The sequence below is a fragment of the Myotis myotis genome, unplaced genomic scaffold (assembly GCF_014108235.1).
Source record: "Myotis myotis isolate mMyoMyo1 unplaced genomic scaffold, mMyoMyo1.p scaffold_m19_p_3, whole genome shotgun sequence".
In the NCBI taxonomy this organism is placed as follows: Eukaryota; Metazoa; Chordata; class Mammalia; order Chiroptera; family Vespertilionidae; genus Myotis; species Myotis myotis.
This window is the reverse complement of record NW_023416335.1, coordinates 40,615,209-41,768,641: the sequence shown is the minus strand read 5'-3', so window position 1 is coordinate 41,768,641 and position 1,153,433 is coordinate 40,615,209. Positions and strand designations below refer to the sequence as shown.

At 41.1% G+C, this 1,153,433-nt stretch overlaps 7 protein-coding genes, 1 non-coding gene and 1 pseudogene across 33 annotated transcripts in view; 3 read left to right on the top strand and 6 right to left on the bottom strand.

Annotated features, from left to right (window-relative positions):
* Nucleotides 1-1,108: 1,108 nt before the first annotated feature.
* On the bottom strand, nt 1,109-1,239 carry LOC118652332. The gene has a single exon (XR_004966577.1). It is a non-coding gene; the product is annotated as a small nucleolar RNA SNORA25 (small nucleolar RNA).
* Nucleotides 1,240-221,683: 220,444 nt separating this feature from the next.
* ABCC4 (ATP binding cassette subfamily C member 4) lies at nt 221,684-448,358 on the bottom strand. 8 transcript variants are annotated; one of them, XM_036297851.1, is made up of 31 exons: nt 447,857-448,350; nt 407,917-408,027; nt 407,031-407,151; nt 394,805-395,029; nt 376,290-376,379; nt 375,015-375,178; nt 373,497-373,622; nt 372,641-372,890; nt 366,662-366,763; nt 363,760-363,849; nt 362,589-362,780; nt 357,854-357,948; nt 357,537-357,623; nt 353,017-353,113; nt 349,224-349,433; nt 347,884-348,024; nt 347,427-347,464; nt 346,911-347,005; nt 344,975-345,121; nt 305,839-305,918; nt 275,058-275,208; nt 270,222-270,341; nt 268,991-269,101; nt 267,963-268,063; nt 266,672-266,863; nt 257,918-258,073; nt 247,615-247,704; nt 242,687-242,859; nt 242,150-242,255; nt 232,367-232,501; nt 221,684-222,885 (listed from the first exon to the last, which is right to left on the bottom strand). In XM_036297851.1, exons 1-31 carry the CDS (start codon nt 447,928-447,930, stop codon nt 222,778-222,780), a joined length of 3,978 nt encoding a protein of 1,325 aa, XP_036153744.1. In that variant the 5' UTR covers nt 447,931-448,350; the 3' UTR covers nt 221,684-222,777. The 8 variants fall into 8 exon arrangements, 6 of the variants coding, with proteins under 6 accessions (XP_036153744.1, XP_036153745.1, XP_036153746.1 ...); XM_036297852.1 differs by lacking the exon at nt 447,857-448,350 and adding an exon at nt 433,803-433,826; XM_036297853.1 differs by lacking the exon at nt 344,975-345,121.
* An 82,699-nt stretch (nt 448,359-531,057) lies between these two features.
* CLDN10 (claudin 10) lies at nt 531,058-661,924 on the top strand. 2 transcript variants are annotated; one of them, XM_036301136.1, is made up of 5 exons: nt 531,058-531,499; nt 643,046-643,207; nt 643,301-643,382; nt 660,873-660,980; nt 661,586-661,924. In XM_036301136.1, exons 1-5 carry the CDS (start codon nt 531,286-531,288, stop codon nt 661,704-661,706), a joined length of 687 nt encoding a protein of 228 aa, XP_036157029.1. In that variant the 5' UTR covers nt 531,058-531,285; the 3' UTR covers nt 661,707-661,924. The 2 variants fall into 2 exon arrangements, with proteins under 2 accessions (XP_036157029.1, XP_036157028.1); XM_036301135.1 differs by lacking the exon at nt 531,058-531,499 and adding an exon at nt 635,729-636,020.
* LOC118651689 lies at nt 655,043-656,124 on the bottom strand (annotated as a pseudogene).
* Nucleotides 661,925-667,602: 5,678 nt separating the features above from the next.
* On the bottom strand, nt 667,603-738,898 carry DZIP1 (DAZ interacting zinc finger protein 1). Of its 12 annotated transcripts, XM_036300172.1 has the most exons (25): nt 738,163-738,898; nt 737,970-738,025; nt 720,600-720,697; nt 720,027-720,240; nt 719,018-719,278; nt 718,359-718,916; nt 710,909-710,929; nt 709,880-709,964; nt 706,922-707,046; nt 703,758-703,919; nt 700,500-700,637; nt 697,989-698,051; nt 691,186-691,326; nt 690,700-690,748; nt 689,454-689,510; nt 688,020-688,076; nt 683,220-683,279; nt 678,475-678,617; nt 676,993-677,155; nt 676,569-676,698; nt 675,933-675,986; nt 673,905-674,098; nt 670,150-670,280; nt 668,871-669,045; nt 667,603-668,438 (listed from the first exon to the last, which is right to left on the bottom strand). In XM_036300172.1, the coding sequence occupies exons 5-25, from the start codon at nt 719,018-719,020 to the stop codon at nt 668,362-668,364; spliced, it is 2,586 nt and encodes an 861-aa protein (XP_036156065.1). In that variant the 5' UTR covers nt 719,021-719,278; nt 720,027-720,240; nt 720,600-720,697; nt 737,970-738,025; nt 738,163-738,898; the 3' UTR covers nt 667,603-668,361. The 12 variants fall into 12 exon arrangements, with proteins under 12 accessions (XP_036156065.1, XP_036156063.1, XP_036156071.1 ...); XM_036300170.1 differs by lacking the exons at nt 737,970-738,025; nt 738,163-738,898 and adding an exon at nt 721,324-721,562; XM_036300178.1 differs by lacking the exons at nt 737,970-738,025; nt 738,163-738,898 and adding an exon at nt 721,324-721,562 and having other exon boundaries at nt 670,222-670,280.
* A 54-nt stretch (nt 738,899-738,952) lies between these two features.
* On the top strand, nt 738,953-818,417 carry DNAJC3 (DnaJ heat shock protein family (Hsp40) member C3). 7 transcript variants are annotated; one of them, XM_036300188.1, is made up of 13 exons: nt 739,036-739,175; nt 739,947-740,093; nt 762,531-762,641; nt 772,041-772,165; nt 781,265-781,339; nt 790,120-790,272; nt 791,780-791,961; nt 792,450-792,569; nt 795,601-795,706; nt 795,791-795,911; nt 811,976-812,108; nt 812,855-813,003; nt 814,594-818,417. In XM_036300188.1, the coding sequence occupies exons 4-13, from the start codon at nt 772,097-772,099 to the stop codon at nt 814,749-814,751; spliced, it is 1,266 nt and encodes a 421-aa protein (XP_036156081.1). In that variant the 5' UTR covers nt 739,036-739,175; nt 739,947-740,093; nt 762,531-762,641; nt 772,041-772,096; the 3' UTR covers nt 814,752-818,417. The 7 variants fall into 7 exon arrangements, with proteins under 7 accessions (XP_036156078.1, XP_036156077.1, XP_036156081.1 ...); XM_036300187.1 differs by having other exon boundaries at nt 739,037-739,175; nt 739,922-740,093; XM_036300189.1 differs by having other exon boundaries at nt 739,039-739,175; nt 739,983-740,093; nt 762,531-762,637.
* Nucleotides 818,418-820,728: 2,311 nt separating this feature from the next.
* Nucleotides 820,729-1,021,316, bottom strand: UGGT2 (UDP-glucose glycoprotein glucosyltransferase 2). Its single transcript, XM_036299573.1, has 39 exons — nt 1,021,086-1,021,316; nt 1,004,768-1,004,850; nt 990,198-990,328; nt 989,613-989,725; nt 985,691-985,865; nt 982,083-982,179; nt 973,212-973,284; nt 970,477-970,577; nt 965,559-965,658; nt 963,466-963,526; nt 959,007-959,098; nt 954,038-954,188; nt 942,679-942,798; nt 941,711-941,796; nt 941,076-941,211; nt 916,609-916,740; nt 908,255-908,419; nt 907,783-907,906; nt 907,595-907,693; nt 902,482-902,576; nt 900,179-900,385; nt 896,625-896,756; nt 888,099-888,223; nt 883,152-883,247; nt 878,118-878,220; nt 875,719-875,798; nt 872,979-873,162; nt 868,882-869,040; nt 868,417-868,502; nt 857,955-858,039; nt 851,071-851,150; nt 848,105-848,203; nt 846,449-846,533; nt 840,687-840,869; nt 838,917-839,077; nt 838,211-838,325; nt 835,214-835,330; nt 825,645-825,771; nt 820,729-821,292 (listed from the first exon to the last, which is right to left on the bottom strand). The coding sequence occupies exons 1-39, from the start codon at nt 1,021,235-1,021,237 to the stop codon at nt 821,270-821,272; spliced, it is 4,533 nt and encodes a 1,510-aa protein (XP_036155466.1). The 5' UTR covers nt 1,021,238-1,021,316; the 3' UTR covers nt 820,729-821,269.
* On the bottom strand, nt 932,748-935,645 carry LOC118650948 (sodium-dependent multivitamin transporter-like). The gene has a single exon (XM_036299574.1). The coding sequence runs from the start codon at nt 935,340-935,342 to the stop codon at nt 933,423-933,425; it is 1,920 nt and encodes a 639-aa protein (XP_036155467.1). The 5' UTR covers nt 935,343-935,645; the 3' UTR covers nt 932,748-933,422.
* Nucleotides 1,021,317-1,064,987: 43,671 nt separating the features above from the next.
* Nucleotides 1,064,988-1,153,433, top strand: part of HS6ST3 (heparan sulfate 6-O-sulfotransferase 3) — a 706,262-nt gene continuing 617,816 nt past the window's right edge. Inside the window, exon 1 of the mRNA XM_036301024.1 lies at nt 1,064,988-1,066,674. Coding sequence (XP_036156917.1) covers nt 1,065,953-1,066,674 — 722 coding nt within the window. The 5' untranslated portion in view covers nt 1,064,988-1,065,952. The remainder of the gene's footprint in view (nt 1,066,675-1,153,433) is intronic.

Genomic DNA, 1,153,433 nt, shown 5'->3' with positions numbered 1-1,153,433 from the left:
AAAGCAGCAAGAGAAACACAGTCAGTTACCTATAAGGGAGTACCCATACAACTGTCAGCTGATTTCTCAACAGAAACTATGCAGGCCAGAAGGGAATGGCAAGAAATATTCAAAGTGATGAATACCAAGAACCTACAACCAAGATTACTATATCCAGCAAAGCTATCATTCAGAATTGTAGGTCAGCTAAAGAGCTTCACAGATAAGAAAAAGCTAAAGGAGTTCATCACCACCAAATCAGTATTATATGAAATGCTGAAAGGTATTCTTTAAGAAGAGGAAGAAGAAGAAAAAGGTAAAGGTAAAGATAAAAATTATGAACAGCAAATACATATCTATCAACAAGTGAATCTAAAAACCAAGTGAATAAAAAATCTGATGAACAGAGTAAACTGGTGAATATAATAGAACTAGGGGCATAGAAAGGGAGTGGACTGACAATTCTTGGGGGGAAAGGGGTGTGGGGGTGCAGGAAGAGGCTGGACAAAAATTGTATACCTATGGATGAGGACAGTGGGAGGGGTAAGGGCAGAGGGTGGTGTGGGAACTGGGTGGAGGAGAGCTATGAGGGGAAAAAAGAGGAACAACTGTAATAATCTGAACAATATAATGTATAAGTACTGCGCGCTAACCAATTGCACCACTGGAGCTCCTATCTGAACAATAAAGATTTAATTAAAAAAAACTTTAATCAGTTTTTGAATATCCAGCTGTGATCTGTGTCTTTTGCAGGGTCACCTTGGCAATTCAGACATATCTTGCTTCCCTCTTCTAGCTGATTACTTCACACGGAGTTTAGTTGACAGTTCCAAGGATTAGATACTGATTTTCATTTATGAATATGTGGAAAAGCATTAAGAAACTATGCTATAAAAATAATAATGCCTAACAGTTTGCTTTTTGAAATTCAGTATGAAAGAGATGTTTCGTGATCTGATAATTTGCGGTGACCCATATTAATACAGCATTTCAATAATCTCTTGAAAATGGAATTAATTACCTGAAGCTAAATATTTATAGTTTCTAAATAATTCTCTAGACAGAGAGACATATTTGAGCTGCTGTATATTAATTTTCTGCCCCATTTTATTTTTATTTTTATTTTTTATCATATATCTCTTCAGGACAAAATAGACACTATTGAGTGTCTATTACATCCTATGGAGATCTTCTTCAATTTTAGGTCACAGCGTTAAGAGCTTCTGGTTTTAGTCCCATAAACTCTCTTAGAAATGACCCATTCTGCCCCATTTTATGTTGCATGTTTCATGCCTTCTAGTCAAAGATCTCCAGAAAAGTCAAGTTGGTTTATGGGCAATATTGTGTTGATTGACTCATTGCAATGAGGGATATCTCACACCATGGGAGACTATGGCCTTTTCAGTAGGAGGATGTTAGAAATATCTTATAGGATTTGGGCTTGTATTAGGTGATTTTAGGGGGAGTTCAAGAATGCTATGAGGAAGTAGGGACGATTTCATGACTGAAATTTTTATATCAAAAGGAGATGAGTCCTAGTTGATTTGGCTCAATGTATAGAGTATCGGTCTGCAGACTGAAGGGTACTGGGTTCGATTCCAGTCAAGGACACATGAGCCCAGGTTGTGGGCTCAGTCCCCAGTAGAGGGCATGCAGGAGGCAGCTGATCAATGATTCTCTCTCATCATTGATGTTTCTATCTCTCTGTCTCCCTTCCTCTCTGAAATCAATAAAAATATATTTAAATACATATATACTAGTAGCCCTGTGCGCGAATCCATGTGCCAGTAGGTTGCTGCCGCCCTCCTGTAGCTCCTCCGCCTCCCTCCCTCCTCCTCCCCCTCATAGCTTGCTGCCCTGCCCCCTCCTATAGCTCTCCACAGCCTGCTTGTACCTCGCTGGCCCATCCTCCTGCCGATTCGTGATCTAGTTATGATGTGCTTGGTCGTTATGCCTCAGGGCATAACAGCTAATTAGCATATTCCTCTCTTATTATATAAATTTTTTTTTTTAAAAAAGGGGGGTATGAAACATGCAAAGCTAAAGTTATAATTGGCAAAGAAGCAGCAGTCACTCATATCAGCGAGAACAGGAGCTGTTCAGATATTTGTGTTGTTTGGACAATACCCGTATTTTTGTCTGAGTCCAGACATGATTATGGAGTGATCTTGTGTTTCTCTTCATCTATCATGGTCACAGGATGACCTTGAATGACATTGGCTTCTTGTGCAATTGTTTATATTCAACTGGAGAACACCATGTCCTACTGTGAGTGCCAGGCCAGCTGGAGTTAACCCCGGGGCCTGATAGTACCAGGCTTGCTTGGGTGGGGCTGCTTTCCTTTCTTAGGATCAACTCTCCCAAATGCTACCTGTTTCTCAGTAATTAGCAATATGTGTTTGTTTTTTTAATCAATTAGTATTTATAGAGGACCTCCTATATGCTGAGGTAGTATAGTGGTCAAAGCACATGTGAAATCCTTTGAAAATTAAAGCCAGAGGGGGTAGAAGAGAGAGGGAAACAGGAATTTACATTAATTTTTTTTTAAAAAAAAACATTAATTTAACTAACACACAAATATGTAATTACAAGACATAATAGTTATTATGCAGAAAAAGTACAGAAAGTTTTCAGAAGATATAACCACAGAGCTAATCTAAAGTCAGAAAACGATGCCTGAGCAGAAATCCAAATGATAAGTGGGAGTTTGCCAGGTGAAGAAGCTGGGGATAGAAGGGGGAAAGGCAGTCTGGGTAGACTGAATATCATCTATCTGCAAAGGCCCTGAGGCAGAGAGACTTTGGAGAAAACAAAAGAAGGCCAGTATGCTGGGCTCCCTGCTCATCTCAAAGCTACTTCCAAGTCTTTTCTTGGACCAAAGAATATTTATTGTACTACTCAGCATCCAAAATAATGAGTTAAAAAACCCAGTCGGCTGTTTAGAAGCCAGCTGACTCTAACTGAAGACAGCTGCCACAATGATTTGTGAGAGTTAATGCAACACCCAGAAGCAACAGTCTTCTTATCTGGGAATTCATCAAAACCTTATCATTCCAGTTTGAACCTAGACCTTTGTTGTTTTCACACTGAACATTTGGCCCACCCCATCTTCTCTCTTCTCTTTTTTAAAAAAATTATTCTCTGCTCAATTTTTAATTACTTTCTTGTATCTTATGTTTCTCATTAAACTCCCCGTCCTTTTGGGGGTGGGATTCTATCCTATTCATCTTCACAAGCTTCTCTAGCACCGTGGCACTTAGTAGGTTTTGTTGGCTTAACAAACATTTATTGAGTAATGTGCCAAATACGTTCTTACGAGGATAAATCATCTAAAAAGATGGCTCTCTGCCCTCAGGAAGCTGGGGACCGTTGTAAGAATCTGACCCACCATCCTAAAAAATTAAAAAAGTAAAACTTTTGAGCTACTTTATCAAATTCCTCAATATAAATGTCTACAATTGCTTCTCCTATGAAAAAATAATTTTTATTTTATACTTCAGAGGGTAAGAAACAACTTTTAATCATTTGGGGGTATTTTAAAATAAAGTTTGAAGATTACAAAATGGCATCACTGCTGTTAAAATCAGATGTCTTAATTGTGTTCCCATTTATAATGGATGCTCTCACCTGGGGTGTTTGAAAATGAGGTGCATTTGCTTTCATCTTGCCAGTGGCAGCCCCTTGTAATGCTTGTGTGAGCACAAGACTAAGAATTAGGAACTCCTCATTCCTCCCCTGACTCACCAGGTTACCCAACTTAACCTCACCGTTTCTTCTTCTGTAAAATGGGGGTAATAATACTTACCTCTCTGACTGGGGTGTCATGAGTATTAATTAGTGTTTGTCAAGTGCTTTGAGATCTTCAGATGAAAGGCCCTGTGGAAGCCCAGTATAATGTATGATTATATAAAAGTCTCCCCACCTCCCACTTTCACTGAGCGGTGATTCCCAATTATAGCCAACTCTAAATGGCCGTAATGCTGCATTCAGACACGACAAGGCAAGTTTTATTGGTCCATTAGGACCTGCCTATTTGAGGGAATTAGTTTCGTGAAAACGGTTATTATGCCAAGGACTTTTATTTTAGGCAGTTGTTGGTCTTCATAGTTTAATATGAAGCCATTTGGAAAGGTTGGTTTCACACTTCGGTTGGGAAGACGGGCCTTCATGGCCGTGCCATTGACATCTAAAGAAGCTTAGGCATGCGGTGTGGGAGAACTTACTCCATAAAGTGAAATTATATTTATAGGGAAGGCCCACTTCAGTTTCTGAGAAACCAGCCAGACGGTGAAGACAATGCTCCTACTTAATTAGCAAAGGAAGAAGTGTCTCCCCCATATAATTTTCTGGATTCCAATTTCAAAGGATTCATAGCTTGCAAAATAAATTAATTCTCTCATTAGAACCATATTTAATACCTAGCAGGGAGCTAAGTCCACTTCTGGTACCTTTTTTTCTTTCTCTTTTTTTAACTTTTTTGTGGATCAGTCTTGGTGACCCAGTATTTGGGGATTGCAGACTGGGTTCCATTTCAGATCGGGGGGCACAATTCTTACCGGTGGTTGCTGGATTGAAATACATGTTCTTGGAAGAATTATGGACAACAGTGTGGTGATTGTGGGGGTTGGTGGGTCGAGGTGGAAGAGGGGATAAATGGTGATGGAAAAAAAAATAAAATTAAAGTACCGTTAATTTACCTTGCTCCAGACTTATTTATCTGTTTTTTGACCTACCATCAGGCTTAGCATTCTCCAGGTTCAAAAGTAGCTGTTAATCTCTTCTTCAGGAAGCAGGGCCTTAGCTAGGTAAGTATATTTCAAAAGCTACCTGAGTTGTTAACTTTTTTTTTTTAAATTAAATCTTTATTGTTCAGATTATTACATTTGTTCCTCTTTTCCCCCCCCATAACTCCCCTCCTCTCAGTTCCCGCCCCACCCTCTGCCCTCACTCCCCACCCACTGTCCTCATCCATAGGTGCACGATATTTGTCCAGTCTCTTCCCGCATCTCCCACACCCCTTTCCCCCCCAAGAATAGTCAGTCCATTCCCTTTCTATTTCCCTGATTCTATTATGATCACCAGATTATTTATTCACTTGATTCTTAGATTCACTTGTTGATAGATGCATATTTGTTGTTCATAATTTGTATCTTTACCTTTTTCTTCTTCTTCCTCTTCTTAAAGGATACCTTTCAGCATTTCATATAATACTGGTTTGGTGGTGATGAACTCCTTTAGCTTTTCCTTATCTGTGAAGCTCTTTATCTGACCTTCAGTTCTGAATGATAACTTTGCTGGATAAAGTAATCTTGGTTGTAGGTTCTTGGTATTCATCACTTTGAATATTTCTTGCCACTCCCTTCTGGCCTGCAAAGTTTCTGTTGAGAAATCAGCTGACAGTCGTATGGGTATTCCCTTGTAGGTAACTGCTTACCTACAAGGTATTCTTTCTCTTGCTGCTTTTAAGATTCTCTCTTTGTCTTTTGCTCTTGGCATTTTAATGATGTGTCTTGGTGTGGTCCTCTTTGGATTCCTTTTGTTTGGGGTTCTCTGCGCTTCCTGGACCTGTAAGTCTATTTCTTTCACCAGGTGGGGGAAGTTTTCTGTCATTATTTCTTTAAATAGGTTTTCAATATCTTGCTCTCTCTCATCTTCTGGCACCCCTATAATTCTGATGTTGGTACGCTTGAAGCTGTCCCAGAGGCTCCTTACACTATCTTCATATTTTCGGATTCTTTTTTCATTTTGCTTTTCCAGTTGGGTGTTTTTTGCTTCTTTGCATTTCAAATCTTTGACTTGATTCTTGCGCTCCTCTGGTCTGCTGTCGGGAGTCTGTATAATATTCGTTATTTCAGTCCGTGTATGCTTAATTTCTAGTTGGTTCTTTATCATAACATCGATGGTCTCATTAGATTTCTTGAGGATCTCACTACATTTATCGGCGGCTTCTAGACAGTTCTTAAGAGACCTTAAAAGTGTGGTTCTGAACTCAATATCCTCCATTGACATTTTTGTCCTGTTTCTTTGTCTCCGCATTTTTTATGCTTTCTTGGTGTACCCCCTAGTGGTCTTTGTGCACAGTCTTGTTGTAGTTAAGCCTTGATTGTTGTCGGCAATACCAGGGGTGATTTGACCTCCAGGCTAACTGGCTATATCTGAGTTGTTAATTTGATGAAGATCTCATGTAAAACTGAGATGACACATGCATCTTTTCAGGACTATAAATTTCTTTTAAAAAATACAAAATAAAATTCTATAAGGAGCCAATATTCCATAATAATTACAAATTGTGTGCTTTTAGGATTTGTTTGAAAAGCAGGACAGAAAAAGATGAGGTGACAATATTTTATCAATTTTTTTCCTATCGAAAATGATAAGCTATTTTCTTATCATGTAGATAACCAGTTAACATTCCATCATGAGATGAATTCATATCATGTTTGTAAACACCATAAGACCTCATTCAGATTCATTTCTAATTTGTGATAATTTGGGTGTGAAGGGAAGTAAAACCACTATTGTTTTACCCATGAAAACAGAGCTCCTTAAGCAAATTCATTGTGTAAACAAGGGAAATACTTTCTTTACTTAAGAGTGAGGCCTAACATTGTCTAGGGCCTGAGAAACCAGTTAGTGGCATTGTTGGCATACAAAGAACATGCCAATTACAAATGATCCTTATCTATCTATTAACAGACTTAGCAGTCACTCCAGCACTTATACCCCATTATCCTGACCATAATTTTGCTATGTTTTCTTACTAAAACACACACATACCAGTGTACCTTTAAAAAGTCACAGATTCCAGTGATCTAATGAGTTTTTGTCTGCATGTATTTTGTTAATCTTTTCATTAACACTGAAAATCATTTAGTCATTTATTCAAATAATACCACAGCACTGAGAATGCTATTGTCCCTGGGCTAGAGGTGGGAGGAAGAAAGACTAATACAGAAAAATTGTGGAGTGTGACACAAGAGGAGAATCTTGGTTATTCTGGTGAATTCTGAAGAGGGCAGATGGAAGGAAGGGTGATGCCAGACTGCACCTTGCAGGGAAAATCATATAGAGTTGTGGGGAGGGGGAGGCAGGAGGAAGGAGACAGGAAGAAGGAGGGTGCAAAGACTTGGAGGGGTGGCTGGAATGCGGGGTAGGAGTGGGCACAGGTCGGGAAGCAAGGGCGGGCTCAGATCAAAACTAGCTCACGGCTCACGCTAACTGGGTTAGATTTTACGGAAAAGATGACTTGACGCCACCAAAAGGGTTTAGCAGTGTGATGTGATCCAGTTTAAGTTTAGAACAGCCTGTCAGACAGCCTTGCTCAGGGCCTCCTAGACGTGGCTCCTCATCAGAATGACTAAAAGCCACGAAACAGAAGCAAAAACCATATTATTTATTTTCAAAAGTTAAACATGAGAACATTAAACTCAAAAGCATTGGAAAAGATCAACTACCCCCTTTCTCTTTCACACCCTCACTAACACCAAAAGCCTACTTCAAGTTGTTTTTATGCTTCTTTCCAGTCTTTGGATGAATACAAGCCAATGTGAATATGAGTTCCTTTCTTAGCCCAAAGGCAGAACAGTGTAGGCACTAGTCTGCACCTTGCTTTTTCTGTTTTGGGTGTGTTGTTGTTTTGTTTTGTTGTTGTTGTTTTTCGATTTCATTTAGAAGGGGTAAGCTCAGAATCTATATTTTTACAAGGCTCCTCATGGCTGCTGATAACCAGTTGGAAACCACTGGCCTAGGGGATGGGTGGGACGAATATAAGTTTGAAAACTTTGGGAAAGGAAAGATTTAAGATCCTTCCTTTGGGAAATTCTTATTGTCATCAGGATAATATTGGAAATATTCATCCCAGGTGTAGTCTATTCCTGGTAAGTCGGGTTTCACGATTACAGCCCACAGGTGGGGACAAGGCAGCAGGAGGACATGAGCCGGGGGACACTCAGAGAAGGGACAGGCAAGAGGAGCTTCAACCCCGCCTCCCCCAGGTGGCAGAGGAGGACCTGCGTTTGTTCTCCCAAATATCTCTCAGTCCACTATTGTGTGGAGGCAGGGAAGGCACCCCCAATTCTCCAGGGGTCTGTGGAAAGATGGTGACTGCACTGGGCTGATAGGTCCTTGATCTGTGTCTCCCAGGCAGAACCGTCATAAACAGAGATCAGTGGGGGTCACGGCCATCTCTCAGGACTGCACGGCACCCAGAGGTCTGAGGAGGCCCCTCGACAGGAAGGAGTGTGGAGCCCAGGCTGAGCACATGAGCCCCCAGTGCCAGCAACGGACACGGGATCTGTCTGTGCTGATAGATCCAAGCCCCTATTTTTCCCTGTTACCTGGATAAATGCCCAGAGCTGCCATTTTGGAGCAGCAGGAGGGACAGGAAATCTAAAAAAACAGAATTTGCCCAAAAGAGAATAAGTCGGTTAGTGGGTCAGACTGAGTTTAATTATACTGCCAATAATGAAGAGCAGATCAATTATATTGGGATAAAAAAAGAAGCCTTTTTTTTTTTTTTTTGCATATCTAACTCACCTAAGTACATTTGTACCTCCAATACAATACTATTTAATATGTAGGATTTCATGCTTATCCCCAAATCTGGGCATTCAAAGATGGCTAAGAAAGTTGTACCCAAGGCTCAGAAAAGTGCTGTTAAATATGCCGGTCAGAGAAGAATTGAGGTGATGACAGGTATGCTTAATTCACCCATTTCTTGAAGGTGGGAATTAGGACAGCTCTCAGAGTGTCATAAGGCCAGAGGGATTACTTTTAGAGCTGTCATTCATGAAGGTGGGTATTCTCTTCTTAAGACCATTTTCTTCTTATTTACTTATGGCTTCTGTGGTGTCTTTGTCCTATGTTTGTATTTTACTATGAAAGCACAGAGAAAGTTGTTTCATTATAGAGTTTTAAAATAGATCCCTAAATGCCAGGGGCAATGAGAATGGGACAACCTGAATCTCTGCCACCTAGTTGGAGAATTTGCTGCATTGCTGATGATAGCTAATAATAATAATAATCATCATCTCTCTCTATATAAAACCCTAATATGCAAATAGACCGAACAGTGGGACAACAGAACAACCAAACAACCGGTCACTATGATGTGCACTGACCACTGGGGTGGGGTGGGGGGAGCGTGCGGAAAATGGCGGGCATTGGCAGCAGACGCAGAGCCTGGGACATGGTGGGCATCGGCCTTGGTGGGATGGTGGAGCAGGTGAGGGGGGTACCAGACCAAGGTGGGGCGCCAGTCACTGTCATCAGGATGAGCCTTTGGTGGTTACTGAAAATTCTTTGCTCCCGTTGGGCGCTCGCACCTGCTGCTGGTGCTGGCCCTGCTTGCACCTGCTGCCAGCACCAGAGCCACCATTTGCACCCACTACAGGCACCCGGAGCCGGTCCCGATTACTCGACGCCATCAGCAGGTGGAGCGGGAGCTGCCAGCCCTGATCGCCCCTGAGGGCTTCTCCACCTCCCCCTGCTCCTGAGGGGCGATTGGGGCAGGAGCTGCCACTCGCATCCGCTGCCGGTGCTGGCCCCAATCATTCCAGTGCTGTCAGCACGTGGGAGTGGTAGTGGGAGCAGGGCTGCCAGCAGACAAGGGACAGGGGCTGTGGCGGGAGGGGCCGGGCAGGGGCATGGAGGATGGGCAGAGACCTGCCCCTGTGCCCACCACAGTCTTGTGGCCCACAGTTCCTTTCAAGGTATATGAATTTGTGCACTGGGTCCCTAGTAATAATAATAATTTGTTAATCCTCACCCAAGGATATTTTCTCCATTGATTTTTAGAGAGAGTGGAAAGGAGGGGGAGAGACAAGAGAGAGAAACATCTATGTAAGAGAGACACATCAATTGGTTGCCTCCCTGTTCCGGGGGACCGAGCCTGCAACCGAGGTACATGCCCTTGACTGCAATTGAAGCTGGGACCCTTCAGTCCACAGGCCAACACTCTAACCAGCGAGCCAAACTGGCTAGGGCTTATTGTTTTTCCCCCAAAAATGAGCTGTTTGCTTTGATTGGCATATTAGAGAAATCATTGTTCCTCTAAGGCTGGAAGAATTCGTGCTCTCAACAAGGATGATTCCTTGGTAGAAAAAATGGGCCCCTGAGAAAATTTACTGTTCAGTATAGCTGGTTTCCTAGACAAACCCTTTCCTTCTGAGTGTGATGGCTACAGTGGCAGTTTCTGGATCAGGGTCGAGAAACCATTTACATACCAAAAAAAGTCAGTTCTGCAGTGTCCCTAACCTATAATAGCTGATTTTGTTCATTGAGATACAAGATATAATATGAAAAACAGACCAAAAGTTTTTTTCTTGGTCTCCTAAAGTATTTGTGGTCTAGCATTTGTCAGTAAATGAGGTGTCCCATATAAAGAGGTTGACACGAATTATTTGATCACAAAGTTCATGTGGTTCTTAAATAAATGGCTTAATTGTATAGTATTTTTATTAGGTATAGTTGTAAGATTTTGTATTATATAATTTGGTTGCTGTTACCTTTCAATAAAAACTTTTAATAGTAATATAAGCCTGGAACACATGGTGATGCCAAGAGCTTTAACCATCAGATGTAAATATTATTGGACCAATAAAACATGCCCCTCATGTCTCTTAGTATAGACGTAACTTTTTTCTTTTAGAAAAAATAATAGTGAGAAAAAAGAAACTATTTAAAATAACATTCTTCATGTATGACAAATAATTCAGAGGGGGAAAAAAGAAACCGTTCTGAATTCAACATTTCAAGTGAAGAAGTCAAGAATTTGCTATGGAGAGAAAATATGGACTAGCTATATCACTTATAATTGCTTAACGTTGATGTTACTTTTTTCTAATTAGTGTTCTGACTTCTTTTTTTTTGGAAAAATTTGTCTTGTTTCTTAAATCCTCTGGCCCCGAGATCTTTCACTTTAGCTTCAATCTCTCGTCCCTTTTTAAAAAAAGAAATGTTTTCATAGATGCTAAGCCTGCCTTTTCAGTTTGTTTTCTGGTAAAGTAAAGAAACTCAATTTCAGCTGTTCAAAATGAGTGAAAGTTGCCCAGATGCTATGACAGTTGACCGGATAAAAGTTAGGGGAAATTTCTACATGAGTAGCACTTCAGAGGCTTCTCTTAGCCTTTCGGCTTTCACAAAGGGCGCCTCCTTTTCCGTCTGCTTTTGGAAGTATGTGGGTGGCGTTGGGGAGAAACTGAGCTGCTTGTCAAAATTATTTCCTGCAAGAGCATATGGTGTCTTGGGATCGCTACACCTTGGGCAGGTTTCTGCAAGTTGGGCAGAGGCCCAGTGATCATACAAGGAAATGGATAAAGTGCTTGCCAACAGTCTCTGTGTGAACTGATTAATATCATAACTAATATTTGTTGAGTGACTATTATTTGCCAGACCTGTGTCACAGGTGCTGAGGACACGGCCGTGAGCGTGGGAATTCTGATGGGATTTTCCTCAGAATTGTGCATGTTAGCATTTGATGAATCAGAAAGCCGGTTTTGAACTGGAACCATCAATCTCTCCCAATCTTTGGAGAAAAGAAACATAGCTTCTTTTTAAAAATCTAACTTGTAACACTTCCAAATGTTCATCTTTTTTCTAGCTCATACGTTCAGCTGGGTGAGAATGGGAAAGCCACCTACTTATTTTGGACCTCTGTTTCCTCATCTAAAATTAGGGAATTCATGCCCAGCCAGCATGACGCAGTGGTTGAGCATTGACCTATGAACCAGGAAGTCAGGGTTCAATTCTGGTCAAAGCATATGCCCGGGTTGCAGACTCAATCCCTAGTGGAGAGCGTGCAGAAGGCAGCCAATCAATGATTCTCTGTCATCATTAATGTTTCTCTCTCTTTCCCTCTCCCTTTCTCTCTGAAGTCAATAAAAACATATTTTAAATAAATAAATAAATAAATAAATAAATAAATAAATAAATAAATAAAATTAGGGAATTCTTTGGAAGAAAAGATCTCAAAGGGGCTCTCAATTGGTTATGTGCATTAGAGTCACCAGAGGGCTTGATTAAACACAGATTGCTGGGCCCGCCCCCAGAGTTTCTGATTTAGCCAGTCAGGGGTGGGGCTAAAAATTTGTATTTCCAACAAGTTCCCAGGGGATGCCCACACTATGAGAACCACTGGGTCTAGAATACCTTGATGTACCCATAACTCTTTTAGTGTGTCTCAACATAATATGAATATGAACTTTCTCATTTCTAACTTCCTCGGAAGATTCTCCTTATGGTAATTTCGTCAAAGGCCATGTAGACTAGCACCAAGAAAATGTACTTTATATTCCTTCATCCCAGTGTTGACTTTCAAAATTTGGACCCTGTGAGAGTCAGAGCAATTCCCTCACATCTGAAAACACGTGAAAGTCATCTTCATGTCTTCATTCATGGCTCACTTGTGTACTGTTAAGTGGTAACCCAGCTCCACTGTACTACAGCTCCCAGCTCCTCCATGTCCCCTATTAAGATCCTCCTGGCAGATCTTAAGTCTTTTGGGGGAGGTGGGGAGAATAGCTCCTTGGCATGTAAAATTGTGCAGGAGTGTTGGTAAATGGATGGGCCAGTAAAATGCTGGTCATGCCAAAGATTTTTAAATCTAGCAGTTTCTAAAAGTCTGTCTGTGAGCTCTGCATATAGATGTTTGGATGTCTTTGTGGAGGACAATAACTCTAGCATGACCCCTAATGCATGTCACATGTGAGAAGAAATTGGAGAAGTCATTGTGACCAGATCAACGTCCTTCGGCTTTTTGTTTTGTTCTCTGATTTTCACTCTCCCGTAAATTTTCTCCATATCCAGTCACCATCTCCTTCATCAACAGGAGGCCTGAAAGGTCTTCAGCTCTCCCCATTGGTGGCCCAGAGGAATCTCAGACCCTGAGCAAGTGGCAGTAACTTTCTCATTATTTATTCAGTCAACTTTCCAAACATCTGGGTAACATTCACTAATTTCACTACGTTCTTGGTCCCCTGGGCCAGGCCCATCAGGCCGTCTGAGACTGTGAGTGAGGTGGAAGCAGTGGGGACTCCTCAGAGTTGCCAACACATCCAAAGCTGCTGTGCGTCCCAGCTCAGCCACATTTTGCTGCACCTGTCGCGCTCAGTTTCATACTCTTCCTACCTAAGTCTTCACTAGGACACGTATTTATCAACAACACTACACTTAATGCTGACATTTGCATCTCATCCTACTGTTTTGCTTTTAAACAGGGAGGAAGGCATTCCCTTCAGTTCATGGGATCGTGAGTTTAGAAATGACCTAGTCTGGGGACTTTCAACTTTGCCCGAGAGCACCATAGTTCAGAGGGTACCTTTGGGACTGCCAGGTGAGAGTGCGAAGTGGACTACACAGACTCCTCACTTACTAGTAGCTTGGTTTTCATCTGTTTTATATATTAAGGCTCTACATACGATTTTGTGAACAAGATATTAAGCAGCTTTAAAAAGCAGCAGTTTGAAAACCACTTATTTGGTGTAAGATACCATTGTACAACTGAGAAAACAAACTCAGAAATTAGCCCAAGATCACACAATCACAGTTAGCTAAGTGGAAGGTGTGGCCTCTGCAAATTTAGGTGCTTTTCATAAATCATCCTAAGTGGTGTGGCTAGCATTCATTTCAGATTCTTTATTCATTATTTTTTTATTTAGGTAAAATTTATATGAAACGAACTATTTTAAATTGCACAATTCAGTAGTATTGACCAAATATCACCTCCTCCTGGTTCCAGAATATTTTCATCACCCCAAAAGGAAACCCCAAACCCATTAAATCAATTACTTCCCTTTCTTCCACCACTCCTAGCCCATTACAACCACAAATCTGCCTTTTGTTTTTGTGTTTTTACCTATTCTGGATATTTCATATAAATTAAATGATATAATATGTGTGCTTTTGTGTCTGGTTTCTTTCACTTAGCATCATGTTTTCAAGGCTCATCCATATTATAGCATGTGTCAGCACTTCATTCTGTGAGTAGACCACATTTTGTTGATTGTAGTTGCTTTATTATCATGTTCTCTTCTAAAACACTCTATCCCTGGAAGTATGTTGCCTATACCTCTGTATCCATGGGAGGGAACAGATAAAGACAACAGCTAAATTACTGCACCCAAGCCCTCGTCCTCCATCTCCCAATGGCTGCACTTGGTCCCTGTAGCAGCCAGCTGGGTACTGACCTTAAATCAGTCACTTAATCTCGTGTGCCTCAGTTTCCTCAGCTATAAAGCAGGCTTGATGACCACTTGCTGTCCACCCCACAGGGAATAATGAGTTAACGCTAGTTAAAAGCTTTGAGGTTCTCAGATGTCAGGCACCATGTGTCAGGTGTAAGTGCAATGTAGCAATATAATCATCATCCACCAGGAGTTCAGTTTGTTTTTCCTAGCCACCTTTTTAAAAAATGACAAGCATCAGTCAACTTTCCCAGGCATGCTGTCTGTAGTCTTCCTTTTTCCAGAACATTCCTTACTCCTAGGTAGAGGGAGGGCTCTTGTCTCTGCTTCCTCCAGTATAAACCTGCTCATCAATTCTTAACAGAATGTAGGGTGCTATAAGTTACTGAGCACCACCCTCTGCTAAATATAAGATACTTGGTTCTGCAATCTCATTTGATCCTTGATGTGGCCATTATGATAGACGTGTTACTACAATTTGAAGAGGAGGCTTGTGAGGCCTGAAGAAACTATGTATCCTGTGCAAAGTCCCAAAGCCAGAACAGGTGGAGGTAGGATCCAATCCCAGTTGTGTGAATTCTTTGCACTCTGCGCTGCTTCACCTCCTAAGGTGACTGGTTCCTTTCCTGAGAAGGTTTGAATGGCCATGTTGGTCCCCGTGCATCTGAAAGGCCTGCAGGGAATTATAAAATGGAATGAAAGAAGCAAACCCTGCTGTGTTGCATAGTTCCCCACCCCCCTTCCCGTTCATGTCCACCCAGAACCTCAGAATGTGACCTTATTTGGAAATAGGGTGTTTGCAATGATAATTGGTTAAGATGAGGGCATACTGGTTTAGGTTGGGCCCTAAACCCAATGGCTGGTGTCTTTATAAGAGAAAGGAGAGGGAGATTCCGACACAGACACACCGAGGGAAGATGGCCACGTGATGACAGGGGCAGAGATTAGGAAGGATGTAGTTACAAGCCCAGTAACACCAAGGATTTCTGGCAACCACCAGAAGTTCGGAAGAGGCAAGGAAGACTTCTTCCCCAGAGTCTTCGGAGGAACAGGACACTGACGAAACCTTGATTTCAGACTTCTGGCTTCCACAACTGCAAACTAATAAATTTCTGTTGTTTTAAATCACCCTGTTTGTGGCAATTTGTTACAGCAGCCCTTGGAAACCAATGTACAAACCTTCCTCCATAAATTTATGTGAGGACTCTTCCAATGGACTTCTCCACACACAGCTCATCTCATAAAGTTACGATTGAATGAAAAGATGTTCTGAACTGAACTGTTCAGATAGCTAAATTAATGGAAAATTGAAACTTGGAAAAAATTTTACTGCACATGTATGCCTGTTAGCTACATGGCTAGGATGCTTGTCAAGAAATTTTGACATGTGGAAAAGAAAAAGGAATAAATGACAAAAATTTGTATGTCATGGATTAGAGAGATAGATTGGAAGCATAGATTTGGTATCTAGGGAAGTGAAATTACTAGTTACTAGAGTTTTAAACAGCTTATTTCATAAAGGAGGAGAATGAGCTGAAAATAAAATACTCAAGAAAAATATTAAATATAGGCATGGGCAAAAGTGGAATTCCATTGTTCTTATGGAAAATAATACAATAATTAACAAATAACAGTACAAGAATAAACTCTGTGTTTTGTGTGCTCACAACTGTAAACCTACTTTCATCCACCCTGGTATTTACCAAGAGTAGTTTCCTGGCTAATGAGCCTGAAAATTGAAGGTAAAGGGACTTTTTCTCTTTGGGACAAGTATAAGGATTAATTGAAGGCAAATATAATTTATCAAAGTAACATAGATTGGCTATGGGGACTTTAGGCTGATCTCTGTTGTATTGCTTTTTATTAAGTGCTTCATCCTACTCTTTACTAGTGAAGCCTATGGAGAGGCTGGTTGTCAAAGTTTGTCTCAAAAGGACCTAATTTCCAGACTGACGGCAGGGTAGTCAGCCATGGTTTTCATTCAGTAGAGCAGAATGAGCAGAGGATGGTGACCTGAAGTTCTGATTTCTAGTCAAATTCTCATCAGTTAGCCTATGGCCTTAGGTAAGACTCCAATCTCCACAAGTCTCTTCTGTTCCATGAAAGTATAAAATCTCTGTATACATTAAAATACCCCTTCCAGGTAAACGAAAAAGCCAAGAATGATAAAGTTGGTACCAGATGCACAGGGAGTGAGGTAGGGGACAGGCCAAAGGGTGTGGGTGAATGTGTTCTTCATTCTATGCAGAATGAAGGATTTAATATGGGGTTTCATGAAAGCCTAAACACATGCATCAAGTGAATTCTACAAATTAACTTGATGATATTCCATTCCCTGTTGTGTGTTCAGGTCCAAAAGATGTATCATATCCCCTTGCAATCCTGCATTAGAAGAAAGTGACATAAATGACATTCTTAATTTGTTATTTTAAAATATATTTTCATTGATTTTTAGAGAGGAAGGGAGAGAGAGAAAGAGATAGAAATATCAATGATGAGAGCGAATCATTGATCGGCTGCCTCCTGCACGCCCCACACCAGGATTGAGCCTGTAACTGGGGCATATGCCATAGGCTAACTGACCACATGCCCTGACCACAATTGAACCGTGACCTTCTGGTTCATGGGTGGATGCTCAACCACTGAGTCACGCTGCTGGGCTAAAATGACATTCTTAAAGAAACAGATTAATGCATTGATAATTTGTACTAAACTTCTGATCTAAACAAAAACTGCTGTCCCAAAATAGTGAGAATGAGACAATACCAACGCATTTAGTAAAAGAAAATGGGATTATTTTTATAATCTGTTATGCACTAACACATGCATATAGAACTTTTAAAATGCCTTGCTTTTGGTAGATGCTCAAAAAAGATTGGTTGGGCCCAGTTGGTGTGCTCAGTGGTTGAGTGTTGATCCATGAACCAAGAAGTCATTGGTTTGATTCCAGGTCAAGGCACATGCTCTGGTTGTTGACTTGATTCTCGGTGGGGGCATGCAGGAGGCCGCCAATTGATGTATCTCTCTCATTGATGTTTCTATCTCTCTATTCCTCTCCTTTCCTCTTTCTCTAAAATCAATAAATCATATTTTTTTAAAAAGATTGGTTGATTGGTGAGGCAGGGGGTCCCGCGGGGGTGAGGCCGACGGGGTCCTAACAAAGCATGCCCGACTCCGGAGACCGGTTCAAGATGCAGATCTGAGTTTATTGTGTAAGTGCAGCAACATATATAACATTCCAGACCAATCAGAAGTTTACACCATCCTTAGGGCAACCAATGGTAGGAAAGATCAGGGTACTATGTAGGGGCTCTAGGGGGCTTACTCAGGCGGGCGCTGCCACTTCCCGGTGTGCCGAGGAAGCTTGTATAGGCGGGGTGTGCTCACGCCATTGCATCTGCCACTGCACTGAGATAAATCTCCTGAGCTCTTCCCACAGATTGGATGAATAAATACCTTCTTTTTGCATTACACTAATATTCTTCCTTCCTCTCCCATTTTTGGTTCATTTTCATTTTTGGTTTTTGGGGTTTTGTTTTGTGTTTTAAATTTAGGAGCAGCATCTTAAGAAATTGATCACCCAGGTACCTTCCTGCTCCCTCTGTGACAGTTCCTAATCCATCTATTTCACTAAGCTGTTGATGAACCACAGGAAACTAGCTTCCTTTAAAGATTTCCAAGACTTCATTCTGAACACAGAAGTGTGTCTGTTCATTCCAAGTGCAAACTAATAATAAAAAAATACTCAATTCAATTTATCCTTTAAGTTAAACCAACACTGAAAATAATTTTTCAGGGTCAAATTTTGGGGGGTATTGAAAGTTGAAGGTATCTATAGGATGAGTTTGGGCCACTAAGAACAAATTTCCTTTCCATGGCAGAACTGTTTTCATGGGAAACTCTCCTAATCAGGATTTCGTCAAGCAATCACTTCTAACACAATCCCTGAATTCCATAGAGCTATCAGCCATTGTCTCTGCCAATTTACAGTGTCCTGGAAATCCTTAGCCATTGAATGTAATGGAAAACAGAGTTTATAGTTAGAATTTGTTGGGGAAGCTGGAGCTTGTCACTTATCCCACCCCAGCTTGGACCTGTTTGAATTATTGTCATCAACAACAGTAGTTCAGTTGATTTTCTGGACAGTGAATATTTAGGTCACAAGAATGTCAGTCATAATGATTATAAAAAGCGCTTTCAGATCCATGGATGAAAGGCATGAGATAACTGCAGCGTATTATGATTAATAATCACGATTATTATTGTTATTATGATTGCTGGTTATTATTTTAGTTTTATGGAACCTCTCAGGAGTAATGGTTGTTTTGATGATCTTGAAGTTTCTTAACAGGATTCTTAGCTCCTTTATAGTCCTAGCTGATCTATAGCTTTGTTTAAACTATTAAGGATTTAAGCCAATTGAATTATTGGAGCTTAGTGAAAATATCTCCAGCAAAGTTGGAAGGTAAATGATATCAGCTTTTGTGAACAAGATGCAAGATAACTCTCAAAAAAAAAGTGAAATGCTTTCCTTATTTATGTCTTTCTTATCACAATGCTGATACAGAACATTTTACTCTATGGAAATCAACCATCATTTAAGAGAATAATTTGGCAAAAATCTACTCTATTGACCATTTACAGGTTTTGATCCTTAGCTCAATACATTTGTATATCCAATTCTGTGAGATACTTTTAATAGAAATTACTTTTTCCATGTTTCAATATTTCTAGATTATTTATCAGTCTGCAGCATAAGAAATAATTTATGTACATGGAGTTTCTTCCCTCAGTAATTCTCAGCCTAGTTAGAAAGAAGGCAAATAGGTTAACAATTGAAATACTTTATGGTAACTACTGTGATAGAAATATACACAGCACACGAATGGAACTCAGAAAGAAGCACCTGCACTGGAGCAGGGGTGCCTGGTTCAAGGAAGTGGTGAGAAGGGAAAAGGGACAGAAAGAGTAGGTGGGCCAAGTAATGAAGAGTTAGCTAGAGAAAGAAGGGTAATAACTTTTATGTTAATAGTTTAAGAAATTTGGCGTGTCTGGAGAACAATGAGATTTGGGGGAAACTGAGCTTGGATTTTATCTTGAAAAAAATTTCTAGAGAAAGAGGAAGGGAAAGGGGGGAGAAAGAGAGAGAGAGAGAGAGAGAGAGAGAGAGAGAGAGAGAGAGATCCATCTGCTGCCTCCTGCATGACCCTCCCCCACTGGGATCAAGCCTGCAATCCAGGAACTTTTCCTAACAGGAATTGAACCAGCAACCCTTTGGAGCACAGGATGACATCCAACCGAGTGACACCAGCCAGGGCAGATTTTATCTTAAAGTTAATAAAAATCACTAATTATTTTAAGTGGAGATTTAGAGAACACAACCATTTGAGAAAGATCATTTCAACTGTAAAGGATGGCTTAAAGAGGGTGGGAATGGGGAAAAGTTGACATATATGTAAATCTTTGATGGAGTAAAAATCAATAGAGTTTGGTGATTAATTAGAGACGGAAGGCATGAGAAAGGGAGGACTGAAGAATCCTACCATGGCCTAGCCGGTTTGGCTCAGTGGATACAGCCTCAACCTGCGGACTGAAGGGTCCATGGTTTAATTCTGGTTAACGGCACATAGCTCACTTCTGGCCTTGGCGGGTGGAGGTGGGGCATGCTGGAGGCAACCAATCCATGTGTCTCTCTCACTTCGGTGTTTCTCTCTGTCTCTCCCTCTCCCTTCCACTCTCTCTAAAAATCAATGGAAAAACAGCAACACCAACCAGAAAGAATATATGCACCCCTATGTTCATAGCAGCACAATTTACAATAGCTAAGATTTGGAAACAGCCTAAATGCCCATCAGCAGATGAGTGGATTAGAAAACTGTGGTACATCTACACAATGGAATACTATGCTGCTGTAAAAAGGAAGGAACTCTTACCATTTGCAACAGCATGGATGGAACTGGAGACCATTATGCTAAGTGAAATAAGCCAGTCAATGAAGGAAAAATACCACATGATCTCACTCATTTATGGATAATAAAGACCATTATAAACTTATGAACAAAAGTAGATACAGAGCAGCATTGAACAGACTGTCAAACTACAGCGGGAAGCCCGGGGAGGGTTGGGGGTGGTGGTAAGAGATCAACCAAAGGACTTGTATGCATGCATATAAGCATAACCAATAGACATAAGACACTGGGGGGTAGGGGAGGCCAGGGGAATGTCAAGGGGGGAAAAAAAGGAGACATATGTAATACTCTTTGTAATATTTTAAGCAATAAAAAGAAAGGAAGGAATTCTCACCATTTGCAACAGCATGGATAGAACTGGAGAGCATTATGCTAAGTGAAATAAGCCAGTCAGAGAAAGATAAATATCACATGATCTCACTCATTTGTGGAATATAATGAACAACATAAACTGATGACAAAAATAGAGCCAGAGACATAGAAGCATCTAACAGACTGTCCAACCAATGAGGGGAAGCAGAGGGTGAGGGGGTAAGAGATCAACCAAAGGACTTATATGCATGCATATGAGCATAACCAATGGACACAGATAGTAGGGGGGTGAGGGCATGTGCTGGAGGGTGGGAGCGGCCAGGGAGAGGTCAATGGGGAAAAAAGGTGACTCATGTAATACTTTAAAACAATAAAGAATTTAAATTAAAAAAAAACAATGGAAAAAATAACCTCAGGTGAGGATTAAAAAAAAAAAGAAGAATCATACCAGATTTTTGGCTTGCATGCCCCTGTGAATGATAGTGCTAACACTGAAATGAAGAATACATGAAGAAGCACAAGTGTTTTTGTTTTTAGGGAAGGTAATGAACCCTGTTTTTGAAGCATTGAGGTGATAATGTGATAATGGTCTTCTGGCTTTACTTCCTCCATCCACTTCAGTGAAGGTGGCAGAAGAGAGGAAAGACGGTTGTAGGCAGCTGTATGGAGAAACAAAGACAATTTAACTTTTTTTCACTGCAGCATAAGAAATAATTTTGTGTTTTAAATTTAGGAGCAGCATTGTAAGCAAATATTATTATTATTATTATTATTATTATTATTTAAATATGTTTTTATTGATTTCAGAGAGGAAGGGAGAGGGAGAGAGAGATAGAAACATCAATGATGAGAGGGAATCATTGATTGGCTGCCTCCTGCATGCCCCCTACTGGGGATCAAGCCTGAAACCTGGGCATGTGCCCTTGACTGGAATCAAACCTGGGACCCTTCAGTCCATAGGCCCATTCTCTATCCACTGAGCAAAACTGGCTAGGGCTAAAAATATTATTTTTTAATGTTGAGTAGGTATTGCTTTAGTATCTCTAATATTTATCTCAACTAACAGATATGCCAACAACCTTGAATTAAAGACAGAAAGGAAAAATCAACATCCAAATTGTTTCTCTAGGTCAATATAGAAATTCATGTACTGGAAATGTTTAAAAACCCATGATGGGTGGTAGCTTCTGCATTCTAGAAACTTGTCTTATGTGGTAACAGCATGGCAGGCTGTGAACAGAACAATGGAGGCACAGGTTGCAAGTTTTAGCTTTATTGTTAGCTATCCGCATGATTTGGAATAAGGAAAACTGTCTTAGGTGCAAAATGATCTTTATAACCTTCTATATCTAATATTAATAATTTTATAGTCTTTTCAAAATACAAGTTTCCATAGAAGTCAACAGAATCCACAAGCTGTATTCAAATCCTGGCTACCCCACTTCTAAGCCAAATGGCTTGGATAAGTCATTTAACTTCTTTTTTTTTTTTAAATTAAATCTTTATTGTTCAGATTATTACATTTGTTCCTCTTTTTCCCCCCCATAACTCCCCTCCTCCCAATTCCTGTCCCACCCTCCGCCCTCACTCCCCACCCACTGTCCTCATCCATAGTTGCACGATTTTTGTCCAGTCTCTTCCCGCATCTCCCACACCCCTTTCCCCCCCAAGAATAGTCAGTCCATTCCCTTTCTATGTCCCTGATTCTATTATAATCACCAGTTCATTCTGTTCATCAGATTATTTATTCACTTGATTCTTAGATTCACTTGTTGATAGATGCATATTTGTTGTTCATAATTTGTATCTTTACCTTTTTCTTCTTCTTCCTCTTCTTAAAGGATACCTTTCAGCATTTCATATAATATTGGTTTGGTGGTGATGAACTCCTTAGCTTTTCCTTATCTGTGAAGCTCTTTATCTGACCTTCAATTCTGAATGATAGCTTTGCTGGATAAAGTAATCTTGGTTGTAGGTTCTTGGTATTCATCACTTTGAATATTTCTTGCCACTCCCTTCTGGCCTGCAAAGTTTCTGTTGAGAAATCAGCTGACAGTCGTATGGGTATTCCCTTGTAGGTAACTGAGTTTCTTTCTCTTGCTGTTTTTAAGATTCTCTCTTTATCTTTTGCTCTTGGCATTTTAATTATGATGTGTCTTGGTGTGGTCCTCTTTGGATTCCTTTTGTTTGGGGTTCTCCATGCTTCTTGGACCTGTAAGTCCATTTCTTTCACCAGGTGGGGGAAGTTTTCTGTCATTATTTCTTCAAATAGGTTTTCAATATCTTGCTCTCTCTCATCTTCTGGCACCCCTATAATTCTGATGTTGGTACGCTTGAAGCTGTCCCAGAGGCTCCTTACACTATCCTCGCATTTTTGGATTCTTTTTTCATTCCGCCCCTCCGGTTGGGTGTTTTTTGCTTCCTCACATTTCAAATCATTGACTTGATTCTTGCGCTCCTCTGGTCTGCTGTCGGGAGTCTGTATAATATTCGTTATTTCAGTCCGTGTATGTTTAATTTCTAGTTGGTTCCCCAACATGACATCAAGGGTCTCATTAGTTTTCTTGTAGATCTCATTAAGTTTATCAGCGGCTTCTAAATAGTTCTTGAGAGACCTTAAAAGTGTGGTTCTGAACTCTATATCTTCCATTGACAATTTTGTCCTGTTTCTTTGTCTCCGAATTTTGTTATGCTTCCTTGGTGCACTCCCTAGTGGTCTTTGTGCGCAGTCTTGTAGTTAAGCCTTGATTGTTGTAGCTAATGCCAGGGAGGGTTTGACCTCCAGGCCAAGTGGCTATGAGAATCAGCTGTGTCTGCAGTGAGAGAACTTCTGTCCTCTAGGGAGGTGCTAATCTAGCCTTTGCCTGAGGCTATCTGGCAAATGCCTCTGTGCAGGGCTTGGGTGGGGCGGGTCGCACAGGATCAACAGGGTGGGCCGGAGAGAGCAGTTCTGGCGGCTCTCAGTCCTGTCCCCAGGGGCTCTGCCTCTCCGAGTCCCAGCACCCGCTGCAAACCTCGGAGAGAAAGCTGCACTCGCTCTGACCGAAGCCAGACAGTCCCGCTTCTCCCGTTTGAGTCTGGGTCCCTAAAGACTCACCTGTATCTGGAGCTCAGAGTCTGCGACTCCCTCCCGATTGAAAACGCCAACCGCGCCCTCCGCCGCCAGCCCGCTCCGCGCACTCCGCACCTCAGAAATTGACTTCAGCACTGCGCCTCCTCTGAGTGTCCGTATGCGTTTCTCTTTCCTCCTAGTTGTAGGACTTCTACTCAGCCAGCATTCCTGTGGTTCTGGGTGATGTCCGTTCTGTCTTTTAGTTTCACTTTTGAAGTAGTTGTTCAAGGCAGCAAACTCCGGCGTTAACCTATGCCGCCATCTTGGTTCTAGACTTAACTTCTTGTATAACGGTTTTCTCATCCAGAAATTGAAATAAAAATACTAATCACCTCATAAGATTGCTGTGAGAATGGAATAATTTAAATGTATATGAAGTACTTAGGATAGTACCTGCCACATAATAACGTGTATGTAAGTGTTAGGTATGATTATTATCATCATCAACTATATTTCTCACAAGAAGTGTACACTTTTAATGGGACTAAATTTAAAAACTTAAGAAGTTTAAACAACTTTTTTTCAGTCAAATACAGTTTTAGCTTTTTTTAAAATTAGAAAACATACTAAAATTTTTTCATAAAAGAGACATAACTTAATTATTTGTGCTCTGAAGTCTGTATCACCCCCTGAAATCAAATAAGGTTACATATGAATATCTTAAGGGAAGAATGTAGACTTGAGGGAAAACTTATTTCTGTCTAAAAATGTATTTAAAAGAATCAACTTGGCAAAGTACCAGTGAGGGAGTAGTAAATGATTGCGACAGGTGTGAAGTTTTACTTCCTCAAGAGGCTATCTCAGACGATGGCTAAGGAAGAGAAATGAGAGTTTGAAAGAGAGAGTAAAGACAAGGGAGAGATTGTCATTTGAGTTTGGGAGGTAAAGATTCATTCTTTTAAATATTTAAGGGACTTAGAAGATGACACAAGTTCTAGGAGGGCAAAAATGAAAAATCAGTGGTATGATCACTAATTCCTCTTCTTGCCCTCCAACATTAGTTACAATTCTTTCCATTAATTGCTAGCACTCATGAACTTTATTGTTTATTTACTAAAGAAGAAAACTGAAAATTTATATGTATGCAGAGTTGGTTAGGAAGTTTGGTAGTTCCAGCCTGTTCAGGCAAACAACTGATTGATAATAATTTACTTAAGCTCAATTTAATAAAAATGGTAGAACTAACTATGGGAAATAGACATGTAGAGTATTAATGGACAGTTGTGTATATTATGTTCATAGTATAGCTAAGAAGGATAATGTACCTTTAAATTGCAGACCCAGAACATTCCTACAATGTTCAGTCATCAGTAAGAATGTTTAAATGTTGTAAGTTACTCTTTCTGTCCTCTTCCTTTATCTTGGGAGTCTTCCCACTCTCTCACCTGCTCCCCGTGTTTAGGTTCACAGAGTTATACTCTGAGACTGTTGAACCTTAAAATCAGATACCTAAAAGAAATAAACAAGGCAGAAATGGTTATTGGTGTGCCAAAACTTAGGTTCTCCTTTCCATAGGATAATATTAATACTGAAAAATAGCTGCCAAGCAGGGGACTAAATTTCCCAGCTGCCCTCATGGATAGATAAAGCCATGTAACTCTTGTTCACTAATGGCATGTGAGTGGAAATGATGTGTGACTCTTTGAGTCAAGGACTTTAAGATGATGTGCCTCATCCACCTCTTCCCCTTTTGTTGGCTGGTAGTGAATGACAAGGCCCTCTGGTATGGTGGAGACACAGAATAGAGGACTGGGTCCCTGAATCACCACATGGAGGAAAAGCATCAGGAATGCTCACCTTGGCCTATAGTGAATGAGAAATAGGTTTGCATTGTGTTAAAACACTGAAATGTTGGGGCGTTTGTTTCAGCAGTTAGTATTTCTCTAGCTGTAACAGTAAACATTACTTTCTTTTTAGTAATTATTTATTTTGTGAAAACATTTTTAAAAAAGAGCCAGTCACAGTATTGAAATTCTGTGACTTTCACAGAATTTCAAGTATTCCAAGTATTGAAATCAGATACCTAAAAGAAATAAACAAGGCAGAAATGACTGTTTCTGTGTGTACTTGGGAAGTCAGTTAGCTTTGCAGATGTAATTGTCTCATCTTCAAAATAGGAATGAAGATAAAATAAAATCATGTATGTTGAAATGCTTTCAAATTGTGAAGAGAAAATAAAAGTAAAATAGTAAGATTACAATAGTGTTTCCCAGCCCTATGACATCACATATGCTATTCATCTTGGAATGTCCTCATCCCACTTCTATTCTTAGGGCTCTCACAACTTTATCCTTTAATTTCAAATGCCCAAACTATCTTTTCACTGAAGATTTTTTTAACACCTCATGTTCTGCCTTTCTCCCTGCCCCACCAGTAGTTAATTTCTATTGTCTCCTAAGCATTATGAACATTGTAATTAATTAACTCAACAAATATTTATTAATCAGCTACTATGTGTCAGATAGTATTCTAGGGATGGGTGAGAGAGCAATGGATAAGAAAATCAAAGTCCTTGCTTTGTAGAGTTTATAATTTAATGGGGAAAGGCAGATAATAAACCAGTAAATAATTTTTTTAAAAAGTTTGGGATAATGACAAGTGCTGTGAAGATGAGGCACAAATGACATGAGAGAATTAGAGGGATGAAGGGAGCTGCTTTCCACCAGGTTGTCTAAGGCAGCCTCTCTAAAAGAAGATGATGCTTGAGTTGATACCTGAATTAGAAGAAGGAGGGGGCTGTCTGAAGAGCTTGGGTGTGTGTGTGTATTTCAAGCAAATGAGATCATAATTGCAAAAAGAATCTACACCTCATGGCTAAGGAACATGAAGAAGAAAGATTAGTTTGTTTTGAGTAAAGAGCATGGAGCAAGTGATCCAATTTGGTGTCAGAGGGTTAGGTAGAACCTGACTCATGCAAGGGCTTGTAAGCCATGGTAATGGTATGGGTTTTATTCTAGTTCCAATGGGAAATCACTGTAGAATTTTAGCAGGGAGAATGGAGAGCTGATATGTATATTTGAAGATGGTCACTCCAGCTAATGAGAGAAAAAGGGATGATAGTGGGTAAGAGTGGAAAGGTTAAGAAGCCAGGGCAAGGGTCTCAGAAAGAGAAGATGCTACCTTGACTAGCATGAGACAGAATAGTGGCCAAGTAATCAACCACATAAGCAGATCTTGATTCAAATCCCATCATGCTTCAGGATTTTGGAGAAAGGGCTTCATGTTTGAGGCTATGTTCACATCTGTAATACCCATCTCAACAGGAAGGTAAGGATTAGAGAAGGTAAGGGAGGTGACCTTTATAATGTTGTTATGGACGGCCCCACCTCCACCTTTCCAAATTCATATGTTGCAGCCCTAATCCCAATGTGACTGTATTTGGAGATAGAGTTTTTAAGGGGACAATTAAGTTTAAATGAGGTTATAAGAGTGGGACCCTAAGATTTTTATGGTTTTCCATCTTACGTTTAAGTCCTTTATCCATTTTGAGTTTATTTTTGTGTATGGTGTAAGTTGGTGGTCTAGTTTCATTTTTTTCATGTATCTGTCCAATTTTCCCAACACCATTTATTGAAGAGACTATTCTGACTCCATTGTATGCTCTTGCCTCCTTTGTCAAATATTAATTTAGCATAGTGGTTCAGGTCGATTTCTGGGTTCTCTAGTCTATTCCATTGGTCAATATGTCTGTTCTTGTGCCAGTGCCAGGCAGTTTTGAAAACAGTGGCTTTGTAATACAGCTTGATATCTGGTATTGAGATCCCTCCTACTTTGTTCTTCTTTCTCAGAATTGCTGCAGTTATTCGGGGTCTTTTTTTATTCCAGGTGAATTTTTGGAGAGTTTATTCTAGGTCTGTGAAATATGCTGTTGGTATTTTAATGGGGAGTACATTGAATCTATAGATTGCTTTGGGTAGTATGGACATTTTAATGATGTTGGTTCTACCAATCCATGAACACGGTATATTCTTCCATCTGTTTATGTCTTCCTCTATCTCTTTTTTCAATGTCCTGTAGTTTTTCGAGTACAGGTCTTTTACCTCCTTAGTTAAGTCTATTCCTAGGTATCTTAATTTTTTTGGTGCAATGGTAAATGGGATTTTTTTTAAAATCTCTCTTTCTGTAAGTTCACTATTGGTGAATAAAAAGGCCATACATTTCTGGGTGTTAATTTTGTATCCTGCTACATTGCCGAATTCATTTATTAAGCCTAATAAGTTTTTGATAAAGTCTTTAGAGTTTTCTATGTACAGTATCATGTCATCTGTGAATAATGACAGTTTTACATCTTCTTTTCCAATTTGGATACCTTTTATTTCTTCTTGTCTAATTGCTATGGCTAGCATTGTGCTAAGCGAAATAAGTCAGTTGGAGAAAGATAAATATCACATGATCTCACTCATTTGTGGAATATAATGAACAACATAAACTGATGAACAAAAATAAATCCAGAGACGGTGAAGCATCGATCAGACCGTCAAACCTCAGAGGGAAGGTAGGGGAGAATGGGGCTAAAGGGGAGAGATCAACCAAAGGACTTGTATGCATGCATATAAGCCTAACCAATGGACACAGACACCAGGGAGGTGAGGGCATGAGTGGGGGGTGGAGGGTGGGGCGGCAATGGCGGGATAAGGAAACATATGTAATACCTTCATCAATAAAGAAAAAAAAAAGTGGGACTCTAATCCAATATGACTGGTGCCCTTATAAAAAGAAGAGAAAACAGCCCAGCCAATGCGGTTCAATGGTTGAGCATCAACCTATAAGCCAGGAGGTCATGGTTCAATTCCTGGTCAGGGCACATACCCGGATTGCAGGCTTGATCCCCAGTGGGGGGCGTGCAGGAGACAGCCCATCAATAATTCTCTCTCATCATTGATGTTTCTATCTCTCTCTCCCTTTCCCTTCCTCTCTGAAATTAATAAAAATACATTTAAAAAGAAGAAGAAAGAAGAAGAAGAAGAAGAAGAAGAAGAAGAAGAAGAAGAAGAAGAAGGAGAAAAAGAAGACAGAAGGAGGAGGAGGAGGAGGAGGAGAAGAAGACAGAAGGAGGAGGAGGAAAAGGAGGAGGAGGAGGAGGAGGAGGAGGAAGAGGAGGGGGAGGAAGGGAAGGAGGGGGAGGAGGAGGGGGAGGAGGAGAAGAGACACCAGAGAGCTCTCTGTATGAGCCCATGGAGAAAAGGCCATGTGGCTAAGGACAGAGGTCTCACCAGCAATCAATCCTGTAGGTGCCTTGACACTTAGACTTTCAGCCTCCAGAACCCTGGGTAAATATATTTAAATTATGTAAGCCACTCAGTTGGTAGTATTTTGTTGTGGCCTGAACAGACTAATACATTTATAATGAATTTTTTCAGAAGCCTTTTCTCTCACCACATCACAAGCTTATTCAAGGCTGCAATGGTGTTTTAGTCCCCTCTATACCCAGGAGTCCAGTTCATAGCTGCCGCAATAGCAGAGTGACTTACTACATGTGTCTGTTTAGCTAGGCACATTTCTGTCCATGTAGATTTCAATGTGGACTCCAAGTTCTAGATATTGTCAGTTAGGGTCCAGTTAAAACATTTTAAAATTGCATTTAAAAATGAATTTTAAAAATTATGAAATGTTTAGAAGAAAACTTAGTTGTAAATCTTTGTGACTTGGATTAGATATAACACTTAAGTCATAAGCAACAATTATATAAATATAAATAATATAATATATAATATCTTATATAAATAATATATATATATTAGAGGCCCAATGCAGTTGGGGGGGACCAGGACTGCAGGGGAGGGCAGTAAGGGGTGACCAGGCCTGCAGGGGAGGGAGGGCAGTTGGGGGCAACGAGGCTGGCAGGGGAGGGCAGTTGGGGCTACCAGACTGGCAGGGGAGCAGTTAGGCGTCGATCAGGCTGGCAGGGGAGTGGTTAGGGGGTGATCAGGCTGGCAGGCAGAAGCAGTTAGAGGCAATCAGGCAGGCACGTAGGCGAGCAGTTGGGAGCCAGCAGTCCCAGATTGTGAGAGGGATGTCCGACTGCCAGCAGTCGAACATACCTGGAGGGGTCCAGATCGGAGAGGGTGAAGGCTGGGCTGAGGGACACCCCCAAGTGCACGAATTTCATGCACCAGGCCTCTAATATATATATTGCACTTCATCAAAATTGAAAGTGAAGGATACTACCAAGAGAGTTAATGACAACTTACAGAATGGAAGAAAATAGTTGAAAATTCTGTATCTGATAAGGGTCAAAAATCCAGAACACATAAAGAATTCATAGTTCAACAATAAAAAGACAAATAACCCAACTGAAAAAATGGGCGAAACGATTTGAATAGACATACCTCCAAAGAAGAATAACCAATAAACACATGAAAAATGATCAACATCGTTAGTCATTTGGTAAATGTAAATCAAACTTCAGCAAGATAACACTTCCACTCACTAGGATGGTTACATAAGAAATGAAAGGGACAATAACCAGTGTTGGCAAGCATGAGGAGAAATTGAAGTCCTTACACATTTCTAGTGGGAATGTAGAACGGTGCAGCCACCATAAAAAACAGTATGGAAATTCCTCAAAAAAATGGAAAATAGAATTACCATGTGATCCAGCAATACTACTCATGGGATTATATCCAAAAGAATTAAAAGCAGTATCTCAAAGAGCTATTTGTACACTAATGTTTATAGTCGCATTATTCACAATGGTCAAAAGGTAGAAGTAACCCACATGTCCATTGATGGATGAATGGAAAAACAAAATATGGTATATACAGAAAATGGAATATTATTCTGCCTTACAAGGAAAGAAATTCTGGTCCATGCCACAACATGGATGGAACTTGAAGACATTATGCTAAGTGAAATGAGCCAATCACAAATGGAAAAATACTGCATGATACCACTCATATGAGGTTCCTAGAATAGTCAGATTTATAAAAATAGGAAGTAGAATGGCGGTTACCAGAGGTGAGGGAAGGGAAGGACAGGGAGATGTTGTTTAATGTGTATAGAGTTTCAATTTTGTGAGATGAAAAGAGTTCTGGATATTCTTGCACAGCAATCTGAATGTACTTAACAACAGTGAACTTGAGATGGTAAACTTTATATTATGTGTATTTTGTCCACAATTAAAAAACAAACCTTTAAAAGGGTCTTAACCATCATATGTGCATTTACACACACATACTATACACATTTGTACAAGACATGTACACACATACTATACACAATTTGCCCCCTTGATTTAATTCATCGTCAATATGAGGTTTAGAATGGTTCCAAGCAAAACGAAAACAAACAAATAAAATTAATCCAAATTTAGGCCCGCGTGAAATCCAGACTGCTTTAGGTGACAAAAGGGGCAAGGTTAAAACACCTCAACTTTTACACAGGCTATTTTGTTTTAAAAATCTGGCCCTAAAATACCATCCAGAAGCAGTCTGTTTCCATTCGGCTTGGCTTGTGTTGTAAGCCAAATTTGACTCTAGTAAATAAATGGCTGAGTGTTATGAGGCTCCACTCGACAGGCTGCCACTGGAAATACTTTACTTGACCTTTTATAAGCCACGATCCCCAGCAAAATTGTGCAGAATCAAATTTTAAAATGCTCTAGCATCTTTTGTGAGTACGGGGGAGATTACAGGATACTTTTATTTTAGAATAATTACATGGTGACCTTCAGAGTTATTTTCAAAGGTCATATTCTCTTCACATACCCTCGATTTCTTTTCAGTTTTTCCTTTTGTCCCACCAGACATAAATTTAGCGAAAGAAGAAGAAAGAGAGAGAGTACTTTTTTTTTCTGTGGATGAAAACTGAAAAAGATAGTCCCAAGTCCCCACAGGCGCTCGCAGGGCTGTGGGCTATGATAGGCTATTTTCTCCCATTTAGTGCCTGCATTATCACTACTCCTTTTTCTTCATTATTCCCCACTTATCGCATGCAGCATCACTGCAGAGCCCAAATAGAGAGTTGTAATTACCCGGCTGCCACCTGATAGCACCCCTTCTATCATCTTTATCTCACTAGGCCTTGCTGTTTCATCATTGGATAAAACTTGCCCATGGCAATGCCTGTGATAGTGCATCTCAGAGATACATTTAAAGTTTACTCATTTATCGCAGAAAAATGCTGAACCCAGGCAATTATTAGATACACTTGCCAGTTTATTTGTTCAGTAAGGTTACTTTCACTCCCTTTTGTATCAGCCATTTTTTTCCTTTTCTTCTTGGACACACTGAGGTCACAACTGGCTACTGAAATGCAATTTTAATGAAACTGCCCAGCATCAAGAATACGGAGACTGCCTATGGGTGTTGGGAGTGTGCGTGCACACGTGTGCACACACTCTGACACCAACAGGCCAGCCATTGCATTCCAGCATTTCTCCGGTCAGGCACACCTAAAAAGGACAGCACACTGCTCCAAAGGGGAGCTTCGGCACTGGAAAAGACTTAGGAAGCACTGCATTTTTGTAAAAGGTTAGCTTGCTGGTGATTGTAAAAATCAGAGCACAGAAAAGTCAATATCTAAACAAGTAGAAGAACATAAAATGGGCACATCTTTTACAGATTTCTCAGGCTTTTCCTTTACTCACTTTCAGGGAATAGAGCCCAATGGCAAGTTTTAAGAATAAGGGGTGTGTGTGTGTGTGTGTGTGTGTGCGCGCGTGTGTGTGTGTGACATGCATTCTCATGCTGGTTAGTACAATTAAAGGGATATGCTTATATGCACATTTCTATATTTACGTAATGATTTATCTAACTGATGGCCACTGTTCTCATGAAAGTCTGTTGGAAATTCAAAGTGATGTTTTTAGCAGCTCTGCTGAAGTACAATTGAGAAACAAGAAAACTGTGCATGTTTAATGCATACAATTTGATGAGTTTATACATATACTCATGATACTACCATCCCAATCAAGGGAACAGATAAATCCATCACCTCCAAAAGTTTTTTGTGTCCCCCTTTTTGTTGTTTGTGGTAAGACTCCTTAACATGAGATCTACTCTCCTAACAAATTTTTAAGGTCAAAACACGTGTTGTTAACTGTGGGCACTAGGTTGTACAACAGATCTCTAACCCGCATTCACCCCATAACTGAGACTGCACACCCAGTGAACAAAAAAAGGGTATTTTTGACTCTGGCAGCAAGGCCTATTAAGAAGAAAAGAAATTCTAGAGCTAATTTTTATAACATTTCTTTATATGCTGAGAGTGGTAGCAGTGAAACTAGTTAATATTAAATGACCTTAATTTGAGGAATGAAATGAGCAAAGATTATTTACGTTTATCTCAACAATGGCAATGGCATTTAAGTAGGCTAAAGAAAAACTCAATGGAGGTTTATTTTAATAAACAAATTGAAAAAATCCTCCTTTGCCTTGCCAGACAATTTTGCAGGCAATGCTACCCATTATGGAAAAAAGCAGACTTGTGTGTGTGGTTGGAGATCAGTGTGGGAGAAAAGGTGTCAGGCAAGATACTAACAAAAGGTGCACATTCCCCAAGTGTTGGATTTCAAGTGTGGTTTTACAGATGTGGTTTTTAAAATTACACCCTTCATGAATATTTAATCTGGCTTGATTAATTTTCTTTATGGGATGATCTATTTAAAACAACAAACAGTAATTCCTCATTAAAACCATTCCCTGTCAGCTCCCTGTAAATGCATTCTCTCTCTCTCTCTCTCTCTCTCTCTCTCTCTCTCTCTCTCTCTCTCTCTCCTCTCTCTCTCACACACACACACACACACACACACACTGATAACAATGTACCTTCACACAATTCCCCACTTTGTTTAGAGGTTCTTCTGTCCCAGTATTTGGTTTCCCTTTGACATCAAGGTAAATTAGAAGTGTGCCCTGCACTTTTGTAAAACTCTTCTTTCACAGAGCGGTTCTGAAGGGACCAGACATGAGAGAAGCCATGTGGCAGCGCCATGGGAAATGAAACTTCTTACAGACACATGGGGTTTTATTCTTTATTTTAAAATTTCTTTGTGTGTGTGTGTGGACCTAGTAGTTATTGACAAAGGAAATGACAGAGACCATCAGAGTGGGTGCCCTGTGAAAGGGAGAGGCTACATGAGTTTAAAAAGGAATAGACAAAAATAATCGGGTCTAGGGGCTCATATAGAACAAGAATGAATTTCATTGAATTCCACTTTCCTGGTATTTTAACCTTTAGTTTTTGTTTTTGTTTGAGGAACTTACTCCATGCTATTTTTGGATTGCTTTACACTTCTCTTAGGTAAAAAAACAAAGTCTTGAAATTGATTATATGTTCTCTTTTCAAAAATAATTTAATGAATGGAAAGACCATTTATTTACTATGACTTAAAGGTATTCCCTGAAGAGAGCAGAAATAGCAAATTAAAACCTCCTACAGGGCATGGAAACATCACTACACTTGGGAATTCTATGTTTATCTTCCACCAAATGGAATTAGAAATGGATACAAGGTCCACAGGACTGCCCCACCCCTCATGCCTGGAGGGTCTCCATTGTCTGGAAGAGAAGGCCCACTCGCACCTCAGCCAACCTTCTGTCGAGCTGCTGAAGGTTTGCATGCCCTGTGACTGGAAGCCTGGGCCTGGAAAGGCCTGGGAAAGCAGCACAGCCGTTCAAGTGATACAACCTCACCTACTGATGCGGGGCCCTCTCTAAGCCTCAGTTTTCTCATCTGTACAATAGGCAGAATAGGGGGGTCTGAAACTGGAGGTGACAGATTGAGCACAGGCATTAAAGCCAGCTTACACTAAGCACTCAGCAACTGACCACTCTTAGCTACTTTCATCTGGTAACAGAACGGTGGCCTGCGATGAAGGGGGGCTAGCACATGGGCCAGCAAAGCCTGTGGGCAGGACGTTGCTCCACACATAACCATGCGGTGGTCTCCGTCGGGGAGGCCGGTTCTCCACAGCACAGTGTATTCACTGGATGGCCCACGCTGAGTCACAGAAGCAACCCCGTTTTATGGGGTGATTAAGTCACACACAGGTGTGCCTCTGACAGGTAAGTGGACCATCCTGACATCCCATTTTTCCTGTTAATCAGAGTCCTGTTGCATATTGTATACTTACAAGAAGAAAGGAGCATTGGCTTTTAGATATTGAGAAGGCAGACCAACACCGATGTTAGGATTAGAAACCTGGATTTCACTTTGGGTTTAAGGGATGTGACCAGAAAAAGTTACATTAAAATTGAATTTTTTTTAAAAATCTAAAACCTCCTCCCAGCCCTACCCGCATTGGCTCAGTGGATAGAGCGTTGGTCGGCCTGTGGACCGAAGGGTCCCAGGTTCAATTCTGACCAAGGGCATGTACCTTGGTTGCAGGCTCCTCCCTGGCTGGGGCCCTGGTTGGTGCTCATGCAGGAGACAACCTACCAATGTGTTTCTCTCTATCTTTCCCTCTCTCTTCCACTCTCCCTAAAAATCAATTGAAAAATATCCTCGGGTGAGGATTTAAAAAAATAATAAAAATAAAAATAAATACATAATAAAATGAAATATCCCCCCAAAAAGCTGTTTTCAGTGAGTAAATAGAATCTTATCTAGAAAAACACTCTTTTCTTTATGGAGGACTATGGCTGCTGGGGGCAGAGCAATGGCAGGCTGTCCTCAGAATAAACTTTGGTATGGCCACTGCCCAAAGATGGGGTAGAGAAATTTCCCAGATCCACAGGACTTCCTCAGAGTCAGGATAAATGTAGGTGAAGCAACACTTGGCAAGCTGACCAGCCAGGTAGCCATGGACTCGCTCCTCTGTTTAAGCTATGGATCATGAACAAAATGCCTTTCAGAGTTAGTACCTGTCTGGAGAACCTGAAAGGCCTGTCCTTCCTCCGTGTTCTATGTCCCTGGAGAACACTTTATGGCAGGGTTCGTAACTGGAGGCCTACATGGACTTCAGGGGATTTGTGGATCTCGACATTTCTGCAAAGTTTTTCCATTTATGCTCGTTTTTAAACACAGTTTAGGTCATTTTTTCAAAGGGGTTTGTTTCCCTAGAAAAGGTGAAGAAGAATCCCTCTTTGGCAACCCGTTTTCCAGGAAAGGAAAGAACAGAAAACCGGGTAGGAGAAAGACACAGCAGTGTACGTGAAAAGGGAGAAAGACCAGGACAGAGGTTTCAGAGAGTGAAAAAGCGCGTGCAATCGCATTCCTCCTTCTGTGCTACCGTCTCAGCCTCCTCGGTTGGCCTTGGCCAAGCCCTCTGGCTGCGGTGCAAGAAGGCCGGGCCTCGGGCGCTCACCCTGTGCAGGAGCAGCAGGCAGAGGCTGCGTGTAAACCCCCACCCACTTCAGAACAAGAGCCAGGTCATTAGTTTGAATTGGCTCGGATTTCCCTTTCTGTTTCAAAGAGCTATGATTTGTGTTACGTGCACCCTGACAGAAAACGACATGTTGTATCCTGTACATTTTAGCTCAGACTTCATTGAGCCCGTGTGTCACCCTTCCTGACTACCTTTTACCACTCTGAATAAAACTACATGTGGCATTAGAGCAACTCCTAAAGGCAACGCCATTGATCTATTAAAAGAAGCACTTTTAATTAAGCAATAATATGTGGTTGAATCAAGGTGCCAAGTAGTAAAGTTCTATGAATGACTGCCAGGGGCGGGCATTGCAGAAACTGATTTATTTGCCAGATTTGAAAGCTGTTCTTCCAATAAACCTCTCCCTCACTGGGAAGCCAATGTATTTGCAATATTGGTATGTTTTAAGGACATTGAGCCTGAAATCAGCCACATTTCAAACTGGATGACCTTATTTGACTTCTGCTGGGACGTCACACTACAGGTGAGGGTTTATGCTTCTTTTTGAGAGGCATTTCTCCCTGGGGGAGAATTTTCTCCTGTTCCCTTTCTGAACAGAGAAAAGAGCTAATAAAGGAACAATTATAATTATCAAATGCTGTTGCCTATTTTAAAATTTCAAAAATCCTGTAGGATTAGAATGGCAGCTCTGCTAGTCATCAAATAAACCTAGAGTGAAACCTTACAATCACTGGGCTCTCTCCTTGTTGCCTGACCCCTTTAGTTGCCCAAGTGACCCTAAAAATAGGTTTATTTCATTCCAAAATGTCAAAGACTTTCTCAGTCTTAACTCTCTGCTTTGTCTGAACTTGCAATCACCTCCCCCGCTGGTAGAAGCAGAAAAAGACCTTCCCCCTTTTTCCATCTCTCCAGATTTCAGCCATCCTTAAGGCCTCCTTCACCAGGCTTCCTTTAGCCGGGGCTGGTTTTCGTCTCTTGCCAAACTTATTTATATCACAGGTCTATCTCTGTTAAGCATAGTTTTTCATCATCATTGTTGCACAAATGTTTCTTCTATGTTTTTATAATCCTCACCTGAGGATATGTTTTTATTAATTTTACAGAGAGGAAGGGACACAGAGAGAAACATTGATGTGAGAGAGAAACATCGATCAGTTGCCTCCCATAGCCTCATAAGTCAGCAATCAAACCCAAAATCTTTATGGTAGATGGGACGATGGCACCAACTAACTGTGTCACCTGGCCAAGACTCCCTGTGGACCACATCTTGAATATTTCCTAGCACAGAACTGGGTATATAATAGATGCTCACTAATAATGATAAACTGCTTATTTCTAATGTGATTGTCTGACTGTGTAAGTTGGATAAAATTGGTAAAGCAGGTTTTAACCTGTGGTTGGGAATTTCCATCTACATTTGGTTTCTTGCCATGGTTTAAAAAGGAGGAAAAGAAAAAAAAGAAGCCATGGCTATATTAAGGTTTAGAAATGTAGGTAAAAATATGCATTGTGAGTGAAAGGGTAAATTTATACTGACCAGCAAGTTTCAGCCACAGCAGTGATTTATTAAACTGGACTCTCCAAATAAAATAAAGTAACTGATTCAATACAGTAATATTTAAAACTTAGCATTTCTGCTTGGGTCTGAGGAGGATATAAGCATGTATTGCATTTCCCTCTGGTTTGATGTAGGTGCTAATTGTTCATGATTCATAGTGGAAAATAGTGGGGACAGGGAGGATTGTGTCTGAATTCCGAACTTGGACTAGAGCTGGTGTATCAGTTGGATACACTAAGACTAGTGGGGAAGTTCCTGTCACTTTCACTGCTGACATCATTGTCTTCAACACCATCACAGCTGGAGTGATCATGCATCTGGGTTTGACCAGTTTAAGCCGAGCTATTAATAGCATACCTTTTCACTCTCACAAATGTCCCAGTTTGATGGTAAGTTATATAGTCACTTGAATATTTTTGAGCACTTATTATATACACTAAGTACCAATCTAATATATTATTTGTTTTGACTTCACAAATTCACAACAACCTTACACAGTAGGTGTTCCTTTTAGCCCATGTTAGAGATGATGGAATTGAGGCCAAGAGTTTAAGAAACTTTCCCATGGCATGCAGCTCGCAGTTAGCAAGTTGGGATCTGAACTTAGTTAGTCTGGCTCCAGAATCCAAGATCGTAATCATTATATCTATGCTTATTACACAGAAAATATGGGGATCTATACCCCATGACCTCCAACTATCAGATCCATCATATTTCCATTCCAGTGGGAATGCCTGGATCCCTGGACCAGGTGTAGGGAAAGAGGAGTCTCATTCATTGCAGCAGTTTTAATATTTACTATTTTGTTGTCCATCTAGCTAATAAGTGAGCTTCTTTTTTATTAAGAGGCTGGTTGTAGAGTGTTAAATTCAGTTCAAGTTACAAGAGCAGGATTAAAAAGAACTGAAAGGCTGCAAATTATCCAAGTTAGCCCATAGGAGTCATTCTGCCACAGCCGTGGTCGGGAAACTGCGGCTCATGAGCCACATGTGGCTCTTTGGACCCTTGAGTGTGGCTTTTCCTAAGCCTTAGGAGTACCCTAATTAAGTTAATAACAATGTACCTACCTATATAGTTTAAGTTTAAAAAATTAGGCTCTCAAAAAAAATTTCAATTGTTGTACTGTTGCTATTTGGCTCTGTTGACTAATGAGTTTGCCAACTGCTGTGCCACAGGATCACCTGTTAAAAATGAACCTTGTGCTGGTCACAGAGCTAAATTTCTTCACCCATGCATCTTGCCTGTAATCGTCATCCCACCCATGAGGCATATTATTATCCACATTTGACAGATGGAAAACCTACTGGAAAGCTTAACTGACTTTCCCATGATCACTTAGCTAATATGCCTCATTGCTCAGATTTTCAACCAGGTATCTAACTTCAAAATCCACGATTTTTAAAAACTATTTATTTATTTATTTTCTCCCAATTTTATTGAAAAATAATTGACAAATATAACTGTATATGTTTAAAGTATAAAATGTGATGATTTGATATACTTACTGTGGAATGATTACCAAGGTCAATATAATACATCCATCACCTCACACAGTTAACTGTGTGTGTGTGTGTGTGTGTGTGTGTGTGTGTATGTGTGTGAAGAATATTTTTATTTACTATTTATTTCTTAAAGGCTTACAGAGTACTGTGTGCACTTTAATTTTTTTTAATAAATCTTCATTGTTGCCCTGACCGGTTTGGCTCAGTGGATAGAGCATCAGCCTGTGGACTCAAGGGTCCTGGGTTTGATTCCGGTTAAGGGCATGTACCTTGGTTGCGGGCATATCCCCAGTGGGGAGTGTGCAGGAGGCAGCTGATCGATGTTTCTCTCTCATCGATGTTTCTGGCTCTCTATCCCTCTCCCTTCCTCTCTGTAGAAAATCAATAAAATATATTAAAAAAAAATCTTCATTGTTGAAAGTATTACATATGTTCTCCTTTCCCCCTCATTGATCTCTTCTAGCCCGCCCCAGTCCTTCACCACCCTATTGTCTGTATCCATGGGTTATGCATATATACATACAAGTTTTTTTTTGGTTTATCTCTTCCCACTCACCCACTCTCCTCCTACCTTCCCTCTGAGATTTTACAGTCTGTTCCATGCTTCTATGTCTCTGGATTTATTTTGTTCATCAGTTTATTTTGTTCATTTGATTCCACATATGAGTGGGATCATGTGATACTTGTCTTTCTGTGTCCGGCTTATTTCACTTAGCATAGTGCCCTCCAGTCCCACCTATGAGGTCACAAATACCAAGATTTCCTTCTTTTTATGGCTAAATAATATTTCATTGTGTATGGAGGGTGTGTGTGTGTGTGTGTGTGTGTGTGTGTGTGTGTGTGTGTATGGATCACATTTCTCTATCTGTTCATCTCTGGAAATGATTTTTTTGACCTTCATATATTGTCTCATTTAATCCTATGAGTTAAGTGCTATTAGTGCCACCATTTCATGTATGGGAAAATGTGAGCCCAGAGCAGGTAAGCTATTTGCCCAAAAGTCAGAGAAAGACAACAGTGGTATCAAGATTTAGAGAGTTAAGTTAAATCTCACATCCTAACCTCCTCTGCCAAGCCACTTCTGATAGGTGGCTAACACGAATCAGCCTCCACTCACATTTAGTAGTTGGAAAAAGAATCTTTGGAGGTGTGGCCTATGGACCAATGGAGATGCCATCGTTTCAGGCTCCAATACGTGTATACAGCAGGTTTCAAGGCTACACACTTCTCTGTCTTAGGAGGAACCAGAGGAACGTGTCCTCATACTCCAGAGCCCGTTGTCAGGAATGACTGCTCTTAAGCTGCCTTCACAACTTCAGGTGCACTTTACAGGATGTTGGCTGATTCTTAGACATTCGCTCACAGCTTAAGGTCTAACTTGGATGGGATGCACACTTCTGGGTCAGCTCTTGCCTCTCTGTGACTTTGTTGAAGTCTAGAGTCTCATTTTGCAGTGGCTCAGAACTGGAACTGGACCACCTGTCTGAGGCAGCTTGGGTTGTACACACAGATGTCAACCATGAAGCACAGCTGCAAAACAAACCTCATTTTCTCCAGTGGAAGTTAGTCCCCTAAGGAATCATGAATAATATGACAGACTCATACAAACTACCCAAACCAGGGCTCCCTTTGGCCAATATTGAACTGCCAAATGGAATGTTCACTAATCAAAGCCAGTAGAAGCCCAGTACACATCTACACGTTTGAATAACACCACTTTGGGAATTATTTTCAACACATTTATTTAGCAAATGCCTCTCTTTCTAGCATCTGATTTCTATTTCCAACTTGGACTAAAGCAAGACACATTTTTTTCCTTATTTTATAAAGGGCACCGCCATCCACCAAGTTACAGAGGCCAGAAATCTACAAATTAACTAAGGCCCTTTGCACCTCATGTCAAATCCAACCCATGTACCAATTCTGTAAATTTTACTGAACTGGCCCTTGAGTCCATCTCCTGCCCTCCTTTTCAGAACCCTTATACCCATTTAAACATTGATCATCTCTATACTAGACCACTCCAATAACCTCTTCTGGTTCATAGGTCAGCGCTCAACCACTGAGCCACGCCAGCTGGGCTTCAGTAACCTTTTAATTAGTGCCCACCTTTCTTTACCTACGCCAGTCATTTTTCCCAATTACAGAGGTAACCATGACCTTCCTATGTTTAATTACCTTGCTTCTTCCTATCAACATAATACAAAAATTTTTATGTGGCATATAACTTCTGTCACCATCTAGTTTTGACCTATATTTTGGTTCAACTCCCACCCTCACTTTATATTACCTCTTCCCATATTCTCCCAGAGAATAGTAATTATTTCCATCATTAGAGTCTCATTTCATCATTTACTCATAGCATTTATCACATGATAGTATATCATTGTGTGTGTCTGTCTTTCCCATTTCTAAAGCATATACACTTCATGAAGGAAGATCTTGTTTAACACCACATCCTGAATGCCAAGCATGGAACCTGGCATTTAGAAAGCCTTAACAAATGGCAGCAGTGCCTAATTTCGTGTTGCCCATCAGGAAAAGTATTATGTATATATAATACTCACAAATCAAATAATCACTAATTGAATATTTGGTAGAAATATGTAAAGTGCTTAGAATAATACCGAGCACATTGAAAGCACTGGATAAATACTAGTTTTAATGGGTTTTTTAATACCACGTTCAGATTGTCGCACTGAATTTTTTTCAGCGGATTCTTTCGGAGGATTATAAGATTTCTGTGACTCTGGAGACTTCGTACACTGCCTTCACCTTTTCAGTAGCTATGTGCCTATAGGACAAGTTAGGACTCTGGTTATGTGAGGACTTTGAAATGACAGGTCAGTGTATTCATTTCTCCAAAGTACTTTAGTTTGGCAATTTCTCTATCTCTAAAAGAAGATTAACACTTGACACAATAAGGAAGTTAGTTCAACAAAAACCTTTGATCCAGGAGATAGGATAAGATAGAAAGTCACAGACTTCTATGAGCTGGACCTATAGCAAGGCTGACTTCCAGCAAAATGCCTGCTGATGACTCAGTTTATCTATAAAAGACAAATCAGGCAGAGGCTAATCATGAAAGAACTGGATTAATAGTACTGAAGATTAGATAGGAAGGAAAAGCACTAAAGGGAGAGATTGTCATGGTCAATGAGAATAAGGGATAGCCAGACCCCAGCCTACATAATCTCATCTGATCATTTGGCTGATGTGCTGCTGATGGGAAAAGATTGAAAAGCAAAGAAAAAGAAGTCAAAGGACAGACAAGTCTCCATCTGTCTGGCTTTCAATCTTTCCTTGGCAAAATGTGGGGGTTGCACTAAATGACCTCTATGGCTTCTTGTAGTATTGTCATTGTGTAACTGTACAATTCCACCATGAAGAGAGAGAGAGAAAAGTCCAAGGCTGAAATCATTATATATGTACATGGGTGTACACACACATGCACAGAATAGCTATTCAGGCACAAACATCACAGTTACTTATTATTTCCTCAATTATTAAATTGTAATTCCCAATCCTTTGTGTGTCAGAGACCCTTAGCTTTGTTCCTTTGCAGCTTTGCTTCTCAGAATTTATGATTTTAAAAATCCTCATCCAAGGATATTTTTCTCTGGATTTTTAGAGAGAGTGGAAGGGAGGAGGAGAGACAGAAAGCGAGAAACAACAATGTGAGAGAGACACATTGATTGGTAGTCTCCCACAGGTGCCCTGACCAGGGCCAGGATCAAGCCTGCAACTGAGATACATGACCTGACCGGGAATCGAACCCATGACCCTTCAGTCCACAGGCCAATGCTCTATTCACTGAGCCAAACCATCTAGGTCTCATTTGCTATTTTTTGTCATTCCCTCTTTGTCATATTATTCCTGCCTTACTATTCACCATAGTAGTTAGAGGGGGAGATTCTGCAAACAAAATGAGACCTGTGCTTGTCTTCAGAGGCTGCTTGGAGGTGGGAACGATGGAGAGACTGGCTACCTTGCAACCAGGTGAGGGGAATCACATCTAATGGGAAGGCTGGATGGTGTTAGTTACCAAGAGGGAAAGAAAGCGAGCTCTGTTGGAGGATCTAAGTGTAAGGGTTAGACAAGAAGAAAATAAGACATGGACCACTGGTCCAACCTACAGCAGGGCTCTGGAGCCAAGGTCTGTGTGTAATGCAACGTTATAAAAGAGCCCATGGTAAGCTTTCAGAGTGTCCCCAGAAAAATTGCCTTGGACAATTTTGAGGAGCAACTACTTAGCAGAGACTGATGTTCTCGGGGTTTGTTTTTATTCATTTTATTTCGTCTCAGACACGTTTAGAAAGTTTAGCTTTTGTGCATGGATTGACCTGTTAACCATTGAATGCTGGAAATTGTCCACTTCTAATTTTCTATTATTTTGACTTGCTTTTATTTAAAGTTTTGCATTTCTTCAAAAAAACCTGGACAGATATGAGATAAAGTATTTGTTCATGTAAAGCACTCAAAAAGTAAAAAGGGCCGAGTTGGTGTAGCTCAGTGGTTGAGCGTTGATCTATGAACCAGGAGGTCATGGTTTGATTCCCAGACAGGGCCCATGCCTGGGTTGCAGGCTTGATCTCAAGTAGAAAGCGTGCAGGAGGCAGCCAATCAATGATTCTCTCTCATCATTGATGTTTCTCTCTCAGTCTCTCTCCCTTTCTCTCTGAAATCAGTAAAAGTATATATATATTAAAAAACACGTAAAAAGTGAGTGTATTCGTTTCCTATTATAGCTGTAACAAACTGCCACAAACTGGTGGTTGAAACAATGCAAATTTATTATATCCCAGTTCTGTAGGTCAGAAGTTTGACTCAGGTCACACTGGACTAAAATCAATGCTGGCAGGACTGCATTCCTTTCCGGTGCCTCCAGAGGAGTCTGCCGTTTCCAGCTTCTCCTGGCTGCCTGCATTCCTTGGCTTGTTCCTCCCTCTCTCCCTTCCTCACTCCCCTCATCTTCAAAGTCAGAAACGATGCATCTCTTAGACCTCCGTTCAGCATCACATCTCTCTCTGACCGCAGTCAGGAAGGTTCTCTAATTTGAAAGTCTCATATGATAAGACTGGGTCCACCTGAATAATGCAGGAAAATCTCCCCATCTCAGGTCTTTAATCACACCTGCAATGTCCCTTAAAACAAAATTGAATACAAAATTTTAAAATCAGCATGGATTTATTATTTTCTCATGATTCTGTTTGAATTTTCTCAGCATCAGAGTGATTCATCCATCCTTATTTCTAATTTTGGTTATTTGTACCTTTTCTCTTTATTCTTTATCAAGGTAGATAATTTATTTATTTTCCAGCTTTTTTGAGATATAATTGACATATAACATATGCGAGTTTAAAGTGTACATTGTGAAGATTAGATACACATATATATTGCAAAATGATTGCCACAATAGGTTAACATAGCCAGTGACTTATTAACTTTCTTTTTCCTTATATGTATAAGTAATTATATGCAATCCAGTCAAATTTATACTGGTAATTGAAAGAGTCTTAGCAAGGAGTGAGATTAAGGGACAAAACAGTCCAGAAATATACTGGTTGGGCTCAAATGGCCCCAATGGGAAAATAAGCATTCTGAGCTTAGCTATTTTCTCTGAAAGATAAGTGCATGGGGAAATAAAAATGTCTGATCTAGAACTGAGAATAGAATTGTGGCTCCTCATTGAGTGTATAAGGGCAAGGTTCACTTTGAAATCTAATTTTTAAAATATCTTCTTTTCTAACTTGTCTTCCTTGCTCACTCATCATGTTTCCATCTTCTCTGGCCAAGCAGTTCATCTTTTTTCTGTATGTAGTCAATTGGAGTTACAAGAAAAGTTTGCAATCAGCTATTTTATAGAATGCCTAGGTACTGCTAAACCATATTCAACCTGAAGATTCTGTATAATTGGGAGTCAAAAGGAGCATTTTAACAAATACACAGTGGGGAGGGGTAAAAGGGCAGTGAATCCAAAGCATTTAGAAATTTAAAACATTTTGACAAATATCTTTTTAACCTTCAAAAAGGAACATAAATAAATAACCATAATTTCTTTTGTTGTGAATATCAAGGCCAATGCTTTTAACACAAACCTGTTAATATTGCTTGATTCAGATGTAGCATTAATATTTCTGAAACAAAACTCTAATTTTTAGAGACATGAAAGGAGTCTTTTGTTCAATTCAAGCTTATAGGACTTTTTTTTTTTTTTTTTGATTGGCAGTGAAGGTTGATTTTTACATACAAGCCTGGCTCTTGGCAAATGTTCTTCTGATGTTTTGCTTTATGTCTATGTAAGTTTTAAAAAGCCTTCATTCATCACATGAATGCTATTTAGATGCAAATAAATTTATTTTCCTAGAAGATTCCATCTTTACCCACTAAGTTTGGAATCCAGGTGGTCCGTTATGATTTAGAAATGTATCCCTCAACCTATTCCTTGCTCCCAAGATCATTGCCTCTGGTACAAAGATTTTAGAGTCTGTGAATTATGAAAATTAAAAACTAAATGTGTGCATAAATCTACCACGGCATCCTACATCAGGACAAGGTACCCATTTAGCAGTAAATGTTGTTGAATGTACAAAGATTATTTGAGGTTTTCTTTTTATTTGCAGTTTTGGTTCCAGACCACCGAGATAAAGTGAATATCGCAATAAAGCAAACCACACACATGTTTTTATTTCTGGTGCATATAAAAAGTTATATTTATGTTACTGTGGTCTATTATGTATACAATAGCCTTATGTCTAAAAAGCAATGTACACACTTTAATTAAAAATACATTATTGTTGTCCGGCCAACGTGGCTCAGTGGTTGAGCATCAACCTATGAACCAGGAAATTACGGTTCGATTCCTAGTCAGGGCACATGCCCGGGTTGCAAGCTTGATCCCCAGTGGGGGACGTGCAGGAAGCAGCCTATCCATGATTCTCTCTCATCATTAATGTTTCTATCTCTCCCTCTTCCTCTCTAAAATCAATAAAATATATTTAAAAATTATTTAAAAAAATACTTTATTGATAAAACATGCTCATCTGAGCCTTCAACTGTCATAATCTTTGAGCTGGTGGAAGGTCTTGCCTTGCTGTTGATGGGTGCTGACAGATCAGGACGATGGTTGTTGATGGTTGAGGTGGCTGTGGCAGTTTCTTTTTTATAAAACTTATTTTATTTTATTTTTTAGATCACCATTTATCCCCTTTATACCCTCTTCCATCTCCACCCTTTCCCCCCACCCCTGCAAATAACCACAATGTCGTCCATGTCCATGGGTTCTTTCTGTTTTCTTTTTTGCTCAATCCCTCCACCCCACCCCACCCAACACCCTTTCCCCCACCAGAACTGCCTGCCTGCTCTCTGAGTCTGTCTCTACTTTGCTTGGTAGTTCAGTTTGTTTATTAAAATTCCACATATGAGTGAAACCATAAAGTACTTGTCTTTCTCTGACTGGCTTATTTCACTTAGCATAATGTTCTCCAGGTCTATCCATGATGTCCCAAGGGGTAAATTTTTCTTCCTTTTTATAGCAGAGTAGTATTCCATTGTGTATATAGTCAATTGGAGTTACAAGAAAAGTTTGCAATCAGCTATTTTATAGAATGTCTATTACATTGTGTAAATGGAATACTACTTTTTATCCACTCATCTACTGATGGACACGGGCTGCTTCCAAATCTTGGCTATTGTAAATAACGCTGCAGTGAGCATAGGGGTATATATATCCTTTTGAATTAGTGTTTTGGGTTCCTTCGGATAAATACCCAGAAGTAGAAGTGCTAGATCATAAAGCAGCTCCATTTTTAATTTTTTGAGGTAACTCCATACTGCTTTCCACAGTGGCTATACCACTCTGCATTCCCACCAGAGTTTACTAGGGTTCCCTTTCTCCACATTCTCTCCAACATTTTTTGTTTGTTGATTTATTGATGATAGCCATTCTGACAGGTGTGAGGTGATATCTCATTGTGGTTTTAATTTGCATTTCTCTGATGATTAGTGACATTGAGCATTTTTTTCATATGCCTATTGGCCATCAATATGCCCTCTTTGGAGAAGTGTCTATTCAGGTCTTTTGCCCATTTTTAAATTGCATTGTTTGGGGGTTTTTTTGGTGTTGATCTTTATAAGTTCTTTATAAATTTTGGATATTAACCCCTTATCAGATGGACCGTTGGCGAATATGTTTTCCCATTCAGTGGGTTGTCTTTTCATTCTATTGATGGTTCCCTTTTCTGTGCAAAAACTCTTTAGTTTGATGTAGGCCTATTTATTTATTTTTCTTTTGTTTTCCTTGCCCAAGGAGATATGTCAGAAAAAATGTTGCTATGAGAAGTGTCAAAGACTTTATGGCCTATGTTTTCTTCTAGGATTTTACAACATCACATCTAATATTTAAGTCTTTAATTCATTTTGAGTTTATTTTTGTGTATGGAGCAAGTTGGTGATCTAGTTTCTTTCTTTCTTTCTTTCTTTTTTTTTTTTTGCACAAATCTGTCCAATTTCCCCAATACCATTTATTCAATAGACTATGTGGTGGCTTCTTAAAGCAAGACAATGAAGTTTGCCACAGTGATTGACTTTTTCAGGAATCATTTCTTTGTGCATATGATGCTGTTTGATAGCATTTTGCCAGCAGTAGAGCTTCTTTTAAAATTGGAATCAATCCTCTCAAACCCTGTGAGACCTAAGTACTTTCACTGCTCTATTTCCAGCATTTTCAGTTTTTATTGTATATTAGAACTGAGTACATATAGATTTAGTGGCTAAAATATTTCCTTTACAGGTTCCAATCACTCTTTGAAATCAAATTGGAAAGAGCGAGATTTAGCGTCTATTTCATGCATTGCATGTGAAAAACAATCCTATCACACTACGGACATTTATAGTCATTTACAAACTATAAACCGATTAAAAGAAATGCAATAATCACTTTTAATTTGAAAAATCCAATCTGTAGAGGAAGACTACCTTAATGTGACACAAACTAAAGTCTTTGTCAGCTTGGGACCATATTCCATCCAAATTGTAACAGCACAAGAGCGTGTTAATCTAAACACATCTACCAGTTTAGTAAAATCATTCGAATGTAGCCTCAGATAGTGAAAGTCCTTACACAAGTTATCTATGCTAATAAAGGGTAATATGCTAATTATACCAGGTCAACTGGCCATCTTCCGGACATCTGACTTCCTTCTGGACAAAGCCATGGTGGTGGGGGCCAAGGCAGAAGCAGTTAGGTGTGATCAGGCTGGCAGGAGAGGGCAGTTGGGGGCGATCAGGCAGGCAGGCAGAGGCAGTTAGGGGTGATCAGGCAGGCAGGCAGGTGAGTGGTTAGGAGCCAGCGGTCCCAGATTGCAAGAGGGATGTCCGACTGCTGGGTTAGGCCCTGTGGGATAGGTCCTAAACCGGCAGTCGAACATCCCCCAATGGGTTCCCAATTGGAGAGGGTGCAGGCTGGGCTAAGGAAGCCCCTCCCCCGTGCATGAGTTTCGTGCACTGGGCCACTAGTGTACTATAATAGAATATCTGCTAATTCCATGAGTGATATAAAATTGGTCATCTTTTCCCTACTGGTTGGGAATGCCATGTTAGCATGTACTAATTTTCCACATTTTTTAGTATTTCTAAACTTTGTTCTGGTACATTGATTTGTATATTCATGCCAATTATAGTAGCTTGATAATATACTTTATTTTCTGGTAGGGCTGGTTCTTCTTCCCTACTTTTAAAAAAGAGTATTTTAAACATTTACTTTTCTATGTAATATGTGGAAATAACTTAATTAATTTTAAAAAATTCTGTTGCCCTTTTAAGTGGGATTGTGATAAATTTATAGATGAATTAGGGGAGGATAGTTATATTTAGAATAATGAATCTTTCTGTCCAAAGATTCTTTTTGTCTTTCCATTATTCAAAACATCTTCATGACTTTCAGGAGACATGTAAAGTATATATGCTTTATACACACACACACACACACACACACACACACACACACACACACCTGAATTTATCACATTGTATTGTCATTTTCTGTTTACTTGTCAGTTTCCTTCAATAGATTGTCGGTTCTTTAAGGGCTGCTACTTATTAATTATTTCATTATTGCACTGCACTAGGGGTAATGCTAACATATCGTGTGAGTTCAATAAATGACAGATGTAACTGAAATTAATCGTGAATTTTCTTTGACCATTCCAAGTGGCCGAATATGAATGTGAGGAGGTGGAGAGGATAGAAGCTGGTGTATAATTATTGTCTACCAGTTCTCAAAACCAAATCCTGTTCCAGTTGTCTCTATCCCTCACCCCACAGTTCCCCACCAGTACTGAAAGGCCAAACAAGCCATTTGAAAGACAAGTGACATTCATTTCTTCATGTAAATAAAAAATCCAAAAGTCCCCCTTTTATATTCCTTTAAGGAACAAAAGAAAATTGACTGCCATAGAAATGCTCTTTGGTACATACATTCTTTATAGCAAAGGCACAGAAACTTTAAACAGTGTTCTCAGTTCACTTCGCTTTTGTCTGTGGTGATAGAATGGGGATTCTGTGCTCAAGCAGCTCTTACCGGGAGAAACATAAACACTCCAAACTTTGAACTTCACATAGCTGCATTCAAATTCATGAAAGCTGGAAGTGTCCTGTTCTCGGGGCATGGTGGCTATTGTGGAAAGTGTCTCTGTAAGCACTTCTGGCAGCCAGTCTCCTGAACGGAGCAGTCCAGAGAACGCCCCTGCCCCAGCTACAGGTTCCTGTCCCCGGATGCCAGTGGGCTCACTGGTGAGGGGGGATATAAGTGGCCAGGAGTGATTCCTACAACTGCAAACCTCTGGAGTCTCTGTCTTTGGAACTGATAGCCCAAGTATTTGAATTAAAATTGCCCCTTGGTCCTGCTGGGGAAGAAAATGAAAATGGATGACCCTGCTTCCAACTTACACAAAGTTGGAAGAGATCTTTCCAAAGGTATTGGGCTAGCCATACATACATAATACAATTTTGTAGCATACTTTATTGTGAATTTTTGCAACCAGGTATTGAGAATTATATATATACTTGTTCAGTCTCTTTATTTTGCCTCTAATAAGAAGTTAAGGCTCAGAGAGTTTAACTGATTCATTTGTTATATAGCTAGTTAGAGCCAGAGCTGGAATTTGAGCTTTGGTCATTCAGCAAATAGCTTAATGTCCTTTCCATACTGCTATTATTTGATCCCAGTATACCTTATATTTGAATGCATTTTTAAATTCAAAATTATTTGCTGTTAGATAAGGTGAAAGTAGATACAGGCTTCAAAATTGTACTATAAATCTTTTAGAAAAATTAGCACTTCCCAGAATACTTTCAAAAATGTATTTTAAAGTATTTTTTCAGCTTGAAGCATTTTATGTCAGAGTCCAGGGAAATAGCAACTTTGGTCAAAAACATTATTAACTTAGAGAAATTCAGGCTATTACCTCTCACTTTATGCCTAGCACAGGCATCTGTAATAATAAAAGAATAATATGCTAATTAGACTGGGCAGCCGAACAACCTTCCAGATGTCATTCCAGATGAAGCTGTGGTGGTGGGGGCTGAGGCAGAGGCGGTTAGGGGTGATCAGGCAGGCAGGCAGAGTGGTTAGGGGCAATCAGACAGGCGAGTGGTTAGAAGCCAGCGGTCCCGGATTGCAAGAGGGATGCCTGACTGCTGGTTTAGGCCCAATAAGTCAGACATCCCCCAAGGGGTTCTGGATTGCCAGAGGGTGCAGGCCAGGCTGAGGGACCCGCCCCCCATGAACAAATTTCATGCACAGGGCCTCTAGTACAGTGATAAAAACCACAACTTTAAACTTTTATTTAAAATGACAAAATGGATTCAGGAAGATGGCGGCGGTATAGGCAGACGCGTCCCAGGTCGTGTACCTGAGCAAATGGAGTGAGCAGCTGAAACTAGTAACATCCACCCCGAATTGGCGAAATTCCTCAGCTGGCGAGACTGTTTGCAGCCGGGAAGAGCAGAACTCCCCTGGAAAGGTAAAAAAAAAACAGGGATTTGGGCAGGAAAGTTTGCCAGACCTCTGAGCCCAGAGAGTCGGAGGGAGACCGCGTGGCAGACAGCCGCGTCCCTTGGGACAGGCACAGCCCCTAACAGGGGAAAGGAGAACCGCGGGATTCTTGGCGCTGCCGGGGGAATTGAGAGCTCGGTCTGTGATCACAGAGGACTGAGCCTAAAGGGGGCAGCCTGAAGAGCTGACCAGACCATGCAGTCCCGGTAAGAGAAGAAGCTTACAGAAACCAAGCCTTCCCCGTTTCCGCGGCCGGCGTTTGTTTGTTTGTTTTCACTGAATCCTGTTCATGGGACATTTCGGATACAGACACTCACCTGTGCTGAAGAGAGGGAGAGTGTGTGGAGGAGTGGAATCTGGGGAGAGACTGAGGAGAGAAGGGGGGCCGGGAGAGGTGGCAGCGAATTGAGTGCTGAGACACCCCTGAGCCCAGGACTGAGGCAGCCATTCTCTCCGGAGAGTGAGACTCCTCCCCCCAGCCCCAAGGCAAGGAGCACAGCCACACCCAGATTTCACCCTGTAGGAGATCAAGGATTAAAATAACCTGATCAGTCCCTGGGAGTTAACAGGGTCTGGCCTATAGAGGGATTTTCAATCCCAGCAACAACACAGCACTGGTAACTCTTACGCAGCCAGCTCTGGGCAGTGAACTTCCACTGGACAGAGAGGCCCTGTAGCCTCAGAGGCCAACCCCAGAACACTGCCACCCAGAGGCTGACCCACAAACTGACTCTTTGCTAAACACAAAATAAGGCAGTCTGGGAAACAAATGCGGCTTGCTTTAAAATAAGGACTGTGGTTTACAACACAGAGGAACAGTGTATCGCAGGGAAACTCAACACTCTCCTGAATACCTGGCAGGTCTAAGGCGAGCCACACTGAAGAATAGAAGAACCAAAGGACCTTCACTACTGCAATATTTTTTTTTTCTTTTTTTCACCTTTTAACTAAGAAACCAAATTTTTTTCTTTTTTTTTCTTTTCTTCTTCTTCTTCTTCTTCTTCTTTTTTTTTCTTCTTTTTTCCATCACCTGATTTTACCCTTTTAATTACTACCTTCTTATTTTTAACCAGTATTATTACTGCTACCATTTTACCATTTTTTTTTTTAAAGTGCCATTTTATTTTCTCTTTATTTTATTTTGGGATTAGTGTTCTCCATTCTATTTTCATCGTTATATTATTGGTTGTTTCTAGTTTGCATTCATCTCCAGGGAGCTGTTGCTGGAATTTGTTGGGATTAATGGCTGTTCTAAAGGAGTATTCTCCTCATATAAAAAAGTCTCTTCCCCTCTTCCACTTCATTCTCTCTTTTTGCTCTTTTTTTTTCTTTTCCTTTCTTTTCTCGCTTTTACTTTCCCCCCTCCTTTTTCCCAATTTCATTTTTGCACTCCTTTTTTTGGTCCCTAATTTTCTTTTCTTTTTTCTCTTTTATCTTTTTCTCTTCCTTCTTCCTTATCCCCTAATTCTCTTAATTCAGGTGGTCACCTTTATTTGGGGTTATTAATATCGTGAATATATTTGTGTATAGTGCCTGGTACGTGGTGTCTTGTTGTGTTGTATTTTGTGCCCTTAAATCAACACAGCAGATCCAAGCAACAGCAACCTCCTGAGCACCACACCCTCTGCTGAGGAACAGCAGCTGTACGTGAAACCTCACCCCACCAGCCAGAAGAGCCACCACAGCTGTGAACAGCACCCACCAGAGGAGTTGCTGCCAACTGAAGAGCAGCTGCTACCGCAACCGCCCGAAGAGCAACCGCAGACCAAGGAGTCACTGCCACCAAGGGAGCAGCCACTGAACGACTCAACGTCTAGATATGTCAGTGAGATCAAACATGGGTAGACAAAGAAACCCCCAAAGGAAAGAGAAGGAGGACTCTCCAGAAAAGCAGCTAAATAATACAGAGGCATGCAACATGACAGAAAAAGAATTCAGAATAAGGGTCCTAGAGTGCATAAACCGGATGGAGGAAAAAATCGACAACCTCAGCAAGAAGCAAGAAGAAACAGATGAAAAAATCGATAACATATGGAAGAAGCTAGAAGAAACAGATGAAAAAATCAACAACTTAAGTAAGACCCAAGAAGAAATGAAGAGTGATATAGCTGCAATGAAAAACTCCATTGAAAGTATCAACAGTAGACTAGGAGAAGCGGAGGACCGAATTAGTGATTTAGAAGACAAGGAAGCAAAACACACCCAAAACGTACTACAATTGGAGAAAAAAAATGAAAAGACAGGAGGAGAGCCTAAGGGAGCTTTGGGACAACATGAAACGAAACAACATACGAATAATAGGGGTACCAGAACAACAGAAGGATGAACAAGGAATAGAAAACCTATTAGAAGAAATAATATCAGAAAACTTCCCCGAGGTGGGGAAGAAAAAAGTCACACAAGCCCAGAGAGTCCCAAACAAGGTGAACCCGAAAAGACCCACACCAAGACACATCATAATTACCATGGCAAATGTTCAGGACAAAGAGAGAATCTTACAGGCTGCAAGAGAGAGACGGAAAGTTACATACAAGGGATCTCCCATTAGATTGTCAAATGATTTCTCAACAGAAACACATCAGGCCAGAAAAGAATGGACGGAAATTTACAAAGTGATGCAAAGCAAAGGACTGAATCCAAGAATACTCTATCCAGCAAGGCTATCATTCAAACTTGAAGGGGAAATAAGAAGCTTCACAGACAAAAAAAGGCTAAGGGAGTTTATCACCACCAAGCCAGCATTGCAAGGAATGCTAAAGGGACTGGTATAAAAATAAGAAATAAAAAGCTCAGAAAGAAAACAGCCACACAAAAACAGAAATGCCTACAAACAAGTACCTTTCAATAATAACTTTAAACGTAAATGGAATAAATGCTCCAAACAAAAGACATCGAGTGGCTGAATGGATAAAAAAACATGACCCATACATCTGCTGTCTACAAGAAACCCACCTCATTAGAAGGGACTCACACAGACTGAAAGTGAAAGGATGGAAAAATATCTTTCAGGCAAATGGAAAGGAAAAGAAAGCTGGGGTAGCAATACTTATATCGGACAAAATAGACCTCAAAGTGAAGGCCATAACAAGAGATAAGGAAGGCCACTTCATAATACTAAAGGGATCAATACAACAAGAAGATATAATCCTGGTAAACATATATGCACCCAATGCAGGAGCACCCAAATTCATAAAAAAACTCCTGGAAGATATCAAAGGAGACATCGACAACAATACAATCATAGTAGGGTACTTTAATACACCACTGACAGCACTGGATAAGTCCTCTAGACAAATAATCAGCAAAGATACAGCAATCCTAAATGACTCACTAGATCAGATGGACTTAATAGACATCTTCAGAACACTTCACCCGAAAGCCAGGGAATATACATTCTACTCAAATGCTCATAGGACATATTCAAAAATAGACCATATATTGGGTCACAAGCAAAGTATCCCCAAATTCAAGAAAATTGAAATCATAAAAAGCGTCTTCGCAGACCACGATGGCATAATATTAGAAATAAACTACAATAAAAACAACCCAAAATACTCAAACACCTGGAAGCTGAATAGCATGCTATTAAATATTGATTGGGTTACCAATGAAATCAAAGAAGAAATTCGAAACATCCTGGAAACTAATGACAATGAAAACACAACAATCCAAAACCTATGGGACACAATGAAAGCAGTCCTGAGAGGGAAGTTTATAGCTCTACAGGCCTATCTCAACAAACAAGAAAAAATGGTAGTAAATCATCTAACTCTACAACTCAAAGAATTAGAAAGAGAGCAACAAGAAAACCCCAGAGTGAGCAGAAGGAAGGAGATAATAAAGATTAGAGCAGAAATAAATGACATAGAGACCAAAAAAACAATACAGAAAATCAATGAAATCAAGAGCTGGTTCTTTGAAAGGATAAACAAGATTGACAAACCTCTAGCCAGACTCACCAAGAAGCAAAGAGAGAGGACCCAAATAAACAAAATCAGAAACGATAGAGGCGAAATAACAACAGACCCCACAGAAATACAAATGATTGTTAAAAAATACTATGGACAGCTCTACTCCAACAAACTAGACAACCTGGAGGAAATGGACAAATTCCTAGAAAAATACAACATTCCAAAACTCAATCAGGAAGAATCTAAAAATCTCAACAGGCCAATAACTATGGAAGAAATTGAAGCAGTCATCAAAAAGCTTCCAGCAAACAAAAGCCCAGGACCAGACGGCTTCACAGGGGAGTTTTACCAAACATTCAAGGAAGAACTAAAACCTATCCTCCTCAGACTACTACAAAAAATTCAAGAGGAAGGAACACTTCCAAGCTCATTCTATGAAGCCAGCATCACCCTAATACCAAAACCAGGTAAAGACAACACAATGAAAGAGAATTACAGGCCAATATCCCTCATGAACATAGATGCCAAAATCCTCAACAAAATCTTAGCAAATCGGATCCAGCAGTACATCAGAAAGATCATACACCATGACCAAGTAGGATTTATCCCAGGGATGCAAGGATGGTACAATATCCGCAAATCAATAAACGTGATACATCACATAAACAAATTGAAAGAAAAAAACCACATGGTCATATCAATTGATGCAGAAAAAGCATTTGACAAAATCCAACACCCATTTTTGATAAAAGCTCTCAGCAAGGTGGGAGTAGAAGGATCATACCTCAACATAATAAAAGCCATATATGACAGGCCCACAGCCAACATCATACTCAATGGACAAAAACTAACACCATTTCCCCTAAGAACAGGAACAAGACAGGGATGCCCCCTCTCACCACTCCTGTTCAACATAGTACTGGAAGTGTTGGCCATTGCAATTCGGCAAGAAGAAGAAATAAAAGGCATCCAAATTGGAAAAGAGGAAGTAAAACTGTCCTTATTTGCTGACGACATGATATTATACATACAAAACCCTAGAGACTCCATCAAAAAGCTACTGGACTTAATACATGAATTTGGCAATGTAGCAGGATACAAAATTAACCCCAAGAAATCCAAGGCATTTCTATACACCAATAGTGAACTTTCAGAAAGAGAGATTATAAAAACAATCCCGTTTACCATCGCACCAAAAAAATTAAGCTACCTAGGAATAAACTTAACTAAAGAGGTAAAAGACCTCTACTCAGAAAACTACAGGACGTTGAAAAAAGATATAGAGGAAGACATAAACAGATGGAAGAACATACCGTGTTCATGGATTGGTAGAATCAACATCATTAAAATGTCCATACTACCCAAAGCAATCTATAAATTCAACGCACTTCCCATTAAAATACCAACGGCATACTTCAGAGATCTAGAACGAACTCTCCAAAAATTCATCTGGAATAAAAAAAGACCTCGAATAGCTGCAGCAATCCTGAAAAAGACCAAAGTAGGTGGGATCTCAATACCAGATATCAAGATGTATTACAAAGCCACTGTTCTCAAAACTGCCTGGTACTGGCACAAGAATAGGCATATAGATCAATGGAATAGAATAGAGAGCCCAGAAATCGGCCCGAACCAATATGCTCAATTAATATTTGACAAAGGAGGCAAGAACATACAATGGAGCCAAGATAGTCTCTTCAATAAATGGTGCTGGGAAAATTGGACAGATATATGCAAGAAAATGAAACTAGACCACCAACTTACACCATACACAAAAATAAACTCAAAATGGATAAAGGACTTAAATGTACGACAGGAAACCATAAAAATTCTAGAAGAATCCAAAGGCAACAAAATCTCAGACATATGCCGAAGCAATTTCTTCACTGATACAGCTCCTAGGGCACTTGAAACGAAAGAGAAAATGAACAAATGGGACTACATCAAAATAAAAAGCTTCTGCACAGCAAAAGAAACCATGAACAAAACAACGAGAAAACCCACTGTGTGGGAAAACATATTTGCCAATGTCATATCTGATAAGGGCCTAATCTCCAAAATTTATAGGGAACTCATACAACTTAACAAAAGGAAGATAAACAATCCAATCAAAAAATGGGCAAAGGACCTAAATAGACACCTTTCAAAAGAGGACATTCAGAAAGCCAAGAGACATATGAAAACATGCTCTAAGTCACTAATCATCCGAGAGATGCAAATCAAAACAACAATGAGGTACCATCTCACACCTGTCAGACTGGCTATCATCAACAAATCAACAAACGACAAGTGCTGGAGAGGATGTGGAGAAAAAGGAACACTTGTGCACTGCTGGTGGGAATGCAGACTGGTGCAGCCACTATGGAAGACAGTATGGAGTTTCCTTAAAAAACTGAAAATGGAACTCCCATTTGACCCTGTGATCCCACTTCTAGGAATATATCCCAAGAAACCAGAAACACCAATCAGAAAGGATATATGCACCCCTATGTTCATAGCAGCACAATTCACCATAGCTAAGATCTGGAAACAGCCTAAGTGCCCATCAGTAGATGAATGGATTAGAAAACTGTGGTACATCTACACGATGGAATACTATGCTGCTCTAAAAAGGAAGGAACTCTTAACATTTGCAACGTCATGGATGGAACTGGAGAGCATTATGCTAAGTGAAATAAGCCAGTCAATGAAGGAAAAATACCACATGATCTCACTCATTCATGGATAATAGAGACCATTATAAACTTTTGAACAATAATAGATACAGAGGCAGAGCTGCCTCAAACAGATTGTCAAACTGCAGCAGGAAGGCCAGGGAGGGTTGCGGGGCAGGAGGTAGGGGGGTAAGAGATCAACTAAAAGACTTGTACGCATGCATAGAAGCATAACCAGTGGACATAAGACATTGGGGGATAGGGGAGGCTAGGGGACTGTCTAGGGCGGGGGGATAAAATGGACACATATGTAATACCCTTTGTAATACTTTAAGCAATAAAAAAAAAAAAATAAAAATAAAATAAAATAAAATAAAATGACAAAATGTGTGAAAAAATTCTTTTTTTGGCACCTTTGGATGGTGATAACACACCTTTTCTCTCAACCACATTCATGAAATTTTTGACAAATTTAAAATAGTCAGGCAATTTATTTTGGAGCTTTAGGTGCCAGGATCAAGGGTCTAAAATCATTGTAAAACATTATATAATAAGCTTGTTTGCAAAAATTCAGCTTCAGTTTGCATTTCCCAGATAGTAAACACTGAACTTAATAATGATACAAATACAAATGATTAGTTGCACATCACTTTTCATTTATTTATGCATTAAATATTTGTGTATTTACAATTTAATTATGCATTTATTCACTTCAGTGTATCAAATTCTGTGCTTAGGATAAGGATTCAAGGGTGAATAAAATAGACATGATTTCCATCTTCAAGGAATTTACAGTATGGTAAACTTGAGAACTATTACAAAGATGGGAACATATAACAGGGGACTGAGGAGAAGACTTGAAGGGTGGGTAAGAATTAGATAAGGAAGAGAACCAAGATGGCGGCATAGGTTAACGCCGGAGTTTGCTGCTTTGAACAACTACTTCAAAAGTGAAACCAAAAAACGGAAGGGACATCACCCAGAACCATAGGAACGCTGGCTGAGTGGAAGTCCTACAACTAGGAGGAAAGAGAAACGCATAGGGACACTCAGAGGAGGCGCAGTGCTGAAGTCAAATTCTGAGGTGCGGAGTGCGCGGAGCAGGCTGGCGGTGGAAGGCGCGGTTGGCGTTTTCAATTGGGAGGGAGTCGCAGACTCTGAGCTCCAGATCCGGGCGAGTCTCTAGGGACCCAGACTCAAACGGGAGAAGCGGGACTGTCTGGCTTTGGTCAGAGCGAGTGCAGCTTTCTCTCCGAGCTTTGCAGCGGGTGCTGGGACTCAGAGAGGCAGAGCCCCTGGGGACAGGACTGAGAGCCGCCAGAACTGCTCTCTCCGGCCCACCCTGTTGATCCTGTGCGACCCGCCCCGCCCAAGCCCTGCACACAGGCAAAGGCTAGATTAGCACCTCCCTAGAGGACAGAAGTTCTCTCACTGCTGACACAGCTGATTCTCATAGCCACTTGGCCTGGAGGTCAAACCCTCCCTGGAATTAGCTACAACAATCAAGATTTAACTATAAAACTGGGAACAAAGACCACTAGGGGGTGCACCAAGGAAGCATAACAAAATGCGGAGACAAAGAAACAGGACAAAATTGTCAATGGAAGATATAGAGTTCAGAACCACACTTTTAAGGTCTCTCAAGAACTGTTTAGAAGCCGCCGATAAACTTAATGAGATCTACAAGAAAACTAATGAGACCCTCGATCTTATATTGGGGAACCAACTAGAAATTAAGCATACACGGACTGAAATAACGAATATTATACAGACTCCCGACGGCAGACCAGAGGAGCGCAAGAATCAAGTCAATGATTTGAAATGCGAGGAAGCAAAAACCACCCAACCGGAAAAGCAAAATGAAAAAAGAATCCAAAAATGCGAGCATAGTGTAAGGAGCCTCTGGGACAGCTTCAAGCGTACCAACATCAGAATTATAGGGGTGCCAGAAGATGAGAGAGAGCAAGATATTGAAAACCTATTTGAAGAAATAATGACAGAAAACTTCCCCCACCTGGTGAAAGAAATGGACTTACTGGTCCAAGAAGCGCGGAGAACCCCAAACAAAAGGAATCCAAAGAGGACCACACCAAGACACATCATAATTAAAATGCCAAGAGCAAAAGATAAAGAGAGAATCTTAAAAACAGCAAGAGAAAGAAACTCAGTTACCTACAAGGGAATACCCATGCGACTGTCAGCTGATTTCTCAACGGAAACTTTGCAGGCCAGAAGGGAGTGGCAAGAAATATTCAAAGTGATGAATACCAAGAACCTACAACCAAGATTACTTTATCCAGCAAAGCTATCATTCAGAATTGAAGGTCAGATAAAGAGCTTCACAGATAAGGAAAAGCTAAAGGAGTTCATCACCACCAAACCAGGATTATATGAAATGCTGAAAGGTATCCTTTAAGAAGAGGAAGAGGAAGAAAAAGGTAAAGATACAAATTATGAACAACAAACATGCATCTATCAACAAGTGAATCTAAGAATCAAGTGAACAAATAATCTGATGAACAGAATGAACTGTTGATTATAATAGAATCAGGGACATAGAAAGGGAATGGACTGACTATTCCTGGGGGGGAAAGGGGTGTGGGAGATGCGGGAAGAGACTGGACAAAAATCGTGCACCTATGGATGAGGACAGTGGGTGGAGAGTGAGGGCGGAGGGTGGGGCGGGAACTGGGAGGAGGGGAGTTATGGGGGGGAAAAAAAAGAGGAACAAATGTAATAATCTGAACAATAAAGATTTAAAAAAAAAAGAATTAGATAAGGAAGAGGAGACAGAAGAGAGTGAAGCAGTAGGAAGAGTAAAAATGGGTTTCCTCTTTCTTTATTTGAAGTTTCCTCATATTCATATATATATATATATATATATATATATATATATATATAAATTTAAATATAATTTTATTGATTGCAGAGAGGAAGAAAGAGTGAGAGAGAGATAGAAACATTAATGATGAGAAAGAATCATTGATTGGCTGTCTCCTGCTGGAAATTGAGCCGGCAACCTAGACATGTGCCCTGTCTGGGACACGAACTGTGACCTCCTGGTTCATTGGTCGATGCTCAATCACTGAGCCATGCTGGCCAGGCAGCATTGGCTATTTTTAAAAGTATCATGAGAATCATTTCAATAATAAAATTTTTATGTTAAATCAATTGTATATTTTTGGGGTTAACTCCGCTCATGATCTGTTTGCATTGTTTAGGACTTTTGCATCTGTGCTTAGTAGTGAGATAGAGAAGTATTCACCTTTTTCATACTTATCTAGTCTACTAACCTAATCAGATTCACTGGACAATAGTTCCTCTTTCCTTTCCCTGGAACAATTATTACAAAATTGAAATGACCTGTTGTTTGAACATCTGGTGAAACTTACCTCAAAAAATTATCTGGACTTGATGTTTTCTGTGTGGAAGAAAATTAAATTACTAATTCATATTCTTTAATAATTACAGGACAGTTATATTCTCCTTGTGCCAGTTTTTCTAAACTATATTTTTCAAATATGTATATTAATACATTTAAGATTTCAAACATATTCACAAAATTGTCTTTAGAGTGCTTTTCTTTTCTTTTTTTAAATTAAATCTTTATTGTTCAGATTATTACAGTTTTTCCTCTTTTTTTCCCCCATAGCTCCCCTCCACCCGGTTTTCACCCCACCCTCTGCCCTTACTCCCCTCCCCCCATTGTCCTCATCCATAGGTGTATGATTTTTGTCCAGTCTTTTCCTGCACCCACCACACCCCTTTTCCCCCAAGAATTGTCAGTCCACTCCCTTTCTATGCCCTGATTCTGTTAGATTCACCAGTTTATTCTGTTCATCAAATTTTTTATTCACTTGATTTTTAGATTCACTTGTTGATAGATATGTACTTGTTGTTCATAATTTTTATCTTTACCTTTTTCTTCTTCTTCCTCTTCTTAAAGAATATCTTTCAGCATTTCATATAATACTGGTTTGGTGGTGATGAAGTCCTTTAGCTTTTTCTTATCTGTGAAGCTCTTTATCTGACCTTCAATTCTGAATGACAGCTTTGCTGGGTAAAGTAATCTTTGCTGGGTAGGTTCTTGCTATTCATCACTTTGAATATTTTTTGCCACTCCCTTCTGGCCTGCATAGTTTCTGTTGAGAAATCAGCTGACAGTCGTATGGGTACTCCCTTGTAGGTAACTGACTTTCTTTCTCTTGCTGCTTTTAAGATTCTCTCTTTGTCTTTTGCTCTTGGCATTTTAATTATGATGTGTCTTGGTGTGGTCCTCTTTGGATTCCTTTTGTTTGGGGTTCTCTGTGCTTCCTGGACTTGTAAGTCTATTTCTTTCACCAGGTAGGGGAAGTTTTCTGTCATTATTTCTTCAAATAAGTTTTCAATATCTTGCTCTCTCTCTTCTTCTGGCACCCCCATAATTCGGATGTTGGTATGTTTGAAGTTGTCCCAGAGGCTCCTTACACTATCTTCATATTTTTGGATTCTTTTTTCTTTTTGCTTTTTCAGTTGGGTGTTTTTTACTTCTTCGTATTTCAAATCTTTGACTTGATTCTTGCGATCCTCTAGTCTGCTGTTAGGATTCTGTGTAATATTCTTTATTTCAGTCAGTGTATGCTTAATTTCTAGTTGGTCCTTTTTCATATCCTCAAGGGTCTCGCTAGATTTTTTGAAGGTCTCACTAGATTTATTGAGGGTCTCACTAGATTTATTGAGGGTCTCACTAAATTTATTGGCGGCTTCTAGAAAATCCTTGAAAAACCTTATAACTGTGGTTTTGAACTCTATATCCAGTAGTTTGCTTTCCTCCATTTCTGTCATTTGTGACCTGTTGCTTTGTCTCCACATTTTGGCTGCTTCCCTGTGTTGATAGAGTGGCTTTCTGTGCTAGGTGTCCTATAGGGCCCAGTGGCTCAGCCTCCCCAATTACCTGAGGTGGACACTCTTGGTGCACCCCTTTGTGGGCTGTGTGCACAGCCTTGTTGTAGGTAAGCCTTGATTGTAGTTGGTATCACTGGGAGAAATTGACCTCCAGGCCAATTAGCTGTGAGAATGTCTATGTCTGTGGTGGGAGAACTTCTGTGCTGGAGATACCCTTCTGGGGCAAGACTTGCTTCAGTGGGGCTTTGGTGCTCACTGAGTCTGCCCCTGAGTGTGTCCCTTATGGATCTGAGGAGTTGTAATCTGGATGGTCCCACTCTGACCACTGGGAACACTGGCTCTTGGATCTCTAAGGAGGTGCTAATTTAGCCTCTGCCTGAGGCTTCCCATCAGGCACTACGGAGAGATCTGCAGATTTCTCTTCCTTGTTTGGGGTTTGGAGGTGCCCAGATGAGGCCCAGCTGTGAATCAATGCAAGCTGCCATGGGGCCTTGGGCCTTCTTTTGGATGTTCTGGGTCTCTCTGACCCAGCTGCAGTTTGTTAGGTAATTTTAGATTGCAAAGGGCCAGGTCATTCATCTGCAAAAGCCTCTGCCACAGCTTGGGTGAGGCAGCGTCTCAGGGAATCAACAGGGTGGAGCAAACAGCTATGGCTGATCCTCAGGCCTGCCCTAAGAGTCCCCGGCAGGTCTCAGTGTCCTGGTAATCGCTACAAGAACCTCTGAGAGAAAGCCGCCTTCGAGTTCCGACCGATGCCAGACAGTTCAGTTTCTCCCCGTATGAGTCTGGGTCCCCAGAGACTCGCCCGGAACTGGAGTTCAGAGCAGTCGGGAGCTTGAGACTCCCTCCTAGTTGAAAAAGACAACCAGGTCCTCAGTTGCCAGCCCTTTCCACATGTGCCTCCGTACCTCTGCACTTTACTTCCGCACCTCCTCTGAGTCTCAGTGTGCTTTTCTCTTTCCTTCTAGTTGTAGAATTTCCACTCAGCCAGCCTTCCTGTGGTTCTGGATGATGTCCGTTTTGTCTTTTAGTTGTATTTTTGAACTGGTTTTGCAAGGCAGCAATTTCAGGTGTTTTTACCTATGCCGCCATCTTGGTTTCTCCTCTCTTATTTTCTTTAAAATCTTTTTTTACATCTGTAGTTATGTCCCCATTTCACTCCTAATAGTATTTTAAATTTGTATCTTCTGTCTCTTTTCCTTGAAAATTTTTACCAGAAATCTGTCAATTTTATTAGTCTTTCCAAAGTACCAACTGTTGATTTGTTAATTATTATTTTCAGTAATATCTGCTCTTACCTTTACCATATAGTTTCTTCTATTTTTTTTTGGAGAGGGGGGAAGATAATATACTCTTATTTTTCTAACTTAAATTATATGCCCATGCCTTTCATTCTGAGCCTTTCACTCTTCCTAATAAGAGCACTTAAGACCAAAACTAATAGAAAATATACCATGTCCTCTAACACTACTTTTCCTCAGGCCAGATTATTTGTGTGTGTATGTGCTTCCTATTTCTACCATTTTATTCTGTCTTGAGAAAAGCTTTATTTATGCAAAATTCTAAACTTACAGAAAAGTAGCTAGAACAGTGTACTGAATTATGTATCCATCATCTAGTTTCCAAAAATTATCAAATTGTGACCAAGTGTGCTTCAGCTACACCTGTCCTCACTACTCCCCCACTAAATATTTTAGAACAACTCATAGACATCTTAGACATCTTATTATTTCATTAATAACTGGGTATATTTTTCTAAAATATCAGATTTTAAAATAATTTCTGAACATCATTGATTATCCAGTCAGTATTCAAAGTTTTCATTATTATAACTTATTTTTGCAGTTTGTTTATTGAATCTGATTAAGACCATGCATGGTAATTGATATGTCTTTAAAATCTCCCCTATCATCTGTTGTTTTATTGTTTTATCCCTTTGCAATTAATTTGGAGAAACTGGATGGTTTGCTTGGTAGAATTTTCTACAATCTGGACTCTGCCAACTGGTAGCTGTGGTGGTATGTGTGTTCTTCTGTTGCTTACATATTAAATTGGTACTTGAAGCTAGAAGCTTGATCACAGTCTGTGTGGATTTTATGGCAAGACTACTTCATAGGCAAGAGAGTGTACATCCTTTGGGAGGCACGTAATGCCTAGCTCTTCTCTCTTTTTTAAATATGTTTTTAATTACAGTTGACATGCATATTATATTAGTTTCAGGTGAATAACATAGTGATTCAACATTTATATACTTTGAGAAGTGATTGCCACAGTAAGCCTAGTAACCATCTGTCACCGTACATAGTTATTATGATATTATTGACTCTATTCCCTACACTGTGCATTACATCCCCATGACTTATGGTCTTCTCTTTTTGTAATATTATCAATCATCAGTGACTTCCTTGTTTAGATTCATTAATTTATGAGGGGATGCAGAAAATTTTAATATTCTAATTCTATCATTTTGTTTTCATGTGTTAGTTGAAATTCTTCTATAAAGAGAAACTTTCCCTATCAGTTGTTTATTCTGAGGTTCCTATAGTCCATATAGAAAGGCAGGATAAATGCTTGATCCCTTCCCTTTATTTTACCAAATTTCAAAACAATGATATAAAATTTGAATAAGTAGCTTTAAAAGAAATCATATTTTTATTTCAAAGCTATCCTCCATTGATAAAATTGTTCACATAGATCTCCTCTTGTGGTCTTGCCATCAAAGTTTCTAAGACATAAAAATCAAATCTGTTACTTTATATTTGCACTAGAAACCTGTTGCACAAAGATTCATGCAATAGGTCTTCCTTCCCTTGGCTGCCGGCACCAGTTTTCCTCTGGCACCCAGGGCCCAGGTCTTTGGTCCAGCCACAGCGGAGAAGCCAAGCCTCTTCAGTCTTCAGTCTTCAGTCTTCACTCCGTGCCTGTGTATGCAAATTAATCGCCATCTTTGTTGGGTTAATTTGCATAGTATCTCTGATTGGCTGGTGGATGTAGTGGAGTGACACCAATTTGCATGTTTCTCTTTTATTAGTGTAGATAGGTTTTCATTCCTCTCAAAAAAAGATTCGTTACATTGATTACCAAACATATCTAGTTATGTAATTCTGCATGAGTTTTGATATTTTTAAAAAAGCAGTTCTGTTGTCCAAAAATGAAGTGTTTTCATCATATCAATTCAAAATGATATGCAGAATTACAATTTCTTCTCCATCCACAAACTTCTTTCCCTTCCTTCTTTCCTTTCTTCCTTCCTTCCTTCCTTCCTTCCTTCCTTCCTTCCTTCCTTCCTTCCTTCTTTCCATCTATCTACCTAACACCTACCTATTCTATGCTCAGAAGGTGGTTAGCACATATTACTTCACCTGCTACAGCTCAAACAAGGCAGCCCCTTGCTTCCTGGTGTCAATGCATCTGTCAGTGCCACATGCTAAACCAGTTGAAAACAGGTGCTCCCACGATGCAACCATGACTCACTCCTTGCAACAACTGTTCCTCAGGAGGCCTTTTCCCACCAGGTGTGCTCACCTGCAGTTACTATCTGACACATAAGGCCTGGGCCAAAGCAAGCTTTAAAGTCAAAACTCTTTAACTTAACTCACTCTTGTAGCTGTTGCTGTCCAAACATGCAACTGTATTGGAGGTGCTGATGAAACGGGCCTTCAGACTCAGGCCTCTGCTGTTAGAACAAGTGTCCCTGACAAACTAACCCAGGTCCTGCCAAATGTGCCCTCCCCTCTTTGGCCAACTTCCTAACAAAGGAATATTAAAAAAGGCACTTGTCAACATACAAAAATATGGCCTATAATATCATTCTTTCCAGGACAATACATGTATACTTGCCTTGCATTTATATAATTAAGAAAGGTCATTAAAGTGATTCTTTCCAAGACAAATAGTATCTCCCAGGTGACTCACTGAATCCACCCCTAGAAGCAGCTGACAACTTTTAAGTTGAGCTTTACTCAACAGAGTGGTTTATTTTTCTTTGTAAATGTATGTTTTACCTTCTTAACCAAGAGGTTAAGTTTTCAAAGTCATAAGTTCTTTATACATAATAAGTGCTCAAAGAATAACTAGGTATGTTAGCAGTATGGGTGAAGAAAAATCACTCAAGATTTAGAAGGATAGGTGAATGGACAGATCTATCCCATGGAAATCTCTGTCCTGGGAGGCAGCTCATAGCTGAGCTCAGATAAGATGGACTGCAGGGACCAACAGCACTCCTACTCAGCATGGTCTCCAGACCAGCAGCACCAGCATGAGCTAGGAAATGACAAGCAGTGCAAATTCGTGGGCTCCATCCTAGATCTACTGAATCAGAATCTAGGGGGATGGGAGAGGGGAAGGCAGAATCTGTCTTAATAAGCCTCCTGGGTGATTTTTAGAGATGATAAAATTTGAGAATCACTGGTCTACAGTAGCCCAGCATGTGTCGGGCTGTATTAACATGAGATGAAATGGGGACTATGTCCAACCAACAATCCATCAACCATGCTAGTGTTAGGCCAGAGCAACATGATAGATGCTGGTGATGATTAGTCTGCCCCTGAGTCAAAGAGGCAAATGTTCCTAAAAAATAGACAGGTGTGGTTACCTACAAGTGATTATTGTCCATGGCCCTTCATAATTGCTTTGAAATATATCAGTATTTGTAGGACCTCAGGTTTAAGATGATGTTTAAAAACAAAACTACATTTGTCTATTGTTCTGTAGGCTTTGATGAGGAACCTGGTTTTTCTTCATCAATGAAAGCAAGAAAGAAGAAGCCAGGAAACACAATGGATACTCAAAGCCTGTCTATACTGGGCATTTCTATAGGTTTTTTTTATATGCAAAGTAGGGCCTAGAGATGGCTCCAGAAAACAAGAGACTTATCTGAAACCCAGACTTTCTTTGATGCTCTAGAGGAGGGATGGGCAAATGTTTTCTATACAGGACCAGATAATAAACATGTTGGCTTTGAGGACAATAAGCTCAATTTGTTGAAGTATGAAAGCAGCCATAGATAATATGGAAGCAAATGATCGAACAAGCAACCTGGGCATGTGCCCTGATTGTACATACCCAATTATGATGGTATGGATTTACTTACCATAGATTGTTTAACCAGTCCATCATCAGTGGTCACTAAGCTTGTTTCCTCTTTTGCTAATAGAACTAGAGCCCACAAATAACAGCCATAGACCCAGCGCTGCTTCTCCTTGGATCTACCAGTACTGTGCATTTTACGCATATTACCCCATTTAATTCTTACAGCAATCTTTTAAGAAGAGGTTATGATCTCCCCTTTAGAGATAAGAAAACTGAGGGGAAGTTCAATAACATGCCAAGTGTGAAGCAGCTGTCGGCAGCAGCGCGAGGCTGCCTGGCATCATGACTGTGTTCCTAGGCACTCAGTCTGCTTCCTCCTCCTGATTCGGGTTCATGTGGGAGACCAGACGAGACCAGGGTCCTCTCTCTCTGACCCCCGTAGGGCGTGTGCCATCAGCTCACATTTTCTGCAAACTGATCAAGACCAAGCTTCCTATCTCTTCCAGTCTCAGCTAGAATTGGATTTGTTAACAGCTGCACAAGGTTTGGACAGTTGCCAAGAATGTCCCCATCCTGACAAAAATAAGGCCATAGATGATGACGGGAGAGATTCCTGCCTCCTTCACAATCTTTATTGCCCTCCATGCCCCAGGCTAATGTGTTTCCCCAGAAGGGTTTGTTTTGAAGGGAGGGTGCTGGTCGAACTTCTCCCTTCTCAAGCCAGGGCCACTGGGTGGTTTTAAGGCAATGCTGCCTCTCCCTCCTTGTCTCTGTCCTAAAATGATCTGTTCCCCACCAGTCAATCCAGGACAGGAGGGTGAGTTTGGGGGTTTGTAAGCAGGAAATGAAGATAATGGGAAGCTCCTGCCTTTGACTCCTACCTTAGCCTGAATGTGGGTAGAGCCAAGATATCAGAGAATATCAGCTCACAATCTGGGTGCCCCCACAGTCCTGGTGGTTGCAGGGGGTTAAATGGCAACAGCACCTGAGTACAGGTCATAGAGGCCACAGCAGAAACTGTCCAGGACCTTGGAATGGGGGCAGGAGACACACTGAGGCTGCTTTTCTGTGCTTGAAGCAGAGCTGTGGCTTGTAGTGCCAGGGCACAAAGTCATATGCCCGTCCCAAAGTTGCTTCTTAGTGGTGAGCTGGGCAGAAGAGGAAGGGGGAGGAACATATTTCAGAAGTACAAGATTGGTCTTTAAAATGAGGTCAAACTAACATTCTATTTTTGAAGCAAAAAAAGAAAAAGAAAAAAAGAAAGTAATAGTTCGTATTTTTGACTGTGTAAGCACTGTGATAAAGATTTTACCTACCTCATTTCAGTTCATCCTTATCTAATTCTAAAAGATACAATTCCCACTTTATAGATGTGAAAATCGAGGCTCAAAGAGCTTCAGTGATTTGCCCAAGTTTGCAAACTGAGTAAGAAGTGGAGTCCTGATTCAAACTATGATCTGCTGATTGCAAAGTCCCGGTACTTAGCTGTTTTACTATACGGGAGCCTCTTTCTTTATCTATTCATTCAAGAAATATTTATTTACCATCTGCTATGTACTTAACATATGTTATCACAGGGGTATAATAATGAATAAGACATACATAGTCCTTGCTTTCATTGAGCTTTCTTCTGGTTGGGGGGAAAATAAATAAGTAAATAAGTGAACAACATAATTACAGACTGTGGTAATGCTATGTCTCCCATCTAAGGCTTGAGTTTCTTTTAAAATAAATTTTTCTTTTAAAGCATTTCATAATCAGTGGGAGGGAAAGGATACTCTACAAACTCCTTACATTGAATTTGTCTATTTAAAGTATAAAATTCTAAAAGGGTGTCTTTACACTTAGCAATTTTATTTATTCTGAGTTCCTCCCAGGTTGAGCCCAAACTACTGGTTCATTATTAGTATTTTTTAAATATCCTGAAATCAATGTTTTCAAAATCCAAAAAATCCGTTTCAAAGGATCCAGGTTTATATAATCTAACTCTGAAACGTTTAGAAGGATGTTCCCAGGGAGGTTAAAATTACGCCCTCAGAGGAGTGGCAGAAGGAACTAGCCAGGAGAGGTTTTTCAGGGGGAGAGGGGGACTCGCTTCCACAGAGTATACCCATCTCTTCTCCCATGTGTGGAAGCTGTGTGAAAATCTCCCATGAAAGAACACAGGATATGAATTCAACCCATAATTTGAAAGACAAGTATATCAGATGAAAAGTGATCTACAGTATTATTACATTCTACGATTATCATTGTTCTTCCATGTAGTTAGAAGATTTAAATCTGAGCTATCTTTTTTTTTCTTTATGTTCACGAATACCTAGGAGGAAGGGAGGTGGCAGATGTGAGTATTCCCATCATTTCCTAAACAGCATTTGAACTAAAAATGCCTGCCTCCTCCTTGTCTGACAGGGGCCTGGAGTTTAATTAGATTAGCATCTCTAAACTGTTGTAGGTTTCCCAGAGATAGGCATTAGGTAAACATAAGGTATTATTATTCTTATTATCATAGTGTCATTATGTTATTGTAACTGTGGATTCTCCCATAAAGCTACGCAGGATGGGAGCCTAGCCCAGACCATTATTTATCTAGTGCTTTGAGCCCAGATGAAAGGCATGTACATGTTGTCTTGTGTTAGCATTATCACTGGGATTATTGTTGCATTTATGATTATTGAAGAACACCCCAAATTTTCAAATTCATTTCAACAACTCTCCCCAATTATTTTGAAGTTTCCCGTGTGATTGCAATGGTGTGCTCTTTCTCATCCGTTTGATGGCCCAGTGTAAGCGAGCACCTTGGGCTTCGGGCACCTCCCAGGGCAGAGGGGAGGCAGGCAGGCTCTTCTAGGATGTCGGTTTTTATCCCCGTGGGGCCAGAACCTGGCAGAGGGCGCTTGCCCCAGGCCCTCTGACAGCCCCGCTCAGGGAAGTCCTTCTGGTTAAAACCTGCTTTGAGTGACTCTCCTGTCACTTTTGCTACCTTTAGGAGCCACAAATGACTACTCTGAAAAAGATTAAGATGGGATCTATTTCCAAAAGAGGAAGGAAGAAGAGCTGTAGAGCCAAACGGTACACGAGAGAATCATTTTATGAGATTAAAGGAGTTGATTCATGGCTAAATAGACCGGCTGGTAAAGTTGTACAGTTTATTTTAGGAGGGTATTAATAAACCCAAAGATTTACGTTATGGGTGATAAAAATTTTATTTTGGAGTTTGGGAGTTTGGGACCTGCCTTATTTTATCTGCAGTACTCTGACAATGTCACGCTCAAAGGTCACTTTCATTCCATCGCATTGTTTTTCCTCCAGCGAGTTTCGCCGTTACTAATCTTCTCTCAACGGTGTGTACAGATACGGCCACAGTTATTTACATTTAAGCCTCACCCTAAAGTTTTGCATTTTTTCTCATTTCCTCCCCAGAAAGTGCACTGTTTTATGCCAGCAGAGACCCTGTAAAATGGCATAATATCTACATGTAAGATGGTGGATCCCTTTATCTCTCTGTCACCCATGGTTGTAGTCTTTTGCAGGGCCTGAGTATCATCCCATCTAAATGAAGGGAAAACCTCCCAATTGATGAGCCAGCTGTTCACCGAAATTTTTATAACTATTCGGGCTTCAGACTAATCTAGCACTGTGTGATTTATTAAACGTGTTTGTAATAACAGAGTTATCATCACTCTCTTAGCATCCAGTGGTTGGTTTGGGGGTGGTGTTTCATGAGGTGCTGAGGCTGTCACCATGGAGAAAGGATGTCGTTCTTGCCCGAGAGGCGATCCCGCCCGGAGCTGTCTGGGGAGGCGAGCTCTTAGGGTGCTGGAGAGGGAATGCAAAAAGCCAAACAAAAAGTGTGACTGTGACTTCACTGCGATTTGTCAGAGAATTTGCGGGAGCATCTCATGCGCAGCCACAGGTTGCAGCTGGCCTGGCCGGCCATGGGTTAGCGTGGCTCAGTGCTTAGGCCGGCACTTTATTATCGGGACAGAACAAATCTTGGCTGATGCGCGTGGTATAAAGAATCCCAGGGCGCCTCAGCGCCTCACTCTCCGGCCATTCTTCCCAGGTTTTCTGCTGCTGCTCCCCGGATAATTGCAGTTTAATTGGGTGACATGAAATGAGAACTGTGTCCACATTATCCAGGATTATCTCTTTCTCCTGAAGCCTGCCACCCGCTGAAAGGAGCACATTTATCAGGCCCAAGAGCTGCGCTCGGTTGCTTTGACGAGCAGGGAAGGGTGTGAGAACAGGCTGGGACAGGGAGAAAGGGAGCTGACAGCGAAGAAAAATTATTTCAGTTGTTTATCACGAGCCAAGTTTATCTGATGCTTTACCAAAGGATATGGAGGCCAGCGTGCGGAGCCATGAGTAATGAACCCCGGCCAGGCTGGCTTCCTCCCCTGGTCTGACCCAGCGCTGCTTCTCCTTTGTGTGGCCACAGATCAACTTTAAAAGCTTCTTTCAGCAGCATGAATGCACTTCATTTTACCGAAAAGAAGAACTTTGTATTGATAGCTGGAAAAAGGGGAGGTTGTTTAAAAAGGAAGGGGAGACAATCGGGACAAAATGAGGAGCTTTCAGTTTCTATTATGAGCATGTCGCTCCATTCTCCTCATCTGTTTATACATTCCCGGCACAATAACGTCTCGTCGCAGTAATACGTTTCCCCTTTTTACACTATTCATATTGAAAAAAAAAACAACCCTCACATCACGACCATGGTAATAAATACCATAGAAATGTGGGTATAATTTCAATTTGCATTCTGTGAGAAGATCAAGGTAAACCGGAGGGCCAGAGAATATTCTGCTAATGCTCATTCATCATTCTCCAGATCCAGGTAAAAGAAGGACCTTGTCACTACATTGCAAACCCCTTCTGTTGCTGTTGCATTTGTGTGAACATTTTAGCCTAATGCACCAATTGTTAAGTGGAAAGAGCAGTCTTTGAAATTGTCTATTGCACTCAAATCCCTAGCTACACAAGGGCTGGGCAGGAGGCGTTTCTATTCAGAAGGAAATAGAAGGCCTTCGTTCAGTAAGCACAGTGTGGTTGAAGGTTACAGAGGATATTGTATGTTTTTTAAATAAAAGTTTCGAATGGGAGGAAAGTCATTATTTATAATGGCAATGATGAGTACGCAGTCAACATCTGGCGAAACGGCATGCTATGTGGCTGAAGTTCTTGCGTTTGGGGTCATCTATCCATGGCTGGTTGGCATCAGGGTGCCCTGAATGTGCAAGGAGGAAATTTTTCACGTTGTGGAAATAGTTACTCACACATATTAGTTATTTGGGAGACATACATTGTGTAATCACACACATGGATTTAGTATTCTCTGTCATGTCTGGTGTTCAATTTGATATTGACTCCCCAAAATAAGGAAAGGAAAGCCTGTAAGCTTATATAAGCAAGGTAAAATTTAGATATACACATATTACTAATAGACTATTAATTCTATTCATTGGATATGTATTGAGGTCATATAACTCAGCCACCTCTAGAACTCTAGCCTTCTCTTTCTCTTCTCTCAGAATAGATATGAAAGTGTCACTAAGTTTCCCAAAGCAGTGACTTTCTGTAGGACTTAGACATCCTCTTTGTATTTTCGGTATCGCCCAGGGAGTATGTAGGTTTAGAGAAGCAGGCATTTGGAGGAGAGCTGTAATTCCCTTAAGGCTATTTTTTTCTGCTATCTTTATTATTATTATTATTATTATTATTATTAGAACAATGATTTACAAAATTTTTGAATGAGGGGTATGGCTTTACATTTTTTGAATTACAATTTGTTATTCTCATTCCATCCAACATCCTTAAAGAAGTTTAAAGTAAAATCTGTCTTCGTGATTTGTTTCCTTTTATCCTGCATCTATGCTGTATGTAATTAAATATATTCCCAGGGGCCTCTCTACTTTCATGGGTTTCATTTCCATTTGAATTATTATCCTTTTATGTTTATTTTAAATAATGTATGATTTATTCAGAAAGAAAATGGTTATATGTCAATTATATCTCATTAAAACTAGGAGGAGAAGAAAAAGGAAGAAAGAAAATTAAAAGGGAAGAAATGACATTTAATTTTTACCAAAAGTCATGAGCACAAAATCAACTGTACTTCAAATCTCCTAATCTTACTGCATGTCGAAAACTGGGAATTTGACAGAGCCTCTTCATGTGTTAGGAGAATTGACTCCCAAACATTATCATCTTAATTTAAAACTTTAACTTATTCTCTTGCTCTTAAAAAGGATCTGCTACCCTGTATAGCACATTTGAAGCCATTTCCCAGAGTGAGAAAGGCTGACATTAGGTTATTTTTAAAGGATTCATTCACTTCTTTCCAGATACAGAAGAAAAAATGTCTGCCTGCCTCATCTTGGCTCCTCTGGCAGAAATGACAAATATACACATAGGCAAACAAATCCCACGTCAAACTGATTTCTAAAGGCCTGGAGATGAGTGTTGAGGGATCGGAAACCTATTTGTCAAACAGCCATGCCCACTTACGCTGCCTTCATCCCAGTCAGCAAGGAAGACATCTCGGATTAGGCTTACAGCGAACACCGGATGCCTTTCTTTATGTTAGATAGCAGAATTCTGGATGTATGTCCAAATATATTTATCCTCTGAAAAAGAGGTGGGTACAAAAATCACAAGACGTGAGGATGTCACACACAGACTGACAGCATATGCACAATTATTGTCCATCAAGGCAGCGAAAAGAATCACATATGTCCAGAGCACCGACCTGGATTAATACTTTTCTGTATGCTAGCATATGGGATAGATATAGAAAAAGAAAAAATATTATAACAAGATAAGATATACCACAGCAAAACCAACCAACCAACCAGAAATTTCAGAGAACTCAAAAGGCTGAGTGAGAGGGACTTGGAGCTCTCCTACTCACTTGCTCTATGTGTGGGTTTTAGCTGAATACTGAGTGTTGTTGTTTTTTATTTACTGTTTTCGCACAGCTACCGATTCAAAGGTCTACTGGGAGAAGAATATATATATATATATATATATATATATATATATATATATATATTAATCTGTATCATGAGACAACAAAATTGTAGGGTGTTTTCATGCAACTGTAAAGTAATGATTATGAGGGTCTAGGACATCACTATATATGGTCCCCCAGGGACATGGACATCACATACTGCTGCAATAAAATAATAACAAGTGGCACTCTTTCACAAAAATATTGAAAATGAAACAAAAGCATGTTCTTGATGATAGCTAACATTTACTGAATGCTCGCTATGCTAAGCACTTCAGTGCCTTATTATCTCACAACAATCAAAAGTCATAGATATTAGAAATTAAGGCACAGAGAGGTAAAATATTGTGTTCAAGGTAATAGAATGTGATGGGTTGAATTATTTCTCTTTCCATCCCTACTGCAGCCCCTTGATTTATAGTTGGCATTCTAACTCTCAGAACCTTAGAATGTGACTTTATTTGGAAATTGGGTCTTTGTAGATGTAATTAGTTAAGATGGGGTCAAGCTGGAGTAGAGTAAGACTATTCTACTAAAAAGGAGGAATTTGGACACAAACGTGCGCGCACGCGCACACACACACACAGAAGACCACGTGAAGATAAAAGCAGAGATCAGGGTGATCACAAGCCAAGGGACAACAAAGATCACTAGTAAACCCCCAGAAGCTAGCGGAGAGGCATGGAACAGATTCTTGCTCACAGCCCTTAGAAGGAACCAACTTGTGGACAACTTGATCTTGGATTTCTAGCCTCCACAACTGTGAGACAATACATTTCTGCTGTTTAAGCCACTCAGTTGTGGTACTTCGTTACAGCAAACTAATACACAGAGTAATAGGCGATGAAGTTGGAACTTGAACCCAGGTCCTCTGCCTTAGGCCATATGTGGGCTTGGAATCACCGTACCATATCATTGCTCTTCTTGAGTTCTGTGTACAGTGCTGAGCACCTTCGCTGGGTAAGCTCTAATGAAACCTCAGGGCATTTCGTCGGGAAACCCAATATGGTGCTTACTCTCTAGAACAAAGATAGATTTTTTCCCACCATTACTTGAGGTCATAGAATGTTAGAGCTCAAAACGGCCTTAAAGATATTCTAGAGCAGTGGTTTTCAAGTTGTGTTCCATAGAACCCGGGGTGCTTCAGAGGCTCCTGAAATGCCCAGGGGCAAGAGGGAGCAGGCCACCTCCAGAATTCCCACTCTTATTTTACTCTGAGCACTGTGCTTTTATATGCTTTGTACTTTGTACTTCCACATAGATTTTGTTTGAAGAAAGGGTTTTGCAGCTTAAAAGATGAAAACCATTGATCTAGTCCATATCCATTATTTTCTTGATGAAGATACTGAGTCCAAAATGGCTGAAATTCTCAAAGTTGTGGGTGAGCTTGGCAGGCCGTGGAGTTTGGCTGTCTATTGGAATGGTCTTCAACCACTTTAGCAGATAAAAAAGAGCCTGGGCACCCTGACTCCTGGGGGTCCTAACCCGCCACCTTCCCCGACACCCATGTAGGGAAAATAGTGCCCCATGACCTGGAAACTTGAGCACAGGCTTAAAGTCTCTAGACATTGCCTTACTCATAGCCCAGGTGGGAGCACTTTATATAATGGGGCTCTTTCTATCTGGCTACTAGTGGGCTTTCCTAATATTTGAGAATTGCTTTTTGATTCAGTTATCCCCAAGATTCTGGGGGAATTGGTAATGCATAGATGATCACAAGAGGAAGAATAAACGATGTCTGGAGAGAGAGAAACTTCTTTCAAGCCCAGGAATCCTGTATGTGGCCTAAAGTGACACTGTCTCCGCTCAGATCTATTTCCATTTACTGATTTAATGGGACTAAGGAAGCTCCTTTTGGGGGTGGGAGACACTTGAATCCCACCCATTCTTAGTGCTTAGACATATCAACACTGATGGTTTGGGGGAGGGGGAGGTGACAGAAACCAGCTTCTGTGCCAAGGGAAGGAGAGGCACAGAATGAGCCAGACAACAACAGATCCTCGGAACCAGACGGGTTGGAATTTCTGTGTGCGTTGCTACCCAAATGAGCTGTTGTTCATGTGAATTGAACGAGTTGCTTCACTAAACCCTTTAGTGCATTGAGCCCAAGTTATCCACTATGAGACCACTGTCTCCCCCGACCCTCCCTGTTTTCAACCAGCAAGAGATGAACTGAACAAGGAGTATCTGCCGCATCCCCTCATAAGACAGTGCCCAGCACTGTTGTGAAGCTCAAGAGCATTATTAGTCAAAAGGTGGTAGTTGGCATCAAGAAGGCAACTCATGCTGATGGGTGCCACAGTCAGCTCATTTTAGAAAGATGGCTGTTCCTGGAAATTTTCTGAAATTTCTAGGGTGAAAGCAACCCTGCTGTGAGAGAGAGCCTTTCTAATTGAGAATAACAGAGAAGGAAGGAATGTATGCCTTCTGACTTCGCAAGATCATCTGGCCAGCTGGAGTTGGCAGGTGTCCCCTCTGAGGAGGCAGTGGAATGCCAGCTCTCCTGGCACTGGGACCACAGTGGCTCAGCCAGGAGGGGCTGAATTCCAGCTCTAATAGCCTTGAGGTAGCAGTCATGTTGTTTGGTCAAGGCCAGCAGTAGCAGAGCCCCGGCTTGGCCAAAAACAACTATACTGATTCAAGAAAACATGTAAAATGCCTCTTGTCAATTAGCAGACATGTTTGGAAGAAAGTGAGCTCCAAGGAATTGGGGCTCCCACAGTGCAGCTAAGGGATTGGACATTCATGTTGAAATGACTGTATTTGTACATACAGGCCAGCGAAGTAGGGGGCATTGGGTTACTGGTTACTATTACTTTCTAATGGGTATGATTACAGAACAACTTGCTCCTTAATATTAATTTCTAAGACCTCCATGAGAAGAGTGAATTCAGATTCCTTCTCCCCATAAAGTCTCTGTTCTTCTGAAAATGAGCTCTGCTTTTATGTACAAAATGACAGAATAAATATAAATGTTTACTCACCTTTCTTCCAGACTACTAGTGTGATGACAACAACAACAATAATAATAACAACAACAAAAACCCCAGAAGGAAATCATTGAACTCTAGAGAAAGGGGAAGAAGAAACATCAGCAGACCAGAGAGACTAATTAATTTCTGGAAGATGAGAAGCAGAAGGAGTCAAATAGAGTGGCATCCTGGGCAGAACAGGTCAGCAAGTTCCTGAAGGAGCAGTGGGCATGGGAAGCATTCTTGGTGGGCAAGCAAGAGAGATGCTCCAAGAACAGGAGTGGCAACAGAGAGCAGGAGTGAGTGAAAAATGGGCAGAAATGGAAGTGGTTTGTTGAAGGATTGTTTCTGGAACATTTACACAAATGCACCTTCCTCCTCTACCCACACCCCTCACAAATGAGGAGGACCTTTAGTCTCAGATTAAAATCACATGGTTGCTCTCCAAAGAAAATGTTGCTTGGGGGGATCTATGGAAGCGAGAGTGGCTGTGGGTACCCAGAGCTTTATTTTGGCATAATGAAAAGAGATGTTTTGCCAGCTTCCTGCCAAGATACCCTGAAGAAAGCCTGCCAGTCGACACGCCCTATAGGCACACACATTTCTTACAGTCTGCCCTTTCTTTTGGGAAAAGGTTTGGAGGGAAAACAGTACCCACATCTAGAAGCCATCCAATCCATGCAAGCTTCTTTATTAGGCTACTGTGTGAGTGAGGGTAGGATCAGATGTGGTAACAAGATGCCTAACAATTATTCAGCGGCTAAGAAACATAGCAAGTTCATATCACTATTACAAGCCATCCTGTTCGTGGATGGCTCTTCTCATGAATCAAGGAAGCTAAGCCATAATCAACTCGTGGTGGTCAGGGCCACTTCAGCCTCAGAAAGAGGGAAAGAGATCATGGAGGAGTCATGTTCATGCTCTCACAAGCACTCACCTAAAGGAGGCTCATTACCTTGGGTAGAACACATAACTGCAAGCACATCTGGGAAAAAAGTCTAGCCATGAACCAGGAAGAAGAGCAGATTTTGGTGGAGAGATAGCAGCTGGGCACAGATACAATGAAGGACCACCAGACATTCAGTGATAAACAATGGCACCAGAAAGTAGGAGCAAGATGGAGAAAGAGACCAACCAACCTCAGAGCTTATTTATTGAACATAAAAGAAACTCCAGAAATTCTGTTTAGAGTTTTGAAAAGATATTGCATCCATTAAAAAAAAAAAGCTGCTTTGAAAAAAGACCTCAAAGAACAAGCAAGAGTCATAAAGTATGATGACTGAATTAAAAAATTCAGTAGAAGGGTCGATGATAACGTCGGTTGTTGGTTTTGAATTTTAAAAGCAAACTTATGGAAATGTCAAGACTTAATTATAGCTAAAGAACACATATAAAAGTCAAGAACATTGTATGTAGAGAAGCAGACAGGTGAAGGGACAGGTAGGGGCTCTAAATTCCTCAAATCACACAGTAGAAGGTCAAGACAGACAGTCTAAAACTAGTGGATCAAAAAATAGAGGATTAAGTATGTTCTTTTAATGGATAAAATTAACCAATACAGCTGAAAATAAACATGAGGTTGGGAAGGAGTGGAAAGAGAAGAGAAAGTAAGTCAAGTGAGCTCTCTTTTCTCATTTACTTGATATGACTAGAAGTTGACAAATCAAAAAGGACAGGTAAAGCAAAATATCCAGATGTATGGAGGTAACCATTAGAAAAAAATAAAAGAGAGAAGTGGTTCAAAGTAGTAGTTTCCTTTGGCAAGTGGAACTGCTAGTAAAATACAAAGGGGGTGGAAAATTTGCTTTTTATTGTCTATTCTTAGGTATTTTAAATCTCATTATCATATTTTTCTTGTGTTAAATAAGTTCTAGAAAAACACAAATGGCTAACAGTGGCTATGTTGAGTTGGAATGAAGGATATAGGCCAGGGTTAGGGAATTTTAACATTTTATTTTATTTATTTATTTATTTTAAATATATTTTATTGATTTTTTACGCAGAAGAAGGGGGAGAGATAGAGAGTTAGAAATATCGATAAGAGAGATCGATCAGCTGCCTCCTGCACGCCCCCCACTGGGGATGTGCCCGCAACCAAGGTACATGCCCTTGACCGGAATTGAACCTGGGACCCTTCAGTCCACTGGCCGATGCTCTATCTACTGAGCCATACCTGTTTGGTAAATTTTAACATTTTAAAAATTATTGCCTATATTATGTTTTTTACAATAATAATTATTATTTTGTATTAAAATATCATATTAAAATTTTAAACAACACACACCCTCATATTTCAAGTGGCCTATGAAGGGAACAGGCCTTTTCCAACAAATCACAGGCTGGAGGCAGATTATCCACAATTCTATCGTGGGGACTCTGAACTTCACCTTCACCACTAACTGCATCCAGTTTTCTACAGAATGGATCCTCAAAGAACACTGGGTCTAATTTCCTGTAGGCACACTTTACAACATCAATTGATTGATTAGTTTTGCCAATATAGCTTATTGCATTATTATGTCCTTTAAAGACTGTACAGATCTTTTTGGGTGCTATCACCCCAGGACATGTAGTACCAGATTTTAAAGAATTGTATTTAAAATACAACATTACTAATTTTTCAACATTGTTAATTTTTAACAATTTGTTTCAAGCTGTGATGTGTATGAGTAAAACTGAATGCCAGAGGGCTAGCTTTTATGGTTCTTGTTTTAATAATCATATAGCAACGTTTTTCTTAATGCCATCTTTGTAACCGAGCTGTAAGTTTGACTTATTTGATTTAATGACCACATGACTTCAAAGATATCAGGACCTACCTTAGGCCAGAAAAGATTGGAAAGTTCAGAAAGGAGAAGCTGCAGGAAGCAAAACCACATTTGGTTTACTTCAAAAGGTTTCTTGCTTGCTAGCAAATATGATTTCTATTTATAGCTATCAAAAGTTGATGAGATCATATGACTCTCCACTTCACTACACTGGAAGTCCTCTGAGGGCAAGGAGGGGTATGCAAGGGGGTCTGCTAATATTCTTGGTCCTGGCACTGTGGACACTCAATAAATATATTTAGAATGAATAGGTGTATATATAAATGAATAAATGAATGAATGAATGAATGAATGATTAGATAGACTTTGGTTTTCAAAGTCTCTCATGCAGAAGTGTATACCACCTCTCCTCTCATAGCCGAAAGATTACCAAAGTGAAATCGTTAAGAGTTTTAAGGCCTCAAAAGGCAGAGACTGACCCCGGAAGACTTATTTTCTAGTTTTGATCAAATGAAGCCACAGGGACAGTCTCACCTCCTTCATGAGTGGCATTTATGCCAAATAGATTTCACATGCTAGACAGTCCATTCTTAAGTGGGTGAATTTATTTCCAAGTTTAGACTGTAAATAGGGCACCATGGAAACCATAAAAATGAAGATATGGTGATTTACAGGAAGATGTGTGTTTAAATCAGAATATCTCCTTAGGTGAAACATATCACCAACCAAACAGATTTTATCAAGGGGCAGACTCAGAGGTAATGATGGGCTGACTGGTGTGAGAGATAAACCTGAGTAATGGCTGGCAGATCTATTGAACTTGGACATTCATGAGGATTTCCTTCCAGCAATTCCTTCTAGAACATGCCCCAAAGGGAAAACTGCTCTACTAGTGTGGTGCCTGTGAACCTCTGCAGCTTTACAATGAAGTTTTAAGAGAGCAGTGCTAAAATAATCTCAACCCCTCTGTGGTCCCCATTTCCCCAGCAGCATTGCAGACCTCTTCTGCCAGGGATGGAAGTGAAAATGATTTATCCCCAGGACCTGAAAGCCACAGCAGGACTGGAGGCCTCATTCCCCACAGATCGGAGGGGAGAGAGGATGTCCTGAAGCTTCGTTGATGGGAGCCTCAGACTTCCCACTGGGCCCCTTGTTTAGGTCTCCAAGGAGAACCTGGCAACCTGGGCCCTGCCCTTCCAGGCCCCCTTGGTTTGCCTTCCTTAACCTGGGAACCTGTTGGTGGTATACCTTAAAGACAAATATTAGACATGTGGGAAGCATTTTGAGTTGTAGTCCAAGGTTACACCCCCTCCTACCCCTCCCACCCTTCAACTAATCTGTTAGGGGGGATCTGACAAGTTTCCCCCTCCACAGAAGCTCCTTGGCATGACTCCAAAAGATGCAGGAGGGCACACCCTTAAATATAATGTAGTCAAAGTGCTATTAAGCTAATTATAGCGTTTATTATAGAACTATTTACAAGGCAAAGCCATGCAACGTAAAACATTAAAGAAACATAATTACACAGAAATGGAAGGGGGGTGGTAGGCTACCAAATACAAGACACTTGATTAATCAGTTGGGTTAGTTAGGTTTATCCAGATGAGCACAGGCATGGAGCCTACTTCCTTGGGAAAAACTCCTGCATCTTGGCGTATGCAGGCTTGCTAGTTCTTTATTTTCTCTTCATTTTAGTGATAAAAGAAAATACATATTTTCTCCTTTAAAAAGATGGAGCTTCACAGGGAATCACTGCAATTGTCAATCATCTGTATCTCTCCAAATCAAGATGAAGGATATTACTAAGCCACTGCGATAGTATCTTAGTGCATAGAATAGATACCAATCTCGTATCCTGTAATTTAAAGGAAACGCTGCTGGCTACATTGCAGTATTTTCTGCACACAACTTCAACAATTTGTAGGGTTTGTTTAGCATGATGAGGTTTTTGTTACACCTTCACTCTGTCTTTTTTATGTCTCCAAATCACTCAGGACAAGATGTTTAGATTTTATTCATTCAGTTCACTCACAGAGGGACTATTGTCTCCTTCATTTTTTAAGGCTTTTCAAGTATGTCTCCAATTCAACATCTTTCTTCCTATTTCGATCCTGTTTGTTCATTCATTCAAAGGACAGCAACTCCGTTCTTTCAGTAGCTCAAGCCAACCCTCAGGAGTCATCCTGACTCCTCCTTTTTTTCACATCTCACATCAAATCCATGAAGAAGTCCTATTATTTCTACCTTCAAACTATAGATACCAAAATGTGTGGGTAAGTTGCTTAATTTCTCAGAGCTTCAATTTTACCATCTGTAACGTTGGGATAGTAGTGTTACACCCATCCCCAAAGAAGGGTTGGGAAGATTAAATGACATTGTAACAATGCAAGGTGTCAAGTACCTGGTAAATGTTCATTAAGTATAAACATCTATTCTATCATCATTATTGGGCTTACATGGCAACTAAAATTATATTGTATGCGTCATACTTTTATGGAATGCTGAAACATGCAGAAGAATAGCAAGAAAGAGACATCAATAAAGCATCAGCTAATGAAAGAAATGTTAGTTTGATAAAGAACATGAAAATAAATGTAATGCTATGTAGAGTTAGGAAAATAAAATTAGCCAAGAAAAGTACATAGATATTCTTAAAGAGACAAATGAGCAAAACATTAAAAAATAATGTTGGCAGCCAGGTATTTGCAATGTCCAAGCCAAGAACATTTATGTAAAAGCAAACACACACACACACACATAAATATTAATTATTATGTTTTAAAAGAGTATATCCAAAATCTGAAGATCTTTCATCACCTCAGTTTATGACTTATTCCTAGAAAATTCTTCTCCACATTTTCTAATTTTTCTATAAAGAATAATTTACAATCAGAAAAATATTATTTAAAAATACTTGTTTTATTGAAAAAGTAATGGCAGTCCTATATTTTGTAGTTAACAAAGATTCTAGTAAAAGAATAAAAACTTCAGGTTTAACCTAGTTAGCATTTATTATAAAAAGGTATGAAGTTTTCAAAGGTTAAAAGCTGAGCCAGTTCTAACCCAAGAAGATTAAATATCAATTTACTTGAAATATTATGAAGGTAAATGAAAAATATCAACTTTTAGGGGTTAGTAGGTTACACTTATCTTTAAGATGAAACTTACCCACACACACACAAAATGTTATATAGGTTTCCGGGGAAAGGGAGCTGTTTTTATAGTGTGTTTAGTTGTTTGGTTTCGGCCTGTAAGTTATATTATTAAGTATGTTTATAAAAGTTTAGAGTATATAAAACTAATAAAAATGATACTCAGTGTGGCTTTTCCCATAGATTTGCCTTTGAATTACAGTGCTGTGGTTTAGGTAGCTTCAAGGCTATATTTATTCTATAATTTTAAAACATAAAAGTTAATGACTTAATAGTAGGCACTTGAACTATAATTTTAATTGTGAAACTGTTTTTTTCCTCTTGACATACAATTCAATATAGTCAGGGTTAGAAAATCAGGCCACAAAAGAGGGCAAATCCGCTCAGATTCTATTTTTAGATACTATTTTGTGGCAAATGATTTTCATGCCCTTTGTCCTTAGAACTCTCATCAGGTATATTGGTAGCCTGAACCTGCTGACAAATATATCCCAAAATGAAACAGCATCAATCGTTGTGTACCCTCTGTTGGGTGCTTGCAACCATGTAGGGATGAGAGAAGAAATATGCATTCTCCAAATTGTTCTTTCAAAAGTATTTCTTGAGCTTCCACTCTGAGCCAACAGCTGTGATGGTTGCTTCTACCCAAATTACACCGATTAATACCTGTGAGTTTAAATCCAGGAGCAAGGAGTTAAGGCAGCCATATTCCACAGAGGGACAAAGGAAGTGGCAGTACCAGGGTTTGGACCCCAGTCATCTAATTCACAGCCCACTGTATATATGCAAAAGCTTGAGTGAAAACAAAATTAGGAAGATGAGACAGTGTGACCAAACTATAAGCCACATTTCAACAAAATACACATCAGAGCAAGACATCCTGCCACTCTGAAGACAGCAAAGCAAAATAAACTGTGGTCTTGGAGACTTCTCTGCAAGAGATGAGGATGAGTTACGTCAGTAAAGCTCCCGGCTCTCTTTGGGGTATAGGTGGGGCAAAAAGAAGACAGAGCCAGCAAATAGAGTACTCGGCTTTGGACAGTGAGCCACCCCTGTTACAAGACCCCTGCTGAGAAGGGAAGGGGCACATTTCAGGTTCCTTGAGCCTGGTGCAGCCTCTGTAGGTGGGAGGGATGGGGAAGCCCACAGCCTCGGTGGTCCAGGCATTGGGTTAAGTTCATGTGCACAATCAGGCCATTGGAGCAGAAACAAGAGGCCCAATAATTTGTTTTTTAGATGTTAAAGCAGATTCAGATCTTTCTTTCTAACAGGAATCTTAGTGTTGCCAGAGGCACTTTCCTGGCAGAACTGCAAACAGTAGGAAATGGCCTTTTATTCAATCACGGAGTAATAGAAAGACCCTGAGGAGACAGACGCTGTGTCTATTGGGAGGATATTCTCCACAACAATGGGAACAATTTTCTTAGGTAGAATTTTCTTCCTGGTCTTAGTATCAGAAATGGTTGGTTTTACTATGGACACTGTCAATCATGTAACTGGCCAGGCTCCCCGCTTCACTTTGAAATTTAAAGGAAGATTAGAGCCCAATTTAGGGCCCCCCTCAGCAAGTACACAGAATTTTAAAATATGTTTCTATATTAGCCTCATCCATAGCTGCTGGTTTTTAATTTCTAATATACATACATTTTCTTTTACTGTGTTGTATTGCTACAAAATCTTTAAGTTGCTTAGGATCCCTTTGACAAGGCAGGATACAAACGCATACACACAGGCATACATGCGAACACACTGCTGGTCGAGGAAGGTCCACGGGAGTGGGTGAGGTGGACCAGAGTCAGCCCGCCACCCGCACCCCCATGTCCCTCCTCACATGCTATCTAGAAGAGTCTTGGACATTTGTACCTACCTTCCTAACACCTTCAGAGGAAGTCATCAATCTGATCATCCAGTGAGATAGTCATATCCCATGGGTCATGGCATTGGAGCTGGAGGCCGCTGGGGGGACATGTGAGATTACAAAAAGGGTGTAAAGGGAAGGTGCCCCCTTGGCTGTGACCAATCCCAGTATGAATTTCAGCTCTGCCTCTTCCTCTGTGTGTGACCTTGGGGAAATCCTCCATCCTCTATTAGCCCTGGTCTCCTTGCCTCTAAAACTAGGAACAATACGGTGCTCTGTCTCACAGGATTGAGACAAATGAGATGATATTTATAAAATACTCACCCCAGTACATTGACATCGTATTATCATCAGTAGCAGCATCATTAACCCAGATAAGAAAAATTGATGTTTGCAGAATTGCAATGACTTTGTTTTTTGTATGTGTATATATGTGTTTATAATAGTGTATGTATGTGCATACACATACATACATGTATATATAGATGTACACACACACACACACAAAACATTTCCTAAGCTTCTATTACAATAGGAAGACCTGTCTCTGTATAAAAAGTCTCAAAGCGGTGCAGAGAAACAGATGTGCAAACTAGTGTATTCCCATAAAACAGCTGTGCATGTGCTCTGGGAAAGTCGAGAAGGAAGCAAGGGTGGGGAACAGGGCTGGCTGGGTACACTTAGCTGAGGCAGAAACAGAGGAGAACCCAGCTTCCTTTTTCAGATATGATTTTTAAAAGTGTGGCCATGCCCGGCCAGTGTGGCTCAGTGGTTGAGCATCAACCCATGAGCCAGGAGGTCATGAGTCAATTCCCAGTCAGGGCACATGACCGGGTTGCAGGCTTAATCCCCAGTAGGGGAGTATGCAGGAGGCAGCCCATCAAAGTTTCTCTCTTATCGATGTTTCTCTCTCTCTCTCTCTCTCTCTCTCTCTCCTCTCTCTAAAATCATATATATATATATATATATATATATATATATATATATATATATATATATGTATGTATATATGGCCATTTACATAGCTTTGGGACCTACAAGGAGAGAGCAGCCTCCTCCCTGATGCTGTGCAAAGTCTGGCTTAGGTAAAGCAGGACTCCACCTCCCCCAGCAGCCTCTTCTGGCCTCCCTCCCTTTGAGCCCCACAGACAGGACAGATGGAGACCTCCCAGCTGTCCTGGATGCCCACTCCCCAGCCTGCCCAGGACCCTACCAAGCACCCTGTATTTCACTGAGGGAAAGCAACTGAAATGCATTCTCCACGATCAAAGTGAGAAATGTGCCTCTTGACATCGGGTGCACATCCTCCAGAACTTTCTCCCCACGCGTCCCACCCGGTCTACCTCACCATGTCCCAAAGTCCCTCCTCCTCCAACACAGAAATACACCACAGAGTCAGTTCCCAGTCTCAGCCCTGCTGCTCTCTCCATTACATTAAAGTAAGTAGACATTAGTTAGCTCATTCCTGGCACTCCTGAGAAATTCTTCCTCTACTTCTTAAAATTTAAATCCCAAGTGCGTGTTTTCCTGTTTTATGGCGCTCAGAAATAGAGAACAGTTAGCCACTTTCTTCTGCCCCAAAACTCTTTTAATATGACCACACTAATTTTAACAAGATCTGTTGGGACTTGGAGTGGTCCTCATCTAGGTGATTTTAAAAATGTAAACTTTTGCATTACATATTTCCTGGAGAAATCTTACACTTTATGAGAATTAAAAAAGTTTAGACCAAAATAGACTAGAAAATAGTGGAGGTAAACCAACAATTTAAAAGTCATTGGAATGAAGATAATTAAGAGTGTTATTCTGCAGACAGTGCAATAAAACAATATTTGCTTTGGTGACTCATAATAGCATTAGGCATTTGAACTGAAACCAGTGATATGTTATGTGATGGGAAACCAATTGACCTTAGTTTTTATTTGCACCTTCTCATTGCGTGGAGTTTCTTCTCGTTAAATAAAGTTCTTTGCACCTTTTAACTAGTTGTGTTGCATCCTGGCAAATTAATAGCTTGAAATAATTATTCTCATCACAAAAGTAATGTGGTCTATATAGTTATATGCAATTTTAGTCATAATAATTAACACAAAATATAACAATATATTTAAGAAAAAATGTAAGAATTACAAGTAAATTTTCTAAACTGTTTGGCTATGGTAGACTTTTAAAGTTGATTTAAAGCAATATAATTTTCTTTTTTACTATGGCTTTGTTGGAAGAACTCCTAGATTTTATTCTAGTTAACTTAGTTTTTAGCAGTTTACCATATATTCGAAATAACAGAATTTAGTGGTTATAAAGTGATTTTATAATCATGATATGGGCATTGAAGCTGAATTTGCTTAAGCATTAGAAACCAGATCTTTTTCCTCTAACCATTGTCTGCTTATATCCAAAACCCATAGCCATGGCTTATTCAATGTTTAAGAAAATCTGTATTATACTTGATATACAAGGATAATTTATATTATAAACAATCAAAGGGAATATATTAAGCTACAGTTTGAAAAAAGCTACATTTTGTTTCTACATTCTGGGGTGTGTGTGTGTGTGTGTGTGTGTGTGTGTGTGTTTGTGAAAATGCAACTGCAACAGCATTTTTGGTGGTTTTCTAGAACTAATATGTGAATAATTTATCAGAACTAACTTTCATAGACTGATACTTGTTTTCCATATTGAAGAAACAACACTATTTACTTAAATGTTGATTATGGCCTCGGATTTCTGCAGAGTTTAGTTGCCCCAACACCGATGTCTGATACAGTATAGTTGCACCTAATCACCTAGCACATGGTGAATGAACAGGCAGGAGAAATTATTCTAGAAACTAGTTAGGTCCGATGCACCACATTTCTGTAGCCAAAGGAAAAGGAGAAGTTGGGTAGTTTTTCTAAGCAATTTAAGCAAAAGTGATTGTGGATCAGGAGGAAAGAGGGCACGAGAGAGAAGAGCAGAGTGCTGAGAGAAGGCAAAGTCATCTGAGTGATGTATTTGATCGCTCCTGGCGCTTTAGCTTTGGAAACCTGGCTCTAATATGGCAAATGGGCAGCATGTTAAATAGCCTTTTGGACTCTGGGTCCATCGCGGTTTCCATCAAATTCCACAGCCTTCGGGGAAGGCACATTCATTCAGGGGGTTCAACCAATCTTTTCAGTGGACGCCATTATCCAAGCCCATTCATTCTAGGTTCGTGACTGGAAGATAGTCAATATTTGTTCAGTATCCTTTTAGTTATGCAGTGAGGTCTAGCTATCAGGAAATCTTTAAGCCAGGCACAGTTTATCTTAGGCAATTTTCATAGCACTTCGTACTGTTTTTTTTTTTTTTTACTAGTGTAAGCACATTCATTGTCTGACTTGATCAGAGGGTTGATTGTGGATGAATATTCATTGTCTAACTCAGCGCCCTGTGCAAAGGAAGGAGCCTGATACATATTTGTCGAAGGAGTTAGAGAATGAAAATATCACACACACACACACACACACACACCCTTCTCTTATCCCTCCTCCTTTTCCATGCCTGAGAAGCAGCGGCAAGGTCCAAGGTCCTCTTAGGCACACATCTATCTTGGGCCAGTTGTCTCAGATGGCATCTCTTTGAGTCTATGATAGCAGGTCTTTCACTTTTAAAAAAAATCCTTACCAGAGGATTATGTTTTTCATTATTTTTAGAAAGAGGAGGAGGGAGAGAGAAACAGAGAAACATCAATTGGCCATGATCAGGATGGAACCACACAACCTGGACATGTGCCCTGATCAGAATAGGACCTGTCCACACTCCAACCAACTGAGCCACACAAGCCAGGGCCCATGTTCAATTATTTTTAATTTTAATAAATCTTTATTGTTCATATTATTACAGTTGTTCCTCTTTTTTCCCCCCATAGCTCCCCTCCACCCGGGTCCCACCCCACCCTCTGCCCGTACCCCCCCCCCCCACTGTCCTCATCCATAGGTGTACGATTTTTGTCCAGTCTCTTTCCCCACCTCCAAACCACCACACCCCTTTCTCCCAGAGAATTGTCAGTCTACTCCTTTTCTATGCCCCTGATTCTATTATAATCACAAGTTCATTCTGTTCATCAGATTATTCACTTGATTTTCAGATTCACTTGTTAATAGATATGTATTTGTTGTTCATAATTTTTATCTTTACCTTTTTCTTCTTCTTCCTCTTCTTAAAGAATACCTTTCAGCATTTCATATAATACTGCTTTGGTGGTGATGAACTCCTTTAGCTTTTTCTTATCTGTGAAGCTCTTTACCTGACCTTCAATTCTGAATGATAGCTTTGCAGGGTAGAGCAATCTTTGCTGGGTAGGTTCTTGCTATTCATCACTTTGAATATTTCTTGCCATTCCCTTCTGGCTTGCATAGTTTCTGTTGAGAAATCAGCTGACAATCATTTGGGTACTCCCTTGTAGGTAACTAACTGTTTTTCTCTTGCTGCTTTTAAGATTCTCTCTTTGTCTTTTGCTCTTGGCATTTTAATTATGATGTGTCTTGGTGTGATCCTCTTTGAATTCCTTTTGTTTGGGGTTCTCTGTGCTTCCTGGACTTGTAAGTCTATTTCTTTCACCAGGTAGGGGAAGTTTCTATCATTTCTTCAAATAGATTTTCAATATCTTGCTCTCTCTCTTCTTCTGGCACCCCCATAATTTGGATGTTGGTACGCTTGAAGTTGTCCCAGAGGCTCCTTACACTATCTTCATATTTTTGGATTCTTTTTTCTTTTTGCTTTTCTGGTTGGGTGTTTTTTGTTTCTTCGTATTTCAAATCTTTTACTTGCGATCCTCTAATCTGCTGTTGGATCTCTGTATATTATTCTTTATTTCAGTCAGTATATGCTTAATTTCTAGTTGGTCCTTTTTCATATCCTCAAGGGTCTCACTAAATTTATCGGCAGTTTCTAGAAAATTCTTGAAAAACCTCATAACCGTGGTTTTGAACTCTATATCCAGTAGTTTGCTTTCCTCCATTTCTGTCATTTGTGACCTGTTTCTTTGTCTCTGCATTTTGGCTGCTTCCCTGTGTTGACAGAGTGGCTTTCTGTGCTAGGTGTCCTATAGGGCCCAGTGGCCCAGCCTCCCCAATTACCTGAGGTGGACACTCTTGGTGCACCCCTTTGTGGGCTATGTGCACAGTCTTGTTGTAGGTAAGCCTTGATTGTAGTTGGTATCACTGGGAGGAATTGACCTCCAGGCCAATTGGCTGTGAGAGTCAGCTGTGTCTATGATGGGAGAACTTCTGTGCTGGAGACACCCTTCTGGGGCAAAACTTGCTTCAGTGGGGCTTTGGTGCTCACTGAGTCTTTCCCCTTACAGATCTGAGGAGTTGTAATCTGGATGGTCCCACTCTAACCCCTGGGTACACTGGCTCTTGGATCTCTAAGGATGTGCTAATTTAGCCTCTGCCTGAGGCTACCCAGCAGCAGCTATGGAGAGATCTGCAGATTTCTCTTCCTTGTTTGGGGTTTGGAGGCGCCCAGATGAGACCCAGCTGTGAAGCAATGAAAGCTGCTATGGGGCTTTGGACCTTCTTTTGGATGTTCTGGGTCTCTCTGACCCAGCTGCAGTTTGTTAGGTAAGTTTAGATTGCAAAGGGCCAGGCCATTCATATGCAAAAGCCTCTGCACACAGCTTGGGTGGGGCAGGGTCTTAGGGAATCAACAGGGTGGAGCAAACAGCTATGGCTGATCCTCAAGCCTGCCCTAAGAGGCCCAGGTCTCAGTGTCCCGCAGTAATTGCTGCAAGCACCTCTGAGAGAAAGCCACCCTCAAGTTCTGCCTGATGCCAGGTAGTCCAGTTTCTCTCCATATGAGTCTGGGTCCCCAGAGACTCGCCTGGAACTAAAGTTCAGAGCAGTCAGAGCTTGTGTCTCCTTCCCAATTGAAAAAGACAACCGAGTCCTCAGTTGCCAGCCCTTTCTGAGTGCGCCTCCATACCTCTGCACTTTACTTCCGCACCTCCTCTGAGTCTCAGTGTGCTTTTCTCTTTCCTTCTAGTTGTAGAGTTTCCACTCAGCCAGCCTTCCTGTGGTTCTGGATGATGTCTGTTTTGTCTTTTAGTTGTAGTTTTGAAGTGGTTGTGCGAGGCAGCAATTTCCGGTGTTTACCTATGCCGCCATCTTGGTTTCTCCTGTGGTGTGGATTTTCCCCATGTTCAATTATTAATCGGTGATAATGTGTTACTGTATATCCCCCCTCTGTTATATCCACAGTAATGACAGTGATTTGATTCAAGTGGTTTTGAGGAGCTACTCAGAGCTGGTTGCTTTCCCCACTGAATGGTTGTAATGCTTTGGCCCAGCTGTGTTTGCCCCCTAAATCAGGAGCGCCTAAAGAAGACATTGTTTTTTTAGAGTTATGTTTTAGTCACTTGTGTAAATCCCTAACACAGCTCTTGGTTCATCAGGAAGTCATCTTAAGAAACTACTTCCTGAAAGTTTGTGATGTACCTGGCCTGTCACATCCACTCTCCAATCCAGCAGTGCTTCCAAGGGACTATCAGGACCCGCATTTCCAGGTGAGACAAGTGAGACCCAGAAGGTTCAGGTAACTGGTACAGCATCAAGTAAATGTTAGAGGTAGGACTAAATTCCAGATCTATCCATTCAAAGCCCTTGCTTTTCCCACTGCATGGTACAGTCATCCCTATATCATGGACAGAGTGTTTTTATGACATGGAACATTCTAGGCACTTAGGGAACAAAATAGCATTACAATGTGGTCATCCTCAGAGAGCTTGTACGTTGGCCATCCTTGGTATATACTCTGTGATGAGGCACTTTAGATGTAGGCCAGGGGCTACCACAATATAAGAACTCAATAAACACCAAATTGTAGAATGACACCCTCATTAACTATTGTAGAAAACATCTGTGTCAAGAACCTGAGCATTATCCAGACTATCTGGATAGAATTATGTTTTGGTAAGGAAATTGTAAGACATGGTTGAAATAAACTTTATAACTCAGGATGGCTGTGGGAAGAAGCCAGCCTCATCTGCTGGTTGCTACTATTATCCACCCCACAGGGTTTCGTAGTCATGGCTGCTGAACCGAGACCATGGTGGTGATTATGCAATGCAGCCAGAATGTTGTCCTGAATGAATGACAGTGGTTGAAATCTGTGCCATATATTAAGATTTGATCAACATTGGGGAAGAAAGCAAACCTTAAAAAATAGACACATATCTGACTTCAACTTTGAGGCTTTTTTGTTGTTGTTTGTTAGTCCTCCCCCGAGGATACTCTTCATTGATTTTTTTTTTTTTTTAAGAGAGAGTGGAAGGGACGGAGAGCAACAGAGAGAAATATCAATCCGCTTGGGGGCCTCCCACATGTGTCTGGAATCAAACCCAGGATCCTTCAGTCTGAGGGCTCTATCCACTGTTCCAAACCGGCCAGGGCAACATTGAGGCTTTAACTGAGGAGCAAGTACAAAAATCAAGAACAAACTTGTACCTGAATGCTGGATTGACTCTTTTGCTTTCTTTTAGAGAGGCAGAATTTCTTAAACAAACTTTTTTTTAATAAAAAAAATTTGGAGGAGAACCAAGATGGCGGCATAGGTTAACGCCGGAGTTTGCTGCTTTGAACAACTACTTCAAAAGTGAAACCAAAAAACGGAAGGGACATCACCCAGAACCACAGGAACGCTGGCTGAGTGGAAGTCCTACAACTAGGAGGAAAGAGAAACGCATACGGACACTCAGAGGAGGCGCAGTGCTGAAGTCAAGTTCTGAGGTGCGGAGTGCGCGGAGCGGGCTGGCGGCGGAGGGCGAGGTTGGCGTTTTCAATCGGGAGGGAGTCGCAGACTCTGAGCTCCAGATCCGGGCGAGTCTTTAGGGACCCTGACTCAAACGGGAGAAGCGGGACTGTCTGGCTTCGGTCAGAGCGAGTGCAGCTTTCTCTCTGAGCTTTGCAGCGGGTGCTGGGACTCAGAGAGGCAGAGCCCCTGGGGACAGGACTGAGAGCCGCCATAACTGCTCTCTCCGGCCCACCCTGTTGATCCTGTGCGACCCACCCCGCCCAAGCCCTGCACAGAGGCATTTGCCGGATAGCCTCAGGCAAACGCCAGATTAGCACCTCCCTAGAGGACAGAAGTTCTCTCACTGCTGACACAGCTGATTCTCATAGCCACTTGGCCTGGAGGTCAAACCCTCCCTGGAATTAGCTACAACAATCAAGATTTAACTATAAGACTGCGAACAAAGACCACTAGGGGGTGCACCAAGGAAGCATAACAAAATGCGGAGACAAAGAAACAGGACAAAATTGTCAATGGAAGATATAGAGTTCAGAACCACACTTTTAAGGTCTCTCAAGAACTGTTTAGAAGCCACCGATAAACTTAATGAGATCTACAAGAAAACTAATAAGACCCTCGATCTTATATTGGGGAACCAACTAGAAATTAAGCATACACGGACTGAAATAACGAATATTATACAGACTCCCGACAGCAGACCAGAGGAGCGCAAGAATCAAGTCAATGATTTGAAAAGCGAGGAAGCAAAAAACACCCAACCGGAAAAGCAAAATGAAAAAAGAATCCAAAAATGCGAACATAGTGTAAGGAGCCTCTGGGACAGCTTCAAGCGTACCAACATCAGAATTATAGGGGTGCCAGAAGATGAGAGAGAGCAAGATATTGAAAACCTATTTGAAGAAATAATGACAGAAAACTTCCCCCACCTGGTGAAAGAAATGGACTTACAGGTCCAAGAAGCGCGGAGAACCCCAAACAAAAGGAATCCAAAGAGGACCACACCAAGACACATCATAATTAAAATGCCAAGAGCAAAAGATAAAGAGAGAATCTTAAAAACAGCAAGAGAAAGTAACTCAGTTACCTACAAGGGAATACCCATACGACTGTCAGCTGATTTCTCAACAGAAACTTTGCAGGCCAGAAGGGAGTGGCAAGAAATATTCAAAGTGATGAATACCAAGAACCTACAACCAAGATTACTTTATCCAGCAAAGCTATCATTCAGAATTGAAGGTCAGATAAAGAGCTTCACAGATAAGAAGAAGCTAAAGGAGTTCATCACCACCAAACCAGGATTATATGAAATGCTGAAAGGTATCCTTTAAGAAGAGGAAGAGGAAGAAAAAGGTAAAGATACAAATTATGAACAACAAATATGCATCTATCAACAAGTGAATCTAAGAATCAAGTGAATAAATAATCTGATGAGCAGAATGAACTGTTGATTATAATAGAATCAGGGCCATAGAAAGGGAATGGACTGACTATTCCTGGGGGGGAAAGGGGTGTGGGAGATGCGGGAAGAGACTGGACAAAAATCGTGCACCTATGGATGAGGACAGTGGGTGGGGAGTGAGGGCGGAGGGTGGGGCGGGAACTGGGAGGAGGGGAGTTATGGGGGGAAAAAAAAGAGGAACAAATGTAATAATCTGAACAATAAAGATTTAATTAAAAAAAAAAGAAAAAAAAATAAAAAAAAAAAAAATAAAATAAAAAAAATTTTTAAATATATTTTTATTGATTTCAGAGAGGAAAGGAGAGCAAGAAAGAGATAGAAACATCAATGATGAGAGCTACCATTGAGAATTCCTGCCCATTCCTCATCCAGCTTCCTCTGTTGTTAACATCTTACATTACTGAGGTTCATTTCTCACAACTGTGGAAAGACTTAGTAACAAAAATCTGCCCAAACAAGGGGTTTTATGCAGAAGCCATGACTAATAGACCCAAGAAGGGCCCCTTGAAGGCAGTTTAAATGAGTGGCACAGAGAAAAGAGTTCAAAATGGACACAGTGACAGGGAAGCAGACAAGGCTAAAAGTAAAAGTCACAAAACAAATGAGCCAAGAGTAAGCAGAATTCAAGTCGACTGAAAATCTATATGGGAAATCAGGATCTTGACAGCTACCTCACACCATAGACATAAGTTAAATCCTGTTGATTTTTGAAATAAGTGGGAAAATTAATAAAACTGTTAGAAGATAATAAAGAAGAGTATCTTGATTTTAGAGAGGCCTGGATCTCTTAAGTGAATCATAAAGGAGAATAATAATTTGAACCTCATTGAGATTAAGAACTATTGTCCATCTTCATCCTAAGAGAGGAGAGAAAATATTTCCAATTAATATATTTAACATACTCTGGTTTCTCTTCAGATCGCATAAATCTTTCGCCTTTTACCAATTAATATATTTAACAAAAGACATAGCCAGAATATATAAAGAGCTTCTGAAAAGTCTAAAAAAAAAAAAAAAAGGACAACGCAGATTTCTAGAAAATGGACAAAAAATTTGAATAAGCACTTCACAAAATAAGGAAAGCCAAATGGCAAATAAACAGACAACAACCTCATTATTCATCAGGGAAATACAAATTAAAACCACAGTGCAATATCGCATATACTCACCAGAATGAAAAATTGTTTTGAAACTGAGAATTCCAAATGTGGAGCATGGATGTGAGACAAGTGAAACTCTCATGCACTTCTGGGGAAAGTGCAAACTGATTAACCACTTTGGAAAATTGTTAGCCCATCTACTAAAATTGAGTGTATGTATAATTTATAATCCAGCAGTTCTGCTCCTAGGAATATACTCAACAAAAATGTGTAAACACGTGTACCAAAAGAATGCCTAGAATGTTCATAGCAACACTGTTCCAGAAGTTGAAAATAACCTAACATTAGAAGTAATCAAAGCAGTCATTAATGATAACATGGATAACTTGTGGTTCATTAGCATACTAAACTAATGAAAATAAAACACAACTGCACACCACAATATGAATGAATCTCACAAATGTAGTACTGAGTGAAATAAGCCAAGCAAAAAAAAGTGCATATTCCATTTACGTTAAGTTCAAACACATACAAAACCAACTTATTATGCTGCTAGAGGTCAGGATAGTAGTTACTCTTGGTGAGTAATGATTGAAAGGGGCGTGAGAAAGACTCTGGGATTCTAGCAGTGTTCTACTTTTTAAAAATCTAATGGTTACAGGGGTGCTTTCATTTTGTACAAATCTATCAAGCTATACTCTCATGATTTGTGCACTTCTAGAATCTGAATACTAGGGTCAGAATAGGACACTAATCTGTGAAAAGCCTCCAACTGAAAGTTTATAAAACTTGTTAAGCTATGTTGCAGTGATCCAGAAAGCATATATTAATTATTGTGCCCTTTACTAACAAAATGAAGCTAATGGCCCTGGATGGTTTGGCTTAGGGGATAGAGCGTCGGCCTGCAGACTGAAGGGTCCCAGATTTGATTCCAGTCAAGGGCATATGCCTAGGTTGAGGGCTCAATCCCCAGTAGGGGGCATGCAGGAGGCAGCTGATCAATGATTCTCTCTCATCATTGATGTTTCTATCTCTCTCTCCCTTTTCCCTTCCTCTCTGGAATCAATAAAAATATATTTTAAAAAATGAAGCCGATGAACAATGGAATATACATCTCCTTATTGATGAATACAGAACATTAGGCTACTAGAAGCCTGAGACCATCAGGTCTAACGCACCTGCCTACAGTTCCATCCATTAGGCCTGAGAGAAGGAAAGGACATGTCTTGGCTGGAATAGCTCTTGTTCCTAAGCCCAGAGGATCCCCATAACTCCCACCTCTGGTGATCCCAAAAACTCAGCAAAGACAGTCACACAGACAGAGCCCGAGAGAAGCTGAAGGCGGATTCCAGGTTAAAACTGCTCTTGTCCCCTGAACTGTTTCCTGTGCTTCTTTCCTTCCTTTACAGTCAGTGCCCATCATCTGAAGTGACCATAAGGTGTCATTATGTTCTGAAATCTTAAAGAGCCTCAGTAGAGGAGAAAGCATTTAGAACTGGGAGACGGAAGATTCTGAATCAGATTCTGTAAAGAATAAATCTGGAAACTTCTTATTTCCATAAGCATCCCTGATCACCATGGCATTAGTCAACCTCTGTACTACACTCCAGGAGTTTCCATTCCTCTACACTTAGGGGGGTACATTCTCCTTGTCTTCACTATTGAAAATAATGCTTCACTAAATAGCTTTGAACATTCACTTTGTGTTCTCTGATCATTCCCTTAAGACAGATTTTTAAATGATAAACCAGTGCAAAACGCATGAACATTTGCCTAATTAAATGTTCAAAAATATGTATTATAGTATTTCCAAATTGCTCACTTAAAAAAATGGAACCAATTTATAGACGTGCAAGTATTTAGTGTGTGTTCTCATTTCACTACATCTTCACCAGCACTAACATTTTAATGTTCACTTCTTTGATACCTCAAGTGGCATGTCATTTCTTTTATGGATTTCTTTATTTATGGATTAGGTTAAACACTTTAAAAAAGTTTTTGATGTTGTTTATGGAAGTGATTGAAACATTATTATATGATTTCATAAGGAATATTTCAGTCAGAATTGATAAGTCAACAAGAATAAAGTGGAAGGAGAGACTCATATTTGTATGACATCCATAATTCCAGGAAGATCATTTTAATTATTTACTGAAATTTAATTTTTTAAAAATACATTTTTATTGATTTCAGAGAGGAAGGGAGAAAGAGAGATAGAAACAGCAATGATGAGAGAGAATCATTGATGAACTGCCTCTTGCACGCGCCACATGGGATCGAGCCTGCAACCTGGGCATATGCCATGACTGGGAACCGAACTGTGACCTCCTGGTTCATAGGTTGATGCTCAACCACTGAGCCATGCCAGCTGGGCTAAATTTTGTGCCTGGACAATGACCTCCAGCATCACTTAGATGCAGTTACAATGAGCCTGGTTTGCTTAAGTCCTGGTGGATTTTTTTTTTTTAATTCACCTTATAGGGAAAAATTGATTCATGCTATTTTCTATTTCCCCATGATTTCAGGGTTCTGCACTTTATCTGAGAACTCAAAAAACTAGCAGAAATACAAGAAAATGCTGCCCCATAATTTCAGTGTGCAATTTACTTGTCCATAGAAGACCCCCTTCGTCAGACCGTTTGCTCTCACGTTTCAGAGGGAATATGGACAGCTGTTTCTTCTCAGAAATTTATAAAACAAGCCTAAAGAAGAGCTGGCAGTTTCCTAAGTAACGTACCCAAAGAATGTACTCCTAATGGGGAAGCTTGCAAACCCACTTTTTAGAGTCATTTCCCCGAGGACTACCTAGCCAATGTGTTGAGTTTTATGGAAAGGGCACAAGGCATTCGAGGCCATAACAGCCTACTTGACAGAGAGGCAGCTGCTTTCCTGCCACATGTCTACAGCTCTGCAGCTGAGCGTGTCATCTGTCCTGATCCCACACTTGAAGCCCCCTAAGGGCCCTGCCCCTGGGTGTTAAGTGAAGGAGCAGGGGCAGGGAGCAAGACCCAGGAAACAGGGCTTGGTGCTTCTTCTTCCCTGTTTTCCTCCAGGAAACAGCGACTCATGCCTGAAACTCCTCTCTTCCTACCACCTCGCCCACAGCAGGACCGCGATGTACCAGTAGAAGGCCAGAGCACTGCATGTGTATCTGGAGGGAAAACCCAGAAAGTTCTCTCCCTAGCTCCATGAGGAGTGGCAACCCAACCAAAACCTGGGAGTAGGAGACAGACCACTTCACAGGTAGGATTTTAAAAATAAAAACTTTGTCAGGCGTTTGGTTGATCTCTCCCCCTTACCTCCACCCTCCCCTACCTTCCCTCTGAGGTTTGACGGTCTGATTGATGCTTCTCTGTGTCTGGATCTGTTTTTGTTCCTCAGTTTATGTTGTTCATTATATTCCACAAATGAGTGAGATCATGTGATATTTATCTTTCTCTGACTGGCTTATTTCACTCAGCATAAACCAAAGGACTTGTATGCATGCATATAAGCCTAACCAACGGACACAGACAACAGGGGGGTGAGGGCATGAGGGGGTGGGGGGGACAATGGGAGGATAAGGATACATATGTAATACCTTAATCAATAAAGAAAATTAAAAAAACTTTATCAGTCAGTTGTATCTTCTCAGGAGATACTTGCACACACGTGCATGCCATCTACCATCAGTAGAGTGGTTAGTTGGCTGCTTACTGGGTTGCCCCAGGCATTGGAGAGTTTGCAGCTATCTTTGGGGTGTGATTGAAGACAGAAGGACATCCAGTCCTGCTTCTGCCACAAACCAGTATTGTGCCTTCTGACCTGGTCAGCTAATAGGGCCCCGTTTCCCCCTTTTTTAAAAAAATATTTTTATTGATTTTAGAGAGGAAAGTAGAGGGAGAGAGAGATAGAAGCATCAATGATGAAGGAGAATCATTGATCAGCTGCCTCCTGCATGCCCCACACTGGGGATCAAATCTGCAACCCGGGCATGTGCCCTGACCGGGAATCAAACTGTGACCTCCTGGTTCATAGGCGACTGCTTAGCCACTGAGCCACGCCAGCTGGGCCCCAGTTTTCCCTTTTAAAAATAAGAGCACTGGCTTAAATAAACCCAAAGAACCCTTGTGAACTTTTTTGACTGCATCCGTTGAGTGAAGTTGGGGCCAAATACATTTAGTGACTTTTCTGCTTTCTGCAGCATTCGGGTGGATTTGCAGGATTTGGGGGGGTGTGGGTGTGTGGGGGGTGAGATGGCTGAAACGCTGGCCTGCAAGCAGAAGCACATGTGTCCCTTGGCCACTCAATTCAGGGACCAGGGGCTATGTCCTGAGGAAGCCGCTGGCAGGAAGGCCTTATGTAAGCGCTTGGCGGAAATGCTGGTGAGGCGAGATGTTTTCCGTCCTCTGCAGCGCTGTCGCTGGGCAGCAGTTGGCCGGCTGTCCCTACAGTTATCACCGGGACAAACATGGACTGCCCACCCCCAGCGGCAGATGCACCTGGGAGGGCCGTCCGCAGCGTCTCTCCCCGCCCTGGGAGTCAGCCCAGGCTGTTCCCAGGGAGATGCTTTTCCCTCCTGCATCTTGTCCTCAGCAACTTTCCTCTGCCCCTGCCCCGCGGAGAAGAGATCCCTTCGATACACGAATTGCCAGTGGAGGAGGGTGGCAGGCCAGGCTGTCCCCAAGTGCAAGTGACAACAGGAGGAAGCCCACACTTTCACTGTCATTTGTACCCAATCACACCAATCTAATTTAAAATAAAAGGCTTAGTGCTTGCCATTCTTGCACCTCTGCCCGACCAATGCTATTCCAAACTAGAATTTGAGAAATGCAGCCCTACATTTTAAGTCAAAGGCTGTGTGTGCCACATCATCTCATGACTGTCACCTCACTTCCAAAATGGATTTTGCCCCAGCTTGCCAAAGGAGCCCACCAGTTACAGCATCAGGAAGTCCTGAAATGTCCTGGTTACTAAAGAGGGTTCATTCAACGAACAGAACAAATCGGGGTGGCGTCTGGACTTGATTCCTGGCACGCTTCCTAACATCTCCGTTTCCCCATTGGTAAAATAATGACCAGAGGATCTCAAAACCCGAGCAGAACCCTCACAGATGCAGCTATTATCATTATGGTGTCATTTCAGCAGGCACCAAACCCATGAAGCAACATCCAATTTTCATTCAGGCAAGAGTTAGGTTTAGCAATGTCATCACTTAGTTTCTGCTGAAGGATTAAAATATGGTGGTTGCAGAAATATCCAAAAAAGACACAGAATTAGAACTAACCACACATACACATCCGTAATGTGTGCACATGGACCCGGTGTAGTAAACCTGTGACATTCCCTAGCCGGTTTGGCTCAGTGGATAGAGCATCGGCCTACGGACTGAAGGATCCCAGGTTTGATTCCGGCCAGGGCACATACCCACGTTGTGGGCTCAATCCCCAGTGTGGGGCGTGCAGGAGGCAGCCGATCAGTGATTTTCTCTCATCATTGATGTTTCTATCTCTCTCTCCCTCTCCCTTCCTCTCTGAAATTAATAAAAATAAAAATAAAAAAGCCTGTGACGCACAGACAGGAAACTGTAATGGTGCTAGAGGACAGGCCGTAGGACAAACCTCAAGTTCAAACTAAGCATCGTATGTCCAGGTCAAATGTGCAAAAGGGTTGGTGATGTCCCTCCTGAAAACCCTCCCATCTTAAAAGAGATGAGAGAGAGAGAACACCCACAATGCTGATTGAATAATAATCATTGAAAATACATCAATGTGAAGTGGGAGTTAGGAAATATGGGTTCACATTTTTGCGCCAGTTAAGTGGTTGCATTCTGTGGTTCATCCACACTGTTGACTTCCGCCAAAGGGCTCCTTGGTGTAAAGCCCTTTACAGAAACAGCACAGTGGGGCCTCCCTTTACTTCTGGTTACACTTCCTCAGCCTTTGACTGGAAAACATTTGTCTGGACCTCCCTATTCTTCTTTGTTCCCGTTGTCTGATGTTTTACAAAGTTTTGTTTTATATATAATCACATATCTAGATAGATAGATGATAGATAGATAGATAGATAGATAGATAGATAGATAGATAGATAGATAGAATGAGAGAATGAGAGAATACAAGGCCCCTTTGTTCCTCTGCTTTTGTTTGTTTGTTTCTGGAAAATCAACTTTCTCTTTTGTAACAACGCTGCCAACTTTTATTCAGTGATGAATCAGCATCATGAACTCTCAAGCCACTTGAAATAAAAGCTAAGCTTCTTGTATAATTAGAAACTACTTCAAAAAATAATTTATATTTGTTCTAGCATCAGTAGCCACGAGAGAGAAACCAGGGTCATCTGCCAAAAGCCACAGGGCTAACGCGGCTAAAGGTGCTGAGTGGGGAGGACCCTCTACATGCTCCTTGGAGCTTCTGAGGGACCTCATGAACATTTGTGTGCGAAGTACACCATTGCATGGCCAAGTTCAGAGGCAGCAGGCCCGGGATGCATTTTGTAAAGTGAAAGCAATCACTTGCATATTATTTTGATGATTATATCAGAGTTGAACTGGAGGGTAAAGCCAGTAGGCTTGAATTCTAATTTTACAAACATATAAGGTGGCTCACGACTTTGTATGTTACCAAAATAATTCATCTTTTGATGCAATAACTATCTTAAAGGTTTAACTATATGAAACCATCTTCCAATAGCAACATGTAAGTCACTTCAATGAATCCTCTGATGTCTTTTCTTAGTTGGACAGCATGAATAATCAGAAACTAAACACGATTAATATGTATGTTCCCCAAATCAGTGATTTTTATGGCATTTGAATGCAGGACTTTATAAGTTGGAAATAATACATATGCTACTTATTTCATACACGGCACTACAAAATTAGCCACTCAGAGTGCTCCGTAAAAATGCATAACATGAAACAGGAAGACCTCTGGGACATGGGGCAGAAGTGGAACCAGATCCTGCCCTTTATATTCAATGTGAAAATATTTTATTTGTGCCAACAAAGCATTACCAGTAAGACAGTTTCAGGGCTGTCACATTTGAGATAAATTTCACATCTTGTCCCAACCTTGCCTTTTCCCCCCAGGTGTGACAATTTAAGAATAAAACCTAGAAAACATCGTATATATTCAGAGAACCTCTGCAATGAGCTGTTAAGAATCATGTCCCCATGATATGTATAATTTTATTTGCCTGCTCTTGCAAATTGTTATCCTGAAAATGTCATGTTGGGAAATTTTTACTAAGGCTGTCACAAAAGGGGAACCTGGCCATTTAGAGAAGCTATGGAGACGGTTCCTGGTGAGACAGGCATAGCGGGGAGAGTGCTGTCCAGCTGAGTATGAAGGCTCCTCCCTGTCTCCGGTGGTTCTTCTGTGTTTGCTGGATCTCTGTGCAGCTGCGGATTTCCACCCCAAGCTGCCTGTGAAAGCTGCCTCCTCTTTTCCAGCAGCATGGCGGTCCCCTGCCCCATCCCTCCCAGCTCAGGACAGGACAAAATTACAGCTGAGAGCCGAAGCCATCTGCCGACACTGGCTCGCCAGGATGGCCTCCTCCTCCCGCTTTCTCCTAGCTCTACTGTGGCAACACACAGAGGGCTGCTCTCACCTCCCAGCTCTGCCCCCTTACCATGGTTCCTGCCACAGGACTAGGTGTGCATAGCGACCTGCCATTATAACCCTGGTTTATAGTAATGACTGTTAGAGAAGACAGCTGGCTGCTTTGTCCCCCTCCCTCCCCCCGCCCCGGGTGTACATAACAGGCAGAGGTTATATTGTTTGGAAGTATATTTGAAGCAGGTGTATTTGGAGCTGGGATTTGTGGCGGTAGCCGCTCAGGTGCACCCCCTTGTTTTTCCTGCATGTTCTGTGTGTCAGACCCCCCCCACCCCCACCCCCAAATCAAATGGACAGGAATGGTAGCTCTGAGGTTTGTCCGATGTTAGGTTGTTTAGTTGTTGCTGTTGTTGTCGTCATTTCTAGACAGAATTTATTTCATCAGTGGAGTGTTAATATGTTCTTTAAGTTTGTTTTCATTTCACTGTGTTTTCTCAGACTTGATATTACAGTGTTATTTTTATAACAAAAAAAGGGACAGATTTTAGAATGGCTTTGAGTAGAACTAATTTCGGAATCATTAACTAATTTCTAATTTATTAAGGACTCATTGCTACAAAAGGAGATGGTCAATCAATAGGATCTCTTGTTATTAATTTGCTGACTTCTAATTGTCAATATAAACTCTGTTGTGTACACTCATGCATGCACGTGCATGCACATATGCCCCAGATGGCAAGGGTCAAATCAGCCATAAGACACTGTACTTTCTGCCTCCAAAATGTCCCCTGGTTCCTGGAAAGAAAAGAATGTACAACCTTGAAGTGCTCCTGAAGCTTCGAGTCCAAGTGGCTGATGTAATTTCCTACATAGTCTGTGGACTGTAAACTCCAAAGAAAATTAGCAACACGGTTAAAAATTACATTGGTTTTGTTGCCCGAAGCTTCCAGACCTTGAGAACAGTCTTCTGGGCAGGGGAGGAATACAAAAAGCAGTGGTCGCTTCCAGTCTGCACAGACTTCGGATGTAATTGATATATCATTTACACTTCACCCGAAAATGCTCTGCAAAGAATTTATCTCAATGCGGTCCTGTTGGTTCAATGCCATCTGCATCTTTTTAAATCACTTAGAACTACTCACCAAGATAATTAACCTCTTCTGGCCTGGCATTTTTTCAATTATCTGGCTAGAGCCTGGGAACATATTTATGGAGCGTCATGGTCCTTTAAAGGGTTAAGGCCAAAAATGTCTGAAGAAAATCAGCTTAAATATGTTGTACAACAAAACATGTTGTTGCGGGTACTGCAGCTAGCTATGATAATGAATTTCAGACTCAAATATTTTCTTTGATTGTCACACACATATATGAGGAGCCAAGGGTTCGCTCTCAGTGTTCGGCATGGAGTTGGTTGTGTTTCATCACCAGAGGCTAATTGTAGGAGAGTTATTTTCACATCCAAAAATCCTGATATGAAAATGGTGGCAGGGAGGGTGGGGAGACTACTAGGAATCCAGGCACCCTATGTGGGTGATTATTTAAAAGAAGAAGGATTAGTGGCTGCCCTTGGTATTTAAATACGTTTGAAGGGCAACTCAGAGATTAATGCTGGTCCCCAAAACGACACCCCTCTGTGGCGAAAGCCCTGCCAGCGGACCACTTGCTTCTAAGCACCTCATAGTCCCTTCCAAGAGGATATGGAAATGTCCTGGCCCCTAAGAGTCCTCCATTAGATCATTCAGCACGTCCGTAATGTTGAACAATCAAACCGGAAGATTTGCTCTGTCCTTTTCTTGCAGAGTGTTTACTTATTGTGATCCTTCATCACCATACGCCTGTGAGGTTTCTTATAATTTTTTTTTGAGGTGCTATGCCTTGGTTAAACACCACACAGGACGTGAAAGCAACAGACCTTAGAGAAAGATGGGCAAATTGCCTGATAAAGGATTACAGTGGCAGTGAAAGGCTGACCCACAGTCAGGAAATGTTAATCATTTTTACACCAAAGTGAGTGTAACGTTTCTATAGGGAAATTACTTCAATCTGGTCAGTGCAAGGAGCAGTTTGTATAATCGGATTGCAAATAAGGTTTGATCACATTCCAGCTTAATCTACTCTCTGAGTACCATTTACGGCACTAAATCAAGCCCGGGGAAGCTGCCGGCGCGGCTCTGCAGTCATTACACCCAAGGGGCAGGGACTCGGTAATAAACAGCAAATAAATTGAAGCACTGACTTGCCTGCTACAGGGCATTTCTAATTATCCTCCAGTTTAGCTGGAAATTGTCATGCTCTCATCACAGCCTATTTTAGCTGCTGCTGAATAAGAGTGATACTTTTAGGCTGAATTAATTGAGAATATGAGGAAGCGCAGATTGTACCTCCATCTCCCCCCTCCTCTTCTCCCCAGTCCCACTTCCCAACCCCACCGACTTACTGTAGGTATTTAAGAAGTCCCAAGAGCCCTAGCTGGTTTGGCTCAGTGGATAGAGCATTGGCCTGGGGACTGCAGGGTCCTGGGTTCGATTCTGGTCAAGGGCACATGCCTGGGTTGTGGGCTCCATCCCCAGAAGGGGGCATGAAGGTGGCAGCGGATCAATGATTCTCTCTCATCATTGATGTTTCTCTCTCTCTCCCTCTCCCTTCTTCTCTCAAATCAATAAAAATAAAATAAAGAAGTCCCAAGAAAACTATTTATTCTGTCTTTATCAGAATTTCTCCTCTATGAGGGCATCAGAAATGTAATGTAACCACAACATGCCTCATTTATTTCAGCCCAAGGATCCACCAGAATAGACAGCACTAATAAAGATAACTTGAGGGTCCCCCATATGAGCTAGGAAGGTAATGGTGGCTGCTTCCATCTCCAAGCTGATGGGCAAGTAGAGTTACCAATCTGTGGCATCACGGGATGCAATCTGTGGAGGCAGAAAAGGTAACTTGGCCAATGAGGCCCATGCTGGCCTCTGGTCTGCCTCCACCACCCCTGCACCCACTGGCCCTGGAAGCAGTGTCAGAAGAGCTGCAAGAACTTAGGAGAACCAAGATGGCGGCATAGGTTAACGCCGGAGTTTGCTGCTTTGAACAACTACTTCAAAAGTGAAACCAAAAAACGGAAGGGACATCACCCAGAACCACAGGAACGCTGGCTGAGTGGAAGTCCTACAACTAGGAGGAAAGAGAAACGCATACGGACACTCAGAGGAGGCGCAGTGCTGAAGTCAAATTCTGAGGTGGGGAGTGCGCGGAGCGGGCTGGCAGCGGAGGGCGCGGTTGGTGTTTTCAATCGGGAGGGAGTCGCAGACTCTGAGCTCCAGATCCGGGCGAGTCTTTAGGGACCCAGACTCAAACGGGAGAAGCGGGACTGTCTGGCTTTGGTCAGAGCGAGTGCAGCTTTCTCTCCGAGCTTTGCAGCGGGTGCTGGGACTCAGAGAGGCAGAGCCCCTGGGGACAGGACTGAGAGCCGCCATAACTGCTCTCTCCGGCCCACCCTGTTGATTCTGTGCGACCCGCCCCGCCCAAGCCCTGCACACAGGCATTTGCCGGATAGCCTCAGGCAAACGCCAGATTAGCACCTCCCTAGAGGACAGAAGTTCTTTCACTGCTGACACAGCTGATTCTCATAGCCACTTGGCCTGGAGGTCAAACCCTCCCTGGAATTAGCTACAACAATCAAGATTTAACTATAAGACTGTGAACAAAGACCACTAGGGGGTGCACCAAGGAAGCATAACAAAATGCGGAGACAAAGAAACAGGACAAAAATGTCAATGGAGGATATTGAGTTCAGAACCACACTTTTAAGGTCTCTCAAGAACTGTTTAGAAGCCGCCGATAAACTTAATGAGATCTACAAGAAAACTAATGAGACCCTCGATCTTATATTGGGGAACCAACTAGAAATTAAGCATACACGGACTGAAATAACGAATATTATACAGACTCCCGACAGCAGACCAGAGGAGCGCAAGAATCAAGTCAATGATTTGAAATGCGAGGAAGCAAAAAACACCCAACCGGAAAAGCAAAATGAAAAAAGAATCCAAAAATGTGAGGATAGTGTAAGGAGCCTCTGGGACAGCTTCAAGCGTACCAACATCAGAATTATAGGGGTGCCAGAAGATGAGAGAGAGCAAGATATTGAAAACCTATTTGAAGAAATAATGACAGAAAACTTCCCCCACCTGGTGAAAGAAATGGACTTACAGGTCCAAGAAGCGCGGAGAACCCCAAACAAAAGGAATCCAAAGAGGACCAAACCTAGACACATCATAATTAAAATGCCAAGAGCAAAAGACAAAGAGAGAATCTTAAAAACAGCAAGAGAAAGAAACTCAGTTACCTACAAGGGAATACCCATACGACTGTCAGCTGATTTCTCAACAGAAACTTTGCAGGCCAGAAGGGAGTGGCAAGAAATATTCAAAGTGATGAATACCAAGAACCTACAACCAAGATTACTTTATCCAGCAAAGCTATCATTCAGAATTGAAGGTCAGATAAAGAGCTTCACAGATAAGGAAAAGCTAAAGGAGTTCATCACCACCAAACCAGGATTATATGAAATGCTGAAAGGTATCCTTTAAGAAGAGGAAGAGGAAGAAAAAGGTAAAGATACAAATTATGAACAACAAATATGCATCTATCAACAAGTGAATCTAAGAATCAAGTGAATAAATAATCTGATGAACAGAAAAAAAAAAAAAAAGACAGAACTTAGAATACAGAGCTTAGAACATAGAACTAAGAAGACAGAACCTACACAGAACCTACAGACAGAACTTCGCTGGAGAGAGCATGGCAAAAGATCCTGGACTGAACCTGACTACAGAAATTGGCAAGAGAACCTGACTAGAACCTGGTGACTGAACCTGGCTGGAGAACCTGGACAGAACCTGGCTGGAGAACCTAGCGAGGGAACATGGCTACAGAACCTGGCTGGAGAACCTGGAGAACCTAGCAAGAGAATATGGACACAGAACCTGGCTGGAGATACTAACCAGAACCTCTCTGGAGATCCAGACCAGAACTTGGCTGGAGAACCTGGCTGGAGAACCTAGCAAGAGAACATGGACACAGAACCTGGCTGGAGATCCTGGCTAGAGATCCTGGCTAGGCTGCTGATCAACTGAACACTGTCTCCATGTCATTCCTTCTTCGCCGACTCCGTCCACACCTTTGGGGACCCCTGGACCTGCTGGGGTTGGACCCCGGCAGAAAGAATAGAGAACTTAATAAATAATAATACAAGAATAAACTCTGTGTTTTGCACACTCACCACTGTAAACCTACTTCTGCCCCACCCTGTCTTTCATTGTTCACATTCTACATAAAAAAAAAAAAAAAAAAAAAAAAAAAAAAGAAGAGCTGCAGTCCCGGGATCTTAGGATGAACAGGCTCACGCTTGGGTTTTGAGCATTGTAAGAAATACTTGCTAGGGTAATTCTGTTGGGAGATGCGGCCGGGAATGGTTCCTATTCTATAATTCATTTGAAATGTAAGATATTAAAATCATCTTTTATGCAAAATGACCTTGAGAGTTGAGTTATTAAGGTATAAGATAATCTTTTCTCCTTCAAGTTCAAGGATTGATTTTAAGGTAAATGCTCATTGAAATGGATGTTCTTTGTACCCGGGCAGACTTACTAGTCTTCCTAAATGGGAGGTGAATTAATTATTCTTCCTAGCCGAGCTTTTTAACTGTGGTGAGAAAAGAGGATATGACCACTCCAGGAAGGCAGAAGGTTCTAAGCTCTCCGGGGCTGCTCTCAGCTTCCTTACTCCCACTAACTTCCGCCTGCCTTCCTACCTCCAGAAAAAAAAAGCTTTTAAACTGATTTTATTGGCTCCCCTGAGAATCACAGTATCAAGGATGAATAACATCCTGTATTTGTGAAGCTCTCTGACTTCACTCCCTGTCGACAGCACAGGATTCTCCCTGAGCCCACCCCTTCCAGCCCAGCAGAGAAATTGGACAGCCAGCTGGTGAGGGAAAAATTTCTCTTTCCACTCAAACCAGCATTTCTTCCACCACTTTTGCAAGCCAAGGCAGGGTTTTCCATGGCAGCCACTTTGCATTATAAAATGGTCTTCTGCTGATGGATTTCAAAACAACCTTCATTACGTCCGTATATTTTCCAAAACATGAAATCCAAAGTATTATCTGATATTACCTGATGTTTTTAAGTACACATAATTTCTTCATGGTGAATTCATCCTCTCCCTGCAGGTGGTAGGAAAGCATTGCCCCTATAGCTTCTCTCTTTGGGGACTCAGAGGAGCAATCTGACTCCCAGCCTCCCTTCCTCCCAAGTCCCCCTGCCCACTTTTATACTGGGAGGGGAGTTCATGACTGGGGTATCTTCAGGAGCAGCACCTGTAATTTTTTCACCTTCTACAAGGCTGGGACAGTCAAGCATGAACCCCAGGGCACAGGGGAGTCCTTATTAGAAAGGGACCCTCACAGGCCTGTCTCCAGGAGTCCACAGTGAGAGCAATTCGAGTCCTTGTACCTAAGGGCTGTTCCTGTGGTTCTCAGTAACACTAGCAAAAATTCTGGGTGACATGTGGGGACAGAAATGGAAGGATTCTCTTATGGGAAAACAGCACTACCATATTTTGAGAAAGGCTGCAGAAATTGAAAGCCCACTGGTAGTATTAGGTAAGGTGACCTCACTTTAGGCGAATTAGGACCATCTGGACCTAGAGTAGGATGAAAGGGTATTGTATACTTAACAAAAGGATGTTTCTCTTTACAAAGCTTACCCACAGAACTTCTTTAAATAGACACTTCCATTATGTACCTGGGAGGACATAGTCACATAGCCTGGCGCTGCCACTCCACTATCTGAATCATCCTGGGCAGGTTTGCTGACTCAGTTTCCTTATCTCTAAAGTCAGGGACTGATACTGCCCACCTCACAGGGTTATTGTGGGCAATAAAATGAATTACAGTTGACCCTGAACAACATGGGCTTGTACTATGTCAGTCTACTTGTACACGGATTTTCTTTTTCATTAAATACCTACGCCATTTTTGACCCATGGTTGGGAGTCCAAACATGGGGAAGGCCAACTCTACGAATTTATCTGTGCCATTTAATATAGGGGACGTGAGCACCTGTGGATTTTAGTATCCATAGGAGGTCCTGGAACCAATTCCCTGAAGATACCAAGGGGACAACTAAGTTTTGGGGAAGTCAAAAGCTTTATGGGGATTTTACGGGGTGGGCGGGCAGTGGTGACTAGTGCCCCCAACACACGTGCTATTCGAGGGCAACTGTATATTCAAACTAAAACCAGGGTGATGGAAGGAGACTTGACTTTGGGTGGTGGACACAATACAATATACAGATGATGTATTATAGAACTGTATACCTGAAACCTATATAATTTTATTAACCAATGTCATGCCAACAAACTCAACAAAAAAATTTTTTAAGGTGCCACTTCATATCCATTAGGATGGCTTCTAACAAAAACACAGAAAGGATGTGAAGAAATCAAAACCCTCATGCATTGCTAATGGGAGTGTAAAATGGTGCAGAAGCTGAGTAAAACAGTTTGGCAGTTGCTCCAAAAATTACACTTACCATATGATCCAGCAATGGCACTCCCAGGCATATACCCAAAAGAACTGAAACCAGGAACTCAAACAGATGTACCTGTACACCAATTTTCCCAGCAGCGTTATTCACATTAGCTAGAAGGTGGCAACAGCTCCAACATCCAGTAGATGAATGGATAAACAACCTGGGGTATCCAAGTACAATGGAATATTACTCAGCCTCAAAAAGGAATGAACTGCTGACTCATGCTATGGCACAGATGAACCTTGAGGACATTCTGCTAAGTGAACTAAGCCAGTCACAAAAGGACAAAGACTGTAGGATTCCACTTCTGTGAGGTATCTAGAGTAGTCAGATTCATAAAGTGGAATAATAATTGCCAGAAGCTGGTGGGAGCAGGGAATGCGCTATTTCCTTCGATGGGTACAGAGTGTCTGTTTCTGTTTAGGAGGATGAAAAACTTCTGGAAATGGATAGCAGTGATGGTTGCACAGCATTGTGAATGTTCTTAACTCCACTGAATTGCACACTTAACAGTGGTTAGAAGAGTAAATCTTATATGTCTATTTCACCACAATAAAAAATGCCCCAAAATACTAAATAGATTTAAAAACAAACAAACAAACAAACAAACAAAAAAAACCCCACCTCTGGTATAGGTTACCATATATGTTAGTTGAATCTGGATAGTTTGATTTCTATAAAAAATGGCTTGCCCAAATTTTTAAAACCTCCACTTACTGCAGGTACTTCAGTGGGTGTCACCCTGGTAACACATTAGCACCCCCTGAGGCATCTTTTTTAGGGTGCAGGTTTCTGACCCTGAGCCCCGAGGGTGGCCTGTGAGCTGTATCATCTGCTTGTCCCAGGGCACTGCGCAAGGATTTTCATCTCCCGCATGAGCCATGATGTAGACACGTGGGGGGCACTGCTCAGGAGAGTCCACCTCTTCAAGGAGCAAGGAGGGGCTTTTAGCGTCCTGGCTGCTGTTGAACAGTCCCACTGAGGCTGAATAATTGAGGGGTAAACATGGGAACTAAGATTTGTGGAGCCATGCCAATCTGCTTGGGTACACATATTATCCCACTGAATGTTCTCTGAATCCTAGTTTACAGATGAAGAAACTGAGGCTTAGGGATGCAAGTAGCCTGCCCAGGTTACCTGTTATAAAACAAGCACATGGATTAGCCTGAATCCATGTTCAGGTCTGATTCCAAGTCCTTCAGTTTTTCCACTCTTTTTCAGTGTGTTTGTTTCTCTCTCTCTCAGCCCCAGCACTTGTCTCATGGTGCAGCGTGAACCTCAAAGTGGACCAAATCCTGAACCCTGGCCGTAACCAGAAAATGCCGCTCTGGGTCGCAGGGAGGAGTCGGTGCTCCTCCTTCCAAGGTATGATGTTCTATTTCTTGTGCCTGGACCCCATCCCAACCCAATGCCACCCCCACCCTGGTACCCTTTCCTTTTATGAAATACCTAAAACTGAGTCACCCTGAAACATGAACCACCTGCACTTACTTACCCAAGGCCCTGTGACCTCTCAGCCACTGCTTTACCCAACGAATCCCATCTGGCCCCTCGACTGCCAGGCTGTCTAATGAATATGCTTACTTAGCTCCCATATTAATGATCATCCCCCACCCCTGCTGAGAACGTAAACGGTGGCCATTAATTGAGCTAAGTTTTAGAAATACACACCCCTGTGCAAAGAGGTGCCATTCATTTAGGATGACAGATAAAACGACATAACTAACTCCACCCACATCCACCTCCCTGTCGCACCCTCCTTTATCGGGTGTGCATTTTATCTGATTTTGCAGAAACCCAGGATAAAGTTTGCAGGAGGGTATGCTGTACTTCAGGTCAGGGTTAGAGATGGCGATGCATCATGAGACTCCCGCAGCCAGTTCTCCCCAGCACAGAAGCACCATCGCAGGGGCAACGCTCATTGTTATGTGCGGAAGATAGGCTTAGACAAAGCCACAGCTGACAGTCCAAGTTCCCGGCACACTCATGTCTGAAGTATTTGATTGAAGTTAGTCAAACACTGGGTCTGACCAAGTCATTGTCCTCTTGGTTGCTCAATGTGTTCATTCTCACACCCCCAGTTACATTCTAAAGTCATGTTATTTACTGTAAGATGCTACCAGGGATCCAGAGCTCTCTTTTCTCAGTTGTGCAGGCAGCGATGACTGCCACACTCACCTGGACCAAGTGAGTAGGGGGATCATTCAGCATTAGCATGAATATGTACTTTACTTTCATAGTTGTTGTTAATCCTCACCTGAGGATATGTATTTTTTTCCCATTGATTTTTAGAGAGTGGAAGGGAAGGGGAGAGACAGAGAGAGGAACGTCGATGTAAGAGACACACATTGATTGGTTGCCTCCTGCACGCACCCCTACTGGGGCTGGGGATTGAGCCTGCAACTGAGGTACGTGCCCTTGACTGGAATTAAACCCTTGCCCCTTCAGTCTGCATGATGACGCTCTAACCACTAAGCAAAACCAGTGAGGACTCTACTTTGCTTTTTACTTATAAATGGCATGGACTGTTACGGGTTGAAATCTGACACCTCCCCTCCGGCCCCCCGAAAAAAATATGTTGAAGTCTTAACCCCAGGTACCTGTAAATGTGGTCTTATTTAGAAATAGGGCCATTTTGCAGATGTAATTAGTTAAGCTGAGGTCATTAGGATAGGCCCTAATCCCTTATGACTGGTGTGCTTATAGGAAGAGGAAAATGCTATGTGAAGACAGAGATGCAGGGTGAACACCATGTGACCACAGAGGTGTAGAGGTGGAGAGATGTAGCTGTGAGCCAAGGGACGGCAAGGACTGATGGCCCCACCAGAGCTGGAAGAGGCAAGGAAGGATTCCACCCAGAGTCTCGGGGGGAACATGGCCCCGCCAGCACCTTGGTTATGACTTCTGGCCTCCAAAACTTTGGGAGAAAAATTTCTATTGTTCTAAACCACCCAGTTTGACATACTCTGTTATGGCAGCCTGAAGAAACTCATACACTGCCCTTTTCTTAAGAGATTATTTGGTACAGTATCTGCATTTATAGTGTCTACATGTTGTAGATGAGCTATGCTGTTCTATATTGTAGTCTTTCTTTTGGTTTTGAGGCAAATTAATTAACATGATACAGAAAGGGGAGAATACAAATGCTGAAGCCCTCACTTTAAGCCCTTATGCTCTTTTGTTCTCCATTATTGCATCAAATTATTTAATTGGGTCTCTCTGATTGTGCTCAGACACAGAAAAGAACACAGCCTATTGTGAGATGCCCCACAACCATAATGCAATATCAAATTCAATTCCCATCCAAAGTGCTCGCTGCTAAAAGCCTGTTCTGTGGCTGCAGATTAATGAAGATCTGCATTGAGCAAAGTGGTGGTTGTAGAGACATTATTTTCCTCCAATAGAAGGCCTATTCTTGAAGAACAATAAAAGCATAGAGAAGCGTTAGTCTGCTTATGGATAGAAATAAATCAAAATGAATAAGAGGGTTGATGGAAATAGTCTGAAAGCAGCAGAGTGGAGTTCTGAAAATACTGTTTTTGTTTTGTGAGGACATTTTCTTTCCTCCCCCCGCCCCATCCCTTCAGAGACCCTTGTAAAATGCTGTTGGGTGCAGGATCAAAGGCTGTAGAGTGAAGGACAAATCTGAAAATTTGAAGCCCGGTTATAGATAATCAACATTTAATAAAGGCAACCCAGGCCAGCCTGTTTACACTCACAGTGGGAGGCAACATGAGGGGCTCTGGCCAGCATGTCTGCCTGGGCAAGGGGAGGTCGCACCCATATGGTAACAACTGTCCTAAGAGTGAGCAGTAATTGTGCTGCTTTCAGCTAATTACACACTAGATTGATTCTTGAGTCTCTCTGTTCCCTCTGCCCTTTGACTGTTGGGTTTCCTAATATTTCCCCTTTTTTCTCTCTCCCCAAATCTTTTTGTTTTGGAATGGCCTATTGTTACCTCTCTCCCCCTCTCCCCCCACCCTAATTTTGATCTCCATCCTAAATTCCATTAAGAATTCCCCAACCTGACAACATCAGCCTTCATCAATCTCTGCCCCTTTCTAATTGCCCAAGGCACAGGTTATCTGCGCTCAACTTTGGCACAGGTGTGTCTTGAACTAAGTACCTGAGCTGTCCAATGTGGTAGCCACCAGGCACATGTAGCTACTGAGAAATGTGGCTAGTCCAAATTGAGTTGTGTTGTAAGTATAAAATGCACACTGGATTCAAGGACTCAGTACAAAAAAAGAGAATAAAATATCTCAATAATTCTTGAAGTTTGATTACATGTTGAAATGATATTTTTATTGTACTGAGTTAAATAAAACATATTATCCACATTAATTTCTCCTGTTTCATTTTACTTTTAAAAATGTATCTACTGGGAAATTTTAAATGGCCTACGTGGTTCACATTCGTGACTTGCATTATATTTCTATTTGGCAGTACAACGGAAGCTGTGGATCATGTCTAGTTATCTAAAATGGGGGCAGTCTAAGCCAGAATTTTAAATACAAGAGGACTGACTCTGGTATTTTATTAAGATATCAAGCTTTCTAAATGAAAGTCAAATCCCAAGCATCCTCACCCTCACCTCTCCACGGCACCTGCTCCTTCGAAGCCCTGCAAATGTTGCTTTTCCAGGCCGGCAGATGGGCCTGCCCTCACGTTGTCTTCCACACTTGCAGCCTTCCCCTTTGCACCCCTCTCCTCCTTGAGAAGCATTTGCACCCTCCATCCTTTGGCGCCCAGTGTACTCTTGCGCTGTCTCCATTGCACCCTATCAAAGATCCATGCACAGTCAGTGTGAATGATTGATTATGCTTAATGTACAGCCTTCTTTGGGGCATTGTCTTTTTAGCAAAGACAGAAACCTCTGAGTTGACTTTAGCCAAATGGCGTCTTACTGAATGACCATATGCAATGGACAGCCAATGAGGGAGGCACTGTTTTATACAGCATAGCTCGGAGGAGCCTCTGACATCCCAACACCCTTCGTTCTCCTAACTGCCTCGTGAACCGAATAGAGGCGTTCACAAAGGATCCCTGTATGAGCCACTGCAGGACTCTGCTTTCTAAACAGAGGCTGCTCTACTCCACAGTTTTTTATTGAATTAAATTTATTGGGTTAACATTAGTCAGTACATTATATGTTTTAAGTGTACAATTCCATAATATACCATTTATATATTGCATTGTGTGCTCACCATACAAAGTCTAGTCTCCTTCTGTTGGCATATATTTGGCCCCATTTATGCTCTTCATTCTCCCCCTATCATCTTCCCCTCTGGTAACCACCATGCTGTCGTCTGTGTTTGTGAGCTTGTGTGCTTTGTTTGTTGCTTTCTGTTTTATATCCCACATATGAATGAAATCATATAATTCTTGTCCTTTTCTGTCTATTTTGCTTAGCATGATACTCTCAAGATCCATCTATGTTGTCAGAAATGGCGGTATTTCATCCTTTTTATGGCTGAGTAGTATTCCATTTCTAACACAGATTTTTAAATCACCATTTCTTACCTATGTCCTCTCTCTGCCCAACAAAAGTGGTAATTGGCTTACCCTAGATCACATAGCTGCAATTTAAACACAGATCTCTGGAGATTAATCCAACATTCATTTTAGAATACTACACCGCTTCATTTATCAATTTGGTATGATATATTGCTACACCACTTTATTGTGTACTTGTCTTATATCCATTAACTATAAGGATACTATCGGCTCCTTAAAGGTAGGATCATGAGTGTAATAGTTATTCGTGTAGGGGAGTGCTGATTGTTCTTTGTCCAGAACAACAAGTAACCTCCAGAACTGGGTTTATACATATTCTAATTGATCAATGACAATTTTGCATCAGTAAAGAGGCTTCTGAAAGTCAGCCAATCAACAACAGCTTCACTTAATGGCATACTTTATCAATCAATCAGCAACAGCCTCGCTGGAGTGCCCACACTTCCACAGCTGAAAGTCAAGCAATTCCTAAATACTCCCACTCGGTCTCATCGGGAAATTTAAAACCTCCTTATTCTTGCAAACTCGATCTCAAGATGGTTTCCTGGAAGTGAGTCCCAAGAGTCCACAGCATCTTTACTAGTACTCTCCAGTTCTTCCCTGCAGAGCCATTGCTCAAATGACATGGATCTAATTCTAAGGTTTGCAATCAGTGCAGATAGCTGCATACTGCACAAGGGTCCCCAGCAATCCCGGACAAGCCCCCACATGTACCAGGATGACTTGGTTCACAAACTTAGGAATGCAACATATTTAATTTTATTTTCCACATAAAAGTTAATTCCGATCTTAAGTCCCCATTCCATGGGAGTTGTAGAAACCTAATTTCAGTCCATTAGGGTCTCTCCCTTTTCCAAGCTCAGGAGGGGGCGGGCTTACATTGTGCCCAAGCATTGGGTCCCCAGGAAGTATATACTTCAATAAAGCCACTGTGGAAACATGATCTAATGTCTTCTGTATAATAACTGGCATCTGTCTGAGCTCTCATGTCACATGCATTCTCTCTCTTAATCTTCTTAATGGCTAGGGGAAATATAGGGTCTTTTCCAAAATATTTTATCACACAAAATGGAAACAACTTATCAAAGATGTTTTTCTTTTGCTTTGTATTATGAAAACTCAGAACCAAATTTACTATCCAATTAATGAACAATTTTATTCCACTAGAGTGTAATCACCATGTAAGCAGGGTCATGCAACCTTTTAGAACCTGATGGCAAGCACATTGCCTGGCACATAGGTGATCAATAATCTATATATATAAAAAGCCAGCAACCAGAATACCATAACAACTGGAACCACCAGTCGCTATGATGCCCACTGCGGCCAGCGAACTGGCCGGATCCGGGGTGGGGCCCACCAGCCAACCCTTCCCCCCCCACCGGCCCTACCCCTGATCAGCCCCCCTAGGCCAATAGGGGGCAGGGCCAGCCAGCCAACCTCTTGCAGCCCCTCCCCCCAGCCGGTCTCACCCCCCCGCCCCCGTGGGCCCTCACCACCCCGATTTGCCTGTGGCCCCTCCCCCCAGTCAGCTCTACCCCCAATCGCCCCCCACATTCTGATCAGGGGCAGGGCTGACTGGCCAACAGCCCATGGCCCCTCTCCCTGTCTGGCCCCATCCCTGATTGCCCCCTCATTGGGGGCGGGGATGGCCAGCGAATCACCCATGGCCCCTCCCCCTGGCCACAGGCCCCTGATAGGCTCCCCCAACAGGAATCAGGGGCGGGCCAGCCAGCCAATCTCCTGCTGTCCCCTCCTCCCCTCGTCCCCTCCTCAATCCGCCCTGATTGAGGCCAAGCTGGCCAGACCCCACCCATGCATGAATTCATGCCCTGGGCCTCTAGTTGCAGAATAAATAAAAACACGTCCTGGTTGTGGTACAATTGTCTTACTTCTTATGCTACTTCTGTTCTACACTTGCATATGCTTTATTGTTCATTACTTCAAATTCTTTCTTTGGAATTAGGTGGAAAATTAGGAAGAAGGAAGATGAAAAAAATAATGGAGCAAGGGAAGTAGGAAATAAAAGGTTAATGTAATAATATCTTTGTATTACTTCACAACTTGAACACTTCTTACTTTTTAAACTATTATATTTTTCTATATCCTTTTGTACTAATGTTGTTTTTTTTAATGAACCAAATGCATTGAATATTTGATATAAGCAAAACAGATATAGGAAGAATGGGGGATCCATCTATCCACCCAAAAACCATTAACTGGGCAACATTCAATGGAGATACAAGCTGGAAATGAAGAACCTCACAGTGCTTACTGTCTGCCTCTAAGTGGGATAAACGTATAAACAACATAGTGAGAGATGCATGTATGAGGCACAGTGAGAACACAAAGGGATTATGGCATTGAGAAAATTACATGAGCTGAGTCCTGAAATATGAGTAGGGGCTTACCAGGTGGGGAAGGCTGTGGGTGCTGCTGGGAAACATATTCTAGGGAAAGGTACATTACTTTCCACACTCCTTTAAAACAAGTAATATTTGGAAGTTTTAAATTCACACAAAGCTGATTACCTTAAAACAAGAATTATTCAAAAGTAATTTGATTTTGTGTTACCTAAAAATATACTTAGATTTTTAAGAGACTACTTCATTTGATCAACAGATTTGCTTCTGAAACACTGTGTACACAAGCCTCAAACATCTGGAAAAATAATTTTCTTTAGAAAATTTATCAGATTGTACCCTAAGTGCTTTGAAATCAGCAAACCATGAGAAATCTCTTTTTAAAAATAAAGTCATTAAAAGTTGGATAGTGTTACTATTAAAAAATATTCTTTTCTTTCTTTCTTTTTTTTTTAATCCTCACCTGAGAATATTTTTCCATTGACATATATATATTTTTTTTCCATTGATATTTAGAGAGTGGAAGAGAGAGGGAAAGAGAAATATTGATGTGAAAGAAGCACGTCGATTGGTTGCCTCCTGCATGGGCCCTGACTAGGGCCCAGGCCGGGGAGGAGCCTGCAACCAAGATATGTGCTCTTGACTGGAATCGCACCCAGGGCCCTTCGGTCCGCAGGCCAACATTCTATCCACTGAGCCAACCGGCTAGGGCTAAAAAATATTCTTTATAAAAAAGTTGATTTCTTTGATGTAATATTCATTGCCCTGGGCAAAACACCCTTGATAAATGAAAACATTTTTATAGCAAATAATCTATTGCTTTAAGTTCATTTAAACTGATTTGATAATCTGTATCAATTCCTGTGGCAAACTTCTATATGGAAAGAATTTTAATGAAAATAAAAGTAATATATGCATATAACTTTTTAAAAAATAGTGGAAAGGACTTGTAATGGAAAGAAGAATTGCTTGCCCGACCCTCCTCATTTTCAGTTGCCTCCCTAGAAAGATGGGGGAGGGGAAATCAAATAATCTCTACTTTTAGTACTTCCAGTGGTAACCGCCATATCTTTAAATAATACGCTGAGTGGCCAGATTATTATGACTGGCCAGATTATTATGACCACCCCATCAGTACAATGAAGTGAATTAGTTATGCAAATAATAATAATAAAACCTTGAAAGTATTTGCTTAGGAAGTTTTCAATATTCAGTATTTTTGGAAGTGTCAATGAAGTACTGATGGAGTGGTCATAATAATCTGGCCAGTCATAATAATCTGGCCACTCAGTGTATACTTCACCTCCACTTCTTTATTTATCAAGATTTGGTTTCATTTATATTTCTAATATTTATATTTTAATATCACTATGATTTTACATCACTATGTTGTTTACCTTTTAAAATTAATCAACATGTTTAAACTTACATTTCTCATTCTGTCAACAGCTCCTACATTTGTAAGGTGAGGTTGCTCACTCCTCTGTCCTCTCTAGATCTCTTCTTGACCTTTCACTTTCCAATTTCTGCTGGTCATACTGTGTTTTTAAAAAATTAAAAACTTTTAAAACATTGCAGATTCAAATGTTGTGATATGATTACATTTCCTTCTCTATAATTTGAAAGTGATTACCCCAATTCTAGTCAACAAGTATAAAAATGGAATCATCTTGCCTGGCCAGCATGGCTCACTGGTTGAGCACCCACCTATGAACCAGGAGGTCACAATTCAATTCCTGGCCAGGGCACATGCCAGGATTGTGGACTTAATCCTTGATGTGGGGTGTGCAGGAGGCAGCTGATCAATGGTTCTCTCTCATCATTGATGTTTCTATCTCTCACTCCCTCTCCTTTCCTCTCTGAAGTCAATAAAATATATATTTAAAAAAAGGAGTCACCTTTATTATATCTAATCACTTATTTAAAAGTCTGCTATAGTTGTGTTTGTTTTTAAGTCAGATAATTCTTTGCACAGCTTTTTAATTTTCTATGAGATTGACTCCTTTTTCTGGTTGAGAGAAGAATCATCTGCCTTCTTATGACGTCCTTAATATCCTTAAGCTTCTTACTCATTCTACCTATTACGATCAATTTTATTCTTTTTCATGACATCTACTGACTTTTCCTGCTAATTAAAACCAGTTGATTCCTATTTGGACCATCACTTCCTTATATGGCTTTTTTTTCCCTCCCATGGAGTTTTTAGTTTCCATTTTTATGTGTACATTTCCAAAAAGCACTATCATATATTTTTATTCACTACCTAATTGCCATTTCTATGGGTTATTCTTGTTACAGCTTTCGCATTACGTAATAATGACAGGTCATGGAGCTTTTCTGATTATTTTGCTGTGAATTTTTTAGTATTTCATGCAAACCATAGACTGTAATGTTTATTAGAGTTTCCTCATCCTGTAGGATGTTTGCCAAATAAAACATCAGGAAGGAACGTCTGAAAGATTTTTATGTGCAGACCTTTTTTTTAACAATCCTTAAAATATATTTCCTCTCTTAGCAACAAAGGAACTTAGGCTACAGAAAGCTTTGTACTGTGCTATAACTTTCATATTACCCTTTCCACGGCCATTTTTCTTGCGTTGCATGGTCTATATCATTCATTGCAAGTTTACTTCATCCCCCAGGATTCATAGCCGATGCTCTGTGGACCATAAAATTTCAGCTGCAAAACCAGAACATCTCATTATTTCTGAAATATCAAGCTTGTATCTTCTTGATAAATAATTCCTACTAGTATAATGTATCAGACTAAAACATATTTTCTGAGGCCAGTGAGGTTAAAGCGGCAATCTCACCTTTTTTAATTTTTTTGCCCCGAAGACAGTGATTTCCATATATAGAGTGACCCCGGTTTGTGTTGAACATGGGGAATGCGGATGAAGCATGAAACGACACATATTGCTGTCAGAGATTTGAAATGAGGCCTGCTAACCTGTAGGCTGCCTTCCAGACTAATCAGCCCCTCGCATTACCAATGTGTTCAGGGAGCTGCATACCTTAGCTGGCAATGGGCTGGCAAGCTTTCCCTTTCTTCTTTCTCCCGCCACCCCCTTTTAAAAATCACAGCCATTGACAAATATTACATTTTAATGCAATTCTTCCTTCTCTCCCTTACTTAGAGAGAGAGAGAGAGAGAGAGAGAGAGAGAGAGAGAGAGAGAGAGAGAGAGAGGAGGATCCATTGACACCAAATCCCTGAGACACTGGTCTCATCTGGTTTCCCTGATGCTTGAAAAGTGGGTGCGACTGTTTGGATTTGCTTTTGAATATACATCAGTCAGCGGTGCTTAAACAGGTGATAACATTTTTACTATTTCAGTTGACAACAGTCAGCGCTCTGGAATTCAGCCACTTACTAAAGTTGGCTGCCAGGTCTAGCTCAAGACTTTTTTTTGTAAGGAAATCGTGTCACCACTCGGAGTTTTGTTTGTTGTACATTGCAGGGTAGCAACATGGGGAAGGGGAAGAGGTTTTTAAAAAAGAATAATTTGTTTTCTCCTTCCTGAACCTTCTCTTTTAGTGTCCATTTCATATATAAGGAAATCTGCCAAAGTCTTGCAAAAAAATATTTCTGCCCTGGGTCTGTAATTGACTGAAGATAGAATTAAATATGTATATAGTTATTGTTTTGCTTTCTCCCTTATAGTTCCCATAAAGTAGAACTTCATATGGCTTTTTCCTGCAATTTCTAATATCAATAAAATATTAGATAATAAAAATTATGTATATATTTACCTGTATTAACTTAACATATGTATACAGCAGTGGGCAAAAGTACATTTACAGTTGCTCATATGGAAAATAATACAATAATCCTATATAATAAAAGGGTAATATGCAAATTGGCCAAACAGTGGAACTACCAGTCGCTATCATGCGCACTGATCACCAGGGGGCAGACGCTCAAATCAGGAGGAGTGCCGCTGGGAAGGGAGTGGAGCCTAAGCAGTCAGTCAGACATCCCCGAGGGCTTCTGGACTGCGAAAGGGGACCTCCCCACCCCAAGTGCACAAATGTCATGCACTGGACCTCTAGTTAATAAATAATAATATAAGAATAAACTATTTTGCATATTCACAGCTGTAAACCTACTTTTGCCCACCCCGTATATCTGTTATACATATATATGTAAACACACACACACACACATACACACACATATAAGCATAACTCGGCTGCTTTAGAGTAAATCATTCCAACTGTCAATTATTCCACCATCGATCTGTTGGGCTGCCCTCCTGATAGCTGTTAAATAATGTCAAGAAGCACAATGGCGATTGCCTGCTTTGATGAAAAGTCCTTTCTATGCTGAAAGTGTCAACAGTAATAGCCACAACAGTGGTTCCAACCTGGGGCTTTGACACTTGTTGGACCAAGAATAGTTTCAAGTGGTCATTGCATCTCTACACATACCAAGCCTTCTCCAGAGACTGATCAGCAATATTCATGCATAAAGGGCTAATTTAAAAAATAGATAAGTGCTATGGTGATGATTAAAATTCTAAAATTCACTTAATAGCATTACTGAATTTATGTAGGTGAGTATATATTTCTCCATTATAAGTACAATTATCTTTGACCTTGTGGTCCCACTTCTAGGAATATATCCCAAGAAACCAGAAACACCAATCAGAACGGATATGTGCACCCATATGTTCATAGCAGCACAATTCACCATAGCTAAGATCTGGGAACAGCCTAAGTGCCCATCAATAGATGAATGGATTAGAAAACTGTGGTACATCTACAAGATGGAATATTATGCTGCTGTAAAAAAGAAGGGACTCTTACCATTTGCTACGGCATGGATGGAACTGGAGAGCATTATGCTAAGTGAAATAAGCCAGTCAATGAAGGAAAAACACCACATGATCTCACTCATTCATGGATAACAGAGACCATTATAAACTCTTGAACAATAATAGATACAGAGGCAGAGCTGCCTCAAACAGATTGTCAAACTGCAGCGGGAAGGCCGGGGAGGGTTGGGGGGCAGGAGGTAGGGGGGTAAGAGATCAACCAAAGGACTTATATGCATGCATATAAGCATAACCAATGGACATAAGACACTGGGGAGGCCAGGGGATTGTCAAGGACGGGGGGGTAAAAAGGACACATATGTAATACCCTTTGTAATACTTTAAGCAATAATAAAAAAAAGAATTAAAAAAAATTAGTACAATTATCTTTCAAGTAAGGGATCTGATATTTTTCCTTTCGGGGGAAAAAGGCCTCAGATAAGCAAAAGCTCAGAAACCAGCTTGCCAACGAAGACAGTGAGTTGCCTTGGCCCATAGCCACAGAGGCGCTGTCTGCAGGAAGCAGGGCTGCAGCCAGCGGCCAACTGCAACCAGCTGACAAGTTATGTTGACTTTTGACTCCTGCGGCCTCCATGGACAGAAAGCCCATCATGTGTGCCCCTTACTACAGCCAAAGTGTCAGGTGACTAAGTCATCCAATAAATGATCCCCTTCTCAGAGTTAGAATCTGGGCAGCCATGTTTTCTTAACTGGCTCTGTCATCATACACTTCAGCAGAAACTACATCAGCTTGTGGAAGAATTTAGATTAGTACATTTTAAGCTTAAGCACACAGAAACTCTTTTAATTGGAAAATTATATAATCAATGGTTGGTACATGATTTCGATTATTAATGTTATTAAAAATATGCAAACATAAAATTAGGTATATCTTCCTAATGCTAATGGTCTTGTTATAAACCAAGTATAGTAAAAAAAAAATAATAAAATTCCAATTAGCAACATTAAAGCATGATAAAATACTATTGCAAACTTGTAACAAGAAATATATGCTGATTGTCACAACACAGATTTTTGTTTTGTTTTGTTTTGTTAATCCTCATTGGAGGATATTTCTTCCATTGATTTTAGAGAAAGGGGAAGGGAGGGAAAAGGAGAGAAAGAGAGAGAGAGAGAGAGAGAGAGAAAAATATTGATGTGAGAGAGCCACATCAATTGGTTGCCTCTCACACACACCCTAACCGGGGTGGGAAACCTGCAACCCAGGTGCTTGCTCTTGACCAGAATAAAAAACGGGACTCTGGTTTGTGGGCTGATGCTCTAACCACTGAACATGCTGACCAGAGCAACACAGATTTTTTTTTTAAGTTTGGCCTATAAAGTCTACTATGTGCTACAAAATAATTCTTCCACCATTTTTCTCTTTTTAAGCTATTTTAATTTTACAATTCATTCTGTTATAATAAAAAAAATCCTATATAATAAAGAGGTAATATGCAAATTAACCATCACTCCAACACACAAGATAGGCACCACCATGTGGTCAAAAATGGCCGCCCCCATGTAGACACAAGATGGCCAGCAGGGGAGGACAGTTGGGAGGGACCAGACCTGCAGGGAAGGGCAGTTGGGGGGACCAGGCCTGCAGGGAAGGGCAGTTGGCAGTGACCAAGCCTGCAGGGGAGGGCAGTTGGGGGGGACCAGGCTGGCAAGGGAGGGAATTTAGGGGTGACCAGGCTGGCAGCGGAGGGCAGTTAGGGGCAATCGGGCCAGAAGGGGAACAGTTAGGCATCAATCAGGCTGGCAGGGGAGTGGTTAGGGGGTGATCAGGCTGGCAGGCAGAAGCGATTAGGGGCAATCAGGCAGGCAGGCAGATGAGCAGTTGGGAGACAGCAGTCCTGGATTGTGAGAGGGATGTCCGACTGCTCATTTAGGCCTGATCCCAGTGGGCAGTCAGATATTCCTTGAGGGATCCCAGATTGGAGAGGGTGCAGGCTGAGCTGAGGGACACACACACATACCCATGCATGAATTTTGTGCACCAGGCCTCTAGTTAAGCTGTAAAATTGTTATGAGTAAGACCAGACCTCCAAGAATACACCTCCAAGCTTCTGAGGACCCCAGGTGGAGAAACACTGTTTTACATAACATCCCATCACAATGGAGAAAACAACCAGGCACCACCTTGAGCAAATGTTTTAGGCAGAATGTCACCCAAAATAGCAACATCCTTTAAAAAAAAATTCCCTGGTAAAGGTGCAGGGACAGAGTTCAGAATCAACACCTAAAAGTAAGTAAGTAAAAGCAAATCAACCATTAAAATAAAGAAGACTTTTTATTTTCTGGATATAAGAGGGAAACTTGTGATAATTTGAGAAAACATTTTTCTAAAAAGCTTTTCTGAAAGCTTGCTGAGTTCAACATTTGCATTTTTTAAAATATATATTTTATTGATTCTTTTACAGAGAGGAAGGGAGAGGGATAGAGAGTTAGAAACATCGATGAGAGAGAAACATCAATCAGCTGCCTCCTGCACACCTCCTACTGGGGATGTACCCTCAACCAAGGTACTTGGCCGGAATCGAACCTGGGACCTTTCAGTCCGCAGGCTGACACTCTGTCCACTGAGCCAAACCGGTTAGGGCAACATTTGCATTTTTTTAAAATTTGAAAGTTAGAAACAAAAATTTCAAGAAGAAAGAAATTTAGTTGCTTACTTTTATGCCTGTGAACAACGTCCTTTCCAAATTGTGAACCATGTTGCAAGGAAAGCACCTGCCCTTCATCCAACCCACCTCACACCCTGTTCTGTAACCGGCATGATTGGCTCTCAGTGTGTTACAGTCAGGAGCTCGCCCGTTGGCAGCTGCACCAGTTTACTTACAAACTTCAGGTGATTCGGCCTGAGTGAAAGCTACAAATTGCCAAGGATTTGTACCCTCACTGTTTTAATTCCCAGAGAATTGCTAGTCAAATGCTGCTACCTGTGCTGCCCAATATTCATGTAAACGGATTTTGACTTTGTGACAACCATTCATTTTATTTGCTTTTCACTAGGAAAATTTTTATTGGATGTTTTCAGTAATAATCTCTAATTCAAGTGTGCAAATACTCAAAGAATTTCCATCTTTTGTTGCTTTGGAGGGTTTTCCCCTCCCTTGTAGTTTTACTGGCATTTTTTGGGGAATCAATTTCACAAAAAAGAATCATCTCTGAGGAATCTACAATTGCAGCCATAAAAACTTTTTTTCTCATTCGGGGGTGTTATTTAAGAACATGCCCAGAGTGGTATTTTATTCTAACAAATTGGGTCATTGTATTAATAATCTAGACGGCATTATGAACATGTGAGTGAAGTACCAATTTACATATACTTAAGACAGCTGGGTTAACTTTGGGACATTGTGTTTCTACAATTGTCCTTACAATATGCTTAGTATATTTGCATATTTTATTCCTAATTCTATCCATAATCCTCTAAGAAAGATTTTTGTGAACATTTTTAACAAGGGAAAGCAGGCTCAGAGAGATAAATTTGTTCAACTTGTGACATTTCGTAAGTTGCTGAGCCAAAATTCAAACTGAAGCTGGATTCCTGAGTGTTCCCGCTATACCTCACGGCACAGGGACCATCATTGCAGGATCTTCTTATGCTCTCAGCAAAGGGGCAGAGAAAACGTACAAATACAAGAGCATAAATTATCTTGTGACTTTGCATTAATTCTTTTTAAAGTTTGTTATTGATTTTTTTTTAAGAGAAAGAGAGGGGAAGGAGAGAGAGAGAGAGAGAGAGAGAGAGAGAGAGAGAGAGAGAGAGAGAGAGAGAGAGATGAGATCAATATATCAATGGCTTGCACGCCCCCTACCAGAGATGGAGCCCACAACCCAGGCATGTGTTCTGATGGGGAATCGAGCCTGCCACCTTTCTGTGCCCAGAACGACGTCCAACCAACTGAGCCACACCAGCCAGGGCTGCATTAATTCTTTAACAAATGCAGTATTTACTGAGCTACTCTAATAGAATATCCTGATCTAAATGCTGCAATTGAATAAGTCAATTATGCTGAGCCACAAATGAAGTCTCAGAAACTTTTAAATAATTGATGTATATAGAACATAAATATAGTATGTTTTCTGACAAGAGTAAAGTATAGCTAAGACTCACAAGAATTGAAATCCTGAAATATTTGGAAACTTAAAAATGTACTTCAATCAATTTTCAGCTTTTCTCTTCATCAATTGCCTGCTTATGTCCTTTGCTCACTATTTAATATTTCAGTTGTCTTTTTAACATCAGTTCATGCATGTTCTTTGCATATTAAAAATATTAATTATTTGCTTTATATGTATGTTGATTTTATGTTTTATTTTATCATTTAGATAGTTTTCACTTTTATATAGTCAACTATGTCATTTTTTCTCATAATTTTTGTTTTTTATATCTTATTTAATATATCCTTCTCTTCCTTGAAGTCTTAAAATTATTCTTTTACCATTTAATATTTAACTTGTTTTTTATTCAGGTCATTAATATATCTGCGGTTCATCATAATATGCTGTGAAATAGGAACCAAAGTTTATATTTTTTCATATGGAAAAACCAATTGTCTCAACACTGAATGTAAAGTTCTTCATTTGCTTCTCTCTGTTTTCAGATTCTCCATGTTTTCCACTGATTCATTTATCTATCTTTACACTTATCTTCACCCTGTCAATTTCCATGGCTTTATAATAATAGTTAATAAATAATAAGACTTAATAGCTAGTGGCATGTCTTGTCCTACATCAGAATTGTCTTGGTATGGTGTTCAGATGTGGGACGGGGGGAGAACAATTCTATACATTTTATGATTGATCTCAGCCTTGGAGGAGGCCTGTGCCTCTGATTGTGACCTTCTCAAGTTTCTCAAGGAGTACAGCTTTTCTCCCCTGTAAGTTAGAAAGTCTAGAGCAGTGGTTCTCAACCTTGGCTGCACATTAGAATCACCTGGGAATCTTTTTAAAATCCTGCTTTCTGGGCCTCATCCTCCGGAAATTCTGTTTTCTTTGCTATGAGGTGAGGCCACAACATTAGTAACAAAGAAACATAATTTCTGGAGGATGAGGCCCAGAAATCAGGATTTTAAAAAGATTTCCAGGTGATTCTGATGTGCAGCCAAGGTTGAGAACCACTGGGCTAGAGGGAGTGGGAGGAAGGCCCTTCCTCAGCTGGGATAAGGCTCTGGGGAAGCCTTTTGCTCTGGAGGAAAGGCTTTGTTATGGGGAACGCTCTGGGTGTATTTCACAAGGATTCCTCTTCCTCTCCCCCTACCAGAGCTCCGTGGAGATTTTTCTCATTATGAAATCCTGATGGAGTTTCTAGAGGTAATAAACATGATATTCCTTTATTATCCTTTTGATGAAGTGGGGGGGGGGGGCAGTTAAAAAGGCACAAAAAACCTATTTTGGGGGAATGATGAATATGTTCACTATCTTGATGGTGGTGACAGTTTCACGGGTATGTACATGTATCAAAACTTATCAGGTTATACACTTTATTTTGTGCAGTTAATTGTATGCCAATTACACCTCAACAGATCTGTTAAAAAAAAAAATCATCGCACCACCTCAAAGTGCTGCTAGGATTAAAATGAGTTAATACTGACATGTAGTAAAGCTCTCAGGAAATGTTATCTATTACTGTTGTTATTATTATTAACTTTTTTGTCAATCCTCACCTGAGAATAGTTTTCCATTGATTATTTAGAGAGTGTGTAAGTCAGGGAGGGAGAGGAGGAGAACAGATGGAGAGAGAGAGAGAGAGAGAGAGAGAGACTCAACCAAAAACACATCAACTGGTCACCTCCCACTTGTGTCCTGACCGGGGCAGGGACGGAACCTGCAACCCAGGTATGTGTCCTTGGCCAGGAATCAAACCCTTGACTCTTTGGTGCCCGGGCCCATGCTCTAACCACTGTGAACACTGGCCAGGGCTGCTATCATTATTATTATTATTATTATTATTATTATTATTATTATTATTGTCAGCCAAATGGGGGTCATGGTGGTTCCCAGTTCCCTGGATTGGGGCAGAATTGGGTGAGTCGGTGCATGTGAAGTGCTTGGCCCTGTGCTAAGCACTGCACAGAGGCTCCACAGAGGTTATCAGAGATGGAAGTGGTGGGAAAAGTGGGTCTGTGGTTGTTATTGTTGTTTTATTATTTACAATAGCTAGTTTCTTGCCCTTTCAAGTACTGTGATGGATATTAGCTTTTTTTAGTTTCCCACTAGCCTGATGAAGTAGATCCAGACAGAGATATATATTGCTGCTAAGTCCTAGGTACACTCCTGAACACTTTTGTTCCCACCCCCTCGCTTCTCCTTATAATGAAAGGAGCAATGTTTACTCCCGTTGAAAGTCCTTATAGAAGGCCTCCTGTTTCTGCCTACTGTGGGGCACAGAGGTGTAGACCCTAGTGCAGGCCTTAAGAGAGTTTAGCTTCATTTCTCAGCTAATCTTCAGAACAACTCTACAGGTAGGTTATTATTATTGGAAGTAGTAGTAGTACCATGTTATAAATGAAGGAGTTGGTGATCTCTGAACTATAATCCTAAAGCCCTTCTACTAGAACGCTGGGCCACTGGCTCTTACCAAGTGCTTCCCCGTAAGAAGTTGTTAATTCGGGTTCTTGAATGAGCAGAGCCTTGGAGGGAGCCATTGGAGCTGCATTTCTCTGTGAAAGGTTTTGGAGAATATAACTTTGTGGAGCAGAGTCTCAGGGAGGAAGCAGAGTCCTTGGGCAGGATGGATAGGGCAGCTGGGAGGAGACAGGCAGGGCTTTCATAAGGAAGGTCCTGCTCCAGCCCCTGGGGGAGCTGTCACAAGTGCCCAAATGGATGGGTAGAGGTTCTGTTAAGTCCTGGGCCCTCAAAGGAGCTAAGGAATATCGCAGGCCCCTCTTGTGAGTGCTCGTGACTAGTTATGTGATAGGTCTTCTAAGGGCAAAGGGAAGAGAATCTTTGACAAGTTCATTTTGATTACTTTTGTCTGTGCAAATGGTAGGTGCTCTTGTTGGTGTCTGACTTTGCATTGGTCCCTTTTAGACTTAATTTCTAATCCCTCGGTGTCCTTAATCACATCCTTACGTGGTTCTGATCATTATTAATTGTTCATTTTGGCTTGTAATTTTCTATGTATTACAAAATGTGAAATGCTTAGCATCTAATATAATTTAGGGGGAAAAGAATCTGATTAACCTCTCAAAGAGGATTATGACAAGCATATGCAACCCTGACTGAGAGGTTAAGTAAAAAGCAAAGTTCTGTGTGAGGCAATGAGATGGGAATTTGGTTTTGAAACATATAACTTGGCAGGTTAAAAATTGTTTAATAAAACAAAACTCTTCTCCAGCTAAGGCCTTGCTTAACAAGATAGAAAATTGCTCACCTTTGAGAGTGGCAATCATATCTTTTCACCTGTATATGTGAAGGCACCATTTCCTCTACTACATGGCTATCATCTATAAAATGGGGTGAATTCTATCTCCTGCACATACTTCACAGAAATGTTGCAAAAGATCCAATGAGATCATACCCATTGGAGCACCTTGAAAGAGAGAAAACGAGATAGAAAAGTAAGATGGCATTCCTATTGTTAACATGAAGAAAAAAAGATAAAGAAGATTATGTGGTTTTTTTGTCTAGGGTGAACAATCTGCCCCTACCTTCTACCTGCTGGCTGGAGACCGACAGCCGATTATCAGAGTGTGATCCCGTTTCTTTAATGCTTTTAGTTTTTATTTAAACATCACCTTGAGTAGATGGTCAGACTTCACCTATTCTTAGCCATTTCTGTTTCTGTAAAGATGAAATGTGCACAAGACTTGCCTGGGCTTTCTTTTTCCTTTGAGGAATCACAGATGAGTGGAGAAATGGAATACACAGAAATGTCATCAGAACCTGAATTTGAATGTAGGTGGCTTAAAAAAAAAAAAGAATTTAGGTGGCTTGACACATTGAGTAAAACTTTCAGAAAACCTCTTATTCTTTTTAAAGATTTGTTTCTCATCTCTCATTTTCAGAGAGAGAGAGACTAGGTATGTGGTTCTGAATTTTTATCTAAAAAGTCTAACTTTCCATAATAATTATGTGCCAGGTAATGATTGCAATAGCTGTCAAAGGTTTTCCCACCTACACTTATAAACAGAGAAACAGATTAGGGGAGCCAAGTGATTCACCCAAAGTGCATGTAGAAGTATCAGGTGCCAACACCAAGTCCCCTTCCTTTGGTTTCTCTGGAGACGGAATTAGTCCACCATGTTAGCCCACAGGTCCTTAACTACTGCATCCACAGCTTCTCCCCAGCCCTGACTCTCACCCTGTTGCACATTAGAATCACCCACAGGGCTTTTTAAACTACTGATGCCTCAAAAACACAATGAGATACCGGCTGGTGCCCATTAGGATGGCTACTATAAACACACACACACATGCACACACACACGCACACACACACACAGTAAGTGCTGTCAAGGATGCAGAGAAATTGGATCCCTTATGCCCTGTTTGTGGGAATGTAAAATGGTGCAGCTTATATGGAAAAAAATGTGGAGGTTCCTCAAATAATTAAACTGAAAACACACAAAAAAAGAGAAAAAAAAATTAAATTGTATGTTCCAGCAATTCCACTTCTAGGTATATCCATAAAAGTATTAAGAGCAGGATCTCAAAGAGATATTTGTTCACCCATGTTCATCGGAGCATTATTCACAGTAGCCAAAAGGTGGAACCAGGCGAAGATGAATGCATAAACAACACATGGGAGAGCCACACAGCTGCGTATCATCCAGCCTTAAAAGCAAAGGAAATGCTGGCACCTGCTACAGCATAGATGAACCTTGAGGACATTGTGCTAGGTGCAGCAAGCCAGTCACAAAGGGGCAGACACTGTGTAATTCCACTTACGTGAAGAACCTAGAGCAGTCCAATGCACAGACAGCCTCGGGTTGCCAGTGGCGTGGAGGAGAAGGGAAAGGGGTGCTACTGTTTAATGGGTAAAGGGCCTCAGTTTTTACAAGATGAATTCTGGGGAGGGATGGTGGTGACGATTGCATAAATGTGGGAGTACTTAATGCCACTTAAAAATGGCTAATCTGGTTGATTTTATGTGAATTTTACCACAATTCAAAAGGACTTTTAAAAATACTGGTGTCCGGGCCAAGCTAATGGGGTCAGACTCCCTGAGGGTGGGGCTAGGGCTCCGGCGTTTTGTCAAAGCTCCTTGGAGTTTTCTGCAGCGGGCTAGCTAAGTGCTGAGAAGTTTTGTCTCTAGAACCACAGGCCCCACGCAGGCCCTATTCCCTGGAACACTCATCTGCGGCACCAAAATGTCATTTGCTATTTAAGCCAAAATAAAAATGAAAATCACTGGCATCACCTCCAGCGAATATTCTCCTGAGCTTATTCTTCCTGGAGGAAAAAAAAAAGCAGCTTCTCTCTTGGGTTTGCCGACAAGAAAGAGTCTTCTGTGTGCTTCTTCTATTCTGAAACCAACCTCAGTCCGAGTTCTCTGACCCGGGAATAAAAGCTCGGTATCTGGAGAAAGCAAGCCGATCCCCGGCTCCCATCAAGGGAAGGCTGCCTGGGGAATCAGAAGAACAGGATGGTGCTGTATGAATTTCTGGTGAGGTTTCAGCCTGCAGCATTGTCCCGAATTCTATGCAAAACACCAGGGATGCTGGGGAATGGGAAGGTGACTGGGATAATCAGGGGCCTCAGGCTCACTGTGATGATGAAGTTTGGAAAAAAAAAAAATAGGTTTACAGTCAGAGGCTGAGAGGAAAGGAAGGAAGAGGTTTATGGAGTGCGCCAGAGGATGGTGGAGAGCGCTGCAAGGCAGCTGAGAGGATGATGATGTACTCTAAAACAATTAAGTGTGCATTCCCCTTTGCAAAGGGGTGGCAAGGAATTTGGTTTTAGGTCTGAGGACAGGAGTGACGGATGGGGAGGTTACAACACACTGAGTCTTTTATCTTTGCTCCCCGTGATGGTGTGGAGTGTCTCGGTCTCATTCTGGATATGTTTTCACCACGCTGGTAAGATGGTGTATTGCTTGGGTGTATTATTTAGTATATTGTATAGACAGCCTCGGGTTGCCGGTGGCGTGGAGAAGTGAATGTTCCAACAGAACCTTCTGCAATGATGGCAGTGTTTCGGTGGTGTATAGGAGCAGGTTTTTACTGGCTTGTGGAATTGATGGTTTCACTGTCAGGAATTTTGTGACCTGGTTGTTAAGCATCATTAGTAAAAAATTAAATTGTATGAACTTATTATTAAATATTATACTAAAAATAAAGGTATCGAATACTCAAAACTCATTGCTTCTCCATTCTTCTACTTCATTTTACCATTACGGGTGCCCTGACGTTCGCCCTGTGCAATATGGTGGCCACATAGGACCACCGAGTACTTGCAACTGGCTAGTGTGACCTGAGAAGGGAATTTTAAATTTTATTTAAATTAATTTGCATTTAAATAGTCACATGTAGCTAGTGACTACTGTAATGGAGAGTGCAGGTTTGGGGTTTTGGCAAAAAAAGCCACATATCTCATTGATGACTATTATCAGAAGAACATTTATTTCAGTGGCTAAATATTTATAGTATCTTTCTCTTTCATTTCAGTGATTTTGTTTTTTAATATCAGAGCATTTGGAGTGACCTCAAGCTACATGGGAGGGCCAGGGTGGAGGGAGTAGAGATAGTGATAGAGAATTCATTCTAAACTGAATTCTTGGTGCTTGGTGAGGTTGCGTGCTACTGCCGGCAGAAAGGGCTTCTGCTTGCTGTGTGAGCCCATGAGCAGAAGCCAACAGAACATCCTTGTCTGGGCCAGAGCTGACATTGGCGACTGATGACATGGACGGGCATTTCTGAGGTTCAGAAGCAATCAGACTCCTCAGTATTAGAAGGGACTCCAACCGGGATCCCCTAGTTCCAATACCAAAAATATGATTCCATTTGCAAGGGAGTGATCTGGGCTTTCCCAAGCTGGGAAGTTCTGAACAATTACCACATAAAACTATTGCCTCAGATGTACCTATTTCCCTGCCCCGTTCCCTTCCCTGCTTTAATTTCCCTGCAGGTTTTAGAAAGGATGCAGTAAATTATAATCACTCGCTGTTTTGTGAGCAGCCTTTTGTGACTAATAATGACTGTAATGAGAGAAAAGAAAAGGGGAAAATGGGATGATTGACACTCACTGGGATGTTTTTGCTGAGCTGTTTGTAAAGCAACACAAACACATCAATGGGTCCCCTTTTTGCCCATTGATTTGTATCTGTGTTTTCATTTGTGACCGAAAAGGTGAGCCTGTTGATTAGGCATCTGCCAGACAACAGAGACCACGTCACTTAACCCAAGGTGGGATCTCAGAGACAGCAAGAGTCAGGACTCTAATTGCTACAGTGTTGCCTTCACAGTCTGTTTATAAATCAGTCAGCTGTTTGCCCTGTTATGTGATTAAACTAAAACCACATCTGGAACTCACCCCATTAACTCTGACATCCTAATAAAGCTGCCCCCTCCTTCCTAGCCCCAGCGTTTTAGGTTCTTTGTGCTTATCTGGACCCTTGAAACAGCTCCTAGCATCTTCCTAGAAAGGTAAATATCTAACCATAATATCCTCTGGTCTAAACTTTTCAGTGGTTTCCCCCACTATCTCTGAGCAGCTGAAAATGACCTTCGAGGACCTTTGCTGGGCTGACTTCAGGTAACTATGTAATTAGATGGTAAGTTCTCCGAGAGTAGGGACGCTGTATCTTGCTCAGCTTTTTAATTATAAGAGCGCATAGCCAAGAGCCTTGTACTTAAGAGGTCCATAAAAGTCTTTTGGACTGGATTGAATCGACAGCCACAGTTCATAGCCAAAGAGTAGCCATTGAGAGATACTTGCCTCAATGTTGGACACTCCGAGGGGCCAACACAGCTCCAGATCTCCATGCAGGACTGGCTGAGTCGCATTTGCAACCGCCCTGTGAATCGGCCTCTCTTCAGCCTAACCCTGCTCTCCTCCCTTTCACACAGGTGTATTTCCCCGGAAAACCTTGGCCCACACAACACTCCATTTCAGCGTCTCTTCCCGGGGAATCCAGTCTAATAACATACCTCCACGTTTTGCTTTTTTTCAAGAGAATTTTCTCAGTTCCTTTTTTCTCTTCTCCTTTTGGGTTTGAGTTGTGTTGATAGAATAAGAACTCAGCAAGATTTTATCTACTATCAAGTTTGGTGTCTTTGAGGTACCATCTGGTGATCCATCAGTTTTTGCTGGATGGATTTTTGTTGAACAGAGGAATCAGGGAGGAGGTTGTGAGAGTAGTAAGTTGCTTACTTTTTCATGGTTGCTGTGAAGCAGGCTGAAGGATTCTAACTACCCACGATCCAAGCCATGTCCATGATTCTTTCATCTATTAGCAACTTCGCAGGTGAGTTGGGAGCTGTAGGAACCAGCATCTTACGGATTAAAATAAACGCAGAGAGAAATGTGGGGTCTTCAGTGTGGGGAGCTCCAATTAGGGTAACCAGATTTTCTTTCTGAACAGGATCAAGCCATTGGTTCAGCAGGGCAATTAGTAAATTCACAGACAAGCCGTTGGGCTGGGCTCCTTTGTTCCTCTCTGCACCCTGAGCTAGAGCATGTACTACCGGCCACGCCAAATTCAAGTCAGAGTAAGATCTTTGCTTTCCAAAGCTTTCACCTAAATGCACAAAGCAAGAAGGGAAGAGTTATAAAGTAGCACACTACTCAAGGAAAGAAAATGCAAACGCTTGACAGAAACTTGAAAACAAAGGAAGGATATGAGCAGCATTGTGTGGGTTTTTCACAGAATTTGAGTAAAGTTTACCTACTGCTTTATTGTATTTATATTGCCACAGCCTCCGTGTACTGAAACTATTTCCTGAATCTACTTTTAAACTCTTCCCTTTTTTAGCCTCATGTTCACCATTGCTTAGGAAACACCTAGGGCATGATGGGTGCCATATAAATTCCCAGCAGAGGCCAGAGAGTAAATTACCCCAAATCAGCTTACTGCCTTTAGGCAACAGATTCTTCCTCTTCCCCGACCCCTGTAATTTTACATGTCCCATAATATGTGAACTTAAGCCTAGAAAAATTCCTAGAAATAAAAATACAATTTACAAGTTGATCCTGTCTTGCCCTGTCCAGTGTGGCTCAGACAGTTGGAGCATCACCTCATACACCGAAAGGTCGCAGGTTCGATTCCCAGTTGGGGCATTTACCCAGACTGCGGGTTCGATCCCCAGTCAGGGCATGTATGGGAGGCAATCAATTGATGTTTTTCTCTCTCACATCAATGTTTCTCTCTAGCCCTTCCTTCCTCTCTCTCTAAAATCAATAAAAGCATTTTTTTTTAAAGTTGATGCTATCTTTCCACTTGGATATTTTCCCCAAAGGTTCTAAAATGAGCAATGAAGAATATATGTAAAACATAAAACTTTTCATCTTAAATGGAGGGAGAGATGCTAAGAAAATAAGTCATTGAAGAATGGCTGGACCCTAGCCTTCTGGGGTCTCCCCAGTAATGTGAGTAATGTGGGATTTCTAGGATGGCAGGGTGAGAAATGCTGAAGGCAACCGTGAAAGTGTGTTGTCCAAGAAGCTAAATCCAGAGGCCACAACTTCCACAGCAGATTTTGGATGCTGCCTGTCACTGTTCGAGCTGCCATCCTACTTCATTTCACCTGTTATGAAAGTCTATTTAGAATGAATCCTGGGCTGGGGTTTCTTTTCTTTTTGTTCTTGGTTTCAGGCTAGCTCTTTGTTCAGAGATTACTGGCACTAATTTCAGTCACACCCACAGTTTTCTTGGTGATGCGTGAAAGAAGAATTGGCAGAACTTAGTGTAATCTCTACCAGGCCTCTGGTTCCTTCTCTCTGGGCATCCTGTTGTTCAAGGAGGTTTGGTTTCCACAGCAGGCATCAAGAGTGTGAGCCCCTGCCCTAGCCATTTGGCTCAGTGGATAGAGCATCGGCCCTTGGAAAGAAGGGTCCCGGGTTTGATTCTGGTCAAGGGCACATAGCTCGGTTTCAGGCTCCATCTCTGGCCGTGGTCCTGCTGGGTGTAGGAGGAAACAACCAATGTGTCTCTCTTACATCTCTCTCTCTCTCCCCCCCCTTTCTCTCCCTCCCTTCCACTCTCTCTAAAATTCTCTGGAAAAATGTTCTTGGGTGGCCCTAATTGCTTTGGCTCAATGGATGGAGCGTCAGCGTGCGGACTGAAGGGTCCCGGGTTCGATTCCGGTCAGGGGCATGTGCCTTGGTTGCGGGCGCATCCCCAGTGGGGTTGTGCAGGAGGCAGCTGATCGATGTTTCTCTCTCATCGATGTTTCTAGCTCTCTATCCCTCTCCCTTCCTCTCTGTGAAAAATCAATAAAATATATTTAAAAAAAAAGTAATAATAATTTTTAAAAAATGTTCTTAGGTGAAGATTAACAACTAGAGGCCCAGTGCACAAAATTTTGTGCACTCGGGAGGGAGGGAGGGTCCCTCAGCCCGGCCTGTGCCCTCTCGCAGTCTGGGACCCCTTGGGAGATAACGACCTGCTGGCTTAAGCCTGCTCCCGGGTGGCAGAGGGCAGGCCCAATCCCTAGGTGCAGCCCCTGGTCAGGCTCAGAGCAGGGCCGATTGGGGAGTTGGGGCACCGCCCCCTGTCATGCACAGAGCAGGGTGGATCTGGAGGTTGCGATGCCACCCCTAGTCATGCTCAGGGTAGGGCCGATTGGGGGGTTGGGGCACTGCCCCCTATCATGCACAGAGCAGGGCCCATCAGGGGGATTGGGGCTCCGTACCCTGTCACACACAGAGCAGGGTCAATCAAGGGGTTGGGGAGCTCCCCCCTGTCATGCACAGAGCAGGGCTGATCAGGGGGTTGAGGAGCTCCCCCCTGTCACTCAGAGTAGGGCCGATAGGGGAGTTGGGGCACCGCCCCCTGTCACACTCAGGGCAGGGCGGATCAGGGGGTTGGGGCGCTGCCACTCTCACACTCAGGGCAGGGCCGATGGGGAGGTTATGGCTCTACCCCGTCACACACAGAGCAGGGCCCGTGCGGGGGGGAGGGGGAGTTGGGGCGCGGCACCCTGTCACACACAGAGCAGGGCCGATCAGAGGATTGAAGCGCCGCACCCTGTCATACACAGAGCCGCAGGGCAATCAGGGGGTTGGGGAGCTCCCCCCTATCAGGCACAGAGCAGGGCGGATAGGGAGGTTGTGGCCCCGCCCCCTGTCACACACAGAGCCACAGGGCGATCAGGGGGTTTGGGCGCTGCCCCCTGTCTCACTGATCCTGGTGCCGGGAGGCCTCTCGGCTCCGCTGATCCCGGTGCTGGGAGGCATATTACCCTTTTACTATACAGAATAGAGGCCTGGTGCATGGGTGGGGCTGGCTGATTTGCCCTGAAGGGTGTCCTGCATCAGGGTGGGGGTCCCCACTGGGGTGCCTGGCCAGCCTAGGTGAGGGGATGATGGCTGTTTGCAGCTGGTCACACACCCTTCAGGGTGGGGGTCCCCACTGGTGTGCCTGGCCAGTCTGGGTTAGGGGCTGAGGGCTGAAGCTCCCAACTGCTCCTTTTTTTCTTTTTTTCTTTTTTTAATTCTGGGCCAGGTTTAGCTCTGGCTACAGCTCTGAGGCCTCTGCTGCTGAAAGCAGGTATTTGGTTTGTTTGGGTTCTATAATCGAAACAATGTATAACTCCACCTCTGAGATCCCGGCTCGCTGAAAGCAGGTTTCTGGGGTTTTGTTTAGCTTCTATATTTGTTACAATGTTTGAAACTGCAGGCTCAGAGGCCGGCAAGGCAGGCAGGGAACGTCAGAGTCCTCCGTCACTGAAGCAAGCAAGCCTCATGTTAGTTTCAAGCTGCCTGGCTGCCAGCCGCCATCTTGGCTGGCAGTTAATTTGCATATTGCCCTGATTAGCCAATGGGAAGGGTAGCGGTCGTACGCTAATTACCATGTTTCTCGTTTATTAGAGAGGATAAAATAAAAACAAAAAAACTTTAAAAAAAGTGTGAGTCCCAAGGTCCCCACGACAACATGATGCTCCCAAGGCACCCGAGAAACCCAGAAGTGTGTCTCCCAAAACCTTTGAGAGCAGCCCTCCCACAAGTGCAGGCTCCCTGGAGCTCGGAGGTGGGGTTTTCCATTTCTTCTTTTGTGACTTCTCTGGGTGTGCCTCGATTTACCCAAAAAGGTGCTACATATGTTTCAAAACTAAAGTGATTTTTATTCCCCTGAATTTCTATAGATGCAATAAGAGATTTGGGGAAGGTATGGCCTAACAGGTAAAACAAATACCAAGTGTTAAAGGGGCATGGAATGGAATCAATGTCATACGTTTTCTCTCCTCTACACAGGCCTCCTTAATCCCCTAATTCCAATTCCCTAGAAACACAGGAAGAGGCTGGAAACAGGTCTTGGGGCTGGGAGAACCCAGGTGCCTAGGACTGGACCACCTGTTTTCTCAGGAATAAGGAGGTGAGCCGCCTTAATCAAAACAGGCCAAGCACTGGCCCGGAAGTTACTTTGCAGGATCTTCGGCTGGAACCCTGAGATGTACCAGTTGACACCTGTGCTCTGGGGTTATTTTTAAAGAGTTTCTTTAAGAACAAAGAATGATCTTTCTGGGCTACTTATACTCTACATGGCCTTGCTGCTCAAAGTGGTCCAGGCCCTGCGGGGTGGCATCACCTGGGAGCTTGTTAGAAATGCACAACCTCGGTGGCCACTCCCTGCTTCCTGAATCAGAATCCGCATTCCCAGTGCCCTGGGTGAGTCTTGTGCACATTAAAGTTTGGAACGCGCTGGCATAGAGGATCCTCCTTACAAATCCCTCCTATGGTACTTAGATGCAGTTGCCTGTATTGTGGCTTCTACTCCCTCCCTGCCTTCCCTATGCAGCAACCTACATGCTTTCTGCTGCCTGATATTACTGTTCAGCTTCATCATTATCATTGGACATTAGAGTCCCATTATGTCTCCTGAGCCTGGTATGCAGGGTCCTCTGAGACCTGGGCCCCAGCCACCTGCAGCCTCTTCTGCCATCATTCTTAGAATGACTAAAGCCTTGTGGCCATGCACATTCCAGACTGATTCCAGTCTTGGTGCCTTTGCTCTTGTCATCTCAGCCTAAAATGTCCTTCCTACCTACCCTGCCTATCTTTTAAGACTCAGTGAAGGTCTCCCTTATCGTCGGAAGCTGTCCCTGCTCTGTGTCCACCGAATCACCAGTGCACACACAATCAAGTGCTGGGCTAGGTGACCCTCCTCAGGCTTCCATACTGACGCCTGGGGCCTGGCACGCTTACTGAAGCCATACTGTTTTACAACAGCCCATCTCTGCCACCAGACTCTGAGGACCTGGAAGAATGAGACAGAATTGGGGTCAGTGCAGTGATGAATATGGACTCAAGCTAGCTGCCTGGGATCATGCCCCAGCTCTGCCACTAACTAGCTATGTGACCTTGGGCAAGTTACTTAACCTCTCAGTGTTTTACTTTTATCATCTGTAAAAGGAATAATTTGAGATATCTACTCACGAGGTCATTGTGAGGAGGAAATGAGTTGATATGTAATAAATGCATGATATAAACATTTGCTACATTCTTTAATTATTCAGGTTTGCTCCCCCACCCCAGCCCCCTGGTGACTGGTCAGCATAGAGTACCTGCTCCATAAATAAAATATTGATTGATTGATTGGCTGTATCACAGTACTTGTTTAGGTTTTACCTTATTTGACCAGCCAAATCCTGTACCTCTGTGAGGTCCGATGACTTGTGTTACTTAGCACATGTAATAAATGAGGAAGGGGCCTAGAGAGGTTCCCTTGCTAAGACCTCACAGCTAATTCAAAGCAGGGGCAGGACAAGAGCTAGAGCTTCCTTCAGCTTGTCACTGGTGCAGCGTCCATACCGCTGATGTTAAGTCTGCCTGGTGGAAACGCACAGAATTTTAAGGACGGGTGTCTAATCATATAAACTTTTTTCCTAAATTTCTTATTGCCAAAGACCAGTGACCATGCCCATTTGCCCAAAGAGCGACAGTTCACTCCATCCTGTCACCGGAAGAGTCTTCTGCCGGTTCCTATTCTAAAGTTACAGCGTCTGGCAAAGTCCTTGGGACCCGTGTGGCAACCTGACAATTATTAAAATGCAGGGAATAGAAAAACCACTGTAGACAGATAAAAACTTTTCAGAAATATTCATGGTATGCATTTTCAATATTGCAAGAAATTTTTTGCACAAGCACAATGACCAAAATAACTCAGACCTTATTAGTTTATGCGCCTTCAATTCCTTTTTGCTCTGAGTATGAAAATGAACACTCATACAATATGAAACAGCAGTCAATACTTTGTTTTGTTTTTACTGAAAGGGAAAAATTTCAACTTTAATTTGAATACTAAACCATCCAGAATATCTAGCTGAAAACGTGTTTTTATTATTTGCATTCTTAGGTTTGGCTTGTTATGCTTTTGGCATATCTACTGATATCACTCACAATATTTTTTTTTCATTTCATACATTAATATTTAATATTCTTTAAACATTGTTCAACCTTAATGGTTGTCTAATTTCTGTTTTTCATCCACAGAGAAGCTATTAATTTATGAGCATATAGGGCAGTAAGTAATAATTTGCATGAATGCCTTGAGCAGATATGCTTCCATAGGCCGCCCATAGCATAGACTCTGGCAGGGATGATAGCATCTATTGGCTAAGCTCCAGTGAACACTGCTTTACAAGAAGCTGAAAAAAAGTTTTTTAATCCATAAAGAAGTCTACTAAGTGAAAAATCAACAGAGATGACAGGAGCCGGTTTGTTTATGTTCCTTTTTTCCTTTTGTGTGTGCTCTGCGGTGCCCTGTTGGGAGAGATTTATGAAATGGCAAAGCAAGAAACCAAAGTGCTTTGAAGAACTGGAGACCAGCTCATCCTTATCTGAGTCCAGAACTTCCCTCTTCTCCCAATAACTCTGTTGACAAGCTCCATGTCCATGCATTGCCAGTTGAGCTAACCCCTAATAAGGTCAGTTGGGCAAAAAAAACAACATGAAACTCATCCAGGAGTCAGTCAAACCAGTGGTTTAGCAATATCTAGACAGCTGAAATCTTCTCAATGTCCCATCCCATGGGTAACGATATTTCACATTGTGTAGATTTGACCAATGGTTTGGGGCAGCAGGCTACCACCTGTGTTAAATCTTAATCTTGGAGTTGGAGGTACAGTTGCAAATTCAGAGGTGAGAGGCTACTTCATGATTGAAGCGACAGGGTGATTGCCCTCAAAATAATCGCAATACTTCCCTCCTCCAGACAGGTGTGGGGTTAGTTCCCCTCGGGCCAGGAAGTCAGTGATGAAGTCAATCACCATTCCATAAATTCTGGCCCCAGCATTCCCCTCCCTACTGCCAAGGTCAGCCTCCTGGTGCTACCTTTCCTAAGATTTAATCACCTCAGGACAGATGCCATACTGGCACCCTGAGGTAGATGATTAAGGTAGTTACCCAGACAATTTAGAACAGACAAAATAATGTTTCCTCCAATATCTGTATATTACACTCAGTCTTTTCAAGCAGCTACGTGATTGCTAAAATTCTCTTTATAAACTTTTTCCCCATCTTGAATAAGCTTTATAGATAATAGTAGTAGTTTGATAAAATTTCGGATTAGTGCCCACACTCATAAAGTCTCATCTCATAATCTAGTATTTTGATATTCAAAAATTGTATTTAGCTGAAGTGAACGATTTTCCTAGCTGTTCAGGAAGTGAAAGTGCTTATTCCGATGCTAGGAAACCTAAGTCCCTGAGTTTTAAGCCAAACTCGAAAAAGTCATCCCTGATCTTTATATTTCTTGTGCTGAATTGACATCAGGCTATAGACTTTCCAGATGAGCTTTTCCTTATTTACATACTGAAACAAGATTAGTAGTGCTTAAATTCTGATCATACATTTTTAGAGCCTCATTATTTTGGATTTGGGGTGGGGATGATTTTTGTTGGTTAATAGTTTTGGGCTAACGTTATTATGAGCCAAGAAAGCATATTTAGGTATAAATTTATCCAAGGATGAATTGCATGTTGCTGATGATCCAGTTAACTGTGACATTGCTTTCTCAACTCATTGCCTATCTATATAAAAGCCTAAGTGACTGGATGACTGGACGACCGGGCGGTAGCTATGACGCACACTGACCACCAGGGGGCAGATGCCCAATGCAGGAGCTGCCCCCTGGTGGTCAGTGCGCTTCCATAGCGGGAGCTCCACTCAGCTGACAGACATGTGCCAGACGCTGGGCTCACGGCTGGCCAGTGTAGCTGCAGCGGCATGAGCCTCTCCCACAGACACTCCCCCTCTATGCCTGAGCCAGCAGCAGGCACAGCAGGGGCTGGGATGAGCAGGAGCAGAGGCATAGCACCCAGCCCGGGCACGACCTCCTTCCCGGGCACCTGCCACTTCGCGCACTACTTTATGGGATTGATGCGGACAGCAGGCTGGAGCCTGACGAGCTGGCGGGTAAGGCCCGGCTGTGGCAGTGCAGAGGTCCACTGATCCCTGCAGGCCACTCCAAGGGACCCCACCAGTGCATGAATCTGTGCACCAGGCTTCTATTTTATTAATAAGAGTTTTACCACTTGCCACTATGTAACATAAATAGCTGAGCTTAAGACTTATTAAAGATTTGGAGTTCTATTATTAAAAACATAATTATTAGCATATGATACTAATTTAACATGACTATGTAAACTGAGCATATTTTCCTTCCTAAGTAATAGAAATTTAAAACAGCCTCTTTTATATCATGAGCCTTGAATGCAATACTACCATTTTGATGCCACAGAGAGAGTAGCACCGGGCTAAAGGGACTGCCTCAGAAGTAAGCTCATTTGTCACTGTTACAACTCGGGACAGTAACATCTTGGGCTTTGCTTATTTAGGGTAGGGTTGTCACACAGCGTGATGACACACCAGGGTTTCAGGGTTGGTATTGTTGCTAAATAATAAGACAGTTGTGAAATTATACTTTCTGGGATTTTTTGTTGTTGTTTGAGGGGGAGGAGAAAGATAATCAAAGAGAATGCAGACCATCCCATAATAGCTTCCCTATCTCTCTCCAACATTCTAAAAGGCTGCCTTGAGTGGCATCCCAGGTAAGTGCCCAGGGACTTGCAAAGGGAGCAAGAAATGACACATAGCCTGCAGCCCGGGTCAGCTTTCCATGGGCCAATGAGCCAGGCCGGGGGAGTGCAGTCAGTGGTCAGAGCCTCTGTGTATAGTTGTATTGGCTGTATAGCCTGATTCTAAAATTTCTTCCGCATTCTTTTTCATCTTACCGATGGATAAAATTTTAAAAGGAAGAAGGCCAAGACAGATGAAAAAACAAGAGTAGTGTAACTATAGCATGCTATGATCAGAGAGATGCCATAAACATTTCTCTTGGTACCAAAAACAACACGATCATCTAAATTGAGTTTGTACCATCCTCTGAGTATTAATAAACGAGAAAAATAAACTGTATATAAATTACCTGTGCTTCTTTTCCAATAGTATATACCACATGCCTTACTAATATTACCTGGAGAGAGATCAGGGTGGGGGAAGAGAAATAAAGATTCCTTTTATAAAGTAAGGATTGTTTTAAAATTTTGGTTAGAGTATTTGTTTCTAGATCATAATGTAATTAATTTTTTAATTTGAGATATTAAAATTGGTAAATGCGGTGGCTTTACTTGGGAATTTAAAAGTCTGGCGGCATCTACAGAAGCATGAGGATGAACTCAACAGCAAAAATGTCCATGGATCAACACAGGGCAAGTGGTCTGACTACTGTCAACAGTGCTGTCTTCATGGGCCAGCTTAGCTCTTCTGCATGTTTCAAAATAAACCAGAATTTCCAACTGTGGCAAGTGGCAGCGATAACGGAAACAGCTAGCGTGTATACAGTATTTGCTAGGTGTCAAGCATGTTATCTACATTAATACATTCCATCCTCACAGCAGTGTTGAAGTGGATTATTAATATTTCCACTTTTAATATTAAAAAAGAAACTGGCCCAAAATCGCACCAATGGTAAAGGCAGAGCTAGGATGCAAATGCAGGTTGTCTGGCTTCAGCATTACGTGCATACCCGAGGCATCCATTCATGACCCATCAGCCCAGTTCCCAAGGTCAGGGGTTCACAAATCGTGACAAATCCAGCCCTGTTTGTGTACAGCCTTTGTACAGTTTTTGTATTTTTAAATGCTTTTTTTTAAATTGAAGGAAGTATAATATTTTGTGACATGTAAAAATTACATTACATGTAAATTTCAGTGTCCTTAAAATTTTATTGAAACACCTCACTCTTAGTTTATATATTATCCAAGGCTACTTACATATTGAAATGGCAGAGTCCCAAGGTTGCAACAGAGATTGTATGGCCCACAAATATTGACTACTTGAATCATTACCAAAAAAAAGTGTGCAAGGTCATCATTGAGCCACTAAGGAGAACAAGCAGGAGTCACCAGAAATAACATGGGGCTGTTAGAATGGGTCCAGCCGTAAAGGGGGAGATGAAATGCACCCATGTCAAGGACAGGTACAGAAGTACCACGTACAGCCCTATTCCGTGCTGGCCTGTTCCAGGACGGGCCACCATTCCACAATCCTCTGTGACAGTTTCTTTCTAATAAGAACGATAAGAAATGCCCTCGTCGGTATGGCTCAGGGCATAGAGCGTCAGCTCATGTACTGAAGGGTCCTAGGTTCCATTCCAGTCAAGGACACGTACCTCGGTGGTAGCCTCGATCAATCCCCAGCCCTGGTTGGAGTGTGTGCAGGAGGCAACCAATCAATGTGTCTTCTCACATTGATGTTTCTCTCTCTGTGTCTCTCCCTCTCTCTAAAAGTCAATGAAAAAATGTCCTCAGGTGAGGATTAACAACAACAACAAAGATAAGAAAGGCAACTTCACATAATATTTTTAAACACTTTCTAAAATCAATAAGAAGTAATAAAACTACTTTCAGATGGTGGGAAATAATCTGCCAAGATCATTCCAATAACATTCCTACCAGGTGGTGGTTCAAGACAGGATAGTGTTTTCTGGAAAATGTAAGATTTCCAAATAAAACTAAAAAAAAAAATCTCTTTCAAAGTGAGCAAGAGTTTCATGATTGAATTTTTCTAAGTGAAATAAACTTCACTAAATTATATTTGCTGAAAATAAACCTGACTTGTTTATGTTTTTTAAAAAAAGATTGAACAGTGTTTTAATGAAGTTAACTGTTTTCAGGTATAACCATATTTTAGTATTTAGAATTAACTAAATATTGCCTCAAAGGCACCAAATGTTTGGAGTAGATATATATGCCTATTTTGGAAGCAAGAGTGAATAAAATTATTTGTCTTTTTTTTAAAAAAAAAAACTATTTTAAGTACTTGCTGTGGAATAACAGTTGCACCGTTATTTTAAATAATCTCTATAAAATGAACATGTTCAGCAGAGAGAAAATTAAACGTCAGTTATATTAAATCTGAATTTGTGATTTTTAAATAGAGTAAAAGCTTCAACAATCAATAGTTCAGTCACCACCCAAAGGAAATGACATGCAGAGAGCCAGGTGGCTCTGGGTTTTATAGACCAGCATTGAGATGTGCTAAATGGCTAATAAAGCAGTAGATTATTTATTCCATAAGTTTGTCCACCAACATTTATCAGTTGTTTCCCCCCAAGTGCCAGGCTCTCTGTTACAGAAATTCTGGAGCTGCAAAGACGACAGGGACACAGTTACTGCCCTTCCTTGGCTACCAACCACAATTCTCACACTTCTTCTATGTTTCTACTTCCAGAGGGGTTTTCTCCACTTCTCTGATAATTCTGTCCCACCTGGTTATGTCAGTTACTCCCACTGACAGTCTTATAGTCACAGATAATTTTTAGGGCACCATTCCATATATCCTTCCTGGTCTCTTGAATAGGGATATGCATCCCGCTGACATAGCAGCATGTCGATCAGATAGCTATTGCTGCACAATGAACAATCATAACTCTTCATGAGATTATAGCAATACACAAGATTTCAGCTCAGGAGTCTACGAGGTTAAGCTCATCTGGCTTTACCCGGCTGAAGCCCAGCCGCAGGTTGGTACGTAGATTTGCTCTTTGGGGCTCATCTTGCTCATATGTCTGGGGGTTGACTGGCTGTAACCAATCCAGAATGGCCCAGCTTATCAACCTGTAGGCTAACCCAGACATGTCCTTCTCATGGAGATGACAGAGGTAGAAGTGAGTAAGTCCAAAAAGACAAAGTGCTTTTCAAGTTTCTACCTATATCACATGAGGTAGATATTGTATGAGGTATCCATTCACCCAATGAGGAGCACCTAGGTTGTTTCCACCTCTTTGGCTATTGTGGATAATGCTGTCCTAAACACGGGACTGTAATTCTCTCTCTGAGCCCCTGATTTTGGTTCTTTTGCATTTATACCCACAAGTGGCTGGCTGGATCACATGGCAATTCTCTGTTTCATTTTCTGAGGACCCAACATACTGTTTTCCACAGCAGCTGCACCATTTTATATCTCCACCAAAGTACACCAGGGTTCCAATTACTCCACATCCTTGCAACACTTGTTATGTTCTGGATTTTTTAATATATAAAGTGGCAATCCTAATAGGTGTGAGGTGGCATCTCATTGTGGTTTTCATTTGCATTTCCCTGATGATTAGTGATGTTCAGCATTTTTTCATAGACTATGCTTTCTTATCCTTACAATGGGTAGCTACCACATTTATTTTACATTATTGAAGAAAGAATAGGTCCTTTTGGTATATGTTCCTAGGATACTCAAATACAAAAAGCAATTTCACTTTTTAATAGTTGTTTCGTAATGATACAATACTTAATACAACAAGACTACATATACTGCTTCACAAAAATATTCAAAAATTCTTACTCATCCTCCTATAACAGTCTGCTTTTACTTACAGAATTTTGTATCCATCATCAGCAAAATTAATATTTAGTATTTAACCTGTCATCACTCCTCAAAGATGTGAATAGTGCTATCAAAAGCATTTTTTCATTATTGAAAAAAAGAAAGGAGGAGAATGGAAAAACAAATTCACACTATGGGGAAAATGGTCATTCCACACTTAGACTTTGATTTATGCAAATGGGTTGTGCTTATTGAATCAACAGGGTCACTTTGACATGTAACATATGCCACACACTAGCCCTCCACTCAGGACAGGCCACAGAATCTGTGGGCCCAGGGCAAAATGAAAATACGTGGAACCTGATAAAAAATTAGTAAGAATTTCAAGACAGCAACTGCAGAACACTAGACCAAGTGCCAGGACCTTCTAATTAGAGGGTAGTTACACACTCATAGAGCCAGCCCTGCCTCCATGGTAAACCAACATGAGGATTTTTTTAGGGCACCTTTCATGTGTCAGAAAACTATGCACAACCAGCCCTGTGCTCCCCAAGTAATGGTAGGAGAGTTAGTAAAGGCCCGTAAAATCTAATGAGGAAGGAGGGTTCACAAATTGCACTTGTAACACCAAGTTTCCCACCCCCCTCCCCCGAAAATTCCAAGGAATCACATAATTTCAAAACCCAGACATTCACTTTGAGGCTGGAGTTTTGCAGGAAGCCAGAGACAGGTTACAGAGCAGTTATTTCCCTGCTTGTCATAATTAATTTCTCGGCAATCATTGTCAGGGGAGAGAAAAGTTTCTGAGAATTAGACAAGCACACAATATCCCCAGTCAGTACGAACACATAGTTCAGGGGAGACTACAGGGAGACCCAAATCAAGCCTGGCTTTACCACGCTCTATATAACTTATTAACCTTAAGCAATGAAACGGTTCTGAGAATGAGAAAGGAATTTAAATGAACAATGGGGAGTCATCTTGCCTAAGTGCTTGAAATTAACAAGGATCCTAAGAATTTCCTGACATGAAACCGGACATTTGGAGAAACCCAGCTTCCCAGCACTTCCCACTTAAGTAATCAGAGGAAGTTTCCTTTCGTTGGTGGTGATTTATAAAGTGAGCAGTTGGCCTTTTCATCTATTATTGTTGTCACAAGATTTATTTCCTCTAAAAATGTTTTATATTTATTCAAAAAACATAACCAGCAATACAGTTAGAACTTGAGGGATTTCTTCTTGATTCTGCAAATTACATTAATGACATAGTAATAGCTTTAATATAAAACTACAGCTGTCAGATGGACACATCATTCAATCAATGGAAACAAATCATTTTCTCTTATGTGTAATGATTCTCTCGAGAATTGAATCTAAGAAAACAAAAGTCAATCAATGAAGAGGTTGCATATATTGTCTCTCTCATCAGTAGAATTGAAGACAAAGGTTTCCTTTATTGTGTAAATTTCAAGCATTGGAAATCAATTTTTGTACACCGGAGGAGGGGGATGTATGGGGTGGTTACCAATGTCTGATTTTTATATTGTAAAATCCCAGCAGAGCCTACAATTATTGCTTACCGTGGCTTTTTGTGATTGTCCAAATAGTCTATGAACCAAGATTAACTTACTTCAGGAAAATTCTGATCCTTTAAGCCATATCATAAACAATAGGGGACTCAGAGAGTCTGAGACCCCATCTCAGTCCTGTCCTAACTGTTGTGTGTCAGTTGAAAGAATGAAAACACTATGTGGGACATGGGCAGCAAGACTGTGAAGATGTGATGTTTGCAGACTTAGAGCTTTGTCTCTGGTTTGAACTGGTCTACATAGCTGTGGAAGGCTTCTTTGAACTTGGAGCTATGCCAGAAGAACATGAAATGAAGCCACTAGTTAGCTTTCATTGCTCCTTTTACTGGTAGACGTAGCCTGGGCTTAAATGTGGTAATGCCACCTGCACTATTGCCACCAGCCTAGAGGCGGTGGGAAGAGGGGTGTAGGAAAATGCAGAAGCAGTGGCGTCTTGAGTCTGAGGCTAACGTCCCATATTAACTCATTAAAGATGTGGTCTTCCTTATTAACTTCTTCTCTTTAAGGCCAATTTTGTTTTATAAAATGCCCTTGTTTATTCCTGTTTATGGTGTGAGGACCACATTCTAAATTCTGTCTTAACTTTTTCCATTTGCAATGTCATTTGATTTAGCCATTCCTTCAACAGCCCTATTACCCTCAAAATAAGAGAGAGTTTCATTGCCTCCTTGTTATCTCTTTGTCCCCACCCTCCCTATACCCTAACTGGGTTAATCATCCTAACACAGCCTCCAGCATGCCCCTCCCCTTCAAGCACCCCAGAATGGCTCCCAGAGTCAACTGTCTACTTCTCTACATCTCCATTTCCTCATTCAGGTCCCCAGGGGAGCAGGGGTTCAGGGTCAGGACCTTAGCTTTGCATTTTCGGGGATTTCATTTGTTCAGCTCACCTGGGGTTTATTCACACCAAACTCACGAAGCTGAGCCAAAAGACAGCATCATTTTCAAGGAAAATGCAACCGTGGGTAACTAGAATATTTCACCAGCTGCTCAATGTTTTCTTTAGAAAGAAACTGAAGAATGCTCTGTAGTTGGATAGTTAGAACATTGGGACTTGACTGACATTAATGAAGAGTGTAGTCATGTGATGATAGCCAGCATCAGTCAGAAAATATTTATTACATGTCTACCAGTTGTCAAGTACTGTTCCAGGCCCTTAGGGTTCATCAGTGAACAAAAGTGACAAAAAATAAATTCCTCATGGAGCTTATATTCTAGGGAGACAGAATAGACAGACAATAAAAAACAATAACTCTGACAAAATAAATAATTTATGTAGTACGTATATGTTGAATTGAGACTTCCCACCCCCAAACGATAGGCTAAAGTTCTAATCGCCAGTATCTCAGAATGTGACCTTATTTGAAAATAAGGTCTTTGCAGATGTGATTAGTTAAGATGAGGTCATACTGGAATAGAGTGAGCCCTTAATCCAATATGACTGGCTCAGCAGTGGGAGACGGCCATGTGATGATGGAGGCAGACACTGGAATGATGCAGCTGTGAACCAAGGAGCACAAGGATTGATGGCCTGACCAGATGCTGAAAGAGGCAAGGAAGGATTCTACCCAGAGTCTCAGAGGGAGTGTGGCTCTCTCCCTCTTGATTTGGGTCTTTCGGTCCCCAGAACTATGAGAAAATAAATTACTATTGTTTTAAGCCACCCAGCTTGTGGCACTTTGTTCTGTCAGCCCTAGAAAACTCGTACAACTGTGTTCGAGAGGGGTATGTGCTAGAGGCAGTTCCGGGAAGAAAGGAGGGTTTGTGATGCAACTCTCCAAGGAGGTGGGCTGCAAAGGTAGAAAGAGTGATCAGAGTAGGCTTCATGAAGAAGGTGAGATTTGAGCAAAGACGTGAAGGGGGTGAGGGAATTGGCCATGCGGGCGTTTGGGAGAGTGCTGGGCTGAAGAATGGCAAAGGTAAAAGCCCTAGGCAGGAGCTGGTCAGACATATTAGAAGACAAGCAAAGAGGCTCTTGTAACTGGAGCAGATGGGGAAAGGAAGTGTTGGGGGAGGGGCTCACTTTATGGTGCTGGCAGCGGGTGGGGAGAAGTTGCTGGACTCTGAATATGGTTTGAAATCTAGAGCCAATACGACTTAACTAAAGGATTGGATGGTGAGCGTTCCATGCCTCCCAGATGCTGGAAGACCCTGTAACTTCTTGGAGAGTGTTGAGACTTCCAGGAAAAATGTTTCCTCATTGATTTTCCCTTTCCTACAAGTTATATTCAGATGCCTAGTCCACTTTCATGAAAACATTATCATGGATTGGTTGAAGGAATTAGATTGCAGCATATATACAGGGTGTCCCCCCAAAATGCATACACACTTTAATAGCTGATAACTCAATTTTGAAAATGAAATGTATTTTTAAAAACACTGCCTTCATCATTATTCAAAGTGTGTATATACATTTTTTGGGACACCCTATATTTTTAGTGTAAAATTATGTATTATATGTACGTGATTTTTTTTAAAGTACAAATTGTACAGAAGGATAAAAGTGAAAGTTAAAAGCCTTTCTTTCCCCCTCCAGTTTCACAGTTTAGCTACAGCCACTGTTAATAGTCTATTCTTACAGGTGAATATAATACATATACAAGAAATGTGCGATAAATACTACTTTTGACACAAATGTGCTTATATCATATATACTGTTCTGCCTTGCTTTTTTCTCTTACTTAACTGTGTATATAACTTGGACATTGTTTCAAATCAGCATTTACAAAACTACCTGATCCTTTTTTATTCTTTTGTTCTTGTTAATCCTCACCTGAGGATATTTTTTTCCATTGATTTTTAGAGAGAGTGGAAGGGAGGGGGAGACAAAGAGAGAGAGAAACATTGATGTGAGAGAGACACATGGATTGGTTGCCTCCTACACATGCCCGGACCCACACCAGGAGTTGAGCCTGCAACCAAGGTACCCCAGAATAGAACCTGAGACAACTTCAGTCAGAGGGCCGATGCTTTAACCACTGGGCGAAACTGGCTAGACTAGAGCTACCTGATTCTTTGAAATGGCTCTATGATATAATATTGTGTACACAATGTGTGGTTTAATTTGCCTATCCCTTATTGATTAACATGTTTAAGGTTACAATAGACAACTTTCTAAATAATGGCAGTAAAAAGTACAAATATAGCACTATGTGCTTGGCACTATTCTGAAGAACTCATTTATTTCTCATGACATTTCAAAAAGCAGATCATATAATTATGTCAAGTTTTCAGATGAGGGTTCTGAGGTACAGAGGGTCAAATAACTTGGCAAAGGTCACACGGTTGATGGGTGGTAAATCCAATCTATCCTCTACAACTTCTCTATTTCTTTGTACCTCATGGAACTATATTTATAGGATAAAATTCTAGCTGCAAAATTATTGTGTCAAAGAGTATGTGTATTTTAAATCTTGATTGATAATTTCAAGTTGTTTTCAAAAGAGATGTACCAATTTACAATATGAGAGGGTGTCTCTCTACATGTTCTTAACAATATTGCATGCAATCAGATTTTTTAATCTTCACTAAACTGTAGATGAGTAGCATCTCATCTGTGTTTTCATCTTTATCTTTTTAATTGCGATTTAAATTTGTTTATTTAACATTTCTTCCTGTGTTAATTGACCATTTGTGTGTGTGTGTGTGTGTGTGTGCTTGTTCATGTCCTTTGCCCATTAATTCATGAGTTCCTTGTATATTAATGAAATTTGCCCTTTTTCTTGCATGTGCCAGATACTTTCCCCTGCTTTTTACTTGCCTTTTTGCCTTTAAGCTTTTTCCCCTGGGTGAACATTTAACAAATTAATAATCTTTTTCATTTTTATAGTTTCTGTTTTTACTAATTCTCTTAGTAAGAACTTCAACGACCTTCTTTTCCCTGTGTAAGGGTATGTTGAACTAAATGACAATCTCGATTGGCATTTCCAAAGGAATATTTTGATTTCCAAAATGATACTATTGCAAAAATATCATTCATGGTGTATCTATGGCCAAGCGGAATGGATGACATTATGTTTTACTAGATTCACAAGTGGTTAAATTATTTTATTCTACTAAAGTTAATTGTGATCAATGCAACTTAGAAGGAGATGATCTCTAGTGGTGCACCACTAGTCTCTGTATTTAGTTCCATTCTGTTTGATATTTTGATTAAATATTTCAATAGAATAAAATAGGCATGCTTACCAGACTTAGTAATGGCACAAAGTTGGAAGGTTTGCTACCATACTAAATGTCAGATACATATTCAAATTGATGTTGACAGCTTGGAACAATCAGCCAAACTAATAAGATGAAATTTAATAGGGATACATGTAAAGTTCTGCAATGAGGTTTAGAAAGTCCCTGACGAATTAGAAGATGAGAGACACCTGAGTCATTGGCAATTCAAAGGAAACTGTTTAGTGAGTATAATTTAATGAAAATTGCAACACTGGCCAATAAACAGAATTGCCAGAAGAGCTAACGAGCTCTTGAATTACATTAATAGAAATAATTTAATCCAGAATAAAAACAGTAATAGTCCCAGATGTATGTCCTGCTGGTATGTCTACACTGAGAGAACTGCTTTAGTTCTGAGTGTCATATTTTAAGAAACACATTGACAAAATGGAGTTTCCCCAAGAATAGAAACCATGTCATTGGGATATTTAAACTAGAAAAAGGAAACTGTTATTGTGAATAGAGTAATCATCTTTAGATATTTAAGGGATTGTTATGTGGTGGCATGATTATACTTATCCTATGCTACCACAGAGACTGGAACTGGGGTAAATGAAGTCATAGAAAGGAAGATGTCTACTTTGATTAAGGAAGAATTGCCTAATATTTAGAGCTGTCCGCGAATTGAATGATTGCCTTATGAGAGAGTGAGATTTACATCATCAGGAATATTTAATCTGAGGTTCAGGGGTGTTAAAAGAGGAGTCAAATGTTGGTTGAAATTAGATATAAGATCAATTGCAGGGAATTTGTTACATGTGGTCGAAACAGGGCCAATGTTTGCAGCTTCAATGTTAGTCCTATAATAATGTCACTTTCAATTACTAGCATTCTGTTGAGATTAGTTGAATTGGAAAGAGAATCAAGGTTTCAGCTTCTCTTATTTGTGTTGCAGCCAGTGCTATGCATGCACCCTTGGAAGTATGTCTTGTGGGAGAAAATCATCCATCATTGTCTATTAATACAAAAATAAATAAATAAATAACCACTGGTTTGATTATCTTAAAAATTCTTTTAGCCCTAGCTGGTTTAGGATAGTGGATAGAACATCCGTGGATAGAACATCAGACTGCAGACGGAAAGGTCCTGGGTTTGATTCTGGTCAAGGGCTCGTACCTGAGTTGCAGGCTCCTCCCCGGCTCGGGCTCTGGTTGGGGCCCTGCCTCCCACTGACCACCACATCGATATTTCCATCTTTCCCTCTCTCTTCCACTCTTTAAAAATACCAATGGAAAAATATCCTCGAGTAAGGATTAAAAAAATTTTTTTTAATTCCTTCAACTCCTGAGAATCTAAGATTCTGCATCCAGGAAAGCTGGTGTAGCTTCAGTGGGAGCAGTTGGTTGGAGACGGGTAGCAGAGTTTAAGAAAAGAAGTCACTGGTATCCGAGGTGAGGAATGGTCTGGCCACCTGCAAGGTCTCAGGAGGGGAATAAGGGAACTAACAAACACACCAGGGTGGAGATTGAAGGTGGAGCTTGGTCCCATGGAAGATACAAGAGACTAACTTTTAGAAGAGTTCAAAGAAACCGAGACTCCCCTCATGGCCTTGGCCCAGCCTCCCTTTCCAAGTGTCATCCCCACCCTCACCTTGTCAAATCAAACTACTTGCAGTTTCCTGAACACATGGACCCCTCTCATTGCCATACTATCCCCTCTTCCTGGGATGCCACTCCCTCCTTTATCTCCTAGGGGTCAACCAGTCTTCCCTCCAGACATCACTCGCACATCCGCTTCTCTTCGAGGCTTTCCCAGGCCTCTCTAGGTAGAGGCGGCACTTCATCATCTGGATTCTAATCGCATCCTTTGCATAAAAATTACATTAGTATAATTATTCTTCTTAATATGTCTGACTCTCTTACTAGAACTCGAGCCCCTCAAAGCTAGGGACGATGGTCTATTGATTTTTCTGTCACCAGAGTGTAAATTGTGCTGGGTACTTATTTGTGGCTCAGTAGATATTTGGCAAATATATCAATGAATGAGTGCATGAGTCAGAGGACAGCCACCCAGCTGAGCCCATGCTATGGATGCAGATGTTCCGTTTCCATAGTTAACTACGAAGAGGAGTGAGCCCTCATGTGACGCTGGGCAGCCTCAACTATGAGGACTGAAACATTTCTTGGATCAAGAGCCAGGCAGGCCTTTATAAGGATGCTCAAATTTTTCCTGAATTCCTCTAGAATCCCTGGCACAGTGTTTTGCCTAATAAATATGATGGTTTGTATTATTATGTATATGTATTTGTGCAAATGAATGAGCAGATGTATGAATAAATGAATGAAAACCATTTCCTCAAGTGCAGGTTGCTTTTCCTGAGTCTGGATGCCTACAGTTATCTTTCCCTTGCTCCTGCCTTACTTCATTTCCTTCCAAAGACATCCTGTCTTCTCAGGCTGGTCAGTTAGGTGGTTGATTCCAGTGCAATGACTGCCTCCCCTGCCCCCCACTGGCCACCAGCTTGGACTTCACTCTTATGTCTGGTGACTTCCCTTCTCCTTCATTGACTGCTTCCCCACCCACATTGCTATTGACTTTTCCAACCAGAGAACTGCTATGCAGGAAAAGGTCCACCCTCAGGACTCCCCTGCTCAAAGTTCAGGTCCTGTCCCCCAAAGTTCAACCTGTCTCCAGGCATTGCCTTAGCTATTTCCACTCGTTAATGACCCCTCTTTCCCTTCCCTACTTAATTTTTTAAAATCCTTGCAGCAAGAAATCTGTTTAAATGCAGCCAACACTTACCCAGCACCTGTCATATGTCACCCCCTGTGCACAAGGATGAGTGCTACACAGCCCTGTGCTCCTGGTACTCCAGCTCCCACTGGCTGTCCTGCCTCCAGACTTGGCTTACCATCACCCAGGCTCACTACCACCTAATTATACCTGATTTCTCTATAGTGTTACTTCCCCCTCCCCAAGAGATTGCAGAATCTACTTCTTGGAAACCTATCACAGCAACCAGCTCCATGCTAGATTCAAAGTAGGCACAGTAAATATTATCACTCAAGTTGGAGGGGGTGGGTTTTCATGGGTGGACTCATCTTAGAAAAATAACTTCCAGATAACTTTGAAAAGCACCTCTCCTGCTCTCTTGGACTGAGGTGAGTTGGGGAATTCTACTCTTTCTACTTTAACTTTCTCACCAAATAAAAGAACTCAATTTTCAGAGTTTTCAACAGCAATGAAAATCATCCATTTTTGTCAGTATCTGTCAATGGAATAATGTTGTTTGCACTCTTTCTCTGCCTGAAAACTTGGCCTCTGTCATTTTTAAGCGATGGTTCCTGGTTTCTTTTGCCCCCTTTGTGTCTAGATTCAGCTTTACACTGGTATGGTTTTTTATGTCAGAGAGGGGAAAGATGAGGAAAACAAGCTGGACCTATAATTCAGAAACACGTTTTCCATATGGAAAGACATGTGCCATCAGCTAACAGTAAAGTCTGTCCCTTTCTGGGCACCTGACTCTTCTTTGACTGGGAAGCACTTCTCAAAAGGAAAAAATAAAATAAAAAATAAGCCACCATTAGGGGTATAAGAAAGATTGCAGATAGCTGGAAAGCGGATTACGCAGCACAACGGGATGAAATAACCCACAGCACCAAGAGCCAGGGCTGCTAGGGATCAATTACCACTGAGCCCATAATGATCTTCTTACATCAAAAGCCCTTTCAAGACATAGCAACATACCTGCCCTGCGAAGACTCTTGAACCAAAGGATAATGTAAGCATCAATACTATATCCTTTCTCTTTTGTGAGCACTTTAGAAAAAGCCCGGCAGAGTATGACTCTGGTATTAAGTGTCACTTTAAACAATACTTTGAAACCATAATGCAATCTTACTTCTGAAATGTGAAGTATTTCCCGCCACGGTGGGTACACCTGGCACGTCTGGTTGCTAATAAAATAAATCTGCGATTTTTCTTTTTCACTTGCTTTCTCACTTCTTGCCTGGCTGAGTAAGTTGCAAATCAGTTGAACTCACCCTTCTCTTCTGTTTTGTTTCAGGATCTGGTATTTGTTTGTGCTTTATCTTCCCCTACCTCTTAGTAAAAAGAGTAAACCAGTCTGCCTGTGAGAGTATTGACTGTGCGAAGAATGCGGGATTGTGTTGCAAAGGAGCTCAGGCCTGCAATGTTATCACTCAGCAGGGCTGGGTCCCATCAGAAGGCACATGGTGTGCCATGACGTAGCTGGTCTCCGACCACAAAAGCAGACTTTTCTCTGTGAATTAGACAAACCACACAAAAGGCAACAATAGCTAGCATAAACACCATTTAATACTATTCACAGGCTATTGAAGAGATGGGCGGTGACTAAGAATCGCAGCAAAGCCAGGACATTGTGGTCAGATGAAAGGAGGCCTAGTGAACAGGAAGCATCACTGGAGCAGGCTGACAGTAACCATATAACGGCGGGATTGTGGGGCTGGCATTTACCCCAAGGGTCTTTACAGTCAGAAAAATAAAGAGAAATTAAAGCATAAGGGATCCTCTTTGTGGGCACTTAAAGCCCATGAAGCAACACAAGAAGCTACACAATTGTCTTTTCAAGACTCGTCTGTGCTTTAGATAATTATGAGAAGGAAACATTTGGGATGTGCTTACTTATAGGATTCTGTACCAGCCATTGGGAAGAGGCATCTATAAAAACAGATGAAATTTTCACAGCAGAATGAATGGCTTTCACCTGATTTTAAAACAGGAAAAGCAAACAGTAGCTGGATTAGTCAAGCTAGTCACATACCAAAAAGACAGCTCCTCTTAGGTATGTGAGGTGTCCAAGGCCGGACAGCCCTCATTTTCCACCAGGTGCTTACAGAAAAAGAAAATTAAATAATTTACTAAATTAGATAAGCCATTGGACATACAATGCCTATTTTTAAAGTATTGCATCCCTCCGTCTAACTGAAACTAATTCATATGAACATTTTAAAGTACTCCACCCTCTTCTCTTTTTTTTATTTATTTAAGCATAATGGGTGCACCAAGCACAATGAGAAAGATTAGTGATGAAAGCTTATGAGGTTTTAGAAGGGATCCCAGAATATTGTTGAATGTCATTTTACTGAGGAAGAAAGGAGAGCCAGGGAGTTAAGGGACCAGCCATAGTCACATAACTGTACTCGCAGCGCAGTCTAGACCCCAGGTGTCCTTTATACTATTCAGTGCGCTTCCTACTATCTTGAATATATAAATATAGAAAACATATAAATATAAAACATAGAAAAAATTTTAATATAAAAATAATTGTCTTCGCCCAGCCAGTGTGGCTCAGGAGTTTAGCGTCAACCAGGAGTTGACGGTTCGATTCCCAGTCAGGGCACATGCCCAGGTTGCAGGCTAAATCCCCAGTAGGGGGCATGCAGGAGGCAGCTGATCAATGATTCCCTCTCATCATTGATGTTTCTACTCTCTCTCCCTCTCCCTTCCTCTCTGAAATCAATAAAAATATTTTTTAAAAATAGTAACAATTATCTTCGTTGTGAAATAAACTTTTCAGCTGCTTATTTTGCTGTTTAACCTGAAGTCATTGCTTAACCTTCCCTGCTTCCGTTTTACTGTCTCAACACTGGGGTTAGCCTCAAGGGGTTGTTGAGACGGATTAAATGAGCTGGTGTATATAAAGTACTTAGAACAGTACCTGGTCCCGAGTAAGCGCTCTGCACATGTTTGATATTGTGATGTTTGTGTATAAGACAGCAGAGAGGGTTTTGAGACCACAGCCTCATTGAATTCTGGAGCCCTCAGGAACATCTGGATCATTCAAACAAGGTGAACAGATTAAAGAGGTTTGATTGGCCAGAGGCACAGACATTGACGGGACCAGTTCTAGGGCCTTCTAACTGCAAACCAGAGCTTTTTTTCCTAAAACTGTTATGTCTCTTCAGACTTTACAAAATACTCTGAGAACAGTGAAACTGCCCAATGTCACAGGCCATGTAGAATAAGGCTCTTGGTCAGTGGTTCTCAACCTTCCTAATGCTGCGACCTTTTAATAGAGTTCCTCATGTTGTGGAGACCCCCAATTTCATTGTTACAAATTGAACATCATTAAAGCATAGTGATTAATCACAAAAACAATATGTAATTATATATGTGTTTTCCGATGGTCTTAGGCAACCCCTGTGAAAGGGTCATTCGACCCCCAAAGGGGTCACGACCCACAGGTTGAGAACCCCTGCTCTTGGTAGAATTTGACTACCTACATTAAATTCTGTTTTCTTTAAAGCAGTGGTTCTCAAATTTTAGTAAGTATCCCATTTTGTCAAAATGCATTAAAAAAGTAAGTGCATTAAAAAAGGAGTGTGGGGAGGGTTTTCCTCAAGATATTCTAATTCCATAGGTCTCATGTGGGGCCCAGGAAACTGTATCTCTAAAAAGCACACCTCACCTGCACCCCAGGTGATCCTCATGAAAGTTGTCCAAAGATCACACTTTGAGAAAAATTACCTTTAAGTAGAGATTCCTTTCTTCCTCCCCACCTCCACCTTCTGGTGGGTCTCCATTTAATTTCTTATATGTACTATGAGTCAACTATTGCCAGTTAATTCAGTTTGCTAGCAGTCATGCTAATGAGCGGAAGGATTCTCTTATACCAGTAAGTTAACTAGCAAAAGCTAGTTCTGCTGGTAAGCCAAGCCCATTTAGCCATCTCCAAGCTCCAAATTCTGGCTCTAACTCTAGCCAACCATCTTGCCAATGTGAGCACGATGTTTCAGAATAGGGTATCTTTGCCAATACCTTCTCAGAGCAGGAAATACTCCACTGAATGGCAGGTTTATCAACATCATTTATTTACTCATCTAAAGATCATCTATGTCAAGAACTAGTTCTGGAAAATAAAGACAAACTACACAAGCCACAATACCTTCAACCCTCAGGCAGTTTGTAATCTACTAGGGAAAGTAAAACATATATACACTTTGACTAAAAGGTGCTTTACTCATCTAGGTTGTTCTGCATCTAGTTCAGCTGCTGATTTCTATCTCTTTTCTACTGAAGCTGCTGAAAGTAACACAGGAATCAGATAATGGGAGAAAAGCCAGAGCAAAAAAGATAAAGCAAGAAGAGGCCATCTACTGGCAGCTTTCCCCCGGTCCACTTCTCCTTCCCTTTTCGTGTTTGCTTGACTCCTCCGTGCATCCTGAAAAGGTTGTGTACACATATCTTTCCTATGTCACTTGAGCCCCAACCAAAAACGTGTACTGAGCAAGTGTTCTGTGCTGGGCATCGTGAGCAGTCCCAGCCCCAATAATGGGGAAGGAATGAAATGGGGCAGAGAAAACTCTTTATAGGATGATTTGTTAGTGTTCTCTCTCTGCTCCAAACCATGCAAAAGACCTTTCAAATAATAGCATTATTATTTGGCTTTATTACCCCATTTGTGATGAAGATTTGGGGAGGTCAAATAACTTCCCAGCATCACACAGCTGGTAACTGATAAAGAGAATGAAGCCCAGTTTGATTCTTAAGTTCTCAGCCTTCACGTGTCTGCATGTTTGAATTCATATTTTCTGTGCATTTACTATATGCCAGGTACAGTGCAAGACAGAGATTATGTTAAGACAATGTAATGAGTTCTATAATGACAGCAATTAACTGAAAACAAAACAGAGGCAAGGCTGTGACCCTGACCCACTGGACTATTTGTCAATGTTTGGAGACATTTTTGTTAGGAGCAGGGAAGGGGGCAGTGGCCTTGGAGAGGTGACAGGGGCCAGGAAAGTGCTAACTTGTGTGCCAGGCTGAGTGTGCCTTCATTCTATCTAGGGAAGTAGCAATGGCAGGAATCAGAGTGGGGCGGGGACTGGTGGTAGAGACCACTCTAATGAGGGCAATCTGGGGAGCAGGCGCAATGGGAGAGGACAAGAGACAGGAAATCAACTCGCTTTGACACCTTTAGTGGGGTGAGGAAGAGGGAGGAGCCCAGGCCGAGGTTCATAGTGTGGAGGACTGGGAGGTGTTGCAGTGAGAGAGAAGGCACTATCAACGCAGGTGGGCTGGTTACTCAGGATGAGTCTCCTGTTGGCCTCCGTATTGTTTCATTCAACCAAAAATGGGTAATGATGAGTATGATACACAGGTCCTATTTTCATAGATCCAGAAATTGAAACCACAAATTTAGCTACAGATAAAGTCAAGTTTCCCTTGCTTCTGGGGCTCTGGGAGTTCATGGGAAAGGGAAACCCAGCCTTTCCTTGCGACTGCTCACCCCTCTACCATTCTTACATCTTCCCTTCCCCACAGGTTTCTTCTTAGGGTAGATCGTAATCCTTGTTTCCAATTTCAGTAGTTCCTGATAATTTGTTTTCCCCCCAACACATTACTGAGACTGAGCTTCATAAGGTTATTATTGATCTTAGCACAGAAATCCAATGGCCTTCAAGCTTCATCTTCTGCAACTAGTTTGCAGAAGGACTAGTCACCCTCGGCCTTTTCCTTGAAATACTCCTCTCCCTAGTTTCTAAAGTCAATGCTTCTCTCATGATTCTCTCACGACCACTTCTTGAATTCTGCTTGGACCCCAAAAGTGGAATGTCCCCAAGAAACTATGCCTGAGCCCCCTGGCAAGATTGGTTTGCCAAAAATATTTTTACATAGACTCTATAAAGGTAAACTTTAGCTCAGTTCTTGCTTAAGTCATTACAATTTCTCAATTATTGGTATAAAATAAATTCAATTATATGTTAAAACACATGTATATACCCAGAGTTTTAATAATTGTAAAAGTTACTGAAAATGGCAGAAAATAGAATTGACTATTAATGTCTATAGCTTTGTATTTGTGGTAATATGAGAAGCCACTCCAACTCTAAGTCAAAAATAATTCTAACTTTATAACCTTTGAAAACAACTTAATATATAATTATATTCACATGGCATAGGAATTTATTTTTAAATACAATTGGCATAAATAAATATATGCACAAATTTAGACAATATGCATGGTTTATAGCAAATTAAAGAAGATTAATAAAATATTCCAGGCAACATTTTAAATGATCCAAGACTTAAATCATTACGTGGCTTGTTCCTGAGTGCAAAGTCTTGATTGAGTTTATTCTCATCACTGGCACACCTTAGACACACAGGTCTTCATTTTGTCAGTGAAATTACAATTTATTACAGCATCATACAGTTGACACTGACTGTCCAGCGGGTAGCACTGGCACTTGCCCCTTCATCTGAATCTTGTAACAGCCAGTGGTCCTGAAAAAGAAAATGTTTGTGTTTTCTCTGCCTGTGCTGCAGGAGGAAGCTGGGAGCTGAGTAACAGGCAGAAAAACAGGGCCCTCACTCCTTTGGGGAACTTTTCAAGACAGCAGCCTCCAGATGGGCAGAGCTGGCAGCTGCCTTTAGGCCTGTGTGAGCTGTATGATCTCATGCCTTTTCTGAGCCCGGGGACAGCACTGAGGGGCTTTATTCGCACTGCACCTGCCCTATAAGCAACAGCATTGATTTCTGCTCCCAGGAACCCTCAATAAGTAGAACTATTCACGGAGTATGCTTCCCTGTTTATCACCCAGGAAGACGCGTCTAGGGTCTCTGCTCCCTCATGCCTACAAATGATGGAAGTTTTACTTTCCTTTTCCAGGTTATTTATTTTTGTAAGATACCGCAGAAACCAGAAATCACACACAGCCTCAGCGCTGGATCTGTGAGCAATGACACAACATAAGATCTTATTATTTTTAAAAGATAATGCATTATTAGCCTGCTCCTGCCCACAGACTCATAGTAAATTTCTCATAACTGAAAAAAAAGTCAAAGCAAAGCATTAAAATGACACTTGCGCCTCTATTTTTTTCTACTGGGAATTTTCTTTATCTTTTTGTTTTGTTTTGCTTTGTTTTGGCAGGTTTAGTTAATTAACCATGGCAGATCGTCATAATAACCCAGAGAACCTGAGAAATTAAAGGGACTTTGTAAGATCAACTTACCCTTGACTAAGTTAAGTGCAAAGCTTCCCAGAGGAATATTTTTTCATTCCCTCTGCAAAGACGTCTAAGAGAGGACTCTTTCCCAACTCAGTTCACACAGTGCTCATGAACGACGCTCCCATTGCTTTTCTGCTCAGTTGAAGTCTGGTTTCTTCTTGTAGGCCTGGACACATGGACCCTCCCTTCAACCTCTGCCTCCTACATAACCTTCACACTTAAGAGTGCAGACAGTGCGTCTCTTTGAGGCAAAGAGATTCCAAGTGACCAGCCTTCTGGGTAATTGTTCTTTAATTATTACACAATCACAGACTTAAGAATGGAAAGTCACACTGGAGGTTCTCGGCTCTGACTTCCTCGCTGTGCAGGAATCTATTTCCAGCAGCTCCAACCCCTCCTGACATGGTCCCAAAGATGGAGGATTCATTACCTCAGAAGACAGTGGTCTCCTATAGGGCAGCCTTTATCGTCAACAAATCACAAATCAAAATGTCCTTCACTGAGCAAAGTTTGCCTCCCGGTAACTTCCACCAGGTTCCAAATGGTCTTTCTAGAAAGAGACCGAACAAGGGGGAGCCCCTTTCTCAAAGACCTTCGGAGAATTGACAATACTTGTGTCCTCCTCCTGCCTCGGCCCAAACACCAACCTCAGATGAAGGGACATTGGATCGCACACACTGCACAACTCTTTGCTTCATATTAAAAGACTGGGTCACACTTTAGTCTTTAATGTTGTGGTCCTCATTTGCATTTAAAATGCAATAAAACTATATAAATATCAAAAGTCACAGTTTAAAACTATACATGTAGCACTGGCCAGTTTGGCTCAGTAGATAGAGCCTGCGGACTGAAGGGTCCTGGGTTTCATTCCAGTCAAGGGCACATGCCCAGGTAGTGAGCTCAATTCCCAGTAGGGGGTGTGCAGGATTTTCTCTCGTCATTGGTGTTTCTATCTCTCTCTCCCTTTCCCTTCCTCTCTGAAATCAATAAAAATATATTTTTAAAAAACTATATATATAATTGAAGTATATGAACAATAAAGTATAAATACATTAAATGTAGCAAAAACATTTTCTTGAAATATAGAAACTCTACAATAGTTGTCTCCAAAATAGGATATATGCAAAATAATCCTTTGAGGTGCAGGAAGAAAAATATAACTTCTACTGACATTTCTTTATCTGAAAGGTAAGGAAGGAACTAAGCCCTACTGATATATATTACATGAAGTAGTACTTTAAAAATAAACATGCATATGTTGGGGGTCCATGCTCAGATTTCCTTAATTATAAGCATACACTATCAAAAATACCTGGGAACTCGATTTAAAGTATGTCATTTCCTATTAATGCACTAATCTAAGTTGCAAATTTCTGGAAGTAAAGTAGAATATTAGTATCTTACTACATAGGAGAGATATTTCACAAGGCAGTCTAAGATCGCGTTAACAAAAATACAAAACCAGAATGTATTTTAATGTACTTTAAATTGCATTAGCTGTTTTAACAATTAAATAGATAGAGTTTGTCTAAAGCTCTCCAAAATGAGACAAATAAAAACAAAATTAATCTTCTTACAAAAACAAAAATAGTCAACGGTGTATTCTAATACCAATTTAATCAAATTAGAAGGCATTCATTTAACTTTTATTTTCATGTTGTTGTTGCTATTTTTAAAGTCACCTCCGTCGCCCTGGCCTGTGTGGCTCTGTCAGTTTGAGTATCATCCTGTACACTGAAAGGTCTTGGGTTCAATTCCCAATCAGAGCACCAGGTTGTGGGTTTAGTCTCCTGTCAGAGTGCATACAGGAGGCAACCAATTGATGTTTCTTTCTCACATCTCACATTGATGTTCCTCTCTCTTTCCCTTCCTCTCTCTAAAATCAATTTTTTAAAAAAAGTTACCTCAGTCAAGATAATATTGTTTCTTATAAATTGTTAATGATCATTATTTGGAGAACACTTTACTCTTTCTGAAGCAATGTGCATCAAGCAGATATAGACTGGGTTTCATAGGTATTACAAATCTATGCTATGGGATTTTTCTTTGTCCTCTTGAATAAAGTGCTAACGTTTTATACGTTAAGCTTTAAAATGGGGGAGGTATGAAGAAACACGTGGTTTAAAAAAATAAAGCTAAAAAAAAACCTTAGGCAATAAAGGAAATGATCATTTAAAAGTCTGAGATGGAGGCCTTATGGAGATGTGAGCCAGGTGTAGTTACTTGAAAAAGGTTTATTCTCTCAATTTGCCAGCAGTTATTTACACACAGCAATGGCCATAATATAGCAAATCATCCTCAAAATAGGGCAATTCACTGTAATATGAAGGGGAAAAAAAAACACATTTCAGAATCACAGTATTTAACTATGCAGTAATTGCAGCACTTTTTACTTACAGAATAACACACACAGACAGTAACACAAAAAAACAACGCACTGCCCTGACTGGTTTGGCTCAGTGGATAGAGCATCGGCCTGCGGACTGAAAGGTCCCAGGTTCGATTCCAGTCAAGGGCATGTACCTTGGTTGCGGGCATATCCCCAGTGAGGGGTGTGCAGGAGGCAGCTGATCGATGTTTCTCTCTCATCGATGTTTCTAGCTCTCTATCCTTCTCCCTTCCTCTCTGTAAAAATTCAATAAAATATATTTTTAAAAAAACACAAAGCACTGAACGGCTATATGATAGTTTATCTCTCAATTAAAAGACAAGCTGTTATTACTGGAACTGATGAGTAATGGGTGATAACTGCCCTTATTTAATATTTTAATAAGTGGTCAGCAGCTTCCTTCCTACATAGGGACAGTACTGCTTCTCTCTCCATGTTGCTTTGACACCTTTCACAGAGCAGTGATGTAAGCAGAGAGGCAGGGCCCACAGACAAGGCAGAATCTTAAAGATTCTAACATGCTCAAGAGTGTTAGCGACCTGTGCCATCCTCCTCCTTACCCATTGCCCTCAAAGTCTGACCAACAAGCAGTTGGTCAATGCGCTTGCCACCCAGGAACTCTCTGGCGAAGCTGCCTGATATGAACCCTAACTAGAAAAGCCAACAGACTCAGGGGAAGATGAATAACATAAGTGGCCTTCTCCCCTGGAAAAAATTTAATTATATGAGTATAGATTTTTCTTAAAGGTTGACACTGAATACTCAGCAACATATTAAAATCATATTTACTCTCAATAGGAAAACTGAACAGGAAATAATATTCTGAGACAAAAGGCCAACTCTAAAACTTGGGAGATGGTGACAGTTACAAAATGCAGACACCTGATGAAAGTGTATCCACAAAATGCTGACATCTTTCTCATCAGATGTGTAGGGAGGGTTTAGACGCTAAAATACATCATCTTTTCACTATTCCCTTCTGAGTAAATTGAAGCTCCTTTCCTTACCTTGAGCTGGATATAAAATCTTTTTGAACATGGGGATTTTTTGTTATTGTTGTTAGTGATGGTTATGGATTTGCCATAAATCTACATGAAAGAATTCAGCAGTTGCTAATTTATTGTCATTACTAAAGCTGACATTAATAATAATAACATAGGAAGGCAATAAAGCATAATACTAAGAGCATAAACCTTAGAAAGGCCTCGCTTTGAGTTCTAGGTCCATTATTATGAGCTGCGTGATCTGGGAAAATTATTTAAATCCTCTCAGCCTTGATATTGCACCCATAAAATGGGGTCATAATAACTATTTTTAAAAATTTGAACTAAAGGGAAGTTTGAATTAGATGTGAAAATATGTGCTTCAATCACATAAGTTTTCAGTCAATAGTCACTATTAGTATTGTCATAACTTCATAACCATTGTTTAATATTCAGGTTAAGATGGTAAGGAAATTATCTTATATTCAAACTAGAGTTGATTTCTAGTTTTCTGCTCAGGACAAACGTGTCATATTCATTCTATCAAAACCTCAAGCCAGTTGCATGTTTTTAATTTGTTTGCAAATATTTGTCACTTTGTGGGGGTTTGGGGGAATTTAAAATTAGTCTTTTGAATAATATCAGAATTGTGTTTATAACCATAGCACCTCCCTTGATCCCGTATCAGTCTATTACCCCAATTTCCAAAATGTGCTACAAAATGAATGAACTGGTGTCCATGAATATCTTATAGATTTTCCTGTTCTCATTCAAACTGTAAGTCTATTGGATACACGCACACCTTTTCTCATTGACTAGAGAAGTAGTTATTAATCTGGGTCAAATTTCTATGAGATTTTATAAATATAGATCCCAGCAAGGCAGTCCTTAAACTTAAATATTAAATGAATAATATCAAGAAGACATTTTTGTCACAAACTTTAAAAAGCAAATATCTTGATTGTGTAGTCTTTACATCTTAGGATACTATTAACTTGGGTTCCACAGCTTAAAATACTCAGAGTCACATCTAGGCAGGCAGAAAAGTTTATTCAAAATAAAAAGGATTCCTAAAGATGTGCATGTGATATCACAAGATGCTAAAGTAAAACCCTTCATACCTGCATTTTGGTACCTAGTTTTACTGTGTGACAAATGACACCAAAACCCAGCACCTTAGACTGTGATTTCACAGTTTCTGTGGGAAGAAATCTGGGAGCAGCTTAGCTAGATGATTCTGGCTCAAGAATCACATCTCTTGAGGCTGTGGTCAAGCTGTTAACCAAGGCTGCTATTTAATTAGGAGGTTTGACTAGGAAAGGATCTGCTTCCAAGTTCATTCATGGAGTTGTTGGTGCACCTCAGGTCCTCGCTGACTATAAGCAGGGGTTTCAGTTTTCCCCTTTGTGGGTCTCTCCACAGGTTGCCTGAATATCTTCATGACATGGTGGTTGGCTTCTCCAGCTCCTTGTGAGCTGTTCCTCACCATGTTGGTCTCTCCGTAGGACACCTTACTACATGGCAACTGACTACCCCTAGAGCAAGTGGAGAGGGGGAGAGAGAGAGAGAGAGAGAGAATGAGCCTAACTCTGAAGGCACAGTCTTTCCTAACCTAATCTAGGAATTGACATGTCACCACTTCTCTGTAGTTTATGGGTCACATGGAAAATTCTGGCACAGTTAAGAGGGAATGACAAATATGTGAAGCCCAGGAGGTGGGGATTATTTCAGGCTGTGTTGGGGGCTGGCTACCACAATACCTATAGCAGTTAACAGCACAAAGGGCCCTTCTCTGCTTTAAGGCTGTGGGTTTTCTCTGGCTGAAAGAAGACACACAGGTGGGAAAGGTGTTGGTTTTAGCAAAATCAAAGAGAAAGATTTACTCACAGGCATTTAAATATGCAGCCATTCATAAAAGTACATATTATAGCTCTTTTCTGCAAAGAAAACATGATTTTTCTGTGGCTTTTCTACATGGGATGAAAAAAAAAATTTATAATTTGGAAAACTCTTTTTTCATCCCAAGGCTTTTTCTACATAGAATGAGAGAAAAGATGAGTTGTAAAATTATGCTTTCACCTATAATTACTGCAGTCTCCAAAAATGTTTGGTTTGTGAACAAATCTAGTCAGGGGCTAAATATTCAAGAAAAGAACCTTTCATTCATAGAATTCTAAAACTGGAAACTACCTAGAGCCATGCCCCCATTTTACAGATGAAAAAAAGGGTTCCAGGTTACCAGCTGCCTTCCCAAGGGGACACTGAGACAGAGGCAGACTTTGGAATGGAACTCTAGTAGGTACGATATTTATAGTTATTTTTTAACAAAGAACAGCATAGAATAAGATTTTGCCAGCATACCACACAGGCTTATTTAAATTCATTCAACAGACACTTAGCAAGGCCTCTGTGCCAAGGACAGGGGAAATAAAGGTAGAATTGGGTTCTTGTCTTCAAAGACCTCATCTTCTCAAAGGGGAGGAGGAGGGACAAATGTGAAGGGTGATGTCAAGACCACGTGCCGAGTGAGTGGAGCCCAAGCATAGGGCAGGTGGCAGCTGGAACGAACAGTGTCTAGAAGGTGATCACCTGTATTTTACTGGGTATCTGAAAAGGTGGGAGCTGCTTAAGCTGAGTAGCTGCATGGCCATTTCATTTACTAGGCTATTGCTTCTGTCTTCCAAGTGATTTGGTAGAGTCATGAACTTTTAGATAGACTATAGCTAGGGGATGCTACAAGCCCTGAGAATATTGGCCTTTCCTAACTTGAGCACTTGAGGTCTAGATTAGTAATGGTAGTTAAAATCAAATCTGACAGTTTTTCAAACTCTTGCTATATCTGTATGTTGATTCGTTGGGCAAATAATTAATATCTGCCATGTGCCAGGCACTGTGCTGGAGACTGGGGATAGAGCAATGAATAGCTCAGAATGTGTGCCCAAACAGGTTTTACAAAGCCCAGCTTATGAGCTTTCCCTTTCACTCTACAGAAATTGTCACTCCTCTTCCTGCATTATTGGTACCTTTAGTTTCTAGTTCTTGCTGCAAGGTTGTGCATAATGCAACAAGGAAGGGTAGACTTCAAAAGTTACTCCCCCAAAACTCTAGCTTCTAGAGGTGAAAGAAAATTCATAAATGTATCTGGTGCTGTCATGCTGGGTCCGGAAGAGCCCCATTCCTTGAAGAAACACCATGGGGTTTGTTTCCTTAGCACCAAATGTACAGGAGACATTCGTCAACCTAGTGGTGCCCCAGGATGAACTTTCATTTCCAGAGTCTGTGATAAGCAAGTGCACTTTCTTTCTTCGCTGGGTAATGAGAAACTGGCATTGGAAAGAAGCTTGGGTCACCTATAGGAAGTAATAGCTACTCATTTGTGTGTGTGGTTCATTGGAACATTTAGGTTTTCCCAGGACTGGCTTGTTAATGGTTGAACGAACTAAATGCCAATCAGGGGCAAATCATTTGTTTTCCATGAATACTTCCACTTCTTGTGACCTAGAGCCCTCCCTCAAATCCCATCTGTTTAGGGAGAATTTGGGGACAATGGATTAATGGCATTAATATTTCCCTCTTCACCTCCTGGGGGGCTCCATTCTGCAGGAGAAGGTGACATCAATGTGAAACTCACCCTTCTTAAGCCTTCAGAAACATGTCTCCTTATTTAAAGATTAGATTATCCTTCTTCCATTGTTTTCCATTAGATTTTGTTTCCTTTCTCCTTTTTGGGGAAGGCCAGCTCACTATTTTAAAAAGGTGATGGACCATGTCAGGATTTAGAAAGTGAAAGGAAAGAGATTGGTTTGGATTTTCTCACTCTCTTTGTGTGCTCTAAAGCTCAATAAATTTCGAATGCAGGTATAGGGTAGAGGAAGGCTTTTGTATCCTTAGAATACCCAGGTTTCAGTTGGATTATAGAGGTAGTCAAGAGAGTGGAGAAAAAGTTCAAATAGGACCTGGACTACTTTCCATGTCAATGGATATGTATCAGCCATATTCCGTGGCTATAAGAATCAGCATGTTTAAGTATTGATAAAAAAAAAAATGTTAAGGTACACAGTACAAGTTATCAAAAAATTGGATGAGTTTGTTGCAACGAAGACAGAACTGTATGTAGTTTATATTCAAGTTTATGGATTTTTCTGAATACTGAATAAATTTTCAAAATGGTACTACAACTGAAAGAATCAGTTCAAACTGTTAATCTGCCAAATAGATCTTTTGTGATTTTTTAAAAAGACTCTAAGCAAAATATTTAAGTGCATTCCAGCACTACTATATAGATTCATTGGGAAGTGACTATATTCATTTATTGTGTAGATCTAATGGCACCTTTCTTTAGAGCAATTTACAAAATAACACAGCATATAGTGTATCTAAAGCAAGCAGTAAAACCAAGATGTGCAATTCTCATTGCAGGTTTATATAGCACAGGGGAATGTCTTTAGTATATGCTTAAAATATGAAACAAAACAACAACCTGCTATCATGCTGGGTCCAGTAGAGCCCCATTCAATATTTTTCAGCATCTATGCCTCTCCAGTTTCTTTACCAAATAAATAAATGTTACAAGAGCAGAGTTGCCTGTGGCCATGCAAGAGTTAAAATATTAACTTATTAAAACTTTCCAATTTAAACCACTTGCCTCTTTGGAGAAGTCAGGGATTTTTGTGAGGGACGCAACGCAGGGAGTTAACAATCTGGACTTCACAGCCAGTCATGGAGTTCATTCGCCTTTTCCACGGTTATTTTGCACTCTGCATTTCTGAGTACTTAGCCTAGCATTCCCTTTCCTCTTACCAGAGAGCTGTGCATATCAGCAATGACTGAGAAAAAATAAAGTTCGTATATGTGTTAGGAACTGAAGGCACTACATCTGGCCCTGGTTAAGGAATGATTGAATGAGGCATGACACTATCACTTTTTTGTTGTGACTGCTCTCCAATTTGGAGAAATAAATGCTGTGTAATAATCTATTATCAGATAGCCAGCAGTGCCCATTACTCTTTCTCTTCATGTCTATTTATTTAGGCCCACATATGTACAAAAGGAAGATAAATTAATTAACTATGCATAATTACCGAATTCTCAGAACACATCCAGATTCTACTCAGTGGAAGTAAAAGTAGACTGTACATTGCAAGTGGTTGGGGTAGATGCTAGATAGCCAAAATCTATTGTAAATCTATTCCCACAGCAGGATTAAGTGAATTCAAATTCAAATGATGCATCCATAATATGTTGTCCAATGTGAAGCATTGTAAATTTCCTCATTGCAAAAAAATGGAATAATGTTTTCAAAATAGTTTATTTGTCAGGACTCTACTATCCACAAGGTACATTTATATTTCACAAAATAATAAATTCAGAGAATTAGTACAGGATTTACATAACTTTACAATTTGGTAATTGGGTGTTTTTGTGATTTGGCTAGAGGTACTAATTTAATTAAACGTACAAGAGGACTTTCTCCCAATACCCAGAGAAGACAATTTGCATTTTTTAAAAATTACCACAGCTTGTTATATAATTGCAGCCACTGGGGCTGGATGCCTTTAACAATGCCCTCAGTTTTCTTCTCTCGGCTGCTTCTCTAATGATAATGCACTTTCCCTTCAAAGTTTCCCAGCCTATGACTTTCTGCAACTCACATCTTCCTATCAGAAGCAAGTTTGTTGGCTCATTAATACAAAACTTAACAGAGAGGGTGCACTACACATTGATCTAATTAAACACTTTTTTTTTTAGTCAGGACAACAATAATAATTGAAGTAATTATAGTAATTTGTGAGCCGAAGTATATACACAAATAGGTAGCCTTATTTTTTCCCCCCAGTATTGCTGGTGGAAAGTGCATTTCAGACATTAGGACCTTGGAGCGCCGGGAGCTACAGCTGCGGAGTGAGTGCCCCTCCCGCGGTTCTGGCCAGCAGCCCCGACATCCTTGCACAAAGTAATCACAGATCACAGCATTTAATCACTGAAAACAAGCACTCCAGAGGACAGCAGTGTCAATATCCCACTCTCTCATTATCTGTTTGGATTGCACATCCACACTGTCAGATAAACAGAGTGGAAAATTAAGATTAAAAATATGGTAATTTCATTTCAGGCAGCAGGCACCACTCACTGCCCCTATTATGCTATTGATTACCTCTGAATTCAATTTTTCTTTCAATGCAAACTTTAATCTGTTTGCTACCCAGCAATTCAACTCCCCAAGGGCTATTTGAGAGTAAGTAACCATTTAATCTGATGCTAACTGAAAAATCACCGTCCTTAATGAATTGTGTAAATCATTCAGCTCTAAAGCACCTTTGACTTCTATTTCATTTTTTATTTTCTACTCAATATAAGGAAGGATCGGCGTGTGAATAATTACAAAGTAGCAAGTATTTTTACATAGAGCAAATATGTTAAAAACCCTATTATAGCAGGGCATGTGTAATGAACAGTACTTTTTAATTTCAAAATAGCTATTCATTAAAAAAGAATGGAAGATTAAAAAGAGAGGCTCAAAGCTCAAGGTAAAAGTTGATAGACATTGTAATTACATGGTTAATTTCAAAGATTTATATGCTGTTATGATTTAAAAGGAATTTTTATGACCTGACATTTTCATTTGAGAAGATTTTTTATTTAAAATTAATCTTGGAGCTCCTATTATTAATTATTTCTTGGCAAGCGATAAATGGGAATACAAAAAAAAATGCCCTATATCGAATTTTATGCAGAATAAATGCATGCGAATTTTCGAACAGCAATGAAGTGGTTTTTACTTATTTGAATTGCTTTACATTGAAATCCTCGGTTGGAGGAATTTGTGGGAGAGAGCTGGGAATTATTGGCCCATTTAAGGGAGCAGCAATCTTACTGCAACGCAGCGTTTATGACATTTCAAAATATCACATTGCGGAAAGGGCTTTGCTTCGGCGATTTGATTGTCTTTCAAGTTGGCGTGAAGAGTTTTCAACAGGTCTCTCCCGGCTCAGCCCAGACCCCGAAGACATTCTCGGGAAGGGGTGGGAGAGAAAAGGCGGGGGGCCCCTCGGCCTCCTCTTCCACCCGCACGATCAACAGCAACGGACCGGGAGCCGGAGCCGCAAATGCTGGCGCCCGGGAGCGGCTCGGCCTGCTCGGGACGCCGGGCGGCCGGGGCTCGGTCCTTTGGCCGCTCCTTGCGGGCCGGCAGCTTCGCGCTCCCCAACCGAGAGCCCCGCCGAGGGTAGGGCTGCGGGGACAACACGGCGGGCGCCTCATTACCGGGCCCAAGGGACCCAGAGAGGAGCCGCGCGGTGGCACCGGGGACAGAGCGCGGGCTGCGGCCGGGGAGCCTCCCACACCCTCGGCCTCCCGGGGGGCCATCGCAGCTGCAATCCCCAAGTTTTGGGGGGCGAAAGCAGACAAGCATTCACGCTCCCCTCTCCTCCCACGCTCCCCGGGGGCAGAGGAACTTCGCAGGCCCCGCTTCCCCATCTGCACCGCCACTTCTCTTCCTCTGCAGGGGCTGGGCTCGGCCCCTGGCTCCCCCTTCTGTCCTCGTCCCGGCACAAAGGTGGGGGTCCCTGCTTCTTGGAGGGGGCTGCATAGAAGGAGGCCGCCATTGAGGAGCAGAGGGCAACTAAGAGCAGGCATCGCAGGAAATCCTCGAGTCCCCAGAGGAGCGAGGGTTCCCCCGCCCCGGGCGCCAGGGGACCCCGGCGGACACTCCCGGAGCCAGGCCCCGCCACTCCGGGGCGCGCGGGGACGGGGCGGGGCAGCGCCGGGTGCGCGGAGCTCGCCGGATGGTAACCACCTCGCAGGGACTTGGGTGGTTTGGCTCGCTCGTCCGCTCCGCAGCCCCGTCGCCGCTGCCTGGAGCTCGCGGATGCTGCGGCCGCCGCCGAGCGCCGGAGGGCGGCTCCGCAACCCGCCCCGAGATGCTTTCTCCTCTCCCTCCTCGCTCTCGGGGTGCCCAGGGGTGCCCGGGAGCGCCCGCTCCGCAGCCCGCACGCAGCCGTTTTCAAACCCCGCTCTACCGCTCCGCCTTCGCCCCCACCCCACACCTTCACCCCAGAATCTCCGCCCGAGCAATTCACTGCCCCGGGGGAGGAAGGCCGAGAGGCGGACGTGAAAGATACCCTTTTGCTCTTCAGTCCCCGTAACTTAAGAAGAGTCTGCACAAAGCGTGGCGCTCAGGGAGGAGTCCTAGGGTGGAATGTACAAAAGTCAGTTGTGCCGGCCCAAACCCGAGGCTGAAATGCTATCTTGCTCCCAGCCCTTCCTCGGAGATCCTGAACTTGAGCGGGTGGGTGCTTTTCCAGGTCAGCCACGGTTCTGAGAAGGCCGGAGGGCCAACCTCTGGCTTGGTGCCTTTCACCTCTTCAGCCTTAAGTACAAACCATTGTGGTCCACAGCACTGTCCGGGCCCCAGATCAAGATACTTTCATTTGCCCCATGGATTTCAGGGGGGGTAAGAACTCTGCAGGCTTGATGTTGATTATTTTTTTTAAATCAACATTAGCATAAACTTATCTCTTCCATTAGCTATTTATTGAGCATCTGACACCATGCTAGGCAGAACCCGTCATGGTTCAGGCAGTTTTTTTAAAAAAGCATTTTATTTTCTTGAAAGCAATGAGTGGCTGCATAACAATACTTAATGTATTTTAAATACATGTATTCCTTCTCCAACTGGCATAATAGCTTCCTAAGAACTCATCTGAACTAGACTGTCAATGACGGTTTAAAGACTTGGGATCATACAAATGATCAACACTAGGTACTGCTCTGAAGATGATGTCAGCTCAGCACTTGGAGCTATGACCTTGTGCGTGTATTTAAAGCTGTAACCCTTAATAGCTCAGAATGCTGGGGATTCTGGTGAGTTTTTATGTAGAGCGTATTTTGCCTACACATTCATTCCTATATTGCACACCTACATGTAAAGAAAAAAAAGTTTTCTTTTATTTGCTTTTTCCAGAATTTCCAAAGGCCAAGATCTCAGCATGTCCATGAGGCAGCACAGTTTTCAATTTTTTAAAATATTGAATTATACGCAAACCTCAAAGGGATGGAAAAGAAAAGGCAACGTCTTTTCTGATCTTTGCTCTAAAAATGCCTGAGCCAATTTAATTTTTAGCTGTTGATTTTTAAAGGAGCCCTTTCACCAAGAGGGAGGCGGAATGTCAAGACGCTGAGCCCAGTAGGTTTGCATTTTCTCAATCTTAAAGGGCATCCAAAGCAGCAGCAATTATAAGTGCAGATCTATGAGAGTGTATGCAAATGAAAGACTTAATAAATGCAAAACTCCTTTGTAATATTAACAAATAGTCTGACACGTGTCATATGATATGACCAAAACACTGGGCTATGTTCTTCAGTTTCTCTTCTCCAAGATCCAGTGAATTGTATTAAAGTCTTCAAATGGCGAAGATACACTATTAGTGCTGAAAAACTAAAGATTTCCTACCACCATTCTATGTTTTCTTGATTATTTTGAAATTATGTTTTGTTGTTTAAAGGGTCCTTTTATTTCTGGTTTGGATATTGGGTAGCAGAAGTCAGAGAACTGGTTGTTAAGAATTTTAAAACACATATGTAATACCCTTTGTAATACTTTTAGCAATAAAAAAAAAGAATTTTAAAACAATAAAGAGGTTGCTACGCTAGATATAAGGCATAGTTCCTTTACTAGTGAAGTTCCTCCCCCTCCCCGCCCCCCGTAGCTCAAATACATTTTAAAAATAACTGTGAGCATGAGTACATTTAATATACAAATATCACTTTCCCTAGGTTTTAAAATCTAACATTGGGAAACAGGAAGTGGCATGAAGGAGCTGTCCCTTCCAGTTTAACTGTTAAGAGTTAATTTGGGAAACAGGCCTAAATGTGCTCCTGGTGAAGCATTTTTGAATCAAAAGCTGGTCTCACCATCAACCACCTGGACCAGGAAGCAGTAGGTTCTCCACCAAGGAAGGACTGTGCCAGTGGCATTGACCAGAGGAAGGAGGGAGTCCATCTGGGGGAGATGAAGATCAAGCCAGAAACTCAGCCCCGGGAATCCCATGCAGCAGAGCTCCCAAAGGCAGGGGACTGGGCAGCGTGCTGAGTGTTCATTTGTAGAGAGCAGTTGTTCTGCCCTGAGAACATGTACAGAAAATTAAATGGCAAACCTGTTCATTGTTGGTCTGAATGAAGTTCTCTCACCTTTTGCCAGGAGATAGGAAAATCCATGGAAAACAATATTTTAAAGGTATGGGTATAAGTTATGGGAATGCTCAGAACTGGACAGAAAGGGTGGGAAGGGAAAAGACAGAGAGGTTGGGAGGTATGTATTCATTGGTTTGCTCAACAAATGTTTATCGAGCACCTGCTGCTCCAGGCACTGATCAAGCATTGGGCATACAAGACCCTTCCCGAATGGAGCATCCATTGAATTCATTAAAATTAATGTCTACCATTAGTTGCACTTCTAGGGGAGAGAAAAAAGCAGCTGATAAGGTATTACTAGGTGCTAACTCTACGCTTTGCTTTAGGATTATAGCATCCCTCTGGTCAATGGAATCAAGGAAATTTCATCCACAAAATGACACCCCAGAGCTGTTATTATTACCTTCTCACAGATAAGGAAACTGAGGCTCGAGATGCTAAATGTCGTACTCAAGCCATACAGCTAGAAAGTGGGAGAAGGAGGTTTTGAATCTAAGTCAGTCCTCCCAAGCCTGTGCTCCTCCAGCTAGAGAACCCCTGAGCTGTGTGACACCACTTCAGAATATAAGAGACTCAGGCAAAGTGTTATATAAATGTTTACCTCTGTTAACTATTAACACTTAGTTTATTTTTAAATATCAATTCTTATAGTGATGAAGTAACAAGACATGACTATCAGTTCATTACTGTTAGTGAAATGATTCCTGAGCATCTTCCTCTAGTGTGAAATTTTTTTATTTGAATTAATGGTATAAAAATGGCTCAAAATAATAATTTACCTTTCTATCCATAGATATCTATCAGTTCCTGGCCCGAGGTGGTCTATTCCAAACGATATGTGTTCTCAAGCTAATACTACTGATCCAGGCTCTGTGTGTGTTATTCTCCTAGGTTAAAATTGGGTTTCTTCTAATTAAGGCACTCCTCCAAAAGATCTCAATTAAAATGAAAGCATCAGAATTATTTCCAGTTACTTTCTGATTGTACTTCCTATATAACCTCTCAGCCACTACGTACATTTAAAAAAAAAAAAATCACTTCCTGTCACTTTCAGAATAGTTAGCATTATCTGAGTGTCAAGGACTATCCTTGGGACCGAAGGGATCTTTGCAATGTAATTACCACCCTCTAGAAAAATACAAATGAATCTTTGGAACTTGGGCAAATGATACTGATGCCAGAGGTTTTTCCTCTGTGCACTGATTGGTGGAGCAAATAGTGATGTCACAGCCTTCACAGGATGAATGCTGAGCTTTTTAAAACCTTTTTTTGTTGTTACCTTTTTTCACTCTCACATTGATGTTTCTCTCTCTCATCCTCTCTCTCAAAAAATCAATTAAAAAAATCTTTTTAAAAAAGACATAGAGATGTGGTAAAATATTTGTTTTCTAAATTTTCCTTGCCAATTACATTTCCTTCTGGAGTACCTGCTGCATGCAGTTGTGTCCATAGTGAAAGTGACTTGTGCAGGTTGGTTCTTAATCCCTGCTGTTGACCTTCACTCTCTCTGTTTCCCAAACCACTGTTTTCCTTTTCCAGCATCTATCTGAAGCTAAGAGTTTTCTGTCTGTTTAGCAGTATGGTTTCACAGAAGCCTTCATTTGATCAATGCTTTGCAATTGGCAGAGTGCTTCCACATATGTTATCTCATTTTGGTCTTCATAATACCATGAGGAGGTGGGAAGGACTGCTGATGGTTTCTTCCATTTGCAAATAAAGACAGAAGACACCTGAGATACTGAGAAATGACATCCCACAGCAAGGCAGCCTGGGAGTGCCAGAGCCCATGCCCTCGCCTCCTTCCAATGTGGGTAGTCTGTCCACTAACCAGCCTGCTCTGCCAGGAAACCAGTTGAGGTTCCACACTGAGCTGTCACATTTCCCATTTAAAAGTTCCAAGATCCGCTCCGACACAGAAATGATAGTCTCATGAAGCTTTATTAACAGAAAGAGGGAAAGTTCAACTCTCCGTTTCCCATCAGACCTTTTAAAGCGACCTTTAGTTCTTCAAGTTATTTTTTATTCCTGACCAGGTGGCGTCATAGACGATCTGTGCCTGATGGAACTGCTTATTTTCAGTCAGCTTAAACTCCTGCTTCTATTCTCTGGGATATTTCAGGTTCACATTCAAAAGCTGCTTAGCTGTCCAGCTACTGGTCTGTTGGTCAGTGCGGGTGAGTGTATTATGCTTAAATAGTGCCAGCGTAGCTGAATTTTAAGGAGTTATTCACAGGAACAAAATGTTTGGAGCTTGCATTCTACTAGGCGTATAGTATATCTGATGCTAGGTGCTATTTATTTATTTATTTTTTTACTTAAGGAGATTCTCTTTTTTTTTCTTGCCTTAAATATGCATCTTTAGCTGGCCTGTCTCCATCATTTTAACACTTTTGAAGGCTATTCCACATCCCTGCCATAAGATGATGGACACTGCTGATCCTGTATCCAGCCGCATCTGTAGCATCTCAGCCTCCACCCGGGGTGTTAACCAGATTATTTTTCTATCACTCTTGCCCATACTGAATATGCTGAATACTGTCTCTCTAAACTGGCTAGCCCACTCTCACAGCCTGAGTCTCTATTATCGGCAGCCACAGCATGCATATTTTTATTTAGCTTCCAGTCCTTAGGGAATCCTCTCTCTGTGGCCTTCCTTGAGTAACAAAATCTTTGGTTTTTCCCTTTCCTGTTACATCTCCGGAAATACTCATCTTTGGATGTACATTCGGACGGTTATCGACTGCTTTCCCACAATAGTAACGTGCCCCTGCCTGCTTGAAATTCTGGCACACGGCGACAATGCGATGATTTCATGCATGCTTGCCTGTGTCTCTGGCTGGTTTTAGTCCCCGCGCATCTCGCTGCAGTTTCCAGAAGCACAGCGGCTCACAAGCTGTTCCAAAACGTGCACCCTTCTTCATTCCAAATCCTCGCCTGTTTGCTTTGGATGTGCATTTCTACACCGCTCTCTCGGTTAAGGCGCTAGTTAACTATTCCTAAGCTGCCAATATCGGACAGTGCTGTAAACCATCCTATATGAGCAGCAGATATATATTTGCACCCTGAGTCCTTTAGGATAGACAATAACAGAGGCACTAAAACAGCATAGAGAATGATGGCTTGGGTGTTGCAGGTGTGCAATAAACAGACTGGCTTTTCTACAAACAGCCCACTTTGCCACAGATACAAACTCAGGGTTAAGAAAGGGCAGGAGTGGGGGTGCCTTCCCCAAATACCCCGAGAATGGCACATCTTTCCTTTCCAATTGAATCTGTAAGATGACAAATTTATTCCGGTGTTGTTCAAAAATAACTTCTTGCCCTAGCTGGTTTGACTCAATGGATAGAGAGTTGGCCTCCAGGTTCATCCCAGTCAAGGGCACTTTCCCGGGTTGCAGGCTTGATCCCCAGTGTGGGGCATGCTGGAGGCAGCCGATCAATGATTCTCTCTCTCTCTCTCTCTCTCTCTCTCTCTCTCTCTCTCTCTCTCTTCTGATTCTCTCTGAAATCAATTAAAAAACAAACAACAAACAAACACAAAAATAACTTCTTTATTCCTATTTGCTTTTCAGGCTACTATAAAATTGCTCAAGGCACACATAAAATTTACTCTATTTATCCTGATTATTTTGATCCTTTGAGAGAAAGTAGTTGATGAGGCAGGGATCTGAGATACGATTTTGTGTACTTTCTAGATAAAGTTTCATAGGATCAAACCAGTCTTTGCCAGCGATGATTTACTCAGAAGAAGGTGTGACTAAAAGCATGGCAAGCGCAAGGAGCTTTCTCTGTCTGAAAGTGGAAGCTGGCTTGCCTTTCCCCTGGAGCAGACTCACTCCAGTAGCTAGGCTTATCGTTACTCTTAATCAGTCGTAATTTGCACTTAGACTCGGGAAAGAAGGATGTCAAAGCCCTTGGCAAATGATTAGCAGGATTCCCATTTTAGAGTCAGAGCAAAGGAGGCACCAAAATGGTCAAGCGATTTGCCCAAGGTCACAGAGGAAGCTATCTTTTCATCAGAGTGTTCCCTCGGGGACTGTTATTGTAGGGACATCATATGTTCCCACAGAGCTATTAGCAAAGGAGAGGGCAGAAGAAAGGAGTATGCCATACGACACAAAGAAATAGCCAGGGCAACTTGATGCCAGAAGAGGTACAGGTAGAGCCGTCTTTAAGGGGACCAGGAACCAACCATCCATGTTAACTCATAGAAAGGGAATAACACCAAATATGCATCCAATTATTGACTGTGTTTTTACCATGGGGCTGCTATGTAAATGGCATTATCCCAGGCATCCCATGGGAAAGTACAAAGAAATATTAAATTGATCTTCTAGGAGCTTTCCATATAAACAGGGAAACAGGGCATATAAGTGTAACTAAATACATGCATAACTCCCAACCAGGAAGTCCACTTCGTAGTGTAATTACTGGGGCATAGTAGGCGCTCAATAAATGTTTGTCAAACTACCTGTTATTCACTCACTACCAAGCCCAAACTTACACTCTGCCAGGGTGGTCGTGGGTGTGATTTGACTGCATAAAGTTTATAGAGCAGGCTTTAGGGAGGTAGGACTTAAATTGGTTATTAAAGTAAGTTTGAAAAAATATGTCTAACCTCTAATTTTCAAATAACTTCTGACTTTCAAAAAAGTTGCAAATACAGTAAAAGAATTCCTGTGTACCCTTCACTCATTGTCTATAAATGCTAACATTGCACATAACCACAAAATAATCATCAAAACCAGAAAATTAACATTGTTACAATACTATTAACTGGCTATAGACCTTACTCAAATTTCAATAATTGTTCCCCACTAAGGGCCATTATCAGATCTAGGATCCAATTCAGGATCATACGTTGTATTTAGTTGTCGCATTTCCTTGCTCTTTTCTAACCTGAATCAGCTCCTCAGTCTTTCTTTGTCCTTCGTGACCTTGACACTTTGGAAGAGTCCTGGCAGTTATTTTGCAGACTGTCCTTCAATTCAAATTTGTCTGATGCATCCTCTTAATTCAATTTAAGTTATGTCTTTTTTGACAAGAATTCCTTGGAAGTGCTGTTGAGCCCTTCTCAGGCACATGATGACACTATGTTTCACCATGGGATCATTTGGTTATGGTGGTTTCCGACAGGTTTCTTCACTAAAAATTTACAGTTTCCCTTTGTGATTAATAACTTCCTTATGGAAAGATACTTTGAGACTGTGCAAATATCCTGTTTCTCATACTTTTGCCCACTAATTTTATCATCCACCCATGGTCTTGCCTATAATCATTAATGCTGTGGTGTTTGCCAAATGGTCGTTTTTTTATTTCCATCATTCTCCCACATTTATGAATCAGGATTCTGCTACAATGGAGAGCTTCCTCTTACCCCATTTATTTCTTGAACTGTTTTTTAAATAAAGAATAGGATTTCCTGAAGACAGGGTGCTAGGCACTAACTCCTAGGGAGGAAGGAGTGAGCACTGTGTGAGAAATGATAACAAGGTTGAGTGAAACAAGTTTCAGAAGTTGGGCCTGTGGTCAGAAGTCTCATTTGCTGAGGGTAGAAAATGAAAGTCTTTTAACAGAGTCTGAAAAGGCAAGAAAACAATCAAAGGAACAGTCAAAGGCAAACATCTAGGTAAAATTAATGGCAGAAGGCTGGCAATGTGGTCCAAGATATTTAAAACAGGTGAGACTGGGAAGGATGAGCTAACTCAAGAGAGGAGAACAAGATGATTCTGCAGACCTTAATGACAAATCAGCAAAAGAAGAAGGGGAGATACTTTTAATGGTGACTGGACAGGAGGAAAGTGCTGAGGATTTTGTAGAAAAATAGAAAGAAGACTCCTAGAGTTAGAATTAGCTCCAACTGTGAAACAGCCACAAGATGTCCTGCAATCTGAGAAATGAAGCGTGAGCAAGTGGTGATGGTGGAGGGCAGGGCATTACCACAATCCATCTGGGGACAGCCAGACTGAATCATGGTTTCCTGACCAGACAATGTTGGGTAGGACCAAACCATTCCTGAAAGCATTTAGCTTGTTTTTTTTTTAACCTAACTTCCTATGCTACTTTTAAAAAAGATTTTTTTATTGATTTTGAGAGAGGGAGAGGAAGGGAAAGAAGAAAGAGGAAGACAGAGAGAGGAAGAGAGACAGAGAGAGGAAGAGAGACAGAGAAACATCGATGTTAGAGCGAAACATTGATCGGCTGCCTCCTGAATGCCCCTACCAGGGATCGAGCTGGCAACCTTTCAGTGCATGGGACATTCCCAACCAACAGAGCCACACTGGCCAGGGCCCTTTATTACTTTAAAAGAGGAAACATCCAGTGTCTACTGTAACACCCTGCTCCCCACCTCCCTACCCCTAATGGGTTCTTCTTTGAGATTGCAATTCTCCCCAGCAGTAAGCAGTGAACTTGGTGAGTTGAAGGGCACTCGTAAGGTTATTCCCATTCCATATTCTCCACCAGCCTCTCCTCAGAGAAATCTCATTTGAGCACCACCCCAGGACTTGAGTCTCTCTCATTGTGTCTTGACAGGGCCAGTCCCAGTCTACCACATGAACATTTTGTTCTGTTTTCCATTGATTTCCAGAGAGAATGAAAGGGAGGTAAGAGAGGGAAAGAGACATATATCGATGTGATAGAGATACTTTGATTGGTTGCCTCCAGCATGAGCCCCAACTGGGGCTGGGGAACCTGCAAGCAAGATACACACCCTTGACCAGGAATCAAACCTGCAACCCTTCAGTCTGAGGGCCGACGCTCTAACCACTGAGCAACGGGCCAGGGCCACCACATAAACATTTTTTAAATATAGCCTTGGGGACAGTAGGAACTTGGAAAAATTAAAACCATTTTCTGTTTTTCTTTACCTGATAAAAGCAGTGACCACTCTGCAAATTCCTATCCTTGTAACGGCATCAGAATGTCAGTCAGTTTTCACCAGGAGCCCTTGCAGGGTGGCTAAGCCTGCCGGGCAGGCAGCAGTGGCGTAGAGCAGTATGTTTCTTTCTCTTTTCCTTAATTGAGGGCTGTCCTTATCCAAGGAGCAATAAGAGAACCCATCTCTCACATAGGAATGGCAGCAGCAAAGAGATACTCCGGGAAAAACTATGGGAAAACCTCCCAATTCCCTTGTTGAGACACGGAGCTTTGAGTCACTGGCTGTACTTGTGTGGCAGGAGGACCAGGGCATCAGCCTGGGATGAGCAGCAGCAGAGAGAGAGGCATCCCCCCTCCCACCCACCATGGCGCAGATCCCCAGCCTTCCAGAGACTGAATTTTCACTTTCCTATGGAGGGAGGGTACCGTGCTGCTGGTTAACAGCAACGCAGATTCAAGCCTTTCTGTGTTCACATCTCAGCTCCACCAGTTACGACAAGCCACCTATTCTACACCATTTCCTCAACAACAAAACGGCATTTGGGTAGCACTCAATGAATGGCAGCCAGGATTATACTGGTGAAACTGGGTGTCCCATGGCCACATTCCCATACTCCTTGGCTTGGAGTCCACTAACCTGTTGTTTTTTTCTCATGATTACTCAGTTTGCCTTTTTGCATCACTGCCCTCCACTTTCATTCTGTTATTCTTAGGAAACTGGGTAATGTCTATTAACCAGCATGTCATGCATATGGGCACAAGATTATTAAGATCTATTTAAAATGTCATAATATTATGTTTAAGTATCAATGAATAAAAATCAAAGCCAAGTTCAACAAACCAAAACTACTCCTTGCAACAGGTGAGTGAAACTGCTCTTGACTGTCAGTTTCTCATTTGACTCATTTTACCCTTGCGGAATTCAACCCCGTGCCTGGAAGAATCATCCGGCACACCCACACCACAATATGCACTTTGTTCTTTTATTTTTACGAGTATAGTTTAGTTTCAATTATTTGGGATAATTTTTAGTAGCATACAGTATATTATCCAAATAATGATGACCTAGTATTATGAGATTATACTGAAGATCACTGTTATTAAGTCTTGCTGAGAAGTAGGGCATGACTTCTGAACTTTTTATATGAATTCTAGGGTTATGGGACTCAAAACAAGGACTTGGCAGTTCAAGACAAATACATAAGACTGTGAGAGCCAATGGAGGCTTGAGGAAGGAAGTTAGTGGATGGCAAGTGTTCTTAAGGGGGCCAGGTGCCAAGAATCTCATAGAATGTCTGTGAAAGAAGCACTTGCGTTTGTTATGTACTGTGATTCCCTTAAGAAGTCTTTGCCTAATCCATATATACATCTAGATTGAGTGAGTGTGTGTGTGTGTGTGTGTGTGTGTGTGTGTTTCCCCTGATTACGTATGGGAGATCAGAACACAGATAGAAGGTCAGAGGCACTGTGCCTAAGAACCTTTACCAATAAGATGTACTTTAAAAATATATATATTTTATTGATTTTTTTTACAGAGAGGAAGGGAGAGAGATAGAGAGTTAGAAACATCGATCAGCTGCCTCCTGTACACCCTCTACTGAGGATGTGAAAGCAACCAAGGTACATGCCCTTGACAAGAATCGAACCTGGGACTTTTCAGTCCACAGGCCGACGCTCTATCCACTGAGCCAAACCGGTTAGGGCAATAAGAGGTACTTTTAAAAACCCAGCCATGTGTGGAGTTTAGAATCTTGCCCTGAATATTTTTCAATATTCTATTGAAATGTCCTCATTGTCAGTGAGTTTCTCTTACAGCCCAGCAAAGGAATTTATAGGCATGGTTTTTAGGCCTGTTAATATCCAAAATCGCTCTGGGTGAAAATGGCATTTGCTCATTTTTTCAGTTTCTCCCTAAAAAAAATGATTTGTGGCAATGTACTCCTGCCTAGCTTCTGAATATGTGCCCACTAAGTCCTTGGAGAGTAACAACTTATGCCAGGCAAATAGAAAACAATCTAGTTTTCATTATTTTATTACATGTGAACCTCCTGGTGGGTGGCAGGGTGATTAAAATGTTCTATGACCTGATTTTTTTCATACTGATTTTTAAGGCTGCATTAGCGCTTCCACATTCCTTATAATTTGGCGTTCATTACATACTTTACAAGGCACTTGTGTAATGCGATATCAAACTTAAAAGTGGTATTGTATACACAGAAACTCTATTAATAAAAATTACTAAGTAGTGCTATTTGTTTATAGTAAAAGGAGACTTGATTATAAGCAAGATGGGAGATTCCTCTATGCATAATGGCTTAATGAGCAATTTGGAAGTTAGTTTTGCTTATTTAGCTACCTGAGTGACTGATTTCTCCAAAATTCTTTGGTCAAACTTATCTCAATGATTCATCTGTCCCTCCCAAATCAGGTATTTTTGATTTGGACACGCGAGTTTCTATATGAGTTTTATAGAATTTGCATCAAGATATGTTTTGAAATCAGTGTCCTACAGAATGTTGTTGACCTGGTCAATGCAAGTGTTGTGTTGGCTATGAGAGCCATATTGCAACTATACCTCTCATCCCATTGACAAACCCAAGGGATTAATCGGAGCCCCCGTTACCTCTTTAATGGCTTATCCATTTCAAAGCCTCAGGTTCCATCAAAAAGTTTTAACATCCCTGTCAGACCCCAAATTCTGTGAAGTAACTGGAACCTAAAGTGATTTCCTCACTGGACTCTATGCATGAGCAATCCAAAGTGCCATCCTTATCTTCATCCCATTGCCTTTACAGAAATAAAATTAGCAAGAAATGTTGAGTGTCCCTAACCAGTTTGGCTCAGTGGATAGAACGTCAGCCTGCGGACTGAAGGGTCCCAGGTTCGATTCCGGTCAAGGGCCTTGGTTGCGGGCACATCCCCAGTAGGAGGTGTGCAGGAGGCAGCTGATGGATGTTTCTCTCTCGTCGATGTTTCTAACTCTCTATTCCTCTCCCTTCCTCTCTGTAAAAAATCAATAAAATATATTTAAAAAAAAAAAGAAATGTTGAGTGGACCCTACCAGAGCCAGTGCAGTGACCAGAAGCAGATACAACCTGGGTGTGAAGTCCAGAAACATTTACTCAGTGCACAGCTTCTCATTGTCACCTTCATGAAGTCTTCTTTGCAAAGAAAAAGGATCTAAAACAACAGTTCTCAAAATTTGGTTCACAGATCAGCAGCTGTAGCATCATGTGTTAGAAATGCAGATTCTCAGGTCCCACTCAGCCCTACAGAATCAGAATCCCTGGGGGTGGGGCCCCTAAACATCTGTGTAATTCAGATTTCATCCTGAAGTTGGAGAACCACTGACTGAGAGAAATACAGCTAGGTAGGGTGGTGGCTAGAAGCAAGTCTATCAATTGTTTGGACATTTTCTGATGGCTTCTTTTTTTAGGGAGTATTTTGCCATCAAAATTTCTTTTTAACTGAAAACTAACCCTGTCTCTGGAAAACTAACATTCAAGGAATTTTAAAAATTTTACATGAGATTTTGTTCATTTGTGTGTGTGTGTTTTTGTTTGTTTATTTTTTCAGATCCTCAGCTAATCATGCCGAATCAAATCCAGGGTGAATTCAGTTTGGCCAATTCCCATTTTTTTTGCATTTAAATTCCAGAGAAATCTTTACCTAATCCCCTTTTCTTTTCTCAGACAATTAAACACTCACCCATTACTCTTCTAACTAATCCAACTCATTTTTCATCCTCAGAGGAAATAAAAAAACAAAATCAAAGAAAAAATGATAGGAAAATGTTAGAGACTACATACATATTATGCACTATAAAGTATCTGACATATTATCTGTGGTCCTCCATGGAATTTTTTTGTCATCCTGTCAGTTGTTTTACATGTTTATGCGTAATGTATAAAAATCAAGTATTTAGACCTTACGTGGTTCAGACCTGATCAAAGCATTAGGGTTATTTGAAGAAACAAAGGATCCGCCCAGCCAGCGTGGATCAGTGGTTGAGTGTCAACCTATGAACCAGAAGGTCACAGTTTGATTCCCTGTCAGGGCATATGCTTAGGTTGCTGGCTCGATCCCCAGTGTGGGGAGTGAGGGCAGCCAATCAATGCTTCTCTCATCATGGATGCTTCTACTTATCTCTTCCCACCCTCCTTTCTGAAATCAACATATATATTTAAAGTAACAAATGATCTCATAAATGGGTATCATAATCTCACTTCTCATATGAGGCACAAAAAGTTTACTTAGATATAAATATTAGCCAAAATTCTACCTCGGTTAGCTCCAAATGAAAATCTCTTTAAACATACTAGTACTTCCAAGTCAAATATATTTTAATCAAATAAATTATATTAGAGAATCTATCTCATAATTAGGAATAAAATTCAGATCACCTTGGCCAGTGTCGCTCAGGGAGTTGGAGTATAGGTGCCCTGCACTGAAAGGTCACGGGTTTGATTCCTGGCCAGGGCACATAACAAGTTTTGGGTTCTATCCCCAGTCGGGGAGTGAATGCTAAGGGAATGAACTGAATGAATGGATTTCCCAATTTCTTATTGATCAATGGCTCTCCTGATTGAATGAATTCCTACCCTAGAATAACTTCAGTAATTGAATGAGACATGTCATGCATTTTTGTAGCAAATAAAGACATTTCCAAGTCCACAGAGCAGCAAGAATATTTATGGAGACAACTGATTGATGTTTCTCTCTCTCCTCTTTCTCTCTCTTCCCCCCATCCCTTCCTCTCTCTCTCAAATCAATAAAAAAAAAAAATACATATCCTCAGGTGAGGATAAACAAAAATTTAGATTATTTATGTGCACAGTTTGAGATTTGAATGTAATCATAAGTATCACCAGCACTTATTAAGCAGCGAGATAGGATAAAGCGTGTACCTTTAGTTTGTGGGAGCGACAAAGGAAGAGTTTTGATCTGTGGTATGGAAAAGGCTATAGGAAATGGGGGCAACTGACAATGTTATACACACACCCAAGCAATATGCAAATAAACACAGACTTGAGAGTCAGAGAGGTAGTACTCACCAAATATTCTGTTCTCCCCCACATTCCCAAGCTCCCTTGCAGTTAGGTTGGCAACATGATTAGTTCTACCTGACTGTGTGAAGTCCAAGGCAGTTAAAACCCAGGAGGACTCCTCCAACCCTTTCTTCCTCTACTATGGCAACCTTGGAGGCCATATATTCCAAATGGTGTAGCTATAATAAGAGACGGGAGGATTGCCCAACCCACATAAGTGTTGACCCAAGAAAGAAATAGCATATTATTGTATTAAGCCTTTGAGAAGTAGGGATATTTCTTTTGTAGCACCTTGTGTTAAGTACCTTAATCAACCTGCGCTATGCACCTGTGTGTCCCTTCCATTCTTCACCAGGAATGCCCCCCACCTTGTCTATGTAACCAAATCCTCATCTTTTACCACCTACGTCAAATGCCAAGTCGTTCACTCGGGACCAATGTTTTTGCATACCTGGTATGTGGCAGGTATGCATTTATGCTTGAGGATTCAACAAAGACAGTCACGACCATGCCCTGATTTCACAGAGCTTATATCACAGCAGGGAGGAAAGAAAATCTGTAATTATGATCCAGCCCTCCAAGAGAAGTAATTTCTTCTTCCTCTGAGCTTTGGCAGGCCCTCTTACATGCTTAGCACCTTCCACCCCCTATCACTGTTCATATTAGTAACATCATCTCCCTTCCTCACCAAGCAGTGAGCACTTTGATGGCAGGGAATTTATCTTATTTATCTATGAATCTTCCACATCTTATTGTATACAGGAAGCTCTCTGTAATCAATTATTGATAACATATGTAGAGGATACGTTATATTCTGAAAGCAACTGCTAGAATCATTTCTGAAAGTTAAAGTCCAGGAAGGCTTTCTGGTGAGTTTTCTGGAGCATCGGATTGTGATCTAAGAATTCATAATTAAATGTGTTCCTTCTGTGTGCCCGGCACCTAGGAAGAACTTCATACATATGCCGAGTGAATGAACTGAATGAATGGGTTTCTCAATTTCTTATTGATCAATGGCTCTCCTGATTGAATGAATTCCTATCCTAAGGTAACTTCAGTAATTGAATGAGACATGTCATGCTTTTTTTTTTTTTTGTGGCAAATAAAGACATTTCCAAGTCCACAAAGTAGCAGGAATATTTAATTTTTTCTCTTTTTTACATCTTGAAAAAGCAACAGACTTACATTGTTTCTGGTCATTTAAACCAACTCAAATGTAATTTTCTTTATAAATTAGAATTCAGTTGGCAAAGTTAAGAAGGCTCTTATTCGACAGTCAGGGAACTTATGTGAAATATGAATTAGTGATCTTCTTAAGATGCTGCTAACTTGAACATTTTTTCAGAGTTGAAAGAAAGTGTATAGACTTTCATAGTAATTTAGTGAGTTCCATTTTCCAAAGCGTCTACCTTTGATAAAAGCAAACTGAAGACTAAAAGAAAATAAGGTGGTTGTATTTTTATACTAAATTTAATTCTAATTTAGGAAACAGTTTGCTAAAATGTTTCATTAAAAATTATAAAATAATTAGAGAAAGTGTATTTTTACTTTGTTTCCCACCATCTCTCATTTTTTCTATTGAAGACCGCAGAAGACTTGCCATCGTATCTGTTATTTCATATTCTTTTTTGTTCTTAATTGTTCTAATCGTGATGTGATATTCTAGGTGAAATTTTTAACCACTATATAGCAATATCACTTTAGAGTATTGGTTAAATTGCCATCTGCGTGGATTGATTTTATATTTCTAAGCATGAACGTTTTTGCTTCTGAAGCATTACTTACTCTGCATTTTAAATTTGTACAAGTAGTGATTAAATTATTAAGGTTGGATATATTCTCATATAGAAATACAGAGATTATCCTTACTCTATAATAGTACCCTTACTCTATTCAGTAGATATAAAATAGGGGGGAGGGAGGGCTCAGAAGAAGCAGAAAGTTTAACCTGGCATAATGAAGCAAATGTAAATTACATTAAAGAGAAGTACAGAGTAATAGTAGTAACATATGCTAATGACTTGCTCCTTTTAATTAATGGGGTTGTTTATCGGGCTCCAGACATCCGGGCAGGAGTGTCTCCTATTATTTTCGGAGGCGTACAGTCTTGCAAATGTAAAGTTGTTACATATGGAACAAATCCAGTGATCTCCATGTAATTCAAAGGAGCCTTTCCAAGCCTAAACATTCCTTTTAATTGCAGAAGTTAATAAGATGTGTATTTTTGCCCATGTCCTTATTCACCCGGTCTTTTATGTGGCTCGATTTCTATGTCACTGTTGAAATTGAGACTTGTGGTGTTGATTTGGGTCATTCTCAGTGATGTAAATGAAATATCCTGAGTGAGTGTGCAGTAAACAAGTCAGATCTTTCAAAACACTTATTTCTATAAATGAAGGAATTAAAATAGTTTGTTCTTCTTATTGAGGTCTATTGACATGAAGGTCTATTAAAGGTCTACTAAGCTCAATTGAACTTTAAAGACTGCAATTCAATATAAAATAATCACTTTAATTCAAATTGATATAAAACAACTCATTAGGCACCTACTATCTTTCAAGTGTATGAAAAATGAACAGACTGGTAAGAAGCCTGGATAGCCCAAATCAGACATTTTGGTTTAGAAGAGTAAATCATAGAATCCAAAAATCTTAAAGCTGAAAAGAATCTTAAAAAGCTACACAAATGCATGAATTATGGATGAACAAGCAAAATGAGGCCATAGTGAAGTATTGATGCATGTTCAAGGTCACCAGCTAATAAATCAGCTTGAACCAAAGTGAGACCTACTCTAATCCAGGTATCTTTCACCCATCCCACCTCCTCCTTCTGTATCTTTAGATTTCACTGAAATCTGAAGTTAATAAGATGTGTATTTTTGCCCATGTCCTATTCACCCAGTCTTATTCACCATCTAATTATGTTTCAAACTCTCTGCAAATAAGGCCATGATTGACAATGGCATATCCACTCAATGAAATATTGTGCAACCATTAAAGATAATATGTATGAAGTCTGTATAATAGCACAGAAAAGTGGTCAGGAGACAATGATAAAGAAAGAAGCAGGAAATAAAGCTGTGTATATAGCATAGCCATGATTGTTTTTTAAAAACTTTAATAGAAAAAAGAGTGGAAATTGGAAGATTTTTTTGCATGTACATTTAAATGGTAGGACTAGCAAGAAATGCTTTCCCTTGCTCCCACTTTCCAATACTTTTTTACTTTCTCTATAAGCATATCTTATTTTAAAGTAGAAAAGTGAAGACAACTGTTCTACTATGTTCAAAAATAGCTAAGGCAAAGTCCTTTTGCAGTGAATCTAAAGATGTTTTTGGAGCAGAATAAACACTCAAACACAGAAAAGAGCAAGCCATTCACTCAAGAAGTTGGAGTGTTGCCCTAGCTGGTTTGGCTCAGTGGATAGAGCGTCGGCCTGCAGACTGGAGGGTCCTGGGTTCGATTCCAGTCAAGGGCACATGCTCGGGTTGCAGGCTTGATCCTCAGTAGGGGCCGTGCAGGAGGCAGCTGATCAGTGATTCTCTCTAATCATTGATGTTTCTATCTCTATCTCCCTTTCCCTTCCTCTCTGAAATCAATAAAAATATTTTTTTAAAAAAAGAAGTTGGAGTGAGAGCGATAGTAGTTCTCTACTGGTTTTCTTTCACAGGGAGACCCAGGGCAAGGAGACGGGAGAGCTCTTTGACCCCAGTGCTCAGACTGAGCCCTGGAAGAGAGATGTTATCACATCAACAGAGCATCAGAGGGAATCTCTCCCTGAGAAGACTAACCTTTAACAAGCGTCCTCTCCCAGCACCAGGGAGCAGGCTTGAGCAATACCAACCCTGAGAAGCTGAGAGCCTAGTTGAAATGGGGAAAGCCCGTGCTTCATCGCATTGCTCAGTTACTCACTTAAATCTTTATTATAAAACATGATGAAACATCAGCTTCCACTATTCCTCTGTTTACACTGATCCAGAACACGTTCCCTCTTATCACTCCTTTCAGCCAATTCTAAATTCTCTCTCATTTTGGATTCTCAATGGGCTTTCAGTTGGCCTACTTGCTCTCTTAGAGGTGGATGCTAAATTTCTCTTGTACCAACTTTACTGAGGCATCGTTTATAAGAAATGAACTGCACAGTTTAAAATATGCATTTTGAACAGTTTTGACAGATTTATATCCCCATGAAATCACAACCACTAATACGACTCTAGCATTTCCATGTCTGCAAAACTTCCATTGTGTCTCTTTTGCATTCAATCCCTCTGGGCTCTCCCCAAACTGCTGTCCCTGTGCCCAGGCCACCACTCATCTGCTTCCTGTCATTGCAAATTAGTTTTCGTTTTCTAAAAATGTATATAAATGGAATAATCCAGTATTATTCTTTTGTATCTGGTTTATTTAACTAATGGCTTTGATATTCAAGTGGTTGAGGGTATTAGTACTAGTAGATGGTTCTTTTTCATTATAATCATTATTGTATTGTAGGAATGGACAACACTTTTTAAATATATTCACCTGTTGATGGACATTGGGTTGTTTCCTCTTGGAGGGTATTACAATGAAAATTCAGTATAAGTCTTTGTGTGGGCATAGGTTTTCTTTTCTTTCTCTCTCTTCCTTTCTTCCTTCCTTTCTTCCTTTCTTTCTTTCTTTCTTTCTTTCTTTCTTTCTTTCTTTCTTTCTTTCTTTCTTTTTCTTTTAAAGGAACATACCTAGGAGTACAATGGCCATATTACATGGTAGGTGTATATTTATCTTTTAAAGAAAATACTGTTTTCCATTTTGCGTACCCACCCCAGTTGCCCCACATCCTTGCCATCACTTGGCATGTTCGGTTCTTAGCCACTCTGGTGGGCATATATAGTGATTTCATTGTGGGTCACACCTCTGCAGACCATCTGGTCTTTCTGTGAAAGAAAGCCTGGAGCAGGACTACTAACTAGTACCCTTTCTACTCCAACTTTTTGAGTGGATGGTTTGTTCCTCTGTGTCTGTTTATTCTGCGCCAGAAACATGTTAGACTTGAAGATGATCTTGAACACTTCCTTCCCAGAGCTTCCTGCTCTGCCCCTATCATGAAGTAGGACGGCATTCATTAAATTCCACTGTCGTTCTCTGCTGCAACTGACAGAAAAAATGACTACAAATTTGGTGGCTTTAAACAACGGACATTTATTCTCTCAGTTCTGGAGGTCCAAAGCCCAAAATCAACGTGATGGCAGGGTTAGTTTCTTCTGGAGGCTCTGAGGGAGAGTTCATTCCGGGCCCTCCCTGACTTCTGGTGGCTGCCGCAGTCCTGGGTTCCTGGGCTGGGGCCCCATCACTCCAAGCCTGCCTCTGTCTTCACGTAGCCGTCTCCTCTTTGTGTTTGTCTCACACCTCCCCCTGCCTTGCTTATGAGGACACTTGTCATAGGACTTAGGGTTTACCTGGATAATCCAGGATGAGCTCCTCATCTCAAGATCCTGAATCATATTGGAAAGACCCCCTTTTCAGATAAGGCAACAGTCACAGATTCCAGAAATGTGACATGGATATCTGTTGAAGGGGATCAATTTCAACTTTCCATTCTTGCTAAGAACTAGGTACCATACTAGACATTATATTGACTGTCTGATTTCCTCATAAAAACCCTGTGAGGTATTAGTCCTATCTTTCAGGTAATACAGGTTTAAAGGGGTATCTTGGTGATGTCCAGCACCAGTCAGAGGTAGAATCAGTCATCAAATGCATTTCTCCCGTCTCTCATATTGCCCTTTCCCTCTCTGTCACAGAGATTTTAGAACTTAGAAAATGCTTAACGTTCCTCCTGGAACTTGTTTACTAAATGGATTCTTAGAGCCAGATCTACCAATCTCACTCCATTAATGAACAGCCTAAGTGGTATTTGGGTCAGTGGTTCGTAATCCTGCCTACACATCAGATTTACTTGGGGAGCTTTTAAAAAAAAATGATTGATACCCAATTCACCCCTGAACTATTACTGAGCCATATTTGGAGGAGGGAGGTCTAGCTTTTTTCACAAGATCCTTAAGTCATCCTTTTGTATAACCAAGGTTGAATAGCCCTGGGATTCTCTACCAAATTTGTGACTCTGTACTGTTACCATTTTCCTTGGAAGTCCTCTGAAGTAGGTTAATTACATTTAATAATCAGGAATGACCCTCAATATCTTCCAGCGTCAAAGCCCAAGTCTGGTTGTATATTTACTCACCAAGACTCTGCAAACTACCAAGTGAGTGATTTAGATGGTCAGCTCACTTGCTCATCAATTTAAGTTTTATATATAGGAATGAATGGATGAATGGGCAGATGGGTGGATGAATGAATGCGCTTATTCTACAGCTCTGAGCACTTTCTCTGGTCCATTTGGTCAGTCATCACCCAGGTGATACCTGAAGAGACAGATCTTCTAGATTTTTATCTGTAGAAAGTAACATATCAAAAATATATCATCAAAAATTTCACACAGACAAAAGGAAGAGACATGATTTCCAGTCAGAGGAATATAGAATCAATTGTAATTTTCCTTCTGTGTATTAAGAAAGCCATATTATTTCCTTCCTTTGCATTATTAGAAGTGGATTTTATGTGATGGATTTTATCTGATTTTTTTTCTCTAAAAACTGCCAAAGCATTAAAAGCAAACATGAAAAAATTTATCCCCAAGGTATATATTTTGAGAGACTGTTATGACCCCTTAATATTTGGCCCTTTTGAACATAATAATTAAGGGATTCAGATGTCAATGAGGATGTACTTCAAATGTTCTTTTAAAATATCTTATTTAATGTTCTGGATTTGTCAGTGCATTTCCTACCAACCATGTGCTTTTAAACATGAACCTATTTGGCTTCCTCGCTTTTGATGTTTCATTATGATTTCTCTCACCTGATACAATTCATCTGAGAAATTCCCAGGTTTCAGGTTTGTCTATGAAAAACTTAGTAAGTGTAAAGTTTACTGTTTTGCTCTTTTGTATTGTATTAGAGTCTGTTTGCATATTTTCCATAGGGAACTAGGGGCTACTCAAGGCTGTTCTTGGGATTTACTTTTAATCTGTGTAATCTCTACTCTTTAGGAAGAGAATTTATGTGGTTGCCAAGTAATCTCAAAATTACTTCCAAATCAAAGTCTCTTTTGTAGAATACTCAACTGATAAAAATAAGTTATAATTCAATCAGATGCCTAAATTTTGATCCTGCCAACAGGAAAAAGGGTCCCTGAGAGGTACTTTCTGTGAAATATGAAAATTTCCTGGGTTAAGCACGTGTCATGGATCTGTTCTCTGCCTGGATGTGTGGAACAATGGGCTAAGGGTCCTGCAAGGTAATCATACAACCTTATTCCCTGATGCAACTCCAGGCAATTTGAGCAGGTTCCTGAAAATAATAGCTCCTTAGGGAACCATTTTCTGAAAGAATTGTGCAACTTCATATTTTCCGGAAAGGACTCAGTAGGGAAATTTTTAAAATTTCCCCTCTGAATGTTCTGAGAGAGACCAGTTCTCACCTGTCTGAATGATTGGGGAAATAAGTTCCAGAAAATTTGAATGGAGGTTTACCAAGAGAGTCTGCATTGTAACCCTCAAATGCCCAGTGGGTAGAGGGTGCGGTGTAGAAAAAAAATTACACATCATAATTTTCATTCAGTCATTATAATAAGTAATGTTCCCACAGTCAGTTGATTCAGGTTGTTTGGGACATTACAGAACTGACTGGAACGCCACATACTTGACCTAATTTAGTTATTAAGAAGGCCAAAAGCAGGGGAAACTAACATTTCAGAGACCAGTGATTTGGGCCAAATTTATGACTAAATCAATATCTGTGAAGGGTTCCAAAACACTGTTAATATCAGACTTTGTAATGCCCAGAAGTCACTGATCAATGGAGCAAATTAGTTTACAGTCTTAATTGATCAGAAACTATGACTATTTCTCTATTTTCTTTGACTTTCAAGAGTGTTAGCCAACATCTATTGAATACCCACTTGGAGGAAACATGTTGCTTCCAGGGATCAATAAATATTTACAAAATGTGTCCTTCGCCTTTGTGGATTTCACAGTCTTTATGAAGGACACACTATTAGCTTATCGATGGAGCTCAAATAAAGAACAAAATGTAGGACAATTACATCTTTCTTTGAGGGTCCTGAAGGGAAGCAAAGCACCAGTGCAGAGCAAGCATCAGTGCCCCTGCTGTTGGATGTCATTAGTAGATGAAGGGAGCCAGAGTCTTACAGAAGATGAAAACTGAAGGGAGAGACCTGGCTGGGTTTGGTCAGTGGTTAGAGCATCGGCCTGCAGACCAAGGGGTCGCTGGTTCAATTCCGGGTCAAGGACATGTACCTCTGTTGTATTGATGTGTCTCTCTCATGTTGATCTTTCTTTCTTTCTCTCTTTCTTCCTTCCTTCCTCTCTCTCTCCTTCTCCACTCTCTAGAAATCTATGGAAGAAATATCCTCAGGTGAGGATTAAAACAAACAAACAAACAAACAAACAAACAAAACAGAAGGGAGAATAATGGCACATGGTAGGTACTAACTACATGTTTGCCAAATTATCAAAATATTAAACCACTTTAGTATGACTCCTTCTGTGTCAAAATCCTCATTCAAAATTTATTAAACAACAAAAGGGAAATGGGAACTTTATTATTGTTCCTGAAAAATTCAAATTGGTATACAAGCTTTGCTGGATACAGGTACTCAAGTGATATAGTTAGGTTGCAGTCTATCTCTCATCTCTTGAAGTTGAATATGACTTTAATTAGCATCAGTTGGGGCCTGGCCCATGTAGCTCAGTGGTTGTGTCAACTCATGAACCAGAAGGTCATGGTTCGATTTGCAGTCAGGGCACATTCCCAGGTTGCTGGCTCGATCCCTAGTAGGGGGCATGCAGGAGGCAGCCAGTTGATGATTCTCTCTCATCATTGATGTTTCTATCTCCCTTCCTCTCTCTGAAATCAATTAAAAATTTGTCTATTAATTTGCATTAGTTGGATATTCCATAATGTTGGGGAGCACACCAGACTTGATGGGAAAGTTTGTAAGGAGGACATTCTGAGAAAAGGGAACTGTGTGGAAGGCCGCCTGCCCTGTTTATCAGAATCTGACTTAGGGAAGACTTAGGGGTGTGTCAAAGGTGGCACCCCTAATTATTCCTTGACCTTTCCAAACAAGTCTGTGCCTGTGAAGACCCCCTGGTGTTTACTGGAATCCTTATGCTTAATCCCTGGATGCCCTTGCCTAGAGGACATGTGTCTTCCCAAGATTACTCCCCCTACTAATTGTATGTAAAGACAAAAATTCCAATAAAAAGCTAACAAGGCAGGCAATCGAGGCTGCCTGGCTGCTGTCAGTCAGGTCATCCCTTAGCCTTCTCTTTCACAGTGAAACCGCATCGGAGTAATCTGTTCATCCATCATTCAGGGGTTGCTGGTCAGCCCTGGCACTGTAACATAAGTCCTTAGAGTTGAAAGAGACTTTAGAGATTACTTGGCAACCACTCCAAATGCCTCTTCAGCTGTTTCCCCAAAGGGCATCAGCTAAGCACAACTCATTGAATCAACTTTTGGTCATGTACCCATTCCTCTTCCAATCATTGTGGCAGGAGAGATGAAACATTTTGATTGCCCAGGCCGGATCACATGCTACTCCCACCCCATACTCAGAGTAGTTATGCCTGGAAAATGTAGTCTGTGTCCAGAAGAAGGGGTAACAGGTACAAGGCTGCAATAGAAAATAAACTTCCACTATAAATACCATGCAGTATAGTTACTATGTGTTAGGAAGTGTGTGAACAGCTTCATAAATCGTAAAACATTTTATCTACCCAACAATTCCATGAAGGTGGAATAACCATCAAAAGGTTTATACAGGCACCTATGAATCAGAACTAATGTGGGATCCTGGAGGCCTATGCTGCACCGGCATTAACCCTGTATTTACTGGATTGTGAGGGTTTCTGGAGAAGGGCAGTCTTATGGGAGAGACCAGGGCAGCTGAGTGGTGAGCTTGAGGCAGGAGTGCTCTATTAACTATTTCAGAAGTATTTCATTGTTTTCTAATAGCTGGCATAGCTATATTAATGCATACCAGATAGCTGATAGCCACAGACACATCCTTTGTTTAAGGAGTATCTCTAGTTGACAAATGAGAAAACTGCATCTCACAAAGGTAAGTAACTTGGTCAAAATCACACTAGTAAGCTATAAAACTAAAATTCAAAGCCAGTTCTATATGATTCAAAATCCTATGCCCTACAGAATTAGAGTAATCCAAAGACCTTCCATAATTATAATGTGTCCATGCATACCCATGTCTTGACTTTGAATGAGAAAGAGAAGACTACCCCAAAAGACTACTCTGGCCTCAATGCTGCCAGAGTGACTTTCATCAGTAAGACAAAACTCATAAAGATACCCAGAATTCCAAACCTGTACCCTCCCATCACTCACTCCATTACCATGATTACTATTCCATCAAATGTCACAATGTTACTGGAGTAGCTACATGTTCACTATCTGGTTCTGGAGATAACAAGACATAAAATTAATGGTATAAGCAGTGATCATTTTGTTTCTTCTACTTCTTTTTAATCCTCACCCAAAGATATGTTTTTATCAATTTTTAGAGAAAGAGGAAGGGAAAGAGAGAGAGAGGGAAAAAAACATCAATTGGTTGCCTCCCGTATGCTCCCTGACTGGAGATCAAATCTGCAATTTTTTGGTGTATAGAATGACACTCCAACCAACTAACCCACCTGGCCAGGGCAGCTCTGGTCATTTCTTACATCATTTCATGTACAACCTTAGCTTTGCTGCAAAGATCCAAAGGAAAGAAAGTGTTTTATCAGAAAAATGGAAAGTTCTTAGTATATTCTGGGAGCAATTGACTCATTTGTAATTTTTTTTTTAAGTTGATTCTGGAATTTAAGCCAGTGCCTCCCCACCCTGCCTCCCATCATTGTAAAAGTATCCATAGCAAGTATAAGCATTAGGAAATATGGAGTTGGTCTTCCTGCAACTTTTGTGATTGAGAATGATTTCATTCCTTCCCAAACATTGTAGTAGTCACCAGAGAAGCATGAATGAGTAAAATAATGTGCCTAGATTATAATTGTGTGGTGAAAACATGCACAAAAAAACAAGAAGTGCAACAAATTATTGGTGTTTGTTAAATGTGAAGAGGTTTTACATGATGGTCTTAGAAATCACATTGCCTGGGTTAAAACTTGGACCTGTCACTTAAACACACTGAGGTTTAGTTTCCTAATCTGTGACATGGGTTTATAATAGTACTTCCCTCATGTGTTTTGTGTGTGTGTGTGGGGGGGGGGAGTTCATAAAACAATCCATGTAAAGCACTTAGTATATTCTATACCAAGTGCTCTGAGAAGAATCATAGAATAGGGAAATGAAAGCAGACCACAGAACTAGAGAAGGCTTCCTGGAGGAAAATTTGCTTGAATAAATTTTGAAGACTAAATAAGAATTGAATAGATGAGGGAGTGTCAGGTAAGACAGCATCTGTAAAATAAGGGAAAGAGTGTGAAGTTAAAAAGGCAATGGACACCGTGATGTTAACTGGTGCTGGTTAGAATGAAGGGAGGGATGAGGTAGAGAGACAGACATGACTTGATGTAGGGGCCTGTGTTTGACATGTTTTGCCTTCCACAGGGTCTGTAGTAGTGCCTTGCACAATGTTGTGTGTGAATCTATGAAGTGTGGTTCCAGGGAAAATCTTTGCTGCCAACTGACCCACATTTCCATGATTTTTTTAAAAAGGCAGATTCAACAAATACGCTGGGTGCGGGTAATTCCATGATGGTGAGACCCTGTGAGAGTTGGAGTGGGGAAGAAGAGCGGTCGTCACAGGGGGGATAAAACTACTCTCAGATATGCTTCCTTGCAGCAGGGCGGGAAAAGGAAGCTATACTCCACCTCCCCCCTTCTGCCCACCAGTCTCCTAATGATCCTTCCATTGCTCAATCCAACTGGAGGTCAGCCCTCAAAATAGCCCAAGTGGGTTTCTTTCCCAGCAGGAGAGAGAAGAAGAGGAGAGAATGGATGAGGGTGAAAATGTCAAATGAAGAATAACCACCCAGGTTATTCAGGATCATTAACAGCTCTTAAGATGTGGTTAGCCTATTTTGAAGATTGCTCACTATTACTTAACTCCATGTGATTTATGTATGTTTCTTGTGGCAAATTCAGAAGGTGTTGAGTTTTGGTGGTTGTGATGAGCAAACAGGGATGCAGACGGTATATAGTTTTGATGGCATTGAAGTGTTTAACCATTGATAATCTATCATTCATTGAGCAACTATGATAAGCTACTGATCTAATCAACATTAGAAATAAAGGTTATCATCTATTGTTAGTAAAGGTTGAGTTAACTTGCTCAAATTTATAGAATAGGCATGTCTGTGTTGAAAACAGAGCTTTAACTGAAGTCAAAGTTCATGTTCAATTCTCTACCATATTGCTTCCCACTTAAAAATGTTTCTTCAAAGTGGTTTGTAAAGGTAAACGGCACTTCCCTCTCATAGTTAGCTAGCCATTGAAACAGTTTATTTTCCCATATTTTTGGGGCAATTTATTCTTTTTACGGTAGCTGAAATAATGCACTGTATCCAATTGAACATCCAAATCAAATTTTTCTAGACTTGATAGATTTGCTATTAAAGGCTACTTAGTGGAGGGGAAGGAAAGCTAGAGCAAGAGAAAATAAAGAGAGGAACTTACATTATATAATTATAGTTTACATTTCGCTGAATGTCATCCCAATAGCAGGCAACTATGACATTTTCAGTTATGACTGAAGTTGTAAAAATACAATATGGATTTTAAACGTTTTAAACAAATGACCTAAAAGTAAACAAATTTAGGTTTCAACTAATTCTAAAACTTCTGATCTTCCAGTGAGAATTCTTGACAAAAACACGGATCTGAGAAGGTCAGCTGATTTATAGAAGGCTACACAGGCCATTTGTAGCGGGTAAAGGCATGGAACACAGATCTTGCTCTTGGCTGGCCTGGTTCCAACCAGACCCCAGGTTTGTACTCCTATCCAATGTCAGTGTGTAGAACATACTGTTACACACTTTTAAAAAAGTTCTCTTGTTGCTACATAGTCCTGAAATTATACCTTTTTCTCCCCTGCTAGTTACTAGACTATAGTTTTTTTTTCATTTCCCTAAATCAGAATAAAGCTCTATCAGAAAATGGAAATTCGTTTAAGACAATTGAGGGCCGCGTGTATTGTTTCTCACAGCTTAACAAACTTTTCAGAATTATGTGGGGAGAATGGACAGGCCATACCCAGGTCAATGGAATCAGGACTCCAGTGGGGATTGGGACAGAAACCTACATGGTAACAAACCCCTTGCCCAGGTGACTATGACACAAATTAACATTTGGACTCAACTGATCTAGAGTTAAACAAAAATTTGTAAAATTATATATGCAAATCTGCTTGGTGCAGGGTTTCTTAGACATTTCCATGACCTTGAGAGGCAATTCATTTTTTTAAAAAATTCTATGCAAGGATATATCTTCTAAAACATATTTTTGAAAGTGTTAAATATATTTATGCAGAGGTATTTTTTTGTGTGTGGTTTTTTAGTAAAATAGAATAATTTCAATTTTAAAATGGTACATCACACGTGGGGAGACCAGGAAGTAAGGTTACCTGATGCTTGAATGCATGATGGCTGTGTCAATTCACGGTGGTGTTTTGCCTATTATGAGTCCTACACTTTCAGCACATATTTGCGATAGTATTCATTGTTCATTACACATGAAAACATTTATTCTACTCAACTTTCCTCACCACTGCATCTAAAAAATGGCAGATTTAACAAAGAGCCAATCTTCTGCTCTAAATAAACAAAAAGTTGAACAATTCAGAATGAAAATTTATAATTCCAGCCTCCAGACCCTGAAAAACTGGAAGTTGAGCTATCCAAGGTGAAATAATTAATGATTTTTGAAGAAGCTCATTGCAAAGATACCCAAATGTTGCAAAACATGAAACTTATGTTCTGCTTCCCTTTGCTACAACACCCTCTGTGCTCCAACAAAAACAAAATAAATGAATAGACTTGATGTTGCACCTGATATGCAGTTCTGACTCAGCCCCATTGTTCCTAACGCTAATGTCTGATAGAGAGATGTAAAATCAAGTTCATTAAAAAATATACTCAGTATATTGTGTCTCATAATATAAAATGTTAACTGAAAGATGCTTTATTTTAATTTTATACAGTTAGTTACGTAAGGTTTAATAAAATAAAGTTGAATTTGTATAAGTTATTGTCAGTTATAGTGCATATTAAAAGCATTTAAACTATCCATAATTTAAAAAATAACTCGATATAAATTGAAGAAAAGATGTGAATAGGCTTCTCATCAAAGAAAACCTACATGACAAATAAACACGTGCAAAGATGTTCAACATCGCTCGCCAGGGAGGACATGCATAGGAAAACCAAATGAGATACTGCTACACACTCATTAGAATGGCTAAAATTTTACAAACAAACATGCGCTAAGTGTCAGGGAGGATGTGGAGAAGCTGACATTTTTATTCATTGCTTAACACAACAGAATTTATTCTCTTACTGTTCTGGGGCCTAGAAGTCCAAAATCAAGGTGCAGGCAGGACAGCACTCCCCCTGGAGGCTCTAGCGGAGAATCTTTCTTCCTCCAGCTTCTGGTGACTGTTGGCATTCTTTGGCCCGTGGCTGCATCTCTCTGCTCTGTAGTCACATCACCTCTCCAGGTATCTATTTCTAAGCTCTCTCTGACTCTCCCTTATGAGGACACATGTGACGGCACTTAGGGCACTTAGATAAATCAAGATAAATTCCTCCCCTCTCTCCTTAACCACATCTTCTGCCACGTAAGGTAATTTTCACAGGTTCCAGGGATTCTGATGCAGATGTATCTTCCGTCCACAACACAACCCAGATGTCCAACTGGTGAATGAATAAACAAATTGTGATAAACCCATACAGTGGAGTATCACCCCATAAGAAATAAGAAATAGCTAGGTACTGACAAATGCATTTGATGCCTTTCAAAAGCACTTTGCTAAGTGAAAGTAACTTCATAAGGCAAATGCCCTTTGAGGAGAGTTACTGTGAATTGAGTAAGTTTAAAAAATTATCCCTGTCCCCTACCTAAACTTGAAAACAGAACTACATGTTTCTAGACATCCTATTTGGTTTAGTCTATGGGTAATGCTTGGTGAGCTTATGAGTCCAGGGATGGCCTTTGGACAGTTTTTGTGTGGCATTCATACACCAGACTTTCCCACGCCTCCTGTAGAGATGCTAGGGACCTGAAGGTCTGGTAGGCATATGGGCCACTTATAGCCCTGAAGAGTGTCAGGCTCTCCCCTCTCCTTGTACGGCCCAGAGTCTCAAAAGGTTACGTGTAATTGTGTGTGCGTGCATGTGTCTGAGTGCCTGCGGGTTAGCGCGAGGGGAGGCAGCTCGGCGCCCACCTACAGCGCGCAGGTGAGGAGTGACGGGCCAGGTGAAAACTACTGGGCATCATCACACCCACTTTTGTGGGCAGGATCGCATCCCTTTAAACTATATCCAAGCCAGCCTTGCCTATTCCATGTGTACTTCGTTCTTTCTTTTCTTGTGGCTAGGGAATACAGAGTGCAGATTCCCTAAAAAAAAAAAAAAGAAAAGAAAAAAAAGAAAGAAAGAAAAGAAAAAGAAAATACTAACTAGAAAAGCCCACCCTCAGCGCATCCTCGTTAGGAATCCATACTCGGTGGCTACCGAGTGCCCGTGACCTCGGTGTGTCTGTACAGCCTATCCTGGGGCCGCTTGGCACTGGCCTCCCTTTCGCCTGGCAACCGGAGGACTGCCCTCTGTCCTCGCGCCCCCTCCTCACCGGCGGGGCGGCAGGAGAAGCCTTCGCTCGGCCCTGGACCTCCCCGTGGGAACGCGCAGGCGACGGCTCTCCCCCAGGGCCCGAGCGGCGCCCCTCCCCGCCCCGGGGCCGGAGGCGCGGCCTGTGATCGCGTTCCAGGGAGCAGGCGGGCTCCCGGGCCGGCGGGCGGAGCGCGGCGCCTGTGATCTGCGGCCAGGAGCGCGCGCGCCGAGCGTCCCGGGGCGCCCGCCTGTGATCGCCCGCCAAGCGCCGCTCCGTGCCCGCGCCCGAGCGCCCGCCGGGAGCGGCCCGGGACAAAGGATCGGGAAGCCTGGCTCAGACCCGCGGCCTTTGCTGCGGACTCTGGGAGGCCCAGCGCGCCCACCTGCGCCTCGCCCTTGACCAAGTCCAGGGAGGCTCCCCAGAACCTTCCTGGCGGGGATCTGTAATGAACTCGCTCCGGGACAGAGCCGGGGGGCACCCAGCCTAAGCCACTGGAAGAAGCCTTTGGGCTGCTTGTCATGGGAGGAAGAAGAGGAAACGTGGGTCCGTGCCTTGCGGAGTTGTGCCCAGTTAGAGGAAGCCCGCTCCGGCATGGTATTTTAGTTAACACCGGGCGGTTATCAGAGCAGGTGTGAATAGTTTAGCAAGAAAGAAGCATTTCTCCCTTAAATGACTCTGTGCAACCTCAAAGCAGACAAAAGCCTCACATTAGCATAGGTTGTGCAAAGCCACCTGTTCAAATAACTCAGGCAAATAGTGAAAAACAGCCTTGGAAAGAAGAAAAGAACCCAAAGCCAGTGCAAATACTTGCACACAAGTCCAAGGATTAAGCTTCATCTCAACAAGGGGCATGGGGCGGGGGTGGGGCGGGGGAGGTGTCTCCCGTTCTAATACAAACTTGCAGGGGTTATTTTTTAGCAGCCTGCGATTCCATTAGATGGTGAGGTAGCAGCTCCCCTAGCCTTGTCGACATACAAATATGGGAGAAAAATCCAGTCTGCTCTCATCTAGTAAGCGTTTGTGCTTGGAAGTCCTGATTTGAGGTAATGAAAAGGAGTGAGCAGATATGATTTTGTTCACAAACAACAGCTAGGTACTGGCGAGGCTTTATCTATGATTGTTGCTACTACATGCTCCTACATTCCCAAGAAAACAAAAACACGATTTCGTCAGCCTTAATTTTCAATATTTTTGAAATGTTATTTTTACTTTTGTGGCGTAAGAAAAAAGCAGAGGCAGGAGTGAGAAGCCTGCCGAGAAAGGAGCCAAGAGAAACTGGATTTGGGGAGAGTGGGTGGGAGATCAAAGGCTGGAGGTGGCACCACTGGTGGGGGAGGACCCGTGCCCTGCAGTGTGGGAACAGAGCCCATTGCTGAGATGGGGACATGGGCAAAGAAGGAGCCAGAACTGCCCTTGGTCCCACCCCACCCCTCTGCTGACCTGGCCAGTCCTCATGGAGTGAAGCATCAGAGAGCCAAGGGGACACACCTGTCCAGAGCCCATCCTTCAGGTGCTCACTATGCAAAGTGTGGTCCATGAACCAACAGCACTAGCATCTCCCAGAGGCATGTTAGAAATGCAGGCGTTCAGCCCAGTTCTCCAACCTGTTGCATGTTAACAAGAGTCTGCAGTTTAACTAGATCCCCAGGTGGATTCTATGCATATTAAAGGTCCAGAAGCATCAAGGGTACCCAGGGTCATGGAATGGCTTGTCCAAGTGGTTCCAGCCCACTTCAAGAACCTGCATGGTACTGTTGCTTGAGTCCATCCTCCTAAAAGCAACAGTACCAGGCAACATTACTGGTGTGAGTAGGCCTTGGCCCGGGGTAGGGAGGGGTGACTGGACTTGCCTGTGCCATCTGGGATGTCCTTACAGGTGTACCTGAGGCTCTTTCAGGTGAGGGCTCTGGGTATTGGGCCAGCTCTCCCCACACCTCCTCCTTTCATCACAGAACTCTGGGGACCCAACAATTCTAAATTGGAACTAGGCCCTCCAGGTAGTTCTGAAGGATTACCAAGATGGAGCATAACACATTTTATTGAACACTTCATTAGCTTGATTTATAGCTTTGCCTACTTAAATATGTGGGCCTCCATTTGTGCTCTTGCTGTGGGTGTGAACATATTAGTGGTAGGCTCTGCCCATAGTAGATACTTCCTACATTAAAGCAGAGAGAGAAAAAAGAGAGGAATAATTGGTATAACATAGCACACTTAGCACATAAATACACCGTCTCCAATCCGTTGCCTAAAAGTTTAAACTACATCTGAATTTTCTGATGTTGAGATGAAGGTGACATTAGTTTGCCTGAAACAAGGATCAACTTGTTCAACTAATACTCAGTATGAAAGCCATTCATTCTTTCTGCCGACACTGATTATTCTTCTGCTATGGTTCAGATGCCATGTTTAGCCAGACTCTGATCAAAGAGACCTGGCTGCCCTCAAAAAAATCCCTTGGCATCTTAAGCAGCCTAAACCTCTCTTTACTAAGCAGGCCTGGTTCTTCAAGTTCCTTCTTCCCGAAATGGTGAACGCCAAGTCAAGTCCTACAAGATCCTTCAACCAACTCTGACCCAGAGTAGATCTGAGTGATAATTTGGCTTAATAGGCAAGACTGGCAGCTGGGTGGTGCTCAAATTTGTATATCTGGCTGCACAAAGTGAAGACAAATTCAATTGCCTATGTGTTATCAGGATATTGGCGATTTCCTTATTGTGATGTGATGTTATTATGCAACTTATTTGTCGAAATATCTTTACTGGTAAAGTTTCTGTCATTCTCACCAAGGATGAATGCTTCCAGATGGGTCACAAGCACCCACTCCCCCAAATCATGTGTGGTACCCCTTGCTTCTTTTATTAGAGAAAGCAATGAGGTAAACTCAGCAATATTAAAGTGTTAGTGACTTAATGTTTTACACCGTCACACAAATACAGTATCTTGTTTTCAAAAGGATCTCAAGGAAAGAGCACAAGGTATCCACATGAATGAATCACCAAGAATGGCCCTTCACGCATTAGTGAGAAACATATTTTATGTAGAGGATTTTCCCAGGGCTCCTTCAATCACAATCCATGGGTGGCTACCTGGTCTACCCACTCAAAAAAGTAGCCTTGAAGAGAGGCTCCTGGCACTGATGCAATCAGTTTAGTCATATCTTTATCAGGTAGGGACAAATGTTGCTGACTCCAATTCAGAATGTATAAGCTGGAATCTTGCTCTAAGTAGGGAGAAGGAACAAAGGTGAGGAAGCAAGGAAAAGAACCAAAAGCTACGTGCAGACAGCTAACCTGTCCTCTTCCTTGGGCTGACATGATGTTCAGCCATGGACATTATGCTGGGCTGGCTTATTGATACTATCTATCTATCTCACCTCTGGAGCCCAGCTGCTTGAGAAAGACTTGAAATTCTAAATTCCATCAAAATAAGTAGTGTCTCAGGCTCCTAGCTGTCATCTGCATGTCTGCCCCCACACATGTAAATCAGAAGCTCAAACATTATAATGGGGAAGTACCACGTCTCTCAGGGAAATTTGCCTAAAAATTACTTTGCTCAATAACTAATTGTAGGTGCCTCCCCCAAAAAACATGTGTTGGCAGATCTAGGCCCAATGTGTAATTTAGAAGCCAAAATTTCAGTAAAAATTAGATCTGTTTTAGAGTAACAACCATTATTGCTGCTGTTTGGTAGTTGTATTGACAAAGTAGGCTGTGTTCCTTACTGCTAATTTGGTTTTCTTTTTAACTCTTTGGCAATCATATTTATATGTTTGTAAAAAAGATTTTTAAGTTTTAGAAATGAATGATTATCTGTCCTAAAAGTATTGTTCAAAAACTATTTCTGACTACACAGCTTTACTAAGTCAGTATTCACATGGCCTACATTTTAAATGGGAATACATTGGCATTTTCAAACTTGCCAAATATTGCCAGGGAATAGGAACACTGGAAAGATATGTAGCCTATGATACAAAACTCTTCTGAAGAACTGTACAACTCATGAGTTAATGAGAGGATTTGATGTGAAGACATTGAGGTTAGGAGCTTCTATGTGGCCAGATAAGACATTATTTATAAATAAAATGTAAAGTCACGAGTTTATCCCAATTGAAAGAGGCACTATGACTATGACTTCCTCTTTACATATTTTGTGAACCTTAGAATTAACCCAGGCTCATTGTAGGTAATTTGGAAAATTTAGAAAACCTAGAGAATTTATTAGAGAATAAAAATCAGTGATACTCAAACCAGTCAGAGGTAACTACTGTTAACACTTTGCTTACTTAACTTCAGTTTTAAAAATACAAATGCACTTTACAAATGTTTAAAATTTTAGATAATTTTTCTCACTTAATGTAAAATGAGTATTTGCCCCACATCATTAAATTATCTTTGGAAAGATTATTTTATCGGTTGCTTAATTTATTGCATGAACATACCAAATTTGGACTCTTTGAAATTTAGCTTGTTTCAACTTTTGATATTATAAGCAATACTGCAATAAATATCTTTGAATACATTTTTTTGTTATTCTTGGGATTTATACTTGCATCCTTTGGTTAGATTCCTAGAAAATAAATTTGGAGACAAAATTTAGGAACATTTTAAGGACATTGACATGTTATCCTGTGACACTGCATAAAGTTTGTACAGTTCACACTTCCACCAGCATGTTTGAAAGTGCTTGGTTTGCTATATCCTTGCCAACACAAAGTATTGTCTGTTTTGAACTTTAAAAATTGGAGAATACAATGTGCCATAATTATTTTCATTGTATTCACTGTAAAACAACATGGAAGAAATACTGGAAATATTTAGTAAAAGAAATCGTCAAATTTCAGTGGACCTCTAAAGTGACCAGAGATATTAATCTCTGTTTTATGAAATTAGACATCCTTATTTCTCAACATTATTTTAAACTGCCAAGGTGTACTTTCTTTTTTCTTCTTTTAAAAAAGTATTCATTGGGGTGATATCGGATAATAAAATTATGTAGGTTTCAGGTGTATAATTTTGTAATACATCGTTTGTATATTGTATTGTATGTCCACCACCCAAAGTCATGTCTCGTTGCATCACAGCTTATCCCTCCTTTATCTTCTTCTACCTCCCCCCACCCACTTTCCCTCTGGTAATCACCACACTGTTATCTGTCCGTGAGTTTTTTTAATCCCTTCACCTTTTTAACCCAGCCCCCAACCTCCCTCCCCGCTGACAGCTGTCAGTCTATTCTCTGCATCTATGCATCTGTTTCTATCTTGTTTGTTAATTTATTATGTTCATTAGATTCCACATAAAAGTGAAATCATATGGTCCTTGTCTTTCTCCAACTGGCTTATTTCACTTAGCATAATGTTTACCAGGTCCATCCATTCTGTCACAAAGGGTAAAATTTTCTTCCTTTTAAAGGCCAAGTAGTATTCCATTATGTAAATATACCACAGCTTTTTTATCTACTTATTCACTGATGGGCACTTGGACTGCTTCCAAATGTTGGCTATTGTAAATAATTCTGCAGTGAACACAGGGATGCATATATTCTAATTAGTGTTTTTGGTTTCTTTGGATATATTCCCAGAAGTGGAATCACTGGGTCATAAGACGGTTCCATCTTTTATTCATTTTTTTAATCCTCACCCGAGGAAATGTTTGTTGATTTGAGAGAGAAAGGAAAAGAGAAAAAGAAAGAAACATCAATGTATGTGCCTGAACCAGGGATCAAATCCACAACCGTTTACTGAATGGGACAATGCTGCAACCAACTGAGCCATCTGGCCAGGGCCCATTTTTAATTTTTGAGGTAACTCCATACTGTTTTCCACAGACACTGCACCAATCTACATTCCCACCAACAGTGCACAAGGGTTCCCTTTTCTCCACATCCTCACCAATACTTGTTGTTTGTTGATTTATTGATGATAGATAGCCATTCTGACAGGTGTGAGATGATATCTCATTGTGGTTTTAATTTGCATTTCTTTGATGACTAGTGACATTGAACATCTTTTCAATGTCTATTGGCCATCTGTATGTCCTCTTTAGAGAAGTGTTTATTCAGGTCCTTTGCCCACTTTTAAGCTGGATTGTGTAGTGTGTGTTTTTGGTGTTGGGTTTTGTAAGTCTTTATAAATTTTGGATATTAACCCCTTATCTGATGTAACATTGGCGAATATGTTGTCCCATTCAGTGGGTTATCTTTTCATTTGCTGATAGTTTCCTTTGCTATGCAAAACCTTTTTAGTTTGATGTAGTCCCATCTGCTTATTTTTTGTTTCCCTTGCCTAAGGAGATCTATCTGAAAAAAATATTGCTATGAAAAATGTCTGAGGTTTTACTGCCTATGTCTTTGCCAAGGTGAATTTTCTTGAAAATGGTTTCCTATTTGGAGGAAAGGAATTCTAGCACCAACATCCTTCTCCTGTGTGCGTGTGTGTTGGCTTGGTACCACATTTACCAAGTAGTGTCAAAGCAGAGAAGATGCTTTCTTAGAGTCAGATCAGTTAAGTCAGGCCATTAAGAAAGCTAATAGCCGAAACCGGTTTGGCTCAGTGGATGGAGCGTCGGCCTTCGGACTGAAAGGTCCCAGGTTCGATTCCGGTCAAGGGCATGTACCTGGGTTGCGGGCACATCCCCAGTAGGACATGCGCAGGAGGCAGCTGATTGATGTTTCTCTCTCATCGATGTTTCTAACTCTCTATCTCTCTCCCTTCCTCTCTGTAAAAAATCAATAAAAATATATTAAAAAAGAAAGAAAGAAAGAAAGCTAATAAAAGGAGCCCATTTATTTTCATATCCAGAAAATGCATACCAGAATAAACTTGGCTGGCACAATTCCAGAAAGAAATATCTATGTATCTTGGGGAAAAAAGAGAGCCTTCTGGATAAAATGAGTTCACCCTGGCACACATAGTTTGGGACAGTCGGCAGGGCTTCTGTTGAGCAGCAAATGGTGTTTCAACTGTCTGTGGAGGCCCAAGGCATCCACTGCTGAGGGCAGCTCTGTAATTGACAGTCTCCATTCAGAACACAGGGGGATCGCAGGGTGGTCACTCCCGTCAACAACAGTTCTGGAAATTTGGCCCATCAGTGGTTCTGCATTTGGCATTATTATATCCTTAAAAGATCACATAATGCTGTATCTTGCCTGTGTGGAAAACAATTTTGTTAGCAGCAGGCACCTGGGCTCCTGGGTGAAGGTGTGCTTTCACCTCAAGCTAGATTGGTGCACTGCAGCTTGGAGGGAGCTGTGCGAACCATACCCACAAAACTGGAACTTGGAGGATGACTTTTATAGACCACATAGAGTTATCTCTTGCTTATCTCAATGTGGTCTCTACACTCTGTGGATGAGCTATGGGGAGGTTTTTTTTTAAACTTTTTATTTTAGAAAATATTTAAATCTACATAAAAGTTGTAGTAATAGTATAATGAACTCCTGTGTATCCTTCATCTACATTCACTCACTTAACATTTTTCCTTCATATGCTTTCTTTATCGATGGGTACATATTGTTCTGGATCCAGGATCATATATATAAAATGTTATATGCTATATATTATATGTAATACTAGAGGCCTGGTGCACGAAATACGTGCACTGGGGGAAGAGGGGTGTCCCTCAGCCCAGCCTGCACCCTCTCCAATCTGGGACCCCTCGGATATCCCTCTCACAATCTTGGACTGCTAGCTCCCAACCACTCGCCTGCCTGCCAGCCTGATCACCCCCTAACCACTCCCCTGCCAGCCTGATCAACACCTAACTGCCCTCCCCTGCTGGCCCGGTCACCCCCAACTGCCCTCCCCTGCCAGCCCAGTCGCCCCCAACTGCCCTCCCCTGCCAGCCTGGTTGCTCCTAACTGCCCTTCCCTACAGGCCTGTTCCCCCCACCACCAACTGCCCTCCCCTGCTGGCCTGATCGCCCACAGCTGCCCTCCCCTGCTGACCATCTTGTGGTGGCCATCTTGTGGTGGCCATCTTGTGACCACATGGGGGTGGTTGAGCATCGACCTATGAACCAGGAGGTCACAGTTCGATTCTCAGTCAAGGGCACATGCCCAGGTTGGGGGCTTGATCTCCAGTAGGGGGCGTGCAGGAGGCAGCTGATCAATGGGGGTGGCCATCTTTGTGTGAGGGTGTGATGGTCAATTTGCATATTACCTCTTTATTATATAGGATATATGTAATCATTTCTGCAGAACCATTTGAGAGTAAGTTATAGAGATCATAACCAGTCATCACTAAATATATCAGTGTATATTTCCTAATATTCTCTCACATACCATGGTATAAAGAGTAAATTCAGAAAATTTAATATTGATGCACTTCTATTATTTACTACATTGCATTTTTTTTTAATCTTGGATCACACAGTGCATTCAATGGTATTCTCTTCTCAGTGTCCATTTAATCTGAAACACTTCCTCAACCTTTGTCATTGATATTTTTAAAGAGTACAGGCCAATTGTTTTGTAGAATGTCCTCTATTTGAGTTTGACTTGATTCTATTTAGACTATGCTTTTTTGGTTCTTTTGCAGGGGAGGCAGGAATACCACAGAAATGGTGTGTTGTTGTCATTGCCTCGCACATCAAGAGGCCAGGGTGTCGGCTGGCCCTTCATTGGTACTGGTAACGCTGGTCACTGGATTAGGATGGTGTCTGTTGGATTTTTCCACTTTAAAGATATGATCACCCCAACCCCAATTATAAACTAGTTAACCTTGGAGGACACTTTCAGTCTATGAAAATGCTCCCCAACATTGCCTCTATAGTTATTTAGTAGCCAATGTTCAATTTTATATGATTTATGACAGGGATGTCTGCCTCGTGGTATTTTCTTTCTTTTTTTTATCAATCCTTTTACATTTATTGGCATTGTATAGCAAAAAAAAAAAAATAAAAAAAAAAAAAAGCTTTCCCTTCTATCTATCAAATATCTTATCAGATTCAATATGAACTCGATTTAAAAACAACTATCATGCTATAAAAAAGAAAGCTTTAGTCTTCAATCTTCTGTTGACTGTTACTTCCTTACATACAACACACCTAAAGATGTAAACTCCGTCTCATGGAGACTCATTTTAATTTGTCTAGGTAGTCTGCAAAATTTAAATTTAAAAGTTTTTCATATAATGCCCTCCAAAATTAAATATAATTAACTTTTGGATGAAGCACTGTTTGGGAACAGCCAAAGCTCCCATGTATTGAGATGGATAATTGTGAGTTGGCTAGTTTCATGAGCATGGTGCAGAGAGAAAGACAGAATTTGGTCAGAAACATCCAATGTAAGCTTTCTGTACAACATTCTTAGTGCCTCTAAATCTTATCTTGGTTCTTCTTGAAAAAAATAACATACAATCCCAATGTTGAGCCCCAAGGCAAGTTAGATGGGCCTGGAGTATGGATGGAGGCCTTACAGGGCGGGGCATGTTATTTCTTTTATTACTGTTATTCTATGTTCTAAATTCAAATAAACATATGTTTCTCTCAGTTTTTCAACACATGCTGTTTTAGTTTTTGAAAAAAATGAGGTTATTTTCCTTAGAACATTCGATTTAAAAAGCAAAAGTTCAGTTAATCCATATTCTTTCTGTTTTTTACGGAAAATCACCAGTTTACACAAAACCTTGTTTCCTAAAAGGGCTTTTAAAGTGGCCTGATGTGTTCCCGGGTGCTTCTCCAACAAGACTAGGCTGTAGATTCAAGAATATAGTGGATATAAACATATACACAGTATTGTTTTGTTTCTTTAAATACCCTTTTAGACGTAAGGAAAAAACATCTCTAACCTTGAACAAGAGTTTATCTCTAATTTTATAATGCTATTAAATATTGCTAATTTATAATAGAGCCCATGTGATATCATTTCATACATAAATATCATGGCATAATTTTTGCCTGCTGTGGTAACAGTTTATAAACATGTTTATTGAGAGCTAACTACATAGTCAGCGTTGTTCTTAAACAGTGCTTCTCACCTGTAATAATTTATAATTTTTCAATCCATTGCAAACTAATGATTCTGCTGCACATGGTCTGCAGGATTCCACCAATCCTGAGTTTGGATGTCGTGGCAGTGTCAAGGGGCTAAAAAGTTTCTTTTTTAAAATTCCTAGTTATAAACAGTTCAGGGACTGACACTAGCTAACAGAACATACACTGTGTCACTGTCCTATTTAATCTTTGCAACAGCCCTCTAAGAAAATCACTACTCCTGCCCAGCAGGCGCAGCTCAGTGGTTGAGCATCGACCTATGAACCAGGAGGTCCTGCTTTGATTCTCGGTCAGGGCACATGCCCAGGTTGTGGGCTCGATCCCCAGTAGGGGGCGTGCAGGAGGCAGCCAATCAATGATTCCCTCTCATCATTGATGTTTCTATCTCTCTCTCTCCCTCTCCCTTCCTCCCTGAAATCAATAAAAATATATTAAAAAGAAAATCACTACAGATAGTCCTCGTGTTACGGCGGACTCAACGTATGTTGTTTCGTGGTTACATCACCATCTCCCATTTATTTATAAATTAAAAAAAGTTCCATCATTTTGATGTATGTACATATGTGCTTTATGTTTTTTATTATTTATTTACCACAAGTAAAGGTCAGGAATTGTTATCTTTCTTTTAATGTTTTTTTTACTGTTTCACTCATTACTGCTGTGTATGTGCTCCAAGTGAGTGACGGAGGTGCTTATGTAGGTGCGTTCTGACTTATGGCCAAGATCACCTTACATGTGCCGTAGGAACAGTTCTCCGATGTAACCTGAGGGCCTACTGTACCCGTATTTCACTTTTACAGTGAAGTTGAAGCATGGTGTGCTTTCCGACCCCAAGAGCCCACAGTTAGCAGGTAGTAGAACTTGTGTCTAAACCCAGGCAGCCAATGCAAAGAGGAGCATTTGAACCTGGAAGACTGACTCCAGAGCTTGTGCTCATCCCCAGGTGCTTGTTTCATTTGAACTATATGTGAAGTAAGGACAGTGTGGTTTAGGCCATCAGATGAGGGCCTCCTCAAATATACCTTCTACAGTCCACAAACCTACCTTTATCCACCTATCTTAGTGGAAGAGGGGACGTTTTTCGTGTTCAAGGTTAATGATTTCATCCTTGTTTCTTTGGATGCTCTCAGTCCACCAGTCATCCCAACCAAAGCAACTGTGCAAGGGCAGGAACTATATCCACCTTACAGATGAAGAAAGAAACTGAGGTTCAGAGAGACTGAGACACTATGCAAGCCTGTAATCAAGGATACATGTCAATAGGGTGACCATCTCCCATTTTGTCCAGGGTGGTGTCAGTATATGGCCTTGGCACCTTAGGCTGGGTAGCACCTTCCTTTCATTCTCATATCCCACTTTGTACAATATATTCTTTGGTCTCCCAAAGTGGCAAAGACAGAATTGTCATGCAGATCTGGGTGACTGACTCCAAAACCAGGACTTTCTATTATTCTAGGCTACCACCTGAAATTTCAAAATTATGAAGTTTAGAAGGGAGATATTTTCTTAGTCATCATTCATTCATTCATTCAGCAAACATTCATTGAGCACCCACTATGTGGCAGACACTGTGCTAGATGTAATTTAAAAATGCACAGGCCACCCTCGCTGGTTTCTCAGTGGTTAGAGCATCAGCTTATGGACTGAAGGGTCTCGGGTTTGATTCCAGGTCAAGGGTATGTGCCTCAGTTGTGGGTTCGGGTTGTTCTGCCTTAAATGTCATCACTAAGAATTTTCTGCCGCATACATCCTAATTATCTATCTCCCTCTGGATCTGTGACACTGTGGTGGGCACGGGGATGTGCTGCCCAGCTCTCCCTTCAAGGACTAGTTGCCCCAGCTGCTGAGGTGCTGCTAGAAGGCAGCCTTCAGCTACCAGTATTTGGGGGGTGGGAGGGGGCCCCCTGTAGGCAAATGATCAAGGTGGAGGTATAAAGGCCTCTACCCTTATGGGTCATGTTAGCTCCAGAGCTCCCAGTGGGGTCAGCTGAGGTGGTCTGGCCAGCATTCCAGTTTGATTTCTCCCTCTACCCTAGCCTGTTTCTTCCCTTGATTCTAGTGTTGGTTCCAATGGCATTCCCTAATAAACATCCTGCACATTAAACTCCATCTCTGAATACCAGAGAACCAAACTATAACAGGTATCGAAAAGGAGTCCAGCATTAGACTCCTTTAATTATTTGAAAATTATTGATTATACACATTCTTTATTTCTAAGTCCCAAAAATAGAATTTATAATGGTGGAAAGGCCTGTGTGTGTGAATGTGGTTACGTTTTGGTTTAAAATCCTCAATTTATAAGGATCAACATGCCCATTAAAAGACACATTTTGCGGAAATTAATCCATGAATTTATTGCATTTCTTCAGGAAAACTATAACTATTTTTTTTAGTTTGTACCTTTGGAATATTGTAGTTCGTAAGTCTAGGATTTTTGGAATAGAATGTAATTTCCTTTTTTGACACACACTTATTCAATATTCAATAAATGAGCTTTCGAGAACTAGCTCATTTGGTAACTAAACTATATTGGCTATCAACATGGCTTTTAGAACTTTTTGTTGTTTTAATTTGTTTTTTTTTTTTTTTTTTTTTGCTTTCCAAGCGAAAAAGATTCCTTTTTCTCTCTTTCCTTTCAGTCACATATAGGTGTGTCCATTCCTTGATTACAATTACAGAATGACAAGGAAGTGATTTTTCTTGAGATGTGGTGTCCAGACTATTGTGCACTCCTGATGAAGGGAATCCTGAAAACACTCCAAAACAGAATTGGTTATGAGAAGTGACTTACATATCCAGGTGCTAAATCTCACACACACCAGAGCATCAGATTCTGAACATCATTAAACTTTTCAGAATTAAATATGAAACAAATACTAAGGTTTGAGGAGAGGGGCTTCTAGTATTTCCAAACCATCAGAAAGGAAAGTATGGATTCTTCAGCTTACATAGAGACAAGTTAATCTGTTGATAAATTAACAGTTTACTCATCCAATTGTCACAATACTTAGTAAGTCTAACTCATTGACTCACTGAATTGGTGTAAGCTGTCTTTTCCCAAGTTAAGACACCAAGCAGTTATAGTGTCATCAAAAGCATTTAACATTAGATTGATTTTAACTTGTTTGAATCTCATTCATATTAATGGAAATTATAAGAGTGCAGGAAGAACCTTTTGGAGGTGATGGATATGATTATTGCACAGATTGTGGTAGTTTCATGGATGTATACTTATCCCCAAATTCATCAAGTTGTATAAATATGTACAGCTTTTTGTATGTCAATCATACCTCAGTAAAGAAATTCCTCATAGTTCCTTGGTTTGTACTTATCCTGGAATCGGAGAGAGGAAGTGTAATATATTTTATTGATTGGTTAGAGAAAATAGAAACCCTGACCTCTCATGTACCAAGAGCTTCAAATAAGGCCATTTGCTATGGACCATAAGACAACCTTAACCAGACTCACATTTTAAGCAGAAATAATTTTCCAGATGCAAATGAGTCAACTTTAGATGATTAAGCCACTAAATTTGAATAACATAATAGAAGAAAAACAGGCGGAGAACTTTGTTTTTAGTTAACTCAACTGCGAAGTACACTATACAACAGAAAAGTGCAGCAAATAAAGAGCCCAATATTGTTTTTTTATAAACTTTAATTTTATTCTTTCCATCACCATTTAACCCTCTGTGCCCTCTCCCACCCACCCGCTCCCCCCTCAATCAATGCTGTTCTAACCACCATCCAGCCTCCATAAAAAGACCATGAGAAGCACCCCCAGAAGTTCCCCTTTTATTTCACCCAACTGCCAACACGTTCCAATTTCCCAAGGTGAAGAACAATTCTGTCTCTGAACACTAGTTTAGTCATGCTTATGTCTGAACTTTATATAAATGGAATCATAAATATTCTTTTGGGTCAGGCTTAAGTTTGTGAGATTGACCTGTGTCGTTGATATAATTGATCACTCTCATTGCTGTGGAGTTTCTATTACATCAGTTTATGTTCCATCTGCTGTTGATGAGCATTTGGATTATGCCCACTCTGCGGCTATTAAGAACTCGCTGTTTGTAGGAACATCCTTGAACACATCTCTTGGAGCACATGTGGATTCATTCCGAGTGGAATTAGTGGATCACAGAGTATACAGCTTGGGTAAATGCTGTCCAACTATTTTCCAAAGTTACTTTTTTCAAAACACACTTTTTTATACATATAGTTTGTGAGAGTTCCCACTGCTCCATTAGCCCTGGATTGGTATTCTAAGGCTTTTCAGTGTTAGCCATTCTAGTGGGTGTTTAGTGGTATTTCACTGTGGTTTCAATTTTTTCGTTTTCCTGGTAACCAACATGAGATAGCACTTCTCCAGTTATTGGCCATTTGGATATTCTCTTTTGTGAAGTGCCCATTCAAGTCTCTGTGTCCACTTCTCTAACTGGGCTTTCTGTGTTTTTCTTAATGAGTTTTAGGAATTCTCTAGGTTCTAAGTACTGGTTCGCAGACTTTAGTCTGCACCAGAATCACCCCTTTGGGTTTAAGACACGGATTATTGATCCCTACCACCAGAGTTTTTGATTCAGTAGATAGGGAGTAAGAAACAAGAACTTGCACTTCTAACAAGTTCCCAGGTGATGCTAATGTCGCTGGGCCAGGGACCACACTGTGAGAACCAATGTTCAGTGTTTTAAATGTAGCAGCAATAGATGTTTCTTGTTATTCTATGGCAAGGTCACCTTTCAAAAAACAAAAACCTCAACAACTTCGTATTTGTTCAAGCATAGGGCATAAGCTAATACTATTCTCTACTTTTTCCTGGAAATGGTGCAACTGAGTTTGCTTCAATAGCAACTATTTCAACCCGTCTGAAACCAATCTATCTGCTTAGAACAGCGGTTCTCAACCTGTGGGTCGCGACCCCTTTGGGGGTTGAATGACCCTTTCACAGGGGTCCCCTAAGACCATCGGAAAACACATATATAATTACATATTGTTTTTGTGAGTAATCACTATGCTTTAATTATGTTCAATTTGTAACAATGAAAATACACCCTGCATATCAGATATTTACATTACGATTCGTAACAGTAGCAAAATTACAGTTATGAAGTAGCAACAAAAATAATTTTATGCTTGGGGGTCACCACAACATGAGGAGCTGTATTAAAGGGTCGCGGCATTAGGAAGGTTGAGAACCACTGGCTTAGAATATTTGGTACACCTAATTAATCAAGAGAACCAGTCAGTCAGTAATGAAAGGTAGTTTTCTATTTCAGGAAAATGCATTGGCTTTCAAGAGCAAGGACGTAAGTCAGTAATCTAAGAACAAAAATACAGACCTCTAAATGGAGAAGAAAACTGCCATTTATTTCAATTGAGTTTTGTTTCATTAAAAACCCTATGATGACAGTAAAACAGAAATAGAAACATTTTTAACCAATTTTAACCTCTAAAGACAAAATAAACACACACACATTTCAAATATTGCCACTGTTCTAACAAACCTCATTATTACTATTGATTGTTGTCATTTCAGTCTCCTGAACTACTAGCCTTGACTATTAATCAACGTATTGGTTTACTGGACTAAACATTAACCATATTATTTCTATATATAAAATGTTCCACAGCTACGGAACTTCGTGTATTTTGGTAGTTTGCTGTGTATGTGTGTGTGCGTCTGTGTGTGTGTGTTTAAGGCTTGAGTCTATAAAACATTTGTTTCTGTTGAAGAGTACAAATACTTGCTATACGGCAGCACATATACATACATATATATGTAAATATTTGCAACTTGAAGGTGGTTATACCTTATTCTGAGAGGTCACGAGAAACCACTTAAAACCAAGACAGTACAACCTTTAGTAACTTGAACTCACCATACCATCACCATCAAGAAAAACAAAAAACCCACAGTTCAAAGAAAGCACAGCAGGCCCTAGGAAGTATTGTAGTTTGCTGCTTTACTAATCAGAAAGACCTAAACAAAAGTAAACTAACCTGGGTAGGTTGATAAAAGTGAACTTTTTGGATGCATCCTGAGACTATCTATATATATAAAAGCCTAAGCGACTGTTCAACCAGTAGCTATGATGTGCACTGACCACCAGGGGGAAGGCGCTCAATGCACAGGCATGGGACCATGGAACAGACTGATGAATCTCAGAGAGAAGGGGGGAGGGCAGAAAGAGATTAACCGAAGATCTTATATGCATACTAGAGGCCGGGTGCACGGATTCATGCACCAGTGGGGTCCCTCGGCCTGGCCTGCAGGGATTGGGCCGAATTTGTGCAGCGGGCCTCCGACATCCCCCGAAGGGTCCTGGATTGTGAGAGGGCGCAGGCCAGGCCGAGGGACCTCACCAGTGCACAAATCTGTGCACAGGGCCTCTAGTACTGTATAATTACAGTCAAGGTTTGCAATGATTTTCATTTTTTTCTCACCAACTCGGGAGAACCTATGCATGCAATTTAGAAGGAATTCCAATAAAGGCTAACCCAAAAGGTTTCTAGTCCACCGAAGGTTAGAGGGCAGTCAACCAGAAACTTGAATAAGAGTACTACTACATATTCAGGAATTACCAGTAGCGGTTTGGCCTTCTTTGAATATACCATCACCACACTGACTAAAACTACACCAGTTACCATGTCAAAGGCATGCAAATTTAAAAGATGATCAATGATCCCACTGTGTCCTTCCTTATCAAATCACCTGTATGGGTGCCTATTTGGAGAAAACATTATTTTTTCTTCCTTTTCTTTTAGAACATAATTACATATTGCCTTTCTATATTTTAACTATAAACTATTGGGGGTAGGGGTGGGGGAACGGACTCTCCCTACTATGTATATGTTTTGCTTTTCCTATTGGTTTTATCTGTACTATTTTAGCCAGAGACCTGTGGGGGTGGGGGTGGGGGGGGTGAAAGAACGGATCCTTGGTATGTTAAAGACAAAATGGCAACTTCACACAGTTTTCAAGTAAATAGAATCCCTGATATAACTGCAAAGTAATATGTAGTTTGGGTGGTAGTAAAAAAAAAATTTTCTTAGCAACTTTGTCTCATACTTCACAAAATGAGCTTTGGCTCTGAGTCTCTTAAGGCACAAGACTTGATAGACAGCTTTTATTGGTGGCCTGCACTTCTGGATTTGGATAAGATAAAAAAATACTATAATATAAATATAAATAAAAATAATAAGTAATTTTGTTATTAGAGTTTGAAATCATTGAGTGAAATTAGAGGAAAAAATCCAAATAAACTAACATCTGGTATGTGTAAATATTTGTTGCTAGTGTAAAAAAAAGTATAGTTCAGACAGTGCAAAACTATTGGAGAAATGCCTTCAGAATAGACTTGACATCGTAGAATCACAGTGCTGTCTCAAAAATAGTGAAGGTTGAGGGCTGTCCATTGGAAGCATTCATAACCATATGGCCATTCTGAGTAACATCTGGATAATTCCTTTTGAAGTACACCTGTAATAAAAAAAGAGGCATGAGAGCACATGGGGCAATGCATTTCTATGTCCACTTCTTCATGTGAAGCAAATTATATCACTCACAGAGGCACAGTTAAAAAAAATACAGGGATGCTTTTATTCAATAAAGTAGCCCCCATTAAAACCCTCAGTAGGGCTGGGCTTAAATGCCAAACAACCTATAGATCCACTTTAGTTCTGATCATTCCGATCCACAGATATGTTTTATCACTACATTAAATTGATAAGCAAAGTCATTTTACTGACTCAAAACCTGGAGATAAATTAAAAACAGGGTGACAAAGAGGCTGGGAAATCTAGCGTCTGTACGAGGGTTTCTCATTTTCACACATAAAATGAGCACAATAGATTTGGATGTTAATATCAGGTTGTAATCCCTGTATTTTATAAACCCTGATTGACAACTATTGAAACGCTGGCGTATATGTATGAAATATCCCAGCATTTAATTTTTGCGGCAAGGTAGTTATAGGGGCCATAGAAATGTGATCTATGGATAGTGGGGCACGATAATGAAAAGAGAAGCAAAAGCTTTAACAATGACTCAACCAGGCAACTTCTCTCAAATGTAAGATGATACCAAATAATAGGACGGTTCTTTGCCAAGCCTTTGACTTCTTGAATTCTACCAATTTCTAGCTGAACTAGGAGAGATACAGGTTTTCTGATAAATGTATAATCAGAACATAAAGGAAATGAAATGCTGTCAGGGCTCTCTGTTCCACAATCATCAGTTTTTAGCAGCTGTATCGTATCTCAGTGCCTTGACAGATGCGCATAACAAAATGAAATAATGTCAAGGCTTGTGAGCTCTTATCTCAAAATGTGTTTGGGTGAAAAAGGACTTCAAATGTAATTTTTTCCCCCATAAGACGACTGTGGAAAGTTTTGTCTGAGTCTTTAAAACAGAAAATGTGCCATCTATCTGAGGCTAACACGTGTCATGAGCTGGGTCTCTTAGTCATACGATCCCGGATCTATTTTATAAGACCTGGCTCCTAAGATATTTGTGGTTGCTGTCAACAAAGTTATCATAGGAGACAATGAACTTCACATACAGAAATGAAAAGTGCTGAGAGAGCCACCTTTATATTAAAGTGTACTTTTTCTCTTGCTGCGTACATACTTCCTATCTCAAAAACAGGACTGCATCTGAAATAACTATATATTTTCACTTAGGAGAGAAATAATAAATCCTTCAATAATGCTTGGATCCCACTGGGTGAAATCTGAGGCTATTTTGATTACAATGTAAGTATTTAAAAATAAGACCTGTTTTGGGAGCTAATTTATACTACCTCCCTCCTCCATTTTTTAAAGATAGCCATATTTTGTGTGATTATATTTTACTAGAGGCCCGGTGCACAAAAATCGTGCACTCAGAGGGGTCCCTCAGCCTGGCCTGCACCCTCTCGCAGTCCAGGAGCCCTCGGGGGAAGTCCATTTGCCTCAGAGGCGCGAGAGGCTTCCACCAACGCCACTGCACCATGAGCCCGGCTTCTGGCTGAGCAGCACTCCCCCTGTGGGAGCGCACTGACCACCAGGGGGCAGCTCCTGTGTTGAGTGTCTGCCCCTGGTGGTCAGTGCATGTCATAGCAACTGGTCGTTCTGCTGTTTGGTCGATTTGCTTATTAGCCTTTTATTATATAGTATGTACTCCAAAAAACCTATTTCTTGGTGAAATTAAAAACAGCCAAGAGAACAAATGGAAATTGATTTTGTTTTCTACTGCTTGATAGTCCTTCACAAATAAGCCAGTTACTTTCTCTATAACCGTCTTAATGTAACTTTTTAAATAAAGAATATGTTATTATTGCCCTGGCTGGGTAACTCAATTGGTTAGAGCATCATCCCGATACACCAAGGTTACAGTTTGATCCCTGGGCAGGGCACATACAAGAATCAACCAATGAATGCATAAATAAGTGGAACAATAAATCAATGTCTCTCTATGTTATTATTAGCAACTTTTCACTAAAATGGTCTTAGCTTCATGGTCTGAAATACTTGAAATTGAATACTGAAAACATGCTTCCTGTGTATAAAATCCTTGATTTGACCTACCTTTTTCTCATATGTTGCCAAGTTTCATCATACACTCTGCCTAACAGCAGAGGTGTGAGAAGGCATCTTTTTCACAGTGCGGGTTATGAAGGTAGCTGAGATGACCGCACACTTGTTAGCAGGGTGCTTGTGTATAGGCTAAGCCTTTGGAGAGGACAATCTCAGTTTTCTATTCTGGAACTCACTGCTGATCTGGGAAAAATCACTGAACCTCTACCCATACTGGCTGCCTCATCTGTGAAATGAGACAATGACTTACCTCACAGGAACTAATTAATGGCTACAAACTGTAGGCTGAAAACACCCTGAGTTAAGTGTTGGGTGCGGTTATGATGTTGCTCAGAGAAGTGGCCCCTTAGTCCATGGACAGCAGCAGCATCACCCAGATCGAATGAAGAAACAAAACATCTGCGAGGCCCTTTTGTGGATCTCTTGATATTATCTTTACAGAACCCCAGAGTCATAGTGGAGATGCCGTTAATGCAGTGAATGTGGTAGCCGGGGAGGCAGAAAGGTAGCTTAAAGATTACAGAAATTGTAGTACTAACTAGTGACTTTGAACAGTTACTTAGGCTCTTCGGCCTTAATTTCGCCCTTTGTCAAAAAGGGATAATGCCAACTCAGAACAATGTGTGAAGGTTAAAGAAGACAATGAGTGTTGGTTTCTTGTTGCTCCCCCTTCCTTCTCTTGGGTTTAGTTCATTATAATTTCATTAATATAGGTTGAAACTATATTGAATGTTAAACTCTAAATTGTCAATAAAGCCACCATCATGGAATTAGGTCTTACAAAATGCAACGGCAATAAAAGGTCCCCTGCATGACCGCAGATGATGGCTGGCTTGGTTGGAGCATTGTCCCATACACCGAAAAGGTTGTGGGTTTGATCACTGGTTGGGTCACGTAAGGGAGGCAACCTACTGCTGTTTCTTTCCCTTTTTCTCTCTCCCTTACTCTCTCTCTAAGGTCAATAGACAAGCCCTTGAGTGAGGATTAAAAAGAGAGGGGGGAGTTCTCTTGCATAGATAATGAAGAGCATTTTTTTTACATTATACTCATAAGCCATTATTCATTATGTTGAATTCTGGTTTAAGACTCTGTCAGTTCATTCTCCCTGAACTGTATGGCCCAAGTTCAAAGCCAGTAACTCTCAAACTAATCTTTAAGGCAGGTCTAACTTTGGTGTACATATTGGCATGTGTGTTGTCAAAGTTAAAGAGAGTTAGAGAGGACGTCTGCTTTTAAGATAATGGAAATGGATTTTCTTTCCCCCTTTCCTCTTAGAAATCACCCTAAACAGCAAGGGTATTATGAAATTAAAGAAAAATCCCATCTTTGATGAAATCAGGAGTCACCTGAAATCCCAAATGGCAAAATACTTGGAAGAACTGCCATATGCAACTGAATCTGATGGGGCTGTGACAAGACAGAGAGAGGGTCCCTATGGGAACAGATCTTAGCAATCATGGAAGAGCACAGTTCTATAACCCACTGGCAAACTCTAAGATGTGTCAACAAGGAACCATATAGAATCACCATCTTTCCCTGAAGCAGACATACTGGTTAGGTCCAAGGAGAAGTGAGGTTCTAAAACCCAAGTAGTACCTGGCCAGCGTGGCTCTGTGGTTGAGCAACAACCTATCAACCAAGAGGTTACTGTTTGATTCCTGGTCAGGGCATGTGCCTGAGTTGCAGGTTCGATCCCCAGTATGGGGTGTGCAGGAGGCAGCTGATCAACGATTATCTCTCATCATTGATATTTCTATCTCACTCTCCCTCTCCCTTCCTCTCTCTGAAATCAATAAAAATATATTAAAAATAAATAGATAAATAAATAAGTTAATTAATTTTAAAAAATGCAAGTAGCATTGTAACTGCCCATCTCTGCACCTAGAGAGGATGCAGGCTAAATGAATATACTTTCTCAATTTTTCTCTTGCATAAGGGCATACACACACATTCTTTTTCTGAATCAAAGGAGCTTCCATGTTAAGCAGAGAGAATTCTCTTTAGCCTGAAATAATACATGGCCACATTATCCATAAATATATATATATATGTCTAGGAAAAAGTCATTTAATTCAAAGGTCAGTAGCAGGACCTTTTTTTTTTTTTAATTCTCATCTAAGGATATGCTCATTGATTTTTATAAAGAGAGAAAAACATCAGTGTGAGAGAGAAATATCAATTGGCTACCTCCGGTAAGGGCCCTAACCAGGAATTGAACCTGCAACCTATGTATGTCCCCTGACCGGGAATCAAACCCCACAACAGTTTTGGTGTATAGGACAACACTACAACCAACTGAGCTATCTCTCTACCCTGGCCAGGGCAGGACCTTTTAAAATAATTCCTAAAAGAAATGAAAAGAACATACATAATACAATGAGAAGAAAAAAAATTTCAGGCTACAAATTAAAAAGCTAAAAACAAAACCCAGAACATTAAAAACTGAAAGTATAACATGACAGAACTAAGACAGGACAGAACTATAATCTCAATAAATGTAAATGGGCTAAACTCATCTTTTTAAAAAAGGGTTAGATTAACTCTCAGAGCTAAGCCTAACTACATGCCAGTAACAGAAGATACACCTAGTTTGATATTGAAAGACAATCAAAGACATACCTGGCAAATGACAAACAGTGAAAACAGGGGATTCCATTTTAGTTTTAAGCCAGCATGGATTCAGGACCAAGAACATTAAATGAGTAAAAGAAAAACACTTAAATTAGAGATAGAATTCATAGTGAAAACACAAGACATGAAGATCTGTGGACTAAACACCATAGCACCAAAATCACCAAAACAGAAATGACAAGAACTATACTGGAACTTGTTACAAGTCACCTAAGTCCAAGTGACATCAAATGGACCTAAATAAATAAGGATAGAGAAGACTTAAATAATGTGATTAATGAAGTAGATCTAATTAAAAGTTATTAAACTCTCTACCCTAAATAGGCAATAGTTCATCTTTTTAAATGCCCAAAGACTATTTTTAAAAATTGCTTATATACTAGAACACAAAAAGCATTAATTCTGAAAAGAAACAGTACAGATAACATTTTTCATCACAAGACAATGAAAATCAACACTGATGAGTAGAAGAAAACAAACATAAAACCCCAATCACCAGAAAATTTTAAAGACCTCCTTCTCAAATAATTCTTGGACCAAACAGGAGTTCAAAACCAAATTGCAGAATCTCTATCTGAAAATTTAACTATGACAAAGCACTACACAGAACCTCTAAGATATAACTAGAACAATATTCAAAGAACAGTTTACCTTAAAAGAATGAAAACAAATGCATTCAAAAAGTAAATAACAATAAAATAAACCGAAAGGAGGAAGGAACTAAAAAAGATAAAAACAGAGCTGATAAACTGTAAATTAAAATACAAAAACAAGTGAACTCGAGAGCTCCTTTAGGGGGAAAAACATAAAACTCAAACAGTTAATTAGAAGGAAAAAAGGGGAATAGAGAAGAAGTAAGCATAAATACTATGCAGCCACAGAAAAGAATGAGATAACTCTATGCATTGGTATAATCTGAGATATCTATAATAATAAAAGTGTAATATGCAAATCGACCAAACAGCAGAATGGCCAATGGGATGACCACGCTATGACACCCACTGGCACCAGGCCAACCAAGGCGGGTGCCATGTGATTGGTCGGGGGCCCGGCCATCGCCCAAGATTGCCCTGCAGAGGGAGGCCCAGGCCACTGGCTGATTGATCAATGGGGGGGCTCCACGATCACCCCAAAGCGGGAGGCTCAGGACACCGACTGGCAGGCTGTGGTGGGTTGGTGGGACCTCCCTCTGTGGGGCGATCCATCACGGAGCCCCGGCCAGGTGGGAGGGCCTACGTCTTTGGGGTGATCCATTGTGGAGCCCCGTGATCTATCACTCCAAAGAGGGAGGCCCAGGCTGTGGAGAGCAGTTACGGTGTTTTGGCCAGGTTCAAGCCTCAGACTAATGAAAGGACAGGGTCCTCTCATTGCCACATGCAAGTCCCAGCTGGAGGGCAGGGCCCTCCCAGCACAATTAATAGCCAACGGCGGTGGTTGTAAGCTTGAACCTATGGTCCAAACACACCTTATGATAGAGTTCGGGTGCATGTACTTGAGTGAGGTTGAAACTCACGAGAAACAACATGATCACGCCCCTACTTTGCCTCTTGGCACCTGCTATAAAATAAAGACACGGCTTGTGGGTGCTGTTGTTGTCTCCTCATCAGGGAGGCAGCGTCCCACCGAGACCCAGCTTTCATTCTCTTGTCTGTCTTTCCTTAATCCTTTCACTCCCCCACTCGGGATCACCCTTGGTCATGCTGGGGTGGCACACCAGGCTACCTGGCCGGCGGTGCTGCAGCAAGTTGCCTGGGCCTCCCTCTGCAGGGGTGATCCATCGCAGAGCCCCGACTGGGTAGGCAGAGCCTACCTCTTTGGGGAGATCGATCGCGGGGTTCCCTGACTGTGAGAGGGCACAGGCCAGGCTGAGGAACACCTCCCCACCCCCGTGCACAAATTTCATGCACCCCTCTAGTAATATATACCAATAGAAGAGTCAATGGTGCCTGGGCTCCATCCTGGGCGAAGAGCTGTGATGACAGGAGCGGTACAGTGACTTACTTTTGCTTTATACATTTTAAAAACTAATTGAAAAGTAAAGATTTTTAATTTTGTAGCATTAAATGCATTATTTGTTTAATAACTAACTATTACAAATAAGTTTTAACTTTTTAGAGTCTATAAAGCTACTGAGAAGAACTTTGGATGCTTCTTTTGTTATTACTTAGAGGAGAGGGTTCAACCCACAGCATTAAAAAAAACCACCATCTCCTATGTGTTAAAAAAACCCGATCTATCTTCTATCACTGATGGGTAGAATTGTTTTATATTTGTGATATATGCTTTATATTCTTCAAAGCACTTAAGCAAACTCTCTCTCATCTCATCCTTGTCATAACAGTGTGAAGAAGCTGGGCAGCTGAGGACTATAGGCGAGACAGGTGAGGGCACTACAGGTAAGAACTTTGAGGCTTAGAGACATTGGGGGACATATAAGCCCATTTGGCTACCAAGTGCCTCTTAGGCTCCTAGAATCTAGGACATTAAGATTTTGTAACTTTTGGGTTGTATCTGGTGATGACACGAAGAGATAAAATAACACCTCTGTCACACACTAGGAACCAAGGAACTTCGAAAACCTCTGTGTTGGTCTGCTTCATCATGAAAGAGAATGAATGGCAGACATTCATCCTTTGGAATGAGCTGAACTGTGTCCTCTCAACATTTACATGTGGAAGTCCTAACCCTCCAATACTTCAGAATGTAACTGTATTGGGTCAATTAATGAGGTCATATTGGTGGGCCCTAATCTAATCTGACCGGTGTCCTTATAAGAGGAGACTGGCACACAGACACACACCAGGGAAAACCATGTGAAGATACAGAGAGAGAGATAACCACTTACAAGCCACGGAGCGAGGCCTTAGGAGAAACCAATCTTGTGCCCCCTTGAGCTCAGAATTCCAGCCTCCAGAACCGTGAGGAAATAAATTTTGTTTAATCACCTTATTCTGTGGTACTTCCCTATGGTAGCCCTAGCAAATTAAGGCACCCTTCAATTCTGTCTCTAAAAAGTACTTAAGTTACAATTTTATGATCATCTAAAAGGGTCCACTGGAGAGTGATTCAGCTTGTCCGCACCAATATTTTCCAGAAAAGCAACTATGTGGTCAAGAAAACATGACTTGGAAGTAAACTTTTCCCAGATGTTGAGTTCTCTTTTCAAATGAATGAATTCTAATCTGTTAGAGTAAAAAGCATGCTGATTTAGCTAATCCTCCTGGTATAACAGTTTTGAATGATGCATTGATATTTGATGCTGGCACATTTAAATAGTTGACAGTCTATCAGTTTGTTCTCCCATGAAAACCAAATGTATACAGAAATAATGTCAAGAAGATCTCCAACTGGAATAAGAATCAAGATATGTATTTCCTGCCCGGTTGGTGTGGCTCAGTGGCTGAGTATCTATGAACCAGGAGATCATGGTCTGATTCCCAGTCAGGGCACATGCCCGGGTTGCAGGCTTGATCCCCAGTGAGGGGTGTGCAGGAGGCAGCCGGTCAATGATTCTCTCTCACATTGATGTTTCTATCTCTATCTCTCTCTCCCTTTCTCACTGATATCAAAAAATATATTAAAAAACAACAGCAACATTTACTGAAGGAACAGACTATAGTCCCACCTTCATTCTAAGGAATCTTAGTTTCCTCACTGTAAAATGAGTGTTGAATTATATTATATTTATCTATGATCTTTTCTCATTACTTAATACCTTTTTAAATGGAGACTTCTACACTTAGGTGGAGACATAGCTCTTTCATGTAAAATGCCTGATCTCAAGAACAAAAAGGGTTTGTAAGATTCCTGGCTGTTTTTGTGACTAGTTTATACAGGGAATCCCAAAGGATCCATCAGAGTTAGGGTAGGATTAGAGTTGGAGAAGCTTTGACCAGAGACAACGTAGTAAATGACAGCACTGTGTGAATTCCAGGCATAAAAAGGACTAGTATTCCAAGTGAAGCTTGCTTACGTTCACATACAACGTAAGAACTGGGGAAAAGTTCAGAACGCAGACTTCGCCATCCCTAAATCTAGGGCTGCACTCCAACTCTGCCAATGGTTCAGCTGGCTATGAGACCCCACGCAATTTCCTTTCCCTCTGCAGGTCCCCGCCTCCTACCCAGGCACACCGATTAGCACAGCCTGCACCACAGTGCATGGCAGCCAAGTTTCAGAGCCTTATCCTCCTCACTCATCGCCATCACTGCTCAACACAGAAACTGAGTATCTCTGCTCTTCCCAAATTTGTTGGTTTACATGTCAACGATCAGGAGCATGCCTACCATTTCCCTGGTAGATCTTTCTAGACACAGTGATCAATATCCTGCATTTCCGCCCTCAAATTCTCAAGTTTCTGGGATGTACCTCGACACAGCATTTGCATCTCCAATGTGCTGAGCACCAATTAAAATGAAATGCATTGCAGCTGTAAAATATGACAATCGGAACCCATAGAGTCCAAATGTGTAAAAAGCCCAATCTGAAATCTCTCTCTCAGGCACACATGCCTGCACAGGTGAGCATGCACACTTCCCATACCTCACCCCACCCCCCACCTCCACCATGTCTGCCAGTGCTTAGCAGACCTGACTTCAACCTGGGACGTGTTGTTAAGACCCAGCCATGAAGCTTTGTCTCTGGAGGCTTATAATTGACAAGGGCACAGAGTGCTTGTTAGAACCGCTTGGTGCCAGATCGCGGAGTGAACTGCTGAGACGGACTCTAATTACCACCCCGCCTGGCGCGCTCACCTGTTTTGCTGTTTCGGTGAGGGCAGCAGCTTCTGCCTTGCCCAGCTGTTGCACCATCTTGTAAAATAGGCTCTCTTTATTTTGCAGCAAAACATAGGGCTCATCATATTCTTTCAGTCTTCCTGAATCCAAAACCTGTTAATCAGCAGAAAGAAACCCATTAGCACACAATGTTTTGCAGCAGCATATTATAACTCAGACAATGTTTCGGAAAGAGGCAGGGGAGGGAGAATAGAGAGAATCTATTTGGGTGGTAGGCCTGGCGGGTGTTTAAATGGGTTGATTACCCTGTTTTACTAGGCAGACAAAGGCCTCAACCCGACCTTTTATTATTATAATGTTATAGGAAAGGAAGAAAAGGAGAGTTTTAGGCTATGATTAAGGGCACTCAGCAGTCCCCTGGCATTTTATATTCTGCCAAGGGCATTTTGGGTTGTTTCCATTAGTTAGTGCTTTTAGCTCTGAGACTCTGAGCTCTGAGGGCTATTTATACACATATTCAGAGTTGGGGAGTTTCTTGATTTAAGAAAATCAAACTCAATTTATCTAAAATGACCTGACAGCAAATTAATTGCTGAGCTGGTTTGACAGAATCTGAGCAACATTTGGAAAAGAAGTAAACACTTCTGGGGCTCCCTGGAACGTGCTCCCTGGTAGGAGGGGACAGCACCCCTGAGCGGAGACGCAGGCGCATCCTGAGGTTGGCTGTGGGTGCAATTTATTATTCGGAGAGGGGAAGGCTGGCTGAATGAGCTGCCACCTAAGCAGCTTTAGCATAATTGCTCTGCACAGAAGAAATCTCCAGAAATCCAATTTTCTCTTTGGATAAGACTAAAGAAGCAATTAAGAAATCGAGCTCCAAATTCCAATGATCAGGGCCCACACAACGCATGGGGCAGCCCTGTCGGAGCTGCCGAGGATCTGAATATCTGTATTCACCATAATCTTCTCTTGCTTCTTTTTTCGTCTTTCTCCAGCGGCTGGCCCTCCAGCCATCTTATCGCTCATTAATATGTCCCCTGGAAACTGAAAGGGAGAGGAAGGGGCTCTTCACTCCGCATTTCGACTTATTAGTGGCTTTGGTTAATGGCTTCAGACAGAGGGGAAAAAAGAGTCTGAAACAATTGGCCCAAATGAGGTACCAAGGCAAACAGCTCTGATGGTAAGTGGCACTTTAGTTGTTCACTTAGGCCGTATTTAAGAGTAAATTTATCTTAAAAGAATATGCTGACAATGTAGGCAGGACACAGGTTGCTTTTCCACATCTAGGTATTACAGTTAATGGGAGACATTTATTAGGTCTCTTATAAGGGCATTTTCCCGTTCATCTTTTGTTTACGACTGTGAACCATTGCTAAGGGCAGCTCTCTCAAAAGAGTTCAAGAATAATTGAATCTGTCACATCCACATAATAATTAAAATGTCCTATAATTTGGCATGACAATTTAGATGCCCTGAATGTATAATTTACTTAAGCATAGCATTATAGAGCGTAACCACTCCTCCTGATGAAGAAAAACACACACGCAATTTTAAAATACATGTCTCTCTCACGCTAAAGGCTAAGTAAATAAGTGACTCCAATTACTTTATATGTAATGAAAAACTTGATATTCTGCAAAAGCAACAAGTAAGCTTTTAAAAATCACCATTGCAGAAATGGTGGAGAATGAGTTCTCTGGCTATAAAGATTCACATCATTTTTAATGGGGGTAACTACTAATATCTTGTCCTTGTCCAACTTCCTATCTATTCAAATCTGACTGAATAGCAAATCTTTCCATTTTCTTGCAGATTGTCTGAAAACACAGGAATGCCACTGAGATGAGGAGTTTTCAGAATTGATCAATATCTAAAAAGGCAGAGCCAGAAACATTAATGTTCTCAAAAAGCAACAGGATTAACAATATAAATGACAGGAAGATCATTTAGGTCTAAATATTTTGAGCCTTATAAGTATTAGCAATTAATGGCCATGCAGTATATTTCATAAGGGGAATTTTTTTTTGGGGTGGGGGGCAGGGGAATGACAGAACTGTAGTAATTTGTTATAAGTTTGATAATTTACTAAGGTTAAATTTTAACTTTTGTAAGAAATACTGTAAAGATGTAAAATAAATACACCTCTTTAATACTCTTTTGATATACATTTAAAAAAATACAGTATCTTAAAATGAACTATATTAGTATAGACCCAAATGGATGAATTCACAAAATCTGAGAGATGAGATGCCTTGGCATATATGCAATGTAACAAAGAGTTATAGCTACCTTAAGATCAATAAAATCACCCCAAAATGAAAACAGCAGCCTTTTGAATTTGAAAGGGAAATAAAAATAGATATGGGTTGAGCATTCACTATGCTACCTGCTTTAGTCACCAGTTAATTCTCAAAATAGAGTAGACAAGCACAACGCAAAATTTCCTTCCTCCTTCCCTTCCTTCTACCCATCCATCCTCCCTGTAAGCATTAAATGAGCACCTAATACCACAGCACTGTTTTAGGAACAGGAGATTAAAAAATGAGCCAGACACACTCTGCAGCCAGAGATAGTCTGCAGAAGGCTGAATCAGTTAAAGAACTGGACTGAGGCTGCAGAATCAGTAGATGGCAGAGCTGGGATTTGAACCCAGGTCTGAACCTGCATCCTTTCTTCTCCATGTGAGTACCCAGGGAAAGACACTGTTTATTATCAAAAGCAAAATATTTATTTTTATCAGAAGTAAAATAAGGGAGATGAGAATTTTAACATTCAATTTTCTAAGATCCCTTTCCTCATGGATACTATCTTATGTTAACTTAGTTTAACTTAAAGAAATATGCCGGTAAACATAAACATTTCCCCTGTCCACTTTCCACTGCAATTTTATTATAATTAGGGCTCAAATTATTTGCTGTGTGCCTGGTATATACTCACAGAAAAAGAAAGCTGATTTTATTAAACTATCAGGATTACTAAAGAGCAAGTAACAGGTGACCAAAACACATTTAAGGAAAATGTAAGTAAAATTTCATTAGTTCTTGAGTTTATTCGGCAAATATCTATTGCATGCTTAACTGTGTGCATGTTATTAGCTGATTATTGCAGAAGGGGCGGAGCTATGTAAGTCGCAGCCTCTGCCTTTAGGGAGCCTACACTGAAAGAAGAGAGAGAAAAAGCCTCAAATGTCTATGATGCCAGAAAAAAAGCACAGAAAAGAATAAGGTAGCCTTAGCCAGTGTGGCTCAGTGGATAGAGCATCAGCCTTCGGATTGAAGGATATAGGGATTATAGGATTAGGGATACAACTTTGGAGGATCACATGCCTCAGGTTGATGGCCATGGGCGAGAGGGAAAGGAAAAGTGAGAGACAGACAAGGATTGAGGATGAAGGCTTGAAACCCATTTATATCAAATCTTGGAAAAGAGAGAGGCGGGAAGGCAGTGCTGTGTAGACTAACCCAGGTGCTAAGGGAGCTGCCTTGGGATGCAGGCTGAACAAGGCCAGGAATAGCCTTTCCCCCCTCAGTCTTTACATTTACTGGTCTGATCAACGACTCTAGACCTTTTAGAACAAGCAAACATAATACAATTCCCAATTTCCTTTGTGTACAGATAAAGAGGTATAACTTGGAATTTTTATTTTAACATCCTTTACAGATATAAGAGGCCCCTGAAATCACCCACTGTGTCTGCATTCTTCCTGCAACCCAGGTTAAACTATAAATAAACCACACGTTCAAGTCAGTGTGAGGGCAACCCCTCGGCCCCAGGATCTCTCCAGGAACGCCAGCCTCAAACTGCTCGCGGCTCTCTACCACGGGGGTTCTCAACCTGTGAGTCGTGACCCCTTGGGGGTTCGAACGACCCTTTCACAGGGGTCGCCTAAGACCATCCTGCATATCAGATATTTACATGACGATTCATAACAGTAGCAACATTACAGTTATGAAGTAGCAACGAAAATAATTTTATGGTTGGGTCACAACATGAGGAACTGTATTTAAAGGGCCAGAAGGTTGGGAACCACTGCTCTAGCAGGTTGAGGAAAAACATATCACGTTGGATGAGTCCATCAATTACATAAGCTCAATGAAGATGTGTTTATCAGGCCTGTGTATCTGCAAATATTCTAAGTAGCTGTCCTAGATATAAAACTAAATGGACCCATTGCAAAATAATTTAATCCACTTTAATTGGCAGGGTGCCATCAGTGATAGTGGGATGGCTTCAGGGAGGGGTGGGGGGCGGTGCAGGGTGGAGGAAAAGCCTGGGGGTGGAAAAGAGATGCTGGGATAGTTTTCAGTAGGCGACCAGCAATAAAGGGAGATCCCACTTAGCGCCAAGTAGGGTGGAGTGGGGGTGGGAGGGGGTTCTGAGTTTCAGATGCCCGCTCGTGGCTGCCAGGTGATGTAGGGGCACAGGAACAGTTATCCACCTTGAAGCTCAGTCCTTTGATTGGTAAAATAGGTGCCTGTGATTTTCTCTGTGGTAAGTGTTACTCAAGATCCATTCTTAGGTCTTGAAAGGGAAGCCATTCTTCACACCCGGGGAGGATGAAGACTAAGGTCACGGTGGCCTCCACAGCTGCTCCCGCAAAGTGTCTGCTAGTGCATGGAAGCCCCCTCCCCCCTCCCTCCCCCGTTCCCTCTCCCTGGGGGACTAGTTTTTCTCCCAGATTGTGCTTTCGGTGTTCAAATTAGTTATTTTTTTTTTCTCTGAAAATGTGAATGAAATCTCCTGGCCTATCTTTAAAGGAGCTTTCCTCTTCTGAAATGTTCTTACTGTGACCATGCAGGCTTAAAGACAAGTTCCATAAAGATGAAAAATAGAATTTAAATAAAACTCCAATTAACTTTGAGTTCTCTTTTGTGCTTTTCCAGGTGGTTATGTTAAATAGTATCCAGTTTTGATTTCTCTGGGAAAAACCACTAAGGAGAGGTTGGAGTTTGGGAAGAAAGGATAAAGATTGTAAAACCATAAGATGGCCTAAAAACAGAAGAGGTGGAATCTGAGTTTCTTAGCCCTGGTTTGGGTTCTCCAGACTTCATTCCCAAATAACTCGCTAACTCCTGACAGTGAAATGTTGAACACAGGCGACAATATTGTCAGAGCGGTGGCAGACTGTCACATGCTCACACTACTGGGGAGTATCCTGGGGTGTCATCAAGACTGAAGTGTGCAGGGACTGGAGGAGAGAGCTGTGCTATTGGCTGAAAACGGGTCACAAGCAACCAGCTAATCCTTAAAACCACAGGGAAGGCGCCGTCTTTAATGCAGAGATAGTGGTGAGTCTTAGGAGAAAGGATTTCTAATGTGTCCGTCTTGCTCCACTGTTTTGTGGCAACTGAGCAAATGAGGAAGATTAAATTAGCTGTCATTACAACTACATCATGTTTAATAAAGTTAAAATTGAGAGAACATCTCTGTAAAATAGAATTCTAAGCCTAACACATTAATGACACTTAATGAACCAAAACTGGGTAAATCCCTTTGGAGAGCCAACACACGAACAAAGCTATTAATTGGGTCACAGTTGTTTCCCAACAAGCCTTTTGTTTGATTTACTCACAGTAAACAAAACCATATCCATCTGTCTTTGTGCAGAAGTATTCACCAGCGCAACAAAATATAATTATTACACCTTTAGCACTTGCAATTACACGACTTTAGGATGACAACACTGTTGGTTATGCCCTTCATTAGCATCTGTCACTTCCCCAGCCACTCCCCAGGCTGGCCACCCGCCCTCTGAAGCATTAGGCTTGGCAGCTGATTGACTTGTCTTTATGTCCTTAAACCTTTCAAAATAACAGAACAGACAAATCACCTGTTTTCTGGAAAGGAAATAGGTATTTCTAAAGAAAGCAAGAAGAGCAAATTGCTTCAAAAAATCACAGCTTTGTGATTTATTCGGTGGCCTAGAAGCAGTGGTCGCAAACTGCAGCCCCTTGAGTGTGGCTCTTCCACAAAATACCATGTGCGGGCGCGCACGTACAGTGCGATTGAAACTTCGTGGTCACACTCAAGGGGCCAAAGAGCCGCAGGTGGCTCGCGAGCCGCTGTTTGCCGGCCACTGGCCTAGACTGAGGCGTTAGAGGTTATTCGTGGCGCTTTGCAGAACTAAAGCCAAATGATAATCAGAAGCTCTATCTAGGATAACATGTAGATGGAGCACTTTATTGCTCCTGGGGTGGATGGAGCAGAGAGAACAACTCCTCAACTCTAAGGAATTGGTCTAAGGAATAAGCTAAGGAATAAGGTCTAATCCTGCCACTCCCTACAGGAGTCAGCAGCAAAAACCAGCTCTGACCCAGGTGCAAACTAGTGGCCACGCTTTCATCTCCTGGTAGGATACCTCACACCCCCCACCCCCAAACCCTGGTGACTGGAGTTGAGAGTGGAAAGGGTAGCTGCGTGGTGAAATGCAAAGTCACCGTAGAAAACAAGATGGGCCCCCATGCCCGGACACTGTGGCTTAGAGGTTGCGTGTTGACCTATAAACCAGGAGGTCACAGTTTGGTTACCAGTCAGGTCACATGCCCGGGGTGGGCTTGATCCCCAGTAGGGGGGTGCGCAGGAGGCAGCCTATCAATGATTATCTCTCATCACTGATGTTTTAATCTCTCCCTCTCCCTTTTTCTCTGAAATCAATTAAAAAAAAAAAAAAAGATCAGCCATGGCAAAGGTAACAAGCTCTAAAGAGAGTCCTTGCACTTCCCTTCTCCAAATCAACTTCTCCCTCAGTCTAGCCCAGTGATGGCAAACCTATGACACGTGTGTCAGAGGTGACAGGCGAACTCATTTTTTTGGTTGACTTTTCTTTGTTAAATGGCATTTAAATATATAAAATAAATATCAAAAATATGAATCTTTGTTTTACTATGGTTGCAAATAACAAAAAAATTTCTCTATGTGACACGGCACCAGAGTTAAGTTAGGGTTTTTCAAAATGCTGACACGCCGAGCTCAAAAGGTTCGCCATCACTGGAGCCCATTCACCAAGAGGCTCTAGCCTTACGCCTAGAAACCAGCACTGACTCCTCTCTCTTCCCTCAGATCCCACATTTAGCTCATCATGCAGCCTGCGTGGGCTCTATTCGTTATCTAGTCCAATCATTTTACCATCTCCACCTCCAGCACCTCAGTCTAAGCCACCGACATCCGGTGGGGAGAGAGGACACAATTGTAAAAGCCGGAGCAAACGCCGCCTTTGGAGAACTGAAAGGTGATCAATGTGGTTTTAACTACAGAGGAAAGAGGGAGAGCGAATGGACGTGGCTGGAAGGCTAGGGAGGGGCTGGGCTATACATCACTTTGTAAAACCACATGAAGGATTTGAATAGACACTGATTAGGAGAGAGAAAATTGAGGTTGTTGAAATCTACTAGGAGATACTGACAAGTACAGTATTAAACAAATGGACATACTTTGATAAAGGTGACAGAGCTGACAGGTGAAGGAGATACTCATGAACTAAATGGTTGGGAATGTGGGTCAAACGGTGATGGTTAAGATTTTTCTAAATCTTAGTGACCAACTGAGAAGTCAGCCAAATTCTGCCCTTCCTTGCTATTTCCCTAACATACATTCTAAGGTAACAGTATTTCTAAGTAACAGATAATAAAAGGAAGCTGCTACCTTCCATGCTGTAATACCAAAACCCCAAAATAAATCTATGTGGTACATTTAGGAGCAAAGATTTTATTCAAACGGATCCCCAAATGAGCCGGAGAGGAAGCCTCTAAATAAAGCATCTAAATAAAGAAGCATCTAAATAAAGACGGACAAAGCGAACCAGTGAACCTCACAGCATCAGTCATTTACTGTGGAAGAAGGATGCTTTATGGGACAGTCTGAGAAATACAATGCTAGGGATGAGAACAACAAAATGACAGGTAAAATGCAGAAATGAAAGGTTATTTTCAGATAACCATTCAAGAACACAAAACGAAAGATGAAGGATGCTTAATGCTAAACAATGTTTTTGGAATCTAACAAAGTCTCTGTCATGTAATGTTGGAATGTCACAGGGTCACTCACAAAAGTCTGTGGGAGTGGCCTGCTTCCTGCTGCTAGCCCAGCTGACCGGCGGCGCCGCCTGAAGCCTGAACGTCCTTTGGGTTGGAAATCCCCCACTCCTGTGTGGACATTGCCAGACCTCACTCCTCTACACGCCCCGCTCTGGGGAGTGACATGGCTAAAGGCACCGTGTCGATGCTGACAGTCAATTATCTTCTCAATGTCCCTATTGATGATGCAATCTGACGGTGCATGTGTATGAAGTTGGGTGGGAAATACTATTCCTGAAAGCACCGAGGAAGTCAAAAGGACAGCTCCATTACCATTGGACATAAGGAAGTTGGGATAGTAACGATCATTTTAACTGGTCGTTTAACCTGTTTTGTATGGATCATAAACATCACTGGTTAACTTCATCTGTTGCCTTTTGTGCACTATGCAGGCCTTCTTTGTCTATTTACTTCTGTATTACTAACCAGAGCATCACTGGACACTGGTATTTAGTGACAACAGTCAGTGCCCACAAGATTGATGAAAATCGATCCATAGACCACGAATAGCTTACATTCTTTGGGCTCATTTGCAGCCAAAGGTTTTTCAGTTGAAGGATGATTTCCTTTTCATTTCATACAGACACATTCTAAGATCTCCTGAAAGTGAGTAACAGGGGGAAAAAGAAAGAGAGGAGGTAAAAGAAGGAAGAGAGGGAGAGAGAAAAGGAAGGGAAAGACTGAATTATGAAAGAAGAAAGAGCCAATCAAACCTGGAAGGAAGACAGAAAACATATCGAGAGACCAAGGCTTGGAGCCTGCCATGTGTGCAGTACCCGGATCTACTGTGCAAGGGGCATGCTGGCTGTACCTACAGACTCTCAGCCCCAGCTCTACCTCCTTGCTACCCCTCATGTGTGGTACTGGAGCTGGGTCTCTGAAAACCACATTTCTGAGGCTCCTTAGCCAGTTGGCTCTTCATTAGGCTCTGCCACTAGAAGAAAGAGAACACACAGTCTACCTGGTTTCTGCTGCTGGTGCCAACATCCCCCCCAGCAGTAGGACCTGGCTCCGGCCTCCATGTTCTATTAGTACATTGAGAAGGAGCCTCGTTGTGCTCATTCACATATGCCCAGCTGGTCTCTCCTTGGAGGTCTGAGCATCAACTCTTCACTGGCTCTCCTTCGAGTTCCTAAGTATGGACAGCTGTCCTAGGGCATGACAGCTGCTCCCTAAAATTATTTCCCCAGTTTTTCCTTTCACTCTTCTAGCCCTCCTATTCCATGTAGCAAATTTCTTGTATCAAATCCTTTCTGTTGAAATACTTTGTTTTCTGACTAGGCCCCTTCTTCTCAGACTCCCTTCTGACAGCACAGCCTGTGAATGTCCCAACAGCTGAAACTTCTGCAGCTTTCCCCAATAACCACCTGGCGGTCTAAATGAAGGCTAAATTTTTGATTAAGGGAATCCAAAATGAAACAACTGTGACACAGCGAAAATGACTGTTCTAGCACTCTGTAATATGAAGCCATACCTTCAATTTGGAATATTTTCATGGTTTACCATCTTAAGTAAAAATAACAATTCAAATAAGCTTTTAGTATGAAAATATGAAAGTAGTGGGTATATTACTGAATAGCACATCTGAATGTGTAAAATATTTGGATTATTGTCAAGAATGAAAGGAAAAATTAACTTATTGTAGATGTCTATCAGGCTTAATAAGAAAGGAAAAATTGAAAAACAGGTACATAAATAGAAACTGGAATTCCACAGGTGGGAGTCTTACCATGATCTTGTCACTGTCGATAATGGTGTTCAACCTGTGTGCAATGGTTAGCACCGTGCAATGGGCAAATTTCTCACGGATTTTTTTTTGTATTAACTCATCAGTTCTGGAATCAAAGAAGTTGAATTTAGTTCAGTAAAGACAGACTTAAGACTTAAAAATATAATATGATATTTATATAATGTTTCTAAAAATCAAAACTTCAAGCATGATCTTGTTCTTTAAAATCTAAGTAGAAAGTCTATTTACAAATTTACAACCCTTCATAAAAAAAAAAAAGGAAGACATTCTTCCTTTCAAATTGCTTGAAACTATGAGGAATTGAATTTAGGAACTTAGTTCTCTCAGGAAGCTTAATAGTAACATTAGCAGCATACATGTTTTGGTTTCTTCCTCTGCTTACCAGAATTGATTCTTCAAGGGTTATCAACAGGTATCAAAGAGAGCACTCAGAAAACTCACCACCATCATTAAATGTTTCTCATTTTACCACATTTAAAATTCGGATACCAGGTTATGTGAAACTCAGCCCTGTACCTGAGATCCACGTTTGCTGTTGCCTCATCAATGATCAATATCCGATTTTTCCTGAGAATGGCTCTGGCAAGGCACACCAACTGTCTCTGTCCAACACTGAAGTTCGATCCAGATTCTGCTAATTCAGTATCCATTTTGCCGGGAAGATCTTCGATGGCTTCTTTAAGTTGTACCTGTTGATGTAGAAAGAAGAATGGTGTTTTCCTCAACTAGCTACTATTGAAGTACACAAGCCTCCTAGACATCAGAGCTTTGGAATCCTTGGGACTTCTTCCGTACTTTCGTTTATGGCCACATGACAGGGACAGTTATTTCCAATCAGTGTTCACTAAGAAAGATGGATACGTCAACTCAGGACAGAAACATTCTGACTTAAGAGCACAAACTTTAATGGGACTCAAGATTCTTCTTAGTTGCCATCAGTAGGCACAGTCTGTTCAAGTTCTGTCAATGTCATTAAGACATATAAAGTATGCGAAATAAAATGATTCCTATGGTAAAATATAGAAAAATTTTAAATGTTTCTTCTAATTTTTTAATTCAAATTAAACTACAGGAATTTATAGAGACAAAGAATAGAACAGTGGCCCTGGTTGGTGGCACAGTGGTTAGAGCATCGGTCCACCCACTGTAGGGTCACAAATTCTATTCGGGTAAAGGGCACGTACCCAGGTAGCGGATTCATTCCCCATCCCCACTCAGGGTGAGTGCAGGAGGCAGCCAGTCTCTCTCTCTCTTTCTCTCTCTCTCTCTCTCTCTCTCCCTCTCCCTCTCCCTCTCCCTCCCTCCCTCCCTCCCTGCATCTCTTCCTCCCTCTTCCCACTTTCCTTTCACTCTCTTGGAAAAGCAATAGGAAAAGTGAAGCTATAGAAGAAAAACAAAAAAAAGAGTGGAACACCAATTGCCTAGGGACTGGAGGGTTAACTGTAAATGGGGGTGAGAGAAATGCTCTAAAACTGGATTGTCGTGATTATATAACTATAATTTACCTAAATCACTGAATCACACTTACACAGTGTGCATGCAGGGGGCAACCGATCAATATTTCTCACATCAATGTTTCTCTCCTTTTCTCTCTCTCTCTCTCTTTCTCAAATCAATGAAAATATATCCTTGGACAAGGATTAAATAAGAAAGAAAGAAATTAACAGATTGATTAGTGATAGCCAATAAACAGGGGCACAAAATTATCATGTCAACTAACACACACCGAGGGTAAGTGGGTAATGTTTTCATGGTATTTCCTAAACACTGAAGCACTTCTATGAATGTGTTCTTGAATTGCGTTCATGAGGGAGGTCCAAGCCCAACAAACAAATTCTCAGTTAGGGTTAAATATGGTCATTGTGAGTGAGGATTAAAGATGGTGCTGGTATTCAACATTCACATGAAAGATATACAGAGTGTAAGGTGTAAGATTTGAACTGTGGTGCATTTACTTGTACTGAGATTACTTGTGCTGAACATTTTAAAATGAAGATGTCAACTCAGCCAATTGCCCTCCATTACAAGGAAGAGTACTTACTGAGTATTCTCTTTACGACACATATTCATAAGCCTACACCCCAGGTGACAGAACTGATCAAAGGTATAACGGTGGCAAGGCTTTTCGTGCTGAGCTGACTTTGGTAGCACCTGTGTGTGCAAACTGGTCTATCTTACGATCAATATCCTGGCTTTGAAGAAATAATCTCACATTTTTGCTCAACTCAGATGACATCTCATCACTAGTCCGGTTTTTTTTAGCATCTTTCAGGTCGTCCATATCTGCCTGATGAGGAGTAAAGGTTGTGAGACGAAGAACAACAGACATGGGTTCCAGAAAACACTGTTTTCTGAGACTCAGTCTTCATTTACTAATCAGGGTTGGTTAGGAGAATGACTTGAATGCCAAGGCTCTCTGTTAGTGTTATCACACATCCATGTTATAATTAAACCTCAGAACGGAAAAGAAGAGAACTGAGGCAGTATTTCGTAGTAGCTAGGAGTTGCAATTGCTGGATTTGAAAACTAGGTACCAGGGTAATGAGTGTAAATGTAGAAGAAATGTCCTTGTCCCTATAAGGTATACATTTATGTATATAAGGGTGAATTGCAGCATTTAATGAACATTTCTGCAACTTACTTTCAAACGATTTAGCAAAATAGAAATTGTAGAAGAGAGAAAGCAAAAACTGGCAAAATATTAACAACTAGTGACTTTGGGTGAAGGGCATAGGTTTGTTCATCAGCCTATTCCTTCAACTTCCCTGTGATATGAAAATTTTAAAACATAGGGACCTTAAGGCCAGACAGCCTGGACATGAGTCTCACCTGGCTCTGCCAATTGGGCAAGTTCCTGGACTTTCTCTATCGTAGCTTCCTAACCTATAAATACTATAATATTAACAATAAAGGTGTCAACCACCTAACATTGTTAGAGTATAAAATTAGTATGTGTTAAGTTTACAACAGTGCTTGATACAAAGCAAGAGACCAATAGATATTACCTGTTATTAATAATGTGGTTAGCTGGCCTCTCACCATGGTCTGCTACATTTTTCGTCTTTGCATTTATCAGGACTGAGATTGGGTATATATAATACAAATTTGTATTGTTTTGACTTCTCATTGATGAACTGCTTAATCTTTAACCATTACTTATGTTATATTTATAGAGCTGCCATTTCGTTTTAGGTGCCAAAATCAGCACTAATTTCTAATGAACTTGCTTGAGCTTGCACTTGGCTATTTTTCAGGGCATATATCAAAAATGTATTTTCAGCATAATTTAAAAAACAACAACAACCAAGGTGAGACGGGCAACATCTATAAAACTAGCTCCCTTCTGAATGTCCATCTCCACCAAGGATGAAGGAGGAAGACAAACGAAGAGGACATTATTTATTTTTTTTTTTTAAAAAGCAGCATCTTTTCCTTTTATCTGAATTTCATAAAGAGGAAAACCATAGTATCCTCTTATTGATTCTTAAGCCAACCATGTGAGTTTGGGTTCCCATTTCTAGTATGGCATCATTTATAAACCAGCTAATCAGGGTTTATAGTTCTCCTAAAATTTGACCTCATTGCTTTCTATGTTTTTCAGTGAAAGATTGGTAAATTTTTTAAAAATTTGGATACAAACTCTTTTGCTGAAAAGCATACAAAAGTCATATAGAAATAAATCCTCAAGAATCGCAATGGTGGGGGTGATTGCTCACACTAAGAGGCAACAAGGGCAATTCCAGGAGCAACACACAGAAACCATTGACTTCATTTTGTGAAATAAATTCATGTTCATTTTTACACAGAAGTTCCAAATGTGGCTTAAATAAAGGCAGGTCTTAGTATTATCTACCACTTCTTACCATCTCATCATTTCTAGACTTCTGAGAGGCTACTAATTTTTACTTTAATTTTGGATCCTACAGATGAAATAAGTTACTGCCAAGTTCTAAGATAGTTTTTGAAAGGATTTGTCTCCCAATTAACATTTCTTCACTGTCTAGGGAAGACTGTGTTTCTAGGGTAATATTACTATCTGAGAAACTGTGAAGACAGATCTCAAGCTCTGAAATATACAGAAAAATCATTTACCAATAATTCCTGTTTCTTAAATGTGTGTCACAAATTCACCACTAACTGTGCCCTGTGAATTCAAGAACAGGGATCATTCTGCCATCTTTCTATTTGATGGTTAACTATTCTCCCCACCTCTTCTCTTCTAGATTTTCACAGTAGAAAGACTCGCCAACTTAAATGAAACCAGAGGTCCACTGCTTCTCAAGTAGAAGGAGCAGTCAGTGGTCAGCCCAATTTAGGAAAGTGAGATCCCCAAAGTTGCTGGAAAGCAGGGTGGGGTGTGAAGACTCAGTACCAACATGCCTTCAGAAACCAGAATTACTGGCAGGAAATTGTCGGGCATCCAACTCTGCTTGCTCAAAGTCAAAGCTCATCTATAAAGGAAAGATTTCAGGGCTATCCCTGGAAGGGACACATGAAATGGCAAACGCAGATTCAAAATAACAACTTTGTGAGCAATTGATCAATGGGTCTTGTGTGTTTTGTTTTGTAATATATTTTTTATTCATTTATTTAATTTTTTGTTAATTCTCACCAGAGGATATTTTTCCCATTGATTTTTTAGAGAGAGTGAAAGGGAGGGGGAGAGGGAGAGAGAGAGACAGAGAGAGAAACATTGATTTGAGAAAGAAAAGCGATTGGTTGCCTCCCCGGCATGTGCCCTGACGAGGGCTGGGAATTGAACCTGTGACCCTTCAGTGCACAGGCCAATGCTCTAACCACTGAGTAACACCAGACAGGGCTATTAGTTTGTGTGTGTGTGTGTGTGTGTGTGTGTGTGTGTGTTGGTTTTTGTTTTGTTTTGTTTTTTAAGAAACAAGCCACAGTTCTCTGAAATAAAGAGAATGTTAATAAACATTCAGAAAATGTTTATTAAGTGCTTACTTTTTAAAAGCAAAAGACTGAGCTAGGTTCTATGAGGAATGAGAAGTCTATCTATGGTTTGGAAGTCTAGATATGGTTTCTGCCATCCTGTAGTTTGAATCAATTTATAGAACTAGGGCGAATACACAAAATAATTAGTATTTAAAAATACAACACAACAAGGCCTGTGAAAATAGGAGCAAATTATTTTTCACTGTTTCAATAATCTTGCATTGGGTTTTATTAAATGCCACCCAGCATCACCAATTTCCCATGCCTTTGGATTCTAGGAAAAAAGTTAAAATGAAAAAAGTTAAAACGAGGCACTATATTTTTGGTTTTTAACATCATCAATATACGCATTTTATGTGTATCTATGTCATCAATGTTATCCTAGGTGGTGAACAAAGTGACTTAAACCAAAAAGTTCTCTCTTAATTACCTGGAATGTTATAAATGAGCATATACTGATGCTAACAAATTCATTATATGTTACAAATTACCTCTTTTAAGGCATTCCACAGTTCCTCATCTGTATGCTCATTAAAGGGATCCAGATTTTTCCTCATTGTTCCAGTGAATAAAACAGGCTCCTAAGTACCACAAAAAAGTGAATGTTATTACTGTACCCTTTTCCATGTATTCCAATACCAACTTTCAGAACAGAATTAAAATTCAAAAACCCAAAATTCATTATAATCATGAGTTATACGGTTGCAAATATTTGATTACAGAATAATCTCTATATTAATTTTCCATTGTACAGCGTGCAGTCCAAAATATCTCCTGGACCATTGAACACTAACAAAAGAAACTAGCGAAGTATGTCATCTTAAGAAGAAACTGAAAAAGGAAGGTTTGCTTTTTAAAAATGCCTTTCTGATAATGATATCTGTTCAAACAGAAAAAATGAGAATATAAATTATTTGAGGTTACATCAGGAGAACATAAATTAATTGTCAATCCAGGTGTGGTGTGATACTGGAATCTGTGTTGAAATTTGTGCCTCAAAGCAAAACTGTTAAATATTTTCACATTTGCACAGAAGAATAAACTAGGATATTTTCTCTTTTGGGAAACCAAACTTTCAGGATTGGGAATCTCTCTATCTGTTTGAATGGGACAACCTGTTTTTTGTCCTAAGAGAAGGTAAACTAATAGGGCCAATGACACCTCTATTCATAAAGAGATCACCTCTGATTTGCATCAGCAAACCCCATGTTATCTTGTCTGTGCATCAGGATTTCATGACTCATAGAACTTTGTTATTAACTGCAAGGGCTGGATAACCTGAAACCCATTGTGTGATGTGCGTCATAATGAAATTATTTTTATTTAAATAGCTCTTCCTCTTCACCGGCTTTGGGAGGAACCACAATTAATTTACTCTTGAAAACTATGCCTCCTTCTAAGTTATAAGTAGGCCGTTTAAGTTTTCTTTTGAGAGCCTCTAGGAACCCAGGCCACAAGAATATGGGCAGCAGAGAAGAGCTCAACAGGCTACTTTCAATGAGATGCACAGCTTTGGGAACAAGAGGAGATTGGACTTTCCCACCAGTGTTTGACTCAAGGGAATCAACAGCCTTGGATCTGGCCTGGATTTGGGGCTGGACGGTTCCTCTTCACTTCTCAAAAGCCAGAGAGAAAGATAGAGACGGTACTTTAATCTTCTCTAGCCATGAAGAAGCATGATACTCAGAGAACCTCCCACACTTTCTCTCCTTACTGTCTTAGTTTCAGGAAGGGTGAGGGAAAAATGGATGCAGAACACAGATGGTCGGCCATCAAACAACATGTATCCCTCAGCAAAATCCTACATTAAAAAGACATTAAGTCCTGGCCAGTATGGCCCAGTTGGTTGGGCATCATCCTGTGCACCAAAAGGTTACCAGTTTGATTCCCAGGCAGGGCACATGCTAGGGTTGTGGGCTTAATCCCCAGTAAGGGGCGTGCAGGAGGCAGCTGATCAATGATTCTCTCTCATCATTGATGTTTCTTTCTATCTCTCTCTCTCTATCTCTCTCTCTCTCTCTCTCTCTCTCTCTCTCCCTGTCCCTCTCTGAAATCAATAAAAATATATTTAAAGAAACAAACAAAAAAAAAAACCCAACAGAGAGAGACCGGAGATACTCTGTAGGCCTTAAGGAGGGTCTGCTAACTATCACTAAATCACTGATGAGTATCATAAAAAGAAATTAAGCATTTTCCAATGCAAAAGGGTCCCCACTTAAATCTGTACTGTAGATCTAAAAGAATGTATTAGGCAATTACTCATGTTTACTTAGCAGTATGAAAAGAAAAGAGTTTAAAAAATAATAATATTTCTCTTTAAGACATGCCAAATATCCTATATGATAAAAGGCTAATATGCAAAATGACCAAACAGCAGAACAACTAGTCGCTATGACATGCACTGACCACCAGGGGGCAGATGCTCAATGCAGGAACTGCCCCCCCCCGCCCCCGCGCACGAATGTCGTGCACCAGCCCTCTAGTATATTATAAATTGAGTAAAATTTCAATCAAAACTTGAATAAAAAAATGATTTCTCAAAACTTTAACTGAGTAAAGCTATATTTTTCTTTAAAACTATCTGGCAATTTGTTAACAATGTCTGCTTTCATATGCCAATGCGTTTTATGCACCATGTTCATTTTGGTTTCTACTCATTGCACTCTCATCCACTTGTCAAATAAGAAACCATTATATTATCTTCAAAAGGTAATAAAAATGCTCACAGTAGAAACTACTGCAGGAGCAGATAAGGGTCAAAATAATACCTATCAGAAATGATAATTAATATTTAAACTACCCACCTCCAAGCAATGAAGTTAATAAACTAATCTTATAAATAAGTGTTATAAAAATATTTGCAGGCAGAACATTTTAGTGTTAGACATTTATGGTAGGACACACAACCTTCATGTAAATATATACTAAATTTATTAACCTAAGTACTAAATTTTTCCTGAAGGTGCACAATTAAACCACATTTAATAAGAGTGAGCTGGCACGATACAGTTAGAAAAAGAAATATAATATTTTAAATGAAGCATTAGTATTAAACCTGTTTTTCATCTTGGTTTAAAGGGTACACTATTTTTATCCTTTGTACCAAATTTAGTAGTAATTTTTTTCCTTTGTTACTAGCATAACACAAGTTCATATTAGGTGTGTGACCCCAAAAAGGCCACTCTGAATCAGAGCACTGAGTGTAGTAAATTGATAATCCCTCGACACACTGCAAGATGGGAACCTATCAGCCTACTAGACCTTTGGACACACCACTGGAAGACAAGCCTCTCATTCTCCTAAAAAGAAACCCTACCCACTAACCTTCAGACACTTAAAACCCGGGACCAAGACAAAAACCGTACAAGTGGTTACAAACTCGGCAGATAAAGCACAACACTTTACACTCCTCATTTCAGTCCCAAACCAGGAAACCGCCCTCTTATTAAAATACATCCTCAGGATTGGCTACTGCCACTGCTTCTTCCAGTCCCGAGAGCTACGTTTTCATTTCTAAGGACCTTTATTGAGGGCAGCTCATCTCCCTGTTACGAGAAAATCACCTGGAGTTGCTTTATTTCTTGGCTTCCTTCTTCTTCTTTTTTTTTTTAAAACCCTGTAGCCTCTGAATGAACTGATCGGCATCCATATTCAGAAGAAAAGGACATTGTTCGCCAACAAAGGAAAAAGAATTTAAGTCGTGTAAAGTCCTCTTTCGATACAAAAAGGTCAGGAGCTACGGGGAGCAGTTCCAGGGGCTTTAATGAAGACTTCAGTGTCGGAAACAAAGGGCCCACTGCATTAGGCTGGAATCCAGTTGTATTTCTTTACGAGTAACAGCATACCTACCTCTGCTCTCTTTGAGTTCTGTTCTCAATAAGAAAAAAAAGAAGGGAAAGAAAACCAGGTACTACGGAAGAAGTCTTAAAGAGATAGATCTGTTGAACCTTTTCAACCTGCTGAAGACAACCCACAGAATGGAAATACCAAAAGAGCAGAGTGATACTCTAAAAATTACCTACCGTGTGCTGTGATTATAAAGGTCTAATAAAAATAACAGATGGATCTGCTTAATCGTTTGAGGTTGATAGCTGTTGATCTGTGCCAACCCTTGGGGTGCAATCATAAATATTGCATTTGCATGGAATCCCTCTTCAACTGAAAACATTTTCTTTATGCCCATAGGAGGGCATAGGTGTGGAGAACTCATCCAAAGAAGTTTTGAAATCCATTTTTACAGATCTTTCAGATAAGCAAGCAACTCCCTGAATATAATCTCACCTTGGTGTTCTCTTTGGGGAACATATTTTAACTATTTCGGGTCATGAGTACAAAGGACGCCTACATTTCAGCTACCTGTTCAGTTTTAAAAAGTTATTTAGGCCCGAGGTGGTTTCACTCAGTGGGTAGAGCATTGGCCTAAGGACCGAAGGGTCCCAGGTTTGATTCCGGTCAAGACCATGTACCTCGGTTGCAGGCTCCTGCTTGGCCCGGGCCCTGGTCGGGCTCATGCAGGAGGCAATCAATTGATGTGTTTCTCTCACACTGATGTTTCTCTCTGTCTTTCCCTCTCTCTTCCACTCTCTAAAAATCAATGGAAAAATATCCTCGGGAGAGGAATAAAAAATCATTTTTTTAAAAGAAAGTGCTTTTATTTGTTTGCTATTCCTGAAATTCTGAACACAAATTGGAGGCGTACATTTTAAGAATACAGCTGTGTGCTTTCTGAAGTTCCCTCCAGGACTAGCCAGGCTGTGTATGCCACCACTTCCTTGCCTCTGTTCCTATGGAGGTCTTTGCTGCTGTCACCTCTCTCCCAATTCCGACCTCCTCAAGGTGCGGTGAAGAGTGACAGGGATGACCCTGAAGGAGCGAGACCACCACAGGAGTGCATGGCACACAGCGAGCGGGAGGCAAGGAAGAGGATGTGGGCCTAGCTCACCAGATCTGTAAGCAAGGAGGTAGCACTGGGCTTCCCGTTTGCAGAGTCTGAGGGTCCCTAAGTCAGGGTGTTGGGATAGAAGCAACACTGCTTCCTATTCATTTGGGGGGAAGAGCAATGGAAGTTTTCCACAGTATAGACAGGTAACCAGGCCAACAGACTTCTCCTCTGCAGCCAGTTAGAAACTGCAAAGAGCTCTCGCAAGGTAAGATTTTGAGTATCTTCTCCTGATACTTCCTAGCCCATGACAAAGTAGTGACTATTAAACCCATTTCTAAACTCATTTTCCCTTAGTGGTGAGTGTGACTTGAGTTTTTCAGCAAAAGTAAACAGTTCAGTTTTTCAGAACCAACAAACTGGCCAATGAGGGATGCACCAAGAGGAGAAATAGCTTTCAATTTTGCTCTATATTTATTCATTTTTATTATGGTTTAGGGGGAAGTCTTTTTGAATGGGGTGGTAGGAAAAAATGGGAAAATATCTGATGAGGGCATCATTCAGTTCAACAAGCATACACTGAAAAATACAGAGAGAGATCTGGGGTTGGACAGTCCTGGGTTCGGATTCTGCTGCTCATTAGCTGTGTGACTCAGGGCAGCTAGCCACCTCCCCATGCCTCAGCTCCTCACTGGAAATGGGGCTAACGCTGCAGGAATGCTGTGAGAATCCGGATCTTGAACAAGGCTCCTAGTGAGGCAATAACATGTACCTAGAAGTCAACCACACAGGGGGACAATGAGGGGCAGGGTTTTTCAAACTGCATGTGAAACCAATGGATCATGAAATCAATTTTGTGCCTCATGATCGCCATTTAGTCTTTTATATAAACAAGCATAGAATGAATATAATAGAAGGTAGATTGCAGAGCGCAGAGTAATATTGTTTTGGGATATGTGTGTGTGTGTGTGTGTGTGGCACGCACACAAAACGATACGTAGCAGTTCTACTGTGGACCGCAGTCAATAGTGTGTTCAAGTCCCAGGTGGAGACGTTAGTCATGCAGGTGCAGGAGTTGGAAATCTTGCAAAAATAAATTAAAATCCTGGCTCTGCTGCTTAATTGGTGAGTGGGGTTAGTTCACTGTGCCTCAATTTTTCAATCTGTCAGATAAGGAAGGAGACTAAAACGTGCTACAGAGCCCACAAATATTAGAAATTATCTATAATAATAAAAGCGTAATATGCTAATTAGACCAGACAGCCGAACGACCTTCCTGATGTCATTCCGGATGAAGCCTTGGCGGCGGGGGCCGAGGCAGAGGCGGTTAGGGGTGATCAGGCAGGCATGCGAGCAGTTATGGGTGATCAGGCAGGCAGGCAGAGCAGTTAGGGGTGATCAGGCAGGCAGGCAGAGCGGTTAGGGGCGATCAGGCAAGCAGGCAAGTGGTTAGGGGTGATCAGGCAGGCAGGCGAGTGGTTAGGCAAGTGGTTAGGGGTGATCAGGAAAGCAGACGAGTGGTTAGGGGCGATCAGGCAGGCAGATGAGTGGTTAGGCAAGCGGTTAGGGGCGATCAGGCAGGCAGATGAGCAGTTAGGGGCAATCAGGCAGGCAGGCGAGTGGTTAGGAGCAATCAGGCAGGCAGGCAGATGGTTAGGGGCAATCAGGCATGCCGGCCACCGTTTAGGAGCCAGCAGTCCTGGATTGAGGGACCACTCCCCCCCGCCCGCCCTCCCCCCCCCTCGCTGCACAAATTTTGTGCACCAGGCCCCTAGTTATTAATACTTGTGTAACTTGTCAGGAACTACAACAAGTACTGTAGCACAACAATGAGAGCCATAGCTGTTCTCAAGGAGACGTAGGAAACAGCTGGGACTGTGGGGAGGGCTGGGAAAAAATGGCAGGGATCTCCATGGGGGACTGCAATGTATGAGTGGGGTACAGAGCAGTGGCCAGAAAAGACTAGTGGTGGGAGGGGAGCCAGAAAACAGGATGAAAAGAAGCGATACTCTCTCCTGTTGTTCCTTGTGGGACAAACATTGGATAGATTTCTCATTACATCGCCACCTCCCCTGACCCCCACTTTTTCCCTTCACTCTTTAAATTTATATAAACAATTTTGCTTATGTTATAATGAATATGAAGAAAAATCACTGAGGACCACAAAAACATAGGTAGACATTAAAGAGCAAAGTCCATCCAGAGTGTGTTACTATTTTTACTTAAGTAGCAACATACCAAAAGGCTAGTGACCCAGTCCTTAATAATCATAGTTACTATTTACTGAGTATTCCTAAGAAGCCCAAACATTTTCTCATCCAGTCTCCACAACAATTCTGCAAGGCAGGAATTACTGGCTGAAAGACAAGGAACCTGAAGCTTGGAGGCCGTGCAACTTCAACAAGGTCACACACTCCTGTGAGGCAGAGCAGGACAGACACTGGGTCTCCGCTTTCAAAGATTCTACCCCTGGCTGCCTCGTGAACGATTCTGTGGGACCCTTTATACACTACACAGTCTCTACTAACTCCCTTTCTTTAATCAACAAACACTGAGCCTTGGAGACAAAAGCATATAAAGTGAAAAAAATAAAGAAAGGTTCTATGTTTACAATGGTTGGTGATCATTATCTTCACGGATACAAAGCTCAGCTCTGTTTTGTCAGCACGCTCTCTGGAGTATGTATATAGAGAATGCTCAAAAGTAGGGTGGCAACTGATGGAACAGAACCAAAACCTGGTGATGTCAAGGTATATTTAGTCTTTGCTCAGATGTGCTTCCAAAACATTATTGGGACAGCCAAAAATCATCTAACGTTATTTCTTTATTTACACAGTTCTTTTATGTACACAAGCATACAACCATTTCTTATTAAGAAGCATTAAAAGTAACACAGGACACGTTTCTAGATCCTTTCATCCAAGGATATCAAAGTACTTTACAGACACGCCCATTATTTCTGCTAAGTAAATCTCTTTCGCCCACTTCAGAGATGGGTACAACCAAAATATAAAACTCGGGAATTTAAACTCGTATTTTATACTGTAATCACTAAGTCATGAATCTAATAGCTAGAGGGAATCTTTCAATACCAGGACTTTATGTGCTGAATATTCCTTCCCATTTTTCCTGAAAGGGATTATTTTTAAAACAATTTTGTTTAACATTCTGGTAAAATACACATAAAATTGACTACCTCAACCACTTTTATTTATTATTTTTTTAAATATATTTTTATTGATTTCAGAGAGGAAAGGAGATGGAGTGAGAGATAGAAACATCAATGATGACAGAGAATCATTGATTGGCTGCCTCCTGCATGACCCCTACTGAGGATCGAACCCACACACAGGCATGTGCTCTTGACCAAAATCAAACCTGGGACCCTTCAGTCGGCAGGCCAACCCTCTAGCCACTGAGTCAAACCGACTAGGGCTACCTTAAACACTTGTAAGTGTACAGTTCAGAGGGATTCAGTACATTCAACATTGTTAAACATCCATCAACAAAACTGAACCTGTACTCATTAAACAACTCCCTATTCTCTACCCTCTTGGACACCACCATTCTATGGCTTCTCTATGAATATGACTACTTTATGTCCCTCATATAAATGGAATCATATAGTATTATCCTTATTCCACATATAATGTCCTCAAGGCTCATCCATATTGCAGTATCTATCCAAACTGCCTTCATTTTAAGGCTGAATTATATTCCACTGCATGGATATTCCACATTTTGTTTATCCATTCATCCATCAATGAACATGTGGAGTTCGTCTATATTTTGCTATTATGAATAACGTATGGGTGTACAGATATCTCTTCAAGTCCCTTCAAAACTCTTTGGGGCTTATACCCAGAAGTAGAATCGCTGAATCATATGATAAGTCTATTTTTAATTTCTGGAGGATACTCCATCCTGCTTTCCACAGTGGCTGTACCATTTATATTCCCACCAGCCATGCACAAGGGTTCCAATTTCTCTACATAATTTCCAACACTTGTTATTTTCTGTTTGTTTGGTTCCTTTAGGTACTAGTAGTCAACCTAAGGGGTGTGAACTGGCATCTGAATGAGGTTCTGAAGGGGATAGATAGATAGATTTTGAAATTACTCAGAGAAAGTTCAATTAGTTTACAGGTCAGTGGTAGGTAGCAATAGCTGAACTCGGTCATAAGACACAAGTCCACATTCTCCTTCCCTTGGGTACCATGTCCTATATGCTTCCTAATGATCAGGCATTTAAGAGCTCTTTCTACCCACATGCAGGAAGCCGACTGTCCTGGCTCTTTCTGTCTCATCTCTTCTCTGTGTTTCTCACCTCAACAAGTTATGTGTTTTTCCTCAGCTTCCCTTGATGGCCAGATGATTACAGTGTAAAACTAAACAAAAACCTTAAATTTAAAAATAATCAGCAAGTATAAAGCTGAATATGTATTAAGTGTCAAAGCAGAGGGCAGGATGGAAGACGCCTCAGGCCAGTGGCTACAGGGCCTATGCTGCCCTTGGCTATATACTAGAGGACAGCAATTGCTCAATACATACTCTATGCATTTATGTTGAGTGGATGAACCATAGGCATGACAGGAGCTCCTACTGTGCATATAACCCATCTCTAGAACACTGCCTGAGGCCATGCTTGTATTAAGAAGCAGAGTAAAAGGAAACAATTAGAGCTCTGGACAAGGGTCAATTCAACCCTCCATCATCACAGCAGGTGAACCACTCCACAGGCACTTACCTATTTAGTCCTCACAGCAGCTTTGGGACTTGGTATTGCTAGCAGCCTTGTACTGGAGAGAAAACTGAGGTGCACAGAGATGGAATTCCTCGTCTGATGCTCTTGCTCACTACGCTGCACAGCCTCCCTGGCCTGCATCATTTACTAATGGCTAGAGTTCTAAAAGTCTCCCCAAAGTCCCTATGCACTCCAAAATTCTCAAAGCCATACAGTTTCACAGGAAAGCCTCCATGGAGATGACCAGTTTTGAAAAGGTAGCTTTATTTCCTGCTGCAAAATGCCATCATTAAGTCATTTAAAACCTATGTTTTCCTATAAAAACCCCTCAAGTGCTAAACAAACCATTTTTCATTTTGTTCTCAGAATTATGTGGCTATCTATCTATCTATCTATCTATCTATCTATCTATCTATCTATCTATCTATCTATCTATCTATCTATCTATCTATAAAAGCCTAAGAGACCTTTACAACTGGACGACCCAAATGACAGGAACAATGGGTCAACCAGTTGCTATGATGCCCACTGACCACCAGGGGGCAGACGCTCAAATTAGGAGCTGCCCCCTGGTGGTCAGTGCGCTCCCACAGCCAACCTCCTATGGTCAGCCAACCACCCCGGTCCCTCCCCTGATCCCGCAGGCCCTGTCTGGCAGCCGGCAGGCCCCCAGGCCCCAGACAGCAGCCAGCAGGCCGCAGCCAGCCCGGCCCCAATGGGGACTGGGTGAGGCAGCCCCGATAGGCCCTGATCACCAGCCAGGCCTAGGGACCTCACCCGTACACAAATTTCATTAACCAGTCCTCTAGCCAGTAGATAAAATTGGGAATTTGGGGAAGTTTGAGTTCAGAAATCTACCTGAGTAAATTATTCAATCTCAATCTCTCTCTCTCTCTCTCTCTCTCTCTCTCTCTCTCTCTCTCGTTCACACACATACACACACACACACACACACACACACACACACACACACCCCCAAATGAACAAACAAATAAAACTGGTCAACTGATTAATATAAAATATCAGTTAAAAATACCTGCTGTTAAAAATATGCTCTACTTGGGGGAATGGATCACCCCTTTAATTCACTTTTAAACAGTAATAAAATTAAAAGCAATTAAACTTAGGTGCCCTTATAAAAAGATCATGTGAGAATGCTCTGATTTGCATACCTGAGGTATGATTGACATTTTCTTCCTTAAATCGTGAAGTCCAATTTCAGTTGTCAAGATCTTATCAATCCAAATTTTACCTTCGGGTTCTGACAATCTAAAAAGGGCGGAGATGAGGGAACTTTTTCCAGCTCCTGTTCTTCCCACAATGCCAACCTGCAAAGAAATCCAGGCAAGATTTAAAAAAAAACACACACTATGCAACAGACTGAGGAGAAATCCCAGTGGATGAAGATGAATTAAGTTCTACACTGAATGTTGTCTGGATTTCTCAACATGGATACTGTCCGCATTTTGGGCCAGATGACACTTTGTTGTGTGACAGTGGCTGTCCTGTGCTTTATACGATGTTTGCCAGAATCCTGGGGTTCTATCTATCTCGATGCCAGTAGCACCCCCCAAACTGTGGCAACCAAAAATGTCAGACACTGACAAATGTCCTTTGGGGTGGCTGGTGGTTTTCTTCTCTGTCCAAAGAAAAGTGAAAAATAAGAGACTCAACCTCCTGGCGATGAAAAGCCAGTCGACTTCTATGTGGTCAATAAGAAGTCAGGTTTAAATTCGCTTTATTCCTGTGTCTGGGTATTTTGAACCTTGAGAATTTCTTGGATACTTTTATTGTGGTGCCAACAAGTCAAGTCAGAAGTGTTATACATAAACAAGTATTCGTTTTTTCCCAGGTCCTACCTTTTAAGAGGAATTACTGTTTGGTAAAGAAACTAAATCACTTCTGGATGTTAAATATCTGGTTATGTTTGTTCTTGAAAGGAAAGATCTGAAAATTTTAAAATGTAGGTTTCAGTATCTTAAAAGACAGCAAGTAGCAAGTAGTCAAAATACACATAATGAAATCAACAACAACAACAACACAAGAAACATTTGCTATTTATATGAGGCCTTTCATCTAAATAGTTCAAAAGGCATTTTACAAACCAATTAATAGTTATAAATTGCCCCTTGGGAAAGAAACATGTCAAGTATCAGTCTAGTTATTAAAACCAAAGCAGAGAGAAATTAAGTAAACTGACAATAAGATCAAAGAATCAATAGAATGCTGGTCAGGAATGAAACAGTATTGTAAAAACTGGATTTTAGCTGTGTGCTTTTAAATCTGTATGCAGAAACTGTTGTGTGTGTGTTATTGTTCTGTTGGTTGTTTGTTGGGGGGGGGGGGTGGTAGTTTTTATGTGTGTTTTTAAAGCAAGGAGCTTGCCCAACTGAAAATTCCTTGGTGGGAGCTTCCCAGGAGATGATATCTCTATTTAGGAATCTGGAATCAATGAGGGGCATAAGATATGTTTTCAATCACTAAGTTAATTCACTAGACTTTAAAAACTCACAGCTTTAAACACAGAAGAACTAAACCTTTCTGAGCACTGATTATATGGGGGGAACTGTCTGTATTTTCTCATTTGAATACCTCCAAAGATTCAAAGCTTAATTGTAAAATCAATAATGGCATTTCAAAAAAGAATTTATTGCCCGGCTGAGGCTCAGGATCATAGGATCAGGAGCTCCAAACTAGAGTGAGGATGATAAGAAAATGGCCATTCAAAGAAAACCCACCTCTGTTTCTCTCTGCTGGCCGGTCATCAAAACTAAGCTGGATGCTCTCTCCAAAGGACTTGCATGCATGCATATAGGCATAAGCGATGGACGCAGACAACAGGGGGTGAGGGTGAGGGCAAGACTGGGGGAATGAGGAGACAATGGGGGGGATAAAGACACATTTGTAATACCTTAATCAATAAAAAATTGTTTAAAAAAAACTAAGCTGGAGTCTTTCACAGGCCACCTGTGGGTTTTACCAATTGCCCATGGAGACTGTCCCCAGTCAGTACGTTTAAACTCATAATACCAAAGAGACAATCTTCTTTTAGCTGCTTTGCAACTGCTAAGGTTGGTCTGAGGACCGACACCAGAGTGTTGGACTTTTTCCCGAGTCTCTCTTCATACATCCAATTCAACACGATCAATACCCAATGCCCCCTCACAACAGCTGCTCCCCTTCCTGACATCCCCCCTTCACCCCCCTGACTCTTTTCCAGGCTCACGGGCTCAGAACATTCACCTTATTTGTAGCCCTTTCCAACACTGGCATGGCCCTGAAGATTCTACTTCTGCAATGTGTCATGACCCCAATCCCCTCATTACAATGCCCAGACCTCACCTGTGTGCAAGGCTGCATTACCACGTAAAAAACAAAATAAAACCAACACTTTTCTTAATCATAATCACTGAGAGTAAATTTGAAGGTAAATATATACTAGCAGTAATCCTAGCACTTGAATAAAATCATTCTTAAGATGTTTAAGTATTTTCTTTCTGGATGCACACGTGCGTGAGTGTGTGCGTGTGTTTTCTTAAGATATTAGCTCATATATTTAAAGAAAATGGGATTAATATGAATATCCTATCTAATAAAAGAGAAACATGGTAATTGGCGTACAACCACTACCCTTCCCATTGGCTAATCAGGGTGATATGCAAATTAACTGCCAGCCAAGATGGCGGCCGGCAGCCAGGCAGCTTAAACTGAACATGAGGCTTGCTTGCTTCAGTGACAGAGGACTGCAACGTTCCCCGCCTGCCTTGCCAGCCTCTGAGCCTGCAGTTTGAACATTGTAACAAATATAGAAGCTAAACAAAACCCCAGAACCCTGCTTTCAGCGAGCCGGGATCTCAGAGCTGGAGTTGATACAGAGTTTCGATTATAGAACCTAAACAAACCAGATACCTACTTTCAGCAGCTGAGGCCTCAGAGCTGGAGCCAAGCCTCAGAGCTAAAGCTGGCCCAGAATAAAAAAAGAAAAAAAAAGAAAAAAGGAGCAGTTGGGAGCTTCAGACCCAGCCTGAAAACAGCCCTCAGCCCCTCACCCAGGCTGGCCAGGCACCCCAGTGAGGACCCCCATCCTGAAGGGTGTGTGACCGGCTGCAAACAGCCATCATCCCCTCACCCAGACTGGCCAGGCACCCCAGTGGGGACCCCCACCCTGAAGGGTGTGTGACCAGCTGCAAACAGCCATCATCCCCTCATCCAGGCTGGCCAGGCACCCCAGTTGGGACCCCCACCCTGATCCAGGACACCCTTCAGGGCAAACCAGCCAGCCCCCACCCATGCACCAGGACTCTATTCTATATAGTAAAAGGGTAATATGCCTCCCAGCACCGGGATCAGCGGAGCCGCGAGGCCTCCCGGCACCGGGATCAGTGTGACAGGGGGCAGCGCCCAAACCCCCGATCGCCCTGCGGCTCTGTGTGTGGCAGGGTGCGGCGTCCCAACCCCCCAACACCACGGGCCCTGCTCTGTGTGTGATGGGGTAGAGCCATAACCTCCCCATTGGCCCTGCCCTGAGTGTGACAGTGGCGGCGCCCCAACCCCCTGATCAGCCCTGCTCTGTGGGTGATAGAGGGCAGCGCCCCAACCCCCTGATCCGCCCTGCTCTGTGTGTGACAGGGGGGAGCTCCCCAACCCCCTGATTGGCCCTGCTCTGTGCATGACAAGGGGCAGCGCCCCAACCCCCTGATTGGCCCTGCTCTGTGCGTGACAGGGAGTGGTGCCACAACCTCCCCATCGACCCTGCCTTGAATATGACGGGCGGTGCCCCAACCTCCCAATCGGCCCTACCCTGAGCGTGACTGAGGGTGGCATCGCCACCTCCCAATCGGCCCTGCTCTGTGCATGACAGGGGGTGGCGCCCCAACTCCCCAATCGGCCCTGCTCTGAGCCCGACCAGGGGCTGCACCTAGGGATTGGGCCTGCCCTCTGCCACCCAGGAGCAGGCCTAAGCCAGCAGTTCGTTATCTCCCGAGGGGTCCCAGACTTCGAGAGGGCACAGGCCGGGCTGAGGGACTCCCCCCCCCCCCCCCCCCCCCGTGCACAAATTTTTGTGCACTGGGCTTCTAGTATTATTATAACCTGCTTTTGTTTAATATTTCATAAGTTATTTTGATGGCTACATAATATTACAGTATATGATAGTTTATTACCAAATCCCCTATTTGTAGATATTTTGCTATTATAAATAACTGTGTCAAATACCCTTGAAGTTAAATCTTTGCAAACAACCTTAATTATTTCCTTCAGATAAATTCTTAGATGTGGAATTGCTGCCAGACAGGTATGAACATTTTCAAAGGAGGTTGTTAAGTACCTGCCAAACTACCCTCCAGAAATAGATCAATTTCTACTCTCACCCGATTCCCTGAACATCCACAAAACTGGGTGTTATAACTTTGTTTTAAGCAACATCAGTTTCATTCCAAAAAGTGGAATCATGTTCCTTACTAACATCTTGCTGGGAGTACACAATAGGCAGTGGCTTCCTGCCTCTCGCATCTTCCCACCATAGCCCATGTGCACTCACTTCTCAGGCTAAGCCTCCCAAGGACCCCTCTGTGCTTGTCTATGTACCCGGAAGTCTTTTCTACAAAACTGTCTACCGAACCTCTCTATCCTTAATCTCCAAAAGTCAGCTCCCTTGTGATCACTAGATAGTTGTGGGATTAAAAGTGAAAATGAGTGTTACACACCTGGGGGTTCATTTCCCCAAAGGCTCTGCAGGTGCCTAGTTCTTCATTCAGTGAATCAAGGCATCGCACCTTTGCTTATGCTGGTCCCATCACCTGGCATGACTTCCACATGCATGTCCACCTACTGAAATCCTAACCACATCACACATTCTGTTTCAAATGCCAAATTTTTTGGAAACGTTCTACCTGTCTCCCTAAACATCATCTTCTAAACTTCCATAAAAATTGTGACCTCCTTCTATCTCATATGGCAGCCATTTTTATAATTCCTGTATCTTCTCTGGACTGCATGTGTTGACAGCAGGCTCTGCATTAGTTCACCTTTGAATGATTTTTATTACCTGGGGTGTCCTGCACCAAAGAGGCATCTTGTAGAGAGTTTGGGGAGTCTACCTCAGTCTGGAGAAACTTATAGAACATCTACTCCTATATTGTTTAGGTATACAATAAGCTGAACAGAGAAGACAGATATGGCAGATGGATCCATAAATAGGATTGCAAATGGCCAACCCCCTCATTTTCATGGGCCGGACAACAATTTGTACACCCTGTGATAACAACAGCTATCTTTGTCCAAGTGATTACTCTGTGCTGGTCTCCGTGCCAGTAGATGCTTTACATGTCTTATCTTGTGGAAAATAGAAAACAAATCTGTGGGGCGGTAAGTGACATAGAACTTTCTAGAGCAGGGGTGGGGAACATCCGGCCCATGGGCTGTATAAGGCCAGAGAAATCATTTGGTCTGGCCTGCCAAGGCATTGGGGTGAGTTAATTAAATGTTTGACCAAATGTAACAGGCTAACTTCTAAGTTGATAATTTTGTATGGCCCAGGAGTGATGTTATAAAGATCCAAAGGGCCCTTGGCAGAAAAAGGTTCCCCACCTCTGATCTAGAACATCCTGCTCAATCACAGCGGTTGGGGTAATGGATGAGCTTAATTTCCAACTGTCAAAGGACATTTCAAAGGACATTTCATGGGCTATTATTGGTCATCAAAAACTGCCTGAGGGTGCAGAACTTTAGGAGAGGGGGGCTTTTTCAAATGGGTTCTGAGCCAAGAGCTCTGCTGGGCTTGAGAGACTGCATTTCTGAGAAGTCCAGGTGATGGGGCTGCTGCTGCCCTGCGGTCTGAGCAGGAAGGAAACCGAAAGTGGCTGGGGGAGTGGGACACTCTGGAGTGAGGCGAGGGGTTCCTGAGAAAGTACTACGTGAAAAAGGAGGAAATGCAGGGAACTAATATTTTTGCACATTATAGCAAGATCGAGCACAGAACTGTAAAATGTATTACCCAAGTAATAGCTCTGAGCAAGAAAAAAATAATAAACCAAAATTAATCTACCTCCTGGGCTCGGAAATGCTTTACAATGGCCCAGTACTCACTAAAATGATCAAATCAACCTCAAAATTGCCTAAATGAAAAATGCAGCCAGTGTTGAGAATCTAACGAGGTTGCCTAGGGTGCTATTTACCTCATTTTGGTTCTTTCTTTTACTTGCTATCTCTTCTGTGAATTAGATTGCTGCTTAGTACCTATTCGACGTTCTCATTTACTACAACTTCCAGGAATCTGGACAGCAGAGGAAATACGTGAAAGAGAATAAAGCAGCATTTCACACATCCCCACGTCTCCTGAACAGCCTCTCTCAACCAAATGCCAGACCGAAGGGGTGTCCCGGAGTAACAGGGCTGGCACAGGTGTGGAGATGGGACCCAGGACCTCCACAGGCACAGGGAAATCATTTCATGACTACGCTGGGCAGGTACGATCCCCAACACACAAGTGGAGCACCAAGTGATACTGTGGTGGGCCGAGACACAGACCAAAAGCCAAGCTACTGGAGTTACCATAATTCAGTCTGCAAACTCAATTTTCCCACAAACATTTTAGAATCTCAAATAATCCTATGACGGGGAGGTGGGGGGCGGGGGGATTGTGTTTTAGATTGAAGAAAACAAATCAGTTATGTTTCTAAGTTGTATGACCAAGTTTCTTAGATAATTCCTACTCCAAGGTTGCCTGGGAAATTTAATTCATGTTGCAAATTAACAGATTTATGTCTGGCACGTGAAATCCGACGGTCACAGTATCTGCCGGTGATTGAACCTCCCCGAGAGTGCTCTGAGGGATGGGACTCCATCGAGAGGGGTAGTTAATGTTTCCCCGACACAGCAGTCCTCGCCTTCCTCCCGACCTGCAATACACCTGGAAATAATGAGCCAGCGTGTGCCACGTGACTCAGTAGAGCTGCTCCCGGGTATCATTTGGGCATTAAGTCGAACAGTTATTCTTTCATGTCACAAGGGTATCATTCATTAAATTATGGCTATAGTCCACTAAATGGGTCTGTGGTGGAAAAGAGCTTAAAAGAGCAGTGCTTAAGGTATTTAGTGCATCTAGGTAATGGGTTGTTTACAGGAGCTGTCCTGGGTGTCTGTTTTTGTTGCTGGTCGCTTCACACCTGCGTATTACGCACTCTCGCAGCCAGCGGTGCCTCCCCACCCACCGTGTGCCTGCAGAATGCCATTTTCTGGGGAACAAAGATGAAAATAAGATGCTCCCTGACCTTAAGAAGCCTCAGTGTACTGTGAGGTCAGACCCCAAATTACAAAGCATGGCATAAGTACCATCTTTATTTTGTAATTGTGGTAAAATACACATAACAAAGTTTACCAACTTAAACCACTTTTTAAGTATACCGTTCAGTAGTGTTAAGTACATTCTCATTGTTGTGCCACCAATCTACAAAATTCTCTTGCCTTGCGATGCAACTCTATACCCATGAAGCACTAACTTCCATTCGCCTCTCCCGCCAGCTCCTAGCAACCACCATCCTACTTTCTCTGTCTCGGAACCTAACTACGCTCCTAACCTCATTCAAGTGGAATCATGTAGCACCTGTCGTTTTGTGTCTGGCTTCTTTCATTTAACATAACGTCTTCAAGGGTCATCCATGTGTCAAAATGTCTTTCATTTTTAAGGCTGAACAATACCCCATGGTTTGGATCTACCACATTCTGATTATCCATTAATCCCTTGGGATATTTCCAACTTTTGGCTACTGTGAGAATCCTTCTATGAGCATGGGGGTACTATAAGCACTATTTTAAAAGAACACGTAAGATGCTGTGGCAGAGTTGAGGGTCTCACAGAGGCAGATGCATTAGAGTTGACTCTGAAAACAAGGAGGCTCTCAACAGCCAGGTGACGAAAAGAAAGGGTCCCTGTGGAAGGGAAGCCAGGAGGCCTGATGCTCTGGCAGAACCATCACACTAGCCAAGTGCAAGAGGGGGTGTGGGGGGGAATGCATGTTGGGAATTGGGGCTCGAGGAGTAGGTGGGAGTAGACCTTTCTACAGCATTGTCTGTTCTGGTTAAACCACTTCTTTAAGAGCCTGCCCTGGTCCCAGCTGAGGGCCCCAGGGTCCCATTGCCAGTGCACTTAGCCCCTGGCAGGGCCAGGATACAACTCCTTTGGGTCCCCCACGTGTGTCTTCCCCTGCCCCCTGGGCTTCCTTCCATCAACTTTGAGTGAGTCTCTGGGCCCTTTACTGCCTCCAGCTGGTTCCTTAGTCCTGACTGGGTCATGGATTCCAGAATTTTCTCTGGTGGCTGAGCGCTGGCCATCCCGCCCCTGATGGAGTGGACCTGGGGCTATGGTTCTAGCAGTGGATCATCCAGGCCAGGAGCTATTGGGGACCCATAGGGATCAGAACAGTGTCCCAGAAAGAAGCAGCCTGCTGGTGGGAGGGCAGGGGAATGACAGCGAAGGACGGGTTAGAGGAGGCAAGTCTATGGAATGGGCCAAGGGACAGAGGGCAGCGACTAAAGGCCACCCTGGGGAGGAAAAGAAGGACTGTGAAATACGAAGAAGTAAGAATCGATCGGAACCAGATACTAGAGAGTTATTAACAAGTAGCCCGGGTTGACTTCCAAGACTTAGGCGTGAATAATGAGATGTTGGGCCCATGTCCTGGGGCAGGGTAAGTTCCAGCCTCGGTCAGGGCTCAGCAACCACCATGAGGCAGCTCACACCAGGAGGAGAGAAATATTGGTATTCACATTCATGGTCAGTTTCCAAGGTTTACCTATGGTCACCGATGTAATTTGCATCCACAGAAGAACAAAAGGGCCCCTGACTCATTCACGAGGAAGCCAACAGTCGGATGCAGCCACTAAACCTTTAGTTGAAATTTTAAAGAGGGAGGGTGGTTTAAACAAACCTTTTCTCTTGACTTAATGAGGGCTGTCAGGTGTTTGAGTACCAGAGGCCCGTCCAGGCTGTAGGTGAAGTTAACGTTGTCAAAGACAATCACGCCTTCATGGGGCCAGGCCGGCGGGGGGCGTTTTTCGTATTCCCAAGGCGCTTCTTTCTCAAGGTCTGTATATTCCATCACCCTTTCTACTGAAATCATCTGCAAGGCGGAGGACATCGTGGGTTTATGGATGGTAAGAGACTGTAAATGAACCGTTCTGTTTTTTTATTTTAGTTTGAACCATTCTGTTTTTATACCTAGTTGACTAAGGCTATCTCACGTTGTAATGCCCCCAAAGGAGAGAAGGTAGGAACTGGATGAAGACTTTGATGATTTACAAACTTGTTCATCATCTTTTGACACTTTTACGTACTTACGGGTACTTCCCTCAACATTATATTAAAACTAAGAGAATGAAATAAAAGAATGCTAAGACCTCATTTATCTACTTTTCATATCTGAATTAAAACAAAACAAAACAAGAGGATTTTGTTAAAGAAAAGACTACTTAGAGCCACCAATCAGTAATTTAAGCTAGAGAAGGGCCATCTGTTATAGATGAATTAAACTGATGGTCACCAAACCTCAATGTAATAGTCACTTTCTACTTCATTAGAAGAGCAAAATGAGTATTTTATTTTTATTATTTTCCTCTTTTTAGGAGAAGTTGCAAATATTCATAAGAGGAGACAATTTACATATTGACTATGCCCTCCTAAACAAGTGAACTGGTAACTCAACACCTTTGACCAGGCATCCGAGAGGAGCTTAATTCTGCCAGAAAGAGGGACCCCAGCACATTCAGGTGTTCAGTGGTAAACTGCTAAATGCTAAAATGGGGGTGGGGGAGGGAGGAGATGCCTATTAATTAAACAAAGAAAAACCTAAACATAATATTTTTTAAAAAAAAACAGGAATGAGGAACTACCCCATTAAGAAAAATAAATAAATGGGCCTCTGAGAAATTAGCTTACATCCACTCCAGGATTTCAGAACCGCCCTCCCACAGAGACCTGTATTACATTTGAAGACAGCTTGTGAGGCATACAAAACCTGCTGACATGGCATACATAAGACTGAGAAAAAGATGTATACATTTTATTTTACATTAACTTTAAACAGATGGAAGCAGGATCTGAAACACGCTGTTAGCTCCGATGTAAAAATAACAGTTTTAATATTTTACATAAGGAGCGCTTTTATGCTGTTTAATGGGAAGGAGACTGGAAAAGGCTAAGAACGTCAAGATAAACATTACCATATTCTCGACTTCGGCGCTTTGCCTGACGCACCACTGGAACATGCCCATGAGGGTGAGGGCGTAGGACAGTGCCAGGCCAACCTGTCCGGCATCCAAAGCTAAATGGCAAAAAAAGGGGAGTCAAGACAGTCCATTCTAAACCCAGAGTCTGGCTCCTTCTGTCACTTCACCAAAAAGACTCCTTTAAAGTATTTAAACACAGCATTCGATAATAGCAATAGTTTACACTTTCACTATCTGTTGATTGAGACCAGGACACAAAACCCCCTGCTGTGAATTCACAATGAATACTAAATGAGTTTATTAATCCCACAGGACTGACACACACCTGGCAGATGATATAGGTAAGTCATTATTTAGAGTTTCCTCATTGTGGTTTCCAGGACCAGTATGTAATTTCACTTACTAGGTCCAATGCAACTGTGATTGGAAACCCCTAAAAACAAAGCAATGCGTACTAAGAACCAGTGCTTTTAAATCCAAAACACTCCTCTCATTGTTCCATTGTTCAATATTGTGATTTGGTGCTGTAACATGGAATAGTTAGGGATGGCGAATTCAAGCCATGCACGCCAACACCTGCTCATCTGGTACCCACGGGGCAGTGAGGATAACATTCCTTCCCGCTGAGCATCTTTCTCCACCCAGTGCACCAGGCACCTACAGCCAAGAGATCTGAGTGGTCCTGTAGCTAAAACGTAAAGCCCTAAGCTGGACAAAATGCTTAATGGTGAACTTGGTTCTATCCTCACAACTACCAGACACTACCAAGAGGCTCAGGGGGTCGGCTTGCTACATTTGCACAGGTCTCAACACATTCAAAGAAGATCAAAGGAACTCATCCAGACCCCAGTGGTCCTCTCCGTGGGCCAAACAGCAGAATCACACCCAACCTCACACACTGCATATGCCTTAATACAAACCCACTAGGTATTAGACAAGGTGGCAAGAGTTCAATTTAATACTTGTAAATGCAGCCATACATGGGAATCATACCACGAATAGTTACTCCCATCTGTACTTACTATTTGCCAGAATCAGGGACCCAAAGGCAACAACGGTGACAAAGATGGCACAGATGGCATCCAGACGCACAGCGAACCATCGGGACGTGGTCAGAAACAAGAACCAAGCCTCTGGGATTGTGAACACAGCAAGCACATGGAAAAGTAGAAAAACCACGTTAACCACTTCGAATGAGGGGGAACACTGTACTCAGTGGAGCTACAGAAGATTTTTACACAAAGGAAGACAGCAGAGTTGCACACCCAGGGAACCTGAAGATTCCAGAAAGCTAAGTGCATTATACTCAGGCATCGGTACAGTGGATTTTTCCTGATTTTGAGGGGAGCATGCATTAAAAAAATTCAACCCTCAGGTTATAAACAGAAATGTGATCCCTCTACAGAACATGGGAACATGGTCTCGTCAGTGCATTTCTTCCTCAGCTGGGCCTCGACATGAAGCTCAGTCTCTCATGTGCTGTTCCCAGTGCTCCCACAGCAGAGAGGGCAACTCCCAGTCCATTTCCAGCACCTTCCATATTCACTCCGGGGCCCTGCACAGTGTTTATGCCTTAGGAGCCTGTATCTAAATGACCATCTCACTAAAGGGATCTGCGTGTAGCGTTCTAAGTGCCATTTTATCCTCAACATATGATACAGATTGGAAAGCTTCACAGATACAAGGAAAATTACATATCAAAAGGGTGGCAAATCTGACAGTCAGGAAGTGGATTTCCTCAGTCACTTCTGCCACCCCACATGTTCTAAAAAAGGGGTCGGCAAACTATGCCCTGTGGCCAAGAACGGCTCACCACCTGTTTCTATAAATAAAGTTTTATTGGAACATAGCCACAACCATTTGCTGATGCATTATTTTTGCCTGCATTTGTGCTACAACAGCAAGGTTGACTAGTTGCAACAGAGCTGATATGGCAAACAGAGCCTTAAATATTTACTATCTGGCTCTTTACAAAAAAAGTTTCCTGACGCCTGCCCCAAAGGGACAGAAAGTCATGGGCCCAATGATAGAAGAACAATACAAGCTGGGGGGGAGGGGGGGTACTGTTATTGAGGAAGAGGGGAGCGCAGAGGGGGCAGGGGAGGGGAGGAAGATGTGCAGCGACAGAATGTGGGGCTGGCCGCAGGGGGAGGCAGGGAGAATGCAAAGCCAACAAGGCCACCTGAGAGGGAGGTCAAGGCTCAGGAGGCAGCAGGGCCCATCCTTTGAAACCGTTTCCAGAAACATACAGACCTGAATGCAAATCCTGGTGCGCATCAAACAGTTCCTGAAACCTCTCCTCAGCTTTGTACGCCCTGATGGTCCAGAGTCCCTGGAGAGAAGACGACAAGTGGGAAAACACCGGGCTCCGAGCTGGGGAAGCAGAGAGAGACGGCAGAGAAAGTCAGTGGGGAACCATCTGTGGTGGCATCTCCCAACAAACAGCACAGCCAGAGCCTCCCAGCGGAGGGCCTGGGGCAGAACTGGCTGTGCCCCTTCTGGGAAGACCCTGCAGGTCAACCCTCAAGCCCCTGGTCATACCATGCTTTCCATTACCCACTTGGGAATAAAAGCTTCATTCTGACCCCATCTTTGGCCAGCTTCAAATCATAGCTAGTTTTGGATAAATTCTTTGTTTGCTAACTCATTCATCACAGTCCTGCTCAAAGGATCTGTTGGTAAAATCTGGGTGTTTAGGGGAAGGTAAGATCTCACTCGTGTTATAGGAAGCTGCAGAGATTTTATAAAATGACAGGGAAAAACTCAAACTTAATGCCAGCACCTGATTCCTTAGCCCGGCATGGAGTGTCTATGTGTCACACAATACCATGCATGTGGGCACTGCACATGTGTTAGGGATGCTCAGTGAGTATCCACAGTTCTACAGGCAAGGAGGGAGGAGGCTTCCATGTGTGGAAGCCCTGGACTGTGGGCCATCTGACCATCCACTCAGCTGGGGGCTCATTCCAGACTGGGGACCATTAGGGTTAGTGCTAGGGTCAGGGTCCCCAGCCTGTGACAGTGCTGAAAGGAGAAAACATTCTCCCAGGCAGACATGACCTCACACTTCCCCTTGTATCTAATTCAGGCAAAGGACCACAAGTGATTCTGCGATGGTTCGGACCATCCAGTTTTATGCTTGTGGTCTTACTCTAGCATCCACACTGTTCTCTCCCCACCATACTGAGTAACTTTGAACTTCTCTTTACTTTAGTTCCCTTTAAACCCTGCACGTTGAAGAGAGCAACACGAACACAGACTGAGCTCATGTGCCAAATCAGAAAGGTTGGAAGCTCCACGGAGGCCTTTTCTGCACCCCCCAGCAGATGTCCCAGCCCGCCCCCGAACACGGCCAGTCTGGATATAAGGTGCCCATCAGGATGACTCAGGGGAGTTACATGGCTCATTATATGAAGGGAGTGCTACACACAGTGCAGAGAACTCATGGTCTCATGCCCAGAGCTAATGTTGTCACATCAACTATTTCACCATAGACAATTCTTCTGAGAAGGAAAAAGAGATGCTACAGTTCTCCAGAGCTTGGACATCCTCCTCACTTGCTTCCCTCATAAGGAGGTCAAAGTGGCAATTGATTATCCCCAGAGGGTGGACTCTATAAAACAGGTGTCACCCAGCCTTGAACACCAGGGCAGCCAAAGAACACATCACCTTCTTGACCGCATACCCAAGAGCAATAGCAGTACAGCAGGAATCTGGGTCTGTGGAAAACTATCCTCTGTCTTCCACACGCCATTCGGGGCTGAGCGGATACCAGGATGAGTGAACTGGAGGGTTTGCAAAGAAATTTAACTGGTACAGAGAGAGAGGGGGGATGCCAAGGCTCCGGTATTATCTTGCCCAATGTAATATCCTTTTTCCCACCGACTAAGCTGACTGTCCTGAAGTAGACCTATGTAACACCCATGGCATTAGTCACCAGTCACAGACAAATGTAACCTACATTTCACAAGACAGACAGCTGTGTTTTCCGTGAAACCTGACGACTCTTTGGGACACAGGGTTGCAAATCTTCCCTGGCAAGGTGGGCGGGGAACTGCATGCAAGGACCCTGGGCTGCCAGCCTTGCTATAGGCTCTTGTTAATGCTGTGGGTGACCTGCTAGCTGTCATGCTCTTAATGCCTTTGGTAGAAGCCAGCAAGCACTGTTTAAGCCTCAACTCAAGTAATCCTCACAAGAACTCCAGAGGGCAGGTGTATTATATCCTTGACAGAGGGAAAAACAGACTGAGGGATTAAGAGCACTGCCCAAGATTAAGAAAATCAATCCAAGTAGCTGGTAGAGCTGAGTGACAGACCCAGTACTGGCTTATTCCCAAGGTCGTGCTTTTAATCATGGCCACAGCACCTCACAGAGAGAATAATCAGGGGTTAAAGATGCCCGTGTATGACTAAATGCATCCCCCCCACACACACACACACTTTGTAGTTTATCTTTAGAAAACTCTAAAATCTTAATCCACAAGCCTTTCTCAATACTGGACATCTTAGTAAGCATCTTAAGTTGAACAAAGTCCCTAAGAATTGGCATGAGAACTCTAAAACAGCAGACATGAGTATCCATGACTTGAAAACACGTGGCACACGTGTTAACACTCCCCTAGCAACGCCCCTGGCAGACATTGCTAGTTGACCATAGAACCCTTACAGACAAAATGTGAATGTGGCTTCATAATCCAGGCCTTGACAAATGAATAGAGTTGGCTAAAGAAATACAACTAAATGCCATCCAGGCTTGATGCACTTCTCTATGATTCAACATTGCTAAGCTCACAATTGCAAAAATGAAAAACCATTAGATCAATTGTAGATTTGACAGCAAGAAAGCTTAAATGTCAGCCCAAGGTTGCAAGGTTTCAAGCGTGACCTGAAAACAAAGCTCGGGACGTTAGCAGTTATTCAAAGCACACGGATGAAGCAAGTTTGTGCCTTCTAGCCAAGACAATCAGATGTCCTTCTTTTTGCGGGTGGTCCCAACAGTGGCCTCAAGAGGTGCTGTCAGTTATTGCTTAGAGCAGCGGTTCTCAACCTTCCTAATGCCGAGACCCTTTAATACAGTTCCTCATGTTGTGGTGACCCCCAACCATAAAATTATTTTTGTTGCTACTTCATAACTGTAATTTTGCTACTGTTATGAATCGTAATGTAAATATCTGATACGCAGGATGTATTTTCATTGTTACAAATTGAACATAATTAAAGCATAGTGATTAATTATAAAAAACAATATGTAATTATATATGTGCTTTCTGATGGTCTTAGGCAACCCCTGTGAAAGGGTCGTTTGACCCCCAAAGGGGTCGCAACCCACAGGTTGAGAACCGCCGGCTTAGAGGAAACAGTGGAATTGTTATTTATGGTACAGACCACCAGGTCTAATCAACTGGCTACCACATGTGGTTATCTGTGGGGTGTGGAGGAAAGAGTGGCCTCCACTAGTAAATGACTGAAGCCTTGTTGTCTACACAAAAAAATGGTTGGCACTTATCACTTGTCCCGCCTTCTCCAAGTCCTGTCATCATAACAAATCACATCAACAGAATGTTATCAACACCTTGACGACACTACTCCGCCACCCCATTAAAAGATCTAAGAAAACCAACCCTCAACAGTAGTTTAGCTGGTTTTCTTGATGACTGAAAAGTTGGCTATAGCTTTTATGAAACTGTCACCCACTAGTCTTTATGCAAATACTTAGGACAAATGCCCTTCTAGGGTTTATTATTAAAAAAGAAACACACATTTGCCACAACAAAAACTCCTTTATCCTAATGAACTTGTATTTTTCCACTTGGTAGATACGGAGAACCGTGGGAATCAACATTTCTCTCCTTAGCCTGGCTTCCAGAAAGCTAAGCTGGTGTTATTTTGCAGTAACTATCCTCAGCTGAGGTTTCTGATACAATTATCTTTCTTCTTTATGTTTTGGCTATCATCCTTATAGATTTAAAAAATACATATGTTAGTCTTATAATTTTTATCTTCCTTCTTTATGTTTTGGCTATCATCCTTATAGACTTAAAAACATATTAGTATCTATTCTCCTTATAATTTTGTTGTTTTGATAATAAAATGTCTGTGCATTAATGAGATAAGCTCTGAATCGGTACATCCTCTGTGATTACCTGTAGAACACAATGGTTAATCATAAAATGCTTTCCCCACTATTCTAACTCTAGGAAGCTGAATAGAGTAACAGACTAAACTGATCCCTCTCCTATGTCCTCCCGAGGGGATTATTTTCAGTATCCATTTATAAGGACAGCCCAAGGGGGTGGGGGTGGGTAGCCCTCAAACAGTGTGGCACTACTGGTGACAATTAAGAGCAAGACTGAAAATAGCAGTGCTTATCTTTTCAAAACATTTAACCACCACAACTTATTGGAAATGTTTTGAGTATGTGAGAGTAATATATTTTTCAAATGTATCACTCTGACATGAGTGCATTTCCTGACACCTTTTCTTCCTCTAATCCAGCGGTTCTCAACCTGTGGGCTGCGACCATCGGATAACACATATAGCATATCAGTAATTACATTACGATTCATAACAGTAGCAAAATTACAGTTATGGAGTAGCAACGAAAATAATTTTATGGTTGAGGGTCACCACAACATGAGGAACTGTATTAAAGAGTTGAGACATTAGGAAGGTTGAGAACCACTGCAATCTTTGCCTTTCCTTTGTCATTTCTAGAAATTCAGGGGGAGGGGGAGAGAATCTGTTTTATTTCTCTACTAATTAAAACATGATGAGATCCTTTATACCTAAGAAACATGTATTGCCTTCTGCTCTGGATTAGGAAGTATGTCATGACCAGGATGGAAATGTCTGTCTTCAGTGCTCACATTCCCATGGAATCTTACATCCATTCTTGCCTTATGCGAAGCTGAAGGCTGCATCTAGCATGGCACTGATCTATTTGCATTAAAGGCCACACTGACTAACAGAGGTTTTAATACACACAGTTCATGTTAACGTTATGAGAATTTCAGGGGTCTCCTTAATGAGGGCATCAACGGAAGCCAGACTGCACTGCTGCCATCCCAACCTGACAGCCCTCGTACTCACTCGTAGATTCCAGGCGTTTGACATCTCTGGACGTTTCTAAGAAATATCTCCGAAGAACAATGAAAATGATGCCAAGGGGAACCAAGGGTATTGCAATCCAAGGTATAACCGCCACCGCCACGCCGACCACACCAATCACTTGCAGAAACGTCTGAAACAGTGAAAACAGATGCAGAGGTCTCCTGTGAGATTGTGATTTATAATAAGAATTAATGATTTCGTCTTTGCCCCCATTTCCCGCACAGAGCTCCCAAGTGATCAAGGTATCTTTTATGTTAATGAAGTCACCTGAGGAACACACCTGAAGAACAGAACTGGTTGCCAATGGAGCCAATCTATGGTTAGAGGATTAAAACTTTCAGTCCTACCCCCTGACTGTCCTTCAAGAAGAGAGGGGCTTGAGGCTGAATCAATGGCCAACTGACTTAGTCAATCATGACCACATAACGAAGCCTCCATAAAAACCCCAGCAGACAGTTCCTTGCCCTTTTCTCGGAGAGCTTCCAAGTTGGAAAACCAGAATGCTTTCCACCATAATGAGCCCCAAGCTGCACAAGGACAGAATCTCCTTGAGCTTCATTCAGGACCTTGCCCCTGTCTCTCTTCGCTGGCTGTTGGATCCATATCCTTAGTATTCTTTACAATAAATCCGTAATCTAGCGAGTAAACGGGTTTTTCTAGTTTTATGAGCCATTCTAGCAAATTAATGGAGCCCCAGAAGGGGCTCATGGAAACCTCTAATTTGCAGCCAATCATTCAGAAGCACAGGTAACAAGCTGGGCTTATAAGTGAGTGTGAAGTGAAGGGCGGTCTGGTGGGACAGAGCCCTTTACCTGTGGAATCAGATTCCATCCTGGGCAAATGGTATCAGAATTGAGTCGAATGCTCAGACATCAGGCTGGCATCCAAGAATTGCTTGCTGGTGTGGGGAAGCCTCCACTCACACACATTGGAAATGGGTCCGGGAACCCTTTCACCTCCCTTACCAAGAATTCTTTGCAAAAATAGATTTAATGAGTTGTTTTGTTAGGATTAAATTCCTCACTTCCAAAGACGTGTTGTAATGGCAGGAAATGTCTTCCCATCCAAAAAAAGAACAAAAACATAGGTGTGATCCTGCTGCTACCTATCGAATGCTTACTATATGCCAAACACGGAGATAAGAACTCTCTGGGCATGAGCTCTTTTGATGCTCTCGGTAGCTCCATGCGGTAGGCATTGCTATTTTCCTTATTTAGCTGATGAGAAAATGTGAGACTCAGAGGGGGTAAGACTTGAATCCCAAACTATCATGAGTCAATAGATATCACCCAGGAAATGAGCAAGGAGTTATTACAGATGAAGAATCAGAAGACTCAGCAATACTCAGAGATAAAGAAGTGGATAGAGACATATGTAAAACTTTAGACAATTAAAAAAGAAAAAGAAGTGGATAGGTGCAAATTCAGTACTCAGAAAAGGAGGAAAATGTTTACCTTTGGAAGTGGGGTTGTGCTTTCTTGTCCTACCTATATTTAACACTTCCTGCATGCTGTCTGTGTATCTGGTTACATGTTAAATACTTCATGTGTATTAACCCACTTAATTCTCACAATAGCCCTACTGAATTAGTAATATTATCCCATTTTACAGATGGAGACACCGAGGCACAGGGAGAGGAAAAGCAACTTGACCCAGACTGCAAAGCATAGGGTGCTACAGAAACACGAGGAGGAATACTGGACCCGGTTTAGAGCGTTCTAAGAAGAGACTTGTGACCAAACTTCACAGGTGGGCTTAACAAACAGAGAGTGGCATGAAGAATCTACAGGCAGTAATCACAGTTGATGCAACTTCTGACCAAGAAGGAGCCCAGCAGCAAAGGTTAACACGGTTCTCCTGTGTCGTCTCAGCACCAGCACTGCACCCTCTATCTGCCAGCCCAAGGCCTTACCCACCACCCTGCCCAGGACAGCAATCCGTGAGGGAAGGATTAGCAGGGTGATGTCTACGCAGACTCAGGTTATCATTTCACAGCTCTTCCAAATCACTTTTCACAGAGGTCCTCAGAACCAGCTTGTGAATGAGGAAAGAACTGTCATTTCCATTGACAGATAAGGAGCCATGAAGCTCGGAGGTTAAGTGGCTGTCCCAGGTTCTCCCTGGAAGTTACGAGGTATTGTGGAGAAAGCCAGGAGCACAGTGGACTTTGAGAATCCATATCCACAGCCGCAGACAGGAGGAGGATGGAGGATGGAGGAAACTACAAGGGCTGAAACTGTGGTCGGGAGCCCTTGTGAATCAAACTGCATTGTCTTGATGCAGACCCCTGTGCTTTCACGGCTTCTCCAGTCTCTACTGTGGTTATCGTCACAAAACCCAGACTCAAGAGGAATGGAATTCTGCAGGAACAAATTCCAATAATAAATGGAGAAAAATAGGGCTGCCTGGCTTCTTTCCTATTATACTCACAGCTGAACAATGTCTTACAGCTACTGGATTAACCAATGCATCCCATCCTGCTACACCCATGAAGAAGCCCACCTTGTCCTTCACACTCATGGGGGAGGGTCCTCCCAGCTGGCATTTATATCTGATCTTAAGTAAAGTCACCAGGCTTGCCATCATTAGTTGTTAGGGGGAAAGGGGGGAGAGGCTGTGGCTTTTCTCGGGCTGTTGTATCCAGGGTCTATTTTATTGGAATATGCACCTCTGAAATAAGATGGACAATAAACCTCATGCCTACTACAATTTCTGACCTCTACATATTCCTCCTTGCACGCCCCCGTCCCCTCCCCCCCAAAAAAAATCTAGGCCTTCCAAGCATTGATAACCTCAGGAACCTGAAGGCAACTCAACATTTTTTTTTATTGTTATTGTTTGCATTCCACGTCCTTTTTCCTCTAAGGAGAAAGCCTTGCTTCTTCCTAGTGAAGACACACTTGCTCTGAAGTTGCTGAGCATTCAGGGAGACGTAAGGAAAAAGGTGGGGGTCTCTGAATCAAAACCAAACCAAATGCCTGCTTACCGGGTTATTCTAAATTTCCAAAATAGAAGATCAATTTGACATTTTCTACTTTGTGCATCATGAACTGGTGTCGTTATCAAGGGAAACACAAAAGCTAGATAGAATCTGTGAACCACAGTATCCCAGGAAAGTCAACTATGTCTACCCCATCCAGGTCGGCCTTCTTACTAAGCAAGCATCTTGAGTTGGACGCCGGGGTGACTAAGGTAGAGGACCCTGCCAGCAGCGCCTATGAAGATGCCTGACAGGTACCTCTCATTCTCGGAAAGCCTGCTGCAGCTGTGGGCAGCTGTTCCTGACAAACTACACTGGCATCCAAATGAATATTAATAAGGTGCACAAAAGCAAACAAGGGAAAAGTGCTTATGAAAAAATTTAATGGTTTTAAAAACCTGCCCAATCAAACACTTTGCTGATGCCTAATGGCAAATTTCCTCATAATACTGAAGAAATCCCACAATTCCCTGGATCTAGTTGGCAAGCAATGAAATGTTGGTTATCCCACCCGCCCAAATACTAATAATGGATACACATTTCATGAAGCTTGCCATGTGTCCAACCTCTTAAGTATTTCACATTCATTACTTAATCTTATTCTCACATCAACTCTTAGTAGAAGGGATTATCGTCTCCATTTACAAAGCAGGAAAATGACACTCAGAAAGGCTTAGTAATTTTCCCAAAGTCAGATAATTCAGTCATTTTTCACCAGTGCCTGTTCTTTAAAATTCTACATAATATTGTATCCCATATACATATCAGATTCATATTTGAAAAATTAATATCAAGATATAACCCTATTTTATATTATTTTCCCTTCCCTACCTGCATTTTCTAGTTTCGTTGGTCTTTCCCATGAGGTAACCAGTTCTAGACTCCCAGCTAATTAGGGAATAATGGTGTGTTCGGTTCACAGAGCAGAACTGATCATTAAAAGATCTTTAAAATGCTTGCTAACAGAACACACTAACAGGTGTTTATTTAAGAATTACTGTTTAAATTAAAACACACACCAAACAGTTTCATGAGATAGATCAATTCGAAGCCCAGAAAGCACAATGACTTTGGGGGCGGGGGGGGGGGGGGCGGGGAAAGGAACCAAATTTAATTTTAATAAATACATAAAACCCAAGGACAAAAAATGAGACTATTTCACATGTTCAATATCTGCATTTAGATGGTGGTAAAAACATTTACATTTCTTAGGAAGTCTCTTCCTCTAGAATTAACATTGCATTCTAATACATAGATTTTAACATGGTCCCTTCACAAGCACAATTTTAAACACAAGGACCTGTTTGCCTGTTTGGCATCTAACTACCAAACTGTTTACAGTCCTGTAAGAATTCCTAGGTATCTACCCACGATTTACTTTCAACTTAATTCCATGGAATTCTGTTCCTGCTCGCCTTTGTGAAGCTTGTGCCAAAGAACGTGTTTTCTATAAACAGCACTAAAAAATGTATTCTTCTTATTCTATGCAAATAAATATGTCATCCATACTTTTGGCTCACTCCATTACTATTTGAACTCTTCCTCGTTCGCATACTTACATTAAATACTAAGTGAAATATGTATTTAATCATAAGGCCACTTAATCAGTAGACAGTACTTTTATTATTTGCTTACAGCATTAAAAAAATAAAACCAGGATCATTAAGATTGCTAACACCTCAAAGGAATTTCAAAGCTTTTAAATCTACTGTCAGTCAGACTCCAAAGAATTCCGTTCCAAGTTGTGATAAGGGCAAATCATCCAGATTGCCTTAAACTATTGCTGATCTCACAAAAGATATGGCTTAAATGCAATAAACAAAGCAAGATTCACTTCTTGGCAAGAAAACATGGCAAGATTTTCTTCTGATTTGGAGAAAGAAATGATGCCTAGTTTTTTGATCAGTAAGCTGTTTACTGATGTGGGTGTAGGAGAGATTCTTCTATCTATTTATTTTGGAAACATATAAGATAAAAAATAACCGTTCCATAAAATGGCTATCACACAGATTGTGCTGCTGGCTAGTACAAGATTCTTGTGGAGGCAGTACAATTTTGAACAGGCTATCCAAAATTCTACAAGTATTAAGAAGTAAAATGTAATTCCAATCAAATAATACTCATTATACTTCAATTATAGGTAAATAGAAGCAAAGAGAAAAATATGGAAGAGTCTTAAATGTAAGCTCCTAAACCTTAATATAAATACTATTAATACTAGGGTTAGTATTAAATCAGGTGTAAGTTATGTGTTGATATGGCTCCTTGCATGTCTTAGGGAGTTCAGAGATCAAGTCTGGTTCCCAGATCCCTCTTTGACCACCTGTTTCTTTTTACTTCATCCAAGTCAGTGTAGGAAGAGGTCTATGCAAACTCTAAAATTAAACTTTCCATACTTGTCCTTTCCTTGGGATGTGTCCATTATCCCTTTCCTCCCCCATTTGGCCTGGGATCTTTTCATAGCCACACCAGCTCTGGGGCTCATGTAGCTTTCCATTAGTTCTTCATCCTGAGTCCTAGCTAACTCCACTGCATAGTAGAATGGTGGGGCACAGCTCACAATTTCTGAACCACACAATAGATAATATTAGGGAAATGTAATGCACTTCTTCCTTTCTTTGTGATCATCATCTTATTGATCAATAGCTTTCTTTCTGCCTTACCTCAGTGTTAGAGCTTATTAAGAAATTCAATGCTGGAGTCCATCTATATGCTACTTTCAAAAGGCACCCCTTAGAAATAAGGGCACATAAAGGTGGAAGTAAAAGGTTAGAAAAAGGTACCCAATGAAAACACTAACCATAAAAGAAATCTGGAGTGTCTATCTATACCACTATAAACATAGAAGCTTTAAGTTAGTAAGAATTCATAGAAGTAAAGAAAAGCATTTCATAAAAATAAAGATTCAATTTACACAGAAGATATTTTAAAAATCTACATTTATAAAAGCATAACAACATAATGACAAAACGTATAAAGCAAAATCTAACAGAACTCCGGAGAAATAGACAAATCCATACTCCTAGTGGGTGTTTTTAACCCATTTATCTCAATAACTGATTGAACGATCAGATAAATATCAATCCTATATAATAAAAGGGTAATATGCAAATTGACTGAATGGGGAAATGACTGGTCACTATGATGTGCACTGACAACCAGGGAGCAAACACTCAACGCAGGAGCTGCCCCCTGGTGGTCAGTGCATGCCCCCAGGGGGAGTGCTGCTCAGCCACAAGCCGGGCTGATGGCTGACGCAGCAGTGGTGGCAGGAGCCATCAGTCAGACATCCCCTGAGGGCTCCTGGACTGCTAAAGGGCACAGGCTGGGCTGAGGGGACCCCTCCCGCACCCCGAGTGCATGAATGTTGTGCACTGGGCCTCTAGTCCTATATAATAAAAGCCTAATATGCTAAGTGCCCGGCCGTCCAGTGACCGGTCGATTGTACAACCAATCAAGCGTAATATGCGAATGATATGCTAAGGCCGCTCAACCACTCGCTATGACATGCACTGACCACCATGGGGCAGATGTTCCAACCGGTAGGTTAGCTTGCTGCTGGGGTCCAGCTGATTGAGGCTGAGCAAGATGGGCCGACACGTTGTGGAGCCCTCCCATAGTCCCTCCCCAGCCCAATCGTGCACCAGTGGGGTCCCTCGGCCTGGCCTGCACCCTCTCGCAATCTGGGACCCCTTGGGGGATGTCGGAGAGCCAGTTTCAGCCCGATCCTACAGGCCACTCCCCTCAGGACAGCACCAGGTGCAGGCTCACGGCTGGCGAGCACTGCTGTGGCAGTGTGAGCCTCTCCCAATCAGGACTGATTGGGGGCAAGCCCATGGCAGGCACAGTGGGGCCGGGATGAGCAGGAGTGGCAGGTAGGAGCTGCAAGTGGCGCTGGACTGGTTTACACGCACTCCCTGCAGGCCACCTAGAGGAGCCCCACACATGCACGGATTCGTGCACCAGGCCTCTAGTAGATATATAAAAGGTTGAAAAACATAATTAACAAACTCGACATAATTTAAAAATATACAATACTGCAGCCAGTAACTGAATACATTCTTTTCAACTGCATATGTACTATATAATAAAAGCAAGTATCAACAAACTTCAAGAGACCGAAATTGTGCAGAATATGTTTTGACCTCAGTGGATTTAAGTCATCAACAAAAAGATAACTAGAAAGTCATTAAATACTTATAAATTCAGTAATAACCTTTGACATAACACCTGCTTCGAAGTATTTTGCCAGAAAATGAAATCTACTAATATTAAAATTTGAGGGCTGAAATTAAAGCTGTGTTTAGAGGTAAACTTATAGCTTTAAACTTTTTTTTTCTTTAAAGAAAGGCTGCTGGTAATACATGGGAAATCTTCCTTAATTTTGCTGTCAACCTAAGCTGCTCTAAAAAAGGTCTTACAAAAAAAAGGACTAAAAGTCTAAAATTCCATCTCTAAGTCAGAAAATGAAGAGAATATTAAAGTACTAGTATGTAGCAGAATTGAAACCAGAGAAAAGTAGATTTATGAAACAGAAAATAACTTCCAGAAAAATCAACAAATCCTGAAGCATGTTTCTTTGAGAAAGTCAATGAATAAACCCCTACCAAGACTAACTGAGAAAAAAAGAAGGGAAATCACCATTATCATGAACGACAAGGGGAGAAAACAAGAGATACCATGCCCATTAAAAAGAGAAAACAATAAACCATGTGCTGATAAACTTAACATTTTTAATGCAAAGTCAAATTTCTTGAATAATTATATACCAAGAATGACAAAAGAAAAACAGAATATCTGAATAATTCCATACCAATGTAAGAATCTGAAACCATAATTTAAAAGCTTCTTACAGAAAAGACTTAGAGGCCAAAATGGTTTGGCAAGTAAATTGTAGCAAATTTACTTAGCAAATTCTTCCAGAGAACTTAACCCCAAAATTATCATGATATATAACAACCAGACAAAGATATTAGAAGAAAGCAAATTTACAAATCTGTCTTAGGAACACTAAATAATATGCCAATAAACTGAATCTAACAATAAAAAGGGATAATACTTCACAACTGAACTTGACTAGGCAAGTCGGAAATCTACAGAGCAGGCTGGAAAGGGTATGCAGGCTGGAACCCTTGGGCAGGAGCTGACACTATTATTCACAAGGTTCATTTCTTTTTCTTCAGAGAGCTTTAACTCTTAAGGACTTTTAACTGACTAAGTCAGGCCCACCCAGATAATCAACTGATTATGGACTTTAATAACATTTACAAAATACCCACACAGCAACACCTAGATTACCTTTTTAAAAATATATTTTTATTGATTTCAGAGCGGAAGGGAGAGGGAGAGAGAGATAGAAACATCAATGATGAGAGAATCATTGATCAGCTGCCTCCTGCACACCTCCTACTGGGGATTGAGCCTGCAACCTGGGCATGTGTCCCTTACCAGAATTGAACCCTGGACCCTTCAGTCCACAGGCTAATGCTCTATCAACTGAGCCAAACTAGCTAGGGATAGATTACTTTCTCACTGAGTAACTGGGGAATGTAGCCTAGCCAAGTGGATACTTAAAACTGACCATCAAAAGGAGGAAACACTTCCCATCTCTGTTTAGAAGGCCAGCATAACTCTGAGACCAAGGGCTGAGTAAATGTTTCAAGGACAGCAAATTATGTACCAATATTTTTCATGAAGAACAGATACAAAAATTCTTTATAAAATATTATACTGAACACTGTGGTACACAATAAAAGATGCTACTTCATGACCAAATAGGAGTTCATTCCAAGAATATAAGGTTAACCTAACCTGCTAATGAGAATCAGTATATTTCACCACATTGAAAGAGTAATGGGGAATAATCATATGATCATCTAAAGAGATGTAGAAAAAATATTTGTGCAAATTCAACACCGATTTAAAAAAGTAAAAACTCGCAGCAAATTAGGAATTAAAGGAAACGTTTTCAATCTCATAACAAATATGTACCCTGCAAATTGCTGTTAACATCACTTTTAATGCAAAAATATTGAAAAGACCTGACCCTATGAGGATGAGAAAGTCTCATCTCACCCGGCTGGTATGGCTCAGTGGTTGAGTGTCAACCTCTGAGCCAGGAGGTCACAGTTCAGTTCCTGGTCAGGGCACATGCCTGGGTTGCAGGCTCGATCCCCACTGTGGGGCGTGCAGGAGGCAGCCGACCAATGATTCTCTCTCATCATTGATGTTTCTATCTCTCTCTCTCTCCCTTCCTCTCTGAAATCAGTAACAACATATTTTAAAAAAAAGAAAAAAGAAATTCTCATTTCATGACTTCTATTCAACATTGTCCTGGTAGCTTTAGCCACAGCAGTAAGTTAAGGAGTGAACATAAAATTCATAAATATTAGAAATGAAAAAGTAAAACTGTCATCACGAGGAGGAAACATTTCCCACCTCTCTAATCTTGCCATTTGTGACAACATGGATGGACCTAGAGGGTATTATGCTAAGTGACATAATTCACTTATATGTGGAATCTAAAACACAAAATAAATGAACAAACAGAACAAAAACAAACTCATAGATACAGAGAACTAATGGATAATTGCCACATGGGAGAGAGGTTGGGTAGATGGGTTAAGAAGGTGAAGGGATTAAGGAGTAAGAAAGTGCCAGTTATAAAGTCAGTCAAGGGGACGTAAAATACCTCATAGGGAATATAGTTAGTAATCCTATATACTATAGTAATAATCCTATATAATAAAAGTCTAATAAGCAAGTCGACGGAACAGTGGAACAACAGGTCGCTATGACAGCACTGACCACCAGGGGGCAGACGCTCAATGCAGGAGCTGCCCCCAGCCCGGAGGCCCCAGAGGGAGGCGACCGACAGTGGTGGCAGGGGCAGGGCCAGTGAGCGGGCAGTGTCAGGCCGGCCAAGGCGGGTGCCAGCAGGTGCCGCCCAATTGCCCCACCAGTTGCCCCACAGATCGGCCCTGATCGCCAGCCAGACCTAGAGACCCTACCCACGCACCAATTTCGTGTACCAGGCTTCTAGTGTTGTAATAACTATGCAATGGTATTAGGCTATGGGGAAGATCACTTTGATATAAATGGCAGCCTCGGTCACAGCAAGTACCAGAAACAGACACTAAGGTTCTCATCTCGCGGGTGGGCAGTGGGCAGCGGTCGCTGCAGGAAGAGGCATTAGTGGTCTTCTGTGGGTAACTGTGTGTGCCCCACTGTGTGTGCCTCCATCCTCTAACCCAGCTTAGGGAGACTTAGGTGATCAGGACCTGCCTTGACCTTGAGTGTATGTGTTGGGGGAGGAGCAACAGTCTTGCCACTGTGGCCCCTGGGGACAAGCATGCTGTCTGTCCACAGGGTGGGTGATCTCACCCTGACCTGAGGGACACAAGCTGCTGGCAGTGCCCCCTTCTGTCCTGGCTCCTGAGGCAGGGGGGCCTGGGACACAGGCCCCAAGCCTGAGCTCTCTCGTCTGTTGATATTCCCCCACCCCCCTCCCTAGGACAAACTGTCCCCTTAACTGCTGAGCCGTTCCACTGTTAACAGCCAGCACCCCACAGCCATGCACAGCAGTCAGAGTGATCTCTCCATTGGCGACATCAGATCACTGCACCTCCTGTTCTAGCCAACCCAGGATGCACATCACACCTAAGAAAAGACCCAGGCTCCTCACCATGGGTGATAGGCCCGCTAGAGTCTGGCCCATACCTACCTCTCCCATCACATCTTCATTCCTTTCTCTTTCTTCCCTGGCCGCGATGGCCATCCTGCCAGTCCTGGAACAGGCCGGCCGGCCACATTCCTGCCTTGCGGTCTTTGCATTTGCCATGTCATCCTCCAGGAATACTCTTCCTCTGGCTCCTCAGAGGACCCATCGCTCACATCTCCACTGAAAATTCACCTCCTGCAAGAAGACCTCGCTGACACCCTGTGTAACCTAGTACCCCCGCATCACTCTAGTCCAGGGGTGGGCAATCTTTTTGTGAGTGCGTGCCAAAACCAGCAAAATCTCTGACTCAAAATTCTTCTGCGTGCCAACCCTAATTTTTTGAGAACATGTTACGCCTACTTGATATCTCTTAAGGTGTACGGATGTGAAGAACCTTGAAGAAATAATAAAATTCATTCAAGTGACAAAAACACAGTATATGATGATGAAAAATACATTTATTTTTTAATGTATACATGTTATATAAAATTATTTATTTATCCAAGATGCACCTACACTGAATTTATCTGAAAAATAAAAAAGTCGATATTAAGAAAAAAATTGTAAATGGAAGATTATAAGAGAGGGTTTCGCGTGCCAGCAAAAGTTACTGGCGTGCCATGTTTGGCATGTGTGCCAAGGGTTGCCCACCCCTGCTCTAGCCTCTTATCCTAGTTCGCGTTTCCTTATAGAAATTATTGTTTGAAAGTATATTGTGGACTTATCTCTTCCTTTCATTTGTGGATGCTCTGAGGGGAGGGGCTTCAGTCATCTCAGTCACCAAAATATCCCAAGTGACAAGCACAGGTGCTTAGTAAGTATTTGTTAAGTAAATCAATAGAAAAAGTGGTGGATTCATAGGTAGAAACAGCATTTTCTCAGTCCCACCTCCACACATACACACACACACACACACACACACGAGAGGACTCATTGGTATCAGCCTGAGTCCTGCCCCAATTTGCACAGGTGTCACTGCAGGAGCCCCATACTGGTAGAAGCTGCACTCAAGTGGCTTTCTGGAGGCAGACAGTCTTACAGGATGAGGTACCCCACATGGGAATGTACTTCATGGAAAAAGGGAGGTCTGGGGCCTCACAATGAAAACTGAATTTCAAGTCAAACTCTGGCTTACACAGAAAATTATTGATCAGTAAGGGACGCCGCTAAGGACAGAGAGGCTGGGAACAAAAAGGCCAGTGAGCCTGAGGAAAGGGGGTTGCTGCTCCATACTTTCCAGGGAGCCCATCTGGTAGGCTGGTGGGCCGCTGCGAAGGCCACTCTGCGTCCTCTCTTTGCCCCTGGGTCCTATGTGGCTCACAGAGCACAGACTTTTCTTTCTTCTGCCCAAGAAGGGACTCTAGAGACTGGGCAGAGGAACACCGGGTTTTCTGACTGGCCAGCTTCAGCCCTGGAGGTTCAGGGCAGCCTACCATTTGAAACCTTAGTTTCTGGGACTCCTTGCCCATGACTGTTTAGTAAGGAAGGAGACTCCTGGCTGGGGAAGACTCACAGAATGGCTCAGGTTGTAATCGCCAGGGGTGGGCAGCGGGGGTCACTGAAGGAAGAGAGATTAGCTGTCTTAGGCCGTTAAACGTTTGTCCTCTCTGCAGAGGGCCTCAGCCAGCAAGTTTCTGTGGGGTCAGCCTCTTGCCGCCATGCTCCAATCGGCGAATTTTGGTGTTGGAATATCCCAGGTCTTCGTCCAACTTTTGCACAGACTGATTCCTTTCTTTTTTTTAAAATTTTATTTTCTTGTTTAAAGTATTACAAATAGTAGTACATATGTCTCCTTTTTCCCCCCATTGACCTTCCCCTGGCTTCCCCTACCCCCCGGCACATGCCCTACCCCCCTTAGCCCCCCTGCCAGTGTCTGTGTCCATTGGTTATGCTTATATGCATGCATACAAGTCCTTCGGTTGATCTCTTACCCCCCCCACCCTCCCGCAACACCCCCCAGCCTTCCCGCTGTAATTTGACAGTCTGTTCGATGCTTCTCTGCCTCTGCATCTATCTTTTTGTTCATCAGGTAATAATATTCTTTATTATCCATAAATGAGTGAGATCATGTGGTGTTTTTCTTTCACTTGCTGGCTTATTTCACTTAGCATAATGCTCTCCAGTTCCATCCATGCTGCTGCAAATGGTAAGAATTCCTTCTTTTTTTATAGCAGTGTAGTATTCCATTGTGTAGATGTACCACAGTTTTCTAATCCATTCATCTGCTGATGGAAGGCTGTTTCCAAATCGTAGCTATGGTGAATTGTGCTGCTATGAACATAGGGGTGCATATGTCCTTTCTGACTGGTGTTTCTGGTTTCTGGGGGTATATTCCTAGAAGTGGTATTACTGGGTCAAATGGCAGCAGACTAATTTCTTGAGTGCTCATCTCGGGACTGGCTTCTCTCATTCCACCTTTGCTGGGATAAGCATCTGTGGGGTCAGCCTCTTACCGCCATGCTCCAATCTCTGAATTTGGGGGCCGGAACAACCCAGGTCTTCTTCCAACTCTTGCACAGACTGATGTCTCTTAAGTGCTCATCTGGGGACTGGTTTCTCTGAGTCCACCTTTGCTGGGGTGACCAAAGGGGTAACTCTACTGGCCCGGTAGCCACCGAGCAGGCAAAATTTCCCCACACCTTTGGTAGAAGGCATGACAGTGACCAGGTGTAGGAGGAAAGTTGGGAGCCACTACTGCTGGAAAGAAACTCAGAACTCAACAGTCACTTTGCTGAGCACAGTCCTGCTAGGTCGTGCCCCGCTCATCTCTCTCCCAGGTTCTTGCTGAAGCCTTTGAATCTGGCATCCGAAACACAGCCTGGGCCATGAGTTCCCTAGAGAGAGGGTGGATGTTGGCTGCAAAAGCAAGTCTGGGGGCCTAGGGCAGCAGAAGGAAACCAGAAAATGTTCCCCGTTCCCAGAGAAAACAGGACCCGAAAATAATTTCATTCAGGATCACCTCCATCTCTCCCACAATGGAGAAAAGATTTCCTACAGCCTGTCACTTCTGAGGGTTTAATGAAATGCCTTCCAAGTATTGAACAACCTAATATAAATCATTTCAGGACCTCTGAGCACTGGCAATGTTGAAACCATTTAGATGCCTTTTCCCACAACACTGAACGCTAACCCTCTGGGACTTTTAAACCTAGATTAGAAGAAGGCCAAATACTGAGGCAGAGTGACCAGGAGGTTCAGAAGATTCGGGGTCCCAAGTCCAGGCTAACATCAACCCAACCTTCTGGGACACCATTTCCTCAGCCTCCCAGTCTCAGAACCACTTCACCGCATCATTCCCGGGGACTGAGCCCATGCTTTCCCCCAGGACTCAGCAGCTCAGTCTGGGATGGGTTTGAGGGGGCCCATGCCTAGGTCTACATGACAGCACAGTGAAGGCGACTGGGTTTGAAAGAGAGGTTCATGAGGGGCGCTCAACAAGTCTTCCTCAAACTTCTCCATAGATCGATTACCCACAAAATGCACTTGACTTTTGCTAAGAAGCCAACCAGCAAAGGGTCTAAATGGAAGTATCTCGTAGCCCAATGGGAAGGCTACATCGATAAAGATGAGAACCTTTCTGAACACTTGCCCAGGAAGGACACTTCACTTGTCCTCAGCAGTGAGCAGCAGCACTGTGGGTCTCTGAGAGGGCCCAGGCCTCTGCTATTACATATAACTCAGGTAATTCTTAGGTGTGATGGGCAAGCCAAAAGCATCATGGGGCAGCCAGCTGAGGTTGTGTGTACACCACTTTTCCTGTACAGATGCTGAGCTTCAGCTTACCTGCTGTGCTGCACTCACAGGGGAGAGTGAACAAGTTAGAGTCGATATAGAACATCCTGTCAGTCATCTCTCTCTCAAGCAAAGCTTATATAATGTTGCTGAGCCTGGAACCTAGGAGATGGTGAGGGGATGCTATATGCTTGACTGGTCAGTTTGGTAAAACACTAATCCTCTCTCCTCTTCCTCCATCACCAAGAGATGGGGGTAAAAGGCAGAGATTGGAAATGCACACCAAGCAACACCCCCGTATCACTGCCTCTTATTCTTCTGCCAGTACTTCCCAGAGAGATTGCATCCAGAGTGACCAGGTGTTCCATGATATCGCTGGTGAAGAAAATTTCTCTCTATTGTTAGTCACATCTCCTTTCCCTTCTCATGGGGGCTTAAACTATGTTTTGGGGCAGGCAATTTGTAAATGTTTACAAACTAAAACATCAGTGAAAGACCCTTTGTCCTTGGTGTGGTACTTTGGAGTGTGAGATTTTTCAATCCAATGAATGCTGCAAATCAAAACCAGATCGTGGTGTCACCTCACCTATTAGAATGTTAGCTATCACCTCACACCTAAAAACAAAATCAAGAAGTAACAAGGGTTGGCAAGGATGTGAAGAAAAGGGAGCCTTTGTGCACTGTTGGTGGAAAGAGTATGCAGGTCCCTCAAACAATTAATAACAGAACTCCATATGATACAGCAATTCCATTTCTGGGGATGTATTTGAAGAAAACAAAACCTTAACTCGAAATGCCTGTTCAATGTGGCATTATTAATGATAGCCAAGATATGGAAACAAATTATTTGCCCACCGTGGGTGAATGGATAAAGAAAATGTGCTATATATACAATGGAGTATTATTCAGCCATAAAAAAGAAGGAAATTTTGCTATTTGTGACAACATGGAGAGACCTAAAGGACATTGTGCTAAGACAGAGAAAGACAAATACTTTGTGATTTTACTTAAAACTAAACACAAAGAAACCAAGCTCATAGATACAGAGAAGAGTGATGGTTGCCAAAGGTTGAGAGAAATGAATGAAAGGGGTCAAAACCTATAAATTTACAGTTATAAGATAAATTCGTTCCAGGGATACAATGTATAATATGGTGACTATCCTATATAATAAAAGCCTGATATGCTGTGTCCAGTCGTCTGTTCAACCAATCAAAGCATAATATGCTAATGATATGCTAAGGCCGATCAACCACTCACTATGATGTGCACTGACCACCAGGGGGCAGAGAGTTGACCAGTCGCTATGACGTGCACTGACCACCAGGGGGCAGACGCTCCAACCGGTAGGTTAGCTTGCTGCTGGGATCCTGCCGATCAGGACTGAGAGAGACGGGCCGGACATGGAGCCCTCCTGCGGTCCCTCCCTGGCTGGCCAACCTCCCATGTTCCTCCCCTGCCCCAATTGTGGACCGGTGGGGTCCCTAGGCCTGGCCTGTGCCCTCTCACAATCTGGGGCCCCTCGGGGGATGTCAGAGAGCTGGTTTCGGCCCGATCCCGCAGGCCAGGCCAAGGGACTCCACTGTGCACGAATTCGTGCACTGGGCCTCTAGTAGTTAATAATACTGCATTGCATATTTGAAAGTTGCTAAGATAGTAGAGCTTAAAAGTTTTCATCACATGAAAAAAAATTTTCTTGGAGCCATGTAAACTGATGGACGTTAACTAGATTTACTGTGGTGATCATTTTGCAATCTGTACAACTATTAAACCACTATGTTGCACACCTAAAACTAATATAATGTTATAAGTCAATTATACCTCACTCCAAAAAAAATTAACAATATAAAAAGCCAAGCCCAGACTAGAATATATTCACGAAGTAGTAGTATACAACTATTATTTAAACATATAAAACTATTATTAAAAATATATACATATAAACTATATATCAACAATATAAATAAGTTTTTTAAGTTTAAAAAAATAAGCAAGAGATCTGAAACAGTAATCCACAAAAGAAGATACCTGCGTGGCCAATTAACACACGTGAAAAAGAGCTCAGTATCAGTAATCATCGGGGAAATGCAAATTAAAACCACAAGAGACAGTCATGCCTACTAGAAAGGCTAAAGTCAATAATAATGTTTCAAAGATGTGGAGCAACTAGAACTCTCCTATATTGCTGGTAGGTGTGCAGAATGGTGCAGCTACCTTGAAAAATTTTATGGTAACTTTTTAAAGTTAACATACACCTATCTTATGACCCAGCGATCCCACTTCTAAGTATTTGACCAACAAGGATGAAAACACATGTCCACATAAACTTGTTCAATAAGGTTCAATGCTAATGTCCATCAACTGGAGAACAGATAGATAAATTGTGGGATAGCTCCATACAATGGGATATCACACAGAAAAAAAAGAAAAACCACTGAGACAGGCAACAATATGGATGGATCTCAAAACACGTGTTGAGCAAAAGAAGGCAGCCACAGGCAAACTTACAGCATCAATTCCTTTTACACTCGAGGAGCACAGGAACAGGAAAGCTCATCTGTGTGGACGAAGTCGGGGAGAAGAGTGGGAATGGGCTGCAGGAGCAAGAGAGACTTTCCGCGTGATGGAAGTACTCTACATAGTGTTTACTGTGGCAGTCACACAATGATCAAAACTCACCCAACTAAGAAAGTGTTTTATTATATATAAACTATACCTCAACAATAACAATCAATAGGTGAGAAAAATAAAGACACCGTTCCCATTAGGTCATGCTCAGGCAGGCGCTGGCCATGTGTATAATACAGGCACGATGTCATGTGGTGATTTTCTCGGGTACACTGGGGGGAGGGGAACTTGGGGGAGCACATGGGAGGGCTACGGTAACCGGCCTGTGCGTCTCCAAAAAAAAACAAACACCCGAGTCACACCTGCTATGAAGCTAGCGCTGCACTATCTGCTTGGAGACCCAACGCAGATGATAATCAGAGAACACAAAATCAGCAAACCCAGAGAAAGGCTGCAAGAAACAAGTCAGTCGTGAACCTCACAAGCAGAAGGCAACCATGAGGCAGCAGAGATGATGGTCAATCACATCCCACACCAGATTTAAGAAATACGGCCATACACAAAAGGGCACGTGCAAGGTTGTTCTAAAACTGAAGCCAAGGTCTTCTTGTTCATCTAATCAAGAAAACTCAGTAAACAGAACTGAACGAATGTAATCAAGAATAGCACATTGGAGACGCTAAAGATCCTCAAAGAAGTAAATGCAGTTGTTCGTATGGAAAACAACACAATAATTAATAACATAAGAATAACCTGCGTTCAGCCATTTTCCTGTCCCTAGCAACAACTGTTCATTTTGTCATTCCTAAAGGCATAAGATGGCAAGGTGAGAATGCCCCAAGAGTGGCCACTGCTGTTTTGCAATGGACATCATCCAATAATGCCATAATGTACAGTTCTATGCTTTGCACAATACCATCGGGCCTGATAAAAATGCGATCCTGATTATTTTTGTCTTTGGGGTCTTAATTAGCTTCTCGTTAAACTACAAACATTATCATTGGAGCACACATGCTGGGACAGACAAATTGGAACACCGGATGCCAGCCTGGGAGGGTCCCCCGTGATTAACTGTCACAGTGCTGATGCGGACGGTCTGCTTAGTGCGTGTGCTAACCATCACACTGGGAAAACCCAACTGGCTTGTCTTTCGTTAAAAAAACAACAAGGTACAGGAACTGTATGCATGGGCTTGTGTGAATCCTATCACCCTGATCTCAGACACCTGAGGGTCAAGTGCTTGGAAGTATCTCCGGTAACCCACATCATCCATTCTCCTTTCTACTAACGAGGAAACCCACTCTTAACGTGGCAGTTTGTATAAATCATTATCCCCGGGACTGGCATTTTCACGAAATATTCCATCCTTGCAAATGCTCCGACTAAAACGCTTTTGTTGATTTTAAAAGCGTGAAAACACGGTGATGCGGTTAAAATGGATGAGTTTACTTTTAAAGAGTCGGTAAAACAGAGATCTTTCGAATGAGGGCAAGGCAGCCTCACTAACAATCTCTTTTGTCTGAGGGGGACTGGAGGGAGGGAGTGGGGGAAGGGGTCAGCACACCATACAAATCTCAAAATGACAAAGTCATTGTTCAGTGAAAGAGGCTGGAATGCTTTCTACACACTTTCTCTGACATCTCCACACAATGAAATGCAAGGGTCAGTGGGACTGAGACAAGTAAAGGCAGTTCCACTCTTTTGCTTCTATAAAAGCAAGTGACCCAACCTATTCTACCCAAGTCTTAGGCTTGCTTTGTTCTCAATATCCAGATGCAGCAGCTTTTTCTTTGGCGCTCCCCCTCTGGAAAGAAATCACTGAGGACACCTCCTTCCCATTTTCTTTTTCTGGGGCATTTTCACTTCATAAAGCTGCAGTCAATGTGTTTTGTGTGAGGTGAGGAGGGAATGACATGTTCCATGGTGGTCCCCATCACCGCCTGCATTGGTGGCTCAAGTAGCCTCAGGATTAGCCCTTTGTGTTCCATGAAAGAATATGAAAAGTCAGTTATTTAAGCTCAGTCAAGCTGTTGATTTTTTGGGGGGGTTGGGTGGGGGAGACGGGGGTGGAGCTGGGAGGGAGGGAGATGAGGTTGTGTGGGGAAGAAAGGTTTTGCAATTCAGTTTTCCTCAATAAATTACGGCATTTTGCTGAGGGCAGCTGTGTGCGAGTTCACATGCTCAGAGCACTCCCAAGGTTTCTGAATGTTTTTTAAAGGCCTAAATATAGCTTCTACAGTTAACCTTCATTTTCATTTGTTTCGTTAGTAGGAAGACTTCTTGGAAGTGATGTTTTAATGGCAAAAACTCTAGATAATTAAGACTCTTTTTTCAAATATGATCTAGAACCTTGAAACTTTCAGAAATGAGAAATATTTAGTCTTCAATGCTCTGTTTTGAAAACAACCGATTTTTGGTTCGGTGAGTCTACATGGGAAGATGTCCTTCAAAATCTTTAGATAGTAAATCTAGAATCTCTGTGATATAAATTCATGCTGTGATATTTATGGATCATAAAGCTATGATATTAGGAACATCATTTGTTTCACTAGCTTATTCCTTAATTTCTCCTAAAGACAAAACATCATAGAATGAATCAAATAGTCAAAGACTGTCAGGTGTCCAACAAACCAGGGGGCCCTGGCATCCCCCACCCCCACCCCCACCCCCGACAGAGTCAAAAGCCCAGCGAAGCCACAGTGAAGCCCAGCAAGGAAAAGGTGGCCTGCTGCCCAACCCTGAGCGCGGATGCACTGCCGCCTGGAACCAGTAAGGAAAGAGGAGGAAATCGCCTCCCACAAAGACTTTGTCAGGTGCCCACAAATAGGAGAGAGAAATCTAAATACACCAACGTCCATTTCAGAAGCAGCTATGGATGCAGTTCAGGAGCAACCACCATGTGGGTGCAACACAAACCAGATTACCGGCCTTGCTGATTTTTAGTTAAGTCCACCAACTGGGAATAGTAACATCTTCAAAGAAGACAGACATGCACACACATTCTAGTCTTTCCTTAAAATTACATGGTGAGCAGTCACCTGTTGAAAGACATTGGTTAGGGCTCAACTGTAAAGGTTCAACTATAAATTCCTTAGACAAGTTTTCAATACCCTGTAAAAGATAGGCCCTGATTCATCTAGAACAGTGATGGCGAACCTATGACAGGCGTGTCAGAGGTGACACGCGAACTCATTTTTTTGGTTGATTTTTCTTTGTTAAATGGCATTCAAATATATAAAATAAATATCAAAAATATACATCTTTGTTTTACTATGGTTGCAAATATCAAAAAATTTCTATATGTGACACGGCACCAGAGTTAAATTAGGGTTTTTCAAAATGCTGACAAGCCGAGCTCAAAAGGTTCACCATCACTGACCTAGAGCCTACATAAATCGCACGTTCCAGCCATTTGGTTTATAGTTTTAAATGTGCATCAAGCTACTTGACTTGAAAGGGTTATATCAACAATGTAATTTGCTGCTCGAGGGTATGTATTTCTGTCTACACACATGCACACACATACTAGTATACATATAATATTGCTCTGACAATCTCTGTTGTGTAAAACCAAATATATCAGACCTCCTAGTCTCACTTGACAGAAAAAAAGGGTACTGCCTACCAAATAAAGTCTTGGAATTGGGAATTTAGATCCTTTATTGATCGTTTTTCAGAGTACTCAAATTTTAAACTGTGGCTTGGCCATCCCATTTAATAAAACCATAAGGAGTACTTTTTCCCCCATAAAAAAAAGGAGAGATTTATTGTATGCAATTTATGCATCACTTATAGTATAGAACAAATGCATTTCCAATTACCAGTATTAGTACAATGTAGAATCATCCACTGTTCCTAAAGTTTTAATGTTAAGTTATACTACTATTTTTATTTATTTATTTTTTCTAAAGAGATTTATTTGTACACACACCGATGAAGGAAAGAAGTCTTCTGACAAATGGAGATGATTAAGATTCTGAAGTAGCTGACTTTGGGACCTACTACAGTGGGAAGACTTGCTTTGCTGCATTCAGATGTTGGGTCTATTCGCCTAACACTTCAGCAGGCTTTCTCAACGGGTCTCCCTCCTCCGGGACCTGATTTTCTAATTCCTTCTGATATACAAGCTGGCGCTGCAGGTAGTTTGTGTTACTCTTCTGTCCATCCCATGAAGCATAAGACATTAGTGTCATTGTTGGCAGAAGTTATGGTCTACCGTTTTTAACAAAACCTCAAGAAATGTGCAGTTGCTTTCATCACATCTAACCCTACTTCCCTGTTCACACAGTATTACTACAGAGCCATACATGTCACACCTCAAACACATGTGCATCAGATTATCTGTAAATATAGTTCTCTACTTCCTGAGCATTCTGATGCTCATACACCCAAAAGCGTCACAATTTCTCCAGTATTAGGTTTATCACAAAACCAAGGAAGAAAGTTCTTGAAAATAGTAGTTCTTGAATTAAATTTTACCAATCAGCAAACATTTCCAAAAGCATTTTTGCAGAAGTGAAAGTAGGTTTGCATACAATGAATTCTGAAGCCAGAAACAATAAAAGGCTAGAACCACAATTTCAAAGATTTATATCTCAGATACCATGGAGTCATACTATATGAGCATTTGTACAGCTTTTGCTGAGGAAGAGATGTAGATACTAAATGACCAATAATTTAAATATTATTAGACACTGAAGGCCTGGTGCATGAAATTCATGCACAGGGCGGGGAAGGGGGGGGAGGGAGAGAAGTCCCTCAGCCCGGCACAGGCCCTCTCACAGTCCGAGAGCCCCGCGAATGATCGCCCCAAAGAGGTAGGCTCTGCCTACCTGGCCAGGGCTATACGATGGGAACCACCCCCCCCCCCCCCGCGCCCCCCACCACAGTGCTGCCACCAGGTAGCCTGGGCCTCCCTCTTTGGGGCAATCGATTGTGCCCTGCAGAGGGAGGCCCCACACACCCACCACAGCACCGTCACTGGGTAACCTGGGCCTCCCTCTTTTGGTGGCCTACGCCTCCCTGTCTGGGGTGATCATGGACCGCCCCCCCCCCCCCCCCGATTGATCGCCCCGCCTGCCGGCCGGTAGCCTGGGCCTTTCTCTGCAGGGCAATCATGCTATCAGTTGCACCCTGCAGAGGGAGGCCTCGCCCACCGCCACAGCCCTCAGGTCAGTGGCCTGGGCCTCCCTCTTTGGGGCGATCATGGGGTGATGGCCGGGCCCCCAACCAATCGCATCGCACCCGCCTTGGCTGGCCTGGCGCCAGTGGGTGTCATAGCGTGGTCATCAGGAAGGTTGTCCAGATTCTGCTGTTCGGTCTATTTGCATATTACGTTTCTATTATTATAAATTCTGCCAGGGATTTCCCTCAATAAGATACTCTCATTATGTGATCAAAAACCAAAAAGGGCCTCAGAGAGGGCACCAAGAAAAAAACCAAAAAAACAAAAAGGAGCAGTTTGCTTTTTCCTCAGGTGCATAATGAGTAAACCTCAAACCCTTAGAAATAAAAGTCTCCAGTTTATCACTAACTAGCTGTGTGATCCTGGAAAAATTCTGTAATTTCTCTGAGACTCATTTCTTTCACCTGTAAAACCAACACGCAAATTGTATGGTCCTCATGGGGTTGCTGGGGAGATAAAATGAGATATTATACAAATAAAGAATTTAAAAAATGAGGCTTGACACCCAGGACCCAACCCCTAGGATTACTGTTATGTGTGGGTAATTTGGACTTTCGCCTTACGTGGCTCTGACTTTAGAATTCCCAGGCAGAGTAATTCCACTATGTTTAGAAAGTCAAGATATCTAAAGAGAAAAATTGAGTAAATTCAACTTTATGAAAAAAATGCCACAGGAAGGGAGAAAGACAGACAGACAGAAACATCAATGATGAGAATCATTGATTGGCTGCCTCCTACACACCTACTGGGGATTGAGACCACAACCCGGGTAGGTGCCCTTGACCGGAATGGAACCCAGGACCCTTCAGTCTGACGCTCTATCCACTGAGCCAAAACCAGCTCGGGATCCTTCTTATTTCTTAGAGTCAGATGTCACCTGTTTCCTAACCATCATGCTTGAAGCAGCCCCCATAGTCTCTGCAAACCCTTGCCTGTCCTTAACGCACTAGCAGTCTACAGGAATCACTACAAAATGATTCTGTGTATCTGTGTCCTGCATAGGAATGCAAATTCCTAGAAGCCAATACTCAGTTCACTGCTCCACACAGCACATCCTAGAAATGTGCCTGGCACACAAGACATGCTCACAAAACACTGACTGAATGACTGTGAGGCTGAAATGAAATATGGTCAGCACAGAACGAGACCCATTGTTACAGGACCCTTTCCCTTTTGTAGGGCACATAGTGTGTTTTATTGCAGCATAGAGTGATTAAGGAAAGCTTCACTAATGGGGAAGAGAGACTTGCTGGTCCTTAAAGGGTGAACAATTAATATGGCCCATTTGAGGAGGGACGAAAGGTTCAAATACGCACACACACACACACACACACACACACAGGAACACAGAAACACATCAATAGTCAGTCTAGCAGGCATGTGAAGTTTCTTCCCAGGAGTTGTAGAGAGGTTAACGGGCTAGGAAATATGAATTTTACTCTGTAGGCCTGGGCACCTTTATAACGCAAATCACCACAGAAGTAGCAAAATCTACTGAGACACAGAGGCTCAGACGGTGTTGCATTGTGAGAAATGGCTCAGTGTTAGGGGGCTGCTCCACGGCCAGTCTCAGGAGAAGTGGGAGCCTGATGATGCCTCGAAGGGTCTTAGCCATCTGTGACATATCAGTCTCTGGTTCAGGGAAGTTCTTAAATTCCGAAATAAGCAAATATACTCGCATCTGAAAGCAAAGAACAAAGGTATCTGCTGATCTCAGGGGATCATGGGCAGGTTAATCTGTGCACCACGGTATTCACAAGGCAAAGGCAGAGGCGACAAAGAACTAATAGGAGGCAGACCTTTCTTATCATTACGGTAAATGAGTTGTCTGAGATCTCACTTAAGGGAATGGGAAGGAATAAGCTGAGGGAAAGTGTATGGGACAAACACTTCAAAGCATGACAGAAATAAAAAATTAAAATAATCAAGTATCTCTTAAGGTTTATCAAATATAGCACGAAAGAGCAGAATCACAAAAAATGAGTTCGAACACACTTGACACTAACTATATCCTTTTTTAAAAAAATGAACAGCTCCCTTCAAGCTCCTCCCCCTTCCCATCTCCACTCTCACCTGATGACAGAGAGAAGAGTGTGGCTCCCAAGTGGAAACTCGACTTCCAGAGGCATCTGCTGTGCCTTTTCCTCTCATCTTGGGTCAAAGGTCACTTCCTAGTAGCTCTGCCACCCCCCTGGACCAGACTCCCTAAATGCCTCTAGCTCCCAGCCCCAGCTCCCCTGCCAGGACTTCCTCTGTGGCACTCTAGCATCCCAACCTCAGCAGGGCATTGATTTCTGGACGGCTCCCTCCCGTGAGGCTCGGAGAGGACCCTTGCCTGGAGGCCTTCATGCCTTCCTGACCACTGCATCTCAGGACCTCAACTCTAATCCTTGTGTATTGAAGGGAGGGTTGCGAGAGAGGGCTGTGCCTCCTACTACCATGATCCTACAAGTAAACTACAAAACCCAAATAATGCAACACCCAATGACACCTTCCAAGACCCTACGTTCCACATGGGCCTGACTTCTTGGAGTCAAACTCCTTAAAAGAGGCGTCTGCCCTCATCTCACCTTCCTCCTCTCTCTTTGATGTTCAGCTGCTGAAATCTGGCCTCCTTCGATCGTGACCTGCTCCAGCTGGTCCCTAGACACTTCCCAATTGCCAAATCCAACTGGCAACTTTCTGGTTACTATCTCCGTTGCATTTAGCACACCTGTCCTCCTCTGGTTTCCCCAATACTGACCTTCCTCCTCTCTTCCTGGCAGTTCATTCTTTGTTTCCTCCACTTGGCCTCACTTTCTCTATTTTCTCTTTAAATATCACGGCTTCCATAGAGTTCTGATCCTGGCCCCTAAAAATGCTGTACTGTCTGGGCCAGGGGTCCTCAAACTTTTTAAACAGGGGGCCAGTTCACTGTCCCTCAGACCGTTGGAGGGCCGGACTATAGTTTTAAAAAAAAAACTATGAACAAATTCCTATGCACACTGCACATATCTTATTTTGAAGTAAAAAAAACAAAACGGGAACAAATACAATATTTGTATTTGCATGTGGCCCACGGGCCGTAGTTTGAGGACCTCTGGTCTGGGCAATCTTATTCATCCTCAACAGATTCAACTGCTACCCACTCAGTGAACAACATGCGGGCTCTACTGTCATCCCAGGTCACGGTCTTCAACACCAGACCCGTACTTCCAACTACCCACAAGAGACTCTCCACCTGGAGGTCCCATAACTTCCTCCCAACAACAGAAGGACAGAGCTGGGGTTGGAAATCAGATATGATGCATGCTAAAGCATTACCCACTCTCCCTCCTATTATAACTTATCACACAGCATTGCAATTACCGACTTTCTGTCTCTCCCAGGAGAGTGTGCCTCAGGAGAAACAGAATCTCAACACCACATCCCCAAGCCCATCACAGTGCCTAGCATGCAAGATAATAAGTGCTTGTCAGATGAATGAAGGTAAAGGCTCCATCTTTTTTATTCTTACATCCCAGCACATAATGAGTTGAATAAACAACTGGTGGAAAACACAAAAAGGAAGATGTTATAAAAATGAGAAATCCTAAAAAGAATTACAAATCCAAATATCACAGATATATAATATAAGCATTGTTTTCCTTTTTGGGAGAAATGCCAAGACTTCCCACTATATATCTGGTTGCAATCATATTCACAAAACAACATATCTGCCCATCAAATATTATAAAAATTACATATGGCACCTTTATTAATTAAATCACTGTTTTTAAAAAATCGAAGACTAGATTTATGCTGCTGTATTTTGTGCTATGATATGAAGAAATCAAGCACTTAAACATGTAAATTTTAATTACTGCCTATATGTTTTTGTTTGTTTACTCAAATATACTATGGTTCGATGGCCAAAGTCCTAGTCAAAGAATTCCCCCTCAGTGGTATGTTATGCCTGAGGTCTTGATAAAGATCTTATACTATTTGTATTTTAATCACTATTTTCATATTTAGTGTTAACACGCGAAGAACTATGTTCTTACTTAAGTGACTTGGTTTTTAAAATACTGTTAATACTCAAAGCTGTTATGATTTTTGAAAAAGCAAACAAACAAAACGTGTTTGAACAACACTTTGATAAGCCAGATATCTACTGCCAGTTATCGGCTAACTTATCTGATAAGCCCAGGGCAACCCTGAGGTAACCTGCAGACTGTTGCTATTTTGTATTGCATAAATTATTTATTTCCTACGATATATTAAAAAACTTCCCTCTCTTCTGGCCTCCCCTTCCAAAAAGCTTCGTAGGTGAAAAATTTCTTCATTCACCACAACTGTGTCAATTCAGTTGCAAAATCCCACACATTAGCCCCACCGTTCCTGCTGACTCCTCACTGAATGCAGAAAGAGTAAAAGACACACGATTTCAAAATTAGCTGTGTCACTGTATGGTATTAGCATGGAGATGAACAGCTAACTATCAAAAAAAAACCACAACAAACAAACCCCAAAAAACAAAAAGTAAACAAAACCCACAAATGTCCAAACAAATACAAATCTTTTGTTGAAGTCCAAGGGGCAAAGTTAGGTTAATAACCTCTATCTGACCAGCAAATCTGCTCACATTAGAAACAGAATTTTCTTATCTATCATTTAGTCAGTGGAGTTATAAAATCTGCCCCTGACTTCTGACTTGCTCCTGCCGAGTACACCAACTACAGCCATATGAGCAAACTGGAGGGTGTGTCCTCAGGCCTCTCCCCTCAGTTCCTCAGCATCAGACGTTCTAAACACAATGAAGTGCTAATCCAATGGTCCACATTTCTCAACTCTTACTTACAAAACCCATCAGTCTTACAGAAAAACGAATCAAATGTGCATGTTCTGGATTAAAAAGCTCACCCTGGCTGGTTTGGCTCAGTGGATAGAGGGTTGGCCTAAGGACTGAGTGGTCCTGAGTACAATTCCAGTCAAGGGCACATGCCCAGGTTGTGGGCTCAATCCCGAGTGAGGGGCATGCAGGAGGCAGCCGATCAATGGTTCTCTCTTATCATTGATGTTTCTATCTCTCTCTCTCCCTCTCCCTTTATCTCTGAAATCAATAAAAAATATATTTAAAAAATAATAAAAATAAATAAAAAGCTCACATGGGCAAACACAATAATTACATTAGTTCTGTATCTATTTGATTCTAATTCTTCAGAAGAGCATGAGCCTATGCATATCTTTAGGAAGGAAAAAAACATTCAACAGGACAGTGTTACTGTCAATATTCTGATGAGTGGAGAGCTGAACTCCCTACTCATGAAGATATCTAAGCTCTTCAGTTTGCTTCCTATTTGTTACTATAAATCCTGCCACACTCTTTCTGTCTTAAGAATACTAGCTATGTAGATAGGGAAGGATCACTTCCTGCACAAGAAAACACCGGCGGTAACCTCTTCATTAGGAAATTCCCAGCTCTTTTTAAACTTGTGTTTCAACTAACTCAGCTGTTAGATTGAGGACTACATTCTGTGAGCTTCTCTGAGCAAAGGAGGAGCTGCAGGTCATAAGGATGGTTACCCAAAGAATCTGATGAGAAACGTAAAAATTGAGAGCCTTCTGCTGTCAGCAACAGGCTTTGCTAATGACATTGAAAGCAAAGGCAGACAGGCAATTTTCTACTCTCCCGGTTCTGAAAGGGACTAACAAAACTCTTGGGAAGGATTGATGAGCTGGACGAGAGGCCTAAAAGTCACGTCCGTTCCAGAGCCCCATGCAATTGAGAGGGCGCTGTTTTTCACACAGATAAAATGTATGACACATGCATGGCCCCACCTGAGGAGGACTTCAACTTCAGAATTTTATTAGAAGACTGAGTCAAAGTAGATCAGATTTTCTTTAAAACACTAACAGTCCCTCCCCCTCAACCCTCAAAGAGACAGAAACCCAAACTAGATAAACTTCCAAAGCACAGCCCTGAGGTGAGTCAAGCTGATTGTCATTTTGACCTTGCTCTGCTTTCATTCCGGAGCCTACTTAGAAATGTAGCGAGCAACCCTCTTCATTCGGCTCAGCTAGCAGAGCTAATAGGCTTCTAATTAATTTCCAGAAGATGGCTGTTATAGCTAACAGGTTTTAAACATTTGGTTGATTGGGGAAAATGAATTGAATATAATGTATTTGATTTGGAAAATTAGTTTTCATTCTGTGTGCTTACCATAATGGTGTTTATTTTAAGTTTACATGATTCCATTAAGAGTCCCAGAACACCACCAGGTTGTTTTCGGCCTTACAGAGTCCTAGCCAACTTTAAAAAAAAAAAAAAATCAATTTACATTTTTATTTTTGTTGGCCTTTGTTTGAGGGCAGGCCAAATTCATTTTTTGTGGCTTTAATAAAACTCTTCGCTTGCTAATAAAGTAACAGGCCCAAATACTTCAAAATGATGCCTGTGATACCTCCGTCAAAGGCCCACACATTGAATGCAAACCCTCTGGAGAAAGGCCTGCTCGAAGTGAGATGAACCAGTTACTGCACTGTTTAGGAAGGTTCACTTGATTCCTCCTGACAACCATTTAAACAATGAATGTTGGGAAATGTCCCTCAAAGAGTCAACAACAATGGCAGGGATCAGAGCTTTTATATTTAGCAAATGCTGTTTTTAAAAGACGAAAATATTTCTTCCTGAAGGGATTACTGGAAGCCTTATTAAAGACACCTGCAAACAAAACCAGTGACAACAGATCTTTATCATAATTGATAACTGAGTTATCCTTTATACAAAGCTCCTTTCTTGGAGGCAATAACGTGGAGATTTACCTTTGCTATTAGATTCACGAAATCAGCTAATTGGGACTACTGGTATGCAACAATGATATGATTCACCAAGATTAAGAGAGCAAAGAATGAGAAGAAGAAAAAAAATACAACCTTGTCTCTCAGGTTAAAGAAAAGCACAGTGAGACTAGCAATTTCTCTCTGCAGGCTGGGAATGTTTTGTACTGAGATCAGGTAGCATCTGTCCCTGTGCATGACATATTTTAGCTAACTATCATGTGCTAAGCCCAGGCAGCCGGCTTTGGAAACCCAACCTTAGCCTAGCTGACAGTGGCAAGGGAAAGGAACCTTTCATAGAGTCTTCTCAAAGCCATAAACCATCAGGTCAAAACGTGACACTGTGTCAGTCGAAGACAGCTTCTTGGGGATGTATTTCATAGCGAAACCCAGCAGGACACATTTATGAAGTAAGTATGCAGAAGAGAAAAAGAAATCAGGCACCTTTGTTTGCAGTAGAAGCCCTCTGCCCGAGTCCCAGCTTGCCTCACGTTGGTAAACAGTAGATGGATGCCTTTGCCCAGGGACTGTTTGCAGTCAGATAGTCATTGCTGCATTTCTGGGTCACGAACAGGAATGCCGGCAATCATCTCTGGCTTACCATTGACTTTTCTGACATAGCTGATTTTCCAAACTGAGTGATTCTGGTTCCTTTTAGAACAGTGGCTCCAGAAGAGTAAAGAAGGAGGAGGGGACTATCAGGATCAAGCCATAACTGCACACCCCAATGGTAGCACTTCTACTTCCTGGCCTTCAATCGAGTTCATGATTAGACCACCGTACACAGGCACTTAGGGAAAGTGAAAAGGGGTTCGCGAAGTATGAGCGACAGCAGCGGGGATGGCAGAATAGGTGCAGCCTTTGATTAATGCATTTCATTTCCAAAACAAACACTTGGAAATGAAGAAGAAAGGCCCCCAGCCTGAATCCCTGCCGTGTAGACAGAATTAGACAACAGAAGAAACATCCCACATGAGCAACAGCAGCGAATGAGGAGATGAAAGATGGGACGACCCAGCATTATTCTTTAAAACCCCAAGTTCATAGACAAAGCAAATGCTTTACAGAAGGCATTTCTATGGGATTGTTGGTTTTCCTTAAAAAAAAAAAAGACACCTTAAGACTTAGAGCAATCTACGTGTGAAAGAAAAGCTGCCTAGAAAAACAAAAAAGACATTTTCTGAGATGACTTTGATCCTGTACTCAAAGTACTGGCTTAATCGGACTTGCCTTTAAAGGCTTTGCATCTGCAGTAACTGCTCTCTATTGTCCTTGCTTAACAAAGTATTATTTTCACCTTATTATTACTAATCTTTTCTTTGTAAGTAACCACACCTGGTTTTATCCACACACACACACAAAAAAAAACGGTGCGGTAAATATTTTTCCTTTGTGGTAATACAATGCATAATTTAGTTAATCTAGGCTATCTTTCCGTGAGAGGTGATTGTTTCTATATTATGAAATGTGCTCGCAGTAAAGTGGACCTGGCGCCAGATACCTGGAAGGCAGGTGGAGAACCACTTACCAAGCATGTAGCTGCTTTGAACCAACCTCGGCATGACTGTGTAGCCACTCCTACACACAAGGCATTACTCATGTTAACTTAGCCTCCAAACCATCACCACACCTTACTTTGACAAACATGGCCTTTTCTTAAGATAACATGACACATCGCCAGGCTGAAAGGCCCACCCTTAGCCCCCATTGAGAGGGCCTTGAAAAGTTAGCAACTTTCCGTCTTCTGTCTGAGAACTTGACATTACTGTTACGTTACCTGCATGAAATCTAGAAAAGTCAGGGGCAGCAAGTCATCCATATGTCCAATGTCTTTGGAGAAACGATTTAAAATTCTTCCTGGAAGAAGAGGATATGAGAAATTACTCATTTCCCCTGATAGGTCCTTTAGGAGAAACAATTCACAAATAAATCCAAACAATATTTTAAATGCATATGTATTTAATACAGTACACATTCGTATGATGTCAGTGGTAAAGAAAAAGGAAAGAGGATTGACACCTAACAAAAAACAAAAATACTACCAAATGGCAGTGGGCAGGGAGCTATTTGGCCCTGATTTTTAAAAGACTGGAGAAATGCTGCCTCTGCAGTCCTCCCACGGCGCCCGGGCTCCAGCAGGAAGCGCAGGGTGTGCCCAAGTGAGGCCTGGAGCAACTGGAGGCTGTCACGCTTGGCCAGGCCGCGCCATGACAAGCTGGGCCCCAATTTTCCTGTCTCAGGCTTAGGAAACACAGACTCCAGTAACTGTCCTTCGGTGACACTTTTGGCAGCCCGTGACAACTTTTCTTTAGAGACCAGAGGTGGGGAATGTCCGGCCCGAGGGCCGCATAAAGCCTGTAAAACCAATTGGTCTGACCCTGCCAAGGCATGAGGGGTGAGGAAATTAAATGTGATAGCAGGCTAATTTTTAAGCTGATAATTTTGCATGGCCCACAAATGATGTTATAGATATCCAAATGGCCGTTGGCAGAAAAAAGATTCCCCACTCCTGCTTTAGAGGGTGAATCTGAGAATTAAAGGACCCAATGACAAGGTAAGGCACGTAAACGGGTCCTCAAAAAAACAAACAAACAAAACTCAGGGGGAGAAAAATTACTGTTACTCAAGGGCTCTGCAGCATGTCACCTGGGGAAGTCGACTAATCAAAACGCAGATTCTGACTCAGTAGCCAAAGGTTGCAGTCTGAGATTCTGCGTTTCTACCAAGCTCCCAGCGGTGCCCTTTCTGCTGATGCCCAGACCAGGTTTGACAAACAAGAGGTTCAGTTATTATTTAATCAGACGTATTTTGGGAACATTAACATCAGATGGGCAATTTTCACATATTCTTATGGACTCTGTGGCCTACTTATTTTTTTAACTTTCTAAGCATCAATAGCAAAATATGGAAAATATGTCAAAGGATGTTAAAGACATAATTTAGATTCTTGTTATTCAACGGAAAAGTACAATGTGTTTTTTTTTAAGATTAATTTTTAGAGAAAGAGGAAGGAAGGGGGGTGGGGAAGGGAGAACCATCTATGTGAAAATGAGATCGGTTGCCTCGATCCGCTACCGGGGATCAAGCCCACAACCCGGGCATGTGCCCTGACTGGGAATGGAACCGGCAACCTTTCGGTGCACATGACATCACCCAGCAGAGCCATCCTGGCCAGGGCAAAAAGTACAACTTCTTAACATACACAGGATTCAGAAGCACTGTAAGTATGGCTTAACTTACAAAATGTTGAAAGCAATCTTCAAATTAAAAATAAATAAAGATACACAAAGATGAATAGTACTCGAAATCACCCCATTTACCCAGATCAAGTCTGAGACATCACGGTCACAAAGAGTGTAAAATACAAGGAAAACACAACTGAGAAAAAAACCGTCTCCCCACAAGGCTTCTACACTCACCGAACTAAATGTCAAAGATGGTCAAAAATTGAACTCTTATTCACCAATGAGCTAAGTGTAGAAAATGTGAGATTAGAAGGTTCAATAGTTACTTCCTTGCTCTAAGAAACAAGAGAATGAATGATGTTTGCGGAATAATTCATCTGGCTTTACGACAGACTATTGTAATCAGACCTGTGATTTCCAGTTCATGGCTTCTTAGTCATAAGGTTTTCTCAAAGATTTCTGAATTAAATCCTTATGATAAATTCCCTTCACACACAGGCCACGCCTCTTCATCCAAATGGCCTGTGGCCCCTGCTACAGTATCTCCAGGGACATAGAGGAAAGGGGGACTCACTGTGACCAGGGGGACCCAGTCCATTTTCAGGTTGTCCTGTTAGAAAGAGCTCTCCTACTTTACAACGAATCTTGCCTTCCTGGAGCATCCAACCTGTGCTACTTATTCTCTCCTTATAAGCATACAAAACAGATCTAATTTCTCTTGACATGACAGACGTTGAAGAAAGTTAATCACGTCCTTTCCAGACTTCTCACAATCAACCAGTCCTTGGTGCCTCAATTATCCCTCAAAAGGCATGTGTCCCAGCTTGGCCGCTGCCCCTGCCCAGACTCCAATGGCCCGTCTCAGTCAATGCCTGTGCCCAGGAGTAAAATCCATACCCCAGGTAGTGTCTGACCCCTGTTCTGCACAGGCTATGGCCAATCACAAACCCAACAAGCAATGGTGGCCGGATCACGTTTTGGACACTAGCAACAAGTCTGGAAAAGTCAATAATGTACATATTATGTATAATTTTAATCTTTCTCTATTTGTTATTTTTCTACAATGACTATGTATACTATTTTACTTGTATAAAAAAGTGTAGAAAGGGCCTAGCCAGCGTGGCTCAGTGGTTGAATGTTGACCAATGAATGGGGAGTTCATGGTTTGATTTCTGGTCAGGGCACATGTCCGGCTTGTGGGCTCGATCCGCAATGTGGGGTCAGTGATTCTCATTGATATTTCTGTCTTTCTCTCCCTCTCCTTTCCTTTCTGAAATCAATAAAAATTATATATATATATTCTTTAAAGAATGGAAAGGAGAGAAAGAATGGAAGAGAAAGGAAGGTAAGGAATGGAGTGAAGGGAGGAAAGTAGCAAGGGAAGAGAGAGGAGGCAGAAAGAGGGGGAGAGGAGGAGGAGGGTAAGGAGGGAAAGGAAGGGAGGGAGATTCCTCCCTTGAAGTCCATGTTATCAAAGAACTATTCAGGGTCCTCCTAATTGCTCTGGTTCACATTCTTCTGTCTTGTCCACTAGACAGAATATCATGAAACATGTCATAGAAATTCTTGTCAAAATACAAATTCATAAGTGATCATAATCTAAGAACTGATTCTACCATCTGAGCTGGAATCTGTCACCTCAAGAATTCTGACACCTCTCCCATATCCAGGATTCTTCAGCTTACTTATAATTAAACTATAATCCAAAACTTGGAAGTTGCCATGTTTAGTTCAAGTCCTATTCTTTTTTCTTTCCCCCTTTTTAAAAAGGAAGTTGATTTTACATCTCATAAAATGCACCAATTTAAGGTATACAATTCAATGAATTTTAGTAACTTAACTAAGTGATGCAACCATCCCCCAAAATCAGTGTTAAGACATGTTTATCCCCTTATCAGGCGCCCCCATGCCATTTAAAGTGACTCCCGGTTTCCCACCCCCAGCCTCAGGTAACCACTAATCTACTTGCTTTCTCTGTAAATTTGCCTTTTCAGGATACATCATACACATGGCATTGCACATATGTGGTCCCTGTGGCTAGCTTTTTTCACTTAGCCTAACATTTTTGAGATCCATCAGTTACACAGTGTGTATCAGTAATTCCTTCTTTGTGGACCCCATTCTTCAGCACGGAAGTGGTCTTGGATACCAGCAAAAACAACCCCATACCAGGTCATACCACACCTGACATTGAGGACTGGGAATACTTCGATACTGTGGACTTTATATATGTGCCCACATTTAGCCTCACTGATGGTTCTAGATCCCAACTCTTTTGATAAGAATTGACTATTGATTTAATAGCCAGGCAGAATCTGAACCAGGACAGCTGGCTCTGAGGGGGAGTGTGCAGGGGTTAGGTGGGGAGGACAAGTGCAAGAACCACTGTCCTAGTGAGAGGTGGAATCTAACTCCAAGCAGCCTATCAGAGTCCCTCCAAAAGGGCAAAGAGAATGACCTGGACCTTCCAGGTACAATGCCTCTTGATGGGGCAAAACTGACCCAAAGGAGAGGGTGTGTGGCCTGGAAACAGTCCCTAACTGAAAATGATGGCTAAGAGGGAGCGACTCAGGACTTTCTGCATCAGTCCACGGAGACTAATTCGGCTCATACCAGCGTTAAGAATTGGCGCAGGAGCTCAGAAGTCTGTGAACTCAACATTTCCATCACCTCTGCAGTTAGAGTAGGTCGTCAAAATGTGGCTGCTAATGAATGTCAAACAGAAGGAGCAGCAGGAATTAGATCCCTGGAAAAGGTCTGGCCTCCTCGGGCACTTGGCAGCAAACAGGCCTTTAGGCAATTCACCCAACCTCAAATCCCTTATCTGTGAAAGGGAGATGATAACATTCACCTCCACTACTTCACAGGATAAAAGATTATGAGGATAAAAAATATGCTTATGAGAGCACCTCGCGCAAGGTTCACTCATATTATCCTTGTGGGGTTTTAGAGCTTTAAGGGGCATGAAAGGTCACTAGAGCTAATAATTTCCAAACTTAGTCTTGTGAAGATTGAGATTTTACAAAGGCGCCTCTACGAATGAGGCAGAAGAGGAAATGGAGATGAAGTTTACCCAGCTCCAGACACCCGACCCTTCTCCCTCACTGCCTGCCCCTCACCATCCCCTCCAGAGAACCCCTTACATCCGTTCATCATGTAGAGCGGGCCCTAAAACCAAGCACTCTTCGTATGAACTAACATAGGTAGTTTCTGCCTCTACCAACCCAAGAGCCTTGATTAGAACAATTACACGTCCAACAAGAGATTGCTGACTAAAATTAGATGGAGAAATGGATTTTATAAAGTAAAATTTCCAAATTACTAATTATCCCTTTAAGTAACAAACCTCTATTTTTATCATTTTGGCAGAAAATTTCCTTGTGTGGATTACTGACTTTTGTTTCTTAAACAAAAGATAGAGAATAAATTCATCCTTTCTTGACAACCCAGAACGTAGTATTTTGGGCATCCACAGTTTAATTATTTCTAATTTTTTTATTAATATGAAACAGAGAGATTTGTTGTTCCACTTATTTATGCATTCATTGGTTGATTCTTGTATGTGCCCTGACCAGGGATCAAACCCTAAACCTTACCCTCTCTGGACAACTCTAACCACCTGAGCTACCCAGCCAGGGCCAATAGTTTAACTATTTTTAAACATGACCATGTTGTTTGGGGCTACTTGAGGTTGCTTAAGATGCACCCCTACACCCCAAACATGATGGTTTTATGTCACTGCGCCTTCTACTGACACATGTTCTGATGCCCGGAGCCTGCCTCCAACCTCCAGGCGCAGTTTTTCTCACTTTGATAAGACACTGTTTCAGCTTGCTTCCAGATTCCCCCTGGAGTCAGTCTGCATATGTCTCAGAATATATCACAGTACCATCTATTTTGTGGTTTAACTACTTTTCGTGCATATTTGTCTTGAATTTACACCTAGATTACACACCCTTTGTAAATATGGGCCCCATTTCATATATAACCTGGAACAAACTGCCTGGGGTGGGGGGGGGGGGTCCCTGAATTTGCTAAACACCACAAACCCAGTGGCATTCCAACTTTGATTTTAACATGGGAAACCTGTGCAGATGGGCTCTTATACAGAAGTAAACAACTCTGTAAAATATTTTAAAAGCAGCTCTTACTGAAGAGAGACTGTGAGACCTGGAACCTACCCCGCCACCATCTTTCTACATGTCAGGGGACACACCTGGGAAGATTCATTCTGATCACCACAGATTCCACCAATGCTCAGTCTCGGATCTGTGGACACATCAGCAAACTCTCCCGGACATCGAGGGCTCCTGAGTATCCGAGTGACCTCAGACCAGACACAGCCTGACACCGAGAAGAGCAATGTTTCCCAAACTTTAATCTGTACATGAATCTCCCAAGGATCTGCTTGAAATGTATACTCTTAAGAAAGCGTGCAGGGGGGGGGGGGGGGGGGCGGCGGCGGAGGGCTGAATTCTGTGCTTCTAACAGCTCCCCTGGTGATGCTCATGCTACTGGTCCAGGGACATCACTTTGAGCAACAAGGCAGAATGTGGAAATTCCTGATGATGCTCCTTTAGTCTCAAGAACCTATAACAGCGGTTCTCAACCTGTGGGTCGCGACCCCTTTGGTGGTCGGACGGCCCTTTCACAGGGGTCGCCTAAGACCACCCTGCAGATCAGATATTTACATGGCAATTCATAACAGTAGCAACATTACAGTTATGAAGTAGCAACGAAAATAATTTTATGGTTGGGTCACCACATGAGGAACTGTATTAAAGGGCCAGAAGTTTGAGAACCACTGACCTATAAGATGACTGTCACATTTACATGTCACTACTGCCCTTTCAAATCCCCTCCCCTTCGCTTCCAAGAGCTAAAGACCACTTGCCTCCTGTTTTGTTCACAAATTAAATTAGAATATAGGCATTATTAGGGCAGTAGGTTCTGCCTGTTTCATTTACTGCTGCTCCCCCAGTGCATGGGCCAATGCCTCGTATAGAGAAGGCACTAGGATATATTCTGAATAAATAAATAACAATGGTTTGTTTTCAAATTTCAGCCTCTATCTCCCATGCTTGATATTTCATGCAGCCTTCTTTGGGCGGGTGTTTTCTGATCTGGGGAGATTCATGTTGCAACATGAAGTGTCTGGTTCCTCAGACTTGTCACTTTCCTTGCGTTGTTGTTGAACCGATTTGTCTGTCTGTGCTCCTTCAAAAGCCCTGGAAGTTCCCAATGCAGACTGAGTTAGGGTACAGCACTTTACAGAGGCTGACAGGAGGGCCGGGAAGCGCTGGCCTAACAGAGTGGACACGGGCGAGGGGACAGCAGGCCATAGGTGCTGGGGAGGTGGCAGCTGGCGGAGAAGGAAGCAAGGAAGAACAGGTGTGGAGCAGACGCAGATCACGTGGGATTAAGGAGCCAGCAAACAAGGGCAGACAAGAATGATGGGAGGAAATGCAAGGCACCAATAATAATGTAACCAGACACTGAGGGAAAGTTCTGGTCTACCCATGGCCTAGGACAGTGATGGCGAACCTTTTGAGCTCGGCATGTCAGCATTTTGAAAAACCCTAACTTAGCTCTGGTGCCGTGTCACATATAGAAATTTTTGGATATTTGCAACCATAGTAAAAAAAGACTTATATTTTTGATATTTATTTTATATATTTAAATGCCATTTAACAAAGAAAAATCAACCAAAAAAAAAAATGAGTTCGCGTGTCACCTCTGACACGCGTGTCACAGGTTCGCCATCACTGGCCTAGGACCTAGGTTTTACAGAATTCCTCTAAAGCAGCGGTTCTCAACCTGTGGTTTGCGAACAATGAAAATACATCCTGCATATCCGATATTTACATTACGATTCATAACAGTAGCAAAATTACAGTTATGAAGTAGCAACGAAAATAATTTTATGGTTGGGGGTCATCACAACATGAGGAACTGTATTAAATGATCCCGGCATTAGGAAGGTTGAGAACCTAAAGCTCAAACTGCACCACAGAAGACATGTGAGTTAAATGAGAGCCTTCAAAGGGTACATCCTAACCCAGGCCAGTTTCTTCAGGCACTACATTTAGTACGACGCCTGGGAAGGGTGAGCTTAACCCCGTGCTGAGGAAGAAGCCCACCGTGCCCTGCAGGCAGCCCTGGAAGGGTCCTTCTTCCTTGTCCCAGCAATCGTGGGACAGGTGCCCCGCAGCTGCCACTGTTCCCCTGGCTACCCACCTACCTGCTCACACACATGGGGAGAGCCGGAACTGAGGTCCAGGGGGCAAGTCCCAGACACGGCTCCTGCTCGCTGCAGTGGCCGCAACTGGAAGGGAGAAACCACAGGTGAACTAACCTCAGGGACACACCCGCAGAGTGGTCCCGATGGCAGGCAGGCCCTAACACTATGGGATGTTACACCTCCTGGGAGGTAGGAGTCAGGGAAACAGTAAATCAACGAGGAAGGGCAGGCTCCCCCCAGCAAAGTGGAGGAAGGCCTTCCGGGAATAATTACGCTGTGCTTTCAAAGTCTGGTACTCACTGGCCTTTCACTTAATTAAGACATGTTAAAAAGAGTCGTTTCAAGGTTTCATTACAGAACACGACAAACCATAGGAAATGAGTTTCAGAAAGACTCGTGTGCTCTTTCCTTATCTAATGAAATCTTTCTAATTTTTTCCCCACCTGGAAGATAGCAGGTGGGGCTGTCCAGACAAGATGACTTTTAAAATCCCATGTGTGTTTAAGACAAAGGTCAATCCCACATCCAGCTTCAAGTCCTCCTTCCTCTAGGTCACAACATCCTCCTACTTTGGACCTTTTCTTCCCTCTTGCCAATCAGACAAAACATGCTGTTTAGGTTTCAAGTGTGACTAAACTTGTCTTTTGGTATATGCTGGGGCATTTTATACTCTAACGTTGGTGGCAGGCCAATCGGATACAGATGCGTGCATCCAGGACACACACTGACACACAGTGACATAGAATGCTGGCAGCACACACCTGGGGAGCATTGGACATGCCCAAGGCAGGTGCCGCTGAGACAGCCAGCCACGGCAACAGTGGGTGTCACCAGATCGTGTGAGTTGCAGGGTAAGGCAGGGTTAGCCTAACAAGTTCTCAAGGAGAAACAATGCTTGAGAATTTGGAGGGAGGGCAGAGCATGGGTTGATGGCGAGTGGAGAGTTTGTCCAGGTGGGAGGAATGACATCTGGGAGGACTAAGAAGTGGGAAAGGACAAAAGGATGACAAATATTTGCTTAGCTGATGGAAAGAACAAGACCTAAGGTGTGCTGAGGCTGGAGAGAACCTGCGTGTGGATCCGGAGTGGAAGGGGGCCTCCACTGAAAATTCCCTTTAGTCAAGAAGAGGTCGAATTTCCCTCTCGTCGGTGTCTCTTCAAAACAACAGCCAGGAGGAGAAGTACTGAGGAGGGGCCAGGTAGAGAGAGGACAGAGGGACATCCAAACAAGACAGCTGAGGACCAACTCCGTCTCAACCTCTGTGAGCCCAGACGAACCCACACACCAATTCATCACCATGCCTGCACCACACGCCACAGATCTGGGCAGGATTTTCTCACATGTTGTTTGGTTCACTCACGCTGGATTTCCAGAGCACCACTGCCACCACCACAGCAACAATTATGACAGAAACTGTTAAGCTCGGCGGACACTTCATCTCAAAACCACGAGTGGGAGATACCGGTACCTGAGATGCAGAGACGGTAAGAATTTCACTCAAGGACATTGTCAAGTGGCCAAGGGAGGCCTCCCACCCAGCATTAGAGAGATTCAGAAAGTTCGTGTCAACACATTTAGAGCTACTTCTCTGGACACATCGGAAAGCTCTATCATGTATCAGCTAATAAGAAGAGCCAATAATGTTACAGGCAGGGCTGGTGTTAGCTGGTATGAATGGCGAAGGTCAAACCAGCTACTGTCGGCCCAGGCCCCTTCTGATTGGCTAAAGCCTGCTCCACTGGGTGCTAAATACTTCGACTGTCACTTCTGGTTAGAAGAGTGCCAGGAATCTCTCTTGGCTAACCATAATTAAAGTAAAGCATTTAAAGGAACTCCACCTCAAAATTAAAGGACAGAAGTTACTGTGGGTTGAATGAATGACCTAACAAGTGAACAACTGAAAGACTGAATGAGGACATACGGTCTATTGATTAGGAAAAGTCCGGGAGCCTGAGATTCACCGCACGCTGGGCCTGAATCCAGGTCAAGTCAGAGCACCTCCTACTAAGTATTAACTTTGAAGGAATGGATACGCCTCAAAAATTGCCCCAGGAAACCACTTTACTGCAGCAGCCATAAATGCTTTGCTATAGTAAGTAGTCATTATTTTACTTTTCCTAAGCATTGAAAAGCTAGTCCAGCTACGGCCTTTTCCCCTGGACCTAAATCACACAGGATCTCACACAGGAGTGAGGCTCAAGGCTCACATGTGGTCAGGGATGTGCATACCAGGGGACAACAACGGTTGGAAGAACCTCTAGGATACTAGTAGCTCTGAAAAACTGTGGGTCTGATGAAAGCTATGGAGTGTTTCCACTGGAAAAATGCCCACACATAGTTTGCATATGATTTCAGGGGATTCCCTAAACCTTGAACCACAGGAAGTGGAGTGGCCACAGGGGTAAGTGGCCCAGTTAAGAACCTCTGCTTCTGAGAGAGCAGGAAACCAGCAATCTCTTGACTTCTACCACAGGAATGCACCACATGGTCTGGAAGAAAAGTTCCCCCCGTCAACCCCCACAAGCCTACCCGACGGCTGTCTTTCAAGACTAAATGCAGTCATTATTCCATGTCTCCAGCACTAGGAAGTTAAAACATCAGGCAATCTAACCTAGGAATGTGTTCAGAGATGGGGTAGCAATGCCTATTTCTAAAGCATTTGTCTAGGCAAAGAATTTCCATTTCCACAAAGGCAGGTATAAGAATCAATAATTCAGAAAACTTTGTCTAGAAATTGCCATCCAGCATGCAAAATCATCTCTTCCTACCTCCAATACACATACAAGTTCTACGTAATGCTCAAAAATAGGCCAGAAAAACATTTGGTGTGAGAACGTGACTAAACTTGAAGACAATGGGCCCTCCCACTACCCACCCTATGTAAAGTAACTAAGGTGTACTGGAGACAGATCAACCAACACCCAAATCTGATCGTCAGTTCTATCTCCAGCATATCATTTTAACATCTGGGAACCGCCAACAGATGTTACACAAAACTAGCTGGGCTGTGTTAAGAGTAAATGCATGGAACTTTGTTAAGGGGGGGAGGGGGGTGATCCATTAAAAGGGAAGGGAAAATAATTTTCACCTACTTTGTTCTTTTAAAAATTCATATAAAAGTATTAAGAACTGGAAATATTGCTCTAAGTGTTGTAATTCTACTTGTCAGTTATAAAAGACATTCGATACACATTACCTCTTAGCCAAGTCATTGTCTTTTTCTCACATGGAATCCTGGCCCATTCAAATACCCTACAATCCTTTCCAGTGCTTCACACTGTGGTATACATCAGTCATCTAGTTTCTAAACCAAAAGCCAGCTTTCCTCCCTTTTTTTAATCCTCGCCCGAGGATATGTTTTAATTGATTTGAGAGAGGGAGGAAGGGAGAAAGTGAAACAGTGATGTGAAAGAGAACCATTGGTTACCTCTCATACACTGCCTGACCTGTGATCAAACCTACAACCTGGAAATGTCCCCTGACCGGAATCGAACCTGCCATCTTTTGGTGTACGGAACAAAGCTCCAACCAACTGAGCCACACTGGCCAGAGCCTATCTTCACTTTTCTTTTGTTTTGTTAATCCTAATATTTTTTCATGATTTTTAGAGTGAGTGGAAGGGAAGGGATGAGACAGACAGAAACACTGATGTAACAGACACACTGACTGATTGCCTCTCTCAGGTGCCCCAACCAGGGCCAGGGATCAAGCCGGCAACAGAGGTATGTGCCCTCGACTGGAATCGAACCTGGGACCGTTCAGTATGAGGGCCGATGCTCTATCCACTGAGCCAAACAGCTAGAGTCCATCCTTACTCTTTATGACTTGTTCTGCAGCAACTTGGACTTCTAAGACATTTTTGAAATATTCATGTATGCTGGTTTCTGGGATCTAATTATTTTTCCTTTGACCCCAATGGTCATCTCATCCCTTTTCACACTGTTGGCTATTATATAAGGACAGACACCCAAACAAGAAGCTGCAACCCCTCTCCCTTCTCTCCCTTTACTCTTCATTGTCCATGCATTCCACTGGTGGGCCTCTCCCCAGGCACATCTCAGAGGCATGTAAATGGGTAACTGTAATCCAAGAAAGCCAGTAACTTGAAATCTTTAATAGACCAATAAATAACTTTAAAAGAATCCTATATAATAAAACCCTAATATGCAAATTGACCGAACAGCAGAACGACCAGTTGCTATGACGTGCACTGACCACCAAGGAGCAGACGCTCAATGCAGTGTGCTCCCAGAAGCCAGGCTCATGGCTGACGAGTGCCGCAGCGGTGGCAGGAGCCTCTCCCGCCTCTGCGGCAGCGCTAAGGACTGCGAGAGGGTGCAGGCCAGGCTGAGGAATCCACCCCTGACCCCCACCCCAGTGTACGAATGTGGTGCACCAGGCCTCTAGTTTCAACATAAAAGAAAAGCTTTACAGATTATGTGGTAAGTCTGAGTGCCAAAACAATTTTATATATTAAGAAAAACGTTTTAATCCAGATTCTGTACAGGTTTCTGATACTTCAGGGTGTCTGTCCTGTGAGCTTTGAGCAGCTACAAAAGTTGGCTTGCCAGTAGCAAGGTGTAGCAAAGACTAAACTGACTTCCACAGTGCCATACATGTTTTTCTACCAAACAAGTTAATCAGAACACAAACTGTTCTTAGATTTCTGCAGAGGTAATTAAATAACAATTCAATGCCAATTAATCACAGTCAAATAAAGGTCTGTGAGAGAAGAATTCTATACAGATTGGAGGCTATTTAATGGTCAAATACTTGGCAGGATCTTAGTTAAACAATGATTAAACCACACAATGGCCAGGCTGAAGTGAAAGAATCGAAACTCTTGTTCTTCCATAAAAAGACTTCAAACCTCTGTGCGTTATATTCTTCCCTTTGCCACTTAGCAGACTGCTCAACTGCATGATTCAGAATGTGCTCAGCTGCTCCGAGGCCCATGGGCATGTGCCAGTCCACCTTGATTCCCAGCCCTGTAGCTAGGCAACTCTTTCCTCCCCAACCGAAAGAGCAAAGAGCTGGACAGTTGACCCCACCTACTTAAAGTGTTTATTCATTCAGAGCAGGGAAAAGAAGGAAAGACTCTGAAAGGAACCTACCTTCCACCCCCAGGAAGGGTGAGCTATGGCCACTTCCCTAGCAGTAGGTGACGACCGAATATAAAAACCCTTGATTTGCACAACTGTCTGTCCAGAAAAAACCCGTTCAACATTTTTGGTTTCCCGCACCTACCTTATCTTGGTTCCTTCAAATTAAATGTCCCTTTATAACACAGCTCCCCATGGAACCCACAGGTCCATTTTAAGTGCTGCTGATAAGCCTTACCATCATGTTTCTCAGGACTCTTACCTTCCTGTAAGTTCATTTCTTCCTATGGGGAATGTATCAAGAAAAATAACACAGCTCTATACTACCTGTTTTCTGGGTAGGGTTGGGGGGGGGGGGTGCCTACACTAGCACTATAAGCACATCCAGTTTCACTAATGTTGCTATTTTCAAAATGCATTAGTTTTACAGTCCACTGCTGATTCAAATCTGAATTAAAGATTGTACAGTTGGCTGAAAATGGGCTTTATGATGTTATATTGCAGATGCTATCAAGAATCTTATTTGCCTCTCTTTAGAGAGGGGTTCCCAGCCTGGCTGTGTTCAATGCTGCGTTGGCGTCAGTCTTAGTATACATTTTAAATTAAAATTTTAAAAATAAAAGAAGAAAACTAACTGTATGTCTCTTTTCAAAACAAAATATTTACTAGGTAATATTTTTAAAAGAGAAGTCATGATACACAATTTTTTTTAAAAGATGAGATTTGATATATGTATTATGTCATCGTCTCCCAAAATTGAATTTATATAATCAATCAAAACTAAGTAGATGTGCCACTGCATTCATGAAAAAGAAACTTCATGAAAAACGTATTACCAAAATGTATTCCACCTTTGCTCATAAATTGGGCAATAGGATACAAAGATCCACTTTTATTGGGTCTCACTAGATATAAAGTATTAAATTCACATGCAGACAGTAACGGTGAATATAGGATACACTATATACTTATTATTTTTAAAAATATATAAGCTGTGAATCAAAACTGCAGTCTTAACATAATCACACAGGAATCAAGCATTAAATAACTGACTTTAATTATGAATGCTAAATCTGTTTCTGTGTTTCCCTCACACAAAAGCCATGTTTTGTTTAGGCTGCTACAACGCAGTCCGTACGCACACAATGATAACAGCCCTGTGCGCATATGTTTCTCAGCAGACTATGACACATGATGATTCTGAGAAGGGGGAAAGTCACACTGCATCTGTACACAAACATACCATAGCAAAACAAATTTTCCTGCAAACACAAGCAGTTTTACAGTCTATCAAAGTGGTACCCAAAAGTAGAATTATTAGCATTAAGTGCTGACAGTAACGAAACATTTCAGTGGTAAAGTACATTGCAACCCAATCATCAAATCAATAAAGTCATTAAAAAATAGACCACATTCTTCAAGAAAATGATGAGTTTAAGGGAAATAAAAAAATCTTTGGTCGCAACAGAGAATGTATCTCCAACACAGCTGACAGTTACTGATCTCTTCCCTCTCTTCTCCCGTGTGCCTGCAAAGGAACCTCTTTGGGTTTCTTATCTTTCTTCATGTGTATTTAGCCATGTAAACTGCCATATAGCAATTCCAGCTTCCCCACAGGAATCCTATAAATACAAATAAGAAAATGTGCCTTTTTTTTCTTCTTCTTGTAGGCCCCAAACTGACAGAATATTATCACTTTTGTAGACTCTTGCAAATCGGCCCAGTAGTGCTGGGCAGAAATGTGCTGAGATTATAATATCCATTTATCTAACCTGCCAGCATGTAACAAAATTCAGGTGGGGTGCTTGCCACCTAAATTAAGTTACTACTTGAAAAAGACTTCTTTATGCCAAGCCTGTCAAAAGGAAAATAGGAAAGGAGTTAAGAAACTGTAAATAAATCTAAACACAAGTTGCATTTGATCTAATTTTCAAGTGTAGGATTAAAAAAGAGGATGCGTGCCAAGGAGATGTGACAAGAGAAGACTAGCAACAAAGAAACCTGCACTCGGAGGCCCGGACCCACACAGCCAGCTTCCAGGGAAGGGCTGTCCAACTGCTCCAGGGGCCTAGCACTTGCTGACACTAGGACTGGTGCCCAGAGCCCCCTCTACGACCTACTCCAGAAAATAGAGGATTCAACCACCTTGCACCCATTAAGACGGCTAATATCAAAAACAGAAAAAGCAAGTGCTGGTGAGGATGTGGAGAAACGGGAACTCTGTGGGAATGTAAGATGGTGCAGCCACTGTGGAAGGAGGTATGATGGTTCCTCAGAAAGTTAAACAGAGAATCACCATATGATCCAGTAATTCCACTTCTGGGTATATACCACCCCCTCCCCCCCCAAAAAATGAAAGCAGGACACCCATGTTCATGGTGACATTATTCATAATTGCCAAAAGATAGAAGCAACACCAAGTGTCCATCAATGTGTTAATGGAAAAACAAAATGAGGCGCGCGCGCACACACACACACACACACACACACACACTAGAGGCCCGGTCCGGTGCACAGGGGGGTGGGAGGGTGGGGAGTGTCCCTCAGCCCAGCCTGCACCCTCTCCAATCTGGGACCCCTCGGGGGATGTCTGACTGCTGGTTTAGACCCAATCCCTAAACCGGCAGTCGGACATCCCTCTCACAATCCGGGACTGCTAGCTCCCAACCATGCGCCTGCCTGCATGCATGCTTGATTGCCCCTAACTGCTTCTGCCTGCCAGCCTGATCACCCCCTAACCACTCCCCTGCCAGCCTGATTGACACCTAACTGCTCCCCTGCCGGCCCGATTGCCCCCAACTGCCCTCCCCTGCCAGCCCAGTTGCCCCCAACTGCCCTCCCCTGCAGGCCTGGTCCCCCCCAACTGCCCTCCCTCCCCTGCAGACCTGGTCCCCCCAACTGCCCTCCCTCCCCTGCCGGCCTGGTCACCCCCAACTGCCCTCCCTCCCCTGCCGGCCTGGTCCCCCCTCCAACTGCCCTCCCTCCCCTGCCAGCCTGGTCACCCCCAACTGCCCTCCCTCCCCTGCAAGCCTGGTCACCCCCAACTGCCCTCCCTCCCCTGCTGGCCTGGTCCCCCCCAACTTCCCTCCCTCCCCTACTGGCCTGGACACCCCCAACTGCCCACCCTCCCCTGCAGGCCTGGTTGCCCCCAACTGCCCTTCCCTGCCGGCCATCTTGTGGCCATATGGGGGCGGCCATCTTTGACCACATAGGGGCAGCCATCTCGTGTGAGGGTGTGATGGTCAATTTGCATATCACCTCTTCATTATATAGGAGATATAGATAGATAGATATATAGATAGATAGATAGATAGATAGATAGATAGATAGATAGATAGATAGATATAATTTTATTCAGGCTCAAGAAAGGAAATTCTGACACAATCTAAGACATGGATGGACCTTGAGGACATCATGTTAAGTGAAATAAGCCAGTCACAAAAGGATAAATAATATGTGATTTCACTTTTATAAGGTACCTAGATAGTCAAATCCACAGAGAAAGAAAGTAGAATGGTGGCTGCCAAAGGCTGGAAGGCGGGCATGAGGAGTTCATGTTTAATGGGTGCAGAGCTGCCGTTTGGAAAGATGAAGAATTCTGGAGATAAATAACAGTGACAGTTACACAACAATGTGAATGTACTTAGTGCCACTGAAGGTAGGCTTACAAATGGTTGAGATGTTAAGTTTTACGTTATGTTTATCTTATCACAATTTTTAAGGGAAAAAATTCAAACTTTATAGCCATCCTCCAAAAATCCATTCTACCTGTCACACCCATCTATTCCTGGTGACCTTATTAGAAGGTTTAGCTCCGTGTGGACACTTAGCACCCATGTGTTAAGGCCAAAGAGGGGGTGCCCGTTGTGGCAGCCGCCACCTCCTCATAATCCTGCTGTGGAAGACAAGACACTTGTGCATGTTTGGGGACTAGGACCAGAGTCGACCGAGCACCCCCGCAAACTGTCTCTCTGTAGGATAAGCAGAGCAGAGTGAAGACGAAGAACATCTGTTGGGGTGGAAATGAGCAAAGGAAGAGGCTCCTGCTGATGGCAGAGAGTGGCACTGAAAAGACACAAATGCCACCCGCCACAGGGTGAGGTGAAGGAGAGAGAGTAGAATGTGTTGACATTTTAGTCTGCAAAGCATTGGTTGACCTTTAGAAAATGCTACAGCAATTTACCTTTCTCTAAAGTATTTTACACAATCAATTTTCTTGACCTCCCCTTCCCCCTGGTCCACTCCCCTAACACCTTGAAAAAACTTTCAACTAAAGATGCAGAAGATCAATAAAAGTGGAATTCAGTCCTAACGGATGACGTGGCTAAATCAACACAACAAATTCATCTAAAGCCTCCCATTCTCTACTATTTCAAGTCAAGGACAGCGCCATCAGAACCCAATAAATAATACCTTGCTTGGTCTTCAACACTCAAAAACACGATGGAGAGCCTTTTCGAGGTGCTAAGAGCCTTTGCCTTTTGTGAGCTTAGATAACCTAAGAAAGGAAAGCTAGCAGGTGATACCAAAATAAAACAAAAGTGGGTATGACTAGAAGAAGAGAGTGAAGTACAGATCCCTCTCAACTAAGAATGGGGTTATGTTCCAATAAACCCAAATTCAGTTGAAAATACTGTAAGTTGAATATGCATTTCATACACCTACCCTACTGAACATCACAGCTCAGTCTTCTAGCCTACCCTAAATGTGCCCAGAACACGTACAGTAGCCTACAGTTGGGCGACTATCCTGAGTGTCATCTCAAGGGTAACACTGTCCCCCTGCCCTGGCAGGGTGGCTGTTGGTCGGAACATTGTCCCATGAACCAAAAGGATGTGGATTCAATTCCTAGTCAGTGCACATACCTAACCAACATTGCAGGTTTGATCCCAGTCAGGGCAAGTACAGGAGGCAACCAATCAATGTTTTTTTCTTTCTCTTTCTCTCTCTCTCTCTCTCTCTCTCAATCAATTTTTTAAAAATTGTCTTCCTTCTCTTCTCACCAGAAGCATTTTGCAGACATGATAGGACATCAAACACAAAGCATAATACCCCAAAATGCTGGCAACACAGCACACTGTAGTTTATCCTCCTGAACGAATGGCTGAACAGGAGCTGTGCTCACTGCCACTCTCCAGAGCACTGTGCCACATGTCACTTCCCTGGGGAAGATCACAATTCAACACCTGGAAGAATGGTTTCTACGGAATGCAATGACTTTTGCACCACTGTAAAACTGAAACATCACAAGGCAAACCACGGAGTTGAGGGGGGTCTGTATGAACCTTGCTCGGCACTTCCAGGGATGTGTCTCTGGAAATAAAAAGGTAAATATATCACTGGATCTATGGAGGTGGAGATGAGCTAGAGTGAGTCTAAAGAATGAAAATACCATGGAATATTCTAGAAAAGAATACACAGAAACATGTATTGAGGGAAGTACATGAGGCCCACTTAAGTGATAATAAAAAGCTTTTGAAGCTTGGTGGGCAAGAAGAGGAAAGAACCCTTCAAGCGTATGTGTAGGTGCGGCGGGGCCGGGGGGCGGGGGGGGTGAGGAGGGGAGAAGGTGAGACAAGGATGATGGTCAAAGGACAAGCAGTAAGAGAAGCAACACCAAAAGGCAATGTCACACAGGGACTACTCCCAGGACCTTAGGGCCTGTCTTTCATGATATATGTAACTGATTTAGTTATAACTAAACCTTTTTTTTTTTGGGGGGGGGGGGCAGCAGTGCCCTAAATGACTAGTCTAGAATAAGGAGGCTCCTACCCCCAGAGGTCCATTACATGGAAGAAAGCATATGACATCTGTTTTAATTTATAAAGGCAATATGTAAAATCATTAAACTAATGTGTGTGTTTACCCCAATAAGAAAAAAACATTAGTTAACTATTTACTCCTTTATGCAGAATCCGTTCAGAAACCTCTTAATACACCATAGTGGAAGTTATAGATCAGATCAAGAAACTCATGATTCAGCCCAGCTGGGTTGGCCCAGTGGTTGAGTGACAACCTATGAACCAGGAGGTAATGGTTTGATTTCCAGTCAGGGCACATGCCCAGGTTGCAGGCTTGATCTCCAGTAGGGGGTGTGCAGGAGGGAGGCAGTCGATAAACGATTCTCTGTCATCACTGATGCGTGTATCTCTCCCTCTCCTGTCCTCTCTGATACACACACACACACACACACACACACGCACACGCACACACACACACACACAGTCATGATTCAGTCACTGACGTTCTTCACCACTTAGCACCCGCCAGGAGACACCAGCATGACTCTGAACACTATGCTATTTTAAACTGTTTCTATTTTGCTCATATAACATTAATTTTTTCCAGACATAACTTTACGTAAAATTGATTACATAGAAAAATGGTTCCATGATTTTATAAGTAGTTAAAGAATAGCTAAGCTTTCATTATTGAGAAAGGAGATGTCAAATAAAAAACAAGCCAATGAAAAGGCTAGGTAACTCTGGACAGACGGTGGCATTTCTGAGGGTATTCCCAGCATGAGTGGGCAGTGTAGGAAGCACAGGCCAAGTTCCATCCTTAAAGTCACCGACTACAAAGCTGGATTCCTCAGGAGAGATCCAGCCTCAAACTAAGGGCAACAGGTTCCACTGTGAAGACACGAACTTGGAGAAGAGAGAACTCTATAGCCCTTTGAGCTAAATGCACGTCCTTTCAAATGTCTCACCTAATGGTGGTCAACGTGCTGGGGAGAACTGAGGGGGTGGAGAGTCAAACACCTGAAAATGTAGTGAGTCACGGGGAGTGCCCCAGAGCCAACCTGCCCAACGCCCGCCCTGCAAACACCGTGTGTCACTTAAAGTGTGAGCTGCTATCGTAAGCACCACATCCTTCTGGACAGGTGAACCCCAGAGGTGGGCCAGGGGTGAAGGAAAGGAAAGCAGAGTCAAGATGTGACTTTGTGTGATTCCCTACGTGTGCACCACTCTGGACAGGCACAGAGGGAGGTGAGAGGGTCTCTCTCTCAAGGCCATCATTTCACACACCTGCTGTCCTCCCCCCGCCTCCACCCCCACCCCCCGCCAATCCCAGCCAGAAGAGAAGGACTGCAGTAAGGAGCTGAAGCAGGAAAACACCTACTGATCATTTATCAGTGATGCAATAAACCAAATCCATAATCCTGAGAACATTCCGGTAGGAACATCAAAGAAGGCCAATTGTGTTAGAGACTCTTACTCAGAACAGAACCTTCTGCGAGGACCTGCCTCTGGCTGACTCTGTCGGGCCTCCACTGCCGAGGCCACGACCTCGCTCAGAGATGTTAGTCCCAGTGGTACTCATTTGTTACTATAAGTCTTGCTGTTTTCCACTTAAATGGTAGCCATTACCTTATTTTAAAAGCAATATCAAAATAAAACCCATACTTTTTAATGAGCAGTCTTGAAAGTTCTACGCGGTAGAATTAATCTTGAAGGAAGCTGGAGAAATACGTAATTCCCATGTTTTAAAGAAGAAATAACAGGAACTTCAACAAGAAAACATGGAAGGCCCTGGCCAGGTTGATCAATTGGTTAGAGTGTCATCCCAATACACCAAGGTTGCAGGTTCGATCCCTCGTCAGGGAACATACAAGAATATCTATCTATCTATCTATCTACCTACCTACCTATCTCTCAAATCAAGCAATTAAAAAACAATACATGCTTGCTTCGGCAGCACATATGCTAAAAAAAACAACAATAAAATGTGGAAATATAAGAGACTAGAGATGTCCCCAACGTCTTTGTGCCATAGGAGGGTTTCAGTGTGAATCCCCACACTCAGCAGAGAAGAAGAACTCCACTTGAGACAGGTTTTTCACCAGGTTCTTCAGGCCCCGTCCAGAACATTCCTCAAACACGCCATGGACAGTAAGAGCTCTTGCTTGGTTCTTTTAACATAAATCATTTTAGGGACCGGCCCAAAGTGCTGCAAAGAGTCCATAAGACGCCGGTCTTTGATCTTTGTGGCTTTGCCATGTATGTTTTTAAAATTTCTGGAATGCACCCAGGGAGGCAAACTGCTTGACAGAAAACACTATAAATATCCAAATAAATACATACATACAAACATCTGGAACCCTGATTAAGCACCAAAGTTTGTTTGTTTTTTTTTTTCAGGGAATGGGGTGGTGGGGAGGGGTACCACCGAACAGCATTTTTACTTTTACAGAAAAATGTCCTGTTCTTTCTTTATGATAAACCCCCTCTGACACTAATGAAACTTTCAGAAAGCTCAAGTCTGTAAGTCTCCAAAGTGGAGCCTCTGTAGCTGCCTCCTGCAATTTAAATGCTATTCCAGAGCCGAACGTTACTGCAACTCACTTTTTAAATAACTAATGGTAGGTGTATTACTGAAACTGTTACCCATCATTTATAACTACAAAAAACAGTTAATAAGGCAATATATTAATCTCCCTGGGAGTTTCCAGTTAAATGTGCACAAGTACAGATTTTAACCAACGTGCAATACTTTTCTGGATTAAAGGTATAATAAAATACATCGGTTTTCTCCTCTTTGTGAGGCACTTTGAACAGTGACAAAACAGAATTTGCCACAGTTATACCAGAAGCAATTAAGTTAAAGCCGAAGAATCAAATGGCCACAAGCCAAGTGGTGAAGTGTGAACCAGATAGTTACAAAACTCTTACCAAACAGAAACACTTCCCACTGCTTTAAGAATGGAATTAAGCCCTGGCCGGTATGGCTCAGTGGATAGAGCGTTGGCCTGCGGACTGAAGGGTCCCAGGTTCGATTCTGGCCAAGGGCACATGCCTAAGTTGCAGGCTTGATCCCCAGTAGGGGACATGCAGGAGGCGGCCGATCAATGATTCTCTCTCATCATTGATGTTCTATCTCTCTATCCCTCTCTCCTCCTAAAATCAATAAAAATATTTTTTTTTTGTTTAAAAAAGGAATAGAGTTAAAAATCTTCCCACGCTTGGCACAATCCCACCTGGATGGCTCTGTGGAGACCCTTCCCGTCACTCTTGCCCACACTCACTCCATTCCAGCCTTCTTTCCCTGGTTCCCAGGGCCAGTATCACCGCAAACACCCGTTCCCACTTCCTGGATAACCGGACTCATTCTCTGGTCAGATCCACCAGAGAAGCTCTAACAGCAGCCCGTCCTCAAACTTGCTCAGGCCACCTCGAACCTCTCTTGGTGCCCTGGGCCTCTTTCTCCACAGTGCTCACCACAACCACCCTTCTTTGGGCCCTCATGTGATGTCAAGCAGAAGACACATATGCCTGGATAACCCCATGCCTGACCCATGATAGGCCTCGATAAGTGTATCTCAACAGATGGACAGAAGATTAAGTGAATATGTTTCGAAACTGGCATTTTCTGTATTTTCCCTGTTTAGAAAACAGACAGTATGAGAACTTCATTCTGAGAGCCGAGGACAACGTAGGCACTGACCACCCAAATGAGTGCTGCAAGAGATCACCAAAGGTTGGTGTCAATAGAAGGTAGGGGAGGGAAATAATCACTAGTCACATTCAAAACAAGAGGGAACGTTTCAGCTTGTTCCTGTGGCAGCTGCAGCCCAGAAACTTGGCCCTGAGACAAAAGGATGAGGGCAAGCTGTGTGGGAGGTGGGCGAAAATACCCCAGCTCCAGGAGCCTCCCCTGCCTGGGCACCCCCACAGCCCACGCCGAGCAGGGCTGTGAGTGCTTAGAAGCAATGCACACATTTATGTGGTTCCAGTCTGCCTCCACTTTAAGAAAGCAGGGGTTACAGAAATTGTTTAAACTCAAGAAATACAAGAATTCATTTTTCTCTTCATCCTAAGTTCCTTCTGTGCAGCTTCAAGATAATTAACCCGTGCTATGTCCAATTGCACTTCCCTACTCAGCTCACACCTGCACAATGCCCCATCTCGACTCTGGTGCAGAATATTTGAGTGGTTAATCGCATCTATTCTGATATGGGCGTTCATAATTACCACGCCATCCCTTGGCACGAAGATGGCAACAACTCAGATTACTCCATGCTGACCTCCCGGCCTTTGGGGCTCATTCTGATCTATTCTATGATCCATCACCAAAATTAGATTCTGTAAGTTGCTTCCACTATACCAACGCCCCACCTCCCCCAATGCCACTCAGAGCAACTGCACGTCTGCAGCCTTCCCCAGATTCTCCTTCTTCCCCAGTCTCTCCTCACCGCGTTTGTCAACCACTGAAAACCTGACACATCATCACGAGCCCAGTGCTCTCCCACCACCCTGCACAACGGATTCACTCACTAGGCTCTATATTTCCTCAACTGTGGGAGGGGTTGCCTCCATTCTCCCATCTCACTCAGAGGAGAGGGCGGTCCATGGGCCTCCACAGGCTCTAAATGAGAAACAAGATAGTCTAAAGCAGGGGGTGCAGGGCAGGGGGGGCAGGCCTTTTTCTCTGCCAAGGGCCATATGGATATTTATAACATAACTAGAGGCCCAGTGCATGAAATTCATGCACTGGGGAGAAGAGGGAAGGGTGTCCCTCAGCCCAGCCTGCGCCCTCTCACAATCCAGGACCCCTCGAGTAGGGACCCAATGCCTGGCTGGCGATCAGGGCCTATCGGGGCTTTCCTTCCCCCGGCTGCTGGCAGCTGGCCCCGCCCCCGCCACTGCCACTGCTTGCCGTCTGTGCGGCGCTGCCCCACCCCCACCCCCACCACCAGTCGCCTCCCTCTGCGGGGCAATCGCTGGCTGGCCCCACACTTCTGCCACAGCGTCACTTGCTAGAGGTCTGGGTCTCCCTCTGTGGGGTGATTGATTGTGGGGCCCCCAAATCAATCACCCAGCAGAGGGAGGTCCCGTCCACCCACCGCAGCGCTGCCGGCTGGGTAGCCTGGGCCTCCCTCTTTGGGGCAATCGATTGCAGGGCTCATCAGAGGGAGGCCCTGCCCACCCAGCCAGGGCTCCGCGATCAAACGCCATACAGAGGGTGTCCTGGGTCTCCCTCTTTGGGGCAATGACAGAATCCTGCCCCACCCCCATCCCAAATTAATCACCCCACCGGCCAGTGGCCTGGGCCTCCCTCTGCAGGGCGATCGATCATGGAGAGCCCCCCCCACATCGATCGCCCCGCAGAGGATGGCCTGAACTTCCCTCTGCAGGGCAATCGTGGGGCGATGGCGCCCCCCCCCCCCAATTGCATCGCATCTGCCTTGGCTGGTTTGGCACCAGTGCGTGTCACAACGTGGTCGTCCGTAAGTTATCCAAATGGTCGTTCTGCTGTTTGGTCATTCGGTCAATTTGCATATTATGCTTTTATTATGATAGGTTTGCAGGCCATACAAAACTATCAACTGAAAAATTAGCCAGCTATATTTGGTTAAACATTTAATTAACTCACTCCTAAGGCCTTGGCAAGGCCAGAGAAAATGATTTCACAGGCCTTACTCAGCCTGCGGGCTGGATGGTCCCCAACCCTGCTCTAAAGAAATAAGTTGGAGAAGATGTGGAAGAAAGGGAACCTTCACACACTGCTGGTAGGATTGTAAACTGGTGTAGACTCTATGAAAAACAGTTTGGTGGTTTCTCAAAAAATTAAGAATAGATCTACCATGTGGCACACGATCCTTCTGGGTATCTACTCAAAAAATTTGAAAACGCTTATTCATAAAGACACATGTACCACTATGTTCACTGCAGCCTTATTCACAATAGCCAATACATGGAAACAGCCTAAGTGTTATTTGATGGATCACTGGATAATGAAGATGTGGTACATTTATAAAATGGAGTGCTACTCAGACACAGAATATAATGAAATATCCTCATTTGCAGCAATGTGAATGGATCCTGAGAATATCATGTTAAATAAAATAAGTCAGACAAAAAAAGGACAAGAATCATGACTTCACTCATATGTGGGATATAAAACAGAAAGCAACAAACAAGCAAACGAAAAATTCACAGACACACAAAACAGTATGGTGGTAACCAGAGGGGGAAAAAATGAAGAGGGTAAAAGGGTGTCCAATATATGGTAAAGGAAGGAGGCTAGACTTTGGGTGGTGAGAAAGAGTGCAATATACAGATGTTGTATTATAGAATTATACACCCGAAACTTACATAATGTTATTAACCAATGTTACACCAGGGTAGCCTAATAACAAGGTATGGACTCCCTGAGGAATCTGCATGTGTTTTCAATCCTGATGTGGAACTAGAACTTTTCTCTTGCACTGGCACACAAAATGGCCAGCAAGCCTTCTCAGTCGTCCAGGCTACGAAGGCCTATACCAGGACAGTGGCCCTAAGAAGCAACATGCACAGAGTAAGTGCCTTCTATGCATTCTTTCAAAAACCTAAGAACTAAGGAGACTGGAGAAGGGCTTGAAAAAGGTTTGAAACCTTAAGGAAATCCTTTAGCTGAACTTTTAAGACAATCAGAAATTCTAAATAGACAGGACCTGTAAACCTATCTGGCCGTCACTCCTGGTAAAACCCAGCTGATGCATTTGCGGGAATATTCTTGGCCTAGTATTTGTGGATTTCCATGGCTAATTTTAGCAAACTAGTTCTTCCCCCTTTTCCTCCAAATCATATTCTAGAAAACATTACCATCACTACCAGGGTATGTCTGCTATTGTAACCTACATGAACAATTATTCATCTCCTAAGAGCTCTACTGCACAAGCTTTTCACGCATATTAGGGGGAAATCAGGCTTCTGCAGGACATCAAAGTTCTTTCAGACCATGACCTTAACCGTGTTCCTTACCAGCATTCGCAACTTGGTGGCATTATATAACACCCGTGTAGGCTAGTAATGAAGCAAAACCCTGCAGGATCCCAGTCCCTAGGGCAGTCACGGACCCCACAGCCTGCAGGTGAAAAGTCCTGTGCTCATCACAGAAAGGTTTCCTTACAGCTGAATACACCCACTAGTCACAATTCTAAAATTCCTAATATTTACTTCAGAGAGGAAAGAGAGCTTTAATTCCCCAAGACATTAGGACTTGCAAGCCACAAGCCCGCTCAAGGCTGAATGGGCCCAGCTCTCAAATGCCCCGGGATGTCGTCAAACCGAGATATTGTCAAAACGTTAACAGAGAAGAGAGTCCAACGAAGTGTTTTCTTTTTTTCAGATAAAAACACATTATTCCTTATTTTAGTTTTTTGGTTAATTCATTTTTCCCCTACGTCTCAGGTACATTCTTTATCATTCTCAAACCTGGCAAAGAAAACAAAAAGTTTCACAAAAAAATCAAAGAATTTAAGATTCATCTGAGATGCACAAGGATATACTACGTGAGAGAGAAACGTCGATCGAACCGGCACCCCTTCAGGACAAGGGATGGCCCTCCAACCACCTGAGTCACTCTGGCTGGGATGGTTCTTTCATTTCCAATTATAGGCATCATATTACAATGGTTCCCACAAGAAAACCTATGGTGACAATAACAAGAGGACTGGGTAAGGCACAGGCATAGCTGTGGACAAGCTCCAGAGAAATGAGAGACTGCAGCAAATTTCTTGTTGCTATTGAAGATGAAATGAGACAATGGAAATGACAGTATTTTGGTAAGTTGAAATTATCAAATAAATTTATGATATTGCTATAAAATGATATGACATGGGGAAATATTCCAAATTTATTATACTTCCAGCTGATCTTCAGTTTGCCAGGAAATCTATAATAAAAGCACAATATGCTAATTAGACCAGACATCCTTCCGGATGAAGCCGGAGGGAAGCCCGGGTCCCGGGTGCCAGAGGGAAGCCAGTGCCGGCAGGTGGGGGAAGGAAGGCCTACTCTTGCATGAATTTCATGCATTGGGCCTCTAGTGAGATTATAACTGTCAACAGATGAAACCTCTCTTATGCAAGAGATTGCTTAAACATGAGAAGATGCGTGAAAATTAATATAATAATCCTCTGACATCTTTACAAACAGCACAGCTTTGGTTCTCTTCTGCTTTTATCTATCACATTATTTCTAGGCAAGTTCTGCAGGATGATAGAATCACTGGCAGGTATTAAACTAGTAAGCACTCTGTTTTCATTTAGGTCTCTCCGCCCAAAACTATGTATTTCTTCATAGACTTCAATGCCATTACACCCAGCCAATAATTTATGGCATTTAAATTGTTAGTTTATTAATGTTAATTGGGGAGTCTAAATAGAAGAGTTGTATCTGTTCTATTAGATTTATTATTCCTTTAACTGCTTTAAAAATATAATCCAAAGTTTATAATAGCTAACCACAAATTTCATTTTCTTCCCAAGCTGCATTTAACCACATTTAGCACAAGAGGGAGTTTTAAAGTATCAGGATGCCCATCTGATAAACATGCACAAGGACTGCCCGGAATTACCTGGAGTGAACAAACCACGGAATGTCTCTAAAAAACATCCCATGAATAAAATTTGAAGGCTCGACAATCTAAAACTGCCTTAGGTCAACTTTAACTTTCACTTGTGAAATCTGTCATTTTTCATGCTTTTTAAAAAAAAAAAAAAAGGTGAGAACAGATAGAAGTTTTACATTTGACCAGTTATGGCATATTTTTTTAAAAAAATAGTAAGTTCCTGCTACTCCAAGGAAGCATACCCACTTCCCTGGAATAATCCCAATGTTCTATTTAAATAGAACTTATTTTATAAAATTTCAAACTGTCTTTCCTTAATTACACAATAGACCTGTAATAAACTTCAGCCGTATCATTTTCAAGCAAAAAGTAAACCAGATGTTTGGTACTTACATGCAAAACTGAGCTCTTGTTGTGAAACCAAATGAAATTAAAATGAACTCTGGAGTGAAGCAAAGCCCCAATGAAAACAAAACAAAACAAGCAAACACAAAAACATGCTGTTTGATTTTGTTTTGTGGCTCGTTAGTCTTGGTCATTTATCTATTTTTCGTTGTGTCTGAGAAAACACACAGGTCCATCCCAACTCCCTGCTATTTTATCAAAATTTGCATATTTATTTGAATTTTGTAAAAAAAAAAGGGGGGGGGCGGGCAGAAAAACACAAATATTTATCATGGCACTTAGTTAAAAATCATTCAGCTATTTGCTTGGCACTGTTTCAAATGCTTTACATATATTAATTCTCACACACATAAAGATGGTTAGGACTATTACTATACTACTATCACCCACCCACCCACCGCCTTCCCCCCCGTAGGAGTGTGCAGTGGCAGGACTGGAATGCACATTCAGGAGGGCTGATTCTAAAGTCTGTTGTCTTTACCTTTGCTATGGGAGCTCCCCGGGGCACCGCCAATCCCAAATCACATGGTGGTTCAAAACCACTACTGGAACATACTAGTAAAGGAATACCAATCCGATTTGGTGATGAGGAGAGTCAAAGGTCCCTTTACTTGCAAGCTAATTTTCTAACTATACATATAACATCTCTTTTAAAAATCTAATAATGTAATCTAATTTTGGTGTGGCAATCTAACAAAAAGAAAGCTCTCTCATTCTCGCACACACACCCCACGCCACACCACATCGAATGCTGCTGGAGATGTAATTGTGCTTCAACCTGAGGATCCTGACGGTGCCGGCGAAGTGACTGGCCCAGGAATCCCAGTCATGGTCCTAGAGGAAACGGGACAAAGCAACAACTCAAACTACCTCTCAACTCCCTGCCCAGTAACAGTTCCACAATGTCTACAACCAAAGTTCTCTCTCGGCTGACAGCAAATAAAAACTCGACAAGAGAAGGGGAGAGAAAAGATGAGCTATATTTTTTTAAAACTATCCCAAAACTTGCAAGGTACTTATTTTGTCACCTACAATTTCAAACCCTAATCTCCTCTGGAAAATTTATCGACTTTGATACAGGAAGAACCGAGAGAAGACGACATTCCTGAAGGCCAGGACTATTAAGCATTAAACTCCTATAGTGTCTTATTTGTGAGAAGAGATGTAAGTGGATGGGAAATTTGGCATCAAAGGGAATTAAGGCTTCTTAACTCAATTTTTAGAATTCCCTAATGTATGAGTTAACTCTAGTCACCTGGTTGAAGACAAAGATTCGTGAATAAACAGCAGCTTATCTGATTGTATGATAAACCACTGATTGTCTGGATTACACAGGTGCTCCCTTTTATTACTCTGGCTATTTATGTCAACAACTATTTATTTAATCTTGAAGTCAAGAAGAACAATTTTCTAGTAACACTGATTACTCACCATCTTGAAATGTGTTTATTTTCCTTTCACTTACAGGACTATGTCAAGACTAAAGTTAAAAGCTGGCACCAATAAGAAGTACTTCTGTCTATAAGACCGCTTATTGGTGGAATTCATTAAACCACGTTGACTCCTTTTAAAGTAACAGAGAAAAGGCAGAGAAGATTTATATTAGCATGAGATATAATTTAAAGATGTTAATACCATTTTATTTTGCTAAAAGGGAAGAACAATAATTTAATGTTTCCTGCCAAAGAAATAAATTTTATGATCCCAGGTCATTCTGACACCAACAGGGAAAAAAGAATGAAAAAAATATATAATAAAAATAACTCTATACAAGAAAGCAACTATTTCCTTCTTAGTTTATTGTTCAATATTTAAAGGTAATAAAAAAATTAATCCATGATTCTGACAACATCTCAAAGCACCGCTGCTGATCTAAATATCTGGAATTATATATGGGAGGAAATACTATATGTGAAGGCAACTCTGCATACTCTGTAGTATCCGTTCAACTACCTTTGTGAAGAAGAAAAAAAAAGTGGGTGCCTCACTCAGAGTGAAAAATGAGATCAGTCATGGAATCAAAAGAAAACTTCTAGAAACTTCCACTTGAAGTTCAGAGAGAAATCATTTACTAATTATTGACTTCTAGAAACTTCCACTTGAAGTTCAGAGAGAAATCCTTAACTAACTATTGACTTAAACATCCCAAAATCAGGGCCTTAGGCTGAAAAGCAAGCAGGGCAGAAGCCCTGGCTGCACAGCTGCTCTGCTGCACGCTCTCCACTAACAGCTGACCTGGAGGCAGGATTTTCCTCACCTGAGGAGCAGGACTGTGTTTGGAAAATGTCTGGATAAAGACTCTTAAACACATAACAAGTCTAGAATAGAATAGACTTTCCAGGTGTTCAAGAGGTTGAAACATTTCCCCATGTGATACAATCTATTAAAATGCAAATACAAAAAAAAAGAAATGAAAGGAAAATATTTCCAGAACAGAGAACCTGATTTCATGATAGCTTTCCATTTAACCACAGTATTTTCATAAACTTCCACTCAAAGTGTACTTTGAAGCTTGTCATCTTTTTTCTAGGTATTAAAGAGTTTCTTACCTAAATGAGGAGGTAGTCTCTAAAAGTTTAATCCTGGTTACCAGGAATGAGAAGAGAGCACTCGACAGATCATAGCTGATTTCATGATAACATTACTTAAGAAGAAAACGCCATTGCTTACATTCTACCTCCGGTCAAAGCATCTGAAACACTTCTAAAAGGCCCAAAGAGAATGGCATGTAGATACCTATAAAGGGCCACAACTGGAAGTCCTGGTTGCCCTCTCCTTTCCCTATCACTGGTCTGAAATGAGTTCCAGCACCCAGAGTCCCGGATGGGTCAGGAAAGTGAGTCGAGTCACCAGTCTGCTTAGAAACTAGGTTGAGTTTGCTGTAAGCTTAGAGATTAGGATCTTAAATAAAGAATCACTTATTTTGTTTCCTAAATTCCTCTCATACTCCCACTGGTATGATTTCATTTTGAAAACAATTCATCTTAAAGTTCCAGAACACTTTTTGGAAATTTTAGAAAATCAAGGCCAACCACTTACGTAATTGATTGTGAAAAAGAAATATGCCATAGGGCTATATTTATGAGTGTGAGTGTGCTGTGTGTATACTTGAGTCAACATCTCTGTAGTAAATTTTTAATCTCTGTCTTTTCTATATGGAATCAGAATATTGCCTTTTAAAAAAAAAAGAGAGAGAGAGAGAGAGAAACCATCCATTGTCTGCAATTTTTTAAGTGTGGAAATGTCTCCAAGACAGGGACTTTTTGTCCCAAAGCTTGGGACCACAACTGATAACTAGTAGATAACCAATCAATACTTGATGCATGAAAAAAATCCCCTTTTTACCTGTCAGAAACTTGAGGCAAGAGAAATAAGGGACTGGAACAGCTATTTCAAATCTAGGTTTCTAGCAGAACTGGGACATTGCAACCTATGGACCTACCTCTCAACTTCCTACCCAATAACAGTTTTTTGTTGTTGTTGTTGTTGTTTTTAATATATTTTATTGATTTTTTACAGAGAGGAAGGGAGAGAGATAGAGAGTTCGAAAGAAACATCGATGAGAGAGAAACATCGATCAGCTGCCTCCTGCACACCCCCTACTGGGGATGTGCCCACAACCAAGGTACATGCCCTTGACCAGAATCGAACCTGGGACCTTTCAGTCCGCAGGCCGACGCTCTATCCACTGAGCTAAACCAGTTAGGGCACCAATAACAGTTTTTAAAAGCCTGCTGGTGTTTTTAAATGGAGGTAGTCCTCCTTTTACTTCTTAAGGGCATGCAGTTTTTATCAGGTAAAACTACAAAGTACAAATATTTAACCCACATAACTGCGGACATTCATTTTCAATGCACAACTAATCCCCAAAGAAATGTATCAGGTGTTTGATGGTTTCGTTTCCTTGATTGGCAGACAACAGAACTTGAATAGTATAGTTCCATGAACCAATATATACGGTTTTCTCTTCATGCCATCACATAACAGAAACAACATAACCTATTAGAAATTCTACATTTGAAAATAAATTATAGGGGAGAGTTCAATTTAATATAAAAAACAAAGGATAAGATAAAGACTCTAATTCTATTTCAACACTGTAAAGTTCCATTGCTCTTTATGGGTGGGGCATGGAGAGGTGCAAGTACACTCCTGAAACCATCCCTTCTTCTATCCGGCCTGCAAATACTTACTAATCAGCTACAACGTGCCCAATCCGGGGCTCAGCGGCTTTCGTAGTAACACAATAGATACACTTAATAAAGAGCCCAAGGCTAAGAGGGAGACAGGCATTCAACACATAATTACCTAAATTATAATTTAACTGTAATTTTGACAAGTACTATAAAGATGTGATTAAAAACACCACCAAAACTTTGTGAAGTGAAACGTCAGGCTCGATGTTATAAATATTTGGATTTTTCCCAATTTCCTCATGGCAAAACAAATAACAATGTTCAAAATAAAGTGGCCGGGGAAGAAATGATAAGATGAAGATGAAGATTTCAATTATAAAATGAAAATAAAAGTTTGCCCCATGGTCTCGTAAGAAAGCTTCAACATCAAATCTTACTCTCTCTGACAACCAAGATGAACCAACCGATGAGAAGAGTAAATCAAAATAGATTCATAAAACGAAGTAACAAATGCCAATAATCAACAGCTGTTTGCTGTGGAGGGGCACAAGCTTGAACTCTAAAGCCGGAAATGGGAGCTATCTGGGTGAAGAATTCAAAAATTAAACTCAACAAATGCTCTTTTGGTGAATTGAAAGTGATTGATTTCACCAGTTGTCTCATTTATGAGAGCTGCTTACAGGAAACACACCTCAAGGAGAAAATACAGGGGCGTGTGCAGAACAAGAACCAAGCTAAGGGATGTGCACCAGACAGGCACCCAAGGGTCACTCGCTGCCTGTGCATCTGTCTCAGATAACTACATGTTGGTTTCTCTTCAGAATCTTCTAATATAAAATAGATATATAAATAGCTCTAGCCAGTTTTTCTCAGTGGTTAGAGCACTGGCCCGCAGACTGATTCCTGTCAAGGGCACATACCTCGGTTGCAGGCTCGCAGGCTTGGTCCCGGCTGGCGCACGTGCGAGAGGTAACCAATCACTGTGTCTCTCTCACATCAATGTTTCTCTCTCTGTCTCTCCCCCTCCCTTTCACGCTCTCTCAAAAGCAATGGAAAAAATATCCTCGGTCGAGAATTAACAAAGTGTAAGTAAATAAATCAGGCACATTAACAACAACAAAAAAGCACACATATATTTCAGGGGAAGCACTTGACATTACAGCAAAACTGTACGGAATTTCAACCCAGCCAATCCGCATCGATTTCCACTTAGTGTCAGGAGACTATGCTTTATACATACTAGGTTCTCAGTAATATACTTCTCCATATTTATTCATGTGGGAACTGGCCCAAAAAGCTATTCTAACTTCTCTGGAAGTGGTTGTACAAAAGTAATGAACTATGCCACAAAAAGACTGATGCATTTTCCATCACAAAAAGCTAAAATGTTGAAGTAATAAGGGAAGGAGGGAGGGAGGGAGAGGCCTTTAAGTGACAGTTTTGAATCACTATAAATTAAATGATTTGTAAACCTTATAAATTATCCAATTTATAAAATACCATACATCACATATCCCATATAACACCAAATTATTGGGCATATTAATATCAGAAAATGGGATACACCAAGGAAGTCTTGAGTACCAAAGACTGCCCAGCTCTAAGCTCTAGGACATCAAACCATTAAAAACCTGGGAGCTTGGGGCATTAACATCAGAGTCACAAACAGTAGAGTAGTGTAGTGAGTGAACTTATGAGAGATGTATATGTTCCACTTAATATATTCATGATTTGAAAAAGAAAAAGAAAAAAAAAACGCAAGTCAAATACCATCGTTACATTATCCAGAGATTACATGACTACAAAACAACCCTGAAGAAGACACAGGCTTCCCAAATCTTATCTTTGTAATATTTTACTGGACAATCACAAACACAGTGCTTTTTCTGCTACTAAGTCGTCAGTAGTTTCATGTACGATTACCATGGAGAGAAAAAAAAACATGAATAAGGAGTAATCAGAACATTCTAGTAGATTAAAAATACACACCAAAATGGTGCAATATTTACCAGCCGTGGTCAAGGGCATAATAATCACCTTTATAGCGATTACTGACAAAATAACAATATTAAGCAAATATATGTAATTATGTAACTATTTAAACTCGTAACAAAGGCTTTTATGATACCATTAGCAGTAAATGAGCAACTCCCATAAAATATGACTTAATATCACCCTGATAAGAGTTTAAGTACATATAACCATTGTTATGTGAAAAAAACATTATTCTTAATATGTGACAGCCCGACAGGATTTAATTACCACACCTACTTCAAACTATTAGCTGTTTCATTCAAACCTGAAAAAATAATATTTATGTGGCTATTGAGAATCACTGTGATTGATGCAATCTTTTGTGTTACTCCCTTTACAGTCACTTGCATTTGTTATTATTAACAAGGAAAAATGAAAGGGGAAATGTGTGTTTTTGTTTTGCAACAAAGCTTTTCTGATGATGACTAACTTCTTCCTTTGAACACAAAAAGCCAGTTTAACTAATGTACTTATAAATATGTTCTTTACAATGTGCATCAAGCAAGAAAAGGAAGAAGAAAACAAAAAGCCAGGAGGACTTCAGCCAGAACTAAAAGCAACCTGGGCAAGATGAGTTACATGAAAGCTGTCAGGAGGGTTGTTATTCTTATTCTCAATTTCTTACAGCTTATCTGCTCTCAAGGAAGAAAAATCGTAGTTTCTTTTAACCATATCCACAAACAGATCTCACTTGAAAGGAAACATAGCGAGTGATTTGGCATGAATGGGCATATTACCAATTTCCAAGCATCACTACTGAATATTTATGTCGGTGACGAATGATGACACTGGTGAAATATTTTAACACGAAGCCTTGCCTTGTAAATCGTCTGAATGATGCTCTGTCAAAACAACACCTACCATAAATCAGAGATTTTAGGACCAGTATTTCTTGTTCTAACATGCTCCCTGCTCAGCAGAATCACTTGTGTGAACAGGCATAGATTAATGTGTGCTAAGCAAAGCCATCTCACCTCCTAACTTACAGAGCTATAATTTAACAGGTCTATTATCGTCAAGGTAATTTTGACAGTGCTGAAGTATTATACTTGTTAAAAATATGCATTTAGCACTAACCCCAGTGGTCATTTGAACTGAACAGACAGATAGGTATCCTTACAATTACCTTTCTTCTCTACTGACGACTCTCCCTTTCTGGCAAGGCAGAGGGATGTTGAGGATTGATTTTATGAATAGCAAAGCAAGACAGGTTCTCTGAAAGGACAAAAAGCTCACAGTGCCGCTTCACTTTGCGCTTCTCCGCAAGGTATTTATTTAGCAAGTTACAGTGGGTGCGAAGGAGTCCATTTCCAGGTAGAAGGATCAGGACAATGGCTCAAACCCTATTCCTCCAAACCCTCAACTCCTACACAACGCACATCCTAACCCAGGGATCTTAGATTGTGAAATCACCCACCGAGCCTCACTTTCCACTCAGGCAGGTTGATTAGGGAGCGTACAAGAAAACGTCTCGCTTAACTCTAATGCAAACATCCATTTCCCATGCACCTCAATGGGGCCAAGTACCTTCCACCAGAAGAGCAAAAATGGCAAAAGACAGTAGCACGTTTACTTTTCTCTCTATAGTGTTTTAGCCCTAACTTAACTTAATTGGTAAAGAGCAAAATAATATGAATTTGCACTTTTTTCTACACTGAATGCATAAGTTAGCAAACATGCGCACGCACACGCGCACACACCACTGTACAAAATTCAGTCGTGTGACATGAACATAGTGGCCACAGCCCAAAATGAGGGAATAAACAAACATCATCGACTGACACCAGGAGCTCAGTGTCTTAAAGCCAAATTAACACACAGAAAGCAAATAAACAAATATTTGTCTGGAATTCATTATAGTCAACCCTCTCGGCCAAGTGTTACGTCACCACAGTTGGGCATGAAACAAACAAGACAACTATCCACTCATCTTGTCTCCAAAACAAAGGGAGAAATTCAAGAGACTTGATAAGAATAAAATGTCTCTGCTGGCTGATGGCGTGGAAGAAAAGTGAAGAAACTGGTTCATATGTCTCCCTGAACTCATGTTTGACTCAGGTCATACAAATGACCATATTCTACCCTTTCCCAATTAAAATTCATCCAGTCAATATGTCAGCAGCTGCCTATCCCGGTTACTAGGAAAGAAGGTGTCAATTAAAAAAATCCAAGTAACCTGGTTTGAAATACTAGATATTCTGGGACAATGCTGGGAATAATGTTTTATAAACCCAAGAGTTTAATGTGTCAAATATAATAAATCACGACAATGCTTTTAAAATCTCATATCAACGCTACAAACTACAAAGACCCAAGCTATAAAAATGGAATTTCCAAGAAAGCTTTCAAAGAAAAACAGCCAGGTTTTGCAGTAAGGTGCCCTGCGTACACTATATCCCGGAGATAATGTAGATCATGCTGCCCTCTAGTGCCAGATGTAAAAAAATGAAATGAATTCTGGGTGTGCAAGGAAAACAGGACTTAAATTTAAAACAGAAATTATCTTGTAACTTCTGAAGGACTTACTGCTGACCTGGGATTGCGTTACCCTTATGTTAAGAGCTCATAGAACTAAAAGGAGCTACGATGACAGAGGACAAAGGTCGACTGGGAAGAGGCAAAGTGGCAAACAGCAGGGGACACATCATGTGACACTAGACAACTCGAGTTGCAATCAAAATGAGTAGAAAACATTATGGCAGTTGAAAAAGTGCGGCTCCTAAATAGACACACACAATACCATTACCAAAATACATCTCAGGGGGAGAGAATAAAAAACAGAGATGGCTGAGAGCAAGGAAGGGAAAAAGAAGAAAACTAGTTTTTGCCATTGTAAGGCCTCACACTAGTTGATTCAAATTTTACCCAAATAGCTAATATATAAGGTTATGAAATATCAGTAGACAAGAAAGTATCATGTTATATACACAACTAAACAAGGAAACTTCGTGCGACCTTATGGATTTAAAGAGGAGAGTAACATGGTCATGCAGCTTGGAGCAATGGAACCTTCTTACAAATCAGCTCTGGAATGGTAACCTTCAGAGAAACGTGGCTATTGAGAAGAAAGCTGCACTTCCAGGTCTCCCTTGTCCTTCTCCTTAAGTCAGAGTAGGTGAACTTGGATTCTGGCAGGGCAGCAGGTGGCTGGTTCAGGACTCTGCCCTGGAGGCCTGGTTCTCTGCATACTTGCAAAGTGTCCCCCTCTGATGAACAAAATAAAATGCAGGGGATCTGGGAGGAAATACTAGAAGGGAGACAACACACCTGGGATGGAAGTACCCATGAATGAGTGTGAACAACATTGCACCAAATTAAAAATTTCTTTAATTAAAAGCACCTTTTAGTCTACCACTAAAAGAGCAAATAACTCATGAGCCCTCAACATTTTGGGCAAGCAAGGCCTATCTCTGGCGTTCTTATGGGGCAGTGGGACAGTGGGGCAGTGGTCGGCACACTGCGGCTTGCGAGCCACAGTGTGCCGACCATGGTTATGGAGGCTTCTATTTTCTTGACGGAATCAGTCCTGCAATAGATACAGTAGGGGGAGGCAGGATAAGTGCTCCGGTGCCGCTCTGAGATTAGCAACCTCGTAGATTGAGACTTGGTCCCAAATCTGTGAATAATAACTAAACCCACAGGGCTTGCACATGGAAGAGTCCGGTTAATGGTGGTCACCAGCATTCAGAGGCAGCGATGACAGAAATGCAGTCCCATTTGGTGCTCCACACTTAATGACTGTAGCTTTCACATTAACCGGCAGAGGGGTGCGACTTTACGGCTGTAAGACTACCTAAGTCTTCCGATCACTTGCTAACCACAGCTATATAACGCTGTCCATTGTGTGTGCCTCTGCAGTTTACAATTCCCGGTGCTTCGCACAGTGCCTGGACTAAACATGTGTTGACTAAATATCTACACAAGGCGCTTTCCGGAAGAGTCTTATTTCATCCTCACAACAGTCCTGTGAAACAGAGAGGGCGGCGGCAGTCATTTATTTCCACTTTACAGGCGAGGAAGTGCCGAGGCGTCGTTGCCGAGGCTCACCAGGCACCGGCCATGGTCTGAGCACTGTGATTCTATCAACCTATTTAATCTGCACAATATCTGAGCAAGGAAGGTGTGAACAGCATCCTCACTTTACAGAGGAGAAAACCAGGCACAGAGAAATTAAGTAACTAGGACATAAATATCAATGCAACTATAACTGGTTATCACTTAGGAATTCACACCAGGCAGCAGGCTCTGGAGACCACACTTTTAACCACAACTTCCTGCTTTGAGATTCGCCTACCCAATAATATCTCCGTGCTCTGGCCCAGGTAACATGGCAAGTTAATAGCCAGACCAGCCCTGACCGGTTTGGCTCAGTGGATAGAGCGTCAGCCTGCAGACTGAGGGATCCCGGGTTCGATTCCGGTCAAGGGCATGTACCTTGGTTGCAGGCACATCCCCGGTGGGGAGTGTGCAAAAGGCAGCTGATCGATGTTTCTTTCTCATCGATGTTTCTGACTCTATCCCTCTCCCTTCCTCTCTGTAAAAAATCAATAAAATATATATATTTTTAAAAAATAGCCAGACCAAGGCTACCCACCCTGTGCTCCCTCCAACCTGCCTCCCTGCCTCCACAGGTTCTGTCAATCACTACCTGCAAAAGCAAAGCCGCCCTGGGCTTCCCCACAAGTCTAACCAATTGGGCAGAGTGGGGATGTGTGCTGATGACCTACCTCTTCATAGGAACCCACGTCAAGAGGCTACCCTCAGAAACAAGACAAGTCAGGGCCTCTGAGTGGAGGCATCCACCGCTTAGAAACCACCAGGTACACGCATACCAACAAAATTACTCCCGGCAACCCACCTGTCAGGTAGGACCAAGCCTCAAATAGGTAACCAGAAGTCTAGTTTAAAACTACAGTTCATAGCTTTTACTGAAGAGGATAGGATGTTTGCATTTCACCCAGCTTGCATTTTAATTAACTTTTCATAACCATTTTAGGTAAACCTCACAGAGCTGGTGCAAGAGCTCTGGTTTAGACATGGATGGGCAATGAAAGAAACACACAGCCTGTCTCATGCGGAGAGATTCCTTGTGAGAAGGGCCTTCCTAAAGGGTGGCCCAGCTTCACACTATGTACTCCAGCCAATGTTTAGGCAGCTGATCAACCACATTTAAATACATCTGCATTGAATGTGTGGTGTTTCATATGCCACGCAGCAAATGGCTTCCTTAGTCATTCTGCAGAGTGAACATTCGTTTATCTTTCCACACACACAAACTGGAATAAAAGCTTGTATGCCCCTCTATTCTGATTTTCTCTGGGAGGAAATCAGTGAAGCTCTTTATAGAAAGTGAATCAACACACAGAGTGATTTGATTCCAAGCGTTGTCTCCACTTTCAAACACTGAAACGCAATCAGACATTAAATGTGTTAATAAGACATATTTACCAATAAACTTGGTATCTGACTTACCTATTGGATTTCTATCAAAGAACAGTACCGGAGCTTTCAAAATGGACTCAAACATTTTGTTGTGTAAAGCCTGGGAAGAGTTAACTAGGACGTAGAATACCCACAGAGATCGTGCTATGCCAAAAATGACGGTAGCCACAGTTAAACCTGAAACGAAGAAACATCCCTCAGCACAGGGTCTCTGCACTCCCTTCAACAATGCTAAAGGGTGGCAGGCAGCTTATAAAGAGATCACGTATTCTATTCCATAAAGGATCTGGGCTCTATTAAGAGTTTAATGCATTTGCAAGATACATTTATAAAGAATATAAAATAATTTATTTTTCTCTCAAATAGAAACTACACGGGGAAAAATCAGGTGTAAACTACAGTTTCATTCTAGTCTTTCCTAATTCAATTACATGGTCTATTAAAAACTCAGAAGAAAGACAATTATAAAAAGTAGTTGATCTTCCCTTCTTCATATTCCAAATCTTACTACTTACAACTGTGTCCCATATTCTAAAATTGTGGTATGTTTTGATAACAGCATATGATATTAACAGGAAAGAGGAGAAATAATTGACCATTTCCTTGTAAAAAATGCCCAAGTGCCTTTAAAGAATATAAAAATACCATCTTAAGTTGCAATTAGAAAGCCTCTTAAATAACTGAATTACAAGAAAATACAAATCATATTTTAACATAATTAACCTGAATGAGGAACTAATCTCACTAAGTGCTTTATATAAATAAAGCATTTTATATGAACATAATCATTTAAATTATATATTTTATTAATGACATAAATGAATACCTACTATGCACATTAAAATAGCTCTCCTAACATCTCTGGAACTCACAATGCTAAATAAAGTGAGGATAACTTTTGCAATAAATATTCCACTAAGTACTTTTTCCCCCTTCAGATAACACATCATTTGTTCAAACTCTGAAAGCTGGTCAGATTTCTTAATTCCATCAACAGGCATTTTCCGTAGCCCATCATCCTACATGAATATATGACAGAACCATTTCCCTCTTCCTTTAGGTCATCCATTGTCCACCAATATGGAAGGTAAACAGCAAATGGATTTAGATTTCTTAGCGAGTGATCAATGAAATAAATACCACCTTTCAATGAGTGGATTCTTACAAACATGACTCACTCTAGCTTTGAGGAAAGCATGCATGAGTGATACCTGTGGGGATACTTAAAATTTTAGATGAGGAGTTTCTTTAAAAAGTATGGAATGCTACATATATTCTAAGCACTCTTGTGAAAATGGAGCGCGGTGGTAATGCTGGCCTGTCAAGCCAGATGTTAAATTACTCCCACAGTTGGGAAGGCGATAACATTGTGATCTCGAGGTAAGAAAGAGAAGGCAGCCTAATTCCCAGACACTGGGTTTCTCCCTGCTTAGCTTCCCTCTTAAGTAATTAGTGAAGCCCATGAGATGAGCAGCACGGTGAGGGAAGCTTTGCATACCTGCAAGGGAATAATGCTTTTATTTGGGGGGCCTTGCTGCCAGAGGATTGCATCCAAGTTCAACAAAAGCCAGGGTTTATTCAAACAGTATTGGAACAATCCGAACCAGAGGGTGGGGATCCGTTTCTAATCCCCTTGCCCATCCTTATAATAATATAAGATTTAGCTAAAGCAACCTATTAGAATAGACAATAGCCACATATTTCCAGTGGCTGATTTTCTGAATGCTCAATCCCGGTTTAACTTCCAAAATCCAGTACAGAGCAAATTAAGAGTCTTCACTGAACCTCTTTCTTCTAGTAGATTTTTAAAAAAATAATTATTCTAATTAATTCACAGAGTAAATGCGACTCAGACCCTTAATCTGTTAAGACATTACTGAATTACTCCCGGAAGCCTAGTTCCTCACACAGGCTCATTGTAAGCACCTCAGACTCTCATATAATAGACCAAGTGATGACACTTTACCTGAATAAATCCCTAAGTACCAGTTAAGAGACAACTCCTCAGTTACATTTCCTTGTCCATTTACAGTGACATTCCCAGCGCTCTGTTGATTTGCCCTATGGAACAAGGCAGGAAAAATATTAAACCATAGATGGAATTTAGGTAAATACCAAAACAAACAAAATCAAAAACAAAAAAAACCCACTTATCCTCAACTTGGGAGACATGTTCTATGCTGGAAGATGACTCCCAGCTCACAGGGTCCTGTGGGTGCCTGTCTACCTTATAAAAATTCAATTTGAATCATGACTTTGAGGTCTCAGAATTGACTGTGAAGACCTGCTGAGGATCCGACATAGGAGAGACCGGGGGAGGGTCATGGTCCACCAGCAAGAACTTTCTTTTTCTTCAGGGAAACTAAGTGAGGTCTCTAGGAGGAGGAGGGGGAGCAAACCCCACAACCCCCGCTGCTTCTGCAGGGAAGGGAGACTTCACCTCGATTTTATAGCACCTCCGACCAGACCAGAAATAACTCACCAGTATGACAGCCACCAGTCCTGAAGAACATAGGAAAGCTAGGGCAGGGAAACAAACAAACACAACGGTCAAACACTAGCATGACTTTTCAGCTCAAAAACTGTCACTCACTAAAATGAGTAATGGAAAGGCCCCAGAAAACGGGGAGGGTCCTTCAAGCTCAGGTCACGGTTGTGCCAAACCCCACATCCCGGATAGCAACAGGTCAAGTAAGTGCACAGTACATTTTTAAATCTTTAAAAGGCATCCCGTTTTCCCCCCTAGAAGTTCCTTGTAATGGACATGTGACACCAGTAGGCATCACTTTTTCCGATCCCCACAAATAGTACGTTTCAATGCAAACCCAAGTGAACTGCAAAATACAGGAATGTAGTATGAACAGATACAGTAAAAATATAAATGTTACTGTAGATATCAAGCTGAGGGCACACACAAAAAAACAAATGTCCCTAAGTACCTGAGCCACAATGTTGACTAGAATGAGGAGAATGATGGTGAACCAGTGAGCACCGGCTATGAAGTAATTCTTGTAGGCCTTAAGACCAATTTTTCCTTCAGAACGGCTCTCCTCGGTTACTGCAACCTGTACATTCTCAACCTGGGAAGGAAAAAGGCAGTGAGAGACAAAACTTTAAGTGATGCCCAAATTTCAAAAGTTCACTCCATTGGCAAAGCCATGGGAAAACACGCACATCACATGTACTGGTAGAAGTGTAAAATGGTACATCTCCTACAGAGAAATGTTGTATCTCCTACAGAGAGGGCAAATGTGTATATGGTGTGGAAAGATCTAGCCACACCATATACACATTTGCCCTTGGACCCAGCCATCCCACTTCCTGGAATCTTTAGAAATAAGAAAGTATCATTTGCATGAGGTTATCATTGTTGTGTGTCTTTACTTAATGCCGTGATTTCCAGCACATGCACAACATACTGGATTCACATATAAATGCAGAAGCAAGTTCCAAAACAATATACAAAACTAGAGGCCTGGTGCATGGATTTTTGTACTGGTGGGGTCCCTCTGCCTGGCCTACAGGGACTGAACTGAAACCAGGTCTCTGACATCCCCCGAGGGGTCCCAGATTGCGAGAGGGTGGTTCTCGGGTGACACACCCCAGAATTGGGCTCCCTCCACTCTGGTTCCAGGTGCGTCACCCGAGAACTGCAGCTGCCAAGTCACTGCAGCTCGGCAGCTCCTGCATTGAGAGTCTGCCCCCTGGTGGTCAGTGCACGTCATAGCTACTGGTTGGACGGTTAGATGGTTGGCCAGTCACTTAGGTTTTTATATGTATAGATGATAGGGAACCAATGTATCACTATTAGTGTCACTCAATAATGGAAACATGAAACACAGGAGGAGTTCAAAATATTGGCTAAATACAGTAAACTGAGTCAGAACATCGAAATGGAGCGATCAGAGTTTGAATAACAAGGGAGACTGTATGATCTGAATCAATTTGTTGTAAAGAGTGATTCCTGAGTTTCAAATGTGAGAGACTAATTCGAATACTGAACCATCCAAGCCCTGGACTTGGATGGTAGGGTTCACATATCGAAGAATACAGTGCATATTTTAAAGGAAGATCTAGTGCATTTCTGCAATTCTGCCTGGAGGACTTAGATTACACATTCACATGATCTCACTCACATGTGGAATCTAATAAGCAAAATAAACTGATGAACACAATAGATCCAGAGACACAGAAGCATGGAACAGACTGTCAAATCTCAGGTCCATGAAGCCACTAAGAGCAGACAGAGCCAGGGCACGTTGCATGATGAGATACTCACAGCTTGGCTCTCTGGGGCACCATCTTTCAACGAGGGTCTAGATGACTGTTGAGACCAAATTGAAGATTCTGAGAAGGTCCGATGCCTCAGTGTGGGGCTTCCTGAAATGGAAGCTTGTTCAGCCTCCTCATTTTCCTTCTTTAAAAGGGAACCAAAATCTACCCCGGATTTTAGGAACTCGGTGTAAGTCCCCTTTTGCACCATTTTACCCTAAAATAAAAATAAAGAATTTGAGATAAATCTATTTGCACATTTGATAATAATAATCCAATGTAATAACTACTCAAGAAATGTTCATTGGTCTTAAATTATGATTTTTGTAAGAAAATTATCATTCAGTCTGGAATTCTGGTTAACAAATTTAGTTTAATTCAATGCGGAATTGAGCATTCTCTGCTAAACCCTGTGTTAGGTGCTAGGCGATATGAAGAAAATGGGGAATTGTGTGTTAAAAGTGGATATCACTGACATAACTACCATGGCCATTTAAGGAAGCCAAAAGTATAGATGTTGGTGGGAACATCAGAAATCTTTTTAGACAACATGGAAATTGAGGTAAGTCTCATTTAACAAGCAGACTTGAAAAGAACACAGTCAACTAGGGAGGATATTCCAGGAAAAAAAACAACTTAAAATTGATGCACAAGCGCTCCTATATAGGTAAAAGTCACTCATCAAATCACTGCAGACCACAGTCACAGTGCCTGCCATGTGCCCCGATGGCTCGAGACCTGTGGGGACCAGCTCTGGACACAACCCATGAGCTGCATCTTCATGGTCTTTACTCTAAAATTGCCCCCCGAAACTCAGGAAGTACAATATTCCGTGTGTTAAAATAATTAAACACACAGTCCATTAGACTGGGATGGCCCTAATGCCTCCGTAGACTACACAAGGAACCCAAAACCTGCCCCAGGATCGATGCACTCAAATCCAAGAAAACAAAACTGAGAAACAAGCACAAGCAGCCAGCTAGGCTTTCCCCAGTCAGTCAACCGCTCAAGTTACAGCCAATCAAATAATATTTTTGAACACTTGTGACACTTCATTATGTAGCTTCCTGTCCTTACAAAGTTATATAAAAAATATGCAGATGTTGCGGACTGAAAGGTCCCAGGTTCTATTCCGGTCAAGGGCATGTACCTGGGTTGCAGGCACATCCCCAGTAGGAAGTGTGCAGGAGGAAGCTGATCGATATTTCTCTCTCATCGATGTTTCTAACTCTCTATCTCTCTCCCTTCCTCTCTGTAAAAAATCAATAAAATAGATTTTTAAAAAATATGCAGATGTTTTCACTATTTCTCACCCTGTGGAATAAGACTTAGCTGACTTACTCAGCAGTAAACAAATACTGGGCAAAATCCCAGGATGCAAAACAAATCAAAGGTCAGCCCTGGTTAAGGCAGATCAGAAGGAAAAAGGCCCAGCCCTCCTGGTGTCCCCCTCATTCCATCCCCCCCAAGGTGGCCCACCAAGAAAAACCCAGTGAAGCCTTGGGAAACCATTTGATACTGCAGAATTAGGAAATTATGCATGATATAGTACTGTGTCCTGTTCCACTTGCGAGGCAACATGCATACACCTCACTTAATGAAATTACCACTTTCTACTTAGCACCTGTGAGATGCACAGGGAAACAGCTGGTGGTATAGACACAGCAATTTTACACAGCAGCCAAGCACTGACAACTCCAAGAGGGGATGGTGAGGGATGGGGGGGCAGGCAACCCCTCTGCTGTGAGAGAGGGGCCAAGTGAACAGTAAGGATGAACCCAACTCATCCAGGGTGCTCACCAGTGGACAAATGTTTAGATAGTACTAATGTCGGGGGTGATGTCCTCAAAGGAAGCAATAAGGGTACCCCTAAAACACCTGAGGACTAGCTTAACAGGCTATTCTCCTGCCCTGATTCTGTACTCACAATACTGCCAACACGGGGGTTATGTACCATAGTAGTTTCACCCCCTCGGCCCATGAACTTAATGGTTCTCAACTTGGAGAAATCTGAGCTCCTTATCCCTGGAGGAGTGGCAAAGAGTCAACACAGGGAACTGCCTTTTTATATTGGTCCTTAGGAAAGAAATGCCAAGGCCTGTTCGAACAGAACAGACGAGGGTTAACAATGGAGGTGCTGAGGCACGAATACCAGCAAGCCAAGGAGTGATGTGCTGACCACTAAGACCTAAAAATTCTCACTAACCTCCACCCCACCAAGCACGCTAGCTGTTTGGGGGCCACCATTCATCCCCCAACAGATACGTTCAAGTCCTAAACATGATACCTGTGTATGTGACCTCATTTGGAAATAGGGTCTTTGTAGATGTAATCAAGTGAACGTGAGGTCGTATTGGAGTAGGGTGGGCCCTAAATGACTGATGTCCTTATAAAGAGAAAGAGAAGAGACTCAGACAGACACAGGGACAACACCACATGACAATGGAGGCAGAGACTAAAGTGCTGCGTCTGCAAGCCAGGGACCACCAAGGATGGCCAGCAAAGCACCAGAAGCTGGGAGAGGCAGGAAGGACACCCCCCACCCACCCCACGCCACCTCAAGCCTTCAGTGACACTGTGGCCCTGCCAGCACCTTGACTGTGAACTGTAGCCTCCAGGACAGTGAGATTAAATTTGTTTTAAGCTACCCAGCTTGTGATATTTCGTTGTGGTGGCTCTAGAAACTAATACAACACTAGACTAAGGGCATCCTTCCATCTTCTGAACTTTACTGAGACTTCTCATCGTTTCTGCTGGCACCTCTCCAGTGAAATCAGAGGGATCTTTTATAGTCACGCCTCAGACCACACACTCCTCTGCTCTGGACTCACTCAGCCCACCTCCCTGCTCACTTGGCCTCAGCCACACCGGCCTTCCTGCTTGTTCCTCCTAGATCAGTTCCTTCCTCAGCAGCCTGCCACTGGACCCCTTGCCCAGATGCCCTGCCCCTAGTGACTACCTGGTCAGCACCTTCATGGCACTCCGGTCCCTTGAGACACCCTTCCTTGGGGAGGCAGTCATGACATACCCACCCACTATCACTTTCGTCACATTTATCTATCCCCAGAAGGTTGGAAGTCCCATGATGGCAGGGACTTACTTGTCTGACAGCTGCATGGGTTCCCACATGTATCAGGCATGCAGAAAATCCTGTGCAGTGAGACTAGCAACCAACTACACCAGGAGCATGGGTGTCTCAAACCAGGGGGGGCTCGGCTACCCAACCACACTTCTGTCATTAATAGAAGACACTCTTTAGGGAATCTGCATAGAACAATCAAATGGATACAAACATGTCTTCATATCTCTGATTTCCAAAGAACATACTTCAACTTAAATCGTGGAAGAGGAAAACAAAACGTTCTAAATGAAATAGCATCAAAACCTAAAACAGTTATAATTTTTTTTTTTTAACTTTTCTATTGATTTCAGAGAGGAAGTGAGAGGGAGAGATAGAGCTCACAAACCTGGGCATAGTGCCCTGAGCAGGAATTGAACCAGGGACCCTGGCCGAAGCTCAACCTCTGAACCACACCAGCAGGGCTAAACAGTTACCATTCAGTAAGAGAGGCAGCAATTTTTAGACTTTGGGGAATATGGCTTAGGATATAATAGTGACATTTCTGCGTGTCTTGGGATTCATCCTCAAAGGCTGGACAGAAGCTCTGAGAAGAAAGGGATGGAAAAGTGAGGAGGAAGAGCGAGTTTACCAGAACCATAAGGACAGTGACCTACTGGGAGGCCCTGCCTTCAACACACCTGAGAGCTAGCAAGCTCTCAGGCTTCTAGAAATTACTTACATCTTTCAATATCAGAATCTGACTTGCAGCTTTTAGGTACTGCAACTGGTGAGTCACTAAGATTGTGATCTTCTCATGCAAGGTTTGACAAATACACCTACAAATGCAAGAGGTACAGTATGCAAAAACACATTAATGGGTACTCCAAATTGAAAAGCATACATTCTGAAAACATAAGGGGACAAAGACAACACAGTAGTCAAAGATCTGCGGTTTAAATACAAATACAAATCAATGAAACCAACTGGGTCCTCAAATTCACCAGCAGCAAACTTGAGTCTAACGCCACAAAGAAATTCTAAAAAGCAGTCCAGTGCAGGAGGTAGCTAATGCTAAATGTTGTTGTTATTTTTTTCCCACCTAAAACTCAGATTAACAATTTATGTATTTCATGCTGAAAAACAATTGAGCAATACCAGGAGTCCAAAACCTGAACTGAAATACTCATTATTTTCTCCCTGTGTAGGGCTAGGAGAAGGAGGGAGCTGTGTCATATAAGAACGTGAACATTTCTCTTAGACGGCTTCCTGGGTGAGTGTTTATGATTTATGGTGTACATATTAAGCAAATGAAAGAAGTCTTAGATTCTCAGTAAACTTGGCCAGAGTGCAAGTGTTAGAAACTTCTTCCTAAATAACATTAGAGAGAAAAAATAAATGCTAGTTGCAGCCTCGGTGGGTCCCTACAACATTCCCAGTCCCATCTGGGAGGCACATCTAGGACTGAAAACCTGCCGAATATGAAAATGAAAGAACAGAACTCAAATGGCCCAAATCACAGCGAAAATTACCCTGTGGCTCAAAGGACATGTCGATTCTTTTATGAAGAGCCATCTCAGTATTCAACGTTGGAGTTGCTGTTTTTACAATAACCCCTCAAAGTGCTCCTACATTTAAATGCTGACCCCTTGGAACTCAGACCCAGCTGCATCCTACAATGGTCTACAACCCCACCAGGTAAGCAAGTAGGGGCTAAGCAAGTAGTGACCACAGGCAGGGCTCTGGGCACACACTTTGGTTGCCCGTGTCACACACTGAGCAAATCTCAGGAACATGGCCACAATTCAACCTGCTGGACTAGGTCAGATCAGGAGTTTTGGAGGCACATGGAATGCAAAGAACCTTGATTGCCATTTCAGGCCTGAAGCAGGAAAGCTGAACTGAGCAGGCATCCGTGTGGGAGATCTGATTAGGACAGACCAGAGGAACTCATGATGCAGGAGGTGGGGGTCTCGTGTATGGAACTTTCTAATACACAACAGGGGCTGTGACTACAAACAGATTCGATTGATATCGTTTAACTTAAGGGTCTCCCTAACCTTCTGTATGTGACAGAATCCATTTAATGTTTACAACATATAGTTGTAAAACTCACAAACCTTAATAACCTTGGGTATAGAGTCATGACTGAAGTAAACTGTTAGTGGCAAGTAGAAGTGTAATTCATTCACTTTTCATACAAAACCCTTCACATTACTAAGCTTCAACACAACCGCCATCTTTCAGAGCGTATTGTTCAATCCAATTTTCTAACTCATTGAGAGCATTCTGCAGCTGCTGCTGAGTGATTTTCTAAATTGCATTCGTGCTCCCTGCCCTAAGTTTCCCTAAAGAACGTGATTCTGATTAGCAAACAACAATTTTAACAAGCTTGCTTCTATCAAGAGTATATCCAAAGTCATTAAACCCAAGAGGTGTGAGAGGACTTTATAAATGCAGAGCTTAGGAGAGCTCTTGTGATAAGCACACTGACACTTAACAGTTAAAACCCTCCTCCCGCCCAGCCAGCGTGGATCCGTGGTCGAGTGCCCACCTATGAACCAGGAAGTCAGGGTTCGATTCCTGGTCAGGGCACTTGCCTGGGTTGTAGGCTCAATCCCCAATATGGGGCACACAGGAGGCAGCCGATCAATGATTCTCTCTCAACATTGATGTTTCTCTCTCCCTCTTCTTTCCTCTCTGAAATCAATTTACATAAAATAAAATTTGCCGTTTTAATCATCACCGTCATCCATCTCGAGAACTTTTCACCACTCCAGTAACTAAGCACATTTTATAGACACACTGTGGTGTACAAATGTTAAAGGACCGGCCGGCCCAGCAACACATGCTTAGTGGGTGACCTCAAATCCCAGTTCTTCGTGCCCAGGCTCAGAGCTGTCTCACACTGTCTCTCTCTCACACACTGCTGACTCTGCTCGAAACTCTTTACTTCACTAACTAGGGCCTGTTTTGAACGAAATGTGTCATTTCCCCACCTCTACCCCCAATTTCTCACAGATGCCTTAACCCCCTGTACCTAAGAATTTGGTGATAGGACCTATAAAGTTGTGATTAAGTCAAGATGAGGACGTGAGGGTGGGCCCTGATCCAGTATGACTGGTTTCTTTAGAAGAGCAGGTTAGGACATGAGAAGAGTGACCTTGGGGGTGCAGGTGGACAGAGGGAAGAACACAAGGACACAGCAGGAAGACGGCCACCCACAAGCCAAGGAGAGAGACCTCAGAAGAAACCAACCCTGCATACACCTTGATCTTGGACCTCCAGAACTATGAGAAAATCAGTTTATGTTGTTCGAGCGCCCCCAGCCTGTGATTCTTTGCTACAGCAGCCAAGTGTCTGTGCCCTCCAAAAATCATACATTGAAACCTAATCCCTACTGTTATGGTATTGGAGGTGGGGCCTTTGGGAGGTGATTAGGTCATGAGGGTGGAGCCCTCAAGAATGGGATTAGTGCCTTTAGAGAGGAGAGGAGAGAGAGCTGCCTTTCCCCTTCCACCATTCGAGGACACAGCAAGGTGCGGAACCAAGCAGTGGGCTGTCACCAGAAAACAAATCTGCCTTGATCTTAGACTTCCCAGCCCCCAGAACTTAGACAAATAAATTTCTATCCTTTATAAGCTACCCGGTCAATGGTATTGTTACAGCAGCCTGAACACATACAGTCCTAACAAACTAATACAGGGCCTTATGGTGACTATTTCCAAATAGCTTTCCCTCTGCTGCACAGGCTGCACCCTCCAGTGAGGACATGCCTGCTCTGCTGTTCCTTTCACAGGCCCTGCTTCTTCAGACCTCTACATCTCTGACTCTACTGTTCCTTTTAGAGAAACGAACTGAATCCTAGATTCAGTCTCCACGCACCCTACCCAGCCTGCAGAACCACAGGGGCTTCCCACCAAGGCCAGTGCATAGTGAGTTTTCCAATCTAAGCTACCCCCTTTTACTTCCTTATAGCATTTGTTATCCTTTACCAAAGCCCTTTAAGTCATGAGAGTAAACTTTTCCCCATGCATTTGTCTTGACAAACTGCAAGTAGACACAAATTCCTTAGGGGCCAAAACAAGATCTAAACTTCTTGTTCTCCTTTCTTTTGTCCAGTATGGGCCCTTCTCCTCTCTAGCTTATGTACTCCTTTGTAAACTAAAGATGTTTTGTGCAGTAACGTTTGTAAAAGCCTCTATCTCAGTGCACACAGTAGGGCTTCAATAAGTGCAACTGAAAGGGCTCCTTGGCTTTAAGAGGGTAAACAGCGGCAAGGTAACGGTGGTGGAGATGTGGAGGCTGCTTTAGTAAAAGCAAGTTCACAATGCTTTCGAAAAGGCCAGCCTAAAGTTCACGGGAAGCATCAGTCAGCACTCATTAGGTTATGGCAGTGGCCAGCAAACTGCGGCTCGCGAGCCACATGCGGCTCTTTGGCCCCTTGAGTGTGGCTCTTCCACAAAATACCGACTTCTGTGCATGGACCACGAAGTTTCAATCGCACTGTACATACACGCCCACATGTGGTATTTTGTGGAAGAGCCACACTCAAGGGGCCAAAGAGCCGCATGTGGCTCGCAAGCTGCAGTTTGCCAACCACTGGGTTATGGTATTCAAAAAAGAGAGTCAGATTGCTCTAGCTCAGTGCCTCAGCAGCTAAGCAAAGCCAAAGAAAACACATTCCAGAAACACAAAGTGACAGGCAGGAATTAAGCCAGATTCTAGATTCCTACTTTCAAATTCAATTTAACCCTACATTTGTGGGTATTCCAACCTACAGGATATGCATAAGCCAACAAGGTCTCTCTATGGAAGAGCAGTGTTGGTACTGAAAATGTGCCTTTTAACATGCCCAAAACAATGATGGAGCAAAAGAACTGGCAACCAAGTACCAGGTCGCTGAGTCCCACCTTAGATTTAAAATCTGTACATCGTCTTTCTAATTCTGGGGTCCAGATCCACCAACAGTATCGTGGTTAAAAACCACAAGTGTATGTGGGGGCATGGGGGGGGACAACTTGCCAAATTTGCCATTTATTTCTTAACTCCCTAAAGCATGTACTCCACTCGCCTCCACACATGGTAAGCACCTTCTGTCTTTTCACATCCTGACCCCACGTGTTTGTGCACCAGTTCTCTAAAATGGACCTTCTTAGGAGGGAGGCGAGGGGAAAGGGGACATCAAAACAGACGCACAGGATCTTCTGGGGCACAGGGTGCTTGGCAAGCAGAAATGACATAAAACATGAGGAAACTCACTGCTGGAACAAGTGCCTGCCGACTTCTGTATCCACAGCGCTGAGGGGATCGTCCAGGAGGTAGATGTCTGCATCATGATACACGGCTCTAGAAAACGAAAGAGATGTTAGACAGCGAGACACTTTACGCTCCCTGGATCTCATCTCTGAATCACAACAGTGCTCAACGATTCAGATGATGTTCATTCCAAAGCCAAGGAAACGGTCCAGGACAAGCGCTTCACTAAGCACCGACACACAGCGAGGGGTCTGCGCGGGCGCCACCCCCAGAAGCAGCCTAAGAGGCACGTGCAGAACGACCACCAAAACGGGATCTACCTTGCGAGGCTAACCCGGGCCTTCTGCCCTCCGCTGAGCGTGGCTCCCCGATCTCCTATCACAGTTAGGTCCCCGTCCTCCAAAAGCTCGAAATCCTACATAGAAAAGCGGGGGGGGGGGGGGGGGGAGTGGGGGAGAGAGAGAGAAAGACTTAAAATGTGTTCTCCCACTGTCATCCTAAACTTTCAGCATTAGTTCTTCATACATGAATTTGAGCAACGGCAATGGATATATTTCAAAGTGACTAAATGGTGACCTTGAACCTCTCAGGGCATTGTGTTTGCCTTCATCCTGTAGTTTTTCAGTGTTTATGCATTTAACCACTTTAACAGATATTTGTTGAGCATCGACTATATGTCAGACATTGTAAGGGCACAATGAATTCAGCGCAGGGAAGAAAATAATCTCTCGTTTCCAAAGTGAGAAACTGACAACATCAACAATTAACATGAGTGCAAGTACTAAGTACTAAGAAGAAAAAGGGTGCTCTGCTGAGAGGGACAGAGAGTGAAGGAGGGAAAGTGGAGGGCTCTGATCAGAGGGTAGGTAGATACCTATCAGAGCCTGCACAGATCTGGACAAAATGTATTCCATGTGGAAAAATGAGCGAGTGCAAAGGCACGGGGCAGATGCACATGCAAGGTGTTCAGAGACTAGCAAAGAGGCCAGGATCAGAGGAAGTAAAGAATCGGGGGGGGGGGGGGGGGGCGTGGGCATGATTTCACTCCAAGTGAAATGGGAAGGGAGTATGAGAAAGGACTGACATGATTTGTGTTAGGTTTTTTAAAAGTACATTTTTATTCCTTCCCCCCCCCCCCCCCTTGAGAGAAAGGGAAAGGGAGAGAAAGAGAAGCATCCCAGGGAGGAGGCAGCCCATGGATGTTTCACTCTCACATGGACGTTTCTGCCTCCAGCCCGGGATCAAACCCACAACTCAGGCATGTGCCCTGACAGGGAATCAAACTGGCCACCTCTTGGTGGATGGGCTGACGCTCAACCAACTGGGCCACACCGGCCAAGGCTTTATTAGGTTTTTTTAAAAATCGCTCCTGCCTCTTTGTGGGAAACATACTGCCAGGAAAGGGGCAGGGAAAAGGCATGATGCAGGTTGAGGCTATTGCAATAATCTAGGTGAGAGACGACAGTGGCACGGACCAAAGTGGGAAGAGTGAAAATGAAGAGAAATTGCCAAATTTCTGAACAAATGTCAAAGGTAGAGCCTGTAAGATATGCTGGTGAAATGGGGCTACGTTGCAAAATAAAGAATTGAAGAAAAGAGGAAGAGTACACTGCTTTTGGCATAAAAAGGGGAAGAACAGGAAAGCGTGTTTAGGGGGTAAAGTCAAGACTTTGCTTATGGGAAAGCTGCGATACCCATTGGTGATGACAGGCTGCGGCTGAGTGTGCCAGCGCTGGCGTCTGTGCCGGAGACGCACAGGTGAGAGCTGTAGCACACAGCGGCTTGCCGAGGCACAGGACTCATTTTATCAAGAAGCAAGTGTGTCTTAACTGGCCATCTGGCTGCTCTCGGTCTCAGCTTCCCACTTTCAGAGAAAGGATGACACCTGACCCATGTCTTCACAGTGATATTTAAGGCACAGTGAGAGAGTGACAGACAAGATCTGTACAAGAAATAAAAGCAGAAAGAGCAGTCTAGGCAGAAAAAAAAAAACAAAACAAAGTGTGCTCCAGGGACAGTAAGCAGATCATTTGGACTAAGTAGATACTTGTTCCAAGCAAAACAGGAAAAATGCAAAGCTGAAAAAAACAAGAAGTTTTGATTTGAGAATCTGGGGATCTATCAAAAGTTGTATTTCAGTAGTATTTTAAAAATGGACAAATCACATTACCTAGGGGGAAAAAAGGTGAAAAGGACATCCCCAAAATGACAGGATAACCATCAGGTCTAAATTACACATTTTATTAGAAGATGTTAATTAGATTACCCATAATTACCACTAGGCAGAACCTGGCATCAACAAGCAGAGGTTGCGGGGAGTTTACTGGTTCTCTACGAAACCTCTCAAGCACAGACCTAGGGCCCAGCAGCACCTTCCTGTAACCTCCTGGTTCATAGGTCAACACTCAACCTTTGGCGTCACCTGACGTAGAGAAGATCACAGCGCAGCCCAAACCTGCAGGGGCCTCCTTCCCACCGGAGTCTGTGTGCCACACAGACACCCTGAGGGTGGGCAGAGCCCCAGGACACTACCCCATTGCTGCTCCAGTCATCCCTGTGGCTGTAACAAAGGCTTGGGCCCCTAGAAAAAATGCTGAATGATAGCCACTGTCCCAACACCTGCTTTTCTCCAAAGATGCTCAAACATTGGGGGGGGAGGGTACAGAAAGATGGCCTAACCCAGTGATGGCAAACCTATGACACGCGAACTCATTTTTTTGGGTTGATTTTTCTTTGTTAAATGGCATTTAAATATATAAAATAAATATCAAAAATATAAATCTTTGTTTTACTATGGTTGCAAATATCAAAAAATTTTTATATGTGACACGGCACCAGAGTTAAGTTAGGGTTTTTCAAAATGCTGACACACCGAGCTCAAAAGGTTCGCCATCACTGGCCAACCAGTGGTCGGCAAACTCATTAGTCAACAGAGCCAAATATCAACAGTACTTCTTCAAAATAGACTCGCCCAGGCCGAAAACTGACTTCTGCGCATGGGCCACGAGGTTTCAATCACACTGTACGCACGCCCGCATGTGGTATTTTGTGAAAGAGCCACACTCAAGGGGCCAAAGAGCCGCATGTGGCTCACGAGCCCCAGTTTGCCGACCACGGACCTAACCTATGACCAGAAAGGCAAGGTCCTGCAAAGAAAGAGCCAGATACTGACCTACGAGTCTGGGCATCAGGAGTTGAACTTGACTGAGGTCAAGAGAAAATGTCCGAGATCTGTTTATTCCACATCCCACATTCCACCTTCATCAACCACCCAATTCTAAACTAGTTCTTCCTTATGTACTTTCCCAATGAAAAGGCAGCAAGGCACTGTGGGAAAGCACAGAACCTGGTCATGCAGAAAGGGGCCTGCACCTGCGCTGCAAATGGTTAGGCGAGTTGTTTCATCTCTCTAAGCCGCAGCTTTACCAACTATAAAATGAGGGTGGGAACATCAAAGACACAGGTAAAATATTAAATAGTCTTAAATACTCATATTCCTGTGTGTACACATGAGAGAGACAGAAATGATTAGCATGTGGACTCAATAAATGGGAGCTATTATTATTACTGCTTCGCATTTGGTTTTCCTTTTTTCTTATACAGGCTATATACTGTTTAATAAAAGTCTAGCTCATGATGCTAACTTGATGTCACTTCTAAAAACAACATAATCGCTCATTAACAATAACACAGGAAAAAGAAATAAAAGCCAATGAAGCACACAATTATGTTTTAGCCACATGGTCATAAAATGCTACTCACCTGATACAATCTGTGAAGTTCAAGCCATTGTTCAAGCAAAATTACTATTTCCTCACAAAGCCAGTTGGGGGCCTTCAATGCCATCCCTTGGAACACCCGTCCCTGCCTTTTCTCACAGCATAAAAGAACAGTCGGGTGCCCAGAGTGCACGGAGCAGACCCCGGGAGAGCCCTTGAAAACCACTATTCACTGATTTTTATAGCCCAAAGCGAGTTAGATGGTATCTTTGTCTTTCTTTCTTTCTTTCTTTGTCTTTTGGCTAAATTATATTCTCCTATCAGGTAAGTTCAGTTTTCATCATTCGATCACTAATTTTATTTAAATCTCAATGTACAATTATACATTTCATCCTGCCCTTTGCGCGAAACTCAATGTCATTTCTGAAAACAGTCTCTCCCCCAGTGAAATGCAGTATTAAAATGAAATTTTAAATCCTTCTGCTTTCTTTAACAAAGTGAAGAGGAAAACCTATAGAATGAATGGGACCTAGGAGAGGCATCAACCAAGTGCAAAGGGGCATATAGGGACAACCCTATGTGGAGCCTGGGGCAGACCCTATGTGGAATCTGGTTCAGACCAACGTTTAACAAGATTTCTCACTGAGACAAGAAAATGCAAATACTGAGTAGAACATTGATGATACTTACGAATGTGAGTCACTTTTTTAGGTGTGATAACGTGATGCTGTTTTTTTCAAAGGCTCTCTTATATTTTAGAGATAACTAATGAAATGCAAGTGTCCCAAAACAATGTATGCACACTTTAACAGCTGATAGCTCAATTTTGAAAGTGAAATGTATTTTACTAAACATTGTCTTTATAATTATTCAACGTGTGTGTATACGCTTTTTTTGGGGGGGGACACCCTATGTTTACAGCTGAACTAATATGAGGTGTAGGGCCTGCTGCAGATGATTTGGGTTGGGGTGGGGCCAGCAGTAGAGATGAAACAAACCTGGTGGCCAGTGACGGAAGCCAGGGAATGGGTACAGGAGGATTCTTAGACTATTCCCTCTACTTTTGCAAAATTTTACACGTGTCCATTTAAAAAATATTAAAAGTGAATAAAACTTCACAAAACCAAAGGAAAAAAGCATTCTCTGTGAATGTCATTATCAGATCAGGACTAAAACAGTAGCACATGTGCATATGTCTTTACCCTGAAGACCAGCTGAAAGTATTAAATGGCATTCAAATATCTTTCATATGAAAACACAAAACTTGTAGATTAAACCAACACTAGCATTATTATTTGGAATTCAAAGTAGACGCGGCTCAAATGTCATGACTCACCTTTTTCAAAGCACAAGCCTTTACTACTTTTTCATATCGTTCCTTTTCATATTTCTTCCCAAATAAAATATTACTCCTCAGAGTTCCTGGAAACACCCAGGGCTGCTGAGCAACATATGCGACCTTTCCATTCACAGTGACCAGCCCCTGGCTCGGGGGCAGTTCCCGCAGCACAGCAGCTAACAGCGAAGACTGAAAGAGATCGCAAACAAACGCATTACAGGCAACACTCAGACAAGCTGCTGCAGGACAGCCTCCCCGCCGCCCTGGGGTTTCATCAACCTTATGGCCCTGATAGTGAAAACAGGACAAAGTAAAGCTCTGGAAGCTGCAATGAAAAAATTTTAAATACCACTATTGGTCAGTATAAACTAATGGCTGATAAGTGCTATTAATAAAACAAGAGTAGAACAAGCTCACGCTGCCCACAACTTTCCCCCCAAATGAAATGCTCTACTCGCAACGAGGACTAATTAAGGATGTTTAACTTTCTTAACTAACAGAGTGACCGGGTATGATATGCATTTCATAGGCCTGATGTTTATTGTTGTTGTCTCAGCAACCAGGTAGACTTTACTTCACAAAGACTTGTTCCTGCAAAGCTATGTGCACATAATACATTCAATGCACCAGAAAGGATTATTTCAAGGACTCTGAAGAGAGTCATGTTTCTGAAGAACAGAAACCCATCGTAAGAGAAATAAACACCCTGTTCTTTTTACAGCTTATGTTTAGATTTCTATATGTTGGGTTTTTTTTCAGAATACACAAGACTAAGTATACATGCACATTTCCTTCAACTGTTACAGCATGCAGACGCGACTTCTGTAAGGTCTGCCCTGACAAAAAGAGGTTCCATTTTCTCAATCATCCCAGCCTGAATTGCTGTCACTTAAGTAATTTCCTTCACTGAGATGACCAACTTCTAGACAGGCAGTTCCCAACTGTGCCACTTGAATGGCCAAGAAGAAAAACATAATGTGCTGTATCCAGATTTGTTGGTCCATGCAACCTCCTTGCAAAATGAACATTCCATGGAACACACTTTGAGAAAGGCCATTCTAGGTATACCCAACTCACACTTGTGTTACATATGGCTTTGGGCTCAACCCTGAGATTTTAACATGGGATGTGGCATTGCATCAAGCTGCCCAAAGACATCACAACTCACCTTTCCTGCCCCCACAGGTCCAACCACAGCTAACAGCTCACCGGGTCTGACAGTGAAGGAGAGGTCTTTTAGGGTTGGGGTTTCTGATACCTACAAATGAAAGTTTACAAAAAAGTGTCCATTTCAATAAAGTAAGACACATCAATGAGTTGAGAAAATAGCATAATAGTCATTGATACGTGCAGATAACCCACATCTTTCTCCTTCCTATTGCCTTTAGGGAGGCCCCTTCTTTTAACATAGTTCCTTGAGGACACTGCTCTAGACACAGAATGTAAGTAGTGGAAAAGACAAGGCACCTTCTCCAAATGGAAACTTCTTGATGCACACTATCTTATTAAAAAGAATATACTTGCCCTAACCGGTTTGGCTCGGTGGATAGAGCATTGGCCTGCAGACTGAAGGGTTCCAGGTTCGACTCCGGTTAAGAGTATGTACCTTGGTTGTGGTCACATCCCCAGTAGGAGGTGTACAGGAGGCAGCTGATCAATGTTTCTCTCCCATCAATGTTTCTAACTCTCTATCCCTCTCCCTTCCTCTCTGTAAAAAATCAATAAAATATATTTTAAAAAAATAAATAAAATAAAGAAGACTTTACTTGACCCTAGCTGGCTTGGCTCAGTGGATAGAGCGTCAGCCTGCGGACTGAAGGATTCCAGGTTCAATTCCGGTCAAGGGCACATGCCTGGGTTGTGGGCTTGATCCCCAGTAGGGGGCATGCAGGAGGCAGCCAATCAATGATTCTCTCTCATCATTGATGTTTCTATTTCTCTTTCCCTCTCCCTTCCTCTCTGAAATCAATAAAGATATATTAAGAAGAAAAAAAAAAGAATATACTTGAACATTCAGTGTGAGAGGTTTTCATCATTTACATTCAGGTTGTCATAACCCTTGGTATTACTCTTATTTCATTCATCCCCACAAGGTGGCAGCATAAGTACACAGAGTGCCTGTACTTCACTAGTAAACAATTTGAAACCTTCACTAATCTCTCCATCCTCATTTGATAAAGACAAAGTCCATTCATTTCATGAATGACATGCCAGTCAGTGAGACCTTCCCTCACCTACCTGTCGGCTGTCTAGTGGAGCTGGTTAGAGTCTTTCTCCCACATGTGCTTCATCTTACCTCAGCTTCTCTCCAAACTCCCCAATGTCTGAGCCCATCCCCCACCCAGGGCTCTTTCATTTGTTACACTCCCTAACTACCTCCTAGCAGGGGGCATAATCCATTCACAGGCAATGCCAACACAATAGAACAGGGTGATCTGTACTACAATGCAAGATGCAAAAAAGTCTGAGAACATAACATGTTCAGGTTCTTGAAAGAATAGAATAGCTCATTTCACAATGTAGCATAGTTTGGTACAAAAGAAATTTGGTCATGGATCATAGAAAGGGGGTGTTAGCATTCAATAGAGTACATCTCTATAATGAGTGTTACTGGTGCTTTCTATAAATGCTTAACAATGTATCACGGTGAGGAATACATAGCAGGAGGTAAATCTACTGTATTAAGGCAGGGCAGGTTAGGTGAAGCAGCTTGTGTGAGCTTCCATGGGCCAAGAGCAATGATGTGGTTTTATGCATTAGGGATTTATTTTGCTGGAAATGGCAGACACTAAATTAAAAGCAGGTGACCACAAGGCAGGTGGCACAGGCATGAAAACAGAGTCTACAGAGTCTGGACCCCTGGACCACGGAGAAGGGAGAGACAGCACAGAGGTGGGAAGGAGATGGGAAGGAGGGCCGCTCAGGCACCTGTTTGCTCTGGGCTCCATTTCTATGCTCGGGCTGCCAACTTCCTGAGAACTGCAATCAACTCCAGCTCAGCCCTTGGAGAGCACAGTCCGTGGCCAGGAGGCAGGAGCGAGAGAAGCTGGTACGGCCACCTGCTTCCAGCACCCTTACCACGACAGTCACCTCATCTCTGCAGGGCCAGCACCAGTACCACAGCCCTTCACAATGTAGTCCCTTGCCTGTGGGCAGCCGGTCTGTGGGTTCTGCTCAAAACTGATGACCCTCTGGTCAATGTCACCTACTCCCTGAGTTCCTATGGCCCTAGCGATGAAATTTGGTTTAGCTTCTTGCCGTTGCTCATCTGAGGGTCACCTCCCCTGCCACCCGTGTAACTAATTCCATGCCTGAAATTCACTCTCAGGTGGTGTGGGTTCGGTTTTCCTGACTAATCCAGACTGGTACAGAAGGATGTGCACAGAGGACTGTGGAACGAGGGAGAAAGCATTTCAGTTGTGGTTAAAGGTGCTACACTGAGTGTTCAAGTTTGAGAACTTCTTGAGAGTGGTCCCTGGTTTGTTTTTCTTTCCCCATTTGCCTAGATGTCATATATAAACCCGGCATTGGGAAAATCCTTGTGATCCTTCCAGTTCAACCTGTCAGCTTGCCACCCAGTGAAACCCTTAGACTGGGACTCACTGAGCTTACTGTGCCTGTCTGCTGCCTCCTCCCTGCTCTCGCTGCCACCAAAGTAGCTGGCACCATCCAGAAGCTTAGACTAGGGAGCCCCCAGTCTACCCTACAGCAAAGATCCAAATCGTGGCTTCATTCAGCATGTCGTAACATGGTCTGCTAACAATCAAGATAAAAAGTGGACACTCTAATCCTGTAAATTCAAACATTACAAACTTACATGTTTTTAAGTTCAAAATGTGGTAATACCTTGAAGGAGATAAAGAGCAACATGTCAAATGCCTTAGGCTGATTTTATACTTCATCTCCGTTCAATGCAAACCTTGTTCCTGATTTTAAGAGTTTTTATAACATACTTTCAGTAAATGAGCAATCACATCTGATACCATCTGCATAATCCCAAAATTCTCTATTACATCTAAGTCACCAGTTGTCTTTTAGCAGCCACAACCTCGTAATAAAGGATTTGTTACCTTATCCCAAAAAGCAGTAAAATCTTGCACATGCACTATCGTTTTACCGTCTGATGGTAGCTGATAGTCGCACTGTGTTACTTCATCAAGCAACAGAAAGTTCTACAGAAAAGGGAAAAATACAGATTGTTAAAACTGCAGCAACAAAATCACAAACAAAAATAACTGCTTTCCTGGAACTTGAAATATAAAAACTTTACACAGGGTACATGTCATTTTACCAAATGCATTTAAGTGTTAGTTCACATCAGAACATACCCTATAATGTATTGTACAGTTGAACCTTGAACAACTCAAGTTTGAACTGTGAGGGTGCATGGATTTTTCCAGTAAGTACTGTAAAGGTATTTATTTTCTCATCCTTTTCATTAAGGCTGCCGATCAACAACAGGCTATTAGTAGTAAAATTTAAGGGAGTCAAAAGTTACACACAGGTTTTCAACTGTGAAAGGGGGTCAGCACCTCTAACCTCCATGTTGTTCAAGGGTCAATTATATATTTTGGTATAAATTTCATATATCTATATTTTTAGTGCATATAATTATATAATATACTGTAAATTGTATTTGTAGTACAGTATTAAGTATATAGTATTGCATATTATTGTTACATATATTAGTATATATAATCCTATATAATGATCCCATAATAAAAGGGTAATATGCAAATCGACTGAATGGCGGAACGACCAGTCACTGTGATGCACACTGACCACCAGGGGGCAGACACTCAGTGCACAAGCTGCCCCCTGATGGTCAGTGCACTCCCACAGGGGGTGCGCTGCTCAGCCACAACAGAGCTGACGGCTGGCGGGCACAGCAGTCCACCTCCGCGGCAGCACTAAGGATGTCTGACTGACGACTTAGGCCTGCTCCCACGAATGTCATGCCCTGGGCCTCTAGTGTAATATAAATGATGTATCAGCAATATATATTAGAATTCATGGCCTCAAGATTATCTTGCTAACTTTCTCAACAAGTGTACTAATAACCCCGAAGAGACAATATTGTTATAAACCTGAGCACATTTATAACCTGGGCATTTTTATTGCTTTACTTTTGCATTACTAACAATAAACACAAGAGTTGGTAGGAAATGATTCCATAAATATTTACTGAATCACACCCTGTGCCAAGCACCATTCGACGTGCCAGGAACACAGAGACGAAGGCCATTCCAGGCCTTCAGGGGATCGTGCTGGCGCCGGAGCATGGGCTGGGAGACCAACGGCTGGGACCATGAATGAAAGCCCCAACTCTGCTGCTTAGCTGTTGTGACCTTGAGCTGGGCGGACACTCAAGTGCACTCTGCTTGCTCCTCGTGCGTATCAAATCAATAACCACCACTTGTCATTAACCATCACTTACATCACTGTTTCAAAAGTAAAGCACACTAAGTGTCTATCTCTTAAAGAATATTTCATGAGCACCTTTTCACAATCACTCTGTCTTTTCTCCTTAGTAAATGCCCTCTCCTCGGCAGCAGGAATGGCCATGTCTTCCACCCCTTGCTACTCTCCATGCTCATTAGGAGCTATTCAATACTGTGTAGCTGAATAAAACAGTCCCGATAACCACTGCAAATCTAACATAATGAGAAAAGCTACACTGGTGAGGAAACTGAATAAACTGAGACCATCACCACCACCACCACCCCGTACCCCCAAAGATATCTCAGAACCTATGGCAGACTGCTGGCTGCCCTCAAAACCTGCTCTCAGGCTTTGTGGTAACAAAACCCCGATTTCCAGCTGCACGCGGCAGTCCAGAGAAGGCCCTCTGTCCCCAGCCTCCCGTGCAGATACGGTAGCCATGGGACTCAACTCAGACCAGTGGAGAGTGACCACGTCCAGCAACCTTTCTCTACCCAAGTCCAGCCTGGGACTTGGAGGCGGCGGCCAGCTTGCTCAAGGCCCCATGCACGGGAGTAACAAGAAAGAGTCTGGGTCCCTGGCACCAGGAAGGATCCTACCAGCCAGGGACTTGCCATGGAGTGAATTTTGTCCTCCCCAAAAGTTTTGTTGAAGTCATAGAATGATTACATAAGTAATTCATTAAGGAGTGGTCATGCTGGAGTATGGTGGGGCCCCAAACCCAGTATGACTGGGATCCTTATAAAAAGGGAAGAGAAATGCAGAGACAAACGCACAGGCAGAAAACAGCCATGTGAGAGAGACTGGAGTGACGTGTTACAAGCCAAGGAGCACCAAGGGTTGGCCAGCAACCACCAGAAGCTGGGAAAGGCAAGGAAGGGTTTCCTCCTATACTTTAGAGCAGGAGTGAGGAACGTCCAGCCCGCGGGCCATATAAGGCCAGCAAAATCATTTGGTCTGGCCCTGCCAAGGCATGAGGGGTGAGTTAATTAAATGTTTGAACAAATAGAGCAGGCTGATTTTTAAGTTGATAATTTCGTATGGCCTGCGAATGATGTTATAAATATCCAAATCGCCCTTGGCAGAAAAAAGGTTCCCCACCCCTGCTTTAGATGGATTGTGACCCTGCTGACACCTTGATTTCAGACTTCGAGCCTCCAGAACTCTGAAAGAATGAATTTTTGCTGTTTTAAGCCACCCAAGCTTGTGGTACTTTGTTCCTGCAGCCCTAGGAAATGGACACAGAACCTTACAAGGATTTTTGCCTGAAAGGAAAGGCAAGTCCCCTGTGCGAGCAGCTTTAACATGGGTGTTCCAGAAGCCACAGGCAAACCTAATCCCAACCGGCATAGGAGGCAACAGAAGTCAGCACGTAAATAAGTCACCTGCTATGCTGAAAACTGTGAACACCCTATTCCTGTCTGTCATTCTGAAAAGCTCCCAATGTGATGCCCTACTTCAAAAGAGCTGCTGGTAAACACTGGAATGAAAGTGTCTCTGTAGGAAAAGGAAAGTGCGTTTCTCTGTGTTCCTCTCGAAGACCCAGCAAGCGTGAGGCACGATCTGCTCATTCAGTCCTTTACTCACTCACCCACCCAGACCTACTGAGAACCTACTCAAGACACCGCTATTCCTACCTGCCCAAGCCCAGGTCTAGGCAGGGAGGCCGGATGCACACTGTGGTCCAAGGACACCCCTGCAGGCTTTAGACCAGGGGTGGGCAAACTTTTTGACTCGAGGGCCACAATGGGCTCTTAAACTGGACCGGAGGGCAGGAACAAAAGCATGGATGGAGTGTTTGTGTGAACTAATATAAATTCAAAGTAAACATCATTACATAAAAGGGTACGGTCTTTATTTTTTTTAGTTTTATTCATTTCAAACGGGCCGGATCCGGCCCACGGGCCGTAGTTTGCTCACGGCTGCTTTAGACCCACTGCTTGACTTCTCTCTGCACACCCCCATTCCCTAATCAACCAACTACCAACTCTTATCTATTCTGCCACAATGCCCCACTCTCTCCAATCCTCCATTCCTCTGGAAACAGCATTAATTCCAGGATTTCACTCACTACCAATCGTTGAAAATACTGGCATAATTTCTTTGGCCGTCTCCCTACACTTCCGGATTCCTTCCCCAGCACTCTCCAACACCACTCCCTACTGACCTCCTTAAAACTCCTCTGAGAATGTGCAACATGCTTACAACCTTTTAGGGACCCATCCCCACCTAAGTCCACACTCCCAAAGTGGCCTCAGCCTCGATCCTTCCCACCCTTCTGAGTCAATCTCAAATACTAACCCTCCTAGAAAGCAAAATAGAATGCAACCCCACCCCCACTGGCACTGCCCTCCCTACCTCGGAATCCCCACAGGGACTTTAAATCTGGGAAAGGGTAGAGACTATAATATCACACACTTGACAACCACAGTCTCAATGCCACCCAATGCTGAGCCTCACACAGAGGCAGCATATCACAGTATCTGCTGGAGGAATGAACAGACTATATAGTTGGTTCAAGTGAGTCAATCCATCCACCCCTTAACAGCCTTAATGCAGTTAACATGCAACAAGCAAAGGTAATGTATTATAAATTTCACCTACGCAGAATAAAATCTGATTTTAGCTTAAGTGTATGACCATCACATAAAATTCAACAGTCAGTGTGCGCACTAGAATAGAAATTTCCTACTTTAAAAAGATAAGAAAAACTATGTACGAAGTGAGGAAGTAAATCGACTGAGCACCTCCAGAAAGAGGTCTGAGTGGAGAAAGAAGCCACAATCTTCCAGCTTGTCAGGGAGCCAGCAGTGCTGGGTGGATTCTCTAGCACTCGCGCTGATGAGAAAGCTGAAGTTAAACTCCCATTTGAGCCACGAAGTGCATACCCAGAACGGGTCATGCGGCAAAGTATCAGACGCTGGAAACTGAGCCAAAAAGATTGACTTCGGAGTGGGTGGTAGATAAAGATCTTTTATAATCCTACTAGAGGCCCGACACACAAAATTCCTGCAAGAGTAGGCCTTCCTTCCCCTGGCTGCCAGCACCGGCTTCCCTCTGGCACCCGGGACCTGGGCTTCCCTCTGGCCGCCAGCAGGCACACGGGACCCAGCCTTCCCTCACAGCCCCAGCTTCAACCAGAAGGTCGTCGGGCTGTCCAGTCTAATCAGCATATTACGCTTTTATTATTATAGATTGGACTCATTTTATGCCAGTTTAAAACTTTGATTCCACAGAAACAGGAAACCTTTGGAGGCCTCCGGAGGAAGACTAAATGATTACAACAACACTTACGGAAACAATCCACATGCCAGAAGATGCTAAGAAGGCAACGTTACAAGACTTAAGAAACCAGGGTTCTGGGGAGAATCCCAGTTCTCCTCCTTACAAGCTCTGTGGGGATGGGCACATTATTTCACCTGTAAAGTGGGTACCCTACTGCTCATCTCCTTCAACATTGTTGGGATTAAAGGAGATGGTGTGCAAGGGCTTCAGGAGTGTCTGGGCCACAGGCAGCACATGCAGCAGCAGCACGAACACGGTATGCATGCAAAGCCACCACCTGGGGAAGTTACAGTGCACACTTAAAGAGGAAGCTACGTAAAAGAAACTGTATTGAACTGCATGGACCACCCCTTAACAAAGTTGCTAGAAACCCCTGTCAGGGAAGGAAAAAAGAAACACGGGGGACCAGAACTGACCCTGTAGGACCAATCTGTTTTATGGTTAATGCTCTTCTTTTGTTTAACAGTATAGAAATTTAATCATAAAAAATCTCAGCTTTTATGGCAAGAACTTCCCCCTACCACATAGCCCAATGCTATCTGACTTGACTAAAGATCTATTGGTGGGCATCCACTGCTGTGGAGACGCAAGAACAAAATCAAGTGGATTTCTGGTCAAGCCCAGACACTCAGGTTCCTGCCCTGGCACAGAGCCAATGCATCTTCATTTTAGACGTATTCATACATACAAATTCTTCGTCACCCACTGGGTCCTGGGCCTTAACCTGGTGAGGTGAATTAGTTGCCCCCAGCAATGTAGGGACAGCTAGCTAGGAAAAGGCAACAGTGGCTATGGTGGGGGTAAAACCAAATTTGAATGGCAGAGGCTGGAGCAGGAAGAAAAGGCGGAGAAGGGGACAGGGACCACAAGGCAAGGTCCAAAAGGTGGACTGAGAAATCAGAGGCAAAGCAGCGAAGAGGAAAGGATCGATTTTTAAACAGAGAGAACTAAGTGAGGTGGAAGCCATTCTTCCGGTCCAAGGAGCAGAGGCCTTCCAGCAACTCTTTCCTTCCCAGCCCAGAGATGAATCCCATGTACCCCAGGACTGTGTGCACAGAGCCAATGCATCTTCATTCTGGTTAGCACGGGAGATAAACTCGGTTTCCCTCTCCTGCAGTTATGACTTGGACATCAAGGGTCCTGAGCTGCTATGCTAACGCTGCCCATAAATCATCAGGGACACTTACATTATTCTACCTGAGAAAATGGGGAAGAGTATGTACAACATTTTGGAATGACTGCAGATTTGCCACTAAAGTAAAAGGAGGCGTGATTTTACTTAAAACCCGCCGACAACTTTAAAAAGTTACTTGTCAACAAACCTGGACCCTTCTGATGGTGACCAAGGCCTCTGACACCTTCTCGATGGCCGAGGGGAAGAAGAGAGTGACGGTCAACCGCACGGCCCCATAGAGCGTCACCGCCACGAACACGCGGCTGGCTGTGATCGTGTTGCCAAGGAGCACATAGGCAGTGAAGGTCACGAAAACGATGATTTTGCTTGCCACGAAGAATGATGCCAGATTCATTCCTCTCAGGTAGGAACTTCTCAAAATTTTGGAAATTTCCTTCCTAGGTAAGCGTAGGATATGTTTTAAGGGGAAGCGTCGACAGCCAACTCATGAAATGAATTCGAGTGCCTTTTGCAGGTGGCCCCTTTCTAAGGAGTGGACATACTTGACAATAACCATTCTACAGTTCCAACCCCGGGGCCAGCTCCCACCGAGAGCTGCACACTCCATACCCACTGGCTCATCCAACCACATGCAGGATCAGTGTGCACTTTAACACTTTGGGTCAATCAGACTGCGTTTGAACATTCATTCGTGAACACAGATCGTGTTCCAGGCACCTCGCTGATGACCCAGAGATGCAGCCTGTCCCTTCCAGGAGCAAAGGAACTCATTGGAAGAGGGAATAAGCAACCAAAAACTTGTGAGACACCAAGATATTAGGCAAAAGTGGCCAGCACAGGCTGGGGGCGGGGGGAAGAGGACAGAGAAGAGGCATATAACTGGGACCCGGGGACCCATGAACCAGTGGAGTCAGGGTGAGGCACAGGCACAGAACCTGAGAAGCAGAGCCTGAGTTGGTCGGGGGTCAGAGAAGAATCACAATGGGAGTGCTTTGGGCTTTTGAGAAATATGAAAGATGTGGTGGATATATACAAAAACTTACCTCCTCAAATCGGTAATAAGGTCTGCAAACGGCTTTTCCCAAGCATACATTTTTATTATTCTTATGCCAGTTATAACTTCATTCATGGTTCTGATCCTGACATCTGTGAACGCTGCAGTCTTACTCCTAAGGGGACAGATGTGAGAGGTGAGCCATGGTGACCACTGCCAACTTCCCTCATCAGCAGAGGGCACTGCAGAGACCAGGGATCCGATGATTCCCTACAGCTCTTTTGCACTGAGAACAGGGGCAGGTCCTACTCAAAACACAAATGGGGAAAGACTTCAACTAGGAAGTCAACAATTCATTCCAGTTCAAGAAGTAACTTGGGAGGGCTTGCGATACCTGCTGAGGAAGATGGGAGAAATGAGTCAGCTACAACCTGTCTGCTCAAGGAGGTCATGGTTGGGTTGGGAAGGAAGAAAAGCACCTAATTCTCCCAGCAGGTGTGAGTCAGTGGCTGAGTGTCAACCCATGAGCCAGAAAGTCAAAGTTCAATTGCTGCTCAGGGTACATGCTGGGGTTGTTGGCTCGATTCCCAGTAGGGGGCATGCAGGAGGCAGCCAATCAATGGTTCTCTCTCATCATTGATGTTTCTGCCTCTCTCTCCCACTTCCTTCCTCTCTGAAGTCAATAAAAACAGATTAAAAGAAAAGAAAAGCACCTGAATCTAACAAGAACACAATTGACTATACTGTAATAAATTAGGAATGAAGTGCTGGGGAGCAGAAAAGAGAGGGCTTGTTAATTTACTGGGAAAAGAAAGAGCAAAAAAGCTTCATTATTCTGGTAGCATTACAACAGTCCTTGAAGGATCCGGAACATTTCTTCATGGCAAAGAAGGGAAAGAAAATTCCAAGTACAGAAAAGTAGCAGGTTTCGAGGCACAAAGGAAAGAACTGAAAGTGCTTCAAACAAGGTATCTCCATCCCCCTGACAACCTTGGCAATGACTCATTTCCAACCCTTGGATCTGCTTCATGGCTAATTCATCACCATTAGGCTCGTCAACACCGGACACTTTTCAATCACATACAGTTAGGACTGTGGGACATTATGAAGACATAATTAAGATCCAGCTCCTTGGGGAGCTTATAGCTAATGGAAACCGTGAATTGTTACCAAAACAACACACGCTGCAAATGGCTCAAACACAAGCATAATAAAAGTATATGCAGCTAGAACTGGGCCCATAAGATATCTAAATGTATTACTAGTTAGTAATTTTTAAATAACTTTGATGCATGTAAATTCTACTAAAGTACGCTCTACTTATTGAGGATTGGTCCCCAAAATGATGGTAAGAGGGGCCAGCAAATGCCTTCCCCATTCCTGCTGCAAGATTAGCTTTCAGATTAAGGCTGGAGCCCCACTCTCTAAGACTCTCTCAGTCTACAATGCAAAGAAGAGATTATAGAGGGCATTTGTTTCATTTTTAAACAAAAGCATTTGGCAAACGGTGCATGTTACCAAATCCATGTTACTTTATTACTATAGTACCTATCCATGTCTCTCTTACCGGAAGGACGAGAACAACTTTCCCACGCAGCTTTGCAAAGGCAGGAGGATAATTAGCACAGCCATCCCGGCGAGACACGATATTCCTATCTCCTTCCAGAGCAGGACAGTCACTGCGATGGCCTGCAGCGGGCCCGCCCACAGAAAGTGCAAGAACACGGTGACCTTCGAAAAAAGAAAAAGCCTTTGTAGGACTATTTAAAAACAAAACCAGTGAAAGATACAGTATAGAAACAATCTGCTCTGAAGGAACAGTACAGAAGAGAACCTAAACAGAAGTGATCACTCTGGGTTTTCAACCTGCTACGGCACAAAAAAGCTACCATTCTGGGACAACACAGGCACACCCAGGGACAACCTGACCAGCGGCATTGGAAGGAAGATCTCGGTTTTGTCTTCCCCACAGATGAGCTCAAGGCTTCCACAAACTCTGCCATACAATTCAGCCCCACCTCCTCTAGGCTCTCCATCACGCAGGAAGAGCCTATAGTAGGGTCCCTACCACATGCTCCAGTAATTCCTTGTGTACTTATCTACCTGGTAGACTGTGGCTTCTCTGGGGCAAAAAGTCTTAGTCATCCCTAAAACTGAGCAGGAACCCTAGTTCATTTTTGATAAATGAGTGGTCAAAAGAGAAGTGATCTAGCACAATACAGATCTGACCAGCAGCTATGATGTCCTGGATAATGGGATATATTCACCAGGTAAGTGGAAAACGAGAGTGTAGAGGGTTAGAGGAGAGTAGGCTGCTTCTGGCTAGGAACCACCATTTGCCATTACTTATTGAAGGCTTCGTACACAGCAGGCATGTGGACCTAGGGCACTACACAGGACACAGAGGTAAAAACAATCCCTACCCACCAGGAGTTCATCGGCAGCGGTCGCCAACCTTTCGGACCTCACGGACCACCAGTGGTCCGCGGACCACCAGTTGGCAACCACTGGTCTAGAGGAGGAAAAAGACTCAGCCAATAACCCTAGCACAATGTGCTAAGAAACCCAGTAAGAATATTGGGTACATTTAACCAAGCTGGGCAAGAACACTGCTGTCTGCCTATTTACAACTGAATTATGTGGTAGGCAACATTAGAAAAACAAAACTCTCATCTATAGGACAGTACATATTATATCTAAGATGCACACCAAAAAAATAAAAATAAAAGTTAAATTATTTATTTATTTATTAAAAGCCTCATGTCCAGAACAGAATCCTAGCCCGTGGTGAACAAGATAGGAAGGTTGGGAAATGAAACAGGACCACTCAGTGGCAGCTTACCTGATCAAACTTATTCACGTCATTAGACAGCAGATTGACGATCTGGCCAATGGTGGTCTTGCCCATGGCCGTGTGATTAAGGTGAAGCGCCTGAAAATAGGAGAGGGAAAGAGAATTATAATCCCACAGTGATACCAAGACACACTTGGAAAGCAGCAAAACGGACAGCATTTTCGTTGGGTCTTGTCTGGTGTGTCAAGACAAGCAGGATGACCCACCACAGCAGGGCTGTAGGGACCAGGGTTTAGCCTTTTACTCCTCCATTTTGTGGCAGCCACAGCCCACAAGGACAGCAAAGGCAGGAGTAGGAGGTAGAGTTCCCCCGCCCCCACTTTTTTTTTTTTATAAATGTGGACATGTCCAAAGTCTAAAAAACAATGAGTTTATGCTTAGTAGCCAACTAAAGCAATTTTCAGCCAGCCCAGCTGGCATGGCTCAATGGTTGAGTGTAAACCTATGAACCAGGAGGTCAAGGTTTGATTCCTGGTCACATGCCTCGGTTGTGGGCTCCATCCCCAGTGTGGGGGCGTGCAGGAGGCAGCTGATCAATAATTCTCATCATTGATGTTTCTCTCTCTCCCTCTTCTTCCTCTTGATTGAAATCAATAAAAATGTTTTATGTTGCTTTTAAAGTAATTTGCAGCCAAATCAGATGAGGGTAGACGCAACCTGCAGAAAAAATTTAGAGGACTTGGAATATAAATCTGGAGTCAGTCTTTAATTCTGAGTGTGACACCCTTTAAACACTTCAGGTCTTGGTTTCCTTATTCTGTGAATGGAAATAGCTCTTCAACCCGCCTAAATCACAGGTTTCCAAAGAGTGAAATGACAAATATTTCTCGTCTACAATGTGTAGGACACCAATGGGACAAGATATGTACAAGCACCTGAAATTCAAGTGTGAGCTGGCCAGGAAGAACAAGAGCACAGGGAAACAAGGAAGGTTTCAACTGAGTGACACTGGGTGGGAGGAGGGAAGTGGACCTTGGACGATGAAGAGAAACAGCTATGTGGAGAGAAGAGAAGGGCATTGTGGGTGAAAGGAACAGCATGCGTAGAAGTCAGGGAAAGGAAAATGTGAAGGCTGCTGAGTGAAGAACACCCAAAATCTGGCTTGAAAGGTGGGTTGGGAAACTGCTAGAGTTGGAAAGGCAAGATGAAACAGTGAAATTTATATTAGAGCGAGAAACTCAACTTTAGGAAGATTAAAATGTGGAAGTGATTAGCCAGGAGATATTTATGAGAAGTGAAAATTCTCCAGGCAAGAGGTAATGAGACAATGCACTAGGATTGTGTGAATGGAAAGGACCAGACATAATGAGAACAATTAGAAAAGTAAAAATGCTATGCAAATACAAGTGAATCAGTCACAAAATATGAAGAAAAGAAGAAGGGAGGGAGAAATAGAACTTATTTACTGAAAGCTACCTTCAAACTATTTTTAAAGCCAATTTTACATATAAATGCATGTTCACCTCTCATGCAAAAAAATACATTACGTATTTTAAAAGAGTAGATCATAGGTTCGACTCCTGGTCAGTGCACACGCCCAGGCTATGGGCTTGATCCCCAGTAGGGGACATGCAAGAAGCAGCCAACCAATTATTCTCTCTCATCATTGATGTTTCTATCTCTCTCACTCTCGTCCTTCCTCTCTGAGATATAGATAAATGATAGATAGATAGATAGATAGATAGATAGATAGATAGATAGATAGATAATTTGTTCTTATTAATCCTCACCCAAGGATATTTTCCCATTGATTGTTAGTGAAAGTGGAAAAGAGAGGGAAAGACAGAGATGTGAGAGAAACACATTGTTTGGTTGCCTCTGAACAAGCCCTGACCCGGGCCTGGGCCAGGGAGGAGCTTATAACCAATGTACTTGCCCTTGATCTAAATCGAACCCAGGACCCTTTGGTCCGCTGGCCTACGTTCTATCCACTGAGCCAAACTGGCAAGGGCAATAAAAATATATTTAAAAGAAACAGTGGTGTGTCATTAATATTACTGAGGAAGATATAACAAATAGCCACCAGGCTTCTGCTTTCGGCCATGAAAGAATAACTACTACTGGACTTGCCCTCCATTATAAAACTACAAAACTGGACAAAATACATGAAGCTGCTGTTTTCAGACACTGACCCACAGGCAGCACAGGACGGCGAGCCTTGAGAGGAGGGAAATACAAGAGCTGAGCCCTGGGACTAGCCTGGCTTTCTGCCCTGGGGGAGACGTTCTGCCGAAGTAGAGCCGCAGTTTCACTGAGCTGACGAGGAGGAGGTGGTGGCGGTTCCGACTGGCAGAATTATCTGGAACTTGCAGGCCAGGGTAGCAGATGGTAGGCCCCAAACATTTTTGTGGGGAATTTCCAAAGCTACTTCTCCAGGGCCTCACCACTGTCCATGCCCAGGGCAAGACCTCATGAGGCCTAGAGAGCAGCAGCTGTGGGGCCGAGCACTGATAGGAGACACCAGAGGTCATGAAGTGTCAGCAGACTCTGGAGGTTCTGCCCAACCAGAATAAAGAGGTCTTCATAAGCACCTCAGACACTCTGCTTGGACACCAAGAAAGCCATGCCTTGGTAATAAAGATCACCTTCTGCCAACGGCTATTTGGATATTTATAACATCGTTCGCAGGCCATACAAAATTATCAACTTAAAAACTAGCCTGCTATATTTGGTCAAACATTTAATTAACTCACCCCTAATGCCTTGGCAGGCCAGACCAAGTGATTTTGCAGGCCTCAGATTCCCCACCCCTGCTCTAGACTAAGAGCCATGTGCCACTAAATTCAAAGTGGAAATGTCTATCGAACAGGATCAATTCTGCCAGAAATTCCCTCTCAGAACAAATATCAGTACCCTTTAATAGAAACTCCCTATAATGTATCCCTCTTAACATCCAACACAGTAAAACAATTATTAGACATGCAAAGAAAATGTGACCCATAATCAAGAGGAAAAAATAGCCTAACCGGTTTGGCTCAGTGGATAGAGCATCGGCCTGTGGACCGAAAGGTCCCAGGTTCGATTCCGGTCAAGGGTATGTACCTGGGTTGTGGGCACATCCCCAGTAGGGGGTGTGCAGGAGGCAGCTGATCAATGTTTCTCTCTCATCAATGTTTCTAACTCTCTATCCCTCTCTCTCCCTTCCTCTCTGTAAAAAATCAATAAAATATATTTAAAAAAAAAAAAGAGGAAAAAATACAGGCAATAGAAGTAGACCCTGAGATGATCCAGGAAACCTATATAATAAAAGGCTAATATGCAAATCAACCAATCGGTGGAACGACCGGTCGCTATGATGTGCACTGACCACCAGGGGGCAACGCTCAATGCAGGAGCTGCCTCCTGATAGTCTGTGAGTTCCCACAGGGGGAGCACTGCTCAGCCAGAAGCCAGGCTCATGGCTGGCAAGAGCAGCTGCGGTGGCAGGAGCCTCTCCCACCTCAGCAGCAGCATTAAGGATGTCTGACTGCCAGCTTAAGCATCCCCCAAGGGCTCCTCGACTGCGAGAGGGCGCAGGCTGGGCTGAGGGACCCCCCCGCCCCCGAGTGCATGAATTTCATGCACCGGGCCTCTAGTTAGTAGATAAGAATTATAAAACAACTATAGTAAGTCCTCACTTAATGTCATCCATAGGTTCTGTGACTATGAAAAGCACCATGTAATTAAAACAATTTTACCATTGACATAAGTAAACCAGACATAAATTCCTATGTTATAAAGAAACGACACTGAATGAAACAACCTTATTTGAGTAACTGTTTACTATATTGTAAATATGTTCAAGGAGTTAAAGGAAAATATGGTTATAACAAATAAATAGATGAGTAATCCAGAAAAGACATGAACACTATCAAAAAGAACCAAATGTAAATCTAGAATCGAAGATACAATATGGGACATTCACTAGATAACTTGAATTGCAGAAAATATCTGTTGTTCTGTTCCAATTTATTAACCCTTTTTCGATAGCTGACAATCCGAAGAACAAAGAGGGGGGAAAAAGAGAGAGAGGGAAAGAGAGAGGAAGATCGAAGAAATAAAGCCTGAGAGTTCAATAGGACCATATCAAGTAATGAGGCACATGTGTAACTGGAAATCTGGAAGAAGACAACACACACACACATATATAAATTTACATACCTAGGAATCTTAGCAAACCCCCAAAGGGATCAAAACAAAGAGACCTATGTCTAGGCACATCATAATCAAATGGTTAAAAACCAAAAAGTAAAAAAAAGTCTTGAAAAGTGAGACAGTAGCTGGCAGGTGTGGCTCAGTGGCTGAGCATGGACCTATGAACAGGAAGAAATCTAGTGTATCAAAAACCTTGAAATGTATGTACTCTAAGATATTAAGGATGTCTGCATAGTTTTAGCTTTAATCATGTTCATTGCAGTGCTGTTTGTTAATATGTAAAAACTGGAAAATAATCTAAATAATGAAACTGATAAAAATGTGAAAGAAATCTAAGTATCTAATTATTGGCTATACTAGAATTTCTGTGGCCATTTTTGAACAAAGCTATGAGCTGTGGAATGCAAACTCCATTGAAACAGGGTTCTATTTGTTGATTCTTCCTGTGAGTGGGTATGAAAATAGATCTGGAGTTGGGAAACTGTATAATCCAGGTCACATGTTCATTTTGTACAATTTTTAAAAAAGTAAGTGCAAACAATAATTGTGGCTCATATGAAAAATAAACTGTTTCTCCTTCTTCAATTATTTAATCAGTAGAAGTGATACACAAAACCCAATGTGAACACATAAATAACACCACCAAAGGAATGTGCAAAAAGTATGTTCTCTCCATAGAAGGCAGTTTTCCAGACTGGTGAGGTATATTGTCCCTTTAAGAATCCAATCTTCATTCAATAAAAATCCTCCCAAACCCTTCCCTAATGGTCCTTTAAAACAAAAGACACAAACTGTGGTTCATCATTTTCATGATGCAGGTTCCTCATCACCTACATGACTGACCCAATGTCAAGGACCCTTAGTGTGTGTAGATGCTCCCCCCACAGGGTGCCCCAATGCATGTTTTTGGATATTGCACATGTTAAATATCCATTTTGTCCTTTGCAGTCAGGCTATCCCTTCGAAAGGCTATCTCACCATGACCCACCACTACCCTTTCTTCAGCCCATCTCACCATCGTTACATACCACTGCTTCTGAACTAGGATATGCTTCGTGATATTCTGAGGAAAGTCAGAATAACTAGACTCTGAGTAAGAGCCTAAAGGACTTTCAGAACAAAATGCAAGCATTTGTGTCCCCTATTTTGCATGTTTGGCTTACTTCCTGATTCCCGGCCCTACCCGGCCCTACCCCAGAGCTGTCTGTCAAACAAGGTGGTTTCCAGGTACACTGGGCAATACTGTAACAAGCAACCATAATGAGGATGTTTTGCTCACGTGAAGCAGAAAATCACCTGTATTTTTCCAATATTGTTGCCCAGAGTTGCCTGGTAAGGCTGCCGCACCTACTTTCATGACTGCGTCACCGAAAGCCATTCATCTGTTTTTGAGGGGAGGGCCCAAGGACTGACTAATATCCTCCGTCCCTAAGAACATAATGGGTGGTAACTCCATAATGTTAATCAGTCCCCCTCTACAGTTCTACAGAAAAGAGATTCAAAGAAATTTTTAAAAAACCCAGAGTCCATACAAAATCAACCATCTGCTGCTCTCTATGACCTGACAGCTCCATTGCCCTTTTTAACTTTCTTGCCTGACTTTCCACTGTACAGAAAGCTCTCTGCAAGCTGTGACAGGCTTGGCATTTACCTCCTGGGAGTGCCATTAGCCTTCTTTTCACTCCACTGGCCACCTTTTAGCCTTATACCACTAGGACCTATTGAGGTCAAGAGGCCAGAAAGATGCATACAGAGTTGACTAGTGAGCATCCAAGCCTGAGAGGATAATGTGGACCCCAAGAACCACTGGGGTTGGGGAGTTGGGGGAACTATGATACTTGCTTTGAAGTCAGATTCAGGACCTGGATTCCCCAGGGGGAGTTTCTCCACATTCTCTGACCTCATCATACTCCAAAGCCATGAATGCCTGAGGCTGGCCCCCCCCATGCCCTTCGAACTGCCCCACAGCCCCTGAAGGATGAAGCAGAGCCTGACCAGGGCCCCCTTCTAGAGACTGCTACACAGAGTGTTTAGCAGTTTCCTGGTGACCACGCTACATGTACAACACTACTCTCCACTGGAGGGGGCCTCACGTGTCCCAGATCCTTGGGAACATTTCAGAAAATCTAATGAATGAACTGAAAACAGGTGCCTTGATGAGAGAAGAGATAGTCAATATATGTTCTTTCAGAAAAATGACTACAATTTAATGAATAAAGTCTGCCAATACTTATTCAAAGAATATGTAAGACAATTTGACAGAAGTATATTCAAAATGATTCACATCCCCAGATAATGAAAGGCCCCTCACACCCAGACCCATCACCTATCTGACTGGTTTACCAAAGACGGGGAAAGAGAAAAATGAGCAACACAGTACAGTAAAAATGTGAGCATGAAAGGCCTGTGAGAAGGAGAGAAAAGAAATGAAGGACGCCCCCAACAGAAGGGTAAGAAAAACAAACTTCTATCAACTTTAAAAGTATATAGATTTGATCATGTATTTGTTTTCTGTTTCTAAATAAAACATTATAAAAAACAAAAAGTGCTTACAATCTGTCATCTAAAATATGGCTTGCTTAGTCATAAAAATTTGTGTGTGAGGCCATATGCTGGTCTATTATAGCAACTGTGCTTAAACCTATTTTGTCTATCAGGAAGTTTCTAATTATTTTGCTAATGATATGTTTCCCTTCACACCAGGAGTACAAAAGGGAACCAATATGCCCTCTACAAACTCACTCACTGCACATAATTTTACTGAGAATTAGTCAAAATAAGGTATTTTACAAATATAATTTTCCTCATTCCTAAGGTCTTATATGTATTCAAATACTAAACATGATGGGGTTGGGAATGCAGCAAACCTAAAGTAATGCGTTGCATTATTCATTGCCTTTTAAACATCATCTCTGAAGATTTCAGAAAATAAAGATATCTGTGCAGAAGAAAAAAAAATGACCAAGGTAAGGGGATGCTATCTGAATAATGATTTATTTACAGCATATATTTTTAGAACCAACCTTACCAAAAGCAGCAATGTCTTCGTGTCTACTATCAGTATGTATAAAGAAATTAGGAGAAAAGTACACAAAACAATGAGGAAAACTCCTTCCTATAAAGTGATCTGTCACATTCTTTACCAGATCCCAGTCTTCTAAATCGCACATTCTCCTACTCAACAGACTGAAGCAGACCCAAAAGCAGCTAGTTCCCAACAGCCGTTAAGAACAAAGAAACTGGGGGGAAGGGGGAGGTTGGGGGTTAATGGGGGGGATGAGGACACATTTGTAATACCTTAACTAATAATAATTAAAAAAAAAAAAAAGTTTATTGTGCAGGAAAGTAAGCTTCCCAAATGAAGCATGGGTAGCTCTTAACAATGAAATTCACTGAGAATTTCAGACCACTGTGAAATCTCAATGTCCTTTTAAAAGTGGAAATAAGAGAAAACTAGTGTGATGGTGGTCTTTAAGTGTTTTCACTTTGGTCTAAGTATTTCCCTTGGGGAAAAAGAAAAAATAAACACAAGAAGACTTAAAAAAAAAAAAAGAAAAGAAAGAAAGAAACTGCCCTGACCTGTTTGGCTCAGTGGATAGAGCATCGGCCTGCGGACTCAAGGGTCCCAGGTTCAATTCTGGCCAAGGGCATGTACCTTGGTTACGGGCACATCCCCAGTAGGGGGCGTGCGGGAGGTAGCTGATCGATGTTTCTCCCTTATCGATGTTTCTAACTCTCTATCCCTCTCCCTTCCTCTCTGTAAAAAATCAATAAAATGTTTAAAGAAAAAAATCACAAAGAAACTGTCGACTAATGGGTCCCAGAGAGAGTAGATGAGGACTTGAAAACATAACCAAGACAGAGCAGCTGGCTCAGAGCAGGGAGCCAGAGAGGGTCGAGTCCTCTTCAAAATGCCTTCCTTTTTCTCCTTTACTAACTAAAAGTTCATCACCACAGTTGGGGGATAGGGTGAAAGATGGCTTCTTCAATGGCCTACACCTATTCGAAAAATTAAATTAACCTTGAGGTCATTAAGCTGAGTGAAATGCGCCAGTCACCCAAAGACAAATTCTGTGTGATTCCACTTATATGTGGTACCTAGAATAGGCAAATTCAGAGACAGGAAGTAGAATGGAGGGTGGCTGGGGGAATGGGAAACTATAGTTTAATGGACACAGTTTCAGTTTTGGAGAGAGTTCTGAAGATGGATGGTGGTGATGGTTACACAATGATGAGAATACACGTAATGCCACTAAAATGTACATCAAAAATGGAAAATGTGGTCAATAATATGCTATGTGTATTTTACCACAATTAAAAATTTCAAATGTGTTAATTTAAAAAAACAAAATGATTACCTTTGAATGCCTAAAAGAAAATAACTACCAACCAAAAATTCTAAACCTAGAAAAATATCTTAAAAGAATAAAAAACAGCCGAAACCGGTTTGGCTCAGTGGATAGAGCGTCGGCCTGCGGACTGAAAGGTCCCAGGTTCGATTCCGGTCAAGGGCATGTACCTGGGTTGCGGGCATGTCCCCAGTAGGAGATGTGCAGGAGGCAGCTGATCGATGTTTCTCTCTCATCGATGTTTCTAACTCTCTATCTCTCTCCCTTCCTCTCTGTAAAAAATCAATAAAATATATTTTAAAAAAAAAAAAAAAAGAATAAAAAACAAATAAAAACTTTTTAAACAAGGAAAAACAATTTAATTAAACTAATTAGAATTTTAAAAAACAAATATCAGCCATGTTTCAACATAAATCCCAGGAAAAGGAATACAGATACTCAGGCTGCCCTTGCACTTGTCTGTTGTGCCCTTCCTGATTCTAAAGTTTGCTTCCTCAGGCGTCCTGATCATAAGAATCCCAAGGCACAGGTTAAATTTCCAGGCCTCTTCCTTAGAAATTCTGAGGAGCAGGTCTGGGATTAGACCCAGATTCTGGGTTGTATTTTGTTGTTGTCAACACTCACCTGAGGATATTGTTTCCATTGATTTTTAGGGGGTGGCCGGGGATTGAACCTGCAACCTAGGTATGTGCCCTTGATCGGAAATTGAACCCAAGACCCTTTGGTACAAGGGCCCATGCTCTAACCACTGAGAACACTGGCCAGAACAGATGCTGGGTTTTTAATAAGCACAAAGAAGACTCATGACATAAAATCTGGTGAATCTCAGCCTAGAACATTGGTTCTCAACCTGTGGGTCGCGACCCCTTTGGGGGTCGAACGACCCTTTCACAGGGTTCGCCTAAATACATCCTGCATATCAGATATTTACATTACGATTCATCACAGTAGCAAAATTACAGTTATGAAGTAGCAACGAAAATAATTTTATGGTTGGGGGTCACCACAACATGAGGAACTGTACTAAAGGGTTTCGGCATTAGGAAGGTTGAGAACCACTGGCCCAGAATATGCCCCTGCTCTTGATTTGTTTGACAAGGAAGTTGAACAGGCATGTCCTACAGCTAATACTACCACGCCCAGTACTGTACACACAGCTCCCCACTGCAGGGCCCAGAAACATCCGGCAGATAAAAGCAGTGAAGCCACTCTGCTGTGGTTAATGGCTGTGTAACTGATAGAGGGCCAGCCCCCGCCCTGCCTCCCCCCCTCCCCCCCGCCCCCGAGACACACACACACACACACACACACACTGCCTCTGTTATTAGCAACTACATAATTGGACAAAATTCTGCCTTCAGGCATCAGATAAGAGGCAGTGCAAGACTGATCCTTGAGAGAAAGGACACTCACGAGGTGACCACCGCCTTTGCCCTAGTTCTCTGCCAGGAGACCACTGTCCAACAGTGACAGTGGCTGGAGTCCACAAAGCACAGCAGCCCTGAGTGGAGGAGGCAGAGGGCAGCTGAAGCAGCTGGCATCTTCGGCAAGGCCATCAAGCAATAGAGGTTACAGAAAGGGTCTCCGAAGTCGTGTGGGGGGGGGGGGGGGGGAGGTCTGCTACAAAGCCTTAGCTGAGGAGTGAGCTACAAAGGCCCAAGTCAAGACTGCCCAAGACTCACCAGACCTCTGGTGCTGCGAGTGGCAAGCAGAACACAGACACTGAAGGTTCAGCAGAGCTGGGACACTGGAGTTCTTGAACAGCCAGAGTGGAGAAACCTTATTAATACGTCACTAACAAGCCTGGCGTAAAGTTGAGACACCCCGAAAGACCATGTCAGAATTAAAGACCACTCTAAGGGACTGATTCTCACTGGGGTGATTTTGCCCCATCCCACCTCCACCCCTCATCTTTAGTCATCAATGAAGTAAAAATCAAAACCATAATGAGATAGTACTACTTTATGCCCTTATGAATAATTAAAATGAACAACACTGACAATACCAAGTCTTGGTGAGGATCTAAAGACACTGGAACCCATATGTTATTGGTAGGAACCTAATATAGTACCATCGCTTTGAAAATCATTTAGCAATTTCTCCTAAAGACACAGTTACCAGATGGCAGAACGCAATGGACACTCATAACCCTCCAGCAGCAGCAATTTCCTCTCTGAAGAAAGCTAAACCAAACAGCTTCTCCCTTCCTTAACTTACGCGGGTATGCAGTTAAACAGACATGAGCACAGCAAGGATGATGGGCCAGGTACAGAAGGTCACCAGGGAGAAAAGTCCCTGGTGCCAGCAAAGGACAATCTGAGGATGGGACATCGCCCCCAGTGTGACCTTTCCTACCTTACCACATCACTGATCATGCGGCTTGGACCCCCTGACCTTTCCTCCTTAGAGATAACATCTAGGCATCTGTTGTATTTCAGCTCCAAGCCCAGAAAAGCAGCAAAACCAGCCACAGCCACCTAAGGACCAGCTGCATTGATTGAAAACCCCCTGCCCTGGTGCCAGCCAATCAATCAGTGGTGACCACAACCCTGAAAGAACACACCTGGAAAACTATGGAATATTCCATTGCAGCGGTTCTCAACCTGTGGGTCGCCACCCCTTTGGCGGTCGAACGACCCTTTCACAGGGTCGCCTAAGACCATCCCGCATATCAGATATTTACATTACGATTCATAACAGTAGCAACATTACAGTTATGAAGTAGCAACGAAAATAATTTTAGGGTTGGGTCACAACATGAGGAACTGTATTTAAAGGGCCAGAAGGTTGAGAACCACTGTTCTATTGACATCTTCCCCTGGGTCCACCCCTAAAATCTCCCTTAAAACCCTTAGTGGGGGAGAGACAGAGAGAGAGAAACATCAATGTGAGAGGGACACATCGACTGGTTGTCTCCCGCACGCCTGACCAGGTCAGGGAAGTGAGTGCAATCCGGGACCCGACAATCTGCAGGCCGACACTAACCACTGAACAACTGGCTAGGTGTGTTGCGCCTGCACAGCCAAGGGTGAACCTGAGTGGGGGCGGTGAAGGATTTAGAAAAGACAGAAAAGAGAATAAAGCTGGATGCTAGGTGGGACCCTGCCCTCTTTGATGGAAAAACAGCGCCACGGATTACAAGCTGTCTCTTTATTTTATAGCCAGATTCCACGAGGCAAAGTAAGGGCGTGGTCAAGATGTTTACTACATTCTCGTGGGTTTTGATCCTACTCAGTTACATGTGCCTGAACTCTATCAAGCCCACATCACTCAGGCACGTGGGGCCACGTGTTCGGACCATAGGTTCAAGCTTACAACTACAGCTGTTGACTATAATTGTGCTGGGTGGGCTCTGCCCTCCAAGCTGGGACTTGCACGTGGCAACAAGCGGACTGTGCCCTCTCATTAGTCTGAGGCTTGAACCTGTCCAAACACTGTAGCCGCTCTCCACAGCTAGGGTCATGAGAGACTTTATAAACTCAGGCGCCATTTATTGCAGAAGGCTGCAGACGTTGCTCAGAAGTGAGCAAGCTTAGCCTCTCTCTGCATTCTAGAAGGGCTCCTTCTACTTCCTTCTCAGTCTGTGATAAAGGACCCCTGATATCTTGACACTGGGCTTAAAACAGAACTGAGCTAGAGAAATGCCTGGAAAGGAGAAATAAAAAGGTCAAGGGAAGACAGGTCTTAAGAGAAAGGACTAAAGGAAAGGGAAGAGTCCTTCACTCAGAAAGATGAAGGGTACCTAAAAATACGAAATCTAATTGGTGTGGGCACAAGGAGCATGCATTTGCCTCCAATTACAGAATTCTATAATGAGAGCTGCAGATGCCCCTCCACTTACCATGAGGTTGGTTATGTCCTAATAAATACACGGCACCTTTAAAATATTCTAAGTCAAAAAATGCATGTTTGCAATGTACCAAACCTATGGAACATCATAGCTTCGGCTAGCCTACCTTCAACGTGCTCAGGACACTTACATGAGCCTACACATGGACGATCGTCTTGAGGTTCTCACCAGAAGCAGGAGGCAGAGACAGCCATTTAGTAGACATGACAGAATGAGAAAACACAAAACGCAATAACCAAAAAACACTGGCAACACAGCGCAGTGTAGAGTGCTGGTTGTTCACTCTTGCGATCAGGTGGCTGGGCTGACTGGGAGCTGTGCTCACTGCCGCTGCCCAGCCTCACAGAGTATCATACCGCCTATCACTAGTCCAGGAAAAGATTAAAATTCAAAACTCAATATCTGCTTTCTGCTTAATCCCTACAGCTCTCACGCCATCATAAAGCTGAAAAATCATAAAATCAAACAGCCATAAATTGGGTACCATCTGTACATCACTTAAAAAATTAAAAATACACTTACCTAAAGTGAGTAAAAGTATTTCTCTAAATAGAACATTGATCTATAAAAGTCACCCCCCCCCCTTGAGATGTATTGGGTAAATAAATATCAGTAGTCGACTCTCATCATTCATGACAGTTATGTTCTATACAGTCACTGTGAACATGATGAGTGATTATTAATTGCTCCTAGGGGAAATACAGGGTTAGGTTTCTACCAGCATTTTCATCAACTGATCAATACATACATAACCTTGTTTCTGTTTAAAGACAACTTACTTAACATCTATTGTTGATTCATTAACACTGGACTTATGGCCAAAAGCAGGATAACTCACACCCGAAACAAACTTATCTGACACAGGTATTTTCTCCATAAGGCACATGACAGTCTTCTGGTGCTGAAGCGTACCAGACAGCACAGGAGCAAAATCACCCCCCCCCCCCAAAATGCAGAAAACAGGCACTAAGTAGACCGTGAAAATGACACCTGTGTTCAGTACGAGAGCTGCAACAAGAAGACAGAGCGTGATCTTGTTCAACCCCAGCTGGGAATAAGCCAGGATCGACTGTACACAAATTCTGGTCAGGCAGATCTACCACAAAGAATAAAGGGAAACTAGGAAGTCTGCAGGGAATCGGCTCACCTTAGAAGTTGAAAATAAAGACAAATACTCTCCCACACACTATACTTTATGTAACTCTTAAAAAATGAAGAGTCACAACCAGAGTTTAGGCAGAATAAGAAGTTTGGCCAAACTGACCCAATTCTGCAAGGAAATCTGCACCACGAAGCAAGTGGCAGAGAGCAGTGTCGGCGACGGCTCTGCTTCACCTGGCATTCGGGATCCACTGTGGGAACTGCTAGCGTTCTTCAATCTGCACACCAAGTCAGGAAACCTAAGATCCAACTAGGCCAAAGATCTTAATGAAAATCTCTGTACCGTATACATTTTATAATGCGAACAAATCTCTGTGACATACCACAAGACCATCCTGATTCTTGAGACTGTCATCCTGCCTGCCCCAGGTCTAAAGACTTGTAACATTCAGGCTCACTTCCACCCAGTCCCAAGGCCAAGGTCAGGCTGGCAGACGGGGGATATAGTCCCACCAGTGGCACAGATGGAGATGGTCAGCTGTCTCCAATCCGGGCTCACCGTGCCTGAGCTACTGTCTTCCCCCAGCCCGGCCCCACCTCCTGTGCTCTAAGCCGGGGAAGTAGCCTGTTGAGACTTGAAGCTGGACATGTCTTCCTTCTTCTGTGTCCAGCCAAGAACAAAGACAGGAAGCGAGCCACTGCTCTCATTGCAGAGGTGACAGCAACCCATACTGGCAATATACCCAGTGGCGTGCGTGCGGTAACGCTTTAAAATGATCAAGTACAATGATCAAAACACTGTTGTGTGAGGGACTTGTGTTCTTAATGCCAGTCTGTTTTATACAACTGGTATAGTGGTAGATCTGCCTGACCAGAATTTGTGTACAGTCGATCCTGGCTTATTCCCAGCTGGGGTTGAACAAAACAGACTGGCATTAAGGGGGAAAAAAAAAAACCAGCCTGTGTCGAACAATACCTTCATTTGGTAAAATGTTCTGGAAATTGCCCTAAAGCAGCGGTTCTCAACCTTTGGTTCGCGACCCCTTTGGGGGTCGAACGACCCTTTCACAGGGGTCACTAAGACCACTGGAAAACACATATATAATTACATATTGTTTTTGTGATTAATCACTATGCTTTAATTATGTTCAATTTGTAACAATGAAAATACATCCAGACATTTACATTACGATTCATAACAGTAGCAAAATTACAGTTATGAAGTAGCAACGAAAATAATTTTATGGTTGGGGGTCACCACAACATGAGGAAATGTATTAAAGGGTCGCGGCATCAGGAAGGTTGAGAACCACTGCAAAGATCTGAGGAACCTGAACAGACCACCTGTTCAACAGACCAAATGGAACCACTGATCCAAACAAAATGTCATGCTTCATCAAAACTTCATTTGTTCCTCAACTTACACAGAAAAGTCAATGATCAAGTGTCAATGTAATATGATATAGCCACTATGGAGGACAGTGTGGCCATCCTTCAAAAAATCCCACATAAAATATCATATAGTCCAACAATTCCACGTCTGGGTATATACCCAAAAGAACTGAAAGCACGACTTGAAAAGAGATCTGTGTAACCATGTTCACAGCAGCATTACTCACAATAGCCAAAAGGTGGCAACAACCCAAGTGTCCACGACAGATGAATGGATAAACAACATGTGGATCTGTATTTGTTCATTAGTTTATGGGGGCGGGGGAGGGGGGCCCGTTAAGAGATCAACCAAAGGACTTGTATGCATGCATATAAGCATAACCACGGGACACAGACAGTAGGAAGGTGAGGGCCTGAGCTGGGGGGAGGGAGCGGTCAGGGACAGGTCAATGGGGGGAAAAAGGAGACATATGTAATACTTTCAACAATAAAGAATTTAAATTTAAAAAAAAAAGCACGCCAATATATGGTATATACCTACAATGGACTTCTACTCGGCCTTAAAAAGGAGTTAAATTCTGACACATTTTACAACATGGATGAACCTTGAAGACATTGGGCTACCTGACATGAGCCAGATACAAAATGACAATGTATGATTCCGCCTATATTAGGTACCTGGAAGAGGCAAATGCATACAGATAGGAAGTAGAATGCTGCTGCCTGTGGAGAGAGGGAGTGGGGGAGCTAGTGTTTAATGGGTAAAGAGTTTCAGTTTGGGAAGATAAAAAAGTCCTAGAGATAAATAGTGGGTATGGCTGCACATCAACATGAATGTCATCAATGCCATTTAAAAAAAAAAAAAAAAGAAGTTAAGCCCTAACCAGTTTGGCTCAGTGGCTAGAGCATCAGCCTTCAGACTCAAGGGTCCCAGATTCTATTCCGGACAAGGGCATGTACCTTGGTTGGGGGTACATACCCAGTAGGGAGTGTGCAGGAGGCTGCTGATCGATGTTTCTCTCTCATCGATGTTTCTAACTCTCTATCACTCTCCCTTTCCTCTCTGTAAAAAATCAATAAAATATATTTTAAAAATAAATAAATAAAAAATAAATAAAGTTAAAAACAGTCTATTTTACATTATGCATATTTTACCACAATAAAATCAATGATCAAGAGCCAAAAGTAATTTTACCAAAGCTGTGCAAAGGTAAATAAATGACAAGTCATTTTTATATATGATACATCCCAAAAAGTCATTCAATATTCAAAATGAGCTTAACAGCCATTCCATTTATAACAGCCAACCTGATTTTCTCCACAGGTGGGAGATTAGGAGGTTGGATCTGAGCATAAACTGCAAATGTTCAGAGTTCAGAGCTGCACTGAAGTGTCAGGTTTTGCCGGAAGCCATCAGCCCTCCTGTGATAAAGTGTCATTTCTTCACCTCAGCAAGATTCTAGATACAAGGCAGTGCCTGAGGAAATCTGTCTTTCCCACGTTTCTGGAATTTCAAGTTCCGTCTATGGTTTAACCCAAAGCAATGCTTGACTTTGTAAAGGGTCAATTCTTTAAGGCTAATCAAGTTGGCAAATTAATACCCATGGGAGATGTTTGCATGAGCTAATTAAGTCAGATTGGATTTCCCAAGGGCAATGTTCCAAAGCTTAGTGAGAAAAGCAAGAAAAACAGGTGGACAGCAACTCACCTGAGCTGCAAAGAGCTTTGCTTGAACTGTCACCTCAAACCTGACTTCAGTGTTTACAGATTTCAGAGCAGAGTGCTAGTGAAATGTCTTGTTTATTTATGGAGGCTAAACATGACCTGGAAATACAAAATCTAGCTAACTTAAAAATAAACCTGAGTATTCTCCTGAATGGCAGAAAGGAGTGCAACAGAATAACAAAGATGATGATGATGAGGAGGAGGACAACAACGACGACAGTGACAATGGAGACCCCGAGTTGAGTGTACCAGCACTGCTACCATTTCTATGCCCTAGCTGGTTTGGCTCATTGGCTAGAGTGTCAGCCTGCCAACCAAAGGGTCCTGGGTTCTATTCCGGTCAAGGGCATGTACTGTGGTTGCAGGCTCCTCCCCAGCCGGGCCCTGGTTGGGGTGGTTGCAGGAGGCAACCAAACAATGTGTTTCTCTCACATCGATGTTTCTCTCTGCCTTTCCCTCTCTCTTCCACTCTCCCCAAAAATCAATGGAAAAATATCCTCAGGTGAGGATGAAAAAAACAATAATCCATGTCACAGAAGAGGAAACCAGACTTACCCGTTGTGGCCTACCACAGGCAATGAGATGCCAGGCCTCCGGATTCACACAATTCCAAGATGAATAAGATGCAGCCCACAGGAAGATGTGGAGAAGACATCTTGCATTTTGCAAGAAAAGTGTTCACAAGATACAGAAGCTCAAGATAAGTAGCAACTAGGTAAAAGAAGCAATACTTATATTGCCCGGTATTATCTTTCGATGAAGATTTTATTTTTTCAATAAACATTGTATATATTCAAGGTATACAGCATGATGTTTTGATACACATATATATTCAGAAATGATTCCTATAGTCAAACTAATTACCATATCTATCACCTTACATAGTTATCTGTAGTGGGGCTGTGAGTATAGTTAAGATGAACTCTCTCAGCAAATTTCAAATACTGTTAATTTGGGGGTGAGGGGGTGTTTTTTAAAGCCGACAGCCCAGGGCAAAGAAATATCCAGGATCACATTTATACAAAGCTCTTCAGCTCCTGACACTGGTGTATCTGTGGCAAGTCCTTTGTAAAGATACCTGAAATATTCACTCCTTTTATAAAAGGTTAAGACCAAGGTAAATAACAGGATATTTTCATGGCATTTCTCAATATAAAAAACTGAACACATCAAATGGGGTCTTATCACTAAAACTGCTACCATGCACACTAAAGGGGAAAAAAGTACTGTACATAATAATAACTTTACATAATAGTAACTTAATTGAAAAGCAACATAAAATAGATGAAACCATTTTTCTCTCCAGAATTAGTAAAATATATATATGAAATTTAGAGTTTTATCCCCAACACCCAATTTTTCTTTAATACTACTAAAAACAGCCATAATTATAGAATACAGTGAGTCTATACGTGGCTTCCATTTACGGTTTTCTTTAGTTAATAAAATCACATTGAACATAGTTAAATAATTCATTTAAAAAATCATCATTCCCTTTCTCAAATACATCTTTGTAGATTTCATTTTACAGATCCCATTTCACTGATGGTCACTTTTAAATACAACGTTGTTGTAAATGATGGTTTTAATGAACAACAACAATAAAACTTCTACAAATATAACTGAGGTTTAGGCATGAAAACAAAGAGAATGTTTTATGCTTAAATCAATCTGATACGTTTTTCATTAGATTACATTATAAGTATTTTGCAACAGCCTGAGGTCAAATGTTATCAAAGGCAGCCCTGATATGATCTCATAGAAAACTCATTCTATATTGGTAAAGTTTGTGTGTGTTTTTTTTAAAAAAAATAGCCTGATGCAAACATCAAGCTTCTTTAAGTAAGATTTAAATGCTTCTATTTACAAAAATTTTAGGTTAGGTAGAACTTTCCCCAAATACTTCTGATGCTTCAGGTGAGGTGCACAGTTTCATACCAAATGACACTTACCTTCACATTAATCATATGGCACGCGGCTACTCTTAACCTCATCCCAGCACACTGCACGTGATAGAAGTATAGGTGATGCAGGACGGCCAAAAGGAGCGTGCAGGTAGTCAGCACCGTGGCATAGATATAGGCTTCTTGGGAAGTCACAGAATTAGTGGGACCATGATTTTCAAAATAATTAATAATTTTCCCCAAAAGTAAGGGCTGGATTACTTTGGTGCCTTCCTAAAAGGGAAATAAAAAAGCCTCAATTAGACATACAAGCCATACAAGGCAACAATTAAAATCCTACACCAATGAGTTAGGAGTCATTGGGCTTGCCTCCTGTATAAGATTTAGGGAAAGTGTTTTCTTCCCTGAGACTAAAAGCAAAGAAACAGCAAACCTTGTCCCTCCATGACAAATGGCCACTTCACCCCACAAACTACTTCCTCCCGTGTAAGGTACATTTCTCCCCTTCAAAGAAACCCAAACATTCAGTGCAAATCCAAGCCACCAAAAGTAAACACAGGCCCTCGACATCATTTCCTCCACTGACTTCTCAAAAGACAAAATGCCGCCCTAACCAGTTTGGCTCAGTGGATAGAGCATCGGCCTGCGGACTCAAGGGTCCCAGGTTCGATTCCGGTCAAGGCATATATCTTGGTTGTGGGCACATCCCCTGTGGGGAGTGTGCAGGAGGCAGCTGATCGATGTTTCTCTCCCATCGATGTTTCTAACTCTCTATCCCTCTCCCTTCTTCTCTGTAAAAAATCAATAAGATATATTTAAAAAAAAAAAAAAAAAAGACAAAATGCCAAAAATTTGGAAATCTTTCAAGAACTCAACTCTGAAACAAGCATTTCCTTTTAAGCAGTCCGTCTTTATTAACAGAGACATGTAAACAATGGGCAGGTTTGCTTTTGATAGCTCTTTCCTATCTGTCTGAGATGAGGGACCTATGCACAAAAGAAAGGAAGGATCCAAAGAACTAAACATGAAATAAAGTGAACATGCATTTTCTTCTCAACCAACTAGTAGTGCCCTATCAGGATATCTACAGAGATGACCCTGTCCCTCAAATGGGTATAACATTAAAACCCCACCAACAGCCCTAACTGGTTTGGCTCAGTGGATAGAGTGTCAGCCTGCAGATTGAAGGGTCCTAGGTTCGATTCCAGTTAAGGGCACATGCCTGGGTTGCAGGCTCAATCCCCAGTGGGAGGTGTGCAGGAGGCAGCCGATCAATGACTCTTTCTCATCATTAATGTTTCTATCCCTCTCTCCCTCTCCCTTCCTCTCTGAAATCAGTAAAAATATAATATGAAGGAAAAAAAAAAAAACAGCACCTTGTCCTACGTATGCACATACACACACATGACCATGCGCTTCACCTTCCAAGAGGTCACAGAAGTTTCCATCTACTATTTAGAGGTAAGGGAACACTGTTTAGTTGAAGAATTATGAGTAAGATGATCAGATCGCAAGAACACAAAGACTCACTGTTACATTTTCCAGCACGCCCTTTCACTCGCCCCAAGAGGAAGAAGTAATTTACAAAAGAACCCTAATGCAGGGGGGTCATAAAACAGACTTTAACAACAGTACACGGAGGTGAAAAGCTGGAGCAAGAACGTCAAACTGTGCACGTGGGACAGTCCCAACCCAGGAATAGCGAAGGGCTGCACGTGACCCGGGGGCTATCCACCAGACGCCCTGAGGTAACACCTGCCGCCCCGAACTTTAAACAACGCATCACTGTCTCGGGGAGTCAGTGTTGCCTGCTACTCAGCTCCCATTTAAGCCTAACATGGGTATAATTACAAGAGAATGATAAGAGCATTGTCACCTATCAGTCGGAATACTGATAGAGGCAACAAACCCAGTACAAAAAGTTACCGCCAAGCACCTGGAATCTTCTGCTGAGAGACAGTACTTGATAATCCAGTCAAGCAAATAAGCTCACTGATAAGTACTGCCAGTTCCTGGCCCATACCTTCCCACTCATCTGTCCACTCTTGCTTGATCTTATTTTATTTTTAATCCTCACCCGAGGATATTTCTTCCATTGATTTTCAGAGAGAGTAGAAGAGAGGGAGGGAGGGAGAAAGAGAGAGACATCAATGTGAGAGAGACACATGGATTGGTTGCCTCCCGCACTGCCCAGACCCAGGAGCAGACAGTGAACCCACAGCCCAGATACATGCCCTTGACTGGGAACTGACCCTGTGACCCTCTGGCACTGAGCTAATCCTGAAGATGCAAAACCAGCGTAGTGGCCGCATTCTCTTTTAAGATGTACTGAAGCCTTCCCAAGATGAGTGAGGCAAAACTCTGGACGCCACGGAAGCCGCCCTGGCCTTGGAGAGGAACCTGAACCAGGCCCTTTTGGAGCTGCATGCCTTGGGTCCTACCCGTGCAGACCCTCAGCTCTGTGACTTCCTGGAGAACCACTTCCTGGATGAGGAGGTGATACTCATCACGAAGATGGGTGACCATCTGACCAACCTCTGCAGGCTGGCTGGCCCCCAGGCTGGACTGGGCGAGTATCTCTTCGAAAGGCTCACTAGGAGCCTTTGGAGCCCAGAGGCCTTTGAGGGGCCCCTCTGCATTCCCCCAGTGTCTGGCTTTTGCCTGAGCCTCTCCCCAAAACCTCTAGCGATTCTTTTAACCACCCGGGAGCCCTCTCCTATGCATTGGACCAAATGAAACAATAAAGCTTTTTGCAGGGGAGAAAAAGGAAAAAAAAAAAAAAAAAAAGAACCGTATTTTGTTTCTAAACTTACCTCTAAAGGGAAAGAGGGAATAGAGTGGGAGGAACAAGAATAACAGCCTTCTTTAAAATTAGCCTCTCCTGATTTTGTTGACCTTGGAACCAACAAAACATTACACCACAATATAAACCAAACACATTTTTAAAAAGCAGTTCCTAAAATTTCAGAGTAAAATAAAGCAAATGTACCTAAATATATACCATCCAGTTGTTGGCATAACCAGTTGTTGGCATAACCACACAAAAAGAGAATAACTGAAAGTGGTTTTAAACAAAATAATTTGAAAATACATTCCTTATGTGATATACAGGGCAATATGAATTGCAAAAGAATCTTAATTTTTTTTTTCCAGAAGTCACATTATGGGTGACAGTGTTGACACTGTACGTTAAAACAAATTAATAATTATGTTTTAATGGGAAGTGGGATTAGGCCTGGGAGAAAGAAAAATAGATGATGGGAGAAAAGAGATACAGATGTAAGAGATAAAGATGTATGAGTAATGAGATTAAGTAAACACACTAGCATCCTCAATATGATTTGGACTATAAATACCCCAAAAGCACTCATGATACGTTTACCTTGAAAAAGAACATATTCTAGCTTGGTCCAGGCAAATTGAGAAATAATAACCAGCAGCAATGAGCATATCTAGTGCCGACACTATAATCCCTAAACACCATTTCCCACTAAAAGGCTGTTTAGAAAACGGCTGATTCCTGGGTAGGGCAAAAACTGTACATGAAGAGCCAACAACATCCTGTCACTGCAGAAAGCACAGAAACTAGCGTGTATACAAGAAACACAGGACCCTCTCTCTCCATCTCCCTTCCTCTCTGAAATCAATAAAAATATTTTTTTAATTAAGAATATCCCTTGGCCTACCTAGATATATTGTACAAGAGTAATCAAAGTGTTGATAACAGCCAAGTTTCTCTTTATGAAAATATTTTGGCCAATAAATGAAGAAGGGAAGAATTAGAATATCACCATTTTTCAACCCGCTAAAGAGTTAATGGATCTTAAGCAATGATCATACACAAAATGAACATATGCAAAAGACACACATGTTATGTTCCTCTATGTACCTCATAAGGGAGGTAACACAACCCTACCTATTCAGTAATCCTGTCAAAGAGAGGGGGGTTGGGGGGAGGGCTGAGTTGGATCAAGCTTCTAGATCTAGCCAACTTAAGAGAACATGTGGTAGGAGTGGGGGTGAGGGTGGAAAACAATAGTCTCAATCCAGACTGTAGGAATTTCTACAAGACAAACAGGTTGGTTTCTATCAACCTATCAATGAACATAGATAAATGAATAGACCAGCCTGACTGGCTCAGTTGGTTGAGCATCATCATGTGCACCACAAGGTTGCCAGTTCAATTCCTAATCAGGGCACATATTCAGGTTGTGGGTTCGATTCCTGCCTGGTTGGAGCATATAGAAGGCAACCAATAGATGCCTCTCTCTCTCTCTCTCTCTCTCTCTCTCTCTCTCTCTCTCTCTCTCTCTCTCCCTCTCTCTCCCTCTCTCTCCCTCTCCCCCCCTCTCTCTCTAAGCATTTCCTTGAGTGAGGATTAAGATGATATATACATAAATATATGTATGCATACATACATTGCAGAGAGGAAAAGAGAGGAGAGTTGGGAAACAGAAAAGGAACCCACATGATACCATTGTAATTAGCTAGTTATTAATAATAGAAAAGGAGTAAAGGAAGGCTAGACATTATAGGCACATCATTTGGGCAGCTTCACCAGGAAGCTGCAACTTTCCACTCCCCAGGAAATCACTGGCCTATTCCCTGCAAAACACTGGGGGAAGGGATCCAACCAAGGGAAGATAGACACATGCCCAATAAAGTTAGGCTGACACGGGGAAGATGCTTGTCAGTCAGTCACACCTGGGAACAAAGATTATTGGCCAGAATGGGCATTGCTACTGTAATCACAAGATAATGTGGGAAGACATAATCTCTTGTGCTCTGGGCTCTTAGCTTGTGGTGCTCTCGTTTTACACCTGCCCATGTTTCTTTCATAGCTGTGTGGCCCTGCGGATCCCACACACAATGGACTAATGAACTGCTTGGGGAAACAGTTGAGCTAGCCTGATGCTGAACTGGAGTGTGGAAATATGGAATGAGAACACTGAACACTGGCTCCGATTTTAGCTCCACTGAAGCCACAGCCAAACTTCTTTTATGGCAGGACAAAGGGAAATGGGACTTTGGAAACTCAGAGATTTAATTCCATGAAAACAAAGCTTTCTATAATATCACATCCTCCTATGGGAATCTCAGATATTTCGTTTCCTCAGAATATCCCAAGAAGTCCACCCCCACTAGTAACCAGGGGAGATGAGGACATCTCCTGTCCCTTAACACATAGAACCTGTATCAACTAAATGCATCTTATTTGGATATGCCTTCAAATGCATCTTATTTGGATATGCGTTCAACTACAAGAAATGAAGACAAAGAAATATGAATGCTGTCTAGATATTAATGATACTAGTGTATATAATAATCATATTAGAATTATATAAGGGAAAGATTCCACATCTGTTATTTTTTAATTATATTTTTATTGATTTCAGAGAGGAAGGGAGGGAGAGAGAGCGATAGGAACATCAATGATGAGAATCATTGATTGGCTATCTCCTGCAGGCCCCCTACTAGGGATTAAGCCTGCAACCCAGGCAAGTGCCCTTACAGGGAACTGAACTGTGACCTCCTGATTCATAGGTTGATGCTCAACCACTGAGCTACACCGGCCAGGTAAGATTCTTCAACTTTTAAAGACACATTCTAAAATATTTATTAGAACTCCTAGCTGGAGTTGCTCAGTGATTAGAGAGTCAGCCCTCGGACAGAAGGGTCTCAGGTTCAATTCCCAGTCAAGGGCACAAACCTGGGTTATAGGTTAGCTACCCACCCATGGTGAGGTGCATGAGGGAGACAATCAGTTCATGTCTTACATTGGTGTGTGTCTCCCTCCTCTATCCCTCTCCCCTTCTCTCTTCCTTTCTCTTTTCTTCTCCTCCCACCCTCGCTTCCACTCTCTCTCTGAAAAGCAATAAAAAAACAATATTTATAGATAAAATGATGTGATGTCTAGGAAATGCTTCAAAATAATCTTGGGAAGTTAAATGAGTAGGGGTTCAGATGAATCAAGACTGGTCATGAATTGATAACTACTAAAGCTGGCTTAGGGTTACATAAGTGTTTATTACCCTATAGGGAAAGAAAGGAATTTTCCCTCTACCCCTCTGAGTTCTTGGTGGAGACCCCTTGTAATAAAAGATAAAATCACAAGAGAAAAACTAATAGAAGCTCATTAATATGCACATATCCTGTATACATAGGAGGTGCCCAGAAAAACTGAGTAATTCCAAGTCACTACCTTAAATACCATCTTCAGGTAAAGACAAAATGAGGGGTTAATAGGAAAAGCATGGTAAAATAAGGATAGAGTTGAGTTTGTTGTACAGCTTTTTCTTCTTACACTTCTTCACTAAGATTTTCTAGTGACTTAGAGCCATCACATGGAGATTTCCTTTATAAATGTCAATGTCCCTTACAGAAGGATAACTCCTAGTCTGTTTTCTGAGCTTCTCCCGTGTCAATCCTATTCTATTTTTCTGTTTTTGAATGTCCTTACAAACTTACAGGGGGGAAAACACACTGTATGAAGCAGCTGACAGAGGAGCACACAGCTACTGTCAGAAAACACACACCTACTCTGGGCTCTCTCATCCGTGGGAGGGGGTGTGGCAGGGAAGAAAGCATCAGGACGGAATGCAAAGGGCACTGGCCTAGGAATAAGAACATTTGCTTCAGAGACCAAATCGGCTACTTGTAAGTCACAGGACTCTAAGCCATCATATGCCCTCCAGGCCCTCATCGGTGAAAATGCCTGCCTTGTCTACCTAAGAGAAATCCTGGAACAACTACAGGAGCTGAGACAGTGAAATGTGCTCAGAACCCAGCATGAGAATAAGTGTAAGCCATGACCACGTGTATTGCACACAAGTCCTGGACGGGACCTACTCCATGCTTGGCAGCAAAGACTGGCAGAGGCTGGTTTCACAAAGGGCTTGGAAAACACGCTGCTGTTTACAGGCAATCATGGCAGAACGAGAAATCTTAACTGAAATCATTCCTAAACGCCAATTTTCCTAGATAGTAATGGAAAGTTTCACTTCTGGGCAGATTTTTATTTTAACCATTTTGAATGCAATCCTTTTAAAATAAGTCACCTACTTCCCTGGCTTTTTTTTTTAAATATCTTTTATTGATTTCAGAGAGAAGAAAGGAGACAGAAACATCAATGATGAGAGAGAATCATCAATCAGCTGCCTCTTGCACGTTTCCTACTGGGGATAGAGCCAGAAACCTGGGCATGTGCCCTGACTGGGAATCGAACCATGACCTCCTGGTTCATAGGTGGATGCTCAACCACTGAGCCACACCCGCAGGGCTACTTCCCTGATTTCTTAAAATGGACTGAGAAACATTCCCTTGTTAACGACTCAGGGTCACTGCTGTGGATATTGCCATGCTAGTGCTATGTGCCTGGAACCAGCAGGGTGTACACAGCAGGTCTGCTCTGAGGGTCTCCTGTTAGCTTTTTTGGATGCTCCCTCCATCTCTCCTTTGCTGTGTAGCTCTCAGTGGTTGCTCCTGGCCCACAATTATTTTAGCAATTTCTTCACCCGGCTTGGGCGGAGGTGAGGGACACCTGGAAGAAAGATCTGGGAAATATAAAAAAAAAGCCCAGTACCGCTCTCAGAGAATCAGCCCTAAGTCAAGGCATACATTCTACTCAGAGTTTTGTTTGTCTGTTTATTTCTTGTCCAGCTGCTTAGTTTCAACACGAAATGTTTGCCTTTCTACAGCCTCCTGGACCAAAGATAATCTGCTACAGTGACCTCAGACAAAGGCCAGCATTTTTCCAAAGGTCATGGAATAGCCCACTCCTCCCCTCTCAGGGGAAGGGGCCTGGAGAACCCACAGCAGCTCTTTGAAGCCATATCATAAACATACCAGCAGGCAGAGACCTCATCTCTCCAAGAAAAGGCCCCAGGACTGGGGAGGTGGCCTTCCCCAAGGTTTGGTCCTAGAAGAGGCTTCAGGCTCCTCCCCTCTACCCTGAGGGCTCTGGATGGAAAGAGACTTGCTCCTTCCCCATTGCAGTCTCCATGGCGGTGCACCAGGGCCCAGGAGTGCTGGGAACTCACTGGCTGTTCCCTTCTAATTAGCGTTGGCCTATAAGAACACCGCGTACATCACCAGCCTGGTACCTGTTTCTCCAAGCATATAATTATTTCTCAATTCTGTAGGACAGAGGTTTTCACTACTTTGAAATCCCAATCTGAAAAGCCTTGCCTTGGGCCGGCGTCACCCAGCCTCCTCCCCTGGTTGCTGCCAGCGGGGCCCAGGGAAGGCCCTGCCCACGCTTTGATAATTCTCAGGCCTTGAGCTTTCTAGAAAATCCCAGGTTGAGTTTAGATCCTCCACTATCTAAAATGCAAAGACCAACAAGGAGCATAGACATAAGACCACAAAATGGGAAGCTGCTTCAAGAAATCAATCATTAAACTAACATTCATCCCAGCTAACTCAGTAACTAGTTTTAATCACTGAAAACCCCAAACAGCACTTGAAAATGATTTTTGAAATATAAACAGATCCTTACTAGTTTCACCCTAAGAAATCGTTTCCGACGTCTCCAAAACAGCAGAGTGTCAACAAGCAAGTCTAGGAAAACAAGAGTATTTGTGTTGGATTTCAGGCTTCTTTTGGCTGCCAGAAACAAGAAATTCAAGGTTTACTTCTAGCTGAGCTCTAATGACCCTTAGTGGCCCCTGAACTTCACTGTATCACAACGAAGAGTTCTGTCAGTTATTATCTTAAACACACAGTTCAAATGAACAGCATGCTCATCTAGGGAATCTAGGCCACTGTCTAATTTTATACCACAAACCACCCGAACGCAGCATGAACAAGCAAGCACACTCCTGGGAGAAAGCCCAATACCACTTCACCTCTGATTTGTCTGCTACCAGCACTACCCGGTGCCATCCAGCTGTCACCACGAACACCCCAGGCCCAGTGCACACCCTGCGATGTGAAAGTGGACCTGAACACCCCACTTTTCAATCCTCAGTCTGACTTCCTGCTCCAGGGAGTTTCTTTTATTTTGTTTGTACGCCTGTTAGGGTTTGCAGAGCACCACTTCAGCACATAAAGCTTTTCTTTTATTTATATACTAGAGGCCCAGTGCACGGATTCGTGCACAGGTGGGGTCCCTTGGCCTGGCAGGCGATAGAGGCCAATGGGGGGAGGGGGTGGGGGGCGGGGACAATGACCAGCTGGAAGGAGGGGCCGCGGGAGGTTGGCCAGCCACAGTGCACATCATAGCAACCGGTCATTCCAGTTGCTTGGCATTATATATATAGATATATATAAATATTATTAATACATATAGATAGATTGATTATTGACTTCAGAGAGGAAGGGAGAGGGACAGAGAGACAGAAACATCAATGATGAGAGAGAATCATTGATTGCTGCCTCCTGCACATCTACTGGGGATGGAGCCAGCAACCTGGGGATCAAACCATGACCTCCTCGTTCAACCATTGAGCCAAACCAGCCAGGCTCCAGGGAGTTTTTAGCATCTTACTTATCATAGCTAGGCCAAGTCCAAGATGCACATGTCTGAGATTCTGAAGACACTGGACATGGTCCTAGACATGGTCAGGCTCTAATCACAGAGTCCAAGACAGAGTCGCGGCTCTGTCCTTCATGCTTTGCGTGACCCTCAGCACAATGTGTATCTACTTGGCACTGTGTGTCCTCCTTTCTAAAATGGTGTTATAAGGCCCTAACCGGTTTGGCTCAGTGGATAGAGCATCAGCCTGTGGACTCAAGGGTCCCAGGTTCGATTCCAGTCAAGGGCATGGACCTTGGTTGCGGGCACATCCCCAGTGGGGAGTGTGCAGGAGGCAGCTGATCGATGTTTCTCTCTCATCGATGTTTCTAAGTCTCTATCCCTCTCCCTTCCTCTCTGTAAAAAGTCAATAAAATATATCTTTAAAAAAAATAATAAAAAATAAAATAAAATAAAATGGGGTTATAAGAATACTTTCCACCTTGTTTAGAGTTGGCCAATGGAATAAATGTAATATTACATATAAGGTGCTCATAGAAGCTTAGTGTTTAGTGTTATTACTACACTTATAATACTACTCTGCCATCACCACCACTGAGTAAGCCCTGCTGAAACCACTACTGGTACTATTACCACTCAATACGAACCACTACTGCTGCTATTACTACTGAGGAGTATAGTAGTATTCCTGCTGCTACTCATACTAATATTCATACTAATACTACTGAGTACGAGCCCCATGTTGGCTAGGTACCAGGTGCTGGAGAAGCTGAAGCAGGCAGGTCTCAAAGGGTGGCCCCAGTTGCTGGGCTTGAACTGAGCTTGTTGTCCTGGGCAGCTGGTTCCTTGGGGTGGTGTCTCTAAGCCCCAGATGGTGACGAGATCCCATCTGAGAATGAGCATTGGGTCTCTACTGGGTCAAGAGCACCTGGCTGCTGCACCTGCGTTCAGTCCCCCAATCCTAGGTGTCCTGGATCTCCCAATAGTTGAGTATTACTGGGGCAAAAATCCCAGCACCACAGTGGGGCCTACCCTCTCTTTCTCAAGAGGAATGCTAGCTCCTGCAGCTCTACCTCTGTGTCTACTTCTCCCAAATTCCGCCCAGGAAAGACGCAAAGCTTCTCCACACCTGGTAGCAAAGGGAAACTGGGGACAGCAGAGGGAAACTGCCCCAGCATACTATCCGAAACTAGCCCGAGGCCACTCAGTCCATCCACCCACAACCAGACACGTGGTGTGGGCCACAGGCACATCCGAGGCCTCGAGGACTCCTGGCAAGAAGAATTCATGAGAGCTCTGCTTGGGGAGGTCAGCAGTCACATTTGGTCAGGAAAGGCTACAGACACAGGCCACAGTGACACAAGCTTCGCACCTGCTTATTTCAAACTGAGACTTATTGTAACAATGTAGAAACACCATCACTGGTACACCTGTGCACAGGTCAAAGACCAGCCCAAGGGGCTCTTGTATCCTCTAATACCCCCAGTTAGTCCCACTGGTCTGCATCTCCACCCTGCTTTTCACAAGGCCACAGCAGTATCCACATGGTGGTTGGTGCCCTCTTAAAGGAGGCACTCTGCCCCATACACCTGTCCCCAACCTCTGGCACACTAGCCAACCCACATCTGTCATCAACAACTTCAGTTTCCCAGGACCACCCAGTCACCTGTACCTGTTAGCTGACAGAGTCTCTGGTTTTCTCCAATTGTGTAGGGGAGAGTTCACCTACTTAGCCACCCAATGCCCACAGTGCCCTTCACTACAGCAGAACCTTTTAAACAGGAGCTACATCGCCCACATCAAATCAGCCAACCCAACAAAACGCACTTGTGACAACTCACTGCCCTCCTGCAGCTGAAACAACCCTTTCATAGCAAGTGCAACTTCTGTCTCTACTCATCGCAGGCACACGCAGGACCACCAATGTCCATAAGGCACGGAGAGCATGAGCTATGCAGGCAGATTTTCAGCATACCTACCCAGAACAGGTAGGCTTGCTGGCACTGCGCCCCCAGGCAGACAATGTCTTACTGGAGGCCCTTCAGGGCAATGGAGGTCATTGACATCATGGATCTCTGCCTTGGGTTCTCTGTAGCACATCCCCTCCTACACTCTCCGAAATGCCAGGCTACCAAGACAACCTTCCAACCAGCCATTGGCCCAATAACCAGGAATAAGAAACCAGAATGGGTGATGTACAAATTCTCCAGAATTCATGGTGATGCCAGAGCTTCTCCAGAGAGAAGGCATTGCTTTGTTGTACCCGGGCCCACTGCAAAGGTGACAGCCTGGAGGCACATCTGCTCCTGGGAGCTCTGGCCAGCTCCAGCCCAGACGCAGGGCCCCGGGTTCTATTTCCCTGGAAGGTGACAACACCTGTTTGGAAGAACATTTATCAGATCTGGCCTGGTCAAGGTAACAGTTATTTGTAGAGCACCTGTAAAATGCCTCGTGATTCTGGGCGCTGGTCCCAACTGACTTCCTCCAAACCACATATTCCTGGAGGTTGTGAGATCTTCTTCTGGTCAAGGACCACTCAGTGTTTATAACATTGAGCACCAACGGTGTCCTAACATGGTTAGAAATGTCTTCTCTTTCCAGGGCTGCCCTTCCTCAACACTCTACTTTAATTGGTTAACAGAAAAATAGTGACCCCCTCCTCCCACGTCCAGTCATTTGAGTAATTGCCCAGCCTAACGATATCGTGTTTCCTGGACACCTTTTATCCACAGGCCTTAAACTTCTTGCCTCTCACCCCAGTGGTCCCCAAAAACGGTTCACTGCGGTCAAAGCTTTTACCTCAAATAACGTAAAAAATCCCAGAATTACATAGGATTTCCAGTAACACCTGATGATTGCTTTTGTTAAAGATGGCTCCTGTGGGACCTTCTGGGCTCTCGAAAGTTCTTCATCCCAGTACCTGCGAGGAGAAGCACAGCACGGTGAAGAGCAGCACGCCCTGCCGCAGGGCAAACCGGGGAGGTAGCAGAGTGAAAGGTAAGTGCCTCTTGCCGGGCACTTCACCCCTGTCCAATAGATGCTGGGCTCCCAAAATTCGGGGTGCAGTATCTGAGGCGCCAGAACATCAGGCCTGGAGGGGAACAGCCCCAGTCTCAGGAAACAAGTTCCTGCCAGTTCTGCAGGACTACGGCACCTTGAGCAGCCCAAGAGGGCAGACAGGAGTCAACTTCCTGCAGGGATACCTCCTCCCCAGACGGTTCTTGGCATTCAGGGCTCTGGCTGGGGGCTCTCTCCACTTCCACAAAGGCACAGGCACCTCTAGTTTCACCCACCTGCCAAGCAGGTTAAGCCCAGGGACAGCCTGAGGGTTAGGGAGGGCAGTGTACCCAAGCTCCAGAAGGACCCAAAGGAAGACAACACCCTGTCCAAAGTCCAAAGCATTAGACCCTAGAGCAGTGGTTCTCAACCTTCCTAATGCCACGACCCTTTAATACAGTTCCCCATGTTGTGGTGACCCCCAATTTCATTGTTACAAATTGAACATAATTAAAGCATAGTGATTAATCACAAAAACAATAAGTAATTCTATATGAGTTTTCCGATGATCTTAGGCGACCCCTGTGAAAGGGTCATTCGACCCCCAAAGGGGTCGCGACCCACAGGTTGAGAACCGCTGCCCTAGAGGCTCCCCTTTCTCACCCTTCTCCTCACTGTCTGTGCTTACCTTTGCAGCTCTTCCCCAAGTTCCTTCGAGCGATCTTGCGGAAGCACTGAATACATATCATCTTCTTCTAATCTCCGTTTGTGACCGATTTTAAACAAGGGGTTTAGCCACCTGTTAAAAATGGAGAGAACAATGAATGACATCTTCCCAAAAAGACACATCTGTGTCTCATCAGAATCCTACATCCATAAGTTTTGTTTTTAAAGTCTACATTTTAAATACACAGACATGGGGCGGGGGGTGCAGGGTGAGCTATCTTAGATATGTGCTTACACACCCACAAAGCCCCTGGCTCTGTCTGCCGGGAGGGCCTGGAAACAATGGCACACCAATGTCACAGAACACTCCGGGCAGGCGCCCAGGTCTCGGTTTTTTAATACCTTTCCTGACATAAAGAAACCAAGGCTCCTTGAAGAAATGACTGGCTCCAAGGCTGGGACAGTGTAGTGTAAGCACATCACAAGCAGCTTTCTTTTTATTGCAGCATAAGCTTTTGATTGCTGAGGCATCCACTTCAAAGACATTCGACTCAAACACATTGCCAGCTACGTGACTGTAAAAACCCAGGCCACCCACCCTTGAACTTCCCTTTTTCTTGTTCACAAAACTCTGCTTGACCTAGATAAGTGATCCTTTCACCGTCCCTTGCTTTTTCCCTTCCTGCACTTCAATTACCCACTCTTATGTTTTAAATTGATCAAGAGTGAACACAAAACACCCTAGGCACCCCACCCTCAATCCCAATAAAGGCAGAACCCCAGGCTCACACTCATGACTCCTCTCTCTCTTTCTGTCTCCCTCTCTCTCCCTTTTTTTCTCTCTCTGTCTACTCTGCCAACCCCAAGACCTTGCTGCGTAGCCTCAGGCAGGACTTGTCAGTAAACACCTTATCTTTTTTCAGAGTTCCCTGATGATCACCGTGGAGGTACAGCTGGCAACCTGAAGAACCACAAGGGCTGGTCCAGCTTCCACACTGGCTCCTCAGGGAAAATGTCTGTGAGGAGTGCCCCAAGCATTCCTAGCAACGGCATCACTACCCAGTGATCAGACCAACACAAAACAGGCAGAGAAAGTACAAGACGGGCCTGAAACATCTTACACCATAAGACAAGGAAAAGCTCAAAAAATCATGAGGATATGTCCAAAGGACAGAGGAGCCAGCCTGAAGGGCTCTCACTAGGCAAATCTGGGATACACTGAGCATCACAATGAATAAATGGATCATAAACCTTTACATAAAAAGAGTCCACCAATCCTTACTTTCTGTAAATGGGAGAGAAGGGAAAGTGCTTGCATTCTCAAATGCAAATATATGTTGAAGGAACAATGGATTTAGAAATAAATGATCAATGGGAGCCCTAGCCGGTTTGCTCAGTGGTTTGAGTGTTGGCCCTCGGACTGAAGGGTCCTGGGTTCAATTCTGGTAAAGGGCACATACCTTGGTTGCAGGTTCCTCGGCCCTGGTGGGGGTGCATGCAGGAGGCAACCAATCGATGTGTCTCTCTCACATCGATGTTTCTCTCTGTCTCTCCCTCTTCCTTCCACTCTCTAAAAATTAATGGAAAAAATATCCTCAGGTGAGAACAAAACAAAACAAAAAAAGAAAGAAAGAAAAAAAGAAAAGAAATGATCAGTGGGAGTTAAAACCAATGAAAGTTTGATGTGGAAGAGAATATTCACATAATTTCAAATTACTTTTTAACTGTAAAAGGAAAAAACAATAACTTTATAGAGGACCCAAGAAAAACCCTATTCAAATAAACTGCCATTCTCCATTATGCATTATTTAAGGGATAATAATTAATATGCAAAGCTAGCTCAAAGATTAGCACCATTTTACTGATTTTGCCAGGGTAAGGAGACTTCTGACACCAGACAACAATCATGGAAGCAGAGATCATGTTTACCTCCTTTACTGCTTTATCCCCAGCACAGCACTGGGGACAGAGCAGGTGCTCAAGAATTGCCTGGTGACCCTAACAGGTTTGGCTCAGTGGATAGAGCATCGACCTGCAGACTGAAAGGTCCCAGGTTCGATTCCGGTCAAGGGCATGTACCTTGGTTGTGGGCACATCTCCAGTAGGAAGTGTGCAGAGGCAGCTGATGGATGTTTCTCTCTCATCGATGTTTTTAGCTCTCTATCCCTCTCCCTAACCACTGAGGAAGCAGGAAGAGAAACTGAGCTCCAGGTTTTGCTGGCCCTGGAACAGGAACCAGAAGAATGGCTTCTAGTCCCAGCAATGATACTGAGAACCCTAGAGTTCCCAGAGCCTCGGCCGTCTCCCTCTCCCCCGCCTTCATTTCTATGAGGTCCAGATTTTGGACCTCCATGACTTTTTGCCAGTCATTTCACATCGCTAGGTTTCAATTTCCTTCCAACACAAAAGTATAAATCGGTGAGCTTTACCAGTAAACAGGCTTGAAATGTGCTGGGCCACTTACTCTACAGCTGTGCCCTTCGGCAAGTGCTCAGGCAGTCAGCACTGGAATTTACCCAGATGGTGACCGCTGGTCCTAAACAGCCCTCTTTAAAATTCTGCTTGCCCGGGAGAAGATGCTCAGCATCACTCATCCTCAGGGAAATGCCAATCAAAACCACAGGGAGATACCACCTCTCACCCATTAGAATGGAGAAGTGTAGGCACGGATGTGGAGACACTGGAAGCCTTGCACAATGCCGGCGGGAATGTAAAATGGCGCAGACACAAAAGGACCGACACGGTAAGATACCACTTACATGAGGTACTTGGAGGAGTCAAATTCAGAGAGACAGAAAGTAGGAGAGTGACCAGGAAGAAAGGAAAGTGAGGAGTCAGTGTTTAATAAAATACTAATGCAAGATGAAAAGAACTGTGGAGATTGGTTGTACAACAATGTGGATGTACTTAACACGACTGAACTGTACACTTCAATGGCTAAGTGATAAATTCTATGTTATGGGCATTTTAACAAAAAATTTTTAAAATTTTAATGAGTATAAACAAAATACAGATTGAGGAGGAAATCCTGCTATTAAGAGTCTAGGACTTTGCCACTTCCCGTGTGTGTGTGAGCTCAAAGTAGCCTTATAACTTACTAGATGCCTGGTGTGCATGAAAATTCATGCACTGGAGGGGGAGTCCCTCAGCCCAGCCTGCCCCCTCTCACAGTCCGGGAGCCCTCAAGGGTAGGAGGCGACCCGGCAATCAGGGGAAGGCGACGTCCCCATCACACCTCTGCTGCTGCCACTGCCGGCAGCGCAAGCCTCGGCCGGCCCTGGTTACCTGAGCCTCGGGCGGCCCTGGGCTGCTGGGCAGTCAACATCCGAGGCTTGCCTGTGCCTTGGGCCGGCCCTGGGCGGCTGGGGGGCTGAGGGGACTGAGGGACTCCGGAGTCAGGCGCGCGGAGTGGCCGGACCCGCCTGAGGGCGGGCCTGGCCGTGCTGCGTGCCTGCCGCCCCAGCAGGGCTGAAGGGACTGGGCACCGCCATCTTGTGGCTGTGGGCACCGCCATCTTTGAGGGCATGGCAGTCAATTAGCATATTCCCTCCTTATTGGCTGTGGGCATTGCCATCTTTGTGGGGGAGTGATGGTCAATTAGCATATCCCTCTTTATTTAGATAGGATTAGTATTGGCCTCCAGCAAATGGGAAGGACCCCTTTACATAGCACCTCCCTCAGCCACTGAGAGATCAACTGGAGCTGCTTTGAAAACTTAAAAAATCCCACCAAATATCAGCCATTACCAGGATAGAACTCGTAAGTAATCACATTTGGACCTCATTAGAAAGCCTAATAACTTAGACGAAATTGCTCAAACATATTTCTTTCATGGTGGCTTTTGACTTAAGGACCTTCCCAATTTCCATCACTGCTCAATTCTCAGAAAGCCAGCTGAGCCCTACAGGTACCAGCAGGGACTGAAGGTTTTCATTTCCATCTGCTGGAAGCCCACTTTCGTAGGAGCTCACATTATCTGTCACCATCTAAGTAAGGAATTAGACATGGTCAACTGATACCTCGATTCCAATTTATGCCTGAGGGAGCTTACTCAACAATTCCAGACCACTGCCAAAGAGGCCACCCCCGCCCAGCTCTGCCCCAGTGGTCTTCCTCTCCACAGGGACACTCTCTCCATCCACTCTTCATCCACAACACTTGATGCAGCAGCCTTTCCCTCCTGTCTCATCATGAATGTAACTCCTTCAGAGCAATGACTACTCTCAAACTACTTAGAAGCTCTGTGATCAAAGACAGTGTCTGGTATGTGTTGGCAAGATGTCATTGGAATCCATCCAGGGTGAGAGTGGAACACCCACACCTCAGGTAAGCTGTCTCAAAATAGGTCACCACCCCAGCATTCCTGGAGTGGCCCACAGCCAAGTCAAATTAAATGCAGCAGCAACTCTCAAGCTAAAATTGTCTTTCCTCATTCCTCTGCGGCTTTCCGCCTTTCCTAAAACTTGCTCAAAATTCATTTCTATATCCTTTCCCCTTTCATCTACCACCTGTTCTTTCCAGGTGAAAATAAGCCAGGTGGGAATGCAGGCTGTATCCCCTTTTCTCCCCAATGTTCCCCAGGTCCCTGCACTCCCTCTGCCCCAGGAGCCACATGGGTCCTCCCAGGCTGTGGGCACTGCAGAAATCCCTGGTCCACCCCTGGCCTTCTTGTTTCCCTTGTCTCCCTCGGCTAACCCATTCCTTTACGGCTTCACAGTGTCTCTTGTCTTATCACCACATATCTTCACAAGAACTTTTCCCACACCACAACCAACACCCAGAATCTACTAACTGTGAGTGGATAACTATCCTAAGTCCTTCTTTATAAAACACACACACACACACACACACACACACACACACACACACATTTGCACACAATTCAGTAACCTTAGGAACAAAATGGGTCATGAATAAGACACTACTTCTCTTGCCCTTGGCTGTGAGGGGATTAAATCACTTTTGATTGAAACTCACAAGTGAGGGATCTTAGAACTGGCAGGTTGATACCCTAGTGTAGTTAGCAGAGCCCAAGTGACCACCACTAGGGTAAGGACTCATTGGCAAGATCCCTTCTAAGGTTGTGAGTGCCTAAGTGCTGGCTGGCTCTTCTCTGAAAATACAGTCAATAGCTCCTATTCCAATCAAACACCTTCTTCTAAACCAGTAGTTCTCAACCTTCCTAATGCAACGACCCTTTAATACAGTTCCTCATGTTGTGGTGACCCCCAACCATTAAATTATTTTCGTTGCTACTTCATAACTGTAATTTTGCTACTGTTATGAATTGTAATGTAAATATCTGATATGCAGGATGTATTTTCATTGTTACAAATTGAACATAATTAAAGCATAGTGATTAATCACAAAAACAATATGTAATTATATATGTGTTTTCCGAAGGTCTTAGGCGACCCCTGTGAAAGGGTCATTCGACCCCCAAAGGGGTCGCGACCCACAGGTTGAGAACAGCTGTTCTAAACTATTAAACCTCATCCTCTCCAAGGGATTACATAGATCTTGCTTCAAAATTCAGAGAGTAAGGATGGACCTGGAGGGTATTACTGACTAACAACATAAGCCTTTAATATCACTCACTGGGATCAGAGCATCAGAAAACACTTTACTTGGGTCAAAGAATTTTACTTAATCACATGCATGTGGACATATAATTCACTGTCTTAATTAATTAAAAGGATACCTCCTCAAGGATAAAGAACTAATCTGCATAGTTTAGTCAGTTATCATTGTGCTTTCACAGGCTGCTCAGTTTATCAATCCCTGGGAGATAAACATCTGGGCAGTTAGGTTAATTTAAGAGATACATCACCTCATGCCGCTGGCAAAGTCCCGCCTCAGCACAAGCTGGTGTGTGTCTGCATATCCGCAGTAGCACCAGACTGCTTTTCCAGCCACGTATCCCACTGTGCTCACAGGAACGCTTTCTCACAGCCAGACCAGTTGCCCACTCATCCCCTGAGCACACATTGACACTCCTACCTCTATCCCCCCAACCTGGAAAGCCTTCATTCTTTTTATTTGTTTACTTATACTTAATTTTTTACAGCAGTTGCAGGCTCACAGCAAAACTGAGCAGTAAGTACAGAGTTCTGAATCACCCACTCTCCCACAACCTCCCACAGTATCAAAATCTCCCACCAGAGTCATACATTTGTTACAATGGATTAACCTATATTGACGTGTCATTATCAACCAAACTTCACAGTAAGGGTCATTCATTATACATCTGTCAAAATCCATACATCCTATGGGTTTTGACAGATGTGGAATGACATGTATCCACCATTACTGTATGATACAGAAGAGTTTCACCTAAAAATCCTGTGCTCCACCTATTCATCCTTCCCTCCTCCCAACCCCTGGCAACCATTGATCTTTTTACTGTCTCCATGGTTTTGCCGTTTCCAGAATGTAATAGAGATGGCATCACACAGTAAATATTTAGCCTTTTCAGACTTGTTTCTTTCACTTAATACGATCTTAAGGTTCCTTCATATCTTTCATTAGCTTGATAGCTCATTTCCTTTTAGTGTTGAATAATATTCCATTAACTGGATGGACTACAGTTTATTTATCCATTCCCCAACTAAAGGGCATCTTGGTTGCTTCCAAGTTTTGGTAATTATAAATAAAGCTGATATAAACAACCGAGAGGAGGTTTTGTGTGAACCTAAGTTTTCAAATCCCTTTGGTAAACGCCAAGAAGCATGATTGCTGGGTCACACGGAAAGAGTATTTAGTAAGAAGCCTGCACACTGTCTTCAAAAGTAGCTGCATTAGCCCAGCCAGTGTGGCTCAATGGTTGAGCGTCAACCTCGAGGTCACGGTTCGATTTCCGGTCAAGGCACATGCCTGGGTTATAGGCCCAGTGCCCCGTGAGGGGCCTGGTGGGAGGCAGCCGATCAATTATTGTCTCTCATCATTGATGTTTCTATCTCTCCCTTCCTCTCTGAAATCAATAAAAATATTTTTGAAAGTAGCTGCATTATTTTGCTATCTCACCAGCAATGAATAAGAGTTCCTGTACCCCTTTTCTTTTTAATTTGACTTATTCCCAGCTTCAAGTTCTGGCTCCTTCACTTGGCCCTTCTCTGACCCCTCTCTCCAGCAAATCTCTCCTTCTTTGGACCCATGGAATTTTGTCACTTATCAAAAATCCCTTATACATAATCTCTCATGCCTGAGGTCACCCATTGGAGTCCCACACAAAGATCCCAGCAAAAAAAAAAAAAAAAATGCTGGGTGGGGTACACATTATTATTTTGAATAATAATAGCTTAAAAAATTATATTCCCCATAAAAATCTAGATTCCCAAGCACTCTTGAATACCCAGGTCTGTCTACACTGTGTCCACATTTACCCACGCTACTCTGATATTGTGTATTGTACCCTACAACATTAAAAAGAAATGCCAGTCATTATACACCCATAATCATAACATTAGTCACAATACCCAAAAGGTGGAAGTAACCCAGGTGTCCATCAATGGATGAATGGATAAACAAAATATGGTATATCCATGCAATGGAATATTATTTGGTCTTAATATGGAAGGCAATTTCTTGTTGTTGTTAATCCTCACCTCAGGATATTTTTTCCATTAATTTTTTTGTTTTTGTTAATCCTAACCCAAGGATATTTTTTTCCATTGATTTTAGAGAGCATGGAAGGGGGAGGAGGAGAAGGAAAGAGAGAGGGAAAGGGGAAGAGAGAGAGAGAGAGAGAGAGAGAGAGAGAGAGAGAGAGAGAGAGAGAAACATTGATATGAGAGAGAGACACATAGACTGGTTGCTGCCCACACACATCTGGACCAGGTCAGGGATGGAACCTGCTACCCAGGCATGTGCCCTTGACCAGGAATCGAACCCTCAACCCTTTGATGTGCAGGCTAATGCTCTAACCATTGAGAAACACCTGCCAGGACAGGAAGGCAATTTTTTAAATATATATTTTATTGACGTTTTACAGAGCAGAAGGGAAAGGGATAGAGAGTTAGAAACATCAATGAGAGAAAAACATTGATCAGCTGCCTCCTGCACACCTCCTACTGGGGATGTGCCCGCAATCAAGGTACATGCCCTTGACCACAATCGAACCTGGGACCTTTCAGTCTGCAGGCCGACGCTCTATCCACTGAGCCAAACTGGTTAGGGCAGGAAGGCAATATTTATACATGCTACAACATGGATGAATCCTAAGTATTATACTCAGTGAAATAAGACAGTCATAAAAGGCCAGCCACTAAACTGCACAATTTAAAAATGGTTAATGTGGTAAAGTTAATATTATATACACATACATATACACAAAGGAATATTATTCAGCCATAAAAAATAATGGCCCTAGCTCATCTGGCTCAGTGGATAGAGCGGACTAAAGGGTCCCAGGTTCGATTCCGGTCAAGGACATGTACCTCGGTTGCAGGGGCGAATGTGGGAGGCAACCAATCAATGTGTCTCTCTCACATCGATACTTCTGTCTTTCTGTCTCTCCCCCTCCCTTCCACTCCCTCTAAAAATCAAAGGAAAAATATCCTCAGGTAAAGATTTAAAAAAAAAGAAAGAATGGAAGACATCTTGCCATTTGTGACAACTTGAATAGAAGTTGAGGGCATTATGCTAAGTGAAATAAGTCAAACAGAAAAAAAAAATACAGTATGATCTCACTTATATGTGGAATCTTTTTTTTAATATATTTTATTGATTTTTTTACAGAGAGGAAGGGAGAGGGTTAGAGAGTTAGAAACATCAATGAGAGAGAAACATCGATCAGTTGCCTCCTGCACACCCCACACTGGGATGTGCCCACAACCAAGGTACATGCCCTTGACCAGAATCGAACCTGGGACCCTTGAGTCCTCAGGCTGATGCTCTATCTACTGAGCCAAACCGGTTAGGGCTGGAATCTTAAAGAGCTCAAAAATAACAGAGAACAGATTAGTGATTGACAGAGGTGAGGGGTGTGGAGGTGGGCAAAATGGCTGAAGAGGTTCAAAAGGTACAAACTTCCAGTTATAAAATGTCATGAGGATATAATATACAGGATGGTGACTCTAGTTCATTATGCTGTATTGCATAATGAGAGTAAATCTTAAAAGTTCTTATCACAGGAAAAAATTTGTATTTATGTGGAGTGATGGATATTAAGACTTAATGTAGTGATCACTTCAAAATATATACAAATATCGAATCATGTTATACATCTGAAATTAATATCAATCATACCTCAATTTTTTTTACTAATGGTAGATTTTGTATATTTTACCATAAATTTTTTAATTTAAAAAAAAAAAAACACAAGAAATGCCAGTTGAAATTCACTAAATTGATTTCCTGACACACTAATGGGTCCACTGTGTGTACAATGCCCTTGGTACTACCATCATCCCCACACCATCCAGGGGTCCCTCGAGGACGGGAGGCCTGTCGGGCCTTTTTGCATACTCCATTTCCAGCACAGCTCCCTGGACAGCTGAGCTCAGCGAACATTTGAGCTGCAGGGAAATGATCCAAAGGATAAACTGGCATTTAGGCTGCAATGAGGCTTCTGTGGAGGGTTTCCTCCTTGCAGAACTCACACTGGGCTGTCACTCCTGCATCACTTCTTGTTTCCCACGGTGAGAAGGAAGTGAAAAGTACATGACCAAAATGCACCTAGTTCCCCGAGCTGAAACGACCAAGAGGCCCCACAGAGGAGTGTGCCCGACTGAGAGGCCCACGCCCCAAGGAGTGTCCCCAAGTGTCCCAAGAGCACACATCTTCCTGAAAGTGTCAGTAAACTGTAGAGTTCGAACACATCAACACTGAATAAATGGAAACATTGGCCAAGACATGCCAGGCTTCAGGGAGCTTCCACTTCCACACTTCCGGGGGTGCTCCTTCACCCTCCTCCCTACAGGGCTCTTGGGGAACAGAGTTGAAAAGCGATGGACCCCCCGTTATACTTCCTAAACAACTGAGGACAGCTTCCCAGTAATGGAGCCCGGTGGAGTGCTGGTTATCTGTGTGGGGTTTTTTTCCTTAATACTTTTATTGATTTCAGAGAGGAAGAGAGAGAGAAACATCAATGATGAGAGAGAATCATCCATCAGCTGCCTCCCGCATGCCCTCCACTGGGCCCTGACTGGGAAAAGAACCGTTACTGCCTGGCTCATAGGTCGGCGCTCAGCCACTAAGCCACACTGGCCGGGCAGTGCTCGTTATCTTGACCCCACTTCCAAACTTCAGCCACAGGCCCCCACATGCTGTGGCCAAGGGGGTGTTCTCCATGAAGCCCTTTGACCATCCTCAGCTCCTTGCTCTCCGGCTACAGGCTCCTAGGCCCTGGGGACAGCACTTCCCGGCAGCCTCAGCATCACCCACCACTTCCCCAATTACACTTCCAGCCCCAGGCCCCTCCTAGCTGTAAACAACCCTGGCATCTATCTCCAAAGGCCATGCGCTGACTACTCTTGTTGCCTATCATTCTTCCGCACCCGCAGCTGCTGGATCAGGCTTCTCCTTGACCCCAACTACCAACATCACTGAGTGACTTCCTCACCCTACACAAAAGAAACCCCAAACCTTAGCTGCTCAATTTCTTGTTCTCATCTCTTCTGGAACCTTCCTTTCGCTTTATTAAGGATGGGCTTTCAGACCTCCACAATGCCTGACGGCTATGGCCTTACATCTGCCATCCTCACATTTACCTGGGGTGTCATGCGTGACCAGGTCCCTCCTGACTGGCCACCCATCTCCTGCCCCTCCCCTCCCTGCTCACTGTTCCAATCGGGCTGGCCTGTTGTAGTCCCCAACTCCTGTTTTCTATTCCCTTTGCTGGGAACAAATACTCTGCCCCATTTCCTCCCATGATTGCACTGTCCCTCCTCCAGGTCTCAACCGAATTGTCACCTCCAAAGCAAGGCCTGATCATCTTATTAAAAAAATATACCCTAATTTTTCACCTTATTCTCCTCTTCTAATTTCTTGATCTATTTACTAAAATCTATTTTTTATTTTTTTATTTATTAATATATTTTATTGGTTTTTTACAGAGAGGAAGGGAGAGGGATAGAGAGTCAGAAACATCGATGAGAGAGAAACATAGATCAGTTGCCTCTTGCACACCCGCTACTGGGGATGTGCCCGCAACCAAAGTACATGCCCTTGACCGGAATCGAACCTGGGACTCTTGAGTCCGCAGGCTGAGGCTCTATCCACTGAGCCAAACCAGCTAGGGCTTATTTTTTTACTTTTTGAGAGGAAGATAATCCTTCATTTTGTCCATCTCCCTTCTAGAATGAGAACTCCATGAGGACAGGGCCCATTCTGTGATGCTCACCAGACCTAGCACACGGCAAGTCACTGAAAACTCAGCTGAGTTGATAAATGGCTCTCCCCTGGTTGAGAAGCAGGGGCAGAGAACACTCTCTCACACAACCCTCTCTCCTCCTGGAAAAGGGAAGATGCAGGTCAGCTAAGGTCAGTCAATCATTCAGCAAATGCCCTAGCCCCACTCAAATAAGTCATTTATTGTTGAAAGGATAATGTATTTCAAAGCACTTCTAGCTGTGGCAAATATTAATCTCCGGTTAATCCTCCCAGGAGATTACGTTAGCCCTGGTCACTGCAGGCTCCACCAGGGCAAGGCTGGGGTGGGGGTACTCTGGGTCAGGGAATCTATGAACAGGGGTTGGGGAGGAACAAATGACCACAGACACATCTCACAGTAAGACCCACCGACCTCCTCGGACCTCCTTCCCCTGAGGCAGGGTCCCTGGAGCTCAGCAGAACTAACATTTGAGGCAGCATGCTTCTTTGCTATGGGGGGCTGTCCTGGGACGGTTAGCAGCATCCCTGAAATCCATCCTCAGGACACTAGTATCACCTCCCAACCCCAAGTTGTCCCCAGACATTGCCTGGGTGGCAAAATCTCCAGAATCAGAACCACTGCCCCAATCTTTTCCTATTTCTGGAAAAGCCATAGGACTTCACTTCAACTGTTGGCCCCAGGGAGTAGCCACAGACACCGGCAATAAGTGCTCCCCTAACCACCAGAGCAAGGAGAAAGGTATGAAACCTTTACTATATTCTAGGGTTCAACTGCCCTACAAGCGCTCACAGCCCAGTGAGCAAGGGATCTATCTATGCAAAGAATACAATATGTGGCAAGTGTGGTTGTGAACTACACACAAGATCTGCTTCTTGTCTTTCTTCAGGTCTCTGGAGGGTAAGGGATCACTACCCCCAGCTTGCCAATGACTGTATAGCAGAGGTTCTCAGAGTGCGGTCCCCAGATCAGCATCAGCATCAGCATCCCCTAACTTGTTAGAAATGCAAATTCTCCGGCCCCACCCAGACCTATGAATCAGAAACCTATGAATCAGAAACTCTGAGAGTGGAGCCCATCAATCTTTATCTTACCAAGTCGTCCAGGTGATGCTGATATAGGCTCAAGTTTGAGAACCTGCTGCAGAGTGCACTTTGGATGCCTCCCTTGGCTTTTACACCAACAGTCCCAACCCTGGCTAAACATCAAAATCCCACCTCAACTCGGGGAGTCTTAAAACAAAGACCAACATGTATCCAGAGCCCCATCCCAAATGACTGAGACAGAATAAGCCAAGACGGGACCCAACTGGTGGCCTTTTGAACCCCCACCCCCACCCCCAATCCATTCTGGTCATCAGCCAGGTCTAGGATCCACTCGTACACTGAGAAGAAAACCTGTGCAGCTGCCTAAGGGGGGCCTCCACGGGAGCTAGTGAGTCAAGTCCGGGGGAATCATTTCACATTCACTGAGGAGACCAGGGAGGAAGAGGAGAGCTTCCACAAAAACAGAACCAGACATGCAAAGACATACTGCGTGGGGACAGCAGGTTCAAAAGTGCATGAGGTTTGATGTAGTAATGGGGTAATCAAAGGTCTTGTATTCTAAACTTAGGAATTTGGACTTTATCCTGACGTTAAAAGGGAAAAGTGAGTTTTTAAGCCACACTGTGGAGGCAATGAAAGAGCTTAAAAATGAATTAGAAACATTTAAGTGAGACCAGGACAATTAGCCTCATTCCTTCATACAAGTAAACTACATCAAATTCCCTCTCCCAGACTTACTACTCCCAGCTAATCATGTAAATCTCACCTCCCTGTGTTGGTCCTAACTCTACCACTGTACCATAAAGTTAAGCCAAGTGAACTAGAAATCAGAGATTAAAATTCAACATCCTATTACTAATTTACCTTAGGGAGTCAAGACAAGAAAAAACATTGCAACGCAAAATATCCTTTAAGAAAATATTTTTTAATATCCTATTTAATATAAACTGAAGAAGCAACTCTAGATCCCGTTAAAACCAGCATAGCAGTAATATATATTAAGAACTCCATGCCGAAACCGGTTTGGCTCAGTGGATAGAGCGTCGGCCTGCGGACTGAAGGTCCCGGGTTCGATTCTGGTCAAGGGCATGTACCTGGGTTGTGGGCACTTCCCCAGTGGGGGATGTGCAGGAGGCAGCTGATCGATGTTTCTCTCTCATCGATGTTTCTAACTCTCTATCTCTCTCTCTTCCTCTCTGTAAATAATCAATAAAATATATTAAAAAAAAAAAAAGAACTCCATGTTATATACTAAATATATAAAAAACCATACTCATGAGCAATTTTGCTTATCAGAAAAATGCACATTACTGCTGGGTTCCAACCCCAGCAGGTCCAGGAGTCCCCAAAGGTGTGGACAGAGTCGGCGAAGAAGGAATGACACAGAGACAGCGTTCAGTTGATCAGCAGCCTAGCCAGGATCTCTAGCCAAGTTCTGGTCAGGATCTCCAGCGAAGTTCTGGTTAGGATCTCTAGCCAAGTTCTGGTTCGGTTCTCTCACTAGGTTCTCCAGCCAGGTTCGGTCGCCAGATTCTGTAGCCAGGTTCTGTCTCTAGGTTTCTGTCTAGGTTCTCCAGCCAAGTTCTGTAGCCAGGTTCTGTCCAGGATCTTTTGCCATGTTCTCTCGCTAGGTTCTTTCTCTAGGTTCTGTGTAGGTTCTGAGTCTAGGTTCTGTCTCTAGGTTCTGTCTCCTGTTGTCTTGTTACATCTGTATTTATACCAGTTGATTCCAATCCTATCAATCTCTATTCCAAAGGTTAGGGCGTTTATCTCCATTCCAGGGAGTAAAGATTATGTAGCTGAAGCGTGATTGTTTGTAGTTAAAGTGATTAACTACCCGCCTGGCACTTAGTTAAGGGGCTTTATTCCCTCCCTAACTTCAGGGGAAAATCCCTACCTGGGGAAACAACCTTTCTCAGAGAGGTGACCTTGGTTAAAACACATAGTGCCAAGAAGGTGAGCAAACATATTAAGAACAGTATGCCATATATGCCAGGTCCCTTGAAACAGCAAGGATGGACCAGCTCCTGGCACATTACATTTATTCCCATTAAAATAAGACACTAGAAATGGATGGCTCATTGACATTCTAGTAATGATGTTTCTCTCTCCCTCTCCTTCCTCTCTCTGAAATTAATAAAACACTTTTTTAATCAATTATGAGAGTCATTGATTGGCTGCCTCCTACACGCCCCCTACTGGAGATCAAGCCCTCAACCTGTGCATGTGCCATAACCAGGAATGGAACTGTCACCTCCTGGTTCATAGCTCGACGCTCAACCACTGAGCCAGGCCTGCCGGGAAGCAGGGGATTTGGTATACTTAGGGGCATGATGAACAAAACAGAAGATTAAGCCAAGCACAAGGGAAAAAAATTCAATCAAGAGACACAGTAAACACCAGATGTATGAGGATGCTGCCAGTTTGACACGGCATACTGTTTTACAGAAAATATATTTGCTTTTATCATCAAAAAGAATATACTCTAGCCTGGAAAGCATGGCTCAGCAGTTGAGTGTCAACCTATGAACCAGGAGGTTGCAGTTAGATTCCTGGTCAAGTCACACGCCCAGGTTGTAGGCTCGATCCCCAATATGGGATGTGCAGGAGGCAGCTGGTCAGTGATTCTCTCTCATCATTGATGTTTCTATCTCTCCCTCTCTCCCTTTCCTTTCCTCTCTGAAATCAATAAAAATATATTTTTAAAAAAAGAATACTCTAAAATAATGATAGCAAGTCTTTTATTACCATTATTAGAGGCCCAGTGCACGAAATTCGTGCCCGGGGTAGGGGGGGCTCCCTCAGCCCGGACAGCACCCTCGCCAATCCAGGACCCCTCGGGGGATGTCTGACTGCCTCTTACAATCCGGGACCACTGGCTCATAACCGCTCGCCTGCCTGCCTGACTACCCCTAACCACCTCTGCCTGCGTGCCTGATCGCCCCTAACTGCTCCCCTGCTGGCCTGATCACCCCAAACCACCTTTGCCTCGCCCCACACCTGGGACCCAGGATTCCCTCCTCCAGCCAGTCACAGGCATCCAGGACGCCGGCCGGCTTTGCCCGGGCCAGCTTCGCTTGGGCCAGCCACAGCTGCAGGGGACCATGGACACACAGTTTTGCTGGGCCACAGCCACAGGCGCCTGGGACCACGGGGCAGGTGGCTTGTCCCTCTCCCAGGCCGCAGCTGCAGGCGCTGGTGCCTGGGACCGCGGGGTGGGCGGCTTGTCCCTCTCCTAGGCCACAGCCTGTCTGGTCCCCATTCCTCTCTCACAAGCTCGTTTGTGCCTGGCTGGTCCCCATTCCTCTCTCCCGTGTTGAGTGTCTGATCCGTGACAGGGTGACAGCATGAGGACGTGATGACCATTTGCATATTAGGTCTTTATTATGTAGGAATAAAGTATTATGTACAGAAATATGCACGCTATACCTTCATATGACTGGAAGTCAGTAGGTTTGTTTACACCAGCATCATCAAAAGCATGATTAATGCACTTCACTATGACATTATGACACCCCTAGGCAATGAGAATTTTTGAGCTACATTATAATCTTATGGAACCTCCGTTGTATATGCAGTCCTTCATGTCCAAAATATCGTTATGCAGCACTTGACTGTATACAAAATATTCCATCCAACAGCAGCAGATCCACATTCTTCAGAAGCACATGGAACATTCTCCAGGATACATTTTTGTTAGGCCACAAAGTAAGTCTTAATGAACTTAAGGTTAAAATCATATCAAGCATCGTTTCCAACCACAATAGCATGAAACTAGAAAGCAATGACAAAAAAAATGAGAAAATTCACAAATATGTGGACAGTAAACAACAACTCCTGAACAGACCAATGGGTAAAAAAAGAACTTTTTTTAAAAAATCAAAAAATATCTTGAGACAAATAAAAATGGAAACATAATTATCAAAACCAATAGGATGCAGCAAAAGTGGTTCTAAGAGGGAAGTTCATAGTGATAACACCTACATTAAGAAAAAAGATCTCCCCCACTGGCATGGCACTCTGGTTGAGCATTGACCTATGAACCAGGAGGTCACAGTTCGATTCCCGGTCAGGGAACATATGTTAGAAAATCTATCTCTCCTCCCTCTCCCTTCCTCTCTGAAATCAATGAGAAAATATTTTTTTAAAACACACAAACTAATAAAGAAAATGTGAGGTATATGTATATGTGAGGTATATGTATACACATACACACATACACACATACACACATACACACACACATATACTAGTGGCCCGGTGCATGAAATTCATGCACTGGGGGGGAGGGGTCGCTCAGCCCAGCCTGCCCCCTCTCATATACTGGGAGCCCTCAGGGGATGTCCTACTGATGGCTTAGGCCCGCTCCCTGATCCCCTTGGGGAGCGGGCTTAAGCCGAAGTCTGGCCTCCCTTAGTGGGAGGTGACTAGGCTGATCAGGGGAAGGCACCAGCCCCATCACCCTGCTGCTGCAGCCACTGCCAGTCACTGCAGCCACCAAGGTGTTTTCATCAACACGGACTCCAGTCCCTTCACCATGACAACTTTCTTTAGGCATTTTCAAGATGTGTCTTTCATAGGATATGACATTTCTTTCTTTCTTTCTTTTTTTTAATTCTCACTTGAGGATATGTTTCCATTGATTTTTAGAGAATGTGGAAGAGAAAGGGAAAGACAAAGAGAAACATCAAAGTGAGAGGAACACTTTGATTGGTTGCCTCCTGCACGAGCCCTAACCTGGGCCCCGGCCAGGGAGAAGCCTGCAACCTAGGTACATGCCCTTGGTCAGAATTAAACCCAGACCCTGCAGTAGGCCGAGGCATTATCCACTGAGCCAAACTGGCTAGGGTAGGATATGACATTTCTTAGTCCTCCAGCAGCAGACCTTTGTTTTTTTTCTCCAGGAGTGAGGTGGAAAAACCCTAGAGCACCTTTTTGGATTCTTATTACCCAAGTTACTAAGACTATTACCAGTGGCATACAGGGAGCTTAGCCAGTGAGCGGTCAGAATAGGTGTTTCCTCTGTAGTTCACACCCATCAGTGGCTCAGCCCCTGCCCAGGCCTAAAGCCTCTGGTCGAAGCTTTAGGCCTGGGCAGGGGCCCCCCAGCTCCCTCTGATCACTGGCTTCACACCTACTCTGATCACAGGCTTGGCCCTGCCCAGGAGCCCCCTGGCTCAGGCCCTTCCTAGGCTTCTCAGGGCCCACACGGGGCCTACCTCGGAGTGACCTGGGTACTGATGTTGTTCCCGGGACCCAGGCCACTGGGCGCCTATGTATGCAAATTAACCGCCATCTTTGTTGGTTAATTTGCATACTCATCCAATTGGCTGATAGGCATAGCAAAGTGACACCAATTTGCATGTTTCTCTTTTATTAGTGTAGCTACACACACACACACACATATATATATTGTATACACACAGTGGAATATTTCCTTTAATGAGAAGGAAATCCTGTCATTTGGAACATGGGTGAACCTGGAAGGCCTTATGCTATGTGAAATAAGCCAAATACATGGTATCAGTTATATGTAGAATCTTTTTTTAAAAAAAGTCATACTCATAGAAAAGTGGTTACCAGGACTTAAGGGGCAGGGGGAGAAGTTTGGTAAAAGGGTACAAACTTTCTGATATAAAATAAATAAGTTTAAGGATTTAATATATTACAGGACTCTACAGGGTGTGACTACAGTTGATAATACTGTATTTTATCATTTAAATTTGCTGAGTAGAAGTTAAATATTCTCAGCCTAGAAAGGGTAAATGTGTGATAGATGTGCTAATTAACCCAATGGGAGAATACTTTCAGTACGTATACATATACCAAGTCACCACATTGTACATTTTCAATATTTTACAATTTTGTCAACTGTACCTCAGTACAGTGGTGAGGGGAAGGAGGAAGCACTTTGTATTTGTCCCTAGTTCCTGGGCTTTGTCCCAGTTGCTCTAAATCCATGGAATTTCCCAAGTGAGCGTGGGCCTGGATGGTTTATGATAACAAGGTGACTCATGGTGTGCCCTAGAGTTTATGCTAAAAGATGACTCAGGCCCTAGCCCATTTAGCTCAGTGGATAGAGTGTCAGCCTGCAGACTAAAGGGTCCTAGGTTCGATTCCAGTTAAGGGCACATGCCTGGGGTTGCAGGCTCAATCCCCAGTGGGAGGTGTGCAGGAGGCAGCCGATCAATGACTCTTTCTCATCATTAATGTCTCTATCCCTCTCTCCCTCTCCCTTCCTCTCTGAAATCAATAAAAATATATTTTTAAAAACAACCCCCCAAAAAAGAGATGACTCAGGAGGGGGCTAGCCCCACCAGAAAAGCCAATGATTAAGAGGGCTGGGCTTTTGAGCCATGTGATATCAGCCCAACCTCCTTGAAGGGGGCTGGAGATCGAGTTCAATGACATGCCTAAGGAATCAATCGATAACACCTACATAATGAAACCCCAATAGAAGCTCTGGACACCAAAGCTTGGGGGAGCTTTCCCGGTTGGCACACTGAGTACCGTCACACACTGCTGTGCCGGGACTATGGCATGTCCTGACTCCACAGGGTTAAGACAAAAGAGCTTCCATCCTCCCAAACTTCACTCTGTGTGCCTCTCCCTTTGACTGCTTCCAAAATGTATGTGTTTGCTAACATAAAAGTATGATTGTGTTCTGTGCGTCATTCTAGCCAATTAGTAAACCTGGAGGGTTGTGGGAAGCCCCAAACCTGTAGCCTTCTGAGTGAGGTTGCCTCAGGACCCCAATCCTACTGCGGCGCAATCCCCAATAGGGGTTGTGCAGGGGGCAACTGATCAATGATTCTCTCTCATCATTGCTGTTTCTATCTCTCTCTCTCCCCCTTCCTCTCTAAATCAATAATATATATATATATATATATATATATATATATATATATATATATATAAAAGAAAGAAACATCAATGATGAGAATCATTGATTGGATGCCTCCTGAATGCCCCCTTACTTGGGATCAAATCTGCAACTTGGGTATGTGCCCTGACAGGGGAATTGAACCGTGACATCTTGGTTCATAGGGTCGATGCTTAAGCACTGAGCCACACCAATCGGGCTACTTTACTTTTTTTAATATGTTTTTATTGATTTCAGAGAGGAAGGGAGAGAGAATAGAGAGAAACATCAGTGGTGACAGAGAATCATTGATCAGCTGCCTCCTGCACGCCCCACAATGGGGATCCAGCCTGCAACCCGGGCATGTGCCCTGACCAGGAATTGAACCGTGACCTCCTGGTTCATGGGGTTGATGCTTAACCACTGAGCCATGCCAGCCAGGCTCTGATATTTGGGGGGCGGCAAATGTGTGGGTATAAATGGGTTTGTTTTTTTCATTTCAATATTGGCCTGGCTAGGAGTTAACACAGACACATTTATAAGATAGGCATATTTTCGAACTGATCCAATTTTTGTTTTTCTTTAAAACCCAAGAATATTTCATGAAATCACAAAATTGGTATATCCTTTGCCTCCGAAATTTAACTTTTAGAAATTTACTCCATAGAACTATGCTTTAAACCTTGTGAAAGAACACACCATTTTCTCTCCCCAATGTCTAGGCCAGTACCTGGGGCAGGACAATCCAGGACAGGAAGTGACTAGTTCAGGCAAGCTTGGCCATGAGTTGGTAATTGTTGACACAGATGGGTGATCAGGTGTTCATTATACTTTAATGTACATTTGCATATGCTTATTTTCCATCATAAAAGGAAAGGGAGGAAGGAGGAAGACTGGAGTGAAATCCATACCTGTGTAGGTCTCAGATGTTGGGTATCTGATAAGCATGTTGGATACTTTCTTCATAAGAGTGACAGTCACCCAACCATTAATATTGGTGCTATCCATCATTAGAAATAAAATTAGCAACTTTTTTCTCTAATCAGCAATCAGTATACGTTTTAATTTTTTAATTTTATACTGATTCAGAAAAACACATTGAAAAGGCGTAGGGAAAGGAAAGGTAGACGTAATACTGACTGATGAACCACACCCACAGCTTAGCTCACTTAATCCATTCCTTGGCCCATTGTGAGTCTCGTCCTTCCTTCGCCCTTATTCCTCACACGTGGTTTGACTCTATTACTTAACCCCCCTTGCAATTGGGTGTGGCCACATTGCACTGACGGGGAAGAAAGGTGTGCCACTCACACGGAAGGCCCAAGCCTTAGAACCATGAGCACACCGTCCCCACACTCTCCTCTTCCCACCCTCAGAACCTGCAAGAGGTAGCCGCCCAGCCTCAACCCAGTAGACCACAACAGGAGAATGGCCTGGGTCCACGCATACAAATCACCTAGAGACCTTGTTTACACGTTAAGCGCCCAATCAGTCACCTGGTGACTGACACTATACTTTCCGTCCAGAAGACAAAACAGGCAGGGCGCTTAACGGGTTAAAATACAAATTCTGATTCACCAAGTCTGGGGCAAGGCCTGAGACTCTGCATGACTCCCGTGCTCTAGGTCAGCAGTCGCCAACCTTTCAGACTTCAAGGACCACCAGTTGGCGACCGCTGATCTAGGTGATGGCAATGTGCCTGCCTGTTCTGCAGACCACACCTGGGGCAGCAAATCTCTAGGCAGAGCCACCCACCCAAGAAGTTCTCATTTCTGATACTCAGAGATGGTGGTCATAAGATGAGCAGTGGAAGATACACCAAAAATGACCCAAGCAGAAATACCCTGCTGGCCTTTCTCTCTTGACCCACACAAAGTTTAACTCAGACCTATGATTAACTCCAGTTTTAAAGTGCAGCTAGCAAATGAGTACAGAGACAGCTGCAGAAAGATTACTTAAGTGTGTGCAATGTGATATGAGCTGGCTGGATCCTATCAGAAACAGTATCTGCCACCCTGAGTCAGAAACGGAGTGTAAACAGTGAGCGCTCCAAAGGCAGTCACTGCCACAGCTCAGGAACGGTGACCGCTGGCCTAGGGGTAGAGGACAAGAAGGTCACACGTGGGCCTGAGGTTCACACAGGCCCCCAGCCGACGTGCTGTTCTTCCGGGGAGGCCCATGTGGAAGGTGTTTACTCTCCAAGGCCACAGCTATGATTAACAGGTTATTTGTCTCTAAAACCTCAGCAAATATTTCCATCACCTCAGCCCTCAACATCCCAGCAATCCAGTGTTTATAAAACCTGCATACAAATGGCACCGTGTTTTTTCCAATTTTGCAGGAAGCAGATGAGAACCCCCCAAGGACACGGAGCGGCTCTGGAATGCAGGGGAACTTACTTGGGTCAAGGTTTAAGTTTACTTAACTGTATGTTCCTTTTCTATTTACATAACAGACATGGGGCCTAACAGAAACAGAGCACACAGTGTGACGAGGCTTCACATAAAACTGGGGGATGGAAAATGGATTCCCTCGGGCTTCAGTCACCGTTAGTCAAAAGCCTGAGCCCAGCCGCCATGACTCAGTGGTTGAATCAGGAGGTCACGGTTCAGGGCGCATTCCAGGGTTTTAGGCTTGATCCTCAGTAGGGAGTGTGCAAGAAGCAGCCAATTGATGCGTCTCTCTCCCTCTCCCTTCCACTTTTTCTAAAACCAATAAAAACATAGTTAAAATAAAGAAAAATGTAATCATCTTTCTTCCAGTTATCCAGAGTTAAGGAGGAAAAGCTAATTCTAAATCATACACTTTTATATTGGGGCAATACTATGTCAATGGGACAGGAAAATTCCATTTTTTGAAGCATTAGGTCAATTATGAGTATGAAATCACTTGCATAGCTGCAGTTGAGAAAGAACAAAAACATTCTTTGAAAAGCCTCTGCACAGCATCTATTAAAGGGCTTATTTGGTCGAAAGTAAATCAAGAGGGGAAACTCCATAGCGAATCTTGGGACCTGCTAAAACAGCTTTCTTAATAATCTTGGAATCTTCTCTATTTGATTTAAAAAATATTTCCTCTAACCACAAAAGCATACAGAGGTGAAAAAGAAAAGCAACTGAAAACAACACAAACAGGTTTTGTCAGGCAGCAGAGAATGCTATGTGGAGATATTTTTCAGATAGCCCATCCCTCCCAGGCCCGCCCTATCTCCCACAGTCCTAAGCCAACCTCTGTGCCCTGAATGCCGTTTTCAAGCTAATCCAATTCCCTCCAGAAAAATCTCACTGTTCCTCGGCCCTCCATGGAGGTCAGCTCATGAGAAGGAATGGGGGATGGAGGGAATGCAGACCACCCATACCAGCACATCTTAAAAGGGTCAAGGACAGCAAAAGGGCAAATCCCCCCCTCCCCCAATACTAAGCTGTGTAACCCAAGAGTCACCTCCTCTTTCTCCCTCCAAAGGGGCAAAGCTAAGTGAGACCTTCCTCCCTCACCCACTCGAAGGAGCCCTCAAACCACAGCATGTGCATTAGTGCCTTTATTGATTTATTTTTTTTTTTAAAAAAAAGGATGCAACCCACAACTCACTTTTTTTTTTAACCAGAAATCTCAACAACAGGACTGCAGGAAAACAGGTATTACGATATTCACTAATTCCAATCGGCTCCAAAAGCACTTGCCCATCATGTAACAGGCACTTTTCTACATTCTAAGCCACAGATCAAGTCTCTTTAATGGACCTCACATCCGGGGAGGGAAGAGAGAGATAAGTAAGCTAAAAAAAAAAAAAACAAAAAAAAAAAACACAAGTTCAAAACAATGATATCCACAGGAAATAAAATAGGGAGATATGGCACCCTGGCCAGGTGGTTCAGTTAGTTGGACATTATCCCATACACCAAAAGGTGGAGGGTTTGATTCCCAGTCAAGGCACATACCTAATTGCACGTTTGATTCCAGGTCAGGGCACATACTCCAGCTGTGGGTTCAATCCCTGGTTGGGGCACATGAGGAGGGCAACTAATCGATATTTCTCTTTCTCCCTCTCTCTCCTTCTTCCTCTCTTTCTCTCTCTCTCTCTCTCTCTCTCTCTCTCTCAAATCAGTAAACCTATCCTCAGGTGAGGAAATAAATAATTAAATAAATGTAAATGTAAATACAGCCTATATAATAAAAGCCTAATATGCAAATTGTCCCCAACCAGGAGTTCCACAGTTCACTATGATGTGTGCTGACCACCAGGGGGCGGTGTGGAACGTGGCAGGCGTCAGCAACTACAGTGTGTCCACCGAGCTTGCTCTCACTCCCCCTGCTACCCTCCCCTGGGACGCCAGGGCTCGAACACCAGGGGTGTTCCGGGTGAGCCCGCTGCAACTACCAGGACCACAGGGGCTGGTTGGGCTTCCCATGGGTTCACTCAGGAGCCAGCCTGCGAGGCTGGTTGGGAGAGAGTGCGCTGCCCGCCTGGCTTCCATGCGGCACTGCTGGGCAGCCCAGAGGCCCATGCTGCTCCCCGGCCCACAGCATCCAGCCATGCTCACCACATCTCCGCATGGGACTTGGGCGCCATGACTCAGGCGGAGACGGGTACACGGGAGTCCGGGGGCCCAGGTGCTGCCCAGGGCCCAGAGGTCAGCTGGAACCTGTCCTTCCACGCAAGACGCTCGCACCTCGATTGCCGGCCAGGCCTAGGGATCGCACCCATGCACCAATTTCATGCACCGGGCCTCTAGTAAATAAATAAAATAGGGAGACATGGCTAACAGTAGGGGCAGCTACTTTAGATGGGGTGACAAGGCAGAGCTCCCAGAGGAGACCAGGTGTAGCCCAAGGCTCAAAAAACAAGAGCAGTCAGCATGTCCCAAGCAAATATATCAGCAAGCGCAGAAGCCCTAAGGCTAAAGCATTTACAGAAAAAGCCTGAAATGGGAAGTATTTCCCAGTAAATCAGCAGAGATAATAGAAGGAGATCCTGTAGATGGGACTGAATCAGGGAATCAGGGAGAGATGTCTGGGCTTCGGATCCTGGAGAAGAGCAAACTTGTCTAGTATCTTCCTCTCACCTCACAGGGTTAATAATAATTGAGGAATAAAAAAACTGGATCAGCTTGGAACTGGACTAAGATCACACAGCCGTTCATCAGCCAAGACAGCCACCTAGAGTGTGAGCTCACCTGAGGAACTGGCTTCCTCAGCCTCTGGTGGCCCTCTGAGCAGACCCCAAGGGTACAGAGAGCCACCAGGCCCCTCGGAGTCCTCAGCCCACTCTTTCTCCCTGCCCGCCCCAAAGCACTGGGGTCAGCTCATCATCTAAGCTAGCTAATGCGGTGAAGGGCTATGTCATCTCAGAGGCCTTCCAGCCTCTGCACCCAGGACTTCTCTGGTTCCTGGGAAGCTCACCAACGCCTCCTCACCTTGCTCTCCCTGCCTCACACCTCCCAAGCTAAGTGCTTACTCACAAGTGCCTTCGCTGGCTATACTCACACACACCTTCCTGACCCCTTTAGGTAAGGTCTCTCCAGCCACTCGAACTGGACCACAAATGAGAGACCTTCCCAGTGACTGTCAACATTCGCCCAGCTCTCGTAGCCCCGTAGACCAGTAGTCGGCAAACTGCGGCTCTTTGGCCCCTTGAGTGTGGCCACGAAGTTTCAATCACACTGTACGTGCGCGCCCGCACGTGGTGTTTTGTAGAAGAGCCACACTCAAGGCGCCGCAGTTTGCCGACCACTGCCGACCACTGCCGTAGACCAACCACCCAATACTCCCACCGCCTGGCCCGCCAGTTGTCACCTCAAGAACCAAGCACGCTCCCTGTAGCTTTCACAGCCATCATTCTTCCATACAAAGCACAGGTCAAGGGTTGTGTTGTGAGGATACCTGCTCAAGTGGGAATAGTAGTAATAGGTACTCACTAGTCAATACTCGATACACGTTTAGCAAATACTGACATCACCGTGTCCAGTGCCCGCCCGAGCATGCTCCATGGCTTGGGGGAGGGGCGCATTTTATGGAATGTGAATTTCAGCTCAGTTAGAGTGATAATGTTATTTTATTATCCGACTTCCCCAGGTACTCTTAGGAATACAATGGGGTGCTGTTAATGATTACAATGTGGTTAGGGGTGCAGTTAGAGCCACCTGGTACAGGTGAAAAGAAAAAAAATTTTTAACTTCTTGAGAAGAGCTCTACAACCTTGGGCAACAAAAAATTTTACTTATTACTGATTTCATATCAAATCAAGGTGTGTGTGTGTGTGTGTGTGTGTGTGTGTGTGCGCGCGCACGTGCACTTTACCCTTCGGGGACGGGGGGGGGGGGGGGGGGGGGGAGTGGAGGGAGGAAGGCTGCTACATCAAATCATTTCCTTCCCAAATAAAAAGACGAGTACAACACAGAGTCATGGCCTGTTAGGAGACACAGATACAATAAACACAACCCACCCACCCCCCCTTTTCTCTACAACCTAACCAAATGCCAAAATCCATCAGGAACCAGGGGACACTTCGGAAATAAAGACTGGGCCTGAACATCGACACCAGATTGCTAGTCCTAGAAAAAGAAACCCTCCACGGTGAGTGAGATATGCTTTTGGAGGTGCCCGTCTTAAGGTGTGTAAGGACAGGAAAATTTCTGCAGAAGCTAAAACACCATGTGGTTCCACAAGCACACCTGTTCCACGAAGCCGCTCCTGGGTCACACGGGCTCCTCCAGCAAACACATGTCTGATGTAACTCCCTCCTCCACCTTCCAAAGATCTTTGCAGGGGACTTCAACACGCCAGGCTGGGAATCAGAGAGCCCTGCCCCCCTCCACTTACTGAGTTGTTTTGCTCTGGGCTGGAAATTTAACCTCTGCACTTCCGTTCCCTCAGCTGGAGGCAATAACCTCGCTGCACCTGTTCGCTCAGCTGGAGGCAAGAAAGTGACGACTTGGCAAACTGCTTATAAATGTTAATCATGGACAGTAGCAGTCTACCTTGCTTATGGGTATTTGCATAGTAAGGTAGAAAACTGTTCAACAAAGTCTCAGGAGGTGCTGGAGTGGTCAGATGGCTGTGCCCAAGATAAGGGGGACACAGCCTCTGACTTCAGAGAGGGACGGGAGCTGGAAAAGATAGGGGGAGAGGAGCAAAGGCCTCCCCCTGAAAATCAACCAAAACCTTCAAAATCACCAAGTGTCACGATGTGTAGATTTTTGTGGAAACCAGTAAATGGGGCTGACTTTCTGAGGGGGAGCAGGGAGAGAAGAGAGTTCATGAGAACAGAGGAGATGGCAGAGAGAGGCCTGTGGAAGTGAGCAGAGAGCACAGAACAGGCAGGAAGTGTGGCCGGGATGTCAGGCCAAGCTGGCCAGCTCCGTGGAGCCGAGCCGCAGGGCCCAGGTGAGGTGGCTGCCTGGTTTCCTGCCCTGTGGCCACCACCCTGGAAGGACACGCAGACTCGCTCATGCCCGCGTTCTGCACATGCTTGGCAGGCTCATCCTTCAACAAACAAGGTGCTGCATCAGTGTTCATGTCCACCTTTTACTTCCTTAAAATGCTTGCCAGGAATTCAATCTAAATATGTGAGAGGGAGAAAAACCACAAAACTTAGGCTTTGAACCAGATCTCTGTGTGGCCCTGGGCTAGTTTTCCACATGTCACCACTTCTTAAAGTGAAACTTTCCAAGAGAATTAGCCTAAGGTGACAGGGAATCAGGAGGCTGAGCTGCTCAGTTGCCCCGCAGAATCCAGTTTAACTGGCACAACCCTCACCCGCCTCGCACACTGCCTTTTCCATGACCCTACGACATTCAGTAGTAGCTGCTGTTTTCTCATTTTGTCTGCCCTCAATAGAACCGTCAATTCCCAGAAATGAAAGGTCATTAAAGTCCCCTTTCTATGTTTGTGAGTGGGCTCCTCGGTAGGGTTCCTTCCTGTTGCACCTCATCCTTCCTGGAAAGGTTTCTTAGAAAATGTGCCTGGGGCTACAGGAAAGGAATCCCTCCCCCCGAGGAACACAGCCTGACGGAATTTCCCTTCCAAAGACTTCAATTAACTCTCTGAGTGGCTCCTAGCGGAGATTACCAAAACCCACTGGAGGGACTGATTTTCTCTTTCAAAGTTTTGTCTTAAGGAAAAACTTGGACTACATTATATTCTAAATGGGGAGAGGAAAGGCGAGTGAGTTTGCCTGAGAGAACAATAAAGCCATCTTTTTTATATTTTTATTTTTTTGGCTATTAATACAAGATACACTGAAGACTTGTATGGGGTTTTCCCAAAAAGCAAAATAATGTGGTAAATTTGCATAGAGACTGTCAAAGCGAAAGTTCAAAGCATGAGTCTGAGTTACCTCATAGCCTGAAAGAACAGAACAGCTTACACTGGACAGCCTGATGCCAAAGACGCGCCCACCTGGTGCTGGGGAACCAGCAGCAACAATGAGTAATCCATTTCAATAGCAGGAATTCTACGTGGGACGCCCAGACTGCCTGGCCAGGGACAGACGCTCTCCTCCTAAGCAAAGCACTCTGAAGGGTTCATGGGGATTGGGGTTCCACCTCTGAAGAGTTTTAGGGATTTTCCTGAATTCAATTCAAAAAATGAGGAGACAGGTCTATAATGAGGTCGACTAGAGGCGATCAGAATCCTTGGGAAGTTCAGTCTAATAGAGGACAAACTACAATACAGAGCAGCTCTGAACCATGGCAACCAGTGGCACCAACTCCCACAAAGACTTCTAGGGGCCACGTGGGGGTTTTAGCTGCTTGGGCTACGTAATAAAGTGCTACAGTTGGGGGCACTTAAACAGCAGAAATCTATTCTCACAACTCCAGTTCCACAGGCTAGAAGTGTGCGATCAAGGGCCAGGTATGGAGAGGGAAGTTGCCAGGAGGAGCTGTCTTAAGCAGCTTCAGCCACATTGCTCTGGCAGATGTACTAGTCATAATATCACCTTACAATTTTCAAAGGGCTTCCACCAACAGACCCTGTTCTTGGTATGAATTATACTTCTCTTTGCTGCTTTCATTTTTCTTAATTTCTGTGGGACGGTTACTAACAGGTCACTTCTCCATTCACCAGAGATGGATGTTACACATTGCACTATTTCCTCATCAAGCTCTGCCGACTTGCCCTGCTTGGTTCTAAGTGGGAAAGGAAAATAAGTGCATAGAACTTTATTCATTGTTTACACTTAAAATATAATTTTTGGAATACACCATGAGTAGGTTTAATCTTCCCAACTTGTAGAAGAGGATACTGAAGCCCTGAGGGGTTAAGTGTCTGGCCTGCGGTCACAGCTAACAAGTGCAAGATCATGGACTAGGACTTGGATCTTCTGGCTCCAGTCTGAAGCTCTCTCCATTATACCCAGCTTGCTCCTATCTGAAGTACAGGTGTCAGCAATTCCAAATTAGGAAAGGGGCTACTAAAAGGGTCCAAAGAGGAGTACCCCCATGATCCCTGCACAAAGCAAGCCCCCTTCCTCCCCGATCATTTGCTGAGTCCCCATAGGGATGAATAAGCCCCACTGTGCCAGCTGGTCTCATGCTTTGAGAGGAACCTGAAAAGACTAAAGCAGTAACTTAAATGCCTGAATACACCTATTAAGTGCAAGATGCTCGGCTAGGTGCTGAGAGGTAAAGATGTAAAAGACAATGGTTTCTGCCTTCAAAGAGCTGGCAACTTAGTGTGTTTTTTAAAAAGTCACATGAATAAATACACTTGATCATTTAAAACAAAAACATAATAAAAGAGTGAATTTTGCAGTAATCCCCACTGTACCCATTTGCTGAGGGCCGAATACGTAGCAGTCACTTATAGGTACTATGCCAGGTAACATGCATTAAGAATGCATTATCTGTTTTACAGATGAACAAACTGTGTTGCTCAATGAATACTCAAAATTCGTGTAAATGCCACTTTCAGATTCTGTGACAATGAAACCCTGCCGGAAGCCGGTCCATCCTTGCTGCTTGATACAGTTGCTGCAGGGAAGAAACATCTGCACAGCATATGTTTCAAGGGACCTGGCGTATATGGCATACTGTTCTTAATATGTTTGCTCCCCTTCTTGGTGCTATGTGTTTTAACCAAGGTCACCTCTCCAAGAAAGATTGTTTCCCCAGGTAGGGATTTTTCCCTGAAGTTAGGGAGGGAATAAAACCCCTTAACTAAGTGCCAGGCGGGTAGTTAATCGTTTTAACTACGAACAATCACGCTTAAGCTACATAATCTTTACTCCCTGGAATGGAGATAAGAAACGCCCTAACCTTTGGAATAGAAATTGACAGGATTAAAATCAACTGGTATAAATACAGATGTAACAAGACAATAAAACACAGAACCTGGTGACAGAACCTGGCTGGAGATCCTGGATAGAACCAGGCGAGAGAACCCAACCTTGCTGGTCAACTGAACGCTGCCTCCGTGTCCTTCATTCTTCACTGACTCCGTCCACACCTTGGGGAACCCCTGGACCTGCTGGGGCTGAACCCCAACTAGACCCCTCCAGGCCCAGCCTAAAGTTCTAAGCCACAGATAAATCTCCCTTTTAACAATTTAAAACAGGACAGACACCACTCATACCATCAAAAAAGATACGGGAAGGAGAGGAAAGAGAGGAAGGGGAGGAAGGGGAGAAGGGTGTACAGGCAGTCCTCCACGTATGTCATTTCATGGTTACGTCGCCATCTCCCATTTTTGTCTAAAAAAAAAAAAGTTCTGTCATTTTGACGTATGTACATATGTGCTTTATGTTTTTTATTATTTATTTACCACATGTAAAGGTCAGGAATTGTTATCTTTCTTTTAAATTTTTTTTACTGTTTCACTTCATTACTGCTGTGTATGTGCTCCATGTGAGTGACGTAGGTGCTTATGTAGGTGGGTTCCGACTTACGGCGAAAATCACGTTACATTGCACCGTAGGAACGGATCTCCGACGTAACCCAAGGACCTACTGTACACTGCCTAGCTGAAGAACCCTTCAACAGGAGACATTAAAAGAAGTAGCCAATTAGGTTTATGACATAATCTGTCACATCTTGGCCAATAAAACACACTAATAAAAGTCTGCAAATAAAAGCAGTTTATTAGGTGAGCAATTTTATATTCACGAGCTTTTAATTGACAAGTGTGAGATTTCCACTCAATTACCCTCATAAACTCAATGAATCTAGGCATCCTTGTCTGACCAGGATAGGACATAAAACAGTGACATGGAGGCTGAAGCTCATGCTCTGTAATTTGTCAGACCTGACTCATTCCAGAGCTCCATGTCCTACTGGGTAAAATGAGGACAATGCCAGCTGCCACAAGAGGTTACCACAGGACCCAAGGACCTGGTATCTTTAAGATATCTGCACAGGACAATAGGGATGAGTAAGCCCCACTGTGCTTATCCTTGGAGAGGGATCAGAAAAGGGGATAAGGACAGTTCAGAACCTTGGCCAGAAAAATGGAAATATGCACAGAAATGTGTTTCATTTTTATTCAGGGTTCTTAGTCTTCATTGTGCATTGCATAGGAAACCTTTTAAAAATACTGATGCCAGCCCTAGCTGGTGTGGCTTAGTGGATAGAGCATTAGCCTGCAGACTGAAGGGTCCTGGGTTCGATTACAATCAAGGGCACATGCCTGGGTTTCGGGCTCGATCCCCATAGGGGGCATATAGGAGGCAGCTGATCAGATTCTCTCTCATTGATGTTTCTCTCTCTCCTTCTCCCTCTCTGAAATCAATAAAAATATATTTTTAAAAAATGAAATAAATAAATAAATACTGATGGCAGCACTCTACTCCCAGAGATGATTCAAACTGGTGTATGAAGGAATCAGGCGCTCGAATTTTAGGGCAGCCCAAGTAAAATTCAATCATAGTGAAGGCTGAGAAACTTCTGTGTATTAACTAATTAGAACTTAAGACAAAATAGAGCTAGCAAGCTTAAAAGAAATCATACCCGTCAATCGCTTGAAGGAGGCAGTTTGTGAGTACATTTAGGAAAGACGGCACCAAGAGCCAGCTTGTGTTCATTAAGAGTAAATCATGCCAAACTGACCTCAATTTTTTTGTAGAGTTTCAGAATGACTGCTCAATAGATACAAACACCTCTGGACTCCCATAAGACAGATGGCACGACCTCTCCCAACACCTGTAGACAAATTAATCTACTGCCCACTGGGTTCATTAGCAGATCAGCCACAACTTAGAAGACAGCTCCAGGGCCAGCCCTTCCTAGTGGTCAGACTGCAAAACCACTCAAATAACTTTCAATAGGCAACAATGAGATGCTAAACTTTGACATCAACAAAATGAACTTAAATAGGGAAAAAAGAGTAGTTTGGGGATACACCCCACACACAGTGAGGTCAGTTGACTGTGTGTCCAAAATATCTCCACTGCTGCTGATGCCCAAATTTTATTTCCAGCACAGACTTCTTCCCTGCCGATTCATGACCAATTGCCTACTCAACCTCTCCCCTTGAATGTGTAGCAGGCATCTCAAACTCAATGTGGCCAAAACCAAACTCCTGGAATTCTCCAACCCGTTCCTCCTACAGGCTTCAGCATCTCATCTAACAGTAACTCCCTCCTTGCTCAGGCCAAACCCATAGAGACAACTTGGACTCTCTTCTCAAGTCCCACACTCTATCTAGCACCAAAGATGCTCAGCTTCACCTTCAAATAAGCTCTTCTTCACCACTGCCCTCCTACCATCCTGGTCAAAGTCACTATCATCAGTCGCCTGAACTGCCGTGAAATCTCCTGCCAGTCTCCCTGCAGCTATGTGCTCATGATTTTCCTGACTTTAGTCCAGCCTCAACACAGCTACCAGATTGATCTTACTAAATCCTTAGCAGACTATGTTACCTCTCTTCTGAAAAGTGGTCCCACTTGGCCAACAAGGTCCTCAAAATCTCTTCTTGAATTGGCCATCCCCTCACCTTCTTGCTCACCTTCTCTGTGAAGCTCTCGCTGGCCACCCTGCCTACAACTGCCATCTCCCTTCCCAGTACATACACTCACTCCTAACCCCTTTCCCTGCCTTATTTCTTCTCCTTATAACTCATAACTGACATACTACAATTTACTCATTCATTTTATTTAGTGTTTCTTTTAATATATTTTTACTGATTTCAGAGAGGAAGGGAGAGGGAGAAAGAGAGACACATCAATGAGAATCACTGATCAGCTGCTTCCCACATGCCCCCTACTGGGGATCTAGCCAAAACCTGGGCATGTGCCTTGATTGGGAATCAAACCGTGACCTCCTGGTTCATGGGTCAACACTCAACCATTGAGCCACACCGGCCAGGCTTGTTTAATGTTTCTCTCACTAGAACAGCGGTCACCAACCTTTCGGACCTCACGGGCCACCAATGGTCCACAGACCACTGGTTGTCGACCGCTGCACTAGAATTTAAGTCCCATGAAGGGAGGGACTGAAAGGGTTAAGGCTGCCTATCACTACTTGAGCCAATTAAGCAGAGACAGGTTTGAATCATATATGAGCATTTTATTTTCCAGTATTGCCCGCAATATGAGAAAGGTCATCCACAAAAATCTCTCTGCAATCCCCGCCCCCCATTAAGCCAGCTGCTTATATTGGGTAGGATAAAGATTACATGTGGAGCCCTGGCTGGTTTGGCTCAGTAGATAGAGTGTCAGCCTGGGGACTGAAGGGTCCCGGGTTCGATTCTGGTCAAGGGCACGTACCTTGGTTGCACGTACCTTGTTTCTCTGTCTCTCCCTCTCCTACTCTCTCTAAAAAAATCAATGGAAAAATATCCTTGAAAAAGGATTAACTAAAAAATAAATAAATAAAGCTTTAAAAAAGAAAGATTACATGGGGAGAGGTAAAAGGAGTAGGAATGAGTATGCAAAATGGGTACGACAGGTACGGGGAAGTAGGCAATGTGGGCTGAGGCGGACTCCATTGTTTGGGCAAACAGGTTGTTAATCTTTCCATGATAACAGGCAGTTAGTTCTCAGTGAGAGTGGACCTCATTCAAGGTTGACTCCCAGGTCCAAGGTTGACTCCCCGGTCCCAGGGGCACACAACTCCCGGCCAGGTTAGAATGTAATAAGAACAAAACAATCAAGGTTAACGGAGCACCATTACTATTTCTTTTAATATAGCTAGTCCCCAGTATTCTACTTCTGCCCCTAACATAATGGCCCTGAAAAAGCAGAATAGTTACAAGATCTGCCTCACCTCATCAGAAAGGTCCAATTGTGTGAGGAATGATGAAAGATGAGGTTTGGAAAGCAAATTCTGCAGGATCCCGAATGCCGCTTAGAGATTTACTCTTGAGTGTAGCAAGAAGTTGTTAAGCAGGAGGATGGCACGGACTTTTAAGAGAAAGACCAGTAGCAGTAAGACCCACTGAAAGGACCAGAATCCAACAGTGTAAGCTGAGGTGGGAGCAGGGGCATGTTTGAAGTTGAATCAATAGGATTTGATGTCAGCAGATGAGGGTGAAGAGGACCTGACAGGTTCACATCTTAAGAACTGGGTGGATAGTGATGCTAAAATCCCACAAGGCAATTCAGAAGGCAGCATAATAAACACAGGAAAGCATTCTTCAGATGCATGCATATGCAAAGGGCATATCCATTCACTGACATGACTTTTAAATGTCTCCTGGATAAAAGCCAGCACATTCACTTTTTTGTTCGGTCAACCAGCATTTACACTGCTGGCTTCCATGTGTGCTCAGGATATGCGTGGAATCCCAGCCGGACCTTGTGACTGCCTAAGTATGTGGCTCCTGACTACTTGCCCAGCCTCTCTAGACCTGCATTTCCTCATTTATGAACTAAGTATTTCACAAGATGCCTGGCTCATAGGATTGCTTGAGGACTCAATGAGACAATAAATGTAAAACAGTGAGCAAAATTCTGAGCCCAGAGAAAGCATTATTCAAAAGATGTTAATGATTATCAGCACTGTTATCTAAACAGATCCATCTCTGAGGACTACCTGCCAGCCTAAGTGCCCTTAAGTAACTTACAACACAGATTCCACACATCCCACCCAGACCTGCCACATCCAGGATAATCTGGGGGGGATGGAAACAGGTCCGCGCCTGCATTATTAACAGCATCAGTGAATACTGCTGAAGTATATAAACATGAGTTTTAATATCTGAAGAAAGTATTAAGCTTAACCTCAGCTGACTTCCATTTTCAGTTATTTCTATGTAGGTACATAATACAGGTATACCCAGAGACACTACCGGTTTGGTTCCAAACCACTATGATAGTGAGCCATAATCTTTTTTGTTGGCAGAAGGTCTTGTCTTCAATTTATTAAAAAAAAAAAAATGCAACATCTGGGAAGCGCAATAAAGGGAAGCTCAAAAAAACAACAACACAGGGTACACCTGTTCCGATAAAGAGAACTCATAAGGCTTAATCTTTAAATGGATCTAACACTTATCTTCCTGTCTTCAGATATCCCCCGGGCCATACGAGGCCTTCACTCTGGGCTGGAGTTAATTTACGATCACCTCCATTCTTCCAATTTTAAGGCTCAGAGATCACTTGCAGGTAGCCACACAGAATTAGCAGCACTGAAGATAAGACCTGAGTCCAACCTGTTCCAAAGCCCAGACTTTCCCACTGCCTATACTGGCATCTACCTCGAAGCCAGCGGTTCTCAACCTGTGGGTCGCGACCCCTTTGGGGGTCGAATGACCCTTTCACAGGGGTCGCCTAAGACCATTGGAAAACACATATATAATTACATATTGTTTTTGTGATTAATCACTATGCTTTAATTCTGTTCAATTTGTAACAATGAAATTGGGGGTCACCACAGGGTCACGGCATTAGGAAGGTTGAGAACCACTGCTCTAAGTTATTCACCAATACAAAAACACAAAATATCTGCAGGGGCTTGGAGCTCACACGAAGAGGAAACCCACAAAAGCATCCTCGTGGTAAAAAGGACAGCGTTCTCAGGACCCACTGAAGAGTGGCAGGTGTGACATAGGATGAAGGCTCAAACACACACACACACACACACACACACACACACACACATCAAGAATAGCCCTAGCTGGCTTGGTTCAGTGGATAGAGCGTTGGCCTGCGGACTGAAAGGTTCTGGGTTCGAGTCTGGTCAAGGGCACATGCCTGGGTTGCAGATTTGATCCCCAGTGGGGGGTGTGCAAGAGGCAACCAATCAATGATTCACTCTCATCATTGATGTTTCTATCTCTCTGTCCCTCTCCCATCTTCTCTGAAATCAATAAAAATATTTAAAAGAAAGAAAAAAAGGAATAAACCACAGGCCCTAGCTGGTTTGGCCAGTGGACAGAGCATCGGCCTGCAGACCAAAGGGTCACAGTTCAATTCCCGTCAAGGACACACACCTCGGTTGCAGGCTCCTCTCTGGCCTGGGCTCTGGTCAGGGCGCTGTGAGAGACAACCAATCCATGTGTTTCTCTCACATTGATTTCTCTATCTTTTCCTCTCTCTTCCACTCTCTCTAAAAATCAGGGGAAAAATATCCTCGGGTGCAGATTGAAAAAAAAAAAAGGGAGAAGAAACCATGGGGGCTGACTGGCATTGCTCAGAGCGTCGACCTATGAACCAGGAGGTCACCAGTTTGATTCCCAGTCAGGGCACATGCAGGCTCAACCCCAGTAGGGGTTATGCAGGAGGCAGCCGGTCAATGATTCTCTCTCATCATTGATGTTCCTAACTTTCCCTCTCCCTTCCTCTCTGAAATCAATAAAAACATATTTGATTTTTTAAAAGAAGAATAACCCATAGGAGATACTTATAAAATTTGTTACGTTGTTTATATCACTGCAGGGACTTAGTAGGGACTTAGTAGTAAATTTCAATACACCTCTGGGAGGTTCTACATCTTGTTTGCCAAAACTCATCAAATTAAACCTTAAGAAAGGGGAACAGGCTAAGGCCAGAGAACGAGCCCTGGAAAGCTCCCCCAGCCTCCATCTACCTTTGGATTTCCAACTGTTAATAAAGAGCAAGATTAACATGAGGTATTCTGAAAATGGTGCAAGAATCCTAGTTTAAAATTAAACATTTCTATGCATTCACAATCAATATATAGAGGGCTGAATACAACCAACCTCTCTAAGCCACGCTAGCACTCAGCCATTTGCATTTCTCCCTCATGTCATCAGCTTTCTCTGAGAAGAGTCTCCAGGGAGTGTGTCCTGACTCCAGCGGCAGCCTCCACAGCAGCATTCGCTTTCCTGAGCCAGCTTCCGGGGAGGGAGCCTTTAACCACTCTGGTTTGCCCGAGGCATCTGGCCCAAGCCCTCCTAAACCCCCATCTCTGGGAACAGGTCCTGCCTTGCTACTCCCCAACCTGCTGACCTCTGGGATAAGGGTGGACAGAAAAATACAGAGCACAGAGCACACACACACTCACGCACAGGTTGCCCAGTAGGGGAGAGGGCTATCACCAGGGAGTCTCAGGGGAATGGGCAATCTAGTGCCCAGCTAGACACAATTCACGAGCTTTGCCACTTATTTCCAAGAATAGGGAAGAGGAAGAATTATTCAATAAACCATGATGGGAAAATGAGCTGTTTTGGGGGGAAGGGGAGCGGGGCCTATTTCATATCAAACAGTAAAAGAAGTTCCAGGTGCCTCTATTGTTAGAAATGATGCAAGAAAACTAAAAATGCTCATGGAGATTTAGATGGTGCTGAGATTTTTAAGAACATTAGAAAAGCTCAGTTTAATGAATGATATATAAATTTTAAAATATCTGAACTAAATTAAGAGACAAATGAAAATCTGAAAAAAATATTATAAGCCCTATTACAAGTTATGTCAAAACATAAGTGCCTCATAGGAAAAAAATCTGTTCATGGACAATTGAAAGAAACACGGATAAATGGGTCAATAGACATAAAAAACAGTTCCACCACTATAATTCAAATAAATTCACATTAAAACTAGTATCTTTAACCTTTCTACCTAGAAAAATAATTTGTGTATTCAAAGTTGACAATGAGTGGTTTAAGCACATTGATAAATTGGTCAAATCCTGTTAGAAAACAATTTGGCTTTCCACCAGTTGCTCTACTTTTAAAAATATAGAAAAAAGGAAAGATGCACAAAAATATGAACATGGATGTACATTACATCATCGTACACAGAAACAAACTGTGTTCAACCAAAAGTGAAAGACTGCATAAACTACAAACTTTAAATAGCATATTTTGAAGATTAATGCCATAAAGAAATGTTAACCATAGGGAATTAAGGGATCAGGATCCAAACCAGTTTTACAGAAAAGATGTGTGCACCCACAGGTGTGCTTAAAGAGGTTTAAAGAGAAGACTTAAGAGACCGCCAAAACATCAGCACCTGTACTAGGCTAAACAGAAGTAAGTCATCCTTTCCCTTTCTTCTTTTTCTATAGTTCGGAATTTTTTTGTTGTTGTTGTTACCTTCTAGTAGGTTTTTTGGAATTTCTTGCAGAAATAGAAAAAAATACATTCTTTTAGAAAATCCACAACAATTACCAATAGCCAATAATGTACAATTCCTCTTAGACCCCAAGCCCAAATGTGCTGTGAAAACACCAAAACCCTGGTTAAGTCATCTGCATAAAAGTCAGTGAGCTCCATATTGGTGTCTTTCAGATAAGTAGCTGCAAGTTTACAAGTTTAGAAAGCAGGTGAAATTTGAAAAGCTGAAAACTTGGTTGTTGTTCTCTTCAAGGTGGGCCTTGTCTCCAGACAGCACTTCCTCCTGGCTGGGCTCATTTCAGCTTTCAGGCCTGCAGCCAGAGGGGCACACAAGAAAATCACTAAGGTGCCCCAGACTTTAAAATTCCTCAAACTGCAGAAGGTAAATCAAGACAGGATGGCAACTGTGGTCAACAACTGACTTCACAAACACCTGCCCTTTTTTAAACTGGAATGACACTGGAATGACAATGGAGGAGCGGCTTAAAACAGTCAGTCTCAACTTTCCAGGAGAATTACCTGGGGTGCTAGTTTAGGTAAACGCTAACCCCCAGAGTTTCCAATTTTACAGAATTGCTGTGGAATGGGTGCTGGAGAACTTGCATTTCTAACAAAGCTCCCTGGTGATGTGGATGAGGCAGATGTGGATGCCATACCTTGAGAACAGTTGCCCTAAAGGAAGGTAACAGATGTTTCCTATGGCCCAACCACCTCACAACTCCAGTCTATAAGAACAACAGTGAGTTCAGAATGGCCTTCTCCATGGATTTAAGAGCCAACAGAAGCGGCTCAGCACAGCGGTTTGGAACACAGGCCAGTGCACCAGGCTGCCTGGTTTGGGATGCTGCTCCACCACGTACTAGCTATGTGATCCTGGGCAACTCACTCAACCTCTCTGCTTCAGGGCCTTCAGGAGGAAAACAGATAATTGCTCCTTCCCCTCCAGGAGGGAAACCAGAATGGATGCCTACTCAAGTCATTCATGAGAAGTCCTCACCACCTTCCCATATCCATGTACAAACATTTCCAAAATCCACAAATAGGAAGCGCTTCCACAGCGCCTTGCCCTGCCTGAAGTTACGGAGATGTTTGCCTCCTTCATTATAATTTATAATAAGCAGACATAGCCTTCTTCCCCTTTCATGTAGAGAAGGGTACCAAACAGCCAAGGTCTGTTCCACACATGCTGAATACACAGCAATTAAAGCCCGTGCAGGAGGATCCCCTTGGAATCTCTTAGAATATGGGGGAAAGGTGAAAGGAGGGTTAGGGTCGAGAAACAAAAGATCTAACCATCAACCAAATGTGATTCAAGTCCAAGGGTTCAGGCCCACCTCGTTCCCAGTGCCAGCTCCTAGACATAAAACTTAAAGAGCATCACCTCTGTGGGCCAACTTTCACCGATGTGTTTCCACCCAGCTCAAGGGCCTTTCAGTGGTTTTAGGACCATAGGGCTCCCGAGAAGAACTATCTGCATCAAGACCCTGAATTGCTTCCCTAGAGGCTAGAGATCCCTATAAAACCTACCCCGTTGTAGACCTCAAAGGTGCAAGTGGATATATTCGCAATAGGAAAGGGGCTGGTCAAGGACGTGCTCCAGTCATGGCTATGTGTGTCCCAGGCAAAAGAAAGCCGTGTTCAAGTGTCTCCATTCATGAAATAAATAATAAAGCGCTGTTAACCCACAGGAAATCTGCCACAACTAAGTACTAGGACACCCAGTGTGACACAGACATGAAGAGAGAGCGAGGGTAAGAGACAGACACGGTCCGGACACAGAGGGAGCCGGTGGAGTCGGAACTCGGCGGCACGTAAGGAATATCGGAAGAGGTGGGGACACTGTTGGGAGATGGCAGTGGTCCAGGGCACTAATTTGGCTTCGGTTGCAGTGAGACCAAGCAAGCTATTCATAAGCTGCTGGCTTAGAAAGAAAGAAAACAAAGGGTGCAGCTTTAGTTCAGAAGTGCAAATCCCTGAGCCTCGGAGGGAAGCCGAGTACGGTTGGCGGGCTGGAGAGATGCAGTCTGTTCTCCCGCGGGGCTACCTCCTCCTCCCCGGCGAGCGGCGCGGCAGGGAGCCCCAGCGGCCCCACCAGCAGGACTCCGGGTCCCCCTCCGGGGCCTGCTCCCGCCCGCCCCGCTCGCCGGGGAGCACGCGGCCGGCGTGGGGCGGCCCGATCGCAGCCAGAAGGAAAGCGCTCCCTGGTTCAGACCGGGTCCCCACCCCCAAAGCCGGGCGCACGCGGCGGCGGGATGACAGGCGCGGGCGGGGCGCTCACCAGAAGAACACGCGCGAGCAGAGGTTGGCGTTCTGCAGCGGGTTGGGCTTCACCTCCGTGTACACCGGCAACATCTTGCCGGCCGCGCGGCCGCGGGCCGGGGTGGCGCTGCTCCGGCGGCGGTGTGTCCCCGCTGCTCCCCGAGCCGCCGGCAGGGATGCTGGAGCTCCGGCCGCCTCCGCTCGGCTCCAGCCTCCAAATCACCCGCTTCCGGGAGGAGAGCCCGGCGGCCCGCCCCGTCCCCGCCTCCAGCGCCGGGGCCGCTGCTGCCGCTGCAGCTGCTGCCGTCGCCAACGCCCCCGCCCGGAGCCGGGAGTCGGGAGCAGCGAGGCGAAGGGTCCACGCGAGGAGCGGGAGGCCGGGCGGACGCTGCCGGGGGCCACGCGCTGATGCGAGGCGAGGCCGGGGCGCTGTTGGATGGAGATGGTAGGGGGACCACGGGCCCTGGGCCCCGGTACCAGAGGCCCACGTGCTCACACCTGGTCGCAAACTTTACGCAGTTTGTGCTCCGACCTTAAGGCACCAGCTAAGCAGAGAAGGGAGGCGCCGGCTCTGCCCGCCCCCGCCGCTCAGAAACGCCCCCTCGGCTGCGGTTTCGGAAGACCTGCAGAAAGCTGCCAGCTGCCCTCTTTGGGACCGAACAAAGGTGCCGTGGGAGGTCCTCCAACATGAGAGCGAATATTTGACCTGGACAACAGCAGGGTTTAGCACAGATTCTCTTTGTAGAGCCGCAACACCTAAACAAAGGTAACAAGATTAGAAGAACTCAGAATTTGGAAGATGAAAGCGTGCTGTCATCTCACATGTTGCATTATGCTGAGGGCCTCTGTGAGCTTTTTGCTGCCCTCTTAGATTGGGAAAGGAATATGGGGAGAGAGAGAGAGTGCATTGTGGGTGAAAAGGGGCTTACATGCGAACCTGACAAGCTCAGGGAAGGCCTGTGTGGTGGCCTTGCAACCTCGGAGACCTAAAGTAACCACAAAGGATGGTCTGAAATTAAAATTCTTATAGTTAAAAAGTCTGTGGTGGGTAGTCAGGTCCTAGGCCAGTGTCTTCCCTGACAAAGATCAACTTTGACCTTAACTGAGCCTATTGTCTTTTTGCATCTACTATAACAAACCTTTGGAAAGTCAAGGTAACTTCCCCTTTCTCCCCCCTCCCACACCCCTGACCCCCACAGGGCACAATGCACCAGGGCAGAGACCACAAATTTCCTCATTGCTACTGTTATCCTGTTAATTGTTGACTGTTACCTAATCTGTACCCACCTATGTAAAAGAAATTTGTGTCCATCATTTTACTTTTTTAAATTTATTTATTTTTTTATTTCAGAGAGGAAAGGAGAGGGAAAGATAGAAACATCAATGATGAAAATCATTGATCGGCTGCCTCCTGCACACCCCACACTGGGGATTGAGCCTGCAACCCGGGTGTGTGCCCTCACTGGTAATGGAACTGTGACTTCCTGATTCATAGATCGAGACTCAACCACTTGAACCACTCCGGCTTTTTATCCAATCCCAGAGGTCTTTGCTTTCTCATGCCTCCCTAATCCATTGCCAATGGATTTCATCTTCCAAAAGCATGCTTTCATCTTCCAAATTCTGAGTTCTTCTAATCTTGTTACCTTTGTTTAGGTGTTTCAGCTCTACAAAGAGAATCTGTGCTAAACCCTGCTGTTGTCCAAGTCAAATATTCACTCTCAGGTTGGAGGACCTCAAACAATGGAACACTGCTGCTATAAAAAAAAAAAAAAAAAGGAACTTTTACCATTTGCAACAGCATGGATGGGCATGGAGCACATTATGCTAAGTGAAATAAGCCAGTCAGAGAAAGATAAATTTCACATGATCTCACTCATATGTGGGATATAATGAACAACAACATAAACTGATGAAGAAAAATAGATCCAGGGACCAAGAAACACAGATCAGACCGTCCAACCTCAAGAAAAGGCAGGAGGGGGGAGTGTAAGTTATCAACCAAAGGACTTGTATGCATGCATATTAGCATAACAAATGGACAGGAACACTGGGGAGGTGGGGGCTTGTCCTTGCGGGGCAGGAGTGGTGGGGGGGGTCAATCAGGGAAAAAGAAGACATATGCAATACTTTAAACAATAAAAAGAAAGAAAGAAAAAAGAAATTGGACTGAAAGAACAAAATCTTGGACCCCCCACGCATAAGTCTCTAGTTATTTTATGTCCCCAGCAGCTTCTCTTCCCTTCAACCCTAAATAAAATATCAGAGGATACAAGTTTATGATGTTTACAGAATTACTTCATTATTCTATGATAATTACCCATGTGCCTTGGCTAAAATACTTTCAGTTGTGCGAGATGAATAAGTTCTACAGACCTAGTTTACAGCAATGTGACTGTAGTTGACAACAGTGTGTATTTGAAATTTGCTAAGGGAATACATTTTGAGTGACAACATAAAAAAGGAAAGTGGTTAAGATGTTAAATGACGGATATGTTGACTGGCTTGGTTGTGAATATTACACAATGTATATGTATAGTGAGAATGTGGTTGTACAACTTGAGTAAGTACAATTTTTAATTGTCAGTTATACCTCAATAAAACTGGGGAGGGGGGGAGAAATGGCTTTTAAAGAAAGCCTGACTGTATTCAAACATTTTTTAAAAGGCAAATTGTTAGTAATTTTTAAATGATGGGTGATGGGGTGGGTATTATACTTTTTAAAATTTTTATTGTTGACATTATTACAGATGTCCCGCAACCCTCCCTTTGCTCCCTTCGCCCAGACCCCACCCTTCTCTCCCTCTGGCTCTAACCACATTGTTGTCTGTGTCCATGTGCTGTGCATATATGTTCTTTGGCTATTTTCTTCACCTTTTTTCATACCCCCCCCACCTCCCCTATTATACTATTTTCTTAATTATTTCATGTATGTTTGAAAATTTCAATTACAGAAAGGGAGACAATTAGACTGAATATTGTAAGAAATCTATGATTATTCAATTACCTATCTTTATATGTTAGCTCTTCTCAGATAATGCAGTCTATAAACCCAAATAATCAGCCCTCGCCTGATTTTAAACTTCTCTTTGAACTTCCCTAAATTTTCCAGCCCTGTAACTCAAGCATGTCAAACTCTCGGCCCACTGGCCACATGTAGCCCACAATGAATATTTTTGCGGCCCAGCCAATAAAACAGTGTGAGCAGTTATTTCCAATTATGAAAGGATATAAGTCCCCTGTCAGATCCAGAATTGCTGACATTCACCTTGGGTCAGTTTTTAAAGTAATCACTATGAGCAAGATTTCCCCAAAAGTAGGAAAGATAGTAGCAGAGAAGAGATGCCAAGTGTCAGGAAGAAAATATTAATTTTATCATTGCTAATCATTGCTATCATGACTTTTCAAAATAAACCTACATCTCTATGAAAATTGAAGCTTTTGTGTTTTTTGCGGCCCACATAAACTTAAACCTTGTTTATTTGGCCTGTGTTAGCCTTTGAGTTTGACATGCTTGGTGTGAATGCTCAGCTACCAGTTCTACTTCAAAGATGAATCACTTACTAAAGTTAGAAGTCTAGTGACTTCCCTTGTCAGACTGCCCCAGACTACTCTTCCTACTTCCCATAGGATTATTATGAGCCTTACAACTTGTGAGTGCACTTTTAAAACCTAAGGTAACATACAAATAAAAGGGAGGGGCTTTTTTCACTCATTCAACAAATGTTTAGTGAATGTCTTCTGGGTGCATGACCACTAGGCCAAGCACAGAACTTGCAAACCTCTATCTGCACTTGTTTTTTTAAATATATTTTTATTGATTTCAGAGAGGAAGGAAGAGGGAGAGAGAAATAGAAACATCAATGATGAGAATCACTGACCGGCTGCCTCCTGCATGCCCCCTACTGGGGATTGAGCCCGCAACCTGGGCATGTGCCCTTGACCAGAATCGAACCTGGGATCCTTTAGTCCGCAGGCTGATGCTCAGCTCTATCCACTGAGCCAAACTGGCTAGTGCAGCACTTGTTTACTGATCTCAAATAGTTCAATACTATAACTAAAAAGACCATAATATCAGAAAGGCTGTGGGAAAATTAGAATCCTCATATACTGCTGATAGTAATGTGAAATGAGACAGCAGCAACATTACCATATAACCCAGAAATTCCATTCCTAGGTATCTACCCAAGATAAATTAAAACATTCACACAAAAACTTACACATGTCATAGTAGCACTATTAATAAAAGCTAAAAAGTGGGGGGATGGGTGGGAGCTAAGTGTCCATCAACGGATGATTGGATAAATAAGATGTGGTATTACATACAATGGAATATTATTTGACATTCTACAAAAAGGAATAAAATACTGATGCATGCTATAACATGGATGAACATTGAAAATATTATGCCAAGTGAATGAAGTCAGTCATTGACTCTAGTAAGGATGACTAAAGAATGTCTAGCCCAGCCAAAGTGGCTCAGTAGTTGAGCATCAGTCTATGAACCAGGTGGTCACAGTTCAATTCCCGGTCAGGGCACATGCTCAGGTTTCGGGCTCCATCCCCAGTGTGGGGGGGAGTGCAGGAACCAGCCAACCCATGATTCTCTCTCATCATTGATGTTTCTATCTCTCTCTCTTTCTGTCTGAAATCAATAAAAATATATTTTGTTTAAACTAACATGTATGGAGAGTGACAGAACAAGACAAATACGACATGTCTTGTTGTATTTGACAATTCATTCCCAAATAAACTTCAGGGGCATATGATACCAATTTGGGCCCTTACAAAGTATAAATTACTACAGGATCTCCTTCCAATAGCCAAAGTATTAAGTGTTTAATCTGCAGGATGTATAAGGGCTAATAATTCAGGTGCCAGCTCTACATGATTCAGCTAAGACAGTGCTGGTCTTCAAGCATTTTTCTACCAAGACAAATAAGACCAATGGCATTCACAACTTAGACATACTCCAGCGGGTATCATCAGTTCCAAATATGGTGGCAATTGTTCTGTCACTCCACCTTCCAGTAATAGCCTTCACCTCTGACACCTCAGGATGGGCATCCCACTGAAATCTAGCCAAGCATAATATGCCATGCCTGTGTCCGGAGGGATTGACCAGAGGTGATAAGCTCATGGCCCAGGCCAGGCCAACTGGCTTTCTCCTTTGAGATTTTTTTTTTTCTGGAGTTAGAAAGGGAAACATCACATTCCTTTCTTACCAGGGAGTAAGGCTATGACCCATAACTGCTAGTAACCATGGCACCCATGTATATGGAGAGGCCTGAAAGAACAAAGCAGGCAAACAAAGGAAAGTCATATAGTCAACATCTGTTAATTAAACACCCATGTGTGCCAAAAACTGTGCTAGGAGGAGCCAGGGGTACAGAAGTGAACAAGATGAGTGGTATAGAGGACAGTCTTGGTGGCATTAAGTCTCTGGGGTTTGGGAAGCTAATCGTGTCTCTACTGGATTGTGTGACCTGCTGTAGCTGAAGCTGTCACTTTCCGGTTCATATACTCTGGGCATTGCTCCAGGTCTAAGGCAGCTTACTGCTTATCTGTAACTCTACTTAAGGTCCTTTTTCTGGCTTTCGAAGCACATTGGGCCCACATGCAAGGCAAGCCAAAACTCTGTAATCAACCCTCAACCAATGTGCCAGTGCCCTGCCCCATCTGTTGAGATAATTCTCTCTCCCAGTGTTACCCAGCAGAATGGAGTCCGGTTGCTTAAGCAGTAACTTGCTTGCTAATACACCTTTTATTGCCTTCCTTCCTTTCTTTGTCTTACTCCTCCACTCCCTACAAGTGTTTTCCTGGGATCACCTCCAAAATCCTTGTCTCAGGGTCTGCTGCTGTGCAAACCAAACTAAGATACCTACCAGAAACATTCTTCCAATTACAGAAAAATAGTAGCCAGGTAAGTACAATATTCATTGCCTTGCACCCATAAAAGCCCTAACATTCTGTAAACAATGGGTTTTCCAATTCAGTAAGACTATCTTCTTGAGGATTTTGAGGACTCAAAATACATGTGGTTCAAATTGAGATGTGCTGTAAATGTAACATTCACAATGGATTTCAAACACTATAAAACAAAAATTTTAAATGTCTCATGAATGATTGTTTTACATTTATTTCATGTTGAAATGATAGTATTTGATTTAAAAATATCTTGCTAATATTAACTCCAATTTCAGTTGTTCCTTTTTACTTTTTGACATGGCTATTACAAAATTTAAAATTGCAGATATGACTCATTTTATATTTCTGTGGACAGCACTACTGTAACCAATGGATAAACTCTAACACCACTAATTTCTCTCCCACTCAAAAAAGCAAATGAGCCTGACCCATGTGGCTCAGTAGTTGAGTCAACTTGTGAACCAAGAGGTCACTGTTCAATTCCCAGTCAGGGCACATGCCCAGGTTGCAATCTCATTCCCTGGTGGGAGGCAGGCAGGAGGCAGCTGATCAATGATTCTCTCTAATCATTGATGTTTCTATCTCTCTCTCCCTCTCCATTCCTCTCTAAAAGCAATAGAAAAAAGAAAATCAATAGAAAAATACCCCAGGGTGAAGATTAACAACAGCAAAAAAAGTGCATCCTCTTTTATGCAATAATTTTACTTATAGGAATTTCACTTACAAGGTTATCAAGAGAAAAAGTCATCATAGATAATAATATGTACAGATATGTTTAGCAGAGTAGTTCTTATTATAATAGAATTTAGAAACAACTAAAAGTTCAGCAATCGCAAAATGATTAAATAAATCATGAATCATTTTTAAACATACTTTTTGAACATCATTCCCGTCAAAGCACTGGGAATCGATGGTAAACAAGGCATATAAGGCTTATATTCTCACAGCATTTACATTCAAGTAGTAGGAGATGGACAGTACCCAACTAAATACATGAAGAAGATAAGTTCAAGTTTGATGAGGGCTATAAAGAAAATAAATAGGAGGAGAACAAATGCTTGGAGGTGGTGAGCCTTGATATAAATTGGCCAGTCAGGAAGGCTTGTTTAGAGGATATTCTTGGGCTGAAATATGAAAATTAAGAAGGAGCCACCTTTGTGCAAATCTAGAGGAAAAAACAAAGACAAAAACCCACCAACAAGAAAATCCATGGCATTGGAATTGGATAAGATAAATTCTAGGGAGTCAGTAGATGTCGAGAGAAAGAGAGAGAGAGAGAGAACTCTTCTTGCATTTGTAAGTGAGGGGAGACTTGGGACAAATAATCACCACTCCCAAGATTAGGGAGACAGGCAGGTAAATATAGAGAATCTTAGCTTCCTGGAGCAGAAGCCACTAAGGAAACCAGTGCTGGGGAGGAAACTTGAACTGTAATTGATGAATTGCTGGAGGCTCAGTGTGGACAAGTCTCAGAATTAAAAACTCCAGAGGGACCCAGTCACAGGGGAGACCCCATAATATTGTGAGACTTAACTTCAGGAGCACCATTAGATTCTGATAGTAAACAAATATTAGAGAAACCTTTCCTCAGGCTTCCTGCAGGGGGAAGGGAAAAGAAACCATTTAGAAATACAGAAGGCCCTTGAATAATGCCATTTATAAATATAAAACCCTAATATGCAAATAGACCAAACAGCAGAACAACTGAACAACCAAACAACTGAACAACTGGTCGCTATGACATGCGCTGACCACCAGGAGGCGCATGAAGAACATAGCGGGCATCGGCCACAGTCAGTGGAATAGGTGAGCGGGGGTGCCAGACCAAGGGGAGGTGCCCATCAGTGTCATCAGGGCGAGCCTCTGGTGGTTACTGAAAATTCTTTGCTCCTGCATGCTGCAATCTCACCCTGTGCTCGCACCTAATGCCAGCACCAGCCCTGCTCACACCCACTACTGGCGCTGGCCCCGCTCACACTTGTAGCCAGCACCAGAGCCGCCACTCACACCCACGCCAGCTCCCAGTACTGGTTTTGATCGCTTGGTGCCATCAGTGGGTGTGAGCAATGGCTGCCAGTGCCAATCGCCCTTGAGGGCTTCTCCACCTCCCCCTGCTCCTGAGGGGCAATCGGGGCAGCAGCCGCTGCTTGCACCCACTGCTGGAGCCAGCCCCAATAGCTCTGTGCCATCAGCAGGTGTGAGCAGGGCCGGCGCTGTCAGCGCATGGGAGCGGCAGCAGCAGTAGAGGGGTTGCTGGCAGACGGGACTGGAGGCCACAGCGAGAGGGGCTGGGCAAGGGCGCGGAGATGGGCCGAGACCTGCCCCTGTGCCCACCACAGCCTCGCGGCCCACAGTTCCTTTCAAGGTGCACAAATTCATGCACTGGGCCACTAGTTGCATTATAATGTTGATGAGATGCTGTAGGAACTTAAATCTTGTTCATATCAATTAGTCTATAAGATTGGTTTCACCATATGACACATTTTGCTTAAAGTTGTGGAACCTAACCAAGACATTAAGTGAGGACTTACTAGTATATATAGTTCTTCAACCAGACCTGCCCTCAGGAAAAGCTAGTCAAGCAAAGCCTAACCTGATGGAGTATTATCTGTGCCTAACTAACCTGGAGGAAAGAAAATACCCAACTCCAGCTGATTCTAGATATTCTGTCCCAAAAATGCAGTAGGGGGAAGAAGAATGAGAAACACTTCTGAAGTTCACAGTTCAAAAGTATAGGCTCACTAACAGACTGAGACCCCATCATAGAACGATAGAATTGCCTCTCCCACACCTTACCAACACATTAATAATGCCTCTTTTACAGCAGTTTTTTTTTCTTTTTACACAGTACATCATGTCTGGATATCAAGAAAAAAATTACAGACATGCCAGAGGACAAAACACAAATTGAACAGATGGAGCAAAACAGGGAATGCAGGGATGTTGGAATTATCAGACCAGGAATCTAAAACAAATTTGTTTATGATTAATAAACAAAGGGATCTTTTGGATAGAGTATATAGCATGTAAGAACAGATGGGCAATGTAAGCAGAGATGAAAATCCTAAGAAAGAACAACAACAAAAATATGCTAGAGATAAAAAGCACTGTAACAGAAATGAAGATTGCCATTGATGGGCTTATTAGTAGACTGGACTCAAGAATAAATCTCTGAGCTTGAGGACATAGCAATAGAATACTCAAAAAACAAAAGGGAGAGAACAAAGACATAAAAAACAGAAGAGAATATCCAAGGGCTGTGGGACAACTACAAAAAGTATAACATATGCATAATGGGAATACCAGAAAGAGAAGAAAGAAGGAAAAGAACACAAGTAGTATTTGAAACAATAATAACAGAATTTCTTCAAGTTAATGCCAAACACCAAATCATAGACCCAGGAAGCTCGGAAAACACCAAGCAGGATAAATGCAAAAAAACCCCAAAAACCTATACTTAGGCATATCATTTTCAAACTACAGGAGAACGCCTTGCCTATATTCTATAGAGGAACAAAGATAAGACTAACTTCCCCTTCTCCTCAGAAACCATGCAAGAAGAAGAGAATGAAGTGAAAATTTCAAGTGTTGAGAGAAAGAAACCACAGGCCTAGAATTTTATATTCTGTAAATGATCTTTATCAATCATGAGGGAGAAATAAAGACTTTCTCAGACAAACAAAAATTGAGGGAATTTGTTGTCAGTAGGCCTGCCTTGTTAAAAAATCCTATATAATAAAAGGCTAATAATATGCAGGGGGAGGGAGGCAATGGGGAGATAAGGAAAAATAAGTAATACCTTAATCAATAAAGAAAGAAAAAAAAGAGGTAGTTCAGGAAAAAAAAAAAAAAAAAGGCTAATGTGCAAATTGTCCCCTCAACCGGGAGTTCAACCAGGAGTTCAATCAGAGGGCGGGATTGTCCAACAGCCCGCGGCCCCTCCCACCAGCACGGATCGGGGTAGGCCAACTGGACCCCACCCATGCATAAATTCGTGCACTGGGCCTCCAGTATATATATATATATTTCCTTATAAGAAATGTAAAAGACATTTTTTTTAGAGAGAAAGGAAATGGATAGGTTAGAAAAATCTACAGAAAGTAAGAAAGAGCATTTAAAAAGTAAGTGAAGGAGCAGTTGTGCAAGAGGAACAGATGAAACATATGGCAAGCCTTGGACAGTGGCTAGAATGGAAGCAGAACTTACGAAAGTCCTTTCTTGGGAGTGTAGTAATAAAAGCAACAGAGAAATTGTGAGCTATTCCAGCAGAGAGAGTGGTAAACCCTGCCTGCCATTTTTATTCCTTCACTTGTCTTCCCTGACAACCACATGTTGTCGGTCACCTCACATGTGGACTCAGGATCAGCCAGCTAGTTGACTTGTATATTGACTCATTTTTACTACACTGATGGCTAATATCTTTTTATAGACTCTGCTGTAGGTTCTTTCTCGATTCCTGACATTTGGCTATGCCTCAGCTCTGGTAATTAAGGATATTGTTTTTTATTGCCTTCATTGGGTTTCGCTGGATTCTTGCCTGGTGATGATGCTTTACTACTGACCACAGTCTACCAGACGGAGGAACCAAGATAAGGAAGTCATTTAACTAAGAAGCAAATGGGAAAGTGCAGCTGCCCTCTGGCCCAAAGCTGGTCGTTTAGGTCAGAAAGCATGGTGTTTCGCCTCTTCAGACTGTAAGGATGCATTTTATCCCCATGTCAAGTATCTATGCAAAGTTCAGAATTACACGGTGTTATAGTCTGCTAGTATCCAGTGAGAGATACCACTCTCTCTAAATTTAGGCCAAATTCTGAACTCGAAGTTTCCACACCTTTCACCAACTGGTGTGTATATATGTGTGTACTTTTTCATTTTTCAAAACCACCAGGCAGGCTATGTCTAGTACATACAGGGCGGGCAATAGTTATGAGTAAGCAAAAAACAGAATTTATTCTGGTATTGCTATTTATTAATTATTGCATTATTTTCCATACAAACAACTGTTTGCCCCACCCTGTGTCTGTGCTCTGTGGCCCTCAACCTCTACTCTGCTATCATCCTCAAACCACTTTTCTTGTTTCAAGTTTAGACTTTCATCTGGCAACTGAAAATCAAGCCATCTCTGCCTACCAGTCAACTGGTCAGTTTTTATAAAACAACCATCAATGTACCATATTGACACTTGTTTGTAGATCCATTTGAGTATTTTATTACATTTTCCTACATTGTTTAAAATACATAAATGTAAGATAAGGAAAATTAATATGCTAATATTAGCAATAATGCAATTAAAGCAAAGATGAAGAGAGCATGAGGTAGACCAAAAGAGGTACCTCTTCACTCTGGTTTGAATACATATTGGAAGTGAGCTAGCTGATTCTATGTTTTATTCTGAAGGAAAATAATTTTTTAAAAAATCAATGAAATACGTATAGCAGCTTTATTCATAGTTGCCAAAACTTGGAAGCAACCAAGGCATCTTTCAGTAGGGATATGGACAAATAAACTGGTACATTCAGGCAATGGAATATTATTCAGCACTACAATTTAAGAGCTACCAAGCCATGAAATGACACGGAGGAAACTTAAATGCATATTATTAAGCACAGGAAGCCAATCTGAAAAGGCTACATACTTTATGATTCTAAATATATGACGTTCTCAAAAAGGCAAAACTATGGAGACAGTAAAAAGATCAGTGGTTGTCAGAAGATAGAGTGGGGGGTGAGGGATGAAAAGGTGGAGTACAGAGGAGTTTCAGGACAATGAAAATACTCTGTATGATATCATAATGATGGAATTATTATTATTATACATTTGTCCAAACCCATAGCATGCACAACATCCAAAGTGGACCTGCTCTAGCCAGTTTTGCTCAGTGGACAGAGCATTGGCCTACAGACCAAAGGGTCCCTGGTTCGATTCCAGTCAAGGGCACTTACCTTGGTTGCAGGCTCCTTCCTGGCCCAGGCCCTGGTTGGGGTTCGTGCAGGAGGCAACCAATTGATATGCTTCTCTCACATCAAAGTTTCTCTCTGTCTTTCTGCCTCTCTTCCACTTACCCTAAAAATCAATGGAAAAATATCCTCAGGTGAGGATAAAAAAAAAAAAAAAGAAGAGGACCCTAATGTGAACTATGGACTTCGGTTGAGTATGATGTGTTAATGTAGGTTCATCAGTTGTAACAAATGTATCACTCTGGTGCAAGATGTTGACAATGAAGGAAGCTATGCACATGTCAGGGTAGAGGGCATATGGGATAACTCTGTTCCTTCCCCTCAAAAAAGAAAAAGAAAATATCTATGAAGTACTGTTTTTCATACATTTTTTAATAGAATTTATTTATGTATTTGAGAGAGAGGAAGGGAGAGAGAGAGAGAGAGAGAGAGAGAGAGAGAGAGAGAGAGAGAGATTTGTTGTTCCATTTATTTATGCATTCATTGGTTGATTCTTGTATGTGCCCTGACCGTTAATCAAACCTGCAAACTTGGCATATCAGGACAACGTTCTAACCAACCTAGCTACCTGATCAGAGCCTATTTTTCATGTATTTTATTTTTTCTCTTCCCTTTTCTTTCTTTTTCAAAATATATTTTATTGATTTTTTACAGAGAGGAAGGGAGAGGGATAGAGAGTTAGAAACATCGATCAGCCGCCTCCTGCACTCCTCCTACTGGGGATGTGCCCGCAACCAAGGTACATGACCTTGACTGGAATCAAACCTGGGACCCTTCAGTCCCCAGGCCGACGCTCTACCCACTGAGCCAAACCGGTTGCAGGGGTGGGCAAACTTTTTGACTCGAGGGCCACAATGGGTTCTTAAACTGGACCGGAGGGCCGGAACAAAAGCATGGATGGAGTGTTTGTGTGAACTAATACATGTTAACACTGCTGCTGGTGAAGGAGCAGAGGGGAGAGCAAGAGAACCCTCTGCTCTTTCGGCTCCGCGGGCCGGATAGAACAGCCGAATGGGCTGGATCCGGCCCATGGGCCGTAGTTTGCCCACGGCTGGGTTAGGGCCTCTTCCCTTTTCTAATAATATTTTACTTTTTACTGCTTTAAATAGTAAGGATCTGAGGATCTCTGCTTAGAATGAAAATTATGAGTTTGTATGTTTAATTTTGTCAACCTAGATCCCTCTTGGTCTCAGTTGTCTTCTGTGAGATTAAAATTGTCCAAAGTGAATGTTATCATAATATGCGTTGGTTCACTAATGGCCTTAAAAGTGTTCCTAAATGATAAGTAAATTTTCTCTCTTCTTTTAATATGAAACATTTTGAAAATGTGAAAAATACCTCCAAATTTTTCTTCTTAAAATGTACATATATCCCAAACAAATTATATAAAGTGTTGACATTTTCCTATATTTACTTAAGAATTTTCATTAAAGAAATAAGATGTATAGAAACAAACAAGAGAAGAGAGAGGGGGGTGTGGGGCAGAAAATATGGAGTCACAGAAGTGAAGAGAGTATTTATAAAAGAAAATGCTGGAGCCTATGTTTCTGAGAGCCTAGTAAGTTGAAGACAGAAGAATAATAACTGGATTTGGAAAGGTGAGATTTTTGGTGAATTAAAGCAGTATTTAAAGAGAGGGAGATAGAAACCTTATAAAAATGTGTTGAGGAGAGAATGGTATACGAGGGGGTGCTGTGATGTACACCAAGCATGTCAAACTCAAAGGCTAACACAGGCTTAATAAACAAGGTTGAAGTTTATGTGGGCTGCAAAAAAAAATCCACAAAAGCTTCAATTTTCATAGAAATGTAGTTTTATTCCAATAGAGACATGATGAATACAAAGGGCTGAAATAAATGAGTAATCATTAGCATAAAATAATGGAACATTTTAATAAAAATTAATTTTCTCTTGAACATTAACTTACCAGACACTGAGTAACTGCACAAATTAATAAGCTTAACCCAAATAAACCTATTTTTCTTGTTCTCCAAAAGAAAAATATCTCCTGTTGTGTACACCAAACAAGTCAGTACCAGACTAATGACGTGGGAATCAGCTGCTAAAATATTCTCTGCTAGTATAAGGGGAGAGAAATGGTGCACCTGCGTGTAAGGGAAATGAATGCAACACAATTATAGTAATCAGTCATTAGGGAACATTGTAGTTTGTTATTAATAACTAGTGGCCCAGTGCACAAAATTTGTGCACATTAAAAGGGGATTAATTAGAGGAAATATTTTAATATTGCTATTTTCCCTTTCTCTATAATAGAAGTGTCAGAAATTAAAGAAAATTAGTAAAATGTATATGAAAATCTTCCTCCTTTCAGAGTCTGTGGGACCCAGAGTCAAGTCCCCGCCCACCCACGGCACCTCAAAATTGCTCGAAACCCAGACCCAGCCGGCCCCACCCCCATTAGACAAGATCCAGACCCAGCTGGCCCAACCCTTGTCAAGCCCCACTGGGCGGGCGGTGCAGCTTCAGATCCCCTAGCCTGGCGCCAGGCAGGGGGCACAGCCTCAGGTCCCCTGTCAAGCCCCGCTGGGTGGGTGGCACAGCCTCAGGTTCCCTGGCGCCAGGGCGGGGGCACTGCCTGAGGTCCCCTGTCAAGCCCACCAGGCAAGGGGCACACCCTCAGGTCCCCAGCCCCGGCCCAGCACCATGCAGCCTCAGGTCCCTGCTGATTGCTCATTAAGGCTCGTTATGAAAACTTGGCCTCCGCTGTGGGTGCAGCCATCTTGTGTTACAGAAACCCCGCCTCTGCTGTGGCGCCGCCATCTTTTTGTGATGGTATGATGGTCAATTTGCATATTCCCTCTTTGTTAGATAGGATTATGTATAACAGGATATTGTAAAAAAAAGTTACAAAATTTTTATTAAAATGTTTCTTTTAAAAAATATTTTTTTATTGATTTTTAGAGAGGAAGGGAGAAAGGGAGAGAGAGATAGAAACATTGATGATGAGAGAGAACCATTGATTGGCTGCCTCCTGCACACCCCCTACTGAGGATCGAGCCTGCAACCCAGGCATGTGTCCTTCAGTCCACAGGCTGACGCTCTATCCATTGAGCCAAACCAGCTAGGGCTAAAATGTTTCTTACATTCTGTTATATTGGCTGGGCCACAAAAATATTTGTTGTGGGCTGCATGTGAGCTTGACATGCTTCATGTACACAGCTCTTTTAAGAAATTTTGCTGTGAGGAGAAACAGAAAAAGATATAATTGCACACAAGTATAATCCTTGAGAAGGCATTCATCCACACCATAGACATTTTTTTTTTCAAAAACAATTTATTCATAAAGCAGTATAGAAGTTAGTTACAACAGAAAACGAATGGGCCCAGGCTGGCTGTTCAGTGGTTAGAGTGTCAGCCTGAGGACTGAAAGGTCTCGGGTCAGGAGAGACAACCAATCAATCTGTCTCTCACATCCATGTTTTTCTCTCTGTGTCTCTCCCTTTTCCTTCTACTCTCTCTAAAAATAAAATAAGATAAGATAAAATAAAAATAATCAATGGGAAATATATAAATATCTTCAGGTGAGGATTAGCTAAAATAAATAGAAAGAAAGAAAGAAAGAAAGAAAGAAAGAAAGAAAGAAAGAAAGAAAGAAAGAAAGAAAGAAAGAAAGAAAAGAAATCCTATCCTGAGAAGATAAGAACATGAGAATGCCTGCATATGCAAAATCAATGACGAATTTAATCAATCCACTTGGTGTCTAACCCAAAAACATTGGTATTAATGCAAAACGTAGCGTCTTTGAGAGCTGAGTTAGCCGATTCTGGGCTATGTCAGTCTGATAAACGATTGGATGTACATTTCACTGTCCTCCTTGGAGTGTAATTCACACTGGCAGGTAAGCTTCTCCTTTGCAAACTGGCCAGCTAAGGAAGTCACTTTGGATGGACGAAAACTGCAAACTTTTTGGAGACACTAAGAAAAATCAATCTGGAAGTGACATTGAAGGCTTCAAAAAAATGAATAATTTCTTGGTTCAAGAACACTGACAATGCTATTGAAATGAGACCACTTGGGTTTATACATGGAAATTACTGACAAGATATCTCTTCACCTACCACAAAACAGCGCATTTACTCAAGGAAAAAAAAACACCAGAATGTCCTCATTTCACAGATGGTTTGTCGAACAGGAAATTGTCTGCTTTCTGCACATGCATACTAAGTGTGTGCAGCTAATTTTTGTTTTGGTATAGCCAATTTTTAAAAATATTTTTATTTATTTCAGAGAGGAAGGGAGAGGGAGAGAGAGAGATAGAAACATCAATGATGAGAGAGAATCTTTGATTGGCTGCCTCCTGCATGCCCCCTACTGGGCATCGAGCTGTAATCCAAGCATGTGTCCTTTACCGGAATCGAACCCAAAACCCTTCAGTCCATAGGCCGTTGCTCTATCCACTGAGCCAACCCAGCTAGGGCATAGCCAATTTTTAACAGCATGGGTATCACAGATGTTGTCAGTGCTTGCCCATAGTCCTGGGGCCTTACCATTTCACTACTAGCCTGACTTCCTACAACTCTGCCTGAGGGCTTTCTCTTCATCAGAGCCAGCTCTGACCAAGTACAAGAGAGGCCAGAAATGCCAGGGAATAATGTTTCCCTCTGCCTCCTCCCCAGCAGCCTTCAGTCAATAGACTGACAGGTACTGGTGTATAAATACCCCAAACTCACTCGCTCCTCAGGTAAGTTATAGGTGAGGTTTGTGTTCCACATTGTCACCTAAATTTCGCCAGCAAGTCCAGCTGGTGTGGCCCAGTGGTTGAGCATTGACCTACGAACCAGGAAGACACAGTTCAATTCCCAGTCAGGGCACAGGTCTAGGTTGTGGGGTCAATCCCCAGTAGGGGGCGTGCAGTAGGAGGCGTGCAGTAGGGAGCGTTCAGTAGGCAGCTGATCAATGATTCTCATCATTGATGTTTCTATCTCTCTCTCCCTCTCCCTTCCTCTCTGAAATCAATAAAAAAAATATATATTTTTTTTAAAGTAAATTTCCCCAGCAGGATTATGCTCTGTGTCCATACTGGGAACATGCTAGATAATATATCCTTTACTGGCTTCATTCGCCTCCTGTCTCACTCTCCCATTCTATTACCTGTATTTCTTGGGATCACCTTCTAACCTACTTGGCATCAAACCAGCAACCTTTCCGTGCATGGGACGAAGCCCAACCATTGAGCAACACTGGCCAGGGCCTCCCTCTGTTTTTCTTTTTTTATTTTATTTTTATTTTTATTTTTTTTAAATATATTTTATTGATTTCTTACAGAGAGGAAGGGAGAGAGATAGAGAGCTAGAAACATCGATCAGCTGCCTCCTGCACATTTCCCACTGGGGACGTGCCCACAACCCAGGCACATGCCCCCGACCGGAATCGAACCCGGGACCCTTGAGTCCGCAGGCCGACGCTCTACCCACTGAGCCAAACCGGTTTCGGCTGTTTTTCTTTTTTTAAATATATTCTATTGATTTCAGAGAGGAAGGGAGAGGGGAGAGGGAGATAGAAACATCAATGATGAGAGAGAATCATTGATTGGCTGCCTCCTGCACACCTCCCACTAGAGATTGAGCCCACAACTCAGGCATGTACCCTTGACCAGAATCAAACCTGGGACCCCTGAGCCCACAGGCTGAGGCTCTATCCACTGAGCCAAACCAGGCAGTGGTTCTCAACCTTCCTAATGCTGTGACCTTTTAATACAGTTCCTCATGTTGTGGTGACCCCCAACCATAAAATTATTTTCACTGCTACTTCATAACTGTAATTTTGCTACTGTTATGAATCATAATGTAAATATCTGATATGCTATATGTGTTTTCCGATGGTCGCGACCCACAGGTTGAGAACCGCTGGCTAGGGCCTCCCTCTGTTTCTGAGAATTGCAATGCCTAGGCTGTTTTACATGCTGTCAGTGTGAACTATTTAATGGAGCAGGGAGTGTATATGACTTAGTGTAATGTGCCCAGTCATGTCCAGAGGGCTGTACGGGGGATCTGTGCTCTCCTCTGCCTGGCCCCTCTCCATTTCCTGCACCAGGAATCCTGCACCAGTGAAGCTCAAGGGTGAGGCCACTAGGAGGAAGGCCCATTTCTGCTCCCGCTTCTGTTCCAGCTTGGGCTGGCCCAGCAGTTCTCTGGCTGCTGAGAAGCTGGTGCTAACAAACCTATCTAAATAGTAGAAAATCAGAGATTTTGGCTCTAGGGAGTTAGTGTCCGGAATACCCTAAAACGGGCTCTTCCCTCAGAATGAGGAGGAGGCTTGATCCTTTGCTTCTGGGGCTGCATCCAGAGATGGACAGAGCCATTGTCTGGTGTAAAAACCTTAGCCATTAACTATCTTCCCTCACAACCCAACCACTTTCCATACTACTGCCAGCTTCTCAAGGGCTGGGTCTGGAATGCTCTAGAGTCAAACCAGACCCACATTCCCCCCTTCTTCCTGTTCACATAAGAAACATTCAAACCGGTAAAGAATTTTTGTGAGTTTATTTGAGCCAAACTGTCCATACTTGCAGAGAAGCAGAATCTCAATGAACTGAGACAATGCTCCACAGAATGTTGGTTTTTCACCTTGTTTTATGCTTTATAATTAAAAGATGAGCCGTAAGTGGGTTACATGAACTCCATTGGTGATAGATGAGAGAAGCAGGAGAAAGCAAAGGGGAGGGGAGAACTTCTAGAATTGGGTAAAAAGTAAAATGATAGACACATACTTTTACATCAGTGGTTCTCAACCTTCCTAATGCCACAACCCTTTCATACAGTTCCTCATGTTGTGGTGACCCCCAGCCATAAAATTATTTTCGTTGCTACTTCATAACTGTAATTTTGCTACTATTACGAATCGTAATGTAAATATCTGATATGCAGGATGTATTTTCATTGTTACAAATTGAACATAATTAAAGCATAGTGATTAATCACAAAAACAATATGTAATTAATTATATATGTGTTTTCCAATGGTCTTATGCGACCCTGTGAAAGGGTCATTCAACCCCCAAAGGGGTCACAACCCACAGGTTGAGAACCACTGTTTTACATAGATGGGTTAACAGTCAACAATTAACATCCTATCTAATAATAGACAAAGATGGTAATTGACCGTACCTTAGCTACGCCTCCCATTGGCTAATCAGTGCAATTTGCAAATTAGCTGCCAACAAAGATGGCGGCTAATTTGCATACTGCAAGCAGGGTGGGACAGCGTGAGCCACCATCTGGGCCCAGTGTGCAGCCCCGCCCCCAGCCGGACCCCGTGTGCCACCTAAGCCCCACCCCCAGCTGGGACCCCTGTATGCCACCTAAGCCTCGCTGCAAGCCGGGACCCCATGGTGATCCAAGAGCAGGAAAGTGCCACCCATGGGCAGCACCCAGCAGGGCCTGCCCCCAGGTTGCCGTGGCGATTCAGCAATCGGTGAGCAGGAAAGTGCGGCCTGTAGGCAGCACCCAGCAAGGCCTACTCCTGGGTCACCATGGGGATCCCAGAGCAGGAAAGTGTGGCCTGCAGGCAGCCCCCAGGTGGGCCTGCTCCTGGGTCGCCATGGTGATCTGGCAATCCGTGAGCAGGAAAACTCGGCCTGCAGGCAGCACCCCACCCTGGCCACGGCTCAAGGGAGAGTTTAACACACACTGGAGGCCAGAAGCCTGAGAAATCAACACAGAGGGGCGCCTGCTCCAAGCCTCCACAGTGTGGCTGGGGGCAGGCCCCCAGTAGACACACACACACACACACACACACAGCGCCTGCTCTGAGCCTCCAATATGGCTTGGGGCAGGCCCCCAGCAGGGACACACACACACACACACACACACACACACACACGCACGCACGCACACCCACACACGGCAACTGCTCCGAGCCTACGTGGTGCGTTTGGAGGCAGGCCCCAGCAGACACACACACACACACACACACACACACACACACACACACGGGATGCCTGCTCTAAGCCTCCTATGCAGCTGGGGGCAGGCCCCCAGCAGGGACACAGACACACACACACACACACACACACACACACACACACACACGGCAACTGCTCTGAGCCTACATGGTGCGGCTGGGGGCAGGCCCCAGCAGACACATACATACACACAAACACACACACACGGGACGCCTGTTCCAAGCCTCTGCTGCCAGACTGTGGCCATCAGTAGGACATCCACTGAGGGCTCCTGGACTGTGAGAGGGACAGGCTGGGCTGAGGGAACCCCACCCCCCAGTGCATGAATTTTGTGCACTGGGCCTCTAGTCCTGTATAATAGAGAGGCAAATTGACCATCACACCCTTGCACAAGATGGCCACCCCCATGTGGTCACAAGATGGCCATCACAAGATGGCCAGCAGGGGATGCCAGTTAGGTGCAACCAGGCTGGCAGGGGAGGGCGGTTGGGGCCAATTGGGCCGGCAGTGGAGCAGTTAGGTTTGATCAAGCTGGCAGGCAGAAGTGGTAAGGGGCAATTAGGCAGGCAAGCAGGTAAGTGGTTGGGAGCTAGCAGTCTGAGATTGTGAGAGGGATGTCCAACTGCTGGTTTAGGCTTGATCCCTGTGGGCCAGTCGGACAATCCCCTGAGGGGTCCCAGATTGGAGAGAGTGCAGGCTGGGCTGAGGGACACCCCCCTCCCAGTGTATGAATTTTGTGCACAGTGCCTCTAGTGATAACAATAACAATGAGGGGATTTGTGGTCTCTGTCTGCTTGCATTGGTTGTGCCCTGCAGGGTCCAGAAAAAGGGAAGTTACCCTGACATCCAAAGGTTTGTTATTGTAGATGCAAAACAATAATAGGCTCAGTTAAGATCAAAGTTAAACTGTTACAGAAGATACCGGCCTAGGACAAGACTACCCGCCATAGACTGCTATTTATTTATTTATTTATTTATTTATTTATTTATTTATTTATTTAAAATATATTTCTTTATTGATTTCAGAGAGGAAGGGAGAAGGAAGAGAGAGAAACATCAATGATGAGAGAGAATCATTGATCGGCTGCCTCCTGCACGCCCCCTACTGGGGATCAAGCTCACAACCCAGGCATATGCCCTTGGCCTGAATCGAACCTGGGACCCTTCAGTCTGCAGGCTGATGCTCTATCCACTGAGCCAAGCCAGCTAGGGCCATAGACTGCTTTTTAATTTAAAAAGTTTAATTTCAGACCATCCTTTGTGTCTCTCAGATTGTAGGCCTTCCTGGAGCTTGTCAGGTTAGCATGTGGCTCCTTTTTATCCCCACTCCACAGCAGAGAGAGAGAAAAGAGAAAAATTCTAGTTAAACTTTACTAGATTAGTCACTGTATATAATAACATATGTGGTCCTTAACTAAGCAGTCAAGGTTACTGCAAGATAAACCATGTTACAGGACTTGCCATATATTTATATAATAAGAGACACTAGTCACGAAACTTTTCCCTTCACAATGGAGATAATTCCCAGGTAAATAGTCTCTCTCCCAGGACAATGGAGCCTACCCATTTACCTAAAAAGTAGCTTTTCCATGCTGGCTCATGCTCCCTCCAGAAATAATACATTAAATCAAATATGGCCTGCCTGAAACAAAAATTCCAGGAAGGAATTTAAGGGTTTAAGAAATAAATGTGCTTAAAGACAAAATGGAATTGATACCTCAGAGAAGAAATGCAAAAATCTAGGCTAAAATAATATGTTTGACACTAACAGAATAATGAAATAAAATAAACTACAATTTTGGACAATGCATGAAGGAATTTAGTGTATGAAAGAGGCAGTAATTCAAACTATTAAAAAATGAATACATTTTTCCATAATTTTTTACTGACGTTTCTATCTCTCCCTTTCCTGCCCTCTCTGAAAGCAATAAAAAATTAAAATAAAAAGTCCCACTTCAAAAAAAGGTGAAGCAAAAAATAAAATGAACTCCTCATAGACAGACATTAACAGAGGGAATGGGAGTGTGGGAGGCAGGAGAGGGTAAAGTGAGATAAATGACGATGGGAATAAATCCAGACAACTGTTAACATAAAAAACCATTGAAACCTATAAAGAATGTTTGTGAGTTTATTTGAGCCAAACTGTAGACATATGCCGGGAAGCAGAACCTCAACGAATTGAGGTAATGCTCTGGAGAATGGCGGGTTACATCTGTATTTATACATTGCAATCAAAGGAAAGGGGCATAGGTGGGTTACATGAAATCCATTGGTGATGGATAGAGAGGTGGGAGAAAGCAAAGCGGGGGTGGGGGGGGCACCTCTGGGATAGGATAAAAAGTGAAATGATGGACATACGCTTTTACATAGATGAATACAGGATAGTTTAACATAGTTAACAGTTGAAGATTAACTTGATAACAATAACAATGAGGGAATGTTCTGGTGCCATTTGTGGTGCCCTGAGGGGTCTGGAAAAAAAGGGAAGTTACAAGTTACCCAAACATTTCACAGATCATGTTATCTTAGAGGCAAAAAACACAAATGGGCTCAGTAAAGATCTAAGCTGATCTTTGTCAGGGAAAATACTGGCCTAGGAATATGACTACCCACTATAACCTGTTTGTAATTAAATATTTAATTTTCAGACCATCTTTTGTGGTTATTTTAGGTCTTTGAGTTTGCACAACCGCCATGCAGGCCTTCCCTGAACTAATCAGGTTAGCATGTGGCCCCTTTCATCCACACAACCAATGGGTTCTGACTGCCTGTCACTACTTGAGCCAAGTAAGTAGAAACAGGGTTGAACATACATGAGCACTTATTCCAGTAATGCCAGCAGTATGGGAGAGCAGCAAGTCATCCACAGAAATCAGCTACTTATAATGGGTAGAAGGACAAAGATTACATAGGGAAGTAGGAAAAAGGAATAAGAATGGGTACTACAGGTATGGGGAAGTAGGCAAAAGGAATAAAAATGGATGTAATGGTTACAGATTACAGACAATGGAGGCCCAGTGCAGGCGCCTCTGGGACTCCATTGTTTTGGCAACAATGTTGTTAATCTTTGCATGATGATAGAGGCAGTTCTTGGATTAGAACTGACTGCATTCCAAGACTAACTCAGTCCAAGGTTAACTCAGGTCCCAGGACATACAACTCCCAGCCAGTTAGACTGTGCTTTCTTTAATCAGAACAAAACAATCACAGTTAACAGAGCAGGATTAATATTTCTTACAACTATAGCTGGTCTCTACTGTCTTATTTCTGCCCCTAACAGAAAGAGACATGACTTGGGGAAGTGAACACCGAATACAATATACAGATGAAATGTTATAGAATTATGAAATAGGAATTTTTAGGGGTGAAATAGGCAGGTGAAATTTTAGGGAATTTTTAAAATTAGGGGGGGTCCATAGAAAAAGCACAGGTTGCAGAGCCGCGAAAGATTACATTTCCATAAGACAGGAAGTTGGGAGAGGCAGCAGTTACATTTCCATAAGACAAGGGAACTGGAGTAGCAAAAGGTGTATATCTATCTAATAATAGGATTATATGCAAATTAGTCGGGATGCTGTCACATAACTACTGAACAACAGGGACCTGAGGCTGCATGGCGCCTGGCCTGGGTGGAAGACTTCAGGCCATGCCCCCCCCCCCCCCCCCCCGCCTGGTGGGGCTTGATGGGGACCTTAGGCCACGCCCTCCACCTGCCAGGGCTTGATGGGGACCTCAGGCCATGCCTCCTGCCTGGTGGGGCTTGACAAGAAACCTGAGGCTGTGCCCCCTGCCTGATGCTGGGATGGGGGACCTAAGCTGAGCCCCCATCCTGGAGGGGCTTGACGGGGATGGGGCCAGCTGGGTCTGGGTCTCCTGTGATTTTGAAGTGTGTGCGGGTGGGCAGGGACTTGACTCAGAGTCCCGCAGTGCGCCCCAGACTCTGACAGGAAGGAGATTTTCGTATACATTTTACTAATTTTCTTTCATCTCTGACACTTCTATTATAGAGAAAGAGCAAATAGGAATATTAAAATATTTCCTCTGATTAATTCCCTTTTAATGTGCACGAATTTCATGCACCTGGCCACTAGTTTACAAAATAAAGGCGGAGGAAGAAAGCCCAGAGGCTAATAGGAGAACAATGAGGGAGGAGGGCCTCACATGTTCCATGTGAGGTTTGACCTTTGAGCTCAGGAGTTGCTATAGCAACCAAATCAGAAGGGGACAGTGACCAATCAGAGGGGATATCAAGGCACAAAGATTTGTAGCCTTTATAAACCATAGGGAAAAGGGACTCAGTGAGACTCTTTCCCCCTCCCCATGTGGGAGTCTGTGCTGTGAGATTCTTTCCCCCTCCACACATGGGAGTCTGTACTTGTTCTTCAATAAATTTACACCTTTACTATACCATCTGCCATCCGTGGTTTCATTCTTCGACTCCAACAGACAAAGAGCCTAGGATAAGTCATCCTGCCCAGGGAAACACTGGGTGTTTCAGTCCAAAAATCCCATATCAATTGTATACCTTAAACTGATATAATTTTATTAACCAATGTAACCCCAATAAATTCCATTTAAAAAAGACTGATTTGCCCTAACCAGTTAGGCTCAGTGGATAGAGCGTCAGCCTGTGGACTCAAGGTCCCAGGTTCGATTCCGGTCAAGGGCATGTACCTTGGTTGCGGGCACATCCCCAGTAGGGAGTGTGCAGGAGGTAGCTGATCGATGTTTCTCTCTCATCGATGTTTCTAACTCTCTATCCCTCTCCCTTCCTCTCTGTAAAAAATCAATAAAATATATTAAAATAAAAAATAAAAAAAGACTGATTAGCAGGAGAGAATAACAAAATTTGATTACATATGTACATACAGGGGCTCCATAAGAATATGGGGCCCAAGGGCAAGGTGTGGATGGTTGAGGCTTATTTGTCATCTTTAACTAAGGATAAGATAGGCTAGTCTGGACAGTGTGGCTCAATGATTGAACATCTATCTATAAACCAAGAGGTCACCATTCGATTCTTGGTCATGCTGGGTTGCAGACTCAATACAAGTAGGAGGCATGCAGGAGGCAGCTGATCAATGATTATCTCTCATCATTAATGTTTCTCTCTCTCTCTCTCTCTCTCTCTCTCTTTCTCTCTCTCTCTCTTTCCCTCTCCCCCTTCCTTTCTGAAATCAATAAAAATAAATAAATAAATAAAATACAGGCTAGGAAGCCAGGACAAGCAGAATAGGAAAACTGAGACAGATAGTTAAATGATGGAGCAATTTATAGCCATCTAGAAAATCACAAAATTCTATCTTTTGTAACCAAGGACACTTAAGAGTCAATGGGCCAGCCTGGAGTGGCTCAGTGGTTGAACATGGACCTATGAACCAGAAGGTCATGGTTTGATTCCTGGTCAGGGCACATGCCCAATCTGGGGCTCAATCCCAGTAGGGGGTGTGCAGGAAGCAGCTGATCAATGATTTTTCTCTCATCATTGATGTTTCTATCTCTCTCTTCCTCTCCCTTCTTCTCTGAAATCAATGAAAATACATTTGAAAAAATTATATTATAAAAGTCAGTAAGAAAAATTGAACAAAAGATCCAGAAGGCTATTCATAAGGAGGCTGGACTCCATTGTTTGGGCTATAAGGAGCATGCAATTTGCTTATTAAGTAGAGAAAAGATGCTCCACCTTGCTCACAATTAGGGGAATGTAAATTAACACAACAGTGAGGTACAATTTTTCACCTCACAGAATGCTAAAGTCCAAAAATGTATAGTGTTCACTAGGATGTGGAAATAGGCCCCTATATATGCCTTGGTGAAACTTTTTGAAAAAAATATCAAAATTTTATATGACATGTGTTTCAACTTAACAATATACTTCAGAGATACATCTGAAGATACCGTTAATGCATGTGTGTAGACTCTGCTAAAGAAGGATGTTATCACAGAATTGGTTTTGTTAGGGGCAGAAATATAATATTGGGGACTGGCTATAGTTATAAGAAATCTTAATCATGCTCTGTTAACCTTGATTGTTTTGTTCTAAATAAAGAAAGCACATTCTAACCGCCTGGCTGGGAGTTGTACGTTCCTAGGAACTAGGAGTCAACTTTGGACCTGGGAGTCAACGTTGGAATGCATTGGGTCCATTCTCATTCAAGAACTGCCTATTATCAGGGAAAGATTAACAACCTTGTAGCCCAAACAAAGGAGTCCAGCCCCAGCCCCATTGCCTACTTCCCCAATGCATCCAATACCCATTTTGCATAACCATTCTTATTCTTTTTGCCTACTTTCCCATGTAATATTTGTCCTACCCAATTTAAGCGGCTGGCTTGGGGGGAGGGGGGAAGGGAGGGATCCAGAGCAGATTTTTATTGATGACCTGCTGCTCTCCCATAATGCATGCATTATTGGAATAAACACTCATATATGATACAACCCTGTCTCTGCTTAATTGGCTCAATTAGTGACAGGCACATTCTAACCTCCTGGCTGGCAGTTGTATGTTCCTAGGAACTAGGAGTCAATTTTGGACCTGGGAGTCAATTCTCTGTTTCCCTGACCCATTGGTTGTCTGGTTTCAGTTTTAATAGCAAAGATTGCAAAAAATATGTGTGTTCATCAATGAAAGGCTGGTTAAATAAATGTGGGGCATTATTAGTACAGAGGAATACCAGAGAAACAAAAGGAATGAGGTAAACCACTGTGTGCTGATATAGAAGCTGTCCAAAATATATCACAAAATGAAAAGAGCAAGAGGAAGAATAGTATTTATATGTTCTCTTTGTGAAAAACAAAATACAAAAAAACAATTGCATACATCATTTAAGCATGTACTAGTATATATGCAAAGAACTGAACAACACTTAACAGTTGCTGCCTCTGGAGAGTGTGGACCTATGAACCAGGGCGATTTCACTTTCCTTCAATAATTTCCTTTGATGATCTCAGAAAGACTAAAGTAAATAATCTTTTTAAATTTAAAATTTGGAACATGCTTTTTGTAACCATTTTATAGCAACTATGCAAATCCTATATAATAAAAGGCTAATATGCAAATCGACCAAATGGTGGAACAATTGGTTGCTATGACACTCACTGAGCACCAGGGGGCAGATGCTCAATTCAGGAGCTGCTCCCTGGTGGTCAGTGCACTCCCACAGGACTCACTGCTGGAGAGTGCAGCGGCAGTAGTGGGAGCCTTCCCTGCTTCTGCGGCAGTCGGACATCTCCAGAGTGCTCGCAGAATGCAAGAGGGCACAGGCTGGGCTGAATGACACCCTCCCCCCCCAACTTCCCCCCCCCAACTTCTCCCCCCCTTCCTGCCGCAAGTGCACGATTATGTTGATCATGCCTTTCTCAAAATGTGTGTGTGGCCCTGCTGGTGTGGCTCAGTGTTTGAGAGTTGACCTATGAACCTGGAGGTCACGGTTTGATTCCTGGTCAGGGCACATGCCTGGGATATAGGCTCAATGCCCTGTGGGGAGCATGCAGGAGGCAGCCAATCAATAATTCTCTTTTGCCTTAGCCAGTTTGGCTCAGTGGATAGAGAGTTGGCCTGCGGACTGAGTGGTCCCCAGTTCGATTCCTGGCAAGAACACATGCCCAGGTTGTGGGCTCGATCTCCAGTAGGGAGCCTGCAGAAGGCAGCTCATCAATGATTCTCTCTCATCATTGATGTTTCTATCTCTCTCTCCCTCTCCAAAATTAATAAAAATATATATTTTTAAAAATGTGTGTGTGTGTGGAGGGGGCTAAGACAGATAAGGTGGGGCGAGGTGGAAACACATGCCAAGAATACAAAAAAAGGAATATTTATTTTGTTGCAAAATAGATAACCAGATCTAGATAACTCCTGATAAGTACAGTTTATGTACATCCCACAATATTTGACATGTGGTATTTCCACTTTTATTCAGATCTTATTTTAGGGATAAAATATATTTTGTATGATATGACTATGGCTATCGCTTTCTTTTAGGTAGCATTACTGTAGTATGTGAATACAGGTTTTTTCTTTCAATTTTATGGGCCCTTATGGTTTAGTTTTGTCTCTTGTAAACAATTATGAATCTTGCTTTTGTTATTCATCTGACATGACAATTTCTTTCTCTGAATTGATGCACTTGGACTTATGATGGCCATCTTATTTTTTACTTTTAAAAAATCCTGATTGCTTGTGCTGTGACATTTAAGAGGAAAAAGGAAACAAAATTATATGTGTACAATCCATGTATAAATTAACAATATTGTGAAAAACAGACCAGAGGAAATATATCCCAGTATTAATGATGCAATGATTTTTCTTTTTTTTTTAAATTTTTTAAATTTTTTTTTTATTTATTGCTTAAAGTATTACAAAGGGTATTACATATGTGTCCATTTTATCCCCCCGCCCTAGACAGTCCCCTAGCCTCCCCTATCCCCCAGTGTCTTATGTCCATTGGTTATGCTTATATGCATGCATACAAGCAATGATTTTTCTTAAAGAAGTGGAATTATGACCGATTTCTTCTATTTTTTCTTTATTTTCTAAATTTTCCACAATGAGCAGGAATTATTTTTAGAGGAAAAAATTTGGTCAGCAAATTAAAATACATTTTATTTAAAGAATAACATTAAATAAATTCCCAATGGCTCTCCTTCCCTTCATCCTGACCGGAGAGCACTGGAGACTTCCAGGGTGCGTGTGCACACTCACCAGTCCCTAGGTTGAGCTTTCCTTTTATGTCCACAATTGGCAATGTCCTCCACTGCCCTTGATTCCTCAGGGTGTGGAAGGAAAGGGGAGTGTCGAGCGTTAGTTTTTGCTCACCCCAAACACTCAGGACCTTATCCTCCCATTGAGTCTCCTAGGGTATCAGCAGGATATGGCCTTGAGGTTTTTCCTCCCCTGGTTTCCCTAATCAAAAATGCAGTCCTTTGTCTAGACAGAACTTTGATGGATTATGGATACAACCATTTTAAAACTTTATCTGACCTAGATGAAAACGTCCTGCAGCCACTTAAAATGTAATTTGTGGAGATAATGTTTGTTCACTCTTGGTTCCTATCCTAGATGCAATTTGGTATCCAATACATTTCAAAATTCTTAGTCTAAATTTAATTTTGAAGTACTCTTTGTTTTTCATAAATACCTGGCACTGCTTGTAATGTCTTCTGACGTTGGCCAATCTTTAGTTAATGGGAGTTGTTAAACCTAAAACTAAAAAGCCAAAATGAGAGGCAACAAGCATTTACTTGGAAACAAAAAGAATTGCAATTTGGGGATTACAGATTCAGGCAGAAACTCAAATAGTGTTCTGATTAAAGAGTGACGGCAAAGGGTTTTATGAGAAAAGGAAGGGAAATAATTACATGAATAGGAGAAAGAAATTTCTATTGGTGCTAACAAGCTGAAGTTTTTCTGTTTTGTTTTTAGCTGTACATGGATGGTTACTGATTCTACATCCCAAAAGAGAGTCTATAATCATCAGTCCTTGTGGTCAGGATGTCTGCTTTTCTATTCTCTTTGCAAACAGTTGTTTGCAAGACAATGTTGGTTTGGCCCAGTACATAGGCTATTTTGCCCAGCTCAAATATTGGAAAGGCTCAAGACATGCAAGTCACTTCTAGAATAGCTGCTCTGGCTTTGTTTTAAAATGGTTCCAGGTATGTCAACTTTTCAAATGTTGGCTTTTTATTTTTATTGATTTCAGAGAGGAAGGGAGAGGGAAGGAGAGAGAAAGATAGAAATGTCAATTATGAGAGAGAATCATTGATTGACTGCCTCCCACCTGGCTCTCTACTTGCAGTAAAGCCTACAATCCCGGCATCTGCCCTGACCAGGAATTGAACCATGACCTGGTTCATAGGTCGATGCTCAACCACTGAGCCACACAAGCTAGGCCAGAATTTTGTCTTTTCATGTGGTATAATGCTACCCCAGCTTTTAAAATTTATGCTACCCTGTATGAAGTACAAAAATCTCGTACATTTTTTTCAAATGAATTAAACATCTGACCTAAAAGCAAGCCAAAGCAAAGGAAAGCAGCAGCTTCATTGTTTTAGAATGAGGCATAGCTCCACCCAGGTCTGTTTTAAAATCTTATTAAGCTCTAGACAGAACCAGCTACGTAATTTGTAGGGCCAAGTACAAAATAAAAATGTGGGGCTCATTGTTCAAAAATGATTAAGATTTCCACCATGATGACAGCAGAGCATTAAACCAGCCTCTGGGCCTTGTAAACATGGGCCTGCGCCGATGCTCAGACTGCATGCCCACAAAGCCAGCGTACTGCCAGTGGGGCCCACCCATGTTAGAGCATGTGTCCAAAGCACTTACATTCTACGTTAGTGGTTCCCAACCTTTTCTTGGCCTTGCCCCACCTAAGCATCTCTAAAATCCTGATGCCCGTCCCCCCCCCCCCCCCCCACCATGATATGTAATTCTTATTATTCAAATAGTGAACTCCTATTCATGTGGAGGAAGCCTAAAAGGCCATTAGCTTGGTCTAAACAAGCTTCCAAAGAACATGGCATCCATGAAAGAGAAAATTAAAAGAACGAAAGGACAGTTGAAGTACTGAAGAAGACATCACTAAGAAATTGTTAAAAATAATAACAATATGAAGTGATATGAAAAAAATAGAAAATAAAGTTTCAAAACATAGAATAGGGAACTGAAATGCATAAATATGTCACAATATATATTTATATACTGCATATGAGGCCCCTAGAACCATATGAAATGCAAAAAATTCACTGTTAATAACTCATTCTCAAATTGTCCCTCTTAAAAATAAAATTGAGCCCCTGTGGAGCATGTGCCCCACATTGGGAACCACTGTTCTACATAAAATATGGTTTTTTTGTTGGAACCATTTGTTGAAAGGATTTTGCTTTTGAAATTGTATGTCTACAAGTAACTCATTTACTTTATGGTTGGTTCTGATCTCTCTATCTATAGATAGCTATAAAAATAGCATATGTTTAGGAATTCCTGTGCAGTAAATAAATCAGACCTATTGTTTACAATAACAAAACTTTTGCGAACACTAAAATTGGTAATGAATGGAATTGCCGCCAGTTATATTATATGAATGTTTAATTAGACAATTATAAATTTCCATATTGCAGAGGTTTTTTTTGATATTTTGAGGCTGAAAATGATTTTTTAGCCCCAAATATTGGCATAGGCCCTTGAAACACTCATTAAGTTAGACTACTTAATGGGGGAGAGACGATGCTAAGCACCCCACTCCTAGTCTGGTATGTCCCCTCCCCCAGTGTATTCCCCCAACATATACATACTGAGGGTCATTGATAAAACACGTAAGACTGCAAAGCTCTGTTTAGTATACAAGGCATTTAGGGCCTTGCTTCTTTTGTTTTGTTTACCTGAAATTAGAACTGTTTTGGTGTCTAGGAAAGGCTCTGGGTGAGGACAATTTCACTTTATTCTGTGGTATAAAGTTATAAAGAACTGAAATATTTTTAATCACTTACTTAGTAGTAAATGAAATGCTATGAAGCACCATGTAGACATGTGGACAGCCTACCTTTCTGTATGTGATAGTCTTCTCATCAGCTGGTCCTATTAGAATCTGACCCGGGTCTGGTTTGGGAGTAAGGAGTTGTCATTGTCAGTGCTCTCCCTCCTAGCAACAAAAATGGAAACAATATGGTAGACTAGAAAAGGTATGGCCTTGGACCCAAAGGAAGATGTTTTTACATTTGAACTTGTCCACTTTATTTGGTTTTCATGACGGGGTTGCTCTCTCAGAGAATGTTTCCTATAAAATGGAGATGTTAATATTTACCTCATAAGACTGTTATGAGGATTAAAAATAATATATAAGTATATATATACACACACACATATATATGTGTGTATAAACATATTTGTGTCTATCTAGACATATGTGTGTTTATACACATAAATTTGGCCCATAGGCACTAAATAAATAGCAGTTTCTACTATTGCTGATGTTATTATAATTTTATTATTAATTATGCATGAATTTATGGCTGCCTATCTAAAAAGGGAAAAAATGACTCTTCAGAGAATTTTAAATTAGTTATATTATCCTCAGAAAATTCAGTTATTAGTGTGTCAGTACAATCCAAACTTGGTAATGTGTCAATTAATTTTCCTTGTCAATATTAAGCATTTATTGTGGACCCCAATGCCTTTCTTGGCCAGAGAAGCTATGAACCTGCTTTCAAAGAGTTTACTTTGTAGTTGGGCACAAAGATAAACATTTGAAAATCAATTAGAGAATAATGTGACCCAGTGAATAACTGAATATTAGGCATAACAGTGCAGGTGCTGCCTGCTATCAGGTTTTAACAAAGGAGATAACTGTTAGGGGCTCAGATTCTCATAGAAGATTTATTAAATAAGGCATGTACACATCACTATTAGAGGAATGAACTTCCTTTGTATTAAAACAAAATTTTATGTAATTTTAGTAAGTTATTTAACCCAGTAAAGCCATAGTTTTTGTCTGCAAACTGATGATGAATCCTCCTGTATCAGATATAATGTGTTTAGCTGAAAATTACTTTAACACAATTAGTCAGCTTAAATAAAATGAAATATGTTATCTTGAAAGGCACAGTTGTTATAAGGGTGATTTAATAATATTTCTGGGGAGCCAGATCCTTTCTGCTTTTCTGCTTTGTCATCCTTGGAATGTCAGTTACTTTGCCTCTTGGTCACAATAACGCTGCAAAAGCATTACATCCTATCATACCAATATGTAGAGGCAGAAAAAGGATGTAAAGGAAAGGACCTACTTTCTTTGACTTGTGTCTCTTTTAAGAACAATAAGAAAATTTCTCAGAAGTTCCCCCTGATAACAGACTTAGCCTCACATCTCATTGATTAAAATTGGATCTCATGTCCCTTGCTAAACCAATCACTGGCAAGGGAATAGCATTCCAGAAAAGCCTACATGCATCTCCTGAGGTGGCTGTATCTAACTATTCTGAATCATGAAATTGCATGGAGTGTAGACACCAGAACAAAATTGGAGCTGAGCCAGCAGAGAAGAAAAGTAATACTCAGCAATGTTTTCTTACGTGCCCACTTGGCCAGCTACCTGCCCAACCTCTGCCAATTGGACTTACCCGCCCCAATGTTTGACTCAGAAAACAACGATGCAAAGAGGCAGCCCTGGCTGTAATCTATTCTGGTACAGAGAGTGCTACTATAGCCAGTTTCCACAGGCATGGCAGCGGTGGTTCTAACAACAGTGTCCAAGGTCCAAGAATGAGGCAAGGGGGCATGCCTATGCCCAGCAGCAGCAGCAAGGGCACTGTCACAAGCCTAGTTGGGTGGCACAGTTTCAGGCATTTTTTTCCTGAGGACTTAGCCTCCAATCCTGGTCATTCCTACTTCTGGACATCCTGGGAACTACTTAAATGCTTTTAATAATTTTTTTCCTGCTTACCTTAGTAGGTTGGATTCTGTTTCTTGTAACTCTGACCTTGATTATCAGTTTCTGACTGTGGGGCTAGGTTGGATTGCTACGTGTGAAAAGAACATGCAGAATTAGATGTGTGAGTGGAGGAATTCATTCCAGTGACGTTATTTTACAGGTCAAACTTGGCCAAAAACCCCTCAGTTTGACCTTTAACTTTCTTGGGCAAGAAATCCCCAGTTTGACCTTTAACTTTCTTGCTTGGGAAACCAAACTCAGAAGCTTCAATTCTTCTTTCAAGGGAGTTTTGCTTTAAAGAAGGAATGGTCTTGTGCACCGAGCAAAACAACTGCTTCTTCAAGGTTTGTAATGCCTCTCTCTCTCTTCTCTCTTTCTCTCTCTGGTGGCCTTAGGGAGGTCTCTCTTGGAAGGAGAAAGGGGGAGGTTTCATAGTGAAAAAGAAAGTTCCACAACAGCCTAAGACAGCTTTCTATTTCATAATAAAACCAAGTCCCATTGGATGCATTGTCCTATCATGTGGGTTATTTGGGGCATCTCAGTATCTGATGAATCTGTGTATTTGTCAGTGTTTGGAGGCTGTGGAGGAACATGTGAAGTTTACTAGCACTGGTATGCAGACTGAAGATGATATACTAATAACAGAGCAGGGTAGAGGTCGCTACTGACCATTGGCGCTCATATGTGAGTATTATGGGCTGCAGTCTTAACTTGGCATCCGTAGGTGATTCTGACTGAATTTCACAAGAGTTTAAGGCAAACACATGATGAAATGCCTATGTGAAATGGTCACATGGACCTTTAGAAGGCCTAGGGCCGTGGTCAGCAAACTGCAGCTCGCGAGCCACATGCGGCTCTTTGGCCCCTTGAGTGTGGCTCTTCCTAAGCCTTAGGAGTACCCTAATTAAGTTAATAACAATGTACCTACCTATATAGTTTAAGTTTAAAAAATCTGGCTCTCAAAAGAAATTTCAGTCGTTGTACTGTTGATATTTGGCTCTGTTGACTAATGAGTTTGCCGACCACTGGCCTAGGGCATCTGAACGCCTTCAGGTGCTTATGAGATGGTTATGAGATGGACTGTAGATAAAAGCCACATGCTCCAGGAGTCTGTAGATCTCTCCCGCAACTTCTCCTTGGCTCAGGCTCCTTCCTGCTGCAGGGACATGGGCTTTCCATTGACGTTACCTTCAGTAAGAGCTCAAATCCGTTAAATCCATCATCTTTTTCTGTCTTGGCCAATCCTGGTGATCTCCTTGTTTTAGTTCTTCTGCTCCAAAGGACCTACATGGAAAAAAATAGTTCCTAATACTATAGAACCACAAGACCACCCCTTGGATAAACTGTTTAGAGTTCTATCAGGCATGGGCATCTGGCAATGATTCATTTGGAACTTTGAGCGAATTGTAGATGCTCCTCAACTTACGATAGGGTTACATCTCAATAAGTTGAAAATATCATAAGTTGCAAATGTATTTAACACTCCTAACCTACCAACATCATAGCTTAGCCTAGCCTACCAACATCATAGCTTAGCCTAACCTACATTAAATGTGCTCAGAACACTTCCAGTAGCCTACAGTTGGGAAATATCTTGAGTTTCATCTCAACAGCCCTTGCCTTCCTCTTCTTCTCATCAGAAGCAGGAGACAGAGATGGGCACTTTGTAGGCGTGATGGGATGTGGAAACACAAAACACAATATCCAAGAAACACTGGCAACTCAGCACAGTGTGGAGTATCAAAGGTTCATCTTTCTGATTGCATGCCTGACTGGGGGCTGCGGCTCGCTGCCCCTGCCCAGCATCGCCAGAGAGTGTCCTCCCACACATCACTAGCCCAGGGAAAGATCAAAATTCAAAGTACGGTTTCCACTGAATGCGTATCGCTTTCACATCTTCGTAAAGTTGAAAAATTGTAAGTTGAACCATCATAAGTTGAGGACTGCCCTGACCTCAGTCTTGTTTTTTACACAGCTATTTCTTCCTGTGGGCAATGGTATATATAGTGAGAGGTTAGGCCAGTGACCATGAGGCATTTGCTGTGTTTGAATGAGTCCTGCTGCCACACAGAGTAAGCTTAATGCCTTTCTGCTGGGGTCCAACCCCAGTAGGTCCAGGGGTCCCCAAAGGTGTGGATGGAGTCGGTGAAGAAGGAATGGCATGGAGACAGCGTTCAGTTGATCAGCAGCCTAGCCAGGATCTCTAGCCAAGTTCTGGTCAGGATCTCCAGCGAAGTTCTGGTTAGGATCTCCAGCCAGGTTCTGTGTCCATGTTCTCTTGCTAGGTTCTCCAGCCAGGTTCCCCAGGTTCCCCAGTCAGGTTCAGTCACCAGGTTCTAGACAGGTTCTCTTGCCATGTTCTATCCACGTTCTGTAGCCAGTTCTGTCTCTAGGTTCTTCAGCCAGGTTCTCTCGCTAGGTTCTGTCTCTAGGTTCTGTGGCCAGTTTCTGTCGAGGATCTTTTGCCATGTTCTCTCCAGCGAAGTTCTTCTGTCTCTAGGTTCTGTGTAGGTTCTGTGTCTAGGTTCTGTGTAGGTTCTGTGTCTAGGTTCTGTGTCCTGTTGTCTTGTTACATCTGTATTTATACCAGTTGATTCCAATCCTATCAATCTCTATTCCAAAGGTTAGGGCATTTCTTATCTCCATTCCAGGGAGTAAAGATTATGTAGCTTAAGCATGATTGTTCATAGTTAAAGTGATTAATTACCCGCCTGGCACTTAGTTAAGGGGTTTTATTCCCTCCCTAACTTCAGGGGAAAATCCCTACCTGGGGAAACAACCTTTCTCAGAGAGGTGACCTTGGTTAAAACACATAGTGCCAAGAAGGTGAGCAAACATATTAAGAACAGTATGCCATATATGCCAGGTCCCTTGAAACAGCAAGGATGGACCGGCTCCCGGCACCTTTCCATCCAGAATCCTTTTCTTGGCCACCTGAGCTCAACGGTTGCTTCACACCTTCATCCCACCCTCTTATCCTTGAGACACTGGATAAGTTTAGTTTAGCATTAGTTTTTAAGACCTTCATGATTTTTTGTTTCACTCCCAAATCAGGGGAAAAAAGCAGCATTTTAATTTCCCTTCAAATTGAAGAGCTGACTATTAGAAGTGGCTTGCCTTTGCTAATTTTCCCAACATATAAATAATTCCAAACTAAAAGTAAATATTCATCTTGAAATTCTAAATTATGTAAAATTTGTAGGAGAACAATTTTGAAATAGTTACAAACATTGAATAGTATTGTACAGAAAATAAACATTATCTTAACATATTACTCACATTGTTCCAAAAACTGCAATCTGTTGGTACGAACAAATATGTACCTTTATTATTTATAATAATTTTAAAGTTGCATAGATCTGTGCCTTGTGAGCTTTTAATGTTCACACAAATCACCTGGGAATCTTGTTAAAATGTTGACTCTGATTCAGTAGGTCTGCATTGGGGCGTGAGAATTGGCATTTCTTACCCTTTCCCAGTTGAAGCAACTACTGCTGCTTCACAGGCCACTCAGAGGAGAGAGCATTTTATCTTAACTTTCATCATTATTTCAATTGCATTTTTAAAATAACTCTCCAAAATTTAAAAATAGTGGCTATTAATGTTTTCCTGTTGCTACTAGGATGTTATTTATTTATTTATTTAGACATTGATGTGAAAGAGAAACATCTACCAACATCTACCGGCTGCCTCCTGCACGCCCCCCACTGGGAATCAAGCCTGCAATGTGGGCATGTGCTCTGAGCTGGAATCAAACTGGTGACCTCCTGGTGCATGGGTTGATATTCAACCACTGAGCCATACCAACTGAGCAAGGATGTCTTTTTTATTTAGAATGTGTTAAGCAAATTTTGAAAAATAATTCTTTATTGTTGAAAGTATTACATATATCTCCCTGTTTCCCCCATTGACCCCCTCCAGCCCTCCCCCGTGCCCCCTCCCCCACCTCCGGCCCTCACTGCCTCATATAATAGCACAGATTTCTGTGCTAATAGTATTTACTTATTAGCATAGGAATCTAGAAACTTTATTTGGTAAAGAAAACCTTTGTTTATTTGATCTCCAGAAATCAGGCTGGGGCCAGCATTTGTAGAGCTGATTTAGGTCCCCATGGCAATTTCAGAGCTTTGCCACTTTTGCTGCTAGATGGGATAGGAAATCTCTGGAAAGAAAACAAACTTACCAGGCAGCTTCTGTTTTTTGTCAGTGTGTGTGTGTGTGTGTGTGTGTGTGTGTGTGTGTGTGTGTGTGTGTTGCATTCCTCAGCTTCCAGCCTGGAAGGACACAACAGCTGATGTCCATATTATGCTTACAGGCTCACACAGGGCCAAGATGAACATTAAAGACCCTTTTTGGGCTAAATCCTATTAGACAGCTTCTTCACTGCCTATTATGTGTGTGTTGTTGTATCAGAGGATTCCTCTTCCCCTTCAACAGTTTCTGGGATCTTCTGTCTCCTTGAACAGCTTCTGAAGTTCTTGGCGCCTGTTATCTGATCCCATGTGTCACATGCTCATCTACATCATCTCTCTTGTCTTCTGAGCATCAGCAGGAAGGGCCTAATGTCAGGACCTTTCGAATTACCAAACGGAAAGACACCCTTATGTAATAGCAAATTACACCCTAATAGTAATAGTCGTTTTTGCATCGCTGTCGTGCCTTTGTTACTGCATCACCTCCTATACCACATGGCATGGAAGAATAGGAGGCCACACAAAGTGCAAAGAGGAATGAAAAACGGAATTAAGTTTTTAGTTTGAAGGGCACTAGTGCTGGCCTAGAGTGTAATTAGCAAGCATGTTTAGTCAACCAAGTTTTCTTCCATATGAGAGGGATTAAGACCCAAGCCAGAGGAGAGCAAAGGTTTGGAAATGAGAGGCTGAGAGTGGGAGATTCCTGTCACCAATTGTCACCAAACCTCTATGACAAGGGGAAGGGGAGGAGGATATGCTAGAACCTTTGTCAAGTGTGGCTCATTCCTCGCCTCCTTATCACCCAGTAAGCTATCAGCTTTGTAGAGGAGACTCTCATGCCATCAGCATGTGTTATGAGTAAAGTAGAAAGGTCCCAATTCCCACTTGGGATCTGTAAAATTCAGAAAGGGGGAGGCAGCGGGCTTACAGGGATCTGGGAGCCAGGATAAGAGAATGCTATAGAAAAAGATGAACCATTTACTGTCCAGCTGGAGTGGATGAGGACCCAGTTACATCCTTCCTTTAAAATTCCTTAGCAGGGTTGATTTAAAAGATATATATGTGGTTTTTTTAATATATTTTTTATTGATTTTTTACAGAGAGGAAGGGGGAGAGATAGAGAGTTAGAAACATCGATGAGAGAGAAACATCGATCAGCTGCCTCCTGCACATCCCCCACTGGGGATGTGCCTGCAACCCAGGTACATGCCCTCGACCGGAATCGAACCCGGGACCCTTCAGTCCACAGGCCGATGCTCTATCCACTGAGCCAAACCGGTTCCGGCGATATATATGTTTTTATTAATTCTTAGCGAGAGGGAGGAAAGGAGAGGGATAGAGAGAGAGAAACATTGATGGGGGAGAAACATCAATTGGCTGCCTCCTGCACGCTCCCTACTGGGGATTGAGCCTCCAACCCGGGCATGTGCCCTGACTGGGAATGAACTGCTAACCTCTTGTTTCATGGGTCAACGCTCAACCACTGAGCCACTCCTGGGAATCAGAGTTGATTAAAAAAAAAACCACACAAAATAAAGTTTAAAAAGCACCTGCCAGAGAAAACTGAAACAAAACTTTGCTAAAGTTTAAGGGACAGTACTAGGAAGATAAATGAGAGCTCTTCTTAAATCTAGATAATCTGATCTATAGTCAGGTTAGATCTACAATCCCTATTCTTTATCCTCCACTTTACAAGCTTAGAGATGCTGTTTCCATGCTGATGATGTCATTGCCCATTACCCAGGTGCCCAGACCTGGTTCTCTAGGTACCCTAATATCTAGGCCCTTTCCTTTCCCTTTTAACTAATATCCAATCCTCTTCCTCAAATGAAGGACACCAGGCATTATTACTGCTCATTGCACAAGGAACATGTCCTCAGCTGGGAGACACCTTTAACCCAGTTCTGTTGCCTTGACCTTATGCATGAACATTGTGATGCAAATTCTCTATATGTTTCATTAGATTAGATCTAATCACCCCAGGGTCATGACCTCCATACTACATACTTTCTTCTAATTCACTGTATCATCACCCAGACTGTTTTCTCTCTCACCTGGTGGCTTTGCTTCCTGGGGGTGAGTGGGGGGGGGGGGGGGGAGGACCTTTAATCTCTATTTCTGCCTCCCCACCTCCATGCTAAGAACTGCTGCTTCTCCAGAAATGTAAGAGAATAATAACTTCAGATAATGGGAAACTATGAAATAAATACAACAAAATAAGATAGAGTCTGTCTTTTTCTTTTCTTTTTTTTTAATGCGTGAGGCCAGCTAGGAGGCGGTAACAGGACTGCTGGAGAGAGGGAGCGGAAGTGGAAACTGAGTCAGTCTTTATAAGGCTACCTGTCATTAGATTTAGGACCCACCCTAATCAAATATGGCCTCAACTTGATAACATCTGCAAAGACCCTGTTTCCGAATAAGATCACATTCACAGGTGGAGGTGGAAGTGTTTGAACTTCAGAATTCTTTTTTGGGGGGAGGGGTGTGCACAATTCAACTGTGAGGGATGGCATCTCTGTAAAGATAAGTAAACAGGACATAAATGATAAGCCATGTCACACAATCCTACTGTGGTTTAGAAAACAAGTTGTAAAAGCTCTCATAAGTAAATCAACCCAGTGTCAACTAATGTGTTTTCATTTGGTGAAATAAATGTCTTGTAATTGGCATACATGGTGCTAGAAATAGATCTTCATTGGAGAATCGGTGGTATTCAACCTGTATAAGGAGGCTACCATATTTTAGGCAGCATCCTGCAAACCACGGTTACGTGGACTGCTTTTATGCTTGCTTGCTCATAAATGTTTGCCTAATAAGTGATTCTGACAGAATTCCATCTGAAATCAGCTGGGATTCAATAGCAACGCTGTGGGGGTATAGTTAGCCTTTTTCTACTTCTTAACTTTTGGCAGCTGCAGAATATACCAAAAAGAATATAATAGCAGTGCACAAACAAACTGTCTTGGTCAGTTCTCAATACCATGAGAACAGTGAAAGGCAAGGCATGAACAGTTACCCAGGATGCTTTCCAGTGGCCCAGGGGATCTCTGTTGGCCCTGACCTCAGCCTCCACTCTGAACTCTCTTATTTGAGCCTGATTCTGACCATTTTTGACCTCACACTGAATCTAAACTTTCTTCCTTTCTTCTGGCCCCTTTGACTGATGCCTTGGGTTGTGCTGTCTGTCCCTTCTTTTATTTCAGTTTTCTTCCAGTTTTTGCCTTTCATCGCATCCTTGGATCTAGGCGCTGCTGCTGAAATCAACTCCTGCCCACCTAGAAGCTTAACAGACGGCGCGTGAAACACGAGAAAACTCGTGAGCGGTACGCAATGTGTTAACTCTGGTCCCAGAAATCCCACCTGAGACCAGTGCCCCTACTTCACTTTCTGGTCAGATCATTAGGACATTTTTTTACAGACTCATAGGAAATCTTAAAGCCAGTTCCTACTGGAGTTTTTCTATATCCCACAGTAGTAGTCAGCATATTTTGACACATTCATTAACTTGCATTTCAAATTAAATTGAGACAGCAAAGAGGGACTGACTTTACATTATAGGCATCAAAATTTTGATGATGAGGGAGGGGCATGGATTGAAAGGCACTGTGACCTGTGCTAACACATTGGGATCTGAATAGTTACTTTAATCTGAGCCAAGTACTCACTGTCTGAGCTACAAGAGTCTATATTTGCCCTGGAACTCACTGTGCTTGGAATTTGGAACCAAGCTAAGTCAGAAATTTCAGAAAAGAAGCTACCCCAGCAAGATCTACATTGTGTTTCTCTTTGAAAATTCAGAGGTAAGGATGACTTAGCAAAAACATTTTGATGAAAGAGGATTTTTTGGGGGTAAGTGATCAGGACTTATTGATTTATAGTGCATTTATAGTTTCAAATCACTATTTTCTATAAAGTATCAACAGAAAGCCACAACCATTCAAAGGAAACAAACCATGGCTCAGTATCAAATATATAAGTGAGGATGTGAAGTAGAAACATGCTAAGATATAGGCAAGACTATTTTGCAGATTTCATGAACTGCGAATTCTTTAACACCTGAACATAGGACTGAGTGGTCACTTAAAGGGGCCAAGGAGAGATCCTCAATGCTGGGATTAACGTTGGACTAAGGACTAAGGGTCTGCTCTTGGTGGAGACTATGATATATCTTAAAACTGCCAAAGCACCTCATTGAGAATTCTGATGCTATAAAAAGAAGAAAAAGGAAAAGCGTCATCTATTGCAATCTATATAAAGATGAGTTTTGGTGAAAACTTTTCCCCCTTAAAAATATTTTGTGATTTATTTTTTTTTCATGTGTTAAAAATTTGTAAAAATTATTTGTTCAAAAAAGTATGTCACACCCTCAAATATGCACTTTTAAGTGAAGAAATTGTTATTGCTAGCAGTTTATTTAAAACTTGGGATCCTTTTTAAATAAAAATATATAATTTTAGAAGTTATTTCATAAAGCCATATAGTATTGACATTTTTAAAGTAGAGTATTTTTGAATTTTTTTTCTGAGAGTTATTCTGGAAGTGTGTTATAAACTAAGAAAATCTGTTTAGATAGTCTTTATTTTTCTTCTTAAAAATTTGTATGATTCCAAACCATTACTTAAGGTTAAATTGAGACATTTAATCTGCACAATTTATCCTTTGCCAAAAGAATAGTTTAAATATTTCTTTTATATACTTGTTTATCTGATCTGCCAGTAAAAAAGTGTATAATCAACAAAAGAAAAAAATAAACAGTAACACTTTAAAATCTAATTTTGAGGCATAATTCACCAATTAGGGCCACACGAGTGAAACCTGATTCCTCCTGTTGTTTGGAAAAGACCCTGTACAATCCTCCCTTAGGAAGATTCAAAGATCTGCCTTCCAAGTCTTGTGGGGTCTTTGCCTTTTTACCACCCCTTCAGGACAGCCCCACAAGTGCCAAGACTTTACAAGAAGGCAATTTGAGGGAGTATGTGGAGGGGTTTATGGGAATATTGGTTGCAATAAGGGCCCCACCTGAGAATTGAGTCAAATCCTAGAATGTCCAGAAGGAGACGGTGGAGGTGGTGGGAGAGGCCTAAAGTATAGAGAAGACAGTGGGAGAGACTGATCCCTGGTCCCAGAGCTAAGGCACCAAGGGACAAATATTTCCTGTGCATGGGGAAGTTTGCTGTTCTGAGAGAGAGAATCTAGGTGCACAAACTTTGTGTGGATCAAGAGGGGGATGTGGAATGTCGCCTGGTAGGGTCATGTAATGCACCTGGTCACCAGCCCAGCCGTTAGTACCTCTGTCTGGTTCCTGGGAGGTTATATTGACCTGGAAAGTGAAGTGCTGCACTGCCTGAAAGCACCAGCCAACCACCTCCTGAGTGACTTCGGCAGAGTGCTAATGCCCCGACAGAAGGACGGTTCTCTCAAACCCTGAGTGAGTTTCTCCTGGAACTGCTGTCTTCCTAGTTTGTTTATCCCCCCTTGGCGACAGGCTAGACCTCAACCCAACACCCCTGAGAGGCAGCAGCTGACTCCTTCACCACAGGGAGAGGTCCAAGGCCACTCATGAGCACGTGTGATGCTGCTCAGCAAAACCCACTGAAGCTTGGAGAAGGTAGGGTTCCATTGACCTTACAAGTGGGACGGGGCCAGAGACTGTTACCAGGTTTCCATCACCTACCATAATCCTAAGCCAACGTGGCTAGAAAAACAGCTAAGTGTGCTTCTACTCTTTTCTCTCTCTTAGTTTGGCATCCACAGTTCGGCGACAGCAGTGACCCCAGCTTTTGGTACTGGAGGAACAGCTCCGGGAAGTGAGCAAGGAACATGCTTCCAAAGTAGATCCTGGCATTGGGCATTTGATTATCCCTAAACTCCAGGACACACATAAGAATCCCAGCTGTGGGGACAAGACCGTGTGGTTAACTTGCAAGAAGGTATAGCTATATTTATTTTGGACTCAACAATTCATACTACGAGGAGAATATTGGACATTCCCTTCGCTGTTGTAGGCATCTTACCACCAAACTGGAGGCAATTCTTGACAAAGCACCACCCACCACCACCACCATCATCTGCCCCCTCTCAACTTCTGAACTGGTCTCCTAATAACTGAGATTCTACAGCAGTCTTCTTTGACACGTTTTTCCCTTCTCCCTTAACTTAATGAAGTAAGTAGTTTGTTTATTTCCCCTTGGCAAATCTTTTTTTTTTTTTTAATATATTTTATTGATTTTTTTACAGAGAGGAAGGGAGAGAGATAGAGAGTTAGAAACATCAATCAGCTGCTTCCTGCATACTCCCCACTGGGGATGTGCCCGCAACCAAGGTACATGCCCTTGACCGGAATCGAACCTGGGACCCTTCAGTCTGCAGGCCAACACTCTATCCATTGAGCCAAACCAGCTAGGGCTGCAAAATATTTTTTAAAAATATATATTTTTATTGATTTCAGAGAGGAAGGGAAAGGAAGGGAAAGATAGAAACATCAATGATGAGAGAGAATCACTGATCAGCTGCCTTGTGCATGCACCCCACTGGGGATCCAGCCACAACCCAGGCATGTGTCCTGACTGGGAATCAAACTGTGACCTCCTGGTTCATAGGTCAACGCTCAACCACCGAGCCACATTGGCAGGACGATGTGCAAGAACTTTTAGTTTAATGTAATCCTTTTCTGGAGGAGGCATCCTTTCAAAGAGGTGCCTGCATCAGTGATGGCTATCTCACAGCCAGGACCAGATGAAGAGCCAGACCATCTCCCCCACTGAGGCTCCTTTGCTTTAGAGATCTTGTTTGATTTCATAACTGACCATTGGCTACTTGCTTTTTTCTCTCTCTCTCTTCCTACGCTTTAAGTTCCCACTTATGTTTTAAATTCACCAATAAGGAGTAAGCCTGAAAACCATAGGCCCCAAACCTAGACCCCAATTAAAGCAGAATGCCAGGTCCAGGCCTGTTCTCTCTCCTTCTCCCCGTTTCCCTGTCTCCCCCCTCCATACCTTCCTCTCTAAGACTTCACTGTGTGTCCCCCGACATGCTTTGTATACTTTAGGGCCTATAAGGAGTAAACTCTTTTTTTCCTTCAACATTTCCTAATGATTATCCCTCAAGGGTAATTGTAATAAGAACCACAAGGGTTGGTCCAGTCGTACTATTGGTTTATTTTTTGTTAATCCTCACCTGAGGATATTTTCCCATGATATTTAGAGAGAGTGGAAGGGAGGGGGAGAGACTGAGAGAGAGAAACATCATTATGAGAGAGACACATTGATTGGTGCCTCCCACACGGGCCCTGACCAAGGCCTGGGATTGAGCCTGCAACTGCATTAGCTGACCTTGACCGGAATCAAACCCGGGACCCTTCAGTCCACACTCTATCCACTGAGCCAAACTGGCTAAGGCATACAATTGGTTTAGAAAGGAGAGATGTCTGTGGGAAGCTCACTAGGAATCAGGTGAGTCCCGCAGGAATTTCTAGCCAAGAGCATTGCTATGAATAGACTGAGAATAGCACAAAACAATACTGTGTTGTGCTAAGACCTGACCAGGGCTACATCATCACTAGGTGATAGAAATTTTTCAGCTCCATTATAATCTTATGGGACCACTATTGTAGATGCAGTCTGTTGTTGACCAAAACGTTGTTATGTAGCATATGACTGTACTAGTGGCTCACTCACTTTATCTCAGGTAATGATCTAAGTGCTTAACAAAAATTAGCTCATGTTATAAATATAGCTCCCAAACCTTTGAGGTAATTACTATGATTGTTTCCATCATACAGACAAAAATATTAAGGCACAAAGTGCCGGAAGCCAGTCCACCCTTGCTGCTTGACAAAGTCGCTGCAGGGAAGAAACATCTGCACAGCATATGTTTCAAGGGACCTGGAATATATGGCATATGTTTGCTCCCCCTCTTAGCGCTATGTGTATAATCCAGGGCCACCTCCCCCAAAAAGGTTGTTTCCTCAGGTGGGGATTTTCCCCTGGAGTTAGGGATTAACAGAACTAAGAAGGAGAATAAGTCAGTAAAACCCCCTAACTAAGTGCCAGGCGGGTAGTTAATCACCTTAACTATGAACAATCACACTTAAGCTACATAATCTTTACTTAGGATAATCTCTTTCAGTTACTTCCTTGTAGCTTAACAGAACAGTAGAGTAGTGACCTTGGAATGGAGATAACAAAAGCCCTAACCTTTGGAATAGAATGGATAGGATTAAAATCAACTGGTATAGATACAGATGTAACAGGAGAATAAAGAGAGAACCTGGCTATGCTGATCAATGAACACTGCCTCCGTGTCATTCCTTCTTCGCCGACTCTGTCCACACCTTTGGGAACCCCTGGACCTGCTGGGGCTGGACCGCAACAACAAAGAACTTAAACAAATTCCCCCAAACTTTTATGACTTGTAGGTGGCAAAACCAGCATTTATATTGAAGTGAATTCCTGACTCCAGGTCCTATGCTCCACTACACCAACTTACTAGAATATTATACTCACTTTTCAGATAAAAAAAGAAAGCACAGAAGGTTTAAGGAAATTTGTCATGTAAAAGGGAGAGCTAGGATTTGAATACAGAAATCTGGCTTCAGAATCTGTGTATCATACAGTATGATCGGGGATTGAGCCTGCAACCTGGACATGTGCCCTAATGGGGAATTTAACCGTGACCTCCTGGTTCACACAGATCAGGCTTAATAGCTATTTTAATACTCACCCTAGTTTGGATTGTAGGATAGTTGCTTTAGCTTTGCCGTTTTTAGTTTTCTGGGATAGGAAACAACTGATTTCTCCTCTGGAATCTTCACAAAGGTGGTTTGGCATCATGGAGGCAAAGATGGGGACACTCTGTACTCAAAACAATCCCATTTTTCTCTTTGTTGAACCAGCAGTGAATTATAACAGAACGGCCAACAAATGCATTTTGCCTTAATCATCAAGTTTCAAAGCAGTAAGCTGGATGGTTTTCTGTTTCTCAGGAGTCAGTGCCCTTCATTGCCTGCTGTCCAGTATCTGATTTGTTGTTCTTATCTTAAGTGGGAGGGTAAATCCAGTCCCTGGATACTTTGGAAGCAGAAATCTGTCAAAGGTGTATTTCTGATAATTAAATATTATGCAAAGGCAATAATAGGCAAAAATTAGATGAATCTCTCCAGAACCCTATTTTTAGAATAGCCTCCAACAACACCTATTTCTCTAATGTTAAAGTAATTTCTTAGGATTGCTAGGGATCTGGATAGAAATAAGCGAGACCAAAAGGTAAATGGTTGCCCGGTCGACATGGCTCAGTGGTTGAGTGTTCACCTATGAACCAGGAGGTCATGGTTCGATTCCAGGTCGGGGCACAAAAGGTAAATGGTAAAACAGTTTCCCCAACTAATCATCTTTCTTTATTATTTAGGGTTGATTCCTTAATAAAAAATAAGATTGGCGCTGTCCAGTTGGCTCAGTTGGTTGAGCATCAGCCCATGCACCAAAAAGGTTGCAGGTTAGATTCTCAGTCAGGGCACATGCCTGGGTTGCTGGTTCGATCCCAGGTTGGGGTGTGTACAGGAGGCAACCGATCAGTGTTTCTCTCTCCCTCTTCCTTCCCTTCTTTCTAAAAATCAGTAAACCTGTCCTTGGGTGAGCATTAAAAAAATAAAAATAAGATTGCTCATGTGGGCTCATTCTCCCTCTCTTAGAGTTTCAGAAGCAGAAAATCTTCCGTACTCCCCCCCACCAGCCCCAGAAAGCACATGTGATTGAATTTATCCATCAAAATGTTCCCATTGGTACAGGTAACATCACATGGGGTCCCACATGGCCAGAAAAAAACTTTGGCAGCTGTGTATTCTGAAGCCTCGATAACTGTGCAGACGAGGGCAAGAAAATAAGAAGTGACTTGACTTGCTGGTTCAGAGATGCTCTGGTTGGGAGCACACTAGGATTGGAGAGATACAGATATCGCCGGGGCAGCTTTTCCAGCTACCAGGCTTAACCTTGGGCCAGTCACTTGATGTTTTTGGTTTCATTTTCTCCCATCTCTAGCTACTGACACAAATCTGCTCAGTTGCATTGCTTTGAGAACAAAATGTACTGAAGCTTGAATTTAAAATCTGTATTCTTCCCCAAATAATTAAATCATTACTCTGTACTTTTTAAACTAATTGATTCTGATCCCCTACCTGCTCACCTCCAAGGCTAATATTTAACATTTTATTGCTTCTGTTATTGCAGTACTTCAATTATGAAACTTGCCTGTGTTTTGGCTTAGCAAATAGCAACTGAGTACATGAAGACCCACTGTGCAATATTAATTGGAAACTGAGCAGATACAAAAATAGACAAGAATTGAGTCTTCTGTTTCCCAAACATTCCCAATTAGTTTAACATTAATAATCCATTTTAGACTTGCTCTTTGTTAATCATTTGCTACTTCGTGAGTTCTGTGACTTAATTTTTAAAAACGTATCCTTTCAGTTCTCTGAGTTCAAAGGGATGAGCAATGGGATGAATGTCTTTACCTTTTCCTTGTCTACTGAACTTTAAGGTTACAGATATAAGGTTACACATCCAGAAATAATTCCTGGTTGTTGTCTTCAGAGCTCGAAATTCCACTGGAGTGACAAGTTAAATTCATAGGAAGATAAACATATGTCAAGTACCAAAGGCTGGAAGAGACAGAAAGAGCAGTATTAATTTACATGAAGGAGCCATCAACATCCCCTACCCTACTCCCCCCTGCTCCAAGTTTAGGAGGCAGATCATGTAAGCCCATCAGTATGACCTCCTTCATCAAGTACAAGTACAAACACAGTTATTTCACTTTCGTTTTTTCAATGGAACACTTGAGTACCCACATTCCCCATTCACAACAAAATGCAGCGTGCCCCCTTGTTCTTGGGGAATCATCACATACACTTCCCTCTACCCTGCATTGCAGTGTAAAATCCTGGGTCTCCCTCAGTCTCCCTCTGTGCAGCAGAATGGCTCTGAAAATAGAGTCATGTTTTTCTGGACTGGATAGTGACTGTTGCAGTATTTGGTACCAGGAATTGTATCACACACACAGGCACACACACTCACACTCACACACAAACACTCAAGATGGGAATCTGAGATGGGGCTGGAATTCAGTGATAAACTCATGGCTGATAAAAATAGGACACGGTGGTCTACGACATGCAGTGGCAAAACTGAAGTTTAATTTATGGCCTGTGATTGCCTCAGATGAGGAGCTTTTTTCCATTGGTTTTTAGGGAGAGTGGAAGAGAGAGGGAAAGACAAAGAGAAACAATGAAACACATCAATTGTTTGGCTCCTACATCAGCCGGGACAAAGGCCCAGGCCGGGGAGGAGCCTGCAACCAAGGTACATGCCCTCTTAAAAAGAGAGAGAGAGAGAGAGAGAGAGAGAGAGAGAGAGAGAGAGAGAGAGAGAGAATCATTCATCAGCTGCCTCCTTCAGGCCCCATACTGAGGACGGAGCCTGCAACCCGGCATGTGCCCTTGACAGGAATCGAACCTGGGACCCTTCAGTCCATAGGCCAATGCTCTATCCATTGAGCCTAACTGGCCAAGGCTGAAGTGCTTTTTGAAAATAAAGCTTTGAGACACGGAGTGGTTACCGCATTTAACATTTCTGTTGGGAACAATGGTGCAATGACCATGAGGTTGGATGGCTACTTCTCACTGTACCAAAGAGCCTTAAAGATGTGAATACTTTCATGGGGACCTAAAAACCCTCACTGATCTCTTGGAGCCAGGACTGATTCAGACCCCCATTTGGATGGCTTGGGCTACAGAATCTCAAGAGAAACTGATTTAGTAGCCTCTCCAGCTTCCTGATCTGAAGCTTAGGGCATCAGCTGAGAAGGACTGGGACTCTGAGAATTGGAATGGGGAAGTTTGTATGGATTTGGACAAATAGAAAACTTGTGAAACAACAAAGGTCACTATGTCACCATTACAAGTATAATCACTCTCTTCTCCATATCCGAGGAAACCAGGCTTTATTTACTGAAAATACCAGGTTGAAGTGCTGTTCTAGAGGATGAGGCATATGCATTGAAATGTCTTAAACTAGAGGAGAGTAGGTAAATGGTAATTCTTAGAGAGAAATTGAGCATTGTCCATAATTGAAGAAAAATAGGAGCCTCCATCTCAAATAGGGCAAAAATAAAAAAAGACTAAAATATAAGTTTAATGTTCTCTACTTATCATATATGTAACATATGTGTGGTATTATTATATTCATCAGTCCTAGGAGATTTTCAGATTGAACAAGAAACAGCATCTAAATATATGCTATTTGTAAGAAATCCACTTTAAACATCAAAGGTTTAAAGTGAAAGTAAATGATATACATTTCCCCAAATAAAGAAAACATTTCCCCAATTAAAGTTGAAATAGCAATATTAAATGTCATGGACAATGTTTGTGTTCTCTCAAATTCTTATGTTGAAGCACTAACCCTCAATATGACTGTATTTGGAGGCAGAGCCTTAATCTATTAAAAAGAACCTACAGTGAAATGAGGTCATAGGGGTAAGGCCTTGATCTGATAGGATTAGCATCCTTAAAAGAAGAGAGAGACCAGAGCTATCTCTCTTTCTGGGAGCATACGCTAAGGAAAGGTCATGTAAGCACATAGTGAGAAGGCAGCCCTCTGCAAGCCAAAAAGAATACTCACCAGAAAGCAACCATGCTGGCACCCTCACTTGAACTTCCAGCCTCTAGAACTATCAGAAAATAGGTTTCTGCCAAAACCGGTTTGGCTCAGTGGATAGAGCGTCGGCCTGCGGACTGAAAGGTCCCAGGTTCGATTCTGGTCAGGGGCATGTACCTGGGTTGCAGGCACGTCCCCAGTGGGGGATGTGCAGGAGGCAGCTGATCGATGTTTCTCTCTCATTGATGTTTCTAACTCTCTATCTCTTTCCCTTCCTCTCTGTGGAAAATCAATAAAATATATTTAAAAAAAAAAAAAGAAAATAGGTTTCTGTTGTCTAGTTAAAAAAAAAATAGCAAGCTTGATCTAATAGTTATAGAGAACTCTGTGCCCCCCAAAGTGTTCATGAAACATTTTTTAAAAATATTTTTTTATTGATTTCAGAGAAGAAGGGAGAGGGAAAAAGAGAGAAACATCAATGATGAGAGAGAATCATTGACTGGCTGCCTCCTGCACACCCGCTACTGGGGATGGAGCCCAGGCATGTGCCCTGACCAGGAATCGAACCAGCGACCCCCTCAACCTCTGAGCCACTGCTGGGCTGTTCATGAAACATTTTAATGAGTTTACTAGGCCACAAAAGAATTAAAGGACTTGATATAATATATAAACCTTATTTTTTTTTTTCTTTTACCATGATGCAGTAAAATGAAAAATAAATAGAAAAGAATAACTCCCAAAGACATATAGTGGGAAACCAAAGCAGGTTCTTTGAAACAGATAATAGCATGGGTAAAGGTCTGGAAAAATTATTCAAAGGGGGGAAAAAACTGAGAAAGAGTGAGAAGGCAAAAAATTTTAAATTTAAGATTAAAATAGGCTGTGTAAAAAATCATAGTAGAATACTATAAAACAACTTAATACAATGAAAAACAGCAGTATATTTTAATAATGCACAGTAAGTTTACTTTAACAATCCAAAGATGGTTTAATGGCAGAAAATACAACTTATCATTTAACAACTATAAAGAGAAAATCTACATGGTTATATCAATAGATTATAATATCATTTGGTAATATTCAATACCAATGCACAATTAAGTCTCCTCACTCCACCCAAAAATGTAAACTATAATTAGAGGGGGAAATCCCTTAATCTATTAAAGAGAACCTACAGGAAACATATATCAAATATCATCATCTTTTAGTTATGAATTAGAAAATGTCTTTTCAAAATCAGCAACTAGAGCCCTAACTGGTTTGGCTCAGTGGATAGAGTGTTGGCCTGTGGACCTAAGGGTCCTGGGTTTGATTCTGGTAAAGATCACATACCTTGGTTGCAGGCTCCTCCCCGGCCCAGGCCCTGGTCGGGACATATGCAGGAGGGAACCAATCGATGTTTCTTTTTTCTTTTTTTTTTTTTTCTGTTCATCAGATTATTTATTCACTTGATTCTTAGATTCACTTGTTGATAGATGCATATTTGTTGTTCATAATTTGTATCTTTACCTTTTTCTTCCTCTTCCTCTTCTTAAAGGATACCTTTCAGCATTTCATATAATCCTGGTTTGGTGGTGATGAACTCCTTTAGCTTTTCCTTATCTGTGAAGCTCTTTATCTGACCTTCAATTCTGAATGATAGCTTTGCTGGATAAAGTAATCTTGGTTGTAGGTTCTTGGTATTCATCACTTTGAATATTTCTTGCCACTCCCTTCTGGCCTGCAAAGTTTCTGTTGAGAAATCAGCTGACAGTCATATGGGTATTCCCTTGTAGGTAACTGAGTTTCTTTCTCTTGCTGTTTTTAAGATTCTCTCTTTATCTTTTGCTCTTGGCATTTTAATTATGATGTGTCTTGGTGTGGTCCTCTTTGGATTCCTTTTGTTTGGGGTTCTCCGCGCTTCTTGCACCTGTAAGTCCATTTCTTTCACCAGGTGGGGGAAGTTTTCTGTCATTATTTCTTCAAATAGGTTTTCAATATCTTGCTCTCTCTCATCTTCTGGCACCCCTATAATTCTGATGTTGGTAGGCTTGAAGCTGTCCCAGAGGTTCCTTACACTATCCTCACATTTTTGGATTCTTTTTTCATTTTGCTTTTCCGGTTGGGTGTTTTTTGCTTCCTCGCATTTCAAATCATTGACTTGATTCTTGCGCTCCTCTGGTCTGCTGTCGGGAGTCTGTATAATATTCGTTATTTCAGTCCGTGTATGCTTAATTTCTAGTTGGTTCCCCAATATAACATCGAGAGTCTCATTAGTTTTCTTGTAGATCTCATTAAGTTTATCGGCAGCTTCTAAACAGTTCTTGAGAGACCTTAAAAGTGTGGTTCTGAACTCTATATCTTCCATTGACAATTTTGTCCTGTTTCTTTGTCTCCGCATTTTGTTATGCTTTCTTGGTGCACCCCCTAGTGGTCTTTGTGCGCAGTCTTGTAGTTAAGCCTTGATTGTTGTAGCTAATACCTGGGAGGATTTGACCTCCAGGCCAAGTGGCTATGAGAATCAGCTGTCACCAATCGATGTTTCTCTGGGGAAAGTTCTTAATCATTATTTCTCTCTTTCTTTCACTCTTTCTAGAAATCAATGGAAAAATATCCTTGGGTGAGGATAAAAAATAAATAAAGTCAGGAACTAGATAAAGATGACCATTATCACCACTATTATTGAATATCTCTATCTTCCTCCTGAATAGCACAAGGACTTTGAAATTCTTTAATTCAGAGATGGCTTAGCATTCCCAGAACATACTTCCAAATATACATTGGCAAAAAACAAAAAAATAAAAAATAAAAGGAATCCAAAAAGAAGATGTAGCATTCAAGAAGCAAAAAAGGTCAATAAAGTTGTACAATATTTTAGAAATGTGGATGGGAACACAATTATATTACAACTAGAGACCCAGTGCATGAAATTCACCCTCTCCAATCTGGGATCCCTGGCTCCTAACCACTTCTGCCTACCAACTGATTGTCCCCAACTGCCCTCCCCTGCCAGCCTGGTGGCATCTTGTGGCAGCCATCTTGTGAAAGTCATCTTGTGCCAGCCGTCTTGTGATAACATGAGGGCATGACGCCACCTAGGCTTTTATTAGTATAGATGCTAAAGCTTTGGGAATTTATTCAACTTATTCTTTTCTATTCAACAAACATTTGTTCATATCCTATTGTGGGAAGTTTGTGTTTAAACTTTTATTATCGACATTTTTAAGCATACCTAAAAATAGAAAAACTAGTACACCAAACCTCCATGAAACAAGCTTTAACAATTACTAAAATTTTGCCCATCTTGTTTCCTTAAACTTTCCACTTTTGCTGGGGTGCCTCCAGTATTTAACAGATACAAGTAATTTCACCCAAAGATACTCCAGCATACATCTCTAAGAGATAAAGACATTTAAAAAAATAATCACAGTACCATTATCACATTTGATAATCACCCTAACATGATCTTCTACCCAGTCATCCTGGGGCTGACTTGGGTGGAGGCTCTAGGAGGAATATATACATTCAGTACTGTGTTCTCAAGAATAGATTGAGAAACTTTGTCAGGTGCCTACTAAAATCTTAATAAAGGATCTCTCTACAGTTTTCATCCAATCCATCAACTTTTCTAAGCAAACACATTTAATTTGGCATTATATTTCTGTATTTATTCAACCCAAGAAGTCCCAATGATCACTGCTTCTTTTTCTAAATCTTCACAAACCATCAGTGCCTTAGTAATGTACTTTGGAATTTTACATGATGGCAGTTACTAAAACAATTTATTTCTTCCCTTTGAAACATTGGGTAAATAGCTTCAATCTTATCTTGATACCACTCCTTTTTCTGTCACTATTTTGCAATAGCCCAGTCATATAGCTTTCCATCAACATCTGAAGTTGGAAATTAAAAATAATTTTGAAGCTGGCCGGCATGGCTCAGTGGGTAAGCATTGACCTATGAACCTGGAGGCCATGGTTTGATTCCCCGGTCAAGGCACATGCCCAGGTTGCAGGCTTGATCCCCAGTAGGGGGCATGCATTGTTTGTCTCCCTTCCTCTCTCTCAATAAAAATCAATTTTAAAAAAAACTTTAAAAAATAATAATCGTCCTACCTGGTTTGGCTCAGTGGATAGAGGGACTGAAGGGTCCCAGATTTGGTTTCAATTAAGGGCACATGCCCTGGTTGTGGGCTCCATCCCCAGCTGGGGGTATGCAGGAGGCAGCCCATTGATGATTTTCTCTCATCATTGATGTTTTTATCTCTCTCTCCCCCATTCCTCTCTGAAATCAATAAAAATATTATAATAATTTTGAAGAGAGGTGTGAATATACCAAAGGCCTGGAGTGGTGGGAGGGGCTATCAAATGGAGGTTGTAACCACCAAAGGCAATTTTTCCTACCTGTCACAATTGTAGGGGACCTGGTTCTGGTGCAAATGCTATGATGTTTGCCTTTGCTGCATGTTATATATCCCATACCCCAGTTTAAAAGCTGGGAGACAGTTAATAAATTTTTAAAAGCTGAGAGAAGTTACAAATCAGTTCGTCAGACCCGCATGCCATGTCCATCCTCAGCCCCTCTCCTTGCCCTTGTGATAAATCCACTCAGTTATCAAGCGATATCCTTTTAAACAACATATAAGTCAACTTAACACATTGTGCACCAGTAGTTTTATTGCTAGCTTTATCCAATGGCCAGGTAAGTTTCTATTGAAGGAGTACAAAGAACGTTTTACAAAGTACCATACTTTAAAAATATATTAGCTTGTAAGAACATGTAATAAATAACTTCAAAATGCAATGGGTATTTAATTTTAAGGCATACCTTTACCATTTATGTAAAACACTCTGTAATGTGAAAACATGAGAATGCTCATGATCTGCCCGCAATGTGTTAAGAAAGAGTTCAGCTCTGAGATAGAACTCTGGGAAACCAAAATGGATTTATGGAGAAAGTTTGAGGGCAGTTACCAGGGCAAACAAGAGTAGAAGGGTTGAGATGATGGAGGTCAGGGCAGGGGGAGGATTGGCTGTGAGCCGCTAGAGGATACTCATTCAGACTCTTTCATCATCTTTCTTATCTCTCAGTTGTGAGCTCACTCAAAAATCAGGGGCTGGTTATGTAGACACGGCAAGCCTTCTCTTGGCCTCAGTCCTGCTCCGGGGGAGGTGAGTGAAGAATTCCTTATGGTCATAAATGCATATGCAGCAATGCCTCCTCCAAGTTAGGCCCCGCCCTTGACCAGGTCTGCAGGGAGAGTCTCTTTTCTCCATTCTAGGTCTGGGAGGTATTTTGCTGCACTTGCCAACAATGTCCTTGACATGTTCCCCTGTGACCTCTAGGGAAAGTTTTTAATTCATTTGTTCTGCTTCCCCAGGGAGCTGCCCTGAGTGGCATTTTGTCTAACCTGAGTTCTCAAAGAGATGTCTCTCTACCGTGACAAACTCTCCTGGAGCCAACTTGGGCAAAGGCCAAAGGCCAAAGGGGACTTCATTTAATTCCATCCTTTCCATGTTCTGGTTTTATCATAGAAATTGAGACCTCTTTTCCATAGGGAAACTGGAAGCTCTCTTATTATGAATGGAAACAGAAGAGCCTTGTTAATAACACCAGTTCTTAATCACCTGATTTTTGTTTTGTGGCTTGGCAAGCTTTCCTGACCTGAAAGAGAAAGGAAAAAAAGTCTTTATAAAAGGGGGGGCGGGGGGGAAGGCACAGAACTCTTAAAAGCACAGTGCTTTAATATTTTCTGTGATATATATTTATGGTCAATGCTGGTCTTCTTAGGCATGGAATCCAGCTTTGTGGGTCTCCTAGCATTGAACTGAATAAGCTCAGGACTGGAAACTATCTAGATGCAATAGTGATTTGAATGAACAGAACAGGGGCTCACAACTTTTCTTCCCACCATTCGGTATATTCTCTGCCATCTAGAAAAATGTTTTGAACAATTGAGCTAGAAATGTCAGGACTCACATCCTGGATTTTGTAAATGTCATCCCCAAACTGCCCTGTACATCCTCTGATGTGATCCAATTCCTCATTCTCATCCATTGAATTCCTTGGAACATCTGCTCTGTATCCAGGGGACGTCCATACAATCCCACCTTTTCCCCCACAGAATCCCCACCTCCTTTCCCCAACAGGTACTTCCCCCATAATTCTCTGTAGAGATTCTCTTTATTTTTGCACAAACTATTCACCTTAGATCCTAAGCTGGGTTCTGTGCCTTCTCCCAGGTCCAGACCTTTCTCCTTTTGCTCCTTGTTGAATGATCTCAGCTGTTGTGTCCTGATGCTCAGACTACTGCTTTCTCTCTTCCACTTTTTGCTCTCAAGTAACTTCCTACTCACTGCCCCCTAGCCACTGAAGAGGAAACTCCTGACTCTGTTTCTCCACTCCAATTATTCTCAGCATTTGCAGGACACCCTCTCCCTTCCTTAACAATCTCATCGACATGAACCATTTCCTCTACTCCTTTTATTGCAGCCACACAATCCCAGTGCCAAAGCCTGGATCTTGTCATCACCAGAAAATGTGTCACCTCCAAAATCTCGAATTCAGAATTGTCTTCTCCAAACCCGTCCCCTATCCTTTCTGCTTCTTAGGTCCAAGATGCCCATGAGAATAACGTTTTGGCCTCATTGAGACCCACATCCATGGATCCCATCATCTTTGGTCTCCAGTGTCTGTCCAGATTCCACAGCCTGGAATTATAATCATTCCCTGGTAAACACCTGCGGCGTTCTCTCTTTCTCTCAGCTGTATCATCTGGAAAAAACCCAACCCTAGAGAGTGGCAGCCCCTCCTCCTCCTGCCCACAGCTGGGCATTAATGAAGAATCCACCCACCTGGGCAGACTGATTTTCTTTTGAGATGTTATCACAAATTTTAAATGGATTTTAAGGAGCCAGAAATTTTCCTGTGCTTCACAAGTAAGTTCACTTTTTCACTCCCTAAAAGAACGACCTCAGGCCTTTTCTTCTCAAGCCATCAAACACACACACACACACACACACACACACACACACACACACACAGACACACACACACACATCTGCCTCCCCAGTCATATCAACAATTCACTTTTTAAAACTTCAGTATAATTATCTTACTGGTGTGCCTGTCAGCTTAAGCTTTCATGCTAAGTGTGGCTGGGAACATGCCATCTCACAGTCAAGGAGCCCAGCCCTGGGTATGGCAGGCATGGGGATCCCTCTGGAGTTGTGGTGGAGAGAGAGACACATGCAGGTGCCAAGATACACAATCAAGTGGCCTACTGGAAGTGGGTACAGCCTCGGGGCCCCAAAGCCCTGCCAGAGTCACTACCACATCGCCAGTGTTGCCTATGTTTACATTGGCATGGATCTGTCCATCACCTGGAGAATTTCCATTTCTGAGACTTCCCATTGTCTCTCTCTCCATGAGTCCCTCTGTATGTCCTGCTGATCAAAAGGTTTAGGAGAACCACAGAAAGCAAGAGAACCATGTCTCTGCTGATGCATGAAAGTTGCATTAATTTCCTAGTGCCTGCCATAAAAGTGCCAAAACTTGGATGGCTGAAAACAATAGAAATTTGTTTTCTCACAGTTCTGGAGGCTAGAAGTCAGAAATTGAGGTGTCAGCAGGGTTTGCTCCCTCTGAAGCCTCTCAGAGAGATCTTTCCTTCCCTTTTCTAGTTTCTGGTAACCCCCTGTATTCCTAGACTTCTAGATGCATCACCTCAGTCCATGTCTTCCTCTTCGCCTGGTCAGTGTCTTCCTGTGTGTCTTTTAAAATTTCTAATTAATTAATTTTTTATTATTTTTATTGTTGATAATATTACAGGTGTCCCCCCTATTTTTCTCCCCTTTGCCCCCCACCACCCAGTTCCTGCCCCACCTCAGGCCTTCACCATCCTGTTATCTGTGTTCATTGGCAATGCATATATGCATATATATATAAGATGCCCCCATGTATAAGACACCCCCCACTTTTCCAACACAAAATTAAGAAGTCAATATTTTAAACATTTTGCTGGTTTCCCTCTTAAGGCCTTCTTCTTTTTTGGCATCTTAAGGAGTTGTTCTTCCTGTTTTCTCCACTGTCTGATCATATAATCAGTGGGAGGACGTCCAAATGGTCTCTCTGCAGCTCTAGTTCCATGTTCTTTTGCATAGCCGATTACATTCAGTTTGAATTTTGCTGAGTAAGACAATCACTTACCGGTATCTATCTTTTTATTTTTTGACATCTTTATGGGCTCAGAATGCTCTGGTCCCTGTTGCATCTGTGCACTCTCCCCCTCCACCTCCAATTATGGCATCAGCTGACGTCAGTAACAATAAGGCTGGAGATTGGAGGAAGCCTGTTTGACAAGGTATGGGCAGCTATGCACCTGTCCAGCTCCTCCTTGGCTGGACTGACATCCATGTATAAGACGCCCCTCGATTTTCAGTCTAATGATTTTAGGAAAAAATAGCGTCTTATACATGGAAATATACAGTAAGTTCTTTGGTTAATCTCTCCACCCATCCCCCTTCCCTCTGAGATTTGTCAGTCTGTTTCAAGTTTCCATGCCTCTCATTCAATTTTATTTTATTACTGGAGGCTTGTGCCCTCTCGTATTCCGGGACCCCTCAGGTAGGGTCCTAGGCCTGGCCGGTGATCAGGGTCTATAGGGGCTTTCCTTCCCCCAGCTGCCAGCAGCTGGCCCTGCCCCCACCGCTGCCACTGCTTGCCATCTGTGCAGTGCCGCCCCCCCCACCCCCCACCCCCCCATCCCTGCCACCAGTTGCCTCCCTCTGCGGGTGACAGGTGTGGGTGTGGCTTGGTTGGTCTGGGCTTCCCTCTGTGGGGTGATGGATTGCAGGGTCACCAGATCAATCACCCCTCAGGGTGAGGCCTGCCCACCCACCGCAGCACCAGGTAGCCTGGGCCTCCCTCTTTGGGGCATCGATTGTGGAGCCTCCCCACCAATCCTCCCACAGAGGGTGGCCTGGGCCCCCCTCTGCAGGATAATCATGGGATGATGATGGACCCCCCAACCAATCGCATCACCCGCCTTGGCTGGCCTGGTGCCAGTGTGTGTCATAGTGTGGACGACATTTTGGACGGTCATTCTGCTGTTCAGTTGTTCTGTAGATTTGCATATTATGCTTTTATTATTATAGATTATTTTAAAAATATATTTTTATCGATTTCAGAGAGGAAGGGAGAGGGAGAGAGAGAGAGAAACTTTAATGATGAGAGAGAATCATTAATCAGCTGCCTTCTGCACACCCCACACTGGGGATTGAGCCTGCAACTTGGCCATGTGTCCTGACTGGGAATCGAACTGTGACTTTCTGGTTCACAGGTCCACGCTCAACCACTGAGCCCACCAGATGGGCTTGTTCTATTTCATTTATCAGTTTATTGTGTTTATTAGATTCCACATATAAGTGAGATCATGTGATATTTGTCTTTCTCTGACTGGCTTATTTCACTTAGCATAATCCTCTTCAGGTCCCTCCATGCTGTTTCAAAGGGCAATAGATCCTTCTTTTTTACAACTTTTTTACATTTACACAGTAGTACCCTATTGTGTAAATGTAGCAGTTCTTTTATTTTATTCATTCATCTATTAATGGGCACTTGGCTTGTTTCCAGATCTTAGCTATTATAAATAACACTGTTATGAACATAAGGGTGCACATATTCTTTCTGATTGGTGTTTCAGGATTCTTTGGATATATTTCTAGAAGTGGGATCACTGGGTCAAATGGCAGTTCCATTTTTAACTTTTTGAGGAAACTCCATATTATTTTCCATAATGGCTTCACCAGTCTGCATTCCTACCAGCAGTGTACTAGGGTTCCCTTTTCTCCACATCCTGGCCAGCACTTGTCATTTGTTGATTAGTTGATTGGTTGACTTCTACACGCCCTGTGACCAGGGCTGGGGATCTAGCCTGCAACCAAGGTATGTGCCCTTGACCAGAATTGAACCCAGGACTCTTCAGTCCCCGGGCCGACACTCTATCCACTGAGCCAAACCAGCTAGGGCAATTAATCAATTTTTTTTAAAAAAAAACAACAACAGGATTTGGCAAAACTTTTCAGTAACTCTCTGGAGATCCTAACGATCTCTCGAAATTTCTTCTGATATCTACCACTGGGGTCAAATGTTCCTCACAGTTATGAGTAATGATATTATGGAACAATGAGGTTCTGTATCGTTTAACATTTACCTAAAAACATACCAAATATACTTTGGGGAAGATATCCCACTGAGGTGTTATCATGGAGCTCCAGAAGGGTGGGCTGAATGTGAGCTTTTGTTCTTTGATTTATGCCGGGCACGTCTACGTAGGAACTGGTGAAGACAGTTCTGTGAGTTGTGCAGCTGGAGCTGGGTCCACGGAGGCGCTGGTCCCTCCAGGATGCCACCTGCACGTCACACAAAGACTTGGGCCCCAGCCCAGCCCTCACAAGTCATTAGTCTCGCTTTTGGAGAATGCTGAAACCTCAGATTAATGGACATGCTATGTTCTTTTCAAGGCATAATCCTTCTTTAATGTCAACTCATTAGCATATGCTACATAATTTAGGCACTGGCACCAAAATGTTTTGGTTTTAAAAACAATGGATATAGAACCTCAGCTGTGACAGAGAGTCTTTTGGATGAAACTCATGGTCCTGGCTGATGTTGCTCAGTGGCTGGAGCACTGTCCCCTCACCAAAAGGTGGCAGGTTCAGTTCCTGGTCAGGGCACAAAACTAGGATGCGGTTGGGGAGCACGCAGGAGGCAACCGATTGATGTTTCTCTCTCTCTCTCACCGTCTCTCTCTCTTCCTCCCTCTCTAAAAAAATAAAAAAATAATAAACCTACCAAACCTACAAGAACAGAGACCTAGGAGTGGATTGAGCTTACAGAACTGGTTTGCATGAATTGTTTTGTGCCTTCTTTGTTAATGACTGTTGGCCTAATAAATATCTTTATCCAAAGCTTGTTTCTTTCTAACTTTGTAGTGAGACTGTGTGTGTTAGGGAGGGGGTGGAGGAGGAGGTGTTGAGAGTAGGAGGCATCTCGCTAACCCTGACCTTGTGTGATTTCTTTGACAGCTTAATCTTCTCTAGCACAAAAAAAAACCCTTAAATTGTGCACATCCCTTCCCCCGATTGCCTGACAAAGACACACACAAATACTCCCAAGATGAATCTTATCCCTTCAAGGCTTTTCCAAGTTTGGCTTCTATAGTTTTGCCCAATCTCTTTTCTGCATCATCAAATTTTTCCGTTTTACTGAATCATTCTGTCAGCACAAAAACATGCAGAGGTTTTTCTCATTTTAAAACCTTGAGGGTATTATACTAAGTGAAATAAGTCAAGCAGATTAAGACAAATACTGTATGATCTCACTTATATATGGAATGTTTAAAAAAACACACCAAAGACTAAACTCATAGATACAGAAAATAAATTTGGTAGTTGTTAGAGGTGGGGCAGGAGAGTGGACAAAAAGGGTGAAGGTGGTCAAAGGTACTTCCAGTTATAAAATGAGTCCTGGGGACATAATGTCCAACATGGTGACTATAATTAATAATATTGTATTGTGTATTTGAAAGTTGGAAGAGAGTAGATCTTAAAAGTTCTCATCACAAGGAAAAAAATTTAACTACATATGATGATGATGTTAACTAGACTTATTGTGATCATTTTGCAATATATATAAATGTTATACTTCTGAAGCTAATATAATGTTGTATATCAATTATATTTCAATTTAAAACAAAACAGAACAAAACTCTTAAACACACTATGCCTTTTGGTCACTGCCTGATGTCTGTTTCTTTTCCCAGAACAGCATTTAAAAAAAAATTGTCTACACTTACTCTTGGTACTTCTTCAACTTTTAGTCATTCAATATCAACATATCTCAGTTTGCCTTCTACCCCTACAATATCCCAAAACCCACATATGAAAAGATCACCAGGAACCTCCATATTTTAAATCCAGTAGACATTTTCTAGTCCTCATATGTTGGACTCTTCATGGCATTTAATGCCATAGCCTACAGGATCTGCTGAAACACTCCTCTCCTAGCTTCCTTAACATGGCCCTCTCCTAGTTTTCCCTTCAGCACTGGTCAGTCTCTTCAGAAGGAAGTCCTTGAACTGGACAACCAATGGGTCTGGGCTGCTTGTCATTACTTGAGCTAATTAAGCAGAGACAGGGTTGAAGCTTAAATGAGCATCTATTCCAATAATGCCGGAAGTATGGGAGAGCTGCTGGTCATCCACAAAAGTCTGCTTTGCAATTCCCCATAAGCCAGCTTCTTATATTGGGTAGGAGGAAGACTACATGGGGAAGTAGGCAGAAAGAATAAGAATGGGTGTGCAAAATGGGTATTGTAGGCTTGGGGAAGTGGCAAAAGGAATAAGAATGTGGCCTGGTTGGTCATTGTGACTCAGTTGTTTGGGTGTCTACCCTGGAACAAATAGCATATTTAAAAAGGAATAAGAATGGGTATAATGGTTACAGGTTATAGGCAATGCGGGTGGGACTCCATTGTTTGGGCAACAAAATCGTTATCTTTTCGTGCTAATAGGCAATTCTTGAATGAGAATTGTCCAGTTCCTAGGTTGACTCCCAGGTCCCAGGGGGCACACAACACCCAGCCCAGTTAGAATGTGCTTTCTTTAATCAGAAAAAAACAATCACTGTTAACAGAGCATGATTTATATTTCTTATAACTATAGCTAGTCCCCAGTATTCTATTTTTGCCCCTAGCACCCTGAGCTCTGCACATTTATATCCAGTTGAACATATGATCTGTCCCCTGGGACATAGCACAGGCATTTCAGACTTCTTAGGTCCACATTTCATCTTTGATCTCTCCTCCAAAATGTATTCTCTGCCTTTCTTCCTCTTATAAGGAGGTGGCACTGCAACATGCTCACATGCAATCCTAAAACATTGTAATTGTTGTTGACACTGTCTTCCTTCATCCAGTGCCAAACCCAAGTTTCTACCATCAAGCAATTACTTGATTTTTTTTATCTCTCTCTATTGACACCACATCGTCAGGCTACAGAACTACATCAGACTCCTCAAAAAGGGCTTGCTTGCCCAGCTGGCATGGCTCAGTGGTTGAGTGTCAACCTATGAACCAGGAGGTCACGGTTGGATTCCAGTAAGGGCCCAAGCCCTGGGTTGAAGGCTCAATCCCCGCTAGGGGTCCTGTAGGAGGCAGCCAATTAATGATTCTCTCTCATCGTTGATGTTTCTATTTCTCTCTCCCTTTCCCTTCTTCTATGAAATCAATAATATATATATATATATATATATATATATATATATATATATATATATATATTTTTTTTTTTTTTAAGAAGAAATGTTTAAAAAAAAAAAAAGAAGGCTTGTGTGACTATCAGTTATAGAGGGTCTTAAAAATCCCAAGAGATTTGTTTTGGCCAGAATTTGAAGAGCTTACAATTTTGAATCTGAAGGAAGGATTAAATAGAGTTGTGCTTCATTCAACAATTCCTACTTAAGCTCCTTTAAAACATATTTTGAACACACATACACCCAGAAAGACACATAGACACAGCATCTATTACAGGTATGGTTTTCATTGGACAAACTCTTTAAGAGGGGGAATTTTGGGTGCACTGGACTGGAAGGAAGAGGAAGTAGTAGTTCAGGGCTTTCCCAGGTGATCTGGGGGTGGGGGGCAATCCAGGCCCAAGGGCAGACTAGAGAATAGAGTTCTTGCCATCCACTTGTACTCTGACCTTCAGGTAATCCTCAAACAAAACCCAGAATGCCCTTGGAGATGGTAGTGCATTAGGAGGGACCCATTTCTTTTTCTTCCTACATAAATTACTGTAATTTGATACCACTTTTCTGTTGCCTCCACCAGACAAAGAGTGTCAAGCACCCTAGTCCAGTGATGGCGAACCTTTTGAGCTCAGTGTGTCAGCATTTTGAAAAACCCTAACTTAACTCTGGTGCCGTGTCACATATAAAAATTTTTTGATCTTTGCAACCATAGTAAAACAAAGATTTATATTTTTGATATTTATTTTATACTAGAGGCCCAGTGCACAAAAATTTGTGCACTAGGGGGGAGGAGGGGGGTCCCTCAGCCTGGCCTGTGCCCTCTCGCAGTCTGGGATCCCTCGGGAGATAACTCCCTGCTGGCTTAGGCCTGCTCCCGGGTGGCAAAGGGCAGGCCCAATCCCTAGGTGCAGCCCCTGGTCGGGCTCAGAGCAGGGCAGATTGGGAGATTGCGATGCCACCCTCAGTCACACTCAGGGTAGGGCCGACTGGGGGGTTGGGGCACCACCCCCTGTCACACTCAAGGCAGGGTCGATGGGGAGGTTGCGGCGCCACCTCCTGTCACGCACAGAGCAGGGCCCATCAGGGGGGTTGGGACTCCTTACCCTGTCACGCACAGAGCAGGGTCGATCAGGGGGTTGGGGAGCTCCCCCCTGTCATGAACAGAGCAGAGCCCATCAGGGGGTTGAGGAGCTCCCCCCTGTCACTCACAGAGTAGGGCCGATAGGGGAGTTGGGGCACCGCCCCCTGTCACACACAGAGCAGGGAGGATCAGGGGGTTGGGGCGCTGCCCTCTATCACCCACAGAGCAGGGCCGATCAGGGGGTTGGGGCGCTGCCACTGTCACACTCAGGGCAGGGCCGATGAGGAGGTTATGGCTCTACCCCATCATACACAGAGCAGGGCCTGTGGGGGGGCTGGGGTGGGAGGGTTGGGGCCCCGCACCCTGTCACCCACAGAGCAGGGCCGATCAGGGGGTTGGGGTGCCGTACTCTGTCACACACAGAGCTGCAGGGCGATCAGGGGGTTGGGGAGCTCCCCTGTATCAGGCACAGAGCAGGGCTGATCAGGAGGTTGGGGAGCCTTCCCCTGTCACAAACAGAGCAGGGCGGATAGGGAGGTTGTGGCCCCACCCCCTGTCACACACAGAGCCGCAGGGCGATCAGGGGGTTTGGGCGCTGCCCCCTGTCACGCTGATCCCGGTGCCGGGAGGCCTCGAGGCCCCGCTGATCCCGGTGCTGGGAGGCATATTACCCTTTTACTATATAGGATAGAGGCCTGGTGCATGGGTGGGGCTGGCTGGTTTGCCCTGAAGGGTGTCCTGGATCAGGGTGGGGGTCCCCACTGGGGTGCCTGGCCAGCCTGGGTGAGGGGATGATGGCTGTTTGCAGCTGGTCACACACCCTTCAGGGTGGGGGTCCCCACTGGGGTGCCTGGCCAGTCTGGGTGAGGGGCTGAGGGCTGAAGCTCCCAACTGCTCCTTTTTTTCTTTTTTTCTTTTTTATTCTGGGCCAGCTTTAGCTCTGGCTCCAGCTCTGAGGCCTCTGCTGCTGCTGAAAGCAGGTATCTGGTTTGTTTGGGTTCTATAATCGAAACAATGTATAACTCCAGCTCTGAGATCCCTGCTCGCTGAAAGCAGGTTTCTGGGGTTTTGTTTAGCTTCTATATTTGTTACAATGTTTCAAACTGCAGGCTCAGAGGCCGGCAAGGCAGGCAGGGAACTTTGGTTTCCTCTGTCACTGAAGCAAGCAAGCCTCATGTTAGTTTCAAACTTCCTGGCTACCAGCCGCCATCTTGGCTGGCAGTTAATTTGCATATCCCCCTGATTAGCCAATGGGAAGGGTAGCAGTCGTACGCTAATTACCATGTTTCTCTTTTATTAGATAGGATATTTAAATGCCATTTAACAAAGAAAAATCAACCAAAAAAATGAGTTCGCGTGTCACCTCTGACACGCATGTCATAGGTTTGCCATCACTGCCCTAGTCAGCACTGCAGTACTTACAGTTGAGTAAGTATCTTGAAGTATAAAATTAGGTACTTTTTATTTTTGAAGGAATGTAATATTCCTAAATCACAGCCTTCATTCAAAATGAATGACATCTCAGAATGTCAAGCAACTTATAGCTACAATTAGAGGCCTGGTGCACGAAATTTGTGCACAGGAAGGGGGGGGTCCCCTCTGCCCAGCCTGCACCCTCTCCGATCTGGGACCCCTCGGACATCCCTCTCACAATCCTGGGCTGCTGGCTCCTAATCACTCACCTGCCTGCTGGCCTGGTCACCCCTAACTTCTCCCTGCTGCCAGCCAGGTTGCCCCCAACTGCCCCGCCCCCTGCAAGCCTGGTCACCTCTTACTGCCCCCCCTTGCCAGCTGGTTGCCTTCAACTGACCCCCCACTGGCCTAGTCACCCCTCCCCCCCCCCGCCAGCCTAATCGACCTCAACTGCCCCCCTGCTGGTCTGGTCTCCCCCAACTGCACCCCTCCCACTGGCCTGGTTGCCCCTAACTGCACCCCCTGCTGGCCTGGTATTCTCTTACTGCCCCCCCCCCCCCCCACACGCTGGTCTGCTTGTTTCTCATGGCCTCCCCATCAACCTGCTCACCCCATGCAGCCTGCTGTTCAGTCGTTTGGTCATTCCTCACTAACCCCCATACCAGCCTGGTCATAGGCAGCCATCTTGTGAGGGTGTGAGGGTTAATTTGCAGATTACCTCTTTATTATATAGGATTAGTTTTCCTTATGAGTCTGTACTTCTGATTATTATTACAGCCCACACTACTGTTCAATTGTGAAGGGTAAACAAAAATATTTTTAAATGAATGACAAAATGAGAAAGGAATCTATGAATGAGCCCTGCTGCGGAGCCAATCATTTCTTTGCTGTTGTGTACATATGTAAAGAAATAAAAACTAGATAGAGCCCTAGATGGTTTGGCTCAGTGGATAGAGCGTTGGCCTGTGGACTCAAGGGTCTGGGTTTGATTCCGGTCAAGGGCACATGCTCAGGTTGTGGGCTCAATCCCCAGTAGGGGGCATGCAGGAGGCAGCCAATCAATCAATGATTTTCTCTCATCATTGATGTTTCTCTCTCTCTCCCTCTCCCTTCCTCTCTGAAATCAATATATATATAGATAGATAGATAGATATAGATATATATATATGTCTATCTATATCTATATCTATCTATATATATATAACAAAAAAACCAAGGAAGAGAAGTGGTGCTGTGCCAGGCATGACTCATGAACTTTCTTGTCCTTCCTCTTCTTCATAATAAATAAATCATTAAGCTGATAACCTGAAACTTTGCCCCTCAAGCAACTTCCCATTCTCTTTAATAAGATTAATCAGTGTGGCATGTTGACAGGGGAGAGGGGAGCAAAACCCAGCCTTCAGCAATTTGGGGTTGCTCCTGGGGAACGAGAACCTCATCTTGGCAATATTTTCTCCAGCAGTGTTGTTGACAGTGTTGCTGACAGATGGGGAGAGAGAAGGGGAAAGAGAGAGAGGGAGAGAGAGAGGGAGAGAGAGAGAGACATTTCAGGGGCTTTATGAACTGGCTATAGATAAATCAGTTTGATGGATTAGGCTTTCATTTCCCTTTTACACAAAATGAGAATTAATAGAGCTAACTGAGTTTAAGTCTTTGGTGTACATCAAGTCTCACTGGTGGTTCCCACCAACAAATACAATATAGTCTTGAGTTTCTACCACGTTCTAGGCCCCCAGTGAGAACTGTGTGCTTAGTGAGTTCAGGGTGCTGTGCTTGGTGCTGAACGGTATCATTCCATTTATTTCCTATCAAAAGATCTATCCATGCCTGGCTGGCGTGGCTCAGTGGTTGAGCGTCGACCAGGAAGTCATGGTTTGATTCCTGGTCAGGGCACATGCCCGGTTGCAGGATGGATTTCCAGTGTGAGGCATGCAGGATCAATGATTCTCTCTCATTATTGATGTTTCTATCTCTCTCTTTTTTTCCCATTCCTCTTTGAAATAATAATTTTAAAATAAAAAACCTACCTTGAGCAAGTCCTCTTACTTTCTCAATAGGAAAGGTAAAGAGTACAGGGCTGGGAAGGAGGTAGAGCTGGGGCTGGAAAGTAAGCTATTCAACCCCAAAGTCTATGTTCTTAACCACTACTCCACATTACCTCTCTGTTCTCAGCCTTTACTCACTTCCTTGGATTCATCATCATGTTCACCTCCCTTCTCAGAGTCACCACCCCTCCACCTGACCTACCTGCAGCCAACACAAGTTTGCAGACCAGCCTGTCTCTGAGGCAGCCACAGTGTCTTACTGGTGCAGGGTGCCATCTCGTGGCCAAATTAGGCAATGGTAGGGGTAGGCATGACATTTGGGACACCCCAGTGCTTTATTTTGGATGACAACAGAGCTCTCTTGTTTTGTTTGGTTTGCTTTTGTTTAAACAGAGTAACATTCATTCACCTCTGCTTAAATAAGTTCATGTTTCTATTTTAACTGACTAGTGGCAGGAAGAAGAAGTGCACAGGCCAATGTCAATAGAAATAGAAAAGGGAAGGATCGCAGGAACAGGAAGGAATTGCAAGGAGAATTTTATTTATTCATTTTTTTAAAAATATTTTTATTGATTTTAGAGAGGAAGGGAGAGGGAGAGATATAGAAACATCAGTGATGAGGGAGGATCATTGATTGGCTGCCTTTGCACATCGACGCTCAACCACTGAGCCACACTGGCTGGGCACAAGGAGCATATATTATTAATGTAGCACAGATGTCTCTTTTTCAGTATTATTCAAGACACAGAAGTACAACCATGAGTGAATGAAGTATTGTGATTGCAGCACTTTTCAGAAGTATATAGCATTATGAAAACAGACCTCCTGATTTAATTGATTTAATTCAATCAATAAATGTCAAATGTAATGTCAAAACCTACTTACATATTGCTCATCCTTACTTGCACATCTGATAGTGTTCTGTGACTCCTCAGTGGTAGTTATGATTGACACTCCTGCCTGGGATGAATTCAGGACAATATGAAGGCCCTTTTTTCTCCCCAAACCTCTGCTACCTGATTGTGAATGCTGGGAATTTCTTTGATGGAGACCAAAGCCCGCCTGTCGAGTATTATAATGCACGCTTGCTGCATCATTTGGCAATAGTCAATTTTGCTAAGAAGACAAGAAAAACAAGCAGGATGCATGCGACTCATAAGTGCTATCGTGTGCTCTGCCCAAGAAAAGGGAGAGAAAGCATAGAGTTGCTCAGCAGACTCCTGGCAAGCTGCAGCTGTGACCAGGTGTTCATGACCCTGTGTCTCTCTGATAGAACAGGTGGTGTGTTTGCCTGCTGTTGGTTCCCCCTCGCTTGAATTGCAACACTGGTCCATACATCGTGCTGCCAGGAGGCTGATAAGGGAGAGAGACAGAGAACTTCTCATGATTCAGGCAGTGTGATCCTTCTATTCTCCTTACACCCTGTCCTATGTCTGTGTACCTTTTGGATCTTGAATCTTTCTGTTCCACGGCCCCTAGGGTCTCTTGCCTCAGCGATGCTCTTAGAGGCTAACAGCACACCCTATTTTTTACACAAGTACCTAAGGCTAAGTTATTGGGGCACCAGAATTTCTATGTAGGATGGACTAAGAGATAATTTGTTGGAAAAGATGCTAGGGGGCTATCTTGAAGCTGCATGTACTTAGCAAAACTTTTAAGTGATGGAGGTAAGTGGGCTGCAGCTTTAAACCTATAGTCCCTGAGCTGAAAAACATTCATCCCTGAGAGGTGCACGCACAGACCTAAATCCACACTAACCTGCAGGTGAGATCAGCCCCCTCTTGGGCTTGGGGGGAAGGAGAGAAGGGAGTTGGGGAGGAGCCACCTACAGGAAGAGAAGGGTAAGGAAAAGGCCATAGTTAGGTTGCAAATCCAGAAAAGTAAAAAATCACAACCTAGCCTGGCTGGTGTGGCTCAGTGGTGGAGAGTCGACCTGTGAACCAGGAGGTTATGGCTCCATTCCCGGTCAGGGCACATGCCCGGTTTTCAGGCTCGATCCCCAGTGTGGAGCGTGCAGAAAGCAGCCGATCAATGATGCTGTCTCATCATTGATGTCTCTATCTCTCTCTTCCTCTTCCTTCCTCTCTGAAATCAATTAAAAAAATCACAGCCTGGGCTTATATGGGTTCTGCTTCACATTTGGCAAGTTTTATAAAAGAAAAATGTTCTGGGCTTCCAAAGTAGCAGTTTAATATATATTTTATTGCTTTTTTACAGAGAGGAAGGGAGAGAGATAGAGAGTTAGAAACATCAATGAGAGAGAAACATCGATCAGCCGCCTCCTGCACACCTCCTACTGGGGATGTGCCTGCAACCAAGGTACATGCCCTTGACCGGAACTGAACCTGGGACCCTTCGGTCCGCAGGCCAATGCTCTATCCACTGAGCCAAACCGGTTATGGCCCGAGGTAGCACTTTAAAAATCACAACGTCTCCCAGGCTGTAATAGACATCCTATCCAGTTGTTGATGGGCAGCACCTGTTCCCCTGGTACATTTCACATAGTTCCTGCGGGTGCCTGCAGCGCTCACCCTGGACTCGCTGTGTGTGCCAGGTGCCCAGCCAACACAGGAGCCTCACCAGTTAAATATCCAGCGCTTCTCAGCTCAGCCATCCGTGTGGGGAGTCCAGAAAGCTGTTAGGTGGTTTTTGAAAGAGAGAGGTTGAGCTTTCAATCACTACAAAGTAATTTTTAAAAAGGCAATTCCAGCACCAAAGGATGATATGGTTACGAAATTATCATCAAAAATCCCGTCTAGTATTTACTGAAATCCATATTAATACAGAAAGATATGTGGAGAGAGGATGAGGTTTCTGACAAGTAATCCAGAGATAGGCTTCCTTTCAGAAGGAGCTGTTGAGTGCGGTACGAAATATTGAACTCGCGTAAACATGTGCTTTGAAAGATCTGTAATCTTCCTAAAGAAGTCAGCCAGTTTCTCAAGGAAAGCAAGGGCGGTTTTCTGTGAGCTGTCAACCTGACACCAATATGCACCATAACTCACATCGTCTGTCCACCTGCACAGGTAGATGTAGGCACCACATATGGTTCTGGAGTCATCTCTCTAGGCTTCTGTCCTATTGGGGTGAGTTGGGGAGTCGGCCTGAAACAAATAAGGTCCAATGATGTGCTAACCAATGACAATAAAGAAGGAAAAAGGTCTGAAGTGTACTAGAAAAAAAAGTTGATCCCACACCCATATAGAGAACCAAGGAGTCAGACACCTGGGCCAGATAACGGATGTCCATGAAAAAGGACAATTTGGAAATAGACTTGGAATTAGGAGGCAAATGCTAAATACAAATGGGCAGGCCAATAACGAGGTTTAGAGCAAAGTAGTTCTGTGAGGACAGCCGGCATTCCCTCGTAAGCATGTTCCCCACTCACAGGTCTGTGGTATGTTATGCTTTAGGCACCCTCCTGTGTGTGCTGTATTTCACAATAAGAAGGAACCGTGCATGGCATGAGCACAAGGACCAGGTTGGAGTGTTTCTGGTTGTTTTATGTACTCCTCCCAGCTGTGTTTGACCCTGTCCGTGTGGCAGCTCAGTTAGGAGCTGAAGATGAGGCTGGTTGCTGTGTAAGGTTCTGCCTCCCCTGCAGTTGAGAGTGATTATGTTAATACTCCGGTTTGGGGATGGAAGTCTGAAGTGTCAGCTTAGCTCCAGGCTCCCATCCACCCTCCTGGGGATGCTCGGGAGGAGTGTACTCAAAGGGTCTCTGTACTGAGTTTCAGGGCAGATTTGGGCAACATCAAACATCAAGAGAACCAGCACAGCTCACACTTACCTGGACCTAATGAAGGCTCTTGCCTGACTTTATGGCAAACAAGTGTGCTTGGAACAACTACTCCTAATTTTGTTTGCTCATAAGTAGAAAGACATGCATCTTTCCATCCAGGGTAAAAGTCAAATCAAGCAATTTGATTCACTACTCATGGTGGCAACTGACCAATTTCAAAGTAGGCGTAGAACTGGGTGTACACAATGGCTTTCTGGAAAATCCAGTCCAAATCATAAATCTGAACTTTTTCTATGTGCGTAGTATCATGCATCATATTATTTGTTGAATAAGTGACAAGTAAGTCAACAGCATTTTTAAAAAATCCCACTACAATCCTGGATTGGGTTGCTTTGTTAATTTTTCCCAGCACTGATTGTTTTAGGAGACCTCTATTCAATTTACTGCCTATAACGAGTTCATTATATTTGCTTTGAAAGCCACTTTAAAATGAGTGTGCCAAAGTGAAAACACATTTGGCAAAGCAATCCATTTTATAATTTCCTGCAGTAAAACTGTAATCATGGCTGTGGTTACATTAGTATAATATCAGAGAAATAGACGCGGGATAGCAATACCTCCTCCTGTGTTTAGATAACTTTCAGTGACACTGAATAAGTAATATCGTATCATTAATGCCTATTTTCCCTAAGGGAGTTGTAGGAACATGGAAAATACCTCTTTACCCGCCTCATTTATCCAGTGTCAACAACTCACTGTTTCTCAAACAGACTTTGCAAGGGGTGATGGGCGCAGATGCAGCGTGCAGATGTTTTATCGAATTGTATACTTGAAAGCTGTATGGTTTTGTGAACCAATGTTACCCAATAGTCAATTAAAAAAGAATATTTGATGTCTGTGATTCCTTACCAAAAAGGGTTTAAGAGATTCATTTTTACCGAAGTCTGATTATAATCAAGAGAATAATTTAAAAATATTTTTATTGATTGCAGAAAGGAAGGGAGAGGGAGAGAGAGATAGAAACATCAATGATGAGAGAGAATCATTAACCGGCTGCCTCCTGTACGCCCCCTACTGGGGATGGAGCCAGCAACCCAGGCATGTACCCTTGACTGGAATCAAACCCAGGACCCTTCAGTCCGTAGGCTGAAGCTCTATCCACTGAGCCAAACCAGCTAGGGCAAGAGAATAATTTTTAAAGGTAATTCAAGACTTATAAATGAAAGCCTATGTCTAGAGATTTGCTTTCTTTCCATTTGCATAGTCTCCTTTCTTTATCTCATGGATGCCTAAAAACACTAAAATTTTATTACACTACGATGTGAAGAATTGATAAACTTACTCTAAAACAAGCATGTCAAACTCAAAGGTTAACACGGGCCAAATGAACAAGATTGGAGTGTATGTGGGCCACAAAAAGACAAAAGCTTCAATTTTCATAGAAACGTAGGTTTATTTCGATAGAGACATGCTGAATACGAAGGGCTGAAATAAGTGAGTAATTGGTAACATAAAATAATAGGACATTTTAATAAAAATTAATATTTTTTCTCGAACATTAATGTAACCAGACACTAAATAACTGCACAAATTAATAAGCGTAACACAAATAAACCTATTTTTCTTGTATTACAAAAGTGAAATATTTCCTGTTGTGCACACCAAACAAGTCAGTCCAAGACTAATGATGTGGCACTTGGCTGCTAAAATATTCACTACTAGTATTAGTGGAGAGAAATGGTGTGCCTGTGTGTAAGGTGCGTAAGGTAAATGAATGCAACATGATTATAGTAATCAGTCATTAGCGAACGTTGTAGTTCGTTATTAATAACTAGAGGCCTGGTGCATGAATTCGTGTATGGGTGAGGTCCCTCAGCCTGGCCAGTGATCGGGGCTAATCGGAGCTGACCTGGTCCAGCTAGCTGGGGGGAGGGGCCGCAGGAGGTTGGCTGGCTGTAGGAGGTTGGTTGTGGGAGCGCACTGATGACCAGGGGGCAGCTCCTGCATTGAGCATCTGCCCACTGGTGGTCAGTGCATTGTCATAGCAACCGGTTGTCTGGTCGTTTGGTCGGCCAGTCATAATGGTTGCTTAAGCTTTTATATATGTAGATTATGTATAACAGAATATTGTAAAAATTAGGTTATGAAATTTTTATTAAAACATTTCTTACCTACCATTATATTGGCTGGGCTGCAAAAATATTCGTTGTGGGCTACATGTGGCCCACGGTCTGGGAGTTTGACATGCTTATTCTAAAATGTATGTAGGGAAATAAAGGTCCATTCAGGGTTGAGTCAAACTTTATACAGATTTAAAGGCTTTCTTGGAGAAATTAAAAAATTGGGGTGAAAGTAACTATTTATTTAAAATGAGAAAAGAACTCACAACAAAATAGAGATCGGGGTCCTTCCTTGTGAGATCTCTTTATGCAGTTTACCAGATGTGCTACTTAGAAATGCTAGCTGACGGCAGCCTGCCTTTCTTTCCCTGACTCAAACATGCTGGGACTCCTGGCTGGCAATCCTCAGGAACCCGCGAGTGTGTGCAAATGCAAGGCTTTGACGCTTAAGCTTCTTGTGCCTCATGACAAATCCACCTCTGGCCCACGAATAGCAAAATCAACTTTTTAAAAGGAGGACAGGGACATTTGGGCCACCAAGGAGCACTGTGGGGATATTGAACTTGAGTTTCTTCACTGTGACGATTACTGGCTTTCACAATTGTGAAAAGGGATTATGAATTGTAAAAAAAATAAAATTATGTGTGTATATATATATATATGAAGACATCTTGGTGTTCCTACAGTAATGAAAGATTTCTTAAACAGAACTTGAAAAGCACAGAACATTGGCGGATTTGATTACATTAAAATTAAATATGTTTGTTTCACAAAGAACACCCTAAACAAACCAACAGATGCCAGGTTGGGAGAAGATATTTGAAATGCCTAAAACTGACAAGGGGCTAATATCTAGAATATTCAAGGAATGCCTGAAAATCAATAATGAATTCCAAATGAAAAATGGGCAAATTTATTTATTATTTAATTGAACTTATTGGAGTGTCATTAGTTAATAAAATTATAGGTTTCAGTATACAATTCTACAATACATCATCTGTATATTGTATTGTGTGTTTTCCACCCCAAGTCAAGTCTCCTTCCATCACCAAAAAATGGCCTAAGTTAGAAGAAGAAAAACTAAAAGGTTAAAAAGCATGTAAAGAGATGCTCCAATTCAAAATCTCAGATAAATGCAAATTAAAGCAATGATATGACTTTACACTTATTAGTCTGGTGAAGATTTGGAAGTTGCATGATGCTCAGTGTTGGCAGGGCTGTCAGGATAGGTAGAAATCCCTGTGCTGGGTTGGGGGAGCATAGATCAGTGCTGCCATTGTCAGGAGCAATATGGCAGCACTTTGGCAAACTGAGCACTGGGCGTGCGGAACCTATGAGCCAGTAACTCTTTTCCTGGGTGTGCACTCAAAGGAATTCTCACATTCCATAAGACAGCAAACACTAGCTATTCATGGAGTGTTGCTGGGCTGGGGGAGTGGGAGGCACACTCACCCATGGGACATTGTAGTGGATGCTCACCATGGGCTGCTCTGTGACTGCTAGAAGCAATGAATTAGAATTATTAGATGTCTTCTGAGCAACACAGAAGAGTCTTAAAAGTGTAGCGTCGTCCAGCTGGCATAGCTCAAGAGGTCACAGTTTGATTCCGTTCAGAGCACGTGCCCGGGTTGCGGCCTCAGTCCCTGGGGGGCGTGCAGAAGGCAGCCGATCAATGATTCTCTCTCATCACTGATGTTTCTATCCCTCTCTCCCTCTCCCTTCCTCTCTGAAAAAAAAAATAAAAAATATATTTTAAAAAGTGTAAGGTCAAGAAAAAGCAGCAGTAAGATATATTACCAGGACAAGTTATATTATACATAATTTTTATAACCTGCACAGCAAGTGAACACGTACAGTTTTTAAAAGAATACAGAACAAAAGAAGGCACCACTGTGTTTGTTTATGGAAGAGAGGAAAACATAAATGGAGAATAGGGGTAAAAAAAATAAATTAAACAGGAGAGCAGCTTCACACAGTGCAAAGAGGATGTTACATCATGAACTGAAGTGTATGATTAACCCAACCGGCACCTAAAATCAGAAATGGAAGCAAGAAAAGGACAGGGAGGTAAAGATGGAAGGGAGGAAAGAGACAGCAAGAGAGAGGAGGGCAGTGAGAAGAAAAGGGACACACACATCTTAGCTTGAAAGAGCAATGTACTAAAGCTTCAAGGGAGGCAGAAACTCTTAGTGGCTCAGGGGAGGGAAATTTGCATACAGACTGTGAGCAGGGTGACTTGGAGTGTGCCCTCTGCTGGTAACTGCTGAACGGTGCAGAAACACCAGACCCAGCCCTCTTCAGGGCAATGTGCACACTTGTCTCCAGTGTGCAGGCAGGTGGGACGATGAGGGGAAGTTAGGGTAGAAACAGGAAACTTGCTGGGCCTGTGACCGGAGATTATCGTTTGATTATGAAAAGTAGGAATTCAGCCATTTTTCTCTACCATCCCCCAATGCAACCAAAGCTAAAAACGTGAGATATTTTTTTCCCCTGTGGTGAGGGAATTCACAGGAGCAGGGCATTTAATGTTAAAACCTAGACAGTGGGGTAAACCAAAAAGACTGGTCACCCTAATGGCAGATCTGCATTTTCCTAGGAATAATAATAATAGCAATATTTGAAAAAAGTATTTTTGGCTTTCAATTGAATTTCTTGGGGTGACATTGTTTTATAAAATTATATAGGTTTCAGGCATACAACTCACCCAATGTTCATTACAGCATTATTTACAATAGCCAAGATTTGGAAGCAGCCCAAGTGCCCATTAGTAGATGAATAGATAAAAAAGCGGTGGCACATTTATTTACACAATGGAATACTGCTACTCAGCTGTAAAAAAGAAGGAAATCTTACTTTTTGTGACACCTGGATGGACCTGGAGAGCATTATGCTAAGTGATATAAGCCAATAAGAGGAAGACAAGCACCATATGATATCACTTACATGTGGAATCTAATGAACAAACTAAACAAAGAAAGTGGAGACAGACTCATGGATACAGAGAACAGACTGACGGCTGCCAGAGGGGAGGGAGTTGGGGGCTGGGTGAGAAGGGTGAAGGGCTTAGCAAAGAAAAATGAAAAAAATTTTTTTTAATGTATATCCAAGCTGGTAAGAAAATAAGGAAATCTTTTGAGGCTCAAAAGGAGAAAGCACAAGCATAGAACGGGAAGCCAGCTCGGATGCCAGTGACTCCCTGAAGGATCCCGGGTCATGTAGAGTTTAATTCTCAGTGGGCCATGGGCAGATTTTAGGCTGGATCGCAGAATCCTGCAAAAAGTAGTTGCCATTTCAAATCAATGATTGCCCTGGGAAAAATTAAAAAGTGCTGCTTCACCACCCCCACCATCATCACTATCCCCCTGGGTAATGGTAAAGCAATGTTTCATCCAAACCTTGGATTTGAATGGAAGGACAAAAGAAAGTCACTGAGAATCCCTAACCTCAAACTGACATCGATCCAGGTGTAGGGCCAGAATTCATACGAACTGGATGTCTAGAAAAGGCTGAGAATTTAAACATTTCCTGGGTTGATAGGTCTCTTAAACAACAGGCAGAAGTAAATATAAATTCTATCTGGTGGAACACATATTCAACTCAGGCCACAAAACATTTTCACAAAGAAAGTTTCAAGGAACATGAGCACATAACCACGTTTTATTTTATTTTATTTTTTTTAATTAAATCTTTATTGTTCAGATTATTACATTTGTTCCTCTTTTTTTTCCCCCCATAACTCCCCTCCTCCCAGCTCCCGCCCCACCCTCCGCCCTCACTCCCCACCCACTGTCCTCTTCCATAGGTGCACGATTTTTGTCCAGTCTCTTCCCGCATCTCCCACACCCCTTTTCCCCCCAAGAATAGTCAGTCCATTCCCTTTCTATGTCCCTGATTCTATTATGATCACCAGATTATTTATTCACTTGATTCTTAGATTCACTTGTTGATAGATGCATATTTGTTGTTCATAATTTGTATCTTTACCTTTTTTTTTCTTCTTCCTCTTCTTAAAGGATACCTTTCAGCATTTCATATAATACTGGTTTGGTGGTGATGAACTCCTTTAGCTTTTCCTTATCTGTGAAGCTCTTTATCTGACCTTCCGTTCTGAATGATAGCTTTGCTGGATAAAGTAATCTTGGTTGTAGGTTCTTGGTATTCATCACTTTGAATATTTCTTGCCATTCCCTTCTGGCCTGCAAAGTTTCTGTTGAGAAATCAGCTGACAGTCATATGGGTATTCCCTTGTAGGTAACTGGGTTTCTTTCTCTTGCTGCTTTTAAGATTCTCTCTTTGTCTTTTGCTCTTGGCATTTTAATTATGATGTGTCTTGGTGTGGTCCTCTTTGGATTCCTTTTGTTTGGGGTTCTCTGCGCTTCCTGGACCTGTAGGTCTATTTCTTTCACCAGGTGGGGGAAGTTTTCTGTCATTATTTCTTTAAATAGGTTTTCAATATCTTGCTCTCTCTCATCCTCTGGCACCCCTATAATTCTGATGTTGGTGCGCTTGAAGCTGTCCCAGAGGCTCCTTACACTATCTTCATATTTTCGGATTCTTTTTTCATTTTGCTTTTCCAGTTGGGTGTTTTTTGCTTCTTCGCATTTCAAATCTTTGACTTGATTCTTGCGCTCCTCTGGTCTGCTGTTGGGTGTCTGTATAATATTCTTTATTTCAGTCAGTGTATGCTTAATTTCTAGTTGGTTCTTTATCACAACATCGAGGGTCTCATTAGATTTCTTGAGGATCTCACTACATTTATCGGCGGTCTCACCAGTCTTTTCGAGGGCCTTACTAAGTTTATCGGCAGCTTCTAGACAGTTCTTAAGAGACCTTAAAAGTGTGGTTCTGAACTCAATATCCTCCATTGACAGCTTTGTCCTGTTTCTTTGTCTCCGCATTTTTTATGCTTTCTTGGTGCACCCCCTAGTGATCTTTGTCCGCAGTCTTGTTGCCTTTAAGCCTTGATTGATGTCGGCAATACCGGGGTGATTTGACCTCCAGGCTAACTGGCTATGAGAGTCTGCTGTGTCTGTAGTGGGAGGGCTTCTGTGCTGGATCTCTAGGGCGGTGCTAATCTAGCGTTTGCCTGAGGCTATCCGGCAAATGGTTCTGTGCAGGGCTTGGGCGGGGCGGGTCCCCGGGGATCTGAGTATTTCACTTCAGCACTGCGCCTCCTCTGAGTTTGGGTATGATATTCTCTTTCCTCCTAGTTGTAGAATTTCCACTCAGCCAGCCTTCCTGTGGTTCTGGGTGATGTCCGTTCTGTCCTTTAGTTATATCTCTGAAGTGGTTGTTTGAGGCAGCGATCTCCGGCGTTAACCTATGCCGCCATCTTGGTTTCTCTCCTAGAACAATCATAACCACGTTTTAAACGCGGCCCCCTCCCCTCCCCGAGTGAGAGTCAGTAGGGAGAAAAAGATCAATCCAACCTGCAAATGCTACAGATCAGAGAATAATGAGATACAGAAAACAAAACTAAAAAAATACTTAAAAAATAAAACAGGCTGCCCTGGCAGGTGTGATTCAGTTGGTTGAGTGTTCACCTATGAACCAGGAGGTCAGGTTTGATTCCCTGTCAAGGGCACATGTTTAGGTTGTGGGCTTGATCCCCAGTAGGGGGCATGCAGAAGGCAGCTGATCAATGATTCTCTCTCATCATTGATGTATCTCTCTATCCTCTCTCCCTTCCTCTCTGAAATCAATAAAAACATATTAAAAAATAAAATGGGCATTTGAGTTATGCCTAACGAGCAAGAGATTAGAAAAAAGGAAGAAAGCAGATTTGTAAAGAGCAAAATGTCGCCTATAGAAATTAAAAAAGATAGTAATAGAAGTTGGAAACTCTGGATGGGTTAATAGCAGACTGTACATAACTGGGGAGATAATTAATAAATTGTAGCCTACAGCTGAAAAAATTCCAACAATGCAGCAAGGAGAGATTAAGAAATAAAAAATAGCAAAGAAAGGTAGGACACACTAAAAATTGATCTCATCAGAGTTACAGGAGATAAAGAAAGGATAGGGACAAGGGTAAGATATGGAAAGGAGGGAACTAATAGTTTCTCGAAAGGGATGATAGCTATGAATCATCCATTTTAAGAACTCCAGTAAATCCAAAAAAAGAGTACAAATAAAAATAAAAATCCACACTTAGAAAAGCACAGTGAAATTGCCAAAACGGGGACAAAAAAGAATCTTAAAACCAGCCAAAGAGAAAACACAGATTAATCTAAAAAGAAATGGCAAATCAGACTCTTGATTTCTCAGTGGCAATGAAGGAAGTCAGATGAAAATGAAATTATACAGCCAAAGTAATTGTCTACTTATAACTGAATACCTACCAAAAGTATCCACCAAAAGCAAGCACAGAATAAATATATTATCTGAAAAACAAAAAAGGAAGAGAGATAACTACCATCAGTCCCTCACTTAAGAAACTTCTTTATCTGACTGGGTGGCTCAGTTGGTTGAGTGTCATCCAGTACACCAAAGGTACCGGGTTCAATTTCCGGTCAGGGCACAAACCTATGTTTTGGGTTGGATCCTGGGTCAGGTCACATACAAGTAACCAACTGATATTTCTTTCACACATTGATGTTTCTCTCTCTCCCCCTCCCTTTCTCTCTCTCTCAAATCAATAAAAATATCATTGGATGAGGATTTTTTTGTAAAAGAAACTTCTCAAGGATAGACTTTAAGAAGAAGAAAAACTCACAAGGAAGGTTTGAGACACAAAATGGAAAAGCAAAACAAAAAAAAGGTAAATGATTACATTGTATAGTAATAATAATAAGTGTGGGGCTAACATTTGTGGAGCTAAAAATCCAATTTGTGGGCTAAAAAAATCAAACAACAGGAATAACATAATAACATAGAGCAGGAGAAGAGTTATTAATGTTAAAATGCCTTAAGGTTCTTGTATTATTTAGGGGAGTAAAGACAATGATTAATTTTATATAAGTCAAATATACATTAAAAATTTTAGAACAACCATTAAGCAATACAAATAATGTATAACTTCCAATTTAGTAGAGTGAAAAATTGGAATGTGAAAAATACTCAACTCAGAGAAATTTAAGAATAGAAAAACTACATATAAGAAAAATGAGGGAAATGATATGTTAGATAAAATAGATGTTAGAATAAGTTGTATATTTAAGAATAAATCTAACAAAAACATAACAAGACCTTTATGTATTAAAGTATATAACTTTAGTGAAAAACATTAAAAATGGTTAAATAATGAAGAGATATATGATTCTCATGAACAAGAAGACTTACTTTTATAAAGTTATTTACTTTCTCCAAATTGATCAATAGATACAATTCCAACAGACATCCCAATAAATATGCATGTGTGTAACTTGATAAGCTTATCCTATATAATAAAAGCCTAATATGCTAAGTGTCTGACTGTTTGTTCAACCGTTTGACCAGCTGCAATGACATACACTGACCACCATAGGGCAGACACTCTGACTGGTAGGTTAGCTTGCTGTTGGGGTCCAGCTGATCGGGACTGGGCAAGATGGGCCAGACACTTCCTGGAGCCCTCCCAGGTCTCTCCTTGGCCCCGATCGTGCACCGGTGGGGTCTGTTGGCCTGGCCTGCAGGGATCAGGCTGAAACTGGCTCTCCGACATTGCCCGAGGGGTCCCAGATTGCAAGAGGGCACAGGCCAGGCCAAAGGACCCACCGGTGCACGAATCCATGCACCGGGACTCTAGTTCTAAAATACATAAAGAGCAGCAAATAGCTTTAAAAAATTTCCCAGATACTTGAAAAAACAAGAACATGGTAAGAGACACCAACAAGATCTCAAGATATATTTATAAAATTAGAGTAATTAAGAAGTTTGTATTGGCATGAGAACAGAGAAGCAAGTAGATAGAACAGAGGAGAGAATCCAAAAACAGACCATGCAAATATTGATACCTGATATGACAGAGGTAACATTGCAGATTAATAAGGAGACAAGGGATATTCAGTAATGATTTTAAAAATTGGGTCCCCATATTAAAAAATGAAATAGATACCAAATCATAAAACACACAAAAAATAATTCTAGATGATTTATAACTTAAGCTAAAACCTTGAAGTAGGAGTAAAGGGCAATGTATTTTTTATATCTGAGGGAGAATTTCTTAATCTAGATCCCAAAAGCACAAATTAGTTAGTGAAAGCTTGATAAATTCGACTACATTAAAACTAAGACACTTTATCAAATGGCTGCATAAAGACAAACCACAAGGTAGAGGAAAATATTTGCAACACATATAATCAACAAATGATTACTCTCAAGAATGCATAGATGACTCATTCAAATCATAAAAAGTCAAGCAACTCAATGGATAAAATGAGCAAACACTTCAAATGTCTTTGTAGGCAAAAACACAATGAGCCAATAAACACATGAAAAGATGCTCAACCTCATTAATCATCAGAAAAATACAAGTCAATAATCATAATGGGATACTTTTAGGATTAGAGTGGCCAAAAAAAAATTCTGACGACACCACAGTACCAAGTACTGTGGTATAGGGAAATGAGGACTCACCCATGGATAGTGGGAGGTAAACTCTTTTTTTTTTTTTAAATATATTTTATTGATTTTTTATAGAGAGGAAGGGAGAGGGATAGAGAGTTAGAAACATCGATGAGAGAGAAACATTGATCAGCTGCTTCTCTGGTTACATAAATTCATTACCAGCTTCATATCTTCTTTTTGCTAATCCTCTTAGGTGCCCTGTTATAACCCTACTGAGGATGTGCCCGCAACCAAGGTACATGCCCTTGACCGGAATCGAACCCGGGACCCTTCAGTCCCCAGGCCGACGCTCTATCCACTGAGCCAAACCGATCAGGGCGGGAGGTAAACTCTTATGACTACTTAGTAAAGCAGTTTAGGATGATCTATAAAGTTGAAGGTATTCCCTACATCCTAGCAATTCTGTTTCTAGGACATACCTTAGAGGAACTCTTGTACATATACACAAGGAGAAACTTATGAGAATGTTTATAGCTGTATCAATTGCTATGGGGGGGAGGGGGGCGCAACATAAAGGTTCATCTCCAGGAAAATGGATAAATCGTAATAGATTCACTTAGTAAGATATTATATGCGGCTGTTATACTAGTATTTAATGACCAATAGTTATATTCCCGAACAGAGATAAGTCGCACAAACGTGATATTGTATGGAAAAGATAGGTTACAGGAGAACACCCACAATGATTCCATTTACATAAAGATTCAGAAGCATATAAGACGACAGCAGTTGGTCAAAAAAGGCTTAACTGTTACTGTATAATTTGTACTTTGTAATATCTGGTAGTTGCATGGTTCGTTAAGCTTCAGGATAACAGAAAATTAAGCATTAACTATGGTGCCAGGAAATAAAAATCTGTGAAATCAAAACCTTTAAAATCTATCTACAAAATCTTAGTAAAATATCCATGTAGCAAATTAGAAAGATCATCTTAAGGCTATCTTTAAAGTGCCATCAGTACATCAGACTTTATCCTAAATTCTGGTACTTGCCCGGGCCACCCAAGTATGACATACGGTGGTAGGTTTCTGTTACCAACTTGCTGTAACACTTGTCCCAGTGCGTTCTGTCCGCTGCATGCCTAGACCACCAGCGTTCTGCCTGGACAGTGTCACCGGAGAAGCCTGAGCGACATGTTCAGGGCACAGATCTCGGCTCTGGTATGTGGTGTTGGTGGGTTTGGAGCTCTCGTTGCTGCCACCACGTCCAATGAGTGGAGAGTAACCACCCGAGCATCATCGGTGATAACCGCCACTTGGGTTTACCAGGGGCTGTGGATGAACTGCGCAGGTAACGCGTTGGGTTCTTTCCAGTGCCGGCCGCACTTTACTATCTTCCAAGTACAAGGTAAATATAATAACGTTGTTTGCGGTTGAAGTACAATGTCACTTTTCACTATACTGAACTAGCTGTATACAGACAGCTGTTAACTCTGTACAGACTGAGTGCTTCATTAAAGTGCCATGATTTGCCCAAGACGGATGGGGTATAGGAATGTTGGCTGAAAGAATTAAATCATGCATTGTATATGGCAAAGAAAAGTAAAGAATGACTTTCTGGATCTTTTAGAAATACCTAGTGCAAAGGATAGACTCATAGGAAAGGGTGAAGTGACTGTCTTGTTTTAAAAGCTAGTTTCAATGTGTCTTGTGGAGGAATCATTCATATAATAAATCGTACTTATCCTATGCTTTCTCATGCCACCGGAACATGAAAATACATACATACGTATGTATATGCACATATATATTCAACATGATAGAAGCATATGACAAGACGAACAGTGTGAAGTGAGAAAACAATTGTTTTCAGAGGGTTTTCCATGTTTAGTGATAAAATAGCAGAACAAGAAGAATTTAAAAGTAGCTAAGTGAAGGACAAGGCCCATGAGCTTTACCTTTTTGTTACTTGGTTTTATTTTTAAAATATGTAGGCAAGTTTTCATGGCTATGCATATTAGAAATTCTATTACAAGTGTATGTATTTTAAAGAGGGAATTTTAAAAAAGCACTTTATATCTCAGGGAAACAGTTATTTGCTTTTATGTCATTATAAGAACCACTATCTGCCTCTGTTTTCTGCCCATTTGATACGTTTACAAATCTGCCACAAGTTGCGGGTGTATTATTATGTTAAAAATTGCCCCTGATATTTTATAAAATATAGACTTTTCACAAGCCAATGTCAAAACTGTACCTTGGCCCCAGTAGATAAAATGAAATAAAAATTTAACTAGGAAGTTACTAGAGCATAATGTTTTATGGGGATTTTTGTGTCAAGCATGCAGGTCATTAGTCCACAGTATGTGCCAAAGGATACAGAGAGAAGCTTAGTGAAAGCCAGGAGATTTCTGGTGACAGTCAATGAAAATGTTCTAGCTTGGACACCAGTTAGGCTGTCAAAACACATGGACTTTCCTAAGCACCCATTTTAGGATTCAACGGTGTCTCTCTTGTCCCAATGTCTACACTTACTTTGGGATATTTCACAATCGGTACAAGGGTAATTTTAAAAGGAGAACAGTGTGTGGAGACACTGTTGTCATTCTGTAAACCTCCTGTGATGGCTCTTTCTCTATGGTCCCCTCATGGCTCTTTCCCACCCTGGCCAGCGGGTCAAACATATGTTATGTGGGTAAGCCTTTATCTTTGTTCTTTACTGGGTTCACCTTTTTAAAAAAAGAAAGAAAGAAAGTGTTTTGCCTTATTGCCCTTCATTTTTATTCCCTAACAAAAACCAGGTATTGTGAAAAATAGACATCCAACCTTAGCTCCAAAGTGGGCTAAAGGACATGGTAGATTTCTGTGCCACTTCAACAGCTCCTTCCCCAAATACATCTTAGAAAACATGGAGGTAGAAATTTTGTTACTATGTAGTGGTCCACATAATCTTCCGCTCTTAAAATTTTACCCCCCTAATTTTGCTTCTTGATAGTAAAAATAACGTATTCTATACCTGCTGTGTACCCTGCACGTAAGAGATAAATCGAAAAATCTCATCCACTGACAAAGCTTTGATTAGAATATGCTAAATTTTATTTGACATAATCTCTCCACTATCTTCACCCTGGACTGAAATCTTTATAAAAGATAGTTACTACAGAAATCTATTTTCAGCATCAGGAACACTGAATCATATTTCCAAAGGAAATGGGAACTCACAAATTTGGATTTCCTATTCACAGAGAATCATTGCTGACAGGGCTGGTTGGTTGCATTTCCTTTATTCCTATTTGAAAACATAGCAATGGGGGTGTTGGGAAAGCTTTTTATGCCAACAGGCTGTCAAACATCATAATGATTCCAAATTGAGAAAAGATCTCAGAAGCCAATAAGGCGTGCAAATGGTTATATCACCTCATAAAATAATGAGCGATTTAATCCTCCTTTGTCAATTTGAGATGAATCTTCTTAAACTTAGGTCAGATTAAGTCTCCTCTAAACTGCTAGGTTTATGGAGTGTTTTGTGTGTGTGTGTGTGTGTGTGTGTGTGTGTGTGTTTCCTTTGGTGGTTACATAAATTCATTACCAGCTTCATATCTTCTTTTTGCTAAACCTCTTAGGTGCCCTGTTATAACCACAGTTTTTTAGGGACTCATTTAGGTTAATAGTGACTACACCCTTTAAACTTTAAAGATTTGATGTAAGCCAGCACCTCTTTGGACAAGGGGCATTCACAGTAATTGCGAAAAACACAGGCCCCCTCCAACTGCAGTTCTGTGGAATCAATTTCAGGAAAGCAGTGTAGGGAGACTTGAAATTCAGTCCTCACTGCAGCTGAGAAGCTTCTCTTTTTTGGGGGTGGGGGGGGAGGCAGAGCTTCTTGACTCAATTTCAAGAGCACTCACTCTCTTTAGATGCAATAACCACTCTAGGCTGTGTTAAAGAACAAAATTCAATTGAGGAAATTTGAAGATGTAATTGACTATATTGAGTGGGTCATGAATCAGGTAGCATCCCATCCAGCAAGTAAAGAGAAGCCCTGAAAATTTGTACAATATGGAAAGTTTTTATAGGCAGAAGCTGGGCGAGACAAAATAGTTATTAGCAAAAGAAAAGCAAGGATTATTTCAGGCAAGGTTACCCTTTTTTGAGGTGGGATCTTGTCAGGCAGACTGCCTCAGTTTCTTTTGGAAGGGAGAGAGAGGCTCCATGTGATGGATTGCTTCATTGGTACTGACCATAGAATTCCAGACTGAACCATTAATACCGCATTCCTGGAGAAGGTTATGCAGTTAGTTAGGTATTAAGTCTAGGTTTGCTGTCATGGGCTTTGGCAGAAGTGACTCCATTTTGGGCCTGTGGTTTTCTCTTTAACAGCTGCATCTCTCATTTTGGTGTGTGTGTGTGTGTGTGTGTGTGTGTGTGTGTGTGTGTGTGTTTAAATCCTCGCCTGAGGATATTTTTCCATAGATTTAGAGCAGTGGTTCTCAACCTTCCTAATGCCGTGACCCTTTAATACAGTTCCTCATGTTGTGGTGACCCCCAATTTCATTGTTACAAATTGAACATAATTAAAGCATAGTGATTAATCACAAAAACAATATGTAATTATATATGTGTTCTCCGATGGTCTTAGGCAACCCCTGTGAAAGGGTCATTCGACCCCCAAAGGGGTCGTGGCCCACAGGTTGAGAATCGCTGATTTAGAGAGTGGAAGGAAGAGGAAGGGACAGAGAGAGAGAAACATTGATCTGAGAGAAACACATCCATTGGTTGCCTTCTGCAGGTGCCCTAACTAGGGTCAAAGATTGAGCCTGCAACCGAGGTACGTCTCTTAAACAGAATCGAACCCAGGACCCTTCAGTCCCAGGGCCGATGCTCAATCCACTGAGCCAAACCAGCTAGGGCTTGTTGTGTTTTTTCTCTCATGTCATTGTTAATAGGCATGTTTTCATGGACATGAGAGTAAAGCATTTCTCATAGGGAGAGAAGCAGTGATTTCTGGCAGGGAACGCTGGATCCAGAAGGCATTGCTATAATTAGAAATTAAAGCTCAGTTGTGGTCACCTGGAGGACAGGGGCCTGGTCTGTTGTGCTCTCCTGTGCTCCTGGCACATAGAGCTCTGGATTATATTTGAAACATTACTGAGAGAACAAAATCATGAGTCAGACAGATAGTTCATCATGAGGGCAAAATTGCATTCCTGGAGGAGGCTGGAGTGTCATGAATTGAGGAGTAATTTAGGACATGTACTCAGGCGACAAAAAGGAAGATCACTGGGGTGCAATTCAGCAGGTGGCACCTCAGGTTCTGACTCTTTCATTTAACTGCTGTGAGACCTTGACTCTGGCAATGAAACTCTCTGCATCTCATTCATAAATTTCCTCCTCCATAAATTGAGAGAGCTGGACTCCAAGAGCTCCTTAAAGTATCTTTCAACCTAAAGTTCAATTCAAGAGCATCACAGTGCCTCACCATCTGGCAGTAGAAGTTCACCAAAGAATTATAGCTGTAAAAGGCTCTTCTAAGGTAATTGCTCATAAGATTAGTCCTTTTTCTCCCCTTATCTATTATCTTGGCTGGCTGGCTTCCTGTGTTCCCGACTGTTCAGAATCTTACCCATATCTGGGTGGAGATAGGTTTAAGTGACCTTAAATGACTCTATGACCCAAGTAAAGGTGCCAGGATTTCAGTGGAATGAAACCAAATGCTATTCTGGAAGCTGACATTCAAATGATGCTGGCTGCCTATAGGATAAACCTTCTCTCCTGGCCTGGCAACTCTTTCACCTCTCCCCATCCCCTTATCCGTCATGCCATAAGAATGGGGATAAAAAGAATGGCATTTGCTAGAGAAAAAGGGGCTCTCTGTGGGTATTTATTGACATACAGGGAATGGCTAGGAGCCATCTGATACCATGATTTTAGATTTCTTGCTAGTTGAAATGTGTGCCTTAGTTCATGATTAACTAACAGTCATAAATTTCAAACAACAGTAATGAATAAATGAAAACGATGGTGTCAATGAAGGAAATTACCTTTAGTAATTTGGTAGCTTCAAAAATATTTCAAAACTAATACCTTTAATACATAGCTACATCTTTGGAAGACATTTACCTTTAATCTCAGGAGAGGCTTCTATTTGCTAAGATTCTGACTCTGCTTTCTGAAACTTGATTTCAATAACTAAGCCTAAAATGAATTTTAATTTTAGATTTATTCTCCTGTTGTGTTCCAGATGCATGCAGTTATTTAAAAGCATGTAGAGAAAAGCAAAGAAAAAAAATAAAATAAAAGCATGTTGAAAACTTCAAGTTTGGTCTTTGGCATTATCACCCCAAAAATGAGCCTAAAGAACATCAACATATCCTTGTCCCAACCAAACATGGCATAATTTTATATGTTTATTGACACACTCAATGACGCAGTAGAATCTGGACAGGATGAGCCTTTAAAATAGTCTTTGTGCCAAGGAATTGGCATGCACAATGCTGAAATGTGCCCATGCCTTGTGGCGGTGACGGCGGTGCTGGAGCCAAAACTGCCTGTGAGTGGACTTGGAATCCTGTCAGTATGCTGCAGGGAGGTTCTTTTGTGGAAGATCAGAGATATTCAGGACAGCTTGGCTCCATTAACAGCTCCCTCTTAAAGACCAGGACCTCATCTATCCTGTATCCTTGGGACCCACCACTGTGTCAGACTCCTAGTAGGCACTCAATAAAGGCTTGTGGATTGAACAAAAGGAAGAAGAAATTGTTCACTGAGTTACATCATAGTATTTTTTATATATATAGTAATCCCTCCCCTCCCCCTCCTCCCCCCCAACACACACACACACTTACCTGCGGAAGTTGCAGTTACCTTTGGTCAACTGTGTTCAAAAAATATTAACTGGAAAATTCCAGAAATAAACTCATACGTTTTAAATCGCACGCCCTTCTGGGTAACATGATGAAATCTCACGAGTCCACTCTCTCCAGCCCAGACGTGCATCATGCCTCTGTCCAGCGTCTCCAAGCTGTAGACGCTCTGTGCCTGTTAGTCACTTAGTCACCCTCTTGGTTACCAGACGGACTGTCAAGGTATCATAGTGCTTGAGTTCAAGTGACCCTTATTCTACTTACTAATGACCCCAAAGTGCAAGAGTAGTGATGCTGGCAATTCAGATATGCTAAAGAGGAGCTGTAAAGTGCTTTCTTTAAGGGAAAAGGTGAAAGTTCTCTACTTAATAAGGACAGGAAAAAAAAAAATCCTGTGGTGAGGTTACTAAGATCTACAGTACCAACAAATCTACCTGTGAAATTGTGAAGAAGGATAAAGAAATTCGTGCTAGTTTTGATCCTCCTTCTGACATACTGTCAGGTCAGTAGTAGCCTAAGACTATGTCATTCACATTTCATTTCACGTCAGCATTGTATCATCTCACATCATCACAAGAAAAAGATATTTTGAGAGAGACCACATTCACATAACTTTATTACAGTATAATGTTATAATTATTCTATTTTATTATTAGTTATTGTTGTTCATCTCATACTGTGTCTAATTTGTAACTTAAACTTTATCATAGGTATGTATATATAGGAAAAACACACTTTGGTACTATCTGCAGCTTTAGGCATCCACTTGGAATTTATCCCCAGCCATAAGGGGAACACTGTACATTTGGTGTTTAGTCCTGGTCTTCTTGGGAATGGATTCCATCTTTGTGGTCTCTAGCATCGAACTGGATAAACCCAGGACCAGGAACTACTGCAGAGAAAAGCATGGGCAAGAGACTTTATTGTGCTTTTCATGGGAAGGAATGAGAAAGGCAGGGTTACCGGCCTAAGCAGGTTTGGATTGGCTACTTTGTTTTTGGGTGGGTTTTTTGTTTTGTTTTTGTTCTTAATGTATATTTTTATTGATTTCAGAGAGGAAGGGAGAGGGAGAGATAGAAACATCAATGATGAGAGAGAATCATTGATCAGCTGCCTCCTTCATGCCCCCTACGGGGATTGAGCCTGCCCTTGACTGGAATTGAACCCGGGACCCTTCAGTCCACAGGCTGGCACTCTATCCACTGATCCAAACTGGCTGCAGTGGGATTGGCTACTTTGAATAATTCAGCAGGCTCTGGGTGTAGGAGCTGTGTCAAGTTGTCTAGTACCTAGGCCCGGTCTGAGTAGGGCAGAGGAATATTGAAGATGCATGAAAGCTTGACAAAAGAAGTAGCTGGGGGTGTGGGCTTTGAATTTGTTGCTTTGCTTATGAAAGGTGCACTTTTTTGTTATCTCTAAGAATTGGCTCCCCTTGGCAGGACAGTTTTCCCTCCTGTCATCATGGAGGTCCTAGATGTCAGAGCACTGAGGATGCAGAAAATAAGAAAATATGTTTGTCCCGTGTGAGTACTAGATCCTTTAGTGTTGTTGGCACTGGTGGGTCAGCAGGGCAGGCACTTTGCTATTGCCCCTTCTCTTCAGGGTTCCATGTGCTTATCTGATCTTCAGTATTTGCTTTCTCCTGGTGAACATTTTGTGTAGAAAAGGTTCAGATTTTCCCCACAGGGTTCAGTGCTTCTCTCTCTGCATGTTGCCCATCTGACCGTATATGCAACAAGCAGGCTTCACCGACTCTCCTCTGCACAGGTTCCATTACTCACTCTTAGACTAACTCCCAACCTAAGCAGCTAGAAACTCAAAGGACATCTTCTGACCAAACAGAATGTTGGGATTAGCAATTTAAAAATTCCTGCCCCTGTGCATCTTTAGATAATTCCAGAGCACTTCAGAAAGCTATACTGCTCTTCAGTGAACTCGAGATAATTGAGCTGATATTTAGGAGATGGCTGGTCTACAGCTTCGCTTTGGCCAGATTTCAGTATGCATTGCAGGGAAAATTGATTATTTGGAAATTTGCTCTAATGCCATATTATAACTGCCAAGGAAATCTGTAAGTAGTTTATTCCCTTATTCACTAATGAGTCCCTTCATCAAAGCATTCATTAGATTCCTGGCACACAATATAGGTTCTGGGGTGAGGAGCGGGACCGTGCCTACCCTCAGTGGATGTGCTGCTTGGAGGAAGACAATCAGTTAGCTAACAACTAGCCCAGAATGAGAAGTGCTATCTGCTGGCTAAGTTCAATGGGTAGGCAGACTTCCCAGAGGAACTAGCGCTGGAAGCGTCTTGAAAGATGGGTAGAAGTTTGCCAAGGAGAAAGGGAGGGCGTTTCAGGCTATGAGACTCATCCAGCTGTACAACTTATTAACTGCATGACTGTGGGCAAAATGCTTAATATATGAGCCCCCTACCCCCATAAATGGGAATAATATTATCTATTTCAGAGGGTGGTGGTGAGGATTAAGTGAATCAATTTGTGTAGAGCATTTAGAGTGATGTCTGGCCTCAAAGCAGAAGGGGGCCAAGTGATCAGGGAACCGCAACATATTAAAATGACTGAAACATAAAATGTATAGGAGGATGTTAAAAATCGAGCTGCATGCCCTGGCTGGATGGCTCAGTTGGTTGGGATGTCATCCCTTACACCAAAAGGTTGCAGGTTTGACTCCCAGTCAGGGCACATAACTAAGTTATGGGTTTGATTCCCAGTTGGGGTGCATACAGGAGGCAACCAATCTCTCTCTCTCTCTCTCTCTCTCTCTCTCTCTCTCTCTCTCTCATTAATTTAAAAAAATATATCCTCAAATGAGGCTAAAAAAACATTTTAAAAAAATTGAGCCATAGATAACATAGAAAAAGGGAACTTGCAAGGAGACCATTAAGCTCTATCGAGGGGACCTGCTGGTTGAAAAGCAGGTCCCAACAGAAGTTCCAGTCCCTCCTCCTAGTACAATATTTTCCAATAGATATCACAATTTCAGGTGATCAGATTCTAAACTTAATGTTTGACTTTTTAAAAAAATCAGCTATATAGAGTGAGAGGGCATGGTTTGATTGAATTTACTTTTTAAATAAATGTGCTTTTTAGATGTTTAATAAAAGCCAAGGGACAATGTAGCAGTTATAAAGATTATTAATGCAATCTTAAGTGCCATTAATAGTGTTAGAACACCAGAATTAGAGGATAATAGCCACCCTTGTCCTTGCCACACTCTGTAGTCAGATTGCATAGTGCTAGTGTTGGGTGTCTCATTTTAAGGGACAGGGACATAGACCACATCTACTGATTCTAGAAGTGGATAACTAGAAGGATTTGAAATAACTTCACATGGGAAATTGTTTCACCTGGAAAAGAGGAGAAAAATATGGTGGCAGGGACAGGGGCAGAGGAAAGAAGACAAGTAGGAACACTGGTAAATGTTACTAGGCAATCAGATGTAGAGGCGCTGTGAATAAGAAATTTCTATTAGCGTTGCCCAACAGTGGAACAGACTGTCTCATAAAGACCTGGCTAGAAGCATCCAGAGGAGGCTGATGACCCTCTGCTAAAAGGTGGTAGAAATTAGTCCTGCGTTGGCTGGGAAGACAGACTAGCTAATCTCTAAAGCCACTTCTAATTTGAGAGATCTGAGATTCTGTGAACATGTAAAAACAAAGAGAAATATTTAAAAATTGAAACTCCTGATTTGAATATTGGCTTAAATATTTTTAAAATATATTTTAATTTATTTCAAAGATGAAGGGAGAAGGAGAGAGAGATAGAAACATCAATGATGAGAGAATCATTGATTGGCTACCTCCTGCAGGCCCCCTACTGGGATCGAGTCCCCAACCTGGGCATGTGCCCTTGACCAGAATCTAATCAGGGACTCTTCAGTCCTCAGGCCGACGCTCTATCCACTGAGCCAAACCAGCTAGGGCATCTTAAATATTTTTGACAACTGCTGGGCACTTGGGAACATGGCAACAAAAGACCTGTGTCTGCCCTGGAGATGTGCACAGCTCAGAAGGAAACATGAGTTTAGGTAGTAAATGTTATAATACATGTGTTATATTAGTGCTATTTTATTTAAAACAATATTTTACCATACGTTAGAATTTATATAATAAATATATAATTCTCAATCTGATATTTCAAAGGGTCCTAAGCAAACCCAAGGGGTCTGACACCTAACCCTTGCTGGAGGAAGGAATGACTCTTTCTAAATCCAAGCTCAGAGCTGAGTGATAGGGGCTAGGGGCATACAAGAAGACAAGTCCTGTCTTTAACTGAATTTCTTTGGATCAGTGTTTTTATTTATATGCACCAATATAGTGCATGCATAATAATCAGACCAGTCATCCTATCGGAACACTGATTTTCTCTAGAACACAAACTGTGGACTTTTGGCAAGGTGGGCAGGGGGAAGTGGAAAGCTCTTTTCTCCCTATCTTACTACAGCCAAAGGTTCTCATTTACTTTCATTGGCTTCCTCTGGATACTTGAACCGGTTATATCTGGGGATTTCGTCTAATCCATAAGACTCCTAGAAATGTCCCCACTAGACTGATTCTCTCTGTTGTAGCGGTTGAGATCCTTCTTGGGCCTGTGCACGGCGCTGTGCTCTTCCCACATTGTTCAGCCTCCTACTTCCTGGAGATCAGCTGATGCCCACTCTCCTGGACCTCAGACCTGTCACTTTGTTCTGGCAACTGATGTCTGGGTTCCAGGCAGTCGATCTGTTTTATGACTGGCCTACCACCTAATACCAGCCTGCCTGGCTGCTCAGTCCTGACCCAATTGCCCGTTTTGACTCTCAGCTTGGCTAAGCCATTTCCTCTGCCTCCCTGGCTCTCGCCCTCACCAGAACATGCTCTTCTCCCACCCTGGGCCTTGGGAAGAGCAGTTGGAGCATGTCTCCAAGCTGTGACAATTTGGAGGGGGGAAAAAGGGGGGTGGGAAGGGTGAAGCAGAAATCACATCCACTGCCTAGTTGACAAATAGAAATGAGGTCAGTCATGGGCCTGGTTAGGAGATGGAGCTACACAGATTGAGCCAGTAGATACTATTATAGAATGATCTGCAATCCATTTGTATCATCTGGGAAAATACCCATGTTATCCTAATTACTCTCTCTAGCCCAGATTCAAGTCAGTACTGGGCTGGTTTTGGGAGGGAGAGAAGATAGACCCTGTGGGAAGGAACTTCCTGTTCCAGCTGCAGCACCAACGCTGTCTTGTAGGGGGCCCTCGCGGGTCCTTGAGAATGCAATACTACAGCCTCTCCTTTGTCAAACTCTTATGCTCCTGCTTCCTGGGCTTTCAGTAATCCTTATTGGGAGTGATGGAGGTAGCCTACCTTTTTCCAGGGTGGTGAGCCATTCAGGTTTTTCTCTAATTCCATCTAGAATTATAAAACAAATTTTCACTAGAGTGCTCATACCACATGGACACACACACACACACACACAGACACAGCTGGTTCTACACTACCTATACTTTCATACAAACTCAAGTCATAGAGAAACCTCTACTCATCACACACCTACACACACACACACACACAAACACACACATGACTCAAATTCACCATGCAGGCTGCACATATACCTACATACAACCACTTGCCAAACAACCACACACACATACACACACATACACAGAAGCAGACTCACATTTGTCATATAAGCACCACACACATTGACACCCAAAGACCCATCCATACACAACCATGTAGGCTCCAAACCCAAACACACACACACACACACACACACATACACACACACACACACACACACACTACTTACCATGCAGACACCTTACACATACCACACACTATAGTTATTAGAGTCCAAAGACAGACTTAGAGACCAAGATTTCACAGACAGAATTGTAGAATCACTGAACAGAAACAGTTGAAGATTGTTGCTCGCCAGAACCATAGTAAGAAGTAACTCAACCGGGGCAAGGGTCAGCAAAGAAAATTTAGCTTCTGGACTCATCCTCAAATGCCTCTCATAGGCCATGGAGTGCCTAGAAATAACCTTCCATCACCCCATCATCTTTTCCTACTAAGACACACTTTAAATCATCTTACCTCCGTCCAGATCTTCCAGCTTCCTAAGTATTTCCTTGGGTGAATCGGTCACATTGTGTATATGCTATGATGATCAGTTGCCTTCTCTCATCCATCCCACCTCTCTCCCTCCCTCTTTTCCTTCCTTCTTTCTAGAGCACAGACCTTGAAGCCCCACTTCCTATTTAAATCCCATGTTTACAATTACTAGCTGTGTGACCTTGGTATAGTTACTTAAATTCTCTGCGTTTCAGTTTCCTCATCTGTAAAATGAGAATAATAATAGTATCTTCCTTATAGAAAATGTTAAATGAGTTAATATATGAGTAAGCTATTATTGTGGTTGTTTGCTCCAACCCACAATTCTAACTTTTCAAGACTGCTGTGAATCCTGACATGGCCACCTTTGTATAGCTAATATCTTAGTTTAGCATCATCTAAACTTCAGCATATGCCCTGTGGTACATGTGGAATTCTTCCTAGAGAGGTGAGACATCCCTTACCCAGGCTTTTTCCAAACTGCTGACCCCACACCTGGTCTACTTCCAAATCCTGTAGCATCTGCCTGCCCCACTTTCCCATCCTCCTTGCCAGGAGGTTTGCATTGTTTCTGGCTCAGCCTCCAGGCTCTTCCTGCTGATCTAAGTTGGGGTCAAATATTAGAAAGAGATTTTCTGCACTTTGACTTGTTCTAATCGAGGCTATCCAACACTGCTAGATAAAACTTGCAAAGGCAAAGCTTCACCCAGTTTAACTCTGGGCTTTACTTAGCGGCATTTAGAGAGCATTTACTCTGTGCCAGTTCCCACTTGACATAGTCTCATTTAACCTCCAGAGTGACCCTCTGAGTTAGGCACTACAATCATGCCCATTTCAGATTATAGTTGCTTAGGCAACTAGAACTTGGAGAAGTCCACAACGCGCCCAATTTCATGGCTAAAGTGGTGGCCATGGCAAGATTCTGGGACTCTTGAACCAAACACATGATCACCTGCTCATTAAGGACTCCCCCTGGCTAATCCTCAGCAAGAGGAATATGTCACAACAGTCTTGACTTTCCTTTCTAGTCCCCCTGCTTCAATCAAACTGGACTAGGTGCTTAGCCTTTTCTCTAGTCTGTGCTTCTGCTCAGGCCATTCGGGGCAAATGTCTTTCTTCATCATTTCCATCTCTCTCTTTCTTCAAACTCTACCTCAAATGCCATCTCCCATGCAGAGCCTTTTAACTTCTAACTGGAAGAAACCTTTATCTTTATCTATCCTGTGTGGCACTTGGTGCCTTTCTAATTGTGATTCTGTCGCTCTGGCTTGTGTTGCGGTTATTTGTGTATTTGTCCTTTCCCACGAGTAGATGAGAAGCCCCTTGATGACAGGGTTTGAGCAATTTCTTTCTATTCCTTGCCAGGAAGAGTGCCCTGCCTAAAATCCATGCTCTATCGTTGTATGTTGAGCCTGTGAATGTTGAATTGAATGAATAGGAGGCAGGACAGGACCACAGGACATGGACACCTTCTACAGGTTTACCATCCTTGGTGCCATTACTGAGTCTATCCAGATGGTTGCCAGGCTCATGTTTCTCTCTCTCCTGGCTAACAGCATAGTGTAATAGAAATTGAAAAGCATCCTAGTAAACTCATAAAAAAAGAAAGTGTGTGAGGTGGCATTTCTTGCTCTTAGTGGATCGTGCTGGCTCTTATCGTGAGCTTCTTTCTTTACTATGAGCTCTAAAGCCATCTCTTTAATGATCTATTCTAGAATTTACCAGGGGTCTGCTACCAAGCTTACCAATGGCGAGTTCTGAAATGAACCCTTTTGAAATTTGAGACATTCCCGTGACCTTTTTCCTGGTCTTGTCTGTCTTCATTCCAAGATCACATCTGATCTATTCATTCAGATGTTAACATTATGAACAGTCTCAAGCATCATTCACAACATTCCCTTTGGGTCGTAGGAGACAGCCTGTATTTAAAAGGAGCAGTGGAGAAGTCAGGATGTAATCAAAGTGGCTCTGATTGTTCTGATTGTCCAAACAGACTCGCTCTCTGTGGATTTTTTCCTCTGAGTGGTTCTGTGCCAAGTCCTTCTCTTGGTAGTTAATGACTCTGAGATATGGCTGTGGCTGTTGGTCCTGTCCATAAATCATCCAGCCATGCATGACCACAGTCAGCAGAAAAACCAACCCCTCAGCTCCTCATCTGCTGGATTCTGAATAGTGGCTGGACTACGTGGCCACGTCTGTGAGGAAGCAAGTTTCTGCATGTTATGAGCAACTCGGCAAAAAGTGCAAGGTAAACACAAAGTACCATTCACTGAAAGCCGACTAAATTATGAACCATCACCTTCTCGAGATAGCCTGCTCCCGTTGGGGTTATCTATATTACAAAACATGTCTGAGGGCGCTGGCTTTGGAAATAGTTGTTCTTTCATGCTTCTTACTTTATTTTAACTCAAATGGTTGAGATAAGGAGTGGAAGTCATTTTCTAACAATAAGTTATTTCCTTCTTAAATTTTTTCCCTGTCAGGATTTTCTCATTGTCACCCTATTCCCTGACCACACAGACCCCACAACTCAACTGTACTTTCTTAGCATCTTAAAATATTTGTATTTACCTCTTATTATGAACGTAATTGGCAGGTCTTCGCTTCCTGTTCATAAATCTTGATTCTTCCCTTAATCAACATATTTTTTAACCCCTCGTATATCTCATACTTTTTTATTTTCTTTTTTTTCCATGTGTAAAAATTATGCTTTACCCTACACCAGCCGATGAGAACAAATGCTTGCTTTTAAAAATATATATACATATTTATTGATTTCAGAGAGGAAGAAAGAGGGAGGGAGAGTTAGAAACATCAACGATGAGAGAATCATTGCTCAGCTGCCTTCTGCACGCCCCCTCCTGGGGATCGAGCCCACAACCCGGCATGTGCCCTTGACTGGAATGGAACCTGGGACTCTTCAGTCCACAGGCCGATGCTCTATCCCCTGAGCCAAACCAGCTAGGGCAACAAATGCTTTTATCTTTACATTTATGGCACAATTTAAAGAGAATACAGGCAGGACTTGAGACTTTTCTTGGGCCCCTGCCCTAAATATCTCTGAACTTCTAATGATCTCTTACCTCCTATTATCTTCAGGGGAAACTCAGACTCTTCTCTACAGGGCTATGTATTGGCTCAAGTCCCACCACCAGCACCACTCCACCTTCAAACTCCATCAGCCTTTCCTCTAAATAAACAAACAAGAAGAGTAAAACTATGTTTTCTATGCAAATATAGCTTCTAAAAAAGGCAGGCATAGCTCTCCAAACAGCATTGCTATGCCTAAGTTCTTCCTACTTAGAATTGTCATCCCCAATAAATTTAATTTAAAAAAGGGAAAACAAAAAGAATTTCAGTGCCATCATTTCTCCCTCAAGGTCATATTCCACCATTGGACATCCCTGGCCTCTGACATCCTGCATCCACCCTGTCTCCTCCTCTCCCTCCCTCCCTATGTTAACTGCAGATGGACTTGTCCCAAGGGTCCCTAGAATTTTAATTCACCTATGGTAGATGCTTTCCTCAAAATATACCAGGATGTCCAAGTCAGGATGCATATAAAGTTGATGTCACATTGATCCAGGGTTAGAGAAGGGAAATACTGAGGCTAGGTTGCAAAATCAATCCTTTTATGGGAGAGGGAGAGAGAGTTAGAAACATCAATGATGAGAGAGAATCATTGCTCAGCTGCCTTCTGCACGCCCCCTCCTGGGGATCGAGCCCACAACCCGGCATGTGCCCTTGACTGGAATGGAACCTGGAACTCTTCAGTTCACAGGCCGACGCTCTATCCCCTGAGCCAAAGCAGCTAGGGCAACAAATGCTTTTATCTTTACATTTATGGCACAATTTAAAGAGAATACAGGCAGGACTTGTATTTTATGGGATTGATTTCAGGGTGGGAAGGAAAGTGTTGTCCTTTCTACACTTTGACCTCATCTTAGAGGTTCAGTGGAGATGGTACTAGACAGGGGTGGCATGTGAGTACATGAGGTTAAAGAAAGAAGTGTGGGGGGTGTTAGAGTCCTAGTTGCTTTCAGAAAACTTGACTCCTATGAAAATTTGTGAATCTTCAAAATATGAGCACGAAGGTGCTGTCCAGCTCCATATGCAATATGTGATTTTTAAATGCCAAAGTTATTTTGGGGCCTGATTCTATTTCCCATTCCCAAGCCAGCAAGTTTCAGTTAAAAAAAAAAAAAGAAAGAAAAAGTGCTCTTTTACAGAAGTCCCTGACTAGTTGACTTTTTATGCTAGTGCGACTTTCCCGTTCTCTCTATAGTTTGCTCTACACTGCCTAGACAGGGAGCCTCAGAAGTTGAATATTTCTGTTTCTAGAAGCTTTGGTGAGTCCTGAGCTCATTCCATCTCCTACACATCCTTTTGTGGTTCTCAGAGCTTGTGTCCCATTTTGGTTTCCAGGAAATAGACCACAGTGACAGCCTCAGGTGGGCAGTGGCCTCCTTATTAGGACGGCACTTCCCTTCTCCTCCCAGGGATGAGTTGGACAGGCAAAGTGAAAGGCCTCCAAGGAAATGGGTATCTTGATTTCTTCTGCCTCCACTGGTTCTCATCTCCTCTGTCAAGCATATGGTAGCTCTCCCCATTTCCTAGGGAACCTGCTTTCATAACCCCATGCAACTCTCCTATGGCATTTATTACTTTCCATCCTGTTTTTTAGTTTTGGATAGTGATGTATTGGTGAAATCTAACAACTAGTGCCTTAAAAGAAGTGTGTGTATAAATATAAAGATAGAGATACATATATATATATATATATATATATATATATATATATATATATATATATATATTAGAGGCCCGGTGCACAGGATTCATGCACTAGTGGGGGCGTGGCCTGTGGTGATCAGCCCGCTGTGGGAGCGCCACTCATCCTGTCAGCGGAGCAGCACTCCTACTATGGGAGTGCACTGACCACCAAGGGGCAGCTCCTGTGTTGAGCGTCTGCCCCCTGGTGGTAAGTGCATGTCATAGTGACTGGTCAACCAGTTGTTCTGGTCATTCCGCTGTTCGGTCCCTGGGCTTTTATTATATAGGATAGGACCGTGGTTGGCAAACTGCGGCTCGCGAGCCACATGCGGCTCTTTGGCCCCTGGAGTGTGGCTCTTCATAAGCTTTAGGAGTACCCTAATTAAGTTAATAACAATGTACCTACTTATATAGTTTAAGTTTAAAAAATTTGGCTCTCAAAAGAAATTTTAATAGTTGTATTGTTGATATTTGGCTCTTAACTAATGAGTTTGCCGACCACTAGGATAGGATATGTATACACATGTAAATACATTTATAATAAATTTTACTGAATAAAGACTTCATAGCACATAATTTACAAATAATAATAAAATGTACAATATTCCTTATGAATTTCATGTAATCAATTGGTTCTCACAGAATGTTTTTTATTAACTTTTGCTGAATTTTTGCATCCCTAGCCAACCATTAGTTGCAATTAGTCAACAAGTATAATTCCCACATGATTGTTAAATATATAACTATATTTGATATATTGCAAGTCATGTGAAAGCATGTTGGTATATCATTTGGTAGTAAAAACATGAATAACTTCTTGCTGTATTGGAGAATTATTTTGAATATTAGAGGGATATTTTCTCAAATTTTTTTTTTGCTACCTACAATGTAATGGCTTCAGACATGACACACTTTTAGATTTAATTTGCATTTTTAACATTTATCCATAATTTTCTTAAATGTAGAAAATAAAAAGCAACAACTATGTCTTTATTTGTAACATTTTCACATTTCTGTGGTATAAATGTAAATACTTCAACCGTGGCAATTTCAAGCAACCAACATGATGTCACTGATGAGCATTTAGGAAGCTAAACAAGTACATAGCACACAATTATACAGATGTAATAGACCTAAAAACCTCAAGAACATAGGCAGTAATTAGGAAGTGATGAGTTTGTGTACTTTTTACCTTTGTTTTCAATATAATTTATTTCAATTGTCAATTTACATACTTTTTTACAAACTGGCTTGCAGAATTCCTGAAAATTAAGCAATGGGCTCTTGAGAGTTGGTTGAGCCAGGCCAAGTCAGCCTCAGCACACCACTGGTTATGGATGACTATGGCCTATCTCCCCTGCTACACCATAGGTCTCGGAGGACAGGCTCCAACCCCTAATTGCCTTTGTTTTCCCCATAGCATCTTATACATATCAGATATGATATGACAAAGTGGAAGGGAGAGAAAACATGTTTCTTCCTTTGCATACACTTCATAGGTTATCAGACTGTTTTTAATGGCTCCTTCCTCACACTATTTTGTGTCTTACTGTCATCTGCACATTTTTTTTTTCATTTTCCCTGTTACATATTAGCATCTTATAGCTTGGACCTCAGTCTTACTCATGGTCCTGGACTCCTGGAAGTGAGGGTATGTAATTAGACCTCTGTATTTTTCTGTGACATACAGTTTACCTGTGTTCAGTCACAATTCACCTAACTTACTATTGTTTTCCATAATTCCTCTCTATCCAGAACCCATGCTAGTTCTATTTTTCACATTTGGGATGCATCAGTTCCTTTCTCTTCTTGCCTGTCCTCAGAATCCTCTTAGAACTAAGATTGCACTCTCTTTATGAGCTCATACCTTATCTTTTCCATCTTTATAATTCCAATATGTAGCAGAGTACCAGGAAATCAGCAGATTTAACACAAATTTCTGGATGGATGGATGGATGGATGGATGGGTAGATGGATGAATGGATTAATGGATGGAGTATATTATAGGAAAATCAGGTATTACAAGAATCACTGATGATGCAAGGAAGTTCTCTTTCTTTGGTCTTTAGCAGTGGATTCAACATTTCCTTTATACAGTGCAGGAGAAGCATTCATTTATTAATTTTTTTGTTCTATGGATTATAATGGAGCCCCTACTATATATTGTTCATTTTAGGCACTGGAGACACAGCAGAAAACAAGGGAAACAAAGTCCTCATGGAGCTTGGGTTCTAGTGGAAATAGGAGGAAATGAGAGGGAGTATGATGGACTGAATGTTTGTGTCCCTCCCCAAATTTATATGTTGAAACCTTAAGCTCCAATGTGATGGCATTGGAGGTGGGGCCTTTGGGAGGTGATTAGTGTCTTTATAAAAGAAACCCCAGCCCTAGCCGGTTTGGCTCAGTGGATAGAGTGTTGGCCTGTGGACTGAAGGATCCAGGGTTCAATTCTGGTCAAGGGCACATACTGGTTGCGGGTTTGATTCCCCAGCCCTGGTCAGGGCGCATGCAGGACACAACCAATCAATGTGTCTCTTTCATATCAATGTTTCTCTCTATCTCTCCCCCTCCTTTCCATTCTCTTAAAAAAATCAATGGAAAAATATTGGTGAGGATTAACAATAACAACAAAAAAAAAAAAGGAAGGAAGGAAGGAAGGAAGGAAGGGAGGGAGGGAGGGAGGGAGGGAGGGAGGGAGGGAGGAAGGGAGGAAGGAAGGAAGGAAGGAAGGAAAGAAGGAAGGAAGGAAGGAAGGAAGGAGGAAGGAAGGAAGGGAGGGAGGGAGGGAGGAAGGAAGGAAGGAAGGAAGGAAGGAAGGAAGGAAGGAAGGAAGGAAGGAAGTGAGGGAGGGAGGGAGGGAGGGAGGGAGGGAGGGAGGAAGGGAGGGAGGGAGGGAGGGAGGAAGGAAGGAAGGAAGGAAGGAAGGAAGGGAGGGAGGGAGGAAGGAAGGAAGGAAGGAAAGAGGAAGGAAGGAAGGAAGGAAGGAAGGAAGGAAGGGAGGGAGGGAGGGAGGGAGGGAGGGAGGGAGGGAGGGAGGAAGGGAGGGAGGGAGGGAGGGAGGGAGGGAGGAAGGAAGGGAGAGAGGGAGGGAGGGAAGGAGGGAGGGAGGGAGGGAGGGAGGGAGGGAGGGAGGGAGGGAGGAAGGAAGGGAGGGAGGGAGGGAGGGAGGGAGGGAGGGAGGAAGGAAGGAGGGAGGGAGGGAGGGAGGGAGGAAGGAAGGGAGGGAGGGAGGGAGGGAGGGAGGAAGGAAGGGAGGGAGGGAGGGAGGGAGGGAGGAGGGAGGAAGGAAGGAAGGAAGGAAAAAAAAGAAACCCCAGAGAGCGCCCAGAGAGCTCTCTTGCTCTTTCCACTGTGTGGGGATACAATGAGAAGTCTGCAACCCAGAAGAGGGTCCTCACCAGAACCCAACCATGCTGTCACCCTAATCTCAGTCTTCAGCATTCAGAACTGTAAGAAACACATTTCTGTTGTTTATAAGCCACCCAGTCTGTGGTACCTTGTAATAGCAGTCCAAACTAAGACACAGGAGCAGGGGGGAACAGCCCTCAAATGCTATATGTGTAATAACCATCCTTCCTGCTCATCTTCCTTATCTTCATAATCTTTTTAGTAGCACTCTATCATGGCATTTCTGACTCTTCCCATACTTTGTTTCATTGAAGAATGAAGAACTACAGTTTGTCAAACAAAGGAGCCACGGTTGGGGTATAGATGGATTAAATGAAAATTTTCTCAGTATGTTTCAGAGCTAGTCAACATTTGGTTCTACTTGACAAATTGTTTTTGCTAAAGAGAATTTCTTCTAAAGCTACATAGGATCATGACAATGCTCAGAGAAACAAAGTTGACCTGATATATTGTACCAAGGATTATTTCCTTCAGCCTCTAATGGAAAAATATATTTTAGAATTTCTCTTCCTGTAGCCTGCTGGCCAGTGGCCACAGGATTCAATCCAACCAAAACAAGCACATCCTATCCAGTGGAGCAGTGGGGTCTGGTTAGGCTTTTTCCACACAGAATGTTCACCATCTTTTTAAAGATGCAAGGAAATTTTTCATGGTCATTTGTTTGTGAAATTTTTTTGATTAAAGTGCCAATATAAATTTAATTTCATTTGTCCAGCAGTGACTTTTTAATAAAAAAAGTAAAATTCTAAACTTCTGGAGAACAGAAGCAGTGGATTACTTACAATTTTCTCCACATTGCACAGTACTTACCTAGCTCAGTGCATGCTACAAACAAGGACTCTGTAAGTTCATTTATTGGATGAATGCACTTATTTATTCATGAATAAATTCTTTATTCATGAATGAACTTATTTATTCACTCATTACCTTTCTTCCTTTCCTTGCATTTTATCTGCCATTTTCTTTATTCTTTCAACTCAGTAATACTTTTCATATTATTTTTAATAAAAGAGTTGAATATTGACCTAAATTGAAAAGAGAAATGGAAAGAGACAGAAAATCTTTAGAAAAGTGGACCAAAAATCTCCCAGTAAGTTGCAAATTAACCCAGTGAAATGTTCCGGATGTTTTGGATGAGGGAATTCTATTCCAGACGGTCACACTCTCTTACTGACCTCGGATATGGTTGAAGGAAGATTCCTCTAATCCAAAACATCCTGTGATTTTAATTTAATTACAAAACAGCATGTCGTGCAAGTCAAGTTAGACTTCGGGATGACTTAGCAAAAGTCTCTGGATGATAACGAAAGCAAATGCTATCTCACACAAGAAAAATAACTACATTAGGCCAAGTAGAGACAAGTACACACAAACTGGAAGAGACTTTCACTTAATGTGAAGTCAGGAGCAATAAAATTGCATGTCACTTGGGGTTAAACTTTAATTTCATATCCTTTAAATGTAAAACTACATTTGCTATCTGTACACCAAGTAGATCATCTAGCCATCTCAACCCTCATTCCTTGCTTTCCAAAATGCAACTTATTTTTAGCTTCTGCCAGTTCTTCTTTCTTATCTTTTATATGTCTGTTTGTTGTCTCCACAAATCTTGCAACCCATTTCTAATCTCTGCTCTTCTATACTTTGCTCTAAGGAATTCCAAGAAGCAAAGGTAAAATCTCTGCTCACGGACATTTGATTATGCATCCACCCACCATCCACCCATCCATCCATCCATCCATCCATCCATCCATCCATCCATCCAACACATATTCATTGAGTATCTTCTATGTGTAGGATATTGTTAAGAAATATTTGTTGAGTTAAATTAAATCCTTACAGGTTCACAAACCTATAAAATCTTCTCCTAATTAAACAACCATTTTCTACTTTGCAGGGTTAGGTTTAGATAAAAATGGAGCCTCTTTGTTTAAGACGTCAGGTGTGTAGCTCAGGAAAACCAAAACAAAGGCTCCTGGGCTCTGTGCTAGGCACATTCTTGATAACTGGCAGGAGTCTTGGTTTTCTGTTTGACCTTTACTTGGTGAATCACATACTGGTATAGGGGGATTTCCTACAGTGGATCTGTTTGTTCCATTCTATTTTTTTAAAAAAATTTTAAATTGATTTCAGAGAGGAAGGGAGAGGTAAAGATAGAAACATCAGTGATGGGAGAGAATCACTGATTGCTGCCTCTTGCAGCCCACACTGGGGATCGAGCCTGCAACCCGGGCATGTGCCCTGACCAGGAATGGAACCGTAACCTCCTGGTTTGTAGGTCAACGCTCAACCACTGAGCCACACTCTGGACTGTTTGTTCCTTTCTTTAGTCCTTCACAGTAGTTTCAAATACTCTGCAGCTAGATATTACCTTGGTTCCTCCCTGTTATCAGACATAAGTTTTAGTCCTCAGTTTCCTTGGGGATGCCACTAGGCTACTATTTGAATGGCTTACGAATAAGAATTCCTTCCAAACAGAAAAGGCAACTCAGATTTGTGGTTATGGTCTCTGACCCTTTTTTTTCTCCTAATAACCCCATAGGAAGCTTAAACTCCAAACCAGACTCAGCTGTTAAGCAGGGGTATCCACAGAGATCTCTCATCTCAGAAGTGTCTGATGAAAATGGATTGGCATATGAGTTAGCCATTGTCAGAAAAATTGCTGTGTAACAATAACTTCATTTCTCACACCCGTGCAGCTTAGCCAATCTAATCTGGGTTAAGTTGGGTGGCTCTGCTGATCTCAGCTAGGGATCTCTCTGATGGAACTGGGGATCTAATGGGAGTTGGCTCAGCTCAGGTGGGATTGGCTAGAATAACTCTTCTCTACCTGCTCACCTCTTCAAACCAGTAGGCTAGCATAGACATATTATTTTCATGGCAGAAATAGAGCCGAACAAACCTAATCACATCTTTTGACATTCCTTTGGCCAAAGTAAGTCATTCATATGGCTGGACTCAGTGTTGCGGGATAGGGAAATACATTCCTCATTTTGATGGGAGGAACTGCAAAGTCAGGTGGCAAAGGGATTTTTAAAATTAATCTTTATTGTTGAAAGTATTACATATGCAAAGGGATTTTTTATGAGAAGTGAAGAATTGGAGCTATCAAAGCAATATATCATCATTAGAACACTTACACAGTGGCCTCCATTCCATCATACTCTCCTTTCTTGATATTTTGGATTCTCTTCTCTTTTCAAGTAACAATATGACCTTGAGTGAAGAATTTCAGTTAAAAAAAACTCTAGTATCTCTATTTCTCACCATTCCACAAGTCTTTGATTTCTATCCCTCATAATGGGGTTATATGAAGGACAGACAGACACTTCTCAAAGCCTTGATTTATGCTAAAAATCACTTTATTTTTTACTTCATTATTGATCCCATTTACTTTCATCCCCAAATTATTTTACTTCTATTGTTTTATGGTCAGATCTCCAGAATTCTACCTCACTCAATGTTCTTTCCACTCTCCTACACTGTCATTATCATTAGTAGTCTATTTTCCGGGACTATTAATGGCTCGTGAAGCCCAGAGTTACCTTGGAGATCTGAATTATTCCGGGGGGGGGGGGGGGCGGGGGGGAGGAACTTGAAAATAAAACAGCTTCAGTTTTCCAAACCAAATTCTTGAAGATTAATCTGCTTTTTAAATAAAAAATAACCATCCCCGCCACAATGCAAATGCTTGAACTCAGTGTGCTTCTGTGAGATTCAGAACCCATTCTTATAAGACGCTTTACATGCAGTCATTAAACTCTGTTACTAAGTTGGGCCTTTTTTCTCCACATCTTTGTTAAATGGTTACAAGCTTTCCAACATTTTCACATAGTCCATAACATATATGGAAAACATTTACCCAAGCCTAGGGTTTCTTGTGATTTAAGGGAAGAAGCAAGGGATAGGGATTGAGATGAGATGGAGAGGAGTTAATAAAATGATTACAACTGATGGGATAAGTCTTTTCTCTAGTGAAAGCTGCTGAAAGGTCAAGAGAGTTGAGAGAATATCTTTTTAGTGCAATTCCAGATTATGACCCTTTACTGGATTGTTTTATCCAATAGAGGTGAACACCTTTGTCTCTCATTAGGTATTTTACAAGTCTGTTAAGGTGGAAGTTAACCTGTAGAAAACTGATAGGGGTCCAAGTGATTCCTGTTCATAGCAGTGCAAATGATTCCTGCTCATGGCAATGGAGAAGAATTTTATAGTCTCAGGGGAAAAATATAAAAACCATTTTTACTATCTTACTGATCCCATCATGAATTAATAATAATAAATAATAATAAATAATAATAATAAATAAATAAATAAAAAATAATAAATAAATGAGCATATCATATGGATTAATGATGGTAATTTTATATTTGTACTAGAGGCCTGGTGCACAAAATTCATGCACTGGGGGGGGGGGTGTCCCTCAACCCAGCCTGCACCCTCTCCAATCTGGGACCCCTCGGGGGGATGTCCAACTGCTGGTTTAGGCCCGATCCCTGTGGGCCTACTCACAATCTGAGACTGCTGGCTCCTAACCACTTGCCTGCCTGCCAGCCTGATTAACTGCTCCCCTGCAGCCCTGATCGCTCCCAACTGCCCTCCCCTGCCGGCCCAATTGCCCCCAACTGCCCTGCCCTGCCGGCCATCTTGTGACGGCCATCTTGTGATGACATGAGGGTGCAAGGGCCCAAGGGCCACTGAGGCTTTTATTAGTATAGATAAGAGTCATGATTTTACCTTTCTTAAAATGACTATGTGATACTACATGACTGAGTTATTTTCAGATTACAGTCTCTATACTCACATTCGTTTTGTCCTTTCATCCTGTAAATACATTTAAATTTATTAACACCATAATTGATTTTCTTTGATTATTCTCTAGATATTTTTCAGAAGTAAATAACTTTCATGAAGGCAAAGGCTTTTCTTTCAGAGGAAACAAAGAGGTCCGGAATGAGCATATCAGTAGCACCAAGGGCCGGACATGGTTCTATCATAGCCGCCCCTTTGCAGAGGTGGTTGGGAGTCACTCAGAAGATGGAAACAAGGGAAGGGGGGGGGGGGAGGCGGAGAGGGAGGATCAGGGCCTGGTGATTGCTTGGCAGAGGAATCAGCTTTTAAGCCAGAACACACCGAAGTGTTAGAAGCATTAAATGCTCAGAAATAAAGAAAAAAATGGTGGTCAAAAACTATTTTTTTCTAAATAGTAGTTGAGTTTTAGGAAGAGAGAGAGAGAGAGAGAGAGAGAGAGAGAGAGAGAGAGAGAGAGAGAGAGAGAAATTGTCAAGGATCTGGAAGCAACCAGAAATGGGGGAAAGATAAGCAACTCTAAATATTCTGTGAGGTTGCGCTGCGCTTCAAAGCTTTTAGTAGTTTAGTTCCTGCAAGGTATTTTTCTGATTGGAAGGAAAAAGACAGTCTCAATCTACGGGTTCAGGGATACAAAGGAGGAATACCTAATTTATGCTTGTTTCATTAATCAGAGATAGTAAGCTGCTTTCTAGGACTGAGGCCTTTGCCACCTTTCTGTTTGGCTAGTTAGTGCTTCCGAAACATTTTGAATGTAAATGCTTTTTGACAGGGCATGCCCCAATGACAGGCCCTCTTCTCTCTGTAATAACCCATGTGGCCTTCTCCCTCAGTTGTTTTGCCTGTGAAAGCTTCTGTGTTTGTACACTTGACTCATAATTATATCTTTAAGCAGTTTTTGAAGTCATTGACACAGATTTAATGATATGCCATTAGTTATAGCAGTTAGCCAGAACTGAAGTAAGTTCAAACACTGCCCCTATATGAACACAATCATCCTTTGGCCATGACCCCAAAATACAGCACAATGACTTGCCTGCAAAACCCTCTTTTTTGGTAACATCCAGCCAATGCTGTCTCTTTTTTTCTTAATGCTCATACGAGGATATTTTTCCTTTTGATTTTTATTTTTTTTTTATTTTATTTTTTATTTTATTTTATTTATTTATTTTTTAAAATATATTTTATTGATTTTTTTACAGAGAGGAAGGGAGAGAGATAGAGAGTTAGAAACATCGATGAGACAGAAACATCGATCAGCTGCCTCCTGCACATCTCCTACCGGGAATATGCCCGCAACCCAGGTACATGCCCTTGACCAGAATCGAACCTGGGACCTTTCAGTCCGCAGGCTGACGCTCTATCCACTGAGCCAAACCGGTTTCGGCTCCTTTTGATTTTTAGAGAGATGGAAGGGAGAGAAGAGAGAGGGGGGGGCAGGGAAACACATCAACTTGAGAGAGATACGTTGATTGGTTGCTTCCCACACCCTGACTGGATCAAACCTGCAACTGAGGTATCTGCCTTTGACTGGGAATTGAACCTACAACCCTTTGGTCCGAGGGCTGATGCTCTCACCACTGAGAAAACTGGTCAGGGCAACAGTGCTGTCTTTTCTTTTCTTTTCTTTTCTTTTTTAAATTGTTTTATTGCTTAAAGTATTACAAAGGGTATTACATATGTGTCCTATTTTCCCCCCGCCCTTGACAATCCCCTGGCCTCCCCTACCCTCCAGTGTCTTATGTCCATTGGTTATGCTTATATGCATGCATACAAGTCCTTCGGTTGATCTCTTACCCCCCTTCCTGCTGTCTTTTCTTTGTGCCACTTCTGTGTTTACTTTAAATGCACAATTGCTGAAGTTGTCTGAATTACATTTTCATTCTCTGACCAAATTTTTCTTCAGTATTCAAGGTTATTAAAGCAACCATTCTAGTCCTTAAACAAGAATATTGTTTAACTTGGTATTGTGAAGTCCTTTAGCCTAACACCTGTCTAACTTAGTGACAAACATAATAGTCCCAATACAGACCCATGTGTGACAGTCTTGCATGGTGTTCATGATGAGGAATACTTCCATGGCCCAGGCATTGAATTATCTTTTAAAATTCTCATCTTATGGTGTTGAAATCCTTATTTTAGAGATAAAACAAAACAAACAAAAGTAAATGTTAAATAATTTGTCTATAATTATGCCACTAATGTAAGTCTAAGTCTAGAGCACTTGCCCTAAACCTCCAAGACATTCAAATGCTTTTAAATTATAGTACAAAAATACTTATTGACCACTTAGCAGGTGAATAATTATACCTACAGCAAAGAAGGAATACACACACTTCTGAATCTTTAAGATCTTACACTCTATACTCCTCTTAGATCTTGGATAAGTTATTGATGCTGCCATTGTTCATGATCAAGGGAAATTCAAGACTATTTTTCCCAGTAGATACAAGAAAACATTCTTTTCCAGCGCCAATCCCTGAGATCCATCCATCTTCTAGTTGTAGGCTCTTTCTTCTTTATTGTTTGTCATCTCCTTATGTGGAGCGATACTTTAGAACAGGTGTTCTTAATCTGAGGTCTATGAACTTGGGTTTTTGTCAACTGCTTTTTCTGCTTCTACTGAGATGATCATGTGATTTTTGTTTTCATTCTATTGATCTAATATATTACATTAATTTATTTACCAATGCTAAACCAACCTTACATCCCTGAGATAAATCCCACTTGGTCATGATATAGAATTCTTTTCATTTATTTATTTTAATAGTATTTTTATTGTGGTAACAATATATATCACATAAGATTGGCCATTTTAACTAATTTTTTATTGTCTAAAATTTTATATATGTCTACTTTTTCCCCTAATTGACCCCACTCTCACCCCAGCCATTCCCACCCTGGGCAAGCCCCCACCGCCCCAGTGTCTGTGTCCATTGGTTATGCTAATATGCATGCATACAAGTCCCTTTGGTTACTCTCTAACCCCCCCACATCCCATGCCATTTGTCTCTGGATCTATTTTTGTTCATCAGTTTGTGTTGATCATTATATCCCACATATGAGTGAGATCATGCAATATTTGTCTTTCTCCAACTGGCTCACTTCACTTAGCATAATGTTCTCCAGTTCCATCCATGCTGTTGCAAATTGTAAAAGTCCCTTCTTTTTTATAGCGGCATAGTATTCCATTGTGTGGATGTACCACAGATTTTTAATCCACTCATCTACTGATGGGCACTTATGTTGTTTCCAAATATTAGCTACTGTGGATTGTGCTGCTATGAATAGGGGTGCATATGTCCATTCTGATTGGTGTTTCTGGTTTCTTGGGATATAGTCCTAGAAGTGGGATTACTGGGTCAATGGGAGTTCCATTTTTAGTTTTTTGAGGAAACTCCATACTGTCTTCCATAGTGGCTGCACCAGTCTGCATTCCCACCAGCAGTGCACAAGTGTTCCTTTTTCTCCACATCCTCTCCAGCACTTGTCGTTTGTTGAATTGTTGATGATAGCCATTCTGACAGGTGTGAGATGGTACCTCATTGTTGTTTTGATTTGCATCTCTCGGATGATTAGTGACTTTGAGCATGTTTTCATATGTGTCTCGGCCTTCTGTATGTCCTCTTTCGAAAAGTGTCCATTTCGGTCCTTTGCCCATTTTATGATTGGATCGTTTATGTTCCTTTCATTAAGTTGTATGAGTTCTCTGTAAATTTTGGAGTTTAAACCCTTATCGGATGTCACATTGGCAAATATGTTCTCCCATGCAGTGGGCTTTCTTGTTGTTTTGTTGATGGTTTCTCTTGCTGTGCAGAAGCTTTTTATTTTGGTGTAGTCCCATTTGTTTATTTTCTCCTTAGTCTCCATTGTCCTAGGAGTTGTGTCAGTAAAGATATTGCTACAACATATGTCTGCTCATTTTAACTATTTTTAAGTGTATAATTCTTTTTTATATGTTTCTAAATTCAGTTTGTTAGTATTTTGCTGAGGATTTTTGTGTCCATTGAACAGGGATACTGATCTGTAGTTTTCTTTTTTGTGTGATGTCATTGTCTGCTTTTGGTATCAGGGTACTACTGGCCTTATAAAATGGGTTGGGAAGAGATCCCTCTGTTTTGTTTTGTTTTTAAGAGCCTGTCTGACATGTAGAGTGGAGCTTGATTATGGTGATCTTTGATGGTCAAAGTAGCCAATACCTGCATTTTATCCCAAGGCAATGAGAAATAATTGGAGCTCTTACTGTAAAATATGCATTTCAATAATTAAAAAAATCACTATAGGTAAGTAAATATTACTTAAAATGAATGGGAACATTCTTCATGAGATAGAGGAGGAAAGTTAAAATCATAGAGTATAGGAAGCAAATTAATATATGTTTGTAACACAAAAAAGAAAAAGATTTTGATTGGTGCCTTAAAAATATAAGTCCAATGTAAAGATTGGTATTTGGAAAAAAGGGATTTACTTATAAAAAATGTATATAACTAGTATGCAAAAAATAAACAGTGTAATGAACCCCCATGTTCTGATCCTCTATTCTTTCACAATTACCAACACATTGACTACTTTTGTTTCCTCTATACCAATGGTTTTCAACCTTCCTAATGCCACAACCCTTTAATACAGTTCCTCACGTTGTGGTGACCCCCAACCATAAAATTATTTTTGTTGCTACTTCATAACTGTAATTTTGCTACTGTTATGAATCGTAATGTAAATATCTGATATACAGGATGCATTTAGGCGACCCCTGTGAAAAGGTAGTTCCACCCCCAAAGGGGTCGCGAGCCACAGGTTGAGAACCTCTGCTCTATACCCTCTCCACTCCTCAGCCCTACTCCCACCCTTGCTGAATTATTTTGAAGCAAGTCCCAGGTATCAAAATTATTTTATCCATAAATATTTTAGTATATATCTTGAAAATAAACTTTTAAAAGCATAACCACATAATTATTGTACCCAAAAATATCAACAATATTTCTATACCTTATCCAATATCTAGGCAAATATCCTCGATTATCTTACTTTTTTTAATAGTTGGTTTGTTCAAATCAGGATCCAAATAAGTCCCCTACATTGCATTTTGCTGATAAGTCTCTTAAATATTTTTTAAAAAATATATTTTTATTGATTTTAGGGCAGGAAGGGAGAGGGAGAGATAGTTAGAAACATCAATGATGAGAGAGAATCATTGATTGGCTGCCTCCTGCACACCCCCTACTGGGGATCAAGCCTGCAACCCAGGCATGTGGCCTTGACTGGAATCGAACCTGGGACCCTTCAGTCCACAGGCTGACACTCTATCCACTGAGCCAAACCAGCTAGGGCTCTTAATTTTTTTTAAATCTATAGGTTACCCCTCTTTCTTTTATATGCAGTTTGTTGAAGAACAATAACTTCTGTAAACCTGTAGAATGTCCCATAGTCTGTTTTATTGATCATATCCCTATGGGGATATAGTTCCTATTAGCTGATATTTATGTCTAGAGGCATATTTGATGACATTCAGGTTTAATTTTGTTGTTGTCGCTGTTGCAGGAATACTGCATAGGCAGTGTCGTGTGCTCTCATTGCATCACAACACAGCCTGGTTGTCTTTTTGTTCCATATTAAGAATCACTGGTGGGCTCAGGTGTCACAGCATGGTTCATTCATCATAAAATTCCCTTTCAGTGTTTCACCTAATCCTTTAGCAGCCACGGAAAACCATTTGCTTTGATTTATTATTTCATTAGAGGTTACAAAATAATGATATTCTAATTATATTACTGCTTCTACATTTATTAGCTCAAATTTTTCTAAAAGAAGAAACTTACTTCATAAATTATTTGGTTACCCTTCAAAGACTTCTGAATGGCTCTGCAGAAAAAATAATTGAACGATTATTTTGCCTTTCTCTTTATTTCCCAATTTTCAGAATAATGGTTGGATTCCTAGCTTCCTTCAGAGAGATGTGTGCTTTAAAAATGTATGAGCTCATATATTTTTACAGTTATACTTTTTGTTGCTTTACAGTTATACTTTTTGTAGCTGAAATTATGTAATCTCTGGCCCATGGGTTCTTCAACTTGGTTCCTAAGTCTTTTGGATATGACCTTGTGGTCTTTGATAGATTCCTTGCTTGCTGGTATAACAAGATGTTCCAGGCTCATCCCTGACCTTGAATCAACCACTTCTCTAAGAAGCTCTGTTCCTTTTAGTGGGAAACATCATTTAGAACACAAAGTCTGGGTGCCAAGGGTGCTCATTGCCATGAGTTTGTCAGGTATCTAGACCTTTTCAACAGATATAGCTAGAAAGATTTTTTTTTTATAGAACACACATGTGTATGCTTATTAATATTTCTAATTCAAACTTAGGATACCGTTTTCTATTTAACCTCTTTGATTTGATATTTATATCTTCTTTTTTTTTCTTGCACTAAAAACTTGGTTCCTAATAAAAATATATACTTAACTTCCTTTGGTACTAAATATATTACCCTATATAATAAAAGCCTAATATGCTAAGTGTCCAGTTTTTATGGTTGGCCATTCAACCAATCAAAACATAATATGCTAATGATATGCTAAGGTCACTCAACCACTTGCTATGACATGCATTGACCACCAGGGGGAAGAATTTCCGAATGGTGGGTGAGCTTGCTGCTGGCATCCGGCCGATCAGGACTGAGCAAGATGGGCCAGACATGCCCTGGAGTCCTGCGGTCCCTTCCCAGCTGACCAACCTCCCGTGTTCCTCCCCAGCCTCAATTGTGCACCAGTGAGGTCCCTTGGCCTGGCCCAGGGGTGGGCAAACTTTTTGACTCGAGGGCCACAATGGGTTCTTAAACTGGACCGGAGGGCCGGAACAAAAGCATGGATGGAGTGTTTGTGTGAACTAATAAAAATTCAAAGTAAACATCATTACATAAAAGGGTATGGTCTTTTTTTTCAATAGTTTTATTCATTTCAAACGGGCCAGATCCGGCCCGTGGGCCGTAGTTTGCCCACAGCTGGCCTGGCCTGTGCCCTCTCACAATCCGGGTTCCCTCAGAGGATGTCGGAGAGCTGGTTTCAGCCTGATCCCAATGGCCAGGCCAAGGGACCCCACTGGTGCATGAATTCGTGCACTGGGCCTCTAGTTGTTTTATAATAACTGTATTTTACTGTCAGAAAATATTATAATATCAATCTAAAAATCATGCTAATAATTTCAGTAATTTACTGAAAACCATTTGAGATTTCTTTGCAGTTTTTGGATTGTTTTGGCTTATTTTCTTTGTTTCCTTGGTATATACCCCACTAGGACTCTACAGTCCAATTACTGTGGTTTAAAAATAGAAGCATTTAAAAAGTCCAGATTCAGCTGACCTCAGGGAGTTTTAGCCAACTTTGAAGGGAGGAATGATGCACCTTGGAGGGATTATGATCTGAGTGCCATAGCCACCTATTTATCAACTCAAGTTTCTGCTGGTTTAGGGGAGGATATGTACGTAGATTTACAATAATCACTTTAACATAATTATCCACATTTAGTAGGAGTTAGACCCTTGCTAATGATCAATTACCCAACTGCCTGAGGGTTAATTTCGCTCATGAGGCTTTAGTCTTTAGGAGGAAAGTCCAAAGTCCTAGAACCACAGAGGGTTAGAGTGCTACTGTACCTTACAGGTCACCTGGTTTAATCAACTCAGTTTACAGAGGAGGAACCTTAGATGCAGCAGAGTCTAATGACTTGCCTAACATCACACAGGTAGTTAGTAGCAGAGGCAGAACTGGAAAAGAACCTGCTATCTCCCTTCCATTACACTGCGCCCTGCTCCCTTGCTCTCCTGTGGGAATGTGGACGGGGACTGTCATTTTTGCAATGAGCACAGGAGGCCCCATCCGAAAGTTTGATCTCAAGATTCAAGATACTCAATAAATGTTTATGATAATTTCTCAGTCATTTGGTAAATATTTGGTAATTGGCTCTGATTATATATCAAGAAAGAATTTATTGCTTACTGTTATATTTTACTTGTCCAGGTAATAAAGATGGCAGAGAACATGTATCTGGTACAATGTGAAGGCTAGAGACTCTATTTCAAACATTTAAGACAATTTCCCACAATCTTTTATCAAAAAAACAGCACGACATAACTTTGAAATAATGTCTACTGTCCTAATTGTAAATGTTTCTGTGTTTGTTTATCTAATTCAATAATCCACTTCCACATACAAGGCACGGAGCTAAAGGGAATTTTCCAGCAATTGGAACTCTCCAAATACGGAATCGGCTGCCTTGTTAGTTAGTGAAGTGGGGAACTGAGGGCCAGTGAGTTCTTATCAGATGTCTGAAGAGGGGATCCTGCAGAAGTCAAAGGATGGGACTTGGTGACATCCAATGTCCCTTCTAATCCTAAAATTGGATGAAAGATTTTAATTCTGTGACTTGTGTGATGTCCCAATTAAAGTGGCTCGTTTAGGTTACAGAGTAGCAACCATTTATACAGACATGATATGTGTTTCCCTTCTGGTTTTCTTCCAAGTTCAGTTTCTACTTACAGCCTTGCCCACAGAAACTCCACATATCAGAGACAATATTCCTTCACAGATAAAAGGGTCAGGTTTTGGTGGAATTGTGGCAACTTCCTGTTGGCCATGCACTTCCTGAACTGCCAAGTTCTTTTCTTCCTTCTCTCTCTAAATGTGTTCTGTTTAAATCACGTACACTTGTCTCTTTTTCTGGGACCCCCTCCTACCCCCAGTTTATTATCAGCGAAATTCTAGTTAAAGGATGAAAAAAAGAAATATACAAATTTGGGAGTTATTCACCTAATGCCTGTGTACTGTCAAAGTCATCCAACAAATACGTGAGCCCATACTGTGTGTCAGACTCCGAGATAGGTGCTGGGCGTACATGAAGGAGACACAGTTGTTGCTCTTCGAGGCTAAAGGGGGAAGGGAGATGAGAAAGGATCAGATATAGCAAAGTTGATGAGGGTGAGGAAAGACAAGGGTAAGTTTTTAATCTCATGGAGGAAATGGAGGAGTCTTGCTGGTCAAAGTAATATTTCACTTTTGACCTCAAGAAGGAGTAAGAATTAGTTAATAAAAGAGGGAAGGAGAGTTTCCAGGTAATGGAAAGACAGGTCCAAAGGTCCAAAACAAATGATAATTTGGTGAATTCAAGGAATAAAAGAGGTCAAGACATGGTAGAGCATAGATTGGAGAGAGACAAGGTCAAGATGAAGCAATAAAGAAATGCAGGAATCAAATGGTGAGGGGCTTGTCACAGCACCTCCTCAAAGTGCTCACAGTAATTTCCAGTTTGGATAGTCTTTAGTCCTAAGGAGTGCTTTCAAGCTTCTTAAGGCCTATCAGAGTTTTTTCATTATATATTCAAAAACCAACATTTTTTTGAGCACCAACTAGGGGTCTGGCATGGTGGTAGGCCATGGGAGAAAAACATTAGTAATAAACAGCCCTCCCATTAAGAAGTTCATGAAGTAATATTTTGTGTTTCTTTCTAAATCACCAAATATTAACACAACAAATATATCCAAGAACCAAAAGACAAAAAGTTAATGGTAAAAGGAATACATCATCAACTCCTTTAAAATAAGTTTTAAAAGAGAGTGGAAAACTTATTACCACAGATAAAATGAAAACTCTAAGGCAATAGGGCTCTGATTCCCTTGACAAAAAAATGTTTTTAAATTGATATATAACTGATATAACATTATGTTAGTTTTCAGGTGTATGAAATAATGATTCAATATTTGTATATATTGCAAAATGATCACCACAACAAGTCTAGTTAACATCCATCACCGCACATAGTTACACTATTTTTGGTATGTAATAATAACTTATAAGATCTACTCTCTTAGCAACTTTCAAATATATGTTACAGTATTATTAACTACTAATGACCTAGTGCATGGATTCATGCACATTGAAAGGAAGTTAATTAGGTGGCCGGTGGGGCAGGACTGGGCGAGATGGGCCAGACATGCCCTGGAGCCAACCTCCCTTGGGCCCTCCCTGGCTGGTCGCACCTGGCTCCACGCCTGGGGTGGTGCCATGGCTCAAAGGACATCTGCCGAGTGAGCGGGATCCTTCTGGCAGGTGGGGTCCATCAGCCTGGCCTGCGGGGATCTGGCCAAAACCAGCTCTCCAATATCCCCTGAAGGGTCCCAGAGTGCAAGAGGGCATTCTGCAAAGTTGCTGTTGTACAGGGTGTGGAACACAAACGCAAGTGTGCAGTAAACCACACTCGGGCCTGACAGTGCCCCAGCAACAACATAACCCACGGCTGAAGGTGGAATTGCGTGGCCCTGTGAGGAACCGGGCTCCCTCCTCTCTGGTTCTGGGCCATGTCACCCAAGAACTGCCACTGCCAAGTCACTGCAGCTCTGCAGCTCCTGCATTGAGCGTCTGCCCCCTGGAGGTCAGTGCGTGTCATAGTGACCAGTTGGACGGTCGGACACTTAGCATATTAGCCTTTTATATACAGTCAGTCCTCGGGTTATGTTGGACTCGATGTACGTCATTTTGTGATTACATTGCCATCTCCCATTTATTTATAAAAAAAAAGTTCCATCATTTGAACATATGTATATATGTGCTTTATGTTTTTTATTATTTACTGTATTTACCACATGTAAAGGTCAGAAATTGTTATCTTTCTTTTAAATTTTTTTTACTGTTTTACTTCATTACTGCTGTGCATGTGCTCCATGTGAGTGACATAGGTGCTTGTGTAGGTGGGTTCTAACTTACGGCAAAAATCTCGTTACATTGCACCATAGGAACAGATCTCCGATGTATCCCAAGGACCTACTGTATATAGACTAGAGGCTTGGTGCACGAAATTCGTGCACAGGGTGGGGGTTGTCCCTCAGCGCGCCTGCATCCTCTCCAATCTGGGATCCCTCTTGCAATCTGGAACCACTGGCTCCTAACCACTCCCCTGCCAGCCCGATCGCCCCTAACTGCCTAACTGCTTTCCCCTCCTGGCCTGATCCCCCTAACTGTCTAACTGCTACCTTCTCCCATGGTGCCAGCCTTCTCCCTTTTGCCTTCTCCTGTGTTGCCTTCTCCCATGGCCTCTGCAAAAGGGACCATGGCGCTGGACTGGCCCTCACAGCCACCGTGGCTGCTGGCCCTCAATCCTTGCAGCTGCTGTGGTTTTCTCTGGAAGGATATCTGGGAGGACATCCAGAAGACGTCCAGTCTAATTAGCATATTACTCTTTTATTAGTAAAGATAGTCACCATGCTGGACATTACATCCTCATGAATATTTATTTGATAACTGGGAGTTTTCCCTCAGCTTTGACCACCATTAAACTGTTCTCTGTATCTATGAGTTTTGTTTTGTTTTTGTCAAAGTGATTTTAAGTTAAGAGTGCAGGATGAGAAACCTGGCACCATGACCACACAGTTGAGCCTGATTGTACCAACCATGGCACTTAGAATCCAGGGTTTCTTCTCAGGATACTCCTAAGAACTTCATGTATATTAACAACACCCTCAGGAAGGGATGCAATATAACATGACAACATACCAAGGGCTGAGGAAGTTATGAGCAACAGGCACCCCAGGCAGTCATAATGCCCATTGATTCCTAGGGACGGTGACCAGGCACCATCCCTCTGGTGATTCAGTCTAGGCTGAAAAATAATAGCAAATTCCATTCACATCCTATTTCATTGAGTTCTCATTGGTTTAATCCAGCTGATCTCAGATTTGAGCATTCATCAAAATCACCTGGAGGGTTTGTGAAACCTGGGCCCCAGAGTTTCAGAGTCAGTAGGTCTTGGGGGTGGATTTGCATTTGTAACAAGGATCACATTTTGAAAATTAGTGGTGAACTCATTCCACAGAAATCTGGTCAAGGGCCTGCTCTGTGCCAGGCTGTTAAGCTCTGGAGGACACAAATATCTGTCATCGAGGGGCTCGCCCACTAGTGGAGGAAACAGAAATGAAAAGAAAGTATTATATCACAATGCAAAATCGCAAGGTTCTAATGGAGGATAGAAGAGGTTTTGATGAGTGCAGAGAAGGGGAATGGCCCACATGAGTCTCGGGTAGGTGAGAACAGGTTACCCACTGCTTCCAGCAGGTAGGGGAGTGGGTGTAAGACCAGGAATAAGGAGTCTTGTGTTCAGAAAGGCAGGAGGTCCACGGGCAATGGCTCGGGGGTGGTATCAACCTGCTCTTCTTAGGGCTGCCATAAGTACCACAAGCTGAGTAGCTTCAACCATAGCAATTTATTCTCTCACTGTTCTAGAGTCCAGACGTCTGAAATCAAGTTGTGGGCAGGGTCGGCTCCTCTTCTAAGGGCTGTGAGGACAATCTCTTCTGTGCCTCTCATCCTAGTTTCTGGTGGTTTGTTGACAGTCTTTGGTGTTCCTTGGATTGTAGACACAGCACCACATTCATTTCCGTCATCTTCATATGGTATTCTTCCTGTGACCAAATTTCCCCTTTTTATAATGGCAACAGTCACCCTAATGACCTCATCTTAACTAATTGCATCTGCAATCACTCAAGTACTGAGGATTAGGAATTCAACATATAAATTGCATGGATGGACCTGGCGAACATGATGCTAAGTGAAATAAGCCAGTCAGAGAAAGACATATACCACATGATTTCACTCATATGTGGATTTTAATGAACAAACTGAACTAACAAGTAAAATAGAGGGACTCATAGATAGAGAGCAGGCAGACAGCTCTGATGGGATGAGGGTGTTGGGGGGTGGGTGGAGGGATTGAGCAAAAAAGAAAAAAGAGAAAGAGAACTCATGGACATGGACACAGTGTGGTGATAGGAAGTGGGGATGAAAGAGTGTATAAGGAGGATAAATGGTGATAAAAAAACAGAACCATACAAATTTGGGGGTGGGAGACATACTTCAACCCATAACAGGAACGACCAAATCTGCTGACCCAGCTCTCTGTTGAGTTACTAAAAGTTGGGAGGAGATGAGCCTCCATGGCCCCTATCAGAGCCTCCAGCCATTCTCTGGGGATGAGTGTGCCAGAACCTGTGCACCATCTCTGCTACCCCTGCTGAGTACTGTGACCTCTGGGCATCCCTACTCCTCTCCTAGGCCGAGAGTGGCCAGCAGGGTTTTGAAGAGTTTGGGTGCTCTCTTCCCAGGGGGTCTCATGACGAGATTGTGCCCCTTCACTGTAGGGCAGGGGTGCCCAGATTGGAGCTCTAGAAGGTGTCTCCTTTCCCACCTCATGCTCTCCAGCTCCATTTCTGTGGGTAGGGTCTCAGCTAAACCCTTCTGGGTTGGTTATTCTTTTATGGTCCCACAATCCCAAGCTCAGTTGTACAGATCAAAGCCCCTTGAATTTTATTTTATTTTTTTGCTCATTGGGACTGGACTGTCATAACCCTTCTGTGATTTGACTTATACTAGTAATTGATGGCTGCAACCTTGAGGGTGCTGGGTGGTCTTCTGTGCTCATCCCAAATTTCTTCCAACTTATTTTCTACCCCTGCCACCCATCTTAGATCACCTCTTCCCTCTCCACGTGCCACTCCTTCTGGGAGTTAATGGTGATGGGATATATGACAGAAGGAAGTGTTTGGGAGATGCAAAGAAATATAGACTTGATTTTTGATGTGTTAAATATGACATACGGTCAACAAGATGGAGAAGTACTGTAGGAATTTGGTTAGGCATATGGAACTCAAGAGGAAAGTCTGAGTTGGGGATGGAGACGTGCAGCCTTGGGAATAGATAGGACCTCCCAGGGAGTGTGTGAAGGGCAAGACTGGACTCCTGGGAAATGGTGACAAGTAAGAGAGAGAAAGGAGATGCAAAGGAGCTCCAACAAAATTGTTTCATTTGATCCTCACAATAAGATTATGAAATACGTTAACCAGGTGAAGTAAATGTGTTTCAGAGAGGTCATCACTTGGTGAAATCTCATAGCTTGTAGGTGGCAAAGCCAGGTTTCATACTCCAAGTTTAGAACTTTTCTCACTACATGTATTTATTTCTTCACTCAGCAGTCATTGAATCTGTGTACAGGATCTCATGTTCACATAATGGAAAAAGCAGTGGGGACCTGAGTGGAAATGGGATGAGAGGCAGGATACAAAAGAGTTGGAAAGCAACCACTCTTCCCTTTGTAGCAGAGAAGGCAGAAAAGTAGCACGGAACACCTAACAGTGGTTCTCAACCTTGGCTGCACATAGGAATCACCTGGTAATCTTTTAAAATCCTGATTGCTGGGCCTCATCCTCCGGAAATTCTGTTTCTTTGTTATGGGGTGGGGCCACAACATTAGTAACAAAGAAACAGAATTTCTGGAGGATGAGGCCCAGAAATCAGGATTTTAAAAAGATCCCCAGGTGATTCTAATGTGCAGCCAAGGTTGAGAACCACTGATCTAGAAGAATCACAAAGGTGCATGTGCAGAAACAGAGAATGCTAAAAACCCTGCCAGGTGTGGCCCCATGGACCAGCAGTGAGGCAGCACCTGGGAGCCTAGTAGAAACGCAGAATCTCAGCCCACCTGGACCGACTGAGTCTGAATCTGCACCTTAGCAATATTCTCAGGTGATCCTTATACACATTCAAATATGAAAAGCACTGGCACCAACTATAGACAGACCCATGGACAGATGGAGGAGTAGAGTGTGTGATTAGTTAGGGAGGCTTCTTGGGGGAGGCCTCTAGCAATGAAAGCCAGCTGCCATTTGGGAAGAAACGGGATCTTTTACCTACAAGTGTTTCTCAAATTTGGCTGCAAGGTGGAATCACCTGTTGTGTTTTAGAAACTGTTGATGCCTTCCCATCCCAGAGATTCTAATTGAATTGAGATAAGTCTTTGGCACTGGGATCTTACAGAGTTTCCTATATGATTCAGATTTGCAGCTAAGTTTGTAAACCACTGACCTTTGCAATATTTAAGACATAATGAAAGAGATGAACCAAAACACTTATATATGCATAGTCCATGGACACAGACAATAGTGCGGTGAAGGCCTGGGGTTGGGTGGGGTTGGGTGGAGGGGGGCAAAGCGTGGGAGAAATGGGGGACATCTGTAATACTGGCAACAACAACAAATAAATTTTAAAAAGACATAATGGCCCTGGCCGGTTTGGCTCACCGGATATAGCATCAGCCTGCGGGCCAAAGGGTCCTGGGTTCAATTCCAGTCAAGGGCACATACCTTGGTTGCAGGCTCCTCGGGCTCTGGCCCTGGTCAGGGCTCGTGCAGGAAGCAACAAATCAATGTGTTTCTCTCCCATCAATGTTTCTCTTTGTCTTTCCTTCTCCCTTCCACTCTCCGTAAAAATCAATGGAAAAAGATATCCTCGGGTGAGGATTAACAACAACAAAAAATCTAATGAATAGTCTTCCTGCCACGGAGTCAATGAAATAGATTCTTTAAAAATAAAAAAATAACATAAATAAATAATAATAAAAAGTCATAATGGAGTGTACCTCTAACAGGAAACAGAGGAAACAGCAATCAGATAATTCAAGTGCAGGGCCAAGAGTGTGATTATGTGTATGGAGTGTGGGGTGAACCTTGGGGTGAGGTTAGGACCTGCTATTCCTCTCGCCCCCAATGTAGCTTTCCTAGCTTGGTGTTTCTCAGCCTTTCCACTCGCAGCACATGGACGCTTGGTTTCTGCTTCCCCCTAGTGATGGCTTTCAGTATGGCCCAGCTATGACTGGAGGTTTCACAGAGGCCAGCCTACATCTCAAACCTATGAGGAGAGTAAGTTCCAAGGTGTGGTCTTGATGGGTGGGATATCCTAGGAATTAAACACAATGAGCAACTTGGCAGTGACTTCAGGAGTTGCTCCTTCACGGGGAGGCTCAGGGAGTTCAAGGTCATTGGCCAAGCACTGATCTGGCACAATAACTGGCTTCCTGTGCTTGGGGTTTGAGGAAATTTGTCTTATCAACCAGTGGCAAGTGCCTATGACAGCAAGCATCAGGAAGTGCAGGGGAATAAGGTAACAGACTTCAGGATAAACAGGAGCCACCCCTTATTCAGCTGTGTGGCCAGGATGTGTTTTTACTTATCACATCTAATTCTATTGGGGATTCCCATCTTACAGACAAGGAAACCAACCTACAAAGCTTAAGTAAATTGCTCCAGGTCATACAATTCTTTTTTTTTTTTCCCGACTCATTTTTTAAATTACAGTTGACATAAAATATTATATTAGTATTAGTTTCAGGTGAACAGCCCAGTGATTAGACATTAGAAAACTTACGTAATCATCCTGAAAAAACCACATACCCATCTGATACCATATATAGTTATTACAATATCATTGATTATATTTCCTATTTGTACTTTAGACCCCTATGACTAAACTGTAACTACTAATTTGTACTCCTAAATCCCTTCACCTTTTTGGCTCATCCCCCTAACTACCCCTCCCATCTGGCAACCATCAAAATGCCTCTGTATCTGTGAGTCTGTTTATATTCTGCTTGTTCATTTATTTTGATTTTTAGATTCAGTTGTTGATAGATATGTATTTACTAGAGGCCCAGTGCATGATTAAATCATGCATGTGTAGGGTCCCCTAGGCCTAGCCTGCCATCAGGGCCATGTCTGCTGCCCCGCGATGCCTTGCACGCTCCGCGGATGCTGCTGGTGCCCTGCCCTGCCTGCTGCTAGAGCCGCTGCTCATTTGGTCATGACGCCGTTACGGTGTCACGACCACAGGCCTTTTATGATATAGATTGCCATTTTATTGTTCATATTTTTTATCTTTTTTTTCCTTCTTCTTCTTAAAGAAGACCCTTGAGCATTTCATGAACTCCTTTAGCTTTTTCTTGTCTGAGAAGCTCTTTATCTGACCTTCAATTCCAAATAATAGCTTTGCTGGGCAGAGTAGTCTTAGTTGTAGGTCCTTGCTATTCATCACTGAATATTTCTTGCCCCACCCTTCAGGCCTGCAAAGTTGAGAAATGAGCTGACAGTCCTATGGGCATTCCCTCGTAGGTAACTAACTGCTTTTCTTTTGCTGCTTTTGAGATTCTATCTTTGTCTTTAACCCTTGGCATTTTAATTATGATGTGTCTTGGTGTGGGCCTCTTTGGGTTCCTCTTCTATGGGACTCTCTGTGCTTCCAAGATTTGTACATCTATTTCTTTCACCAGGTAAGGGAAGTTTTCTGTCATTATTTCTTCAAATAGGTTTTCAATTTCTTGCTCCTTCTCTTTTCCTTCCAGCATCCCTGTGATGCAAAAGTTGGTACACTTGAAGTTGTCTCAGAGGCTCCTTACACTATCTTCATTTTTTGGATTCTTTTTGCTGTTCTGATTGGTTATTATTATTATTATTATTATGCTTCCTAATATTCCAAATCGATGGTTTGATTTTTCACTTCACCTACTTTATTATTGATTCCTGTAAACTATTCTTTATTTCGAGATAGTGTATCCTTCATTAACGACTGGCTCTCATTAAGTTCCTTGAACAATCTACTGTTTTTTACAGCCTGAAGTTTCAGGAACTTCTCTTTCTGGAACTGGAGCCCTGGGCTGGGGGGCCTGGTGTGGAGCTGGGACCACTCCTCAGGGAAACCTTCACAGCCAAGATATTCCTCCTAATTTTAAAGGGCCACATGTGGGTGTGGGACCAGCTGGTTCCATGATTATGCCCCATGTCTCTGCCCTTTCTATCAGTCTCGATGTGCTTCTTCTTTAATTCCCTAGTTGTAGGATTTCCATTCAGCTAGATTTAAGGTGGTTCTCCATGATGTTTGTTTTGTATTTCAGTTGTAATTTGATGTGGTTGTTGGCAGTGGCAAGTACTGTGTTTACCTATGTCACCATCTTGATTGATTTCAGAGCGGAAGGGAGAGGGAGAGAGATAGAAACATTAATGATGAGAGAGAATCACCGATCAGCTGCCTTCTGCATACCCCCTACTGGGGATTAAGCCCACAGCTCTGGGCATGTGCCCTGACCTCCTGGCTCATGGGTTGACATTTAACCACTGAGAAACACTATCCAGGCTGGTCATACAATTAAGAGACAGACACAGAATCTGAACCTAGGCCAGTGGGACAGCACGGCCTGGCCCACTCCTCCTATTTCCCCTGTAGGACCCAGGAAGTCTCACCTACCCAAAGATTTGCACATTGGCTTCAGCATGAATCCCCGGTTGAGTCCCTCCTATTGCCCACAGATCCTTTTGCTCCCTATTGTGCTTTGAGTCAGATAATTCCTTTGAGTCAGATAATTCCTTCTTCAGGGCAGCCCTCCATTTGGTAGGAGACTCCCTTGCCCCATTCTGACAGAAAGCTCATCTCAGCAGTCAACTCCCATAGGTGGGTTCAGGCCACATTATGAAGAATACTAATGAGAAAAGCAGGAAGCATCTTAAGATTGTTGTCAGCATCTTCCTTTGCCCTGGCTACCTCCCTCTCTTCTCCCCTGGTTAGCATGGAAATTCCTAGACTCCATCCTCAAAGATTTTGATTTAAGGGTTGCAAGTGGGACCTGGGAATTTGCATTTTTAACAAACAACCTGTAAGAATTCTGATGCAGGTGGTCTTTGGGACACACTTTGAGAAGCATTCAATAGACTCCACCATTAACATTTGTGGTCCCCAAATCAAGAATATAAATGAAGGCTCATCTATTTATATAAAGAGCCAGGGTCCGTAATGACCAAAGGCTCGACCCAATGGGCAGGGACTGGTGAGCGGGCTGAACTCTGAGAGGTTCCTGGTGGCCAAGGGTGCAGAGTGGGAGTGAGGGCGTGTGGGTGTGTGCATGAGCGTGGACCCGAGCGACACACTCACACGCCTGCACCCACACAGGACCCTCGGCCGTGCCACCCGCACTTCCCTAGACTTCACTCTCCAGCCTGGTCTTCCTGGTCCCGCCTCCCGTTGGTGCGGGTGGGAGTCAGCCTGGGGAAACTTTCTCAGACTTGCTTAGAGCTGGGACTGGATGCATCCGAGCTCACGGCAGGCTCCATAGAGTTTCCTGGTGGCCGAGTGTGCAGAGCAGGAGTGAGGGTGTGTGGGTGTGTGCATGAGCGTGGAGCCGAGCGACACACACTCACACGCCCACACCCACACAGGGCCCTCGACTGCACCACCCGCACTTCCCTGGACTTCACCCTCCAGCCCAGGTCCTCCAGGTCCCTCGCCCCGGGGTTGCTCAAATTCAGCAAGAGTTTGCAATTTGCCCAAGGCGTGTTGAACAGTTTACTCTTAACCCATTTGTGGGAGTGTAGTCTGATTTAAAACCAATGGACTAAACAAACAGAAGCACTTCCAGAAAGTCAATTTAGAAATGTGGATCAAAATTTAAGTGAATTAGATTTGTGCCAGGAGTTCCATGTCTGTGAATGTGTTCTAAGTAAACAGTCAAATAAGCAATTATGTTTACTGTAGTTGTTGATGCCAGAGGAAACCGGAAACAACCTGCCCCACAATAAAGGGTTAGTGAAGAAAACCATAGTAATGTCAAACAGTCAGGGATAACACTGTAGCCATTAAAAGTTATGTCTGTACATCCAATTCGTTGACATGAAAAGAAGGCCATACATAGTCAAATATTAAGTGGAGGGCAGGGGAAGCTCAGAAGAGGGCATGTATATTTATATGTATTGTATTGTATATGTCAGGGAAATGATAGTTTTAAAACCAGTGATTCTTCCTGAGCTCTGCAATTGTAAATGTTAGCAAATTGTATTTCAGGTGTGACAGGTGTCCTTTGGTGTCCCATACACACAGACATCCTTGCCGGTGGGACAGCCTGAACCTTTGCCGCACCTGCCCCTCTCTGCTGTGGCAGCAGCCCAATCAGACACTCTCTTTTATTGGGCTGGTTTCCTTTTCTCCTTTGCCCAAACCATGCCTTTCCAACAAAAGAATAGTAACCAAGCAATCCTAACAAAAAGTTTTGTTGCCGACTGCAACTTATGCCCTTCTATGCAAATGTTGTTGTTTTCAAGCCTACCAGGTTGTATTTTAAAACTTTTCTTTTTCTGCAACTTGACCATTTTTTATTCACTTAAAATATTCTGGAGTATTTTAAATACATATAGAAAATTAGAGAATAATATGACAAATACTTATCTATACTAATAAAAGGGTAATAGGCTAATTAGACCAGACATCTTCTAGACATCCTTCTGGAAAAAGCCACAGTGGCGGGGGCCGAGGTAGAGGTGGTTAGGGCCGACCAGGCTGGCAGGGGAGGGAAGTTGGGGGCAACCAGTCCAGCAGGGGAGGGCAGTTAGGGACAACCAGGCAGGCAGATAGGTGAGTGATTAGGAGCCAGCAGTCCCAGACATCCCCTGAGGGGTCCCAGAATGGAGAGGGTGCAGGCTGGGCTTAGGGACCACTCCCCCATGCATGAATTTCATGCACCAGGCCTCTAATATATATATATATAAGCCCAGCAACTAGAGCAGAAGAACAACCAGAATGACCAGTGGCTATGATGCACACTGCAACAGCCAACCAGCCTGATCTGGGCCCCAATCGGCCTTCCTCCCAGCTGGCCTGGCCTCCGATCAGCCCCAACACCCCAATTGGGGGTGGGGCCAACCAACCAACCACTGTGGCCCCTCCCTGTGGCCATCCCCTCCCAAGATCGTCCCCCTAATTGGGGGTGGGGTCGGCTGGCTAACTGTCTGTGGCCCCTCCCCTGGGCCAGCCCCACCCCCAACCAGTCCCCCCACCTTGATTGGGGTTGGGGCCAGCCTGCCAACTGCCTGTGACCCCTCCCCCAACCAGCCCGGCCAATGGGCTCCCATCAGGGCGGGTTGGCCAGACCCCACCCATGCACGAATTCATGCACCAGGCCTCTAGTTTTAACATAACCATAATACCAACATCACCCCTAGAAATCCTATGTAATAAAAGCCTAATATGCTACATGTCCAGTCATCCAGTTGGCTGTTCAACCAATCAAAGCATAATATGCTAATGATATGTTAAGGCTGCTCAACTGCTCACTATGACGTGCACTGACCATCAGGGGGCAGACAGTCAACAGGTCGAGCAGTCACTATGATGTGCACTGACAACCGGGGCAGACACTCAACGCAGGAGCTGCCCCTTGATGGTCAGTGTGCTCCCACAGGGGGAGTGCCGCTCAGCCAGAAGCTGGGCTCACAGCTGGTGAGTATAGCAGTGGTGGTGGGAGCCTCTCTTGCCTCCATGGCAGCGCTAAGGATGTCCAACTGTCAGCTTAGGCCTGCTCCCTAAGCTGGCAGTCAGACATCCCCCAAAGGCTCCCAGACTGTGAGAGGGTGCAGGCCTGGCTGAGGGACACCCCCCCCACACACACACACACAACCGAGTGCTTGAATTTCATGCACTGGGCCTCTAGTAATTAATAATTAGCAATAACTCTTTCATATGATAAAATACCCTTTCAGTATTTGAATTTCTATTTGTCTCATAAAATTAGATTTATTGCAATTCTTAAATACAGAATCCCTGTCTAATTTGTTCTTTTACTCACTTCCCTGTCCTCACAGTAGCTCAGTGTCTTGTGCCCAGTAAAGGTTCTCATACTACATTTAACCAATAGATGGCACTAAACTAACATTTTCTAACTCCACTAGGCATTTACTCAAAAGAAAACATCATGTGTGTGCAGCTCGCATTTACAGGTGAATATATGAACACAAATACTGAAAATAGCCTGTTTGCTCGGTGTAATATGCATAAAACTTCAATGTATTCCAATTCCAAAGAAAATTGCTAATTTTAAACAAATTTTATTTTGATTTAAATAAAAAGATAGACAGCCCATTTCTCTATTATTGAGGGGTCAACATTTTCAGTGTTAAATGACTGAGGCCACTTATGTTTTTATATTCTTTGGCCTAAGAAATAAAGCAAATTGAATCTATTTGCACAATTGATCTATGTGTTAAATACCCATCACAAATGTACTGAATTGTATTAAGTGTGTCTACATCTGAATTAAAATTTCTTTTCCAAGCTTCCTCTAGCATGCTATGAAGAATGAGGAATTAGGAAGAATGAGATCTGAATGGAATTTCTAAGGTCCTCAGCTGAAGCAGACATGAAATATCATTATGCAATGACATAGTAATCTGATGGTTTTCTGTGTATATTTGCCATCTCCCCTTCTCTCCCTACCCTACAACCCACCCCTACCTTACAACAAGAATAAACTATTAAAATGTTAACTACTGGATAATAATTAATATTTCATTTTAAAGACACAAAACCCAAATTGTGTAATTAATCCCCCTTCCTGTTCTTTCAATTTATTCAGCAAACATTTATTGGGTGCTGCTAGGACCAAGCAAGATCATCTTGCTCTCTCGCTCAGTTGGGCCTTTTATAGGAATTCATGTTTTGTAATTCTCTAGAAAGAAATTAAGACATTTAGGAAATCAGCCTGTATAAATTTCTGATGAGCAGCATATATGGCTCTGTCCAGCAGATGATAATAATTCTGAGAGTCATTTGTTATCTTATCAAATTAACACTTAATACCAGAACATCCTTTCTTAACATCAAATCCTCCATCCAGGGCAGCCCCTAAACCTTGCTCTTAAAAGTTCTCACCAGATTTACCCCAAGAACAACTTCCTTATACAAAGTAGATCTTCCCCCTTATCTTCCCACACATTCTGGAATCTCTGGTCTCCTCCTTTTCCTGCAGTGCCACTTGCCATGCTCTTGGATGCTGCCCTCTGCTCTGCCATTCTCAGGGTCTGCCTGCATTGCTCCCTCCTCTTGTCTCACCTACCCAACCTTCCACTACAGAAGCTTCTATTTTTTTTTTTTTATTGCTTAAAGTATTACAAAGGGTATTACATATGTGTCCATTTTATCCCCCCGCCCTAGACAGTCCCCTAGCCTCCCCTATCCCCCAATGTCTTATGTCCACTGGTTATGCTTCTATGCATGCATACAAGTCCTTTAGTTGATCTCTTACCCCCCTACCTCCTGCCCCGCAACCCTCCCCGGCCTTCCTGCTGCAGTTTGACAATCTGTTTGAGGCAGCTCTGCCTCTGTATCTATTATTGTTCAAAAGTTTATAATGGTCTCTATTATCCATGAATGAGTGAGATCATGTGGTATTTTTCCTTCATTGACTGGCTTATTTCACTTAGCATAATGCTCTCCAGTTCCATCCATGACGTTGCAAATGGTAAGAGTTCCTTCCTTTTTAGAGCAGCATAGTATTCCATCGTGTAGATGTACCACAGTTTTCTAATCCATTCATCTACTGATGGGCACTTAGGCTGTTTCCAGATCTTAGCTATGGTGAATTGTGCTGCTATGAACATAGGGGTGCATATATCCTTTCTGATTGGTGTTTCTGGTTTCTTGGGATATATTCCTAGAAGTGGGATCACAGGGTCAAATGGGAGTTCCATTTGTAGTTTTTTGAGGAAACTCCATACTGTCTTCCATAGTGGCTGCACCAGTCTGCATTCCCACCAGCAGTGCACAAGTGTTCCTTTTTCTCCACATCCTCTCCAGCACTTGTCGTTTGTTGATTTGTTGATGATAGCCAGTCTGACAGGTGTGAGATGGTACCTCATTGTTGTTTTGATTTGCATCTCTCGGATGATTAGTGACTTTGAGCATGTTTTCATATGTCTCTTGGCTTTCTGAATGTCCTCTTTTGAAAGGTGTCTATTTAGGTCCTTTGCCCATTTTTTGATTGGATTGTTTATCTTCCTTTTGTTAAGTTGTATGAGTTCCCTATAAATTTTGGAGATTAGGCCCTTATCGGATATGACATTGGCAAATATGTTTTCCCACACAGTGGGTTTTCTCGTTGTTTTGTTGATGGTTTCTTTTGCTGTGCAGAAGCTTTTTATTTTGATGTAGTTCCATTTGTTCATTTTCTCTTTCGTTTCAAGTGCCCTAGGAGCTGTATCAGTGAAGAAATTGCTTCGGCATATGTCTGAGATTTTGTTGCCTTTGGATTCTTCTAGAATTTTTATGGTTTCCTGTCGTACATTTAAGTCCTTTATCCATTTTGAGTTTATTTTTGTGTATGGTGTAAGTTGGTGGTCTAGTTTCATTTTCTTGCATATATCTGTCCAATTTTCCCAGCACCATTTATTGAAGAGACTATCTTGGCTCCATTGTATGTTCTTGCCTCCATTGTCAAATATTAATTGAGCATATTGGTTTGGGCCGATTTCTGGGCTCTCTATTCTATTCCATTGATCTATATGCCTATTCTTGTGCCAGTACCAGGCAGTTTTGAGAACAGTGGCTTTGTAATACATCTTGATATCTGGTATTGAGATCCCACCTACTTTGGTCTTTTTCAGGATTGCTGCAGCTATTCGAGGTCTTTTTTTATTCCAGATGAATTTTTTGGAGAGTTCGTTCTAGATCTCTGAAGTATGCCATTGGTATTTTAATGGGAAGTGCGTTGAATTTATAGATTGCTTTGGGTAGTATGGACATTTTAATGATGTTGATTCTACCAATCCATGAACACGGTATGTTCTTCCATCTGTTTATGTCTTCCTCTATATCTTTTTTCAACGTCCTGTAGTTTTCTGAGTAGAGGTCTTTTACCTCTTTTTTTTTTTTTTTTTTTTTTAAAAGGTATTTTTATTTTTTTTTTTAATTTTTATTGCTTAAAGTATTACAAAGGGTATTACATATGTGTCCATTTTATCCCCCCGCCCTAGACAGTCCCCTAGCCTCCCCTATCCCCCAATGTCTTATGTCCACTGGTTATGCTTATATGCATGCATACAAGTCCTTTAGTTGATCTCTTACCCCCCTACCTCCTGCCCCGCAACCCTCCCCGGCCTTCCCGCTGCAGTTTGACAATCTGTTTGAGGCAGCTCTGCCTCTGTATCTATTATTGTTCAAAAGTTTATAATGGTCTCTATTATCCATGAATGAGTGAGATCATGTGGTATTTTTCCTTCATTGACTGGCTTATTTCACTTAGCATAATGCTCTCCAGTTCCATCCATGACGTTGCAAATGGTAAGAGTTCCTTCCTTTTTAGAGCAGCATAGTATTCCATCGTGTAGATGTACCACAGTTTTCTAATCCATTCATCTACTGATGGGCACTTAGGCTGTTTCCAGATCTTAGCTATGGTGAATTGTGCTGCTATGAACATAGGGGTGCATATATCCTTTCTGATTGGTGTTTCTGGTTTCTTGGGATATATTCCTAGAAGTGGGATCACAGGGTCAAATGGGAGTTCCATTTTCAGTTTTTTAAGGAAACTCCATACTGTCTTCCATAGTGGCTGCACCAGTCTGCATTCCCACCAGCAGTGCACAAGTGTTCCTTTTTCTCCACATCCTCTCCAGCACTTGTCGTTTGTTGATTTGTTGATGATAGCCAGTCTGACAGGTGTGAGATGGTACCTCATTGTTGTTTTGATTTGCATCTCTCGGATGATTAGTGACTTTGAGCATGTTTTCATATGTCTCTTGGCTTTCTGAATGTCCTCTTTTGAAAGGTGTCTATTTAGGTCCTTTGCCCATTTTTTGATTGGATTGTTTATCTTCCTTTTGTTAAGTTGTATGAGTTCCCTATAAATTTTGGAGATTAGGCCCTTATCGGATATGACATTGGCAAATATGTTTTCCCACACAGTGGGTTTTCTCGTTGTTTTGTTGATGGTTTCTTTTGCTGTGCAGAAGCTTTTTATTTTGATGTAGTCCCATTTGTTCATTTTCTCTTTCGTTTCAAGTGCCCTAGGAGCTGTATCAGTGAAGAAATTGCTTCGGCATATGTCTGAGATTTTGTTGCCTTTGGATTCTTCTAGAATTTTTATGGTTTCCTGTCGTACATTTAAGTCCTTTATCCATTTTGAGTTTATTTTTGTGTATGGTGTAAGTTGGTGGTCTAGTTTCATTTTCTTGCATATATCTGTCCAATTTTCCCAACACCATTTATTGAAGAGACTATCTTGGCTCCATTGTATGTTCTTGCCTCCTTTGTCAAATATTAATTGAGCATATTGGTTCGGGCCGATTTCTGGGCTCTCTATTCTATTCCATTGATCTATATGCCTATTCTTGTGCCAGTACCAGGCAGTTTTGAGAACAGTGGCTTTGTAATACATCTTGATATCTGGTATTGAGATCCCACCTACTTTGGTCTTTTTCAGGATTGCTGCAGCTATTCGGGGTCTTTTTTTATTCCAGATGAATTTTTGGAGAGTTTGTTCTAGATCTCTGAAGTATGCCATTGGTATTTTAATGGGAAGTGCATTGAATTTATAGATTGCTTTGGGTAGTATGGACATTTTAATGATGTTGATTCTACCAATCCATGAACACGGTATGTTCTTCCATCTGTTTATGTCTTCCTCTATATCATTTTTCAACGTCCTGTAGTTTTCTGAGTAGAGGTCTTTTACCTCTTTAGTTAAGTTTATTCCTAGGTAGCTTAATTTTTTTGGTGCGATGGTAAACGGGATTGTTTTTATAATCTCTCTTTCTGAAAGTTCACTATTGGTGTATAGAAATGCCTCGGATTTCTTGGGGTTAATTTTGTATCCTGCTACATTGCCAAATTCATGTATTAAGTCCAGTAGCTTTTTGATGGAGTCTCTAGGGTTTTGTATGTATAATATCATGTCGTCTGCAAATAAGGACAGTTTTACTTCCTCTTTTCCAATTTGGATGCCTTTTATTTCTTCTTCTTGCCGAATTGCAATGGCTAACACTTCCAGTACTATGTTGAACAGGAGTGGTGAGAGGGGGCATCCCTGTCTTGTTCCTGTTCTTAGGGGAAATGGTGTTAGTTTTTGTCCATTGAGTATGATGTTGGCTGTGGGCCTGTCTTATATGGCTTTTATTATGTTGAGGTATGATCCTTCTACTCCCACCTTGCTGAGAGCTTTTATCAAAAATGGGTGTTGAATTTTGTCAAATGCTTTTTCTGCATCAATTGATATGACCATGTGGTTTTTTTCTTTCAATTTGTTTATGTGATGTATCACGTTTATTGATTTGCGGATATTGTACCATCCTTGCATCCCTGGGATAAATCCTACTTGGTCATGGTGTATGATCTTTCTGATGTACTGCTGGATCCGATTTGCTAAGATTTTGTTGAGGATTTTGGCATCTATGTTCATGAGGGATATTGGCCTGTAATTCTCTTTCATTGTGTTGTCTTTACCTGGTTTTGGTATTAGGGTGATGCTGGCTTCATAGAATGAGCTTGGAAGTGTTCCTTCCTCTTGAATTTTTTGTAGTAGTCTGAGGAGGATAGGTTTCAATTCTTCCTTGAATGTTTGGTAAAACTCCCCTGTGAAGCCGTCTGGTCCTGGGCTTTTGTTTGCTGGAAGCTTTTTGATGACTGCTTCAATTTCTTCCATAGTTATTGGCCTGTTGAGATTTTTAGATTCTTCCTGATTGAGTTTTGGAATGTTCTATTTTTCTAGGAATTTGTCCATTTCCTCCAGGTTGTCTAGTTTGTTGGAGTAGAGCTGTCCATAGTATTTTTTAACAATCATTTGTATTTCTGTGGGGTCTGTTGTTATTTCGCCTCTATCGTTTCTGATTTTGTTTATTTGGGTCCTCTCTCTTTGCTTCTTGGTGAGTCTGGCTAGAGGTTTGTCAATCTTGTTTATCCTTTCAAAGAACCAGCTCTTGGTTTCATTGATTTTCTGTATTGTTTTTTTGGTCTCTATGTCATTTATTTCTGCTCTAATCTTTATTATCTCCTTCCTTCTGCTCACTCTGGGGTTTTCTTGTTGCTCTCTTTCTAATTCTTTGAGTTGTAGAGTTAGATGATTTACTACCATTTTTTCTTGTTTGTTGAGATAGGCCTGTAGAGCTATAAACTTCCCTCTCAGGACTGCTTTCATTGTGTCCCATAGGTTTTGGATTGTTTTGTTTTCATTGTCATTAGTTTCCAGGATGTTTCGAATTTCTTCTTTGATTTCATTGGTAACCCAATCAATATTTAATAGCATGCTATTCAGCTTCCAGGTGTTTGAGTATTTTGGGTTGTTTTTATTGTAGTTTATTTCTAATATTATGCCATCGTGGTCTGCGAAGACGCTTTTTATGATTTCAATTTTCTTGAATTTGGGGATACTTTGCTTGTGACCCAATATATGGTCTATTTTTGAATATGTCCTATGAGCATTTGAGTAGAATGTATATTCCCTGGCTTTCGGGTGAAGTGTTCTGAAGATGTCTATTAAGTCCATCTGATCTAGTGAGTCATTTAGGATTGCTGTATCTTTGCTGATTATTTGTCTAGAGGACTTATCCAGTGCTGTCAGTGGTGTATTAAAGTCCCCAACTATGATTGTATTGTTGTCGATGTCTCCTTTGATATCTTCCAGGAGTTTTTTTATGAATTTGGGTGCTCCTGCATTGGGTGCATATATGTTTACCAGGATTATATCTTCTTGTTGTATTGATCCCTTTAGTATTATGAAGTGGCCTTCCTTATCTCTTGTTATGGCCTTCACTTTGAGGTCTATTTTGTCCGATATAAGTATTGCTACCCCAGCTTTCTTTTCCTTTCCATTTGCCTGAAAGATATTTTTCCATCCTTTCACTTTCAGTCTGTGTGAGTCCCTTCTAATGAGGTGGGTTTCTTGTAGACAGCAGATGTATGGGTCATGTTTTTTTATCCATTCAGCCACTCGATGTCTTTTGTTTGGAGCATTTAGTCCGTTTACGTTTAAAGTTATTATTGAAAGGTACTTGTTTGTAGGCATTTCTGTTTTTGTGTGGCTGTTTTCTTTCTGAGCTTTTTATTTCTTATTTTTATACCAGTCCCTTTAGCATTCCTTGCATTGCTGGCTTGGTGGTGATAAACTCCCTTAGCCTTTTTTTGTCTGTGAAGCTTCTTATTTCCCCTTCAAGTTTGAATGATAGCCTTGCTGGATAGAGTATTCTTGGATTCAGTCCTTTGCTTTGCATCACTTTGTAAATTTCTGTCCATTCTTTTCTGGCCTGATGTGTTTCTGTTGAGAAATCATTTGACAATCTAATGGGAGATCCCTTGTATGTAACTTTCCGTCTCTCTCTTGCAGCCTGTAAGATTCTCTCTTTGTCCTGAACATTTGCCATGGTAATTATGATGTGTCTTGGTGTGGGTCTTTTTGGGTTCACCTTGTTTGGGACTCTCTGGGCTTGTGTGACTTTTTTCTTCCCCACCTCAGGGAAGTTTTCTGATATTATTTCTTCTAATAGGTTTTCTAATCCTTGTTCATCCTTCTGTTGTTCTGGTACCCCTATTATTCGTATGTTGTTTCGTTTCATGTTGTCCCAAAGCTCCCTTAGACTCTCCTCCTGTCTTTTCATTTTTTTCTCCAATTGCAGTACATTTTGGGTGTGTTTTGCTTCCTTGTCTTCTAAATCACTAATTCGGTCCTCCGCTTCTCCTAGTCTACTGTTGATACTTTCAATGGAGTTTTTCATTGCAGCTATATCACTCTTCATATCTTCTTGGGTCTTACTTAAGTTGTTGATTTTTTCATCTGTTTCTTCTAGCTTCTTCCATATGTTATCGATTTTTTCATCTGTTTCTTCTAGCTTCTTCCATATGTTATCGATTTTTTCATCTGTTTCTTCTTGCTTCTTGCTGAGGTTGTCGATTTTTTCCTCCATCCGGTTTATGCACTCTAGGACCCTTATTCTGAATTCTTTTTCTGTCATGTTGCATGCCTCTGTATTACTTAGCTGCTTTTCTGGCGAGTCCTCCTTCTCTTTCCTTTGGGGGTTTCTTTGTCTACCCATGTTTGATCTCACTGACATATCTAGACGTTGAGTCGTTCAGTGGCTGCTCCCTTGGTGGCAGTGACTCCTTGGTCTGCGGTTCCTCTTCGGGCGGTTGCGGTAGCAGCTGCTCTTCAGTTGGCAGCAACTCCTCTGGTGGGTGCTGTTCACAGCTGTGGTGGCTCTTCTGGCTGGTGGGGCGAGGTTTCATGTACAGCTGCTGTTCCTCAGCAGAGGGTGTGGTGCTCAGGAGGTTGCTGTTGCTTGGATCTGCTGTGTTGATTTAAAGGCAAAAAATACAACACAACAAGGCACCACGTACCAGGCACTATACACAAATATATTCACGATATTAATAACCCCAAATAAAGGTGACCACCTGAATTAAGAGAATTAGGGGATAAGGAAGAAGGAAGAGAAAAAGAGAAAAGAGAAAAAAGAAAAGAAAATTAGGGACCAAAAAAAGGAGTGCAAAAATGAAATTGGGAAAAATGAGGGGGGAAAGTAAAAGCGAGAAAAGAAAGGAAAAGAAAAAAAAAGAGCGAAAAGAGAGAATGAAGTGGAAGAGGGGAAGAGACTTTTTATATGAGGAGAATACTCCTATAGAACAGCCATTAATCCCAACAAATTCCAGCAACAGCTCCCTGGAGATGAATGCAAACTAGAAACAACCAATAATATAACGATGAAAATAGAATGGAGAACACTAATCCCAAAATAAAATAAAGAGAAAATAAAATGGCACTTTAAAAAAAAATGGTAAAATGGTAGCAGTAATAATACTGGTTAAAAATAAGAAGGTAGTAATTAAAAGGGTAAAATCAGGTGATGGAAAAAAGAAGGAAAAAAAAAAGAAGAGGAAAAGAAAAAAAAAAGAAAAAAAAAGAAAAAAAATTGGTTTCTTAGTTAAAAGGTGAAAAAAGAAAAAAAAAATATTGCAGTAGTGAAGGTCCTTCGGTTCTTCTATTCTTCAGTGTGGCTCACCTTAGACCTGCCAGGTATTCAGGAGAGTGTTGAGTTTCCCTGCGATACACTGTTCCTCTGTGTTGTAAACCACAGTCCTTATTTTAAAGCAAGCCGCATTTGTTTCCCAGACTGCCTTATTTTGTGTTTAGCAAAGAGTCAGTTTGTGGGTCAGCCTCTGGGTGGCAGTGTTCTGGGGTTGGCCTCTGAGGCTACAGGGCCTCTCTGTCCAGTGGAAGTTCACTGCCCAGAGCTGGCTGCGTAAGAGTTACCAGTGCTGTGTTGTTGCTGGGATTGAAAATCCCTCTATAGGCCAGACCCTGTTAACTCCCAGGGACTGATCAGGTTATTTTAATCCTTGATCTCCTACAGGGTGGAATCTGGGTGTGGCTGTGTTCCTTGCCTGGGGGCTGGGGGGAGGAGTCTCACTCTCCGGAGAGAATGGCTGCCTCAGACCTGGGCTCAGGGGTGTCTCAGCACTCAATTCGCTGCCACCTCTCCCGGCCCCCCTTCTCTCCTCAGTCTCTCCCCAGATTCCACTCCTCCGCACACTCTCCCTCTCTTCAGCACAGGTGAGTGTCTGTATCCGAAATGTCCCATGAACAGGGTTCAGTGAAAACAAACAAACAAACGCCGGCCGCGGAAACGGGGAAGGCTTGGTTACTGTAAGCTTCTTCTCTTACCGGGACTGCATGGTCTGGTCAGCTCTTCAGGCTGCCCCCTTTAGGCTCAGTCCTCTGTGATCACAGACCCAGCTCTCAATTCCCCCGGCGGCGCCAGGAATCCCGCAGTTCTCCTTTCCCCCGTCAGGGGCTGTGCCTGTCCCAAGGGACGCGGCTGTCTGCCACGCGGTCTCCCTCCGACTCTCTGGGCTCAGAGGTCTGGCAAACTTTCCTGCCCAAATCCCTGGTTTTTTTACCTTTCCAGGGGAGTTCTGCTCTTCCCGGCTGTAAACCGTCTCGCCAGCTGAGGAATTTCGCCAATTCGGGGTGGATGTTACTAGTTTCAGCTGCTCACTCCATTTGCTCAGGGACACGACCTGGAACGCGTCTGCCTGTACCGACGCCATCTTCCTGAATCTCTCTACAGAAGCTTCTGACCTCACTGGGCCATTACATCCACCTGGAAAACAAGCACGCGGTCATACCTGAGGCGTTTTACTCACTCCAAGTGTGTTCCGTGAAGTATTCCTAAGTGAGCAATGTTTCATAGTCAAAGAAGCATCTGCTTAACCAAATCTAAACAGCCTTCTCTACTGCAGGACTTTGCAGAGCCTTTAATTTCCTAGTAGACGTGGTGAGTGCTTTACGATAGGGAGCAAGTATAGTGCAAAATGCAAGTTGATTTGATTAAAGAACAGCCCTCCCCCCTGTCTTAGTTAGCTTGGGCTATTATAAAATACTGTAGACTAACAGCATAAACAATAGACATTTACTTCCCACAATTATGGAGGCTGAGAAGTACCAAATCAGGCTGCTGGCAGTTTTGGTTCTTGGTGAGGGCCCACTTCCTGGCTTGTAGACAGTCACTTTCTTGCTGTGTCCTCACAAGACACAGAGAAGGAGCAAGCCTCATCTAAACCTAATTCCCTTCCAAAGGTCCCATCTCCCAATACCATCCCACTGGGGGCTAGAACTTCAGCATATGGATTTTGAGTCCATAACATTCAGTCCATAACATGCCCTCTCATTTTTCTCATTGCATCGCCTGTAGTGTGTTGTGCATAATGAATCTTGGGACACATACTCCAGTGCAGGCTCTGGAGTCAGACTGCCTGGCTTGGAAAACAGACCACCCAAATTCAATCCTAGCTCTACCACGTTCTCACTGTGGGAGTTTGAACTCGTTTCTTGCTCTCTCCTTGCCCCAGTTTTCTCATCTGATATAATAGGGATAATAATGGTACCTACTTCTTAGGGTTGTTGTGAGAATTAAATGAGTTAATACAGAACAATAGAATACAACACAGAGTAAGCACTCAAAAAAAGTTAGCGACACTCGTGAATGTTATTATTGACAGTGAATTGCATGCTTGAACAATTTATTTTATCAATTATTAATAAACATATTGATAATAACACTCATTATAAGGCAATATTTAATTTCTGTTTAGGCTGAGTATTGAATTTTACCATTGGGTCAGCGTTAAGCCTCTATTTTAGGTTGCAGGGTCCTAGAGGGCAATGTAGCACTGAAAGAAAGAGCAAAAGGAGATGTCGCAAACATGTGCCAGGAATCTGAAGTGGTGTCGCTTGGTTTAAGGTAGTAGGGGCCGCTGACCTTAGTGCCAAGATGCTGTGCCAACCCCCACAGACTGGGCAGAAAACAGAGCATGATTCTGTAAAGGACAGACCAGTCACAATGAGGGCAGCAGGCCTGTCTAACACCCTGTGCTCCATGCAGACACATTAGTACTCAAGGTAAATAATACCACCGTTCACGTCCTCTTTAAACACACATAGCCATAACACATCCATATCTACCTTAACCAATAATTTTAGGACACAAATGTTCCCCTTTAAGGGTGTGCGGATTCCCTTTATGTAACAAGGCAAGGGATTAGTGCCAGCCGGGAAATCCAAGTGTTTAAAACCTGTTCAGGCCCTAGCTGGTTTGGCTCAGTGAATAGAGTGTTGGCCTGTGGACTGAAGGGTCCCAATTTTGATTTTGGTCAAGGGCACATGCCCGGGTTGCAGCCTCTATCCCCAGTATAGGGCATGCAGGAGGCAGCTGATCAATGATTCTCTCTCATCATTGATGTTTCTATCTCTCTCTCTTTCTCTGATATCAATAAAAATATTTTTTTTTAAATAAAATAAAGCCCTAACCAGTTTGGCTCAGTGGATAGAGTGTCAGCCTGGGGACTCAAGGGTCCCAGGTTCGATTCTGGTCAAGGGCATGTACCTTGGTTGCGGGCACATCCCCAGTAGGGAGTGTGCAGGAGGCAGCTGATCGATGTTTCTCTCTCATTGATGTTTCTAACTCTCTATTCCTCTCCCTTCCTCTCTGTAAAAAATCAATAAAATATATTTAAAATAAATAAATAAAATAAAATAAAACCTGTTCAGCATTTCTGCAGCCAAAGAGTAAATTGCCAAACATTTTTCTCTCAAAAGAAAGTGAGCTACTGAGTGAATGCTAGCTGGAGAAATTCTGGAAAAAAAATCAAAGAAGAGAAGGAAAGTCTTAAGAAAATTAAAATGATGTTGAACTTTAATTGAAATGGTATTGAACTTGAGAATATTCAAAAACCACACAAACAGAGAAATAGAATAGAAATTGATTTTTAAAAGCCAACCAAGAGAAAATTTTTACAATCCATCAACTTCTGGATATCTATATATATAAAAGGCTAATATGCAAAGTGTCCCCTTGGGAGTTTGACCGGAAGACCAGGAGTTTGATCACTTGCTATGACGTGCGCTGACCACCAGGGGGCAGTGCGGAATGAAGGAAGCCCCTGGCTGGCAGCCAGCAGCCAGAAGGAAGGCCCTGATTGGCCCTGATCATCGGCCAGGCCTTGGGGCCCTACCCATGCATGAATTTCATGCACCGGGCCTCCAGTAATAAAATAAAAACAGAGATTCTTTGTTAGAGATCCTTAGAGCCCTCTAAGAGTTATGAAGTGAGGATCTTCCTGAGAAATGATCTAAAAGGTCAAAGTCATGGTCTGAGGCAAGTACTCCTAGGGAACTCATAATCCAGCTCTCATCTCCTAGCATCATTAGCATCCCCCGCCTCCACCCCAGGGCACAATGCCAAACTCCAGATCCTTACTTTAGATATTCCTCAAGTAGAACCAGAGTAGAAAATATTCTGAAGAGAATTTCAGTTTCCTGTACAAGTACACACACAATATATGTATGAGTGATATATTTTCCCCTAAAAAATTAATTGTAGTAAAATATACATAAAATTTACCACCTTCACCATTTTTTAAAACTGTGGTAAAAAACACATAATATATATACCATCATTTCTATTTTATTTTTTATTGATTTCAGAGAGGAAGGGAGAGGGAGATAGAGATAGAAACATTAAGATGAGCGAGAATCATTGATTGGCTGCCTCCTGCATGCCCCACATTGGGATGGAGTTCACAACCCAGGCATGTGCCCTTTCTGGGAATCAAACCAAGACCTCCTGATTCATAGGTCGATGCTCAATCAACGAGCCACACTGCCTGAGCTAACCGTTTGTTTAGCTGTATAAATCACCACTGAATATTATTACATTGAAAATTTTCACTAATTTCAAGGCGTTAAAAATCTAAAATCAGGTCTTCTGGTTCTATTTCTCTAGAAATTTAGTAGCACACAGGAGTTTGAAAAGGTAGGCATTGTTGTAACCACATGGTTTGTTCATTGTTCACCTGCAGAGAGTCATATGCAAGGAATATCTTGCAATGAGCCCAGTGAGGTCTTGGTTGGTGACTGACTCACTTTTTTCAGTGCACAGTTATTAGCTCTCATTAGTGTAAACACTATGGTCTTGGAAAGTTGATTTTGAGTCCAATCCATGCCAACAGTCTCTTTGTGGCTTATCTGAAGGATATTTTTGACTTCCTGTTGGCAGCAAGAGAAGCAAGTACAATTCAAAAGCTCTCATCTATTTGTTGGATTACTGCCACAACATATTAAATGCACTGCTGAGGTGGACAAAGAAGATGTTTGCAAAGTAAGGCTGACCTGAACTAATGCTCAAATGAAATAAAATAGACACATTTGTAACTTTGCTTGTGCCTAGACCCTTCCTTTAAAACCCTATTTTAAAAAGGGGATTAATTAATCCTGGGTAGGGTAGGGTAGGCTAGGGAATTCAGCCTCACTGCCTAGTGTCCCAAAGGGTCTTCTCTGCTGCCAATCAGCCTGATGGGAGGGGGGCAGGGTTCTTGGCAGCTGCCCACGGAGGGTACGGGGGGCTAGTGGGGAGATGCCACTTAGTTATGTCTCTTCTAGAGCCCTGCAAAATGATAAAAGGGAAGCTTCTGTCCTTCTTCCAAGTCTCTCCTGCCACATCTACCTTCCCTTTCCAAACACACAATGAACTAGATGATGTTTTCTTCAGAAGAGCCAGGCAGATCTCAGAGAGCAGTCCACCCAGTCAGTGTAGGAAGATCAGAAGGTGGAACATCAGCTGATTACATGTGGGTGGTGAGGGAGAGAGATAAATCAGAGATGATGCCCACATTTTTAATCTGTGTAACTTAGATGGTGATCGGCAAGACTTGGGATGTTGGAGAAGAGGCAAGTGTGAGGGGAGGGATCATGAATGTGGTGTTGGATGTGCTAGATCTGTTCAACAATGACAAATATATGAAGGTCAGCACACTATGTGACCAGTCAAATATGGAGCTATATCCCCTACAAGGAATTAGGTCAGAGGGACAGAGCTGATATTCTTCCATGAAAGTTGGGTGTAATGAGATCATCACTACATTAATTCAGAGGTGAGCAGCAAGTGTATTTGCAGGCAGGGCCAAAATTCTTTAAGAATTGTTCTGGAGGAGAACCAAGATGGCGGCATAGGTAAACACCTGTACTTGCTGCCTCCCACAACCACATCAAAATTACATAACAGCTATCATCCAGAACCACGGGAAAGCTGGCTGAGTGGAAGTACTACAACTAGAGAGGATTTATAACTCCAGAAAAATATGTTATGGTTATATGAAATTTTTTATAAATATATCTCACACAACAATACACTTTAAAAACTGTATACACATGGACCATGTAAGATACACTCCAGTAGAACTCTGTTGCTTTGATTACATAATGATATATCTCAGAACTCAACCCACTTCTCCAAAATCTCTGCAGAGATGTTGTATCACTTTGCCATAATTTATTTAACTGATTTAATATTGTTTAAGTTGTTTGAAATTTTTGCTGTTACAATGGGAATGAACATACTTGGCCTTTTTTGTTTGTGCAACCTAAAGTAAATGTTTGAAAGTGGGGAAAAAAAAGAATTGTTCTGGATCTGCCCAACGAACAGAGAAAGAAGTGTCCAGGCCATATAGCAAAGTCACAATAATTTTAGTTTCATAAAAATGTTCCGAGTGGGGTAAAATATAACAATATTTTTTAAAAACCTCCATTTATCACTCATACAATACAAAGCTCTAAGCTACTTTACTTTCCCCGAAACATATAAAGGAAGTGATGCCTCTCCCCTTTAGACACATCTCTTTCCAGTTGGTGCCCAAGCTTTTCACTCACTCTTCTTCTCTTTTTTTAAATATGTTTTGATTGATTTCAGAGAGGAAGGGAGAGGGAGAGAGAGATAGAAACATCAGTGATGAGAGAGAATTGTTGATTGGTTGCCTCCTGCCCGGCCCACACTGGGGATCCAGCCCACAACCCGGGCATGTGCCCTGACTAGGAATTGAACCTGGGACCCTTCAGTCCGCAGGCCGATGCTCTATATCCACTGAGCCAAACCGTCTAAGGCTCACTCACTCTTCTTGAAGGTCATTGGTGGTCTCCTGCCACCCTTGTCTTTGTTGCTTCACCTATGACTCCTTACTTATTTGTTTCTGCCCTCTCCAGTCAATCTCCTTTCTCTTCCTCACACACATAATTCCCCGACTATAAACCCCCTATCTCACAGGTGTGCTGGTAAATGCTTAACACCTAGTGCGCGGGGTGGGCGTGGGGAGCTGATTTGTTCAATTCACCATCTCATTTCTGTGGTGCACATACTCCCACCTTGGCAGATGGCAAACTATAGACATGCTGTCAATGGCCTCTCAAAATTCCTAAAATTTAACAATGGGGAAGCTCTCCTAAGCCTTTGCAAGTGGGTTCCAGCACAGCACTGCTTCTGAACTGGAGATAAGTCACACTCAACATGGTTGTGTTCCTTGCTCTCCCCCTGGAGGGGAAAACTGGAATGAAATGGATAGTCTGGTTTACAAGGGAGGGCCTTTCTCAAAGATTAAAATTTGGAAATTTCTACCTTTGAGTTTTCGCTTAGGCCAATCTTCCCCTTCCCTGTCATTGCACATATTCACTGTCCTCCTTTCAGAAGCCTTCTGTGATTTTTCTGATGCCTTTGTGAACACTTGATATTTCTGAATTCATTTCTTACTTTGCCATTTTGTAGACCTTTGATTTTGTACAACGTCACTAGTTCTCTGTGCTAGCATCAAGTAGAGAATGCTTGTTCTTTGTTTTCCCAGGTTGATAGTAAGTTTCTTAGGGTAAGGATATGATCTCTATGCACAATTGATTCTTGAACATTTGATTGCCTTCCCTTCCCTGATTTGCGTTACCCTAATCCTTATTAGGGCCTGGAGTTTAGAAATCATTTTTATGGTGAGTATATAATCTATTATATACACTAAGTGGCCAGATTATTATGACCATCCCATCAGTACTTCATTGACACTTCCAAAAATACTGAATATTGAAAACTTCCTAAGCAAATACTCTCAAGGTTTTTTGTTTTGTTTTGTTTTGTTTTTGTTTTTGTTTTTGTTTTCAAGATTTTATTATTATTATTATTTGCACTAGAGGCCTGGTGCACAAAAATTTGTGCACTCGGGAGGGGCCCTCAGCCCGGCCTATGCCCTCTTGCAGTCTGGGACCTCTCGGAGGATGTCCACCTGTTGGCTTAGGCCTGCTCCCTGGGGGATCGGGCCCAAGCTGGCAGTCAGACATCCCTCTGGAAACCCAGCAGCCCTTGGGGGATGTCCACTTGCCAGCGGGGAGCAGGCCTAAGCTGCAGTCGAACATCCTTAGCACTGCTGAGGAGGCAGGAGAGGCTCCCACCACCACCGCTGTACTGGCAGCCATCAGCCTGGCTAGTGGCTGAGCAGAGCTCCCCCTGTGGGAGTGCACTGACCACCAGGGGGCAGCTCCTGCATTGAGCATCTGCCCCCTGGTGTTTAGTGTGTGTCATAGTGACCAGTCATTCCCAGTCGTTCTGCTGTTAGGGTCAGTTTGCATATTACCCTTTTATTATATAAGATAGAGGCCTGGTGCATGGGTGGGGTCCAGCTGGTTTGCCCTGAAGGGTGTTCCGGATCAGGGTGGGGGTCCTGCTGGGGTGCCTGGCCAGCCTGGGTGAGGGGCTGATGGGTGTTTGCAGGCTGGTCACACACCCTTCAGGGTGGGGGTCCCCACTGGGGTGCCTGGCCAGTCTGGGTGAGGGGCTGAAGGCCGTTTTCAGGCTGGCCAAGCCCCCCGGCAACAGAAGCTCCCAATCTCTTCTTTTTTTCTTTTTCTTTTTTTATTCTGAGATTTATTTACCTTCTATAATTGAAACTTTGTAGCCTTGAGAGGAGCTCAGAGCCGACCAGGGCGGGTGGGAGGGAAGCCTCCTGCTTGCTCCAGCTCCGTGGCCACAGCCAGCTGAAAACAGGAATCTGGGGTTTATTTATCTTCTATAATTGAAACTTTGTTGCTTTGAGTGGAGCTCAGAGCCAGGCTGCGGCAAGCAGGAAGCTTGGCTTCCTCCATCATTGGGACAACGAAGCCTCCTGCTTGCTCCAGCTCTGTGGCTGCCGGCCGCCATCTTTGTTGGGTTAATTTGCATATAGTCACTCTGATTGGCTGGTGGGCATGCCTTAAGGTGTAGTGAAGGTACAGTCAATTTGCATGTTTGTCTTTTATTAGTGTAGATAACTAATTCACTTCATTGTACTGATGGGCTGGTCATAATAATCTGGCCACTCAGTGTATAATGAAAATTTAAGTATTTTGTAATCACATAAAATATCTTTGCACAGTAAAGAAATCTTTCAATATTGGTAAATTCATAAATTATGTTGCCAGGAAATTAAAGTGATAAGATTCAGTGGTTCATTGGAGGAGACTCACCTCTATTACTGACTACCTTGCTATCTGAGGCAAGTATAAAACAAGTATCCAGACTCCAAGCATAAAACAAGGGTAATAAGAAAGCTTTCATAGTGTTAGAAAGATGGTATCAGCCAAATGTAAATATAGTTGAACTCAAATGGGACAAAGAGCAGTTGAACTCTAATGTAATAGTACCCTATAAATACGATGTATTTGTCAAGCATAAGAATTTTATAGAAAATAGAACATTTTTCACTGCAGATTTTTTTTTTAAACTCAAAGATTCTTGGAATATCTACAAAATTTTGGACTTGACAACCAGTTTTGTGAGAACCTTACCCAATCTTTCCATACATCCAAAAGTCAGTCAGCTGTAAGAACCAAAATCAGAATTAAGTAAAGTGAGATACTATAAAAACAGATTAGTATCACTTGTCCAAGCCACTGTGGGATTTCCTTTAGGTGAGGAAAAAAAGCAAACCTTATGATAGAATGTCAGAGAACAAAAAGGAAAGAGAGAACAAAATGTCTGAAAACAAGGAGAACTTTCAAACCTATGACTGTTTATTAACAGAAACAAGTGTTGAGAAACTTGGGTGATGGGAAGGAACTGGTTTCACAGAAAAGCATTCCTTTGTACAAGAGTTTACTTCTGTCATGGGTGAGAAAAAGAGATGAGGATTCTTTTTGGTTGGTGTTTCGGACCCAGGCAAATGGTATAACTAGGCAAAACCATTTAATATAAAAATTCACTCTTTCTTCCCTTCTTTCCCCACTTCCTTCCCTTCCTTCCTTCCTTCCTTCCTTCCTTCCTTCCTTCCTTCCTTCCTTCCTTCCTTCCTTCCTTCTTTCTTTCTTTCTTTCTTTCTTTCTTTCTTTCTTTCTTTCTTTCTTTCTTTCTTTCTAATAAATGGGAACAATGTGTTTGGCCCGCCCATGACGAGACTTGGAAGGGCGAGATGGATGAATGTTTGAACTCCCTTTGAAGTAGGAGATCGCACCTAAGAAAATAGCTTAGTTTCTGCCACACAGAATGCTGTCTTGTGAATTTCTCAGGTCACAGGACCACCTGTGCTTCCAGGAGAGCCAGCCGGTGGTGCTACTGTGCCTGGACTTCATGTCCCTCCAGGCTTGCTTAAGAGAACCAGAACGCAGACACCCCAGCTTTCCATACACAGAAAGTACCTACAGGTCTTTACTAATCCTGCTACATACTCAATAAATGTTCTATTCACGTGAATTTGGAATTTTCCTACCATTGTAGCATAGCCCTTATACTCCAAAGTCAAGAGGGGTTTAAACTAAATATTTGAATACCCACCATCTGCTAGGCACTGTGCTAGGCAGTGGACTCACAGTGGCAAAGGAAAACATTCACATTTCCTATAAACCAAGGGCAGGACAGGCTCTACACTGAAGATAGGCTTGTCTCCTTTTTCTTTTTTTGTTTTGTTAATCCTCAGCCAAGGATATTTTTTCCACTCATTTTCAGAGAGAGTGGGAAGGAGGAGAGAGGGAAAGAGAGAGAGAAACATCAGTGTGAGAGAGACACCTCGATTGATTGCCTCCTGCACCCATTCACCTGGGTCAGGGATCGAACCTGTTACCCAGGTAACTGCCCTCGATGGTGAATTGAACCTGAGACCCTCCACTATGAGGGGTCCATGCTCTAACCACTGAGTCACGCAGGCCAGGGCAAATTGTCTTTTAATGAACATAAAGATAATAAATTGTTTCACTTGAGGGGTTTAAACTAATTTCACTTCATACACCCTTATGACACCCTTCTAAATCATGTTATACTTTCAGCCTTTCCCCTTCCTGGTCTTCTGGATTTTAAAAGCAATAAATAGAGGGGTTTCCCCCTGAAAAAAGAAAATATATATTTATTAAATTTAGGACAGGTTAAGTAAAGGAAAAGGCTGTGAAAAAGAAAACCCTTGTGTGTACAGTTAGCTCTTAACATTCATACATAAATATTTATTGAAAACTTATATTGATAAGAATTGGGCTAGGACTGAGATAGACCCTACATTTATAATCTCTCTCATGCCAAGCTGGCATGGCTTAGTGGTTGAGCATTGATCTATGCCTGGGGTTGCAGGCAGCTGATCAATGATTCTTTCTTATAATTGATGTTTCTATCTCTCTCTCTCCCTCCCTTCCTGTCTGAAATCAATAAAAATAAATAACCTGTGTTTATAAACTTTAGGAGCCAACAACAACAAAAACTAAGTTTACAAACAAATATTTTTATTTATCACAGCTTTTCATGGGTGCCTTAAATGAAATAGGCTGTCACGTGAGTTAGAGAACAATGCAGTGGTGTTTGGAGCCAGCTCGCATCGGCCCACAGAGCTGACCACTGCATTTCAGAAATGTTGCCCACTCCTGGATGTCACATGGATAGCTTGAACTTAGCTATGGTAGTGGTATTTATACCACAGAATAAGCAGACACTGGCAATCAGGGGTTCTCTCTCGTTCCCATACAACCTCACACCTGAGGTACTGCAATGGCCTCCGTGCTTGCCCCATCACCTTAAAGTCCATTCCCCACACAGCAGCCAGAGGGAGTCTCTTAACAAAAATCAAATCATGTCAGCCCAGTTGGCTGGCGCAGTGGTTGAGTGTTGACCTATGAAACAGGAGGTCGTGGTTTAATTCCTGGTCATCATCAATGTTTCTATCTCTCTCTCCCTCTTCCTTCCTCTCTGAAATCAATAAAAAAAATATATTTACCTGCTTAAAACTTTAAAGCAGTGGTTCTCAACCTTCCTAATGCCGCGACCTTTTAATACAGTTCCTCATGTTGTGGTGACCCCCAATTTCATTGTTACAAATCGAACATAATTAAAGCATAGTGATTAATCACAAAAACAATATGTAATTATATATGATGGTCTTAGGCGACCCTTGTGAAAGGGTCGTTCGACCCCCAAAGGGGTCGCGACCCACAGGTTGAGAACCACTGCTTTAAAGGGTTTCCATTTCTCTTGAAAGGACACCTAAATGCTTTGCCTTGACTTACAGAGCCCCATCTTATCTGACCCATGGCGCACCTTGGCCTCTATCCCCCTCACTGACTGCTCTCTGTCCACCCTCATCAGCTTAGTTCCCTCGATGGCAGCTTGTCCAGCTCTGGCCCAGAGGGAGGAGCGCCCCCTGCTGAAACCTTGGACCTTGACTGGCATGAGAACAGTGAGTTTCTTTCTAGTCCTCTGCTGAACGTGTGACTATTTGGTTCCAAATTGGCTTAAAAGCCTACTTTTCCACTTTTCTGAGAGAAATTCAGTTATTTTTATTCTTTGAAATGTGAGCACTTAAAGTAAGGGCTATAAACTCCGCACACTGAGCACATTTACTTAGGAAAATAGTGTTAAGTTCTTTGCTCCAATAACCAAACTTATTTATTTGACAATTTAACTCTTGTGGTCTTTGGTGGCCACAATGCAGACAAAGCGCCCAATACTGCTTTTTGACACTTATAAAAACATTCGACTCACCAGAGGAAAAATGTGTGAAGGAGGCCCTAGAGTTTATTGTTTGTTTGTGCATTTGTTTGTATGGGCAAGGAGAGTTTGATAGGAGAAGATATTGTAGTAGTGGTGCTTTTTTTTGTTTGTTTGTTTTTTAATATATATTTTATTGAATTTTTTACAGAGAGGAAGGGAAAGGATAGAGAGCTAGAAGCATCGATGAGAGAGAAACATCGATCAGCTGCCTCCTGAACACCCCCCACTAGGGATGTGCCCGCAACCAAGGTACATGCTTTTGACCGGGATCAAACCCGGGACCCTTCAGTCCGCAGGCCAACACTCTCTCCACTGAGCCAAACCGGTCAGGGCAGTAGTGGTGTTTTTATAAGGCTTTTTCTTTCAGGAATAATAGGGACTTTTCTGTCAGATAAGTGTGTTCTTAATAATTATCAAATGGGGGGAAATGGCAGCTATCCCAGGCCAGCTTACTTTTTAAAGGTTTTAAAACATGAAAATGTTTTATAATTTCAAAATGATATGTTAAAATATTGTTATACCAACCAAACAGTAGCAGAAAACTAGAACTCCACAGTAATAGGATACTTCTCATCTGTATCAGTTGGCCCATAGCCATGATATCTGTACAGTAACATTGTATTCTAAATCTTCAGACATATGAAACAATATTATCCTATATAATAGAAGGCTAATATGCAAATAGACCAAATGGCGGAACAACCGGTCTCTATGACGTGAGCTGACCACCAGGGGGTGTGTGCAGAACATGGTGGCAGTAGGCCACGGTGGGATGGTGGAGCAGGTGAGTCGGGGTGCCAGACCAAGGCTCTGCGCCTTCAGCGGGTGCGAGCGGGGACAGCACCATCAGCGCATGGGAGTGGTGGTGGAAGCAGGACTGCCAGCAGACAGGGAACTGGGGGCCGAGGCAGGAGGGTCTGGGCGGGGATGCAAAGGATGGGCCAAGACCCGCCCCTGTGTCTACCGCAGCCTGCAGCCCCCAGTTCCTCTCAAGGTGCATGAATTCGTGCACTGGCCCCTAGTAAAATATAAAAGACAACATCCAAGTCCCAACCCTCTGGGAACTTTGAAGATCATAGCTTCAGGCAGAAAGGACTCACAGAGAAGGAGCAGTAAACTTAAGGTCTGTATTGACTGGAGGAATTGGATTCACATTACTTTGTGAATGCTTTCAAACTATTCCTTTTTTAAAAACTTCCTTGAAATCCAAGAGCATAATGTTTTTTACCAAAAATATTTACAAGGAAATGAAAAACTTACGTGATTCCCAAAGAAGACCAAATGCTAAAAACCTTTAAGCACCCCTATTGTTGGACAAATACTATACAGATGTCCTTGTCCCTCTGCCATTATCAAGAACTTCTTTGGGGCAGCAAGGAAACTGCGAGGCCACTAAGGAAATGACGTTGGATCTCTGTGCATGCATAGAATAGCACCAGGGGGAATTCCATCTTCTGAAGGTCTTCATACTTACATTATGAATCCTTTACTATATAAATCCTTTACTATAGAAAATTAATCAGGCTCTGCCTGCTGCGGCTCAGTGGTTGGACCATCGGCCAACCAAAGGGTTGAGGGTTAGATTCTGGGTCAAGGACCTGGGTTACAGGTTTGATCCCCAGCCCTGGTTTGGTGCCTACAGAAGGACACAACCAATTCATGTGTCTCTCTCAAATTGATGTCTCTCTCTCTCTCTCACTCTCTCTCTCTCTCTGTTGTCACTTTTCCTCTTTCCCCCTCCCTTCCAATCTTTCTAAAAATCAATGGGAAAAATAACCTCGGGTGAGATTTACAAAACAAAAAAGAGACAGAAATTAATCAGAACTTATGATGGGGGAGAGGTCTCTTCTTGCCAGATATATGACTAACCACATTCACTAACCATAGGCAATATTTACCTGTAGCATCACTTGTGATGAAGCCATTCTCTACAGATTTTCTTCCTTTCCTACCTCTCTTCTTCCTTCCTTCCTTCCTTCCTTCCTTCCTTCCTTCCTTCCTTCCTTCCTTCCTTCCTTCCTTCTTTCCTCCCTCCCTCCCTCCCTCCCTTCCTTCAATGGGGCCTTGACTTACAAGTGTCCCGACTAACGAATTTTTTGAGATACCAGCTGTCTCTCGCAGGATTTTTTGCATTGAGTTGACAGAGTAATTTGAATTAATGAGCTCCTTAACGAGCTCCTTAACGAGCTCAGTCTCGGAATGAATTAAACTCGTAAGTCAAGGTCCCACTGTATATGAATAGTTGAAGTAAGAAATTTAAGAAGAAAATAATATTAGAACAGGAAATAAAACTGCCAGCATGTCATAGGTCTTTTACAGTTAACGGAAGTGTCCAGTAGACATGTTGCCAAACCTCCTTCTTACCATATGGGACACACAGTCAGATACAATGATCACAGTGTTGATAGCATCAAGCCAGAATTCCTTCCACAGATATTCCTCAAGTGGAGTGGCATGCAGTCTGCTGGTTTTGCTGCCCAGCGTCCATACTAGTACTCCAATAACTAAACATCATTTTCCTCTGGGAGTCATCCTCTGTTCACCCATGATCCATGTACATCTTGTGGACTTAGCTTCACATCCCCCTCACCCCATCAGGGGTTCAATATGTGACTCAGACAACACCATTGAATGCACTGTCTTCCCCTCACCACAGGATTGGTTCAAAGATAAGCACATGACCCAATCAGTTTTAATCAGACCACTTGGACTTCTGGGAAAGGGCTTCTGGACTTGCACATGAGAGGGCATGAGTGTTGGAGCTGCTGTTGCTGCTCAGAGACCTCAAGAACAGCACTTGTCTGAAAATGTGGTCAAGATAAAGAGAGATGGAATGAGAAAAAGTAAATCCTGTTGACATTATTTGAGCATGGATCAAGCTGTCCTTGAAGCACATCCAACTTTTCAGTTCCTTGAGCCAATCACTTCCAGTTTTGCTTTAGTTAATTTGTGCTGGATATTTTTGTCCTTCACCCACATAATGGTGGAGCAAAAAACACTTCCACCAAGATCATTACAGTAAACACAGAAGTTTTGTAAAATAATCTTGTACCATCCCCCAAAGCAGGTCAATTTCAAAATGCCAAAGTACAGTAAAGTCAATTCTAAAGGGAATCAAAACAATGTATTTCCAAATGATGATGCTGACTTGAACCAAGAATATGGATACACTTCATATTCTTCAGAAAATTCTCAATGAATATTCTATTTTTATACCACACTTTAAAAACATGCAGTGAGTCTTCTGACAAGACTCTGACGTGTAGCTCTTTCACGTTACTAATTAGGATACGGAGAATATGCATTGCTAATTAATGAATACTCTCTCATTAGACAGGGCATATTCCTGGAGCCAGCCTTCCAGGATTCAAATTCCTTTTATGTCACTTATTAGCAGTTAAGAAGTTTGGGACAAGTAACTTTTCTTGGCCCGGGTTCCTCACCGGAAAATGAAGATTATTATATTGCCTTCCACAAAGTTGTGAGAATATAATGAGTGAATGCATGTAAAGTGATTAGAATCATATCTAACATATATTTAATGCTCAATAAATGTTTAGAAACCATTATTTTTATCATCACCCTCCCTCACAGAGAATCCTTGAGGGCAGGGCCAAGAACTGAGTCTGTCCACTCTAACATCCCCCCAAAATTGATGATCTAAGTCACGAAGTTCTGTCATTGATCATATCCATAATTGTTTACATGGATACATTTGCAAAATCTGATCTTACCAATGGCAACTACTAAGAGAAAATATTCCATACATAGAATGTCTGATTTGGAAGTTGCAACTTCCTGATTCCTGCTCTAAGATAGCGTGGACACCAGGCAACTCAATGATGTTGATGTGACTATAACTACAAAATTGTTGGCAGATGTTGGTCACAAATTTTTTTTTGTTTGTTTTAAGGTGTGATCTTGTATTTCTGACAATAATTAAATAACTGAATCAATGGCAGAGGCACCATGAATACATGACAGCCATCAATAAAGCCATGTGACTTTGTGTAAACTGCTTAATCTCTCTATACCTCAGTCTCCTGTAGAAGGGCTATCCTGGGGATTAAAGAGCATAATGCATGGCAGGTGCTTAGCACAGTGGCAGGCACATAATACAAGCTCATTAGAGGTTAGTGTGTCAGGGAGAGATTGAGGTTACTTGCACATAACAGAAACAGGTCATGGTGACTTAAATATTGGGGTTTATTTTTCTCTCACAAAACAAGAAAGCCTCAGGACTTGGTCCAGAGTCTTGAGAAGGCAGAAGGAAGGTCTTTGTGACAATGTGGGCCTTTCTGTTATGTCTGGTCACAAGACAGCTTCTGCAGCCATCATCTCCAGGCTTTGTGCATTAGCCAGGCATATGAAAATCTGGGGTCTGTTAGTTTTTTTAAAAGAGAGAGAATTAATATGGCAGTCTTTGCTGCAGTTAGCTATTAATTATGTAGCAGTTTATCACACCAAATCTTCATGGTAGCCCTGGAGGTAGACATGAGAGGTATTATATCCATTTTGCAGATGTGGGAACTGAGCCTAGCAAGGTGAAAAAAATTGCCCAAAGCCAAAGAGTACTAACTGGCAGAAATAGGATTCTAACTCAGGTTACCCTTCTTCTAGCTCTTAGCTCATAACTCTTTCTGCCACACTGAACTGCCACAAGGAACAATGCTTTGTTGTAGGTACATAGATGAGTTTTAAGGCAACAAAAAAAGAGATTCATGGAAGGTAGTATAATCAATATAAATTAAAATAATGTGTTGTAAAATAGTCTGAGCATCTCAGGGTCTACTCAGGGTGAAGAGAAAAGGGAGGGGCAGAACTTAAAGATTAACATGGGAAATGAATGAGAATCATATATGAAAATTATCTATGGAAATCATAATATGGAAATCAGGTATGAAAGGCATATGAAAATCTAAAGTGCAAAAAAAAAAAATAGTTGCTCTTACAATTATGACTTTGTGTTTTTCCTCAAAATGTAGTTTTAGGAATACAGTGTATGTGTGTGCATGTAGATGAACATGCGTGTGTGTACATAAATGAGTACATCCACGTGCCTGATAATAGATACCATCATGTTAAAATCAGAAATAATACTGGATTAAGCTTTCTAGATTAATAAAAACTTTCAGCCCAGGTAGATTGATTTTATGCAAAATATTCTATATTAAAATAGATTTTCTGAATGGTATATTATATTACATTTGATGTGACTTAAGCAGTTTTTAATATTTAAATATATATTTTATGTTAAATCATGGCACAGTAACAAGATTCATTTTGCGTATTCTTTTTTTAATTAAATCTTTATTGTTCAGATTATTACAGTTGTTCCTCTTTTTTCCCCCATAGCTCCCCTCCACCCATTCCCACTCCACCCTCTGCCCATACCTCCCTCCCCACTGTCCTCATCCATAGGTGTATGATCTTTTTCCAGTACCTTCCCGCATCCCCCACACCCTTTTCCCCCAGAGAATTGTCAGTCCGCTCGCTTTCTATGCCCCTGATTCTATTATAGTCACCAGTTTATTCTGTTCATCAGGTTATTTATTCACTTGATTTTTAGTTCACTTGTTGATAGATATGTATTTGTTGTTCATAATTTTTAATCTTTACCTTTTTCTTCTTCTTCCTCTTCTTAAAGAATACCTTTCAGCCCTGACCGGTTTGGCTCAGTGGATAGACCATCGGCCTGCGGACTGAGGGGTCCCGGGTTAGATTCCGGCCAAGGGCATGTACCTTGGTTGCGGGCACATCCTCAGGCGGGGGTATGCAAGAGGCAGCTGATCGATGTTTCTCTCTCATCGATCTTTCTAACTCGCTATCCCTCTCCCTTCCTCTCTGTAAAAAATCAATAAAATATATATTTTTAAAAAATTATTAAAAAAAAAAGAATACCTTTCAGCATTTCATATAATACTGATTTGGTGGTGATGAACTTCTTTAGCTTTTTCTTATTTGTGAAGCTCTTTAGCTGACCTTCAATTCTGAATGATAGCTTTGCTGGGTAAAGTAATCTTGGTTGTAGGTTCTTGCTGTTCATCCAGTTGAATATTTCTTTCCTCTCCCTTCTGGCCTGCATAGTTTCTATTGAGAAATCAGCTGACAGTCGTATGGGTACTCCCTTGTAGGTAACTAACTGTTTTTCTCTTACTGCTTTTAAAATTATCTCTTTGTCTTTTGCTCTTGGCATTTTAATTATGATGTGTCTTGGTGTGGTCCTCTTTGGATTCCTTTTGTTTGGGGTTCTCTGTGCTTCCTGGACTTGTAAGTCTATTTCTTTCACCAGGTAGGGGAAGTTTTCTGTCATTATTTTTTCAAATAGGTCTTCAAATAGGTCTTGCTCTCTCTCTTCTCCTGGCACCCCCATAATTCGGATGTTGGTTCGCTTGAAGCTGTCCCAGAGGCTCCTTACACTATCTTCATATTTTTGGATTCTTTTTTCTCTTTTTTTTCCGGTTGGGTGTTTTTTGCTTCTTCGCATTTCAAATTTTTGACTTGATTCTTGCGATCCTCTAGTCTGCTGATGGATCTCTGTATAATATTCTTTATTTTAGTCAGTGTATGCTTAATTTCTAGTTGGTCCTTCTTCATATCCTAGAGGGTCTCACTAGATTGATTGAGGGTCTCACTAAATTTATCGACAGTTTCTAGAAAATTCTTGAAAAACCTTATAAGTGTGGTTTTGAACTCTATCTCCAGTACTTTGCTTTCCACCATTTCTTTCTGTCATTTGTGACCTGTTTCTTTGTCTCTGCATTTTGGCTGCTTCCCTGTGTTGATAGCGTGTCTTTCTGTGCTAGGTGTCCTATAGGGCCCAGTGGCTCAGCTTCCCCAATTACCTGAGGTGGACACTCTTAGTGCACCACTTTGTGGGCTGTGTGCACAGTCTTGTTGTAGTTAAGCCTTAATTGTTGTAGGTATCACTGGGAGGAATTGACCTCCAGACCAATTGGCTGTGAGAATCAGCTGTGTCTACAATGGGAGAACTTCTGTGCTGGAGACACCCTTATGGGGTAAGACTTGCTTCAGTGGGGCTTTGGTGCTCACTGAGTCTGCCCCCTGAGTGTGTCCCTTATGGATCTGAGGAGTTGTAATCAGGATGGTCCCACTCTGACCACTGGGTACACTGGCTCTTGGATCTCTAAGGAGGTGCTAATTTAGCCTCTGCCTGAGGCTACCCAGCAGGAGCTATGGAGAGATCTGCAGATTCCTCGTCATTGTTTGGGGTTTGGAGGTGCCCAGATGAGGCCCAGCTGTGAAGCAATGCAAGCTGCTGTGGGGCCTTGCCCTTCTTTTGGATATTCTGGGTCTCTCTGACCCAGCTGCAGTTTGTTAGGTAATTTTAGATTGCAAAGGGCCAGGCCATTCATATACAAAAGCCTATGTGTACAGCTTGGGTGGGGCGGGGTCTCAGGGAATCAACAGGGTGGAGCAAAGAGCTATGGCTGATCCTCAGCCCTGCCCTTAGAGGCCCTGCATCTCACTGTCCTGCGGTAATTGCTGCAAGCACCTCTGAGAGAAAGCAGCCCTCAAGTTCCGCCCAATGCCAGACAGTCCAGTTTCTCCCAGTATGAGTCTGGGTCCCCAGAGACTCACCCAGAACTGGTGTTCAGAGCAGTTGGGAGCTTATGCCTCCCTCCCCATTGAAAAAGACAACCGTGTCCTCAGTTGCCAGCCCTTTCCGCGCACCTCCATACGTCTGCACTTTACTTCCGCACCTCGCTGAGTCTCAGTGTGCTTTTCTCTTTCTTTCTAGTTGTAGAATTTCCACTCAGCCAGCCTTCCTGTGGTTCTGGATGATGTCCGTTTTGTCTTTTAGTTGTGTTTTTGAAGTGGTTGTGCGAGGCAGCAATTTCAGGTGTTTACCTATGCCACCATCTTGGTTTCTCTCTCATTTTGTGTATTCTAAAATATGTTGAAAAAATCACCACAGTTAGCAAACATCATATAAATGAATCATTTATTCAATTACAAAAACAACTAAAATGATAGAAGAAATTGTGGATCTAGTAATAAAGAGAACTTCCTAGGTCAAATTATGGTTCTACTCTTTAATTCCTCTTAGTTTATTCATCTGTAAAATGCGAATGATATTCACCTCATAGAATGGTTTTAATAATTAAATTTGATAATGTACATAAAGTGCTTAGCACAGTGCCTGACATACAGAAAACATCTAATATTAGTAAATTTCCTCATTTTGGTAAATGGGTTTTCATTTTTCTTATCTCTATTCAATTGGCAGAAAGTTTTCTAATGTTGGCATTAGAATTCTTATTTTATTTATTTATTTTTAAAATATATTTTTATTGCTTTCAGAGAGGAAGGGAGAAGGAGAGAGAGATAGAAACATCAACAATGAGAGAGAATCGTCGATGGCTGCCTCCTGCATGAACCCTACTGGGGATCGAGCCTGCAATCCCAGCACGTGCCCTTGGCTGGAATCAAACCTGGGACCCTTCAGTCCGCAGGCTGACACTCTATCCACTGAGCCAAACCAGCTAGGGCTAGAATTCTTATTTTAAAGCATTGAAGTTTTTATTAAGGTTAAAATTCCCAAAGGTATACCTTCTTACTTAATCATATGGCTACTAAAAGAATGATAGACAAATGATAGGTGGTTGGAGTGGGGTCCCGTATATCAAAAGGGTTCAGGTTTGATTCCATGTCAGGGTACATACCTAGGTTGTGGATTCAACCCTTTTTAGGGGGTGTACAGGAGGCAACCAATCAATGTTTCTCTATGACATTGACGTTTTTCTCTCTTTCTCCATCTCAAAATCAATAAAAAATATATTCTAGTTGAGGATTAAAAAAAAGAATGATAGTCATAAAAATTATTTCATGGTCATAGCTTGTAAAATTAAAATACTACATTAACTTCTCTAAATTTCAAAATATACTTCTGTTAATGCTACAAAATGGCCTTAGAAATTAAACTCCACTGTCAATCTTTATAAGATAAGAAACCTAGAATCATTCACATCATGGAATCTTAACAAACTATCCCTGCCTTGGTTGGTTATATCCCAGTACTTCCTTCTGCTTAAATCCAATAGACCACCACAATTTGTTCTTCCTTAAGGATATCTTAACTATTTTGAACTTTTGTATCACTATGTAAATTTTACCATCAACTTGTCAGGTTCCACAAACAACCTGTTGGAATTTAATTGAGGATAGCATTGAATTTATAAGATAGTTGGAAAGAATTGCCATCTTTTTAATATTGAGTCTTCCAATTAATGAACATGACATATAAATAAATATAATCCTCAGACCCTAGTAAGTGGGGTCCTGTCCTGGACCACAATTTCAGGTCCTATGCAGATTGTGGAGTGCAGAGTTCAACAGATCAATGGGATGTGTCACTCACAGCCACCACTCCCTCCTTCTAGCTGAAATCTGGGGATCAGGAATTTGAACTTTTCTGTCCAAATGGCCTCAAACCCACTTCTAAGAATTGCACAGGCCTCTTCCCTGCACTTATCCTCCCACAGGCAGATAATTCATCAGTGTACACCCTTAGACTTGAGGATTGGTTAAGGGATGGTAAGGTGCTGGTCAAGGATACACATACTGTGGATGGAGCTTGGAAGAGTGGATTGGTGTGTCCACGTATGCACATGAAAGTCCCCTCCTGTTACAGTGTAAAATGGAACCAAGGTGGAAAGAGAAGTGGGGATTAGGGAAAGCATACAGGATGTGAGCCAGGGCCTACATTTCAGCACAGAATTCTGAGGAGTCCAAATTTCAAAATTCAAACCTGGCTTTCCAGGTAGTTATGAAGATATATTTGTCAGTGTAGGAAAACAGATTATATTTTTTTCAATCATTTGTTGGCTATATTTATAACTTTTAAATATTTAGACATATGACATGCAGGCATCCATTTGTGTTCTTGCCCTAGGTCCTACATAAAGTCAGAGCAGGACTGATGATATATTGTTTTATTTTAATCTTGAATTTCATTGAATAATATGAAGGCTCCTTGCATAAAAAACTTGAACATCTCTCTTACCTTTTATTTCTAGTTATTTGATTCTTAATTCTATTTTTTAAGGGCAAAAATTCATTTCTAAACTGTTGGCCACATTTACATAGAAATTTATTAATTTTTTTATGTTGACTTTGGAACCAATGAACTTGTTAAACTCGCCTTATTAATAACTTTATTGTAGATTTTCTTGAATTTGCCATATAGATAATAATATAAAATCTGTAAATAACAATTTCATTTTTTTCCAGTTTCCCAATATCACATTTGACAATTAATTTGATCCATTCATCAGTTGATGAAAATTTAGGTTGTTTCTACCATTTGACTAATGGCATTATGAATAATGCTGCTAAGAGCACTCATAACCCTTCCCCACCTGTTCATCTACTCAACAACAGGCATCAGAACCTTTTGTATTAGTCAGGGAAGGCTGGGTTATGCTGCGGTAACAAGCACAACAAAATCTCAGTAACTTAATGAAATTAAGGTTTACTTTTAGAAGTGGAAGATCCAGTGCAGTTGCTATGCTTATGAGCAGCTCTCTTCCAAACAATCACTCAGAGATCTGGGCTTCTTCCATCATGTGGCTCTTCTGTCACGTAGTTCTTCACTTCCAGACAGGCAGAGAAAAATGAGAGAGTGGAAGGTCAGGCAGGATGCTTTAAGGCCAGACTGGAAGTGTTATACCTCACTTCCACTTTGTATATCATCAGCCACCCTTCAGCCACATTGGCTCATCCAGATGCTCAGGGACTAGGACATGTAGTTTAACTGTGTGCTCATGAAGGAGAGCCAGATATTGGTGGAGATACAGCAAGCTCTAAACATGCACTTCTTGGTGTTCTTATAGGCCCATGGTTAATGGAAGCCACTGTTCATTAACTTGATGTAATAAAGCTTGTCCACCACCTACTAGTAAGTCATTTTTCTATTGTCTATTGATAGAGACTGTCTCCCAGAGCCTTCCATTTTCAGTGGTAAGGCAATGTGCTCTTGTTTGACTCTTGTGGAGTCCATAATGAGCAGAGTACAGTGGAAAGAGTTCAGATATAGGTCACTGGAATCTGTAGTCAAGTCCTTGTTTGGAAGAGACATGGCTCAATAAACGGCCTATTGGATGGCAAAAAAATAGCATTTGTGTACAGGTTTTTGTGTGACTATATATTTTCAGTTCTCTTGGGTATATTCATAAGAGGGGAACTTCTGGGTCATATAGTAATTCTATGTTTAACTTTTTGAAGAACTGTGTTTCACAGTGGTTGCATCATTTTACATTCTCACCAGCAATGTGTAGGTTTATAATTTTTCCACATTCTTGCCAACACTTGTTATTTTCAATTTTTTGATTGAAGTCATCTTTAGTAGGTATGAAAGGGTGTCTCATTGTGATTTTGATTTGCATTTTCCTAATGACTAATGATGTTGAGCATCATTTAATGCATTTATTGGTCATTTATATATCTTCTTTGGAGAAATATCTATTTAAATCGTTTGTACATTTCTAAGTTGGATTATTTGTTTTTTATTATTGAGTTGTAAGAGCTCTAGATATATTCTGGATCCTAGACCTTTGTCAGATTTGCAAATGTTTTCTCTGATTCTGTGGGTTGTCTATGGATCCAAAGTGACATGTAATGTGAACAAGAAATACACCTTGATTGTTGAAAACCACTGAGATTCTTGGGTTGTTGCTGACTACAGAGTAATTTAATGATGATTGGCTAAACAACTTGCATCTATTTTTATGCACTGGTGCTATCCTATACTTCATTTGCATTTGCCCCATTGAGCAGGATTAAGTAGGAAATCTGAGGCTCAATGTTTTCAGTCAACTTTCAACCACTTCTCCTGTTTTTAGCACCTCCTTTGTCTCTTTCTTCCAAAGATGCCCGAAACTTTCTAATTATGTTAGTTCTATAATTTAATTTGGGTTTTTTCTTGGCTTTCCTTATTGCCAACTTAGGATTCAACCTTTCAGTTCTGTTAGGTAGCTTACAATTTGTGAACTTATTTACAAACTAGAGGTCTGATGCACGAAATTTATGCACGAGTGGGGTCCCTAGGCCTGGCCAGTGATCAGGGCCGATCGGGGCCTTCTGGCTGCCAGCCAGGACCTCCCTTCCCTGGCTGCTGGCTGCTGGCCAGGGCCTCCCTTTGTTCCGTGCCATCCCCTGGTGGTCAGCACACATCATAGCAGGCAATTGAACTCCTGATCTCCCGGTCGAACTCCCAAGGAGACACTTTACATATTAGCCTTTTACATATACAGATTCCAAAATTTTATGTTGTTTTATTTGCTACCTCTTTCATATTGATGGTTTTATACAATATATTTTTTAAAGATCTAATTACTGTCTTTTTAAGTGGAGATTTAGGAGGAAACAAATGTAAATATGTATGTCTGCCATTTTACCAAGATGTCTACCTTTTCTCTTTAAACTTCTGACCTAAACAAACAAACAAGCAAGCAAACAACAACAAAAAAAACCAGTCTGTGGTTAATGTGTACCACTCTATGGCCATGTGCAATTCTGTGTATCCAAAGGCAAAGCACATTTTCACCCACTTCCAACTACAGCCATTCACTCTAAGAGGAATGTGGCACTTGTCGAAAAAAGATTTTTGCTCATCAACTGCTCTAGTAGAATTGGATATATGCTGAACTACTGACCTCTAAGACCAGTGACAACCTGGAGGTTTTGACTCTATGACTGGATACTATGATCTGCATGTGTGTTTTGGGGTTATATAAAGTACTTACTTGCATGCTTTGCTTAAAATCTTTTTATTACACTGTGTCTTTGTAATGACACCATACGCAAGTGAATCATATATTCTGTGAATCAAATATTTCTTGGTTTTGGATGGACCTGGAGAACAGTATGGTGTGTGTGTTTTTCCTGACTGGCTTATTATTAAGTGAAATAAGCCAGTCAGAGAAAGACAAACACCAGATGATTTCACTTATATGTGGGGTTTAATGAACAAAATAAACTAATAAACAAAGTGGAGACAGACCTATGGATACACTGAACAGATTGACAGCTGTCGGGGGGGGGGGGGGGGGTTGAAGGCTGGGTGAGAAGGGTAAAGGGATTAAGAAAAGAAAAAGAAAGACTCATGGACACAGACAACAGTGTGGTGATAGCGGAAGTGGGGGTAGGGCAAAGTAGAAGAAGGGAAAGGGGAGATAAGTGGTGATGGAAGGAGACTTGACTTGGTGTGCTAAACACACAATATAATATAAAGACAATGTATTGTAGAATTGTATACCTGAAACTGGTATAATTTTATTAACCAATGCCACCCCAATAAATTCAATAAAAATAAAATAAATGCAAAGAAATTTATAAAAATGAAATTAGGCTATTATCTCACACACACACAGAAAACATTTCTTGGTTTACACATACAGTACAGCAAAAAAAAGATACCAATTAAAGGACACGAAGAGATCAGTGAATGATCCAACCACCTGCCAAAACTTAAATTCAAATAAGGCATTCCTGACAAGTAAGAGCAAGTAAAAATAAATGCAATGATTTTTTTTCTTGGCGTAATAGCCAAACTGATGAAGCTAATTAAGGAAAGGGAGCGTGTCCCCACCAGTCACGTGTAGAATGCGTGCAGTAGAATGGAGTACCACACCAGAGCAAAACCAGCCAATGATATTTGACTGCATTAAGGCCCATTTTATTAAATGAGTAGTTGGCAAGAACAAAAACAACGTTTATTCAATAACTTGGTAACACTAAGTTAAAGAGAGGAATTAGCTAGGTCGTTACGTCTCCACACAGACTGACTGAGCTTGAATGTAGCATGAATTGATTGTCTACAGAGAATTAGAAAAGGTGCCAACATACACGACCAACCGACTGATGGCCAAAAGGGGATGTTTTGTTTCTTTTGAAAACAAAGCTGAAAACAAAAATTTTTTTTAAATGCCGAACTGGTTGGATCGGTGAGATATTACTGCCCACACCAAGTTTTTTCCTAATATTTTTGTGTGTGTATGATTATAAGAACACATGCTATTACCTATAAATTTCTAAAGTAAAAAAACAAAGTCTCCAAAGTAATCAGGAGAAGCAAATTCAACAGATGCTATGAAACTCTCTTCTTGCTTTGCTTGAGGTTTTATTTCTTCAACCAGTAAGTTAGTGGTGCTTTCTTTTCCCATGACTGGGAATGTTTTTGTCGGATCTCACGAAATATTTCTTCCACAATGAGTGAGATTTCCAACTAATTGAAGTGAGTAAACACGCTTCTTTCTAAAGAATGTGCCATGTTACATAGAAAACAGGGCTTGAAAGGAATTGTTAAGTACCATTAGGCTTATTAATATGTTATCTTTTGGTACTGTCAAGGGCACTGGGAACTCCAGCCCTTCGCAGTAGAATTCTCAGCTTCCTAGGTGAGCCTGCCTCCAGGCTGGAATAATTTAGTCACCTGACTTTCCTGTAACTCATTATTTTTGGCTTCATGAGGCAGCATTCATGCACAAGGAGTCCTTTTCCATTCCCCAAAAGTCTTTTAGGACACTAATCATCTTCTAGCTCCCTAGTTCTCCACATAAAATGTGCAGAAATCCCTGGTCATACTCAGGGCTCATTATAAATAATAGATACAATTACGATTTTTATTTTGTTATCATTTGTTCCAACTAGTTTGGGGTTTAACTTTGCAATTGCTTAGTTTAGTAAGACATAGCTCTCACTTGAAACTAGCTTATTCAACCTGAGTATTTGGTGCTGCTTTTAATACTTATGGTGAGAAAGACATTATAAATTACCCTAGAGTCAAACCCCATGTAATTATTATGGAAAGTCACTTTCATTGTCAAATAAAACACTGAGTTTTTTATACTTCAATTAAAAAAATATTTTAAGAGTGCAGACATCTTGCATACTGAAACATCAGGCCAGCTCCAAAAAGTGATTTTTAATGTCCACCAACACCAACAAGAAAGTGTTATTAGGTTCACATTTCCCAGCACTTATATTTGTTTGTTCTTGAAAACTGGAGGAAGGGGAGAGTTACCGAAAGTTTTCACAGTGAATTATTTAAATCCATTTCCTGTGAAATGAAAGCCCTATGACATTTTCAGAGCTGTTGTTTATTTTGGGATGTGAAGGATGTTAGAATTCTTTGTGTCAAAAGCCACAACATTTATGAATGGCATGAGACTAAGACTCAGGGAGGCTGTAAGTGGTCAGGCAATCTCTACCGGAAGGAAAGAGGGTATTGAATTACCTGAGTCAAGAGCAGGCAAATCCACCTGGTTTGGCAGGCTTAGTGTCGGCTAAGAAAGACGGACATCCTCTGTTCCTTCTCACCAACCTGAGTCTATTCAATCTAAAGAAGCAGTGTGTTTCCACCTTCATTAGTGCAAAGAGAACAAACTCCAACTGATACAAAGGAGAAAGTTAATACACTATTACACGCTTTTACCTGATTTATAGATGTCCAATGAAAACACCTTGTTTTTATGAACTATTTCATGCCACTTATTTTTTTACTGTTTTATCCATATGTTTCTCTAAAGTATTTTCTGGAAACTCACTGGTCTGTAATTACAGTACCCTATTGTAATAGGAACAGTCTAAGAATTCCTTTTTACTTTTTTCTTTCTTTCTTTTATTGAGGCATAATTGACATATAATATTATATTAGTTTTAGGTGTCACAACATTATGAATCAATATTTGTATTTATTGCAAAATGATCACCAAAATAAGTCTATTTAACATGTGTCCCCACACACAGTTTTATTTTCTTTCATACTTTTCTTTCTTTACAAATAAAAAATGAAGGAAGTCAGTTATCTAAGTTTATATAGTAAATTCATAAAACACCCCTTGCTATTCAACCACATGAGATTCCAATAAGAGGAAACTGGTCATCTTTATTAAATAATAAAATATGGTGAACTTTAAAATAGGATATACTAGCAGTAACATAGTTTTGGGTTTTTTGGGTGGGTTTTTTTGTTGTTGTTTTTTTTGTGTTGGGTTTTTTTGTTTTTTGGTTTTTTTTTTTTTGCATTTTTAAAACCCCTTTTCTTCAAATAATGGTTCCAATATATTTAATTATCCATGTGAATATGAAATCCCTGAAAGAGAGAAAAGCCAACTCATGCTTTAAAGATACAGGGTTCCAATTTTTCTAATAGGCTATTAGAAGTCAGTATATCCCCTAATGAAATTCTTATCCAGATTATGGTGTGTAAAGGTAACATGAAGAGATGATCTTTAAGACAAAACTGCTGGATGTTGATGGCTCAGTATTTACATTTTTACAAAGATAGGTAAGTATACTGACACTTACACAAGCATTTATTTGATTTCCAACAAAGCCACCAAAGTAACCCAAAGGGAATTTTTGAAAAGGTGCTGATATAGTTAGAAACTCATATGGAAAATGAACCTTGACCCCAAGGAAGGAAGGAAGGAAGGAAGGAAGGAAGGAAGGAAGGAAGGAAGGGAGGGAGGGAGGAAGGAAGGAAGGGAGGGAGGGAGGGAGGGAGGGAGGAAGGAAGGAAGGAAGGAAGGAAGGAAGGAAGGAAGGAAGGAAGGAAGGAAGGAAAGAGATAGAGAAAAGAAATAAGCTACTCATATATGTAAAACATGGAGGAATCTTAACAATATGCTGAATAAAAGAAGCCTTATACAAAAGAGTACATACTAGTTGATTTAGATAAAGTTCTAGAATAGATCAAATTAATCTACTGTGGAAAAAAAATAAGAAGAATGGTTGGGGTGGGAATTGACTGGGAAGAGGTATGAAGGAACTTTCTGGAGAGATGGTAACATTCTGTGTCTTGATAAGGATTTGTTTTGTTTACAAAGATGTATACATTGTCAAAAGTCAATAAATGTACAATTTTAGATGTGTGCATTTCATTATATACAAATTTCATGTCAAAGAAAAACTATTAATCTCTAGCTAATGATATGCATGCTAAAGTATTTAGAAGAAAATATATTGAAGTCTATAATTCATTCTAAAAGGCTTCAAAAAAAATTAGACTGAAGGATGGATAAAGGGAGAGAAGGAGGGGATGAGAGAGAGATTGAGAGAGAAAGGAAAGCAAGTAAAATATTAATAGTAGAATCGAGGTGATGTACTAGTATATGAATTACAGGTATATTAGTCAGCTTGGGCTGCCATAACAAAATATCATAGACTGGTGGCTTACACAATCAAAACTTATTTTCTCACAGTTCTAGAGACTAGAAGTCCAACATCAGGTGCCTGCATGATTATTCTCTGGTGAGAACTCTATCCTTGGGTTGCTGACCTCTGACTTCTCACTGTGTCCTCACATGACAGAGAGAGAGAGATTGCTTTCTTTTTCTTTTCTATAAGGCCATCAATTCTATCAGATTAAGGCCCACCTTTATGGCCTCATTTAACTTCAATCTAAAAGTCCTATCTCCAAATACAGTCACGTTAAGGGTTAGGGTTTCAACATATAAGTTTTGGGGGTGGGGACAACACAATTTAATCCATAACAGTGGGTGCTCACTGAAAAATTCTTTCAACATTGCTATATGTTTATACATTTTCATAAGAAAATGTTGAGAAAAAAAGAAGGTCCATTTTTAAGAGAAATAATTGGTCTTTCAGTGATCTTTAGATGACCACCTTCCAAATACTATTTTGCAGAACTGCTTTCTGATGAGACTATTTGGCTATAAATAATAGACTAATTTATTTATTAATCCAATGGAAAGATAGATCAGGTTGGTATTTTTCAGCGCCTTCCAGTAATTGTAGAGGCATAAGATGGAAGGGAAAACTCTTCGGTCAATACATTAAGAAGTATTCATTGAGCATTAACTACCTGCATACCCTGTGGGACACAGAGACGTGGAAGACCTAGATCTTACCTGCAGGCAATGCAGGTGAAGGATAAATACTCAAACCTCAGCAGAGCCTTCAAGGTCAGCTAGACCCAGCACAATTCCTTCCTGCACACTGATCTTCTCCGACTTCCTCTCACCTCAGGTGCCTACGCCGACTGTTGGCTCTGTCTGCAAGTCTCTTCTCCTGCACCAGGCCTGAGTATTCCACCTCATTCATCAAGCCTCAGACCCAGCCCATTTCCTCAGGGACATTCTCCCTGAACCATAGCACAGATCAGTTCCTTGTTTCAGTTCCAGAGTACAGTCATCCTTTATTCAAGAGGATTTGATTCAGTACATAATTACATGATCACCGGAGAGATCATTTGAGTAATGTGTGTCTCCTCTGCTAGATTTCGAACTTAATGACAAATAAACAGTATTTTCTTTTAAATTCCAATCATATCCCCAGCAATTAGTAACATCTGTTACATAGACAGTTACATAGGAAAACATAGAAAATTTGGGTTCTTTTTTTTTCCCCTCTCAGTGGGAAAGAAAAAAACCCCACATTGTTATAACCATATGAATCTACTGCCAGGATAGCTTCTTAATCAAATAAATTCAAGAAAATATTTTTTTTAAGTCAAAAGAAGGAAAATGTGTATAGAATTCTAGAATCTTAAGTTGGCAGGGACCTTGCGGGTCATCTGGTCCAGCTATGTTTCACTATATTTCTGTCAAAGCTATGAATGTCCTTAGTAATTTTTTTTAAAAAGCTATTTACTAGTATATCAAACTGTTAAAGAATTAAAACCAAATCAATTCTTAATATTTCAGAAACTGATCATTATATAAAGCATGTACAATGCTTGATTCACAATAATAGTTATAATAATAATTATCATTAGTAATAGCGATATTATCAGAAAATCTCTAAGTTGTTGTGTATTATTTTGAAAAGAGCACAGGTTTTGGACCATAAAACCCCAGGATTAAATCACAGTTCTGCCACTAACCGAGCATATGACTTTGAACAGTTCACTTAATATCTCCAAACCTCTGTGCTTTTTCTCCTGGCATTCAGAAATGTAGCCAGTATGATTATAGTGTAACAACCACAATGAGAATAAGTAAGAATCTGTGTTTACTCTTAGATAGCACACACTTTAGCAGAAAAATAGATGTAAACTCAATTTCTGTCTAGTAGATGCAACAACAGAAGGATGCAAGGGGAATGGGAGATTAACTCTCAGACCTGGCCTGCTGGAAGAGGAAAAAGTTTTGTTTAAAAAGTGGATGAAAAGAAATTCTCCAGGCTGATTTAAGAAAAAACTCTGGGCAGAGAAACACTGTAAAGTGTTTTTGGTATGACCCCAGCAGAGTGTTGCAAAGTTGAGTGTGGCTGGAGAGGGCAGTAGATTCTGGGGTAGCTTGTACCTTATGATAAAATACATGGACTTCACACTATAAGTGAAGAAAACCAGTAAAGGGCTTTAAAAAAGGAAGGGACACAACCAGACTTATCTTCTAGGAAAATAACCTGGGAAGTCTTATGGTGTATGGTAAGAAAGCATCAGGTTAGAGGCAGGGAGGCCAGTCAAGAGGCCATTGTGACCGTTGATGGAAGAGGAGTTGAGGGCCTGAACCAAGAAGAGTGGTGTGGGCATAGAGGTGAGAATGGCTCAGGAGGTAGTTCAGGAATAGAATCAACCAGAGGGGGTGAGACGGAGTATAGAGGGAAGTGAGAGGTCCGAGAAGACTCACGATGGAATCATGACTTGCTTGAGGGTGTAAGTGGATTTACAGAACATTGCATAGATTACAGAAGGAAAAAGGGGAGAGGTGGAAATCAGAGGGAAGCAGAGGTGAGGATGAGAGGCTTGATTGTAGACATAATTGAGTTTGCGGTATCTATGAGCCATCAAGAGAAGGAGATGACCATTAGGGACTAAAAGCAGAAGGGCTGGGTCAGGAAATCCCATTTCGGGGCCACCAATTTGCCCAAGGAACGAGTGTAATGTGAAAAATGACAAGTGCCAAACACAGAATGCTGGGGGTTGCAGCCCATAAAGAGGAGACAGAAAAGAACAATGAAATAGGCAGAGGGATAGAAGTGAGAATAGGGTCATGGGAACCACAGGAAGAAAGTATTTTACAAAGGAGGAACTGGGCAACTGTGTCAAAAGCACAGAGGTCAAACAAGGTAAGGAATAGGAAATGCCCAATAAGTCAGATAGCACAAATCCACTTACCACCTTTGCCTGGGGACTGCAGTGGGTTGAGAAGTGGATGGGATGGTGGAAAGAGATTGTGGTAATAGACAACTCTTTCAAGATACTTGGCTGAAAAAGAAAAATTTCAAAATGCCCCCCAAGATCCTTGAGACCTGGGTCATCCAGGCAGAAAGATCACCCACGGGATAATTTGTCCCTACCCATGCAAAAATTATAGTCTCAAGAGGAAGATAAGTGCTTACCAACTGTTTTCTAGAGAATATTGGCCCTAAGAAACAGTATTTTGTAATTTAACATTGAGCAAAATTTCCCAACACAATTGTGATTAAAAGACAACTATGGATTCCTAATTCTGGGTCCTTCTTATAGCCATTTTTGTCTTGCAGTCTCAAATCTTTGCCTTGCAGCCCTGTTAGCCCTGTCTTTGTAACGTGCCTTCCATCTGTTCTGTTTCCTCCCTTCCCATGGTCTTTCAAACAAACCTGGGTTTATTTTGAAGCCATTGACTGCATTTTAAAGTTCACATTTAAATGTCTTAACAATTTTTATCCAAAAGAGGGCGCAAATTTCCCATGAAATATAAAACAGTTCTATACTTCACAAATTCTCTTGCTCCTAGTAGTATTTAAACGTCACAGCTGCTGCAGTTTAATGCGGAAATCTCATTCCAGTGGCCTGTGCATATGAATTAAATCCTGCTGTATGAGTGTTAATTAAGAGCCTTTTGCTTCTTTAGGGTATTTTCAAAGAAAACCCAGACTATTGCTAACATACAAAAATAAGTCGAAGCTAACATTTTTCTATTTTGTAGAGTCAAATCAAATTAACATAGGAATTTTAAAATTAGACATTAAATGGATTTTTTAAAAGAGCCAGTTTATTTACAGTCCTCTAATTTTAGAGTGTATTTCCTTTCCACTATGGTGTAAAGAACGATTAATAGTTAACCATTGGTTTATTTTGGTTTGTTCTTGCCAGGGGTGAAATTGTTCATATTTCAGATACCCAGTCTACATATGGCTCTTCTCACATACAAGAGGCAGTGAGGCTGGGGCATAGAGGGGATGACATGAATTCCAATCTCAGCTATCGCTTTAGGTTGAGCCTCTCCATGATTGGCGTACGTTTTCTTTGGGGAATGATGTACCCAAGATGTCCTACATGGTGGTGGGCTTCCTACGTGCAAGTTATGAAAATGGAAGGAAAATGCAAAGAAGTCATTTTCTCAATGGTAGTGATGCACTGTAGGTACCCCTTATGTAACAGAAAAATCCATTAAACAAATTCTGTACTTCACATGTATAGATTAAGGCACAACCTCACTCCACAAATGGCACTTCCCAATTTGCAGGACCAATGCATTTATTAGTTTATTCTTGCTTCTGTAACAGGCTTGCATTCCGAATTCCAGCTTCTCTATCATACGTAATTGCCTGGTAATTTTCTGGTGGGTGGTAACCATGAACACTTACCCCGGAGGAAAAAAACACCATTTTGTTTGCCTTCTAGCCTAAAAATGTAACCAACCATGAGTTGAGAATCACTGAAACTTTATTAGCTAATTGATTAGCCATATCCTCCAGCGGCAACATATAAATAGCAGTAAGTGATGGCAAAAGCTAAATTCATAGTCCCTCTAATGCACCAGTCTGAAACGACGTCAAAATGCGCATACGTTTTTGATAGGGAACTAGCATGACAACAATAACTGAGCATTATTTTTGGTTTTCATTTCATGACAGTCTATAATCCATTGCTAAATTATTTCTAAGAATTTCAAAGAAGTTCATACTTCCCCTGCTTATGTGGTTGACAAACTGCCTGTGACTAAAACTTCCCTTTGCCAGGCACCCCATCCAACTGCAGTTCAATGTGTATGTTCACCTTGAAATTCTCACACTGCATCTTGTCCAGCTTCCTCCTTTCTTGACTGTAAGATTTTATCTCTAGAGCATAGTCTGGATCACATTTTCTTTTCTAGATTTTGGGGGCCCATGACTCCTCCTCTTCCTCTGCCCCCTGCCATGGCCAATGCCCTTGTTCTGCTGTCCCCCTTCATGGCAGCACTTCTACACCCCTCAGATTCCATTTCTGTAGACTCCACCAAGAAGGTGACTTTTAAATGCTCAACTTGTTTGATGATGCCGAACTTTGTTACATTTCTGAACCTTTCCATTGCTCTCCAACAATAGAAATCAGGGCCATCTGCCACCAGAAATGTTTGAGGACAGCTGTGTGACAGTGGAGGGTTTCAAGGAAGTCAAGGACACACTACGGAAGAAAGACTGAGGAGGCTGGTGATAGGATTGGATTTTGAATCTGTCTTCCGACTTTGTATCTATATTGAGACATTTGGAAATAGAGCATTCTTCAATATATTTTATCTGAAGTGGCCCTTTTCCAGTTGGTACACATTCAGGGGTGTAAAACTCAGATTCTGAAATCAATTTGTTTAGGAAATGAATCTGACTTTATAATAAAGGTAAAAGGAAAGATCCAGTTAGAACTGTACAGCTGGAAGAAAGCTGATGCCTTATTTAAGAGCATTAATAATATAGAAAGGTAAATGGGCAATAAGAGCTAATTACCAAATGGCTTTATTTGTCACTGAAGCTATATTTACTACCTTTCCAGCATGTTGTCCTGAGGACACTAGCACATTCCTTTTTGTTTGTTTGTTGTTTTTAGAAAAGCTGGGGAACTTAGGAGATACTCCTCATTTTGAGCTCAAATAAGTGTGATTCCTTGGGGTCTTATCCAGCTTTGAAAGAATAATGTTGATCCTTTAATAAATGTTTACCTTTAAGAACTGTTTTGAACTGAAATGCAGCAGGATGTATATTAAATGATAAAACACTACTTTTTCATTGCTAGTCTGAATTAGATAAGAAACAAATGGCATATGGGAATCCTTTAAAAATATCAGAAAAAAATAAAACAAAAATCAGATGCTGGCTAATGGCTCTGATTAAGTAACTATATAAATTATTAAAGTGGCTTCCTTTGTTACCTGCAAAAATATGATCAAACCTCTAACTTAAGAGCTTGAGTAGTTGATTACAGCCTCATGTTTGTTGGAACATTGTTGTTTTTCACTGACACCGATAATACCAGTTTAGTATTACAACAATTTTTTGTTTAGAGCTGAAAGAGATACGTAGTGTTGTTAAAGTTTCAAGATTTGGGCGTTTAGGTTTTTTGGACATGTCCTGCTTAATAAAGCTCGCCCACAACAGTGGGCATAGGAAGTTCCTTGCCATTGACAAGTGTGTGATTTGGAACAGCGTGTGGAACAGCCACGTGGCCCTGTGGCCCAGGACCCACACTGAGAAATCAGCAGCTGTGCATGCTAAGTCTGGCTCGTCATTAACCTGCCGTGGGACCTTCTACAAATTGCTTCATTCCAGCCAGGAAAGTAAACATAGGCAGCAATGCCCTGGGATAGAGCTTGGGGAATTAGGACGTACACGCTTGGAGCTGAAACTCTCTCTGCCTTTTCTTTCTGACGCTTGTTGGGGGCGGGAGGGATTTGAGATGCCCAGGCTGAGGTGGCTGTTCTGTGCTTCCAGTGGAAAGAGGCGAGTATAAGCAAGTGGACAGAACCGGGAGGGAGTGGACAGCGGAGGTAAGGATGGGTGAAATGGAGAACTGAAGGGCAGATCTCGGGAGTGGTGAGAAAGATTTCTGGATGATTCTAACTCTCCTGCTGGTTCCATATGAGGACAATGACTCCCCCATCACATGCTTAACACTTTTGCTCTGTGTGCGGACCTTCCTTTCACTCCTATTTCTCTTTGCCTCTGTCTCCACATTCCTTCTTGTTTTTCCTCTGTCAGCCCTGTCTGAAGGGGAGAAGGACACAATATTCTCCTACTGAACTTTTTATTTCCTCCCTCTATTGTTAGAGCTAGGCAGAATTTTAGACTCTTCAACATTCACTTTTCAGATGGGAAAAATGGGCCCAAGTAATTATAAATGAACAAAGTAGTGACAGCACCAGTACTAGATGCTAGATCCTTTATTTGTTTGTTTATTTGCATTTTTTACTAAATTTATTGGGGTGATATCTATATATATAAAAAGCCAGCAACCAGAACGCTGTCACGACCGGAACAACCAGTCACTATGACGCCCACTGTGGCCAGTGAACTGGCACGATTGGGGGTGCGGGGGGGATTGGCCAGCCAACCTCCTGCAGCCCCTTCCCACTGTCGGCCCCACCCTCAATCAGCCCCCACCACCCTGATTGGCCTGTGGCCCCTCCCCCTAGCCAGCTCTGTCCCCAACTGCCCATGGCCCCTCCCCTTTGCCCCATTTGGGGGTGGGGTCAGCCAGCCCACTGCCCACAGCCCCTCCCCAAGGCTGGCCCTGCCCCCAAACAGGGACAGGACCCGCCAGCCAACCTCCCACCATCTCCTCCACCCTACAAGCCCAGCCCCAATCCACCGATTGGGGCAGGGCTGGCTGGACCCCACCCATGCATGAATTTGTGCACTGGGCCTCTACTTTTGGTTAATAAAATTGGTTAATAAAATCACATAGGCTTTAAGTGTACAATTCTGTAATACATCAACAGTATATTTTGTTATGTATTCACCACACAAAGTCAAATCTTCTTCTGTCACCAAATGTTTGACCCCCTTTATCCTTTACTACCCTCCTCCCCACCGAACTTTCCCAGTGGTAATCACCATGTTGTTATCTGTGTCTATGAGTGTTTGTTTGTTCATTTGTTGCTTTCAGTTCTATACTCCCACATATGAGTGAAATCATATGGCTCTTGACTTTTTCTGTTGTACTTAGCATGATATTCTCAAGATTCATCCATCTTGTCACAAATGGCAGTATTTCACCTTTTTTATGGTTAAATAGTATTCCATTGTATAGATATACTAGAGGCCCGGTGTACAAAATTTGTGCACCGGTAGGGTCCCTAGGCCTGGCCAGCGATCAGGGCCAATCAGGGCCTTCCAGGTGCTGGCCGGGGCCTTCCTTTGTTCTGCACCACCCCCTGGTGGTCAGCGCACATCATAGCAAGCGATAGAACTCCAGGTCTCCCGGTCAAACTCCCCCAGGGATACTTTGCATATTAGCCTTTTATATGTATAGAAATACACCGCATCTTCCATATACAATCATCTATTGAAGGACACTTCTGTTGTTTCCATGTCTTGGCCACTGTGATCAGTGCTCCAATGAACATAGGGGTAATATATCTTTACAAATAAATGTTTTCAAAGTTTCAGGTAGATACCCAGAAGAGGGGTTGCTGGGTCATATGGTAACTCTATTCTTAATACTTTGAGGAGCCTCTATATTGTTTTCCATAGTGGCTGTACCAGTTAACAGTCCCACTAGCAGTGACTGAGGGTCCCCTTTTCTCCACAACATCTGCAACATTTGTTATTACATGTCTTGTTGATAATAGCCCTTCTAATAGATGTGAGGTGGTATCTCATTGTGGTTTTGATTTTCGTTTCCCTAATTGCAAGTGAAGTTCAGCACCTTTCCATGTATCTGTTGCCAGGTCCTTTAAATGGCAGTCCAGTGCTACTTCTTTACATTGCACTCAAGGGTAGCAATAAAAACACACACACACCTTCTAATGCTGTATTGACCTTATATTTTCATATTTTAAAATGGTATGCTATGTTCATTACTTTAGAACAATAGGAATTAGGGCAGGGTGGCTTTTGAACTCCATTATTTTGTATTTAATAAAGATTATTTTATTCAGAATATGAATGTATGTACTTCAAAAGTCAATGTGATTTTGAAATGTAGTCACAGATATGGTTCCTCTTTGGCTCTATTTACCAGAAATAAAACATTGCATTGGAAATGTGTATGCTACATTCAGTAAATAAATAAAAAAATGTTATAGCTAAAGTCAGAGTCACAGTCATAACCATAATTAAAACAGAAGTCATAATCAGTAAGGAGCCACATTCACATTTGCCCATTGATTAGGTAAAGTGAACATTAGTATATATGGGGGAGTCTAAAATCCACCCTTTTGAGAAGTATTGTGTCCTGAGTTTGAGAGTCAACCGGAGCTTTTGAGGTGGTGAGGGAAAAAGAGAGGTGCTATTTTAAGTAGGTAGGATTGAGGCGGTGCATACTACTTAGAACTGAGCTTGGTTTTTCTTAAACCAGTGAAATACAAGCATCGTGAAAGTCAAAAGTAATTCACTGTTAGGAAAAAGGATACAAGAAACTAGTGATCCTAATCTGTGATCAAATTTACCATGTATCTATTCCTAGTAGATTATCGGTACAGGCATACACCAGAAATATCGCAGGTTTGGTTTCAGACCACGGCAATAAAGTAAACCATATAATCTTTGCTGGTGGAGGATCTTGCCTTCAATTCCTAAAGAACACAACATCTGTGAAACTCAGTATTGCTAAATGCAATAAAAGTGCATTACTATGCTAGTAGTCAACTCTGTTTACAAACAGAGCAAGATAAGCAAATGAAAAAACATATTGCATTTTCCTAAATTCACATTGTGTGATTGCAAACCATCTGTAGAAAAATTCTTTAGTGATAAATATATTATTTATAATGTATAATATAGTGGGTTGTCAAAGACCAAAGGAGTAATTATTTGAGGATTAATTTGATCATTTGAACTATAAAATAAGGCCCCATATTTGTTGCAAAATTATAACTTGAAAATATATGACTTTTCTTCATTTAAAAAGGTTATTTATTTGGAAGAGTAACTAAAACTTAGATATTTACAGATGGACTTTGAGAGTTTATGCTTAATATTCCATTCAATATTTTATCATTTATCCTTTATGATTAATACAATTAAATCCAACAACTACTTATCAATGCTCATAATATATTCAGTTTTCTAACATCTATGCTTTAATTCCTTTCATATTTGGAAATTAACATAAAATAATGCCTTTTATTTGCTTTTCTCCTTTCCAGTATATAAACTCTAAAAACTAACAAACAGAAAATCATTCAGGTTGCTTAACCAAATTTTATTGGCTACTTCATTTACCATGTCAAAAAAATAAAATATGATCTTCATATCATGTTTTGATTGGAAAACAAAACATTGCATAACTCTGTAGGATTACATATGTGGGTGAATTGTATGTTGGGGAAGTAGTTGACTTAGGGCATATTTGTTTGTCAGAAAGCTTTATGTTCCAAATCCTAGAGGTGTGGCAGTTACAATAATCACAGGCAAAACATGACATCAACTTTGTTTTTTAGGTCTTTTCATTAATTCTTTCTACAAACCCTAAATCAAACATAGAAACAGCAATTGCTTTGAACCACAAAAAGAGGTGTGCCTGTTATCTGTCTACCCTATTATCAGCAAACATTATTTCCTTTCTTTTGATGTTACTATTCAAAAGCCATTTATACAGATGACTCTGCATTTACCTGAAGCAAAAACCTCCTAGAAATATATTTATTAATATTTCATTGGAAAAAATATAGCATTGAGGAGAACCTGTATGAAAGTGATAATTTTCATTTTTAAATATTCAAAGCTTGCTTATAATTCAAAGTTTTCTTTAGCACTCAACTTGAAGAATTTTTCAAATTCATACACTTTTGAAGAATAACATACACAAAATGTTATTCCAATTGGTATAATACTTCAACATACACTTAGTAAATTAATATACATTAAGAAGTCACTTGAGGCCTGGCCTGCATGGCTCAGTGGTTGAGCGTTGACCTATGAACCAGGAGGTCATGGTTCAATTCCCAGTCAGGGCACATGCCTGGGTTGTGGGTTCGATCCTGAGGAGTGGGGGTGGGGGGGGGCATGTAGGAGGCAGCCGATCAATGATTTTCTCTCATCATTGATGTTTCTATCTCTCTCTCCCTTTCCCTTCCTCTCTGAAATCAATTAAAATATATATATATATATATATATATATATATATATATATATATATATATATATTTTAAAAAAGAAGTCACTTGTGGATTCCAGTTTCTTCCTCTGTAAAATGATGAATTAAATAATTTTAAAAGTCTTTCTAACTCTAATATTCTAGAACTATAAAACATGTGTGCCATATTGTTTTTAAACAGCATCAAACTAAGTATATCTATTTCAGTAAAAGTCAAATAGACATAAACGTAGGTGGAAAAGCTGCATCTGAATTATTTCCTTGTAGATTCTAACCACATGATGAAACAGTGGGGGAGACAGTGATGATGAAGTAGTTTCGGGGCTTGGCTGCACATGGCAGGGGCTCCTGTGCCCACACTCTGCTGTCCAAACTGGGGGGTTGCAGCCACACATATGACGGGGCCCCTTTCTTGAATTGACTCAAAGGCACCTAACATGTGATTACTCGCTCATCTTAGTGTATATTGTCTGATACACTAAATCTTTTTCTTACCTTGTTCTTGTCTCCACCAGTAGAATGTAAGCTGTATCAGGGCAGAGATTCTGTTTGTTTTGTTTACCATATCTACAATGTGTGGAAGGATGCCTGCAGCATGATAGGCAACCAATAAATGTATTTTGAATTGTAATAAATGAATAATGCTGATCTTGAAATGGGAGGGAAAGCTGAGTGAACTAAATGGGATTTTTTAGCATCTCATGGCAATAAATCCAGCCATCTTACACTGGCTTCCTCAATCTCTTTGAATTCCCAGAAATAAAAACCACAGCCTGGCTGAAGTTTTTTCAGATCACTATTCTCATAATAATTGGTAATTCTTCCTGGTTTCAGAGATGTTCAATAGTCTCTGTTCAACTCTATTTTCTCAATCATTTCCTTAAAGTCATCCCCATCAAGTTCCATAACAGCTGAGGCTGCCTTTAAGGATATGGTAAAGGAAATGGAGACAAAAATCAGTGGGCAAGAAAACTTGCCTTTTTGGCACACCTAGCAATTATCACATAATATTTGGTGATGAGGAGATTCTGGTCACAAACTTCTTTTCCAACACTTGAGCAATTTAGCTTTAAAGTAAAAAAGCAAAGAAGACATTGGTCCTGCTGATATGACCTGCATGCTTAATTCAGTCATTATATTCTGCCTTTTCCTCATCTCCCCAAACACAGGACTAATTATGGCTTTTTAGATGTATTAAATCTCCAGTGCTCAGCTGTGTATAGATATAGTTATCAGATATCTATCTATCTATCTATCTATCTATCTATCTATCTATCTATCTATCATCTATCTATCTATCTAGATGGCTAAAGCAACCCAATGAAGCAGAAGTTGGTCAATGTCCTGCCTCCCCCCTTACTCCACACATACACATAAGCTCATATTAAAAATCCCCTTCGTCATCTCCTACCCTTATCACATTCACTTCCAATCAATGTTTTAACAGTTAGAGAAAACATTCTCTTTCATTATATGTCACTCTTATTCTCCCTTTGTTTTTTATCTCTTAGCCTCTGTTCCTTTGCCCTTGGTTTGTGTGTGTCATAATCAAGTAAGAGGAGGTAGACAAAGAACAACAAACAGTAATGGACCCCAAAATGTTTGGATAATGACCTTTTAACTTTGGATACAGTAACATCTGAAACTTTTGAGTATTTGTATTTTTTATCTTTAAAAACATGTTTTTGAATGTCTTCAAAACATGGATGACTAGGATATCATTTAAACATAAGGAGATTAACTTTGGAAATGGACAAATTTGGGTTTAAAGTAGCCATATGACAATTATATAGTCAGATAAAAACAAGTGTTTGTGAGGATATGAAAAAAACAAGAATCATCCTGCACTGCTGTGGATATGTCAGATAGTATGGTCATTCCAGAAACAATCAGGCATTGCATTTTAACACATGAATGGACACTTTTCCTTTGTTTTATTGTAGCATACATTTTGTCAGAGAATATGGGTCAAACTTCATCAGAAAACAAAATAATCATAAGAAAGACAGGCCTAGCACAGTAAACAACACAGACTACAGAACACCCCCAATTCAGGATAATCAAGTAGAAGGGTGGGTGCTCATTATTTTCTAACTGGGTGAGAGTATGGAAAAGACAGAGTTAACAACGTACTCTAATAAACTGTGTACTAATGTGTGTATATGTGTGTATACACACATGTAATAGTACATATACGTACATACATCTACACAAACACACGCACATTTTAAGATAAATGTTCTAAACACAAACTGTGATTTAATGAATCAGCCTTGCCCAGAACATTGTTAAACAGAATATTACTGAACTTCAATTCACCTATTACAAGATCTAATCAAACAATGAAATTAAATAAGGAAATTAGGTACCCTGTTCAAATCTGATTATAAAAGCCATGTTCCTGCATTATAAAGATAAATAAAAATGATCTGGAATTGTTTCAATTCATTTGTGTGTGTGTGTGTGTGTATGTTCATATACTCAGTGGATATTAACTGAATACTCTACACAAACTACAGAGTTGTCTTGGTCGGAAGCAATTTATTACAAAGGCGTGTAGACTCTAGAACTAAGGGGGCTACATTGTTAAACCCCACCTCCTTCTAGAGCAAGTTATTCCATCTCTCTGTGGTTTGGCTGTACAGGTGAGAATCTACACAAAGGGAATGAAAATACCACCTACTTTGTATGGCTGTTATTAAATGAGTTAAGTACTTGGAATGGGACTGGTATCCAAAAGGTACAGTATATGTTTTTATTAGATTAAAAAAATAGAAGAAAGCCTACCTTTGGAAAAAAGCAAAAAACACCAACAACAACCTCACAAGTATTTGCTTATGGGTATGTTTCTGTAAGAACTTGCATTCTTGACCCATAAAGAATTCATTTTAAACTTCCAATAATTTTTCCCATGAAGTGAGCCAAATGGTAAACATGGGACTTCTGAGTACTTTTAAATAAATAAACCTCTCATTAGCTCTATTCTGAGGACCAGGGAGAGGGGAAAGTCTCTTCATTTGTAACAGGCACTGGAAAGTGTTGTTTCCCCCTTTACCCACAATAATGTAGAAAGGTGAGGGCTATGAAAACAATCCTCCACTTTTCCTCAGTGCCCACCCATCTTCTTTTCTCAGTGCCACCTTACTCCTCCCCTCCACTGTTTAGCAGGTCCCTGCCCGCTTCCCATCTCTTTCTTTTAAAATCCCTTTCTTTGTCCTTGCATTTTTCCATTACCCTTATTCTATCTTGTAGTTGTCCACCCCTTTTTACATTATCTGCCTTCTAGTTTTCTCACTTTTGCCATACTTCCCTTTGGACTGCTCTCTTCTCTCTCTCTCTCTCTCTCTCTCTCTCTCTCTCTCTCTCTCTCTCTCTCACACACACACACACACACACACACACACACACACACACATATACACACACATACACACACACACACAGCTTGCTCTGACTCCCTGTTTTCTCACCCTCTGCTCTCATCACCTACCTCTTCTTTGTTGGCACTCTATAAACACTTCGTTTTTTAACTTTAAGATTTGAAATACAGCCTATTCTTTTTTACTTACTACATGTTGGTCTAACTCTGACTAATACCACTTTTAGGGAAAATGTGATTTTTTCACTTCAAATGGAGGCAAGAAAATGAAAGAGCATGAATGAACTGAATAATACCCATTTAAAAAATTGAATGTCTACCATGTTCCAGGTCCTTTATATACATTGTCTCATTCTCACAATAACTTCGAAAGAAGCTATTATTTATTCCTGTTTTATAGTTGAAGAACATAGCTGAACAATTAGGTGACCTGCCTAAGGCCATACAGAGTTAGAATTTTATCCATCTTATCAGTTGCCTCATATGCCCTCTCTCCCCTATGTCACCCTGCTTCCTAAGTGAATTGAACTTCCATGCTATATATATCATGTTTCTGATAAAATTAACAATTGAAGATAACACTGTCAATAGAGATTGTAAGAACATTATCCTCATGCACTTCCCTCCTCCAAACGCCCCATCATCCACCCCCTTTAAATATAGCTAGGGAGGTAATGTCAGGAAGTGGGTAGAAAGGAAAGTGGTGAGAACACCAAAAGAAAACTCTTGCCTCCCTTCTCTCCTTGTTGATTTAGTCTGTGATTAGGCGAGCTCATTAGGAATCATAGACTCAGATACTTTTAGAGTTCAAACTGTTCTTGGAGACCATCCAAAATAACTCCTTCATTTTAGAAATGAGGAAGCTGCAACTCAGATCAATAAAACTTGCCCAGGACATAGATTTATGTGCTGCCCAACCTGGGTAGGTTGAACTAATATGCATAAGATGTTTATTGACCAGCAAAATGTAACTAACCCATCTGCAAGCCCTGAAGGTCCCAGCATCTCAGAGTGAGAGTCATTCCAGGCTGGAAGGGTGTTCACCAAGATAACTCTGAGCTGCTGGAGCCATAACCTGACCTGTTCAGGGGCTCTGGAGGAATCTCAGAGGTCCTAAGACACCTCAGAATTGAGAATGAGTGTGTTTTAAATGGATGCATAAAAAACAAACCCACAAGATATATGGCACCCACTTGTAACAGGCCCATTGAAGTATTCCGATGCAGTACAGCCTCAAAGGGTACCAAGTAGCAAAATAAGGCACTGTTTGTTTTCTTATAATTTGCAAAAAAATGTACAGACAGACATATATGTATGATCAGTGATGCAATGATAAGCATGAGTGTTCATTCGCAGAACTACGCCTATCACTCTGGCTTTCATGCTAAGTAGATTACAAATATCATGGAATTAGTGTAGAGCATTAAGATAAACTAAGAGTGTTAGGGGAAATGGAAGGAAAAAGAACACAGATATGCTATTTTACTATCTCAGTATCGGTATTAAAGTCTTCTCTGACGTGGTGTAACAATATTTGGCTCCTGGGAAGTTGTTTTTTTTGTTGTTTTTTTTTAACTAATGCTGCATTTATCAGGACTTCAGTTTCTTCCCAGCTGACTAGATGCATGCTACTAGGAAGGAGCTAATGTATACTGAAACCAATTTTTATGCTTAGAAAATCCTTGAGTTGTTGAAAGGCACACCTGTGTTGTTTGGCAAGTGAGTTAAATCCCAAGTAAAGAATTTCTGCAAATCTCCTGCTCAGTTGACTAAACTGGTTTCACTCCTATTGAACAACCGCTGGGGTGGGGGTATCCTCAATTTTTCTTTAATAAGCATAATAACTCCAAAGAAATAACTTCCTGTGCTAATCCCAGTGGCTTAGGTCTCAAAGGAAGGCTCAGCATTTACTTTAGGATGTTAAATGTATTCATGTCAAATTTATTAATTTAGAGATATATTAGTTTTCATATAGGAAAAAATCTACAGGTGTTTTTATAAAGACCAAATTATTGTTAATTAAGGTGTTACTTTGTATAATTTGGAGAAGTAACTTTCTAGCTGCATTCACTTTTATATTGAAGTTAAGAATAGTTTGTTATGAATGGTTAAATAAAAAATTAATTGAACTGAATCCTAAAGAAAATAAAGAAGCATTTATCCGATGAAATGTACTCTGTAAATCAGTTTGCAGATTAACTGCAAAGGTTATTTGGAACTCTATAATCTTAAAGTGAAATGGGCCGTTTAGCCATTACTTCTTTTAAAAATCTTTATTTGGTCCATTCATTTCCTGGACATTCTCACGTTAAATTATGTGGTAGTCTGTACTATCTTTAGGTTTCTTCTGACTAAACTGGTTTTGAAAAGCTCAAGATATAAGACATTGTAAATTAAATGGCTGATTCATTACATAATATTCTTTAGGTATTAGAGAAAGTTAATGTTTTTTGTCATTTGGTTAGGCACTTGTTGGGTCTAAAGTATAACTCTTTAAAATAAATATGCAGTACATGCCAGGGAAGAAAAAGTGTTTAGGGTTGTCCAGCCTCATAGAATGAACAAAGAATAAAGGTAGAAAATTAATCAAGTCCACAGGCATGACGACCCTAGTCTGTTTGAACTGGCAAAGGAACTAATCGTGCTGCCACCCAGGTCTTAAATTGATGGGTCGCTGGTGATATTTTCAACTCCTTTAAAGTTAAAACGGTGTATTACAATCTCTACAGCAAAAGAATATTTCTGTTTTTAAAGTATTCAACTAAGAGATTAATATTCCTTCTCTCTATAAAACACACCATCTGTTTTACTAAGTTATACGTGTATCTCAAACAGTCAGAGCCGTGGTTCCCAACTTGGCTATAAACCAGAAACCTTGGGAAGATCACTACTAGAGCCACTGGTGGAGACTCTGGCTTAAAGGATTTGATCTGTGGGGAGGTCGGGGGAGGGATGTGAACTCAAGTTAGAATTCGGGGTCTGTTTCTTCTGGAAGCTATGTTGCAATGGTGAGCTGGGTTTGTGGATTTTTTAAGTACAACAGATAGAGCTACATTATCTGTTAAATAACTTTTGGGAACTTATCTAAAACACCAAACCACTCTTCATAGTTCCTTCTTTTAACAAATAATGTGCTTTTGGTACTAAACAATGAAATTTATGGAACTCTTGTGTCTTCAAGGTCACAATCTTATACTTTTTTGTGTGCCAAAAATAAGCCAGCCTTTTATCTTATAAAAACAAAAAGAATCAACGATTTTAGTGAGTAACTATCATGAGGAAGACACAAGCAAACAAAAAGACTGTCACACAAGGCCAGGAAGTAAAGTATAAAACCAAAATTTGTAAAATTTTTAATTTTAGAAACTCTACAGGGAATGTCTTTGGTTCGTGACTTTTTGTGTTTTCTGCATAATAAAACAGATCCGGAAAAAAGGTAGCTTGTTTAGAAAGGAATACGGCATAGACATAATTGCGGAAATATGCTGGAGGGCAAGAAACCAGATGATAAAAGCACTTTAAAAAGGCAAATCATACAAAAGAGTAGAGGATACTTTGTAGTCAGTACTCAAAGGTGGCTGCTTTGAATAGCAGGGAAGATGAGAAGAGTGAGGTTAGCAAGGTGCTTCCCAAACTGTAAGTCTGACCCTCTGGTGAACCTAACAGGAGACACTAAGGCAAGCTGGGACCAAGAGCAGTACAGTGGTGTGGCCAGTTCTCTGAAAACCATCTGCATCCTATTCCCACTTATTCAAGGCAAGCACACACGCACCTCCCGGCGGCTGCTGCACAGCCAGAGTTGGATTTGCCCTGTGTTGTCTCCATGGAGATTACGGCATTTAGGTGGAAATTTAGGAGAGATAGGTTTGGGTTCAATAGGAAAAAAAAACTTTCTAAAAGGCTGTCAAAACCAAAGCAAACCACACGCTTTGCCACACACTGAACCCATGACTCCGAAGGTTAGAGCATGAACTAAGTATAATCTCTAGAAAAGGTAATTGTGTTCAGTGTGAGCTTGTCCTAGCGTCCTCAGTGGTCCTTTCAAGGCTGTTTTGATGGTTCTGTGGTCCAACCTCCTCTCTTCTCCATTAGCATCTAATCACCTCAAATTTCATTCTGTATCCATTTGGTTAAAAAAAAAAAAAAGTGACAAAAGGGAATTGAGAAATTCTTCACAAAGAGCCAAAGTGTTCCTGCACAAAGATTGTGAAACAGAGGGCTAGCGGCTAGCTTTATTATAGTGGACTTATTTATAGGTTTTAGACCTTTGGTTACTTTTGGCAAGAAGTGAATCCAGAGAGCTCATACCAAGAGCTTTAAATAGATAAATAATAACCCCATAGTAAAGCCAGTGTCTTTGTTCTCTCATTTATGCCCAGATTCGTGACTCCGGGAGCCGAAAGTACACCCTGATCTTTATGCATACCTTGAGACAGCAATGAAGGAATAAATTAAACTTTTCAATTAGGCATGAAAGGTGGAGGTGGAAAAAACAAGATATAGAGCAGTTACCATTGTGACAGAACCATCAATTCATAGAATAGCCTCAGACCTGGGAGCTGGAGGGGTCCCCTAAGGAAAATGTCTTACATACATGTCCTGTGTGTAGTGAGTGCATTAGAATCAACAGGCCAGCATTGTGGCTGGAGCACTGAAGCTCGGGACTGAGGCAATCTTGAATTTAGGTCTGTGCCAAGCACCTCTTTACAATGGCTTTCCATATACACTACAGGGCCAAAAAGAACCGAAGAATTTTAGAGCAAGGCTGATTTCGAGCCCAGATCTGCCATAATAATCCCTTCCTGACAAGCAGAACAGGGTCACCCAACAAGTGTGACACGAAAACCTTTCGCGGCTGCGTTACCAGGCCCAGGGCTTGCAGGACACACAAAAGGCTTTTTCTGCTCTTTTACAAGGTACTCTGGAAGCCAAGCTGTTTGCCATGGGAAGGTCTGGGAAGCGGTGGGGGAAGGTGGGACGCAACGGGTTGTCCACATCCGGCTGCCAGTCTGTGCAACAGGAGAGCCATTCTCCGCGGTCCCTTGGCCCCCGAGGTGCGGGGGCGGCGGGAGGAAGGGGGCGCAGACCTGCGTTACTCCCCACCCGGGGCGCCAAGCACCTGGCGGGAGACATGCTAGGCAGCCATCGGAAAAGCGCGGGGAGTGCGCTCTGCCTTCGAAGGCGCGTCCTCAGATCGCTGCGCGCCCCCGAGCAGCGGGACTCCGCGGGGCCCGGCGGGGCAGGGCGGGTCTCCGCGGGGCGGGGCGGGGCGGGTGTCCGCGGGGCGGGGCGGGTCTCCTCGAGGCGAGGCGGGGCGGGCTGGGGGGTGGGGGGCGGAGCCCGGGTTCCTGCGCTCGGGGTCCAGCGCCAAGTGGGAGCGGAGCGCGAGCGAGCGCGGCTGCAGCGGGCGGCATGGCGAGCACCGCCTTGGAGATCATCGCGTTCACCGTGTCTATCTCGGGCTGGTTGCTGGTGTCTTCCACGGTGCCCACCGACTACTGGAAGGTATCCACCAACGACGGCACGGTCATCACCACCGCCACCTTTTGGGCCAACCTGTGGAAGACATGCGTTACCGACTCCACAGGGGTCTCCAACTGCAAGGACTTCCCCTCCATGCTGGCGCTGGACGGTCTGCATCGCGGGCCCCTGCCCCCGACCCTCCCTCTTGTCAGGCCAGCGGACAGGGCGCCCGCTCGGCTTCGCGACCCCCGCTGGGACCTGGGGTGGGGGCGGGCAGACTCCTCTGAGATCGGTCCCTCTTTTCCCCTGGGGCCCCAGGGAGCTGGGGCGAGTCCCCCGTTCCGTCGTTTTCCGCCTCTGGACGTGGGTCCTGCATGGGAGCCTATGGGAGCCCGGGAGCCCGGGTTAGGGGTGGGGGTTGGGAGGGGGACACGCAGACAGGCCTAAATGGGGCGGGTGACTTTCGGGGGTCGCGGGTGGAGGGGAGCAGTTTTGCTGTCCTGAGAGTAAAGGACACGGTTGTGGGACCCCCGTCTCTTGCGGACGGGACGGCTAGGACACGGAGTCACGCAGAGGGGGCTTGTCTTCTGCGTAGCTCCCCAGAGGAGCTGGATTCTAAGGGTGTCACGGACTCGTCCAAGCGAAATGGGCTTGCCTTGAACTCCCTTAGCCGGTTCGTGAATTCTTTTAAAAGTGGGCAGGAGAAAAGGAATCATATTATAGGAGGCGTCCCCCGCAAAAAATTCTTCTACAGGCGTGCCAGCCTGGGCTTTAACGCTTCCTCCAAATGTTAGGAAAATAAATAGCCCTTGAGCCGCAGGGGGTAGAGTCCTGGCCGCTCAGCTCAGAATCTCGTGCGTGCGGGGGACTGACAGGTTCTGGGAGACTGACAGGTTCTGAGCCGGTGCCTCTCCGGGCCTCCCTCGTGGTGTTCTTCTGTAAATTGTTTTCTACATTGTTTTTTGTTAATTAGGCTTTATATCGCATTGCATTGTAGCAACAGGTAGATCGATGTTCGGGTAGAAAACTGGCTCTGTATTAGTTTCAAGAGAACCGTCGGTATGAACGTGGTCAGATCCGTGCTCACTCTCTAGGCCAGTGGTTCTCAACCTTGGCTGCACATTAGAATCACCTGGGGATCTTTTTAAAATCCTGATTTCTGGGCCTCATCATTTTAAAAAATTCCCCAGGTGATTCTGATGTGCAGCCAAGGTTGAGAACCACTGCTCTAGGCTCTGCCTCCAGGATTTGACAGTGCAGGACTGAATGGATCCCCGCCGAAACTTAAGGAGAGTCACTTACATTATTTCTAGATTTGAGGTGTTTCTCTTTTTCTTTTATTACTGCCCTGCAAGTTTTTATTTGCATAGCTGAGTAAATAAAAGACAAGATTTAATTCCCCTAAGATGGTGCTTGCCACGGAAAGCAAATGTTTGTTGCTCAACGGTGGTATTTGATGGAACCTGCCTATAAGGGCCGACGTGTCTAGTTGTAGAGTGGTGACACCCTGCTGTGTCAAATTAGTAGCTGGCACACTGTGGGTCCCCTAGAATTGCCCTTGAATTTCCTGTGCTCTGCAGAGCACACATCCAGGTAGATGCTTTGAACAGACAGCCTCTTGTTTCTTTGTTTCTGTGGCTTACATCCAGGAATACAGGCTTAACATTTATGGTTTTAAGCGCATTCTTCTGTTGTAACTGTATTGTTGTTACCTGAGATAGAGTGCCAGATAGGTATGGCTCCTTCTGTAGGACAGTTGGGGGACAAGAGAGAAGAGAGACAAACAAGAGCTCGCTGGATATTATTACGTGCAGAATAATACGTCTGAGGTGAAAGTGGGCATGGTATCAAGATTTGGAGGCAGAAGGAAGGAGGGATAGCCCTCAGTTATTAAGCTCTAGAATGGAGCAAATGGAAGAGGAGTGACATTTATATACAACCCAGTTTGCAAAATAGCCTTCCATGTGTCTAGAAAAGAACTTTTAAAAACATAACACCACACTACGCACTATTCTGCAGCATTCTAAAATTAATAACTTATCTTTCCCAGTCCGTACATATAGAAGTAATGATTGCGTAGTATTCATTCATCTGGACAAACTGGTTTATATAACCATTTGCCCGTTGTAGGACATTGGACCCTTTCCAGCCTTTCATTCTTGTTAGCGCTTCACTGAAAATTGTTATATTTGCCTCTTTGTCTGTATGTGTGTTGTTATAGACTACATATTGAGAAATTGTATTGTCAGGGCAGTGGAATATTCATTTTAATATTCAATTTATACTGCCAAATTACATTCTACCAACAGTGTGTGAGACTACCTATTTCTCTACATTTCCACCACTAAGTTTTTCATCCAATATTATAGGTGACATTATCATATTATCACTTAACTTGGCATTTCCCTCATCTGATTAGCACTGATTTTGAACATCTTATCATATATTGATCTCCCCCTCCCCCGCCTCTTTTGTGAATTGTTTGTTCATGTCTTATACCTGTGGTTGTGTAGTTTCCTCTTGGTTTAAATGATTTGTTTTCTTAAATTTGGATGTCAATCTTTGATTTGTCATAAATGTTGCACTCTCAGCCTATTGCTTGTCTTTTAAACTTATGAGGACTTTGAAATGTGTGCTATAATCAGATTAATCAGACTTCCTGCTGGCTCTGCCTTTTGTGGCTTAGGGAGGCATTGCCTACTCCAAAGCAACAGATTTACTTTTCTGTATCTCCCAGAATAACACATGGGGATTCAGTGACACTGCGACAGTTTCATAGAGAAAGGAGTCGATTCCCCCATTTACCAGTAGAACTTTTCAAAGTAGCCCCCTTAATTGTCTCCACCAAGTGGCTATTTTCATTCTTGCTAGTTTGAAATGGAAAATAAGGTACACATCATTTGGAAAACTTAACTTTTCTCCTTAATCCTCACCTGAGGATATGTGTTTATTTTAAATTGATTTGAGAGAGAGAGGAAGGGAGAGAGAGAGAAAAAAAATAAAACATCAATGTGGGAGAGAACATCAATCTCTGGCGTGTGTTCCCAGGCCAGCCGTATCTGTTGGGTGCTGGTCCGGAGGCAGGTCCTGCTGACAGCATGCTGCACGTGGACTTCCTAACATTGCCTTTGCAGTGACGGGAGAAAGTTACGTTACCATGCGCTATGGGGGCCACAGGCCTGACCAGACACGAGGTCTGGATTGAGAAAAAAAGCCAAGAAAGGAGAGAGAAAGCTCATGGTTCTCTCATCTAGTCTTAGATCAGCGGTTCTCAACCTGTGGGTTGCGACCCCTTTGGGGGTTGAACGACCCTTTCACAGGGGTCACCTAAGACCATCGGAAAACACATATATAATTACATATTGTTTTTGTGATTAATCACTACGCTTTAATTATGTTCAATTGGTAACAATGAAATTGGGGGTCACCACAACATGAGGAACTGTATTAAAGGGTCGCGGCATTAGGAAGGTTGAGAACCACTGTCTTTGATGGAGGAGCAAACCTCTTGGAAGCAGATGATGGAGTCATTATTCTGAATTTCCTATGTGAGGTCAAAGCTCTGATTCATCATCATCGGGTGGTATCATATCACCCCCGTTTTCTCTGTAAGGAAAACGAAGCTGAGGAAAAGCTAAATGTCTCGAGTTAGTGTTATGCCATGTTAATAGCCCAACCCCAATTTCTGCTTAGAATCAATATTAATTTTATGGAAAGGAAGCTTCCATGAGTTTCTTACCTGCTCACCAGACACTTTGTTCATTTTATTCATTCTGTGAAGTAAAAGCTCTTGTCCTATTTTACAGATGAGAAAACAGAGGCTGAGAGATTAGCTAACATAATCAAGGCCACACAGTGGGTAAATAGGAGAACAAAGCTAAAATTCAAAGTTCATGCCTTCTCCCCATACCTATCTTTCAAAGTATTTGCAAAAAATGCACAAAGCTACTAGCATAAGAAAAGCTCATTTTTTTTTTCTTCTCACTAGGAAATTGTCTCCACCAAGTGGCTATTTTCATTTTTGCTAGTTTGCAATGGAAAATAAGGTACACATCATTTGGAAAACACTTAACTTTTTTTCTTAATCCTCACCTGAGGATATGCATTTATTTTAAATTGACTTGAGAGAGAGAGAAAGAGGAAGGGAGGAGAGGAGAGAGAGAGAGAGAGAAAGAGAAAAGCATCAGTCAGTTGAGAGAGAGAGAGAAAGAGAGATCAGTCGGTTACCTACAGTACTCCTCCTGGCTGGGAATTGAACCTGCAGCTTTTTGGTGTACAGGCCAATGCTCCAACCAACTGAGCCACCTGGCCAGGGTGAAACATAACTTTTAAGGGACACCTTGAAGGTTTCCTTTAACAGAATTCATTAAGGCCACTACATTTTACTAATTAAACATTTCACAGTTGACTAAGCTAGTGATTTCTGTTTATTGCTAACCCATGTTCCTTTCAAAACACCACTTGAACTTTAGCTGAGAATAATTTTCAGCCAGGTTGTTTTTTTAGTATATGCCATCTATTTTTGTTAGTGGGAATGTTTGCCATTTCGTACAAGAGAATTAACTATAAATTATACTTCAGAGAACTTCTAAGTAAATATGTTCATGCTTCAGCACCTTAATGTGTTAATTAGCTATTAACGGTGTCAGTAAATTAGACCTGTCAAAAATAATGGCCTCCTTGACTAGTTTTTACCACCACTTCTCTTGATGGTTTTACTTATAAGTTTTGCCCCGAGGAACTGTTTGAAAGCAAGGTTGTAGAGGTCTGCCTTGCAAAAGATAAACTCTGAGTTGGTTGGCAGTCACCTCAGGCCTGAGTCTGTGGGTGTTTTAAGGACTGGTAGCCCCTAATTCACAAAGCTCAGACTTACCAACAACTGGATTGCATTTACAGCTGGCAGGGGAGCTATCCCTAGGAACCCCAATCCCTGCTCTTTGCTCCCCGTTTTATAAAATCTAGCCAATGATTGTGCTGGTGAAGTGCCTTTTTGGTGCATGCGACAAATTAGCAATTTATTTATTGGTACTGTTTTCCATCCAGAGAGAGGTGCCTTGCCCTCAAATCAGGGTTTTGAGTGGCACCGAGGAAGGACCTGACCGCATCAGAACCTTGCTTTCCCATCTCTACTCCCACACATGTGCCAAGGGCTGAGATGGGAGAACTGAGTGAGGAACTCAGAACAAAAGGGTATGCGTAGTGGTTAAATAAAGTTTAAAGGCTGCTATTATTTTCCCAGTCCTATTGAGAACTGAATTCATCAGCATGGGATTCTAACCACTGTTTACCATCTGGGAAAACGTATTTTGTGGTCTAAAGGGTCGGACTGTAGGACTTAACCTTTTGCCAGGCTCCTGCATTTTCTATTCATAAAGCCTGTAAGGTTATTAAAGTAAATGCACATAAAGGTTCATGGTAAAGTTTTGTAGGATAGTTCTTTTTTTACACATATATTATTGAGGTTACATCATACACACGCTGTTTTGTCCGTTGAGTGATTTCAGTCAAGAGTCAGCTAAAACACCTCAAAACCATAGATTAAAATAAAGCTATGAAGAACCCACACACTGTCCCAGTAGCTCTGGGGATAAGTGATGAGGCAGTTGTGGTTCTGGGAGACTCTCCTTAACCTTGCAAGGAACTAACAGGTTTCTTCTCTCTATCTGGGCTTCTACCTGCTCCCTGGGTTCTGGTAGAGGGACTTGAGGATTGAAGTTTAAAATAGAGCTGGGTCAGTATTAGGCAGCACTCCCCCAGAGAGCCCTGCAGCGTGACCATTGCTACCAAAACTAAATGTTCCTGCTGCTGTTTTTGATGGTCTCACCATCAGCGAAATGATTTTGTTTGGGAGTAGTTCATGCTACAAAATAGAAGATGATTGTCATTGCCGTCTGAATTTATGGGGGCCTAAATTTGTTCAATTAAATAGAACATCTTCTGTGAACTCTTTAAAATAGATCGTAGGAATAGGATTAAAACTTAAAATTTTATTCTTTCCCAAAGAAACATGGAGACTGAAGGCTACCTGCCAGCATTATTTTCTGAGTTTATAATTATCATAGTCTTAGAAATATTATTCATTATATCTTTTGTCTGAGGACACACAATAAGTAACTTTCAGTCTCTTGGCATTAACAAGGTTTTACAGATTGACAAATTTAATTCCAAATGTAAACCTGAAGTACATGTATGTTCATTTGCTTAACAAATATATACTTACACCTCGTATGGGCCATCACTGTTTCAGATTGAAATATGGCATTTTTTCAGGCTGAAATGAAAATGTCCATATGTGGACAAAGTTATTAGTTTAAATCCTGTTAATTTAACATTTCTTAATGTCTGGATGAAAGCCAGGCTGAAGTTTATCATAACCATGGCTGTGCAAATAAAAATATGTGACTAAGAAAATACATGTTGTAGGAAGAATGATCCAACAAACCAACAGAACAAGCTTTTAGGGTTGCTTTGAAAGCATCCACTTATATGTAATCAGTTAATTTAATAATTATAAGCTATTCTTGCTGTCAATAGCCAATGCTTTTTTAAACCACATTTTATCATATGTGCCCTGGAAATAATACAAAGCCATTAAAATAATTCTTAATTTAGACTCCTTATGGCTCATGATTATATTTTAGTTGCTCTCATTTATAAGCTTTCACTAATATTGGAAGATTTCACCCTTTGGGAGGTCTTGCTGCCCAATGATAAATTTTATAATGTCTGAACCATTAAAACATCTGTTTAAAAGTTCCAGTGTACAAAGGAGTAAGAGGCTCGAGACAGTGGCAGGTGATGTTTTGCACAGTGAAAGGCAGCGTCACCTGGATTGTATAGCCATATCGGTATGGAATCCATTCCTGCCTCTTACTAACCTATCTCTGGCGTATCATAGACACTTTGCTTGCCTCGGTTTCCTCACATGTGAATAACAGCACTCAGCAAGCTAATCTGAAGATTGCGCATACACTGAACTTAAAAGTGTGTGACATACAACAGGCACTCCATGAGGCTAACTTGTTTTCCTTTCTTGCTTGTCTTACCCCGTGTTTTACCAATTACGGTTATTTATTTACTTTTGGTTTTTTGGGAAACAGAACAATTGTTCGGGAGGACAATGTAGAACGCGGGTTTCTCCCTGGACAGCCACCTGTTTTATGTTAACATGTAAATGACCTACTCTAATTGCAGGTTATATCCAGGCATGTAGAGGACTTATGATTGCCGCTGTCAGCCTGGGCTTTTTTGGTTCCATAATTGCCCTGTTTGGAATGAAGTGTACCAAAGTCGGAGGCTCAGAGAAAGCCAAAGCTAAAATTGCTTGTTTGGCTGGGGTTGTATTCATACTGTCAGGTAAATAGTAACTTTCTCCCAAACAAGGTACTTTCACCGTGTTAATGAAATAGCACTCACTAACCACGGTCCTTTCCCTCTGATGCATTTTAGGGTTATGCTCAATGACCGGTTGTTCCTTGTATGCAAACAAAATCACAACGGAATTCTTTGATCCTCTCTTTATTGATCAAAAGTAAGTACTCACCTCAGTCTGTATGTTTCTAGTTCACAGGAAATGTACATAAAATCATATTCTAAATTAAGGTATGGAAATTTTCTCCATGGCTTATGAAAAGAAAGTGAGATATAAGGGGTAAATGGTATTTGATGACATCATTCAAGAGTAAACATTTTAGGTGCTACGTTGGCAAATGATGCATTTAATTACTACATGAGTGTTACATGTTGTCTTGTTTCTAAATAGCTTAAGGTGTCGGATTTAGAAATCTAAACTTCATCCACCAGATATAAAATTGAAGCTAAATGGAGGGAAAGTGGAATAGAAGTGTAAGATTGGGGGGAAAGAATGATGAAGTGTGAGAACAGAAAATTGAAAGCTTGCCTCAGTTTTGTTCATCCAGAACAGTATTTGCCAGATGCTATGCTCTAGGCCAATTTACATCTGAAACATTGAGATTAAAACAAAGGAAATTGTGCTTCTGAAGATTAGAAACATTCTAATATTTAAATGAAATATTATTTTTCATTTTAAATTAGCCTTTTAAATTGCTCTGTGAACTATGGCCTTAACATGCTCCACCTAATAAACCTTTATATGTAAAAAATCATTGTATGTGATGCAAGCATTTTTTTTAAATGCTCTGGGAGTGGCACAGACACTCAGATGTGACTGGTCTCAGTTGCAGGTGAATGCTTTGGCATTTACAGATCAGTTTGCTTGTTGTTGTTTTAACTATGGGCTGTTGCTTTTTATAGTTTCCTTGGGCTTATTTCTTTGCATTGGGAAAACCCCATGGGCACCAAATTAGAAATAATAACATATCAGATGTTTTGTCTTTCATGAGAGTATACCCACATACTCTGTGGAGAGCCATGTGGGTATGCTGTCCACCAGGCTGGTGATTCTCTTTCAGTCTTTAGATAAAATGTTATAGAAATTAAAAAAAAAATCACTAAAATGGCTGGTCAGGTCTACATTACTTTTTTCCAGTGGATTTAGAAATCTTCAGAAAAATCGATTTTCTGGTTCTCTACATTGTTTATGCATAAATAGTAAGTGCTTATATAATGAAATGCTTATATAATGAAATGCTTATATAATGACATGTAATGAAAATAACAGCTAACACATTGAGTCCCTTCCATGTAGCCGGCAGAGCACTGCAGAGATTCTTTATTTTATTCTTACAACAGCTTTATGAAGTAGGTTCTCTTGGTACTCCCTTTTTTAAAATTGAGGAAAGAGTTCAAGTAATGTATCCACTGGAACTTGGACCAAACTAGAAGGCTGATAGAACTATAGGTTTAAACTAAAGGTTTAAAAATAGTTTAAACCTTTCCTCAAACCAGGTGGCCAAACTGGAATGCTCGCTGTAAAATGCATGATTTATAATATTGGACTACTTTGTCATTTTTGTTACAGTATGCTACAGATATTTTTCATTAAGGGAGTTTCTCTTGTACATTTAAAATGGTTTTTATTCTGAAATTTTATTAAATGGGGAACAAAACAACTGTCTTAGTGTAATTTTTACTCTTCTGCCTATGTTAGAAAAATGTACTCAGTTATAAATTTTCGATAATGATATTTGCACAGATGTACATGACATCAAACATTGAGCATTGAGATGAAAACTGAGATGACTCCTGAAGATTGGAAACATTTTAATGATATTTAAATGAAATGCTATTTTTCATTTCAATGGTACATTTTTATTTCTGGGTTAGTATCATAAATATAGAGCAAAACTGTATTTCTCTTGGTTTATTGTATTAAGGACATTGCTGACTTTTCTGGACTATCTTTTCTACATCACTGTTTTAATTCCCTGACAATTATCAAGGATGTCAGAAACTTAAAAATAGTTTAAACCTTTCCTCAAAGGTCATGGCTAATTCATGTATGCACTGTAATGTACACGTATTCTTTGTGTGGTTTTAGTCTGTGCTTCTCTATGCTCAGTCACCTTTTTCAGTTTAGTACAATAGAATTTCTTATTCTCCTTTCAGATTTTAGTGAAACTCAGTTCACTAATTATGGACTCTGAAAGGTTTCCCTCTTTTCCACATTCTTGGTGCTACATTGAACTATCCTGTTCCCACTCAGCCTCCCAGCATTTCTCTTTCCATCTATGCCTACTCACGCCCTCTGTGTCTGCATTCTCATCTGCAAAATTAGGCTAATGCTAGTACCCCTCATGTAGAGTTGCTGTGAGAGTTAAGAGAGGTTGCTTATAGGGTGTCCCAAAAAATGTATTCTCACACTTTGAATAATTATAAAGGCAGTGTTTATTAACGTACATTTCATTTTCAAAATTGAGCTGTCAGCTGTTAAACTGTGTATGCATTTTTTGAGATGCCCTGTATATATGCTCAGAACTGATTAGAAATGAGCAAACCCCTGTATTAGCTATTACTGTATTGTATTGGCTATTATTATTAAGACTAGAGGCCCGGTGCATGACATTCATGCACTGGGGTGTGTGTGTGTGGGGTGTCCCTCAGCCCGGCCTGTGCTCTCTCACAGCCCGGGACCCCTTGGGGGATGTCCGACTGCCAGCTTAGGGGAGCAGGCCTATGCCAGCAGTTAGACATCCCCCGGGGGATCCTTAGCGCTGCCACAGAGGCAGGAGAGGCTCCCGCCACCGCTGCTGCACTCGCCAGCTGTGAGCCCAGCTTCTGACCACCAGGGGGACAGCTCCTGCATTGAGTATCTACCCCCTGATGGTCAGTGAGCATCAGTCGTTCCGCTGTTTAGTAGATTTGCATATTAGAGTTTTATTATATAGGATTGCTTTTTGAAATGCATGTTGTATTTAAGATGTGGCTTATCTTTATAGATGTCTTTATTAAACTCTTCTGTGGTGACTTAAAATATAACACCTACAATTTTCCAATTTACCTTAATGTAATTAAAAATCACAAGAGCTAGGGATTATGTAAAACAACACGACTTACAGATTGGTAGTATTTATAAGTCACAGGCCCTCCATACCAAGGCCTTATAGAAAATATAGACTTTTTTTTTAAATCGTGCTTATTGAAAACATATTAGCTCTTTGAGATAGGGACTATTTTTCTCACTCATCTTGCACAAAGAAAGGCCCTCTATAACTTACATAAAATCCCTCAGATCAAGGAGTTGTCAAGGCCTGAAAGTTGTAAATATGGTCAGATTCTAACCACCTACAATGGTAGACTAGAGACATAAAAATGACATGTGACATCTAAAGAAATTCACAGACTTCCTTTAAAAAACAACAACTCATTTCTGTGCAAACCAACAAGTTGCCTAACTTAACTTCATCTGTTTTTCCCTTGACCAACACCTCTCATACAGGAGATGAAAATTGAGAAGATCAATAAGCTGTAAATTGTCTCTCAACATAAAGTAAACGGATTTCATGTGTTAAAATGTAATCTTTAAAGCAAGCTTTTCATTTGGCTTATTGTAGGGAGACACACTTCCATAGCTGGCATTTGCTAGAATGTAGTGATCTGTGCCTCTGATTTAGTTTGTACGTGAACTTAGACTATGTCAGGGAATCAAGGTCAAAGGAAGCCTCTGAGAGGATGGAATAGAGGGCACACGCAACTCTCCTCTTCCCATCCTTAGCGCATATTACTCTTCCTAACGCCAGCTACCACCAATTAACATCCATCCTTTCAGGCCTAGAAGGCAGGTGCGTGTCCAGGTGCTTAGGAAGGATAGTGAGAGCTGCTCTGTGCATGTGCTAGTTTAACTTTCTAGTGAGCATATACTTGCTCTCCCATACCTAAACCCTAAAATGCGCTGGAAAATGGTTCAGGACTCAGAACCTAGTTTTGTTATTGGCTTGCTTCTGCTGCTATTGATTTTTATAAGATTTCTTTATTGAATGAACTGAATCTTCTTTGTAGATTTCCAGCACATACTTATTATATAAGGCCCGCCTTGGTTGCCTAAATTAGGAAAACACAGCTAAGGTCATCAAAAGGTTCCCACTACAATCCTACTATGTGCAAGGAACTCAGTAGGCACTTTGTTGAAAAAAAAAAAAAAGAGTGGCTTCTAGGATATAGTTGGACTAAAGATCATGGCAGTAACATTGCAAACATTATCACACTTATGTTCTATGGTTTTTTTATTTCCGAAACCCCTTCCCTTCCCACCACTTACCAGGAAGACTTTTCTTCCAGGCTGAAATCATTTGACAGGATTTCGATCTAAAGAGTTTCTTCTGATTCTGGTTGTGTTCTACCATTTCCCCATTCTCCTTTGGTTTTGCTTCCTTGCTTTCATTCAAGTTACGATTATGTTTTGTGATTCCTGGATGGGCTCCTGCACAGCCTTAAAAACTATTTCTCAGTTCTTCCCTTTGGGCTGTTTCAAACTAAATTTCTTCTTTTTATTATAACAAAACCTACATAATCCCTCAAACCGCCCCCACTGCCCCAATCTACTCTCCTGCAAGCCTATGGTAACAGACACCCCTTAGTGGTTCACCTTACTAGGGCATGAAAATTTAATTACATTATTTCCACCTTTGTGTTGTCGTCCAAACCACTAACTCCTGAATGTCTTGCTTTATTTTCTTAAATAAACTGTTCCAAGTAATATGTGATTGACATAAAGGAACTTGTTCTCAAAGCATGCAAAGTTAGAGCACTGAACCAGTTGTCCTAACTGAGCAAACAGGTGATCACAATCTTAGAGTTATTCTCCTTTAGTATATGAGATTTATCTTTTATGTTTTGGCTGTGATATCCTCATGTTTGGGTCTTATCTGCAGGGTTTCCTATTTTCAGAGTTTTTTAAACCATGGAGTTATTTATCTCTAGTACTCTTCATTCCTGGCAAATATTTAGTTTCTACTTTAGGATTTAAGCTTTTACGTAGATAAAATCTCTTCACCATTATGGCTAGTTAGTAGTTAGAAATAAACAGATACCTACTTCCCAGTAAATTCTCTCATTCTTGTTATCTGTCAAGTTAAGTGAACAATAGACAATTCAAGAAGTACATTTCTAGATTATATACATTTTCCCTGGTGAAGTTGAAATGAATATCGATCTTACTAGGTGACCTTGCCAAGACATTGAACTTCTTTCTTCTGTCCTTGTTATAATTTGATGAATTATGGAGGTTTGTTTATTCAGGCTTACTCCATTCATGAGATTATTTGGAGAATGGGTTAATATTAGTAAACATCTCATATACTCTTGGATAAGGGATTCCATAGAAATGCCACATGAACAAAACTATGCAACTGTTAAATATTAAGGTGTTGTTCTGTGACTGTGTTTAGTGGTAGCCAGGCCACTTCAGACCAATTGATTTGATGCTTTTGTTATGCCAGCATGACTTGGAAATCAAGTGTTAGGCATCTGTGTTTTGTTCTTGCTGACCAGTAATGAAGTCCCCATTCATGCCGGTATGCCACGCTTTCTGGTCTCTCAGCTTGTTACCACCCCCAGCCCTCCAGCCCTTCCCCCCCCCCCCCCACCCCACATCCTGGCTAATGCCTGCTTCTCCTGCAGGACTTGCATTCTGGGTGAGGGACCTCCTGGCTGCTGAGGTTGTACCTCGTGCTTCTATCATAATCCTCCTGGGAGATTAGCACTTGCTTAATGGTGCATCTCCCAAACCAGACCAGGAGCATCTCAAAGTAGAGGCCACGCCTTGCTGATTGTTGGAGTCTCTTGCAGCCAATCCATGCTCCATGACATTTACAGCAGGGATGGTCAAGCAGCAGTGCTGTGTGACTGTCTGTCTGTCTGCATCTCTCCTGGAGTAGAAAGACGTGAGCACGCTTGTGGCGATTTTGGTTAAGTGGGTGAGGAGAGGAGGCAGCATAATGTACTGTTTAAGAGTGAGGACCCGCATGTCCCACCACTTAGAAGAGCACCTGACACATAGCAGGCTCTCAAGAAATGTTAGTTGAATTAAAAACTTTTGTTTGAAGCCATGTTTAAAAATTATTGAGGTAGAAAATATGCTGGTGAGGACATAGAGCAACCAGAACTCTCATACATTGCTGGTGGGAGTGTAAATGGTTCAGCCAAATTGAAAACCTGTGTGGCAGCATCTACTAAATCTGGACATATGACCCAAGAATTCCATTCCTAGGAATATACACAACAGAAATGCATCCATATTTTTACAAAAATACATGTGCAGTGTTCATAGCAGCACTTTTTGTAATAACCTTAAATGTCAACTACCCACATGCCTATCAGCAGTAGAGTGAGTAAACAAATTGTTATATATTCACACATTGGGACACTACAAAGACAGGAGGATGAACCATCTACAACCATTTGGATAAATCTCAAAATTAGTAATGAATGAAAGAAGCCAGACGCAAAAGAGTACATGTAACATGGTTCCACTTAGTTAACTACAAGGACAGGCAAAACTAACCTGAGCTGTGAGAAGTCAGAGAGGAGCAGCGGCTGGAAGGGGGCACGGTGCGGCTCTAACGTACTGATTCCTGTGGCACATGCATGTTGAATTTGAGAAACTTGACCTGTGCATACTTGTGTATGTAAATTTATTAAAAGCTTTAAAAATTATTTTTAAGAAAAGGAGTAAGGACCCTGGATCCAGGCTACTTGGGAGTAAATCCTGCTCTGCCACTTATCAGTTGTGTATTTTGAAGAAATTACTTGTCCTTTCTGTGGTCTGTGTTCCTCGTCTATAAAATGCGTCATAGGTACTCTGAGGTCATTGTGAGAATTAGACGAGGTAGCACCTTTCGGCTGTTTAGAAGTGTGCCTAGCACGTAATAAGCACTCGGTAAATGTTAGCTATTATTTTAAAGGGGACTGGCCCTTAAGCAGAGCACATTAATGTACCATTTTATTACCTTATACAGTATATTAAGGCTAGCCATTGAGAACTGTATATTGAAATGTTGGAGACCTAGTAGAAAGGATAATTGTTGTAACATACTTGGCTCTCAAGTAGAAGGTAGGCTTGAAAGAGGTCTAGCCTGAAACCATTGTAAAGAAACAAGGTTTGTCCAATTTCTTCTCTTTATTTCTCATCACCTCAGTCACAGCATTGAGGTAGAGATATACAACAAGTTGAAATTGTCAAATGGAAAGTCTTGAGACCCTTCTAATAAGAACCTACTCTGCATACTTCTTCCCCAACACCTGGTTTGGCTCTGAAATGTTTTTGGGTAGGCTGCTGAGGATTCTGAACAAAATGCAGATATGCTTTTAATTGATCCAATTTTTTTTTTCTCCAAGTCCATCTGTGTGATTTTCTCTCAACACAAACAAATATGTACACCTGTCTCCACACAGATTCTTGACCTGTGCTCACCAGTGCTGGTCTTGCCCTAAAGTGTCTCGGAACAGTGTTGGTTGTCTTCGGAATTTGTAATCTTGAAGCACAGCCCCCTCTGCAGTCAGTTTACCCAGACTTCAGCGTTTGTGTGTGAACATGTTATTGTGCTACTTGGAGTATTGTGCCGGCACATCATTTCTCACTGAAAATGCAGGCTCAGTAAACTCCCAATTATCCACATGAATGGAGACCAATGGTATGGATATTGCTAAACAACTGATTTGTTTTTGAACTACGTAATTTTGGGGACATGAAATGTTCTTTGGCTAATATATTGTTATACTGTGGATGGGTTCTTAAGTTCCCATGAATAATTGGCAAAAATCTGAACTCCTGTAAAGATACCTACTGAGCACTTTACAAGAGAGAAGGAGGCAGAGAGATTAAGAGGCAGGTTTTAGAGTCAGACCTCTGCTCAGACCCGGGCTAGCTGACAGAGATAGCACCTCCTGCTTGTGAAGTTAAGGATGAAAGGAAATAACGTATAAAACACCCACCACAGCGGCACATGTTATGTGATCAATAAGTGTTACAGTGTACCTGTATTAATATATAGAATGTGTAGCATTCTGAACTACCCTAATGATAAATCATAATACATGGAAAGATAATACATGAATGTCTGCCATAAACTAGCACTGAAAAGCAATTTAGAATCGGCACCCTCCCCCTCCCCCCACCAAAATCAGTCTTTATTTGGGGTTTCCTAAATTTGATAATTCTCCATGAAGTTTCCATATATAAGTAGACATTATTATTTAAATTATCCCATTCTACTTTATTTTTTAAAATAAATCTTTATTGTTCAGATTATTACAGTTGTTCCTATTTTTTCCCCCCATAGCTCCCCTCCACCCGGTTCCCACCCCACCTCTGTCCTTACCCCTCCCACTGTCCTCATCCATAGGTGTATGATTTTTGTCCAGTCTCTTCCCACCCGCCACACCCCTTTCCCCCCCAAGAATTGTCCGTCCACTCCCTTTCTATGCCTCTGATTCTATTATCTTCACCAGTCTACTCTGTTCATCAGATTTTTTATACACTTGATTTTTAGATTCACTTGTTGATAGATATGTACTTGTTGTTCATAATATGTATCTTTACCTTTTTCTTCTTCTTCCTCTTCTTAAAGAATACCTTTCAGCATTTCACATAATACTGGTTTGGTGGTGATGAGCTCCTTTAGCTTTTCCTTATCTGTGAAGCTCTTTATCTGACCTTCAGTTCTGAATGATAGCTTTGCTGGATAAAGTAATCTTGGTTGTAGGTTCTTGGTATTCATCACTTTGAATATTTCTTGCCACTCCCTTCTGGCCTGCAAAGTTTCTGTTGAGAAATCAGCTGACAATCCTATGGGTACTCCCTTGTAGGTAACTAACTGTTTTTCTCTTACTGCTTTTAAGATTCTCTCTTTGTCTTTTGCTCTTGGCATTTTAATTATGATGTGTCTTGGTGTGGTCCTCTTTGGATTCCTTTTGTTTGGGGTTCTCTGTGCTTCCTGGACTTGTAAGTCTGTTTCTTTCACTAGGTAGGGAAAGGAGTTTTCTGTCATTATTTCTTTAAATAGGTTTTCAATATCTTGCTCTCTCTCTCTCTTCTTCTGGCACCCCTATAATTTGGATGTTGGTACGATTGAGGTTGTCCCAGAAGCTCCTTACACTATCTTCATATTTTTGGATTCTTTTTTCTTTTTGCTTTTCTGATTGGGTATTTTTTGCTTCTTCGTATTTCAAATCTTTGACTTGATTCTTGGGATCCTCTTGTCTGCTGTTGGATCTCTGTATTATTCTTTATTTCAGTCAGTGTATGCTTAATTTCTAGTTGGTCCTTTTTCATATCCTCGAGGGTCGCACCAAATTTATCGACAGTTTCTAGAAAATTCTTGAAAAACATTATAACTGTGGTTTTGAACTCTATATCCAGTAGTTTGCTTTCCTCCATTTCTGTCATTTGTGACCTGTTTCTTTGTCTCCGCATTTTTTGTGCTTCCCTGTGTTGATAGAGTGGCTTTCTGTGCTAGGTGTCCTATCGGGTTCAGTGGCTCAGCCTCCCCAATTACCTGAGGTGGACACTCTTGGTGCACCCCTGTGTGGGCTTTGTGCAGTCTTGTTGTAGTTAAGCCTTGATTGTTGTAGGTATCACTGGGAGGAATTGACCTCCAAGCCAATTGGCTGTGAGAATCAGCTGTGTCTACAATGGGAGAACTTCTGTGCTGAAGACATCCTTATGGGGCAAGACTTGCTTCAGTGGGACTTTGATGCTCACTGAGTCTGCTCCTGAGTGTGTCCCTTATGGGTCTGAGGAGTTGTAATCTGGATGGTCCCAATCTGACCACTGGGTGCACAGGCTCTTGGGTCTCTAAGGAGGTGCTACTATAGCTTCTGCCTGAGGCTACCCAGCAGGAGGTACGGAGAGATCTGCAGATTCCTCTTCCTTGTTTGGGGCTTGGAGATGCCCAGATGAGGCCCAACTGTGAAGCAATGCAAGCTGCTGTGGGGCCTTGGGCTTTCTTTTGGATGTTCTGGGTCTCTCTGACCCAGCTGCAGTTTGTTAGGTAATTTTAGATCTCAAAGTGCCAGGCCTTTCATATGCAAAAGCCTCTGTGCACAGCTTGGGTGGGGCAGGGTCTCAGGGAATCAACAGGGTGGAGCAAAGAGCTATGGCTGATCCTCCGCCCTGCCCTAAGAGGCCCTGCGTCTCAGTGTCCCATTTCAGTGTCCTGTGGTAATCGCTGCAAGCACCTCTGAGAGAAAGCCGCCCTCGAGTTCCGCCCACTGCCAGACAATCCAGTTTCTCCCAGTATGAGTTTGGGTCCCCAGAGACTCGGCCGGAACTGGAGTTCAGAGCAGTCCGCAGCTTGAGACTCCCTCCCGATTGAAAAAGACACTGGAGTCCTCCATCCTCCGTTGCCAACCCTTTCCGCGTGCGCCTTTGTACCTCTGCACTTTACTTCCGCACCTCCTCTGAGTCTCACGGTGCTTTTCTCTTTCCTTCTAGTTGTAGAATTTCCACTCAGGATGATGTCTGTGTTGTCTTTTAGTTGTATTTTTGAAGTGGTTCTGCAAGGCAGCAATTTCAGGTGTTTACCTATGCCGCCATCTTGGTTTCTAAAAGCAACCCATTCTACTTTAGTTACCATTGGGGAGGCACCTGCCACTTTTTATCAGTCTCGTGGGAAATCTTGGGGCATCTTTCAGGCAGCATGAGAGAACTGTTCAATGACATGAATTGCATAAGTGAGACTATCCTGCGACAGTCTCAGGGAGATACACAGGCACTAAACACGCTGCTTCTAGAATGTAGAGTACTTTGGGGAAATGTTTGTTTGTAGATAATGCTGTTAGAGTACTTATTTAATACTAGAGGCCCAGTGCATGAAATTCGTGCATGGGTGGGGTCCCTAGGCCTGGCCTGCAATCGGGGCCAATCAGGTTCCCCACCTCCCTGCCTCCCTGCCTCCTCCTTCCTGCGCTGCCTGCCCACATACCTACCCCTCGTTACCCATCCCAGCCCGGAACCTGCCAGCTGCAGGGAAGGGACCAGGAGGTTGGCCACTGGCCCCAAGGAGGGAGCCAGCCCTTGCCTCCCCCAACCCCCATGAAATGGCCACATCCACCGCCACCCACCCCTGGTTCCCATCACAGCCCAGGGGCCTGCCGGATGGGAGGAGGAACCAGGAGGTTGGCTGGCAGGCCCCATCAGCGATTAGGGCCTGTGGGCTGGGGGAAGCTCCTGCATTGAGTGTCTGCCCCCTGGTGGTCAGTGCGCATTATAGCGACAGGTCGTTCCACCGTTGGGTCAATTCGCTTATTAGCTTTTTATTATATAGGATAAAATCCATCCATGCAGTTATATAGATCTTGGATTTTATAAGCCTCTGAGTAAAGGTTATTTTAGATGGTAATCTTTAAAAGAAGGAAAACTGCCCTGGCCTGTGTGGCTCAGTTGGTTGGAGCATTGTCCCTTACAATAAAAGGTTGCAGGTCAGATTCCTGGTCAGGGCACATACCTAGGTTGTGGGTTCGATCCTCATTTGGGGCGCGTACAGGAGGCAACCGATCCATGTTTCTCTTTCCCTCTACCTTCATTTATCTTTAAAATCAATAAAAACATATCCTTAGGTGAGGATTTAAAAAAATAAAAGAAGGCAAACCAATGGAATTTAATTTTAAAATGTTAACATTGATACTATATAAGTGTACTTTCTAAACTTCAAATATTTTTTATACGTACTTAGTTGTTTTAAGGTAATTGGAATATTTATTTTGGCTCCTGCCATTCATTTATTTATTTTCACAAATAGGATTTTTTATTTGTCATCATTAAATGTCTGAATTTTAAACAGATTCTTGGACTGAAGGCTCATATCCATCAGCTCATTCAGCTTTAGCACCTGTCCCATTCCCAGTAGCTTTTCCAGAACCGCTACCTTCACCATGAAGCTCCATGAGTTTTCCCAATTCAAACTTGGGCTTCGCCAGCATTTTGATTTTTCTAACGAAGACATCACGGAGCGGATAAATAGATTGGCAAGCCTATCTGTCTTTTCCCATGCTGTCTGGAATCAATTTATTGACCACTTCTTTCAAGTCATTTGTCTGCACCTCTCAGGTCATGATTTCCATCATCATCTTCCAGATTTGGTGGACCTGCTGATGCTGAGCATAAGAGATCTTCCAAATCTGACTGTTGCTCTTTTTAGTAAAACCCACACAGAATAGACAAAGCAAACAGCCATTGGTAGTCTTGACATTGACAATGGCTTCAGTCATGGTCTGCCACTTCTTGACCATGGAGCACATTTTGTCATGGGTAAGATCCACGTCATGGAAATTAGGCAGTTTTTGCCCTGAACATCCTCAGTAATTAGCTTGAATTTTCTAAACACAACTTCATCATTCTGTAGATCAGCTAGGCTCACTTCAAAAACACAACCCTTGAGACCCTCAGATGCAATTTTGGTTCCTTGAGTTCCCATGACTAGTGTTTTCCCAACATTTCTTATACAGTGGGGCCTTGACTTACGAGTTTAATTCATTCCATGACGGAGCTCGTAACTCAAATTACTCGTATGTCAAATCAAAAAGTGAACGAGTGAGACACGTGATGCTGGGCTGATGTTGTGGCGTTCACTGTGACGTTCGCTGCGCCAACTAGCAGTGGGGTATCTGAAGCTGGCTCCTAACCCGAATTTTAGCTCGCAACTCAAAGCAAAAAATCGGCCGAGAGACAGCTCGTGTCTTGAAAAACTCGTTAGTCGGAACACTCGTAAGTCAAGGCCCCTCTGTATTGACCATAGCTGGTGCTTTCACATCATACCAATCTTTCTTAGAAAATGGATCAACCACTTTCTTCTCGGCTCCCTTTTTGCAGCCTTTCGTAAGGCGCTTGTTCTTGCCCGCAGCCATGGTGCTGCTCAGAGAGCCAAAAGACTGGCTCCTGCCACTCTTGATTAAAATGAGGAGTAGGACAATGTGTTTTTTTGGGGGGAAACCCCACTATCCTGATGGTCAAAGACCTGGCTCCTAGTTCCGTGACTTTCAGCAAGGTCACTTCACTTCTTTGGGATCTTAAAAGGATGTGGTCACTTTCATTCACCAAACAGTTTTTGTTTTGCTTTTAGAGGAGCTGATTTTCTCTTTTTCAAGTCCAGCATGTCCTGATTTAATTACTGCACTCACCTTTTCTTGTGCTGGGTGAAAAGATAGCCTGAGGGAATTTAGAAAAATTCCATACCCCCGAGCTCTGAGCCACTGAGAACATAATGAGCCAGGAAGAGAGAACACACACAGCTTTTGAAATAACTGAAACCAGTGCACTGATCACATTTTTTATATTAATGAAGTCTTTTACTTGGTTGAGGTGTGCATAAAAGGAAGGAGTGATGGCTAAGATCACAGTTATGGGCTTTAAGTCCTGGTTCTACCTGCCATTTACTTAGCTGAGATATGGGTCAAGTAATTTAATCTCCCTGAGTTTCAGTTTCCTCATTTGTAAAACCCATATCTCAGAATTGCAATGAAGGTTGAATATGGAATATGTATAAAAATATCTTAGCACACAAAAAGAGTTCCAGTACCATGAGCTGACAATAATAGTAACTTTTGTCACCTTGGACATTTACTTGAACCACATCCAAATGGATTTGAGAGAACAGGTAATGTTTACTTTGAAAAAAAAAAATGCTCTTCTGATTCTAATGTTATGTTTCATCACACTTTACTATAATTGTTTGCTTAATGTCTGACTATTCCCGCTAGACTGTAAGATCCTTGAGAAAGGAGCAATGTCTCTCTCATCTACCCCGAAACACATGAATTAGCATGAGGTTTAGCCTGTTGTTTCTGTGGTGGTGACCAGGGTATGCTCCCCAGCTCTCCATGGATGGCAGATCAGGTGGTGGCAGGGGTTTGGATGCAAGGAAGGCAAACATAGGAGGTGAAAATAAATAACAGGTGTTCCTCAGTCCATTCCCTCAGGATTACTGTGAAGGTTACAGGCTGAAATAGGAATTGAAGTATGAAAGGCATCAGAATTAAGGCCATCAGAGGGGTTCTAGTTCTGGTTCCCTCAACATGGAATGAGAGATGTGAGCACAGCCAGGTGGATGGGAATAATTTCATCCAATAGCTTAGAGGCTATTTCAACGCCTTTGATCTTTATGGTTCTTTTTGGGGAAAATTTTAAGTGCATAATCTGTGTTTTAATGTCTCTGTATTCAAGTACAATTTCCCCTTTTACTCATTTACTACATTTGCATTCAGTTACGTACATGAATTAAAGTCCTATAGGCAGCTTTGGATTAGTCCTATTAACTGAGTAGAATATCTGGGAGAGGCTCCAAAAACAACATTCTGATCTATCAAACGAGGTTCTGTCTTCAACCTGCTGAATCATGGACCCCTCTGCGGTTAAGCAGATTTTTAGCCTTTTAGAATAATGAAGGTACTAGGTCAGTGGTTCTCAACCTTCTGGCCCTTTAAATACAGTTCCTCATGTTGTGACCCAACCATAAAATTATTTTCGTTGCTACTTCATAACTGTAATGTTGCTACTGTTATGAATCGTAATATAAATATCTGATATGCAGAATGGACTTAGGTGACCCCTGTGAAAGGGTTGTTCGACCCCCAAAGGGGGTCGAGACCCACAGGTTGAGAACCGCTGTACTAGGTGATTGTAACAGCTCAATAAAGAGAACACACAATGAGAGGGAAAGCTGGTCTAGGGCCAGAAGGGTATTGTTAACAAAAGAAAGATCTGCAACCGGATCACCTGAAATTTGGATAGTCTTCTAAGGTGTTGAAGTCAGATTCTTAGCCTCACCAAAAGGAAGAAAGAGTTCCAAGCAGAGATAGTTTCCCAATTAGTGTCAAGGAGGTGTCCTCATGGCAAATCTGAGTGGAGAGCAGATTGCTCTCCTCAATCCTGACTTTCAATAATGGAAGTCCATTTTTGCCAGATCATGCACACTGATAGGTATGAATTCAAGTAACTGTTGAGTAAGTCTGCTAAACATGTCTTTTACAGAATGAAGGAGGAAAAGTCTCTGAAAGAGAAAGCACCAAGTCACAAAAGCCCTCACATCCGAATTGTTAAAAATTATTGGTATAGACATGGAGTCTCTTAAAAACTTCAACTCAAAACTGGTACTACCACTCATTAAGTGTTTGTCTCCAACAAAATCACAAGGAATTCAAATGAAAATGATATTTTCCTTGTACTGGAGTCTATATTCAGTGACCTTAAGAAAATTAACATATATTTTAAAAAGGAATAAGTGAACCAATTTTTAGTATAAGCCAAACTCTTGATTCTTAAATCCCTTCAGAACGTTTCAAGATGCTTAAATAAATATAAAGACAATTGCTGACATTTGAGCTGCCTGGGTAATGTATCCTCTGATTTGTCACAACACTGCACACATTTACATGTTCTTTTGAATCCATAGCACCAAGCTCTGGTGGTCAATTAGAGATTTATTTTTAATCAACCATGGTACCTGGCACTGTCATCCTATTTTAGAAAGCTAAGTAGTTTAAGAAAAATCTCAGACTGTTTCTTCCAGAGTTATTTACACTAAGTTATACTAACACATAGTTTCAGGAGAGAAGACAACGTAAACTCTGGGGGAGGGGGGTGTTGCGTGGGGGCAGGGGGATAGAGAAAAGTGGAAAGTATCATTAAATTGTAATCTTATAACAATGCCCTTCAAATAGAAAATTTCAATATGCCATTCCTTTAGTTGTCTCTGCAGTAAGAGGAAGAGAATGGATGGATATGATGCCAGCTTACTATAGGACTTTTAGATGTTTTAAGGAGGTCAAATGATATGCACCTACAGCTTGGCACTGTGCTTGTTTTATTTGCATAATCTTGTTAAAACATCTTAAAAGCAGGGCTGATGTGGGAATTCCAGGACATCCCTTTTAGATGTATAACATATTTAATGAAGGTATCCTATCTAATAAAAGGGTAATATGCAAACTAACGATCACTCCATCACAAAGATGGTGGTGCCCATAGCCACAGGTGGCAGCACCTAGTCCCCTCAGCCTTGCCGAAGTCTCCCAGTTCTGGGGGGGGGGGGGGGGGAGGGCTGCCGCTGAGATTGGGCAGCGTGAGTGGCCTGGCTGGATGCTTGTTTCGTCACCGTGGCGAAGGAGGGCCTCTGGGCAGTGGGCGTGGAGTGACTGAGGCGGGATGCTTGCTTCTTCGCTGCGGCAACGCCCTGGGCTTCAGAGGGCCTCTAGGGGACAGGGGGGCCTGCCCACCTCTGCAGCAGAGTGCAGGCCTGGAGAGGAGACTGCGGGCCTGCTTCCCACAGAAGCAGCGTGGCTCCCTCCCGCCTCCCGTGGGCGGCTAGCTTCCACCTCCTGAGGAAGCTGCACGGCTCCTGTGGAAGCTGCACGGCTCCCATGGAAGCAGCGCAGCTCCCGGGGGCACACTGCGGTTCCCACCGGCTCCCGCGGAAGCAGCGGGCAGCTTACTGCATGCGATATCGCGTGATGGGCTACTAGTCTTTTATAAAACTGCCAATTCAACACCCTTGATCTGGCCAGCTCGCTTCTTACCTGTGCACGTCTCTCTCCAGCCCTCTTTTGGAGTGTTTATTTTGTGCAGACTGAGATGTTTTTCTCTACTTACCTCCAACCTTCTGTTTCTGCCATTGCCTCTGATGCTACCAGTCGAAGTTTCTAGGTTCCCAGAGCCTAATCAGGGCTCCAGGGCAGGATGAAGTGCTTCCACTATCACCTTGGTTTCCAAGGAAAGGCAACACAAGAGTGAGGAAAGGAGGGATCACAGGGCAGAATGAATTGTGTGCTTGTCTCCCTCCCAATTGCAACACAGGCCATGAAATTGCCTCGGTAGTCACATCTGAAAATAGGCAAGTGGACCATTAGTCATTTTGTAAATGTTGCTTCCTACTTGCGCCAGATGTTGGCCAGGGCCATGCTGTTCCACTACCCATCACTGCTGTGACTCAAACCACCCAGAAGACCTGCCCAGCCTGGATGGTGACACAGCTCATAGAAAGAGATGAGACACATTCAGGACAGGCACTGGCCAGCTGCTATCAACATCATGGTGTGACCTTGATACCACACTCTGGTCCTGGCCCTGCACCTGGTTCAGGGGGTTGGGCTGGGGAGGGAGTTAACCTTGGCACGTCTTTCTTACCCTCACTTCTTACTTTCCTTTCTTAGTTCCTCTGTGGATTCTGTATCATCAGACCTTCCTACTGTGACTTCACTTTACAATGAAAAGCACCCTTAGGTAGGGAATGGCAACCATCATTTTTTCCCCTTGCAATGGCAGACTATGAGCCAAAAAGTTTGAGAACCACTTCGTTATTAAAAAAAAAACACTGTTCTTCAAGAATGGGATATAGACAAACATGAGAAACACATAGTCCCTGAGATTTGGGTATACTCTTATTCTTTGTTTATTTCTTGGGGATATATAATCAAGTGATGTCTATAAAAACACTTTGAGAAAAGTTTGAAGCATTATTTGGATACAAGGTGTTATTACTTCCTGTACAAGCTCTAATAGCAAAAATTATAATTAGCATTCAGTAAATGCTAGCTAGTAGTGTTACTGTGTAACACCCCTCTCCCCTTAATAAGTAAGCCGTAATACTTGTGTAATCCCTCCTCCTCACAGGTATGAATTAGGAGCCGCTCTGTTTATTGGATGGTCGGGAGCCTCACTCTGCATAATTGGTGGCGTCATATTTTGCTTTTCAATATATGACAACAACAAAACACCCAGGTATGAAAAAGAAACAAAATGACCTGTTAAAAAGTACTATCCTATTCCAAATCACTACATGTGAGACAAGTTATAGATAGTTCATGCTTCTGAGAAACTTCAAAAACCCAGAATTGGGAAAGGATAGGAATATATTGTAAATATATTAAACATAGTAAATATTATATTGAATAGAATATAGTTAATTATAGTTCTTTTTTTTTTTTAAGCTCATCATTCTTACATCCCAAAGCTAGTTCTGGAGGTAGAACTATGGGTCTGACTATGGGGGCATTCTTCACTTTAGCCTCATCATAATGTTCACATGGAAATTGCTGGTGAAGGTCACTGTGGTCTCTGAGGTTCACCGGAAGAGAAGTTTTAAATAATGGTTTTAAAGGATAATCACTGAACAAATGAAAAAGCCGTGAGCTTCTTCTGCAGAGATTGTCACACCAGCAGTTCAGAATTGACTTTGAAACATTTCTTGGGAAGAAAGCTAACTGAAAGCAATCAGGGAGACTTGGGCTGAGCTATGACAGAAGTAGGGGGAGAGTGGATTCTTCCCATTTTTGTTTGCCCTACCGTGTAAAACAGAATCTACAGAACTGTGTTTTGCCTTTCAGAATGGGCTACGCATACAATGGGGCCACATCTGTCATGTCTTCTCGGGCAAAGTATCACGGTGGAGAAAATGTCAAAACCGCAAACCCCTCCAAACAGTTTGATAAAAATGCTTACGTCTAAAGAGCACTGCTGCAAGTTGTGTCTTGGGTTTGTTATAAAGGTGAACCGTTCACACAATGATCCCATCGGGGCTCTCCTATAATTAACACTCAAACTATTTTTAAAATATGAATTTTTGAAGTTGTTGATTGTATGGATGTAAATGTTCTTACATAGTTATAGACTAATCATTTTCTGTTATGGCTTTCTATAAAAAAATAAACAGGTTATTTACAGGATGTGTATATATTTTATCCCTTTGTAGCAGCAAAGGGAGTCTGGAGGTATTTTGTAAAGCAGTCTTAATCAGATGTTGCAGTCTTTGTCCCCATTCCTTATGATTCTTTCTTCATATATTTAACAGAAAGCGTATAACGAGTGCTGTCTTGTAAACAGTAAGTCGTCTCGGGGGCAGTCTGAGACTATTCCTCAAAAGACGTTCGGGTTGAGTTGACATGTTCTGGCTGCATGTAGTGACTTCTGGTTTCTTGCACCTGTCTGCCCACTGTCATTCACAGTGACTGCTCAAGGAAGGGCTAAGGGGCCAAGATGTTATGGCCCATTACCTGGCTAGTCCGCCTTAAGTAACTGTGTAGGCTCCTCTGATTCAGAAAGCAATCTCTGGGGTGGAGCATCAGCAAGAGCTGAGCTGGAAGCGCTGGCCATGGATGCCTTTGAAGCCAACAAAGGAAGTCCTGAAGCCTGCGTGGTACCCGCCTCCCACAGAAGCGACGGGCCAAGTTCTGACTTCTCTTAGGTCCTGTGTGTGGAACTAATCGGGTAAGGGGGAGACCATTATTCAAATATGGAAATTGCTCCAGTGATTTTTGAACAAAGACAATGAGTTATTCCCCAAACCAGCCTTTTACCACATGCCCAGCACTGTTCTGAACACTTTACATGCCCTAACTCACCTCAGCCTCACAACTGCCCTCTTAGTAAAGTACTGTTAGGATCCTGATTTGACAGAGGAGGAAATGAAAGTGTTTAAGTGACTTGCCACAGTCAGTGACAAATCAAGGACTCTGAACTGAGGCAGTCAAGGGTAAAATATATAGTTTCAAGCTTTGCATAAGAGTTGGTATCTCTGTGAGCAAGACACTTTCCGATACTAATCACAGCATGGGTGAAAATAACATTTTTTTTCTGAAGCATGAAAGACTTAAAAGGAAAATCACATTGTTTGGAAGTTCTCAGTGAAAAGAAAAGGAAATGAACATGTTTGTTACCCCCCCAAAATTGTGTGTGTGTGTGTGTGTGTGTGTGTGTGTATTCAACCATTTCAACCATGATAATACTTGAAATATTTTTTCCAGGGATATAAATGAACTGGAAGCAATAAAGGGAAATCAGGTGCCACGGCTGTATAAGGGCAGGGTTTTCTTAAGTGTGTTTAAAACAAATTTTAAAATTTCTGAGTTGTGCTAGTAGAGATAATGTTTAAGTTGTACTGAACTGTTATCTATATATATAAAAGCCTAATATGCTAAGTGTCCAACCAAGTGGTTGACCGACCGGTCGCTATGATGTGCACTGACCACCAGGGGGTAGATGCTCCAACCAGTAGGTTAGCTTGCTGCTGGAGTCTGGCCAATCAGGACTGGGCGAGATGGAGCTGGACATGCCCTAGAGCCCTCCCATGGCCCCTCCCCAGCCCCGAACTGCCCTGATCAGCACTGGGCAAGATGGCCCTGACAGGCCCCAATCACTGGCCAGGAGAAGGGACCCCACCCATGCACAAATTTCATGCACTGGGCCTCTAGTAGGATAGTAAGAAGCTAGGAAAATTCCAAGGCAGGAGGAATAGGGAAACTGAGACAAAAAAAATTAAAATAAGGCCTAACAGTTTGGCCACCTGTAGCCAGATTGTAAATAGCAAACCCTTATCTTCCCCCAACCAAGAATGCTGGAGAGCAGATTCCAAAGACTGCAGGAGAGGAAGGGAAAGAAAAGGGGGAGAGGAGGAGGAATTTTAATGCGACTAGAGAATACATACCTTAAATCACCCTGGAACTACTGAAAGACCGCAAAGAGGATGGAAGAGGGGGAAGGAAAAGTGCAGTCTTATCTCATTCCACTATTTAAACAGAGAAGCCAGCAGCCGCGGGACTTAATTGCCAGGTGCTTCTCATAAATTCTGGGAAAACCATAACAAAGTAGAGGGAGAGAGACCTTCAGAGCTAACCTGTACCAGGATATCTAGCAAAGGAATTTTAAAATCTAGAGATAGAAGGGTATATAACCACTTGAACCCTCACCAGACTCAGATGTAGTTTAGTAGATTTGTTTGCCTTGCTTCTTTAATACATTCACTTACTTTAATAAGTTGGCTTCATCACAATGCAATTATCTGGAGTCACTTGTTTGAATTCATTCCTACGAGCATGACAAGAATCGAGGCGGGGACAGCTCTCTCCCTCTGACTCAGGGGGCTGTCTGGTAACACCTCTCTGGTGTCTGAGAGAGGTGCCTATCACAGAACTATTCTAGCTCCTGTGGAACTTAGAGAGAAGAGGGAGTACAAGTATGGAAAAGCTCTGCCAATAACCAGAGCTGTGCCTCAGTGAAGGGAAATGTAAGGTGATGGTCCAAAGAAAAATGAACACACCAGATCTAGCAGACAAAATGATAGGCCTAAACAGATAAGTTAAAGCATTGGGTTTTACCACACAGATGTAGCGACTAAATTTAACCCTTTGGGTGCCAACCAATATCCTAGGAACTATGCTAAAATTGCCAAGGCATTTTTGCTGATTTTACAGCAGTTTAGGAAAAAAAATTATGAATCGCCAGTAAATGAAGTTACATATTCAAAAACTTAAGGAAAGCTTTACTACATTGACTGGACGCCATTTGCCATTTCGAAGCTTTGATAGCGCTCCCGGCACTTTTGGCGAAAGACAGGAGGAGCGCGATCTCGCTCCCCGGCACTCTAGGGGTTAAATGTTGGGTGTACTTAGCAGAAGTTCATCAATTTCCCCAGCACTTTCTCTGGTAGACACAGAACATCTTTAGGGTGAGGATTATCCCAATAACTATGCCTCAAAGCTTATCTAATTAAGTGAACTAATAATGCATGAAAACAACAACAACACAAGCCCAAGTAGTTTAAGATCTCATGACTGAATGAATGAACAACTGAATGAATGAACGCAGTGGCCCGTGTGCCTGCGTGCCTTCTTAGGCACGGTGTGTTTTTGTAGGTTGCTTGTCTCTGTCCCACTGCAGCAAAATTTTATTCAGCTTTTATTAAAAGTTTTAGAACTTACATATAAAGTGTGCACATTTACATAAAGTGTTCCCTGTGGGAAGTTTGTAAAAGGATGATAGTGGACTACAAGTAAAAAGACAGGGGGAAGGGGACAGAAATAGGTAAATTGTTCTAACTTTAGGTCAGGATGTTATATGGCATAACCAACAAGGCAAGCTTAAATCCCCTAACAAGATTAAGTTTAACTCAGAAATCATCTCTAGTAACTCAGCCACAGTCACAATGATGTAATGGAGGGCTTTACTAAAAAGGATGACAAAATGAAGAGACCCAAAACCCAACAAACCATATGGTTAAAATGTTACTTTTGGGAAAGAGTACAGATAGAATCACAAAGTATGAAAAATGCAAAAACACTTTATATGAACTTTCTGACCATTGACAATGCCATTGTTAAGAATAGAACTAAATTAGTTTTGAGGCATTTTGTAACATGGGTTGGGCATTTTTAAAAAGTGGAACAAAAACTACATACACATGAATTCAGTGATGACAATCTTTTTTATTCATATTTTGATAAATTAATTGACACTTAAAACAGCTTTTTTCTTTTCTTTTTTGGAGCAAGTAAAGGTTTATTGATGGAGAAGTCCTAGCTCTATCTAGAAGATGGGAAAACTAATTATCAAATCCTTCTTAAGAGAGTCTGGAATCCAGGCATCTATTGTTCCTAAGGGAAGGGAGGAGGGGCAAGGCAAGGGGTGGGTGCTGGTATAGACAGGTAAGCCTCAAAAGGGATCCAAGGAAAAGTGGGAAATTTCTCAATCCCTTTGTTCCCAGTTGGTCCACTGATGCCCACTGGTCTGAGTCCAGTTATGGCGACTCCTGTGAATTTTGAAAAACAGTCATTACTTTGTGCATGTTTCCCCACCTCTTTGCTGACAAGGGAGTTGGGGAGGGGGGCTGCTGCTCAAGACTCAAGCAGGATTCTGCTAGTTAATTAACATATCGGTAGTATATCTCTCTGAAGGCTATCAGTGAGAAGAATTTCATTGTTACAGTTCCCCCATTCTGTTCATTCCTCAATCTTGAGGGAAATAGAGCAACTGGACCCAGGTTCAACACCAAGGGAGGATTAGCTAGTAGTAAGATTTGTCTGCCCATGGGTGCCCCTATTCTGGCCCTTATAATCTCACACGCCCACCTGAGCCTTAGCGTGTACATTTTGGGTGTACGGTTTACAAGCAGAGACCACAGCAATGGTGAAAGAAACAGTAGGCCAGGATACATGTACCCTAAGTAAGGATCAAAGCAAACCATAAGCCAGTCTCTGAGTCTGTAAGGCTGTCAGTCTAGAAGACCCCCCCCCCCCCCAGATGAAAGGCTCAGAGCTTCATTTTTGCGGGAATGAAGGCAGGCAGTGAAATTCGACAGATTACACTGATCTGCAGTCCGAACATCAGCTGTCTCTGTGGCTTACACAGCATCTGTCACCTAAACCATCAAATGTGAGCTGTTGTGAAGATTTCTCCGAAGTTTACATTCTATCATCTAACTACAGTCTGCATATGCAAGGCTCAGAATAAAGTTTTAGTTCTCAATAACTCCAGGGCAAAGGAAGGGAGAAAAGTAAAACACTAGTTAAGAGGGCTGCAGCCAAACATTTTTGCTAGAAAAATTCAGGACCCAGTCCTGTCCACAGGTGAAAAAAATAAAATTTTGAGGACAGTTAACCAAGCTATAACCTAATATCCACAATTGTACATTATGGTTTCAATTGAAACAATTTCTCTCTCGAAAATCACCCTCATTTTATCAAAGATAGCCAAGTGAAGACTAATCCATTGCATAAGTCTAGTTTCAGTAAATTTGGTCTGTGATTTGCATAAGTACAACAAGAACAGCAATTGCTTATATATCTGCTTTGCTGGAATTTCATAAGGAATCTCCAGATTAGCCTCATGGCTGAGAAGCCAAGCCACATAGTTGCCATCAGCATTTGCCTGTAATACCTATAGATTGGAGTGAATTCCTCAGGTTCTCGAGGTCCCCCAAAATGTCCTCAGGGTCTTCCTTTGCCATCTCCCAAGAAAGCAACCTGGAAAGACTGCCACGAACCATGTAAGAAAGGTACCAGGCTGTTTTTCCAAGGGGCTCTGATCAGCCTCAGAAGTCAACCTCAATTCCTTAGAGCTTTCTGGGGAGATCCACAGTCTGTGCATGTCTCCTTCAAACATGACATTCCAGTCAAAGCCTCATCAAGGGTTTCTAATCTGTGTCCCATTATAGAGAAAACAGATTCCTATAGAATGTTATGCAAACAACCATGTTGCCGTGAAAATAATAATAATCATTCAAAGTCTCCAAACTTCTTGAGGGATTAGGCAGGGAGAAAAATATAAATGTTAAATGCTTCAAAATTGCTTACAAAGGTATCATTTACCAAACTGCTGGGGGCGGGGGGGGTGGGGAGGGGGAAGGTTGCTTATATCACACAGACAATTGACCAAAGTCCAAAGATGTTTCCTTACTCCAAATATGACAAGTGCAGGAGGGGGTGAGGTGCGGGGGGGGGGGGGGGGGGGGTGGGGAGAGCGGTGCAGCACAATATAGGCGGTCAGCACAGTGGGGGCCAATCCACTAGGAACTCTAGCTCCTGGCTGCTCGTGTGCCAATGCTTCAAAAGAAAGTCCAATACTCAATAGATCAGGGTTTGGAGCAAAGAAAGGTTTATTGGTGGAGAAGGCCTAGCTAGAGAAGATGAGAGAACTAATTCTTGAATCCATCTTGAAAATAGTAACATTTTATTCATAAAATATCCAAGCTAAACATTATGCTGCAGAAATGGTAAAGTTAAAAAATAATTGTTTTTTAACAACATGCTTACAATGGATCAAAGTTGAACGTGGTAAAGGTACTTCTGGGAAATGTATTTAACATGGGCCTAGCTATATTTTTATAGTTCTAAACTTCTATAAGAAAAAATAATCAATCTACCCTTAAGATTTCACTGACTCCACTAATTCAGTTTTAAGGATACGAACAGAATTTTATAATAAAACACTTCCAATGTGATAACATACATAAGAAAGACATAAAGTTTTAAGTCAAACCAAAGCCTGCTGTAATTAAAAAGTTCTCACTTAAAAATTAGTTGGAAAAAAATACACTGAAACGCTATTGTACCGTTCTGAAGAAAAACCTTTTTATGACTTCAACGACACGCCATTTTTAAGCAGAAGTCTTAAACACTTTATATGCTTCAAAATCTGTTGACAATTTGTTTCTCAATACTGTATTAGGCGCCATTAAAGAGACCCTTGTTCTCTGAAGCAGCTTCCTATTTATTGTGGAACACGCTCTAAGGCAGGAGCATTAGTATCATGTTGGCAAGTTACTGACATACGGCGATGCCGACACACTGCTGGCACCTGGGTCTTCTGACCTGTGGAGCTACACAGGTAGCTATACATCTGAACAGTCACTCCAGTCAGTCACAGTTACTAAGCTGCTTTTCAGTGTGCTTGATTCATCTTGAAGGCCTGTGGGGGGAGAGAGAAGGAGGAAGAGGAGGCCCCGATGATTAAACAAGCGCATTGTCCAGCCTGGAAAATCCATTCCTTCCTACCGCAGTTTATCATTCAGTGTCTGTGCAAGAGCCAGAGAAATTTTAATTTTTATGGGGCACCTGCATGAAGAGTATATTTATATGGGCATTTTCAAAAATAATGTAAAAATTTAAATACTAAAGATTAGTTCTAAAAGTAAATAAAAACAATTAGTAAATATACACAAATCAGTAAGTTGTGCATATTCAGTCCTTATTAAAATAACATAAAGCATCGAGGTCTTTGTTATGCCAACAGTGTTTCTGTCTGAGGATATATTTGCATAGTTTAATTAGATATTTATAAAGATGAAACGCAGTAATTGGAAAATGGACCGAGCTTCTGCAAGACACCAAAGTAGCACACCTTCTCTCTTTGGCCCTCTAGGAGTTGGTGCACCCCAGGCAGTTGGCACTTGAGCCAAATGTGACTCATGCTTCACAGGCGGAGGTTCTCTCTGCTCTTTCCCGGTTATTTTCCCCAGAGACTTTTCTTCTATTAAGGATGATATGTCCCAGTCGTCATCATCCACATCTGAGCACTAAAAGAAATACATGGAGAATAATGTTTCCTAAAGAAGTGGCACACGTCACTTTGTTGGCCAGACGAGCTGCTGACACGGAGCGATATGAAGCTGGGAACATCAGAGGATCCATGCTCTGGTCATTTCTGGAAATGGATTTAGAAATCCATGTTGGAAGAAAAAAACCCTTTTTTGTTTCTTGCCATGGAAACGTATGTTTTCTACTCTACCAATCATAAATATGGAAAACTCCAGAAACACTGCCTTTTAGAAATAAAGTTAGGATGCTCCCCAAAGTAGGAGCTAGGGCAGCTCTGGAGCTCTTACCTGCGATCACGACATTTAATCTGCACGCGGGCCCTCAGGCATAGCCCCTGCCTGAAAGGACTTGCCTACCTACCACAGCCTTTCTAAGGGAGGCACGTGCGTTCTGCCTGGAAATACATACATGGCTTTTTGTCATATTTGGCTGGTGTAAAACAAATAGCACTAACTAATAAATGGAGTTTGACAGAATGCTCTGGATTCCATAGATGAACAGGAAAAGAATTCATCTAAGTGAAAAATGACGCAAAGAACGACTACTACTAGAAGACCCTGTCGACACGTCTGAGCTGTGCCAGAAATACAAAGGGAGATCTTCCTCCACAGAAACACCGGTGCCCTGGGTGTTGGAACTGCTCGGAACGTGTAAGGGCCTCTCCTCTGCTCAGGCTCTGCCCTCCTCTCGGTTCACCACCAACTACTGAAGGATTTCTCCACCAACTACTGAGTTGGACTAAACCCTGAAAAGTCCCTATTTTACTTCCAGGTCACACCATGGCAGCAGAAAAGTCTCTGGATTCAGATCTAGAGGCCCCAGATTCTAGGCTGAAACAAGTTTCTGAGGACAAACCATCTAATATCTGTAAGCATCAACACACAGGACAGGATTCTGAAAAGCTGTAGTTTGATAAGCATAAGACATTGTTACCAGTTATCATTCCAATATCTTTGATTCTCTATGGAATGGGAAGAAAGGCAATACTGAAAACAAGAAAAGGTAAAAATCTCAACCTCTATACTACAAAAAATAAAATTACGATGAAATTCTCTATAGTTAGCAAGTAAAAATGATTTCACCTTTAGTTCTTCTTTAAATTCTCTTTTGACAAATGCTTCAGCAACATTAATCCCACCAACTGGCTTACTCACATTTCTTTGATTTGAAACCGTCTTTTCAACTTTGTCAGTTAATGTTTTAATGGAGGTTCCTATATGACCAACAGAAAATAGGAAAAGTTTAAAAAACTTGTATCTATCTTCAGTTCCAAAATAACTTAACAAGCAATTTTGAGTTTAAGCTTTGCAAATAAGTATGTACTATTAAACTCAATTGATGTATTTTGGGGTTTAAAATGCTACATTAAATACTTATAATTTCCTTTAAAAATAATGGCTCTCTAGACTAGGAGCAGTAAAATTTTTTATCTTATTTATTTTTTATTTATTAAATTTATTGGGGTGACTTTGGTCGACATGAACATATAGGTTTCAGGTGTGTGAGTTTCTATGCTACAAGATCTGTATATGCACTATGCACCCACCAAAAATTTTCATTTTAAATCAAAGAAGGATGGTCTCATTCAAGTTCTGATCAGAAACATTAATTTCAGTGAAGTAGATAAAAACTAAGATGGCGGCATAGATAAACACCGGGAAATTGCTGCCTCCCACAACAATTGAAAAATACGTCAAAAACACAAAACGGACATCATCCAGAACTACAGGAGGGATGGCTGAGTGTAAATTCTACAACTAGAAGGAAAGAAAAGCACACTGAGAGCCAGAGGAGCTGCAGAAGTAAAGTGCAGAGGTAGGGGGCTCACGTGCGCGCGGAAAAGGGCTGGCACCTGAGGACGCGGCTGTCTTTTTGAATCTGGAGGGAGTCACAAGCTCCCGACGGCTCTGAACTCCGGTTCTGGGAAGTCTCTGGGGACCCAGGACTCATACGGGGAGAAACTGGACTGTTTGGCAGCGGGCAAACTTGAGGGCGGCTTTCTCTCAGAGGTGCTTGCAGCTGTTACCGGGACAGTGAGACTCGAGACTCCTTAGGGCAGGGCTGAGGCTCCGCCATAGCTGCTTGCTCCGCCCTTTGATTCTTTGAGACCCCGCCCCACCCAGGCTGCGGCAGAGGCTTTTGCATATGAATGCCCCGGCCCTTTGTAACCTGTAATTACCTAACTGCAGCCTGGCCAGATAGACCCAGAACTTCCAAGAGAAGGCCCAAGGCCCCACAGCGGCTTGCATTGCTTCACAGCTGAGCCTTATCAGGGCCAAAAAAGGAAGGGGAATCTGCAGTTCTCTTCGTAGTTCCTGCTGTGTAACCTCAGGCAGAGGCTAAATTAGCACCCCTTAGATCCAAGAGCCACTATACCCAGTGTTCAGAGGGGGACCATCCAGATCACAACTCCTCAGATCCATAAGGGACACACTCAGGGTGCAGTGAACACCAAAGCCCCACTGAAGCAAGTCTTGCCCCAGAAGGGTGTCTCCAGCACAGAAGTTCTCCCACTGCAGACACATCTGATTCTCACTGCCATTTGGCCTGGAGGTCAATTCCTCCCAGTGATCCTACAACAACCAAGGCATAGCTACCTCAGGTAACTGGGGAGGCTGAGCCACTGGGCCCTACAGGACACCTAGCACAAAAAGCCACTCTATCAACACAGGGAAGCAGCCAAAATGTGGAGACAAAGAAACAGGTCACAAATGGCAGAAATGGAGGAAAGCAAATGACTGGATATAGAGTTCAAGGCCACGTTTATAAGGTTTTTCAAGAATTTTATGGAAACCGCCGATAAATTTTATGAGTCCCTCAATAAGTATAGTGAGACCCTGGAGGACATGAAAAAGGACCAACTAGAAATTAAGCATACACTGACTGAAATAAAGAATAATTTACAGAGATCCAACAGCAGACAAGAGGATCCCAAGAATCAAGTCAAAGATTTGAAATACAAAGAAACAAAAAATACCCAACTGAAAAAGAAAAGAGATTCCAAAAATATGAAGATAGTGTAAGGAGCCTCTGGGACAACTTCAAGCGTACCAACATCAGAATTATAGGGGTACCAGAAGAAGAGAGAAGGCAAGATATTGAAAACCTATTTGAAGAAATAATGACAGAAAACTTCCCCTACCTGGTGAAAGAAATAGACTTACAAGTCCAGGAAGCGCAGAGAACCCCAAACAAAAGGAATCCAAAGAGGACCACACCAAGACACATCATAATTAAAATGCCAAGAGCAAAAGACAAAGAGAGAATCTTAAAAAGCAAGAGAAAAAAAAGTCAGTTACCTACAAGGGAGTACCCATACGACTGTCAGCTGATTTCTCAACAGAAACCATGCAGGCCAGAAGAGAGTGGCAAGAAATATTCAAAGTGATGAACAGCATGAACCTGCAACCAAGATTATTTTATCCAGCAAAGCTATCATTCAGAATAGAAGGTCAGATAAAGAGCTTCACGGATAAGAAAAAGCTAAAGGAGTTCATCACCACCAAACCAGCATTATATGAAATGCTGAAAGGTATTCTTTAAGAAGAGGAAGAAGAAAAAGGAACTCTTACCATTTGCCACAGCATGGATGGAACTGGAGAGCGGATAAATACCACATGATCTCACTCATTTGTGGAATATAGTGAATAACATAAACTGATGAACAAGGACTGATCCAGAGACGGAGAGGCATTGATTGGACTGTCGGGCTTTGGAGGGAGGGTAGGGGAGGGTGGGGGTAAGGGGGAAGATCAACCAAAGGACTTACATGCAAGCATATAGGCCTAACCAATGGACACGGACAACGGGGGGTGGGGGGGGTGAGGACATGAGCACGGGGGGGGGGGGGGGGGTTAGAGGGTAACGTGTGGACAAGGACACATATGTAATATCTTAATCAATAAAAAATATATTAAAAAAAATTTCAGTGAGGTAACCTACATGAATAAAATATTCATATGGGTATTTTCAAAAACAATATTAATTATTTTAAATGAATTAGTTATATTTTAGACAATTATAAAAATATATATATATATATATATAGAATACCAAAACTGATTTACATCTGATATGGTTAAAATATATTTTAAAAATTATATTAAACAGATTTTTTTTTTTTTTAAGTGAACCTAGAGTACCATTTCTCTTCAGCAAATTAACAACAGTTACAGACTTGGACCTTATGTTCCTTTAGACTTGCCCCATCTCCGAAAGCAGAATGTATTAGAATAGTCATTCTTATAGTCACCCAATTTTATTAGTTGACTGTGTCTCTCTAAATTCATATGTTGAAGTCCTAACCCCAATACCTCAGAATGTGACCTTATTTAGAGACCGGGCCTTTTAAGAGATAATGAAGCGAAAGTGAGGTCATTTGGGTGAGCCCAAATCCAGGATGACTGGTACCCTTACAAACATGGGGAATCTGGACACAGGCACTCATGGAGGGAGGCCCATGTGATGATAGGGAGACATGAGAGATCCCGGCGGCCCCAGTAGGAACTAACTTGGCCTCCTTGATTTTGGCCCTCCAGCCTCCGAACTATGAGACAACACATTCATTTGTTTAAGCCCCCCAGTATCTGGTACGTGGTTATAGCAGCCCAAGGAGACTAATAGACCCAGGCATTCCCGAATCCTTCCTCTCCTTCCATGTGACTATCATTTGTGGTAAAGCCCTGTCCGTTTTCCTGAGGCAGCGGTAGCTTTTGGATAAGCCCTGTCCTTTCCTCAAGCACATTTCCAGCTCAGACTGCCTGTGCTGGCTGCCCCGGGGTGAGAACCACTGCCCTAAACAAAATTTCCAAAAGGACTTTTAATGATAAAAGCTCACCCATGGGCTTGGGAGAAATATCAGAGTCATCAATTTCACTGCCTTCGGTCCAGTCAGTGTCATTCTTGACAGTTTTCCTTCCAAAGCTACTCTTGTTGTTTTTCGACGGCGGCACAAGAGGTAACTCTGGGGATGTGTATGCCTGGACAAGGTCGCCAGCATCCAAGTCTTCCTCAGAACTAAAGGGAGGCGACCTAAACAAATCAAACAGAGGGTGCTGTTTTCATAAGTTCCAGGATTTACAAATGATAATGCCTCTTAAAGTGGTGGGAACTTTCTCAGGTAATTCCCAGGAGCTTAACAAACAAAGGGTGTGGCGGAGAAGAGATGGCGGCAAGGCCAGGACTTCTGCAAAAGGCTGGAAAGTCATTTCAAATCCAGACCTGACAACCATTTGGCATAAATACCAAAATGGACTGAAGCTATGACACTCCTCCTCTAAATCCAAACTTGTATATTCTTAACATTCTTGGTTTTTACATACCTCAGAAAAATATTTCTCAGTCGGAAAAAATATTTTTGACAATAAAACTACTTCACCTTTAAAAATAGTGTCATTATTTATAACTTACCTTTACACTGTATCTTACAAAGCGCTTTTACAATCTCGTTTGTATAACCACATGAATTGTCACCCCATTTTAAAGGGAAATGAAAGTTCAGAGCAGTGTTCATTCATTCAAAAAATATTCACTGAACAGTTAGATTTCAGACATTGTTTAGTTATACTATATCCCATGAAATAAAGCTCTTCCCCTGAGATTATGAAAATGAAAAGAGCTTTTGAAGGCTAAGGCATTATTTATATTGTCTCTACTATATTATATTTCTACTTTCTCTACTATCTATATATATTTACATATGTACATAAGGCATCAATGTACAGATTTATAGTATCTATATCTCTAGAATAAGGCAATGATAATGAAATTCAATTATAAAATTAGTTTTCCTCATAATTAATAACAGTAATATAATTTATTGAGTACCCACAAGTGCCAAGCACTGAGGCCAAGCCCTTTTCATATATTCTTACTAAGTTATATAACTATGCTGTAGAAAAGGCAGTATCATCCCATATTACAGATAAGAAAACTGAGACTTAACCCTGATCAGTGTAGCTCAGTGAGCTGGGTGTTGTCCCATGTACTAAAAGGTTGCCAGTTTAATTCCTGGTCAGGGCACATGTCCGGATTACGGACTCAATCCCTAGTAGGAGGCGTGCAGGAGGCAGATGATAGATGTCTCACTCTCATGTTGATGTTACCCTCTCCCTCTCCTTTTCCCTTCCTTTCTCTCTTAAAAAAAAAAAAAAGAAAAAAAAATCTTTTTAAAAAACACTGAATTTAAAACTGGGACTCAATTGAATCAATGGCACACAGGTAATGACTGACTGAGCTAGGATTCTTAGTACCCTAAGAGAGCCTTAGAATGCTAAAATATCATCTGGCCACACCAGCCATGAAAAGTCAACATCATTCCTTCAATTTATCAAGCTTATTGAAAGTTACTAGATACTGCGGGGGGGGGGGGGGGGGGGAGATAATGGAAGTGACTCAGGGTGGTTCCACTTCTTTTTTTTCTTTTTTAAAAATATATTTCATTGATTTTTTACAGAGAGGAAGGGAGAGGGATAGAGAGTTAGAAACATCGATGAGAAAGAAACATCGATCAGCTGCCTCCTGCACACCCTCTACTGGGGATGTGCCCGCAACCAAGGTACATGCCCTTGACTGGAATTGAACCTGGGACCCTTCAGTCTGCAGGCCGACGCTCTCTCCACTGAGCCAAACTGGTTAGGGTTGGTTCCACTTCTTAATGGGAGCCACAATGTGATAAGCACTATTATATTGTATAAAAACTAATAAAGAAACAAATAAATGCCAAAAAGGAATAACAAATTAATTATGACATTTAATAATTAAGGCTTTAGTTAACCACAATGAGCATACTAATTTACAATGAAAGGGATGTTCAGTGGAAACAATTTTTTAAATAACCTCTCCCCAACCCAAGTACTCTACTCACGTAATATTTGAAGACTTTCTGGGAAAATGATCTTCTGTGATATTTTTCTTAATTCTAAAAAAAAACAAAACAAAAGAAAACTATTTCTAAACAGCATGAGTGAATAATGTAATTTAACATACATTTCTATGGAATTGGTGATTTTTGCTTTTAACGTATATTAAAGAGGGTGAGCAACAAGAGTCTCCCAGTACCAATGAGAGATGGGTAGAAATTGCAACTATGGTTCTCTGTTGGGTTAAACATTGCTGTGAGCTGAATGTTTGTGTCCCCCTAAAATCATGTTGAAGCCCTAACCCCCAACAAAGTGATGGTAGCTAGAGAAAGGGCCTTTGAGAGGTAATTAGGTCGGAGGCCATGAGGGTGGGGGTCTCGTGAGGGGATTGGTATCCTTGTAAGAAGAGGAAGAAAGACCAGAGCACGTGAGGATACAGCCAGAAGGCAGCCAACCATCTGCACGTCTAGGAAGAGAACCCTCACTGGCTAGCTGGCATCCTGATCTTGGACATCCAGCCTCCAGAAGTGTCAGAACACAAATCTCCATTGTTTCAGCCGCCTGGTCTATGATATTTTGTTATGGAAGCCCAAGCTAAGACAAGCATTCATGTAAAAATTTTAGGGTTGGAAAATACTCACTTTGGGACAGATGTTCTATCCGTGAAAACAGGTCTTTGTTTAATCAACTGTCTGCTTTTGGGAGGAAGTTGTACTGCTTTGGGTACTTCTCCAGTTGAAAGGGTTTCCCCTTGAGAACCACTGTACCTGTCTGGAATAGTAGTGTTATTCATGAGTCTTCAGTGCATGAAAAGCAGAAGAAAAGACTGTAATACTGTCTATGCTGGCACTGAAATGAGCAAGCCCATCTCTAGGGTCTAGAGCCCGCATTAAAGGATTTCTCTTAAATGTAAAAACAAAATACAAAAACCAACACTTAATGGTTCAGACAACAATAAAGTCACAAATTAAGTGCCAAAGTTTGTGAACCATTTAAAGTTATGAAAAGGTTGTTCAATTTCACTTCCATCTGCAGAAATGAAATGGCGGTTAGTAACAGCCTTACCTGAAGTCAGTACTATTCTCTCCTCAATTTTAGAGCTGACCTGATGTTCAAGGGATTCTCGAATTTGCTGAATGTTAGGCATCTGTCTTTCTTGATTATGTCTTTTTGATTCCATGGTTCTTAGCACTCTATTCAATTGATCGCTTGGAATACCACGTGTATCCTGAAGGAATAAAATATAAAGTTAGTCAATTATCCCAGGATGAGATAAGGAATGGTCAAACCCCACCTGAAAAAAGAGCCTATGGAAATTTAAAAGACTGACAACACTAAGAGTTGGTGAAAGAGCAACTGAAACTCTCATGCACTGATAGGGATAGTGTACATTGGTACAAACACTGAAAAACTATTTGGCTACACCGATTAAAACGAAACTCAGAAATTTCATTCCCAGATAGATATCCAAGAGAAAAGAATGCCTATGTCCATCAAAAGACATGTGTAAGAATGTAGTGGTCAAAAAGAGCCGCAAATTAGAAGTCCACATGTCCATCAATAGGGAGTAAAGTGTAGCATATTCAGGCAGTAAAATGCATATTATACTACAAACCACTGCGAAATGAAACAACAGATATGAATCTTATACACAAAATCATAAGCGTAAGAACTCATATATAAAATGCTACATGATGTGTGATTTCATTCACATGAGGTTCAAGGACAAGCAAAATTAAGTCAGAATAACCATTACCTGTTGTTGAAGAAAAAGGGGTGATATTGACTAAGGAACAGGTTTTGAAAATGATCAATATCTTGATCTGGGTGGTAGGTACAGATCGCACACACACACACACACACACACACACACACACACACACTCACTCAGAGACATATACACACAAATTCATATACACACATGATTATATGCATACATACAGGAACACATATGTACACACACGCATATCTATATATACATGCACATGTCTACACATAGATACATGTGTGTATATACAGATCTATTTACACAAACACTATACACATCCATATGTAAATACATATATGTAGGTACATAAATTCAAGTTGTTCACTTAAGATTTATATATTTTATGTATATCAATAAAAATGTAAAAAGCAAATAATATATATGACATTTTGTACCGGAATAATTCAATCTGGTAAAAACATGAAATATAATTCATTTACCCATTCATTTAACAAGTATTGCTTAAGTGTTGATTTTGAAGTTAATAGCAGAATGTAAGCAGCACGGCAACGGCGGAGATACAAACCCTAGCTCCTTCATTATTAGCTGTGTGACCTGAAGCAAGTTACTTAACCTCTCTTAAAATGGAGATACTATTGTCACTTACCTCAGAGATTTGTTTCTATGTTTAAATGATTTAATATTCATGAAGCTCTTGGAAAGGTGCATTAACCTCTAGTCCCCTAATGTGGAGAGAACTGACATGTCTTCTTCTCATCTCTGATTCTTTCTTATTTAGAAAACAAACCAGCAAATGTTCAAAAAATGAGTAAACTTACTGCATTAATCCCCAAGCTTTCCAATTTCCCCAACAAATTCTGCTCCAAGATTGATCTTATTTTCTTAGTGAGAGAGGGGTTAGTCTTCCAAGCTTTCCTGACATGGTTCTTGCTGTTTTTAAATTTCTGTTCATTTTCCCTTCCTGAAATAAAGTTTCAAAAAATGCTTTTAAAAAGCAATTAAACAAATACATTAAATCTCTAAGTAGAAAAGGATAAAATACAACTTTTAAACAGCAAGTAAGCATTTGTAATCTTTTAAGTTTGGGGATATTTTAGTCATTCAGCACAATGTATAATGCTTAAGTACTGTAGCTTTTAAAACTTTAAGTCAGCTTCAAAACTTCAAATGTCTTTAAAGACTCTTTCTTGATCCCTTAACTGAATTATATCTAGGTAAATAATGCAAGAAGTTTGTCTCTAAAGAAGCACAATGGGGAAAAAAACCACATTTAGAAGTTTAACTAAGTTTTATTCTAAAATTATTTTACTATTTCCTGAATGATTCATTTTTCCTACATCCAGTTAGAATTTATTTATCAGTTTACAAAGAAAAAGCTCAATTTATTTTAAATAACTAAGTTTTTATATAGTAAACTTAATAGAAATCAAGTTCATATGAAATTTCAAAATGTGAAATTATCCCTCTTAAAATATTTACCAAAATAAAAAAGAGGTTAACAGAAGTCTTGGGGAAAGCATGTTTTGCTTAAAACAACCTATAATTTAAAATAAAGGAAAAATAACAGGCCAGGTTCTTCTAACTTTTCCTTCCCTATTCCTCTTTTATTGCCTCCACTAAAAAATGTATACTTAAAGAGAATTTGGAGAAGGGGCGTGTGACCTTGAAGAACTGAGTCCTTCATAAAAAAAAAAATAAAAAAAATAAATGGAAAGCTTGATGAAAGAGAACCAATGCTGGGCAGCTCTGACCCTTAGAGAAGGTGCAAAGAAAGATCTGGGAGAATACAACAGTATTATCATTTTGGAGTCTAATCTCCTAGTCTCCAAACAGGGGAGTCTCACCAAACACCACTGCCTGGATCTGGGGCTATAGGAGGGCCCCCACAGACACTCCATTTTCCCTGTTCCATCCATTTCAGTAGATGGGATTTTTAGTTGCCCAAGGCACTTAGATGTATAGATCTTAAACAAAATGCCTTTGGTTGAGATGTTTTCTAAACACTAGCTCAATTCCAGTAGTAAAGAATACTGTCTGTTCATTAATAAATGGGTTTGCTGACAGCAAAATTAGTCAAATTACTATTAGTACATTAAATAGGAGGGGAAACCTTGCATGATGATGCTTTTATATACTTTGCTAGTGCGGCTTTCTAAATCAAATGATAAAACTGAATATGATTAAAAATCAGAAGTAATCTTACATTTTATATTCTCAGCACGTATGCTGCTCTTTTCACTGCTCTTCCCAACCATTGTTTTCCAGTATTCTGAAACCACCCTAAAAAAGGTACTTCTGCCCTAGAAACTGACAATGCATTTTAATCTAGAGGGTTTAGCTGCAGCCATGCTGTGTCACTGATTTTGGCTGCCAGTTGGTCACCGACTCTACAACTATAGGTATAGCTAAAAATAAAAAGAAGTACCAAGAGACAGTCTGGAAGTGCTGGAGCTAACACTGGAATACAAGCACCTCCTGTGCTGATTATGCAGAGATGATGTTTTTGGCTGGCATCTGGGATATAAAAGGAACTGCACAGAAGCACAGTCTGAAGAAAAGTCTGGGCCCCTGTCTGCCCCGGGGCACAAGGAGACATGCAAGGGTCAAATGAAGCCAAGAATGGCTGGGTTATAGTTTAGAAGAGTCATAAGGTCTTTGATAGTAGTCGCTGAATTCATTTGGCTGATTGATCTGGGTTCACCCTCACCCATGATGACAAGTTCCTTTTGGTGACTTAGTTTCCCCAATGACCACAGATTAAACATTTCCTCTGTCCTCAGATTCACTTTATATGTTGGCACTGGTTTTGGAAAGCCATTAATGAAAAATCAGAAAACCCCTTGGTTGGAAAGACTCTTAGAAAGTTGGAGCTGGACTTCGGAAGCAAGAGAAAGGATGTAGAGTGGACAGGGAAATGATAATCACATTTTTGGGAAAAGATAGAATTAATCACTTGAAAACCAACAACAGCTGAAGATTTTAATTCAGGCATGTATTGCTCACCAAGATCAACAAAGCAAAACTTTCTACATATCAGCACTTCCTCTAATTACAAATGTGAAAGCTTATGAAAGCAGATGAGCAATGCGCAATAGCCCAGACCTGTGATGGGTCCATCTGACGTACAACATAGCATTTATGGTAAGCAAATAATTGTAGCAAACAGTAAAAAACAAAAGCAGAGTTTTTGAGTTGGAAGGGACTTTATCATCTAGTAAAGAGCCGCCTCATTTTCACAGAAGGACACCAAAACCAGAGAGGTGAAGAGACTTCCCCCAAGGCCACACAGCATTGTCACTAATCAAACTCAATGACTCGGAGCAAGCTCCTAATCCTGGTTTCAAGTTTCTGAATTTAAAAAATGGCCTCTAACACCACCTCCTGGTCCTCACATTCTAACACCCTATAAACAGCAAGATCAAGTACGCCTCTACACAACTGTCAATTAGTAAGGAAGAGTCCTCCTGATGAGTTACTTCTTGGTAACAGCCAGTGTTTTGCAAACCACTGCCTAGGCCCTAGGGCATTCGTTGCACAGGCATTATCTGCAAAATGTTAGCACAAGCTGAGGAACTTATTGATGGCAATTAATCTGCTGCCAGCGTGCTAGGTCCGTAGAGGCACTGGAAGGATGTGGTCACTGCTTCTGTAACTGACAATGCATTTTGCCGGAATCAAACCTGCAACCTGAGTATGTGCCCTGGCTGGGAATTTAACCCAGGGCCTTTTGGTACGAAGGACAATATTCAACTAACTGAGCTACACCGGCTAGGGGTCTGGGGTGTTTTTGATGGTCCTCAGTACACCTCCCACCAGAGCTGTGTATGAACCCAAGGATGGTGGCGAAGATTTTCTTTCCCAATCTGATTCCCCAAATGTGGCAACAATCAATGATGGTGTTTGCCGTCAATGGTCCTAAACTCACGCCTCACGTTTTCTGGGTAGAAGAACTCTAAAAGAAACACGGGCAGAATGATGCAATGGGTAGAAACTAAAACCGAAGTACTGATGGTGGACAAATCAGGATTCCTCTTGAAACCTAGCTGACTCATTTTTAAAATGAGTGTGAACGATTTGACCTGAGGCTCCAGTTTCAAAACTTTGGGCCTTTTTAATGAACCTCCTGATACATTTCATGGGTTCTTCAGAGAATAAGATATTTTGTGTTCCAGACACCAATAAATGACATGTAAGAAAGAAAAAGCATGCTACTTGAAAGTTAAATGACAATATACATCATATAGATATTATGGATATGCCTGATTTAGTCATTTCTCAATTTGCAGCCTTATTAAAAATTTTTGGGAAAAAGTCTAGAGAACACTGAAGCTATAACAAATATTAAGACTCTGTGTATTAGGATATATAATTTTACTTCTCTTCCTAACAAAAATGACAAAACCAGAGGCCATATAAATATTAACAATTTGTCTTCTCTGAAAGAAGTGATATATGGTAAAATATTATCATTACTAAGGAGAAAATTATGATAAACGGATTCAAATATAATTGTCCTAGAAACTACAAGTCTAGCATTAGAAAATACTCTTTAAAAAAAATTTTTTTTTATTGTTAAGAGTATTACAGATGTCCCCTTGCCTGCCCCCATTGCTCCCCCTCCCATTGGTTTCCAAGCCGCCCCAGGCCTTCACCACCCTACTGTCTGTGTCCTTAAGATCTTTGGTTACTCTCTTCCCGCGCCCCCCATCCCCTTCCCTCTGAGATTCGTCAGTTTGTTCCATGTTTCCATGCCTCTAATTCTATTTTATTCACCAGTTTATTTTGTTCATTAGATTTCTTGCTCATTTATTTTTATTTTTAGATTCAATTGTTAATAGATATATATTTATTGTCATTTTATTGTTCATATTTTTTATCCGTTTATTTTTCTTCTTCTTCCTCTTCTAATGGAATACCCTTCAACATTTCATGTAATACTGGTTTGGTGGAAAATACTCTTAATAATGTAAAATAATTTTCATAAGCTTCAAACATTAATTTCTAGAGAATAGTTTTTAGAACTGCCAAATAAATTGAATAGGCAGTAATGTTTTAATTAGCTCTTTGAACCTGTCATAGCTCTCAGATTCCACCAAAAACATTATTCTGTACATACATATTCCACATTCAGAGCTTAAATGTTATGCTTTCCTTTCTATTGAAAATAATTTTTGAAGTGGGCACTTCACATGTACATTTCACAGATTCAGGGTATGAGAAATAATTACTGTAATACAAATATTTTCATATCAACTGGCACACAACACGTGTCGACTTGTCATATGATCAGAAAATATCTGCATTGACATAAAGGCTTAATTTTTTCCAAATTAACTTATTCAGATGCTATGAATACAATAAATCAGGGTGGAAATATAACAGCATATTAGGGGAGTAAGATGACAAAATACTATGTACAGATTGAAAATATAATCCAAACATAAACATCTTCCCTAATTTTGACACAGTGTGCTAAAAACCACTGGATCATATTTTCAAGTCTTGGTGTTAGCATCTAAATATAACCTATGCAGGTATAAACCCTGATCAAGACCTTTGTTACCTTTTTCTTCCTCTGAAAGTTCTTCTATTGGTTCCAGTATGTGCGATGAGAATGCCTGCTCTATTAATGAGGAAAAATAAGAATAGTACAAACAGGACAACAGCAAAGTAAAATTAGTTTACTTTCAAACAATATTGAAAGCTATAGTCCCATAGTATTTTAATCTTGTTGAAAAGAGCAAGAATTCGCTGGGGGAAAATATTGAGGCAGTCAGCTAAAGCTGCTCACTTTTTCATGGTATCTTCTCTTTCTACATATTTTCCCTTAACTCCATTCTCAGGGTATTACATTTTTAAATAATTAAGTCAACGTTTCACATTCATCAACCTCATGCCTAATATTATTCTTTAAATGCACAAGGATACTACTAGACCAGGTGGCTAAATAGAAAATTATTGAAAATATTTCAATTTCCAAAGATAAAAAATTTCTAGGGCCCTAGGACTCCCACTTCTCACGAGCCTTAAAGTGGTAGGACCAGGATGATAAAAGGTAAGAACAGGTGGCCCTAGAGTCAGCAGCTGGACTAAGACCCATTCTTGAATACCTCCCTGTCCCTAAACCACATTTCAAGTTCCAGTTCTGCTCCGAGAGGCACCAGGGCGGCAGACAAATGACAGATGAAGATGGGCATTTCCCAGCCCCACCCCAGAACAGTGGTGGGGAAGACAAGGCCTCAGGGCGACTTCCCCAGAAAAGGTTACTGTGCAGACAGATACAAGGAAGCCCGTAGCCAGCATGGATAAAGCTAAGCCCCATTCTATCAACAAAGGCTAAGTTCCTTCATGGGGAAGGTCTGGTTTTGGCCAAAGGTCTAACCATGGCAGTCAGGCAGACAAGGAATGAAATGTAACCAGGGAGTCTTATTTAGTCTAGGAGGAGGATGCATGGTTCACTCATCGTCACCTTGCAGATTGACACAGGGCCCCTCCCCAGGGAGCTCCCCACCTGTACTGATAGGGCAGAGTTCATTTCATTCCGCCACCAAACCACAGAGTACATGACAGGTGAGAATAATAATGGCCAGCAATTACTGAGTGCTCACCAGATTGCCAGGCATGGATCTCAGTGTTTTGCATATATTAGCTCAGATTTAATACCTCCTACATTAAAGGCCGGGCTTTTAATTTATTAAAGGGTATTTCTGGTACTCTATTTTAAGCATATACAAATACACACACATGCACACATATATACATAGGTATATACAATTGAGTATATATACGTTATATTTAGGTACATGTAAATAGCTCTTACAGCTTGGTCGGCAACCACAGTTAACATATCTAACACTGGCAATATGGGAGAAATGCATTTTAAAGTACTTCTTAAAATTAAATTTATTGGGGTGACATTGGTTAATAGGGTTACATAGGTTGCAAATGTACTTTCAAGTGAAATTTTGGAACACAGACTATTAGTAAGCAGGAGTCCACTTCAATTTTAAAAAGGAACACAGCTCTGCCAAGGAGCATTTAAGTCCATCCATGTACCACAGCTGCTGAATACCAAAACACGTGATTTCAAATTTCTTATTCAGCATCAAGACTTAAAGATCTACAAATAGACTATTTTACTAGTTTGAACTGCTGAAAATAGAAATTTTAGGAGGACAATCACAGGCTGTTACTATCACATGGTATATATTTTATTATACTTCATGAAAACAACAAAAGTAAGGTTATGAGGAAAGTTCTATAAAATCTCAAAAAAGTGCATATTTATTATCATTTTATTACAGGGATAATTCTGTGACTTATTTCTCTCGAGTCAGGGTGAACTGTCAAAGTTCTGACTTTTCCTGCTGTGGTATGTAGGGCAAGGTCCTGGGGGAGAAGGAGATCCCTGAACCTGAGCTCCTACTTTAGAGGCTGAGGACGTGAGGTCAACCAGACCCCAGCTCCCAAAAGAAGCAGGCTAGTGTCCCGAGGGGGGAGGGTCTAGACTCCCAAGGTCCCAGTTTCTGTCCTGAGCTCCAGGATGAGAGCTGAAACACCCTGAGGATTGAGTCTCCCCTCTGAACTTGCTGGATGCTTCCAGAAAAATACTCCTACCAGTTACCTACCATTACCTCCAGAAGAAAAACTGTACTCAGTCCTTTCTCCCACTGCTGGCTCTGTTGGGTTTCACCATCCCTACACTCAAGCTAACACTGAGCCAGTGCCTGTTCAGTGGCTCCTGCTCCAAAGGCCCTACCTCATTTGACCCTTTCCACAGCCCACTGAAGTAGCCATGATTGTTCTCCCCATCTGGCAGGCAAGGAAACCTAAGCCTATTGTTTCATGAGTCAACTGGCGCTCACTGGGTTTGTCTTCCGGATTCTCTAAACAGCACCACTGTCCACCCGGTATCTGAGCTCATCATGTTCTGCTCCTGTCCTCACCCTAGCCCCCCAGTCATTTGTCCAGTCTTTCCACCAATTCCACTGCACAGCTGTTATGTCAACTCCCTCTGGTTTCATCACCATACCTAGATTCCTAGATGAGGAATCTCCCACAGACTATTGCCAACATCTCCAACTAGTCTCCCCAACTCTGATTCTATGAATATACTCTGGTCTGGCTAAGCTTCCTGAAGCCCAGCTCTCCAATCCAGCCTTGTCCAGCTACAGAACACCTAGTGGTTACACAATGCCACAGGAACAGCCCTGAACAGGTACAGTCAACTCAGTGGTAACCATGAACAGTCTCAACCAACTTTCTTTCCTTCAAATCTCTTCTGTAAACTCTATGCTCAGCCAGATAACTCATGTGCTGAGTTATTAATTCACATCTAGTGCTTTCCTGCTACCTTTTGCTTCTACTTTTTGCTTTGTCTCAACTGAAGGGAGCAGCCGCCCCCAAACACACACCATTTCCTGGGACAACTCACATCCGATACTGTCACCTCAATCCGGGGAAGTTTGGAAGTGCCATCCCAGCTCTAAAGCTCCTGGTAGGATCTGCCGAGGGCTCCACTGAAGCTGCACCTCTCAGTCCCGCGACTCTCACGGGTGCTGTCTGAGAGCACTGCCTGCTAAACCTCCCACCTGCAAACCTCCCCCTCAGAGTCTGTTTCTCAAGGAACCCAACCTAAGACGACGAGTAATCATGACATTATTTATGGAGTGGAACCTCACCAAGCTTTGAGATGGAACAAAAGGAAAGACAGAGGTAATTAGGCTAATGAATGTTATGAAATACATGAGTAACCCTCTCCTGCCCGAACCTCTAACACAGGTGGGTTGGGGTAGGTCAGTGAGCCCCAGCCAAGCCTCTGCCTTGCTTCTGTCCATCGAGATGCTCACAAATCAGCTTTGATCCCAATCCAAGGTTTGCAGGCCCTGTGCCAAGCCTGGCTGGCATTTCAAACTAGCATTTCAATCCCAGCAGATGCCAGCAAGAGGGCATGGTTGATTCCTGTGGCCCTGGCCCAATCAGGGCAGGTCCACATGGAACACATTGCTTTAGAACCAACAGATCTGTCAGGACCCTTGAACTAGCCCCAGGTAGCTTAGCATACAGACTGCATGCGTCCTTTAGCAGGCACCAAAGAGATGACACAAAGAAAATGTGGACCTTATATGATGTTATAACCATAAAAAGGTAGAAAAAAAGAGAAAAGAAAACCAAACACTGTTGAAGTACAAAAGAGAAGTGGCCAGCAATTGCTTTATAAAAATCAACCCTACAAAAGGAGGCAACAGAGAAATTTTAGACCTGATATAAAATAATATGAATAGAGAATAATGACAGAGAAAATTGTATGGAATTTCAATATTTAAGTAAATTTATATAAATCCAACATACATTTTATGTAGTACTGGTCCAAAGGAAAAAAAAACCCTGCATATTCTAAACACATGAGTAATAACATCTAATGTGTGGAGAATTTGCATTACATATTGTGAACACATGCTCAAGGGAACTGGTCCATCTGAAATAATCTTAGGAAAAAAATAAGGGGCAATAAATACATCACACGCTATTCAGTGGATGAAAGGGACAATTACAAAGTCCATCAAATGCAGACCACAATATTTACGAAGACAAAAAGTTCAGCTTGATTAATCATGGAGTTAAGTCTAATTAAAAGGCTACAAACAAATGTGGAGTGAAGTAATCATTAGGTAAAATAGGAAAAAGATAGTCCCCCTCTTGTCTTATTCATTTCTAATTTACAGCAGACCATAGGAAAATAGCACATTTAAAGACATACTACAAAAAACTGTATGCTCCTAACTATACAAAAGGAAAATATGACTACAAATATTCACCCTATCTATTGGGTGATGTTAATAGCAATTATCCCCCCTTTGGTCTGGTCCAGCTGAATCCTGGCAGCGATTTCACCCAGTGGGTCCTATTTTTTTCTTTGGTTTCCATCACATGTCCTTTTTAGATTTTTCCCAACCAATCACTGAAACTGTTTATTTAAAAAGTTGACATGCTGCCACACTGAAAGTTATAAAAACAGTCACATATGGCCTGTGGCATGTACTGGTTGGCTGGTCTAGAAAGTCACCCTCTCGCCCAAAAACCTACTACTTTCCACCCAAAATCATAAATGGTGAAAGTACTACTCAAAAATCTCTACTTGTAGGTCCAGCAATGTACACATTTTATACTTTATGGCTTTGGTGGGTTTGTTCAGTTTGTGATATTAAATAGGAATATTGAAGTGGTATTAACTGTTTTTGCATTCACTAAAATGTTTTCTGTTTTGGGTAATTACCCCCACAGAAAAGCACTTTCAGTTAATAAGTAATCTAACTCAGGGTGGAAACTGTACATAAAATGCCCAGACTTTGCTGAAACTTACCATGTGCCATTGTTAGACTTGACTTAGCATCCAAAGCCTGTGGGGCTGGGGCACTCACTGAAACAGCATAAAAAAGTCCCTAATTAAAGCATCAGCAACTGAACATGATGGAAACCAAATACTACTCAAATTAGTCAAGACATATACAGATCATAAGGGACAAATGTTTCAAATTAATCTAAACCAATTGTTAATAATAGTTTTATTGACATATAATTCACTCTTTTAAAATACACAATTCCATGGGTTTTAGGATATTCACAGAGTTGTGTGAAGGGGAGTAGAGTCTGCCACCCCAAAATATGCCTCTTTGGGATACTGATTATGTTAGGCTGGTTAATTTTCACCAGTAAAAGTTACTGGGTTTGGAAAACTAAAGTCCCTGGGACATGTCAGCCCACCACCTGTTTTTATAAAGTTTTATCGGAACACACTACTATTCCAATATTATGCCAAGTATAATGAAAGTATGGACAATAATAACCAAGTGCCTTTTAACCTTTCATCCTTCTTTGAACTGTATTGTTTTCTTTATTTCATAAAATACATGTTCAGCTTCTGCTCTCCCCTTGGCCCTACTCTTGGCATTTAAACTGCCATCTCCTCTTCAGCACCTCTCAACCTCTTCAGATTCCAAAAGCAACATCAAAAAGTCCTCAAGAAGCATCTCAGAGGAATGAGTGGTTAAACCCAGTAGCATTTTCCAGCCAATAGTGCCAAATTCCCAATCACATTCATCAATGTTCTTTCCTTTTTACACAGCGCTGGGCCCGTCTACTAGTAAAAGGCAGCCACTCGGTGCCCCGCCTCAGCGCAGGCCTGCACTCTATTTACATCCCCGTTCACTCACACATCCTCTCTCTCCCAGGATCACCTGCTCCCGTACTTCCTCCACCCTTACCCTTTCCTGAATGAAAACAAAAACATCTCAAATTAAGAAACAGTCTGTTCGATTCTAAACAGTACAGGTTATGTCTTTTTGGATTATAACCAAATCCTGATTGCTCCAGGAGACAGCTGTGCTGAGCTGAACTTTACTGAGTGACAGAGGGAACATCACTTCAAAGCCTGCGGCACCGAGAGTCCCAGGGAGGCCAACATGGGTGGCTGCCACACAGTCACTTCTTCACAGTGTGTCACCTTGGGAAACCCAAAAGTATGAAGTGGAGTGATGCTAAAGAATTTGTAGTCATCCCGTTATTAGGTGAACTACAAAATAATAGGAATGGCTAACCAACATTAACCACAAAGACATGGGAATATGTACAATCTTGGTTTTAGAACTAGGTGAAAGCCAGGAATTAAAACATATTATCATGTAATCTGCAAACAGGGATTTTCAAAGAAAAGTCTCTAGAAATAAGTAGAAGTTATGTATTGGTTTAGCACTTTAGAAAATTTCTTTAGAATCCTGAGCTTATGATGGAAACTTACTAGGTACAGCTTGGGCAGGTGGCTTAGATTCAACAGTTTGCCAGATTAAAGAATTCCCTGAAATAACAAAAAAATAAATAAATAAATTGATAACAAAAATCACAAGCTATGGTATATAAATATATATATATATATATTTGCCAGCATTTACCCTAATCTTTTCCCCCCACAAAACAATAAATGACATTTACCAACATATAGTGACTCACCCAATAGAGATGTTTAACAGAAATCCTTAAAAGCTAACTTTTCCTAAAAATACTTTTCAGAAAAATATTTATGCTATTTAAGTAATTATACAGGTATTCCTCACTATCTGAACTCTCACTATTCAAAGAGAAGTTATAGGGAACCACGGCCCTTCCCAAACCCCTCTCTCAAAACAAGAAAGAAACCAGTGTGTAGGTCAATGTCTTTCCAGAGGGCCCCGGAAACAGAGAGAAAACCCAGCTCACACGCCCATTTCCAGTCCCAGTTAGTCTCTTGAGTAGACAAGGTGCCTTAACAACCTGAGTCGTACAGGAAACAAGACTGGGATCACTTGGAAGGAGACCAGCAGAAGGCAAGCTTTATGTTCTATCGTGAGACCCTGTGCTTCTGGCTGCCAGTCTCCCATCTAGACTCTCCCTTGAATGACACAGACATGGGCGCTCTCATTGCTACAGTTAGGAGTAGGTTGTATATGCCCTCACTATGCTTAGGACAAACCTGTAACCCCAAACAACTGCAATGGAGAATAATGCAGTTAGCCTCTCCAGTACTTAAAAATAATTGATTTTACTATCAATAACAATAGCTAACACTAATGAATGTTTAATAGGCGTACTTTTCACATGTCCTCCCTGTAACAACCCTAAGATATAGTTATTATTAATATTCCAACTTTAGAACTGAGGAAACTGAGGCAGAGACTCACAAAGCTACTAAGTGCCAGAGATGGGAGTTGAGCCAGCCTGTCTCCAGACCCTTTTAATCATAACTCCATCGACTGCACATGCGTACAGAGGAAAACGGTTACTGAGCATAACAATATTCTGATGAAAAATATAGGAGACCATTCAATAATCATTTAGGTCTTTAAAATTCTTCAACTTTCTAGGTTGTGATAAAGGATCTCTCAAATTAAAATAACAGAAGGAATGCCATCTTAGCACCCATAAACCATCCGGCCCCACATTCTACTGATGCCCAGCCAATGGCGAGGGACCCTGCCTTGCCTCCAACACTGGGATCCTGGACCACTTACCTTTGGGTTCAATGACACTGTTTACTGGTTTACTGGTAAATTCTTTTATCTGCAAAGAAAAACAGTCTTCTAGGGATACATGTTTGGAATCAGATAGGGACATACTGGATAATGGACAGATACTGGACTTAGTAAATTAACCTTCTCATGAAATCCTCCAAAGACAAGGGAGGACACGTGGACTTTAAAGACAAGGAGACAAAAGTTGTATGAAAGCAGCATCTGGACTCAGCTGCTTCTCAAAGTAATCACTAAAGGAAATTCTTATCCACCTTCAAATGTTCCTAATCCTAATTGAATAAATCTGCTCTATGGTATTTTTAAATAACTTTTAAAAATTATTTGATTGAATTTACTTTTACAAACAACTACAGGAAAAAATATTCCATCTTTGCCCAACTTACAAATGTTCTAAAATAAAACACATGTTCTTAGATAAACTGCACTGCTTAAAGTAAACCAGTGCCCATAGGTAGCCAAAAATACCTGTGGTCTCTGAATGGTAATTGGTTCATTCTGTTCCTGGGGTCTCTGCCCTTGCTCTTCCATCCTTTTCTTGTAGAAAACATTGTTTGCATTTAGACTGTCTATCATTAAATTTTGAAGTTTCTCTATATGTGACAGGAGCTGGAAAAAGAATTAAGAAAGGCATCAGTTTGCACATTGCATGTAAACTGTCTTCTGCAGTTTATATGTGCACTAGAAGCCCAGTGCAAGAAATTCATCCACGGGTAGGGTCCCTAAGCCTGGCCGGGGATCAGGGCCGATCTGTGGGGTGACCGGTGGGATGACTGGAGGGGAGGGGGCGCTGGCACCCACCTTGGCTGGCTTGGGGCCTGTGGGCTGGGGGCAGCTCCTGCATCGAGCGTCTGCCCCCTGGTGGTCAGTGCGTGTCATAGCAACCGGTCATTCCACCGTTCGGTCGATTTGCATTTTAGGCTTTTATTATATAGGATACCTGGCCTTATGTTATCTGTGCATATTAAGTCATGGAGTAAATCTTTGATCACTGGGTACCAAGGCCCTGGCTGAACAAGGCGCTTCCTTTCTGTTCCCAGGAAGCTGACAGACATCACTGATAATGTGAACAGCTGAGTGAACTTGAGCACATTACATGAAATAACACAGGGATGATCAATGATAAAGGGTCAAGGCTTCTCCACAGAGCGGCTGCGACCACAAGCAGTCCTATCCTTCCCACATCCACATGTGCTGTCCTGGCGCGAAAGTGCACTCCTTGGGTGAGAGAGCCCATCTTGATTATGTTTACCTGTCCAGCCACTAGCACAATCTCTGGCTCTGCAGGTTCTCATTAAATACTTATTGAGAAAAGGAAGGTGGAGGGAGGAGGGGAGAGAAAAAAAGAGAAGCAAGAAGAGAGGAAGGAAGGAGTGGCTGAAAGAAAGGGAGAGATGCAAGGGACAGAGAGATCCAAAGATTCATAGATAGATTCATCTTTTTTTTAAATATATTTTATTGATTTTTTTTACAGAGAGGAAGGGAGATGGATAGAGAGTTAGAAACATCAATCAGCTGCCTCCTGCACACCTTCTACTGGGGATGTGCCCGCAACCAAGGTACATGCCCTTGACCAGAATCGAACCCGGGACCCTTGAGTCCGCAGACCAACGTTCTATCCACTGAGCCAAACCGGTTAGGGCAGATAGATTCATCTTTAGAGTTAGTGTCAGGGGGAGTCATATATTGAATGAAAAGAATTCAAGAATAATTTGTTTTGCCCTAACTGGTTTGGCTCAGTGGATAGAGCGTCGGTCTGCGGACTCAAGGGTCCCGGGTTCAATTCCGGTCAGGGGCATGTACCTTGGTTGCGGGCACATACCCAGTAGGAAGTGTGCAGGAGGCAGCTGATCAATATTTCTCTCTCATTGATGTTTCTAACTCTCTATCCCTCTCCCTTCCTCTCTGTAAAAAATTAATAAAATATATTTTTTTAAAAGAATAGTTTGTTTTTAGTCATTTAGGGAAAGATTGCTTGTTTGTTTGTTAATTCTTACCTGAGGATATTTTTTCTATTGATTTTTCAGAGAGTGTGGAAAGGAGGGGAAAAGACAGAAACATCGGGATAGAGCGTGCAGCAGAATTGAATGTGCTCTTGATCGGAATTGAACCTGAGACCCTTCAATCCTCAGGCCAACGCTCTATCCACTGAGCCAAACTGGCTAGGGCTAGGAAAAGATTCTTAAAGCTCTTTGAGTAGTTGCTTAAACATAAGGAGGGGTGGGGAGAGAAACTTGGTAACTGGAGCTGAGGACATTCCAAGCCCACAGTGTGGGAATGGAGACAGGGATGTACAGATCAAATAAAGCTGTGGGGGAAAGCGGGGGGGGGGGGGGGGCGGGGGGGGGGCAGGGGGAGTAACCATGCCTGTGAGGGATACAAAAGGCGTCTTGGGCAGCATTTCTGACTTGCTTGATTTTTTTACCAATCACTGGTCTTGTGTTAGAGTCTATTGAGCACTTGAGAGGTAAAGTAGCTGCTGGTCCAGACTCAGACAGCTAGAGGGGGAAGAGCCCAGACTTGAACTTTCATGCCTGGCTTCAAAGTCAACACTCCCAAGTGCAGTGTCTATGTCATGCAAGATATTAATAAATAATACTTGCACGCAATCAAGCAGCCCCCAGGAACTCGTGCAAAACGATACAGCCACTTTACAAGACAGTTTGGCAGTTTCTTATAAAACTACACATATTCTTACCATACAATCCAGCATTCGTGCCCCTTGGTATTTACCTAAAGGAGCTGAAAACTCATGTCCACACAGAAACCTGCACACAGATGTATGTATATGGCAGCTTTATGCAACATTGCCAAAATTTGGAAGCAACCAAAATGCCCTTCACTAGATGCATGGGTAAATAAACTGTGGTCCACCCAGACAGTAGAATATTATTCTGCATTAAAAAACTATCAAGCCATGAAAAGACTTGGAGGAACTTTAAATGTATATTACTGAGTGGAAGAAACCAATCTGAAAAGGTTATATCCTGTATGGATCCAACTATATGACATTCTGGAAAAGGGAAAAGTACAGAAATAGTAAAAAGATCAGGGATTAGGGGGAAGGGAGGGATGAATAGGCAGAGCACAGAGGACTTTTAGGGCAGTAAAAGTATTCTGTATGAAACTGTAATGGTAGATGCATGTCACTTAACCAAACTTACAGAACACAGAATACCAAGAGTGAACCCTAAAGTAAACCTTGGACTTTGGATGATAATGATGTGTCAATGTACATTCGTTGATTGTAACAAATGTACCACTCTGGTATGGAATGTTGACAGTGGGGGCGGCTGTGCTTACCAGGTATGGGGGCAGGAGTATTTACAAATTCTCTGTACTTTCTGCTCAGTTTCTTGTGAAGCTAACACTGCTCAATCACATTAAAAAAACAACAACAAAAAGTGAATGCTCTCAATCAATACACTGCAGGGTCCCCCATCTGAGGTGCTCTGTGCTTGCATGAGGTTGGACAAACACTGGGTTAAACCAAGTTAAAAAGGTTACCTGAGTGAGGACTGAAAATAACCTTTCATATCCTAGCGGATGCTAAGAATTTCCCCCAAGGAGGACATTGTCAAGAATCTTCTCTACATTTTTACAAATAACTGGAAGAGTGCCCCCAAAAGCAGTTTGGGAAACACTGAGCTGGAAAATAGAAGTAAAAGCCAGTAAAGATGTCTGGGGTTCTGGGTAGAGGTTTAGGATCAATAATATGGGGAGTCGTTCCAGGCCCCAAGAAGAAAGAGGACATAGCAAAACCTAAGGGATGATACCACTTTGATATTAGAATTGGAAAATGACCACAAAATTACATAAAAGTTCACTGAGAGAGGAATGTGATCATCTAAGCAAAGGATAGCCAGATATTACTTCAACAAACCTGTAGCTCTTGAGCCCATCTGTTATGACCTTCTACCACTTCAAGTCTTTGCTTTTTTTCCTATCAGTCCACATCATGCCATCCCCCGTTCCTGACCATTCTACAATTTCCCAATCGGGTCAAAAGGGTATACCATCATTTATCTGTGACTCCCTTTGAACTCCTACCAGTGTTATTTAGAAATAAAAATAAAACGACTGCCAATTCTAGGTAAAGCAATAAAAAGCTGGCAAACGCAACTTCCCTTAAGCAGAGAAATACAATATGTGCATTGTAGGAACAGTAGGCACCAATCATGTGGAATAATTAATAGTTAGGTCGCAGGCAGAGATTACTAAACTGATTGAATTCACCCCTCTGTTAGGGTTTAAGGGAAATGAAGGCAGAAGTCAGCAGCTTCTGGACAAACAAAACCAACAGACGAGGAAGCAGCAAAGCCTAGCGGCACAAACACTCCACACTCCCAATCCGTGCAATGAGGCGCCTCACTCAGAACCAACAGTTGGTCCTCTCTATCATGACTTGCAGTGGCAAGTGTAAAACTGTAACGTGCATTCTGTTCTGCCAGAAGGCCACTGACTTCCCCACAGCTGCCTGGAATACAAGGGGCTTTCCATAGAAGACCAAGGACTAAAACTGACCCCTATTAATCAGGAAGACCCGAATCCTGTCCCTAGACACCAGTGCTTTAAGATGCCTTGAACAATAAGAGTAGGAACTTCAAGTAATCTAAGAGCAGTGGTTCAAAACATGGATCCAAGACAGAACTGTCCAGGTTTGGTTCTTTGGTCCCTCCCCTTTCTCCCCAACCAAATATGCCTGTCCCAGACTCACCTACGGAAGGGGAATCTCATGCTGTACAGTGGCACATGTGTATTTTGGAAAAGAGCCTCAGGTCGCTCTGAAAGGCAACCCTCTTTAGGAACTACCACCTTTGAGCATCTCAAAAGAAAGCTAGAACTTTCTTACAGAAAAGCTGGCTAAGTTGCCCCTGTCTATTCCCCTCCCCAGCTGGCTTAGTGCCCAACACCTGAGAAGTAAGCAAGGCAGTGAGGCACACAAGTAGGGCCGGTAAGAGGGCGTGGGTTCAAATACCATGCTCATACGGACAGACAACTCTTTCATCCCTGTTCTTCCGAACCCTACAATTAGCATTTCTCCATCTTCAGAAACATGGTTGAATGATCCCTTTTTGGAGATCTAGCAACCTTCCCTACTCATTCAGCAAATAGTTAATGAGTTTCAATCACTTTTTAGGCACATTATTGAATGTTGGGATTATAATGGAGAACTATAAAATAGAACCTCTTCCTTGCAGGGCTAGGGATCTGGTTGGACAAGCAGAAATTAAACAAGTAAACAAATAAGCAAAAAATGGTTTAAAATAGTGATCAGAGCTACACTCATGAAGTAGTGGTGAGAATAATAAAGGGAGGGGACTCCCTACTTAGATTAAGCGGTTGCTGATGACATGTAAAGCCAGGCCAGAGGAGGGTGTGAGAGGCAGAAACCTAAATTGGCTCAAGTCTGCACCCCCAGACCACAAGTCCTGTTTAATCCCTTTCCCTTGGCCTTATAGACTTGATGTTTGTGTTCCCCAAAATCCATGTTGAAGCTCCAACCCCCAATGTGATGGTATTAGGAGATGGGGCCTTTGGAAGGTCACTAGGTTCAGATGAAGTCTTAAACTTAAAGGTAGGGTCCTCATGCTGGGATGGAATTAGTGCCCTTATAATAAAAGACCTGAGCTTTCTCTCCCTCTCTTTCTTCTCTCCCCCCACCCTACCCACACCCTCTCTGCCATGTGAGAACACAGTGGCCTTCTGCAAGAGGGCTCTCACCAGGAATTGAATTGATTAACACCCAGAATTCCTATCTCTAGAACATGTTTTAGACAAACATAGACACAGAGGATCCAGAAGGCTACAAAATATAATTTAAAGTGAAAAAATAAACAATTTTTGCACTAGTGTAAAATCATTTTGACCATTAAATTTCTATACACTCGGCTGAAAGGGAATCAGTGTTATAATTAAAATTTGCTTTCATAAAAACCATTTTAATGTGAACAATCCTTGCCTTTATTTAAAAATTATTTAGACTACCACTCTGTATGAAAAAATTAGAAACGTATTCAATAATAAAGAATTTATTAAGTAACAGTAGCAGTGGTTATCTTTGGTATTGAAATTATAAATAATTTTAATTTTTGCTATACATTTCTTCACAAACTATAGGTAAAAAAAAAAATACTATCATAATTATAAAGAAAAGCAAATATTCTTTGCAAAAATGACCCATTTATAGGTCATTGGTTTATTTTTTGTTTTTTGTTTCCAGATACAGTTGACATACAAAATTATATTACTTGCAGGTGTACAACATAGTGATTCGACCTTTATATAACTTAGGAAGTGATCCTCTGATAATTCTAGTACCCATCTGACACCATGCATAGTTATTATAATACTAGAAGCCCGATGCACGGGATTCGTGCACTGGTGGGGGCGTGGCCTGCCAGCCCGCTGTGGGAGCACTGCTCATCCTGGTCAGTCCAGCGGCACTCCCACTGAGGGAGTGCACTGACCACCAGGGGGCAGCTCCTGCATTGAGCGTCTGCCCCTTGGTGGTCAGTGTGCATCATAGCAACTGGTCAACTGGTCTTTCTGGTCGTTCCACCGTTCGGTCGCTGGGCTTTTATCATATAGGATTATTGACTATATTCCCTATGCTGTACTTTACATCCCCACAACTATTTCATAACTGCCAATTTGTGCTTCTTAATCCCTTCACCTTTTTCACTCATCCTCCAATCCCCCTCCCATCTAGCAACTATCAATTCGTTCTCTTTGTCTATGAGTTTCTTTGTTTTGCTTGTTTATTTCATTTTTTAGATTCTACACATGAAATTATATGATATTTACCTTTCTCTGCCTGATTTATTTCACTTAGCATAATACATTCTGGGTCCATCCATGTTGTCACAAATGGCAAGATTTCATTCTTTTTTTTATAGCTGGTTAATATTTCATTGTGATACGTACTAAATGTTCTTTATCCACTTGTCTATTTTTTTTTAAAATATATTTTATTGATTTTTTACAGAGAGGAAGGGAGAGAGATAGAGAGTTAGAAACATCGATGAGAGAGAAACATCGATCAGCTGCCTCCTGCACATCTCCTACTGGGGATGTGCCCGCAACCCAGGTACATGCCCTTGACCAGAATCGAACCTGGGACCTTTCAGTCTGCAAGCTGACACTCTATCCACTGAGCCAAACCGGTTTCGGCTATCCACTTGTCTATTGATGGACAGTTAGGTTGCTTGCACATCTTGGCTACTGTAAGTAATGCTGCAATGAACTTATGGGTAGTTTCTTAATCTTACCTGATCCTTCTCTTTTTCATGTTCTTGATGAAGAGCTTGAACTCGAGCTGTCCACTTGTTTTCCTAGGAAACAGTAAGACAAGAGTAATGTATGTGCAACTGTAACAATGAAATCTATTCAAAATGGAAGCTTCCTTTTTAGTGGGTACCTGGGAAGCCCAACTATTTGGTAAAATGTTAGCAGGCATTTTTAGAATATATACAGTCAAAATGGTTAAACACATCTGTACCTTTTAAATTTATTTTTTAATTACTGACAGTATTACAGATGTCCCCCATTTGCCCCTCCTCCTTGGCTCCCCTCCACCCAGCCCCTGCCCACCCCCATTAGAAGGCAGGTAACAGCAAACATTTCCTGTGAAGGAATTAATAGTAAATACAGGGGTTGGAAAAGTAGGTTTACAGTGCATTCATTTGAGTTAATAAAGCTATTGTAATAATCTTAATCTGCATGTCTTTTTCCATTTGAACAACTATAGGCCTACTTTTGCCCATCCCTGTATTTTAGGTTCTTGGAGCCAGATGATTGGGTCACGACTTCTAGTGACAGCAGAACAGCCATAGATAAAAACCTAAATGAATGGGTATGGCTGTGTTCCAATGAAATTTTGTTTTAAAATATATTGGTGCTAACTGGCCAACCTAAGAAACTAAAAGGAGCCCTAACCAGTTTGGCTCAGTGGATAGAGCATCGGCCTGTGGACTGAAGGGTCCCAGATTCGATTCCAGTCAAGGGCATGTACCTTGGTTGAGGGCACATCCCCAGTAGGGGGTGTGCAAGAGGCAGCTGAATCAATGTTTCTCTCTCTGAACTCTCTGAAGAAGTGCTGTCCCAGCTGAATCAGTAAACTGCAGGTCCTGAAACTGGGAGCTGCTTGACAGAGAACACAAGAGCACAAGCAGAAACCCGCATGCCACGGGGGCCCATGGCTGTTTGGTGCCACTGGGAGCGTCACGGGAAAGCCAAGAAAGGTGGCAAATGACGCTGGATCCAGATCCTCAGGGACTTGGAGTGCTGGCTAAAGGATTTGAGACTGTGTTCTGTGAAAAATAGGGAGTCATGGAAAAATTCTAGACGGGACAGTGACATGGTCAGCCTGGCTGTAACGTGGACAGTAGATTTGTGGGAGGGAAGCAAGATGTGAGAGGCAAAGCAAGCTGCAGTGACCGCTGTTCATATTTCAAAAACATGTTTATTTTTTAAATGATGTATTATTACTTTTAAAAAAAATTTTATTGTTGAAAGTATTACAGATGCCCCCTTTGTTTGTTTTTTCCCCCATTGACCCCATCCACCTCGCACCCACCCCGCCCAGGCCTTCACCACTCTATTATCTGTGTCCATGGGCTATGCATATATGCATTAAAGTTCCTTGGTTAGTCACTCCCTCCCACTCCCCTCACCCCCGCTTTCTCTCTGAAATTAGTTAGAAGCTTCTATGGTATTATTGCTTTTTAAAATAATCCTGAGGTTGTAAACTTTAATCTCTATTTGTTTCCTGGTAATACACAATGTCCCCCTAAACCAGTATGACCAAATAACCAGTGTGAACATTGTGCTGATTTTATGGAGGTTCACTCCCAAGTGACTGCAATTATTCTATATAATAAAGAGCTAATATGCTAATTAGACCGAACAGCAGAATGACTGTCCGGATGTCCAGACAAAGCCAGGGCTGCAAGGGCTGGCCGGGGCTGTGAGGGCCGGCCAAGCCTCTTGCATGAATTTCATGCATCAGGCCTCTAGTCTATATAATAAAAGCCTAAGCGACCATTACGGTGGAACAACCAGAACAACCAGTTGCTATAATGTGCACTGACCACCAGGGAGCAGATGCTCAATGCATGAGCTGCCCCCTGGTGGTCAGCGTGCTCCCACAGTGTGCTCCCACTCAACCAGAAGCCGGGCTCATGGCTGTTGAGCGCAGCAGTGGTGGCAGGAGCCTCTCCCACCTCTGTGGCAGCGCTAAGGAGCAGCGAGCTGAACGCTAAGGAGCAGCGAGCAGGCAGCAAGTAAGGAGTGAGGGGTCCCAGACTGCAAGGGGGCACAGGCCAGGCTGAGGGACCCCCCTTCCAATGCACAAATTTCGTGCACCGGGCCTCTAGTGTTTGATAAATGTAAAAGGTCATCAGTTCACCAATGCAGTTTGTGTATTTTAGCTCTAAAAGTAAAGTTAGTGCTTCCATATGCCTTTCCATGCCTTTTGAAACTGAGACCTACATCTGAATAGACACTGAGATAATGTTAACCAATTCAAATTAGATATTATTGTAAGGGAAAATGAAGGAATTTTGCCAACTGTTTTGTATCCACATCTGTTAGTCAATCAACAAGCAGCTAGTGAACACCTATTCTATATTATGCATGTATTAGAAGACAAGAAAATAGAATTAGCTGCCTTCATGGTCACTGAAAGACACAAATACTTTTTCTGTAGAAGATGCTTGCTGTAAATTACTTCACTAAGAAAAGTGAGGCCTCAGCCACAGTTATTGCCCGCTTTTACATACCTGACTATCAAGAAATTGCATCACATTTTGGAAATCCTGGGCATACTGAGGACGCTCTTCCTTGAACTCGTGGGCATCTCTTAACGTGCCTAAGTTGGACTTGATCTGCATATTAGACTTCTGGATTTCTGACAATTGCTATAAAATGAAATACAAAAATCACTGATAGAAATGTTTAGATTTTTGTAAGACTGAAACAGAAAATCAAGTTGGGGAGCGTGTACCCATGTTTTAAATCTGACTATCCTATTGGATGCTCGTTGTAATTCTCTTACTTCTCCTTTCCAGTGGTTTTCTTCTTTTGTTTCTTCCAACAAAGGAACATGCACAGGATTAAAAAGGGAAAGGAAAACCTAACTTTCTAGTCTTAGGCAATGTGTCTTAAAATTTTTGATTTGCATGTAACAGTTGCCAGAAACAGAGGAACTGGACACAGCTAGTTCTCAAGATACTAGTAATTTAGTGACGAGGCCAGCTTCATCCAGGACCCCATCTGTGAATCCATTAGGGACATAACATTTTAATTTTACCCTTTGTTTGTATGGTAGTCCCAAAATTACTAGCAGTAAGCACAGAAGGTAATACTGTATGTTAACTTCATAAACAAATAGTTCCCTGCTATTTTAGTCTGGGCTGCATATAGAGGCTTCTTTGAAAAGAGTGAACAGTATGAAATAAGGGGAGATTACTTTTCAATGGAGAAGTCTGACAAACACAACCTCAGCCAGGTGGTCAAGGTCAACATCAACACCATAAATCATTTAGATTGTGTATACCCTTGATGTGATATAATGAAAATTGCACTTTAACTCTGAGGTCTTCTTCCCCAGACCCTGTAAGCCCAGCCTGACCATGAGAAGAATATCAAATCAATTCTAATAGAGGCGCATCCTACAATATACATTGTCCAGGTCATCAGAAACAAACCTGACTGTCACAGACAGGAGGAGCCTTAGCAGACATGACAACTAAATGTACTGTGGTGTCTAGATAAGATCCTCAAGCAGAGAAAGGACTTTAGGTAAAAGTCAAAGAAATCGGAAAGAAGTATGAACTTTAATTAATACAAGTGCATCAATATTGGTTCATTAATTGTAACAAATCCACCAATTTAAGATGTCAGGATATGTTTATGCACAAGGTAGGAGAGGGGGGCTTATATAGAAATTTCTGAACCATCTGCTCAATTTTTCTGTAAACCTAACTCTATGCTAAAAAATGCCCTATTTTTAATCATTTAAAATCTGTTGACAGCCAAAAAGGGCAAACATCACAAATTCCATCAACTGATGCATACACAAATAAAATATGGTATATCCATACAATGGAATATCATTCAGCAATAAAATATAAAAATACTGATCAATATTAAAACATGGATGAATTTTGAAAACATTATCCCAGTGAAAGATGCCACTCACAAAAGGTCACATATTGTAATGATTCAATTTATATGAAATGTCCAGAATAGGCAGATCCATGGGGACAGAAAGTAGATCCGTGGTTGCCACGGGTTGGGGGTGAGGAGTGGTATGGGAAGAGTGTCAATGGGTTACAAGGTTTCTTCTTAGGGTAATAAAATGTTCTATAATGACCATGATGATGGTTGCATAAGTATGTGAACACTAAAATCCACTGAATTGTACACTTTAAGTGGGTGAACTGTATGGTATGTGAACTATATCTCAATGAAGGGTTTGTTTTTTAAGCTGTGGGGAAACGTCCTATTTCACAATTACCTTAGGGGCAGGGAACAGGGGACAGGCCCATGGAGGGAATCTCAGGCAAAATAATGGTCATTTGCAGTGGCTTTCATGGGGAAGACATAAGAAGTCAGTCTTAAACTGGTTAGTATCAAAAGCCACTCCTGTGGGTAATATGGTGCCCTTTTGAGAAGGAGCCACAAATATGAGTTTTGGAGAGGGCCCTGGGTGGTAGAGGAAATCATGGATAGAGACAGAACTACTGCCTGTAGGTGCTGATGCTTAGGAAGAAGAGCAGCAACCAAGGAAAGGTAATATGGGGCTAACTGAACCCACAGGAAGTTTCCTGAAGGAATCCCTACAGAAAGGACACAGAGCGCCATCCGATATTATTTCCTCCCAACTTTTTTTGAGATTACAACTTTGAAAGGTGGAAGAACAGTACCATAAACATCCATTTCACCTCCACCAATTGTTACTCTTCTGCCTATACAGGTATGACAGCGGCTGTCATACTCTTCCTGTAAAGAGTCAGATAGCAAACATTTCTGGTTTTGCTAGACGCATAGGGTCTTGGTCATGACCACTCAACTCTAGGGCCCAGCACAAGAGCACCATAGACAAAGTGTAAAGGAATGAGCGTGGTTGTGTTCTCAAAAAATGTAATTGTGGACACTGAAATGGGAACTTTATGTAATTTCCCTATGTCATGAAATATTCTTCTTTTGACTTTTTCAACCATTTAAAAATGTAAAAACCTTTGTGAGCTCAAGAGCCATACAAAAACAGGGGTGGGTCAGATCTAGTTCACAGGTGGTTTGCCTACCCTTATGTGAGCGTTCAGGGTGCATTTTAGAGAAGGATCTTAGCAGTATCCTCAAAATATCCCTCTGTTTTCGTTTATACAATGTGTTGGCCCCTAGAGGGAGCTCAAAGATCTTCCCTTGTGTCCCTTGTTTCTTTTTCCCTAAGGATCACTTAGCACTGCGCTGTCCAGCAAGCTCAGATTATTCTTAGCTGGATGACAGAGGCCACCATGTGTAGAAGATGCTCACAGGAGATGAAGGTCCCAGCCCAGCGAGGCGTGTCTCTGTCATCTATGCATGTAACCAGGGCAAGGCCACTCCCACAGGGGAGAGGGGCTCATGTAGCCACATTCTGCCCGCTCCAGACCAGCCAGGCCTGGCAAAGGTTCTCCCTCTGTCTTTCTGAATTGGCTTCCTTTCCCTCCCACATTGGTGATGTGTGTCAGCCTTTCCTGGAAAGTTCCAAAACTCAGGGAATGGTTTATGGTTTCAGCTTTTGTAAACTTAACTGGCTAACGAAAGAGGGACCCTGTTCTATCATCCAATCAAATGAACAAAGCTCCTACTTTTCTGACTTGCTATGTCTTCTGTATGTTTCGAGCTCCCTCAAGACTCTCAGGGGCGAGGGGTGCCTGGGCCTGGGCACAATTAAGGATCTTTTGGATCAGGTAGTCATAATGCCGCTCTAACACCCCTTTCAAGGCAACAATTCTACCAGTACCATAAGGACTTCTCGGGTTAATACTTACATATTCTAATGCTGAATTCTTGGAAGTTAATTCTTTAAACTCCTTCTTACACATTTCCTTGAATTTTTCCATTTCATCAGCAAATTTCTCCTTTTCTTCTTCTTTCCACCTATGAAATAACTTCATGAATTCTTCCTCTTTTGTTTTCTGAATTTCATATTCCTGAAATTATTTTAAAACATGGTTTTAAAAATTCCGATGTAAAACAAATATGTACAATCTTAAATCAGTTAGCACAGCTTCACCTTAAATGTGTCAGCTAGTATTGCATATTTCAGTAAGGCTTGCAATAACACTTCATATAACGGCAGGTCTGTACACAACAATTTTTACAAACCAAAGGCAACATACATCCTTACATCCTTAAAATACAAATGCCCAAAGAATCAAGAGTTCTATGATCTGTGAACTTGTAGCATAGACATGCAATAATATATAACGTGTAAATATCTTTAAAAGACCAAGTCTATTGGGGCTTTCTTAATTCCATATCAATTTGGGTATCTCACCCTCCAAAACACAAATTCATATTTACATAAGGTAAATTCAAATCAGCCTTTGATTTCTCAATGATCTTCAGGTTTTTTTTTTAACTTAAATGGGGACTTGAACAAACTATATACAAACATGACCTAACAAACATATACAGAAAGAACACTGCACCCAACAATAGCAGAATATGCAGTCTTGGTAAATGCACATAGGAGATTCAGCAGAAGAGACCATGTGTTAGGCCACAAAATGAGTCTCAACAAATTGTAAAAGATTGAAATCATGCAAACTATATTCTTCAACCACAATGGAGTAAAGTCAGAAATCAATAATAGAAGAAAAACTGAAAAATAAAAATATGTGAAGATTGAATGATATACTCTTAAACTCACTAAATTAGAAAATACTTTAAGATGAATGAAAATTAAAGCACAACACACCAAAAAAGGGAAGCAGCCAATCAGTGCCCAGAGGGAAATTTAGAGCTGTAAATGCCTACATTAAAAAGAAATCTCAAGAAACAAAGAAGGTCATTCTATAATGATAAAGGGGTGAATTCATCATGAAGATATAAGAATTATAAATATGTATACATCCAACATTGGAGCACCTAAATATATAAAGCAAATAGAACAAAAAGGAGAAATAAACAGCAATACAATCATAGAGGATTTTAATACCCTGCTCTCAACAATGGATAGATCATCCAGATAGAAAATCAATGAAGAAAAACAGGATTTGAACAACACTATAGATCAGCAATTTTCAACCTTTTTCATCTCATGGCACATATAAACTGATTACTAAAATTCTGTGGCACACCAAAAAATATATGTTTTTCCCGATCTGACAGAAAAAAAGGTATAATTTTAATTCATTCACACCAGATGGCTAGTGTTGTATTGGCTGTTGTCATTTTTTTTTAAAATTTGACAATCTAAGGGAAAAGAGGTCAGTGCCCCTGACTAAATAGCTAGGTATTGCATATTGCATGTTTTAAAAATTCTTGCAGCACACTGTTTGAAAATTGCTGCTATAGATCAAATGAACCTAACAGACATATACAGAAGATAAAGCAGCAGACACACATTCTTAGTGCACATGGAACATTCTCTAGGATAGATCACAAAACAAGTATTAACAAATTCAAGAAGACTGAAATTATATCAAGCATCTTTTTAAATTTTTTAATTGATTTTAGGGAGAGAGAAGAAGGGAGAGAAAGAGAGAAACATCGATTGGTTGTTCCACTTATTTATGCATTTATTGGTTGATTCTTGTATGTGCCCTGACCAGGGATTGAACCTGAAACCTTGGCATATCATGACGATGCTCTAACGGGCTTAGCTACCCAGCCAGGGCTCACGCATCTTTTCTGACCACAGTGGTATGACACTAGAAATTAGTAACAGGAGGAAAATTGGAAAATTCACAAATATGTGAAAATTAAACAACACACTTCTGAACAACCAATAAATCAAAGAATATACAAAAAAGGAAATAAAAATATCTTGAGCCCTCACCAGTTTGGTTCAGTGGACTGAAGGGTCCGGTCCACTCATCGGCCTATGGACTGAAGGGTCCCAGGTTGGATTCTGATCAAGGGCACAAGCCTGGGTGTGGGCTCAATCCCCAGTAGGGGGCACGCAGGAGGCAGCCAATCAATGATTCTCATCGTAGGTGTTTCTATCTCTCTCTCTCCCTTCCTCTCTGAAATCAATAAAAATATCTTTAAAAAAAAATATCTTGAGAGGAAAGAAAATGGAAGTAACATACTAAAACTTATGGGATGCAACAAAAGCAGTTCTAAGAAATTTTAATAGCTAAAAACAACTATATTAAAAAAGAAATCACAAATAAACAGCCTAATATTACACCTCAAATAATTAAAAAAACAAAAACAAACTAAGCCCAAAGTTAGCAGAGGGATGGAAATAATAAAGATTAGAGCAGAAATCAATATAATAGAGAATAGGAAAAAAACAGAAAAGATCAACAAAACTAAGAATTGGTTTTTTGAAAAAATAAAAATTGAGAAACCGTTAGCTATACTAACCAAGACAGAGAGAGGACTCAAATAAAATTATAAATGAAAGAGGGGACATTACAACTGATAGCACAGAATTACAAAGGATAATAAGAATCTACCAGGAACGATTATATGCCAACAAATTGGACAATCTAGAAGAAATGGGTAAAATCCTTCAAACATGCATACCTACACCAAGACTGAATCGTGAAGAAATAGGAAATCTGAACAGAGCAATAAGGAGTAAGAAAATTGAATCAGTAACCAAAAACCTCCCAACAGCCTAGTTGGCATGGCTCAGTGTTTGAGCGTCGACCCAGGAACCAGCGGTCAGGGCACATGCCTGGGTCGTGGGCTCAATCCCCCCAGTAGGGGGCATACAGGAGAGAGCCAATTGGTGATTCTCTCTCATCGTTGATGTTTCTGTCTCTCTCTCTCTCCTCTCCATTCCTCTCTGAACACAATAAAAATATATTTTTTAAAAAATGTAAAAAAAACACCCTAAAACAAACAAACAAACAAAACTCCCAATAAAGAAAAGCCCAGGACGAGATGGCTTCATTGGTGAATTCTACAAAACATTTAAAAGGAATTACTGCCAATCCTTCCCCACAGACCATTGTTTGGAAATTTGGTCTCATACCTCAGAGAATCTGACTGCGTGGGCGTGCTGGGAAGCCTCTAACTGAGACTTGGTGAGCTGCAGCTGCTCCTTCAACATGTCCACCTCATTCTGGAGCTTATGGGTCAGTTCCTTTTTCTTATACTCTGTTGCAACAGAAACATCTTGTTAAACTACGAAACCTATGTATATGAAACCTATCTGAAAACTATGGGGTAGAGTTCTATTGATAAGACAAAGGAAAGTGCTCTTACTTGGGAGACTACTTTTTCTCTGCCACATGAGCCAATTTTTGCTACTTAGCATTTATTTGCAGTCCTTTGGATTATTGGGCACTGAGTTGTTTTTAGCAGATTCTTCCAGCCACCCTGTGGAGGTTGGATTATCCCACAGAGACAGTATGAGCACCCATTCAGGGAGCATTAATGATGACAAGGAATAACCCTGGGCCCTTCTTCGAGGTGCCTGTCTCAATCAGAGAAGGGGAGCGATGGCTTTCCCTGCAGGTACCACCACAGTGAAATCTCTGAGGTCGCCATCCTTCTGCTCCCACCGAACTCCCCTGAGGACCCCTGTAGTGCTAAAACAAGAAGAGGCTGGCAAACTCGGGCCATAACCTGTCGATGGGGCAAAAGCGAGGTACTGAAAAGTTGTAAAAGGAAGCAACAAGTGAAAGGAGGAATATTTATGTACATGTACTTACATGCAGATGTACACATGACTGAATGGATATACATGTGTCTGTGAGAGTAGACATGAAAGGTATGGAAACCAAAGTAGAAAGTCAGAATCTCAAAGATGACCTGAAGAAATAATACTCATTTCAGAGTGTGAAGTGCTCTCTGAAACGAGTATGAGATAGAATAAGATACTGAAACAGAAGAGAAAGAAAGTCAGTTTCACACTGAAGAATGGTAGATTAATTAAAATATTTAATCTTTCCAATTTCTCCAATATATTGCTAAATTCTATTAGTAGACCATGGTTTATAAATGGAATGTTATACTGTTCATATTGTTTACATAAAGCTTAGCTAATTCCTAAATAAATCTATTTACCTAAAAATGGCAGAAATGGAAACAGATTGGCCCAAAAGGGAAAGGAAAGTAGGCACTGAGCAACAAGCTAGAAGTACACATATCTAGATACTAAAAATATGTAAGATTATAATAAGAATTTCTGTGGATTCCGGTAGCAGTTTACAGAATGCTTTGATCTGCTTGGGGACACTTAGATGTTGCATTCCTTACTTTAGAGAACATTTAAGTACCAGGAAATCTGGTTCCTTGATAAACCACAGAACCCTTTCCCTCTCCTGCTTCTTTAGTTTCCCCTTCTACACACTGGTTAACTCACATCTGTATCCAAACACATCTGAGTATCTCCCACATCAAACAAAACCAACATTTCCCCTCGATCCCACATTTCCCTCCTGGTAATGCCTCATGTCGCTGCTCTCCTTCCCAGAAAACACTATGGACATAAATGTCTGTAATCCACATGACCATGTCCTCGCCTGGCTCTCAGCTCAGCTTACTCCATTCAGAATTTTGTCCCCACCCATCCACCCAAGCTACTATGTCAAAGTTCCCCAACAGCCATAGTGATAACAACAATCAATTCTCAGCCTTCATCTTACTCTGTGTCTCAGGAACATTGGCTACAACTGACTAGTGTCTCCTTTTTGAAGCACTTATTTCCCTTGGTTTCCATGATCACACACTCCACGAGTTTCTCTCCTGCCTCCATAACTGCTATTTCTAACTCTCCTCAGCTGTTCCTCCTGAGCTCCCAAAATGCAAACTCAGGCCATAACCTGTTGACAGGGCTATAAACTACTGGGAGAGCCTTGGAGCTGGCCCGTAGCCACCCTCTCTTCTCTGTCTAGGTGACCTTACCCAACCGAGCTCTGCTAACAACTCCCATGTTTCTATCCCCAGCCTGGGCCTCCACCTTGACCTCCAGACCTCCAGCATCTTCACTTGCATGGCAATCGTATGTGTGACTAAAGTTTACCATGGCCAACATAGACTCTCCATTCTCCTGCCTCCCTCAACCTGCCGCCTGCCCCTAGGTTTCCCCTCTTGGAAAACATCATTGCCATTCACCCAAACATTCAGGCAAAAACCCAGGATCAGCTTTGCTTCATCTCTGTGGGCTGTACCTCAAATATACCCTCTCTATCTTTACTTCTTCCATCTTCCCTGGTACCATCGTGGTCCAGTTGCCATCTTCTCTCACCTCGGCTACTCTTGCAGCCTCCTCACTCTTCTACCTGCTTCTACCACTGCCCCTACAGTTTATGCTCCACCAGTAGCTAGAGGGGTCATTCTCAGGTACAAATTAGATTGTGTCTCCCCCATACTTAAAATCCTCCCATGGCTTCCCATTATGCTTATAAAAACACCCACATTCCTGCTCAGGGCATTCAAGGGACTTGGCCTCTTCCTCTCAATGTCACCACATATCACTGTCTTGCTCACTCTACTCTACCAAACTTCTGTCTGGTCCTCAAACACACTGTCCTACCTCCCCCTCATATCTCTCACCTTCAGAGTTCCCCTGGCCTAGAACATTCATTTGTCAGATTCTCCCCAGACTGGGACCTACTCATCATTGTGGTTTCTGATCAAATATTACCTCCTCAGTGAAGCCTTTGCTGATTACCCAAGAGTCATTCTCCATCCCATCCTCATGACTTATTTTCTTCATTGCACTTGCCACCATTTTAAAAGAATCACTCATTCATTTAAGTGTGTTTCCTCTGTCCCTCCCATTAGAATGCAGGAGTGAGTCTGTTTCACTTGGGGCTGTATCCCCAGCCCTAGTACAGTGCCTGGCACATTAGGGGCTCAATATTTACTTCATGAATGGACAAGGACAGCGATACTTTCTTTTAAAAGGATTGAGAAATGCACTGGAAAAAGAAAAAAATTACCAGAAAGAAAACAGCTCATTAAAGTTGAGCTCATTACTTACCAAGGTGAGAATCTTCAGGGTGACGGCGCTGAATATGACTTTGTAGAAAGGCTTGGTTCATAAAGGCCTTGTCACAAAAATGGCACTGAAAAGGAGACAGTAACAAATCAACGTGGCCTTAACGAGTGTCCTTCACCTGATGTCTATTAAAATCCAGGCACCGGGAGCACTACCTCTTGGGGGCTTTCCCCCAAAAGATCTCATCCTGGTAAGGGATACTGAAAGTATGACTAAAAAGACAAATATAAAACAAGGGCGTCTGGAAACTATCACTGAACAGTTAAAGTAGCCCATCATGGTGCTTTCTGGAACCCCTAGCACTGCTCCCATTAGACTTGTGGTGCCTAGCCTATCACCACCACCTTGTGGGGACACTCCAGCAATGCTAGTCTTTGTTCGTCTCTCAAGTGGACCAACCTCAGAGCCTTTGCATGGGCTGGTTCCCTGCCTGAACCTTTCCTCTATCTTCCCCTGACTGACCCCTATTTGACATTCAGGATGTCGTTTCTGAAGCATTTTCCACACTGGGGATGAGTGGCACGTCCTCAACAAGATCTTCGAGGATGGTCCTTCTGCCAGTCACTGTCCCGTCACATTGTCTTATTTTCATCATTGGGCATCTCACTAGTTAACATCTGCACATTTATTCACTTGTTTATTTCTCCTGCCTAATACCTCTGGGTTCCTAAGAGCACTGACTCTTGTCTGTATTATTCACAGCTTTGTCCCCGGAGCCCAGCATTAATAAATAATTAAACAAATGCTGTAGAAATATTTGGCCTCCTAAAATGAATTTACCGGGGGAAAATCAATTCTACCAGATCTCTATTTTCCATTTAAACACTGATTCAAAATTTAAGCAAAAATTCAACTTGTTTTATTTATATCCTCACCCCTGGATTACTTTGAAATAAATCCTGGATATTACATATTTCATTTGTCAATATTTCAGAATTTATCTCTAAAAGGACTTCCTTGTTTTGTTTTGTTTTTTGGGCGGTTGTTTTTGTTGTTGCTGTTAATCCTCACCTGAGGATATTTTTTCCATTGCTTTTCAGAGAGCGTGGAAGGGAGGGAGGGGAAGAGAGAAAGAGAGAGAAACATTGATGTGAGAGAGACACATCGACTGGTTGCCTCCTGCATTCCCACCCCCCCCCCACCTCCTCCCCCCTATACACCCCTACACACACACTGGGGCAGGGAGAGAACCTGCGACCCAGGTATGTGCCCTTGACTGGGAATCAAACCTGTGAGCCTTTGGTACCCAGGCCTACCCTTAAACCACTTAGCCACACTGGTCATGGCATAAAAGGACTTTCTTTTAATACAATCATAATATCATTATTCTACCTTTTAAAACATGAATATTAATTCCTTTATATTCAACAAATATCCAACCATTTGTTTATTTTCCCCAATATTTCACACATTGTCTTAGAAAAGATTTTTAGTTTGTTTTAAATCAGGACAAAAATAAAGCTATATTTTGCAATTGATTGTTACATCCCTTAATTCTCTTTTAGTCTATAGATTGCTGCTCCGTCTCTTTTTTCCTTGCAATTCTTCTGCTGAAGAAACTGAACATTTGTCCTGCAGATTTTCTCAGTTTGGATTCTGCTGTTTCATCTCCATTGTGCTATTTACATGTTCTTCTATTCCTCCTGTACTGCCTTACTCTTAGTATGGCTGCATCACAACGTCAGGTTCTAGCGTTCCAGAAAACTAGTGTTATGGTATATTTCTTAGCATTTCATTTCAGAGAATCTTCAAAGAATCTTTTCAGCCTTTTCTGCTTATGATGAATGCTCTAGTTGTCTCACAGTATTTTAGAGACTTCCCACATTAACTCAGGTGTAAGTGTGAATTCTGGGGCTATGCGCAGCACTGGGAGGGTGAGGGGGTGGGGGTGGGGGGGATGAGAAATCGTAGAACAGTGGTTCTCAACTTTCTGGCCCTTTAAATACAGTTCCTCATGTTGTGACCCAACCATAAAATTATTTTCATGGCTACTTCATAACTGTAATGTTGCTACTGTTATGAATCATAATGTAAATATCTGATATGCCGGATGGTCTTAGGTGACCCCTGTGAAAGGGTCACTGGACCGCCAAAGGGGTCGCAACCCACAGGTGGAGAACCACTGTCCTAGAAGTAACTTTTAATTTCCAAAAATGAAAATAATATTTTAACTATTTTAATAACACACAACAGTCATGAGCTCAGAAGAGATTCCTATTCCAAACAGAGAAGACTGACATTTTGACTACTGTATGATGAAACTTCTGTATGACAAAAAAAAACAACAAGACAAATCTAAGAGGTTTACAGTTTCTGGATGGGCAGGTAGGGAGCTTGAAAATCACAACTCCATCCTAACAACAAGTAAAAAGCTGAACAGACTGAAAAATCAACTCTTCTGGGATCTGTAAGAGAAGGGAGAACACAGGGCAAACCACTGCCCAAGCTTGGAGAGACCTGGAGTCACAGTTTACCAGAGCAGAGACTCAGCGGCAAAAAGCCCCAGAGGAACCAGTGCAGGGTAAGAAAACCTAAATTGTAATTGACAAACTGCTTGAGGATGAGAGTGGATGTTTTGAGAGTTGAAAATTCCAGGGGAGAGAGGAACTTTCAACTTAATAAAGACTATCTACAAAAACCTATAGCTAACATCATACTTAATGGTGAGAAACTCAAAGCTTCCCAACTAAGATCAGGTACAAGGCAAGGATATCCCCTCTCTACTACGTTTCAACACCATACAATGTAATAAGACAAGAAAATGAAATAAAAGATATACAGACTGATAAGGAAGACACAGAAATGTCTTTGCAGACAACATGTCCATGTAGAAAGTCCAAAAGAATTGACCAAAAACTAATAACCAGGTATTTTAAAGTTGCAGAATATAAGGTTAATATACTAAAGTCAACTGTTTTTCTATATTTTAACAATTGTAAGTGAAATTTGAAATTAAAAACACAATGCCATCGGAGAGAAACCAAGATGGCGGCTTGGTAAACACCTGAAATTGCTGCCTCGCACAACCACTTCAAAAATACAACTAAAAGACAAAACAGACATCATCCAGAACCACAGGAAGGCTGGCTGAGAGGAAATTCTACAACTAGAAGGAAAGAGAAAAGCACACTGAGACTCAGAGGAGGTGCAGAAGTAAAGTACAGAGGTACAGAGGCGCACGTGGAAAGGGCTAGCAACTGAGGACGCGATTGTCTTTTTCAATCAGGAGGGAGTCTCAAGCTCCCTACTGAACTGAACTCCAGTTCCAGGGGGGTCTCTGGGGACCCAGAATCATACGGGGAGAAACTGGACTGTCTGGCATCGGTCGGAACTCGAGGGCGGCTTTCTCTCAGAGGTGCTTGCAGCGATTACCACAGGACACTGAGCCGCAGGGCCTCTTAGGGTAGGACTGAGGATCAGCCATAGCTGTTTGCTCCATCCTGTTGATTCCCTGAGACCCCGCCCCACCCAAGCTGTGCACAGAGGCTTTTGCATATGAAAGGCCTGGCCCTTTGCAATCTGAAAATTACCTAACAAACTGCAGCTGGGTCAGAGAGACCCAGAATATCCAAAAGAAGGCCCGAGGCCCTACAGCAGCTTGCATTGCTTCACAGTTGGGCCTCATCTGGGCACCTCCAAATCCCAAACAAAGAAGAGGAATCTGCAGATCTCCATAACTCCTGCTGGGTAGCCTCAGGCAGAGGCTATATTAGCACCTCCTTAAAGATCCAAGAACCAGTGTACCCAGTGGTCAGAGTGGGACCATCCAGATTACAACTCCTCAGATCCATAAGGGACACACTCAGGGGGCAGACTCAGGGAGCACCAAAGCCCCACTCAAGCAAGTCTTGCCCTGTAGGGGTGTCTCCAGCACAAAAGTTCTCCCACCATAGACACAGCTGATTCTCACAGCCAATTGGCCTAGAGGTCAATTCCTCCCAGTGATACCAACTATAATCAAGGCTTAACTACAACAAGACTGTGCACAAAGCCCACAAAGGGGTGCACTAAGAGTGTCCACCTCAGGTAATTGGGGAGGCTGAGCCACTGGGCCCTATAGGACACCTAGCACAGAAAGCCACCCTGTCAACACAGGGAAGCATAAAAAATGCGGAGACAAAGGAACAGATCACAAATGACAGAAATGGAGGAAAGCAAACTACTGGATACAGAGTTCAAATCCACGGTTATAAGGTTTTTCAAGAATTTTCTAGAAACCGCCAATAAATTTAGTGAGACCCTCAATAAATCTAGTGAGACCCTCGAGGATATGAAAAAGGACTAACTAGAAATTAAGCATACACTGACTGAAAAAAGAATATTATACAGAGTTCCAACAGCAGACTAGAGGATCGCAAGAATCAAGTCAAAGATTTGAAATACGAAGAAGCAAAAAACACCCAACCAGAAAAACAAAGAGAAAAAAGAATCCAAAAATATGAAGATAGTGTAAGGAGCCTCTGGGAAAACTTCAAGCGCACCAACATCCGAATTATGGGGGGTGCCAGAAGAAGAGAGAGAGCAAGATATTGAAAACCTACTTGAAGAAATAATGACAGAAAACTTCCCCTACCTGGTGAAAGAAATAGGCTTACAAGCCCAGGAAGTGCAGAGAACCCCAAATAAAAGGAATCCAAAGAGGACCACACCAAGACACATCATAATTAAAATGCCAAGAGCAAAAGACAAAGAGAGAATCTTAAAAGCAGCAAGAGAAAAAAAGTCAGTTACCTACAAGGGAGTACCCATACGACTGTCAGCTGATTTCTCAACAGAAACTATGCAGGCCAGAAGGGAGGGGCAAGAAATATTCAACTTGATGAGCAGCAAGAACCTACAACCAAGATTACTTTATCCAGCAAAGCTATCATTCAGAATTGAAGGTCAGATAAAGAGCTTCTCAGATAAGGAAAAGCTAAAGAAGTTCATCACCACCAAACCAGTATTATATGAAATGCCGAAAGGTATCCTTTAAGAAGAGGAAGAAGAAGGAAAAGGTAAAGATAAAAATTATGAACAACAAATACACATCTATCAACAAATGAATCTAAAAATCAAGTGAATAAATAATCTGATGAACAGAATAAACTGGTGATTATAATAGAATCAGGGGCATAGAAAGGGAGTGGACTGACTATTCTCAGTGGGGGAAGGGGTTTGGGGGGTGTGGGAAGAGACTGGACAAAAATCGTACACCTATGGATGAGGACAGTGTGGGGGGTAAGGGCAGAGGGTGGGGTGGGAACCGGGTGGAGGGGAGCTATGGGGGGAAAAAAGAGGAACAACTAATAATTTGAACAATAAAGATTTAATTAAAAAAAACACAATGCCATTTATATCAGCACTCTCCAAGAATGAAATATTTAGGTATAAATCTAACAAAATATGTACAAGATCTAAATAAGGAAAGTTTCAAAATTCTGATGAACAAAATCAAAGAACTAATTAAATGAATATCCATGTTAATGGATAAGAAGACTCAAAATGGGAAGGTGCCAGTTCTTCCCAATTTGATCTATAGATTCAGTGCAATCCCAATCAAAATCCCAGCAAGTTATTTTGTGAATATTAATAAACTGATTCTAAACTTTATAGGAAGAAGCAAAAGACCCAGAATAGTCAACACAATATTGACAAAGTTGGAAGACTGATACTACCCAATTTTAAGACTTGCTATATAGAGTTATAGTAATCAAGACACTGTGGTATTGGCTAAAGAATAGACAAATAAATCAATGGAACAGAATAGAGTGCCCAGATATAAACCTATATAAATATAGTCTTCTGCTATTTGACAAAGAAGCAAAAGCAATACAGGGGAACAAAGATACTCTCTTCAACAATGGTGCTGGAACAAATGGACATCTATATATAAAGGAAAAAATGGATCTAGACACAGAACTTATATACTGATACCCTATGCAAATCTAACTCAAATCTAACTCAAATCTATCACAGACCTAAATGTAAAATGCAAAACTATAAAATTCCTAGAAAATAACATAGGAGAAAACCTAGATGACCTTAGGTATGGTGATGCCTTCTTAGGTACAATGCCAAATACACATCCATGGAAAAATAATTGATAAGTAGAACTTCATTAAAATTAAAAACTACTACTCTGAAAAAGACAATGTCAAGAGAATGAGAAGGCAAAATACAGACTGGGAGAAAATACTTGCAAAACACACAACTGATAAAGAAGTGTTATACAAACTATACAAAGAACTCTTAAAACTCAACAAGAAGAAAACAAATAACCCAACTAAAAATGGGCCAAAGACCTTAGAAGACACCTCACCAGAGAAAAGATATAGATGGCAAATAAGCATATGAAATGATGTTTCACATAATATGCCATCAAGGAAATGCAAATTTAAGCAATGAGATACCACCACACACCTATTAGAATGGCCAAAATATTGACCACTGACAAAATGGTGATGAGAATGTAGAGCAGACAGAACTCTCATTCACTGCTGATGGAAATGCAACATGGTAGAGCCACTTTGACAGTTTCATACAACACTAAACACAGTCTTACCATACAACCCAGCAATCACGTTCCTTGTCATTTACCCAAAGGAGTTAAAAATTTATGGCCACACAAAAACCTTCAAAAAGATGTTTATAGAAACTTTCTTAATATTTGCCCAAGCATGGAAGCAACCAGGGTGTTCTTCAGTAGGTGAATGAATAAACTATGGTCCATCTAGATAACAGAATATTACTCAACACTAAAAAGAAATGAGCCAGCAAACCTTGAAACAACATGGAAGAACCTGAAATGGCCTGGCCGGTATGGCTCAGTTGGCTGAGCATTAATCATGTACCAAGAGGTCCTGGGTTTGATTCCCGGTCAGAGAACATGCCCCAGATCCTCAGTAGGGGGCATGCAGGAGGTAGCTGATTAATGTTTCTCTTTCATTGATGTTTCTATCTCTCCCTCTCCCTTCCTCTCTCTCTAAAATCAATACAAACACATTTTTTTAAAAATCTGAAATGCATATTACTAAATATAAGAAGCCAATATGAAAATGCTATATCCTGTATGAGTCCAACTATAGGACATTCTGGAAAAGGCAAAAATATGGAAACAGTAAAAAGATCAGTAGTTGCCAGGTTTGGAAGGCAAGGAGGATGAATAGGCAGAGCACAGAGGATTTTTAGGGCAATGAGAATACTCCATATGCTACCAAAATGATGGATATAGGTCATTAAACATTTGTCAAAACCCATAGAATATACAACACAAGAGCAAACCATAAGTATACTATGAACTTTGGGTGATAATGATGTGTCAATATAGGCTCATCAATTGCAATAAATTTCCACTATGGTGGAGGATATTGATAATGGAGGAAGCTATGCATGTGTGGGGGCAAGGGAGTATATGGGAACTTTCTCTCCCTTCCCCTCAATTTTGCTGTGAACTTAAAATTTCTATAGAAAACACTCACACGTAAGTTCACATAAAAACCTGCACGTGAATGTTCATATCAGAATTATTCATAATAGCCAAACACTGGAACCAGGCAAAACATCATTCAAAGGTTAAAGGTTAACAAACTTTGATACATGTACACAATGGAATACTAGCCAGTTAAAAAATAAATTATTGATACACATCAACAACTTGGTCTGTCAGGCCCCAAAGCCAACACTATCTGATCTACCATCACTGTGCTTTATAACAGATCTTACAGTAATTAGAAACTTAATAAAAGCCAGATCATGCTTTTCAATGAGAAGTAGCAAGAGGTTTAGAAATCCTATTTCTTGCACAAAGGCTCTGCCTTAGAAATAAGATTAACAACAGAAAAGAAATTTTTTTTTTTTTAAATACTCTTGTTATATTAGTGAGTTTTCTTGTTCCTGGGAAATATACACATTGAAATATGTAGGAGTCTGCAACTTACTGTCAAATGGTTCGATAATATGTATAGAAGCAAAGGAAATAAGCAAATAACTGATGAATTTGGTTGAAGGTTATATGGAAGTTCTTTGCACTATTATTGCAACTTTTCTGTAAATGTGAAAAGATTTTGAAAAAAAAAATGAGAAAAATCCACAAATGTAATAATTCCAGATCTTGGGGGGCCGATCTCAGTTGCAATTTGTACATGGTAAATTTTTCATTACTCGGATTAGGAAAAGGGAACAGCTTCTTAAATAACCAGCATGTACCTGGCTTAAATAAAGCACTGCAGACCACGTTACTTGTTTAATCATTAATCCTATGGTACTCTAGAAGAAAATAATGAACCATGTCATCTGTTAGTTAACATTACTGTTTTGGTTCATTTAAATATGCTGTTTTTCTAATGTACAGTACAAATGTTTAAAAAAACACACACACACAAACAAAGCAAACAACAAAAAGGTGATATAAAGGGCTATCAATATCCCAGCTAGTGGGAACTGAGGTTTTGGGGGGTTATGAATTATAATCACAACACACCTGGTAATAGCTGGCTTTGGCCTCCATCATCATCTGCTGGGTGGCGATCATCTTTTTCCTGCGCTTGCACTCTTCCTTGAGGAACTTGATCTCGCCGGCCTGCTTGCTGAGGAGCTCCTTGCTCTGCTCGCAGTTGGCCAGGCTCAGGTGCAGCCGCTCCTCCACGGCGTGCAGCTGCGAGGTGAGGAACTCCTGCGAGTGCATCAGGTACTCGATGGACAGCTGCGCCAGGCGGATGAGCTTCAGCAGCACGGGGTCCACCCCCGACTGGCAGTGCGGGCACTTCTCGTCCTCCAGCTTGCAGAAGGTGATGTTCATGATGTTCTCCTGCAGCGTGAGCACGTCCACAGCCCCCGCCACCTTGTCCACGTCGATGGCGCTCAGCCGCCGCCAGTCCACACTCTCCAGCCGCGGCCGGAACTGGAAGAAGGGCAGGGAACCCGTCGCCGCGCTGGGAGGGAAACAGGCCATGGCGGCCGCGCCCGCCGCGGCCCCTCCGGAGGCTTCAGAACCCTCGAGACCGTTGGTGAGTGGGTAGTAGACCTGCTTGTGGAAGGGCTGTGGGAGGGAGACACAGCGGGAGTGGCAGGGGAGCTGAGCCCCGCGGCCCCGCCTCCCGCGGCCGCCCCTAGCCCGGCGTCCAGGCCTCCAGCTCTTACCATGCTTGCAGCAAATTGGCCACCTCTGCTGGCATCGGAGGACGGGGTGCACACGGCTACTGGGCCCGGGCCGCCCCCCGGACCGCCGCCGCCCCGCTCCTCACGATCAGGAGAAAGCCAGCTCTCAGGAGGCGGCGGCGGTGGAGGCAGCGGCCTAAGCTCTGAGCGTCTCCGCCGTTGCTATGGCAGCGTCCCCGGCCCCGGGGACTGGGAGCAAAGGGCGCGCCGGCCCCCCCTCGTGGTCAGCGAGCGCCCAGGGACCTGTGGGGCCAGAGAAGAACTCCTGGACGAGCCTGAGTGGATACACGCGTCCACCCAGAGAGGGCACCTCCTGAGCGTCCGCTCCCCGGGGTACCACCCTCCCTGGCCTTTGGGCAGGACGTGCCATGTCCCTAAAGCCCAGGGATGCACATCGCAGGGCCCTGTGAGTCCCAGTTGCCATGCTCAGGTTATTCACTGCTATTTTCGCTTTAGGTTTTGCGATCAGAAATAGCTACTCATCCTTATTTTTTACACATAATTTAGAAAACATTAAGCAACGAAACTGTAAAATTAACTGGGATATTAGGGGGACTGCCTGCCAAAGGGCACAAAGACACTTTGGAGTATAATAAACAATATTCTATATTTTGATTGTTTTGTTGATTCCCCAGGCATGTACACTTGACAAAATTCATCAAATGTATTCACCGAAAATAAGGGTGCATTTTGTATAGGATACCTCAATAAATCTGTGGTGTAGTTAATTGTATTTGATGATACATTTTCTATATTTCTTACATTAAAGATACTTTTTAAAATGGACTCTTTCTTCTTCTATGGATTGGCCACCTAAGTTAACATTCTGATAGAAGTAAAAACCAAAAAACTTCCCCAAATATTTAATACTTTGTGTTTCCAAAAGGATGTATTTTTCAAAATGTGAAGGTAAAAAAAAAAAAAAAATTACATGGAGGGGAACTTTAACCATCAGCTTTACCATCAAGTTTTACAGGGCTCTGGTATCTACCTTACAAACTTGTGTGGCAGCTGCATTCTGTTTTTTGGAGAGGCTACAAAATTTCTAGCAGCAACTTGTAGACCTCGGGCCTCTCATTCTTGGGGTCTTCTGAGGGCTGCCTGTGGCTACCACAGAGATCAATGAGCTGAGGAAAAGCCAGACATTCCTCAATCCACCAGGGAGCCCTGGCTTGGACCAACCATCAGGAAAACTTTTGTCTTTCCTAACAGCCAAAGAACAGAGGAAAGAAAAATACAATTCAGAGTAACCAGAAGCATAGCTGTAATATCCAATATTTTTACCACTTTCCAGATATTGTCACTACAAATAAGCCGACATAAAAGCATCCAGGAAACAAGCATACGCTTCATATGACTTCATAGAAACCATACATCCAAATAACATTTAATGGAACTGGAGGGCGGGGGAGGGGGGGTAGCTATTATGGATTCACTGCACCCAGCATAAAAGTCTTAAAGATGTAGGTTCAAAGTTTGAGTCTTCCATTTACTTGCTGCCTGGCCTAGAACAAGTTATGTCAGCACTACTAGGCCTCAGTTCAAAGGGGATCAGGATACCGACCTGGCAGGTCTGTAGGCTGTGGACTCCATCCACTGGGCTGCAGGATCAGCGGGAACAAGGGCCGAGGTCTCTCTTGCTCACCGTTATATTCCCAGCACCTAGCATAGGACAGACAGGCAGGCAGAGGCGTTAAGAATTCGCCGAAGGAACGCGTGGATAAAGAAGGAACACATGAATTAGGCACTTAAAGTGAATGCCAGCTTCCACCCCTTATCCCTGTATTTTCTGCCACGCTCTAGGACCAAGCCCTTGGAGCTGAACGTGGGAGACTGTCCACAGGCCCCCACTGCAGTCTAGGGAGGAGGCACGCGGGCCAGAGACACCCATTTCTTTTCGCCGCCGCCACTCTGGTCCCACTCTGGCGCCACGGGGCTGGCCATCCTCGCTCCTTGATTGAATCTGGTCCGCAAGATGGCCGGACCAGGAATGAAGGGGGCACGCTTTCCCGTTCCCTCTGTCCCCATCCCCCAGCAGGGCCGCCAGCGGGGCAGGCTCCCGAACCCGCAAAGACAAAGGTCGGGAGACGCTGGCTCCCCTGGGGCCTTGGTGTCGCCCCTTTGAAGGCAAATGGGAACGGGGGCTGCGGCAGCCATGCTAGCGGGGTCTGCAGTGCCTCTGCTCACAGCCTGGGGAGCGGGAAGAGGACCCGGCTGCACGGACACCCAGATGCCCCATCTGCCGCGGACTCCCCGGAACGCCTGGCGCATCCCAGGCCTCGGCTCACCCCAGCTGTGCGCTCCTGGGCGGGCGCCGGGCGCTGCCAGCGGACGGGGGCGATGCTGGGGACCCAGACCCCAGGTGCGCTGCTAGCGCGGGCAGGTCCACAGTGGCCCGGGAGCAGCTAAGCCGGCTCCTTGCAAGATGTAGGTTGAAGCCTGTCTGATCTGGGCAAGTTGTGGCAAGGCAGCCGCCAGGCTCTGCTCCGGGCCCTCCCAGATTCCAGGCCGCTGACGCCTCTGGATCCCCCACCCCCCTCCCGCCCCCCTCCCCTCCGCGATCTTTCTCTGGCCTCTTCTCTCCGCTTCCCAGCTCTTCTGGCAGCTGGGCGGGACCTTGCATGTCTAGACTGCAGCGATAAAACCCGCTCGGCCAATCCGGCTGTTGGTGCAGACACGTGGTGCCGGGCCCACTCGGATGCGGGTGTGGGATGCTCTCTCTAAGGAGATTTTTCAAACAAAAACCAGATTCACTCTAACCCTGCAGTTGGCCTGGCCTTCAGCTAGCTAATGTCATATATGGGCTTTACGTGAATTCACTCCCAAGAAGAGACTCTTTTTAATCGCAGAAATGTGCAAATGCAAGGGACCTTGAGAGGCAACATAATGCAGCCCTGCATTTGAGTGACGTGTGACGTGGAAAACGGATTAGGCAACTTTGCAAGTGAAGCACACTAGGTCTCGGTGTCTCTCACTTATGCCCACTTTAGGAGGAGAGGCATAGATCTCTGTTTGTTGAAAGTTCCACGGTGTGGGGAGAAGGGAGTTGTGGGTTAAGAGTAGTGTGACCATTTATTTAACCTACTAGTAAAGTTGGAACATATGGTCCGACAATGGGGCAGAATTCAGTATTTTAAAATAACGAGTAATCCAAAAAGTATGCATTTTTAACAATCCTTTTAACAACCATGAGGTTGACTCAGATTGAGAAATTTGATGCATCTTTTGCAAAATCTTAGTGTCTGCTATAACAAAAGAAAATTATTCTTCAATTTAAAAAAGAGTAACTACAGAATTTTTTCTGTACAACAAGTTACTTGTGCTTTGTCCTGACTGAATCAACTTTGTGCCATACTTTATTTAGCAAAATTCTTCCAACGTGGTAATACAGCACTAAGTATTTATGTTGAATTCTATGCTTTCGTTTTTACTGGAAATCTTAAGGCCTAGGACAGCTTTGGTGGGATTTTAAAATTTGTCTAATTTTAAAGTGCTTAAATTTGAAAGAGAATACAAGATCCGTCTAAAAATCCTCCATAGTGGTCTGGCAAATATTTCTAGATAGAAATTTCAGGTACTATAAGGTAAATAAAGCCAATATCCTTTGAGGTAGGTGTGTGTGTGTGTGTGTGTGTGTGTGTGTGTGTGTGTAAGATGATTGCTTAATTAGCATTGTTTGATGATACACCATTTGAGTTCCTTGCATTCCCCATTCCCCATTGTCAATATATTATCCCACATATGCAGAGTTGGAAGAAAGAAGATAAACCATGGCATAGCAGCAACCATACATTCTTCATCCTTTTAAACCCTTTATACCAGTTATCACAGCTGATTGGGGAGTGACTGTGATAATCAATTAAAATTTTTAATCATTTGGGTATCTTTCTTCTCCACCAGACTGAGATCCTCAAGTGTTTAGCACATTGAGCACATTTAGTATGTGCTCAAATAAATATTTGGTTTTGTGGACAGACATGATCCTAAAAAGGGGAAATATTGATGAATATTGATTATACTTATGGGAAGCAAATAAAAATGTAGCTGAATTTATTTCAATTTTTTGTTCCTATTTCTCTTGTTTGAAAATAGCAAGTATGAGAAAATTCCTAGACACAACTTTTAATGTGTCAAGTGGCTGTTGAGATAGCAGTGGCTACACTGGCTTTTTTTATCAGAGGATCAAAGTCCTGAACTTCACAGTTCCAATGCTACACTCACCACCCCACACTCCTTTAACTCCTTCAATGATTTGCAAGCATCTAAGTGGGTGCAATTACCTTTTTGCTTGAACTACCTTTAATGGAGTTGGCATCTACACTAAAGGCACACTGTTAGCCCATACCAGTCTATATTTTTTATTACTAAAATAAAAATTCATATTAAATATGTGAGGAGGTGCCTGGACTAGATGAGCATAATCTATCCAAACCTTTATTCCCCATTTCCTGAAATTTTTTTAATTCCTTCTTTTATACTTGTTAAGGGATTTCTGCCTTTTGTTATATAATTTGTTGGGGGACAAAGTTCAGCACACGTTTACATTGAACAATCTTTCCCTAGCTTGTTACACACTGAATACACAATCACTGGTAAGTGCTCACAATTATACTTTTCTTTTAAAAAAAAAAAGATATTTTTATTGATTTCAGAGAGGGAGGAAGAGGGAGAGAGAGGTAGAAACAACCTGGACATGTGCCCTGACCAGGAATCAGACCATGATCTCCTAGTTCATAAATCGACACTTTTTTTTTTTTTTTTTGGAGAGAGGAAAGGAGAGGGAGAGAGAGATAGATACATCAGTGATAAGGGAGAGTCATTGATCGGCTGCCTCCTACACTCCCCACACTGGGGTTTGAGCCCACAACCCGGGCATGTGCCCTGACCAGGTTCATTGGTCAGAAATGTGATCTCCTGGTTCATAGGTTGACACTCAACCACTGAGCCACACCAGCCAGGCCACAACTATACATTTTACCTTATCCAAAATAAGGACCATGCTCCTTGACTGAGCAACCTCAAAATCTATTCCCACAAACATTCTTCCAATTTTGCAGGTGATGTAAATTAACAAATTTCTACAACTTCTAGATTTCTTTTTTTTTAAAAAATATATTTCTTTATGATTTCAGAGAGGAAGGGAGGAGAGAGAGATAGAAACATCAATGATGAGAGAGAATCATTGATCGGCTGCCTCCCGCACACCCCTTACTGGGGATCGAGCCTGCAACCCAGGCATGTGCCCTTGGCCGGAATCGAACCTGGGACCCATCAGTCCTCAGGCTGACGCTCTATCCACTGAGCCAAGCCGGCTAGGGCAACTTCTAGATTTCTAACTATTCTGTACCAATATCCAAGATTGCCTCACCTCCACACTCTTACCCCCAAGGCCATGCTAAATTTGTACTCTGGTTCCCATAGCAACAATGTGGCTTGGCTCCCGCTAGGAAAATTGTTAGTTCTCAAGTGCAAAAGTGACAAAACTTTCTCAGCTAAGAACGCAGAGTGAGGAATTAATTCAGGATGGTTTGAGGACTTCAAATCCTTTACCTCAACTGCTCTCAAACTTTCTTCAGGGTTCCCTTGAAGACTTGTTAAAACACAGATAGCTGTGCTCACCCCTAACATTTTTGGTTTAGCAAGTCTGAGCTGGGTCCAGAAAATTTGCATTTCTAGCAAGTTTCCAGGTGATGCCACTGTCTGGGGGTCCCACTTTGAGAACCACTGCATTCAGTATTACAGATCCCCTTAAATGTTGCCATTTGCATGGATTCACTATCTTCTGATCAATTCTCTCATCCTATCTAATAAAAGAGAAACATGGTAATTGGCATACGACCGCTACCCTTCCCATTGGCTAATCAGGGAGATATGCAAATTAACTGCCAGCCAAGATGGCAGCTGGCAGCCAGGCAGCTTGAAACTAACATGAGGCTTGCTTGCTTCAGTGACGGAGGACTCCAACGTTCCCCGCCTGCCTTGCTGGCCTCTGAGCTTGCAGTTTAAGAAACATTGTAACAAATATAGAAGCTAAACAAAACCCCAGAAACCTGCTTTCAGTGAGCCGGATTTCAGAGCTGGAGATATACATTGTTTCGATTATAGAACCCAAACAAACCAGATACCTGCTTTCAGGAGCGGAGGACTAAGAGCTGGAGCCTCAGAGCAAAAGCTGGCCCAGAATAAAAAAGAAAAAGAAAAAAAGGAGCGGTTGGGAGCTTCAGTCACCCGCCAGCCTGAAAACAGCCCTCAGCCCCTCACCCAGACTGGCCAGGCACCCCAGTGGGGACCCCCACCCTGAAGGGTAAGTGACCAGCTGCAAACAGCCATCATCCCCTCACCCAGGCTGGCCAGGCATCCCATTGTGGACCCCCACCCTGAAGGGTGTGTGACCAGCTGCAAACAGCCATCATCCCCTCACCCAGGCTGGCCAGGCACCCCAGTGGGGACCCCCACCCTGGTCCAGGACACCCCTCAGGGCAAACCAGCCGGCCCCCACACATGCACCAGGCCTCTATCCTTTATAGTAAAAGGGTAATATGCCTCCCAGCACCGGGATCAGCGGAGCCGAGAGGCCTCCCGGCACTGGGATCAGCATGACAGGGGGCAGCGCCCAAACCCCCTGATCACCCTGCAGCTCTGTGTGTGACAGGGGGTGTGGCCACAACCTCCCTATCCTCCCTGCTCTGTTCGTGACAGGGGAAGGCACCCCAACACCCTGATCAGCCCTGCTCTGTGCCTGATAGAGGGGAGCTCCCCAACCCCCTGATCGCCCTGCGGCTCTGTGTGTGACAGGGTGTGGCGCCCCAACCCCCCCCCCCCCCAACGGGCCCTGCTCTGTGTGTGACGGGGTAGAGCCATAACCTCCCCATCGGCCCTGCCCTGAGTGTGACAGTGGCGGCACCCCAACCCCCTGATCAGCCCTGCTCTGTGGGTGATAGAGGGCGACGCCCCAACCGCCCCCCACGGGCCCTGCTCTGTGTGTGCCTGCCTAATTGCCCCTAACCGCTTCTGCCTGCCAGCCTGATCATCCCTAACCACTCCCCTGCCAGCCTGATCAACACCTAACTGCTCCCCTGCCAGCCTGATCACCCCTAACTGCCCTCCCCTGCTGGCCTGGTTCCCCCACAACTGCCCTCCCCTGCAGGCCATCTTGTGGTGGCCATCTTGTGTGTTGGAGTGATGGTCAATTTGCATATCACCTCTTTATTAGATAGGATGCCATTGCTCAGTTTTTCCTTCTCTCTTGTTCCCCTGCCTTCTAATTTTATCCTCACTTAGAATTGTAAGGGGAGGCAGGGTTCAAGAATCGGTCCTAATCCCCCCCCCTTTTCTCTCTCTCTCTCTCTCTCTCTCTCTCTCTCTCTCTCTCTCTCATCAAGTCTTTATTCCAACTGGGCAATATGGATTTCAGGAACTCATATACAGTGGCTGATAAGCAGAAATGGTATTACTTGGTTTATAGTAGATCATGCTGAGGTAACAAACAGTTCCCCACATTTTTGTATTTATGATAGAAAGGTCTATTGCTTATGCTATACAGCAGTTGTTATATGTTTGTTGTGACTTCACTCCATGTGGTCTCCTTACAGAACCCGGATAAAAGTAACAGCCCCTATCTGGTACATGCTTTTCTTTTGGCAGAATGGTTACATCATAACGTCGTCTCTTGATATCTCTGCTGGGAAGTACATTACTTCTAATTGCATTCAATTAGCCAAAGCAAATCACGTGATAAAATCCAAATGTGAATAGAGAAAGGAAGTATACTCTCAAGTCACTGAAACTCACAGGGGTACAGCCGAGAATGTAAATCCTTTTATAAGAAAGGAAATAATGTGGAACAATAATAAAATCTACTACAGAACTATAAGATAGATCAGAGATGGTAAGAACTACTTGGGATCTACAAAGGAGAATAAGATTTAACTTGAAACTACCTCAGACTAAAAATTTGAACAGCTTAATGTGGCAGTTCACCCAGATAGCACTAAGGCAAAGAGAGGAGACTGCAGTTGTTTTATGAGTAACTTCCAACATCCAAACCAATCTATGGCTAGATTTTAGTTATGCAAGAATAAGGAAACTGCTCAAAATAGTTCAGCATGTCGAGGTTTATGTATTTTCTTTCTTTGGGGTATAAATGTTTTGCTCTGCCCCCATTTTCCAGGAAAGAACCCTTATAACAAATTCAGTATTTTTTTAAGCTGAGTGGACCAAGGCATATAGGCAAATTAGGCTGCCTTTTGAGATTAATCATAGAGGTGACAGCAATAGAGCTAATAGAACAGCAGGAGAAGATCTGATAACAACAAAACACCCTGGGAAATGCCAAAGATAGCTTGGGGCAAGATAATATCACCTGAACTGCTGTTAGGACATGGAATGAGTCCCCTAAGAAGGCATTCTGTGCTTGCTGAACTGAAAGACACTAGGAACTAAATGTACCCCAAGGTGTTAAAATATCCTTTTAAATTCATTGAGAAAATGAAAATATTCATTTTTTAATGGAAGATTAAATACCACCCCCCCCCAAAAAAAATTGCAATGTGATTTTCAAACCCAAATTCACAGACATTTTCAACATAACTGGCCTAGACTCATCAAAATGTCAAGGTCATGAAAGACAAGGTAAGACTGAGCTATTGTTCCAAATGAAGGGAATTTAAGAAACATGACATCTGAATACAACTCAGGCAGATGGCAAAATTTTAATAAAATCTGATGCCAAGAGTATTGAGATTGTATCAATATTATTTTCCCAATTTTGATAGTTGTATTGTGGTATTGTAAGAGAATATTTGTGTTTAGGAAATACACACTGAAGTATTTAGGAATACAGGGCAACTTCCAAATAAATGAGAAAAGAGAGAGAACGATAAAGCAAACATAACAATATAGCAAGTTGGAGACTGGATGAAGGGTCTCAGAAGATATTTTGTACTAGCTTTGTAACTTTTTTTACAAGGGCATATAAGTATGTCCCATTTAAAGGCAGGCCAGCCCTATCCGGTGGTTAGAGCTCCAGCCCTCCAACTGAAGGGTTGCCGGTTTGATTCAGGCCAAGGGCACAGACCTCAGTTGCATGCGGATCCCGTGTGAGAGGGAACCAATGCTATTCTCTGTCTCTATCTCTCCCTTCAACTCTCTCTAAAAATCAGTTGAAAAGTCCGGTGAAGGTGAACAAAACAAACAAAAACAACAAAAATAAATAAATAAAGGAAGGCCAGAAGGAGGCAGTGTGGGTCTGTAAAGCAGCTTCACGTTATTAGGCACCCGGGCGTCTTCCCGCCCGGTGTAATAACCTTAGATGAGTCCTGCCTCCTCACGGTAGAAAACCAGTGCTGCAGTTTCTACAATATCCTCAATGCAGGCAATTGCCTGGAGAATATCCTTGTGACATTTACGTGTAAAATTATGTTAAAACGAAAAGGTAGACAAAACAAGTGATATGTGTAAAGATATCAGCTAAATATTATAATTGTGGCTCTGACTGTAATGAATCCAACCCGATCTGGTGGAAGACTGGAAATTTAGGATGGTGATAAAGAGGGTGGGAAAGAATCTACTCTTAAATGAAAAACCAAGAGATTATTTCTCTTAGAGGCAAATATAATATATGAATACAAAAAAATTATTTAGGAATGACTCATAGGAACAATATCCAGGTGTTCTCTCATATCCAAAATTGCTGATCTGAGGCCTTTATTTTGTTTTCTTTTTGTGATGTGGATTTTATTTTATTTATTTTTTATTCCTCACCCGAGGATATTTTCCCATTGATTTTAGAGAGAGTAGAAGGGAGGGGAAAATATCGATGTGAGAGAAACGCATCGATTGGTTGCCTCCTGCACGCGCCCTGACAAGGGCCCAGGCCTGGGAGGAGCCTGCAACCGAGGTACTTGCCCTTGACCAGAATCAAACCTGGGACCCTTTGGTCCACAGGCTGACACTATCCACTGAGCCAAACCAGCTACTGCTGGCCTTTATTCTTAAATAAGTTTTGCTCAATTGTCTTATAGTGTTGAATGTTTAGAAATGACTGACCCATCCTAAATTTATTTCCTCTTATAAATGATTTGAACTTTTTGTCTGGCTGTCCATAGTGTTATTTCTTTTTCTTTAGAATTTAGAAAAAATTAATTTTACCTGGATATGTTTCAAGATTTGACAGTTTTAGAATTTTTTTCTGGTATAAAAAGTGTTCTTTTAATGTACAGATTCAAGTCCTCCTTTTTTCTTGGAAATTTTTCTTATGCTATATTTTGATACATTTATTCACTTGTTTCCATTTTCTCCTTTGGAAACTCTGAAATGTATAATTGGAAATTGCCTATCTTTCACATCAACTCTTTTTCTGTCAATCCTTATTTTAATAAACATTTTTATTTAAAGTATGTTAGACATATAGAAAACCACACAAATAGTAAATGTATAGCTCAGTTGAATTCTCACAACTTAACACACCCAGGTAGCCACCACTCAAATTTAAATCTTTTTAACATTTACTTAATTTCATTTTGCTTACTTTTCTTATTCCTATATCCTATTTCTCTTACTAGGTGTTAGCAGGATTTTCATTTCCAACTTGACCTTCATTGTTATAACTTTTGTTTCTTCCACATCTTTCCTGAGTTTTGTCAGTTTTCAATTAATCCTATTTTTATTTCTCCATTTCTTTTCTAGGCTCTTTATCTCTGCTTTGTTCTTTTGATATATTATACATATATAGGAAAGTGCTAAATATTAGGTGTACACACACACACACACACACACATATGTATATGTTTCACAGTATATGCACCACTGAAATATATAATGATCTGTGATCCATCACCTAGATTGAAATATAGAATAATTTCAATATGAAAGCTGCCTTATTTGCTTTACAGATAATACTCCCAATTCATAACTAATTTCTATTCTGACTTCTGTCACTATAGATTAGTGTTAGCTCTTCTTGAAATTCTTTATGTAAATAAGTTATACAGTACATAATTTTATTATTTTTTAAGGTTGTGGTAAAATATACATAAAATGACACCATTTTAGCCACTCTTAAGTGTACAGTTCAGTATTGTTAACTATATTCGCGTTATTGTTACATTACATAGTGTTGTGTTTGCATTTTTAAAAAAGCCAAAGATTTATGTGATTTGAAGAGAATCCAGAGTATGTGTTTGCATTTTAAAAATTATTGTATGGGTGAATTTATCAAAGTTTGTAGAGAATGAAGCATTTTCAATTTGTGACTATTACACAGAAAGTTGCTCTGTAAACTATTGTACAGGCCTTTAGTGAACATGTGTTTTCATTTCTTTAAGATCAATACCCCAGAGTGGAATTTCTAGGTCATTGAGTAAATAAAGATTTAACTTTGAGCACATTATCAAACAATTTCCCAAAGTGGTTGTACCATATCACACTCCCATCAATGTTTGAGAGTTACAGTTGTCCCAAATGCTTGCAACACTTGATATTGTCAATCATTTTTCATTGTAAGCCGTCCTAGAGGATGTGTGGTGGTATCTCATTGTTATTTCAATTTTCATTTTCCTGGTGAAAAATCAGGTTGAGCAATTTTTCATGAGCTATTGGCCATTCAATTTTGTCATTTTAAATTACTTATCTTTGAATAAGGAAAATTTTTCCTAAAACTACATTTGTAGGAAGTTTGTATAGAGGAAGAAATCGGGCTGTGTTCCACACCAGCTATGATTTCCCTTTTGATCTATTTTTTTCTATGAATTAGTCTAGCTTTTTATTTCTCCAGGAAAGGGAGACAGGCTGTTCATCACATATTTCTCTTCTCTTCTTTTGCTTCTCGGAACCAATCAAAGAAGCTTCTGTCACCAACCAGTGCATGCCATTCTCCTTGTTGCAAACAAGGAATTTAGGTTTTTCACTACAGGATATGCCTCTAACCCTGGAGAAGTATCTTTTTATTTTTTTAAAATAGATTTTTATTGATTTCAGAGAGGAAGGGAGAGGGAGATAGAAACGTCAAGGATGAGAGAGAATCATTGATCGGCTGCCTTCTGCACGCCCCTCACTAGGGATTGAGCCTGCAACCTGGGCATGTGTTCTTGACTGGAATCAAACCCAGGACCCTTCAGTCCACAGGCCGACGCTCTATCCACTGAGCCAAACCAGCTAGGGCCCTGGAGAAGTATCTTGTTGAATTTTTCTGAAATGTGCACTAGCAAGCATCCTTTTTTTGATTCCTGTATTGACTGGCATCCCTCCTACTTTGGGGATTGGAGTTTTAACAGTTCCTGCATCTTGCTGAGTTTGTACTTTGCTTTTCTCTTAGTTATCATTTTGGCTTTGGGTGATTTCCAAGAAGGAGAGAAGGAGATACTGATTTGACACTACCATCCTCGAAATAGAAATTCTGATAAATACCAATAATTACTGACTTAAAGCAGTTTGTTTTCATTTTTCTCTGAGACTTTTTCTTTTGAACACTAATGAGCACTGTATTTTATCTAAAGTGTGAATCCGTTGAAATGATTTTTCATCTGTGTGTTAATTTTATGTATTTCATTAAAAGATGTTTTGAGCCCTGGCTGGTGTGGCTCAATTGGTTGAACATTGTCCCATGCACTGAGAGCCATTGGTTCTATTTTCAGTCATAGCACTTAAGGCTATGAATTTCCCTCTAAATACTTGCTTTAGCAGCATTCCACAAATTATAATATAGCATATTCGTTATCATATAGTTTTGCATAATTTGGAAATTTTGTGATGATTTTGTCCTTACTGTGACTAATTAAGAGACATACTCCCCCCCCCTGCCCCCCCCCCCCCCGCCAAGCACATGAAAATCTGTGCTTTGTTCACTTTCAATTTAATTGCACTGTGTTCAGAGAACATGAAATGTGTAATAACAATTCTTAGGAATTGGTAAAATTTCCTCTGTGAACTATTATTTGGTAGATTTTGTAAATGTTCCATGCATCTGAAAAAATTTCCTATTGGTAGGCAGATCATTATCTCTCTCTTTATATAGAGCTGTTAGATAAAGTGCTAGACAAAAACTTGTTAAAATTTTGCTCATATTTTCTAAGGGTTTCTAATCATAACTAAGATTTTTGTGTGTGCTTAGTCTAAGAGTTTTTTTATAATAATGTTTTAAAATGTCTTTTAATTCTTTCACTTCGTGCTCTAGATCTTATTCTACCCATTAGGGTGTGTGTGTGTGTGTGTGTGTGTGTGTGTGTGCGCGCGCGCGTGTGTGTGGTGTAGTAGGGTGTGTTTTTAATTTTTAATTTCAGGGGCTAGTTGTGTTTTTTTAATTTTTAAGATTATTTATTCATTATTGTGGTGGGTTAATGCTCCTTACTTCAAATTTCATGTCCACTCAGAGTCTCAGAATATGAGACTTTATTTGGAAATAGTCTTTGCAGATGTAATTAGGTAAGAAGCAACGGAGAGAACATACCAAAGAATAATGCAAAGGTGAAGGCAGAGGCTAGAATAATGCAGCTATAAGCTAAGCAATACCAAAGATTGCTGGGAGCCACCAGAAATGAGGTAAAAGCACCAAGAATAGGAGACTGTCTTTGCATTACTTTTGATCTAGATCTTTCTAGATCTAGAAAGGGACCTTGACTTCTGCTTACACATGACTTTGTTGTGGTTTTCCCCACGCCCCACCTCCCATTTCTAGCCCATGGAAATATTTATTTTGGCTTAGGCTCCAGCTAGGTCTTTTTGTTTGCTTATTTTTTTTTTCTTTTCATTTTAGTTTCCACACCTTGCTATGAATTTGTAATAGAAGTCCAAATAAGTGAATCTTTCATATTTTATGTACTCTTTCCAGTTGGTTTTTCCAGAACCTAATTAGTATAAAAGTACTTTAGGCTACACTTTTGTATTGCAATTAAGGAGTAATTAACTGAAAAAAGGTAACCTGATAAGTCACTTGGTCCTATTCCCATCAATCCCATTTATTAGCACCAAAATACATGCCACATTTGTCTGCTTCTCTGCATCTCCATCTCTGCAGTTACCACATAGTTCAAGCTTCCATCATCTTTCACCTGACCTACTGCAATAGCCTCCTAACTGGGCACACTGCTGGTCCCTCTACAACAAACATGTCAAACTCGTGGCCTGTGGGCCACATGCGGCCCACAGTGAATATTTTTTGCTGCCCAGACAATATAATGGCATGTAAAAAACGTTTAATAAAAATTTCATAACTTAATTTTACAATATCCTATTATACATAATCTATGTATATAAAAGCCTAAGCAACCGAACGACCGAACAACTGGTTGACTGGTCGCTATGATGCGCACTGACCACCAGGGGGCAGACATTCAACACAGGAGTTGCCCTCTGGTGGTCAGTGTGCTTCCACAGAGGGAGCTGCAGTGACACGAGCCTCTCCCGCCTCTGCGGCAGTACTACCGAGGAGCTGTGGCAGGTGCAGTGGGGCCGGGATGAGTGGGAGCAGCGTAATGCCCATCCTGGGCTCAGGCTCCTCCCTGGCCGCCTGCTGCTTCGTGCACTACTACATCCCCCGAGTGGTCCTGGATTGTGAGAGAGCACAGGCCAGGCTGAGGGACCCCACTGGTGCATGAATCCGTGCACCAGGCCTCTAGTTATTAATAACGAACTACAATGTTCGCTAATGACTGATTACTATAATCGTGTTGCATTCATTTCCCTTATGCACCTTATGCACAGGCACCATTTCTCTCCACTAATACTAGCAGTGAATATTTTAGCAGCAAATTGCCATGTCATTAGTCTTGGACTGACTTGTTTGATGTGCGCAACAGGAAATATTCCGCTTTTGGAGAACAAGAAAAATAGGTTTATTTGCATTACGCTTATTAATTTGTGCAGTTATTCAGTGTCTGGTAAGTTAATGTTCAAGAAAAAATATTAATTTTTATTAAAATGTTCTATTATTTTATGTTAACAATTATTTATTTCAGCCCTTTGTATTCAGCATGTCTCTGTTGAAATAAACCTACATTTATTTGAGGCTTTTGTTTTTTTTGCGGCCCACGTAAACTTAAACCTTGTTTATTTGGCCATGTTGGCCTTTGAGCTTGACATGCTTGCTCTAGAATCTGTTTTAAATTTAAATTCAATAATGACAGATTTCTGTATAAAAACCTCTGGCGACTTCCTGGTTTTTAAAGAATAAGTTTAGGGGGAAATATCTATAATACTATCAATAATAAAAAATATATTTTAAAATAAAAAAATAATAAGTTTAAAACTCCCTTTCAATAGCCTAATTTCATTCTTAGAACTTTTCTTTTTTTTAAATTGATTTCAGAGAGAGGAAGGAAGAGGGAGAGAGAAACATCAGTGATGAGAGAGAATCATTAATTGGCTGCATGCCCCTTACTGGGGATCAAGCTGGCAACCCAGGCATGTGCCCTTGATCAGAATCAAACCTGGGACCTTTCAGTGTGCAGGCCGTCACTCTATCCATTAAGAAAACCAGCTAGGGCAATTCTTAGAACTTCTTTAGCTCTGCTCTTATTATTCTTCATTGTTTTTGTTAATCCTCACCAGGGGATATTTTTCCATTGATTTTTGTGCCATGCCAGCACAGCCAAGGGTTCATTGAGCCTGGGGCGGGGGGGGGGGGGGGGGGGGGGGCAGGTGGCGAAGGACTAAAGAAAAGACAGACAAAGAGAATATAGCTGGGGCTCGGTGGATCTCCTGTGCTTGGATGAGGCCACAGAGAAGGATCCAGCCAGCAAGCTGAGGCTTTATTTTATAGTCAGAGAAAAACAAGGTAGTGGTCAACATAGTTACAGTGTTCTTGTGAGTTTCATTTGTTTTGGCAGCACTTGCTGCACCTCCCACAGCCCATTAATTACCCAGGAAGGATCTAGTGGGAGGCCATAAAGTCAAGCTTAATTGTGCTAAAAGGGCTCTGCCCTTTAAGCTGGGACTTGTTTGTGGCTCTGCCACAGGTCAATCTGAGGCTTAACTCTAGAGCTGTTCCCTACAGACTTTTAGACAGTGGAAGGGATGGGGAAGAGACAGAGAGAAACAATGATGTGAGAGACACATGGATTGGTTGCCTCTCACACCCACCTCAACCAGGACCTGGGATCCAGCCTGCAACTGAGGTACATGCCCTTGATGGGAATCAAACCCTGAACCCTTCAGTCCATGGCTATCCACTGAGCCAAACCAGCTAGGGCTATTTCTGCTTTTATTCTTAAGACCAGAATCACAGACAGTATTCTGGTGATGATTCATGATCTAAAGTCAGCATTTTGTTGGCCGTCTTGACCACAGTACATAATTTAGATGTTGTATTCACTAACTTGTAGACATTAAAATCATCTGCCATTTTTGTCACTAACACTACCTTGTGATGTCAGAAGGAAAAGGGCAAACCAAATATATGTATATTATAGTCCAAGGAAATTCCATAGAGGAATTTCTTCATTATTCTGTCAGAAAGATGAGTAACATTTGTCTAACGCTTTATAATTTACAAGAACCTTTACACTTCATGAGACCTCAAAACAAACCTTTTTTTTTTTAAAAAAAAAATATTTTTATTGATTTCAGAGAGGAGGGAAGAGGAAGAGAGAGATAAAAATATCAATGATGAGACAGAATCATTGATCAGCTGCCTCTTGCACAACCCCTACTAGGGGTGGAGCCCACAACTCATGCATGTGCCCTGGCTGGAAATCGAATGGTGACCTCCTGGTTCATTGGTCAGTGCTCAACAACTGAGCCATGCCGGTTGGGCTCAAAACAAATCTTTGAAGTAATCAGGATCATACCCACTTTACAGATGAAGCTAAGTTAGATAATAGCCATGGTTTGAGGTTACATTTCTTGGATCTGAATCCTATGCACTTCACATCTATCTATATATATAAAAGGCTAATATGCAAAGTGTCCCCCGGGAGTTCGATTGCTTGCTATGATGTGTGCTGACCACCAGAGGGTGGTGTGGAATGAAGGAAGGCCCCGGCTGGTAGCCGGAAGGCCCCAATCGGGCCTGATTGCTGGCCAGGCCTAGGGACCCTACCCATGCACAAATTTTGTGCACAGGGCCTGTAGTCTATAATAATAAAAGTGCAATATGCTAATTAGACCAGATGTCCTTCCATCCTTCCAGACAAAGCCAGGCTGCGAGCGAAGCCCGGGTCCCGGGTGCCTGTCAGTGGCCGGAGGGAAGCCGGGCCCCGGATGCTGGAGGGAAGCCCAGGTCCCAGGTGCCAGAGGGAAGCTGGTGCTGGCAGCCGGGGGAAGGAAGGCCTACTCCTGCATGAATTTTGTGCATCAGGCCCCTAGTATATATATATATATATATATATAGAGATAGAGAGAGAGAGAGAGAGAGAGAGAGAGAGAGAGAGAGAGAGAGAGTGCTAATATGCTACGTGTCCGTCTGGGTAATGACGTCACATAGCAACACCCGGCTTCCTCTCCCTAGGGACTAGTCTCCTTGTTGTTTCTTCAGCCCAGGAACACAACTTGCTTTATAGCCAGGTGGAAACATTTTACACTGTAACCAAATGTCTGTGAAGTGTTTCCCCATGCCTCATCTCATTTGATCCTCACAGAAGTCCTGGAGTAGGTAGATGGGAGACTTGGTAGAATTCTATTTTCTTTTCATTAGCTGGAAAACAAAGATTTAGAAAGCTTAGAAATTTGACCAGACTGTAAAGAAGAAATGGTGGGCCTTGAAAATGACTTCAGGTTTTCTCACTGCACAGAATATAGTCAAACACTGCTGCAGTTAAATATTTTACCGTTTGTTCTCCCTGCGTGATCTAAAATAATAATAATCTGCTTCATGTTGATATTTACTGCTGTGTTGCTGACAATTACCTGAAAGAGAAGTTGAGGTGCTTCACTGAGGCTGGAAAAAGTTTAGCTAAATCAGAAAGCAGGTCTAATTAAGAAAGTTTATTCTATATCTATAAAATGCTAAGTTGACTCATGCATGCGCGATACACATGAAGCTCTTGCTGGTGCCAATCACATGCGTGTGTTTCCATCTGTCATTGTTGATCCTGAATTTGTTTGACACTTCTATTATAGAGAAAGGGCGAACAAGCAATATTACTGGTAAAATATTTCTTCTAATTAATTTGTTTTCAATGTGCACAAATTCATGCACTGGGCCACTAGTTATATTATATACATACTACTTTTCACCACAACTAAACAGAGACTTGGGTTTTGTTTCTTTCCTCAAAACCATTTCCTTTGCACTAGTTTCCTTTGGAATAGAAGCCTTTCTGCTTTTACTTCAAGTTCCTCTAAAAGTGTGAAGTAGCACAGAAGTAGCAAATACATACCCTATATAATAAAACCCTAATATGCAAATCGACTCAACTGCAGAAAGACCAGTCCCTATGACGTGCACTGACCACTAGGGAGCAGACATTCAACGCAGGAGCTGCCCCCCTTGGGGTCAGTGCATTCCCACAGGGGTAGCACTGCTCAGCCAGGGGGCTCAGTGCATCATGTAAGGAGCCAGGGGTTCTGGACTGAGAGAGGGTGCAGGCTGGGCTGAGGGAACGCCTCCCCTCCCCCCCCCCACCACAGTGCATGAATCTCATGCACCAGGCCTCTAGTTCATTGATAAAGGTACAGTGGGGCCTTGACTTAAGAGTTTAATTCGTTCTGTGACGGAGCTCGTAACTCAAATTACTCATATGTCAAATCAAAAAGTGAACAAGACACGTGATGCTGGGCTGATGTTGTGGCGTTCACTGTGACATTCGCTGAGCCAACTAGCGGTGGGGTATCTGAAGCTGGCTCGTAACCCGAATTTTAGCTCTCAACTCAAAACAAAAAATCGGCCAAGAGACAGCTCATATCTCGAAAAACTCATTAGTTGGGACACTCGTAAGTCAAGGCCCCACTGTATACATTTTCACTTAACAATGCTTAACACAGAAAAGCATTACTGTTTTACCTCAAGTAAAACACCACTGGGTATAGTGTGCGTGTTGGAGACGTCAGAGTAAATGACTGCGAACAAACAAAATGCCAAATTAAGTAACTTGAACTTTATCTTGTTCAAGATCTTATCTCTTCCGTTGAGTCTCCTCTGATGAGCAGAAGATGCAAGATCCCGTTTAACAGGTGTTTTTTCCCTTAGAGCTGACCTTGGCCGCACTCTCAAGAGCCCCTTGCTGTCTCAGCTGCTGCAGCTCCCTGGTTTCTTCTTCACAGACCCCTCCAGGATTCTGCTCTCTTTCTGGACACGCTGGCCCACTGGACAGTCGGGGTGTGGGGGAAGGTCCCCAAACTTCCAAGCCATCCTCAATAGGTGGCTTAGGTCAGTAATGTGCACTTCTTTCTGGTTTTCCCTGGAATGCTTTGGCCTCCATCAGCTCATCCAGCTACTCCTGACCGTTTCTCTGGAGCTTTTTTTTTTCTCCAGTTCAGTCTGTTATTTGTCCCGAGATGCTCAGGGGCAGGGAGCGGCCTCTGACTCATCGTCGTAAACAGCCCATTCTAGGAGCTTTAAAGCTCCCTTCTTGGGAGGAGGTTTCGCCTTCTTATCTCGAAGCCGTGGCTTCACCTTCCTCACCAAACAGCACCACGGAAGAACGTCGCCTGGCTGACATCCTCCTCCTCCTCCTCCTCCTCGCTAACGCAGCACGCCGGCCCGATCCAAAAGCCTTTCGCCCCTGCGCATGCGGACTCGGCGGCTGCCAGTCAGACTCCCGCCGCCTTCCCCCAGCGGCCGGTCTGAGCGCTCTGACAGCTCCGCAACCGGCGGACGCAGCCTCCTCTCGTGCTTCCACGTTACCCTATCAGAGATGGGGCGGGGCGATGGCCTCCGCAGCCTATCAGCGCGAACCACGACCGGGCGAGCCCAGTAGAAGAGCGGATAGGCAGAAGGCGATTGGACAGCGGCGGCGCGGGGGCGGAGCGTCGCTCGGGCCCCGCCCACCGCTGCCTTCCTCGGGTGGGCTCCAGCTGTCGCCTAGGCCTGAGAGCCGTCGGCGGGCGGGCGCAGCTGCTGCGGAGCGCCAGCGGGGACGGGTGGGCCCCGCACTCTGGTCTCTTCTCCCCGCCGCGCCCTCGGACATGGTGGCCCCCGGCTCCGTGACTAGCCGCCTGGGCTCGGTGTTCCCCTTCCTGCTCGTCCTGGTGGACCTGCAGTACGAAGGTAAGTCCTGCCCTGCCCTGCCCTGCCCCGGCGGGAGGAGCGGGCTCTGGGGTCAGTCCCCTCGGCACTTCCTCGCCATGGCCCGCGCGCGAGTCTCCGGGCGGCGCAGCCGGCGCTGCGCGGCTCGGCCAGGCCCGGAGCCCGCCCCTGGGTGGGGGCCGGCGCCAGGTTCCGGGTTCGTTTGGGGAAGAGGTGCCGGGGCCGCCAGGCGCGGGGCGGGAGCTGGGGGTTTGGAGTGGAGCCGGGCCGAAGGGGTCCGAGGCGGCGGGGAGAGCGGGTCCCGGGGAGCGACCTCGGGAGCGTCGCGGGGCGCTGGGGCGCGGGGACGCGAGCAGCCCTCGGGTCCGGCCTCGCGGGGACCCTCGCCCGGCGGCTGGCGACACTGTGTGTCCGCGGTGCTGGGGGGAGGCGGGAAAGGCGGCCGGAGGGGAGCCTGCTTTCGCTTTGGAGCCCCGGGGCGGCGGGGGGAGTGCGTCCCGCCGAGGGAGGTGAAGGGGCCGTGTGACGGGTCAAGCGGGAACCTCCGCGGTGTTTGTTGCTCTGTCTGGAGTAGCAGTTAGGCGGCTGCGCGGCGGAGGCGGTGCTGCAGTTCGGGCGCTCGGAGAGCCAGGCGCCGAGTTGGTGGCTGTACAACTCCTGGCCTGGTGTCCTTCAGCTTAGGGCTGGCCTTCCTTTCCCGAGTTTCCTGGGGGAGGGGGGTCCCCTTAAAAACGTGCGAACGTGTAAAGTTCACGCAAGTCCTACAGCTGGGGGTGTTGGCTGCTGGGACAGAATGTCAAAAACGGAGGGCTGTCCGCCCCGTCTCAGATACCAGCGGGAGGCGGAAGAATGACAGCCCCGGCTTTGGATCCTGCGCGGAATAATCGAGTACCATCACGCATCCAATGCACCGATCTATTTTCACCTAAAGGCTCGTAGGTATGGAGTTAAACATTTTAATGTGAGACTTTAGATTAGACAGAGGGAGTGAGGAGCTGAAACCAGGACTTGTTTCTGGTAAAATCCCATCAAAATTCTAAACTTAAAAAAAAAAAAAGTAATGCTTTACAGTTTTTAAGTCTCATGTATGGCAGCGATCTATTTTTATTTGCATTTTTTGGTGGTTGTTATTGTTTTGGTGCCCCTAGTGACTATATATTTTTTTGAACCAAAAATCAGATCATGTATGGGGACAAGATTGAGATAATTTGACAGTGATGCTGCCCCAGAAAGTCTAGGGAATTCGAATTTGAATGCCTGGACCACATTAATATGGGTCATGTATTCCAGATCTCTTGGATGTTCTGATGCTAACCCCCTCCTCCCCAAATGTAGCATTTATGTCCAGTTACCATTGATTTATTTTGGTCACTTAAGAGAAAGTTGCCTATGTTTTGTTTAATGTCAATCATTTTAAGTTGCAAAAGGTGCACGCTTTTGTATGATTTGCTTTTCCCATTAGCTCTTGGATTACCTTTTTAGAATTGCTGTTCTGTATATGATTCTGTAGGATTCTTTCACTTCATTTACATCCTGTGGTACTTTTCATAAGAAAAAACCTCACTGGAGAACTTTTCTGTCTAGGAGACCTTGGTGCCATTTCTCCAAGGAGTGCCAGAGTGCTATCTTCTTTAGGAGCATTACCTGTGTAAAGTAGCAGGGACTTGGTACAGGCGGTAGGGCAGAAAGGAAAAAGATCTTACATTTGTTGAAGGTCTGCTGAGTGCCAGGCACCTTTCTGTAAGCGATCTCTTATTCATGGAGGTATATGATACTGTTCCTACTTTACTGACGAGAGAACTGGGTCTCTGAGTTTAAAGGGCATGTATTAGGTCACATATTTAAATTAACTCTAAGATCTTTAAATTGAACTCTAAAGTTTATCTCTGTACACTGTGTACAGGCTGGAGACAAGTTAAATGGTTGATAGCATCATGTGGGCCCAATCATTTGTAAGTGGCGGCAGCTGAGAAAAATCAATTTTTTTTGCTTGTTTGCTATCAGTAGTAGTGAACAAGAAGGTGATTTCCTGGCATGTTTATTACAGCAGTTCTCAACTCTTTTTTTTTTTTTAAGATCTGTTTTCATAATTTACTTATTTTTGTTAAATCTCACCCTAGGATATTTTTCTATTGATTTTTAGAGAGAGTGGAAGGGAGGGAGAGAGACAGAGACAGAGAAATATTGATTTGAGAGAGACACATTGATTGACACCTCGACCTGGGATCGAACCTGCAACGAAGCGAGGTACATGCCCTTAACCAGAATTGAACCTGGGACACTTTAGTCCGAGGGCTTATGCTCTATCCCTCTGAGCCAAACTGTTTGGGGCCAGTTCTCAACTTTGAGTGTGCATCAGGATCTCACCCTGGAGGGCTTTTAAAAACAGATTTCAGGTTCCCTCTCTAAGAGTTTCTGATTCAGTAGGTCTGGGTGGGAGCTGACATTATGCATTTCTAAAAAGAAATCACTGATGAGACTCGTGGGTATAATAACTTACATAGAACAGTTAAATTAGTGTCTTCTGTGTACTAGACACTCAGTTTGGTAATGGGCCTCAAAAAGAATCTCTGCCTTGGGTTAGCAGACTATTGTCTCCTGTTTTCCCACATAAGATCTTTGTCTGGTACAGGTAGTAGGAAAGAAAGGAAAAAGATCTTAAGTTCATTGAAGGTAGGCTGGGTTCAGTAACATCAAAGTCCTGGAGGCATGCAGAGCTGCATGATTCCACTAGTATGCCTGAGGCTTTGGAGAAAAAAGAAATAAAGGAGAATGGGTTTGAGAAGAGTGAATGTGAAACAGAGTTGCATACTAGTAGGATGGAGAGTGTCACCAATAAATAAGTAGGTTAGTTGGCCTAGTTTTTTCTGATTTAAAAACATTCAACTCCCCCCACCCCCTGTTCATTGTAACTGTGGATGAAAAGGGCCACATACTAAACCTGACAAGCTCAGGTAAGGCCTGCGTGGCAGCCTTACAAACGCAAGAGACCTAAAGTAACCACAAAGGACCTGAAATTAAAACTTTTTAACTAAAAGCAGATTATTGCAGGTTGTCATGTCCTAAGGCAGTATTTTTCCCTAACAAAAGTCCATCTGTACCTTAATTGAGCCTGTCTATTATTTATTTATTTTATTTTTTGCATATACAATAACATGTAGAATGTCAAAGTAATTTTCTTTTTCCAGACCCTTCAGAGGCATTGCTCTGGGAAGACCACAGACTCTCCTCATTGCTATTGTAATGTTAATTGTTGACTATTAACTAACATGTATTCACCTGTGTAAAAGAAGTGTCTATCATTTTGCTTTTTTTAAAAAAAAAATATTTTTATTGATTTCAGAGAGGAAGGGAGAGAGAGAGAGAGAGAGAGAGAAACATCAATGATGAAAGAGAATCATTGATCAGCTGCCTCCTGCACATCCCCTACCAGTCCACAACCCAGGCATGTGCCCTGACCAGGAATCGAACCATGACCTCCTGGTTCATGGGGTCCACGCTCACTCACTGAGCAACACCGGCAGGGCTGTCATTTTACTTTCTATCCAATCCATAATCTGTCACCAATGAATTTCATATAATCCATTTAGGACTTCTTCTCTTTTGATTGTAATGTATAAAATAAGGTTCATAACTACCATTCTCTGGAGCATCTTCTCAATCTGTTAAGATTTTGCTTCCTGGCAATTGTCGACAATTGAGTTGTCAAATAAACTCACAAAAGTTTTCTACAGGTTTGAATGTTCCATGAGTTGACATGACTCAGAGAAAGAAAATATGTAATATTTTTATGAATTGAAAGTTTTAGCATACCGTTTCAAAAAGACCTTTGAAAGAGGGTAGTCTAAAAAACTAGATTAGGAATAGAATTTTTGTGGCAGAGAGAAAACTTTAGTAGAATATACTTTAGTATTCTCATGTTACAGATAAGGAAGCTATTTTAATTCTTTGCTAATGTTTTGTTCTGTTTGGTGCCTTCAGTAGGAACACAGCCTGGGAATCAAACCTTCTTTTATCTCTTTTTCTTCCTAAACATGCTACCTGGACCCAGTATCTAGACCCAGTTTTCCTTTCATTTCCTTCCCTTTCTTTTTCCTTTTTCTTTCCCCTGTCCTTTCCTCTTTCTTTCTTTCTTTTTTTTTTTTTTTAAGCTTCATCTGCGGATATGTTTTATTGATTTTAGAGGAAGGGAGAGAAAGAGAAACATCCATGTATAAGAGAAACCTAGATCAGGTGCTCCTGCCCTCCCACAACTGACCTAACTAAACCATGTATTTAGCCATAGGGAAAAGAATAGTTTAAAATGAATAAGTATAAAAGATGATGATTTTTATATGAACATACCTACTAAAAGTATGCTTTGTCTTCTCTAGGATTTTCTTGACATTATTTAATATGGGAAGAATAAATGTAATAGGGGAAATGAATGACTTTAAATAATTTATATAAACTAAGTATTCTAGCAGATGGCCAGGTAACTTCTAGAATTAATTTAAATTCTTTTAATGAGGTAGGCTGTAGTTAGCAGTAGTGCCAGAGTTCCAATTCATTTGACAGGTTAGCATTGCTGAGTTAGTGCCTATAAATGATGTAATTTTAATTCTGTAGGTCAGGGTTAGTTGTTCTAAGATAGGATGCCTTGAAGTAATTAGGCTTTATTTCCCCATATGAAGTGAATTAATTGTGGCTAAGTTTACTTTCTGTTGCTATAGTTTTCCTTTGATTAATGTCCAGCAATTAATCTTTGTTTATATGGAACTATCATGGGAATCCAGTCATCTGCTCTTTAGAACTAACACATTTCAACTACAGATTTATTTTTATTTTGAGATCTTTAGAAAGCTGCTTAAAAAAAAAATCTGGGGAGAGCAACTAAGATGGCGGCATAGGTAAACACCGGGAAATTATCGCCTTACACAACAATTGAAAATTACCGCAAAGGACTGAGCAAACATCATCCAGAACAACAGGAAGGCTGGCTGAGTGTAAATTCCACAACTAGAAGGAAAGAAAAGCACGCTGAGAGCCAGAGGCGCTGCGGAGGTGAAGTGCAAAGTGCAGAGGTACGGCGGCGCGCGCGCGCGTGAGGAAAGGGGGTAGCACCTGAGGACGCGGCTGACTTTTTGAGTCACAAGCTCCTGACTGCTCTGAACTCCGGTTCCGGGAAGTCTCTGGGGACCCAGGACTCATACGGGGAGAGGCTGGTCTGTCCGGCAGCGAGCGAACTTGAGGGCGGCTTTCCCTCAGAGGTGCTTGCAGCTGTTACCGGAACACTGAGACGCGCGACTCTGGGCGGAGAATCGGCCATGGCTGCTTTCTCCGCCCTCTGACTCCCTGAGACCCCGCCCCACCCAGGCTGCGGCAGAGGCTTTTGCATGTGAATGTACCTAACTGCAGCCGAACCAGGCAGACCTGGAACTTCCAAGAGAAGGCCCAAGGCCCCGCAGCGGCTTGCATTGCTTCACAGCTGAGCCTCTTCGTGGCTCCTGCTGTGTGGCCTCAGGCAGAGGCTGAATTAGCACCTCCTTAGATCCAGGAGCCACTGTACCCAGTGGTCAGAGGGGGTCCATCCAGACTGCAACTCCTCAGATCCATAAGGGACGCACTCAGGGAGCAGACTCAGTGAGCACCAAAGCCCCACTGAAGCAAGTCTTGCCCCAGAAGGGTGTCTTCAGCACAGAAGTCCTCCCAATTTAGACACAGCTGATTCTCACAGCCAATTGGCCTGGAGGTCAATTCCTCCCAGTGATTCTACAACAACCAAGGCACCAAGAGTGCACCAAGAGTGTCCACCCCAGGTAACTGGGGAGGCTGAGCCACTGGGCCCTACAGGACACCTGGAGCGCAGGGCCACTCTATCAACACAGGAAAGCTGCCAAAATGCGGAGACAAAGAAACAGGTCACAAATGGCAGAAATGGAGGAAAGCAAACGATTGGATATAGAGTTTAAGGCCACGGTTATAAGGTTTTTCAAGAATTTTATGGAAACCGCCGATAAATTTAATGAATCCCTCAATAAGTATAGGGAGACCATGGAGGACATGAAAAAGGACCAACTAGAAATTAAGCATACACTGACTGAAATAAAGAATAATTTACAGAGATCCAGCAGCAGAAAAGAGGATCCCAAGAATCAAGTCAAAGATTTGAAATACAAAGAAACAAAAAATACCCAACCGAAAAAGAAAAAAGAAAAGAGATTCCAAAAATATGAAGATAGTGTAAGGAACCTCTGGGACAACTTCAAGCGTACCAACATCAGAATTATAGGGGTACCAGAAGGAGAGAGAGGGCAAGATATTGAAAACCTTTTTGAAGAAATAATGACAGAAAACTTCCCCTACCTGGTGAAAGAAATGGACTTACAAGTCCAGGAAGCGCAGAGAACCCCAAACAAAAGGAATCCAAGGAGGACCACACCAAGACACATCATAATTAAAATGCCAAGAGCAAAAGACAAAGAGAGAATCTTAAAAGCAGCAAGAGAAAGACAGTCAGTTACCTACAAGGGAGTACCCATACGACTGTCAGCTGATTTCTCAACAGAAACCATGCAGGCCAGAAGAGACTGGCAAGAAATATTCAAAGTGATGAATAGCAAGAACCTGCAACCAAGATTACTTTATCCAGCAAAGCTATCATTCAGAATAGAAGGTCAGATAAAGAGCTTCACGGATAAGAAAAAGCTAAAGGAGTTCATCACCACCAAACCAGCATTATATGAAATGCTGAAAGGTATTCTTTAAGAAGAGGAAGAAGAAAAAGGAACTCTTACCATTTGCCACAGCATGGATGGAACTTGAGAGCGGATAAATACCACAGGATCTCACTCATTTGTGGAATATAATGAACAACATAAGCTGATGAACAAGGACTGATCCAGAGACGGAGAGGCATTGATTGGACTGTCGGGACTTGGAGGGAAGGTAGGGGAGGGTGGGGGTAAGGGGGAAAGATCAACCAAAGGACTTATATGCAAGCATATAGGCCTAATCAATGGACATGGACAACGGGGGGGTGAGGGCATGAGCGGGGGTGGGGGGGTGGGGGGTAGAGGGTAACGTGGGGACAAGGACACATATGTAATATCTTAATCAATAAAAAAATATATATAAAAAAAATCTGATGAGTTTCTGTCATTTGGAAATTTGAATATGGGGAATACTCATTTAATTAGCATAGGCTTAAACTGTAGTGCTCTTTGGTGAGGTATACATAGTATAGAACTCATAGTTTTGTTTTCGTTTTTTTAAATATATTTTATTGATTTTTTACAGAGAGTAAGGGAGAGGGATGGAGAGTTAGAAACATCGATGAGAGGGAAACATCGATCAGCTGCCTCCTGCACACCTCCTATTGGGGATGTGCCCGCAACCAAGGTACATGCCCCTGACTGGAATCGAACCTGGGACCCTTCAGCCCGCAGGCCAACGCTCTATCCACTGAGCCAAACCGGTTAGGGCAGAACTCACAGTTTTTGTTGTTGAGTTTACAGACCACTTGGGGGTATAAGACATGCTTTGTGAAGCATCCATGTCTTCCTTACTTTCTCAGTACAGATTTAGTGGTTCTGTCTTGTAGTTACTAAATTGCAAGCACCCTTTAATTTCCTTGCCCCTCTGTATGTTTTGTTTTATTCACTTGGCAGAATTTGAAACTGATTAAATCCAACTTGGCCACCAACTTTGTTGTACCTCAGAGCTGAACATGGGGGGAGGAAAATGGAAATAACTTGCCTACTGGTCTCATTTCAAGCATATTATCTCAATTTCAAATGCACACTTAATACTGCCGACATACGTACAATTCTCTATTATGTCTATTTTGAATACCAGTATTTCAAACCTTTTCCTCTTTCCTTAAATCTCCAATTTTAACCACCCTTTTCTTTCTTCCTTTACCCCATTCTTTTAGATCTTGCCTTTATTGAGAAAATGAAAGATATCACAGGGCAGTTTTCTTCCTATCACTAAATTCACTAGCCTACCTGTATCTGTTCCTACTCTGCTACTTTTTTTTTTTCTTTTATTTTCCTGTCACCATTTATCCCCTTTACTTTTCTTACATAAAAATGGATAAAGTATCTCTTTTCCCCTGGAAAAATCCAATTTCTTTTTTTATTAAAAATATGTTTTTATTGATTTTAGGGGGGGGGGGGAGGAGAAGGAGGGAGAGAAACATTGATATGAGAGAGAAACTCCACTGGTTGTCTCCCACCAGCACCCCAACTAGGGATTGAATCTGCAACTTGGGCATGTGCCCTGACCTGAAATTGAACCTGAGACCTTTTGATGCATAGGATGATGCTCCAACCAACAGCCACACTGGCCAGGGTGGCAATAAATAATTTTTAATTGGATGAATAAAGTTGACTATTTGAGCTGTTTTAGCATGAACTCTTCTAAACTTATTGTCCAAGTTGAAATTCCTAGAGTAAGGTATCTCATTACAATATTTATGCCTTCACAGTTCATTAAAGCAAAGACAGGTAATGTCTATTGAAATTGATTAAACCTGATTACAATAAATTTTATTTTCCTAGTTTACATAGGAAGATTTTAATGCATTGTTCAGATATCATTGTTCAGATGCACATAACTACCCAGCCTTTTCTTTCTTTTACTTTGGCTTTGTAGACTAAACCACTTTTTAGACCTGGGTGATTGGAAAGAGGTGCTTAAGGTTTCCAGATCCGTGTATTTTTTTTTAAACTGGTCATTGGTCCTCACTTATCTGTGGAATTGCTAAGATAATGAACTTCCTGCTCTTTCTGTGGCCAGATTCTACTGTTTTCTGTGTTTCTGCTATCTTGCCATCTTGCTTGACCTTTTATACATAGTACTTTGTCATTTTTGCCCATGTTTCTTTCTAGAATGATCTTAACATTCCTCATATTCTGAGTGCTCCAACCTGAATAAGCATCCCTGGGCTTGCTATCACCTGTCACCTGGCTTCAGCTTGAAACTTAGTGTTTCTGACCACCAGTTCTTGCCTTTTTCAGCCTGTTCTCATAGTATTGATTGTGACTCTTACCACATCATACTTTTAACCCCTTAATTTAAAATTCTTTATGTTTTGCTCTTCAAAATATGACAGATTCTAATAACTAACTTCATTGAAAGACCTAGCTACTCCATCACTTTTTCCAACCCTTTCTGTATATTTTGCTGACCTATGGTTATGCTTGTCTAAGGAGAAGCCTATTATTTAATGCTGATTAGAAAATGGCATGCTATTTGGTAGCTTTATCTCTCAGAAAATAGGAGACACCTGTCATTGTCACTGTCTCCCAGGATGTGGCAGAGGAATAAATATTATCCATGGCTCAAAATAGAGTTGAGACATTGCAAAAATAGCCACAATTTATATATTAGTGTCTTTATTATTTGATTTTATAATTATTATATATCTTAGACTGTAATTTTGATGAATTATATAATTAAGAAGAAAAGTAGTTACATTCATTCAATAAATATTGAGTTTACTTTGTTCAAGATACTGGAACTAGGTGATGTAACGAAGAAAAGATAGATTCTCACACTTGGTTTTGATCTGAGAGTTGAGGGGTTGAGGGACTGGGCAGTGTGAGAGGCAGGCAAACTGTAAAGATCAATATATTGTGACAGTGGTATTGCAAAGTGAAGTCATGTACTTGTGAGTGTGGGGATGCAAAGTATAGTAGGAACATAGAAGGGACATTTTCTCACCATCTCACTAAAGCAGTTTGGGAAGGTTTCACAAAGGAGTCAGCATTTGAGGGCAGGATCCTGATGGAGAAGTAGAAATTTTCCTGGTGGGCAAGTGGGAACCTTTTCATGAAACTCCCAAGTGCAGAGGGATGTGGCATGAGCACATAGTGTGTTCACAGAACTACAACCAGTTCATTATGGTATGGAAATATAAAGTAAGAGGTGGAGGAATGAGAGATTATCAGGTTGAATCTACATCATGGGATCTGATTATGAAGGGTCTTGTTTGCCTTTAGATCTGAAGGGATTTAGTTTAAACCTAGCAAGTGATTTGAAAATACTGAAGAATTTTTATTAGGAGTGTATTTTGGAAGGATTGGCAGCAGCGTGGGGGCTAGATTTGGAGGAAGGTGAGGGAAGATCGCTGTGGGAGCACACTGCGTTAAGCGTCTGCCTCTGGTGGTCAGTGTGCGTCATAATGACCCCTCGTTCCACAGTTGGGTCAATTTGCATATTAGCCTTTTATTATATAGGATACTGTTTACGGATATTCTTTAAGAATTTTCAATTGCAAGTGATTATTTAATCGGCAACATGTTTAACAAAACACATTCCTCAGTCTACTTTGTTAAATTTTTATTATATTAGTAGTGCATGAATACATTCTTAATGGAAAAAGTTGGACAGTACAGAAATACATATTGTATCTTCTTTTAAAAGCATAAATGAAATCAGAATATATATATATACTATAATGCAACTTGCTATCCTTATCTTAGTTCACACCACTACAGTTTTTTCCATTCTTGCCTGCCTCCAATATCTTTTCCACACTACCCCCTAAAGTGATCTTTTTTTAAAAAAATATATATATATCTCCATTGATTTCAGAGAGGGAGGAAGGGAGAAGGAGAGAGAGACAGAAACGTCAGTTATGAGAGAGAATAACTGATTGGCAAACCCCCTACTGGGGACTGAGCCTGCACCCTGGACATGCACCCCGACCCAGAGTCAAACCAGGACCTCCTGGTTGAAGCCTCCTTCATAGGTTGACACTCAATCACTGAGCCACACCGGCCAGGCCTAAAGTGATCTTTTTAAAATGTAAATCAGATCGTCAGTTCCTGGCTAAATGACTTCCATTCTTATGACTTCTCTTTGCACTTAGAAATAAAATAGAAATTTCTTACTGTGGCCTTCAAGGCTCATTGTGATCTATCTTGCCTACATCCTTTATCCTTCTTCACATGCTGAAGCCTACTTTGGATTGGTTGAAGTGGAGCTTGGTCCTACTTAAGCCCTTTGCACTTGTTTTGTACTCCTTGGGAGCCTAGTAATGTTTTGGCATCTGGAAGCTTCTTGTCATTCAAAATCCCCCTACTCCCCTATGTTTTAACACAAACACTATCTTCTCAGGGGTTATATAACCCCTTTGTCTATATTAAGGACTCTTCCTCTTTTCTTCTGGCAGTTTATCGTGGCTTTTAGAAATTATCTTGTTTATCTTTTACTCCATTGGTAGAGCAGCCAGTGCATAAATACTTGGTTCTGTGTTGTGTGTTTTTTTCCTTTTAATGAATGTTGCACCCTTTTAACTTTGTAAGAATGTCAATTATATTAATTTTTAGAATTTTTTTCTATTTGCTCCACTAATTTTTCCCCCCTTATTTTCCTTATTTAGTGTTAGTTTTCTTTAATTGATTTTCTAGAGAGAGAGGAAGGGAGAGGGGTAGAGAGAGAAACATCAATGTAAGAGGGGTGGGTTGGCTGCCTCCTGCACAACCCCTACTGGGGATGGAGCCCACAACCCGGGCAATATGCCCTAAGAATTGAACCTGCAACCTTTTGGTGAACCATATCAACCAGGGCTGGTGTTAGCTTTTGAAGGTTGATTTAATGATCTATATATTTCAGAACTAGAAGCCTGGTGCATGAAATTCGTGCAAGGGGTGGGGGTCCCCTCAGCCCAGCCTGCACCCTTTCCAATCCGGGACATCCCTCTCACAATCCTGGATTCGCTGGCTCCTAATTGCCCTCCTGCTGGCCTGATCGCCCCTCACTGCCTCTTGGTGCTGGCCTGATCACCCCTAACTGCCCCCCCTGCTGGCCTGGTCGCCCCCAACTGCACCCCCCCCCCGCCGGCCTGGTCACCCCTTACTGCCCCCCCCCCGCTGGCCTGGTCACCCCCAACTGCCCCCCTCTGCCAGCCTGGTCGCCCCACGCAGCCTGCTGTTCAGTCGTTTGGTCATCCCTCACTACCCCCCCTGCCAGCCTGGTCGCCCCACGCAGCCTGCTTGTTCAGTCGTTTGGTTGTTCCTCACTAACCCCCCTGCCGGCCTGGTTGTAGGCAGCTATCTTGCGATGGTGTGAGGTTTAATTTGCATATTACTTCTTTATTATATAGGATTGCTCACTGCCAGTCTTTGCTGATTGTGGCAGAAGGTTGATTGCCAGGCTGGAAGCTGGGACATACCCAGGGTCCCTTCCTTTTTATTGTATCAGAGTTGGCGCACTTAAAGAACTGCAGTCACCTCCATGGCCTGCTTTCCCTGGTAAGGGTTCTTGGATGTGGTTTGCCCACCAGTTCAATCCTGTCCTTTTTATGTTTTGTTTTTTTTTAATTTTTAAAATCTCCTAACTGCCCCCCTGCTGGCCTGGTCACCCCTTACTGTCCCCCTGCTGGCCTGGTCACCCCCAACTGCCCCCCTCCCCACCGATCTGGTCGCCCCTAACTGCCCCCCCCCCACTTTGAGAGGATTACAGATGTTCCCCTTTTTTTCTCCAATGTAATGCTAGAAAGCAGCCTCTCTCTCTCCAGGGTCAATTAAGAGACCCCTGCAGGCTGGGGAGTTCTCATAAATGGCTAAAGCCTTTGGGATTCTCTTCATTGCCTCTTTGGAAGAGACTAACCTATTCTCTCTTCCTATGGCCACAGTTTTACATACAGTGGGGCCTTGACTTACGAGTTTAATTCGTTCCAAGACTGAGCTCCTTAATGAGCTCCTTAACTCAAATTACTCTATCAACTCAATGCAAAAAATCGGCCAAGAGACAGCTGGTATCTCAAAAAACTTGTTAGTCAGGATACTCGTAAGTCAAGGCCCCACTGTATTAGTATGTATTTAGTAACATTTGTTAACTGAAGCACATTAATTTCTATAATCTTCATTATGAAAAGCAGGTTATATTTCTGGATATGGTATGGAGTTGGGTGGAACTACAGGTGACTTTCACTCTATGAATATAATCAGTTTCTAAATTTATATTGTATAGTGAATCTTCACAGAGTAGGAGCCTATATCCTCCTTTTAAATGAGAAAGAGAATGCTTTCCCAGCTCATTGAAAACACCCAACTAATTTCTCTATATGTTACTCATATTCTTAAATATCCTAGCTCTCTTTACATTGTTGCCCAAAACCAACAGGGCTCTGCAGAACCCTAACTTTTTGAGGCCATCAAATTAAGGTTTCCTCTTTCCTTCCCTCCTTCCCTCCCCCCCCGCCCCCCTTTTTCTTTGGAGGGAGGTCCAAAAGGAAGGTAATAAGACACTACACAGAAACTTCAGACTAGGAATACTAAAAGCCAAAAGAGCTACTTTGTTTAGCAGGGCATATAGCAAGATACAGTGAATTTTATTCAGCTTTTTGCTTGTATTAGATGAAATAAGAGTTCAGTTACTTTTGATGACTAGAATGGCAAGCAGCTGCTCAAATAATTGCTCTTAGTATCCTCCTGGACTCATGCTCTTTCTTCACTTGACCTCCATATCCAGTCAATTCAAGCCAGGTGGTCTTCTTTCTGTGTCTGACATTTCTTTAAACAGTCTATTTTTCTGTTTCCACCACTACTACACAGTCAAGTCACCATAATGTCATTTGGATTATTGTAACAGATACTTTATTGGTTTCTGCCTTCTCTATTGGCTATTTACTGTAATCACCCAGCACTTAAAATGACCCACTCCAGAATAATTAAATTATGATGGAGAGGAGAGCTATTGCAATACTTGGTTTTAATTTCTATGAAAACCTCATTAATTTTTTGACTACTGGGCATTTACATATGATCTTTGCATTTGGAATGTTGATTTCCCTCTTCAGCCTTTTCACATAGAGATATTCTTCCCATTTTTCCTTCAGGTTTCAGGTGAGACCTCAGGAAAACTCCTGCCACCTCGGAAGCACTGCCCGAGAGTTTCTGTGATAATGGGAAATGTTCTGAATCATCTGCACTGATCCATGTACTAGCCATTAGCTATGCAGTACTTAAACTGTGACTGATGTGACTGAGACATTGAATTTTAAATTGTATTTAATTTTGGCTATAGATGTTTGGTACCTTAACTTGTGTCCTCATAGCACCCTGTGTGTGTTTCCCCCATCATAACACTGATTTTATTGTATATTTTCCCAACATTTTATTACTAAACATTTTGCAAGCTGAAAGAATTTTATAGTATATACTCCTGTATTCATTACCTAGATTCTACCATTAACATAATTACTATAATAGACTTTAACACATATCCATCTGGGTATTTCTCTATCCATCCATTATTCTTTCTAAAAAACTACATTTACAAACGACATCGGTACACATGTCCCTAATTACTTTAACATACATATCATAAACAGCTGTTTGGGTGTAAAATTTATATACATAATAAAATGTCCTTTTTTTAAATTTTTTTAGTTAATCCTCACCCAAGGATCTTTTTTTCCATTGATTTTTAGAGAGAGTGGAAGGGAGGCAGGAAGGGGGAGAGACTCAGAGAGGGACAGAGAGAGAGAGAGAGAGAAAGAGAAACATCAGTGTAAGAGAGGCACATTGATTCCCAGTCAAGGGCACATACCTGGATTGCAGGGAGGCAACCCAGGTATGTGCCCTTGACGGAATCAAACTCATGACCCTTTGGTGTGCGGGGCTGATGCACTAACCTCTCAGCAACACTGGCTAGGGCAATGTCCATATTTTAAGTTGCATTTGCTGAGTTTTGATAACTACATATACCTGTGTAACAAACCTCTATCAAGATCAGAACATTATTGAACCCCCAGAAAGTTCTCTTTTGCCCCTTCCCAGTCTATCCTTTCTTCCACTTTCCCAAGTGGTTACTGCTCTGATTTTTTCCCCCCTACAATGTCCCTTTAGCATCATAGCTTTCATCCTGTTCATTGTAAAAGAGAGATATTCTGGCTACTGAGTTTTCATATGCACCCTTCTACACACATTTCGACTCCACTACAATAAAACAACTGTATTTCCTACCTAGCAAGATACAACTATTCTTATAAGTGAAGAAATTCCCACCTGTACCCCAATTGAAAAGACACAGTTCTAACTCATTGTGTCCATTACTGGCTATATAAATTACTATTATTTTATTACTATCCCACTTAGCATTCAGTTACATAAAGACTAAATTGTAAAGTTAATTTCAACAATTGTATATAAAGTAAAAATGCAAACTAGAGAAAATATGGTCAATGCAGTTGATTCTGTATAGTTATTGTGGTAGTTAGGTTCTGTGAAGTCATTACTACACTGGATAGTATTCTGTAAGACTCAGGTCACTACATTTTTGTCAACAGATCAAAACATAACCTTGTTTTATGTGTGTTTTTGTTTTAAAATAGTTAATATATATCGTTGATTTATCAACTTTGAATTCATGGCCAACAGCATTATCATTCATGTCTGAATGAAGCTTTTCTAGCACATATTTTCTATGGAAGAGAACATCACAACTTCTTTCACTTAGAAACACTAGACAGCATGATACTTGGGGGCCATTTTAACAGTGAACAAAAAGTACAAAAATGTGAAAAACCGCTATCCTAAATATACCATAGAAAGGTCAGTTATTTATAACTCAGAACTGAAAGAAGGCAATGTATCGCCTTGCTTGACTTGGGAATTTGTACTACAAGTGACTCAAGTTTTTCATCATTCTGCACATGCACATGTCCTTGAATGACTGCCATGGTGCCCCAAGTATTAATTTTGGGGTTATAATTAAATTTTAGGGGGTTACAAATTAATGTTATTATTGGGCACATTCACAAGTACAGAATCTGTGAATTGTGAGGATTGACTATATTTGCAAATACATACGTGTACAACAAGCAAAGAGAAAATATACAAGACTACTGCAGTCTTTGTGTCTGGTAATGAGGTTGTTGATATGTATGGCTTTCTTTTTCACTGCTGTTCCATACTTCTGCTCTCAGCTACTCTGGCTTCTTTACTTGATGGTGTGACCATCAGGAAAACTTTTATCCTGAAAGATCATAGTGCTTAGTTGTTCCGTTTTCTGTAGTTTTCTTTAACTTTTGGTATTAGAAGTACTTAAGACCCTAGAGAATCCTCTGGGTAACCACCACTGTGTAGCGGCAAGAAAGGTCTTTAGTAATTGACATTTAATTTTTTTTTTTTTCCTGTTGGTTTTAGTGCCATAATGGGTACAAAATGGCAAGGTGGTATTCTAATTTTCCAATCACTGGAACCATTGTATATCCTCTTGTGGAAGCATTTACCCTTTGGGGAATAAGAACTCCAAAGCATCAGAGCTCATGCTGCCAGGGCTGGAAGCAAACATTTTACAAGTGGATTATTAGGAGTAATAATAAAAGGAGCCACCCCCACTTCTGCTTCTTGATTCTTGTATTATGGCTATGAGGGAGATAGCACCATCTGATGGTCTGTCACTGAAAGTGTAACCTGTAGCCTTCAACATAGTTTTTTTAGGTTTCTCTCTCCCAACTAGTGCTGCCATTCCTCTTTCAAAAGGGCATGCTGCTTCTGGGTGAAGAGTATGTTGTAAGACCAATTCTATGGGCATGAGCAAATTGCTGTACTTTCTTTGCTGGGAAATGAGTAAATGTGTTTATTGATTAGATACAAAGCTATATGGAATGCCATGATGATGAGTCTATCAATGGTGGTGCTGGCAGAAGTGTTACAGGAAAATCCATATGCTGAATATGTGAAGGTGATCCATATGGAAGAGAGCCAGTATAATCAATCTGCTACTGGGTGGCTAGCTTGTCCCCCCATCTTCACCCCTATGCTGCTGTATTGAGAACTCAAGTTTGTTCTCTAGTGTTGTCAAATTAGGTATTCAGTCAGCCAGATTAGCTTTGGTAAAGAGTAGCTGTGTTTTTTGAGTCCATTCATATCCTCTATCCCTGCTGCCATGGCCACTTTGTTCATGGGTTTGTTGCATAGGCACCGGTATCATGGGGAAGGAAGTTGACTGATATCCACAAAGAAAATAATTTATACCTGATTGTTAATATTCTCCTCTGTAGCTGATGCATTTATAGTTGTGCTCACCTGGTCTGTGGTGGTGAAGGGGTGCTACTTAAGCTTCAGCTACTCCAGGATCCCATCATTCCCATTGAAATCAGAAAGCCAATCTCAGTGGTGGCATCCCCTACACTCATACCTGTCCTACAAAAGAGAGTGACCACAGAGCTTTGAAAAGGTTGCAGGTGGTATACTAATATATTTCTGAACACATTAGTAAATAGAGTGTCTGCTGGACCCTGTTTGGCACATAAGTGGGAGGTTGGTGTGTAAATGATAAATCCAGTCTAATTTTCCTATCTCATAAAGGTTTAGAATTCCTCCTTATTGTGCTAGGAAACTCTCTGGAATCTTAGTTTTATTAAAACATAAGTCATTGTTGGGTCCAATTTGAGTCAGCCAACCAAGTAAGTTTTAGAGCTACCTTCATCTGCGTAAGCTAATACAATTAAGTCTGGGATTTCCAGTATAGGAGTCAGCAAATCTTTTCTGTAAAGGGTCAGATAGTAAATATTCTGGTTTTTATGGGCTGAATGGTTTTTGTCAAAATTCCTCAACTTTGCCATTATAGCATGAAAGCCATAGAAAATGTGGGATGAAAGGGCATGGCTGTGTTCCAGTAAAATTTTATTTACAGTAACAGTTTGCTGACCTCTGCTATAGTATGTGGGCACATATCAGTGAATTAGATCAGATATCGTGTTATATTTCACCCTGCTTGGCCTAACACCTTTAGAATCCACTTCCACACATGTTCCAAGGGTTTCTGTTAGTTTATCATGAAAGTCCTACAGTTCTTTTGCTGTATAATCTATTTCCTTTGGTCATAGTGTATACCTGTTTAGTGACATTGGGAGTGGTTATGGACATCCCCTTTCATGGTATTTGTCCTAGGTGAGGTTATGCTAGGAATTTTAAGCCGTGGAAGGCTAGTCTTCTCTGATATGGGAGGGCGAGCTACTTCTGGTAAGGGAGGCTCAGAAGGGGCTTAAGTTGATTAGTTTCATCTGGGTCAAACTAAATGTCTTCATTATAAGTTTTAGAATTCCATTGTTTACTAATGCATGCCCTAAATTTCAGAGCAGAAACTGAGTGATACTGTGAATTCAACTATTGTTTTAATTTAACAACCCTCAAAAGTAAACTTTTTTATTTTCAGCTGAGTTAGCTGTGTGGCTTCAAAAAATAAGAGATTGTTTTAGAGCTGCTATGGCACTCTTAGAGAATTGAGCTGAGAGTTATACCTGAGCTTGTTTTTTTTCCCCTAAGTGATCTAGTGTACTCAGAAGAATCTCCCCCACATCACAATTCTTTATGGTCTAGAGCAGCAGCCATTTGGGTTTTCAAGGCATGTGCCTCAGTTGGCACTTGCTCACTGCAAACCACAGTGATATCTTGGTTAATTTTTATTCCAAGACCTGCAATGAATTGCTAATAATGTTTCTCATTGTCAAGGAGCTCAGGACTGCACTTACGAGTAAGCTCACAGCATGACCAAACCAATTGTCAAATTCCATCTTTGTGAGTCTGTCTCCTGGGACCACTCCCATTACCAATGTGTATAAGTCTGTGTTGTCTCAGGAGACAGAAACCACATAGTAATTTAAAAGGGAAGTTTAATATAAAGAAATGCTAAGTTGTGAAAGGAGAGTAACTATAAACATGTAAGGGGAACTCTAAAGGATATTCTTACAATTGGCTGGGATTCAGACCTCATCGAAGAAAATATAGCTGCAACCTGAGTTTGCTGGTAGAAAAGTTTGCTGAGTTGCTGGGGCAAGAGCTGGTCCACAGTATCTAGGCAAGCAGGAAACAACCCTCTCAAGTATACTAGTAGGTGAGCCCAGGTTGGTTAGCTGTATACAGGGGGAGTCAGGGTGCTGTTGTGGGTATGAAGCCTTGAGTGCATGTGTCCTTGTAGGGAGGTGGTGTCCGGCCAAGGCTGCCAGATTGCTGAGGGACTGGATCCCTGGGCATATAGCCATATGACAGTGTGCCACTGGATGTCCTTCCCATGCATACCATGAAGCAGGAGCCAGAAAAAAGTAAAGGCAGTAAGGGGAACCAGAAGGTGTCCTTCTTGCAGTGCTCCTTCAGTGCCATTAATGTAACATTGTGCTGTATAAAGAAATGCTTAAAAAAATTAATTTTTTTACAGCCAAGTACTAAAAGATGAATTCAAAGCAGAGAGGCAGCACATTAATAATTGGCTTGGCCAGGCAGATCATATTATTCTACTCACAATTCCTCAGTAGCTCCCTGTTTTACTCAGAGTGAAACCGAAGCCAGACATAGACCCTCTACTTTGACTTCATGTTATACTCTGTTCTCCCCTGTTGGCTCTGTGGTAGCCATTCTGGCCTTCCTGCTGTTTCTGGCACATGACCTGGTTCTTCTTGAAAAGCTCTTTTCCTAGATACTTGCATGTTGACTTCCTCACTTCCTTCAATTAAATCTTTGCTCAAATGTCAGCTTCTCAATGAAGCACACCATTCACCACCTTATTTAAAACTGGAAGCCCAGCACTGCTGACCCCATCACACAGTTCTGCTTTTCCCATAGTACTTTTCCCTAACGTGCTATGTAATTTACCTATTTCTTATGTCTGTTTCCTCCTTTAGTGCCAGGCACTGTGACTGGTGTAGGTTTTTGTTTGCTTTTCACTTATCCCAAATACTTAGAATAGTGCCTGGTACATTGTAGGTGCTCACCAAGTACTTGAATATTATAGTGGTCTTGATAATATTCATTAAAGTGAGAGTCTAGTTTAAGAAAGCAGTTCTAATTTTGTTGTTCAACATAGTTTTACTACTACTGTGTTGTATAGTTTCCCTTATATTTTGTAGACTGGTTACATTCTTTTCATTGACTAGGTTAATATGGTATATTTTTGGGTTGCTTATCCTATCTAATAAAAGAGAAACATGGTAATTAGCGTACGACCGCTACCCTTCCCATTGGCTAATCAGGGTGATATGCAAATTAACTGCCAGCCAAGATGGTGGCCGGCAGCCAGGCAGCTTAAACTGAACATGAAGCTTGCTTGCTTCAGTGACGGAGGACTGCAACGTTCCCCGCCTGCCTTGCCGGCCTCTGAGCTTGCAGTTTAAGAAACATTGTAACATAAAGAAGCTAAACAAAACCCCAGAAACCAGCTTTCAGCCGGCTGGGATCTCAGAGCTGGAGTTGATACAGAGTTTTGATTATAGAACCGAAACAAACCAGATACCTGCTTTCAGGAGCGGAGGCCTAAGAGCTGGAGCCTCAGAGCTAAAGCTGGCCCAGAATAAAAAAAAAAAGAAAGAAAAAAAGGAGCAGTTGGGAGCTTCAGTCCCAGCCTGAAAACAGCCCTCAGCCCCTCACCCAGACTGGCCAGGCACCCCAGTGGGGACCCCCACCCTGAAGGGTGTGTGACCAGCTGCAAACAGCCATCATCCCCTCACCCAGGCTGGCCAGGCACCCCAGTGGGGACCCCCACCCTGATCCAGGACACCCTTCAGGGCAAACCAGCCAGCCCCCACCCATGCACCAGGCCTCTATTCTATATAGTAAAAGGGTAATATACCTCCCAGCACCGGAATCAGCGGAGCTGAGAGGCCTCCCAGCACGGGGATCAGTGTGACAGGGGGCAGCGCGCAAACCCCCTGATCGCCCTGTGGCTCTGTGTGTGACGGGGCGGGGCCACAACGTCCCTATCTGCCCTGCTCTGTTCGTGACAGGGGAAGGCGCCCCAACCCCCTGATCAGCCCTAATTGGTGCCTGATAGGGGGGAGCTCCCCAACCCCCTGATCGCCCTGCGGCTCTGTGTGTGCCAGGGTGCGGCGCCTCAACCCCCCCTCCCCCCACGGGCCCTGCTCTGTGTGTGATGGGGTAGAGCCATAACCTCCCCATCGGCCCAGCAGTGGCAGTGCCCCAACCCCCTGATCGACCCTGCTCTGTGGGTGATAGAGGGCGGTGCCCCAATCCCCTGATCCGCCCTGCCCTGAGTGTGACAGGGGGCGGTGCCCCAACTCCCCTATTGGCCCTACTCTGTGAGTGACAGGGGCCCTACTCTGTGAGTGACAGCTCCTCAACCCCTTGATTGACCCTGCTTTGTGCGTGACAGGGTACGGAGCCCCAACCCCCCTGATGGGCCCTGCTCTGTGCGTGACAGGGGGCAGCGCCCCAACCCCCTGATTGGCCCTGCTCTGTGCGTGACAGGGTATGGAGCCCCAACCCCCCTGATGGGCCCTGCTCTGTGCGTGACAGGGGGTGGCGCCGCAACCTCCCCATCGACCCTGCCTTGAGTGTGACGGGGCGGTGCCCCAATCCCCCAATCGGCCCTACCCTGAGCATGACTGAGGGTGGCATCGCAACCTCCCAATCGCCCTGCTCTGTGCATGACAGGGGGCGGCGCCCCAACTCCCCAATCGGCCCTGCTCTGAGCCCGACCAGGGGCTGCACCTAGGGATTAGGCCTGCCCTCTACCACCCGGGAGCAGGCCTAAGCCAGCAGGTCGTTTTCTCCCGAGGGGTCCCAGACTGTGAGAGGGCACAGGCCGGGCTGAGGGACCTCCCCCCTCCCCCCCGAGTGCACAAATTTTTGTGCACCAGGCCTCTAGTCCTATCTAATAAAAGAGAAACATGGTAATTGGCATATGACCGCTACCCTTCCCATTGGCTAATCAGGGTGATATGCAAATTAACTGCCAGCCAAGATGGCAGCCGGCAGCCAGGCAGCTTAAACTGAACATGAGGCTTGCTTGCTTCAGTGATGGAGGACTGCAACGTTCCCCACCTGCCTTGCCGGCCTCTGAGCCTGCAGTTTGAAACAGAGTTACAAATATAGAAGCTAAACAAAACCCCAGAAACCAGCTTTCAGCGAGCTGGGATCTCAGAGCCGGAGTTGATACAGAGTTTCAATTATAGAACCTAAACAAACCAGACACCTTCTTTCAGCAGCAGAGGCCTCAGAGCTGGAGCCAGGCTAAAGCTGGCCCAGAATAAAAAAAAGAAAAAAGAAAAAAAGAAGAAGTTGGGAGCTTCAGTCCCAGCCTGAAAACAGCCCTCAGCCCCTCACCCAGACTGGCCAGGCACCCCAGTGGGGACCCCCACCCTGAAGGGTGTGTGACCAGCTGCAAACAGCCATCATCCCCTCATCCAGGCTGGCCAGGCACCCCAGTGGGGACCCCCACCCTGATCCAGGACACCTTTCAGGGCAAACCAGCCAGCCCCACCCATGCACCAGGCCTCTGTCCTCTATAGTAAAAGGGTAATATGCCTCCCAGCACCGGGATCAGCGGAGCCGAGAGGCCTCCCGGCATCGGGATCAACGTGACAGGGGGCAGCACCCAAACCCCCTGATCGCCCTGCGGCTCTGTGTGTGACAGGAGGCGGGGCCACAACCTCCCTATCGGCCCTGATCTGTTCCTGACAGGGGAAGGCGCCCCAAGCCCCTGATTGGCCCTGCTCTGTGCCTGATAGGGAGGAGCTCCCCAACTCCCTGGTCGCCCTGTGGCTCTGTGTGTGCCAGGGTGCGGCGCCCCAACCCCCCCCCACCGGCCCTGCTCTGTGTGTGACGGGGTCGAGCCATAACCTCCCCATCGGCCCTGCCCTGAGTGTGACAGTGGCGGCGCCCCAACCCTCTGATTGGCCCTGCTCTGTGGGTGACAGGGGGTGGTGCCCCAACTCCCCTAACAGCCCTACTCTGTGAGTGAGAGGGGGGAGCTCCTCAACCCCCTGATGGGCCCTGCTCTGTGCATGACGGGGGTGGGGGGGGAGCTCCCCAACCCCCTGATTGGCCCTGCTCTGTGCGTGACAGGAAGCAGCGCCCCAACCCCCTGATTGGTCCTGCTCTGTGCGTGACAGGGGGTGGCGCCGCAACCTCTCCACCCTGCCTTGAGTGTGACAGGGAGCGGTGCCTCAACCCCCCAATTGGTCCTACCCTGAGCATGACTGAGGGTGGCATCGCAACCTCCCAATCGCCCTGCTCTGTGCATGAGAGGGGGCGGCGCCCCAACTCCCCAATCAGCCCTGCTCTGAGCCCGACCAGGGGCTGCAGCTAGGGATTAGGCCTGCCCTCTGCCACCTGGGAGCAGGCCTAAGCCAGCAGGTCGTTTTCTCCTGAGGGGTCCCAGACTGCGAGAGGGCACAGGCCGGGCTGAGGGACCTCCCCCCTCCCCCCGAGTGCACAAATTTTTGTGCACTGGGCCTCTAGTACTCTATAAAATGAAGCATGCTTGTGCCTTATTGTTACTTTCTCTAGGTCACTTTTCAGCTCCTTTTACTTTTCTCATCTGATAAATTTCTGAGACAGATAATTATAGCGTTAACATTTTATTCTTTAGAATTAAATCTTGGTCCAGGGACAATTAACTTATTTTTTAATTTGTTTTTAGGTGCTGAATGTGGAGTGAATGCAGATGTTGAGAAACATCTTGAATTGGGGAAGAAACTGCTTGCTGCTGGACAGCTAGCTGATGCGTTATCACAGTTTCATGCTGCAGTAGGTTTGTATCTTGGAAGTAAAATACTTAGTGGCCGTCTTAGTAAATTTGAATTAATAGCTGTTCTTTAGAATAACATTTAAATTAAACATTATTTAATGCTTAAATACAACATTTAAAAATATTTGCAGGATACTCAGTGAAATAGATCAGTAAAATAAGTGCATAATACTTGAATGCATGTGTATTTAGCATGAGAGAATGTTCCAGGTAGTAACTGAAATTTGCTACTACAAATACCAAGAATAATTCAAGATAATTTTGACAGAAAACCTTTTTCAATGCATTACATAATTTTCTGCCTCTTAAAAGATTTTACTAAATACGTTTTTATTTTCTTGATGACTTGAGATAATCTAGTAGTTACTTTTCTGGTAACTATTAGAACTGTCTTAAGTGCTGCAGCATGGTAATTAAAAAATATTCAGTTATTGTCTTAGATAAAGCATGTCTTAAAAATACTGATTCTTCCTACAACCACAGAAAGTTATGCTTTCTACCTATTTTATACTTTATGATTTGCATTCTTTTTTATTTTTTTAATCCTCACCTGAGGATATTTTTTCCATTGATTTTTAGAGAGAGTGGAAGAGAGAGGGAAAGACAGAGAAATATTGATGAGAGAGAAACATATTGATTGGTTGCCTTCTGCATGCACCCTGACCAGGGCCTGGGCCGGGGAGGAGCCTGTAACCGAGGTATGTGCCCCTGACTAGAATCAAACCCAGGATCCTTTGGTCTGCAGGCTGATGCTTTATCCACTGAGCCAAACAGGCTAGGGCTATTATTTGCATTCTTTAATCCCACAGTTAATGGAAACATTATGGGCCTTGGTATATTGTTAAAATAATTTAAAATGACTCCCTAGTTTTCTTTAGCATCACTGCCATTCAAGAATCCTTGAGCTGGCTCTTCCCCAAAATACCCAGTAAAATATTATTGTCAACACTGAAAGATGTAAACTTGTAAAGCTAAAGTAATTTTTTTGTGAAATTCAGTAAAGAGAAAAAGTGAAACACTGGTTGCATCCAGAATTCGAATAGCTATGTCACTTGGTTGATAATTTGGTGAGTAGCAATGATTTTCAAATGGTACAAATATCATAATTTCTGAGGAAGACCTGTGTGATTTGAGACATTCATCATTTTAGTTTATGTAAAACACTTGTTCATAACTAACTATAGAAAATAAAGGTTAAATTATACATGATGACAATATATAGCAGATAGTGTTGGGGTGATGTGGTGTCATGGCTTACTGAATCTCTTAGGAGATATGTTTATCAGAAAAGAAGTGTAGATCCTCTTGGCAGTTGTCTCATTTACCAAACATAACATTTAGTATGGCCACATTGGCTGCTTCAGGTAACCTAGTGATTTGGTGAGAGCCTTTAGCTAACAGTGAATTGTTCTAGACTAACAAGTTATGCACAAGTTATTGCTGCAGATCATAGGGCTGTGCTACTTCAAAATGAATGCTAATCTTTTCTGTTAAAATGTCATCTATGTGCTAATACATTGCTTTAAACTAATTATATAAAAAGTTTGTTAAATGTTTATTTATTCATAAAAGTGTTTATACCTCCCAACTTCTAAATTTTGTAATGTACTTTATTTCTTTAACTTCAGCTTTGATTAGAAATTGATGTTACTTTTTTTTTTTTTATTAAGGTATTACATATGTGTCCTTATCCCCTCTTTCCCCCTCACCGTTCATGCCTTCACCCCCCTGGTGTCTGTGTCCATTGGTTAGGCTTATATGCATGCATATAAGTCCTTTGGTTGATCTCTCCCCCTTACTGCCACCCTCCCCTACCTTACCTCTGAGGTTTGAGCATCTGATCGATACTTCTCTGTCTCTGGATCTGTTTTTGTTCATCAGTTTATATTGTTCATTATAATCCACAAATGAGTGAGATCATGTGAAATTTATCTTTCTCTGACTTATTTTGCTTAGCATAATGCTCTCCAGCTCCATCCATGCTGTTGCAAATGGTAGGAGTTCCTTCCTTTTTATAGCAGTGTAGTATTCCATTGTGTCAATGTACAACAGTTTTTTTACTCCACTCATCTGCTGATGGGCACTTAGGCTGTTTACCAATCTTAGCTATTGTAAATTGTGCTGCTATGAACATAGGGGTGCATATATTCTTTCTGATTGGTGTTTCTAGTTTCTTGGGATATATTCCTAGAAGTGGAATCACTGCGTCGAATGGGAATTGCATTCTTAGTTTTTTGAGGAAACTCCATACTGTTCTCCACAGTGGCTGCACCAGTCTGCATTCCCACCAGCAGTGCATGAGGGCTCTCTTTTCTCCGCATCCTTGCCAGCACTTGTTGATTTGTTGATGATAGCCATTCTGACAGGTGTGAGATGGTACCTCATTGTTGTTTTGATTTGCATCTCTTGAATGATTAGTTTTTTTGAGCATGTTTTCATATGTCTCTTGGCCTTCCTTATGTCCTCTTTCAAAAAGTATCTATTTAGATCTGTTGCCCATTTTTTGATTGGGTTGTTTATCTTCCTTTTGTTAAGTTGTATGAATTCCCCATAAATGCTGGAGATTAAACCCTTATCGGAGATAACATTGACAAATATGTTCTCCCATGCAGTGGGTTTTCTTGTTGTTTTACTGATGGTTTCTTTTGCTGTGCAGAAGCTTTTTATTTTGATGTAGTTCCATTTGTTTATTTTCTCTTTAGTTTCCATTGCCCTAGGACAGGGGTGGGCAACCTTTTTGTGAGTGTGTGCCAAAACCAGCAAAATCTCTGACTCAAAATTCTTCTGTGTGCCAACCCTAATTTTTTGAGAACATGTTACGCCTACTTGATATCTCTTAAGGTGTACGTATGTGAAGAACCTTGAAGAAATGATAAAATTCATTCGAGCGACAAAAACACAGTATATGATGATGAAAAATACATTTATTTTTAATGTATACATGTACACTGATAGTCTGACAGAAAACTTTATGACTCTGTGAAGCAGGGGGTCCCGCGGGGGTGAGGCCGACGGAGTCCTAACGAAGCATGCCCGACTCCGGAGACCAGGTTCAGTGACACAGATCTAAGTTTATTGTGTAAGTGCAGCAACATATATAACATTCCAGACCAATCAGAAGTTTACACCATCCTTAGGGCAACCAATGGTAGGAAAGATCAGGGTACTATGTAGGGGCTCTAGGGGGCTTACTCAGGCGGGCGCTGCTACTTCCCGGTGTGCTGAGGAAGCTTGTATAGGCAGGGTGTGCTCACGCCATTGCATCCACCACTGCACTGAGATAAATCTCCTGAGCTCTTCCCACAACTCTGTTTGATATTATCAGTAGGACTTTTGCTGCTGCATCACTGATGACAGAGATTTTACATCAGGTTTATATTTTGTGACCTTCAGAGATATGCACGAGCTACTACTTTCAACCTCCAGGCTACTCCTATTGTGAGACTTAACAAAATTCATCACTGAAAACAAAGATTCACAAGCGTATGTGGATGAAACCAAAACACTGGTCGGATCTAGGAAGGCAGGGAGAGTTAAGGCAGAGGCATAGAAATTGCTCTTCCCCTCTCTCGTCAATCCATGTCTATGATCTTTAAGATAACTTGTTATGTAAAATTATTTATTTATCTAAGTTGCACCTACACTGAATTTATCTGAAAATTTAAAAAAAGTCAATATTAAAAAAATTGTAAATAGAAGATTATAAGAGAGGGTTTCGAGTGCCAGCAAAAGTTACTGGCGTGCCATGTTTGGCATGCGTGCCAGGGGTTGCCTACCCCTGCCCTAGGAGCTGTATCGGTGAAGATAATTGCTTCGGCATATGTCTGAGATTTTGCTGCCTGTGGATTCCTCTAAGATTTTTATGGTTTCCCGTCTTACGTTTAACTCCTTTATCCATTTTGACTTTATTTTTGTCTATGGTGTAAATTGGTGGTCTAGTTTCATTTTTTTGCATGTATCTGTCCAATTTTCCTAACACCATTTGTTGAAGAGACTGTCTTGACTCCATTGCATGTCCTTGCCTCCTGTGTCAAAAATTAATTGAGCTTAGTGGTTTGGGAAGATTTCTGGATTCTCTATTCTATTCCATTGGTCTATATGTCTGTTCTTGTGCCAGTACCAGGCAGTTTTGAGAGCAGTGATTTTGTAATACAGCTTGATATCTGGTATTGAGATCCCTCCTACTGTGTTTTTCTTTTTCAGGATTGCTGCAGCTATTCTGGGTCTTTTTTTATTCCAGATGAACTTTTGGAGAGTTCGTTCTTGGTCTGTGAAATATGCTGTTGATATTTTAATGGGGAGTGTTTTGAATCTATAGATTGCTTTGAATAGTATGGACATTTTGATGATGATGTTAAAGTTTTTAATAGAATTTGGCCAGCAGCATGTTGTGTATCAACAAATCATTTTTTATAATGTTGCAGACATTATTTATGGTTGTGACACCCTTCCATTTTTATTTTTGAAAAATTACTTTGAATGTTTTGATAATTACTTGGGCATGGTATGTTTTATGATTACATTTTTACACAATAAAAGGTTTATGTATTGAAACTGCATAGTAACACAAGTAATTATTTCTACCTTGTGGCACAGATCTGTCAGTGATTTAGTTTTGAAATATTTTTGAATCTGTCATATAAATATTTTTTGGCAGGGGTTTTAAGATTTAGAACTGATTGGGAAATAGTCTTGATCTGTTGGAAACATTTTTGATTTAAGAAAGAGTGTAGTTTATCACTTTTCAAATAGTCTTCTGAAACAGTTGCAACCATTTTAATGTGATGAAGGAGTTTTATTTAGAGATTTATCATTAGAGAAAACCACAGTGCAGGTGTGAAGATGGCCCCACCTCTCATTCCCACATCATGTCTTATGTTCTGTGTGTCTGAAATGTATTCTAGGGTGTGAAATCATTTCTTTGATAGACCTTACATAGTGTCTTCTTCCTGTTTGGCAGGAATGAGTGTCTGAAGTAGATTTAATGGTGGGCATGTCTGAAATGATAGGTTTCTCCATTTGCTTGGTAAAAAACCCCCCAGTATTACATTTATGTAGTTTTGCCAAATTAAAAAACACCCCAAGTCTACTTTTATTTGTCACTTAAGCATATAGTGCTTTCTCATGACATTTGAACATCACTTGTGAAATGGGAATGAGCATTCCTGTTCACATTTAGACAGAAGGAAACAGAGAATGCTCTGGTGACCTTCCAAAGGTCACATTCCAGGTCAAAAGATTGTGAACTTCTTAAGGATAGGTACTATTTTTTCTTACTGTTGTCATTTTTTAATTTTAACATCTGATTGGTGCCCAGGTAAAGTTTGTAGTGAATGAAGGAGGTAGAGTTGGATTAGCTGGCAGCCTGAATAAAGAAAAATTTTTGTACCCAGGCAAGGGTGGTGTTCTTCTGCTTCCTGCTACCACTGTTTACAACATCATTTGTAATTGACTTCCTGATGTATTTTCTCCAGATAGTAGTTGTATATTCTTTATTAGGGCTAATTTTCTCATATTTGAATTGTTTGATAGTTTTAGGATTAAATCTTAAATTTATCCCTCATGTTCAAATTTCTAATCAACAAGTGTAACAATTTGAATGACATGTTTTAAAATGAACTCACGTATTTATATGCAGGCTTGCAAGTAATTTAAATAATGAATTGTATATTGAGTGGATAATAGGAAAAGTGATTTTTTTGAGGTTATCAAATCTTGTATTTATCAAGATAATGGTGTGTGGTTTAAATGCCAAATTTAAAGCACGAATTTCTTAAACTAATCCTTGTTCAGTTGCTACTTTATACACAATGATATAGGAAGGGACACTAGTTCTAAGAACTGTTGGTATTTTAAGGTGAAGAGCTAGGCTATTCTATTTTGCCATTCAAGTGACTCTATACCACTAAGCAAATTGGTACATGATTCATGTATTGAGCCATTGTCATTTGATTCCTTGTTTTTGTGGGTTCAGTGTTACACATTGAAATGGGGTCCCAACTCCATTTCTTTTTTAAAATTATTTTTATTTTTTTTATTTTATTGCTTAAAGTATTACAAAGGGTATTACATATGTGTCCATTCCGCCCCCCCCCCCCGCCCTAGACAGTCCCCTAGCCTCCCCTATCCCCCACTGTCTTATGTCCATTGGTTATGCTTATATGCATGCATACAAGTCCTTTGGTTGATCTCTTCCCCCCCCTACCTCCTGCCCCCCAACCCTCCCCGGCCTTCCCGCTGCCAACTCCATTTCATGTCTTAAAAATACCTAAAAACTGAATAGTAAAATACCTAAAAACTGAATAGTAAAATACCTAAAAATTGCATAGTAAAATAAATGAAAGTGAATGCCCCAGAAATATTTTATACAGACATTTTAAATATGTGTATAATCAAATACCTAATACAAAAGTTATGTCATACATAATCCTCTTTGGAGATTTTCCTGCACAGACTGAAATTGTCAATTTTTTCTTTTTTATAATTTTCTTTTTTATAATTTTTTTATAAAAAAATTTTATAATTTTTTGAGGAAACTCCATACTGTTTTCCATAATAGTTGTACCAGTCTGCTTTCCCACCAGCAGTGCCCTGGGGTTCCCTTTTCTCCACATCCTTGCCAGCACTTGTCATTTGTTGGTTTAACAGTAGCCATTCTGACAAGTATGAGTTGATACCTCATTGTTGTTTTAATTTGCATCTCTATGGTGATCAGTGACTTTAGCATTTTTTCATGTTTCTTGGCCATCTCTATGTCCTCTTCAGAGAAGTGTCTATTTAGGTCCTTTACCCATTTTTAAATTGGATTGTTTGTCTTCCTTTTGTTAAGTTGTATGAGTTCCTTATATATTTAGGATATTAACCCTTTATCAGATGTGTCATTGCCAAATATTTTCTCCCATACAGTGGGCTCTCTTTTCGTTTTGTGTGAAATTGTCATTTTTTTCCAAATGAAAGTCCAGTGCAATTTTTACTGATGGTGCCTTCTTGATAAAATACCCCAAAGCTAGCCATAAGCATTCTTTTCTTTCCTTGAAAGTTTAAAATTAGCCACATCTGCTTTTGAAAATGCCATTGCTAATTTCATGTGGGAGAATGGTCAGGTATTAGCTATGGACACACGAAAACGAATTCACTCAAGGAATTTATTTTCTCTAGACAGAAGTGTGTATATAAATAATTGATATTGGGAGTGGTGTTAGGTGCAGTAAGATATATATGTGTGTGTATATATATGTATGTATATATATACACACACACACACACACATCTATACACACACATACATATACACACACATATGTATGTTATATATATACACACACACACACACACATACACACTAGACGCCTGGTGCATGAAATTCGTACATGAGTGTGGTCCCTAGGCCTGGCCGGTGATCAAAGCCCAAGCATCTGGCATGAAAGGGCAGGTCCCAGCTGACCTTTGGGTCCTGGGCAGCAACTGGGCCCCCAGGCCCCCACTTGCCCCCCTCCGCCTGAGTCATTGGGTCCCCACCTGGCTCCCTCAGTGCCTGGGAGCCAGATGGCAGCCCTGCCTGGTTGCTGTCTACAGGGCGATCAGCAGGATGATTGGGCTCCCATCCGGCTCCCTCAGTGCCTGGGTGCCGGGCAGCAGCCCCGCCCCAAGCCGCCACCACTGGTACTGCTCTCATCTGGGCCCATTGGGGCCAGCAGTGCCTCCACTACCACCCGCTGCCAGCGTTGCACCACCGACACCTGCCATGTTCCACACTGCCCCTTGGTGGTCAGCACACGTCATAGTGAGCGGTCGAACTCCCCGTCGAGGGGACAATTTGCATATTAGTCTTTTATTATATAGGATGTAGATATATACTAGTATATATATGGTATAATAGAATTTTGAATATATCAAGATAATGGTGTGTGGTTTAAATGCCAAGCCTTAAATCATGTTATTTCTAGTATTTCTTAGTCTTTGCTTAGTGTAAATAAGTCATGGAGATTTTCTTTTTCTTTTTTTTAAACTAATGAATATGAAAATACTCCATGTTCATTGTGAAACACTTTGGAATACATGGACAGTTTAAAGAAGAAAATATTTTGGGTATATACCCAGAAGTAGAATTGGTGGTGCATATGGTAATTCTATGTTTGATTTTTGAGGAACTCCCCTACAGCAGCTGCACCATCTTATGTTCCATCAATAGTATCCCTCCCTTTCTCCCTCCCTCCCTCCCTTTCTTCTAATGGGTATGAAGTATTATTTCGATGTGGTTTTGATTTGCATTTCCCTGATGATTGGTGATCTTAAGCATCTTTTCATATGCTGATTGACCATTTGTATATCTTCTTGCACATATGGTATTCTTTCCTCCTGCCTCACATTCCCCCAGCAGCACTTCAGGTAGTTTTCAGTGCCATTTACAACTGCTCAAAACTGTGGTATACTGTTCTGCCATATAGATTTCCATATTGTAATGTTTTTCAAATGATAGGACTTTTTTTTTTTTTTTTTTACTTCGTTTTAAATGATAGGACTTTGAAGGATAGAACTTTTAGTGAGTTTTAGTGGTAAATTTTAAAATGATGGACTTCTGTGTGCATATATGTATTTTAAAAGATAAGATGGCCAGATTTGATCAAGATCATTTTAACATTTTTATATATATATGTTTATATTTCAAAGTTGCTTTCTGGAAGGTTTGTTCAGCAACACGAGGTTTGCTTCTAATTGAATTCATTCCTTCCCCAATTTGTAGGTGCTGAGCAGAGTGGAATTAGCTCAAAAACTTAACTCATCCATCTGCTTTCCTTTGTTCAGATATTTTTGACTTCTCTAGTTTTGCTCTTTAGTCTCATTCATTTTTTGTCTAAGGATTGTACCTTTATTTCTTCACTGCCATTTTAGTTGGAGTTTGTGAAGGAGCAGAGGTTGCACAATATCAATTTAATTGGAAGTCTATAATTTTCTAAAATCCTGTGAATAAGTTCATAGTCCATATTTTCAATCAGTATTTTACTTAAGAAAATGTCAGTAAAGACAAAGTTATGAGTTGAATACAGTTAGTATTTCAGACCAGAGTTTGGCAAACTTTTTCTCTCAAGGGCTAGATAATAAATATTGTAGGCTTTGTTGAATATTTTTCTTTCTTTTTTTTTTTTGACAACTCTTTAAAAATGTAAAAACTATTTTTAACTTGCAGTTTGTGGATTGGATTTGGCTGAGAGGCCGGTTTGCTGACCCTTGTTCTGGATTTATTTGCAGTGATCTTGCTAGGCAACACGATTCATTATTGATGAAGAAATTCTTTTCTTAATTAACCTTTCTTAATAGAATTGCAAATTCTAATATTGTTTAGGTGACTTGGTTTTTTAAAATAAATTACTGAGCGCTAATATTTATTATTTTAATTTTCAGATGGAGACCCAGATAACTATGTTGCTTACTATAGAAGAGCTACTGCCTTTTTAGCTATGGGAAAATCAAAAGCAGCACTTCCTGATTTAACTAAAGTGATTGAATTGAAGATGGATTTCACTGCAGTAAGTGCATCTAAACTTTCTTTAAGGTTTAATTTAAGGGAATGTGGAAGAGGGAATTTGTTAAGGTGAGGACTGGCATGCTGGGTAGGCATGGCTGGAGGATATAGAAAGCCACTATGATGTAGTGGACTGGGCAGTAAGAACCCTCTAAAGTCCCTGACATCAAAGGTCTGTGAAAGAGGGACAGTGGGTACATTAGATAATTTTTAGAAGCATGGCAGTGATGTTCATTCTGTCATTTAGGAAGACCTCTGTGTGGAGGATGGAGTGCAGGGCGCCAAGAAGTGAGGCTGAGAAATGAGTTGATGAAGAGGCTGTTAAATTAAGAGGCTGTCAGGTTACTAATGACAGTTTCAATTAGTCAGTAGCAGGAACAATAAAGAAAAGGAGATAACTAAGCAGTGGTTTGTAGTGAATTAGACAGTATTCTCCCTTGGAACCAACACACAGACTTCAGAAGTGGAGGTATTTACAAACCGATGGGATATTTTGACAATTGGTAGCTCAGTGTAATGGCTTAAAATAATAGGGCCAATTAGATGGTTTCAAAATTAATTTGATAACTCATTTATTGTTTATAACCTGCCATATTCCAAACAGAATTTGAGATAATTAGGTATGGGTGAATGTTTGGTTTGAAATGTTACTATTATTTTAAGATGGAATTCCCAAGTATCTAATTTTCTTTAATCTGTTTGGAAGAAATAAGGCGAGTCCCAAATTCAGGGGTCCTGGTAGAACACAAAACATACTCGGGAGCCAGGCAGGAAGGCAAACATCTTTACTTCTATGTAGAAGGGTACTCAGCACATGGTCTGGAGCGCGCGCACACCTAGCAGGCTTTTTAATCCCTGGCACACGTGACCTGTCCCTCACTTTTGATTGGAGCTCAGGCGCACAGTCTTGCTCAATTGGCTAATTCAAAAGGAAGAGTTGGCCTTTGCTGTTTCAAGATGGCAGCCCCCAGGGAGCTGCAAGTCATGTGGCCAACATGGCGGCTGCTTAAACTGTTTATTGACAGAAAAGATGACTTGTTTATTCTCACATATTACTTTATCTAGCTAAGCACAACCTTTCACAAAGGTTAAGTAGCTCATTATCCTAATACTATAGTAGCTACTAGCTGATTGAAGAAGCTTTAATATTGCTTTTTATGTGTATTAATGCACTTAACAGGGAATTGGGGAAATTTTATGTATCATAAAAGTAACATAAAAGTTTTAGTGGAATATGTATGTAGTTTCTCTCTTTTAAAATTTAATTTTAACTTTTCAGTTACAGTTGACATACAATATTAGTTTCAGGTATATAACATAGTGATTAGACATTTATATACTTTACAAAGGATTCATAAAAATATTGCTAAGAGCCATGTCAAAGTACCTATCTGACACCATACACAGTTATTAGAATTCTAGAGGCCCAATGCATGAAATTCATGCAAGGGGCTTGGCCCTCGCAGCTGCGGCGGCTGCTTCAGCCCTCGAAGCCCCAGCTTCATCCAGAAGATTGTCCAGAAGGACGTCCAGAAGGTCGCTCGGCTGTCTGGTCTAATTAGCATATTACACTTTTATTATTATAGATTATTGACTCTATTCCCTATTCTATACTTTACATCCCCATGATTTTTATACTTCTTAATTTTGTACTTCTTAATTCTTTTCACCTTGTTCACCCTTCCCCCTCAACCATCTTCCGATCTGGCAACCATGGATTTGTTCTCTATATCTGTGAGTTTTTTTATTTGTTTGTTTATTTTGTTTTTTAAATTCCACATATAAGTGAAATCAAATGTTATTTTTCTTTCACTTTTTTCACTTAGCATAATACCCTCTAGGTCCATTCATGTTGTCACCGATGGCAATATTTCATTCTTTTTCATGGCTGAGTAAAACTCCAATGTATATATAAATAAATGCCAAATCGTTTTTGTCTATTCGTCTGTTGGTGGACATTTACTCTGCTTCCATATCTTGGCTACTGTAAATAATGCTGCAGTGAACATCGGGGTGCACACATTTTCAAAATAGTGTTTTGGGTTTCTTCATATCAATACCAAAAGTGGAATTGGTAGTTGTATTTATGTTGTTTTCCATAGTGGCTGTACCAATTCACCATACCACCAACAGTACACGAGGGTTCCCTTTTCTCCACATCTCACCAACACTTGCTAGTTGATTTCTGGATGATGGCCATTCTGACAGGTGTGAGGTAACATCTCATTGTGATTTTGATTTGTGTTTCCCTGATGATCAGTAACATTGAGCATCTTTTAATATGTCTTTTGGCTGTCTGTATATGCTCTTTGGAGAAATGTTTATTCAGAGCCTCTGCTCATTTTTAAAAATCAGATTCTTTGTTTTTTGTTTTTTTGGTGTTAAGTAGTTTGAGTTCCTTACATAATTTGGATATTAACTCCTTATCAGATGTATCATTGGTGACTCTCCCATTCAGATGGTTTCCTTTGCTGTGCAAAAACTTTTTAGTTTGATGTGGTTCCATTTATTTATTTATTTTTTGTTTCCCTTGCTTGAGGAGATATATCCAAAAGAATATTATTAAGAGCGATGTCAAAGAGTTCACTGCCTATATTTTCTTCTAGGAGTTTTATGGTTTCAGACCTTATATGTAAGTCTTAAATCCCTTTTTATTTCATTTTTGTATATGGTATAGGAAAGTGGTCTAGTTGCATTTTTTTTTTTGCATGTGTTTGTCCAGTTTTCCCAGCACCATGTACTGAAGAAACTATTGTTACCCCATTGTAAATTCTTGCTTCCATTGTCAGAGATTAGTTGAGTATATAGGTGTGGATTTATTTTTGGGCTCTCTGTTCTGCCCATTGATCTATGAATCTCTTTTTGTGCCAGTACCATGCTGTTTTGATTATATAGCCTTGTAGTATAGTTTGATATCAGGTAGCATGATACTTCTAATTTTATTATTCTTCCTTCAGATAGCTTTTGACTTCTTTGGTTCCATATACATTTTCGGATTATTTGTTCTAGTTCTGTGAAAAACGCCATTGGTATTTTTATGGGGTTTGCATTGAATCTATAGATTGCTTTGGATAGTATGGACATTTTAACAATGTTAATTGTTTCTGTTCAAGAGCATTGTATATCCTTCCATTTTGTGTGTCTTCTTTAGTGTCTTATAGTTTTCCAAGGTCTTTTAGTTCCTTCTTAACTTTCTTCGTAGATATTTTATTTTTTTGATGCAATTGTAAATAGTATTATTTTCTTAATTTCTCTTTTTGGTAGTCATTATTGCTGTATAGAAATAGAATTTATTTCTGAATATTAATTGTGCATCCTGCTTAATGAATTCACTTATTAATTGTAATTGTTTTTTGGTGGAATCTTCAGTGTTCTCTATATATAGCATGTCATCTACAAATAATGACAGTTGTGCTTCTTCTTTCCAATTTGGATGCCTTTTTCTTTCTTTTTCTTGTCTGATTGCTATGGCTAGGACTTGCAATAATATGTTGAATTAAGGTGGTGAAAGTAGACATTCTTACCCTGTTTCTGATCTTAAAGAAAAAGTTTGAGTAAGATGCTAGCTGTGGGTTTGTCATATATGGCCTTCATTATGTTGAGGTATATTCCTTCTGTCCCCACTTTGCTGAGAGTTTTTATCATAAGTGGATGCTAGATTTTGTCAAATGCTTTTTCTGCACCTATTAAATGATCATATGATCTTTATTCTTGAGTTGGTTTTATGTGGTGTCTCATGTTAATAGATGTGTGAATATTGAACCAAACTTGCATTTCAGGAATATATTCCACTTGATCCATGGTATATGATTTTTTTTTTTAATATGTGCTTATTGATTTCAGAGAAAGGGAGAAGAGAGAGATAGAAACATCGATGAAAGAGAAACATCGATCAGCTGCCTCCTGCACACTCCCTGTTGGGAATTGAGCCTGCAACTCAGGCATGTGTCCTGACCGGGAATTGAACCCGCAAACTTTCTGGTGTACAGGATGATGTTCCAACCAACTGAGCCACCTGGCCAGGGCCTTCATAGTGTTTTTAAAATAATCCTTTATATTTCTGTGATGTCTATTGATACTTCTTTTTCATTTCTGATTTTATTTATTTGGGCTCTCTCTTTTTCTTCATGAATTAGGCTAAAGGTCCTTAAATTTTCTTTATCTTTTCACAGAACTAATTCTTAGTTTCAGTGATCTTTTCTGTTGTTTTTTTTAAGTCTCTTTCATTTATTTCCACTCTGACCTTTATTATTTCCTTCTTTCTAATCACTTTGTTTTTCTTTTTCTAATGCTCCCATATGTAAACTTAGATTGTTTATTTGAAATTTTTCTTGTCTCTTGGCATAGGCCTACATTGGTATGAATTTCCCTTTTAGAATTGCTTTGGCTGTGTCTCATTGATTTTTTCAGTGGTTGTGTTTTCGTTTTCTTTTGTCTCTCAGTATATGTTGATTTTCTTCTTGATCTTGTTGTTAACCCATTAATTGTTTAGTAGCATGTTATTTAGCTTCCACATGTTTGTGTTTTTCAGTTTTATTCTTTTTTTTTTTTTTTTTTTTTTTTTTTTTAGTATATATTTTATTGATTTTTTACAGAGAGGAAGGGAGAGAGATAGAGAGTTAGAAACATTGATGAGAGAGAAACATCAATGAGCTGCCTCCTGCACATCTCCCACTGGGGATGTGCCTGCAACCCTGGTACACGCCCCCGACCGGAATCGAACCTGGGACCCTTCAGTCCGCAGGCCGACGCTCTATCCACTGAGCCAAACCGGTTTCGGCTTCAGTTTTATTCTTGTGATTGATTTCTAATTTCATACCACTGTGATTGGAGAAGATGCTTGATATAATTTCAGTCTTATTAAATTTACTGAGACTTGTTTTGTTCCCAGTAGGTTATATATCCTGGAAAATGTTCCATGTACACTTGAACAGAATGTATGATCTGTTGCATTTGGGTGAAATGTTCTAAAAATATCAACTTAATCCCTTCAATCTGATGTGTCACTTAAGGCCAGTTTCCTTGTTGATTTTCTGTCTGGGTGATCCATCAATTGATTCCAGTGGGGTGTTAAAGCCCCCTACTGTATTGTATTACTACTGATCTTTCCCTTTATGTTTGTCAAAGTTTGCTTTATATATTGGGTTCTCCTGTGTTGGTGTGGATATATTTTTAAGAGTTACACATTCTTGTATTAATCCCCTTATCATTATGAAATACCCTTCCTTATCCTTTGTTATGGCTTTTTTTCTTTAAAAAAATGTTTTTATTGATTTTTAGAGGAAAGGAGAGGGATAGAGAGAGGGAAACATCAATGATGAGAGATAGAAACATCAGTGATGATTATCAATTGGTTGCCTCCTGTATACCCCCTACTGGTGATTGATCTGCAACCTAGGCATGTACTCTGACTGGGAATCGAACTGGTGACCTCCTAGTTCATGGGTTGATGTTCAACCACTGAGCCGCACCAGGCCTTTTTCTTAAAGTCTGTTTTGTCTGATATAAATATTGTTACCCCAACCTTTTTATTTTTTCACTTTTACTAGCATGAAATATCTTTTTCCAACCCTTTATTTTCAGTCAGTATGCATCTTTTGATCTGAGGTGGGTCTCTTATAGGCAATATATGTACGCCTTGTTTTTTAATCAATTCAGCCACCTCATGTTTTTTGATTGGAGCATGTAGTCCATTTACATTTAAAGAAATTATTGATAGGTTTTTAGTGATTGCTGTTTTATTAATTGTTTTCTGATTGTTTTTATGGTTCTCTGTTCTTATTCTCTTGGCTCTTCCCTTGTATGTTGATGACTTTCTGTAGTGTTATGTTTGGGTTCCTTTCTCTTTATTTCTTGTATATTTCTTGTAAATGTTTGGTTATGGTTCCCATGTGCTTTATATATACCAAGTTATGTTTAAAGTAGTCTATTTTAAGTTAATGGTCACTTAGGTTTGAACATATTCTAAAACCAGTACAATTTTTACTCATCTCCTCCATGTTTATGTTTTTGGCGTTGTTTTTTACTTATTTTATGTGTGTTTATGTGTATTCCTAAATTTATTGTTGTAATTACACATGATCTTCTTTTAACCTTTGTACTAGCTTTATAATTTACTAGAGGCCCGGTGCATGAGATTTGTGCACTGGGGGTGGGGGTTCCCTAGCCTGGTTTGTGCCCTCTCACAGTCCAGGACCCCTTGGGGGATGTCCACCTGCCGGGACATCCTGATCACGGAGGACATGTCCACTTGCCGGGACATTCCTGATCACGGCCCTTGGGAAGTGGGGCCTTGGCTCTTCTGCAGAGCACAGGTCTAGGGCAGGGTGGACTGGTGGGAACCAGCCCCAAGATGCCAGTACACGGGGGAAGTGACTGATGTCGCCTCTGAGGTACTGCCTGATGGGTCTGGACACAGTCATTGGAATTCCTTGGAACATGGTTAAATGTACACGTCTTGTCATGAAAGCTACCAGGCTTCATTGCTTTAAATCCAACTGCATTCAGGCCTGAGTCTGCTGACACCTGACATGGGAGCCACTTACTTAGTGCAGATTGCCCACTTGTATCTCGAAGAAGTAAGGCCTGGGGGACGGGTGGGGGGAAGGGATGGGAGCCAATACTGAGTGCCTGCAGCATCTGCTATGTCTTCACTATTCAGAACTCGTAACTGAAATATTTAAAGAAACCGATTTTAAATGCAAATTAAAGGGCAAAAGTTCTCAAACAGAGAACTGGGCCTAAGCCGGCAGTCAGACATACATCTTGCAGTCCTGGGCTCTCGCAATCTGGAACCCCTCGCTCCTTACCGCCCTCCTGCAGCAAAGGCTTCTGCCATTGCCACTGTGCTCGCCAGCTGTGATCCCGGCTTCTGGCTGAGCGGCGCTCCCCCTCTGGGAGCACACTGACCACCAGGGGCAGCTCCTGCGTTGAGCGTCTGCCCCCTGGTGGTCAGTGCATGTCATAGCAACCAGTAATTCCGCCTTTGGTCAATTTGCATATTAGGCTTTTATTATATAGGATTGATCCACTGCTTTTATTAAGGATTTGCCTTTGTTAGTGAGATTTTTTTCTTTTCTAAATTATTCACATGTTTGGTCCTTTTACTTAAAGAAGTCCCTTTTACATATTTTGTATACTGGTTTGGTGGTGATTCTTTATCTCAGATTTTAAATGATAAACCTGGCTGGGTAGAGGAATCTTGGTTGTAAATTCTTGCTTTTCATTATTTTGATTATTTAATATCAGTTCCTTCTGGCCTCCAAAATTTCTGTTGGCAAATTCACCGATAGTCTTATGGGAATTCCCTTGTACTTAACTATCTGCTTTTCTCTTGCTACTTTCAAGATTCTCTCTTTGTCTTTAACTTTTGACATTTTAATTATGACGTGTCTTTTTGTGGCCTTTTTGAGTTCATCTTGTTTGGGACTCTCTGCACTTCCTGGACTTCTATGTTGATTTCCTTTGACAGGTTAGGGAAGTTTTCAGTCATTATTTCTTCAAATAGGTTTTTAACTCCTTTCTTCAAATAGGCTTTTAATCCTAAGATATGGATGTTGGTATGCTTGATGTTTTCCTAGAGGTTCCTTAAACTATCCTTATTTTTTAAAACTTTTTTATTTTTGCTGTTCCAATTGGGTTTTTTCACTACCTTCTCTTTCAGATTGCTGATTTGATTATCTGCTTCATCTAATCTGTTGTTGATACCCTCTACTGTTCTCTTCATTTTAGTTATTGTATTCTTTAATTCTGATAGGTTTTTTTTAATGTTTTCTATATCCTTTTAAAAATATGTTGTCTATCTTTTTGTTGAACTTCTCACAGAGTTCATCTTTTCTTCTCCCAAGTTCATTGAGCATCCTTTAAATCAGTATTTTGACTCTTTTATCTGGTAGAGTGCTCCATTTCATTTAGTCCTTTTTCTGGAGTTTTGTTTTGTTCTTGAATTTTTTACATGTTTCTTTGTTTCCTCACTTTGTTTGTTTCTGTGTGTTAGGTAAATCTGCTATGTCTCCCAGTCTTGACAGAGTGGCCTTATGTAAAAGGTGTCCTATGGGTCTAAGTGGCACAGTCTCACTGGCCATCTGAGCCAGGTTCTCCAGGGATGTCCCCAGTATGGGTTATATGTGCCTTCCTTTTGTAGTTGGGCCTTAATTGCTGCTAGCACACCTGTGGGTGAATCTGACCCTCAGGCTGATTATTTAAAGTCAAACCATAAGTTGGGCACTGCCCATATATCCATAAGGTTATGCTAGTGTTACCACTGTCTAGTTCCAGAACATTTTTATCACCTCAAAAAGAAACCCTGTAGCCTGGCCAGTGTGGCTCAGTGGTTGAGCATCGACTTATGAACCGGGAGATCATAGTTCAATTCCCACTCAGGGCACATGTCCAGGTGGGGGCTGTAAAAGAGGCTGCTGATCAGTGATTCTCTCTCATCTTTGATGTTTCTACCCTTCTTCCCCTTTCCCTTCCTCACTGATGTGTACGTGTGTACGTGTGTGTGTGTGTGTGTGTGTGTATGTGTATGTGTGTGTATTTATTTAAAAAAGAAACCCTGTACTCATTAATAGTAATTATCATATCTTCCCTAGCCCCTGGCAACCACTTATTTTTCTGTCTCTATGGAATTTGGATATTTTACATAAATGAAATCTTACTATTATATAGCCCTTTATGTCTGACTTCTTTTCACTTAGCATAAAGTTTTCAAGGTTCTTATACTTTATTTCTTTTTATAGCTGAATAATAATTCCATTGTATGGATTTTATCACATTTGCTTATTGATTTATTAGTTGATGGGAATGTGGATTGTTTTCCACTTTTTGGCTGTTGCTGTGAACATTCATGTACAAGATTTTGTATGGACAAATGTTTTCAACATTTTGGGTATAGCAGAAAGTATTTTTAAGGAAGCATACTTTATCAAAAATTAAACATATTTGTTGGTTCCAGGAAATATTCTTAGAGTGCCAAATCAAATAGGCATTGGAAAATAATTACTTCATTAATACTTCATTAGCTTATTTAATTTTATTCTGTGTTTAAAGAACATTTAGAAATGCATAGTACTCAAAACACCTTTCTATTATTTTTTTCTAGGCAAGATTACAGAGAGGCCACTTATTACTCAAACAAGGAAAACTTGATGAAGCAGAAGATGATTTTAAAAAAGTGGTAAGTTAAATTTGTGTTTGGCTCTTTGAACATGTTATTCTGAGTGAATATATTCGATTTATATTTTATAGGAAGACATAATTTTATATATAAAAGGGAAAATATTTCATTTGTGTATATAAGAATCACAGTTCTTGAATTAATACTTGGTGGCTGACATCAAAGAATCACTTTAATAGATGGTAGGTAAAGTCTGAGGAATAAATATATAATCCTGACTCAGTTTTTGTAGCTCACATGCTCTGTTTTGTCTTCTATGAGAATCTAGAGACGTCAGCTGAACTATTCTAAGTCCTCTACGGAACTTGGGAACCCCTTTAATTTGATTTGAAAGGAGTAATGACACAAATTCTCTTTGTATGTTAATCCTCACTGGAAGTTATTTTCCCATTGATTTTTTTTTTTAGAGAGAGTAGAAGGGAGTGATGGAGAGAGAGAAAGGTGGGGGGGGGGGAGAAGAGAAGGAGGGAGAGAAACATCGATGTGAGAGAGACTCATTGATTGGTTGTCTCCCGTATGCCCCCCTTCCTGCCCTATGACCATGGAACAAACCTGAAATGAGGTATGTGCCCTTGACTGAGAATCAAACCCATGACCCTTCAGTGAGGAGGGTTGATGCTCTACCACTGAGCAACACTGGCCAGGGCCATGAAACAGATTCTTAAAAGGGATTTTCTCAGTTTCCCATATGGCTACTTTACGCAGCGTAAAGTGTTGTTGAGGATTTCATTCAAGAGGGCAGAGTAGCGCCCAGAGTCTCTATGACAAATTGACCTTTTACTTGCTAATGCTGGCAGCCTTTCATAACACTTTGTTGTATTATTATACTAAAAGAACCTGTACCAGGCAGAGATGAAAAGTTATGAAACTGGGTGGAGAAAACAGAGAACTCTGTATTCCCACTTCATTTGTTCATTTAACAAACCTTTATTTTGCTAGGCAGTATAAGGTTAAATGTCTGATTTCTGTCCAAAAAAGTGTAAAGCATTTTGGATTTGTTGGGGGAATGTAAGATAATATGTAATTGAAAGGGGTATATCCTGAAAAATGATTTAGAGAGAGATAGCTAGCCCAATATCTTTATGCCTTCCTTGGGCTTGTTTTAAGACCTGCATTTTTGTTCTACATGGATTTGTTTCTGGAATGGTTTAGAAAGGCCATACATTAGAGTCCATTATTCATTATTTGCATTTTTGTGGTTTATCAGAATGCTTAGGTACTATGATGATATCCACTCTGACAATAAAACTAAAATTTCTAACATTTTCATAACCATACCACAATGCTCAGTTGTATGCAGAAAAATCTAGAAAACAATAGTTTTGAATCAGAAGCTTGTCTCATGATCTCAGTAACATTGGATGTAATTTTCTGTTGATCTCATCTTCCTTGCTACTTGAGAGCAGGCTGAAGGATGAGTGGTGGAGACACAAATGTGCTGGGAGCATAACTTTCTCTAGCTCAGTCCTTTGTATATAGCAAGTGTTGTATAAAAATCTGTTGAGTGGGTAAATAAATGATAAAAAAAAGGATGTGTTTTTTTCTTTTTAACAAATATTGGAATATATTGCTTAGAGTTGGTTTTTTTCAATCACACATTAATAACACTACTATTTTTTGTTGTTAATCCTCAGCTGAGGATATTTTTTCATATTAATTTTTTAGAGAGAGTGGAAGGGAGAGGGAGAGACAGAGAGGCACATTGGCTGCCTCCTGCACACACCCTGAACAGGGTTGGGGAACCTGCAACCAAGGTACCTGCCTTTGACCAGAATCGAACCCAGGACCCTTCAGTCTGCAGGCCAATGCTCTATCCACTGAGCCAAACCAGCTAGGGCGAAATAGCACAGTCTTATACTATTAAAAGGGTAATATGCTAATTAGACTGGGAGACTTTCCGGACATCCTTCCGGACAAAGCCGTGGTGGCGGGGCCGAGGCAGAGGTGGTTAGGGGTGATCAGGCCAGGAGGAGGATGACAGACCAGTGTGGGGGAGGCAGTTGGGGGCGAGCAGGCTGGCAGGGGGGGCCAGTTGGGGGCGAGCAGGCCAGCAGGTAGGGGGCAGTTGGGGGCGAGAAGGCCGGCAGGCAGAGTTGTTAGGGGCAATCAGGCAGGCAGGCAGGTGAGCGGTTAGGAGCCAGTGGTCCTGGATTGCGAGGGGGGATGTCTGACTGCCGGTTTAGGCCCGATCCTACAGGGGTCCCAGATTGGAGAGGGTGCAGGCTGGGCTGAGGGATGCCCCGCACCCCCGTGCATGAATTTCATGCACCAGGTCACTTATTTAGAATAAAGCTTTAGCATAAATTAATCCTTAATGGGCATTGAATGTATCTTTTTGGAAAAGTGAGTGTTTGGAACTTTGGGTATGTGTTGGGTTAATTAATGTGCTTTCTGTGATCAATATGAAAACCTTCCAGAAGCAAGAAGGGAAACTTTGATGTCACTTTTCACTTTTAGATTGTTCTCTGACAGTCATGCTTCTACCGGTGTGTTCTTAACACTATCCTTGCTGTTATTGTTATAGGATTCTTCCATGAGAATGCGCATCAGTACTGAATATTTAATTTTTAATCGAAAGTTTTGAGATAATCGTAGATTCCCATGAATTAACACAAAGATTCTTTGTACCTTTTACCCAATCCCCAGTCTCTCCAAATGATAGCATCTTATAAAACTAATCGAGGCCTGGTGCACGAAAATTCGTGTACTGGAGGGGGGGCCCTCAACCCAGCCTTCCCCCTCTCACAGTCCACGGGGAGTGGGCCTATGCCACAATCTGGCCTCCCTCTGTGGGAGGTGACTGGGCCGATCAGGGGAAGGCGCCGCCCCCATCAACCGTTGCTGCTGCAACTGCAGGCTCCTGTAGTTGTCTGCCCTCAGCCCTCGCAGCTGCTGCGGCTTTGTTCGGAAGGACGTTCACAAGATCTCTTGTCTATCTGATCTAATTAGCATATTACCCTTTTCTTAGTATAGATACTTCAATACTACAACCAGGACATTGACATTGATACAATCTACCAGTCCATTTAGGTTCTCACAGTTTTACTAGTGTTCATTTGTGTGTATTAACTCTGTACACTTTTTTTATATCTATCACCACAGTCAAGGTACTGAACAGTTTATTGCCAGAATGATATCCCTCCTGTTGATCCCTGCTGTTGCCCATTAATAACCACACCTACTTCTCTTCCATAATTCTTCAGCCCCTCATCCATAACTACAAGCAAACACTAATTTGTTACTCATTTCTTAAATTTTGATATTTCAAAAATTTTGTGTACATGGACTCAAATGTATGTCACCTTTTGGAAATGACTCCCCCCCCCCCCCCGCCCCCACCTCGGGATAATACCCTGGAGAGTCATCCAGATTGTTGCCTATATCACTTAGCTTATTCCTTTTAATTGCTGAGTATTTCATGGTATGTGTAGGACACATTTTATTTATCCATTCATTAATTGATAGACATTTGCATTGTTTTCACTTTTTGGCTATTATGAATAAAACTACTCTGAACATTTTCTTTTTTTTTTTTTAAATATATTTTATTGATTTTTTACAGAGAGGAAGGGAGAGAGATAGAGAGTTAGAAACATCGATGAGAGAGAAACATCGATCAGCTGCCTCCTGCATATCTCCTACTGGGGATATGCCCGCAACCCAGGTACATGCCTCCGACCGGAATCGAACCCGGGACCTTTCAGTCCGCAGGCCGATGCTCTGTCCACTGAGCCAAACCGGTTTCGGCTGAACATTTTCATATAGGTTGTAGTATAAACGTAAATTTTCATTTTTCTGGTATAAATAAGTACCCAGGAGTGCAGTTTCTGGGTTGTAATTGCATGTTTAGTTTTATATATAAGAAACCACCAACTTACTTTCCAAAGTGACTGAGCCATTTTATGTTTCTTGGCATCCTTGCCCGTATTTGGTATTGTTACTATTTTTTATTTTACCCATTCTGAGAGGTGTGTAGTGATAGTGCAATGTTGTTTTAATTCACATTTCTCTAATGACTAGTGATATTTTCATGTGTTTATTTGCTATTTGTAAGTCGTTTTTGGTGTAATGGCTGTTCATGTCTTTTGCCTATGTTCTAATTGGATTGTTTGCTTTTTCACTATTGTGTTTTTGGAGTTCTTTATATATTTTAGGTACATTTTAGTTACTTTATCACATATGTAGTTTGCAAATATTTTCTACCAGTCTCTCTTCTCAACTTTTTACCTGAGCTATCAGAGAACAAAAGTTTTTAAGATTTTTTATGAAGTCTAATTTATTAATTTTTTTTCCTGTGAGTAGTGTTTTGGTATTATGCCTAAGACTTATTCACCAAGCCTTGGGTTTCAGAGATTTTTTCCCTATGTTTACCTCTCTCTCCGTCTCCCTTCCTCTCTAAAATCAGTAAAAATATATTTAAAAAAATAAAAATTTCTGTAACAGTTTTGTGTGTAAGAATAATCGTAATTAGATTGGATTTGGTTTAGAGAAAAATACAAGTACAGAATTCACACATTTTAAAGTATTTAAAAATTTAAAAAAAATTCTTACCCGAGGGTATGTTTTTCATTGATTTGAGAGAGAGAGAGAGAGAGAGAGAGAGAGGAAGAAAACATCAATGTGAGAGAGAAACATTGATCAGTTGCCTCCTGTACATGTCCCGACTGGGGATTGAACCTGAAACCTAGGTAGTATGTGCCCTGACCAGGAATCAAACCTGCTGCCATCTTTCGGTATACCAGATGATCCTCCAAACAACTGAGCCACACTGGCCAGGGCTTATGTTACGTTTTATTTGGAGTATGTCTGGCTTATCTGGAATACCCGGATTTAGAATTCAGATTAATAATTAGAAAATCTCAAATTCATATCCTTTTTCTAGATAGAAGTACAGCGTCCAGGGTATACCAGTAGATGGCAGAGGAGGAGACGGGATCATAAAATGGGAATATTGAGAAGAGCTTAGCAGTTAACATATATTAAACTGATTAAATTTCAAGCATTTGGAACAGCCGTGGGCAAACTACGGCCCGTGGGCCAGATCCGGCCCGTTTGAAATGAATAAAACTAAAAAAAAGAAAAAGACCGTACCCTTTTATGTAATGATGTTTACTTTGAATTTATATTAGTTCACACAAACACTCCGTCCATGCTTTTGTTCCGGCCCTCTGGTCCAGTTTAAGAACCCATTGTGGCCCTAGAGTCAAAAAGTTTGCCCACTCCTGATTTAGAACCTACATTCTTTTGGACAAATGACAAAAGAATGTTATCAGGTGAACAGCACAGAGGTACAAATTCAAAACCAATACCTCCAATAATTAGTCTTTCTAAGTGAGGAGATAAACATTGAAACTATTTAGAGGGACCACTCTCTGTTACATTAAGCAAAAATAAATAAATAATATAGAGCCTAATGGTGATGGAATTTGAGGGAAATGTTTCTAGTCATATATAATGTGAACATTGCAAATATAAACAGAACTTTTGCAGAAAAATCTGTATTATGAAAGAAAAATACTTTCTCAAAGATAGTAAAGAATATTCATTAACAAGAAATACACACACACACACACTAGAGGCCTGGTGCATGAAAATTCATGCACTGGGGTGAGGGGTCCCTCAGCCCTGCCTGCCCCCCTCTCACAGTCCGGGAGCCCTCAGGGGATGTCTGACTGACGCAGTCTGGCCTCCCTCTCACCGGCTGATCAGGGGAAGGCGATTCCTCTATCACGCCTCTGCTGCTGCCACTGCCAGCCATCGTGGCTGCCTGAGCCTTGGGCCCTTGCAAAGGCAGCTGCCATCCATGGCTTGCCTGAGCCCCAGGCAGCCGCTGTGGCTTTGTCCAGAAGACTCAAATGTCCGCCCTAATTAGCATATTACCCTTTTACTAGTATAAATGGTGTTGCTTTATAAACCTAGTTGTGGAAAATAAAGTTAGTTAAATGGCAAAATAAAAATGTTGTCTAAATGTTATCACTACAGAAAACATTTATGTGTGCTAGATTGGTATAAGTGGCAATTATTTAAAGCTTATAACTTGCCTTGTCCACTGACTTTCCCCTCTCTCACCTTCCAACAACAAAAATTGTGTGGAAGAGACTAGACTGTTAAGATTAGGAGAGGAAAGAAGCACATTCCATCCAGAAGAGGCACTCTGTAATACATTCCAATACAATCTATCCAAAAGGGAGCAGTGGTGAACATATAGAAAACAATAAACTTCTACCGAGAGCAAAGAGACAGCACACACACACACATTTGTACTCCTTCCAATGTGGTCTATCACAAGTATTCAAGACCACCCCAAGGATGATAAGACAGGCATAGACAAGCATTCCATGGCCGTAATGCAACTCACCTTCAGCTGGATAATTCAGTCATGCAGTGACAGTCCCCCACAAGCCAGAGCAAGCTGAGGTGACCAATTTCTTCCTAATTACCTATGACTACTTGGAGTACTGTCTATTCCTTCAAAAGCCAGAGGTTATACAGATGAAATAGAATACCTAAAGTATCCTAAAAACAAGTGGAGAAATATAGAGCCTCTATCAAGTGATGATAATCTTAATGTTTCTCCTTTGGAGTATTTTCTCCTACCAGGTGGTTCTGGGGGTGTTTTTACAAAATAAATCCACTAGAAGGGGAAACAGTATGATTGGTCAATTGAAGGAGAGACATTTTTAGAAATCAACTATTGTCTTCACCGCACCCAAAATTGGAACCTAGCAACTACAATTCTCATCTTAATAAGAATATTAGATTTCAGGAATTATTACATAACTAATCTTAAAGAAAAAAGTTCCCAAAAAAGTCAGTAGCTTTTTAAAAAAAATTAAAATTCTTTGTTGTTTAAAGTATCACATATGTCTTCTTTTCCCCCCATTGACCTCTCCCTGGCCATTCCCACCCCCCAGCACATGTCCTCACCCCCTGTACTATCTGTGTCCATGGGTTATGCTTATTTGCATGCATACAAGTCCTTTGGTTGATCTCTTATCATCCCCTCCCCTGCTTTCCCTCTGAGGTTGGATGGTCTGTTCGATGCTTCTGTGTCTCTGAATCTATTTTTGTTCATCAATTTATGTTGTTAAAAGTCAGTAGCTTTTAATGTCGCACCTAATTTTTCTGAGCCATTAAGCTTAGTGTTTTCCATCTGGAGGAAGAAATTATTAAGAGTCATTGTGTATGAGACCATGCTGGGAGCAGGGATGAACTGTAAACAGACACAAAGGATCTTATTGGGGTGACATAAATGGTCTAAAAATGTGGAGATGATTGCATACATGGTTAATTTATTAAAAATCATAGAATTACCCAAAATTAGTGAATTTTTGATATATAAATTATACATGGATAATGTTGTTAAAAAAGAGACAAAGGCCCTAGTTGGTGTGGTTCAGTTGGTTGGGTATCATTGTGTGCATCAAAAGGTTGCCAGTTTGATTCCTGGTCAGGCCACATGCCCGATTGCAGGCTCGATCCCTGGTAGCGGATATGCAGGAGGCAGCTGATCCAATCAATGTTCTGCTCTCACATTAATGTCTCTGTCTCTCTCTGTCTCTCTCTCTCTCTCTCTCTCTCTTTCTCTCTCCTCGTCTCCCTTCCTCTCTCTTTCAAAATCAATAAAAATATCTATCTATATAAAAACTTAAGCATTCGACCAGTTGCTATGACGTTCACTGACCACCAGGGGGCAGGTGCTGAATGCAGGAGCAGCCCCCTGATGATCACTGTGCTCCCACAGCGGAGTGCTGCTCAGCTGACTGACAGGCTCCTGCAGCGGTGTGAGCCTCTCACATGGACATTCCTCCTGCGTGCCCCTCCCCCATCTGGACAGTGACTGGGATCGGGACTGGCATCAGGACTGACTGGGCGGCTTCTTGGTCATGGGCGTGCTGGTATCGCCCTGGGACTGGTGCGTGGAGACCGCAGCAGAGCGGCAGTGAGCTTACCTAGCGGCAGGTGGGCACAGCGGGGCTGGGATGAGCCGGAGCGGTGCAGCGCCCAGCCCGGCTCGGGCTCCTCCCAGCTGCCTGCCACTTCGCACACTACTACATCCCTCTGGGGATGTTGGACTGCCGGTTTCAGCCCTATCCCCGCAGGGCCGAGGGACCTTACTGATGCACGAACCCATGCACTGGGCCTCCTGTTTAAAATAAAAGAGACAATGTGTAAACCTCTTAAAACCACATCATAAGCCTTTTAAATAAGGTATTACTAATACTCTTATTTTTCCTTGTATATTCTTTCTTATTATATCTTAGCCCCTCTGGCATCAAATGCTTTTCTGTCTTATAAGCTCTAAAAAATGCCCTCTCTGTCTCTCTTTCCCTGTGTTTCTTTATTGTTTTGGTAAAATTATTTTATACTTAAAAATACTTAGGAAGTATAACTAGAAAGCAAAATACATAAAACTCATTATTTTCTCTAGAGCTATACATAAGAAAGTGAGAGTGTTGCTTTCCTTTATTCTTCATTCTTCTCTACCCTCTCATGTTCCTAAATATATTTGCTTCCTGTGTCTGGGGCTCCAGGTCTTTTTGACCCTCGCTCCACTGCTTGCTCATGCGCACCACACTGGTGGGAGGTGCCTTTGCGGTTGCCTTCCATGGTGGTCAGCACCAGGAGCACGTCAGTGGACAAGACAAGCCAGTTCTGCTTGTGTGTCATTCCTTTCTCCCCAGTGAACTTAATTAGGAACGGTTAGATTATTGCATATGCTATGGGTTTTAGACTTAAGAGATGGAAACCCTGTTTAATTTGATTTATTATTCTTATAGCTCAAATCTAATCCAAGTGAAAATGAAGAAAAGGAAGCCCAATCCCAACTTATAAAATCTGATGAAATGCAGCGTTTGCGTTCACAGGCCCTTGATGCTTTTGAAAACTCAGATTATATTGGTGCTATCACCTCCCTTGACAAGATTTTAGAGGTAAGTTTCTTAAGTAGTGCAGCTGATAAGCCTAATACTGCTTTTTACAATAAGGCATCTTTATATACTTTGATGTAATGTACCACAGAAAACCTAAATAGTATAAAATCAGACTGTCCTTGGGCTTTTGGCTCTTAAGAGAAACATGGTCTTTATAGAGAACAAAATTTGGAACTGAAGTTTTCAGTAAATGTAATGAATGTGCTATGAAATAGGAGTTACATATTTTTACACATTGCTTGTTTTGCTATTTTTACTTGACTTTTTTGGGGGGTAGTGGGGAAGAAAATTCTAGAGGTTAAATAATGGGGTACAAGATGAAAGAGTTGGTTAAGAAAAAGGAAAAATAATGTTTGAGAAGAAAGAGGAGTGAGAAGTTGCTAGGGAAGAAGGCAGATGAAGGAGTTGATAGGATCCAGACAGTTCTAGATTGGGAAAACAAAGTCTATAGTTTCGTTGCCTCTGAAGGACTTACAAAAGACAAGTGGTTTCAGAAGGAAGTTTACTAAAATATTCATATGAAAGCAATCATAATTCATATTTATCATTTTTATAGGACTTTCATATATAGTTTCATTTCATCTTGGCAGTAAACTTATATGTAGAATGTGCACTTTGACAATTTTATAGAGGAAATTGTGATGTGATCCAGTAGAATTCATGTTTTGCTAAATCATTTTGTAAATGTTTTATTAAGGAAAAATACAGTTACAATTTTTACCTTCCAGTATTTAAACTGTCTATTTTGACATAACTTATTGTTCATATTTAATTGATGTCCAATGTTGTCTTTGATAACTCAATATATGTGAGAAGTTGACATGACTTTAACATAACTTTTAAGAAATGTGTACAGACCTTATTGGTAAGCTTTTGGGTTTACATTTTGAAGAATACCAGCGCATTTACTACACATGGTAAACTGTTTAATAAAATGGAAATGAAGCTTCCACCTTCTCACATTGTTTTTCTTTTTTTCTCTTTTTCTGATATGAGGACTTAATTTCAAGATGACATTTTACAAAAGAGAATTTTACTTAGTTATTAGTAGAATAAAAACATTTTGCAAATTTAGAACCTAGATTTTTATTTTTTACTAGAAATTAGAATTGTTGGTTACAAAAATCCAATTACAGAATACCCTCTTCAAAATCAAATGTTTCATTGGGAACAACCTTCTACTGGTAAATGCCATGCGTTCTTATTTTCAAAGTTTTACAATTATACCATTGAAGGATGTAGGAAAAGAGCCTTGTCAGTGTATGTATATCCTTCCCATTAGAATTTATTTATGATATTCTTAGAGAAATTATTTTATTACATTTACTAATTTTTGTCACATCTAAATTGTATCAGATTTTTAACTACTATATACCATATAGCAGTTACCACATTAATTGAGGATGTTTTATATTGATAAATATGTAGGTAAAATATGTGGGGTGTAAGTATAAATGTGCATAATTTCTTGTTTCTTTCTTAAAGTCTAGTTCTTTTGTTTCTCAAGGTTTGTGTTTGGGATGCTGATCTACGGGAACTTCGAGCTGAGTGTTTTATAAAAGAAGGGGAACCTAGGAAAGCAATAAGTGACTTAAAAGCTGCATCAAAATTGAAGAATGACAATACTGAGGCTTTTTATAAAATCAGCACACTGTACTACCAACTAGGAGATCATGAACTATCCCTCAGGTCCGTTCTTCTGGCTCACACATCTCATCGTCCTTTTGTTGTTGGCAGTAACATAATACTATTTTCTTTTTAATTTTAAATTAATAAAATTGTGATTAAGGCTGTTTTATTTTCTGTTGTCTGTTTATATATTTTGTGTTTATATTCTATTATCTATTTATACATTTCAAGTTATTCTACTTTGACATAGTTTATTTTCATGAACTATGCTTATTAAAATAAATAGGGATGTTATTTGTAGAAACAAAATGGGAGTATTTAATGTATAACCCTACTTAAGTCATTTTAATTTGAATTAATAAGTGTGTGCATGTTCCAATACCATATATACAAATATATGGTAAATTATTAAGCCAGTATGTTTTAATTGTTACACACAACAAAATACCTTTTATTGTAATTTCTATATTTGTAAATGTTTTATTAAGGAAAAATACTCATTAATTATTTTGACTTGGAATATTTTCTTCTTTTTAATACATGAGCAGTGAAGTTCGTGAATGCCTTAAACTTGACCAGGATCATAAAAGATGTTTTGCACACTATAAACAAGTAAAGAAACTTAATAAGCTGATTGAGTCAGCTGAGGAACTCATCAGAGATGGCAGGTAAGCATATGCTGTCTAGACTCTCCAGCATTCCCTCATGTGTCCTTTGTAGGCACAAAAGAACCATTGAACTGCTTGCTTTTTTACCCCTTAGCAATCAAGGATGGAGTTATCTTAACACTGGGCTTTAACAAAAACTGTACATTAAAAAAAAATAAGGCAGAATATAAATAATAGTAACTGCATAGTATTCTTGTCAGATTTATTTATATTTCACCAAATACTTATTGAGTATCTCCTGTATCAAGCCCTGACTATGTCCTGGGCTTGCAGAAATGCATATGACTAGTTTTTTATTTTAAGAAGCTTTTGGTATAGTTAGGGAGACAGACATATAAATTACTAGAAGGTAATGTAGTCTCTAGAGTGATAGAGATATATACAGAGATTCTCCCTCCCCCCTCTTGCCCCTCATGGTATAGGAATCTCGGTTATAACAGTTCCTTTGTTACAGTACCTGAAAAATATTGTACCACTTTTTTCTGGTCTCCATGATTCCTGATGAGAAATCCATCGTCATTTTAATTGCTTTTTTCTCCTAAAGATAAGGTATCATTTTCCTCTAACTTCTTATAAGATTTTTTTACCCTTGTCTTTAGTATTCATGAGTTTAATTATGATGTGCCTCAATGTGCATTTCCTATGTTTATCCTTTTTGGAGTCTTATTTCATTGCTAGAATATATAGGTTTACATCTTATCAGATTTGGTAAGTTCCCAGCTAATATTTTTTGGAGTGCTGTTGAGCCCTTCCCTCTCTATACTTTGCTTCTTAGACTCTGATTGACTTAAAGGTTAATAACTCTTTTGTTATAGCCCCACAGGTTCCTGGGCTCTGTTCATTTTTTCCCCCCATTTATTTTCTCTCTGTTAAGATTTGGTAATTTCTGTTGTTCTAATTCACTGATTCTTTCCTTTCTCCTTCAATCAGTTGGTAAACACATTCAGTTGCCCTTTTATTTCAGTTTTTCAATTCTAAAAATTATTCTTTTATATCTTCTGTTTCTTTGTTGAGGCAAAAATTCAATTTGGTTATTCTTTTATATCTTTTGTTTCTTTGTTGAGGCACTTTTTAAAAAAAATGTTTTTATTTCAGATTGAGGGAGAGGGAGAGAGAGACAGAAACATCAATAATGAGAGAAAATCATCAATTGGCTGCCTCCTGCACGAGCCTGCAACCCGGGCATGTGCCCTGAGGGGAATTGAACTTCGACCTCCTGGTTCATGGGTCGACATTTAACCACTGAGCTATGCTGGCTGGGCTATTCTGGTTTTTTGTTTGTTTGTTTTTTTCTTCCCATTTGCTGTAAGCATGTTTATCATTGTTGCTTTTTTCATGGCTGCTTTAAAGTTTTTGTCAGATAATTCAAACATGTCTGTCCTGTTAGTGTTTGAATTTATTGTCTTTTTCAGTTTGAGATCTGTTACTTGGTATGGGAGTGGTTTTTAATTGAAACCTGGACATATAAGACTGTTTTTTCCGTTTTGGCTGGGTTTTTCTGACATTGTTCCAGCAAAGTGGGGGTGGGCAGTGGAGGTAGAAGTTTCCCACTCAGCCTTCATCGATACTTGAGGTGTGGGGGCTTCTTGCTACTACTTGGTGTAGGTGAGAGTTTAGGGGGGACTCATTTTCAGCATGGATGAAAGTCCTGGCTCTTCACCTGGCCTTCTCTGACAGCACCTTGGTATGGGTGTGGGCACAGCTCATTAGTCTAACCATGGAAGAAGGCTGGGCGCTCTCCACACGACCTGCTGGCGTTGATGGAGGGGTGGGGGGTGTGCCATAATTTTCTCTGGTGTTTGGCTGGCGTAGAGCCATTATTCTGTCTTGTTAAGCTTCTCTTTCCAGGTCTTTTGGCTTGGGGCAACAGGTTTTTGCTTTTTGTTTGTTTTATGTATGTGTGTGTATTTGTACCAATTAGCATTTCTGGGTTGCTGGCTTCCTCAGCTCCAAGTCTGGGGTCTATGAAGCAAAAGAGAAACCCAAGGACTTACCACATTGCTTTCCCTCAGGTCTAGAGGTCCCTAGCTGGTCTACCATCTTTCTCTTTCTTAGTCTTTTAATATTTTAAAAACTGTCTAATGTCTAGGGTATTCATTTGTACCTAGGTAGACAAATTGGGGAAAGTACATTTATTCCATCTTCCCGGAAGATAGCTATTTTTTTTTAAGTGTAGTATTTTCTAATTGAGCTTTTTATTTTGAGCTAATTGTAGCTTCACATGTAGATGTAAGAAGTAAAGCAAGATCTCGTGTACTCTGTGCAATTTCCTACAGTTGTTTTATCATTATGAAAAACTTTAGAACTATATCCCTACTAAGATTTTGACATAGATAGCTAGCTTCTGTTTTAAATATTACATTTAAAGCTGTGTTTTAATTCATCTGCATTTAAAGGTGAAGATTGTAGCACTTTGAGAATAATGTGCCATATTATATATCTTTTAGTTTGCCATTACTGAGGAAAATAACTTAGAATGTGTAACATGACTAGTACTTTTCAACAGTTTTAAAAATGCCAAAATAGCTTTTATTGTTCTTAGAAAGCTAGTAAAGTTAGCAATTTAAACAGGTTCCTTCTGCAAGGATGTACATTGTGTACTTAGTTGTGAATATTAACATTCATTATATAAAATAAGTAGCATGTATGTAATGGGTTCTATGATTTCATGAAAGTTAGAGTGACCAAAAAATAAAACCTTATCTCTGCTTTGCTGTAAGTGCTCTATAAAGTCAGAATTTAACAAGGTATTTTATTCAGTTTCAAAATCATGAGCATTTCATCAGGTGTTTGATTGGTACTCACAAGTATGCTCTGAGTCACCATTTTCTGTGGTCATGTGTTTTATATCTTAACTCTTTATTGCAGGTAGTGCATTCCTTACTACTGTAGATTAGTAAGTAAAAGCAGTATTTGAAGGCATGTGCTCATTCAGGTAAACGGATTAAGCGACATATAGTGAAGAGTAGAGGTTTTTTCTGTGGCTCTGGAAATAGAATTTATTGCTCATCATCATTTGCTCATTTAATAGATACACAGATGCGACCAGCAAGTATGAATCTGTCATGAAGACAGAGCCTAGTGTTTCTGAATATACAATTCGTTCAAAAGAGAGGATTTGCCACTGCTTTTCTAAGGTAACAGTGGACCCATTCCCAGAAATGCAGGAACTTAACATATGGAGTAGAAACCATAAATCATTTTCTCACATTTACTTTTAGGATGAGAAGCCTGTTGAAGCTATTCGAGTGTGTTCTGAGGTTTTACAGATGGAACCTGATAATGTGAATGCTCTGAAAGACCGAGCAGAGGCCTATTTAATAGAAGAAATGTATGATGAAGGTAAATCTATAAGGAATTGGATTTTCAGAATCTAAAAATTGGTACATATAAAAATTAGCAAGTGTTTAACATCCTATGTTTAGAACAAGTTTACTAGAGTACCAGGAAATGTTGACCATTTTAGAAAAGTGGCAGAGAGCTTCAAAATTATTCTTCCTTAGTAGAACTTGAAAGGTATACCCTATAAAGAAAAAGTTCTGCTGTTGAAACCAGTTCAGTGGAGTCTAAAAAAAATGTAGCCTTTCTTTTAGATAAGTTAGAAAAGATAAATAACAAAATAGAAAATTTGAATTATAGGTTTTATATCATCAAGAGGTAATCACTGTTCATTTTGAAATTATCTCTTTCAGACTCTTTCCTATACATAGTCTGTATTCTATACATGTTAGAATATACATATTCTATGCATATATAGTATACATATTATACATGCAGCATACTTTTTTATGTCATATGGTCCTAAGTAGACAATGATCTTTTATGACCCCTAAGCTATTTAATAACATTAGGATAGCTGCTTACCCAGCTTTGTTCAGTTTGAAGTAACAGAGTTTTCTCTGTTGTAAGGACCTTGAATAAAGGCAGTGGCCTATTTTGGGAGGATAACTAAGGCATATATACTAATATACATTTCTTGAAAACTAGACTTTTTTTATGTGACAGTATGCTATGAACATTTAAATGAGATGGTTTTTAAAGGAAGTAAGCCTTTTTGCCCTTACTGCAAAGTTTTCATTTCAAATCAGGTAAATCATTTTAAATTGAAAACAGTATTTTTCTGGTGAAATTTAGTTGTGGTACTCTATTTATTTAATAAAAGAGTATGGATATTAAAATAATATTAATTTTAATGTAATGAAAAAATAGTCATAAGTGGTAATTGTGGATAAAATTTTAAGTGCAATAAGAATGCATCACAACTACGATAAAACCTATCCTAAGAAGGCGATAACTACACTTCTAATTAAGAAAGATTTATGGTACTCTCTTTTTAAGGCAAAGTAATCATTCAGTTTTTCTGCTTTCTATAATTTGGAAAGAATTTTTCTCCGAAGTGGTTTCCTGGGAGTGATGACAACTCTGTTTACTGCTTTTTGTGGGACATATTTATAGTATAGTTTGAATTCTGATTGAAGCTTGAAATGTATGCAGTCAGTATAAGTTTTAATATTCATAAGAACACTTCAGTAAGGCAGGTAATCTGTATGGAAGAATCCATTAACATAATTGTTCTTTTCACTTTTGAGCTATTGTGTCTACTCAGTACTCTAGAATTTTCATTCCAGTCAGTTTTTGAAATGTTTCATCAAAGGAACTTTTGTTATCTATATATAAATCCTCAGCTCTAATTGTGAAATTAGAGAAGCTGCAGAATATAAAAAACTTGACTGTAAAAAAAGGTTAAATCTTGCAGGCTGCTAAATATAATTTGAAAGGTGCCTTTGTAAATGTCAAACTGACTTTTTTTAGGGAAATGACAACTTAAAAAAAATTAATTGGGGTGACATTGGTTAATAGGATCATATAGATTTCAGAACAGCTTAATTCTTGAAGAAAAAGATATTTAATACTAATTTAATAGAACAGATATCTTTAAAGTCTGTTTTTTCCTTTAAAAAATTCTTGTAAATAGGAGTTTATTCTTTGTCTTGGGGGGGGGGCTACCTTTCTGAATTATTGTTTTACAAGAGTAATATTGTTTGTGTCTCAGGTATGGAAATTTAGGCAACCTCCTGGAGATTACTAGGTCTCTAAATTTGGGGTGGGATGGTGAGGAGGCCTGTTTAGTTGAAACTAAAAGGTATTATTTGACTTGTTGAGATTTGAATCAGAGATTTAGTAAATAGTGTAAATGGCTAATAATCTTATTCAACTAGGTGAAATAATATGTCGAAACCCTCAGTTAAAATATGAAGGCCTTCCATATTTCTATTACCTTTTTAAAAGTAAACCAGCAATTTAAAGATAGTAGGTATCTAATCTAATAAAAGAGAAACATGCAAATTGATGGTACCTTTGCTACGCCTTAAGCTATGCCCACTAGCCAATCAGAGCGGCTATATGCAAATTAACCCAACCAAGATGGTGGGCCGGCAGCCACAGAGCTGGAGCAAGCAGGAGGCTTGGTTGCCCTGACGATGGAGGAAGCCAAGCTTCCCGCGTGCCCTGGTTGGCTGTGGCCTCCGCTCAAGGCAACAAAGTTTCAATTATAGAAGATAAATAAATCCCAGATACCTGCTTCCAGCCAGCCTCCACTGGGAGCTTGGGTGGCTGGGGGCTGTGGCCAGCCTGCAAATAGCCATCAGCCCCTCATCCAGACTGGCCAGGAACCCCAGCAGGACCACCCACCCTGAAGGGGGTGTGGCCAGCCTGAAAACGGCCTTCAGCCTTCACCCAGGCTGGCCAGGCACCCCAGTGGGGACCCCCACCCTGAAGGGGCTGTGCCCAGCCTGCAAACAGCCATCAGCCCCTCACCCAGGCTGGCCAGGCACCCCAGGGGGGACCCCCCACCCTGAAGGGGGTATGGCCAGCCTGAAAATGACCCTCAGCCCCTCACCCAGCTGGCCAGGCACCCCAGTGGGGACCCTCACCCTGAAGGGGCTGTGCCCAGCCTGAAAACAGCCATCAGCCCCTCACCCAGGCTGGCCAGGCACCCCAGGGGGGACCCCCACCCTGAAGGGGGTATGGCCAGCCTGAAAATGACCCTCAGCCCCTCACCCAGACTGGCCAGGCACCCCAGCGGGACCCCCACCCTGATCCAGGACACCCTTCAGGGCAAACCAGCCAGCCCCCACCCATGCACCAGGCATATAATAAAAGGGTAATATGCAAATTGACCCTAACAGCAGAAAGACTGGGAATGACTGGTCACTATGGTACACACTGACCACCAGGGGCCAGACGCTCAATGCAGGAGCTGCCCTCTGGTGGTCAGTGCGCTCCCACAGGGAGAGCTCTGCTCAGCCACAAGCCAGGCTGACGGCTGCCAGCACAGCAGTGATGGCGGGAGCCTCTCCCGCCTCCTCAGCAGTGCTAAGGATGTCCGCCTGCAGCTTAGGTCTGGTCCCCACTGGCAAGTGGACATCCCCCGAGAGCTCCTGGGCTGCCAGAGGGTTGTCTGGCTGCCAGCTTAGGCCCAGTCCCCCGGGGAGTGGGCCTAAGCCAGCAGGTGGACATCCCCCGAGGGGTCCCAGACTGCGAGAGAGCACAGGCTGGGCTGAGGGACACCCCCGAGTGCACAAATTTTTGTGCGCCGGGCCTCTAGTATAATGAATAAAGAAAAAAATAGGTTTAGATTAGTGGAAAATGGAATATGGAGATTAATTAATTTTGGGCTTACAATAGAATTATCGGGTAAGAGTACTGTATTCCACTCCTTAGGAAGCTAGTAAGGTAAATTGTTGTTTGAGGATGCCTCTGAGACCATGAAAAAGGAAGGGGGCTCTTTGTCTTTCTATGACTGATTCTTTTAATAGTTTTTGATAGGAACAATTTGACATTGAAGCAATACTGAGTGGTTGGCAAATTTCCTTTGAATATAGGGTGATTTATGTGTCATGAGATAAGCAATTATACTCGCTTGAACTTAAGCTACCTGTGTCTTTTTTATTAACTGGTACTTGTGCCTGGCACACAGGGCAGGTACTCATATATTTGCTGAATGAATAAATGTAGTTAAACAATAAGGTCAAAGTGAAAAGATTGTGGAATTTAGAATTAGTCCTGATTTTGAGTCTCGCTTTACCATTTTACTTACTTACTTACTTACTTACTTACTTAATTTATTTATTGTTAATTCTTATCCAAGGATATTTTTTTCATTGGCGGGGAACCTTGGCTTCCTCCATCACTGGAGCAAGCAAGCCTCCTGCTCGCTTCAGCTCCGTGGCTGTTGGCCGCCATCTTGGTTGGCAGTTAATTTGCATATCCTGCTGATTAGCCAATGGGAGGTGTAGTGAAGGTATGGTCAGTTACCATGTTTGTCTATTATTAGGTAAGATTTGAGGGACATACGAAATTATGAACTTAAAAAGTTGTGTGCTATATTTAGTCAAACATTTAATTAACTCACCCCAATGCCTTGGCAGAGCCAGACCAAATGATTTCACGGCCTTATATGGCCCTCAGGCCAGATGTTCCCCACCCTTCACCTCCTTGCAAACATTTGGTGTTGTCAGACTTTTATACATTTATACATGTTGTCAGAATTTTATACATTTTAGTATCTCATTGTGGCTTTAATCTGTGGCATTTTTAAATTTAAATTTTATTTTGTTGACCTTAGAGGATGGGAGAGAGAGAGAAAAACATTCATCAGTTGCCTCCCATACGTGCCCTGACGGATGATCGAATCTGCAACCTAGGTGTGTGCCCTGACTGGAAATTGAACCTGCCACCTATTGGTATATGGGACAATGTTCCAACCAACTAAGCATCAGTCAGGGCTTAATCTGTGTTTTTGATGACTAGGGTTGTTGAATACTTCCTCATATGTTGCCTGTATATTCAAATATCTTTTTTTTGTGATATGTTCAAATATTTATTTACCCACTTTACTAAATATGGTGTGGCTTACTTGGTTGTGCATCATCCCATGCACCAAAGGGTTCCCAGTTTGATTCCCAGTCAGGGCACATACCCAGGTTGTGGATTTGATTGATGGGGTCAGAGCTCCTAATTGATGTTTCTGTCTCTCCCTCTCTAACAACAACAAAGAAGTGTTTAAATGTTGTTTGTTTTGTTACTGAGTTATAGAATTTATGTATATTTTTGTATTTTTCTCCTTCATTTTGTTAATGTGATAAATTAACACTGATTTTTAAAGTTAAATCAACCTTGAGATATTGGATTAAACCCTTCTTGGACGTGGTGTCTTATCTATCATCTTTAGATATTGCTGGATTTGATTTGCTAATATTTTAAGTGTCCATCTGTATGTTCACAAGGGATATTGCTCTGTAACTTCTTTTTTAAATATCTTTGTCAGATTTTAGTGTTAAGGCTGTGCTAAATTCAGTTATAAATTGTTCCTTTCTCTGAAAGAGTTGTGTAAGATTGATGTTTTCTTCTTTAAAGTTTGAGAGAATTCACCAGTGAAACCATTTTGTTCCTGGAGTTTTCTTAGTAGGAAGATTTTTTTGATTATGTTGTTTCATTAATCGGTATAGGGCTATTTACAATTTTCATTAGATCGTGTGTTAATTTTGTAAGTTATCACTTTCATGGAATTTGTTCATCCATATTGCTGAATTTGTTGGCATGAAGTTTATATCATCTTTTTTTTTTTCTTATTGTCTATAATACCTGAAGTGATTATTTCTCTTTCATTTCTAATAGTGATAATTTGTGTTTTTATTTTTTTCCTCTTGGTCAGTGTAGCTAGAGTTTGGTCACATTTGTTGGTCTTAAAAGAACCTATTTATGTATTTGTTAATATTTTCTATGATTTTTCTTTATTATTTTTTTCTCTACCTTCCTCTGACTTTGGGTTTACTTTGTGCTTTTCCAGCTTCTTAAGGTGGAATTATCATTGCTTTTAGTCCTCTTTTTATTTGTAATACTAGAGGCCTAGTGCACAAAATTTGTGCACTTGGGAGGGGGGATGGTGTCCCTCAGCCTGGATTGCAATTTATAACTGAACAATTTATAACTGAGTTTAGCATAGCCTTAACACTAAAATCTGACAAAGATATTTAAAAAAGAAGTTACAGAGCAATATCCCTTGTGAACATATAGATGCACACTTAAAATATTAGCAAATCAAATCCAGCAAGAAGGGTGCAGGCCAGGCTGAGGGACCCCACCAGTGCACGATGGGGGCTGGGGAGGGACGCAGGAGGTTGGCCAGCTGGAGAGGAACGGTGGGAGGGCTCCAGGGTGTGTCTGGCCCATCTGGCTCAGTCCCAATCAGCCACACCCCAACAGCAGCTAACTGGTTGGAGCATCTGCCCCCTGGTGGTCAGTGCACATCATAGTGAGCAGTTGAGCAGCCTTAGCATGTCATTAGCATATTACCCTTTGATTGGTTGAATGGCCAACCAGACATGTAGCATATTAGGCTTTTATTATATAGGACTAGAGGCCCGGTGCACAAAAATTTGTGCACTCGGGGGGTCCCTTAGCCCGGCCCGTGCCTTCTCGCAGTCTGGGACCCCTTGGGGGATGTCCACCTGCTGGCTTAGGCCCGCTCCCTGGGGGGATTGGGCCTAAGCTGGCAGTCAGACATCCCTCTGGCAGCCCGGAAGCCCTCGGGGGATGTCCACTTGCCAGCGGGGAGCAGGCCTAAGCTGCAGTCGGACCTCCTTAGCGCTGCTGAGGAGGCAGGAGAGGCTCCCGCCACCACTGCTGTACTGGCAGCCATCAGCCTGTCTTGTGGCTGAGCAGAGCTCCCCCTGTGGGAGCGCACTGACCACCAGAGGGCAGCTCCTGCATTGAGCGTCTGCCCCCTGGTGGTCAGTGTGTACCATAGTGACCAGTCATTCCCAGTCGTTCTGCTGTTAGGGTCAGTTTGCATATTACCCTTTTATTATATAGGATAGGATAGAGGCCTGGTGCATGGGTGGGGGCCAGCTGGTTTGCCCTGAAGGGTGTCCTGGATCAGGGTGGGGGTCCCACTGGGGTGCCTGGTCAGCCTGGGTGAGGGGCTGATGGCTGTTTGCAGTCTGGCCACAGCCCCATCAGGGTGGGGGTCCCTGCTGGGGTGCCTGGCCAGCCTGGGTGAGGGGCTGATGGCTGTTTGCAGGTTGGCCACAGCCCCTTCAGGGTAGGGGTCCCAGCTGGGGTGCCTGGCCAGCCTGGGTGAGGGGCTGATGGCTGTTTGCAGGCTGGCCACAGCCCCCAGCCACCCAAGCTCCCAGTGGAGGCTGGCTGGAAGCAGGTATCTGGGATTTATTTATCTTCTATAATTGAAACTTTGTTGCCTTGAGCAGAGCCCATAGCCGGCCAGGGCAGGCGGGAAGCTTGGTTTCCTCCATCGCAGGGGCAACCAAGCCTCCTGCTTGCTCCAGCTCCATGGTTGCCGGCCGCCATCTTGGTTGGGTTAATTTGCATATAGTTGCTCTGATTGGCTGGTGGGCATGGCTTTTGAGTGTAGTGAAAGTACAATCAATTTGCAATTTTCTCTTTTATTAGATAAGCATTTAAAGCTGTACTTCTCAATTGTTTTATTTTCATTATCATTTGGTTTGAAATGTATTCTAATTTTCCTTCTGACTTTTTCGTTAGATGTAGTTTAATTTTCAAATATAGGGTAGGGCAAATTAATTATTGTATGCAAAAGTGGTTACAACTGTAATCCTACTTTTGCCCCACCCTGTATTTGATGGTTCCCTAGGAACCTGATTATTTTTTAAAATATATTTTTATTGATTTCAGAGAGGAAGAGGGAGAGAGAGAAGCATCAATGATGAGAGAAAATCATTGATTGGCTGCCTCCTTCACACCTCCTACTGGCGACCAAGCCCACAACCCGTGTATGTGCCCTGACTGGGAATCAAACTGTGACCTCCTGCTTCATAGGTCAGTGCTCAACCACTGAGCAACATCAGCTGGGCCTGATTATTAGTTTCTAATTTAATTCCAGAGAACATACTCTGTGTGATTTCCTTTCTTTTAAATTTATTTAGATTTGTTTCCTTTAAAACTTACATAGATGTGTGTTGTAGTCCAGCACAATATCTTGCTGAATGTCCTATGTGCACTTGAAAATAATATGTATTCTGCAATTGTAAGGTGTAATGTTTTCTGTTAGTTTTCCCAGCAGTTGCTGAAAGTTGTTAAAATCTTTAATTACCTTTTGTGGAAAATACAAACTTTCCTATCTTCCCTTTAAGTGTCCAGTTTTTGTTTATACATTTTGAAGCTCTGATACTAGCAACCCAAACATTTAGACTTAAATTCCTGATTAACTTTTCTCCCACTCCTTCCCCTGAAGGGAGTATTGCAATACACTCAAAAAATTCTGAGGAAAAATAATTTTTAACCCAGACTTTTGATGTATAACAAACTATTAATTAGGGTGGTTTTAAATAATTATTTGTAATTTTCTTTTTAAGTTATGGTATCTTCATGGAAAGCCTGCTGCTTAATTGGGAGATGGCTATTTTTATGACGATTGTTCTGTTTCAATTTTTTGTCTCTTTTGCATTGAGTTACTCTCTGGAGTTTTCAAATTTATTTGTACAGAATTTAGCAAAGTAGTCTCATTTTAATTTCTTCCATGATTATTTCTCATTTATTTGAGCTTTCTTTTCTTAATTAGAGCTATATACAGATATTTCCCAATAAATAAGCTTTTGACTTTTCAGTCCTATTTTTGTTTCATTAGTTCTGGTTTTTTGTCCTATAATTTACCTTGTTTTCTAACTTTGAATCATGATTACTTAGTTCATTTTTTTCTTGTAATTCTTATTGAACCACTAAGGTTATAAATTATCCTGTTAACACTTCGTGAGATGTCTTATGGTTCTGAACAGTAGTGTTTTCATCATTATTACTTTTTAGCTATTTTTCAGGTTTTATTTTTATATTTTTTAAGAGTTGGTGAGTTAAAAAATTTTTAGGCGTGAAACTCCTTTTATTTTTTTACATTAATTTCTAGTGTTATAATGTTGTGATCGGAGAATACTTTTAGTACTCCTGTCGTAATTTATTACTGGTTTCTTTGTTTTTAATCTAAAATGGCTGATTTCATGAGTTATAGAGATTTGGAAAGAGGTGAACACTCGTTTCTGAGACAGTTAGACTTATCACTCAAATCTACCTTATATTGTGGTCTTCCTTTTCTTGCCTTTTGTCCACTAGCTCTGTTATGAACAGAGAAGTCTCCCTCTACGAGTTGTCTGTCCTAGTATCTTATTTCTGCTTCATAAATGTTGCTGTTATTTTATTTTATGCACGGATATTCTGTATGTGTCTCATTATGATGTTTAGCCCTTAGCTTTATAAAACTCCCCCCCCCTTTTAATGTTTTTTTTTTTTACCTAAATTCTAATTATCTGATGTTAAGATTGTGAACCAAACTTATTTGCATTTGTCTGGTGAAACTTTGACCACACTTTTATTTTCAACATTTTGGAATCACTTTGTTTCAGGTATGTCTCTTGCATAGAGTTGTGTTTTGATTTGTGATCCCATATGAAATTCTTTTAAATAGGCGAGTTAAACACATTTACACTTACTGATGTGACAGACATGTTTGGTCTGAATTCTGGCATTCTGTTTTGCTGAGAAATTTTGCTTTTTGGCCTGTATCGTTTTGTGTAATACTTTGATATCGAGGAAGGTTTGTATTTTTCTTCTTAAGTTGTTTTTATAGTTTTGTTAACTTTGCCCTCTTCCTCTGGGCAGTATTTATTAGTTTCCTACAATGAGGAAGGATATTAGCATGCTTCTTCCTCCTCTTCCCTTTTCTTCTACCATAATACTTAATGAATTTCTCTCTTGTATTTGCCTTTGACTTATCAGTGAGTGGTGTTTTCTGATTCATGAATTCTCCCATCTTCTGTTAGCTGTATCCCTCCTGCCGTGTCAGGGCATGCATTCTTCTCTAACACTGAACTTCTTTCTGTTTTGTTTCAGTCTCGGTTCTATATTAAATATATTTAATGTGTGCCATCCCTCCTTGGCTATGATTTCTCTAGACTCTTCTTGGTGAGTTCATCCCATAGTAGTTTCCTTGAGGGGCTCCTGGGAAATTTTTTCCTAATTTCTTCTATGTTCAAAGCTGTTGTACCTTTTGTACTTGAAGGATGGCTTGGCTAGATAAGAAAATTCTTGGTTCACAAATTTTCTGTATATTCTAGTTACTATTACATTCTTTCTGAGCACTGAATATTGCTATGGAAAATCTGGGGCCAGGATTTTGGTTTTGGTCTGGCCACCCAAAAAGCCCTTATCTTTCAAGCGTGTTACTTATCCTAGGATATTATCTTAATGTTGATCATTCTCATCCTGTTTGCCCTGGTACCTAGTGTGCCCTTTGAATTACATAGGTTTATCTTTCATTTTAGAAAAGTTGTCTTAAATTTGATCTGAATTTTGTTCTATTAGTTTTCTGCTTCAAAGATTACTCTTTGCTTGTTATCTGTAGCTACATTTTTTCTCTCTAGTCTTTTTGAACTCATTATTTCCATTTCATTTTGTTGGATCCTTAGTTTTTCCTCATATGCTTCTCCCTTGTGCTCTTTCTCATTTTGTCTTCACTTCTCTGAGAGTTTTTATTGTACTTATTTTTCTTGAGTGTTGACTACTCATATTTTTATTTCCCCCTTGTCTCATTCTCTCTTACTGAGCTCCTATTCTGCTTAGTGATTTAATTATCCTTATTAGGGGTGATTGAATTAAAATTTAAATATTCATGTCAATATTTGCTCAGAATTTTCATGTATTCTTTGGCTGTTGTCCTGATGTGTGTTCATCAGGTAAGTTTCAGTATTCTTTTCCTGTTTTAATTTAAAAATTAAGTATCTGTGAATTGATGCAAAAAAAAATATTACCCATCACAAAATGAGTTACATTGCCCTTTTCTATATATCTGTGGGAAAGTCCTTTGGGGGTATGTGTGTAAGGGGGTGTTGGGGACAGGGCAGCCTTCTGTACTTAATTGCAATACTCTCTGCTTCACTGTTTCCACAGACATTCTGCTTCCTGCTAAAATGGCCTTTCTGTTAGCCATGCCCTCTCTGCTTCTCTGAACCAAACCGTGTCCAGGAGGTCGTCTGCTGCCAGTCCTGCTGCCCCTCTGCCCACTTCCTTTGCTACATCAAAGGGGCATATCTTTTGCACTTCAGGGTGAGCCCCTCACCTTCAGAGAGCACATAGTTGTTGAGTTTCCTGACATGTGCTGCCCAGGGCTATCTGCTATTCTCCCTCATTGCAGTTCCTTCTTTCCCCATCTTCTCCCTAGTAAGACCTCTGCTTTATCTTCACTCAGTCGGCTTTCGATTTCATGGTTCTTGTAATATGCAAGGATACAGGTTGTCACTCAGGGTGAGTCCATACTCAGAAAAAGTGTACTTTGCTGGCTTTTTCTGTGATCTCTTGCCATTGGGCCTTTCTCACTATTTGCTTCCCCCTCTCATAGATTTATGGCTGATATTAGCTAATATTTGTAGCCCTTGTACAGTGTGAATTGTTTTGCTGAAAGTGCAGCTCTCCCCTGTACCCCTACCTTGTTTGTTTTGTTCGATACCCAGGGTGAGAAGGTTGGTGTTCCATGGGGCCTATTTATATTGGAGGTGTGATATAATCTTGAGTGTAGATTTTTAGGGGAAATAGGGAGGGAAGCTGAGGAGAGCTGTTATGAAGCTGTTACAGCTATTCCGGTGTGTTAATGATGGACTTCTTCACAGTGGTAACTTGGAAATGGTGAGTAGTAGTAACATTCTGTTGGAAAGGAATCTGATTGAGGATTTGCTAATGGATTGGTGAAGTGAAAGAGGGAAGTCATTTGCAACTGTGCATGTTTGTTTTTCAAGTGCTTCTCTCTATTGGGGAGTCATTGCAGACTGCAAGCAGGCAGAACCTGCTCATAGGAAGACCCCTGCAGTGCTTGCCATCTTGCCCTTATCAGGTGGAGTCCTTTGGTATATTTAAATTCTGGAGGGAACAACTTTTCCTTTGTTCGTTCTAGGTTTGCTGTGGAGGTCTCAAGTGCCTGCAGGCTCAGTTCTGCATCTATTCCTGGTCCCAGCAGCCAACACAGGGGTCCTCCAGATGCACACCCTCCATTCTGCTTAGAGGCTGGGTCTTGGGCCCTGGTAGGGTTAATGCTGTATCTGCTCCACATAAAAAGGGAACATCTGCTCTTGCTTGCTAAACTGAGGATCCTTGGCCAAATAGAACGGCCTCCAAATTTGATGGAACCTCTCAATGTGTATTTTTTCTACTTAGATTAAATCACTATTAATATCCCATTTGCTTTCCCTCTTCCAGAAACAGATAAACATTTCTACTGTTTTCAGTGCTGCCATGGTTATGCTATTTTTTAAAAATCTTTTAAATTTTAGTCAATTTGGTGGGATAGTGGGATAGAGGACAGGCAAACTCCTTTGCTTACTGTCTGCCATCTTGATCTGGTTGTTTGCATTGCTCCTTAAGAATTGAGGAGAATATGGAAGAAAAAAAACTTGGGAGGATAAGATTTTTTATATTCAGAGGTTAGAAACTGAATTGGCTAATATGTAATATACTAGAGGCCCGGTGCACAGACTCGTGCACCGGTAGTGTCCCTTGGCCTGGCCCGTGGTGATGGGGCTGAAAACAGGCTCTCCGACATCCCCCGAGGTGTCCTGGATTGCGAGAGGGCACAGGCCAGGCTGAGGGACCCCACTGGTGCACGATTGGGGCCAGGGAGGGATCGCAAGAGTACTCCAGGGCGTGTTGGGCCCATCTAGCCCAGTCCCAATTGGAGCTGGTTGGCCAGGGAGGGACTGCGGGAGGTTGCAGCCGGGGAGGGACCACAGGAGAGTTCCAGGGCATGTCTGGCCCGTCTCGCCCAGTCTTGATCGGCTGGACCCCAGCAGCAAGCTAACCTACTGGTCAGAGTATATGCCCTCTGGTGGTCAGTGCATGTCATAGCAACTGGTCGAATGGTCGGACCCTTAGCATATCAGACTTTTATTATATAGAATATTATATAGAATACTAGAGGCCCGGTGCACAAAAATTTGTGCACTCGGGAGGGGGGGTCCCCTCAGCCCGGCCTGTGCCCTCTCGCAGTCTGGGACTCCTCAGGGGATGACCACCTGCTGGCTTAGGCCCGCTCCCTGGGGGATTGGGCCTAATGGCAATCAGACATCCCTCTGGCAGCCCGGCAGCCCTCGGGGGATGTCCACCTGCCAGCGGGGAGCAGGCCTAAACTGCAGTTGGACATCCTTAGCACTGCTGAGGAGGCGGGAGAGGCTCCCACCACCACCGCTGTACTGGCAGCCATCAGCCTGGCTTGTGGCTGAGCAGAGCTCCTCCCTAGTGAGAGTGCCCTGACCACCAGAGGGCAGCTTCTGCATTGATCGTCTGCCCCCTGGTGGTAAGTGTGTGTCATAGTGATCAGTCATTCCCAGTCTTTCTGCTGTTAGGGTCAGTTTGCATATTACCCGTTTACTATATAGGATAGAGGCCTGGTGCATGGGTGGGGACCGGCTGGTTTGCCCTTAAGGGTGTCCTGGATCAGGGTGGGGGTCCCCGCTGAGGTGCCTGGCCAGCCTGGATGACGGGCTGATGGCTGTTTGCAGCTGGTCACACCCCCTTCAGGGTGGGGGTCCCCACTGGGTGCTTGGCCAGCCTGGATGATGGGCTGATGGCTGTTTGCAGCTGGTCACACCCCCTTTAGGGTGGGGGTCCCCACTGGGGTGCCTGTCCAGTCTGGGTGAGGGGCTGAGGGCTGTTTTTAGGCTGGTAGGCGACTGAAGCTCCCAGCCTCTCCTTTTTTTTTTTTCATTCTGGGATTTATTTACCTTCTATAGCTGTCACTGGAGCTGAGAGCTGGCTCCAGCTCTGAGGCCGTTGCCGGCTGAAAGCAGGTATCTCGGTTTCTTTAGATTCTATAATTGAAACTCTGTTGCCAACCCTGGCTGCTTTAAGCTCTGAGGCTAAGCTGGCTGAAAGCAAGTACCTGGGGTTTGTTTAGGTTCTATAATTGCAACATTGTTGCATCCTGAGCTCAGAGCTGGGCTGCGGCAGGCGGGGAACCTTGGCTTCCTTCATCACTGGAGCAAGCAAGCCTCATGTTTGCTTCAGCTGCCTGGCTGCCAGCCGCCATCTTGGCTGGCAGTTAATTTGCATATCTCGCTGATTAGCCAATGGGAAGGGTAGCGAAGTTACGGTTAATTACCATGTTTCTCTATAATTAGATAGGATTGTTCATTTGGGGCCTTAGTATTTCTGGCTTACTCTATTTTTTACAGCTGCTCAGTGTATGGCATATACCTAACTAGATGGCAATTAGTATTTTTTTAGGATTCCCTCAGAGAGTAGAATTTGAAATATAACTAAAAATTATCTAGTTTATACCCATGGTATAAACTTACATCATCCATATTAAGTTTAAGATAGAATGTAGAAGACTACTTTGGGGAGATACTATGAACACTTAAGAATGCAAACATGTTTTAAGTGTAGAGTTTGTATAAGTAGCAAAATTGCATATATTGAGGCATTTCCCCTTGTATTAAATTCCTTCAAAGTAATTTCCTTACTAGGTTCTGATATCAAATGCTATGGGTATTAATTGCAAAGTTAAACCTTGCTACTATTTATGACGGATTTTTGTACTAAATTGGAAAGATACTTTAGGATGTCACTGTGGATTGGGTTACTGATATTTAGTGTTTCATTAATATTTAATATTAATACGTTGAGGCAGAATTAGGAGATTAGGAGAAAAGCTTAAAGCAGCCCCCCTTTGTTCATGGGGGGGGGGAGTGGCGGGGGGAACAGATGTAGTGTTGGTTATTTTTCTATGTAGTTCAGGCTTATAAATTTGAATATCTTTCTCATTTTAACCTTGCCCAAGGTTAACCCCTTCCAGGATTATCTATCCTGGCAAGTTATCCAGAGAGTTGTCTTTTTTCACAATGAAAGGTATTTCCATAAAAACTAGAATTTGAAACCAACAATCTATTATTTGAGGTGTCTGTCCAGGGAGAACATGGAAAAATTTGTGTTGGAGCTTCCCAAGACCACCCCCAGATTTGATGATTCAGGAGGAGGACACATGGGACTCAGCATGTAGTTGTACTGAGGACCAAGATTTAGTCCAGTGACAGGATACTAAGTAAGACCAGGGAAAGGCTCATGGGGCAAAATTCAGAGGGAACCAGGTGAAAGATTCCAAGCGTCTCTCTGTGAAATCATACAGCACCAGCTAATTCCTCAACAAGTGTGAAGTGCTGTCTTCCAGGGGGGCTGCCTAGTTCATACCCAAATTCTAGCCTTCCAGAAGGAAATAAGACGTTTCGTATAAATCACAGTTGTTTATACAAATGGTTTCGGCATGGTGAGCCAGTCTTACCCGGGAATGTTGGGAACACTCCTGAAATCCAACTTTCCAGATGCTGCCAGGGGCCAACCGTTCTAAGGATACTCCTTTCTGCATGACATTAGGTATCCAGATAAATGCCTGTTTTTAAAAATATTTTAAATCTAAAAGAAAGGATACAATATGGATTATCAGACCTCCCATACAAGGTCTGTATGTGGGTTTCTATTTTGATTTATACTTAAAAAAAAAATCAGTCCCGGTGACATTTTTCTTCATTGTTAGTTATTTTTTTCCTTTTTTTTTTTTTTTTTTTATTGCTTAAAGTATTACAAAGGGTATTACATATGTGTCCATGGGTGAAGTAACTTTCAGCAAGCTGGAGTATTTGTGAGTCACACGGGCATTTATTATTTATTTATTCCTATCCTATTGCATATTAATCCAATCTTGATTCTTTAGAAAAAAATGCTTGTCATTGTGTTCACCAAATGCCTTAATAATAATAACAGAATTCTAGAAATAAAATATTTATTGCTTGAATTTTATAAAACAAACAAACAAAAAAAATCAGGTTGTAATAGTTTATGTTGAAATCTGTGGGTGACAGTAATTCTGATTGCTGATGGTTCCTCTTGCTCCCTTTCTAAGCCTCTAATTCTTCTGTACTGTGGACCCAGTAGCTGACCAAGCAGATTTTCTTTGCCACTGTCTTGTTTTCCTGTGTAACAATCACTTTAATCTTACTGATGGTAAGATTGTTTTGTTTAAAGTGCTGATGTTAAAATATCTACAAGGCTAAAAGGTATGGATAAGATAATGTGGAAGGGAAAGTATGCAAACAGCAGTGAATTTTATTGACTGGGAGTAATAAGCTACTAAATTATTCCTTAATTATGTCTTTTGTAAGTTTGTGAACAAAATTACTAAGGTTACCACTTCTTAGGCTCTTAGCAGTAATGGCAAAAGAGTGAAAAGATTGGGGCGGGGGGGAGATGGTGACTTCAGTGTCAATTTTGCAGGATAAGTAAAGGTATTATAAATTGTAATTCCTCTTAACAGCATTATCTTAAACATATTTTGACAGCTATTCAGGATTATGAAACTGCTCAGGAACACAATGAAAATGACCAGCAGATTCGGGAAGGTCTAGAGAAAGCACAAAGACTATTGAAACAGTCACAGAAAAGAGATTATTATAAAATCTTGGGAGTAAAAAGGTGAATTATTAATTTAAAATTTGCATTTTTATTTTTATTCAACTGTTTTAAAGCTAATCATTGCTCCTCTTTCTCGGATCCCTTTCCTTTCCTAATAGCCTAACATCATAAAACTATTTTGAATATATTACAGTTTTCTTGGATGATGGAGACTAGTAATGCAATAATGGAGAATTAGTAGTTGGTGACAAAGATATGACGCTGTAGCATGAATAGATCCTAGGCCTAGATTTCCTTTTAAAAAAATATTTTTAAATTTGATTTAAGAGAGGAAGGGAGAGATGGGGAGAGAAATATCAATGAGAGAATCATTGATCAGCTGCCTCTTGCACGCCCCACACTTGGGATCAAGCCTGCAACTTGGGCATGTGCCCTGATCAGGAATTAAACTGTGACCTCCTGGTTCATAGGTTGATGCTAAACCACAGAGCCACACTGGCTAGGCTAGGCCTATATTTCTTAAAGGTAATGAGTTAGGAGTGAGATTTTTTTTTTTGGTGGGGATAGGAGGGAGAGAGGGGATTAGGGAAAAGAAAACGTATCTAGGCCTTTAAATAAAGTGGCATTTTAACAATCAACTTGTAGGTACTAAGATATTTAATTTACTCAATATGTACTTTTGAATAAGAAAACCTTCCTTGAACAAACATCGTTTTTTTAGGTAATTGTTCTTATTAAGTAAACTAATCCAGAAGTGTTGGGTATTTCTTAACTAATGATTATTAATAAATTTTAATACCCCTCAGAAATGCCAAAAAGCAAGAAATCATTAAAGCATACCGAAAATTAGCAATGCAGTGGCACCCAGATAACTTCCAGAATGAAGAAGAAAAGAAAAAAGCTGAGAAAAAATTCATCGACATTGCAGCTGCTAAAGAAGTCCTCTCTGATCCAGGTAGCACCTGACTTTAACATTTTCTATTCTCTTGAAATGGCTCAATCGGTGATTTAGCCTCCCTCTTCCATTGCCTGTCATAGAGGTGATGTCAGAATGGATGGGAGGCAGCTCTGGGCTCACTTCAAGGGCTGGTGACTAGTGTGGGCTTGCAGTTTCAGAAGTCCAGTTTTATGCCTGCCCCGTCAGACTCAGGGACCCACATATTCTTGGTGCAGGGGAATGAAAAAGCCTGAATTTGACATTCCTGGTTTTTTTTCACCTGTGATATGGAAGTACAACAGTGAGGAGGATCTCTTAGGTTTCGCCCAGTTTCATAGCTCAGGGATGAATTCTTCATACCAAACTGACAGAAGCTTGATAAGGAAACCAGGCTGGACTGTGCAGTGGTGGAAGAGAAGCTGCCTGCCAGTGTGTGCTCTCCAGGAATCTTGGCCTTAATCAGATGTTCATTTGATTTACTGGCTGCTATAAGTGTTCTTTAACACACGCCAAAATGGCCTGGGAAATAAGAGTGAAAGAAGAATTTAGGTATTTTTGAACAACACTGACATTTCCAAGGGGAACGTAATGTTAAGCTAGTATCTACTGATTCTTGTGCCTTTCCGTGTCAGTGGGAGCAGAAGCTATGGCTTGAGCTAGACAAATTAAGGAAAAAATAGAAGGAAATCAAGTTGTATGCCCATTTGACAAATCTTTCTTGAACACCTCACTTACACTATACACCTGAAGTGAAACAATTTGTTGTTCTTAAGTAATTTATCATCAGGCCCAGGAGACAGAGTGTATTAATGCGTGCAGGAGGCTCCATACTGTGGTGGTTCTGTTCCGCAGAGGAGGGTCTACCACCTCCCTGGAGTGGCTCTGTCCCTGGCTTGCACAGTGCACAGGTGGGGGGCTCCGCAGCTGAGCTCCACAGGAGCTGGGCTGGCAGTCACAGAGGTGCCCATGGAGAAAAAAACTGCATTTTTAATTACTATGAGTTCCTTTTTTTTTCTTGGTTTCCTTTTCTTAACCCCCGTTCTTATTTTAAGGATGAAATGGCTTTTTCTAATCTCTGAGGATGAGCTTGCTCTCTGGCCACCTGCAGTGTTCCTTTCTCCCATTTGCCTACACTGGTCTCTGGCTCATCAGGGACTTTCCTTGGGATAGGCACAGCCGTGGAGGTGGCCTCGTTCCCCTCATTTCTGAAGAAATTCACATTATTTAATAGTGAGGCTTTAGACAGCTTGTGCCAGGCTGACTTCCTTGTTGGGCTCAGGATGGTGACAGGGCTGTTCTGGAGGCCACTTTCTCTGCAGTTACTAATTTTTTCCAGAGAAGCATCTCCTTGGGTGGCTTCTTGTGAGGAGAGATTTAGGGGGTCTGATTTTCAATGGTATCATTTTCAACCCTGGCCCTCACCCCTTCTCTGTGACTGGTGTTTCTCTTGTCTGTTTTCCTGAGACCAAACCTCTGATCTAGGAGAGCCTACTTTTGAGTGTCAGGCATACCTGTTGTAATAACTGAAAAGTAAGTAGTGCCTCAGTCCACCCCCTCCTGCACATCTTAGTCCATACCTGAGTCTTACTCTGCTGGTTTCTTTTCTAGAAATGAGGAAGAAGTTTGATGATGGAGAAGACCCCCTGGATGCAGAGAGCCAACAAGGAGGTGGTGGCAACCCTTTCCACAGAAGCTGGAACTCATGGCAAGGATTCAATCCCTTCAGCTCAGGCGGACCTTTTAGATTTAAGTTCCACTTCAATTAAACCAGCTGTTTTTTTTTTCTCTCTCTCTCTTATTCCTTACATTTTTTTAAAGATTAAAAACAAACCTTGTTCCAGGATCCTAAAGAAAGAAAAAAAAATTCAAATATTTTAGTTTGTCCATAACCAAAGAGTTGTTTTAATAAGAAAAATCTGTTCTTCTCCATTTTAGACTTGAGGTGGATGGGTTTGTTATGGCCGGGAGCTGAGGAATGTGTGGGGAAGTGGTTGGAGGCAGGCTCACCTGGTCTGTGTTTTTCTATGCTGCAGCATGTAGAAATGATTTTCTTCACAGCCTTGCATAGTATGTCAGTGCCTATGTGTATAAGAAGGAGCTGTACGTAACCTTCATGAGAATGGGTTATATTTCAGTATTCTTAAAGAGAATATTAACATTTTGAGCTATTCTTAGGGACAATTTTGTTTAGATTTTGGTCAATACAGTCACTTGCAAATATTGTTAAATTACAGAGCCTCCTTTAATCCGCATGCATTTCCATCCCCCACCAGCATGAACACGGCTGACACTGGGGGGAGGAAGGGACTCGAGCTCATGAATTAGAGAACCTGCTACCCAATGGTAGTCAATGTAGCCAGGCTTATACTTTGGATTGATGGTAAGTGTATACTTTGTATTTTGTTGTTGAGTATCTCTGCAAGAGAATACTAAAAACCACTGACATAGAATTAATTGTAAAACCTATGGGCCTTTTGTTTAACATGAAACATCACATATTAACTTAAAAGTTATGCATAAAATAGGTTCAGATAAGATAGCAGTGGTTTTATGTAAAATAAATTTGCTGAGATGCAGAGTGAACTACTTCAACAACTGAAATTGAGAGTTAAACCGTTTCCTATAACAGGATTGTCGTAGAAATGTAAAGTTGCTCACTTAACATCAACAGAATGCCCTCTTTCCAACCTTTAATCCATACAGTGGGGCAGGTTCTCTTACCTCCTGGCAAACCTGCTTGGACTGTAGTAACGCCCACATGGGGCCTGTTTCAAGTGGGCATGAAACAGCAGACCTGCCCCTTCACCAGACCTGGATGCCGCTACATGGTCTCCTGCCTGCAGGCTTACAAATATAGTCAGCTCTGGCTATATTTCCACTATCAAGATGGCATCTCTTCTTGGGATTCTTTCTTCTTACTTTTGAAGAAATGAACTATTCAGTCTTTGTTTATTTGATTTTCCCCCCCTAAAAAATGAGTGTTACTTTAATCAAGAATATTAAATATTTATGGAACTATTGATATTGCATTTGAAATCTAAGAGAATTACTTTAGATAAGAATTAGTACCTTTACTCTGGAAAGGTTTTTCTATTTGCCTCAAAGCATGTTGAAGCATTTTAAGCAATACGAGTCTGATAATGTTTTTATGAAATCAAGCATTTTAATTTTAGTTCTAGAAGGCATCCTGACCAGTAATGTCCACAACAGCCAAGCACAAATCATTTTCTTCCACAGTCATCCTGAAACATATGTGGAAAAAATTTTCTTAACTATGAGACAAAAATCACATAGTTGAGTTGGGTAAAACACGTAAGTGCTTTTTGCATCTATTTTGAAGTCTATTTCTTACCAATAAACTTAACAATGCATTTTGAAAACTAGTGAACATCTTGCAGCTTTCATTTTGTTTTAATGTCTCAAATTTCAAGCTAATATGAAAATAATTCCCAAAGGAAATTCCTTGTTTATTTAATTTCAGTAATCATATTACTTAATTATATCAGAGACTTTTTTCAATCTGGTTCTTTCGTACATGATGTCACTGTGACCTCTTTGAAATCTAGCAATGGCCTCTATTTACTTTCAAGAAGAGGATTTTTGTACACAATGAGAACAAAGGAAATATCAAATTACTTGCCCTTCTATTGAGAGGGGAGGATGAAAAGTCAGGAGGGTTGAGAGCTGGGCCACATGGGAAATGTATCTGGGACATAGGTTACCTTGCTGCCTGCCAATTGCTGCCCATTGGGTTGTTTACATTATTTTTTCTCCACCTGTAATAACCATAATTCCTGTTTATAAAGTCTTACCATGGACGTAATTTAGTCATCATACTGAAATGTGCAGAGTTATTTGCCTGTTTTCAGTGAAGAGTAAAATCTATGATGCCAAGTGCCAACGCCACTGAGAGAAATTAATTCTTTGGAATTTGTTTTGCTGATTAATGAAGAAAACAATGACCTTTACGTTCCAGCCTGGATGGGCATCAGCAGTTTTCTGGTATCCACCTGAAGAGAAAGACAGTCACTCGATGTTCCCTTACATGATTGAGGAAAACATGGGTGTGTAGAGGACAGTGAGTCTCCTTGCCAGCCTGAAGATCGCTGTGCAATGGAAGGCGACGACTGAGGAAGCATTCGACTGGTTTGGGGGCTACTTGCACTTACCACTCTCGAGTCTCTTTGGAGACTGCAGTGTCTGGTAACCTTCATGGCTCTTTCTGGGAAAGTGAATGCAGAGGGGCCCGTCACCTCACCTGTATTATATTCCCTTCTTAAGGCCTCCCTTTTGGAGAGCTCCACAGGTGAAGTATTTCTGGTCTGTACACTGTGGATCTTTTCCACAGCAGCAAGTATTAAACACATCAGCTTATAAATGTGAAAAAGTTCTGAAAATTAATTTATTGCCCACTTCTGAAAGTTCATGCTTTCTTACTGGATAAATGAAAACTTGAGAACAACTTGAATAGTTTACTGATGTGAATTGGATATAACTACTAATTTTAAAATGTCTTTCTCTTTAATCAGTATTAAAAGTTTATTCTAAATATCAATATGGAAACAGAACTTCTTTGGGACTTTGATAATAGAATGCAAATGATCCACAAAATTTTAAAGAGGAAAATACTGATAACTGAGTAGGAACAAAGTTAACAGAATCACAATTTAAAACTGGCATTTTCTATTTATGGTGGAAAAATGAAAGATTCACCTTTAAAGGCATGAAGTTGGTCAAAGATTGTGAGGTTTACCATGAAAAAAATGCATGAGATGCCTAAGTTAAAAATGGTTCCTCAGGTATTTGTTAGAGCCAACTGCCTTAAGGGTATAGGGCACTGGTAACAGGCCTTGTAAAGATTTTTTGTTGAGTAAACATCAATAGTATAACCTAGAGAGATCCATGCAACTTCATTGAATGTAATTTACTTTTCCATATTTAGGAAGGAAGGAAGAAGGCAAATGCTAACTTGTCAATGCATAATATCCTTATTCTAAATCAGATTATTCCTTTTGAAGTAGCAGAGGTTATTCTGTAATTGCAAATTATGTTAATAGATGGGGATACTTTTTTTTTATGAATGATCTCATTTGTTGAATGATTTAAGAGTAAAATTAGCCACTGCGTGGCTTGTGTATAGTTGACAGGTTTTGTTGCAATCATCTGTGGTTGAACCTCTTACCTGCAGTGGAAAGCAGAGTGCGGAGAGTGTAAAAACTGGAGATGTTTGGGGAGTTAAGATAGTACTCCTGTACGACTGTATAGTTGGTTTTGAATGAGAAGACTACGTAACTTAATCCATCTCAGTTTAGTGTTTTAATAAAGAAACTGAAAATTAATTGAAATGGGTCTCAGACATGTCTACACATATGGGTACTATTTTTATGCCCTTGTATTTTCACATTTAATAAAAATATTTATGGTCAAAATCAGTACATTTTTGCTTTCGATTAATTTTTAGTCTTTTGGAGAAGTCTATTTTCTCACTTTATTTCACACATAATCAGTGATTACAACGGCTCCTGTACACAAGCTAAGGAAGATCAGAGCACCAAATGCAGAAATGGCTAAAATCTCTTAATTTCCAAAAGTCTTAGGGACAGCTAGGCGTTCAAGTAGATGGTTCTTCAACTTCAATACAATTAAAATCTCTTAAATTGGCTTTGTTTGAAGAGTTTCCCTTTTATACTATAACTAGAGGCCCAATGTACAAAATTGGTGCAAGAGTAGGCCTTCCTTCCCCTGGCTGCTGGCACTGGCTTCCCTCTGGCACCCGGGACCTGGGCTTCCCTCGCAGCCATGGCTTCGTCCAGGACATCCGGTCTAATTAGCATATTATGCTTTTATTACTATAGATTTGTACATTTCTGTTAAAGTCTTTAAAGGGGGGGGGCACACTGTTATCTCAATCAAATTTCTAAACAAAAGAAGCTTTCTTCTCTATATTCTGCATATCCTAAAACTAAGGGACAGCTAGAATGCTTATATAGACCTTTCCCAGAAAGCTCAAAGTTTGCAAATTCTTAATCATATCTTTGTAATATATGAACAACTGGCCTTAGTCTGAAGACAATAAGGGCTTACAGGAGAACAAAGAGGAAGCTCCCTTTAGAATATTTATAAATTGAATATTTATAAATCTAGATTTTCAGATAGAAGGTATCAGTCATGTGGAAATGAGACATGTAAATTTAGCCACTCAAATGACAAGCTGGGAAGGGAGTGATCAAGACTTATATTCTGCAATTTCAGCTTCTGCTCTATGAAATACAGAATCTAGCAAATTGGATGTGATAGTAATAAGCATGGGAATCAGGTGTCTGCCTAGTCCATCCTTTCTGCAGGATTCTTACAAAAGTGGAAAACAGGCTGACAATAAAGGAAAAAAAAGTACCATCTTGCAGTTGGGGCTTCTGTGCAGAACACTAAACCATGAACTCAGAATTTCTTACCTCTCATCAAGCTCAGATGTTACTCCTGACTCAACAGGAATGAGGCAGAGAGTACATGGAGTTGGTCACCTCAGGCCAAGTTACCCATGAGGCCTTTGATAGCATCCCTTTGGATCCCTGGAAACCACAGGAACATTCTAGTTCCATCAGGTAGGCCATATCTGGAACACTCCATTTTATCATAGACAAATACAAACACATAACAAAGGGAGGGTGGCCAGGAGAGGGAGAGGTCTTGTGATCTCTTATTAGCAATGAACGAAGCTACTGGGAACAGAGAACTTATATGCAAATACTCTGGGCTGGGCTGTCAAATAGAGAAGAACTAGACTTGTTTAGAAGAGCTCAAAGGAGCAAGAGCAGAAACTGCCAATAGACAGCTCTGGCTCACTGGGGACCTAACTATACAGAATTGCCCAAAGATGGACTACCCCGTATCTACTGGCCTGGAGGGTTCAGAGATGGCCTGAGGCTCTACTTGACAGGGCCTTGTAAGGGGGGCTGGTACACTGGCTTGGGGCTAAACCAGCTGTGGGCAGACTACGGCCTGCGAGCCCGATCCGGCCAGTTTGAAATGAATAAAACTAAAAAAAAAAAAAAGACCGTACCCTTTTATGTAATGATGTTTACTTTGAATTTATATTAGTTCACACAAACACTCGATCCATGCTTTTGTTCCGGCCCCCCGGTCCAGTTTAAGAACCCATTGTGGCCGAGTCAAAAAGTTTGCCCACCCCTGTAAACTACTCACAGTGGTTCTCAACCTTCTGGCCCTTTAAATACAGTTCCTCATGCTGTGACTCAACCATAAAATTATTTTCGCTGCTACTTCATAACTGTAATGTTGCTACTGTTATGAATCGTCATGTAATTATCTGATATGCAGGATGGTCTTAAGCGACCCCTGTGAAAGGGTCGTTCGACTGCCAAAGGGGTCGCAACCCACAGCTTGAGAACCGCTGCTTACTGGCTGTTCCCCAAATGTCACTTATCAACAGAATCATCTGGGGAGCTTTTTAAAATAATCATCATTCCCCATGCTCACCTGTCCTGTTACATTAGTCACTTCAGGGGGTGGGGTTCTGATGACACTGGACTCTCTTCCAGCCCCAGATGCCATGATTCTAGAATAGCTGGATATTTTTTGAATACTGACTATACCTATTCTCCTATTAATACAGGAAAACAAAGTTTCCATTCTTAGTTTCTATAAAAGTAGACAATTCTTTTAAAAAAAATGCACATACCCCATAAGCCTACAAATGTTTTATGAAATAAAAATTAGAAATATTAAAAATACAAATAGAGCATAAGATTAAAATATAATTTAAGATAAAGTAGCATTATAGTGCAACACTACCTTCCATTTTACAACAGATAAGGTATAAATGGGATTACTTTTTTAAAAATTTCAGAGACAAGCATGCATCCCTTTCCTTTCTCTAATTTTAAATGCATTTTGTGAATAAGAAAATATAAATGCACACAGAGCTGAAATACATAAAAATGTAGATGGTTTGGTAAATCCCCACTAGTCAGACATGTTTTTTACTGGGTCACCTGGCAAAATACCACTTTGGTAAAATCAGTCTTTTAAGCAATTAGGAAAAAGGAATAAACTTAGTTTTAAATACTCAGTGGTCATTTCTTATATAACTTAAATTTATTCAATAATTAAAGTACATGTGTTTTTAAATAATATTTTTAAAATTGAGGAATATGTCACTGATCTTTAATGAAACTTCCAAAAGTCTTAGCAGTAGTTCAACACTTTCCCAGCAGGTGGCAGATTTCTTGTCACACTTTCATCTTCTTTCTCATAAAAGCCAGTGCTAGAGTTCATCATGTGTCAAAACTGTAGGGGAGGAAAGTTTCTTTCTTGAAATCTTAAATATCAAATTAGCTTAAACCTTTAAACCTCACTGATGTCTGAGATATAGAAAAAACACAGGTGCTGACTGAGGGTCCTTTTGTTTGTTAATTTAGTACTATCTATTTGGTTCAATTATGTGACAAAAGAATAGCTCTGTACATTATGGTATTGGTTAGATTGTACCATATCATGACTACTTACCTTTGTCCCCTCCTAGAAGTGAGCTCCCATTAGTCTTGGAGGACAAGAACCATGCCTTATTTATCTGTTATCTCTAGGCCCTAACACCCAGCCTGGCCAGGAAGCCATGAAATATACTAGTAGATTACTCACCTGCACAAAGTATTAGTGTAATGGAACAACAAAGAGCAAAAGACATACATGGTGTTCTATGATGGGAGGAGAGCATTTAAACAGACACAGGTATTATACAAATGTGAGAATAACAGTGAAGACTCTTAGAGGCAAAAAATGGGTTCTTTTTTTTCTGCATCACTGAACTGTTACATCCTAATTGATTTAAGAACGCTGAGAATTCGAAATATTTTCAGGTAGAAATTAAAATACAAATTAAAGTATTCTATACCACAATTCAAGATGGAAGACTGTTTATATCTTCACTAAATTCCACTTTATCTTTTAATTTTTTATTTTTTTGTAAAATATATTTGTATTGATTTCAGAGAGGTGGGAGAGGGAGGGAGGGGGAGAGGGAGAGAGAGAGAGAGAGAGAGAGGAGAGAGAGAGAAAGAGAGAGAAACATCAATTATGAGAGAGAATCATTGATCAGCTGCCTCCTGCACATCCCCTACTGGGGATCGAGCCCATAACCCGGGCATGTGCCCTTGACTAGAATGGAACCTGGGACCCTTTAGTCCACAGGCTGACTCTCTATCCCCTGAGGCAAACCAGCTAGGGCCACTAAATTCCGCTTTAAAGATAATAAAAAAATATAAAAGGGAATGTGGGAAGTGGTTATGAAACATCATTGGAGCAGAATTATCAATGAATTACTAAAAATGGAAAAGAGACTATGCAGCTGAATACATAGCACACAGCTGAGATGTGGTGGTGTTCCTGACAGTGGAAACCCGGGTGAGCCTCCTAACAGAAACACTGGTGGGGACTGAGTCAGACAGAAGCAATTAATTGAAGGACTAGTCTGCAGTATCTGTGCTGGCCGCTCCCCTCCCATCCTACTGCATACCAGAGGAAATCTGACAGCCTGCTTATCCCAAGATATAAACTAGAAGACTTTTTTGTTATTAATTCTTACCCAAGGATATTTTTCCCAGTGAGAATGGAAGGGAGGGAAGACAGAGGAGGGAGGGAGGGAGGAAGAGGGAGAAAGGAAGAGATAGAGAAATCAGTGTGAGAAAGACACATTAATTTGTTGCTCCCACAGATGCCCCAATTGGGGCCGGGGATTGAACCTGCAACCCAGATATATGTCCTGGACTGGGAATCAAATCCTCGGCGTATGGCCAAGGCTCTAACCACTGAACACCACCAACCAGGGCCAGAAAGACTATTTTTGAAAACACATTGAATAATCTATTAAGGGGGGGGAGGGGAAGGAGAGAGAAGACAGACAGACAGGTAGATATTTTTGTGGGATGGGCTTTGATCTAGTCCCATGGTCGGCAAACTGCAGCTCGCAAGCCACATGTGGCTCTTTGGCCCCTTGAGCTTGGCTCTTCCTAAGCCTTAGGAGTACCCTAATTAAGTTAATAACAATGCATCTACCTATATAGTTTAAGTTTAAAAAATTTGGCTCTCAAAAGAAACTTCAATCATTGTACTGTTGATATTTGGCTCTGTTGACTAATGAGTTTGCTGGCCACTCGGCTAGTCCATGCACATACAGAGGGAAGTCTACCAGTTCCACAGCATGCTGATATACCTAGAGCTATAAACCAACCCTCCCATTCAGAGAAGAAGCCTCTTGGAGAAACAGCCACACTTATACCAAGGCGAGGGAAGCTTATGACAAAACCTTAAAAATAGTTGCCTCTTTAAGTATAAAAAGACTTCCAATTTTATTCCCTATCTTCCATGTTGTTTTAATGTTCATAATGAACAACGATTATGTTTACAAATCAAGTAAAGAAACCAATAATCTCTTTTGTAAAACTTCTTTTATACACATAACCATATACTAATACAGACAGGCATGCAATTTTTCTTTAAGATGGGGTCAATCATATTTATACATATTCTATAACCTATTTTTCTAACTTGAAAATATGGTATCAACACAAATACATTTATCTCTATTCTCTTGGAAGGCTACACTATATTTGTATGTATCAATGTTTATAGAATCAATCCTCTATGGACAGGCTATTTCTATTTCATTATTAAAACAATGCTAAAACAAACATGTATCATGTATCATTTTTCTTTTAAATATAAGTTTCTTAAAGTGAACTGCTGGGTCATAGGGTATACATATTGTAAGTTTTTATACAGCTACTACATGTATGTGTAAATGAGTGTTCATGTGTCAACATCCTCCTTAATGCTGGGTACTTTGATCCTTTATCTCTTTCCAGTTTGATAAGAGAAACATTTAATTCAGTTTTGTGCACTTGTAATTATGTAAATTTTCCTTTCTTCCTTCCTTTTATTGCTTACTTTCCTTCTCTTCTACTTTGCTCTGACTTATTTATCTTTCTCTCTCTTTAAAAAGTTATACCACTTACAGAATAATATTACTTCTGAACTTAAATATATTAGATTAAAAATACATGGGTATGTTTTAAATATGGAACACCTCAGACAACACATTGGTTTTGTTAAGGAAAACACAAAGTCAAGATGAAACAATTTAATGCTTATGTGAGGAAATTTATATATAAACATTTTAGCTTCTCTAAAAAATAGAGCTGAGGAAAAGAAAAATTATATTTTAAACTGCTAGGAAGAATTATTGTGAGGGTAAAAGATATAGCCCATGAAAGTCTCTTAACATACTGACTGAACAAGCTCAGTGCTTTTCTTCCTTTTAGTCCTCACCCAAGGATATGTTTTTATGGATGTCAGAGAGAGAGGAGGGGAGGGAGAAACACTGATGTGAAACATCAATCGGTTGCATCCCACATGTGACCTGACTGGGAATTGAACCCGCAACCTTTTGGGTGTACGGGACAATGCTCTGAACAACTGAGCCACCAGGCCAGGGCCTTAGTGCTGTTTTTAAAAAGGAGTAAAGAACAAAGGGGAGACAGACACTGGAAAGGAAAGGGAATTATGAGGCCTGAAAGAATATTCAGCACACATCTGTTGAAGGTTTATGTAGATGAGTAAATGCTAAGGTAACCACAGTTTTTTTAAATCTAAGAAATGGAAGCAGATCTAATTCAAGTCACCCTCCAGCCAACGAACAAGGCTACTAGAATCAGGAACATGTGGAGAAACCTCTATTTTCTATGAGATTAAACTTGGGAGAGAGAAGATAATATTCTTAGTTAGTTATGTAAGGCTTTTATTAAACTTCAGAGCTTGGACTTTCATATTTGGGAAATTCAGTGTGATCTTAAACATAAACATTTTTTTAAAACTTTTACGTTTACCTCTATCTTGGGTCAGGAGGTGACATCTATACTACACATCTATGTGGTATAGATTATACGAATTGAAGCTATATCCATGGGGGAATAGATTCTCTATCCATATATTTTTTAAAAAATATGTTTTTATTGATTTTAGAGAGTGAAGAAAGGAAAAGGAGCAAGGCAGAAATATTGATGAGAGAGAAACATTGACCAAACATCGACCAGCTGCCTCCTGCACAACCCCCACTGGGGATCGAGCTTGCATCCCAGGCATGTGTCCTGACCGGGAATAGAACCAGTGACCTCCTGGTGGATGGGATGTCACTCAACCAATGAGTCACACTGGCCAGGCTCTATCCATATCCATATTTTAAATTTGTGAGCTTAGTCCACATAAAAATATTTTTTTTTTTTTTTACATATTTTATTGATTTTTTACAGAGAGGAAGGGAGAGAGAGATAGAGAGTTAGAAACATGGATGAGAGAGAAACATCCATCAGCTGCCTCCTGCACATCGCCCACTGGGGATATGCCCGCAACCCAGGCACATGCCCTTGACCGGAATCGAACCTGGGACCCCTCAGTCCACAAGCCGACACTCTATCCACTGAGCCAAACCGGTTTCGGCAAAAATATTCTTAATTATGTCATCGGCTTTCTTAAAGAAATTCTGACCTAATCACTTGATAACTTCACTATGAAATAAGTATATAATCTATTCTAGTTTCATTTAATGCAACATGTGGTTCAGACGCCACCACAGAATGATTACTTACTTGCATATTCCTTCTTGTTTTCAAGGTGATCTAGCAATTGTCGTATCTCAGTATCATACTCCACCCACTCTGGGACAATCCTGGCAGCAGCTTTCAGTTTGGGTTCTTTTGTTTTGGGATTATTGCACTGAAAGTTTAAATAAAGTTTTGTTAATAAAAAACCATGTTCCAGAAACAGAAAGGAAATACTTGAGGACTCTGCTGTGTCACTGGAGCAAACAAAATGCATTTTGTAAGAGTAGAGTCCTAAGTCCTACGTCCTTGAAATATGGGAATTCATTAAATAGAGACAGGAACAAGTGAAATGACAGATCTTAGTTTCTGGAAGCAGTAAGTGTTCAATGCAAATACTTCAATCAGAAATTAAGAAAAAATTGTTTAAAGACACTTTCATGTTTCATAAGAAGTTTTTCAAACAATTCAGGAAAGTATTTTGTTTGACAAGAGGTCTAAATACATGAACACTCTGACAAAAAGCATAGCAGACTGAGAGAAACCAAGATGGCGGCATAGGTAAACACCGGAAATTGCTGCCTCTCACAACCACTTCAAAAATACAACTAAAAGACAAAACGGACATCATACAGAACCACAGGAAGGCAGGCTGAGTGGAAATTCTACAACTAGAAGGAAAGAGAAAAGCATACTGAGACTCAGAAGAGGTGCGGAAGTAAAATGCGGCGGTACGGAGGCGCACGTGGAAAGAGCTGGCAACTGAGGACATGGTTGTCTTTTTCAATCGGGAGGGAGACATATCCCGACATCTCTGAAGTCCAGTTCTGGGTGAGTCTCTGGGGACCCAGACTCATACGGGGAGAAACTGGACTGTCTGGCAGCAGGCGGTACTTGAGGGCGGCTTCCTCTCAGAGGTGCTTGCAGTGATTACCACGGGACACTGACCTGGGGCCTCTTAGGGCAGGGCTGAGGATGAGCCATAGCTGTTTGCTCCACCCTGTTGATTCCCTGAGACCCCGCCCCACCCAAGCTGTGTGCAGAGGCTTTTGCATATGAATGACCTGGCCCTTTGTAATCTGAAATTACCTAACAAACTGCAGCTGGGTCAGAGAGACCCAGAATATCCAAAAGAAGGCCCAAGGCCCACAGCAGCTTGCATTGCTTCACAGCTGGGCCTCATCTGGGCACCACCAAACACCAAACAAAGAAGAGGAATCTGCAGATCTCTCCATAGTTCCTGCTGGGTAGCCTCAGGCAGAGGCTAAATTAGCACCTCCTTAGAGATCCAAGTGCCAGTGCACCCAGTAGTCAGAGTGGGACCATCCAGATTACAATTCCTCAGATCCATAAGGAACACACTCAGGGGGCAGACTCAGTGAGCACCAAAGCCCCACTGAAGCAGTCTTGCCCCAGAGGGGTGTCTCCAGCACAGAAGTTCTCCCACGATAGACACAGCTGATTCTCACAGCCAATTGGCCTGGAGGTCAATTCCTCCCAGTGATACCTACAACAATCAAGGCTTAACTACAATAAGACTGTGCACAAAGCCCACAAAGGGGTGCACCAAGAGTGTCCACCTCAGGTAATTGGGGAGGCTGAGCTACTGGGCCCTATAGGACACCTAGCACAGAAAGACACTCTATCAACACAGGGAAGCAGCCAAAATGCAGAGACAAAGAAACAGGTCACAAATGACAGAAATGGAGGAAAGCAAACTACTGGATATAGAGTTCAAAACCACAGTTATAAGGTTTTTCAAGAATTTTCTAGAAACTGCCAATAAATTTAGTGAGACCCTCAATCAATCTAGTGAGACCCTCGAGGATATAAAAAAGGACCAACTAGAAATTAAGCATACACTGACTGAAATAAAGACTATTATACAGAGATCTATCAGCAGACTAGAGGATCGCAAGAATCAAGTCAAAGATTTGAAATACGAAGAAGCAAAAAACACCCAACCGGAAAAACAAAGAGAAAAAAGAATCCAAAAATATGAAGATAGTGTAAGGAGCCACTGGGACAGCTTCAAGCGAACCAACATCCGAATTATGGGGGTGCCAGAAGAAGAGAGAGAGCAAGATATTGAAAACCTATTTGAAGAAATAATGACAGAAAACTTCCCCTACCTGGTGAAAGAAATAGACTTACAAGTCCAGGAAGCGCAAAGAACCCCAAACAAAAGGAATCCAAAGAGGACCACACCAAGACACATCATAATTAAAATGCCAAGAGCAAAAGACAAAGAGAGAATCTTAAAAGCAGTAAGAGAAAAACAGTTAGTTACCTACAAGGGAGTACCCATACGACGGTCAGCTGATTTCTCAATAGAAACTATGCAGGCCAGAAGGGAGTGGCAAGAAATATTCAACTTGATGAACAGAAAGAACCTACAACCAAGATTACTTTACCCAGGAAGGCTATCATTCAGAATTGAAGGTCAGATAAAGAGCTTCACAGATAAGAAAAAGCTAAAGGAGTTCATCACCACCAAACCAGTATTATATGAAACGCTGAAAGGTATTCTTTAAGTAGAGGAAGAAGAAGAAAAAGGTAAAGATACAAATTATGAACAACAAAGTCACTAATCATCCGAGAGATGCAAATCAAAACAACAATGAGGTACCATCTCACACCTGTCAGACTGGCTATCATCAACGAATCGGCAAACGACAAGTGCTGGAGAGGATGTGGAGAAAAAGGAACACTTGTGCACTGCTGGTGGGAATGCAGACTGGTGCAGCCACTATGGAAGACAGTATGGAGTTTCCTTAAAAAACTGAAAATGGAACTCCCATTTGACCCTGTGATCCCACTTCTAGGAATATATCCCAAGAAACCAGAAACACCAATCAGAAAGGATATATGCACCCCTATGTTCATAGCAGCACAATTCACCATAGCTAAGATCTGGAAACAGCCTAAGTGCCCATCAGTAGATGAATGGATTAGAAAACTGTGGTACATCTACACGATGGAATACTATGCTGCTCTAAAAAGGAAGGAACTCTTACCATTTGCAACGTCATGGATGGAACTGGAGAGCATTATGCTAAGTGAAATAAGCCAGTCAATGAAGGAAAAATACCACATGATCTCACTCATTCATGGATAATAGAGACCATTATAAACTTTTGAACAATAATAGATACAGAGGCAGAGCTGCCTCAAACAGATTGTCAAACTGCAGCAGGAAGGCCGGGGAGGGTTGCGGGGCAGGAGGTAGGGGGGTAAGAGATCAACTAAAGGACTTGTATGCATGCATAGAAGCATAACCAGTGGACATAAGACATTGGGGGATAGGGGAGGCTAGGGGACTGTCTAGGGCGGGGGGATAAAATGGACACATATGTAATACCCTTTGTAATACTTTAAGCAATAAAAAAAATAAAAATAAAAAAAAAAAAAAAAAAAAAAAAAAAAACAAATTATGAACAACAAATACACATCTATCAACAAGTGAATCTAAAAATCAAGTGGATAAATAATCTGATGAACAGAATAAACAGGTAAATATAATAGAATCAGGGGCATAGAAAGGGGGTGGACTGACAATTCTCGGGGGGGGGGAAGCTTGTGGGGGGTGCAGGAAGAGACTGGACAAAAATCATACACCTATGGATGAGGACAGTGTGGTGGGTAAGGGCAGAGGGTGGGGTGGGAACTGGGTGGAGGGGAGCTATGGGGGGAAAAAGAGGAACAACTGTAATAATCTGAATAAAGATTTAATTAAAAATAACATAGCGGACTATATTAATAAATATTTTCTTACCTTTTCTTTGGACTAAAAATTTGGTTTAATATACTTTACATTTTCCACAGACAAAACCATTTGTCTGCCTTTAGAAAAGTCTTGAGTTTCTTTAGCAAAAGCATTCATTCCCTTTCATATGCCTCTGTTCTAATCAGCAATTGGGGCTATATTAAAAATCAGTTAACCGGAACTCATTTGTCCAAATAGTAATAGTTGTGAAATTCAGAGTAGTCCATAAATCCCAGTCCACATGGTCCAACTTACTGGCAGAGTAAGACCCATACATGTTACTTAACTTTGTGTGTATGTGTGTGTGTGATCTTAGTTTCTTCATCTACAGAAGAGTAAATTAAAAAGATCATCTTCAAGGATCCACTAATATAGGGTCAATTTAAACTACGTAACAACTGACTCTACTATAGAGTTTCTTGGGAAAGTAAAGTTTAAAAGGCGGAAGGGCCCGGCCAGTGTGGTTAAGTGGTTGAGTGTTGACCTACAAACCAGGAGATCACGGTTCAGTTCCTGGTCAGGGCACATGCCCAGGTTGCGGGCTCGATCCATAGTGTGAGGAGTGCAGGAGGCAGCCAATCAATAATTCTCTCTCATCACTGATGTTTCTCTCTCCCTTCCTCTTTGAAATCAATAAAAAGATTTTTTTTAAAGGTGGAAGGTATAGGAGGCGGTTGAGAGGATCTGATTTTGAATGTATTGAAGGTTCAGCTGACAAGAGTAGCTGATGGGCTGAATGTGAGATGCATCAAAGATGACCCCAGTGTCTTTGGCTTGAGCTCAGTAAAGAATGGAAATGCACTTGACTGAGACAGGAAAGGCAATGAGAGGAGCATAGACTTCACAAAGTTATAGACATCTATTTCCTCATTACAAAGCATTAACAGAAAATGTGTCCTGAGGCTTACTTCTTCGAGACATATTCTTATGGTTGCTTCAATTTGCTCACACCCATGCCTTATGGGAAAGCTATTAATTATGAGCTATGAACCTGTCATCGTAATCCTTTCCTCACCAGATAGTTGCAGTTCATTCCACTGTGGACTTTTCTTTCTATAGTAATAGATTTCTGAAGTAGTGGAAATAGGATTTTCTTTGCAGAAATTAACTTTACAGGCAAAAGATTCTATAATGTGAAGATGAAACTATTTTCCCTCTTTTTGTGTCAGAAACTATTAAAATAAAAATACTACGTTTTTCTTAGTTTTTTTTTTTTTTTTTTTTTTTTTTTTTTTTTTTTTTTTTTTTTTTTTTATACAATTTCCCCCCCTACAATCTACATCTGTGGTGCTTAATTGGGCCTATCATGCCCCTTAGGGGAACTGTGGCAAGGTCTGAAGACAGTTGATTGTCATGCCTGCAGTTGGTGGGGTGCTGCTGCCATCTAGTGGGTAGAGGTCGGGGATACTGCTAAACATCCTAACAAAGAATTATCTGGTCCCAAATGTCAATAATGCCCAGACCGAGAAATCTTTACTGAAACAGAGTCTCACTTCAGTTCCATTATGCATCCTTTTCCTTCCCCTTATGCCATTTCCTTGGAATTTTCGGTATTCCCTTAACATTTTCCCCAAGAAGCTAGCTCAAAATAGCATGTTCTCTCATTTTTATTCTAAGTGTTCTGTGGGAGAGCTGGCTAAGCTGTCCACCAAAATTTATGCCACTTGTCCTTTTCCTGCGCAGACCGATTGCTAGGACATAGCTAGCCACCCAGGAATGACATGTATCAGTTCCTCTTACATCTACATGTGACCACATGAGCAAGTCCTACAAGGGGTTAAGGCCGTTAACAGTCAGGGTGCATTCTCCACATTCCCTTTTTCCTTTACTCCAGATCATACTATCCTACAGAAAAATTATGGAAACTTCACATGTAATTTAAAAATTTCTAGTAGCCACATGTAAAAATGTAAAAGGAACAAGTGAAATAAATTTTAATACTGCATTTAACTATGTCTAAAATGTTATCAATTAATATGTAATCAATATAAAAATCAGTAATGACATATTTTTACATTATTTTTATTGCACTGAGTTCTCCTAATCTGGTATTTTACATCTCATGGCACATCTAAGTTCAGACTCCCAACATTTTAGGTGCTTGCTGGCCATATGTGGCACATTACTGCCATACTGGAAGAATGCATACAGGTGATGATGACCCTAGGCCAGGGGTGGGCAACCCCTGGCACGTGTGCCAAACATGGCATGCCAGTAACTTTTGCTGGCATGCGAAACCCTCTTTTATAATCTTCCATTTACAATTTTTTTCTTAATATCAACTTTTTATTTTTCAGATAAATTCAGTGTAGGTGCATCTTAGATAAATAAATAATTTTACATAACAAGTTATCTTAAAGACCATAGACATGAATTGACGAGAGAGGGGAAGAGCAATGTCTATGCCTGCCTTAACTCTCCCTGCCTTCCTAGATCCGACCAGTGTTTTGTTTCATCCACATACGCTTGTGAATCTTTGTTCTCAGTGATGAATTTTGTTAAGTCTCGTAATAGGAGTAGCCTGACGGATGAAAGTAGTAGCTCGTGCATATCTCTGAAGGTCACGAAATATAAACCTGATGTAAAATCTCTGTCATCAAGTGATGCAGCAGCAAAAGTCCCACTGATAATATCAAACGGAGTCATAAAGTTTTCTGTCGGACTATCAGTGTACATGTATACATTAAAAAATAAATGTATTTCTCATTATCATATACTGTGTTTTTGTCGCTCGAATGAATTTTATTATTTCTTCAAGGTTCTTCACATACGTACACCTTAAGAGATATCAAGTAGGCGTAACATGTTCTCAAAAAATTAGGGTTGGCACGCAGAAGAATTTTGAGTCAGAGATTTTGCTAGTTTTGGCACGCACTCACAAAAAGGTTGCCCACCCATGCCCTAGGCAATGGTTCTCAACCTTCTGGCCCTTTAAATACAGTTCCTCATGTTGTGACCCAACCATAAAATTATTTTCGTTGCTACTTCATAGCTGTAATGTTGCTACTGATATGAATCGTAATGTAAATATCTGATATGCAGGATGGTCTTAGGCGACCCCTGTGAAAGGGTCGTTCGACCGCCAAAGGGGTAGCAACCCACAGGTTGAGAACCGCTGCCCTAGAAGATGAATAAGCCACAAGCTGGATAGAGACTATTCCCTGAGTTATGATCCACAGGGAAGCTACTCACAGATGACACACACTTAGATCTGTACTTGGGAGAGTGTGAAACCACTAACATTCAGGGGTTTGCTACAGTAGCTCAAGTTAACCTAAGCGCTCCTAAAGACCCCAAGGCTATCTGATGTCACTAAGGTATGAGTCACAACCTCTTATGTTACAACACAACCTTAAACGATACATTAGCTATTGTAAATAACACTGCTATGAACATAGGAGTACATATACTCTTTCTGATTGGTGTTTCAGGCTTCTTACGACATATTCCTAGGAGTAGGGTCAATGGGTCAAATGGCAGTTCAATTTTTAATTTTTTGAGGGAACTCCACACTGTTTTTCATAATGGCTGCACCAGTCTGCATTCCCACCAGCAATGTACTAGGGTTCCTTTTTTCTCCACAGACCCACCAGCACTTGTTGTTTGTTGATTTATTGATAGTAGCCATTCTAGCAGGTGTGGTGGTACCTCATTGTCATTTTAATTTGCATCTCTCTGATAATTAATGATGTTGAGCATTTTTTCATATGTCTCCTGGTCATTTGTATGTCCTCTTTGGAGAAGTGTCTATTAGGTCCTCTGCCAGTTTTTTAAATTGGGTTGTTTTCCTTTTGTTGAGTTTATGAGGACTTTATGTATTTTGGAAATTAACCCCTTAGCAGATGTCTCATTGACAAATATGTTCTCACATATAGTGGGCTCCCTTTTCATTTTGATGCTCATTTCTTGTGCTGTGCAGAAGCTTTGTATTTTGATGTAGTCTCATTTATTTTTTTCCTTTGTTTCTCTTGCCATATGCATTATATCAGTCAAATTTCTGCTATGTGAGACCTTGCTTCTTTCTTAATATCATCTAATTTGTTGTTTTTTTTTTTCTGTGTGTGTGTGTGTGTGTGTGTGTGTGTGTGTGTGTGTGTTTTGGGGGGTTAATCCTCACCTGAGGATATTTTTTCCATTAATTTTTAGAGAGAGTGGAAGGGAGGGGGAGAGACACAGAGAGGGAAATATCGATGTGAGAGAAAGGACTGGTTGACGGGGCTGGGGATTTGAGCCTATAACTGAGGTACATGCCCTTGACCGAAACTGAATGGGCAACCATTCAGTCCACAGGGCTGGAGCTCTAACCACTGAGAAAACCAGCCAGGGCATGCCATCTTATTTGTTTTTGCTACCTTTTATCATCTACAATTGCATTCCAACATGTTGGCATGCTATTTTTTTCTATACAATTCTACACATATCTAGAAAAACATCCCTATTTTTTATTATTCTATCTTATTTTGTTCAAATTCAAAAACTGTATGAATTTTCATATTTAGACAGTTTATTCTTCAATGATGATCTTATACACAAATATTTTATACTTAAATTAGTACACAGAAACAATATGATCAGAAAAAGAATGATGATATCTTGTAACTGTTAGAGACAATGATAAGTTTGAAATGTTTCATGTCTAGGAGAATTAAACTGTGTAGCATAGTTAAAGTGCTTAAAAGAAAAATGTAATTAAAAATTCTTCTCAAAAATAAGAAAATAGACATGTATTGAATAATTTGAGTGGAACAATTATTTTGGTTATGTGTACCTGGGAGAAATATTGGCAGGAGAATTAAACTGATGATAGGCTAAGATGATAGCTAACTCATGAACATGTCAGCCCACGGCCTTTCTTTCCAAAGCCCTTGTGCAGAAAGAGTTAAACAAGCAGGCCTGAGATTGCTATTCTTTTTTAAAAAATTCTTTATTGCTGAAAGTATTAGAGACTGCTATTCTTAGCAAGGCCTGCTTGCAAGGCTGGCCCGTGGCTTGTGTCTGGAACTTGCATTTCAGGAGTGCTCCCACCATTCCCTGGTAAGAACGGCTCACTGTGCCTAATCTGTGCAAACAACATGGTTTATGCTGTACACCTACCTTCCTTCTGGATGTTAGGAATTTTGGTATGTGCCAGGCAGAGGGGGTGCTGATGTGACCAATCCCCAATAAGAATCCTGGGCACTAGGTTTCCAATAGCTTCCCTGGTCAATATTTCATATGCGTTACGAAAATTTTCGTAGCTTAAGGAATTAAGCTTGTCCCATGTGACTTCACAGGCTTAGGGTTCTTGGAGGCATGGTTTTCTCTGGACTTCACCCCATGTACCTTTTCCCTTTGCTGTGTATCCTTTCACTAGAATAAATCATAGTCATGAGCATGACTATATTCTTTTTAAAAAATATTTTTTATTGATTTCAGAGAGGAAGGAAGAGGGAGAGAGAGATAGAAACACCAATAATGAGAGAGAGTCATTGTTTGGCTGCCTCCTGCACGCCCCGCACTGGTGATCGAGCCTGCAACCCGAGTATATGTCCTGACCGGGAATCCAACTGTGACTTCCTGGTTCATAAGTTGGCACTCAACCATTGAGCCATGCTGGCTGGGCAGCATGACTATATTCTCAATCCTGTGAGTCCTCGTCACTAAACTAAGAAGAGAAGTCATCAAACCTCGTGTTGACTCAGGGACCCCCTGACACAGCCCTATACTTGCCAAGCAAAGTAAATACCATAGTAAATACTAGACTGAGCAGCAGTATGCCAGGTGTGTGCCATTCCATTTGTAAAACAAAATATTTCTATTGAACATTATCATATTTGCTTATACACAAATGAAAATAACCACAGACACTCACCAGATCAATTGTTTTGGCTCTTTGTTTGGATTCATCATCACACCAGGTTTCACACCACAGCCAATCTTGAGGAAGAGACTTAATGGCGACTTGGTAAATCATATTATTGGGAAGATCCTACAGAGAAAAAAAGATTTAAACAGAGGTATAGAGATTGGAGTCATAGCAAAAGAAGTTGAAGATGTGATTTAGAGCAGCGGTTGCCAACCTTTCAAGGGACCTCACGGACCACCAGTGGTCCATGGACCACCGGTTGGCGACCGCTGATTTAGAGTATAAATAGTTCCTTAAAAACATGTACAACTGAGATCTCTCTATTTTTAAACTTTAAATACTTAACTTGACCCAATCATCTTGTGTCATGAATAAACCCATGCAAGGGAACTAAGTCCACACCTGCCCTGGACTGGACCCCTAGCTCAAGGCTGAAGAAGGCCTAGAAACCCACCATTTCACATTCCCCAAACAGACTACCTCTACCTGCCTTGACACCCCAGGATCAATCACTCACGCTGTGCTTGCTATTACTGTCTATGTCAGTCACTACCACATTCTCCAGATTCTGAGGGGATCTTTCATTTTCCTGTTAGAAAACAATGACCCATGAACATTTTCACATTTCTGCCTGCTCAGGACTTTCTAAGCAAAGATGGCTGGAATCTGAGTTAAAGGATGTTTAAATGGCAAATGAGCACAGTAATCTAACAATAGTGAACTCTGGAGAGATTCAGAGACATTTTCCCCAGAGATATTTATTCATATGCCAGGGGATGTAGAGTCCTTCCTTACTCTCCCCAGACAATGTTGGTTTATATTCCAGAGCAAAGGGCATGCTTCCTCTCTCTCTATCCCAGAAGGCACAAGGGGTACCTGTGTTAGCAGACCCATCTAAGCTCCAAGATTCACAATTTTAAGGTTCTTCTCTCAACACTCCTATTAAACATCAATACTGAAAATATTAGCTAATGCAACAAGACAAGAAAAATAAATAAAAGCCCTAACCGGTTTGGCTCAGTGAATAGAGCGTCGGCCTGCGGACTGAAGGGTCCCAGGTTCGATTCCGGTCAAGGGCATGTACCCTGGTTGCAGGCACATCCCCAGTAGTGGATGTGTAGTAGGCAGCTGATCGATGTTTCTCTCATCAATGTTTCTAACTCTCTGTCCCTCTCCCTTCCTCTCTGTAAGAAATCAATAAAATATTTTTTAAAAAAAAGAAAAAGAAATAAAAGATAAACAAATTGGAAAGGAAGCAATAAAACTGCCTTTGTTCATAGATGCCAAGATTGTTTATGCAGAAAGTCCCAAGAATCAATAAAAAAACCCTCCTGGATCTAATAAGTAACTATAGCAAGGTTTTAGGATACAAAGTTAATATATAGAAGTCAATTGTGCCCTGGCCCAGGTGGCTCAGTTGGTTGGGTGTCATCCCATGTACCGAAACGTTGCAGATTAGATTTCCAGTCAGGACATAGGCCCAGGTTGTGGGCTTAATCCCCAGTAAGGGGTGTGCAGGAGGCAGCTGATTGATGTTTCCCTCTCACATTGACGTTTTTCTCTCTCTCCCACCCTCTTCTTTCCTCTTTCTCTAAAAATCAATTTCAAAAGTATTAAAACAAAAAAAGTAATTAGCTATATGCCAGCAATGAACAATTGGGATTTGAAATAAAAAATACATTACCATGACATTAGTACCCAAACCAAACAAACCAAAAAAGACAAAAAATAAACCCAGGTAAAAATCTAACAAAATATGTTCCTCTATATGAGGAAAGAAAACTATAAAATTCTGATTAAAGAAATCTGGAAAGATCTAAATAAATGGACAGTCCATGTTCATGAATAGGAAGGCTCAATATTGATAAGATGTTAATTATTCCCAACTTGATCTATAGATTCAATGCAATGCCAATAAACGTTCCAGCAAATTATTTTGTGGATATTGACCAACCTGACAGTAAAGTTTATATGGAAAGGCAAAACTGAAGAACAACAACAAAGTCAGAGGACTTATACTACTGAACTTGTAGTCTTGCTATAAAAATCTATAGTAATTAAGAAAATGTGGTATTGGGACAAGAACAAACAGACCAATGGAATAGAATAGAGAGCCCATAAATATGGGAATTCTTTGTACTTTGTGCTTAATATTTTTCTGTAAACCTAACACTGCTATACAAAAGGAAAATCTATTCAATAATAATAATAATAATAATAATAATAAAAGCTACATTGTTCCTTCTAAAACCCTTTTCCTTGGAATCCATTCCTTAAATAATCTGGTCTGTCATCTTATCCCAGCCACTTTTTCACTTGGTCATGTCCTAGCCAAGCTCTTCAATTTCAAATTCATAATCCCACTCTCTGACCAACTCTTGAATTTCAGCTCACTCCATCTAGTATTCAGATATCAAAATCCTTTGATCACCATTCGAACCTCCAATCAACTGATCCTATTTCATTATCATCACCCCTTGATATCTTTGCTCCCTTCCTTTCATAACTTAATTTCCATAGTTAATCATTATAGTTAATTCCTTGAATATACTCTCGATTGTCTTACCCTTGTTTCACTTAGTTGTATTCACTTGGCAAAATTATAGTCCTGATTAAATCCAAACCTCTGCACTTTCACCCATGCAACCAAACATGGCTTGCAAAACATGGACACACACACAAACCATGCTGTTTTCATTTTAACCTCATGAACATCACTCTTAAGGGGGACCTTAATACTGTCGAACAATTATATATGTGCCTATTCATGTACAAATCTTTGTGTAGATAATATGTTGTAGGGTGGGAAAGTGAAGATAAAATACTATTATTTTTAAAAATGTTGAGCTTGAAGTTAAAAAATTTATATGTCAGTCTAGATTTTCAATAGAGAATTCTATAAAAAGAAAAGGCTGAAAATATAAAACTTTGAAGTCTACAAACATGGAATTGGAGCAGTCTATATCTATATACTAATAATTATTCTATGAACACTTTACTTACCTGATCTAGGTTTGAAAGACTGTTTGGATCTTGACTGAGAGCTTGGTACTGGCCTCGGAGCCTGTCACCTGCTGCAATTCTCCTAAATCTCTTGAGATCCACTACGTATAAGGCACTGCAAAAAATGAGTACTCCTTGATAGCCTATGTTATTTATAGATTTCTATTTCCCCCCAGTGTTTGTCTACTTAATATTAACCTTAGATATCCTTGGACCTAATAATAATAAATCCTTTTATAAATTTGCTCCCAACATCTAATACTGTTTCCAAGGGGTTTGAAGTTTGTTATACTGTTAGGATCCATATCCTCTTAGGGTCACCTCAAATTTTTCCAAGATCTCATGAAACTCATGGCCCTACAAAACAATAACAGATTTGAGGACAGTATCTTGATTTTGTAAACCAAATTTAAATCTTCTGTGGTAGTTAGGAGCATATTACTTGAGCCATATCACATGGGTTTAACTCGGTCTAGTTATGTAAGCCTGGGCAAGTTACATTAAGTGCTATGTGCCTCAGTTTCCACATCTATAAAATGGGTATAATAACAATATCTCAAAAGGTTGTCATAGAGGTTTTATGACTTAAATTATGTAAAATCTTGTAAGAGTGACTGGCATGTAAAAGCACTAGGTAAGAGAACTGAATACTGGTGATTCAATCATTACTTTATTTACTAAAGAGTAAGAGTACAAATTTTCTTACCTGATATGGTATTTCCTCCTTAAAAGATGTGATGCCCAATATCCTTTCTTCCAGAAACGATATCCATCCATGTCAGTGCGGCTATCACAAAATGGAGTATACCCATAAGGAGCTCCACCCAGATCGAAATCTCGAAGTTCTTTCAGGTCGTGTCTCACAATCTAAATAATTAAAATAATTTTTCTGATGAAGACTATAAAATAAAATCATTATGTAAATCTCAAATCATTAGCTTATTGTAGAAATATAGAGACTATATTTTCTTCCAGTTCTTCCATTTAATGAGTTTACAAAGATTCTATTTTTTTCTCTTGTCCTCACAAATTAAAAAAAACTAAAATTTATATACCTAGTCAACATGACTCATTAATAATAATTATTACATCATTTTTATCAAGATATTTTATTTATTGATATATTTTTATTGATTTCAGAGAGGAAGGGAGAGGAAGAGAGATAGAAACATCAATGATGACAGAGAATCATTGATCAGGTGCCTCCTCACACCCCCTATTGGGGATTGAACCTAAAACCGGGCATGTGCCCTTGACTGGAATCAAACCTGGGACCCTTCAGTCCTTAGGCCAACGCTCTACCCACTAAGCCAAACCAGCTAGGGCTCATCAATATATTTTAAACAAAATATATTTTGGGAAGGAACCAAATATTAGACAAGTGCATATACTAAGTTTCTCAAGGTATGGATTAATAATTCAAAATCATTTTTATGATAAATCTCCATTATTATATATTGGCAAACATTAGTTTGAATCATAAAGAAAAATCTCTTGATTACCTTCAATAGCTTTAATGCAATAATGTTTGTATGTTTCATTTTTTAATAGACTGCAGCCTGCTGGAGAAATATCACTGTATATGTTGTGTGCAGGTAGGAGAAATAAATGTTTTTAGACAGTAGGATTGGAAATGCTTAGATCATCACCTGCATTTGCCTGCTTTCTTAGTTTTTAATTATAATGATTCACATTTATCAATTTGGAAAATAATACAAAAAATAAGAGTTTATGATATAAGTAAAATCTAATATAGAATTTGAAAATATACTTTTTGTCCTAAATATTAATACTACCTTGTACATTTAATTCATATAACATTAATATTTACATGCTACTGTTATTTTTAAAAATTTGTGTATTTTTTTTGGGGGGGGGCCATTAATGATTACAAAGGTATGCAAGGAGGAAAGGGGAAAAGTCATAATTTATGGATATATAAATTTTGAAAGCTGAGAACCACAATTGTTTTGGGGCCAACTTTGGTACTCCCCCCTGGTCCCGCCCCCGTTAAATGATAGGATGATGAGGATTTGGTTTCTGGCTTAATGCCAAAGAATACTATTGCAAGTAGAAGAGTGAGAGTTGTGTGTAATTGCTAAGTTTTCCAGCAAGAACAGCTCATTATACAACTATCAGCTCATATTCATAGGAACTCATATAACTTTTATTATGACTAGTACAAGTATTTGTTTTATTTTTAATACCAAAATTAAAAAACTATTACTTCAGAGAGAAAACTGCCATGTCCTAAATAATAAATGGTCTTCCTTGCAATACCTTTAATTTTCCCCTGAAATTCTGAGTTTTTTTAAAAAGATGCTTTACCTTTGTATCACAATCATATCTTATTTGTTTATGTAGCATGGCAACAAAGATAACGATAAATACCAGCAACATAAATTGAGTCCCTATACTAAATAGACATGTTAAAAAGAGTTTAAGTACTAATAAAAACAACAGTTTATCTACTTACCTGGTCAGCATCAACAAAAATGATTTTGTCCACTGCTAGAGGAAAAAGGACATCAAGGAAAAGAATTTTGTAGCCCCAAATAATCCTTTGTTTTTCTGTCTGTTGGTGAAGCCAGCGAGGCCACTTATATTGGACTAGTTCATATTGGAATCCATATTCCTTAGCCATGTAAGGAATTACCTCCTAAAAAATACACATACACACATCACAGAATATGTTCAAGGAAGAAAGCAGTTTTAGTTTTAGAGAAAAAGTTATCATTTAAAGGTAGAGTTTAATATATATATATAATACATAGACACAGACAACAGTACAGTAGGTCCTCGGGTTGCTTCTGAGATCGGTTCCTATGGCACGACGTAATGCGATTTTCTCTAAGTCAGAACCCACCTACGTCACTCACATGGAGCACATACACAGCAGTAATGAAGTGAGACAGTAAAAAAAATTTAAAAGAAAAATAACAATTTCTAACCTTTACTTGTGGTAAATAATAAAAAACAGAAAGCACATATGTACATATGTCAAAATAACAGAACTTTTTTTTTATAAATAAATGGGAGATGGCAACATACTAATGAAAAGACGTACATCGAGTCTGACATAACCTGAGGGACTGTCTGTATGGTGATAGAGGGAAAGGGGTAAGGACTAGGTGGGGGTGGGAACTCGATGGAGATGGGCAAAGGGGAGGAAATGGGGATGAAAAGAGACTGCTTAGGGTGATGGGCACAGGATGCAGTGTGCAGATGATGTTTTATTGAGTTGTACACTTGCAACATGTATGGTTTTGTGAACCAATGTCACCCCAATAAATCTGTATATATAAAAGGCTATTGTGCAAAGTGTCCCCTTGGTAATTCAACCGGGAGACCAGGAGTTCGATCGCTTATGATGTGCGCTGACCACCAGGTGGCAGTGTGGAACATGGCAGGCAACCAGCAGCAGCAGGGCACTGAGGGAGCAAGGGAAGGAGGAGGCAGGGAGGTGGGGAGACGGGGGAACCTTGCGGTGGCAGCGCATGGGTTGCAAGGGAAGGAGGCGGGGAACCTGATCGGCCCTGATCGCTGGCCAGGCCTAGGGACCCTACCTGTGCACGAATTTCATGCACCGGGCCTCTAGTTAAAAAATAAAATAAAAGGTAGCATTTACTATAAAATGGTTTACAAGTTGATAAATGTCTAAATACTACTTCTCCATCTTATACCTATTAATGAGAAATATGAAAATGCTGGCAAATATAAAGAGACAACTATACATACAACCAATAATTAAATGACATTAAAAATAGGTATATTCTATTAATTAGCAAGCTTATTAACTAAGATAAATGTTCCCATATTTTTACAAATAACATTAGACTTGAGAACACCTGACTATAGAAGACAAAGCCTCTGGATCTTGGAACACCTATGCATCAAACAGTTTATATCCAGGGTAGGGCAAAAGGTTTACAGTTGTTCATATGGAAAATAATACAATAATAAATAATAATATAAGAATAAACTCTGTGCTTCGCATACTCACAAATGTAAACCTAGTTTTGCCCCATCCTGTATACCAGTATACCAACATGTTTGTTCATCAGAGAGATAAAAAGATGAAGAGGATGTACAAAAAACATAAAATGAGTCGTAAATTGATAAATTAGATTCTCTAACCTGAGTTTCATGTTTGAGATTTATGACTAATTTAATGATTAAAAATACAAGGCAGTTATTGTGGTCTAAACATTTTATATTTGATTTAGTGTTTTACAGGGTTAGAGTATTTTATTCTGCTTAAAGCAGAGCAGTTAATGAAATAGTGTTGGTTAAGTTTATTAAGATCCCAAAACCTGAGAGGGAGGATGATAAAGGAGTGGGGTGAGATGGGTTAGCAAACATGGAATTTGCATTCATCTCCTCAGTTCTCATCTGTAGCTAGTTTCTGATTATAGACTTACTTTAATTTTCTTCATTTTTTTGTAAGAACACTGCAGATTTAAATTATGTTCTTTACTATACACATCAGTGAACTGAAATGTTGAAATTACAGCTAGACCAGTTTCTGGGAATCACTGCTTTGGTTTCAAAATTTTAAAAATATTAGATGAAATTTTAAAAAAACATTTTTTATTCAGCAAATATATATTTAAAAATATTCACCAAGCATGTATTACATGCAAGGCGCTATTCTATGCCAAGGATACAGTAGTAAACAAAACAGATACAAATCATGGCCCTTACAAACTTTCATTTTAGAGGTAATGGACAGAACATAAAGTTAGTATATTGAAGATAGTTATAGAAAAAAATAAAAAGAGAAAGAAAATAGAGTGATAAATCAAAAGGGATTGTAATTTACATAGTGTGGTCAGGAAAGAATTATTCCCTAAGTAGATATAATTTAGCAAATATTTAAAGGAAAAGAGTAGGCATTTTAAAAAATATATTTTTTATTGTTGACAGTATTACAGATGTGTCCATTTCCCCCTCTTTACCCCCTCCTCTTAACCCTTCCCCCTTCCCCCTAGGTCTTCACACCCTATTACCCATGTCCATGGGCTATGCATAAAAGTATATAAGTTATTTGATTTATTTCTTCTTGCCCCCCGCCCCCTGCCCCAACCCCGAGGAGGCATTTCTTTTAATTGAAGGAAAATTTTCATAATTTCTGTTTCTGGCTGGTGGACACAGAGATGTAGACACAGGTTTTTTAAGTTTGTAAAAATTCATCAAACTGCAAACTTATGATTTGTACACAGTATAATTCACCAAAAAGTTGTAAAAGATTAAAATTTTGAGGGAAAGAAACAAAATTACAAAAAAAGGAAAATATTACTTCACATAGGGTATTATTACTTTTGACCATGTAATACAAGACTTTTAATCCAGATGTAGCACTGTATTTCTAGTAAATATCATTTCCCACTAGGAGACTCTATCATCTCAGTTTATTTAGTGTTGCATCCCCACTTACCTAGTAGAATAACATGTTAAAAGTTTAGTGAAACCTAGTGTAACTTCTTGGTTATGACTATGGGTTTTTTTGCAGTTTTTGTCTACTGTTGAATGATCACATGAGTGTTAAGCACCTGGGCTTTGAGGTCAGAATGCTAGAGTTCAAATCTCAGCTATGTTTCTAATTAGCTGTTTGATCTTGGATCTGTGCTATAAAGGACAAATCTTGCTTAAAAAAAGGTTGGGATCTTTGCCCCTGCCTCCTAGGAGGTAACCTGTATCCTTGGAATGTGCTGCCTAATAAAAATGCCTTGATTGACCTGGGCACCTTAGGCCATGCCAATCTTTCCAAAGATGTGATTTACAGCAGGAACCTCGGGCCACTAGGTATTAGCTCAACCTCTAGACTGGAGGCTAAGGTCGGCCACTGTGGCCATCAGGTGGGACTATGTAGCCAACCCCAATAAAAACTCTGGAAACCTCTAGTTGGCAATACCCCATATGTACTGTCACACATTTCTGCTGGGAGAAATAAGCTCTGTCCACATGACTCCACTGGGAGAGGACAACTGGAAACTCTGGGTCTGGTCTTCCATGGACCTTGTCCTATGCATCTCTTTGCTTTGCTGATTTTAATCTTTATTCTGTAGCTGTAATAAACTAAAACTGTGAGTATGATTGCTTTTCTGAGTTTTGTGAGTCCAGCTGGTGAATTATTGGACATCAGAGTGCTCTTGGATACCTGACTATATAGGCCAGTTATACAATTTCTGAGTCTTGGTTTTCTGGTCAAGGACTTTATGAACCACAACTGAATAATGTAAGTAAGTTAGCAATGTGCCTTAATGTGCAACATTAAGGAATAAAAGCATGGTTGGCTATTTTTATGTCTGCCTTTACCACTGGTTTTGGTTTATAAAAAGTGAACTCCTTTGAACTGTTGCTAAAGGAGACTCTAACTTCATGGAATCTAATTAATTTGTAGGGAGGACAGAAAAGAACAGGGCATACTTTGCAGCAGGATTGTAGGGGTGAGTAAAGGGGAACATATGTTGGCCATCTGAAAACTTCTAAATACAAAATGCCTCAGACTTCTAAATATAGTGTCTATACTACCACAGCAATAAATGAACTGCCCCCAGATAAAGGAGCTTGTTCCTGGTATTGTCAGGCTATTTTCTATGGTACAATGCTCATTTGATATTACTGTTCCTGCCTATCTTCGTAAAAAGAATCTAATTCTTTTTGTTGACCACCTGTACATATTTTTCATTGCTAAATGTTACTAAATTATCATTATCATGAAAAACCACTAATCCCTCTGATTTTGAGTTTACTTAAAAATAAGCCATCTCTTGCTGTCCTTTTAAACACTTCCTTAAATAAAAATGGCATAGAAAATTTCTTAAGCTAGATAAAAAATGATGAATACCAAAGTTTTAAAATTGATTTAAAAACAGAAATTTGAGTAAATATACATTGAGTAAATATACATAGATTACTCTACCCTCCAAAGCTATCATTTAGAATCAAAGGACAGATAAAGAGCTTCCCAGACAAGAAAAAGCTAAAGGAGTTCATCACCACCAAACAAGTATTATATGAAACTAGAGTCCTGGTGCATGAAGTTTGTGTATGGGAGTTGGGGGTTGGGGAGGGAGTCCCTCAGCCCAGTCTTCACCCTCTCCAATACGAGACCCCTTAGGGGATGTCTATCTGTCTCACAATTCGGGACCGCTGGCTCCTAACTGCACACCTGCCTGCCTGCCTGCCTGATCACCCCTAACCACCTCTGCCTGCTGGCCTGATTGCCCCCTAACTGCTCCTCTGTTTACTTGATCACCCCCTAACTACTCTCCCCTGCCGGCCTGGTGGCCCCCTAACTGCTCTCCCCTGCCAGCCTGATCACGCCCTAACTTCTCTCCCTGCTGGCCTGGTGGCCCCCTAACTGCTCTCCCCTGCTGACCTGATCGCCCCCTAACTGCCTCTGCCTCGGCCCCTGCCACCGTGGCTTTGTCTGGAAGGATGATCGGAAGATGTCCACTCTAATTAGCATATTACCCTTTTATTAATATATATGTTAAAGGGTCTCTACTTGAGAAGATCAAAAATATAAACAATAAAATGGCAATAAATATATACATATCAACAACTGAATCTATAAACAAATTGAACAAGCAGAACAGAAACATATTCATAGATAGAGAACTTTTTGTTGGTTGCCAGATGGTAGGGGAATTGTGGTGGGTGGGCACAAAAAAAGGTGAAGGGAATAAGAAGTACAAATTGGTTGTTACAGAACAGTTATGGGGATGTAAAGTACAGCTTAGGGCAGTGGTTCTCAACCTGTGGGTCACGACCCCTTTGGTGGTCGAACGACCCTTTCACAGGGGTCACCTAAGACCATCCTGCATATCAGATATTTACATTACGATTCATAACAGTAGCAATATTACAGTTATGAAGTAGCAACGAAAATAATTTTATGGTTGGGTCACAACATGAGGAACTGTATTTAAAGGGCCAGAAGGTTGAGAACCACTGGTTTAGGGAATATAGCCAATAATATTCTAATAACTAGATGTGGTGCTGATGGGTGCAAGATTTATTGGGATGATCAAGTATTAACTTATGTAATGTCTGGTCACTGGGGTGTACCAAAAATTTAAAAATATATAAAAAATTAATAAAGATAGAAATTTGAGTAAATATACATTTCAAAACTCATTCTGAAAAAAAAGTTATATGAACTTACAATGACATAAAGAATTTACTATTTAAACATTAACCATTCTATAATAAAAAGATGAATGTACTTACTTTAAATGTTGGTGACAGATAATTTTTTAGGAACCAAAATTTCACTGGTGTTTTGGTGTTACGTAAAACAGAAAGCATCATAATTCTGTAAAAAAGAGCATTAAACCAACCAAGTTAATATCAATAGTTTATCCTACTTTGCATAAGGCTTTTAAATATTTAAAGGTATTATTAGAAGTTTTTCACTATGTATTATAAAGAAATAGGCTAAAGGACCTTCAAATATTATAGTTGTTCATCAAGTATGCAATGTGTAAGTCTATATGTTTACCGAGGGTTCCTGATCTATGATGGTTTGATTTATGAATTTCCAACTTTAAAATGGTATGAAAGCGATACACATTCAGTAGAAACTGTACTTCAAGTTTTGAATTTTGATTTTCTCTTGGGCTAGTGATATGTGATTTAGTGCTCTTTCAGGATTCTGGGCAATGGCATGACATGTTTCTGTCTAATTGTATGTATGCTAATGTAAGTGTTCTAAGCACATTTAAGGTAGGATAGGGTAAGCTATGATGTTCAATAGGTTTGGTGTATTAAATGCATTTTTTAATTATGAGGGATGGGGAACCTTTTTTCTGTCAGACCCCTTTGGATAGTTATAACATCATTCGAGGGCCATACAAAATTATCAACTTAAAAATTAGCCTGCTATATTTGGTCAAACATTTAATTAACTCACTCCTAATGCCTTGGCAGGGCCAGACCAAATGATTTCCTGGGCCTTATATAGCCTATGGCTGGACATTCCCCGCCCCCTACCCCTACCCCCGCCTGGTTTATTGAGACATAACCCTATTATAAATCAAGGAGCATCTGTATACATATATTTGTTATACATGAAATTGCTTGCTTTTTGACTGTTTCAGCTTGCAAACAAAGAAGTTAATCTGAAATAGTCTTGATGAGCTGAACTACAGTCTAATATTGGCTCTTCTACTGTGTCAATAACATCAGGTGTGAAAAACGTGAAGAGCTGAATGATCTGTCTATATTGATAAATTCAATGGACAGGGCACTTGTTTTGTTCTAATCCTCTGACCGGAGAAGGTATCTAAAGTTCCATCTTAAAATATAAACACATATTCAAACATTTCTGAGGCATTCTCTGAGATTCTTCATTATAAACAGTTAAAACAACAACAGTGCTTTGTAGTTTGTAAATATGCTTTTCTCCTCTGACTGCCCCTCCTCCTTTTATGTAAAACAAGGCATTTCTTCATTGGAAAAGGGAAATTTACAGTATATACTTTTTATTAATTATATTGTTATAAAATACGTCCATTTTCTAGTCTTAAATAGTATCAGTATTCCAAATCAGTCAAATTCATGAAATTTATTATATTTTAAAAATATACCTCCCTCATAATTTTAGGTGAAAAAAAAGCAAGGTGCAGAACAGTGTATAAACATTGTTACTATCTGGGTAAAAATAAATTTATAAAATAAAAATATATATATTTACTTGTCTACACATCTTTGGTAGGACATAAAAATAATATTGGTTACCTGTGGGAAAGGGAACTGGGTATCAAGAAAAGAGAAGAGGAAGATTCTTTTTACTGTATATAATTTTATTCTTTTGAACTTTAGAAATTCTTTTTGAATCAAGTAAATGTACTAGGTTTAAAAACATTAGATAAAAAGTATACCTACCTTAAAAAGCGTTCATATAAATGGCCAGAAGCAACTGAGAAAATGTTCAGAACATCTGTTTCCTTTTTGTCTTTTTCTTTATGCAAACTTCTTGTGAAACTTGGAATAAAAAAAGTAGTGATTGACGGTTTCAAAAATATATCTGCAAACTTTATATACCTAAATACTAAATTTGGTAAGTAATAAAAACAGGACTGCCTTTCAAAGTAATTTCACTGAAACCAGTTCTAAATATTATGAATTATTAATATTAAAACATGTGACATTATAACAAAGTTTTTATGATTACAAAATTTAAAACATAGAATGTAATTATATTGTCTCTAGGTTAATGAGGTAATATCTTTGAATCTTTCTGAGTAACAAATGTTTTTTGAGAACAAAGAATGAGTTATAGCATGCTATGGCCATATAAAATCATATTTATTTATTTAATCCTTACCTGAGGATATTTTTCCATTGATTTTTAGAAAGAGTGGAAGGGAGGGGGAGAGACACAGAGAGTGAAACATTGATGTGAAAGAGACACATCAACTGGTTGCCTCCCACAGGCACTCGGGCCAGGACTGGCGATTGAGCCTGCAACCAAGGTACATGCCCTTCACCTGAATCAAACCCAGGACTCTTCAGTCTGTGGGCCAACTCTATCCACTGAGCCAAACCGTTAGGTCTGAACTGACATTTTAAATAGGCCAATAGTGAGGGAAGAAACAGACTGTACAAGTGTGTAACTACAGCACAGTTAGACTTTTTCTATGTGGTAATAGTAAGTCCTGAGTGCTGGTGACATGGCTCCCCTAGGATAAAATGTTATAAATAAAAGCTGCCTACAATTTAGAGTTCTTCTGGCCAGTTATAGTCACCATTCCACACAGGCTATACTCGGGGTGTGTCTCCACGAGGAGCAAGAGACAAAGGGAGCCACATCCACTCACTGGCTTCCTCTGGGCCCAGCTCTCATTTACACCACTTTCAGGACTTAGATCAGCATTTTATATGTCCCATCTCATGTTCAAAAGTGACTGCATTTTTTATTTCAGGTATTCATAATGTATTGATTTCTTCTTTTTCCTTCCATTTAAAATTATTTAATTAAAAATTTCATTTTTACATGCACAGATATTTAAAATGACTAAAATTTGGAAAGCTAAACAACTTACAATCATCATGGATTATATTTTGCCAAATAGGAATTGTTATGACAAAAGCATTTTTCAAATATTTTTTAAGGTAATCTCCCAAATAAGAAAAACACAAGTTGATTCAGTGAGAAAAAAAATCACTCTAAGTTAGGATAAAACTAAGATAAGCAAAGTAAAAGCAGTATACAAAACACTTACATACTTGGAGGAGTTGCCACCTCTGTAAAAAAGCATCATTTTGCTTTTGGTACCCTTTGGTTAAGTAAGTTGCTATGCTATACTTGAACAGTTATCTTTATTCATTCAGTCTACCTTCTGGCTTTAATGGAAGCTCATGCACAGATACTCTTAATGCTCAGATAATAATGTTTCATTATCCCGTCAAATATACCTACTCTTCAAATCATCTCAAAATGTGAGTTTGAGCCTTACTAGCACAATAACATGATTCTTCTTATCAAACAAGGAGTCAACTATCAAAAAAGAGACCTCAACTGGGCAAAATCCACGATGGGAGTGCTTTGATCAGTATAATAAAATCTGCTTAGGTTGATGAATCTATTTGGCCTAAAGTTTCTATTTCTTAGCCTTGACCAAAATAATCTTGTTCTCCATCACAATCAAATTAAGTTCAAATCTCTAAGTTCTCTACAGTGTGGATCTACAGCAGCTTTTGTTTCTGTCTACTTAATACCCTTTACATTTCAATAACAATAACCTGGTATTTTGAGGGGAAGGCATTCTTCCTCCAATTTCTTTCTATAAAGTTTAAGTGGAACAGTTCTTCTCATTGGCTCTAGAGATAGGCATATGACCCAAGTCATAGTGATCAGCTCAGTTTGGGACACATGGCTATAGCTGGACTAATGAGTCAGCCTTGGAACTTTTATTGGTACTATGTGGAAAGAGGCAATCTCCTCCCACAGGAGATGGCAAACTTTTCCTTGTAAAAGTTAACTGAAAATGAAGGAGGCACAGATAACAGAACTAAGAGAAGAAGAGTTTCCAGACTATATCACCTGGATGCCTAAAGTCAGCTCTACTCCTGGATTCTGTAGATAAGGTGAGCCAAGATATTAATTTTTTGAAGAACTAATAATAAAGGTCTTCAACCTAATTTATAGATTCCCTATCATATTCACTGTACCAGCTAACTGGGGCTACTTTCTGTTCCTTGAGTAACATACCCAATCTTCACATAACCAGGCACCTCACTCCATCTTCAACTTTTGAAAACCTGCTAATCCTTTAGGACAGCGGTTCCCAATCTGTGGGTCGCAACGCCTTTGGGGGTCGAACGACCCTTTCACAGGGGTTGCCTAAGACCATCCTGCATATCAGATATTTACATTACGATTCATAACAGTAGCAACATTACAGTTATGAAGTAGCAACGAAAATAATTTTATGGTTGGGGGTCACCACAACATGAGGAACTGTATTAAAGGGTCGCAGCATTAGGAAGGTTGAGAACCACTGCTTTAGGACAGCAGTCACCAACCTTTCGGATCGTCTGCGGACCACCGGTTGGCGACCGCTGCTTTTGAACACATCTGAGCCACACACTTCTCCATGGAGTCTTTTCTGAGTTTCCTCCTAACTGAATATAGCCCTTTTCTCCCTTGGTTTGTATAGCACTTTATTTCCAGCTGTCTTACAGCTCCAGTTTCCTATCTTGTATTATTAAAACTTATGTATCTATCTTATTCCTCTTAGAGGAGAGGATCTGTGCTGTACTTAAAATGTTGACCATCTGTAGGTTTTCCATATACTAGATTCCCAATGGGTCAATAGTTATGTGTTAACATATTCATTAGTAATTACCTTTTAATGGAATCCCACATTCCTTTTTTTTCTTCATCAGTAAGGATATCTTCCTTAATTTTGTCTGGCTTTTTTTGCACCTAGATAGCATGGTGAAGAAAAATCTTAGAATTCTTTAGCTTTAAATATTATGCTGCATGGTTAGAAAGTGAAACTTACTTATCAGGGTGACCCTTGTAAATCTAAGACAGTGGCAGTAAATGAAGCCAGAAAATATCTTAGTACAACATTATAGACACAATCTGGTTTCAATGACCAGTTCAAGCCCTTGTTTTCAGTTCTTTGGTGGTTAGCTCCATACTGCTAAATAGTGTGTTTATATTTTTACTTACTGATTTATCAACTTTAAACATACCTGGATATACATAGTATATCTGGATTCAAGGATTATATATTATTCATTCATGATGAAAGAAGAGTAGCTCACTTATATCATCCTGCCCCTTTTGTCTGGAAGTTTTGATAGTAATACCTTCATCATTACTTCTTCTACCACTATTTTTTAACTTTAAATAATATTTAAATCTCTATATTCTATTCTAACAACTTCAACAGTTCCTGTTTCATACTGTTTATAAGAATACTAATATCTCTACCTTTTCCCTCCACCTCCCAACTTACATTAGCTAAACACCTTTACTTTACTTTAAATGTAAATATAGTTATTTTCATTTAGTCCAGTAAATATATCTTTTCCACTATGCTGTTTATTCTTCATCTTAAGAATCAGTAAATAGTGCTTATTGTAACAATGTAAATATTATTCACTGAAAAGTCTGAAAGGCTGCTACAATTATATTTCCTCTGTGGAGGTACAATAACATGACCACTGTGCCTCTTGTAGGAGACTTGCTAGTTTAAATTGATTCTGCTTTTTTACATTCCACCATAAATATTTTTTTTTTTTGGAATTTTATTGTACTTATTTCTTCTTTACCACATACCCAATATTTTCCAGTTTATTATTCATGTTAGCTAAAATTCCTGTCTTCTTGAAGACATTTTTTCTTGGAGCTCAACAATTAACTGCCTGCTTATTTCCAGGTCTTCTTTGCTTTAACTTTCAGATTAATGTCACCATTTCTCAAAATACTTATCTTCTTCTTTCTTGGTTTTCATCTTCACTGTGCTGGCAAATAACTTCAAAAAGAGATGTGAAAAGTAATGTTTCTAAATCTTCACACTTCAGAAAGCAACCTTACTTTGTCTTCAAATTTAAGAATTCAGCTAAGAATCCTAGGTTCAAAACAATTTTCCTCAAAACATTAAATACTTTGTTTTGCTGTCTTGTAACATACATTTTGAAAACGACAAATCTGATGCTAGTGTTTGAGTTATTCAATTGCAGTAACCCGACTTTTCCCCTTGGTAGTTACTGTGATCTTATTTGGGCCATTTTTCTTTCTTTCTTTTTTTTAAATCCTCACTCAAGGATATTTTCCCACTGATTTTTAGAGAGAGTGGAAGCGAGAAAGAAAGTCAGAGAGAAATATCGATGTGAGAGAAACGTATTGATTGGTTGCCTCCTGCACGTGCCCTGACCAGGGCCTGGGCTGGGGAGGAGCCTCCAACAAATGTACGTGTCCTTGACCGGAATCGAACCCGGGACCCTTTGGTCTGCAGGCTGACGCTCTAACCACTGAGTCAAACGGGCTAGGGCTGGGCCATTTTTCTCTTTCTTTTTGGAGGAACATTTTTCATTCATCCTAGTTTGTGGACCATTTTGACACATTTTAATCTCTTTATCTGTGGGATACTTTCCCTCCTCCATTTTCTCTTTTTCTTCTTTCTGGAATTTCTACTAGTGGGCTACTGAAGTTCATGGGCTAATCCTCAATGCTGCTTATCTTTTCTCCTTCCTTTTTTTTTCTGTCTTTTTGTGTAATACTGAGAGATTGATGGTGAGGGAATAAAACTGTACTACTAAAAAACAAGTAGATGGCTAGGCTATAGAATGGTTAACCCTCAAAGATTTGATGGCTATGGTGAAAGACTTAGATTTGCTCTCTACTATGGGCCAACAGGTCAAATTACAACCAATACACACAGTGCAAAATTCAGATAAAAAAAAAGAAAACTTAAACCATTTTTCATGGTCAAAGATGAAACTGTACTTCCCACCCTTACACCAAATAAATTTTCTCTCCTGTTTGTAGGGCGAGGATAAAACTAGCTGAAATGTTGGTCCTAAAGGGCTTGAGCTAAGTCAGTATCTTAAGCAGCTGGTCTGGGTTTTATGGGTTTTCATCTGGAATGGCCAAAAGGAAATGTATTCAAAGAGAGACTGTAAGTTATTATTGAAAAAGAAAGTGGAAGATCAGAGAAGAGTATCAAAGATGAGTGTGAGCAACATGTATAACATCACAGGATAAAGAACACAGGTGATTAGGAACAGATTATGATATGGGATGCAAACTACAGTTCAAAATTAAGGCAATATATAAAGGTGAGAGTTTTGGTAACCTGTTATTGGACTGTACAGATTCTAACCATATGGGTATTTCTTAGTTATCACTAATATTGGTTTCTACTCTATTACATTGTAGACAGAGGACATACTCTGATTTCATTCTTATGAAATCTGCTAAAACTTGCTTGTCAACTAAATGTAAAGCTATTTTTTTTTGTAAAGCTAATTTTTAAGATGTTTTCTGTGTGTTTGAAAGACTGTTCATTTGTGTTATTAGGTGTTGTGTTCAATATATGTTTATAGGTAAAAATTTATAATTACAATGTTCAAAATCTTCTGTATCTCTTGATTTTTTTTGTCTGCTTGTAGTATCAAGAACTAAGAGATGTGTGTTAAAATATCTCAAATATGATAGAAAATTGTCAATTTCTCTTGTAATTCTAATATATATATATATATATATATATATATATATATATATACTAGAGGCTCGGTGCACAAAAATTTGTGCACTTGGTGGGGAGGAAGGTCCCTCAGCCCGGCCTGTGCCCTCTCGCAGTCAGGAAACCCTCGGGAGAAAACGACCTGCTGGCTTAGGCCTGCTCCCGGGTGGCAGAGGGCAGGCCCAATCCCTAGATGCAGCCCCTGGTCGGGCTCAGAGCAGGGCCAATTGGGGAGTTGGGGCACCGCCCCCTGTCATGCACAGAGCAGGGCGATCGGGAGGTTGCGATGCCACCCTCAGTCACGCACAGAGCAGGGCCAATTAGGGGGTTGGGGCACTGCCCCCTGTCACTCACAGAGCAGGGCCCATCAGGGGGGTTGGACGCTGCCCCCTATCACGCTGATCCCGGTGCCGGGAGGCCTTGTGGCTCCGCTGATCCCGGTGCTGGGAGGCATATTACCCTTTTACTATATAGGATAGAGGCCTGGTGCACGGGTGTGTGCTGGCTGGTTTGCCCTGAAGGGTGTCCTGGATCAGGGTGGGGGTCCGCACTGGGGTGCCTGGCCAGCCTGGGTGAGGGGATGATGGCTGTTTGCAGCTGGTCACACACCCTTCACGGTGGGGATCCCCACTGGGGTGCCTGGCCAGTCTGGGTGAGGGGCTGAGGGCTGTTTTCAGGCTGGGGGTGACTGAAGCTCCCAACCGCTCCTTTTTTTCTTTCTTTTTTTTTTTTATTCTGGGCCAGCTTAACTTTGAGGCTTGGCTCCAGCTCTTAGGCCTCCAGGTTTCTGGCCTTTGCTTACAATGTTGCAATCCTGCTGGCTGAAGCCCGGCGGACTAAAGCAGGTTTCTGGGGTTTTGTTTAGCTTCTATATTTGTTACATAGTTGCTTAGAGTTGCAGCTCAGAGGCCTGCAGCGGCAGGTGGGGAACGATGGAGTCCTCCATCACTGAAGCAAGCAAGCCTCATGTTAGTTTCAAGCTGCCTGGCTGCCGGCCACCATCTTGGCTGGCAGTTAATTTGCATATCTCGCTGATTAGCCAATGGGAAGGGTAGCGGTCGTACGCCAATTACCATGTTTCTCTTTTATTAGATAGGATACACACACACACACACACACACACACACACATTTTTTATTTTTAGTAATATTATTTGTCTTAATGTTTAATATCTCTGGTACTAGTATAGCTAAACAAGCTTTGTTTAGGTTATTATTGACCTAGTATACTTTTGCTATACTTGTATTTTATTTTCATCCTCACCCTGAAGCTGTATTCCTATGTATTAGATGTGCTTTCTGCAAATAACATATAATTGGGATTTTAAAAAAATGCGGTATGACAATCTTTTAATTGGAACACTTAGCCCATTTACATTTAATATAATTGTCTTAAATTCTGACTATTTTGTGCTTCCTCTGTGTCCCATATGTTCACTTTATCTCTCCTTTATTAATCCATTTATATTGATTAATTTGTTTCACTCTATTTTTCCTCTTTATTATGACATCGTCCCTTGTTTCTATTCTCTTAGTGGTTATCTTAAAAATCACAAAAATCGTATTTGCCCTAAAGTTTCAAAATAATCATTACATTTAACCTAATAAATATTAAAAACTTTATATTTTATTGCAAATAACCTTATTTCTTAAGGCTTAAATTATATTATTATGATTTTTAGTTCTATATATTTTTAAATACTTTAAGACATTTACTATTGTTTTGTATATTTACTGCTCATAGACTGATCCACATATTTACCATTTTCTTTTCTCCATTCTTTTCTTAAATTCAAACTTCCATTTGAGGTAAATTTTTTTTCCTGTATGAAGTGCATCTTTTAAGAATTTCTTTTAGGTCTGGCCAGTGTGGTTCAGTGGTTAAGAATTGACCTATGAACCAGGAGGTCACAATTTAATTCCCAGGCTGTGGGCTTGACTCCCAGTAGAGGGCATACAGGAAGTAGCTGATGGATGATTCTCTCCCATCATTAATGTTTCTATATCTCTCTCCCTCTTCCCCTCCTCTCTCTGAAATTAACAAAAACATATTAAAAAAAAGAATTTTAGTATGAGTGTGCTGATGGCAAATTCAGTTTGTAATTTTTCTGAAAATACCTTGTTTTATGTTTCCCCTTGAAAGATATCTTTTCAGGGTAAATTATTTTTGGTTGGCATTCCTTTTTCCATTTAGGTTGGCTTTTAAATATCATCCCAGTATCTTCTGGCTTTCATTGTTACTCCCAAGAAATCAACTGTCATACTATAGCTGTTTGAAGGTAATTTTTCTTTTTTGTTCTGATTACTTTCAAGATTTCTCTTTGTCTTCATTTTTTTGCAGTTTTATCAACAAGAGTAGAGGAGTGGATTTTATTTTAAATATCTTCCTTGGGAATCACAAGACTTCTTGAATATGCAAATTGGTTTCTTTATTCAATTTATAAAAATTCTCAGCCATTATTGCTTCAAATATTACCTGTACCTCATTCTTTCTTTCATTCACTTCTGGAACTCCATTTAAGTTGATTTTATTTTTCAACACTCATAAAGCACTTTACAAAGCTAAAATATCTTATCCTTATAAAAGACACATAAGGTATGTTCTATAATTAATCCCATGTTATAAATGAGAAAGCAATAGTTTAAGCAACCTGTCCAAGATCACACAGATAGTAATAGCTGGGTGTAAATGCAATCCTGTCTCTCACATTTCTCACTCTATTCTCTACCTTTTATGCTCTGTGCCATATATCTATATCTATCTATATCTATCTATCTATCTATCTATCTATCTATCTATCATCTATCTATATATATATTAATATCCCTGTTTATCTGTGATACTTAATTCTCTCTTCAGGCATGTTAAAGTCATCCACTAAATTCTTAATTTTGGTAATTGCATTACTCAGTTTTAGAGGTCCTACTAAAAAAAAAAATCAGACATGAACTTTTTATAGTTTCCTGTTCCATGCAATTGTTTTCAAGCTTGTCTTTTACTTCTTTAAACATTATAAGCATAGTTGTTTCAGAGTCTTTATCAATAATTCTAATATATGGAGTATTTGTGTATCTGTTTTCTGTTGTTGCTTTTGCTGGTTTTCCTTGTTTTTTGGATATAGTAATCTTATTCCAGAGATATGCAGATGTTTCTGCTAGATATCTGTAGGGCCTTATCAATCAATGTTGACCTATTACAGTGCAAATTCAAGGCTCAGAGTTCCCTGGACTATTAGATGATATGAACTTGGGCTAAAAGACTGTGTGGAATAATCTACTATGGTTAATACTTACCTGAAGCTATAGCCAGCTTATTGTAAAGAGTGTCTTCTAATAGATTACCCAATTTATGTGGGTCCAGAATTTTAATTTCTGTTCCCATCACCCTCAAATTAAAACAAAATGATTGTTCAAGTGTACCAGGATGGACGAATATTCTCAGGGTAATAGCTTTCTCAGGACAAGAGAAGTTTCTATGCTTACTTACTTCACTAAGGCTCTTATTTTTCCCTTTAACTTTGTATTTCCTTATTATTTCATTATTGTCAGCTCCTCATTGCTTTTAGGATGGAAAAAAAAAATAGTTACCCAATATTTTTACTAGTTATAAGTAGGTGGGATGGTCTAAAAAACCCAAACCTGCCATCACTAAAAACTCATTCTCCCTCTCTTTGAAAGAAATGTTTTTTTGTGTGTGTGTGTGTTTTTTCAGGGCTAGTTTTTTGATCTGTGTTCCTGATATCATCTCTAGGGCCTAATTTGTAACATTATCTGGCTACAGATACAGTAGATATAGTAGACACATCATAACTTAAAAAAAAAATCATTCCTTTTTTTCTATCTTCAAGCTCTCTGCTTTCCTTTATGAATTTAATCCTTTCCTTCTTTTCATTACCATAATTCCAATATGACACTTTAGGTAGTAAAATTATAAAAATTAGTTGTAAAATAAAAATTAATCAATTAATTAAAAACAAGAGATAAAATTTAATATTAAGAACAAAGCCTATAAGTAGCTTCTGCCTCACATACTTGTATTTCCAGTATTTTGCTTTTGAAGCTGTTTAATACAACAATGACATCTCCTAGGTCTGATTGAGAGTCAGTTCCTTCATGCCTATAAGTAGAAAACGTAAATATCTATCATCAGTTCATGAAAAGACATACAACATGAAATAAATGCATTTTGCAATAATACAAGTTTAATACCACTTGTGTACATATATTTTATATTTCTATAGTCAATTAAGATGTGCTATAATACAATTCCAAAACTGTCTAATCAATTATCTTAGTACAAATTAACACAATATAAAAGTAACTCTCTAAATTTAATATTGCCTAATCACTAGAAAGCTCAAATTATTGTTCATTTTTTCTGTTGTATACCAAGATTATCACAAAAATCAAATCTTTCATATCTCTGTGATATTTTCAACAATAATTAAAATATAAAACATTTCTTAGACTTTACATTATTTAAAAATCATAATCAAAGGAATCCCATACTGTCTAACAATTTTTCAGTATCTATCAGCCATTTTCAAATACTAAAATTTGAAGTGTATTGTTAAACTCATAAGACTGAAAATGCCTATGATGTCCATCTACATCACTTGAATGTTTCTATTTTATATTATACTAGATGTTTCTATCTTATATTATACTAGAGGCTGGGGGGGGGGGGGCGGTCCCTCAGCCCAGCCTGCGTCCTCTCCTAGTCCGGGAGTCCTCAGGGGATGTCCAAATGACAGCTTAGGCCCGCTCCCCGTGAGCCCAACTTCTGGCTGAGCAGCATGCCCCCTGTGGGAGTGCACTGACCACCAGGGGGCAGCCCTGCATTGAGCATCTGCCCCGTGGTGGTCAGTGCATGTGATAGCAACTGGTCATTCCACTGTTCAGTCTATTTGCATATTAGCCTTTTATTATATGAGATTCATTGTCTAAATTTCAAAACTGAGGAAATCAACAGCTTTACTCAGTAATTATGCTTTGAAAACTATACTCACTATGTACTGGAAAATGCTACTGTAAGAACATTTATAATAAAATTAAATTTGTCAGAGGGAAAGCAATCAGATGTCAAATTAGTAGAGACTTTATTTTATTATTATTTAGTAGATACTTTAAGTTCAGTCAGATTTATACACTTGAACATTTTTTTCTAAAATAAAAACCTGGGGGGCGGGGTTCCTAGCACTACTAGTATGTTGACTAAGACATGCCTTTGACTCCCACATATTCCCAATTCACCAGCTGAGGTGGTTAAACCAATGTACAAGGCACTGCCCTGCCCAGCAATTACCACTAGAAAATAGAAAGTATCTCAATTTATGTAGTAGAAATGCCAAATTTTATAAAAACTTTTAAGAGCTTCCAGTTCCAAACAGTACTCAAGGGCATCAGCAACTTAAGCCATTGAGTCCGCCATCCCCTGAGACCAGAGTAGAGCCAGGAAGCACAACACTGCAGCTAAACTCAAACAACATCTAAAGCAATTACCTCCTTGCCACCAAGTGACAGCAGTAGTAGTGATGAAGACTTACTCCATCCAGGCACTATTTCAAGCACTCTATAGTTACAATCATCATTTAGGGAAGGTACAATGATCATAGATCCAAACAGCCCAGGCATTTCGGCTCTGCACTGCTGCACTATTAGATCTCTGTAGTAAATCTAGGCAACTAAACTTCACTGGATACGTGAGGACAGTAAGTAGCTTAAGCAAAAGGAACAAGCTAAGCATTCAGAGAAAATGGACTTTATTGATAAAGAAATTAAAGCAGGAAAAGAGGGAGCATTCAAATAGTTTGTATTCTCAATGAGACTTGAGAATATTGTATCTCAGTAAAAGCCATTTAGTTAAAAATGAAAGGATATATGACATATCAGGTAGCAATATTATTTTTAAAAAATTCATATTTTTCCTAGAATTCTACATATAAACATCATTCAGATTTTGTAGAGGTAAAGTAAATCACACTGCCTCTCATTTCTTATTCAAAACACTAAATAGTAAAAGATAATGATGAAGGCTTGTTTCAAATATTCTAAGGAAAATTAAAATGCTATTATCAATATTTATGAAAAGCAAAAGAAGTTTTAGGCTGTCAGGATCTGAAAAAAGGATTTGTAGAAATATAGTGCATATTATGACATGGTTGGCAACACCCATTCCACCTTTTTGCACATACTGTAGAAGCTAGAAAACTTAAAACTCTTTTTGTTGTTCTTGTTCCTAGATTTTTTTATGGTTCTGGTTTAGATTCTGCTAAACAGAGAGACACATTTGCCTGTGATTTGGAATTTAGAAGTGAGGTAGGGGAAATGCTTGGCTAAGTTTCTTCGAGCAAGCAAAGTCAAGAAGACAGAAGTTGCCGAAACCGGTTTGGCTCAGTGGATAGAGCGTCGGCCTGCGGACTGAAAGGTCCCAGGTTCGATTCCGGTCAAGGGCATGTACCTTGGTTGCGGTCAATCCCCAGTGGGGAGTGTGCAGGAGGCAGCTGGTCGATGTTTCTCTCATCGATGTTTCTAACTCTCTATCTCTCTCCTTTCCTCTCTGTAAAAACTCAATAAAATATATTTAAAAAAAAAAAAAAAAGAAGACAGAAGTTTTCTACATTAATGTTTAAGTGTGCAATCTCTTAGCTTTCTGGGTATGAAGAACCAGTTGACATCCTGTAAGTAGCAGCTTGGTGCTTCCTCACTTTCCTAATCCTGGAAGAGGTAGCAGCTCTTTCTGGTTGGTCAGTTCCTCAGTTCCTTGGCTTTGTTCCGTTATCCATTCCTGGAAGCTAGCTCTCCTGGAGGGCTTGCTCCTCCACTCCTTCTTATTACAGTCAACAATCCATTTCCCTGTGTTTAATCCTTCCCTGGGAGCTGTTGGCAGACTACACCTCATGGGGGAATATTGCCTTCTAATATTAAACTTAGTCAGATAGATGCTTTAAAATGAAAGCACTTTGCAATGAATTTTTTTTTAATATATTTTATTGATTTTTTACAGAGAGGAAGAGAGAGAGAGATAGAGAGTTAGAAACATCGATGAGAGAGCAACATCGATCAGCTGCCTCCTGCACATCTCCCACTGGGGATGTGCCCGCAACCCAGGTACATGCCCTTGACCGGAATCGAACCTGGGACCTTTCAGTCCGCAGGCCGACACTCTATCCACTGAGCCAAACCGGTTTCGGCTGCAATGAATTTTTTTAAAGTTGGGAGACACAGAAGTCTGGCTCCTGTCTGGAAACATTAAAATGGACCATGGGCTAGACAGGGGTGGGCAAACTTTTTGACTCGAGGGCCACAATGAGTTCTTTTTTTATTATTATTATTATTAGTTAAGGTATTACAAATGTGTCCTCATCCCCCCCAATGACCCCCAACCTCCCCCTCATACACACACTCATGCTCCCATCCCCCTGTTGTCCATGTCCATTGGTTTGGCTTGTATACATGTATACAAGTCCTTCGGTTGATCTCTTCCCCTTACCCCCGCCCTCCCCTACTTTCCTTCTGGGGATTGATAGCCTGACCGCTGTTTCTCAGTCTTTGGGTCTGTCCCTTTTCATCAGTCTATGTTGTTCTCTATAATCCACAAATGAGTGATATCATGTGGTATTTATCTTTCTCTGACTGGCTTATTTCACTTAGCATAATGCTCTCCAGTTCCATCCATGCTGTTGCAAAAGGCAAGAGTTCCCTTTTTTTTTACCGCAGCATAGTATTCCATTGTGTATATGTACCACAGTTTTCTAATCCACTCATCTGCTGATGGGCACTTAGGCTGTTTCCAAATCTTAGCTATGGTGAATTGTGCTCCTATGAACATAGGGGTGCATATATCCTTTCTGATTGGCGTTTCTGGTTTCTTGGGATATATTCCTAGTAGTGGGATCACTGGGTCAAATGGGAGTTCCATTTTTAGTCTTCTGAGGTAGCTCCATACTGTTCTCCACAGTGGCTGCACCAGTCTGCATTCCCACCAGCAGTGCAGAAGGGTTCCTTTTTCTCCACATCCTCTCCAACACTTGTTGTTTGTTGATTTGTTGATGATAGCCATTCTGACAGGTGTGAGATGATAACGCATTGTCGTTTTGATTTGCATCTCTCGTATAATTAGTGACTTTGAGCAGGTTTTCATATGTCTTTCGGCCTTCTGTATGTCCTCTTTCGAAAAGTGTCTATCTAGGTCCGTTGCCCATTTTTTTTATTGGATTGTTTATCTTCCTTTTGTTAAGTTTCATGAGATCCCTGTAAATATTGGAACTTAAACCCTTATCGGTGGTATCATTGGCAAATATGTTCTCCCATGTAGTGGGTCTTCTTGTTGTTTTGTTGATGGTTTCCTTTGCTGTGCAAAAGCTTTTTATTTTGATGTAGTCCCATTTGTTTATTTTCTCTTTAGTTTCCATTGCCCTAGGAGCATTATCAGAGAAGAAATTTCTTCGGCATATGTTTGTGATTTCGCTGCCTGTGGATTCCTCTAGTATTTTTATGGTTTCCCGTCTTACGTTTAAGTCTTTTATCCATTTTGAGTTTATTTTTGTGTATGGTGTGAGTTGGTGATCTAGTTTCATCCTTTTGCATGTATCTGTCCAATTTTCCCAACACCATTTATTGAAAAGACTGTCTTGACTCCATTGTATGCTCTTGCCTCCTTTGTTGAATATTAATTGGGCATAGTGGTTTGGGTCGATTTCTGGGGTCTCTATTCTATTCCATTGATCTATATGTCTGTTCTTGTGCCAGTACCAAGCTGTTTTAAGAACAGTGGCTTTGTAATACAGTTTGATATCTAGTATTGAGATCCCACCTACTTTGTTCTTTCTCAGGATTGCTGCAGCTATTCGGGGTCTTTTTTTATTCCAGATGAATTTTTGGAACGTTCGTTCTAGATTTGTGAAATATGCCGTTGGTAATTTAATGGGGATTGCATTGAATCTATAAATTGCTTTGGGTAGTATGGACATTTTGATGATGTTGATTCTACCAATCCATGAACATGGTATATTCTTCCATCTGTTTATGTCTTCCTCTATCTCTTTTTTCAGTGTCCTGTAGTTTTCAGCATATAAGTCTTTTACCTCCTTAGTTAAGTTTATTCCTAGGTATTTTAATTTTTTTGGTGCAATGGTAAATGGGATTGCTTCTGTAGTTTCACTTTCTGTAAGTTCACTATTGGTGTAAAGAAATGCCATGGATTTCTTAGCATTAATTTTGTATCCTGCTACATTGCTGAATTCATTTATTAAGTCTAATAATTTTTTGATGGAGTCTTTAGGGTTCTGTATGTACAGTATCATGTCATCTGCAAATAAGGACAGTTTTACTTCTTCTTTTCCAATCTGGATGCCTTTTATTTCTTCTTCGTGTCTGATCGCAACGGCTAGTACTTCCAGTACTATGTTGAACAGGAGTGGTGAGAGGGGGCATCCCTGTCTTGTTCCTGTTTTTAGGGGGAATGGTTTTAGTTTTTGCCCATTGATTATGATGTTGGCTGTGGGTTTGTCATATATGGCTTTTATTATGTTGAGGTATGATCCCTCAATTCCTATCTTGCTGAGAGTTTTTATCAAGAAAGGGTGTTGGATTTTGTCAAATGCTTTTTCCGCATCAATCGATATGACTATGTGGTTTTTTTCTCTCAATTTGTTTATGTGATGTATCATGTTTATTGATTTGCGGATATTGTACCATCCTTGCATCCCTAGGATAAATCCTACTTGGTCATGTTGTATGATCTTTTTGATGTACTGCTGGATCTGATTTGCTAGGATTTTGTTGAGGATTTTGGCATCTATGTTCATGAGGGATATTGGCCTATAATTCTCTTTCATTGTATTGTCTTTATCTGGTTTTCACAATGGGTTCTTAAACTGGACCGGAGGGCCGGAACAAAAGCATGGATGGAGTGTTTGTGTGAACTAATATAAATTCAAAGTAAACATCATTACATAAAAGGGTATGGTCTTTTTTTTTTTTAGTTTTATTCATTTCAAATGGGCTGGATCCGGCCCGCGGGCCGTAGTTTGCCCACGGCTGGGCTAGAATCTGGCGTTTGAGAACTTACTTATTGCTTTAACCAGTAGAGTGCTGCCACCTTTGAGACTGGCCTGAACTCCTGGGCAAGTGATGTGTAAGTATTTCCCATGTTTCAGACATGGCCAAGCAGGGCAGAGATTATGTTTTGTTATTTATTACTGTGGTGTAGTCTTGCTTCTGCCAATATGACAACCTGGAGACATGAAGAGACTTCAACAAAAATAGGCTGTGGGTATACATAGGATGACTGAGGTTGGAAGATGTTAGAGACGCCGCTAGAACAGATGTGCCAACAGAGATCAAGGAATCAAAGGAAAGTGAAGTACAGCAACAGAGACCTTCTCAGAGCCCACAAAAATACTCCACAAACTGAGCTATAACCACTGCCAGGTCAGAGAGTGTAAACTAGCTTACAAAGGAACCAGCTCAAGGAACTGTAAAGAAAGTAAAGTGTTTGAAATCTCTTGTGTATCCTATAGTAAGCATAAGAGAAGGAGTTCACTCCCACAGGTTATCAAACTAAAATTATGTACAAACAGTAACTTGGCAATAGGTATTACTGAAGGTTTCAAGTGAAAAGTCTACCCTAATAATTTTGTACATTGAAAGCCACAGATATGTGTACAGTATATGATACTTTCTATAATTTAATTAGGGAAATCTAAGAAGCATTTATCTCATTTTAATAGAATTTTGAAGATTTTATTTTCTAGGAGAGAATAATTTTGAGTATTTTTGTATTCAAGGTAAATGACAATCAACACTGAGTCAGGGTAGGTAGCCTGCAGTTAAAGATTACAATAAGATGGACAGAAATAAAGAGTACACATGTGAGGATTATGCCTAACAAACAGAAAGTCAAATTTTCAATTAACAAAATAGTTAGCCATTGTTTTAAAATCTGGACTTAGAAACTCATACCAATATTATTTTAGCTAGCTTTTGGGCATATTTCAAGAACATTTTTCCTTAATGTAATAACAATTAGAATGACATCATCAATTGGGATAAACAGATTTTCCATTTTTGTCATATTTTATATTGACCTACTTTTCATTATTGATATTTTATTTTTTTTTCATTATTGATATTTTAATTTCAACTAAATTTTATTACAGAGTAGCATTATTTATATTTTTTCCATTCTGGATATTTAGTGACATTAATCACATTTAAAATTAAGTAAATTATGACTAAGAAAAGTTTATGGCTTTATTGTTTATAAGTAATACAAATTTGAAATTATTTCTATCCCTAAAAGCTGTCTGTGAAGGAGAAAAAGTAGTTTATCACTAATATATTAGTGGTACTTAATGACACCAGGGACGATTTTCTCCCTAAATGATCCATTTATAGGTTATATATGATCCTATATAATAAAAGGCTAATATGCAAATTGGCCAAACAGTGGGATGACCCATTGCTATGACACACACTGACCACCAGGGGGCAAACACTCAACGCAGGAGCTGCCCTCTGGTGGTCAGTGTGGGCGGTGATGGGAGCCTCTCCTGCCTCCACAGCAGCGTTAAGGATGTCTAACCGCTGGCTTAGTCCTGCTCCTGCCTAAGCCATCAGTTAGACATCCCCTGAGGGCTCCTGGACAGTGAGAGGGCACAGGCCAGGCTGACGGACCCCCCATGAGTGCACAAATTTTGTGTACCAGCCTCTAGTAGCAAATAATGGTAAAGAAGATAAAACAGAACCCAAAATAATGTCTAGTTTTGCATAATATATATTATACACATTATGTAAGATAGGTATTGTATTTATATTACACAACATACATATACATAATATACAATAATATATGTAATTTCAATTTGTGAAATAATAAGGAATGAGTGGGGGAGAAAATGGACATTCACTCAATGTGAGCCACTGCATTCTATGATGATTATCTCATTTAGTCCTTACCAAGACTACACAAAGTAGGTAGGATTATTCCCTCTTGTGATGAGGAAAGAAAGACTCCAGGTGGTAAAGAAACTCAGACACGGTTGCACAGATAGCTGGGGTAGAAAAGGGGTTTGAATCACAGTTTATTCAATTCCAAAGGGCTTTCCCTTTGCAAAAAGCAATGGTGAAACAGTAGTGACAGCTTTAGAAACACTAAGTTTCTGGCAGTACAAGTTCAATGAAGTTGGAGCAAAACACAGAACAGTTCTTGAAATTATATCTTGAAACTATGGTTTTTACAAGGATCAGTATAAATGTTAGAGTGTATTTTGCTTTATTTTCTGTACCACCATAGCACTCTTTTACAGTACTTATAATGTATTAACTGTCACTCTGGGAAATGTTGTGGAAGGCTAGGATCTGTGTTTTCTTCTCCTATTTATCTCCAATATGTCCCCCTGCTTTTACCTGTCTTCCCCATTCCCTCCAAGCAATCAGTGATCTGATTTCTGTTTCTACAGTTTGTATTACCTAATGGTTTATAATACATAAAAGAAATCATACAGCATGTGCTTTTTTTTGCCACACTTCTTTAACTCAGTGTAATTATTTTGAGATTCATCTATGTCACTGTATTACCAATTGTTCATCTGTTATACTGCTGGGTAGTATTCCATTGTATGGATGTACCACATTTTGATTATTCCTTCACTTGTTAACCTTTGAATTGTTTTCAGTGTCTGGCAATTAAAAATAAAGCTGCTATGAACATTATTGTATGTCTTTGTATAAACATATATTTCCTTTTGTTTTAGGTAAGTATCTATGAGTGCAATGCCTAGATCAGTGATGGAGAACCTTTTGAGCTCAGTGTGTCAGCATTTTGAAAAACCCTAACTTAACTCTGGTGCCGTGTTACATATAGAAATTTTTTGATATTTGCAACCATAGTAAAACAAAGATTTATATTTTTGATATTTATTTTATATATTTAAATGCCATTTAACAAAGAAAAATCAACCAAAAAAATAAGTTCGCGTGTCACCTCTGACACGCGTGTCATAGGTTCGCCATCACTGGCCTAGATCATATGGGTTAAGTGTGTATTTAAATTTTTAAGGTCCTGCCAAACTGTTCTAAAGTGGTTGTACTATTTTACATTCCCACTAATAGTGTATGACAGTTCCTGTTGCTTCATATCCTCACCAGCACTTGGTAGTGTCAGTCTTTTTAAAGTTAGCCATTCCAATAGATGAGTGGCAGTATCTCATTGTGAATTTAAGGTGCATTTTCCTAATAACTAATGATGTTGAGCACCTTTTTCATGTGCTTATTTGCTATCCATGCCTCCTTTGGTGAAGTGTCTATTCAAGTCTGCTGCATATTTTTCAGGTTGTTTTCTTACTGTTAATAGTTCTCTATATATTCTATACATAAATTCTTTGTCGGATGTATGCTTTGCAGAGATTTTTCTCTCAGTCTGTGGCTTGTTTTTATTTTTTTCTTATAGTCATTATATATCCTTTTAATGTAAATATTCATACATTTTGCAACATAAATGTTTGTTTAATGAAGTGCTCTCTTAGATACTGCCTGATGTTGCATAATATATGATGTGTACTGTATTAATTTTCTAAAATCTGAAAAATTCTAATTCTAAAACACATATAGCCCTAAGAGTTTTAGATGAAAGATATGTACCCCCTTCCTGTTCCTGGAATGCTTTGTCTGTAGTATGACTAGCAATAAGTTACTATAATTCCTCAAAACTATTTTGAGGTACTATCTCATTCCTAATGTCAAACAAACTTATCCCAATTGTCCTCCCTATTCATAAATTATTAAGCATATTCGTTGAATGATACTATGTGCTAGGCACAGTATAAGGAAAGGGGGAAAAGCAGTGAAAAAAAGTATAATAAACTTAACTCCCATATGATCTTTGTTGAGCACAGTTCTTGGTATAATAATAGTGCTCAATAAATACAGGTTTGGGCAAAAATATGTTTACAGTTGCTCGTATGGAAAAAGACATGCAGGTTATAATTTTTATAACAGCTTTATTAATTCCATGTTTTGTGTATTCACAACTGTATATCTTCTCTAAATATTTTCTGTTGGCTCCTACAGAGAAAGTTTGATAATTCCTGCTTTATACACTATGCTCACTGATAAGCAAGTAAGTTACTATGAAAGTAACCAATTATTTATTAAAATGAAAAATTGAACATAATCCACGGATAATGGCTAAGTTATAACACACAATATGTTGTCATGATAAATATATTAATTATGCAAACACACAAAAAAGTGTATAGAAAACAGTTAAGTAAAGGAGATAGAATAAAGAACAAGATATACACATTAGGCCTACCTTTTATATTTTTTGAAATAAAACAAACAAAAATTTGGGAACAAATGCCAGGTTTTTGTTGTTGTTGTTTTATAGTGATGGTACTTGTGAACATTTTAGTTGTTTTGATGATCTTGGTTATATCACACTAAAAACTTATTTACACATAAAAATGTAAAGGTGGTATATATAACTCACCCAACTATTTGATAGATATCTTCAGATTTTCCTTGGCGTAATTTCAGTATCCAAGCACCTGGGTTTGCTTTTAATTGAAAATATCCCTTTTAAGCAAGAAAAATATGATCACAGTTATATGACTAAACACAATTGTTTAAGAAAGTTTATACATGAATCATCTAAGAAAGTGTTTATTAACTGTGGGGTGAATGAATTCTACAAATGAATTACAAGGAAGGAGATTTTGGAATAACCTGTAAATACACATTCTGAAAATATGATTCTCTTCATCTCTGTTTTATTTAATTACCTTATTCAATGTTTCAATTTTATTTTTTTGGAAGCTGTTCAGCAACAGCAGGATAAAAATTATTTTATCTTATTATTATTAGAAAAACAGGATTTTACCAAAACATCTAATTTTAATGATTTTACCAAAACACCTAATTATAATACCATCAATTAAGTCTTTATAAAACTTACAAGATTGGCCATCACTATTGTATCAACTGCAGCAGGTTGACTTTTTGTGCCGAGTGTAAACTGCAGACCTCGAGGAGGTTGTTCTGTTGTTCTATCAAAGCAATGTCCTTCAAGTAGTAGGTACTCTAGTTCATATTCTGCTACAACAGTTCTCTCAATCTGTGGAGGAAACATGCCAAAAATATGTAATGCCCCTAATATAAATATTGTAATAATTAAATGAGATTCTTTTAATATTAGCCAATGAATCTTGGGTGGGCAACTTCAAGTCTTTCTTTTACATGGGTGAACTTAACAGTTGAACCAATTTCTTGAAAACCAAAGCTCATGATAAATTTTCTTCCTTTCCCATGGTATCAGCTCTACTCCAGCCTCATGATATATGTGCCCATATCACAAGCAGGAGGGATGTCATAGAGTTGTAGCATTCAAAAATCCCTTCCAGACAGATTTACATGGAAAACTCCTTAAAGAATCTGTTTTGTTGCTTGCTCTTGCCCTAGAGCTCCCTCTCGAGACCTGGCAAGAAAGCCAACTTATCACCATCTTTTGTCTTTCTTGTAACTTAAAAATATTAATGTATGTTTTGCACTAAAAATAACTTATGTTCAAAAAGAAAATTTAGCAAATATAAGCAAGTGGAAAAGAGAAAAAAGTAGAAATCATGTACAGACTAAACATTCATAAACACTTCAATCATTGATTTCTATTTCTTTTTTTCATAAACTTTTCCTAAGAAAGTATAACCTGCTTTTTCATGAAATATTAGAGGCCCAATGCACGAAATTCGTGCAAAGAGCTCAGCCCCCGCTGCCACGGTGCCTGCTTCGGCCCCTGCCACCGCGGTGGCCGATGACCTCTGTCTCGGCCTCCACCACCATGGCTTCGTCCGGAAGGATGTCCAGTCTAATTAGCATATTATGCTTTTATTATTATAGTTTTCTAGGAACATATCCCTGTTTCTATAAACATCATTTAAGTGCTGGTCATTCCAATTATTTCCAGATTTTTCTCTATTGCAAATGCTACAATAAATATTATAGGACCAAAGCTTTTTCTCTACTTCAAATGAAAAAATATCCAAGCATGAAAATAAAATGGTGATTTTTATATAGTTTAGCAATTTTGTGGAGCAGATAAGACTCTGATGCATTTATATTTTATTTCACAATATGAATTTTTCAACACTGTGTTTAGGATACAGAGTATTTGAAAATATTCTCTATCACATTTGTTTTTCTTTGCCTGTAATTACCACAGAAAATAATTATAGTACTTGTGTACAACATTTCTTTCTTGAGTCCAGCCCTTATAATTTTATTGTTTTTAAGAACAAGAAGTAAGTGACTTATTTGAAAACAGTATTTGTTTCAAAAACCTTAGTTGGGTTCTTTTAATTTTTATTATTACTATTTTTTAAATTATTATTTTTTAAATATTTTATTAATTTCAGAGAGGTAGAGACAGAAACATCAAGAGAGAGAATTATTGATTGGTTGCCTCCTGCACAACCCCCGCTGGGGATGAGCCCGCAACCCCGGGCATGAGCCCTGACTGGGAATCAAACTATGACCTCCTAATTCATAAGCTGAAACTCAAACCACTGAGCCACACTGGGCCAGGCTTAGTTGAGTTCTTTTTAAAAAATTTTTTTTTATTGATTTTTAGAGAGAGAGGAAGGAGAGGGATAGATAGAAACAACGAGAGAGAAACATCATTGATTGGCTACCTCCTGTAAGCCCCCCACTGGAGATCGAGCTTTGAGTGGGAATTAAACCGTGACTTCTTGGTTCCTGGGTCGATGATGCTCAACCACTGAGCCACACTGGCTGGCCCTTAGTTGGGTTCTGAATTAGTGGTTGACTCATTATTATTCTAAGTGATGAGCTTCATATACTTTATTAACCTGTGTCCACAGCTCTTACAGCATTCATTTAGTCTATATGGAAAGATTTTCATGGGATAGTCTCAGACTATGAGAATATTATAGAGATCATCTAGTTCAACTCTTCATTTTACAGACAAGAAAAATGTGACCCAAAGTGATTATGAAGGAAAGCTTTTTTAAAAAATGTATTTTAATTGATTTCAGAGAGGAAGGGAGAGGGAGAGAGAGATAGAAACATCAATGATCAGAGAGAATCATTAATCAGCTACCTCCATTGCATGTCCCACACTGGGGATTGAGCCTGCAACCTGGGCATGTGCCCTGACCTGAAATAGAACCATTAGGTTGACGCTCAACCACTGAGCCATGCTGGCTGGGCTTTTTTTTCAGTATGAATTAAACATTAGGGCAAAGTCCAAATATATTCTATCAATCTGTCACTAATAGCATTTTCTATTTATAATATATTAGAGGCCCAGTGCATGAAATTCACGCATGGGTAGGGTCCCTAGCGGCTGCCAGCCGGGGCCTCCCTTCCCCCGGCTGCCAGCTGCTGTCCGGGGCCTTCCTTCATCCCATGCCGCATCCTGGTGGTCAGCGCATGTCATAGTGAGTGGTCGAACTCACAGTTGGTCGAAATCCTGAGGGGACAATTTGCATATTAGCCTTTTACTATATAGGATATTAATGTGAAAATGTCTCTTATCTCTATATATTTGTATAACAGATAACAATTCTTTTGACTTATTAAAAACCCTAACATCAAAAACAGCCAATTTATTTTCAAAGAGGTTTCTTAGTGGCTATCTTAAGTTTCCTAATAATTGCATAAAGGTGATTTAAGTTAAATTAAGTTAAAGTAGTTCCTATTATCAAGAATTGAAAGCATAATAAAAGCCTTATATGAATTTTTTTTTTACTTCTTGCCAAGCTCATTTCTCAGTTTTCCCTCATGAATTTTACTACTTACCTGTCCTTCAATTCTTTCCCTAGATTTGAAGGACTGACTTCAGATAATTGCTATGACTGAGTTCAGGTTCTTCTCTGGGCAGGTAAAGTTGGGGGTATTGGTGAATACATGTTCCAGGGAAGTAACTTAGGTTCTCACAGAATCTATTCATGAGTGGATCAGAAGAAATTTGCCTAAAGGAAAATCTTTAGGCAAAGGACAACACACAAGAAGCATGAGCAGTAAATCTGATGGACAATCATAACCAAATTATAAGGGGTTGAATGTTTATGCCTAGGTCAAAGCAATGGCTACATTCTAAGGAGCTGTTGGAAACAGGTCAGCGGTGTGCAGAACCAGGCAAGAGGATAATCAGAAAGAAGTATTTTTTCTCTCCAGTTTCTGGGTACCTGTTCTCTATGTAAACTCCCCTGAATGTTTCTGCTTTTTTAGTGTCTGAATCCCTTTCCCATTTTGAAAGGCTCAGTGTTTTTTTTAAACAGTCTTCTCACTTTTTGTGTGCTGTGGGCTAACCGACAACAGGAAGGGAAAAGAAGTCTGGTCACTTACTGGACAAGGATCACACTAAAGGTGATAAGAAGCAATGCACACAGCCTGCGGTGCATAAGGCTTTTTACTCTTATCTCATTAGCACTGCCTTCTCTAGCTATGATCTGTGGGGCAAAAAGGGTTTCAGATGAAACTTCCTTTCTGAGTTAAACACAAAACCTGGCCCCGGTCAATGTGGCTCAATTCCCAGTCAGGGCACAACCCAGGTGGTAGGTTTGATCCCCAGTAGGGGTGCATATGGAAGGCAACCTGTTAACGTTTCTCTCTCTCTCTTGTCTCTCTCTCTTCCCCTCTCCCCCTCCTTTTCTGAGAACATATTTTATTAAAAATATAAAAAAAATAAAAATAAAAACAAAACCCGAAGGGCAAATAGGGACATAGTGGTATTGTCCTATGTTGTCCTGCTTCCATCTCCGTATTTTCTACATTGCTCATCTTAGAACAGCATTTGTGTACCAGGAGTCTGAAGCAACTAACACGGTGAAAACATCTAGAAACCCAGGAAACCACAGAGGCAGAATTTGGAAGTCAGGGAAACTAAAATATCCAAGGGAAGACTGGGTCAGGACCTAGAATCATAAAAACATTTTGGTGAGCAACCAGTGTATGATCACTCACTTGCTACAGTTAGTAGCTGATAAGAATTTATCTTTTTCCTCTTTCTCTATATAAGTTTACATGATAACTTACGTCCTTTAAGTGGATATTATCAAGGTCACAGTTGCTGTGTACTGTTTCAACCAGCCAGCCTTCAGGAGTAATCATGTTGAGGGTTAGGAGGGGTGATTCAGGGATATCCAAGAATTTTGCTACTGGTTCAATAAGGTCATTAGTCACTAATGTCAGTTCTGGTTCCAGAACAAACCGGTAAAAACTGTCGATAGAACATAAAAAAATAAAACAACATACTTTGACCCAAATTGAGATTTCCTCTAGCTAAAATATTTTAAAACTGAAAATGGTTTAAAAATATGACAAGAAAGCCTTAAATTAAAAAGACTAAAACCACACTATATTTCAGAAGAGGTAATGCTTGTAAATGGTAATCATTTTGTTTACACTAATACCTTTTATAAGATTGTATGTATGTATACACACTCACAGACACACACACACCCTTGTTAATTATTTCTTAATGAACATGGTTAAAATCCCTTTAAGATATTGACTTATGCAGGTTCTAGAAGTTAATGATCTGTATTCACTCACTGATCGTTCTTCAAATTTGACCATGGTCTATTTTTCAGTCATTATATTAGCTCTTAGTACCATTAATAATATGAAGAGCAATAACCAGAAACTAAGTAAAATTCAAGCGGAAACCCTGGTAACCAATTATAATATTTCAATTAAAAACAAACAGGACTGAGATGAAAGCAGTTGCTTATTAACAGACTTAGAGTCTTAATGTATTTTGGCCTTATTCCCCAATATCACACATTAATAAAAATCAGTTATATTACTAAGAATAGTGACTTCCACTATTTTGGACTGGAGTCAAGGTGTCAGCTATGCTGTAGTTATCTCAAGGCTTGAAGGGGGAAGGATCCACCTCGAGGCTCCGGCAGTCCCTCAAAACCGCTGGAATGAGGGCTGCAGTGCCTCACTAGCGGTTGGCTGGGGACCGCCCTCAGTTCCTTCCACAAGGTCATCTCCAGCATCTTCGTCAGAGAAGCACACAAGAACAAGAGAGAATGCCAGCAGGACAAAAGTCAGTCTTGTACAACCTAATTGCAGAAGGCACATTTCATCCCTTTCGCCATATTCGGCTTGTTAGAAGCGAATCATTTGGTGCGGTTCACTCCCAAGGAGAATCTACAGAGTGGGGATCCCAGGAGGTGGTGGTCCCTGGCAGCCATGTCTGAAGCTGCTTACTGCAGGAAGGCAGAGTCAGAAAAGGAGAGGGGGAGAGCAGACACGGGAGAGACAGTCATGAAGCAGCAGGACAAAACAAGTGCTTGCTACTGTAAAATGCAGCAGAAATGTCATCAAGTAAAAAGTATCCCGTGGATAATGCAAATAGCAATTTCTTTGTGATTAAATAAAAGGAAATAGAAGCCAAACTGCAGTGGGAGGTACAGTGAATGAGAGATGAAGAGGGGGTGTGACCACTCTTCAAAGAAGCTGAGATTGAGAAAGAGTGGAGAAGGGAGGAAAAGCCAGAACTCTAGAGGAGAGAAAGTGAAGGGGGCAGTTTGTGTTTTTGAAACCGAGTAACTCTCTGGACTGAAAAAGGCTAGTAGAGAGATTAAAGATACAAAACCAAGGGACTATGTGATAAAGCAAGGATCCCGAACAAATGGGAAAGCAGGGATCAAAACAGAGAGGGAGTATTTAACCAGAGGACAGAGAGCACATTCTTCCCCCACCACACAGGAAGGCCATGGTGCAGGAGGGAATTCCTGCCCATGACCTCCATCATCTCTGAGAAGGATGAGACACTATTGACTCTACAAGTAAAGAGCTGGGAATTTCACTACTTTTCTTGATATATGCTACTGAGTAAATAAGACTCTAACTCATAGTTGTGTGAATATGCTCAGTTTTCATAATTCTCATTTATCTTTTGTATTTCAAATTAATTTCAACATGTCTTTCTACATATGGACAAATGCTTTCATCTTATTTTAGCCACTAACTGAGAAGTCTATTAGCTTTATGAGTACAGAATTTTTATCCACCAGCACAGTATTAATGAGAAATATTTGCATGTAATAAACAACCTTTTCTGTATCATTCAAAAATTACTTGGAACTAGTTACACCTAAATACCCCCAAATAATAATTATGATGTTATAATAAAGATCATTTTGATAATTTAGCTCAAAGTACTAAAAGTATAGGTAAACAAAAAATGGTGTAATTCAACCTACTTCCCACTTGTTATTTCCTACTTATTTCTAAATAGGTATCTCTAAATCACATTTTCAAAAATACCCATGGATAAACATAAATCTGCAATTAGACTGTAAATTCTGCACTAGATTGGTTCAATTTTACTGGTTAGGTTATTTTAATTTTATATCATTTAAAGTTAATAAATTTAATGTCTGATCTTCTGATCTATTGCAATTAACCATCCTGTGAAGAAAAATAAAACAGGTACAAAACAAAACAAATAAAACAAGTTCAGTAATTATGGCCCTTTTTTCATTTTAGTCTTTTCAAATCTTTTGAAATGAAATTATGTTCGCTTAGACCAGCCGTGGGCAAACTACGGCCCGCGGGCCAGATCCGGCCCGTTTGAAATGAATAAAACTAAAAAAAAAAAAAAGAGACCGTACCCTTTTATGTAATGATGTCTACTTTGAATTTATATTAGTTCACACAAACACTCCATCCATGCTTTTGTTACGGCCCTCCGGTCCAGTTTAAGAACCCATTGTGGCCCTCGAGTCAAAAAGTTTGCCCACCCCTGGCTTAGACTCACCTCTTTAAAGGGGCTTCTGAAAGCTTATCCCTACAGTTCATGAACAACTTTAACTTCATGTTGATAATCTTTCCAAGTACCTGTTAGAAAAAAATCCCCATATTTGATAAATTAGTATTAATAACTAACATTGATTGAGCATTTACTATGTACCAAGCACTACATTAACACTTCATATTCATTATTTCATCTACTCCCCAGAACATCCTTCAGAAGTAACTAATTTTATAGTTGAGGCACAGGGATATATAGTAATTTGCCTAAGACCACACAGTAAGTCATGGTAGAGGTCTAAACCACTGATTTCATTGCCTAAGGCAGTGGTTCTCAACCTTCTGGCCCATAAATACAGTTCCTCATGTTTTGACCCAACCATAAAATTATTTTCGTTGCTACTTCATAACTGCAATGTTGTTACTGTTATGAATCGTAATGTAAATATCTGATATGCAGGATGGTCTTAGGCGACCCCTATGAAAGGGTTGTTCGTCTGCCAAAGGGGTCGCGACCCACAGGTTGAGAACTGCTGGCCTAAAGGTTATGCTGCCTACCTTGTGCCAAACATGACTTTCTTTCATGGTATCTGAATTTCCTTAGTACTAAAGAACAAGTAACTAATTATAAATATCTAGACCTGTAATACAAAGTGGTGGCCTTACAAGAATGATGGGGGTCCTGAGCCTTTGTTATTTCAACTACATTATAAGAGATGTAGGTAGTTCTTGGCTACATACGGATGAAATACTTTCTTTTCATTTCCCTGGAGCAGAGAAGTAAGAGAATTATTAATCTTGATAGTTACCACCTCTAGATAGGCAATAAGTCAGTGAAAATTTGAAAGACTGTAGAAAACAAAGGATGAAGTTAAAGAGAGAAGAAAAAAACAGATATATGGAACAGAAAGAATGCAGGTTTGTTAGGGCAAATTAATTTCTGAGAGAAATTGCATTTTTAAGTTTCAATAGACTATACACCAGTATAACCCAGCTTGATCACTTACATCTTTCAACAGACTTAATATCGAATTACTTTTGCCTATCTCCAAAAGTGAAGCCAACTGTTAATGGACAAATAGTTTCCACTTCCAATAATTTTTTTCAATGTGTCTTTTAAAAAAAGCATTGAGTAATTTTACATAGGAGTCCCCCAAAATTCTGAACATCCCAAGAAAAAAAATAGCCTGACAATGGAACTACTTTATTGAAATTTACTGAAACCTTAATCAAAATCTGAACCTTAAAATTGTTCAAATGATAAGCCTATAATGTCCTTTCAGAGTCTGCTAGTGGTCTGCTAATATTCACTACCGCCTACTTCCTTAGTGAAAGAATTTCAGATGGATGCAGAGTCCCCACCCTCCCTTTTGAATAGGTGTATCCAGAGACGGCTGCCTATATTCTGGTCAGTGAAATGTGACTGGATGGAATATGGCCAACTTTGGGGTTGTGTCCTTATTCTCCCCTCCTGCTGGCAGAAATACAGAGATGATGTTAGGAACTTCACTTTAGACTTCTAGATAGAAGCTGCTTCATGAAGACGACTGAAAAACCATTCAGTATGTGCCTGAGTCCCTCGACTATGGAGCTGCCTTAGCAACTTAAGTGGCTTATACTTGGACTGTGAGATGAGAGAATTAAAATTCAGTCCTGAAGGTACTGTTACAGTGGCCAAACCTACTGAATACAACCTTCACATTCCCTCTTCCCTTAGCATCACCTGTTTGGTAATGGTACTATACTTTAAGCTTCACCTAATTAAGCTTAGGCATCAGCTTCTTCAGAAGCCAATCTTCACACTTGAAGACAGGAAGTTAGCTCGGCTGCCATAACAAAATACCACACACTGGGTGGCCTAACAGCAGGTATTTACTTTAGAGTAAGGTGCTGGCCAGTGTGGTTTGTGGTGAGAGCTTTCTTCCTGGCTTGTAGGCTGCTGCCATGTTGCATTATGCTCACATGGACTCTTCTTTTCGCCAGTGAGGAGACAAAGATCTCTTCTTATGAGGCTATCAATCCTAGTATATTAGGGCCCAGCCTATAAGACCTCATTTAACCTCAATTGCCTCTAAGGCCCTATTTCAAAATACAGTCACATTGTGGGTTAGGGCTTCAACACCTGAAATTTTTTTTTTGCGGGGGGCGGGGGGGGGGTGTTCAACAATTAAGTCCAGAGCAACACCTAACTATGGTACTGCCATAATACCCCATATACAGCTCTATCATTTCATTTTATACATTTAAATAAGACAGCCTATTTAAAATGTTGTATAGAATAGAATCAAGAGCACAAATATTTAATTATAGCTGAAAACAGACTTAAAAAGATTAATTATATAATTTTAAAATATACTATGTAATATGGTAAATATATGTAAATGTATAACAAAAACGATATCTTACAATCAATAACTGTGCCATCATCTGTCCTTCTCTTGTCAATGGATCAACAATAGCAATAACATCAAAGAACATATCATTCTCTTGAGGATTGATCTTTATAATGCTAGGAAAACAAAACATAAAAGGTAAATGATGATCAGTTAAATGTATTCCACTACCAATTAACCTTAATCTAAGCTATCTATATTGTTATTGCTTTCTGTCTCACTAGATTTTAAAAATCCTGGTTGTTTCACAGAAGAAAATGCAAATGTAAAACGCTAATGTTTGTGTTAGCAAGTTAGAAAACTGCAAAGAATTAGAAAAAATGAAAGTAAGCTTTTATGAATGAGTGATTTTAAAAACTCTTCAAAGGACAATACTGTTATAGTGAAAACTGATCATTTTAAGCCCCCCAAATTCTCCTGGATCACAAGATATAAAAATAAAACCAAGATGCTTTTTTTGTTAGTTGAACATACTTTCTCAGATTTGAGAATAACATTAACTATTAAGCACTTTTATTAAATTTAGTATTTAAAAAACCCCAACATATTATAACAAAAAGTTCAGGAGAACTTCCTCCCCCAGATTTATCATACGTTATTTTTACCCGTCATACTCTCCGTACCTCCTCCTCCTCTGTCCTCTCCATTTTGTCTTTCATTGATCTAAGTTCTAAATTAGAATATGAACTAATCTTTAAAAGTTAATGTTACAAAATGAAAAAAGAATCCATAAATACGAAGGTAGCGTAAGGAGCCTCTGGGACAGCTTCAAGCGTACCAACATCCGAATTATAGGGGTGCCAGAAGAAGAGAGAGAGCAAGATATTGAAAACCTATTTGAAGAAATAATGACAGAAAACTTCCCCTACCTGGTCAAAGAAATAGACTTACAAGTCCAGGAAGCACAGAGAACCCCAAACAAAAGGAATTCAAAGAGGACCACACCAAGACACATCATAATTAAAATGCCAAGAGCAAAAGACAAAGAGAGAATCTTAAAAAGCAGCAAGAGAAAGATAGTCAGTTACCTATAAGGGAGTACCCATACGACTGTCAGCTGATTTCTCAACAGAAACCATGCAGGCCAGAAGGGGTGGCAAGAAATATTCAAAGTGATGAATGCCAAGAACCTACAACGAAGATTACTCTATCCAGCAAAGCTATCATTCAGAATTGAAGGTCAGGTAAAGAGCTTCACAGATAAGGAAAAGCTTAAGGAGTTCATCACCACCAAACCAGTATTATATGAAATGCTGAAAGGTATTCTTTAAGAAGAGGAAGAAGAAGAAAAAGGTAAAGATACAAATTATGAACAACAAATACGCATCTATCAACAAGTGAAACTAAAAATCAAGTGAATAAATAATCTGATGAACATAATAAACGTGATTATAATAGAATCAGGGGCATAGAAAGGGAGTGGACTGACTATTCTTGGGGGGGAAAGGGGTGTGGGGGATGCGGGAAGAGACTGGACAAAAATCGTGCACCTATGGATGAGGACAGGGGGCGGGGTGAGGGCGGAGGGGGGGGTGGGAACCGGGTGGAGGGGAGCAATGGGGGGAAAAAAGAGTAACAACTGTAATAATCTGAACAATAAAGATTTAATTAAAAAAATATAAAAGTTAATGTTAAGGAAATTAAAAGCACAGAAAAGGTCAATGGGAGATGGTCAATTATATATTTAATGTAATTGAAAGTTAAAAGTATATATTTAATTAAAAGTACAGATTATTCCAGACAAATGACCATTTTAACACTATAATAATATGAAAATCCATTTCTTTTTGAGATGTCTAAATTAAATATTTTACATATTACAAAAATAAAAACATTCCAACATAAAATGTATACATGTAAAATTACAGGGAGATAGGTCTTCTTTCGTATAGAAAGATTATAAGTAATCTAGACTTTTTGCAGTGAAATATTTAATTTATTAGCAATTAAATTAAAGGTAATGTAAACTTCACTTGAAACATGGGTCCTCCCAACGTAGGGAAATAAAAGACACTTTATTTTAAATGCAGTTGATATGATTTAATGTTAAAATAAGAATGGCAGAGCTAGACAATAGATCCTGCTGGATAATTTTACTGCTAAAAATTAAGGGCGATATAGATGTTTTAAATTAAAGAGACCATCTACAATGGTTAATTCCTTTAGTTATCTTTTTAAAAAATATATATTTTTTAATGATTTCAGAGAAGAAGGAAGAGGAAGACAGAGATAGAAACATCAATAATGAGAGAGAAATCATTGATCGACTGTCTCCTGCACACCCCACACTGGGCATTGAGCCAACAACCTGGGTATGTGCCCCAACTGGGAATCGAACTGTGACCTCCTGGTTCATAGGTCAATGCTCAACCACTTAGCCACACCGGCTGAGCAAGTTATCTTGATGAAAATTTTATAAATTTGCCGGTCACTTTCTGTAAGCTTTGTAAGATGTTATGGCTAAAGTAGGCATCTGTGAACTGCTCCTTTAAGTTTTCCCCCTCAAACTACTACCAATTCTGTGAGGTTGTATGAATTAGAATTCCAATCCCCAGAAATAAGCAGAAAAAAACTGGGGAATTGTAAACCACTGTCCCAAAGTCACACTATGTCCATCCTTCTACATAAAATAGGGCAGTAGGCCAAAAGCAGCAGGACACTGATACATGTGAAAAATAGAGAAAGGAGAGACTATAGCAACAATCCCATATAATAAAACCCTAATAGGCAAATCGACTGAACAGCGGATCAACCAGCAGAATGACTGATTGCTATAATGCACACTGACCACTAGAGGGGCAGACGCTCAATGCAGGAGCTGCCTCCTGGTGGTCAGTGCACTCTCACAGGAAGGAGCGCGGCTCAGCCAGAAGCCGGGCTCACAGCTGGTGAGTGCAGCGGTGGTGGTGGGAGCCTTTCCTGTCCCCACTGCAGCGCTAAGGAGCAGCGAGCAGGTGGGCGATAAGGAACGAGGGGTCCCGGACTACAAGAGGGATCCCGGACTGCGAGAGGGCGCAGACCGGGCTAAGGGACCCCCCATCCCAGTGCACGAATTTCATACACCAGGCCTCTAGTAAACTATAAAAGATCAATGTGTCATACATTTAACATGAGTAAATAGTCCCAAACATATAAAAATCCCTAAGTATAATATAACTTAACTAGAGGCTCAGTGCACAAAAATCTGTGCACTCGGGTGGGTCCCTCAGCCTGGCCTGTGCCCTCTCGCAGTCTGGGACCCCTTGGGAGATGACCACCTGCTGGTTTAGGCCTGCTTCCCAGGGGATCGGGCCTAAGCTAGCAGTCAGACATCACTCTGGCAACCCGGCAGCCCTCGGGGGATGTCCACTTGCCAGCGGGGAGCAGGCCTAAGCTGCAGTCGGACATCCTTAGTGCTGCTGAAGAGGCGGAAGAGGCTCCCACCACCACCGCTGTACTGGCAGCCGGCTGCCTGGCTTTGGCTGAGCAGAGCTCCCCCTGTGGGAGCTCACTGACCACCAGGGGGCAGCTCCTGCATTGAGCGTCTGGCCCCTGGTGGTCAGTGTGTGTCATAGTGACCAGTCATTCCCAGTCTTTCTGCTGTTAGGGTCAGTTTGCATATTACCCTTTTATTATATAGGATAAAGGCCTGGTGCACAGGTGGGGGCCGGCTGGTTTGCCCTGAAGGGTGTCCCGGATCAGGGTGGGGTCCCGCTGGGGTGCCTGGCCAGCCTGGGTGAGGGGCTGATGGCTGTTTTCAGGCTAGTCACACCCCCTTCAGGGTGGGGGTCCCCACTGGGATGCCTGGCAGCCTGGGTGAGGGGCTGATGGCTGTTTGTAGGCTGGTCAAGCCCCCACCCCCAGTGGGGACCCCTCACCCCATGGAGGTTTGGCCAGCCTGGGTGAGGGGCTGATGGCTGTTTTCAGGCTGGTCACACCCCCTTAGGGTGGGAGATCCCCACTGGGGTGCCTGGCCAGTCTGGGTGAGGGGCTGAGGGCCGTTTTCAGGCTGGCCAAGCCCCCGGCGATGGAAGCTCCCAGCCTCTCCTTTTTATTTTAATACTGGGATTTATTTACCTTCTATAATTGAAACTTTGTTGCCTTCTGTGGAACTCAGAGCAGGCTCCTGCTCGCTCCAGCTCAGTGGCCACAGCCGGCTGAAAGGAGGTATCTGGGGTTTATTTACCTTCTATAATTGAAACTTTGTTGCTTTGAGTGGAGCTCAGAGCCGGCCAGGAAGCTTGGCTTCCTTCATCACTGGAGCAACCAAGCCTCATGTTCACTTCAACTCCATGGCTGCCGGTAGTCATCTTGATTGGGTTAATTTGCATATAGTTGCTCTGATTGGCTGGTGGGCGTGGCTTAAGGTGTAGTGAAGGTACAGTCAATTTGCATGTTTGTCTTATTAGTGTAGATGGGAATAGTATATTGACTAACATTTACAATGTTAGTTTTAATAATTTGTGTTGAATTATTTCAGCACAGAGTATTTAAGAAATAAAAGAGTTTGTAAAAAGAATTCCATTGGATGTGTTTAAAATACCTAAAAGTATTGAATCTCAGTAATCTGAAAAAAATAAAAACCTCACTCCTGATAGTGCCAGATAATTTCTCTTTAGAAAGAAATTTTCCCTGAGAATAATACTATACATGTGTGCACCTGAAACCTGTATAATTTTATTAATCAGTGTCATCCCAATAAATGCAATAAAAAGGAAAAAAATACTATACATATGTGAACACATTTGAAAGGACAGACCTTTAGAGCTAAAGCATGTTTTATCTTCTAATAGTAAATATAAGCAACAAAAGATTGCATCTACCATAAGATCAGAAAACTTGGTGTCAGCCATTTTCAGTTTATGATAAAGTAATTTGAAATCCTATCTCATCCTTTATTTATCAAAATATAGACTTAACAGGAATTTCTTTTCCTAATCTTGTCAAACACATTTATTTTATAACATAGAACTTTTAATTCTTCTTTAATTTTTCCATATTTTTACAAATGGAAACCATAATTAAACAGAGAATTCAGTGACAGAGAACAGCACTATTATATTCTTACCTGTGATTCTCTTTTAAAAATTTGACATTATGACGGGATTCACGTGTAGGCAAAGAGGAAACAAGGGCATCAACTTTCATAACAAGGTCACTCTTTCTAGATAAACAAGATAAACAATGTATAAGTTTTTCAGAAAGAGAAATATTCGTATTTTGTGTCATAATTAATGTTATGAGAAAGGGGAATTAAAAATGCTTCCAAAGGATAAACTTTATATAAATGATTTTTCTTTCAGACCTGCTAGTAAGTAGAGTTTGTCAGTTTAAAGTAAGATGACTTGCTTTTAAAATCCTTACTTTTTCTTATCATTGATATGATCTTTAAACACTTACTAAGTAGTGTTTTCAACAGAGTCTATAAGAATATGGTGAATCATTCAAGTCACTATTTGCTGAGTTCTGGTTATGTGTCCAAGCACTGGGGCTCGTACAGCAAAGAAAGAAGAACAGATAGAACAAAACATAAATAACAGGGTATCTACTTTCGAAGAATTTTTAATTTAGTTAAGAAGTCAAGATTTCTATGGTTTTTAATTAGTTTGAAAACTAAGAAGGCACAAAATAAATAACTAGATTAAATATAACCAAATTTGAAAATCTGTGATAGAGAAAATGTGAATGTTCAAATAATATGTTGGGATAGAATGTGTTGGCTACAATGTACAGAAGGCTTTCGTAAAGAGAGAGAGAGAGAGACAGAGAGAGAGAGAGAGAGAGAGAGAGAGAGAGAGAGAGAGAGAGAGAGAGAGAAAGAGAGAGAGGGAGAGAGAGAGAGAAAGAGAAAGGCTGGTCAAGAATCTTATCAATTGGAGAACCAAGATGGTGGCATAGATAAATGCCTGTACTCGCCGCCTCCCACAACCACATCAAAATTACGACTAAAATACAGAACAACCATCATTCAGAACTGCCTGAAAGCTGGCTGAATGGAAGTCTTACAACTAGAGAAGTAAAGATGAAAGTACATTGTGACTGGTGGGAGGGGCCCAGGTGCAAATGGGCTGGTCTAACATCCACATTTGGCATTTTTTAAACTGGGAGGGATATCTTGGCTGTGGAGGCCTCCCATGAGGAGTAAGAATCAGAAATTTAGTTCTGGAAAAATAATCACCCCCAACACCCAGCCATATGTTTTAAGATGCATGGATACAATGAAAATAAAGAATAAAAAAAGATGTAACTGAAAAATATTATCCAAAATGAATATTGGCATGGCTTAAGTATAGACTTTCAGACAAAATCGTTACTAGGAAAGGAGTAATTTATATAACGATGAAAGGAATAAAATACTTCACTCGAAAGATAATAATTCTGAAACAGGGAATACAAAACAAAATATAGCTCAAAATATTTAAAACAAGAGTACAAGAATTAAATAAGTACACAATACTAATGGCAGTGTTTAACAAAGTTCTTTTAGTAACTAACAGATAAAGAAAAATCCAGTATTTTGATGATGGGAATAAAAAAGTTCAACTTAATAGACATATATAAAATCTTTCACACAGAAAAAATCTTATTAAAAAATCAAGTATGGCCCTAGCCAGTTTGGCTCAGTGGATAGAGCTTCGGCCTGTGGGCCAAAGGGTCCTGGGTTTGATTCCAGTCAAGAGCATGTACCTTGGTTGCAGGTTACTCCCTGGCAACCAAACTCATTGATTGGTTGCCTCTTGTAAAAGGCAACCAATCAATGAGTTTCTCTCACATCAATGTTTCTGTCTTTCCCTCTCTCTCCCACTCTCCCTAAAAATCACTGGACAAATATCCACGGGTGAGGATCAACAACAAAAATAAATAAAGTATGAAACAATTACAAAAATTAACTTTGCCTCAACAAAATTAGGAGAAATAAATACCAAATAATTGATATCACAAACCATGTTTTCTAATCACAGTTCAAAGCAAACTGGAAATCAATTATACACTGTGCTATTTAAAACAAGTTAAAACATACTTTATTCATTATTAATTCAATAAGTATTTACTTGATACCTAATAAGATCTAGGCACAACTCTATGCACAAGAGATAGAAAAACAATGAAATAGGCAAAAAACTTGCCTTCATGAATACAACATTCTATTTCCAAATATTTTTAAAATAAAAATTTTAAAACTCAAAATAATTTGAAAATATTTAGCACTGAATCATAATAAAATATCTACTATCAAAACTTATGTAATATAGCTAATAAGTGTTTAAAGAGAAATTTCAAGTGTGTAATTTAAGGATATGTAAAGAAAAAAATCTGACATTAATAGCTAAGAATCCAACTTCAGAGGTTTATAAAAAATAGATTAAAAACATATAATAAAGAATATAAATTAAGAGCTTGTCATGCCTTAGATCTACATATGTAAAAAGACCAGTAAAATAGATATATCCCTCATCAAACTGAGCAAACTAAAATAAGAGAAAGGCCAACATAAATGAGATATTTAAAAACTGTAAATGAAGGAACAAAGCTCTTAAAATTCGCAAATGACATGAGTTCTAATACTAGACAAAATGTTATAAAAAAGAAGAGTCCAGAAAGGAAGATGAATATAGAAGTTTAATACTGTTTCTGTAAATTAGTGAAATAATAATTTAAAAATGTAATCTAAAATACACCATTTACAATCTGAGCTAAAACTGTGAAAAACTAGGGAAAATAATTTAAAAACAGTAAGATCTCATGGAAAAAAATTGAAGGTTCACTGAAGAATCCTTAAAAAAACCCCACCCCACACCAAATAAGTGTCTATCTATCTACGTACACACATATATACTTATATATAAATTACACACCTCAAATAGCTATATTTTATTTATATTATAAATACATATGTATATTTGTATAGGTACATATAAGTAATATATATATGTATTTTTAATAAGTGGGATAACTCAATATTATATAAAGATGACAATTCCTTAATCTAATCTATTAATTCAAATAAATTCCCATAAAAATTCCAGGAATGTTTTTGGTAGAACTGGTTATGCTGGTTCTAATCATATTTACACTGAAAAGCAACTAACAAAAAATAGTAAAAAAAAAAATAGTCAAGAAAATTTTGAAGACGAGGCAAAGGGGGAATTTCCCTATATACTATCAAAATTTATTATAAAGTTGTGATAACTGGAGTGTGGGATTGGCATGAGGCAACAGACCAGTGGAACAATAGAAAAGTCCAAGAATTAAAGATTTAAATCAGAAAGAAAAGCAAAACTGTAAAATTTTTAGAAGAGAATATCTTTATGAACTCAGACTAAGGAAAATTCTTACACATCCTTCTCTCGCAGATCATAAACAAACTATGAATGAAAACCCCTGATAATATTTTTTCATAAAATAAAAAAATCTACATATGTGGTAACATTCTATGTAATAAACGTGTAGTATGAAAATTGTCCCCTTGACCGGGAGTTTGACCAGGGGGATGATGGGCTGGCCGGGGAAAGGGAAGGAGGCCCTAGCCAGTGGCAGCAGCAGGCAACAGGAGTGGGGGGATTGGGGGGAGGAGGGAGGGAGGCCCCGGCCGGTAGCTGGCAGCTGCTAGGGACCCTACCAGTGTGCACTGGGCCTCTAGTTTTAAAATAAAAAAGTAAATAGTCAAGCCACAAAATGAAATATTGTACTTGCAGAACACATAATTAACAGATTAATATACAGAATCATAAACAATATGTCTACAAATCACTAACAGGAGAAAATAACCCAACAGATAACTAAGTAATATATATGAACAGGTATTTTAAAAGAGAACAAGTATGAATGAAGATAGTCATATGAGAAGATACTCAACTATGCTAGAGCTCAAAGAAATGCAAATTAAAATAAGATACAATTTAACATCCATTAGATGGGAATAATTTACAAGTCAGATAACACCAAGTATAGGTGAGGACTTGGGGAAAGAGAAACTCATACATTTGTGGTGGGAGTATTGATTGTTCCAACTACTTTAAAAGATGAAATTTAACAATATCTGCTAAAGCTGAAGATAAGCATTCCCTACAACCCAACAAACACACACCTCTAAACTCTAAACTCACACATTGCATGAGGAGACATTAAAGTAGGTTCATTATAGCACTTCTGTAATAGTAAAAAGCTAAAGCCAAGTTCACTGTACCTCAGTAATGGATTGTATAAATAAGCTTCAATCTATATATATAAACGGCTAAGTGACTGTACATCTGTCTGACCATCCAACTGGCCAGCATATATGATGCGCACAGACAATTTAAAAATAAACTCGTGCATGGGCAATACATAAAAACCTCTTGCTGGTGCCAATCGCACTTGTGTGTTTCGGTCTGTCACTGTCGATCGTGAACTTGGCTGTTTTTGGTGACATTCTGAAGCTGAAGGAAAGCAGCGTCGTTGACAGAATATGTCTGAAGACCAACTATTGGCAAAACGTACTTTTGACAATGCTATTATAGAGAAAGTGTGGACAGCAATATTAAAATATTTCTTCTAATTAATTTCTTTTCAATGTGCATGAATCCGTGCACTGGGCCATTAGTATATTCATAAAATAAAATACTAAAAAGGAGTTAAAATGAATAAGCAAGCTCTGTATCAATGAATGTGGATAAAGCTTCTATGGAAGTAGATAGCAAAAGGAGTCTTCGGTATAATAGCATTTCTCTAAAGAAGTCAAAGCATCCAACACAATCAAAACTTATAGTGCATATTTACATATAAAGCAAAAGTAAAAGAAAACAAATACGGAAGTCAGGTACACAACCTCTAGGAAAGTGGTTACCTCTTGGGGAAGGAGGAGATTGAGGGAAACAGAGAAACAGTAAGACCATGGCAAAGAAAACAAAATATTAACATCTATTGTTTGGTGATAGTGAGTAAATGGATGTCTTTTGTTATTTCTTTATATTCTCTATGAGATGGAAAATACCAAACCTGAAAATGAATTGCTCTTATAATTTTAAATACTTACTTCTTTGAGTTGATTGCCATATTTTCAACAATGCCTTTAATTTTCTCTGATAAATTAGTAAATGTTATCTTTTCCAATAAGGAGAAATCTTCTGCACAGAAATTTTCATTCAAAGGTCCTAAGAACTAAAAAAAGGCAATCATTGTATATCTTCTAAAAGATTATTTCATGAAATATATTCTCATGAAATAGATATTTCTTTAAGCAAAAATTGATTACAGATTAAACAAATAGTGGCCCTCATTCAATCCCACCATTTATTAAGCCCACTGGGATAAAATAGAAGAGGAAAATATTTTCTCACTTTCATATTACAAATAACATTTGCATAAACACAAAAGTCAAAGTAACAAAAAGTAGCAAATTGTTTTCATCTGAAAGTTTTACTTTGAAATATAATGCTTCCAAAAACCTAAGACTCTAATTTTATTTTCTGTTTATCTATAAATTGTAGACCATATGAGTAGACATGAATTTATATATATGTAAAAGCCTAAGCAACCAAACGACTGGTCAACCGATCGCTATGACTTACACTGACCACCACGGGGCAGACGCTCAACGCAGGAGCTGCCCCCTGGTGGTCAGCGCGCTCCCACAGGGGGAGCACTGCTCAGCCAGAAGCTAGGTTCACGGGCTCATGGCTGGCGAGTTCAGTGGCAGTGGAAGGAGCTTCTCCTGCCTCCGTGGCAGCACTAAGGAGCAGCGAGCCAAGCAGTAAGGAGCAGCAAGCAGGTGGGCCGTAAGGAGCAAGGGATCCCGGACTGCAGGAGGGATATCCGCCGAAGGCTCCCAGACTGTGAGAGGGTTCAGGCTGAGCTGAGGGACCCCGCCCCCCCGCCCCATTGCAGGAATTTCATGCACCGGGCATCTAGTTAATATATATGCAAGGCATAAAAGAGCAAAAACCAAGAGACAAATAACATAATTGCTTAATAATACCAACAAATCTTCATCTGACATTGTGTAATGGTTTGGAGCTCAGCAAGGTCATATAGGTTAGCTTTAAACCAGTAAATACAGAGAAAGTCAACTGTCAAACTACCACGTACCTAATTTCTCAGGATGGCTATTCCATCACAACTACCACAAATGCTACTACCATTAGCATTTTCTGAGGAAATTAATACATGAAATCATCATACTATTATGAACTAATACCCTGATGTAGAAGGTGGGCCTGAGATAGTTTCATGCATTAAACAGTTGTACTTAATGACAACCAGAAAATATGTCAAGCAGAATATTCTTTTTTCTTAGTAAAAAGGCCAGAATGAAATGGTTGCATATTTTCTCACTTCCCCTTCACCTGGTTCTGCAGTTAATAATTTCTAAAACTTAATGAAGTATAGTTCTTGAATCTTTCTTATTTGCTCATGTCATAGGTGATATCATGTTTCACCTTAAACATAAAACCTGGCTCTTAAAAAAAAAAATGGGCACTATAAAACTAAAAGTACACATATAAACATTTCTTACCTTAAGATTTGATATCATTTTAAGGTGACTTTTAAAGTACTTTTAACATTATATATTTTGGACTATGAATAGGAAAGGCCTGAAAAATAGTTTAAATTTTATCTATAGCACCCATAGTGACTCAAACAGTTTTGTTAATAGCTCAGAATAAGAAAATAAAATCTCAATTATTTTTTTAGGAATTAAAAAGATGGCTATTTTAACTGATTAAATTAACCAGAAAACCAACTCTATTTCACTATGTAAGTCCAGCATCAAATAGCTAGGAGGATCTTGCTTCTTCTATTTAAAGTTAAATATGATAATTGTGAAACAAAGTAACTTAAATAGTATAAAATCCCATCATATCCATGTTGGGAAAAGGAACATTAAATTTGAAAATCATGTATTGATAGAATAAGACCTATTTGGTGCTTAATCTTCTTTACAACATTTTAGAAATGTTATTTTTTCAGTTATGCAGAACTAGTGGCCCAGTGCATGGATTTGTGCACTGGTAGAGTCCCTCGGCCTGCCTTGCGGGGATCGGGCCAAAACCAGCTTATCCCCGAGGGGTCCCAGATTGCGAGAGGGCACAGGCCAGGCCGAGGGACCGCACCAGTGCATGATCGGAACCCACAGGAGGGTTCCAGGGCATGTCCGGCCTATCTCGCTCAGTCCCGATTGGAGCCTATCGGGGCCATGTTGCCCAGTACCGATTGGGGCAGGATGGCTGGGGAGGGACCACGGGAGGGCTCCCAGGGTGTTTCCGGGCCATCTCGCCCAGTCTTGATCGGCCGGAAGCATCTGCTAACTTACCAGAGCATCTGCTCCCTGGTGGTCAGTGTGTGTCATGGCGACTGGTCAAACGATTGGACACTTAGCATATTAGGCTTTTATTATATAGGATAACTGCTGTAACAGAAATTCATTAACTCCTTTGACAGCTTATTAAAATTCTAGAAAACTCTGAGAGCATTCATCCACATACTGAGCTAAAAATCTCTCTCTACTCGTGGAAGTTTGAATAGCTGGCCTTAATTCTATATTGATTCTCATCCAGTATAACATAAATCAATCTACAAATGTAACTATGGTGCCCCATGACAGCCTTCAAATATTTAAAGAGAAAACAGGAGTGAATATTGACTGAAAATTTACTCAGTGGCTGGTGCTGTTTTATGTGCCTTATATATAAAACTATATTTTAAAAGAAGATAAAAAATTATATTTAATCTGACAACTCCATAAACCATACTATTATCACTCCCATTGTACAAATGAAAAAAGCAAGTCTCACAGAGGTGATACAATTAATGGTGAAACTGGATTTGGAATCCAGATTTCTGTAGCTTAAGATAAAAAGGCCTTGCTTGTCTCCCTATTTTCTATTACCCCATGTCATTCAGCAATGTGTAAATGTGTAGTGTGATAAAAGTAAATTATAATTATAGCAACAACATTATTTGGGTTTTATTTGATAATAAAATATATAAAATTTTAATTCTTCAGCATGCAGTAAGAAAGTGTCATTGTTGGTTGCTAGATGGGAGGAAGTTGGGGGACTGGGTGAAAATGGTGAAGGAAATAAGAAGTACAAATTGGCAGTTACACAATAGTAACAGGTATGTGAAGTACAACATAGAGAATATAGTTAATAATCTATATATATAAAACCCTAATATGCAAATAGACTGAATGGCGGAACAACCAAACAACTGGTCACTATGACATGCTCTGGCCAGGGGGCGCGCGTGAAACATGGCGGGCATCGGCAGCAGGTGGCAGAGCGCAGAATATGGCGGGCGTTGGCCACAGTGAGATAGTGGACGTGAGTGGGGGTGCCAGACCAAGGCAGGACGCCGGTCGCTGTCATCGGGGAGAGCCTCTAGGTTACTGAAAATTCTTTGCTCCCGTGTGCCATGGTTCTGCCTGGCGCTTGCACCTGCTGCTGGCTCCCCCCAATCACACCCGCTACCAGTGCCCAGCACCGGCCCCGATCACTCAGCACTGTCAGCAGGTGCGAGCGGTGGCTGCCGGCCCCGATTGCCCTGAGGGCTCCTCCACCTGCCCATGCTCCTGAGAGGCAATTGGGGCAGCAGCCTCTGCTTGCACCCGCTGATGGCGCTGGCCCACTTGCACCCACCGCTGGCACTGGCCCCAATTGCTCCATGCTGTCAGCGGGTGTGAGCGAGGCCAGTGCTGTCAGCATGTGGGAGCAGCGGCAGCAGCAGGAGCGGGGCTGCGGCAGGAGGGGCTGGACGGGCGCAGAGGACGGGCTGAGACCTGCCCCTATGTCCACTGCAGCCTCGTGGCCCACAGTTCCTTTCAAGGTGCACAAATTCATGCACTGGGCCCCTAGTATATTAAGATGTATAGTATAAGGTGGGACTGATTACAGAGATCACTTCATAAGTTATATAAATATCAAACCACTATGCTGTACATGTGAAACTAATATAATATTGAATGTCAACTATAATCTATCCTATATAATAAAGAGCTAATATGCTAATGGTCATGACGCCCGCACACTGTAATGACGATTCAGCAGGAGGCTGTGTGTATGGTGGGGTGGAGCTGCCGCATTGCTCCAGAGACGGGGCGGAAGCAGCGATGCGCCCAGAGGAGGCAGGACCAGCCCGAGGTGACTCGCAGGACCGAGGGTGGGGCTTGAAGTGGCCAGAGAAGGCATGCTCAAGCTCGGGATGGAGAGGTTGGGGTGTCAAAGGGGGCAGCGGGCAGGTGGGCGTGGTGCTCGCAGGTAGGTGGGGCCACGCGATTTCGCACGCTGGGCCTCTAGTATATATATATATAAGGCTAATATGCAAAGTGTCCCCTTGGGAATTTGACCAGGAGACCAGGAGTTCGATCGCTCGCTATGACATGTGCTGACCACCAGGGGGCGGTGTGGAATGAAGGCCCCAGCCAGCAGCCGGCAGCCAGGGAAGGAAGGCCCAAGCCAGCAGCTGGGGAATAGGGCCCCAGCCGGCAGCCAGAAAGCCTCGATCGACCCCAATCGGCATGATCGCCAGCCAGGCCTAGGGGCCCTACCCATGCACAAATTTTGTGCACCGGACCTCTAGTTGAAAAATAAAAATAAAATTTAAAAAAGTATCACTGGTACCTAGTTTTGGTCATTCCTAATTTTAAGTCTGAATATGTTCCAATTCTAAGGCAACATTTGGACAGGTTCAGAATGAAGATTAATTCTAAAATGTCAGAGTTATTTCAAACATTCAACTATTTGATTCAGAATGATAGCTATCTACCATAATTGCTGTGATTATTGTACTTTATTACTGAGAGTAATAAGCTAAGTATTACATTATAGTTCACAAACCACAGAACTTATTTTCAGATATATCTTTTCTATTTAAACCAAAGTAGTATAAATAAAAGAATAATCAAAATTATAATTTTCTATAAATTGACATAAAAAGTCAACATAATTTAATATAATTCTATCTCTAGCCCCAACCTCTCCCCTGAATTCAGGTCATAAGTTCAACTGCCTACTCAACAAGCCAATTTGGAGATCCAGAACCGAACTCTGAATTCTCTACCTTTTCCTTTCCACTCCTCCTGAACAACTCCCCCTCTTCCTGCAGTCTTTCTCTCCTGAATACACAGCAACTCCATACTGCCAGTTATGTAGTTCCACACCATACATCATGCCTCAGCAAATCCTGTTCACCCTTCCTCCAAAATGTATCCAACCTACAGTTTTCACTACTTCCACTATAGCCATTCTGGCACAAGCCATCACCACTTCTCACTTGGACTACTGCAATACCTTCTACCAGGTTTCCTGACTCCCTGTAGCAGTGGCTCTCAACCTTCATAATGTCACGACCCTTTAATACAGTTCCTCATGTTGTGGTGACCCCAAACCATAAAATTATTTTCGTTGCTACTTCATAACTGTAATTTTGCTACTGTTATGAATCTTAATGTAAATATCTGATATGCAGGATGTATTTTCATTGTTACAAATTGAACATAATTAAAGCACAGTGATTAATCACAAAAACAGTATGTAATTATATATGTGTTTTCCGATGGTCTTAGGCGACCCCTGTGAAAGGGTCATTTGACTCCCAAAGGGGTCGTGACCCACAGGTTGAGAACCACTGCCCTATAATCTATTCTCAATGTACAGTCTCTAGAGATCCAAATAAAACATACTAGTAGGTCAGATCATGTCACACCCCTCTGCCCCATCCAGAACTATGAACTTCACAACTCATTCAGAGTAAAGCAGGAATCCTAAACTGACTGTAAAACCATACTGATCTGGTCCCCAGAAACTTCCCTGAGCTTGTATTCGGAGTACTCTCACTATAACTGCTATTCCTAAAACATACAGTCATGATCTCATCTTGGGACCTTTTTTCTCACTATTACCTCTACCTAGAGCACTCCTCTTCCAGACATGGTTTTCTCCTTCACCTCTTCTGGTTCTCTGTCCAAATGACACCTTATAAGTAAGAATGCTATTTGTTATCTGTCTCTGCCCACCAAAATGTAAATCCATGAAAACATGTTTGTTCACTACTGTACTCTGAGAACCCTAGAAGAATGGTTTACAGCAAGTGAAACATTAATATATGAATATTTTGTCAATTAAAAAAAAGAAGAAACAAGTTCTAGGAGAAATCAGTTTAACATAACTATAACTAATATTTATAATCACTAATTTTGATAACAATACATGAGATATATTAAACAATGTCAAAGAAAACATAGGGCACATTTTCCATCCTATCCTATATAATAAAAGCCTAATATGCAAATTGACCGAATGGTGGAACAACTGGTGGAACGACCGGTCGCTATGATGCACACTGACCACCAGGGCACAGACACTCAATGCAGGAGCTGCTCCCAGCCCACAGGCCCCAGGCCAGCCAAGGCGGTTGCCAGTGGGGGTGCCCCTAATTGCCCCACAGAGGGAGGCGATCAGCGATGGCGGCAGGGGGCTGGGCTGGCTGGTGAGCGGGCTGGTGCTGCCCCCTGATCACCCTGCCAGTTGCCTCCTGCAGAGGGAGGTGACCAGCAGCAGCGGCAAGGCAATCGGGGGGGTTGGGGCTGGCAAGTGGGCGTTGCCAGGCTAGCCAAGGTGGGTGACAGCAGGGGCCCCCCGATCGCCCTGCCAGTCGCCCCACAGATTGGTCCTGATTGCCGGCCAGGCCTAGCGACCCTACCTGTGCACTAATTTCATGCATCAGGTCTCTAGTAATGTATAATTAAAAGGCAAGGTACTAGATATAGCAAGTCTAATTTCTTTTCCTTTTTATTTCTGAAAATGACTGACAAAGCCAAAGGTAGTCAAATACTTTAAAACTGTTCTAAAAAACTGTATTTCCTTACAGAGTAATTGTTAGAGAATAAGTAATATCATTTTGGGGCTTCCACATAACTCACTATCAAAATTTACTAATACAGGCAGTCCTTGGATTACATGAGACTCAACGTACATTGTTTCGTGGTTACGTCGCTATCTCCCATTTACTTATATAAAAAAAAAAGTTCCGTCTTTTCAACGTATGTACATACGTGCTTTATGTTTTTTATTATTTATTTACCACAAGTAAAGGTCAGGAATTGTTATCTTTCTTTTCAATTTTTTTTACTGTTTCATTACTGCTGTGTTTGTGCTCCATGTGAGTGACGTAGGTGCTTATGTAGGTGGGTTCCGACTTACGGCAAAAATCACGTAACTTCGCGCCATAGGAATGGGATCTCGGATGTAACCCAAGGACCTGCTGTACAGGGTGGGGCAAAAGTAGGTTTACAGTTGTGAAACAGTTTATTCTTGTATTATTTATTAACTACTGCATTATTTTCCATATGAACAACTGTAAAACTACATTAGTCCCACCCTGTACCTTATATTTCTGTAATAATAAATGACAACCAGTGTCTTCAATTTATAAAGTATCACTGTACACAGATGAACCTGAGCCTAACTGCTTTTAGGAGCTAATGCAATTAGTCAGCTTAAACACCATTACACTGAAGCAGATATATTTTATCTGTGGAAGCTTGGGGAAATGGGCCTCTCATTCATCTCCAATTCTTATTATTTATAGATTCAGATAAGAAAGAATAAATAAGCATAATTTTAAGGGAGTAGTGATTTGGGAATAAAACGCAGGTGAAGAGTTCATGAAAATGTAGAAAAGAAAGAAAACAGGAGCAAGAGCTTTGAAGATGATTTAGGAATATATAATTTGATAGTTCAAGCAGAGGTCTGTCAAGCACATTGGATTAGTTTATTTCTTAATAAATCAAAGCACCAGATTCAATTTTTTAAAACTAAATTCCTAAGAAATAAAATCAGACTATCATATTCAAAATATATTAATAAGTAGCTAGTATACACTAACTGTGTGTCTATAAAGATGCTCTAATCAGAAAAATGTTTGTGATATACTAGGAGAAAAAGTGTGATATAAATTTATATATATAAAATTACAACGATGTACTTTATGAAAACCAGAAATAACTCTGTAGGGTCAGAAAAAGCGTTAGAAGGTAATACAGTAATTTTCAATAATATAGTTTATTAGGATGGTGGGAGCAAGTAACTTTTTTCTATAGATTTTTAAAGGTTATATTGATAAATACTATTTTATACTTCAATAGAAAACATTGTACTGTTGTTATTAAACAATTGTAAGAAAGCTACAACAAGAGTAAGATTTCACAATGTACTTTCTACACTTACTATAACAGTGGTTCTCAATCACAATGTTGTAAAGTGTACTAAATTGTTTATTCTAGTATTTTTAATAAGACAAAATAAAAGTTATTCCCACAAGAACATTCTCTCTTCCCTGCAATCAATGTTCTCACCAATGGGGGAAGGGATGAAGTAATAAGTATTGTGCCATAAATTAACCCTCTCAGCACTATTTACTTCTGCTGAGATCTGTCTCATGTGTCTGGCATACGAACACCATCCTCTCTGTGTGTTTCATAGCATGGATGTGACAGAAAAATGTTTGAGACCCCTGTACCACAGTGTCACTGAGAAAAGTGAGCAACTGTTTTTCTACTTACTTTCCCATTGCTGACAATACCCATTTCTCCGGGACCCAACTTAAGTACGTCTTGACAGAACAACTGGTGAGTTCGAAAAATATTCACCCCAATGGTATTATATTTTTTCTCAAAAGCATTCTTATCCATCTCCTAAAGCAAGAAAATATAAAATGAATAAGAGAACAGTAAATATATTAAATTATTTTCTTAACAAAGCTTATTTAATATATATTAGTGTAAAATTTAAATTATACTAAGTTGTGACAAAAAGTACTATTTTCTCTTGAAATCATTAAAAAAAAATTAAATCTTTCTCTGCCAATTCAATTACAATATTTGTATATCTTTTTACAAGTAGATAGTTTGCTATTCATTCTTTGAGAATTCCAGTTGGATTACTGATTGGTAAAATGCTAGGGAACATCAATTTAAATAAAATTTAACATTCCAGAAAAGATATAAACCCAGTTAGTAATAGTGTATTTAACTTCAGAAATACAAAAGTATTTATAGTCAGAGTCATAAAATATATGGATATTCACAGAAAATTAACCACAAATAAATTCCTTACATCTTCATACTAACACACTTCTTCATATCAATATTTATCAAATTTTTATGTGCATCCAAATCATCTTGGTGCCTTGTTAAAATGAAGTTTCTCCTTCAGTAGATCAGGGTGGAGCCTTAAATTTTGAACTTCTAACAAGAGCAGATGTTAGAAATGTTTCCCCTTTGCTGTCCAATATGGTAGCCACAGCCACAAATGGTTACTGAGTCCTGGAAATGCGGCTAGTGTGACTGAGGACCTGATTTTAAAGCTCAATTTAATTTTAAATTTAAAATAGCTCCATGTAGCTAGTGACTACAGTATTGGACAGTGCAGCCCTAGATCTCCTTACTTCCAAAATCTCTATCTCAGTTATCCCCTCTCTCACCACAAGCTCCTGACCTTCCAGCTCACTCACTGTTACTAACCATTACACTTTCAATCCACCGACCCTACCACTTATTTATTGTCCATCATACCTCTCATATCATAATTTCCCTTCCACCCAAGTTACACCCCGGAATCCTTTACTGTAACATCAACCTTCCATGCTCAGCTCCCTGGAATGCTTCCCTCAGTTACATTCACCTTGCAAAACCCCAACTCTGGTTAAATACAACTCTGCTTCCTCTGCAACTGGACCCAAACAGTGTTAAAGCTGAAAAAAAAACATGCAACCAAGACTGATCTCACTTTCAATTTGTGGTCATTAATCTCAGTGGGCCCTCAGAAATCTTTCCACACTAATGTATTGAATTCACTTTCTCATTCTCTGAGTAACAGAAATATATTTGACATTTTCTACTCTTTCCTCAAACCTCTAATAGCACCTACTAACATTCTAATACTTAACTAGTGACCCGAATTTTTCTGAAAAATGAAAGTAATCAGAAGAGAGGTACTTATCTTGTTACCACCAAATAAATCTACCCTTCTGCATCTGAACCCACATAGTCTGCCTTTCTTCTGGTTAAAATGGATGAACAATTCCTGTTCTTAAACCAACACTTAACACTGTCCATTGGATCTCAGCACCACTTAACCTCTCAAGAATTTTGCTCCCCTCAATCTATATGATCCTTTTCTTATTGTTGGATAGATTGTTTCCATTAGCATACAGAAAAGTGACATCTCCCAAATTTAGAATTATTTCCTTGACCTCAAGTCCCATTCTGGCTACAGAATACTTCTCCCTTCAGTGTACAAGAAACTTCTTTAAAAAGCTATACTTGCTATCTCTGTTTCCTGATTTTTTATTTTCTCTTGAATCTAGTGCACTTTTATGCTTTTCATTCCACTAAAGCTGTTCTTATCAAAGTCACCAAGAACCACCTTAATCAATAAAATGGTCAGTTAGGAAGATGGATTTCAGAAACATCTGGCAGAGGTGATCATTTCAGAAACATCTGGCATAGGTGATCATTTCCTCCTTGAAATATATTCTCCATTTGGCTTCCAGGATACCATACTCTCCTGGTCACCTTCCTAATTCAATGGCTGTTCCATCTCTGTTACAGGATCATCCTTTTCTTGTGTTCCTCCACATTTTAGAATGTTCCAGGGCTTAGCTCTCAACCACTCTGTTCTCCACCCAGCCTCACTTCTGAGGTTTCCCATCTAGTTTCTTACCTTGGAATTATATATAATGTTGATAATCCTCAAATTGACTCTCAAAAAAAAAAAAAAAAAGACAACCCCTCAGTGATTTCTACACTCATTTACTCAATTGTCAACATTTCCACTTGAATGTCCAACAGGCTTCTCCAACTTAACATGTACAAAACTTAGCTCTAGATCCAGGCCCTATGTGTCCAAATCTTCTCTTCAATCTAGACTTCTCCATTAAAAAAAAAAGGATACCACCATTAAGTCTAGCTGTTCAAGACAAAATCCTAGCCTATTATTTTCACAGGTCATATACAATTGAGCAACTAATCCTATTTACCATAGTATAACAATTATTTATCAACCATTTTACCATCTCCACCACTCCTATCTAGTTCAACATACCATTATTTCTTGCCTAGATTATAGGCAAGAAATGAAATAGCATTCTAAATGTTCATCCTATTTCCAGTCTTGTCTACCTACTATCAAATCTTCACATGGTACCCAGAGTCATCTTTTTAACGGTTGCCATTATACTCAGGAAAAATTTCAATCCCTTAAGTATGGCCTATAAATGCTTTAAATATCTGGGATTATATTTCTGACCTCATATGCTAGTACTCTGCACATCTATCTCTTTTGGTCATAATGATTTTCTGCCTATACCTCAAGTCTGGCAAGACTGTCTCTGTGTCAAGCCTTTAGACTTGCTATGTTCTTGAACCTGGTACATTATTCTCACAGACTTTCCATGGTTTGATATTTCATGTTATTCAGAGTGCTGCCCAAATGTAAGCTCTGAAGAAATACCTTTCCTGACCACTCCAGCTAAAAGAGCATCCCTCAAACCATCTACCCTCTTATGTATTTTCCAATACCACTTACTTTGTCTGTCTTTCCCACTACCATGTAAGCTCCACAAGAGCAGGGACTCTATCTGCCTTGTTCACAAGTATATCTCCATCTAGTACAGTGGTTGTCAACCTTCCTAATGCCGCGACCCTTTAATACATACAGTTCCTCATGTTGTGGTGACCTCCAATTTCATTGTTACAAATTGAACATAATTAAAGCATAGTGATTAATCACAAAAACAATATGTAATTATATATGTGTTTTCCGATGGTCTTAGGCGACCCCTGTGAAAGGGTCGTTCAACCCCCAAAGGGGTCGTGACCCACAGGTTGAGAACCACTGATCTAGTAGATAATATATAAATCTGATTTGTTAAATGCCTCTATGCAAAGTCATATTATTTAACATTTATCTTTTCCCATTTAAAGAAATATTTATTATCCCTAAATGATTATACTTATTAACTGATGTTTTTCAGTAACATATTATCTCCAAGTATACAGATTTATTCTTTTGAAATATTCAATACATACTTATTATTTCAAACAAAGTTACTGACCTCAGTAAGGAATGTTTTAATTTTATCTCCAGAGTAAATAGCTGTAGCAGTTTCTTCCCTTGCCAGTTTCCTGAGAAAGTTTCTCAAAAAGCTGTTTTTCTGTGTAAGAAAAGCTGCCAAAATTCCTCTAGAAATAGCTGTGTTCTCTTCATTTATTTTTGATGTAGGATTATAAATAACGCCCAACCGACTATGAAAACTTTTTTTCTGAAGAAAAAAAAAATTTATAGGTGAAAAAATAATCTGTATCTTACATACCTTTTTACAGTTGAACTTTTTTCTTTCCAATCAAGTTTATGCTTTACCATACAACATCTTTCACTGTTAAATTCTATGTTGACTACTGAAGATGACCTATCATTGAAAAGCCTAAAAACAATAATTTTAGTAACTCCAACTGCTTTATCTCTTTGCATAATGATTATTTTATAATGCAATACTTTGTTTGACCTCTTCTTGTGTATGTATGTCTATGAAATAACAAGATTACAAAACAAAAATGCAGATTAACCCATAAAACAACCACCCAGGTCAAGAAATAGAGCACTGTCAGAGATATTTCTCAAGAGTAATTAAAAAGGTAAATTCTAAGATACTATTCCATGGGTGAATGTGAGGCAAAATCATAACATTTCGGAACTGTGAAAGTAGTCTCTAAATCAGTCATACATATCCAAGAGTGAACATGAAAAATCTAACTGACTATGGGGACTTAAGCACAATCTTTTACCAGTTAAGCGGCTTGTGCTCAGCCAGAGATATTCCCCAGGAAACCAAGATAAAAGACAAAAACAAGGGGAAAAAACCAGAGCAAGAATATCAGAGATATATAATGAGAGGGCAATAGACTTTACAGAATTAGTTCATTCACATCACTAACAATAGATAAATCAATAAATTATCCAACAAACAACAAGTAACCCGGGGAAGGGGGGGAGGGGATGTTGTTACCAGTATCCAAATATGCTACAGTGTATTATCTAAAATGTTTTGTTTTCAATAAAAAAAAATATGAGACATGCAATGTAACAAGAGAGTGTGATTCATATAAAGGTGAAAAAAAAAAAACCACAAACCCACAGCATGAGAAACTGTCTTTGAGGGGCTTAGTTGTTGGGCTTAACAGATGTGATATATTCAAAGAACTAAAGAAAACCATGTCTAAAGAATTAAAGAAAGGTATTTTAATAATATTTCACAGATAATAATAATGAAGAGATAGAAATTATAAAAAAGAACCAAAGGATATTCTGGAGTTATAAATTCAGTAACTAAAATGGAAAATGCTCTAGAAAGGTTCAATAGATATGAGTTGGCAGAAAAATCAGTGAATCAATAAAGACGATACAACCTGAAAAAAAATTGTAAAAAGAATGAACAGATCCTCAGAGAAATGTGGAACATCATTAAACATACCAATATATGCATAATGGAAGGGCCATATACATGTAACTAGTGGGGGAAGGACAGCTTGTGAGCCTCTCAACAAACATGCTCCCAGAAATTCTTGAGAAGAAAGAGAAGGCAGAAGTGACTGTTGTTACATAGATCCCAAAGAACTGGTTTTGAAATGTGCTTGTCTGCAGGCAACTGAGGAAAGCCGGAATGTGTTCTGAGATTATCTAATATGATGTGAAAATCTCCAAGCAGATGTTATTTTCATTTTAAATGTATTAATTATTCTTAATGTGGTAGCAGGGCTCCAAGACAGCCCCCAATGATCCCCACCTCCTGGTCCTCAGACTTACAGTTCCTTCTCATACTGAATAGAAGTGATCTGCATAACAAACAGAATAGCGTGGAAATATAGATGTGACTTCAGAGACTAGATCATAAAAGACATTGTGACTTGTGGTTTCCATCTATAACTCGTTGTCACTCATTCTGGGGAAAGCCAGCTGTTCCCCAGGACACTTAAGCAACACAAATAGTGGTCTACGTGGCAACAGGAAGAAGCATTCTGTCACGGCCAGTGAGAAACTGAGGTCTCCTGCTAACAGCCATGCAAGTGAGCCATCTTAGAAGCTGATCCTCCAGCTCCAGTAAAGCCTTCAGGTGGCAGCAGCCAAAATCATGACTGTTTCCTCATGAGAAACCCCAAGCCACAACCACTCAGCTAAGTCACTCCTGAATTCTTAAACCCCAGAAACTGTGAGAAAATAAAGGTTTACTGCTTTAAACCACTAAGTTATAGGGTAATTTGTTATACATCAATAAATTTACACTTAGTTAATACAAAGCAATTTCATAAAATATTTTGGTTTATGTTTCTTGGGTGCTTTTGTCTAGGTAAACTTACTCACCATGTGCTTTAATGCATTCAAAAGCAGTTTTCTCCCAGATGGTTTGTCAAAATCAGCAATAATCCAGAGAGTAATGGAAGAAATTACATCTTCATCTGAAAGTTTCAAATGGTTTAGTTAAACTAATTCTTTTTAAAACAAAACTAAAAGCAGAGGATATATCCAGTTAACAAAATTAAAAAACAACAATGAATAGTAAAATTAGTCTTTCGGAAAAGAAGCAAATGTTAAAAATTATACACGCACAGTGACATAAAATGCTAGAAATGTAATTCATGATCTAAGCTCTATATAAACTCAGGTACCAAGAAGAAAGAACAGTCCCTAAAGGACACACCTGTGGGATACTTCTATGAATAGAGAAAGTTGTATTATGCTTATCATGGTTCCAGTGTTGGCAAGCAAAACTGCCTTCTAGCTATATTTTTAAAAAAATAAATTAAGGGAGAAACCAAGATGGCGGCATAGGTAAACACCGGAGATTGCTGCCTCACACAACCACTTCAAAAATACAACTAAAAGATGGAACGGACATCACCCAGAACCACAGGAAGGCTGGTTGAGTGGAAATTCTACAACTAGAAGGAAAGAGAAAAGCATACCGAGACTCAGAGGAGGTGCGGTGCGGCAGTAAAATACTAAGGTGCGGAGGTGCATGCTGAGCAGGCTGACGGCTGAGGGTGCGGTTGTCTTTTTCAGTTGGGAGGGAGTCTCAAGCTCTGAGTTCCAGTTCCAGGCGAGTCTCTGGGGACCCAGACTCATACGAGAAGAGACTGGACTGTTTGGCATCGGTGGGAACTCGAGGGCAGCTTTCTCTGGGAGGCGCTCGCAGCGATTGCCAGGGCCTCTGAGGGCAGGACTAAGAGCAGCCATACTGCTTGCTCCGTCCACCCTGTTGATCCCCTGGGACCCCGCCCCGCCCAAACCATGCACAGAGGCTTTTGCATATGAAAGGCCCGGCCCTTTATAATCTGAGAATTACTTAACAAACTGCAACTGCCCCAAGGCCCCAGGGCAACTTGCATTGCTTTACAGCTGGCTTCTGCTGGGTAGCCTCAGGCAGAGGCTAGATTAGCACCTCCTTAGATCCAAGAGCCAGTGTACCCAGTGGTCAGCGTGGGAGCATCCAATTACAACTCCTCAGATCCATAAGGGACATACTCAGGGGGCAGACTCAGTGAGCACCAAAGCCCCACTGAAGCAACTCTTGCCCCATAAGGGTGTCTTCAGCACAGAAGTTCTCCCACCATAGACACAGCTGATTCTCACAGCCAATTGGCCTGGAGGTCAATTCCTCCTAGTGTTACCTACAACAATCAAGGCTTAACTACAACAGGACTGTGCACAAAGCCCACAAGGGGGTGCACCAAGAGTGTCTACCTCAGGTAATTGGGGAGGCTGAGCCACTGGGCCCTAAAGGACACTCAGCACAGAAAGCCACTCTATCGACACAGCGAAGCATAAAAAAATGCGGAGACAAAGAAACAGGACACAAATGACAGAAATGGAGGAAAGCAAACTACTGGATATACAGTTCAAAACCACACTTTTAAGGTTTTTCAAGAATTTTCTAAAAACCGCCGATAAACTTAATGAGACCCTCAAGAAATCTAGTGAGACCCTAAATGTTATGATAAAGGACCAACTAGAAATTAAGCATACACTGACTGAAATAAAGAATATTATACAGACTCCCAACAGCAGACCAGAGGATCGCAAGAATCAAGTCAAAGATTTGAAATTCAAAGAAGCAAAAAACACCCAACCGGAAAAGCAAAATGAAAAAAGAATCCAAAAATATGAAGATAGTGTAAGGAGCCTCTGGGACACCTTCAAGCGTACCAACATCAGAATTATAGGGGTGCCAGAAGAAGAGAGAGAGCAAGATATTGAAAACCTATTTGAAGAAATAATCACAGAAAACTTCCCCTACCTGGTGAAAGAAATAGACTTACAAGTCCAGGAAGCACAGAGAACCCCAAACAAAAGGAATCCAAAGAGGACCACACCAAGACACATCATAATTAAAATGCCAAGAGCAAAAGACAAAGAGAGAATCTTAAAAGCAGCAAGAGAAAAAAAGTCAGTTACCTACAAGGGAGTACCCATACGACTGTCAGCTGATTTCTCAACAGAAACTTTGCAGGCCAGAAGGGAGTGGCAAGAAATATTCAAAGTGATGAATGCCAAGAACCTACAACCAAGATTACTTTATCCAGCAAAGCTATCATTCAGAATTGAAGGTCAGATAAAGAGCTTCACAGATAAGGAAAATTAAAGGGGTTCATCACCACTAAACCAGTATTATATGAAATGCTGAAAGGTATCTTTTAAGAAGAGGAGGAAGAAGAAAAAGGTAAAGATACAAATTATGAACAACAAATACACATCCATCAACAAGTGAATCTAAAAATCAAGTGAATAAATAATCTGATGATCAGAATAAACTGGTGATTATAATAGAATCAGGGGCATAGAAAGGGAGTGGACTAACTGCTCTTGGGGGGGCAGGAAGGGGTGTGGCGGATGCGGGAAGAGACTGGACAAAAATCGTGCACCTATGAATGAGGACAGTGGTGGGGGGTGAGGGCGGAGGGTGGGAGGGGAACCGGGTGGAGGGGAGCTATGGGGGTAAAAAAGAGGAACAACTGTAATAATCTGAACAATAAAGATTTAATTTAATAAATAAATAAATATATAAATAAATAAATTAAGAAACGAATATGTATATCCCCATATATATAAAAAAAAACACAGTACAATAAGGTTTATTAGTAGATACTAAAAACAGCAATATCTTATTAACTTATGATTCATTAATTCAAAATGTCTGGCTTTTATTAACTTGGTCTAATTCACATCATCTCGTGCCATCAGTATCAGTATAATTCTTTTTCTGAAAAATTTGAAAATTTGGATGCCACAGAAAGAAACAATTTTAATTCTGACGTCACAGTTAAATGCATTTATTTCATCCAGCTTCAGGATATAACATTTGAAATGATAGTTATCTGGTCACCATTAAAATCTATAGAAAAATTATTCTTTCAGATCACATGACCCACTTAAAACAGTTATAAAAACTTTGCTGTTGTGTAGATCAGCAAATAGCACATTCTTTAAAAAGAATAAAGGTAAAGAATTCTGGTGCCCTCTCAATGTCAGCCCTTTCACCATACAGTAGTAAATGGAGAAATGTTTCAAATGTGCTAAGTAAATTATAATTTTTTATTTCTTTACACATTTACATAACTGCAAATAAGAGAAACTTATGATGCTTCTCTGTTAATGAAGTATTCCTTTAAGCTGCACGAAATTTAAAGGCTAACTTACTCTGATGCTCAGAAATACACCCCAGAACCTGACAAATATTTATACTTTTATTTCCTATTTCGAACTCCTTTTCTTTCCCGTCATTTTTACACATTAGCCTACCATAAAGTGGAACTTTTATTTTACATTTCATTATTTGTTGGGTTTTGTGTAGAGAGGTCATTTTGTGAACATAAAATCATGAATCAATTAGGAAGTAATTTGGTGGCCATCTGGTCCAAAGTTGGCTGCACTCCTTACCACTCTCAAAAACCTGGTTGTGTAGCCTCTGCTTAAATCTCTCTCTGATAAAAATTTACCCCTTACTACATAGTTTATTCCATCTTTAGATCACTCTCATTGTTAGAAAGTTACTGCTTTAATCCTGAGATACAAATAAGCTGTCTTGTATGTATTGGCTCTCATTTTTCTCCCTACAGCTAAGCAGGTCAAATATAACAAAGCAAGACAAAAACCAACCAAACTTTAATGAGCTCATCTATCTTATAATTACCTATCTTATCTTATCTACCTGATAAGATTAAAAAATGTATGGCCCCACTGCAGACTTCCCTATCTAGGTTAAATTCTTATTTCCAAATATGTTCCTGTCTTGGTCTCCCTTCCTTTGGTTTGACCCCCAAACCTAGGCAAAACATCCACATATTTTTTTATTTTAATATGTTTTTATTGCTTTTTTAGAGAGAGAGGAAGGGGGAGACAGAGAAACATTGATGTGAGAAACATTTATCAGCAGTGTCCTGCACGCCCCCGACTGGGGATTGAGGCTGAAACATGGGCATGTGTCCTGACAAGGAATGGAACTGGCAATCTTTTGGTGCATAGGGCAAGGCTCAACCAACTGAATCACTTCAGTGGGGATCCACATGTTATAGCTTGCTTTAAAAACAGGCAAAAAAAGTAAGATGAACCCCTCTGCATTTATAATTAGCTAGGATAGAAGGCATTATTTTCTTATGTCAATCCTTATATCCTAACACAGTGGTTGGCAAACTCATTAGTCAACAGAGCCAAATATCAACAGTACAACGATTGAAATTTCGTTTGAGAGCCAAATTTTTTAAACTTAAACTATATAGGTAGGTACATTGTTATTAACTTAATTAGGGTACTCCTAAGCTGGCCTTTGCTAAAAACGTCCTCAATCTGATTGAGGTACGTTTGCTGAGGTCGACCCCTTCCAACTCTCCCATCCACACTCGTCTTGTATACTTGTTTCGTCTACCTCCTTTCTGAAAATGCATGGGCCACGAAGTTTCAATCTCACTGTACGTGCGTGCCCGCACGTGGTATTTTGTGGAAGAGCCACACTCAAGGAGCCAAAGGGCAGCATGTGGCTCGCGAGCCGCGGTTTGCTAACCACTGTCCTAACAAATCACAAGCTCTCAAACTGAAAACCAGGCCTCTAGTCAAATATCAATATATAAACATGTATTATGGCCCTAGCTGGTTTGGCTCCATTGTTACAGTGTCATCCCACAGACTGAAGGATCTTGGGTTCGATTTGGGTCAAGGGAATGCACCTCACTTGCAGGCTCGATCCCCTACTCTGGTCAGGGCACTTGTGGGAGGCAACCAATTGCTGTGTCTCGCTCGCATCCATGTTTCTCTCTCACTGTCTCACCCCCTCCTTCCTTCCTTCCACTCTGTCTGAGAATCAATGGGAAAAATATCCTCGGGTGGAGATTTAAAAAAAAAAGTATTATGCAAATACCTTACCAAAATTACAACATTTTGCTACTTTAAGAATAAATTTAGGAAAATAAAATATGCTTATTACCTTCATGGGTTAAATAATACATGTTCTCTGCAATTACAGCACTCTTATCTTGTGAGTCCAAGAAAAAGAAAGTAGAGAAATCTTCAACATCTGTAGTTACTGAAAATTTTCATATTAAATAATGAATTAATAAAACATTCACAATTCAATAAGCATTTGTAGAAAAGAAAACAGAAGAATTATTTTACCTGATGTAGATATTAAATTAAGGTACTGCCCTTCACTGTACAAAATCAAAGGATTTATACGAGGTACAACATTATTTTTATCCATAAGGAAATCAATTGCATTTGTTCGATCATTTAATGCGCCCTAAAATAACAAAAATATTATTTAGGTAATAGAGGCAATTTATATGCATATGTTTTAAAGTTATGCAGAGATTACATTTAAAGATACTCAGTATAAAGTAAATCAATAAATAATATGTGATTTAGGATTCTCATAATAAATTTTCATGTAAAACTTTGAATTATCTTTCCAATTAAGGAATTTTTAGATGTAATTATGCACAAATAAAGTTAATTATTAATTTAAAAATCACTACTAAATGATCAGGATGAAAATTTTTACAAAATTAACTTTTACTATTAAAATATTTCTTAATACAAAAAATTTATAAATATCATTCATTATATTTTCTCATAAATGCTTACCTACCATAAAAACTTCCCTTTGTAAATATATGGTCATATCCATCATTTTTTGAAGAAGAGCTCTTTCTAGTTTTTGAATATTTAACTCCTCATGGTTAAAGGATTCGCCATTATAAAGAGCTTGAGGCAAAGGACCCAGGCCAGTCATCTTATAAAAGCTTGCTCCTGCCTATTTAGTTAAAAAAATATCAGAGTTAAACAGAATATGGTTTTCTAAAAAAGAAATACATAAGAAAAAGAAGGGACACTGCCACATCTTTATATGCCAGAGAAAAAAATGTTAATTTTGATAATTTTACCCAGCCTTTTAAAAGTTGTTTAAAGGAAAATTTACATAGAGCAAGAGTCAGGGAACTTTCTGTGCAGGGCCAGATACCAGTAATACATATTTTAGGCTTTGTGAGCTATCAGGTTTGTCTGTGTCACATTTACTCAACTCTGATGTTATGTAGAAGCAGTGATATACAACACAGGAACAAACAAACATGGCCGTGTCCCCCAAAACTATGAAAACAGGCAGTGGGAGGGCTAGATTTGGCCTAGGGGCTGTAGTTTGCTGACCCTTACGATACTTACTTTTTAAAAAATACTATTCCCCAGTATCAGAGATTCATTTATCCCTATATTTACTTGTTTAATAAGCATTTATTCAATTCATGCCACCAGCATCCAGACCCTGTGAATACAGAACTGAAAGTTTTCCCTCAAGTGGTTCATATATTTACAAACAAAATGCAGGCATGTACAAGGATCTATGGGAGCCCAGAAAAGAAGCATCTAACCATTTTGTGATGGATAGGAAGGGAACAGAGAAGGACTCTGCGAGGGGGTAACACCAAAAAATCAAAGGATGAGCAACATTTGCTAGGGAGAAGTAGAAAAAGACATTCCAAGTGAAAAGAGACAGCCAAGCAAGTGGGGGGAGAGAGAGAGAATAAGGCATATTTAGGCAACTGCAAGTAATTTGCTGTGTTTACAGTGAGGAGAGTGCTATATGGGGAGAGCTGTCAGATATGGGTCAGAGGAGATAGGCAGAGGCCAGATCATGAAGGTCTTCAACATCGGGATTTTTGTCTTCTGAGCGATAAAGCATCACTGCACACGTCATTCCTTTGCTATTCTGTACCATGTATTATTATAATTATTATACCCAGCACTCTCACAATTACTTGATGAAGCTAAGTATTCTGATTACATCCATTTTACAGGTGATGAAACAGATATAAAAACATAAAGTCACTTCCAATGTCACATAGCTACTACATTTTGGAAACAGAATTTGTATTTAGATCTAACTAAGAGTCTGAATTGAACTCTTAACCACTGGACTATATTATATCTGTATTTATTGAGCACTTACTACATGTTAGACTATGAATGCATAGAAATGATATTCAAACTCCTTCCTAAGAAAACATACTTTAACAGAGGGAGAGATGGATACATTAAAAATAGGTGTGATTATAGTATACAGAGGTGCAAAGAGCATATAATCAATTCTATCTAGAAAGAGGATTCATGACAATATGATCAGATGTTCTTATTTAAAAAAGAACACAGTATCAACAATGGAAGAAGGTGGGGGAGCATGCACTGGGCATGATGGGATGGGGGCTACTGCAGTAGCATGGGAAAGAAAAAGCAAGGGCCAGAACAAAAATCAGTGGTAACGGGCCAGGTGAGAATGAGGCAGTTTCTAAAATATTTAGTGGGAAGAACTTGATCTACTGTTTCAGAGAGTATGAGGGGAAATAAGTAGTTTAGAATGGCAGAGGTGTCCTGGGAGAATGATAATTCCACCCTCTAGATAAGGCAAAAAAGAAAAAGGTTTGGGGTAACAAAGAAGATCATGGGCTTGGTTATAGGTTATTGTGATTTAAGATGCTTATGGGCACTAGGCAGTTGCCTACCTGGGTATGGACCTCAAGAAAGATGTCCCTGCTAGAAATACAGGCTCTCTTCTGATTTACTCTATCATTTCCAATTAAGCAAGCTGTTCATTACAAAAGTTTTAACTACCAAAAATAAGCCAATGACACTAAATTTTATACTTTTAACCCACACCTCTTTCCTGAGCTACAGACACATGTATCTAATCATTTATTTCATATTTACTCTGGAAATCTCACAGAAACCTTAATTTCAATATGTGAAAAACAGTATTTCTGACCTTATTTCCCATTTGGTTTTCCCTCCACCTTGGCAATGGCATCACAACCCTCCTATAGTTAGTTGCTCAACTGAACCCTGGGAGTAGACCTTGACAATTTCTCCTCTCTACCTACTCAATCCAGCAGCAGGTCTGGGGTTGTACTTCCTAACTCAACTGTGTTCATTTTTCTCTGCCTCTACTTCCAAAAGTCTCAAGTTCATCTCTCATTTTGAACTCCTACCTACATGTTTCCTAATCTTTCTCACCACATATAATTTTACTCCCCAATGATCCATTCTCAACAATGGAGAATGTTTTGTCGTTGTTGTTGTTTTAAAAAAGCATTATCACTGTCGCTTAATATCTTTTCAGGTTTTTCAGTTTCCAAGGTCTTGTACTGTTGAGTCCAAATTAAATATTGTTCCCAAGGCCCTGTGCAATCAGGACCCCAGCCTACTTCTCCAGCCTTGTCTTAGGAACTTTCCTCCACAGTGCCTACAAAACACAAATTGGTGTTGTACAGCAGCAACACCAATTTCTCTTAGTTTCTTCACAACTCAGGACCTCCTAACATTTCCTCCTGAATGTTCATCTACTATCACTTCCTGTTTTCTTTCATCCAACTCTTCGTCCTACTTCAGGACTCATCTTAAATGCCACTGCTTCAGAGAAGGATTCCAATTCCCATTCCAGAGACCTCCTCTTTCATTCTGCTGTGTACCTCTGGGCCTCTTACAATGAAGACTCATGCCCATCAATTCAGGGAATTTCTTTATGCTATTTCTCTGATGCTTTCCATTCCTTTGTTTTGTTCGTTCTTTATGACTCTTCTAAATTGAGTCTCTAATTGCTTACCTTTCATTCTTGTTTTTCACTTTTTTGTCTTTGTACTATTGCATTTTTATTTTATTTTAAATTTTCAAGCGATCTTTGTTGTACTGTTCTTTAACCTCTGTGCCTAGAACATTATAAGTACTCAATAAATATTTGTCAAAAATACAGATAAAGTTTGGATTGGATATAGAGAGAAAATTACACGAATATGAGTTTATGGAATAAAGGCCTAAACTCATTATTTGCTTTGTGATGTAGGAGTCAGAATGATTTCCTAGGCATGTAAAGTGGAAAAGGGTTTGATGGGACTGATAACTATTTAGAATAATTTTGGGATAGTATTCACAAAACCAGAGGTTCCTATGAAGGGGAGCAGCAAAGGCACAAGTTCAGTTTAGAGAAAGAGGCAGGAATGACTACCGAAGGGCATTCTTGGGGCTGATGTGTGCAAGGGAAGGTGTTGGTTTGTTAATTGCTATGTTTGCAAGAATTCTGAATAGGTTATTTGATCAATCTATGAGAGTGAGTAAAAATGTGGAGTAATTCTTAAAGAAAAAAAAAAGTTAAGAAATGAAGAGACAATCATAGTATTTGACTTACTAACAAGGAACACTTAAAAAGTCTCACACACTCTAATTATTCACTTAACCAAAATGTGTTAACAACAGATCTCTTCACCAGCTGGTATGCACTGCACAGGCCTATGAATTCTTAATGGACTGAAGTGCTTCGGTACTAGTGGCACAGTGGTTTCCCCCATGAGAACCATCTGACCTCTTTCCCAGACCCTCCCTGTCAACATGTATCAGCCACTACAGGGTAACTGGCTCAGCACAGGGCCTCCTACGTCAGCCCTGGTTGATTCTTTCTGATTGGTTTCATTTGATCTAGAAGCTACAACAGTTTTTAGATATTTTAAGTAATACCAATGGACGAAGGGGAGACTAAGTAAAGGCAGGGAGGTAGAAAAGATCTCAATCCTCAATTATGATAACAAAAACTCAGCAAATATCTAAAACTCAAGATATGCTATACAACTTGAGGAATACAAAAGAATAAGACAAGATTCCTTTTCTTGAAGTACCTACAGTCTAGCTGGAAGTTAAATGTATATCCACATAGGACATGCTAATATTGGTTTGTGAATACCAATATGTAAGGATAACATCGTGTTACTTAGATATTTTTATGGCAACTCATAAGTAGTATATTTTGGCTATGTAATATTATCTCAGCTTAAATGTATTAATATCACAGCATATACTGTCTAGAATAAGCAAATAAATAAATACATTTCCTTCTATATGCAAGTTAGGTTATAAACAATATTTTAAACTTTAATTGATATATTAAATAAAATTAAGTGAGAACCTTAAATATTTCCTATCTAGATATTCATAGGAATGCATTTTATTTCAATACACTTAATATCCTCAGGAACACAAGTGTTAACAAAAGACTTTAGATGCTATAATTAATTTGAACCAGAAGATGATCCTTAAGAAACAAAGCATATACAACAATTTAGTGGAAAATCAAGTAAGTGGTTCCCAATTAACAAAAAAAGAGCAAATTAACCAGAAAAAAATTTTTTACTCTTGAATGAGAAATGATCCTTCGTATCAACATTATGCATCTATCAGTCATGCTTAGGAGATATGATATTTGCAGAAGTTTTAGTCCCTGTGGAGTATAAGTATGAATAGAAATTGTGCTCTACCACTTAGTAACAAGAAGTAAAGAAACTACATATATTTAAAAAAAAGAAGAAGAAGAAAAAAAAATGAAAACATAATGTGTAAGTATGGAAAACTTCCAGGATGCCTATAATTAACCCATTAAACAGGCTGATATTAAAACCCAAATGGTGCAACCTTCTGCTTTCACCCTGTGCAAACAGATCCCTAGTATATAAAATTTCACCGTGTTTCCTATTCCATAAGCTTAATAATTACAGAAAATTTCAGTTCCTTCCCCTCCATGACTCAGAATAATTAAAGAATACTCCTAAAAAAGAATTATTTCTCAATTTTCCATAATGCCATAAATAACTTTACTAAAAGAGCTGCCTCTATATAACTTGGCTCTAAAAGAAAGCTCATGTTAGTTGTCTTTTAGGTGTGTTTTTTTAATTATATGAAAATAGAGTAATGGGGAAAAATCAATAAAACACGTTCTCATTTCAAAAATAACTATTTGGACCCAGCTGGCATGGCTCAGTGGCTGAGTGTTGACCTATGAACCAGGAGGTCATGGTCCAATTCCCGGTCTGGGCATATGCCCAGGTTGTGGGCTCTATCCCCAGTATGGGGTGTGTAGGAAGCAGCTGATCAATTATTCTCTCTTACCATTGATGCTTCTATCTCCCTCTCCCTCTCCCTTCCTCTCTGAAATCAATAAAAATATTTTAAAATATAACTCTTTGGAAAACTATTCTTATACTAGTATAACTAAAGAAAAGAAAAATCCATAATTCCTACTGCACTGTCTTTTCAATCACATTGAGACCACCAGTCCTTTGGCTTCTTGGCTTTATGTCCTATTCTATGCAGCCTGCACTCAACAGATTGTACTTGTGGGCTATTCTGGGCTAATGTCATATCCAATTTATGAAACTTCAAACTTAGAGTAGTTTATCCAATTACCTTCCTTTGCTCAGCTATTTTGGACTTTCTTTAAAACAGAGACTGATGCCCCTGAAACTTATGGTAAGCTTAAGCATCATAGCAATTCTTTTACATGGTTTTACTCTAGACCAGCGGTTCTCAACCTGTGGGTCACGACCCCTTTGGTGGTCGAACGACCCTTTTTCAGGGGTCACCTAAGACCATCCTGCATATCAGATATTTACATTACAATTCATAACAGTAGCAACATTACAGTTATGAAGTAGCAACGAAAATAATTAAATAGTTTTATGGTTGGGTCACAACATGAGGAACTGTATTTAAAGGGCCAGAAGGTTGAGAACCACTGCATCTCTAGACCCTTTCATAGTCTCCAGAGCAGCAATTTCTAAAACATCATAGCTCTCTTAAAGTTCCATTTCTATCACACACACCCTCACTTTCAGAAGGCCTTCCCTCCTCATTAATTCGTTCAACAGATATTTACTGATTACACACTATGTTCTGCTCACTAGACATTGGGCCTACAACATCCAATAAGACACATGATACCTGGTCTCATGGACCTCAGTCTAGTGAGAAGTCAGGTACTGAACTATCTATATATATAAAAGCCTAAGAGACTGTTATGGCCAAACGACCGGAACAACTGGTGGCTATGACACGCACTGACCACCAGGGGACAAACACTCAACACAGGAACTGTGCCCTGATGGTCAGTGTGCTTCCACAGGCAACCTCCTGTGGCCAGCCAGCCTCCCCCAGTCCTTCCCCATGGCTGGCCGGTCAACCTCCTGTGGTCCCTCCACTGGCCAGTCCCTCTTCCCCCACCAGACGGCCAATCTCCCATGGCCCCTCCTCCCGACTGGCCAACCTCCTGTGGTCCCACCTCCTGTCCCTCCCCCAGGCCAGCAGGTCCCAATCAGTCCAGCCCCAATTGGCCCAGCCACGATCGGCCCTGATTGCTGGCCAGGCCTACCTAGGGACCTCACCCATGCACAAATTTGTGCACTGGGCCTCTAGTTAATTATAGTTAGCACTAGAGGCACGGTGCATGGATTCATGCACACTGAAAGGAAATTAGAAGAAATATTTTAGAGGCTGGGAGGGACTGCGGGAGGGCTCTAGGGTATGTCCGGACCGTCTTGCCCATCCCAATCAGGGCCATCAGGCCAGGGAGGGACCAGGGGAGGGCTCCAGGGCATGTCCAGCCCATGTTGCCCAGTCCCAATTGGGGCTGATTGGGCCAGCCAGCCAAGGAAAGACAGAGGGAGGTTGGCCAGCCAGGAAAGGACTGCGGAGAGGGCCCCAGGGCATGTCCATCCTGTCTCACCCATTCCTAATCTGCTGGACTCCAGCAGTAAGCTAGCCTAATGTTTGGAGCATCAGCCCTCTGGTGGTCAGTGCACGTCATAGCGACTGGTTGAATGAATGGTTGAACACTTAGCATATTAGACTTTTATTATATAAGCCTAGAGGCCCGGTGCGCAAAATTTGTGCACGGGGGAAGGTCCCCTCAGCCCAGCCTGCACCCTCTCCAATCCAGGACCCCTTGAGGGATGTCCGACTGCTGGTTTAGGCCCGACCCCAGGGATCTAACAATCCTGGACCACTGGCTCCTAATGGCTCACCTGCCTGCCTGCCTGGTCACCCCAAATTGCCCCCCTGCCGGCCTGGTCGCCCCTAACTGCTTCCCTGCTGGCCCAGTCACCCCATGCAGCCTGCTGTTCAGTTGTTTGGTCGTCCCTCACTAATCCCCTGCCGTCCTGATTGCCCCACGCAACCTGCTTGTTCAGCCATTTGGTCGTCCCTTACTAACCCCCTTGCTGGCCTGGTTGTAGGCAGCTATCTTGTGAGGGCATGAGGGTTAATTTGCATATTACCTCTTTATTATATAGGATTACACAGGAGTGTAAGGTACTATTTTAGCATGTAATGGAGCAACATAATCTGATTTCAAGGGTTTAAAAACACCTCCCCAAAGTTTTTCCCATAAGTGTTACTTTTCCCCTCATGTAATATTAAAACCAAGAGCTAATATGAGCTGGAGAAGAGGGAGAGAGTATCTGCAAACATGGAGAAAACATGGTGCAATCCCTCTGATGAGAAGGAGGTGACCCATTCTTGATATAATGAACTTCAATAATACCAGCATGGTTGAAACAGAAAAAGCAAGAAAGAGAGTAGGAAATAAGACTGAAGAATTATAAGAAGTGGCCAAATTTGGCAGGATTTCTACAATGACTTCTAGTGATTCTGTACTTTACCATTACTATTGAAGAATTTTACATATAAGAGTGTCAAGATTAGATCTTTTTTTTAAAAAAAAAAAAACACTTATAAAATACAAAAACCCTTGGAGAAATCTTGAGAACCATATGAGCATTACAAACACAACCCCAATGATGCTGCTTTTCCTAAGTCTGATTCTTATCCTAACATTTATCTAAAAATCCAGCTTTATTTTTTCCTAAGAAAGCACAAATTATATCCTTTAAAATTCTACGCTTAAGTTTTCTCCCCTATAAATCCTGAGAATTATCTTTTTTGGGTACTTTTCAAAAAGTCAATTTTGGAAATGTAAATACTGTACACAACATTGTGTCATTCAAAGGTCAAAAATTTACCTTCTTTTTGAGGGACTAAAATCCAAATTGTGAGTTATTTATATTAAGATAATTTATTCATAAGATTATAATAAGAGGGTCTTGGATCATATTTTTGAAGACTTGAAAACCAAATTACCTTTCTTTTTTTATCATATCTAGAATCAATTCCCAAAATATCCAAAATATTAGCATGAGGAAATTTATCTTGGAGAACACTCTTCACATTATCCACCGTGAGTATATTTTGATTCTTTACTTTTTGGTACATCTGTGGAAATAAAGATATTATAATTAATTTTCATCTTACAGCAATTATTTTATTTCCCTTAGCATGTAGATACATTTCTATATTAAATATATTTAACATTTTGTAAATTCTAAATATACTATATACATATGAATACACACCTATGCATATAGGTAAGTTAATCATTCTAAGCATACAATATATCATCTTGTAATATAAACAGTTTTGTGAAATTCTATAGCTTTCACAAATATCATAACAAGTTTATTATATTCTATTTTGACCACTGATTATTAATAAAATGGTTACCTTATTTAAAAAGATTAAGTATAAAATATTTTAAATGACTAGTTTCAGAAATGCTTTCTTTTCATTTCTAATTGCTCTGCAGTAAATACTATGATTATATTTTCTCTGCACTTTCATTCTCCCCACAGTCTCAAACATCTAAATGCACTTGTGTAATGTAAGCTGTTACTCCTTTATTATTATTTTTTTGTTTCATTTCTCTCTTCATTATAGATCTTCTACTATGACCAGACACTGTTCTAGGAATGGGGCAAAGGATGGGCATCAAGAGAGACGTCATCCCTGAGCAGACGACTTAGCCAAGACATACTAGTAAATATGAACAGTGAGCTAACAAGACATTCTGGGGAATACACAATACAATATACAGATGATGTATTACAGAATTGCACTTGGAACCTACATAATTTTATTAACCAATGTTACCCCAATAAATTCAATAATTTTGTTTTTCAAAAAGACATTCTGGGGAAAGAAACTTCTAAGCAGAAAGAACTAGTAAGTACAAATACCATTAGGTAGCATTTTGATAGCTCAATTAAGAACATTCTTTTTAGTCCCAATTCAAATACTGCCAGAGACAATCTCACATTATGGCTGACAGAATCCCCATGTTATTCCTCATAATGAAGAATTAGCATTCTTACTTGTTTTCCTTTTGTCACTATAAACTTTGTAGCCTATTTCTTTAGGAAGCACAGGTCTGTAATTAGATCACAGTTTAGTTGTCTGAGCATCTCAATTTATGGGTATTTTCTCCTCATATCAAAGCAGAACATACTATGATTCTAATAACTAACCCCCCCAAAAAGGTGAAAAGTTCAGGCTTCAGAGTAAACATAAATAGGAATTAAAAAATAAGATTTTTGAATGAAGCAAAAATTACATATGAAAAGTCTTTGAGACTAATCATTTTTACTAATCAGTTATTTATAAATATTAGATATTCCTAAGTATCTAAGGTAGCCAGAATGCCTTGCATAAGCTACTTAGATACATAACAAGTCAATCTTCTTACGTATTTTTAAAAAATTCAAAACTGTCATGTAACTTGATAAGCAAAATAAAAGTATATATACTATGAGGCATAAATAATAAAATGGACAACCCCCATAACCCAGGAAATGGAACATCATCAGTGCTGGTAAAGTACATCTTCCCTCCCAATCCCATCTTGCTCTGCTCCCCAGATGCAAGCATCTTCTAATTTGTATTCACCATTCCCTTACCTTTTAAGTGCTAGATTTTTACCTGAATGTATCCCCATGCACTATAGTTTTGTTTGCTTTTGAACTTGAAAGTGTATGGCAATATGTTAGCCTTCTATAATGTCATTATGCTTCTAACAAATGTGCTGTTGCATATTATATTCCATGATCTGAAGAAACCAAATTTTACCCAACTGTTTTACTACTGATATATATCTGTACACACACACACACACACACACACAAAGACATAGATACATATACAAAAATGTATATGTACATATATTTTTCCTGTTTGTTACTATTGCGGATGATTCTGCTAAGAATACTTTCCTATGGCATAGATAAAAGAATTTACCGTGTGTGTGTGTGTGTGTGTGTGTGTGTGTGTGTGTCCAAAGAGCATGCAAATATAACTTCAGAATCCCAGCAACAACACAGCACTGGTAACTCTTAGCAGCCAGCTCTGGGCAGTGAACTTCCACTGGACAGAGAGGCCCTGTAGCCTCAAAGGCCAACCCCAGAACACTGCCACCCAGAGGCTGACCCACAAACTGACTCTTTGCTAAACACAAAATAAGGCAGTCTGGGAAACAAATGCGGCTTGCTTTAAAATAAGGACTGTGGTTTACAACACAGAGGAACAGTGCCGGGAGCTGGTCCATCCTTGCTGTTTCAAGGGACCTGGCATATATGGCATACTGTTCTTAAAATGTTTGCTCACCTTCTTGGCACTATGTGTTTTAACCAAGGTCTCCTCTCTGAGAAAGGTTGTTTCCCCAGGTAGGGATTTTCCCCTGAAGTTAGGGAGGGAATAAAACCTCTTAACTAAGTGCCAGGCGGGTAATTAATCACTTTAACTACGAACAATCATGCTTAAGCTACATAATCTTTACTCCCTGGAATGGAGATAAGAAACGCCCTAACCTTTGTGATAGAGATTGATAGGATTGAATCAACTGGTATAAATACAGATGTAACTAGACAGCAAGAGACAGAACTTAGAACACAGAACTTAGAATACAGAGCTTAGAACACAGAACCTACAGACAGAAGAACTTCGCTGGAGAGAACATGGCAAAAGATCCTGGACTGAACCTGACTACAGAAATTGGCAAGAGAACCTGACTGGAACCTGGTGACTGAACCTGGCTGGAGAACCTGGACAGGACCTGGCTGGAGAACCTAGCGAGGGAACATGGCTACAGAACCTGGCTGGAGAACCTGGAGAACCTAGCAAGAGAACATGGACACAGAACCTGGCTGGAGATCCGAAGAAGAACTTCACGGGAGATCCAGACCAGAACTTGGCTGGAGATCCTGGCTAGAGATCCTGGCTAGGCTGCTGATCAACTGAACGCTGTCTCAGCGTCATTCCTTCTTCACCGACTCCGTCCACACCTTTGGGGACCCCTGGACCTGCTGGGGTTGGACCCCAGCATCATTTGCCGGAAGCCGGTCCATCCTTGCTGCTTGACACAGTCGCTGCAGGAAAGAAACATCTGCACAGCATATGTTTCAAGGGACCTGGCGTATATAGCATACTGTTCTTAATATGTTTGCTCCCCTTAGCGCTGTGTGTTTTAACCAAGGTCACCTCTCCAAGAAAGGTTGTTTCCCCAGGTAGGAATTTTTCCCTGAAGTCAGGGAGGGGATGCCTCTCCTAGAAAGGTTGTTTCCCCAGGTAGGAATTTTTCCCTGAAGTCAGGGAGGGGATGAAACTCCTTAACTAAGTGCCAGGCGGGTAGTTAATCACTACAAACAATCATGTTTAAGCTACATAATCTTTACTCCCTGGAATGGAGATAAGAAACACCCTAACCTTTGTAATAGAAATTGACAGGATTAAAATCAACTGGTATAAATACGGATGTAACAAGACAATAAACAGCAGAACTTTGCTGGAGATCCAGACCAGAACTTGGCTGGAGATCCTGGCTGGAGATCCTGGCTAGGCTGCTGATCAACTGAACACTGTCTCCGTGTCCTTCCTTCTTCGCCGACTCCATCCACACCTTTGGGGACCCCTGGACCCGCTGGGGTTGGACCCCGGCATCTGGCGCCCGAACAGGGTTCCCTTAGGTAAGTCCCCCCGTACTTGGGACGGATAGGACTGCACCGTAGGGTGCTGCAGACCCCCCCCCCCCCCCATAGAGAATAAGTAGGGTAAGCGGGTAGTTAGTACAGAACTTAGATTGACAAGATGGGTCATACTGAGTCAAAAGAAAAAAGACTCTGTATTAATCTTTTAACGCATATGCTTACTAGCAGAATTGGAGTTGAGGTTTTTCCCAGTGAGACAGAAAGTTTTATAGAAGAAGTATGTCAATGGCTTCCAGAGGATGGAACTGTTAATTTAAAAACTTGGGTTGAAGTAGGAAAGCAATTAAAGAAACACCATGAATCTGACAAGGTCCTGCCATGTTTCTTTTCCCTCTGGGATTCAATCTGTGACACCTTGGCACCAGAGGCAAAAACGTTTGAACTTTCTCAAAATTTAAATAGTCCCTCGGCTCCACCCAGAGAGGACACATCATCATTTTCTTCAGCTCAATCTAAAAGCAATTTAGCTATGCCTACTGATCGGGAGGAGAATAAATATCATAAACATGACCATTGGTCCTTTCCAGTCAGTAGAGAGGAGAATGGCCCTCCCATTCAAAACAGGCTCCCCAAATTAGAAAGGAAGCCTAAACCAGGTCCTGTGGCTCCTATGAGCTCCATGTCTAAATTTCAAAGGGCGATAAGAGAAGCTGAAGCTAATGGAGATCTTGAATTCTCACTCTGCTTCCCAGTTACATATGAGAATGAGTCTGGTGGAAATAGAAACCCCACCTTGGAGCCTATACCTTACAAAGTACTTAAAGAATTAAAATTGGCCTGCTCTGAATATGGACCTCTAGCTCCTTACACACAAACCTTGGTAGAAACCCTAGCCAGTAAATGGATGACTCCTTATGATTGGTCACAGGTTTGTAAATCCTGTCTCTCAGGAGGTGATTACTTATTATGGAAAACTGAATATGAAGATCTTGCTAAGAAAGCTGTAGCCACTAGCGAAAAAACCAGAAAAGGAATAACCCTAGACATGATATTAGGAGAAGGTGATTTTAACACGGCTGAGGAGCAAATGAATATGCCCACAGAGGCACTTACCAAAGTAACCAGTTGTGCAGTAAGTGCCTGGAAATCCCTACCTTATACAGCAGGAAAAACAACCACCCTTACAGAGGTTAAACAGAAGGTCGAGGAACCATATCAGGATTTCCTTTCTCGCCTCATGCAGGCAGTCAAGAGAGTAATCAATAACAAAGAGGCAGCCGATATCCTAATCAAACAACTGGCTTTTGAAAATGCTAATAATACCTGTCAGGCTTTATTAAGGCCGATTCTCAGAACAGGAACTATAAATGATTTTATAAAACAGTGTGCTGATGTAAGTCCAGCATTTATACAGGGTGTAGCTATAGCTGCAGCTCTCAAAGGGGAGACATACCCTCAATATGTACAGGGTATAGGACAAGCCAGCAATAATACAGGTAATAAAAGAAATATGAACTGCTACTCTTGTGGCTTATCTGGGCACTTTAGCAGAGAATGCCCAAATAAAAATAATAATACTCAGGCCAGATGGCAAGCTCCTCGACAGCCTGGAAATACATTAGGGAATAATATTAATCCTCCAAAAACCGTTTGTCCCCGATGTCAGAAAGGATTCCATTGGGCAAAGGAATGTAGATCAAAATACCATAAAAGTGGTCGGCCTTTAAACTCTACAAATAGCCCCAAGGAGGTTATATCCCATCACCTCAATCGGGAAACTTGAGAAGGGGCCAGCCCCAGGCCCCTGCAATAATAGGGGCATCAACCTTCAACCCCTTTGCAAATTTCGATCAGTCAGTGACCTCTTCAGGGCAACCCCAGGCAGTGCAGGATTGGACCTCCACTCAACCACCCATGCAGTACTAACCCCAGACTCGCCAGTAGCAGCCATTCCTACAGGAGTGTCTGGGCCGCTGCCTGAGGGAACCGTAGGTTTAATATTAGGACGGAGCTCCACCTCGTTACAGGGGATCTTAGTCATCCCAGGAGTTGTTGATGCAGACTACACAGGAGAAATACAGATTTTACTTTCCCCACCCACCACAACTATACAGATTCAGCCCAACCAGAGAATTGCCCAATTAATCCTGTTACCAATACATAAAATAGGGACAGCTGTTACCCAGGAAGCTAGAGGGGCCGGAGGCTTTGGATCTAGTGATGCAGCATTTTGGATACAAGAAATCCATGCTACTAGACCTACAAAAATTTTACAAATTCAGGGAAAACCAATTGAAGGTCTATTGGATACAGGAGCAGATGTTTCCTGCATAGCAGGGAAGGATTGGCCCTCTTCATGGCCCACGCACACCACCTCCACTTCCCTAGTAGGACTAGGCAAGGCATCTAATGTAAAAAAGAGTTCTCAGATTCTAACTTGGACTGATGAAGATCAACATTCAGGAATATTCTGTCCCTATGTAATTACAACTATCCCCTTTACATTATGGGGAAGAGATATCTTATCTCAAATGGGAGTTCTATTATATAGCCCCAGCGGTGTTTGATTTACTCCTGTTACAAAATATTACAAGAAAATGAGTTTAAATATTCCTCTCCTCATCATGTTCTACAACATGCTCAATTTGTAATTAATATACTAAATGTAGATTCTGAGGGAAATTCCCCGATGTACAGGCATTGGAACCCTGATCTAACTAAACCTAAAGCCCTCGTCAAATGGAGAGACTTGCTTACAGGAGCCTGGAAGGGACCTGATGTACTTTTAACCCTGGGGAGAGGATATGCTTGTATATTTCCACAGGACGCAGACTCACCTGTGTGGATTCCAGACCGTCTAGTCCGACCTTATGTCTCACCGCCCGCCATCTCTGCCTCATCATAGCACACCTGACCAGTGCCCGTCTGCAGCAGATGTGCAGACCTGAGCTGGAACAATCTGTCCATTGGGAGGATCACATGTGCCTCCGTTTTGTCTTTCCACATGTCCCAGCTTTGCCCCACATCTCCTTTCCTTTTTCCTTTTTTTAAAATCTAACTACTTGTTTGCTGGTTCTTTGGCCTTTCTCCTTCTTTCCTGAACACAGCGTTTTCTAGAATCTCCCTACCCTACTGTTCCAGGAAGGGCACCTCCCTTTTATGCCGTGACTAGGGGTGTTTGGTATATGCCCCATACATGGAGTTGTCTTGTGCCAAGAGCCTGACATCCTGGGCTGAGAAAGCCCTGTTCCAGGACTCTCCTTTGTCCTGTATTGGCGCCTCTTACCCTTGTGTCAAGAGGGACCCTCTTCTTACAATCCAATTGCCCATAGCTGTTGCCTGAGCTCTCTGTTCATGCTGAGGTTGAAGCCTCATGGTGGCTGGTACCATGGATCTGTCTCTGGCCCAATGGCGTAAGCTAGGCCCTCTCTAGAGAAGAAACCTGAGTTCCCTATGATCAATGCCAGAGCCCCGCCAGCAGGCGAGGGAATCCAAAGGCAGTTGCTGGGCATGGAGGCCAGAGGGACATAGGCTATCAAGGAGACAAAACTGAACCTCACATCACCCTACTTGGCCCAGAAATGGCTGGTAGTCAACGACGGGTAAGACCCCACAGGGTGGGGCAACCTAAGACAGGCACAGTCGAGGGCCAGTAGGAGAGAACTTGGGGTTCAACAGAGGTGGGGCACAGATCCTCACCCCCCCCAATGGTGCAGGGGCTTGAACACTCGCCCCTTCTGAGGAAGGTCTCCTGTCCCCATGGCTGCTTCCTGCTTCCCATGCCCAGTTCAGATCGGGACCCAGGTAAAGACAGAGACTGGCTGACAACAGCTGCCCTCTCACTGCAACAGGACTTGTTTCCCATTTCTACCTTGGACCACAGGGAAAGGGGAAGCTGAAGGAAAGGGCTGTGTCAGGATGCTGCATTCTTCCCTTTCTTCTCCCTCTTTTTTCTAAACACTTCCATGCCTTGTAGTTCTTTTGCTTTCTCTTCTTTTTCTACTACCCTCCATTTTCCATATCAGCTGGATCCAGAGGGCACAGCTTACTCCTCCTCGGACATCGACACCACCATCAACCACGGCCCTGATGGACCCTTTGATGCAGCCCTTCAACTTGCTGACGCTTCGGGAAGCCTGTCGCCAGTGACGCCGCCCGCTAGCCAAACCAACAAAGACAATCAAACCAACAACTTGAGGACAGCTGAAATCCCTTGACTGAAGAGGCTGGCAACCTTCTACAGGAATGGGGCTCCTTCTGCGCTCCATCCACTATGTTTATAGCTATGCTCACTATCATTGCTTGCCACTCTTCTTCCGAGACTTAAATGGCTCAATCTGAGAGGTGGCCACTGATTTGCATGCGCTATCATTTAAAAAATAAAAAAGGGGGAATTTGCCGGAAGCCGGTCCATCCTTGCTGCTTGACACAGTCGCTGCAGGAAAGAAACATCTGCACAGCATATGTTTCAAGGGACCTGGCGTATATAGCATACTGTTCTTAATATGTTTGCTCCCCTTAGCGCTGTGTGTTTTAACCAAGGTCACCTCTCCAAGAAAGGTTGTTTCCCCAGGTAGGAATTTTTCCCTGAAGTCAGGGAGGGGATGCCTCTCCTAGAAAGGTTGTTTCCCCAGGTAGGAATTTTTCCCTGAAGTCAGGGAGGGGATGAAACTCCTTAACTAAGTGCCAGGCGGGTAGTTAATCACTACAAACAATCATGTTTAAGCTACATAATCTTTACTCCCTGGAATGGAGATAAGAAACACCCTAACCTTTGTAATAGAAATTGACAGGATTAAAATCAACTGGTATAAATACGGATGTAACAAGACAATAAACAGCAGAACTTTGCTGGAGATCCAGACCAGAACTTGGCTGGAGATCCTGGCTGGAGATCCTGGCTAGGCTGCTGATCAACTGAACACTGTCTCCGTGTCCTTCCTTCTTCGCCGACTCCATCCACACCTTTGGGGACCCCTGGACCCGCTGGGGTTGGACCCCGGCAGAACAGTGTATCGTAGGGAAACTCAACACTCTCCTGAATACCTGGCAGGTCTAAGGCGAGCCACACTGAAGAATAGAAGAACCGAAGGACCTTCACTACTGCAATATTTTTTTTTTCTTTTTTCACCTTTTAACTAAAAAACCAATTTTTTTCTTTTTTTTCTTTTTTTTTTCTTTTCTTCTTCTTCTTTTTTTTTTCTTCTTTTTTCCATCACCTGATTTTACCCTTTTAATTACTACCTTCTTATTTTTAACCAGTATTATTACTGCTACCATTTTACCATTTTTTTTTTAAAGTGCCATTTTATTTTCTCTTTATTTTATTTTGGGATTAGTGTTCTCCATTCTATTTTCATCGTTATATTATTGGTTGTTTCTAGTTTGCATTCATCTCCAGGGAGCTGTTGCTGGAATTTGTTGGGATTAATGGCTGTTCTATAGGAGTATTCTCCTCATATAAAAAAGTCTCTTCCCCTCTTCCACTTCATTCTCTCTTTTCGCTCTTTTTTTTTTCTTTTCCTTTCTTTTCTCGCTTTTACTTTCCCCCTCCTTTTTCCCAATTTCATTTTTGCACTCCTTTTTTTGGTCCCTAATTTTCTTTTCTTTCTTCTCTTTTCTCTTTTTCTCTTCCTTCTTCCTTATCCCCTAATTCTCTTAATTCAGGTGGTCACCTTTATTTGGGGTTATTAATATCGTGAATATATTTGTGTATAGTGCCTGGTACGTGGTGCCTTGTTGTGTTGTATTTTGTGCCTTTAAATCAACACAGCAGATCCAAGCAACAGCAACCTCCTGAGCACCACACCCTTTGCTGAGGAACAGCAGCTGTACGTGAAATCTCGCCCCACCAGCCAGAAGAGCCACCACAGCTGTGAACAGCACCCACCAGAGGAGTTGCTGCCAACTGAAGAGCAGCTGCTACCGCAACCGCCCGAAGAGCAACCGCAGACCAAGGAGTCACTGCCACCAAGGGAGCAGCCACTGAACGACTCAACGTCTATATATGTCAGTGAGATCAAACATGGGTAGACAAAGAAACCCCCAAAGGAAAGAGAAGGAGGACTCTCCAGAAAAGCAGCTAAGTAATACAGAGGCATGCAACATGACAGAAAAAGAATTCAGAATAAGGGTCCTAGAGTGCATAAACCGGATGGAGGAAAAAATCGACAACCTCAGCAAGAAGCAAGAAGAAACAGATGAAAAAATCGATAACATATGGAAGAAGCTAGAAGAAACAGATGAAAAAATCAACAACTTAAGTAAGACCCAAGAAGAAATGAAGAGTGATATAGCTGCAATGAAAAACTCCATTGAAAGTATCAACAGTAGACTAGGAGAAGCGGAGGACCGAATTAGTGATTTAGAAGACAAGGAAGCAAAACACACCCAAAACGTACTGCAATTTGAGAAAAAAATGAAAAGACAGGAGGAGAGCCTAAGGGAGCTTTGGGACAACATGAAACGAAACAACATACGAATAATAGGGGTACCAGAACAACAGAAGGATGAACAAGGATTAGAAAACCTATTAGAAGAAATAATATCAGAAAACTTCCCTGAGGTGGGGAAGAAAAAAGTCACACAAGCCCAGAGAGTCCCAAACAAGGTGAACCCAAAAAGACCCACACCAAGACACATCATAATCACCATGGCAAATGTTCAGGACAAAGAGAGAATCTTACAGGCTGCAAGAGAGAGACGGAAAGTTACATACAAGTGATCTCCCATTAGATTGTCAAATGATTTCTCAACAGAAACACATCAGGCCAGAAAAGAATGGACGGAAATTTACAAAGTGATGCAAAGCAAAGGACTGAATCCAAGAATACTCTATCCAGCAAGGCTATCATTCAAACTTGAAGGGGAAATAAGAAGCTTCACAGACAAAAAAAGGCTAAGGGAGTTTATCACCACCAAGCCAGCAATGCAAGGAATGCTAAAGGGACTGGTATAAAAATAAGAAATAAAAAGCTCAGAAAGAAAACAGCCACACAAAAACAGAAATGCCTACAAACAAGTACCTTTCAATAATAACTTTAAACGTAAATGGACTAAATGCTCCAAACAAAAGACATCGAGTGGCTGAATGGATAAAAAAACATGACCCATACATCTGCTGTCTACAAGAAACCCACCTCATTAGAAGGGACTCACACAGACTGAAAGTGAAAGGATGGAAAAATATCTTTCAGGCAAATGGAAAGGAAAAGACAGCTGGGGTAGCAATACTTATATCGGACAAAATAGACCTCAAAGTGAAGGCCATAACAAGAGATAAGGAAGGTCACTTCATAATACTAAAGGGATCAATACAACAAGAAGATATAATCCTGGTAAACATATATGCACCCAATACAGGAGCACCCAAATTCATAAAAAAAACTCCTGGAAGATATCAAAGGAGACATCGACAACAATACAATCATAGTAGGGGACTTTAATACACCACTGACAGCACTGGATAAGTCCTCTAGACAAATAATCAGCAAAGATACAGCAATCCTAAATGACTCACTAGATCAGATGGACTTAATAGACATCTTCAGAACACTTCACCCGAAAGCCAGGGAATATACATTCTACTCAAATGCTCATAGGACATATTCAAAAATAAACCATATATTGGGTCACAAGCAAAGTATCCCCAAATTCAAGAAAATTGAAATCATAAAAAGCGTCTTCGCAGACCACGATGGCATAATATTAGAAATAAACTACAATAAAAACAACCCAAAATACTCAAACACCTGGAAGCTGAATAGCATGCTATTAAATATTGATTGGGTTACCAATGAAATCAAAGAAGAAATTCGAAACATCCTGGAAACTAATGACAATGAAAACACAACAAAACCTATGGGACACAATGAAAGCAGTCCTGAGAGGGAAGTTTATAGCTCTACAGGCCTATCTCAACAAACAAGAAAAAATGCTAGTAAATCATCTAACTCTACAACTCAAAGAATTAGAAAGAGAGCAACAAGAAAACCCCAGAGTGAGCAGAAGGAAGGAGATAATAAAGATTAGAGCAGAAATAAATGACATAGAGACCAAAAAAACAATACAGAAAATCAATGAAACCAAGAGCTGGTTCTTTGAAAGGATAAACAAGATTGACAAACCTCTAGCCAGACTCACCAAGAAGCAAAGAGAGAGGACCCAAATAAACAAAATAGGAAACGATAGAGGTGAAATAACAACAGACCCCACAGAAATACAAATGATTGTTAAAAAATACTATGGACAGCTCTACTCCAACAAAGTAGACAACCTGGAGGAAATGGACAAATTCCTAGAAAAATACAACATTCCAAAACTCAATCAGGAAGAATCTAAAAATCTCAACAGGCCAATAACTATGGAAGAAATTGAAGCAGTCATCAAAAAGCTTCCAGCAAACAAAAGCCCAGGACCAGACGGCTTCACAGGGGAGTTTTACCAAACATTCAAGGAAGAACTAAAACCTATCCTCCTCAGACTACTACAAAAAATTCAAGAGGAAGGAACACTTCCAAGCTCATTCTATGAAGCCAGCATCACCCTAATACCAAAACCAGGTAAAGACAACACAATGAAAGAGACTTACAGGCCAATATCCCTCATGAACATAGATGACAAAATCCTCAACAAAATCTCAGCAAATCGGATCCAGCAGTACATCAGAAAGATCATACACCATGACCAAGTAGGATTTATCCCAGGGATGCAAGGATGGTACAATATCCGCAAATCAATAAACGTGATACATCACATAAACAAATTGAAAGAAAAAAACCACATGGTCATATCAATTGATGCAGAAAAAGCATTTGACAAAATTCAACACCCATTTTTGATAAAAGCTCTCAGGAAGGTGGGAGTAGAAGGATCATACCTCAACATAATAAAAGCCATATATGACAGGCCCACAGCCAACATCATACTCAATGGACAAAAACTAACACCATTTCCCCTAAGAACAGGAACAAGACAGGGATGCCCCCTCTCACCACTCCTGTTCAACATAGTACTGGAAGTGTTAGCCATTGCAATTCGGCAAGAAGAAGAAATAAAAGGCATCCAAATTGGAAAAGAGGAAGTAAAACTGTCCTTATTTGCAGACGACATGATATTATACATACAAAACCCTAGAGACTCCATCAAAAAGCTACTGGACTTAATACATGAATTTGGCAATGTAGCAGGATACAAAATTAACCCCAAGAAATCCGAGGCATTTCTATACACCAATAGTGAACTTTCAGAAAGAGAGATTATAAAAACAATCCCGTTTACCATCGCACCAAAAAAATTAAGCTACCTAGGAATAAACTTAACTAAAGAGGTAAAAGACCTCTACTCAGAAAACTACAGGACGTTGAAAAAAGATATAGAGGAAGACATAAACAGATGGAAGAACATACCGTGTTCATGGATTGGTAGAATCAACATCATTAAAATGTCCATACTACCCAAAGCAATCTATAAATTCAACGCACTTCCCATTAAAATACCAACGGCATACTTCAGAGATCTAGAACGAACTCTCCAAAAATTCATCTGGAATAAAAAAAGACCTCGAATAGCTGCAGCAATCCTGAAAAAGACCAAAGTAGGTGGGATCTCAATACCAGATATCAAGATGTATTACAAAGCCACTGTTCTCAAAACTGCCTGGTACTGGCACAAGAATAGGCATATAGATCAATGGAATAGAATAGAGAGCCCAGAAATCAGCCCGAACCAATATGCTCAATTAATATTTGACAAAGGAGGTAAGAACATACAATGGAGCCAAGATAGTCTCTTCAATAAATGGTGCTGGGAAAATTGGACAGATATATGCAAGAAAATGAAACTAGACCACCAACTTACACCATACACAAAAATAAACTCAAAATGGATAAAGGACTTAAATGTACAACAGGAAACCATAAAAATTCTAGAAGAATCCAAAGGCAACAAAATCTCAGACATATGCCGAAGCAATTTCTTCACTGATACAGCTCCTAGGGCACTTGAAACGAAAGAGAAAATGAACAAATGGGACTACATCAAAATAAAAAGCTTCTGCACAGCAAAAGAAACCATGAACAAAACAATGAGAAAACCCACTGTGTGGGAAAACATATTTGCCAATGTCATATCTGATAAGGGCCTAATCTCCAAAATTTATAGGGAACTCATACAACTTAACAAAAGGAAGATAAACAATCCAATCAAAAAATGGGCAAAGGACCTAAATAGACACCTTTCAAAAGAGGACATTCAGAAAGCCAAGAGACATATGAAAACATGCTCAAAGTCACTAATCATCTGAGAGATGCAAATCAAAACAACAATGAGGTACCATCTCACACCTGTCAGACTGGCTATCATCAACAAATCAACAAACGACAAGTGCTGGAGAGGATGTGGAGAAAAAGGAACACTTGTGCACTGCTGGTGGGAATGCAGACTGGTGCAGCCACTATGGAAGACAGTATGGAGTTTCCTTAAAAAACTGAAAATGGAACTCCCATTTGACCCTGTGATCCCACTTCTAGGAATATATCCCAAGAAACCAGAAACACCAATCAGAAAGGATATATGCACCCCTATGTTCATAGCAGCACAATTCACCATAGCTAAGATCTGGAAACAGCCTAAGTGCCCATCAGTAGATGAATGGATTAGAAAACTGTGGTACATCTACACGATGGAATACTATGCTGCTCTAAAAAGGAAGGAACTCTTACCATTTGCAACGTCATGGATGGAACTGGAGAGCATTATGCTAAGTGAAATAAGCCAGTCAATGAAGGAAAAATACCACATGATCTCACTCATTCATGGATAATAGAGACCATTATAAACTTTTGAACAATAATAGATACAGAGGCAGAGCTGCCTCAAACAGATTGTCAAACTGCAGCAGGAAGGCCGGGGAGGGTTGCGGGGCAGGAGGTAGGGAGGTAAGAGATCAACTAAAAGACTTGTATGCATGCATAGAAGCATAACCAGTGGACATAAGACATTCGGGGAAAGGGGAGGCTAGGGGACTGTCTAGGGCGGGGGGATAAATTGGACACATATGTAATACCCTTTGTAATACTTTAAGCAATAAAAAAAAAAAATAAACAAATATAACTTCAAATTTTGAAGTACTGACAGATTGTTTTTCGATGTGGTTGAGCCAATTCATACTGTTACAGGCAGTGTAACAGAGTAAAGGCATTCTCACTGCTCTACATTTTCAACATAAATTGCAGGCTTTCTTAATTACCTCCAAATTATAAGGTATAAAATAATATCTCAGGGTAGTCTTTCTCTTATTTCTGAAATCATTATCTTGTTTGCTTACCATTAATTGTAATAAATATTTACTTACTGCTTTGATTTCAATAAATTTTAATTTATCATTAATGTATCCTCTTGTATTTTAAATAATCTTTTATGTATTTCTTCTCTTGGGTTGTTTTGTCTTTTCCTTTTCCTTTTTTTTTTTTTTTTTTTGCCTTTTCTATATTTTATTTGTATCTGTCGTTAAATTCCCATCCTTATTTAGGTCCTCATTTGATTCATCCTGGACTATTTCACAATCACTTAACTCTAGTTTCTCTTTTTTCCTTTACACTTATAGTTTTCTTTTTAAACAATTAATTAAATATAATTCACTTACATGGAGGCATGTTAGTCACTAGACCCTCTATTCCACAGTGCTTCTTGTTGAAATCTTGAAACAATGAAGATGCTAGAGAAGCATTTTTTTTTTTAAATATTAGAAACATTGATGAGAGAGAAACATCGATTAGCTGCCTCCTGCACACCCCGTACTGCGGATATGCCCGCAACCAAGGTACACGCCCGTGACTGGAATTGAACCTGGGACCCTTCAATCCGCAGGCCGAAGCTCTATCCACTGAGCCAAACTGGTTAGGGCTGGAGAAGCATTTTTAAAAAAAATATATATATATTATTGATTTTTTACAGAGAGGAAGGGAGAGGAGAAGAGAGTTAGAAACATCGATGAGAGAGAAACATCAATCAGCTGCCTCCTGCACACCTACCGGGGATGTGCCCACAACCAAGGTACATGCCCTTGACCAGAATTGAACCTGGGACCCTTCAGTCCACAGGCTGGTGCTCTTTCCACTGAGCCAAATCAGCCAGGGCTGGAGAAGCATTTTTAATCCCAATTCTTCTTTTCATTCTTACTAGAAGTTGGGGACAGCTTCATTTAAATTCAGAATTATGAAAAAGCTGTAACTTGGTTAAAACAGAGACTTCTTTTTCTTTTGTCAGAAAGTTAGGTAGAGAAGCAAGTCTTTGAAAATTCTGTCGCATTTTACTAAATCCAAAAAGGTTAAGCTGGTGAAGTAAACTTTTCATACTATCAGTTTTAAATATTCTGAAAAGGCCTTTCTTTCCAAAACTTCTTTCTTTTTTTTTTTTTTTTATAGATGCAATGACAAATTTTATTCCCTAGGAACAAAGATACGATACGTGGGAAGGAAACTCCAAAAGGAAACAGGAGCGTGAATAACCAAATGATACTAGGGAGGTGTGGCTCAGGAGTCAAGATGGACACTCCACAGTGGAGCTGGTCATGCCCTGGTTTCTTAGATTAAATCTGCGCCACTCCCAAGTGCCCACTGGATGTGGGGCTGGAGGCAGCGGGCGGAACGCTTCCCCTACTCTACACAAAGGAGATGAATGTACCTGTCTGTTCTGAGAGGCCTCCCGGGAACACCAAAACCTCCCTCTCAAGAACGGAGGTAGACAGATAAGAACAGAGGGGCCTGTATGTCACCGATAACCTGAAAGCAGGCGCAGCGGCCCTGTGGCTTCGCTGGGCGCACGGGAACTAACAGCACTGTGTGGCGGAGGGGGTCGACCTTGCCAGAACAGGCTCATGGCAGTTGCAACCTGCACTGTGGGCTCCACCCACTTCAAAGGAACTTTATCCTTTCCCCAGAGGATTCCCTTCTATCTTCTTTTCTGGCAACACCCTGTCCCACCCTCACACCTCCAAGGCCTGACAGCTCCTAGCACAGACCCCTAGGATTACAGAGTCCTTTGGTGTGGGCCTGGTCATCTGGCCATCCAGCCCCCTGCAGTACACATCAAGTAGTGCATCCCTGTTCCACAGGGTAGACTCAGGCTGGGCCCGAGTCCAGATCACAGTGAGGTCTCCTGGACGATGAAGGTGGGGCTGCTGCCTGGGTGGAGGGGGCCTTTCACAGGCTCTGCCACGGCCTCCTTGTCTCTGATGCCCTTCAGCATCCCATTACTCATCTTCTCGGGAAGCACTGTGGTGTCCCCAAAGAGGCCCTGGCTGTGGCTTTTGCAGCGAAGTCGCTTCTGGCAGGACACAGGCAGGAGGGCAAGGAGTCTTGGCACCACTGGGTAAATGGTCCGAGGGTTCAGGGTCCGGCCCCGCATTCCCCCAGTGAGGAGACTGACAAGCAGGCCCACCACAATGACTGTGGTGGAGTTGTGAGCGCTGTACCACAGGTATGACAGGGAGTAGAGCCGCTGCAGTCCTGTAGGCCTGGAGAGGGTGGTCGAGGGCATCAGCGTGGTCATGGCGATGGTGGACAGATTGCTGGGCAGGGAAAAGTGGGACCCATTCAAGGGCAAGGGTGCTGTGCCAGAGCCCATTCTGGTCACGACGCTCCCAATGCCGATCCAGAAGGCCATGATGAGTCCAGCCAACAGGCCCACAACGGCACCAGGAGGGTTGGCGCAGGGGAAGAACATCCCGAGGCAGAAGAGTCCGAGCAGCGGCCCCCCCACCATGCCAAAGATGCTGATGGCTGCCTGCAGCACTGGTCCCATCTGGGAGGAGATATAGGCCATTCCCAGGCAGAGCAGCCCATAACTACAGGCAAGGATTCTGGAAAGCATGGTGGCCCGGGCTTCTGAGAACCGAGGGAACCAGGGTCGAACCAGGTCTTCCATCGTAACAGTTGCCAGTGAGTTAAAAGCAGAGGATATGGTGCTGAGGGAGCCGCTGAAGAGGCAGGCGACGAAGAGCCCAGGCAGGCCGGGCAGGTCCCTGAGGAGATCCATCACAAAGTACAGCACGAACTGGTCGGGCGCTGCCTCAGACTGCTGGGTGCTCATGGGATATTCCTTGTAGTAGGTGAACATGACCAGGCCAATGAGGCAGCTCATGCAGAGGACCAGCTGCTGGCAAGGGAAGACAGCATAGCAGGAGAGTATAGCAGCCTTCTCCGTGCGGGAGCTGAGGTAGCGCTGCACCTGCGCCTGGTTCACCCCATACAAGGAGAGCATCATGAAGACACCCCCGAAGGCCAAGGTCCAGAAAGTGTGCCGCACAAAAGGGTCCGGATCTAGCTCGATCCCAGAGACACGGCCATGCTGGGAAGCCACATCCCACACACGCTTCAAGCCACCCACCTTGGCCGACCCCACAATGATAACCGCCAGCTGCCCTAGGAACATGACCAGTGTCTGGAACACATCTGTCCAGATGACTGCCTTCAGCCCACCCAGAGCAGTGTAGACAGTACAGACAATGCCTAGGGTCAGCACTGAGAGCCAAATATCAAAGCCAGTCACTGCATTGAGCGCCAGTGACGGTGCATAGAGCACAACCCCCATGTAGATCACCATCTGAAAGACGAAGGTGATGGTCCCACAAACCCGCACAGTCTTATTGAATCGGAGCTCCAGGTACTCATAGGCACTGGTGAGATGCAGACGGTAGAAGACAGGGATGAAGATGTGTGCAGGGATCAGCAGCCCCAGGAAATAGGAGCAGCCCAGGAACCAATACTGGGTCCCAAATCGGTAGATCTCGGACGGCACACCCAGGATGGCCACTGCTGACTGGAAGGTGGCCAGCAAGGACAGCGCCACGGGAAGGCAGCCCATTTTGCGGTCCGCCATCTGCAGCTGACCAATGGTATGCCGGCCCCAGCCACGACAGGCATGGTAGAGCCCAATGGCAAGGGAGAGAACCAGCAGCAGAGTGAAGACCACATAGTCCACAGGGGAGAAGGCGGTGGATTTTACCGTGCTTGTGTTTGAGGCGGGGGAGAGAGGAGTGAAGGTGGTCACCCCCACTCTCATGTTCTATCTATGACCTGCAGCCACTTGCTGCTCCTGGGGTCTGGGCTGCTACTTGGCTGGGCAGTGGCAAACAAGTGGCTACCACCTGGTTCTCAAGCAGGTTTCAGTCTTCCTTCTCCACCAAGTGACACTGTCCAGGGTGGCCTCGTGGCTCAGGCGGCGCGGGGAGGTCCCGTCGTTCTACCCGAGATCAGCATCGCCCCCTTTTCCTGCCAGGTCTCCACGCCTGGGCCTGGCCGCCCGCCAAGGACTGGCACGCGGCACGCGCGCCGGGTGTGAGCCAGGATCCGCCCCGTCCCGTCCCGCCATGTCGCCTGGAGGCCCGCGGTGTAGCCCAGAGACCCGGCGGAGACGCGACCTCGGCGTCCCGGTGCGAGGCGCTCGGGGCCGAGAGGGGGAGCGGGAGGTGGGGCAGGCCAGTTCCCCTCACGGGGACCGGGGCGCACGAAGAAGTAGGTTGACCTCGGCGGGCAGCAGCCCCTAATGGCAAAACTTCTTTCTTAATGAGTTCTTTATTAATCACTATAGAAGGTCCATCCTCATCCCACCACATAGACTTCAACTGAACACTTTCAAATATTTTCCATATACTTCTTGTGCTTGGAACTTATTTCCCTTTACTTTGTGATATCATTTGATAAATGTTGGTATGCACTTATAATACAGCTAAATTTATCAATATTTTCCTTCAGACTCATGACTTTTTAAGTGTAATCCAGGAAACTCTGACCTCCCTTGGGGTCCTAATTTATTCTATAAGTTTTTAATACTTTGTTTTTCACACTAAACTTTTAAGCTGAAATAATTTTTATACAAGGTATGAGATTTTTATGTTTGTATTGTTTTAATCAATTGTCCAGACACCAGCAGTTGAAAGTCCACTCCGACTTACTGTAACATCACTTCCGTATTTTTCAGTTTTGGAGGCCCCTTTGGTCTATATATCTTTCCCTTGAACCAATACCACACTGTCTTAATATAACTTTATGGATATTACCTGGTAGAGCCAGACACATTTTATTCTTCCTCAAGAGAGTCTCAGCAATTCTGGGCCTTTACTCTTCCATATAAGTTATATTTATTTTTCTATTTTATTTTACTTTTTTAGCTTTATTGAAGTATAACTGACAAATAAAATAGTAATATATTTAAAGTGTACAACATGATAATTTGATAGAATCCTATGAAATGATTCCCACCATCGAATTAATTAAAACAGCCATTTACTTATTTTTCTTTTTGGTAAGAACACTTAAATTCTACTCTCTTATTAAATTTCAATTATAAAATACAGTATTTTCAACCATAGCCACCATGCTGTACATCAGATCCCCAGAATTTATACCTCTCATAACTGAAAAGTTTGTACCCTTTGCCCAACATCTACTCATTTCACGCATCTTTTGGCAACTACTTTTCTACTGTTTCCATGAGTTCAGCTTTTTTAGATTTAACATATAAGTGATATTATTTAGTATTTATCTTTACTCTATTTCATTTAGCATAATGTCCTTCAGGTTCTTCCATGTTGTTGCAAATGGCAGGATTTCCATCTTTAAGGCTGAATAATATTCTGTTGTGTGTATGTACATACATTTTCTATTTCCACTTATCCACTGATGAACATTTAGGTTGTTTCCATACCTTGACAATTGTAAATAATGCTGCAATGAAGATGGAAGTACAGTAATCTCCTTGAGATACTGATTTCATTTCCATTGAATATATACCAGAAGTGGGATTGCTGAATCATATTGTAATCCTATCTTAATTTCTTGAGGAACCACCAGACTGTTTTCCATAGAGGCTCTACTAAAAATTTAGTGACCATCCATGCATGGGTTCTTGATTTTTCTGTTCCACTGATCTATGTGTCTGTTTTTATGCCAGTTCCATACTGTTTTGATTACTATAACTTTGTAATATTAATTAAAATTTGGAAATGTGATGCTTCCAGTTTTGTTTTTCTTTCACAAGATTTGCTTTGGCTACTCAGGGTCTTTTGTGATTCCATATGAATTTTAGGATTGTTTTATCTATTTCTGTGAAAAATGCTGCTGAAATTTTAAAAGAAACTGCATTAAATCTGTAGATAACTTGGGTAGTATGGGCAATTTAACAATATTAATTCTCCAATCCATGAACATAGAATACATTTCCAGTTATTAGTCTCATCTTCAATTTTTTTTCATCAATGTCTTATAATTTTCAGTAAAAACATCTTTTACCTCCTTGGTTAAATTTATTCCTAAGTATTTTATCCTTTTTCATTGCTACTGTAATTGGGATTATATATTTAACTAGAGGCCTGGTGCACGAAATTCATGCACTCAGTTGGGGGAGGTCCCTCAGCCCAGATTGACAGAGGGCGCAGACCAGGCCAAGGAACCCCACTGATGCACAATCAGGGCTGGGGAGGGGCGCGGGAGGTTGGCCAGCTGGGGAAGTACTGCAGGAGGGCTCCAGAGTGTGTCCGGCCCAACTTGCTCAGTCCCAATCGGCCATACCCCAGCAGTAAGCTAACCTGCTGGTCAGAGCATCTGCCTCCTGGTGGTAAGTGCGCATCATAGCGACTGGTCGACCGGTCAACTGTCTTCCTCCTGGTGGTCAGTGCATGTCATAGCGAGTGGCTGAGTGGCCTTAGCATATCATTAGCATATTATGCTTTGATTGGTTGATTGGAAGACCGGATGACCAGACACTTAGCATATTAGGCTTTTATTATATAGGGTAGAAAATTTACAGTGCTTTGGTAATTTTCTTCTCAGTCTGAAGAAGAAGCACTCCTGGTTTACAATAAAGATTGATAAGCTAGAGACCAATGAATTTAAAAATACAAGTTATTTTTTTTTTATTTTTTTTATTTTTTAATATATTTTTTATTGATTAAGATATTACATATGTGTCCTTGTCCCCACGTTACCCTCTACCCCCCCCCCCCCCCCGCTCATGCCCTCTCCCCTCCGTTGTCCATGTCCATTGATTAGGCCTATATGCTTGCATATAAGTCCTTTGGTTGATCTTTCCCCCTTACCCCCACCCTCCCCTACCTTCCCTCCAAGTCCCGACAGTCCAATCAATGCCTCTCCGTCTCTGGATCAGTCCTTGTTCATCAGCTTATGTTGTTCATTATATTCCACAAATGAGTGAGATCATGTGGTATTTATCCGCTCTCTAGTTCCATCCATGCTGTGGCAAATGGTAAGAGTTCCTTTTTCTTCTTCCTCTTCTTAAAGAATACCTTTCAGCATTTCATATAATGCTGGTTTGGTGGTGATGAACTCCTTTAGCTTTTTCTTATCCGTGAAGCTCTTTATCTGACCTTCTATTCTGAATGATAGCTTTGCTGGATAAAGTAATCTTGGTTGCAGGTTCATGCTATTCATCACTTTGAATATTCCTTGCCACTCTCTTCTGGCCTGCATGGTTTCTGTTGAGAAATCAGCTGACAGTCGTATGGGTACTCCCTTGTAGGTAACTGACTGTCTTTCTCTTGCTGCTTTTAAGATTCTCTCTTTATCTTTTGCTCTTGGCATTTTAATTATGATGTGTCTTGGTGTGGTCCTCTTTGGATTCCTTTTGTTTGGGGTTCTCTGCGCTTCCTGGACTTGTAAGTCCATTTCTTTCACCAGGTAGGGGAAGTTTTCTGTCATTATTTCTTCAAAAAGGTTTTCAATATCTTGCCCTCTCTCTTCTTCTGGTACCCCTATAATTCTGATGTTGGTATGCTTGAAGTTGTCCCAGAGGTTCCTTACACTATCTTCATATTTTTGGAATCTCTTTTCTTTTTCGGTTGGGTATTTTTTGTTTCTTTGTATTTCAAATCTTTGACTTGATTCTTGGGATCCTCTTGTCTGCTGCTGGATCTCTGTAAATTATTCTTTATTTCAGTCAGTGTATGCTTAATTTCTAGTTGGTCCTTTTTCATGTCCTCCATGGTCTCACTAGACTTATTGAGGGATTCATTAAATTTATCGGCGGTTTCCATAAAATTCTTGAAAAACCTTATAAACGTGGCCTTGAAATCTATATCCAATCGTTTGCTTTCCTCCATTTCTGCCATTTGTGACCTGTTTCATTGTCTCCGCATTTTGGCAGCTTCCCTGTGTTGATAGAGTGGCCCTGCGCGCCAGGTGTCCTGTAGGGCCCAGTAGCTCAGCCTCCCCAGTTACCTGGGGTGGACACTCTTGGTCCACTCTTGGTGCCTTGGTTGTTGTAGAATCACTGGGAGGAATTGACCTCCAGGCCAATTGGCTGTGAGAATCAGCTGTGTCTAAAGTGGGAGAACTTCTGTGCTGAAGACACCCTTCTGGGGCAAGACTTGCTTCAGTGGGGCTTTGGTGCTCACTGAGTCTGCTCCCTGAGTGTGTCCCTTATGGATCTGAGGAGTTGCAGTCTGGTACCCTCTGACCACTGGGTACAGTGGCTCCTGGATCTAAGGAGGTGCTAATTCAGCCTCTGCCTGAGGCCACACAGCAGGAGCCACGAAGAGGCTCAGCTGTGAAGCAATGCAAGCCGCTGCGGGGCCTTGGGCCTTCTCTTGGAAGTTCCGGGTCTGCCTGGCTGGGCTGCAGTTAGGTACATTCACATGCAAAAGCCTCTGCCGCAGCCTGGGTGGGGCGGGGTCTCAGGGAATCAAAGGGCGGATCAGGGAGCTATGGCTGATTCTCCGCCCGGAGTCGCGGGTCTCAGTGACCCGCCAATTGCTACAAGCACCTCTGAGGGAAAGCCGCCCTCAAGTTCGTCCGCTGCTGGACAGACCAGCTTCTCCCCGTATGAGACCTGGGTCCCCAGAGACTTCCCGGAACCGGAGTTCAGAGCAGTCGGGAGCTTGTGATTCAAAAAGACAGCCGCATCCTCAGGTGCCACCCCCTTTCCTAGCGTGCGCGAGCCGCCGTACCTCTGCACTTCACCTCCGCAGCGCCTCCGGCTCTCAGCGTGCTTTTCTTTCCTTCTAGTTGTAGAATTTACACTCAGCCAGCCTTTCTGTTGATCTGGATGATGTTTGCTCAGTCCTTTGCGGTAATTTTCAATTGTTGTGGGAGGCGACGATTTCCCGGTGTTTACCTATGCCGCCATCTTAGTTTCTCTCACAAGTTATTTTTTAAAGTTATAACCTGACTTTCTTAATAATCATTTAAAAGTACATTTATATTTTTTCATGATGGATTATAATAATTTCAAAACCTCAATTATGAAATAATCCTCCTGTCTCGTATGCTTCCTTAATTGAGTTCCTACCAGTTTCTGACTTTTCTTATACAATATCTGTCAGACTCAATATCAATCTTGCCTTTTCCACATTAATTTACTATTACAAAGTCATCTCCTTCTCCTTTGAAATTCCCTAGAAAGTATCTATATACTTTGTCATTTAGAATATTTTACTTTGCAATAATTTTTTTCTATTCATGATTTTACTCAGGATATATTAAAGAATTCTTCCCTGACTAATCATATTCTTTAAACTTAATATATACAATGTAAATTCCTTTATTGGCTGGGTAAACCTAAGTAAGTTCATATATTTTGGTAGAGCCTCAGTTGAATAATTTTTAAACTGGGGACAATATTATGCACCTCAGTTGGGAGTGGCAAGAATCAAATCCATCATATGTATTAATCCTCACAATAGTTTTTTATACACTTTGAAATATTAATATAATAATAATAATAGTAATACAAGAAACACACTATAAATTCCAAATAAATTATGCTAGTACATAAACTTACATGTGTTACGGAAATAAATGCTTGTAATACATTATGTTCTTTTGCAATATAGTTGAAAGTCCGCCAAAGAGCAACTCCAGCATCATTTGTTCCATCAACTTCATCATCTGTATTAACAATGAACACAAAACCAATTCTGGAAAAAAAGATGAATAAGGAATGTCACAACTATCCCTTAAACAACAATAAACTATGATTTTAAAACAACATTAGACTATAACATCCAATTGGAGAGAATGTGTTAATAAATGGGGGCAAAGGGAAATATTATTTGAAAGATTTGATTTGTAATGCCTGTTCACCAAAATCTTCATATCTGATGGATTCTTCCAAAATGTATATTCTCTGGTGCTGGCATTATCAAATGCCTGCTTTTCTGGTGTACTCTTAAAACCACAGAGAAATGGACCCATCTTTAAGTTTCCAAAGTGATCAGATCATTCTCTTGGGAAGATAGGCAAGATTACCAAGCAGCTTTGATTAACAGAGTCTATCATAAAGGTATATGATACTTCATAACACACAGCTATATTGGGTCAGGCACTAGAGATAAGCCGTTGCTTTGAATCACACATTAATACTCTATATAATACAAAATGAAAATCACTGGATTTCCATCATTAATTGAAAATTACCTAAGAGGAATTTTATGATAATATAAAAGTTCAGCAAGTTTGATAAAATCCAAGGTATATTCTTGAGCAGGATCAATAAACAGAACCTAAAAGAAAGTAGACAGTCTATCATCATTATTTTGTTTAAACACTTGTAAGATTTTCATAAAATTAAAGTTTAATCTCATTTCAGCAGTTAAAAGCATACAATTTCAAAGTTTATAAAAAGAAATTTCTTGCAATTCTAAAGAATTCTGAAATGTCAATATAAGAATTTCAATTTATAAAGGATTTTAATAATACAATAATAAATGAAATTTAATAACAAATTCATTCTCTTTTTGAAACACAGAATGAAATAAATATTTTTTATAAGAAGTGAAATATCTTATTTTAATGTTCACTGGATTTTTTGTAATAAATTTTTAGAAAAAGGAAATAGTAATTGAATTTTGACCAAGAAACCTCTGAAGGCATTAATATAACTGATTGCTCCAGGTTGATGTAGGAAATAAGATATTCACTTCCTATGCTAAAAACAAAACAAAACCCTGGGTGTTTCTCCACAATTTAAAGTTCATAAGGTTGTTTATGTTCTAATAATGAATTTATATGCTAGATAACATGCTAGTCGTGTTTTTTTTCCTGAAATGTATGAAACTTAAATTATTAGTTATAAGAATGGTTATTTAATCATTATAATATAGAAGAAAAGTTCTATCATAAATTCCTTTCAGGAAATGTAAAATTTGACCATTAGCTTAATATTGGTATTATTAAAGTATAGGAAGGCTAAGTAACAAGAGGCAGATTATGTGACATTGCTAGCTTCTGATGCCTGCTCAGCGATGCCACTCAAGCTTGTTGCATCAAGCAAATATTCCCTTCCTTATTACTCAGATGCCTATTTACCAAGAGCAGGAAAATCCAAAAAGAATGCTGATATCTTTATAAAAAATGTATACAATATGTCAAAATATGAAACTCACCAAATTGTGAAAATTACGCCTTATGGAAGGTATTTTTCCAGGGAATACTGATTTCAGAAGTTCCTGGCAACTTGCAGGCCATGTAACATACAAATCATCATTTTCTAAGTCATTAATCCACTAGAAAAGAATATAGAAATCTGTTAGTTTTATTAAGACAATACTCAAATCATTTTCAAAGGCAGATTTCACTTATCAGAAGAACGTGAAAACATATTTTTCTATATTAGACTGATTAAGTATAGGAAGTCAATTAAATATTTTTAAATTAAGGAACATAAAATAAGCAACAATTTTATATTACTACTAGAGGCCTGGTGCATGAAATCCGTGCACACAGTGTGTGTGTGGGGGGGTGCATCAGCCCGGACTGCACCCACTCCAATCTGGAACCCCTCGGGGAATGTCCGACTGCCGGTTTAGGCCCGATCCACTGTGGGATCGGGCCTAAACCGGCAGTCGGACATCCCTCTTGCAATCCAGGATTTCTGGCTCCTAACTACTCCTGCCTGCCTGCCTGACCATCCCTAACTGCCTCTGCCTGCCTACCTCATTGCCCTTAACCACTCTCCCCTGTCGGCCTGATCACCCCTAACCGCTTCTGCCTTGGCCCCCGCCACCATGGCTTTGTCCAGAAGGACGTCCAGAATGACATCCAGAAGGTCGTTTGGCTGTCCAGTCTAATTAGCATATTATGCTTTTATTAGTATAGATGGCCATTTATCCGAAGCCTTATACCCAAAACACTGACTCCTTTTACTAGAATGTTTTTATATTAAAAAATAAAATTATATAAAAATTACTCTCTGGAAACTATTTAAGAGAGATAAATATTTATCTTAATTATCAGTATAGAAGGAAATGAGGTCCTCTACTTCCCCTCTCAAATTTAAAGCCTTGGACATAAGAAAAATAAAATGCCTTTGAAAAGTTATAGAACATATACTAATCAAATCACACAGAAAAAAAAATAATACAAAATCAAAACAAAGTATAAGAGATGAGCAACACAGGCAAAAAGTCTAATATACATGTAGCTAAAAGTCCTAGAGAAAGGAAAGAATGGGACAAAGCAATATCTATATACATAAAAGCCTAAGTGACCGTCCGACTATTCGCCTGGTAGCTATGATGTGCAATGACCACCAGGGGGCAGATGCTCCAACCAGTAGAGTAGGGAGCCCAATTCCTCAAGGAATCGGCCATGGGTTAGGTTGCTGCTGGGGCACTGTCGGCCCCAAATCCGCTTCACCCACACCCTGGACCCAGAGAGGAGGGAGCCCGATTCTGGGGTGCGTCACCTGAAAACCGCCCTCTCGCAATCTGGGACCCCTCGGGGGATGTCGGAGAGCCGGTTTCGGCCCAATCCCCACAGGCCAGGCCGAGGGACTCCACCGGTGCATGAATCTGTGCACCGGGCCTCTAGCTTGAAATAAAATAAAGAGGTTTTGAAATTATAAAGACATGAGTTTTTGGAGGGCTTAACAAAGAGGCAGTGCTTTTAGAGAGAAAATAGAACTAAGATATATACACAAAGAGGGATGGGAAAAGCTGACTTCCAGGGAAGAGGACAGGAAAGTGAAGAGGAGTTAATGTCTATATGACACTGAAGGAGGGATAAAAGTTGACAGCTGGGAAAATTTCTATCATACTTATTTTAATAAGTATGATGCGGATGTGCAGTCAGTTCACTGCCACTATAATTTGTCCTGGTATGAAAGGAAGAATTTTGGACTGTGGATAAGTCAGTAGTAGTGTGTCTTGTTTATTTTCTGATGTAATTCTTGCTAAGATGTGAAGGTGATGGGAACAGTTCTAAAGATCAACACAACCTGGTACGAATCCCCTATGAATTGGAAATCTCTGTAGACTCACTCAGCAGTGTCTAGTTTAGTTAATTGTTCTATGGGAATCCTAGGCTAGAGGAGGAGAAGGCACCATGCAGAGGGTGTAAATATCTCGTCCCCTACTTAGTTTAAAGTGAGAAATTGGCCTTATGCTTTATGTATCAGTCTCACTAAATTTGATAATGATTGTGGGTAGAGTTGCTGTTAATGTGGATCAAAATAGTTGGAGGTATTTGTAAGGTTGGAGTCGCTCAAGGATACAGGCGGACGCAGTGAGCAAGAGGGGAGTTTATTAGAGGGAATGGGGATGGAGTCACAACTGGGGACGGTTAGGAATCAGTTTCCACTGTCCTTGGGGTTGAATTTTATGTGCAAAAACAGCAAGGGGAGGAGGCTAGGGGATGTAAGTGTTCTAGTCTGATTAGATGGAGTTCGTTGCCTTTCAGACGGATTAGTGCTGGTTGTTGAGGCCGTGATCATCATTAACCTGCTGTCTTGCTCTCGGTGTGGCTGGCTCCTGTTGTGCTTGATAGGGTGACCGTTGGCTGTTCCACAAAATGAGGCTGGGGCCACTTTTTCATTCAGGACTTTCTAGTCCACCTGAGCCAAAGTCCTCTGTTGGCCTGTCATTATTTATTTAAAATGCACACTCCTTGGCTCCACCTCAGACCTGCTAAATCAGAAACTTAGAAGAGGCCCTGATTTAAAACAAGTGCCTGAGGTGATTCTTATCTCAAGTACTAAAGTTAGACAACTACAGCAATGGACTAATTTAAAGCATGAGTGTTAGGTAGATAAAGTGAGGTGATATCCAGCAGAAGCAGAGTGGCGCAGCGGAAGCGTGCTGGGCCCATAAACTGAGGTGATATCCTGATCCATTTTGGAGAACTACTGCAACAATACTGGAAATCACTTGGAATAGGCCCAGAGCAACATAACTGGAAGAGTGGCCTCACAAAGTTGCATGCAGAATAGGCACTGATACTTAATGACCTGCCTCCATTAGTTCTGTTCGTTATAATTCTTACCTTTATATCTACTGGGCTACCAGGATATTGAATGAAAGATATTATCATTCATAGATTAGAACCTATAAGAATCTCTTTGATACTTAAGGAGCTATATAGGTCAACAGATAAACTCAAGATGGGTCATCTGATCTGGGTAAATCAACATATTAGGAACTATGAAAACTAGTCAGAAGCTTCCAGCAGCCTTGTGAATGCTTATTCAAGAAAGACGGTTGAATCTCACTAAGAACAGTGAGATTTGTGGTGTTATAACTTACCCTAGTTCCATCTCCTTTTCCCAAGCTTTGAAAATGACAGCTCACATCCCAGTACCAATATTTGAGGGAGTAGAACACACCTCATTCTGAAAGAATTGCAATTTTTCGTTTGAACTGTCTGATAATTTGCTGGAAAGCCTGGTCTTTATCCTGCCTAACATAACTTGTCTAGTGACAAAATTGCTACCCCAACTTGTGGAATTTACAGGCAAAAGTTTTAGTTATTCCAGCTTGAGGAAATAAAAAACATCTGGGACAAACAACGGAGTAATAAAAACCTTAGGAAGGAAAGACTGGGGGATGAGTTGTTTTGGGAAATGAGGTTTTGAGAAGTTCTGATATAATCCTGGAAATCTAAAAGACTATGGATATTCACATGCTCAGGACAGACCTGAGAAGGCCCGAAGTTCTCACCTGTAATTGACTTTGAAGTTCTGTGCTAGTAAGAAGTGAAGGTGGGAGAGGAACCAGGATGGCGGTGTAGTTAACATGGTACTCACATCCTCCCACAACCACATCAAAATTACAACTAAAATATAGAACAACCATCATTCAGAACTGCCTGAAATCTGGTTAAAATGGAAGTCCGACAACAAGAGAAATAAAGAAGAAAGCATATTACCCTCCTTCACTGCTGGTGGGAATGCAGACTGGTGCAGCCACTGTGGAAAAAAGTATTGCATTTCCTCAAAAATTTAAAAATAGAACTGCTATTTGACCCAGTAATACCACTTCTAGAAATATATCCCAAGAACAAGAAAACAGAAACACCAATCAGAAAGGATATATGCACCCCTATGTTCATAGCAGCACAATTTACAATAGCTAAGATCTGGAAACAGCCTAATTGCCCATCAGATGAATGGATTAGAAAACTGTGGTGCATCTACACAATGGAATACTATGCTGCTGTAAAAAAGAAGGAATTCTTACCATTTGCAACAGCATGGATAACTGGAGAGCATTATGCTAAGTGATATAAGACAGTCAGTGAAAGATAAATACCACATGATCTCACTCATTTGTGGAATATACAGAACATTATAAACTGATGAACAAAAATAGATAGAGGCAAAGAAGCATCGAACAGACTGTCAAACTACAGCAGGAAGGTAGGGGTGGGTTGGGGGACTAAGAGATCAACCGAAGGACTTGTATGCATGCATATAAGCACAACCAACAGACGTAAGACACTGGGGGTGGGGTTATGGGGGCAAGTGTCGGGGGGTAGGGGAGGCCAGGGGGAGGTCAATGGGGGGGAAAAGGGAGACATATGTACTATTATTTGTAATACCTTAAACAATTAAATTAAATTAAATTAAATTAAATTAAATTAAATTAAAAAGAAGAAAGCATATTGAAACAGGTAGGAGGAGCAAAGGTGACAAAGGGCTCTCTGACACCTATGTGTGCCATTTTTTAAGGCGGGGGGGGGGGGGATCATCTCTGCAGAGGCCACCCATGAAGAACAAGGGGTCCTGGCCCCACACTGGATCCTGCAGCCCAGGGTTCCAGTGCTAGGAAGAAAGTCTCCATAATGCTGGGCTATAAAAACCAGCAGTAATTATGGCTGAGTGATACAGAGGCTGCTGGAGACCCAGTTTCTCTTAACGGCCAGCACATGGACTTACTTGGACCCACTCCCTCTGATCTACAGCACTGAGGCAGCAGAAAGGATCCAGGGACATATGGGGAGAAACTAAATTGTCTGGCATCAGGGCAAGAACTTGGGGCAGCTTTCTCCTTGAAAAAAGTGCTCACAGAGGTCATTGTTTCTATTTTTTCTTTAATATATATTTTACTGATTTTTTACAGAGAGGAAGGGAGAAGAATAGAGAGTTAGAAACATCGATGAGAGAGAAACATCAATTAGCTGCCTTCTGCACACCCCTCACTGGGGATGTGCCCACAACCAAGGTACATGCCCTTGACTGGAATCGAACCTGGGACCCTTCAGTCTGCAGGCTGATGCTCTATCCACTGAGCCAAACCGGTTACAGCTCATTGCTCCTATTCTGAAACATTCCCTGCCACACCTGTAGGCTCCATATCTGAGTCTCCATCACCCTGGCTCCCACTGTTCGCCCCACCCTGGTGATTTCCACCCATTTTGCAGCCTCATCCACACTGTCTGCAACGGCTTTCCCATATGAATGGCCTGTCCTGGCTCAAGCTTCAGACTTTCTTAAAATCTCTCAAACAAGTAGCAGCTGAACTCAGCGTGCCCCAAACCTCTCAATAAGTGGCCCCAGGCAGGCCTGGCACTAGCAGCAACCTGCCTTGGTACACTAGTTGGCCATTCCTGGGCACCTCCAAGCCCAACACTAGTAGCAGCCATCTGCAGATTGCTCTGTCACTTGTGACAGGTGGCCCCAGACAGGGCACAGACAGTGGCTGATTTTATATCTTCTGGGAGGCTCCAGACCCAGTGCACCCAGGGGACAGCGTCAGACCATGCCAGATTACAACTGTACACATACACGAGCAACCTACTCAAGGGGCAGACTCAGTGAGTATCAAAGCTCCACTGAAGCAAGTCCTGCTCCATAGGGATATTTCCTGCATGGCAGCTCTTCTGCTGTAGTTGCAACTGGTCCTCACAGCCAATTGGCCAGGGGGTCAATTCTGCCCAGTGATGCCAACAGCAATCAAGGTTCACATACAACAAGAGTGAGCACACAGCCCCCACAGGGGTGCACCTAGAGTACCCAGCTCAGGTGATGGGGAGGCTGAGACACTGGGCCCTATGGGACACCTTCTACACTCCACTAATTCCAGGAGAAATAGCAGCTCTACCTAATACATAGAAACAAAGACAGAGAAGCAGCAAACAAAGACAAAGAAACATGTCACAAATGAAAGAACAGGAGAAATCTTCAGAAAAAGAACTAAATGAAATGGAAGCAAGCAAACTACCAGATGGAGAGTTTAAAAAAATGGTTATAAGGATGCTCAGGGAACTTAATGAGTGCTTTAAGGGACTTAGTGGGAATTGGAAGGATCTTAGTGAGAACATCAAAGACATGAAAAAGGACCAGTCAGTAATTAAGCATACACTAACTGAAATGAAGAATAATTTTCAGGAAATCAACAGTAGAGTAGAGAATTCTAAGAATCAAATCCGTGATCTGGCATATTAGGAAACAAAAAAAAAACACCCAATCAAAAGAGCTAATGGGAAAAAGAATCCAAATATATGAAAATAGTTTAATGAGCCTCTGAAACAACTTCAAGCATACCAACATTCATATCATGGGGGTACCAGAAGCAGAAGAGAGAGAGAGCAAGATACTGAAAATCTATTTGAAGAAATAATGACAGAAAACTTCCCCTACCTGGTGAAAGAAATAGACATACAAGTCCAGGAAGCACAGAGAGTCCCAAACAACATAAATGCAAAGATGACCACACCAAGACATTATAATTAAAATGCCAAAGGTTAAAGACAAAGAGAGAATCTTAAAAGCAGCAAGAGAAAAGCAGTTAGTTACTTACAAGGGAGCGGCCATAGGACTATCAGCTGATTTCTCAACAAAAACTTTGTAGGCCAGAAGGGAGTGGCAAGAAATATTCAAAGTGATGAAAACCAAGAACGTACAAATAAGATTACTCTACCAGCAAAGCTATAATTTAGAACTGAAGATTTGATAAAGAGTTTCACAGACAAGAAAAAGCTAAAGGAGTTCATCACCATCAAACTAGTATTACATGAAATGTTGAAGGGTCTTCTTTAAGAAGGAGGAAAGTAAAAAAGATAAAATGGCAATATATATCTATCAACATTTCAATCTAAAAATCAAAATAAATGAACAAGGAATCTAATGAACAAAATAAACTAATGAATAACATAGAATCAGAGGCATGGAAACATGAAACAGACTGAAGAATCTCAGAGGGAAGAAGGGAGGGGGGTGGAAAGACATTAACCAAAGAACTTCTATGCATATATGCATTACCAATGGACACAGATAATAGGGTGGTGAAGGCCTGGGGCTGGGGCAGGAAAAGGGAAAGCTAAGGCAGAGATGCAAACTGCCTGGCTGGGTGTTCAAGATGTGCTGTTTCTCATCCCTTCATCTGCCACATATTCAAAGCCCTCTGCAAAGACTGGGAGACATTTTGGTTCCAGGCATTTAATTAAATCTCTGTCCAATATTTTATAGATGACTAGGCTAACATAATAGAGACTGCTGTGGCCACACATGAAAAAGAATACAGATTTTTCAAAATTAGTTCAGAGAAGCCACTGAACAAATAAAAACAGCAGCAAACAGCAATAACAATAAAACTAGCTGACTTCCAGAAGTGCTGCACTATAATACTCAAAATGTCCAGTTTTCAACAAAAATTAAGAGGCAATGAAAAATCCTAAAATAAACAGAGTAATTCCACTTGCAATAGCATTAACAAAGGTAAAATACTTAGAAATAAATTTAATGAGTATCAGATTTTTAACTGAAAACTATAAAACATTATTGAAAAAAATGAAAGATGACCTAAATAAATAGAAAGGCATTCCTGTTCATGAATCAGAAGACTTAATATTTTTAATAGCAACACTCACCAAATTGATCTACAAATTCAACAAAAATCTCAATAAAAATTCCAACTTCATTTTATTTGCAGAAATAGACAAGTTAACTCATAATCTAATGATTTTTAACCAGTGCACTGCGAAAAATTTTAAAACATGCAATACCTGACTATTTAGTCAGGGGGCACTGACTTTTTTTTCCTTTAAATTGTCAATAAAAAATGACAACAGTCAATGCAACAATAGCCATCTGGTGTGAATGACTTGTCTTGAACTATAAATATATAGTTCATATAATAGAATTGCATCTTATTGGTCATGTTGCATGATAAGATTGTGTCTGATTGGTTAATTCTTGGTACTAGAAATTCTAATATACAAGTAGAGGCACTTTTTTTTAAGTTACTTTGGAGCAAAAAGAGTAGGTAATTACTACTATTATTATTGGCATAATCAAAATTATACCAATTTTTTTGGTCAGATCAGCAAGAATATATTTTTGGTGTGCCACAAAATTTTAGTAGTTAGTTTATGTGTGTAATGACATGAAAAAGGTTGGAAATGCTGCTATAGTCCTATATAATAAAGAGCTAATATGCTAATTAGACTGAACAGCTGAACGAACATCCGGACGACCTTGTGGATGAAGCCGGGGCTGTGAGGGCAGAGGCAGCTGGGGCTGTGAGGGCCATGCCCCTTGCATGAATTTCATGCATTGGGCCTCTAGTCCTTATATAATAAAAGGCAAGGGTCCCAGGATTGCCAAGACAATCTTGAAAAAGAAGAACAAAGTTGGAGAACTTATATTCCCAATTTTGAAACTTACTACAAAGCTATAAGAATCAAACAGTGTGCTGGCATACAGATAAGAGACTGATAATATAATCAAACTGAGAGTCCATAAGCACACATATCTATGGTCAAATGATTTATGATATCATTATGGGACTTGGGGAAACTTGCGTAACACTCTGGGACTCATTGTGGATAACAAGTTACAATCATAGATATATACTAGAGGCCTGGTGCACTTGGGGGGTTGGGTGGGAAGGTCCCTCAGCCCGGCCTGCACCCTCTCGCAGTCCGGGACCCCTCGGGGGATGTTTGCCCTGGGATCAGAACTAAGCTGGCAGTCAGACATCCCACTCACAGTCCGGGGCTCTTGCAGTCTGGGACCCCTTGCTCCTTACCACCCGTCTGCAGCGGAGGCAGGAGAGGCTCCTGCCACTGTGCTGTGCTCACCAGCCATGAGCAGCGCTTCCCCTGTGGGAGTACATTGATCACCAGGGGGCAGCTCCTGTGTTGAGTGTCTGCCCCCTGGTGGTCAGTGCACATCAAAGAGAAGGGTCGTTCTGCTGTTTGATTCGTATATTAGGGTTTTATTATATACTAGTAGCCCGGTGCACGAAATTCATGCACTGGGGTGGGGGAGGGGGGGAAAGGGCCCCTCAGTCTGTCCTTCACCCTCTCCAACCTGAGACCCCTCAGGGAATGTCCAACTACCTGTTTGTGCCCACACTTTTAACAGATAACAGATCCATTGTTGTTTCTCTCTTATGCTTAAAACCATTGGAATTAGTAGGTATTCAGTGTGTATACATTTTGGAGGGACACCCTGTATATCTCTAGTCAGTGGTGAAAGAAACCAACAGCAGATTTGGAACCCCCAGACAGGGAACCTCGCTCACTCCCCACATGTCTCCCCACTTCACTTTCCACCTTCGTGGGCAGCAGGAGAATCAATGTTTTCTCTCATTAATTTGGAAAAGCACGTCCTGTCACCCGCTGCCTGGCAGGAGTGCACTAGGCCCCAAGCAAGCAAGGCTCAGTCAGGGCAGCCTTCACTCATGGGTGCTGGCACTCAAAGTGCACATTCCTCCTCTACAGTCGCCCCGACTATCCCACTGTTTCACTGAGAGGACGGAATTCCTCTCCACCTCTGGGTTCTTGATCTTGAACGCTGACTGAAGGCACCTCAGCGAGGGTCACCGGCGCCCACCAGGTATGTCTGTCTGCATCTGTTCCCGCCTCAGCACCTGCATTAACCCCCTAGAGGTGATCTCGTAGCTGCACTGGACTCCGTGGGAACAGGGCATTACCACTCCGCCCTCTCACTGTCATCTCACAGGCGCCCACCCTCAGCACCCAGAACACCCAGACACTCTCCAAAGGACGTGAGCGCATCAGAGGGGATGTGTGCAAATCCTGTGGGGGTGTTAGGCATGCTGGGTTGATGGAAGTGCGGTGGAGAGGCGGGGGGGAACTTGTGCACGCCTTGGTTTGCAACTGCTGCAGGCGTGGGAGGGTGACAGTGTGCTGGGGGATGTTCACACGCTGGGGGGGATGTGCACACTAGAGTCCTCTGGCTTTGGGGCAGTGCTTGAGGCTGTCCGCGGTCCCGGGACCCGGATCCGTGACCCTTCCTGGTGGGGCGGCAGCTCACACAGGGGCGGATCGGCCAGGGTTGGGCAGGGCAGGACGCCTGGCTTCCACCCAGCCCCATTCACTCTGGGCAGGTGAGCAGCACAGAGAGCCTCTGGACAGGGGAGGCAGGTCGGCGGAGGGTGGCCTGTACTCCCCACGTGGCGGTGGTGACAGCTGTGAGTGTGCCAAGCAGAGCCTGCTGGCTGAGCTGAAGTAGCGCCTGCAGGCCATCAGCGCCCAGGAGTGGCTGCGCAAGATCCTCCTCCTGGCCCAGAAGGTGCAGGATTGCAGGGACAGCCACTGTGGCAGGCCAGACTGACATCCTCCTGGCCGCACCACGGGGGTTTGCGGATCTACAAAGCCAGAGGACTCTAGTCCTGTACAACTACACAAGGAGCAGATTCCTGGAAGCTTGCACCTGGTTTCCTCTGGACTCCACCCCATGTCCTCTCTCCCTCTGCTGATAATACTTTGTATTCTTCTGCTCTAATAAATCATAACCAAGAGTATAACGATTTCTAGGCTTTTTGAATCTTTTTAGCAAATTACCATACTTGATGGTACTCTCAGACTCCTTGGTACAACGTGTATATTAACAAATTATCTAGGATAGCTAAGGAAAGCTTCTCTCAGGAAGTACTGCTTGGAGTTGAAGTCTGGGGGGGAAAAAAGAGTTGACTGGATAGAGAGGAAAATCTGCTTTCTAAGCATGACAGAAGGGATAGCGGTGAAAAGAATATTTCATAGTTTTAGAAATTAAAGGAAGTAGACCATTTATAGCCTCATAGGCCATAACAAGGACTTTTTTTATGCTTTAAGCAAAAAAGAGCGATGTGATCAGATTTCCAAGCTTCATCAGCTATATTACACAGACCAGAATTTAGGAGCGCATTGAAAATTGTCTAGGTAAGATTTTCATTATATTTAGGTAGCAATCTTATGTTCCTCAGATGTTAACTGTTATTTTACTGTTGCTATTGTTCATGTGGTAAATCTGTTGTTCTTGTTTGTTTTGTTTTTACCTTTAAAGCTGGAAAGGATACTGAACTAGTGAGCAGGTGCTCTTGTGAGGAAATGCAGAGAATATGGGGAAGGGGAAAGAAGATACGAGAGTGAGAGGGGATGAATCAGTATTTTTACTTCTGAGTTCTGCTACACAACTCTTTCAAACAGCTTAAGCTTATTCTAATGCCTGACAAGATTTGGCTTTACACTAAATCTTAAATCTACTAAAAGTTTTAAAACAGGAATTACATGAGCACTTACCATTATTGAAGAATGCCTAATATCTAATACATAGTTATTGTCCCAAACATGTGAATTTAATTTCAAAAATTCGTTCATATCTTCTCCGTTTATCCCAAGCTTGTGAAGGCCATTCATCATTTTTCCTTCTAGCTTCAGCATATCCAAAATACTTCACATTTAAATAAAAGAGATAAGTTTTATTTTGATTTTCCAATATTTAAAATAATCCTATCAAATTTATAGCTTTCTCAAGCACTAGAAACAAGTTTCACTGGTATTTTTATTAATAGCAGGAAAATATACATTTAAATTAAACTCATTAACAAATAAGGCAAATAGTTCTAATTAGTTATCAGATTAAAGTTATGTTGAGGTTCCTGTTTTTGTTTTTAGTGGATAACAAAATCTAATTAAAAGATAAGACAAGGAACAAGGTATGTTGATTATATTCCTTACCCAAGAAGCAAGAATATGCTCATCCCTGAGCAAGCCCAAAATAAAGGGAAAAATATGCTGTTACTCTTTTGACAAATCTACTACAAAAACAAGATCAAACATAAACCTAAAATATAGAATTTTGGTATAGAAAAAAAATATATTGCTTTGATAATAACACCTGGTCAAACCAATCAGGATCATAATAAAAATAAAGTATGTCAAGATTTGCTCTGTTATATAGTACTAGTAAAACAGTTGTAGAAAGATGGTTCTACTATGCAGCAAATTTTAAAGCAAAAATAAAACTAAATTATCAAAAAAATTAGTATAAAACATGGAAGTTCACATCTGTTTAGGATACATATTCAAATTTCTAATTACACATATAATTTGACAGCTCTTAAACATGATAAAGTATACTGCTAAAAATAACATCAATAAATAACCATATTGACTTCTCCTTTCAGAAATGAATGGAATCAGAATAAAGCACTAAATGAATTTTAGAATATAGTTTTCAGGGAGAACTATATATATCCACATTTAAAAAAGTAGAGATCTAATATCTAAACTCCTAAAAAAGCTATTTTACAAGCTGTTTTGAAGCTGATCTGTATAACTTTAGCTCTGCATGTCTATCTCCTGATAGTTCTGACCACTGCTTTACAAAGGAAACTTTTTACCCACAAAATAAAACTAGGAGACAAGTGTGATCAAAAGAGCACTAGTTTGTATATCACAAATTACCAATCTAAAAATAAGATTTAGTCTGGGCTGAAACACTACTTCATGTATGGCTTCTTGAAGTTCTTAATTTCTTTAGTCTAAATTTTCTCACTTATAAAATAAAAAAAATTTGGATTGCATTGCCAATGTTCTCTCCATATTAAAAGTTTTATGATGCTTACTGATCAGATACTTTTTTACATAATAGAATTTAAATGTTACCCATGGATTTTGCAGCTATCATATTTGTTACCTCATCCTAGTTTCCAAGGAAAAGCATTAATAGAAAATTAGATAGTTATAAGGTACACTGGAAAAAGCATGAGATTTTGAATCCTGGTACTATTTGCTACCTGAGTTCCTATCTTTATATGAGATCTCTCTGAGTCTTTGTTTTCCCATCTATATAGAGAGAATAGTCATAATCACTTTACAGGGTATTAGTATTACATTAATTTACTGCTGGGCATACTGTTGCCCTCAACAAGCATTTGTTTCCTCCTTGCTCTTCCTACATCATGAATTCTGTATATTGACTTGAAAAAAAAAAAAAAAACCCACACAGGTTCTTTAAATATGCTAGATTTACTTATCAGTAAAACTCTCGATTTCTAAATAATTTATCATGCTTCTCTTTTAAATACTTAGTGACTATCTTTAGATTACTTAGAACCCTTCACTGGCTTCTCAGGCCAAAACTTGGTTCCACATCTGATCTTTACCCACCTAAGTGAGCTCAGTTTCCTCCATCTCCTCTTCACTCCAGTCTGTCCATATTAGATTTTCCATTTTCTCAAAAATACCATGCTTGCAGAATCTCCACTCCACATTTGCCTGACCCATCCTTTAAGTCTTAGCTTAAATATCACTTTCATGAAGAAATCTGATACCTACTATCTAAATGTTCCATCAAGAACAAATTAAATCTCTGGAGTTATAGACTCCCAAAGCACTGCAATTCATCTTTTATGAACCTTATCACACTATAATTATTTATTATCGGTTATTCCTCTAGACCAGCGATTCTTAACCTGTGGGTCGCCAACCTGTTGGTTGCGACCCTTTGGGGGTCGAATGACCCTTTCACAGAGGTTGCTTAAGACCATCGGAAAACACATATATCAGCGGTCTCAACCTGTGGGTCACGACCCCTTTTTGGGGGTTGGGGGTCGAACAAACCTTTCACAGGGGTCGCACGACCCTTTCACAGGGGTTGCCTAAGACCATCTATGAAAACACATATAATTACATATTGTTTTTGTGATTAATCACTATGCTTTAATTATGTTCAATTTGTAACAATGAAAATACATCCTGCATATCAGATATTTACATTACGATTCATAACAGTAGAAAAATTATAGTTAGGAAGTAGCAACAAAAATAATTTTATGATTGGGGGTCACCACAACATGAGGAACTGTATTAAAGGGTCGCGGCATTAGGAAGGTTGAGAGCCACTGCTCTAGACTGTGAATTTGACTTAGGCAAGACTTTTATCTTGTTCACCAAATATCAACCTGTTTCTATAGAAAAGTAGGCACTCAGATACTGAGTTGAATTTTAAAATTGAATTTATTTTATAATACTGAATCTTAATGTTGCTTGCATTAAAATACATATTTACCAAGAAGCAAAAAGAATTCTGAGCCAGAAAACCTCATTAAGATACAGAAAAATTTACACGAGTGGGGATATCAAGACACCTTTGTTACTTCCTTCTTTCAGGATCAGAGGAAGAAGGGGTAGGCCATGGGGCATAGTGTCAGTTCTCCACAACCCAAAAAGACTATGAGAAAGAGGAGGTAGGAAGGAAGTGCAAAATAATTACTTACTCCTCCCCCCCCCCCTTTTTTTTTTACTCCAAATGGACCTCTCTCTAGATCCAGGATATAACTTCAGTAATATGACATTTTTCTTCCTCTCCTCTTTCCTGTATCATTTTCTCCCATTCATTAACCTCTTCACACTGATTTTACCTACAGGTTCTGATCTTTTTCTGGGTAGCCTCTTTAATTATTTATTTTGAAATAAGAATGTCAGAAGATAAAAATATCCTCACATATTTTCTTTTCTTCTAAGGGAATTATCATACCTTCAACTAGTGATCACTTCAGTGAGAAACAAAAATGTATCACTCACCCTGCAGCTCACTAATTACCATGTGAAGGAGCCCCTTGGTTGTATTTGTTGAATAACCTATGCCAGGGGTGGGCAACCCCTGGCATGCATGCCAAACATGGCACGCCAGTAACTTTTGCTGGCACACGAAACCCACTCTTATAATCTTCCATTTACAATTTTTTTCTTAATATTGACTTTTTTATTTTTCAGATAAATTCAGTGTAGGTGCATCTTAGATAAATAAATAATTTTACATAACAAGTTATCTTAAAGCCCATAGACATGGATTGACAAGAGAGGGGAAGAGCAATTTCTATGCCTCTGCCTTAACTCTCCCTGCCTTCCTAGATCTGACCAGTGTTTTGGTTTCATCCACATATTCTTGTGAATCTTTGTTCTCAGTGATGAATTTTGTTAAGTCTCGTAATAGGAGTAGCCTCACGGATGAAAGTAGTAGCTCGTGCATATCTCTGAGGGTCACAAAATACAAACCTGATGTAAAATCTCTGTCATCAGTGATGCAGCAGCAAAAGTCCCACTGATAATATCAAACGGAGTCATAAAGTTTTCTGTCGGACTATCAGTGTACATGTATACATTAAGAAATAAATGTATTTTTCATCATATACTGTGTTTTTGTCACCCGAATGAATTTTATTATTTCTTCAAGGTTCTTCACATATGTACACCTTAAGAGATATCAAGTAGGCGTAACATGTTCTCAAAAAATTAGGGTTGGCACGCAGAAGAATTTTGAGTCTGAGATTTTGCTGGTTTTGGCACGCACTCACAAAAAGGTTGCCCACCTCTGACCTATGCCTTTCTAAATGACACATCAAAATGCTCCGGCTATGAAAATTTCCCCATACATTGACATGGAAAACTTTCCACAATCTATGTACCACTTCCCTGCTTTTATAAACCTGTTTTCACTGTGCTGAGCACAGATGTACCTGTTGTCCCCCTGAAGTTTATAGGCCAGGAGCTAACAATTGCTCTATTCTTTTTATGTATCTTAGATTATCATTTTCCCAATATTAGACCTAAGGATTCAACTAAATAAAGAGAAAAGCACCATTTGAACTACCTAGTCTACTTCTCAGTTTTTCCTATATTTTCCTATATATTTACAAACTGGTAAGAAAATACAATAAATATTTAATTAATTTAAGTTCAATAAAATATATTCAATTGAATTAAAACTGAATGTCTGAACTAAAGTATTATGCTTGCAAGATTTATTTTATATTCTAAATGTTAATTCTTAAAGTACTTTTATGCTTCTCTTTAAAAATAAAATAAATTCAATGATTTCTCTTCTTTTGGCCCATGACTGCTTTATGGGCCAGTGGCCATGAAGAATAAAAGACTATCTAATTCTGCCCTAGAGCATTTTTTGAAGAATTTTTTTTTTAACCTAAGGGAAAAGATAGCACCCTGAATTCTATAATTTCAAATTTTCTTCCTGACAGATAAAAGTACAGTTTTCTCAACAACTGTCTCCAAGTTCTCTCCCAGTTCTAACATTCTAAGACACTTAAGAGAGTATTCTACAAAAATAACAGGTGTTTCATACAATTAAAAACATGTATTTGTTTTACTCTAAAGTGATTATTTGAATTTTGACAAATACTAAATTCAGGACATTTACCTTTATATAAACCATAGTTATCGTTTGTATCTATAATTCAATACTTACCTAAAGGGATCAAGAGCATCCATGTCAACATGAAGTCCATTTATATACAGACGAGCATCACCTGGCTGAATTTCAAATCTATTATGAAGATCCTTGAAACAGAGCAGAATAATAAATAGCTAACCCAGTGACATAATAATATCAATCTATGTCAGGAGTCTGCAAACAGATAGTAAATGTTTTAGACTTTGCAGGCTGTACTATCTCTGATGCAACCACTCAACTCTGTCCTTGTAGCATGAAAGCAGCCAAAGACAATATATGAAAAAAGGGCCATGGCTATGTTCCAATAAAATTTTATTTATAAAAACCGTTGGCAGGTTAGATTTGACTTACAGGTTGGTAGCAGTTTGCCCCCTGATCTAGTAATGGGCATCTGATGACAGATTTGAGATACAGATACCTGAATATTTTGATTTTTCAGTATGTGATATTAAAGTTCTAATGCTGCAATGACTCCCTGACTCCCACTTTTTATATTGTGAGTGTGTGTATGTGCGCTCACACACTTAAATTTGTTAGTTGGCACATTCCTATTCTTTAATATACCAGGACTCAAAACGTAGGTGTATGTGTAAATATTTGGAGATCACTCTAAATTCATAAAGGTTTCCACTAAAGCAGTGTTTTAATGTTCACTGTCTTTTCTTTTCATTCAATAAATATTTCTCAGGGGCCTACTGCAGGCACTAAGGTAATAATAAAAGTAAAAAAGGTATTGTCCTTGCCAGTACAGACTAGTTATTAAGATCAAGGTGAGGTAGTCAGATCTACTTTAAATCTTAGTCTTGCTACTTACTAGTGGTAAAATTTGTGCAAAGGTACTTAGTTTCCGTAAGTCTCATCTGTAAAATTGAGTATTTACATCTGTCTCACTGGTTTGTTATAAGGTTTAGAGGTAATCTATACCTGTGTCCAGTCACATGTACAGTCCTCACAAATAAAGCCTTTATTACTATTGTCAGTGTAGGTAAATTGGTCTAGGAGAAAAAACAATTGTAAAACAGTGCATTTTAAAGAGACTGCATGATAAGTGACCTAATAGAGATTTGTATTCATTATTCTAGAAAGACAGATAATGAAATTAACTTGAAGAGATTCAGAGAAGGCTTGACAGAGGTAAGTTATTCTGTAAGTTTATCACTCACCATGACAGGTGAGTTACACAGAGAGAAGAGAGGAGCTAGATTTGTAACAGGAGAGAAAATATTTCCACTGGATTTATGCAGAATACTGCCAAGGGATTAAACCCTAACATGCGAAGGTTCATAGGTAAAATATTGATTAGTTTTAGCTCTGTCTTAAGCTCTCCAAGGACTTCATTTGGTTTAGGCAACTCAATTATAAGTGGACAGTACACCAAAGCACACAATCTACCCAACATTGCTAATTCCCTCAGGAATATTTAAGCCAAGCACAGTGCCTTGAACAAAGAAGATGCTCAAAAAGGGTAATAAACTGAACTTAATTGCTGAAATATTGTCAGTCTCTGGGAGACTAGTACAGACAAATCCTTTCTCCTTCCCTTCAGAGAGGTAGCCTAAATCCTGTCAAATTACCCTGAGTGAATGACTTTAGGAAGCCTTTCTCAAATCAAGGGGTAAGAATTCAGTTTCCAGCAATATGATGAACCAGAGATCCCGAAATCCTCCTTCTAAAAGGAAATATAAAAAATGCTACATTAAAATATTAATAGTGTCCTCTAAATGAATGGTTCAGCTTTTAAAGTAAAGATTTCACGTATGGGCAGAAAAGTAGTAGAAACACAAGTTCAAGAATGTGAACAGTTTTGGGTCCCTAAAGCTTGGGTTTCTAAAGTCTAGTCTCAAAAGGACAGAAAGCAAACCCTTGGGCTCACTGAGCGCAGACTGTAGGGTTAGAGACAACCTTGTGCACACAAAGAAGTGCTACTCACAGTGAAAAGGTGACCTAGAAAACAAAATGCCCTGCAGAAACAGCACAGAAACTTGTTTTCCTCACCTTGGTTGCAAGGAAGAACAAGTCTTCCATAAGAATTCATTGCTTCTGGTTTACCTTCATATGGACTTGAGGCTAGATTTCTCACTATTTTTAAGGTCCAAAAAAATATACACGGACTTTTTATTTAATGTGGAATGAAGTTGAGCATGCTCTTAGCCTTTGAGCAGAAACAAATGTAAATTTCCATGGAAAATATGACTTCATTTTTTTAAAAAGAGGAAACAATGGTATTATAACATATCTCTTTAACAATCAATGGAGCTGGGCTGTTACCTGAAGCTAAAAATTTCCAATTGTTTGGATCTCAGATGAATGGTTGAGCTTTATAATGGTAAATTGGTTTATAAACGATTCTGGAGGACCCCACACAGAAACTGTATGCATTCTAAATTTAAAATGTGAGGTCAAATCGGATATAAATCTTCATATAGGAAGGTGGTGTTTTTTTTTTTGTGTTTTTTTCAGGATATGAAAAAAAAAGATTCTCTAAAAGAATGTTTTACAGAGGAACTTTTGGAGAAATTATTCTAATCAAGGGAATTTTTTCTAGAAATGTAAAATTCTCATACATTCTAAGTAATCAGTTGACATAATTAGAAGAGGTGTGAACTTCTTTTTGGAATAGGTATACTCCTTTATTTAGGTTCTGTATTTAAGTATCTCATCTGCTGTTTTTTTTTATGTAACTATGTAATTAAAACAATGTTTCAAACTGCTAAAGCAAAATAAAAAGTTACCAGACTACCTGACCATTTTTTCCCTTCCTTCCAAATAAAAAATGTCATGGGACATAACAGCTCTTACAATAAATAAAACACACACATTGGATTAACATTTATTTTAAAATCACCAAAAGCTGAACTCTAAGCAAAATAATAAGAATCATTAACTTCATAGGGAAATTTGCTGTACTTTGGAATTAATGCTGTTTTCTCCTGAATAAAACCAAACCAACATTCATTTACACAACCTCAGCAGTCATAGTTCCTCAATAATCTTTGCATGAGTGCCAAGTCAAACTATATAAAAACCTATACACAAAGAAACACAAACAAACAAAAACCAAAACTATACACAAAGAATTCTTATGCCCATTTTAGGACTTTCTACCCTGTTCTCCAGCCCCTATCCATGGCCTACAGGGCTATCTGTTTTACTTCCCGCCCCCCTTCCCCCAAGTTTTTTGTTCATCCTTTTCTAGTGTCCTTTTATGCAAATACGAACACATACAAATATATATCTTGTTTTCCCTGCTGTCTTACACACACAAAAGATAGACTTACCAACAGACTTCACTATCAGCCTTTGCATACTGTAAATCTGGTATCTCAATATAACCCTGACCTGTATTTCTCTTATTATGAGTGAAGATAGATAATCTTTTTCCATATTCAAAGGCCAGTATTATTTCTTTTTTGTGTGTAAACTCTCTGATTACATGTTTTGCAGCAGTTATGTTTTACAGGAATTGTAGTATTGCTGTATATGGATGAGATGTAATAGTGACATACTTCCAGGGATGATGTGTATGGTTCCTAGCACCCATGCCCAACGAACTAAGCATCTACTTCTTTACATTGTAGTTGTCACCATCAGAACAGCTGACATTTATTGAGAGCTTACTGTCTCAGTGTGGCAGGCACTGCTGGCTGGCTCATCTAGCACCATCCCTAACCCACTCCTCCTCTGCTTGCTTCAATTACTAGAAAAGTAAAAACTGACTTTTCTACCCTCCCTTGCAGCTAGGGAGAGGCACATTACAACATTTTGGCCAATGAGATGAAAGTCAAAATTGGCTTATATGCTTCTGGAAGGCCTTAGTGAGGATGCCTCCTCTGCTTAGAATTCATGTAAGAAGTCTGGAGCTCTGGCAGCCATTTTTGCAACCAGATAAGGAAAAAACTCTGCCTGTGGCCACATATCTAAGATTTCTTTTTTCTGAGAAGATTAAACTACTTTTGGGGGCCCTGTGCATCTGGTATTATGTTACTTAAAACCAAACGAGTCTTATGTAATAAAATCAGACAATGTTCTAAGCACTTCGCAAGTATTAACACAATTAGGATCAGTTGGGGTCTTAAGGTAATTTAAGAAACTATTTGGAAGAATCTTACCAAATTACCAATCATGTCCTGCACACAATAGGATCACAGCAATGTTCCAGTGGTCTAAACTTGACTTGCTCCTCAAATTTTTAACTAATTTGAGAAATAATAATGAACTCATATTCTTTATCCTATTAAGAAAACCATACTACATGGACAAAAGATTTGAAGTATAGGGTGAATATGCAGGTAAGTAAAATATATGTCAGGAACTACTGGCTAGAATTAGTAGACAGTATAAAAATGGAAAAACTTGAACTGTTTTAATAATCAAAAGTACAAATGAACATTTTCTTTTTTGTATGAAAACTGAAAATCCAAAGTCTGAAATAATGATATGACTATAGTAAATTTTTTAAAAAATGAATTCAAACCTGTTGATTTTTCTGTATTTCCTTCTTCATATGTTGATTTATAGAAATTCTGCTCAGAGATCTGGGAAAATAAATACTGTTGTAACTCATTCCTCCTTAAATGTTTAGGACTAATCTATAATTCAAGGTAATATAATACTTTGTGTAAGAAACAAACAACTCTAAAGGCTTCATGACATTTCTATATAGCCTATTAACAAGTGGTACGACGGCTTTCATTTGACAAGGGTATGTGATTCAGATGGAACAGAGACTGTCAAAAGTTCATGTGCACTAACTGAATGCATTAGGTATTGTCAGACTTGCTTAATTCTAGATACTTATTTTTCAAAAATACTTGATTAAAAACGCTATTTGTGTTGTTTTTTTCACACAGAGAAATTTTGCACGAAATTATCAATGTCATCATGTGTATCAATACAAACAGGTAATTTTCAGAATGTTTGCACACAATTTCGATTAATCTGGCATCTTTACCATAAAACATAACTTATAAAATACTGATAATACTGACTTCACATATTCACTTCTGAATAGCTTATAAAAAAAATTTTTTTAAGTAGGGCTATTATTTGACTTAACTCCTAAGAATGCTTAGTTATATATCAGTCAATTTTATGCACAGAAGAAAATGATTTAAAATTTAAAAGATAGTAAACACAAAGTTCTGCTTTAGGTACAACTCAAGCAGAAAGGTTTAATTTAAAACAATCCACAATAAGTGTGCATTATCTCCTAAAAGTTAGTAGCATTTGAGAGAAATTACATAAATTTGATAATGCAAGTTTTTCATTAATTTAGCAAATATTTTATTTCAATAAACATTTACCAATTGTTCACCAAGTGTTTTAGAGTTATGCTCAAGCTTACAATGTAGCCATTAAGCAGTGTTAGCATAGTTTGTAAATATTTTTTAACAGCCAACTATGAATTAAAACTAGAGTGTAGCAGCTGAACCACGCAATAGTGGTACTTACTGTCAAAAAACGAATCAACTGTCTTCTTAAAACTAAAATTATTTTAACTTTATTTGTATTTAATCAAGTAATTTCAAAAGTTACACTTAATTAGGAGCAATGTGGCTAAACATAATATTTATACACACATACATATTTTATGTTTCATAATACTGACTTCTCAAATTTTTGACTGTTTAAATTAAAATTGAGTCATAGCAATATATTCATTCTTAATATGTAAATAAAGTGACAAACCTGTGTATTTTCAGGGTACCATGAAAAGGTTCTTGGTATCTTGTGGTCAACTATGTACTCTTTATTTATCTTACCAAGGTAAAGAATATCTAGATAACATTCAGTAAAATGTACTGTGGATAAATGCAGAAAAGAGTGTTTAAGACAGATAGAAGCCTAGCAAGCATCCACTGCTTTAGAAGGGATGCTGAGAGCCCAAGGATTCCTCTATTGTTTCACTTGTCACATGTTGTATGCATTCAATATAAGCTAACTTACTTTATATTTTACCGGTTGCCTGTAATTTTATATTCTGTCATTCCAGATCCAAATACAAATGCATCAAAGTCCTGTGATTTTGTCAATCCTTACAATACCTGGAAACCTGAATTATCTATATTGTTTACCTATTGGCAAAAAGTAGTCCATAAGCTATTCCATAAAATTAAGACCTTACTACTTATTTGGAATCTGAAATGGCAAGAAGATTTGGCTATACTTTGGGCATAGATTTATTTAGAATAATACTTTTCAACATCCTCCATGGTGAACAGAAAAAAAAATGCCCTTTTTATTTACTGCTTAAACAAACTTTTTCTTGGATTGTCATGTCTCGCTGCTTATATTTAAGTATATGTATGTCTAATGAATTTTTTTTCCTTTCTATTTGCCTCTAATTCGAGAGTTCTATTTTGCAGTACATACACACATGCATGTACAAGCCAATATTCTGCTCCGGTAAAAAACAACAACATACATAATACAGAAAGGTCCTGATTTCATAAACACTATTTATACTAGAATTAACTGACATTATGTTAAATGAAATCAGCTATTTTCATAAATTTTGTTTAATGGAAAGAATTCTGGTCATTATCAAACTAATAAACTTTACTATACCTGGCTTTTATGGGGAAGTTCTGTGAAATGTCTTTCATTAACTTTAAGGCATCATAAACTGGAGTGGCCATTATTTGAGAAGCTGCTTGAAAACTAAGATCTAGAAGGGAAAAAGAACATTAAAAAATCTAGCATAATGCCATACCTTTATAGACATTTCCATGTAATGTAAGTAATTTACTCAACCCTTCTGACCATATATTCTTATATAGATATTAGAAGCCCAGTGCACAAAATTCGTGCACAGGTGTGTGTATGGGTGTGTGTGTGTGTGAACTGTGTGTGTGTATGTGTGTGTCCCTCAGCCCAGCCTGCACCCTCTCCCATCTGGGACCCACAGGGATTGGGCCTAAACTGGCAGCCAGACATCCCTCTCACAATCTGGGACCGCTGGCTCCTAACCGCTTCTGCCTGCCTGATCACCCCCTAACCACTCCCCTGACAGCCTGATCGACACCTAACTGTTCCCCTGCCAGCCGATTGCCCCTAACTGCCCTCCCCTGCTGGCCTGGTCACCCCTAACTGCCCTCCCCTGCTGGTCTGGTCACCCCAACTGCCCTCCTCTGCAGGCCTTGTCCCCCCCAACTGCCCTCCCCTGTAGACCAGGTCACCCCCAACTGCCTTCCCCTGCAGGCCTGGTTCCCCCCACCTGCCCTCCCTGCAGGCCTGTCCCCACTGCCTCTGCAGGCCTTGTCCCCCCCAACTGCCCTCGCTTGCAGGCCTGATCGCCCACAACTGCCCCCTCCCCTGCAGGCCATCTTGTGTCCACATGGGGGCAGCCATCTTGTGTGTTGGAGTGATGATCAATTTGCATATTATCTCTTTATTAGATAGGATGAAGACACCCTTATATTTAGCATTTTTCAAAACTTTTAAATGGAAAGGTATCACTTATTTCCTATTACGGTAAACTTTACACTTATAAATCAGTAATTATCATTTAATACTTAATATTCGTTTTCCACAAATTATAGTATAACTTCAAAAAGATATATGAAAAGAAATGTGGATGCAAAGCAATTTTTTTCTATATTTAGGTTAAATAGGCAAGAAAAGGCTTTGATAAAAAAGAGTAACAAGAGGAAGGGAAAAAAAGTTTAAAGAACCAATTCTGAAAAGAACTTTTAGAAGGACTCAATGTTTTTAACTCAGTAATTATGAAAACTTTTAGAAGGACCCAATGTATTTAACTCAGGAAATACTCTTTCAGTATTGTCCTACTTTTATACTACAATAAAAATAAAATACTAAACTTAGCATTATTGTACTTTAAATGACAGTTCTATGGAAGAAAAAAATGTTTGTGGCTTACTATAGGCAGTCTCCAATATGCCATAAGCAAAGTAGAATTTAAATATTTTCACACAAAAAAAGTACCTTATAGATAAGTACTCCACAAAAACTGATGAATGAATGAGTGAATGAACAGTAAAATAATAAATAAGACCATTTATGTTATGTCTCTTATTATTCTATTACTATTAAAGGCATTTATAAGCAACATAATTTTTAACTGGTGTGCATACATTTAGGAATATATGCTTTTTTAGTGAGAAACCTTAAGAGTCATTACTTACATGATTGATATGATATAACAACTAATAGAAGAGTATTTCTTTTGAGGGAAATATATGATCAATGATGTTGCCTAACAGCATTTGGCTACACAATGTTATACTAAAAAACAGTACAATATAGTGGTAAAGGAAGAATTTAGGCTCTAAAATGAGATAGACCTGCTTGTTTTAGGTATTTTTGATACGTGCTTAATTATTTTGTGTGTCCATTTCTTGAAGTTTCCTCATCTGGGAGAGTGGGATATCTATAGTATATGAATTTTAAAAAATTAGGATAATGCATATAAAGAGCCCATTACTATGCCAAACACATAGTATTGGCTAATATTTTTATCATCATCAATCACCATCATTAAATACTATGAGCATGGACAACTATCTTTTACTCAGGTTGATAGCATAACTAGTCTTCTAAAACTTCTTATAACATGAGTGTAATTCCCTTTCACATGATCAATTTTCTACATGTAATTTATTTGAAAGCCCCTGAAAATTCACTTATATAATCAGAGTGCAAATAACAAGAAATTAAATAACAGATTCTATTAACATTTTTGCTTTTGTCTAAATTGCTCCATACCCAGATGATTCATAAATTGCTATTTAACACCTACACTTTTGACTCTAAAATCCAGACCCCTATTTTAAATACCTTATTGGTTTTACCACTTGGAAATTTCAACAGCAGCATGTTGAAATTCTGATAGTCCCGCTTCATCTTTGCCCAAACCTGGTATTCTTTAGTCTTCTATTTTCAGCAAATACCACCACAAAATTGTCCCTCCAGTTGGGCAAACCATGAATATAGCTGTTGTTCTTGATATTTCCTTCTCCATCCCATTTCACATCCAACCTCTCACAAAGATCTTTTGTATTTTCTCTAAATAACCCACCCTCAAATTTATTCCAAACCCTCCTCAAATTTCAATTCAATCATCACTCTGGAGAAAGCCTCCCCTTTCGGTTCCCCTTTCCCTAGCCTCACCACACGAATTCAGATCTTCTTGGCATATACCCTTCATAATCTATGTATCTTGATTCGGCAGCACTTAAAATGGTACTTTCTATATTGGTTTTTGAAATTATTTCTGTTTATCTAAGATCCTTTGAAGAAAACATGGTTATCTGTTTTAATTCTTCATTTTATCTTCAGAATTTAGTATTTTTCAAAATGTCAGCTGGAACCCATGAATTAACAGTGAAGTCAGGTTAATGAGTAATGTGAATTTTTTTTCTAATGAAATATGGTAGAATAAAAGGAAGTTTTGTTGGAGTAGATAAAATGTAGTAAACATACATACTATATGCTAAAGATTTTTTTTTTGGTTTTGAGCATACTTATGTATTCAGACATTATACACTTTTGTATGAGTATCAATGTAAAATATATTCACTACTATGTAGGTCTCAGCTCAAAATTATGAAACCATGGATGTAGGGACATGGCTGAAACCTAGCAGACACTCAATGATTTGTGTTAAATCAATAAAAAAAAAAAGAAAGAAAAAGAAAAGGTACTGATCACTCTTTCTTTCTTGAACATGTGTTTTCTTAGCTTCTATAATGAACTCTTCCATTTCTCATCCTCCCGCCATGTCCTCCTCATGGGACCCACTGTCCACACGGAGACGAGCACCATAGCCCCCTTCCTTGTGCATTGATTTGGTCACTCCCCACTTTCAGTTAGCACCCCCTCCTTTCAAACAACTTGATGCTATGATTTTCAACTTTTAAAATCCTCTCCTTTTAGCTTAAGGACTTTATATTCACCCCACAGCTAGCCCTTGTCATCTGGATATGTCACAATCCCCTTTAAGTCAATCATTGTAATGCCAGTCTCATTATTTCTGGGCCCTATATTCAACACACAAACCTGCTCCCATGCTTTATATTCTCAGCTGGATATATTAATGCCATTTTTTAACTCCTTTATCTCCTAAATATTTGCCAAATCCAGCTCTCCTTTCTATGCCTCTACCATAGACATAGTTCAACCCCTCATTACACTACTTCAGTGATGTATTAATTAGGTTTTTTGTTCTTAGTCCATTCAAATCCCTTACACAGACACTACGAAGGTTAATTAAAAGTAAGCTGACTATGCATATTCTCTGTTTACAAGCCTTCAAAAGCACTCTGTCAGCTATAATTTCTAAATTATGGGTCCCTTGGAGTACATTTTGAAGGAAAAGAAAGTAGACTGGGGCTTGCCTACAGCTGGAGGAATTGGGAGAAATGAGGGAGACTGTTAACATGTACACTACAGGCAGTCCTCGGGTTACTTCAGTCTCAACGTACGTTGTTTCGTGGTTATGTCGCCATCTCCCATTTATTTATTAAAAAAAAATAAAGTTCCGTCATTTCGACGTATGTACATATGTGATTTATGTTTTTTATTATTTATTTACCACAAGTAAAAGTCAGGAATTATTATCTTTAAATTTATTTTTACTGTTTCACTTTATTACTGCTCTGTATGTGCTCCATGTGAGTGACGTAAGTCCTTATGTAGGTGGGTTCTGACTTACGGCTAAAATCGCGTTACATCTTGCCGTAGGAACGGATCTCTGACGTAACCCGAGGACCTACTGTACTTTCTCTTTGGAGTGATGAAAATACTCTAAATTAACTGTGGTGACAGTTAAAAATTCTGAAAATATACTAAAACCCATTGAATGATATACTTTAAATAGATAACCTGCATAGCATGTCAGTTGTATCTCAATAAGCTGTTAGAAAGTTTTAAAAGTTGATGACAGATGTGATGAAAGTTATGGATCACACAAAAAAACATGACCCCATGACCTACTAAAAATTACAAGTAATAAAAAAGTACAAGCTGAAAGGAGTTATTGTTCAATCCAAACTAAATTTTGGCCATAAAATATCTGCTTATGGGATGTCAGCACAGAAGCTGTTCTAAGCGAATAGTGAAACATGCAATAGTCAGTCTATTAAGATCCAAATTTTAAATAGAAGAAAACTAAAGGTTAGATGTGATTTCTCCTGACCTACTAGTTAGGATTTTTAATCAATGTTATAGATTCCATGAAATGTGATTTAATATAGATAAATCAGTGTACACTTTAAAAATGATTAGATAATACCAAATAACTACACTTCATATAATTTTAAGTCTTACAGACATAAAAAATATAATTTGGTTGATGGATAACATTTTTATTAAATATTTATTTCCATAAGAAGTAATGTAATAATTTATATTTACATCACAGTAATTATTACTTTCTATAAAATAATTTATATCATGTTATATAAAAGCTTCTTAAATAAAACAGAGATCATTTACCAAACTGCTATGTTAAAGTAAAATACTATACCTTGTAGTTCCCAGACTTTCAAAGGCATCATTTCTTTGCTACTCTCAATCAGGTATTTCTGGAATGCTGTCAGATTATCTCTGAGATCTGAATATCTTTCTCTGCATTAAAGTAGTAAGTAATGTTAATTATCACCACCTACTATAAATCACTATTTAAGCAGTATGCTTTCGAAATTAACTCTTCCAAATTAGTTATAAACTAATTGTTCATCATTAAAAGAATAAGTCATGATGCAACTATATCCACAGAACTTAAAAATAAATGAGGGAGATATATGTCTATTTTTTTTTTCAATATATAAACAAAACAAAACCTCTCTCAATTGTTAACATGCTAACATTACCTATAAGGGTCCCAAGGGTGAGGGCTGAATTATTAGTTTTTATGTTATATACTTTTTATTTTAACATTTTATAAATTAAAAGTATTGCTTTTACAGTTTAAAATAAAAAATATTTTATAAGGAAAAACATAAATGCTCCCTATACAATCTTAGAGCTTACACTATTTCTGAAAAGTTCCATGTATAAAATGTATAAAAAACATAAGATAATTTTGCCTAATATTAAATACATCTAGGTATTTTTAGAGAATGCCAAATAATAATGTAGTAGAATGACATTTTACTATACATACAATCTAAAGTATAATCTTCTATATCTCATGAAATCAAGACACAGTGCCATTTCAGATTTAAATAGAATTCCTTTAAAAAAATATTTTAGCGACCATCACAACTTATAAAATAATTTCAGGAGAAAAGAGAAATGAAGATATTAAAAAGTGAAATGAGAATAAATACACAGAACATATATTCAGAAATGCAGTAATCTTACAGATAACAACAAATAAATATACTACAGTGTCAATATCTTGCAATTTGATTAAAATGTAGGACCACATATTGAAAATGAATCAAGATTGACTATAACTGGTCTCATAATGAAAAAGCAACAAAATTTCAGAAAAAATCACCACAAATTACATTAACCCCTCATTTCTCAAAATTTTAAGTAATGGAGTAATATTAAGTTTGTAAGAGATATATTGTTCTTCATATTTAATCATAATCAATAATTTTCAATGCTAAATTTATTTATGTAACTCAGGTCAAAATACATTATTCATATAATACCTTAAAGAAAAAAATTACTTTTCCCTAAATCAGTTGAGTAATGGTATAAGAACTAACTTTGAGTATATCCTCTTAAAAAACTAATATCCCAGGATTCCAAAGGCTTTTTGGAGGATGCACAATTTATTCCCATAAAAAGTTACGTTTAGAAAAGAACAGAACTATGGATTCTGAGATGTTGAGACACAGCTGAAAATGAAATAAAAATGTTTTGTTATCTACTAAATAAATACCTTAATTAGAATAAATCCATTTTGCAAGATGCATTAACTTTTTAAGGCCACTAGTATACCACTTGGCCAATACAGTTTAGAGTTGTAACTCAGTCATCTGTATAAATTAGCATAGTCTCCAAAAATGTTCCCCTCACTCTATATAGTTATCTACTCACCAGAGTAGATAAGTGTCCTAAGTGTCCTTTATGTAATACTAAACATGAACTAAAGATATTAATAAAATCACTTTTTGTTTTCATTAATTTTGCCTTTATATTGGAATCATAAACTTTCCCTTCTTGGAAATAAGAGAAAATATAAAGCTACAATGATCCCCATTCATGAATATTCAGAGAGTACTCACCATCCTATTCCTTGTCTTCAATCAGTAATGCAGGAAAAAAAGGGGGGCACAATTTTAATTGTTCAAAGTTTACTTATACATGGATATGAAATTAAGATGAGACATTAAAAGCTTTTTTTTTTATATATATATATATTTTATTGATTTTTCACAGAGAAGAAGGGAGAGAGATAGAGAGTTAGAAACATCGATGAGAGAGAAACATCGATCAGCTGCCTCCTGCACATCTCCTACTGGGGATGTGCACGCAACCCAAGTACATGCCCTAGACCGGAATCGAACCCGGGACCTCTCAGTCCACAGGCCGACGCTCTATCCACTGAGCCAAACCGGTCTCGGCTAAACGCTTTTTAATATGGGAATCTGCAGCACAGAAATTTAGGGAAATAAATTTTCTCTTCTTTTGAGGAGTAAAAATTATGATTTTTTTCATGCTAAATGTGTATGTGTGTGTCCTCACCCGAGGATATTGTTCCATTGGTTTTTAGAGAGAGTGGCAGGGAGAGGAAAAGACACAGAGAAATATCGATCTGAGAGAAACACATCGATAGGTTGCCTCCTGCACGAGTCCTGACCAAGGCCTGGGCTGGGGAGGAGCTTGCAACCACGGTACGTGACCTTGACTAGAATCGAACCCGGGACCCTTTGGTCCACAGGCCGATGCTCTACCCACTGAGCCAAACCAGCTAGGGCTCATGCTAAATATTAACCATAATTTTTGTAACCTATTATATCTATAAAATATTCTATAAATTTTGATTTAGATTTTTTGCCAGAGATAACTTTGATCATTTTCAATTCCTATTGTCTAATCATACTTACACTCTTGAATTAGTGATTACTTTTCAATTTTGTGCTTTTTTTGTATTAACTGTGTATTACTTTTATAATAAATAAAAACAATTATATGTGTATTTTTAAAATGTGAAACATAAGCTAACAGAGCATATTGAATTAATTCCCATAAAAAGCACATGTAAGAGTATATTAATATAATTTTACTTCATTTCAGACTTACTTTAGTTTTCCAAAGAAAAATCCTTGAACTTCATTTGTTTCAATCTCACCTTCTACGGTGGTATTAGTCACAGCTATATTTGGGAAACAAAACCAAAATAAAATAAAAACACTCTCAGAATGGAAAAACAGTATGTAATCAAATATCAGGAGGCTTCAAAATGAAATTGAATGACATCTGTTTTACTTTGTTTCCTTCATGGATCAGCTTAATGATACCTGCACGTGCACATGCTTGCATTCCTGACTGTGCACTCTCTTTTTATTTATTGTTTTTAAATTGAATTTATTGGGGTGACACTGGTTCACAAAACCATGCAGGTTTAAAAAAATAAAATAAAATAAACCATACAGGTTTCAAATGTACAATTCCACAAAACCTCATCTGCACACTGTATCCTGTACCCATCGCCCAAAGCAATCTCTTTCTGTCCCAATTTATCCCTACTTTGCCCACCTCCACCTACTCCCACCCTCTTCCCCTCTGGCTATCATCACACTATGGTCTGATGTGTGATGAACTCAAGACACAGTGCCATTTCAGATTTAAATAGAATTTTTTCTATTTAAAATAGAAATTTTTTTCTATGTGTTGTATATATGTTTTTTTGCTTTATCTCTTCACCGTCTTTCATCCAGTCCTCCAACTCTTCTCCCCTGACAGCTCTCAGTCTGTTCCATGCATCCATGACTCTATTTCTATTTTGTTCACTAGTATTTGTTCATTAGATTCCACACATAAGATTTTTGCTTAATCCTTTCACCTTTTTCACCCAGCCCCAAACCCCTCCCCTCTGCCATCTGTCAGCCTATTGTCTGTTATCTATGAGTCTGTTACTATTTTGTTAGTTTCTTTGATTCATTAGATTCTACATATAAGTGAAATCATATAGTACTGTCTATTTTCTGGCTGGCTTATTTCACTTACATCAGGTCCTTCCATGCTGGTTTTCAGATTCTTTGTCTTTAATTTTTGCTATTTTAATTATTATGTGTCTTGGGGTGGGCCTCTTTGGGTCTATCTTGTTTGGGACTCCCTGCACCTCCCGGACTTGTGTCTTTTTCCTTCACCAGTTTAGAGAATTTTTCAGCCATTATTTCTTCAAATAGGTTTTTGATCCCTTGTTCTCTTTCTTCTTCTTCTGGTATCTCTATGATGCAAATGTTACGCTTCATGTTGTACCAAAGGTCCCTTAAACTATCCTCATTTCTAAAAATTCTTTTCCCTTTATTGTTGCTCTGATTGGGTGTTTGTTTCTCCTTGTCTTCCAAATTGCTGATTTGGTCTTCTGCTTCATGTAACCTACTATTTATTTCTTCTAGTGTATTCTTCATTTCAGATATTGTATTCTTCATTTCTAACTGGTTCTTTTTTGTGGTTTCTATGTTCTTTTTCATGCTGTTAAGTTCCCACTAAATTCTTTGAGCATACCTATAACCATTTTTTTCGAACTCCATATCTGGTAAATTGCTTGCCTCCAAATCATATAGTTTTTTTGTGTGGAGATTTCTCCAGCTCTTTCATTTGGGGCATGTTTCTTTGTCTCCCCATTTTTGTTGCCTCTTTGTGTTGTCCCTATGTATTAAGTCAATCTGCTATGTCTCTGTAGGGTGGCTTTAAGTAGTAGGTGTCCTGTAGGACCAATGGCGCACTTGCCTTGATCACATGAGCTGGGTGCTCCAGGAATGTCCCTTGTGCAGGGTATGTGAGCCTTCTGTTGTAATTGCATCTTGATTGCTGTTGGTCTGTTCATGTGTGGGAAGGACCCTCAGGCTGGTTGATTTTGAGGATTGACTCCAACCACAGTGTATGAGCTGCTGTGTAGGTGTTGATCACACAAAGCAGATTTTGCCTCAGTGTGGTCTGATGCCTCCTGAGATCTCCCTTTAGACATGTCACTTGTGGGGCCAACCAGAGCCTGTTCAGATGTCGTCTGCGTATATATCTGTTCCTGGGCCTCTTGGTAGGGAGCTGGTGTAGGTCAATGCCAGACGTTGCCTGTGAGTGGCCCTGGGCATCCTGTTTGAAGTTACAAAGCCAGTTTGTGGTTGCCTCTGCTGGGCATCCTGTTTGAAGTTACAAAGCCAGTTTGTGGTTGCCTCTGCTGGGCCTTGGTGTACATGAAAATGACCAAACTTCACACCAAGGCTGGCTTCCACCAGCACCAAGCCCAGGGACTGGTCAACAAAAGGCCCAAGGTCCCCTAGATCCGCCTCTGGTGGTACTCAAGTTACATAAGGAGGTTCTCAGTGAATCACCAGGTAGGCGTGAGTGGTGCTTACCAGATTGATACATGTTTGAGCATGGTGCCAGTCCTGGTTATGAGGCCACTCAGCCAAAGTCCTAGGGTATAACAAGTCTAGCTGTCCCCCTGATGGATGCCCACAAACCTATGTGGCGGGATGGGGTCACAGGGAGTTGTCAGGGTGAGGCCAGCAGAGTTTGTCAGTCCCAAACAAACTAAGGGAAGGCTCTGCACCACTCTGGTGTGGGAGAAAGAAAATGGTCCATGTCTTCGAACCACACAACTCAGCCTATTGCACATTTTGCCTGGAGCCTGAGCTTAGCAGGGTAGGGCCCCAGTGGGAGTCAGGAGGGTGGGGCCACCAGGAGCCCGGAAGGGGGATCTAGCAGATCTCCCATGCTAGGGAGGCCACCAAGCTCAGGTTCACAGGAAAGTGGGGGGCATGGCACTGGCTCCAAAGCCATACAACTCAGTCACTAATACCCCCTAAGTCTGCCTGGACAACTACACTCTGGCATGGGCAGTTGTATCTTCAGCAGGGTGCAAGCTCCAAAGGATGGGACCACTGGGAGTCTAATGGGTGGGGCTACTGCATTTCCCCAGGCTGATGCCATAAAGAGGAGAGTGCTGCACCCAAGAAAGATAGCATCCGCTATGTGGGTGAAGGACTCCACCAGAGTCCAGAATGAGATTTTGTGCACTCTCTTTTTAAATGGGCTTGATTTATTAAATAGTTAAGCATTAAAAAATGTTCTATTTTATAACCAGAATGATAAACCAAAGGGCCTGCAACAAATCTTGAATTGAGATCTTAAACCAGGAAAGAGATCCAAGCCCTAACAAATATAGTTCTTGCATATTTCTCATGCCTTTAAAAATAATCAAGAAATCTTTAGAAAAAAGTCATGGTCTCAAAATATAAAGATGTACTGTTTTATATTCCTATCCCTTACCCTCACTTCTTCTTTACTTACCAATACTGCAGTTTACAGTGTGGTGAGTGGTATATACATAAGGCATTTGGGATTATAAGAATTTGTGACTTCTTACAGCATAGGGTTGCTCTCTATCAGAGTCTGTCAGAGCTCATCAACTAAACTTCTCCTTTCTTACTCTTGTGAAGGTCTGGATCTCTAGAACTACAACTAAAAACCTTTGGTGCTTTGATGTAGTCTTCCTTTCCCTCCTTTTCGTTCATTCATTCATCAAGCAAATATATTGACTGGCTACTATGATGCCTAATGCCTAATGGGATAGACCCCAGAAATGGAGACACAAACTCCACTTGGTGGAAAAGGAGAGAGACAAATAAACAATTTTAATAGAGTGTGTGAATCTTTTCTGAAAGAAAGCACAAGCCCTATGGAATATAGGGAAGGAAAAACCTCTGACAAAACAGGAAGATAGGCAACCATCTCAGAGTTACTGACTGGCATATATCTGAAGAGATGAGCAGGCCTTAGATGTAATGAAAGAGGTGGGAGAACGGAGGAAGGTGTCAGCAGAAGGAACGGCATATGCAAAGAGATGAAAGTACTCTGTGGAGGCCATAAGGGCTTGGCATGGAGTCACACATGGATGTATCCAGGGAACATGAAGTTATTCTGTATAGTTTAGTGTTGCAGGATCAGATGATATAAATGAGAGAAGGCCGAGGGAGAGTGATAAGGCAGAAAGAAGCCAGTGTGTGAACAGCTTTCTTTGCTATGCTACCATGCTTAAATTCAGGAGGGAGGTTACAGGGAGCCACTAAGTGATTTTAACCAGTGAAGTCACAAAGTCAGATTTCCATGACAAGAAATCCAATCTGAAAGCACTGTGGAGACTAAACTGATTAATTTATTTTGGAGGTTGGGGGTTGAGGGTACTGAAGACCAAAGATCAGAGAGAAGGTCAGTTAGAAGCTGATACATGTACACAGAGGAAAAAAAGAACTGAACTAAAGGAGTGGCAACTAAAATGGAGAGACAATTTATTCCAAATCCTATATAATAAAAGCCTAATATGCTAAGTGTCTGACCATTTGTTTGACCATTTGACCAGTCGCTATGATGCGCACTGAGCAGCAGGGGGCAAACGCTCCCACTGATAGGTTAGCTTGTTGCTTCGGTCTGGCCGATCGGGACTGGGCAAGACAGGCCAGACATGTCCTGGAACCCTCCTTCAGTCCCTCCCCAGCCGGCCAACCTCCTGCGGTCCCTCCCTAGCCAGCCAGCCACGATCAGGACTGGGTAAGATAGGCCGGACACACCCTGAGCTCTCCCGTGGTCCCTCCCTGGCCCCAATCGTGCACCAGTGGGTTCCCTCAGCCTGACCTGTGCCTTCTTGCAATCCAGGTCCCCTCAGGGGATGTCAGAGAGCCGGTTTCAGGCCAATCCCCACAGGCCAGGCCAAGGGACCCCACTGGTGCACAAATCCATGCACCGGGCCTCTAGTATATATATAAAAGGGCGATGACAGAATTTAGTATGTAATTTGTAATATAGATAGTACATGTAATATAGATAATACATGTGATCACCTCACTTTTCATTATTTATTATGTTTTTATCTTGTATGTTTTTAGAGAGAGAAGAAGGGAGAGGGAGAGAAAAACAGTGATGAGAGAGAAACATTGATTAGTTGCCTCCTGCACGCCCCCTATTGGGGATTGAGCTCAAAAGCCCAGCATGTGCCCTGACCAGGAATCAAACCTTGCCTCCTGGTGCACGGGACAATGCTCAATCCACTGACCCACACCAGCCTGACATCACCTCACTTTTTAAAGAAAATTCTACAGGCTCAAGGACAGGTTGAAAATGCCTTATGTTACTATACTAGTATATGTTACATGTCTTAAAAAAGGAGTAGGCATTAAATAAAATGACTTAAATAAGATATTAAATTATAAAGCATTATAAAACTACTAGAGGCCCAGTGCACAAAAATTTGTGCACTCGGGGGGGAGAGGGGGTCCCTCAGCCTGGCCTGTGCCCTCTCACAGTCTGGGACCCCTCGGGAGATAACGACCTGCTGGCTTAGGCCTGCTCCCGGGTGGCAGAGGGCAGGCCTAATCCCTAGGTGCAGCCCCTGGTCGGGCTCAGAGCAGGACCGATTGGGGAATTGGGGTGCCGCCCCCTGTCATGCACAGAGCAGGGAGGACTGGGAGGTTGCGATACCACCCTCAGTCACACTCAGGGTAGGGCTGATTGGGGGGTTGGGGCACCGCCCTCTGTCACACTCAAGGCAGGGTTGATGGGGAGGTTGCGGCGCCACCCCCTGTCACACACAGAGCAGGGCCAATCAGGGGGTTGGGGAGCTCCCCCGTCACGCAAAGAGCAGGGTCAATCAGGGGGTTGGGGAGCTCCTCCCTGTCATGCACAGAGCAGGGCCCATCAGGGGGTTGGGGAGCTCCCCCCTGTGACGCACAGAGCAGGGCAGATCAGGGGGTTGGGACGCCGCCCTCTATCACCCACAAAGCAGGGCCAATCAGGGGGTTGGGGCGCCGCCACTGTCACACTCAGGGCAGGGCCGATGGGGAGGTTATGGCTCTACCCCATCACACACAGAGCAGGGCCCGTGGGGTGGGGGGGTTAGGGCGCCGCACCCTGTCACACACAGAGCCACAGGGCGATCAGGAGGTTGGGGAGCCCCCCTATCAGGCACAGAGCAGGGCTGATCAGGGGGTTGGGGCGCCTTCCCCTGTCAGGAACAGAGCAGGGTCGATAGGGAGGTTGTGGCCCCGCCCCCTGTCACACACAGAGCCACAGGCGATCAGGGGGTTTGGGCGCTGCCCCCGTCACACTGATCCCGGTGCCGGGAGACCTTGCGGCTCTGCTGATTCCGGTGCTGGGAGGCATATTACCCTTTTACTATATAGAATAGAGGCCTGGTGCATGGGTGGGGGCTGGCTGGTTTCCCCTGAAGGGTGTCCCAGAGCAGGGTGGGGGTCCCCACTGGGGTGCCTGGCCAGCCTGGATGAGGGGATGATGGCTGTTTGCAGCTGGTCACACACCCTTCAGGGTGGGGGTCCCCACTGGGGTGCCTGGCCAGTCTGGGTGAGGGGCTGAGGGCTGTTTTCAGGCTGGGACTGAAGCCCCCAACTGTTCCTTTTTTTCTTTTTTTCTTTTTTATTCTGAGCCAGCTTTAGCTCTGAGGCTCCAGCTCTTAGGCCTCCGCTCCTGAAAGCAGGTATCTGGTTTGTTTAGGTTCTACAATCGAAACTCTGTATCAACTCCAGGTCTGAGATCCCGGCTAGCTGAAAGCTGGTTTCTGGGGTTTTGTTTAGCTTCTATTTTTGTAACTATGTTTCAAACTGCCAGCTCAGAGGCCTGCAGCGGCAGGCAGGGAACGGGGAACGTTGGAGTCCTCCATCACTGAAGCAAGCAAGCCTCATGTTAGTTTCAAGCTGTCTGGCTGCCTGCCGCCATCTTGGCTGGCAGTTAATTTGCATATCACCCTGATTAGCCAATGGGAAGGGTAGCGGTCATATGCCAATTACCATGTTTCTCTTTTATTAGATAGGATATGTAACTATATAGAAATGTATAAAATCTGAATATTATTTCTACTATACTTTTCCAGCAACTCTTTAACTAACAAGACTTAAATCACAGTAATACAGATCTTTATTGGAAACACATTCAGTAGGAGCAGCCAGAGCTAAGTCTACAATCAGGGCAGGGTTTGCAGGACCAGATCCTGAACAGAGAAACAAAGTTGAAGCAGAAGCCACATCTGAGAGCATATAAAAGAATTTAAAACTCTTAACCAAGAATCAGATATAAATTTCTGAAGAATTAGGTAATAAAATATTTTCATAAGTATATGAAACTTCTTTGGTCTCCAGAGTCCTTCATCTAGAGCAGCGGTTTTCAACCTATGGGTCGCGACCCCTTTGGGGGTCGACCGACCCTTTCACAGGGGTCGCCGAAGACCATCTATGAAAACACATATATAATTACATATTGTTTTTGTGATTAATCACTATGCTTTAATTATGTTCAATTGGTAACAATGCAAATACATCCTGCATATCAGATATTTACATTACGATTCATAACAGTAGCAAAATTACAGTTATGAAGTAGCAACGAAAATAATTTTATGGTTGGGGGTCACCACAACATGAGGAACTGTATTAAAAGGTCACGGCATTAGGAAGGTTGAGAACCACTGGTCTAAAGCATTCATTTAGTACCCAGGACTACAAGCAGATTAGTTTGTAGGTCAAAAATATAACCAAGTTACTTCATCTAAACAAACATCCCCCACCCCACTTCAAGAAAGAAAATAAAAACGCCATCAACCTAACTTCATTATAAATAAACGAGAGGCCTGGAGCATGAAATTCGTGCATGGGTGCGGTCCCTAGGCCTGACCAGTGATCAAAGTGCAAGCATCTGGTGTGGAAGGGCAGGTCCCAGCTGACCTCTGGGCCCCCGGGGTCTCCAGGCAGCCCCCTCTGCCTAAGTCATGGCGCCTGAGTCCCTATGTGGAGATACGGTGAGTACAACTGCGAACCGGGGTGCAGCGTGGGCCTCTGGGACACTTAGTGGCACTGCACAGAAGCCAGGGGGGCAGTGCGCTCCCTCCTGACCGGCCTTGCAGACCGGCTTCTGCATGAGCCCACAGGGAGCCTCACCAGCCCCTGTGGTCCCGGTGGCTGCGGCCTGGCTCACCTGGAAGAGGCCGTGCGGGGTGCAGGGTGGGCTCCTCACGGGCTCCCAGAACCTGAGCACGGGGGGCTTCCCCGGCACACAAGCCCTGGCGTCCCTGGGGAGGGTAGCAGGGGGAGTGAGAGCGAGCTTGGCAGACACCCCGCATTCTCACCACACCTCCATCCCCATCACCCCCGCCCCCAGGTAGCCGGCGAGTGGCACAGTGCATAGCCGACGCCCACCATATTCTGTGCCACCCCCTGGTGGTCAGCACACGTCATCGTGAGCGGTCAAACTCCCAGTCGAGGGGACAATTTGCACATTAGGCTTTTATTATATAGAATACTTCAGACAAACACTCCTAAGGCAAATGAATTACCGATGAGTTTCAGATTTACTGAGCTATTGATCGCCTTTGATCTCTTAGACCCCTCACCCTCACCCTGGTGGGTGGCTGGGCACATCAGGCCAGGCAGTGCTCCTGGGCCAGTCACCTGGAGCCATAAGCATTTCTGTCTAATGCCTCAGTGTACCTTATATTCTCATTTTGAAATATGTTTCTAAAAATGGTTGGTAAGCCCTAAACGGTTTGGCTCAGTGGATAGAGCGCTGGCCTGCGGACTCAAGGGTCCCGGGTTTGATACCAGTCAAGGGCATGTACCTTGGTTGCAGGCACATCCCCAGTGGGAGGTGTGCAGGAGGCAGCTGATCGATGTTTCTCTCTTATTGATGTTTCTAACTCTCTATCTCTCTCCCTTCCTCTCTGTAAAAAATCAATAAAAATATATTTTAAAAAATTCAAAATAAAAATAAAAATGGTTGGTAAGCCATTGGGTATAAGCAAAACTTCAAACTCAAAAAAATATGTCTACCCCGTCAATAGCCTCTTTTAACATGAGTAGAATTTTAGTTATGAAAATTTTTTAAAAACAAAAGGATATAAACCTCCAAATTTTCATTCTACTCAAATACAGAGAGAAAACTTACTTTTAACTTGAGTATCATCCAGTGTTTTGTATTCTGTACTCTTAATTGCTAACTCCACACCATATCCAGATAAGTACATTTTCCGTGAGGTTGGTTTCTGTTCAAACACATTGATTTAAAAAAAGAGAGAGAGAGAGAGAGAAAATACTTACTCAAATATCTTCTTTTCATTTCAGTATAACTGTGTATTAGGATATTAGGGTAAATTACTAATAAAAAAGTATTTAAATCTCTGTAAAATTACTTGGGGGATATTTACACTCTCTCTAACCAGTCTATCAAGGAACAAAAATTTGGTTGATGACAACTTCTTTACTTTCTAAAAACTTTGTCATGACTCTACTGTTTTAATTTCTCTTTTATGATGAAAATATATCTTATATTTTCTTATTTTACCCTGGTACCTTTCCCATCTTTCCCATGAGTTAATTAACAAGGATCTAATACAATCAAGTTTCAATAAAACTGTCCTGCTTTTGGGAACCACACAAGATTTGCTAAATCAGCAAATGGCATTCACCTGCTAGTTTTCTAGATGTAGAACAACTAGATCAGTGGTTCTCAACCTTCCTAATGCCACGACCCTTTAATACAGTTCCTCATGTTGAGGTGACCCCCAACCATAAAATTATTTTCGTTGCTACTTCATAACTGTAATTTTGCTACTGTTATGAATCGTAATGTAAATATCTGATATGCAGGATGTATTTGCATTGTTACCAATTGAACATAATTAAAGCATAGTGATTAATCACAAAAACAATATGTAATTATATATGTGTTTTCATAGATGGTCTTCGGCGACCCCTGTGAAAGGTTCGTTCGACCCCCAAAGGGGTCACGACCCACAGGTTGAGAACCACTGAAATAGAGTGTTGCCAAAAGCAAATATTGGAAAGTAGAGACAAAGGAGACAAAAAAACTCAGTGCCTTGAACAGCCTGATTAAATTTTTCCCCATTGTTTTTCAATGACTAAAATATACCAAATGTCACAAATTTATATCTATTCTTGCAATAAAGGGTAACAATTGCCTAAAACTGAGTTATCTGAAGAATTTATAATCAGAATTTTGGTATCTCATATCCCCCTTCCAGTAAAGGACAAATATTAAATGTACTTTATCAAGGAAGAGAAGTCACCATCTTTTGTCTAAAAGTAAGCAAGCTGAATGAATATATATAATATTGTTGAAGATGTCTAAGTTTCTTTATAGCTTCCGGACTGAAATTCTTATCAGTTGTGCTACAATCATTATAATTTGGCATATTCTTTCAAAGGTTAGGAAACCATTTTAACCTAGCACTCAGTAAAGTTCCTTGAAAATGCTCTGTCTTTGCTTAATTCAGGTTTGCAGAGGGGTAATTTGCAACCCTAAACATGACAGAGGAAGAGGCAGAAATCAGAGGAGAGGAGAATCTTAAGAGCATACTACTATCCTTTTCATTCTCTTCTTTCCCCTCTAAACTTCTTCCCCAGTTTTAAAAATAGTAAATATATTATCAGAGTGACTATTCCTGGACTTTTCTATTTCAAAATAAGATGATGTAAGAATTAGTTTCAGATATGCAGACAAGTATCTAATACTGCTGCCTACACTAAAATTTTATTTGCTAATTTTTCAGGCATATGCTATAATGAAAGATAGCATGAGAAAACTAGGTTATTTATAATTATAGTAATCTGACAAAGTTGAAAATCTTTTAAAGTCTTTTCAATTTTACACAGCTCAATTTAAAAATACATTGTGACTATCCACTCACAAAGACAATCAGTAGGTAGCTAAGTGAACCAAAGCTCTAAGTCCACATATTTTGTTATAGTTCATAAAAGAAATGTAATTGCACATAACCAATTCCCATTATCAGTTCTGGACTGTTATTAGTTCCTCAGTTATAAAGATAAATGTTTATTAAATCCATATTTACTTTCTCCATATGAAAATGTATTAATATAAAATTTGAATTATAGTTTAATAAATTCAGATTTGCAAACCAAAAATGCTCATAGGCTGAATCAACTGGTGAAAAAAAAATCTGTATTCTTCTATTTCTTCTTTCCCCACAAAAAGGTATATGTTCAGAAAGTATCATAGGTCTATTTTTAACCTATGTGGTTCCCCTTGTGGTTCCCCAACATGTAAAATTACATGTTGATTAGATTGACAATATAACTATTTTGATTGCACAATATGTCACTCATTAAATAGAAGGCTATAATTTGATGTTACAAAGTGCCCAGAGAGTTCCAATATGATAAAGTAGCCAGTATGATTTTGCAGAAGTATACTTAATAGTCATATTCTCCAAAGAATAACTAGGGACACTGATTCTCAATAGATGAGTATACCTTCTGGGGCCATATTAGAATCACTTGGGAGACATTGTTTTAAAAAGATAAATATGTTCATCTTTTTCAATCTCCTAATTTCATTCCTATCCTGATATAATTGACATATAACACTATCTGAGTAAGTTATACAACATAATGTTTTGATATATGTATATGTATATTATGAAATGATCACCACATTAAGTTTAGTTAACATCCATCCCCACATACAGTTTTTTTTTATTGTGATGAGAACTTTTAAGATCTACTCTCTTAGCAACTTTCCAACATACAATATATTATTGTTAACTATAGTCACCATGCTGTACATTGCATTCCCAGAATTTGTTTCCCTTATAACTGGCAATTACTTGGATTTGACACAAAAAATAAAGGCAATAAAAGCAAAAGTACACAAGGGGAACCACATCAAACTAAAAATCCTTTGCAGAGCAAAGGAAACTAACAAAATAAGGCAACCTATGCAATAGGGACAAATATTTGCAAATCACATATCTGATAAGGGGTTAATATCCAAAATATATAAGGAACTCATGCAACTCAATAGCAAAACAAACAAATAGAAACCCCAGTCCAATTCAGACAAAGAACCTAAATAGAAATTTTTCTAAAGGAAACACGCAAATAGCCAACAGGTACATGAAAAAATGCTCAACATCACTAGTTATCAGGAAAATGTAAATCAAAACTACAATGAGATATCACAATAGCTGTTCGAATGGTTGTTATTAAAAAAAGAGATAAGTTTTGGTGAGGATGTGGAGCAAAGGGAACGCTTGTGCACTGTTGGGAATAGAAATTGCTGTTGGCAGTATAGAGAAGAGTATAATGGCTCCTCAAACAATTAAAAATAGAGCTAAATAGAACTCTCATATACTCCAGCAATTCTACTTGTGAGTATATATCACAAGGAAGTGAAAGCACTAGCTAGGACAGATATACTATGCAACCCCATGTTTATTGCAGCATTACTTAAAATAGCCAAATATGTGAACAATCTATCCATCAATGGATGAATGTATAAAGAAAATGTAGTGTGTGTATAAAATGGAATATTATTCAGCCTTAAAAAAGAATGAAATCTTGCCATTTGGGACAACTGGAATGGACAGTGAGGGTATTGCACTAGTGTGATAGTTGTGTTAGTTTTAAAAATCTTTAAATTACATTCCTAATGGGAATTATTATGTAAAATCTAGTAAGATCATGAAATGTATTTTTATACCCAAAATAATCTTAAATAAAACAAACATGTACCTGAATATAATGACGAAGAACATACAGAATTTCTCCATTTTGAGCTTTTTCAGACAATACTGTGTGAAATTTACTAAATGATCTGGTACCCATTTCTGCATAGAGAATAATCACTGGTAAGTTCTCTTTATTTGTAGGAAATTTATGATCCCCTTCAAAAAGATAAGGTCTGGGCCTGAAATGGAGAAAAAAAAACAAAAAAGCAAAAAAAACACACAAACTTTTAAAAGAACTGAAAGTAAAAAGCATATGAGAAATATATTATGACACTTTATAACAGGCGTCCTCAAACTACGGCCCGCGGGCCACATGCGGCCCGCTGAAAACATTTATCCGGCCCGCCGGGTGTTTTTGCTGCCGCTGCCTGTCTGCTTAGCAGCCGACTCGTCCCGGGCCCGCAGTGCGCATGTGTGGAATGTCTGAGGGACAGTGAACTGGCCCCCTCTTTAAAAAGTTTGAGGACCTCTGCTTTATAATTTACTAGAGGCCCGATGCATGAAATTCGTGCAAGAGTAGGCCTTCTTTCCCCTGGCTGCCAGCACTGGCTTCCCTCTGACACCCGGGACCCAGGTTTCTCTCCCGGCACCAGCTTCATCTGGGAGGTCATCCGGTCTAATTAGCATATTATGCTTTTATTATTATAGATAGGAAAATGTATATTTGCACACATATATTATCACAGAAAAAGAATTTAAATTTCCTGTGGCACTTCGTGCACATAACTTCTAAGTCACAGAAAAAAAAGAAATTTGGTTAACCCAAAATTGAATATGAGTATTTTCTTTTCCAACAAGGTTCACTGTCTTTAATCACTAACATATAATAGCAATATAATTTTCAATTAAATAAAATTTGTATTTTCTTCAATTAAGATATAATTTTTATTATTATAGCTTACATTTCATTTTCAACTATTTAAAAAACAAAACAAAAGCACTATATCATACAAAGATTATTAGTACTTAATATAGGGTGGGATAAAAGTAGGTTTACAGTTGTAAGTACTTGAAACAGGGTTGATTCTTGTATTATTAATTATTGTATTATTTTTCACACAAACATATAAGTAATAATTCATTAAATCCTCAAGTGTAATCAAAGAAACATAAAAAAGTGAAAAAGAGCCCTGGCCAGTGTGACTCAGTTGGTTGAGCATTGTCCCCATGTTCTGAAAGGTCACAGGTTTGATTCCCAGTCAGGGCATATGCCCAGGTTGGGAGCTCGATCCCTAGTTGGGATGCATGCAGGAGGCAGCCAATCGATGTTTTCTACCTCACATCAACGTCTGTCTGTCTGTCTGTCTCTCTCCCCCTTTCCCTTCTTCTCTCTCTAAAAAAAGAAAAATTCAATAATATTATATTTTTTAAAAAATTTGAGAAGTGAAAAAGAGCCCTGGCTGGTGTGGCTCAGTTGATTAGTGTGTCGCCCTGATATGCCAAGGTTGCAGGTTTGATTCCCGGTCAGGGCACATGCCCAAGTTGTGGGTTCATTCCCCGGTAGGGTAGCGTATGGTAAGCAACTGATCAATGGTTCTCTCCCAGAACAATGTTTCTCCCTCCCTCTCCCCATTAAAAAATGTTTTTTTAAAAAACATTTAAAAAATTGCTTTTCTCTCTAAAAGCAATAAAAACATGTCCTCAGATTTAAAAAAAAGTGAAAAAGAATCTTAAACTAGATGAAATTATTAAAATCTTTCTCTTGCCCTAGCTGGTTTGGCTCAATGGATAGAGCATTGGCCTGTGGACCAAAGGGTTCCGGGTTCGATTCTGGTCAAGGGCATGTACCTTGGTTGAAGACTCCTCCCCTGCCCAGGCCCTGGTCGAGGCTTGTGCAAGAAGCAGCCAATCGATGTGTTTCTCTCACATCAATGTTTCTCTCTGTCTTTCCCTCTCTCTTCCACTCTCCCTAAAAATCAATTGAAAAATGTCCTCGGGTGAGGATTAACTAATAAACAAACAAACAAACAAACAAAATCTTTCTCATTAATTTCAACTGATAAGTTTGAACTTAAATGAGACAAAGTTAAATGGCTTATCATTAAAATTTTGATTTTTATCTAATCAGTACTGTAGAAGTACATTTAGTAATTTTTTTAAAAAAATTATTGGTTTTAGAGAGAAAGAGGGAGGAAGGGAGATGGGGAGAGAGAGACAGACAGACATTGATTTGTTGTTACACTTAGTTATGCATTTATTGGTTGCTTCTTATATATGCCCTGACCAGGGATCAAACTCACAACCTCAGCCTATCAGGGTGACACTCTAACCAACTGAGATACCTGGCCAGGGCACATTTAGTAATCTATATAGGGTATCTTACATTTTGAAATTAGTACGAAAGAATGTTTTCAAATAATTTACTATTGGTAACTGGAAAGGCTGCTAATAAAACAATGCTAGTAAATCAATCTTGAATATAAAAGAAAAAATTAGTTCATCTACCAACTGTTCACGAATCATTACAGAAAAGTGCCTTCCTATACACATATACACATACCTTCCAAAGTCTGTTTCTATGAATAATTCAGAAACTGCTTGGATATATCACAGGTTAAAAAAAATTAATCTACAGCTATAGAGAATTACTGGGTAAGAGGGAAAATAGTCTTTTTTTAAAAAATGTTTTTATTGATTTTTTTTAGAGAGAGAGAGAGTCAGAAACATTGATGAGAAAGATCAACTGGCTGCCTCCTGCACGCCCCCACTGGGCACTGAGGATCGAGCCCACAACCTGGGCATGTGCCACAACCAGGAATCGAACTGGCTACCTCCTGGTGCACAGGATGCTGTACAACCAACTGAGCCACACTGGTTGGGCAAAAATAGTCATTAAATCTGAAGAGATTACATTTAAAAATATAAATTTTCATTTATTAAATTCACTAAGATTATAAAGGGAATAATACAAATTAGCAGTGGCAAAAATGTTAGAAATGTATTGCCTAAGATTGACAGAAAAAAAGGTATGAATCTAATACTATATATGGCTTCTGTCAGGCTAAGGAATTGATTTCATTCTAATTTACAAGCTAACAAGTTTGCCTTTTATTGTTTCATGGATACCGGGCAAAAAACCTGAGACTTCTAGTTCAGAAACAAAGAGCTTTACTACTCATGGCACACAAGCAGCATGAGTTTGTTTGCATCAGTTCCCTGTGGTCCTTACATTCTATGGGGGTGAAAATGGACCCACAAGAATGCTACACATGTTACTTCCCATAGTCATTTGTATGAAATAGTTGGAAGAAATTAAAAAAAAGTTTTGAATAACATATTTAAAAAAATGTCTATGTAATTGTTTTTATTATTAACTAGAGACCCAATGCACGAAATTCATGCATGGTAGGGTCCCTAAGCCTGGCCTGCGATCAGGGTCAATCTGCAGGGCAATCGGGGGGCGGTCTCTGCTGGCACCTGCCTTGGCTGGCCTGGGGCCTGCAGGCTGGGGGCAGTTCCTGTGTTGAGCATCTGCCCCCTAGTGGTCAGTGTGCCTCATAGCGACTAGTTGTTCCACTGTCATTCTGCCATTTGGTTGATTTGCATATTAGTCTTTTATTATATAGGATTTTCTGTTTCTAAGGTACACTTTCAGTTTATATTTAAAGAGATATAGTCCATATAAATCCATAGGTTCCATATGTTTATTGTTTATATAAAACATACCTATGTTTTATGGCATTCTGGTATAATTTATACTCTAAAGTCAAAAGCTAATTAAGACAAAATACTGAAAGTAGTTATATATTTTAGAAAAGGACTCAGACTCCCAGCCCATATATATTCAGTTTTTCAATATATAGCATATTCTTTAAAATATAATATCTTAGAATATTAAAATTTTGTATTATAAGAAATTTAGGCTATTTTGACCCTCAACTCTTTTCATAAAGCACTTCTTTCACTAAAGGCTTTCATTAATTTACCTTGAAGTAGCCTTCTTCAGCAGCTTTTTAATCTCATTAATTTTACAGGTGTGTTTCTTATGGATAACCACAAATGCATCACAACCATCTGGTGGTGGCTCATCAGCTGCAATCTAAGATTTCAAAGATTATATTTAGCTACAGTAATTCATAATTACAATATGATTTTAAAAACTCACATTACTTTGATTATAATAACTCATCAACTACTATTAAGTTATTGCTCTAATTAAAGTAAGAAATATCTATATGCAGGCAGAATTAAATATTTTAACAAAATCAACTTTATAGTAGAAATATGTGCTTCGAAGTAGTTGGAAAGTTTCATCAAATTAAAATTTTCTATATAGTTCATTTTAATGGTGACTTGTCCTCATAATACCCTTATCCCAAATAACTATAAAATTATATATCAATTATATTATAGTTAATGATAGCAATAATAATATAATCAATAATAAGCTATGGAACCAGATATGATAAGTGTGTAGATCCTTTTGAATGGAAGATAGTCACCCTAAGATAGATTCATGTACACTGTTAGCATGCTTCTTTGTCATAGATAGCTTGGGAATTTTTACATACCTGTTGAAACATCTGAATAGTTGGAGAGTATGCTCTTATAGAGAAAGCAAACTTTAAGAGATTGATATGTAAATTGTCTAAGAATTGTCCAGCTTTCTTCAGGATTAAGTTGTAATAAGAATAACCTGATTCTATAAAAACAATGCAAAAGAAAAGAATGTTAATATTTTTGTATTCAGCACATTGGCACATCTCTCTCACTGTGATGCTAAATTAATATCAAATAATCACATCTTTTTTATTGTTTAAAGTATTACATATGTCTCCTTTTCCCTCTATTAACACCCCCCCAGCCACTCCCACCCCAAGGGCAGGCCCCTACCACCCCAGTGTCTGTGTTCATTGGTTATGCTAATATGCATGCATCCCTTTGGTTGATCTCTAACCCTCCCTTCCCCCGTTCCCTGTCTCTTGTCTCTGGATCTATTCTTGTTCATCAGTTAATCCTATCTTTTAAATGTTTTTTATTGTTGATAATATTATAGATGTCTTCCATTGCCCCCCTCCTTCTGTCCAGCACCTTCTCAACCCCTCAGGTCTTCACAACCATATTGCCCATGTCCATGGGCTATGCATATCTATATCTATCTATCTATCTCCCTCTCTCCCTCTCTCCCTCTCTCCCTCTCTCCCTCTCTCTCTCTCTATATATATATGTTATATATATATATATATGTTATATATGTATATATACACACACACACACATATTGAAGTCCAGCAAACGGAAGATCAGAATGATCAGAACAACCAGAATGACCAGTGGCTATGACGTACATTGTGGCAGCCAACCAGCCTGATCCGGTCCCCAATCGGCCCCCAACACCCGGATCAGGGGTGGGGCCAGCCAGCCAACCAACTGCAGCCCCTCCCCCACTGGGGTGGGGCCAGCCAGCCAACCAACTGCAGCCCCTCCCCCACTGGCCCAGCCCAATGGGCCCCCACTGGGGCGGGCCAGCCGGACCCCACCCGTGCACAAATTCATGTTCCAGGCCTCTAGTAAGTATATAAGTTCTTTGGTTTATCTCTTATCTCTCCACCCCTACATGGAGATAAGTCAGTTTCTTCAATGCCTCTATGCTTTGGATTAATCATATCTTAAGTTTGGTTATGGATAGTGTTAGAGAAAATATCTCTATTTTAGTATGAACTTAATATGAATCTTCCAGTAAAGTCCAATAAATCAATATAAGTCCAGGTGAAAATAAACTTGCCATTGAGTATTATGCTAAGTGATGTCAGCCACACAGAGAAAGACAAGTTTCACATGATCTCACTCATATGTGGGATCTAATCAACAAAATAAACTGATAAACAAAATAGATCCAGAGACACAGAAGCAGACTAATGGAACAGACTGATGAATCTCAGAGGGAATGCAGGGAGAGGTGGGGGTGGGAAGAGATTAATCAAATAACTTATATGCATATATTCATAGCCCATGGACACAGATAATAGTGTGGCAAAGGCATGGGGGGGCAGGTGCAAGGTGGAGGGAGTCAATGTGGGGAAAAAGAGGACATCTGTAATACTTTCAATAATAAAGATGAATTTTTAAAAATCTATTTGGAAGATGCTAGTGTATCAGACCAATTCCAAGAATAACACAAAAAATTAAAGAATATGACTGTTAGTAGATCTTAAATTACATGTATGAATAGATTCAACTGATATTTAGTACACACAACAGTGTAATTAGTGTGTCCAGAACACTGTAGGAGACTGAACTTGAACCAGACCTTAAAGAATAAGAGAAATGTCTTCTTGTCTGAAACAAACTAACTTGATACACTGATTCTCTCTTTTAAACTCACTCCAAAGATTTCAAAGGCAAAAAGGAGAAGGATGAATCCTACAATTTAATTAAAAAACTCTTGGACACTCCTGGGATGATAGAGATCATCTGAATAGGAGAGGGCAGAAGAGAATGGCAGCCTAGAGTTGAAGAGAGCCTGGTGGCACTAATAGGAATAGCAGGAATAATACTATTGATTTTCACCCTTTTCTCTACACTGCCCTGGGTATAATCATCGTCTGCAGTATTGCCATTGTGTCAGAAAACTGCAGTACCGTTCCACTGCCAGCAAGAGGTGGTAAGGTAACAAGAGAGCAGCTCTAGAGTCAAGCTGGTACAGATATGTATAGGTTTGCCCCTGGACACTCCTTTGTCATTTTTTCTCTTCTGAACTCCTTGGCACTGGGTTACCAACTCATGGAAACTTCTCATACAAAAGAGCAGAGTTGGGGTAGATCCAGAGCAGCTACCTATAGGATGTGAAAAGGGAGGACAAAAGGGAATATAGCACAGACACTCTACATCTGAGAAGAGGATGAGAATGCTGACTGGAAGAATATACTTTAGTCAGTGGTTCTCAACCTTCTGGCCCTTTAAATACAGTTCCTCATGTTGTGACCCAACCATAAAATTACTTCCGTTGCTACTTCATAACTGTAATATTGCTACTGTTATGAATTGTAATGTAAATACCTGATATGCAGGATGGTCTTAGGTGACCCCTGTGAAAGGGTCATTCGACCGCCAAAGGGGTCATGACCCACAGGTTGAGAACCGCTGCTTTAGGTAAAGCAAAAGATTGGATTATTTGTTGCTATGTTTATTACTTGTTCAAAAGGTGCTGAACTCTTGATTCTCGGTTCCTCTTCTTCCCACAACCCATTCAGGATGCAGGTGTCTGGCCTTCTATGTTGCCCCATGAGAAATGGAGCTCAGAAAATCAGCACAAATATATGGACACTGGTTACTGATTTTGCTTTGAATAGTAAAGTCTTTTGTCTCTGATCCAGGAGTCTTATGTCTTCTGTCAGCATCCATGAAACTAATCTGTTAGCTTGCAAGTAAGGTAAAACTCAGATCCTTTATACCATTTGACAGATTTGACAACAAAGATGGAATGTTAAGAGACATGGATTTTAGAGGAGAAAAGATCCATCCCATGGGCCAATTAACAGAATTTGAGGGAAATCCTTGTAAACTGATAGTGGACATGTTGACAAAATTGTATGGCCATCAGGAAATAAATGGTCCTCCAATTTGTTGCCTATTAGTGAAATGAAAATAAGGAGGAGGTTACAGGCCAAGAACTAGGCAGCAGATTCAAAGGCATTTGCTCAAATGATGTCTTAGTTGTTAACTCTCCTCCATGCAAGTGGACTTCTTTACCAATTGTTCTGTCAGTTTAAAGTACACACTACTGTGACAACTAGTACAAAGACCTGTCTTGGGTTAGAGAAGGTTCTTCAAACAACAGAGATGCATAGTTACACTGAGTGAGAAAGGAAGGAAATTTGTGAGCACTGTAGTCAGAAGGATTCAAAATCATTAAAACTTTAGATTGCTAGGCAGATGAGGGATGAAGTACAAAACTTAGAATTACAACCACCTTATGATTCAACAACTCCTACAGTCTAACATACCAATCTTAGATCCTTTCTAAGATGACAGTAAAAAGTCTTGGAGTTATTGCAATGGATCCTGGCTGATAAAAAGCATCTACAGCATACTCAGGAGATTTCTCTTGGTAAGTTATGAAGTCTTTCAGCTCTGATCCAGGAGTCTCATGTCTCATAACTTATAACTGTCTGATGCTTGAAACTGTGGGAAGCTAAGTAGGGTAAGTAGAGTAAAAATCTTGGCCTCTTTATAGTTTTTGAGAAAAAGTTCAGAAATGAGATGACTAAAACAGGAAGCTATAAAAATTGTTCTGAAAGAACTGAGGAAAGAACAAGAAAAAATACTAGAAAATAGAGGCTGAATTAGAAGCAACACAAGAGTAATAAGATGTCATAGAAGACAGTAAAAGAAACAGAGAAAAAGGGGAAATGTGAAGAAAAATAAATAGAAATAGAAAAAGAGCAGGAAACAGAAAACTCTCCAGAATTAAAAGGAGTAATGAAACTACATATCTAAGAATAAAGACTCAATGGTCAGCATGCAACATTGTTGGTAAAACTCTAAAGTTAAAAATCTAAAGTACTAGTATATTTATTTACCCTTTGGGACAGCATGGATGGACCTGGAAAATATTATGCTAAGTGAAATAAGCCAATTTGAGAAAGACAAATAGCATACAATCTCACTTATTTGTGGAATCTAATGAACAAAATGAATTGACCAACAAAGTGAGACCTAAAGCACGGAGGCATGGAACATACCTTGATGAGGGGTTGGGGGGACAAGAAGAGATAAACTCAAGAACTTACATACTTATATGCATAGCCCATGGACACGGGCAATAGGGTAGTGAAGACCTGGGGGGATGAGTAGGGGCTGGGAGGAGGGAAGTAAAGGGGGTGGAAATGGGAGATATCTGTAATACTATCAATAATAAAAAATATATTTTTTTAAAAATCTAAAGTATAAAATTCACACCTACACAGTTATGTATGTGAATAGCTCAATGCCATTATTTCCAGGAGTTATTTTTTTTTAAATATATTTTTATTGATTTCAGAGAGGAAGGGAGAGGAAGGGAAAGAGAAACATCAATGATGAGAGAGAATCATTATTCTGCACACTCTACACTGGGGATCGATCCTGCAACTTGGACATGTGCCCTGACTGGGAATTGAACCGTGACCTCCTGGTTCATAGGTCAACGCTCAACCACTGAGCCACTCTGGCTGGACCACTGGATTTATTTATGAGGCATCAACTAGAAAGCAAATTGTATATAATTAAGAAATAACTTCAAAATAAGCCTAGTTAAGATTTACAGAAGACTATGTAAATGTTGTATGCTCTGGCAAAGTAGAACAATGTACCACCAACAAAAATGCAACAAAGGGAAAACAAAGGGGAAAGTAAAGTAAGCTCAGTTATTTCTATAAATATTAACTGGGAATAAAAGGATATCACTGAAGCCAACAAATCAAGTAGTAGAAGCTAACATATACTTAAGAATACAAAGATAGAGACTAAGAATATTTGTGAACAAAATCAGATGGTGGTGAGGGGAACACTAGCTATTTCACTACTACTTGTATGGTACTAAGACAATACCTAAAGAAAGTGCAGGTTAACAACTCAGGGGCTTCACACATCATCCCTCTGGCATGAAATGCAGGAGGGTAGAGGGTGCATGTTTGGCTAACTCCTATTCAGCAAACCTTAGTTTAAGTATATGAAGCCCTATGTTCATAGCAGCGCAATTTACAATAGCTAAGATTTGAAAAGTGCCCATCAGATGAGTAGATAAAAAAGATGTGGTACATCTACACAATGGAATACTATGCAGCTGTAAAGAAGGAACTCTTACCATTTGCAACAGCATGGATGGACCTGGAGAGTATTATGCTAAGCAAACTAAGCCAGTCAGAGAAAGATTATCACATGTTCTCACTCATGTATTAAAATTAATGAACAAAATAAACTGATGAACAAAATAAACGCAGAGACAAAGAACCATGGAACAGACTGATGAATTTCAGAGGGAAGGCGGGAGTGGGGATGGGGGAGAGATTAACAGGGGAACTTATATGCATATATGCATAGCCCATGGACACAGACAATTATGTGGTGAAGGCCTGGGAGGGGCGAGTGCCAGGTGGAGGGGGTCAATGGAAAAAAAATGCAAAAGGGACATCTGTAATACTTTCAGTAATAAAGATTTAAAAAAAAAAAAAAGTCATTTGCTTTGGAAGAGTTTCCCAAGTCTAGATCCTATTACATACTCTGACAGAACTCTACATCAAGCATGTCAAACTCGCGGTCAGCGGGCCCCATGCCTTGGCCTGCCAGCCGCTAGTTTGACATTCTTGCTCTACACTATCTCTGGTTCAAATCTCAAAAGTGTAATTGAAAATTAATTGTATAATTATTTGTTTAATGCTGTTCTTCCCATTAAGCTATAAACTATGAAAACAAATATTTTCTAGACTTTCAATTGTACCTTTTTTACTCCAGCATATAAAACAGGCAGTCAACACATTTCTAGAATTAATATTTAAGAAATGAATAGATCTCTTCATTGTAGGCAATAATACATTGCTAATCCAGTAATTTTATTTTATTAATTTTTACAAGCAAAAGTTCACTCATATGTGAAATCTAATGAACAAAATAAACTAACAAACAGAATAGAAACAAACTCATAGAGAACAGACTGACAACAGTATAACTAGCTAGTTATTAAACAGTAATAGTAATAGTAATAGTAATAGTAATAGTAATAGTAATAGTAATAACAGGAAGAAAGCAAAGAGCATTATAAGCATGGTCTTCACCAGGAGCTGCAACTTCACATTCCCCAGGGAACCACAGGTCCATTCCTTGCAGATCACTGGGGAAAGGGATCAACAAAAGGGAAGATGGGCACATGCACAGTGAAGTCGGGGTAACATAGGGAAAGTGCTTGCCTGTCTAGTCCGGGGAACAAAGCTTATTGGCTAGAAGGGCAGAGCCACTGCAAGCATGCGAAATCCTGAAATGTTAAGTGTTAAGCTCCTAGTTATAACCCCGAGACAAAGAGTTCTCACTCTCTTGTTCCTCCTGATTTGCTCCTGCTTCCTTGCACTCATTTGCTCCATGACCCACGATAGCCTGCCATGTGGCTCTAGAACAGTGGTTCTCAACCTTGGCTGCACATTAGAATCACCTGAGAATCTTTTTAAACTCCTGATTTCTGGGCCTCATCCTCCGGAAATTCTGTTTCTTTGTTACTAATGTTGTGGCCCTACCCCATAGCAAAGAAACAGAATTTCCGGAGGATGAGGCCCAGAAATCAGGATTTTAAAAAGATTCCCAGGTGATTCTAATGTGCATCCAAGGTTGAGAACCACTGGTCTAGAAGCACATGCAATGGACTGCAGCTGGGAACACAAGCTACGCTAGCCAGATGCTGGATTGGACTGTGCTTTAATATGGAGCAACGGCTCTGGGCAATGGCTTTTTTTTTTTTAATATATTTTTTATTGATTAAGATATTACATATGTGTCCTTGTCCCCACGTTACCCTCTATCCCCCCACACCCCCCCGCTCATGCCCTCACCCCCCCGTTGTCCATGTCCATTGATTAGGCCTTTGGTTGATCTTTCCCCCTTACCCCCACCCTCCCCTACCTTCCCTCCAAGTCCCGACAGTCCAATCAATGCCTCTCCGTCTCTGGATCAGTCCTTGTTCATCAGCTTCTGTTGTTCATTATATTCCACAAATGAGTGAGATCATGTGGTATTTATCCGCTCTCCAGTTCCATCCATGCTGTGGCAAATGGTAAGAGTTCCTTTTTCTTCTTCCTCTTCTTAAAGAATACCTTTCAGCATTTCATATAATGCTGGTTTGGTGGTGATGAACTCCTTTAGCTTTTTCTTATCCGTGAAGCTCTTTATCTGACCTTCTATTCTGAATGATAGCTTTGCTGGATAAAGTAATCTTGGTTGCAGGTTCTTGCTATTCATCACTTTGAATATTTCTTGCCAGTCTCTTCTGGCCTGCATGGTTTCTGTTGAGAAATCAGCTGACAGTCGTATGGGTACTCCCTTGTAGGTAACTGACTGTCTTTCTCTTGCTGCTTTTAAGATTCTCTCTTTATCTTTTGCTCTTGGCATTTTAATTATGATGTGTCTTGGTGTGGTCCTCTTTGGATTCCTTTTGTTTGGGGTTCTCTGCGCTTCCTGGACTTGTAAGTCTATTTCTTTCACCAGGTAGGGGAAGTTTTCTGTCATTATTTCTTCAAAAAGGTTTTCAATATCTTGCCCTCTCTCTCCTTCTGGTACCCCTATAATTCTGATGTTGGTACGCTTGAAGTTGTCCCAGAGGTTCCTTACACTATCTTCATATTTTTGGAATCTCTTTTCTTTTTTCTTTTTCGGTTGGGTATTTTTTGTTTCTTTGTATTTCAAATCTTTGACTTGATTCTTGGGATCCTCTTTTCTGCTGCTGGATCTCTGTAAATTATTCTTTATTTCAGTCAGTGTATGCTTAATTTCTAGTTGGTCCTTTTTCATGTCCTCCATGGTCTCACTAGACTTATTGAGGGATTCATTAAATTTATCGGCGGTTTCCATAAAATTCTTGAAAAACCTTATAAACGTGGCCTTGAACTCTATATCCAATCGTTTGCTTTCCTCCATTTCTGCCATTTGTGACCTGTTTCTTTGTCTCCGCATTTTGGCAGCTTCCCTGTGTTGATAGAGTGGCCCTGTGCGCCAGGTGTCCTGTAGGGCCCAGTAGCTCAGCCTCCCCAGTTACCTGGGGTGGACACTCTTGGTGCACTCTTGGTGCCTTGGTTGTTGTAGAATCACTGGGAGGAATTGACCTCCAGGCCAATTGGCTGTGAGAATCAGCTGTGTCTAAAGTGGGAGAACTTCTGTGCTGAAGACACCCTTCTGGGGCAAGACTTGCTTCAGTGGGGCTTTGGTGCTCACTGAGTCTGCTCCCTGAGTGTGTCCCTTATGGATCTGAGGAGTTGCAGTCTGGATGGTCCCCCTCTGACCACTGGGTACAGTGGCTCCTGGATCTAAGGAGGTGCTAATTCAGCCTCTGCCTGAGGCCACACAGCAGGAGCCACGAAGAGGCTCAGCTGTGAAGCAATGCAAGCCGCTGCGGGGCCTTGGGCCTTCTCTTGGAAGTTCCGGATCTGCCTGGCTCGGCTGCAGTTAGGTACATTCACATGCAAAAGCCTCTGCCGCAGCCTGGGTGGGGCGGGGTCTCAGGGAATCTAAGGGCAGATCAAGGAGCTATGGCTGATTCTCCGCCCGGAGTCGCGGGTCTCAGTGACCCGCTAATTGCTGCAAGCACCTCTGAGGGAAAGCCGCACTCAAGTTCGCCCGCTGCCGGACAGACCAGCTTCTCCCCGTATGAGTCCTGGGTCCCCAGAGACTTCCCGGAACCGGAGTTCAGAGCAGTCGGGAGCTTGTGATTCAAAAAGACAGCCGCGTCCTCAGGTGCCACCCCCTTTCCTCGCGCGCGTGAGCCGCCGTACCTCTGCACTTCACCTCCGCAGCGCCTCTGGCTCTCAGCGTGCTTTTCTTTCCTTCTAGCTGTAGAATTTACACTCAGTCAGCCTTTCTGTTGTTCTGGATGATGTTTGCTCTGTCCTTTGCGGTAATTTTCAATTGCTGTGTGAGGCGACGATTTCCCGGTGTTTACCTATGCCGCCATCTTAGTTTCTCCTGGGCAATGGCTTTAATATTAGCTCTGCTAAAGACACAGCAGGACTTCTTCCATGGCGAAATGGAGACGGGAACTCCGGAGGGAAACCCTCTTAATGTTACATCATCAATAGAGCTTTCTCCACCATACCTCATCCTCCCGTGGGGGCCTCATGAAATTCTTATTCCCTTGGCATCCCAAGAGCTCACCAGTAACAGGTAGGGACACAGAGGACACACCACAGATAACAAGAGGGAAGGGGGGTTCATGGCTGGGAGAAAAAGGTTAAGGGATTAAGCAAAAATAAAAACAAAAACCCAAATCCTCATAAACAAAGACAACAATGTGGTGATTACCAAAGGGAAAAGGGGTTAGGGGGAGGTATAAGAGGGTACAGGGGATAAAAATGGAGATGGAAGGAGACTTGACTTGGGGTGGTGAATACATAATATAATATACAGATGATGTATTATAGAACTGTACAACCTATATAATTTATTAACCAATATAATTTATTAACCTATATAATTTATTAACCTATATAATTTATTAACCTATATAATTTATTAACCAATGTCACCCCGATAAATTCAATTTAAAAAACTTATATTTAGAAAGTCACAGAGGTAGAAGAAGTGAGCCATAGACGAAATGGGCTCAGGAAACAAGTTACAGAGGCCAAAAAGGACCCTCTGAGCTCAGAAGAAAGGGAAGTCAAGGAAAACATGCCTGGGGAAGAGGAAGAGACTCAGGAATGCCAGGTGTGTACTGAAAATATTGGGGGAATACTTTGAAAAGTATATGACTGTTTAATGACTGTACTGTACACCTGAAACTAATATAAAATACTGATTGTAAACTGTACTTGAAAATTAAAAATTGAAATGATCTTTACAAAGACATAATAGCTATAGAACCAACAAGAAAATAGCCAAAATTAATGAATAATATAACTTAAATAAGACTACATCAGTCAAAAGGGTTTTAGTCACCCATGAAAACAGAGAAGAGTCAACAAAAATAAATGTAAGTAGTGCCGGAAAACAGACATCAAATTCTGTCAAGGTCACTGGTAAGGTTGTCTCTAATATAGTGATAGATGTCGGACTCAGCTGTTTAGAAAAAATAAACACTAATTTAGGCTTGACTTACAAGTTCATCCCAATCAAGAGATGGATGCATTGGACTATTTCAGCTGTTGTTTTAAAATAACTAAATCCTTGCTCACCAACAAACCTGTTAATAATTTTACCCTTTCAATAGCCTTCCTTTACCCACAACTTCACCTTTTACCTGAATTTGGCCAATTGGCAATACACATACATCACACTCATCTTAAAAAAAAAAAAAAAAAAGCAGCAGCCTCACAGTCAACTTCTGATTCATCTTATTCACTTCATACTTGATCTTGAAAGATTGAACAATACTTATTTCTACATACTCACCTCTACTCATTCCTCAATTTACTGTAGTTTTTTTTTATTTTAAACAATATATTTTTACTGATTTCAGAGAGGAAGGGAGAGGACAAGATATAGAAACATCAATGATGAGAAAGAATCATTGATTGGCTGCCTCCTGCATGCCCCCAACTGGGGATGGAGCCTGCAACTTTGGGGCATGTGCCCTGACCAGGAATTGAACAGTGACCACCAGGTTCATAGATCAATGCTCAACCACTGAAGCACACTGGCTGGGCAACCTACTATAGCTTTGATTATTATAACAGTGAAATTGCTCTCACCAACGTCACCAAAATTTTTCTGTTGTTAAAGCTTAATATTCATATTACTTGATCTGTCTATAGCATTTGATAACATCTATCATTTACCATCTAATATTCTCTTGGCTTTCATGACATACATTTTCTAAGTTTTCACCTACTCCCATGGGTATTCCTTAGACCAGTGGTTCTCAACCTTCCTAATGCCGCGACCCTTTAATACAGTTCCTCATGTTGAGGTGACCCCCAACCATAAAATTATTTTCATTGCTACTTCATAACTGTAATTTTGCTACTGTTATGAATCATAATGTAAATATCTGATATGCAGGATGTATTTGCATTGTTATCAATTGAACATAATTAAAGCATAGTGATTAATCACAAAAACAATATGTAATTATATATGTGTTTTCTGATGGTCTTAAGCGACCCCTGTGAAAGGGTTATTCGACCCCCAAAGGGTTCGGCACCCACAGATTGAGAACCGCTGCCTTAGACTCTATTGGGTGTTCGTCCTCTGGTTCAACATTGGTGTTATTCAGGGTTCTGCCCTGGGGACATATTTTTTCTCATTCTATACCTTCTCTCTATAACTTCAATTACTCTCTTGATATTGATAACTCCCACATTCTACACTTTAGCCTAGTTTTTTTTTTCTAATTTTTTTTTTAGCTAAAGTAGACTAAATTGTTTACTCATATATCAGCTTACTGGATATTTTCACTTGGATATTCCACAGGCATTTCAAATGTAATACATCCAAACTGGAATCATCGTCTTATCCCAAACCTGATTCTCAGTTACAAGTAACTGAGTAAGGAATATCATAACAAAATAGTATCATAAAAATCTTTTCCATTAAAATATAAAAGCAACTTTAGTGTAGACACTATTAAAATATTCAAGGACTTTGAGAATGAGAACCTTATATGCTGAACACATGAAGAAATAAAAATAAATAAGGACTTTGGAGTCAAGTAAACCTTCACTGACATTCCCAACTCACCATACAAAACTACATAGGTTAGCTAACTGATGCCACTTTAATCTTCAGGCATAAATATAAAACTCTGTGGTAGAACTATGTGAAATGTTTTTAAAAACAGGCAAGTCAATGATTAAAAAGTCTTAATTTACTGGCACATAATGTAAAGTGTTCTCATTAAATGGCATGAAACTACTACACCTACACTCAAAGTGTTAAAATGTTCAGTATTTATAACTTGTTTAATCAAGGAGATTATCAGAATTATTCTTCAGTAAAGAGTATTTAGAGGGTCTCATGAAGATTCAACAACCTAAAAAATTACAAGTAATCAAGGATTTGAAATATTTCATCTAGAATAACATCTTGAAGACAAATCTGGTAAAACCTGATAGTTGTTAACATACTTCATTCCTCATATATACCATTCTTTCCCACACCTAACAACGTCGAAATAATGCAACATACCTATTTCACTCTCACCATTATAAATAAGCTCAAGAGTCATATTTTCAGTGTAATTCTTATTTAATACAATTCATTTTAAGTTCAACCCTCACATATACATGCCTCCTACAATATAAGCTGGAAGTAGAACTTAGGTATTCCTGAGCTTGTATGCCAACTTTTTTTTTTAACTATATTTTATTGATTTTTTACAGAGAGGAAGGGAGAGGGATAGAGAGTTAGAAACATCGATGAGAGAGAAACATCGATCAGCTGCCTCCTGCACACTCCCCACTGGGGATGTGCCCGCAACCAAGGTACATGCCCTTGACCGGAATCGAACCCGGGACCCTTGAGTCCCCAGGCTGATGCTCTATCCACTGAGCCAAATGGGCTAGGGCTGTATGCCAACTTTTCAATGATCTGCCACCAGATTGTCCAGGTATTTCGTTTCATTTAGCTATAAAATATGCTGATATATCTAAGCAACTTGAAATAATAGTTCAATATTTACAAGAATAATTTTCAAGATCGCTTCTTTAATGAAAAATGGTGCTGAATAAGGCATAAAGTATGCAGTGAGAACAATAGATTTGGGATAGATATACTGTGAATTTTAAATGAGTGTCTGGAAGTGGTGTTAGATTTTTTAACTATCATGAAAACTTGTCATATTATTTTAGCCTTTTTTTTACCTCAATTCGCAAAACTAAAATTACCAGAACAAATACGAAGTCAACAATTTCCCAATCATTTGAAAATAGACTTCTAAGTGGTCACAGTTCCTCTGTGCATTCCACTCCTGCCACTTTTCTCCCTTCTTCACCACCAGGCTAAATCGTATCACCCAAATTCAATTCCTGCATTCACCATTGGAAAGGCTGTCCGGGTGTCTCAGAAATATTGACTAGGTACCTTTTTTTATACATTTATCATGTATCCCTCCCAAAGCTCTTACCACCTCATAGAATCCTTAGCTGTTTTGCTGTCTTCAGCATTGTATTATGGCGGTTCAAATAACATGTCACATTTATTCATCTTTATATTCCCTGTATCTAAAGCAATACCTAGCTTCTCTTGACTCAAATGATTATTAAATAATGAACTGAAGTAAACGTTTTTTGAGAGTGCAAATTACTTGTTTTTGGAAAGATTTCAGTTTAAGATATCATCAAAGGCATGTCTGCTCTATTTTTGAAACCTAGCTCATGAAATCATAAAATTGTTGAACTTCACCATCACATGAGCCAAATAGTCTCCAGTAAATGAACACTTAACACATTTTAAACTGTTCTTTACCTTACATTTATTCAGGAATAAAATAATAAACTATTTAATTACTGTAGTAAGATGCTTTCTCTAAGTCTAAAAGGCTAAAGAATTCCCTCCTGAGTGATTCCATGTTAATATCATTATATTCTTTGTAGAGACAGGAAAATAACCATCTTTATACTAATAAGTAACCTTTTAGCCTCTGCTGCTAAAACCTAAATTCAGTTTATTAAATCTACTGACCTTCCCTAAGAAACACATTAATAAACACTTGTTCATTCTAAAGATACAAGTATATATAAATAGATATATAATCTCATATATATTTAAAAAGTAGAAATGCCTAACTCCATTTTCTAGACAGTGAAATGAAAGCATACTAGTTCCCTGATTTTTGATGGTAAGTATTGAAAATCTCTTGAAAAGTTTGAGTATTTTGGCAAAAAAAAAATCAATATTACTATATGCAAAACTAATACTATTTCAAATAAATCTACATAAAAAGCGAAACAACTAAAAAACTTGTTTCTTCTTGATTATAATGAATTATGCAAACATTGCTAATTATATGATATTTTTTTAAATCCTCACCTGAGGATTTTTTTAATTGGTTTTTAGAGAAAGAGAGAGAAGAAGGGAGGAAGGGGGAAAGGGAGGGAGGGAGAGAGAGAGACATCGATGTGTGAGAGAAACATCGATCAGTTGCTCTTGTACATGCCCAACTGGGGATCGAACCCTAAACCTAAGATGTGCCCTGATCAGAAACTGAACCTACAACCTTTTGGTATATAGGATAATGCTCTAACCAACTGATCTATCTGGCCAGGGCTGAGCTTTCTTATATTAAAGAATTAAAGGTTTATATTTTTGGAAATGGATGCTTAAAACAGTTTTCATTAAAACATCTTTCAAACTTAATATTCAGATTTATTAATCCCATTAAGCATTTACACTTAACCTTTATCATTAAATATATCCAAAGTGTGCACATAAGTACAAATCTTACCAGATAAAACATGCACATGACATACCTCTTTGCTTATAAATTGCTAATTCTTTTACGGTCTCCAAAAACTGCCAAAATTTTTCATTACTTTCTTCTGCCATAAATTCACTGTTAAAAAATAAAAGTAATCAGTTAATAAATGAAAATAAAAAAGTAGTTTAGATACTACAAACTATACTTTACAACCAAATTATAACTTATGGTAAAAACAAACAAACAAAATAAACAAAATTAATGTCAAGTTGCTGATTTCTATTTATCATAATGCAGAAAGAGAGCAAATTGATGATTCTTACCTGAGATATCATTCTCAACTACAGGTACACACTCATGACCAGAACAGACTGAATAAAAAATTATTTTTGGTTTTTCCTCATTATTAGCTACAACTAAAATATGGATTATTTATTTTGTTTCTCCATGTGAAATAGTACTAAGAAGTATAATTTTAAAGTAATGAAAAAAGTATTTTTTTAAAAAAAAAGAAAAAAAAATTGCCCGTTTTGCACAAAAACTGGTTTTATGAACACTTTTAAAATCATGTATAATTTTTAATTAGCTACTTATTTCTGCAGACAATTTTTTATTATTTAAAACAGATAATATCTTCATAAAAAATTAATACGAAGTTGATGTATTGCATTGGGTATTCGGCCTTGAAGCCTAAAGAAACTTCCATTTTTATACAGACGGTAGGTTAAAAAAAAAAAGGCCAAAGCCAATAAAACCTTTTGGAAATAATGAAATAAGTGAAAGGCTATTCACTCCTATTTAGAACAAAGCACAAAAAACCTGAAACAAATAGATTTAACTATTTAAACTAGAAAGGAAACAGTCACCAAACAGATGGTAAAGATTCTTTGTTAGTAGTCCCCCCTCCCTCCCTCCCTCCCTCTCTCTCTCTCTCTCTCCCTCCCTCCTCCCTCCTCTCTCTCTCTCTCTCTCTCTCTCTCTCTCTCTCTCTCTCTCTCTCTCTCTCTCCGCCCCACCTTAGTAAACTTAAACTAGCATGTAATATAAATGGAAAGTATTTAAGGCATCAAACACATGCAGAGGAACTAATTCTTGTGAATCTGAGATGGTCACTAAATGGAGAAAAGGAGGTCGATAAAATTGATTAATCCATCAACATAAACATGGCAAGCATATAAAATTCTTTTTCATTTTATATATTTACTAGAGGCCCGGTGCACAAAAATTTGTGCACTTGGGTGGGTCCCTCAGCCCGGCCTGTGCCCTCTAGCAATCTGGGGTCCGTTGGGGGCCCCTTCCCCTGGCTGCTGGCACCAGTTTTCCTCCGGCGCCTGGAACCCAGGCCTTTGCTCTTTGCCAGGAGGGGCCCGCGCAGTGGGCAAGGGGCTTAGCTCTTTTAAAAATACTTCTGAATGTTTGGTAAATAACCCTGTAGGAATCTACTTTCTGAAACATGCTGGCTGTTAAGGGCTGATTTGGGTAATCAACAAAATGTATGTTAAAATCCTAATCCCCAGAACCTCAGAATGTACCTATATATAGAGATAAGATCTTTAAAGAGGGGATTACATTAAATTGAGGCAGTTCCAGTGGGACCCTTAGCCCATCTCACTGAAGTCCTTATCAGAAGAGGAATGTTGGGGTCCTGCCCCAGCAGGTCCAGGGGTTCCCAAAGGTGTGGACGGAGTTGGCGAAGAAGGAATGATCCAGAGGCAGCGTTCAGGTGATCATCATAGCCAGGTTCTCTTTTTATTGTCCTGTTGCATCTATATTTATACTATTTGATCCTATAAGCATGCCTCTGTAAGCTTTTTTTTGCCAAGGAGAGCATGGGGTCCGTTTATTGGGGGGTCAGTCAAAGGGGGAGCTGGCTAGGGTGGGGTAGGGCAGCTACTTGTCTGGCCCCCAAGAAACCCAACTTGAGTCCAGAGCCTCAACCGCTTTGAAGCCAAAGTCTTCCTCCACCTTTATCTGCATGGGGGGCCAGCTCCGGAGTCAGCGGGACTCCTGCCCGGTGCCCTTCCTATGGCACTCGCCCCCTCTTCCAACCGCTGGCCCCTCGCCAGGGGCCGGGCTGCTGGCTTCTGTGGGCACTGGCGTCCTCCTGGGCGGGGACAGCCCCTTTCTCAGGAGGCTCGTTCTCAGCGTTGCCTGGGGTGGGGGCGTCTGTGCCCTGGCTGCCCTCCTCCTCCAGTAAGATGGTGAACTGGCTGGCCCGGTAGTTGTCGCTGTAGGAGTCCAGCACCTTCATGAGGAACCTCCGCTCCTGCTGGAGTCTCCGTGTTATCCTCTATATCTGACGGAGCCTGTTCAGGACCCGCTCCTTTGCCTGCTCGATCTCCCTGCAGCGCCGATGCAGCGCCTGGTACTTCCTGCGATTGAGTTCCCGTTGGCGCCGCCATTGCCAGCCTCAGGCTGCCTCTTCCTCTTGCCCAGACCCCCAGACACGAACTCCACTTCGGTCTCAAGCTCGCTCTCCAGGATGTGACCACTGAACAGCGGAGGCAGCGCCAGCTCCTAGCCGGAAGGTGCTGAGTGTTATGCCCAGATTTCAAGATCCCCCAAGACAGACCACCAGGGAGCCGAGTCTGATGCAAAAGCATAGAGTCATTTATTCAAGCCCGGGACTTGGTCCCCCCCATGCCTCCATTACTGGATGCAAGAGAGAGCCCCAAGTCCCAAGGGAACAAAGAATTTATAGGGCTTGGGGTCAGGGGGTGGGGGCACACTCTGACCACTGATTTGGCCGATTCCGGTTGGTTGAGTGAGGGCCGGGGGCTAGTGACGCAAGGGCAGGGTGCATCTAGGGTCTGGTTACACAAAGACAGGGGGGTGGCTAGCATACTCTTGGCCTTGGGCTAGTTTCCCCCGCTTTCCCATTGGCCGAGATAAGGGCAAGCTGAGTAACTGATACATTCTGTGTCTTTTTCTTGGAAGAGGGGATAAGGACACAGCTATCAGTCCTGTTCTGTTCTTTCATTTCCCCCTTGTCTTGGAACTTCCGGCTCAATCATGAGACAGACTGAACTATCAACTGAACTACTTTTATATACTTCTTGACAAATTGGATTAGTCTGTTAATAATGCAAGGGCCGAAAGTCAACAGCATCAGGAGGATTATAAGGGGTCCGCCGAGGTCCACTGTCTTCTTGAGGGTGATCTGCAGCGGGTGTGTCTAGTCAGAGGTCACCTTCCAGTCAGGCTCCCTGCTGTCCTGGGCACAGAAGGAGCTGGGCTTGTGACCTGGCAGAGACAAACTATAACAAATGGTCCAGTGGAAGGGAAAGAAAACATTTCAGTTTTAATAACCTCCATTGAAATAGAGTTTTTCTTCTTAAAAATTCCTCTATGGCTATCAAAAAGCCAAATCAAGGTTAATTTATCTACTGCATTTAATTTGGCCTGATGTTTGCATAAACACAACAAGAATGGTAACTGACTACCTTTGCTGGAATTTCATGATTGAATCTTAATGTGCCCGATAGGGCCAGGAAGCCAAGCCATCTAGCTGCCATCAGGCCTGCCTGCAGTATCTGCTGCGTTAGGTGAATCCCTCACCTGTAGCAACTCCACCTGAGCCCATGCTCTAGGCTTTAAGGCCCATCTCAGTAGCCCTCCTACTCGTTGTGGTCCAGAGTGTGTGGGGGTTCCGCAGGGACGCAGAGGCGTCCTTATTGCTCCCCTTCTACTCTTACCACCCGCCAGTGATGGTAGGGCATGGGCCTGACGCTCCAGTGCCAGCCATCTTCAGGGCTCCCAAGCAGGATACCAGGCTTTCTCTGTGGCACTCTTATTGGCTTCAAGTCTTCAGAGCTCAGACAGGTTTTTTTAAAACATGATACTCCAGTCAAAGTTTCCGGTTAATAAAATCACTACTGAAAACTGGTCTTATTGATTTCATGCAAAGAAATGTATTGCCATGACTTATTAAGCATTGCCAGATTTCAGAGGAATTATATAAGGAGAAAAACATACTGATCTGCTCTAAGATCTTCTGATTTTTCTTGTCCGTCCTTTAAAAATGCATAACTATGTCTCAGACCTTCCATTCTAAATAGGCCTTTCCCAGCTCTCTACAGCCGAGGTTTGTACCACCCCTGACATGGGCATGGTCATGGTCATGCAGGCCTGCAAGACAGTACACAGGCTGCCAACTGTCAGCTGTTTCTCAATAGAGACCAAAACCTGATGGGTATTCTTCTTTGTCCAGTTGGGCATCTGCCCTCTTGGCAGCCAGACACCCTTTACTTTTGAGGTTAATTCCATATAGTCCCCTTCCAGGACAGCTAACACATAGCTATAACAATGTCCCTCAGTATGGGAGACTGGACACTTGCCAGTTATTCCCAAAAACTACCAAGGACTGTAGACCATCACCGGTTCACAGCTACAGCTACATTTAAACCTGTAAGAGAATTGAAGGTTAATACAATATATTAATACAATGAAACATAATATTGGCACCATGGCCGCTTCAGGCAGCTAAATTCTCCGCATTTAAACATGAGATATGGCAGAGCTATATAAACATTTTAGGGAGGTGACTAAAGTCCACTCTTTGACCTTTCTATATAAGGTAAAATTGTCCTTGTCTTTCTGAAGCCATGTTTATGAAGATGCAGGCATCATCTGAGTCTATTATACAATTTTCTGCAGGTATAGTCCTTTTCAAGTTGGGGTGAGTCCTGGGGTTGTGAACTTCTTTACCCACATTGAGTCCCCAGGCTGGAAAGGATGTACAGAGTCCGAGGTGGCACTGGCAGGGCATCTCGAACAAGCTTATGGGTGGCTTGTAATTTCTGTAAGAGATCACGTCCAAGTAAGGGGTGCAGGCATCCTGGCATGACTAGAAATGAATGAGTTACCATGTTCTTTCTGAGGTCCACAGTCCTCTTTGATGTCCAAGGAAAAAGGCAGTTTGTCTGGTGGCTCTTAGAACTTGTGTCTTCTTAGATGTTACTGGTCCCATTGGCTCTGTCAAGACTGAATAGGCTGCTCCAGAATACACCAGAAAATTAACCGGGGGTTCTATTTATCTACAAATATTTATACCTAAGTAGACATATAAACATCAAATAAACATCCATATTTACATCTTTTCAGTGAACAAGTACTTTTACAGTCTTGGGAATTTTGGCAAATAACAGGAACACTGCCTGATGGGGGCCTGACAAGAACAGATGTGGGGGCCTTTGGTTGGGGGGTATAAAGTCTCCATTCTTTCTCTCTCGGCTCTGCTAAGGACAGGATCATTGGAGAGGTCTCTTCACCTAGGCAAGGCTGTGCTGAGCCATCTGGGGCAAAAGTGGTTTCTGCTTCCATTAGAGGGACCAGGTCAACTGGTAAATATAGGAATTCATGAACCACCTGATGGCCACCTGACATCGGCGGGGGCGGCAGAACTGTCTGCAGCTGTGGTACCGTACCAGTAGCTCCAATAATGGTGACTTCCTGTCCTGAGAGGGGAGCTACCTTCTGAGTAACTACCAAGTGCTCTGCCTCTGTATCAATCATAAAGTTCACAGTCTGGCCCCCGATCTTCATTTTGACCATCGTCTCATGGGGGCCCAGTTGGAAAAAACCCAGTCTGTCCTAGTCAGAGTCAGCTGTTGCCAGTCCGAGGAGGTCTGTCTCAGGCAGCTCTGGCCAATAGCTGCTGGGTGGTTTGGATGGCCTTGCCAGCTTCTTCTTCTGGCCTGCTACTAAACTTTACTCTGTCCCTTCTTACACACGCAGAACTGGACCCAAGGCAGCGAGGTTTGAGCAATTTTAAAATTCCTTAACATATATTTTATCATTCATGTTGCAGGGAGGGACCGGGTTGGCTCCTCCTGAATAAAAGAACTAATCAAAATAAGGCTTATTTTCTAACTTCATTTGTCCCTGGGTGTGGACAACAAATGACACTAATCAGATTGACATAAACAATTTAACCTTTGTTTAGGGAGGCAAATGCAAAGCATTTACTCCCAAGTGTCACTGGTTTATGGAAGACAGGATTTCTGCTCAGTTTCCCTATTTTACTTGTCCCAGATTACTGGTCTATCATGCATTCAATTTTTTTAAAACGTATTCTGGCACAGGAGAGAGTTGTTTTGCTGTACATAGGTAGTTTAACCCCTATATAACTGGGCTTGGACCTCTGCCCAGCAAACTGCAGTCTATAAGTTCAATATGCAGCCTGCGGTTTTTCTAACCCAACGAGGTTTCAGCCAGTCTCTGAGTCAGACTCCTCCTCTCTTGGAGAATTTCAAAGTCCTGATGGCTTCCAGGTCCAGGGAGAGTGCCTTTTTGTTAACCCTTAGGGCCCTGCTTTTTGCCTTTTTACCAGTTTCCTTCGTGGCAGAGCAGCAACCAGGCCTCTTTCAAGGGAGTGCACTAGAAGGGGATATCAGCCCCTCCTGTGAGCCAGCTGCTCCGCCTAGGGTCTCCCAGGGGCTTGGCCAGAGCGTCCCCCAGCAAATCCCGGAAGCCACTGCCCTTTTGCAGTGGTATGGACTCAAGCAGGGGGTTCACTGGATGTAGCTGGCAGTGAAGCGATCGCTGGCTTCTGCCTGCAGCTGCTCGCACCCACAAGCCCTGCCCCGCAGCACTCCTGCAGCACGCGCTGCTGCACCATCAGCTCCAGCACTTCGGCGTTCTCCAGCTTAGCCTGTACCTGGGCTGGTGGGGGCGCCAGGTGTGGGAGGGAGGTGAGGCCAGGCTATGCCCTGACCCCCGTCCGCTCACTCAGCATCCCCTGGACACCGCCCGCCAGCCTCACCTCCGTGCCCGCCAGCAGCTGCCGCAGCTCCTGTAGGCTCTCGTTGATCCGTGCACCGCTTCTTCTCCACCAGGGGCTTCCCAGCCTTGCGGGCAGCTCAGGCATTCAGCCCCCCTTCTTAGACCTGGCTCTCAGGGGCTGAGTCTGCCTAACAAAACAGTTCTAAATCACCAGAACAGGTATCGGTCTGATTCAGCACTGGAGGGGTTAAAAGAATAAACCAGGGCAGAGAAAGACTGTGCTTACAGTTACTTTTTGTGACCTTGAAGTTCATTGATAAGACCTGTTAGGTTTGCAGCCAGCAGCATAACTGCCAACACCCCCGCTCCCCTTGTCTCAGCCCAGGCCCATTGCTTTTCCTCACAGAGTCGGCCTGGAAATATAACGGGTGCATATGGAGGTTTCTTGCAGACAGAAAACCTGGAGACCATCTGAAATCCAGTTACAGATGCTTTCAGAATCGGAATGAGGGAGGGAGGAAAGACCAGGTTATATCCCCTATGAGGACTCTAATAAACAATTGAAAACAATAAGTTAAATAAAATACAGTCACAGGCAGTAAATTTCTTCGTCCTGCGGAGCTGTTCAACAAAGAGATAAGAAAACCATGACTAATAAGGTCTTTGAAATTTGCTACTTTGTTAATTTGCTAAGCAAACAGTCAACTTGAAAAGGCTTCTCTCTTGCTCTTTTATAAGCAATCTCAGAACTAAGCAATCTTGGAATTACAGCGATTTACAACCCAGGTAAGAGCAACTTATAGACAGAAATTTATATTAACTAAGTGGGCTGATTCCTTCTGTAATGGCGAGCAAAAGACTCTGAGAACTGCTAGAGATTCTTGCAGCCCATCGCGGGTCCAGTCCAAACGTTCAGCCCGATGAATTAACAGAAATGCAAAATAAATCAAAGTAACTTTCATTTCACACAGACTAGTAATGAGCAGCCAAAATAAACAAACACTTGTATTCACATTCTCTCAGTAGACTAGCCCAGATTGGAGCTGAGCAGATAAACAAAACAATGCCCAACTCCCCAGACGAGCATGGGGGCACTCCTGGAACCCATGTCCCAGAACAGAATTCTCAACCAACGTTTTGGTGAGAACCTACCGGAGGAGTTAAGACTGCGTCCAGTCCCCCCTCTTGGTAGCAAATTGGCTAGTCCCACACAAACAAACAGCTGTTCACTCATGCTTCCTCAATGTTTCAGCATTTCTCAATCAGTAACATTTTTAAGAATAAACTCCAAAAATGCAAGACATAAGGTTTTTATCATTTGAATTCAGTAAGCTTCAAGGTCCCAAGTTCCCAGCAGTTCTGGAAAACCACACCTGAGGCTGGCAAGCAGGTTTGACCCAGCCCTTGACTTTAAAACGACCATAATGCTTAAAGGAGTAGTTTGAGTCTGTCCCATAACGTCCGTCCAGCAAGTCCACAGAAAACAGAAAAAAAAAAACACAAACCCAGACAAATACAGTCTTCCAACTCTATGGAAGCAAAACCAAAACCTTCCGACTCTGCGGAAGCAAAACTACAGATTAGACGATGGCCATGCACCACTCGTCTCAGATTGAGGGGTTTCTGCGCCCCTCCAGATGGAGGATTGGGGCGTCCCCCACCTCCTCCTGCCCATGGCCCCCCAGTGCGTCCACCTAGGCCTTTACAGGCAATACAGATTTCGAAAGTGAGCTCACACAGGACAGAACACACAGAACAGAATAGACAACACACAGAAGAGAATAGACAATACACAGACACTTACCGCGGTCAGTCAGACTCTCCGGATCGGGGTCCCTCATGAGTCTTGGGGGTCCCGCACGAGCCCCCAAATGTTATGCCCAGATTTCAAGATCCCCCAAGACAGACCACCAGGGAGCCGAGTCTGATGCAAAAGCATAGAGTCTTTTATTCAAGCCCGGGACTTGGTCCCCCTCCTGCCTCCATTACTGGATGCAAGAGAGAGCCCCAAGTCCCAAGGGAACAAAGAATTTATAGGGCTTGGGGTCAGGGGGTGGGGGCACACTCTGACCACTGATTTGGCCGATTCCGGTTGGTTGAGTGAGGGCCGGGGGCTAGTGACGCAAGGGCAGGGTGCATCTAGGGTCTGGTTACACAAAGACAGGGGGGTGGCTAGCATACTCTTGGCCTTGGGCTAGTTTCCCCCGCTTTCCCATTGGCCGAGATAAGGGCAAGCTGAGTAACTGATACATTCTGTGTCTTTTTCTTGGAAGAGGGGATAAGGACACAGCTATCAGTCCTGTTCTGTTCTTTCACTGAGAACTCCTCAAAGTCCACAGCTGCCATGGACCCCTCTCTCTGCTCCAGCTCCATTTCTCCCTGGCTCCCAGCAGAACTTCCAACCTTGCAAGCTTCTAGTTTAAAGTGGCTTGCAAAACTACAGCCCATCCGATTTCAAACCCAGGCACCCAGGCCCAGCTGCTAAGCCTCCTGGGAGTTGTAGTTCTCTATTTCCGGCTTGCCTCCCTTGCCCACCCCCACCCCAGTCCCAACTGAAAGGCCCTGCTGGCTGGTCTAACCCTGTGGCCAGGCATCTGAGTCACCTCGGGTCTTTATTCCTGTCCCGACACCACGCCATCTGACCACGGAGACTCTCCTCTTGGGAGGCCCCTGGGTCTCCTTCTGGGTCTTTTCAGCCCAGGCACTGGATCGCGTGCCCCAGCAGCGATGCAGCCCCGGCACCTGGGTCTCATTCTGGGTCTCCTGCTGGGGCCTGGCTGCGTCGCCCCTGGGGTCCAGATGGTGTCCCCAGGCATCTATGCAGCCTGGCCTCTGGCCCTGCCTCTGGGTGGTCTCCCATCACTGGTCATCAGTGATCTGAGAAGCCAAGCGGGGCAGGGAAGAGGCAGACATCCGCCTCTTCCCTGCCCCGCCCAGCTTCTCCGATTACTGGCCACGGCTGGCAAAGGCGGCCAGGTTCTCCTATCACTGAAGCCGGCAAAGGCTGCCTGGCTTCTCCGAGCAAAGGCAGCTCAGTTCTCTGGCTCTTGGCTGCCACCTGGGTTTCCGATTGCAGTCAGCGGCAGGCGGCTTCTTCCCTCCTTCCCCTTTTGCCTCCCAGCATTGGCCTACGTATGCAAATTAACCGCCATCTTTGTTGGCGGTTAACCACCATCTTGGCTGGCAGTTAATTTGCATATTGCCCTGATTAGCCAATGGGAAGGGTAGCGGATGTACAGCTAATTACCATGTTTCTCTTCTATTAGGTAGGATTAAACTGATTGGGGTGACACTGGTCAACATCAAGCATAGAAGTTTAAAGCATTAAGTAACTTCAAAACAACTATTGTTATTAATGGTGTCCAACTCAAAATGGCATAAAAAAAAGAAAAGAAAAGCAGAGGAAACAACTGGAACACTAAACAGAATATACCTGAAAAGGGCAGGGATGCTACAAAACCGTAAGTAAAGTGAGGAGCAACACTTAATACCTAATTGACTTGACCAAACAACTGCAGACATGCTCATACTGTGCAATCATAGGAAAAAGACTTCTTCCATATGCCAGCATTTGTACATCTAAGCATGAACCTTCAAAGTGTTTACCTTAAGAAAATAGTCACTTACACTCATTTATTCAATATATATCACTGCTCTAAGCACTTTTGGAACTATTCTAGAATTACTTTCAGGAGCAAAATGCCAGTAACTCATCATTAATCTCAGAGAAGTAAATATCTTTGAGAGCCCTCTAAATCAGCTCCTCACCTTCCAAAAGATATTACCTTTGGTCAAAGTTTTAAAAAAAGAATAACCAAAGTAATCTTGAGAAAGAAGAACAAAGCTAGAGATATCATGCTGCTGATTTCAAACTATATTACAAAGTTATAATAATCAAAACAGTATGATATCGGCATAAAAACAGACAAACAGATCAATGGACCAGAACTGAGAGCCCAGAAATAAGCCCAGGCATATACAGGGGTAGGCAAAAGTAGATTTACAGTTGTGAGTATGCTAAACAGAGCTTATTCTTATATTATTATTAATTATTATATTATTTATATTACAACTGTAAACCTACTTTTGCCAACCCTTGTATGGTAAGCTAACTTATGACAAAGGAGCCAACCAAAGGGAAAAGAACAGTCTCTTCAATTAGTGATGTTGGGACAACTGAACAGCCACTCACAAAAGAATGAAACTGGATCACTGTTTTACCCCATACACAGAAATTGACTCAAATGGATTAAAGACTTGAACATAAAACATGAAACCATAAAACTTCTAGAAAAAAAACCCATGAGCTGTAAGCTCCTTACCATTGGTCTTGGTGATTTTTGTGGATTTGATACTAAAAGCAAAGGCAACAAAAGAAAAAATAAACACATGGGACTACATCAAACTAAAAAGCTTCTGAACAACAAAGGAAATCATCAACAAAATGAAAAGGCAATCTACTGAATGGGAGACAATATTTGCAAGTCATGTATCTGATAAGGGGTTAATACCTAAAATATATTAATAATTCATACAACTCCACATAAAAAACAACAAGCAAGCCAATTAAAAAATGGTCAGAGGATCTGATAGACATTTTTGCCAAAGACATACAGGTGGCCAACAGGGACGTGAAAAGGTGCTTAACTTCATTAATTGCCAGGAAAATGCAAATCAAAACCACAATGAGATACCACCTCACACCTGTTATACAATAGCTATCATTAAAAAGACAAGAGGAGGGGGCATGCGTGCCTGCAACCAGGCACTGCCTGCTTCTCAGTGTCCTCCTGCCCCGTGGCAGAGCTGGGCCCTGCACTGAGGCCAAGGCAGCATTCTGGAGACCAGAGGGGCCCCATCAAGGGTGCCATGGATGGATCCATGGGGTCAAGCACCCAGACTCCACTGTATTTGAAAAAGCATGAGTCGAGAGAAACTAAGATGGCGGCATACGTAAACACTGGAGATTGCCACCTCGCACAACCACTTCAAAAATACAACTAAAAGACGGAACAGACATCACCCAGAACCACAGGAAGGCTGGCTGAGTGGAAATTCCACAACTAGAAGGAAAGAGAAAAGCATATCGAGACTCAGAGGAGGCTCAGTCAGGAGTGAAATACTAAGGTGCGGAGGAGCATGCGGAGCGGGTTGGCGGCTGAGGGTGCGTTTGTCTGTTTCAATCGGGAGGGAGTCTCAGGCTCTGAGCTCCAGTTCCGGGGCGGGCGAGTCTCTAGGGACCCAGACTCAAACGGGGGAAGCGGGACTGTCTGGCATCGGTCGGAACTCGAGGGCAGCTTTCTCTCCAAGGTTTTCAGCAGTTGCTGGGACACTGAGAGGCAGAGCCTCTGGGGACGCGACTGAGAGCAGCCATAACTGCTCGCTCTGCCTGCCCTGTTGATCCCCTGGGACCCGCCCCGCCCAAGCCTTGCACAGAGGCATTTGTGGGATAGCCTCAGGCAAAGGCTAGATTAGCACCTCCCTAGAGGACAGAAGTTCTCCCACTGCAGACACAGCTGACTCTCACAGCCAGTTGGCCTGGAGGTCAAATCCCTCCCTGTGTTACCTACAACAATCAAGGCTTAGCTACAACAAGACTGCGCACAAAGACCACAAGGGGGTGCACCAAGAGTGCACACAAAGACCACAAGGGGGTGCATCAAGAGTGTCTACCTCAGGTAACTGGGACACTTAGCACAGAAAGCCACTCTATTGACACAGCGAAGCATAAAAAATGCCGAGACAAAGAAACAGGACACAAATGACAGAACTGGAGGAAAGCAGGCTGCTGGATATAGAATTCAAAACCACACTTTTGAGGTCTTTCAAGAGTCTTCTAGAGACTGCCAATAAACTTAATGAGATGTACAAGAAATCTAATAAGACCTTCGATGTTGTGATAAAGGACCAACTAGAAATTAAGCATACACTGACTGAAATAAAGAATATTATACAGACTCCCAACAGCAGACCAGAGGAGCGCAAGAATCAAGTCAAAGATTTGAAATGCGAAGGAGCAAAAAACACCCAACTGGAAAAGCAAAATGAAAAAAGAATCCGAAAATACGAAGATAGTGTAAGGAGCCTCTGGGACAGCTTCAAGCACACCAACATCCGAATTATAGGGGTGCCAGAAGATGAGAGAGACCAAGATATTGAAAACCTATTTGAAGAAATAATGACAGAAAACTTCCCCTACCTGGTGAAAGAAATAGACTTACAAGTCCAGGAAGCGCAGAGAACCCCAAACAAAAGGAATCCAAAGAGGACCACACCAAGACACATCATAATTAAAATGCCAAGAGCAAAAGACAAAGAGAGAATCTTAAAAGCAGCAAGAGAAAGAAAGGTACTCCCTTGCGACTGTCAGCTGATTTCTCAACAGAAACTTTGCAGGCCAGAAGGGAGTGGCAAGAAATATTCAAAGTGATGAATACCAAGAACCTACAACCAAGATTACTTTATCCAGCAAAGCTATCATTCAGAATTGAAGGTCAGATAAAGAGCTTCACAGATAAGGAAAAGCTAAAGGAGTTCATCACCACCAAACCAGTATTATATGAAATGCTGAAAGGTATCCTTTAAGAAGAGGAAGAGGAAGAAAAAGGTAAAGATACAAATTATGAACAACAAATATGCATCTATCAACAAGTGAATCTAAGAATCAAGTGAATAAATAATCTGATGAACAGAATGAACTGGTGATTATAATAGAATCAGGGACATAGACAGGGAATAGACTGACTATTCTTGGGGGGGGGAAGGGGTGTGGGAGATGTGGGAAGAGACTGGACAAAAATTGTGCACCTATGGATGAGGACAGTGGGTGGGGAGTGAGGGCAGAGGGTGGGGTGGGAACTGGGAGGAGGGGAGTTACGGGGGGGGAAAAAAGAGGAACAAATGTAATAATCTGAACAATAAAGATTTAATTTAAAAAATAAATAAATAAATAAATAAATAAAAAGACAAGAGATAAATTTTGGCAAAGACGTGGAGAAAAAAAACCCTTGTACAAGGTTGGTGGGAATGTAAATCAGTGCAGCCACTATGAAAAAGAGCATGGAGCAAAGTCACTAATTATACGAGAGATGCAAATCAAAACGACAATGCGTTATCATCTCACACCTGTCAGAATGGCTATCATCAACAAATCAACAAACAACAAGTGTTGGAGAGGATGTGGAGAAAAAGGAACCCTTCTACACTGCTGGTGGGAATGCAGACTGGTGCAGCCACTGTGGAGAACAGTATGGAGCTACCTCAAAAAACTAAAAATGGAACTCCCATTTGACCCAGTGATCCCACTACTAGGAATATATCCCAAGAAACCAGAAATGCCAATCAGAATGGATATATGCACCCCTATGTTCATAGCAGCACAATTCACCATAGCTAAGATTTGGAAACAGCCTAAGTGCCCATCAGCAGATGAATAGATTAGAAAACTGTGGTACATATACACAATCGAATACTATGCTGCGGTAAAAAAAAAAAAAAAAAGGAACTCTTGCCTTTTGCAACAGCATGGATGGAACTGGAGAGCATTATGCTAAGTGAAATAAGCCAATCAGAGAAAGATAAATACCACATGATATCACTCATTTGTGGATTATAGAGAACAACATAGACTGATGAAAATGGACAGACCCAAAGACTGAGAAACAGCAATCAGGCTATCAATCCTCAGAAGGAAAGTAGGGGAGGGCGGGGGTAAGGGGAAGAGATCAACCAAAGGACTTGTATACATGTATACAAGCCAAACCAATGGACATGGACAATAGGGGGATGGGAGCATGAGTGTGTGGGGCGGGGGGGGGGGGGGAAGGTTGGGGTTAATGGGGGGGATGAGGACACATTTGTAATACCTTAACTAATAATAATAATAATAAAAAGATAAAACAAAAAAAAAGAAAAGAAAAAGAGCATGGAGGTTGCACAAAAAATGAAAACTAGAACTACCATGAGATCCAGCATGTCTACTTTTGGGTATCCAAAGGAAACAAAAACACTAACTCAAATAGATATATGCACCCCTATATTCATTGTAGCATTATTTACAATAGCCAGTTGTCCACAGATGGATGAATGGATAAATAAATTGTGGTATATATGTGCAATGAAAAATTATTCAGCAATAAAAAAAAGAAGCCCAGCAGGTGTTGCTCAGTGGTTGGGTGTCCACCCATGAACCAGGTCAAGGTTCAGTTCCTGATCAGGGCACATACCCAGGTTGCCCACTTGATCTCCAGTAGGGGGGTGTGCAGAAGGCAGCCGTATCAATGATTCTCTCTCATCTTAGATATTTCTATCCTCTCCCTCTCCCTTTCTCTCTCTGAATATCATTAAAAAACATAAAAAGGAATTCTACTGCCTTGGCCGGTTTGGCTCAATGGATAGAGCGTCAGCCTGCGGACTGAAAGGTCCCAGGTTGGAATCTGGTCAAGGGCACATGCCCAAGTTCCGGGCTGATCCCCAGTAGGGGGCGTGCAGGAGGCATCAATCAATGATTCTCATCATTGATGTTTCTATCTCTCCCTGTCCCTTCCTCTCTGAAATCAATAAAAAATATTTAAAAAAAAAAAAAAAAAGAAATTTTGCTATTTGGTACAACATGGCTGGACCGTTAGGGCACTATGCTAAATTAAATCAGACAGAGCAAGACAAATATTGTATCACCTCATTTATGTGTGAAATTCCCCCTCCTCCAAATAGAGAACAGATGGGGGGGGGGGGAGTGCAGGTGAGTGAAATGGGTGAAGTTGGTCAAAAGGTACAAACTTTCAGTTATAATTCAAGGGACGTAAGGTACAGCATGGTGACTCTAGCGCTACTACTGAACTTCAATTGAAAACCGCTGAGAGAACTTAAAAAGGTCTCATCACAAGAAAAAAAATGTCATAACTATGGTGGCATGTTAACTAGACTCATTGTGGTGATCACAATACATACAAATAGCAAATCATTATGCTGCACATCGGAAACTAATGGAATGCTAAATGTCAATTATAAAAGAACTGGTTACGTTTCTCACATAGGCATTGTGATATGGGGTGATGGACTCTCTTTTCAGGACCATAACCTCTTGCTTTGGTGAAACGACGGAAGTCATCGGCATTAAAACTTCATGCTGGCTAAAGAACCTTCAAATTCTCTTTACTGGAATACTAAGGGCAAAACTGAATAGCAACAAGTGTTGTGTCTGCACAGTAAACGACACCGTACGAGCGGACTCCAGGGGAGGAGATCCGGGAAGAAGAAGGCGGGACGCCCACCTGGGGCTTCAGGTCGGCTTCATGGAAAGACCTGCCCGCGTTCACTGAAGGGCTGGCAGCAAACGCTCCACGCCACCATCCACTCTTCTTCTCTTCGCCCCTTTCGTAAATGTTAAGAAATCCCAAACGCATTAGCAGAAATCCGACGTTTTAAAATTCGCGGGCGAGGCAAAGTCTCAACTGCGGGTGGGGGGTAGGGGTGGGGGAAGGAATTGCAAACGAGCGCTGCGCGGGGTGGCGGGGAGGAGGCGATGCTCCGAGGGCCCGGCACAAGGGCGCTCGAAGCGGCGGGGCGAGGGCGGCTCCGAGCAGCCGTCAGGCCCCGGCGCCCCCGGCCCCCCGGCCCGCCCTCCGCGCGGGTCCAGCCGCACCCACCTGGCTTCCAGCAGCAGCGGGGTCTCGGGCCACTTGGCGGCCAAGTGAGCCGTCACCGCCTTGGACGCGGAGGCCGTCCCGGAGCGGAGCAGCGGGAGCCACAGCAGCGCGCAGCCCAGGAGCAGCGGCGCCGCATCGGCCGCCTTCCCCATGACGCGGAGAGGGACGTGCGAGCCGCTCGAACCCGGAGCCGAAATCCCGAGGCCGCCACGCGACGGCCGGCTCCTCCCGGCGCGCCGGCGCCCACTTCCGGTGGGGGGAGCTCGCGTCCGTTACTCGGGCCCGGGCCTGGCGGGTGCAGGGCGCATGCGCGGCCGGGGATCCCGGGCGGGCTGCCTCGGAGGGACCCGAGCCACGTAGAGGCTGGCGGGGCTGGAATGCGGAGCCGCTTGGCTGGTGTTCGGGCGGGGCCGTGACGGGTCCCCCGACAGAAGACAGACCGGCTGTGGGACACGAGGCGAGGAGACGGGCTCCCCGAGACCGAACTGGGATGCTGGCCAACTCAGGCTGGCTGGAAATGCCAGAATCTGGAGCCAGCGTGGATATTATCCACATTCACACATGCGGAAAATCAGGCCTATCGAAATCCAAGCACCTACCTCGCGGTTTTGCAAATTTTATTGCAGATGAGAGTCACCTGGTAGAGGTTTTAGAAAGCTGCAAACCCAGAGCACACCACGCACTATTTATTGCAAGCGATTCTCTGGGACTGAGATTTGAGCATCAACAGTATTTAGCACTCCCCCGCCCCTCAGCCAGTGAAAACCAGCGACATAACTGAGAGGGCTTGTTGAAACACAGGGTGCTGGGCCTCTTTCCAGTGTTTCTGATTCAGTAGGTCTGGTGTGGGGGTCCCAGAATTTGCATTCCACATCTAATGAGTTCCCAGGAGGTGCTGATACTGATGACCTGGGTCCATGCTTCTAGCCTTGGTACTCAAAAGTGATCCACAGACTGGCAGCATCAGCATCACCCTAACCTCATCAGAAATGCAGAGTCTCAGGTCCCACCCCAGACCTCCTGAATCTGAATCCCCAGATGAACAGGAACCCCAGGTGAGATTTGTGCACATTAAAGTTTGAGAAGAGGGATAGGCGAAATGCATAGAAAACGGATAGTTGCTTTTGTTACTATCAGCCCAAATTACACATACTGTGATTCTTTAAAATATATATATATTTTTATTGATTTCAGAGAGGACTGGAGGAGAGAGAGAGAGATGGAAACATCAATGATGAGAGAGAATCATGGATGGGCTGCCTCCTGCACGCCCCACGCTGGGGATCAAGCCTACAACCCAGGCATGTGCCCTGACCGGAATCCAACCGTGACCTCCTGGTTCAGAGGTTGATGCTCAACCACTGAGCCACTCCCCGGGGGACTGTGATTAAGTCTTGATTTCAATCGAGGACTGGCTGACCTCAAAGCTCATGCATTTTACTACATCAGGTTCAAAGACAAAACTTGCAACAGAGTTAACTGGTTTTCCAGTACGTATGATTCATCAAGCAAAGTACTTAAGGTTTTTCGTTTTATTTATTTATTTATTTTTAATAATATATCTGTATTGATTTCAGAGAGGCAGGGAGAGGGAAAGAGAGATAGAAACATCAATGATGAGAGAATCTTTGATTGGCTGCCTCCTGCACATCCACTATAGGGGATCAAGCCCACAACCCAGGCACGTGCCCTTGACCGGAATCGAACCTGGGACTCTTCAGTCCGCAGGCTGATGCTCTATCCACTGAGCCAAAGCAGCTAGGGTTTGTTTTTCTTCACTGAGTGGAGGTGAAGCCTCAAGATTCTGGCTCCTCGTCAGGAATGTTTCTTTTCCTATTCAGAAGATAGTAAACTTAATATAAATATTAAAATACATGGTAAAGAGAAGCAGCAGCTGGGAAAAATAGTTTAGGGGGTGTACCGATCCATTTCCCCCCCCCCCCCCAGGTATTTCCCTGCCCCATAGGAGATCGATCTCTCGAAGCTGCCAAAACCTTTGCACTTCACCTTTACATTTCCTCCGATGTGCTTAGAATATACCTTTCCTTAGAAGACCTGGCTCTGTAGATTCTAGTCAGGCCTCACTTCCCAAGCTTAGGCTTCATTTTCTGGCCTCTCCTACTTTAAATTCTCATAAGCTCTTTATTTCAACTGTCAACTACCACTTATAATTCTCACTTTAGAATTTGAATACAGTACTTATTTACTTCTCTGACTAGAGATGGTGTATTCACCAAGGGCTCATACCTTATTCATTTCTAGCATCCTTTGCAGAACCTAGCACAGTCCATGTTACTGGGGCTCAATAAATATTGAAGAGTCCTTGTTTTATGGATAGGTAGGCAGACAGCTGAAGCAGATGAGAAAAGAGTTTCGTTTCTATCCATAGAGCATAATAGAAAAATGTATTATGAATTTTTCACAAATATTTGCTTCAATTAATTCCTTATTTCCACTTATTTTTGGACTTAATATTTTACTGAAATTTTGGGATGAAGGACCCAAATTATTGACAGTGAATATAAATGTTAGCATTTATCTGATGGGTTGCAACTCTTTAAGAAATAACTTTCCTATCAAAAGTCACACAAATATCCCTGGCTGGTGTGGCTTAGTTGGTTGGAGCAAATATCCCAGGATATTTGAATTTAGAATAGTGAGGAATGCTATATTTCTCTTTTAAAGAGAATGAAATTAATTTAATCCAGGGTCATTTATTTACATAATTTTACATTTTAGCTTACATAGTATTTTCCTAGAAATCTAAGTGGGTTTGAAATATCAGTAAACTTGGCCATCCCTGGGCTTGTTTCCTTATCTGCAGAACAAAAGAGAGTAGTAGGACTGGATGATATTTAAGGGTTAAGGGAGGTCATGGGGAGAGGATGTGGGGTTGATCTGAGAGGTGGACTTGGGCAATCAGAGGCTCCTTCCCCACTCTCCTGTCCTTGGAATATACTTTACATTCCACCCACATTTTCCACAGTAGTAGAGATTTTTGTTATTGAAGTCATCTGGGTTGAACCCCATTAAAGCCTCTATATAAACTCTTAAGGTTCTGGTAGCGGGTGCAAAGATCTACTTGTCTTACAGTTGCCCAAGATAAGCCCCGTACATACATTCTCTTGTTTATGAAACTTGCCACCTACCAATCTGGAATGGCTTTTCTCCTTCTTTGGTCTCTCTGCCCACTGCGTACAGGTCCAGTTTCAGATTTCACCAGGGGAACTTCAGAGGTTTTGAACCAATATTAAAGTCTATTTTCTATGTTATTTCTATGAACAGATAGAAAAATTAAAATGCAAAACTTGAGTAACTCGGCAAAGGTCACTCAAGTTAGTGGAGCAGCAAAGCATTCTAACATTCATTACCAATCACTCTTGAGCACAGATTGGCTATGAAGTGAATATAATTCAGGAACACAATTGTGCTTTAGTATTTTTTAGCAAAATGTTATTCAAACTTATTCATATTGGGATACTATGAATGAAAATTGATGATAGCAGTTTTCATTGTATGTGGAAGAAGTGATTAATGAGTACTTTATAATAAGAATGTTGTGTTTAATAGAATAAATCATCTTGAATTTTTTTAGATACAGCACGCACTAGGTTTATTTAATAATAGTGATGCTATGTGAAGATAAAGTTACTGCCAAATTATCATGTAATATAATAATACTTTAATTTTCTCCACCTAAATAAAGTCTCACAGCTGAAATGACTTTTTAAAACTATCACTCTGTAGGGCTTCCTTACTGTAAAAAGGACTTCATTTTCACTTTTAACTTTGAATATATTATATACAGTAGTAGGTATCTTACTCTTTATTCCAGTTGAGAGAATTTGTAGATTTATGTTAAAAATCTCTAGGCACAATTACACCAAAATCATACCCAATGAGTAATGGATTAGTTTCATTTACTTTAGTGTCAGTAAATTTTTAAAATACGTTTGTGTATTTTATTTAAAATAGATTACAAATGCCTCACAAATATCTAACTCTAGGTCAATTTGATGAAACTTTTGAGTATAGTTTATTACAGTGACTTTCAAATGGTAAATTAAGTGTGAGAGATATATAATTTTAAATCAATCATTTAGGATAATATAAAAACTTGAAATCTAACAGCCTTACATATGTGGTCAGTATTTTATAACCATGCATTTATTTGTTTTGTTTCTTCAACAAAACGCATAAGATTGAAACATGTTGGTGAAAGACAAAGAAACACATTCTGCTTTTACATCTTCTAGTAGAAATTAGTATGGTTATGTGCAAACTCGCAAATTCATTCAAAACATATTGTATATCATCCAAGGGAAGGTGACTGAATCATATATTGGGGAAAATACTGAGGTGAATAAAATGGTTAATGTCTTCAAGGGGTTTACAGCGTAGTAAGGAAATAAAAACATATACCAGATAGAAGATAATAAAATTCAATGGAAGTCCAGAAGAAGAAGACAAATTTTTAAGAAATCTTATTGAACAAATAAATTTTCTTATTAAAATTATTTCCCATGTTTAAATCTAGGACTTTGTGAAGTGGCACAAATGCTTTTAGTCCCTAGGGAAGCATCTGAAAAGTACTGTCATGACTATCAACAATAAAAATAAGCATTTGTGGAGCAGCTGCTTTACGTGTGTGTCATGAAACAGGGTCTCAAACCCAAGTGACTGTTTCATGTGGTTGGGAAGGTAGGAGAGTACATAAAAAGTAAATTAAAATGCATTTTATGTGACAAGATCTAAAGGACTGGCACTTTACAATAAATATGACAGGAATTAAAGGAGAAGGCAATCTCAAGAAAAGCCTCACGGAATAGATGGTGTGACTATGCTTTAAAGGAAGTATAGATGACATAGACCACAGCTCTGCCATTATAACATTAATGCAGCCACAGGTGATATGTAAACAAATGGACATGGATATTTCCCTCAAAACTTTATTTATGGATATTGAATTCCTATTTTCATATATCATAAAATCTTCCTCTTCTTTTATGCTTTTTTTGTTGTTGTTAAAAGAACATAAAAACCATGTTTAACTCATAAGCTATACATATTGGGCCATGGGCCACAGTATGCCAACCTCTGTTCTAGAGAAAGTTTTGCAGGAAACCTATACAAGAAAGCTTATAAAATTATTGTTTGTAATAACAAAAAAAAACTGGACACAGCTCAAAAGTCCATCGAAATAGAATGACAAAATAAATTGTAGTTTATTTGTAAAATGGAATACTAATCAACAGTGACAATTAATGAGTCACAGCTATTAGATAAACATGGATGAATCCCCAAAACATAATGTCAGTGCAAAAGCAAGTCACAAAAGAACAAATATACTAAGACTGTTACATAGGGTGCAAACTGGGTTGGCCATATTTAATAAACTTTCTTGAAAGTCCTAGCAAGTGACTTCCCCTGACCTCTCATTAACTAGTTCTCCGCCACCTGGCCACCCCTTGCAGGATTGAGAGTCTGGGGGGCAATGTGATTTTATAGCTGGGCACATTTTCCTTGTTTCCTCCAACAAAATTGGGATTCTGTTACTAAGGAATTAGGGAGTGATGTGATTTGTGTAGACAACTGGCTGTGTTTGCTATACCATGTATCCTTTCTACTTTCAGTAATTCATTTTGAGGCAATGAATTAGCTTGGAAATTAGAGGGAATGAGATTCTAGAAGCCAGAGGAAAATTTGTAAGCCAACATCAGAAGAAAATGGACAGTCTGCCATAAGTAGTGTTCTTCTAGCCTAATATATCATAATGTGTGTTTTATTGGTTGAAGACTCTTTTGAAGGTCAAGTAGCAGTAAGTTAAAAAAAAAACCTTTATTTAAAAATACTATAATTCAAAAGTAACAGAATATCAAAATTTAGTGTTGATATCTTGAACTGTTCTATTTGCAGCTGTAAGTGCTAAAAATCACTTTGTCTAAAATTACTTGTGTCAAGTATCATGAGCCAAGAAAATTTACGTCATTTGTGTAACTTTGGTTTAATCAGTCTCCTGACCCAGCAACTGATCTTAATATAATCAAATAACAATTTGTTTCATTTCAAACCCACAACTTGATCAGTCTTGCCTAGCTAAGAGTAATTCCTTCTTCCCATTTACCTTCTCATCTGCTTCTGATTGTATATTTCAACTCTAGACTTAGGAAGGAGAAATTCTGAAAGACAGAAGCATTGAGGCAGTTTAAGTAGCACATCAAATAGGAAATTAGTTTTTGTGTATATTGTTTCAGATGGAGATATTAAAGGGGGTAGAGAGATGGGGGGGAAGTAAGAGGAGGTTTTACAATGTTAGCAGATTTAGTAAACCTTTTTATTTATTTTCATTTTTGTCTCCATTCCACTTTGGACTCGGTATCTTTTTTGTTTTCTCTTCCCTCCTTTTATTCCCCCTTCCATTAATATGATACCATTTATTTTTAATTTAGAATGAATGCATTTCTGAGCCTAAGCTAGAGTTGCCAGAGTACCTTTTGAAAGAGCTGTTTGGTCTGCTCAAAGACCATTCCTAGTCCCAGCTGTAACGACACTGGGAGAAAAAGGGACCTGGAGCACATCCTGAGAGGGCACAGGTTATTCTGCTTAACAAGGTCCCTGCGTTATCCATCCTCGGCTTCTATAATATTTTTCCTTGTATTTCAGGCTTTTTTCTTCACACCAGTACCTTCAGCTCAGATGTCCTGCTTCCTCTTCCCAAACTGTATAACCTCCCACTAGACTAGCCCTTTGTTCTCAGGCCCCTGAGCTTTTTTACTTTGAATCATTGGCATCCAGAATAGCTGGGGCTGAACCTTCTACAGATAGGTGGGATGGATATGAAAATAATTCTCAGAAACAGCTTAGAGGTGGGCTAGGCTGAAGAACATCAGTCATTTTGGGCCAAATTTCCTGACAGTTGGCTACTGAGGGGTTGGATTCAGGATTTAGCTATTTCAGTGCATTATGTTAATATTTTAACATGTGATTATAATAATGAATATTAAACTGTCAATGCAGGCACTTTATGGATACTCAGAAAACAACAGAGAAGATAAAAACTCTAAGAACATTGGCATGGACTTAGGTGAACTTCTCACTATTTTTTATTTCATTGTAATGCATCATAAAAACTGTCTATAAAATTACATTAAATAAAATAATGCATATAAAATGCCTTGTGCATACCTAGTCCATGGTAGGCACTAAAAATGCAACTATATAATTAATTACATTATTGTATTATATATTTATAATATAAAAATATTTCATATTAAAATTAATATTTAAATCATTAATAGGTGCTTTATGAGATCATCATTAAGTTTCTCATTCTCAGTGTTTACATAACAGAGGTTTCTATTCATACATTTCCGAAACTGGTGGGAACATTAGCGTGAATTTTTGTTAAATCCTACTGAGACTGTAAGTCATATCTTCACCTAAAATTTATGTTCTAAGATCCTATAATTCAAAATGTCAGAATAATTTATGCCATTGACTCAGAAGATGTCTCTTTGCCTACTGGTTTCTCGACTGTTTTGTCTGGATTTATATTTAAGCATTTGGCTTTCATTTTTATCTCTATTTCAGCCAGGCTGGAAGAGTTGAATAGTGATACCAGCTGGCATTGAGATGAGCCTGTATCAGCATATTGATGTTCCTGCATCAGCATATTGATGCGAGTGACACCAAAATGTCTCTCTGTCTCACTAAACTGCCTCTCATCGCATTAAACAAGTGTGGTGACAAAAGAGAGCTGACAGGAATTATCCTCTAGGGTGGATGAACTATTGCCCATTGGAAGAGAGACTGTTTCACAGTGAGGTGGTGCATTATCACAATGACATGAAACAAGTCCATAGAATCCCAACTCTCCATAATGAATAAGAATGAGTATGCAACTTTCTGCTGGTCATTGATGATCACCTATTGTGACCAGAACACTTTTGGCTCTGAAAGTTTTGTGATTGAAAACAAAACTCAACATAATGAAGAGGTTTATAAAATACTGGAGCTGTTGATCAATCCTGATATGAAGATAACTGGCTAATCAACTATATTTTATGTAGTTAACTTTTTAATTGAACAGAAACATATATATGTATATATATGTGTATATATATATATGTATATATATGTATATATATGTATATACATACACACACACACACACACACACACACACACTCTAGAGGGGCCCGGTGCACGAATTTGTGCATGAGTAGGGTCCCTCAGCCTGGCCAGTGAGCGGGGCTGATTGGGGAGGGGGTCGGAGGGCAGCTGGCTGGGGGTGGAGGAGGAACCATGGGAAGTTGGCTGTGTGAGCACACTGACCACCAGGGAAGCAGCTCCTGCATTGAGCATCTGCCCCCTGGTGGTCAGTGCCTGTCACAGCAACCAGTCAACTGGTTGGTCATTTGGTCATGCAGTCGCTTAGGCTTTTATATATAGAGATATATAAAAGTGCCTGTATCATACTTATACAACTCAGTGAATTTTCATACATCTATCACAGTCATGTAACCTTCACCAGGATAAAAAAAATAGTACACATTGGCAGTATCCCTTCACCTCCTAACAGTTGGCTACTGAGGGGTTAGATTCAGAATTTAGCATTATTAAAGAAATAATGATGTGAGTGATGATCCACAGGACTCTGACTAGGTCAAGTCAGTGAATAGCGTTAACATTAATTGAGCTGGGAGAATTGATGAATTTTGGACATATTGAACTTGCCAAACTTGCGAGGAATCCAAATAGAGATAGGTTATGGTTAGTTGGATATATGGAGCTGGGTTCAAAACATGGATATTTTTGAAGAAGAAGATTAAAATATAACAGGCATTTCAAAGCACTCTGGAAAGTTTAGAATGCTCCATAGGACTACTATTAGCTATTATTTTTTGCTGACTAAGTTTTAAAAGGCCCTAATAGTGACCGTCCATGATTAATCACTGGAACAGAAACATCTTTGTGATAAAAGAAGACATCAGCATTTTTTCACTGATAACAATGGCATTGTGCCAGTTTCAAAACTCATTTCAGCCAGTGTTCATCAGAAATTATTTATTTAGCCGAAGCCGGTTTGGCTCAGTGGATAGAGCGTCGGCCTGTGGACTGAAGGGTCCCGGGTTCGATTCTGGTCAAGGGCATGTACCTTGGTTGCGCGGGCACGTCCCCAGTGGGGGGTGTGCAGGAGGCAGCTGATTGATGTTTCTCTCTCATCGATGTTTCTAGCTCTCTATCTCTCTCCCTTCCTCTCTGTAAAAAATCAATAAAATATATTTTTTTTTAAAAAAGAAATTATCTAAATTCTAACTATGAGGCAATTCAAGTCTGTAAGACAGGAATGTTAATTTATGCTTTAAATTGGTTTCTACCAATTTTAGCACTACAAAAATGCCCTTAGTTGGCTCAACAATTGGTTGGAATTGAGGATTATCCTACAGTCCAGTGTGAAAAGCCCTGTTATCAAGACAAGTTCTTTGCTATGTCACAGAAAACTAGGAATAGAACATTGTCAGCTCCTTCGTTTTCTAATCCCTCTGATTCACCTGGGAGCCAGGGAAGCACCAGCGAGAAGGTAGCGTAGTGTTTGAGTTTGTATTTCTTGAACTACATACAAAAGCTCTGCAAGGATATCACTGGGTGTTTTAGGCAACTACCACATCTTTAAAGCTCCTGAAGAGATTATTCTTCCTCTTGAAAGAAAGTGTTGCCCTTTGATGACCTAATCAGATAAGGCAGAACAACCTAAATGTCCACCAACAGATGAATGGATAAAGAAAATACTCACACAGAGAGAGAACTAGTATTCAGCTATGAGAAAGAAAAAATTTTTCCATTTGTGACAACATAGATAGAACTTGAAGGGATTATGTTAAATTAAATAGGCCAGACAGAGAAAGACAAATACTGTGAGGTATCATGTGTATGTGGAATCTAAACAAAACAAAACAAAACAAAAATACTCACAGAAATAGAAAAGTGGTTGCCTGTAGCTGAGGGTTAGAAGAAACAGAAAAACGTTGGTAAAAGGATATAAACTTTCAGATTGAATAAAGTCTGAGGATCTAATATATGACATGGTGACTATACTTAATAACACTTCATTGGATAATTTTCTAAGAGAGTAGAACTTAAATGTTCTCACACACATAAATGATAAATATGTGAAAATGATGTGAAAATTTCATTGGATGAAATTAAGTTAAGGAGATGAGGGAATCTTTTTATAATGTATATGTATAGCAAATCACCATAATATACAACTATATCATATCATTTTGTAGGCCAATTATACCTCAATAAAACTGAAGTGAAAAAAAAAATAGAAAAAAATAAAAATGTAAGAAACAAATTTGAAGAGGAATAATAAACTGGACAAGAGAAATAATTGATTCATTTCATCAGTTATAATACATATTCACCAGGCACCAAGATGAGTATTGGGGATACCAGTTATAAATATGATTCTTCTCTTAGGGTCCTTATAGATTAGTGGAGAGACAAACCTATAAATAATTATCATATAAAAGTATTGATTATGATAATGAAAATATAAGCAACACACAATAGAATAGGGGAAGAGGGCACTTAATACCCCAAGTAAAAAATACTTCATAGATAAAATAGTATGAAATAGGAGTTGAGGGATAACTTGGAATTCAAATAGGCAGAAAAGCTTGAAGAGGCTCCTACCAGCCAAATTTATGATAACTGAAATAAAAGATGTCAGTAATTAATTATAGTACATTGAATAAAAATTATCCTGAGATCCAAAGTGATACTCAAGAAAAAATGAGGGGAGAAAGGATAAGGGTGGAGGTGGCAGGAGAAGGAAAGCTAATAAATGAAAAGGAATGATAAAATATCAGAAAATCATTTGAAACCTCCAATGTAATACTTGATTCAGACAGGTAGGAAATTGGCCTCTGTGATCCATCTCCAGCATAGTCAACTTTTAATGGAAATGGTTACTGAATTTTCCCAGGGCAAACAAAATGTAGGGAGGATGGAAGAGGATATAAGAACAAAGAACTGTGTACTTGAGCCAGCATCATGGTGGGACACCCGTCCCCCCTCCACCCCCCAACCCAGCACCAGGTGCAGACCTCAACTAGACAGGGGGAGGTGGAGACAACTAGAAAAGGCCTCAGCCCATTTAAAAAACAAACAAACACCCAATAGGAGACAATAAGACCTAGGCAACGTATGAGGAATCTATTAACCCCATAGTATTCAGCTAATGAGGAACAGGAGGAGGGACTCTCGCACCACAGGGGATAAATAGACTGTGTTCACTACTCTGCGTGTGCCTGTACAACTGGACACCCACTCTTGAGAACCCATTAAAAGTCTCGTTTTTGCCATACTCCTGTCTCCGAGTCCATTATTTGAATTCAGACAGATGAGCATTTCTCACAGACATGATTCATGAATAGGTGCTAAAACCATTGGGTAAAATGATTTTGGAGAATGTTATATATTAACAGTGTGAAAATATCACCACAGAGTTCACCTATTAATTACAAAGGGAAAGATTTATGTTTACAGCAGGGTAATCTGGAGACACTGCCTTAACCGAGTCATCAAATTTAGCATCTCATAGAGTGAGACCAAGTGAAGTCACGTGCCTTCTGATGAAGTAGAGGTACACGATATCACTTATGAAGTATTTTTGGCCAAAATGTTAAACCTGAATATTTTCAAATCTCCAAACCTAACTTACAGTTTACAAGAAATACAAGGAAGAGGGAAACAAGTTGAACAACATTATAAGAAAGAAACACATTCAGGATATGGGAGCACTCTACATTAAAACTAGCCCAGTTTTTATAAATTAATATTTTATGGGGGGGAAAATGGTGGGAGCTGTAAGAGATTCAAGAGACACAACAAAATGCAATGTGTGAGCCCTGACTGGATTCCAATTTTAAAAAAACAAATATCTATCAAGAACATTTTGGGGGAAATTGAGAGGAAATTTGAATATAAACTGGCTATTATATTGTAGAATTGTTAATTTTCTTAGATCCAATAAGTAAAATATGGTTATATAGGAGAACAGACTTCTTATTCTTATGAGATACATGAAATTTAAATGTCTATGACCCATTTTTAAATGATTCAACAAAACAGTTTATACATTTAGCAACATGTTAAAATTGTTAAAACTAAATGAAAGATTTATAAGATTTCACTGTACTATTATTTCGAGTGTTTTGTATTTCTGTCTCCTGATGTTTATAGGTTATTTCCCAAATTCCATTTGCACAATTTAATTTTCCTACAAGGCATACTTAATGTTCTTTATATGATATTACTAGAGGCCCAGTGCACAAACTTCATGCATGGGGTGGGGGGGGGGGGAGTCCCCTCAGCTCAGCCTGCACCCTCTCCAATCTGGGACATCCCTTTCACAATCCTGAACCACTGGCTCATAATCGCTCATCTGCCTGCCTGCCTGGTCTTCCCCAACTTCCCCCCTGCTGGCCTGGTCACCCCCAACTGTACCCCCTCGCTGGCCTGGTCACCCCTAACTGCCCCCCTGCTAGGCTGGTCACCCCCACTGCCCCCCTCTGCCAGCCTGGTTGCCCCTAACTGCGCCCCCTGCCAGTCTGGTTGCCCCCAACTTACCCCTCCTGCTGGCCTGATTGCCCCCAATGCCCCCCCTTCCTGGCCTGGTTGCCCCACACAGCCTGTTGTTCAGTCCTTTGGTGTCCCTCACTAACCCCCCTGCCAGCCTGGTCATAGGCAGCCATCTTGTGAAGGCGTGAGGGTTAATTTGCATATTACCTCTTTATTCTATAGGATGAGTGCACTCATAGCATGATGACAATGTACTGGGGCTCTGGAGTAAGTTCTTTTGTCTCTGTTTCTAAATTCCATGAACAGGTTCTTTGTTCTTTTCATTTTGGTATCCCTAGGACCTTGAACACTGCCTGGCCCACAGAGAGTGCTCAAATAATACTTTAAAAAAAAATCTTTATTGTTCAGATTATTACAGTTTTTCCTCTTTTTCCCTCCCAGAGCTCCCCTCCATCCGGTTCCCATCCCACCCTCTGCCCTTACGCCCCCCCCCACCCCCCCCCCCCCGCAATGTCCTCATCCATAGGTGTACGATTTTTGTCCAGACTCTTCCCACACCCCCCACACCCCTTTCCCCCTGAGAATAGTCAGTCCACTCCCTTTCTATGCCCCTGATTCTATTATATACACCAGTTTATTCTGTTCATCAGATTATTTATTCACTTGATTTTTAGATTCACTTGTTGATAGATATGTATTTGTTGTTCATAATTTGTATCTTTACCTTTTTCTTCTTCTTCCTCTTCTTAAAGGATACCTTTCAGTATTTCATATAATACTGGTTTGGTGGTGATGAACTCTTTTAGCTTTTTCTTATCTGTGAAGCTCTTTATCTGACCTTCAATTCTGAATGATAGCTTTGCTGGATAAAGTAATCTTCGTTACAGGTTCTTGCTATTCATCACTTTGAATATTTCTTGCCACGCCCTTCTGGCCTGCATAGTTTCTGTTGAGAAATCGGCTGACAATCTTGTGGGTACTCCCTTGTAGGTAACTAACTGTTTTTCTCTTGCTGCTTTTAAGATTCTCTCTTTGTCTTTTGCTCTTGGCATTTTAATTATGATGTGTCTTGGTGTGGTCTTCTTTGGATTTCTTTCGTTTGGGGTTCTCTGTGCTTCCTGGACTTGTAAGTCTATTTCTTTTACCAGATAGGGGAAGTTTTCTGTCATTATTTCTTCAAATAGGTTTTCAATATCTTGCTCTCTCTCTCTTCTTCTGGAACCCCCATAATTCAGATGTTGGTACGCCTGAAGTTGTCCCAGAGGCTCCTTACACTATCTTCATATTTTGGATTCTTTTTCTTTTTGCTTTTACAGTTAGGTGTTTTTTACTTCTTCGTACTTCAAATCTTTGACTTGATTCTTGGGATCTGCTAGTCTGCTGTTGGATCTCTGTATAATATTCTTTATTTCAGTCAGTGTATGCTTAATTTCTAGTTGGTCCTTTTTCAAATCCTCAAGGGTTTCACTAGACTTATTGAGGGTCTCACTAAATTTATCGGCGGTTTCTAGAAAATTCTTGAAAAACCTTATAACCGTGGTTTTAAACTCGATATCCAGGAGTTTGCTTTCCTCCATTTCTGTCATTTGTGACCTGTTTCTTTGTCTCTGCATTTTGGCTGCTTCCCTGTGTTGACAGGGTGGCTTTCTGTGCTAGATGTCCTATAGGGCCCAGTGGCTCAGCCTCCCCAATTACCTGAGGTGGACACAGTTGGCGCACCCCCTTGTGGGCTTTGTGCACACTCTTGTTGTAATTAAGTCTTGATTGTTGTTGGTATCACTGGGAGGAATTGACCTCCAAGCCAATTGGGTGAGAATCAGCTGTGTCTATGGTGGGAGAACTTCTGTGCTGGAGACACCCTTATGGGGCAAGACTTGCTTCAGTGGGGCTTTGGTGCTCACTGAGTCTGCACCCTGAGTGTTTCCCTTATGGATCTGAGGAGTTGTAATCTGGATGGTCCCACTCTGACCACTGGGTACACTGGCTCTTGGATCTCTAAGGAGGTGCTAATTTAGCCTCTGCCTGAGGCTACCCAGCAGGAGCTACAGAGAGATCTGCAGATTCCTCTTCTTTGTTTGGGATTTGGGGGTTCCCAGATGAGGCCCAGCTGTGAAGCAATGCAAGCTGCTGTGGGGTCTTGGGCCTTCTTTTGGATGTTCTGGGTCTCTCTGACCCAGCTGCAGTTTGTTAGGTAATTGTAGATTGCAAAGAGCCAGGTCATTCATATGCAAAAGTCTCTGCCACAGCTTGGGTGGGGCGGGGTTTCAGGGAATCAACATGGTGGAGCAAACAGCTATGGCTGATCCTCAGCCCTGCCCTAAGAGGCCCCGGGTCTCAGTGTCCCGGTAATTGCTGCAAGCACCTCTGAGAGAAAGCCGCCCTCGAGTTCCGCCCAATGCCAGACAATCCAGTTTCTCCCTGTAGGAGTGTGGGTCCCAAGAGACTCACCCGGAACTGGAGTTCAGGGCCATTGGGAGCTTGTGTCTCCCTCCCAATTGAAAAAAGACAACCATATCCTTAGTTGCCAGTCCTTTCTGTGTGTGCTTCTGTACCTCTGCACTTTACTTCCACACCTCCTCTGAGTCTCAGTGTGCTTTTCTCTTTCCTTCTAGTTGTAGACTTTCCACTCAGCCAGCTTTCCTGTGTTTCTGGATGATGTCCGTTTTGTCTTTTAGTTGTATTTTTGAAGTGGTTGTGTGAGACAGGAATTTTAGGTGTTTACCTATGCCACCATCTTGGTTTCTCCCTCAAATAATACTTTTAAAACAAATGTTTATTTTGAAAAAATTGCAGACTTAAAAAAAAGTTGCAAAAAACAATACAGAGTTCTATTTACCCTTCACCATTATCTCCAAATATTAACCTCTTACGTAACCATAGCACAATGATTCAAGCCAGGTAAATAACATGGAAAAAATGCATAATCTATATCAAGTAATACTTCTTGAATGAATAAATTTATAGAATAAGCAAAATAATAGTTGCTATCTCAAGCACACAACCCTTAGTAAGTATTCAATCTCTCTTATATTAAACTAGAGGCCCAGTGCATGAAATTTGTGCACTGGTAGGGTCCCTAGCAGCTGCTGGCCAGGGCTTCCCTTCCTTCCCCCAGCTGTCTGCCAGTGCCGGGGCGGGCCTCCCTTCCCCTGGTCAGCCTGACCCCTGGTCGAACTCTTGGAAGAACTCTGAGGGGACAATTTGCATACTTCACTTTTATTATATAGGATAGCGTCATTATGATTATTTCTTTTTAAAAAATTCTTGATTGTTGAAAGTTCATTCTGATTGTTTCTGTCCTTCTAAAGTTTATAGAAGGGACATAGGGAAAACAATCTGGTTAGAAGGAGAATTATGGGACTTAAATTTGTATTTATATACCAACCATTATTATTTTTAAAAATATATATTTTATTGATTTCTTACAGAGAGGAAGGGAGATGGATAGAGTTAGAAACATCGATGAGAGAGAAATATTGATCAGCTGCCTCCTGCACACTCCCTACTGGGTATGTGCCTGCAACCAAGGTACATGCCCTTGACCAGAATCGAACCTGGGATCCTTGATTCTGCAGGCCGACACTCTATCCACTGAGCCAAACCGGTTAGGGCAAACTGCGGCTTGTGAGCCACACGCGGCTTTTTGACCCCTTGAGTGTGGCTCTTCCTAAGCCTTAGGAGTACCCTAATTAAGTTAATAACAATGTACCTACCTATATAGTTTAAGTTTAAAAAATTTGGCTCTCAAAAGAAATTTCAATCGTTGTATTGTTGATATTTGGCTCTGTTGACTAATGAGTTTGCCGACCACTGGTTACTATTAGGCAACCATTATTTTTATTTAGCTTTTAGTTTATTTAACATGACTGTCATGCCTACCCTGTCAAGTTGTTCAGGTCTTGGGTCACTCTAGATTTAGGCATAAACCACCTATATTATGTGCTGCAAGGGTTTATTCATTCAACATTTATTGAACTCAAACTTCAATCCCTGAGCTAACTCATGGGGATTCAATGATAAATTAACCAACCAACCAAATATACAAACAAATGAATAACCAAACCAAACAAACAAACAAAAAAAACAAATACAAAATGACTTCTCTTTAAGAAATTCAGGGGTCAGGGCTTCCTGTGTCAAATCTACTGCTTGCTTCCTGATTTTACTGTCCCAGACTCTTGATAACTGCCTGCTCTCTGTGGCCTGATATCAGTCATTTTTGTGCCTTCGGTAAGTGTGAATGTTGTGCTGCATTACTATGACAAGGTGGTTTTAAGTCTCTCTGAGAGCTGCCTAATATTTTCTGAGCCCATTCCAGGCTTCAATCCTGTGTAACAATGTGTGACAGCAGGATGCTTAACATATTCCCATAGAATAGTGTCTCTTAACAGGCATCCTTAGACTTTCTGTTCTTATTGTTGGAGATAGTTCTTTTCTTAACTTTCTGTAGATGGCTCTCTCATGCCATGGTTAAATGGAATCTCAAGCAAAAACAAGACTCAAGCAAAGCCCAGCAGTAACATTATTTTTTGTTTGTTGCTATTCAATGCACCACAGCAATTTTTGGAAAAAACCTTTCCAGAGAACTTTGGAAAGACATATTACCCAAGTTCCAGATTCATATTCAGCTTTTAACTAAATGGGGATTGAGGCTTATATTCCTATTAAAATAATCTACTCAGGTATTTCAAATGCGTAAGACCAAAAAAATATATACTAATAATTAAAACAAAATAACTTATTAGGCAATCAAGATATTTGATTCATGCTTTGGGAAGTACAATAAATCACACTTTGATTATAGCATTTCAAATTGGTAGACTAAAAAGTTCCTCATGAATTAAATACTTCTCAAAAACACTGATTCTATATAGCAACTTATCATTTTCATGATTTTAAACAAAGCATTTAAACGACAGTCATTTAATTACTGAATCCATGCAATTGCTTATAGTGAGCATAACTATGGCAAACATATAAAAATTACTTTTAAGTAATGTAAATGAACATCTTATATCTTTTCCATTAATCTGAATATGTGAAATTTTCAACTGAGTAGATTTACATGAGGTCATAATTATAAAACATTGAAGAAACAGCTTTTAAATCAATGCAAAATATAAAAGGCACACATGAATGAATATGTATTAAAAAACTGCAGCCACAGGCTATTACACATATAATTTAAATGATTTATTGCTTTTGGCTTTGATTTTTTTTCTCTCCCTGTTATTGAATCATTATGGGGATCCCTTGAGTTCAATTATAATTACACATATACACATTATCATGTTTCACATATATATAGTACATATATAATCTTTAAAGCTGAACTAATGTAATAATATATATGCAAATTTAAATGTGTAAAATTCAGGTAATTAAAAATTATGATTCCCTAAGCAACATTAACATACAGATAGTTATGCATCACTTCAGTGTATGTTAAATTTATATCACAATACATCTCCGTGTCAAAGTGGATTTATGGCGTATGTCTGAATTCTTTAAATTTCATAACTTATATTCTTAAAGTATTGGGCATACACTTCTTAGTTTAATAATTTTACTCTATAATTAAAAGCATTATTTGTGTCCTGGCCGATAATGTATAGACTTGTCGAAGGTCTGAGTGATGATTAGGATTGAGGGCTTTGCACACACAAAAAGAATAGGTAACTTATTAGAATAATATTTTTCATTGATTTTCAATGTGAAATTCAGATAAAGTTGAGTAATTGGTAGATACAATAAAATTTTTAAAGAGAAGAAAATAAAGGAACTGAAGCATGTGAATTAGGAATACTACAACAAGGATCCATAAAATCTTGTTCCCTGAGGTGGCAGCAAGGTTTACTAGTTACTAGAGTGGGTCCTAAACCACCATCTAGATGAGTGTTTGTTATGAGTTGAATTGTGTCATGCAAAAAGATATGTTGAAGTACTAAGCCCTGGTACCAGTGGTTGTGACATTATTTGGAAATAGGATCTTTGAAGATGTAATCAAGATATGATGGAGTTGGCAGGGCAAGCCCTAATCTAACATAACTGTTCTCATAAGAAGAATAGAAGAACACCCTGTGAAGATACAAATACACAAGGGAAGAATGTCAGATAGTGATGGAGGCAGAGATAACTGTGCAGCAGCTGCAAATCAAGAAATTACCAGCAAACAATTACCAGCAAATGACCAGACACTAGGCAAGGAAGGATTCTCCCTCATAGGTTTCAGACACCTTGATTTCTGATTTCTAGCCTCCAGAACCATGAGACATACATTTCTGATGTTTTAAGCCACTCAGCTTGTGGTACTTTATTATGACAGCTCTAGGAAACAAATCGGTCTCCATGAGTCACTTTGGCTACATTTTCTGTTTTCTTAGAAGAACTGGTTGTCTGACTTCTGGATTCCAATAGGCTGAGCTTTACATTCTCTTTATTTCCATATAATATGAAGTGAACTGACTCTTTGTTCCTTGCAACCAAAATACTAGTGTCAACTGGAACAGAAGTGGGCTGTATGCAACAGAGGCTCACAAGAAATGAAGGACACATGGAACTGATTATGGTGATGAGGCAGAATAATGGGCAATGAGAGTTCCTTCCCTCCATATTGTCAATGAAGTGCTGGTAGATTGCAGTTTGTGGTGATGGAAGAATTAGTTAAGCCATAACCTATTGTCTCTAGATACTTATGTAGTACATCCACCAGAGGCAAGTCTTTGAGGGCTTTCCTAATTTTAAAGACTAGGTCCAAAAAGCCTATAGAATTGTAGGGTCAACTGAATTCCTGATTCATCCATATTTCCCTCCATGTAAAGATTTAGGACATAATTAATAGAGTTTGGAATACATATAATGAGACAATCTGAGAAATAGAAGAGGTTAAGCGGCTTGCTTAAATCGCACCAATTTGTACATCTACACAATGGAATACTATGCTGATGTAAAAAGGAAAGAACTTCTACCATTCACAACAGCATGGATAGACCTGGAGAGTATTATGCTAAGCGAAATAAGTCAGTTGGAGAAAGATAAATATAACATGATCTCACTCATTTGTAGAATATAATGAACAACATAAACTGATGAACAAAAACAGATCCAGAGACAGAGAAGCATCGATCATACTGTCAAACCTCAGAGGGAAGGCAGGGGAGAGTGGGGATAAGGGGGAGAGATCAACCAAAGGACTTGTATGCATGCATATAAGCATAGCCAATGGACACAGACACACTAGAGGGGTGAGGGCATGAGCGGGGGAGGGGGAGGGGCAATGGGGGAATAAGGACCCTTATGTAATACCTTAATCAATAAAGAAAAAAAAAGTTGCACCAATTTTATGTTATGGCCATTTTACTGAAGTTAAAAAAAGGGAAAGCACTTTGTATAGTATGAATCAGGCAAAATAAAAAAAGTTAATTATTTGAAATGTGTAAGGATGTATTTAGGATTATATGTATGAACATTTAAGCCTGAAGTTGGGACAAAATTTGTGCAAAGGCTTCCTATTTTCTATTGAATGTGTTGGATCAATGAAGGACTTGTCCTTATGGAAGTTTTAATCTTTTAATATGAGTAGTTAGCTCAAATGTCCCACTAGGGAATGGGACAAGAATTTGGGGCAATTTCATCTTTATGATCTTTACAGTATGGCTAAAAATGGAGAATGTTTTATGGAATCCAATACTTTGGAAATATTTATGATATCTATGAAGGAAATAAAATTATAAAAAATATAAGTGGATAATGATTAAATACTTGTTTGCTTTTTAACACCAAAAGAACTCACAGAATTCAGTTCTATAGTATTTACTTCAAATACACAGTCATTTTGTTCAGGAGGATCTAATCTTTTCAGAATATGAATACCTGTGCCATTTCATGCCTTAAATGGAAGATTTAAAATAAAAGTTGACCCATACTTTGTTTAATTCTTGGAGTGATTAAATATAATTGAATATTAGACCTAAGTGTGCTTCATAAGTTGGAGGAGAAGAGAAGAGAAAGCATTCTCTCATTTTCTTTTGGTGGGAAAAAATCACACCAATTTATAATCCCTCTCCTTTGCCTATGCCAAACAACCCAACAAACAAGCGAGAGAAGGCAAAGTCTCCCATTAGAAGCTCTTGAGCTTCTTTGAGGATCTTCCCACATTATGCAGAGATTAGTCCCACTTTAGAGACAAGGGTTTTTACTGTTCACCAACAAAATGCAAATGTCCGGAACATGCTAACTGGTCAAAGATAGGCAAGAGAGGGAAAAAGGGGAACAGACATTTTTCAAAGGTCAGCTCTTGTACTAGTAATCCATTCAATCCCACTGTGACCTAGTGGGAGCTATCTCTGTGTTACAGTAGTGGCGATGTTTACTCCATCAAGATCACTCAGCCAGTGACAGAGCTTGGTTCCGTCTGACTCCCAGACAGGTGCTTTTTCTAGTATACTACCCAGGCTCTCATACTGAGAAAATATTTGTTCATAGACAAAGTGATTTTTGCTTAACAATTTCCATAAACATCTTGTTTTCTTTAAGACCCCTTTTCTTAGGATAAGGCGCGCGCGTGCGCACACACACACACACACACACACACACGTCACAAAAGTGGTAACAGTCTCCTAATTAGTGATTCCCAAGATTCCTTGGAGTCTTTGCTATTCTTAATAAGTTGATCTCTGCCAATAAACACTTTTTTAGGTATAGCAGCTGGATGATACATATTTCGAAATTATGATGATAGCCAATAATAAGGCTCCATTGGAGTTGTCTAAATTTTAAAATATTTTTATTGATTTATTTTGAGAAAGGGAAGAAGGGAAAGGGAGAGAGAAAGAGAGAGAGAGAGAGAGAGAGAGAGAGAGAGAGAGAGAGAGAGAGAGAAACATCAATCAGCTGCTTCCTGCATATCTCCTACTGGGGATGAAGCCCACAACCTGGCCATGTGCTCTGACCAGGAATCAAACCGCTCTACCTGTTGGTGCATGGGAGGAAGCGCAACCATCTGAGCCCCACTCGGAGGGCTAAAATTTGACATTATATAAAACACTGTCATTGAATTGGGAAAATTCATATTTTCAAATGGATTTGTAAATTATTTATAAGCTGATCTTAGAAAAAGGAACAGATTACTATTTAATAAACAATTTAACACAAACTTCGTTACTTTACTTTTACCATTTCTGCTTTCTTTTTTGCTTATTAATAAAAAACTTTTTTTGTTTCTTGGCTGAGAAGATGATGCTAATAAAATGTACTGTAATTGTTTAGAAGTGATTTTTCTCCAGAGATCCGGGAAGCTTAAGCAGCTGAGTTCCCTATTACTTTCTGCTCCCTCTGGGTTTTACATGAGTTCTGCACTCACTTTCTTGTCTTGTGTATTTGTAAGAGTAAACGAGTAGGTAGGAGAGTAAACGATTACGTAGGAGAGGCTCCAGGGGACTGTTCTTGGCAGCAGCAGGTTGTGCTTAACCACCTTCTACTTGCATGCACCTGATGCTGTTGGTTATTAACAGAGTTTATGGGAATCAATGACTACAATATCTCTTCGCTTAATAGGTGCACACAAAGGAAAAAGGAATGTAATACTATTTACCTGCAGGTGCATCGTATGGTCTTACTCCAAGAAACAGAATTTTGTAGCATTGTTGACAGCTGTTCTAGGTGTTCTGTGTTTTCATTGCACAGGTTGATCCATGAATATTCAAAACATGGTCCGTCTGACTATGTCACCCATGGGAAAAAGCAACAAGAAGAGATGTATGTGGTAGAAAGCAATGGACAGCAAAGGCTATTGCAAATGAAATGGTAGGAATTAAGCTTAAGCAAACCAGAATGATAGTATGACAATTAGTGGAAGATTTTAAAAATTGAAAATATGATACCAGTGTTGAAGTCATAATGCCAATCTGCTGTTTGACAGGAGGGCCCTAATGGCCTCCAATTCATCCACACTGTTTGAATGCTAGAGATTAAACCAAGTTTTGTGATTGTTGAGAGAATATGTAAAGTGCACATTTTTGGATCCTTCCACTACTCTCTTTCTAGGGAATAAATAATTAATTTTTTCCCTCTTTTCCTTTCATTTCTTTCCTTCCTTCTTTTTTCTTCTCCTTCTCTATCTCCACATCCCTTACCTTCACCTTATCTTCCTTTTTTCTTTCACTCTGATGCTACTAAGCCTTCTTTGCTGCTGGGTGGGGAAAAAATTAGAGAAACTGAAAACCAGATGGCTTTTCATGATAAAAAGGGAAGCAGACATTCAGAGGAAACACCTAGTTGATGGGAAGAAGAAGGTGGGTTTGTATGGGGAGGTCTGCAGAAGTGTGGAGTTCAATGTGACATGGGACTTCTGGAGAAAAAGAAATGTATAAGAAAGATTTGCTCTATAGGATGCATGATGAAATCCCCATATTTATTTCCAACCAAACTATTGAAAAGGTCAGATTGCATGTGAGTGTGTGTGTGTGTGTGTGTGCACACATGCACATCTGTTATGTCAACACATGTGTCTGGGCATTAGGTAAGAACAGAGCTGACTCTCTAAGATGTAGAGAAGAAACAATGTGAAAAAATTATTTAAAATATAGGAATCACTTCCTTTACTATCCTCTAACTATCATTTACAGTCAAATGAGGTTACTGACTGCTTTCTGCACTTTTTGCCTTCTTACCTCTGCACTTTTGTGCTTGCACTCTCTCAGCCTTAACATCCTCTGTCACTTCCATTTCACTCAGCCATCAAAATTCAACTGATCTTCCAATGTTTAAATGCCAAGGAAAAAAGAAAAAAAGAAAAAACAACAAGAACGAAGTTTAAATGCCACCTTTCCTCTAAAACCTTCTCTGATTCCCTGGCTGGAAATGATTTTCCTCTTAATTCCTATTTCTATATTTTGTTGCAGCTTTTTCAAGTCCCTCATTACCCACTGCTTTGTATTACAGGTCTTTCTCTGCTGAGAGAGTGTGAGTCCCTCCTATGAAGGGATCCTGTACTATTCATCCCTCTGCCTCATCTAGATCCTGGGTCAGTACACTTAGCAGGTGTTCAGTAAACACTGGAAGGTAACATCCTATCTAATAATAGAGAAACATGGTAATTAGCCATACCTCCGCTACCCTTTCCATTGGCTAATCAGCAGGATATGCAAATTAACTGCCAACCAAGATGGCGGCCGGCAGCCAGGCAGCTTGAAGCGAACAGGAGGCTTGCTTGCTTCAGTGACGGAGGAAGCTAACGTTCCCCGCCTGCCTTGCCTGCCTCTGAGCTTGCAGTTTAAGAAACATTGTTACAAATATAGAAGCTAAACAAAACCCCAGAAACCTGCTTTCAGCCAGCCAGGCTTCAGCCAGCAAGACTGCAACATTGTTTCAATTATAGAACAAACGCAGATACCTGCTTTCAGCAGCCAAGGCCTCAGAGCTGGAGCCAAGCCTCAGAGCTAAAGATGGCCCAGAATTAAAAAAAAAAAGAAAAAAAGGACAGGTTGGGAGCTTCAGTCATCCGCCAGCCTGAAAACAGCCCTCAGCCCCTCACCCAGAATGGCCAGGCACCCCAGTGGGGACCCCCACCCTGAAGGGCGTGTGACCAGCTACAAACAGCCATCATCCTCTCATCCAGGCTAGCCAGGCACCCAGTGGGGACCCCCACCCTGATCCAGGACACCCTTCAGGGCAAACCAGCTGGCCCCCACCCATGCACTAGGCCTCTATCCTATATAGTAAAAGGGTAATATGCCTCCCAGCACTGGGGTCAGCGGAGCCGCGAGGCCTCCTGGCCCCTGGAGCAGCTTAACAGGGGGCAGCGACCAAACCCCCTGATCACCCTGCGGCTCTGTGTGTGACAGGGGGCAGGGCCACAACCTGCCTATCCGCCCTGCTCTGTTCGTGACAGGGGAAGGCGCCCCAACCCCCTGATCAGCCCTGCTCTGTGCCAATAGGGGGGAGCTCCCCAACCCCCTGATCGGCCCTGCTCTGTGTGTGACAGGGTGCGGCGCCCCCAACCCCCCCCCCCCCCCCCCCGCCCACGGGACCTGCTCTGTGTGTGACGGGGTAGAGCCATAACCTCCCCATCGGCCCTGCCCTGAGTGTGACAGTGGCGGTGCACCAACCCCCTGATTGGCCCTGCTCTGTGGGTGATAGAGGGTGGCGCCCCAACCCCCTGATCTGTCCTGCTCTGTGTGTGACAGGGGGCAGTGCCCCAACTCCCCTATTGGCCCTACTCTGTGCGTGACAGGTGGGAGCTCCCCAACCCCCTGATCGGCCCTGCTCTGTGTGTGACAGGGTACGGAGCCCCAACCCCCCTGATGGGCCCTGCTCTGTTTGTGACAGGGTACGGAGCCCCAACTCTCCTGATCCGCCCTGCTCTGTGCATGACAGGGGGTGGCGCTGCAACCTCCCCATCGACCCTGCCTTGAGTGTGACAGGGGGCGGCACCCCAACCCCCCAATCGGCCCTACCCTGAGTGTGACTAGGGGTGGCATCGCAACCTCCCAATCCGCTCTGCTCTGTGCATGACAGGGGGCAGCGCCCCAACTCCCTAGTCGGCCCTGCTCTGAGCCTGACCAGGGGCTGCACCTAGGGATTGGGCCTGCCCTCTGCCACCCGGGAGCAGGCCTAAGCCAGCAGGTCGTTATCTCCCCAGGGGTCCCAGACTGCAAGAGGGCACAGGCCAGGCTGAGGGACACCCCCCCCCCCCAAGTGCACAAACTTTTGTGCACCAGGCCTCTAGTTGATAATAACAAATCGTAACAGTAAACATAGTTCTAAAACAAACAAGGTAAAATATAGTCAAAAAATCATTTAGAGGATACTGTTGTACTTCAATACCTAAATTGTAATAGGTGCTCATCCATTTGCTAAATGCATTTACACAATAAAATTATGTGGAAATGAAAGAAAAATTGTCATTTTAAAGGTTTTCAGGTAAACGGAAGGGGGATGGACCACACTGCTATCTACCGTTGTCTTAAATTAAGAGAATTATAAAATGCAAATTATTACAGAACCAGAAAATGTAAGTAACCTGAGGTAATAATTAGAAGTAGTTTCATATTTCCCCTGTGGAAAGAATGGATACTTATGGCTATACATGTTTTTAAGTTTTATATTGACCCTGTGCCCTCTGGCAAGAAGTAAGAAGAGAAATTTTTATTGGAGACACTGTTTGGAAAAAATAATGGGATCCCAGAGAAAATGAATAAGTAATAGCTGTATACATCAACATAGATTAATCTCAAAAACACAATGATTAGTGAAAAGGAAAATCACAGAAGAAAATGTACAGGATGTGTCCCCTTGCATAAAGTTAAAAAAACAGATAGAACAGAGTAATAGATTGTTGAGAGATACATGTATGACTCATAAAGAAAATAGGGAATTTAAAAAAATTGAATATGTTAAGGTAACATCCTATCTAATAAAAGAGAAACATGGTAATTGGCGTACAACCGCTACCCTTCCCATTGGCTAATCAGGGCAATATGCAAATTAACTGCCAGCCAAGATGGCGGTTAACCGCCAACAAAGATGGCGGTTAATTTGCATACATAGGCCAATGCTGGGAGGCAAAAGGGAAAGGAGGGAAGAAGCCGCCTGCCACTGACTGCAATTGGAAACCCAGGCGGCAGCCAAGAGCCAGAGAACCGAGCTGTCTTTGCTCAGAGAAGCCAGGCTGCCTTTGCCGGCTTCTGTGATAGAACCTGGCTGCCTGTGCTGGCCCTGGGCCAGTAATCGGAGAAGCTGGGTGGGGCAGGGAAGAGGAGGATGTCTGCCTCTTCCCTGCCCGTCCTGGCTTCTCAGATCACTGATCACCAGTGATGGGAGAACAACCAGAGGCAGGGCCAGAGGCCAGGCTGCATAGCTGCCTGGGGACACCATCTGGACCCCAGGGGCGATGCAGCCAGGCCCCAGCAGGAGACCCAGAAGGAGACCCAGGCACCGGGGCTGCGTTGCTGCTGGGGCACGCGATCCAGTGCCCAGGCTGAGGAGACCCAGGGCCCGGGGCTGCGTTGCAGCTGGGGCATGCGATTCCGTCCCGGGGCGACGCAGTCAGGCCCCAGAAGGAGACCCAGGCGCCGGGGCTGCGTCGCTGCTGGGGCACAGGATCCAGTCCCCTGGGCGATGCAGCCAGGCCCCAGCAGGAGACCCAGAAGTAGACCCAGGCGCCAGGGCTGTATCACTGCTGGGTACACGATCCAGTGCCTGGGCTGAGGAGACCCAGAAGGAGACCCAGGGGCCTCCCAAGAGGAGAGTCTCCATGGTCAGATGGCATGGTTTCGGGACAGGAATAAAGACCCGAGGTGACTCAGATGCCTGGCCACAGGGTTAGACCAGCCAGCAGGGCCTTTCAGTTGGGACTGGGGTGGGGGTGGGCAAGGGAGGCAAGCCGGAAATAGAGAACTACAACTCCCAGGAGGCTTAGCAGCCGGGCCTGGGTGCCTGGCTGAGAAATAGGATGGGCTGTAGTTTTGCAAGCCACTTTAAACTAGAGGCTTGCAAGGTTGGAAGTTCTGCTGGGAGCCAGGGAGAAATGGAGCTGGAGCAGAGAGAGGGGTCCATGGCAGCTGTGGGCTTTGAGTAGTTCTCAGCACCTCCCGGCTGGGAGCAGGCGTTGTCTCCGCTGAAGGTGATCACATCCTGGAGAGCGAGTTTGAGACCGAAGTGGAGTTCGTGTCTAGGGGTCTGGGCAGCTCCAGCCTCCAGGAGCAAGACGAAGAGGAGGAGGCAGCCTGAGGCCGGCAATGGCGGCGCCAAGTGGAACTCAATCGCAGCAAGTACCAGGCGCTGCAGGGAGATCGAGCAGGCGAAGGAGCGGGTCCTGAACAGGCTCCATCAGATATAGAGGATAACACGGAGACTCCAGCAGGAGCGGAGGTTCCTCATGAAGGTGCTGGACTCCTACAGCGACAACTACCGGGCCAGCCAGTTCACCATCTTACTGGAGGAGGAGGGCAGCCAGGGCACAGACGCCCCCACCCCAGGCAACGCTGAGAACGGGCCTCTGGAGAAAGAGGGGCTGTCCCCGCCCAGGAGGATGCCAGTGCCCACAGAAGCCAGCAGCCAGGCCCCTGGCGAGGGGCCCAGTGGTTGGAAGAGGCGGCGAGTGCCACCGGAAGGGGGCCAGTCGGGAGTCCCATTGACTCTGGAGCTGGCCCCCGTGCAGATAAAGGTGCAGGAAGACTTTGGCTTCAAAGTGGTCGAGGCTCTGGACTCAAGTTGGGTTTCTTGGGGGGCAGACAAGTAGCTGCCCTACCCCACCTTAGCCAGCTCCCCGTTTGACTGACCCCCTTGGCAAAAAAAAGCTTATAGAGGCATGCTTATAGGATCAAATAGTATAAATATAGATGTAACAGGACAATAAAAAGAGAACCTGGCTATGATGATCATCTGAATGCTGCCTCTGTGTCATTCCTTCCTCGCGGACTTCGTCCACACCTTTGGGAACCGCTGGACCTGCTGGGGCAGGACCCCAACATTCCTCTTCTGATAAGGACTTCAGTGAGATGGGCTAAGGGTCCCACTGGAACTGCCACAATTTAATGTAATCCCCTCTTTAAAGATCTTATCTCCATATACAGGTACATTCTGAGGTTCTGGGGATTAGGATTTTAACATACATTTTGTTGATTACCCAAATCAGCCCTTGAAAACCAGCATGTTTCAGAAAGTAGATTCCTACAGGGTTATTTACCAAACATTCAGAAGTATTTTTAAAAGAGCTAAGCCCCTCACCCACCGTGCGGGCCCCTCCCAGCGAAGAGCGAAGGCCTGGGTTCTGGGCACCGGAGGAAAACTGGTGCCAGCAGCCAGGGGAAAGGGCCCCCAAGGGGCCCCAGATTGCAAGAGGGCACAGGCCGGGCTGAGGGACTCACTCGAGTGCACAAATTTTTGTGCACTGGGCCGCTAGTTGGTTAATAAAATTATACAGGTATACAATTCAACAATACCTCATCTTTATATTGCATTGTGTATTTACCACCCCATCCATCACCATTTATCTCCCCTTTACCTTCTTCTACCTCCCCCTCCCCTCTGGCAATCACCATACAGTTGTTTTTATGGAATAAAACAAAGCATTTGCATTAAGTTTCTGAGATAAAATCCAAGTCTTGCTAAGAAAGTTGCTGTTGCAGTGAGCCATTTTAAGTTTGAGTCCAAAGCACTTGAAAAGCTCATTCACTGTACTTTATAGCAGCGATTTTCCACCTTTTTAATCTCACAACACACAAACTAATTACTAAAATTCTACAGCACACAAAAAAATGCCTTTAAAAAAACCCTAGGTATAGTTTTGGCAAAAACCTAGGTATAATTTTGATTTATTCACACTGGATGGCTATTGTTGTGTTGGCTGTTGTCATTTTTTATTTGCCACCCTAAGGGAGAAAAGGTCAGTGCACCTGACTAATCAGGTGTTGCATGTTTTATAAATTCTTGCAGCACACCGGTTAAAAACCTATAGTAATTTACAGTGCAGGGAGAGAATTTGGGGAAGCCTCAAGGAGTCGAGGAGAGGCCTTTAGCCTGAGCCAACATGGAGAGTAGACTCATGCCTTATCCCAGAACACAGCAAAGGGGTATTTATAAATATAACTCTGTAGCAATTAGTGCTTCCTTTTCTTTTCTTTTCTCTCCTTTTTATTTTATTGTATTGCTATTTTAGTGAATACTGAGCAAATTCTTTTAGAGGTCTTTGGTGAGATAGCTGTTATTTTTGGTTCCCCCTAGAGGTTATTGGAGATACAGTAAAAAAATTAATGTCCAGTTCCCAGCGACTTTTATACTAAGCCACTTCTTAAAGAAAAGATGAAGGATTTTGGAGAGTTTAGAGGAGCAGATAACACATCTAAGACAAGAGGCTATCAAAAGCAAAAGGAGACTTTAGGACACAACTCACAGGCATCCTTAAAATGCAGAAAGGCTTATTAACTTCTTTATTCAAATACAGATTGAGATGTCTTTTTTCAAAAATGGAATGTCAGTTTTCTAATACAACTACATTAAGGCAGAGTAAAAGTTATCTCTGTAGATGAGTAGGGTAAGGGTATTCAGCAAGTCTAGATTTATTCATGAAATAAACACTTATTGAGTGTCCACTGTGTGCCAGGCACTACCCTAGCCATGGTGTTAGACTGATGAGTAAAAGCATCATTAGTGCCCTTTGCAAAATATGTATAGTAAAGAAGAGGGAAAATAATCAAGTAACATACAAAAAATGTATATTGAAAACATCTAAAATGCTATGGAATGAAGGCACATGGTCCTAGAAGAGGAGGAGCCATAGAAGAGAAGGATTAGATATAGTGGTAGAATGGATCAAGAAGAAATTTTCTGAAGAAGTGACATTTGAATTGAGGTCTGAAGAATGAGACGAAATTAACTTGTTGAATTGTGCAGGGTAGGGGTGTTCTAAGAGGGAAACAATATATGCAAAGATTCTGAGGCAGAATGCAATATGCATGGTACATTCTAGAAAAGAAAAGAAGACAGTGCGACTATAGCACAAAGAATGAGGAGAGTGAGAGGGCTCTGTTCAGGATTTAGGCCATTATCTTCAAAGCACTGAGAAGCCATTTAAGTCTTATAAACTGGGGAATGATATGATCAGATATATGAAAAGCATATTATGACTTCAAGGTATAGAATAAATAGAAAGATGCAAAAACAGGGAGACTGGTTAGAGTGAATTGTGAACTAAAGCAGTGAATAATGGTACCTTAGCTTATCATGCTAATGGGAAGAAAAATGTTTTGATAAGTAGTTAGAAGGTAAAATCCATATGACTTGAAAATGGACTGAATATGAGGGGTGAGAGAGAAGAATTGTCAAGAATGATTCTCAGGTTGCTGGCTTAAAGTGATTTGCCATTGACTTGGGACACATAAAGGAAAGATCATGAATTTGGTTATGGACGTGCTGAGTTGGAGATAGTAGTTAAACAAGCAAATAGAGCAATTGGGAAGGCAGTTGGTTATATGCAGGTGCAGCTGAGGGGAGAGGTTTGTGTTGGAGGCAGAGAAAAGTCTAGGAGTTACTGGTGTATAGGTGGAATATTAATGCTAGAGGCACAGGTGAGGCTTTCGGTGAATGGGACTTAGAGTGAGAAGAGAGAAGGACCTAGGAGCTCTAACAACAGAGTGAAAAGGAATAGTCACAGACCTCAAATCACCTATGGCAATTGGGTATAATCCAGTCTTTGCAGTCCAGTGGCACAGAAAAATAAGAGTCACTTAAAAATTATTTATTTATTCAATTATTCAAGAAGTACCTTGTGCCGAAACCGGTTTGGCTCAGCGGATAGAGCGTCGGCCTGCGGACTGAAAGGTCCCAGGTTCGATTCCGGTCAAGGGCATGTACCTGGGTTGCGGGCATATCCCCAGTAGGAGATGTGCAGGAGGCAGCTGATCGATGTTTCTCTCTCATCGATGTTTCTAACTCTCTATCTCTCTCCCTTCCTCTCTGTAAAAAATCAATAAAATATATTAAAAAAAAAAAAAAAGAAGTACCTTGTGAGTAGCAGCCAATGAACTAGGTACTAGAACTAATCCAAAGAAGAGGAAGGCACAGACTGCCTTGGAGAATCCCATAATCTGTGCGCGGGGGTGGGGTGGTGGGGAGGGGGTGGCGGGCAACAAGCTCTAGATCATCAACTTGATGTAAAAAAAGTATGGGGCCATGGAGAAATCCAGGGAGTCTTATTATAAGACTTGGGTGTGTGTTAAACGATTTGGAGAAGGATTCAAAGGAACCAAGGTCTGGATTGGAGTCTTCCAGAGAGCTGAACAACTAGGTGAATGGGTATCTTAATATTTTTTCTTCCTTCCTTCCTTCCTTCCTTCCTTCCTTCCTTCCTTCCTTCCTTCCTTCCTTCCTTCCTTCTATAACCTCAGTCATTAATTCAAAGCATCTACCATTAACAAACCAATACTTTATTATGTACCAGGCACTGGGGTGGTATATTACTTTTCCATTACAACATAAACATAGCAGCCTAAAACAATACAGTCTGTAGGTCATAGTTCTGTAGGCCATCAGTCTCGGCATTTCATGGCTGTGTTATCGGTTCAACACCTTACAATGCTAAAATCAAGGTGTCAGCTGGGCTGACTGCCTGTCTGGGGGTACTGAGGAAGAGTCCACTTCTGAGCTCATTCAGATTTGGCAGAATTTGTTTCCTTGAGGCTGTGTGATTGAAGTCATATAGATTATTGGTCAAGGACAGCTCTCAGCTCCTAGAGCAGCCGTGGGCAAACTACAGCCTGCGGGCCGGATCCGACCCATTTGAAATGAATATGAGACTGACGCGCTGCCTACTGCGCTAAGAGGGCCACCTCCATTTGAAATGAATAAAACTAAAAAAAAAAAGACCGTACCCTTTTATGTAATGATGTTTACTTTGAATTTATGTTAATTCACACAAACACTCCATCCATGCTTTTGTTCCAGCCCTCCGGTCCAGTTGAAGAACCCGTGTGGCCCTTGAGTCAAAAAGTTTGCCCACCCCTGTCCTAGAGGCTGCCTGCCATTTGCTGCTATGTGGTCCCCATGGGAAGTTCATAACATGATTATACCTGCTTCTTCCAGTTCAGCAGGAATGAATCTCTCTGACTTCTTCCTCTGCAATCAGCTGGCGAAAGCTTTCTGCTTTTAAAGAACTCAGGTCTAACCAGGATTACCTCCCTTTGCCATATAACACAACATAATCATAGCATCTGCCCATACTCAACAGGATGAGATTGTACAAGGGCAAGCAAGGGTCACTGGGAGTCCCTCGGAATTCTGCTTACCTCAGCTAGATAAATACAGATATCAATAATCAGTAGTGTCCATCTACAAGGAATTCAAAATCTCACTTAAGAGCCAGTCATATAAACACAATTTAATTATTCAGTATAATAACAGAGCTACATAATTGTAGTGAGGTGGAACAAAGGAGGGAGTATTTCACTTTACCTGCAACAGAAGGATGACAGAGTATTCAAATTGTTTTATGGAAGAGATGTTTCAGCTGGGTGTGGAAGGGCAAGCTGGATCGTCAGGTGATAGGGTGTGGAAGAATATTCCTGATGGAAGGTTGCCAAGAATGGAAAGTATGTGTGTCCTGAGGAGGCGTGGGTCTTGGCCACTGACATGTGGTTGAGTGAGAAAAGGGAGCTGATAGTAGTCTAGACATAACAGATAGAGCTCTGAGGTAGAACAGGAGCTGGTAAAACAGACCCAGGGAGAGCAGCCATCAAAGATCTAGTGTTGGTTTGAACTCTCCACAAGCAAGCTAACCTCCCCAGCCCACTCCTCCTTGGGTGGTGGCTTGATTTGGATAAGCTGCCATCAAGTGAAGGACATCATGATTTTATCTTGCTCTGTCATTTTGTCCTTTAAACAAACAGAATTCCCCCCGCCCCCAAAAGGCTCAGAAAGACAAATGTTTCAATTTCCTTTTTTTTTTTTTTTTTTTTTTTTTTTTTCCAGAGGAATGAGATGTTTTTGCATTTGCTACATTAGGGCAGCACTTTAGAGTTAGACACTTAAATGATGTATCATTGCCTTATAAAAACCACAAGAACAACATTTAACTAACAATAGTTGGGAAGAATTAGCATTAAATGCTTAAGAGCAATTTACGGCAAAGAATGATCAGAAGACAGCTATACTGAAAATGAAAGTGCAACTGTTTTAATGTACTTTTTGTGCAAAAATGTATATTGAATTTGGGTGTCTAGAGCACAACTAAGAATGAATTGGATTAAAAAACCCATCTAGTTCACAGCATGATTTTAAAAACAAATAAGTTTATTAATCAATTAAATAAAAATGGACATACACTCCTGAGGTTCTGTATTGGATGTTGATGGGTTTGGGTAGGCAGGCTTATAGCTACATTAAACTGTTTTATTTTAACATTTAGAATATATTTTCTTGATAAAATAGAAAACTAGGACAATAATGAACAGAACTCAAAGTTTTAAGAACATGCTTTGAGGACAAGAAGTATTTACTGCCTGATTTCTCAGAGAAAACAAAAATAATTTAAAAAGCTTTGAAATAGTTCTAGCTGGTTTGGCTCAGTGGATAGAGCATTGGCCTGTGGACTGAAGGGTCCCAGGTTCGATTCTGGCCAAGGGCACATGCCCAGGTTATGGGCTTGATCCCCAGTCCAGGGTGTGCAGGAGGCAGCTGATCAATGATTCTCTCTCTTATCATGTTTCTATCTCTCTCCCTCCCTCTCCCTTCCTCTCTGAAATCAATAAAATATATATTTTTTAAAAAGTGCTTTAAAATAATAAGATTCTATATTAATAACCATTAGAAGGTAAAAAAACATAATTTTTTTCTAATAGCCAATATGCTTCCAAGGTGACCAGTCTTTTTGATAAATGAATATATAAGTAAATATATATATATATAGAATTTTGCATTTGTGTAGTATAATTCATCAGATCCTAGGAACATCAATTAAAATGGTGGGGAAAGGTCATACTACAATGAATGTTACCAGTAGTAGGAGCACAATTGAATGATTTGTCAAAGGAGTCATTGCTCACTTCACCTTAGGAAGGACATAAGCAAGAAGTATCAGGGGTTTGAGACTAGGCACCTGTTAAGGGAGTTTGTGGAAACCCATTTAGCAGCCAAAAGGAGAGCATAGTTATTTCTTAACTTATTCAAAGAACATCTGCCCATGAGGTGTAAAGCACTGGGCTAAGTGCTTTAAAAAGAGTCTTCCTTAAATTCTGCCCTCAGAGAACATTCAGATCATCTGTGTTTCTGGAAAATGTCATTCTAATGGAGCAAAGAACAGCCACCTACAATATTTTTTAGAACATGTTTTAGATATTTGATTTCTTGTGATACATATATATAGAGAGAGATTGTCAAAATAAGAAATGTCCACACCTGTAGAGAAACTTTATGAGAGGTTATTTGAGCCAAACATATGCCTGAAGAAAGATCGCAAATGTTTCAAAGAATACCAGTTTTGCAGCTTCTTCTATGCATTTGAAATTAAGGAAGGAAGGTAAGGAAGATCACCTGGTGGTGGGAGAAATCAACTCAGAGATGGGATCACAGGATAGTTAAGATTATGGTTCTCTTGGGAGGCCTGAAAGGGAACACTTCAAAGGTATGCTAACTTAGATGCACAGAAACATTGTACAGGGCTTGCTTAAGGCAAATATAAACATTTTAGTAAAGAAATTATATAACTGGGGCATGACCAACCCCATGACCTATCCAGTTAGGAATTTATGATCAGATCACCCTATAAGATTACTTTCCATAGAATCCCCCCTTTTTTTGTCCACAAGATGTATAGATGTCTATCTATCTATCTATCTATCTATCTATCTATCTATCTATCATCTATCTATCATCTAGACAGAAAGTGAGAGATATTGATAGATAGATATAGAGATATTGAGAGAGAGAGAGAGAGAGAGAGAGAGAGAGAGAGAGAGAGAGAGGATAAAATTCATTGCCAATGTAGAAAAGAGGAGCGTTGTAAAATGATTTACCCTATGAAACATTAAAAAAAGAGAAAATAGTCTTTCTAAAATATACTGTTACCTAGGCTTTTCTTTCCAAAGCTAATAATTAAACTAAGGTTATCTGTCTTGCTGTAGAAAAATGAAAGTATATTTTTAAAGCCTGCTTCCTTAAAATGAAATGTAAATGTTTAGAAGCTCAAATCCATTTGAAAAACGCAAACATTTTAATTTGCTGAGAGAACGAATAATTATCTGCACTGATTTTTTGTCTCCCAATCCTTTTTCTGTTTCTCCTCCCATATTAATGGAATTACCATCCAGGTAGCTTTCTGAGCTAGGACACTTTGAGTCATCCTCAATTTCCTCCTTTCCTACTTAGTCACTAGATGCCATTGGTTCCACCTCTGGAATATATCTCAAATTTCTGCTCTTTGATTCTACTGCCATTCTTTTTGTTGGTATCTCATTTCTCTCATGGACCATATTAATTGCTTACTTAGTCTTTTACATATTTTTTTTCAACAACTATTTATAGAGCATTCACTGCTGTGTATTACCTATTTATTAAAAGCACCACAATTTCTATCTCCTATCCTCTCATATTTGAGCTCAAGATACTATAATCAGCTATATATTTGATATCTCTATTTGACTGTCTCATTAGTATTCTATACTTAACTTATCCAAAGCAGAACTCAGAATTCACTCCTCCCCACCCTCAGCCTCCCGACTGGTTTCTCTCTCATGTCACCCCTTTTCAGTAAATAGAACTGTCAGCCTTCTAGTTCAAATGATAAACCTCAGAATCATCTTTCATTCATTCATCCTTTGTTAACTCCTCTTCATCCAATCTTTCAGCAAGTCCTATTGATTTGGCTTCCAATATCTATCCTGAATCAATCACTTCTCTCCATCTCTGAATTAGACCACCTTGTTCAAATCCAAGTACTGTTATTTATTAGCTATGTGACCTTGGGTAATTAATGTCTGAAAGTCTTGTTTTCAAAGACAAAACCAGACTTTTTAAAGACAAAAATAGATATGATTAAAGAAAAAGAATTCTAAAATACGACTTTACCTGTCAAGAACCAAAATCTGACTGAGTAAGGAAAAATGTACTGGTTTGGCCTTTTTATCTCCCCCAAATGGATTTATTTTGACTGGTGGGAAAAAAAGGAAGTTACTAGATCCTCAGCGGGAGTGGTATCAATGCTTAGGTTGTATTTGGGCTTCTCACAAAAATGAGGCATCTTGACTGGAATTTATTTGCTGGTTGCAGTGAAAGAATTATCTTGCCTCCATGTGACTTTCAAGTATTCTATTTTCATAAATTGGGTTAGCCTCCATGTGTGGTGGAATTTCAAGATAGATATTTTTTTTGAGATATATTATAGAGAAGTACTTTGACCTGACATTTAAAAAGACCTAGCTAATTTATGAGAATCATGTTTCCTGTTTTCCTCCCTCCAAAAATCTGTACTTTGTCATCTCTGCTTCATTCAAGGTTATTCCCCTCTAGTTTTTTTTTTCTTTTTTCTTATCATATGTACATTTGTAATTCAGGTCGATTCTTACTTATCCTGCCATTATTTTAATTCTAGTATCCACTAACACCTCTGCTCTTTCAATTTCTTCTTGAAAGGGATGGCTTGTGAACTCTTTTATTCAAACAAGATATTTAAGAGACAAACATTTCACTACTTTATGTTGTCTGCTGTAGTCAGGTATGAATATTTACATGTTGAAATTCACAGTATTTCATTATTAGTACTTTCTTTCTATAACTTCTTTACATTACAATTAGGGCATTATATTAATTTTTTTCCAAAATTTTATGTGTAGGTAGGTTCCATTATCTATCCCATTTAACTTGGGATTATAAAAAGGGCTATTTCAAAATATTTGTTCAACAAAAGCAAATGCTGGGGTTGATAGGGTTGAGATACTGATTTAGTTGCAAACATGCCCCTGAGAAAGGCCATAGAAGAGCTTAAAGGGCTGGAAGACAAAAAAAGGCACAGTCCAGTTGAATAAGATGCAGATCATCCTATCTAATAATAGGCAAAGATGGTAATTCACCATACCTTCGCTATGCCTCCCATTGGCTAATCAGCATGATATGGAAATTAACCACCAACAAAGATGGCGACTAATTTGCATACTGCAGGCAGGGCGGGACAGTGCGAGCTGCCATCTGGGCCCTGTGTGCAGACCTGGGTGGCGGTTGCGCTGCCTAAGCCCTGCCCCCAGCCGGGACCCCCGTGCGCTGCCTAAGCCCTGCTAAGCCCCACTGCCAGCCAGGAATCCATGGCAATCTGTGAGCAGGAAAGTGCAGCCTGCAGGCAGCCCCCAGGTGGACATGCTCCTGGGTCGCCATGGCGATCCCAGAGCAGGAACATGTGGCCTGCAGGCAGCCCCCAGGTGGGCAAGCTCCTGGGTCACCATTCCAAAGCAGGAACATGTGGCCTGCAGGCAGCCCCCAGGTGGGCATGCTCCTGGGTTGTCATGACGATCCGGGAGCAGGAAAATGCAGCCTGCAGGCAGCACCTCACCCTGGCCACAGCTCAAGGGAGAGAACAACACGCAGCGGAGGCCAGGAGCCTGAGAGATCAACACAGAGGGGCGCCCGCTCCAAGCCTCCACGATGTGGCTGGGGGCAGGCCCCCAGCAGACACACACACACACACACACACACACGGGACACCTGCTCCGAGCCTCTGCTGCCAGACTGTGGCCATCAGTAGGACATCCACTGAGGGCTCCCAGACTGTGAGAGGGGCAGGCTGGGCTGAGGGAACCCCACCCCCCAGTGCATGAATTTCATGCATCGGGCCTCTAGACCTATATAATAAAAGGGTAATATGCAAATTGACCTAAAAGCTGAATGACTGGAACAATTGGTCGCTATGATGCACACTGACCACCAGGGGGCAGATGCTCAATGCAGGAGCTGCCTCCTGGTGGTCAGTGCGCTTCCACAGGGGGAGCGCCACTCAGCCAGAAGCTGTCTCATGGCTGGCCAGCACAGCTGTGGTGTCGGGAGCCTCTCTGGCCTCTGTGGCAGCGCTAAGGATATCTGACTGATGACTTAGACCAGGGGTGGGCAAACTTTTTGACTCGAGGGCTACAATGGGTTCTTAAACTGGACCGGAGGGCGGGAACAAAAGCATGGATGGAGTGTTTGTGTGAACTAATATAAATTCAAAGTAAACATCATTACATAAAAGGGTACGGTCTTTTTTTCAATAGTTTTATTCATTTCAAACGGGCCGGATCCGTGGGTTAGACCCACTCCCCGAGGGGTCCCGGACTGCGAGAGGGCATGGGCCCAGCTGAGGGACACACACCCCAGTACACGAATTTTTGTGCACTAGGCCTCTAGTGTGGACATAATGGCTGAGGTTATAAAAGGGCAGCAGCAGAACCAGCAGCAATCAAGACGTAACCTGAATTCAGCTAAGCCAAACTGCATACTGGGGGGAGCTCTGTGAGAAAAGGAAACTTCCATAGACCACATCTCCTTCAGCCAAAGCAAAGATGCTACTAAGCTCCCTTAGCTTACATCACCCTAGAGAAAGACAACGAGAAAAGGGAGGGGAGACGAACTTGAACATCTACCCCAAAGAGACAGAGGTTAACTAAGAAGTGACTGAGTTAAGTTGGATACTTTTCATTTTCCTTTCCTCAGGGAATAGAATCTTAAAGGTAAACTTTCACTCAGCCAGTGTGGCTCAGTGGTTGAGCATTGACCCATGAACCGGAAGATCACGGTTCAATTTCTGGTCAGGGCACATGCCCAAGTTTCAGGCTCAATCCCCAGTAAGGGGCATACAGGAGGCAGCCAAATGATGATTCTCTCTCATCATTGATGTTTCTATCTTTCTCTGCCTTCTCTCTGAAATCAACAAAAAATATTTAAAATATGTTGAAACAAAAAAGTAAAGTTTCATTCTGCTATTAGAAAATAAAGGAAGTTACATCGGTCCGTATTGTTTCTGGACTCATGACTGTAAATTATTTTCTCCATTTATCCTTGTCCAAGCTCCTGCCATATCTTGCCTGGAAAACTGCACTAGCCTCCTAACTGGTTTCTCTGCTCTCTTCCTAATCCTAATCTATTCTTCATGGATATGAGTGAGCTTTTCATATCAATTCATCATAACTTTTCTTTGATTAACACTCCCCAGTGGTTACTTTGCACCTGTTATCATGGCTCTGAATGATCTGGCTCCAACTACCCTTTCTTACATCCTTTCTCTACCTTGAGCCTGCCAAGGTCTTTCCCACTCCAGACTTTTGTACTTGTTCTTCTTAGAAACATCTCTTCTCCAGGATGTTTGATACGGCTGGTTCATCCATTCCAATCCCTCATGGCTCATCCCTTTACCTCTGCATAACAAGTCTTTTCTGACTGCCTCCTTCTCACCACCCCTGTCATTTATTTATTTTTTTTTCATATGACCCTCCTTATATACCTGATAGCACTTGGAATGGTCTCCATTGATATCCCAACTGATGGTAACTCCTTATTTCCAGTTGTATAGGCCCCAAACCTTGGCATCATCCTTGGCTCCCCCTTCCTCTTATATCCCACATTCATTCCACCAGGAGACAGACTGATGGCTCTGTCTTGAAAATGCAGGCACTCTGACCACTTTCCACTGCCTTCTCTACTACCGCTTTGTCTTGGTCTGAGTCATTATCATCTCTCACTTGATTACAGAATAACCACTTAACTGGTTTTCCCATTATATGGTTTCCCTCTTACATTTTATTCTCAACAAAGCAGTCAAAATGACCCCTTTAAAACTGTTTAAATCCTTTAGTGACTACCCATTTCTACCATGGCCCACAGGCCCAACAATTTTATGTTGCTGGCATTTAACTCTTGGGGGAAAGAATATTGTCCTTATTGTTCACTAAAGTATTCCAAGTACCTAAATATAACTGAAAACATAATAGGGACTCAGTACATATATCTTTGGATTAAATGAATGAACCTTGGTTATTGATTCATCATTTATTTTTCCATTGTTGGAATGTAAGATACATGATGGAAGAGTCCTTATTGGTCTTGTTTAATGTTGTATTACTAAACACTCAGAACTACACCTGGTATAGAGTAAATGCTTGATAAGCTCTTGTTGAAGAAATCAGTGAATATCTACTATGAAAAGATTATTGTATCTGCTTATACTATAATAAGTTAATGAATGCATTATGCATACAGACAGTGCAGTTTCCATTCATCATTCATAGGCAGCTACCTATGGTGAATGAAGAGTGTTATACAATAAAGCAAAGAATAAACTGTTAATATAAATAGAACTTCAAGGAAAGCAGTGTGTAGGGTTATGGTTGCCCCAGAGTTACAACCATGTAGTGAACTGGAACATATTCAGTATATATCACATTCTTTCTGCAGTTTGCCCTGCCTGTACAAACTCTCTGCTTAACTTCCTCAGGAAAAAGAAAGCCATTGCTTTTCTGGTTATTTGCAAAACTGCTTACCCAAGGGGCTTTTTTTTTTGGTTTGTTTACAAAAATGAAAAAAGTCATTTCCGTGTATAAGAGCACTTTGTATTCTTAAAGGAGAGATTCACACTGCCAATCACTTACATAATCTATTTTGTTTTTCATTTGTATTGAAGGGCATTCATACCTCTATATTACTGTGTGCAAATCTAGGGAATCTAAAACTATTCTCTGTGATCGTTTGGATTGTTAATCTCTCCAGGGTTTCCTCAACAATCTCAGAGGCAGTTTCTGGCACCAAAGGGAAAATGGAGAAGTTGAGATGCAATTTTATCTCCCAATTGAACTTGATTAAATGGAGACTGTTCTAATCAAAAGTTTGAATCCCAGGGGAGTGCAATGTTGTTAACAGATTTGAGAATATTTGAGAAGAACAGGGAGGAAGAGTGCTAAAGTTAAGGCAGAGAGAAAATCAGGCAAGAAAATAATTGTAGTAAAGCTTATTAAGGCATAAAATTAGGTGAACAAATTGCTTCACAGATAGTGTTAAGCTCATTGCTAGACTGGCAAAGGAAGTGGAAAGAAGCTCTTTGAAAACATTATTTTTATTATTTTAATAATTTGTGTAGGAATCGTAGTAGCTGCAATCTGTTACCCAGAAACAATTGCCAGCTGGTGTCATCATGGAGTAACTATAGTAGGCTGAATGCAAATATGTTTTTCCTTTTCACCTGGAGAGCATTCAATTTTAGAAAATTTCTATTTATTTTCACCTGAATGTGAGGTCTGCCCTTGTCGATAAGAAAGCCTGTTTATTGCATGATTTAAGAGCTCTGATTAGTTTCACACCAAGTTCTACAACTGTGATAGGGAGGCCACTCCTGGGATAGTGTTCACACCACCAACATTACCCGTCATTAAAAACGAATACTTGGTTACATGCCTGAATTAACTGTGTCATTGCTTGATTCTATGCATTGTTTTCCTTGTGGTTACCCCAGGGAAATGTTGGTGCCTCCTTAGGTATTTTACTGAAAGCAAAAAGAGATCTTCTAGGGTAATGTTTTTTGAAGAGGGTTAAAGGTACACTTACTTATGGAAATATATTTTGTTAGCAACATAGCTGTTATATTTGTTTGTTATTATGCTTTCTTCTGAAATTCTCCTTTTGTCTTTTAGCAATGATATAATCCTTGTTAAATTGTATTGTCTTTCTCCTTTATCTGGGAACTCTCTGACTAAGTCCAAAATACTTCAGGGTGTGGAGATTGCTCAGCTTTGTCTTTAAGCCTGAGGGAGAGGTAAAATAATTCAATTGTTCTATTGCAATTCCTTTGCCTCTTCCTGTCTCTTGACTCAAAGGGTCTTGAGAGAGAGAGAGGAAATTATGGGCTCTGTTGTTGATGTTCATTGGATTTTTTCAAAGGTGATGTGAATGTATTTCAGGGATATTAGTGATTTCTAGTTTTGGCTCTGCTTTCACCCAGCTTTCCTTGGTTCAGTTTCATAATCTCTGAAATGGGATATTATGCTCCTCTGATCGCCATAGAGCAGTGGTTCTCAACCTTCCTAATGCCGTGACCCTTTAATACAGTTCCTCATGTTGTGGTGACCCCCAACCATAAAATTATTTTCGTTGCTACTTCATAACTGTAATTTTGCTACTGTTATGAATCGTAATGTAAATATCTGATATGCAGGATGTATTTTCATTGTTACAAATTGAACATAATTAAGGCATAGTGATTAATCACAAAAACAATATGCAATTATATATGTGTTTTCTGATGGTCTTAGGCGACCCTTGTGAAAGGGTCATTTGACCCCCAAAGGGGTTGCGACCCACAGGTTGAGAACCGCTGCCATAGAGAATTGTTCTGAGGAGCAGATGGGATAATGGCTAGGAATGTGCTTTCCACTATACAAATTGCCACCAGCACTCAGGTTATACATTTGTGTAGCGAACATATTTATCCATATGATAACAAGTGATTTTATAAAAAATGAGAAACTTCTCAAATAAAGTAATATGAAAATATAATAAATTTTTACTTTTCTAAAGCAAATGTATGTATTTCAAAATAAGGACACCATTAACTGGATGCATACAGGGAATAATTGTTAGGTTTTATCGGGGTTTTGGTTCTATTTCAATTTCTTGCTTGGGAGAGTAGTGGGATGCCATTAAAAGGATTTTAAACTTTAAATGAAAGAAAAAGAATCTAGTAAGCTTTAAAGAAGCGGATTCACCTTACCTCACACCTTTCTTACTAATATAGGTCATACAGTATCAGGAAGGGCACTGTTTGTGGCTGTTTATAGAGTTGAAAAGAGGAAAGGAAGCAGAGGAAGCTTTGTTAAGGTGAACCCCCACCTGCCTGGAAAATGAAAAATAACCTCCTCTGGGCAAGCTTACCATCCCTGAAACAGATCTGGATCTTAAGTGATGGTTGCCAAGGGGACAGTCTAACAGATGAAAGGGATCAGCACAGTGTCTCAGGAAGAGACAAGTACCTCATGGATCTGTAAGGAGGCCAGGTGGGAAAGTTGGCTGATACAAATTGGAATGCCAGGTGTGGTTGACTGGGACTGGCAGCGTAGCCAGGAGGGACATGATAGTATGGGCCAGGGGATAAAACTGCATTGTCTTGACCTTCAATACACTGCCACTCTCCACTTGGGTCAAACAAGACCAGGAATTTATTCCAATTGATGGTACAAACATCCATTATCTGAAAAACAGAAATTGTTATTATCTAAAGATTTAGTTCTTAGGTAAATGCAAAATTTAAAGTTTTTTTTGTTTTGTTTGTTTTTTTGTTTTTTTTCTAAAGAGCTAGTTTATGTTAAGAAATACAGGTAAGTGCAGATCTTATTGTCCACATTGGGGGGTGGGTCTTGCATATTTAGTGCCTCAGCGTGTATTAGTAGGATGAATTTCAGCAGCTGACCCCTAAACGCCTCTTACTCTGTAAGTACTGCATGGTTGTGGGAAGGGCTGTCTGGGCTGGGAGAAATGAACTGGGTGTTGAACACAGAGCCTGATGGATTCACCGTAGAAGCCTAAGGGACAATGGCGTCTCAGCATGACTGGATGCTGGTTGAATGAAGTTGTAGAGTTGGATACACCAAGTTTGTCGTTAAGGAAGGGATGGGAAAAACTTGAGCACCAGTTAGAATGTTTTGGGTAGAAATTAAAAGCTGCCTGGAGGCCATTTCCCCTGCTGACCAGGGACCAGCCTACTCCTGGGAAGTCCTGTTTAGGAGGATCCACCCAGCGGTGTGCAGGTATTATTCCCGTCGATAGGATAGGCCGGCCAGATTTCTCTCCACCTTCAGATTGAGAGAGCAGCCACGCTCTCCTGCGGGGCCTCGCCTGGCTCCGCCTTTGCTTCGCTCCCCAGTCTCTCCTCCCTCGAGGCAGAAGGGATTCCCGGCGCCAGCTGCCACCCCGAGCCCCGCGGAGCAGCGGACTCCTCCCCTGGAAACTCCTCCGGGGCTGGGGGAGCGGCGGCGCATGCTCCGAACCTTGGGCAGGTTTTTGCTGCGGGTAGCAGGGCTCCTGTCACTCCGGCGGGCGGGTTGTGGCGGTGCCAGCCAGTGCGTGCGAGTGTGTCTGCGTGCCCGCGCCCGGGCGGACCGACCCGGAGCGGCGGCACTCCTCTCCCGGAGCGGCGGCTCCGCACGGGCGCCTCGCCGGCCGCCGCGGCGGGGGCTCCTCGGCAAACTTGCGGCGGTCGCCGGCCGCCCTCGCGGCTCCCGCGCCTCGCCATCTGAGGGCAGAGGCGCCCGCGCGCGTGCGGAGCGTGGTGCCCGCGGCCGGCCGTGGCGGCGGGGCCCGGCCGCGCCTTCGCCCTTGGCCCGCGCCCCGGCGAGCCCTATGCAGCCCCCGCGCTCGCGGCCGCAGCTGCCCGGCCGCCCGGCCGCCCGGGGCAGGTCCCGGACCGGAGCCGCTCTCCCCAGCGCCTGAGCGCCCGAGCGCGGGCGGCGGGATGCCCCGAGTCGCCTGAGAGCGCGCCCCGCGCCCCGGCGGGAGCCAGAAGCGGGCCGAGCCGGGCGCTCCCGGGAGCGCAGGGCGCCCCGCGCCGCCGCCGCCACCGCACGCGCCGGCGCCCGCCTCCCCGCTCGGTCCGAAGGCCCGGCTCCGTCCGTCTCGAGCGCGGGGTGCCGCGGGGCCGCCGGCCCGCCGCTCGCCTCGGCGTCGGGGGCATGGAGGAGAGGCAGGCTCGGAGCCGCGCCCCTGAGTCCCCGAAACTTCCGAGCGGACGCCCGTCCGCGCCGCTGCCGCCGCCGCTGAGCCTGCCGGCCTGAGACGGGACCATGGATGAAAGGTTCAACAAGTGGCTGCTGACGCCCGTGCTCACTCTCCTCTTCGTGGTCATCATGTACCAGTACGTGTCCCCCTCCTGCACCAGCTCCTGCGCCAACTTCGCGGAGCGGCCCCGCGCGGGGGAGGCCGGCCAGCCCGCCGCCCCGGGGCCCGCCCGCCGGACGCAGGTGCCGCTCGAAGACGGGGAGCGGCGTCCTCAGCTGCCCCCGCCACCTCGGGGCCCGCCCGAGGGGCTGCGGGGGGCCGTGGCGCCCGAAGACGACAGCGATGAGCCAGGGGACCCAGAGGAGGAGGAGGAGGAGGCGGAGGAGGAGGGGGAGGAGGAAGAGGAGCCGGACCCCGAGGCCCCGGACCATGGCTCTCTGCCTCGGTTCGTGCCGCGCTTCAACTTCACCCTGAAGGACCTGACCCGCTTCGTGGATTTCAACATCAAAGGGCGCGACGTGATCGTGTTCCTGCACATCCAGAAGACCGGGGGCACCACGTTCGGCCGGCACCTGGTGAAGAACATCCGGCTGGAGCAGCCGTGCAGCTGTAAGGCGGGCCAGAAGAAGTGCACCTGCCACCGGCCCGGCAAGAAGGAGACCTGGCTCTTTTCCCGCTTCTCCACGGGCTGGAGCTGCGGGCTGCACGCCGACTGGACGGAGCTCACCAACTGCGTGCCGGCCATCATGGAGAAGAAAGACTTTCCCCGCAACCACAGCCACACCAGGTACCGTCCCCGGCCCCGTCGGGCTCCCTGCCACCTCCCCGCCCCTCTCTCCCCAATCCCGACCCCTGGCCGCCCTGCCCCTGCGCTGTCTGGGCGGGCTGGGCTGGTAATTCCTCCAGCGTCTCTCAGAGGCGGGGGCAGAGGCTTTGGGATGGCTATAAGAAACCTCTGGATAGTTCCCTGGTCTTGAAGACACCCCCCCCCCTCCAACCCCCTCCACCCCCCCGCCCTCACCCTCTTTGCTTCCTTCAAATGTGTGGGGAGCCATTTGTGTGTCTCCTTCCTTGTGCCTAGCATGGTGTGGCGTCCCTCTGAGCAATGCTTGGAAAACCTTGGAATGGCGAGGAGGCCTGAGTTAGATCAGCGAGGTAGAAGCTTGTACGTAACTTCTGTGAGTGGAAACCAAGTCCAGTAAAAGACAGAGGAGGGAGTTGGGGGTAGAGAGGCAGGGCAGGAGTTTTCCAGGCATGGTGAGGCTGAAGAGGAGTCTGATTCCTCCGTAAGTGGCTCTTAGGTGGCTGCTCGCCAGCTCAGGATACAATCCTCTTGATGGTACTTTTAAGATACATGTTCAAATTCCTGCTCCTACCTTGATAACCCTAATTCTGGAAATGGTTTTTGTTGCTGAGCAATGCCAGGATTGTGAATGCTGCTCTCAGCAAGATTTCCACTTTCCCCCACGCCAATCCATCAACTCATTCAAAAAGTATTTGTTAAATGCCTACCGTGTGCCTGGCAATGTGCTAAATGCTAAGTGGATACAAAAATATAGTAAGTAAAATCCCTTCTTTTCAGGATAGAATGGCCTTTCCCCCCTCCCCCTGTTAAATAGTGATACTACTGAGAATTAGGAAAGTTTGACATCTTAATAGCCAATGAAACTGCTTACATTATTAACATCCTTTGAGAGAGACATGGGTTTAAGAATTTGGTTGAATGTTCTTTCTGCCCATTGCAATTTGAAGATTAATCTGACATGCTTGCTCAAGGGACTGAAATATTAAAAGCTTGGAACACTAGTTTATTGAAGTTTTTATCTCAAAGGTTTCAAACAATTTGGTGTAAGGAAATAGGAATTTAAAAACTCAAGCTCAATATGTTGATATCAGATAGCTTTTGCATTTGACATTATGGAAAAGCTCCATTTACTGGCAGCTACCCAGATTCTAGAATTCACCACCACTGAAGCATCTAATTCTACTTCATTTCTCCAAGAATGAGCAAAATTTCATTATGGGATTTTTTACTCTGGCAGTTTTTCAAATGCTTTCTCTCCTCCCTGCTCCTTTCCCTGTTTAATGGAAATTGGTGAGAATAAAAAATAGTTAGACTTGGAATGAAGGCATTAGACTTAGTGTATTTTATGGATATTTTACTTTTAAGTATTTCTAACTGTGTAGTATTTTAGATCCTGCCCCTCTATTTTAGCTTAAGACAATTTTCCAATTAATTATTACTTCTATACTTCCTAACAAACAAAACTATTATTGCAGTGAGAGGGAATCTCTGCTGCGTTTTACCCAAAGTTGTACTTTTCGGACTTAGACCGTTATGTATTAATTCCTGAATGACCACAAAGAGTTTGATAGTCTGATTCCCATTTCACTCAAACTAGAGACGTTGATTATCACATAGAAACGTCTAATGACCCTTTGGTAGGTATCAGTATTATTTTGTACTGATGTATATAAGTCTTAGTGAATAGGTTTAAGATTTTGGAGGAATTAGAGATTATGGAACCTAAAAATAATGGGATTTTTGCTTAGTGGTGAAATGATGCTGCTGCCACAGACCCAGCATAGATTATAGCAGTAGTGTCTCACTTCTAAAGGAAATACTCAATACCTCCCTACTCTGTGATGTAGGAAAATTCCACCTTGACTATTTGAACATATGGTTTCTAATGCACAGTCCAATGCTTTTCTTTGTTTAGCAATGGGCCACAAGCATTCACTTCTTCCTGATTCTCAAGTTACCAGATAATCACCCTGCACTGATTCACTGATTCACTTATTTTTTTAATTCTAATTTGTGTGTGTGTGTGTGTGTGTATTGGGGGAATAGCACCTCTTATGATCTTTCTTCTTTTTCTTTCTCTCCCTTTTCTGGTACTCTAAATTACTTTTCTTCTCTAGATGCTGTAGGAAGGAATATGTGAGGTGCCTTGCATCAAAAGCTATGGAGAAAAAAATTGAAGAGATGTTCAGTAGCATCTTCCTCACACAGAAGATTGAATTAGTTGTCTGTCATTGGAATGTCTTTGTACGACATTCTACACTCAACTAGATTAGCCTGGATAATGGAGGGTACATTTCCACAATGCAAAATGGCAGATAATCTATTGCTACATAATGGGAACAAGGTTCTTCTTCAAATAGAGCTGACTCAAAGCCAAATCGAGAAGTAGAGCATGGTGATTTTAGTTTCCTACTCTCTTAGCTTTTGGTATCCCTCTTGGGCACCCCATTCTCAATTTCCCACAGGGATCAGTGCTTTTGTGAGTCATGTAATTGGTCGGATCAAGGATTCTGGATTCAGATGGATATGGCTCCTGTGCTTACTAGCTGTACAACCAGAAGTAATTTATTATTTCTGAGCCTCAGATTCTTCATCTTTAAACATAGGTAGGTAGCTATTAGTGCTTCTATCACAGAGGTGTTATGAAAACTAAGTGAGAAAATGCATTCAAAGTGCTTAATGTAGTACGTATTCATAGTATAATATGCTGGTATAAAGTTCTTAATATTTAATATGCAAGTATATAGTAACAGTTAGACATTAGTTGTTAACTATAATAAGAATATTTTCCCTAGTAGAAGGATATGAGGTCAGTTCCTTAGAGCTGCTTAGTGTAAATAGTCCCCAGTAATTTATAGAGATGCCATTTATGATTGTTTATATTGAGACAGAATCCTAAATTCAAAACACCAGAAATAAATGGAAAATTATGGACATTTGGGCATCAGCCATTGCAGGGGACAAGATGGGAAACAAAATCATTGAGTATATCTTCTGTTGGTGACAAGAAACACTGTCTGGAAGCCAGTGGGAAGCCAACTCTAAAGGGAGATGCATAAGGCCCAGGAAGGAGAAAGGCTTGGTGGCTGGCAATTTGGATCCAGCACCAAGGGCATTTCTAACCACCAAAATTGGTTAGAACAAGATAGGAAACTAATAGGAAGATGGCATACCTGAAGACCTCCTTTATCATATCATTGATGATTGCTTCTCATTATATTCTTTTGCTTTTTTCTCTCTCCAATTACATATTTTTTTGTTATGGTATGTTTCCCCCCTAAGCATACGTAGGTCTTTTGAAGACTCTTCTTTAGTGTTGTTGAGTATTGATAGAATCATAACATTTTATGGCTAAAAAAGACTGGAAAGATAATCTTGTCCTACTATATATGTGGCGAGTCGGTAATCTAATCTTAAGGATGTGAAATGATTTGTTTTTTCTAGGGCACTCATGTCTTCATTTTAGTAAATTTATTCAATGTTTTGCCTACTGTTTACTATGAAAAGTATAATGGAGAGTGTCTTATTCACCTACTATGTGCTAGGCACTCTGAAGTTCTAGGAATACAGTTTTGGACAAACAATGTCAGCCCTATGAGCTTAGGCTCTTAAGGAAAATAGACCTTAATCTTCTTTGGTAAGTGAGTATCACTCTAATTCTGAAATTATGCTGGAAAGAGATTCCATCCAAACCTTTTGTAGGGTGGAATGGCAGTTTTTCTTTTTTATGATCTGCATTCTGTTCGTCCTAGTAGAGTAGTTTGAACCTTATGAATATTGTATTAGACAGGACACTCTGCTGCAAATGGTACAACTCTAATGCAAACTTGGTACAGTCAGGGGGAATTATTGGCTTAAACCAGGAAATAGGAAAGTTAGGGGTAGAGTTGGTTTCAAAAATGACTGGAACTAGAGATTTGAAATTTTTCTCCCCACTTTGCACATGGACCTCATTCTGTCAATTGGCTTATTCTACAAAATGGATAAATGGCTATCATATCTAATACCTCCATAAGCTGAGAGGGAAGCAGGTCTTGTCTGAGTTTTAGCTTGCAATCTTGGGGAACGACTCTTTATAGTCCAGTTTGGAACTTGTGACTATTCATTTGAAGCAAATCAATTGGCCAGGGAGATGAGGTTGACCTTGTATCACAGATCTATCCCATGACTGATGTATGTGAGTGTGTGTGTGTGTGTGTGTGTGTTCACAAGAATAGTATAGACATGGTTGTTCCTGGGTGCATTGGGTTCTTAACTTCTAGACAGTCCTTCCAATTGTGTCAATTATAGATAAATAAAGGAGAAATAAATGAAACTTCAGTTCTCTTCTTTGCATTTTATATTATATTTAGGACACATTAAAAATGAGAGAGAGAGAGAGAGAGAGAGAGAGAGAGAGAGAGAGAGAGAGAGAAAGACCTTTTGGTGTATGGGATGATGCTCCTACCAACTGAACCACCCTGGTCAGGGCATACCAAATAAATTTTAAGTCAAGCTACAGCTCTTATTTATTCGTAACATCTGGGAACCATGTCATATGAGGAGTAATCAAAGGAACTGATAATATTTAATAAGGAGATGGGAAAAATAAAGAGACATAAAAGTTGTCATTAAATGCTCAATGGAGGAAAATGTGGAAGATGAAGGAGACTTGTTTAATATTTCTCCAAAGGACAGAACTAGCATAAGTGAGATAGGAGTGATGGGATAAGGATTTCAACTCAGAGTAAAAAGAACTTTATACAATTTGTAACTGTCTAAAATGAGAATGAACTCTTTTGTGAAGTGGCATGCTCCACAGCAGTGAAAACTTTAGACATGGATGATTAACTACTGATGTTGTAAATGGAAATCCTTCCTGGGCCAACATATGGCCTTTTATTTTAAGGCTTGCATTCTAATCTAAGGGTATCTTCCTCCTCCCTTTTTCTGTCCCAGACAAACAAAACAAAATAAAACAAACAAATGAACAAACAAACAGGGTTATAAATGAACTAAACAGTTCTCAAGCATTTGTCAATATTTCTACCAGGGAAATTTTGGCCAAGCACAGTCTGATAGCATAGACTGTTTTATACATTCAGGGCCAAGAGCAATAAATAGGTCCTGTGTACTAGAATGTATGCTTAATAATAAGTGTAAAAAGGTAAGATGAGAAAATATAACACAACTTGCCACAAAAAACCATAACCACTTCGAAACATCATCTGGTTATTGCTTTTCCTTTAGACAGCAGGCTAAAATATATAAGGAAGCCACAGAGCTCTGTTTCAAAGACAATCTAGAATATTATGGCCCATACTGCTTTTGAAAGCATAATCTTTTTGATGTCTCTTCTAATTAGAAATGTTGAACTGCAAAGAAAGTTAATTTTCACCATCAGATTTGTGTGCGGTGTAGAAACTAAGGAGACAGGAGATCGTGCTGTCTATATCCCATATCCACGTATATGTTCTCTTAATGTATTGCTTCTGGTTCAAACCATCAATATTTGCTGTAAATTCAAAAGAGGTTGAATTAAACCCATTTAGTTTTTTGAATTGTGGAAATAAGGGTGGGAGTGGTAAATGTAATAGTGATTTATTTTTCTGCCTTTTTCTTGCTGGTTGCCTTGGAATTTTTGAAAGGGTTGATTTTAGAGAAATATGAATGCTCATGCGATAATTGGAAGGTAGGTAAATTTAACCACTAACAAGGTAGATTTGCTTTATCTTAGACTCATATTATTATTCCCCAAAGCTAATTATTATCGTCGTCTCATTTTGACTAAGGACAATCAGAGGCTTATGTCACTTGAAAGTTATTTATGCTTGATAATGAATTAAACAGGTTTAATTGAGACTGGCAAATCCTAATGTGATTTTAAGAGTCATGAAATAAATTAATTATTGGGGCAAGAAATAGGTTTAGTATGAAAACAATTAAATGGGCAACCCAAATTAGTATTTTGTAGTAATCATTTATCTTGTTTTGAGTTTGTTAAATTATAGATATCATGTATATATTCTCTGTTGATATTAATTGCCTGATAATAATTTTACGTATAGCTTAGAATTTAACTATCTGTCTACTAAGCATTTAACTTAGACAGTGTTATTGGTTTATATCTTCTTCCAGCAAATATAGTTGCTCAGTAAAATACATGTAAAGTTCCCAGCACAGAGACTGACCTATAGAAGATGCTCTAAATTACCTTGTAAGAACATCAGCATAACTTGACAAGATGATGGTTTTAAAGATGGACTTAGCCAAAACCGGTTTGGCTCAGTGGATAGAGCATCGGCCTGCAGACTGAAAGGTCCCAGGTTCGATTCCGGTCAAGGGCATGTACCTGGGTTGCGGGCACATCCCCAGTAGGAGATGTGCAGGAGGCAGCTGATCGATGTTTCTCTCTCATCGATGTTTCTCTCTCATCGATGTTTCTAACTCTCCATCTCTCTCCCTTCCTCTCTGTAAAAAATCAATAAAATATATTTTAAAAAAAAGAAAGATGGAATTATTAAAAGCTTTGTATCATGACTCTCTTATTTCAGGTAGAAATCTTTTATAGTTAGTTGCCTTCCATAATTAACAAGATATCAACTCTCCTGATTCTCTAGAACAGGAGTAAAAGTAAGCATAGAGACCAGGGCTTATTGGGATCATTTGAGAATGTTATTACAAATCAGAAATTTATAGACTTGCCTCTTGGGAAGGATAATCTCATCATTCATTTTCACTTTGGAAAAAATAGCCTAAATGGAGAGCATGGGAACTTTGAAGTAGGATGGGAGGATGAAAAGTGTAAATAATATAGACTCTGGATCACTATTGGTCTAAATTGGATTGTTGAGGTCGTTGTGGCTAGAGATTGTGATATTGGAGAGCAACGGGAGAGTTAGGAAAAAAAGTCCTCACGAGAAATTGGAAGAAATCAATAACAGATTTATCAACCACTGAAAATTGTGCTGATGCTCAATTTGTGAATCTAATTAGGGTAATGTTTAAGAGCATGGACTGTAAAGTCAGACTAGCTAGAGTTTAATCTGGCTCAACCACTTATTGCCATTTAAGCCTGAACAAGTCAGTTCTCTGCTTCATACTTCAGTTTCCTTCTCTGGAAAATGGAAGGAATAGTACTATTTCATGTTGAATGCCCAGAACCTGACACACAGAAGAGTTAGCTATTATTTTCTCATTGGACTAATCTTATATGTTCATACTGTTTTGTATAAAAATAAAGTGATAGATAAACCTGTACTATCCTTTTTGAATCAAACTTTTCATCCTGAATGATGCAGAAATGAATTTTTAAACTTTTAAAACCATGAATGATAAAAGTAAATGTTAATTCTTAAGATACCATGAACACTCATTGCACACTTAATGAATATTGTTGAATGGAAACTTGTCTTTCTTTTCTTCAGCATATCATTGTATATTTTTTTAATGGAAAATTAATGAAACAGCAACAAAAATGTTTAAGTACATACAACTAAATTAATAAGTGAAGCAATCCTGCAGTGAAATTGAATTGGTTGCCTGTGGGCACATAAATATTTGTAGTTCATTGTTATGATTAATATCTTACCATGCTTTTATTGCTAAATATTGTGTCATTTGTTCTCAGAATCTTGCATTTAACACTGTATGTTCATGGTTGCTCCTGCCCTCTATTTTCTTCATAAACAAAAGAGAGTAGAAATGCTAACCACCTTGATGTCCTCCAGATTTATATGTTAGATTTTACAGAGTATTTCTCCCAAAGAATTCAAGGTTATGGATGTATGACTGTAAACCTGGATGATAGTTTCCATATTTTGTGTGCCTTAATTAGGAATTTGTAGAATTTTATATGTTTACTTCAAAAATGAAAACATAGACCCAGAAAGATGAGTAAACATGACTTTGCAGATAGATATGCAGTAACTTAACCTGTGTGTGGAAATTTCAAGGTAAGATCAGTATAATACAGTAAAAAACAAGGTGACATACCATGGAAGAGAGAACAGACAATGTGGAGTGTAAATTAGAAGGATGCTACAGAGGAAGGAGAGAAGAAGGACAAAAGTAGTCAAGGTGAAGAATGAAATCCTAAAAGAACTGAATCAGAAAGAAGGTAATAATGAAAGTAGAGGTCAGAAATTTATCTTGTGTGCAGTGTTTGTCTCATTAGTACATTTATGGGAAGTAATCAACTACTTAGGATGCTATCTGACTCAGAGGGCTGGTGTATTTAAATGCTGCTGAAGCTCTTTTATTTACTTATACATTCTTTTTCTGTGTCAGGTTGCTATGTATTAGCATCTTGACAGAAAACAGAGGCACAATCAGGTATTGCAAAGGGACTAGTTACAGAGGTATGGGTGGGGTAAAGGCACAAACATGGGATCTGAAATACTTCACAACTAGGAATAAGGGGAGATGGTTAACCTCCCTGGGCTTAAGAGACAGAGGGAGAGAACCATGTTGTCAGCATCCACTGTCTGCTGGAGCCTGACAGGAGCTACAGTCTCCATGGTAGGAAAGGCTTCCCCAAAGGAGCTGTTTGCAGAAAGCAGCTACTGCCAGAAATATAGAGCTGAGGCACAGAGGAAGCGGTAGGGGAGGGACTTTCTTGATACTTTCACCTCCTATCTATCCATCTCTTCCTGTTGTCTCCATTGGCTGAATCCATACGGAAACTAAAGGACAAGAGAGCTACTTGATACATTCCATGCCAACAGCAAGGCAGAGAAAGATGAAGAATGGAGGGATGGAAATGGAGAATAACTAGCACAGTGCCTCAAAATAGTTTGAAATTTCTTCTAATTCATTTTGTGCATGCCCCGTTCAGTTCTACAGATGAGGCATACCCTTTATTTTAATATCTGTACCACATGCTTTCTGTATGGATTGTTAAGTCTCCACCTAAAGAAAGGTGAATGCAACAGGACACTCAGCAGAGGAGCAGTCACCACTGACAAGGGACTTTTTGCTGAGTAATAAAAATAATGCTAAATTTGGGTGTTTTGTCATGTAAGTGCCCCAGAGTCAGCTGGTAATAGTGACAGATTTGGGCAGTTAGAGCTGGATTATGATGCATACTATATAGCACACATTTTATATTACATCTGTGTATAGTATTTTATGAATTTGAAATTATATAACAATATTAGTTAAAGCATGACAAAATAGTTTGCAAAACTGGCTGTAGTTTGCAAAAGCATATTCAGAAAATGAGATGTTTTCTGTAGCTGGATTTTCTTCCAAGAACATTTAGAAAATTAAGAGTAATATGTTTGCAGCTTTAAGTCTCTGAAGGTAAAAGGTGAGAAAGAAAAGGCACTGTACTACATTTGAAACAATTCTAATATTTTTAGTTTTAAATGACTTTTGAAACACTATTTCCATATTTAGTATAGGGGAGATATGAGATGCTTGAAAGTATGCATACATGCAACTCTCAGTGCAAAGCATTATGAATCTGGAATCTCGTAACATTAGATACTGAAAAATCTATAATAATAAAAGGGTAATATGCTAATTAGACTGGATGTCTTCCAGATGTCCTTCCTGACGAAGCTTGGGCCCGAGGGAAGCCAGCTCAGATCCCCGGTGCCAGAAGGAAGTGGTGCTGGCAGCTGAGGGAAGGAAGGCCTACTCTTGCACAAATGTTCATGCATCGAGCCTCTAGTAGTTAAATAAAGTTGGTATCTGAGGAGGCTTGGCACAAGGAACTTGGGACAAGGACTATCAATTAACTGCTTTAATTCCAAGAGTCAAAATGCCATGAGCAAAACAATTCAACATATGTATTTGTAGATGACAAAAAACAATATTCAGTGCATTGTCCATACCAAGTACATCTATTGGGATTGGTGCATGTGTGTTAAGTTCATTTCTCCCAGCCATCAGAGGGGATTTGGCTTGCTGGGAACATCACCCATGAAGAACATACAAACTTTCAGCTGTCCTGCCCCTCCCCGCCCCCCCTCACCTCCCAGCCTTTGCACACAATCCTCTCTTTTTGTGACATGTCTAGAGTCAGCAATGGGCTGTAAACCCGAGGATCACTTTCATGTCCTTGTATCTGTGAAAGTTACTTGCCATAGTAAAATTGCATCAGGAATTGTTTTCTGCTGGCTGTGAAAATTATTAGCTCTAAGGAATCTGTACTCCATTCAACTGGATTTAAGTCCAGTTCGCTTAAAGAATCTGGGAGAGGTGTCAGAGAAGGTTTTCATTCCCACAGAGCTTTATTGAGTTTGTCATTGTGCCTTTTGTGTATGCAATGAAAGAGGTGGGTTAACAGACAGTTTTAATTCTAATATTCCCATTAACAAACATTTCAATCAATAGGTCTATTGATAAACAACAAGCGTTTTATGTATAAAAACATTGGACAACATGAAGGACTTTGGTATTCTGGAGGTGTCAAATTTATTTTCTGATACATTTTTAATCTAAAGATATTTGTCAACTATCATGGCCCTATTATTTGCCTTTTAAATTCAGACTTAAGCCTGAAACACCACTGAAGATAAATTTTTTTGCTTGGAAAGTTTTATTCTCCAAGTTCCTTATGTGTGCTATAAAGAATAATTAATGTAATGAAAAAATCAATATTGTGTATAAATTATTTAGGCTTTACTATCATTGTAATTTTCTTTTCAGCACCTATTGATTGGCAACAATTCATTTGTTAATTTCTTCCTAATAAGATATTCATTGTATTAGGTCTGTAGTAGTGCTGTCCCTGCACTTTCACAAATAAGTCATGAATTACTAATGATACATGGACAAGTTAACCTACTAGTGAGTGCTGTGAGATGGGAAGCAGGCAAAGGGGAGTCATTTGAAATGCTGTATAGAGACATTGTGTAACCAGACAAATGCTGATAAGTAAATGCATTGATTCTTGCAAGATATTAATTTGTATTTTAAAATTTTATGTGTATTTATTTTTCCAGGTATGTATATGTTTCCTTTTTCAAGTTAATTTTTAAATCCAAAATTCTCTTTTATTGGGGAAATTGGGGATGGTCATTCCTAACTATCTGTAATAATGCTCTGAATGTATTGTTTATTAATGCTGCTTTGGCAATTGTCCACTCAATTACTTTAGAGGAGTGGGAAATATCTGAGACCTTTTGGAAACCCAAAGAGATTTGAGTTCAATAAATCAAACTGCCAAAATTCATGGTAAAGAGATCTTTTGCATCAGCTAATTTGGGCCAGAGAAGCAAAATGGTATCCTGAAAAGAACTTTAAATTTGTGTTCAACAACCACGGTATTTGAATCCAGGCTTCCTCATTGACTTGCTTACTTATTTATTGTGCGGCTTTCTTGCCAAAATTTAAGTTTCCTGAAGATGTGACTGTTTTGTTTCCTTCTGTATCTTCAGTTCCTAGAATAGGAAGGTACCATAAATAAATTTACTAATTTATTGGACAATTTGGATAAGAATATTTGTCCTATCTCCTTTTTTACAGTTGTTGTGGTTTAAGGAAATGACTATGAGGGCACTTAGAAAGCATAAAGTACTATACAAATTTAAATTTACATTGATAGTGAGAAGCCTTTTGAAATAAAATGGAAAAGGAAGGAAAGTTGGATTTTGGAAAATGCAATGAATATATAATTTTTATAGAGAGTTTCAAAAATTGGAAGTGACAAAGATGCAGTTGAAAGATATGCAAAATACACATTTAGCTCAATTTGTTAGTGTAATGAGCAGCTTCTTTTAAAACGGGATATAATATATCATAAAAGGCTTATCAAAAGGCATATGTCACGGAGGGTCAAGATGGTGGCATAGATAAACATAGTTCTTCCCTCTTCCCACAACCACATCAAAATAACAACGAAGCCACAAAACAACCAGCATTCAGAACCATGTGAAATCTGCCTGAACTCCACCTTACAACTAGAAAATTAAAGAAGAAACCACATTGAAACTGAGATGGAGGCTTAGAACTGGCTGGTCTGACATCTATGTGTGGCATTTTTTTAATCAGGAAGGAAACCTAAGCTGCACAGATACCCCATGAGGAGCAAGGGGTTCCAGCCACACACAATACTTCTCAGCCCAGGGTTCTAGTGCCAGGAAGAGAAGTCCTCATAACTTTGGGCTGTGAAAACCAGCAGGGTTTATGGTTAAATGAGATGGAGGCTGCTGGAGTCCCAGGCAATTCCTCTTAAAGGGCCTACACCTGGACTTACTTGGACTCACTCCCTCTAAGATCCAGTGATGGGGCAACAGCTTGAAAGGGTACAGGGACATACAGGGAGCAACTAAATTGTCTGGCATCAGGGCAAGAGCCTGGGGGGAAGCTTTCTCCCAGAAAAAAGTGCCCCTTTGCTGAGACATCTCTGCCACAGTGCCAACAGGCAGTCACCATATCTGAATCTCCATCAACCTGGCTCACACTGTTCTTCTTGGTGAGCCCTCTCCCCGAACTTGCAGGCTGTTTGCAGTGCCTTTTTCATATGAATGGCTTGTCCTGACTTAGGATTCAGACTTTTCTAAAAACCTCTCAAACAAGCAGGAGCTGGCCTCAGCATGCCCCATACTTCTTGATAAGTGGCCTCAGGCCCAGCACTAGCAGCAACTGCCTTGATACACAGCTTGGCCTCTCCTGGGCACCTCCAAGCCCAACACAAATAGCAGCCATCTGCAGATCACACTGTAGTTCAAGCCAGGTGGCCCCAGGAGGAGCATAGGCGTTAGCTAACTTTGCACCTCCCAGGAGGCCCCAGAGCAAGTGCACCTGATGGTCAGCTTCAGACCATGCCAGATTAAAACCCTACCACATCCATTAGTCACACACTCAAGGAATGGACTTGGTAAGCACCAAAGTCCCACTGAAGCAAGTCCTGCTCTGTAGAGCAGTCTCCTGCATAGCAGCTCTTCCACTGTTGTTGCAGCTGGTCCTCACAACCAATTGATCCAAGTGTCAATCTCTCCAAGTGACCCCAACAGCAACCAAGGCAATCAAGGTACAATAGGACAGTGCACACAGCCCACACAGGGGTGCACCTATATTGCCCAGCTCAGGTGACTGGGGAGGCTAAGCCATTGGGCCCTGTAGGACACCTACTACGCAAGGCCACTCTACTAATTCCTGGAGACAGAGCAGCTCTACTTAACACATAGAAATAAAGACAGAGAAACAGCCAAATTTTAGAGAAAGGAAACATGTCACAAATGAAAGAACAGAAGAAATCTCGAGAAAAAGAACTAAATGGAATGTAAACAAGCAAACTACCAGGTATAGAGTTCAAAACTATGATTATAAGGATGCTCAAGGAATTTAATGAGAACGTCAAGGAACTTAGTGACACCATCAATGACATAAAAAAGGACCAGTCAGAAATGAAGGATACACTAATTGAAATGAAGAATAATTTACAGTGAATCAACAGTAGAATAGAAGATGTCGAGAATCAAATCAGCGATATTGAATATGAGGGAGCAAACAACACCCAGGCAGAATAGCAAAAAGAAAAAAGAATCGAAATATATGAACATAGTGTAAGGAGCCTCTGGGACAACTTCAAGTGTACTGATATTTGCATCATGGGGGTACCAGAAAGAGAAGAGAGGGAGCAAGAAATGGAAAACCTATTTGAAAAAAATGATGAAAAAAACTTCCCTTATTTGGTGAAAGAAATAGACATACAAATCCAGGAAGCACAGAGTTCCAAACAAGATGAACTCAAAGAGGTCCACACCAAGACCCATCATAATTAAAATGCCAAAGGTTAAAGACAAGGGAGAATCTTAAAAGCAGCAAGAGAAAAGCAGTTACTTACAAGGGAGCACCCATAGGATTGTCAGCTGATTTCTTAACAGAAACGTTGCAAGCCAGAAGGGAGTGGCAAGAAATATTCAAAGTGATGAAAAGCAAGGACCTATAACCAAGATTACTCTATCCAGAAAAGCTATCATTTAGAATTGAAGGTCAGATAAAGGGTGTCTAGATAAGAAAAAGTTAAAGGAGTTCATCACCACCAAACCATATTACATGAAATATTAAAGGGTCTTTAATAATAATGATAATAATAAAAAGGTAAAAAATATGAACAATAAAATGGTAATAAATACATATCTATCAACAATTGAATCTAAAAATCAGTAAATGAACAAGGAATCTAATCAGAAGAAACTGATGAATAAAATAAGAACTAGAGGCATGGAAACATAGAACAGAATGAAGAATCTCAGAAGGAAGTGGGGAGGTGAGGTGGGAAGAGATTCACCAAAGATTTTATATGCATACTAGAGGCCCAGTGCACAAAATTCATGCACGAGGGGAGTGTCCCTCAGCCCAGTGTTCGCTCTCTCACAATCTGGGACCCCTTGGGTATGTTCCTTAGGCCTGGCCAGCAATCAGGGCCTATCGGAGCTTTCCTTCCCCTGGCTTCTGGCAGCTGGCCCGGCCTCCGCTGCTTGCCGTCTGTGCAGTGCTGCCCCCAATTCCCTCCACCGGTCACCTCCCTCTATGGCAGCGGTTCTCAACCTGTGGGTTGCGACCATCAAAAAACACATATAGCATATCAGATATTTACATTATGATTCATAACAGTAGCAAAATTACAGTTATGAAGTAGCAACGAAAATAATTTTATGGTTGGGGGTCACCACAACATGAGGAACTGTATTAAAGGGTCGTGGCATTAGGACGGTTGAGAACCACTGCTCTATGGGCAACAGGTGTGGGGTGCAATTCCTTGGCTGGCCTGGGCCTCCCTCTAGGGGGCAACTGATCACAGGGCCTCCCTCTGTGGCCACTGACCGGGTGGCTTGGGTCTCCCTCTGTGGGGTGATTGATAGCGGGGCTCCATGATGGATGGCTCCACAGAGGGAGACCCCACCTACTTGCCACAGTGCTGCCAGCCGGGTAGCCTGGGCCTCCCTCTTTGGGGCGATCGATCACGGGGCTCTGTGATCGATCACCCAGCAGAGGGAGGCCCCGCCCACCTGGCCGGGGCTCTGCGATAGATCACTGTGCAGAGGATGGCCTGGGCCTCCCTTTCTGGGGCGATCGTGGAGTCCCCTCCCCGCCATTAATTGTCCTGCTGGCCAGTAGCCTGGGCCTCCCTCTGCAAGGCAATTGTGGGGCAATGGCAGGGCCCCCCCCTCCCCCCCCCAATCAATCACATTGCACCTGCCTTGGCTGGCCTGGTGCCAGTGTGTGTCATAGTGTGGTCATCTGGAAGATTGTCCAGATGGTCATTCTGCTGTTCGGTCGTTTGGTCGATTTGCATATTACGCTTTTATTATTATAGACTAGAGGCCTGGTGCACAAAATTCGTGCACTGGGGCGGAGCGGGGGGGGGGGGGGAGTTGTCCCTAAGCCCAGCCTGCACCCTCTCCAATCTGAGACCCCTCAGGGGATGTCCCACAGGGATCGGGCCTAAACTGGCAGTCGAATATCCCTCTCACAATCTGGGACTGCTGGCTCCCAATCGCTCACCTGCCTGCCTGCCTGATTGCCCCTAACTGCTTCTGTCTGCCAGCCTGATCACCCCCTAACCACTCCCTTGCCAGCCTGATCGACGCCTAACTGCTCCCCTTCTGGCCTGGTCACCCCTAACTGCCCTCACCTGCCGGCCTGGTCACCCCTAACTGCCCTCCCCTGCTGGTCTTGTTGCCCCCAACTGCCCTCTCCTGCTGGCTATCTTGTGGCTGTGGGTGCCACCATCTTTGAGGGCATGGCAGTCAATTAGCATATTCCCTCCTTATTGCTCGTGGGTGCCACCATCTTTGCAGCCTGCTGCTCAGTCATTTGGTCGTCCCTCACTAACCCCCTGCTGGCCTGGTTGCCCCATGCAGCCTGCTGCTCAGTCGTTTGGTCATCCCTCACTAACCCCCTGCTGGCCTGGTTGCCCCGTGCAGCCTACTGTTCTGTTGTTTGGTAGTCCCTCACTAACCTCCTGCCAGCCTGGTTGCCTCACGCAGCCTGCTGCTCAGTCATTTGGTCATCTCTCACTAAACCCCCTGCTGGCCTGGTTGCCCCACGCAGCCTGCTGCTCAGTCACTTGGTCATCTCTCACTAATCCCCTGCCAGCCTGGTCGCCCCACGCAGCCTGTTCGGTTGTGATGGTCGCTTACGCTTTTATATATATAGATATGCATTACCCATGGACATAGACAGTAGGGTGGTAAAGGCCTGAGCCTGGATGGGATTTGGTTAGAGGGGAGCAACAAAGGGGGAAAAAGGACATCTGTAATATTCTCAACATAAAGATTTAAATTAAAAATGCATACTTCTTTTCCTTAGACCATCAGAAAACTTTTTTTACCAGGGATCTGGCACAGATCAAGGTATAAAAGTTCCTTTTTTCCATTGCTTTACCTTTTTGAGAAAGTTATCCTAAAATTGATGTTTTTAGTTTTATATTCAGAACTTATTCATTATTTTCATTTGACAGCTATAAATTATAGCTATCTGGTTAATATGTCCTGAAAGTGAGCTAAAAATGTAACTCTTCTTTATTTAAGCTGATTTAGGATGTGATACTCCACTGAGCTATTCAGCATATACTTGGTTTTGCATTTACTTACAATGAAATCAAGAAGTTACTTTAGAAAAAGAAAATCTTCCAGGGTCTAGTTTATCTGGTATGTGATAATAGAGTTTTATCAGAGAATAATTTTTCTGAATAATGAGTTGGTTTTCATCTGTGAGGCATGCCTGATCACTTCCAAGAGTATGTATACATTTGCATGGGTGAAGACCTAAAAGTCCTGGGCTGGGGTGGAGTCTTGGATGAACTTGAGTAAGCTGATAGAAAACTATGAGAGGTGTAATGACTGTCAGTATGAGGTGATCCAGAAGAGAGGGGGCATTATTATTTATTGAACTCTTTATGTTGACAGCAATCCTATGAGACAATGTAGAAGTATCCCCATTTTACACATGAATAATTCGTGTAGGATGCCATCAGCTGCATTTAACAAAAATTCAAATTCAAATTGGCTTAATAATAAGACATTTCATATCTCATAATAAGTCCAGAGAGAATTGGTTGATTTTTTCAGATCCAGTGAAGCAGAGAGCAAAGACTATAAGTTCTGAAGCCCAACTGTGGTTTTAAATCCTGACTCTCACTTTCTGCTATGTAACTTTGCACAAATTGCATGAATTTTCAGGGTTCTGTTTCTCCATCTGTAACAGTGATGAAACATTTACCTGGTATTAGTGATGAGGATCTTCTGAGTTAATGCACACAAACATTTGAAAGAATATCTGAGGCACAGTAAGCACTTACTAAATATTAGCTATTGTTATTTTATGAAGGACCCAGGTATTTTCCATATCTTCACTCTGCCATCTTGAGCTTGCTGACTTGGGCCATAGGTAGCTTCTTTTATGGCTGCCAGAAGGCTACAATTGTTCATTTGGCTGCAGAATTTCCTGGACAAATGGATGAGTAGGCCAGAAAGGGTCACATTCTCATTCCGAAGCCAATCACTGGCAATGGGTATGGGACCTCCAGGATTTGTTCTTTAAGGTGAGGATAGGGTTACACTTCCTTGAGTTCTCAGTGGATAGCAGAACAAAATACAAGTTCTCCCAGAAAGGGGAAGTGGGGGGGGTGTATATTGGAGAGGCTACCAATAATATTTCCATCCTGTTTTAGAGAGGCATATAGGATTAAACTATAAAGCTAGATTTTAAATCCAGACCTCAACTCCCAAGTTCTAGCCTGTCAGTTATACTAATTTACATTTATTAAAAGTCTTGAATTTCTTTGATTGGTCAAAGAATTGGAATTATTCATTTATTCTTTTTTTACTCATTCCTTTGTTGGTTCAGTCAACTTCAACATATATTTCTTGAATATCTACTATATATCAATCACATACAATTTCAAGGAAATCAGAGGGAATAGAAGTAGTCATTATTGCTGATACATTTTGATTGTTTATTCTGCTCTAGGCAAAGTGCCTTATGTATGTAAGTACCTGCATTAGTAGGTATTATTATCATCTCCATTATACAGAAGAGAGAATGAAGTTCAGGGCTGTTAAGTGATTTACCCATGGTTGCAGAACTCCTCATTGGTGGAGCAGTTAGGTATTTTCACCAAGATATGATTTCAGAACCATATCTTTTAATACCTAGGCTGTGCTGATGTTGTGTGTATTTGAAGCTATCTGTGCTGCTAGTAAGACTACAGGCAGAAGCAAGGCAGGACAAAGGTCAACCTTGTTTTCTACTTTTTGTATTTCATGCTTTGACATCTTGGGTTTTGCTGACCCTGGAGGGATTGCCCCTCACAGGGTTAGCTCATTTCTAGAGATAGTAAATGAACATGCCTTTCATATGAAAACCAACCAATTTAGAATGCATACCTACAGCCACTTCCTTTATCATGCTCTTTATATGAGGCCACTATTGTCCATGCCTTAATCACTATTGCCCATGCCCTACTATGGCCAGGAATCAGACAATTTAGGAGAACTCAGAGCCCACTGAAATTATTCAAATTAGCCAATCCTAGAACTGCTTTCCCTGACTTGCTTGCTCCTTCCCTTGGAAACCATAATGAAGGCTCTTGCCCACATTTCTCCCCAGTTTCCTCTACTTCCTGAATGACCCTGGTGCCTCCCCAGGGAGCACATGGTTGTGGTATGCTGTGCCTCCTATTTCTAGGAATCTGTGAATATAAAAAAAACTTCTTTATGACAGTCATTCACATATCTATTTAACATACATGATTAAAAGAAATCCTGGATATCCTTAAAACAGTTACCAAGAATTAAACTCAAACATAGGACAAAGAATCTAGTTAATCAGAAGCATAAAATGGTAAAAAATGGGTTCTGACACAGTATAGAAACCAAATTTTTAGAGTACAGGTCCAAAACCAGGTTGAGACTAGGTCCAGGATCAGTGCCCTCACATCCATTTTCAGGATTATGGATTGGTTCCAGAGACTGGAGTGGGGCCAAATCTTCAAGACGAATGGTTCTAAGCTTAGGAGGTCATGGATATAGGAAGAGAAGGGAGAGACGGGAAGGGTTGTAGAATTGTAATTAGCTGGGCAAAACATGAGATAGCCATTTCTTTATACAGTAGTTAAACAATGTTATAATTGACTGGTTGACAAGAGAGATATAAAAATACCTAATTTTATTTTGAAGTCATTTCTTTCTGTTGCTAGTTAGCTAACTAGCTAGATTGATTGATTCATGATTATACATATAGTTCAATTATCAGGCATTAGAAAGGATATAGAGGAGAAGACTCGTCCTGTTATGGAGTGAAATCATAGTTATGTAAGTCATAGGTAAAATGACTTGCAAATATTTGTCACAACAGTTAAGTCAATTCCTGCTATTATAACCAGAACTATATATAAACTAGAGGCCCAGTGCACAAAAATTTGTGCACTCGGGGGGTTCCCTCAGCCCAGCCTATGCCCTCTTGGAGTCTGGGACCCCTTGGAGAATGTCCACCTGCTGGCTTAGGCCCACTCCCTGGAGGATCGGGCCCAAGCTGGCAGTCAGACATCCCTCTGGCAGCCCGGCAGCCCTCAGGGGATGTCCACTTGCCAGTGGGGAGCAGGCCTAAGCTGCAATCGGACATCCTTAGCGCTGCTGAGGAGGTGGGAGAGGCTCCCGCCACCACCGCTGTAATGGCAGCCATCAGCCTGGCTTGTGGCTGAGCAGAGCTCCCCCTGTGGGAGCTCACTGACCACCAGGGGGCAGCTCCTGAATTGAGCGTCTGCCCCCTGGTGGTTAGTGTGTGTCATAGTGACCAGTCATTCCCAGTTGTTCTGTTGTTAGGGTCAGTTTGCATATTACTCTTATTATATAGGATAAAGGCCTGGTGCACGGGTCGGGGCTGGCTGGTTTGCCCTGAAGGGTGTCCCGGATCAGGGTGGGGGTCCCGCTGGGGTGCCTGGCTAGCCTGGGTGAGGGGCTGATGGGTGTTTGCAGGCTGGTCACACCCCCTTCAGGGTGGGGGTCCCCACTGGGGTGCCTGGCCAGCCTGGTGAGGGGCTGATGGCTGTTTGCAGGCTGACCACACCCCCTTTAGGGTGGGGGGTCCCCACTGGGGTGCCTGGCCAGTGTGGATGAGGGTCTGAGGGCCGTTTTCAGGCTGGCCAGGCCCCCTGGCGACAGAAGCTCCCAGTCTCTCCTTTTTTTCTTTTTCTTTTTAATTCTGGGATTTATTTACCTTCTATAATTGAAACTTTGTAGCCTTAAGAAGAGCTCAGAGCCGGCCAGGGTGAGCGTGAGGGAAACCTCCTGCTCACTCCAGCTCCGTGGCAACAGCCAGCTGAAAGCAGGTGTCTGGGGTTTATTTACCTTCCTTAATTGAAACTTTGTTGCTTTGAGTGGAGCTCAGAGCCTGCCTGGGCAAGCGGGAAGCTTGGCTTCCTTCATCATTAGGGCAACCAAGCCTCCTGCTTGCTCCAGCTCCGTGGCTGCTGGCCGCCATCTTGGTTGGGTTAATTTGCATATAGTTGCTCTGATTGGCTGGTGGGCGTGGCTTAAAGCATAGCGAAGGTATGGTCAATATGCATGTTTGTCTTTTATTAGTGTAGAAGTTTTGAAGAAGGTATGCTAAAAGAAATGAAGAGTGTCAATATTTGTAGAAATGAAGAAGGCACATAATAAAGGATTTGAATTGGCTGAAGAGATAGGGCGATATTGGGATGGACATAGGTCAGTATATAGAGGGCCCTGAATATATGTTGGACGGAGAAAATTATTTAATTATTTTTGATTTAGTATCAAATTTAGAATAACTTAAACAGTGATGGTTGTACAAATATGTCCATATTTGATACTCTTCTCTTTATTTTATTTTATTGTTAATCCTCACCCAAGAGTATTTTTTCCATTGATTTTTAAGATTTTTACTTTTTATTTTTATTTTATTTATTTATTTTTTAATTAAATCTTTATTGTTCAGATTATTACATTTGTTCCTCTTTTTTTTCCCCCCATAACTCCCCTCCTCCCAGCTCCCGCCCCACCCTCCGCCCTCACTCCCCACCCACTGTCCTCTTCCATAGGTGCACGATTTTTGTCCAGTCTCTTCCCACATCTCCCATACCCCTTTCCCCCCCAGGAATAGTCAGTCCATTCCCTTTCTATGTCCCTGATTCTATTATGATCACCAGATTATTTATTCACTTGATTCTTAGATTCACTTGTTGATATATGCATATTTGTTGTTCATAATTTGTATCTTTACCTTTTTTTTTTCTTCTTCCTCTTCTTAAAGGATACCTTTCAGCATTTCATATAATACTGGTTTGGTGGTGATGAACTCCTTTAGCTTTTCCTTATCTGTGAAGCTCTTTATCTGACCTTCCGTTCTGAATGATAGCTTTGCTGGATAAAGTAATCTTGGTTGTAGGTTCTTGGTATTCATCACTTTGAATATTTCTTGCCATTCCCTTCTGGCCTGCAAAGTTTCTGTTGAGAAATCAGCTGACAGTCGTATGGGTATTCCCTTGTAGGTAACTGGGTTTCTTTCTCTTGCTGCTTTTAAGATTCTCTCTTTGTCTTTTGCTCTTGGCATTTTAATTATGATGTGTCTTGGTGTGGTCCTCTTTGGATTCCTTTTGTTTGGGGTTCTCTGCGCTTCCTGGACCTGTAGGTCTATTTCTTTCACCAGGTGGGGGAAGTTTTCTGTCATTATTTCTTTAAATAGGTTTTCAATATCTTGCTCTCTCTCATCCTCTGGCACCCCTATAATTCTGATGTTGGTGCGCTTGAAGCTGTCCCAGAGGCTCCTTACAGTATCTTCGCATTTTCGGATTCTTTTTTCATTTTGCTTTTCCGGTTGGGTGTTTTTTGCTTCTTCGCATTTCGAATCTTTGACTTGATTCTTGCGCTCCTCTGGTCTGCTGTTGGGTGTCTGTATAATATTCTTTATTTCAGTCAGTGTATGCTTAATTTCTAGTTGGTTCTTTATCACAACATCGAGGGTCTCATTAGATTTCTTGAGGATCTCATTACATTTATCGGCGGTCTCACCAGTCTTTTCGAGGGCCTTACTAAGTTTATCGGCAGCTTCTAGACAGTTCTTAAGAGACCTTAAAAGTGTGGTTCTGAACTCAATATCCTCCATTGACAGTTTTGTCCTGTTTCTTTGTCTCCGCATTTTTTATGCTTTCTTGTTTCACCCCCTAGCGGTCTTTGACCGCAGTCTTGTTGCCTTTAAGCCTTGATTGATGTCGGCAATACCGGGGTGATTTGACCTCCAGACTAACTGGCTATGAGAGTCTGCTGTGTCTGCAGTGGGAGAGCTTCTGAGTTGGATCTCTAGGGTGGTGCTAATCTAGCGTTTGCCTGAGGCTATCCGGCAAATGGCTCTGCGCAGGGCTTGGGCGGGGCGGGTCCCCGGGGATCTACATGGCGGGCGGGAGCGAGCAGTTATGGCTGCTCTCAGTTCCGTCCCTAGGGGCTCTGCCTCACAGAGTCCCAGCAACCGCTGCAAACCTCGGAGAGAAAGCTGCCTTCGAGTTCCTACCGAAGCCAGACAGTCCCACTTCTCCCGTTTGAGTCTGGGTCCCTAGAGACTCGCCCGGATCTGGAGCTCAGAGTCTGAAACTCCCTCCCGATTGAAAACAACAACCGCACCCTCCGCCGCCAGCCCGCTCCACGCGCACTCTGAACCTGAGTATTTCACTTCAGCACTGCGCCTCCTCTGAGTCTGGGTATGATATTCTCTTTCCTCCTAGTTGTAGAATTTCCACTCAGCCAGCCTTCCTGTGGTTCTGGACGATGTCCATTCCGTCTTTTAGGTGTACCCTTGAATTGGTTGTTTGAGGCAGCAACAACCAATTAAGCTATTAATTGGTTACCAATTAACCGTTAAGCTATGCCGCCATCTTGGTTTCCCTACTTTTTATTTTTTAAATATACTTTTTATTGTTGATAGTGTTACAGATATCTCCCCTCCTCGCCTTTACTCCTATCCTCCCCCCCCCCCCCCATGTCTTCACTACCCTATTGCCTGTGTCCATGGGCTATGCCTATAAGTATATTAGTTCTTTGGTTTGTCTCTTCTCTTCCCCCCCCAACCTCACATTGAGGTATGTCAGTCTGTTCCATGCCTGCATACTTTGGGTCTTACTTTGTTTGTCAGTTCATTCTGCTTTTTAGATTCCACAAATAAGTGAGATCATGTGATATTTGTATTTCTCAGATTGGCTTATTTCACTTGCATAATATTTTCCAGGTCCATCCATGCTGTCCCAAATGGTAAGAGATCCCTCTTTTTTACAGCTGCATAGTATTCCATTGTGTAAATGTCCCACAGACTTTTTATCCATTTATCTACTGATGGGCACTTGGGTTGTTGCCAAATCTTAACTATTGTAAGTAATGCTTCTATGAACATAGGGGTGCATATATCCTTTCTGATTGGTGTTTTGTGGTTTTTAGGGTATATCCGCAGAATTGGGATTGCTGGATCAAAAGAAAGTTCCATTTTTAATTTTTTGAGGAAACTCCATACTGTTTTCCATAGTAGCTGCACCAGTCTGCATTCCCACCAGCAGTGAACTAGTGTTTCCTTTTCTATACATTCTCCCCAGCATTTGTTTGTTGATTTTTAATGTTAGCCTCTATTAATATTTAGAGAGAATGGGAGGGAGGGAGGGAGAAAGAGAGAGAGACATGGTGTGAAAGAAACACAATGATTGCCCCCCACATGCACCCCAACAGGGGCTGGGGTTTGAACCTGCAAACCAGGTATGTGCCTTAACCAGAAATCGAATCCTTGACACTTTGGTGCATAGGTTGACATTCTAACCACTGAGTACATCGGCCAGAGCTGATCCTCTTCTCTTCAAGAGGGAAGTTTAATTCCTCTCCCTGTTACTAGTATTGACTTCAGTGACTTGATTCTAATGAATAGAATTAAATCAAAAGGATGATCTGCCACTTCTAAAGTTAGGTCATAAATGGACTGTGGCTTTTGTGTTGGTATTCTCTCTTTTCTGTTTCCTGGATCCCTTGCTCTGGGTGAAGCTGCATTTTGCTTGGCCTTATGGAGAAGCCCACATAACAAGGAACTGAAACTTCCTGCCAACAGCAACGTGAGTGAGCTTGGCAGGAGATCCTTCAGCTCCTGTCTAGTCTTCAGAGATTGCAGCCTTGTGAGAGACCCTGGGCCATGTTTGAATGCTGCTAAGGGCGATGATAAAGCAAAGAGGAGTGCTTGTAGGAGTGATGTTTTTTAAGAAGATGAGAGATGATCTGATAACAGAACAGGATTTCATCTATCTTCTTCCCCTTTTGACAGAAATGAAGGCAGAATATTTGAACACCGATACAGGAAGCTTGGGGAATTGATAGTTGAAAGCTGAGATCATTTTAAATTGATTGCATCTTCTTTCCCTATGAAGTATGAAGCAAGGTCATTAGTTAAGAGTTGGGAGGAAAGGAATGAATGTTGGAAATTTGAAGAGAGCAGAGAAGGTGTGAATAATTATCTCAGAAGTTGGGAAAACAAATTTCATAGGAAGTTAGCTGTCTGGCAGTATTGAGCTCTGTTTTGAGACCTGTGATTATAAATTTGAAACCAGCCCAGTTAGCATGATTCTGTAGTTTTCTCCAGCAGCATTAGCTGTTCGGATGGAGGCGTGAAGTAAGTGCATAGTCAGATCAACCAGGATTTGGGTTGCTCCAAGGAAGGAGCAAGGGAGTTGTGGCTGTTTTCAAGGGAGCATTTCTAGTACCAGAACATGTGACTTAGACTGCTTAGGAGATGAGCGAGGATGCAAGGGTTGATTGTAGAGGTCTTGCTGAGGTTGGGGAATTGTAGGAGTAGCTGTTGTAAGTGTGCTTGACTATAGGACATAATGGTCAGAGATCAGGGTGTTTGAAATTGAGATGATGCTGGAGTGGGTGTTATAATTTATTTCTTTATTTTTTAAAATATATATTTCACTGATTTTTTACAGAGAGGAAGGGAGAGGGACAGAGAGTGAGAAACATCGATGAGAGAGAAATATCGATCAGCTGCCTCCTGTGCACCCCCCACTGGGGATGTGCCCGCAACCAATGTACACGCCCCTGACCGGAGTCGAACCTGGGACCTTTCATTCCGCAGGCCGACACTCTATCCACTGAGCCAACCCAGTTAGGGCGAGTGGGTGTTATAATTTATGTGAATTATGTAAATGGGTGCATGAAGTGTAAATGGGAGGAAGAAGTGATAATTGGAGCTAAGAATATTGAAGAAGATGTTGAATGGATTATCCATGTGAATGCTGAAGTCAAGAATGATGGTAAAAGTACACTTGGAAACGAAAGTAATGAGCATGGTGCTGGAGGTCAGGAGGCCCATGGTGATAGAACCGGGGGTAAAGGATTACGAAGAATAACATGTTCACCAGAAGACTCTCAGCAGATTTTATGTCAGTATGGGAGTAGATAGATTTCTGAGAAATAAAAGTTTCCTGAGGAGATAACTCGCTTTCATAAAGAGGGTTACACTGTTTCAGACCACTTGTGATTTTGATGAGATGGGCTGGGAGAAGAATGGATTAGGGAATAATTATGACTGTTTCCAAAAGGGTATGCATTGGTTGTATGCAGAAAGGGACTTGTTTGGTAGTAGATTGGCCTGTGTTTTGTCTAAAGCTCGATTCTTTCCACAGTGGGAGAACTACTTACATTTATTCATAATCTGATATCCTCTCACTCTGTTCTGGAGAGCATTGAAGGCGGCACGATAAGTTACAAAGATCAAGAAGGACCAAACAAGGGCCTAGGAATGAGATTCCAAGAATGGTCCCCAAAAGCTAGAAACGGGGAATACAAATGGTGAACATGAACAGCAACATGTACTTATTAAGTCCTTACACATAATGTTTGATAATATGACATGTTTGGGCATGCAGAGGTGGCTAAGGCCCTGATGATAAAAAAAGGTCACTTTCTTGATGGGAGACAACAATTTTAGGAGCTAAGACATAATGTGAGTCGATTGTAAGTGCTAGGTACTGTGCTAGTCACTGGAGATTAAAAGGTGAATCAGAACTTACAGGGAACAGGCTAAACATGGGAAATTATAATGTAAGGAGGGATGTCCTGTAATGGCCAGTGCAGTGAGGTGCAGTGAGAGCAGAGTAAAGAGATAAGGCATTGCCCACATTGGCAGGAAAGGCTTAAGCTATGATTCAGAACCTGCTCACAACTTAACCTTGTCAAGAAACTTCTTCAAACTCATTCCTACCTATTTGTGTTTTGGATGTGTCTTGATGACATGCTGTTTGCTGTACATTGACCAGTAATTAAGTTGTACCATAAATGACTTATTACAAAAATATTGGAAGTACTCAAGTTTGTGAAAAATGATTGTATTTTTATTTAATTTATAAGAAGACTCAAGGTGACCTGGAGGATCACTCTTCATATGCTGTAAATGCTTTCTTCAGTGGGATACAAAGGGGTAGATTTACAGTGTGTCCTGGAGGAAAAAGGTTGATTACACTGTTTTTAGAATATATAATTAGGAACAGATGAACAATACTATTCAATTATCATATAGCTTAATTACTTGTGAATGTGCATATTAAGGTACATAACCTTCCTAGGCTAACTGCTGACCTCTAAAGACAATTGAAGGTAGATTACAGAATTAAAATAGGACAATTAAAAAAATACAAGTAAAACCAAAACAAATTAAAAGGAACAGAAAAACGTGTGTGCCAAACATCTAAGTTGAGTTCATTTGTGCAGTTAAACATGAACTTAAGCTTTTAATATCTTGATTAGTAAGACAAATAATAAAATACTTAGAGAGCTTTTGTCATTGGGTTAAATTTGTCTCAGGAACAAAACAAAACACCTTTTTCTGACCTCTGGAAGGAATTTATTGCTTAAAGGAACATGGGTTGACATCATGAACAATGTTTTCACAATAGTTTTGCAGAAGATACAGAAAAATTCTTCAAAGGCTCTTACTTATATCAACTCTGTAAAACAGAGATATTATATATCAGCATGAAATGTCTAAAGAATGTAATGAAAAACATTTCATTCACTATAGTGACAAAATATAAAATACTTAGAAATCTTTAGGGATCTTTAGGGATCACTGTGACTGTGTAAAGAAAACGATAGCACTTTATAGGCGATATATATAGTTGAAAAAAGAATAGAGAAATGTTTTCAGAAGGGAAGAATGAATATTATAAAGATGGTAAATGTATATCAAGTAAATTCTTAAATTCAAGAATAAAAAATCTATTCTTTTACTTGACTAAATCATTCTAAAACATTCTGGAAAAAAAATCACAGGATACCAGAAATATTATGAAAGAAGACAAATGATGAGGTAGAGATAGTCCCAAATATAAACCATGTTAGAAATTATAATTAAAACTGCATCTATTGATACACAGCTAGGAATATTCATAAATAGGATGGCAAGACCCAGAAATTGGTACAATTACATTTATGAATTGAATGTATGATGTAGTAGCTGTCACAGAAGAGGGAAAGGAATACTCAACCAATTTCCCAACAACATTTAGAAACGCAGCACACTCTTTTAGATCCATGTCTCATATAACAAACTATGTTCCAAATGAATTCAGTAGTTAGGCATAAAAAGAAATATAAGCCTTGGGAGAATATCAAACTGGGCATATTTGAGTTCCTTGAAAAGAGTGATCCTTTCGCAAATAGGAAAGGGTGAAAGAAAGCACAAGGGAAAGCCTGAGAGTTATCTATAGTAAAAATTTGAACTGTGTATAGAGAACACAGCGTAACTGAAGTAAAATAGGAAGAGGAGGGCAGAGTTTCCGGTGCATCTGGGTTGGCAGGAATACCGCAGATGCACATTTGATTAATTTCTGTTCTGTTTAGCTTAGGGTACAGGGTTTGCTGGGATGAGGAGGTCACGCAGAGCAGGAGCAGATGCAGTGGATCCAACAGCTCTCTGTGTGTGTGTGGGGCTTCTGGTAAGGTGGACTTGTTGGTACTGTCCCCACAGTCGCGGGGGCGGTGGGGGGGGGGGGAAGAAGGTGGGTTCTTCCACATCTGAGAAGCTCAAATCTTGCTGCTCCTCAGCCCTTTTGTACTCAGAGCTTAAATCAACATCCAAAGATAAATTACATAAAATGAATTCCCTTAAAATTTAAGGAGGCATTTACAAATATCAAGCCCTTCTGGTTTTTGAGCCAAACTCAGCCTTTTCAAGGTCATAGCTTCATCTATGGGGAGAAAGCCAACTCTGAGCCCAAGTATCACTGAGCAGCATCTTAGGACTTTGCTTTCCAGGACTCCAATAAACAGATGACGAAAAATATACAAAGTATGACAGGAAAGGATTAATGACTTTCTTTAAAGGCATTCAAAGTGATAGAAAAACTATTACATTCTCAATAGGTAATTGGACAAAACTTAGTACAGCCAACTTTTTTCATTAAGAATCTTAGTTGTCGGTTTGGCTCAGTGGATAGAACATCGGCCTGTGGACTAAAGGGTCCTGGGTTTGATTCCGGTCAAGGGCACATGCTTGGGTTGCAGGCTCGATCCCCAGTGTGGGGCATGAAGGAGGCAGCTGATCAATGATTCTTTCTCATTATTGATGTTTCTATCTCTCTCTCCCTCACAGAAATCAATAAAAATATATTAAAAAAGAATCTTAGTTAATAAGTAAACAACTAGAAAAATATTCACTACATCTGTAAGCAATGCAACTAAAATAGAAATTAAAAAATAACATGGAACTTACACCTACTAAATTAATAAACATTAAAAAGTATAAGCATAACATCCAGTCCTCATGAAATTGTGGTGAAATGCGTTCATTTTTAAGTTTGTAGCCTTCCATTGCTGATTTATAGAAAGTAGTCTGACTATATGTCAGGAATAAAAAAAGTTGCTCATGGACGTTTGTACCAGGAATATCACACTTGGGAATTTATTCAAAGGAATTAATTCAAGAGAAAGAAAAAAAATATGTACTGAGATGTTCCACCATTATTTTAATAGCAAAGAAATGGAAAACCAGGGAACACCTAGGAATTTAGATGGTAGGGGAATGAATGGTTAGCTATGGTAGAATAAATTGATGAAATAGTGTTTTCCCATTAAAATGATAATTATTAAGATCAGCATGTTAGGAATTTTTGAGGCACTGTTAAATTTGACACAAAATAGTATCTATTCAGTGACCAACTTTGTATCCCTATTGTCAAGTTTTATAAAGAAATACAATAAAATGAAAAAAGTGAAAGTGTGGGTAATTTTAATTTTATTTGTTTTCCTTATTATTATTAAAAGCAGCATGGAGTAGTAGTTAAAAATGTGGATTCTCAGATTACTGGGTACATATATCAGTTCTTCCACTTAGTAACTGTGGGGAGTTATTCACATATTTGTGCCTCTTCTATAAAATGGGCATAATAATACGTAGTGCTTACATTATAGAACTATGAGGATTACATGAGTTAATATTTGTAAAATGCTTTGAAAAGTGCCTGGCATGCATAAAGCATTATGTCAGTACTAGTTGTCAGTTAAATCTAATAAGATGTAAAAGGTTGTAAAATCCCCCAAATAAACAAAACAATGTTTTGTTCTTCCCACAAAACATTACCTAACGCATAATAAATAGACATTGACTTCTCATAAGTGTTTGTGTAGAGAGGAAAGCCATTGATTGGCACTGGACTGTAACAACAAGGAGTCTAATTTCACTAATTTTTATAACATTCTGGTTCATTGTAGGCAATCAATATATATATAATTGTCTAGATATGTGGCTTTTTGCTGATCTGGCTTAATAGCCAGAGTTTAGGTAACCATAGGAATTGTTCCTCCTTGACTTTGTGACTACCTTGAGACTTATTTCCCTCTCCACTTCTGTGCCATTGTTCAGCTTACTAGTTTTTCAAGACTCAGTATAGGTGTTGTCTGTTGAGGTTAGGTTAAGATCTGTTTCTTGGCATAGACATGGAACCCGGTTGATATAGGTGATAGCATTTATTTCTTAGTGGCAGAAATTGATCTAACTAGCTCACACTAAAAGTGGTGTTTATTTGAGATGCGGGCAGGACATAGTGATACCTATGGAAAGTGGACACTAGAGTAACAGGTGTCAGGAAGGGTCTTAAGAATCTGTTCAACGTCAGGAACTGAGCAGCAGGGATACATGAACCCTGATTCTCCATCACTGACATGACTACCTATTCTCTTCATTAATTGGCTTCTTTTATACTGCCATTACCCGACTTGCTCTTTATAGGCCTAATTATAAATTTTTGACTGAGAAAACTGGTTGGCCCACCTCATCTGCCCAACTGGAGTGTGAGGGTGGTAGGAGGGAGTATGGTGGTGATGTACACATGGAGGTCTTCTCATCAGTAGAGATGGAGTCTGGGGAAGGTTCTTTGAGAAAGGAATAACAACAACATGGCAAACTCCCCAGCACATGTTTAATGTGTAGCACTCTCCCCTCCTCACTTGACCCCCAAACTGTAAGTTTCTCAGTGGTAGATGATGTCTTATTTATCCATGTATTTTAAGAAATTGGAGTGGTTTCTGGCAGATAGTGCTCAATATACATTTATTTATTTATTTTAAATATTTTTAATTGATTTTTAGAAAGAGAGGAAGGGAGAGGGAGAGAGAGATAGGAACATCAATGATGAGAATTGTCAATCGGCTGCCTCCTGCACAACCCTTACTGAGGATCGAGCCCACACCCGGACATGTGCCCTGATTGGGAATTGAACCATGACTTCCTGGTGCATGGATTGACCCTCAGTCACTGAGCCATATGTTTATTGAACTGAAATTTAAAATATCTGCTAGTTCACTCATTATAGCAAATGCTAAATTGTAATGAATTTTTCCTGTGAGTGCCAGCACACCTCCATTTTAAACTAAAGATTAAACAGGTAGGCTAGAGAGGTACCGGATGGCAGAACGATCATCTTATTGTGATTTTGTTGGCATCTGACATGTTCTCATCATTTCTCTTATGCAAGGAGGCTCAGAGGAACTTCAAATTAAGTAAAAATGTATTTGAGGGTCAGTGGGAGTTTATATGAAGTCATGGGAAAAGCGTAAGTTTTGGAGTCTACAAATTAACTTTGACCCTGAGCTTAATATCATTTACTACATATATGAACTTGAGAAAGTCATTACATTCTCTGAGCCTCAATTTACTCATTTGTAAAATGAGATAAATAATTTAATCCGATTTTTAGGTTGGAGTATTAAATAAGATTGTGAAATGAAGTTTCTAGCATGTATTAGGTATTAGTAATTTATTTCCCTTCCCTTCTCTCTCCTTGCTTTGAGAGTTATTCTGAATGGAGTCTTAACAGTCCTAATTTCTGTAGCATGAAAGAGACTATTTCAGCCTGGATATTTCATAAGACAAGGACTTCCAGGAACATGCTAAAAGAATTAATGTAAGATGCCTCCTGTGGTATAAACATATCAAAATAATAGCAGAAGAATTACAAAAATTATAATAAGTATCACAAAGGGAAAATAACCTTTGAAAACAATAAATGAAAACTTAAAATAAAACACCATATCTCGCTGTGAAAGTATTTTAACACCAAAGAGGAAGAACACATTTTCAGGACCAGGCATTTGCACTGGTAGAGATGGAAAACAAATATCACCAATCACAAAGAGATAAGGTTGAATGATGATATCCACTTGAGAAGATAGGAAAGACATAATATCTATAAAAATATGCGGTGATGATGAATGACTGCAGTACATGGAAATGCTGCAGAAATACCAAAAATATAAGACAGGCTACAGAGGATAGACTTAGAGCCTGCAGTAAAGATTTACATTAGTTGTACATTGTAACACTAAGTGATTAAATTAAAAACGTAATGAATTGCATGGATCTAGAAAATATATTGAGATAAATCTGTGAAGAATAGCTACAGAATTATGGGCTGAATTGTGTCTCTCCCAAATTCATATGTGGTCAGCACCTCAAAATATGATTGCATTTGGAGATAGGGCCTTTAAAAAGGTAAGTGAGTTCAGCCCTGGCCAGGCGGCTCAGTTGGTTAGAGCATTGTCCCATACACCAAAACGTTGTGGGTTTGATTACCCATTAGGGCATATACCTAGGTTGTGGGTTTGATCCCCAGTCGGGGCACTTACAAGAGGCAATCGATCAATATTTCTCTCTCACATGGATGCTTGTCTCTCCCCCTTCCTCTCTCCCTAAAATCAATGAAAAACAAATTCTTGAGTGAGGATTAAAAAAAGATAATAAGTTTGAATGAGGTTACCAGGGTGGACCCTAATCCAATATGACTGGTGTACTTATAAGAAGAGAAGATTAGGATACAGACACAGAGAGGGAAGACCATGTAAAGACAAAGGGAGAAGATGACCATTTGCAAGCTAAAGAGAAAGGCCTCAGAATGAAACCAGCCTTGTCAATACCTTGATCTCAGACTTCTAGCCTCCCTAATTGTGAAGAAATACATTTCAGTTGTTTAATTGACCTAGTCTTTGGTACTTTGTTATGGAATCCTAGCAAACTAATACTGATCTCAAATGAAAAAGTGATGATGAAAATCATAGGAAGAAAGTAGAGAGACTTCCTCTATCCCGGAAAAGAAGAAATAAGGAGAATTACAAAAAATGTTGAAATACCTTCTATCAGTATTCTAATCAATGATATTAGAGTTGCTTGCTGCAGGACTATGCATGGAAGAATGTGAAGGACTAGATTCATAACTTACCTTACTAAATGCATGCATGATTATGTATATAGAAAACCCCAAGAACTCAACTAAAAATTATTATAGTAATGAGTTCAGCATAATTATAACATAAAATAAATCCATAGATTCAAGAGTGCTTCATACATCTGTAAAATGTAATAAAGATTAATCTCTTAATAAATAGTAAAATGGCATTAAGTATCTGCTATTTTAGATTTCAGATTCCTAGCCTCCAAAAGTGTGAGAATAAATCTGTTGTTTTTAGCTACCCCAGTTTTTGGTACTTTGTTATGGGAGCCCTAGGAAATGAACCCAATGACTATGTCATTTCTGTAGCCATTTAAAGCATATTCTTGAATATTTTAAGGATACAAAAAAAATACAATACAGTAATTACTAAAAAAGCAGTTTTAAAAATATTATGTATACTCTGTTTCCTATTACCTAAAATATATAAATGTACATATGTATATCCACCCAATTTGTTTTCTATACATCATATTGTTAAAACTATTTTTCTCTGGTTGGGAGCATTTTGAATAATTCTTATTTTCTTGATTATATTTTTCTAAATTTTTATAAAGAGACAAATCTATAAATGTTAATTTTTTGAAGTAATGTTTTATTTAATATTGTCTTCTTGTGATTTAGGCAACTATGCTCCCTCACGAAAAACACAAAATTATAAACATTTCCTTTTCCAATTTAAATTTCTCTGCATGGAGCTTGGCAGAACCATGACCAGTTCTGGCACACAAGAGTCCTAACATGAGCATAATAGTTCATGTATAAAGTACGGGAGGCTGACGTATCTGAAGGACATGTATAACAAAAGCATTAGAAAAGCTATACATTAAGACACAGCAGGTCAGTCTCATCTCGAAACCAGGTAAGGTTTGGGATGAATATAAGCGGTTCTGAAGCTAATGGAGATTCATTGGCCTATAATGAAATTACCTGTCCTGGGCTGCATAGCAAACTGACAAATAAAACTTGGGCACCGAGAATTTCATTTTCCAAATCTCAGATCTTCTAAAATAGATACTGCTAACACTGGTCACAGAGGATTTAAATTCGTTTGCACACCTAGCAGAAGAACATTTTCAGTTATTTGTAAGTATATTCTCAACCACTCTAAGGTTTTAAAAAATGCCTTCATTTCTCTTCGGGATTTTAAAGAGTGCCATTGAGAGTTACTGACTTTACTAATACTTTGAACTTAGATATATTTAATTTAGCTGAATTGAGATATATCTGAGCAGGCAGGTTTTATGGGCTTCTTGGTACAGTTTATTAGAAACTTATTAAGGAGCTAAGCAAATGTAGAGTGAGGGTAGGATTATTTGAGGCAAGTGTCACCCTGAAAGGTATGAAATGGAGATGTCTGTAGAAAAGGCATATTCTTATTGTTCTGATTAAGCTATAATGTATTTTGACACCTCATGGCCATTTTTCTTCCTGGAGAAAGAAAATGAGGCAGCAGATGGCCACAATTTTAAGAGCTCAGGCCAGTTTATAACAGCCACCCAAATGTGAACTAATTTCTCCACTAGTCCAAGGTCTCTTTCTGGTAGCCGTGGCTATGGGTAGAGCATTACAGATTCATGAACACTTGGTTTATTTTTATTGGCTGCAGTAATTCTATTTGGAGAAGCAGCTGGCCTTGGGCCCCAAAGTTTTCCAGTTGCTGGACTCCCTGGACCACTTTTCTTTTTAATATATTTTTATTGAGTTTAATGAAGAAGGGAGAAAGAGAGAGAGAGATAGAAACATCAATGATGAGAGAGAATCATTGATTGGCTGCCTCCTGCACACCTCCTACTGAGGATTGAGCCCGAAACCTGGCATTGAACCCAGGATCCTTCTAGTAGGTAGGCCAATGCTCTATGGCAAACCAGCTAGGGCTGGGCCACTTTTCATTTACCACCCAAGCCCCTCTCCAAATGAACTCACTCTTTGTCTGGTACACAAGCCCTCCTAAAATCTATCTCAACCTGGAAGAGGAATTCACAAGATTATATGTGACTTCATATTGATTACTATTGCTTTATCTGTTGTTATTTTTACCCATTATAATTGCATTAGCATGAGATGAGATTCTCATTACCATGGAAATAAGGGAGGAGTAAGGTTTATGCAAAAACATGTCAACCAAGACTTTGTTCCCTTTGGTCATATTCTAACTTTCACTCTCTTTCAATAACAAAAACATATAAACCATTTTCTATGATCTGAATATTGTAAGAGACTTACATGCTGGTAATTCCTTCAATTGTCATAATAACCTTTTTAGGTAGGGTTACTATTATTATTTTATTACTATTATTATCAGTATTTTGCAGATGAGGAAGTTGAGGCACAAAGAGAAAATTTGCTCCAGGGAAAAAAGATAGGAAATGGTATAGTCAGGATTTGATCTCAGGAGCCTCTACACTTACTAATATGCATTTGCATTTGACCCCAAAAGCCCAGATACTTAGCTATATGCATTTGCTTTTTTCCAATTAAGTCTTTAACTGTTGTCTTCAGTAGTCACAAGACAACATTAAAGACCATATTCTTCTAAATCTATTATTATAGTATATTATTTTTCTATTAATATAATCATAATTATTCTTTTTCAAAGCCTCTAAGTACATAATATATACTTTATGCATAACCTAATATATTTCCTCACTCACATTGTTGTATGGGAAATGACACTGATGAAATAGTAGCCTCCCAATCCACTACCAGAGACCACCAAACAGAAGGGCTCATGGATAAAATTAGATACTCCAATCACAAGGTTTATAAAATCAATTAAAACATATAGTAAGAATCAGGAGGAAAAAGATGGGGTAAGTTACTGCACTTAGGTTAATATGAAAAAGGAAACCCACAACCTGACTTCTGGTTATAAAATTCTCATATGTCTTGTCTTTTTCTTTGTTGTATCAGCCTCAAACTGGTGGTGTGGTTACAAGGATAAGAACTGGGGTTTAAGGAAGGGGATCCAGCAGAGAGATGGAAGGTATTTGGGGGCACACTTGCTCTATCAGAGAGACGCAAAGGCAAGTACATAGCTGTCAACCCACAATGGTGCGATTTTTACCTTAAGACTTGGTTTTTCTGAGCCTTCCAATCAAAAAGTTATACTGTTGCCTGTTCCATAATAAATTTCATTTATTCTATCTTTAACCTGCTTACAGTTTACTTACTAACTTTCTATCTGTATTTAACATTTATGCCTATGTTTCACAAACTATTATCTATACTTATTGCATCCTATGAATTCTGTCTCTTGTCTTAAGCTATTAGCTTACTTATTATCTATGCATAACATTTCTTGAGTTCTACAAAAATATTTTATTTATTTTGCCTCTCTTTTTTTAGAAAAATTGGGTATTCTTAAATAATAGAGCAAGCACATATTATTCAAGTGCAATAGATTTCCTCACTTATTACCAGCTGGTGAGTATAAAGTGTTCAGATTGAACAGAGTGAGCATTGAACAAATGGTATTGTGAATGGGTGACTTTTTTGGTCAAAGTCTCATAAAAGGTTTTGGAAAAGGAGAATTAGAGCCAATGCTCAAGCTCTTCATATGGGTTCGTTTGTTTTGAACTACTTCAGGTCAACTCACACAAACTTTCTGGGATAGGGTGGTCTAGAAGGCGTCTATGGGGGAAAAGGGGGACATGTAATACTTTCAATAATAAAGATTAAAAAAAAAAACTTAAAAAAGGAGAAAACTTTCTGTCGCCCCCTTACCAAGAGCTATAAAGCAGCTGAAGAAATTTCTCAACTAGTTTCCATTATTGAGGAAATATAGTATTGAGTATGACTAGTACATATAAATTCTCTTCCCATGAAGGGGTCTGGAATTATCAACTAGAGTGTATTGTCATAGGAGTTTTGATGTGATATCTGGCAGGGTTGTTGAGGTTATGATTTTCTTATATCCAGCTATCTCTTAATTTTCATGAGTGAAGGATTCATATAAAATATTTGTATAATGAAAATAAATCATTATGAAGGTTATTCCAGAAAAGTTACTTTGCTGAGAATTCGAAGTATTATAAATAAAGATCCTCAATTGTGCCTCCCTCTTGGAAACATTATATAAAATTATCACCTGTTTGTAGAAAATTAAAAATGCAGAGCTTATTGAGGTGTTAGTTGCTGCATGCATGGGCTGATTAGGAGGTTTGGCCAAAGGTTAAGCATTTTGAAGATTATGGATTTAAAGCTCTCATATTTGTCATGTGGGGACTGAATTATCTTAGGTATTTAAAAAAAAAGCAAAATGTTCAGGAGCTTTCCTTTATAGTTTTTAGAGATAGGCCTTATTGCTCTCTTGATGGCAATTTCTAACCCATTGTTCCACTGAATTGCCAGGAACAGTGACTTTAGGTGTGCAATTATTAACCATCTCAAGAGGACCATCCTTTAGGACAAGGGGGCCGTTGGGGACTCGAATGGGAGATCTGATTCCAAGCATTAAAGGTCTCTGTGGACAACATTTTTCAGCCAAGCTTCTTTGGCCAATGGGCCCCACCTGATTCCTTGTTTTGGCATTCCTCATTCCTTGTTTATTTGAATAGATGTAAAATAAATAACTAAAATATGATAAATAAAAGAAAAAATCAAGTAGATATTGTTTCATTCCTTTCAGTAATGGAATGTATAGACAATTTAGACTTAAAAAGCCTTTAAGCATCTGATGTCAATGAGGATGGATAATTCTTTGGGCTGGTGTTTAGGGTTGCCTAGGTTTTCTACTCTTGAGGCAGAGGCCCATGGACTATATGCCAGGGTATGATTAGTTGATTATTGGTTAAAGCTGATATCATGCTTTTCTGATTCTCCTTTTAGCTCTCTATTACCTCTTTTGCCTTTCTATAGTTCTCTTTTTCCTTCAGATGCCTTTCAAATGTTGATGTTATTTAAATATATGTTCTGCTCTCCTTGGAAGTTCTCACACATCTTTGTGGTTTCATCAACCTCCTATGTGCTTGTCAATTGATTGGGAAGCCAAGTGGACATGTAATATTCTGGTGACTTGGACTGCTTTATAGTAAGAGCATATGGAAGCATGAGGAGGTGACAGCTAGCATAGTCTTGGAGGTTTTGAAGTAAGATCCCAAACCTACTGCAACCAAAGCACATAAATATATTTTTCTAATCCTATCCCTGAGTTTTTTTCATGTGTGTGTTGGGGTAGGACCTGGCGATCTGTATTGTTAACACATTCCTGAGTTGCTTCTGATACACATTTATTGAGTGTATGTCTGGTACCATGCTATGTTAGGAACGTCAACATTTTGTTCTGGAAATTGAAGAGCCTTATCTGTATTCTCTAGTTAATGTATAAACTTTCTGGCTGTAGGAGGACCCACAGGCAGGATCAGAACTTTATTCTAAAAGCAGTTTTGAATGTGCTTATAATTAGTAGAGTTGATTAAGTATTAGGTTCTGTCTCATGAGGTACCAGCCATGTGGTGGCCCAGAATATTTCAAGGCAGGATTTTTTTGACTGTCTCATAGATGTTCTCTTTCAGATAGTTGCTGACCTTGCATAATGCTGTATAACGGTGCACCCAGGGTGAGTTAGACTTAATGTCTTAGCCTTAGAAATAACTCGATGGAAGAAGTTAATTCCTATAACTCAGATGTCAGCTGAGGGGCTCCTTCTCACGGGACTCCTCCAGGAGAGTGCTGAATGGTTTTGCCCCACATGGATGCAACGCAGAACTCTGTTCAAGTTCCTGGACCTCATTTCCATTTGTTAGTTTATGGCGATTTGGGGTTTCATGGGGGGATTACATCCTATACCATGCAGACTCTACATCTCCAAGTTTTCCCCTCTCCCTGCTTCTCTCCCTTTTCAGTCTTCCCTTCGTTCCTATTGCCTTTCTCTGTCAAGAGCAACACACATTCCCCTCCTGATTTGATGCAGAGAACTTAATAACAGTCATTTTTTAATTTGAGTGTGCTTGGGATTGATGTTTTCCTTCATCCTAAGAGATTTATCAAAGTTTTTTTTTTTCTTTCTTCTGTGCTCTTCCTAAGAATAATTTTGGAAATAAGAATTTCTCTGTCTCACTTTCTGAAATGTTTCCTTCAAAGCTGTTTCTTAAAAATGACAATTTTGGTGGTGTTATAGGCAATATTGTGAGTAGTTTATTCTGGTCATGATTGGTTCAGTTTCTGTAAGAAGATCATTTCTAACTTCTCAAGGAGGATGCATGGCAGGCAACAATGCATCCTCTATAACTAAATTGCAGAGGGTGGACGCTACATCATAGTTTGCTTTACATAATATGGAGTTTGATTTGTTGAAACATTATCTTTGGTGGTTTTACAATAAAGTCATTTAAAGTCCCTGGGATCTGTATTTTATAAGTTTGTACGGAAACAAGAATGCCTGAGAACCAAGAATCAAAGTTAATTTGGAGCATTTTAGAAATTTATCTGAAGGGTGGTTTTAAGTAGTGGTAATGGTCATATGTCCAACAGTAAGTGTTATGGGTTGAATTGTGTCCATTTATTGCAATCCTGACCTAAGGATTCAGAATGTGACCTTATTTGGAGAGAAGGTCTTTTCCAAGTTAAAGTGAGGTCATTTTATGGTGGAAGCTATTCCAATAGGAGTGGTGTCCTTATAAAAAAGAAAAATTTGGAGATAGATTCACATATAGAAAGAGCACCCCATGAGCATGAAGTGGGCCATCCGCAAACCAAGGAGAGGGGCCTCAGAAGGAACTAACCCAGCCAAAACTTTGATATCAGGCTTCTAGCCTCCAGAACTGTGAGACAATAGATTTCTGTTGTGTAAGCCACCTAGTTAGTGGGTAGTATGTTATGACAGCCATAACAAACACAGTATTCTTCAATTGCAGTTCCCATTTACAATGTTAGTTTGACTAATCTAGCTCTGTAGTTCAAGAGGGGAAAATAATAGCTAAGAATTTTAAACGTATTTCCTCCATAATGAAGAGTATGCAATTTTGAGGAGTAGGATGGTAACTTTTTGGTAAATACAGTAACTTATCTTAGGAGTTTCTAAACTTTACTAGTATTTGGCAGGGATTCTTTTTTAAAAAAAAATTAAAGGAGATAATTGCAGGACAGTTTTCTTTGGTTGAAAGAACATACATGTGTATAAGCAGAGAGCTGGTTGCTGTCCCTCTCTCCATCCAGCCCTCCCCTTTAGATGGCCTGGAACTCTGGGCCTTTTAAAAGATAGCAGGAGTACACTCTTGGCTACTACTTCGAATGTACCCAGAAGGATCCATGGCTGAGGATTAATTAGACTCTTTGCGTGGGTTGGGATTTGCTACATTAAAACTAGTTACATTGTCCTATAGGTGAAATAATTATTTCTGGGAAAGTGATTATATATGCTGTAATGGGGGAGGGGTAGCCATACTTGGGGAAGTTTTAGGGCCTATGAAACATGGGGTGAATATTGTGGGGAAAAATAATCAGTCACTGTGAACTTGTCTTTCCCTGATTCCCTTTTCTTGAAGTAATGCCAGAAGCAACTATATCCCCAAATCTGCATTCATTGTTGGCCCTATTGGTTAAGCCTTGGGCTTTTCAGTGAGCTCTGTAGTATTGCATTAAAAAACTGCTTATAAAAGGATTTACATTTAATGAATTTCTCTGCAGCTTTCTCTGAGCTCTTTATCCTATCCCATCTAGTCTGGAACTTCCTCCTTCAATTATCGCTGCTCTCAGAGTTTCACCTCCTGACTCTCTGATGCCTCACTCCTCTAGTTACTCTAAATGTTCAAATCTTACCCAAGTTGTTTCCTCGTTTTCCTCTTCTTACCCTTAAGCAAGGTATTTGGGGGCCAGTTGATGTCAGGGGTTGGGTGCGTATCTGCCATGAGAAATGTGCTGTTTCTGATCTTTCTAGGCTTTCATCAGCTCATTGCCCTCAGCTTTCCTTGATGTCCTTTGCCAGGAACTATAAGTCTTGGAGGGTCAAATCGGCAGAAGATGTGCCGCCTTTGCATTGCACTCAAAATGAGTTCTTAACAGCCTCTAAGAGAAGTGTATATCTTATTTTACTATATAAAGAATCTGTTCTGTTCATTTAAACGGTTTCCATTTATCCTCCTTTAGATTGTTTGTCTTAGTTTATTAGTTCACTTAATGCTTAGGATAGTTTCTCTTTAAAACGATCTTTTTGCCATTACTTTTGTTATTTTTTATTTCTTTATCATATTAATTTTTATTATTTTATTGTAGAAAGGACTGTCCTGAGATTTACCCTCTTAAAACTTTAAGTGTACAATATATTACTGTTGACTATAGTTACAGCATTGTATAGCAGATCTCTAGAGCTTATTCATTCTGTTTGACTGAAACCATGCCTATTGATTAGTAACTCCCCATTTCCCCTCCCCATCCCTGAAAACATGATTCTACTCTTTGATTTTATGAATTTGACTATTTTTGATACCTCTCATATAAGTGGAATCATGTTATGTTTGCCTTCTGTGAATGTCTTATTTCAGTTAGCATGGTGTCCTTAAAGTTTATCCATATTGCAGAATTTCCTTCTATTTTTAAGGCTGAATAGTATTTCATTTTGTGTATACACACACACACACGCGCACACACACACACACACGCACACACGCCCTACACGTACATTTTCTTTATCTATTTGTCTGTTTGTGAAAGGACATTTTTGTTGTTTCCATATGTTGGCTATAATGAGTAATGCTGCAATGAACAAAAGAGTGGTAATCTCTTTGATTTCAATTCTTTTGGACAAATACTCAGAAGTGGGATTGATGGACCATATGTTTTATTTTTAATTTTTTGAGAAACTTTTATACTCTTTTCCATAGTGGCTGCACCGTGTTGCATTTCTACCAGCAGTTTGCAAGCCACCATGCTGACAGTTGTGAAGTGATATCTCATTGTAGTTTTGATTTGCACTTCCCAGATGACTAGTGACACTAAGCATTTTTTTCATGTACCATCTGTACCTGTATGCTATCTTCGGAGAAAGTCTATCAAGAGCTTACACCAGTGGTTCTCAACCTTCCTAATGCCGCAACCCTTTAATACAGTTCCTCATGTTTTGGTGACCCCAAATCATAAAATTATTTTTGTTGCTACTTCATAATTTGCTACTGTTTTGAATCGTAATGTAAATATCTGATATGCAGGATGTATTTTCATTGTTACAAATTGAACATAATTAAAGCATAGTGATTAATCACAAAAACAATATGCAATTATATATGTGTTTTCCGATGGTCTTAGGCGACCCCTGTGAAAGGGTCGTTCGACCCCCAAAGCGGTCTCAACCCACAGGTTGAGAACCGCTGGCTTACACCATTTTAAAATCAGGTTATTAGGGTTTTTTTTTACTACTGAGTTGTAGGAGTTCTTTAATATATATTTTGGATATTAACCCCTTATCAGATATATGCTTTGCATATATTTTCTCTCATGCCATAGGTTACCTCTTCACCCTGCTGGATTGCTTCCTTTTCTGTGCAGAAACTATAAATTATTTTTTAATGATTTCAGAGAGGAAGAGAGAGGGAGAGAGAGATAGAAACATTGATTGGCTGCTTCCTGCAAGCCCCACACGGGGATAGAGACACAACCCAGGCATATGCCCTGACTGGGAATCAAACCGTGACCTCCTAGTTTATAGGTGGATACTCAACCACTGAGCCATGCCAGCATGGATGTGCAGAAGCTTTTCAGTTTGATGTATATTCATTTGTTTTTTGTTGTTGTCTGTGCTATTGGTGTCATGTCTATGAAATCATTGTCAAACTAATGTCTAGGAGCTTTTCCCCTATTTGTTTTTCCAGTAGTTTACAGTTTTCTGTATTTTAATATTTTAATTTCTTATTTTTTAAAATACTCTACATAGTAATTATTCATTTTTACTTGTCTCATTTTTTTACCCCCTCTTTTGTTTGGTGTATAATTTTACCTTTATTTATCTTCCTTAAATTTTCTATCTTTGATTTTTTTGCTCTTTTTCTGATTATTATTTTTTCCAGTTATATTTTAGCAGTGTGAAAATTTTTCTCTTTTTATTTCTGAGGTTTTAGTTTTATATATTTTACTAGTTTTTTGCATTGTGATCTTCAAAACCCTTTCATGTTATTTGTCTATTTCTTGTTTTCCTTTTATATTTTGTTCCTTTAATTTCTTTTATTACTATTTTTTAAAGTTACAGACACATATATTTTGCTGGGGATGAAAATTGCAAGGAAATTCTCAGTAATCACAGAGTTTGGATGCTTTTCTCCTGGCTGTCCCTAACAGTTTTGCTCCTTCAGGTTTGTAGAATATCTCTTTATTTTTCTTCAGTGTCGATTCTCCAGAAAAACTAGTGTCATTGATACCTTCAGCGTTGCATATGATACATTTCTTATCCAAGGGCTCTACTGATCCTCTTTATGGAAGAGGCCCATTTTATATTAGAATTAGTTTTTCTCTCCTTGTATTTCATATCAGCCAAATGTTTATTAGCAGCTGGCTAGTCTCACATCATTCATGTCTGACACAAACATAAGGGCAAGCAAGGTGCTCACAGTGTGCCACATTACTCAAACAAGAGATCAGCAAGGAAGGCCACCTCTGAGGCCTGGCATTGCTGAGAAAACTGCCAAAAGACCATTTTGGAAGGAGGCTTGACCACAGTTATGCTTCTGAAATCTTTTCTACCTCAGTCTGCTTTGTATGTTATGTTTGACCTGCCACCCCTCTAGCAGGTTTATGGTAGAATCCTGGATATGTCTCGATTTTTTTCATTCTCACATTATGGGGTCCACATGGACTATGATTATCACCAATGGGCTTCCTTTTAAAAAATATCAAATAGAAGTATGGATGAATGATATTATGGATCAGTAACAGTGTACTGTACCAACAGAAAGGTGGGGCAACTTAAAAATCATGCTATAGCCTGGCCAGTGTGCTCAGTGGATTGAGCGTTTTCCTATGTACCAACAGGTCACTAGTTTGACTCCTGGTCAGGATACATGCCCCCAGTAGGTGGTGTGCAGGAAGCAGCCAATCGATATTTCTATCTCATCAATGTTTCTATCTCATCGATATTTCTATCTCTCTCCCTCTCCCTTCCTCTCTAAAAATCAATAAAAACATATTTTTAAAAAATCATTCTATAGAAGAAACAGTTGAGGAAATTGTTTAGTCTAATTATAACAGGAAATTAAAGGGAATTTGTTGCTATTGGCAGATATCTCTAGGGCTGCCACGGAAGAGGAGGTTGCTAACCAGGGCAGAACTAGATACAATCGGTGAAATTTACAGGGAGCCAGCTTTGGCTGCGTTTATGGACGAAAAGCAATTCATGTATGAAAACTGTTCAAACATACAACGTGCTGCTTCCAAGTGGACCATGACAGGCTAATTTTAGAAGATTAGAAGGTTCTTTGATTTCTTGGTCTTATATTTGTTTTTACTTCTGGCTTTATATTAGTTTTTAAATGATCTGATTAGCTTGTTTCAAAATGTAGTATTTGAATTTGAAATGAATTTCCTTATATAATTTTAATTATTTTAATGGGGAAAAGGAAATATTTTCTCCTCAGTACTCTCTAGCATTGGTTATATTCCATCCAGGTGGTGGTGTTGTCTTGGTATCCAGTAGGATTAATTGAATATAAGTTACGGTCATGATAGGCAAAAAATGTAGATTGGATTGGAATCATATTACAGCTAATACTTAGCTTCCCAGATATTTATATTATCCCAATTTTATTTAAGGATAAAAAAGTATATAATAAAATGTATGATCTTAAATGGTTAGAGTGACCAATTTTGACAAATGCATATACATATGTAGCCACTTCCTGAAAATTCCTTCATACTCCTTTTTAAATGATTTCTTCACCATTTTCACCCCATCCTCCAGATAAACTCCTTCTGACTTCTGTAGCTATAAATTAGTTTTTTCCTATTCTTGGGCTTCATAAAATTGGAATCATACATTTATCCATTTGTTTCTGTCTTTCTTCACTCACCCTAATGTTTTGGAGGCTTATCCTGCATGGTATTACATTTCATTTGTTTCTTGAAACATAAAAGAACAATGCTGAACATATGCAAAGGACTTTGAATTCTGGAGGCAAGCTTCCTCTAGACCTCATTACTTAGTATTGTCATATTTTTACTTAATTTTTCCTATTTCAATTGAAAGAAACAAGAAAAAAGATAATTGCTGTCTAATGTAAAATGCTAACACAGTGTCTAGCTCACGGAAAGTCTTCAGTTAATGTGAGCTCTAATGATAATAATAAATAGGTTACCTAATTTTGCTCCAAATACTTTTTAGTCTTAAACTTATGTGCAGTAGTAAATATTTTAGTAAAACGAGTTTCAGGAAATTTTAATAAAATCTTTTCTGAACTGTAGAAGAATTAAAGTGTCTCTTCATCAAATCCATGAGTTAGTTTAAAATATACAAAGTTGTATTCTCTTTGAAATAAAGTGGTAGATTATATTTGGTACCATTTTGTTCATAATAGCTAAACATTGACACCAAACCACTGTGCAACAGTAAGAGAATTTTTAAAAGTTATTTTTGTCAGCTTCATTGAGGCATGGTTGTTGTATAATAACTGCAAATATTTGAAGTGTATAAAATTTGATATATTTTGCCTGTTTTTACCATAAAACCATCACCACAACCAAGATAATGAACACATGTGTTATCTCCAAGTGTTTCTTGTGCCCCTTTAGAATTTTTCTCTCTTGCACTATTCCCCCCCCCCCTCAGCAACCACTGATTAGCTTTCTGTCACTATAGTTCATATTTTGTAGAGTTTTAGTAAAGGGGTGTTAAAATAAGTTATGGTACATTTATATTCTATTAAAATTAAAATAAGGCTTTTGAAGAATATTTAATTCCAGGGGAAGCGCTTATGATATAATGTTAGGTGAAAAAATGACATAAAATTATAGAGAATAATCTTAAATTTATACTCACAAAAAACCTTTAACTTGAATGGAAAAACAAGAGAAAGAAACATTAAAATTATATGGTTATTTCTGGATATGTGGGATTATTGGTGATTTTATTTAATTTATAAATTTCTTATTTTCTAAACTTAGTATCATGAGAATACATTCTATTATAATCAGAAAAAAAAGGAAAATAATAAATCTGTGAACTGTGGGATTTACATCTACAGCAAACTCTTTGCTGAGGAAAACATCCCTTGTGGATTTTAACTATAAATTGTTAAGGATGTGTTCTCTATGCTAAAGAAAAAATTCTGATTAAAGAAGCATTTTCTTTTTTTCTGAAAGTAGAGTGCCTTGGATATTAATATAATTTCTCTGAGTAATCATGTTAATAACTATGGTATGTAAAATAATTCCTACAGTATCTGACTGCTTATCCTCCTGGTACTGAACTGAAAGCAGTAAGTGTGCTCTCATGGTAATGAAGGTCACAAATCAAAAGAGAGAATGCATGGAAAAAGGATCAGAACAAAAAGAGCTAAAGCCATAGCTCTACATCCCTGTTCTAATGAATCCTATAATTTGACAAATGCTAGTGGTAAAAAATGCCACTTAATGAATTAAGGGTGAGCTGGTATTCCCTATTGTCAGTTGGGAATAAAAACTTTTTTTAATGAATTACTAAAAGATTCAGCAAAAAAACCAACAACAAAACATATAAATTAAAATAATTTGTTAGATGTAAGGAAATGATCATTTTAAAATAAATAATATTCATGGTAAAGAGTAATTTTTCTTCTTGAGTTTTGTATAGGACTCACAGCATAGCAAGTGTAAGGTAAACAAGAATTAAAGTTTATATATTTATTTTTACTTCTCAACTTAACAAAATAGTAATTGCCTATTATGTGTTAGTGGGATTCTGCTCAGAGCCATATAAAATACAGAAATGAGCAAGTAGTGTTCAAAGGGTATATAAACTTAAGTGCATTTTTCGGGTGTGGTACTTGGGCCTTGAGCCAAGTGTATAATTTGGACCTGAAGAAAGGAGTATTTTCCCCCCGTTGGTATACTAGAAGGAAATGAAAGTAACATTACAGATGAATATAGTTATCAATTTCCATTAAAATTAGGGTTTAGGTCATTTAAAAAAGATTACATTCATGCATGAAAAATACATGAAAATTATCTCACAGTTTTCCCTCTTATTTTTAGTAGTGTTATTTCCCACTTTTGGATAGGTCATTCTGGAAAACACTTTCTTCCAAAATAATAATAATATATTATTTTGCATCTAAATTTCAGAATTAGTGCAGGCAAAGTGAGACTGATTGAAAAGAATCTGCAATCAAGCCAGTTACTTCTAAGGCAGTTATTTCAGTACTCAACCAAAATGTAAACTGCTGATATTACATGTAATGTAATATTCACAAGATTGGTACTTTGCACAATCAGAAGGGTATATATTGTAAATACAAGGTGTCCCAGAAATGTACACACACACACACATTGAATAATTATAAAAAAGTGTTTATTATAGTTTTCAAAATTGAGCTATCAGCTGTTACAGTGTGTATACATTTTTTGGGGACACCCTGTATGTATATTTGCCTGTGATAAAGGTATGTCAATTGTAGCCATGGGTAATTCCGAGACACATACCATGTCTTATAGTATGTTCTGGAAGTTTATAAATCTGATAAATATATGTCAGAAACAATGGCATATCATGAAAGTACAATTGATGCAATTAAATATTTTATCCTTCCTTTGTGCTTATAGTCTGTTTTTCTTCATAAATCCTCCCACTTAATTAAAGTGAACTCATTTCAGGATGCATTAGAAAATGGAGAAACAGTAATATGATATTTTAGTAATGTCTTTACAAAAAGATTTTTCAAAGTTAAAGTGCCAATGCTTTCTGAGCGCTTAATTGTATTTAAAAATAAATGAAATTCTGATGACTTACATCTTTTACCTCCCCCAAATCTCTCTAATGTAGATGCTATTTCTATAAAACTCCTTAAGCAGAACTTGACATCTTTTAAAATCATTCACTATCATAGCATAATGTAGTCTGCAAATGTTTCTCACTTCATTTGAAATGTCTCTCTGCATGAACACAGATCCTATTGATAGCAGCGATTGAATGCCTCACTTTTGTCGCATAACGAAACTAATATCACTCTGCGATAAGATAATGAGCATTCAAAATTTACAGAGCTCCCCAAAACTTTTCACAGATCAAAACAAAATCTTGGAGGAAAAATAGTGATACATAAATGTTCTCAACCTCTTTATATCTAGGCAAGTGATCCCACATGTATATATTAATAGACAGGGTAGTCTCAAGAATAACCTTAAGTACTTGTAAGTGGTTTGTTACAAGTGATTAGAATTGAATCTCTAAATTGTTTAAGTTGAAGAGATGTCTAAAAATGGCCTGATTTAAGTATTTGAGATTTTTTTTTTATTTTTCAAATGAACATAATTTTCTGAAAAAAACCGTGGACTGTTGTTTGTAATTGAAAGTGAATTGCTTTCCCTTTCTAGCCTCACTCTAAATAATAAACCATTTAATTCAGTTTACCCATGATTGCTTGGGAGATGGTAACCCAGCTTGTAGATTATTCAGACCCTATGATTTTCATCCTTCTTTTACTTCTGTTTACCTTCTGTTCAAATTAGTGCTTACCAGCATCCTAATCAGGGTGGGTGGTAGAGGGACGTGCCTGAAGAAACAGAAGTTAGATGAGTCAATATTTTTCTTATTAATGTTAGGAAAATGTTTTGACCAAAAGCTGCTAACTAAAATCTAGTTTTCAATGTACTGTTAGTTTTAATTTCTGGTATGTGTGCTTTCATTAACTTAGGGAATCCTAAACTTAATTGAAAATAAAGGCAGCTTGATTTAGTGAAAAGCTTTGAAATTAGACACAATGGTGTTCAAATCCCAGCTTTGCCATTACTAACATTATGACTTGGGCAAGATAGTTTATTAGATTTTGTTTCATTATCAGTTCATGGAGGATGAAATATTTGTCATACAGAGTTATGAGAATTAATAATAATTTATGTTAAAATCTGGTATATAACATTCACAATTTTTACCTGCGTGTGTCTTTCAGTGTATTAGAACATATTCAATATTAGAAAATGTTCAATCTTGATATTGATTATATTAAGATTGCTAAGTATACTATGAAGAGTAGTTATCAGAAATATCATTGGCCAAAGTTTTAGTACACAAATGTAATAACCCATTATTCACAGTTCTATGCAGCTGACAGTCCTAATCGTAGAAAAGCACTCATAGCTTTTATTTAATGCACAGAAGATTGTCACTAGAATTAGGAGACATAAGCAGGAGAGAAAGTTCAAGGTGAGAACTCTATAAACCCTAGTTTTTCTTCAGATTGTGTTCACCATCAAACAGTTGTGTTTAAAAAGATCTCGCTTTATGTACTTTTTGGACTAGATGTGATCCTGAAATTGCTTCTAAATAAAATTCTTTTTAAAGAATACAAATTTAAATTGATTAGAAAACTTTGATGTTTAAGGAAATCAGACAGAAACTTCTGATAGGTGTGCTTTAATCTATATTTTTGGATTTCTATAAGATACATTTATAAATCATGTCATAGAGTTTATGTACCATTCTTCTCATTCCTGCCTGGCTCTGCTTGCCAGGGGTCTTATGGTAGCCTGGGAGAAAAGCAATTTTATAAACTAATTCGTATCCACATGTAGTCACCTTGTGTAGAAATCTCTTGGAAATATTGTTTTTCAAGTACGTTATGGTTTATTTTAAAGTTATTTTTAAAAATTCCATAGATTACAGAGCTTAGTGCCTTTCAAAGGAAACACTTGCATTAGCTAGTGTTGAATTGTTCAATAGAGTTGAGCCATGAGACAAAAAAGTAAAAACAGCAATGTAAATAAAGTAAATTTCAGGAAAGTCAACTGTATTAAGCTTAAGTAAGTTATAAGAAAGGATGCATAAGTAGAAGGATCCATGCAAACTAGATTTTTCTTAAAGCAACACTTATAAGGATGGCAAGAGGATGAAAAGAACAGAGGAAACCTGTGTAGCTACACTGAACTGCAGATTTCAAATGCCCAAGAGAGTAAGGATTAGAAAGGACTATTAAATCAGCAATAAGGCAAATAAGGATAAAACCAGGAAACATATGGTGAATAGAAGGTGAAATGCACCAAAATGACAAAATACTCTTTAGGTATGCCTCTTTATTAGATGCCAAGAAGAGGATTGGCAACAAAACCAAAAGCAGAATTCGGTGGTTTGTAAAGAAAATTTAGCATTCATCCTAAATATAGTGTATAAGTTGGAAAATGGAATAGGAAGCAATGTGCTTGAAGGGCAGGGAAACAAACTAATCTTGACAATAAATTGATCAAAGGTCATTGAAATAAACAGATCCCAATGACTTTCAAATTAGAATGCCAATTATTGATGATCCTAGCTCTAACACCTTATAGTAGAAAACTATTCTTAGTGATTTTTAAGGGGGACTTGAGTGAGGAAATGTGGAAATGTGAATAGCAAATCTATCACCCTTTCCTTTTGGCATGAAGTTTAATGACTTGAACCTATTTCTAAGTAGATGCCTTATAAACACTAAGGATGTCCATTAATAAGAAAAAATTCAGTAAATGTTATTTTAAAAAACTTTATTAGTTTCCTAGGGTTGCTTTACCAAAGTACCACAAAGTGGTTGGCTTAAAACTTGGATATGTACTTTCTCACGGTTCTGGAGGTCAGCAGCCCAAAGTCCAGGTGTCCATAGAAACATGCTTTATCTGAAACCAGTAGGGAAGAATACTTCTTTGCCATCTCCCTACCAGCTGGGCCGGGGTTCTTGTACCCATTCTTTTTTTGTTTTGTTAATCCTCAGCCAAGGATATTTTTTCCATTGATTTTTAGAGAGAGTGGAAGGTAGAGGGAGAGACAGAGAGAAACATTGATGTGAGAGAGACAGAAACATTGATGTAAGATAGACATTGATTGGTTGCCTCCTGCAAACACCCAAATCAGGGCCAGGGAACCTGCAACTTGCCTTTCATCAGAATTGAACCTGGGATCCTTCAGTTCATGGGCTGACACTCTATCCACTGAGCCAAACTGGCTAGGACTCTTGTACCCATTCTTTCTCCTATTGTATGGGAGGGGGGTTTTACTTCCTCTGAAAGTGGTTAGAAGATGAAGCAATTGGTTCAATGTGCAGGACATAAAGTTTTTCTAGATCAAGCTAATGTTCTGCATGCAAAATATATCAAAAGCAAGCAACTATATAATTTGAGAATTTTACATTTACATAAATGTTATTTTTGCTATTGAAACTACTAGTATGAAAATTCTGTTCTAAATTTTAGTTAAGTTACATTGGCTAAGCTCTAAAAAAATGTAACCAGTGGTGCTATGTTTATTTATTTATTTTTTATTTTAAATATTTATTGTTCAGATTATTACCTTGGTTCCTCTTTTTCCCCCCCATAACTCCCCTCCACCCAGTTCGCACCCCACCCTCCTCTCTCACTCCCCACCCACTGTCCTCATCCATAGGTGCATGATTTTTGTCCAGTCTCTTCCCGCATCCCCCACACCCCTTTCCCCCCCAAGAATAGTCAGTCCACTCCCTTTCTATGCCCCTGATTCTATTATAATCACCAGTTCATTCTGTTCATCAGATTATTCACTTGATTTTCAGATTCACTTGTTGATAGATGTGTATTTGTTGTTCATAATTTGTATCTTTACCTTTTTTTCTTCTTCCTCTTCTTAAAGGATACCTTTCAGCATTTCATATAATACTGGTTTGGTGGTGATGAACTCCTTTAATTTTCCTTATCTGTGAAGCTCTTTATCTGACCTTCAATTCTGAATGATAGCTTTGCTGGATAAAGTAATCTTGGTTGTAGGTTCTTGGCATTCATCACTTTGAATATTTCTTGCCACTCCCTTCTGGCCTGCAAAGTTTCTGTTGAGAAATCAGCTGAGAGTCGTATGGGTACTCCCTTGTAGGTAACTGACTGTCTTTCTCTTGCTGCTTTTAAGATTCTCTCTTTGTCTTTTGCTCTTGGCATTTTAATTATGATGTGTCTTGGTGTGGTCCTCTTTGGATTCCTTTTGTTTGGGGTTCTCTGTGCTTCCTGGACTTGTAAGTCTATTTCTTTCACCAGGTAGGGGAAGTTTTCTATCATTATTTCTTCAAATAGGTTTTCAATATCTTGCTCTCTCTCTTCTTCTGGCACCCCTATTATTCGGATGTTGGTGCGCTTGAAGCTGTCCCAGAGGCTCCTTACACTATCTTCATATTTTTGGATTCTTTTTTCAGTTTGCTTTTCTGGTTGGATGTTTTTTGCTTCTTCGTATTTCAAATCGTTGACTTGATTCTTGCAATCCTCTAGTCTGCTGTTGGGAGTCTGTATAATATTCTTTATTTCAGTCAGTGTATGCTTAATTTCTAGTTGGTTCTTTATCACAACATCGAGGGTCTCATTAGATTTCTTGTAGGTATCATTAAGTTTATCGGCAGTTTCTAGAAAATTATTGAAAGACCTTAAAAGTGTGGTTTTGAACTCTATATCCAGTAGTTTGCTTTCCTCCATTTCTGTCATTTGTGTCCTTTTTCTTTGTCTCCGCATTTTTTATGCTTCCTTGTGTTGATACAGTGGTTTTCTGTGCTAAGTGTCCTCTAGGGCCCAGTGGTTCAGCCTCCCCAATTACCTGAGGAGGACACTCTTGGTGCACCCCCTTGTGGTCTTTGTGCCCAGACTTGTTGTAGTTAAGCCTTGATTTTTGTAGGTATCACTGGGAGGAATTGGCCTCCAAGCCAATTGGCTGTGAGGATCAGCTGTGTCTGCAGTGGAAGAACTGTGCTGGAGACACCCCTCTGGGGCAAGACTTGCTTCAATGGGGCTTTGGTGCTCACTGAGTCTTCCCCCGGAGTGTGTCCTTTATGTTTCCACAGAGCTCCAAACTGGATGGTCCCACTCTGACCCTGGGCTTCCTGGCTCCTGGATCTCTAGGGAGGTGCTAATCTAGCCTTTGCCTGAGGCTATCCAGCAAAAGCCTCCCTGCAGGGCTTGGGCAGGGCAGGTCCCAAGGGATCAACAGGGCAGGGCTAGAAGTTATGGCTGCCCTCAGAGGCTTTGCTTCTCAATGTCCCAGTAATCGCTGCAGGCCCCTTGGAGAGAAAGCTGCCCTCAAGTTCCAGACAGTCCCGTTTCTACCGTATGAGTCTGGGTCCCTAGAGACTCGCCCGGAACTGGAGCTCAGAGCCTGAGACTCCCTCCTGATTGAAAACGACAACCGTGCCCTCAGCCGGCAGCCCGCTCCACATGCACCTCCGCACCTTAGTATTTTACTTCTGCACTGCACCTCCTCTGAGTCTCGGTATGCTTTTCTCTTTCCTTCTAGTTGTAGAATTTCCCCTCAGCCAGCCTTCCTGTGGTTCTGGGTGATGTCCGTTCCGTCTTTTAGTTGTATTTTTGAAGTGGTTGTGCGAAGCAGCAATCTCCGGTGTTTACCAATGCTGCCATCTTGGTTTCTCGGTGCTATGTTTATTAATGGAGGTATCATTTGAGGAGTTTCCAACCAGAATATATATACTAAATGCCTTGATAAAATACCCTTATCTAAGTTTCTTTTAATCAGTAGTTAGTACACAATATTGCCATAGTAAGGGTTGCATGCTATAAGGCCAGATGCTTAACTGTGAGAGGCACAGGCCCTGGGTTGGTATTCCTCTCCATCACCTGTGAGCCGGCTGGCCTTGGCCAAGTGGTTAACCCTTCTGAGCCCATGTTTTCTTAACTGTAAATTGGAATGGCTAATATAGCTTTGAAGGTTTGTTTTGAGAATAAAATGAGATAATTTATCTAAAACAGCATGCCAACTGGCACTTAGTAATTTTTTAGTGGATGGAGGTGATTAATAATAATGCTAATATTCAATAATGTCAGATAATTTGGGATTTGGTGTAAGCATCAGTTTCAGGGTGGCAGGATCATCAGTTTTATTTGCATTAATTAAATTGTTAAAATAATGCATTAAAAGGTCAGAGGAGGGATAGGGAATAAGAAAATTTGTCTTTAATTGGTTGGTGTGTCATATTTGGAAAAAAACACCTTTTATTTTAATTTCAAAAGATAAGTATAATTATAACAGGTAAGTTTCAGTGAAACAAAAGACTATTAAAGCCTCCAAATTGTCCCTCAAAGTCTGTCAGAACTTGGTGAAGTGTTCCCAAGATATTTTAATTTTAATTTATTAGTGTCTGATTTCACTATTCAGCTTAGCATAACATCAGTAAAATGTCAAGGATCTTCTAATATTCTTACTTTTAGTACTAAATAATTTTATGAGTAAAGGAGATGGCCTCATACAAATCAGTGAAAAAAGATGAAGCTTCTAACAGATGACCAGATAAAGCTAATGAATAGATGACTCACACAGGAAAAGTAAAACTGGAAAATAACCATGAAAAGAAAAATGTTCTCTGTAATAAGGGAAGTAAAAATTAATACAGCCATGTTTCTACTTTATTTCTTGCCTATTGTGATAGGAAAACTTTTTGCTGAGAGAGTCAGGGTCAAGTGACATTGATTACTTACCAACATTATTGACGGCAGTAAAATTGGTGCAACCCTTTTAAAGGCAGTTTGAGAATATGTACCAAGAATCAGATAAATATTTATACTTGTTAAACAAATATGTAATTTGGAAGTTAAACATAAGAAAAGAATACAAAGATAGACAAAGATAGAAAAAGGTATATGCAGGAAAATGTTCCTCATAATGCTGTTTAAAATTAGGAACACTAATGTCTGCCACCATGGAGGAAATAGTTAAATTAATCTTTCAGATACGTATTGTGCATTCGATACATAATATACAAATGTACATATGTAAAACTTAAAACTTTATAGTAATGTTAATTGAGAAAAATAATATACAATTATTTGTACACCATAATTAACGTTTTATAAAAATATGCATGGAAAAAAAACTTGAAGGAAACCTGTATAATAGTGATAATTACTAAGAGAGGTGGTATCATGAATTTTTTTCCGTTTACATTCTCCAAATTTTCTTTGCTGTAGTTATATTTTATATAAAATGTTTTACAAAATTTAAAAAAGGGCATTCTCACCTCATTGAGATTTACAGTTGGGAAAATATATTCTTGCCTTGTGGACAAATTTATCTTGGCCTCCAGGGCAAAAGCTGAATCTTAAATAGGTATTAATTAGCCCTAGATTCAGCAGTAGGAGAGGATGAAGATGTCAGAGGTTAATACAAATTTTGATTGGGATAATTTATACAATGAAAATTCATGTCCATGCTATTCTGGCAAGTTTTCCTTTAAAAAAAGGTTAAGAATTTTTTTTAAAGGCTAGGAATGGCAGTAATTTTTAGTAATGAAAAACTGATTGAAAAACATTTCTGTACATACCAACTACTTCTATCTTCTTTGGCTACTAACAACGTAAGTACAGTTCATTTATTGTGGTCTGTAACTTAATATACAATTTTTCTGTCAAAATATATGAAAATTAGGATTGCATTTATTCTTCCAAAAATGTTTCCCTGAATAAATAGAGAGGAATCATAAAACCGCAGCAGTGTTTGGTGAATAAGTAATAAAGTCATGAAAACTTTTTTAAGTTACCAAAGACCTACTTTAGGCCAAACCTTTTAGAGACTGTTAGCGATTGAAAGCCCCCGCCCTCCCAACATTCACAAGTTCATGCTTAATTCCCAGTGTCCCAGTGTGTCTGTTACAGAGATGGGGCCTCTGAGGAAGTAATTAAGATTAAATGAGGTCATAAGCTTGTGGCCATGGGACCACACAGAGAAGGCGACTGTCTACACCTCAAGGGGAAAGCTCTCCCCAGACACACCAATTGGAACATTCATCTTGGACTTCCAGCCTCTAGAACTGTGAGAAAATACATGTCTGTTGTGTAAGCCACCTAGTCTGTAGTATTTTGTTAGAGCAGCCTCTGGCAGACTAATAGAGTGACCTTGCAAGGGACCAGGCACATGATTTCTCAACTCCTTTAAACATGCCTTCCCTTCAGCTTCCATGAAACTATGTTTAAATGTTTTCCTTCTGTTTCTCTCTTCTCACAATATGTAGTCATCTCTGTAAAATATCTAGTTAATATTTTTGAACTTTATTATGCAATAAGAACTGCTCTAAGCACTCTGTGGGTATTATTAACTCACTAAATAATTACAGTAGCCCTTTGAGAAGGTAGGGCTTATCATCCCCGTTTACAGATGAGTAAACTGAGATACAAAGAGGCTAAGTGACTTGCCAAGATAACATAGTGAGTGGCATTCCTGGGTTGGAACCCAACAGGCTAGTTTCATGGCACATACACTTTACCACCATTCCCTACTGTTTCTTATAGTGCCCCTCAGTGCAAACAGTGGCTGAAAACCCAAAGGTAAATCAGCAAGAGCAGGCATTGCTATGAGAAATCCAAAGAGTGAAAGGTACACAGCTCTTTGGTTAGTTGGTATGATAGGAGGAGATGTTTCAGAAGACCTAGACCAATAGAATTAAAAATGACTTGTTAAGACCAAATTTCAAAATGGTAGTGCCAAGTTTCTGGTGATATTCTCAAGCGAGATCCTGCTGATCTAGGGCAGTGTGGGCCACATTTGTAGTTGAAGGAGACAGCAGAGTTGGTTTTGAGAACACTGTTAATCAGCTCCACTAACTGGGAGCCTTCAGGTCCTGAGCTTTGTTTCCTTATCTGTAAGGCAATAAATAATACTGCCCCATTCATAACTCATTCAATACTCACATGGAAAAATGTATTAAGGCTCTTAGCACAGCATACAATGTAAATGCAGGCAGAGTATAGGATTGGAGTTCTGTTCTGGAATAATGGTGTCTGACAAGAAACCACATGTCAGTGAGCAGAGGCAGTGACCTTCAGGCAGGTCAGTTTTTTTTTTCCTGAGAAAATTACTTCAGGTCACTCCAACATATGGCAAGGAACTGCCATTTATTATCTGGGTAACCTTGAGCAATTACTGAACCTCTCTGAATCTTGGTTTATTGATCTGTTAAGCAATGATAATGACATTTACCTTGCAGAGTTTTGATGTGGATTAAAATTGGATAATAACTTAGTCACTAACCTACTCTCTTATTTCTTAAGTATTTGATAACATTTACTAAATGTTATTGCTGGAAAAGTCTTTGGCTATCATTTTTCCAGTATTTATTTTTATTGCTATCTTACTTGGGACTAGTTTCGTTTTCCTGCCATTAATTGGGATAACATAATTATGGAGAGTTTAATTCCCCAAGGCTTAGAAATTAGAAGTTTATAAAAGACATTTTATCCTGAAAAGTAAGAGAGGAGACAAAGAATTTTATAAAATAAAATGTAAGCTGGCAGGAAGAGATATTTCCATTGGTTTAAAGTGAGGCCAAATTGAGTAGGAATAGGCTTCACTGACATTCCAGAAAGCAATCAAGTATTTGAGCAGGGACCTGTAAGATAATTTGTCATTTTGGACTTTTAAAGTAGGAATTAGGAAAGCAGTAATGAGCGGTTGATTGACATTGGAAACTGGTGTTCTCAAGAGAAGCTATTCTGTTTGTTCAGTGGTGGTAACCTTCTCTGCACAAGAACCATAAAGGATTGTATTTGGTGTTAACATTTATTTCAAGAAGAAAAATGTTATATTAATTCCCTTGAATTTTTTTGATGTCTCACATAATGAATTATTTGTGTTCAAAGGGACTAAAAAAATTACTTAATATAAGCCTTTTCCTCTAACTGGGAATTTTTATAAACAACACCAGGCAGATGGATCAGCTCAATGAATCAGACATCTTTGAAGACTTCCTATGAGCTAGGTACTTGCTCAATGTTACATGACATAGAATAGGGAATACAACACAGTCCCCTCCGCCAAGGAACAATGAAGATAGGAACCCAAATAAAGGGGGGCAGGAGTACTCAAAATTATTATGGTACCAATGTTGTAGATGCTATAAATACCAGTATACAAAAGTGCTTTGAGAAAACCAAGGAGGAAATGAACGTTCGTAGGAAGAGATAGAGAAAGCTTCGTAACACATGTGACACTTGAGCGGGAATCTGAATGTTAAGGGATATATCAGGTAAAGAAAACATTATGTAAAAGGTATACGTGCTGTGGGCCACCCAAGATGAGGACCCTGGTCTGCCTCCATGTTTGCTTGGTTTCCTATGAGGAATGACAAGAGAAGAGGCTGCAGACAGGTTGGAAAAGGACTGCAGAATGCCTGAGTGGTTTCCACTTGGGAGATGGAATGGATCTAAGGGCAAAAAGGAGTGGGTTTGAAGAGAGAAAGGCCAACGTATCTTTCAATATTTTGAAGTGGTATATTGGTGAGAGATGAGGAGAGTAGGGTAAGAGACAAATGAGGAAAAGTTTGAACTCTTGGAAGGAAGGGACCAAAGGAGAAAAAAATTGTGACTAAGATGGATAAAGAAGGAAGGCTTTGAGAGGAACAGTCATATAGATATGAAGACAACCAGGGAAGTTGGGTATAAATGATATCAGGAGGGCTTTGAGGAGAGAGCATAGGCAGTGGTCGGCAAACTCATTAGTCAACAGAGCCAAATATCAACAGTACAACAATTGAAATTTCTTTTGAGAGCCAAATTTTTTAAACTTAAACTATATAGGTAGGTACATTGTTATTAACTTAATTAGGGTACTCCTAAGGCTTAGGAAGAGCCACACTCAAGGGGCCAAAGAGCCGCATGTGGCTCGTGAGCCGCAGTTTGCCAACCACGGATCTAGGGAGACATCAAATAGGGTAAGAACAGTAATTAGGGGTCACTTGTGACATTCCTGAGAAGTATTTAAGAGACATGAGAGCAAAAGCCAGGGATGATGAGTAAATGGGAGGTGAGGAAGTATAGGCAGAACATATCACTTTGTTAAGCCTTTTAGCAGGGAGGAGAAGAGGAAGAAGGGAAAGAGAGTTCTGAGGGAAGGGCTTGTGTGTATGTAGATCCAGGAGACCTGAGCATATTCGTATTTGATATGAGAGCTAAAGGCAGGAGGAAGGGGGATGCAGGTGAGGATACAGAGAGGGAAAAATTTATGGAGGAATTTTCCAGAAGAGGTGATGGAGAGTGGGATAAAGACTACGAATGGGAGGAATAGTCCTTGAAAAAGCATTGGGACACTTTTTCCTCTATGACTGGAAGGAAAGACAAAGGGATCAATAAAGGTGAAAAGGAGGAGAGTGGATTGCATGAATGCCCTACTTTTTAAATTCTCTTACCAAAAGGAGCATTTGCTCCCAAATGTGAGCATTTGCTAGCATTTATTTCATTCTATTCTCTTTTCTTGGAATTAGTTTTTCTTTTTGCTTGCATTTTAAAGGAAATGGAGATATCATGTTAATAAAACAATTGCAGGTTTGCAGAAACAGTGTTTGCCCATAGCTCTAGCATGTGCTGATTTAGAATTGGCTTTCTTAGGGGGAGAATTCCTGGCCACACATCTTTTCAGTGTGTTTCTCATATTATCAATCTGTGATCAGCATTGGGGAATTAAGGGACTGACTGGAGTTTATGTTTTATTGGTTATACTGTAATTTGTAATAACCGTAATTTCAGGAGTCATTAAATACATTACCTGTACAAAATAAAAATAAAATAATACATGGGCAAGGAACCAAAAGCCACAGATACTAGTGTCTTAAGTTTTTATTAGGCTGAACCATTTTTGGTCAACAAAAGCATTTTTATACAGCTCAGTGTGATAATAATGTCAAACTCATGAGAATATTTGACAAAATATATCCTTTTAGTTAATACTAATGGAAGGCAGTGTCCATAGAGTGCAGAAGCCAGGGCGGTGGCACTAGAAAGCATTAGGAAGTATTCCCACCTCAGTCTCGTATTAGTTGCATGATCTTGGGCATATTACTTCATATCTTGAGTTCCATTCTTTTAAAATGCAGTCATGATAGTTCCTAATTCATAATATTTTCATGAGAAATAAATGAAATAATTTATGTAGCTCTTAACAACATGCTTGGCATATAGTAAACCCTCAATAAAGTTAGTAAAACGAATAATAAGAACAATAATAACAAATTCTAAACATTTTTTTTAATATATATATTTTATTGATTTTTTACAGAGAGGAAGGGAGAGAGATAGAGAGCCAGAAACATCAATGAGAGAGAAACATCGATCAGCTGCCTCCTGCACATCTCCCACTGGGGATATGCCCGCAACCCAGGTACATGCCCTTGACCGGAATCGAACCTGGGACTTTTCAGTCCGCAGGCCAACGGTCTATCCACTGAGCCAAACCGGTTTCGGCAAATTCTAAATAGTTATGGGAGGTTTTAGTAGAAGCATCTTGTTTGTAGTAGAGGATGATCTGTGTAATGAAAATGCTGAATATGGTAGAAATTAACATACACTAAATCAGATGATATTTATAGCTTTTTAAAATCCTTCTTTATGGAAAAGGTTAAATTAATATGGTTGCCCTGGACACCTAGAAATGATTATGCTGTGCTTATCAGTGTATAGATGACAACTTAGTTTATAATATTAGTTATGTTCTGGAAGCTGTTAGAATGATGACACAGAACTCTATGGGTTACTTAAGGGTCAGTTTTATTCACTATGCTAGAGGCCCGGTGGGTTCCTTCGGCCTGGCCTGCGGAGCTTGGGCTGAAGCAAGCTCTCCGACATACCCCAAGGGGTCCCAGATTGCGAGAGGGCAGTTCTCAGGTGATGCACCCCAGAATTGGGCTCCTTACTCTCTGGTACAGGATGTGTCACCTTAGAACCGCAGCTGCCAAGTCACTGCAGCTCAGCAGCTCCTGCGTTGAGCGTCTGCTTCCTGGTGGTCATTGCTCGTCATAGTACCGGTCGGATGTTGGAAGGGGCTGATAGTTGCTTAGGCTTTTATATATATAGATCATTGGGGGGCTATTTCCTTTATGTTAAGAGATCTGAGTTTCCCCCTTCTTCTATTCCTGTCTGTGGATGCTTTATATTATGTTGAAATATCTAGATAGGTGGTGATTAATTTCAAGAAGAGCTAATTCTGCTACCAAGCTCCTTTCCCCTGTGACCATGAGTTCATTTAACTTCCATTTACTCTGGTTTGTCTATTGGAAAATGAGAATAATAACAGGTTTCCTTATAGCTTGGGGCTATTCTGAGGACAAATAAGGGAAAAAGTGGTATTTAAGCATTTGTTTAGTCAGCACACTTTTATTTAGTCTCTGTATCTGATTTCTATTCTCAGAGGGGATATAATCCACAGTAGCATGGGCATGTACACAGACAGTTGTACTTTAGGGTAGTAAATGCAATGAAGGGCATGTAGTAAAATCCAGAAGGCTGGGCTATCACTTTTAGAAAGGGAGATAGTACTTGAGGTTGGTATAGGTTCAGAATTTCTAGAAGAGGAAATTTCTAAAGCCATAATATTGAATCCTCGTTTGAAAGTCTTAACTTCTCTTAAGTTTAATTCCTTAACTCTTTCAGTTTAATTTTATGAATGTATATTTGCTAAACAGCATTTCTAGTCATTGGAATAAGGGTTATCTTTCATTTTTAAAAAAGTTGTTGAGTGTATGTTATATGCTGAGCATTGTACTAGGTGCTGTTTGAAATATAGAAAGAAATAATAAATAACCTTTGCCTCAAGATGTTATTACCTAGTTGGGGATTCTAATGCATTAAGGAAGAATGAGATAAATACACTAATAGGAATATGGGTAATATCTTATGGAGCCTCAGATCATGAAATGTCCATAACATATGGAAGGTTTTATAGAAGAGATATTAGTATTTTATCTGGATCTTGACAAGATAATGCGACATGGAAGTGAAGTGACCTTCATCAAATTCAGGAAAGCACAAAATTTCATAGATTCTCTGCATAGTCAGGATGGCTAGAGTGTAGTATGTGAAGAGATGCTGTGGAGAAGTAGGCTTGAAAAGGAAATAGGTCTAAAATTTAAGGGTTTTACCCTTTGTAGTGCCTACGAAGATCCCCACTTTAGAGTTATTTTTTTTCTCTTGGGAGTAAAGGATCCAGGAGCACATTTTATTGCTTTTTAGGTCACACCAAACTCAATGATCAGGTCTTTAGCTGAACCTTAAAGGATAACATTCATTGTAGTGTGACTTGAGAGGCTGGGGAGGACAGATAAGTTAGGAGGCTATTGCCCAAATCCCCTGATCAGGTGATAAAAGACCTTTAAGTTCAAGATTGATGAAAAAAGCATATACTGAAATTTTTCCTTCCCCCACAAAACTCAGAGAAATATGTAAAAGGAAAGATTATAAAACCAGCAAATAGATATCTCTATGAAAACAAGTAAGCATATGGGATTAAGCAGAAACACATAAGAGCACACAGGATGAACTTAGTAGGGAATTTCAAAGACCTGAATAAGGTCACTACCATTAAAGAGATCATACTAAGAGATGACTTAATATACACAAGAATTTACTCCTGAGGAAACAGAGATAATAGAATAGTCTGAAAAGGCTTTAAAATGAAAAAATTTATTATCTTCAGGGTGATAAATGTCTTTACATTTATAAAACAAAATGCTAATTCAAAAAGATATGTGCACCCCTGTGTTCATTGCAGCATTATTTACAATAGCTAATGGAAGCAATCTGCATATCCATCAATAGCTGACTGTGTGTGTGTGTGTGTGTGTGTGTGTGTGTGTGTGTGTATAATGGAATATTACTCAGCCATAAAAAGAATGAAATCTTGTCTCTGTGACAACATGGATGGATATAGAAGGCATTGTGCTAAGTGAAATATGTCATACAGAGAACGACAAAAACCATATGATTTCAATTATATGTGGAATCTAAAAAACAAAATAAATGAATAAATAATACTGAAACAAACTCATAGATACAGAGAACAAATTGATGATGGCCAGATGGGAGGGAGAGTTGGGATGATGGGTGAAAAAGGTGAAGAGATTAAGAAGTTGAAACTACAAGTTATAAAAGTGGTCACACAGATGTCAATAATATCACAATAACTGTGTATGGTGTCAAATGGGTACTAGACTTATCAAGGTGATAACTTCCAAAGATATGTAAAGGTCTAATCACTGAATTGTACACCTGAGGCTAATATAATATTGTATGTCAACTATAATTGAAAAATGAATGTATAAAACTGAAAAAAAAACCCACTCCAAAACAAATATTTACAAATTAAGAATAAACATTTATGAAAAACTCATCTGGAGATCTTGGAAGTAAACATTAAAATTATTACAATGAAAACATAGCCGATGGGCCACAAATAGTAAACCAAATAGTAATTTGGCAGGTCAATTTAAGGCATTTTCCCAGGATCCAACAGAGATAAAGATATGATGAAAAATGATAGAAAATTTAAGAGATGTGGAGGATGGATTCATAAATTCCAACATCCATCTGATGAGAGGAAAGTACAGATCAAAAGAAAAAAAGGGTGGAAAAATGGGATAATGGGAATATAAAAGAATGAATTGAATAGATGACTATGTGAAAAACTTGCAGCACTTAAATGTCTGGGTATCAGGTGTAAAAATGGAGGAGTTGAGGAGGATTCTAAGGGAATAAATAGGTGATGGGGCTACTGAATACAAGAAGAAAAAGAAAGTTGTGGGCAAAGCATTTCAGTTTGGTTTTGAATGTTTGGGTTTGGAAATACAGGAAAAATAGCTATGTGAACATTCAGAGGAGAGGTAGTGAAGAGATCTCAAAGGCAGTACTTGAAGGAATTTAAGTGCATAATTTAATGGAAAATATGATAAAATGTGGTTTGAAGAATTCTATTTGATTTTTATTATTGGACTATGTGGATTAACTTTACTAAATAAAGTTGATTGTGGCACAAAGAGGTATGTCCCACTAAAAATGTACCATAGTTAAGATGAAAGGTAATGTATTTTATGTTGTCTAGCTGTTCTTTCTTATATTTTGTGTTTGGATTATGTTATTTAGTTAATATGTTAGTTAACCATTAGTTATTATTAATGTTTTTTCTTCATATAAACAGTAATGTGTTGTTTTCTTTTCTTTCTATTCCGCATCCTTTCCAAAAGAAATGTCTGATTAAGTCATCATGGGTACTAAATTACTCAAATAAAAGATCACTCAAGTAATCTGATGTCAACTTAAATAAAACATTATTTTAGGATTTGACCTCAAACTTCTAACATGGATAGAATCATTATAGTCACCAATTCTTAAAGTAATAGAGTTATTGATAGAGGAGAGTTACTAATTTTAGAGTAGTTCTTTTGTCTTTAGAGTAACATGCTGCTTTCATGGGGCAGTGGACATATAAGTACAATATTTTTTTCTGTGACATTTCAATGATTGTTGGTTTGTAAGTATTTCTGAAATAGTTTTTTTTTTTTTTTAAAAAAAGGAGGACAGAATACAATGTTTTTCTTGGTGTCTGTCTAGGTGGTATGTTGAACTATGGCTATAGTTTTGGGTTTTTTTTCAGAAAATGTCATTGAAATAATACTATAAGATTAATTTATGATGATATTTATAATGATATTTAGTGTATCCATAGCTTAATAAAAAACCTCCCCCCCCCCCCAGCCTGGGAATATATCATTATTAAACTACTACTCAATGACATGATGTACTTAGATCATTCTATTGCGGTGAACTTCTCAGCAGAAGTTCTGCCAATATTGCAAGCATCTGCCAATGTTGATAGTTCTTTATTCAAAAGTGTAGTTAGTAGCAGGTTGTGTGTGTGTGTGTGTGTGTGTGTGTGTGTGTGTGTGTGTGTGTTTAAGTAGAAGGGTTTAAGGTATATTACTTATGAGTTCTTAAATATGTATAAAGCTGGGTGGGAAAAGATTTGTGGTCTTGCTGGCATTCTAAGATACATGATTTGAGTTCGGGGAACACAATTCTCAGTCTTCAGGGGTGCCCAGAAATGATTCCTGGTGTTTTACAGTAGCTGCTGTGGATTTCATTGCAGTGAGGCCTCACCCCTGGCCTCAGGGAGGAGTCACTTCACATGGGATTAGGCTTTCTGCTCAAACTTGACTTGTGAGTCCAGAAAGCAGCACTGAGAACTCGCCTGCCCATCTGCTTCTTTGTCACAAACACACCAGCTGTGTTTTATATTATATAAAACATATTCTTCAAACAGGGCATGCATGCTTTCCAAGGGTACTCATGCATGGGTAGTTTTAAGAATTTGCAGTGACATGCTGCTTTCAAAATTCACAACTTCCACATTTATTCTTTTCTAAAATTGCCTTAGACATTTCCTGCTTTTGTATGTTTGTTCCACCACTTTACAAAATAAAGGCCTACTTTTCATCTATGTGAAATATTAATAGAGTGCATTTGCCCCAGGATTAGAGACCTCCCATGCACCAAAGAAAGGGATGATGAGAAATATTGGTTTTTGGAAAAGGGCTTATTTAATGTTTAATCAAGGACACTTAAACCTGGTGGGTTTCTTGCCTTTCTGTAGCTTACATATATTTCTGATAAGGGATGAAGCTGGCCTTACAAAGTGGGTTAGTGGTGCTGATTTAAAAAATCACATCCATGTTTTCCAGGACTAATAACATTTTAAAGATACATTGGGTAAAACTACAAATACATATTTCATGTGGTTTCTTTTAGATTCAGTGTGGTTTTCAGTACGATAGTTAAAACCCATTTTATCAAGTATGTCATAAAACATTGATTTCGGTTAAAGTCAATCCTTATCTTATTTTGTCTTATAAAATATTTAATATTTACTATCTTTTATTAACAAGTTAATTTTCAAACTTGTGAAAATTTTTGGATGGCAGTTTTAAAAGATGTAAAGGGAATTCATAATTTTTTTTTCAAAATTATTTTAGGGGGAATTTGGAATAACTGAGTATTTTGAATAACACTGAGAAAAGGCCTCCTTGAAACATATTCTGGGATTGTTCAGAGACCTCGGTTGGCCCCTTGTTCACACAAGCTTACCTCTTTCAGTGCAGTACACAGACTGCTTTTAAAGGCCCACTGTTTACCCTGTACTCTCTCTGGGATGTCTTGTCCAAGAGGGCTTCTGAAGCTCACTAAACTAGTTTAGGGAAGGCAATGTCAGAGGGCAGGCTTTCAGGAGACAATTGGTTCATTTTAGAACTTCCCCTTTGCAGTGCCAAATGCCAGAAATGTGACTAGTTAAGATTGCTGGTTGTGCTGAAGTAACAAATGATACCAACATCTCAATGGCTTATAAGGAATGGCCAAGATGTATTTCTTGCTCATGCAACATGTGCACACGTGGATCAGCTGTGCTCCTGTTGTCTTGGGAACTCACACGGATACATCAGCCTCTATCTTGGAAAGAGGAGACTGGGCACACTGTAGGTGAGGTTATTGCAAGCATATCTCTTCAGCCCCACTTTTCATTGACTGGAGCAAGTTCATTGGCCAAACCTGGTGTCAGTGGGGGGTGAGGAATATAGTCCTCTCTTTAGTAAAGGCAGTTGATATTGTCCAAACAAAATTTACACTGGACAAAGTTAAACAGACAAGGAAGGTTTTATTCAAAGCTATTTTAATAGGAGAAGGAGACCTGAACTCATTCTGCACTCAACTCCACAAAATAAAGGGTGGGAGGGTTTTAAGAGATGGGATGGTGGTGTGGGGATCATTGGCCATGTATGTTTGCTAATTGCCTTTACCCAAAAGCAAAAGTAAACTTTCATGTCTTTATGATGGACAATTTTTTAAATTGGAGCAAGGAATCCTATCTAACTTAAGTTTCTATCTACCCTTTCAGAGTCTGGGGGGTTGGGGCCCTATCTTCTTTGAGGATTATATTTCAAAGTGTTGATTCCCAGGTCTTTGAGAAAACATTCCAGATCTAAAAAACTGGTAAGAGGCTTTAAAAAAGGTTTACATCTCAAAGGGGCAGAGAAAGAATTTACAATTCTGAAAATTTACAAGTTTTCTGAAGTAAATGCTTCTAAGAAATGGGAGATCAGGGGCCTAGAGTCAGGAGGAAGGCTGTCTAAAGCTTAGTTAAGTTGAGGGGTATGTTAAGGCCATCTTGGTTAATATTTAAGAACAATAATGCAGTCTACTATAGTGTAGTGTGTGTGTGTGTGTGTGTGTGTGTGTGTGTGTGTGAGAGAGAGAGAGAGAGAGAGAGAGAGAGAGAGAGAGAGAGAGAGAGAGATTTGCTTGATTGCAAGCAACAAATCAATGTTGACTGCTTAATTGGGAAAATGCACAGAATTGATGGGAGATGAAGAATCAGATTTGAAAAACATATCTAGCAGATCTTTAGAAAGCAGGCCCCCATCTTTTGGCAGGGACAGTGTAGTCAGAACTTTGCTACTGCTGGGCAAAGATGTGTTTACCACCAGATACTTCTGTAGCTGCTGTGATTAAAGGATGGCTATTCCTTCAGTTTTACTCCAGAGTCAAAGTCTGGGCTGGAATATCTGATTGGCATCAGCAAGGCCACTACCCTGGGTAATGGAGAGGAGAGGTGTGAGCTCTCTCACATAGCCATGCCCTGGCCCTGTATAGTGGGGATTGTGTGAGCTCTGACTTTGGCTTTGGTAATGGAAAGTAGGGTAATGAGTTCCACCAAGACTGAACATAACTAGAATTAACCTTTTAACCCACCCCAAAAGAAAGTTAAATCAACAAAGCAAAGCAAAACACAGAAGAAACATGCAATCCCTAATGTCCACTACCTGGAGGATGGAGTACTTGTGAAGGAAGTTATAGCAATTGTTTACACACTTCTTCCCTGTCTCTTCTGCGGGTCCTTTGATCACCAACAAATGATTTCTTCTCTAACCCCTGGGCTCACTGGGACAGGCTCACAGGTCTCCGAGTGGTTAGCCAGCAACCACGTGGAGAAATTCTCTCTCCTCTAAGCTCCTTGCACTAAAGTGTGGTGAGTGGACAAGTGAGGCTCTCAAAACCTCTTGTGTCTATCAAGTAGGAAAATAAAAATCACTACGAACATACTATAGATGTTCCAGTTTAGTACCTTTAAGGGAGAGGCATGAGGTGGTCTTTGAGGTTACAAAACTTTGTAGTTGCAAAAACTCCTTGCCCCTTATCTCTGAGCTTCAGGTTTCCCATCAGATCAATGGAGTTTTCATGCATATTTTGCAGGGAGTTTTGGATAATGTATCAGATAAAGTCTGCAGAGTGCGCAGTGCTGGCACACAGTAGGCACAAATAAGTGGTAGCGATTATTAGGAAAGGAACATCTTTCTTCTTTCCCCTCTCCTAGAGTTACTTCTCCGCAGCCATCGTAATTCCAGTTATTTGTTTAGGAGGAAGGACACAGGTATATTTTCAAATTGGCTTCTGGGGGCTGCAGAGTGCCATGTGCTCTTGCTCTGTCTTTCCTCATTTCCTATGCGGCTTGCCTGGCCTCAATCAAACTGGGCCAGAGAGGCCAAATCTTGTATAGAACAGATTGGAGCCTTTCTGCCAGCCCCTGAATCATTTACTGAGCTGTAGTGCTTTGAAAATATGAAGCATGTTGAGGAAGGGTTTATTAGACAATTTTTACTATGTCCTCACACTAATGCTGCATTAATCACGCTGGATCGTACAAGTACCCAAGTGCTTCCTGAATAGGTAATTAATTAAAATATATGCAAGTGTCATGCAGTATGTGAGGAGTTTTATGGAAATTATTAACATTTCGATGAAAAATTCTCTTTGGGCCTATTTATAAATGTATGCTAAAGATACGGCATTTCTGATATATAAATATACTGCGTGTGTGTGTGTGTGTGTGTGTGTGTGTGTGTGTGTGTGTGAAATGTTTGGTGATGATTAAGGTTTTATTGGTGTGGGCTTAGATTATAAAGCTGGAAGTTAATACTGAAAATTTTTCCAAGTGTCATTAAAACTTAACACAATTTTTTTCAGTTTTAAAGAATAACTGTCTTAAAAATTGAACAAATTAGAAAGTTTTATTGGCAGTAATATTGTGTTTCTTAAACTCTGGTTGCCTTGGTTACTCTTGGAATGTTAAAATAATCTGGGCCTTTAGACAGTGAGGACTAGTCTCCTATTTATTTTGGGCCCATGATGGTGCTAATTAATCACTCTCGAGGATGTGTGAGGAGAATATGTGCATGCTGTCTATAAGGAAAGATGAGTATGGCAGCCAGCAGTGAGGATAATTTCTGAGCCCCCAAAGAAAATCGCATTATTAATATGGAGAATCACTACCTTCCAGACATCCATGAGTCCTTTTCTAAATGTTTTTGGAGCTCAAAGGCACATCTTTGACCAGTTGTTTAAAGTTACTCTTTTAGAATTGAGGGCAGGGAGCACCTTATGATCCTAATCCACATCTGTTATTTTTTCCTTTAATTATTGTTCTCCACCCCTACCCCTTTCTCAAAGATAACCAGTGCTGAAAGAGGCAACGTCCCTTCCAGAGAGGCAGTGGTTCTCACAGGTTTATTTATGGCCTGCTATTGTACCTAGCCCTGCCATGGGCTGAAATCTTATCCTAGAATCAGAATTTCAAAGTTGATTTTTCAAATCTGAGTTTCTGATTTCCATTGTGGTGTTTTTTTCTCATTCTGGTTTATAATGAGGACAATCCCAGGTTTTCCAGGTAAACTCAAGTCCCTTTTTTAAGTAACACTGCTTGTTGGAAAATTGTTTGGCACCCTTTGAATTTTAGAAGTTCTCTTGGTAAAGTTTTGGAGTCACAAAGTGGAAAGGAACCTTGAGCATGTGTATAATCCACCAGGAGTATTTTTAATACCTCACGTGATCTCTTCTGATCTAAAGATGAGCTCTCAACATGTGTGGAGGCACAATCTGAGGAGGGCAGGGCTCAGAAGCTAGGGTATCTGTTTAAATACACCTGGTTTCCTTCTTTTGTTCACTAACCTAGTTAGACTTTTTGACTGTAGGATTGTTGAAGGATGGGGGAATGGCTATGAGGTAGAGCAGTCAAGTACAAAACCCACTGTGATTTGTATTTTAATCTTTCCACTTTTATTGTTTCAGGACCATAAGATAATCCATACTGATAACTTAAGTGTTTACTAGTAATTTATTAGCGGATAATTAATGGTACCAAGAATAAATAAAGAGAACAAGAAGAAAAAAGAGAAAAATGACACTGTGTGCTGTGTTCCACCTGTGACTCAGATATATTCAGTCTTCACCGTGAGGTGAAGAAGGTATTATTGTCACCATCTTACAGATGAGGACACTGGGAATCAGGAAGGTTCAGTGTCTTTCTGAAGGTGACAAAGTTACTGAATGGTGATGCTAGGCTTTGAACCTAGCCTACTGCCTCCCAGAGAACGGAAAACTTTAAATGAGAATAGCAACTTGATATCCCTGCAGTTCAGTCTACTTAACATTTTCTTCCTGTCGCCTAAAAATAGGTCATGTCATGTGATCCCGATGGTGAGCCTCCTGAAGCAAAGATGAGGCCAAGGAATTTTCTTAAGTTTGCAAATCTCCTGAAGTTTAAAATTGGTGGGAGAGTGACTTTTTTAAAAGCTAACGACTAGAGTAATGATGAGTAAGAAGAAACTTAAGACACAGGTTGATAAAGGCCTCACTTAGCACTGAGGGGGAAGGCAATGATGTGGGGGAGGAAAGTGTGGATGAAAATATAGTGAACCTATTTGACTGCATAATTGATAAACATTGGAAGTGGTAGAAATGCTTTTGTATTCCAGAAACCTAAAATTACCCAAAATGAATAATTGGGCAATTGACAGCAAGTAAGGCCTTGATGTAAGACAAGAACTTGGTGAAGGAATTGCACTGAAAATCTCTCTCTCTCTCACTCACACACACACATGGGTCAATGAGATTGTATTGAAAGTATTTTTTTAAAAAAGATTGGGAAAGATTTAATGTTAAGCCAGACTATAAGCAGAGGGACTTTAAATATATCTGCATATATAGGGTATCCCCAAAATATATACACACTTTGAAAAATTATAAAGGCAGTGTTTATTAAAATGCATTTCATTTTAAAAATTGAACTATCAGCTGTTAATTTTTTTTGGATACCCTGAATATCTTTTTTTTTTTTTTTTTTTTTTTGGTTTTATTTATTTATTTTTTTTTAAATCTTTATTGTTCAGATTATTACATTTGTTCCTCTTTTTTTTCCCCCCATAACTCCCCTCATCCCAGTTCCCGCCCCACCCTCCGCCCTCACTCCCCACCCACTGTCCTCATCTATAGGTGCACAATTTTTGTCCAGTCTCTTCCCGCATCACCCACACCCCTTTCCCCCCCAGGAATAGTCAGTCCATTCCCTTTCTATGTCCCTGATTCTATTATAATCACCAGTTCATTCTGTTCATCAGATTATTTATTCACTTGATTCTTAGATTCACTTGTTGATAGATGCATATTTGTTGTTCATAATTTGTATCTTTACCTTTTTCTTCCTCTTCCTCTTCTTAAAGGATACCTTTCAGCATTTCATATAATCCTGGTTTGGTGGTGATGAACTCCTTTAGCTTTTCTTTATCTGTGAAGCTCTTTATCTGACCTTCAATTCTGAATGATAGCTTTGCTGGATAAAGTAATCTTGGTTGTAGGTTCTTGGTATTCATCACTTTGAATATTTCTTGCCACTCCCTTCTGGCCTGCAAAGTTTCTGTTGAGAAATCAGCTGACAGTCGTATGGGTATTCCCTTGTAGGTAACTGAGTTTCTTTCTCTTGCTGTTTTTAAGATTCTCTCTTTATCTTTTGCTCTTGGCATTTTAATTATGATGTGTCTTGGTGTGGTCCTCTTTGGATTCCTTTTGTTTGGGGTTCTCCGCGCTTCTTGGACCTGTAAGTCCATTTCTTTCACCAGGTGGGGGAAGTTTTCTGTCATTATTTCTTCAAATAGGTTTTCAATATCTTGCTCTCTCTCATCTTCTGGCACCCCTATAATTCTGATGTTGGTACGCTTGAAGCTGTCCCAGAGGCTCCTTACACTATCCTCGCATTTTTGGATTCTTTTTTCATTTTGCTTTTCTGGTTGGGTGTTTTTTGCTTCCTCGCATTTCAAATCATTGACTTGATTCTTGCGCTCCTCTGGTCTGCTGTCGGGAGTCTGTATAATATTCGTTATTTCAGTCCGTGTATGCTTAATTTCTAGTTGGTTCCCCAATATAAGATCGAGGGTCTCACTAGTTTTCTTGTAGATCTCATTAAGTTTATCGGCGGCTTCTAAACAGTTCTTGAGAGACCTTAAAAGTGTGGTTCTGAACTCTATATCTTCCATTGACAATTTTGTCCTGTTTCTTTGTCTCCGCATTTTGTTATGCTTCCTTGGTGCACCCCCTCGTGGTCTTTGTTCGCAGTCTTAGATACCCTGAATATCTTTTAATGAAAAAATGTAGAATTTAGATTTTTGATTAAGACTACTGAATCACATAGTCTTAGGATCAGGAATGATATAGGAAATGCTCAGAAGTTGAATAATTTTATTAATTTGAAACTTTATAGAAGGTGATTGAGGGCAAAGTACTAATAAGCATAAATCCCAAATTTCCGTAATTATCAGCCTTTCCCTTCCCCTTCCTTCACTTACCCACCTCTTGCATCTGTCCTGTGTGAGTAGTTTCTCAGGTTAGAGTCGGTACAGTGTGCTCAAAATGTCTTTTCTTTCTTTGTTCTTAGGGAAGCATGGCCCGAGCTGCAGGGGTTGTTCTGATGGGATGGAACGCTCTCTAAGAGTTTCATTTGCCCACTCTTTGATTCCACATCCAAGGAGCTTGCTCAGGCTTCTCTGGTTGCTTGCATATTTCTTCTGAACAATATGCTTCTCTCAGTGGGCCACCATGTTTTAGAACTTCTTGGCAAATTATGAATTTGGTTTTCTGGTCTGCATGTGATAATGTGGTTTGTCTGTAACTGACACAGCAGAGGCATACACATTTTATTGGTTCATGGAGCCCTTAGCTTCTCAGTAATTTTTTTCATGTTGCCTGTAGGCAAAAAACAAATAAATTTAATGGTTCTGCTTATTAAGTAGTTGAGTTCAGACAACTTAGTGAATATTTATGTCCTAACAGTGCTAAACATTTTACATACATTATCTCATTTTAATCATTCAGCAATACTCTTCAGTCAGGCATTCATTCAAGAAACATTTATTGAGCAGCTGATATGTGCATTGTTTTAAGGGCTGCAGATATAGCTATGAATAAAGCAGGTGGAGCCTTGTCCTCAATAAATATGTAGTCTGGTATGGAAGATAGGTAATAAACAAACAAAAGAAAAGATATTAAGAGTGATGGCAAATAGAGATAAATACTACAGTTAAGAAAAATAACTCAGATAAAGGGGAAAGAGAATGATGGAGATGTTATTTTAGATAGGATGAAGGATGTAACTGAAATTGGTGGTATTATCCCCATTTTATAGAGGAAGAAACTGAGTTTCACAGAAGTTAAGTATTTACCTTAGTCGTTTTAAAGATAGCTGGGATTCAAATCACTCTTATCAAGGAACTGATACAATGCAACCAAGGATAACATTATTCAAGGATAACATTATTAACATATTAACATATTTGAGTTGATATGTCATTGTATCTGAGTACCTGAAATTTTCTGACATGAACTCCCTTCTATAAAGAACTTGAGAATTACAGAAAGATCAGTCTCATTTGCATACTTATCAAGGATATAAAACTATTAACAGAAGGGTAGAATCATTGAATACTCAAACATTGCCTGGAGTGTAGAGCAAAATGATTTCTCTGAGGACAAACAAGACTTGGCTTCTTTGAAGAGGTAAATTCTCTGGTTGGAAAGTAATGGGGTCTAGAGGACAGTAATATTTATTTAGTTCAACCAAAAAGATCATTTTCATTTTGATTGGCAGTTACTAAGAGAAAAATCAATTGGGAATAGCATTCCAAATTAAACAACTTAATTTCACTTTCTGTGAAAGAAAAGTAAAATATTCCACTTGAATTTTAAGGACAGAAAAGGGATCATATAATAAAGACAGCATACAGGGGATAGTAATGTATTTTAATTATTATTATTATGGCCAGGTAATTGGAAAAGAGAGCAAGGAAGTGATGGACAGAAGGATGCTGAGCAGGCTCCTAGGGGCATATGTTAGCTATAGGTAAATCATGTCTGACACATTGTGTTTTGAGCATCAGAGTAAATTATCACCTGTTAACACTACTCTTGGAAGGCTTTCTGCAGTTTCTCAGTGCTCTGGGAAACATGTTGCAAAGGAAAATGTGCAAATACTGGTTCACATTTACTTATTCTCACATTTTATTGTTAATTAAAATACTATGAAAAATTCTAAGCATGCAGAGTGGTATTAAATGAAACATACATGGCTTCTCAACTTTAGTACTACTCCCCAGAGATAATCATTTCTAGAATTTTCTGCATATATATTTACAATAGGTTATGTGTTTATTCCCTAGTTTATCAACTTTGGACAGTATCTATTGAATTCTGGTCGTGAAAGAGGAATTTAACTTATACATTTTTGCCTTTCCCCTCCAAAATTATACATAATTTTATAATATTTTAGAGTATATATAATTTATAATGTTTTATTTTTTGAAATTGAGATATAATTGACATACGAGTTTCAGGTGCACAACATAATGAATTGATATTTGTATATATTGCAAAATGATCACCACAATAAGTCTAGTTAGCATCCATTACCACACATAGTTATACTTTTTCTTGTGATGAGAACTTTGAAGTTTACTCTCTTAACAACTTCCAAATATACAAGAGAGCATTGTTAATTATAGTTGTCATGATGTACATTACATGCCCAAGACTTATTTATCTCATAATTAGATGTTTATACATTTTGACCACGTTCAGCCATGTTTATTAGTTTTAGAGTTTCAAGTTTCTAACTTTAGTATGCAATTAATACCTCTAGATTACTTTCTCTCTTTCTATTTTTAGTTCAATTCCTTTTATATTTTCAGTATTTATATATTTAATTGTTGAAAACTGAAAAACAAGATACCACACTTGCAATATTATGATTCAAGTAAGTATTATTTACTGTAGAATCAACTGTGTGTCTGACCTTCAGAGAAGAATGTAATTCTGTGGAACTGAACTTTGGCTTCTCAAAGGAGAGGTCCAAGAATTACAGTCAAAAGAATTTCCTCTTAAAAAATATCTGTATTCGTTTCTCAGAATCAGGCCAAAGTTTAAGTTTGCTTCAAATTTAGAACATGGCTTTAGGGCACAACTTTCTATTTTTCCTGGAGCTTCTAATAAATTTGCTTTATATTTGTTGACACAATGAATATGTCTTCTTCACCATGCCATTTGATCTTCCAGTGTAAAAATTATGGGTTTTATTAAATGGAGTCTATTCTTATTTTAAAGATATTATTATTGGACTTACTCACCTGCCATCTTAGAATTCTCTTCATAGCACTGCTAGGTTAGTTTGCTTCTATATACTCTCTTTCTTGAAGTTCTTTTTGTAATTTTCTCATATGGAATATATGGGGGATATATATCTGTAAACATTTTGTTCTCTAATTTAATATTTACTTTAAAATGTTATTATTTTTCTATTTAGGCGGGTGGAGTTACAGACGCTTGAGTAATGTTCCCTTGGAACTTAATAAGTAACATTGCATTTTTTTTTCAATTACCCAATGTTGTTTATGAACAGTCTGATACCAGTCTCATTCTTTTCCTTTTATAATAGGTTTCTCACCTAACCCCCCTCTTTTTAAAAATTTAAAATATTCTCCTATTGTTTGTTGTTTGTAATTTTATAAGGCTGGGTGAGGTTGTAGTTCTGATTGACACTTGGTGGGTTTTCAATTTCATGTCATCAGTTCTGGGAAGTTTTTGCCTATTTAAAAACAATTCCTCCTCTTTCTTTCTTTGTTCTTTCCCCCTGGAAATCTTATTAGATAGTTATAATAGCTAAATTGATTTTCCAAGCCTATTAACTTTTCTCTCAAATTTTAACCTTTTTGACTATTTGTTCTATTCTTTGTGAGATTTTTTAAAAAGTGATCTCCCAGCCCGTCTATTGAATTTGGCTAAAAAAAAAAAAAAAAAAAAAAAAGCTAATATCACTCATGTTCTCCCACTTCTGAAAAGTTTAAAGCAGTTTATTCTTATTTTATGACTGAAGTATACTCTTGAAACTCTCTGAGTTTTAAAATAATTATTAATTAATTTTAAAAATAATTATTATTGTAACTTTCTCTAGAGTCAATTGTTATTGTCCTACTTTACAGTGTTCTTGTGTTTTGATTTTGATTTTAAAATTTTGGGTAACATTTATTTCTCTGTTTAGCTTTTAAAATTAAGGGGCGAACCACTTGTAAGAAATGTAGAAGTATGAAAATGTGCATGACTACTGATATTGTTTATAGCATTATTTGCAGTAGTAAAAGCCTGGAAATAACCTATGTGCCCCTTAAGTGAGATGATACTATAAAAAAGATATTATATGGAGTGGTCTATGAGATATTTTGTTAGATTAATAAAAAAGGCAAGGTAGAGAAAGTGTGTATAGTATGATAATAATTGCTGAGAAAAGGGAGATATAAAATAAATATATATACATGTGCTTATATTTTAAGAAATGAAAGGGTAAACCATGCAATTAAAAAAAGCTAGCCCAGTCAATGAAAGAAAAATACCACATGATCTCACTCATTTATGGATAATATAGACCATTATAAACTGATGACCAAAAATAGATACAGAGGCAGAGCAGCATCGAACAGACTGTCAAACTACAGAGGGAAGACTGGGGAAGGTTGGGGGGGGGGGCGGTAAGAGATCAACTGAAGGACTTGTATGCATGCATATAAGCATAACCAATGGACACAAGACACTGGGGGGTAGGGTAGGCCAGGGGAAGGTCAAGGGGGAAAAAAAGAGAGACATATGTAATACTCTTTGTAATACTTTAAGCAATAAAACAAATTTTTTTTAAAAAAGCTAGCTTTTGAGGAGAGAGAATAAGGTGATGCTATTTTGTAAATTTGACTTTGGAACCATGTATATGTTTTACATAATTATAATGCAAAATCAAAATTTAAAAAATAACATCCACCTACCCCCAAATTAATAGTAAAATGAGATCAATGAATCTGATTGTATATTCATTTGACAGAGATGAACTATTCCAAGTGCTTTAAAACATAGTGATCTGGGAAGAGGAAACCAAGATGGCGGCATAGATAAAGACCGGAAATTACTGCCTCTCACAACCACTTCAAAAATACAACTAAAAGAAAAACGGACATCATCCAGAACCACAGGAAGGCTGGCTGAGTGGAAATTCTACAAATAGAAGGAAAGAGAAAAGCACACTGAGACTCAGAGGAGGTGTGGAAGTAAAGTGCGGAGGTACGGAGGCACACTTGGTACGGGCTGGCAACTGAGGACGCAGTTGTCTTTTTTAATCAGGAGGGAGTCTCAAGCTCCCGACTGCTCTGAACTCCAGTTCCGGGCGAGTCTCTGGGGACCCAAACTCATAAGGGGAGAAACTGGACTGTCTGGCATTGGTCGGAACTTGAGGGTGGCTTTCTCTCAGAGGTGCTTGTAGTGATTACCGGGACACTGAGATGTGGGGCCTCTTAGGGTAGGACTGAGGATCAGTCATAGCTGTTTGCTCTGCCCTGTTGATTCCCTGAGACCCTGCCCCACCCAAGCTGGCGCAGAGGCTTTTGCATAGGAAAGGCCTGGCCATTTGCAATCTGAAAATTACCTACTAAACTTCAGCTGGTTCAGAGAGACCCAGAACTTCCAAAAGAAGGCCCAAGGCCCCACAGCAGCTTGCATTGCTTCAACAGCTGGGCCTCATCTGGGCACCCCCAAATCCCAAAAAAAGAAGAGGAATCTGCAGATATCTCCATAGCTCCTGACGGATAGCCTCAGGCAGAGGCTAAATTAGCACCTCCTTAGAGATCCAAGAGCCAGTGTACCCAGTGATCAGAGTGGGACCATCCAGATTACAACTCCTCAGATCCATAAGGGACACACTCAGGGGGCAGACTCAGTGAGCACCAAGCCCCACTGAAGCAAGTCTTGCCCCAGAAGGGTGTCTCCAGCACAGAATTTCTCCCACCATAGACACAGCTGATTCTCACAGCCAATTGGCCTGGAGGTCAGTTCCTCCCAGTGATACCTACAAGAATCAAGGCTTAACTACAACAAGACTGTGCACAAACCCCACAAAGGGGTGCACCAAGAGTGTCCACCTCAGGTAATTGGGGAGGCTGAGCCACTGGGCCCTATAGGACACCTAGCACAGAAAGTCACCCTATCAACACAGGGAAGCATAAAAAATACAGAGACAAAGAAACAGGTCACAATGACAGAAATGGAGGAAAGCAAACTACTGGATATAGAGTTCAAAACCACACTTATAAGGTTTTTCAAGAATTTTCTAGAAACGGCCGATAAAAATATAGTGAGACCCTCAAGAAATCTAGTGAGACCCTTGAGGATATGAAAAAGGACCAACTAGAAATTAAGCATACACTGACTGAAATAAAGAATATTATACAGAGTTCCAACAGCAGACTAGAGGATCGCAAGAATCAAGTCAAAGATTTGAAATATGAAGAAGGAAAAAACACCCAACCGGAAAAACAAAAAGAAAAAAGAATCCAAAAATATGAAGATAGTGTATGGAGCCTTTGGGACAACTTCAAGTGTACCAACATCTGAATTATGGGAGTGCCAGAAGAAGAGAGAGAGAGCAAGATATTGAAAACCTATTTGAAGAAATCATGACCGAAAACTTCCCCTACCTGGTGAAAGAAATAGACTTACAAGTCCAGGAAGCGCAGAGAACCCCAAACAAAAGGAATCCAAAGAGGAACACACCAAGACACATCATAATTAAAATGCCAAGAGCAAAAGACAAAGAGAGAATCTTAAAAGCAGCAAGAGAAAAAAGTCAGTTACCTACAAGAGAGTACCCATACGACTCTCAGCTGATTTCTTAACAGAAACTATGCAGGCCAGAAGGGAGTGGCAAGAAATATTCAAAGTGATGAATGTCAAGAACCTACAACCAAGATTACTTTACCCAGCAAAGCTATTATTCAGAATTGAAGGTCAGATAAAGAGCTTCACAGATAAGAAAAGCTAAAGGAGTTCATCACCCCCAAACCAGTATTATATGAAATGCTGAAAGGTATCCTTTAAGAAGAGAAAGAAGAAGAAAAAGGTAAAGATACAAATTATGAACAACAAATACACATCTATCAACAAGTGAATCTAAAAATCAAGTGGATAAATAATCTGATGAACAGAATAAACTGGTGAATATAATAAAATCAGGGGCATGGAAAGGGAGTGGACTAGGAAAGGGGTGTGGGGCGGGGGGGTCCAGGAAGAAACTGGACAAAAATCAAACACCTATGGATGACAGTGGTGGTGGTGGTGGTGGTGGGGGGCGGGTGGTAAGGGCAGAGGGTGGGGTGGGAACAGTGTGGAGGGGAGCAATGGGGGAAAAAAGAGGAACAACTGTAATAATCTGAACAATAAATATTTAATTAAAAAAAGCAACAAAAGCATAGTGATCTGTATATCCTTAGAGCATTATGCTCCAGGGCAAAAATAATTAAAAAAATCCTAAACTGTTTTTAGCAATAGTATTGTTGATGGTATTCTCGATATCAGTAGTATTTTGAGACTGTTATTTTTGTAATATACAATAAGAAAAACTAGCAATTATGTTGGTGTTATTGAGGACTGGTATTTTTGGCATGGAGAATGGGTGTTAAGAGATACAAGGTAAAGATACAAATTATGAACAACAAATATGCATCTATCCACAAGTGAATCTAAGAATCAAGTGAATAAATAATCTGATGAACAGAATGAACTGGTGATTATAATAGAATCAGGGACATAGAAAGGGAATGGACTGACTATTCTTGGAGGGGAAAGGAGTGTGGGAGATGCGGGAAGAGACTGGACAAAAATCGTGCACCTATGGATGAGGACAGTGGGTGGGGAGTGAGGGAGGAGGATGGGTGGGGGAACTGGGGGGAAAAAAGAGGAAGAAATGTAATAATCTGAACAATAAAGATTTAATTAAAAAAAAAGAGATATAAGATTAATAATGTTAAGTTTAAAGCTCTGTTATCCCAATTTTGAATGGGAAATGTCATTATGAAATTGTGAGATATATTGTATGTATGTATGTACATGTATTTATATATATTAATACATCTATAGGGTGTCTTCCTAAAATGTATATGCTTTTGAATAATTATAAAGGTAGTATTTGTACTTCCACTGGGTTTTCAAACTTCCAATAGCATTTTAGGATGAATTTCCTTTGTTCAAAGCTTAATCTGGCTGGAAAGAAAGAAACATCAATTGAGCTATCAGCTGTTAAGAGTGTGAATACATGTTTTTGGGACACCCTTGTATGTATTAGTAGCTCTCTCCATTGAACAACTGAAGTAACTGTGACCAACTTGTAGCAATCCCTAGTATCAAGGTTGTGGTCTCTAGGTACTATTTTTCACTAAAATGAAAGAACTTGAAGAAATGGCTGATTATTGGGTAGGGGTAAGAAATATACAAGATAAGCCTGCAATATCTTGTCTTTCTATAAAGCAGGGAAGCTATCAAAGACTGCTGGGTCATGCCAAAAGGATTCAAGAGCCAGCTTATATAGATTCCTGCTGGACAAAACTGGGACAATTTCCACTTCAAAAATAATAACTGCAGTGAACTTAAACATATCAAATATGTTTAAATCCATGGATTCATAATCATACAACTGTTTTCACCAATACCCCCCTCTCTCAAATACATGGCTCATTTTTGTAAGATACAGAACTCAATTTTTTTGGAAACTGGCACATAAAGAGAAAGCATTTATCTTGCATTTCTTATATAAAGAGTACCCCAGCCAGTGTGTCTGAGTGGTTGAGCATCGACCTGTGAACCAGGAGGTCATGGTTCAATTCCCGGTAAGGGCACATGCCCAAGTTGTGGGGTGTGCAGGAGGCAGCCAATCAATGATTCTCTCTCATCATTGATTTTTTTTATCTCTCTCTCCCTTTCCCTTCCTCTCTGAAATTAATAAAAATATATATTAAAAAATAACACAGGATAGTAGAATATTTGATGAGGGGGAACTTATATTTATAGAAGTATTCCAGATTAATGAAGAAGGAGTGATAGACAAAGAATATCATCTTTATGTAACCCTGATGAATGACTTGATTCAGGCAGTCACTATTAATGGCTGCTAACTTTGCAAAAAGAGAGACAACTAGACATTATGTTCCTCTTGATGGAGGTGCACACACCATGTCTGAAGTGGTCTTGTAAAAAAAAAAAAAGAACCAGTATTAGGTTAAGCTTTCAATAAATTTGTCAATGTACACAAAATGTGGACAATGGAAGAATATGTTAAGTGATGCCGTGGAGAGGCAATAGGCAAAATCTGGACTTTGAGAAACTCTACAGATCAAATAATGTGATTTCTTCAACAAATTTAACTGATATGAAAGAAAAAAAGGGACTAAAAGGATATCTATGGATTCTAAGAAACCAAGAAACCTATCAATCAATCATAATGTATGCTCCTTGTTTGGGTACTGATTCAAATAGACAAATTATAATGTTAAAAAGATTATTTATAGGACAATTAAATGTATGAACACGGGGTGATGATATCTTGGAATAGTTGATTTTGGGAGGCTGTGACTTAGGTTTTGTGGTTAGGATTTGAAAGGGGAATCCTTGTCTTGTAGAGATATATACCTAAGTGTTTACTGATAGAGTTGTGTAATGTCTGTGGATTTCTAAACAATTATGTAGATTGGGGTATATATAGTGCAAGATTGGCCACAAATGAATACTTTTGAAGATGGATGTTGGGTACATGGGGGTGCATTATAGTATACTCTCTATCTTTTTATATGTTTGGAATTTTTAATAATTAAAATTATGAAAGAATAAAGAAGGAAAAACCATTTTGGGTTACAAAATATGTAGCCAGCATGTGTTTTGTGTTTGCTTTGTGTGTGTGTGTGTGTGTGTGTGTGTGTGTGTGTGTGTGTGTGATTCAGTGGGGCTCTTTAGTTGCAAGACCTCTTTCATGTGAGGAGGGCTAACATTTGAGCTCCACGTAGATCTTCACTTCTGGGGCAACCACTCCTGCCCTGGAACTGTAATCTGCCTTGATAAATTCTTTTCAGAGCATATCTTAGGTGTCATTTTGAGGCAAATGTCCCGGCTGTCAGTGTCTATGAGGGTGGGGAGTGTTCTGGAAATAGGTCTTGCAGTAAAATTAGCCTGATTATCATTATACAGCCCACTGGGGCATGTGTTCTACCTGAAGTCCCTTAGTTTGAAGTGAATCTTTCTGTGTCCAAGCATCATTCCCATCAGATTCCAAGGAAATGGCTTTGTCCTTGCTCTTATGCAGACCAAGAATACCTTTTTGTAGGTAGGAGTAGAGGAATGGAGGGTTAGAATTCTTCTTTGATTAAAAACCTTATTGCCTGCCCTGACCGGTGTGGCTCAGTGGATAGAGTGTTGGCCTGCAGACCGAAGGGTCCCAGGTTCAATTCCGGCCAAGGGCATGTACCTCGGTTGGAGGCACATCCCCAATAGGGGCTGTGCAAGAGGCAGCTGATCGATGTTTGTCTCTCATCAATGTTTCTAACTCTCTATCCCTCTCCCTTCCTCTCTGTAAAAAATCAATAAAAAATATATTAAAAACAAACAAACAAACAAACAAAAAACCCTATTGCCTCATGAAATACATGTCTGATGAAGTTAAAATTAAAGGTGGATCTTTCACTTATTTTTCTAAAAGTTATTGACAAAGTATTACATAGAGGAATATTTTAAAAGCTGAATTATATTGGCTTTGAGTCAAATACTAAAAAATGGAGAGACTGGCTAACACAAAGGAAATAAATGAGTCTTTCAGCAGATGAGGTTAGTAGATTAATAAAATAAAATTAAGAAAATGAAACAGGTTTGAATAGTGAAATTTCCAGATTGGACAATGACAAACTCAATTAAGAGCTGTGAGCTAAATGCATAAAATCTCCACTAGGAAAGTTAGAGTTGAGCATGAGTGTGCCCTAGGCAAAGTAACTTTTAGAAAAGAAATCCAGGCTGCATTTTTAATTGTCTGAATCCCATTTAAACTTTCACCACTCTGATAAGACTGTTCTGTTGAAGGTCACTATTAACTCTGTAGTCTGCAAAAATATCACTGCATCAGTAACCAGACTTTTATCCTTCCCATTCTCCCTGCTGCAAACTAGCATTGTCTTTGTCTTTTCCATTGAAGTTGCCAGTAAGGCTGTCTTTTCACTCCTTGGGCTCATAATCTTGAAATCATTATGTATCCTGTCATTCATTCAACACATAAATATCAGTGCTTGTATCTACCAGGCTCTGTTAGATGTTGAGGACACTATGGTGAATGAGATAAAGGAGGTCCCTGCATTCATGGAGTTAAGAGTCTTGCAAAGATCACCCACGACCCCTTGGGTGTCCAGGGGACTTATACTAAGTCACTCTAAAAATTATCTTTTACTGGACATCCCTAAAATAGTACTCACTACAGTTTATCTTAGATTATAGTTAGGTGTCTGTCTCTTCCGTTAGGTTAGGAACAGAATTCATTTATTATGCATTATTTTTTCCCACCTTCCAAACCCTTATTTATGTTTTATTTTTCCTACTTTTAGGATGCAATTATGTGATTCTTTTTAAAAAAATATATTTTATTGATTTTTTACAGAGAGGAAGGGAGAGGGATAGAGAGTTAGAAACATCGATAAGAGAGAAACATCGACCAGCTGCCTCCTGCACCCCCCCCACTGGGGATGTGCACGCAACCCAGGCACATTCCCTTGACCAGAATCAAACCTGGGACCCCCCAGTCCACAGGCCGACGCTCCATCCACTGAGCCAAACCAGTCAGGGCCAATTATGTGATTCTTACTACACACACACACATACCAGCCAACCAACAGAACCCTGTTCATGTGCTAGTAGGGGCTTCAAAGCAGGTAGCTGAATGCCTCATGCTGCACTGTGACTCTCAGCCAGCCGCTTGATGCCTTCCTTCATAGTTGTCAGCTTCCTACCAAGAGGAGAATGAAAATTTGGTCTGCCTCCCTTCTCTGGTATTGGACATTATTGTTAGAACACTTCTACCTCAATTATAATTGTTTTTGTTGCCTTTGAAAAATAAAAGTGTAGTTTTTATTCATAAAACTTTAGGGTTCCTTCTAGAAAGACAGAAATAGGCATGGTATCTGATGTATGATATAATAAAACGTTACACTAAAAAAAAGAAAGTGTTAATATTGATAAAAAATTTAAACTCTTCTTAATGATATCAAGAGAATCTTGAAAACCATGAGATTAATTGCATTATGGCACGCATTTGATGTGTAAATAATAAGAATGATTGAGTACTTATATATACCTGGTACTGAGCCAAGTCTTTTATATGTAGTAACTGTTTTAGTCCTCACAACAATCCTATGAGGCAGGTACCTGTTTTATCTCTATTTTACTACAGATTAAGACCCCGAAGCTTAAAGATAATAAATAATTTGTTCTTACAGTATATCAAGTGATGAGTCTGATGTTTGAACTGACCATAACAATTTGTATCCAAGTATCCTAGTCTAATATAATAAAGAGCTAATGTTGCTAATTAGACCGGATGGTGGAATGACCTTCTGGAACAACCAGTGAGCCAGGGGGCAGGGCTGCGGGGCGCTAGGCAGTCGGGGCTGTGAGGGCTGAGCCTCTTACATTAATTTCGTGCATCAGATCTCTAATCAAATATAACATTATCTCCCTCCCTCCCTCCTATCTTTCCTCTTTTCCTTCCTTTCTTCTTTTCTTTTTATGGTGCTATGGAGAGAGTTCATTTACCATGACATACTTAATTTTTAAAGAAGTTCTGCTTAAGGTTATTTGTTCTATTATCACAAGCCTTTATTATTAACTAGAGACCCGGTCCACGAAATTCATGCACTGAGGGGGGGGGGGGCGGTGGTCCCTCAGCCCAGCCTGCACCCTCTCCAATCTGGGACCCCTATGGGATTGGGCCTAAACCAGCAGTCGGACATCCCTCTCACAATCCAGGACTGCTGGCTCCTAACCACTCTCCTGCCTGCCTACCTGATTGCCCCTAACTGCTTCTGCCTACCAGCCTGATCACCCCCTAACCGCTCCCCTGCCAGCCTGATTGATGCTTAACTGCTCCCCTGCCGGCCTGATCGCCCCCAATGGCCCTCCCCTGCAGGATTGGTCACCCCCAACTGCCCTCCCCTGCCGGCTATCTTGTGATGACATGGGGACTGCCATCTTGTGACATGAGGGTGTGAGGGTCAATTTGCATATTACCTCTTTATTATATAGGATGAACAGTAGTGGCTTGTTGGATTTCAGTTAAATTTTACTCTGCACGTGGTAGAAAAATATGTTGTTACTACAGGCCCAGTGCACAAAATTCCTGCATTCAGGGACGGTGTGGGGGGATCCCCTTAGCCCAGCCTGTGCCCTCTCACAGTCCGGGAGCCCTCAGAGGATGTCCGACTGCTGCGGAGGTGGGAGAGGCTCCTGCCACTGGCAATGCACTTGCCAGTTGTTAGCCCGGCTTCTGGCTGAGCAGCGCTCACCCTGTGGGAGTGCACTGACCACCAGGGGGCAGCTCCTGCATTGAGCGTCTGCCCCCTGGTGGTCAGTACGCATCATAGCGACCAGTTGTTCCACTGTTTGGTCATTTGTATTTTAGCCTTTTATTATGTAGGATTTTATTACATAAGTTACTCAATTGAATTGAGAGATTTTATTTGCTATAAAATTTGAAAAAATTTCCGATTCAAAATTCATGCTATGTTACAGAACTTTATTTTATTTTTAATTTGCAACTGTGAGAAACTTTGGAGGCACATTTCCTCAGAAGAGGGGGCAGTTGGTTTTTGAATGTATGCCATTTGTGTTTCTTACTGCAAGTCATTTACATTTATATGTTTTAGCTATTGAGTCATGCTCCTAAAATGTCAAATGTAATTATCATAGTGAGCAATGTCTGGAAAAACTTCCCTCCAAATATTTTCCTCAGGAAAGAAGAGATTTTTTTCTGCCGTGGTTGAGCTCAGTAGCCAGAAGCTTCCAGGTTCTCTAGCCATCCTCCTGCCTCCTCACAGACTGTGGCTGGCAGAGTTGCAGAGGATCTGCTTTGCAGAATATCTTGCTGGCAATCTCTGTCTTGAATCTACACAGGAGGCATGGTATGCTGTGGAAGGCATGATATGATTCCTTTAATTACATTGAGTTTCTGAAGCTTTGCTATATTGTCAACCCTTGACTTTTACTAAAATGATGTTGAATCCTGCAATTCATTATGACTTCTGGGGCACAGTGATGCCAGCAGTTGCTAAAAGTATGCTGGGCCGTAAAGACAATGTCGTAATGATTTAAGACAAGAATCCTTTATTCCTAAAATAATTCTGCTCACTAATGTGATCAGGGAGCTCAATTTCAGTTTGACAGAGGTTTCAAAATAGAACTTTATGAGGGAAAACGGCAATTAGATATTCATGGGTAATATTCTTAAGCTTGTGGAGTAGAATGTTAATGAAGAGTATTGATTTTATTTTAGTTGAACTACACTACATTTGCCATTTTATCGGCTGTGGATTTATAAAGAACTTGATATTGCAGCTTTGCCTTTTCTTCCTATTCAGTACCTGTTGTGAATATAGGCATAGAACCCTTTGCAATTTGCAGCAGACCTCACATCAAAAGTAATATACCTGATGTGAGTAAGCAAATAAAATCTCTAACAAAATTCCTTCTACCAGTACTTAGTTGCAAAATAATGTCTTGCCTTCTTATCTTGGAAGGCTCTCACCTGAGCTACAGACCTTTGTGAGATTAGGAATCAAATAAAGTAAAATAGCAGAAAAATAGCCAGCCAAGTCATTCAAACCTAAATGATCAGGTTCCTTTCAAAGTCTTCTACAATTTTCTCTTTATCCAGTATTTG

Bases quoted from the DNA above. Each gene is read 5' to 3' on its own strand.
- ABCC4 (XM_036297851.1), bottom strand. From the start codon at position 447,930: ATGTTGCCGGTGTACACGGAGGTGAAGCCCAACCCGCTGCAGAACGCC. The intron at 408,028-447,856 runs GTGAGCGCCCCG...CATTTTTAACAG, and splicing joins TGCTCGCGCGTGTTCTTCTG to GTGGCTAAACCCCTTGTTTA. The intron at 275,209-305,838 runs GTAACGTAACAG...TCACTGTTTCAG, and splicing joins CTTTTCTAGATTTCATGCAG to ACGTTTCTGCAAGTGATTGG.
- CLDN10 (XM_036301135.1), top strand. From the start codon at position 635,801: ATGGCGAGCACCGCCTTGGAGATCATCGCGTTCACCGTGTCTATCTCG. The intron at 636,021-643,045 runs GTCTGCATCGCG...CTCTAATTGCAG, and splicing joins CTCCATGCTGGCGCTGGACG to GTTATATCCAGGCATGTAGA. The intron at 660,981-661,585 runs GTATGAAAAAGA...TTTGCCTTTCAG, and splicing joins GACAACAACAAAACACCCAG to AATGGGCTACGCATACAATG.
- DZIP1 (XM_036300172.1), bottom strand. The intron at 698,052-700,499 runs GTATGTAAAAGC...ACTGTTTCCTAG, and splicing joins TGCAATTTCTTGATAGTCAG to GAAAACAAGTGGACAGCTCG. The intron at 675,987-676,568 runs GTGAGTATTTTC...GTTTTTTTTTAG, and splicing joins GATAGAACATCTGTCCCAAA to AATTAAGAAAAATATCACAG.
- DNAJC3 (XM_036300184.1), top strand. From the start codon at position 739,094: ATGGTGGCCCCCGGCTCCGTGACTAGCCGCCTGGGCTCGGTGTTCCCC. The intron at 772,166-781,264 runs GTAAGTGCATCT...ATTTTTTTCTAG, and splicing joins TGAAGATGGATTTCACTGCA to GCAAGATTACAGAGAGGCCA. The intron at 790,273-791,779 runs GTAAGTTTCTTA...TTGTTTCTCAAG, and splicing joins CCCTTGACAAGATTTTAGAG to GTTTGTGTTTGGGATGCTGA.
- LOC118650948 (XM_036299574.1), bottom strand. From the start codon at position 935,342: ATGAGAGTGGGGGTGACCACCTTCACTCCTCTCTCCCCCGCCTCAAAC.
- UGGT2 (XM_036299573.1), bottom strand. From the start codon at position 1,021,237: ATGGGGAAGGCGGCCGATGCGGCGCCGCTGCTCCTGGGCTGCGCGCTG. The intron at 846,534-848,104 runs GTAGGTATACTT...TCTTTTTTACAG, and splicing joins TTATATGAACGCTTTTTAAG to AATTATGATGCTTTCTGTTT. The intron at 825,772-835,213 runs GTGAGTGTCTGT...TTAAACTTTCAG, and splicing joins GAGCCAAAACAATTGATCTG to TGCAATAATCCCAAAACAAA.